The sequence below is a fragment of the Capra hircus genome, chromosome 8 (genome assembly GCF_001704415.2).
Source record: "Capra hircus breed San Clemente chromosome 8, ASM170441v1, whole genome shotgun sequence".
Lineage (NCBI taxonomy): Eukaryota > Metazoa > Chordata > Mammalia > Artiodactyla > Bovidae > Capra > Capra hircus.
Genome location: NC_030815.1, coordinates 63,739,971 through 64,605,962, shown reverse-complemented (window position 1 = coordinate 64,605,962; position 865,992 = coordinate 63,739,971). Strand labels below are relative to the sequence as shown.

Genomic DNA, 865,992 nt, shown 5'->3' with positions numbered 1-865,992 from the left:
TATCCTAGGTCATGTTGTTTAAAAAGATTTTTTTAACTGTAGGTCATGTGCAAAAAAAACATTTGAAGCCATTACCTTCACTAAGTTTTTTTCTCGCCATGAACAACTGAAATATCTACTGTAGTTCTAAATGTATTCTACTTCCAACCATCTAGCATTCAAACATTCCAATCATCTTGTGAACTGAGATGAAAAAAGGTTAAAAATAAAGTGATGATAGTGGCGAGCTTTAGCATTAGATTGGGGATTCCCTCACAGCTCAGTTGGTAAAGAATCGGCCTGCCATGCAGGAGACCCTGGTTCGATTCCTGGGTCAGGAAGATCCCCTGGAGATGGAATAGGCTACCCACTCCAGTATTCTTGGGCTTCCCTTGTGGCTCAGTTGGTAAAGAATCCTCCTGCAGTGTAGGAGACCTGGATTATCCCTAGGTTGGGATAATACCCAGGAGAAGGGAAAGGCTACCCATTCCAGTATTCTGGCCTGGAGAATTCCGTGGACTGTACAGTCCACTAGGTCGCAAAGAGTCAGAAATGACTGAGCGACTTTCATTTTCACTCAGCGTGAGATTAGCTGGGAGAGAACATGTAACTTTCTGGGGGTGCTAGAAAGTTGCTGTATATTGATCTGTTGTGAGTACATGTATGAAAATTTATCACCGAAGATGTGTGTATTTTGTGTGAGTTATACCACAATAAAATAGAAAGAGCTAGCAATCTTTGATTTAAAAAAAAAAAAAAAAGTAGTCAAAGATACTTCCTTAATATCACTTCTATTACCTCACTTTGAAATAGTGGTGAAATAGCAGCAGTAATCCTTACCCTCTTTAGAGACCTTCATCCCTTAGAATATAAAATGAAAAGCCACAAGAGATTGAAAGAGAGATGGGTGACAATGATAAGATACACAAAAAAGAAACAGTTTGTAGCACATTCAAATTTCTAGTTACAGCTCAATCCTGAGGCTTAGTTTAACCCCATCACTTAGGTCTGGTTACACCCCTAAGCCTCCGATTCCCCTGCCCCACTCCAACTTTCATGCCTTTCATGGTTTTTTTCTTTTTTCTTTAATTGCTTAAGCTAGCTCAAGTGAACTACTTTCAAACAAGAAAGTTCTGTTGTAAACACAAAATTCCATTTGTTTCTATTATCTTATAATATCATCTTAAACTTATATACAGTGTTTACCAGCTTTAGTACTTAAATCTTTTCACTTTCTGCTTTAGCATCTCCCCCTGCTCCCCATACACACACTGTCACCCAACAATCTGTTCATAAATATTAAGACTATAGGGACCTTGTTTTTGTTGTTATAAGTCGCTAAGTCGTGTCCAACTCTTTTGCAACACCATAGACTGTAACCAGGCTCCTCTGTCCATGGGATTTCCCAGGCCACAACATTGGAGTGGGTTGTCATTTCCTTCTCCAGGGGATCTTTCTGATCCAGGGATCGAACCCATGTCTCCTGTTTGGCAGGCGGATTCTTTACCACTGAGTTACCAGGGAAGCCCAATAGAGACCTTGCAACAAACCAAAAGGAGTAAACTCTGCAGGCATGGAACAACATTAGAATTCTCCAGGTATCAGCTATTCACTACTTAAGAATTTGATAATTATTTAACATGCTGCTGCTGCTGCTGCTAAGTCGCCTCAGTTGTGTCCGACTCTGTGCAACCCCATAGACAGCAGCCCACCAGGCTCCCCTGTCCCTGGGATTCTCCAGGCAAGAACACTGGAGTGGGTTGCCATTTCCTTCTCCATTGCATGAAAGTGAAAAGTGAAAGTGAAGCCGCTCAGTCGTATCTGACTCTTCACGACCCCATGAACTGTAGCCTACCAGGCTCCTCCATCCGTGGGACTCTCCAGGCAAGAGTACTATGCAAAATAGCTTAAATGCCCAGACACCTGTCTAAAGACTCCTTCCCTACTTTTTTGTTCTTTTAGCTATCTTAATTATTCTCAGAACTTAGTGCATCCAACAATTGTTGCACAAGGTAGTATTTATAAAACCGTGCTTAAAGAACTTTAGGGGCAATTTAAACAAATTTCAAGGGTAGTTTTAACATCATCATTTTTGCTTTATCAGTGACTTTAGTTCCTTATATGCACACCCCTTACCATCCAACTCACCTTCAAGATGCAAATTTATACTGTGCTCACAACTAAAACACAGTAAACTTACTTAGCATTAAAATCATATTAGAAGTGAAGAAGTGAAGTCACTCAGTCATGTCTGACTCTTTGTGACCCCATGGATTGTAGCCTGCCAGTCTCCTCCATCCATTGGATTTTCCAGGCAAGAATACTGGAAGGGGTCGCCATTTCCTTCTCCAGGCGATCTTCCTGACCCAGGGATTAAACCAGGGTCTCCTTCGTTACAGGCAGATTCCTTAACATTTGGCATTTTACAAGGCACCTTGGATTTTGTAGTACTTTAGTTATTACTTGATAGATATTCCACATGAACCCAACCTTGCTTTCTGACTTTATCTCTCATTATTCTTCTTCAAGCATACTCTGTTCTAACCAAAATGAACTCCTTAGAATTCTTCATCCCAGTCTTTTTCCCAGTCCTACTCCGTGCTTTCCACCTGAAATATTCTATACTAATTTCCCTTCCCTCTCTGCACATCCAAAACCCACTCATCTTCCTATAGTCCCTCCAAATGTGACCTCTCCTAATTTTTCTAGAATTTCTAGATTTAAGGCCTCTACCCACTAAACACCCAGGTTATAATCTGAGCCTTTTTTGACACATCACTGTCTTCATTTTATTATAGTAATCTGGTATCTTGTTGCCACCTCCAGTGTTTTTCACCCTTTTCACTGTAATGACACAAATAGAAAATGATATTTATAAAGCAAAACTGAGAGAGAAAGCTACTCTCAGCTGCTGCCACTGGCTCAGTTGCACTGTGGGCTGGAAAATTTAATACTTCTGTACACCTATGACATATTCAAGCACAGGGGTTGAGAAGCTGTCTTGAACTGCCCCATGTTAGAACATAAGGTCCCTGAGGATAGTTCCCATGTTTGCTTATCTCAGTCTCCACCTACAGATTCCAGTTCAATGCCTGGTATCTGTAATAAATGAATAATTGAATAGATGTAAATTTTCTTTTACAGAGTTCTGAGGGCTTCCAGTTTCAGCTCTGACATGTAAAGAACTTAAAGGTCATTACTTCCATCCTTACAACAAGGAAAAAAGATGAATAAACTTAGTTTTTTTAAAAAAAGGTAAATTAACTTACCTTTCTTGGACTCATAAGAGAATTGAGGTTCAGGGCAAACTGCCCCTCCCCCACCAAATCTGGAGAGGCAGGAAAATACAGAGAATCACATCTAAGATTAGCTTATCTGAAACAGAAGCCACTGGAACCTTAAGCTGCTGGAAGCCTTTAAGTAGCAACTTTGACAAATCCCCACCTGACCTGCCTCTTGAGAAACCTATATGCAGGTCAGGAAGCAACAGTTCAAACTGGACATGGAACAACAGACTGGTTCCAAATAGGAAAAGGAGTACATCAAGGCTGTATACTGTCACCCTGTTTATTTAACTTCTATGCAGAGTACATCATGAGAAACGCTGGACTGGAAGAAGCACAAGCTGGAATCAAGATTGCCGGGAGAAATATCAATAACCTCAGATATGCAGATGACATCACCCTTAGGGCAGAAAGTGAAGAGCAACTAAAAAGCCTTTTGATGAAAGTGAAAGAGGAGAGTGAAAAAGTTGGCTTAACGCTCAATATTCAGAAAATGAAGGTCATGGCATCTGGTCCCATCACTTCATGGGAAATAAATGGGGAAACAGTGGAAACAGTGTCAGACTTTATTTTTGGGGCTCCCAAATCACTGCAGATGGTGACTGCAGCCATGAAATTGAAAGACGCTTACTCCTTGGAAGGAAAGTTATGACCAACCTAGATAGCATATTTAAAAGCAGAGACATTACTTTGCCAACAAAGGTCTGTCTAGTCAAGGCTATGGTTTTTCCAGTAGTCCTGTATGGATGTGAGAGTTGGACTGTGAAGAAAGCTGAGCGCTGAAGAATTGATGCTTTTGAACTGTGGTGTTGGAGAAGACTCTTGAGAGTCCCTTGGACTGCGAGGAGATCCAACCAGTCCATCCTAAAGGAGATCAGTCCTGAATGTTCTTTGGAAGGAATGATGCTGAAGCTGAAGCTCCAGTACTTTGGCCACCTCATGCGAAGAGTTGACTCTTCCGAAAAGACTCTGATGCTGGGAGGGATTGGGGGCAGGAGGAGAAGGGGGCTACAGAGGATGAGATGGCTGGATGGCATCACTGACTTGATGTACGTGAGTTTGAGTGAACTCCGGGAGTTGGTGATGGACAGGGAGGCCTGGTGTGCTGCAATTCATGGGTCGCAAAGAGTTGGACATGACTGAGTGACTGAACTGAACTGAACTGGAGGTGGAGTGTGGACTAGTATGAGAGTTAGAAGCTGTTGGGGCTTGCAGTCTTAAGGGGGAACCACATATATTCGTGAGTTTTACCTCCAGGAAACTCATCAGGTTCTCATGGTGAAAAGCCAAGATAAAATCCTCATGTTTCTGGTAGAGGAGGGGAAAATAAACTATTTTGAAACATATGGAGCCTTCTCTATAGCCAGAGGCTTAAGGTGGTGGTGGGCGGTGGGCGGTGGGTGGAGGGCAGGGTTGGTTTGCATTACCCAACTCCCAAGTCTCCTAGCCTTTCTGTCTCTCCTAAACTGGGGAAGGGGTTGAGAAAAACTTGTAAGGGTCAAAGCCCAAGGACACAAGACTACTAAAAGGCTGAAAATCAATTATAGGTAAATCATAATTATGGAATGTTTCCACTCCCCCAACCTTACTACCACATCTATAGTTCTCCAGAATAATAACAGCAGATTAGAGTTGAAAGATTGGAGAAGGAAATGACAACCCACTCCAGTGTTCTTGCCTGGAGAGTCCCAGGGATGGGGGAGCCTGGTGGGCTGCCATCTTTGGGGTCGCACAGAGTAGGACACGACTGAAGCGACTTAGCAGCAGCAGCAGCAGAGTTGAAAGAACTGCGAGTGCAATTTCTAAAGGAATTTTTAGTGAAATTCAGACAACAAGGACTCTGAAGGAAATTGAAGCCTTATACCCACCAGTACAGCAAACATTAAACACAGCCCAGCTCCTAGCCAGATTAATGTAAAACCTCACACCAAAAGCCTGTTCATCTCAGTTCACAATACCTGATGCAACGTGTTAGTCACCAAGTGGTGCCCAACTCTTTGCAACACCATGGACTGCAGTGCACCAGGCTTCCCTGTCCCTCACTATCTCCTGGAGTCCTCTCAAACCCTTATCCATTGAGTCGATGATGCCATCCAACCAACCACCTCATCCTCTGTGACCACCTTCTCCTCCTACCCTCCATCTTCCCCAGCATCAGGGTCTTTTCCAATGAGTCAGCTCTTTGCATCAGGTGACCAAAGTACTGGAGCTTCAGTATCAGTCCTTCCAAAGAATATTCAAGGTTGATTTCCTTTAGGAAATATATAGTTGTGAATATATATTATAAACTCTAGAAAAATTACTAAAAAAGCTTAAAAAGAAATATAACTGATATACCAGAGAGGGTGAAAAGGTAGCCGTAGAGAAACAAAGAACAAGCACAAAGAGAAAACAGTTATAAACGTGGTAAAGGGTCAACCAACTATTTTATTAACCACTCTACTTTTTAAATCTACTCTTTTTGTTTGTTTGTTTTGTTTTGTTTTGGGCTGTACCAGGTCTTAGTTGTGGCATGCAGGATCTAGTTCCCTAACTAAGGACGGAATCTGGGGTCCCTGCATTGGGAGTTTGGATTCTTAACCACTGGACCACCTGTGAAGTCCTGTTAACCACCTTGAATATGAATGCTCTGAATATGTCCAGTTTTTTATCAACATAATTGTCCGAGTAAACAAAAAAACACAACCCAGTTATATGTTTTCTGCGAGAAACCTGCTTTAAATATGAAGAAACAGAAAGGTTAAAAGCAAGGGAATGGAGAAAGATATGCCACACTAATGCTAACAAAGAGTAGCTATATTAATTTCAGACAAAGCAGACCTCAGGACAAGGAAAATTATCAGGAATAAAAAGGGGCACTTTACCTAATGATAAGGGGTTAATTCTCCTTTACGGTCCTAAACGTGTATGTGCCTAACAACAGAGCACCAAAATACATGAGACAAAAACCTGACAGAAAGACAGGGAAAAATACAATGCCTTATAAGTAGTATATGAGAGCAACAGTGCAAAAATTAAGTTCATGAAAGTTGCCATTTCTTTCAGGGGCAGTATGATTGTCACAGAAGAACTAAGAGAATATAACAACAGGGCAAAAGGATTTCCAAGACACCAAATATTTCTTGATTTCTGTTGGAGAAGCTGCTGGGGCTCTCTTTTACTGGATTATAGAACCTATCCTCAATCCTTTGACAACTGACACTCACCAGTAAACCTTTTAATCCTCCAACTAGTGAAATACATTTAAGGGATAGGAAATTCACAAAATTCGCAAAGAGGCCACCCTCCCTCTTCTCAGCAGGGCAAGTGCCCAAATCTCATTGTCACACCCTTTAGGGGATTTTTCCCTTCTGTAGACCTCAATGGATTACAGGAGTTTTTTGAATGGTATTTGTATTTCCTCTAGCCCAAGACACATTAACTGTCATATTACTTTGGCAGATTACTACTAAAGAAAGAAATGTTGCTTGCTCCATGGAAATAAATTGATAGGTTCAGGAACTGTCACTTTGCTTATATAAGTGAATGCCTCAAAAGATAAATGTTTCAAGCCTGAGCAAATGGTTTTCAATATGGAAAAAACATCCTGAATCCCTATACTTAAACATTACAAGACATAATTGGTAAGTTTGAATCTTTCTAACATTTGGTAAGTGCTTTCCCATTCATTCAATCAGTTAGTCTGCACAGCCAATATGCCAGCCACTGTACTGAGTCTTGGTGACTGAAAGTTTAAAAAGATCTAATTTCTGTCTTCTGGGGGCTCACAGTCCACGGGGAAAGACAGACATGTCAATAAATGCAATACAATTAACAAGCGCTATTATTAGCTATCCCTACACAAGTGCTACAGAAAGAAGCACAGAGAAGGCGATGTCAGTGTTTGGTTAATACATAGAAATTTTAAAGAAAGGAGGATAAGGATGGGATATATTTGTACATATAGCTGATTCATCTTATTGTATAGTAGAAACTAATGTAACATTGTAAAACAATTATACTCCAATTAAAACAAAAATTCATCTTGAAGTGCCAAAAAAGAAAAAAAAAAAAAGACCTGGCTTGGAATGATTTTTTTTTTTCAAACTAATAAAGTACTTGTCCCACTCTCCTTCTGTCTAGAAAAGCCTTCCATTTTGTAAACCCCTAGGAGAGCCCTTCTGTTCACTGGATGTGATACTGCTCAAATTCATCCATCATTGGAAAAAAACAATTAGATCTTCAAAAAATAGAAAGGTAGATAGGGCATTCTGTACAGAGAGAACATATGTAAAAGCTTTGTACACAGGATGAAACAAAGGTATGTTTAGTTCCCCAGAGTGCGGGGGCAGAGGAGCAGGGAGAAGGTTGCCAGAGGGTAGTATGAGTAACCACCTCAGATATATTTACCAAAGTTCATGTTGATCATGTCTCTACTTGTTTCAGATCTGCTCATGGGACCAGTTAGTTTTAAACCTTTGCTGTGGCCCCTGCTTCTGAGACATATATCATACAGACTCACACAACACTTGCTGATTTCTTGGGGGAGCTTCTGTGGCCCTCCAAGTTTTCATTTAAATTTCCAGCTTCATAGCCCAGCATTTTCTGAAGTTCCATGAAGTTCCTAATTTCCTAAAATCCCATCCACTTCTTGCTTCTATGCCTTTGCTCAAGCTCTTCATTTCTTTGAAATGTTTTCTGCTTCCTTCCTTTTTATTCTTAGATTTTTATGGTCTTTATTGAAGACCATTTTTATAGTCTTTATTGAATTTGTTACAACATTGTTTCTGTTTTATGTTTTGGGTTTTTGGCTGTAAGACATGTGGCATTCTAGCTCCCTGGCCAGGGGTCAAAACTACACCCCCTTCATTGGAAGCCAAAGTCTGTTTGGGGGGGGGCGGTGGTGGTATTTTTTTCTAACTTTTAATTTTATTGGAGTATAGCTGATTAACAATGTTGGTGGACAGCGAAGGAACTCAACCATACATATGGTATCCATCCTCCCCCAAATTCCCCTGCCATCTAGACTGCCACATAACATTGAGCAGAGTTCCAGTTGCTTTACAACAGGTCCTTGTTAGTTATCCATTTTAAATACAGCTGTGCGTATATGTCCATCCCAGACTCCCTATCACTATACTACCAGGGACGTCCCTCTGCTCCCTTTCCATTTATCAAAAACTGACTTCTCCCTGAAGACCCACGTCAAATCTCTTCCTGCCCCAGAAACTTTCTCTTATTCACCACTCTTGTGCCCACAGTACCTTGATTTAATTTCACTCTGCAGTAGAGTCCTTCACATATCTGTCTTTCCATCTAGGGCAGAAACTTACTGAGGGCAGGCACCTTGTGTCATTTACTGTGTGCTCCCAGCACATGCCCTGGAATGTGGCATCTGACCATTGTTTGTTTTAAACACAACATGTTTGTCTCATCACCTTTGTGATCTCATTGGTCTTCTCCAGTTTTACAACTGCGTTTGCCCAGCTGGGCAAATTTTCTTAAAGCTCAGTTTGTAACTGAGGGTGAGAGCAGAGGAAGAATAAGAGCACCACCTGAGGCACACAACAAAGTCACTTGGGGATCTTTAAAAAATACAATTGCCTGGGCCTCACCTTCGGAGATTCTGATTTAATTGGGCTGAAGCGGGAACCAGGCGTCTATATGTTTTTTAAAGTTCTCTGGATAATTCTTAAGTGTGGTTGATTTTGAGGATCATAGACTTAAAGGGCATTTGAGAAATAGTTACCAGTCCCCATATGTGAACTAGAATAATTTCTAATTCACATATGCTGATGCTTTTCCCAGAAATTAAAAAAAAAAAAAAAACACAAAGGAATGGGGCCACACAGTTTAGATGAAATTGACTTTTTTTCCTGGAGAAATCTTTGCCATAAGGTGCCTGAGTTTCTGTAGAATGAATCACACATTGGACATGACACTTGGCCTTCACAATCCTGATCAGCTTGTCCACAGAATCTCATTCTGCCCCCTCACAGACATCTTTAATACAAAGTTATAGAAAGCCATAAAACGAAACCAAAATGCCAGGCACCAAACCATCAAATGAGTTAGAAATCTTGAGAGTCCCCAGTTCTCTTAACAGTCCCCAACATGGATACCCTCTATACACCTCAGTTAGTGGAATGGGAGGACAAAACCAGTCTGTGGGGAGGATTCCATGTTACACAACTCCATGGGCACCATGCATGTTGTATTTCATATGAAAAGCGCCCCCTGGAGTTGGGTAATGCCACATCTGGACGCAGGAATTTTCCTGTCCTAGGGGATTTCCGATGGTGTTCTCCATCTTGCTTTTTCTCCCCAGCCTTCTTCAGGCTTGGAACTGTCACTCTGAACCAAGAAGAGGAAGGAAGAGCTTCCTCACCAAAATACCTCTGTTGGAGTCTTTTCCCACCTGGTGATGTCTTCATTGGAAATTTCCCTAAGGGGCAGATCTTGTAAGAACAGCTTTGATCCACTCAATGTGCTATGCCATCCTGCTGAAATCTACCCAGAATTGGTCCCTAAATCAGTCTCTGCAGTAGAGTTTTCATAAAGGGTTTTGGCTCCTTCTTAGCATTACCAGCCCCTTTCTTTCCTTAATAGAATATCCACAGAGAAGGACAGTACATATTTTATTTCTAGATTTTGGCTGGGTTTTTTGTTTTGGGGGTGGGGAGATGGTAGAGAATCAAATTGAACAGTCTATGAACAAAGAAGATAGCCATTGAAGCTGTACAGTCCTCCCTTGGAGTCCAAGGGGTACTGACTCCAGGACCCCCATGGATACCCAAATCCAAGGATGCTCAACTCCCTTATGTAAAATGGCATAAATGCAAATGCTATGCAAATAGTTTAAAATATAATGTAAATGCTATGTACATAGTTGCCAGTGTGCAGCAAATTTGACTTTTGTTTTTTGGAATTTTTTTCAAATATTTTCAATCTGTGGTTGATTGAATCTGTGGCTGCAGAGCCTGAGGATATGGAAGGCAAACTGTATTAGCTATAAAAAATTATCCCAGCATCTGGCAGAGAATAGGGAGTTGAAAAAATGTTAGTTTCCATTGGAGGATGATAACATAAGTGTGGTGGTGATAACGGGCAGTGTTAATCTACTGATTTCACTTTTTATGTTTTTAGAGAGTGTGCAGACCAACAGGGTACTCAAGGTAAAGAGGATTATTTTTTCTTTAAATGAAGCTGTTGTGAGAATTAAAAACAAACAGGTATTCAGCATAAGAAACTGTTTCGCCAGCTGTAAGACACTATATAAAATATATGGAGTGATTATTGTCATAAGAAATGTGTAAACCAAATGCCACTGAGGGTTTGAGGGAGAGGAGGAGACCACACTCTGTTGTGGAAATCAAGAGAAAATGGCATCCACTACTTAATAAAGACTTATCTTCTATGAGACTTAGTTTCTGCATTGTAGGACGGTCCATGATCCCTACTCAGGCCAAAAGGCAAGCTGGTTGTAAGGATACTTTAAAATTTTTTGTATATACACTTTGTTAACTGTAGAGCACTATACAAATGCAAAGTGTTATTACAGCTGCTACTGGTGGTGGAGATGTTATCATTATTACTGACTTTGAAGCTATTGGTCGGCATTCAACAGGAAGAGGTGTCAGAAGGTCTTGCTGCTGCTGCTGCTGCTGCTGCGTCGCTTCAGTTGTGTCTGACTCTGTGCGACCCCATAGACAGCAGCCCACCAGGCTCCCGCATCCCTGGGACTCTTCAGGCAAGAACACTGGAGTGGGTTGCCATTTCCTTCTCCAATGCATGAAAGTGAAAAGTGAAAGTGAAGTCGCTCAGTCGTGTCCAACTCTTAGTGACCCCATGGACTGCAGCCTACCAGGCCCCTCTGTCCATGGGATTTTCCAGGCAAGAGTACTGGAGTGGGGTGCCATTGCCTTCTCCAATCAGAAGGTCTTATAAGTAGACAAATGAAGGTTGGAAAGGTTTCTGCCAACTTTTTTGGCTGATTGAGAATTCCTCTGTATAACATCTTTGAGAGTCTGTTGACACCTACTCAGTCACAAAATCCTGTGACAGTGTTGATTAACACAATACTGAATAAGAGATGTTGTCTGCCTTCAAACAGGTCACTTTGATTTGGCTTTGAAATTTGGGCTCAAATATTAGATGAAGACATTTATAGTGAATTTATAGGCAATGAGAGCTCCTGAACTTTTTAGAACAGAAGAGTGACGTGATCTGAATTGCTTTTCAGGCACCCCTGACAAAATATTCAATTTTCAATCACCATGAAATATTTCAGGTTAGCAGATGTTTGAGCTCCTCCACCCTCAGGATTCAGAATCTAGATTAGTGTCCCTCTCTAAACAGACCTTGTTCCTCCCCAAACTTTATGAATCATGGAACTGTTTCCTTCTTCGCAATGGCTTTTAAAAAGCCCAAGTCAAATTTAGCAAATAAATTAGACTTCAAATCATGAATGTGAATCTTCACTTCAGCCCTTTCTTACTTTTCCCACATTCATTTTCTTTTTAACCCTTCCCTTGCTTTTAAATTTTTTTGTTGAGTTTAGAATGTATAAACAACAAAGTCCTACTATATCCAGTCTCCTGGGCTAAACCACAATGAAAAAGAATATCATAAAAGAATGTATATATGTATAAAACTGAGTCACTTTGCTATATAGCAGAAATTGGCACAACATTGAAAATCAACTATACTTCAATAAAAAAAATTTTTAAAAATAAAAGAAAATTTTGTTGAATTATATATAGTTTTGTAAATCATCTTTAATCCTTTTTGGAATAAGGGTAAGAAAAAAATAGTTGAAGATCATTTCTTATTTTTAATTTTTTACTTAATCAACTTCTTGTGAAGAGTATTTAAAATGTCCCCAGGGGAAATTTGCATGGATGAGGCAGATTGGGAAAATAACTTTACAGACGTTACTCTCTGGTTATACTGCTGATCTCCTAACTTTTAAAAATTTGGTTAAAGTCCTGTATAACATAGCACTTGAACATAATGTGAATCTACTGGTAACTGAATATTTTTGCATTTAAAATTTGAATTTTGTTTTCAAAAGACTTTAAGAAAAGATACAAACTTAAGACTACCTAAATCTTTGCTCCTGTGTGTTTAAAAAATTCTATTTAAGTTTAAATAAAACAGCTGATTTACAGCCTATCAGAGCATTAGGAGATAAAATCTGTTATCCCTGGTTTTTTTTTCAAATCATACATATAAAACTGCATTTGAAATGGAATGTAACCTGTTCTGTTACTAAAAGATTTTTATAATGCTAAAATTACATTGCTAGATCAGAAGAAAGGAAGACAGAAACGTCTGTATGTCTTCCTGTATTCAATATCCCTTATCATTTTAAAGTTACATTTTAAAATATGTGAAAGCAAGACAATCTTTAAGAATTTGAAAGTATTAAGGATATTTCCTCCATTAAAAATAAATCCCTGTTTAGAGATTGCTTTCAGAGCCAATTTATAAGACCCCTCCAACTAAATCAGTTTCCTTGGCTTTCTCACTTAATTCAATTGACTAGGTAATTAAAGTTCATGTTTTTTGTTTCTAGTAGACCTGACTATAGGGCTTCCCAGATGGCACTAGTAGTAAAGAACCCGCCTGCCAATGTAGAGACACACAGGTTTGATCTGTGGGTTGGGAACATCCCTTGGAAGAGGGCATGGCAACCCACCCAGTATTCTTGCCTGGAGAATCCCATAGACAGAGGAGCCTGGTGGGCTACAGTCCATAGGGTCACAGAGAGTCAGACAACCCAAACGAATTAGCACAGCACAGCATAGCACAGCACAGACTTGACTATTTCTGAAAAAATTAAAAGTCCATTCTCCTTAGGGCAATAACTTTCTACTTGTAAAGACAGAAAGTAAACTTCAGAAGAAAATTCTGAAAGTGGAATTAGAGATGTTCCATATGAAGGCAATATTATTGGAATGAAAACATTGCCTTCAGGGTAACTGCAGGAGCTAGAGTGGGCACTTGGTCAAGATGGACTCACTGCTGAGTTTTACCCAGACTTCTGAGGAACAAATAATTGCTGCTACATGAACTGACTTGGGACATAGAAATAAAATTAAATACCATCCAGTTGATTTTATTATTTAAATTTAGATTTATTTTAAATCTGATAAACCAATAAATAAATGTGTCTGCTAATAATGCAGCCTAGAATGTAAATGATGAACTTGTTGAATGTCTGATGCATTTGTAGTAAACTCATGTTGCTTCCTGGTCATCCTTGCTTTTTTTTTCTGCACTCAATAATCTGCCTGAATTTTTCCAGAGGTTTGCATTAAACTTACTTTTCCTGTCTTTGCAGGATCAAATAATTTCCTTTTTCAAAAAGTCAGAACATACGCTTATTTTTAGTGTTCAAGCACCTCTTCTCATTTCTATGATGTCTCAAAATGGCTCAGAGGATGATAAACAGTGTCTGTGTTTCTTGTACATTATGGAATAAAATTTATCTAGAGAGTTGAAGTCATGCAGACTATTTTGAGAGCTCTTTCTTACTCCTCATATATCTTGAGCCAAGGTTCTCTACTACTGTGGTTTGTCTTGACTCTTGATTTCCTATTATGTTTCCATTTGCACCAGAAGAAAACAGAAATCATATTGAAATTGAATATAAAATGTCAGAACTAGAAAATCTATTTGATCAAATTCAGGTAAAGGAACAAATGAGGGATTTGATCTGTCTTATTCCTTGTGGAGGCGAGTGCACTGGGCTTTATGAAAGTTAATGCTAGTAAACATTTGAATCATGTGCCAATTCACCGTACTCTGAATCTATGCTAATGTGCAACAGATTTTTGATAATAATTTGACTTTCTTTGTAGATCTGTTTATAGAGGACAGATAGAAATCAGAGGAGCCAAGTTCCTAATTATAAGTTAATAAACAAGTTTTTTGGTTTATATTTCAGAGTTTAATAGTAAGTGTTCATCTGAGAGAGAGAAAGACATAGAGAAATCCACCCTCACCATGTTGTAAAATCAGGTTCCAAGATGTAACCCTGGAACATGGAGATACTGGCACTTTGAGGCCTCCCCAGGTACCTAGCAACTCTCTGCCATGGGGCACTTTGATTCCTTCTTGTTGCTAGCTGTCACAAACACCTGCTCTGTAAAGACAGTCCACCTCTTGGTTTGCAAGTTCAGAAATGAACACGGCTACTTCTTAAGAGACAATTTCTAACCATGATAGATCTTTTACTCTGAAGAGCAAACGCCTCCCATCTGTTAACACCTGTTAATCTTCTGAAATGCACCATGGAACAAAGACATTTGTTTTTCTTTAGACATATGATGTGAAAATCCGTTTTTACAGCCATGCAGTTGTGTGGGAAGCTTCAGAAATAAAGAAAAAATGACAATAGAGTCCCTTGCAAACCTTTTAGAGATCCTTCAGATGATGATGAGTTTGATGCATGTTCCAAGGACTGAACTGTGAGCCTTTTCAACAAGTAGGAAAAAAGGATCAAAGATGCCTAAAAGCTCTAACACCCATTTAAAAAAAAACCACAAAATATAATTATTGAAAAATGCTATTTGGAACTTTATCATGATTAAGGAAGCATCTGAAAAGAAAGTTGCTTGACAATTTTGGGTTACTCTCCAACTTAAAAAAATCTCCGTTTAATGGACTTTAAAATGATTTTGTGTTTGTGTTTAAGAAGTTTGCATTTCAAAAAAAAAAAAATTTTGCATTTCTATCTGGTTTGACAGCTGAAGTACCAGACCCTAGCCAGATAAAATCTGAAGTGACGAAGGCAGTGCTTCTTAAATAAGAGCAAACTGGAGCTGCCATCCCAAATCACTGCCATCTCTTCTGGCAAGACTAGATTAGCACTAACTCCCATCTGATGAAGGAGTCACCTAAGCTTGGAAATAGCCAGTGTGAATCATCCAGCAAGTACAGGGTTAAACCAAAAGGAGATTCCAGAATCCTGCTCTTTGGTCAGTCCATAAAAAATGGAGAATTTTGTAGAGATGATGTCCTTAACACTTAGATACACTTAAGAAGAGAGCACAACTCTAGTTTCTTTGCTATCTCTTTGGGTGAGCTCAAAACAGCCAAGCACTTGCCCTTGCTGACCTCTAAAGGTGAGTTGCTGTTAAGTTTCTTACTTGCTCTTGCTTTACACCTCCTCTTTGTTTTATTCAGCTACCTGACTTTGGTTCTGCTTCTAGTTTTTCGGAATTAATGTCTGAGCTTGGTCTCTGGTCCTTTAGACCCTGGATTTTCCTAACAGATTCCAGTTTATTCTGCTGGCTTTCTATGCTCTGGGCTATCCTAGTTCTTGCATTTCTGAAGCTAGTTGCCAGCACAGCCCACTTGGCAGGGTTACTGGCTATTTTCTCTGTGTCTTCAAGAGCACATGTGAGTGTATAGAGGGCAGTGGGTGGGTATGTGCACATTTTGGATAATCATTCAGTAACATGAGAGAGAGAGAGATCTAAACAGAAACTAGGGAAGTGGGGGAAGTAATGCATTTGTTACACCTTATTAACTATCCTGAGGTTTGAGGCAAATTCTTGTTTACTTTTATCTCAACTCTCAGATTTTGCTGCCACCTGGTGCTAAAATGTTCTAGGTAGTGGTGCCAAAATAGTTTGACAAACTCCAGAAGTATAACCTAGATTCAGAGATAACACAAGTTAGGATACAGGACACTTAACAAAATAAATAAAAGATATGACATTGAAAAATCCCTAATTTAATATCATACAAGCATTTAAGAAATGAATATAGCAGCATACCTGTTAAAGCAAATTTATAAGAATCAATGATAATAAATTACTATGTAGTTCTGAGATGTCACCACCTCTTAGAAGTATGGTCCCCATTTGAGCTGTCACTCCTGAATATGACAGAATACTTAGTGTTATCACATTAACGACAAATAATTTCTCTCAGTTAATGCCCCCCTCAACTAAAATGGGAGGGAGCACTTAACTTATACTCTTTGTAAGTCAGCTAAATTTTGAAGAGTCTCAGATTTTGTTCTGTTTTCATCCTTTTATTCCAGAAAGTTTTCATGAGAAGTTCGATGTGTTTGGTAAGAAATATCTAGCTCACTAGCTGGTGACTGAGTATAAAAATTGTCCAGGACTTCCCTGGAGGTACAATGGATAAGAATCCACCTGCCAGTGCAGGGGGCACAGGTTCAATCCCTGGTCCAAGAAGATTCCACGTACCAAGGAGCAACGAAGCCTGTGCGGCCCAACTACTGAGCCTGCAGACTGCAAATGCTAAAGCCCACACACCCGGAGCCTGTGCGCCACGAGAGAAGCCACAAGAAGCCTATGAACTGCAGTGAAGAGTAGCCCCTGCTCACCATGCGCAGCAAAGACCCGGTGTGGCCAGAAATAAATAAATAGAATAAATTGTTCTAGAAAATTAAGAAGAAAGCAGCCTGTATCTAAATCCATAATGTAAAAAGCTACAGATGTTTCTGTTTCAGTATTTGACACCCTGCATTTTTAACAAGGCTTAATTTAGGGGGATACAAATTACTAAGATAATATAAAATGTAAGCCTTTATTAAACAAATGTGTAATTTGATCCTGAATTTATAAAATTTTATTTTATTTTTTGCCTTTCTCTTCAACTAGTTGGCTAGCTGTCCTTTGTGTATATGTATGTTATGTATGTGGAAGGTGAGAGAGAGCAAGATATGGCGTGGTGTTCACCTAATTTGATGATTATTATTTTGAAGTTGTAAGATTTTAGGTGATATATGTTCTCATCTTAACCTTCTTGTATTGCTTAAAAATTTTTAAATGAGAATGAACCTTAATTGAATATTTTTAAAAGTAAAGAAAAAAAATCAGCTAAATTTTTCCAAGATTTATTTATGTTCCACAGAAACTATTCTTTCCCTTTATGACCTTCATCCATCTACTGTTTCTCCCCATTTTTCATCCTGCTGCTACTGTTCTCCATTGTTTCTCCAGGCAGGAGTTGCTGCTATTGCTCTATTGCTCCTGCGTGCGTTCTGAGTTGCTTCAGTCGTGTCCAACTCTTTGTGACCCCATGGACTGTAGCCCACCAGGTTCCTCTGTCCATGAGGTTCCCCAGGCAAGAATACTGGATTGGATAGCCATGCCCTCCTCCAAGGGATCTTCCCGACCCAGGGATCGAACCAGTATCTCTTATATCTCCTGCATTTGCAGGCAAGTTCTTTATCACTAGTGCCACCTGGGAAGCCCTCTATTGCTCCTACTTTTCCATAATTGTTTGTCCCTATTCTTCCACTCACTGTGTTAAAAGAGATTTTTTTCCTTCCAGCTGATAACATTTCGTGCAATCCACTTTTCCAATTCTACTTTTTAAAGGAATGCTACCCTATTGGACTCCCAAATATAACTTTGCTCATTTAGCTTTTGAGTCTCAGGTGTGGAGGGATGTTAAAAGAATTCCCCCAAACCCAGGCAAGAGGGCAGTTTGGTAGTGCCATCCACCTGTGGCAGATTATATTTTCAGAACATGATCAAAAGAATAACTCCCACTTCACATGCCCTTACTTAAATGTGACTTTGACCATCCTCTCATAGAGAAGTGGAATCTATGTCCCCTGCCCTAAAAACAGGTGGATTTGTGGTTGAAAGAAGCTACACTATGTGACTTCCAAGGTTAAATTATAATAAGGAATGAAGTGTTTGCCTGGCTGTCTTATGAAGCTCACTTTTAGAACCCAGCCACTAAGCAATGAGGAAGCCCAACCTCCCTGAAGTAGTGTGGCCTCAGCTACTGGTTCCTGCAAAAAGAATTATAGCATTGATAGCCTAATATCAGTATTTCCTTGATTATTCTAAAATGTGTTGAGATATTACTATTTGCCAAACATTACGCTAAACGCTCTACATACTCATTTCAGTCCTCTCAACAACTTTATAGAGTAACAATGATCGTCCCTCCAATTTTAAAATAAGGAAAGTAACAGAGAAGTTAGATAATTTGCTCAAGGCAAGACAGGCTATAGAGAGGGATTCAGATGAAGGCGATCTAAGCCCAGAGCCCATGCTCTTAACCACATGCCCCATGTACAGGACACTAAACAGCTCCAGGCATCAGACCAAGCCCAGCTTTAAAAGACTATTCCAGGGTGAGTGAAGATCTTACTTACATGTCCCCTCCTTCTCTTCCTCACAGCTTCCTATTTCTTCACATAAGGGCACATGAATCTCTACCGCTTCCAGGTGAAGAACATCCAGTTTAACTTTCTACAGAGAAAATAAGCATTTCTCCCAGAATAAGCGACAAAGTATGGAAATGCACAATTTTGGCTGCTAAAACCTAGCCAGGACAATTTATATTATACCACAGTCGGGTTTTAGGCTAAAACACCTGTATTCCCGTTACATCACAGCTCTTCGCAAGAACAGGGGGAAACTTGTTTTATATCTGGGTAACTAAAGGGCCAGTCCAGGGCTTTAGCCTCCTGAAATGAAGGGCAATCTGCCTCAAAGTATATTCTTGCAGGGTAGAAACTACGCACAGCAACTTAATAACAGTGCTTTGCATTGGTTTTTGCCAATATGACAGGAGTACGGCAGGCTTCCTGGGAGCACCTACAGCTCAAGCTCCAGGCCTACTGTTGAGACGGCACTGAGCATTTTGATGTATTCCCACTATAGGTCCATCTCTTCCAGCATGGATGAGAAATAGTTATTTTACTGAAAATCCCGTGGGACTAGGGGAGGAGGTTCTATATATATTGCAAAAGTGTATTTTAAACCTTAATAAAATCTGTTAAGTATCTCTGTTCTTTCCCCAATGTTCCATTGTGGACAGCAGCATTCTTTTCTCTTCAAATATTTCCCCCCTCCCTCCAGGGATAGTTAGTCTCTAAGCTCACACACCTCTTCAGCCTCTCATTCCAAATCATCACCCAAAAGTACTGGCAGAAGTTGAAATGGGATGCCTGCAGCACTCTAGCTCCACTCAGGTGTGGCTATGAGGACAGTGTTGAGAAATCTTCCCAGTGGGCAAAACTCCAAGCAGTACACCTGGTTGGTTAATTTGCCTGGAAGAAGGGATGAACAAAGGTATTTCTCTACATTAACTCATGAGCAAGTCCCTAAGAGTTTGGACTTGGAAGGAAGATGACTGGAGAATTGGAGGCAGTAAGTTCTGGAGAAGTATGAGGATAGACCTCTTTGAAAGAGTACAGAATATGATATTTGTGTCCCAGATGAATGCTAACCAAACAGCAAGATCTTTTTTGTGGATGTCAGTATATCTCTTTCCCCAGTCATTCCTGTCCTTGCCCAAGGCACTCTTAAATAAAGGGGCCATTGGCTGCAGGGACAAAGGTTGCCCATGTTGCTGACTGATCTGGTTACCTCCGCTACTGGGTCCCTGACTGCCAACACCAAAGACCAACACCAATCAAAGATACGATACTATTTCTCAGGTCACCTGGCATCAGACTGATTATATTGAGCCATTTCCACCACAGATAGGGAAATGCATTGTTCTTACTAGAATAGATCCTTATTTGGGGAACGGATTCGCTTTCCCTTCCTCACTGATTCTTCCAAAAACACCCATCTCTGTATGGACTTGCAGAATGCCCTCTGTACCATCATAATATCCCACAGAACCTTATTTCTGACCAAGGAACTCATTTTCCCATCACCTGGAAACAGCTTACCTGATTGAATTATGTAATAGTTTTTTTTATACAGTAAATCTTAGTTGTTTATGTTCTTTTTAAAATTTTATTCTACTTAACAATACTAGTGCCCAATGAATGGCAAAATTTTGCTCTTCAGGCTAGATGAAGTATACTTTCAGTATCTTTTGATTAGGAGATGGTTAGCATGTTTTTCAGTTGTGTGAAGAGTAATAATGCTTTACAGAAGCATGGTCTTAATGATTTTGTTTGAAAATTACATACAGTTTAAGAAATGTGCATAGACACCAAGTTGACAAGAGATGTACTCTACTGGATTGTGATATGTCAATTTGGATAAACTGAGAACTTCATTTCCTAGAATTCCTTTTTTTTTCTGTATGAGTTAGAGTTGGCCAAGAGAGGAATTTGTGCTAGATTTGAAAGCCTGAAGTTAACACTTTCTGAGGGTTATTTTGATCAGATGTGATGATAAACAGATACAGAGGTGCCTTGCAGCCCCATCTTGTCCTTTCCATTAGCTTTTAAACATGTTTTTCTGATCTTTAAAAATCTCTCCCTTGACCTCAGGTCCCTTTCCACACGATCCTCTCCTCTTTAAAGCCATGTCCATTTTCACCTTTCTTCTCAATCCTCTGCCACAGGCCTGTCACATTCTTCCCCTTAAAACTTCTCTCTTTGTTCTTCTCCCTAAACTGATTTCCCCTTCTTGGATTTCTATTACTATTTTATGCTGATAGTGCTCAAGAATATATTCAGATGTCTCCTGAGTTTCATACCTGCTCCTTGCATATCCAATGATCTATTCAACACAGCCACCTGGATGATAGACAGGCAGCTACAACTCAGTGTCCAGTTCAGTTCAGTCACTCAGTTGTGTCCTACTCTTTGTAACCCCATGAACTTCAGTATGCCAGGCTTCCCTGTCCATCACCAACTCCTGGAGCTTACTCAAACTCATGTTCATTCAGTCGGTGATGCCATCCAACCATCTCATCCTCTGTCGTCTCTTTCTCTTCCCGCCTTCAATCATTACCAGCAACAGGGTCTTTTCCAATGAGTTGGTTCTTTGCATCAGGTGGCCAAAGTATTGAAGTTTCAGCTTCAGCACCAATCCTTCCAATGAATATTCAGTACTGATTTCCTTTAGGATGGACTGGTTGGATCTCCTTGCTGTTCAAGGGACTCTCAAGAGTCTTCTCCAACACCACAGTTCAAAAGCATCAATTCTTCAGCTCTCAGCTTTCTTTATAGTCCAACTCTCACATGCGTACATGACCACTGGAAAAGCCAAAGCTTTGACTAGATGGACCTTTGTTGGTAAAGTAATGTCTCTGCTTTTTATATGCTGTCTAGGTCAGTCATAACTTTTCTTCCAAGGAGCAAGCGTCTTTTAATTTCATGGCTGCAGTCACCATCTGCAGTGATTTTGGAGTCTCCCCAAAATAAAGTTTGTCACTCTCTCTCAGCATGTCCATAACTAAATATGTCTTGCGTGTGTGCGTGCTAAGTTGGTTCAGGTGTGTCTGACTCTTTGCAACCCTATGGACTGCAGCCCACCAGCCTCCTCTATCCATGGAATTGTCCAGGCAAGAATAGTGGGGTGGGTAGCCATTCCTTCTCCAGAGGATCTTCCTGACCCAGGGATCAAACCTGTGTCTTATTGTGTTTCCTGCATTGGCAGGTGGGTTCTTTACCACTAGTGCCACCTGGGAAACCCCAATATGCTTTACTGTTGCTACTGCTAAGTCGCTTCAGTCGTGTCTGACTCTGTGAGACCCCAGAGACAGCAGCCCACCAGGCTCCCCCGTCCCTAGGATTCTCCAGGCAAGAACACTGGAATGGGTTGCCATTTCCTTCTCCAATGCAAGAAAGTGAAAAATGAAGATGCTCAGTCGTGTCTGACTCTTAGCAACCCCATGGATTGCAGCCTACCAGGCTCCTCCGTCCATGGGATTTTCCAGGCAATATGCTTTATTTCCCCTCAAAACTATATCTCCTTCATATATCAGTGAATAGCACCATCATCAACTCAGAAACCAAGCTAGAAACCTGCTACTCAGGTTTCCTGTGTCTTTTTCCTGGATTATTACAGCATTCATTCTTCCTAAAGTTCCAAAGATCCAGCTCAATAATACAACTATAATGTACCACAAAAGTCTATGGTTAATCTTCAATGTAGATCCGTATTAACCCTGAGAATATGGGGCAGTAGATCTCCATGTTATGGGAGAAGTTGCAGCTAATAATGGGCTAAGATGAACAGAGAAACACACTTGCACAATAGTGGACATTGTCAGTGTGTTAGACCTGATGACAATTTTATTCTTTCCACAAATATTTATTAATTTCCTACCATGAATAGGAACTGTGCCTGCAAGAGATGCTTCCAGGGAATTGAGTCACTGTGTACTTTTTCTGGGTCCTGCATATATATGCAGGGCATACAAAGAGATGAAAAAGTCATCATCTCTATGCTTAAAGGGCTCTCAGCTCTCTTCATCCATGACCCATGTCAAATGATACCTCAGATGGCCCTATCTAATGCTGAGCTCCTCCCACAGACAGTAAAATTCCCTCCAGGGCCTATTATTTTCAAAGAATAAATTAATTTCAGAGGAAAATAAAAGGTCAATCTAGAGGCATAAGTAAGCTGTTGTCCAGATACAAGGATTCTGGAAAACCACTGCGATTTAAAAAGCTATATGTGTATGCTTAGTCGCTAAGTTGTGTCTGATTCTTTGTGACACCATGGACTGTAGCCCACCAGGCTCCTCTGTCCATAGGGATTCTTCAGGCAAGAATACTGGAGTGGGTTGCATGCCCTCCTCCAGGGGATCTTCCCAACCCAGGGATTGAGCCCAGGTCTCCTGCATTGTGGGCAGACTCTTTACTGTCTGAGCCACCAGGGAAGCCTGAGAATACTGGAGTGGGTAGCCTATCCCTCCTCCAGGGATCTTCCCGACCTAGAATTGGACTGAGGTCTCCTGCAGTGCAAGGGGATTCTTTACCAGCTGAGCTACCGGAGAAGCCCAAAAAGCTGTCTCCAAGGATACTTTTTTGATAACATAAAGATCACCTCCTTGGGACCTAAGTTAAACTGCAAGCAATCTCTGTAATGAGTTCAGCCTTGTACTCAGCCCATTCTCAGAACCTTTGGCATAATTATGAGAAGAAAACCTATTTATTCTGGGACATCACCACTTCGGGATAAATTCCTGGAAGCCATCACAAAAGCAAATGGAAGATCTTTCTCAGAGTTTCTTCTCTGGATTTCTGAGAAAGAAGTGTTTCATGTTTAGCATGTCAACTTGCTTTTCATTTCAGTCCATGAATTTGCCCTGTATTGAATACTTGGTTCTCCCTGTCCATCCAGAGGCCTGGGTCTCCTATGAGAAGATAATTTAACCTTTTCTTATGTCTTCCTCAGATATCATCTTTCTCTGAGCACATTCTTCATATTATTAGTCCAAAAAAATTATGATATTTATATAGTACCTTACATTTCACAAAGCTCTTTCCATGTGTTTTAGTTCATTTAATCCTAACAGCAACACAGAGAGGCAGAGCGATGAGGAACCTGAGGCTCAGAGAAAAGAAACCTAAGATCACACAGCTGTTGGATGACAGACCTCACCAAGAACCCAGATATTCTAACTCATATCTTCTTTCAGCTATTTCTCCCTATATTCATCCAGTGACCAAACTCACTTCTAGTCCTGATCCCTTTCAAAAGTATTTTAAGATCTGAATACAGCTGTGTTCATACTGGGAGCCAATGAACACTGATGTCTTTCCTGGGGACTAGCCTTGTGGTGAGGACCAGGAAGCCCCTCATAAGCCAGGACTCCCAGGACCTACTGAGGGCCAGAAAATACAGGAGTTCTCCTGAGGCAGTGGTTCTCCATTTTGGCTACACACTGAACACACCTGGGGATATTTAAACATTACTGAAGACTAGGTTCTAGCCCCAGAGATTTATATTTAATCGGTCTTGTGGACAGTCAGGCCATTAGATGTTTAAAAGATTCCCTAAGTGATACTAATATGCAGCCAAGATTGGAAACATTGCCATAAGGCTTCCACAGGTTTCCCTGTTCCTTGCAGGACTTACGGCCTCATTCTCTCTCTCTTTTCTAAATGCATATTACATCAATCGTATATGTTGAATAAAATCAAGAACCTACAATAGATAGGATCAAAATGGAGGAGTAGGAAGACCCTGGACTGACCTTTCCATAATGAGCTCATAAAAAACTACAACTACGTAGAGAGCAACTATTACTGAAAATGCCGGGAAAACTGGCAGAATGACTCTCCTGTGACCAAGGCTATAAAGAAGCCACAGAGTCTGGTAGGAGGGAAGGAAAAGTGATCTAGTCGGGACTCACACCCCTACCTGGTGATGCAGAACAGTACGGGATATCACAGGCTTGGGGATCCTCCCTATGGAGTGAGGGGTTAGAGCCCCATTTAAGGCACCACAGCCCTGGGGTTCAACACTGGGAAGATGAACCAGTTTGGAAACCAGTGGGGCTGCCTGAGGGCTGTAAGAAACTGAGACTCCACTCTTAAAGATCATGTGCACAGACTTGCTTGCTCCCAGTCCCAGTGTGGAGGCAGCAAATTGAAACCTGCCTGCCCCTCCAACCTGAGGGCCTGCCAACCGCCCCGCTCGCCCCCACCCTGCCCCTCACCCAACCCGAGGCTTCTGCTCCAGCATTTCCTGCTCCACCGCAGCTCTCTGTTAAGGCTGAGGCCGCCACAGCTGGTGAGTGTGCCTGCACTTGGAGGGAGATGAATCAGCTCAGTCCCCTACACAGGCTGGAGACTGCCATTGCTGGCCTGCACTTACACCAGGGAGAAAAAAACCAGATCAGTAGCGTGGCTCCAAGCACTTTGGCTCCAAACCCTCTGACCTCAACCCAGCCTCTAACCAAGCCCAAACACTGGGGACAAAGTGGAACCAGCTCAGTATTAGTCACTCAGTTGTGTTCGTCTCTTTGTGACTCCATGGACTGTAGCCCGCCAGGCTCCTCTTTCCATGGAATTCTCCAGGGAAGAATGCTGGAGTGGGTAGCCATTCCCTTTTCCAGGGGAATCTTCCTAACCCAGGGATCAAACCCACATTTCTCACACTGCAGGCAGATGCTTAACTCTCTGAGCCACTGGCTCAGAAGTGCCGCCCCAAGCCCTCAGGCCCCGACCAGGCTCCCAGCCAGGGTGGAGATCTCCTTTTGGCTCTTGCTCCAGCCCCTCAGGCCTTGGCCCTGTCCATGATAGGGCCATAGGGCAGGGACTGCCACTGAGCCTGGAGAAACTCCTATTGACACTTGGCTCTGGCTCTAGAGCCCAGCAACTCCAGCCCTCCCTCCCACCAAGGTGGTGACTGCTGGTGCAACCTGGGGGAAGATATGGCCCACACTCTCACTTCAGATCCAGCTTTCCCACTAAAGTCACTGGAGACCCGCAGATCACCTGGGGATACCCCCCACAAAAGGTCATGCCTTCAAGACCAGGATACGTAACTGTTCCACCTAATTTCATAGAGACAAACAAAGAAAGGTAAGCAAAATGAGAAAACATATGTTTTCATATGTTTCAAACAAAAGACCAAGATAAAGTCCTTGAAAAAATCCCTAATGGAAGAAGAGAGACAAATACTGATAAAGACTTTGAAGCAATAGTGATAAGAATACTAACTGAACTTGGGAAAAGTATAGATGGACACAATGAGGAATTCAGCAAAGTACTAGAAAATATAAACAAGAACCAGTCAGAGGCTAAATATAATAACTGAAAAGAAAAACATACTAGAAGGATTAAAGACAGATTAGGTGATACAAAAGAATGCATAAGTATCTGAAGGATGCCTGCGTGCTAAGTGGCTTTAGTTGTGCCTGACTCTTTGCGACCCTTTGGACTGTTGGCCACCAGGCTCCTCTGTCCATGGGATTCTCCAGGCAAGAACACTGGAATGGGTTGCCATGCCCTCCTCCAGGGGATCTTCCCTGGAGGTGGGATCGAACCCGTATCGCTTATGTCTCCTGTGTTGGCAGGCGAGTTCTTTACCACTAGGACCTCCTGGGAATCCTGATCTGGAGGACAGATTAGTGGAAATCGCCTAATCATAACAGCGAAAAGGAAAACAAATTTAAAAAAATGAGTCCCTCTGGGACATCAAGCATACTGACATTAACATTCAAAACAGCATAGTGCTGGCACAAAAACAGACACAGGGATCTTTGGAACAGAAGAGAAAGCCTAGAAATAAACCCATGTACCTATGGTCAATTAATCCACAACAATGAGGCAAGACTATGCAATGAGGAAAACAGTCTCTTCAATAAGTGGTATTGGAAAAACTGGACAACTACATGGGAAAGAATGAAGTTAGAATACTTTCTCATACCATCTACAAAAATAAATTCAAAATGAACTAAAGATGCAAATATAACACTGGAAACCATAAAACCTTTAGAAGAAAACAGGTTGTAGTCTGACATCAGTCTTAGCAATATCTTTTTGGGTTTGTCTCCTCAGGCAAGAGGTAAAAAAAGCAAAATTAAACAAATTGGACTTAATTCAACTTAAAAGCTGTTGCACAGCAAAGAAAACCATTGGCAAAATAATAAACAACATACTGAATGGGAGAAGATGTTCTCAAATGATATGTCTGATAAGGGGTTAATATCTAAAATGTATAACAAGCTTGTACAGTTCAATATTTTTTTAAAAAACTGATTTAAAATTGGGCAGAGGACCTGAATAGGCATTTTTCCAAAGAAGATGTACAGATGGCTAACAGATACATGAAAAGATGCTCAACATCACTAATCATCAGAGAATGCAAATCAAAATCACAATAAGCTACCACCTCACATGTCAGAATGGCTAATAAAAAATAAAAAACAAAACAAATAACTAGTGTTGGTGAGAATGTGGAGAAAAATGAACCAGAGTACACTGTTGGTGGGACTATAAACCATCATAGCCACTATGGAAAACAGTACAGAAGTTCCTGAATAAACTAAAAATAGAATTATTATATGACCCAGCAATTCCATTCCTGGGTATGTATCTGAAGAAAACAAAAGCATAAATTCAAAATGATATACACACCCTGCAGCTTTATTTCCAATAGTTAAATTTTCATCAACAGTGAATAGACAAAGAAGATATATTATGGATATATATAGAGATATATATATATAATAGAATATGTGTACAGTATATATAGGGCTTCCCAGGTGGCTCAGTGTAAACAATCTGCCTGCCAATGCAGGAGACATGGGTTTTGATCCCTGGGTCGGGAAGATTCCTTGGTGAGGGGAATGGCAACCCTCTCCAGCATTCTAGCCTGGGAAATTCCATGGACAGACGAGCCTGAGCAAACACACACACAGTCCATGAGGTTCACAAGAATCAGACATGACTTAGCAACTAAACCATCACCACCACCACAGTATATATAATGAAATATTAGCCGTGAAAAGGAAAGAAATTTTGCCATTTACAGAAACATGGATGATCCTGAGTATATTATGCTTAGTGAAATAAATTAGACAGAGAAAGCAAATACTGTATGTTTTCACTTGTATGTGGAGTCTAAAAATTAAAACAAATGACAGAATAACAACACATAGAGAACAAACTGGTGGTTACCAATAGTAAGAGGTGTGGAGTGAAGGGCAAGATACAGGAAAGGGACTGCTGCTGCTGCTGCTGCTGCTGCTAAGTCGCTTCAGTTGTGTCCGACTCTGTGCGACCCCATGGACTGCAGCCTACCAGGCTCCTCCATCCATGGGATTTTCCAGGCAAGAGTACTGGAGTGGGGTGCCATTGCCTTCTCTGGGAAAGCGGACCAGGCAGTATAAACTACTAGGTAAAAAATAAATAAGACACTGAATGTAATGCACAGAATAAAGAATATAGCCAATATTTTATAATAACTTTGTGTGCAGTATAAGCTATAAAAATATTGAATCACTATGTTGTACATCTAAACTAATGTGATATTGTAAGTCAAATATACTTCAGTTTTAAAAAAGCAAGAAAAAGCAAAAGAAGTAAAAAAAAAATCTAGAGGATACAGATTAATCTTTGGAGAGTAATCATAATCATTCCACAGAGAAATACTGTTAACAATTTGTTCGGAGAAGGCAATGGCACCCCACTCCAGTACTCTTGCCTGGAAAATCCCATGGACAGAGGAGCCTGGTGGGTTACAGTCCATGGGGTTGCACAGAGTCAGACACAACTGAGCGACTTCACTTTCACTTTTCACTTTCATGTACTGGAGAAGGAAATGGCAACCCACTCCAGTGATCTTGCCTGGAGAATCCCAGGGACGGGGGAGCCTGGTGGGCTGCCGTCTGTGGGGTTGCAAAGAGTCGGACACGACTGAAGCGACTTAGCAGCAGCAGCAGCAGCAACAATTTGTTATATATCTTTACAGAATTTTTCTGTTTATGTACACGTGTGCGTGTGTGTGGTTGCTCAGTCGCTTCAGTTGTGTCTGACTCTTTGCCACCTTATGGACTGTAGCCTTCCAGGCTCCTCTGTCCATGATATTCTCCAGGCAAGAGTACTGGAGTGCGTTGCCATGCCCTCTTCCATTTACATATATGCACATAATTAATAAACCAGTACTCTTTTATAATCAAAATTGTGCATATATACATTAATATAGCCATCTTTATAGCATTTATCTGTACCTCATTTAGCCTTTCGGGGCTTTCCAGGTGGCGCTAACGGTAAAGAATCCGCCTGCCAATGCAGGAGACACAAGAGAGGCTGGTTCTATCCTTAGGTTGGGAGGAGGAAATGGAACCCACTCCAGTATTTTTGCCTGGAAAATTCCATGGACAGAGGAGCCTGGGCTACAGTCCACGGGGCAGCATGGGACATGACAAAGCATGCAAACAGCGTTTAACGATGAGTTATTAACAATAAGTCTTTGATGGGAAGTAGGTGTTTTCTTTTGATCTCCACATCCACCTCCTTTCAGACAAGGTGACACTTGAAATTCTAGAATCTAGTAAGAATCATCAGATTTTTGTTGTTCCTCTTGGCTTCCACACCAACTCCAATTTACCTGGACTTTCAGCTTTAGCATCATTCCTTCCAAAGAACACCCAGGACTGATCTCCTTTAGAATGGACTGGTTGGATCTCCTTGCAGTCCAAGGGACGCTCAAGAGTCTTCTCCAACACCACAGTTCAAAAGCATCAATTTTTCAGCGCTCACCTTTCTTTGCAGTCCAACTCTCACATCCATGCATGACTACTGGAAAAACCATAGCCTTGACTAGACGGACCTTTGTTGGCAAAGTAATGTCTCTGCTTTTGAATATGCTATCTAGGTTGGTCATAACTTTCCTTCCCAGGAGTAAACGTCTTTTAATTTCCTGGCTGCAGTCACCATCTGCAGTGATTTGGGAGCCCAAAAAATTAAAGTCTGACACTGTTTCCACTGTTTCCCCATCTATTTCCCATGAAGTGATGGGACCAGATGCCATGACCATCATTTTCTGAAAGCTGAGCTTTAAGCCAACTTTTTCACTCTCCTCTTTCACTTTCATCAAGAGGCTTTTTAGTTGCTCTTCACTTTCTGCCATAAGGGTGGTATCATCTGCATATCTGAGGTTATTGATATTTCTCCAAGCAATCTTGATTCCAGCTTGTGCTTCTTCCAGTCCAGTATTTCTCATGATGTGTTCTGCATATAAGTTAAATAAGCAGGGTGACAATACACAGCCTTGACGTACCCCTTTTCCTATTTGGAACCAGTCTATTGTTCCATGTGCAGTTCTAACTGTTGCTTCCTGACCTGCATACAGGTTTCTCAAGAGGCAGGTCAGGTGGTCTGGTATTCCCATCTCTTTCAAAATTTTCCACAGTTTATTGTGATCCACACAGTCAAAGGCTTTGGCATAGTCAATAAAGCAGAAGAAGATGTTTTTCTGGAACTCTCTTGCTTTTTGGATGATCCAGCAGACATGACTGAGCAACTTCACTTTCACTTTCACTTTCACGCATTGGAGAAGGAAATGGCAACCCACTCCAGTGTTCTTGCCTGGAGAATCCCAGGGATGGGGGAGCCTGCTGGGCTGTCGTCTTTGGGTTTGCACAGAGTCGGACATGACTGAAGCAATTTAGCAGCAGCAGCAGCAGCGGATGTTGGTAATTTGATCTCTGGTTCCTCTGCCTTTTCTAAAACCAGCTTAACCTCTGGAAGTTCACCGTTCACATATTGCTAAAGCCTAGCTTGGAGATTTTTGAGCGTTACTTTACTAGCACGTGAGATGAGTGCAATTGTGCGGTAGTTTGAGCATTCTTTGGCATTTTCCTTCTTTGGGATTAGAATGAAAACTGACCTTTTCCAGTCCTGTGGTCACTGCTGAGCTTTCCAAATTTGCTGGCATATTGAGTGCAGCACTTTCACAGCATCATCTTCCAGGATTTGAAATAGCTCAACTGGAATTCCATCACCTCCACTAGCTTTGTTCATAGTGATGCTTCCTAAGGCCCACTTGACTTCACATTCCAGGATGTCTGGCTCTAAGTGAGTGATCACACCATCGTGATTATCTTGGTCGTGAAGATCTTTTTTGTACAGTTCTTCTGTACAAAAGAAAAACTTTTGTTCTTCTTGCCAAAGAGGTATTCTTGGTGTATTCTTGCCACCTCTTCTTAATATCTTCTAGTTACCAATTATTCGTTATTCTTATTGAGAATCAATGCTCCAGGCACTGAACTAGGCACTTACTATACGTCCTCTATTTGGTATCTCTCATAAAGCCTACACAGTGGCATTATGATTCCCATTTTACAGTCTCAATAGAGTGCCTGAGTTCACTTGTTAAAACTTGGATTATGTCATGTTTTTATCCAGCGTTGTATAGCTCAGTGCCTTTTACTGTGCCGAGCAGAGAGTAGGCACTCAAAATATGATTGATGAATGAAGGAATAATTAACTCCCATGCCATTTCATTAATTCATCCTGTCTCTGGTTGATGCAGAGATTGTTTCTCCAGAGATTTACTTCCTGGGCCTTCATTCTTTGGCAATGATTGCTCACCAAGTAGGGATTTGACGGCTCACGGAAATGCGTCTATGTTTTTTTCATTATCTAGGGCAGTGGTTCTCAAACTGTGGACCCTGGCCCAACAGCCATGCTGTCACCTGTGAGCTTGTTAGAATTGCAAATTCATAGATCCCATTCCAGACCGTTGAATTAGAATTTCTGGGCATGAGTCTCAGGAAACTGTGCTTTAATTAGCTTTCCAGATGATTCCAATGAATGTTAAATTTGGAGAACGATGGGAAATAAATGATTTTTTTCTATCCAGAGACTTGCAATAATAGTATGGCTTGGCTGATTGGGTGGATGGAGGAGCCATTTATGGAAATTGGGAAGACAAGAGGGAAACATTTGGATGCAGATTTGGGTTTCGTATGTTAAATTTGGAGTACCCATGGGTTATCCAGGTGAAGATACCTGGAGGCATCTGCAAGGACAGAGTAGAGATATAGATTTGGGAGTCGTGGTTGAAGCCACAAATAAGAGTGCTCAGGATGGTGGGAAGCACTGGAGAAGAGAAGAACCATCGACATACCTTAAGTAATAGCATCGCTTCCCCAGTGGCTCAGTGGTTAAGAATCTGCTTACCAATGCAGGAGACTCAGGAGACATGGATTTGATCCCTGGGTCAGGAAGATCCCCTGGAGGAGGAAATTGCAACCCACTCCAGTATTCTTGCTGGGATGATCCCATGGACCCGAGGAGCCTGGCAGGCTACACAGTCCATGGGGTCGTGAAGAGTCGAACACAACTGAGGAACTGAGCTCACACACAAGCATTACTTAAGGAGAACAGGGAAGAGATGCTCAAAAAAACAAGACTCTGAGAGCAGTCATTCTTCTTTGTGAGTGACTTGTATCGGAATGTTTGTCTCATCTTCCCCTCTGGATTATAAACTCTTTAAAGCCCGGGACTGTGTAAACTTTAATAGGTCCCTCAAACAAAAGTACATTGCTGCACAGCCTGTGAATAATCAATGAATTCCTACCAGGATTCTGCTTTGCAGAAATCCAATGAGATCAGAGCCATGAGCAAGATGTTTCCCCAAAAAACCACTTATATAATTTCCCAATGGACAGTGTGGCAGATTAAAAATAAGTGAATAAATAGAGGGCATCATGCGTAATCCACTGATATCTATGCTAATCACATTAATCAGAGTGAATTAATTACACCTGAAAACAGATGCAAAGTTAAATTCCTTAGAAAATCAATTCATTAAACTCACATTGGAATGCACAGTCAACAACCTCCATGTTTAGAAACTATCAGCATGATTTGTGACAACTTCTGATTTACTAACGAAACTGCTTTAAACATTTTTAAAGGCAATTACAATTACTGTCTGGCATTTGATGGAAAGAAATCTTGTCAGCATTGTCCCTCGTGTGTCAACTGTCACAATTTTCTAAAAATTTGGAGGTGAAAAATAGGCAGGCTCTACTATTTGCTAGCCTCGATTAGGGTTAATTCAATGTGTGTCTGCAAATAATAGTGTTTAATGTAATCTCTCTAATTACAGATAAAACGCATTTTCAGTCATGCTCATCACTGACAGTATTTTGGGATAAGTTAAACTGACAGCTGCTTTCTACAGGGAAAGAAAAAAAAAAACCTTCCTTAGGGTTGTCTTGAATTTTTGCTTTTCTTTCTCTCTCGGGCATTGAAATTCAGAGAAATATGAAACTAGACACTTCCACTCTGGACACCAACTTTGAAAATCATGACAGAGTCTATCTCTTGGAAATTTGATATGGTTTCTATCTCCCACCTCCATCAGTGAATATCTAACTTGAATTCACTCAGTAAGCATTTACAAGGGTTTGTGCTGAAGTGGGCATTGTGCTAGATACTCAGGATGATTCTACCAAAACTACCCTGCACAATGGCTTCATAAGCCAAGTCAAGCTTCCTACTGTACTGAATGTGATGGTTACAGTGCCACTCTATTTACAGCTCTTTCAGATTTAAACTGTTCAAGTCACAATACTTTCTGAAGGGTCAATGCATGTTCTTCAATACCAACAGTATAGTAAGACAGCGCTCTCCCCTTTGGTAACCATAAGCCTTTTTTTCTATGTCTCTGAGTCTGTTTCTGTTTTGTAAATATGTTCATTTTTATCATTTTGTAGAATCCACATATAAGTTATATGATATTTGTCTTTCTCTATTTGACTTCCTTTACTTAGTATGACAACTTCTAGGCCTATGTATATTGTTGCAAAAGACATTGTTTCTTTCTTTTTATGGCTGAATAATATTCCATTGTGTGTGTGTGTATTTTATATATATATATATATACACACATCTTATTTATCTATCTATTCATCTGTTGACAGATGGAAAAATACAATTTGAGCAAAGAGAAAACAAGTTGCAAAAGAATATATACATTATAATACAACTAATATAGAATTTTGAAAGTGTAACTCTAAACAATAAGTTGTTTAGGAATATATATATATATATATGCAATGATAAACCAAAATTCAGACTATTGGCGAGAACTGAGGAATATTATTAGAGAATCATAGAGATTCCAATAGTTCTTGAATTGGGTGATAAGTTAATAGATGATTGTTATATTATTGTTTTGTATGTAAAAATAATTTTACAATTATTTTTTCTTTTAAATTAGTCTTATTTTGTGTATATATGAAATATTTTACTTTTTAAATCAGCTTTGTTTTTCCAGTTTTATATTACTTTAGTTTCATGTAGGCTCTTTTGGCAATGTGAGAAGCAAAAAAGCAAATATATAAAGATATACTCTTTATTTTTTTAAATAAGAAAAACCTAAATATGTACATATGGAAGTGAAACATATGAAAGCAGCTATGAGAAGGCGATGGCACCCCACTCCAGTACTCTTGCCTGGAAAATCCCATGGACAGAAGAGCATGGTAGGCTGTGGTCCATGGAGTCGCGAAGAGTCGGACATGACTGAGCGAATTCCCTTTCATTTTTCACTTTCATGAATTGGAGAAGGAAATGGCAACCCACTCCAGTGTTCTTGCCTGGAGAATCCCAGGGACGGGGGAGCTTGGTGGGCTGCGGGAGCTTGGTGGGTTGCCGTCTATGGGGTCACACAGAGTCGGAGGCAACTGAAGTGACTTAGCAGTAGCAGCAGTAGCAGTAGGATAGTATACTTACATGCCTTTTTTAATATATACTTAAAAACACCTTTGTATAATTCTGAACAATTGATTAGAAACTAGCAGGAAAAAATGGGCAAGGGTGGAATAATCAGAGTGAAGAAATTAGGATTTTAGGAACAAAAGGTGGAAATTGTGTTAGGAACACATATATATTCAATGTGCAAAATGAAGGCCTAGCTACTGGGAAGAGAACAACTCCGAGACTGTCAAGGACTGCCTGGTTCTCTGCTTGGTATAGCACCCCTCTTCAGGGATACAGAAAGTAGGTTCTGGGGATGAGGAGGCCGCTCTTTGTGCGTTTAGTGATCATGGTCAGAAAGGGACAGAGAGGTGACTCTAGAATCTGAAGGAGGACAACTTTGAGGTCGTTGATGAGAGAGCCTGAGTGTGAGTTTTAAATCAACTGGAAATTGGGAAGTTGGCTGGGCGCAAAATAGTTGTGAAGCACTGAATAATTGAAGTCCACTCTGAGGACAGAGAATATTTGTATTTAGAGAGGGAAAGCACAAGAAAGGAACTCCAACAGTGGAGCAGAGCTTTCTTATTACAAGGCTCTGCAGTCTAAGGCTGCTGCTGTTGCTGCTGCTAAGTCGCTTCAGTCGTGTCCGACTCTGTGCGACCCCATAAATGGCAGCCCACCAGGCTCCCCCGTCCTTGGGATTCTCCAGGCAAGAACACTGGAGTGGGTTGCCATTTCCTTCTCCAATGCATGAAAGTGAAAAGTGAAAGTGAAAGTGAAAGTGAAGTCGCTCAGTCGTGTCTGACTCTTAGCAACCCCATGGACTGCTGCCTACCAGGCTCCTCCATCCATGTGATTTTCCAGGCAAGAGTACTGGAGTGCGGTGCCATTGCCTTCTAGGCTAATGAGAGACAAAGTTCCTGGAGACAAAATGGTGGATACCTTGAGTCAAGGAGGCTGAAGAATTAGTAGGACAGGTGATAAGTTTGACAGAAAGAGAAAATGAGGTTGTGACAGAGTATACGCTAGTAGCTCTGTGCTTAGGTAGAGTTTCTTACCACTTGCTGATGAGCAAGGAACTCGGGGTAAAAGATCTCTGTGCTCAGAGAGGAGGCAGGGGTCTAAAGACTAAGCTCCAGGAAGGCTGCCAGAGGTTTTGGAGCCATATAGACACTCATTCAAATCTCATGGGGTGTCAGGCAAGCTACTCAACCTCTCCTAGCTCCCTTCCCCATTTTCAGACAGGGGATAATGACACCTTCTCAGAAGCAGTGAGCATTAAGTGATGTCATAGATGAGCATTTCTATCAGGATAGCTGGCACACATAATAGATGCCTAATAAGCATTGAGTCTCCTCTTTTCCTCAAATCAAATACCCTTAGAACCCCAGCCTGGAGGATGACCAGCATCATGGCAGGTGATCAGGTTAAGGGACCAGTGATCCCTGGGCTCTCTGTTAGAGCCATGAAATAGGCTGAGATTTAAAAAAAATAAAACAAAAATCACAGTGTGCTTGCAAAACTAACTGAATAGAACACACAAAAGTATTGTTTATAGTAATGTCACAATGCAGTCCAGGATGACACTGAAGAATAATTTTCTGAAGTATCTTTTGAAGAATTTTGTTCATGGTGAGGGGTATCAGATAATAGATGGCACAAGAACCACCCTCTTTGAAACCTGATGAGATTTTCAACCTATTGGGCAAAATATAGGCTTTTTCAAATATTTGGACAAGAGGATGGACTATTTAATACTATCAGATTTTAGTATTCTCTGTTTTTTTATTTTGTTCTTTTCCATTTTTCTCCTGGTCTTAGAATAAAAGTTTATAAGTAGCTTGGTCATGAAGCTACCTGATAGAAAAAAATGGGGGAGAGTCTGAAATCAGTGCCTAAGGCAAAAAAATCACATATAATCAAGATTATCTTTGAAAATAATTTGCATTGTGCTTTTTATAAGCTCAAAAGTCAACATTTAGTCAAAAGATTTGAAAGCAAAGTGTTGAAAAGATAATATTTGTACATGCATGTTCACATCAGTATTACTCACAATAGTCAAAAGGAGGAAGCAAATCAAGTGTCCATTGACACGTGACAAGGTGTGATATATTATTTGTTATGGAATATTATTTAGCCTTAAGAAGGAAGGAAACTCTGACACATGCTATAGCATGCCGAATCTTGAGAACATTATGCTAGGTAAAATAAGCTAGACACAAGAGGACAAACACTGTATGAGTTCACTCATATGAGGTACCTAGGTAGTCAAATTCATAGAAACAGGAAGAAGAATATTGGTTACCAGGGCTGTGGGAGGGAGGAATAGAGAGTTATTGTTTAATGGGAACAGAGCTTCAGTTCTGTAAGAAGAGTTCCGGGGATTGTTTAAACAACAATATGTGGTCTTAACATCACTGTACTTTTAAAAAATGGTTAAAATGGTACATTTTATGTGTGTTTTACCACATTTTTTAAAGTCAATTAAAATTGTGCACAAAAATAACAATTCTTATGTTATCTTTGTGCATTTAACCTATGGAAATTCATCCATAGGCATATGCCCCTTATCTAAAACTAATCTTTCTTGCCTCCTTCCCCACTCAAACCAGACTTTTGCCCCTAGAGTCCCCAAAGAAAGAGCTTCTCCACTCCCCTTCTCTTTTATCCCTTTGGTCCAGGCATTGACATTTGAATTTGTATGCAAGATGGTGCTTTACTGTATCTTTCATTCTCTTCTTACAATATTTTATAGTTGAGGAATGAAGGTACTGGCAAGAAACAGAGAGAAGTGTTTGGCTCGTAGACCACACACAGCACCTAGATGTCACAGAAAATACTTAATGTATGAACCAATAAAGAAAATCATGAGAACTCCCACATTTCGGTTTTTGAGCTATCCATGCATGAAAAAAATCCATATTTGGAACTGTGAGGTTAGGTTTGACATAAATACACTTCCATGTATAAAATAGATAGCTAATGGGAATCTCCTGTAAAGGGAGCACAGGGAGCTCAGCTTGGTGCTCTGTGATGACCTAGAGGGGTGAGATGGGAGTAGGGAGGGAAAGCCAAGAGGGAAGGGATTATATGTATACACATAGCTGATTCATTTCTTTGCATAGCAGAAACACAACATTGTAAAGCAGTTATATGCCAATTAAAAAAAAATTGTTCTCATATGGAATATATATTTGGGATATGCTAAGTCATTTTAGTCATGTCCGACTCTTTGCAACCCTGTAGACTGCCAGGCTCCTCTGTCCATCAGATTCTCCAGGCAAGGATATGGAGTGGGTTGCCATGCCCTCCTCCAGGGGATCTTCCCCACTCAGGGATCGAATCCGTGTCTCTTAAGTCTCCTGTATTGGCAGTTGGGTTCTTAACCACTAGTGCCACCTGGGAAGCCCATATGTTTGGGCCAATGTTGAATAAAAGTTGTATTTGCATTGCCCACAGGGGCGTTTCTAAGCAATGTAGTAGGTAGTAATGGCTTCAGCAAAAATGCAGAGTACCAATCAATCTTTGAGAACTCTAACCCCGATTCTTATAAATTCTGGTTCACAAATGATTGATATCCCATTAATTTGAAACAGAAAGAAATCCTTTACATGCCTAAATGATATTTTTAGGCAACAAATTGTTAACTCCACTATATACAGTTGAAAGCGAAAGCTTCATACACTGCATATTTGTATCTCCTCCAAGCACCCAATTGTGCTTTGCTTGCAGGAAGTAATCAATAGATAGTTATTGAATTTAGAATGTCCCTCTTCCCAATCAGTGAAGTTTAATATATTTCTGAATCAGAATGCCTATTAATTTTTCAGCACTAGTAAGCCTTTAAAAAATCCATTTGAGATATGTTTAAGAGTTCACATGGAGTTGCAAAGAGTTGGACATGACTGAGTTACTAACTTTCTTCACTTTAAGAGTTCACAGCAAATACCATTATATAAATGATTAAGAAAATACCGTTAAATCAAGCGTGCTTATTCAACAGACCATAGCCATTGATAAAATGTAATTTAATTTAATCATTTAAATTTACATTGTTAATGTACAAGAGCATTTCTTTCAAACACAAGGTTAACACCCACTAAAGAGCAATGCTGTTAGAGGAGCAGAGAAACTTTGGAAAACTCTGCCGTCTGAAATGGAAGCAAGGCACTCTCCATTAACAGCTGGTGGATTCCTGATTTCTGCCCACAGAAGGCATATTAGCACTGAGAGAGCTCTCCCACAAGGGAAGATCACCTGCTTTAATTCTTCGCTGTCCTCTTCTGAGCTAGTTCGGTCATCCACTCTGTATAAACTTGTGTGTCAACATTAAGACCAAAAAAAAAAAAAAAAAGAGAGAGCTGAATTGATAGATGACTTGGTAGGGGTTTGGGGGGCTCTCATAGTTGTGGTAACTATGGAAGACAGAAGAACACTGGCTATAATCTTTATTTTCAGCACTAGTGTCTGGACCTATAACTAAAAACCTTCTTCATTCCTTCCAACCAATCAATATCGACTAAAAAGTCTTTTCCTTAAATCCAGTGGGTGTAAAAAGAAAAAGTGACAGCATTTCTCTAGGGCTCTGGTTTTTTGTTTTGTTTCTCCTTTACAGACATGACAAAAAACAAGGATTAACATTCTAAGACTAACAGTGCACAAAAGGGTTATATGTATGCACAGCATTTCTAATTTATTCAAATTCAACTTGAATTTGGTCTGAAGCTACCTTGTATGAAATGTCAGCTTTCCTGATATTTAGTAATGTCTACTGTGTCTGCATATAAACTCAAACAATTACTGCAAAAGTTTTACTTTACTCATGGTAAAATGTAAGTATTAGTGGTTATTTTTAAAAGCCTGTTTTCCTGTAGATGCAGTAAATTAAGTAAGAAGACCATGGAAAGAAGAATTAGGTCCTAGTCTTGATTTTGTTACCAGCTGTTTGATCTTGCATAACTCTGCCTTTTGCTAGGCCTCAGTTCTCTTCTCTATGAATTTCAGGGAGGGTTGAACTAGTTGACAAGTCAGGCCCCTTCTAACATTCCAAGATCCTAACATTCCAGATCCTATCATCTTGATATTAATATAAAAATAATCTCTCACAAAAGCTCACACAAACATAATACAAGATCAAATATCAGAATGACACTTGGAAAAAAACATATACGATTTGCTATCTGGTCTCTCCTTTGCAGCAATTAGGCAATCATTTGGCATTTGTTTGATTGTATAATTTAATGACAATATAAACAGCATAGTTTTGTTATGTTTCCTTTAAAAAGACTAAAGCAAAAATGATTTAAAGCTAACAAAAACTACTATGACATCAGTTTGACATTCAAAGTTTGTTTCTTAGCAAAATGGCCAAAGATATTTTGACTTGATACAGAGTATATATATATAATATAAAGTTACTTTTAGACCTAAAAATCTTCAAACATTATTTGAATTTAGCAAAACATAAGCAAAATTTTAATATCAAAGTGCTAAACAGTACTGCCTTAAAAGTCACTGCAAATGAACCATAAAATAACCGCATGGAAAGTAACATTTATTTTACAAATGGTTAATAAAAAGACACATTATAAATATATATGTAACCTGCTATATTTATATATATATTTGCTTATTTAATTTCTAAGTGGTGTATCCAAGTTCACTGTGAACACCCCATTTAAGTACTCTGTAACTCAGCTTCCAGGAGCTGGTGGTCTTGCAATAAATACAGGCAAAGCTATTACAATATAACGTGCATACAAATGTTGATACAAATAAGGACACTATGCAACAAATTATCTCATAATAATATGGCATTAACAGTATAAACATACAAAAGGGAGTACGAACACGGAATGTTGAAACGCAGCCCACTAATTCTTTCTAGTACTTACATTCACACTATTTTTTTTATAATAAGACTTGCCTGTTCTCCAAAATTGTCTCATTAACCAATAACAAAAATTAAATTATATATACTTTAAAAAACCTTATTATCCCTGGTGCTTACCCTGTATGATCCATTCCTACTTATTTGCATGTTCTCATCTAGGGTTCAATATACTTGAAACTTATTGAATGCTCCTGGGGCTTCTGAATGAATGCCAGTCAGTTTCTATAATTGAAGCAAGTTTAGGGAACTCTGGCAGGATTTACAAAACATGACAAAAAAGACGCTGTGTGGCAATCCATCTTATAATCTGAGCCCTCTTTAGGACAGTTGGACAGTTAGGGCAGGGGTCTGGATCCATCAAGAATGGCCTAAAATCTTGGATGGACCAAACCTGAGAAGGGTTCTACAGGGCAGGTGGACAGAGCCTCTGCTAGGGAAATTAGCATGTGTCATTTGCTAACATGACTGCCTCCTTTTTATTTCCATACAAAATAAAGGAGAGTTAATAAACAAGACTTAGTAAGACAGCACTTTAAAAATTGCACTTGTATATGGAAGCGAACAGCCATTATCATTTTGCTATGTCTGATGTATAGGTAATCCTCCACCTTTCACCATTTGTTAAAATAAAATAAAGGAAGAAAGAAACTAAGAAGAGGAAATTTCTGCTTTGTTTGCACCACATACATACCCTTGATACAAGAAGTGTATTCTAAAGGGATCAGTCTCAAGACACATCCTACCCTGGCGAACAACCCTTGGCTGTTCTTGTTTTTAAATACAAACCAACTATAATTGTATCCCCCAAAAAGAGTTTTAAAACAGTTATATTATCCTTTTTTTTTTTTTTTTTCCTGCTGGGATAGCATTGTCCAAAAGTGCTTTGTTAGCAATTTCTTAGAAAACCCTCATGAACTATACCCACCTCCCACCCCAACCCCAAAACCTAAATATAAAACACAACCCCAACACAATACTCTGCAAGTTTTCTGGCTTTCAGATGTAAGGAAAAGTGCCAGGGGAAAAAAAAAAAAAGTCTTTCATTTCAACAGGAGCTTGCTTTCTCTCTTAAGGAAGGACAGAAAATGGTAGGTGTCCAGACCCCCTCCCTCTGCTACTTAGCAAGCGGCTGCTAGCAGATGAGGCAGCTCCCTGCTCAGGCTGCTCCTGCTCAGAAAGGCAGGGTGTCCAGGAAGAGCTTGTCGATGATGGAAGGTGGGGACACCAAGTCTTCCAGCTTCAGGTAGAAGATGCGCTGGAGGCCCAGGGTGCAGATCTTCCGCAGTTCTACCAGGGCACGCAGGACCTTGGGCTCAGTGGGCTCCAAAGCCTGGCCCTTACTCTGGTGCTCTTTTAAGCTGCTTGTGATCTTGTTGCATAGCTCCTCCACTCTCTTTGGTTCTTTTAACCCATGTCGTTCTGTACAGGGATAGAAAAAGGAAAATTTAGGAGACAGTTACATCTTAAAAAACCCTGAACCCCTAACGGAGGCCTGTGTCCTGTTCTGCCAGTTGGCGTGGCATTTTACAGCCACAGTGCCCTCCCTCTTAGAGGTAGTTCATGGCCTTTAGTATCAAATGCAGCTTCCCAGGTGGTGCGAGTGGTAGAGAACCCGCCTGCCAACGCAGGAGACATAAGACACGGGTTTGATTCCTGGGTTGGGAAGATGCCCTGGAGGAGGGCATGGCAACCCATTCCAGTATTCTTGCCTAGAGAATTCCCATGGACAGAAGAACCTGGTGGGTTATAGCCCACGGGGTCGCAAAGAGTCGGATACCACTGAAGTGACTTAGCACGCACGCACACAGTATCAAACAGCACTAGGGATTGAATCTCAGTCCTGTCACTTACTCAGGGTTCCCTAGAGTCCCTTAACTTCTAAGCCATGATTTCCTTACAAAATGAAGATAATAATCATACCCAATTCAGACTTTCTAGGAGGACCAGCTTGGGCGAATGAAGCACACAGTTCTCAGCACAGAGCCACAGTGAATGAATAACAGGGTGGTCACTATTTTGCACACATTATCTGACTGAGGTCTTACAAAAGCCCCACGAGGAAGCAACTCTTTTCAGAGTAACACAGACACACATCCAGGTAAATGAAAAAATGTTGCCATCCTGACAGACTCACTTGGTAGAGGGGGCTGTAATTTTCCATTTGCAAATGCAAAAGCTGCCCCGATACAAAGTGCATTCTTGTGTTTTCATGCTAACCAGCATTGAGAAGAATCTAGATTTTTTTCTTTATCCTCTCCCTCCCCACTCCCATACTCTTACTGACCTATACCTGGCACATGTTTCTCGTCTGTGGAGATGGAAAAGTCAAAGAGAAGAAGAGGAGGACCTGAGGAGGTGATGCAAGTATTTCATAATGTGGCAAGACATGAACACCAGTAATCTTATATTTTATAAAATAATATATAAAATTATCCCTATGTTAAATAGTATGATCTCTTATTTTGTATAGATGGTTAAATGGTTTTCCCAAAGTCACACAACTGCTAAGAACTGGGATTTGAACCCAGTCTTCTGGGGCAGCCTCTGTCCTCTGGCTCCACAGCAATGCTGCATCTCCTATGAACAAAAAGGAGCCTGACATCCAGTGCCAATCAGCTTGCTCTCTCTCAGTGTGCAGATTTCAGAGCCTCTTTCCTGAAAGAAGATGTTGGCCTCTGTTATCTCAGTCAAAGTTTCCATCTCTCAGTATGTGCATGCTAAGTCGCTCAGTCATGTGTGACTCTTTGAGACCCCATGGACTGTAGCTCGCCAGGCTCCTTTGTCCATGGGATTCTCCAGGCAAGAATACTGGAGTGGGGTGCTATTTCCTACTCCAGAGGACCTTCCTGACCCAGGGATCAGATTCACGTCTCTATGTCTCCTGCACTGGCAGGCAGGTTCTTTAGCACTAGCGCCACCTGGGGAGCGCTCTTTCTCCCAGTATGCTGTGCTGTGCTTAGTCGTTCAGTCGTGTCTGGCTCTTTGCGACCCCATGGACTGTGGCCCACCAGGCCCCTCTGTCCACGGGATTCTCCAGGCCAAGAATACTGAAGTGGGTAGCCATGCCCTTTTCCAGAGGATCTTCCTGAATCTTCCTAACCCAGGGATCAAACCCAGGTCTCTTGCATTGCAGGCAGATTCTTTACCACTAGTGCTGCCTATTGTCTACCTCAAGAGCAAAAAATCTGGCTGCAAACTTGGCAGCAAATTGCAAAAGCTATAAAATGTTCATAGTCTCTGACCAAGTAATCCCACTCTTGTGAACTTGTCTGAAGAAAATGTTGAACAAAAAGAGTAAGACTGTATGCATGAAGACACTTGGGGTGGCATCACCTGGAATCTAGAAGATTTGCATACATGAACTTATTTGCAGGGCAGGAGTAGAAATGCAGATGTAGAGAACTGGTGTGTGGATGTGGAGGATCGGGAAGGGGAGGGTGGGATGTGCTCGGAGATTAGGTTTGACATAAATACATTACCATATATAAAATGGATAGCTAGTGGGAAGCTACTGTATAGCGTGGAGAGTTCAGTTCGGTGCTCTGTGATAAATTAGAGGGGTGGAATGGGGGTGAAGAAGGGAGGCCCAAGGGAGAAGGGATATGTGTACAAATGCCTGATTCACTTTACTGTACGGCAGAAACTAATACAACACTGTAAAGCAATAAAAAAAAAAAAACAGAAAAGGGTACAGTGAAGAAAAATAGGGAAAGTGTTGAGTAAAAAACAGTATGTCCTCATAATGGAAGATTCTGTAGACATCAAAAAGGACATGAAGGCTGTGAAGCAACATGGCGAAATATATACATTAAATAAAGAAAGGAATACAAAACGGTATCTAAGTTGTGCTACCATCTATGCAAAAATTATTCTGATATCTAGAGAAGGGTAAATGGAGTGGGAAATGGCAACCCACTCCAGTATTTTTGCCTGGAAAATTCTATGGACAGAGGAGCCTGGTGGGCTACAGTCCATGGGGTTGCAAAGAGTCAGACACAACTGAGCAACTGAACACACACAGAGAAGAGTGAATGGAAACGGAAAAGTGAAAATATTCATGAGACTGTCAGATCACTCTTTTCTTTTAAAATATCCAGGTTAATGGTATTGGTATAACAAACAATGTTAAAAGAGAACAAACTGGGATTTCGTCCTTTGTGAAACCTTTTCGTTGCTGTAACATGATCAAACAGTCATCCTGCTGATAGTAAATTCTATTAAATCCTGAGATATATCAAATTAGGTTCATAATGCAGGGAGAGATGCTTTTCCCAGAATAAAATACCAATCCATTGATTTAAGCTTTCCCTTCCCTTCCGTGCCTCATGTCTTGCACTATATTCAGGATCCTATATTCATTATCGGAAGATAGAAACTGAGCAATGTGTGGGCTGGATTTCAGGAGGGGGTTGATTATGGAACCCTGTAACCAGACTTTCTCATGGCCAGACTCACAGAAGGTGCCTCAGAGTTTTCCCTGCTCTCCAACCAGTTGTGACTGCTCGATAACTATGGCAACCATTATTTATTCAGTGAATTCAAGTGGAGATCGATACCTCCTGCCAGCTGGATCAACCCTAGGCCTGGAATTCCTTGAGGAATTCAGAGACACTCCTGTTAGAAGCCAAAGGCACCTTCTTTGTTGTGTTGAACAGCTACTGGATTTGTGGCTTCTTTACTCTTTCAAAAGGGTTGAAATAAAATTCAGTCTCCAGGCAAACTACTGCCAGCAGTCAGTAAGATTTTTAAATCACTAGGGAGTCACTAAGTGTCTGAGACCTTCCCAATAATCTGAAATTCCTTAAAACCCCCAATCACTGACAGTTTAGTTTAAGGGAACCTCCCTTTCTTCTTGCAGCTTGGTAAACATGGCTGCAGAGCTTATATACAGAGAGTTCATAAATTGTAGGGGAAATTAGACATTTGGATTTTCCCCCTTCCTATATACAGATTTCAGTTTAAGATCTCTGTCCACCATTAAATAAAGCAAGCTTCTCAGTATTTCTTGCATTTTGATCTACATCATTTTTATCCAATATGTATTTTAACTCAGCTTCCTGTATTCAAAACTTTAAAATACAGATTCTGTAAAGAATCTGCCTGCCAAAGCAGGAGATGCCAGAGATGTGGGTTTGATCCCTAGGTTGGTAAGATCTCCTGGAGGAGGAAATGGCAACTCACTCCAGTATTCTTGCCTGGAGAATTCCATGGACAGAGGAGCCTGTCAGGCTCCAGTCCTTAGGGTTGCAAAGAGTCAGAATGAGCATGCATGCCCACACATATGGATTTATGTGTCATAACCATAGAATATATGAATTGGAAAGCATTTGAGTCATTTAGTTCAAACTCTCTCCTAAGACAAGAGTCTCTACTACAAGATACCACAAAGAGAGTGCCTGACACCAGCCAGACTGGGAGTTCACTTTTACACCCTGATAATAAAAATATATTTAATAGTACTTTACATTACATTCTAAAAACTTAGATTATTTTATTGTTTTATTATTTTACTCACCATAACTCTATGAACTAAGTAGGGCAGAGACAATTTTTATTCAATGAATAAGAAGGTTAGGGCACAGAGAGTTAAGTGATTTGCCACAGTCAAAGTTAACATGTGGCTAATTTTTTTCATGCCAAGTTCAGAGATATTTCTATTATACCTGGTTGCCTTGAACATTGTTAGAATGTCCCTTCTCTTCCTGAGATGAACTCAGCCTCCCTGTACCTCCCTCCTACTTTCTGTGTATCTAATTAGCTAATTGACTAATTGCTTCTTTCAACAAATATTTGAGTATCTGTTCTGTGCCAAGCAGTGTTATAGCCACCGGGGTTAGAACAGTGTACAAAGCCGAGCAACAACTTCCCTGGTGGCTCAGACAGTAAAGAATCTGCCTACAATGCGGCAGACCTGGGTTTGATCCCTGAGTCAGGAAAATCCCCTTGAGAAGGGAATGGCAACCCACTCCAGTATTCTTGCCTGGAGAATCCCACAGACAGAGGAGGCTGGCAGGCTACAGTCCATGCGGTCATAAAGAGCTGGACACCACTGAGCAACTTTCACTTTCTGTGCCAAGCTGTGTTATAGCCACTGGGGTTAGAACAGTGAACAAAGCGAGCAACAACAGATTGCACTCCTAACCTGCCTCCTGTTAGTATCTAAAGACACTGCTGGATTCCTATGCATTCTAGCTAGCCATGCAGTAGACATCTCTGCTAGGAGAGAGAGGAAGGCAGGGAGGCAGGAAGGTAGGCAGTGGGGAGAAGGGATGGGAAGGAGGGAAGGAGAAGGTTTCGAAACAGAGAGAGATGAGGAGAGACTGATTGAAAAAATGAAGCTATTTAGCTTTGTGCTCCTGTTCTTCCCTCTTCACCAGGTTAACATGTATTCATCCTGTAGATTACAGCCCAAACATTTCTTCAAGGAAGCTTCCCTTTTTACTCCCAATCTAGATCTTGTTCTCCTATGGCATTTTCTCTATTTTTTTTTTTTCCCTTTGAAGGATGTAACAGGTTGAAATCAGATTTTTTTTTGTGACCAGTGCCCGCTTCTTCCATTAAATGTAAACCCCATGGACTGCTGCTTACTTTCTCACTATTGTATGGTTATTATTTGCAGTTTAACAAGAGGTCCAATAATTTGCATGCACGTGAAAGTTGGAGAAGCTGTTGTTGACAGTCAATCCCAGTCCCCGTAAGATGTTTGATACAGTATACAACTAGCGTTCATTCAGTCTCTGTACATCTCACTACTCAAGGCAGGAACTCACTCCCCATGGCTGCTTATTCCAATTTCAAATAGTTCTGTCTTTTAGGAAGCTTTCCTTAAGTTGAGCTAAATTTTGCCTTCCTACAGTTTACAGTTCTGCCTCTTAGGCCCACACAAGAAATGCCAAATCCTCTTCCTCATGGCAAGGATCAGGGGGTAAGGAAAGGAGTGATGGTACCATTAGCAGCCTCAATAAGGAAAAGTAACTTCTTTTGACTTTGAGCAGGTCTTGGCACAGGCCAGCTCAGTAACAACAATAATATAGGCCCAGCCAAACGGGAAGGAGAAGAGAGCACCTGGGGAGAGATGTGTGTGTAACTCAGACACCCACTAACAAACAAGACTTCCTGCTCGGAGTTCTACTTCTTTCTCTGGGAAGTCATCTCACTGCTACTTCTCATGTCAGAACAGCCTTTCCTGACGGGCAGTCCCATAGACGCTGAGCCCACACTGATCAGGAAACCACAAGTCAGTCAGCACCCTCTGCTCAGGCTATAAGAGTGCATTTCAGGCTGTCTTTGATTTATTAGAGCAGGTGTCTGTCTCCCCAGTGAGACCATAGACTCTTCAAGGATAAGGGATTTTATGCCTGGCATATATCAGATGTTCAATAAATATAGAGTCACTCTGAATTAAAATAAGGTAGCTCTCAGGAATTCTGACTATCTTCTAATAACAGAGTGGTAGACTAAAAATAAATGACACAGATTTTCCTAATTCGGGACACTTTCTGCTATTCTCAATTAACCCATTCATTCAAGCAATATTTATCTTATGCCAGATACTTTTCAATGCTAAAGTAATTATAAAGTTGAATAAACCTCTCCCTTCCCTTAAGAAATCCTGAATCTAGCTGGAAAAGAAAGACACAAAGAAATTGCTTGATGTGATGTGCACAAATAACTGTAGGGAAGCATCAACATTTTGGGGGGCTTCAAAGGTGGTGCCAGTGGTAAAGAATCCACCTGTCAATGCAGGAGACATGAGAGATGTGGGTTCGATTCCTGGGTCAGGAAGATCCCCTGGAGTAGGAAATGGCAACCCGCTCCAGTATTCTTGCCTGGAAAAACCCACAGACAGAGGAGCCTGGCTGGCTACAGGCCATAGTGTTGCAAAGAGTCAAACACAATTAAAGTGACTTATGGATTCTTAGAACTGCCACCTCTTCTTGGAAGTAAAACGTGTGCCACTTAGGGTAATAATAACAAAGATTTGTCAAATTTTTTTTTCTGTAAAGTACACATTAAGTCATTCAATCTTTATAAGAAACCTACACGTAGACATCATTATCCCTGTGAAAAAGGAGAAAACTGAGATTCAGAGAGGGTAAGGAACTTGCCCCAAATTGCACAGTTAGGAAGTAAGCATGGTGAAGACTTGAACCCAATCCTCCGATCTCCAACTCCCATGACATCCCTTTCCACTACTGCTTTTTTTTTTTATTAAATATGATCCTGCCAAGTTTTATATTTAGTTTTCCTTGTAATGTAGCTGATGGCTATATGTGACAGAAAAACAGAGTAACCAGGTAACCATTGAGTGAACAGAGGAGCTCTGAGAAGACAAGTGCTACTGGGTTCTGCCATGTCACTGTTTCACTGCTTTCTGCCCCCTCCTCAATCTCAAGTTCACGTTCCCATAAGACAAAAGAGAAAGACGACAAAAAGAAAAGAATAGTTCCTACCTGATGGAAGACATGAGTAGGGAATGAAAGCCATGGGGAACATTGATTTAATGTGGTGTCTTGCAAAATGGCATTTGGGCACTCAAGATTCTCTCTACTATCTGGTCTAAAACTGCCTTTCCAATCTTCTTCCCTTTTCACTCTATGTGCTGTGCTTAGTCATTTAGTTGTGTCCGACTCTTTGTGACCCCATGGACTGTAGCCTGCCAGGCTCCTCTGTCTATTGGATTCTCCGGGCAAGAATACTGGAGTGGGTTGCCATGCCCTCCTCCAAGGGATTTCCCAACCCAGGGATCGAACCCAGGTCTCTTGCATTGCAGGTGGATTCTTTACCATCTGAGCCACCAGGGAAGACCACAAATCCTGGAGTGGGTAGCTGATTCCTTCTCCAAGGGATTTTCCTGATCCAGGAATTGAATCCAGGTCTCTTGCATTGCCGGAGAAGGCAATGGCACCCCACTGCAGTACTCTTGCCTGGAAAATCCCATGGGCAGAGGAGCCTGGTAGGCTGCAGTCCATGGGGTCGTTAAGAGTTGGATACGACTGAGCGACTTCACTTAAACTTTTCACTTTCATGCATTGGAGAAGGAAATGGCAACCCATGCCAGTGTTCTTGCCTGGAGAATCCCAGGGACGGGGGAGCCTAGTGGGCTGCCGTCTCTGGGGTCACACAGAGTCGGACACGACTGAAGTGACTTAGCAGCTCTTGCATTGCAGGTAGATTCTTTACCAGCTGAGCTACCAGGGAAGCCCCTTTCACTCTATGGGAAATGCATTTTACTCTGCGGTTAGGTCATAATCATAAGCCATAAGATAAATATTACATAGAATCAATATTTGTCCCTGAAAATTCTTTAAATTTTCCCAGAGTATAGGACATGCTCTCAGCTCTCACCATCAGAAGCAGGGAGTCCTTGGCCCACAGTGGATTCATGTCTTCTTTCTCATGCTCTTTCTAAGATATAGCATCATCAAGTGCAGTAGCTTGTACTCTCTTAGTTTTTCTGTTCTTTCTACTGAGATTACATATAGGATTTAAAAGACCTACTGTATAGCATAATGGCCTATATGGGAACAGAATCTGAAAAACAGTAGATATATGTATGTGTATAGCTGATTCACTTTGCTGTACATCTGAAACTAACACAACACTGTAAATCAACTATGCTCCAATAAAATCTTTAAGAAAAGGAAAAAAATTTAAAAATACATAATGCAACTCCAGCTCCTTGCTTTTCCCCAGAATGTGAAGAGTCCTGCTGCCATGCCTCTGCTATGCAGTTTCCTCCACTGCACAGCTGAATGTCCTTCCTCTAAATGGTCTCATTTCTCGATGCCATCTCCTTGGGAAGCCATGCATGACCAGTACCTCTATTTTCCTTTACCCCCAAAGTGCTAGCAGTAATCTGAACTTCCCCTGCCCTGAATCAATCCCTTTTAAGCACCTGAGCACTCATTAACATACACTGAGTTCACTATATCAACACATATGACTTCCTAGTAGACCATACACTTTCTGCTGTGAATTCTGACAGCAGAATTCACACATGGCTCATCTTTGCATCCCTAGGGACTGTCACCATGCCCCACATATAGTAGGGCCTCAATATTTATTTAGTGAACAATACTTATAAAATGGTAATTCCATACTAAGCTTTTACTTGGGCGGGGGCTTCTTATTTATTACACATAATTAACTGCAACTAGCTATCACCTCATTGGTATTCTATCAGAAGCAAGCAAAGTATTTCCATTACTCCTATGTCAGGAATATAGGAGTGGTTAGGGTAGATAAAGTGAGGACGTAAAAACATGTGACAACCACAACTGTGGGGAACTTCCTTTTACTGTGCGAAAGGAGAGTGATCTGAAAAAAACCATTTCCTGCCCCACCTCGCCACCTAGTTTTTTTTATCAGGGCACAGAGACAGAAGTGGAGGAAGAGAAAAAAAATAAAAAGAATTAGGAAGAAATGTCATGTTTGTACAAACTACCAATGTGGTACAGATTCTTAATAACTTTTCCTGGAAGCAAGACTGGTTAAATGTCTAAAACCCCACTTCCTTTTGATAAATTCTGTGTGGTTTGGAGCAGACAATTTGGGGACAAATTTTCACCGGCCAATAGCCCAACTGATATTCCACAATCACCTTTTATGATCGATGGAGCTTTCTCAGAGGTCAAGTTTTCAGGGAAGCCCACGTTCAAATGAAAATTAATATGCATGACAATGTGCACTGCGGTGCTCAGGCACTGCCTTTTCTGCCATTTCCTGAAGTTTTCACACATTTCAACCCCTCTCCCAACCAGCAAATCACAGAGTTCTGCGAGATCCAGAAATGAGAGAAAAGGCTTTGTTTTTCTTGTGTATTATAACTACAGCACCTATAACAACCAGCTCTGCACAGGCTGTGGGACTGACAGCAGGACCTGGAAGCACCCCATCAAGGACTGGGCCCTTTGTCAGTGCCTGGTAAGTGCAGCCGAATTTCTTTAATATCACTGTCTTTCTTCAAGCCACTCTCCAGCATCCTAGGAGATATTCACCAAACACACTGCCTTCTAAGGGTACCATCTGTTTCCTCATGCTGCCCAGTTTGATTTTGGACTGCTGGGGTTTGTGGAAAGGGCAGGCATGTGCCTGATTTGAGGGAGTCCCTGTCACCATCCCTCCAGGATGGAAGATAAATGGAGAGAGCACCTGTTCTGAAACCAGTTTGGCTATATCACAAACCTAGTTATCTGTCATCCTTGCTGCCACCAGAGGGAATAGATATTATTATCTCCATTTTACAGATGGGGAAACTGAGTTCAGAGAAATGCATTTCTCAGTAGCATGCACTTATTAAATACGTGATCCCAGATTCAAACCTGGGGTGGTGGTCTCCAAAATCCTTGTAATTTCTGCCATGCCAACCTGTTTCCTCCCTGAGCAAGTCTCCACATTAACGGGCAGAGGCTGAGCAGCTATAGGTGGCTCAGTGGCAAAGGATCTGCCTGCAGTGCAGGAGACGCGAGTTTGATCCCTGGGTTGGGAAGATACCCTGGAGAAGGAAATTGCAACCCACTCCAGTATTCTTGCCTGGGAAATCCCATGCAAAGAGAAGCCTGGCGGGTTACAGTCCGTGGGGTCACAAAGAGTTGGACACAACTTACTGACTAAATAGCTGCAGCAGCAAAGCATCTATAACTACTGTACACACAGCAAACTGCAGGCAGATGGGACTAGCACCACCTTCTCCTAATTCCTAGTCTGTGTTCTCCACACTGAACTGCCGATCTCTCCAGGCTGGGATCGCCTGGCACCCACATGCTGTGACCTCACTGTTGTCTATTAATTTCTACTTAAAGGGTGAAACAAAAAAAGATGTCAGCCTCAGGACCTCCTCTTAGCCCAAACTTTCATACCTGGACTGGCTTTTTCCCTCTTAGTCTCTTTCCTGCTAAAATCTGTGCTCAAAACCAGCTGTCAGGGGCAGTTCAGTTCAGTTGCTCAGTCGTGTCCGACTCTTTGCGACCCCATGAATCACAGCATGCCAGGCCTCCCTGTCCATCACCAGCTCCCAGAGTTCACTCAAACTCATGTCCATCGAGTCGGTGATGCCATCCAGCCATCTCATCCTCTGTCGTCCCTTTCTCCTCCTGCCCCCAACCCCTCCCAGCATCAGAGTCTTTTCCAATGAGTCAACTCTTCGCATGAGGTGGCCAAAGTATTGGACTTTCAGCTTTAGCATCAGTCCTTCCAAAGAACACCCAGAACTGATCTCCTTAAGAATGGACTGGCTGGATTTCCTTGCAGGCCAAGGGATTCTCAAGAGTCTTCTCCACCACCACAGTTCAAAAGCATCAATTCTTTGGCGCTCAGCTTTCTTCACAGCCCAACTCTCACATCCATATGTGACCACTGGAAAAACCATAGCCTTGACTAGACGGACCTTTGTTGGCAAAGTAATGTCTCTGCTTTTGAATTTGTTGTCTAGATTGGTCCTAACTTTCCTTCCCAGGAGTAAGCGTCTTTTAATTTCATGGCTGCAGTCACCATCTGCAGTGATTTTGGAGCTGTCAGGGTAGACTTTTCTAAAATGCAAGCCTGGCCATGATGCTCCTCTCTGTGGATCCCCACTGCTCTCAAGATAAACCCCAAACTTCTCATCCAAGTGTGAAAGGTTCTCCATGCCATGCCTCACCTTAACCTATCACACCTGTCTCACTTCCCATCACTCTGGTTTTTAGACCTGAAATGTATGACAGCCACAGTTTCAATGGCTTTAGCAAATTTATATTTATGCCTAGAATTCTCACTCCTTCCATTTTTGCCTGGAGATATCCTATGTTTTTATCAAAGACCAGCTCATGCTGCCTCTTTTTTTTGTTTTTGTTTTTGTTTTCTGGTTTGGATATATTTACATCTTAAAAAAATTTTTTTTAATGGAGTGTAGTTGATTTACAATGTTGTGTTAGTTTTAAGTGTACAGCAAGTTGACTCTGTTATACGTATACATGTATTCACTCTTTTTTAGATTCTTTTACACTACCTCTTCTGAGATGACCATCTTCCACCATGGGTCTCTCAGCACCTTGTACCCACTCTCACATCCCCACCTTGGCACTCAGCACTTTGTATCACATAGATTCTTTTGCGTGCTCTATCTCTTCCAGGGATATGTGTTACCATCTCTGAAAACCCACTGAATTGCAGCAGAGTGCCTAGATCAGGGAATACTTGTCAATGAACTATTCTCAAAACCCATTCCATAGAGATGTGCAATGTGTTTGCTTTATTTACTGAAAGCAAAGGTTAGCTGGCTCTGGTTTTTGTGTCTGTTTTTCTAAATTAACTAAATTTCATACTTTCTAGCTTTGAAGATTTAACTGTCCTAGGAAGAGCTGAATGATTTTAAAACTGAACTGGAGAGCTTTGGTTGAAAGCTAGCCTTTGAACCAGGTTCATTCCAGTCCTGCTGGAGTGAAACGGTCAATGGTTTCCTTGGAAGCCTCTGGCAGGGAGACTTCTCATTCAGGACCAAAGACCAGGAGGAGTCACTTTCCACTTGGAATCCTGAGGGAACTGGTGTCCTGTTCCTCCCATTGCACACACCTTACTCTTCTTGGCCTTTATGTAAACCATTAGATGATGAACCAGCTTAGTCTGTTAATGTACTCAGACACATCTCACTATAGCTAACAGGAGATGTCCCAAGGAGGTGTGTGTAAGCATATTTCTGATGCATCAGAAAAAAGGGCCCATGTGTGCCCCAGGATGCATTTGGCCCCCTGTGAAACGCATCACCAGCCAAAAAAAAATTTTCCATAGCCAAGAGCGTGTCAAGAATCTGAAACTTAATCCTCAGTCCAATGACCTAGCCTGTACTTGAGTCTGATGAAAAGGATGGGAGTTGAAACCCGCTCTGGCTAGCCTCTTCTGGAGCCTCCATCTACTGTCACTACCTCACCAGGCCCCAGTTTGAACAAGAAGGATGAGATCGAACAGGAAACTCTGAAAGTATGAAGAGGCAGAGGGAAGCTGGGGCCTCAGGCAGCTATAGGGAGATGATGTTCCCTTTCTTATCCACTGTGCCTTTGTTTTTCTTTGTCATTCTGCCTTGGAATCATTTATCTCTCAAAAGATAGACAGGAAGAGACATCTAAGGGGAGAAAGGCATAGCAGAGAAGCTGAATATGTTCTAGGCTTCTGGTTTAAACCCTTAAAGTAGTTGAGTTGAACCATTTTTGCTGTATACGAATGCCCATTTTCCTCAGTCCTCTGCCAATTAAAGCTGCTAAATAAAGCTGTAAATAAATAAATGTGTGTTTTATGTGCACGTAATTCTTTGGTTTTACTTTGGGTTACTACCTAAGGACTGGGGGGGGGGGGAAGCAAAGACCTACCCCTCTGCCCCACAGGACCAGGCTGGTTAAGGATAATCTTCCTTCAAAAGCTCCTGTAAAAATAACCCTGAAGCAGTGAGTCCAACTGTCCACAGTGACCCTGTGGAAATTTAGATTTTCATATTACTGGGTTTTCTGACAATAACCAAACCCACTGGGAATTCTCCTTCCTGGAAGTTCATGACAATAAGTTGCAGTTGTGTGTCTCCTGTTTTAGACTATGATAAACCTAGTGGGGGACTTCCCTGGTGGTTCAGTGGTAAAGAATCCACCTGCCAATACAGGAGGCGTGGGTTCGATCCCTAGGTTGGGACGATGCCCTGGAGAGGGAGATGGCAACCCACTCCAGTATTCTAGCCTGGGAAAGCCTATGAACAGAGGAGCCTGGTGGGCTACAGTCCATGGGGTTGCAAAGAGTCAGACATGACTTAGCGTCTAAACAACAAACTCAGTGGATTTCAGCAAAGTGGGCCAATCATTTCCAAAGCCAGAATCAAACATAAGCCAGGAAAAGAGAGAGGGGGAGACACAGTTCCTTCATGTCATGTCAGGGTGGCGCTTACCTGTGACCATGCTCAGTGCTGACAGGCAGGCTAAGGCTTGGATATCAAGGTTCAGGCTCTGCAAACTTAAGGAAAAGTCTTTAATGGAGTCGAGCCACTCCCCAAATCCACGAAGGCACTGAAGTCGATGCAGGACAAGTCCATTGCAGAACACAAACTTATCTTCAGCAGTGTTTGACCTACGAGAGAAAGTCGTCGCGGGGTAAGGATAGAGACACAAAAACAGGTCTGTTCAATCTGTCCAGTGGGATAACGTCATAATGCACCGGTACCTACACAGCTTTGGGCAGCCTTCACAAACCCAGCATGGTGCTGTGAAACCTGCCCAATGAACCCTCAATGAACAACCCTGGGATAAACAACCACTGCTAGTGGTCTGCTGACTTCCCTGGTAAGCCTCAGACCTGGAGATGCTCGGAGTAGGGTGTCTGCTCTCTTAGGGTTAGAAGCAGTTTCTGGCTTGCCCCGGGGATGCTGGAAGTGAAGCCCAGTGCCCTGTCTCTCTCTGCCTTGAACATGAGACTGTTTCCTTCAGTGCTCCTTCGCCAGGACTTCTCTTTCATTTTCTTAAATGTCGAAAACTGATAAGGCCCGAGGTTAGACACTACAATTTCATCATGCAGACTCTAAAAACACCAAGTCCTCTCAAGTGCCAGAAATCAATCATAAACTGAACAATGGTCTAAAGTAAAAAGGGTCCTTGTTTTCTACTACATTCTCCGCTTTTAGCAGTGGGGCTGTAGAGGGCTATTTCTCAATCCATCATGATAGTTTATATTATGTCCGCAGTGATCCCATTCTTTTCTCATGAATGGAACCCTGGGACTTCTGGTTAGCACCACTTCTCTGTGGAACCTTGGGCACTCCTTTAATCTTTCTGCATTTCCTTATCCTTATCTATAAAACAGGAATTCTAATTGCTACCTCCAAAAAATGTTGTGGGAATTAAACAAAATAAAGAATTTGAAAGTCTATGCACAGTGCCCGAATACAAGAGGAGCCCAACCAGTGTCAGGTATAACTAATTCTGAATTTTAGATGGACCTTAACTCAATCTTAACTCTCCTTTAATTTTCAAATTGCTTGCCACATATTTCTCTCTCTTGACCCATTGCAGTAACATGTTAATGTCTTTTTAACAGTGTTTTTTAGAGAAATAACTTCATTCATTCATTCATTCACTCAGCAAGTATTTCTTGAGCACAAAACCAAGGCCATTCCTTAGCTGGACACTGGAGAAAACCTGATGAATACGGCCTACATGGTGTCTGCCCTCATGGAGCTGATTACTGACTTAATCCTTTGCTGCCTGCCTGATAGATAATAGTCATATTGCTGATTCAGCTTGGCTCCTGCACATGCAGGATTGGCTATAATTATGCTTACTGGCAGTCTAGTTGTAACTCTACTTTGGTCTCTCCCACAGATCCCTCCACACAGGCATGCATGTACAGGACAGAATGATTCAATCTCAGGGTTTAAAACCTGGACCTCAGACCAGTGGCGTCAGAATTGCTAGAATATGACTTAAAAATGCAGATTTCTAAGTTAATATGTCACACTATGATTATATATATTTTTTCTTTTCCCTCATATTTCTTCTGATTTTTGCTTTATGTATCTTTGTTTCTTTGTTGTTAGGTGTCTAATAGTTTATGATGTCTATCTTCTTTGTGAATTGTACATTTCATCATTAAAAATATTCATCTTTCATTTTAAAAAATTAATAAATACATTAAAAAATGCTGATTTCTAGACTTGCTTCAACGTAGATCCGAACCAAAACAGCTGGAAATGAGGCATGGGAATTTGCATCTTAAATGAGAGTTTTTGGTAACATGATGTGAATACTGGGGGAGTGGGCAGCAGGGAAGAGAAAGAGGGGAAAAGTGATGATTTTTCCTATAATATTGGTAAAATGTTGGTACCGTCTCCTATAAATATATAAATGAAAGGAAGCAAGGAAGATAGAATTTAAAATGCTACATGTGAACTGTATGGCAGAAGCTTAGATTCCAGGTTCTAGCTTTTTGAAAAATCAGTTTCTCTTTGTTTTTGATGTCACTGAGTGCGGTAAGGTGAACCAAATTTATTGATCCAGAAGCTACTCTTTTAGAATAAATAATGGAGGCTGCAAAGCTGTGGGAACTCTTTAGCACCCCCTCTGGTGTATCAGAAAGTAACACTAAATAGAAACCTGGGAGGTAAAGGCAATGCTGAAAACACTTGCTCCCAGGAAATACCTTATGTACCATGAGACTCTTCCTGGAATCACAGAATGATGGCGCTGCAAGGGGCTTTGCTGTGTGTCGTGCTTAGTTGCTCAGTTGTGTCTGACTCTTTGTGACCCCATAGACTAGCCAGCCAAGCTCTTCTGTCTATAGAGATTCTCAAGGCAAGAATACTGGAGTGGGTTGCTATCCCTCCTAGAGGAAACCTTCCTAACCCAGGGATCAAACCCAGGAATCCTGCAGTGCAGGCGGATTCTTCAACAGCTGAGCTACCAGGGAAGCCCATCAATTGCCAAATCCAATCTTCTTATTTCATGAAGAAGGAAACTAAATTTCTGGTGAAGCAAGTGACCTGCTTAGGGTCTTACAACAAGTCTGTTAAAACTAAGACTAGAACCCAGGAGACCTGGCTACCAGCCCAGTGTTCGATCCATTGCTCAGTTTTTTTAATGCCTGGTCATATTACATATGTCTTTCTTGAGCAAACTTTTCACCACTGACTTAATTAAAAATCCAGCAGGTTTCAAACTTCTTCAAAGGAAGGAGTGGACTAAAGGAAGATAAAAGAATAGTAATTACCTGATGGAAAGTCTGAGAACAAACAGCTCCAAAAAGGCTGATTCTATAAGTAATGTCTGATCTTCTTTGGGAAGATCAGTAAATCCGGGAATCTTTTCTGCCCAGCTTCTGGATACATCAATGGAAGCTGTTAGAAGGTTGTAGAACTGTTGTACATGCTCAGCATCTGTGCCTGCAGCAGCCTGGTCAGTGGGACAGTACTAGAATGCAAATAACAGAGAAAGAGAGCAGCGTTATCTCAGTCCAATAGGGCTGACAGCATCATTTGCTAATTGGCTCTTGCAAGATTGTCAATGCCTTCTCTATTCAGGAGGGCTTTCTTTGACTGCCAGAGCCCACTCTTACTGTGATTGACAGCAGAAAGTGCTAGAAATTAGCATCCTCCCTGGAGAACCTCAGTCAGTGGGTTGGTGGATAAATAACCAAGCTGTGTATCCCTTGGGTGGCGTAACTACAGTTCGATGCAGGTTCTACACTGTCTCCTAGAGTCTTCCTTTGGGACCAAGTGTCAGCCGCCCACACGGTGTTTTATGTGATGCTGCACATTTCATTGCTTGCTTCTCTTAGTCCTCATCCCCCTAATTTCCAGCACCTTCTAATAAAACAATTTGCACTAAAAAAAAAAAAGATTGTCAATGCCTAAATCTTTACTCTTGGGTCCTAGAGTTTTTAAAACCTTTTTGCACTCATAGTCTCATCAGATTCTCATGATAGCACTGTGACATAAATAGAGTGGACTCTGTTACCACTTAATAGGCAACGAAATTTGCTTAAGTCCCATGAGTGCACTGGTTTTCAGTCCTGACTGCAATCATCTGGGGAGCTTTAAAAGACACTCATGTCGGGTCATATCCACAGAGATTCTAATTTAACTGGTCTGGGATGGGGACTGGTCATCAGGAATTTTTAAAAGCTCCCCAGGTGATTCCAAAGGGCTGCCAGTGTTGAGAGTCATTACCCTAGGGGGTTGTCTTTGTGAGCCTCCAGGATCCACAGAGTCCCTAAGGCATAGCTATCCCAACAAGATGTTTAATTAATCCCTGGTTCTCAAACTGTGGTCCTTGGACCAGCAGCATCAGCAACACCTGGGAATGTGTTAGAAGCAAAAATCTCCAGCTCTGCCCCAGACTTACAGAATCAGAATCTCTGTGGGGAGTAGCCCAAGAAACTGTTTTATCAAGATCTCCAGGTGAATTCTCACGCACAGTGAAGTTTGAGAATCTTAGAATTAACCAGTTCGAGAAGATGAGTGCTTACTGTTGATGAATTTCTGAGAGATAAAACAAAAAAGGAGGGAGTGGGGGAGGAATGAGTCCTTGGCACGGCCCAGGCAGTAGGGTGCCATTAGACTCAGGACTTGTGGCTACTTAAATGAGTGAAAATCCTCTATCACACCAGCCATATTTCAAGTGCTCAATAGCCACCATGTGGTATAGAATGTGTTCTGTTGGACAGCAGTGACCTAGAGGGCTCCAGGAGAAGGAAGGTACAAGCAGGATTAAAGTCTCTACCCAACTTTTAGCTATGCTGCTGGTGTCAGCATTTTGCTTCAATCATTGGAGGAAAATCTTTCCTGCTCCCGGCAGAAAGATTGATACAGCAAGGTAATAATCCAGGGACATCCAACAACAGAGACTTAAGAGATATGCAAAAACCTTCATGTAAATGTGCATCATTGCCGTCACAGAAACACAGCTGATGGTGCTTTTGTGTCTCCTTTCTCAGTTGATCTTCCAGGGGCATGGATTTTAATCCTTATTTTACAGATGAGGAAACTGAGACTCAAAGAAGCTCAGAAAGGCGAACAGACTTTCCCAAGTTACATAACCAACGGTGGTACAGCCAAGACTTAAACATGCCTCTGTCATTTCCAGTCCCACACCTTCTGGCTATTAACAGTTCTGATATTATTAGCTGGTGGCCTAGGATAGTTTTTAAAAGTATTTTGCTTTGATCAATGGAAGACTAGAGTATATGTGTATATGAGAATATACTCTGTAGTAAAGGTGGCACTTCAAAAAAAAAAAAAGTATTTTGCTCTCCATGTACACATTCATCTGGTCTCATATTTTGTCACCACCGTGACTGGCACATAATTGACTCTCAGTGACTAAACGATAACCATAACAAACCGTTGTTGAATATTGTTCAGTGAAAGAACAGTCAGGGGATGGAGGACAAAAAGCCAGAGCAGACAGGTGCTCACTGTAGAATTCCATAGGTCTGAAGAAATAAGGCCCTTGTCTGAACTGGGTCTCCCCTCATCCCACTGTGTTTTCCCAAAAGGCATAATGAAATAACAAAAGAAACATCAGACAAGGAGCCCAGTTACTTCAATCCTAGATTTCTCTCGGCCCCTAATTTGTGAAATAATGTAGCTCTGCTACTATAGTTATCTAGGATAAATTACTTAGCTTTTCTGAGCCTCAGTTTTCTCCTCTGTACAATGGTGGTACTATCTTCCTCAACATTTTGTTGCAGTGATTAAATGTGATAACATATGTGGAAAACCTGGCACATAGAACATATTTAACACATGAATACAGTAATGATACTGATAATGATTTTGATATTTAGAATTATCACTGTTCCTCAGCTCCCATATTATAAGATGAGGGATGAGGTTGAACTGGAAGGTTCCTAATTTTCAGCCTGACTTTTAGGATCCCATAATATCAGGTCCAGTCCAAAGTCCTGGCTCCTCTACTCCCAATAATCTGCCCAGGGCCAGGATTCTATTAATATGACGCCCTGGATGTTCAGAGTTGGAATGGGAGGAAAGTAGGGTAGAAGGAAGCAGTCATCTCTCCTTTCCTTGGATATTTAAGGATGACAGCATGATATGGTGTCACATGGACACTCCCCACCACCTTCTTTTAGCACATGTACTATTAACTGGAGGAGAGTGGGGAGAAAAAGATTTTATTTTTAAACCTTCTCTTTTTGCTAAGTCACTTCAGTTGTGTCCGACTCTGTGCGACCCCATAAATGGCAGCCCACCAGGCTCCCCCATCTCTGGGACTCTCCAGGCAAGAACACTGGAGTGGGTTGCCATTTCCTTCTCCAATGCATGAAAGTGAAAAGTGAAAGGGAAGTCACTCAGTCGTATCTGACTCTTAGCAACCCCATGGACTGCAGCCTACCAGGCTCCTTCGTTCATAGGATTTTCCAGGCAAGAGTACTGGAGTGGGGTGCCATTGCCTTCTCCGTTTCTCTTCTTACATGAATCTAATTCCAAATGTTCCCCACAGGCAGCATGAAATTCAAGGCAGCACCATGTTTAGAGAACTGATAGCACTACATGTGAAACTCTCAATGGAGAGTTGAGGAAAGAATGTCGGATCAGACAGCAAATCTCGGGTGCCTCCTCCAGGCTTTGACACTGACTTGCTGTGAAGCCCTAGATTAGGCACTTAACTTCTCTGGGTCTGTGTCTGTCTCTGCAGTAGGAAGTGACTAGACTAGCCAACCTCTAAGATTCCTTTGGCTCTTGTAGTCAGTTGTCTTTCTGTCATTGATTTCTAGTTTAATTCCAGGGTGGGTTTGATGGTAGACACTGTATGATTTCAATTCTTTTACAGCCCAGACCATCATCTATCCTGGTGAATGCTCCACATGATGGCTCTTGCATTCAGTGATTCCAAATGTTGCTAATCACATCAGGTATGATGGTATTGCCTAGAATTTGATACTAATTCAGCCTTATTGTTTCAAAGTAGGGTGTTAAATGGAGAGAAAAAAACTAAAGAACATCAAGGAATGGGACCTAACAGCTCCCTCCTGCACTGTTGTCCCTGAAAGCAGGGCTCACAACTCAATAATCTCCCTGCTTCCAATATTTGCTCAGAAGCCTCCAGAGCACTTAGCTTTCACCCAGGGTCCTCTGCAGGCCGCTGCCCCTGCTGGGCTCACATTTCATGCATCCTGAACACAGGGAGATGCAGTGGCTGCCTATGTATGCAGTTTTTTTTCTGATGGAGTCCAGCAAGGAGGAAAGCCAGCAGGCCCTGTGTGCCAGACTCCAGCCAGATTCTCTGGGCTTCACCTGTAGTGATTCTGGTTCACATTCCAGAATTCTGGAGCCAAACTGGATTCAGTCTGAGCCACCAGTAACCAGTAACTAGGAGGTGACTGAAGGGTTAGCATCAACTTCTGGGGGTGAAAAATAAAATCAACTGTCCCCTTTATTGAATATAAGGTTTTAAAGACATAGAACAAAACATATTAGAGTCTCTCTCTGTCTGGGCTAGCAGTTTATAAACACCTTGCCATGAAATGCTGAGCATGGAGTTGGAAGAACCAGACCCCAAACTCTGCTTCTGTACTCCCCTATATCACTCTATCTCTGGGCTAAGCAGTTTGGGGTTCACCAAAGAAAATCTGGAATAATTTGTTTATTGATCATTCTAATCAGATATAGACCAAATAGAGAAAGACCTTAAAAGTGAATCTTTTTTCTTCTTTATGCTAACGTTGTATTCCAGCCTTTATGGATAATTGATCCATCAATAATCAGATTTTACTACTACTCAAAGACACAGGATTGCATTTACTGATAGCTAATGACTAATGCAGATTTCTCTGAAGGACTTAGACTGAGAATCTAGAACTGCAAGCAACAAATATTATTTAAACTAAATGAGTTGACACATTTCAAATGGTAATACCATGTATGTACAAGTCAGATTTCAGCCACAGCCAGGCCTAAAATAAATTACGCAAGACCTTTGGTGAACACCAGCCCTAAAATTTAGCAATGTGATGTTTTCATAGCAGAATGGAATCTGATACTCACTCTATCTCACCGTCAGTCAAGGCTAAATATGTAAAATGTCTTAAGAACATTTTATTTTCCCTTACAATGTTAGTTTTCCCTGGGTCCTTATATTTCAGATGTTACTATTCTATGAGCCAAACTATGTATAAATAGTCTTAGGATCTTACACTGTAAAAAGTGACACTTTAAAAACAGGCAATTAATACAGTTTTCCCCAAATTTCTTCTTTTCTGATCTAATTGCCTTCCTTCTCTAAAAAACAAAAACAAAACCCCCAAACCCTCCTCTCTTCTCAAAATGGCATCACTGCAGTTACATATGGGTTTATTTTCTGTCTCCCTCACTAGCCTGTAAGCTCCATGAAGACAGGAGTTGCATCTTGTTCAATAATGTGTCCGTTGCTCTGGAAGAACTGTTCAGTGAGTCAGTTACTTTCTGTTAAATTCATGTCTTTTGCTCATTCCTTCTCAATGGCCAGGCAGGTTGGGAAATAGGAGATTAGGGGTAAAACTGAATTTTTCTTATTAAATTATAATGATGGTTCTTAAACCTTAGTGTGCCAAGGAACCATCTGAGGCCTTTTTAAAACTATAGATTCCTGCCTGCTTTCCCAGTCCCCCAGTTCTGAGTCAGTAGGCCTGCCTGTAGCCCGGGGGATATCTGCATTTTAAGCAAACACCTTGGCTTCTTCTGATACAGGCAACCTGGGTACCACACTTTGGGAAATGGAGACCTGTACTGATAGGGGAATTGTAGCAGGTATAATGGTCACAGGGTCAGGGAATGAGAAGGCTGGAAGGGATTGTGGCACTGCATTTAGTCCAGTCTCCTCGTCATTCATATGAGAAAACTGAGGCCCACCGAGGGGCAGAACTGGCCTGAAATCATCCAGTGGGTTAGTGGCAATTTGAGAGGGTCTTTGAAGTAGCTTTAAGAAGGATTCTGCAGAATCTTCATGTAGTTTATACTTTGTAGGTCTAACATGTGCCAGCTACATTGTCTCCTGGGCTATTTTGTTAACATATTTAAATGCCACTTGCTGGTGCCTGGTTGTATCTGTACTGTATCTTGTTTTCGGAATCTGTTATAGTGCTAAGTGATACTCTTACCAGAAAACATCCTAGTTTGCTGGCAAATACTTAAAATGACCAACAAATGAGGATGTGAAGTACACTTTCTCATTAGTAATTACACAGGCTCTGAAGTCAAGTCTGGTATCTATATATACTTGTAATGCTAAATTAAAAGCAACTGTGGGGTAGAGAACAGCAACATTTTGAGGCGAAACAAATCAAATCTGACATGTTTTGACTGCACTGATATATAATGATCTGAGCTCACTTTTGAAGGAGAGAAGTTTGGCCCAAAGGAGAAGAGAAGGTCTCAGCGCCAGGAACGTTTCACAGAGCGAGGAGCCATCTTTCTGGCCTTGAAAACACCCTTCCCTCTGTGACTTGGAACAAGTCCTCCACCTCCCTGTCCCATAAACCAGGAAAACACTCACTTACTACCTTAAAGGCACATAGGCTGGGACAAGAAGATTAGAATGAACCTGTCTGGCAAATGTTTTCTCATTTCTCTGATTCACTGGGGGAAGGTAGCATCTTTAATAAATTGTTTTGGTCATGTTCAACTGTCTGACTCAAAACCGACAGTGCATATTCTTACTTAAAATGTAATAAATTATGTCTACCACTATCTTATGGTTTAAGCAGAAATAAATGAAGAAGATACTTTCATTTTTCACTTGATTCACTTTTAAATGGTTTGGCTTTTTCAAACCCATTAGTATATGTTATTCTTATTGTAATTTAAAAAATCTAATAAAGACTTCTATTTGAAAAAAAAAAAACAAACAAACTAGTACATTTCCATTACACAGAAAGGCAATATGGTGAGAAACATACTCTCTTGAGGGGTGAGATTTGGGTCTAACTGTTTGCCACTGACTTTAGGTAAGCCACTTAATCTTTTTAAACTTTTATTTATTCTTCTGAAAATATGAATGTTGGATTAGATTACCTCAAGATCACCTCCAGTTCTCTGAATTCTTAAATAAAAACTTTAAAGAGAAGGTAATATGAAAACTGAATTACAATGAGTGATATTTAAAAAATGACTGAAACCATAAATTATACCACATAAACTAAATATATGTGATGGTACCTGGCTCAGAGTAGACTTTCAATAAATTCATTTTGCTTCGTTCACTTTATGTTAATTTTTTTTAAGAAAATGAACAAGCAAATTCAATCTTGTGAAGTAACAAGTTACTTAACAACACACATTCTCATATGTATATCTATTCACTTGCATTTAGGGACGATAAGGTAGACCCTAGAATCATGAAATCTTAGAGCTGGAAGGAACTTAATATCAGCCAAAACAACCTGTCTCCTTGTGAGGAACCCTTAAAGAGTTCTCCTTAAGTTTCTTCATACTTCCATAGCAGTTCTTGGAGCCAATAGAACTCTTTCTTGTCCTCAGAATGGACTGGAAAGGCCACTTCCTTCACCCTCTAGATCTGCCCTTGGGAGAACAGTCCTCTTGGTAACATGGCAAAAGTGTGACCTAGTCCCATCATACCTACTCTCTTTCTGTCTACATATTACCATTTCCTCCAACTATCCGTTTCAAGTTTTTAAAAACAGTGTATCCATTGCCCTCTTAAATCCCAGCTTGGAACTGAACTCCATCCTTGAAGTGTGGACTGACAGCACAGAGCCCATGGGGCACCACCAAGTTAGTCCTGGTCCTATCCTTCTTCTGCAGAGGCTGAAGCTAATTTAGCATCCCTCCTTCCACCACCTAAACACACTGGTGGTTCTTACTGAGCATAGGGAATAAACTCCTGAGATCTCTCAACATGAACCACTGAGAAGCTAAGTCTCTCCCATTTAAAAAAATTCTAAATGCTGAGCTTCACGTTTATTTTTGTTAACTTTCTCCATGATGGTTTCATCCATCCTGTTCCAACCTGTCGAAATCACTCTGAATGTTGATACTGACATCCATCATATTAGCGATCCCTCCCAGCTTTCTGTCATCTGCAAATGTGATCAGCATGCCTTCTATGCTTTCATCCAAGTTTTTGATGAAAACTCACTGTATTTTTTAAAAAAGACTTTTAATTTAATTGATTTGAGTCCAATTTTTGATAATTTTGTAAAGCTATCTAAAAGCAGGAGAATCCAAGCTATGAGGTTCGATCTGATTCCAAAACAATGCAATTAAAATGGATATGCTTTGCAAAATTGAACCAGGCCTCAAAGGTAGTATCATCGTGACCCAGACTCTGGCATGGTCAATCTGCTATTTTGGACAAAGCTAACAATTAAATTGGATAAATGTTTGTTGATGAGGATGATGGCTCTAGTCTAACACACTGAATGGTACAGAAGCAAGCAAACACAGTGGATTGATTTTTCAGTGTGGACAGTTCCCAGCTGGGACAACTCAAAGTATGGGACAGGGTTCACCACTGAATAACTAATTAGGACACGTAGACCAATAATTGGATGATTTGTGCCCCTGCCATCATCACTTTGTGGATAAAATTCTTTGGACTGGCCATAGTCATTGCCAATGCCCTAGTACAAGGTCAGATTGTGTGTTGTAGCCTCAGTGGAGGCAGTGCCAAGAAGTTTCATTAATTCAGATAGATTGCATAAGGGAAGGCCAGAGTTGGTTCATGGAAAAGTCTTTATTCCCAAACACTTTTCCATCATCCATTCTCACTGAAACCAGAGAGGCAGGAAATTGTGGTCTTAGGAGCACAGATTTGCGGGGAAAATTGGACCAATTGGCTTCTAATTCTATCTCAGATACATATTAGCTAGGTGACCTTGGAGAAGGAAATGGCAACCCACTCCAGTACTCTTGCCTGGAAAATTCAATGGATTGAGGAGCCTGGTAGGCTACAGTCCATGGGGTTGCAAAGAGTTGGACAAGACTGAGCAACTTCACTCACTCACTCACTCATGTGACCTTGGGCAAATCAGTTCCTTAGGCTTTCTCACTTTTAATCTCTTCATCTATGAAATGGCAACCATCACACTTACCTTAGTGGTTCTGCTACATAGCACCTGACATATGTAGTGTTTATACTCATTAAAGCATTCAACAAATGACAGAATAAGAAGGTATGGTCAAGGAGATAACATACAGGGTACTGAGCTAAAGCTCTGACAAGTATCTTATTTAAATTTTATAAAAACAATCTTGGGAAGTAGATATTATTATTATTATTCCATAACACAGATGAGGAAGGTGAGATATTTAAAGATTTAATCAGTTGCTCAAGGTCACCCAGCTTGGAATGTATTGGTCATTCCAATACATGACGGTATTGGAATTTTACTTGAAGCCTGCACAGTTCCAAAGCCTTAGCCCTTTAACCACTGCATTATTCAGTTAAACTATTATTTGAGACTTGACTGCAGTCAAGAGATGCTACTTGTAATCAGAACAAGAGTCCTCAACCTTTGATGCTAAGGACCTACCATGGTTCTCATAGGGAGTCTTGTGCTCCAGAGTGCAAAGGAGGCCTCACAGCCTAAAAGGAGGGAGGGGATGAAGGAAGGCAGATCACAGCAGGTAGACCAATCACCCTTTCATTTCTGTCAACACTACAACCTAAGAAGAGGGCAACAGCAGACACACTCACACTCTTAGCCAACCCTTCAACCAGAAGTTCAAGATACTGATTGGACCTGGAGAAGGCAATCTGGTAATTGCTACCAAGCCAAATCAACCAACTGGGGATCCCTTGACTGGTTTCTCTCTCCTCTGTGTGGAAATTGTGTTTGTAAGTTTCCTTGTCTTAGAGTGGGAGTAACTATTCTTACAGTTTATGGTTCTTTAAATGGTTGTTAGATGAGACAAAGTACCACAATGTCTAGCATGTAGAAATGGCTGAATAATTATGATCTTTTTCCTTTCTTTCTTTCTCTGGTGAGACCCTGCCTTACTAGAAGTTTGCTTTTCTAAGTCTCTTTTAAAATTGTCTTCCAATAATATTTATACATTTGCTCAGAAAATCATTCTTCTTCATGTTATCCAAATGTCTGGGAATTTTCAGGTTTAAAACTGATGATATTTCACTATATCCCATATCAAATAAAAGTGTTGATATATTTTGGTTGACGTAACAACACTGGTGGTCATTTTCAGTTTCAAATGTTTTCTCAACCATTGTTCCTATGTGACTGATGTTCAAAACATCCCTCTGAGGTTAAATATTGTAATCTCCACTGTAAGGATGAGAAAGCCAAGAGCAGGAGCCAGGTGACCCAGGCAGGAAGCAGCAGAGGCAACATTCCATCCCAGTCATCCTGATGTCAAGGCCAGGGTTTGCTCCTCTCCATCAATGGTCTAATCCCTCTCCATAAGCAGTAGGTCAATCAATGCCAGTGCAACTGGGTAAACTGTTTAAGGATAACTTGAGGCTTACCCAGCTGGTTTGGTCACAATATGAAAAACACAGTAGTCATGTTGTCTAAAGCACGAAAGAAATGTACAAATTGTAATTCACCTGTGCAGATTTTCATTGGCACAACCATCAGGAATCCTGCAACAATGGGTATGACAGGTGCAGCACTGTCAGGGTCATTTGTTAAGGCATTTAGAGATTCAATAAGGCAAAAATTATTCGGTGCAATGGATGCACTGGAATCGCTAAGTGAAGTGAAAAAATAGAGAAAAGATATGAAAATGGTTGAGCACAGTGCCAGACACAAGTCATTCAATCCAGGCTTATTACTAGCATCATGAATAGAGACCCTGATCATTCACTCAAAAGCAGGATATCATAAAACTTACTCTGGAATAATCAAGATCTCTGGGCGTTGAGTCTGTTAAAGCTCGGACAAGGGCATTCATCATACAGATCGGAGGAGAAGGTGGAGAGGGCTGAGAGGCTTCCTGCTGTAATGGGCTCTTTGGTTTGGAAGGCAGCCGACCTCTCCTCCCTTTCAGACTGTCTGTACGGACAACTGATACCAAGAGAAAAAAAGAAAAAATGTCTCCAAAGATATCCACAAACAGCCATAAATCACAGAAAGGAAACAAAACACTTTACAGTTGAGCAAATCGTTAATGAGACTGACTGTTTAAAAGTGGAAAAAGTTTGGAGTAATATCCCCACAATGATTTAATGAGAGTTGAAACAGCCAGCATAACAGCCACCCCATACGTACATTTGGTAATGAATTAGCCCTAAAAGTCTCCTTCTCAAATAGAAGAAAGATGTATGTACACAAGCTCTCTATTGATTTTGAGAAATTAGAATAAGCAGACCTCTGCTATTTTTAAATGTAAATACACCATAAAAATAGAATGCTGAAAGGAAAGGGAAACTAGGAAAATTCACCAACCCAAATGTAAATATTAACTTTTTTCAGGGATATCTGAGAATATTTACAAGCAAGTTGGATAAAAAGCATTATACCCATACCTTCTTTAACCATTCCGACACTGAGACACTTCTGAAATCGACAGTACTGACATCGGTTTCGACGTCTCTTGTCTACGGGGCAGTTTTTATTTGCCAGGCAAACATATTTTGCATTTTTCTGCACTGTTCTCTGAGGAAATACAATACACAGATAGTCAACTAATAGTTTCTGGAAAGAGGTAGGACCTGACAAGATGTATTTTAATTACAATGTGAAAAGCGACAGTGCAATTCGTATAATTAGATAAATTTAATTTCCTAACACACTAGCCTGCAGGAAAAACAATTTTATTAGTGTTAGCTGCTGACAATGAAAATCATCTCGGATTGTTCTGAAGCAAGTCTCAGGAGACATCCAAGTCTGAATGATAAAATCATATCTGAAATTACCAGGTCAACATATCATACCTTGGAGGATTAAATTATCTTCACTTTTAATATCCCCTTGGGAACAATTTTCTACTTGGTCCACTCCCCTGATTATTGCTGACCTTATTAAAATAAAATCAAAATTATCTGGGATATACTTTGTTGCCTATCACTATTGTAAGTCAAATATCACAGAAAGCAGCTTTGTCCACCAATAGAGATGAAATCATAAAGAGCAAAAATGAGGACTTCTCTAGGTTTAACATATAGGAAATTAAGTTTTAATGCAAAAACAAATCTCTTAATCAGCCTTTGCAGTGTATTTTATTTTTAAAAGAATGGTAAACTGTCCATTTCTGACTTTTGAAAGAAAAGATTTAAAACTGGATACTGAAAACCACTATCACATCCAAGAAAAAACAACCAAACAAAAAAGAATGAGATAAAGGAAGGAATATGAGGGCCATATATTTTCAATGAAAATTCCCATTAATAGGTTATGTCATAAATGACTATTGACATGAACAAAATAGCCATATTGTAAAAGATGCAACAGTAAACTTGGGTCTGGATATAATGTTGTATTCTTCAGAATCACATACAATTTTAAAATGAAACATGAAATAATAAAAGATATTTTATGCTCCAGATACAAGAGAATGCTTGATTTAAAAAAATAAAAATAATTTGTGCAAATGGATGTATATTCACCACTCATTCAGAAGTTACCTGAATCTATTCAACTCCAAATAGAGCAGAAAGGTGAATTTATTTGGTAAGCCTGGGCTACATGAAAAAAAAAATCTAGGTAATCTAGGACTGGTGATCTATTTTGTGTCTAAAATTCTAGATTTACTTTCTATCTTTTTAAATTTTCAGCGATTCTCAATCCTCTTGTATCTGTTTTTACTCTATCACCTTTTAATTTCATTTTAAGGGATCGTTTCTAAACTGCTTATATAAAAATTAAAGCCAGATACATTTTCCCTGCTTTAGCAGGTGATTTTAGTTCAAAATGAGAAATTTCAAAAATACAACATACTTCTGATGTTTCCAGCATTTAAATTTGCAGCAGTCTGTAAGGGTAGGAAACCTGTGTTTCCGGAATGAAGCTCTCTTTCATTGTAATTAAAAGCTCTCTTTCAAAGTAATTTTAGAAAACTGTATTTCTTATCATCATCCGCAAGGATATACCAATTTGAGTGCTGGTGGCATTTTGCTTCAGGTATATGTTTTCCCAATAACCTGAAACCTTCCTAACATTTGTGTGTGCTTGTACAACTGTTTAAGGACAGGGAGAGATCGTTATGGTTCAATCACTGAATTCCCATCATTAACTGCACTTCATGTCACATTTTTAAAGAATTCAATTTAATGGTAGAAAGCCACTGGGTAAAACCTGCTCCTGCTCCCTTAATTAACAGATCCATGTGTGGGGTGGTTCTCCCCTATCCTACCCCCACCCATTCAAGTATAGATTTGTTTTCGAGGTATTGCTGTAGAAAAAGGATGCTTGTTGGGGAACACAATTGACATTTCTAGACCAGAAATTTATTATCACTCCTGCATTTAGGTCAACTCTCAATTATTCAGGGGTGGTTATATTTATGGATTACTTATACTTCTCATAATTGTTTTTCTTTCTTTTCCCCCTTCTGGCTGCCTGTTTCACTGCCTTTTAGCATTTCCACTGAAACCGTAAAAATCAAATCTGCTGAAGAAATGCAGTTACTTGACAGAAAAAAAACGGCTAAACTGACGGTTCTACATTTAAGACATCATAATCTAGCATACCTCTTGTATGGTGCTTAATATATTGTAAAATCTTTCCACAAATATTTTCTCATTTGTCTGCAGAATTTAATTAATCATATGATTCCTATCTCCAGATAAAAAATAACTGTTGCTTATTGGTATGTATACCAAGGTACACATGTGCATTTTTCATAAATATTTTGTAGTTTTCATTTACAATGTACTATTCTTTTATGACCCTTTAAAAATTATATTTTCATAAATGTTTTATCTCATTTAAAACTAACATTTCTTCTCTGCATTGTATTCACTTGATAGGGAAACTGAGGTCTGGAAGGAAGTGTCTACCCAACATCATAAAATTGATAGGTGACAGATCAAGGATTCCTTTCTGGTTGTTCTGACTCATAATTCCAGCATGCTCAAAGATCCAGCCTATTGGCCTCCCAAATCCTCATTACCCAGTCAGCATCCAGCTTCTCCTCTCTCTTCACCCTGGCCAGCGCTGGAGCTTAGGAAGTGAGAATTGTGGGAGAACATTCTTGGATTTGCAAATACCTGATGCAATGACCAAGGCAGTGAGAACAGGGAGGGTGGTGCAGAATTAAGTGTCTGGGGTTCAAGAGCAAAACTAGAGCAGTAAGAGAACAAGGCCTCTTCTCTTTGAGTGGTGCGAAGAGCACTGAACTCCTGAGTAGCAGAAACTAGCTGGAACTGTCCCCATGTGCCACTGAATCACCTCTTTAACCTTCAATATCCTCATGGGTAAAATAAGGGGGAGACTGAAGACCCCTCCCACTGTAAAATTCTCCTTTGGGTCTATGAGCTAATGAAGAGTGTCCATACTTGGCCTTGTGTGTGGCACAGAAGTGGAGCAGATTGATGAGACTCCAGCTTCTCTTTTCTGCAAGGGGAGCTGCCCCAAGCTTCATTCCCCAGATGTCCCTGTCTCTTCTTCAGCTGTTGAACTGTGAAGAAAGCATGCACTTTGGGGTCAGGCAAACACCAGTTGGCATCCTGCCTCCATCTTACTTTCTGAGTGTGTGTCTAGGGGCTGTTGAATAACTTCTCTGAGCCTCCATCTCCTCATCTATAAAACAAGGATAACTAATTTAAACCCTCAAGATGCTGTTCATAAAACTAGCTAGTGGGTGGCCAAAATTCAATCTCAGTTCTGTCTGATCTAGAGTCCTAGCTCTCACTAGGAGGATTAAATGAGATACAAATACCCAAGGCCTGGCACACAAGGCTCTATTCCTTCAGACATTTGGGATGGATAGAAGAGAAATACAGAGAGATGTGTGCATTTTTGAGATCACAGATCCCTTTGCGAATCTTCTGAAAGCGCTCTCCAGAAAAAATTGCAGCCGGTAACGCCCAGTCAGGAAGTTCACAGTCTCTGCAAGCCCACCTGGGGCAGCCTCCTGTGATGGACAATAAGTTAAAAGGCCCCAAGAAAGTGGGTGTGAAGGTGTTAGTAAAGGCTACAGGAATGCGCAGTGACATCACACCTCTAATGGTCAGGACCGGGAAGGACCCGCTTAGATGCTCTCAGCGGGTGGCTGGGGAGGCTGGCAGTGGAGGGGAGGGGACCCGGGAGGAGGCGAGCGGCTCACCTTGAAGAAACCCTTGCAGCCCTCGCAGGTGCGCACCCCGTAGTGCTGGCAGGCAGCGTTGTCCCCGCACACGGCGCACGTGCCCTCGCCCGAGGCCGAGCTCCTGCTGGGCGGCGACGGCAAACTGGGGCTCTCGCCCAGGAGGCTGGACGCGGTAGGGGAGGCCGTGAGGCCCAGCGGCGGGAAGGCCAGGGCGGGTGCCCTCTTGGCCAGCGGCAGCCCGTACGGGTGGCCCTCGAGCCCGGCGGCCTGGCTGCCCGCGGCGGCGGCTGCGGCGGCGGCTGCGGCGGCGGCTCCCAGGGGAAGGCTAAGCGCGGCGGCGGCCGTCGGGTCGTAGCCCAGGTGGTGGCCGCCGGCGGGGCCCGGCGCGGGCGGGTGCGGCGGCGAGGGCTTGAAGTGGAAGAGTGGGAAGCGCGCGCCGGCCACCGTGGGCACCGCCTTCATCGGCGGGTCGAGCAGCGTGCCGGGCGCGATGCAGCCAGGCGCCGAGGACATTGCGTCGTCCCACATCGCCCCAGCCTGCGAGGGGAAGCCCGGCGTGGTGGGGGTGGACGGCGGGGACTGCTTAAAGTACATGGAGGTGCTGGGTAGCACCTCGTCCTCCGGCCCGGAGGGGGGCGGAATGGATGGCTGCTGCTGCGGCTGCTGCTGGTGGTGGTGGTGGTGGTGGTGCTCATGGTGATGATGGTGGTAACCGTGCGCGCGATCCTCCTCCATCTTAATCAGCGGCCGTGGCCCCGACGGCTGCATTTGGTACAGGCAGGAGGGCTTGAGTTCGTAGTTGCTGGAGTATCCCTCCATGAAGGTGCTGAAGCTGGGCAGGGACGTGGTGGCTGTGGCAGTGATCTCCGTGCTGCCAAGGTCCATGGTCAGCTTGGCGTAGTCAGGATTCATGATCTCCGTGGTGTAATCCGAGCCATATGTTTGTGCTGCATAACTGGAACCTGGCGGTGAAGGGCTATACTGGGCTTGCACGCAGGGCATATCTGCAGGGAGAGGAAAAAGGAACTCTCAGAAGCGTCTTCCTAGCTAATGGGTGGCAGTGGATTCGTTGCTCTCTAATATGGAAACTAGGAAATGACAGTCTTTCTACCTTTCTAGTAGCATAGATTCCTTCCTTCCCTCCTTCCCTCCCTCCAGTGCTCGATCTTTCTTTCATTCCTTTTTTATTTCTTTCCTCCTTCCTTCCTCCCTCTTTCCCTCTGTCTTCCCCACTTTCCTCCCTTCCTCCATGGGCAGAAAACTGAATCCTTCAGGAACTGCCAATGGGGTCACAGGCTGTCAAAACCTAGCCTCCTGGGGACCTCTGTGTCCACCTTCCTTCCCTTGCCCTGTCCTCCATTAGATCTGGGAAGTTTTATGTCTTCCCTCAAAAGCCCAATTGTGTTTTAAGAAGTGATTTTGAGCCCTGGAAATTTAATGGAGTGACCTCAGCTATCAATTTAGGAAGACAAGAAGAAATCCAGTGAATGCCCTGTTGGTTTATTTTGGGAGAAAGAGACCACTACTCTCCCACCCCCCAAGTCAACTCTGATTTGTAAACAGGATGTTAGTAAAAGAAAGCAAAATAGTTGTCCTACTTGGGACTTACTGGCCTAGTGACATTCTAATATTTTATGAGTGCCAACTGAGGCTACCCACACACTTTGTGGTTGCTTTCTCCCACCCCCTCCCTACTCCTCCAAACAGAACTGGCAGCCTGCTCAAACTGGACCCCTGTTGATGATTTCAGCCAGCTAGGTGGTGAGGTGGGAACGTAGGCCCAGGAAATGGGCTCGAGGGAGTTTGCACCATCTGCAAAGAAAAAGATCAGCAGCTGCAACAAAACACCCACCCAACCTGCTCTGTGCCATATACACCTATGTGTGTGTGTGTGTGTGTGTGTGTGTGTGTGTGTGTGTATAGGTTCCCAGGGGGTACTAGTGGTAAAGAACTCAACTGTCAATGCGGGAGACATAAGAGATTCGGGTTCGATCCTTGGGTCAGCAAGATCTCCTGAAGGAGGGCATGGCAACCCACTCCAGTACTCTTGCCTAGAGAATCCCATGGACAGAGCAACCTGGCAGGCTATAGTCCACAAGGTTGCACAGAGTCAGACACGACTGAAGCAACTTAGCACATATATGTAAGCAAGTGTCAGTCACTCAGTCGTGTCTGACTCTTTGCGACCCCATGAACTATAGACCTCCAGGCTCCTCTGTTCATAGAGTTTTCCAGTCCAGAATACTGCAGTGGGTTGCCATTCCCTTCTCCAGCACTATATATAAATGTATATGTAAAAATGTATGTGTAAATATATATATTTCTCCATCTAAGTAATAAATATATTAATAGCTGCTTAATAACTACAATTTGGTTATAATAAGTGACTTATCTACATATTTTCTTATGATAGAAAAGATAGGACCTCTAGAAAAGAAAACATTTTCTTAATAGATTTAGTTTCCCTCAGCCCCAAAGCACTGATATCTGGAGTACTTATTATTGTTCAGAGAGGTTGAACTAATGAGAAATCCCTAAGACATATTGGATCCAGTGGATAATGTATCTAATTATTTCCTCTCTTTTATGGCTAAATATAAATAGTAAACTGGGCAGTTTCTGGTGGTTGGTTTTTCTGAACCAAAGGAAAACCATGTGCTTAACGTCTCTTTGGAGTCTACGGTGTAAAAGGTGTGACTAATAGAAAAGCGAATACTTCACATTTCCTTTGACATCTTTCTCTTACCCACATTTCCAAATCTGATTGAGTCATACATGTATGGGATGAAATCTTGACTTGAAAAAAGGTGTTGAGGGCCTGTTGGAAGAAGCAGTGATGAGGAGAGGCCAGTTCAAGCCTCTATTTTCCAAGCAAGGCCCTACAAATGATCATTAGTTTCAAGTTAAAAGAGCACTTACCCTGTGAAATGAAAGGCTAGTCATTAAAAAAAAAAAAAAAAAGAACGTTGCCTGATGTTTCATTTGTTCTCTTCCCTTGGATTTCTCTATGACTCTTTTCTATCATTCTTCACCAGTCCCTACCTATTGTTCTTTATGACTTTCTGAGGTTTCCAGATAGAAGATGAGCTTGCTGGGACTGAGTTCTATCTCTTTGGCTAGGCACCTGGTATCCCTTTTTTGTTGTTTAATCGCTAAGTCCTGTCCAACTCTTTTGTGACCCTATGGACTGTGGACCCACTAGACTCCTCTGTCCATGGCATTTCCCAGGCAAGAATAGTGGAATGGGTTGCCATTTCCTCTTCCAGGGGGTCCTCCCAATCCAGGGATCCAACCATGCCTACTGCATTGGCAGGTGGATTCTTAACCACTGAGCCACCAGGGGAGTCCTTTACCAAATGCAAACAGAGGTGCTACAAGCTAAACCTGCAATCCTTTCTTTTGCCCAACTCAAATTTACTCCTTGGTTTTCAGCTCTTTACCTCTGAGCTTCAATAATCCAAATGTCTGCACTCAAATGATTTTGGTTTTATACAAACAAAAATGCTTTGTATTGTTCGAAATGATCCCATAACTCTTAAATGCCTTAGCATTTAAAGGAAAGCAAAAATGAAGACATTAAAATGTATAAAGAGATCCCAATCTATTGGTGTATGTGCATTTTTCTTAGGAAAAATATCTTTGAGAAATGCAACGCTTAATTTAATCTGGCTGCTCCACTAGGTAGCAACAGCGTGTGGTATCCAGAGGAGCTTCGTGCAAAGAAGCCACCTGTGCCGTGAAATTCGCGGCCAGCAGTCACTCACTGTCCTGGCGCTGGGTAAGTCCACCAGCCTGCTTGTGGGTGTGTGGCTCCCCCACCCACATCTCCCAGCCCGGGAAGAATAAGGGGTCGTGCCTTCAGACCTACCTGGAGGATATCTTGCGCGCTGAATGGTGGGGCTGGGGGTCTCTCCAGCGGAGGCTGAGAGTGGAGGAGGCGGGGACGTCCGGCTGGGTGAAGTGGCTGCGGTGCTGCCCGGCTCCGCTGAGGGTCCAGTCTCAGCGATGGGGCTTGCCGGGCTGCGCTCTTCCGCAGTAGGCTCTGAGGGGACGGGGGGCGGGCACCAGGAGAAAGGATAAAGGTCACAGTGAGACTATGCTGGGTCACCGAGGCCTGGACTGGGAGTACGGGGGTGGGGGTGGTAGGGATCTCTAGAAATGACAAAGAATTAAAAGGCTAAGAAAGCTATGTTTAAGGTGACCGGAGTCCCTGGGCAAAAGGCATCACAGAGTCGTGGGGGAGCCGAGGAAAGGTTGTCCGCACTCACGGCGGTTTTGTGGTTCTCGAACCCAGGCTAGAAAACGCGCAACCAGTTGTGGCCCAGAAATTAATCTGCCTGATCCCCTAAGTGGTTCCGAGCTAGCGATGTCAGGAAAACCGAAGAATGGGAACACTTGAGGAAAGAGTTCCGCCGGAATCGGAGTCTGTGAGCGTGTAGGAGCGGAAAATATTTTCCAATTTACCCGCCCCCACCCCTCAAATACAAATTTTACACGTTGCGTAGGAAATGCACAGGGTCCGGAACGAATGCATGAATGCCCCGAGGAATTAAGAAAGTCTGCGCTTTTCATTCTAAATGCTAATGGAGCTTCGCTTCTATTAGCGGCGAGTTTCGGGGTCCAGGGGTCAAGCAAACAAAAGGGCGCAGTGGAAATAGGCTGGCGCTGGAAGCACGGCACAAGGCTGTTGGCGTTTGCCGCTGCTGGTACCAGCGGAGGGAGGCCCCCTGAACCCACGGGCGGTATCCCAGAGAGTGGCGACTTCGAGGCTCAGGGTCACACGGCGACCCGGAGGGGGCACGACCCGGAGGGGGCACTCTCCAGAGGCCGCCGAGAGCGGCTCTGGGGCAAGTGTCTCTGCGCAAAGCCTTAGCGAAACTTTGTACCTGGAAGCGCATTTCGGTGGGCCTCGGGAAAGGATCCCATGGCCCCAGTTCAGTTCAGTTCAGTCGCTCAGTAGCGTCCGACTTTCCGGCCTATAGCGCCCCCTTTGCCCGGACCCACTCATAGCTATAAGAATGGGAACCCGCACCCGAAAACAAACCGCCAAAATCCCAAAAACCTCCGGCGTGCGCGGACCGCGGGTATCGAGTAAGTTTTGTCTCCTGCCGCCCCTGCGCCCGCGGCTTGCCTGAAAGGAAAGGGGATCGGAGCCCCCAGATCTGGGAAGCCCCTGACAGCCAGGAAGTGCGGGATTCCCTTGCCACCCCCACCCCCACCCCCACCCCCAGCTGATACTACAGAAAGCTTGCGCTCGCCCTAGCGCAGGATCTTCCCACGGCTGTAACGTGCGCTTCCCGTCCTTCCGCATCTTCAATGGGAGTCTCCTGCAACCTCCCACCACCTCCTCCAGGTGCCCACGTTCCCGCCCTTCTTTGGGGTCTTTCAAGCGGAGTCGTTCTCCAAGGATCGACCTCTGGCTAGGGTGGGTGAGGGAAGCGTCTCCCCAAGGAAGGGGAGGCTTCCCTCGCGCGCCCAGCGTTCGCGGGGGTGGGGTGGGGTGGGCAAGCCACACCACATCTCCTACAGCCGAGCCTAGTGCCCCTCGACTCTCTCCGCGCCCCTCTCTCCCCCCGCCCCGAAACGACTGGTTACCTAGGCAAAGCCTCCGCGCCTGGAAACACGTTGCTCCGCTCCCGCTCGCGGCCGCCGCGGCCGGGAACACGGAGCCTCGGGGTTGTAAATTAGGAAGAAATAACTACCTCTGTCAAAGCCCCTTTCTTTCTCGTAGGCAGACGAAAGGAACACCCCCGTGTTCCCCTCCCCGTGGTGGAGTGTGTGAAGGAAACCGTGAAACGCACCATTGTGACCGGGGCTCCTCCACGGAGTTTCCAACCCTGGGGAGCGGGGGCGGAGGTGGGGCGGGGGCAGCAGGAGTGGAGGAGAGGTCGACAGAAAGGGAAAGAGAGAGATTCTCAGAAAGACCGAGGGAGAGGAGGCGAACCGCGGGGGAGAGTTTCTGCGAGCGCAGGGTCCGAGGGAAGGGGGTAGGGTTGGGTGGGTGCGGGGGTGGGAGCGGGTGTGAAGGCTGCTGTGGCCCAAGAGGTATTTGATAGTCACATTATGAGCATCTTGTTAAGATAAGAGAACTCTAATAAACTCAAACTTCATTGACTGTGCTCAGAAACCATGTTGGGCAGCTTTTCCTTTACCCAACTCAGTTCTGTAAAATATCTCTCCTTCGTGGGAAAAGAAGATTCAGGATTGGGTTCGCGATGAAATGACTGAACGGCGCTCTTTACCTCTCTCCCGGCACTCTAGGGCTCTGGGATAATAGCCTGAGATTTCTGATTACCAAACTTCTTGCAGCTCTTCCCTTGAGACAGTCCGTGGGCACAACAGATAAATGACAATCTCCAAGAACGTTCTTTAGAATCAAGGGACAAATGCCTTCTACCTCACGATTGCCGCAAGCTTCCAACAGGTTTGAGAGGTGCCCTTGGAAATCAGTCTCCGCAAGCTGCACTTGCTTGACCGTTCTCCTCTTACCACCGAGAACTTTCATTTCTATAAAGAGTAAAACACTCCGAGCAACTTCTCCAAAAGCGCGAATTCTGTCAGTTAAAACATGTCTTACCCATACCAAGTCAAGGCCCAGAGGAGGGGGGGACACCGTCTCCACGCATGTTGGGGCACGGGGGTCGGCAATTACACCCGATTACCTACGAAGGGAAAAGTGTACACGGGCAAGTCGGCGACGCCAGGCAGACGTGCTTGGTGGAGCCCCAGGCTCATTTCAATACAATAAGCCACATTCCTACAATTACGCCCTCTTTCCTGAGATCCTCCGAACTCGGCTGCAAACTCCGGCCAGGTCCCCTTTCCTCCCAAGCTTCCTCCCAGTCAACCATCTCGGAGTCACCATTAGGTAGATTAACTTGGACCCACTGGAGCCCCTATTTCCAATCCTAGTTAAAAGGCAAGAAAATTACTGCCGTTCATCACAGGAGCTGCAACTCCCTGCCGCTGCCGCCGCCGCCGCCGCCTAGAGCATCATTACCATGACAACTAGAGCCGAAATACCCTGAATTACATCGCTGGAACTGCTACTGCACAAATCCCGGTCCTCGTCTTTGTTAGAGGCTTTTCGCCTCTTCGGGTAAGGAGAGGAATCCCACAAGCTCCGCAGGCCCGCTACCGGGAGGGAAAAGTTTCAGATCAGAACCCACCGGCGACTCCGCGAGCAAAGCCAGAGCGAGAAGGCTGGGGCTGGGGCGGGGGGGAACCCCAACTCAAAAAGTTGTCAATTTCAGAAGCTGAGCTTCCCAGCGCGCCAACTTTTTTAACAAGTCCCCCTATTAACTGAGCGAATCTCATACGTACTTGAATGCTGTGGCGGTTCCGTCTTTAGTGCGAGTTTCTAGAAAGCTGCCCCGAAATCTGCACTGGGGGGGAGTCAATGTTGCTGTCCCGGAAGGGCTGCGGTGTACAAGTCCAGCGGCTCCCAGAGGCAGTGAGCTGCTGGCAGGGGATGCTGCTATCCCGACTCATGGGAGAGCGCCGCCGAGGGGTTCCGCGGGCGTCCCGTCTCCGGCCGCGACCAGGGGATAGGATGCCGCTTCTGTTCCCACCTCCACGGCCACCGCCGGCGCTGTCAGCGTTGCAAAGTGAGCCCGGGAGGGGAGTCCGACTGCGGCGATGCGCTGCACCCGCGAGGGCGCAGGGCGAGAGGGGTGTGAGCGCACGGGAGAGAGTAGAGTGTGTGTGAGGAGCGTGTGTGCGCGCGTGTGTCTGTGTGTGCGAGTGAGGGAGCGGGTGTGAGCTTGTCTATGTGTGGGGAGCGGAGGAGGAGCAGGAGCTGGAGGGGTGGGGGGCGGGAGGCAGGAGACTCCGCTCTCCCGGCTGCGCGTTCGCTCGCTCTCTCGGCACGTCATTTATGCCACAGGAGCCCTAGCGCCCTCTCCATAGAGTGCCTGGAATGCGAGACGTCAATGTGACGCCATGGGACGCTACGTCACCCTCCTCCTCCCTCCTCTGGCCCAGTCGGTTCCGCGTGTGCGAGGGAGGGTGTGTGTGTGTGTGTGTGTGCATGTGCGAGCACGCGCGCGCGCGTTCCCCGGCCATTCGCAGGGCAGCACAATGGAAACTGTGCGGCGCAGCCAGTCCTGGCGCGGGGACCTTTCGGACTAGTGCTGCCAACCCCTTTGCAACCGCGCGGCTCGCCCGGTCGCGAGTCGGTAAGAGGGTGCAGCGGCCCGCCCGCAGGTCAGGCGGGACCGCCCAGCTGTCAGGCTCGGGTGGAGTAGAGTTGGAGGAGTGCTACTGGCACGCCTCCGAGGCTGCCCCGGGGCAGGGAGCCAGGGCGAGGGGGTAAGAAAGAGGACAGCTCTTCCGAAAGCGAAGGCTCCGCCAAACAGCTTCTCTGAGTGACCTGGCAGCCAGTGCAGGAGTCAGGCACCAGTCCGAAGACTCCCTGAGGTGCAGTTGCGCTTTCCCCAAGCAACAGCCTAAAGCTGTTTACGTCTCTCGTCTCTCTGGCTCTCGGTGCCTAGGCTTAATCCCTCTCCTCCTCCGGTCATTTGCTGGGTGCGTGTTTTGCACAGAGATACCGCTGGCTCTGGGAAGATAAGGTTTTCTTTCTTTACACTTAAGGTGTGAATTTCCTAACTGGATCTTATAACCCAATTTAGTGCACATCCACCATCCGCGCGTGCTGTAGCAGCAACTACTTAATGTGTGTAAAACAAACACACGTGTTGAACAGCTGAGCAGGTCTGACTGCTGCAAATCACCCTCTCCCGTCAGAAATGGAGCTCTCACTTTTTGCACTTTCACTTTTTGATGGTTGTAGATGGGCCTCCCCTCCACCTCCCAAATTAAACATTTCGAAATCAATCAACAGGATTTATTAGTCAGTCCTTCGTTAGGGGATTTGTTCTGGTCTCCCGAGACGCGTTTGTTATGAAATGGTGAGCTGAAAGCCTGGGAGATTCTGTTACGGAGAGCAGTTTCTTCCTGGAAGTGATGAATATAAGTGTGAATTTCTTGCTGAAAACAATAACAACATTTTATCAGAGTTAAAGTCCCCTAGCTCCATAAGTTGCAGCTGGATGAAAGCAACCACTTTAAGAAATGAATTTTTGAGGAGGAGAAAATATTTGAGTGAAACTATGCAGACAGACATGGTCCCCATGTGGTCCGCTTGAATCAGACGTGACATTAATATTTCTGACCTGTCACAATGTTTGCGTTTGTGTTGGGGGTAGGGTGGGGCGGAGCACACAATTCAGAATCGAAGGTTTGAGCTAGCACAAGAAACTTGAAAACAAAACTAAAGTTTTATATATGATCTGGGTATATTTCTTCGCCTCCACTTCCACTTCAGACAGGGTGGTGTGGAGAAGACCTGGAAGGGTGCTACGAAAGTTGACCTAGAGGACAGGAACAGAGTCTCTGCACTGCCACAGGTTCCAATCCAGTCTCGGAAGGAAGGAGGGCGCTGCTACACTGCATCCATTCAAAGACTGGCGGGTGGTGGGGGGAGCAGGACCTGGAGCCGCGCAGCACTGACGCACGCAAGGCGCGTGATTGACGCAGGCGATGTTACTAAATTCGGCGGTTGGCCCGGCCCCGCCGCCGGCGCGCGCCGCAGATAGCGGAGTAGGTTCCCCTCGGTCACCCCCGCCCCTTCTCCATTCAGCGCAGCGCCTGGGCGGGGAGAGGCGGGGCGGGGCGGGGCGGGGCCGGGTGCGCGCGGGGGCGGGGCGGGGCGGGGTGCGCGCGGCCGCGCTGGGATCCGGCCGCACCAAATATAGTCGGGCCTGGCTATTTTTAGCCGGGCCTCGGGCGCGAGCGCGCCGCGTGAGGGGGCGCCCTGACCCCGCGGGGAGTGCGGAGGGGGCGGGGGTGGAGGCGCCATCTTGGACTCGGCTCGACCCCGTCTGGTGACCGGCGACGCTGGGCCAGGCTCGGCGCAGGGGGTCGGGGTGAGTGGGTGTGAGCTGTGGGAGAGAGTGGGGCGCGCGGGCTGTGACGGGAGTGGAGGGCGAGTCAGGGCGCGGAGACCGCCATGAGGGGTGACTCGAGGGAGGGCCCGGGGCGCGCGGCCCGCGGGGCGTGCTCTGTTGTCGGCGGGTGATCCCCGTCCGTCACGGGCCCGGCCTTCCCGCCACCCGGCGTCCTCGCCAGCCCAGAGTCGCGTGGGGGCGGAGCCGCCCGCGGCCACCACTTCCTGAGAGCCGGGGATACCCCTCCCGGACGTCACGGAGGAGCCGAGGCGGCGGTGGCGGCCCGGGGCTCATCCTGCACTTGCATCACGGGTGCAGCAGCAGCTGCTCGGCTCCTTTGTGGCTTTTTCCCCTGTTGAGTAACTGCTTTGTTAACTGAAAATACCATGACGGGCCAGTGTGATCACCAGCTCCAGACCTCAAAGAAAGTGAAGTTGTCAGGCAAAAAGAGGGAGACTCCCCTAGCCGGCTGCGATGGTATCTGGTGGGTGGGTGTGTAGAGAAGCACTTGACAGTTTCCACGTATAACCTCTTGCCTAACTTTTCACCCCAGGAAGGTTTAAAAATACTTTTATTTCCATGCTGTAAAAATTTCATGTATTCTGCACCCTACCCATTCCCCCCTTCAATTTGGAATCGCGTGCAAGACTGGAATCACTCAAAAGGATAACTGTTAGGTACAGTTTTTAGGAAATAGGACATCTTTCAGTGAATTTGTTGAGTAAACTACGTTTTGTAAATGTTAATGTGTAAAACTTGTTAGTTAAGTTTGTTCGTACGACTTGGATTTCCTCCGTGACGGTTTCGATATTTTTATCTTAAAAAAAAAAAAATCCACCCCTAGCTGAATGTCTCCAGGTAAAGCATTTTTATCTTTGACATGTTGAGTGGATGTGACTTTCTGGACGCTTACGTTGGTTAATTATGTTCTCTCCTCGTCCCCTTCCCCCCTCTCCTGCCTTTTACATCCTTTTTCCCCTGAGTATCTGGTCACCAATCTTTGTTCCTTGACTACTTTGAGGCTGAGGCCTGTTGTCTGATTGCTCTGAACCAATCAGCTGTCTTAGTGCTCCTCTGGGTAGGAAGCTGAACTGACTGTTGGAGAGGTTCCAGTGGTCACTGATAAGTGGCAACATTTTTGCACTCAAATGGAAAGTCATGGAAGCAGAGACTAGGCTTTCTTATAAACTGGGACACCACTCCCTGCTTAAACCTAGGGCCCTAATCATATGCACTTCTTCAGATGACCTCAAACCAAGTGAATCTTTTTAGTCTTCTTTTTCAAATATCTGTTCCATACTGTTTCAAAAGTCTGATTTACTAAAAAAAAAAAAGGCATAATTTTCTGTAAGGCTTATGTAACTTGACCATTTTGGCGTACCTTTTTGATGACTTTTTAAAAAAATTAAATAAAACTACTTTATAATTAAATCTCTTTTGGGAAATCCAGTAGAATAAGACTATCTTAATCTGTGAAATGTTGAAAACTTAACCTGGTTTGGTCCTTTTTCTAGAAGAGGGACATTCATGTGTGGCCCAGTTTATACCCAAAGCAAAGAAAGCAGTTAGTTTCTGCTTTCATGATACTTGGTGGCAGCCAATCTGTTAAAAAACTCTATGGAGTAACTATTACACATTCACTGGATAATTACGTTTTGTTTGTTTTGATTATGTGGTTGTAGTCTGCAAGAAAGAAAGTGCTCTTTCTCTTGGAAAATAAAATATGTAATTTGAGGGAAATTTATTGTGTATGACATAAAGCAAATTCTTTAACAAAATATGATTTAAAAATTGCTTTAGGTGCTCTTCTGATTTAGCACTGATATGTATGTACATCTTGTTGATTTTGCTAATATGTAAAGATGATAAGGAGTCTTATTGATAAAAAACTTGAGTGAGGTAGAGTGAAATAAAAATTTCAAGCCAGAATTTGTTACTAAGGTGAAGATAGGAGGGAAAATTAGGAGACTTGTGTGTAAGTCCATGTTTTCCTGAATCATTATAGACGTTCTATACTACATTCAAGATACGTATATAAAATGTGGTAGCTTAGCATAACATTGACATATCCACTTAAATTACTCGGCTTATGAACGTGGGACAATAGTAGTATTCTGTCTGACCTGCCTGCATACTATCCCTTCTCTGTCAATTCTATTATTGCCAAATTATTCTTCCTCAAGTATGGCTTCTGTTATATCACTTTTTTTAAAGCTTATGCTAACTAACACCATAGGTTTAATAGTCTCTTCCAAACATATGAAATATAGGCCTTTGTTATATCACCCCGGGTTCAAAAGTCTTCAGCAGCTGGGTATTGTCTCCAAAATAAAACCCCAAAGTCTGCATACCTTGGTTTTTTTATTTCCATGTAATTTTCCTGTCCTAGTCAAACTGATATCCTCTCTGTGCTTCAGACATCCTTTTACCCTGCCACATTTGTTCATAATTTTCTTTTTTATGGAGTTCTCTTTGTCTCTGCTTATTGAACTCTTAAAACTAGCTCAAGAAATGAATTCTGATTGTGCTTTAGTCTTTCATAAAGTTCTTGTTTCACTGCTTTCTTTTTGTACTCTTGTGTATATTGCTTATTCCTCTGTCAAACTCTAAGCTTCAAAAGCATGCCTCATATATCTTCGAAATTCCTGTGGCTCCTAAGTCTAACAGAGATAGTAAATACCCATAAAATATTCCCCATCTTAATTTGAATATGAATAGAGAACAGCTATAATATAAGTAACCAATTATATGGATTAGGATATTCTAGGAATGAATGGACAAAATGATATCATACATTGGTTCTTTTCTTTACCTTAACTTTTAACACTTTTAATTGAATATACCTTGTCAAGATGCTCACCACAAGGCCAAACAGCTGCATGTTGATACAAGGAAATTGCAGCTTGACTTGTGTTATATCTGTGTAGGAAGATTTGCTATGATTTTTTTTTCCTTACAGACTTTTGGTTTGACTCTTCTATCATTTTCCCCTCTATTTGTACTTTCTCTTGTGCTGCTTCCTCTCAATGAAGAATGGACTGCTGTAGGTGAGGAAGTATTAATATCAACTTCTTTTGGGAAAATTTCTTAAGGTTCAGGAAACAGAACCATGGCACCTATGTATAGCCAGTTAAACATAAAAATTCTTGAATTTCTTATCTTTTCTAAAAAATATATAAGTAGATTTGTGTGACACTATGTATATGTTGAAGTAAGCTAGGCAAAGAGATTTTGAAATTTTGGTTTCTTAGAAGTTTTAGAAAGAGGCTCATGGGAATTTGAATATTAATATTTAACAAGGGAAAAGTAAATAATAAATCAGCATAGACTTTCTGTTACGGAAAATTTCAGAAAAGAGTAAAAGCCAGAGATGGCATGATTACTAATATTTAATCTCATTAAATAATATTTTTCACAGTGAGCGAGTGAAAGTTGCTCAGTCATGTCTGACTCTTTGTGATCCCAGGGACTGTAGCCAGCCACATTTCTCTGTCCATGGAATTCTGCAGGTGAGAATTCTGGAGTGGGTAGCCATTCCCTTCTCCAGGGGATCTTCCCAACCCAGGGACTGAACCCAGGTCTCCCCCTTTGCTGGCGGATTCTTTACTGTCTGAGCCACCAAGGAAACCCCATTAGTACTAATAGGACAGGCTTGCAGTCTGTTTGAAAAGATAGCTTATTTCTTAGTCATGTTTTTCGCCAGTTGCTGGTAAACTCTGAAAGCCTACAGTAATTTGGGGGAGAAAAGTTATTACTCATATCTGATAAATAAATTCAGGATATTATTTAGGGCTATGAAATAAGATCTGCATTTTATCTTAGATTGATGGATGAAGTAAGTATCTCCCCACATGTAACTACATAGCCCTTTACTATCACCCAACTCCAGGAAAAAAAAAAAAAAGATTGCCTCACATGTACAAGGTCAGTCCTTCAGCATATTCTCCAAGAGTGGGATGCTGTATTTTACAGAGTATTAGATTGCTTCTCAGAGGCCTGGGACTGGTTTTGCTGCTGTGAAAATGCCCATCCTTTGGTAAGTTAAGTAATCTTTTGGGGGACGTAAGTGTCATCATCTGTAAAATAATAATGTTGGGCTTATGATGTGATCTTTAAGGATCTTTCAGTTTCTGAGGTTGAATGCTTGTGTCAGCTCTGACCTAGCCTCTTGTCACTACCTGATTGCTGTAGTCAGGTGGCTCAGAACTCTTTTGTATACTGTACGAGTAGCAGTAGTAGTAGTAGTAGTAGTAGTAATAATAATAATATCGTGCTTAACATTTTTGGCCTATGTGGTAAATAACTGTAGCCATTGAGTGAGATCTTGGTGACCTGAGAGAGTTAATGGACTGCCAGCTTCACAGCCTTATTTTGTCCACAAAGTGAAAACAAGCAGAAACCTGGATAGTCCAAAAGTCATTTTATATTTAGCTTTGGAATTTGTTTTTTTTTTCATTCATTTGAATATGGATGAATCACAAATTCACTTCATACAAATTAATAAACTTTCATTGGAATAGACACTGTTGTTTGCTCCTCCTGTTCCTTTCTGATTCTTACTGCATGCTAAGCATAAATCATTTCTTCTTAAATGTAGTAGCTAAGGCGAAACTGTCCTTTTTGCTTTTTCCTAGAGAAGGACTGGTGATGGTGGGCTTGTAAGTCTTTATATTTTCTTTTAGAGTGTAAATAGATAAAGTGAAATATTGAGAAAGCAGATCAAAAGTAAAGTACCACATAGGTATTAAGTTGGAAAAATGTTAGCAAATCAGGCAGGAAGAATTCAATAAATTCTGTTTGCACACTTGTTAGATTTTCAGTTGGATACATTTTTATGGATAAATAAATGCACACACGCTAAGTCGCTTCAGTCGTGTCCATCTCTGTGCGACCCCATGGACAGCAGCCCACCAGGCTCCTCTGTCCGTGGGATTCGCTAGGCAAGAGTACTGGAGTGGGTTGCCATTTCCTTCTCCCTTATGGATAAGTAAGAGCTGACTTTATAGGCATTGGGAAATAGCCAAATTTTAACACATTGCAGGTTTATGTATTATCTGAGTTAGCTTTGAATAGTAAAAACATGGTTTGCCCATTAATTTTAAATGCCTCTTCTACGTATTTAGGTATCTGATTTACTACTTGAATCGTGTAATTAGTAACTAATTCTAATTTTTACCATAATACATTTTTCATTATTTCCTCCTCATGTTTATAGTTCACTACTGGAAAAATTCTTCCCTGACATCTGTTCTGAATTAGTTCCCTTTTTAAGTTTTCTTATTTTATCAATTGTAGTGATGAGAATATGAAGCCATATTTTAACTTTAGTACAATTCCTCATTATTTATAATTTCTAAAAATGATTGTCTTATTTAAATTCACAAGCTGTCATTGATTTCACTTTTTAAAAAAATAATAGGATAACCTGTATACATTTTGAAATCTATTTGCCATAGTTTCGTAGCACTTTATAGTTGTCAGTTAACTTTTAGCGACTTTTTCTTTTTTAAACTTTTCAGCTTCTGTTTATCTCAAAAATCTTTTAAAATGCCATTTTGTTTAAATTATTTTGGACATATTTATTTGGGGGGATGAGTTTATTGAGCCCGTGGAGAAGTTCTTGGCACAGATTAGGTGTCCTGTAAACATATGATGAATGAATGAAAGCAGTTTTCAAGAAACTTTATTCAAAATACTGTTTCCTTTATTGTAACCAGCCTTGTGGCCTTATTTGCTTTTCTCAGAGGGTTTCACTTGGGATCAGCCTGTGAGCAGCAGAGAAGGCCTGCTGTTCATCACTGTGTTGCTGCCTCTGTGCTGCCCTTCCCTCCATTGCAGCTGCCCACCTGAGGGCAGCACCCCTGAATCACAGCACTCTGTGACATCTGTGTTTGAACTGACAAATTCAAGTACCCTGTGGAATTATATCACCTTTGATCCTGAACCGTCTCAAGAGTTAACCTCTGGCTTATCTCTTTATCTCGATGTGACACTTTTGCCCCGATCTTTCACACGATGGTATCCTTCCCTCTTTTCTTTAGTGTCTCTGCCTTGGTTTATATAACCTGTTCGTTGGTAAGTTCTTCTCTTCTCCATATCATGTTTCCTTCTGTAACATTCATTGTGCTTTGAATTTGAAGTTCAAGGCCTCCGTCACTTGTCTACCGTCTATAACCCGTAAATGGAGGGGTGCGAATGTAGAATATTATCTAGTAACTCAAGCTATATTTTCTAAACATTTACTATATTAAACTTTAAGATTTAACTTTTGCAAAGGAAATGCATCCACATGAGTCTACAATATGTTTTAAAATAAAAGGTTTCTCTTCCACTTCTTTCCACCATCTACTCAATTCCTCTCCTTTCAGAGTTTTAAAATTATATCCAAGTCAATACAAATATAAATTCTGTTCTGCTTTCCTTTTTTTATACCAGTGAAAGCATATGCGTATTATTCGGCTCTTTTCACAAAACAGGGTGTTTTGGTGTTCTTTACATAACAATGGAGAAATATATGAAGTATATTTCACTTTAACAATATGTCTTAGAGATCTCTTGCATGTTGTTGTGTGGATATAGGATCAGTACCATAATGATTGACATTTGGGAAATTTTCAGTCTTTGCTATTAGAAACAGTACTGCAGTGTTACATAAATTATTTCACACTTGTGCAAGTATTTTTGTAGGATAAATTGCTGAAAGTGGAATTGCTGGTCAAAGAGTATATCTCATAATAGTTTTATAGGTACTGCCAATTTGTCCTTCACAGAGGCAGTTTATATTCCCACCTGAGTCTAAGAGCACCATGCTACCTATCTTCTTGCCAACAAAATGTGTTCTTGAACTTTGGGATTTTTTTCCAATCTCATAGGTGAAAATTATTATCTTAGTGTGCTTTTAATTTTATTTCTTTTTATGAGTGAGTTTGAATATTTTTTCATATGTTTGAAATATTTTTGTATTTCCTTTTCTGTGAAGTATCTCATATTCTTTGCCTTTTGGGGGGGGAGTCATTTGAACATCAGTTTGTGGTTGATGTTTATAATATGGAGGTTTGCAAAGTGAATTGCAATACCCCCTTACCCCCAGTTTGTTATTGGTCTTTTTTCTTTGCTTGTGGTGTTTTTGCCAGGTAGATTTTTTCCTAAGCCGTAGTTGAATTTGTCAGTCTTACCTTTGATGACTTTTGGATTTTCTGTCCTAGTTAGAAAAGCCTGTCCCTTGACAAGGTTATAACTGCCTTCTACTACTGCTTTTATGGCTTCTATTTTACACATAAGTTTTGTGGTGTGTTTTTCTTAGTGTATGGTGTGAGAGATAGGTCCAAATTAATTTTTTTTTCCAAGAGGCTACTCACTTGCCCCAATACCATTTGTGACTAGTCCCTCTTTACGTTGTTTTACTTCTTACTAGAAACAGATTGATTCATATGCCTTGTTTTTTCACACCTGCTTTGCTGTGACTGAATGTAAATGCAGTTCTCTGTTTTCCTTCCTAGAGAATACCTTCTTTAATGGCAAAGATGTCTTTGCCTTCCACCCCGCTACCTCTCTACTTACCTCAGCTACACCAGCAGCTTGGCAGCCAGTTAATACTTGAATGAATACAGGTTTCTAAGAAAGCTCTCCAGGATTTTCCATTGAGCAATAATGGACTAAAAAGAAATCTTAACTATAATCGGGTTCCTTTGAAGATTGTTCAAACCAGAGAGGGCTCTAGCCATGCTAATCAGCTGTTCCAGAAGTTGAAACCCACTACCTGGGTATTTTATTCCTGAGGCAGTCCAGTTCAGGTTGCTTCTTTCTGTGCAAATTCGCATCATTTGCCACCTCTGCTTTTTCTGACAGTTTGGGATATTACTGTCTATAATTTGGGAGAGGGAACCATAATATGCCTAGGAAGTGGTTTGGATTCCCCGTCATGCAGTAGTCAGCTCCAGAACCTCATTTACTGGGAAAGTGACTGTGAATGAATAATTTGGGGAACATGCCTCCTCAGTTTGAACCCCAAACAGATTATAAAGTTTTTTTATTTCATCTAGGGAACCTAGGGAAAATCCAGTATTGTTCCTAGGGGAGCGTGTCCAAACAAGCAGCTGAAACTGAATTTACCTGATATGCATACTAGCACTTTCTAAGTTATTTGGGCTAGTTTTATAGCTCCTTGATAGACATTTCCTTCTACTTTAAACCATTGCCCTTGGCGATGTTTCTGTTTCAGACTTGCCTGTTCTTATTAATGAACCTTTTGGGGAGCCTATTTCTTATCTCTGCCTTCAGACTTCCCCCCTAATGCTGGTAGTATACTCTGTCCAACACCAATTTATCTTAAAATCATTTTGGCCAAAATCAGTTTTATCCAAATACAACTTAGTTGAAAGCAAACTAGTCAACTGGAAAATTTGGTTAAAACAATTATTTAGTAGAAAGTGAATATGCTAAGTTAGAAATTTTTGAATAGTAATACTTTTAGTATACTATGAGTTGTTTAAATACTTTTGGTCGTTTTTCTAGAGATTTGTCTAATTTTTCTTCTTTTATATTTCAAATTAATTTTCAACTGCAGGAGCACTATGTTGCTTATGATACCAAAAGATTAAAACAACCTAGCTGCCCAACAATAGCATAGTTGGACAGACTTGATCTCAACTAAAAGTCAGTAAGAGGTTAATTGGAACAATCAAAACATTGAGCGATAAGATAAAAACATGTTTCCTTTATTGCTTTTTTCCCCTCATTAAAATGGCAGTGCATATGTGGTACAGGACACTCAGAAAAATGTAGATAAGGAGTAGAAGGACAAAAGGAAAAAAAAAGCCATAAATTATAATTTACCAAAGAATAATTACTGTTGTCCTTTCCTCTCTTTTCAAGTGCATTTTATATACATAAACTCTGAATGCTGCTTGTAATTTGCCATTATTTAAGCATTCTGCAGCTATTGGTTCGTCATCTTTGTCCAGTTTTAGACTTTGGTTCCTTTCTACCTTTTGACCTGCAACTGTGGGCCAGTCCACCTTAACTGAAAATAGACTGCCATTCTCTTTTTCCTTTAGTCCCTGAAGCCTGCTGAGGTCTATCACTAGCCTGGGCCCCAAAGACCCCCCCCTGCTTTCTTTAAGTGAGACAGTTTATAAATTAAGCGATTCTGTCCATCATTTCTGTGTATTTACAAAAGGGTCCCTGTGGAACTCTGATCATCTACAAAATAATTTTCGGTGTTCATGCTTCATGCTTACTGTATATTATGTGTATATATGTAAACTAGATGAAAGTTATAAAGAGGAACTAGATTGGGTCCTGACTAAAATAAAGATAAGGCAGAGAAATCCATTTATCATTGAAGGGAAATTATTTAAATAGATTTTCTCTAAATCAAGGCTGGCAGATACATGTTGTGTGTTATGCCCAAGCTCTAGTACATAGTAGACATCACTGATCAGTCACAGTACTGTTACTCATTGGATCCAAATTCAGCTTTGGATCTTTCTTGAAATGGGATTCTAGGCAGATGTACCTACTGGAGTTGCTGTAACAAAACTATTTACCATTTTTGCTATAAGATAATTGCATTGAAGTTTTTTTTTTTTTTTTTGAAGGACAATAGCATGTGCCTTTATTTATAATGGAAGGAGGGATGAATGTGAAAAAATGCTTGAAATTGGTATATTTTGCATTGATGACATTCCTTAAAGTCTTGAGAATGTAGAAAAGAATTCGGCAAAAATCACTGTGTGATCCATGGGTACTTCTTCTTTAATAGAGAAGAAATTAACCATTCATACTTGAGAGACTACAGAAGGAAATTAACTTAATCTTGCAATTCTAGAATCCTTCACAATAAGGAATTCTTAAGTTCTCATAGAGTGAAGGGGAAAAAAGGGGAGAGAGAGAACATTTAGAACAGTGTTTTCCAAATTTGGCTATTTTCAGAGATGTATTTTTGGGAGAGGGGGATACAAATTTTCCATGCAACATTTAGATTTTTATGTTTTTCTTTTGTTTGTAATCTAAACAATACATGCTTGTTCAGGATTCTCTGGATACCATCTGACGTAACATTGTTGCCATATGATCAGGCATCTAGATTTAGACCTCTGATCCCTGTAGCACAGAGTGTGGACCAACAATGTCTAACTTTTTATATGGCATCTCTCAGATTGGGTGCTCAGCCCCCTCACAGAACTGTTGAACATTTCCTATGAGATCTGTGAGTTGTCAAGGTTCAGGACAGTGGTTCACAGCAGTGACTGTCAAAGTAGGAGGTGGTGAGGTGGGGTGGGGGTGGTGGCCTGGGAGACACCTTTTGAAAAAACACATTCAAAATACCTATTGATTTCATAATACAAATTCTAGGAAGTCAAACTCAACAAAATAATTTTCAGGCAGTAGCGGAAAACAAACTCTAGCTTCATCTTCGGGGACCTGAGATATACTTGGTTGAGAAACACTGGAGTTAGAGGTAGCAGCATCCCAGCACAAGGAGAACACTTGCTAAGAACATGTGCCACAGAGATTTGGATCAGTGAGTGAATCCTAAGCATATCTTGTCATGTTCCTTTGGAACCCAAAGGCCAATCCACATGAAGTACGAGACATCCATCAGACTGCTCAGACCTGTTATTTTGGGCAAGTTGGTCCATTTTTAAATACTGAGTCAAAATAAGCGGTTTTTTGCCTTCCAAAATGCCCCTCCCCCTTTATTGAGGTTAACATATTTCAGAATTTTAAGTAAACCATTGCTGTAGCTGGGTAAAGTCGCCCCAGGTCCATCCTCCAGGAACTGCGGCTGTTATCTGCAATGCCATCCATCCCTCAAGGGGGTTATCAGCCTGGGTCTGCTCTGTAATTATTGCAGAGCTCCAATTTGCTTTAGCCATGTCAGCAGTTCTTGTCTCTCATGCATATTTACTAGATCAATGCATCCACCTATGTACTCGTTACCAATGAAGACCCGAGGTACCGTTCTGGCTCCTGTCAGCTGTTCCAAGTAATCTTGAATTTCGTTGATGTTACCGTTGGCTGTGATACCAGCAAATTCCAAAGGTGCTTGTTTGAAGGGCAGTTGGCTGAGGAACTCCTGCGTCCTTCTGCAGTAGGGGTAGGTGGGCTTGATGAACATGACCACCTTCCCAGGCTGGATCTTGCTGTTCACAAATGCTTGAGCCATGCTGTCAGGCTGCTGCCTCTCCGGGAGGACACCTCGATTGCAAATATTGCTTGGGAGTGAAGGTTTTTTTTTTTTTTTTAAATAGTAGATAGACCAAGAAAATCATCATAAAATGTTTTAAAACTGATTAAAAAATTTTAGGATGGCAGGTATGGAATGTGAGCAAAGAATAATTATTCGAATTTTGGGCAAAGCACATGCCTCGTTAAGATCTTGGAAGCAACACAATAAGTTAATAGATTTGTTATGGAGTGAAAATGGTGTCACAGTAATACTCATCATCAGAACTTGCCCATAGTACGGTCATGGTGATTGACTGCTGCTGCTGCTGCTGCTGCTAAGTCACTTCAGTTGTGTCCGACTCTGTGCGACCCCTAGACGGCAGCCCACCAGTCTTTGCTGTCCCTGGGATTCTCTAGGCAAGAACACTGGCGTGGGTTGCCATTTCCTTCTCCAGTGTATGAAAGTGAAGAGTGAAAGTGAAGTTGCTCAGTTGTGTCTGACTCTTCGAGACCCCATGGATTGACTACCAGCTTTCATTCTATTCTAGATGATTAGTCTAAGCAGTGATGGTTAATCCCATTTCATCTGCTAATGAAGAGTTAGAGTTGGTCTGTAACCTATTTTGTTCAGTGAGATGTGACGGGAAGTCTGAAGGAGGGTCAGGGTGCATCTGGAAAATGGTTTCTTGACCCTAAAAAGAGATAAAGAGATAGTGCCTTTTCTTCCTCTTACGCTGTTATATCTGAATATGATGGCTAGAACTGCACAAGACATCTTAGGGTAGTGAAAGAAACTAGCTTAGCAGGAAGCTGATCTAGAAGATGGCAGAGCAGAGAGAGGAAACCTGAGCTCTTGATGACCTTACTGAACTGCTGATTGTATTGTGCTTGGTCTGCCTTATGTCTGAACTTCCAGTTCTGTGAGATAATACAGTTCCTTATTGTGTAAGCCAGCATGAGCTGGGATTTTGTCACTTGCAGCCAAAAGCATTCTGAGTGGTATACTCACTTTGTCCCAGGCAGATTCATGGCAGCTGGTTTTGATTTGATTTTGATAGATCTCCTTTTATTGAGGCTCTGCTCTCCCCCTCTTAATGGCTTTAGAAAGTGGATGCAGCTTTTAACCAGCCAGCTCTTGCCTCAGTTTTCTCTAAGGGGCTCTGCGTTAGACCAGGGTTCTTCACAGAAAGCAGCAGGGAATCCACCAGCACCTGCCATCTCTTCTGGAGCCTTTTGGATCCTTTGACTGTCTGATGATGTGACTGCTTTTTTATCATTCATTTGTTCTTTTTCCTGATTCTGATTTCTCGATATGTTTTAGTCCCTGTTCTTGAGTACTTTGCATCTTATGCCTCACCTCAGGTTTCTTTAATAAATTTATTTTCCTCTCTTCCTTCTCCCCTGAGCCTCTCTTCCTTTATCTCTCTCATCCATTCCTGTCTCATTTTGTGACTTCATGGCAGGTAGGGGCTAGTCTAAGATGTATATAGTCTTTGCCAGAAATGGTAGTGAGTTAAGTAGTCACACTTAACTTAAGATCATGGCATCTGGTCCCATCACTTCATGGCAAATAAATGGGGAAACAGTGGAAACAGTGAGAGATTTTATTTTGGGGGCTCCAAAAATCACTGCACATGGTGACTGCAGCCATGAAATTAAAAGATGCTTGCTCCTTGGAAGAAAAATTATGACCAACCCAGACAGCATATTAAAAAACAGAGACATTAGTTTGCCAACAAGGGTCTGTCTAGTCAAAGCTTTGGTTTTTCTAGTAGTCATGTATGGATGTGAGAGTCGGACTGTGAAGAAAATTGAGGGCCAAAGAATTGATGCTTTTGAACTGTGCTGTTGGAGAAGACTCTTGAGAGTCCCTTGGACTGCAAGGAGATCCAACCAGCCCATCATAAAGGAGATCAGTCCTGGGTGTTCATTGGAAGGACTGATGTTGAAGCTGAAACTCCAATACTTTGGCCACCTGATGCAAAGAACTGACTAATTGGAAAAGACCCTGATGCTGGGAGGGATTGGGGGCAGGAGGAGAAGGGGATGACAGAGGATGAGATGGCTGGATGGCGTCACTGACTCAATGGACATGAGTTTGAGTTAACTCCGGGAGTTGGTGATGGACAGGGAGGCCTGGTGTGCTGCAGTTCATGGGGTCGCAAAGAGTCAGACACAACTGAGCGACTGAACTGAACTGACACATAGCTGTTTGCTCTAGACTAGTATGGCAAATAGTAAGACTAGGTCAGTCCTCAGTCCATTTTCTCATCTAGGGCCTTTTACTCATGGCATGGTACAAACAACACCTGAAATGTCTAGGGGTCGAGGCTTGTGAGTCTTCATTATGGGTTCACTATTTGCTACCTGAAAACTTGGGCAAGTCACTTAAAGAGACTGAGTATTTTCTTTAGAATTTGTTATTAATTGTTCAGTTTTTTCCCAGTAGTTTTTATGGGGATTCAAATGAAATAATGTGAACATGGCAAATGAAAAAAGAATTTTTTCCTGAAAAAGAATAAGCAGTCTTGGTTGGATTTTCTGTTTTGTTGTTGTTTTTTTTTTTTTCCCCGCCAGATAAACTAATGTCAAAGTCTCTAGAATCAACTCTGTGTAGCTTGTTAGCATGTTCATAAAAAGGCAATGAAATATGACATGAGACATAATTATACAAGTAATCAGGGGTTGAAGTTGATATTTTAGTTGTAGATTACAGCCCGAAATAAAAAGAAAGGGCCACACAGTATGAAGGGGAAATAAAGGTCAGGATGTTGATCTTGAGGCTTATTTCTAGTTCAACCAGAAATTCTGGTAAGCCAAATTAAGGGAAAGAGAAACCAATAGAAGAAACACCCCCCTCTAGTGGCGAGGAGCCAGGTTCTACACTTGTTTCCTAAGATGTGTGATTGGGGAATGGATGGCTTCTTAGGATGTCTTTAGTTTCTTAAGAAGTACCTTCAAGGGATCCAGAGTTGAAGTTCTTAACGAAGATCATTACTTCAAGTTTTCCTGATCAGGTGGATTGATACATAAATAGTATGTTGGCAGTCTCACGTGGGATCAATTGTCTGAAAACAACGTAGAGGCTCCTGTTGTTGGAAGAGATTCACAATTTTTATGTACTTTTATGTAGGTCATTTAGAGAATTAAGAGACCACTGTTACTAAATTTCTTATTGATCTGAGATGATACAGTAGGAACCTCTATAATACCCATGTGTAGGCAGATAAAGCCTATGATGGTATAGAGTAGTATTCATCTGTAGTTATACAAAATAATGATTGTGGATTTCCTAAGGGTAACTTTTGATTTGAAATATTGAGTGGTCATTGGGAGAGCCAGGTGTTTAATTTATATCTCAGAAGTGATTTAATTTTTGCTTATAGAAAGGTGGTGAATTTAAATATATTAAAATAACTTACTGCCCATAATTCAGTGGCTTAGTAAGGACACCTAATGCATTCTTGAAGGACATCTCATCTTAAGGATGTGTTACCGATGATAATAGTTGCATTGATTATTATTGCATCTACAAATTTCAAGAGCCCATTCAGATTTTTACTGTTTTGAACTTCTGTTTGGGTGTAATTCTTTTAAGTTAACTCTGAAGAGGAAAAATTTCAAAAAGTGAAATGTTTATAGTATTCTGTGTTAGACCTGAGGAAAATTTGAATATCATTCAACTGTGATACAGAGAAGAATGATTATGGCACAAGACAATAAAGACTGCATCATCAGAGTGCCATTTCTTAATGTCAAACTTTGTGCTCTGAAGGAAAGAAATTTGAAGCTTGCAGTAGAACTAGCTGCTCAATAGTTTAGAATATGTTTGATGATATTTCTTGTGAAGTAAAAATGGAAGAATTATCTAGAAAATGTAAACTCGTACATGGATAAAGTGAGATTATAGGGTTATGAAACTTTAGTGTACAATGGATAGAATTAATATTCTTAGTTTATGATTATACTTCATAAATATACTTGATTTCAGGAAAGAAGAACTAGGTCTGGCAGTAGATCAGGATCCACCTATTGGGGAAAACCAAAAAATAGGAGGAAGAAGTTATTAATGGTTCATTCTTAGCCAGAAGAATTCAGTATGGAATAATTAAGGTCAGCTAGAGGAAGAATTATGATTATGTTAAGTGAGTTCACAGATATCTTTGAAGGCAAATCAGTTAGAACTGATTTGTTAATGTATATGGGGCAATAAACCAATTAGATGGTCTCTTTTCTAAATTAGTATGACAGTAGTAGAAGATATTTGGAGGGAAGAGAAATGGCTAATAAGGCTAGTGGTAATTAGACCTTCTTCATTAAATCCTAGCATTAAAGAAGTTCTCTGTACTTTGGTAATAGCTTAATTCTATAAATAAAATTTAATATTAAAAATTGATACAAGGTTGGCATTGCTAAAGTTAGGCAGCACTGATTTGTGTAAAGGGTTGCAGTAAGTGGGCTTGAATAAAGAACCCAAACTTCAAACCTCATTTGAAATCCCAGATAAAGTTTAAGAATAATAATTCATATTTGTAAAGGATTTTATAGTATTCTTAATATTTTCACATGTATGATCTCATTGATTCTGTATGATCAGAACATGTATGATCAGAATTCTGGGGGATAGTAGCACAGGTTTGATTATCCCATTTTTACAAATGAGGTCATGGAGGCTCACAGAGGCTAACCTACTTACTAAAGAGCCAATAGGGGCTAAATGACAAGAGTGGGACTTAAGATGTACACCTTTTTCAGGGACCACCAGTTCAACCCACTGTGTTCAGTGTATGGCGTTTAATTCTATATGTTCCTTTTGGATTGAAGAAATAATCTTGTCTGAACATGGGCAAATGGGCTAGGGAATTTTTAGCTAGTATGTATAGAGGCACATTTAAAATATATATGTTTTGGTGCTAAATGCTTAGTTACTAGAATTGAACTAATTAACCCAAGAATTCCACCAAATGATTACACTAGAGTTGCATTTGCAGAACTATGAAAAAGGAACTAAATTAAAGTAACATCTGACTATTCATGATTAATAAGAATTCAGCTTTTTTGTTTCATGTTCAGTTGGGCTAAAAGGTGTGTGTGTGTATGTGTATGTGTGAATGAATGTAAGAGATATTCTTTGGTAGTGGGATAGATTTCTTACATCACATGGGTCATTTGGGTCGTATAAATCAAGGTCCGTGTATGTAGATTCTTTAAGGAAAGGGACTTGGTGTGTCTTGTTCACAATTAGATCCCCACTGTTGTTACTGATACATAAATGTGCTCAAATAATTTGCTAAATGAATGAAATAACTTTTTATGACACCCAAATCAGGTAGCCCCAAGTCCCATATTGTTTCACTTTGGAGATCCCTGAATAACAGTAAGATTGTAGGAGAGTCTTCACTGACTGCAAGAGATTCCATTGTGAGTCCATTTACTTTTGATGGAGCCTATGGCCTTTTCTTCTCTGTTAATCTTTATTCTGGGCCAAAAAACTTGTCAGTGCCTTGTTCACATTAAAGAATAATCAGTGGGATTGCTTCCACCTATCAGTTCATGTCTTACTTGCATGGAGCTCAGGTACCACTGGAGGCATTCTGGTGGGCTAATCCAGCCAGCTCTTCAGGTCATATGTGCTACACATTAAGCTCTGGGGAGAGGACAGGCTTTTGTCCTCTCAATAGTGTGCAGAGTTCAGACTCTGATATAGCTTTTAATGTTAACAGGTAGAAGTTGGGTGACTCAAATGACGTGCCAGACTTCCCATGTGTTTTTGAAAATTCTGTTTCCAGCCAGTCTTTTAGAAGCTAAGAACTATCATCATCCCTGTTTTACAGAAGCACAAAGAAGTTAAGTACTTGACCAAGTCACATCAAGGTATGAGCCCAGGTAGTCTTGCTTCAGAGCCTACGTTCTTATCCATGCCCATTGCCAGCCGCATGCTCGTTCATTTGTAAGTAACCTGTTCTTTCTTTCTGAAAGCTTATATATTTTTTTCTTATTCTTAAACTTCAGAAATTTCATGAGGATATGTCTAAATGTACACCTTTTTTCATTTATCCTGCTGGCACTCAGTGAGTGCTTCTGATCTAACAGCTCTAGTTTTCTCCAGAGGGTAGTTCTCTTGTATTGTGTTTTCATTATTGCTTTCTCCAGTATGGTCTTTGGTCTGCCTCTGGAACTTCTTTTATTTACAATTAGGCTTTCTAGAATGGCCCTCTGGTTCTTTTTTTTTTTCATTCAGGAATTCCATTTCTTTTTATTTTTCCCCTGGACAGTGTGTTAAACTATCACTTGCTTTTCCAGATAACAAATTTGTTCTTCAGAAAGGTCTCTTCTACTTTTTACTTCCTCAATTAAAATTTAAGTCATGTTTGAAGAATTTCCCAGTGTCATATTTTGTTCTGTTTATGTTTTGCATTCAGTATCATATAAAAATACTGTAACCACACAAACCTGATTTATTTTAGAAATGTGAAGCTATTGCAATGTGAGTAAATAGTAACGTAATTTATCACGTTGGTAAATCAAAGGAGAAAACCATAAGGTCATTTCCACAGACATTTAAAGGTATTTGATAATCAGTGCTCATTCTTGATTTTAAAAAGAGAAACAAAAAATAGCTCTAAGTAATCCAGGAAATGAAGAATACTTTCTCAATAACCGTTGTCATACTTAACATTGAAATACTTATGCAACATTTCCCAAATGTATCCCTCTGAAATGTGGATCTAGTGTTTTATATAAAAAAGAGTATCTTGGTGTACTGCTTAACCTAAAGCAAGTTACTATAACAAACACTAACATTTTAGCAACTTAATACAATAGAAATTTATTTCTCCCTCATGCAATAGTCAGTGTGGATGTTTCTGATTGCTAGACAGTTGTTCTCTCTCAAGTGATTCAGAAACTCAGGTTCCTTGCATCATGTGGCTCTCCCTTTCCCTCCAGTCTTGAAATCTGTTTCCAGCTGGTAGAAAAACAAAGAAAGGGTAGAAAATATGCACCGTCTTCTCAGTTTCTTCGGCCTGAATATGACACATATGTCTGTTCATATCCCTTATTCTGTTGACCTGACAAATGACCTCACCTGTCTGTAAGGGGTGTGTGTGTGTGTGTGTGTGTGTGTGTGTGTGTGGTAGAAGAGGAGAATGGAAAATAGTATCTTGCTGGGCAGCCACAGGTAGGGAAATAAGTAGGTGTTCTCATTTGTAGTTGGCAGGACTAGAAATTAGGACCATCTGAATGGAGAATACTGTGGTAATGTCTATGAAACTAAAAACTGTACATATCCTTTGACCTTAAAACTCCACTTCTGCAGATATAGTCACAAATGTGTGCATTTTTGCATTTTAAGGATATATGTAGCATTACTGTTGGAGAAGGAAATGGCAACCCACTCCAGTGTTCTTGCCTGGAGAATCCCAGGGACCGGGAAGCCTGGTGGGCTGCTGTCTCTGGGGTCGCAGAGTCGGACACGACTGAAGCAACTTAGCAGCAGCAACAGCAGCATTACTGTACTAGCAAGAGGTTGGAAATATTCTGAATGTCCATCAAAGTGTACTGGATGAATAAGGTATTGTATATAAGTACAATGGAACACACTGCAGCCACTAGGAGGAACAAGGCAATGATATGTGTACTGCCTGGGGATAGAAGCAAGGTACAAAACTGTGTGCACTACTACCATTTATTTAAAAAGAGAAATATACACACACATGCTCATATAGCCATAGACTACTCGTGGAACGATCACAAGAAACTGGTCAAAGTGGTTGCTTCTGTTTAAAAGTGTAAGGTAATGGAGGGTAGAAGGGAGAAGGCTTTTGCTGTGTACTCTTTTTGTGATATGCTCCTCTTAAAGTAAAAACGTCAGTTGTAGAGGTATAGTAAATAATGTGGAAAGATGGTTGTTAATATATTGTTGCCTGAAAAGCTGCTTACTGAAAAGAATGTAAAATGTTATTATTTTTATACATAAATAAAATTTAAATGGCATATACCAAAATGTAGTGATTTGTAGTTTTTTGCTTATCTGTATTTTTTCATAATGAACATATATCACCTTTGTAATTAAAAAAAATTATAAAACTAAAATAAACACAATGAAAACTTTTCCTAGGAGTCCCAGTTAACCCTGCCATGAAATATTCCTCCATTTTTCCTGTTAAGATTAATGAGTACTTCTTTTTTGCTTTCATGCTACATTTTTCATACATTTATCACAGCCTGAATTGCATTATCATGTACACATTTGGCTCACCTTTTCTGTGTATTCTTTAAGGGTCTGGATCATACCAAATTCATCCAGATATCCCTGTCAATGCAAAGAAGAGTGTCTTTCCCCTAAAAGGTGTGCATTCAGTATCGAGTTGGCGTGTAAAGCAGGGGACACAATCAGTACAGTGGTTGTAAATTTTGTTCTTGCATGATGTAGCCTGTATTAAACACTCTATCATTCACTGACTCTTTAGTAATGCCAGTGGCTTACTGGGTGGAGTGCAAAGTACGTAAGGCAAAAGGTTTTCTTTCTAAAATGATAGCGATTGCCTTCAGTGATTGCTGTCTCTGCATCATAAATCGGTGTGAGTTTGTTACGGAAATTTATGTAGTTAAAAAAGGACTAAGTTTAATAAATGTAAGAACAGTCAAACTGCTGAAGACATGGGCCCTGCTCTGATACAGGTGAGACTCTCCTATCTGCTTGGTATTTTAATTTTAGAGCAGTTTCATCTTACTTTTCATACTATTTTACTTTCCCCATTTCTGTCCTTTTGCTACAATCCCTCTTTGTATGCATTGCTGTATTTTTGATGTGGTCATTATGGGTTGGTTATGAGTGAATGAAAAGAAATGCAAATCGAAGAATTGGGAGAGGATAACATTACTTGGGCAGCAGTAACTTTTTTTTTTAATAGAAAGTTGTTTGAAAATAGATTTGATGATCTTGATTCTTTGCAGTTCCCAGTTTTATTGTTTCAGTGACCTTATCCTCCTTGTTTCCTATGTTCTAGTCATAGAAGTTTACTTATTATACTCCGAAGTTTTCTTCTAGAGCCTTTCCTCAAACCTTTTCTTCTTGGGAGGTCCACTTGTGTGTGTTCACCGATCCAAGCATTCAGTTCAGTTCAGTCGCTCAGTTGTGTCCGAATCTTTGCGACCCCATGAATCGCAGCACACCAGGCTTCCCTGTCCATCACCAACTCCTGGAGTTCACTCATACTCGTGTCTGTCGAGTTGGTGATGCCATCCAGCCATGTCATCCTCTGTCGTCCCTTTCTCCTCCTGCCCCCAACCCCTCCCAGCATCAGAGTCTTTTCCAATGAGTCAGCTCTTCACACGAGGTGGCCAAAGTATTGGAGTTTCAGCTTTAGCATCAGTCCTTCCAGTGAACACCCAGGACTGATCTTTAGAATGGACTGGTTGGATCTCCTTGCAGTCCAAGGAACTCTCAAGAGTCTTCTCCAACACCACAGTTCAAAAGCATCAATTCTTTGGCGCTCAGCTTCACAGTCCATCTCTCACCTCCATACATGACCACTGGAAAAACCATAGCCTTGACTAGACGGACCTTTGTTGGCAAAGTAATGTCTCTGCTTTTTAATATGCTGTCTAGGTTGGTCACAACTTTCCTTTCAAGGAGTAAGTGTCTTTTAATTTCATGGCTGCAGTCACCATCTGCAGTGATTTTGGAGCCCCCCCAAAAAAGTCTGACACTGTTTTTGCACTGTTTCCCCATCTATTTGCCATGAAGTGATGGGACCAGATGTCATGATCTTCGTTTTCTGAATGTTGAGCTTTAAGCCAACTTTTTCACTCCCCTCTTTCACTTTCATCAAGAGGCTCTTTAGCTCCTCTTCACTTTCTGCCATCAGGGTGGTGTCATCTGCATATCTGAGGTTATTGGTATTTCTCCCGGCAGTCTTGTTTGCAGCTTGTGCTTCTTCCAGCCCAGCGTTTCTCATGATGTACACTGCATATAAGTTACATAAGCAGGGTGACAGTATACAGCCTTGATGTACTCCTTTTCCTATTTGGAACCAGTCTGTTGTTCCATGTCCAGTTCTAACTGTTGGCTTCCTGACCTGCTTTTAGGTTTCTCAAGGGGCAGGTCAGGTGGTCTGGTCTTCCCATCTCTTTCAGAATTTTCCACAGTTTATTGTGATCCACACAGTCAAAGGCTTTGGCATAGTCAATAAAGCAGAAATAGGTGTTTTTCTGGAACTCTCTTGCTTTTTTGATGATCCAGCGGATGTTTGCAATCTGATCTCTGGTTCCTCTGCCTTTTCTAAAACCAGCTTGAACATCTGGAAGGTCACAGTTCACGTGTTGCTGAAGCCTGGCTTGGAGAATTTTGAGTATTACCTTCCCATAAAGAGCCAAGTCAGATGCTGCCTCTTCAGAGAAGTTGTTTCAGACCCTCCAAGTCAGTCTTTACTCATCCTGCCAGTAAATTGCTATAACTCCATTAGAACACTAATTAGAATTAATGTGTTAATTCTGTGTACATTCATTTAATGTCTGCTGTGCATATGTTGTTCTGGGAGCTAGGATGGGAGACTACTGCAGCAGACTGTCCTCAGACTTACAGCGTGGTGGAGGAGGCAGATAACAGAGGACTCTGAGTATAGCATAAGAAGAACAACCAGTGTGTGCAGAATTCTGTGGGAGCCCAGACAGGGAGCATCTCACCTAGCAGGGGACAGATTTGAGTTGAACAGCATATTGTAGGTCATGGAGATAACGAAATGTCTTGCACCTCTGAAGAATGAGAAGTAACTCGGTTAGGCTGGAGTGTGGAAGGGGGAAGTGGTAGGAGATGAGACTGGAGAGGCAGGAAGGAATGGAATCCTGATGGGTCTTTTGTGCCTCTGTTATGGGGCTTTGTGTGGGGATTTGCTAGACGTTGCTCCTTTTTTATTTAAAGGATTGATTTATCTGAAATAGTAATAAAATTAAACACTTTTTGCACTCCATGAAGTCTGCGTGCATTATCTTAACCTAATCTTTACAACTGTCTAAGGTAGGTACAGTGGCTTAGAGTGTTTAAGTGAGGCCACTGTACACTAGTAGTTAAAATGGCTTAGGTTTGAATTTCAGCTCCTTAGTTTACTAGTTTTGGACCTGGAAGTTACACATTTGCCTCAGTGTCTTCATCTGATAACTATAATAATGATACCTTACCTCTACCTCATGGGGCTTCCCACGTGGCTGAGTGGTAAAGAATCTGCCAGCAATGCAGGAGATGTGGGTTGAAGGAGGAGGAAATGGCAACCTACTCCAGTATTCTTGCTTGAAAAGTCCTATGGACAGAGGAGCCTGGTAGGCTACAGTCCCTGGGGCTACATGACATGGTGACTAAGCATGCATGCGTGCAGATACATGTAAAGTGCTTAGCTCTGTAGTTGCTAAGTGACTGCATACTCAATAACTGTGATTCTTGATTATTAAAAACCATACCTCAGGGACTTCCCTAATGGTCCAGTAGTTAAGACTCTGTGCTCCTAATGTAGGGGCCTGGGTTCAATCCCCAATCAGGGAATTAGATCCCACATGCCATAACTAAGACTTGGCACAGCCAAATAAATAAGATAAATTGAAAAAGCATTCTCCAAAGTCACATAAGCAGTTAGTGGTAAAGCCTAGGTTGAACAAAGCAATCTGATTTCAGAATCTTTATTGTAGCTGCTTTTGTGGTTACAGAGAGATGATTAAAGACAGGTTCTAAGCAGTGGAATCAATGAAGAATTTCAGTCAACATGGGAAATACCTTTTAGGGTAGAAAATTCTTAAGAGCACTTCACATTACCCCCACTTTAAGAACTCTTCTTTGCTACCCAGCCTGCATATAGGGACTTACGTGAGAAATACATCTCTATAGTTTAGGCTAATGACATGAATTCCACATTTATAATGCACATGAGTAATGAACCTGGGGAATACCTTACAAATATCTCCCTCCAGGAGTTGGTCTACTTGTGCTGACACCTGGGATACTGTGTCAAGTCCTGTTTTTGTTCATCTCCATACTCTCTATATTTTTCCAACTTTAGGACCCAAGTGGGAGTCTTATGTTGGAGGATGTTGTGCAAACCACATGCATAAAGAAAATAATTTACATTTTTCCTTTCTTAGCTTCTGGAACATCAGTGATTCCATCCTCCCACTTCCATTGGGCAGAAATTGAGGTATTCTCCTTATGCTTCCTCATTTTCTCCAAAACCCACCACACATACATAAACTCTCTCCCCCAAAAGAGAGAGGGATCCAGCATAGCTACTTTTTTCTGATTCAAGGATCCAGGAATATACAAAGTCTTTGGTAATAAAGGAGCACACCAGCACTCTACCTTCTCCATTCCTACTCTTTCCACTCACAACTGTCTTGTCACTTTCTTTTCTCTTTTTCTTTGCTCACTGTTGTATCCCTCTGTCTCTTGCACAGTGTCTGGCATGTAGTAGGCATTCAGTAAACAGGTTTTGAAAGATGCATTGCATCTTCAATATCTTAATGATAATTACAGAAAAATATGCAAAAATATTGCCTTGCTTTAAATTGTTTTATGAGAGTGGATTGTACTTAGCAAGCAGGCTCCATTTTCACTGCCACATTGGAGCTCCCACAACTTCTAGTTTTATTCAGTTATCCTGAATATAGCTGTGGTGGTAAAGGAGCTGAATGAATGCCCCACAAATCTGGGGAGAAGATCTCCAGATTGAAGGCAGGTCCATCTCATGGGATTGGTTATTTTTCCAGGGTCTTTGGAATTTCATGACTTCACAATGGAAAAGTTTCCACAGATTTGAGTTTCATGAAGGAAATAAATAGATCATAGAAGATGCATACCGTTAGAAAGGGCTAGGAGCAAATAATCTGAGCAAAGTAGAAGATATTCAGAAGGCCCAAGTTCATTATTTTAACTTATTTTTTAGGCTTGAAGCCTCCTTGTAATTCACTGGCTTCTACAGACTTCCAACCCAGAGAGCAGCAGATCTAATTCTCTTAGTTTCCAGTTTTTGAACCTTTTGCATACATCATCAGTTATATTTGAAATTGTAATCTTCTCTCATTATTTTCTTTCAACTTCAACCCTCTCATATAACTTCTCCCACCAACTCTGATAACCTTTTTAAAATTTTTAATTAGTTCAAATTGGTTGACATCACTTGTTTATCAAGGTGCCAAAACCTGCAAAATTATAGCTATGGATATCTGGGGCCTCAGTCCAGAATAGATAACCTTCATAATTCTGGTACCTATAAGAACTCAAATTTATGTAGACAGTGTTGCTGATGCAACTCTCATTTACCTGGGTTCCTAGGAAAACCTTTAGAAACATGAAAGAATCTTAAACTTTAGGACTTTATGCTTGCCTGAAAGTCCATACTCATGTTAATCTTAGGGCCATGACGATGTACCAGTAGACTGTCCAGACATGTTCAAAGCAGTGAACCTGGGCCTTCAGGACTTTGATTGGTCCTGATTACAAATGATGTACTGCAGTATGCAGAAACAACCTGTGTCCAAAGATGAAGAACTTATGTCATTATTAGAGCTCACATATTGTGTGTGTCTGTCTACCACTTGAACGTTGTCTCCAAGACTTCAAGAGAAAGTGATACCCAGGCTTGAAATTGGTGTCCTTCATACATAAATCTTGTTCACAGCCTGCTCTGTTTCCAAACTTCCAGAAGAAATTAGAAAAAGAGGACCAATTAAACCCAAAAGAAGTCAATAAAGCACATAAATCAGAAATAGAAAAATAAAAGGAGACAATTAATGGAGAAAATTAACAAAGCCAAAAGATTGTCCTTTGAAAGTAAAATAAAATTGAGGAGCTCTTACCATCACTGATAAGGAGAGAAAACATAAATTACCATAATTATGAACGAAAGGAATAAATCATACTGACATTAAAAGATTAATAAATATTATGGAAACTTTATGCCAATAAATTCAAGAAATGAGATGTTTTCAAATTCCTTTAAAACACAACTTACTAAAGCTAATACAGGATGGAATAGAAAATCTGAATAGCCCTATATTTAAAATTTTGAATTTGTGATAAAAAACTCCTGTGAAGAAAGCTACAAGTCCAGATGGTCTCTCTGGTGAATACTATCAAACAGTAAGCAGTAATATGAATGTTAAACAAATCAGAGAATAGAGAAAGAGGGAACATTTCCTAACTCATTTTATGAGGCGAGCATTAGCCAGATACCAAAACCTGAGAAAAATACCTCAAAAGAAGAAAATTGCTGATCAGTATTCCTGAGATCATAGACACTGCAGTAGACAATGTTTGTGTCCCTCCAAAATTCATATGTTGAAGTCCTAACCCTTAATATGATGAAGAGGTCAGCAGTCTGTAACCTGGAAGAGGGCACACACTGAATCTGCTGGTGTCTTGATCTTGGACTTCACAGGTTTCAGAACTGTGAGAAATAAATGTTGCTTAAAGTCACCAGTATATGGTATTCTTTTATAACAGCTGTGACTAAGAAATAAAAATCCTTAAAGGAATATCATTAGGTGGAATCCAGGACGGTATGAAAAGGTTAATGTATCATGGTCAAGTGGGGTTTAGTCTCAGGAAACAAAAATGCTTAACCCCAAAATTATATCACCTTTTAACATAACAAGGAAGACAACCCATATAACCCTTTCAATAAATACAGAAAGGATATTTCACAAGATTCAGTAATTTTAAATTCAGCAAATCAGGAATTGAATTTCTTTAACTCGATAGAGAGCATCTATAAAACTCCTGTAGCAGCATCACATTTAACACTGAAATATTGAAAGCCTTCCCCCATGATTGAGAATAAAGTATGGATGTCCTTCCTTACTGCTGCTTTTTATTGATAATACTTCACTGGAGCTGCTGGCCATTGCAATGAGGCAAGAAAGAGAAGTATAAGATACAAAGCCTGCAAAGGGCGTAATTCTGTATATAGAAAATCTTAAGGGATCTGCAAAACAACTACTGATACTTAAAAATGAATTTAGAAAGACCACAGAAAAAAGTCATTTGTATTTTTATAGATCAGTTGTAAGCAATTGGAAAATGCGATTAAGAATAAAATTCTTTATCGGATAACACCAAAAATCAAAATACTTAAGTAGATCATCAACACAAATGTAAAATCAAAAACTATAAAGTTTCTAGAAGAAAACACATGCTTGGGTTAGACAAAGATTTCCTGGAGAGAACATAAATAGCGTTAAACAGAAAAGAAGAAATAGATCTGTTGGAACTCAAAACTTTTGCTCATTAAAAGTTACCACAATAAAAAGTGAAGAGGGAAGACACAGACTAGGAGAAAATGTTTATAATAAACATATCTCCTGCAAATCAATAGACAAGTGATCTAATATAAAATGGGTAAAGGACTTGAGCAGGTAGTTCACAAAGGAATGTGTACAAATAGCTAATAAGCACATTAAATTGCTTACTACCATTAATCTGAGAAAATGCGAATTAAAATTACAGTGAGATACTGTTTTATATTCATTATAATGGCTAACTTTAAAAAGATAGACAACTACAACTGTTGGTTAGAATGTGGGAAAATTGCTGATAGAGAACAAAGTCACAATCATTTTGGGAAAAGATTGACAGTTCTTGAAAAATTAATCATATATCTGTGCTGTGGCTCAGAAATTCCACTTCTAGGTATTTCTCCAGAAGAAATGAAAACGTATGCCCACAAAATGGCATGCAAAAGAATGTTCACGACAACTTTCTGCTAGTCCCAAGCTGGAAAGAACCTGAATATCCATCCAGGATAAATTATGGTATAATTCAGATAAAAGAATACTGCTCAGCAAGTAAAAAGAATGGACTACTGATACATCCAGCAATAAGAGCAAATCCCCCCGAAGATCATGTCGAGTGAAAGGAGCCAGACACAAAATAACATACTGAATTATTCTCTTTATATAAAGTTATAGAGGGGGAAATTTTATGGTGATAGAAATAAGAACAGTAGTTGCCTGGGAGGGTATATGGTAACTTTCTGGAGTGATAGAAATGCTCAATATCTTGACTGGTGTGGTAGTTACATGGATATACATTTATCAAGACTCATCAAGTTGTACACTTAAGGTTAGGCATTTCATTATATGTATATTTTACTGCTATGAAACCCAAATCAATAGTTAACTAACTATATGCCATTACAGCAGTGAGCAAAATAAAGAATATTTCTAACACCCCAGAGTGCTCCCCCATGTGCTTTTTCAGTCCATAGCCCCATCTGTATGTCCCATCACAGATAATTACTATTTTGAGCTAGTTTAGATTTGGTTTTGCTCTTTCTTAAATTTCTTATAAGTGGAATAACCAGTATTAGCTTTTGGGTCTAGATTGTTTTCTGAACATAATATTTTTGAGATTCACTGATATTGTATATATTAGTAAGTTTCCTTTAAATTCCTGGGTGATACTATATTTTATGACTATCCTACAATTTATTTTTTTGTGTTAGGCATTTGAGTTATTTACAGTTTTGCTGTAAAATAAAGTGGCTCTGAATAACCTTCCATGATTTTTTCGATGGTCCTGTTGTCCATTTTTCTTGGGTGTATACCTAGGAAAAGGATTACAGGATATGTGCATCATTAACTCTTCCAGATTTTTGCCGAATTTCTCTTCAGAGTGGTTGCATGGATTTGCATCTCAGTGAGCACTGCTTGAAAGCTGCCCGTTCTCTTTTCCTTCTACCACCATAAAGTAAAAAACAAGGCAGACTTTTTTAATGGGAAGACCAAAGCTAAGCCTGGAGGAATGTGACAAAACCAACTTGCGTGTGATCTGGTGTCCAATCCAGGAGAAACATACAGAAAGCAACAGCAGATCTTTGGGTCAATAACTGTGCTTGGTGTCTGTGTGTCTGAGTTAAAAGCCTGGGAGGAGTGTGGGAGACGTTGAGAGGTGTAGAAAACCAGTCTCAGGAAAGGGTCAAGAGGTCAGGCTCCCCCAGTGAACTGGTTAGGTCTGCAGCTCCTGAAGGAAACCAGAGGATCTTGGGTAGCATGGGTAGATTCCTGAACCAGCTGTGTGCTCAATGTTTGGATGATTCAGGTTTCATTTGAAGTTTACACCAGCATCAAGATTGCTGTTCCTTTGCCTTTCTGGGCACAGAGGGTAGGGAGCTCTTCATGTGCCACTCAATCTAGGCTGACCTCAACCTGTAAGTAGAAGTACTTACAGGCAGATGAGGCAGAGCTAATCTGCCTCAGACAAGGATGCCAGTACCCCAAATCCAGTGTCTGATTAAACCTAATCCTGTAGTGTAGTCTGTGTATCAGTTTTCTAATTAGGAAGCGATCCGAGTGCATGGGGGAAGTTGGGTCTATAAATGTGTGAGCCAGGTAGGTGCTGCTTGCCAAGACAAGTGGGACCATCTGAACTAAGTAGCTGCTACTGGGTACAGTGACAGAGGCCAAGTGTACAAGTATAACCCCCGACCCCTGCATCCCCTGGCAAATAGGTTACTCACCTTGGCATGTTTCATGGTCAGAAATTTGTTATTGATGACCCAGATGACAGAGTTCAGCAGCTTATCCTGACTGAGCTTCGAACATACATCTTAAATCCTTTTGCTTCTTTCCGTTTTTATTGCCTTCATTTTAGTTGAAGCCACCAAGATATATACGTCTTTGTTATAGTCCAACAGCCTCTTTCCTGGTCTCCTATCAAATTCTGCCCCACTGATAGTCATTCCATGTAGCATTACTCTTCTGATCATGTTATTCCCTTTATTAAAATCATGTCGAAACTTCAGGAGCATGTGTTTGAAGGTAGGTAATGTGAATACTAGAAAATGTGCCAGTTTGGGAGGTAGAGGACTCAGGTTCTAATCTTGACACAACTGCTAATTAGCTGTGTGACTTAGCAGTCCTCTCCCTATCCTAGGTCTCAGTTTTTTTCATCTGTAAATTAAAAGATTGGCGCAAACTAGGAAGTTTCTATGGGCCATTGTTAAGTCTAACAACCTGTGATACTTTGTGGGACTGATTCAGAGGATTTTTCTTGAGTTCTTGCTTGGGGTGGAGAAAAGTAAGACTTTGGGGTGGTATTTCAGTCAGCTTTCCTATTTTTCTTCTCAGAGATGACTGGCATCTTTGAAGTTGTTGGACAGTTCCCTTTACACTGAGTATAAATCATTTGAAAATGTTTCAAGAGAATTTTCTCATTTCAGCAGGTATGCCTAGTGAACTGAGAGTTCCCTGTTGTTTCACTTTGCTGATGTAGGCCCTTGTCAAGTTCTCTGTGCTTCACTGCATATGTTGTCTTAGAGGTTATGTAGATTCTTAGAAGTCATCCAGCCCAGGCCTGTTGCTAGGTGAGTCCTTAAGTCCCATGAGGTGCTGCTGACATTTTGTAGGATTCTGACTGAGTGGTGGACACAGACATATCCATTTGTCTAGTTATGTTTTTAAAATATAAATTTCATGACAGAGAACTATAAACACACATTGCACAAATGTCAGTTTCCTGGTTTTGGTATTAAACTGTAATTATGTAAGATACAGCCCCTAGGGGAAACTGGGTGATGGGTTCAGTGTACTTCTCTGTTCCATCTGTGTAACATCCTATGAATATTTAATTATTTCAAAATTAAAAAATAAGTCTTTATGAGGTGGTTAATAGGACTCTGTAGGACTAATTTCCTTATATAATGTCTTCCATAATTGTCTGAGTTGGTTTTTTTTTTCCCTAAAGCAAAATGCAGATTTCCTAACGGAAAATGTAAATGTAGATTACCTGACAGTGCAATGATTTTCATAATTTTGACCACAAAGTCTATCTCCAAGGAATCTTCACTTGAAGGCTCAACCCACACACTCAGTGCCTTGTGTGTTTATGTTGTGTTTGGTCAGCACCAAGGCCATGCTTAGTAATAACACTGTGTGTGCTGCTCTCCCTGGGTTCTTGGATTCCATGCCAGGTCCTTATCTTCTCCATCTAGGCTCAGCCCTCTGTAGCTGTGAGGATGGAGTGTTGTAGAGTACAATGCTGTAGCCAGCATGGGGTCAGTGTCCCTCCCAGGTCTCTGAGGAAAGGATCTCCAAATGACCACTGGGCACATCTCACCCTACATGCTCCAGTAATCATTTGGGGACTCAGTCAATTTAGACTCCATTTTTCTCTATATCAGCTGAGGGGTGTCAAGGGATGAGAAGAAGGTGCTGAAGGAAAGAGGAAAGATTAATGATCCCTCAAAGATGTTCATGTCCTTTACCCCAGAGCCCATGAATATGTTAGGTTATGTGGCAAAGGGGAATTAAAGTTGTAGATGGAATTCAGGTTACTAATCAGCTGACCTTGAAAAGGAAGGGTTATCCTGTGCTATTCTGATTGGCCCAGTGCAGTCGCAGTTGTCCTTAAAAGTGGAGGAGGTGGGAAGAAGAGGGGAGTCAGGGAAAGAGAAACGATGATGGAAGCAGGATCAGAGGTACTATGTTGCTGACTTTGAAGATGGAGGAGGAATCCATGAGTTGGTGAATGTGGGAGACTTCTAGAAGATGGAAAGAGCCAGTAGACAAATTCTCTCCAAAACTTTCAGAAGAGAATGCACCTTGAATTCAATCCAGTGAGACCCATGTCAGAATGCCTGACCCATACTACTCTACCATAATAGATCTGTGTTGTTTTAAATCATTGATTTTGCAATAATCTGTTATATCACAACAGAATATCAATACAATAGAAAATGAATATGCTCTTTCAGGATACAAGGTCTCAGAGTAAGAATTGATTGAAGGATGCCTGGGCTTAGGAATTAGAAAAGAGAGTCCTGGGACTTGGTGGAGTGAAATCTGGGACAGGAGGCAGTCATTGGAAAAGACAAGTAGACCAAGGTTTAGGGCCATGGTCATAGGGAAAGGACAGTGCTACCAAGAGGGGCTGAGTTGAGAATCGGAAGAAGAGGTTCAGCTCAAGCAGTCACAGAAGCAGTTTTGGAGACTTGGAATACATGGGTCGTAGCATAGAGGTGAGACTTGGTAGGGAAAGTGTTTGTGAGAACAATGGGTTTTTAGGCTGGGTAACAGAAAAAAGGAATGGAAAGAGCCCAGGGCTAGGAATCAGGGTACCTAGATTGTAGTATTTTGGTATCTGAGTTGTTTGACACAAATATCCTGGGCCTCAGTCTTCCCTTATGTAAGATGACGGACTGAGAGTCTCAGGGTTGCTTCCCAGATTCAAATAAAAATCACATGATTTGGTGAAGGACCTTAGTGAGCTCTCTAGGAGTGACCTAACTGTGGTTATGACATTTCAGCTTGTGTCACCAAGTCAGTGTCCCTAGACACAGCTCAATGCAGTGCACGTAAATGACAGTGGATTATGGTATCCCCCTTAGTGGAATAACTTTGCTCACTTCTGAGGGTTCATCATGTTACTTCAACATAGAAACGGTGACCTTGTCACACACAAGTCTCCTCATGATTGAAATATTTGTATTTACAGAGTTCTATGTACGCGATGCCTCTTACGGGGGATGTTCAAAGTCTTTGCAAATTGCCATCTCTTATTCCTTTTAGGGTCAGCAGGGAGTAGCCATTTTGGAGTTGATCAAATAGAGAATCACAGGGTATTGATCCCCAGATATGTCTTAATTCTTAAACATTAAGTATTCCAGAATCCTGAATTCAGTAAAAATGTCTTTGCATTCTGTTTGATTTTGTACACTTTTCAGTTTCTCACAAACCTTTTACTGACAGAGCGTCGTAGCATCTGCCAGTGATAGGGCAACCAGAGGGTTTGGCAGCTTGTGGGTGGGAGTTTCAGGGTTTGGGGACTTGGCGGCAGTTAGATTGGGCTGTTGGTGTGGGAGGATGGAACTGTGTATTGATGATGGTCTTGGCTTTTTCTAAATCACAATTGCATCATATGAGATAGCTGAATTTATGTTGAGCTTTACAAAAGCCTCCTGGGAAAAGGGCAAAACTGGTTTTAGTGCGTAAGAAATTTATTTATGGCAGTTATGGTACCAAACTGAGACTGGAGACTGCTGAGAATCTGGACCACTTTCTGGTAGAGGAAAAAAAAAAAACTATTTTACTTTTTAAAGTAGGAATCATATAGTGGAAGCACTTTGTAGTTACAGTGATTTTTGAAAGTCTTCTTATCCTTTCCATAGGGTGACAGGCTGGTTATTCTTGTCACATTAATTCAGATAAAGATGGCTTCTGGGAAGAAATATGGTGGGGGAGTAGGGTGGGAAGAGAGTGGAAATAAAATGGCCAGCTCCCAGGGAGGTAGCTTGAGGATGTCAAAGTACGGTTAGCCAGGTTTCTTATGACTCATCTGCATAGCAGAGCTGCATGACTGGTCCTGCTGGAAACACAGGGTCACAGCTTTCTGTAGTATTGAAATGACTCACAGAGAAGGGGGCTGAAGGTCCCATCTCAGGTTTATCTGATGTGTGAAAATGTGACTTATGTCTTTAATTTAACATGATTTTTTTTTTAACTTCTGGTGCCCTGATAGAATGCCATGGGAGGCAAATTGTGTTAAGTGATTCTTTTTTTTAAACAAGTTTGAAAAACTAGTGTTAGGTACTGGAGTCCCTCAGTCATCATGCATATTGTGTTCTCAAATGGTAAGGATCTGACAGTTTTTCTGGTACAGCATGAGGTAAGATGATCTATTCATCAACAATACAGGTGGGATATATAAAGCACTTTACCTGTTTTCATCAGTTCTTTCTACTAAACTCTGTAGAAATCTTTTTTACCCTTCCATGACACCTTAGTTAAGTATCAAAACATTATGATAATTTTTGATGCATAAGCTTAGTTCAGTACAGTTTAGAACTGTAGTATCATGTTCAATTTAAAACTTTTCCCCAACCATTGCTTAAGGGACCCAAAAAGTGGGCTGGAAGGGGGATTGGAGAAAGAGAGAGGTAGAGAAGGCAAAGGGCAGAGAGAGAGAGACAGAGCCAGAGACAGAGTTTCTTCTTTTTTTCTCCCTGTCGTGTGGACCATCTAGGATTAGGGCAAGTGGTTTTGGATAGAGGTAACAATAGTTCTGTATACTTGACCACCTGCCAGTTGTGGGAACGTGTGTATGCTCACTCTGATCCCTTTGATCTTAGCGCTTCTGGCAACTTCTGCTGATGTAATGTTCTCTACATGATGGTTTCTTGTTTAAGCCAGCCTGGTCCACTTTGTCAACTAGGACTTAGAGAGGTTAGCCCTCCTGTAGACCCTATTTCTGGTCCTCTCTCTGGTAGTGTGCTCAGTCACTCAATGTTTTTGATTCTTTGCAACCCCATGGACTGTAGCCCACCAGGGTCCTCTGTCCCTGGCACTCAAGAATACTGGAGCAGGTTGCCATTTCCTACTCCACAGCTCCCTGGTAGAGTGTCAGGTCATTTTTTCTGGTTAGTCCTTTTAGTCTCTTTGTCTCTCATCTGTTCTATAGTTCTTCTGTGGACCGATGGAAACCACTGAGCTTTTCTTCCACACATTCTGTCATGAACCTGGGGTGGAGGTGCCACACGTCCTTTCTTCCCAGGATTGCTGCTCCACTTCTCAGTGTGCTGTTACAGTGCTACTCCAGGAAGCCTTTTGCCTTCATAAATCTACGGTGAGAAGTGAGTGCAAGTCTGTGTTCAGTTACACACACCCGTCTTCAGGCGAGGTCCTCCCCAGAATTCTCTCACCAGGCTTCCCTCTGTTTTACTCATGGCAAAGTGAGATGCCAGCCACCTCCCCTTCTGCAAGATACTCTCCACTCTGCTTGGAGTTCTCTTGCAGCAGCACACGCCCCTCCTTCTGACAAACTTAGTATTGTAAGATAGGGAAAAGAGTTTCCTCACTGAGTACTGTCCTCTCTGCAAGGCTGGGAACTCTGATCGCTCCTCTCCTTGCACAGGCTTCTTACAGGAGCTGGGAAGAATGTGAGGGTTAGTGGATGGCTCTCAGTTGTAGTATGGGTTTTGTCCATTAGGAAGCCTCGAGGAAAGGTTTCTGCCCCTTTCAATACGGAGAGTCAGTGCCTGTAGATTTCATCTGTAGATGCGTGTCGGTTCTGGGCCACAGGAAAAGTTCCGCTCAGTATCCTGGCATACTAATACCTGGTTTTATGTAAATACAGGATTGTATTGTCCTGTTAATCAGTGCCTTTCAGTGTTATGTGATGGTATGATGGGGGTTTTGGTTTGTTTTTGTTTTTATATCTGTCAATTCATATTACTAGAAAAGTCATAGAAAATAATGGCTTCTAAAAAATTATATCAGGCTCTATTTACCTCAGTAGCGACTTGTTTCCCAGGAAGTGCTTGATTTCCCTGGCTAGCTGCCACAAATACAGTAGGACTTTGTATTTACGTTGTTTATTATAATAGGGATTTATTCTGTAGGTCAAATCACGGTCTTCACGATGTGTTCTACGTAATAAAAGGCCCAGGGAAGCAGTAGAGTGTGTGTTGGAGTCAAATCAACTTGGCTGGAATCAGCAGCTTTGTGAGGCTGGTGAGTCACTTAACATCTCCCTCACAGGCAAAATAAAAATACTACTACCCACCCACATAAGAGGTTATGAGGTCTCAGTTGAATTATGTATGTAAAGTATGTAAGGCACTTATGATTGCCTGGATTGTAGGAAGCATATAACGAAGTTAGCTACTTTCATTATCTTTATGGTATAGATAATGCCATATCATCTTTATATGATTCCACTGTAATTTGAATAAAAACATATCACCTTGTGCTGAGGGGGCTGAGAGTGGGAATTCTGCTAAATATAAGGAAGTTTAACATATATCATGTCAGTAGGAAGCAGAGTCAAGTTCAGAAGAATCAACAGCAGAGGTTAGGGACTTCGTGTAAAATATGGGGAGATACGACATCAGGGAATAAGGGCAAAGAGTGTGGAGAACTAAAGTTTAGGCGTAACACAGCAACAATACAGCTTGGTAGTTACAGATTTGAAAGATATAGTCCAGAACACATTTTAATGGAGGTGAGTGACCTGGCACTGTGGGTTGGAACAGACCAGCTTGGAGTATGAGAAAAGGTAATTCCCTGTGGCAGTTTTTCTGTTTGCCAGAGAAATCCCTTAACTATTTTCCCCTATGATCATAACATCAAGTCTCATTCGTCTGTTAATTTGTTTTCTACTAACTCTGGTAAGAGTGAAGTAGAATTGAGCATTAAAAAAATTATTACTAAGTGGATAGGGAAAAAACATCTCAAATTTCTACTTTTTGATCATAAATGGAGTTTAACATATAACCCCTTATATGTTAGTCTTCTGCATTTCTGCTTTTGTGAATTAAATATCCATGTCATTTATTATCTGTGTATTGAAATTTTAGGGTTTTTCTTATTAATCTATGTATGCTCTTGATATACTGACTCAGTCATATTTGCATATGTTTTAATTTTGCTATGAGTATTTTCTCCACTTGTATTTATCTTCTAATTTTTAAAAACTTAAAAAAAACTAAACTTTTTATTAAGGTAAATTTCAAATACATGTTAAAAAAACAGACTCTAACGACCCCCCTTATGTACCCATCTCCCAGCTTCAATACTTGTCAATTCTGCCATTTTTGTTTATCTGACTCCACCTACTTCCCATTTACTTCCACTCACTCCTCTCCACTTGAGGTTGTTGTTGTTGTTTGATAGTTTTAAATTTCTAGGTATAGTTTACACACACATGCATATACCTTATCTGTTCAATTTGCATGAATGAACAGACTTGAGTAAAACACTGATAGGGCTAAGAATCATACCCAGAGACTCTGGGGGAAAAGGGATAGCCCCCACTGCTTACACTCACAGACAGAACAGACAGAGCCATGCAGCCGTCTCGTATCCTAAGTCTCAGAGCCACTGAGCCAGTGCTGCATAAAGTCACACTGAACCCAAGGAAGCAGAAAATCAAGACTTGGATTTGTCTTGGCTGGGATAGGGCCTGCGTCAAGAAACAGGTTCTTAAGTAAACCGGATTTTGACTAGAGGCCTTGGACTCAGAAGAGGCCATCTTCTGCTCTTCCCTCACCTGGAGGTTCATTTCCTTCTTCTTTCACTGTCTCTGAAAAGAAGATCCGTTTGGGAGAATGTCAATATAGGGGTAGGGAAGGCCAGGCAAACACTCTGAGCATGCTACAGTGGGATCAGTTTGCACTTTTAGGTTATATGGAATCAGCAAAATGAAAAAGCAGCCAATGGAATGGAAGAAAATATTTGCAAACCATATATCTGATAAGGGGTTAATAACCCAGTATATAAGGAACTCTTTATAATTCAATAGCAAAAACCAAGTAACCTGATTAGAATATGGTTCTATTGCAGTGCTACATGATATATCCTTATTAATTATCTATTTTATATATGAAAGTAAAAGTGAAAGTGCAGGTCACATCTGACTCTTTGAGAACCCATGGACTATACAGTCCATGGAATTCTCCAGGCCAGAATACTGGAGTGGGTAGCCTTTCGCTTCTCCTGGGGCTCTTCCCTACCCAGGGATCAAACCCAGGTCTCCCACATTGCTGGTGGATTCTTTACCAGCTTAGCCACAAGGGAAGCCCAAGAATACTGGAGTGGGTAGCCTTTCCCTTCTCCTGCGGATCTTCCTGACCCAGGAATCAAACCGGGGTCTTCTGCATTGTAGAAGGATTGTTGGATTGTTGCATTGTTGGATTCTTTACCAACTGAGCTATCAGGAAAGCCCATTTTATATATAGTAGTGTGTATATGTCAATCCCAGTCTCCCAACTTATCCCCCTCCCCTTCTCCCTTGGTAATTGTAAGTTTGTGGGAAAGGTAATCCTTTGTAGGAAATGAGGAGAAATCCTTTGTAGGTGAGGAAAAAGCAGAAGGTGCCCTCTTTCAGAATCCAAGAACCTGTTTCTTGGCCCCTTCCCAAAGAAGACATATAAATGGCCCATACGTACATGAAAAGATGCTCAATATCACTAAGTATCTGGACAATACAAATAAAAACCACAATGAGATACCATCTTACACCTATTAGGATGTATTAAAATAATAAGGATAAGTATGTGTTAGGATAAGTTAAAAGATAGCAAGTGTTTACAAGAATGTAGGGGAAAGGAATCCTTTTTTAAGCTAATTTTTATTGGAGTATAGTTGATTTACAATGTTGTGTTAGTTTCTGCTGTACAGCAAAGTGAATCAATCCTGAATATTCACTGGAAGGACTGATGGTGAAGCTGAAGCTCTAATACTTTGGCTACCTTAATGTGAAGAGCCACCTCATTAGAAAAGACCCTGATATGCTGGGAAAGACTGAAGGCAAGGGGATGACAGAGGACGAGATGGTTGGATGGCATCACCGACTCAATGGACCTGAGTCTGAGCAAGATCCGAGAGATGGTGAAGGACAGGGAAGCCTGGCATGCTGCAGTTCATGGGGTCACAAAGAGTCGGACACAACTGAGCGACTGAACAACAACAACAAAGTGAATCAGTTATACATATATCCACTCTTTCTAGATTTTTCCCCATGTAGATCATTATAGAATATTGAGGTCCCGGTGCTATACAATAGATCTTTCTTAGTTATCTGTTTTATATATAGTAGTGTATATATGTCAATCCCAGTCTCCCAATTTATTCCTCTCCCCTTCTCCCTTGGTAACTGTAGGTTTGTGGGAAAGGTAATCCTTGTACATTGTTGGTAGGAATATAAATCGGTACAGTCACTATGGAAAACAGTATAAAATTTCCTCAAAAAATTAAAAATAGAACTACGATATGGTTCACAATTCCACTTAGGTGTATAACCAAAGGAAATGAAATTAGTATCTCTAAGAGTGTTCTTTGGAAGGACTGATGCTAAAGCTGAAACTCCAGTACTTTGGCCACCTCATGCAAAAAATTGACTTGTTGGAAAAGACTCTGATGCTGGGAAGGATTGGGGGCAGGAGGAAAAGGGGATGACAGAGGATGAGATGGCTGGATGGCATCACTGACTCAATGGACGTGAGTTTGGGTGAACTCCAGGAGTTGGTGATGGACAGGGAGGCCTGGTGTGCTGCAATTAATGGGGTTGCAAAGAGTTGGACACGCCTGAGCGACTGAACTGAACTGAAGAGATATCTGCACTCTCATGTTCTTTGTAGCATTATTCACAAGAGCTAAGTTATGGAAACAATAAAATGTTTGTTGATTGATGAATGGATTAAGAAAATGTGATATATATATATGGCTTCCCTGGTGGCTCAGTCAATAAAGAATTCTCCTGCAAAATGCTGAAGATGCAGATACAATACCTGGATCAAGAAGATCCCCTGGAGAAGGGCGTGGCAACCCACTCTAGTATTCTTGCCTGGAGAATATCATGGACTGAAGAGCCTGGCAGGCTACAGTCCCTGGGGTCGCAGAGTCAGACATGACTGAAGCTACTGAGCACGCACAATGGAATATTATTCAGCCTTAAGAAAGAAGGAAATTCTGTCATTTACAACAACATGGATGAAACTGGAGGATATTATACTAAGTGAAATAAGCCAGACACATAAAAGACAAACCTTGCATGGTCTCACTTATATGAGGAGTCAAAAAAACAAAAAGCCAACAACAAACACAAAAAGCTGAGCTTATACTAACAGGGAATAGTGTGGTGGTTGCTGCTGCTGCTGCTGCTGCTGCTGCTGCTGCTGCTGCTGCTAAGTCGCTTACCAGAAGCTAAAGGGTGAGGGAGATTTGAAAAAAAAAGTAAAATTGTTCTTGCCAAGGGCTATGGAGAGGGAGGCATGGGCAGTTATTGTATAATGTTGTAGGGCAGTTAAAGAATTGTAAGATGAAAAGAGTTTGGGAGATAGATGATGGTAATGGCTGTATAACAGTATGAGTTACCTAATACCACTGAAACTGTACACTTAAAAGTAGTTAGGATAATAAACTTTGTTGTATATGTATATATATTTTACAACGATAAAAAATGGAAAAAAATGTGTTGAAACATAAAAAACGGGCACCTATGTTCCCAGGTGGCTCAGTGGTAAAGAATCTGGTATTTTTGCTGGGAAAATCCCATGGACAGAGGAACCTGGCAGGCTACATTCCATGGGGTCACAAAGAGTTGGACATGACTGAGCATGCATGCATGCATGCATGTTCAGACATTGCAGAGATTAAACAGATAACAGAAAGACATTATGGTGAAAAAATAGTTGGTGGTTCCTCAAAAAGTTAAACATAAATATTTAACTAAATATTTAATAAATAAGTAAATATTATATGGTTTCACATATATAAGCTAGATAGAATAAGCAGATTCATAGAGCCAAAAGTATCAAATAGAGGTTACCAGGGACTGCAATGAGAGAAGAAAAGGGCAGTTGTTGCTTAATGAGTAGAGTTTCTATTTGAGATAATGAGAAAGTTCTGGAACAGTGGTGATATTTGCATAACATTGTGAATGTACTCAATTCCACTGACTTGTACATTTGAAAATGATTAAAATGGTAAATTTTATGTTATTTATATTTTACCATGCTGAGTTTTTTAAAAAAGAAAATGTAACAATCCATTCCTTTAAAAACTCTCTCATGATTTTCAACATGACTTCCATGACTCTTTCCCAATGTACATTTTTTACTTATAATAATATTTTCCTCTGGGCATTATAATGTTCATTTTGTGCATATAACTGTGTTATCCATCTGACATTTATTTATGAGATACAGATACAAATTTATCACACTGTTATTTATTGTGTATTATTTCTTTTCTGGACTGATTAATGGTCTTTATTATATATTAAACTTATCATAATAAGCCCTGTTTATGTGTAAATTCTGTTATTGATTTCAAGACTATCAAAGGGACTTTTGCCTCATTGTGCTTTTGAGTATGGAAATGTGCATACTGAGCTTCTGGTTGTATATTTACCTAAGACATCTCTTTTGGGGATCATGGTTATCCCATGTTGGTATAATCTTAGTGTTTTTAGATGTTTTTATCAAGTGATGCTCTAGCTCACTCAAATTTACTTATTAGTCTTTTTGCATATAGCAAAAACAGCATCAGTGGTGTTGACAAGAAACAATACATATCATCTTTAGTTTCATTAGCAGGGAGAGATGAATTAAAAAAGAAAATCTGTTTCTATACCATTTGTAGAGCCATTAGTTGTTATTATGTCATATTTGTTCTTATAAGTAATGTGCTTCTACAGTATGCTTCCAATGGGCTGGTGGCTGTTAATTCAGCAAATTTAATTTTCCAAGTGAGAAAAGTCACTACCACATCAATCTCATGAATATAATGCCTAGTGGTGAATATAATTCTTCCATTATCAGCCTCATTCATCACACTAAGGCAAGTGGTCAGAACTGTGAGCTTGAACATGGCTGCTGCTGCTGCTAAGTCACTTCAGTTGTGTTCGACTCTTAGCGACCCCATGGACTGCAGCCTACCAGGCTCCTCCATCCATGAGATTTTCCAGGGTAGAGTACTGGAGTGGGGTGCCATTGCCTTCTCCGTTGAACATGGCAAACACTGGTAAAGATTCCTCTAGCTTAATATCACTAATTGATTTTGTTTCTTCACTTTAACAATGGTATGTCTTATCTACATATAGGACTACATTTAGAGGGTGTGTATTTTCAATATTAAGCCACTTCACATCTTTTTAGAATACTTTAATTGAAATCATTCATTGATTATTCATTTGAAATGTTGATCTCTGGGCTGCTTGCTCAATGATACTGCATGTGAATTTAGTAACTGTTAGATCTTTCTGGGGGGTTCAGGCTCATAGAATGGGGAGATCTAGTACTATCATGTCTTTTTTGGGATTTGACCATCCTAGACAATTTCTCCTTCCATGTGGATTCATGCTCTCTTACATCTAAGGGATCCAAAGAAACATAGTTCCATTATTGCTACTCAGTAGAGCATCAAATCTTAGTTGATTGTTTCTTAAAAAATTTCTGAGCTTCCTTATGTTCGTGATGTGTACTGATTTTTCTGAACTTGACCAACTGACCAAAGCATTCTACCTCCTCTTTCATTCCAGTGAAAAAAGCATAATTCCAGACAGAAGCAGGCATTCTAGCCCCTGTGGGTTAGGAAATCTGGCTGAGGCTTGATTCATGGATTCTGTGGAGGAAGGATATTTTATTGGAGTCAGTGCCTGCAGATTTGGTAGGTTACAGGAAAAGCAACAGAAGGTTTCTGTGGGAAAAAGGCAGATTTTTTTTTATGGACTTTAAGAATTATACAGAATTGGTATTTGAGATAGAGCCATTGAATGTTTAGGGATTTAAGGAGAAATAGGCACACATTTCTGGAGCTTTGGCTGTTTTCTAGGATTCATGGAGTAGAGAGGTTTTTATAAGCTCATCTATGCATCAAAGGCTCTTTTAGTAGGTTCAAGACAGGGATGGAGGAAACAGAATATGTTGCGTAGCCTAGTGACAAGGGTATGAGCACTACTGTCCAAAAAGCCTAGGAGGAAAGTTTCCCAGCTCTTTGGGATATAATTGTGATTGGGTTCCTAGGTTCTGATAAAGAAATGGCTAGAAGGGAGGGTAAGCAAGTAATGCTTCATAAGTTCAAATGTTGCAATGATATGATCTGGTAAAGAAGAGGGATTTTGTTTTGTTTTCTCATTTGTTAAGGGCTTATCATTCTGTTCCATTGAGAGTCACCAGTTGAGGCTGAAAGAATCAGGTCTCAATGGGGTCAAATCCCAAGAAAAAACAGTAGGGATATGGAATGCCAGGATTAGAGACTGAAGAATAAAGGTTTGAAGTAGAAAGGACTGCAGTACTTATGTTAAAGAGGGACAGTCAGATAGCAGAATTAAGCAAGGTTATGGAATCAAGATTGCCAAGAGAAGTATCAATAACCTCAGATATGCAGATCCCACCACCCTTATGGCAGAAAATGAAGAAGAATTAAAGAGCCTCTTGATGAACGTGAAAGAGGAGAGTGAAAAAGTGGCTTAAAGCTCAACATTCAGAAAACGAAGATCATGGCATCCAGTCCCATCACTTCATGGCAAATAGATGGGGAAATAGTGGAAACAGTGGCTGACTTTATTTTTCTGGGCTCTAAAGTCACTGCAGATGGTGATTGTAGCCATGAAATTAAAAGACGCTTACTCCTTGGAAGGAAAGTTATGACCAACCTAGACAGCATATTCAAAAGCAGAGACATTACTTTGCCAACAAAGGTCTGTCTAGTCAAGGCTATGGTTTTTCCAGTGGTCATGTATGGATGTGAGAGTTGGACTGTGAAGAAAGTTGAGCACCGAAGAATTGATGCTTTTGAACTGTGGTGTTGGAGAAGACTCTTGAGAGTCACTTGGGACTGTGAGGAGATCCAATCAGTCCATCCTAAAGGAGATCAGTCCTGGGTGTTCATTGGAAAGACTGATGTTGAAGCTGAAACTCCAAAACTTTGGCCACCTGATGTGAAGAGCTGACTCATTTGAAAAGACCCTGATGCTGGGAAGGATTGAAGGCAGAGGAGAAGGGGACGACAGAGGATGAGATGCTTGGATGGCATCACCGATATGATGGACGTGAGTTTGGGTGGACTCTAGGAGTTGGTGATGAACAGGGAGGCCTGGCATGCTGCGGTTCATGGGGTTGCAAAGAGTCAAACACGACTGAGTGACTGAACTGAACTGATGCCTAATTGGGCTTCCCTGGTGGCCCAGATGGTAAAGAATGTCCTGCAATGTAGGAGACCCAGGTTCGATCCCTGAGTCAGAAAGGTCCCCTGGAGAAGGGAATGGCTACCCACTCCAGTATTCTTGCCTGGAGAATCCCATGAATAGAAGAGCCTGGCAGGCTACAGTCCATGGAGTTGCGAGTTGGACATGACTGAGTAAGTGAAAGTTATGCCGACTATGCATAGTGTAGTGGCAACAAGAAAACAGGACTTTGGGAGGCATGGATTGTGTTCAAGATTTTAATTTTTAGAAGAAAAGAGTAGTATGTATGAAATAATATATAACCCCAAAGATTCCTCTAATGGATAATTTAAAGTAAAATTCTGTCTGTATTCAGGCAATAGCAGTCCTGTTCCTGTAGGGGAAGAAATGGTCTCTAGAATATTTAAATATTAATAATAAAGATTTAAAACTAAAAAAACCCCTCTAATATAATAATATATTTGTGAATGTTGCAAAAATTTATAAAATTATACAGACATATTACATACTTAAGATACAATATATCTCATCTATATATCTAACCATCTATATATGTATACATGTATGTTTATATGTATGTATGCATGTATCTACCTATTTATAATACAAAATTAACTTGATTCCTTTCCTGGTGGTGTGCTTTTATTTTTGGTGTGCTATTTGCACTAAATGACTCAGAAACGGAAGTGAAAAATCATTTTACAATCTGGCTAGATTTTTTTTCTGTTAGAGTTGTTGTAATTCTTACATAATAGTGATACAAACCTCTGAATGTTTATTAGATGTGTGGTGCTAGGTTTCTATGTAGAACAACAATACCAGGCCCCTAACTTCCATGCCTCTCTAATTATATGTAAACTAGTTTAAGATCATCAAGTACAATGACTCATCACTCCAAGGTGCTCTGCAAAAGCCTACATTGTTACAAGACTATTGTTCCCTACTGAATATATTTATTTTGAGCTTTAGTTAATTTTTTATTTTTAACATAAGCTCCAGATCTTTATCTGTACTTGTTATGTAAGAAATAATAAACACTTGAATGCAGTTATCTACTTAAAATTTTTACTTCTTTTGATAAAAACAAAAAGCTACTGCATTCTTAGAAATGTCTGTTTAGATTTCTTGCTATCATAATCAGCAGCATCATAATTACCATTATTGTCATTGTCTGTTAATATTGGTTGCTAAGCATTTAGTTCATGGATTATTGTAAGTTCTAATAGTATTTGCAAATAGTATGTATCAAATAACCAAGCTTTTTCCTTAGAAAAATATAGATAAAAATGAATATTGGTCAAAATTATAAGAAGTTCCTAACTTTCAAATGGGTTGGTTGCCAAAATTTGTTTTTAAGGTAGTTTGTTTGAACTGGAAGCTGTTTTGTTGATTGATTGGTAAACAGTGTTATATATGGGATGTGTGCATGCTAAGTCACTTCAGTCGTGTCTGACTCTTTGTGACCCCCATGGATATCAGCACGCCAGGCTTCCCTCTTCTTCACCGTCTCCCAGAGCTTACTCAAACTCATGTCCATTGAGTCAGTGATGCCATCCAACTGGCGTCCCCAACTGATGTCATCTTCTGTAGTCCCCTTCTTCTCCTGCCTTGGATCTTTCCCAACATCAGGGTCTTGTCTAATGAGTCAACTCTTCACATCAGGTGGTCAAAGTATTGGAGCTTCAGCTTCAGCATCAGTCCTTCCGATGAATATTCAGGGCTGATTTCCTTTAGGATTGACTGGTTTGATCTCCTAACTGAATGAAACTATGAGCCATGCTGTGTAGGGCCACCCAAGATGGACAGGTCTTGGTGGAGAATTCTGACAAAATGTGGTCTACTGGAGAAGGGAATAGTGAACCACTTCAGCATTCTTGCCTTGAGAACCCCATGAACTGTATGAAAAGGGTCTTTGTAGATGTTACCAGTTTAAGGTCATATTGGATTAAGATGAGTTACAGTCCACTGACTGGTGCCCTTATAATGAGAGAGAATTTGCACACAAAGACAGGAAGAATGCACGTGGCAATGGAGGCAGAGATTGGAGTGAAGCGTCTACAAGCCATAGAATGACAAAGATTGCCATCAACCACTGGGCACCAGGAAGAGGCGAGGAAAGAATCTTCCCTAGTGCCTGCAGAGAGCGCATAGCCCTGCTGACACCATGGTTTAGGACGTCTAACCTCCAAAACTGTGGGATAGTATGTTTCTGCTGCCTTTGTTGTTCAGTTGCTCAGTCATGTCTGACTCTTTGCGACCCCATGGACTATAGTATGCCAGGCTTCCCTGTCCTTCACCATCTCCTGGAGCTTGCTCAAACTAATGTCCATTGAGTCGGTGATATCATCAAACCATCTCATCCTTTGGCATCCCCTTCTCCTCCTGCCTTCAATCTTTGGCAGTATCAGGGTCTTTTCTAGTGAGTCGGCTCTTTGCTTTAGGTGGCCAAAGTATTGGAGCTTCAGCTTCAACATCAGTCTTTCCAATGAATATTCAGGATTGATTTCCTTTAGGATTGACTGGTTTGATCTCCTTGCAGTCCAAGAGACTCTCAAGAGTCTTCTCCAACACCACAGTTCAAAAGTATCAATTTTTTTGGTGCTCAGCCTTCTTTATGGTCCAGCTCTCACATCCATACATGACTACTAGAATAGCCATAACTTTGACTATACAGACCTTTGTAGGCAAAATAATGTCTTTTCTATTTAATATGCTGTGTAGGTTGGTAGCTATAGGGAACAAAAATACAACTTCCAAATAAATAAATCTTAATCACTGAAATTTCTCATATGTCTTCCTACTCCACAATAAATCTGAGAATGGACTTACTACTAAAACAAAACTTGGCATGTGTTATGGACTGAATGTTTGTGTCTCCCCAACATTCTTGTGAAAAAATCATAACCTCCAATATGATGGCATTAGGAGGTGTGGCCTTCAGAAAGTAATAGATCATGAGAATGGAGCCCTCAGGAATGGATTCTATTCCCCTATACAGAGACCCCAGAGAGCTTTCTCTCCCTCTTTCCACCAAATGAGGATACAGGACAAGGCAGCTGTTTATGAACAAGAAAATAGGTCCCCACCATACTCTGTATCTGCTAGTACTTTGATCTTGGACTTCCAACCTTCAGAACTGTGAGACATAAATGTTTGTTGTGTATCTACCCAGTCTATGTTATTTTTGTTATAACAACCCGAACAGACTAGGCATGGTTAAGTTTGGTGTGTATGTATGTGTTTTTAATTTTAATTGGAGTATAGTTGATTTACAATGTTGTGTTAGCTTCAAGTGTATGTCATTGTGAATCATTTATACATACACATATATCCACTCTTTTAAAGATTATTTTCCTATATAGGTATTACAGAGTATTGAGTAGAGTTTCTTGTACTATGTATACAGTAGGTCTTTATTAGTTATCTATTTTATATTGATCCCAATCTCCCAATTTATCCCTGTCCTGCTTTCCCCTCAGGTAACCATAAGTTTGTTTTCTGCATCTGTGACTCTATTTCTGTTTTTGTAAATAGGTTCATTTGTACCATTTTTTTTAAGTTTCCACATACATGTGTTATCATATGATATGTGTCTTTGTCTGACTTACTTAACTCAGTATGACAGTCTCTGGGTCCATCCACATTTCTATAAATGGCATTATTTCATTCTTTTTATGGCAGCATAATATTCTATTGTATATAAGTTCCACATCATCTTTATCCATTTGGTATGGGGTTTAGTTCAGTTCAGATCAGTTCAGTTGCTCAGTCATGTCCGACCCTTTGTGACTCCATGGAATGCAGCACACCAGGCCTCCCTGTCCATCACCAACTCTCTGAGTTTACCCAGACTCTTGTCCATTGAGTTAGTGATGCCATCCAACACCTCATCCTCTGTTGTCCCCTTCTCCTCCTGCCTTCAATCTTTCCTAGCATCAGGGTCTTTTCCAAGGAGTCAGCTCTTCATATCAGGTGGCCAAAGTATTGGACTTTCAGCTTCGACATCAGTCCTTCCAATGAACACCCAGGACTGATCTCCTTTAGGATGGACTGATTGGATTTCCTCGCAGTCCCAAGTGACTCTCAAGAGTCTTCTCCAACACCACAGTTCCAAAGCATCAATTCCTCGGCGCTCAGCTTTCCTTATAGTCCAACTCTCACATCCATACATGGCTACTGGAAAAACCATAGCCTTGACTAGAGGGACCTTTGCTGGCAAAGTAATGTCTCTGTTTTTCAATATGCTGTCTAGATTGGTCATAACTTTCCTTCCAAGGAGTAAGTGTCTTTTAATTTCATGGCTGCAGTCACCATCTGCAGTGATTTTGGAGCCCAGAAAAATAAATTCTGCCACTATTTCCACTATTTCCCCATCTATTTGCCATGAAGTGATGGGACCAGATGCCATGATCTTCGTTTTCTGAATGTTGAGCTCTAAGCCAACTTTTTCACTCTCCTCTTTCACGTTCATCAAGAGGCTCTTTAGTTCTTCACTTTCTGCCGTAAAGGTGGTGTCATCTACCTATCTAAGGTTATTGATATTTCTCCCGGCAATCTTGATTCCAGCTTGTGCTTCATCCAGCGCAGCATTTCTCATGATGTACTCCGTATAGAAGTTAAATAAGCAGGGTGACAATATACAGCCTTGACGTACCCCTTTCCCTGGTTGGAACCAGTCTGTTGTTCCATGTCCAGTTCTAACTGTTGCTTCCTGACCTGCATATAGATTTCTCAGGAGGCAGGTCAGGTGGTCTGGTATTCCCATCTCTTTCAGAATTTTCCACAGTTTATTGTGATTCATGCAGTCAAAGGCTTTGGCGTAGTCAGTAAAGCAGAAATAGATGTTTTTCTGGAACTCTTTTGCTTTTTCAATGATCCAGAAGATTTTGGCAATTTGATCTCTGGTTCCTCTGCCTTTTCTAAAACCAGCTTGAACATCTGGAAGTTCATGATTCATATATTACTGAAGTCTGGCTTGGAGAATTTTGAGCGTTACTTTACTCATGTGTGAGATGAGTGCAATTGTGTGGTAGTTTGAGCATTCTTTGGCATTGCCTTTCTTTGGGATTGGAATGAAAACTGTCCTTTTCCAGTCCTGTGGCCACTGCTGAGTTTTCCAAATTTGCTGGCATATTGAGCACAGCACTTTCATAGCATCATCTTTCAGGATTTGAAATCGCTCAACTGGAATTCCATCACCTCCACTAGCTTTGTTCATAGTGATGCTTCCTAAGGCCCACTTGACTTCGCATTCCAGGATGTCTGGCTCTAGGTGAGTGATCACACCATCATGATTATCTTGGTCGTGAAGATCTTTTTGGTATAGTTCTTCTATGTATTCTTGCCACCTCTTCTTAATATCTTCTGCTTCTACTAGGTCCATACCATTTCTGTCCTTTATTGAGCCCAACTTTGCATGAAATGTTCCCTTGGTATCTCTAATATTCTTGAAGAGATCTCTAGTCTTTCCCATTCTGTTGTTTTCCTCTATTGCTTTGTGCTGAACACTGAGGAAGGCTTTCTTATCTCTCCTTGCTGTTGTTTGGAACTCTGCATTCAGATGCTTTTATCTTTCCTTTTCTCCTTTGCTTTTTGCTTCTCTTCTTCTTTACAAATAGGGGGCTATTTGTAAGGCCTCCCAGACAGCCATTTTGCTTCTTTGCATTTCTTTTTCTTGGGGATGGTCTTGATCCCTATATCGTGTAGAATGTCACGAACCTCTGCCATCTTAATACCTAGTTGTGATGATGATATTTAATTACTGTATTGTTAGTGTTTTTAAAATATAACTTACTTAGTTCATTAAGAATTTTAAGATATGGATAATACATAGTGAGTACTATACTTTGTAGAATTAGTATGACAAGACATGAATAGATGAAGAATGGTACATCTACAGCAGGAGCCTATACATGTCAGTTCTTGCTTTAATTAGAGAACACAGGAGGTTCTTAGGAGATTCTCATGTTTACTCTTCAGATTTTTTTTTCACTTGAAATCTCCCTATGCATCAGATTTCCAGAGTACATGGAGTCCATTATATCTCTAGGTCTTCCCCTCCTTCCAACATAATCTAAGAATCTAGAGACCTTAATGAGTTCAAAGAGGCCAGTCATCTTTTGAAATACTTCACAGGGAAACAAAAAGAATTCGAAAATTTGATCAATCTTCTGTTGGGTTCGAATTTTCATCTGTCATTGTTTCTATTGTTTGTAAGTTAACCTGTAACAACAGTTCCTTATGGTCTGATGAATCCTTTCCTACCCCTGTGATGTTGCACTTTCTGGTCAGTAACCCAGTGCAGCAGTGTTGTGTTTTACACTTGGACCGCAGTTCTTTAGTTTACACTCATTGGTTAAGAGCATGGGCTTGAACGTCTGACAGTTCTCTGTGAGAGTCTCAGATCTGCCACTTACTTATTGTGTGTCCTTGGAAAATTTACTCATTAGGCCTCCATTTTCAGAACCATAAAGTGGTTATACTATTGTATCTTCCTCATAGAGTAGTTGTGAGAATTGAATGAAAACATTGCCCATAAAGTACTTAGGAAATTGCCAGGCACACAGCAATATTGATAATAGTAAAACAATGACTAAATAACAGAGGGTCATATTTATGTGTTTATGAAGAGATTTAAGGATGTGCAAAAATGCTTATAATTTTAAGCACAAAGAGAGGAATAACGTTATGTATAGAGTGTGATTTTTTTTTTCTGCCATTCCAAGAGGGATTTTAGTTTCCTGACCAAGGATTGAACCCGTGCCCTCTGCAATGGAAGCATGAGTCCCAACCACTGGACAGCCAAGAATGTCCCCTATAGTGTGTGATTTTTAATGTGACACAGAGAGTGGTGGTTACCAAACATTCTACTTTATGTCCTTGACATTCCTATCCTTCTACCTGTAGGTATGTAACTTGTTCTAGACTGTGGGCTGTGGATAAAAGTTATGTGCCACTTCTGGGCTAAAGTAGAGAAGATGTGATGTAATAGCCTCCAGCTGTTGCTTCTTCTTCCAAGGTGACTGAAGAACTCATATGTTCTAAGTATAAATAGAGAATGGTGGAGTTTCTTGATGAGCCCGGGTTCGTTGATGGACAAAGGTTCCTGGTGACCTATGATGGGCAAGTAGGAAATAAGCCTTAGTTGAGTTAGGCTGCTGGGATTTGGTGGGGGGTAATTTGCTACCATAGTGTAATCAGGCATATCCTACCCAGTACTCTTATCTTTGTTAAAAATTAAATGTTTAAATATTAAAATATAAAAGACTTGAAGACTGTTCATCAAAATTGTAAAAGTGATTAATGTTAGATAGTATGTGATTTAAATTTTCTTTAAAATTTTTTTCTGTATAAACAATATTTTTAAAGGGAGGCAGTGATGTATTTAGTTCATATTAGAAAAATTGATCAAAAACCGGTTATGTTAGAGCCATTGACTCAAGGTATTTAGAAACCACTTAATCACTCTCTGGCATTGACAATAAGAATGTGAATTTAGTATAAATTAGGGGTTAGCAAGCAACAGCCTATGGGATAAATATGGTCTGCAGCCTTTTTTTTAAATAACATTTTATTGGAAGACAGTCACAGTCATTCTTTTAAGAACTATTATCCATGGTATTTTAGCTCTAGAACTGCAGAATTGAATAGTTATGACAGAAAACTCGTGGTCCACAGAGACTAAAATATTTACTATCTGATCCTTTTCAGAAAAAATTTTCAACCATTTGTGTGGTTGTAAGCTCTGAATGGGGCCAAACCTAGGATGAAAATAGTGAAAAACTTGTCTAAGGTGCAAAATTAAAAGGGGCACCAAAAAAGTCAGTTCAGTTCATTTGCTCAGTCATGTCCGACTTTTTCCTGCCCCATGAACCACGGCACGCTAGGCCTCCCTGTCCATCGCCAACTCCCAGAGCTTACTCAAATTCACGTCCATTGAGTCGGTGATGCTATCCAACCATCTCATCCTCTGTCATCCCCTTCTCCTGCCTTCAATCTTTCCTAGCATCAGGGTCTTTTCCAATAAGTCAGCTCTTCACATCAGGTGGCCAAAGTATTGGGAGTTTCAGCTTCAACATCAATCCTTCCAGTGAATATTCAGGACTGATTTCCTTTAGGATTGACTGGTTGGATCTCCTTGCTATCCAAGGGATTATCAAGAGTCTTCTCCAACACCACAGTTCAAAAGCATCAAAAAGTCAGTAATCAAAATTAAATTACATTTTAATGCAATATTTTAAAATATTAATGTGAAAAATCCATGATGAACACAAAGTCAAAATTTCAACAAAAGTAGAATTGATAACAGAGCTGTGCCATCTCCAGTTATTGATAACTGGAGCCTGAGACAATAGTGTACTATAAGTCATTCAGTCATGTCTGACTCTTTGCAACCCTGTGCACTGAGGCTTGCCAGGCTCCTTTGTCCATGGTATTTCCTAGGAAAGAATACTAGAGTGGTTTGCCATGCCCTCTTCCAGGGGATCTTCCTGATCCAGGGACTGAGCCTGCATCTCCTGCATTGGCAGGTGGATTCTTTACCACTGGTGCTGCCTGGGAAGCAATACTAATCCTGTCTTTATTTAGAATTTTGATATTTTTGTCCAGTGTGTAGGGCAAAGTGGTGCCCTAAATTCCCTAGCACAAAGCTTAGCATATAGTGGGCTTGTGATAAGTATTTTCAATGATTATGAATTCATTAGCCCATGATGTTGTGAAGAAAGAATTAGGAAAACTGTGTTGAGCGGGAGACACTTAAACTAGTTGTTCTGGTTCTTATGTACTTACATGCTAAGGTCGTTCAGCAGTTTGGTGTATCAGCAAATATTGGCTGATAAGTTTTACTTTAGTCCTAGGCCTACCATCCTAATTTATATGACTATTTTTAAGGTGGTATTTTGGGGATTTGATATGTTTTAAGCATAATTTTGAACAGACTTTTTTGAAATTTAGATTGTCTATAAAGGCTTGTACAATCCAAATGCTGGACATACTACTTTTTAGCCAGTGATTTCTGGCATTTTCTTCCATTTCTTCTTTGATATTCATCTAGATAGATAAATCTCATCCTCTTCTTCCAGGGTTTTCTTATAATATCATCATTCTGACTGGAAATTGGAATGCCCATTCCAAAAACCAATTTGTTGGGATTCTAAACCACATTTTTCAGACATCAAAGGTTCATGTACTATGTAGACTTGAACTTTTCTCAATATACTATTTGGATAGAGATACTCTATCCAATATTACAGTAATCCAATATCACATTAACAAAGTCTATGCTCCAACCAGTAACGCTGAAGAAGCTGAAGTTGAACGGTTCTGTGAAGACCTTCAAGACCTTTTAGAACTAACACCCAAAGAATGTGTCCTTTTCATTATAGGGGACTGGAATGCAAAAGTAGGAAGTCAAGAAACACCTGGGATAACAGGCAAATTTGGCCTTGGAATGCGGAATGAAGCAGGGCAAAGGCTAATAGAATTTTGCCAAGAGAACACACTGGTCATAGCAAACACACTCTTCCAACAACACAAGAGAGGACTCTACACATGGACATCACCAGATGGTCAACACCAAAAGCAGATTGATTATATTCTTTGCAGCCAAAGATGGAGAAGCTCTCTATACACTCAGCAAAAACAAGACTGGGAGCTGACTGTGGCTCAGATCATGAACTCCTTATTACCAAATTCAGACTGAAATTGAAGAAAGTAGGGAAAACCACTAGACCATTCAGGTATGACCTAAGTCAAATCCCTTATGATTATACAGTGGAAGTGAGAAATAGATTTAAGGGCCTAGATCTGATAGATAGAGTGCCTGGTGAACTATGGATGGAGGTTCATGACATTGTACAGGAGACAGGGATCAAGACCATCCCCATGGAAAAGAAATGCAAAAAAGCAAAATGGCTGTCTGAGGAGGCCTCACAAATAGCTGTGAAAAGAAGAGAGGCAAAAAGCAAAGGAGAAAAGGAAAGATATAAGCATCTGAATGCAGAGTTCCAAAGAATAGCAAGGAAAGAAAAGAAAGCCTTCCTCAGCGATCAATACAAAGAAATAGAGGAAAACAACAGAATGGGAAAGACTAGAGATCTCTTCAAGAAAATTAGAGATACCAAGGGAACATTTCATGCAAAGATGGGCTCGATAAAGGACAGAAATGGTCTGGACCTAACAGAAGCAGAAGATATTAAGATGAGGTGGCAAGAATACACAGAAGAACTGTACAAAAAAGATCTTCATGACCAAGATAATCACGATGGTGTGATCACTCACTTAGAGCCAGACATCCTGGAATGTGAAGTCAAATGAGCCTTAGAAAGCATCACTATGAACAAAGCTAGTGGAGGTGATGGAACTCCAATGGAGCTATTTCAAATCCTGGGAGATGATGCTGTGGAAGTGCTGCACTCAATATGCCAGCAAATTTGGAAAACTCAGCAGTGGCCACAGGACTGGAAAAGGACAGTTTTCATTCCAATCCTAAAGAAAGGCAATGCCAAAGAATGCTCAAACTACCACACAATTGCACTCATCTCACATGCTAGTAAAGTAATGCTCAAAATTCTCCCAGCCAGGCTTCAGCAATACGTGAACCGTGAACTTCCAGATGTTCAAGCTGGTTTTAGAAAAGGCAGAGGAACCAGAGATCAAATTGCCAACATCTGCTGGAACACCGAAAAAGCAAGAGAGTTCCAGAAAAACATCTATTTCTGCTTTATTGACTATGCCAAAGCCTTTGACTGTGTGGATCACAATAAACTGGAAAATTCTGAGAGAGATGGGAATACCAGACCACTTGACCTGCCTCTTGAGAAATCTGTATGCAGGTCAGGAAGCAACAGTTAGAACTGGACATGGAACAACAGACTGGTTCCAAATAGGAAAAGGAGTACGTCAAGGCTGTATATTGTCACCCTGCTTATGTAACTTCTATGCAGAGTAGATCATGAGAAACGCTGGGCTGGAAGAACACAAGCTGCAAAGAAGATTGCCGGGAGAAATATCAATAACCTCAGATATGCAGATGACACCACCCTTATGGCAGAAAGTGAAGAGGAAGTAAAAAGCCTCTTGATGAACGTGAAAGAGGAGAGTGAAAAAGTTGGCTTAGAGCTCAACATTCAGAAAACGAAGATCATGGCATCCGGTCCCATCACTTCATGGGAAATAGATGGGGAAACAGTGCAAACAGTGTCAGACTATTTTTTGGGGCTCCAAAATCACTGCAGATGGTGATTGGAGCCATGAAACTAAAAGACCCTTATTCCTTGGAAGGAAAGTTATGACCAACCTAGACAGCACATTCAAAAGCAGCGATATTTCTTTGCCAACAAAGGTTCGTCTAGTCAAGGCTATGGTTTTTCCAGTGGTCATGTATGGAAGTGAGAGTTGGACTGTGAAGAAGGCTGAGCGCCGAAGAATTGATGCTTTTGAACTGTGGTGTTGGAGAAGACTCTTGAGAGTCCCTTGAACTGCAAGGAGATCCATCAGTCCATTCTAAAGAGATCAGTGGAAGTACTGATTCTAAAGCTGAAGCTCCAGGACTTTGGCCACCTCATGCGAAGAGTTGACTCATTAGAAAAGACCCTGATGCTGGGAGGGGTTGGGGGCAGGAGGAGAAGGGGACGACAGAGGATGAGATGGCTGGATGGCATCACCGACTCAAAGGATGTGAGTTTGAGTGATCTCCGGGAGTTGGTGATGGACAGGGAGGCCTGGGGTGCTGTAATTCATGGGGTTGCCAAGAGTCGGACATGATTGAGCAACTGAACTGAACTGAACTCAACTGAACTACCAATGAATGAACATTATATGTTTACTCTTTGACACAGAGATCCATGTTGATCAGTACAGAGCCTTGAACTAGGATAGGCGATGTTCAGCAAATACCTACTATTTGGGAATGAGGGGTTGATTTTGTTAAAGATTGCAGAAGTAAGCACTATGTGAGTAGACACTAAAGTTACATAATGATCATTACACAAAATACTTTAAAGGGTGTGTAATAAATGTAGAAATAGAGGGCACAGTTATACATTTAGTTTACCATTGAAAATCAAAATAAATAAATGGACTGTCACTCAAATGCAAAGAGAAAATTGCTCATGAAATTATGGTAAACTTACAAATACTTTATCTGAATTATACTTAAAATATTAGCTGACATTTTGATATCTAATAAAATATCTTAGATATTAACATCAAAAATGTTAGATATCTTTCTTACCAGACTTCTATTACCTAAAGGTAAAATTTGTGGTTCTATGAGTAGGGAAACAGAGGAAGAACAAGAAACATACTCCTTTCGCACTTTAGTTCTTTTATGTGAATGGGGGAAGGGGAGGGGAGAGTGGTGTGAGAGACAGGAAAGTGAAAGTGGAAGTGTTCTTGGCTAAGTCACATCTGACTCTTTGCGTCCCCAAGGGCAGTAGGCCACCAGGCTTCTCTGTCCCTGGAATTATCCAGGCAAGAATTCTGGAGTGGGTTGCCATTTCCTTCGCCAGGGCGTCTTCCAAACCCAGGGATCAATCTTGAGTCTCCTGCATTGGCAGGTGGATTCTTTACCACTAATGCTGCCTGGGAAGTAGTACTAATCCTGTCTTTATTTAGAATTTCGGTATTTTTGTCGAACATGTAGGGAAGAGAGGTGCCCTAAATTCTCTAGCACAAAGCTTTACATATAAAGGGCTTGTAGTAAGTTTTTTTAATTGACTATCAATTCATTAGCCCATGATGGTATGAAAGAATTAGGAAAACTGTGTCGAGTAGAAGATATTTAGCCTAGTTGTTCTGGTCTTTAATGTCTGAGCCACTAGGAACCTAAGAGAGAGAGGGAAAACCCAGAAATGAAGTTTGTGGAAAGGAAGAAGTAGAGAGTGAGAGTGAGAGATTAAAGGAGAATGTGGAGTGGAAAGGAGGTGGAGCTTAGAGAGAGATGTGAGGAGGGGTCAAGAGATAGGAGTCTGAGTGTAATAGCTCCATTTTGAGTACTAGTTAGAGATGGTGGAAGCAGAGCCTTGAGACGTTTGCCAGTGGAGACTCACCTGGTTTACTGTACTGTACAAGTGTCCTTTTGAACTGTGGTGCTGGAGAAGACTCTTGAGAGTCCCCTGGACTGCAAGGAGATCCAACCAGTCCATCCTAAAGGAGATCAGTCCTGGATGATCATTGGAAGGATTGATGTTGAAGCTGAAACTCCAATACTTTGACCACGTGATGCGAAGAGCTGACTCGTTTGAAAAGGCCCTGATGCTGGGAAAGATTGAGGGCAGGAGGAGAAGGGGACAACAGAGGATGATATGGTTGGATGGCATCACTGACTCAATGGATATGGGTTTGGGTAGACTCTGGCTGTTGGTGATGGACAGGGAGGCCTGGTGCGCTGCAGTTCATGGGATCACAGGGTTGGACACAACTGAGCGACTAAACTGAACTGAACTGAACTGAACAAGTGTCCTGCAAATTAGAAGAGCGGAGTCATTCAGATCTAGTGCCATAATGATGATTTCTTCTAAAGGTAGTAATAATAGTCTGAGGTTTGAGAAAATTCCTGGTCTTATAATAAAGTGAACTGAGAAGAACTAAATACTTATCAAGGACACATGGTAAGATCTGTGAGAGAGATGCCTTAGAACTAAGACTTCTAATATTAAAATTGTTCCTACTATCCTAATTTTCCTTTTACTTTTCCAATTTTCTGATCTATATTTGCTGAGGACTGCCTATAGCATGTTCTTTGGTATGTGGAAAAGTGAAAGAGTTTTTCTGAAAAAAAAAAAAATCACTGTTCTTTAAACTTTGCCTTATAGATCTTCATTTTTCTCTATTTTTAATTTTTTTAGAGAAAACTTGATCTTCTCTTCTGCAGAGGAAGTTTTCTAACATTCTGTAGCTGAGTCATGTGGAGAGAGTATTTCTACTGTTGACATTATTTGTTTTCTTTACTATGATTACTATTCAGAGAATGAAAAGATTATTTCTTAGTACATCCTACAGCATCTACTTACATTGTTTACATAGGGTTCTCAGTAAGAATTCACAAAATTATAAATTTTACAGTCCTTATAGACAATCGTATATACCAGAAGGATTATTTTTCTACCTAAAGTTTATAAGAATTATTTGTACTTTAACCAATTTGTATATCCACTATATTTTTATATCTGAATCTTACTGCTGGTTTTATCTTTTAAATTTGTATCATAAAGGGAATCTTCTCTGCCCAGAGCCCAGCTTCTAGGAGTGCCAAATTGTGTCTGAACCTGTTAGCCTGCCTTGTGACTAGTTCATATCTGATTGGAATCGATGGGCATCTGATCCGAGTGTAGACAGTCTATAGGTTGTTCTATGGCATCCCTGTGATCCAGCCTGGAAAGATGAACTAGGTCATTTGGGTTCTCTAGGATTTGGAACTGGGAAATCAAAAGTCTGAACCAGTTGGCAGTGGGAACAGAGGGTGGAGAGAGTTGCCAAGGTTTAGAAGGTATTGGGAGTGGTCATGGCTTCCCAGGCAGTGCTAGTGGTAAAGAACCCACCCGCCGATGCAGGAGACGTAAGAGATGCAGGTTTGATGCCTGGGTCAGGAAGATCACCTGGAGGAGGATGTGCAGCCCACTCCGGGCTACAGTCCCTAGGGTTGCAAAGAGTCGGACAGACTGAAGCAACTTTGTACATGTGCATGCATGGGAGTGGTCGTGTTGTGCTGTATGCTAGCTGAGCCTATGATGGAATGGAAACCATGAATAACCAGAGGAAGTAGGGCAACAGAGAGAAGGGAAACTGAAAAGAGAAGCAGAGGCACTGATAGAAAGAGAGAGTGGTTCAGTTTTAGAGCTTTCTTGTTTTCTGATAACTCTCAGTTGATCAGTGAGTATTCTTTGAAATTTTTTCTTTTCTTGAAATAACTTGAGTAGATCTCTAGTCTTTCAAGCATATAGGTATTTTGAAGGCCTTATTATGAAGAGCTTTGGATGCTAGGGCAAGGCCGAGGCTATATATTAACTATTTTTTGAGATCCAGAGTAGTGCCATTACGTGAAGTGAAGTCGCTCAGTCGTGCCCGACTCTTTGCGACCCCATGGATAGTAGCCTGCACCAAGTTCCTCCGTCCATGGGATTTTCAAGGCAAGAGTACTGGAGTGGGTTGCCATTTCCTTCTCCAGGGTATCTTCCCAACCCAGGGATTGAACCTAGGTCTCTCACATTGTAGACAAGACGCTTTACCGTCTGAGCCACCAGGGAAGTCTGAGTAGTGCCATTAGGAGTGTGTTAAATGAAGATTAATCTGGAAGGAGTATGTAGGAGAGATGGAGAAACTGAGTTGGGAAGCTATTACAGTAAGATATGTGGGAGGTAATTAAGGTCTTGGATTGAAGGTATGACAGAAAGAAGCTAAATGTATAGACAGGTATAAAAACATAACAAAGGAAGAATCGTAACACATGGTAATTTATTGGCTATAAGGGGCAAGGAGAAAGAACCTGTCAGAGTTGAAACTGAGATTTTTAAGGCTTGGAGGTTAGAAGTGGGTAATGTTATTAAAGGAAACCGGGAAGTTAGTTTTGGTTGTTTTGGGTTGTGGAGGGCCAGACAGCTGTTTAGTTTTGTGTCTGTCTGTTCAGTTTCAGAAGTTGGTGGGAAATACTGTTTAGTTCAGCTTAAATAACTTTCACTGAGTTCCCTCCCGCTCCCCTATCCCTGGCACTGATAGTGAAGGTGGGGAATTGATGTTCAAGAGTGAATAGAACATAGTTTGCACCTTTGAGGAGTTCCTAGTGTTATGAATGAGATTGTCTGTCTGGTGAAAATGTGTGACCCAGATGTCAAAAATGCCCCAAAGAACTAGATTGTCAAAGGATAGGATGAGAAGGTGTAAAGAGGTGGTCCAAAGGTAGAACCATGGGGAATATCTGGTGTCATAGGACAGGAGAAGGAAGAACACAGGGGAGGCATGGCCAGGAGATTCTTAGGAGAAGCAGGATAGTACAGGGTTTCAGGAGACAAAGTCATTCACAGTGTTAAATACTGCAAAAACTTTAGAGAATGAAGTTGGATTTGACATGTAAAGAGGTCATTGTTATCCTAGAAGGCATTTGTGGGTAAGGGCTAGTGAAGAAAAATGGGAAGAAATGTAGACCTCTCTTCTAATAATATGAGTATTGATGAGGTGATAAGAAGAGGAAACTTTGGGGGAAGGGCAAGGTCTATAGAAGAATTTTATTTATTTTTAAAGGCTGGGTCTATCTGGTAGACAGGATAAGACTGGTCAGGAGAGATGAAAAAATTCAAGGAAGAGAAGTGAAGGAGTAAGGGCATAAGGAAATGTCCTGGCGGTGGTGGGGGAAGAGGGTGGTTGGGATCAAGTGTAAAGGTAAAGAGGAAAACACTTATCACACAGAGAGACATTTCACCCTGGAGCCAAAGATGAAAAGGAGGAATACAATTTCCAATACAGAAGAGTTAAGCCAGGGAGAGAAAGGAAATAACAAGAAAGATACCTCAGCTGTCGTCTATTTTCTCAGAATATTAGCAGGCTAGAAATAGAGTCTTGTGATTGGGGATTTTAGGAACATAGAGGAAGAGAAAGTTTTTGAAAGGCCACTAAAGAGTTTGGAACAAGGAATTAATATGAGGTGCATGAGAGGATTTTTGAGTGGTAATAAAGAGACAAATAAGGACGAGGAGGTGAGAGATGAATCAAGAAAATGAAAACTATTTCAAGTAGTAGTACTCAAAGAATTTCAAAGAGTTCCTCCTTCCCCCACCCACACTATTTTACAAATAAAGAATTTAATTCCAAGCAACTTACTCATGGATCTGTTGGAGTTCCAACCTCCACCCCTTCTTTCTACATGAAAAGAGATGTGATAGTTGATTATAAGGTTAATTTAGAGAATCGGTTAAATCTGAAGTCTGACTTAATCTGGAAAAAATATAAAATTGATCAAAGATCAGTGCTTATGTATGTTTAACAAATATGATAGCTGGTCAGTGAGTCACAGGAAGTGACTCAGGAATATTCCTTAAACTATAGTGTCTGTGCTGGGTAAGAGTATTTTTTCAAAACTCTAAATAATTCTAATTTTGCATATAAATATTTAAATGTTTGATTTGTACAAAATGACTGCCAATTAACTTATTATCTAAAAGAAACTCAGCTGTCATAGTGCCTATTCTATAATGAAAGAAACAGTTTTCAGTGTGAAGGTTACAGTTATGGAAGATAGTCTGGGAAAGTATGATACATTCAGGAGTAATCAGTCATCTTAAGCAATGGAATGAGAACATTATTTAAAATATTTTTTAAAGTATTTAATTTATTCCAGATCTCAAGACTTAGTTCCTTAAGTTGTTATAAATCATCTTATTAAGATGAGACTGAATTTCTGAGGACTCAGGTTTTTTAGCAGATCCTCAAGAAAGGTTGAATTCCCTGAAAGGTAGTAGTGAAATAATATTCTTATTTGTCTTTTGGGACAGGATCAAATAATAACTTTATATTGAATTTCAGTAATCATTATCAGGGGCCTAATAAAAGGATCACAAGTCTTCTGTGTCATTTCCACATGTAATTTTAACAGCCACAGATAGAACAGACAGAATTGCCTCAGCCATAGGCAGATTATTTTTATTATTCCAGACTAGAAATTCTCTAGACAATTTTTTTTTTTTTGGTTGTTGAAACTAAAACTGACCTTAAAAATGGTGGACGTTTTGTTAGATGTTTTGTGTTTCAGAGCATGTTGTGATGGTTGGTTATCCTTTTTCCCGCTGTGACAGCAGATGGGAATGCCATCAGTGATGTCCATAGGCTTCAGTGTAAAGTGGGGTCAGTGATCGTTCTGGCCTCTTGCCCAGGAGATGGAATGGAATGACTGTTTTCTTGGTTGAATTCCAAGGAGGCCTCAGAAGAGCCCTTCACACTGAACTGGTACTAAAACCTCTAATACTTTTCTCAGTTGGTAGAACTTATCCTTGGGGTGAAATCAAAGCCAGTCATATACCTCTCTCTACCGATGTGTGTGTGTGTGTGTGTGTGTGTGTGTCCACAGCTGTTGGCGATCCATATTCATAACCGGCAAGGAGATGGCTGGCCTCTGACCTTTGCTATCTCTTAGGTCTAAGGAAGGGGTGTCCTGCATTTCAGAGGTATTCCTAGCCAAAGAATCTGGCATCTATGATGAAGTATTGGGTGGCTCTGTGGATGAAGACTTGGTTTGGTAGGTCAGACTTCTTATCTGACTCAAAAACTTAGGCACTGTCCATGGATATCCTTTTGGGGCCACATTCTAAAAAGAATGACCCCCTTAAACTGTCTGAAGTGTAAGCCAAGAGTGCCTGGAGGTTACTTTTCACTGGATCACAAGTTACTTTATTGAAGCGAGAGTGTTAGTTGTTCAGTTGTGTCCGTCTCTTCCGTGACCCCATGGACTGTAGCCCACCAGGTTCCTCTGTCCATGGAATTCTTCAGGCAAGAATACTGGAGTGGGTAGTCATTGCCTTCTCCAGTGAATCTTCCTGACTCAGGGATTGACTATGGATCTCCTGCATTGCAGGCAGATTCTTTACCACTGATCCACCAGGGAAACCCAAGTTACTTAACTTCTCCCCAGATCTGCATCAGATACCTTTTAGTTCACTTCAAATTTCTGCCATCAACATTTCCTTGGTACCTGGCCAGGCGCCATCCTATTTGCTACCTCTGTGCTGAGGATTCAGAACAACTTTACAATGTGCTTGTAAGAACTCTTAAATGGGAAGACAGAAGAGTTACCCTGACTCTCATGCTCTATGCTCATCACCAGGATTGCACGTGGTGGAGCTGGAACCTTGAATTTCTACTGCCACAGAACCAAAGATGTTCTTTCTTTTTAACCCAAAGCTAAAGTTCTTTTTGAGCATGACAGCAGTTATGGTGGTAGATTTATCTGCTTTGCACACCTCTTGCAGGAGCTATCTTGGTTCTCTTTAATGGGAAAAAGACTGGCCTTTACCTTTTCTAGAATGACAGTTGTCACTCTAGCATGCTTATATACACAACCTGTAACAGCTGTCAGTAGAAGAGGCAATATAGCATAGAGCAAAAACTACCACAGATAGGCACTGAAATCAGTAAGATCTAGCTTTGACTTCTGGCTCTACCACTTTCTAACTATGTGATCTTTGAGAAGTTGCCATAAGCATTTTAACCCACCATAGGTCTGTTGTGAGAATTTAATGAACTAATTGTTGTTGTTCAGTCTCTAAGCCGTGTCTGGCTCTTTGTGACCCCATGGAATGCAGCATATCAGCCTTCCCTGTCCTTCACTATTTCCTGGAGTTTGCTCAAACTTATGTCCATCGAGTTGGTGATGCCATCCAACCCTCTCATCGTCTGTTGCCCCCTTCTTCTCCTGCCCTCAATCTTTCCCAGCATCAGGCCTTTTCCAGTGAGTCAGCTCTTCTTATCAGATGGCCAAATTATTGGAGCTTCAGCTTCAGCATCAGTCTTTCTAATGAATATTCAGGGTTGATTTCCTTTAGGATTGACTGGTTTGATCTCCTTGCAGTCCCAGGGACTCTCAAGAGTCTTCTCCAGCACCACAGTTGAAAAGCATCAATTCTTTGGGACTCAGCCTTCTTTATGGTCCAATTCTCACATCCATATATGACTACTGAAAAAACCATAGCTTTGACTGTACGTACCTTTGTTGGCAAAGTGACATCTCTTCTTTTTAATACGTAATCTAGGTTTGTCATAGCTTTCCTTCCAAGGAGCAAGTGTCTTTTAATTTCGTGGCTACAGTCACTGTCCACAGTGATTTTGGAGCCCCCCAAAATAAACTCTATCACTGTTTCCACTTTTCCCCATGTATTTGCCATGAAGTGGTGGGATGGGATGCCATAACCTTAATTGAACTAATACATGTACAGTTCTTAGCATAGGGCCTGGCGCATGATAGGTAGTCAATAAGTGGTATTTATTATTATCATTACAGTTGATCTTCCTGAACATAGGGTATAAGTCTTTATGAAATTTGACAGCCAGGACAGTTATAACTTTGTGTTTTGGGAAGTGGCAAGTAAACACTATCCTTCCAGTGTTATTTTGGAGAGTCTGAATATATTGCAAGGCTATTTGGCATCTGTGCTCTTTGGCCATCTTCCAGCACCCATTGAACAGCATCTTGGATGACAGCTGGGACTGAGAAATCAGTTTTCTTGGGGGACATGATTACTTCTATGATTTACTGTCACATAAGTCCCATCTTTGGATAGTTTTTATAAACCTCCTGTAGTATTTCTAGCTCAACTCTGAAAAATGTGTATTTGAGACCACAAGGGTGAGACTCATTTTTCCCTTCAGAGATTTTCTGGGTCAGAGGTATAAGGGTGGTTGGCTTTATGTCCTTACCCAAATGTTACAACTATATAATGTAAACAAGTCTGTCATTGAAGCCATTGATATCAGTCCACAGAAAGTTTTGGGACCTACCCTTTTTACTGCTATAGAATTCTGATGCCAGAGTTTGCTATTCTCTATGATATTCAGTTCCATAGTAGCTGTTCCTTGCACCCCTGCTACTTCAGTTCACTGCAGCTCTCACATCATGGATGTCTTCCATGACCTGAGCAAAATGCAGGCCATTCAGAAGGGCCTTCAGGACATTCTTGAGCTATCAAAGAACTAGTACAAGAAGTATTCAAGTTAGCCCTTGGCCTTCAGGAAGAATATCTGTGTGGGTTAATGCCATTTGTCTATTCCTAAACTCACTGCCCACTTGAGCTGAAAGTGGAATGTTTCCACTCAGGGTCCTTTGAGGGGGGTTGCTCTGTGAAATGTCATCACTCCTCTCTAAGTAAATCAACCATATCTTCTGCATATATACACACACACACATATATACATACATGTATATAATGTTTAGCTATTTATATTTTTCATGTAAAAAATTGTCTGTTTATTGGTGGTAGGCAGGGAAGCTTGGTTGCAAAGAGTTGGACATGACTGAGCAACTGAACTGAACTGACTTATGTCCTATGCCAATTTTTCAACCAATATGCAGTTTTTCTTATATTTTTAATTTTTATAAACAAGTGTATTTTATAATTGAGAAGCAGGCTAAAATAAAAACAAGTTGACTACCATCTAGGCTTCTGTCCTAGGGACTCGTCTTTTTTATTCTGTTCAGTCCCCTAGATTATTTCATCCAGTTTTATGGCTTGAATGACCATCTTTTTGCTCATAGTTTCAAATGTCTTTCTCTAGCTCAGGCCTCTGTCCCAGACGACGGGCATACAACTTCGCCTCCAGGGCAGCTTCTCCTGAGTTTACCACAGGGAACATGCCTTGTCCTAAACTGGGCTCATTATTGCCCATTAGAGACATTCTTCTATATTCTTGATCTTGAACTGTGGCACCAACATTCTTTCAGCTGGGAATTCAATAGTACCACTAGTCTCTGCCCTTTCCCTTATTTCCAAACTTCAAATGCTATTATTTCTTTTGATGAAACACTTTGGAAATGTCTCAATTTGGACCATTCATTATTTATCCCATGAATTGATATAATATTCACCCATAAGCATTCTCCTAAGCTTCTGGCCTAGATCTCTTCAATTTATCTCCTTCATGCTTTCAGCATGGTTACTATAAAACAGAAAAACTGCAAATATGATAATTTTCTTCTCCCTCACTCATTCCCAACTAAAAAGTCTTCAGAATCTTCCAGTATTTTCAGAATGAAAATCTAATTAGTTAACAAGACTATAAAGCCCTTTATGATTCAAACTCTGCCAACTTTTCTTACTGCATCTCTCACCACTTTCCCATTTAACTAGTTGGCATTTTCCTGCTTGTTCAGACCTCCATGATTGCACACATTCTTCCCTTATCTACAGTTCCTTTACTTATCCCTTCCCCTTAGTGAACTCATGCTGCTCTTCTTGTTGCTGTTCAGTTGCTAAGTTGTGTCTGACTCTTTGCAACCCCATGGACTGCAGCATTCCAGGCTCCCCTGTCCTCCACTATCTCCAGGAGTTTGTTCAAATTTATGTCCTTTCAATCAGTGATGCCATCCAACCATCTCATCTTCTGTCACCCTCTTCTCCTCTGACCCTCCTCTTCACATTAGGTGGCTAAAGTATTGGAGCTTCAGCTTCAGCATCAGCCCTTCCAATGAATATTCTGGGTTGATTTCCTTTAGGATTGACTGGTTTGATCTCCTTGCAATCCAAGGAACTCTCAGGAGTCTATTCCAGCACCACAATTTGAAACCATCAGTTCTTTCGCCTTCTTTATGCCTTCTTTATGGTCCAACTCTCACAGCTATCCATGACTGTTAGGAAAATCATAGCTTTGACTATATAGACCTTTGTCGTTAAAGTGATGTCTCTGCCTTTTAATATGCTATCTAGGTTTGTCATAGCTTTTCTTCCAAGGAGCAAGCATCTTTTAATTTCATGGCTGCAGTCACCATCTGGAGCCCTAGAAAATAAAATCTCACTGTTTCTGCTTTTTCTACATCTATTTGCCATGAAGTGATAGGACTAGATGCCATGATCTTAGTTTTTTGAATGTTGAGTTTTAAGCCAGCTTTTTTACTCGCCTCTTTCACATTCATCAAAGAGGCTCTTTAGTTCTTCTTTGCTTTCTGCCATTAGAGTGGTATCATCTGCATATCTGAGGTTATTGATATTTCTCCTGGCAATCTTGATTCCAGGTTGTGATTCATCCAGCCTGGCATTTCACATGATGTACTCTGCATAGAAGTTAAATAAGCAGGATGACAATATACAGCCTTGATGTACACCTTTCCCAATTTTGAACCAGGCTGCTTTTCTTGATCTCCTTCCTAAAGGAAGAGTTAAGTTTTTCTTTCTTTCTGTACCTATGGGTGCTGTATTATTTATATAATAAGCATTAATTTAGGGTTTATGATGTAGGATAAATACATGAATAGATTTATTTTAGATTAAAATTTAGTCCAGCTACTTAAGAGTGGGATAGATTATTAAGTGTTAGCCAAAATACCTACCTAATTACTGTGTGATTGAACTATTCCTGTATTTTCCCTCCAAATCATTTATGATATGTTGGTGTTGTTGAGAAATAAATGCAACTCATCTATAAGATAGTTATCTTTTCTTAATCAAATAATGACTTAAAGTTGTGAATAACTTCCATATTTTTACTTACTTTTTTCAGAAAGTGGGAGGTTGAGCTTCTTAGACTAGACAAAATCTTGTATGGTATTTTGGCATATTAGTTGAAGAGAAGAAGCACATGAATAGACTAAAATGAAGGAGTAGGATTTGGCCTGTATTGTTAGGCATGGGAAATGAAGAGCTGGGACATTTTGGTATTAGTATTACATATCTAAAAGAGGTTCTCTAGAAGAAGGCAGAGAAAAGAAAACTCTTTCCATACAAAATAAGATTTTGCTTTCATGATCCCACAGTAAGAGTTTTCCCTTAATCTTTCTCTTCCTTTCAGCCTCTTTCTCTTCCTTCACCTGAATAAGTATTTTGAGGCTCAGGATATACTATTGTAGTAAATCTCTGTTATTTTGTCTGCCCACCAGGTTTTTCTTTTCTTCTGGGAACATCATCCATTCTTTCTGGGACATACTTGTTTTTGCACCCTAAGCATTGATTTGAATGTGAGCCGCTGTGTTCTTACAGACTTTGCACCTGGTCACAGTTGATGGGTAATGGATGCTCAAAACTCATCATTTGGATTTTTGAACTAGGAACTAGTGAAGGTGTGGGCTGTTCTTTTCTCACCGTAAAGGCAAGATGAAGTATGGTAGCTGCTGGCAGCCATTTTTCTCATCATGTGCTTGTAGCTAGTTTAGAAGAATAAAATAAACTTGCAGAAAAAGCAATTATGAGACAGAAAATCCTGGTGGTACCCAAACTTATGGTTCCAAAGATGCTTATATTCAAGTCTCTGTCTTTGTGGTCCAGTTGTATCTTACCCTCATTGTAGTACCTGAACCAATATATCCCTTCTTTTGCCTAATCTAATTCAAGCTGAATTTCTGTTGGCTTGCAACTTAAAGAGGCACAACTTTTCTCATCTCTTCCTCTGTATAGTCGATTCTGTGCATTTTGTTAATATTATTTTATTAATGTCCTTAAGATATTAGATGAGTTACATTGATAACACTTTTGCTGAGTGTACAATGAGTGGTCCAAGTTAACGGTGTCATTAGAAAATCAGGTAGAACACATGAAACGGTTTTTTCAAAAAAACATGTATTTATTTATTTGGCTGCATCAGGTCTTAGTTTCAGCATGCAGGATCTTTGTTGCATCATGTGGCATTTTTCATTGCAACACATGGACTCTCTAGTTGTGTCACATGGGTTCCAGAGCACCTGGGCTCAGTAGTTGTGGCTGGCAGGCTTAGCTGCTCCACAGCATGTGGGATCTTAGTTCCCCAACCAGGGATTGAGCCTATGTCCCCTGAATTGAAGGACTGATTCTTTAACCACTGGACCATTGGGGAAATCCCAAGAGAAATGATTTAAGCATAGCTAGCAGATTCACATCCATTGAGTCAGTGATGTCATCCAGCCATCTCATCCTCTGTCGTCCCCTTCTCCTCCTGCCCCCAATCCCTCCCAGCATCAAAGTCTTTTCCAGTGAGTCAAATCTTTGGATGAGGTGGCCAAAGTACCGGAGTTTCAGCTTTAGCATCCTTCCTTCCAAAGAAATCCCAGGGCTGATCTCCTTCAGAATGGACTGGTTGGATCTCCTTGCAGTCCAAGGGATTCTCAAAAGTCTTCTCCAACACCACAGTTCAAAAGCATCAATTCTTCTGCGCTCAGCCTTCTTCACAGTCCAACTCTCACATCCATACATGACCACAGGAAAAATCATAGCCTTGACTAGATGGATCTTAGTTGGCAAAGTAATGTCTCTGCTTTTGAATATGCTATCTAGGTTGGTCATAACTTTTCTTCCAAGGAGTAAGCATCTTTTATTTTCATGGCTGCAGTCACCATCTGCAGTGATTTTGGAGCCCCCCAAAATAAAGTCTGACATTGTTTTCACTGTTTCCCCATCTATTTCCCATGAAGTGATGGGACCGGATGCCATGATCTTCGTTTCTGAATGTTGAGCTTTAAGGCTGGATGGCATCACTGACTCGATGGACGTGAATCTGAGTGAACTCCGGGAGTTGGTGATGGACAGGGAGGCCTGGCGTGCTGTGATTCATGGGGTCGCAAAGAGTCAGACACAACTGAGCAACTGAACTGAACTGACTGAGAAGATTGGTAAGGAGAGCTGATTCACATCTAAGGCTGGTCAAAACTTGTTCTCTAGAAGACAGTAGACCATAATCTTGCCTAGCAAAGAAATGAAAAGACCTGGGCTTTGAACTCTGAAGTTGAAAGAAGTGAAGTGAAGTGAAGTCGCTCAGTCATGCGCTGATTTAGAATATGGGGAGTGGTATGTTTTGTTTTATAGAAATGTTTAAGTAGACCGGGGGGTTTTACATTTACCTAGGAATTCAACATTTGTGTATACCAACTGCATATATTCTGTATCTATGGTTCAACATAAGGAAGCATTTTTAATTTTTATTTTATAAAGAATTTGGTGAAAAATTGGGTTTCAGTTTTTTTAGTGGAGAATTAAAAGTTTAAAAAATTAATCTAAGTACTAATATAACAACTGAAAATGTGACTTAGGCAGAACAGTTCATGTATCTTGCTTTTTGTACTTGAAAGGGTTCTTTCAACTTCGATCTTGTAAAAGACATCATAATAATAAAAAAGAAAAGCAACCTAATAAAAATGAGCAAAATATTTGAACAGATATTTCACAAAGGAAGATATACAAATGGCCAATAATAAGAACATGATAATATGCTCAACATCATTAGTCATCAGGAAAGTACAACTTAAAACCACAATGAGGTAACATTTAATACCCACTAGAATGAATAAAATTAAAAAGTCTTCAATTTGAAGAGGATGTAGAGCCACTAGGACATTTTCATGGTTGATAGGTTGGTGTGTGCAATGGCTTCATCACTTTGAAAATAGTCTGAACAATTTTTAAATAGTTAAGTAGACACTTCTTTGTGTCCCAGCAATTTCACTCATAAGTATTTAACGAAGAAAAATGAGAAATATCTCGAAAGCACGTGCACAAGGTTAATGTACAGCATTGTTCATAATAAATAAAAACTTCAAACAACCTAGGACTCCATCTGCATGAGAATGGATAAAGGTACTATGGTCTATTTAAATAATGAATACTACTCAGGACTAAAAATGGCAAATTACTCTTATACACAACATGAAAACAATCTAAAAACAAACCCCTCAAACTCTAAAAAACTGTACAGAGTGAAAGAAGTATACAAAAGAATAAAAAATTTATGTTTCCATTTATATAAAATTCTAGAACAATCACAATATATGTTGGATATATAATATATACAATATAATACATACAATATATAATATATACCATATATAATATATGTTGAAAAAATCAGAACAGTGTTTGCCTCTGGTAAAGTATGGCTGAGAGTGACAGGGAAAGAACAAGAGGGAGATTTCTAGTGGTTTATACGGGTATGCATTTGTTAAACTCATCAGCTATCACACTATTTATGAATTTAACTGTACATAAATTTATCTCAAAAACAGCTAAAACAAATACTAAAATCCAGTTAATTACATATATGCAAAAGTGTTTTGGGGGAAAGTGTTCTGATACTGCAGATTATCTCAAAATGCATTAAAAATTTATGGAATGATGAATAGGTGGAAAGATAATATAGTTGTAAAGCTATGTGATAAAGCAAATACGGCAATATGTCAATTGTAAAATCTAGTCAGTGGGTGTATGTGTGTGTGTGTGTGTGTGTGTGTGTGTGTGTGTGTGTGTGTATATATATATATATATGTTCACCATAGAATTCTTTAAACTTTTCTCTATGTTTAAAAATTTTCATAATAAGATATTGGAAAAAATAAATAGCAAAGTGGAAAGAAATGTTATCAAATATATTAGTTAATAAGAAGTGATGCTATATTATTTAATGGATTATATATAGTTCATCAAAGAACCAGCTTAAGCACAAATATACTACCACTATATAATAAATTACAATAAATACATAGATACACCTCATTTAGGACCACTCCTAAACAGTGTTGCTTTGAAGTAGTGAGGGTTATCTCAGAAATATTTTTATGTTAAAATACACATGTCTTCTTAAATGCATGTGAATTCACTTAGTCTAAAAATTAAATAATTCTCTAACATCTGATTTAGGTAATGAGGCATGTATTCTCTAAGATCTGTTTGCTCTCAGACCCATTCCTTGTCCTTGCCCTGATCTACTCTGTGTCCCATGGGGCCTGATCCCACAGGCACCTTTCTCAGACTCTTCCATCAGCTGGGGTACAGAAGTCAAGCATGGAAGACACTGACAGGAGGCTGGAAAAGAAGAGGAAAGGAGGAAAGGGGATGTTTCTCCCCCTTTCTACCATGGGCAGTCTTTACAGTAGTAGCTGCAGTTTCTCTGTGACTCCAGCTCTCAACAGACATGCCTGCAATGGACCCTCCACCCTGGGCTCCGGTGTCACCACCTCTTTTCTTTGTCCCTCCAGTCTAGAAGTGGTAGTGTCTTCCCTTTGTTGCTAAGCTCTGAGTTGTTTCACTGTCCTCTGGCGAATTGACTCATCTGTCACTTGTATAACCAATTCACTGCATTGCCTTCCCTCTTTTTTAAGTACTTAGAGTAATTCTGTTTTCCTGTTTGAGCCCTGCCTTATGTATGTAATATTAATGGAGAGGAATCATGCGCAGAAATTTTTTGCTCTTTAAATTGAGAATGGCCATTTTCTGAAAGAATCTAGCCAATTTAGAAGCTGAGATTTGCCTGGAAATTGTGGGCATGTGGTAGGGGGATGACCCCAAGATTTCCTGGCCCTGAAATGAACAGGTTGAGGGCAAGGACGCCCAGGGGACAGAGTGCAGTGGAACAAAATGTATGTACATTCATTACAGCACCAAGCACTAAGGTCATGCAGTCGTCTCACAGTATGAAGGGGGATTGGTTCCAGGAGCCCCCTCCCCGTGGACATCAAAATCTGTGGATGCTCAAGTCCCTTACAGAAAATGGTTTATTATTTGCATTTAACTTTTGCATATCCTCCTATATACTTTAGGTTACTTACTTTAAACTAATACCACATAAATTCTGTGTAAATAGTTGTAAATACAAAGTCAATGCTATGTAAATAGTTGTTGATGTGCAGCAAATTCAAATTTTGCCTTTTGGAACTTTCTGGAATTTTTTTTGAATATTTGTGATCCAAAGATGGTTGTGTCTGAGGGTACAAAACTCGCAGATGTGGTTGGCTGACTGTTTGGTCCTTTTAACTGTATAGTTCAAGTGCAGCAGATTGAGATCCATCAAAAGCTCACGGTCAGCCAGAGCTAGTGAGGGACTCATCACTCTGTTTGCTTGTTCTTTCTGTGATGATTTCTCTTTTCAACATTGTTTCCATTTTTTTTTTCTTCTGATAAATAGGCTTGATCCATAAGGGTTGATAGAGGTGTACAAGTAGGAGTGTTGGAATTGCCACAAAATTACTATGCTTCATGTGTAAAATGCTAATTCTCTGTAGTGGCTGATCTGGTCAAGGAAATAAATGGTGTAAGTCAGCCATCCAGTAAGATTTGCTGGAAATCCTCTCAAAGGGAGACGGTGAAAAGGACAGCCTGCCTGATTTCAGCCTTGGCCCTGCTGCTTTCCTGCTGTCCTTGGGCAAATTAGGTGACCTCTCTGCCTCACTTTCTGTATACATAAAATGAATATAATCATAGTACCTACTTTATAAAGCAATTGTGAGAATAAAATGACTTAATACCCCCTTAGCTAGAAGGTTCTCAGACTGTAGTTCTATAGTAAATACATATCTTTTCTTTGTCACCTAGCTTTCCAATCCACTTTCTGTGTTTGTGGAATCTTGTGTAGACTTGGGGAGAAGCAGGGTCCACTCATGTGGAGGCCAAAAGTATCATTTATTTTCTTCTGTCTTGTGGGGGAAAAAAAAAAAAAGCTGGCTAACTTTAGCCATGATCTCCTGCTCAAGAATTTCAATCTGTGATGAATTACCTAAAGAAATGGACATTTAAAATTTCTTGTGGTGGTGGTGGTGGCTGTTGTAGCCGGTGATGGTTGTGTCAGAAGTTTTAGTGGAGTTCCCTAAGCCGTAGGTGGTGGCAGTCCAGCCATGCCACCCAGAGTTCAGTGGTGATGACTGAGTGCCTAACCAGGCTATTCCCGGCATGTGACTTTGTCGGTGGTTCTGGTTACCTATATTTTCCCCATTTTTGCTTGTATTTTGACCTTAGTTCTTCAGTCTTTGTGTTGATTCTGTGAAGTACCCAGTAGTTTTCGATTAATTCTCTCTCTCTTTTTATCCCAGTAGCCAGTGCCAATCTTATTGTTTGCATCATGAAAGTCTGCCTAATGTACTGATTTTCTGTGATCCACTCACAGATACCCATAACTACAGTGGCTAGTTCTTCATGTCAGAGCCAACATGTTGATATGTAGGAAAGTCTAACCTTTATCTGTTGCATTAAATCTCAATTTTTAATGTATAGGCTTTGTATACCTAGACATAATCAACTGTATTTCTTGTCAGAAATTTGCTGTGGTACTACAATATTCATTATATTTATCCAACTCATTTCAATTTATGAAGCACCTACTGAACATTTACTTTGTACTAAGTGATAGTTAGGCTTTGGAGACACAAAGTCAAGTATAACAAGGTCTCTTCTGCACATATTCAGAAACCTGGCTGTTTATTGTGTTATATCATGGTGAGATCCGGGCAAACCAATTTAGCTGCATTCAAATGGGGAAACATAGAAAGAATGGGCAAGAGTAAAGCAGTGTGACATGGTGGTAAATCTTGGTATAGAGGTTGACCAGTCTTGGTTCATATCCAGGCATTTATTTGCTGTGTTATGTAGGACAGACTACTTAACCTATCTAAACCTCAGTCTGTTTGTCTGTAGGGATGAAAGTGAAAAGTGAAAGTGAAGTCACTCAGTTGTGTCTGACTCTTTGCAACCCCGTGGACTGTAGCCTACCAAGCTCCTTCATCCATAGGATTCTCCAGGCAAGAATACTGGAGTGGGTTGCCATTTCCTTCTCCAGGGGATCTTCCTGACCCAGGAATCGAACCCGGGTTTCCCACACTGGAGGAAGACGCTTTAACCTCTGAGCCACCAGGGAAGCCCATATTCCTCATATTATTTTGAAGTTTAAATGAGATAATGAGATAAACTGATTACCACAGTGCTATAATGCATGAATCTCCCCTCTAGCAATTTTTTTCCCCACTCTTCCTTGCATGAAGAGTGATTCATTTACTCAACTGCTATCTGATCTTTTCCCTTGAGTGTACCTCTTTTAGACACTGATCATTAAATTGTTACAGAGTCTTCAGCTCACTTAAAAATGTGTATTAAAAGTATTTTATTGCCTTTGGAGTCCTTTGCAAAGTATTTTTCAAATTATATTTGGTCTAGTTTTCAGTTTATAGCTAACCTGCTCTGTTTTGTGTGCTTCTTTGCTTTCTTTAAAAGGGGTAATTTTCTACTATTAAAAACTGTTTTGTTTTTTTTTTTCCCCCCAAACCTCTGTAATTGTTGTTGTGGCCATCAATCAGACAAGGTGGGAGTTTTGTTTGTTTATTCTTGGAAGGGTTTTTAATTAAAAATTTTTTTTGGCATACTCCCTTCCCAATCTTTGGGCTTTCCAGGTAGCTCAGATGGTAAAGAATCTGCCTGCAATGAGGGAGACCCAGGCTTGATCCCTGAATCAGGAAGATCCCCTGGAGAAGGGAATGGCTACCCACTCCAGTGTTCTCACATGGAGAATTCCATGGACAGAGGAGCCTGGTGGGCTACAGTCAATGTGGTTGCAAAGAGTCGGACATAACTGAGTGACTAACACTAACTTCCCAATCCTATAGATATTTTTATTTTTGGCTTTTGATGAGATGTTTTAAAATAGTCTCAAGGCTTCTATTTTATTTTCACTTTTCATTCATTTCATCTCCACCTCAACATCTGCATTTGCTTATATTGAAATCAGCAAAAATGATACCAAACCAAGGATTATAGACTAAAGTTCTAAGTGCTGTTGACTTCAGTTCAGTCACTCAGTCGTGTCCGACTTTTTATGACCCCATGAACTGCAGAACGCCAGGCCTCCCTGTCCATCACCAAATCCCGGAGTTCACCCAAACTCACGTCCATTGAGTCGGTGATGCCATCCAGCCATCTCATCCTCTGTCGTCCCCTTCTCCTCCTGCCCCCAACCCCTCCCAGCATCAGAGTCTTTTCCAATGAGTCAACACTTTACATTAGGTGGCCAAAGTATTGGCGTTTCAGCTTTAGCATCAGTCCTTCCAATGAACACCCAGGACTAATCTCCTTCAGAATGGACTGGTTGGATCTCCTTGCAGTCCAAGGGACTCTCAAGAGTCTTCTCCAACACCACAGTTCAAAAGCATCAATTCTTCGGCGCTCAGCCTTCTTCACAGTCCAACTCTCACATCCATACATGACCACTGGAAAAACCATAGCCTTGACTAGACGGACCTTTGCTGGCAAAATAATGTCTCTGCTTTTGAATGTGCTATCTAGGTTGGTCATAACTTTCCTTCCAAGGAGTAAGCATCTTTTAATTTCATGGCTGCATTCACCATCTGCAGTGATTTTGGAGCCCCCCAAAAAATAAAGTCTGACCCTGTTTCCACTATTTCCCCATCTATTTGCCATGAAGTGATGGGACCAGATGCCATGATCTTCGTTTTCTGAATGTTGAGCTTTAAGCCAACTTTTTCACTCTCCTCTTTCACTTTCATCAAGAGGCTTTTTAGTTCCTCTTCACTTTCTGCCATAAGGGTGGTGTCATCTGCATATCTGAGGTTATTGATATTTCTCCCGGCAATCTTGACTCCAGCTTGTGCTTCTTCCAGCCCAGCGTTTCTCATGATGTACTCTGCATAGAAGTTACATAAGCAGGGTGACAATATACAGCCTTGACGTACTCCTTTTCCTATTTGGAACCAGTCTGTTGTTCCATGTCCAGGTCTAACTGTTGCTTCCTGACCTGCATACAGGTTTCTCAAGAGGCAGGTCAGGTGGTCTGGTCTTCCCATCTCTTTCAGAATTTTCCACAGTTTATTGTGATCCACACAGTCAAAGGCTTTGGCATAGTCAATAAAGCAGAAATAGATGTTTTTCTGGAACTCTCTTGCTTTTCTATGATCCAGCGGATGTTGGCAATCTGATCTCTGGTTCCTCTGCCTTTTCTAAATCCAGCTTGAACATCTAAGTTCACAGTTCACATATTGCTGAAGCCTGGCTTGGAGAATTTTGAGCATTACTTTACTAGCATGTGAGATGAGTACAATTGTGCGCTGGTTTGAGCATTCTTTGGCATTGCCTTTCTTTGGGATTGGAATGAAAGCTGACCTTTTCCAGTCCTGTGGCCACTGCTGAGTTTTCCAAATTTGCTGGCATATTGAGTGCAGCACTTTCACAGCATCATCTTTCAGGATTTTAAATAGCTCAGCTGGAATGCCATCACCTCCACTAGCTTTGTTCATAGTGATGCTTTCTAAGGCCCACTTGACTTCATATTCCAGGATGTCTGGCTCTACGTGAGTGATCACACCACTGTGATTATCTGGGTCATGAAGATCTTTTTTGTACAGTTCTTCTGTGTATTCTTGCCACCTCATCTTAATATCTTCTGCTTCTGTTAGGTCCAGACCATTTCTGTCCTTTATCGAGCCCATCTTTGCATGAAATGTTCCCTTGGTATCTCTAATTTTCTTGAAGAGATCTCTAGTCTTTCCCAATCTGTTGTTTTCCTCTATTTTTCGCATTGATCGCTGAGGAAGGCTTTCTTATCTGTCCTTGCTATTCTTTGGAACTCTGCATTCAGATGCTTATATCTTTCCTTTTCTCCTTTGCTTTTTGCTTCTCTTCTTTTCACAACTATTTGTAAGGCCTCCTCAGACAGCCATTTTGCTTCTTTGCATTTCTTTTCCATGGGGATGGTCTTGATCCCTGTCTCCTGTACAATGTCACAAACCTCCATCCATAGTTCATCAGGCACTCTGTCTATCAGATCTAGTCCCTTAAATCTATTTCTCACTTCCACTGTATAATCATAAGGGATTTGATTTAGGTCATACCTGAATGGTCTAGTGGTTTTCCCCACTTTCTTCAATTTAAGTTTGAATTTGGCAATAAGGAGTTCATGAATGAGCCACAGTCAGCTCCCAGTCTTGTTTTTGCTGACTGTATGGAGCTTCTCCATCTTTGGCTGCAAGGAATATAATCAATCTGCTTTTGGTGTTGACCATCTGGTGATGTCCATTGTGTAGAGTCTTCTCTTGTGTTGTTGGAAGAGTGTGTTTGCTATGACCAGTGCGTTCTCTTGGCAAAACTCTATTAGCCTTTGCCCTGCTTCATTCTGTACTCCAAGGCCAAATTTGCCTGTTACTTCCTGGTGCCTCAGACGGTAAAGCGTCTTGCTTATAATGCAGGAGACCTGGGTTCATTTTCTGGGTTGGGAATATACTCTGGAGAAGGGAATGGCAACCCACTCTAGTACTCTTGCCTGGAACATCCCTTGGATGGAGGAGCCTGGTAGGCTACAGTCCTCGGGGTCACCAAGAGTCGGACACAACTGAGTGACTTCACTTCCAGGTGTTTCTTGACTTCCTACTTTTGCATTCCAGTCCTCTATAATGAAAAGGACATCTTTTTTGGGTGTTAGTTCTAAAAGGTCTCGTAGGTCTTCACAGAACCGTTCAACTTCAGCTTCTTCAACGTAAAGAGCTGGGATAGCTTCAAAGTTACTATGTGACTTTGGTTAGGTCGCTCAACTACTTTGGCCTCCAATTTCCTCTTTAGCATAAGGAAAGGAATGTATTCATTTGCTAAACAAGTATTTATATGCACATACTATAACACTATGCCAGGTGCTAAAAAAATCTGCAATGAACAGAAGAGTTGAGGTATTTTCTCTCATGGAATGTATACTTTAGTGCTCTTAAATTATATAAATTCAAAAACTATGTAAACTCTAAGGCACTTTTCAGTTTGTAGCAACGTAAGTATAATGAGAATTCCACTTAGATTCAATTCTCTTTTGAATCAAATATAAGAACAATTTATGTGTGAAGTTTGTTTTGGACTTTTGGACATTCCTTTGACTTCAATAATTTGCACTTTGTCCTACAGGGTATTCCTTGGAAACCAGTGGGAGATGCTCTATCCAGAAAGGATTCAGGTCAAAATCTGCATACTGTATCCCCCTCTCTTTTAAAAAAATTGAATTGACTTATTTTTTTGGCTGTGTCACGTCCTGCAGGCTTAGTTGCTCTGGGGCATGTGGGCTCTGGGTGCCCCCAACAGGAATCAAATCCCCACTCCCTGAATTGCAAGGCAGATTCTTTACCAGTGGACCATAAGGGAAGACCATATCCCCGTTTAAAAGTGAATCTTAAAATGTTTTTGGAAACACATTTTAGATCTCTGCTTTCTGAAGCGCATTAGGTAGAAGAAATATTATAACAGTGCTCACTGACCTTTAATTTAGATGTGGGAGTCATCAGCATCAGTCAAAGAGGAAATGAAAGTTTCTTTGGTTGTGGCCAATATGAAAATACTTAGTGAACTATAAAATTGTATTCAGCTATAGATTATAAGATTCAGACTTAAATTGAAGAAAGTGGGGAAAACCACTAGACCATTCAGGTATGACCTAAATCAAATCCCTTATGATTATACAGTGGAAGTGAGAAATAGATTTAAGGGACTAGATCTGATAGACAGAGTGCCTGATGAACTATGGATGGAGGTTTGTGACATTGTACAGGAGACAGGGATCAAGACCATCCCCATGGAAAAGAAATGCAAAGAAGCAAAATGGCTGTCTGAGGAGGCCTTACAAATAGTTGTGAAAAGAAGAGAAGCAAAAAGCAAAGGAGAAAAGGAAAGATATAAGCATCTGAATGCAGAGTTCCAAAGAATAGCAAGGACAGATAAGAAAGCCTTCCTCAGCGATCAATGCGAAAAATAGAGGAAAACAACAGATTGGGAAAGACTAGAGATCTCTTCAAGAAAATTAGAGATACCAAGGGAACATTTCATGCAAAGATGGGCTCGATAAAGGACAGAAATGGTCTGGACCTAACAGAAGCAGAAGATATTAAGATGAGGTGGCAAGAATACACAGAAGAACTGTACAAAAAAGATCTTCATGACCCAGATAATCACAGTGGTGTGATCACTCACGTAGAGCCAGACATCCTGGAATATGAAGTCAAGTGGGCCTTAGAAAGCATCACTATGAACAAAGCTAGTGGAGGTGATGGCATTCCAGCTGAGCTATTTAAAATCCTGAAAGATGATGCTGTGAAAGTGCTGCACTCAATATGCCAGCAAATTTGGAAAACTCAGCAGTGGCCACAGGACTGGAAAAGGTCAGCTTTCATTCCAATCCCAAAGAAAGGCAATGCCAAAGAATGCTCAAACCAGCGCACAATTGTACTCATCTCACATGCTAGTAAAGTAATGCTCAAAATTCTCCAAGCCAGGCTTCAGCAATATGTGAACTGTGAACTTAGATGTTCAAGCTGGATTTAGAAAAGGCAGAGGAACCAGAGATCAGATTGCCAACATCCGCTGGATCATAGAAAAGCAAGAGAGTTCCAGAAAAACATCTATTTCTGCTTTATTGACTATGCCAAAGCCTTTGACTGTGTGGATCACAATAAACTGTGGAAAATTCTGAAAGAGATGGGAAGACCAGACCACCTGACCTGCCTCTTGAGAAACCTGTATGCAGGTCAGGAAGCAACAGTTAGACCTGGACATGGAACAACAGACTGGTTCCAAATAGGAAAAGGAGTACGTCAAGGCTGTATATTGTCACCCTGCTTATGTAACTTCTATGCAGAGTACATCATGAGAAACGCTGGGCTGGAAGAAGCACAAGCTGGAGTCAAGATTGCCGGGAGAAATATCAATAACCTCAGATATGCAGATGACACCACCCTTATGGCAGAAAGTGAAGAGGAACTAAAAAGCCTCTTGATGAAAGTGAAAGAGGAGAGTGAAAAAGTTGGCTTAAAGCTCAACATTCAGAAAACGAAGATCATGGCATCTGGTCCCATCACTTCATGGCAAATAGATGGGGAAATAGTGGAAACAGGGTCAGACTTTATTTTTTGGGGGGCTCCAAAATCACTGCAGATGGTGAATGCAGCCATGAAATTAAAAGATGCTTACTCCTTGGAAGGAAAGTTATGACCAACCTAGATAGCACATTCAAAAGCAGAGACATTACTTTGCCAGCAAAGGTCCGTCTAGTCAAGGCTATGGTTTTTCCAGTGGTCATGTATGGATGTGAGAGTTGGACTGTGAAGAAGGCTGAGCGCCGAAGAATTGATGCTTTTGAACTGTGGTGTTGGAGAAGACTCTTGAGAGTCCCTTGGACTGCAAGGAGATCCAACCAGTCCATTCTGAAGGAGATTAGTCCTGGGTGTTCATTGGAAGGACTGATGCTAAAGCTGAAACGCCAATACTTTGGCCACCTAATGTAAAGTGTTGACTCATTGGAAAAGACTCTGATGCTGGGAGGGGTTGGGGGCAGGAGGAGAAGGGGACGACAGAGGATGAGATGGCTGGATGGCATCACCGACTCAATGGACGTGAGTTTGGGTGAACTCCGGGATTTGGTGATGGACAGGGAGGCCTGGCGTTCTGCAGTTCATGGGGTCATAAAAAGTCGGACATGACTGAGTGACTGAACTAAACTGATAGATTATAAAGCTCTTTACTAGGGATCAGTAGTAATAATAATAATGAATACTAAGTATATAAATTTTATTATTTTGCTGACAATATAGTATGTGACATATGCTTTGGGAAATCAATGGACTGATAAACTTTGAAACTTACTTGCCAATGGGTTATTAGTGTTATAGGAATTATTACAGTAGGAGTCCTTAAAATAATATTTAACCCAGTCTTCTCTTCTTTCCCTTTATATTCCATTTAATTTTAAGTGGGCTATTTGTGGGATGATGTATGCCAGGTAGTAAGAAAAGGTTGGAATTATATTGAAGTAATTTTGGAACTATTATCACAATGGAGCCATCTGAAATGGTTGTTTGTAACATATAATGGCTGTCAAGAAAAATAAAATGGAATTAAAAGATGTATACAAAATGACAGAATAATAAGTAATGAGCTGGTGGAAAAATCCAGAAAATATCTTACAGGAGAATCAACTTATAACAGGGTTTTTCTTGATTTGATAGGAAGAAATTAAGCGATAAATGTTAACTTTTGTCTGTCTCAAATTCTGTCACATCAAGGATAATACTTGTTTCAAGTCTCAATTATTATACTTGTATTTTTTCCTGTTTATGAATTCATGTCAAATTGTCATAATATAAGGGCTCTAATTTCATTTGTTTCCTTAGATCAATCTTTGGACATTTTGGGAACAATAATCACAATTACTGAATCACAGTTCATACATGTATGTATTTACACACATACAGAAATAACCATAATAACCATAACAGAAGATAGAAGTCATGCCAAAAGAAGATTGGAGGTAAAGTGTTGTTAAGATTTCAGAGGAGGGAAAGAGTAGTGGAAAAGAAGAAAATTTGTGCCTAAAATTTGTACTGGCCTTAAAAGGCAGTAAAATTCGGGCCTTCAGAGATGCAGGGAACACCTTCTAGGTAGACGGAACAGTAGTGCTATATAGAGGTAATATTGTCTTGGAGTTAACTGAACTTTGGTTCAGGTTTCTCTTTGCTAGTTTGACCTGTAAAAATTAGAATAATAGCATCAAAACTCTGCTACAGGGTTGTTGTGAGGTTTAAGTTGTATAATCCAGAGGAAATTCTTAGCCAAGTTCCTGGCAAAAGGTAGATACTTGGACCAAGACCCTCCCTTCCTTTTTAAAAAAATTAAAAACATTTTTAATCGGAGAATAATTGTTTTATGATGTTGTGTTGGTTTCTGTGGTACAGCAAGTCAAATCAGTCATAACTATGTGCACGTGTGTGTCCTCTCGCTTCTGAGCCTCTCTCCCACTCCCCTCACCACCACCGTCACAGCCATCTAGGTCCTCATAGAGCACCAAGCTGGGCTCCCTGTGTTATACAGCAGCTTCCCACTAGCTATCTGTTTCACATATGGTAGTGTATATATGTTGATGCTACTTTCTCAATTTGTCTTACCCTCTCCTTCCTCAGCTGTGTCCACAAGTCTATGTGCACTGTGTATGTAGACTATGTGGACTGTTTTCTATGTCTGCGTCTCTATTCCTTCCTTGCAGATAGGTTTATCAGTACCATTTTTCTAGATTTCTTACATATGCATTAATATATGATATTTATTTTTCTCTTTCTTACTTTACTCTGTGTAACAGGCTCTAGGTCCATCCACATCACTATAACTGACTCAAATTCATCGCTTTTCATGGCTGGGTAATACTGTGTATATTCTGTTCCTTTTGCATGTGAATGTGGAGGACATTTGAAGCCAAGCTAAGGAGTTTGTTGAAGACTTAATGCTGGTTCTACCATTTACTGGCCTCGTGACCTTTGCCAAGTTGCTTAACCTCACTCAGTCTTCTCATCTCTAAAAAGGAGCTAATAATAGATCAGTTTCACAGGGTTGATATAAGGAGTGAACCAGTTAGTTAAAGGTCTTATGAAATATGTGGCACAAGGGATGTACTTATATTGTTATTTTTCACTGGCCCTGAGGAGCAGGTGAAAGGTTTTGAGTTGGGAGTTGGGAAGAGTGACTCTTTTCTTTAGGAAAGTCAATGTGTTTGTGGTTTATGAATAGGAATTGGATAGTGAGGGATTAGGGTGAGACCAAAAGAGGGAAGAGAGTCATTGCTGCTGCTAAGTCACTTCAGTTGTGTCCGACTCTGTGCAACCCCATAGATGGCAGCCAGCAGGCTCCACCCGTCCCTGGGATTCTCCAGGCCAGAGCACTGGAGTCGTTAGTGGATTGGTAAACACTCTGGATCAGAGGCACTGAGAGGCTGGTAAATGACAGCAGTAGTAGCAATGGAGAGGAGCCTCTCACTTAGACGAGAGACATGCTTTTCAAACCTCAACATGTACATGAATTCTCGAGGGATCTTATAAAAATGCAGGTTCAGTAGTTCCAGGTGGGTCTGGAGTGCTGTGTTTTACAATAAGATCCTGGGTGGGTGCCAGTGATGCTGGTTCATAACCACACTGAATAGCAAAGAGTTTTGAAGGTAATTTAGGAGCCCTCAAAAATAGGAGAATTGACAGTTGATTGGCCTTAAGGGAAGGAGACAGAGAAATGGTGAGTTTCCAATAGTAGGAGCTAAATTGGGAAGGGGAAAGAGAAGTGATGAAGTTACACTACTTTGCTTTTAGGACTTGTAAGAGATAGAGTGGTATAATGGCATAAAGGTAGATTTATTATCAGAAGACCTGGATTAAATCGTGGGTTCACCAATTTTTAGAAAGATGACTTTGAACTTTAAGTCTCTTTCTTCAACTCTAAATGAGACACTGTAATGACTATTTCAAAGGATTGTTGGATAGATGAAATATATTGTTGTGAAAACTTTTCTCATGGTGGTCAGCACCTGGGTGGCATCTACTGAATAAAAATGACATTCATAGACTATATGGAATTTTACTACTCCAGGCCCTCACAAGGCTGATCCAGATTTTAATATGTACGTTTTTTTCCTACAATGTGCACACTGGTACTTCAAATTGTACAGTAATTTGACAGCCTTGTGAACTTTATGTTTTCTAAGTATTCATTAGCTGACATAATTTCAGGGGATGTGAATGCCAGGATTGGCAGCAGGTCCATCAGAGCTACATCCATCAGAACCCTACAATTGTCTGATTCTTCCTTTTAAGGCGCTTCTCCAAGAATAAACTGTCTGAATCAAAGAGGAAAATATCTGGTCAAATTCATTTATAATCATAGTTTCAATAATGGTAAATGGCAGGCTGTGGGATATATCTGTGGACTTTCACTTACTTTTCCAACCAGAGGCAGCATTATTGATGATTGAAGAATAAGCTCTTCGGGGCTTATCTACAGCCTTGACTTGGATGTTTTAGACTGGTTGAAAGTAAATATTTTTCTCTTAAACTTCATCTGAACTTTCAAAATGTCCTTGTAACTGTCCCTAAACGTAACTCAATCAGGGAGATTTTTAGGAATGAAGTTAAACTGAAGCAAAAAAATAAATATATGATAACAAAGAATTTATGGCACATATTTTATTCTGGAAGTCTTTATGACTAACTATTCATAATATTAACAAATTGTGGTGATACTGCTATCTTGCTGGACTATTCAAGAACAAGATCTTTTATTTCTTGCTTTATAAGAGAGATCAGAAAGAAACGAAAAGCTCTAGGCCATATTATCAAGATGTCATCTCAAATATAACTGAGATCAAGTTATCTAAAGACTCGTTAAGTTGCAGTTGTTTTAAAAGACAACTTGTCCTTTCCAAAACTTAAATTATTCTGGAATATTCAGGGCTTAACCACAGGGATACCAACATAGCACATTTGGGAACTTGATCTTCTTTGGTATCACTTCAGGATGAAGAAATTCAGAATCATGTGCATGGATTGATTACTAAACGTATCATTTCAGTTACTACTTTGCCTCTCTGCATTTTGTTGTCCCTAGTATTCTCCATAGCCAGAACCCATTATTTTCATCAACCCTAAAAAAACCTAGTTTTTCAAAGCTGAAGAGAGCTCCAGAAGAGAATTTCTGTTGCCAGAATTATTTTGATCTTGCTTGAGTAGTTGGCTGAAGTCCTTGCCAACTTATTTACCTCAATTAACTCCACAGGTATGGTTTCCTCAAGATGATCTCTAAGTGTGGTTGACTCTAGATTTAAAAAGGGAAGCCCTCCATCTCCCAAAATTACAGAACTATTGAGGCTCTTAGATACTTCCTCAAAATAACATCACACATTTTTTTCTCAAATTCAAAGACTTAATCTCAGTCTAATAGCTTGCTTGCCTAAGGAGCTAACCACCTCTATGTATAAATTATTTTCTATAGATAATTGCTATTAAAATATTTGTTGAATGAGTAGATTCTGTTATTTATTTTATCTCCTCCAGAGAATAACTGAGGCTTTTTGAAACTTTTATCTAGCTATATTATTTTTCCCTCCATAAATCTCTTTCTGTATCTAACCATCATCCATCCAATAATCATAACTAGAAACCTGGGAGTTACCCTGGAGTCCTCCCTGCCCTTCCCATATCCATGCAGTTCCCAAGATTTGCTGACTTTTGCATCCTCAAGATGTGTTGGTTGACTCCGTTCTCCCTCTTGATCCCTCTGGCACTGTCTTGTCCAGGCTCTCACATTCCTCTCTGGGCTTTCCCAACAGCATCCTAATGGCTTTCTCTGCCTCTAGTGATGGCCTCCTCTGATTTGCCCTTCAGAGTGATATATTTAAAATCCAGATTTGATCAGGTAATTTCCTTTCATTGGCTCTCCATCATCCACGGTAAAAAAAAAAGATCCTTGGCATAAACTATAAGGCCTCCCCCAATCTGACTTTTTAAATGAGCTTCTCTGGTTTATTTCCTACATGCTGTTCATTGCCTAACACTGCGTGCTACAGCATGAGGCTCAGCCTCAGCACTGTTGACATTTGGGTCTGGATAATTGTTGGGGGACAGGGGCTGTTCTGTGCCACTGTAAGATGTTCAGCAGCATCCTGGCCTCTACCCACTAGATGCCAGTGGTACTCTCTTCTCCCAGCTATGACAACCAAAAGTAACTCAAGGCATTGCTAAATATCCCCCAGGGGACAAAATTGCCCCTCATTAGTAAATCAGAAATTAGCCAATAGTGCATAAATCCATGCTTATAAAAGTTGAAACAATATAGAACATAGAATTATTAATAAAAGTGAGAGTTTTCCAGGGTCAAAGCATTCTCATTAAAAAAAAAAAAAGATTTACTACACACTGCCTCAGCATTATCTCTACTAGACATGCCCCCTACCTTTGTGGCCATCGCCCCCTCATGGTTCCAGGATTGTGTATTGAGGATGGAGGCTTCACCCACTCACCAGGTTATCAGAGCAGATGATTCACGTTTTGGGTCTGCCTAACTAAAAACTCAAAGGCCATTTAAACAAAGCTTCTATGGGCCACATACTTCTTCCTTCTCCAAATCCTTACAGTTCTTTTCTTTTCCATCCCCTAAAAATCCACAAACTGTAACAGTCAGAGCTGTTATCAAGAAAGAGACTTTATGACATTTTGAGTACAATATTACAAACATCAGTCCATAGGCAGCACCAGAGATTCTGCTTCATCTGAGCAAGGGTGAACCCTGGAGTGTGTGTGTGTGTGTATTTTTACTGGCTCCCTACTCCCGGAGGAGTCTGATGTACAGTCTGGTATGGAAGCCAGAGACTAAAGAATACAAGTTAACATGTAAAAAGATGCATACAGGTATCCAACATTTTGACAGCTGAGTACACCACTTCACGTTCACATGGATACAGCACAAAGTAGTAGCCACACTTAAAAAATTCCAAGTTACATAAATTGTTATAGCAGATGGAAGAAAAGATGCCTAAATATGCCTATATCCTAAATACTGAGCAGGCCTTAAAAACAAACTAGGTAAAGAGGAAATACCTGTGAAGGCTCTTTATGAAGATAACAAAAGCATGCTTGATGGTGGGGAAATGTAGCTACTTTCATAAAGATTTCCAGCTATGGGAACAAAGGGGGAAAGAAATAAATCCTTTCCACATGAGTTTAATTCTAGAGACTCCATTCTTTACAAGTGGGAACTTAACCCTTTCTCCCAGTTCTGTGAATTATTCTTTTTCAGCCTTCCTCAATACTTAGGATCCCATGGAGGCTGCTAAGAATGGTGGGGGTGAAGTGTCCCTAGTAGGAGAAATGAAGATGAGAGAGTGAACTGGAAAAACGCTTTAAGAGCTCTAATTGAGGCAAACCTGACTACAAGATTGTATCTGTGCTATGATTACAACTGTAAAAATTCTGTCTGCATATGGACAGGGACTGAAAGGGAGCATGAAAAAAAAATGTAAACAGTTTGGTTTGTAGGATGGCAGAATTTTGGGTGGATTTTTCTTTCTTTTATTTTGAGTTTTGTCAATGTTTTTGTAATGTTTTGCAATAAACAATACTATGAAAGAAGCAGCTGAACCTGCTGACTAATTATTGTTAGAAAGAGCAGCTTAGCGTCAACTCTGTCAGAGCTAAAATTCGCTGCATTTGACAGATGCTCTCCAGCATTTAAGTTGATAATATCAGATAACCTTAACCAAGAAGGCAGTTCCTTCTGGTACAAAGTAGCATTTTAAAAACCATTTTATTTTTGCAGCTAACTCCTGACAAGCACACCAGGTATTAGTTAAATGGAAGCCATAAGGAGGGTGTTTCACTTTGTTGCTTTTTTTTTTTTCAATAGTTGAAATGGTTGATCGGTTATGCTTGTCCTAAGAAAAGTCTTGGACCAAATCGTCTGCAATATGGTGAAACACTCAGGGTCTTTAAAAGAGTGTCTAAGTATGTGAGTGGATTCAAACTCCATTTTGAGGGAAATACTGCTGTCACCTGCAGGAACCCTTGCAGCTTATCTTTGAGCAGAAATGGGGTGGCATATATACAAGTCATGTTCTTAAAAAATTGACAATGGAATGTCAACCTCACTGCCTGCACATCTGGTGTTGAAAGTGTATGGATAATCAACATCAAAGACTACTAGCACTTCAGGCACTTGTCAGCGAATTCAATCTTGAAGTGACCTTTATCTGTGCACTTGCCAAGGGCTCACCTAAGACACGATGTTGGAGAGATGATGAACAGGCGAGCCCTCCATTCCTCTTCTAAGGACTCTAATCTCTGTGCCTGTGGGTTGTTGTAGTATCAGGAAGCAGCATACCTGGGCCAGATCACCTCTGTTCCCAACAGGAATGCTCTCATTGAGTTAAAAATTTAGTGTTATGCTCTGAGCTCTTATGAGATTCAATATAAGAATTGTCCATTGGTTCACCTGAATCTATCACAACAATGTTAATCAGTTATACTCTAATATAAAATAAATAAATACAAAGAATAGTCTATTGGAACATGCTTTTGCATTTTTGTTTTTTTTTTGCAAATAATGTGGAGGATTTTGTACCTTATGTGATCTAAAATCTATTGTTGAAAAAATTGAGTGGTAAATTTCTTCTGGATTTAGGACATTAGCTTTGCTTGTAACACGTATTAGAAAACAGGTTTTTCCTCTCTGTCCTTTAGGTACTGGGAAACTCCTGCTTAGTCACTAGTAATCCTTCTCTCACAATTTCATACAGATCAGAGCAAGTGAGGAACTCAGCAGAGTCAGGCGAAAGAAGGAGGGTACTATTAATATTTGGTGCCCATTCTGTTGCTGTGCCTGTTTCGGCTTAGGTAAGTAGGTACACTTTCAGTTTTAATGATCTCATTAGAATTTTTTTCTCCAAGAATTTGTTGTTCCTGAAGTACTACATTTTTCATAAAAGAAGAAATGCATTTCATTTTCTATAAATATCAAAATTTATTAGTCATCATTAAAACTATTCATTAAAATTCAAAATTAGATGAGAGTGTTCTTCATAGATTTTTTTAAGCCTTGAAGAGATCCATTTATTATAGCATCTATAGCTCTACTATTTAAGGAAATTATGACATAAGGTTCATAATTGAATTAAGCCAATGCCTTTGGCCGCATACTAAGAAGAAGTTAATAAAATATGGTGGGTAAGACTATGGTATCTTATAAGGAAAGTGTAGGCAACTGAGTAGAATTGCTTTTGATTTCACCCCAGTGTAGCTCGTGGGGAACATAGTCATTCATTTGCTCATTTGTTCTTTCATTCATTCAACCTGTGCATCTAATATGTTCCAGGGACCATGTTAGGTGCCCAGGATATATCAGTAAACAGAACAGGCAGAACTCCCTGCCTTTACAGAATTTTATTCTAATGGAAAGGAGGGAAGACAGTAAGTAATAAACAAAAAATTATATGATATTAACAGTTGGTATTAAGTGCTGTGATGAAAAGTCAAGAGGATAAGAGAGAGATAGGGTGTACTGGGTGTAGGGGTGGAATTTGCTATTTTAAATAGTGTGACCAGGTGGCATCTGAGCCTAGATCGGAAGGAGAGAGCAATATCTCTCCAGGAAGAGTTTCCATGCACAGGGAACAGTTTGTGCAAAAACTCTAAAGCAGGTGTGTGCTTGGTGTGTTTGAAGAAAGACAGATGTGGCAGGAATGGAGGATGGGAGGGGAATTGTGGGAGGCCATTGAAGAATGAGGGAATCAGAGCTTGGAGGCTTCTTTCTTGTATTGATTTCAAGATTTCATGGGTCTGTGACTTTCTTGTCAACTAGACTGTTAACCTTGAAGACTGGGACATGTTTTTATCCTCTCTGTAGTCCCTGATGTACTTGGCACAAGATATTGCATATAACAAGCACTCAGAAAAATACTTGTTGGTTGAATAATTTCGTTTGGATAAGGCATCCTTATCCAAGATGCAAACACTCCTGGAAGGGGAGTTCATACCTAGCCTAACACCTTAGTGTGGCTGAATTGACAGGACCAGTTTCATCCCTGAAATTCTGAGGTTCTGGAGTGGAAGAAGATTGTCAAATGAAGAAAAGAAAATTTACCTACATCACATCTTTGTCTATAGCTGATTTTGCTGAGTATAAAGTCTACCTAAAATGTCAAATGTCAGAATATGTATTAGAGTACAAAATATCTGAATGATATTTTAGTGATTTGAAAGAATTAAAGAACATCCAAGATAGTTTCTTCCTCTGTTTTCTGGGAGTACTTCCAACGGTGAGAAAATCTTGGTAATTCATGTCTATTACTTCTGTAGACTTCAGAGAAAACTGGTAGCTGAGGTTCAATGAGTTCCTTACCATAGAAAGTGTTAAATTAGAGGATTAATAGCCACTTTCAAGCCAGTCATCCATCCATCCACCCATTCACCCATCCAGTGAAAATTATTGAACACATACTATGGACTGAACAATGAAGGGTTCCATGAAGGACTACAATGTTGAGGAACTCACAGGTGAGTAAGAAGAACCGATCTAATATGGTACACTGTGTTAAATATCATGCGTTAAAAAAACAAATTTCCATGAGGTTACGGAAGCTGGGAAATTCTTCGTATGGCAAATGCCGTTTGAACTGTCTAAGCTCTTTTGTGATCTTCCCCCACCTCCCCCAACCCAAGGCAGTGTATTTCTCTCTACTGTTTTCCTGTGGCACTTTTTACCTGTTTCTGATCACAGCAGTGCCCTGTTTATTGCAATTATCTGTGTACTGTCTGCCCTGTATGCCTGACCCTTTAATGGCAGAGACTGTCTTATCATCTCTGTCCCTACCCAGTATCCAATAAAGGTCAAAAGGTGCTTGTTAACAGACTCAAAATTAATGAATCTTGAAGATTAAGTAGAAACTTGCTGGGTCCAGGAGGAGAGAGAAGGGCGGTCAAGACAGGGGCATGAACCTGTGAGAAGTGTGGCATCTAAGGGTATATAGCGTGTTAGGAAAATGGTTGGTAGGTTTGGAAGACTGACATGGGGAAACATTCACGGGAGGGTTGGGAGATGATGAGTGAGGATGAAGCATGGCATTCTGATGGGTCCCCTGGAAGTGAATGACTCAGCAGAATGTAAAGCACTTTAGAAACCATCAAGCAATATTTGCCACAGCTCTCCTGGACCCCAACTCCAGCCTCTAGACTGGCCTCCCTCTTCATTCCACTTTGAGTCTCACTCATCCATTACAATCATGTTTGCTTTCTTCTGAGGGTTTGTTTGCAAAGCAAATTTTTACATTTTATTTTTCTTCTGTTTCTGTTTTACATTTATTCAGTTTAAAATATCTTTGTTGTCAATCATTAGCTTGTCTAATTTCTGTCAATTTTTCTCATTTTTCTTAAAAATTAATTTATTTATTGAAGGATAATTGCTTTACAGACTTTTGCTGTTTCCTGTCAAACCTCAACATGAATCAGCCATAGGTATGCATAGATACCTTTTGAACTCCCTTTTGAACTCCCCTCCCATCTCTCTCCCCATCCCACCACTCTAGGTTGATACAGACCCCCATGTGAGTTCCCTGAGCCATATAGCAAGTTCCTGTTGGCTATCTATTTTACATATAGTAATGTAAGTTTCCATGTTACTCTTTCCATCTCACCCTTTCCTCCCCTCTCCACATGTCCACAAGTCTATTCTCTATGTCTGTTTCTCCATTGCTGCCCTGTAAGTAAATTCTTCAGTATCATTTTTCTAGGTTCTGTATATATACATTAGAATATGATATTTATCTTTCTCTTTCTGACTCACTTCACTCTGTATAATAGGTTCTACGTTCATCCACCTCATTAGAACTGACTCAAATACATTCCTTTTTATGGCTGAGTAATATTCCATTGTGTATATGTGCCACAACTTCTTTATCTGTTCATCTGTCGATGGATGTCAAGGTTGCTTCCATGTTCTAGTTATTATAAACAGTGCTGCAGTGAACAAGGGGATCTATGTGTCTTCCAATTTTCGTTTCCTTGGCGTATATGTCTAGGAATGGGATTGCTGGGTCATATGGTGGTTTTATTCCTAGTTTTTTAGGGAATCCCCATACTGTCTTCCATAGTGGCTGTATCAATTTACATTCTGACCAACAGTGCAAGAGCATTCCCTTTTCTCCACACCCTCTCCAGCATTTATTGTTTGTAGACTTTTTGATCAGGGCCATTTTGACCAGTGTGAAGATATCTCATTGTAGTCTTGATTTGCATTTCTCTAATAATGAGCGATGTTGAGCGTCTTTTGATGTGTTTGTTAGTCATTTGTATGTCTCTTTGGAAAAATGTCTGTTTAGGTCTTTTCTCCACTTTTTGATTGGGTTGTTTGTTTTTCTATTATTGAGTTGTGTGAGCTGCTTGTATATTTTGGAAATTAATCCTTTGTCAATTGTTTCATTTGCTATTATTTTCTCCCATTTTGAGGGTTGTCTTTTCACCTTGCTTGTAGTTCCCTTGCTGTGAAAAAGCTTTTAAGTTTAATCAGGTTCCCCTTGTTTACTTTTGTTTTTATTTCCATTACTCTAGGAGGTGGGTGATAGAAGATCTTGCTTTGACTTATGTCATCGAGTGTTCTGCCTGTGTTTTCCCCTAAAAATTTTATAGTTTCTGATCTTACATTTAGGCCTTTAATCCATTTTGAGTTTATCTTTGTGTATGGTGTTCAGTTCAGTTCACTCACTAAGTCATGTCCGAATCATTGCAACCCCATGAACTGTAGCACGCCAGGCCTCCCTGTCCATCACCAACTCCCAGAGTTCACCCAAACCCATATCCATCGGTTTGGTGATGCCATCCAACCATCTCATCCTCTGTCTCCCCTTCTCCTCCTGCCCTCAGTCTTTCCCAGCATCAGGGTCTTTTCCAGTGAGTCAGCTCTTCACATCAGGTGGCCAAAGTATTGGAGTTTCAGCTTCATCAGTCCTTCCAATGAACACCCAGGACTGATCTCCTTTAGGATGGACTGGTTGGCTCTCCTTGCAGTCCAAGGGACTCTCAAGAGTCTTCTCCAACACCACAGTTCAAAAGCATCAATTCTTAGGCGCTCAACTTTCTTCACAGTCCAACTCTCACCTCCATACATGACCACTGGAAAAACCATAGCCTTGACTAGACGGACCTTTGTTGGCAAAGAAATATCTCTGCTTTTGAATGTGCTATCTAGGTTGGTCATAACTTTCCTTCCAAGGAATAAGCATCTTTTAATTTCATGGCTCCAATCACCATCAGCAGTGATTTTGGAGCCCAAAAACATAAAGTCTGACACTGTTTGCACTGTTTCCCCATCTATTTGCCATGAAGTGGTGGGACCAGATGCCATGATCTTCGTTTTCTGAATGTTGAGCTTTAAGCCAGCTTTTTCACTCTCCTCTTTCACTTTCATCAAGAGGCTCTTTAGTTCTTCACTTTCTGCCATAAGGGTGGTGTCATCTGCATATCTGAGGTTATTGATATTTCTCCTGGCAATCTTGATTCCAGCTTGTGCTTCCTCCAGCCCAGCATTTCTCATGATGTACTCTGCATATAAGTTAAATAAGCAGGGTAACAATACACAGCCTTGATGTACTCCTTTTCCTATTTGGAACCAGTCTGTTGTTCCATGTCCAGTTTGAACTCTTGCTTCCTGACCTGAGTATAGGTTTCTCAAGAGGCAGGTCAGGTGGTCTGGTCTTCCCATCTCTTTCAGAATTTTCCACAGTTTATTGTGATCCACACAAAGGCTTTGGTATAGTCAATAAAGCAGAAATAGATGGTTTTCTGGAACACTCTAGCTTTTTCCATGATCTGGCAGATGTTGGCAATTTGATCTCTGGTTCCTCTGCCTTTTCTAAAACCAGCTTGAACATCTGGAAGTTCACCGTTCATGTATTGCTGAAGCCTGGCTTGGAGAATTGAGCATTACTTTACTAGCGTGTGAGACAAGTGCCATTGTGTGATAGTTGGAGCATTGTTTGGCATTGCCCTTCTTTGGGATTGGAATGAAAACGGACCTTTTCCAGTCCTGTGGCCACTGCTGCGTTTTCCAAATTTTCTGATAATATTGAGTGCAGCACTTTTACCGCGTCATCTTTCAGGATTGGTATTCCATCACCTCCACTAGCTTTGTTTGTAATGATGCTTCCTATGGCCCACTTGATTTCACATTCCAGGATCTGGCTCTAGGTGAATGATTACACCATCATGATTATCTTGGTCGTGAAGATCTTTTTTGTATAGTTCTTCTCTGTATCCTTGCCGCCTCTTCTTAATATCTTCTGCTTCTGTTAGGTCCCTACCATTTCTGTAGGAAGTGTTCTAATTTCATTCTTTTACATATAGCTGTCCAGTTTTCCCAGCACCATTTATTGAAAAGGCTGTCTTTGCCCCATTGTATATTCTTGCCTCCTTTGTCAAAAATAAGGTTCCAATAGGTGCATGTGTTTTTTTTCTGGGCTTTCTATCTTGTTCCATTGGTCTATATTTCTGTTTTTGTGCCAGTACCATACTGTCTTGATGACTATAGCTTTGTAGTATATGATTCTTCCAGCTCCATTCTTCTTTGTCCAGACTGCTTTGACTATTCAGGGTCTTTTGTGTTTCCATATGAATTATGAAAATTTTTGTTCTAGTTCTATGATAATGCCATTGGTAATTTGATAGGGATTGCATTGAACCTGTAGATTGTGTTTTGTAGTATAATCATTTTCACAATATTGGTTCTTCCTACTCAGGAACATGGAATATCTCTCCATCCATTTATGTCATGTTTGATTCCTTTTATCAGTGTCCTATAATTTTCTGTGTACAGTTCTTTTGTCTCCTTAGGTAAGTTTATTCTTAGATGTTTAATTCTTTTTGTTGCAATGGTGAATCAAATTGATTCCTTAATTTCTCTTTCTGACTTTTCCTTGTTAGTATATAGAAATGCAAGTGATTTCTGTGTATTCATTTTGTATCCTGCAACTTTGCTAAATTCACTGATTAGCTCTAGTAATTTTCTGATATTATCTTCAGGGTTTTCTATGTATAGTGGCAGAAAGTGAAGAGGAACTAAAAAGCCTCTTGATGAAAGTGAAAGTGGAGAGTGCAAAAGTTGGCTTAAAGCTCAACATTCAGAAAACAAAGATCATGGCATCCAGTCCCATCACTTCATGGGAAATAGATGGGGAAGCAGTGGAAACAGTGTCAGACTTTATTTTTTCAGACTCCAAAATCAATGCAGATGGTGATTGCAGCCATGAAATTAAAAGACGCTTACTCCTTGGAAGGAAAGTTATAACCAACCAAGACAGCGTATCCAAAAGCAGAGACATTACCTTGCCGACTAAGGTCCGTCTAGTCAAGGCTATGGTTTTTCCAGTGGTCATGTATGTATGTGAGAGTTGGACTGTGAAGAAGGCTGAGCGCCGAAGAATTGATGCTTTTGAACTGTTGTGTCGGAGAAGACTCTTGAGAGTCCCTTGGACTGCAAGGAGATCCAACCAGTCCATTCTGAAGGAGATCAGCCCTGTGATTTCTTTGAAAGGAATGATGCTAAAGCTGAAACTCCAATACTTTGGCTACCTCATGTGAAGAGTTGACTCATTGGAAAAGACTCTGATGCTGGGAGGGATTGGGGGCAGGAGGAGAAGGGGATGACAGAGGATGAGATGGCTGGATGGCATCATGGACTCGATGGACATTAGTCTGAGTGAACTCCGGGAGTTGGTGATGGACGTGAAGGCCTGGTGTGCTGCGATTCATGGGGTCGCAAAGAGTCGGACACGACTGAGTGACTAAACTGAACTATACTGAACTGAACTGATGTATAGTATCATGTCATCTGCAAACAGTGAGAGCTTTACTTCTTCTTTTCTGATCTGGATTCCTTTTATTTCTTTTTCTTCTCTGATTGCTGTAGCTAAGACTTCCAGAACTATGTTGAATAATAGTGAGTAAAGTGGACACCCTTGTCTTGTTCCTGATCTTAGGGGAAATGTTTTCAGTTTTTCACCATTGAGAATTATGTAATTTGTCTCTGTATGTTTACTCTTAAATTCTTCTAGGTCTGTTGTTAAATGATTCTTGCATATTCCCCATTTTGTTTTCAAGGTTTTTGATAACTTTACTGTCATTATTCTGAAATCTTTTTCAGGTAGTTTGCCTATTTCCTCTTCATTTCCTTGAACTTCTGTGTTTCTAGTTTGTTCCTTCATTTGTGTAGTATTCCTCTGCCTTTTCAGTTTTTTTTAAACTTACTGTGTTTGAGGTCTCCTTTTCCCAGGCTTCAAGAAAACTTGAATTCTTTCCTTGAAGAAGGTTCAGTTCTTTCTTCCTTTTGGTTCTGTCCTCTTAATGTTTGTTCAGTGGTTTGTGTAAGCTCTCTACAGGTTGAGATTTGTGCTGAGTTTTTGTTTGTTTGTTTTCCCTCTATGGGCAAGGCTGAGTGAAGTGGTAACCCTGTCTGCTGATGATTGGGTTTGTGTTTTTGTTTTGTTTGTTGTTCAGATGAGGCATTTGCACAGTGTGCTACTGCTAGTTGGGTGATACCGCATCTTGTACTCAAGTGGTTTCCTTTGTGTGAGTTCTCACTATTTGATACTCCCGAAGGTTAGGGTCTTGGAGTCAGTGCTCCCACTCCAAAGGCTCAGGGCTTGATCTTAAGTTTTCAGTGGTTCTTTTTCATTGGTCAGGTACTCCTGTCTGCTCTCAGCTGGTGTTCTGCATGCACTTCTGTGTCTGAAGGTATATCCTGATGTATCCGTGGAGAGAGAGATACTTCATGTCCACCTACTCTTCTGCCATCTTATTCTCTCAAATTTTGCATTTTAGTTGTAGGTTTAGCTACATTCTATTTATAGCTTTCACATCCCACCAGACAGAGAAATATCCTTTTTCCTTATTGAAATGACCTTATTTCATCTACTTTCTAAATAATTCCATGAGAAATTAAGCAGTCCTTTTTTCTTTTTTTTTTTAAATCAGTCACTGTTCCTAGTGACTGGCTTCATCACCATGCATATAATTTCTCCAGCTTGAAATCTGGACTTTATTCTAACCTCTATTTTTCTCAAAGTGCTCCCTTCCAGTTAATACTAGGATTTCCTAGTGTAATGTCCAGATGAATCTTGACTTTGTTCCCTTCTGTTTATTCACATAGCCTAAGTTCAGGCCACTTTTATCTCTCACTGGATTACTGCAGTAACCTCTTACCTCTACTTTTCTGCTTATCTATCTACCTAAATCCAGCCACTGCAGTTTTCTTTCTTTTTTTTTTTAATTTAAAAATTTTACAATTTTGGTAAATACGTAACATAAGATTTACCATTTTAACCATTTTTAGGTATATAGTTCAGGATTAAGTACATTCATGTTGTGGTGCCATCAGCACCATTCATCTCCAGAACTTCTTTCAGTGTCCTGAATCCATGTTAAACACTAACTGCCCATTTTCCTCTTACTCCAGACCCTGGAAGCTACCATTCTGTTTTCTGTCTCTACAAATTTCACTATTGTAGAAACCTCATATTAGTGGAGTCATACAGTATTTGTCCTTTTGTGACTGGCTTATTTCACTTAGCATAATTTCCTCAAGATTCATACATGTTGTAACATTTGTCAACATTTGTGTCCTTTTTAAGACTGAGTAATATTCCACTGTGTGTTTATACCACATCTTGTTTATCCATTCATACATTGATGTTTATGATATTTGTTAAATATTATCACTCTTAGAAGTTTACTGTAACTTGTCCCCATTACTCTCAGGATAAAGTTAAAAGGCTTAACTATGGTTTACAGGACCCTCACCTAACACTGTGACTTTCATTCTATTTATGTCCCCTTACCCTCTCCACTTCAGTCAGGCGACCTAGCCTTGCTGCCATCCCCTTCACATTTGGGCCTTTGTCCCAGCTTCCTCTTCAGTTTAGGATGTCATTTTTCAGGATAAGCCCAGCTTGTACCTCAGGACTCAAGTCAAGACATCACCTCCTCCAGAAAGTCTTCCTCCTCTCATCCAGGCTCAGTTAGGTATCCCCTTTTTTGTGCTTCTGGAATCCTCTGAAGTTCTGTCTACCAGTACATTTGCCATACTTAGAGCAAAGACCGCGTCTTGTTTCCCATTTCATTCCTGGAGTTCAGGATATCTTGAGTGCTCAATTCCATTCTGTTGAACAGATGAATAATGGAGTGGACAAGTATCTGGAGTCATGGAGGAGGTGGGTGCTGAGGCAGTGGCCTGTGTGAATGACTGACCGAAGGCCACCAAATGTGAGGGGGGACTCCCTTCACACCCGTGGCACCGCTTGATGAGTGCACTGGGTGCAACAGTCGGGTGACGGGGCTGCAGTGACACACACCTTCCCAGCCCTCAATTGTTAACTCTGTTAGGTGTTTTGGTACTTTCAGCACAGTTTTAATATTTTGCTCCTTTGGTAAGTGTGGTTTACCCTTCCTGCCTCTATTCTCCACCAATTCCTGTCCTCTCTTCCCCCTACTCTGAGCTTGGAAATAAATTTATATGTTTAGGTCACTGAAACAAAAATGGGACTTTATTCTGTGAAGAACGTGTTTAGTTTGTAAAAGGATCAATGGGCTATTTTGGATCAAATAACTGTGTTTTCTTTAGCCATTTAAAATGGTCTATTTTCATTTTTTAAGCCACTGCCTTGTGAAAGAACCTAAGAATATCCCCAACTTAGTGTTAGATCCCGTAATTACATTTTCCCATTTTGAGAGCAGTTATGCAGTCCTTACAATGGAGTCAACATGGCTAAAAATAAACTGCAGGCAGTTCATATTAACTGGGTAATAATAACAGGCAACAAGGAGGCTCGGTGTCCAAATATGATGAAAACAGGAAGTTCATTACACAAGCTGTTCTTTCCTGATAGATCTGAATTCTTAAAGCTTTAACTCAAAAATAATCCCTTCAGGTTATAAATAAAAGCAGAGAATTGTCTCCTACTTGTGGCTCAGTGGAGATGATAACATTGTAGCTAAATTAATCCACACAGTCATGGGTAGACTGTAACTCCAGAATGCCTGTTTGGAGGAGGAAGGAGGAAGTTTGGAGACCCCCTCTCCTGGCAGACAGGCTGCTGAATGCACTTGCCCGGGGGTTTTGCTGTTTTCTTACCCCGGCACAAGTTGCCAAGGAGATACTGCTTTTCTTTGGGACGATAGTAGAAAAGAAAGGCTCCAGGTGTGGAAAGTATTTTTATTTTTCCTTGGGGAGAAAATGGAGGAACAGAACACCCCCAACTGTAAGTATCTTCTAAATATTGTCAGTTTGAAACCTGGTTTTTCAGGGTGAAATGGGAATGCGGCCCATAAGAAGAGGATATACCCCTTTTGTTTATAAAACTCCTTTTCTCTAGTGAGTGTCACTGATTATAAAGGTTCAGATGTTCATGACTGGAACAAGGTAAGCATGGAGGAAATTTTTAATTAAGCAACTAGAATGAGCCCTAGCAGCTCCCTTCCTGAAACTATGTCCCAGGTCCCCAGGGTGTCACTGGATGCCGTGAGGGGGCCTGTGACCTTCCCATCTGCCTCCTCTTTGAGAATCTCTCACTAGTTGTTACCATGGCCACCAGTAAGGTCACCCTGGGCCAAACAGGCATCATGTCTTGCCTTAATTTCCTGTAACATAGTGGAGACCAGGCTGGAAATTTCAATAAAGACTTGGCTACAGGATGAGCCAAGAAGGGGAAGAGAATGAGGGTAACAGAGAGGTGTCAGTCACAGAGAGTGACACATGTACACTGATCTGGCTGGACAGATGCAGTTTTCTCTCCCCAGGCTGGGTCAATAGCATCTGTAGGGTTTGCTTACAGATGAGCAAAAGAGCACACTTGGGGAGCACTCACCTTGCAAATGTCCCTAAACCCTCCCAGCTTTCTTATTCCACTTACACAGTGGCTGTTCTCCTTCTTTGTTTCTTTCACTGTACAACAAATCTTGGAATATGTACATCCTGGGAAGGAGGTTCTTACCACTTTTAAAGTGATAGTGAAGAGGAACTAAAGAGCTTCTTGATGAGGGTTAAAGAAGAGAGTGGAAAAGCTGGCTTAAAACTAAACATTCAAAAAATTAAGATCATGGCATCTAGTCCCATCACTTCATGGCATATAGAGGGAAAAAAATGGAAAGATTTTCTCTTTCGGGGCTCCAAAATCACTGCAGACAGTGACTGCAACCATGAAATTTAAAGACTCTTGCTCCTTGAAAGGAAAGATATGACAAACCTAGACAGCCTATTAAAAAGCAGAGACATCACTTTGCTGATAAAAGTCTGTGTAGTCAAAGATTTGGTTTTTCCAGTAGTCGTGTACATCATGTATGGATGTGAGAGTTGGATGTGAGAGAAAGAAGACGGAACACTCATGCTTTCGAACCCATGGTGTTGGAGAAGACTCTTCAGAGTCCCTTGAGCAGTAAGGAGATTGAACCAGTCAATCCTAAAGGAAATCAACCCTGAGTATTCATTTGAAGGACTGATGCTGAAGCTCCAATATTTTGGCCACCTGATGCTAAGAGCTGACTCATTGGAAAAGACCCTGATGCTGGGAAAGATTGAAGGCAAAAGGAGAAGAAGACGGTAGAGGATGAGATGGTTAGATAGCACCACTGATTCAATAGACATGAATTTGAGCAAACTCCTGGAGATAGTGAGGGACAGGGAAGCCTGGCATGCTGCTATCCATGGGTCACAAAGATTTGGACACGACTTAGAGACTGAACAACAACAACAACAATATATATTTGAGTGTAAGCATTTAGAATATATTGCAATCTTTGTAATGCTCTTTGGAATTTGTTCATTTTCTTAAATACTGCCATTCTCAGGAATTGAAGGTTGTATGGCCTCTAAGAGGCCCTGACTATGCACCTCCTCACCCTCGATGCTGCCCATGGGGAGTGGTTGACTTCTATGAAAGGAGGAGAGAGGTTGATAGAGATGCTCTCTCATGGTAGATGAATGCAGTGGTTCTTAAACTTACTTCTGCAACAAAATCTCTTAGGAAGCTCATTAGAAATGACACACGATGCAGTGAGAATTTCTGGCCCAGACCTGAGAGCTTGACTCAGGAGGTTTGAGACTACTCCTTGAAAGGCTCTGCAACAGATTGTAGAGGAGCTGTTAGAGGAAGGTCAAAGAGTAAAAGAGGTCCCCTTTGGGAAATAAATAATGCTTCCTTCTGGGAAGAATAAAGGCTCTGTCAGAGAGAGAGGTTCCCCCATCCAGGATCAATAAGGAAACAGAGCAAGAGCCCTGGTAGCTGAAGGAACAGAGAATAGGCAGGGAAAGCCATCATGCCTGGGTGCAGAGAGCATGGAGCACACTGGGGAAATGTTTGAATGAGCCGACCAAGGGATAGACAGTTATGCCAGAGGGATGTGGGAGGGGAGGATTTCTGGGACACCTCACTGGATAGAGGTAGTGAGAAGAATTTAGAGGCGGCATGTCCCAGAGGGTTGGGAAGCTGAGCATGAAGCTGAATAGGGAAGTGGAGGCTCTGGGCTTGGTGTAGGAAGAAGCCTGGAACCAACCACTCCCTCTACTAACTGTGAACAAGCTGGACTCCCCCCACCACAGGCCCTGAAGCTAATACGTGCACAGTGAAGACTGCCTTCTTATGCCATTTTCATTAATTTATCTTTTGTAAAAAGAAGAGAGTCTTAAGAATATTGAGATAGAGGAGGGAGATATCCTCAGCTATCGGGTAAGGAATGTTTTCCTAGAGTTTTGAGTTATAGTTTGAGTGAAGTGAAGTATGGTGTTCCTTCATAGATCAACCTGTGTCTCTCATACTGTTTGCCACGGGGTCATTTTTTTACATTTCAAATACCCATTTCATTTTCATGGTCAGCTTATAACTTACAGTGCTAAAAACTCCAAAATTCTTCTGTGTTACTTTTTGTCCATTCCAAGAACCTACCACAGAACCCTTCCTATGAGTAATAAGGGAAATATATCCATCCTTTATATGATTAAATAATTATTGTGCTTTCTTTGGTTTTAAATATCAGTGATCTTTGCTACATAAGTTTTTCTTAACTTCATTTTTCATTTCTTTAATTTTCACTGCTAATAGCAACTGTGCTCCATATTTTGGAGTTAACTGCCTAGCAACTTGACTGTGAGCCATTTGAGCTAACAGTACAATTCTCAAGCTTTCTGGATTGCAAAACTCTATTGTTTCTTGACTTCCACATATTATCCAGTTTTTTCCCTAGTGGAACAACATTAATAGATTACAGCAAAAAGTTGTAAGAACCCAACTTTTATTTTGCTTCTGTTGTGACCATCACAGGTAATGGTTTCCAAGGTGTAAAAAACAGAACACATAGTGTAATAGGGCTTTGAAATCAAAGAAAGTTGTTGGATGTGTATGTATGTTTGTGTAGTTTTTGTGTAGAAAGTCAAAAGATCATCTACTTAAATAATTCAACAAATTTTACTAATTGCCTGAAATATGTCAGACACTGTTTCAGTGCTGGGGCTATGAATGCACCAAGCACTAATTCCACTCTCAGGGAACTTACATTCTCATAGTAGGAGACAGATAACAAGAGGAGTGACGGGACGTGGGATATGTGTGCTGTTTTAAAGTAGGGTAGTTAGAGAATGCCTCTGTAATAACTGACATTTGAACAGAGACTTGAAAAACATGAGCAAGCCTAGTGGATATCTGGGGGAAGAGCTTTTTCGGCAGAGGAAACTTAGATACAATGGCCTTGATATACGAGATTGCAGAGCCTCTGGAGAAATATCAAGGAGATCAGCAAGAGTGGAGTGGAATGGATAAGGGGGAGTGAAAGAGGTAAAGTCAGAAAGTTAGCTGGGGAAGATCATATAGAGTCCTTGAGGCCATGGTGAAGACTTTGGGAGTTTTTCCCTTTGGTAAAACCAGAAGCCAGTGGAGGATTTTGAGCAAAGGAATGACGTAAACATTTTAACAGGACCACTGTGTCTGCTATTAATGGGACTGCATTAGGCTCAGTTCCCTTGAAGCAGAGCCTAAGATGGGAATGTGTATGTGATTTCCAGAGAAATTGGTAGGGGGTAAGAGTTAGCTAGAAGGGGAGAAGAAGGACAAGAATGTGGTTTGGGGTCATGCATTAGCAGCTTCACGGGGAGCCATGGAGGATAAATGTCACATTATGATTTTCCCACCTGAGACAAAGGAGAGGGGCTTTTTACCTTCACCTTGGTTGTTGGTTAAAGACTCTGGAGAAAGGTATGGACAGTGAAAATCCCAGGCACTTCCAGGTGTGGTGGCTTCCACTGTCCAAGTGCAGTGCTCACTGATGTACCCACAGCAGCTGAGAGAAAGGCTCACCAACCAAAGAGATTCAAGGGATTCCACAGGGCCAACTAAGCATGCCAACAGCATCTTCTGTGTGGAATGAGGGTGGGGTAGAGGCATCAATTAGAAGACTCATGCAGTGGTCCAGAAGAGGGTCAAAGCTGACTTGAACTAGGATGTAGCAGTGGAGGTGATGAGAAGTGGTTGGATTCTGGAAAATGTTGAAACGCAGAGCCCACAAAATTTGCTAATGGATTGACTTGCACGTGAGATCAGGGGTGACTCCAAAGTGAGGGGCCTCACCATTTATTGAGATGGAGAAGATTGTGGGAAGACCTGGTTTTAGAATGGGGTGACTAGAAGCTACATGGGAGAAATATTAAATTGAAAATGCCTTGTAGATGTCCAAATGAAAATATCAAGGAGGAAATTGAATGTCAGAGTCTGAAGCTGTGAGAATGTTTCAGTTCCTAGGTTCAGATTACCAACCACCCATGATAATAAAAGAATGTGCCTATGGGTTTGAGGTGGAGCTGTTGGAAACTTTTATTAGGGTTCTAAGGATGGATGTGGAATGAGAAAGCTGTAATTAGTTCCAATAAACCCCCAAAAGGACAAAAGGTAAATATTGGACATTATGATAACTTCAGCTACCATTTCTAAAACAGATCAATAAGCAGATGAATTTTGAGTAATTTACTAAAAGCTGTAATGATTTAGAGGTAACATGGATCCATGAAGAACAAAGCAGACCATACTAGCTTTATTTGATTTTTGAAAGGTATGCTTTGGAAATTCTGCAGTCTTAATTTTTATACAGTGTTTGTTAAATTTCATTATCATATCTTTCTGACAAAAATCAATAATTATGGGCCAGAAAATAGCTATAATTATATAGCTTTCTAATGGCTAACCAAGAACAAAGAAGAAACAGGGTAAACCCTGAGATTATTTTTTGCTACTAATTAAGTTTTTGTATCATGAGGCCCTTTGGTAAGTCATCATTTTTATCAACAGCTTAAATAAAAAGCTAGAAAGCAAATACACAATCAAATCTGAAGATGACATAATCCGAGGATAACTGTTATTAGCTAATATCTTTTTTGGGGGCCCACACTGCATGGCATATGGGATCTTAGTTTTGCAACAAGACTTGGAACCTGTACCTGCTTCAGTGGAAGCACAGAGTCTTAACTACTGGACCACCAGGGAGGTCCCAGTTAGTGAATATCTTGAATTACAGAAAGGAGGCTTAAAAAAGGAGAAACCCAAACTTACAATCTGAAATTTAATAGAGATGGATGCAAAATAAAGCCAAATATTCCATTTCACAGGTTGTGAAAGAGCTCCATTCACAGTGAAGAACATAATTTACAATTTTTTATTCAGGGGTTTATTTTTCATTAAGTCATTTGTTGCATTAAGCCTGCAGGCTTTGAATCCATCAGCCTGGGTGAGAGTTTGGCTTTGCCACTTACCAGCTGCATGATCTAGGATGTGTTTCTTTTTTTTTTTTTTTATTGTAGTATAGTTGATTTATTAATACAATTTTGTGTTAATTTCAGGTGTACAGCAAAGTGATTCAGTTATGCATATACATATATTATTTCTTTTTTAGATTATTTTCTCACATAGGTCATCACAAAATATTGAGTGGAGTACCCAGTGCTATATAATAGGCTCTTATTGGTTATCCATTTTATATATATAGTATGTATGTAGGATGTGTTTCTTAAAACCTGTGTTTTATTTTCCTTGCCTGGAAGAGGAAGATGGTGATATTAGTTTTAAATAATATCGTTGGAATTGTTGTAAGAATTAAACACATGTAAAGTACTTCGAACAGTACCTGAGATATATTAAGTGCTCAATAGATAACTACTGTAACTTGTTCAACAGTGTGATCTGGTTGCTAAAAAAGTAAAGCTGTTTCTCTGAACAATGGTAAAAATGAGGTGTTGAGGTCAAGGGACGCTCATGACCCACTGTATTTTTTACTACTGGGATTTTATTCAGCACTCCAGTTCAGTTCAGTTCAGTTGCTCAGTCGTGTCCGATTCTTTGCGACCCCATGAACAGCAGCACGCCAGGCCTCCCTGTCCATCACCAACTCCCGGAGTCTACTCAAACCCATGTCCATTGAGTCGGCGATGCCATCCAACCATCTCTTCCTCTGTTGTCCCCTTCTCCTCCTGCCCTCAAACTTTCCCAGCATCATGGTCTTTCCAAATGAGTCAGCTCTTTGCATCAGGTGGCCAAAGTATTGGAGTTTCAGCTTCAACGTCATTGCTTCCAAAGAACACCCAGGACCGATCTTCAGGATGGACTGGTTGGATCTCCTTGCAGTCCAAGGGACTCTCAAGAGTCTTCTCCAACACCTCAGTTCAAAAGCATCAATTCTTTGGCGCTCAGCTTTCTTTATAATCGGTGTCTCTAATTAGATAAGTGTCTGCAACCGGTGGGAGAGTGAGTGCTGAAGGTGGTAAGGGTATAGACTCATGCCAAGTGAAGAAAAATTGAAAAGATGGGCAGGAGTAAAGAATGTGGCTTTTCTTTTGGAGGAAGATTCAAAAGCTGCAGTAAGGCTTTCTTGAAAAATTTGAAAGACTGTCATGTGGAAAAGGAATTAGATAGAGTCCCTGTGGCTCTGGAGACAACCAGAAGCAGAGAGTAGGAATAAAAGGGATGTGGTGGGGCCCAGATGTATTTTAAATTTCTTACGAGCTGAAGAATGACAGAAGCCTGTTTGAGCTCTGCCTGTGTATTGCTATATGATGTCAAGTCTCTTCTGCTACAGCCTTCAGTTTCATAATCTATGAAATCAGGGTTTGGATTAAATGTGCTATAAAGTGGAAATTATAGTTGGTCTCTCAATGGGCTGTCTTCCTAGACAGTGGGTTTCCTGTCAGTGAAAATGTTTCAGTAGAGGCCATGAAATATGTTAGACATTATTTTATTTGATTGGAATTTGATCTAAATGACATCAAAGATCTCTTTCCATTCTGATTCTAGGGAAAAAAAATCTTTTTTTTACTTAGATGGTCTCTCCATCCTCAATCTTTAACACTACTTTGCTGATGGAGATACAGACTCTTAAGTGATTTTGTATAAACTCTGTTGATTAGACCGAGGTATGATTATATCCCATTCTCAATCCCCGAGAACTGAATGACTTCTTGAAGGAACTCTGTGCTAACTCCCTTGGTGCCTAACGTGTCACCACAGACTTTCTATTGTTGCTCCCATTCTTTGTCACGAACGTAGAAAAAAATGGAAAGTACCCACAAGTCACTGAATCCATATAGTGCGGCCCCTGGGTTCATTGTTTTGCCTCAAGAGTTTGGTGCTGTGGGAGGCTGGGATGTGCAGCCCAGGAGGAGGGTATAACAAGGAGGGAGGGGCTAAGCATGGCAGTGGCAGACTGGATGGCAGCCGTGCGCAGCAGAGCTGTGGGACACCATCGTCTGTTGCCTGCAGTTGCCAGGCTGACTTCGTTCTTTCATAGCAAACGTTAATTGACTACTTATCACATGGATGACACTGCTAGCTACTCTGAGGGACACCCAGGAGTAAAACATACAGCCCCTTTCCGGCAAAGAGTTTCTAGTCTGTTTGGAAGACAGTTACCTTTGTATAGTACTTTATTGTTTGCCATGTGTCTTCAGGCGAATCATTCTCCCTTGCAAAAGCCTGCAAGCACACTCAAAACAACCTGCAGGGTACTGCTGTTCCCACTGTTCAGACAGGAAACTGAGGCTCTGGACCTTATGCTGTTTACCTGAGACCACTCATTTGTGTTCTCCAAAGTCCCCTTGCTGTTGTTGAAGTAGACCTAGGCATATCTTCTGACTCCAGTTCCAGTGCTCTTTCCTCCACACTACACTAAAGAAATTTAAAAACCAATACATAGCCTACAGTAAATATCAAGGTAAGATGTGTTATAGGAATTCAGGAATGCAGGTCGTTGTGACTGGGTACAGAAGAGAGACAGGACTATGGAGATAGGTTAGAGTTTGATTGGTGGAGACCAAGAAGGGCATTCCAGGCCAAGCAAACATTTTATCAAAGGTGGGAGGTAAGAGAGGAGAAATTTAAGGAGATGTTCATGGGATTGCTGTGTTTGGCCACATCGTTTATGCCCTGCTTGACTCCAGGGATATCATTCACTTAGACTGTGATATCAATGGCATTTCAGGGATTGTTCAGTGCACCACCTGCACAGCAGTATGGGGACAGCCATCAGTGTATACATCAATGGGGTTGAGCTGGACAGTTTAGTCAGGAAGTCATATAGAAACATGGAGAGATGAAAAGGGATTGATCATGAAGAGGTGAGAGGGTTAGGATAAGGGTTTTCCATTTTAGTTTTTAAACTTTGAATAATTTTTAACCAGAAAAGAGCCACAATGAGAGCATTGTTTTGAGAGATTGGTCTGAGGATGTGCAGATTAAATTTGAGAGGGGAGAAGTTTCACACAGGAGACCATATAATATTTTGGTCACTTAAACATGAGGTCAAAAGGGTCTGAACAGTGATGGTGGCAATGGGAAGACAAAGAAAAGGGCAAACATGGAATACCTTCTTTCCTTAATTCCACAAATGTTCTTTGATCTTTTAGTAAGTAGAAGGTAATGTGCTATGTACCAGTGATTTAGTGAGCCTCATAGGCATGACACTTGCCATTCTGGAGTTAATAGACCAGCGAGGGAGACAGACATTCCTCAAATAATCACATAAAGATTAATTAAAGCTATAATAATACTATGAAGGAAAAGTATAAGATGATATGGGAATGTGTAACAGGGTGGAATCTGATCTAGTTTGGACAGTTAGAAATCAGGAATGTTTTCTCTGAATAAAATAATTAAAAAAAATTGAACTGAAGGTGAAGAGGAGTGAACTATGACAAGGGAGGTGAGGAAAAAGGAGAAAAATCATTCCAGATAATGGGAACAACATATGCAAAGCCCTATGGTGGCAGGGAACATGCATTCAGAACGATGAAATGTGATTAGTAGGATTATTCTATGGCAAGCAAAGTAGAGAGTGCTGGCATGAGACTGGAAAGCAAGGCAGGGCCAGATAATAGTGGGTCCTTTGTTTTTATTTAAAGAACAGTGAGAAAACATTGGAATATTTTAACTGGGAGGTGACGTTCAACTTTGCATTTTGAAATGAATATGCTTGCTGCTATGTGGAGAATAGATAGTGCGTAGACACACAGGGAAACTGGTAACAGCTTACTGCAGTCATCTGAGAGACATTTTGGTGGACTGGACGGTGGAGATGTCAGCGGAGAGAGAACATCATGAAAAAAGATTTACCAGTACTTGATCACTGATAGGATGTAGATGAAGAAAGGAGAAAAATTAGCAATCAAGGTTTTGGGAAGGGAGTCTAGCAGCCTGGCGATATGATTAAGGAATATCATACAAAGGGGGGATTGTGCTGACTGGATATTCGGTGTTAGGGGCATGATGGGTTATCCAAGTGAAAAGTAAGCAGTAGGATCAGAACGAAAAAAGAGAGAGAAGAGGATTGCAGTCATGAGATTGGATTCTATCAATAAAGTGGTGGTAGTTAAGATGATAATGGAGAAGTCTGCAAGGTTGGGGGGATAGTGAACAAAAGTAACAGAGGGTTCAGGAGTTGAACTGTGTAGAATATCACCACTGGATAAGGTGAACTGACCAAGTAAGGTGAACCTACAAAGAAACAGTCAGAGACATAGAAGGGTATGATTACAAGAAAATCAGAAATTTAACCACTAAGCATCATCCTTCCTTATTACAACATCATATATATTTCTCTGAATTAAGTAACAATAGACCAGGAAAAAAATTACTCTGTGGACCTCAAGGCTGTTATCCCTATAATGTGGTTGCATTCAGCATCTGATACTTGTTTAAGGGATGGATACAAATCAAGCTTAAGGTCAGGGTCTCCCCACCTCTGCATCTGCTCATCACAGGCAGAGAAACTACATTCAGGCTGTAGCTTTTGTTAGTGACGACTGTGGTCCAGAATCGGATTCTGCAAGACCCATGCTTGCATTTGTAAAATAAATAGATCAAGGACCTAAAATCACCAAAGCACTTATTTTCCTCTAAAAAACAATGTTATCTGCTTCTATATTTAAGTCACAGTGTGTTCTTGTGACGAAAGAACACCAAACTTCCATTCTTCTTCCAAATGTCTCTAAAATCCAACAACACTAGTCTCAGCCCTGAATAAGCACATTAAAAATGAGGTTAACAACTTCCTCAGCTGAACATTTTCATTCGCTTACACATTTCCCCAAAGAATTCAGTTTTGGAGGATTGGAGCATGCTTAATCTGTGCCAGCTTTTATTGGGAGTCATGAGGCCAAACTGGTTATTTTGGTGTATGAAACAGCTTGAGCCTGGCACCAATGACTTAATGTATTTGCGAGACAAAACATTTAAGTAAAAGTCAATTTTATTCTCTTCTTTGTACCATCTTTGGTGACAGTAAAGATCAGGTGGCTTCTTCCAGCCAAGGTTATATTCAAAGTTGAGTATTCTAAACAAAATGGAGTTCAAGTCAATGAATTGGGCAATTTGTTTAGTTTATTGTTAATTGAAAAGTTAAGGCAAGATATCCTCACTGCCTCTCTGCTTCTATGCAAAAAGGGGTGGGTGTGAAGAATCACTCCTTGATTATGTCGTTATAGAATTTTGTACCTGGTAGTCAGCTCTGGACAACTGTCCCATAGTAGGGTGGTAAAGCTCCTGTTCTTGCGTGTCCATGGGATTTGACTCACCCTGTTCTCAGAGTTTCTTTTGAAATGCTACTTCCTCCACACCCTTGCCAAGAACTCAGGGCAGCATTTCAGCTGGATAGGGGTGACCACTCCTCTAACCTAAGTGCAGGGGGTTCATGGACTCTATGTATGACAGAAATCAATGTGCAGAGCCAGGACTTTAGAAAAGTTTACAGTTTTATAAATTACATCTAAGGAGGTACCACCTAAAATATAACACATAGCAACATTTATTAACTTTTAAAAAAAACTGAGGTATAATTTGTTTATAATAAAATGCTCAGATCTTTAAGTTTTGACAACTGCCTGTCAAGATGTAAAATCTTTTTATCAGTTCAGAATGTCTCCTCATGCCCCTTCCTGGTCAGTCCTTACACTCACCCCCTCAACTACTGAGCTCCTTTCTGTCACCATAGGTTAGTTTTTTCTGTTCTAGAATTTCTCATAAATGGAATCATAAAATATGTACTCTTTTGTGTTTTGTTTCTTTTACTAAGCATGATATTTTTGAGATTCATTCATGCTGTGTGTGTTACTAGTTCAGCCCTTTATATTGCTGAGCAGTGTTCCATTCATTGAAAGTACCACAGTTTTTAAAAAACTTCCTTTCCAGTTGATGAAAATTTGGATTGTTTTCAGTTTTGGGCTACTATGAATAAAACTGCTATGAACATTCTTATATAAACTTTCATGTAAATGTATGTTTTCATTTCTCTTGGGAAAATATCTATGAGCAATATTCTGGGTCATAACGTATTTTTAACGTTTAAAGAAACTGCTAAACAATTTTCCAAAGTCATTGTACACTTCTGCCAGAACTTATGAAAACTTAGGTTTCTGTATATCCTCTTCAACATCTAGAAATAATAATTTTAAAAATTTCAACTCTATGTATATGTGTGTATGTGGTGGTAGTATTTCATTGTATTTTACTTTGCATTAACCTGATGACTAAAAATGTTGAATATTTTTACATGTGTTTATAGGCTATTTGCGTATCTTCTTTTGTAAGTTACCTGTTCAAATTTTATGCCCATTTAAAAAATGAGTTCTTTGTCTTTTAATTACTGATTTACAGGTTTTATTTGTATGTTCTAAACATACTTTCCAAATAGGAAAAGGAGCACGTCAAGGCTATATATTGTCACTCTGCTTATTTAACTTCTATGCAGAGTACATCATGAGAAATGGCTGGGCTGGAGGAAGCACAAGCTGGAATCAAGATTGCTGGGAGAAATATCAATAACCTCAGATATGCAGATGCCACCACCCTTATGGCAGAAAGTGAAAAAGAACTAAAGAGCCTCTTGATGAACATGAAAGAGGAGAGTGAAAAAGTTGGCTTAAAGCTCAACTTTCAGAAAACTAAGATGATGGCATCCGGTCCCATCACTTCATGGCAAATAGATGGGGAGATAGTGGAAACAGTGGCTGACTTTATTTTGTGGGGCTCCAAAATCACTGCAGATGGTGACTGCAGCCATGAAATTAAAAGACACTTACTCCTTGGAAGCAAAGTTATGACCAACCTAGACAGCATATTGAAAAGCAGAGACATTACTTTGCCAACAAAGGTCCATCTAGTCAAGGCTATGGTTTTTCCAGTGGTCATGTATGGATGTGAGAGTTGGACTATAAAGAAAGCTGAGTGCCAAAGAATTGATGCTTTTGAACTGTGGTGTTGGAGAAGACTCTTGAGAGTCCCTTGGACTGCAAGGAGATCCAACCAGTCCATCCTAAAGGAGATCAGTCCTGGGTGTTCTTTGGAAGGAATGATGTTGAAGCTGTAACACCAATATTTTGGCCACTTAATGCAAAGAGCTGACTCATTTCAAAAGACCCTGATGTTGGGAAAGATTGAAGGCATGAGGAGAAGGGGACGACAGAGGATGAGATGGTTAGATGGCATCACCCACTCAATGGACATGAGTTTGGGTAAACTCGGGGAGTTGGTGATGGACAGGAAGGCCTGGCATGCTGCAGTTTATGGGGTCACAAAGAGTCGGACGTGGCTGAGGGACTGAATTGAACTGAAAACATATTTTCAGGTATACGTATTCTAAAATTTTTTCCAGTCTGTGGCTTGTCTATTCATACCCTTAATGGTGTCTTTTGATGAGCAGTTTAATGTAGTACCATTTATCAATGTTTTTCTTTCATGGTTCATTCTTTCTCTATTCTTCTTGAAAAGTTTTTTCCTACTGCAATATTGTAAAGGTTTTCTCCTATGTTTTTTCCTAACTTTATTATTTTACCTCTACATTTAAGTCTATAACCCATCTCGTGATGATTTTTTGTGTATGGTGTGAGGTAAGAGTTAAGATTCGAATTCATTCTCTCTCTAACTTCCTGCTTGCTTTCACTTTCTCTCAATTTAGTGTGGATATCCAGTTATTTTAAGCCAATTATAGAAGAGATTTCTCTTTCTCTGCTGAATTGCTAAGGTACCTTGTCAAAAGCCATTTGACTGTATGTGTATGGGCCTATTTTTGGACTCCATTCTGTTTCTAGTCCTGTTTTCTAAGTGTTGATAGTGATTTTGAAGGAGGAATAGATTGAGATTCTTAGGTGTGTAGAGGTGTATGAATTAGAGTATGAGTCCACAGTAGGCATCTTTTACCACTTGAACACTGTGTGTGTTTAGTGAACACAAGATCACTTATTTGATTCCCATGTGAGTACTCCAGGGGAAGTGATGACAAAGAGCCAGAATATTGCTGTGTTTTGGTTTTTATTTGCTGCTTACAGCAACATCTTTCAAGAATGAGATGAGCTTGGGCAAAGATTATCTAATTTGAGAGCAGAAACAGGGAGTAGAGAGAGTCTAGAAATGTAGGACCTGGCAGTGTTGAAAAAGCTGCTGTATTTCTGTTCAAGCCTGTTATTTCAATGGTTGCAGTGTAGCGGCCATGAGTTGAGAGAGGTAAAAGCTGACCCACACCTGATCTTTTGCAATTAGTTAAAAAATTTAGCTGAATTCTTCTTACTCATTATATGGTACCCAGTGTCTCCTCTTCTGTTGTCTCGGCTCACATGAGACAGGAAGGCCCTGTCTTTCTTTAGAATTCAGGTTACTTGTTTGTCTAACAACTGCAGCTCTCTGATGGTTCAAGACAAGTTATGATTTGTAGTCTGTCCAGCTTTTTATTGTTGTTAGGGTTGGACTGAGCTCCCCCCAGCTTTTTATATCCTAAGTAGAAACAGAACTCCCAAGAGGGTGATTTATAAAGGTATTCTTCACTTTGTAAAATAACTTTTTGTAATATTCCTTTGAATCACAATCCCTATTGCCATTCTAATTCCTGTGACCACTCCAGTGTCTTTCTTTGTTGGGTATTACTCATCTGCCTCTAAACTTTTGGACCACAGGTCTTGAAAGGTATGAATTGTCATTTACTAAAAGACTGTTTGCGGGCTTCCATTTGGCTCAGTGGTAAAGAATCTGCCTGCCAGTGCAAGAGACATGGGTTTGATCCCTGGGTGGGGAAGATCCTCTGGAGAAGGAAATGGAACCCACTGCTATATTCTTGCAGGGGGAATCCAATGGCTAGAGGATCCTGACAGGCTACAATCCATGGAGTTGCAAAGAGTTGGACACAACTGAGCATGCATGCACATATTGGTCAAGAATGAGTTGACCAATCTCATTTGATAGATGTCTGTTTTTCAAGACCAAAAGCCATGTCACCTCCACTGAGAAAACTCTGTAACTTCCCTTAAGAAGGAAGAGTTAGTTGCTTAATACTTTATACATTTCTCCACTGGCATTGTGTATGATGATAATTTTTCTATCTTTTAGTCTAGATTGTGAATTTGTTGGGAGCACAAACCAGTTCTGAATCTTTATCTTCAGGTACCTAGAATAATGTGTGGTATATATAATTATGATGCTATTAAATGGATACATAAAATAGGTTTTCTAAATGTTTTTGTTGAATGATTATATAAAACGGGATTACATTTATGCAACTTTTCTTTGCATGATTAATAGCATAAAGAAATGCACTTGTAGCAGGGTGTATATATGTGTATAAGTATGTTTTAGCTCCTAATGATGTAGATAATTGCAGAATTTTCTTAGGGCAAAGACAGAAACCTTGGGGGCACCTCTGCCACCATTTTCTTGTATGCCCTTGGCAAACAAGCCATTTCAGGTTTTTTTTTTCCTATTTGATCTTAGATGTGAATTCAACACCCTATCTTCCAATAGCAACTCCACCAATGGGTTAGATCTGGTGCATAAAGTAAAGATTATTTTCCCTTCCCTATTTTAAGGGGCTCTTGAGGCCACAATCTGGGAGGTCACCCTTGATGACCTTGCTGGATGGTCCTTAGAGGGAAGATTCTAATAAGCTTCAGACACTTTTCAGATCCCTGTCTCTCAGAACTTAATCACATTTGCATTTTGGCTATGATCAGATGGTGGAAACACAAACTCCAGACTGTCAATCAACTTAGGCTTCTTTTCCAACTTTTCTGAAACCAATTTCTTTAAAAAATCTTTGAATACCCAAATTATACAGCTAGTTTTTAAACAATTACAGTGCTTTATATCTATATATTTCATTATAGTTGGTAACCTAGAATTGTTAATTATTGAAATATAGTTTAGGAGGTGTGCATATGAATGTATGTGAGAGTACATGCATGTGTGTGTGTGAACTGAGCTGTTCATGAGATTTGGAGGAGGAAAGAGGGAAGATATTTCCTGAAAATGTATTTTTTATATAGTCCAGTTTTTAATCTGTAAATATCAGTAGAAAAATTTCTGAAACATATAGATTCTGGAATGTATTTTATCTTCAAAACAGAAATTAAACCTAACCAGTTATAAATTTGAGTTTCTTTCTGAATTAACCATGTTGGCATCACCCCAGCTACCTCCTTATGTTCACATGGTTGCTTCCAGACTCTATGTAGAATTTTATGCCTCTGTAGTATCAAATTTGTTAAATGGCATATTTTTATATCAGTAATTTTTATAGCATATTGTTATTCCAGACTTTTACATGCCTCTAATTTATTCTTAACTTCAATATAGCAGTATTGATTTCTTTCTTCTAAGTTTGATGGTATGAACATTTTTAGTTGTGATTTAGAGTCATTTAAACACCATCACTAATTTTCACTTCATTTCCTATTCTTTCACAAACTTTAGGTATTTGAACAGGTACAACAGTAAGTATTAATGCTCTTCAAGTTTCCTCTGTATATTTCTTTCTGAAACATTTAGGTTATTTCTTAATATGATTGACTTAAAGTGTTTCTGATGACCTTGGATTGTTCACAATACTTAAATATAGAATAGTATAAACAGTTTTGACTGCAAATTGAATTGAACCCGATGCAGTTTCCTGAAATCATATTCCATAGTCCCTTAATGGCAAGTAAGTTGGTCATAATCTTTCTTTTCTGTACACTTGATATCAATGTTTTTTATAAAATGAGGTCATTGGGGGTAGAATTGGCCTTTAGAAAGATTTCGTGGCAGTGTCCTTTCTCAGCTATCTGGGCACCATGTTTCTGTCAGGATATGGTCAAAGGTAACCTGAATGAAGAAGGCCAATGAGGCACATTTTGGTTGCTAAATAAAACAAGGTTCACAAGTGTAGCCATCATGAGACTGATTTTTTTCCTTGGGCACTTTGTTTGCAATTGAGATAAGCTGCCACCCGGAGAATGGTGGTATCCAAATAGCTCTAATGGAAGTCCTGTTCAGAGTATCCATTTTCTGTTTTAATTATATCATTTTGTTATTGACACAAAATTATGACCACATTAATGGAAATAAAAATAAAGGAGAAAAAGTTAAACTGAAAATCAAGTGTCTTACTTTCTCTTTGTTTATATTTTGTTTGTATCCATTTAAAACTGTAATTTGTGTGTAGCTTTTGATATGTAACCTTTTAATTTTAGAACAATATATCAAAAGTATGTTTACATGTTGCTGCATAGTATAATTTGTAATGGCAATTTCAATGTGCATTTTCACATCAGTATTCTATCACATCATACAATTCTTTTAACTATTCAATGTTGAATATATGCAAAAATTTATAAACTACATGCAGGATGTAAAGAATCAGGAAATAATGAACACTCATATGCCTATCATTCAGAACATTACCATTATCTTTGAAAGTCCCTGTGTGCCTCTTCTTATCTCATCCTGTCTATTACCTCCTGGAAGTCACATGGCCGCCATCCTAAAATGTGTTAATTGTACCTTTGATTTTCTTTTTAATTTCCCGAATAGCATATAGTTTTATGAATATTTTTAATCTATACTTAAATGGACTTGTACGAATACATTTTCTGTGTATTTTTTTTCACCCAATATTAAGCACCTATATTTTTTCCTGGGAGAAATATCAATAACCTCAGATATGCAGATGACACCACCCTTATGGCAGAAAGTGAAGAGGAACTAAATGAAAGTGAAAGGGGAGAGTGAAAAAGTTGGCTTAAAGCTCAACATACAGAAAACGAAGATCATGGCATCCGGTCCCATCACTTCATGGGAGATAGATGGGGAAACAGTGGAAATAGTGTCAGACTTTATTTTGTGGGGCTCCAAAATCACGGCAGATGGTGACTGCAGCCATGAAATTAAAAGACGCTTACTCCTTGGAAGGAAAGCTATGACCAACCTAGATAGCATATTCAAAAGCAGAGACATTACTTTGCCAACAAAGGTCCGTCTAGTCAAGGCTATGGTTTTTCCAGTGGTCATGTATGGATGTGAGAGTTGGACTGTGAAGAAAGCTGAGCACCGAAGAATTGATGCTTTTGAACTGTGGTGTTGGAGAAGACTCTTGAGAATCCCTTGGACTGCAAGGAGATCCAACCAGTCCATTCTGAAGGAGATCAGCCCTGGGATTTCTTTGGAAGAAATGATGCTAAAGCTGAAACTCCAGTACTTTGGCCACCTCATGCGAAGAGTTGAGTCATTGGAAAAGACTTTGATTCTGGAGGGATTGGGGGCAGGAGGAGAAGGGGACGACAGAGGATGAGATGGCTGGATGGCATCACCGACTCGATGGACGTGAGTCTGGGTGAACTCCGGGATTTGGTGATGGACAGGGAGGCCTGGCGTGCTGCAATTCACGGGGTCGCAAAGAGTCGGATATGACTGAGCGACTGAACTGAATTGATATTTTTTCCATGCCATTGTGTGTTATATTGTATTCATTTGCATGGTATAAAGTATTCTACTGTATGAATATACCTCAACTTATTGTCTATGATAAACATTTGAGCTTATTCCAATTTTTCCCCATTATAAATGGTAATGTAAAGAACATTGTAATTATATAATTTCTATTATAATTGTTCAAGACTTTCTTTATGGTATATATGTAAGAATGACTCTGCTAAATCATAGGATGTGTACCTCTTCAAATACATATGTAATTCCAAATTGTTTTTCAGTGTGCTTGAACCAAATTACACTCCCACTAGCAATGTGTAAGAATGCTGGTTGTTTTATACCCTTGTCAAAATTTGATATTATCAAACAGTATAATTTTTGCTACTCTAGTGGGTATAAAAAAATTTGTTTTTTCATTCCTTTACTGGTAATGGACAGGGAAGTTTGTCATGCTGCAGTCCGTGGGGTCGCAAAGAGTTGGACATGACTGAGCAACTGAACTGACTGACTAAGTGGGTATAAAATACTTTCTCATTGCGTTTAAATATGCAATTTTCAAATTGGTAGTGAGGTAGACCATCTTTTTTGCTGGTTTATCTTCTAGTGAAGTGTTTGTTCACATCTTTTGCTTGTATTTTTCTTTTCCTTATTGGTTTGTAGTTCTTATAGTCTGTTGGGATCATCTCTCCATTAGTGTTAATGGGGTGTTAAATTCTTCTGTTGTTACTGTCAATTTCTCCCTTTATGTCTCTTAGTATTTGCTTTGTATATTTAGGTGGTCCCATATTAGGCGCATATATGTTTACAATTATTTTATCTTCTTCTTGGATTGACGCTTTGATCATTATGTAGTGTCCTTCTTTGTTTCTTGTAACAGTCTTTGTTTTAAAGTCCGCTTTGTCTATTTTAAGTATTGCTACACTTGCTTTCTTGTGATTTCCATTTGCCCAGAATAACTTTTTCCATTCCCTTACTTTCAGTCTGTATATGTCTTTAGATCTGAGGTAGATCAGATGGTAAAGAATCTGCCTGCAATGCAAGAGACCTTGGTTCGATCCCTGGGTTGAAAAGGTCCCCTGGAGAAGGGAATGACAACCCACTCTAGTATGCTTGCCTAGAGAATTCCATGGACAGACCATGGGGTTGCAAAGAGTCAGACATGACTGAGCAACTAACACACTTAGATCTGAAGTGAGTCTCTTGTAGGCAGTGTGTATATGAATCTTGTTTTTGTATTTGTTCAGTCACTCTATGTGTATTGATTGGTACATTTAGTCTATTTACGTTTAATTATTCATTGTTTTCATTGCTTGGACTCTAGAGTTAAAGCCTTTAAAGGTGGTGAAGAAAAAACATCAAATCAGTGTACTAGAGACTATAGCTAAAGCTCTGGATGACTGGCATATCTGGGTGACGCACCCACTCATAGTTGCCTACCCTGTACCAATCCTCCTATCTTCCTTGGTTAAAGAAGCCCACTTTTGTTCAGTACACAGTGTACTAGTTAAATATCATTATGCCAAGCTCCCTTGCTAGAAAATACCATTCTGGTCAATGAAAAGTAAGTAGAAGTCCACTGGATTAGGTTTCCAGGAAAATTTTTTTCCCTCAAGTAAGAAAAGGCAGACAGGTGGCACATGCCTTTAACCCTTTCTTCTTTCTCCCCCTTCCTGCCCGGAACTTAGTATAATACTCTCATCCCTTGAGGTGTAACACCATTTTGGAAGCATGAATAAAAAAGATGCATGCTAAGGGTGGTAGAGTGAAAAGACTGAAGGATCCTAGGACCTTGGTGGTATCTTTGTATAATTGTTTTAGTGTTATAACTGCCATTTTGGGATTTTTTCCCCCTGTTGAATGTTGAATTTTAAGCTAGCCTTTTCACTCTCCCCTTTCACCTTCATCAAGAGGCTCTTTAGTTCCTCCTCACTTTCTGCCATTAGGGTGGTGTCATCTGTGTATCTAAGGTTATTGATATTTCTCCCAGCAATCTTGATTCCAGTTTGAGCTTCATCCAGCCAGGTGTTTTGCATGATGTACTCTGCATATAAGTTAAATAAGCAGGATGACAGTATACAGCCTTGATGTACTCCTTTCCCAGTTTGGAGCCAATCTGTTGTTCCATGTCTGGTTCTAACTGTTGCTTCTTGACCTGCATACAGGTTTCTCAGGAGGCAGGTAAAGTGGTCTGGTATTCCCATCTCTTTAAGAATTTTTGTTGTGATACACACAGCACAAGGCTTTAGTGTAATCAATGAAACAGAAGTAGATGTTTTTTCTGGAATTCCCTTGCTTTTTCTATGATCCAACAGATGTTGGCAATTATATATAATATATGATTATTTTAAGTTACTAATCTCTTAAATTCAAACATGTTTCATTCAATGTATTTTAATAACTTGCATCTTTACTTTCTTCCTCTCATGATTTTTGTTTCTGACATCATATTTTATATCTCTTTGTTTTATGTATCTCTTAACTGCTTATTGTGGATATATATGATCTTAACTACTTTTTCTTTTAACCTTCCTACTAGCTTTATACATCGTGATTTAGTACCTTTACTGTATATTTGCCTTTACTGATGAGCTTTTTCCTATAGTAATTTTCATGCTTCTAGTTATGGCCTTTTCTTTTTTGTTTAGAGAAATCTCTTTAACGTTTCTTATAAAGCTGCATTGATGGTGCTGATCTCTTTAAACTTTTTCTTGTCTGTAAAACAGTAAATATAAATGAGAGCCTTGCTGAATAGTGTTCTTGGTTTTAAGTATTTCCTTCTCATCACTTTAAGTATATCATGCCACTCCCTTCTGGCCTTCAGAGTTTCTGCTGAAAAGTCAACAGATAGCCTAATGGAATTCCCTTGTCTGTATCTTGCTTTCCCCTTGCTGCTTTGAATATTCTCTCTTTGTCTTTAATTTTTGCCATTATAATGGCAATGTGTTTTGGTGTGGTCCTCTCTGAGTTGATCCTGTTTGGGATTCTCTGTGCTTCCATGGTTTGGATGTCTTTTTCCTTTCCCAGATTAGAGAAGTTTTCAGCTATTATGTCTTCACATATATTATTTGCCCCTTTCTCTCTTTTTTCCTCCTGGAGCCCTAATAATGTGAATTTTAGTACACGTGATATTACTATTAGTCCTGTAGTTCTCTTAAACTGTCCTCATTCCTTTAGGTGCATTCAACTTTAGTGATTTCCACTAATTTGCCTTCCAGCTTGCTAATCCATTCCCTTGTATCCTTTAGTCTACTGTTCATTCCTTCTAGTGAATTTTTCTTTTCGATATTATGGTCTTCATCTCTGTTTGTTCTTTATCTTTTTTAACTATTTGTTAAAAAATACTAACTTCTCACTCTGTTTATCAATTTTTATGTATCTGTTAGGCTGGTTATGTCTCTTGATTTTGGATAAGCTGCCTTCTGTAGGAGATGTCCTATGTATTCCAGCAGCTCACTCACTTTTGGTCACCAGAGCCATATTCTCTAGTGTACCTTCTATGTGGTCTGTGTGGGTCCTTCTGTTGTGTCAGGCTAACTACTGTGGACATTCTGGCAGGTGTGACTGGCGTGGTTCAGTTGGTTGCCAGGCCCTGCCTTGTGCAGAGGCTGCTGGCTGCTTGTTGGCAGGGCTGGGTCACGAGGTGGCTGTTTGTAGAATCCTAAGGGGCCCAGGGCTAGTGCTGGCTCACTGGTGGGTGGGGTTGGACTTGGGGTCCAGGACTAGTGTCATCCCAGAGATGAGCAAAGCCAGGACCTGGTGTCTGGCTGCAGGGCCCAGGGATCCTAGAGCTGGTGTTGGACCTCTGGTGGATGGGGCTGGTTTCTGACACAGCTGGCTGTAGTGTCTGGGGTGTCCTGAAGCTTGTGTTAGTCTGCTGGCGAGTGGGGTTGGGGCCCAGTGGGTTCCAGGGCTGGTACTGGCCTGCTGGTGGTTGGTCTGAGTCCTGCCCAGGCAGGCTGCAGTACTGCAGATGTCTTGGGGCTTGTGTCTGCCCACTGGTGGTTGAGGCTCAGTTCAGTTCCATCGCTCAGTCATGTCCGACTCTTTGCAATCCCATGGACTGCAGCATACCAGGTCTCTCTGTCCATCACCAACTCCTGGAGTATACTCAAACTCATGTCTATTGAGTCAGTGATGCCATCCAATCAGCTCATCCTCTGTCCTCCTCTTCTCCTCCCACCTTCAATCTTTCCCAGCATCAGGGTCTTTTCAAATGAGTCAGTTCTTCACATCAGGTGGCCAAAGTATTGGAGTTTCAGCTTCAACATCAGTCCTACCAATGAATATTCAGGACCGATTTCCTTTAGGATAGACTGGTTGGATGTCCTTGCCGTCCAAGGGACTCCCAAGAGTCTTTTCCAACACAATAATTCAAAAGCATCAATTCTTCAGCACTCAGCTTTCTTTATAGTCCAACTCTCACATCCATACATGACTACTGGAAAAACCATAGCCTTGACTAGACAGACCTTTGTTGACAAAGTAACATCTGTGCATTTTAATATCTTGTCTAGGTTGGTCATAACTTTTCTTCCAAGGAAGAACATTTTAAATTTTCTTTAAATTTCATGGCTACAGTCACCATCTGCAATGATTTTGGAGCCCCCCAAAATAAAGTCTGACACTGTTTCCACTGTTTCCCCATCTATTTCCCATGAAGTGATGGGACCGGATGCCGTAATCTTTGTTTTCTGAATGTTGAGCTTTAAGCCAACTTTTTCACTCTCCTCTTTTACTTTTAACAAGAGGCTTTTTAGTTCCTCTTCACTTTCTGCCATAAAGGTGGTATCATCTGCATATCTGAGGTTATTGATATTTCTCCCGGCAATCTTGATTCCAGCTTGTGTTTCTTCCAGCCCAGCGTTTCTCATGATGTACTCTGCATAGAAGTTACATAAGCAGGGTGACAATATACAGCCTTGATGTACTCCTTTTCCTATTTGGACCCAGTCTGTTGTTCCTTGTCCAGTTAGAACTGTTGCTTCCTGACCTGCATACAGATTTCTCAAGAAGACAGCCATTTTGCTGTTTTGCATTTCTTTTACTTGGGATGGTTTTGATCCCTCTCTCCTGTAGAATGTCACAAACTTCTGTCCATAGTTCATCAGGCACTCTATCAGATCTAATCCTTTAAATCTATTTCTCACTTCCACTGTATAATCATAAGGGATTTGATTTAGGTCATACCTGAATGGTATAGTGGTTTTCCCTACTTTCTTCAATTTCAGTCTGAATTTGGCAATAAGGAGTTCATGATCTGAGCCACAGTCAGCTCCTGGTCTTGTTTTTGCTGACTGTATAGCACTTCTCCATCTTTGGCTGCAAAGAATATAATCAATCTGATTTTGGTGTTGGCCATCTGGTGATGTCCATGTACAGAGTCTTCTCTTGTGTTGTTGGAAGAGTGTGTTTGCTATGACTAGTGTGTTCTCTTGGCAAAATTATTAGCCTTTGCCCTGCTTCATTCTGTACTCCAAGGCCAAATTTGCCTGTTTCTCCAGGTGTTTCTTGACTTCCTACTTTTGCATTCCAGTCCCTTATAATGAAAAGGACATCTTTTTGGGTGTTAGTTCTAGAAGGTCTTGTAGGTCTTCAGAGAACCATTCAACTTCACCTTCTTCAGTGATACTGGTCACAGCATAGACTTGGATTACCGTAATATTGAATGGTTTGCCTTGGAAATGAACAGAGATCTTTCTGTCGTTTTTGAGACTGCATCCAAGTACTGCATTTCAGACTCTTTTGTTGACTATGAGGGCTACTCCATTTCTTCTAAGGGATTCTTGCCCACAGTAGTAGATATAATTGTCATCTGAGTTAAATTCACCCATTCCAGTCCATTTTAATTCACTGATTCCTAAAATGTCAACGTTCATTCTTGCCGTTTCCTGTTTGACCATTTTCAATTTGCCTTGATTCATGGACCTAACGTTCCAGGTTCCTGTGTAATATTGCTCTTTACTGCATTGGACCTTGCTTCCATCGCCAGTCACATCCACAACTGAGTGTTGTTTTTGCTTTGGCTCCGTCTCTTTATTCTTTCTGGAATTATTTCTCCACTGATCTCCAGTAGCATGACGGGCACCTACCGACCTGGGGAGTTCATCTTTAAGTGTCCTGTCTTTTTACCTTTTCATGTTGTTCATGGGGTTCTCAAGGCAAGAATACTGAAGTAGTTTGCCATTCCCTTCTCCAGTGGACCACATTTTGTCAGAACTCTCCACCATGAGCCGTCCGTCTTGGGTGGCCCTACAGGGCATGACTCATAGTTTCATTGAGTTAGACAAGGCTGTGGTCCATGTGATTAAATTGGTTAGTTTTCTGTGATTGTGGTTTTCAGTGTGTGTGCCCCCTGATGGAGAATGATAAGAGGTTTATAGAAACTTCCTGGTGGGAGAGACTGACTGAGGGGGAAACTGGGTCTTGTTCTGATTGGGCCATGTTCAGTAAATAAGTCCAATTTTCTGTTGATGGGTGGAGCTGTGTTCCCTCCTTGCTATTTACCTGGGGCCAAACTATGGTGGAGATAATGGTGACCTCCCTCAAAAGATCCCATGCATTTACTACTACACTCTGTGCCTCCAACCCTGCAGCAGGCCACCACCAGCCCACGCTTCCGCTGGAGACTCCCGGACACCCACAGGCAAGTCCAGGATAGTCTCCTATAGGGTCACTGCTCCTTTCTCCTGGGTCCTGGTGCGCAAGGTTTTGTTGTGCCCTCCAAGAGACTATTTCCCAGTCCTGTGTAAGTTCTAGCAGCTCTATGGTGGGATAAATGGCGACCTCCTCCAAGAGGGCTTATGCCATTCCCAAGTCTGCTGCACCCAGAGCCCCTGTCCCTGCGGCAGACCACCGCTAACCCATACCTCCACAGGAGACACTCAAACACAGTTCTCTGTCAGTCTCTGTGGGGTCCCTGGGTCCTGGTGTGTAGAAGGTTTGTTTGAGTCCTCTGAGCATCTCTGGTGGGAATGGGGTTTGATTCTAAACGTAAATTCACCCCTCCTACCATATTGCTGGGGCTTCTCTTTTGCCCTTGGGTGGGGGGTATCTCCTCATAGCTGCTCCAGTGCCTACCGTCTTACTGGGGTTTCTCTGACCTTGCACATTGGGTATCTCACAGGGCTGGTCCAGTGAAACGCAACCGCAGCTCCTGACCTTGGACGTGGGCTATCTCCTCACAGCCACCACTCCTGACCTTGGACATAGGGTATTTCCTCTCAGCCGGTTGCTGCTCCAGCACCGTGCAGCCGCCACTCACTGCTCTAGCACCAGGCTGGGTGAGGCTAGTCCTAGTTCAGTTCAGTTGCTGAGTTGTGTCCAACTCTTTGCAGCCCCATGAATTGCAGCAAGCCAGGCCTCCCCGTCCATCACCAACTCCCGAAGTGCACTCAAACTGACATCCATCGAGTCGGTGATGCCATCTAGCCATCTCATCCTCTGTCGCCCCTTCTCCTCCTGCCCCTAATCCCTCCCAACATCAGGGTCTTTTCCAATGACTCAACTCTTTGCATGAGGTGGCCAAAGTACTGGAGTTTCAGCTTTAGCATCATTCCTTCCAAAGAACACCCAGGACTGATCTCCTTTAGAATGGACTGGTTGGATCTCCTTGCAGTCCAAGGAACTCTCAAGAGTCTTCTCCAACACCACAGTTCAAAAGCACCAATTCTTCGGTGCTCAGCTTTCCTTACAGTCCAACTCTCGCATCCATACATGACCACTGGAGAAACCATAGCCTTGACTAGATGGACCTTTGTTGGCAAAGTAATGTCTCTGCTTTTGAATATGCTACCTAGGTTGGTCATAACTTTCCTTCCAAGGGCTACAGTAAACTGGCTCATGGGTGAGTCCAGGGCCCAGGGGATTCTGGGGCTGATGCCTGCACAGTGATGGGCAGAGCTGGATCCCAGGGTCTCTGGCAGCAGGGCTCTGGGAGTCCAGGGTCTAGTGCCTGTGCACTGGTATGTAGCGTTGAGCCCTGGGACTTCTGGTGGGCAGGGCTATGTCCAGGGGAGCTGTGGGCTCAGGATGCCTTAAATAAGCCTATCTGCTGGTGAGTGTGGCTGTGTCCCTGATCATTAGTTTCCTGGCCTGAGGCATACCATTACTGTTGTCTATAGGCTTGTGGATGGGGAGGTTGGGGGGATGCTGAGTCTTGAGGCTAATAAACTAGAAGGAGGATTACACAATGGTGCTTGTCAACAAGTGATGGACTGAGCTCCACAAAATGGTTGTTGCCAGTGTCTATATCCCCAGGGTGAGCTCCTGCTTTCAGTTGCCTCTTGCCTTGGTGGGAGACTCTCCAAGGTCAGTCTCTTTCAAATTACTGCTTCTGCCCTGGGACCCAGAGCATGTGAGATTTTGTGTGTGCTGTTTAAGAATGGAGTCTCTATTTCCTCCAGCCCTCTGGGTCTCCCCCAAAACCCACTGGCCTTCATAGCCGAATGTAGTGGGGACTTGTTTTCCTGGGGTAGAACCCCTGGACTGGGGAGCCCATTGTGGGGGCTCAGAGCTGTCAGCCTTTTATAATTTTCTAAAATGATTTTTTTCCATAAAGGATTTGTACAACTTTTATTAAATTTATTTTTAATGGTATTGAAAATAGTACCTTAAAATATTCTAATAATGTTTCTTCTGTAATTGAAGCCTGATTTTTATGAATTGACACTGTATCAAGAAGAACACTTAAATTTGCTTTTTAATTCCAATCATTTGTCTATAAATTATTTTGAATTCTATCATGTGCAAAAGTGATAGTTCCAGTTCTTTTCTGGTTGTTATATCACTGTTTCCTTTCTTCCCTTAATACCCTGGTTTGGATTTCCAGTAAAGTACTTCATAAAATTGGGAATAGTGGGGTCTTATTTCCTATGGCAAAGCAAAAACTTTCAGTTTTGCTATTAATTATGATGTTTTCTTTAGGCTTATATTTGTTATTGTTTCTATTGTTTATCCAGAGAAGGCAATGGCAACCCACTTCAGTACTCTTGCCTGGAAAATCCCATGGACGGAGGAGCCTGGTAGGTTGCAGTCCATGGGGTCGCTAAGAGTCAGACACAACTGAGCGACTTCACTTTGACTTTTCACTTTCATGCATTGGAGAAGGACATGGCAACCCACTCCAGTGTTCTTGCCTGGAGAATTCCAGGGACGGGGGAGCCTGTGGGCTGCCATCTATGGGCTTGCACAGAGTTGGACACGACTGAAGCGACTTAGCAGCAGCAGCAGCAGCAGCAGCAGCAGCAGCAGCAGCAGCAGCAGCATATTGTTTATCAGGTTAAAGAAGCTCATTTCTCTTTTTAGATTACCAAGAGGTTGTTGTTGTTGTTGTTGTTTTTAATTGTGAGTCAAATACAGAATGCTCTTTGTTCAGTTTTGTCCAACTCTTTGCAATCCCATGGGCTATAGCCCGCCAGGGTTCTCTGCCCATGGAGTTTTCCAGACAAGAATACTGGAGTGGGTTGCCATTTCCTTCTCCAGGGGATCTTCCTGACCCAGGGATCAAACCTGTATCTCTTGCATCTCCTGTATTGTCAGGCAGATTCTTTACCACTGGTGCCACCTGGGAAGCATAGTGTAGGGATAAACTGTGAAGGTATATTGAATTAAAGAATCTTTTTTCTTCATCTTTAGATAATTGTATTTTCTCCTTTACTAGTGTGGAACATTCCATTGATTTTCTAGTTTAAACTAGTATTATATTCTTGGTGCAAATTTAACTTGATAGATTTTCCTTTCTATATACTGATAATTGTCATATATTATTAAATTGTTAATATTTTGTTTAGGATTATTGAGTCCATGTTCTTGATTGAATTTGGTCATTGCTTTTCCTTTGTCACAGGTCCTTCTCAGATTTTAGAATCAAGGCTATGCTATACTCATAAAATGAGAAAATATATTGCAGTGTATTCCCTTATTTTTAATTCCCTGGAAGAGTTTTTGTAAGTTTGGAATTATAATTTTCTTGAACGTTTGGTAGAACTTCCTAGTGAAGCCATCTGGATCTCGAGTTTTCTCTAGATGTGGAAACTTTACATCTCTGATTCAGTTGCTTTAATGGTTATAAGAATATTCCAATTTTAAAAGGTTTTAGAATTCTTCTAGAATTCCAAATAGATATATGCTTGACATTCTATATTTTTTAACTTTTGTTCATACTTCCCCTCTGCCCTACATTGTGAATAGTTTCTTCAGATCTATCTTCTAATTCATTACTTCTCTTTTCCACTGTCTCTAATCTATTATTAAAACCCTCCATTGATAAATTGTTCTTAACTTTTGGTCTTTGTTTGTTCCAATAAACAACTATTTGCAGTTCTATTCTGCTGGCTATTACTGAATTTTGACTCTGATTTGTGCCTTGGAAAAGTGAAAGTCACTCAGTCATGTCTGATTCTTTGTGACCCCATGGACTACACAGTCCATGGAATTCTCCAGTCCAGAATACTGGAGTGGGTAGCCACTCCCTTCTCCAGGGGATCGTCCCAACCCAGGGATCAAACCCAGGTCTCCCGCATTTTGGGCAGATTCTTTACCAACTGAGCCACCAGGGAAGCCCAAGAATACTGGAGTGGGTAGCCTATCCCTTCTCTAGCAGATCTTCCTGACTCAGGAATTGAACCAGGGTCTCCTGCATTGCAGGCAGACTCTTTACTAATGAAGCTACTAGGGAAGCCCTAGGAACTTTGGGTAAACTCTGAGACTATGATAAAGGTGGTTTCACTCAGACAGGATTTTAATTTATTTTTATCAGGTGCCTGAGGAGTAACAGGTGTTTGCATGGCAGGGACATTTTAAGCTAAATCCTCAACTTGAGAGTTTAAAAAAATTTCCTTGAAACCTATCAAGTAATGTAAATTTAGTTTGCTATGCTGTGCTTGGTCGCTCAGTCATGTCTGACTGTTTGCGATCCCATGGACTGTGGCCTGCCAGCCTCCTCTGTCCATGGGGATTCTCCAGGCAAGAATACTGGAGTGGGTTGCAAATGTGAATGAGTACTGGTTGTTATTACCAGTTCTCAAGTCTTGGGAGATTTAAATTTTGTTGTGTGTGTGTACATAGTTGCTCAGTCATGTACAGCTCTTTGTGACCCTTTTGGACTGTAACCTGCCAGGCTTCTCTGTCCATGGGAATTTTCAGGCAAAAATACTGGAGTGAGTTGCCATTTTCCTCCTTCAGGGGATCTTCCTGACCCAGGGATCGAACCTGGGTCTCCTGTATCTCCTGCATTGCAAGTGGATTCTTTACCTGCTGAGCTGAGCCATCAGGGAAGGCCTCTCCTCATAATGAAAGTCTCAGACAAGAAAATTTCTTTATAAGTTCTTTGAAGGTGGAGTCAGTTTATTTCTGATTTATTCTTACCCTGAAGACATAACCCTTTGAGATCTCAACTTTATGGAAAGAGTTGCTCACTAGATTTCCTTCCTGGAACAATCTTCATGAGATTGTGAAAACCTAAAAGTCAAATTGAGCTGATTTGGCAAATAGTCTTTTGATGAAAGTCAGATTTAGTGCTCTCTTTTCTCCTCTGAGTTTTTGCTTTCACTTAGTTTTTGGATTAGGTATCATTTTCTTATAAATTAATTTAAGAAGATATAAAAATCTTCACCTTTCATTTTTTTTTAAACCAGGGCTCAGCTGTGATACTTAGCTCACCATACTACTGGAAATGACTATTTTTACATTTGATTTTAAATGACTGTATCATTAATAAAGTAGAATGTGAACATGTCACCATTTATTTTTACAATTAACATTTTAACATTTTAAATGAACTTGTTCATCATGGTGATGTACCACAACTACTTAACCACTGCTCTTTTGTGTGGTATTTGCCTTGTTCCCAGTGTTTCTCTACTATAAAAAGATTATGATGAAAGTTAAAAAATACAATATGTATGCATGGGTCTCTGACATCATGATCATCATGATAAATTTCCATTTTATCATGTAGGTCACAGTGACACAGATACCTATTTTGAATGAGGGGATGACATGATCAGATTTGCATTTTGAAAAGAGTGAAAGATGAACTGCAGGTGGTTGGGATTAAAGACAAGGAGACTCATAAGAAAGCCATTTGAATAGTCAAGGTAAGATTTGATAAGGATATGAACCAGACCAGAATCAGAGGAAATTAAAAAGAAGGTCTAGGTTAGAATATACGTGGAGTTTTAGAATTTGTAGAATTTAGTGAATGATTTAATTGGAAGGAGGTGGGGAGAAATAGATGGGCTTGATAAAGGACAGAAATGGTATGGACCTAACAGAAGCAGAAGATATTAAGAAGAGGTGGCAAGAATACACAGAAGAACTGTACCAAAAAGATCTTCATGACCCAGATAATCACAACGGTGTGATCACTCATCTAGAGCCAGACATCCTGGAATGTGAAGTCAAGTGAGTCTTAGAAAGCATCACTACAACAAAGCTAGTGGAGGTGATGGAATTCCAGTTGAGCTATTTCAAATCCTGAAAGATGATGCTGTGAAAGTGCTGCACTCAATACGCCAGCAAATTTGGAAAACTCAGCAGTGGCCACAGGACTGGAAAAGGTCCGTTTTCATTCCAATCCGAAAGAAAGGCAATGCCAAAGAATGCTCAAACTACCGCACAATTGCACTCATCTCACATGCTAGTAAAGTAATGCTCAAAATTCTCCAAGCCAGGCTTTAGCAATTCGTGAACCGTGAACTTCCAGATGTTCAAGCTGGTTTTAGAAAAGGCAGAGTTACCAGAGATTAAATTGCCAACATCCACTGGATCATGGAAAAATCAAGAGAGTTCCAGAAAAACATCTATTTCTGCTTTATTGACTATGCCAAAGCCTTTGACTGTGTGGATCACAATAAACTGGAAGATTCTGAGAGAGATGGGAATACCAGACCACTAGCCCTGCCTCTTGAGAAATCTGTATGCAGGTCAGGAAGCAACAGTTAGACCTGGACATGGAACAACAGACTGGTTCCAAATAGGAAAAGGAGTACGTCAAGGCTGTGTATTGTCACCCTGCTTATTTAACTTGTATGCAGAGTACATCATGAGAAATGTTGGGCTGGAGGAAGCACAAGCTGGAATCAAGATTGCCGGGAGAAATATCAATAACCTCAGATATGCAGATGATACCACCCTTATGGCAGAAAGTGAAGAGGAACTAAAAAGCCTCTTGTTAAAAGTGAAAGAGGAGAGTGAAAAAGTTGGCCTAAAGCTCAACATTCAGAAAATGAAGATCATGGCATCCGGTCCCATCACTTCATGGGAAATAGATGGGGAAACAGTGTCAGACTTTATTTTTGGGGGGCTCCAAAATCACTGCAGATGGTGACTGCAGCCATGAAATTAAAAGACGCTTCCTCCTTGGAAGAAAAGTTATGACCAACCTAGATAGCATATTCAAAAGCAGAGACATTACTTTGCCCACTAAGGTCCGTCTAGTCAAGGCTATGGTTTTTTCAGTAGTCATGTATGGATGTGAGAGTTGGACTGTGAAGAAAGTTGAGCGCTGAAGAATTGATGCTTTTGAACTGTGGTGTTGGAGAAGACTCTTGAGAATCCCTTGGACTGCAATAAGATCCAACCAGTCCATTCTGAAGGAGATCAGCCCTGGGATTTCTTTAGAAGGAATGATGCTAAAGCTGAAACTCCAGTACTTTGGCCACCTCATGCGAAGAGTTGAGTTATTGGAAAAGACTCTGATTCTGGGAGGGATTGGGGACAGGAGGAGGAGGGGATGACAGAGGATGAGATGGCTGGATGGCATCACTGACTCGATGAACGTGAGTCTGAGTGAACTCCGGGGGTTGGTGATGGACAGGGAGGCCTGGTGTGCTGTGATTCATGGGGTCGCAAAGAGTCGAACATGACTGAGTGACTGAACTGAACTGAACTGGGGAGAAATATCAAAAGGATACTAATGTTTCTGGTTTGATCAGCTTGGTGGATGGTGATATCCTTCACCAAAATAGGAAACACAGAAAGACCAGACTATGGATACATGTGTAGGTAAGTGTCTTCCTGGGTGACTCAGTGGTAAAGAATCCACCTGCAATGCAGGAAACGCTGCACAGCCATGAGTTTGATTCTGGGTGGGGAAGATCCCCTGGAGAAGGAAATGGCAACCCACTCTAGTATTCTTGCCTGGAAAATCCTATGGACAGAGGAGCCTGGTGTGCTGCAGTCCATGGTATTGCAAAGAGTCGGACATGACTTAACAAACTGAGCATGCTTTGATGGTTATATATGCTGCATTTTAAGTGCCTGTGGAGATAGCCAGTGGGCCTTTGGATGTTTGTGGATGGAGTGGTCTGGGCTGTAAATAAAGATTTGTGAGGCATGAAGAAGCATATGGTAGCTGAAATTTGGATCTTGAATGAGACTGTACCGAAAAACAGCTCAAGGTAAAACCATGGAGATCACCAATATTTAAGAAGTCAGAGGCAAAGCCAGTGTAAATATAGGACTCATTGGTCAAAACAAGAAAAAAAAAGTTCTACAAAGCTTTTTTTTTTCTTCTGTGGTCTCTCTTTTGACATCATGTTGGTTTTTATTTGCATTGTTTATCATTCCAATAAAGAAAAAATTTAAACTTTTGAGTTATTAGCATGAATTTTATCATTCATCTTTATATTGTGTAATGCCAGTTTTTTTCCAGCAGCTTTACTGAGATATAATTTGCATACAATAAATTCACCCATTTAAAGTGTGCAGTTCAGTAGTTTTAGTACATGCACAGAGTTATGTAATCACCACCACAATCTAATTTTAGACATTTTTCATCATCCTGGAAAAAAATCCCCCACACCCATTAGCAGTCCCACCTACACCCTCCCCTAGCCCTAGGTAACCAACTAATCTACTTTCTTTCTCTGTAGTCCTGTCTATTCTGGACATTTAGGATAAATGGAATTATACACTATGTGGTCTTTTATGACTGGCCTATTTCAGGAGTGCCAGTTTTAAATGCAAATATCATATCATTTCACTTGTATGTGGAATTACTGAAACAACACATTTCATATTATTTCATGGCTCATTTATGGAGATTGCCTTGAGCTGGCAGAAGAAATAAATTCAACTGAAACTCAGGAAGATTGGAGGAAGAGAAGGGATTCTTTCCTTCCCCTTACTTTAAAGTTGGCTGAAGGTGTATTCTGGCAAGGCGATACTTGTGTGTCAAGAGCAAGCCCTGTCCCACCATATGCATCCTCATTTGCTTGGGCCCGGAGGATGCTAAGTTTTCCTTCTGTCAGTGTGGAATTTCCATACCACAGCCTGGCCAGAGGTTGGTGGGTATGGGGAAGTTGGAGCCAGTCATGGTCTCCTGCCCCAACTCATGGCAGATGTGTGACCCCCAGGGATCTTTAAACCTCCGAGTCACAACACGCAGAGTACCTAGATGGGAGTACCAAGAAGTTCATGGGCTGAGGCAGCCTCTTGTTGGTCACCTGGCACACATGCCATGATGCTGCTGGTGTGGCACGAGAATGGAATGTGTCCCCAACCCTGATCCTCTCAGTATGGTGCCCAGGCCCTTTCCAGGGGCAGAGAGTGGCAGCAGCTTTGGAATGGAGGTGTAGGGTGAGGGAAACCATGCGTGGGGGCATAGCAGTGGGGAGGGAGAACCCATCTCAGGAGGTAGCAGGAGGAGGATGAACATGAGCTGAGACTCCAAGCCCATTGCGTGTTCCATTGGACTGTACTTACAAAATAGAAATTCAAAGAGAAAATTTTTAAGAGTTTGAGACAGTGACTATAGTACGTTAAGCTCCATGCAGGGACCCTTCTAAATACTGGGTTTTGTGAAGCTATATTGGTCTGATTCTGTGAAACTGGTCTTGGCCAGAGAAATGGAAAACTCAGAAGCAACAGAAAGATAAGTATGACAGGCGCTATAAGGGAGTGCTGTCAAAGAAGCTGATGGAGGAAGATGTTCTAAGAAAGATGATAAAACCAACAATCATTGTAAGAGAAAAATGCAGATAAGAAAAGGACTGAAAGCTCTCATGTGACAGTACTGATGACTTTGCTGAGATCAGTTTCAGTGGAACAGAGTGGGTATAAGCCAGATTACAAGGATTGCAGAGTAAATGGGAAGTGATGAAGTGGGAACAATGCATGTTGAATTGTTCAAGAAACTTGTCTATAAAAGGAAGGGATGAGAGTAGAACTCTGAGCAAGAGTCTGGAGCAGGAGGTTGTAAATGATAGCCTGCAGGCTGGTTCATGGCCTGGTTTTAAAAAAGTAAAGTTTTATTTAAACACAGTTTAGTTCAGTTCAGTTGCTCAGTTGTGTCTGACTCTGTGACCCCATGGACTGCAGCACGCCAGGCCTCCCTGTCCATTGCCAACTCCTGGAGTTTACTCAAACTCATGTCCATTGAGTCGGTGATGCCATCCAACCATCTCATTTACTGTTGTCCCCTTCTCCTCCCACCTTCCATCTTACTCAGCATCAGGGTCTTTTTCAGTGAGTCAGTTCTTCGCATCAGGTGGCCAAAGTATTGGAGTTTCAGCTTCAGCATCAGTCCTTCCAATGAATATTCAGGACTGATTTCCTTTAGGATGGACTGGTTGGATCTCCTTGCAGTCCATGGGACTCTCAAGAGTCTTCTCCAGCACCACAGAACACAGCCATGTCCATTCATCTATGCATAATGTCTTTGACTGCCTTCGCACTACAGCAGCAGAACTGAGTAGCTGCAACAGAGACCGTATGCCCTGCAATGCTTAATCTATTTACTATCTGGCCCTTGACAGAAGATTTTTTACCCCAGTCAAGAGTAGTGGTCCTTAATATATGATTCCAGCAGCATCAGCATCACTTGGTAATTCAGAAATGTAAATCTTTGAGTCTGGGACATTTTAAGTCCCAGACCATTTGAATCAGAAACTTTGGGGTGATAACCAGAAATCAATATTTTATTAAGTTCTCCAGGTAATTCTGAGTCACTTCAAAGTTTGAGAACCACTGGGATAGAGTGGATGGAGAGATGAGCTTTTCATGGGAGGTGAGAAACTCTTCTGAGGCAAAGGGAAGGAAAAAAAGTGGATGGGATACATGAAGTTGAGTTCCACTCATTGGGTTCCATTCAATTCCTACATTATCTCAGATTTGTAACATCCTGCCTTTCCAGATCTCATTTTAGACAGCAGCAACCAGGATTGATTTCCAAGTGACACAGATAGCACCACCTAAGTCTAAAGTTAAACTTACAGGGAGGGAAATTTCAGTTTAGGATATTCAAGTAAGCTCTATTCAATTGTAAGGTGAGGCAGTCCCAGGAGAACTGCATGCTCACCTGTCTGGAATGCTGTAGAGGCCATTCATGCATTGTATAGGTACCTGGATTGTATGACAGTCTCTTAGGTTTTCTCCAACTTAAAATTATCGAATTCTTGCCTATGGTGAGCACGTCTTTCTAATTTCTGATTCCTTATTTTGTCTAGAGTCAAAATCCCATCTTGGAGCACATTCTGGTCTCCAGAGCTCTTTCCTTCTTTCTAGGAGTCAGATCAACTCCAGTTGTTCTCAGCTGCCTGGGGTTTAAATTAAACTAATGAGTTAGGGAATCCAGTGGCCACTTACAAACCAATCAAAGGGCAGGGACAAATCTGTGTTTTCTGATGGACCCTCTATTCTTTGCCAAGAATTCTTGTCACTATTTAGCAAATGATTCCTGTGTTCTGAAAAACTGTGAAAGTGTGAAAGCCAAGGTAGGTCCTAGGTAAGCAGTATACTTTCTATTAATACATGCCTCAGTGATTGTCTCTTACAACTGTGTGAATTAGTAATTCAGGGCTAGGAGTGGGTCTGTTAGGCATGAGCAGGCAGGATGCTTATCTGGACCAGGCTTATGATTTACTAAGAGCTAAATAGGTGGCACTAGTGGTAAAGACTTCCCTGGTGGCTCAGACGGTAAAGCATCTGTCTACAATGCGGGAGACCTGGGTTCAATCCCTGGGTTGGGAAGATTCCCTGGGGAAGGAAATGGCAACCCATTCCAGTACTCTTGCCTAGAAAATCCCACGGATGGAGGAGCCTGGTGTCCATGGGGTCCCAAAGAGTTGGACACGACTGAGCGACTTCACTTTGACTTTGAGTGGTAAAGAACCCGCCTGCCAATGAAGGAGACATAAGTGATGCGAGTTCGATCCCTGGGTTGAGAAGATCCCCTGGAGGAGGGCATGACAACCCATTCTAGTATTCTTGCCTGGAGAGTCCCATGGACGGAGGAGCCTGACAGGCTACAGTCCATGGGGTCACAAAGAACCAGACACGACTGAAGCAACTTATCGTGCACAAACTCTCTTTACAATGGGAAAATTGTTTGTTTTAGTGGAGAGGATCTTTTGGAGATGCGTGAAGAAGACTGGTCACCATTAGCATAAATTTCCAAAGTCAGAAATTGTCTTTTTGTTTGTTGTGGAACCACCAGTGCCTAGACCAAATTAATAAAGATTAGTTGTCTGAGTAATTTCTAACACTTGATCTATAATTTGTCAAGGGGCTGTGTGCTCTCAGGGATCATTTCAACTGGAAATCTTAATTTTCATCATTTCTAAAAAAATTGCCTATGTTATTTCTTAGATAATGCCCTTCTCTGTTATTTCTTTGTAGAATTCCTGCTTGTTATTTGTTAAATATTCTTTGTTGATATTCTCACTTTTTATTTTTATTCTGCTCTTTCGATGACCTTCTCAATTTTTATCTTCTCATCTTTCTATTTACTTTTTCCTATATTTTAAAATATTGGAATATTCACTTTTCATGGCATTTTATTCTTGTTTAGTAAATCTAGTAGCTTTTAAAAAATCTCTGAAAATATTAAACAAATTTTTGGAGTAAAGTTTCTTTTAAAATTCCTTGTATTATTTCTAGTTCTTCAGCTTTTGTTTTTAATTCCCCCTTCCTTTTTAATTCCTCCTTCCTTCCTTCCTTTCTTTGTTTTCATGCTTATATTGATCTCTAAATATTAATTGGAAAATTTTTTAAATGCCTGGTGATCCTTGGCTCTCCATTTGTATTTAAAAATGAGGCACTAAAAAGCTAACTGAAGATTACATATTTATGGGCAGAGCTTGAAAATTGCCGAAGTGGCTTTCACTGTCCATTCAGAAAGAATCCCGCTGTTTAGTTCATGATTCTCAAATGTTAGTATCTTTTTTAAAGGCATATTTCCTGAGGGTGTAATCCTTTAATCTCTTATCCTTCTCAGGATTAGAAAATATAAGTCCTCCTCTCAGAATTTTGAGGGTTAATTAGCAAAAAGGGGCTGGAGGTTGTACACTATTTAGATTGTTGAGTTTCATTTATTCTCTTTGCTTTAATAAAGCACCTCATTCTTATTCTCAAGATTTCTAATTGACCTCAGAACTAATATAATCCAATAATGGGATGCAGTGAGTAAAATTAAATGAGAGTATTTCTGAAAGCACATCGTAAACTAAAATTAATGTAAGTACTTTCCTTATTTAAAAAAGTGACCGTCTTGAACCACAACTGACTTATTATATCCTATTCATGGTATCTAATAACCCTATTTTATATTTTTTTACTAGCCCTGACATAAAAGCAGTCTGTTAGAGCAGAGTGTTTAGCTTTCAATGACATGTTTTAAGAGGGGCATTGACAAGCTAAAGGAGAGTGGTGAGGACAATGAAGGGTCTAGTGCATAGACTGGCAAACTATGGCCTGTGGTCAAACCCAGCCAGCCGTGCATTGTTATAAGTCAAATTTTATTGGAACACAGTCACATCCATTATTCCCATAGTCTCTGTGGCTGCTCTCATACTAGAAATGTAGAGTTGAGTAGTTATGACAGTAATGTATGGCTTTCAAAGCCCGAAATATTTATGGTCTGGTCCTTTATAGAAAGTTTGCTGACTCCTGATCTGTAAGCCACTTTCTATGCTGCCTGGTTGAAGGAAGTGGAAATGTAGTCTGAATACAAGATAATGAAAGAACTATGTAATAGTTAATAAAAATAGTGTCTAATATTTATTGTTTATATGTGCTTGATACTTGTTGGCATCCTTTTTCATATTTAATAGTAATTAAGGATCATCTCCCTGACTACATTATGAACTGAACAACAACAAGGCTGCAGTTTTAGCCTTTCTTTAACATGGCAAAGCTCTTTCTTGTTTCTCAATCTCAGCTTTATAATTCTGTTTATAGCTCCAGAATCTAAATGAACAGTGCTAACATGTAGAAGAGATAAAAACCCCTTCTTGGAGGTTAAAATAGAAGTTTTATAGATACTTTGGAAGATTCCAGATCATTGAGCAGTATCAGCTCCCTCCCAGGTAGTGAGATATCCACTCCTGGGAGGGGTTTGTAAGAGCCCAGTTACCCATATAGTTGTTCAGGATATTATGTAGGGGTTTCTTTCTTTGGGAGGCAAGTTGAACTAAATGTAGTCATGACTTCTAGGATTCAGTTATTCAAACTAAGAGAGAAAAGCCTGGAACTCAAAATTTATAGTTGATAAAGTTCTCTTTCCACTATATCATACTTCCTCTCTTAGAATTTCCATAAAAAGAATCATGAGGAGATTGGTGGTGTAGTGGAAAGAAATCTCAGTGAGCAACAGGAGGTTTGGGGTTATAATTTCACTTCTACAACTAATTTATTGCGTGAGCCCAGCAAGCCTTTTAATCTCCCAGGGCCTAAGTGTCCTCAAGTGAGGGGGCTAGACTAGATAATCTCTAAATTCTCTTTCAGTTCTAAAATAATTTTATCCAAGATTAGCAGGGCCCCTCCTATTGAAAGGGCAGGGCAGACTAGTTCAGACAAGATGCTTCCCTGTTATGTGTTGCCAGAATACTGAGATTCTGCTTTTAAAGATATTTTGTGCACCTCCTGATCTCATCCTGCTCTCAGCTGCTCAGGTTCCATCCCCTTTCTTTATCCCTGTTCCTGTCTTGCTTTATAGTACTTCTTACTTGGGAAATCAGGCTTAAGCAGGCTGCAGTTTTGCCTTAGATAGTGAAGGGCAGGGAAGCCTGGCGTGTTGCAGTCCAGGGGGTGGCAAAGAGTCAGACACGACTTAGCAACTGAACAACAGCAAGGCTGCAGTTTTAGCCTTTCTTTAACACAGCAAAGCTCTTTTCTTGTTAAATTCTGCTCGTTTGGCTGGTGAAAAACTTGGAGCTGTTCAGCTTCTGGAAGGTTGAGGATATCAACATTGACCTCAGAAAAGTGATGGAGCTTTCTTTATTTAGGGCATAGACATGGGGAGCTCATATTTCTCATGGGGGAACATTTTGTTCTTTGTGGAATCAGTTTTAACTCCCATACTGAGCCATCTACCCATTTCTTTAAGTTCTTTAACTGAAGACTTTAACCTAAATTCTTTTTAAAAATGATGACAAGATTCAGCCTTTACTGGACCCTCATCTAGAAACATTTCCCCCACGTTCCACTCAAAGAGCCATCAACTACTAACTGCTCTCTATTACCTCTAGGCTTTTGTTTGAACATGTTTTTAAAATTCCATTTGACTGAAGTGCTTAGTATTCAACTGTTTTACAGTTGCCCATATTTCACACTGTTTGACTATGTATCGCTTATCTCTGAATAGCCCTAAAAACTGCAGTGTCATGTTATGTACTTCTTTTAGTCCAAGGCATGTCAATACATGTTGCCAACTTCCAACTTATTCTCATCCAGAAGATTAGCAGGGCCACCACATGGCATTCTTTTCTACAAAATATTATTGCCTGCGTTATAGCTAGGGCTCGATGTGGTGACATTAGTCCCAAATCTGCAGAACAGTACTCTTAATTCTGCTTGGGAGGAGAGCAACTTGAGCTTTCAGCATAAGCCTTTTATTTTGGGAATACTGTTCTTTGTCATCATTTCTATAAGGGATCTTAGTCAGTTGTTAGGAATTTTATTTTGCTCTTGAAAAAACAGTTTTCTCTCTTTTTAAATCCAGATACCCAGATTTCACATCTTTAGTGAATAATCTCTAGCATTGATTTAGTTGCTGAATATCCTTCCCAGATGTGTTTTAATTATTTATTAAGAAGCTATAGGAGTTCCAGCTGAAAACGGAGCCTGGCTTGATGCCCCGGTGAAGTCTTTCCCAACTTTTTTTTTTTTAACTAAAATGCCTATGAAGACAAAAAGCATAATAAATTAAATATCAAAATAAAAACAATGGGCAGAATCATCTCAAAATTGCGAAAGAATCTATACTAACCATAAATCAAGACTGAGGTGAAACTACTCAAATCTCTGTCTATGGCACAGCCAGTCAGCTTTACTGCATGACACAGCACAGCCTTTGAAATGAGGAAGGAAGGCACTGTGTCCTCTTGTCTGTCCATTATTAAGATAACTGGGTAGCTAGACTTTCACCAGTGCGGGCTGAGTACTGTTGCATCATTCTACATCCAGAGAAATTAAAGTTCTCAGAAAACAGCTTGGATTCTAAGAAAACAAGGTCAGGTTTGGCTGAGTCAGAGGACTGGGGGAGGCATATTGCATTTTCAGGGGAAAACGTCTTATAGGTAAAGCTCCTTAGGTTTAGGTTGGATCAGAAACAAACCAACCAAAAACAAAACCAAAAATAAAACCAAATCACCACCCCCAAAACCCTGGTAAACAGTTCGTGCTAGGAATTGCAGGTTCACAGACCCAGGAAATTAGACAGTGTTGCTGGAGCAAGATGGAACCTCGTTAGAAGAAGGGTGCATTAGAGGAAGTCATGCTAGAAACCAGGCCTTGATCTGGAGGCTGTGCACATCTAATAGTTAGAGTGGAGCTGAGGGCATTTCAACTTTCCTGTCTTTTGATAAACACCATATGCATGCTTAGTCACTTCATTCGTATTTGACTCTGCAACCCCGTGTACTGTAGCCCGCCAGGCTCCTCTGTCCATGGGATTCTCCCCATCAAGAATACTGGAGTGGGTTGCTCTTGCCTTCCTCTGATAAATTTGATATATGAATAGATTTCCACTTGTTCAAATATAAATACAGAAGGAGAAAAAAAACACATGGAATGTGTGAAGAATACTTTATTGCAAGGGAAGAAAGAGTGTCTAGGAGACCTAGAAGTCCTTCCTAGAGAAAGAACATGTTTCTGAAATGATAACTGGAGTGTCTAGAAACTGGGAAGTATTTGGCTTTCTCCACAGAATACAAAGTATAAGGACATTAAAGAATAGAGAGTAATTATATGGATAATTGGTATTCTTGAAGAAGATAAACTAATGGGAAAAAAGCAATAATTAAAGATATAACAGGAAAAATTCATGAGCAGAAGTAAGATCCATATTGAAAAAAATCATTATGTTCCAGACAGTCAATGCACAAAGGCACACATAAGGACATGTCCTGGCAACAATTTTAATTCATAAGGATAAGAAAACACTTCCACAAACATAAGTGGAAGAAACAGACTACCTAAAAAAGAGGGGGAGGGAAGAAATAACAAAAATCTGGCCATTTTTTGACTTTTACTCTGAAATCTTAAATTTAGAAGAAAATGGAATGTTTTATACAGTTTTGAGAAACAAAGTTTGTAACTTAAGTGTTTTACACCCAGCCTAGTCATTGTTAGCTAGTGAAATATCAAAAGGACATCTCAGATATGCAGAGACTCAGAAATATATATTCTCCTTGATAGCAATTACCTGAAGGAAAAGCCAAAGAATGGAGAACTTAGGCTGGAAAAGGGCTATCCTTAGATCTGAATCCAATTAAAATAAGGACATGTCTGAATCAGTGTTTATCAAATGTGTTTTAGTCATTAAATTCTTTATCTGGAGATAAAAATTTCTTCCTGGAAAACCCCAAATATGAAACATCTATTCTTGTCATTCTCTGGTTAAAAAGATATGAAGAACCAAGAGACCCAACCACAGGTAACTGTGAGGGACCTCTTCAGAACCAGAGGACCCCATGGAACAAAGTTTGAAAACCATTGTTCAAAACTAAGTATTGTAAATCTGTCTATAGGACTGAGGGCAGATGTCAAAATTTATTATCAAAGGAGATATATAATAGATAAATTTGATAATGTGAATTTAGAACTCAAATTAATTGTAAAGGAATTTACAAACTGATAGATTTACTATCAGGCTACTTGTGAGAAGTTGTACAGAGAAAGGTAGCAGATACCATTTTATATTTGACTGACGATTAGAGAATAGAGACTTAAAAAAACTAAAAAGCAATCAATAGAATAAAAAAGTAGGATAAAAAGAAACATGATCCATCTGAAAAGTCTTACAAAAAAAAAACGCTAAGGAAACATGAAAAAGGAAAACATCAAAACAAGATGAAAGAATAAGGATCTGACATATCAATTATAGCTGTAAATTACTGAGATAAGAATGACATAATTAAAGATCTGAATTTTCAGATTGCCTTTTAAAACATTCTGTCAGAGTCAACTAAATTCTGTTTGCAGGAAATACATCTAAAGCAATGTGATACAAGTTTAAAATGAAAAATGTTATTTTAATAATAGGTATAATTCTAAATGAAAATATTTTTAAGCAGACCAAATAACATTCCCTTGAGATACGTAGTGCAAAATTCCTTCAAAATATAAGGAAAAATTAATCATTGACAGAATATAAAAAAATGTATAAAATACAATATTTTCTATTTTCATTTCTATTATCTATATCTGTTATATCTATTTGTGTATTTCAGGCAGCCTTTAAAAAATTGTTAATAAAACCTTTATGGAAATTCATCATCCAGTTGCTCCAAAAGAAAAGTCTTTATAAATATCAATAATAGAAATTATACAGGTTACATTCGTGACCATAATATACTAAAACTAGGAATTAACAACTGTGTTTATTTTTTTAATCTATTTATTTAAGTTGTGGGTCTGCTGGATCTTTGTTGCTATGTGTGGGCTTTCTCTAGATGCAGTGAGTAGAGGCTACTCTCAAGTTCCAGCACGTGAGCTTCTTATTGCAGTGGCTTCTCTTGTTGTGGAGCACCAGCTCTAGGCATGTGGGCTTCAGTGGTTGCAGCAGGTGCGCTCAGTACTTGTGGCTCAAGGGCTCTAGAGCTCTTGCTCAGTAGTTGTGGTGCATGGACTTAGCTGCTCCAAGGCATGTGAGTTCCTCCCGGAGCAGGGATTGAACTGGTGTCCCTTGCATTACTAGGTGGATTCTTAACCACTGGATCACCAGGGAAGCCCCAACAACTGTATTTAAATAACAAAAATTCAACCATTTGAGAACCACTAAAATATACAGTTTCTAATACACTAAAAAATAATAGCTGTGGCAAACAGGAAATTAAGAGTATAACTTAAAACAACAGATTGCTTAGAACAAGTTTCTCAATTTGTTTCAACAACTTTGGCCTCTTCAGCTGTAAGGATTAGACCAACTTTAAATTTTAAAAATTAAAAAAAAAATTTATTGCATTATATTATCCATGCAATAAAGTATGCAGATGTTAAATATAATTTGATGTATTTTGACAACTTATGTACCTGTGGTATATGTTTAACTTTATTAAAAAATGGACAAAATCTTTAAAAATAGTCTTTAGAGTGTACCAATAGTGAGTAAGAATTTCAGTTACTCCACATTTTTGTCAACATTTGCTATTTACTTAAAAAAACTTTAATTCTCCTGGGTGTGATGTGGTTTCCTATTGTGGTTTTAATTCATATTTTCCCTGATGACTAATGATGTTAATTGTCCTTCCATGTGCTTATTCAGTTCAGCTCAGTTGCTCAGTTATGTGCGACTCTATGACCCCATGGACTGCAGCATGCCAGGCTTCCCTGTTCATCACCAACTCCTGGAGTTTACTCAAACTTATGTTCATTGAGTCAGTGATGCCATACAACCATCTCATCCTCTGTTGTCCCCGTCTCCTCCCGCCTTCAATCTTTCCCAGCATCAGGGTCTTTTCAAATGAGTCAGTTCTTTGCATCAGGAAGCCAAAGTATTGGCGTTTCACCTTCAGCATCAATCCTTCCAATGAACATTCAGGACTGATTTCCTTTAGGATGGACTGGTTGGATCTCCTTGCTGTCCAAAGGACTCTCAAGAGTCTTCTCCAACACCACAGTTCAAAAGTATCAATCTCCGGTGCTCAGCTTTCTTTATAGTTCAACTCTCACATCCATACATGACTGCTGGAAAAACCATGTGCTTATTAGCCATTCACAGATCTTTAATTCTAATTTTTATGTATTACTTTTGCTACTGATTTATAGATGCTTAAATATATTTTTATTTTAAAATATATTTAATATTAGTAATTAAAAATATATATATCTTGGATATAAATCCTTTTCCAGATATAGGTGGTATTGTAAATATTTTCTCCCAATCTCTGGCATTTTTATTTAATGGTATCTTTTGATAGGCATAAATTTTAATTTTGATAAAGTTTGATTTATTAATTATATGGTTTTTGTGTCTTGTTAGTCTATGCCAAAGTTGTAAAGATATTTTTCTATATTTTCTTCTAGAAGGTTTACTATTTTGTCTTTTGCATTAGGTGTACTCTCTATCTAATGTAAATTTTTATATTTGGTATATGAGTTAAATGCTTCCCAGGTGGCTCAGTGGTAAAGAATCCACCTGCCATTGCAGAAGACACAGTAGACATGAGTTTAATCCCTGGATTGGGAAGATCCCCTGGAGAAGGAAATGGCAGTGCACTCCAGTGTTTTTGCTTGGAAAATCCCATGAGCAGAAGAGCCTGGAGGACTGCAGTCCATGGGGTCGTAGAGTCAGACACAACTGAGCACATATACATATATAGCGGTTGAAGTTCAATTTTTTTTAAATCACACATATCTATTAATAATTGTTTTTGCACCACTTGTGGAAAAGATTTTCCTTTCCCCAGTGATTTGCCTTGGCACCTTTGTTGAAAGTCAGTTGACTACATATGTGGGGATTTGTTTCTGGATTCTCTTTTCTGTTTCATTTATCTCTTTGTCTATCCTTATACAGATGCCACTGGAGAAGACCACTCCAGTAGTCTTTCCTGGAGGATCCCATGGACAGAGGAGCCTGGTGGGCTATAGTCCATTAGTTGCAAAGAGTCGGCCATGACTGAAGCAACTTAGCACGCATGCACGAATGCCACACTCAATCTTGATTACCATAGCTTTATTGTAAGTCGATATCAGATTTTATAATTTCTTTGACTTTGTTCTACTTTTTCAAGATGATTTTGACTATTCTAGGCTTACTGCAATTCTGTACACAACTTCAGAATCAGCTTGTCAATTTCTTCTTTTTTTGTTTAGTTTTTTATTTTTTTAATTTTAAAATCTTTAATTCTTACATGCGTTAGCTTGTCAATTTCTTACAAAAAGAAAGAAAAACACCTGTTGGTTTTTTTATTGAAGTGCGTTAAACCTGGTTATTGTTTTAGAGGGAATTGGCAGAACGTGATTTATCTTTTCATACTGTTAGCTGTTCTTTAATTTTTCTTAGGTATAATTTTTTAGTATTCAGTGTAGAGGTCTTGCAAGTTTTGTTAACATTATATGTTTTTTATACTATTGCAAAAGATATTGTTTTAGTTTTATTTTCAATTGCTAGTATATAGAAATATGGTTTTGCACATTTTTATCTTTTTTTATAAAATATAATTTCCCAATTGTTATTATATGGGAATACAGTCAGTCTGGGTATATTTACTCAGTATACTGTGATCTTGGTAAATTGACTTACTAATTCTAATAGTTTTGGGGGAGACTTCTTAGAATTTTCTAACATACAATTGTGTCATCTGTAAATAAATATAGTGCAGTATAAAATTATTAATACAATTGTATACTACTTTCTTATTTTTCATTGTTACAACCACATTTTTAGTTTGAGTCTTCTTCACACTCAGTCTGAAATTCCTCCTGCATTTCTTTTTGCATACATTATGGTGACACACTGCTTTTTATTCCTATTCTTCTCAACATAACCACAATTCACCTTCAGAGCTGACAGTTTAATTTGAAAGCGTACTGAAAGTGGTTCACTTACATTTTCTACTGAGTTAAACTAATAATTTTTTCCCCTTAGTTGAAGTACATATAGCTTGATGACAGCATCACTAGGAAGTCAACTGGCATTGGTCACACTCCTGTTCTTATATTTCTATCTTCTATTATCTACCTGAAAAATCTGTCATTTTCTACTATGTTTAATTGTGTAGCTCTGTATAAGCCAGAAAATCATCTGCATACACAAAAATTTTCATTTTGTTCCATGGCATATCTTGGGTTACATTTTAAGTAAAATACAGAAATCATTTTTTTTAATTTTTTTTTATTTTTTTTTATTTTTTAAATTTTAAAATCTTTAATTCTTACAAGCGTTCCCAAACATGAACCCCCCTCCCACCTCCCTCCCCACAACATCTCTCTGGGTCATCCCCATGCACCAGCCCCAAGCAAGCTGCACCCTACGTCAGACATGGACTGGCGATTCAATTCTTACATGACAGTGTACATGTTAGAATTCCCATTCTCCCAAATCATCCCACCCTCTCCCTCTCCCTCTGAGTCCAAAAGTCCGTTATACACATCTGTGTCTTTTCTCCTGTCTTGCATACAGGGTCGTCATTGCCATCTTCCTAAATTCCATATATATGTGTTAGTATACTGTATTGGTGTTTTTCTTTCTGGCTTACTTCACTCTGTATAATTGGCTCCAGTTTCATCCATCTCATCAGAACTGATTCAAATGAATTCTTTTTAACGGCTGAGTAATACTCCATTATGTATATGTACCACAGCTTTCTTATCCATTCATCTGCTGATGGACATCTAGGTTGTTTCCATGTCCTGGCTATTATAAACAGTGCTGCGATGAACATTGGGGTACATGTGTCTCTTTCAATTCTGGTTTCCTCAGTGTGTATGCCCAGCAGTGGGATTGCTGGGTCATAAGGTAGTTCTATTTGCAATTTTTTAAGGAATCTCCACACTGTTCTCCATAGTGGCTGTACTAGTTTGCATTCCCACCAACAGTGTAGGAGGGTTCCCTTTTCTCCACACCCTCTCCAGCATTTATTGCTTGCAGATTTTTGGATCGCAGCCATTCTGACTGGTGTGAAGTGGTACCTCATTGTGGTTTTGATTTGCATTTCTCTAATAATGAGTGATGTTGAGCATCTTTTCATGTGTTTGTTAGCCATCTGTATGTCTTCTTTGGAGAAATGTCTATTTAGTTCTTTGGCCCATTTTTTGATTGGGTCGTTTATTTTTCTGGAATTGAGCTGCAGAAGTTGCTTGTATATTTTTGAGATTAGTTGTTTGTCAGTTGCTTCATTTGCTATTATTTTCTCCCATTCAGAAGGCTGTCTTTTCACCTTGCTTATATTTTCCTTTGTTATGCAGAAGCTTTTAATTTTAATTAGATCCCATTTGTTTATTTTTGCTTTTATTTCCAGAATTCTGGGAGGTGGATCATAGAGGATCCTGCTGTGATTTATGTCTGAGAGTGTTTTGCCTATGTTCTCCTCTAGGAGTTTTATAGTTTCTGATCTTACATTTAGATCTTTAATCCATTTTGAGTTTATTTTTGTGTACGGTGTTAGAAAGTGATCTAGTTTCATTCTTTTACAAGTGGTTGACCAGTTTTCCCAGCACCACTTGTTAAAGAGATTGTCTTTACTCCATTGTATATTCTTGCCTCCTTTGTCAAAGATAAGGTGTCCATATGTGTGTGGGTTTATCTCTGGGCTTTCTATTTTGTTCCATTGATCTATATGTCTGTCTTTGTGCCAGTACCATACTGTCTTGATGACTGTGGCTTTGTAGTAGAGCCTGTCAGGCAAGTTGATTCCTCCAGTTCCATTCTTCTTTCTCAAGATTGCTTTGGCTATTCGAGGTTTTTTGTATTTCCATACAAATCTTGAAATTATTTGTTCTAGTTCTGTGAAAAATGTGGCTGGTAGCTTGACAGGGATTGCATTGAATTTGTAAATTGCTTTGGGTAGTATACTCATTTTCACTATATTGATTCTTCCGATCCATGAACATGGTATATTTCTTCATCTATTAGTGTCCTCTTTGATTTCTTTCATCAGTGTTTTATAGTTTTCTATATATAGGTCTTTAGTTTCTTTAGGTAGATATATTCCTAAGTATTTTATTCTTTTCGTTGCAATAGTGAATGGAATTGTTTCCTTAATTTCTTTTTCTACTTTCTCATTATTCGTGTATAGGAATGCAAGGGATTTCTGTGTGTTGATTTTATATCCTGCAACTTTACTATATTCATTGATTAGCTCTAGTAATTTTCTGGTGGAGTCTTTAGGGTTTTCCATGTAGAGGATCATGTCATCTGCAAACAGTGAGAGTTTTACTTCTTCTTTTCCAATTTGGATTCCTTTTATTTCTTTTTCTGCTCTGATTGCTGTGGCCAAAACTTCCAGAACTATGTTGAATAGTAGCGGTGAAAGTGGACACCCTTGTCTTGTTCCTGACTTTAGGAGAAATGCTTTCAATTTTTCACCATTGAGGATAATGTTTGCTGTGGGTTTGTCATATATAGCTTTTACACTTCTGAATAACCAACAAATCACAGAAGAAATCAAAAAAGAAATCAAAATATGCATAGAAACTAATGAAAATGAAAACACAACAACCCCAAACCTGTGGGACACTAAAAAGCAGTGCTAAGAGGAAAGTTCATAGCAATACAGGCATACCTCAAGAAACAAGAAAAAAGTCAAATAAATAACCTAACTCTGCAACTAAAGCAACTAGAAAAGGAAGAGTTGGAGAACCCCAGAGTTAGTAGAAGGAAAGAAATCTTAAAAATTAGGGCAGAAATAAATGCAAAAGAAACAAAAGAGACCATAGCAAAAATCAACAAAGCCAAAAGCTGGTTCTTTGAAAGGATAAATAAAATTGACAAACCATTAGCCAGACTCATCAAGAAGCAAAGAGAGAAAAATCAAATCAATAAAATTAGAAATGAAAATGGAGAGATCACAACAGACAACACAGAAATACAAAGGATCATAAGAGACTACTATCAGCAGTTGTATGCCAATAAAATGGACAACGTGGAAGAAATGGACAAATTCTTAGAAAAGTACAATTTTCCAAAACTGAACCAGGAAGAAATAGAAACTCTTAACAGACCCATCACAAGCATGGAAATTGAAACGGTAATCAGAAATCTTCCAGCAAACCAAAGCCCAGGTCCAGACGGCTTCACAGCTGAATTCTACCAAAAATTTTGAGAAGAGCTAACACCTATCCTCCTCAAACTCTTCCAGAAAATTGCAGAGGAAGGTAAACTTCCAAACTCATTCTATGAGGCCACCATCACCCTAATACCAAAACCTGACAAAGATGTCACAAAAAAGGAAAACTACAGGCCAATATCACTGATGAACATAGATGCAAAAATCCTCAACAAAATTCTAGCAATCAGAATCCAACAACACATTAAAAAGATCATACACCATGACCAAGTGGGCTTTATCCCAGGGATGCAAGGATTCTTCAATATCCGCAAATCAATCAATGTAATTCACCACATTAACAAATTGAAAAATAAAAACCATATGATTATCTCAATAGATGCAGAGAAGGCCTTTGACAAAATTCAACATCCATTTATGATAAAAACTCTCCAGAAAGCAGGAATAGAAGGAACATACCTCAACATAATAAAAGAAATCATTTTTAAGTTAAAATGAAAATACAACTCCATGTTGGGCTATCAATGCAAATATTAATAACTCATTTAAGGTGACAATTGGATGAATATAGCTTCTATATGTGGCTAAGATCACATGTATGTAGCAACTGCAGCTGTAGTTGGCCATTGCCAAATGTCTTTGACATCTATTGAAAGATACATTCAAATTTTAGAAAAGTTAAAAATTTAAAATAACGCTTATAAGTCGCTCAGTCGTGTCCGACACTGTGCAACCCCATAGACGGCAGCCCACCAGGCTCCCCCATCCCTGGGATTCTCCAGGCAAGAACACTGGAGTGGGTTGCCATTTCCTTCTCCAATGCATGAAAGTGAAAAGTCAAAGTGAAGTCACTCAGTCGTGCCCAACTCTTAGCGACACCATGGACTGCAGCCTACCAGGCTTCTCCATCCATGGGATCTTCCAGGCAAGAGTATTGGAGTGGGTTGCCATTGCCACTAATGAATTGTAAAATGGAAAAATTATTGTTTAATAAATTGACAGTCTCTTTTAAAAGAAACAATCAATAAATACACTTGTTACTTTTGGCAAGTGTATTCAAGGAAAAGAAAAAATTCTTAAATCACTGTAAAATGTTAAACGGTGCAACATTTTGGGGGTGTTTCAAAAAGTTAAACATAGAGTTACCATATCACAAATAAAGATTTGAAAGCAGATGTTCAAACAAAAACTTATACACAAATATTCATAGCATCATTATTCATAACAGTCAAAGTTGGAAACAACCCAATATCCATCAAATAGTGAGCAGATAAACAAAATGGAAAATGTCCGTACAACAGAATATTATTCTGCCATACAAAGAATAAAGGATTGATATATGTATAAGAAGAATGAATCTTGAAAATGTCATGCTAAGTGAAGTCACATACAAAATACCATGTGTTATATGATTCTGTTTACATGAAAAGTCCAGAGTAAGCAAATTAATAGAGACAGAAACAGATTAGTGATTGCTAGAGGCAGGGAGGAAAGAGGAACCACTATGATGGTTGTAAGGTTTCCTTTTGGGATGATGAAAATATTGTGGAACTCAATAATGTCTGTGGTTACACAACATTGTGAATATATTCAGTGTCCCTGAACTGTATACTTTAAAATAGCTTAAGTGGCAGATTTTTATGTTATATGTGCTTTAGCACAATAAAAAGGAAAATTTGCCCAAGACCACAGCTGGTAAGTGGTAGAGCCAGGTTTTTAATCCTGGTCATCTGGCTCCAAAGTCTGGGTACATAAACCTACTCTATTCTACCTCTCAGACATTTACTGAGGGTCTTCTAGTGAGTGTTACATGCTTAATATTACCTTCAAGTTTTCTACCAAGTTGTATTCTTTGTTGTTATGTTCTTCCAACTCCAGCTGTACAATTGTCAACTAAAATAATATTGAAAATATTTTCATCCATAGAAAATCTCAAAAAGAAGTGCAACTTCTAAAAATTCTTCTTTACCCTTTGCCAATACTTCTATAATATTCAGGACTCTTAATTTCATTTGATGGGAGCTCATATAGCTGAAATGAAAAGAGAAATTTATTGGAAGTCTCACAAAACTGCAAGATGGGCGGGGGTAGGGCTGGGCCTTTGAGACCTCTGGAATCAGGGACTTGAATATCTGCAGGGATCTCATGTTTCTTTCTCTTTATCTACTGTCTTTGCTTCTCATTATTTATCAAATTTATTCTCTCACTCTTAATCTGTTCCTCTAGGCTTGAAGCATAGCTACTAGCAGCTTCCATGGTTGGGTTCCAACTTTGCTTTTAGAGAGGGATTCAACCTCCTCTGCTATGTCCTGTTTGAAAAATCACGAGTTGGTTACATGCTCATCACTTGATCCAAAAACTGCATGGGCGTTTGTGTGTGTGTATGTGTGTATGTCTGTTAAGGTTGGTAGCCCTTGCTGGGACTATATTACTAGAGCAGGTTCAGTTCACCAAAAGCACAGCCAGGTAAAGAAAACAACTACTATCTACGTGCATGCTCAGTCACTTCAGTCGTGTCTGACTCTTTGCGACCCTATGGACTGTGGCCCTTTAGGCTTCTCTGTCCGTGAGATTCTTGAAGCAAGAATTTTGGAATGGGTAGCCATTTCCTCTTCCGTCGGATCTTCCCAACCCAAAGATCGAACCCACATCTCTTGTATTGGCAGGAGGATTCTTTTACCACTGAGCCACCTGGGAAGCCCAGCAATCTATTGATAAAACACCTATTAAAACCATAAACCCATGACATACATAATGTCCATAGATTACTTATGCATTTGTATTGCACTCTCTCAGATTATAAACCCTAGTTTTTTGGTTTGGGTAATTTATATAATGCCTAAGCATTGCTACTAGCAAAATCCTGTTCTTTTTGCAGCTTTCTATTCAAGATGCCACCTCCCTTTTATCCCAGTTAGTGAAAAAGAAGAGCTCCAAACATTCCCTTATCTCCCTTTTATTTCTTAGTGCAATTTCAGTCAGGCTTCCACACTCCCTCCTCTACTGGAGCTACTCTTATGAAGGTTGACAGTGGTTTCTGAATATCAAATCTTATGGCTTCTTCTTAGTCTTGATCCTACATGATGGATGTTTCAGAGGCCCTAGTCTGTTGATACGCTGATAACTTTCTGTTCCCTTGAGACCACTGCTTCTCAGCCCATGTTGCTGGTTCCATGTTTGTCTCTGCCTCAGACTCAGTTATTCCCCAAGGTTCCATGTTCAGTTTTCTCTTCCATCTCTCCACTCCTGCCATGTCAAATGTAGGTCTGTGGCTTTGCTTATCTCCATAGGTATGTGGCTCTCATGTCTGTACTTAAAATCCTGAATTGCTAACTGCCTCATAGATGTCTTCATATAGACACCTGCAAATACAACAGTTTGAATGTTTGTTTTATTTTGTTTTCATATCCCACCTCATTTCTAAAGGAATCTCAGAGGATTCAAACTACTGTTTGCAATTCCTGTTGAAATCTTACCCCCACCTTCAGAGTTAGGTTGAAAATTGCCTCCACTAAGAAGTGTCCCGTGGAGAAGGCAATGGCACCCCACTCCAGTACTCTCGCCTGGAAAATCCCATGGACGGAGGAGCCTGGTAGGCTGCAGTCCATGGGGTCGCGAAGAGTCGGACACAACTGAGCGACTTCACTTTGACTTTTCACTTTCATGCCTTGGAGAAGGAAATGGCAACCCACTCCAGTATTCTTGCCTAGAGAATCCCAGGGATGGGGGAGCCTGGTGGGCTGCAGTCTATGGGGTCGCACAGAGTCGGACACGACTGAAGCAACTTAGCAGCAGCAGCAAGAAGTGTCCCCGCATTGCTACAACATAATGAATTGCATCCTCACTTGAGATCTTATGTCAGTTTAATTGTACTGGTCACAGGTTTCTATTATAAAAAGTTGTGTCTGCATCCCCAGTGATTTGGGTGTTGCTTAAAGGCAAGAACCAGTCTTTTAATTCTTTTCCCTTTACTTGCCCAACTCTGAGCATAAGATCTTGCAGATGGGGAGCATTCAGAAACTGTTCTAATTCTGGCCTTTCTGAACTGAACTAGAATAGGAGGGCAGGGCTTGATGCATCAAATAGGTATTTTAAAGCAAATAAAAGGGAAGTGTTCTTTTACACAGCAGGGAACAAACCTGTTACTTATCTAGGTAGAAGAATATAGAAGATGATTCTACAAGAATTTAACCAAACAAATTTCATTTTAGAGAGACGCATAATGCATTGCTGGGGGAAAGGAGGGACCTGCCTTACCTTGCAAGGGTGGGCCATGCTGACAATTATCATGATTTCTTAGGGTGACCAGGCTCACACAGGACATCTAGTCACCCACAGATTTGGCAGTGGCTCAATTTTTCTGTTCAATTCAGATCACCAAGCTAGCTAATACATGCTTTCCACTTCACTGCAAGCTCTGGAGACACAAACGCTTGTCCATACCCCAGAATTAATCCAAGCTGAGGTTAAGCACAATTAGTTATTTGTTTCCTCTAACATCTGAACCTTGTGAGATTCAGCCACCTCCTGGGAACCAGCCGCCTGCCAACGAGGCATGAATAAAACAGAGATGGTTCCAGCTGGCATCACCTGCTGTGTTTTGCCTTATTTCTCTATACACATTTCTAGACTTCTAAAATCCAGGGACCTCTCTCAAGAGGATGTGTGCCACATGGGCTGGGCCTCTGGGACCTTGATTCTGTTGTTGAATTTTTAAATTTTGAGTCATAGTCTGACTCAGGTATTAGACAATGGATCTGGGACCCCAATCCTCAGATTCTCACATGTTTCTGACCCCAGCCACCCTCACATTTAAACTCTTTCCAGGTAACCCCCTGGATGCTATCAATCTTCAGATCATATAAAAATCTCTTTTTAAAAGCTCAGCTTTTAAGGTGTTCGATAGCTATACTCTGTCAAGATTTCTCTCTTGCCCTAATATATGGCAATATAATGTGGGTTCATTTTCACTGTTTGCTTAAGCCAAGGTATTGCTGAGTTTTCACTGCTCTTCCTTGCTTTACAGTATCTCTTTGTGAATACACAGATGACCCTTTCTATTCGTTTCCACTGCTGTCATTTCATTTAGCCTCTTGTGACACCTTGCTTGCTCTCTTGATGAATATTGAAGTTGTAGCAGTTAAAGGCCTGGATTCTGGAATCAGATGACTTGGGGTTAAGTCCTGGCTTTACCGCTCACTAGTTGTATGGCTTTGGGCAAGTCACATAGTTTTCCTGTGCCTCAATTTTCCCATCTGGGAAAGTAGGACTGATACTCATCTCCTAAGGTTATTGGGATAATTACAAGAGATAATATTAATATGTAACATATAAACTGCTAAGAGCAATACCTTGTCTATATAGGAGCTGTAAAAGTGTCCGTTGTTAGGATTTTTTCCAGTGTTGTTATTACCTTTCATACAATTCAAGAGACTGCTTTGGACAGAACATCAGTTTAATTTTTAAATGAAAATAGGGTAATTTTATAGTCATTCTCTATGTTTGGGTTTCCCTGGTGGCTCAGAGGTTAAAGCGTCTGCCTGCAATGTGGGAGACCTAGGTTCAGTCCCTGGGTCGGGAAGATCCCCTGGAGAAGGAAATGGCAACCCACTCCAGTATTCTTGCCCGGAGAATCCCATGGATGGAGGAGCCTGGTAGGCTATAGTCCACGGGGTCTCAAAGAGTCGGACATGACTGAGTGACTTCACCTTCACCTTCTATGTTGGCAAAAGGAAAAAATTAAAGAGAGCACCTCTTGTATTGAGGATGCATTGAGAGGAATTCATTAATAATGAGGTCTTATAAGTACAGATGATCCTCAGAGATGATATTGGAGAGGAAGAGGAAGGATGCTCTGTAGGGAACCTTCAACACATGACAAAGTTGCTGGAGCTTATGATGAAGACAGAGAAGAACCCTGAGAGTTTTATGCTGGAGAAAGATAATGAACACTGAGAGATTAATCTTCAGGAGATGAGTGGTTCTTTTAAAGGAAAATAGGGCTTCTTTGTGAGGCCAGCCCAATAGAGTCTGAGTTTCATCCATTCATTAAAAGCTTTCAATGGGCATTTAGTACTAGATGCCAGATATCTGCCAGGTTCTAGGGATCCAATGATGAATAATGTTGACACAGTTTAGGTCCCCATAGAGTTTATTGTCGAGAGGGGAAGCAACATAATTAAAACAAGCAGCTGCAACAGCATGGTAAATGCTATAGAAAGCATGGAGACTGCCTCTCCTCCATTCATATTTCCTCTTCGCTTCACCCTAGAGGAATTAATGGTGTGTGTGGGATTGACTCTACTCCTAACTCGAAGAGTGGGGTTTGATGAATGTAAACCAGGTGCTTCTGATACCCATACAAATTACTGAGAGAATTTAACAAAATTATAAATTGATCAAGAGTGAGGCCTGAGAGTTGGTGGTGTATACAGAGTTCATCAGACGAGGTGGATATGCGGCCACGGCTGAGAACCACTGGACTAACGAAGCTGGGTACTCTTCATCTCTCTTGCTAGCATGTTTTGCTCAGGCATTGTTCTGGAGAGGAAGAAGAGATCCAAGATATCATAGCATATTATTGTCCTTGGTGACTGAGACTGGTTTAAAGGGAGTCGTCAGAGTGAACCCGAGTAATTTTGTGTGATGTTCTCTGAAGTGGCATCTTCTTTTCCCTGGATGTGAGCAATGACACAATTGCTTGTAACCGTCTTGCAAATCCAACTCACAAAGTAAAACACAACCAACAGAATGTCAGACAAACTGGGCTGGAGTCCCAAGCAGAGCACACTTGATGCTTCCCTACCTCTGAACTTTCTAATTGCATGAACCAAAAAAACCTCCTTGAATGTTTAAGCCAGTTGGAGTTGGGTTTACTGCTACTTGGAACTGTAGCATAACAGTAAAAGCTGTTTAATGACCCTAAGTGATTATAGAGATATACTAGAAAATTCTTCCCTGGTGGCTCAGATGGTAAAGTGTCGGCCTACAATGCGGGAGACCCAGGTTCAATCTCTGGGTCGGGAAGATCCTCTGGAGAAGGAAATGGCAACCCACTCCAGTATTCTCGCCTGAAAATCCCATGGACAGAGGCGCCTGGTAAGCTACAGTCCATGGGGTCACGAAGAGTCGGACACGACTGAGCGACTTCACTTTCTTTTCACTTTAACACTGAAAAAGGGATAGATCAAAGAAAGAGTGAGTACTGGAGAGGAAGAAGATACTCTGTAGTTAGAGGGACAGTGTGGAAGGAGTATGGGCTTCAGAACTGGACATATCTGGGCTTCAATTCTAGTTCTGCTACATACTGGTTCTCTGACCTCATCTTTAACTTGAGGGTATTGATAGAAGTTGTGTTATTGCCTTAATGGCTCAAGTGGTAAAGAATCTGCTGCAATGCAAGAGACATAGGAGACTTGGGTTTGATCCCTGGGTTGGGAAGATCCCCTGGAAGAGGAAATGGCAACTCACTCCAGTATTCTTGCCTGGAAAATCCCATGGACAGAGGAGCCTGGTGGGCTATATAGTCCATAGGGTCACAAAGAGTTGGATACAACTGAGCATGCACACATGATGAGCTCTGAGATTAATTATAAGACTGGCTGAGCCCACTGCCTGCCTGGTAATTTGCAGATGCTCAGAATATAAGGGCTATTGCTTTTGTAGTGGTTCAGTTCAGTTCAGTTCGGTCGCTCAGTCATGTCCGACTCTTTGAGACCCCATGAATTGCAGCATGCCAGGCCTCCCTGTCTGTCACCAACTCCCGGAGTTCACTCAAACTCACATTCATCGAGTCGGTGATGCCATCCAGCCATCTCATCCTCTGTCGTCCCCTTCTCCTCCTGCCCCCAATCCCTCCCAGCATCAGAGTCTTTTCCAATGAGTCAACTCTTCACATGAGGTGGCCAAAGTATTGGCGTTTCAGCTTTAGCATCATTCCTTCCAAAGAACTCCCAGGACTGATCTCCTTTAGAATGGACTGGTTGGGTCTCCTTGCAGTCCAAGGGACTCTCAAGAGTCTTCTCCAACACCACAGTTCAAAAGCATCAATTCTTCGGCGCTCAGCCTTCTTCACAGTCCAACTCTCACATCCATACATGACCACTGGAAAAACCATAGCCTTGACTAGACAGACCTTTGTTGGCAAAGTAATGTCTCTGCTTTTGAATATGCTATCTAGGTTGGTCATAACTTTTCTTCCAAGGAGTAAGCATCTTTTAATTTCATGGCTGCATTCACCATCTGCAGTGATTTTGGAGCCCAAAAAAATAAAGTCTGCCACTGTTTGCACTGTCTCCTCATCTATTTCCCATGAAGTGATGGGACCAGATGCCGTGGTCTTATTTTCTGAATGTTGAGCTTTAAGCCAACTTTTTCACTCTCCCCTTTCACTTTCATCAAGAGGCTTTTTAGTTCCTCTTCACTTTCTGCCATAAGGGTGGTGTCATCTGCATATCTGAGGTTATTGATATTTCTCCTGGCAATCTTGATTCCAGCTTGTGCTTTTTCCAGCCCAGCGTTTCTCATGATGTACTCTGCATAAAAGTTACATAAGCAGGGTGACAATATACAGCCTTGATGTACTCCTTTTCCTATTTGGAAGCAGTCTGTTGTTCCATGTCCAGGTCTAACTGTTGCTTCCTGACCTGCATATAGGTTTCTCAAGAGTCCAGTCAGGTGGTCTGGTATTCCCATCTCTTTCAGAATTTTCCCCAGTTTATTGTGATCCACACAGTCAAAGGCTTTGGCATAGTCAATAAAGGAGAAATAGATGTTTGTTGTGGTAGCTGCTTCCAAAAAGAAAAAAAAAATGGTGATGAAAGGTATCAGGGCATTAAGTATTAGCGTTTAGGGCTGGGAACTGAATAACCCACAATAGGATTCCATAGGTACTATAGCCAATAGGATGAGGCTCCTGAAGTCTCACTAGGCTTGGGTCTGATTTGCCATAGCCATTATTATGAATAGCTGGCATAAGGATGAGACACAATGGAATGGAAATTTGTATGCTTTTTTAAAGGGCTATTTCTGTTAGGCAGAATTATCTGACTTGATTGCCCTTTTTGTGGTAGGTATGTGCTGTGTTATGCTTAGTTGCTCAGTTGTGTCTGACTCTTCGTGACCCCATGTACTGTAGCCCTCCAAGCTCCTCTGTCCATAGGGATTCTCCAGGCAAGAATACTGGAGAGGGTTGCCACACCCTCCTCCAGGGAATCTTCCTGACCCAAGGATCAAACCCAGATTCTTTACCGTCTGAGCTACCAAGGAAACCCATGGTAGGTATTGTTCTTTATAAAGAATCAGTGTGGCTCATCTGTAATGAAAATACCCTTTTCTGTGTATACTGCAAGATAAAAATTGATAAGTTGACATTTATTATCTAATTCATTCTTTTTTCACATCTCCAAAGACACTTGTACAAAGCAAGTAACAATACAATTGGGTATGTCACTACTATCTTCACTTCTATTGCATTCTAGTCATGTCTTCTTAGAAGCATAGGCTAGTCATCTTGAATTAATCAAGGAAATACTTTGATGGAGACTTGGGAAATCACACTGTTATTCTTAGTAACACATTTATAAACATTTTCTTAGGATGTATTACTTCTATGGAAAGTTATATTATCTACTACATAGTAATTATTTACTATTCTCAATTTTAAAAGACATCTTTGCTTAGTTTCTTTCCTAGATTCTGGGGCAGCATCCTGTGCAAAATAAATAGCCCAAACTTCTCATTTGGAGTTGGGCACTAGTGTTAGAGAGAATTAAGAGAAGAGAGACGTCTGGACTCTACCTGAGCCTCCTGGATCAGTCTCTTCTATACATCCTACTGTTATGGCTTCCGCTGCAATTGAAACCAAATGTAAAGAGATACAAGCAGCTAAGGATAGATACCTTTTTCTTAAAAAAAATTTTTTTTAATTTTGTATTGAGGTATAGCTGATTAACAAACAATGTTTTGATAGTTTCAGATGGATGACAAAGGGACTCAGCCATGCATATACATGTATCCATTCTCCCCCAAACTTCCCTCCCATCCAGGCTGCTGCAGAACACTGAGCAGAGTTCTCTGCATTATACAGTTATTGTATATTGTGTTGTTTGTTATTCATTTTAACTATAGCAGTGTGTACAGGTCCTTCCCAAACTCCCTGTCTGTTCACCCCCCATCCTCCTTCCGCAACCATAAACTCATTCTAGAAGTATGAGTGTTTCTGTTTTGTGCGTTCATTAGTAGAAGTGTCTTATTCTTAACTAAGCTTTAACTATAATATATTTACCTCATCTAACTTTTGTTTGTTCTGTCCTTCACTCTGCTCTAAGGACAGTTTCTGTCTTATTTTCTCGTATTTAGGCATGAGGGCTTAACTCTTGCTAGGAGAGTTTCCCCTTCAACCTTTGGTATGAATCACCTCCCCAAATCTTAGTGTCCTGCTAAAAGGATATTTTCTTAGACATTTACTAATCTTAGGGGCACAGAATTCTTCTTTCATGTAGGTTTTGTTAGCTTCAGGCTTGACTTTTCTGCTGAAGGAACAAAATTACTGAGGAAGGCACAAACCTCCTGGCTGTCATTTTCTGATCAGATAAAGGTTGTGTCTGCATGACCATTTTTGTGTTATTCCTCTCAATTTTACATGTCTGATATGGCGGGGGCAGGGGAAAGTGTGGACTTTGGGTTCGAGACTCAGTTTTTCAATTTATCTTTGTGATTTAGGGCAGCTACTTAACCTCTCCAAAACCTAGTTTTCTCATCTGTAAAATGGATAATAACTAAAATCATAGGACTGTTATGAATGTCAAGTAAGAAAATATGTAAGTCACCTCATGATACCTATACATTGTGAGTACTCAATAAATGTTAATTTCCTAATATCCCTTATCCCTTTCTTTTGAAGTTTCTAATTGGGGTAAAATTATTTGCACAAAATACTAATTATTGTAATTTAACTGGTCTAACAGCTTGTAACATACTTTGAACATTATTCTCAAAAGAATGATGCCTAATTTTTCTTGGACTTAAATATAAAGTTCACTGCATTTTTTACTTGCCCCAGAATACTGAGAGAACTGGCAGTGAAGAATTCACAGCTATTATCAGTGATTTTTGATAAGACTTGGAGGATAGGAGGGATTCCAGAAGACTTGGAATGAGCAAATATTCCAAATTTCTAAAGGAAGAACAAAATATGTATCTCCCTGCCCCAGTCTCACCAAATGACAGAGTAGCCAGCTTGATATCAATCCCTGGAAAAATTCTAAAAATGCAACTATATGTATAACTTGTAAGCATTTAGAAAAGAAAGCAGTGATTGTTAGGAACTAGTGTTTAACTAGGATTCACTGGGCCTAGGACATTTCCCACCTCTTTTAAATGACTGTAAGTCTGTGTAAGTCCTGTGGATCATGTTAATGTTGTAGACATGTGCATTTTGATTTGTATAATGATATCTTTGTGGATAAAATACTTAGATAAACATAATCTAGATTACCTATCTATGTTCCATCTTTATTTTTGTTATAAAAAGATTTTTTGGTGGCTTTAACAACACACAAAATTTAATAAAATGAAGGAGGTGGGGGAGAGATAGAAGAAGAAGGCGAAGGAGAAGAGAGGGATGAGAAAATTAGGGTAAAGGGAAAACAAAGTTAGGGAGAAGAAGATGAAACCATGAGTGTGTGGTTGGTCCATAAAGCATATGCCGTGTGAACCTATTATTCCTCCTCTGTACTTTTTCTAGAGGTAGCTTGCACATTCTGCTGTGGGCTTCTTAACAGTCCAAGCAGAGAGAAAGCATCATAAATAAAAGTGTCTATAAGAAAGGAAAACACTGAGAACAGGGAGAAACTTCTATGGGTTCTCATAAAGAGGACATATGTCATATAGTAAACCATCTGCTCAGTATATCTTTACATGAAATGCAGTGGTGAGTTTCAAGGGCTGCTTCCTGTGAAGTATTTTTATGTAGGCTATAGCACTATCCTGTAAAAAAATATTGAGGGGAAATTGAGGGGTAAAGGGTCTTGAGAATTCCGTCAAGATATGCAGTTCTCTGGTAGTTGAGGGACTGCTTTTATAACTAGACTATGGTTCAATAGCTGATTTATAAAACTCCAAGACCATTGATTAAAGGATTGATATTTCTACCCCACTGCCCTATACCCAGAACTGTTATCAAGATAGAGCCATTGAATTTTTGGAGAATGAGAATTTAGGAGGGATAGTTGTTATTGTTGTTCACTTGCTAAGTTGTGTCTGACTCTTTGTGACCTCACGGACTGTGGCCCGCCAGGCTCCTGTCCTCTGCTGCCTCCTGAAGTTTGCTCAAATTCATGTCCATCGAGTCTGTGATGCTATCTAACCATCTCATCCTCTGGAGAGACAGTGGGTATAATTAAATGGTCTTAATACCTGAAATGTAGGCCTAAAAGAATAAAACTTATACAAAGCCTATAAGAGAAAAACTAGATAGCTATAAATATATAAAATAGTGAATTGGGGTTAAAAAACAAATCCTTGAATTGTAGAACCAGGGACATCCTAAAAGCAAAGCAGACTGTTTTAAAAGGATCCCTGGGCCAATTGTGTAACATGGCTTCCAAGAAACCTAAAGTTGCATCTATAGAAGCATTGTGCCCTTTCATACTGTGCTCTGGCTAGATCGCACCTGGAGCCTTGTGTTTAATTTTTACACCATTTTACACCAGTTTTTTAAGAGCCATATTCAGTCAAAGGACAGTGTCTGGGATACTGAGGATTCTAAGGGAAAATTTTAGAGAAACCGCAAGTGCTTATGCCAGAAATGAAAAGACAACAAAATCAAATCTGCCTTTGTTGATTATGTGTATTATATGGATAAAAGCATAATTTCCTTCTGGAGTAATCTGTAAGGAAATATGAAAAACCAATGATTCACATAGAAACACATTAGAGAAAATATTCTAATGAGAGCTATTTGAAAAATCAAAATGTCCTCTTTTTAAATTTTTAAAACATTAAAAAACTTAATTTGGGGCTCTGCTGGGTCTTAGTTGCTGTGCATGGACCTTCTCTAGTTGCAGCAACCAGGAGCTACTCTTCATTGTGGTGTATGGGCTCTAGAGCAAGGGCTCAGTAGTTGTGGTACATTGGCTTAGTTGCCCTGAGGCATGTGGCATCTTCCCAGACCAGGGGTCTAACTCATGTCCCCTGCATTGGCAGGCAGATTCTTTCACCACTAGACCACCAGGGAAGTCCCAAAATGTCCTCTCTAATGAGTAGTGAACTTCCCATCACTGGGAGAAATCAAGGACTTTCTAGTTGCCAGGAATATCATAGAGGATAGTTGAATGAGATTGTTCTAAGTCATGTCCATATTCTTTTCCACTTCTAAGATTTTATGTGTCTTTATCTGAAATGGCAGAAATTTCAACAGTTAAAAAAATCCACATGTTATTTAAGGAAGAAAATCAATCCAGTCTCAGACTATTGTTAGTGCCTCAGAAGATCTGCCCCCAAATGACTAAGTTAAAATAACACAGGCAGAAGATGATGAATCATGCTGCTTTTCCTAATGGTCTCTAATGTGCAAAGCCCAAGATCACAGCTGCCTCTCTGAGTGACTACGTGGGGCGGGAGAACTAAATTATGGTAGGTATAACACTGTAATGTTCCCAGTTGGTAGCTTGTGTGTATGTGATTACCTAGTATTCCTTACCAGCTGTTTTTTAACATTAGTCATACTGATTTAAAACAACCACCTCTTTTCATTTATCTCAATAAGCACTGTTCTTTTAGGAGGAGTAAGACATTTAAAAGTGGAAGCTTCTCTTAGTTCATAAGCACACATGATGTGATTGTATTACGTACTTCACAGGCTCATTGCGAGTCTCCAGTGAGGTTAGTTACTGAGGCCCCACTCTCCTTATTCTTACCCAGGTCTTTGGGTTGGGCAGGGTCATAGGGGTGGGACAATCAATCTGTTCTTCTAGGACCAGAATAAAGGAAGGCTTTAGTGGGAGGACCAGCTTTTGGAAGGGGCCTGTGGAAGGTGAGAAATCAAGACAGATGGTCTCCAGCTACCTCTCCCCCTTCCTGGTGGGAGGGGTCTTAGATGGGTGGGTTTACTTTCTTAGTGCTCCTGGGCTTGAATGAGGCAAAACCTTGAGATGTTGCTGGATGGATAACAGGAATTTGATTGTGCCGAGTCTGGAATGGGGATTGGCTAACAAAAGGTAAGCAGGGTCAGGAATTGGAAAGAACCCTGGAGCCATTTAACCAGGATTGGAAGGGGAAGGAATTTCTGAAAGTTCAAGTCCAAGGTCTAAAGCCAGAGTAGGAACCAGTGGGGTGTCTAGATGTTAGAAGCTAAGAAAAAGATTAGATGAAGGCTGTTCATACAGATTCTACTAAAAGGCTCATTGACTTCACAGATTAGCTTTGTTACATCTCAGTTGTAAGACACTTATACTCTGCTAGTGAGAATGTAAATTGGGACAATCCATGTGGAGGCTAATCTGGAAATACATATTAAAAGTCTCTTAAAAATGTGCATCACCCTTAGTCTGGTAATTATACTTAGAGAAATGAATTTTAAGAAAACAATTGTTTCAAAAAAGTGTTTACAGATGTTCACTGAAGTCTTATTTAAAAGAGCCAATAGGTATAAAAATGTAAATGTCCAGAAAGATGAAATTGTTTAAATAAATGAATCATTTCATATTCATATATGGAATACTCTGTGATTACTTAAATTACAGAATAGTTGAATATTGTTGGAAGTGGCTTTAGTTGAAATTAATGGCGTTGTTCTGAAGTCATTGTTAAATAGTAGGGACGAAGTCTTTTCGGAACAATATTTCTTTTCTTGTCCGAGGTCAGACACTGCTATAGCCCTGCATCATCTTGTGTGTCTCAGGGTCACTAAGCTGATAACAGGCAATTTACTTTTTCTCAGGAACTTTCCTTTCACACCTTTCCTGGAGTTAGCACAAAGACATCACGTATGTTAGTCTTTGATGCTTTTCCCCCTTTGCTGGTTCTGCCACCTGGGCTCTGCCCTCTCCATATTGGCATGCCCTCGTGTTCATTCTCGGACCTATTTGCTTTCTGTCCACACTTACTACCTTTGTAGTCTTTTTTGGTCCACTGCTCCACTTATCAGCAATGTGCTGATAAATCCCAAATTTCTAACCTGGACATCAATGCTAGATTCAGACTAATATATCCAGCATTTATTTGGCATCTCCATTTCGATGGCTAATCAACTCAAGTAACCAAAGCAGAATTCCTAATTACCTCCACTGCAAACCTGTTATTTCTGCAGTGGTCTGCTCATCTTTCAAGTGAACGATAACTCTATTTTTTCAGTTTCCAGGGATGAAACTTGGTTGACATCCTTGACTTCCCTCTCTTTCTCAACTGTCACCATATGCTGAGTCTGCGACTTATGCAGAATCTGACTGCCTCTTCCCACCCACCCTGCCACCCGCTGGTCCCAGCCTTTATCTCCTGGACTATTCCAACCTCCTACATGATCTCCCTGCTTTCTTGCCCTCTATAATCTCTTGCCAACAAGATGATGCTCACAAAACTCAAGTCATTTCATGTCCCTCTTCTCTGCTCAGCACTCACCAGTGGTTACTACCTCCTGAAGAGAAAAGTTCAAGGTGTTCCATGATCCTCAAGGCCCCATGTGATCCTGCTTCTGGCTATCTTTTCTGACCTCATCTTCTATTACTTTTATCCTCACCCTGTTCCCCACACCCTAGCCTCCATTCTGATCCTAGAATATGTCCAAGTACTTCCTCATGTCAGGGCCACTGCCTGAAATGCTCTTCCCCTGCTATCCTATGGTTCACTCCCTTCCTACTTCAGTCTTTGCTTTAAAGCCACCTTTCACATCCAGAACTTCCTAGACCATGCTCTTCTTCCTTCATGTTACTACCTGTCCTTCTTCCTTGCCTTCTCTCCTGCCATAGCAGCTCTTACCATCTGACATACCGAATTATTTTTTATTGTCTGTTTCCTTTAAAAAGAATAAAAACTCCACAGAGATTTTGCCTCTTTTGTTCACTGCTTTATCCCAAATATCAAGAACGGTGCCTGGTACACATAGCAGATACTCAATAAATATTTGTTGATGATGAATGAATCAATGGATGCTGCATCTGAGGAAATATCAAGGTATTACTTTTGGTGCTAAGGTGGTGAATAAAGCTCAGAGTCATTTGGAAACTTTTAAGTGCTCTTGGAATGAATAACTGCTGTAATCTAAGATGCTCAGAGGTGACAAGGGAAAAGTAAAATGAGACCTCTGTGGCTCAATTAGAATGACAGGTGTTCCTTCACTCTCTCCTGATTATGTTCCCATCTTTTAACTTGGGATATAGCTTGTTATGATGTTAGAGGGAAGGGTGCTGAAACTGGCAGAGGATTGTGAAATATTATATGAGAGATGGTTCAAAATATCCCTTAGAGCTAGGTGGGAGACACTCATGAGGAAGACATTATCTCACTACTTAAATCTCCTAAGACTATGTGTATCCTGCCAGTTTCCATCTTATTTACATTACTCGTTACTTCAAGGCTGTTGTAGGGGCTATCTATAGGGGGTTTCTGATTCTGGCAGAAAATGTAAATTGACAACAGAATATATTCACCACACATTGAGTTTTAAAATACTATAAAAATAGTAATCTTGTTAATTAGAAAAACCCTATGCTTTTAAAAATTATCTATCTAAAGATATATGTGTCAAGAAAAGATAATAGAAGAATATATTGTTGTTCAGTTGCTCAGTCATGTCCAACCAGCTGTTTTGCAACCCCATGGACTGTAGCCCACCAGATTTCTCTGTCCATGAGATTTCCCAGGCAACAATACTGGAGTGGGTTGCCATTTCCTTCCCCAGGAGATCTTCCTGACCCTGGGATTGAACCCACATCTCCTGCATTGGCAGGTGGAGTCTTTACTGCTACCACGGTCTTAACTGTAAATATTTCTGGATGTTAGGATTGTGTTTTTATTTCTTTTCCCTTTACTTACCTGTATCTCTATTTTCTAATTTCCTGTAGTGAATATATTATGCTTTTGTAATAAAAAATAGTTAACATGGTTATGGAGCTATTAAGCTGTCTGAGGGTATGGGTAGCTTGTAGGGAATGATCTTGGAGTCTCAATGTTGGAAATGACTTTTAAGTTATAAAGCCAACCTCTGCAATATCTTTGCCTTGGTTTTCTACTTGTACACTTTCGGTGGCTGAGAACACACTGCCTTCTGAGTCAGCCTATACCATATGCCTCCTTATGACTTCTACACATGAAGGTTCTACCCTTTGGAGTCACAGATTCTGGATTTTTGCAATAGCCTCCTACTTGGTTTTCCTGCTTCCACTCTTGCCTCTTTATCATCTATTCTTAGCAAAGTGATCCTCCAAAATCCCAAGTTATGTCACTCTTCTGCCCAAAACCCACTTGCATCTCCTTCAGAGAAACGTCAAGAACTTTCCATAATTTACCAGACCATTTATTATGTAATGTGTCTCCTATATGAAAACCACCTCCCTTAATAATTGCTTATATTTTTGACACCCATCGTCTTTCTGGGCATTTCTTTAAACAATCTTCTATAGTGTTTTGTTTGTTTGTTTGTTTGTTTTAGTTGAACGCAATATTCCTGGGATTACTGAACATCACAGAGCAGAGCATGTTTTCTTCCTTGTTCTGGATATTTTACCTCTGTTAATTCAGCCCAAAGTTGAATTATCCTGTTTTGACAATTGGTCAGGAGTACAAAGAAAGAAAGATCATGTCCTAATTTCTCATTTATACAATGTTCATGGCTGTAGAGTTTTCCAGCTCTCTCTTTCTCTTTCCATCTCTGTCTCTGTCTCTTTCTCACACACACATGCACATCCCTGTATATGATTTCAGTCTTCTGTAAGGGGAATAAAATGGGAGAAAGAAAGCATAAGAAGGGTTTGATAATAGGGATCAAAACTTAGGGAAAAGCCAAAGCTTTCGCTGCGAAAAGTTATCATTGATAAAATTAAATGTATTCTAGTTCTTTGAATTCTTTATAGCTATAATCTATCTTTAATTTAATGAGATTAAATTATCTTCTGTATAAGAAGTATACAGTAAGAGCTTACACTATAGTAAGCTCTGTTAGTGAAGATGGAAGGCAATGTATATGAGAGGAACTGAAGAACCTTTTTTTCCCCAGAAAACACACTGTCTAGTTAAGGGTAGCAAACATGCTTGAAACAGATATTATAATACATCCTCAGAATAGACACAATGTACCATAAAATCAACCATAGATTAAGGGCTTCAGAGAATTAGTAAATTAAGGGGTGATGAGAGGGTACTGGTGTTCATATTCCACTCAATAAATATTATTTGAATACCTCCTCTGCAAATGACTGTGCTGAGTTCCACAGAAATATAAAAAGGATAGAACATTGACCTTACCCTTGAGGTATTGGTGGCTCAGTGGAATGCAAGAGTAAACAGATACAGGAGTTTTTAAAGGCTTGGGCAAATGTTCATGATAACATTAAACTAAATAAATGGCAAACAAAATTACATATTCAGTATGATTTCAACTGCGTAAAAAGTTTCTAGAAGATTAGAAGAAAATACACCAAAATGTTAAAAACGTTAATCACATCAAGGTGAAATTATGGTGATTTCCCCACTTCCATCCCACCCAACTTCTTTATACTTTTATGAACTTATTAATTTTCTATTGTAAAGTATGTCCTCATATTTTGCAATCATTAAAAAGGTTAATTCTACTCAAATTACTGACATTCTTGTCTTATATTTATTGATTGCCATAGCTTTTGACAACCAATCTTTTTTTTTTAACACTCCTATGAATTTGTACTTTTCTAATTCTTTCACATCTTGTGTTTCTGGCTCCCAACTTTGTGTTTCTGACTCCACCCTTAGCCCTTATTGCTAGTTGGTAACTTAGTAGCTCTTGGTCTAGTGTCAGCTTTTTGGGAGTTTCTTCTACTCTGTGCACAGTTAAAGGGCCTTAAGTGTACCATCTGTGACCTTGGTAGCATGTCCAGTTCCTGAATTGTGACTCTAGAATCCTGACCTCTCTAAGGAGTTATCAGGAGCCAAGGTACTCCTCTGTCACACACACGTGCTCTGGCCCTTCCACAACAGATCATTTCAAAGATAATGTGAAGCAGTGGGGGAAAGAGATGGAACTGGGTCTTCAGTGATCTGAAACTCTGTTTCCCTATTTGTAAAATTGCAGCAAGGGCTATTATGAAAACTCAAAGAGTTAAAAATGTGAAGCACCCAGCATGGTGCCCACATGCAACAGCTGCTCTAGGAAAGTTCTCTCCCATCTTTTCCCCCTTCCTCCATTTCTACCATCTGCCCAAAGACAAGAATGATGATCTTCAGGGCATATTGTCTGCAATTCTTATTATATACCTCTATTAAAGATCCAGTTAATCTATTTTGGTTGCCATCAAAGCAAAGGATTGCCATCAAAATGTCTATTTATGCAAAGAAAATGGAGTACTTTATTGATCCACCAATTAGTAGTGTTCTACTGTTTTGGTCTAGTTTCAGCTTTTTGGGAATTTCTTCTGCAGTTAGCAGAATGTCAGTGAATAAAATAAAATAAATGTATTGTGTGGGGTTAAACAGTAACAAAAGGGATTATGGAAATTACTTAGTCTTAATGGTTTTCTTAAAGCTTATTTTAGCTGTTTTTCTCTGTCATTTATGAAGCTTGAGGATAGAGTTTTGGGAAACTGCCTCAATAGTATCCACTAGAGTATTGAAAATAATTATTATTTGTCTCACAAAGGATATACTTTTCTTTTCCCTCCCTGAGGTCCCTTGGCTTTAAGTGAGAGGTGGTATGGTACAGGGGGGACTTGAAGTCAGAGAAACTAGATTTGCATTCAGGCTCCAAAGAGTGGGGTATAATTCCTGCTTCATAGAGCTACTGTGAGAATTAAATCAGTTTGCACCTATGAAATCATTTTTTAAAAACACTAGGAATGTAAGTCATTATTAATTCTTAGGCTGATACACAAATCATCTAGATATGTCTGTCTAGCATTCTTGATGTATTTAATTTTTTCCCTCCACCATGCTTTCTCTTTAAGCAATAGCAACAAAAAAGAGATAGTTATCTTAAAAAAAGAATTAGCAGCCAAAGAGCCTCAGCTATCATATTTTTCATCATGTATGAGTTAGCATGGATGCCCAATAAATGTTTTTTAGTGAGTAATGAATGAAATAGATTTATCCCTCTCTTGTAATAAGAATAAAGTCATGATGACTTTTAACATAGAGACAACCAAAATTCACTGGCCATCCTTGAAAAGGAACCCTGAGGTTGTGGTCAACTAGGACTAGAGCTCTTTGAACACTGCATGCAATATATGCTATTAGGTTTCAGGTTGGCTTCTAACTATCAGTTTCAGTTAATCTGTATTTTTTAACTAATGAGCTTTCACATGTGTTGAGTACTTGGTAGTTCTTGATACACTTTCATTTCAATATCTCCTTTAACATTATAGTGTTGTCCTACCTCTTATTAGAGATGAGAAAATACAATTTTTAAAAGTTAAATAACTTGTTTAAGGTACCGTGGAAGATAAGAAGAATCTGGCTATGGACGTAGGTCCCTTGGGTCCAAGCCCAGGGCACTGTGACCTAGGACTTCTTTTGCCATGGCTGCTGCTAATGTGCTAAAGGAGTGTTTTGCCTCTGAGTTTCGGTAGGGCCTAGGATGAGACACTGGGAGGCAATTTGGTTCTGGAGGTGCGGAGGGGGAAGCTGGCTGTTCTACAATTGCTTGCTGAGCCATCTGTTCTCTCTTCCTCTTCAGAAATGATGCATTTGTTACTGTGGGCTGCTTTTGCTGAATACTTGGATTATGTCATTTTCCCTGTATGTCACATGTGGGGCATTTGGTGACATGCAACTCAACCTACATTGGTTTCCCTACGTAATGTGATAGGTACACGCACATTTGCTTTCATTTCAGTTCAGTGTCTGAGCAATTTTAATGCCATTTAGGCAAGAGTCACATGTCTGTTCAACAATAGAAGCCTTCACATTTCCAACTTCCCTTTTAATGTGATGTTAATAGAAATTGGAGAAAAAAATCACACGCAAATGTGCACACATATACACACAACAAAAACAAACTAAAGAAACCTATTGGGCTCCCTGATGGCTCAGTGGTAAAGAATTGGCCTGCAAATGCAGGAGACACAAGTACTCCTGATCAGGGAAGATCCCACCTGCTGGGGAGCAACTAACCCTGTGTGCCACAACTATTGAGCCTGTGCTGTAGAGCCTAGGAGCCACAACCACTGAGTCCACACGCTGCAACTACCGAGGCCCAAGTGCCCTAGAGCCTGTACTCCACAACAAGAAAAGCTACCCTAATGAGAAGCCAACACACTGCAAACTAGAGAGCAGCCCTCACTCTCCACAACTAGAGAAAAGTCCATACAGCAGCAAAGACCCAGCACAGCCAAAAAAAAAATAAGGCTGTTGATTCGGTAGGATACTGGTCAACCGTGTATCAGTAGAAATACTTGTGTGTGTAGGGTCTGTTGTTTTACAGCTTAGTTTCCAAACCTGTTGACGTTTGGTACAATAATAATTCTTAACAAAAATTCTGGAACAATTTGTAAGTGAACCAGTGTTTGTAAAGCTTATGTGTGAGTGGGAGAATTAATTTTTATCACCGTAGGAATATTTGGTAAGATGATTAAAAATCAGTGGACTTCAGTTAGCACCGTTGCTGATTACCTTAAGGGAAGTGATTTCACCTCTCTAGGCCTCAGTTCTTCCATCTATAGGATAATGAGTGCAAAAATGTCTGATAGCTTTAACTCTGTGGCTCTATGAACAATGAATTTTGTGATATACAGAAATTAGGGATGACATACTGAAACTCCAGTACTTTGGCCACCTCATGTGAAGAGTTGACTCATTGGAAAAGACTCTGATACTGGGAGGGATTGGGGGCAGGAGAAGAAGGGGACGACAGAGGATGAGATGGCTGGATGGCATCACCGACTCGATGGACGTGAGTCTGAGTGAACTCCGGGGGTTGGTGATGGACAGGGAGTCCTGGCGTGCTGCGATTCATGGGGTCGCAAAGAGTCGGACACGACTGAACGACTGAACTGAACTGACATAGAGTATATTTTCAGGGGATAGGGAAATGGCTTCAAACTTTCTGCTTTTTCTTTTATGATTAAAAGGAAGGATTATGAAAGGTTGTCAGGCTGTGAAAATACCTCCAAGGATAGAGTACGGGACTTAGTGTTTATAGGTAAAGCCTATATGAGGTAACATTTTGGCAACAAAAGAGTGGAAAAATTCCATTTCTGAAAATGTGTTTGATGCCCTCATGGTTTATTAGGATACTCAGAATACCTGAATATTACCTAACCTTCTTTACCTGATTTCAAAGGAGAAACAGTGAGGGGAGGGGGTGAAAAGTGAGAGATATATGGAAACTGTGTAATTTTTCTGTAAAGCTAAAACTGCTCTTTAGAAAGTCTTTTAAAAAACTGGTGGAAATTTTTTTTTTCAACTTTTCATTTTCTATTGAGGTATAGCTGATTAACAATGTTGTGATAGTTACAGGTGAACAGGGAAGGCACTCAGCCATACATTACACATGCATCCAAGGAATCATCATTTTAACTCCCTTCCCTGCTGATTTTTTTTTTTTACTTTAAAAAATATATTTATTTTTTAATTGAAGAATAATTGCTTTACAGAATTTTGCTGTTTTCTGTTAAACATCAACATGAATTAGCCATAGGTATACATATGTCCCCTCCCTCTTTAACCTCCCTCCCATCTTCCTCCCCATCCCACCCCTCTAGGTTGATACAGAGCCCCTGTTTGAGTTCCCTGAGTCATACAGCAAATTCCCATTGGCTATCTATTTTACATATGGTAATATAAATTTCCATGTTACTCTCTCCATACATTTCACCCTCCCCTCCCTCTCTCTGTGTCCATAAGTCTGTTCTCTATATCTGTTTCTCCATTACTGCCCTGCAAATAAATGCATCGGTACCTTCTTTCTAGATTCCATGTATATGTATTAGTATACAATATTTATCTTTCTTTTTCTGACTTACTTCACTATGTATAATGGGCTCTAGGTTCATCCACCTCATTAGAACTGACTCAAATGTGTTCTTGAAAAACTGGTGGAGATTTATCGAAAGGACACACATACCAGCTTGAAAGGACTCCCATTCTGGGATAATTAGAGCATCAAAATAATGATTTTGATTGATTATAATCCCTTGAATAAAATAGAAGTCCTGAGTCTATACTGATTAAATAAATGAATGAGTAAATGAGCAGGTGGAGATTTAAAAGCTCTCCTTTATATGTCAAGTAATAAATGTAAAAAGAATTACGTAATTAAAAGATCACCATTTGGCAATTATCAAAAAAACTGGGCAATGGAAACTCATGGGCGCTACTGGTTGAAATTTATCTTTATCAGCCATTCTGCAGAACAGTGTAACAGTGTTTATTATACATATGTACTGTGTATGGCTCAGAGGTTAAAGTGTCTGCCTGGAATGCAGGAGACCCGGGTTCGATCCCTGGGTTGGGAAGATCCCTTGGAGAAGGCAATGGCAACCCACTCCAGTACTCTTGCCTGGAGAATCCCATGGAGGGAGGAGCCTGGTAGGCTACAGTCAGGGTCGCAAAGAGTCGGACACAACTGAGCGACTTTACTTACTTACTTACTTACTATGTATGGCCTAGAAATTCCACTCCTGGATAAATTCCTACAAAGATAAAAAGGGATGTACAAGGATGTAGTAAACAATTGCAGATATATTTGACTTTCTTCTTGCAGAGAATAGATAGAAAAAGTTGAAGGTAAGCTTGACTTTCATCCTGCAGAGAATGGATAGATATCATGGAACACTATGTGGTAAAAAAAATCAATAAGCTTCAACATATATAGCATAGATATAGATTTTATACACACTCCCACACACACACTCAGTACATAGTGTTGAGTGAGAAGTTGCCAAAGTGGTTTTGCCAGTTTACATTCCAGTCAGCGGGGTGTATGACTTCCAGTTCCTCCACATCCTCACTCACTCAATATGGTCATTTTATTTAATTTTAACCTTTCTTATAGGTAAGGAAGGAGTGGCAACCCACTCCAGTACTTTTGCCTGGAGAATCCCATGGACAGAAGAGCCTGGTGGGTTACAGTCCATGGGATCACAAAGAGTTGGACATGACTGAGCGACTTCCCTTTGACTTTTCACTTTCATGCATTGGAGAAGGAAATGGAAACCCACTCTAGCGTTCTTGCCTGGAGAATCCCAGGGACGGGGGAGCCTGGTGGGCTGCCGTCTATGGGGTCGCACAGAGTCGGACACGACTGAAGCGACTTAGCGGTGGCAGCAGCAGCATATATCCTATGTATACTTATATTTATGTATTTGTATTCCCATATACTTGTATTTATGTTCTAAATATAAGTGCTTTGCAAGTATATTTTGCTAGTATGTGATTTGCCTTTTCATTCTTTTAATGAAGTCTTTCAAAAGCAGAAGTTTTAAATTGTGATAAAGTCTGAGTTATCATTTTTTCTTTTATGGATTGTGCTTTTGTTGTCCTATATAAGAAATCTTTGCCTAACTCAATATCACAAAGATTTTTTCTCTTATCTTTTCTTCTCTAAATTCTATAGTTTTGGGTTTTATATCTGTGATCCATTTTGACTTAACTTTTGTATATGGTGCAAAGTATGGATCAAAGATTATTTTAAAAATATATAATCTAACTTTTGTAGCACCATTGGTTGAAAATGATTTTTTCTCTGTAAATTTCTCCAATAGATTTGCATCTGTTAAAAAATTAGTTGTCCATTTCTAGACTTTCTATTATGTTCCATTGATCTATTTTATCTTTTCATCAATAAACACCATTTTGATTGCAGTGTTTTTGTAATAGGTCTTTAAAATAGGCAATGGTAATCCTCAAATTACCTTTTTATTTTTAAAATATTTTTTGGCTATTCTAAGTCCTTTGCATTTTTACATGAATTTTAGAATTGGTTTGTTGATAGCTAGAAAAAAGCACACTAGAATTTTCACTGTGAGTGTGTGAAATCTACAGGTCAGTTTAGGAAGAGTTGACATCCTAACAATCCCGAGTCTTCTGATTTATGGACAAGTATACCTCTCCATTTATTTAAATTTCCTTAATTTCTCTCAGCAATATTTTATATAAATATTCAGTTTAGTTCAGTTCAGTCACTCAGTTGTGTCCGACTCTTTGTGACCCTATGGGCTGTACCATACCAGGCTTCCCTATCCATCCCCAACTCCCAGAGTTTGTTCAAACTCATGTCCATCGAGTCGGTGATACCATCCAACCATCTCGCCCTCTGTCATCCCCTTCTCCTCCTGCCTTTGATCTTTCCCAGAATCAGGGTCCTTTCCAGTGAGTCAACTCTTCACATCAGTTGGCCAAAATATTGGAGCCTCAGCTTCAGCATCAGTCCTTCCAATGAATATTTAGGATTGATTTCCTTTAGAATGTAAGTATTGCTTAATATTTAAAAGAATATAAGTATTCTTATATTTTCATAAGAATAGAAGTTTTTCCTTTAGAATGCAAGTATTGCTTTATTACTTAAAAGAATATAAGTATTGCTCATACTCTTTTTCAGATTTATTCTAAAATAAGAAATCCTTTACTTTGACATAGTAAAATCCATCAGTATATTTTTTAACCTTATGGTTTATGCGTTTTGGATCTTACTTAAGAAAGCATTTCATATCTCTAGGTTACAAAGATATTCTCATCTATATTCTATTAGCTTTATAGTTTTATCTTTTATAGAAAGGTCTTTAATTCATCTTGAATTAACCTTTGCATACAGTGTAAGGCAGGAGTCCAACATTATTTCTATTGATATGGTAAACCAATCTTTCCAGTATCTTCTATACAACAATTATCTCCTTGTTTTGAAATTCACCTTTAAATAGACATTTCTCCAAAGAAGACATACGGATGGCTAACAAACACATGAAAAGATGCTCAACATCACTCATTATTAGAGAAATGCAAATCAAAACCACAATGAGGTACCACTTCACACCAGTCAGAATGGCTGCGATCCAAAAATCTGCAAGCAATAAATGCTGGAGAGGGTGTGGAGAAAAGGGAACCCTCCTACACTGTTGGTGGGAATGCAAACTAGTATAGCCACTATGGAGAACAGTGTGGAGATTCCTTAAAAAATTGCAAATAGAACTACCTTATGACCCAGCAATCCCACTTCTGGGCATACACACCGAGGAAACCAGAATTGAAAGAGACACATGTACCCCAATGTTCATCGCAGCACTGTTTATAATAGCCAGGACATGGAAACAACCTAGATGTCCATCAGCAGATGAATGGATAAGAAAGCTGTGGTACATATACACAATGGAGTATTACTCAGCCGTTAAAAAGAATTCATTTGAATCAGTTCTGATGAGATGGATGAAACTGGAGCCAATTATACAGAGTGAAGTAAGCCAGAAAGAAAAACACCAATACAGTATACTAACACATATATATGGAATTTAGGAAGATGGCAATGACGACCTGTATGCAAGACAGGAAAAAAGACACAGATGTGTATAACGGACTTTTGGACTCAGAGGGAGAGGGAGAGGGTGGGATGATTTGGGAGAATGGGAATTCTAACATGTATACTGTCATGTAAGAATTGAATCGCCAGTCCATGTCTGACGTAGGGTGCAGCTTGCTTGGGGCTGGTGCATGGGGATGACCCAGAGAGATGTTGTGGGGAGGGAGGTGGGGGGGGGTTCATGTTTGGGAACGCATGTAAGAATTAAAGATTTTAAAATTTAAAAAAAATAAAAAATTTAAAAAAAAAAAAAAAAAAAAAAAAAAAGAAATTCACCTTTATCTTATATCAAGTTTCCATACATACATGAATTTATTTCTGATCTCTGTTTGGTTCCATTGACCCATTTGACCTTCACCAGCATCATACTGTTTTATTTCCTGTATATATGAAGAATGTCATACTATCTGGTTAGAAGGAATCATTCCCTGTTATCTAGTTTTCTTCAAAAATTTATAAGCTATTTGGAGGAATTTTATAACCCCTTATGACGCTTCTTAGGTAGCTCATACAGTAAAGAAACCACCTGCACTGCAGAAGATCCAAGAAGATCCCCTGGAGAAGGGAATGGCAACCCACTCCAGTATTCTTGCCTGGAGAATCCATGGACAAGGGAGCCTGGCAGGCTACAGTCCATGGGGTCGCAAAGAGTCAGACATGACTGAGCAACTAACACTTTCTTTCACTCTGTTTCTGACAACCTTGTTGAATTCTCCATTTAGTTATATTTATAAATTTCATTTCATTGTGGTCAGAGGACGTATTTTGTATTATTTCAGTTTTTTTGCATTTATTGAGATTTTTTTGCAGACTCACATATGGTCTATCCTGGATAATGTTTAATTCGCCCTTGAGAAGAATGTATATCCTGCTCTAGTTGGTTGATAGTGTTGTTTGAGTCTTTTCTTTCCTTTTTGGTCTTGTGTCTAGTTGTATCCATTATTAAAATTGAGGTACAGAGTTCTCCAATAATACTGTTGAATTGTCTATTTCTTTTTAATTAAAAATTCTTTATTTACTTGACTGTGCTGCAGCATGCAGGATCCTCGATCTTCATTGCAGCATGTGGGATCTTTTAACTGTGGCATGCAAATTCTTAGTTGTGGCTTGTTGGATCTAGTTCCCTGACTGGGATGGAACCAAGGCCCGCTACATTGGGAGCATTGAGTCTTAGCCACTGGACCACCAGGGAAGTCCTTCTTCATTTAATTTTGTCAATTACTGCTTCATGTATTTATTATAGTATATGTAGTATTACATGTACTGCACTTAAACTGTAGTATATGTAGTTCATATATATTTATAATTGTTACATCTTTCTGATGAATTGACCCCTTTCCGATTTACAAATGTTTTTCCTCTGTCTCTATTAACTATTTTTTACTTAAAGCATAGTAGTCAAAGTGAAAGTAAAAATGTTAGTTGCTCAGTCATGTGTGACTCTTTGTGACCCCATGGACTGTATCCTGCGATACTCCTCTGTCCATAGAATTCTGCCCATAAGAATACTGGAGTGGGTAGCCATTCCCTTATCTCAGGGATCTTCCTGATTCAGGAATCAAACCTAGGTCTCCTGCATTGCAGACAGATTCTTTACTGTCTAAGCCATGGGTATTCCTGGGTTGGGAAAATCCCATGGAGTAGGAAATGACAACCTACTCTAGTATTCTTGCCTGGGAAATCCGATGGACAGAGGAGCCTGGTGGGCTACAGTCCATGGGGTTGCAATGAGTTTGACATGACTCAGTGACTAACACTTTCACTGGTAGTCATCTTCAATTTCTTCCTTCAGTGTCTTATAATTACCTCCTTGGTTAACTATTTCTAGGAATTTTATATATTTTGATGCAACTGCTGATGGGATTGTTTTATTCCTCTAAAAATTGTTTTCTTTATTTATCTAAAATTGTTCATATTTAGTGTCTATAAATGCAATAGATTTTTATATTAATGTTTATATTCTACAACTTTACTGAGTTTATTTGTTCTAAAATTGTGTGTGTGTGTGTGTGTGTGTGGAGTCTTTGGAGTTTTTTACATATAGTTTCCTGTCATCTGTGAACAACAGTTTCAAATGTTCCTTTCCAATTTAGATGCCCTATTTTGTCTTGCCTAATTGCTGTTGCTAGGATTTCCAATACTATGTTGAATAAAAGTGGTAAGAATGGGCTTCCTTGTCTTGTTCCTGATAGTAGAGGGAAAGCATTCATCTTTTCACCATTGACTATGATGTTAACTGTGATTTGTCATATATGGACTTTATTATGATGAGATGTCTTCCCTCTATATTAACTTTACTGAGAGGTTTTTTTTTTTGTAAAGATGTTAAATTTTGTAAAATGCTTTTTCTGCATCTACTGAAATGGTCTATGATGTTTGCCACTCATTTTGTTAGTGTATCACACTGATTGATTCATGTATGTTAAGCCATTTTTACATCCTTGGAATGAATCCCACTTGATCATGGTGTATAATACTTTTAATGCATGTTTGAATTACCTGTGGTGATATTTTGTTGAGGATATTTGCATCTATGTTTAGTAGAGATATTTGCCTGCAGTTTTCTTTTTTGGTGTTGTATTTCACTAGTTTTGGTATTAGAGTAAGGCTGGTTTAGCAAAATAAATTTGGAAATGATCTTTCCTCATCAGTTTTTTGGAAAAATTTGGGAAGGATGGGTATTAACTCTTCTTTAAGTATTGAGTTTAATTCACCTGTGAAGCCATCTAGACCTGCATTTTCACTTTTGAGAAGTTTTTAAATTACTGATTCAATTTTGTTACTGATAATTGGACTATTTAGATTTTTATTTCTTCATGACTCAGTCTTGGAAGATTATGTTTCAAGAAATGTATCTGCTTCTTTGCTGTCTAATTTGTTGGCATGTAATTGTTCATAATATTTTCTTATGTTCCTTTGTATATCTGTGCTGTCAATTTTAATTTCTCCTCTTTCATTTCTGATTTTATTTATTTGAGGTCTCTTTTTTTCTTGATGGCTCTGGCTAAAGGTCACTTTTATCTTTCAAAATCTTCTCCAGTTTTGTTTTTTGTCTCCATTTCATTTATTTCCACAGATCTTTATTATCTTCTTCCTTCTACTAACTTCGGGCTTTGCTTGCTCCTCATTTTCTAGTTCCTTTACATGTATTTAAATTGTTGAACTGAGATCTGTCTTGTTCCTTGAAGTAGGCTTATATTGCTATACACTTCCCTCTTAGTACTGCTTTTTTGTTGTTCAGTCGCATAGTCATGTCCAACTGTTTGTGATTCCATGGACTGCAGCATGCCAGGCTTCCCTTTCCTTCACCATCTCCCAGAACTTGCTCAAACTCAAGTCCATTGAGTCAGTGATGCCTTCCAACCATCTTCTCCTCTCTTGTTCCCTTTTCCTCCTGCCTTCAACTTTTCCCAGCATCAGGGTTTTTTCTAATGAGTCAGCTCTTCACATCAGGTGGTCAAAGTTATGGAGCTTAAGCTTCAGCATCAGTCCTCCCAATGAATATTAACGATTGATTTCCTTTCAGATTGATTGGTTTGATCTCCCTGCAGTCCAAGGGACTCTCAAGAGTCTTCTCCAACACCACAATTCAAAAGCATCAATTCTTCAGTGCCCAGCCATGGTCGAACTCTCCATACATGAATACTGGAAAAGCCACAGCTTTGATTAGACAAGCCTTTGTAGGCAAAGTAATGTCTCTGCTTTTTACCATGTTGTCTAGGTTTGTCATAGTTTTTCTTCCAAGGAGCAAGCATCTTTTAATTTCATGACTGCAGTCACCATATGCAGTGATTTTGGAGCCTAGGAAAATAAAGTCTGTCCCTGTTTCCATCATTTCCCCATCTATTTGACTGGATGCCATGAGCTTAGTTTTCTGAATGTTGAGTTTCAAGCCAGTTTTTTTCACTCTCTTCTTTCACCTTCATCAGGAGGTTCTTCATCAAGATGTATCTTCATCAAGATACATCCCATAGACTTTAGACATTTCTATTTGCATTTTCATTTGTCTCAAAGTATTTTTTAATTTATTCTTTAATTTATTCAGTGACCCATTAGTTGCTTAGTAGCATGTGGTTAGGAGAAGGCAATGGCACCCCACTCCAGTACTCTTGCCTGGAAAATCCTATGGACAGAGGAGCCTGGTAGGCTGCAGTCCATGGGGTCGCTAAGAGTTGGACACGACTGAGCGGCTTCACTTTCACCTTTCACTTTCATGCACTGGAGAAGGAAATGGCAACCCACTCCAGTATTCTTGCCTGGAGAATCCCAGGGACGGGGGTGGCCTTTCTTTCTGTTTAAAGAAGACCCTATAACATCTTTTGTAAGGCTAGTTTAGTGTGATTAACTCTTAGTTTTTGCTCATGTGGGAAACTATTTCTCCTTCAAATCCAAATGATAACCTTGCCAAATAGGTTATTCTAGGTTGTAATTTTTTTTCTTTCAGTCCTTGAAATATATCTTGCCATTCCTTCCTGACCTATAAGCTTTCTGTTGAAAAATAAGCTAAAAATTATATGAGGTCTCCCTGTAAGTTATTTGTCTTTAATTTTGCCATTTTGATTATAATGTGTCTTAGTGTGAGTGTCTTTGAGTTCTTGTTTGGAAATCTTTGCGCTTTCTTACCTGAATGTCTGTTTCCTTCCACAGGTTTGGGAAGTTTTCAGCCCTTATTTCTTCAAATACATTTTCTATCTCTCTCTTTTCTCCAAGATCCTTAAAATGCAAATGTTAGTATACTTGATGTTGTCTCAGAGGTCCCTTAAACCCTTCTTATTAAAAAAACAACAACAACAACAACTCTTTATCTTTGATCCCTGGGTTGGAAATGCTTCTGGAGGAGGGCATGGCAACCCACTTCAGTGTTCTTGCCTGGAGAATCCCCATTGACAGAGGAGCCTGGTGGGCTACAGTCTGTGGGGTCACAAAGAGTTGGACACTACTGAGTGACTAAGCACAGCACAGCATTATCAACATTACAGGCAGCCACAGTGTTTAAATGGTGGCCATTGATAGTTTTTGACTGATGTCTCAAGTAAAAGTCTGTTCTCATTGAGCACATTTTGAACCAAATTGTATAAAGATGAACTTTGCAAATGTGGGTTACTAGGGAAACTACCAGCATGTCCAGTAGCAGGAATTCTCTGAAATTGGAGCTTTTGGGCAACTTCAAACATGTCAGCCTTCTCCAGTGTCTGCAAAGCTGCTGTTTTTCACAGATATCATGATTGTAAGGTGGTTGGTTTTCAAGATTACCATGGAGATGGGAGAGAAGTATGAGAACAGGATAAGGTAAAATACCACATAACTCACTGTATTAAGATTCAGTCATTTTGCTTGAATAAATGATCCTCAGATTGTTGCAAGTATTTGGTTAATCTCCAGAGTTATGAAATAGTTGATTTTGACTTTTTTCCCCTGGTTTTCTTGTTGCTTTTATGGAGGAGCAGATATTCGAAGATCCTTACTCCATCATTCTGGAAGTCAGTCTCTTCCAAATGCTTTTTAAATACTCCATCATTTTCTCTTTTATTTATTTAGTATTTTAGATTATGATGATAGATTTCCTTTGAATTCCTATGGTAAAATTCATATGATCATGATGTATAATTTTTAAATACACTTTTGAATTCTTTTAGTTAATATTGCACTTAGAATTGTTTGCATCTATATTTGTAGAGGTACTGGGCCAACATTTAAATTTTCTTGTTCCAATCTTACCCAGTTTTGAAAGTTTGATTATATTACTGTTAGAAAATGAGTTACATTGCATTATCTCATTTTCTGTATTTTTTGGAGAAACTTGTATAAGATAGAGATGATCTGTTCCTTGAAGGTTTGGCAAAATGTACCTATAAGTTCAACTGAACTGGGCAATATTTGGGGAAATATGTTAATTTCCTTAATGGTTTTGGTGAGATTTAAGTTTATTTCTCATTCTTTTATCATGCTTTAAGTTCCCCCTCCCTGTTTTAATTGCTCTCTGATCCTTCTTCATGGAGACCTAATTTTTGCATCTGAGCAGATATAAAGACACATTTCTAGTGATGTTTTCTGCTTCCTTAGAAGACTATTTTCAGAAAATTGCTTTTTCTTTTAATTTTTAGGATGATGGACTTCTCCCCTTCTTCTGCCTTATTTTTTACAGGGCTCATGTTGTGTGTGTGTATGTGTGTGTGTGTGTGTGTGTGTGCACGCACATGTGTGCGCATGCATGCATGCATGTGTGTGTGTTATTTACTCATTTTCAAATGAGAGAGTTATCTATACAGAAATTTTTACAAAGAAAGATGGTATGGCTTCTTCTTCTGTTTTCTGTGCCAAATCCCTCCATAGATCCACAATTGGTTGCATACATTTCTCAGCCCAATTCTAAGTATTTGTCCTGAATTCATGTAGTGTGGCTTTGCTCACCAGAAGTGAAATCTTCTGTTCTCTCTTTCAAGTTTTCTAATGTTCTGAAACAATGGAATAAATGGAAATTACAATTACAAATGAACTGCGCTGTACCAAGCCTCTTTCTTTTTCGTACCTCCATATAATGCTTTTCATGATAATAATTTTCATTTAGCCCGTAATCCCTGATAGTTTTGGGTTTTTTCTGTGTGTGAAACATCCTTCCCCCATTAACAATCCTTTCCTAGCAGTACCTCCTCTGAATGAATGTAGAAAGAAGAGAGGGTTGAAAGAAAAGTCATAAAATAGGAATATCATGATATCAGAAGGATGGATACTCAACAATCTGGTTAGCCCTGATCCTAGTTTTCTGAGGCAGGGAAGAGACTGTGAATGAAAGACAAGGGTCTTCACATTTTATTTCATGTTGTTTGAACTTTAAAAAACTGTTATGCTTTTATAAAGCAAAAGGAAGCCACCAGTTGTTTTTTCTCAATCCAACTCCAAAGGTCTTATAGATAATGAAAATTCCTCCCAGATTCTGGCAATGTGTGTCTGCATGTCTCAGTTTTCAGAGTTGCTTTTAATTTTGGACTTTTCCTCTTTTTGGTAATTTTACTGGGCTGCTGGAAGTAACCGCATCAAGGATTGCTAATTTGATTCCATTTTAAAAAGGAATGCCATTGCAAATGAATTTTAAAATATTTTTTCAAGTTATATTAGGAATAGTTGAAATTCACTTTCAAGTTGTTTTAATTTACAGATTAACCTATGAAGGATTTTCATTTTAATAATATTTATTATATTTATTATTTCCTTTCCAAAATTTCTACTCACAATTTAACATAAATTTTGCATTCCTTTAAATCATCTTTAATTTACATTTTTGTTGTTGGAGTGAGTAAATTGTTTTTAGTTTTTATTTCTGACTTCTTTTAATGATATGGAAATGGTATAGAGAAATACTATGGATTTATATATTGATCACTGACTATTTTGTAAAACTCTTTAAATAACTTTGAAAATTTTATAGCTGATTTAAAAATACTAGTATACAATGATACTTCTGATATTAACATATTCTTTTTTTCACTGTAATCTAAAATTATCTCCTTAAGTGTCATTGCAGTTGTAAGAATCTGGAATACAGTATTAATTAGTAAACAATGACAATGGGCATTTGCACTTTGTCTCTATTATTAATGAGAATATATCTAATGTTTTTCCTCCTTTATGTAAAAAGCTAGCTCATGGGTTTTAAGTAAACCCTTCTTTGTATTGAATATCATTTCACATAGTAAGGATTTAATAGCATTTTTGTGAAGTTATAATGAAATGTCTTTCTATTCCTATATTTTCTGTTTAAATAAATAAATTCTGATGCTTTTGAAAATCTCTTAAACATATATTTAAATTTGGTTCTTATTATTTGTAGTATTAATGTGATGTATTGTTTTGGCAATTTTTCTTATGTTGAGTATTCCTTAAATTCCTTTGATAAATCCCACTTGTTCATTGTGTATTAATTTTTAGTAAATAGCTGAATTCTCTCTGTTAATATTTGTTTAACATTTTTGCTTGTATATTAATAAATGAAATTGTCTTATAGTGTTTTTCTGGTGTTATCTTTATCAGGTTTTATAGCCAAGATCATAGTTTACTTATAGTTTTACCTTTTTTGCTATGTTCAAAAGTGGTTTATAATAATTGACACTATTCTGTGATCACTTTAGATAATTTATGCATGAGCTCATATAATCCTCTGCTTTCTTTGATATTATCTCCAATTTTTTTCAGTTTTTATCATATTTTGTAAAAATAAATAATTCATTACATAGAATTCATTTTCATTCAATTGCATATTCACTCACTTTATTCTGTATATTGATTTTCTTTTCTTTCTCACTTCTATTTATTTGCAATTTACTCTTGATTAACTTCTTGCTGTTGGTCTATCTTTTTAGCAAGTCAGATCATGGTTTTATCTTTCAATTACATTTCTGTTCAATTTTCTGATATGGCTATTTAATTTTAGTTTTTTCTTTTTTATTGGTTTGGATTGTCTTTTTAAAAAACTTTTTATTATGTATTGGGGTATAGTAGATTAGGGTCTTCCCTGGTAGTTCAGATGGTAAAAAATCTGCCTGTGATGCAGGAGACCAGGGCTCGATCCCTGTGTCGAGAAGATCCCCTAAAGAAGGGAATGGCTGCCCACTCTGGTATTCTTGCCTGGAGAATACTGTGGACAGAGGAGCCTGGTAGGCTGCAGTCCATGTGATCAGAGAGTCAGACACAACTGAGTGACTAAGGATGCATAACTGATTAGCAATCAATGTTGTGTTAGTTTCAGGTAAACAGCAAAGGGACTTAGACATACATATACATATATCCATTCTGCCCCCAGACTCCCCTCCCGTTTGGGCTGCCACATAACACTGAGTAGAGTTCCATGTGCTATACAGTAGGTCCTTGTTGGTTATCTATTCTAAATATAGCAGTGTTTACATGTCTATCCTAAACTTCCTAAATATCCTTCCCCATCCCTGACCCCACCGCCATGGTTCCCCCTGGCAACAAGTTCATTTTCTGTTTCTTTCTGTTTTGTAAATAGTTCAGTTGTATCATTTCTTTTTATATTCTACAAATGAGGGCTGTCATGTATTTCTCCTTCTCTGTCTGACTTATTTTACTCAGTATGACTATCTCTAGGAACATCCATTTGCTGCTGCAAATGGCATTATTTTATTCTTTTTAATGGCTGAGTAATATTCCATTGTATATATGTACCACATCTTCTTAGTCCATTCCTCTGTTGATGGACATTTAGGTTACTTCTATGTCTTGGCTATTGTAAATACTGCTGAAGTGAACATTGTGATGCATGTATAATTTCAGATCCTATTGTTCTCTGGGTATATGCCCAGGAGTGGGATTGCAAGGTCATATGGTAGCTCTATTTTTAGTTTTTTAAGGAAACTCCATACTGTTCTCTATAGTGGCTGTACCAATCTGTATTCCTACCAACAGTCCAGAAGGATTGGTTTTCTTTTGTCTTTTATCCTTTAAAATATTTAGCTGATATTCTTTAACTTTTAAAGAGAGATTACTAACATCATGAATTTTTTCTCTACAAGTCAATTTTGCTGGATTCTATAGAAACAATGAGTTTTCAAGGACATCATTTAATTTTTTCATTAATTATTGTTATTCATTCATAAATATTTATTAAGTGATGAAATATGCAAAGATTAAAAAAAATCTTGGCTCAAGAAATTCACCATACATTTCTCCTGCTAAATACAACATGAGGAAAGTCTTCTGAAAGTGTCTGAAAAGTGTGAGGCAGCCAGGGAAGGACATAATTTTCTGTATTGTCTGTTATTGTATTCTTAATTATTGTTCTATAAATACATTGTGTTTATGGGACATTTTAAATATTCAGTGGTGGTGTTCATATTCTTGTTATTAACCTCATAATAATTTTGTGGCTTGTTCTATATACAGCTTTGTCAGAACACCTAAAGTTTGTATAACTTGGGGATCCTAAGCTCTCTTCACGAACCATAGAGAGGAATGATTTATAAAGAGCATATTTAGTTCCTTTAGCTGATTTATTAAGGTCAAGGTTATTGTAAACTTGTTATAAAGTTAATGTATGGAAGAAAGGAATTACCAATTTATCTCTATGGGTTACACATACAATAAATTGTGGTTAATAGATGAATTATGCTTTTAGAACTTTCATATAAAGCTCATTTTCTTAATTCTTTATCTCTCTACACCATTTCATAGTTTCATAGGGACATTTTCATAGATACTTTCATTTGATCCTCATAAGAACCCTGTGAAACCAGGCAAGTAGGCATGCAGTGTTAATCTAGTTTACTCAGGAGAGAATTAAGGCATATGGAAGTCAGTGCTTTACTGAAGTCACCAGGTTAGTTAGTGGAATATCTGGAAGTAGAACCTAAGTCTCTTGCCTTAGTCCTATGCTTATTGCACAAAATCACAGTGTTCCAAGTTGATCCTAAACTTGAACACTGAAATGTGGATTCTTTTCTAGTAGTTGGCTACAAATGGAATATGATTTTAATAACATATGCTTATTTCCAGAGAAAGGATTTTACTCGATTCCATGCCAACGTTATTTTAATGTGTGACATTATATAGCAGGCTGCATACTCTTACATGAAAAAATTTTAGGAAAAAATGCTCGCATGTATCTATTTTTGCAGATCTATTCTAATTTAAGGAATCATGATGATTGAAAACCCACACTTTGGAACAATTTAGAATAAATTTTTTGTTACATCTTGACTTTTACCTCCTTTGAAGCCAGTGTAATTCTAATGGAAATTGAGGGAAATATTTTAAATTTCCACCGTAAATTTCATGAATGTAGTCAAAGGACAGGTGTGTGTTGGAATCCTATAATTTCCTTCCTGTCTTAACATACCAGAGAACTCATCACTAGAGCTCCTTCTTAAGCATGAGACCTACTGTAACAATTGTAGTTGTAATAATACCTATTCATTTCTATATTTAGTACTTCTAAGTTTACAAAGCCCATTCTCAGATGCTCTTTTTAAACTCCTATATGAAAAATGGGTCCAGGGTGGCGTGTGTGCTTAGTCGCTCAGTCATGTCCAACTCTTTGTGACCCCATGAACTATAGTCTGCCAAGCTCCTGTTCATGGAATTCTCCAGGCAAGAATACTGGACTGGGTAGTCATTCCCTTCTCCAGGGGATCTTCCTGACCCAGGAATTAAACCCAGGTCTCCTTCATTACAGGCAGATTCTTTACCATCTGAGCCACTAGGGAAGGGCCCAGATCAAGGGTTATCAGTCCCATTTTACAGATGAGGAAATAGACTCAGGAGTGTGAAAGATCAGCCTAAATTCATAATGGATGGAGTTCTAGCTTAAACCCATGTCCTTTGGCTCACTCTTTAGGACCTTTTGAGCCACGTCATACTTCCTTCAGTGTGGTCAGTAGGAAGATGTCTTTGAGAATTGGAAAGCTAAAGGTTTAAATTGTTCCAGACTACAGTAGCAAAGTTAATGAGAACTTTGTGAGACTGAAGGATAGAAGGAAACAATTTTTTTCACAAATTTTATGAAACACCTTAGGATGAAAATATAAAAGATTATGCAGTTCAATGTCAGGACTTAAAAAACAAAAACAAAACTCATTTGTCTACCTGACTCTCTTGGCATTATTTTGATAGGGAATAGTCCATTTTGATTTTTTTAATGTAATGTTTTTAGGTATCTGTTGCATTATATCAGCCAATATGTCCGCATGCATAAATACATGTACACATGTAAGATAGATGCATATGTACACATACTCAGATATGCATGTGCTCATATGTACTTAAACATTTTTTGCCATTCCCAAGTTGTCCAAGAGGATTAGAACTGCTCTAAAACAGTCAGATGCTCGTCTCCCAGGCCATGTCCATAGGCAACATGAGCACAAAGACTGCCCTCCAGGGTTTTAGAAAAAAATCTGGCTAGTTCCCTGGACAGGAAAATAAATCAGTCTGTACTCTGCTTTGTATGCATGAGGGTGAAGTGATTTGTGGGGGCATCTTTCTCACTTCTGAATACAGTCCTAGGGCTGCACAGTTATTTCTTTTCTTTCTAACCTTATTGCCATCCCTGTCTAGTTGGGTGCCTTTTTGAAGTGTACACTTGGTAACACACTACTTCACAATAATAAATGAAAGACATGAGGCCCTCCATTCTCGAAGTCTTGGTTACGCCAGCAGATGAAGACTGAGTCAGCAGTATGAAAGTGCTTTTGTCATCATTGTTATGCCATTGGGATAGGTGCCATTGTATTCTTCTTCTGGTCTTTATGCCCATGAGATCATTGATGTGGCAATCCTGACAACTATTCAGTTGTCCACTCAAATGGCTGAAACAGTCATTCACATGAAGGTTGGTAACGATCTCCTAATTACCAAATGCAGGACCCTATTCTTGATCTCCATCCTCCTGAAAGTCTCTACTTCTCCAGAGAAAGCAGACTGTAACAAAGAAGAGAAAATGTGGGTTTGGGAATGATGGAAAGTGAGAGGGAAAGCAAATCTATACAGAGCCAGCAGTCTGAGCCTTTAACATGACACGGTAGAAATTAAGGACTCCAGACCATGTCCCGAGGTGGAGAGAGAAGGTGACAAATCAGACACCTTGTGAGAGAAATGTGATTCCCAAAGTGTCGAGCACCAAAATTGTTAGCAGTTTTCAGTACCTTAAGAAGAGTCCTTCCAAAGCATTAGACTTCATTTGCGTGGGAACAAATCTTTTCATAGTCATATTGATTTATGTAGTATTAAATTATGTATTACAATGACAATATAACTGGCCTAAATAGATTTGGCAAAAAACACAGCTGGCTGTTGTTAAGCATGCAGTTCACTGGCAGGAGTACTTGTAGGCAGGTGTCCTAGTGTAGCCTACCAGCCCTGAGTAGTCAGCATGTGTTACAATACATCTTAGAGATGAAATAGAGAACACAGGGTAATTGGGTGAGCTAGTTAACAGATTGCAGTGATTATCCTGTCAATTCCTTATGGTCTGTCTTGCTCTTGGCCTGTACCTCCTCCTGGAATCCTTTTCTTTTCATCTTCAACGTCTTGGCATGGGCAATCTTTGGTAGGCAAAAGACAAGCCCCCAGTGATGTCCATATCCTAATCTCTGGAGCCGGTGATTATGTTACCTTACAATGCAAAATGGACTTCACAGGTGTGATTAAGTTAAAGATCTTGAGATGGAAAGATTAATCCTCAATTAGCTGGGTGAGCTGATATAATCACAGAGAACCTTTCCTAGTTGCAGTCAAAGGGATATAACAAGAGATGCTATATTGCTGGCTTTGAAGATGGATAAAGGGTGCCATGAGGGTGGTCTCTAGAAGCTACAAAGGCGAGGAAATGGATTTTCCCCTACAGCCTCCAGAAAGGAATAGAGTCATGCTCACACCTTGATTTTAGCCCAGGGAGACCCATGTTGCTCTTCTAACCTACAGAACTGTAAGATAATAAATTTGCTTTTAAGCCATTAAACATGCGATGCTTTATTAGTAGACATAGGAAACTAATACAAAATTTATTCCATCATCCTGAATCATCTTAAATTAAAACTCCTCCATGAAGATTTCCTTAATACCTGTGATTTGGTATGAACTTTACTTCTTTTGGACTTTGTGTCCTTTTTATTGTACTTTCCTTAACCATCTATGACTACAGGCTTTTATCAGTGGGAACTGTACTTATTTTTGTACCATAAATTCAGGTAGTCTCTAGGTTTTGTTCTTGGATTAATGTAGACTTGTGCTGTACAGTAGTGTAGTCACTAGCCACATGTAGCTAAGTATAAATTAATTAAAATGAAATAAAATAAAAATTAACTTCCTTATTGTCCACATTTCAGGAACTCAACAGCTATATATAGTTAACAGCTATTATATTGGGCAACACAGATATAAAAACATTTTCATCATTTCAGAAAGCTCTATTGGACACTTGGAGCTGTTCTAGACTGTTTCTATATGCATGCGTGTGTACTCATTCACCTCACTTGTATCCAACTCTTTGCCACCCTATGGGCTATAGCCCACCAGGCTTCTCTGTCCATGGGATTTTTCAGGCAAGAATGCTGGAGTGGGTTTCCATGCCCTCCTCCAGGGGATCTTCCTGACCCAAGGATCAAACCCACATCTCCTGTGTCTACTGCATTGCAGTCAAACTCTTTCACTGGGCCACCAGGGGAGCCTTGTTTCTATATACTTGAACAATAATATTCACCTCTTTCAGAGGTGTTTTCATTGGCATGTGATTGAGGGCTATTGTCATACTCTGACTTTTCTTCTGAGAACAAGCTTTTGAAATAATGCATTGCTGTAGGAATTCATCTGTGTTGGTCAGGGTTCTGGTAGGAAAATCATACCATTCTTTCAAAGAAAGCCATCAAGGAGAAGAATGAGTAGAGTTAAGAGAACTAACAAAAATTGTTGAGGTGGCCAAAGGTTAGCAAAGTAGGAAGCTATTAATATTTTGGACTGAAGGGTTATTGGAGTTGGGGGAAGTGCCACCCAACATAGCTATGGTCTCGAAGAAATGCAGCCTCTAACGGAAACATGGCCAAAGCTGAGAGGAGCAGGGAAGGAATCTGCAACCTCGCTCTCTTCCCCTGACCTCCATTCTCCAGCCAAACCCAACCTGAGGCCAAGCAAGGAGCCTGGGAGGGACAGTGTCCTACTGTGCAGAAGAGAGAAAGCAGGTAGTGAGTTTGAGGTGGAGGAAGAACTGGAAAGTAGCTAGCACCATGGTTAAGGGCATTACACCACATTCCACAACTCATTTAGAGATATTCATTTTAGAGTTAAGTGATGAAAAAACATAGCTACATTTTCAGTTCAGTTCAGTTGCTCAGTCATGTCTGACTCTTTGCGACCCCATGAACCACAGCACACCAGGCCTCCTGTCTATCACCAACTTCTGGAGTCCACCCAAATGAATGTCCATTGAGTTGGTGATGCCATCCAACTATCTCATCCTCTTTTGTCCCCTTCTCCTCCTGCCTTCAATCTTTCCCAGCATCAGGGTCTTTTCCAATGAGTCAGCTCTTCTCATCAGGTGGCCAAAGTATTGGAGTTTCAGTTTCAACATCAGTCCTTCCAATGGACATTCAGGACTGATTTCCTTTAGGATGGACAGGTTAGATATTCTTGCCGTCTAAGGAACTCTAACACCACAGTTCAAAAGCATCAATTCTTCAGTGCTCAGCTTTCTTTATAGTCCAACTCTCACATCCATACCTGACTACTGGAAAAACCATAGCCTTGACTAGACGGACCTTTGTTGACAAAGTAATGTCTCTGCTTTTTAATATGCTATCTAGATTGGTCATAACTTTCCTTCCAAGGATTAAGAGTCTTTTAATTTCATGGCTGCAATCACCATCTACAGTGATTTTGGAGCCCAGAAAAATAAAGTCAGCCATTGTTTCCACTGTTTTCCCATCTCTTTGCCATGAAGTGATGGGACCAGATGCCATGATCTTCGTTTTCTGAATGTTGAGCTTTAAGCCAACTTTCTCACTCTCCTCTTTCACTTTCATGAAGAGACTCTTTAGTTCTTCTTCACTTTCTGCCATGAGGGTGCTGTCATCTGCATATCTGAGGTTATTGATATTTCTCCTGGCAATCTTGATTCTAGCTTGTGCTTCTTCCAGCCCAGCGTTTCTCATGATGTACTCTGCATATAAGTTAAATAAGCAGAGTGACAATATACAGCCTTGACGTACTCCTTTTCCTATTTGGAACCAGTATGAAAAGACGAAAAGATAGGACACTGAAAGATGAATTCCCCAGGTCAGTAGGCGTCCAATATGCTACTGGAGATCAGTGGAGAAATAACTCCAGAAGGAATGAAGGGATGGAGCCAAAGCAAAAACAACACCCAGTTGTGGATAGGACTGGTAATAGAAGCAAGGTTCGATGCTATAAAGAGCAATATTGCATAGGAATCTGGAATGTTAGGTCCATGAATCAAGGCAAATTGAAAATGGTCAAACAGGAGACGGCAAGAGTTAACATCGACATTCTAGGAATCAGCGAACTAAGATGGACTGTAGTGGGTGAATTTAACTCAGATGAACATTGTATCTACTACTGTGGGCAGGAATCCCTTAGAAGAAATGGGACGATTATAGTCAACAAAAGAGTCCGAAATGCAGTACTTGGATGCAATCTCAAAGATGATAGAATGATCTCTGTTCGTTTCCAAGGCAAACCATTCAGTATCACAGTAATCCAAGTCTATGCTCTGACCAGTAATGCTGAAGAAGCTGATGTTGAACAGTTCTATGAAGCCCTACAAAATTTCCAGAACTAGCACCCAAAAAAGATGTCCTTTTCATTATAGGGGACTGGAATGCAAAAGTGGGAAGTCAGGAAACACCTGGAGTAACAGGCATATTTGGCCTTGGAGTACAAAATGAAGCAGGGCAAAGGCTAATAGAGTTCTGCCAAGAGAACACACCGGTCATAGCAAACACCCTCTTCCAACAACATAAGAGAAGACTACACATGGACATCACCAGATGGTCAACACCAAACTCAGATTGATTATATTATTTTCAGCCAAAGATGGAGAAGCTCTATACAGTCATTAAAAAAAAAGACCAGGAACTGACTGTGGCTCAGATCATGAACTCCTTATTGCCAAATTCAGACTTAAATTGAAGAAATTGAGGAAATCCACTAGACCATTCAAGTATGATCTAAATAAAATCCCTTATGACTATACAGTGGAAGTGAGAAATAGATTTAAGGGACTAGATCTGATAGACAGAATGCTTGATGAACTATGGATGGAGGTTTGTGACACTGTACAGGAGACAGGAATCAAGACCATCCCAAGAGAAAGAAATGCAAAAAAGCAAAATGACTATCTGGGGAGGCCTTACAAATAGCTGTGAAAAGAATAGAAGTAAAAAGCAAAGGAGAAAAGGAAAGATATACCCATTTGAATGCAGAGTTCCAAAGAATAGCAAGAAGAGATAAGAAAGCCTTCCTCAGCGATCAATGCAAGAAATAGAGGAAAACAATAGAATAGAAAGACTAGAAGTCTCTTTAGGAAAAGTAGCGATACCAAGGGAACATTTCATGTAAAGATGGGCTCGATAAAGGACAGAAATGGTATGGACCTAACAGAAGCAGAAGATATTAAGAAGGGTGGCAAGAATACACAGAAAAACTGAACAAAAAAGATCTTCACAACCCAGATAATCACAATGGTGTGATCACTCACCTAGAGCCAGACATCTTGGAATGTGAAGTCAAGTCGGCCTTAGGAAGAATCACTATGAACAAAGCTAGTGGAGGTGATGGAATTCCAGTTGAGCTGTTTCAAATCCTGAAAGATGATGCTGTGAAAGTGCTGCACTCAATATATCAGCAAATTTGGAATACTCAGCAATGGCCACAGGACTGGAAAAGGTCAGTTTTCATTCCAATTCCAAAGAAAGGCAATGCAAAAGAATGCTCAAGCTACCACACAATTGCACTCATCTCACACACAAGTAAAGTAATGCTCAAAATTCTCCAAGCCAGGCTTCAGCAGTATGTGAAGTCTGAACTTCCAGATGTTCAAGCTGGTTTTAGAAAAGGCAGAGGAACCAGAGATCAAATGGCCAACATCTGCTGGATCATGGAAAAAGCAAGAGAGTTCCAGAAAAACATCTATTTCTGCTTTATTGACTATGCCAAAGCCTTTGACTGTGTGGATCACAATAAACTGTGGAAAATTCTGAAAGAGATGGGAAGACCAGACCACCTGACCTGCCTCTTGAGAAATCCGTATGCAGGTCAGGAAACAACAGTTAGAACTTTACATGAAACAACAGACTAGTTCCAAATAGGAAAAGGAGTACATCAAGGCTGTATATTGTCACCCTGCTCAAGTATCTTATATGCAGAGCTACATTTTAGCATCTTGAATTATAAGAATAATGCTTCCCTTTGGCGTGGCATTCCAGAAGGTTGGTGTAAAGTTTATAGTCCATAATGTGGGAAGGCATTGAGATTGCCTATCTGAGCTTGTTTTTCCCTGGTCTATAGCTGTTATTTATATCTTACTTTGTCCTTTTGTTTATTTTCAATTTATATTTTTCAGTTTTATTGTAAGTATCTTTCTCTATTTATATTGTGCAATGAGGCAAAAATACAACAGACAAATAGGAAAATGCCCCCTTTTTTAAGTCTCAGAATTATCTAGCATTGTGTCTTGCCTAGAATTGGCTTGCTAAGTGTAGACAGATTCAACTAGGCAGATAAATAGTTTGCATGGTAATTTCTATCTCTACCCATAGCATATGCTGATTATTTTATTCCATGTCTGTTTCTTCTACCTGAAATGTCTGGATAGCTTATGACTTTCTACATCCTCAGAGGGAAAAATAAAAGGAACTTAAACTGAAACTCTGATACTTAAGTGAAGTTTTAACTATATGAGTCACAAACTCAAAAAAGGAGTTCTTCCATCATGTTCTGACTGTTTTGGTGAGAGTCAGGGACTTTTATGAAAGCATTTTACAGAACTAGGCTAGATGAAATAATACCTGCCTAAAATATATATCATTGTAGGCTAACACTCATAATTTCAGCTATTTTCACATTCATTTTTTGTTTCACAATAAGCTGTCCTGCTTAAGTCATGAATTCTTAGATCTAAAGATGAGAAAAGACAGTAGAAAATAATTCAGGCTTAGAGAAATCCTCTTTGTTACCTGCATTTCAAATTTTTAAAATTTCTTGGCATTAATAATCAAGTCATAAAATATTTTGCTATCTTAAAAACCATGAAAATAGGACACTTTAAGAATAAAGTAGATATCCATTTACCTTCCTCCCATCTCTTCACTCCTAAATATTCTACAGATTCATTAAGTTATGCTCTCATATTTTTGATGTTAAGAAACAAGAAAAATGATCAAATAAGAAACAGTAAAAATTATAAAAATCTCCCTTTTAGTCATTTTTCTTTTGGGCAACATATTCTCAGTTCCCCTTTCCCATTTTTTTAATTGGTCATATATTATAAATAGGTTAGCATTTTAGATACTTACGTTTTATTCCATCTGGCCATAAATTTTCTTTAATAAAAAACTGAGGGAAAATTATATTTGAAATAGTTAACGGCAAGGCACATTCTATAATATTTCAGGTCTGTCTTTTGGGAGCTCATTGAAGGATTATTATGAACTATAATTCAGACTGGTGAGGTGAAATTTTTGTAATACCTTGAATCTAGTGTGTGTGTGTGCTCAGTTGCTCCATTGTGTCCAACTCTTTGTGACTCCATGGACTGTAGCCCACCAGGCTCAGCTGTCCATGGGATTTTCCAGGCAAGAATACTGCAGTGGGTTGCCATTTCCTCTTCCAGGGGGATCTTCCCCACCCAGGGATTGAACCCAAGTTTCCTGCATCTCCTGCACTGACAATGGATTCTGTATTGCTGAGCCATCAGGGAATCTAGACATAAGATAAATATATATCTTTAATTACAAAAATACTTTACTTTGAGAAAAGCACTTATATTTTACAAAATGTACTAGATAAATACTCTTTCTAGATTACAGTTACTTTTGTTTAAAAATACAGAACATTTTATGCATAATTTTATTGTAATTTTACTTGACAAATTTTGTGTAAAATGTTTTTTATTAAGAATTTAAAACAGAATGATTAAATTCCCTTTTATATATTTTCATTTTTGCTCTAAATGGAATTTCCAGCTGTTGAATTCCAGCTGTTGAAGGAAGAGAGTATTTCTTTGTTTTCCCTTGTTTATAGGAAGACTTAAAAATCGAGCACAGAGAAAATCATCAACATTAGAATACAGCATGGTAAATTCTTAAGTTTGTTGGAAGTAGTGACCTTCATGGTATCAAGCAGAAAAAGAAAGTGTTCATCTTCAGGAACAGAGTTGTAAAGAGAGGGAGAAAAACGTGCTTGAAGCTCATTGAACTTTATCCAATTAATGTGTTTTTCTGAGCTGATATTAGTGGTAATATCTACTTCTTCAAATGCTTGCCTTTATCATCTTCGCAGACTTCTATAAATTACAGCCTCCCACCCCCATTGTGATGATTTCCAATGGAATTTTTAGCAGAAGACATTTGGATGTGGTTTCCTATGTAGAACTATATGAAATTGCTGATATTTGACCATTTCTTTTGATTTTCAAAAGTGGTTCAAACTAATATTACAAAGTATCTCTTATTAAGATGTGGAAAAAACAATGGGATTTTTTTGTGGGAGTTTTACCTACCACGAGGGATTTAACTGAATATTGTAGAGAAAAATAAAAATGCTAAATGTAAGAGCAACGTAGATTCTGGTAGGTGGGACCTAGAAGAAACCAGTGGGAGACAGTGCAGAAGTTCTCAGGGGAAAATGATAGGTCAAGTACTCAAATATTTTCATAGGAATGCACAGAAAATGCGTAAATAATATAGTAACTTTGGAAGACTACATAGTGATTTTATAAATACCTGTCTTGGTTGGTACCGCATTTTTGGGGTCTGAGAAAGCTATTAGGAAATGAAGCTAGTTAAGCAATCTTTTACACCAATGGAGTGTTCTCTCCTGGTTGACCTTGGTACACCAAACACAACTCATTGGGCAGCCATATGATGGTTATCTTTCAATCTGTATTTCCTCTTTTGATATATAAGTAATTATAAGGCACTTGGTATGATATAATGCTGATTGAGATAGAAATATTTTATATCTGCAGTCCTCTTCTGTATCAGGAAAGTAGGTGAGATTTGCTTTGACTTGTTCTTGGTGAACTTAGAAAGATTATGTTCCACGGAGGGGACTCTGCTCAAAGAACGGTTGCCATCTTCTAACTCTTTTCCTGGCTGCTAAGTGATTAAATCCTAGCCATAGTATTTGAGCAAAATTTATTCTCCCCTGAGACCACTTAGACTGACTTTTGCTCTTTTGAGGTTTGCAGTATCAAAAAAATATCCAGTAATTACATAAACCAAGGAAGATGTAGTGCTTTTAATCAAAAGGATACCTGCTACAGAGTTGAGAAATGCTGTATAAGGTAAAGATAAGCAATGTTTCAGTAGGTGCTCAGGAACTTTTGAGAACTTCACTTTTTTCCCCATAGTACCATGGAAGTGGGTACTATGGCATCCAGAGTGCAGTTAAGGAAAGGGCAGCAGGGATGGCACTATGCTTTGCTGTTGAAGTGGTTGGCAGATCTCTACTTCCTAGAGCCAGAAAAGCCAATAGATTTCTTTATGTGACTCAGTTTCATAGTTTCTGCAGAGCTGAAGGGTTGTCGTTCTGAGTAGCTTGAAATACAGTGGCTCCTCTAATTGTCCAAAAGGAGGAGAGGGGAGTAAAGGTAAAAAACTGTAAAGCCTGTTGGCTTCAGAAAACAGAGAAAGTGGCGGCTTGCCACTGCTAATACAATTCATTGGAGTCACATATGGATGCAAAAAGTAAGAGGTACAGGGAGGCAGGTGGGAGGGGGGTTCAGGATGGGGAACACGTGGGCACCTGTGCCAGATGCATGTTGAGGTATGGCAGAACCAATACAATATTGTAAAGTAATTAGCCTCCAATTAAAATAAATAAATTTAAATTAAAAAAAAGTAAGAGGTAGTTAAGATTATCCATGAATGAAAGGTTTATGAAATTAGGACATCTTTTTTTTTTTTTCTGAGACTCCTTCTTCACACAGTTATATCTTTGGATTGAGATCTATGGTTTTGCTGATTACATAGGTCCATTTACTAGGGAAAAGGGTAGGATGAACTTGCCATAGGCATTCAAAATGCCAAATTGCCACATTATGTGTGTGTGTGTGTGTGTGTGTGTGTGTGTGATAGATATGCATGTGCTAGTGTTTTGAACATGCCTTCAGAACTCCTGTGGAACTCGTGCTAGTTGCTGATGATCACATCTTTATTTTCTAGTATTTTCAAATGAAAATATATGCAGTGATCCTTTGTGGGAGGTGATTACCTTCATTCTGTTTCTCTTCTCTTTTTCATTTTAGCCAGTTCATGTGATAAAAGGCTCTATTTCCTATCTCCTTTTTCTTACAGAAAGGCAGATGCCAATGTTTGCAAGCCTGTATGATCTTGTATAGTCTTGTTCAGTGCCTTACTCTAAAATAAGATACCTGATGCCTCAACAATATTTCTTGAGTAGAGAAATTGAATTAGTGGAAAATAGGGCAAAGAAAAGTCCTGCTGGCTCAACTTGCCTTGCTCCTATTGGAGGGGAAAACTTGGATTACCCCTATTTAGCTGTGTTGATTTCAGTGGGGATCACCAGTATTTTCCAGATAAGATCACTTTGTCAGAAATGGTCTATATGCTAAATGAAAATGCACCTCTTTTTTTATAACAACCATGTTTAGTTTTCTGAAAGTGATTTAAAAGAGTCTTTGATACATATTTCTTAATAAACTATGCTATGTTTTAAAATGTTCACCATTAATCTTACCTATTCAAGATACTGGCTTTTTATTCTTGAGTTTGTCCCCAAATGAATGTTTTATTTCTTCCTTTGTACCTACAGAGTTGCATGAGGTGCAGAAAGGATCTAGTATCTCAACAAAAAGAAACCCCTTCTGCAAATAAAGGACATACAAAAAGGCATTTTATTAAACAAACAAAAATGCCATTCCAGAGTTGTGATTCTCCCTGGGAAACTTGTATTTGTTAGGTGCGCTCTCTTGAGAATGGCATTAAAGAAGGTTCACACATAAGCCCTACTAGTTCAAGTGGGTTTAGTTCTTGGCATGATTAGCAAAGTGGGTTTTCCAGCACATTTATTTTGGGCACTTTCCGCGCCCCCCCCCCACCTCCCTCCCCCCGGGTGAGTCTTTAATTTGGTTGCCAGACCTTTCAGTAATTTTATTGTTCTGTGTTTTTTCTCATTGAGGATGTTATTTGGATAAAACTTATAGGCACATTACTCAGTCTGGCAAGAATGGGGGATAATGATCATTTCCTGACATTCACTTTTTAAGGAGATTTACTTGTTTCCCTATTTGATTGAGTGCACTGACCTTCTTCCTATGTGTTGTTATATAGTCTAGCATCTAAGAAAGACTTCTCTAAAGCATGACATTTCATCCAAACACTCTCTTGGTATAGCTATGTCCCCTGCCATGGTACCACTCTTGAGATAAAAGCAAACCTCCTACCCTTGTCCTCCTTCACCATTTAAAGCAGCCCCCACCCCTTTTTGGTAGAAACTTCCTCTAAAGATAAATTTAAAATCCTTATGTATTTTTCATCTCAATCCAGGTTCATGTGACTGACTGTAGATGAAAAAGGCTCATGAGTTAGTGTAGAACCTATACCAAGTATGAATAAAGACTATTTCCTCCCTATAGGGTAGATCTTCTGAATATATCACCTTTCAGTGGCTTAACCTTCCCCTCAAACTCCCTCAGCCAAACCTGTCTTGCATCCTGTCTTTTGGCTCAGAAGAAACCATTTTTGCTGCTCTCTAAGTCCAAACATCTACAAGTGTTTCTTTCCATGCCTGGCTAAGTGCTCCTTTATCCTCATAGCCTCTCATGAGCCTCCTTGTCCCCCTTATGAAAGAAATCTCTTCCTTCTCAAATTTTTCAGTCCTTACCTCAGATATGCAGATGACACCACCCTATGGCAGAAAGTGAAGAGGAACTAAAAAGCCTCTTGATGAAAGTGAAAATGGAAAGTGAAAAAGTTGACTTAAAGCTCAACATTCAGAAAACGAAGATCATGGCATCCAGTCCCATCACTTCATGGGAAATAGATGGGGAAACAGTGGAAACAGTGTCAGACTTTATTTTTTTGGGCTCCAAAATCACTGCAGATGGTGACTGCAGCCAGGAAATTAAAAGACGCTTACTCCTTGGAAGAAAAGTTACGACCAACCTAGACAGCATATTCAAAAGCAGAGACATTACTTTGCCGACTAAGGTCTGTCTAGTCAAGGCTATGGTTTTTCCTGTGGTCATGTATGGATGTGAGAGTTGGACTGTGAAGAAGGCTGAGCGTCGAAGAATTGATGCTTTTGAACTGTGGTGTTGGAGAAGACTCTTGAGAGTCCTTTGGACTGCAAGGAGATCCAACCAGTCCATTCTGAAGGAGATCAGCCCTGGGATTTCTTTGGAAGGAATGATGCTAAAGCTGAAACTCCAGTACTTTGGCCACCTCATGCAAAGAGTTGAGTCATTGGAAAAGACTCTGATGCTGGGAGGGATTGGGGTCAGGAGGAGCAGGGGACGACAGAGGATGAGATGGCTGGATGGCATCACCGACTCAATGGATGTGAGTTTGAGTGAACTCCAGGAGTTGGTGATAGACAGGGAGGCCTGGCGTGCTGCAATTCATGGGGTCTCAAAGAGTCGGACATGACTGAGCGACTGAACTGAACTGAATACCTCTGTCATCTGCCTCTGAATATTTTATCCCTCTTCTTGTAGTTATTTTACTGCAGTATTTTCATTTTAGAAACTAAGATACTCAAATAGGAATCGTGCATAATTCTCTTTATCTGCCCTGGTCTCTAGCACAGACCTGATACATAGGAAGTGCTCAGATATGTTGAATGCTAACAAAGAGCAGGTCAGACCTTCCCTCAAAATAATGTTGGCTTTGATTAGTCATTAAGTGGTGGACCAGAATCAGCTGTCTTCCTCGAAGTCCTATGAAGAGGGATTGAACTTAAATCATGTGAAGGATTCTGGTGCAAAATTCAAGCAATGGAAGCCCAAGGCCCAGCATGCTTTACTAAAGAGGCTTGGAAATGCCTTTGTTAAAGTTTTTAAGGTAGGCTTTGGAGCTATGGATGTGGGCAGATGAGGCTGGGGTGAGAAAAATAGAACTATCTTCTGGTTTTATTTTTGTTTCTAGGAAATCAGTCCAACTCAGAGCAGAGATATCCACAAATCAAAAACCATGGCCCAAATAGTCCTAAGGGCTCTCAAGGATGAATGGGAAGCTTGGTTCTACTTTGAGAAGATAACTGCATGTGTGCTGTCTTAAGCATTGAATAAGATGAAAAATAGAACAGCAACCCAGTTATAGTATTTCCAGGAGTCTCCACCAGGGTTGTTATGTCCCATCAAACCCATTATCTTTTCCCACAAATCTATCTTTTTGATGGAATGGCTATTTTCTCTAGAAACAAACCCATATCCCAGGCTTCTTTGAGTCCTCTTCCCAACCATATGCCTCCCAACCAAACATTTCCAGATCCAGATCCTGTTTCTTTACCACTTTCTGTAGTAGTGAGGCCCTATATTTCAGATCCTACATCTGGACACTATATTTCCCTCCCTTCTATCTCTTCTCCCCTCTCCAATGCAGCATTTCTAAGCATTCCCATGCTCAATAACTTTTAGTAGTTCTCCGTTGCTTACAAGGTCAATTCTCAACTCATTAAAATGGCATGCAAAAACCATTTGCAGTTTGTCCCTTTGCTCTTGTTCTTTCCTTTCAAAATTTTATCCATTCTTCAGGATCCCTTATCTTTACATAGACTGAAATTTAGTTGTTTACATGTTTGCCCTCCACATTAGGTAGTAGCTCTTTAAGGATAGGAACCAAGTCTAACTCATACTTGTATTCTCAAAGTGGCTAGCACAAAGAAACGCTTCATGAGGGTAGTATGTTTCATTCACCAGACACTCACAGTGTCCGGCTCTGACAAACATGTGTCTAATTATGAATGAATAAAAAACAGTGTTTGAAGGGAGGGCTAATCCATCCTGCTTCCAGTTTCCCTTCAAAGAAGAGGTGATATGTAGTCAAATAGTTGATTTAAATGTTGACTCTTTTGTAGTCTTCTATTGACTTTGGTCTTACCACTGTTCTCTGGATCTTAGTTTTTGTTGCTTTCATAAGAAGTTAAGTAATATCTAATGGGGTGTGTGTGTGTGAGGGGGGGGGAATGTCAGGGGGAGGGAATTCCATCAGTATTTCCTTGGGGAAAGAGAAATAATCTTCCTCACAATTAGGCTTCATTTATATAAATTACCACAGGGTGATACCAAGGCCAAGAGACGTTGAAGTTTAGAGTTCAAAGAGGTTCTTTTATCTCCTAAAACTGGAAGAAGAATTGATTTATGTTTGCAGCCTTGACTTGGCTCCACAATCTTGAGACCTAATAATGATAAATCACATCAACAACTAAACTCATCCTCTATAGTTTACAAAGTACCTTTGTTTGCCAACTTCTTTCTTTCTGTTTTTCTTTCTTGTTTCACTACACATATTTTCCAGGCCCTTTCAAATCTTGAATTATTTCATTGGAGCTTCATAAACACCTTAGGAAGTAGCTTGGGAAGATATGGCAATGGTAATTTTAAATTGCATTTTGGTTTTATAACTAGTCTTTTAATTAAAAAAATCTTTTTAATATAAAATATTCTAACCAGCCTTGGTTTGTGATCCTAGTTTATTTCTTATGTATTTCTTACTAGGAGAATGACGTGTGGCACATCACTTAATCTCTCTGAAGCCCCGTCCCTCATCTGTAACATGGAGTTGTCAGCAATACCTACTACACAGGTGTGTTGTGAGGCTAGCTCCTGGAATTTTTTGTTGTTGTTCTTGTTTTACTTCTTAGAGTTGCTATTAAGGAGAAACTCAGAGTCAAGCCACTTTAAAGAGTTGAATATGAATCATTTTCAAGATTCATGTAGGCTTTATCTTTGGCTATTTTTGTGTCAGTACCTGCACCCTAGGTCACCTTCTAAATAAGAAGGAGTTCAAATAGGTCCTTCTCTCTATAGATCATGATTCCTTGAGGACCTAGAGTATTTCTGTTCTCTCAGATACTGGCCCTTGTCCAAGTCCAGTCTTGCCCTGTTCTTTACCCAAGTATAAATACTAAAGAGCACTGATTAAAACTTTGTTTTTCGAAGAAATGGCTTCTAAAAAATAAGATTATATAGAATGAAGATGGAAAATGTTACTACCACAGTCATTATTGAATTATGACAAAATTCTGTCCTTGATGATTGCTGCTCAAAATGTGTCCCTTAGCCCAGTAGCATCAACATTACCAGGGAGTTTGCTGGAAATACAGAATCTCCACCTGTCCTCAGATCATTTTAACAAATTTCCCAGGGAAATCTATACACATTGAAGTTTGGAAAATGCTGCTCTAAAAACAGGCTCTTATCCAACCCGGTGATAAAGTCTTACCTGAGAGACACAATGCTCACCAGTTTAGTTCCCATCAGTTCAGTTCAGTTCAGTTCAGTCACTCAGTGGTGTCCGACTCTTTGCGACCCCATGAATTGCAGCACGCCAGGCCTCCCTGTCCATCACCAACTCCTGGAGTTCACTCAGATTCACGTCCATTGAGTCAGTGATGCCATCCAGCCATCTCATCCTCTGTTGTCCCCTTCTCCTGCCCCCAGTCCCTCCCAGCATCAGAGTCTTTTCCAATGAGTCAACTCTTCACATGAGGTGGCCAAAGTACTGGAGTTTCAGCTTTAGCATCATTCCTTCCAAAGAAATCTCAGGGCTGATCTCCTTCAGAATGGACTGGTTGGATCTCCTTGCAGTCCAAGGGACTCTCAAGAGTCTTCTCCAACACCACAGTTCAAAAGCATCAATTCTACGGCACTCAGCCTTCTTCACAGTCCAACTCTCACATCCGTACATGACTACTGGAAAAACCATAGCCTTGACTAGAAAGTAATGTCTCTGCTTTCCCATACTGGCTATTATATACTCACTTGATTCTTGATCTTATCTCATTTTGTTCTGTTTCGATACCTGCTCATTTCTCTGTATTTCTATTTGCACCATTTTGGCAACCCACTCAAATTTAACTTTGGGGATACTTGGCCAGTCTGCTTTGCTTCCCACTTATCAATAAGTATTCGCTTTTCTGGGATGGTTTTCCTGCAGATTGTTAGTCCTGAACTCCCCATGTTTATCTGTTCTCATGGGCTAGTCTCATTAGGCGACCCCTCAGGACTTACTTGCTGAGACCTTAGTCAACAGGACCTTTCAAAGGCATCTGTTAAGAATTATTTGTGTGTAGTGCAAATGCAGCCAGGTATACTGCATGAGCCCCAGAGGAAAGGTGCAGATATTAGTGAGATGATTTTTGAAAATGGTGATAACTATTTCAAGAGATGGTGACTGTCCTGAACTGACTAGACTTCCTAAAATGCAGATGCTACATTTTCCATACAGGATTTTTTTTTAACAAAGGACTTACATTATTGATAGTTTTAGACTGTATTTTGGACATTTGATTCTGTTTTACTTAATTCAAGTCTCTGGGAGAAATATATGACTTTTAAAGATTTTGTTGGAGGAAGAGAGAAGCTTTTGAATTTCTTCTACATTGAAATTTTTGTGTGCACAGCAAAATACAAAAAGGAAATAAATTCAGTGCAAAGAAATGAGGAGCATAATGACCTTGGATGTTTTCATTGTATTTTTGAACTATTCTTCCTCCCTTTTTGTAAAGCTTCAGAGTGAAATAACACCCTTGTCATAATGTCTAAGCATTCCAATAATGGGAGATGGAGAAGTGGTGACAGAAAGAAAACAGGTGTTTTTAGCTCACTAATACAGCATGCAGGCAGATTTCCACTTTTACCTGTTCCACAAGAGTAAATACTTTGGATCTACAGTCTTAATAAGAGTAAAAATGACTGTGAATAATACCTACTTTCTGTGAAGGAGAAATTTAACTTTAACACTATTTTAAATGAGATTTCACCTATTTTTAGCCTTCTATTTGCTACCAATAGGCTGTTATTTTAACACTGGTAGGAAAAAATAAACTATTAATGACTATCCTATGTTAACATGTGCTAATGAGCTAAGAAATATTTTCTTCCCTCTACTATGGAAAACTCAATATATGAGAAAAAGGTTTATATTAATAATGGTTTATAGTTCTGTCATATAATTAGAATTGAAAATGAAGGTGTTAGTCTCTTAGTCATGTACCCCCTTTGTGACCCCATGGACTGTAGTCTGCCACAATCCTCTGTCCATGGAATTCTCCAGGCAAGAATACTGGAGTGAGTTGCCATTCCCTTCTCCAAGAGATCTTTCCAACCTAGAGTTTGAACCTGGTCTCCAACATTGCAGGCAGATTCTTTACTGTCTGAGCCACTAGGGAAGCCTGAGATCATTTTGTGCGTGTGTGCTAAGTCACTTAGTCATGTCCAACTCTTTGCAACCCTATGGACTGTAGCCCATCAGGCTCATCTGTCCATGGGACTTTCCCAGGTGAGAATACTGGACTGGGTTGCCATGCCCTCCTCCAGGGGATCTTCCTGACCCAGAGATCAAACTGCATCTCTTATGTCTCCTGCATTAGCAGGCATGCTCTTTACCACTACACCACCTGGGAAGCCCACATTAGGCAGTATAAAATGATCTGGTGCTCCTATCAAAGCTTACATATTTCTTGTTCCTTTCCTCTAGTGCAGTGATAAATATATTAGATAAATATAGTAAGATAATGCAGAGAAGGCAATGGCACCCCACTCCAGTATTCTTGCTTGGAAAATCCCATGGACAGAGGAGCCTGGTAGGCTGCAGTCCATGGGGTCGCTAAGAGTTGGGCATGACTGAGCGACTTCACTTCCACTTTTCACTTCATGCATTGGAAAGGAAATGGCAACCCACTCCAGTATTCTTGCATGGAGGATCCCAGGGATTGAGGAGCCTAGTGGGCTGCCATCTGTGGGGTTGCACAGAGTCGGACACAACTGAAGCGACTTAGCAGCAGCAGCAGCAGTAGGAAATTGATAGAAAAATACTTATAAACTCTGCATTGTCATGCAATGATATTCTTTTCTACAAAACTGAATGTGTGATCTGATGAGGAAATTTCAACAAATGCTGTTAGCTGACAATGGCTTACTGCATAAGAGTTGGGTTAGAGTTGCTTTGTGTTGGCCTCCTCTTGCAATCTCTTACCCTAGCCAAGTGAGTAGTGTGGAGATTTTGCACCCTAATTAGGTGTTGCTTTCTGTTCTGGGCAGCCTGTCTTGTTATCCCTGAAGTCAAGACTGCCACAGTTACACAGCTCCACACATTAGCCCAGTCTCCTGAACTCACACAATCTGGTGGCACGGCCTGAAAGCCCACCAGTAATGGGGGGTGGTTTTCATGGCCTGAAAGCCCACCAGAAAAGGGAGATGGTTTTTGCCCTGGTGACAGGGCTCTCATTTTCTTGTGAACCCAGACTTTCAATATGCTTTGAAGAAGCCTGTTTATATTTTAAAAATAAAATCTTGATCCATTTGACTTCTAGAGCTTTCTAGGGTATACAAGTAAGCTACAGGTCAGAACTGTGCTGTCCAGTATGGTATAACCTCTAGCCACAGGTGGCAGTTGAGGACTTAACATGTGGTCAGTCCCAGCTGAGATGTGCTGTTAGTGAAAAATGCACACTGGATTTCAAAAACTTAGGAAAAAGAATGCAAATATTTCACTGACAGTTCTTTAATGTTTTATGTTGATTTTGAGGTTGAAATGATATTTCAGTTATATTAATTGGTCATAACTGATTCAGGCTACTATAACAAAATACCACAAACTGGGTAGCTTATAAACAGCAGGACTTTATTTTTCACAGTTCTGGAGGTTGGGAAGTGCAAGATCAAAATGCCAGCAGATTCAATGTCTGGTGAGAATTCACTTCCTGGTTTGCAGACATGTAATTTTCACAGTAACTTCGCATGGCAGAAGGGGCAACGCAGCTCTCTGGGGTCTCTTTTATGAAGGCACTAATCCCTAGAGCTCTGCCCTCATAGACCTAATTACCTCTCAAAGGCCCTATCTGCTAATACCAACACACCGGGTATTAGGTTTCAATATATGAAATTTGAGGGAGCATGGTCTTTCTAACTTTTTCATTATTATTATATTTATTATGGCATCATCATAATAAATCTAACTGTGATCAGTTATCTTTGGTGTTACTACTATGATTCACTGAAGGCTCAGATGGTGGTTAGCATTTTTTAGCAATTAAGTATTTTAAAATTAGGTATATACTTGTTTCTTCAGATATAATGCTATTGAATACTTAAGAAACTACAGTATAGTGTGAACATAACTTTTATATGCACCAGAAATTTTGTGGGACTTGATTTACTGCTGCTGCTGCTGCTAAGTCGCATCAGTCTTGTCTGACTCTGTGCGACCCCATAGACGGCAGCCCACCAGGCTCCCCCGTCCCTGGGATTCTCCAGGCAAGAACACTGGAGTGGGTTGCCGTTTCCTTCTCCAACAACGGAAAGTGAAAAGTGAAAGTGAAATTGCTCAGTCGTGTCCAACTGTTAGCCACCCCATGGACTGCAGCCTACCAGTCTCCTCCGTCCATGGGATTTTCCAGGCAAGAGTACTGGAGTGGGTTGCCATTGCCTTCTCCTTTGTTAGACTCCTTTATATTTATTTATTCCTTTTATTTTTAAAATATAAAATTATACTATTTTTATACTATTATACTGTTTTTTCTAGAGTTTAATTCACAGATTATTTCATTTTTCCCCATCTTGTTACATATTGAAATATTTAAGACTGTGGATACTTTTCACTGAGAACTATTTGGACATTTCACGTAAATTTTTATATATAGTTTTCTCATCTTCACGAAAAATTATCTACATTTGTGATTTATATTTCCTCTTTAACAGTTTTTTAGTAGGGTAATTTTTTAATTTCCAAGGGACTGGTACTTTCTTGAAATGTTTGTTATTAATTTATAATTTTGTTAAATTATATTCAGAGATACAGCTTGTGAAACTTTGGTACTAGAACTTTGGAATTTTCTCCATATGCTAATATTAAATAAATTGTTGTAAATAGATCATAGATCTTGGAAAAGAAAGTATATTTTCTTTTTGTGTGATATTTTTCACTTTTATAAAACTGTATATTAAATCAACTTTAATGAATAGATTAATCAGCACCTTTATATCCTCTGTTTTCATTTATTTTTTCTCTCAAAGACAGATGTGTTAGCATTTCTGAATATAACATTTCCGTAATTTTTCTCATTGTATTCTAACAATTTTTGCTTTACATTTGCTAATACAGTGTTATTTCACATATAAGTATTTGAGACAATTAGATTTTAATTTATCATTTTAAAGCATTTACATAATATTCCTTTACCTTTTCCTTATAATTTTAAGCTGATTTGTATTAAGATGTATTCGGTAAACAACAAATAGTTAGGTTTTGTTTGACCTAATCTGAGGACTAGAACTAACACCCAAAAGAGATGTCCTTTTCATTCTAGGGGACTGGAACGCAAAAGTTGGAAGTCAAGAAACACCTGGGGTAACAGGCAAATTTGGCCTTGGAATGCGGAATGAAGCAGGGCAAAGACTAAAATAGTTTTGCCAAGAAAATGCACTGGTCATAGCAAACACCCTCTTCCAACAACACAAGAAAAGACTCTACACATGGACATCACCAGATGGTCAACACTGAAATCAGACTGATTATATTCTCTGCAGCCAAAGATGGAGAAGCTCTATACAGTCAACAAAAACAAGACAAGGAGCTGACTATGGCTCAGATCATGAAATTTATTACCAAATTCAGACTTAAATTGAAGAAAGTAGGGAAAACCGCTAGACCATTCAGGTATGACCTAAATCAAATCCCTTATGATTATCCAGTGGAAGTGAGAAATAGATTTAAGGGCCTAGATCTGATAGATAGAGTGCCTGATGAACTATGGGATGAAGTTCGTGACATTGTGCAGGAGACAGGGATCAAGACCATCCCCATGGAAAAGAAATGCAAAAAAGCAAAATGGCTGTCTGGGGAGGCCTTACAAATAGCTGTGAAAAGAAGAGAGGCGAAAAGCAAAGGAGAAAAGGAAAGATATAAGCATCTGAACGCAGAGTTCCAAAGAATAGCAAGAAGAGATAAGAAAGCCTTCTTCAGTGATCAATGCAAAGAAATAGAGGAAAACAACAGAATGGGAAAGACTAGAGATCTCTTCAAGAAAATTAGAGATACCAAGGGAACATTTCACGCCAAGATGGGCTCGATAAAGGACAGAAATGGTCTGGACCTAACAGAAGCAGAAGATATTAAGAAGAGGTGGCCAGAATACACGGAAAAACTGTACAAAAAAGATCTTCATGACCCAGATAGTCATGATAATGTGATCACTAATCTAGAGCCAGACATCTTGGAATGTGAAGTCAAGTGGGCCTTAGAAAGCATCACTACGAACAAAGCTAGTGGAGGTGATGGAATTCCAACTGAGCTGTTTCAAATCCTGAAAGATGATGCTGTGAAAGTGCTGCACTCAATGTATCAGCAAATTTGGAAAACTCAGCAGTGGCCACAGGACTGGAAAAGGTCAGTTTTCATTCCAATTCCAAAGAAAGGCAATGCAAAAGAATGCTCAAACTACTGCACAATTGTACTCATCTCACATGCTAGTAAAGTAATGCTCAAAATTCTCCAAGCCAGGCTTCAGCAATACGTGAACCGTGAACTCCCTCATGTTCAAGCTGGTTTTAGAAAAGGCAGAGGAACCAGAGATCAAATTGCCAGCATCTGCTGGATCATGGAAAAAGCAAGAGAGTTCCAGAAAAACATCTATTTCTGCTTTATTGACTATGCCAAAGCCTTTGACTGTGTGGATCACAATAAAGTGTGGAAAATTCTGAAAGAGATGGGAAGACCAGACCAGCTGACCTGCCTCTTGAGAAATCTGTATGCAGGTCAGGAAGCAATAGTTAGAACTGAACATGGAACAACAGACTGGTTCCAAATAGGAAAAGGAGTACATCAAGGCTGTATATTGTCACCCTGCTTATTTAACTTCTATGCAGAGTACATCATGAGAAACGCTGGGCTGGAAGAAACACAAGCTGGAATCAAGATTGCCAGGAGAAATATCAATAACCTCAGATATGCAGATGACACCACCCTTATGGCAGAAAGTGAAGAGGAGCTAAAAGCCTCTTGATGAAAGTGAAAGAGGAGAGCGAAAAAGTTGGCCTAAAGCTCAACATTCAGAAAATGAAGATCATGGCATCGGTCCCATCACTTCATGGGAAATAGATGGGGAAACAGTGGAGACAGTGTCAAACTTTATTTTTTTGGGCTCCAGAATCACTGCAGATGGTGAGTGCAGCCAGGAAATTAAAAGACGCTTCCTCCTTGGAAGAAAAGTTATGACCAACCTCGATAGCATATTCAAAAGCAGAGACATTACCTTGCCGACTAAGGTCCGTCTAGTCAAGGCTATGGTTTTTCCTGTGGTCATGTATGGATGTGAGAGTTGGACTGTGAAGAAGGCTGAGCACTGAAGAATTGATGCTTTTGAACTGTGGTGTTGGATAAGACTCTTGAGAGTCCCTTGGACTGCAAGGAGATCCAACCAGTCCATTATGAAGGAGATGAGCCCTGGGATTTCTTTGGAAGGAATGATGCTAAAGCTGAAACTCCAGTACTTTGGCCACCTCATGCGAAGAGTTGAGTCATTGGAAAAGACTCTGATGCTGGGAGGGATTGGAGGCAGGAGGAGAAGGGGACGACCGAGGATGAGATGGCTGGATGGCATCCTGGACTCGATGGACATGAGTCTGAGTGAACTCCGGGAGATGGTGATGAACAGGGAGGCCTGGCGTGCTGCGATTCATGGGGTCTCAAAGAGTCGGACACGACTGAGGGACTGAACTGAACTGAATATGAGGATCTTTGAAGAGGGCATTATAATTCATTTACATGTTCTTGTTAAAACAGATATGTATATATTTTATCAGTTTGTTTCATTAACTTTCTTTTTTCTACTTTTTCGTGCCTTTTATGGCATCATTTTCTATTTATAATATATTATTTCTTTCCTCTTAGCTTCTCCATTATTAGGGAAATATTTATTTATTTTAAACTCAATGCTACTTTCGTAATTAAAGAGCGTTTTCTAGCTTGTTTTGTCTAAGTTTTAGAGAAGAAGGTAAACAATATCTTTTGACTTTTTCCTCCTGGAGTCAAGGAGCTTCACTCCTTAACTCACCTTTTATTCCTGCCTTCCGTTTTCCGGTCTTTTTATTGATTCAGGTTTTGATCCAGATTTTAACTGTAAGATACTTACACTACATAGTTGTCTTAAGTAATAATAAATATTTATTACTTTAAAAATGTTGATATCAGTAATTTTGAAAATGTTCAGACCTGGCACAAAGGACTGGATATACATCCATGAAGAAGATGCTAAACTTTGTAATCTAGTAGGTGATAGAGACAAGTAAGTAGGTGATCATAATATATCAACTAGTGGCCTAAGTTCTGTGATTGGGTTGATATGAAGGTGCTGTAGGGGGACCCGGGAATGACCCTAACATGCTTTTCATGGATCAAATAAGGTACTCAATACTCATAACCTTCAATTAGAAGAAGAAATGACTTCCAACAGTTTTTAGTTTCCTTTACCTAATGGGACGTTCTCCAGATTTCTTCTAACTTCTTTTTTCTCAAGTAAATCTATAGGAATAGAGGAAGGACTCCGAACATCTTTGAGGCACAACTATTTGAGAGGGATTATGCCACGTGCTTTACATTAGTGATATCTTTTGAAGCCCATAACAACCCTGTGTGAAAGATGACTTTTTTTTCCACTTCACAGGTGAAGTAACAGAGGCTCAGAAAGGTTAGGTAATTTGCTTTTTTATTGCATGACTTGAAAGTGATTCTGATCCAAACCTGGCTGGCCTCAGAGCCCCTTTCCACCATAAGATGCTAAGACTGAGCATTTGAGTCTTGATGGGGTTTGTATTTTTGCAGGTAGGGTCTAGGAGTTTGCTGCATCAGTTATGGTACAGGAGGCACGTCTTGTTTTCCTGGGAGGTTTGTGTGTGTGTATGTGTTAGAAGGGATGGTAACAAGATTCTTCTTGCTTCCTGGTACCTGAAACTCACTGAATTTGTTATGAGGAATAAAAATTGTTACTTTTTTTTTTTTTTTTTAGAAAACTGGGACTTTCCCATCATGGTAAGAATTGGTGAAAGTTTCATTTCTTTCTTCATCACTTTTTAGGCTACCAACATTGGTTTTGAGTCCCTGCTTGTTTGGAATAATTTTCTTATTTGTTTCATACTCAGCTATGTCCTTGATTATAATTTCCCTTAGAAGCCAACTATAGAGAAAGGTATTTCTTTGAGACCCTTCACTGTAGCTCCTGGACATGGTGAGGGGAGACCATCTGTGGTATGCACCATCCTCCGCCTCCAGTAGAAAGGGAAACAGGACCACAACAGAAACCTTTTCTTCTGGCTGCACAGCGAGCTAGCTGATTTCCATGCCCTTCCCCCACCAAAAATTTCCCCATGTGTTGCCACAGAAAACTGCCCTGTTGATTCAGTTCCTATTCTTACAGAAGGGCTGGTTTTAACCCTGACTGGTGGCTGTCCTTTCTTTGTTGTTATTCCTGCTAACCGGATGGCTTGCTAGTAATTAATTCTAGTGAGTCCAGCAGCAGTCTCTGGACTCACTGGTAAACATGGCCCTGGGTGTTTAAGAATTACATTTCAGTCTCTCTCTTTCTCCACTGGAGACCAGTACTTTTGCAATAAGTTGATAGGCAGCTCAACTGTCTTAGGAGGAACCTGGGCATCCTGCTCCTTTAGATCCTTCATCAATTAGACTTTCTGGAAGAAATGACCTTTGAGCTCAGATCATATCTGAAGGATGAACTGAGGAAGCAAAAGGGCTTAGAGTGGGGTGGGTGATGCAGAGAGGCAGGTAGGAGCAGAGAAGAGTGTGTCAGAGCAAGGCGATGCCTGCCCCATAGGAGTTTTGTTGGCATTCATGAGAAACATATGACGGCCTTGTCAGTGGCCAGGTTCCCAGCTAGATATCTACCGCAACTAGTGCTCCTGTGCCTGACATGTGTTTCTAGAGAAACTTGATATTGTTTTGAAATTTTTACCTCTAGAATTTTTTAAATGAAAAGATCCTCTTTGGGAAGGGATTATTTGTTCATTCACGCATTCATGGAGAGTGCCTGGGATGCCAAGAAAGGAGGGCCAGTCCTGCCCAGGAAGGCAGCAGCTGTTAAGGATATAACACATTGTGCTCTACTATCATAGTAGCGCAATGTCATGTCTCCATACCTGGGGTAATGTCGTCTTGGTACATCAGTTTATTGTGTACAAGTATCTTTCAAATCCATTTTCTCACTTGAATGATTATACTGGTCATTTTATAGAAAATGAAGCAGATATTGAGATGTTATGTGCTTGGGATGCATAGCAAGAAAATGGCAGAGATGAGACTGAAATGCTGGACTCTTGACTGCTAATCTTTTTGACCACTGGAAGGACAAAATCTTTTGATTTGGGGATTTTCACTGCCCCTTTATGTTTCATTCTATTGTTCCTGCTTCCCATATTCCAGGCACCACACTTGGCTTTGAGGACACGGCCAATCTTCAATAAGGTGGTCAGGCTTAATGAGGGTTGACACACTCTGTACCTTGAGAAAGGCATTCAAATTGCTGGAAAGTTGTTGTGATGTAATGGGAGCAGTATGGAGCAAGGAGAGAGACTGACAGTGGATGATGGATAGGGCTGAGCTGACAGCCAACACTCAGGCTGAGCCATTTTCCTTGGCTCCTTTAATTACTAGGGCTGAAGCAGCATTTCCAGGTCTACCTATGAGCCTCAGCCCTTCCTTAAATCCACTCTCTCCTCTTCCCCACCCATTGGACTGGACAGAGGATACAGAGTCTGCTCACAGTTACTCTGAGCTTAGCAGCGGCAGCCTGCTCTGGTCCCCTCTGACTGACTTCATCTCCAACCTGGTAGAATATACTGTCCCTAAAGGGCATCTAGAACTTCAAGATCTGGCGTTGGGCAAGGTAGTTAACCACTCTAGTCCTCTGTTTCCTCATCTGAAAGGTGGAGGATTATTAGTGCCACCTCATGGGACTAAATGAGATATGACATAAAAGGCTTAGCTCAGAGGCTGGCATATAGATGGCTCTGCTAACTGAAGATAGAGCATTAATGAGTGGTCCCAAGAATCGCCTGGGGAAAGCTTAAGATGCAGGTTCCCCAGGCCCACTGTTGGTGATTCTGACTTAGTTATACTAATAGTGATAGTGAAGTCGCTCAGTCGTGTCCAACTCTTTGCAACCCCTTGGACAGTAGCCAACCAGGCTCCTCCGTCCATGGGATTTTCCAGGCAAGAATACTGGAGTGGGTTGCCATTTCTTTCTCCAGGGGATCTTCCCAATCCAGGGATCAAACCCGGGTCTCCCGCATTGTAGGCAGATGCTTTACCGTCTGAGCCACCAGGAATCCCAAGAGTTAACAATTTTCAGTGTCTTATTGTGTCACAGGAAGGTCCCATTCTCAATACTTTGCATGAGTTATCTCATTTCCTCTTCACAACAACCATATGAAGTAGGTACTATTACGATGTTTAGTTTACATGCCAGGAAACTCAGACTAAAACAGATGAGGCAATTTGCCTGAGTTCACATCACTAGTAAGTGTATGGAATCAGGATTTGAAACCATTAGTCTGACTTAGGGCCTGGGTCCTGCCCTCTACCTTTGTACTACTTACAAGGACTGATTCTAGGGCTGGGGGATCTATATTTGTACCCACACCCTTTTTACTCAGAAACATGGTCTATGGATAATGCTTTAAGAAACACTGTGAAGGCTGTTAACCTGTCTCCCTCAGCCTCAGCCTCTAGCATCCCCAGTGCGCTCAGGGAGCTGGCATCCCATGACCCACCTCTACTGCTGCCTCTTACTTAACAAGCATTTGTGCCCACCAGTGCTTGACAAGAGTTCATGCAGAGCCTTCTGGGAGCAGGAGCTGAAACTCCATTTGTTTGTGGCCCGAGCCTGCAGGTGTCTTTTCTTTCTATACCCTTTCCTGTGTCTTCATTTTGTGCTATTATCTTGGGGGTTCCCTGCTTATCACTTCCTGTCCTGCTATTTCCCTTGGAGTAGGGTCCTTCCCATTTCCCTGTCCCATTTGCCTGATACACCTGAGGGCAGAGAGCAGGAAGGAGGGAGGGTGAAGTGTTCCCTAAGGTCCACGTTGGAATCTCTTTCCATAGTGAGGATGGTTACCAATGCATTATTTGTGGGTTCATTTTCCTTGGACACTTGAAACATTTGGTTTCTTTGGTAACCTGGGATACCCTTTTCCCTTGGGGTATGGTACACATACCTGGCTCTTGGAGGGAATGGAAGAGAGCTACAGGGATTCTGCTAAGCTCCTCAGAAACCTGGATGTAGACTCAACAATTGATAGAACCCTTCTGTCTGATCACATCTCTTCTCCATTTAAAGTCTATTGATGGCTTCCAGTTGTCTTGAGTCAGAGTCCAAAAATCCTAATCAGGCCCTACCTACATCTCCAGTCTCTGTTTGTCCATTCTCTGCTTATTCAGAGTCTTCTGACACATTGACTTTCTAGTATTTGGATGTGCTGGCCTCCTTACCCCAGCATCTCGTGTATTGTTTCCTCAGCTTGTACTCTCCTTCCACCATGGCCAGCTTTCTTCTACTTTAGCCCTTAATGAAAATGTCACTCAGGATGGCCTTTCTTGACCCTCCAGGATAAGTGAGCACCACCCCCCGACCCCCCATCATGACCTGCCCTATTTTTGTCACTTGGTACTTATTGTTATTTGGATACTTATTTGTTTGACATCTGACTTCCCCTTTAGATAGTCGTTTCTATGCAGGCATAGCCTGTGTTTGCCTTGCACAATGCTGGGTTCCTAATGTTCAGCATGTTGCCTTGAACATACAGTGGATATTTGAAGAATAGTGCCAAATAAATGAGTCACAGGGGGTTGGGGGTCTGGAGCATCTTCAGAGCTGCTGGGTGGGTCTGGGGGCAGCTGGGAGGCACATGATATTGCGGTCCTGCCAAAAGGCTTTCTTCCAGGGATCTGCAGTGAGTTCCTCAAAGAGAGCTGGGCAGAACCATAGCAGCCAGAGTAGGGGAAAACCTGGGAGCTAGGAAGTCAGGCCTTTTCCAAGAACGTGTTTTTGTTAAGTTGGTTTCAGAACAACAAAGGTTATCCCAAGAAAGAGAAACTGATTTCTCAGTAGAAATAGATACACTCCTCAGACTTCTTATACCATGATGATCAAAGCTGGAAGGAAACTTAGACATGTCTAATTTTCACAGAGATTGAGCCTGAAACTCAGAGAGGGAAAAGCACCTCATTCAAGAGAGACCACAACCAGATCTCTTGGCTTTCAGACCAATTCTTATTTCATTACAACATACTGCACTTTGATTTGGGACCACTGTTGGAGGTGAAAAGAAATCATTAGAAAATGAATGTTTCCTGAAATATCACCTGCAATTTATTGCACTCAGAATTTCACACTGATAAATAACCTCTTTCTCATTAACATGCAGGCTCCCTACAATTAGCACTCTCATTTGCACTATGTAAACAGCTTCTAACTGTGCCTTTTACCTCTTCGCTCAAACAAAGATTTCTGTTAGCAAAGAAACAAGAAGGAAATTAGTAGCAGGTGAGAGCTTATTTTTAATTATATTGAGATTGACTGTTGTTCTCCAAATCTTCTCTAATTCCCCCAAGATATTTATTTGCAGACCAAATAATCTATTTCAATCTATTAAAGCAGCAGCCATTTCTGATCTTTATTTACTAAATGAAAACACAAATGGCAGCAGTGGATTTCTGGCTTGGTTCCAAGAGAGGCTGCTTTGGGGGATGGTGCTGCATGAAGCTTTGATCTGAGAAGCGTAGCAATCACAGTGAAGTAGTAAGTACAGAGATGTTGAAGAGCACCAATTTGGGCACAGGATGGGCTTTAAGTCCCAAAGTCAAGGCTTTCTCACTGGTAACTCCCAAGCTCTATGAACTGAAGTCAACTTCAGGTTCTTTAGCAGAAGAATTTTAGTGTTGTCTCTAAGAATGAGAAACTTTGTGTCTGCCAGTGATGATGGGACTGGCTTGTAGCATCTTATGGTCAGAACATTTAAAAGAATATCTGTCTATTGCAGCTTCTCACTAAGGGCAAGAATTGCTTTTGAAATATCTGGCGATTGATGTTGCAGAAGCTCAGCATTTCACTTGCTAATGTACTCTACTCTGAAATTTGTCTTCCCCTAATTGACATCTTGTCTCCAGCAGCTTTCACACACTGGGGAATCCACACTGAAAGAAATGAACTTCTCTTTTACGTGACACTTCTGTCACCATATACATCTGACGACCAGGGCCTGTCCAGTGAACCTGCTCCAGTCTATGTTTACCAAGTTCCTTTAACTATTTTTAATGGGACATTATTTCCAGGCCTCTTATACTTTGGTTGGTTTCCTTCAGACATGCTATAGGTGGTGAGGGCCTCCTACAGTGAGCTGTCAGGGATTGAAAAAGTACTCCAGGCTTTATCTGATCAGTTGTAAGCATTATCTGTCAATGGAAACCTGAACCCCTGACAGTCAAAGGCCATTTTCCTCACTGGAACCTCATGCTGTACACTGTTCTCTTGCAAGTTTTCATCTGTTTGCGGAGCACATTAGAGTACTCTAGATTTCTTTTTATAAACAACCATTCCTTCCTACAAATGGGAAACCTTTGTTTGATGAGTCAGTTATCACATTTGAGTATATTTTATTTAGTATTTCTGAGCTATTGCCATTAGTTGTTAAATAACTTACATTTTATAAAACATTTCATTTTATAGAGAACTTTCATAATAACCCCAGGAGACAGACAAAGTCAAGATGGTTACCCTCATTTCATAAATGAGGAAACTAGACCCACAGAAGTAATGACTTGTGAAATGCCCTTAAGACCTGAGAGTCCAACCTAAGTCCTCTGACTGTAGATTCACACCTATTGTCACTACATCACAGTTTGTTCTCTTTAGCAGATAATTGGGGTGAAAGGGAATGAGTGAGCTCATAAACCAACTGAACATGGCCCTGGTTCCTCCACTCTGTCAAGTTTAGCAGTCCTTCTGGGCCCTTTATCCTCTGTCATTTGTCCAATGAGTAAGTTGATGGGGGCCCCATCACTGGTACAAAGTTGTAAAATGTAAGATCTACTCACATTTATAGAGAAGGTGGATAGAGAATAGGGAGGGTGACTTTCTGAAATTTAAGGTAAATTTGAATTGGAATTATTTATATCTCACTGATTTGTAATTTATGCTTTGACTGTTTCTATGTGACTTAATTCAAAGTTACATTTGAAAAGAATTCTTCAAGAACCTGACAATAGAAAGGGAAACAATTGTACCTAGAAATCTAAACCAGGAAGAGTTACCTTCAGTTTTCGGTTTCCTGGTGTCCAAGGCAAGAGTGGAAACTCAGTGGGTTACCATACTCTCCTTTTCTTGTAAAAGGAAACAAACAATTAGGGAGAAGTGACACCTACACCAACTGGAATCTCTCTTTCATCGTTATATAAACAATACTGAACAGCAGAATGATCCATGATTTCAGTTGCAGTTTACAAACTGTTGGAGATTCCATTTGGGGGGAGTCTGGGGTATGTTTTGAGAATCTACGCTTTGAAACCGCTCCCAGATGCTTCTGGTAATCAACCAAGTTAGAGAACTACTTAGGGATGGCTTATCAGAAATGCATATTTCTGGTGCTGCCCCAGAGATCCATGCTCTTACCTTTCTGCTAGGCTTTTGATGAGAACAGTGCTTGCAGAGCTAATAACTGAGGCTCTTTAGTGGGGTCTAGAAGGCAGGGTGTTCTTTATAGCAGCAAGGAAGCAGCACCAATGACCTTTTCATCTGATAGTTAAGAGATTTTGGATTTATAACCTCACCAAGAGAGGATCATTCCTCCTTTTCATGGACCAGTCAGGATTACCTGACTGGTAATCCATTACAAGCATGGCCTAGACTGCTCTTACATAGGTAACAGTTTTGGTTCTGATCAGTTGCTCAAGGCTTTTACAGCTGAAAGGTTTTCTATGACAAGGCACAAGAGAAGTACTTTTATCCAGGGTGATTTTGGAAGAGGGTCTTGTCAGTCATCTGGCTGTCAACAGAAGCAGCTTGTCATGGCTCCTATGGAGTGTTTGATACTGTGTAATACTGTAGTTATACACTCCCTCTGTACAGCTCAATGCAGCTCTGCATAACTCGATAAATTCACCTGTTAGAGTTATTTAATATTGTGCATCTGAATTATGAAGAATATCTGCACATTAGAATTAATGTCAGTCTTGGACATGATAAATATGATTCTAGTGGCTCCTCGGAGAAGTTTCACTGGGGTACTGTTTTATTGTCTGCTGTCTCGAGGGCTTAAATCTCTTTTTCTGCCTTCAGTTCATAGGATAAAAACATGTGAAGTCACTGGGATTTATATAGGCAGATTTGGCAGCTCTTTCATTTTTTTACTTGGACTGTCAGATATAAATCAATGTTACAGCACTCTTTCCAAGAATGTGTTAGAATGTGCATGTGTTTGGGGAGCAAACATGGTATTTCTATTATAATTTTGTTTGTTAGGTGTGATCTGAATTGTTTGGCTTTGTTTTGTAACATTCACAATTTGTGGTTATTTAATTGGTTCTCCTCTGTTTATCCCTATCCAGTGAGTGTTGAGTTCTTTTTTTGTATCCCTCTGTCTTCACTCCTGCCCAGAAGGACCACCCTTCCTGCCCATACATTAAGACTTAACTCCAGTCCTACTTTCTTGATAAATGCTTTTCTGAGTGGTTGACAAAGGGACATTCCCATATGTCTTTGTACTAAACCTGCATGTCTGTATATGGGAATGTCCCTTTGTCAACTACTCAGTCACCCAGGCTTCCATTCCTTCAGTACTCAGTTCCCATCCAGTCTTAATAAACAGTTCAAGAGAACTGCCAAGGTTTGGTACGTGTTCATGAATATATGACTTAGTTCAGGTTGCTAGGGGAAAAAAAATACCATGCACTGCATAGTTTAAACAACAGAAATGTATTTCTCACAGTTCTTAAGGCTGAGAAGTCCAAGATCAAGGTCCTGGCTAATTTGGTTCTTCATGAGCGTCTGCTTTCTGGCTGTCTTTTTATTGTATCTGCACATGTTGGAAAGCAAGAAAGGATGCAAGCCCTCTTGTATCTCTTCTTATACTAGTACCAACCCTATCATGAGGTCTCCACTCTCTTGACCTAATTACCTCCCAAAGGTTTCATCTCCAAATACCATCACACTGAGGGTAGAGTTTCAATATATAAATTGTGAGGAAACATAAACATTCAATCCATAACAAGATGTTTAGCAAGATGATTGACCGTTTTATTCCCTCACCAGTACAGTTTGTGAAGATGTCTATTTTCAAAATCAGCTGAAGAGCAGCAACAGGGACCATTTGATTATGAGTTCCACAAAGGCAAGAACCATGCATGCTCTCTTTGTCACAGCATCTCCAGTGTACATCTTCAACAACTTATACAACAGTTGCTGAATTAATTTGTTGAATGAGTGTGTTATATTTCTGTCTGTCTGCCTTATGAGGATTTAAGGCCATTGACGATAGTGACAAGGATGAGTAGAGAGCTCAAAACCATGACCTATGATATACTGTTAAATGTTTTCTTGGTCTTTAGATATCTGAAGGCTACTATGGGGAAGAGGAGTTAGATGGATTCCATGATGCTCAAGAAGCCATACTGAGAATGGGGAAGATGCAGGGAGGTAAATTTGGGCTCAGTAAAAGGAATTATCTGCAATTGATTCTGTTTAGAGATGGTTTCACTGGCTCCAGGCATCATGAATTCCCCATTCCTAGAAGTATTTAAGCTAAGTCTACTGACCAGTGACTAGGGATGCTGGGGAAGAAAATTTTTTTTAAGTAATAATATGAAAGACAGAAGTACTCAACTGTGTCTTCAGTTTCTATGCCAAAGGCTTAAGAAATGATGATGACAAGAGTGGGGGTAGACCTTTCCCCTTTTTGAACCTCAGTTTCCTTCCTTTCAAAATAGAGAAAGCTGGGCCATGGACCCTTGAAGTTTCGATGGGCTCTCTGTTCTGTGCTAATGCTAACAATCCGGATAATTTGCCATTAAGTTTTGAGGTCATATCGCTAAGAGCACACAACAGGTGTATGTCCGGTTCTTGAAGTACCTTAATTCTCATTCTGTGGGAGAAGCAAGGGAGAAAGTTCAGTGTTTTCATGACCTCACAAACCATGTATCAAAGGCCTTGGTGATTTTCTTGGCCGTCTACCAATTTTCTTTGCAGTTTTCACCTCCCAGCCTTGTCTGTGTGCACCAGGCCACTGTGAAGCCCCAAGAGACATCATTGCCCAGTATAAGGGAGCTAAACACTTCTGTGAAGGTGTTGAAGACTGGCTCTATTCTAATAATGCAGAGGTTTCAGCTCTGATCATTTGACATGCTCTTAAATTGGAATTTGTAAGAACTCGTTTTCCCAGTCCTAGGATTAAGAACTAGAAATGGATGAAAGAGAAGGCCCACTTTCTTATCTGAAAATCTCAGTGCTGGCAGATGACTCAAGCACACCTCTGCTTATTTGAAACTGGAGCCTATTATACAGAGTGAGGTAAGCCAGAAAGAAAAACACCAATACAGTACACTAACGCATATATATGGAATTTAGAAAGAAGGTAATGATAACCCTGTATGCGAGACAAAAGAGACACAGATGTATTGAATAGTCTTTTGGACTCTGTGGGAGAGGGCAAGGGCGGGATGATATGGGAGAATGTCATTGAAACATGTAAAATATCATATGTGAAACGAATCACTAGTCCAGGTTTGATGCATGATACAGGGTGCTCGGGGCTGCTGCACTGGGATGACCCAGAGGGATGGGATGGGAAGGGAAGTGGGAGGGGGGTTCAGGATGGGGAACACATGTACACTCATGGCGGATTCAAGTCAATGTATGGCAAAACCAATACAATATTGTAGAGTAAAATAAATAAATTAAGAATAATAAAATAAACTTCTTTTTAAAAAAGTCCTCAAAAAGTCAATCACAGAAATGCAGGATGTGAGACATCTACAGTCTTCATTCATTCATTTGTTTCCTCACTACCTGAGTGCTCACCATGTGCCAGCTGTTGAGATAAGCACGCTATTGGTTTGCCAGGGCTGCCATAGCAATATGTCATAGGCCGAATGGCTTAAGCAACAGAAACTTATTTTCTCACAGTTTTAGAGGCAGGTGCCAGCTGGGTTGGTTTCTTCTGGGGCCTCTCTGCTAGGCTAGCTGACAGTCACCTTCTTGTCCTCACATGGTCATCCCTTGGTCTCCATGGGTTGCCTGTGTTCTGATCTTCCCTTCTTATAAACATACCAGTCACATGGGATCAGGGTCCACCCATACTCCCTGATTTTACCTTAATTACTTCTTTAAAAGCTCTAAGAAGTCAAAAAAGTCACATTGTGAAGTACTGGGGATTAGTACTTCAACATGCAAAATTTGGGGGGAGTGACACAATTCACAAAATTGTGACTTAGTGGCAGATATAATAATAATGAAAATAAGATTTCAGCTGATAGAGAAGTTGATATGATTTAACTGGCTGCCTGATGTCATGGCAGTCTCAAGCTGTGTGACCAGATATATGACACAGTATATGTTCTCTTAATCAGTTTCCACTTAATTGCCTTATTGGATTGATGTAGTCCTTTGATTACTTTGGTAGTTATGCCAACCAAGGCCCACAGCATGCGGTATGCTTGTGGCCAGGGGATCTTTAGTGCATTCAGGCACTCGTGCCCCCTGCAAATGGGCCCATGCTTACCAAGAATCACTTGTGTTTATTTACAAATAGGGAAATGCCAGTTATACTTGTTATTATAATTATAGAATTTTATTGTTTATTATATAAATCAATGAAATATGAGCACAAAAGAGAGTTGTTTCTATGGGAACTTTGAATGTTTTAGAAACCCTTGATAATGTTAGGCCACTAAAAGAATTGGTTTCAGTGAGGGTGTGGAACAGACATGGTTCAAGTCCTGGCTCATCCCCTTTCTAGCTGGTAATCTTGGACATTTTACTTTACCCTTACAGGACGGTAACATGATGGTTGAGAGCAAAGACTCAGTCAGCTCCAAAAGTCTAGAAGAATTTTGTACTCAGAGTCTGTGCACTTGTTTCTTAAGTGTCTTAAGTTCTTAGCTTAGCTTAGCTTAGTCCCCGGGTTATAAACTATATGAAAGGATCCCCCACCATGCCTGATGAATAGCACAATTCCTGGCATATGATAGGTGCTCAATAAATATTTGCTTAATAAAGGACCTCTGTTAACATTTTGATGCATTTTCTTCCTGTGTCTTCTGTATGCATGTTATATACATATATTTTTAATACATTATATGTATTTTTTGTTCTCTCTGCTTTAAAATTTTTTTAATTTATATATTTTTTAATTAAAGGATAATCGCTGTACAGAATTTTGTTGTTTTCTGTCAAACATCAACATCAATCAGCTGTGAGTATACATATGTCCCCTCCTTCCTGAATCTCTCTCCCATCTCCCTCTCCATCCCACCCCTCTAGGTTGTTACAAAGCTTTTATTTCACTTAACCTGATTACATCATAATCATTTTCTTAAATCATTAGAAATCCTTAAGGAAAAAACTTTGTGATTTGGGATGATAGCTGGGTCTTTGGCCATACCACCCTGAACACACCCAGTCTCATCTGGAATGATGGCATGGCCTCTGGGAATTATGCACAATGTATACCACTTGTCTCCCTTAACTTTAGGAGTCTAAGATGTTGTGGGTGTGGTTAAAGGGATGCTGTGTCCATGATGACATCCCTCACATGTGTTGCTACAGAAAAGAGATTGCAACTGCTGCCTTATTGGCTAAAACAGCTTACAAAGAGTAGGTTGTTTCCAGTCCTGAAGGGTACTTAGGAGGGTCAGAGACAGGAGACTAAATAATTCTTCCCTGCTGAAATGACTCTCTCCTGGTTAGCTTCATAGAGGGCTTTATAGGCACCAGGAACTCGACAGGTTGAAAACTTTCTTATCCATCTTGCTCAGTTGTGTCCGACTCCTTGCAACCCCATGGACTGCAGCATTCTAGGCATCCCTCTCCTTCACCATCTCCCAGAGTTTGCTCAAACTCGTGTCCATTGAGTCAGTTATGCCATCCAACATCTCATCCTCTGTCATTCCCTTCTCCTCCTGTCTTCAGTCTTTCACAGCATCAGGGTCTTTCCCAATGAGTCAGCTGCTTGAATCAGGTGCCCAAAGTATTGGAGTTTCAGCTTCAGCATCAGTCCTTCCAATGAATATTCAGGGTTGATTTCCTTTACGACTGGCTGGTTTGATCTCCTTACAGTCCAAGGACTCTCAAGAGTCTTCTCCAGCACCACAGATCAAAGGCATCAATTCTTTGGTGCTCAGCCTTTTTTATTGTCCAACTCATATCCGTACGTGACTACAGGATAAACTATGTGTTACCGAGGGCGTTTAAGAGAACCATTGTTTTCTTAGTTACTCGAGCTACCAACTTTAGGTTCCTCTTTGACTTGTCCTCCCTCCACACTGGATAAGTCCTTCAGGTACCATCTCTGAGGACTCTCTTGAATCTTCCCCCCACCCTTATTCTCTGTTAACTGTGACCTTGTCCTCTTTCAGACCTTCATCACTGGGACTTTTGCAGCCCTCACCTAATTGTATTGGTTACTTCCTGCCTCATCCACTTGTCATTCATTCTTTACATTCTAGGGAGCTTTCCCCCTCCTCAATGCAGAGTTAATCATATTGATTTTTAAATGTTCTGCTCAAAATCTTTAGAGGGTTTCCTTTATCATGGAACAGAGTTCTAACTCTTTACTATGGCATTCAGGGCATTTTACTCCAACCTATATTTCTGCTCTCAAATAATTTTTTAAAAGGACATTATTACAGAAAGGCAGATATGGAGTAAATCCTGCCTTTACCCCTTTCCAGGTGGTAACTTTGACCACATTACTTAGCCTCTACAGGGCAGTAACATGAGGGCTGAGAGCAAGGACTCAGGAGCCCCTCCACCTGGCTCTACCACTTGGTGATAAGACCTTGGGCAAATGACTCAAACACCTAGAACTCAGTTCCTCCTCTCTGAAATGGGATTTGCTCCTTTGCTCCTGTACCACTGAACTGTTGTGAAGATTAAATAAATTAATGCTTGTGTAGCTTTTAGAATAGCATTCAATACATGATAAATACTAGACAGGTATTTGCCATTATCATGTGGGACCTGGTTTCCACATGGGTAAAATGGGGATAGTATTACCCATATATCCCACTGGAGTATTTTATAATTAAATAAAATGATATGAGATCATCTATGTGAAAACACCTAGAGCAACCTCTGGTAGCTGTTCAATTCTCTCCCTTATCCAGACTTCAACTTAGAATTCAGTTCTGCTTCTTGGGGTCTGCTATAGCCCTTTGTAAATAGCATTAATATAGCACCACTCTATGTTATAATTATATTATTTTATATAGGGGCATGCCTCAGCGATACTGTGGGTTTGGTTCTAGACCACCACAATACAGTGACTATTTCAATACAGTGAATCATAATATTGTTATGGTCCCAGTGCGGATAAAAGTATTTACACTCAACTGTAGTCTATTAAGTTTGCAGTAGCATTATGTCTTAGAAAGCAAAATACATATCTTAGTTAAAATATACAAAACAGAAAAACAACTACAATAGTACATAGAAATCACTGATTGAGGAGTGGACAGAGTAATTGAACCTAAAGCGCAATGACTTGATTGTAAGAAGAGCTCAATAAATGCTGTCTGGGCATAATAATTTATAGATATTTGTTAATTTTGATTACTATCCTAGGAATGTGTAGGTATGAATACTCTAACTTTTAAAAACAATTTTAAAATTATTTTGTATTATGATATTGGATAGATACAACCTGTGAATTAACCATTTAAGTTTCAGTTACTGGCCTTTCCCTCTTCCAGAAAGTTGAGGCAAAGAGGTAGGTACTGAAATGGGAAGCTCTGTAGTGAAGGGCACGGTGAGGAGAACCTTCTCTATTTTCCTTAATAAACTCAAAGAGAGGCCACCCATGTGATAAAGGAACAACCTTTTCTATCATTTGTTTGTTGAAATTGAAGAAACGAAATGAGCACTGACGGAGATGGGTGATGTCACCTTGTCATCTGCCATTCCTGAAATACCACTTCCTCTTCTTGGGGACATGAAGACCTAAAACAGAAACGCAGTTCAGCCACTCATGGAACAGGAGTCAGCTCTTCAGATGTTCGCTATTAATGGAGGGGCATCATTGTCAAATACCTTGTCACATACGCTTGCTGGAGAAACAGATATATGGTTAAGAAACATATGACACCAGCATAGGAGCGGTTACTTTTCAGACAAATTATCCAAAATGCCTGATACAGTATGTGCTTCCTCCATCACCATCACACATGTTTGCTTCAATTCTGCAAAATAAATTCTATGTGCCACATTCGTGCTAAGCATCATTCCAGATGCTGTGAGAAATCTTGAAGGGGCAAATGCAAAGATTCCTCTGATATAGGAGCACCTTCAAGAAAGTTTATGATCTAGAGGGAAAACAGAAGTATTCTAAGGTTGTGGATAATCTTTCAAATAATGCATAATAAACTAGTGAAGGGTAAATAAAGAACCATGGACACTGAGATGGATGGGAGGAATCTCCCAGGCAAGGGGAATTTAATATTTGTTAAGCAGCTATTGTGTAGCACATATTATGCTAGAAATTTTACATTTATTATATCTTCCACAGAAAAATCAAGTGAGATCAGTATTATCAACTCTTTTACAACTGGCTGAGTTAAATCTCAGCAAGGTTAAGTAACTCACCCACATCATACAGTTAGCATCAGTCAGGGTAGCATCCAGATTCAAGGCTGTTAGCTGCCAGAGTTTGGGCACTCCCTTCCCACTACAGAGAACAAGAGACAAAGTTTGGTCCCTTGAAAAAGTTTCAACAGGGGGAAAATGTGGAGGAGACGGAAGAAGATGAGAAGGCTTTCATGTTAATAACCATATTAGAACTCTACCCATCTCACCTGTTCCATCCAAAGCATCCATTCCATCAGCAAATCATGTGCATTTTCTATGAGACAGGCCTGAAGTACTAGTTACAAAGAGATACAGGTGCATAACACAGAACCCGTGGCCTCACTCATGTGTCCTGAGTCAAAATACACCCTGTGAAGTGTGAAAACAATACATAGTATGGTCAGTGTCAGTGTGGCACTGGTGTGTTACCGCTCATGATTATTTCACCTGAAAAGAATGATGGAGACTGAGAAGTGTCATGAAAAGGCCTTGGACTAGAATTTGAAGGATCTGTCTAGACTAGGCTCTCTGTTGCTTCCTGACTCTGTGATTTTGGACAAGTCACATCTGTTCCCTTCATGGAACATCTGTCTCTTCATGAAAGAAGTGAAGGTTTAGTTTACATGATTTTGAAGGTCTTCTTTCCAGCTCAGATCACACACTGAAGAGCTTTGCTAAAGTTAACTTTTCTCTACAGAGTTCCTTCTTGTCTTTCAAGTTTTCTCCTCCATGTCTTCCCCAAGATGGCTGATGCTCCAGTCATTGTAACCTCTCTCAGAGTGAGGGAGCAGACGATGAGGAGCGGGAGGGGACCAAACATAAACTCTGTCTCTGAGAAGGAAGGTGGCATTGGACGCTGGCTCAGGGAGGTCAGCTGACTGTGGCTGGGAAACCCCAGACTGGAAGATCTCTACGGCCCCTTCAGCTCTGACCATCTGTGTCTCTGTGTATGTAAGTGACAATGTGGGCCTGCATTATTCACCCAGCCACTAACCGTGCTCATGAAACATCACTGGTGAATTCTGCATAGTTGACTACTCCTGGGTAAGATAGAAAAGCCACCATGTTATTGTGCTTCAGCCCAGTGGAGACAACTAAGATGGAAAATAAACTCATTTGAGGCTAAATTTATGCAGTAGGTCATTTATTACCACAGAATCTCCAATTCTTCCTTTCTGCTTATAATAAATGTCATCTTATTCTTGGATGGTAAATACACAAAGTGATCTCTTGCCAGTTACTCTGCTGGAAGGCTGGTTCACCAGGAACCCTTGTGTGTTCACAGAGCCTTCAAGTCTTACCTTGAGCACTAACTCTCTGTGTCTTAGATAAGCTACCAACCTCATTGTGCCTGAATTTTCTCATTGGTAAGATGATGAATTTGTTAGCTTATTTATTAGCTTTGATTACCTCTTTTTCCTACCATTGACCCCACATGTTATAACATTCTTGCTCAAACATTTACACCGGTAACACTATTTTCCTAGTACTCTCACTTATCATAGCTGTGTACCATTTCTGGTCAGAACTTCTGCTCACAATGAAGTACCCAGTGTGACCACACTTTTATAATATGATTCCAGATGTCAGAGAAGAAACATGGCTTTTGACCTCACCTGGGCTTCTCAGGTGGTGCTAGTGGTAAAGACCCCACCTGCCAGTGCAGAAGAAGTAAGAGACGTGGGTTCGATCCCTGGGTTGGGAAGATCCCCTGGAGGAGGAAATGGCAACCCACTCCTGCATTCCTGCCTGGAGAATCCCATGGACAGAGGAACCTGACGGCTACAGTCCATGGGGTCACAAAGGGTTGGACACGACTGAGCATGCACTTAGCACACACGCATGGAGAGTCTTACCACAGGAGCACTGGTGATTTCTAGGAAGATGTTAAAACGTTGAAAAGAGCTAGAGGAACAAAATTTCCCAAATCATAAACAGAGCTGGATTTAGATCCTCATTTACTCTTTGCTAGCTACGTATGTGACTTTGGGAAAATTACTTAACCTCTCTGAACCTCATTAGTGCCATTTATAAAATGGAAATAATCATAGAATTTTATCTAACCTGTGTACCTCACTAGTTTTTTTGCTCCCTAGGAGTTTGAATGTGCTTGGAAATTTGTTCAAAATTGCAAAACCTGGTTCAAATATAAGTTGTTATTCCTAATATTATAAATCTTCCAATTCAATATATTATTAGAATGTTTTATAGCAACCAACAGCTTTTCAAACTTAGATTCCACCATCCATCTTGTTAGATATATGAAATAATTTGCCTCATCTTTACCATTTCTTTCTTTCCCTTATTCACAACATGGTTCTTCTTTTAAAAAGAAGTACATATAATATAAATTAACCATTTTAACCATTTTAAAGTGTACAATTCAGGGGCATTTAGTATAATTCTAATGTTGTAAAACCATTAACACTAGTTCCAGAACATTTTCATCACTTCAAGGGGAAACCCCCTATCCATTAAGCAGTCTCTTTCTCCTTCCCTTCCAGCCCCTGACAGCCACAGAACTGCTTTCTGTCTGTAGAGGTTTGCCTATTCTGGGCATTTCATATAAATGGAATCATACAATATGTGGTGTTTTGTGTCTGGCTCCTTTCACTTAGCATACCATTTCCAAGTTCATCCATGTTATAGCATGTAACAGTACTTCATTTCTTTTTATGGCTAAATAATATCCTATTTATGGATGGATATAGCAAACAAAATGGTTTTTAACCTTTGAGTTGTTGTATTTGAGATGCTGACTATACACATAAATACACTTTTCTCCCCATGCAATTTTAAGGCATTAACAGAGACCCCTGGGCCTATTAGTATATCCCAGATTGAAAACTCAAATGAGTAAAATGAAGGGAGTCAAGAGGTACAGACTTCCAATTAAAGAACACATAAGTCACGAGGATGTAATATACAGCATGGTGAATATAGTCAACCACATTGTATTGCATATTTGAAAGTTGCTAAGAATATATCTTAACAAGTTCTCATCACAAGAGAAAAATTTTTGTAACTCTATATAGTGATGGATTGGTAACTAGATTTGTTGTGGTGATCATTTTGCAGGGCACAAATATTGAATGATTATGTTGTATATCTGAAATTAATATTATATGTCAAGTATGTGGGTTAGTTGTTTGATTGTTTCCCACTCTTTGTGATCCCATGGTTTGTCCATGGAATTCTCCAGGCAAGAGTGGGTATATTGGAGTGGGTTGCCATTTCCTTCTCCAGGGGATTGTCCCCTGGGATCGAATCGAGGTCTCCTGCGTTACAGGCAGATTCTTTACCATCTGAGCTATGAGGGAAGCCCAATTATACCTCAGTTTTAAAAAAAGAACTCTTGTTTAAGTAAGAGACAATTCTCTGAATTATTCATTTTCTCATTCATTTATTCATTTTGATCATTTATAATTACTAATCAAGTGTAAGACACTTTTCTATACTCTGGAGGAAACAAAAGTAATTAACAAAGCAGACAAGAATTTCCTTTACCATGGGGTTTACTTTCTAGTGGTGGGTGACAAGCAGTGAACAAATAAATTCTAAGGTTTATAAGAAGGTCATAAATGCTACAGGGAGAAACAAAGCCAGAGGAGAGGGAGTAGGAAGTGCTGAGGAGACACTGCAGTTTTAAATAGGATAGTCTGAGAAGATGATCTTTGGACAAATATTTGAACGTGTGAGGACGTAGCCATGAGTTCACTCTTATCTATAGAAAAACCTGATTACCATTGCAGAAGATGTCTTAGCAAAGAGGCCTAATAATGTTCCTTTTTCCTATTACAAGGGTGATTCCATCTTTAAATTTATCAAGGAAGAATTCATACAGATAAGGATTTCCACAAGTTTTCCTCCCCAAATTCTAAAGTTTACTATGTCTCATGGTGCAGGCTTGAGAGGCAGACTCCGTATTTTTTGCCACACACACAAAAAACATCTGTATGCCTTACCAGAAAGTCAGGTACCTCTCTTTATAGCCTCTTCATTTTAAAAATGGTAATACTAATCCTATGTGAAAGTGAAAGTCGCTCAGTCCTGTCTGACTCTTTGTGACCCCATGGACTATAGTCCATGGAATTCTCCAGGTCAGAATACTGGAGTGGGTAGCCTTTCCCTTCTCCAGGGACTAGTCCTATACATCTGTTCTTTTTGCAACAACCCTCTTCAGTGAAATAAAGTATCTAAAACACCGGGGACACTTCCTAGAGTATAAATTCTGCTCAGTAATGGTAGCTAATTTTGTTTACAGAGCCCTTGCTGATTGCTCTTCTCTCCTGAAGTAAAGCACTTTTGTGCATTACTTGACCGCGGGAAAAAAAGGAAGTGTTCTTTTGCATGTGTTGTTTCAGTCAGAAAAAGAAGGAAGTAGGGCGGTGTATTACGGGGCTTGAAGAGAAAGAACTCAACTGTTTCAGCCCCACTAATTCAACAGTTGATGTGTTACCCCTCAGTCTCTATTTTAGGAATCCTTCCGGATTTTCTTGGGATTTGAGTTCCTTGTGTCTTATTTTGGCCTCGAAAGTAGAATCTCCCTATCCCACTCTCTCCCACAATTGTTCCAGGTTTCTCATTCAGAGACTCCTTCCCTGGACTTACTTTTCACCTCCTCCTCACCAACCCAATTGCTCACCAGCTTTTATCCTCATCTACTTTTCTTTATAGCATTCAATACAACTTTTTCTTTAATCCCCAGTACATAGAACAGGATTTAGCACTAGCAGACACTCAAGAAAATATTTACTGAATAGGGAAATTTATTGAAAATCTCAGAAGTCATGAATTTTGTTCTTCTTACTCCCCATTTGATGTTAGGTGTGACTGAATGACTTTGACCAATGGATTATATGAGTGGAAATGACAACAAGTGACAAGCTTAGGTAGAAGCTTAAAGAGCCAGTACATGCTCTATTAGCTTCTCTTTCCTTCTGTCAGACAGCTGGCAATGTTTGAGAGGGTGGCTGTCTTGGCATCCTTGGTCCCAGAGTGCTTACAGTGAATGGAGGCCCTCCTGATTGGCATGTTGCCTGGTGGCTCAGATGGTAAAGAATCCACCTGAAATGTGGGAGACCTGGGTTTGATCCCTGGGTTAAGAAGATTTCCTGGAGGAGGGCATGGCAACCCACTCAAGTATTCTTGCCTGGAGGAATCCTCATGGACAGAGGAGCCTAGCCGGCTACAGTCCATGGCGTTGCAAAGAGTCCAACAGGACTGAGCAACTAAACACAGCACACAACACAAAAGCAACAAACAGATTTGTTTTAAGCCACAGAGCCTTGTAAGTTGTTACTGCAGCATAACTTAGACTGTCCTGACTAATAAAAGTACCAGCTTTATAATTTAGTCTTACTGTTCTCTCTCCCCAAGAGGGGGATCTGGGTATTATTTGTGTGTGTGTGTGTGCTGTCTCTTCAGGTTTTACCTTCAAATAAAAATAAAGATGCATGATTACAAAAAATGGATGTGGTATTATAGTATCATGTTTGATCGTATCTGATTTATTCAAAGACGCCTGTAGGACAACCCTTGATCAGCTCCTATTTCATATGCACTTGAAATGGCAGTGGAGAATGAGATTGCATTTCAGAAGACATTTCCTTCAGGGAGCACCTAGCTGCAGATGCTATGCCACTTGTTCTGCCCCAGTTTCTGCTGCACTGACCAAGTATGTGCTGCCTTTGATCATTTTACCTCTTTATGTTAATAAGATAAACAATTATCGAAATACGTAACTTAGGATCTCTTGAAGGGTTAGTGTGGTGGGGAAAATAAACCCCGAAAGATTTGCCATCAGAGAATTTTGGGTTAAGTATCTGCTTACTAACATTGTGATATTGGCTAAATTGCTTAGCTTTCATTATTGGGATGATGTTGTGAGTCCACAATTTTTCCAACCAAAATTCTTGGGGCAGGATGTATTTTGGAATTCTGAATTTTTCAGAATTTTTATAAAGGTAGTATGTTGTATATACTATGTAGGTCAACACAAACCCAGCATGACCGGGACAGTACTCCAAAAGCAATCGTACTATTATTGATATAGCAAAATATGTCAATATTTAAGGAAATAATATAAAGATGATGCATAGGCTCATTTAATCTGAAATCAGGCTTTGCCATAATATGAGTTTCCCTAAAGTTTTGGTTTTTAGAGTTTTAAAAAATTATGGAGAATGTATTGTGGACTTGTACCTATTTTTCATGTTGTTTTAAGGAATACATTTTTAAAAGTGTATAAAAGGATATTATGTACAATATCACCATAAAGTTAGAACTCACAGCACAGAACTGGTAGTTCATTCAACAACCTTCAACATGACATTCAGCAATAAAAGTAATATTCAGTGAGCATCTACTGTGTGCTTGTCATTGTTGCAGGTGCTGTTACTAAAGTCATTAATGGGTCAAGGATCATTTCTTCCATTCAGTCTTTCCCAGAGAATACACGTGTTTCTATGCAATTCTTTCCCAAATGTGTGGGCACATAGAGTCAGTCCTTTGATAGTTTCTTAGGCTTATTAAAATACTTCATTATTTGGGGCTTTAAAAATAAGTCAGATAAATTAAATTTTATACTTTTCAGCACAAGTTAGCCCTAGAAAGTCTTCTGGTGAGTCACGTTCTTAGCAGGGGAATCTGGCGTTGAGGCATAATTAACATTCTGGGTTGCCCCCAGTTTCTATGGAGATGAGTGTAGCCCCTAGGGGGAAGAGTGATGGATGTGTAACCTCCAAGATAAGTAACTGACAGGTAAGAAATTTTCCTTTCTCAAATGCATTAATTATTCACATTCATTATTCATCAAACACTGTGAGTTTCCATTTAGAAATTGGACCAAATAGTTAGAGAAATCCCCCTAACCATCCCCCATAATCAGATCCTTCCAGGGACCACTGAGCATCTGAGTAGGTCTGCTGTTCGGTCTAGTTTAACAGCAAGTGTTTGTCTAATGTCACTGGGAAGATTGAACCTTGTTGTCCGTGGTAGCAAAGACTTTGAAGCTTTCAGTTTTCACAGTCTCTGATATTTTCTTATTACTATTTCCTCCTTCTAGAATGTAAGATTGGTAAGCACCTCGACCTTGTCTGTATTGTTCACTACTGTGTTCTTAGCCTCTCAGACAGGACATAGACACTTGTTAAGTATTTATTAAATGGGAGAATGAGTAAGTGAAGTTTGGATCTGGGGATGGAAGAACCCATCAGAATAACTGCACATGTGAGCTGTAATATGGGTACTCTAACCCTAGTTCTTTGAGAATGATTGCTGTCTGTATCCTCCTCTCTGTGGCTAAATGATAACCTGCAGTGAGGCACAGAGAGAAGGCAGCTGGGGCAATCCCCTCAGCCCATTCCAGGATAGATATGCCTTGGCACATCCTTTAAATCCTTTCTTATTGAGAACACTGCCTTTTAGTCAATTTACTTGAACCTACACCTGTTCTTTGCCTGAAGTGTATCGCAGAACCATGGTCAGTCATGAACTAAGAATTCCCTCCTGAGACTAGGCTGTGAAACCCCGCGTGGTGCTGAGTCCAACTATCCAGCCTTGGCTCTAGGTCAATTCTTTAAGAATTAGTTGACAAAAAAGAATTTGCTAAAGGTTGATTTGTCCAGTGACTAGTTTTCCAAAAACATGTTTTCTGTGATCAGCTTGTAAAGTGGATAGCTATTAGTGCTCAATGGGATGGTTTCAAAGCCTTCGAGTTTTTCAGTGGTTATCTTTTTCTCTAAATTACTATTAATTTCATCAGAGCCAGCCATTTATCTATGGCAAGTCAAGGTTTCTTGCTTTGTATATTTTCTGTTCTTTGGATCTGTGGCTTTGGGGTTTATTTCAAATCAGGCATTGTACATGTCTCGAATACATGTACATGTCTTAAAGATAAAGTAGAAGATAAAGCAGGTATCTGCTGTTTAGATCTAGTTTACTGCCTAAGTACTTGTTGACTGGTTCAAACAAATGAATATTTTGTTTGGGTTTTGAACATTACAGACATCCCTCAGTATCTGAACAACTAAGAAACTGAGGTTCAATTCCCCTAAACTCAAAGGGCCAAGTGACCAAGGAGAAACAGTTGCAGGAAAGCTAAAAACTATTGTGTTTTATAATAGCATCTCTTTTCATTCATTCATTAATTCAGCATGTTTTGAGTCCTTTTTAGGACTTTATTCCAGATTCTTGGAGTAAGAGAAAAAATAGGACATGGTTCCTAATTTAGAGACTTTACTGCTATTTTGGAATCTCTTTGTGAGACGTAGGGCTCCTTGTGTTGAATTCATTTGATGTTAAAACAATTTTTTGTGATCATTCTTTTAGTCCATTCTATAGAGTCAGACATGACAGAAGTGACTGAGCACGCATGCACGCACTTTTTGCTTTAACAGGTATAACTAAAGTAAACCACACTGAATTAGATCTTCATGGCCTATCTTAATTCTTATGGAAATAGTCTTTCTCATGTTATAGGTGCTGACTTATTGTTAGAGACTTCAGTTTTATCCTTTCAGGCTCTTTTTGCTCTCATTTGCCCTGATAGCCCTGTCCTTTCAGAGCCACATGATATGAAGACCAGTGTTCAAGTCCTGCTCTTTCACTGAATCTAACCAATCATGTGACCTTGGGAAGCTCGACTCTGCGTCTTTTTTAAGTGGGCTAATTACAATTCACAGTGTTATTGCAAATATAATGGAGCTAAGAGGACTTTGTTAGCAATATAGCATTAATGTGAGAGACTGAAATAGATTAGTGCAGGTCAGGTTCTAATGTGTTAAATATGGGAAACACCACAGGGACACAGAGGAGAAAGCAATTAGGAAGATCAACAATGTTTTACAAAGCAGATATGGTGGGCTTGGCCTGAGATTAGGGGCTTTCTGGGTGAAGAAGATCATTCCAGGCAGAAGAAACACTCTCAGAGGCAGTAAATGGTTCCTGTGTTTTTGGCAAATAATGAGCAAGAGTAGTTGTAGATTAGGTGGGATATCGTAGGTGTTGATAAATTAGGTCCAGACCAGTTCTGTACACCATATTGAGGAATTGAGCTTTCTTTATGGAGCCACTGAAAAGTTTCATTCTGCAGTAATTTCTTGTATGAGCCAATATGTGCCAGACGCTGTAGTAAGCACTGTGAAACATCAGAAGAATTAAAAAAAAAAAATCCATATACCCAGTTTAAGAAATAGCTTAAAAAATGATCAATCCTCATGAAACTATCTGGGTTCCCCTCCTCAACAGAACTTACCTAGTTCCCCAAAAGTAGCTCAAACTCTAAATTTTGTGTTTCTCTTCCTTCATTACTCATTATGGTTTTATTAATATGTGAGGAAATGCTCAATAAGTATTTACTGGGTAGATGAATGAAAGTGTGTGGGTGGTCTCTGTGTGGGTGGTCTCACATGTCCTTTCTCACAGATATGGCTTCTATTTCTGGTATCATTATTATTTCAATTCTCTTAACCAGATTGCAGCCATGAAATTAAAAGACGCTTACTCCTTGGAAGAAAAGTTATGACCAACCTAGATAGCATGTTGAAGAGACATTACTTTGCCAACAAAGGTCCGTCTAGTCAAGGCTATGGTTTTTCCAGTGGTCATGTATGGATGTGAGAGTTGGACTGTGAAGAAGGCTGAGCCCCGAAGAATTGATGCTTTTGAACTGTGGTGTTGGGGAACACTCTTGAGCATCCCTTGGACTGCAAGGAGGTCCAACCAGTCCATTCTGAAGGAGATCAGCCCTGGGATTTCTTTGGAAGGAATGATGCTAAAGCTGAAACTCCAGTACTTTGGCCACCTCATGCGAAGAGTTGACTCACTGGAAAAGACTCTGATGCTGGGAGGGATTGGGGGCAGGAGGAGAAGGGGAAGACAAGCATGAGATGGCTGGATGGCATCACCGACTCAATTGGCGTGAGTTTGAGTGAACTCCGGGAGTTGGTAATGGACAGGAAGGCCTGGCGTGCTGTGATTCATGGGGTCGCGAAGAGTCGGACATGACTGAACGACTGAACTGAACTGAACTGAACAGTCTTTATTCCTCAGGTTTCTTGATTGACATGATGTTGTATGTTTTTATCAAATAGTTGTATTTACTATCAAAACAACTTTTTACAAATTACGCTCAAATCCTCTTTTCTTTAGCATAGAAACTACTTATAACTCCTCTTTTCCTGTCTTTATTCACATGTATATGGAGTTATTATAATTGTAAACTTTTTTTCTCGCTCAAACTGTTTGGTTTGCATTATTCTGTTGGTTCTGTATTCCAAGATAGTCTTTGTATTAATTATTTCTATGATCTCCCAATATTCTATCAAGCAAATATATTATAATTTGCTTTATCATAATTGACTTGCTGGGTATTCAGGTGGCTTTCAATTTTAAACTGTTATAAGTAACAGTGCTATGAAAGCCTTTTACTTATAAGATTTTTTCTTCTTTTGAATTGTTTCCTTGGGATACATTTTCATGAATGAGAATACTCAGTCAAAAGTATGATTAATTTTGTGATTCTTGTTACCTGAGGGGCTTGCTTTATATAAGAAAATTGCTTGTTTTTCTGATTATAAAAGTTAATCACGCTTATTATAGAACAACTGGAAGATTCAAAACGTATAAGTAGAAAACCAAAAATTTCCCCTAATCTTATTCCACAAAGATTACATTAAACCCTTAACATTAAAACCCTTTTTTAAAATCCATCATTAACATCTGCTTCAACTTTCACAAAACTGGTATCATATATTGTTTTGTATCCTGCTTTTAAAAACTCGATCATCATCTTTTCCTGTGTCACTGAATATTTTTCAAGGAACTGATATTTTTATGGCCACGTAATACTGTGTTGTGTGGATAGCTATCAATCCCTTCTTACTGAACTTTTTACTGGCATAAATAATGCTGTGAATGAACATCCTGATATAAACCTTCATGAGAATTCTGATCGTTTTCATAGGACAGATGTTTGGAGGTTAAGTGCTAGATGAAGAATACAAATACTGTCAGTTTTTGATCCATGCAAAAATCATGCATCTTGATTTATGATATTCCTTTGCCACTCTGTATTGCCGCTGTAACAAATTACCACAATTTAATGACCTTAAAAAAATGGCTTATGGCAGAAAGTGAAGAGGAACTAAAAAGCCTTTTGATGAAAGTGAAAGCGGAGAGTGAAAAAGTTGGCTTAAAGCTCAACATTCAAAAAACGAAGATCATGGCATCTGATTCCATCACTTCATGGGAAATAGATGGGGAAACAGTGGAAATAGTGTCAGACTTTATTTTGGGGGGCTCCAAAATCACTGCAGATAGTGATTGCAGCCATGAAATTAAAAGACGCTTACTCCTTGGAAGGAAAATTATGACCAACCTAGATAGCATATTGAAAAGCAGAGATGTTACTTTGCCAACAAAGGTCTGTCTAGTCAAGGCTATGGTTTTTCCAGTGGTCACGTATGGATGTGAGAGTTGGACTGTGAAGAAAGCTGAGCACCGAAGAATTGATGCTTTTGAACTGTGGTGTTGGAGAACACTCTTGAGCGTCCCTTGCACTGCAAGGAGATCCAACCAGTCCATTCTGAAGGAGATCAGCCCTGCCTGGGATTTCTTTGGAAGGAATGATGCTAAAGCTGAAACTCCAGTACTTTGGCCACCTCATGCGAAGAGTTGACTCATTGGAAAATTCTCTGATGCTGGGAGGGATTGGGGGCTGGAGGAAAAGGAGATGACAGAGGATGAGATGGCTGGATGGCATCACCGACTCAATGGACGTGAGTCTGAGTGAACTCCGGGAGTTGGTGATGGACAGGGAGGCCTGGCCTCCTTTGCGATTCATGGGGTCGCAAAGAGTCAGACATGACTAAGTGACTGAACTGAATGGCTTAAAAAATAGAAATTTAAGATCTTACAGTTCTGGGAGTCAGAAGTCCACAATGAGTCTCACTGGGTAAACTCAAGGAGTCTTTCTGAGGTTCCAAGAAAGATCCATATCCCTTCCTTGCTTCTAGAGGTTGTCCTCATTCTTTGGCTTATGACCTCCTTCTTTGATTTTCAAAGGCCAAATCCTTTGATTTGATGTTTGACCAAATCATTACACTAGCATGTCTCTGGGTCTCTCTCTTCTACCCCACTTTTCCACTCTTATGGGCCTCTGTGATTGCTTTGGCCCACCTGAACAATCCAGGATAATCTTCCTATTTTAGAGTCAGCTGACTAGCAACCTGAATGCTATCTGCAACCGTCATTCCTCCTCTATCATGTATCCTAATATATTTACAGGTTCTGGGGATGAGGACATGAACATCTTTGGCTGTGGGGGCATCATTCTGCCTACCATTCCTTCCTTCCTTTGGGTATTGTCATTCTATTTCCCATTGCTTTGTTTTAGTCAGGAGTTCAGTTCAACCAGGAATTAACAGAAAGTCAAAAAATGTTTGGTCCTTAACTATGTGTAAGACAGTTTACCAGATACAAAGCCGTGAAAGAACTTTTGTCTGTTAGAGGAAACAGTTACTTATGCAGGGACTTTAGCTCAAGGCAGGTAAGATAAGTGACAAAATGTAGTTCCATGTAGTTTGAAGGAACACAGAGGACAGGCATTCATTTTTACTCAGGAAAGCTTCTTGGAGGAAGTAACATTTGAATGGAAAATTTAATGTCTAGAATTCTTTCAGCTAGAGATGGGGAATGGCAATTTAGACAGAAGGATCAGAATGACTAAAGGCACAGAAGTCAGAAATCAAAGATGTGTTCAGAGACTGGTGATTAGTCTAGAATAGTGTTGTCTGATAAACTTTCAGTGATGATGGTTATATACCTTTACTGTGTGACATGGTAGCCGCTAGCCACATGTGACCATTGTGCACTTTACATGCGGCCAATACAACTAAGGAATTGGATCTTTCATTTAACTTTAATCAATTTAAATCAATTTAAATTAAAATAATCACATGTGGCCAGAAGCTACCATATTGGACAACACAGATCTAGAGTGAATGGAGCAAGGGATCTTGGGGGATGGGGTTTTTGGAAGAATGCATTGGAAGATTTACTGAGGCCACTTAACAGAGGGCCTTGAAATACATGCATTAGGTAATGGGGAGTCACTAAAATGTTTTCAGCAGGAGAGTAACATGGTCACAACTATTTCAGAGTTAAGATACTATTCTGATGGCCTTTGGAAGATGGGAAGGATGGAAGTTTAAAGTTGGTTGACACCAGGACTGATACATGAGTCCTATTAAGCTCTACTTTCTAGTTGATATTAACATTTTAGGGTGATTTTTTTATGTCCATACTTTGGGCATTGGTATGTAGATATCCAAGGATAGTACATGGGTTGCCTCTCCTGTTGGATTCTTCATATATCTTTTATGAAAAACTCTGTTATGATCTGATTTAGAATTTTCCTGACATTTTTCTTCCTTTTCTTTTAAATATTAACTTACAGCAAGTGATTTTTAGGGCTGTGAGTGATAGTCCATGCTATTCTCTATTATATCTCTAGCTTCTTGAAAAATGCTTGACACCACTTATCTGCTCAATAATTATTATATGAATTAATGTTGTATCAAGTTGAAGAATCTTGTGTTTCTAATAGGATTTCCCTATACTTTTCCAAAAGCTCATTGTCAACCACATTCCTGAACACCTAACTCTCCACCCTTCTTATGTATCTGAATTTTCATCTCCTACAGTTGCTTATCTTTCAAGGTTACACCTTTTAACTGGAAGAGGATGTGGGTTCTCTAGTCTTTCAATTGACAATAGAGATATCTATGGTCTTTTAGAGACTCTGTTGATCTATAGACATGCATAGTAATCAGTGAGTCTGGGAAACCTGGTCATCTCTGTGACATCTCATGATTGGGTGTTCCTCACACCCTGTCCATCAGGCCACCTCCAGACCCCTTACCTGAGACAAGTAAATCTTGGTAATAGAATGCTTCCTCCAGGCAGCTGTAACTGATTTCTTTGCACTACTAGGAAAAAGAATCCTTATTTTATCAAGTAGTTGACCACTCATTTTGGCAGTGTTTCATACCATTGTTTTATTGTTTCCTACATATATATCTTTCTTCTCTCTTCATTGTAGTATAAGCCCCTTAAACATTCCCTGGTGGCTCAGACGGTAAGGCGTCTGTCTACAATGCGGGAGACCTGGGTTTGATCCCTGGGTCGGGAAGATCCGCTGGAGAAGGAAATGGCAATCCACTCCAGTACTATTGCCTGGAAAAATCCCATGAACAGAAGAGCCTGGTAGGCTACAGTCCATGGGGTTGCAAAGAGTCGGATATGACTGAGCAACTTCACTTCACTTCACAAACACAGATGTACAAATAAACAAACACTACCCAAATGAAAATAAGAAAAGCTATTTATTTGGAGTTTGCAATAGCAGGGGAATCAGCCACCATCACTTGGGTTTGGCAGAGATTCAAAAGCAGGCAGGGAGTGAAAAGCTTCATAGTGGGGAAAAGGTAAGAATGCTATGTCCTGCTTGGAGGCTGTTGGCACAAGAAGACTAGAGATGGGCTAACTAGGGATGGGGCAGCCTATGTAACTGGCTGGTAGTACATATTTGGCTTTTTTCTGGTTAGTCCTAAGTTGAAAGTCAGAACAAAAATAGGGGAAAAGTTGTCTGTTTATCAATCAATTCCTGCCATTTGGGGTTGATGGCTACAGGAGTTATTGTTTGACTTCCTAGACTGATGGCTGCTGATTGTGGGTCAGAGTTGTATCTGTATGTATGGTCTGGCCATTGTCCGTTTACATATTCAGGAACCATATATTCTGCTTCTTTTACACCTGGCCTTCTTCCATGCTCTGCTGATCCTCCAGTTTATTCTAGGCCCAGGCACAAAACAGGTGGATGGTAAACATTTGGTTGAATGATGTGGCAGCACATCAGATAATGAGTGCTGAGCTGTGAGTTCTGTTGTTGCTCTCGAGCTTGAGCGAGTCACTCAGTTATCTTCCAATGTATTCCATTCCATTCACAGTTATAGTGCCCTTGTGATATGTCAGGCCCTAGGAGACATGCTGACAGCACAAAGAAGAGTGATGCAAAATTCCTGCTCTCAGATCCTCAAAATATACCTCTGGTGGTTCAGACGGTAAAGAATCTGCATGAGACCCAGGTTGGATGCCTGGGTTGGGAAGATCCCCTGGAGAAGGGAATGGTTTACCCACTCCAGTGTTCTTGCCTGGAAAATTCCATGGACAGAGGAGCCTGTAGGACTGCAGTCCACGGGGTCACAAAGAGTCATTTACAACTGAGCGACTAACACGTTTAAATGTTAGGTTTTCATCTATAAAATGGCAACAGTAATCACATGGAGTTGTTGTGAGGGTAAAATCAAATAAAGTACATAAAAGTATGGAGTAAAGTGTAAAGAGCTGTAAAATGTGAGGAATTTTTTCTGTTTTAAGTGTTTAACAATTATTTTCTTGAAAAGACAAAGCAACTCCAGAAAATGATGCATCTTGATAAACTTTTCCTTTATCTTCTTTAAGTATAGTTTATGATACAACCACACCATTTAAAGAAAACCTCTGGATTTCTTCTTCTAAATGTTTACTGAGGAATCTGGGGTATAATTATACCTCTGTCTGTTTAGGGGGTGATACACTTTCAAAAGACTGTTTAAAGGATTTCTAGTTGCCAAGCTGTCCTGTGAACTGGCCAATACGATTTCTTGAATCATCGCCCAGTGCAGACCCAGTTTATATTTGGAATATCATGCCATCTTGAAGGAACATCATCCAGTGCCAGGGTCCTCTCTGAGCTAATTGGGCTTTGGCAGTGATGTCATTCCATAGTGGGCGGTTGTCGAGACTATGGCAGTGATAACTCCCATCTCATTTTCAGCAGCATGTGCCCATGTGTGCCATGTCTGCTCCCCTCCCTTACATGCAATTACTCCTCCTGCTGAAGATTCACTTCTAGTCCCTTTATGAAGATGAGAGATCAGTAGGCTATTTACACCCCATGGCAAGAAGCATCTCTCCCCTGCTATTCTGTGTACAGCTGTTTTCTCCAGTTGCTAATATGGCTTAAAATAAAATTAGAGAGAGCAGTAACCAAACTTATCAAACTTTTGATAGGCAAGAACATCATTGAATCATAGAGGAAAATGTCTCCTAGAGTTAAAAATTATAGGCCCTGGAATCAAGCAGATGTAGTTTGAGTGGCTTCCCAGGCACTGTTATCTGTGTATGTTGGACAAGTTTGTTAAGCTGTATAAGCCTTGGTTTCCTCATCTGTAAGATGAGTTAGTACATTTTGCCTCATAGGGTTGTGGATTAAACCTAAACAGGTTTAATCCTTATGACTATTCCCCTATATTTTCTGACTTCCTGATCTCAACTTTTCTTTCTGTCCTGTCAAATAATCCTCATGTCCCAAGAGCACTGGGGAATAAGGAAGAATTTTCTGCTCATTTCCCAGGAGAGATGGGAAATCCCAACATTCCCCAGGATCTCTCCAGAACACCGTCTTTAGCCTGTCCTCTATTATTTCAGAACAATTCAATTCTGCCCCAAACTTGCACATCATTGCACATCCAGAGTCATCTTGTTACTCAGCAGTTCAAAAGCCTTTCCATTAAGTTAACATCTGCCTGTTATCAGAAAAAGGTCTAAACTTCAGTATGTCTTTGGAGGTCTCATCTCTCACTCAAATGCTCTATCAAAATATTGCATACAATTCAACTTTTCTCCTTGAGAGAGAGAGGGAGAAAACGCTCCCTTTATATCCGAAGGGAGGATATAAAAACAACCACCCTCAGGATTGGGAGTTTGGGATTAGCAGATGCAAACTAACGTATATAGGACGGGTAAACAGCAAGGTCCTACCAAATAGTTATATCGGAAACTATATTCAATATCCTGTGATAAACCATAATGGAAAAGAATATGAAAAAGTATATAGATACATGGGCTTTCTTGGTATCTCAGCTGATAAAGAATCCGCCTAAAATGCAAGAGACTCCAGTTTGATTCCTGGATCGGGAAGAAGCCCTGAAGAAGGGAAAGGCTACCCGCTCCAGTATTCTTGGGCTTCCCGTATGGCTCAGATGGTAAAGAATCTGCCTGCAATGCAGGAGACCTGGGTTCTATCCCTGGGTTGGGAAGATCCCTTGGAGGAGGGCATGGCAACACACTCCTTGCTTGGAGAACCCCATGGGCAGAGGAGCCTGACAGGCTACAGTCCATGGGGTTGCCAAGAGTTGGACATGACCGAAGCAACTGAGCACAGCACAACACAACTAAATCTCTTTGCTGTACAGCAGAAACTAATGCAACAGCATAAATCAACTATACTTTAATAAAATTTAAAAACAAAACAATTTCCTCCATTGCACTATATTGGTTTTATATAATATACATAAAACACTTAGCACAATGCCTGCAAAGAGTAGTATTCAACAAACAAAAATTTGTTCTTTAGACAAAGTGAAAGTGTAGTGAGATACATAGCTTTGATATACATGAGACTACTCTGCTTGACTTAATTTATGTCTTGTATTTGTCCCTTAATTTTTAACTTTAGAAAAGGTATTAACAAACCTAAATCAGAGGCGCCCAAGGCCTGAAAGGCATTAAGGATATGTCACCTTGGGCTGAAACTCCCATCTGGAGACCTGGGCATATCCACATAGATGGCTTAATAAGCTGCCGTCATCTTTTCCTCCGTACCCAGAGAGGCTAAATTATATTCTTGGCCTGTTTAGTTAACAAGTCTCTTCTTTCTGGTTGTAGTAAGTCTGTCTGAACGTCTTACCCCAGCATGGTTTGCCAGCTATTCTGCTGGCCTAGTAGTAACTTTTTACCCATTTAGCTGCGGAGAATGTTGCTCTGGGCCAGACTCTCAGCCAGAGGCTGGGGAAATAGGGAGAAGGCACAGTTCTCAGATGAGCCCAACTGTAAGTCACAAGGAGTGGTCAGCTGTATAACACCCAGTGCACTGTGTGGGGCAGGATGGGAGGGATTCATGGAGCAGGGAGCCAGGCAAGAGGTCAAGAGCTCTGACATTTGATGTGGGCCTTGAGGAATAAGTAGAGATTTTGCTAGGCCACAAAGCAAATGATGACAACCTTCTAGACTTTCTGAGTGTGTAGCTAGAATCAAAGTGAGAACTCGAAGAGGGAAAGGAAACTCAAGGGACAAATTAGGGCTTTTATTATATCATCTCCTCCCATGTGGAGACACAGCTCAAGTACTGGAGGGCTTTTTACTTCTCTTTAATAGGGAAGACCACTCCCATATAAATGAGAGCTCTTTTCCTTCTTATATGGAGAGGTTAAGTGACTAGTCCAAGTCTATATACTTAGTAGGCAACAGGCAAAGCCTAAACCCAGTGCATCTCCAAGGCTTAGCCCCAGTTTGTGGTCAATAATCAATATTTATTGCATGAACAGTGAATAAATGAATGAACCAAGTTCTCTTGATTCCCATATAGTAAAATTTATCACTTGTTTTTGTTGTTGTTTGATCATACTACTAGCTGATTATTATCACCATCCATAGAGGAATCCCTTGGGATATACCTTAAAGCCTTTGTGAATCCTCAGATTAACGAAAGCATCTATAACATGTATATTTTCTCTTGATATGAGAGTTTTACACAGGGCAGGGAGTCCACCAAGCAGTTTTTAAAATGCTTTATATTCTTTTTGCCTCTAGTCTGAATACCTTCCCATCTCTCCTACTCATAGCCATCAGGAGCTTGACCTATTTGTACCTTGAACCACACCCCTCATATGCTTGCCATGTGACCTTTTTAATTTGTTTATGGGCCAAAATTGCTCACCAGCCCAGAATTAGAGGCTCCAACCTGCCTTTTCATCCTTATCTTTAATTTCATTTATTCTTGCATTCATTAAGCAAATATTTATTGAGTACTTTTTAAGGATCAGACTCTGTGCTAGGAATTGAAGATACAGAGGTAAAGAGGAGATACACAGTTTTGCTTCATGGAGCTGACTATCTAGTGGCAGAAATAGTAATAAATGAAAGTTATATAATGGTTTATATTATGTAATGTAGTTTTGATAAGTGCCACAAAAGGGAAGTATAGGATGGTGAGATTGTTCAGCAGGGGAATCAAATCTATTTGGGAGGGTCAAGACCAGCTTCCCTGAGAGACTGCATTTAGGGGATTAGGAAATGGCTCAGCAGAGAGACTTGGGAAGTCATTCCTGGCAGAAGGCACAGCCTGGGTGAAGGCCCTGAGGTAGAACAGAACTTGGCTTTGGAAGGAGATTTAGAAAGATTCATGTGGCTGTCATGGTTCCACCCACAACAGCCTGCAGTGCTTCCTTTTGTAGTGACAGCAAAATCCCAAGTCCTTACTCTAGTGCACAAGACCCCACATGGTCCAGGGTCCCGCTGGAGCTCAGATCTCATTTCCTCCCACTTCCTCTCCTCCTCTCCCATCAGCCTCATTTGCTGTTCAAAAATGGCAAACATAGTTCATTTTCTGGACACCTGCATTTTTTCTCCCTTCTACCTATGACACCTCATACAAGATGTCTTTATAGCTCATTCCTTCATTCTGTGTGAGTTTGTGCTGAATATTATCAAAGAGGCCTTCTCTGATTACTCTTTCTGTAAGAGTGACCCTCCACCACTCTCAGTCCCATTACTCTGCGTATAATTCTTCATCACCCTTACCACCACTTGGCATATCATTTGTATTTGTATCCCTCCATTACCTTGTACGGAGAAGGCAATGGCACCCCACTCCAGTACTCTTGCCTGGAAAATCCCATGGACGGAGGAGCCTGGTAGGGTGCAGTCCGTGAGGTCGCTAAGAGTCTGACACAACTGAGCGACTTCACTTTGACTTTTCACTTTATGCATTGGAGAAGGAAATGGCAACCCACTCCAGTATTCTTGCCTGGAGAATCCCAGAGACGGGGGAGCCTGGTGGGCTGCTTTCTATGGGGTCACACAGAGTCGGACACGACTGAAGCGACTTAGCAGCAGCATTACCTTTTAAGGGTCATGAATGAAGCTGTCTTCTTGATTCCTGTATCCTCAGGACCTAGAACATCGCTTGACTTACCTCAATAAATATGTTAATAACAGTTAAATGGGAAGAGTGATCTAAGACTGGACTGCAGAGAAAGCCAAGAGCCAGACTGTGGGACACACACTTTATACTTTCATATCCAGAACAGCCTTGTTCTTGCTTTTTCCTCCCTCTGCAAGCTCTTCTCCATCCTCTTCCATCACCATCTCCACCAGTGGACGTCCCATTGATATAACCCATTGCTGGAACTTCCACATAGCATCTATTTAATTTCTTTTTGGATTCTGCTGAGTGAGATGTATGTTTGACTCCTGTCCCCAGTGCAGCACAGAGCTTGACCCAGAGTAGGTACTCAGAAAAGTTCTTGCTTAATTGGGTGGCAGGAAGGCAGTAATCCGGGAGAGTTGATAAGTCAGATTAGGGTTTATCATAAGGATGGGGTGTTGAGCCAAAGTGTGATTGGATTTGAAGGAACATGTAGTTAAGAGCATGAATTCAGAGCTTAGTTGACTGGGTTTTAAATCTGGTTCTGTCAGTTACTGAAAGTGAAAGTGAAGTCGCTCAGTCGTGTCCAACTCTGCGACCCTGTGGACTGTAGCCCACCAGGTTCCTCCGTCCATGGGATTCTCCAGACAAGAATACTGGAGTGGGTTGCCATTTCCTTCTCCAGGGGATCTTCCCAACCCAGGGACTGAACCAGGTCTCCCACGTTGCAGGCAGACGCTTTAACCTCTGAGCCACCAGGGATGACTTTTTAATCTGCAAAGGCCTCAGTGTTGTTTATAATGGGCATAAAGAGTGCCTCTGTCACAAAATCATTATGAAATTAAAATTAATCACTACATGAAAGCATTCAAAATAGTGCAAGAAATATAATGAAAACTATATACATGTGCTGTTTTAAGAAATAAATAAAAAGGCTAGGATGCTGTCTATGGGCAGGGAACCTCCAAGTCTAGGGTCAGCCTGAACCTGGTAGAGGGAGAGCATTTGGAGATGTACCTGGGAACCTGAGCAGGAACTAGAAGGAGGTCTTGGGAGCCAAAGGCTAATCCCACCCAGTGCTTCAGTCCATTTTACAGAAAGGGAGGCTGAGTTCAGGAAGCATCTTCCCTACGCTTCCACCACAGCAGAGGGATGCTGAAGACTCAAGCGACGCCCAGAGTAACGCTTCCCCTGCTGTTTCCTCACAATTTATCAATGGACTCCAACAACTGGCATCCCAGGTGGTGGCTTATTACTTATTTTCTTATTGATTTCCTTTCTTGTTTCTCAGAGCAGTTGAGATAGTTTATAGGAAGCAATAGAAGGCAAACTATGGCTTAGAAACAGTATTAGGTCTAGGAAAAGTATACGTTAAAATAAGAGGCCAGAATGGTGTAAGGTAGGATAGGAGAGACCACTGATGATAAACAAGCATGGTTGCTATTTTCATGTGCAAATTATGTTTGTAAGGATCAAAGTGAAAAGAGACACATGGTTAGTTATATAAAAAGGAAAACCAAAGTATTTTCCTAGTTCTTATTCCTAAAAGAATAAGTCATTTGTACCAGACTCTTTTTATTTATTTTAAATTGAAGGGTAGTTGCTTTATAATATTGTGTTGGTTTCTGCCATATAGCAACATGAATCAGCCATAGGTATACATATATCCCCTCCCTCTCAAACCTCCCTCCCACCTCCCACCCCATCCCACACCTCTAGATTGTCAAAGAGCCAGACTCTTTAGGATGACCTTTCCATTCACATGCCTTGGGGCTATCTTGGCCCATGGGTTGTCCGGATTTCTTCTTTAAGGCATTTATAACTTCTGGGTTTGCTTGAAAAATCTTAGATCCTCATTCTGACTCTACTGTGATTATGGGCTTCCCCTGATCAGTCAAATACTACATTTGTGATTCAACCTCTTAGAATTTCATGGTTCTTAAAGACTTTAAAGGTCATCAAGTCTAATATCCCCATCCCACTTACCTTCTGATGTTTGAATCTTCTTTGCAACAACTCCATCAAGTGGTCTTGCAGGTCTTTCTTGAATGCTTCCAGTGACAGAGAACTCATTACCTTCAGAGACATCTCATTCCATCTGTCCATGAAGTTTCCTGTTCTGTTGAGTTGACATCTGAATCCTGGCCATACTTACTGAAAGAGACATTTCATCACTGAGGAAAGAAATCAAGTCTAATTGGCTAGCAGCAAGCAACTCTGGGAATCCTAAGCTTCATTAGAAGTAGACTTTTGTTCAAATAAAGTGTTAAAATTAAAGCAGTATATATCTGAGTGGGGCCAATTGGCATAAACTCATCACAGCATATGGTGTGCTTCCTTTTATATGCATGTTTAGCAGCTAGTGGGTACCAAACCTCACACAGCTCCCAATTGCTAGCACTAATGAAGGAGCTGTTTGCTTTGGGGGATAAAGATGGTATCACTGATTCACAGTTGTTTTTCCAGGAGTGATGAACAGATTTTACTTCCTCATCTACACTCTCTTGCTTGGTCCTTTCTTGGCCCCACTATCACTGCCCTACTTCAGACCTCATTGTCTCTTGCCAGGACTGTTCGCTTGTCTCTAACTGGCCTCCCTGCCTCAATCTGGCCTTCTCTGGTCTAATCACACCACCACAGAGGTCTTCATCAAGCATAGATTTGCAGTATCGCTTCCAGCTTGAAATCTTCAGTTAGCTCCAGCATGGAGTCCAAATTTCCTGGCTTGTAAGATGGGCAGGGCAGGGTCAGGATTTGCTTGTGGCCATGAATAGGACAAAGCTAAGTATCAGTCATTCAGGGACAATTGAACCCCCAAAGTAGTGTCAGACCTTTGGGAACAATGGCTTGAATTCGTGTAGCTTTACAACAGTCACAGTCTATTCACTGACAAAAATTAATTGCATTTCTAGTTAACAGAAGAAGAAACAGATTCTCTCAATATTACTCTTACTAGGGCTACTACTACTACTAACAACAGTGAATGGCTTTATAGCACTTTCTGTGTGCCAGCACTTTCTTTGTCTGTTTAACCAGTCCATTCTGAAGGAGATCAACCCTGGGCTTTCCTTGGAAGGAATGATGCTAAAGCTGAAACTCCAGTACTTTGGCCACCTCATGCAAAGTGTTGATTCATTGGAAAAGACTCTGATGCTGGGAGGGATTGGGGGCAGGAGGAGAAGGGATGACAGAGGATGAGTTGGCTGGATGGCATCACTGACTCGATGGACGTGAGTCTGAGTGAACTCTGGGAGTTGGTGATGGACAGGGAGGCCTGGCGTGCTGTGATTCATGGGGTCACAAAGAGTCGGATACGACTGAGCGACTGAACTGAACTGAACTGAAGCACTTTATTTCATTTCAGTCCTCATAGTTAGGTAATTGATGACCCTGAGAGTAAGCACCTCCTGAAGTTTGTGCCCTGCTGTTCCCTGTTGCTGTTCAGCCCCAGGCCTGGCAGGATTCAAGTTCAAGTGTTAGTCCCTCAGTCGTGTCCAACTCTTTGTGACCCCATAACTGTAACCTGCTACACTTCTCTGTCCATAGGATTTTCCAGGCAAGAATACTGGAGTGGGTAGCCATTTCCCTCTCCAGGGGATCTTCCCAACCCAGGAATTGAACACAGGTCTCCTATCTTGCTGGCAGATTCTTTACCGGCTGAGCAAACAGGGGCTTACCTGCCAGGATGCATGTGCCAATGACACATGGAGCAGGATTTGGGGGCACCATCTGGGGGGGATCTCAGACAGGAAGTCTGGTCCTTAGCAGACATCCACCCTCACTGCTGGCACTGGGATCAGAAGGACCAGCCCAGAGTTTTGTAGTCCAGGGGTGGAGAGCCATGAGGCCATTATTACAGCAGACAGTGTGGTGGAGAAGACTGCAGGGTGGGGAGCCACGTTCCTCCATGTGTGTACCTCGTGGACCTCAGTTTCCCCCTCTGCATAATCAGAGTGTTAAGATCCCCATCTCCTTCCCAGGTTCAGTGTGATGAGGGCAATGAAGGTGTCCGATGGAATGTGAAGTGCCGACGCAGTGTGGAGTGGGAGAGGATAGCCAAGTGGGTATGAGGAACCTGGGGGGTCAAGCTTACCCCACATGACTCCCCCTTTCATATCTCATTAAGATGAATGAAATAGCTTAGCTTGATGATGGCAGTTGTGCTTCCCACCCACTATTAGGAGAGCACCCCACCATCCTACCATCCCCACCCATAGTCAGCCTGCAGCCAGGAGCCACCTGGCCTTCAAATCCCAGCACAGCCCTGCCCTGATGACGAACACCTCTTCCAGCTCAGTCACAATAAATTGTCTCCTTCTTTCTTATAAACCGAGGGCTCTGTCCCCACCAGCCTCCCCCATTACCCACACTTCCCCTGGGTCTTAAAACATGCCACTTCCCCAAGACCTGGAGGCCCACCTTAGGAAGTGTGAGATCCATGTTGATAACTAGCTAGGAGGCTAATTGAAAATATTTTGGAGTTTGCTGTTAGCTCTGTCAAATCAAGTAAAAAATCATTCTTATCTACCACAAGCAGTAGTTATGCAAATCTGCCCATGGCATTAATTAAAGGACTTCCTTACTCCTCAGAGTGTTTATCATAAATGAGGAACAGGAACATTCAGGGGCCTATTTCATTCTCTCCCGCAGCCATAGCCCTATCTGAATTAATGTCATATCCGGAGAGTCTGCCCTGGAGGGCAGGGGAATTGGATTCCTGTGGGCAGATATTTGACTTCTGTATTTGTGCAGCACTGTATGTTTACCAGGTGTCAACTTAGATGGGACAGGCCATCCCTCAAGTGAATCTTCACACTTGTCACATTATCACACTTGTCACTTGAGATTTCTAGCCTAATCTTGACCCCGTGTTGTGGGCAGGTAGATGCCATTTACAGAAAAATTTTATATCCACTGATATAATTTTACAGATGTACAGAACAATTTTACATCTGCTTCTGATCCTCATAACAATTCTGTGATATTAGTTGTTGTTGTTCTTATTATTATTACCTCTGCATTGCAGATGAGAAAATTTGGACTTCCTTGCGGTAAAACAGGGGTAACCAAAACTTTTGTAAAGGGGCAGATAGCAAGTGTTTTAGGCTTTGCAGTCTGTGAGGTGTCTGTGATGATTCTTAGCTCTGCCTCTATAGTGTGAAAACAGAGATAGACTCTGAATAAACAAACAGATGTGGCTGTGTCACAATAAAACTTTATTTACAAAAGCAGGTGGTGGGCCTTGGTTTCCTGACTTCTACTATAAAGCACTGAGATTGTGGGAAAAGATACCTTTGGCAAATAGAAAACCTTAATGAAGGGATTTGTTGTAATCTCAACAAACATTACTGAGCATCCACATATGTCCAGCACATAAATCGTAGGTAAGTCAAGGAATGTATGATAGGCAGAGCAAAGACCTATATGAATTCACATCACTATCATGTAAGGCTCAGAGTTCTCAGGACCATTAGAGGAGGCCTATGGAACTCAGAATTCAGAACATCTGGAACCAAAAGGAGCTTTCTGGAGGACTTTATACGTTAACTGGGTTTGAGGAACCACTAGGATGAAACACGAAACCTTGTCCATGGGGCATCATTGGTGGACGGTCAGTGTGATCATGTTCCCCCTCCTCATTCTGCTCTGTCCACCAATAGAGACCAGATATATCTGCCGTCAGTGTTCAGGTGAGGGCCCTTGTAGGACGGGCATGCTAATGAAAGGGAACCTGAGTTCAGGACAGTGCTCAAGGCCCCATATATATGAAAAGAATAGGTTCAAACTGGGCCATGCAAGAGCCAGTTGGAGTGAGACAGGTAGTTACAGGCAGCAGAGAAAGAGAAGTTGGGGTGAAAGGTGTCTCGTGGCACTGAGTCACAGGCAGGGGGCTGTGGCTGCCTGGAACTTTAGGTTATATGTCATGATGCTGTGGCTACAACCCCTGACTCCCTATTCTGGGCTGGGGGGATTCCCCACGCCAATTACAATAAGGATGAACTCATTCTGGGCTAGTGCCTGTGATGCTTTGAGATCACAGGGCACCTTCACAACTATTAATCTTCACAACAAATCCTATGAGGCTACTACTGTCATCCCCATTTTATAGGTAGAAAAGATGAGGTTCAGAATAATGCATGGTTGTGCCCAAGCATTTGAAGCTAGAGATGGGTGACCTAGTGCTTTTCTCACCGTTCTCTACTGCCCCATAGTACATGGCTCAAAAGAGTGCTATGGGAAGGAGATAGATTCCCACTTGATCAAAAGCTCTGGGTTCCCATGAAATGTGCTTTTATTCTTGCATCACTGGCTGGAGCGACTAAGTGATTCAGCTCCAGGCTGTCTCCTTAACATCTCGGAGCATATCATCACCCACGTGGCTGCCAGCTGGTGGGGCTGGGGGTGCTTTTGGGCTCTGCCCCATTTGCTTCTTGCTTTTACTCTTAGCCTTGTCTCTCTGGCTTATAGCTCTTTCCAGCCGGCACCTTTGAATTAATTATTTCTTTGGGTGGTTTTTCAGGATATGATATTCACATCCAGCCCTCAGGATGTCTACCCAGAGGACTGTATGCCTAGGTCTCACATTCGTGGAGCCCTCTGTGTCTATTTTTAACCTCATCCCTGATCGGGGTTGTACACACTGTCTTAGTGAGGCACTGCCAAACCTGGGAGAAGACTCTGTTCATAAAACAGAAAATTGCGCCTCTTTGTGAGACCAGAGCCCTGGTGGTGCAATAAATAAATTGATCATTCCTATGATTGCCTTGGAAGAGTAACCAAACATACATTGCACTGTGCACATGGTTTAAAAGCCATAATTTTTTAAAAAGCAAATATTTCAGAGGTACCAGTTTATCTGGCCGTGTTTTTGCATTTCTTTCTTTTTATTTAAGGCACCAAAAGCCTCAAACACAGAAATGCCTAGGATATCTCTTGACCCCTGAAGAGCCCTGGTGTGCCACACCCCAGTGTTCTGGGAGTAGGGGTGAGCTGGAGAATCCTGCCACTCGCCTTCTGTCTAGATCTCGGTTAACAGAACATCTCCCAGCTCAGTCTCCCAAGTTAGAACCCCCTCTTCAGTGAGTGCTTCAGCCCACACTGCCACTGCCTTCATCTGGTCGTCTTCATCTCTCTCTTGGACTGTTATTTAAACATTCTGGAACGTGATCTTTCTGTTACCAGTTTCTTCCCATGCACTCCATTTTCCACACTGCTCTTAGAGTGATCTCTATAAAAAGCAAATCTAATCATGGCTGGAAAACCTCAGTACCTTGGTTTTACTCCCAGCTTAGTTGGGGTGGGGTTTCTTTGCTGCTGTCATCACCCGTGATAACTTCTCTCACATAGGAGCTCAGGCTGGAGCTTGGGGAGAGGAGGTGTAAGGCCCAGCGCCCCTCCAGTCCCAAAGAACAGAAGCACCTAAGGCTGCTCTCTTCCCAGGGTTCCCCTCTGCAGCCTGCCCCACCAAGCCTCCACCAATCCCGTCAGCCAGACAATGGACAGTGGTGTCCTGAGAGGGTCTTTCCGAGATCTAAGAAGGGGCATACGGTATCAAGGCACAGGATCTGAACACTGGTTCCTTGTTTTTTCATGTGGCAAAGGGGGGCTCCTGGACCATGTCTCCCTTCCGCCGATGGGTCCCTATCTCTGTGGTGTCCCTTCCCCACACACTTTCTTCTGCAGTGTGGTGTCCTCACTGCTCACTTCTGCCTAGGAGCCATGCTACCTCTCTCTGAGCTCACAAGCTTTAGTGACACTTCAAGTTTCTATGGGTCCCCCAGGGAGAGGTGAGGATGGCTCTGTTCCTCTAGGTGACGGCGGGTCTACAGATCCAGTTCAGATGATCTCTGCTGAGAGCAGTGTCTGATTTCTGTGTGTGGTTACCTACCAGGCAGATATACTTCACCCAGGCAGCAGTGGAGTTTTGCTCTGTTTTTAGAATGAGTCCACCCCATTTGAAGTCCTAGACAGGAGATAATTTTTCCCTCCCATTATTGTGTTTTGGCCTTGCTTCTTTGAGAAGCTTAGGTGACTATTATGTCTGCTTTTGACTAATAAGCCTGTCTCTCCCTGTAAAGAAGCCAGGCTACCTGTAAGTGGCTTCTTTCTTTGCTACCCAGCAAGGAGAGCATGGCCCAGATCCACATCTGATAGAAAAGGGGTCTCTGGGGCACCCAGCAAATCATCCTGAACTCCTGCCACAATAAACTTCAGTCCATCTGTATTAGGCCCCTAGGGCTGCTGAGATGAAGGATCACAAACTTGGTGGCTTAAACAACAGAAATAGTCTCTCTCATACTTTGCGAAGCTGAGTGTGAAGCTAAGGTTGGTGGGCCCATGCTTCCTCTGAAGGCTCTAGGACAGTTCACCCTCTTCTTTGGGCTTTCATGGCCTTTCAGGCCCACCCTCCCATCTCTGCCTCCATCCTCATGTGGCCTCTCCTTAGTGTGTCTTTCCCCTCTGTCCTGTCTCGAATCTTCTGTCTTTCTCTCAGAAGGATCTTTGTCATAACAATCCAGGATAATTCAGGGTGAACTCATCTCAAGATCGATCCTTAACTTAATCCCATCAGTGAAAACCCCTTTTCCAAATGAGGTCCTTTTCACAGGTCTCAATGGTTAGGACGTGGACACACTGTTTAGGGGCCACTGTTCACCCTCCATACCATCCCAACACACACCAAGTCCTTTTGCATTGTGCCTTCACAGAGGTCGTCTCCCCTCTACCTATGTTGTCCTTCACCAGCTTCCCATCTGTCCCCCATTCCCATGCTTTCCTCACTCTGCAAATTCATCTGCACCTTGAAGCAAGAGCTCAAACATCCCTTGTGCACAAAGCCATCCCCTCAAGAAGGTACTGCCATGGGTTCTTTCCTCTAGGACCCTGTAGCGTGTGCTCACTAGCCTGGAAGGCATCTGCCAGCCCCAGTCTGTGCTGTGAGTGTGGAGCCAGGCTGGAGTGAGTCATCACACTGAAACCTCCTCTCAAGGTCACCAGAGACTTCCATTTTGCTAAATCCACTGGTCACTTCTCCTCCTTTTCTTTTTTCCAACTAAACTGCTTAGCAACCCTTGACACAGTTAACTGCTCAGCAACACTTCACACAATTAACTACTTCCTCTTTCTCCATCACTTTCTTCTCCTGGCTTTTTATAACACTCCTTGTTTTCTTCCCACCTCACTGGCCATCCTCTCTTACTATCCCTTGCTAGTCCATCCTCCACTGCTGAACCTCTAGATATTGGAATGCCCTAGGGCTCTGCTCTCCCCTCTTTTTGTCCTTTCTCCCCAGGAATTTCACAGGTACTAGTAATAGGTATATTTGTCAATGACTCAACATTTATGTTTAGCCTAGACTATTTACCTATTGATTTTGTATCCAGCTATTGGCTTGATATTTTACTTGAATGTCTAGTGGATATTTTATGTGTAACATGTTCAAAGAAAAACACTTGTTTTTCTCCCAGCTTTGTTCCTTCTTGCCCCTACTCAAAATGTCACTGCCATTCACTCAAGCGAAAAACCCAAAATCATTGTTGATTGTTTTTTCCTGTGCCCTGTGCCAAGTCAATCTGAAAGTGCTATGAAGACACAGCTCAAGCTGTGTCTTGAGCCTATCTCTGTATTTTCTTTTCTACCCCTACTGTACCAGCCTCACTTCTCTTGCCTCAACTCCCCCTACTTACCCTTCCCTTGAATCTTCCAGCCTCCTGGGTCTTCTTTGTGTTCTGCAAATGACCATGCTCATTTCTACCTTCTGTATTTCCTCCTTCCTTTGTCTGGAATGCTGTTCTCTTAGATCTTGGCATAATTTCCTTCTTGTCTCTAAGGCCTTGATTCAGATGTGACTTACTACCAAAGTATCCATCCACCCATATCACTTTCTATCCCAAGACCCATTTTGATTTCTTCCTACTGCAGACAGTGACTGCAGCCATGAAATTAAAAGATGCTTGCTCCTTGAAAGAAAAGCTATGAAAAGCAGAGACCTCACTTTGCCAACAAAGGTCCGTATAGTCAAAGCTATGATTTTTTCCAGGAGTCATGTATGGATGTGAGAGCTGGACCATAAAGAGAGCTGAGTGCTGAAGAATTGATGCCTTCAAATCGTGGGTGCTGGAGAAGACTCTTGAGAGTCCCTTGGACAACACGAAATCAAACCAGTCAATCCTAAAAGAAATCAACCCTGAATATTCATTGGAAGGACTGATGCTGAAGTTGAAGCTCCAATACTTTGGCTATCTGATGTGAAGAGCCAACTCATTGGAAAAGACTCTGATGCTGGGAAGGATTGAATGCAAAAGGAGAAGGGGACAGCAGAGGATGAGATGTTTAGATAATATGACTGACTCAATGGACATGAATTTGAGCAAACTCAGGGAGATAGTGAAGGAAAGGGGAGCCTGGTGTACTGCAGTCCATAGGATCACAAAGAGTCAGACATGACTTAGTGACTGAACAACAAGTTATCTGATTAATCTTGTTTATTTGTTTACTTGATTAATGTTGTCCTCTTTCTCTTGACAAACACAGGTACTTTCCTGCCTGGATTACTCTCCATACCTAGATAAGTTGCTATCACTCAACCTAATAGCAACTGTATATATGCTTGTCAAATAAATGAGTATATGTTTTAGAAAAATCAATCTGGAGACAATTTGGAAAAGAGAATTGAAGGGAAGAAATCTGTGCTTTAGAAAATTCTCTCTGGTTAGAGTATGTAATGTGAGTTGAACTTTGAAACCCCACAGTCACTTGGAACATCAAACCTTGTAGGATGTTTGGTCAGATGAATTCAGGACGATTATAACAGAAATGAATTAGAAGATTTCTTCATTGGTTCTGGCAAGTGGGCTTCTTTCCCTGCACTGTTGCCTTTGTGTAGTGAAAATACAGCCAAAATAGACTTCCATATTTGGGTTGATGACAGCGCAAGTGTGTGAAAGTGGAATTAGATACTTTTCCCATGGCAGCTTCTGACCCCCAAATTCTGGACAATTGCTGTGAGGACAGAGTTCTCTGAGAGTATCATCTGGCAGTGAAGATGTGAGGGGACTGAGCCAGTAGTGGGTATGCTTTGCTCCTTGAGTCAGAGGTCCTTTTGGCTGGCCTAGTGCTGGATAATGTGGGGACAATTCTTTTCTTCCCATCTCTTCATTACTGCACAAAGGAACACACAGAGTTTCACAGAAAAGGGGTTAGCCAGGCTCTGTAACTCTAGGATTCTTCTTTCTCTCTTTATCCCAGAGTCCGAGTCCTCTTGCTTTCTTTTGAAAGCTCACTGGAAATAGAAAGGATGCTTAGAAAAGTGGATAAAAAGAAAACAGAATAGAAATTTCCTACACCTGCTAGATTCTGCCCCTGAATCTCATGCAGAATTTATATTCATTAAAATATATATATTTTTTCAGGACAAATAAAAAGCCATCCCAATAGCAATTTTTCCCTTTCCCTCTTCTCCCTTTTTTTTTGTAAATTTTTTGTGAGTGATTTGAATTCATAGGGCCTCTCTTTCATTATGCAGACTGAGAAATTGTAAACCTCGTAATCGGGAGGGCTGGGTGATCTGACTGGGTAAAGCAGATTCGAGGAGCTGGCACAGTCCCCACAGATCCGCATGGAAGCTGAGCTTTGCCAGTCTGCATGGGCAGTCCCCTTGCTAAAAGGCATATGATGTTCTACTTGGCAGCACGATACAGCAGAAAAATGTGGAATTAGGAGGAAATCTGGACTGTGGTCCTCACTACTTGGATGACCTTGGGCAAGCTATATAGGTTTTCTTAGTTGAGGCTTTCATGTCAGGAAATGAGAGTAATTATACATTCTTCCCCTTTGTATGATACCATTCTGAGAATTAAATATATATGTGAATGTGCTTAGGAAACTGCAAGGACCTCTGTGTATCTTAGTCATTATTTTCTAGTTTGTCAAATCAAAGTCTTAATCTAGAATGGATAAATCTATTCACAGTGAATGTTCATTCATTAGACAGACTGATTGATGATGAGTTGGGATTCTGGATTCAGACCAGAAGACAGAAATAAATCTACTCTTGATGATATTTTAGAGCCTCTCCAATTCAATATGACTTAATTTGCACATTTAGTATAGAGCTTGAGTATTAGATAGGGCTAAAAATGAGATTTAGTGAGAAAAGATGGTTTTATCCATTCAACTGGCACTCAATAAATATTTTGGGGTGCAAATAAAATGTTTATAACAGCACTTGGCACATGTCAAATGCTCAGTAAACTCCCACTGTTATTATTGTTATTGCTCTTGTTGCTGTTTGCCAGGCCCTAGGCTGGGCTTTGGGGTTGCAAATATGCAAAGCCATGGTCTCCGTCTTCTAGCAGCTCTTAGTGTAGTTCGGGAGAGAGATTTGTGAGTTGACAATTACAGAAAAGTGAAGTAAATGGGGGCAGTCAGAGACTGATTCAAGTCAGCCTGTCTATATTTGAAATTCTGTTTTGTTATTTATTAGAGAGGTGAACTTGGGCAAGTGACTTAACCTTTCAGGCTTTATTTCCTTCATCTGTAAAAAGGGAGAATAGTAGCACTGAGTGAAATTAGGTAATTAACCATTCATTTACTTATTGAGTGTTGGGTGGGCCAAATATTGGCACCCCCAGAGGTATCTCTGTCTTTATTCCCAGAACCTGTGAATATGCTAGGTTGTGTAGCAAAAGGGAAGTAAGGTTTGCAGACAGAATTAAGGTTGCCAGTCAGCTGACCTTAAAATAGAAAGATTATCCTGGATTAATGGGATACACCCAGTGTCATCACAAAAGTCCTTCCACAAAAGTAGAAGAGGGAGATGTGTATGTGTGGCGGGGGTCCTGAGTCAGAGATAGATTTGAAGATGCTTTGCTGTTGATTTTGAAGATGGAGAAACAGGCTGCAAACCAAGGAATGAAGGAGGCCTCTAGAAACTGGAAAAAGTCAGGAAATATATTTTCCCCAGAGCCCCTAGAAGGAATGCAGCCCAACCTAAACTTTGATTTTAGCCCAGGGAGATCCGTTTGAAACTTCTGACCACCAGAGCTGTACAATAATAAATTTGTGTTCTTTAAGCCTCTCCAATATTCATTGGAAGGACTGATGCCGAAGCTGAAGTTCCAGTACTTTGGCCACCTGGTGCAAAGTACTGACTCACTGGAAAAGACCCTGATGCTGGGAAAGACTGAAGACAGAAGGAGAAGGGGATGACAGAGGATGAGTTGGTTGGATGGCATCACTGACTCAATGCACATGAGTTTGAGCAAGCTCCGGGAGTTGGTGATGGACAGGGAAGCCTGGCGTGCTGCAGTCAAGTCCAGTTCAGTTCCGTTCAGTCGCTCAATCGTGTCCAACTCTTTGCGACCCCATGAATTGCGGCACGCCAGGCCTCCCTGTCCATCACCAATTCCCAGAGTTCACCTAAACTCATGTGTATCGAGTCAGTGACGCCAACCAGCCATCTCATCCTCTGTCGTCCCCTTCTCCTCCTGCCCAAATCCCTCCCAGCATCAGAGTCTTTTCCAATGAGTCAGTTCTTCACATGAGGTGGCCAAAGTATTGGAGTTTCAGCTTTAGCATCAGTCCTTCCAAAGAACACCCAGGACTGATCTCCTTTAGAATGGGCTGGTTGGATCTTCTTGCAGTCCAAGGGACTCTCAAGAGTCTTCTCCAACACCACAGTTCAAACGTATCAATTCTTCAGTGCTCAGCTTTCTTCACAGTCCAACTCTCACATCTATACATGACCACTGGAAAAACCATAGCCTTGACTAGATGGACCTTTGTTGCCAAAGTAATATCTCAGCTTTTTAGTACTGCAGTCCATGGGGTCACAAAGAGTTAGACACGACTGAGCAACTAAACTGAACTGAACTGGAGCCTCTAGGTTTGTGGTAACTTAATACAGCCACAAGAGAAAACTGATACAATGTCTAAGGGCCAGGGCTAAGTAGTCACCCATGTACACACACACACACACACACACACATGTACTCCATGCTATTTGGAGCTTAAATTCTAGAACAATAAATAAATAGACAAATAAATATGTGTCAGAGCCTGACACATGCTATGAAGAAAAATTAAAGCAGGGTCATGGAGCTGGAGAATAAAGGGGATAATATTTTAAATTCAAGTGGTCAGAAGGCCTTCATAATGAACAGACATCTGGCTTCCCTGGTGGCTCAGAAGGTAAAGAATCTGCCTACAGTGCAGGAGATACAGGTTCAGTACCTGGTCGGGAGGATCCCCTGGAGTAGGACATGGCAACCCATTCCAATATTCTTGCCTGAAGAATCCCATGGACAGAGGAGCTGGCAGGCTACAGTCCATGGGGTCACAAAGAATCAGACACAACTGAGCAACCAACACTTTCACTTTTCACTTTCACTTCTGGATTACATGAGGACTTGCCCCAGGTAGTTATCTAGGGGGAAGAGCAAACTTGGGTAAAGCAGCTCCTTTCTGAGGGCCATTCCCAAAGAAGGATGTAACTCTGAGACTTCAGCAGCCAGAACCCCCAGCAGCCAGGGAAACAAATACTTCAGTCCTAAAGGGGGGCCCTGACTAGTGCATCATAGAACCCATGGCACAGGCCTGCTACAATAGTCTGGCCAAGAAGTGGGGAGAATTGGAGGAGAGAAAGTGAGAAATTAGATTGTTTCTTATTGAATTATAATTGACATACAATTTTATATTAGTTTCAGACGTGCAACATAGTGATGCAGTATTTTTATATTTTATGAAATAATCACCATGATAAGTCTAGTTCCGTTGCCATCATACGAAGTTATGACAGTATGATTGGCTATATTTCCTATTAGCACTTTATGTTCCTGTGATTTATTTTATAGCTGAATGTTTGTACCTCTTAATCCCCTTCACCTGTTTAGTCTGTCCCCTAATCCTCTTCCTTTTGGTAGCCACAGTTTGTGCTCTGTACCTAAGAGTCTGGTTCTGTCTTGTTGTTCATTTGTTGGTTTTTTAGATTCCACATATAAGTGAAATTATGCATTTGTCTTTCTCTGATTCCCTTACTTCCTTTAGCATAATACCATGAAGGTCCATCCATGTTGTTGCAATGGCAAGATTTATTCTTTTGTATGCCTGAGGAGTATGTTCTTTATCCATTCATCTATCAATGGACACTTAGTTTGCTTACATATCGTTGCAATTGTAAATAAAGTTCCAATGAACATAGGGGTGTATACATCTTTTTAAATTAATGTTCCCATTTTCTTCAGAAAAATACCCAGAATTAGAATTGAAAAATATTTAATGCAGAGCTCACATGATTTGCAAATGGATTTCCTAGAATGGAAAGAGAGACATTAAAGGATGACTTCCAGCAAGTGGAATAAAGTTACTTAAATGGGGAAAACCAAACTAGGGATGTTTGGGGGACAGCAAGGAAGAGTTTGTTGTTATTGTTGTTGTTTAGTTGCTAATTGTATCCAACTCTTTTCTGGGGACTTCATGGACTGTAGCCAGCCAGGCTCCTCTATCCATGGGATTTCCCAGGCAAGAATACTGGAGTAGTATTTTCTTCTCTAGGAGATCTATCTTCCTGACCCAGGGATTGAACCTGCATCTTCTGCACTGGCAGGCTGAATCTTTACCACCGAGCCACCAGGGAAGCAATAAAGAGTTTAGTTTTAGATATATTAAATCTGAGATGCTTTAGCATCTTCAAGTAAGGAGACATTGAGTTCAGAGGAGAGATCAGGACTAAAGATACAGCTGTGAGAAGGCCAGGGAACTGACCTCAGTCACTTTAGGGAATGGATGTAGGCAAAGAAGAGATCCAGGATTGAGCCCAGGGCCCTCTATCAGTAAGAGACTAGGTGGACGAAAGGAGGCCATCAGAAAAGCATAAGGCCTGGCACGTGGTAAGTGCCTGGTATAAGGTGTCTAGCTGCTGTGGTCTGAATTATGTCCCTCAAAAATCCACATGTTGAACGAACCCTTAACCCCTCTCTCCCTGAGTAACTGAATATTTAGCAGGGCTTTTAGAAGGTAGTTAAGGTTAAATGAAGTCATAGGAGTGGGCTCTGAGGTGATAGAATTGGTAGCCTTCTAGAAACAGGAGGAAAGAGCTCTCTCTCTGCCATGTGAGGATATAGCTAGAAGGCGGTCATCAGCAAGCCAGGAAGAGGTTTCTTACTAGGAACTAAATTGGGCAGCTTGTTGATCTTGGACTTCCAGCCTCCAGAACTGTGAGAAAAGACATTTGTTGTTTAAGCCCCTCAGTCTGTGGTATTGTGTTCTGTCAGCCCAAATGTCTGACTGAGACACTAGCCTTGGAGGTTTGGGAACAGGCAGAGAGGACCAGGGCCAGAAAGCACTGGGAGAGCTCGGAGGCTCCTCACCTCCTGACTGATCCACATTCGTCAATGTTCCTCTTTGGGCCTCAGTCTCCTCTTCTATAACGTAAGGCCTTCTTTCAGTTCCAGCATTCTACAAACTATGATTTAGAAATAGAATTATTAGAAAACATGTATTACTGCATTTATGTAGATTTTTAAAAATATTTTTTAATTTTGGTTTTTATTGTGGTAAAGTATACATAACATAAAATTTATTGTTTTAACCATGGTCCATCCCTGGGAATTCTTCCTATTCCTGTCTGAAACTCTGTGCCCCTCAAACAATTGTTACCCTTCTCCTCCTCCCAGCCCCTGGCAGCCACCATGTTACTTTCTATGAATTTGACTGCTTAAGGTAACTTGTATAAGTTTGATCATACAATATTTTTGTCCTTTTATGTCTGGCTAATTTCCTTTAGTATAATGTCTTCAAGTTTCATCCGTGTTGTAACCTGTGTCAGAATCTCCTTCCTTTTTAAGGCGCAATCATATTTGTCATGTGGATTTGCAATCATGAGACCTGTGCCCAAATTCCAACTCTTCTACTTATGAGCTCATGTGACCTTGAGTGTGCCCTCTGCTTCTCATTTCTGCATCCTTAAATAGTGAAAATAGTACCTACCCCACAGACGTGTTGGGTGGAGAATTTAATTTAATGGATGTGAAACCTCTTTAGAAAGATTATGATGCTACGGCTATTTTTGGCTGTAAGAGGCGACTACGTTGGCTGCCAGGGTGATTTTTTTTTCTCTTGGTCACCCTAGTGACATCTTTCCAAGCAGTTTCTTGGCACAACTGCACAGCTGATCCAGTTCACTTATCATGGCAGTCAAATAAATGGACTTGGTTGTTCTCCTGTCAGCTCCTTAATGTGTCACACCAGCACAGCTGAAGATAAGGAGCCTCTGTCTCTGACCCAGACACTTTGGACCTGGTTGCTTCCATTGTATGCCAGGGAGAGTACAACCCTGATGGCCAGAAAAAACCCTCCCCCGCTTGGCTTTTTGTTACATTCTACAGCAACATGAGGCTCCTTGTTTCTGGGCCTGACTCCATGAAGTCATTCCACCCTGGAGAGGGTGGGAGGATGGATTAAAGGGAAGAGAGATGAGGCAACACAGCCTAGGAGTCTGGGGGCTGAGGGCCAGGCTGGATCTCCTATGGGCCAGTGTTGAGACCATGTGCAATGCACTTCCCCTTTCTGGGATGGTCACCCTCCTCTGTGATAAAGGATGGGACTTGATGACCTCCAAAGTCATTTCCAGCTCTGGCCTTCCATGAATTGTGCATGATACATGATACATGGATTACCATTCCACTTTCTGTCAATGGCTCTAGATCTTTCCTTCACCCCCATTCTTCATGTACTTGACTTGTCCCCAGGAGTTACTCACTTCAGTTTTAGACTTGATCCTTCCTTCTGACTCTGAGCCCATCTCTTCCCTCCTCCCCCTTCATTTTGATTCCTCTCTAGTCCAATTTTCTGCTGTCTAGAAGAGCTGGCTTTAGAAACATCTGCTTTCCTAATGCATGCTGAAAGATTAATGGCAGATTATGGATTCAGTTCTCATTTCACTTGAGGAATAATACTTCAACCTCAAAGGAAGGGCCCTCTCACAACAGAGTCCAGACACAGAGTGGAGAGATAGGCTCAAAAAGTAAACAGGGGGCCAGATTATGTAGGCTTCCAAAGAGAAGAGAAGTTTGGACTTCATCCAGTGGCAACAGGGAGCCACTGAGGGCTTTTCAACTGTAGCTGAGCTATGTCTTCAAGTGATCATTCAGGCAGCTTTTTTGAAGACTGGATTGAATTTGGAAGAAAGCAGAGGCAGACAAAAGAGTGAATTCTGGATCCTGGTGAGAAAGACAAAGTATGGTAGTAGACCTGAGAGATTTTAGAAGAAACACTGATACTTGGGCCCCAGTGAATTTGGGGATGAGAGAAAGTGAGTTTAGAATGACATTGTAAACTGGCTTGCAAGTTTGATACCCAGTTTTGTCTGTGACTAATGTAGAAAAAATGCTTTGCCATTCTCTCCCAGCTCACTATGCTACTGCTATGCCCAAATCTGCTCCCACCTTAGGGCTTTTGCACTTGTGGGTTTCTGTCCCCAGTTTTATCCAAGTGTCCTCCCTTTTGAGGGGCTTCTTTGATGGCCAGTCTAAGGTAGTTTCTCTGCCCTGCTCATCTCCGACCTCAGTCCTTATTCTCCTCACTTTTTTTTCTCAGCTAAGATGAGCTCCTTCATCTATTTGCTTAGTTCCACTAGAATTTAAGTTCCAGGGCTCTCATGTGTCTCCTTCACGAGTGTGTCCCTGCCACCCAGAATAGGACCAAGCACCTGCTTGGTTCATAGCCGGTGCTTAGTAATTGTAAGTTTAATGAACAGAAAGGAAGCAAAGAAGGAAGATGGCTGGAATCAGATGTGGCAAATTATTTCCGGAGATGACTGCAGCATTGCCCATCTTGCCTGCTTTTTGCAATGAGAGTTGCTGCTTCTTTCATCAGTTGGAGGCTATTTCCTCTCTTTTGGATCTGGGCCGGCCCCATGGCTTCCTTTGACCTGTAGAATGCAGCTGCAGTGATAGTGTATGGCTTCAGAGTCTAGGCTTTCAGAGGTCGTGCAGCTTCCATTTTCACACTCTTGCCATGCTTCTTCTTCTTGTGTCTTGAGACACATCAGAAAGGCCGAAGCCCTGTGGAGGGAAACGGAGCCCTCCAGTCAATAGCACCTGCTGAGCCCAGCCCGCTGCATGTCTGCCAGCTGAGTGTGGCCACATCAGTAATCCCAGGCAAGAAGAGTTGTGACAGGCCAGACAGACAGGCCAGACAGGCCACAGAGTTGTGAGAAACAGTACATTGTTTTAACCACCAAGTTTCATTCTCTACTTTGGGCTTTGAGTTTGAGGAACTGGTGGGCATCCAGATGGAGGTATACTGCAGGAATTTGGTATAAGGAATTATAATATACAGTTGTATATATTGTAATTATTTATTTGTATATGTATACATATGTATATATTTATGTTTGTATCTGTGTATATTGGAGAAGGAAATGGCACCCCACTCCAGTATTCTTGCCTGGAGAATCCCATGGACAGAGGAGCCTGGCGGGCTACAGTCCATGGTGTCACTGAGAGTCGGACATGACTGAGCGACTAAGCACAACACATTTGTATATATAGGTATGTATTTCTGGCAGAAACAGCTTTGATGACCTTTGAATTATGTGTATGAGACTTCACTATGATAAACAAAAAGCTTTATTGCTTCTTGACTAGATTGTGAAGAAAATTGTAACTGATGTATTTATTTACGCTTATTCTGAAATTTTTTCAAATGGATGAATGAGTTACGGACAAATAAAGGAAGTGTTCCCATCAGTGTCATTTGAGAAGCATTCAGGACACTGCCTGCCCAAAGTTTCTGCCTGACTGCATTCTGCCCACTCCTTTGGCCGAGAGTTAGACAGTGGATGCAGAAGCATCAGTTCTAGCAAACCTTAGTATAGACAAATATGCATCTGGTGCTTTCCATCTTACAGAGCAATTTTCCCATCATCATTACACTGAATCCTCATAGCAATTCTATGGCATAGATTCTGATTTTTTTTTTTTAATGGGAAACAGGATCTCACTGAAAGTTACACAATGCATAGGTAGCAGATTGAGGACAGACCCAGTGGACCCTCTAAACTGGGGTCAGCCTGCTTTCAGCACCATCACACTTAATTCCAATAGAACAGACTATGAGTTTCTTGGAAACTATTTACAAGAAGAGAATGACTTTGGTCTTGAAAGCCATTCATTGTCTGTCACAGGAGACAGGGAGATACCATCTTTAGGCAAGGCCCTCACCCGTCTTGTAATTTAAGTAAAACTTTCATGCTAATTTCCTCTCCCTCCTAGAGTTAGCCCTGGCTTCTAAGAAGGAAAGGAAGTGCTTTCACACTTTATAGACAACCTTGGCTTCAATCACATCATTTGCTCCATTTTTTTTCTCCTATGAAATATGAAAAAGCAAATGTAAAGGTTTCTCTGTTTCTCTTTAAAGGAAGGAGAAAATAGTTGTTTTGCACATTTTAACATATTTAAAAAGATTGAGAGTTGATTTTTTTAATTGCAAAATTTATTCTGGATAAAAAATTGATGTGAGATAAGAATACTTTATTTATTTGTATTAGGAGACAAGAGGAAGGCTCTGGAAAACTGTTTGTAAACCTTCAGCAGCCCTCATGGTCTCCTTGAGACCAAGTGGATATTACCTGAGACGCTGGCCCAGTTTGGGCCACAGTTAGAAAACAAGCTTCTCATGTCTACAATTCTCTATCACAGAATGAAAGGCTATTCCTGACTCTCCTTTTCTCCTGTAGGTATCCTGCTTATTTCTTGAATGATCCCATTTTCGCTATTGAGTCCCACTTCTCTCCTCTGTGGCCCCAGGTCCCTACTTCACGATGGACTGCTCACCATCCACCTCCCTCATCTGCTAAGACCTGGACTGCCCTCTGTGAACTTCCCCAGGGGAAACTACTCACTCTTCCATTTTTCATGCCCCATGATACTGATAAGGGGCTTGACATACTCCTGGATGGTTTTCAGTGTAATAGACATTACACTTTCACCCTAGTGAAAACTGCAATTTATTTTGTTTCATTCTATTTGGCTACAGAACCCACTATAGTTACTGGCCCTTTCCAGCTGAGCTCCAATAAAAGTCTTCCTGCCTGGTGTTGCTCAAGCCAACAGAAGGAGACCGAGTTCGATTAAGAGACGAAGGAACATTTTATCCTTTGATGAAAAACTGGAGAGGTATGAGCTGCTGCTCTTGAGCAGCAGTCCCCAGCCTTTTTGGCACCAGGGACTGGTTTCGTGGGAGACAATTTTTTCCATGAACTGGGATGGTAGGGAAAAGTTTTGGGATAATTCCAGCATATTACACTTATTGTGCACTTTATTTCTATTATTATTACATCAGTTCCACCCTGGATCATCAGGCATTAGATCCCGGAGGTTGGGGACCCCCACTCTCGAGTACAAGCACTCCCTAACAGGCTGTCAGCTGGTGTGCCTTCTCAGGTTCTTTCAGCAGGGGGAGCCGGGTCCACTGGGGCAGGTGCAGCTGTGCGGCTCATGCTCCAGAGCACAGTGCCCAGTGCAGTGTCTCTGCACACGGCCCACTGCCACCACCTTGAATTGAGTGTTGCGCACAAGGTCTCTGCTTGCAGCCTGAGCTGACATGTCAGGCAGCCCTTTCACACTAGGAACTCTAGTCTGAAGTGCCAGGTGTGAGGCCTCTGCACGGAGCACCCTACGAGCAAGGGAAACTGGACTAAGCACAAAGGAAAAAAAGGTTAGCCTTTATTTTCTTACCCAGGTTCTATTTTTATTTCCAGGAATTGTTCATGAGCTTTTCCAGTGACACAGTCTCTTCTGTATCACTGTCCTCTACTAGCCTCCAGTCATTGTTGTTCATTTATTAAAGACTTCTGGCACCAGATTCATGATCTTTCTCACCATCTCACCTCCTGACGTCACCATCCTGGGAGATTTCATTTGCAAGAACTCACCCTTCAACATCCTCATCTCATAATTCAGGAACTCCCACTTCCAGAGACCATCACCTTACCTCAGCTTCAGTCACAGACTCCTGGACAACCTCCTAGAAGAGGTTCCCCTTTGAGGTCTTCAATTCCCTTCTAATAGCCTCGTGCCTTCACCTCCTAGAGGTGAAGGAGACTGGTGGTCCCTCCATTTTTTCCTCATCATTTGGCTCTCTCCCAAGCTTTATTTCAGCTTTTTCCTCTTTGGAGTCCTCAATTACTCACCCTTCCTTCTCAGTAACTCTGAACATTTACCACTCTCCTTGAATTCCATTCACAATGCCCCACACCCCATATTGCTAACAGAATCTCATGTCTCTTATGCCAGATAAAATGATCCCTTCGATATGGTTTTTCTCAGCTTTCAATAGCTTACCATTCATTGCCTCTTCTTTCCTCAGCCTCAGAGGAGATGTATCCTTAATGCCACTTTCTCCTTGTATACATTTTTCTGCTAGTCATCACCTCACATTCCTTCTGCGAAATCTTCTTCTTTAGGATATAAAGTAGTCATTTTTTTCTATTCTAAAAACCAGACCAAACCAAAAAACCTCACCAAAACATAAATGCCTTTACCCCATGTTCATCTTTAACTGGGTAGCATCTTACCCAAATGTCTCAAAAAAGTTGCCCACACTCACTGCCTCCAGTTTCCCACCTCTCATTCATTCTTCAACCTGCTGTAGCCTGACTTCTTGTCCAGTTGTTCTCCTGAAACAGCTGCCACTGACATCAAAGATAACTTCCTAATTGTCTGATTCCAGTAGATGTTTTTCAGTTCTCACCTCACTGAACCTGTTTCCTATATTTGGGATTGTTAATCATTATTTTCCTTCTTGAAACTCTGAATCTCCTTGCATCATTCTTCTGATTTTCATAGTGTATGGCAATTTCATCTGTTTCTTTGTGGGTTTCTCTTCCTTACACTTATTGGAAGTCACCAGAGTTGCCCACTGTTTGACACTCTCCCTAAGACAGCTCTTCTACCTGCATGACTGCTATCAGTACCTATGTCTCCCTCAACTTCTCTTTCTCCTTTGCCAGCCACATGGTATCAGTGGTTACATCCTGCCAAATTAAGTCAGTCTTCCTCTCTCTCTGTTTCCTGGACTGTTGCAGTGGCCTTCATACAGGGCTTCCTGCTTCTATTCCTATTTACTGCCAGTATATTCTCATACCGGTTTGCCTCGTGGCCCAGTGGTAAAGAATCTGCCTGCCAATGCAGGAGATGAGGGTTCGATCCCTGGGTCAGAACGATTCCCTAGAGAAGGAAATGGCAACCCGCTCCAATATTCTTGCCTGGGAAATCTCAAGGACAGAGGAGCCTGGTGGGCTACAGCCCTTAGAGTCACAAAGAGTCAGACATGTCTTAAGTACTAAACAACAACAACAAATATCCTAATATCATAGTCAATACGATCTAATGAAATATAAATCTGACCAGGTTGAGCCCATGCGTAAAGCATTTAAATAATTCCCCAGAATCTATAGAAACATATTCAGGCTATTCCCATATAAGGACATCCATGATCTAACACCCACAGGTGTCTTTGGCCTCACTGATCAGAGCTTTCTGCCTGATCCTTTCTGCTTAAGCAACAATTAACTGCACAGTGTCCACACCTGACACTACTCCAGCCATCAGGCCTCAGTGCCTTTGCTCGTGTTCTTCCCTTACATGGGCTTTCTCATCATGTTTTGCTGGTCCTTTATTTGGCTGAAGCCCACTCATTCTGTAAGACTCAGCTCACCAGTCCTTCACAAACCCCTTGGCTGATATATGAGCCTTCCCTCGGAGCTTCCATACACCATATGTGCATCTCCTCAGACTGCTTTATACTGGCTTCGCTGTCCATCCTTCCACTCTAAGTTTCTCATGCTCTCATTCAGCATTGTGTTCCTCTTGACGCGTCAAGTGCCAGGTGCCTAGAAGGTGTTTGGAAAGAGCTTGGAATTTGGAATTAAGTACCAGGGTTCAAATCCTTTCTTTTCCATGCATTATCCCTATTACATAGATAAGTCACCTCCCCTGTCTGAGTTACACTTCCTTACAATTATTCTATTTACCTTTCAAAGAAAACCCAAAGATCAAATAAAATAATGTCAATGTTCTTTGTAAACTGCAAAGTACTATGAAAATGTTTTACTTTATAAAATTTGAAGAAATACATAGAGAAAAAAAATCTAATACAACATTGTGGATCCTGTACAAATTTTAATGAGACTCGTATTCATTCAAAAATCTACATAAGCATTTTTATGTCAGTGTGGTAGTCTGCAAAGAAAAGTTAGAGAATTATCTATTCGTTTTAAAAATATGGTCAGTGTGCCTGGAGGTGCTAGAATTGGACTTATGAAAATAATCAGCTAATATATTACTTAATAGTTTTGTCAAGAGCACTAATTTAGCTTTAACATTAGCAGGTCATGAATCTTCTGAGAATCTTCAGAACTTACAGCATTACATCTTCTTACCTCTGTGACTTCAGACTGCTTTCTACCCAACTCTTCCAGCTCTTTAGATGCTTCTCAATTCTGTGCGAAAACCAGGCCTTGGAGAAGGGGTGATTCAGATGAGATTTCATATACCAACCTGCTTTACCTTAAGTGAATACATGTTCTTTATCCAATTCTTTCTTTATTGCTTAGCAAAAGAGAAGGGAAAACAGTTCCACCTTGCAAGAACAACTCCCAATACAGATAAAACAGAATTAGAAATAAATGACAAAACAATCACTAGGAGTGCTCTGTTCTCACAAGTCAAGTCCTTTATAGAAAATTAGAGTTAAAAAACTCCTAGTACCAGGTTGTGCAACAAAAAACTTTCAGGAATTAAAAGCTTCAAGCAAGAGGAATATAAACTTTTCACCTTCATGAGGAAGAGGGGCAGTGCAGGTGCTCCCAGAAAAGGGAAATTTCTATGGGGGACAGGCAGAGCCTCAAACATGGGCTTTGGTGGTAGTGACCTGGCTCTGCCACCTACCACTCAGACAACATTTAGCAGGTTATTGTATCTGTTCCTGTCTCATTTTCCTCCTGTGTCCCATGGGGATCATCACAAGGCATCTCATAGAGTGATTGAAGCAGGTGGGGGAAACCAGGGCGTTAGTCAATAAATAGTAGATATTATTTTAATTAAAGTTAAATATATTTTAAGGACAATGAAAATACAGGGGAATAACAAAATATTTAAAAGATATATTGGGCCCAAATTATGCCATTCTTGAATTCCAGGTTACAAAGAAGAGATTTTGAAGGTTTTGAGGCATGTGTTGTGACACAATGACAGATGTGCTTTTTGAATATCAATCTGGAAGAAGTATATAGAGGGAGATTAATGGGAAATATCAGGAGGCAGAAGAACCAGTAGGAAGCTATCAGTTTAATCTCGTGAGACCATTTAATCTAATGAGACCTGATGGAGTCCTATCCAGGGCAGTGGTGATAGGGTTGGAGGAGGAGGATGTTATTGGGATAGAACTGGCTAGAGAGAGTTGTTAAGGATGGCTCCTATGTTTCACACCCTTGTGACTGGGAGAATGGTGGTGCTCTTTATTTCAGAAACAGGAAGCACAGCCAGGGGAGTGGATTTGGGAGGGTCTATAACTTAGTATCACAGCTTTGGATGTAGGTGTTTTTGATTCTTGTAAGCTAACAGGCATTTGGGTATAATAACTCTAGCTCACAATATATGGGTATAATATGATAAACAGATATATTTCATTGGACTATTTATTCCTATTTCAAAATAATCCATATCTGATTTTTTTAATGCAATCAGTAGGAATGTAGGATTCACCGACAGAAACACACACTATAGAAAACCTGCCTGGAAGCGTCTCCTTAGGACTTTCCAGCTCACTACTGTGCTGGCCAGGTTAATCACGTTTGTTTGCTGCTAAAAAGATGTTTGAATCCAGGCGGTATCCCATGAAAATTCTGTCTCTTCTTCCTAGAGTGTCTGTGTGCTACTCCCCACCCAAAACTGGCTGAAAACACGAACAAATCTGATCCTTGTACAACCTTGTTAAACAGTCTGTTCCTTCGTTCTCCTTATCAGAGAACTCAGCTTGGTTATAGAGGCCTAGGCTCCCCAGGGAAAGCCATGCTGAGACCTAGTGTCACAGCCACCTTATCTGTGTTGTACTATTCTCTCTTTCTTTAACTCTTCATCTGTTGTCCTGATACTGAGGTGAGACTTAATGGTCTGCAATCCCCAGGTTCCCAGAGGTGCTTCTGGAAAAGACTGAGCCCGTATTGACAACTATCCAGTTTTTGGCAATAGTGTCTTTTGTAACCCCATTTCTCTGTTGACCATTTCACACTTCATATCCATCCAAACCCCAGAGTCTCACTGTCATTGCTGGTCATATCCAGCTCCCAAGGAGGAAATACAAATATTTATTTTTTCTTAGCTTGCTACTGCTGCTAAGTCGCTTTAGTCGTGTCCGACTCTGAGCAACCCCATAGACGGCAGCCCACCAGGCTCCCTGGGATTCTCCAGGCAAGAACACTGGAGTGGGTTGCCATTTCCTTCTCCAGTGCATGAAAGTGAAAGGTGAAAGTGAAGTCGCTCAGTCGTGTCTGACTCTTAGCGCCCCATGGACTACAGCCTACCAGGCTCCTCCATCCATGGGATTTTCCAGGCAAGAGTACTGGAGTGGGGTGCCATTGCCTTCTCCTCAGAGGAGCTTAGTGTATTAATTTATTTTAAAACATGTATTTGGATTTATTGTTGGCCAAGGATTGCACTAGACAATGCTGGAGGGCTCCTCAAGATGAAGGAAACGTATTCCTGGCCTTCAAACGAGGTTGGGATCCAGACTGACACATACACAAATGAGAAAAATGAAGCTGGGTAGGGACAGACATGAGGAGGAGGAGCTGAAAATCTAAGCATGAGTTAAATCTGCATCCAATCAGCTACAAGACTTAAATTTTATATTGAAGATAGGGTACTTATAGAGAAAGGCTGATGGTAGAGTCCAAGAAGGATCCAGGGACAGGTGGAGGGCCCATTTCAATGCCATTTCTGAGACCTATTGGACATGGAAATGAAAATGTTAGTCACTCAGAGATGTCCGACTCTTTATGATCCCATGGACTGTAGCCTACCAGGCTCTGTCCATGGGATTCTCCAGGCAAGAATACTGGAGTGGGTTGCCATTTCGTTCTCCAGGGATCTTCCCAACCCAGGGATAAAACCCAGGTCTTCTGAATTGCAGGCAGATAGATTCTTTACTGTCAGAGCCAGCAGGGTGAGACCTATTAAGAGTTAGGCTAGAAGAGTGTTCCAGAGTTCTGATCCAAGGGGACGTTTTGTGTAAGTGGAAACAGGGAAAACGCATTTTAAAAGTAACTGAAATACCATCTTTAATGATATATAACAGAGATTAAGAGTGCACTGCTTTTCTTTATTTTTCTGGTGTAAATCTAGAGCTCAATAAGGTTTCTGTTAGTTAATTTTTTGTACTGTTTTCAGACTGAGGATCTCATTAATGCATCCTCAAATGGAAGACATGTTTTATGTAATAGTCTTTATGTGCAGAATGTGTGTGTGTGTTTCACACATGTACTTTACATTTTCTCTTTTGACCCCCATACCAACCTTGTAAACAGGGCAGGTCTTAGCTCAAAAAATTGTGCACTTGTCCCAGTTTTTCCCTAAACAGAGAGTAATTATCAGAAAGTTAAGGACCAATTTGTGTCTCCAAGGCCAGAAAAAGGCTGAACTAAAAGGTGTGAGACAGAGATGCTGCTGTTGCTGCTGCTGCTAAGTTGCTTCAGTCGTGTCTGACTCTGTGCGACCCCATAGATGACAGCCTACCAGGCTCCCCTGTCCCTGGGATTCTCCAGGCAAGAACGCTGGAGTGGGCTGCTGTTTCCTTCTCCATTGGATGAAAGTGAAAAGTGAAAGTGAAGTCGCTCAGTCGTGTCCGACTTAGCGACCCCGTGGACTGCAGCCCACCTACAAAACCTCAAAAGCTTCCCTCAGTTCTGTGCTCTTATTATAAAACAGAATAGCAACCAGTGTTGGGTAAAGGAGGTCAGCTGGGATTATACCAAAAGGAACACCTCTGATGATAAAGACATTTCTAGAATCCTGAGGTTCTGAGGGGAGGTTTCAGCATGATCAGAAATTCAGAAATTGATGAGTTCATGAAGAAGAATAGAGATTCAAGTCCACAGGTCCAGGGCTAGTCAGGGACTAAGCCAGAGGTACAGTCTTTGGAATCATATCTATGAGGTCACTGACATGTGCTCTTCCTTCAAAGGATGTCTTCAGCCTCAACTGCTTTTGTCTTTAGATTTCTGTGACCTATCTCGTTGTCCTGACCACAGGGATTTAGAGAGCTTATGGGAGTTTCAACCAGTTGAAACATCTGAGTCCTATAAGGAGAGATGTATCTTTATCAATGTCCATGCCTTCTGTTTAGCCAGGGTTGGAACCTTTAGCAGCACTTGTATCTCAGTAGTGGAGACAGTATCCACAGCAATCTTGATATACTGTATTACAAAGGTGACAATGAGGGTTATGGAGACACACCCTCTTGGGAAGAGTTCTGCTTCTTCAGGAAGGGTTAAAAAATGTGGCTCCAATTAATTAAGTTTAAGGATTCTAATTTAACTTAAGACACTGGTTCTTAAACCATGGAATGAGACAAAGCTTGGCAACAGTACATTAAGCCTGTGCTAATCATGGAGCATTAACAAAGTTGGCTATTATTTTGGCCTAAGACCCAGGAAAGCATAAAAATTGTCTTAGCTCAGCCTCTTCTTTTCTTTGTGTTTACAAAGATACACGTTTATAAAGAACAAAGGCAAACTCAACATTTTGTTGTTAGCTGAGACTGAGACCCAGTGCAGCACAGAGAGCTTTGGCAAGTAAGTCTGGAGCACTTTTACTCAAGCCATGTAGAACTCCAGAGCTTCTGCCAAGGATCCGTTCAACATGCTTAACACAGGACAAAAATAAGCAAAGGGGAAGAGACTCATCTAGGTGCCAAGCTAAACTGCCTGGGCAGTAGCCTCAGGACTCTTGCTATTAAATTTATTAGTTTGTTTATTTTATGGTTCAAGACTTTTGTGTCTTGAAAAAAAAATCATTGCCTGTTTCAAGTTCTCAAAGGTTTTTTCTTATGTCTTCCTCTAGGAGTTTTATAGTTTTATGTTTTATTCTATGATCTACTTCAAGTTAATTTTTGATAAATATGACGTTAATGGTTGAGGTTCATTTTTTTCCCCATAAAGATATTTAGCAATTCCTGAAACATTTGTTGAAGATTGTCCTTTCCCCTCTTTGAATTATCTTGGCCCCTTTTTGAAAATATATGTATGTGAACTATCTAATCCATTGACCTATTTCCCTGTCCTTACACCAGTATCACACAGCTTGAGTTCTATAGTTTTATGCTAAGTCTTGAACTCAGGTAGAATAAGTCTTCCAACTTCTGCTCCTTTTTCAAAATTGTTTCAAACATTTTATATCATTTGCAATTTCATTTATATTTTAGAATCAGTGTGTCAATTTCTGTGAAAAATGACTCCTAGGGTTTTGACAGAGATAACGTTGAATTTATAATCAATTTAGAGAAAACTGATATCTTAACAATATTGAGACTTGTAATTCATGAACATATGTAGGTCTCTCAGTTTATTTAGATATTCTCAATTTATAATAGCAACATTTTATAGTTTTCAATGTACAGTATTAAATATATTCCTATTTCATTTTTAACTGTAATTGATACTGTTTCTTTGATTTTTATTTTCAAGTTTCTCACTGATAGTCTATAAAAATACAATTGATTTTATATATTTTCTTTGTAACCCATGACCTTCCTAGATTCATTTATTAGTTCTAGAAGGTTTTTAAAATAGATTTCTTAGGATTTTCTGCATGCATAATTGTTTTATTTTACATTATTTTTTTAAGAAGCAGTGATATTGCCCGCTTGAAAAAGTGGCCCAGTTCTTGTCCTGAGAACTGACCAATAACATTCCTATTTCCTCATCTTTGGGGAAAGTCACAGAAGATGCCCATGGATGAGGGCATGTTGGTTATACAATGACTCAGTAACCAGATGTCACTGGGAGTCTTAACAGATTCCCTGATCGAGGAAAATGTGAAAGAGCTTGGGGAATATCTGTTGGTTTTCTTCCTTAAGAAAGAGGTAGACAGGGAAGGAGGATAAAGACCAAAGAGATCAAGGAGTATGAAAGATTTTAAAGGACTGTGGGTTGTACCAGTCCTCCAGTCAGGAGAGGACTGACTTCCTGAAGCATGTGTCTGGGCTGTGGCAGAATCTGCTAAGATATCCCAGTCTTAATGAATCGTTTGTGTGGGCAAATGTTATCACCAATATCTGTAGGAATTGTTCTGCACTGAATGTGTGTTCAAGTCGCTCAGTCATGTCCGACTCTTTGCAATCCCATGGACTATACAGTCCATGGAATTCTCCAGCCCAGAATACTGGAGTAGGTAGCCTTTCCCTTCTCCAGAGGATATTCCCAACCCAGGGATCAAACCCAGGCCTCCCACATTGCAGGCGGATTTTTTACCAGCTGAGCCACAAGGGAAGCCCTGTGCTGAATAGGACACTGAAGAACCTATGGGTGCTGGAACAGCTCTCTTCTCTGCTTCTTCAGGTCATTATTTGCAAGAATAAGTTGGAAGAAATAAGGTTATCTGGGAAGTGAATGAGTGCCTGAGACACATATCTAGCAATGGAATTTGAATTTGGAGATCAAATATTAGAAATCTTGAGCTCTTCAGTTCAGTTCAGTTGCTCAGTTGTGTCCAACTCTTTGCGACCCCATGGGCTGTAGCACACCAGCCCTCCCTGTCCATCGCCAACTCCCAGAGTTTACTCAAACTCATGTCCATTGAGTCAGTGATCCCATCCAATGATCTCATCCTCTGTCATCCTCTTGTCCCCCCACCTTCAATCTTTCCCAGCATCAGGGTATTTCCCAGTGAGTCAGTTCTTTGCATCAGGTGGTCAAAGTATTGGAGTTTCAGCTTCAGCATCAGTCCTTCCAATGAATATTCAGGACTGATTTCCTTTAGGATGGACTAGTTGGATTTCCTTGCATTTCAAGGGACTCTCAAGAGTCTTCTCCAACACCATAGTTCAAAAGCATCAATACTTCAGTGCTCAGCTTTCTTTATAGTCCAGCTCACATCCATACATGACTACTGGAAAAACCATAGCTTTGACTAGATGGACCTTTGTTGGCAAAGTAATGTCTCCACTTTTTAATATGCTGTCTAGGTTGGTCATAACTTCTCTTCCAAGGAGCAAGCTTCTTTTAATTTCATGGCTGCAGTCATCATCCTCAGTGATTTTGGATCCCCCTCAAAAGTCTATCACTGTTTCCACTTTTTCCCCTTCTATTTGCCATGAAATGATGGGACAGGATGCCATGATCTTAGTTTTCTGAATGTTGAGCTTTAAGCCAACTTTTTCACCCTCTTCTTTCACTTTCATCAAGAAGCTCTTGAGTTCTTCTTCACTTTCTGCCATAAGGGTGGTGTCATCTGCATATCTGAGGTTATTGATATTTCTCCCGGAAATCTTCATCACAGCTTGTTCTTCATCCAGCCCAGCGTTTTTCATGGTGTACTCTGCATATAAGTTAAACAAGCAGGGTGACAATATACAGCCTTGACATGATCCTTTCCCAATTTGGAACCAGTCTGTTGTTCCATGTCCAGTTCTAACTTGCTTCCTGACCTGCATACAGATTTCTCAAGAGGCAGGTTAGGTGGTCTGATATTCCCATCTCTTTCAGAAATTTCCACAATTTATTGTGATCCACACAGTCAAAGGCTTTGGGATAGTCAATAAAGCAGAAATAGATGTTTTTCTGGAACTCTCTTGCTTTTTTGATGATCCAGCGGATGTTGGCCATTTGATCTCTGGTTCCTCTACCTTTGCTAAATCCAGCTTGAACATCTGGAAGTTCACATACTTTTGAAGGCTGGCTTGGAGAATTTTGAGCATTACTTTACTTGCGTGTGAGATGAGTGCAATTGTTCAGCAGTTTGAACATTCTTTGGCATTGCCTTTCTTTGGGATTGGAATGAAAACTGACCTTTTCCAGTCCTGTGACCACTGCTGAGTTTTCCAAATTTGCTGGCATATTGAGTGCAGCACTTTCACAGCATCATCTTTCAGGATTTGAAATAGCTCAACTGGAATTCCATCACCTCCACTAGCTTTGTTCGTAGTGATGCTTCTTAAGGCCCACTTGACTTCGCATTCCAGGATGTCTGGTCTAAGTGAATGATCATATCATCATGATTATCTGGGTCATGAAGATCTTTTTTGTACAGTTCTTCTGTGCATTCTTGCCACCTCTTCTTAATATCTTCTGCTTCTGTTATGTCCCCACCATTTCTGTCCTGTATTGTGCCCATCTTTGCATGAAATATTCCCTTGGTTTCTCTAATTTCTTGAAGAGATCTTTCATCTTTCCCATTCTATTGTTTTTCTCTATTTCTTTGCATTGATCTCTGAGGATGGCTTTCTTATCTCTCCTTTCTATTCTTTGGAACTCTGCATTCAAATGGGTATATCTTTTCCTTTCTCCTTTGCTTTTCAATTCTCTTCTTTCCACAGCTATTTGTAAGGCCTTCTCAGACAGCCATTTTGGTTTCAGTGAGCTCTTAGTTTGAGATAAAGTTATCATGGCATGTTGACAAGATCAAGGGCTTTGGAGTTAGATGTACCAATGTTTGTGTCTCACTTCTGAGGGATGTTCTTCATTTTCCTTCAGACCCACTTTCCTCCCTTCACCTTGCTCTGTGTGCTAGGAGGCTGACCCAAGGTTTATTCTCTTGCTTCTTGTTGGATTTAGCCAATGGGAAGTTCTGGTAGGTAATTTGAGGATTGAAAGTGAGGTCAGGATGTTTGTTTTCCCAGTTCCCACTCTGCTAGACTGCAGTTTGGCTGTGGCTGCTCCTGACAGGTTTCCCTCTTCTACAGTTTTCACTCCAGCTTCCAGTATCTACTGATCCTTCTTTCACCTTTGTGCCCAAGGGTAGTAAAAGCTTTCTGCCATTTCTACCCAAGGTTTGTTTTATTACCCCTTACAGAATGTCTGTAACTCTGCTCACACCTTAAAACTGTTCCTTCATTAAACTTTCTTTAATCATCTCTTTTGAGGATGTCATTTGAACCCTGATATATCACCCCAGATCCTTAATAGCTCAGGAGCTTTGAAAAAAGTTATTTAGGCTCCTGAGTATCAATTCTTTCATGTATAAAGGGAAAATACATATATGAGGGTCTTCCCTGGTAAGTCCAGTGACTAAGACTTGCGCTCCCAATGCAAGGGGCTGGTTTTGATCCCTGGTCAGGGAAGTAGATCTCACATGCAACAGTGAAGATTGAAGATACTGCATGCCACAACTAAGACCCAGTGCAGCAAATCAATAAATCTTTTTTTAAAAGAAAGAAAATATGTATATGAGATGATACATGTGAAAGCACATAGTAGCTACCTAGTAAGTGGTTCCTGTCATCATCATTGGTAGTAACTGTTATCACATGAAGACTGGCAAGCTCATGATATCCCTGTGACTATTCAGATAAAATTGTAGAGCTATTTATTACTCATCCAGAAGCATAAGACTGAAGGGAAGAATCTCAGGGAATCGAAGATGAAGACAGGGAAAGGGGTTGGAAAGGTTTTTTAGCACTGTGAAATAGAATACTTTTAGTATTTTAATACTAGAAGGGTCTCAGAGACTTGATGGGAGGATCCTCATACTAAATATGGCAGTGAAGGTGTTCACTTTGTTGAAAGGGAGCAGATTTTCAGAAGAGCTGTCATAGTATTGCCACATATCACAAGACAAACAGTTGAACAGAGATGTATTGAGCTATGAGTCAAATCTTTAGAAAGGCAAAAATATAAAAGAAAAGAGGTTATTATTGACATGGGGCATCTTGTAGATCTTCCAGCCAGATGAAAAAAATGAATCCCTGATCCAGATTGCAAGTCTGGTAAGGAAGCAAGTTGTATAGGTGTTGTACCTTGAATGTCCTTAGCTTGCTTACATATCATCACTTGAAGCCCACTGCTACTCCAGGAGAAAGGAGCAATGACCCCACAAGAGACTGAGCCAGACTTGCCTGTGAGTGTACAGGAATCTCCCGCAGAGGCGTGGGTCAACAGTGACCTGCCTCGGGGTCAGGGGCACTGAATACTACAGTGCTGGCATAAGTCTTTTTGAAGGAGGTTGCCATTGCCGCCATTACCCCTACCATAGCTTGGCCTCAGCAAACATAGCCTTGCATATCAACAGAAAATTGGATTAAAGATTTACTGAGCATGGCCCTGCCCATCAGAACAAGACCCAGATTTCCCCACAGCCAGTCCTTCCCATCAGGAAGCTCCCACAAGCCTCTTATTCTTATCCATCAAGAGGGCAGACAGAATAAAAACCACAATCACAGAAAACTAACCAATCTGATCACATGGATCACAGCCTTGTCTGACTCAATAAAACTAGGAGGCCTGCCATGCAGGGCCTCCCAAGATAGATGGGTCATGATGGAGACTTCTAACAAAACGTGGTCCACTGGAGAAGGGAACAGCAAGCCACTTCAGTATTCTTGCCTTGAGAACCCCATGAACAATATGAAAAGGCAAAAAGATACGACATTGAAAGAAGAATTCACCAGATTGATAGGTGCCCAATATGCTACTGGAGAAGACTGGAGAAATAACACCAGAAAGAATGAAGAGATGGAGCCAAAGTGGAAACAGTGCACCAGTGTAGATGTTATTGGTGATGGAAGTAAAGTCCGATGCTATAAAGAACAATATTGTATAGGAACTTGGCATGTTAGGTCCATGAATAAAGGTAAATTGAAAATGGTCAAACAGGAGATGGTAAGAGTGAACATTGACATTTAAGCAATCAGTGAACTAAAATGGATGGGAATGGGCAAATTTAATTCATGACCATTATATCTACTACTGTGGGCAAGAATCCCATAGACGAAATGGAGTAGCCCTCATAGACAACAAAAGAGTCCCAAATGCAGTACTTGGGTTCAGTCTCAAAAATGACAGAATGATCTCTTTTTGTTTCCAAGGCAAACCATTTGATATCATAGTAATCCAAATCTATGCCCAAACCACTAATGCTGAAGAAACTGAAGCTGAGTGGTTCTATGATGACTTACAAGACTTTCTAGAACAGCAAAAAGAAAAAGATGTCGTTACCATCATAGGGGACTAGAATGTAAATGTAGGAAGTCAAAAGGTACCTGCAGCAACAGGCAAGTTTGGCCTTAGAGTACAAAATGAAGCAGGGCAAAGGCTAATAGAGTTTTGCCAAGAGAATGACCTGGACATAGCAAACACCCTCTTCCAACAAGACAAGAGAAGACTCTACACATGGGCATCACCAGATGGTCAATACTGAAATCAGGTTGATTATATTCTTTGCAGCCAAAAATGGAAAAGCTCTATACAGTCAGCAAAAAGAAGACAGACCTGACTGTGGTTCAGATCATGAACTTCTTATTACCAAATTCAGACTTAAATTGAAGAAAGTAGGGAAAACCACTTGACCATTCAGGTATGACCTACATCAAATCCCTTTCAATTATACAGTGGAAGTAGCAAATAGGTTGAAGGGAAGAGATCTGATAGAGTACCTGAAGAACTATGGACAGAGGTTCATGACATTATACAGTAGGTAGTGATCAAAACCATCCCCAAGAAAAAGAAATGCAAAAAGGCAAAATGGTTGTCTGAGGAGGCCTTACAAATAGCTGAGAAAAGAAGAGAAGTGAAAGACAAAGGAGAAAAGGAAAGATATATTCATCTGAATGCAGAGTTCCAAAGAATAGCAAGGAGAGATAAGAAAGCCTTCCTCAGTGATCAATGCAGAGAATTAGAGGGAAACAATAGAATGGGAAAGATTAGAGATCTCTTCAAGAAAATTAGATACCAAGGGAACATTTCATGCAAAAATGGGTACAATAAAGGACAGAAATGATATGGACCTAACAGAAGCAAAAGATATTAAGAAGAGATAGCAAAAATACACAGATCTTAATGACCCAGATAACCACAGTGGTGTGATCACTTACCTAAAACCAGACTTTCTGGATAATGTGAAGTCAAGTGGGCCTTAGGAGTATCACTACAAACAAAGCTAGTGGAGATGATGGAACTCCAGCTGAACTATTTGAGATCCTAAAAGATGATGCTGTGAAAGTGTTGCACTCAATATGCCGGCAAATTAGGAAAACTCAGCAGTGACACAGGACTGAAAAAGGTTAGTTTCCATTCCAATCCCAAAGGAAGGCAATGCCAAAGAATGTTTCAACTACTGTACAGTTGCACTCATCTCACATGCTAGCAAAGTCGTGCTCAAAATTCTCCAAGCCGGGCTTCAACAGTTTATGAACTGGGAACTTACAGATGTTCAAGCTGGATTTAGAAAAGGCAGAGGAACCGGCAATCAAATTGTCAACATCCATCCATTGGCTCATAGGAGGACTTCCCTGGTGGCTCAGACGGTAATGCGTCTGTCTACAATGTGGGAGACCCAGGGTGATCCTTGGGTCAGGAAGATCCCCTGGAGAAGGAAATGGCAATCCACTCCAGTACTATTGCCTGGAAAATCCCATGGACAGAGGAGCCTGGTAGGCTATAGTCCATGGGGTCACAAAGAGTCGGACATGACTGAGCGACTTCACTTTCACTTTCACTTTCATTGACTCATAGAAAAAGCAAGAGAATTCCAGAAAACATCTACATCTGCTTTATTTAGTATGCTAAAGCCTTTGACTCTGGATCACAACAAACTGTGGAAATTTTTTAAAGGACTGGGAATACCAGACCACCTTACCTGCCTCCTGGGAAATCTATATGCAGGTCAAGAAACAACAGTTAGAACCAGACATGAAACAACAGAGTGATTCCAAATTGGGAATGGAGTACATCAAGGCTGTATGTTGTCACCCTGCTTATTTAACTTCTATGCAGAGAACATCATGCAAAATGCCAGACTGGATGAAGCACAACCTGGAATCAAGATTGCTGGAAGAAATATCAATAAACTAAGATATGCAGATGACACCACCCTTATGGCAGAAAGAAAAGAGGAACTAAACAAGCCTCTTGATGAAAGTGAAAGAAGAGAGTGAAAAAGCTGGCTTAGATCTCAACATTCAAAAAACTAAGATCATGGCATCCAGTCCCATAACTTCATGGCAAATAAATGGGGAAACAGTGACAGACTTTATTTTGGGGGGGCTCCAAAATCACTGCAGATGGTGACTGTAGCCGTGAAATTAAAAGACGCTTGCTCCTTGGAAGAAAGCTATGACCAACCTAGACAGTATATTCAGAGAAGGAGATGGCAACCCACTCCAGTACTTTTGCCTGGAAAATCCCATGGACGGAGGAGCCTGGTAGGCTGCAGTCCATGGGGTCTCAAAGAGTCGGACACGACTGAGCAACTTCACTTTCACTTTTCACTTTCATGCATTGGAGAAGGAAATGGCAACCCACTCCAGTGTTCTTGCCTGGAGAATCCCAGGGACGGGGGAGCCTGGTGGGCTGCTATCTATGGGGTCACACAGAGTCGGACATGACTGAAACGACTTGCCAGCAGCAGCAGACAGCATATGAAAAAGCAGAGACATTACTTTGCTGGCAAAGTCCATTTAGTCAAAGCTATGGTTTTTCCAGCAGTAATGTATGGATGTGAGAGTTGGACCATAAATAAAGCTGAGCATTGAGGAATTGATGCTTTTGAACTGTGGTGTTGGAGAAGACTCTTGAGAGTCCCTTGGACTGCAAGGGGATACAACCAGTCAGTCCTAAAAAAATCAGTCCTGATTATTCACTGAAAGGACTGATGTTGAAGCTGAAGCTCTAATACTTTGGCCACCTGATGGAAGAATTGACTCACTGGAAAAGACCCTGATGCTGGGAAAGATTTAAGGTGGGAGAAGGGGATGACAGAGAATGAGATGGTTGGATGGCATCGCCAACATGATGGCATGAGTCTGAGTAGGCTCCAGGAGTTGGTGATAGACAAGGAAGTCTGCATGCTGCACTCTCTGGGGTTGCAAAGAGTCAAACACAACTGAGCAACTGAACTGAACTGAACAGAACTGAACTGCTACTCCAGCTAGCTCATCCTTTCCTTCCTCCATGTCTCAGTCTCTCAGAGGAGCCCAGAACCAATTTTGGCAGGAAGCTCTTTGAGTTGGCTAGCTAGCTGTTCCCTTCTTTTCAGGCCAAACATATGAACCTAGATGGAGGGGTCAGGGTGGGTTCAAGTAAAATCTCTTTTGGTACCTGGAGCCTCTCTCCTCATAGACCATCATGTTCCATCACTGAGTCTGACAAATCATACAAGGCTCTCTTTCTTTTGAAGTAAATTATCTCCAAGAGATCGTGCAAGTCCTCTTACAATTAAGTTTCTTTTGAGCACCCCTACCTCACCAGTTATTCTTATGTGACCCAAATATGTTCTTCCCCCAGGATTCCCTTATAATTCAAAGGATAAAGTTAGAAACCAGGGAGAATAAGATGGCGGAGAAGTAAGTGGACATGGAGTACCTCTCTCTCCACAGATACGTCAGGAATACACCTTCAGACACAGAAGAGCATACAGAACACCAGCTGAGAGCAGACAGGAGTACCTGTCCAGTAGAAAAGAATATATAGAAACATGCAAAACTCGAGATCAAGCCCTGAGCCTTTGGAGTGGGAGCACTGCCTCCAAGACCCTAGACTACCAGAGAACTAACCCTGTTGCTGCTGCAGCTAAGTCACTTCAGTCGTATCCGACTCTGTGTGACCCCAGAGACAGCACCCCACCAGGCTCTTCCATACCTGGGATTCTCCAGGCAAGAACACTGGAGTGGGTTACCATTTCCTTCTCCAATGCATGAAAGTGAAAAGTCAAAGTGAAGTCGCTCAGTCGTGTCCAACTCTTAGCGACCCCATGGACTGCAGCCTACCAGGCTGCTCTGTCCATGGGATTTTCCAGGCAAGAGTACTGGAGTGGGGTGCCATTGCTTGCTGCTGCTAAGTCGCTTCAGTCATGTTTGACTCTGTGCGACTCCATAGATGGCAGCCCACCAGGCTCCCCCATCCCTGGGATTCTCCAGGCAAGAACACTGGAGTGGGTTGCCATTTCCTTCTCCAATGCATGAAAGTGAAAAGTGAAAGTGAAGTTGCTCAGTCGTGTCCGACTCTTAGTGACCCCATGATCTGCAGCTTACCAGGCTCCTCCATCCATGGGATTTTCCAGGTAAGAATACTGGAGTGGGGTACCATTGCCTAGGGAGTATCAAATAGTGAGAACTCCTACAAAGGAAATCACTTGAATACAAGACTTGACATCACCCAACCACCAGTAGCAACTTGTGCAGGATGCCTCATCTAAACAAGAAACAAAACAAAAATACAAATCCAAGCATCAGCAGGTAGGATTACCACCTCACTCAGCCTTGCCCATCGGAGGAAAAACAAACAAACAAACAAAAACTCAGCACAAATCTCACCCTGTAGGAAGCTCACACAAATCACTGGACCAACTTTAGGAAGGCAGAAACGAAAAGGGAGAAAAAATTCAACCTTCTTCAAGGAAAGAATTCAACTTTTCTTGAAGCCTGGGAAAAGGAAACCTCAAACATAATAACTTTAAAAAAAACAAATGAAAAGGCAGAGAAATACTGCACAAATGAAGGAACAGAATAGCAACACTGAAGTCCAAATAAATGAAGAGGAAATAGAAAAATTACCTGAAAATAATTCAAAATAATGATAGTAAAGATGATAAAAAACATTGAAAACAAAATGGAGAAAATGCAAAAATCAGTTAACAAAGACCTAGAAGAATTAAAGAATAAACATACAGAGACAACACAATTACTGAAAAAATAATACTCTAGAAGGAATCAATAGTAGAATATCTGAAGCAGAAGAATGAATCAGTGAGCTGGAAGATAAAACGGTTGAAATAACTTCTGAAGAGCAGAATAAAGTAAAAAGAATGAAAAGAGCTGAGGACAGTCTCAGAGACATCTGGGACCATATCAAATGCACCAACATTCAAATTATAGGGGGTACCAGAAGAAGAGAAAAAGAAAGGGTATGAGAAAATTTTTGAAGAAATTATAGTTGAAAAGTTTCCCAACATGGAAAAGGAAATAGTCAATCAGGTCTAAGAGGCACAAAGAAGATAAACCCAAGGAGAAACACACTAAGACACATAGTAACCAAACTAACAAAGAGTAAACACAAAGAAAGAATGTTAAAAGCAGCAAGGGAGATGCAACAAGTAACATACAAGGGAAACCCCATATGCTTAGCAGCTGATCTTTCAGCAGAAACTCTGCAGGCCAGAAGGGAATGGCAGGATATATTTAAAGTACTGAAAGGGAAAAATCTACAACCAAGATTACTGTACCTGGCAAGTATCTCATTTAAAAATGATGGATAAATAAAAAGCTTTTCAGACAAGCAAAAGTTAACAATTCAGTACCACTAAACCAGCTTTACAGCAAATGTTAAATGGACTTATACAGTCAAGAAATACAACAGAAGAAAAAGCATCTACAAAATCAACCCCAAACAATTAAGAAAATGGCAATAGGAACATATATATCAATAATTACTTTAAATGTTAATGGACTAAATGCTCCAACAAAAAGACCCAGAGACTGGCTGAATGGACACAAAGTCAAGACCCATATATATGCTGTCTACAAGAAACCCACTTCAGACCTCAAGACACATATAGACTGAAAGTGAGAGGATGGAAAAATATATTCCATGCAAATAGGAAGCAATAGAAAGCTGTAGTAGCAGTCCTCATATCAGACAAAATAGATCTTAAAGAAAATTATAAGAGATAAGGAAGGATACTACATAATGATCAAGGGATCAACCCAAGAGGAAGACATAACAACTGTAAATATCTATGCACTCAACATAGGAACACCTCAATACATAAGACAAACACTAACAGACATAAAAGGAGAAATTGACATTAATGCAATAATAGTCAAAGACTTTAACACCCCACTCACACCCATGGACAGATCATCAAAACAAAATTAATAAGGAAACACAAGTCTTAAATGATACATTAGATGAGATGGATCTCATTGATATCTTCCAGTCATTGCATCCAAATGCAGAAGAATACACCTTCTTCTCAAGTGTACATGGAACATTCTCCAGGATAGACCACATCTTGGGTCACAAATGAAACCTCAGTAAATTTAAGAAAATTGAAATCATATCAAGCATCTTCTCCGACCACAATGCTATGAGACTAGATATCAATTATAAGAAAAAAAAACTGTAAGAAACACAAACACATGGAGATTAAACAACACATTTCTAAATAACCAACAGGTTACTGAAGAAATCAAAAGGGAAATAAAAAATTTCTAGAAACAAATGACAATCAGAACACGACAACTCAAAACCTATGGGATGCAGCAAAAGCAGTTCTAGAGGGAAGTTTATAGCAATACACTCCTACCTCAAGAAACAAGAAAAACACTGAATAGACAACCTCACTTTACACCTAGAGCAACTGGAAAAAGAGAGAAAAAAACAAAATTAGTAGAAGGAAAGAAATCGTAAAGATCCGAGCAGAAAGAAATGAAAGAAACAATAGTAAAGATTAATAAAACTAAAAGTTGGTTCGCTGGGAGCCAGCACGGGAGATCCCACCCATGACAAGGTCATGCAGAGAGACCTGGCGGGGCAAGGCGAGTCAGGTCTCAAGGGGTCCTCTGCCCGAGCATCTACCCTGAAACCAAAATCTGTCTGTTTACTGTTTACTATACTACACTCTTCTGACATTAACAGGGGGCTATCCCCGACCACTTTTCTCTGAAAAAAGTTAACTTAGAGCTCCAATTAGTCTCCTGCATATGAAAGGAGTGTCTCAGCTCAAATCCCTCTGATGGCTCTCTAACTTGCCTGACAGGTTTACTGGGACTTTTACAACTACGCATGTGATTGTTTACAGCCCCCCAAGCATGAGAGGCACGAAGCTTAAAACATCTTAAAGATATAGAGCCTTTTTTAAAGAGCTAAGAATTATATTAGTGAAGGGTTTCATTGTTGAGTTAATGACTGCCGCCAGGCCTCCGTATCCTTTATCTTTTAGGCACCTGCAGGATATTAATCAATGTAATTGGGATATAGAAAAAGGAATATAGTAGTTTTGATGTTAGCCATACTAGACTTTTGAGTTAATGAATTTTCTCTTTGTTATAAATCACTGTACTCCTTTTCCTTGTTATAAATTGTTGTGTCCTTGCTATGTAAGAATGTAACCTTAATTAGTGCTTTCTGAGAGTGGCACCAGACTTTGGAAAGAACAACACTTTTAGGGCAAATAAGTTTTCTGGTTGACGGACCCTTATCAGAAAAGGGCGTTTTCTGGTTGACGGACCCTTATCAGAAAAGGGCCATAAAATGCTAATAGGCCTCTTGGTCAGAAGATGATGTAAATCACCTAAGACCTGTGTATACAGCTAGGTATGCAGAAAGAAAGACTGGTCTCGATAAGGGTCAGGGCTGCTGACCCTGCATGACTTTGTATTATCCATTGATCTCTATGTACAACTTAAAGTATAAAAGCTTTCCTGGAAAATAAAGAGATGGACCAGTTTCTGGGAAATCTGGCTCCCCCCGTGTCTTCTTTTCCTTTTCTCCTTTTCAGGCTGAATTCCTGTCTGGAGCATAGAGGCTCACCGTGTCTACTTATTTGCCTGGGCTTCTAAGACCCATGCAAGAGGGAGTCCAAGGCAGGGCACCCTTCGCTATTCAAGGGGGCGCCTGTGGCCTTACGTAGATGGTGTAAGCCCCTTGTCTCTGGGCTTTATTGGCTTTCTATGTAAACCAAGGAATACAGCCTCTTTTTCTCCTCTATTTTCTCTCCTCTCTCTCACTACACTATTCTTCTCTAATCTCTCTTTATATCTCTAATTAAATAATTTTTCCTAATTGCCGACTCCATCCCCGCTTTGAATTACCCTGGATCCACTGAGGCTGTACCCGGGCACTGGTTCTTTGAGAAGATAAGCAAAATTGTCAAACCCTTAGCCAGACTCATCAAGAAAAAGAAAAGAATCAAATCAACAAAATTAGAAATGAAAAAGGAGAGGTTACAGCAGACAATGCAGAAATACAAAGGATTATAAGAGACTATTATGAACAACTATATGGCAATAAAATAGATAACCTGGAAGATATGGACAGATTCTTAGAAAAGTTCAATCTTCCAAGACTGAACCAGGAAGAAAGAGAAATTATGAACAACCCAATTACAAGCACTGAAATAGAAGCTGTGACCAAAAATCTCCCAAAAAGCAAAAGCCCAGGACCAGATGGCTTCACAGGAGAATTCTATCAAACATTTAAAGAAGAGCTAATGCCTATCCTTCTAAAACTCTTTCAAAAAACTACAGAGGAAGGAACACTTCCTAATTCATTCTATGAGGCCACCATCACCCTGATTCCAAAACCAAAGACAACACACAAAAAGAAAACTACAGGTCAGTATCACTGATGAACATAGATGTGAAAACCCTCAACAAAACTTTGGCAAACAGAATTCAGCAACACATCAAAAAGCTCATACAACATGATCAAGTTGGGTTTATTCCAGGGATGCAAGGATTCTTCAATATACAGAAATCAATCAATGTGATACACCATATTTACAAATTGATAAAAACCACATGACAATCACAACAGATGCAGAAAAGGCCTTTGACAAAATTCAGCACCCATTTATGATTAAAACTCTTCAAAAATGGGCATAGAAGGAACATACCTAAGCATAGTAAAGACCATATATGATAAGCCTACAGCAAACATTATTCTCAATGGTGAAAAATTGAAAGCATTCCCCCTAAGATCAGGAACAAGACAAGGGTGTCCACTTCCACCACTATTATTCAACATAGTTCTGGAAGTGTTAGCTACAGCAATCAGAAAAGAAAAAGAAGTAAAAGGAATTCAGATTGGAAAAGAAGAAGTAAAGCTCTCACTGTTTGCAGATGACATGATACTGTACATAAAAAACCATAAAGATAGTATCAGAAAATTCCTAGTGCTAATCAGTGAATTTGGCAAAGTTGCAGGACACAAAATCAATACACAGAAATCACTTGCATTTCTATATACTAACAATGAAAACTCAGAAAAAGAAATTAAGGAATCAACCCCATTCTCCATTGTAACAAAAAGAATTAAATATCTAGGAATAAACTTAGCTAAGGAGACGAAAGAACTGTACACAGAAAATTATAAGACACTAATGAAAGAAATCAAAGATGACATAAACAGATGGAGAAATATTCCATGTTCCTGGGTAGAAAGAATCAATATTGTGAAAACACAATCTACAGATTTAATGCAATCTCTAACAAATTACCAATAGCATTTTTCACAGAACTAGAACAAAAAATTTCACAATTCATATGGAAACACAAAAGACCCCGAATAGCCAAAGCAGTTTTGAGAAAGAAGAATGGAGCTGGAGGAATCAACCTTCCAGACTTCAGATTATACTACAAAGCTACAGTCATCAAGACAGTATGGTACTGGCACAAAAACAGAAATATAGACCAATGGAGCAAGATAGAAAGAGCAGAAATAAACCCTTGCACCTATGGGTACCTTATTTTTGACAAAGGAGGCAAGAATATACAATGGGGCAAAGATAGCCTCTTTAATAAATGGTGCTGGGAAAACTGGACAGCTACATATAAAAGAATGAAATTAGAACACTTCCTAACACCATACATAAAGATAAACTCAAAAGAGATTAAAGACCTAAATGTAAGACCAGAAACTATAAAACTCTTGGGGAAAAACATAGGAAGAACACTTGACATAAATCAAAGCAAGATCCTCTATGACCCATCACCTAGAGTAACAGAAATAAAAACAAAAGTAAACAAGTGGGACCTGATTAAACTTAAAAGCTTTTGCACAGCAAAGGAAACTATAGTGAAAGTGAAAGTCACTCAGTCATGTCCAACTCTGCGATCCCATGGATGGTAGTCTACCAGGCTCCGTGGTCCATGGGATTTTCCAGGCAAGAATACCGGAGTGGGCTGCCATTTCCTTCTCCAGGGGATCTTCCCAACCCAGGGATCGAACCCAGGTCTCCTGCATTGCAGACAGATTCTTTACCGTCTGAGCCACTAGGGAAGCCCCAAGGAAACTATAAGCAAGGTGAAAAGACAACCCTCAGAATGGGAGAAAATAATAGCAAATGAAACAACTGACAAAGGATTAATTTCCAAAATAAACAAGCAGCTCATACAACTCAGTGCCAGAAAAACAAACAATCCAATCAAAAAGTGGGGAAAAGACCTAAACAGACATTTCTCCAAAGAAGACATACACATGGCTAACAAACACATGAAAAGATGCTCAACATCACTCATTATTAGAGAAATGCAAATCAAAACTGCAGTGAGATATCACCTCACAGCAGTCAGAATGGCCCTCATCAAGATGTCTACAAACAATAAATGCTGGAGAGGTTGTGGAGAAGAGGGAACGCTCTTGCACTGTTGGTGGGAATGTAAATTGATACAGCCACTATGGAAGACAGTATGGAGATTACTTAAAAAATTAGGAATAAAACCACCATATGACCAGCAATCCCACTCCTAGGCATATACCCTGAGGAAACCAAAATTGAAAAAGATACATCATTCCCAGTGTTCACTGCAGCACTATTTACAATAGCTAGAACATGGAAACAACCTAGATGTCCATTGACAGATGAATGGATAAAGAATTTGTGGTACATATGCACAATGGAATATTACTCGCCCATGAAGAAGAACACATTTGAGTCAGTTCTAATGCAGTGGATTAACCTAGAACCTATTATACAGAGTGAAGTGAGTCAAAAAGAGAAAGATAAATATCTTATTCTAACACATATATATAGAATCTAGAAAAATGGTTCTGAAGAATTTATTTACAGGACAACAGTGGAGAAACAGACATAGAAAATAGACTTATGGACATGGGGAGAGGGGAGGAGAGGGTGAGATGTATGGAAAGCGTAACGTGGAAACTTAATTACCATATGTAAGACATATAGCTAACAGGAATTTGCTGTATGGCTCAGAAAATTCAAACAGGGGCTCTGTATCAACCTAGAGGGGTGGGAGAGGGAGCGAGATGAGAGGGAGTTTCAAAAGGGAGGGGATATATGTATACCTATGGCTGATTCATGTTGACATTTGACAGGAAACAGCAAAATTCTGTAAAACAATTATCCTTCAATAAAAAATTAATTAAAAAGAAACCAGAGGGTGTCAGAGTTAAGCCAATTTCAGATTCTACCCAGCTTCTAATAAATCCTTACTTGTCCCACAATTTTTTCCCTCCTAACAGGTTGTTAAAGGGATGAGACCCTCTTCTGTATTTAATTGTGATCAGAAAAAGGAGAAAATTGAGAGAAAGAGTTTGTGTTCAGTTCAGTTCAGTTCAGTCGCTCAGTCATGTCCGACTCTTTGCGACCCCATGAATTGCAGCACGCCAGGCCTCCCTGTTCATCACCATCTTCCGGAGTTCACTCAGACTCACGTCCATCGAGTCCGTGATGCCATCCACCCATCTCATCCTCAGTTGTCTCCTTCTCCTCCTGCCCCCAATCCCTCCCAGCATCAGGGTCTTTTCCAATGAGTCAACTCTTCCCATGAGGTGGCCAAAGTACTGGAGTTTCAGCTTTAGCATCATTCCTTCCAAAGAAATCCCAGGGTTGATCTCCTTCAGAATGGACTGGTTGGATCTCGTTGCAGTCCAAGGAAGAGTCTTTTCCAACACCACAGTTCAAAAGCATCAATTCTTCGGCACTCAGCCTTGTTCACAGTCCAACTCTCACATCCATACATAACCCAGGAAAAACCATAGCCTTGACTAGACAGACCTTAGTCGGCAAAGTAATGTCTCTGCTTTTGAATATACAATCTAGGTTGGTCATAACTTTTCTTCCAAGGAGTAAGCGTCTTTTAATTTCATGGCTGCAGTCACCATCTGCAGTGATTTTGGAGCCCCAAAAAATGAAGTCTGACACTGTTTCCACTGTTTCCCCATCTATTTCCCATGAAGTGATGGGACCGGATGACATGATCTTCGTTTTCTGAATGTTGAGCTTTAAGCCACCTTCTTCGCTCTCCTCTTTCACTTTCATCAAAAGGCTTTTTGGCTCCTCTTCAGCTTCTGCCATAAGGGTGGTGTCATCTGCATATCTGAGGTGATTGATATTTCTCCCGGCAATCTTGATTCCAGCTTGTGTTTCTCCCAGTCCAGCATTTCTCATGATGTACCCTGCATATAAGTTAAATAAGCAGGGTGACAATATACAGCCTTGACATACTCCTTTTCCTATTTGGAAGCAGTCTGTTGTTCCATGTCCAGTTCTAACTGTTGCTTCCTGACCTGCATACAGATTTCTCAAGAAGCAGGTTAGGTGGTCTAGTATTCCCATCTCTTTCAGAATTTTCCACAATTTATTGTGATCCACGCAGTCAAAGGCTTTGGCATAGTCAATAAAGCAGAAATAGATGTTTTTCTGGAATTCTCTTGCTTTTTCAATGATCCAGCGGGTGCTGGCCATTTGATCTCTGGTTCCTCTGCCTTTTCTAAAACCAGCTTGAACATCAGGGAGTTCACGTTTCACATATTGTGTTAGCCAAGGGGAAAAACGAAATCTAGGGAAAAGATTCAGCTAGCTGGAAATTCGTAAGTGTTAAATGTCTCATGTGAGTTGGTAAGGTCCCTGTGGTTACATTTTGTCTATGAAATTGCACACAATCCTGATGAAGAAGAAACAGCATGGTCCTTGAATAGAAATAACCTTCTGGCTTCACAGCAACTCTCTGTGTGAGTTCAGATCTTCAAAGGACATGACTGGAAACCAAGAATGAATGCAGAAGTTGCTGAAGAGTTTTGCAAATGATGTCATAAAAGCAAAAGCTCAGAATGAACTGTGACTTGTGAACAATGCTCAGGACAAAATTCTGTTTGGAGCAAACCAGAGTTTAAAAAATAAAAAGGCAAAAGCAAATGCCTTGAGTAAATTTTTCAAAGCTGTTCAAAAGCTCTTGGCCTTCATTCACTTTGCCAAGGAGAATGACGTTATGAATGGAAAGGGTAGAACAAACAGGAGCATAAAAAAGATCATTGAAGGCCAAACTGTTTAAAAGACTGTGAGTGAGCATAAAGCTCCTAGCCTCCTGCCCAGGAACATTGTATTCTGGGGAACTGTGAGACCTTGCAAATGAGATTATTGGGCCACTTTTGGTTATCTTGGAGGAGCTGTGAAAAATGAGGGATGTGTGTCAGGAGACTGAAATCAGCTAATTATAGTCATGATTCTCTAAAAGGGGAAAAGTAGGTTATGTAGAGAGATTGTAAACCTAAATGTTTATGGAAACCAGAAAATAACTACGAAGAGTCAAGTAGGGCAGTTGGAGACTAGTGATTGGGAAAGGGCAGGCTCCCTCTTAAAAGGGCAACTCTGCTTGCGCTCCAGTTGGCTGTTGTCATTCCCAAAAGTCCTAGAACTTTAAGATTTTATTTTAACTCTTATTATTTGTCAAATGAGAATAGCTAAATAGATTTTAAAAATATATCATATGGGCTAAAGGAAAGAGATCTGTAGACAGATAGGGCCACCAGGCCACCAGTTCATGACCATTCCCAATAGATGTGCCATCTTGCAGCTAAGAAGCTAGAACAGTCCATTAAAAGATCATCTGGTAAACATTTTAAAGGAATTGGTGGTCCTCAGAAGCTGTGTGGGTTCACTAGGATTAACATACCACACACTGACCTCTCTCTTCTTAGATTGGCAGAGAGATGTGATAGTCTTGGGCACTCTGATTTCAGTAAGGCTCTGACAAAGTGAGCCATATTCTCCTTGGGAACAGTTGGAGTGGTTCAAATGGAATATTAATACTTCTGGTTCATTTGGGTTGTTCCATAAGATCTTACAGAAAAACCCAAACAAACTTTTTGGCCAACCAAATAGATTCCTAGCTATGCTTGAGGTTAATGGACTAATAAACCAGTACTGGCCAGTAGGAATGGCTGTTTTTTTGTCTTTGACAAACCTAGACAGTGTATTAAAAAGCAGAGACATAACTTTACTGACAAACGTCTGTATAGTCAAAGCTATGGTCTTTTCAGTAGTCATGTACAGATGTGAGAGTTGGACCATAAAAAAGGCTGAGTGCCGAAGAATTGATGCTTTGAAATTGTAGTACTGGAGAAGACTTTGAGAGTCCCTTGGACAGCAAGGAGATCAAACCAGTCAATCCTAAAGGAAATCAACCTTGAGTATTCATTGGAAGGGCTGGTGCTGAAACTGAAACTCCAATACTTTGGCCACCTGATGTGAAGAACTGACTCATTTGAAAAGACCCTGATGGTAGGAAAGATTGAGGGCATGAGAAGAAGCGGGTAACAGAGGATGAGATGGTTGGATGGCATCATCAACTCTATGGATATGAGTTTGAGCAAACTCTGGAAGATAGTGAAGGACAGGGAAGCCTGGCAGGCTGTAGTCCATGGGGTCTCAAAGAGTTGGACATGACTTAGCAACTGAACAATTAACAGAGCCCCCAAACAGACTCAGTTCAGTTTAGTCGCTCAGTCGTGTCCGACTCTTTACACAAGGATTGGCTTGTGGCTTGATGTCTACAGGGTACTGTGAGAATGTCAAGTACTTGATGGTGGCTTGGTCTTTTGTAGCCCAGGAGTTGGCAAACTGACCCAATTTGTATAAAGTTTTTTTTTTTTAACTGAAGTATAGTCAATTTACAATATTATATTAGTTTCAGGTATGCAACATGGTGATTCAATATTTTTATAGATTATATGCCAGTTAAAATAATCACAAAATAATAGCTATATTTTCCTGTGCTGAACAATATATTAATTTTGCTTATTTATTTTATACTAGTAGCTTATGTCTCTTAATATCCTACCTCTATCCATAAAAAAGAATGAAATTCTGCCATTTGTAATTAAAGTTTTATTGGAATACAGCAGCACCCATTCTTTTTACACAACATTTCTGGTTGCTTTTGATAGACAACAGATAAGTAATTGTGACAGAGGTTGGATGGCCAGCAAATTCTTGTTATTACTTATACTTATTATCTGTCCCTTCACTGAAAACTTTTGATGACTTTCTGATATATCTAACATCATATTAGTAATCTTAGTGACCTTCTTACACTGTTGAATGATGTTGATTAATATTGGATTTGTCAGTGATGGTCAATAAAAGCCCAAAGTCTATGTCATATGAATTGCTGTCAAACCACATCTTCTCTACTCTCAGACTGAAACAATCAATATAGTGAGTCAAAGAGCAGAGTTTAAATATATTCTTGAGAAAATTTGGCTTGTCATTTCTTAATATTTTGTCCAGTGTGTTGATGATGCCTTTGGGGTCATGTCCAATGCATCCCACTTTTGAGATGAGCCAGGGTAGGTCATTAGGTGGAGTAAGATTCAGAGGTCTGGGTCCAAATGATAGTGGTCAAGTAGATCTAACCTGAGGACAAGTTCCTCATGAGGACCCAGGAGAAGAGTTAAAGGTCAAAATCAAAGAAATCATCATTGTGATGGACAAAAGGCAAAGCAAGAGGTCAGAGGATGAATTAATGCAGAAGCAGGACTGGAAGTGAGGTTAACATGAGAGCAAAGCAAGAGCATTCTGGATTTTGTCTGTTAAGGGGTCAAGGGTGCCCAGAGCACTCTCTTCCTGGATGCGGGCCTCAGGAAGTAATTAGATTTAGATGAGTTCTTGAGAACGGGGCCTCCATAATGAGATAGTACCTTTATAGGAAGAGAAAGAGACCAGAGCTCACTCTGTCGGTCTGATGATGACACAGTGTGAAGGCAGCCATCTGCAAGCCAGGAAGAGGGATCTTACAGGAACGAAATCTGCCCGCACCTTGATCTTGGAACCCCTAGCCTCCAGCACTAGGGGAGAGATAAATGTCTGTTGCATAACCCACTTAGTCAATAGTATTTTGTTATAGCAGCCTGAGTTAAGACAGATGTCATCAATTTTACCCTTTAAAAAAAGTGGTAAAACCACATAACCTAAAATTTACCATCATAACCATTTTTAAGCATATAGTTCAGTAGTATTAAGTTCATTCATATTGTTGTATAACAGATCTCCAGATCTTTTTCATCTCTCAAAACTGAAACTCTATACAAATTAACTCCTTATTTTCTCTCAATTTTACTTTTTAAAACAAAAAAGTACCAAAGCAGGTAAAGAGAAATGCCACCAGATATTTAAGAAAATGTACTTCAAAAGCAAAATATAAAATAGATGCAATTTGGTATATTTTCATTGCTTGCTAATGAGTATCTTCTTTTCCACTAAAGCCTTTGAAGAGAATAAAGAAGTAATTTCTTCTCCCATTTACCTATTTGAGCATTGAGAGCTTCAGGGGCTGGGACCCAGAATTTTGACTCTTGGTGGAAGGGTCCCGCTTAGTGTCCTTCATAGCTGTGACTATCATAGAAGAAACCTCAAAGGAGGATGCATCTCTTCTCTGGTGGCATACCCCAAAGGTTTAGTTTTAACTAACTGACTCCTAATACCTTCCTTTTGCTACTGAGGAAATTCCCTAGGGATTTAGAATGCCTTTCTTCACAGAAAAGGGTTTTTTTCACATTATTTCTTATTCATACTCCTTTTTTTTTTCACATTTGTCCATATGGTTTGACCAAAACCCAGAGAGATTACTATCACATGCATTCTACATTTTCAAGATGAAACATGGTCAGCTTATTTGCCCTGATGAGAAAGGGCTCTCCAGTGCCTAAAAATTATTTGCAATTCTCCAGTTTATTTAGTAAACAATTTTTCCATATGTGCAATTCGTCTGTAAATTTTAGTGGTTTTTAAAAAATATATAGAGATTGCTATTTGAAAGTGCTAGGAGTTATTAATCTTTACACAATGCAACTTTTTTAAATGGAAGTACTTTTGTTTGCTAAAAACTATGATTAGTGTAAAGAAATTCAGAGGTTAGAATCAAAAGTCCTACTGCAATCATACTCTCAGAGACGATCCTTTTTGTCTTAAAAATGAAAACAACAAACATTTAAACAGAATTCAGTAAGAGCTTTCATGTATCAGTTCAACAGAATGTTTGTTTACCATACCCATGAGCTGCTGTAGAATGCAACATTGTTGTGGAAGTTGTGTAGTTGAGGACCAAGATTCCAGTGTCAGAGAGACTTGGACTTGATTGCTGTCTCTACCACTTACTAGCTGTGTGTCCTGGAGCAACTTACTTTATTTCTCTAAGCCTCAGTGTCCTCATCTTCGATGTAAGGATGATGATAATCTTCCATGGAGGGATAATTACTCACAGGCTTGTGGGATGGTGTGATGCAGAGTACCTGAAGTGCCTAGCATTAGTGTCTATGATATAGCAGGTGCTCAGTATTGGTGGTATCATAATTATAACTATGTCAGTTTAAAATTTTTTAATTTTGGTAAAATACACATAACAAAATTTACCATCTTAGCAATTTTTAAGTGTACAGTTCAGTGATATTAAGAACATTCACATTGTGATATAACCATCATTATGGTTTTAATGCCCTCTCCTGAAAGAAAAAAGAAAATGTGAATTTACCTCTTCTGTATGAGGCTTTGTCAGAATAGACTCCTTCTAGTCTCTCAAAAGCTTCTGTAACATGGTCATGTCTATCTGTGGCTATATTTTGAAAACCCCTTCGTGTGAAATGTTCAAGGCATCAGACCGATTCTAGTGTTATCTTGTGTTTGTAGCTGTAGAGGTAGGGGCTAAACAGACCTGCTCAGCTACTCTAGGGTAAAATTAATTCCCATATGCCCTCACTGACACTTTGCAGTGTCTTCCTCTGCAGACGTTTCTGACTGCTGCCAGCCTAGGCTCTGCTAATGGAGGTTTATAAAGGCCTTCACAATTCCTATGGTAACCCAGAGAGAAAGGCTGTTGCCATGGGGACTAGTCAAGCCTATATAAACCTTCCATCTCCATCAGACAGATGAGAATGATGTGAGAATGAATCCTTTACTAGTTCACCTTCTGAAATTGCTAACAATTATCTCGTTTTAGGAAAAGGATTCATCATTTCTTTCAGGTAGAAACCCATTCACATTTTCAGCTTGAAAGAAGTATTGTTTAAAAGCTTTCTTGATCTTGCTGTCAACCACAGTCACCCAGAGAATGAAATGGCTGATGATGGAACCACTTCCAAATTTCTGCAGTTTTACCAGCCATTAAATAACATTTATCACAAGCGTGTGAACTTCATATTGTTTGAAAGAATAGTAGGTTTTTTAAAGAATATTTTAACCTTAAGCTTATGTCTATTAATACAGTTTTACATTATTTTATAATTGAGTCTAGAAGAATCCGAGCTCCCCAAAGATAGGGTCTATGTTTTACTTACCTCTGTGTCCCCAGCATCTAACCCAGTTGTGTTGCAATATTAGGAATTTAGCAAATGAATGAATGAATGAATCAATCAACATACACCCTCAGTTTGATAATAGCAGAGATAGTAGGTATTGGTATTGAAGTATGTAATGGAAGCCATCTCTATTATTCATTTATTAAAAGAAAGCTTGTTAATGCTTATCAGCTTCATTTATTCAACAATGGCACAGTTCCTGCTTTTAATTCATGGAGTTTATCTTTAGGTATATAACACTAAACAAGACAGAGTCCCCATCTTCCCGGAGCTCTTGGTCTGCAGGCAGAGACAAACTTATACCACTGTCAAGAGTGAAATGAAATTGGTGTTAGAGTAGGAGCATAACCCCAAATCCGTATTTAATGCAGGCTGGATCTGAGGGAGAGAGAAGATGCTGTTTGCACTGGGCCTTGATAGACAAGGAGTTTTACAGGGAGATGAGTGTGTGGGAAGGATGAGATGAGCCATTTAAGGCAGCAGGAAGAGCATGTGTTTAAGAACATAGTACAGGGGAAGAATGATAAGTGTTCTCAGGTGACTGAAATATAGATTTTACAGGAGGCTGACCTGTAGCCAGATTATTATGAGTCTAACATGCTATTCTTACCCACATTCTTCGCCCAGGAAAGTGGACTCTGAGAGACTGGGTCTGGATATCGGGGCTGTATGAGGACCTACCCCGAGGTAAGGGAGGGAGAGGGTCCACAGAGTACTTCTAGGAAGTAAGGCAGGACCAGGCTCAGAGTTAGAGCATGAGAAGGCCACCATTCAAAGGTCAAAGGGCCAGACCTACCTTTGGCACAGCTTCAATGAGTGGCAGAGTTGGAGAAGGTGGCCAGGAGGGTTGGGCTGATGTCAGAGCCAGTTCTCTTTTAGAGGGTGCTTATACCCCTGCCTCAGAGAAGGCAATGGCACCCCACTCCAGTATTCTTGCCTGGAAAATCCCATGGATGGAGGAGTCTGGTAGGCTGCAGTCCATGGGGTCACTAAAAGTCAGACACGACTGATTGACTTCACTTTCACTTTTCACTTTCATGCACTGGAGAAGGAAGTGGCAACCCACTCCAGTGTTCTTGCCTGGAGAATCCCAGGGGTGATATGGGGTCGTACAGAGTCAGACAAGACTGAAGTGACTTAGCAGCAGCAGTAGCATACCCATGCCTGCAAGTAGAAAATGTGAATTGGGACAACACTAAGGAATTTAAAGATTTTTTTCAGCAGAGGCAAGATATATTTAGAGAGTTCATACTTGTGTTTTATAGACATCCCTCTAATGCAAGCAGTAAATAGGATGTGAGAAGGGGAAAACCTGGAGCCAAGGGTAGAGGTCCAGGGAAAAATCAGTAGATAGCTCTAGCGTGGAGAAGGGACATGAGTTCTCTCCTTCTTTTCTTTCAGATATCAGTATTTTCTGATCACTTTTTATTTGCTCTGGGTGGTGCTGAGTTCTAGGAATGCAGAGATGCATAAGATATGGGGCTGCCCAAGGGTTTCTCTGATCTGCTGAGATAGATGCACATTAAGTTCAGTTCAGTTCAGTCGCTCAGTCAGGTCCAACTCTTTGCGACCCCATGAATCGCAGCACGCCAGGCCTCCCTGTCCATCATCACCTCCCAGAGTTCACTCAGACTCACGTCCATCGAGTCTGTGATGCCATCCAGCCATCTCATCCTCGGTCGTCCCCTTCTTCTCCTGCCCCAAATCCCTCCCAGCATCAGAGTCTTTTCCAATGAGTCAACTCTTCGCATGAGATGGCCAAAGTACTGGAGCTTCAGCTTTAGCATCATTCCTTCCAAAGAAATCCCAGGGTTGATCTCCTTCAGAATGGACTGGTTGGATCTCCTTGCAGTCCAAGGGACTCTCAAGAGTCTTTTCCAACACCACAGTTCGAAAGCATCAATTCTTCGGTGCTCAGCCTTCTTCACAGTCCAACTCTCACATCCATATATAACCACAGGAAAAATAATACCTTGACTAGATGGACCTTTGTTGGCAAAGTAATGTCTCTGCTTTTCAATATACTGTCTAGGTTGGTCATAACTTTTCTTCCAAGAAGTAAGCGTATTTAATTTCATGGCTGCAGTCACCATCTGTAGTGATTTTGGAGCACAAAAAACTAAAGCCTGCCACTATTTCTACTGATTCCCCATCTATTTCCCATGAAGTGATGGGACAGGATGCCATGATCTTAGTTTTCTGAATGTTGAGCTTTAGGCCAACTTTTTCACTCTCTTTCACTTTCATCAAGAGGCTTTTTAGCTCCTCTTCACTTTCTGCCATAAGGGTGGTGTCATCTGCATATCCGAGGTTATTGATACTTCTCCCGGCAAACTTGATTCCAGCTTGTGTTTCTTCCAGTCCAGCGTTTCTCATGATGTACTCTGCATAGAAGTTAAATAAGCAGGATGACAATATACAGCCTTGACATACTCCTTTTCCTATTTGGAACCAGTCTGTTGTTCCATGTCCAGTTCTAACTGTTGCTACCTGGCCTGCAAACAGATTTCTCAAGAGGCAGGTTAGGTGGTCTAGTATTCCCATCTCTTTCAGGATTTTCCACAGTTTATTGTGATCCACACAGTCAAAGGCTTTGGCATAGTCAAGAAAGCAGAAATAGATGTTTTTCTGGAACTCTCTTGCTTTTTCCATGATCCAGCAGATGTTGGCAATTTGATCTCTGGTTCCTCTGCCTTTTCTAAAACCAGCTTGAACATGAGGGAGTTCACGGTTCACGTATTGCTGAAGCCTGGCTTGGAGAATTTTGAGCATTACTTTACTAGCATGTGAGATGAGTGCAATTGTGCAGTAGTTTGAGCAGTCTTTGGCATTGTCTTTCTTTGGAACTGGAATGACAACTGACCTTTTCCAGTCCTGTGGCCACTGCTGAGTTTTCCAAATTTGCTGGCATATTGAGTGCAGCACTTTCACAGCATCATCTTTCAGTATTTGAAACAGCTCAACTGGAATTCCATCACCTCTACTAGCTTTATTTGTAGTGATGCTTTCTAAGAACCACTTGACTTCACATTCCAAGATGTCTGGCTCTAGATTAGTGATCACATCATCATGATTATCTGGGTCGTGAAGATCTTTTTTGTACAGTTCTTCTGTGTATTCTTGCCACCTCTTCTTAATGTCTTCTGCTTCTGTTAGGTCCATACCATTTCTGTCCTTTATCGAGCCCATCTTGGCATGAAATGTTCCCTTGGTATCTCTAATTTTCTTGAAGAGATCTCTAGTCTTTCCCATTCTGTTGTTTTCCTCTATGTCTTTGCATTGATCGCTGAAGAAGGCTTTCCTATCTCTTCTTGCTATTCTTTGGAACTCTGCATTCAGATGCTTCTATCTTTTCTTTTCTCCTTTGCTTTTTGCCTCTCTTCTTTTCACAGCTATTTGTAAGGCCTCCCCAGACAGCCATTTTGCTTTTTTGCATTTCTTTTCCATGGGGATGGTCTTGATCCCTGTCTCCTGTACAATGTCACAAACCTCATTCCATAGTTCATCAGGCACTCTATCTATCAGATCTAGGCCCTTAAATCTATTTCTCACTTCCACTGTATAATCATAAGAGATTTGATTTGGGTCATACCTGAATGGTGTAGCGGTTTTCCCTACTTTCTTCAATTTGAGTCTGAATTTGGTAATAAGGATTCATGGTCTGAGCCACATTCAGCTCCTGGTCTTGTTTTTGTTGACTGTATAGAGCTTCTCCATCTTTGGCTGCAAAGAATATAATCAATCTGATTTTGGTGTTGACCAGCTGGTGATGTCCATGTGTAGAGTCTTTGCTTGTGTTGTTGGAAGAGGGTGTTTACTATGACCAGTGCATTTTCTTGGCAAAACTCTATTAGTCTTTGCCCTGCTTCATTCCGCATTCCAAGGCCAAATTTACCTGTTACTCCAGGTGTTTCTTGACTTCCTACTTTTGCATTCCAGTCCCCTATAATGAAAAGGACATCTTTTGTGGGTGTTAGTTCTAAAATGTCTTGTAGGTCTTCATAAAACCGTTCAACTTCAGTTTCTTCAGCGTTCCTGTTTGGGGCATAGACTTGGATAACTGATATTGAATGGTTTGCCTTGGAGATGAACAGAGATCATTCTGTCGTTTTTGAGATTTCATCCAAGTACTGCATTTCAGACTCTTTTGTTGACCATGATGACTACTCCATTTCTTCTGTGGGATTCCTGCCTGCAGTAGTAGATATAATGGTAATCTGAGTTAAATTCACCCATTCCAGTCCATTTTAGTTCGCTGATTCCTAGAATGTCAACGTTCACCCTTGCCATCTCTTTTTTGACCACTTCCAATTTGCCTTGATTCATGGACCTAACATTTCAGGTTCCTATGCAATATTGCTCTTTACAGCATCAGACCTTGCTTCTATCACCAGTCACATCGACAACTGGGTATTGTTTTTGCTTTAACTCCGTCCCTTCATTCTGGAGTTATTTCTCCACTGATCTCCAGTAGCATATTGGGCACCTAATGACCTGGGGAGTTCCTCTTTTGGTATCCTATCATTTTGCCTTTTCACACTGTTCATGGGGTTCTCAAGGCAAGAGTACTGAAGTGGCTTGCCATTCCCTTCTCCAGTGGACCACATTCTGTCAGACCTCTCCACCATGACCCGCCCATCTTGGATTGCCCTGCATGAGTAAAGCTCAACTCATGATGTAGCGTGGTGTATCAGTAAGTATATCAGATGGCTGTCTTTTAGACCCTTATTAAGTGAATGAATGAAAGAGAGTTGACATCTGTTTAATGTTTGGTGTAGAGGGCAAGAGAGGAAGTGGTTGAAGATCATTTCATCTAGTTTTGTAGCTGAGCATATGGTGATCCAAGAAGGCAGAATTATAGGAGGAATATTAGGCAGCAGGAAAGACAATGCTTTCCAGTGTTATCATTATAAGGGAGCAAATTTCAGACTGGTGGGAGGGATATTTTGTCAGCTGAGGGTCCTTATATGCTTACATTTTGATATATAAGTAGCCATATTTTGCCTATGTGGAGGACACATGAAGAAGGTGGCTATTAGTCATGCAGTTAGCAAGAGATAATAATTTTTCTTAGCCTTCTCTCATTCTATCCCTCTTTAACTTTCATCTTTCCATATTGTATAACCCTAGATAGTTAAAGCTTTTCCATATGTGTTACTTTCATTACTTGGCCATTTGAGGGCTGTGTAGTATTGTGGAAAGTGTGTAAAACTAGGGATCAAAGACATCAAATTCAAAACCCACCTTATCATTCACTGCCTGTGTGACTTTGTGCCAATATTTAATGCTTTCCGAGTTCAGCTTTCTTCCATGTAAAGTGGGAATAGTAAGTGCCTTTTTTCCTTCCCAGGATTCTTCTACAACAAATGAGACAAAAAAGTGTTTTGCGAAGTGTAAACAACACAGCCAAGAGTTGTCATCATTACGTGGGAAACTCTTTATTTTCTTTAGTTCTACTGCATCTTTCTCAAGTAATGTGTAGAACAGACACCATGAGCTTTTTCCTTACCTTAAGCTGATACACTAAGAGTTAAGGGATTGGTGATAGTGTAAAGTTTGGAGATTGAGTAAAGACGTGTATGGTCTGTTTTCTGGGCATTACTTGACCCTCCTCTCCAAAAAGGGCAAAAATTGTTTTGTTTTGTTTTTTTAAACTACATTGAAGTGTGCCTCATTTAAACTGCCTGACCCAAAAGTCACACATTTAAGGTAGAAGTAGGACTTATGGAAGGAAGCGATCCAAACAAAGATTTTATTCAATAATAATAAAAATGTCCTCACAATTAGGGTAGAAAAAAGGTGGGAGGGACTTTCTGGAGTGGCACTGAATGGTTTCTGGCATGTTTTAGAGAGTTCTTAATAAATTATTAACTATCACATATCTTACAGTAATTTAGTAAGAAGATATCAAGGATGTACTGCCCTTATCAAAATGATTTAGCAAGTGTTATATCTTTTGTTACACTCTGGAAGAAATTATATAAAGTTGGTGTCATTTCTTTCTTAAATGTTTAGGATAATTTACATCTGGGTTTGGAGTTTTCTTTGTAGGATTTTTTTTTAATAGGTATTCAATTTATTTAATAGAAATAGAATTTTCAATTTAAAAAGTTTTTTATGTGTGTCTGTTTTAGAAAGCTGTGCTCTAGGAATTTGTCTATTTCATCTAAGTTGTCAGATTTATTGGCACGAAACTTTTCATAATATCTTATTCCTATCTTTTTAATTTCTCTAGGTTCTATAGTGATGCACTCTTTATTCATTCCTGATACAGCCAATTTGTCCATATTTGTTTTTACTTGATGAAACTTGCTGGGAGTTTATCAATTTCATCCGTATTTTCAAGGAAACAACCATTTTAGTCTGGAATAGTTCTTCACTCTTCCTTCATCTTTCATGACATTGACATTTTTGAAGTTTAGTCCCATAATTTTTTAGAATGTTTCTCAATTTGAATGTCTCTAATATCAATAACCTCAGATATGCAGATGACACCACCCTTATGGCAGAAAGTGAAGAAGAACTAAAAAGCCTCTTGATGGAAGTGAAAGAGGAAAGTGAAAAAGTTGGCTTAAAGCTCAACATTCAGAAAACTAAGATCATGGCATCTGGTCCTGTCACTTCATGGGAAATAGATGGGGAAACCGTGGAAACAGTGTCAGACTTTATTTTGGGGGGCTCCAAAATCACTGCAGATGGTGATTGCAGCCATGAAATTTTTAAAAGACGCTTACGCCTTGGAAGGAAAGTTATGACCAACCTAGATAGCATATTGAAAAGCAAAGACATTACTTTGCCAACAAAGGTCTGTCTAGTCAAGGCTATGGTTTTTCCAGTGGTCATGTATGGATGTGAGATTTGGACTGTGAAGAAGGCTGAGCACCGAAGAATTGATGCTTATGAACTGTGGTGTTGGAGAAGACTCTTGAGAGTCCCTTGGACTGCAAGGAGATCCAACCAGTCCATTCTGAAGGAGATCAGCCCTGGGATTTCTTTGGAAGGAATGATGCTAAAGCTGAAACTCCAATACTTTGGCCACCTGATGCGAAGAGTTGACTCATTGGAAAAGACTCTGATGCTGGGAGGGATTGGGAGCAGGAGGATAAGGGGATGACCGAGGATGAGATGGCTGGATGGCATCACAGACTCGATGCACATGAGTCTGAGTGAACTCCGGGAGTTGGTGATGGACAGGGAGGCCTGGCGTGCTGCGATTCATAGAGTTGTAAAGAGTCAGACACAACTGAGCGACTGAACTGAACTGAACTGAACTGAAAGTTTGCTAATGATTAGATTCAGGTTATGTATGTTGGTCAGGAAAACCATGAAAGCCGTGGCAGTGTTCTCCATGCATTGTATCAGGTGGTACATGCGATGATTTGTCCCATTACTGTTGATGTTTAGTTTTGTCAGTTGGTTAAGATGGTGTCTGTAAGGTTATCTACTCTAAGATTAATTAATAATGATTTTGTACTTAGCAATGAATAAGTATTTTATATTCACTAATTGATACATATTTTATGGGATGATATCTTAGGATGCAAGTATCCTGTTTCCCATTAAATTACCACCCGTTAATTTCAGCATCCACTGATCATTTTCCCTGAATTATTACTGATAGTTACCAAATGACAATTTTCTAACTTTTGTTATTCATTCTATATTTATTAGTTAGTATTCTATTTTAAGGTACAGCTTTTCCTTCTCTCCCATTTATTTTTTATTCATTTATTTGTTTGCCCATATAGATTCATAGATTATAATTTTATTTAATGAGTTATAATATATGATTGTCATTACATATTTTGATGCTCATATTTTCATGGATTCTAGGCTCCCTTGGTGGAAATAATTAGGAAATGTATGCATGTACACATGTTCACTGCTGCTGCTGCTAAGTCACTTCAGTCATGTCTGACTCTGTGCAACCCCATACATACCCACATATATTTTATCAATCTGTATTAAAAATCATTAATTCACATTGATACATCCACCAACCCAATACCCTTTCTGTATTTGAAACTCTTTTTCTCTGATGGTAAGACGTCTGGTCCCATTATCCTCATTATATTTGCTTATTTACTTAATAATCCTGTAAATAACCACTCCCAGCCCACATGATGTCTTTATACAAGTAGAAAAGGATGTCCCTTCTGAGTAAATTCCGCCTGTCCCAGGATGCGTGGCATTTTTAAGTGGGAAGCTGGATTTGGGGCCCCACTGACCCCTCAGCTGACCACTTTTGTGCAGTGAACAACACTTATAACCTACAGCAGCCCTGTCAATTTCAGTCTGCCTCCTGACAGTTGTTCCTTAATTCTTCTTTAGTATAATTAGAATTTATGTGTGACACTGACAGAAGTAGTATAAGTAAAAAGCAATTTGGGCCCAATAAGCTATTTCATTTTATTTTGCCTAACTAAAGTCTTATGTGTGGTTTCTTCAAATTTATTTGTTTTCCTAGAAAGAGAAAGCTCAGGAAAAATTGGATGTGTAACTCCACTCTGCTAAGTCCTGGTGTCACTGAAGCTGGCACAGGGCATGCCTTTGTGCTCAGAAAGTTTAGAAAAGATAAAAGTAAGGGGGAAAGCTCTGATGGATAAACAAGGTTGGGAAGATGTGATGTATGGGGTACGGTGGAGATGGGGAGAGGGAGAGAGAAAGAGAGAACTTAATATACCCATTTGAGACTATATAGAAGGAAGTTGAAGGGACCATGATTGATGTCTGTAAAGAATTTTAAGGGAATTATGCAATTCTTTAATTTCTTCCTTTTCTAATTTTCTGGCAAGGAATAAGAGAGGAAGAAATTTATAATTGTCCGACTTTAATACCATTGCCTTGAAATCTTGAAATCTTCTGTAAAGTCCTCTGTATTTCCATAGTCCCAGCCCCAAATTACTTGTAAGATGATACAAATCTGAGACAGAGTGGAGAGGAAAGAGTACTCTAGGATCAAAGAGGGCACAGTGACAACTGAAAAAAAAATGAAAAAGAAGAAGAAGAACTAGAATGTATTGGGCATTTACTATGTACCAAGCACTTTCCTGCACATGGTGACTGCAGCCATGAAATTAAAAGAACCTTGCTCCTTGGAAGAAAAACTATGACCAACCTAGACAATATATTAAAAAAATGGAGACATTACTTTGCCAACAAAGGTCTGTCTAGTCAAAGCTATGATTTTTCCAGTAGTTCATGTATGGATGTGAGAGTTGAACTATAAGGAAAGCTAAGCGCTGAAGAATTGATGCTTTTGAACTGTGGTGTTGGAGAAGACTCTTGAGAGTCCCTTGGACTGCAAGGAGATCCAACCAGTCCATCTCCAATGAAATCAGTCTTGAATATTCATTGGAAGGACTGATGCTGAAACTGAAACTCCAATACTTTGGCCACTTGATGCGAAGAACTGACTCATTGGAAAAACCCCTGATGCTAGGAAAGATTGAAGGTGGGAGGAGAAGGGGATGACAGAGGATGAGATGGTTGGATGGCACCACTGACTTGATGGGCATGAGTGTAAGTAAGCTCCAGGATTGGTCATGGACAGGGAAGCCTGGTGTGCTGCAGTCCGTGGGGTCGCAAAGAGTCGGACACAACTGAGCAACTGAACTGAACTACCAGCACTGTTCTACATGCTTTCCACATGTTCACTCATTTTAGGTCACAACAGCACAATGAGTAAGGTATTATGCCTGTCAGCCCTGTTGTACAGATGAGGTAAAAGACTCAGAGATGTTGAGTGACTTGCCCACAGTCAGGTGGTTATTGAGTGGTCACCTGAGTTTGCTTTACGGTTATAGAATGCATATGACCACTTAATAACCACCTGACCGTGGGCAAGTCATTCAACATCTCTGAGTCTTTTACCTCATCTGTACCAATAATTACTTTGGGCTTCTCTGGTGGCTCAGAGGTTAAAGCGACTGCCTGCATTGCAGGAGACCTGGGTTCAATCCCTGGGTCTGGAAGATCCCCTGGAGAAGGAAATGGCAACCCACTCCAGTATTCTTGCTTGGAGGGAGAATCCCATGGAGGGAGGAGCCTGGTAGGCTACAGTCCGGGGGATCACACAGAGTCCTACACGAGTGAGGGACTTCACTTACACTTTCTTTCAATAGTTACTTTGATCACTGAAGAAGGCTTTCTTATCTCTTCTTACCATTCTTTGGAACTCTGCATTCAAATGGGTATATCTTCCCTTTTCTCCTTTGCCTTTAGCTTCTCTTCTTCTCTCAGCTATTTGTAAGGCCTCTCAGACAAAATTTTGCCTTTTTGCATTTCTTTTTCTTGGGGATGGTCTTGATCACTGCCTCCTGTATAATGTCACAAACCTCTGTCCATAGTTCTTCAGGGACTCTATCAGATCTAATCCCTTGAATCTATTTCTCACTTCCACTGTATAATCGTAAAGGATTTGATTTAGGTCATACCTGAATGGTCTAGTGGTTTTCCCTACTTTCTTCAAGTTAAGTCTGAATTTTGCAATACTGAGTTCATGATCTGGGCCACAGTCAGCCCCTGGTCTTGTTTTTGCTGACTGTATAGAGTTGTATAACTCCATCTTTGGCTGCAAAGAATCAATCTGATTTCAGTATTAATCATCTGGTAATGTCCATGTGTAGAGTCTTCTCTTGTGTTGTTGGAAAAGGGTGTTTGCTATGACTAGTGCGTTCTCTTGGCAAGACTCTTATGGGCCTTCGCTCTTCTTCATTTTGTACTCCAAGGCCAAATTTGCCTGTTACTCCAGTTACCTCTTGACTTCCTACTTTTGCATTCCAGTCCTCTGTAATGAGAAGGACTATCTTTTTGGGGACAGAAGTGTTATGGACCTAACAGAAGCAGAGGATATTAAGAAGAGATGGAAAGACTACACAGAAAAACTATACAAAAAAGATCTTCATTACCTAGATAACCACGATGATCTGATCACCCACCTAGAGCCAGACATCCTGAAATGTGAAGTCAAGTGGGCCTTAGGAAACAAACAAAACTAGTGGAGGTGTTGGAATTCCAGCTGAGCTATTTCAAATTCTAAAAGATGATGTTGTGAAAGTGCTGCACTCAGTCTGCCAGCAAGTTTGGAAACTCAGCAGTGGCCACAGGACTGGAAAAGATCAGTTTTTATTCCAATCCCAAAGAAAGGCAATGCCAAAGAATGTTCAAACTGCTGCACAACTGCACTCATTTCACTTGCTTGCAAAGTAATGCTCAAAATTCTCCAAGCCAGGCTTCCACAGTACATGAACTTCCAGATGTTCAAGCTGGATTTAGAAAAGGCAGAGGAACCAGAGATCAAATTGCCAACATCCTTTGGGTCATCAAAAAAGCGAGAGAATTCCAGAAGAACATCTACTTCTGCTTTGCTGCCTATGCCAAAGCCTTTGAATGTGTTGGTCACAATAAACTGTGGAAAATTCTGAAAGAGATGGGAATACTAGACCACCTGACCTGCCTCCTGAGAAATCTGTATGCAGGTCAAGAAGCAAGAGTTAGAACTGGACATGAAACAACAGGCTGGTTGCAAATTGGGAAAGGAGTACGTTAAGGCTGTATATTGTCACAATACTTATTTCACTTATATGCAGAATTCAGTTCAGTTGCTCGGTCATGTCTGACTCTTTGCGACCCCACGAATTGCAGCATGCCAGGCCTCCCTATCCATCACCAACTCCTGGAGTTCACTCAGACTCACATGCATTGAGTCGGTGCTACCATGCAGACATCTCATCCTCTGTTGTCCCCTTTTCTTCCTGTCCCCAATCCCTCCACAGCATCAGAGTCTTTTCCAATGAGTCAACTCTTCGCATCAGGTGGCCAAAGTACTGGAGTTTCAGCTTTAGCATCATTCCTTCCAAAGAACACCCAGGGCTGATCTCCTTCAGAATGGACTGGCTGGATCTCCTTGCAGTCCAAGGGACTCTCAAGAGTCTTCTCCAACACCACAGTTCAAACGCATCAATTCTTCTGTGCTCAGCTTTCTTCACAGTCCAACTCTCACATCCATACATGACCACTGGAAACACCATAGCCTTGACTAGACGGACCTTTGTTGGCAAAGTAACATCTCTGCTTTTCAATATGCTATCTAGGTTGGTCATAACTTTTCTTTAAGGAGTAAGCGTCTTTTAATTTCATGGCTGCAGTCACCATCTGCAGTGATTTTGGAGCCCAAAAAGATAAAATCTGACACTGTTTCCACTGTTTCCCCATCTATTTCCCATGAAGTGATGGGACCAGATGCATGATCTTCATTTTCTGAATGTTGAGCTTTAAGCCAACTTTTTCACTCTCCTCTTTCACTTTCATCAAGAGACTTTTTAGTTCTTCTTCACTTTCTGCCATAAGGGTGGTGTCATCTGCATATCTGAGGTTATTGATATTTCTCCCAGCAATCTTGATTCCAGCTTGTGCTTCTTCCAGTCCAGCATTTCTCATGATGTACTCTGCATAGAAGTTAAATAAGCAGGGTGACAATATACAGCCTTGATGTACTCCTTTTCCTATTTGGAACCAGTCTGTTGTTCCATGTCCAGTTCTTACTGTTGCTTCCTGACCTGCATACACGTTTCTCAGAATGCAGAGTTCCAAAGAATAGCAAGAAGAGATAAGAAAGCCTTCCTCAGTGATCAATGCAAAGAAATAGAGGAAAAGAACAGAATGGGAAAGACTTGAGATCTCTTCAAGAAAATTAGAGATAACAAGGGAACATTTCATGCAAAGATGGGCTCGATAAAGGACAGAAATGGTATGGACCTAACAGAAGCAGAAGATATTAAGAAGAGGTGGCAAGAATACACAGATGAACTGTGCAAAAAAGATCTTCACGACCCAGATAATCATGATGGTGTGATCACTCACTTAGAGCTAGACATCCTGGAATGTGAAGTCAAGTGGTCCTTAGAAAGCATCACTACAAACAAAGCTAGTGAAGGTGATGGAATTCCAGTTGAGCTATTTCAAATCCTGAAAGATGATGCTGTGGAAGTGCTGCACTCAATATGCCAGCAAATTTGGAAAACTCAGCAGTGGTCACAGGACTGGAAAAGGTCAGTTTTCATTCCAATCCCAAAGAAAGGCAATGCCAAAGAATGCTCAAACTACCGCACAGTTGTACTCATCTCACATGCTAGTAAAGTAATGCTCAAATTCTCCAAGCCAGGCTTCAGCAGTATGTGAAGTGTGAACTTCCAGATGTTCAAGCTGGTTTTGGAAAAGGCAGAGGAAGCAGAGATCAAATTGCCAACATCCGCTGGATCATGGAAAAAGCAAGAGAGTTCCAGAAAAACATCTATTTCTGCATTATTGACTATCCCAAAGCCTTTGACTGTGTGGATCACAATATGGAGAATACACCATGCAAAATGCTGGACTGGATGAAGCACAAGCTGGAATCAAGACTGCCGGGAGAAATATCAATAACCTCAGAGACGCAGGTGACACTATGCTTATGGCAGAAAATGAAGAGCCTCTTAATGAAAGATCAGAGTGAAAAAGTTGACTTAAAACTCAACATTCAGAAAACTAAGATCATGACATCCAGACCCATCACTTCATGGCAAATAGATCGGGAAACAATGGAAACAGTGAGAAACTTTACTTTTTGGGCTCCAAAATCACTGCAGGTGGTGACTGCAGCCATGAAATTAAAAGATGGTTGCTCCTTGAAAGAAAAGCCATAGACCAACCTAAACAGCATATTAAAAAACAGAGACATTACTTTGCCAGCAAAGGTCCGTCTAGTCAAGGCTATGGTTTTTCCAGTAGTTCATGTACGGATGTGAGGGTTGGACTATAAAGAAAGCTGTGCACCAAAGAACTGATGCTTTTGAACTGTGGTGTTGGAGAAGACTCTTGAGAGTCCCTTGAACTGCAAGGAAATCCACTAGTCCATCCTCAAGGAAATCAGTCCTGAATATTCTTTGGAGGGACTGATGTTGAAGCTGAAACTCCAATACTTTGGCCACCTGATGCAAAGAACTGACTTATTGGAAAAGACCCTGATGCTGGGAAAGATTGAAGGCGGAAGGAGAAGGGGATGACCAAGGATGAGATGGTTGGATGGCATCACTGACTCAATGGACATGAGTTTGGGTAAACTCTGGGATTTGGTGATGGACAGGGAAGCCTGGTGTGTTGCAGTCCATGGGATCGCAAAGAGTTGGATATGACTGAGTGACTAAAATGAAGAATTACTTTTCCTCCAGGAATCCCGGTTTGTCTAGAAGCATAATTGGTGTCCAGAGGCTGATGAAGCATCGGTATGAATATTTGGGGAACCAGAGACAAGTAACAGGAGGATGTTTGCACTGATAGAACCATGGCTGGACTGAGAAATGTGGGTGTCTTTGAAAAGGAGAATCTCTAAATATTTAATATCTTAGTAGGTTCAGAGAGAAACTGATTTTCTAGTAATAAAATGGTGTGCCTCTTTATGTTAAAAAAAAAAAAGACTACTCAGTGTATCATAATACTTCATTCATTTAGAATTGTCTAGGAACTACTTTGCCAGCAAAGGTCCATCTAGTCAAAGCCTTGGTTTTGCTTGTGATCATGTATGGATGTGAGAGTTGGACTGTGAAGAAAGCTGAGCACCGAAGAATTGATGCTTTTGAACTGTGGTGTTAGAGAAGACGCTTGAGAGTCCCTTGGACTGCAAGGAGATCCAGCCAGTCCATTCTAAAGAAGATCAGCCCTGAGTGTTCTTTGGAAGGAATGATGCTAAAGCTGAAACTCCAGTAGTTTGGCTACCTCATGTGAAAAGTTGACTCATTGGAAAAGACTCTGATGCTGGGAGGGATTGGGGACAGGAGAAGAAGGGGACGACAGAGGATGAGATGGCTGGATGGCATCACCAACTCAATGGACGTGAGTTTGCGTGAACTCCGGGAGTTGGTGATGGACAGGGAGGCCTGGCGTGCTGCAGTTCATGGGGTCACAAAGAGTTGGACATGACTCAGCGACTGAACTGAACCGAACTGAACTGAGGAACTGTTGATTGTTCAGAATCAGATAGCTTTGGAGGAGATATATTATAGTGTTTACATTTTAAATGATATACTGAATCAGTCATCCCAACGAAAAGCATTGCACTGTATACTATCTGTCTTTAACTGGCTAGTCTCAGAGTTAGTGGTACAGCCAGTAGTTGGACTGGACTATTTACTTTGCAGATGCAAAAAATGAAATGCTTACTTATGTTGGTTAACACAGCTGAGAACACTTTTAAAATTTCTATTCCAATTTCTTATGTTGTTTTTATCAGGTCCAATTTATATTTTGCCAATTATTTAAAGGATTCATGTGGAAACCTTAGTTTGCAGGTGCCATATTACTATTTTTCTAATGTTTTAGCATCCCTTATGCTAAAGAGTTAAGATAGGTTATAATAGGCTGTAAGAAGTCTCAATGTTAATCTCTTCTAACAAACTGATGAAAGTTTGAATCCTTTCCTTATAAATGATCGGTAGACTGAGCAACCTTAGTGGCTATGGTGAGCAGTGAAGTGAAACACTGGGTAGGAGCTTGATCTTTTTGACAAGTTATGTCTGTTCTAAACATTAGAGTCTATGCTTTTAAACTGTGGTGTTGGAGAAGACTCTTGAGAGTCCCTTGGACTGCAAGGAGATCCAACCAGTCCATTCTGAAGATCAGTCCTGGGTGTTCTTTGGAAGGACTGATGCTAAAGCTGAAACCCCAATACTTTGGCCACCTCATGTGAAGAGTTGATTCATTGGAAAAGACTCTGATGCTGGGAGGGATTGTGGGCAGGAGAAGAAGGGGACGACAGAGGATGAGATGGCTGGATGGCATCACCAACTCGATGGACGTGAGTTTGAGTGAACTCCGGGAGTTGGTGATGGATAGGGAGGCCTGGCATGCTGCAGTTCATGGGGTCACAAAGAGTCAGACACAACTCAGCGACTGAACTGAACTGAACTGATGAGTTTACAACTTTGTGTATGGATGACCCAGGTGGCTCTAGTGGTAAAGAACTTGCCTGCCTATGCAGGAAACATAAGAGATGAGTGTTTGTAACCTGGGTTGTGAAGATCCCTTGGAGGAGGGCAGGGCAACCCACTCCAGTATTCTTCCCTGGAGAATCCCATGGACAGAGGAGCCTAACAAGCTAGAGTCTATGGGGTTGCAAAGAGTCGGACATGACTGAAGCGACTTAGTGCAACCCAGTACCAGGAAAAAGTGCTTCAGGGAAATTTCTAAGAGTAGTTCAGTGTATGAAATCCAGTGATCATGTGATGAAGATGAACAGTTGAGGTAGAGATGAGCTGGGTAGCTTCACATTCATGGACGTCGAAATCTATTTGATAAATATGAGGGTCATATTTTTCACAGGCAAAAGCAGGGGAAAGAATGACTTCCCATGTAGTTAGTCTAGGAAGATGTGCCTTGTAATTCTTCTTAAGACCTATCTTTTTCCATCCATCATCTTCATCTGCTCCATCGCCATCACCACCACCACCATCACTAGAACTGGCAATTTTTGAGACTTCTAATATGCCAGCTTCTGCTTATATTTCTGCTTGTGATTTCTTTCTTTGATTCTTCAGTAGCTGGGAATTTATCTTTCTTTTAAGAGCACATATGTATTTTTTTTCTTTTTAAAAAATTTTTATTTTTACTTTATTTTACTTTACAATACTGTATTGGTTTTGCCATACATTGACATGAATCCACCACGGGTGTTCATGCGTTCCCAAACATGAACCCCCCTCCCACCTCCCTCCCTATAACATCTCTCTGGGTCATCCTCGTGCACCAGCCGCAAACATGCTGTATCCTGCATCGGACATAGACTGGCGATTCAATTCTTACATGATAGTATACATGTTTCAATGCCATTCTCCCAAATCATCCCACCCTCTCCCTCTCCCTCTGAGTCCAAAAGTCCGCTCTACACATCTGTGTCTCTTTTGCTGTCTCGCATACAGGGTCATCATTGCCATCGTTCTAAATTCCATATATATGTGTTAGTATACTGTATTGGTGTTTTTCTTTCTGGCTTACTTCACTCTGTATAGTTGGCTCCAGTTTCATCCATCTCATCAGAACTGATTCAAATGTATTCTTTTCAATGGCTGAGTAATACTCCATTGTGTATATGTACCACAGCTTTCTTATCCATTCATCTGCTGATGGACATCTAGGTTGCTTCCATCCTGGCTATTATAAACAGTGCTGCGAAGAACAGTGGGGTACATGTATCTCTTTCAGTTCTGGTTTCCTTGGTGTGTATGCCCAGCAGTGGGATTGCTGGGTCATAAGGCAGTTCTATTTCCAGTTTTTTAAGGAATCACCACACTGTTCTCCATAGTAGCTGTACTAGTTTGCATTCCCACCAACAGTGTAGGAGGGTTCCCTTTTCTCCACACCCTCTCCAGCATTTATTGCTTGCAGACTTTTGGATCGCAAACATTCTGACTGGTATGAAGTGGTACCTCATTGTGGTTTTGATTTGCATTTCTCTAATAATGAGTGATGTTGAGCATCTTTTCATATGTTTGTTAGCCATCCGTATGTCTTCTTTGGAGAAATGTCTAACTCCTAGAGGAGAACATAGGCAAAACACTCTCCGACATAAATCACAGCAGGATCCTCTGTGATCCACCCCCCAGAATTCTGGAAATAAAAGCAAAAATAAACAAATGGGATCTAATTAAAATTAAAAGCTTCTGCACAACAAAGGAAAATATAAGCAAGGTGAAAAGACAGCCTTCTGAATGGGAGAAAATAATAGCAAATGAAGCAACTGACAAACAACTAATCTCAAAAACATACAAACAACTTATGCAGCTCAATTCCAGAAAAATAAACGACCCAATCAAAAAATGGGCCAAAGAACTAAATAGACATTTCTCCAAAGAAGACATATGGATGGCTAACAAACACATGAAAAGATGCTCAACATCACTCATTATTAGAGAAATGTATTTTTAAATGTTTATTTATATTGCCCAACATACATGTGTTGAAAGTGGGGAGAAGAATCAGTTAATTCCAGTGCACTTTGCCATGTTGACAGCAAAATTCATATCTATTCAACTAATATTTAGTAATTGCCTACTATGTGGCAAGTATCACTCTAGGTGTTAGGGATAAAAGACACATCTCCTTTGTGAAGCTTAGATTCCTATAGAAATCTACTCAGCACTTACTGTGTGCCAGGAGACTATTCGAGGCTTTACATATATTAACTCATGGAATCATCACATTCATCCTGTGAGAGAAGTGTCATTATTATATCCATTTTACAGCTGAGGAAACTGAGATATATAGAAGTTAAGTCACTTGCCCAAGGTCATGCTGATAGTGAGTATAAGAGCTACAGTGCAGGTGCCATGTCCATGGTGTAACCACTATACCATACAGCCTTTCTATATGTGAATCTATGCCTAGAATACAGTGGGCTCTTGACAATTATTTAGTGAATGATGAAATGAGTAAACGATCACACTGTACTGTGTCACCTGCAGTTTGTCTATCCTCTAGCAGATTCTGAGTTCCTTGAGGATAAGAACGATGTCTTCTTTGACTTAGTGCCATAATCAGGGCCTGCATGGAGTACCTGCTCAGTAAGATATTGAACATTGAAATGAACTAACTGCCAGATGTTTTTTGGAATAACAGTGATTCTCAACTTTATGATGCTTAAGAGTCACCTGGGAGTCTGGGAAATGGAGGCCACAAGATTGTACCCTCAGGTCTTGGAATCTTCGTTTTTAATGGGCCCCAGAAATGGTCTGTGTACCTCCCTCTGGTCATACTCTGACGGGGCTGTCAGTGAATAACTGAGAGCCACGGGGCACCATGGGTGACTGGAAGGTCACTGAGGTCTTGCTAGGGTAGAAGCTTTGAAGCCTCATTTTAGAGAAAACTCTTGAAAACTAGTAAGGAGTGATTTACTCCCCAGGAAACCTAGGTAAATTGCCTTCGATACATAGTGACTCAGACCTGTGGAGTCTGAAGTCTTAGATTTGATGTTCTACAGATTGTCATAAAGAGATATATTCTGCCATCTAACATTGATGAGCAGGGCACCTACAGGCTTATCTGAACACATCCCAGTTCTTGTCATAAGCGATGGTTTGAACAGCAGCATTGATTTTTGGAAGTCTTAGTGTAGGCCATTTCAGAGGATAGAAATTTAAACAGTGATAGGCTATTATATAATAAAATGAATACTAAGAATTCTTTCTCTTAACTGGTCCCCAGGGTTTTCATCTTTAAAATGAGAAGGTTGAATTGAATGATCTCTGAAGGTCTTTCCATAGTATTTGTAATAATATCTGTTATTTATTGCATGCCTACTGTGTGTTATGCACTATTTGGGGACTTTACCTTTATTGTTTCTGATACTTTAATTTTCCAGACTAGTGTAGCCATATAGTCATTATGCTCCCAGAGAGATGTGTTATTTTTTTTTAATCTAATATCTATTGATAGCTTCCTGTGTGCCAGGCATCAGGCTAGACACTGAGTACTTTGCCAGGCACTGAGGCTTAAGATGCCCTATGTCACAAAGCTAGGAAGAAGTAGGGTGGAAGTCAACCTCAGGTATATTAAACTGAAGTCTAGGCTCTTTCTTGTTCCTCTCACATATTTCTTATAAGACTCCATATCTGTAAAGTAAATGTGAGATCACTGATGTTTTTCCTTAATTCTTGTGCTAGTGATTCTTGTAGTTACACAGTAGAATCATCCATGACACTACTTCAAACCAATTAGATGACTGTCTCTAGGGAGGAGAAGGGGAGGGGGAGGGGGAAATCAATGTCTTGTTTTAATAATTCCCCAGGTGGTTCAAATGTGTTTCCAGAATTGAACACCAAATACTGTACATTCTATTTTTTTAAAAAGCACATATATTTCTAATTGATATAGAGTACATGACAAAACTGACCATCTTAGTCATTTTTAAGTGCACGGTTTAGTAGTGTTAAGTACATTTGCCTTATACTAACTAATCTCCAGAAAATCTTCCCAGACAGAAGCGTTGACCCCACTAAACAACAATTCCTCATTTCCCTGCATAGCCCCTAGCAACCACTGTTCTATTTTCTGTCTCAGTGAATTTGCCTATTCTAGGTACCTGATATAAGTGGAATCATACACTATTTATTTAATGGTCCCCAGGTTCATCCATGCTGTAGCACGTGTCAGACTTTCCTTCCTTTTTAAGACTGAATAGTACTCCCTTTTATGTATATTCCACATTTTCTTTAACTGTTCATCCACCAATGGACACTTCCAACTTTTAGCTATTGTGAATAAATGCTTCTATGAACATGGGTGTCTAAATATCTGTTCAAAACCCTGATTTTCATTCTTGTGAGTACATCCCTAGAAGTGGAGTTGCTGGATCATATGGTAATTCTATTTTTAATGTTTTGAGGAACTGCCACAGTGTTTTCCACAGTGGCAGCACCATTTACATTCCCAACAGAGCACAAGGGCTCCAATTTCTCCACATCCTCATCAACACTTGTACTTTTTCTATTTTTTGATGGTAACCATCCTAAAGGGTATGAGGTTTTAGATTCTAGTTTTTAACTCCAATTATATTTATGTGGGGAAGTCTATCACATAGTTTTAGTTTTAGTTATTTGTCTGTAAATCTTTAAATGATGTCACTTTCATTTTGCATTATTTTTCTTCCCACACTTGGAGAAACTCTCCAGATTCAGTATTGATCACTCTTCTCAGAACTATGGGGGAGGAGTTGATGTTGAGGGATTTCTGCTTTCAAGTTGCTTATAATCTCTGGCTGGGAGCTTGGCTGGGAGCCTAACTGGATTTTCATCCTGGTTCAAGTCATACCTGCTCATATCTGGTGACTAATTTGCTCAAGTCCTTGAAAGATGTTGATAGCTAAATACACACAAAAGTATACACAGTAGCCAAGTGAAGAGTGAAAAGATATTTCATGTAGAAAGAATAAGTGGAGTGAATTGTGGAGCTGGGAATGGCTATAGTATTTCAGAAAGAAGATTGGCTTGATTAGAACTAAAATTCGTGTTGGTTAAAGGTGGAAAATAATGTCAGATGGGTCAAAGCTAGATTTGGAAAGATCTTGAAAGTTAGGTGGGGCATTTGAAATTGTTGGGGCAGGCTGTAGGGCTGTCAATCAAGACAGTGTGTGACAGGCCTTCAGCAGTGTCTGCATTGGTGGGATGGAGAGGAGGGATGCTATGCCAGGTGAGTGGTCATGTAGACAGAAGCATCATCAAGAATGCTAGACTGGAAAGGCAAATATACAAGTTATCTTTAAAGGAGAAACTGTAAGCTTTGAAAATAGGTTGAATATGGGAATTCTGAGAGTGGGAAGAAGCTTCTTTTAAAGTTATAAACATTCTGGGGATAAAGTAGTTATCTTTTCAAAGGGGATTGTTGTTGTGAGGAAAAAGCTCCAATATTGGTATTAGGCTTATGTTTGATTGCAAGAAACATAAATCCCAAAATATCAATGACTTAAATAAGATGGAAGTTTATATTTCTGTTGCTAAAACAAAGTCCAAAAATGAGCAGACCAGGATTCAGATAACTGACCAGGGTTCCCATGGTCACATCCACATCCGTGCTGACAAAACCAGACTTACCTTCCTGCCTGCCTTTGCTCCTTCTCCTCCTTTCACTTCCATTGACTGTTAAAATCCAGGCTTTATCCCACTTGATTCCCCATAATCAGCCATCAATAAATGCCGTGGTACATCTGCCATCTGTCTTTGATCTGCCCTTTCACTCGGCCTCTCCTGCCCCAGCCCTGGGCTCAGCTCTCTCCTTTGGACTTTTACCACAACCTCCATAAAATGGTCTTCCAGTCTCTTTTCCAATCCATCCTTCTCATAGCTGCTCAGTTAGCCTTTCCAGAGCACACGTCACTCCTGACTCCAAGCCCTTTGATGATCTCTTCCATAACTTCTAGAATAGTTAGAATTTGACATTCAAGGCTCCAGGTCTGTTAACTAAAATCTTGCCCCCTAAAACAATTGCTTAATTTCATTTTAAAATCCTCATTTTAATCTCATCTAATTTTCAAAACACTTTAAGGGAGCTGACTTTTAGGTAAATTTCTCCTTAGGAGAATTAATGACAAGGAGAAACCACTTTAGTTGAAGTGTTTTTACATTCAAGGCCAAATAACAAGCTGACTGCACTCTACTTTTTCAAATATAGTCCAATTTTGTCTTATTAGATCAAGACTATGTTCTTAGTTTACCAAATATCTGTGAATTTTTGGATTATCTTCCCTGCACATCAGAGTTAGGAAGTTAGATCTAAGAGTTGGCCTGACACCTAGAAACAGGCCTGGATGAGGGGCCGGAGGAGCCCGAGAACTGATGTTTTTTTGAGGTCTACCCTGCCTGAGATGGTGCAGGGAAAGGGACAGGATCTTCCCCTCTATTTGGGGGAGGGAGAAGAGGATGGGTAATAGGAGGGGGGATTTGTATTTCAAGGGGAGCATCTCTCTGGGCCTCACTCGAAATGGATGTCTCAACTGTAATGCTCACTCTTACATGACCATCTTGTCCTCCATCTCCAGCCTCGGATGCCTAATCCATAAGATGGAGACTAACCACAGGAATCCCCCAGCTTCCTTCTGTTGTTATTGTCAAGTTCAAAGATGCTTGATTTGAAACACTTTCTAACTTTATCTAGGTTATGGGAGTTTTAATACTTCCTCTGTTCCTTTTCTATGGCTCCTGTAACAAACTACCACAAATTAGATGGCTTAAAACAACACCAAGTTATTCTCTCTCAGTTCTGGAGGCTAGCAATACAAAATCAAGGTGCTAGCAGGCCCCGACTCTGTCTCCAAGAGCCCTCAGGAAGCATTTTCTCTTGCCTCTTCCCAGCTTCTAGTAGGTGCCAGAAATCTTTGGCATTCCTTGGCTTGTAGATGGATCACTCCAAGCTCTGCCTCCGTAGTCATATGTGGTTCTTCCTGTGTGTCTGGGTCTCTGTTTTCTCTTCTTTTACAGAATGACCTCATCTTAGCTAATTATGTCTTTAAGGGCCCTACTTCCCAATAAGATCACATTCTGAGATTCCAAGTGGACATGAATTTTGGGGGATACTATTCAACACAGCGTACCCTTTTATTGTCTGTTGTTAGAACTAAGATAACAGAGGCTTAGGGCTCAGCACAGCACTGCTGTAGAAAGCGCGGTGCATGGGTGCTATTACTGCCGGTGCTCTAGTCGTCACACCATTTACCCTCCCTCCTTTATGGTCCCCTCTCCCTGTTCCGACATCAGCTCCACAGATGTGGGCTTTGATCTGCTAGACTCTTCTCTCCCCCAGCATGAAATGAATCTAAAATTCTCTTCTATAGAGGAAAAATGGGTTCATTTTTTACAGGGAGAGAGTAAGAGGGGATGCTGGTAAGGTGCCTCGTTAAAATAATGATTTGAAAATGGAAGGGGTGTTAAGGACCAAGTAGGCCCATGCCAAAATATTTTAGGACCTCTAACAAACTATTCATCCAACTAAACTCATATTTAACAAACAACTGAGCCAGCACCTTTGTGTATCTGTAGTCTGTGTAGTGAGGGTAGCAATGGCTTCAAAAGGGGCAGAAGGAGCCATATCGGGGTATGGAAACTGACTCAAGGAGACCTAGGAAGAAGACAGCCCAGGGTGAATGGGTGGAGAGGACACCAAATGCCCAGGTTCTAGTCCTGGCTCTGCCTCTGACTCCATGTGAGATTTGAGGCAGGTCCCTTCCCCAGTCTGGGTTGCAGTTTCCCCATCTGTGAAATAAGGGGTTAGGCCATGAGAGCTCTGGGACCTCAAACCTGGGAGGAAATTGGAGAGGAGGATGTGCTAAAAGGAGCCACAAGAGAGCTCTGCTGTAGGGGTTAAGAAAAGTCACCCACCTCTCATGCCGCTTATAAAAACCAGACATTCACAGTGAGATGCTGCGTGACACACAGACCTCTTTCATTGTTTATTCATGGGATCCTCAGAACAACTCTGTGAGGTAAGCACCTGAGGTGTTTATATTCCTGTTTTACAGATGGGGAAAATGAAGTTCGAAGCAGGCTGTCCTGACTACAAGATGCCGTATTGTTTCTGAGATGCCACCGTGGTGGCTGCCTCTTGGCTCAGGGCCAGCTCACTCTGGGAGTAGAGATGAGTTCCTGGGTTCCACAACACTCGACACCATGCCAGAAGTCGTGTGTGCTCTGCAAATAGCTCTTGGTGGTAAGTGACTCAGACCTTGGGGAGGAAGGGGAAACTAATGAGGGTGTGGCTCGGCCAGCACGTACCGCCTTGTGCCAGGCACTGCCCTTGGCTCTATGCGCTTAGGAGTGTACAAGCAGGCACAGTCACTGTCTTCAGGAAGCTCAGAGTCTCTCAGGAAGACAGACACTTAACCGATAATTACCCAAATTTAATGGAACAAGGACAAGCATGTGATATGCTGAGGAGGAGAGATTCCTAGTGCTTTCAGGGGGAAGGTTGAAGAGGTCCCTTGACTCTGGAGACAGCCAGGGAAGTCTTCCCTGAGGAGATGAGGCTGCAGCTAAGACTTGTCAGAGGAAAGGAGGTAGGGCTACAGCTGGCACTGAGAGTGGGCCTGAGGGTGACAGAAAGCTGGAAAGAAGACCAAAGCAAAGGTTCTGTTTTACTTCCTTTGTTGTAACTCCAACTTCCCTAAAGGACACCTTGAAAAAAAGAGAAAATGGTTTCAGGAGCTATTATTTTTTGCCACCTCACACTTGAAACTGGGCTCAGTGGAAGAAGTTTAATGTGAAACTTTTAATGTCCTGTGCGTTAACTGCATTAAATGTAAAATGCATTTAAAGTAGGACTCCAGGCCTTTGTTTCTACTTGTGCCACGTGTCCACTTGTGTTGGTGCTCAGAGATTAAGGGACTGGTCTTTTCCTCACATTAGAAGCCAGAGGGTATCTCTGAGGGACAAGTGCATGAGTGAACTTGAGTTTTGAGTGTTTAAGCCTAGCTTCACTGCCATTCTTTCCTCTCTCCGCTAACATCCCTTCCTGGTCACTCCTCTTCCTTCATGATCAAGAGCAGCTCAGGAAATCATTGTGTAGACAGACACTGAAAACATAATCTGAAAAATCTTACAATGCCTTGGTTCTTTTCTTTATTAATTGCATGGCCACCGTTTCCTCAACCTGTAACAAGGAGATGATAATGCCTCCTTCATAAGATTAGTCCTTTAAATTTTCCAGGTTTTGCATTCTATAAATGTAGCAGCAGTTCTAAGAAAGTTAGGTGATCTGTGCAAAGTTACGCAGCTAGCTGCAACACTCAGGAATACAGCCCAGGTCTCCTATCTCTAAATCTGATGTTCTTTCCACTAGCAAAGCTTCAACCATGGCTCATTGATATGTCATGAGTGGGTGGTCTTTGCTATGCTAAAATGTCAATCCCCTGGGGTGACAAGGTAAGGCCGAGGCTGAAAGAAAAACAAAAATTCAGAAGCCCTCCAAATAGGGTACTATAGTAAAAAAAAAACAAAAAACCCTCCAATATGCTTGTTTTTCTATTATGTGACATCATTGGTCATAGCTGTAATTTTGTGTGTGTGCCAGTTCATTGGTTGGAAGCAGAATTCTCTGTAAGAACATTGCCCTAGGAGTGTCATACGCTTGTATGGTGAATGACACGTACTAGGTCTGTGGCATGATCAGATCTCCACTTCCCTTTGTGCTGGGCAGCTGAAGGTTACATGTCCCCCATCTCAACCGTCAACTCCTGAAGTCGTCATTTAGTCATGCTGGCCATCCTCGTGTCAGATTCAGATTGTGACATGGTCTCAAGGAGTCACTGCCATCTCTCTTATTTTCACAACCTCAATTCCAAATTTATCAGGAATAACTGCTTGGCTTCCAGTGTCCTTGCATGGACTCCGTTACATTTCGTGGAATTTTAATTCATACCCCTTTTAGTCAGAAAACATGGATGAGTGAGTAGGTATATTCTTTTTATTTTCTCTCTTTACTGTTAATTCCCTTAAAAAAAAAAAGGATAGGAGAATGTTAAACATTTTGAAAGAGACAGCTAATCAATACACATTATTCTCCAAACATTCTAGGAAATTCAAGGAAATTATAAAGTACCTCCTAAAGGCTCTTCAGTTATCTGAATGCCTGCCCTTCAGATGGAAAGTTTCCTCTTGGCACATAAAGAAGTCAAATTAGGCCCAGAAGAGACTATCCTTGTTGGAGCGTGAATGTCAAAGAAACAATCTTCAGTAAAATAGCTTTCTCTCTCAGCAGGCTCTGGAGAGAAGAATAACTGGTTATCGGTAATGCCTCTGCAGAGCATGGTGAGAGAATTTTGGAGATTGTAAGAACTGGTATTTGTATGGGATCAAAATGTCACAATAAGGATTTTCACTTGTTCTGTCGCTGGTGAAGACAGTTCGCTTCAGCGTGCACTAGGATTTGGGAGATACAGAAGGGACTGGACCAGCCTCTCACGAGACAGGGGAGAAGTGCCTTTATCAAGGCCGAGCGACACCTGCTTGAAAATGTCTCCTTCCTTAGATATGTGGACAAACATTGGCCCATCTCCTCTGCAGACTTAGGAGGATCTGGTAAGGCTCTAGAGTCAGGGCATTGTCTCCAGCACAGGGGACAGCCCCCTAGAGGGATATTTACAAACATTTTCCTGGTGACCAGCTTCCATAGCTGAGAGATTTCAAGAGAATTAGAGGAAAGCAGCAGTCCCTAGGAACCGAAACCCAATGAGTTTCACAATCATTAATCAAGTTAAAGTTCACCTTTTCTCTGGGTGAATTCCATGATACCAGTTCAGGCTGGACCAACAGGCTGAAGTCTTCATTTGGGAGACCCTCCTAGGGTCTGAGAGGAGGCTATGCTTCTCACAGCTTCCTGAGTGTCATAGGTACAAGCCACCAGAGGTTCCTGGAGTGGTCATTGAGGTCCTGGCTCGATGTCCCTGATTATCAGCCTAGAAATTCTATGGTGTCCTTTCATACACCAGGAACTAACTCAGAGGTCCAACTCACCTACATCTGGGGGCTACTGCAGAAAGTTTCAATTCAATTTAAATGCATTAGGGAGGCAGCACTGCTTCCCTCATAGCTCAGTCGGTAAAGAATCTGTCTGCAATGCAGGAGACCCGGGTTTGACTCCTGGGTCAGGAAGATCCCCTGAAGAAGGAAATGGCAACCCACTCCAGTATTCTTGCCTGGAGAATCCCATTGACAGAGGAGCCTGGCAGGCTGTAGTCCATGGGGTTGCAAGAGTCGGACATGACTTAGCAACTGAACTACCACCATGGTTTGTTTACAGTATTGTTCCATAGAAGATTAATTTCTCCTTTATCCTCCTAGGTTCTGTGACTGGACCTGAGAATTAAACTGTCATGAAATAGGTTAACAGGAGAAAAGCATACAAATTGTATTTAATATTTTTACATGTATATGGGAGCCTTCCCCATTTTCTTCTCCAGGGGTATTCCCAACCCAGGAGTCAAACCCAGGTCTCCTGCAATGCCGGCAGATTCTTTACTAACTGAGCTACAAGAGTAGCAGTGCTGCCTCCCTAATGCATTTAAACTGAATTGAACCTTTTTGAAGTAGCCCCCAGATAAAGGTGAGTTGGACCTCTGAAGGTGCTAAGAAGCTCTTAGGACTGAGAACTCATACCCTTTTAAACAAAGAATGATAAATTTGTAGAAAAGTGACAAGACAAAGGAAAAGGCATTTAAGTTTCTAGGGGCGGAGGATTGTGGAAAATTGACTAGGAAATATATTGGGGAAACTAATGGAATATAAAGATTATTTTAGTAGATTTGTTTGTACAGATCCATTTTGGTGTCAACTTACCTGGTGATAAGAATGTTCTCTTCCTGGTGCAGGGAAGTCACCTTGCTTATAGGAAGTTTTATAACCTGTTTTCATGTCACAGAGGGCAAGTCAGAGAACCCTTCTGGCATGTGCCTTCAGCTCAAAATAATTGGTATGCCAAAATGCATATTTTGGAGTGGCATGTTCTAAATCCCTTTGGTTCAGATCTCAGTTTTTTATTGAATATATTCTGTCTATAACTTTCAGCAAGTAATTTAACTCCTGTTAGCTGGAACTTCTGTGCTTCTTTATCGCTCCTCCTTATTCCTCAGCTCCAGGCAGAATACCTTTTGGTTGATACATGGTTCTCTCTAAACCCTGGATTATCCCATCAACCAAGCTGGATTAAGTGTTTTCTCAGCTGAAAGGAAGTTCTGGTCTCCAGGTAGGTTCAAGGATGTGTCATAAAGCCACTGAAAACATCTACAATAAGAGGATTTAATCAAAATGCTGGAGATATGGCAACAAATGAAAGAGATCAAGTGCCTACCCCTGTGGGGCTTATATACCAGTAGAGAAACAAACAGTAAACAATAATATAATACAATATGGTGTTACATAATATAATATGGTATAACATAACATAATATGTCAGTGCTAAGAATAACAAACATCAGAAGTGATCAGGAGATCATTTCTCTGAAGAAATTATATTTGTTGCAGAATCTTGGGTAAAGTGGAAAAATGAAATGTGAATATCTGGTATAAAAATGATCCATGCAAGGGGAATGACAAGCACAGTTTTTCCCGAAGCAAGAGGGTAATTGGTGGCCCAGAGCACCAGAGTGGCAGGATTAAATGAGTAGATGGAAGGAAATGAAGTTGAGAGGTAGTAGGAAGACAGATCAGCTCAGGAGGGGGTCTTGTAGGCCATGGTTAAGATTTCATCCATATTCTGAATGAGATAGGAAACTACTGAAGGTCTCTTGATTGGCCTAAGTTATATCTTTTAAGCATTGTTCTGGTTGCTATAAGAACAATAGACTGTATAGAGGTAAGGGTGGAAAGACCAGTGAAGATTGATAGTATTCCAGACAAGAGAAATTTGTGGGTTGGAGTAGGGTGGTGCTGGTAGGGAGACAACAAGAGGTTGTATTCATGATGTATTTCAAGATAGAAGTGACAGTACTTCAAAGAGACAGATTGGATGTTAATGGGGAGTAGACAGAAGAGTTGAGCTGAACAACTGAGTGAATAGAGTTGCTGTTTACTGAGATGATAGGAACTGGTGAAGGAACAAGCTGGAGAGCTTAGAAATCAAGAGTCAAACTCAAGATGGTCATCAGACATCTGAACGTAGTCTGTGTGTGGCCTTTGGTATAACTGTGCTTGGAAGACTAATCACAGGCCTTGCTTTCCCAAATCAGAGATGCAACATTTTCAGGTCTGTGACCACAGAACTGAAGCCTTAGGAAGTATCCATAGAAGGCACTCTGGATGTACAGCCATAGGAAATATCCAGAGCAAGTATGACCAAGGCTGGGGCAGCTGGAAGACAGAGTGTATTAATGAAGAATGATATTTGCACATAGAGAGATATTCACTGGATCTGAATTTGAATATTTTTGTAAACAGAAAAGGAAAACTTGGATTTATATACTGTTTAATAAGTACTTTCAAATCCTTCATCATATTTATCCTATGAGGTAGGATTGATTGTCTTCATTTTGGAGATGAGGAAATGGAAACTCAGAGAAATTCAAATATTGCCCAAAGTCACACAACTGACAGGTGAAGGAATCCTCAAATCTAGGTTTTTCTGACCCCCATATCATTTCCATTTTGTTGTGCTCTTTCCATTTCACCACGGTTATTTTGGAGTAGCCATGTATTGATTCTGCCAGTACTTAAAAAAAAAACACACAAATAAGTTGTACCTAGTAAGGGTGTAAAAACGTCCTCTTTGCCCTTTATTAACTGCAAATGACCCGTGTACTCAGCCCACACACACCCACGCCCCATCCCACCCCATGTTCATCTCCAATCCAGTCTCCTCTGGCAGCTTTGCTTCCCTGGCAACCAAGTGGCTAATGAGCTTCACCCCAATTCCTGTCTCTCTTAACAAATTCCATTTATCAATGGCTCTTTTGCATTGAAAGAAGTTTTCATGCCAGGCAATATTTTGGGGAACATTTTACAACTCTTCTTGCTTAAATTCAGAGAGAAACTACTTCAAAAATGTCCAAACCCTTTACCCTACTGGATCATTTCAAAATGCAATTAGAAGAGAATAGTTTTTCAATGAGCATTTCGGTAATTCCTGCAAAGTATTGCTTAGTCTTGATTGAGAGCACAGGTATGTCTACATGGTGCTAAACATCTGGATAAAAAAGTCTAACTGGAATGTATTGGGATGCTAATACTGGGTCAGAAGCCAGCTTTGATGTCTTCAGACACTGTGAATGGTTGGCCTTGGGTCATCCAAACCCCCTTTGGGTCTCATCTTAATTATGCCAGTGTGTAAGGGAGTGGGTAGAGCACTAAACTTAAATAAAAAGGGTTGGAGTACCAGTCTTGACTTTCGTAATTCCTGGTATGTGACCTCCCCCAGCCTCAGCTTCCTCATCTATGAAATGGATATGCTTATGCCTGCACACCCTGCTTATTTAACTTATATGCAGAGTACATCATGAGAAATGCTGGGCTGGAAGAAGCAGAAGCTGGAATCAAGATTGCCGGGAGAAATATCCATAACATCAGATATGCAGATGTTACCACCCTTATGGCAGAAAGCATCACTACGAACAAAGCTAGTGGAGGTGATAGAATTCCAGTTGAGCTGTTTCAAATCCTGAAAGATGATGCTGTGAAAGTGCTGCACTCAGTATGCCAGCAAATTTGGAAAACTCAGCAGTGGCCACAGGACTGGAAAAGGTCAGTTTTCATTCCAATTCCAAAGAAAGACAATGCCAAAGAATGCTCAAACTACCACACAATTGCACTCATCTCACATGCTAGTAAAGTAATGCTCAAAATTCTCCAAGCCAGGCTTCAGCAATACGTGAACCATGAACTCCCTGATGTTCAAGCTGGTTTTAGAAAAAGCAGATGAACCAGAGATCAAATTGCCAACATCTGCTGGATCATGGAAAAAGCAAGAGAGTTCCATAAAAACGTCTATTTCTGCTTTATTGACTATGCCAAAGCCTTTGACTGTGTGGATCACAATAAACTGTAGAAAATTCTGAGAGAGATGGGTATACCAGATCACCTAACCTGCCTCTTCAGAAATCTGTATTCAGGTCAGGAAGCAACAGTTAGAACTGGACATGGAACAACAGACTGGTTCCAGATAGGAAAAGGAGTACGTCAAGGCTGTATATTGTCACCCTGCTTATTTAACTTCTATGCAGAGTACATCATGAGAAACACTGGACTGGAAGAAACACAAGCTGGAATCAAGATTGCCTGGAGAAATATCAATAACCTCAGATATGCAGATGACCCCACCCTTATGGCAGAAAGTGAAGAGGAGCTAAAAGCCTCTTGATGAAAGTGAAAGAGGAGAGGGAAAAAGTTGGCCTAAAGCTCAACATTCAGAAAATGAAGATCATGGCATCCGGTCCCATCACTTCATGGGAAATAGATGGGAAACAGTAGAAACAGTGTCAGACTATTTTTTTGTGCTCCAAAATCACTGCAGGTGGTGAGTGCAGCCAAGAAATTAAAAGACGCTTACTCCTTGGAAGAAAAGTTATGACCAACTTAGACAGTATATTCAAAAGCAGAGACATTACTTTGCCGACTAAGGTCTGGCTAGTCAAGGCTATGGTTTTTCCTGTGGTCATGTATGGATGTGAGAGTTGGACTGTGAAGAAGGCTGAGCGCCGAAGAATTGATGCTTTTGAACTGTGGTGTTGGACAAGACTCTTGAGAGTCCCTTGGACTGCAAGGAGATCCAGCCAGTCCATTCTGAAGGAGATCAACCCGGGATTTCTTTGGAAGGAATGATGCTAAAGCTGAAGCTCCAGTACTTTGGCCACCTCATGTGAAGAGTTGACTCATTGGAAAAGACTCTGATGCTGGGAGGGATTGGGGGCAGGAGGAGAAGGGGACAACTGAGGATGAGATGGCTGGATGGCATGACGCACTCGATGGAAGTAAGTCTGAGTGAACTCCGGGAGATGGTGATGGACAGGGAGGCCTGGCATGCGGCGATTCATGGAGTCGCAGAGTCGGACACGACTGAGCGACTGAACTGAACTGAACTATGGCAGAAAGTGAAGAGGAACTAAAAAGCCTCTTGATGAAAGTGAAAGAGGAGAGTGAAAAAGTTGGCTTAAAGCTCAACATTCAGAAAACGAAGATCGTGGCATCTGGTCCCATCACTTCATGGGAAATATATGGGGAAACTGTGGAAACAGTGTCAGACTTTATTTTGGGGGGCTCCAAAATCACTGCAGATGGTGACTGCAGCCATGAAATTAAAAGACGCTTACTCCTTGGAAGGAAAGTTATGACCAGACTAGATGGCATATTGAAAAGCAGAGACATTACTTTGCCAACAAAGGTCCATCTAGTCAAGGCTATGGTTTCTCCAGTGGTCATGTATGAATGTGAGAGTTGGATTGTGAAGAAAGCTGAGCGCCGAAGAATTGACACTTTTGAACTGTGGTGTTGAAGAAGACTCTTGAGAGTCCCTTGGACTGCAAGGAGATCCAACCAGTCCATTCTAAAGGAGATCAGTCCTGGGATTTCTTTGGAGGGAATGATGCTGAAGCTGAAACTCCAGTACTTTGGCCACCTCATGCGAAAAGTTGACTCATTGGAAAAGACTCTGATGCTGGGAGGGATTGGGGGCAGGAGGAAAAGGGGACGACAGAGGATGAGATGGCTGGATGGCATCACCAACTCAATGGACGTGAGTTTGCGTGAACTCCGGGAGTTGGTGATGGACAGGGAGGCCTGGCGTGCTGCGATTCATGGGGTCGCAGAGTCGGACACGACTGAGCGACTGAACTGAACTGGACTGAACTGATGCCTGCACAGCTTCCTAAGATGTTTGAAAGGAATAAATAAAACAAATTTTGAACTAGTCAGTGGTCATATTGTATTTATCTTTGCATCTCCAGTGCTGAACACAGGCATGTAGTAGAGACTGGATATATTTTAGCTGAATAATTTATGAATGAGTATAGAGCGACTGAACTGAACTAAACTGATAGATAGTATAGGCAATTCTAGTGCTCTAGCACCTATTATTTATATAGCTCTATTTACATTCACCAGTTCCCTCTGGTTCTTAAGCAGATTTACCATCCCAAGAATATGAGGACATATAGCCCAGAAAAAATATGTACTAAAAGCATAAAATGTACTGTGCTAGGTGTAAATAATTTCCCCAGTTAGTCCAAGTGGTGAATAACCCCAGCTTTTGTTCTATTTGGAGCACCTGTTTGTAATCCACGTCATAAATATTTTCAGGACTATTGCTTAGTAGTCAATGAGTTTCTTTGTTGGCACAGAATTTAAGATATTTCCCTAATAAGGACACCCAGTGTTAAAGCAATGAATTTCTATAGCTATGCAGTTCAGAGAGTTACCTAGGAGATGAAAAGCTAATCTGTCTGGAATTTCTGCCCTTGAGACCAAAGATACTATAAATTTGCTCGGGAGGAAAATAATCATGGTAAGCATCTTAATTTCTTCCATCTCGTTTCCAAGCAGATGTCGCTGTGTTTTAGCCTGGAATTCATCATCTCTCTGATACATCAACATTGACATATTACATCTTCATCTCTTATTATAGAAAATGGAAATGAAACTAGAATGTGAACATGTTGAATGAATCGGACTCCCCAGAGATTTGGGGGAGAAGAAAAACTCCCACTCGCCTTTGACTTCTGGATTTCTTGTTTCCCTCATGTTTGGATTGCACTTTAAGAAGTCCATCTGGAGGTTCACTTTTTTATATTTTGCAAATGCAAGTAGAGCTTATTATCAAAAAACAAACCCCTAAAAGAAGAAAAACCTGTGAGCAGGGATTGGTGGCGGGGGGGGGGGGGGGGGCGCGGGCATGGTCAGAGAATCACCTCAGAAATCCAATGATGGTATTTAGGGTTAAATACCAGAGATTAAATTCCATCTATTGCTGGGCTTGACTTTGCCAGTCTGTTAGTTTGGGTGAATGCATGGATATGTTTAGCTGCTGCTTCTATCTATTAAGCTCTTCGTTTAGAAGATGAGTTTGGGTGGGTGTCAACCCCTGCAAATGTCATCAAGCCCGTAATGCCTCCATAGCACTGAGTTATCAAAGCAGCACTGCCACAGTCTGTATGAGACTTCACCCCACCAGTACACTTCTTTCCTTTTTCTGGCCTCAGGCAAACATTCTTAGGATTTCAGGATCCTATTATATGTTGAGCGAGTTGCGTTCTTCTTGAATTCCTTACGAAGTCACTCTGGTCCATGGAGATTAGAAGTTTAAACTTTGAAGGCCATACCTCATCGAGTTTTCTTCACTTTGGCTCCCCAGCCATTTCTGTCGCAGCCAAACTTAATCCTCTTCAGACATATCAAGCCAACCATCAGTCAAGGGGGTCTTTATTTCCTCACACATGCTACAGAGATTAATGCTGCCTGATTTTCTCATATATTCCCTGGCACCCTGACCAGATTCACCTACTGTCTGAGATTGATGTAAATAATGTTTACAACTTGGCCCAAACTTGTTGGCCATTTATAGGAAGAATCTATCTTATTCTAGAATCACAAACGCTCATGCCGTCTTGGCCATAACAGGATAGCCAGATAAAGCATTAGCATCTTAGAATCTCTTTGTAAATTTCCAGACCCGGGAAAATAAAGAGCATTTGCTTCAGTAGGTCTGAGTAAAACTGTCAGCATTAGGCAGAGAGGCCCGTGAAAATAGCATTGGATTTAGAGTTGGCTCTCGAGTTATAGGTAGTTGTACCACCTTCTAGCTGTGCGGTCTTGTACAACTAACATAATCTCCCTGGACGCATGTTCTCATCTGGAAGAAAGTTCTATCATAAGCCCTGCACATACCCCTGGATGATTGGACTAGGGATATGAGAGTGTCTTAAAAACAATGAAGTGCTATTTAAGTGAGAGCTACCACCATTGTGATGTATAGCACACTATAGGTTGTCTGATGACCATTTACTGCAAGTTTTATGACAGTCCTAAAATACATCAAGTTTTTTTATTTGTATCTCTGAGCCTCAGTTTTCTTATTGTAAAGTGAGGTGAAATGATACTGCATAGCCCACAGATTGAGCAAGTTAATAAGTGTGAGTGGGCCTGGAGTGCACAGGATGGGGGTCTTCTTTCTCTCTTGACACTACTCTGAAACCTGGTAGAGCAGCTGTGCATTATATAGTTTTGAATTCAAGTCTCCCACAAACACCTTTTTGGAAGCTTTCTGGTGATAGGATCAATGACCTTGGTGCTCCACTGCTGAAGGCATTTGAGAACTTAGCAAGCACTGTAATAGGGAGAACTCCCGCCCGTCTTCCTTCACGACTCCCAGTCCTGTCCTATCTGAGAGGTTCTGTGCCTTCCATTTCAAGCGGAACATTCAAGAGGGAGTCTTGTCAGAGAAGCTAGACCATGGTAGGGAAGAGACTAGAAACAAAAACAAATGAGGACTATTAAAGAATACTGGGACAGTGAATCTGAAGAACAGAAGACATAGGGATCCGTGACACAGCTGTCTTAACTTAACCTGAAGGAACTGTTATTTTCCGAACTTTTCAGTGGTAACCCATAGTAAGAAAGACATTTAATATAAAACCTGGTACACATTTACATAAATCTATAAATAATTAAAATACCTTGAAAAACAAAACCTGTCTCCCTCACATACTATAATTCTATTTTTTTCTAATTCTATAATTCTTCTATTAGCCTATACTATCCTATTTAATTGCATTGATTATAATACTGGATATAATTCCAAAATTTATTTTATAAGCCATTAATTAAAAATATTGCTATGGAAGATACATATTATCCCAGAAGATGGAATTAGGTCTTTGAGGCTAAAATTAGAGCAAATTTCAGCTCAAAACAAGGAAGAAACAACTAATAATCAGGCCCATTCAATATAGAATGGACCTCTCAAGTTAGTAACACTCTTGACATTGGATATTTTCAAGATTAGACCTAATTTGTATGCTGTGTCTATAGATTAGGGACTTTCCCACTTCAAATATTTCAAGAGCCCACAATTCACACTAAGCTAAAGGAAAAAGAAAAGAACATAAAGGAAAGTTTTCAGTTCAATAAAGCTAAAAATAAAGAGGCAGGGATGGGGGCGAGGTGGGTGTTGGGAGATTGTCTTTCCTTAGCTTCTGCCCAGTTAGAGAGAAAACATTCTCTGTTACACTTCTGCTCCCTACTACTGAGTGATCTCCCTTCCTTAGAACAATTTTTCTTGCTGTCGACAGTAGCAGATTTTGAAGCTGTTGCTGCTAAGCTGCTGGGATGTTCCTTTTTCAAATCTTTGGTCACTTTAAGCCTTCATCACAGTTTAGGTAGTTGTCTTTTGAGTGATCTTACAGTCTGTGTGTCTCTGTACGCTGGGCTTAGCAATGTTAAATGTAGAGTCAGTACAAATGATTGCTTATTGCATAAAGGAATGCATGAGTACAGGCATGAATGAAGAAGATTCCACTAGTCTCCTTAAAAGGAGGATCTTTGAGTCACTGATGCATATCTTGATTGGGAAAGTAGTACGTTTAAGAATAAGTAAGAATGGTAACAATTGTTGAAATGTTGACCAGCACTTGATTCCTAGGCATTCTGGAAATTTTTAGAGACACGGACTCCTTTGTGTATCTCATGCAAATTATGGCTTTTATCCTCAGAAAAACATATGCATCTTTGTACAAATTATGTATACAATTTCAAGAGTGCAGTTATTCTCTCTTGGGCCTAATGTTAGGCTTAACAATTAGGTCTGACTCAAATGGAAATGCTTTGTAATTTTGTCTTTGCTTAAGCAAGTAGGATTTTGGAGAGAGCAGAATGCTTCATTACTATGTACCCGATACATGTTCAGTGTTTTATTTACAATAGTTCATTTACTTTACATAATAATCATGTGAAGCATTGTGTTTTATATATATGATGCTTTTTCCACGATCCAGCAGATGTTGGCCATTTGATCTCTGGTTCCTCTGCCTTTTCTAAAACCAGCTTGAACATCAGGGAGTTCATGGTTCATGTATTGCGGAAGCCTGGCTTGGAGAATTTTGAGCATTACTTTACTAGCATGTGAGATGAGTACAATTGTGTGCTGGTTTGAGCATTCTTTGGCATTGCCTTTCTTTGGAATTGGAATGAAAACTGACCTTTTCCAGTCCTGTGGCCACTGCTGAGTTTTCCAAATCTGCTGGCATATTGAGTGCAGCACTTTCACAGCATCATCTTTCAGGATTTGAAACAGCTCAATTGGAATTCCATCACCTCCATTAGCTTTGTTCATAGTGATTCTTTCTAAGGCCCACTTGACTTCACATTCCAAGATGTCTGGCTCTAGATGAGTGATCACATCATCATGATTATCTGGGTCATGAAGATCTTTTCTGTACAGTTCTTCCATGTATTCTTGCCACCTCTTCTTAATATCTTCTGCTTCTGTTAGGTCCATACCATTTCTGTCCTTTATCGAGCCCATCTTGGCATGAAATATTCCCTTGGTATCTCTAATTTTCTTGAAGAGATCTCTAGTCTTTCCCATTCTGTTGTTTTCCTCTATTTCTTTGCATTGATCACTGAAGAAGGCTTTCTTATCTCTTCTTGCTATTCTTTGGAACTCTGCATTCAGATGCTTATATCTTTCCTTTTCTCCTTTGCTTTTCGCCTCTCTTCTTTTCACAGCTATTTGTAAGGCCTCCCCAGACAGCCATTTTGCTTTTTTGCATTTCTTTTCCATGGGGATGGTCTTGATCCCCGTCTCCTGTACAATGTCACAAACCTCATTCCATAGTTCATCAGGCACTCTATCTATCAGATCTAGTCCCTTAAATCTATTTCTCACTTCCACTGTATAATCATAAGGGATTTGATTTGGGTCATACCTGAATGGTGTAGCGGTTTTCCCTACTTTCTTCAATTTGAGTCTGAATTTGGTAATAAGGAGTTCATGATCTGAGCCACAGTCAGCTCCTGGTCTTGTTTTTGTTGACTGTATAGAGCTTCTCCATCTGTGGCTGCAAAGAATATAATCAATCTGATTTCGGTGTTGACCATCTGGTGATGTCCATGTGTAGAGTCTTCTCTTGTGTTGTTGGAAGAGGGTGTTTACTATGACTAGTGCATTTTCTTGGCAAAACTCTATTAGTCTTTGCCCTGCTTCATTCAGCATTCCAAGGCCAAATTTACCTGTTACTCCAGGTGTTTCTTGACTTCCTACTTTTGCATTCCAGTCCCCTATAGTGAAAAGGACACCTTTTTTGTGTGTTAGTTCTAAAAGGTCTTGTAGGTCTTCATAAAACCGTTCAACTTCAGTTTCTTCAGCGTTCCTGTTTGGGGCATAGACTTGGATAACTGTGATATTGAATGGTTTGCCTTGGAGACGAACAGAGATCATTCTGTCGTTTTTGAGATTTCATCCAAGTACTGCATTTCAGACTCTTTTGTTGACCATGATGGCTACTCCATTTCTTCTGTGGGATTCCTGCCTGCAGTAGTAGATATAATGGTCATCTGAGTTAAATTCACCCATTCCAGTCCATTTTAGTTCGCTGATTCCTAGAATGTCGACGTTTACCCTTGCCATCTCTTGTTTGACCATTTCCAATTATCTGCTTTATTGACTATGCCAAAGCCTTTGACTGTGTGGATCACAATTAACTGTGGAAAATTCTGAAAGAGATGGGAATACCAGACCACCTAACCTGCCTCTTGAGAAATGTGTATGCAGGTCAGGAAGCAACAGTTAGAACTGGACATGGAACAACAGACTGGTTCCAAATAGGAAAAGGAGTACGGCAAGGCTGTATATTGTCACCCTGCGTATTTAATTTCTATGCAGAGTACATCATGAGAAGTGCTGGACTGGAAGAAACACAAGGTGGAATCAAGATTGCCGGGAGAAATATCAATAACCTCACATATGCAGATGACACCATCCTTATGGCAGAAAGTGAAGAGAAGCTAAAAAGCCTCTTGATGAAAGTGAAAGAGGAGAGTGAAAAAGTTGGCCTAAAGCTCAACATTCAGAAAACGAAGATCATGGCATCCGGTCCCATCACTTCATGGGAAATAGATGGGGAGACAGTGGAAACAGTGTCAGACTTTATTTTTTGGGGCTCCAAAATCACTGCAGATGGTGACTGCAGCCATGAAATTAATAGACGCTTACACCTTGGAAGAAAAGTTATGACCAACCTAGACAGTATATTGAAAAGCAGAGACATTACTTTGCCGACTAAGGTCCGTCTAGTCAAGGCTATGGTGTTTCCAGTGGTCATGTATGGATGTGAGAGTTGGACTGTGAAGCAGGCTGAGCGCCGAATAATTGATGCTTTTGAACTGTGGTGTTGGACAAGACTCTTGAGAGTCCCTTGGACTGCAAGGAGATCCAGCCAGTCCATTCTGAAGGAGATCAACCCTGGGATTTCTTTGGAAGGAATGATGCTAAAGCTGAAGCTCCAGTACTTTGGCCACCTCATGTGAAGAGTTGACTCATTGGAAAAGACTCTGATGCTGGGAGGGATTGGGGGCAGGAGGAGAAGGGGACGACCGAGGATGAGATGGCTGGATGGCATGACAGACTCGATGGACGTGAGTCTGAGTGAACTCCAGGAGATGGTGATGGACAGGGAGGCCTGGCGTGCTGCGATTCATGGGGTCGCAAAGAGTCAGACACGACTGAGCGACTGAACTGAACTGAACTGATATGATCTTCACATGATGTACTCTGCATATAGGTTAAATAAACAGGGTGACAATATCCAGCCTTGACGTGCTCCTTCCCAATTTTGGACCCATTAGTTGTCCCACGTAAGGTTCTACCTGTTGCTTCTTGACCTGCACACCAATTTCTCAGGTCTCTCTGGTACTCCCATCTCTTTAGGAATCTTCCACAGTTTGTTGTGATCCACACAGTCAAAGATTTTAGTGTAGTCAATGAAGCAGAAGTAGATGTTTTTCTGGAACTCCCTAGCTTTCGCTATGAACCAACGCATGTTTGCAATTTGATCTCTAGTTTCTCTGCCTCTTTGACACCCAGCTTGTGCATCTGGAAGTTCTTGGTTCACATACAGTTGAAGCCTAGCTTGAAGGATTTTGACCATCACTTTGCTGGCATATGAAATGAGTACAATTGTGTGGTAGTTTGAACATTCTTTGGCATTTCCCTTCTTTGGGATTGGAACGAAAACTGACCTTTTCCAGTCCTGTGGCCACTGTGACTGAACAACAACAACAAGGCTTTTTTTGTATAGTTTTTCTGTGTATTCTTGCCGCTTCTTCTTATTCTCCTCTGCTTCTGTTAGGTCCTTACCATTTCTGTCCTTTATTGTGCCCATCCTTGCATGAAATGTTCCCTTGATATCTCCAATTTTCTTGAAGAGATCTCTAGTCTTGCCTGTGCTATTGTTTTCCTCTACTATTTACACTGTTCAATTAAGAAGGCCTTCATATCTCTCCTTGCTATTCTCTGGAACTCTGAATTCAGTTGGGTATATCTTTCCTTTTCTCCCTTGCTTTTTGCTTCTCTTCTTTCCTCAGCTGTTTGTAAAGCCTCTCAGACAACTACTTTGCCTTCTTGCATTTATTTTTCTTTGGGATGGTTTTGGTCACTGCCTCCTGTACAGTGTTATGAAGCTCTATCCATAGTTCTTCAGACACTGTCTCTACCAGATCTGATCCCTTGAATCCATTCATCACCTCTACCATATAATGATAAGGGATTTGATTTAGGTCATACCTGAATGACCTAGTGGTTTTCCTTACTTTCTTCAGTTTAAGCCTGAATTTTGAATTAAGATTTCTGGGAGAAAAATCAACAACCTCAGATATGCAGATGAAACCACTCTAGTGGCAGAAAGTGAAGAGGAACTAAAGAGCCTTTTGAAGGTAAAGGAGGAGAGTGAAAAAGCTGGCTTAAAACTCAACATTCAAAAAACTAAGATCATAGCATCCAGTCCCATCACTTCATGTGCAAGTAGAAGGGGAAAAAGTGGAAGCAATGACAGATTTTATTTTCTTGGGCTCCAAAATCACTGCAGACAGTGACTGCAGCCTTGAAATTAAAGGACACTTGCTCCTTGGAAGGAAAGCTATGACAAATCTAGACAGAGTATTAAAAAACATCACTTTGCCGACAAAGGTCCACATAGTCAAAGCTATGGTTTTTCCAGTAGTCATGTATGGGTGTCAGAGTTGGACCATAAAGAAGGCTGAGCACTGAAGAATTGATGGTTTCAAACTGTGGTGCTGGAGAAAACTCTTGAGAGTGCCTTGGACTGCGAGATCAAACCAGTCAACCCTAAAGAAAATCAATAATGAATATTCATTGGATGGACTAATACTAAAGCTGAAGCTCTAATACTTTGGCCACCTAATGCAAAGACCCGACTCATTGGAGAAGACTTTGATTCTGGGAAAGATCGAAGGCAGGAAGAGAAAGAGACAACAGAGGATGAGATGGTTAGACAGCATTACCAACTCAATGGACATGAATTTGAGCAAAGTCTGGGAGATAGTGAAGGACAAGGAAGCCTGGCATGCTGCAGTCTATGGGGTCACAAAGAGTCAGACATGACTTAGGGACTGAACAACAACAATGTGATCTTCGTATATGTGTTATAGAATAATATATGTACACATATATACATATACTATATATAATCTTCATATGCAGAGATAATATGCATATGCACACACATATATACATGTGCAAAGAAAGTCATATTTGTACCACCCTTTCTTCTTCCCTGTCCTTCTCTTCCCTTAAGCATTCAATAAATTGTTTCCATCCCCTCTTCCCTTTTGGTCTCAGAATTTAAAACACAAAAATATTGTTCAGCGCTTGTCTTTAGAGAAGCTCACTCTCACCTGGTGACTTCTCTAAAACAAAAGGCTAGTTAACTGGCTGGGGCAGGAACATAGACTTTTTCTATTTCTTTGCTGATGAGGTAGGTATTGAGAAACAAGACACATGTCAGTTTTCAACTGATTCTTCTGTTATATTCTCAAAGTGCCCTGAATAATTTAAGGACACAAAAATAAACAAGACTTAGTTCTTGCCCTCAAGAAGTTCACAATGTAGTTTGAGTTAAATTATATTGTTTGTTTAGTTATAATCCAATAAAAAATAGCTTAATAAATAGCTCTGGACCACTGGAGCCTAAGGATATATTTATTAATATCCTTCATGAATAAATGGGGTACATCACGGGGTCTATTGAGTATTGTGTGCCAACAAGTCCTGGGGAGTGAAGTCTGGTGTACAGGGTTTCAAGTCATTGATACAGACTGCTTAAACCAGGGTTATGGAGGAAGTCACCCAGGAACACTTTGGAGAGTGAGAGGATTGACTGAAGCCAGAATAGAGAGCAATGGGACCACTTACCCAGTGGGATAGGAAGAGGATCAACAGTGGGACACTGAAAGGGAGCAACCAGACTGAAGGTAGGAGGAGAACAAAAAGAGAGTGTTGTTAAAAGCCAGAGGAGGGGATTTTAAGAAGAAAGATGAGGCCAGTAACATCATGCCACAGGAAGAAAGTAAGAGAAGTCTAGAAGAGTTAATGGACTTGGCTTTCAAGAGTTCATGGTGATATAAGCAAGAGAAATTTCTGTGAAGTGGTGAAGTGGAAACCCATTGCTGCGGGTTATAGAGTAAATGGGAGGTGAAGAAGGTGAGAGTGGAAATATGCACCAGTGGTTCCCAAATGCTGGACCATGGACTCAGCTGCATCAGAGTCACTGGTGGGGCATTAGGAAATGTAAATCCTTGGCCTCAACCCCACATTTCCTGATTTAGTGAGTCTAGGGTGGGTCTCAAGGATTCATAGTTCTAAGAGAACCGTTAAGAGTATGAAGTCCATGAGGAAAGATCTTCCTTGTCTCATTCACCATTGTACCTCCAGGAGTTAGATCAGTTTCTGCCCATTAAAGTTTCTCAGTAACTATGTAGAATAGCAGCTCCATAACTGAACTGTTGGCATCAACTACTTCCAAAGGTTGTCAACTAGCCTGAACCATATGAAATGACCATTTTTTGTGGGTCACAAATAGTCAAATTGGGGCAATTTCATGTAGTTTAATATCTTATTAATAAAATAGATGATATAAAAATTATGATATTCATCTCATGGGAGTCAACAGAAACTTAAGAATTATAAAGGGATCCTATAGTAGCCAGACTCCAAAATGATCTTCCTGATCCTCACTTCATGATATTCATGTATGAGTGTAATGCTCTCCCCCTGAGTTTGGGTTGGAAATAGAGAATAGAATACTGCAAAAGTGGTGGTATGTCACTCTTCATAGGTTAAAAAGAGACTTCAGCTTCCGTTTTGGGTATATTCTCTCTGTCTCTCTTGGATCATTCAGTCTAGGGGAACCAGCTGCCACATCATAAAGACACTCAGGCAGCCCATGGAGATCACCGCCCATCCCCACCATGGGGGAATAGAGGCCTCCAGCCACCAACCACAGGAGACAGCCTGGAAGAGGATTCCAGCGCCAGTCAAGTCTTGAGATGCAGCTTTGCCAGAGTCTCCCAGTTAAGCTGCTGCCATATTCCTGACCCTCTGAAACTGGATGAGAACTTAAATGTTCACTGTTACAAATTGCTATGTCTAGAGGTGGTTTACTCCCCAGCAATAGATAACTAATAGAAGCCTTCATTTTCAAGATGCTAGGAACTGATGGTTGAGTAGTTTTTACTTCAGCATACTTTCACATATATCCTGTAAGTTTTTCAAGACAAGCTTTAATTCCTTTTCATTATTGAGGAATTCGAGTCATACGCATTGGTAGAGAAAGTATTTTATTTGGAATCAGAAGATGCCATTTATTAGCTGCATAATTCTGCAGATCACTTAATTTCTCTGAGCTTGTCTTTCTTTTTAGACAAAATGCAGATTACCACAATACCCCTTGTCTTAATGTTTATTGTAGGGATTAGATTATGAATACAGTGGGTCAACTCTAAAGTGCTATTGAAGTGCTAATTTTAATAGATGATAGAATTAATCACCTTTCACCAATGATAAGTCAATCAAGGTCACACAGCTAGTCGGCTGCAGAATAGGAACTTGCACCAAAGTCTCCTAATAGTAGCTAAGGACAGGGCTTACATAATTTGGCGCAAGCCACCTTTACTATACGAGCCTCAATTTCCCCATACGTAAAATGAATAAAATGAACCAAGTGATACAGGATTAACAGGCATTGATCAGAACCTAAGGAAAGAATGCTTGTCCAGATGTCTAAGTCTCCAGAGAGCCGGGGTAAGGTGTGTATCTGACATCCCTGGGGTTTCAGGGCCTGGCTAGACTGAGAGCTGAGGCAGCAGGAAGCTTTGTGATGTGCTCAGTGTAGGTGGCAGCCTTGGTGTCATGCAGAGGCACCTTGGTGTTGTGCAGAAGTTGTTGATACCACTGCCAGGGAAGATGGGGCTCATTCTTCTACTTGTGCTGCCGGCCCCACAGCCCCTGCAATAACATGCTATCCTTTGTCACTTCAAACCCATATACTTCAGATTTGTGCTGGTGCCAGGAGAATTCACAATGAATTCAGTCTCCATTCATTCAGGAAATCACGGCTTTGGAGCTTCTATAGAAGACAACGAGCATCACATTTCAAATCAGGCTGAGAAGGTCAGGATTCAAGTTAGTGTTTGGAGTTGTATAAGACGGGTAATAATACTGTTAACTAAAGTTTGTATAGCACTTTAAAGTTTACAAAGCACACACTATATATGTTCTCATTCAAAGTTCATTATCCTCATTTTCAGCTAAGAAACTAAGCTTCAAGGGGATCAGATAATTCATGGCAGAATCAACTTGAACTCTGGTGAAAGTTTTCCAAATTGTATCCTCTTTCCACTGGATATTCTTGTACCTGTCAATCTCTGTTTCCTATTTCCCACAGTGGTGATTTTGTTATTGTTGCTGGCCTTGTCCTTTAAGAGTAAAAGCTCCTCAAAAGCAGACAAAAAGAAAAATATGATTATGGTCACACATCATGAGGGAGGAGATTTATAATCTGAGATGCCTGACGAGTGAGTGAGTGCACACTGTGGCAGGCACACACTAGTCTGTATACCACTAAACATCTCTGTGAATGTGGAAAATTGATGGCTGATTCCTGTATATACATGACTTTGTGGTTGGAGAATCAAGGGCCTCTTTGTAGGAGCCAAAAGAACTGGGTTTTCTCTTTCTTTCCTAAATGCTGATGCTACTATGGCATCCCTGGTTTTGGGCGGGGGGTGGCAATGTGGAACAAACTAAGGAAGGATGGAAGGTCAGGAATAGGTAAGAGTTGGCCCAGGGCTGAGATCACTGACTGGAGAGGTAGCTGCTACAGCAGACAATGCTTGGGGGTTTGGAAAAAGGCAGATCTGATGGAAATCCCAGTTCTACCTCTGGAGGACCGTGTGGCTTTGGGCAAGTCACAACACTTTCTCTGTTCCTTGTTTTCACAACAAAAAATCAGTGACAGTACTGTTGCCTATTCTGGGTACCTATTTGTTTTGACTGTCCCATGAGATCTCATGCTATTGGATAGGGCTTTAGGGCAGAGGTTGGCAAACTATAGGCTGTGGGCTAAATCCAGCCTAATGCCTGTTTTTGTAATAGAGCATGAGCAAAGAATGCTTTTACATTTTACACTTTTAAGTAGCTGCAAAAATATCATACACGCAGAGGAAACCAGAATTGGAAGACACATGTACCCCAATGTTCATCACAGCACTGTTTACAATAGCTAGGACATGGAAGCAACCTAGATGTCCATCAGCATATGAATGGATAAGAAAGCTGTGGTACATATACACAATGGAATATTATCAGCTATTAAAAAGAACACATGCCAGTCCAGGTTCAGTGCATGATACAGGATGCTTGGGGCTGGTGCACTGGGATGACCCAGAGGGATGGTATGGGGAAGGAGGTGGGAGGGCGGTTCAGGATGGGGAACACATGTACACCCATGGCAGATTCATGCTGATGTATGGCAAAACCAATACAATATTGTAATTAGCCTCCAATTAAAATAAATAAATTTATATTTAAAAAAACACATTTGAATCAGTTCTAATGAGGTGGATTAAACTGGAGCCTATTATACACAGTGAAGTAAGTCAGAAAGAAAAACCACCAATACAGTATATTAACGCATACATATGGAATTTAGAAAGATGGTAACGATGACCCAATACGCGGGACAGCAAAAGAGACACAGATGTAAATAACAGACTTTTGGACTCTGTGGGAGAAGGCGAAGGTGGGATGATTTGAGAGAATAGCATTGAAACATGTATATTACCATATGTGAAATAGATCACCAGTCCAAGTTCGGTGCATGAAACAGGCTGGTGCACTGGGACAACCCTGAGGGATGGGATGGGGAGGGAGATGGGAGGAAGTTTAGGATGGGGACACATGTACACCCATGGCTGATTCATGTCAATGTATGGTAAAAACAACTACAATATTGTAAAGTAATTAGCCTCCAATTAAAATAAATAAATAAAATAACAAACAAACAGGGAGAGTAGTAAAATTGTTATCAACCTGAAACTATTTTTAAGCAAATAAAAAAGCAAGTAGCAGAAAAGAAAAAGAACAATATTTTGTGATACATGAAAATTTTATAAAATTAAATTATATGCATATGTAATTATATATTATATAACATTTGTAAATGTAATATAATTTGTAAATGTAACATGCCTGTTATATAATTTATTTAAATGTAAATTTATGTACATATATACATATATTTAGACATAAATATGTTTATACATAAATATAAAATTAAGTTTTGATATTCTAAAAATGTTTTGCTAGACTACAGTCATGTTTATTAATTGACTATCATTGTCTACACTATTTTCATGGTACAATAGCAGAGTTGAGTAGTTGTAACAGAGATCATATGATCTGTAAGCCTAAAATAGTTACCATAAGGCCCTTTACAGAAAAAATTGTCTGACCCTGCTTTTACAAGGCTTATAGTTCTCATATAACACTGTGGGGTAAGCAGAGAAGTGGTGTTTCTCTTTTTCACATGTGAAAAAAGAGACTTTGAGAGAAAAAGTGAATCAATTAATGCCACATAGCTTTAAAACAAAAAAAAAGGAATTTATACTGGAGCCCAAACTGCAAGTGACATTGTCTTAATCCCTACCCAAGTTTGTATACTTTGGTTAAACAGTACACAAATAATGGATCAAGTGGTGTGAGGGAGATTAGCAAATAGGTTATAAAGCCAAAGCAAGGGAGAACAGTTTATAAATGCAGGAACCCAAACATCTGGGCCACTAGAGTAAACATTCTTGTACTTTCAAAATATACAAGAGGCAATGTGATTAGTAACAAGCATAAAGGAAATCTTCCAACTCACCAGTGAGTAAAGAAGTACAAGAAGATTTTAATGAGATACTACTATTCATTCTAAATTAGCAAAAATGTTAGATAATCACGTCTGATAGAGGTGATGTGCTGAAACTGGAATAGTTACTTACAGATTGCTTATAGTAATGTAAAGTCATTACAGATACCCCAACAAGAATCAGTATCACTGATTCTTGTTGATGTATGACAGAAAACCACAAAATTCTGAGAGCAATTATCCTTCAATTAAAAAAAATAAAAAAGCAGACACTATAATTGAAAAGGAAAAAAAGAAACAACTTACCTCATTAAATACTAACTGTGGGGTCCTGGGCGCCGCCATCTTGGGGAACTGAGTGGCCCAATGAGACGCTGCCCTGTGGGGAACGCAGGGCACGCACACGCAGGCGGGGCTCACTAGGTCACGGCTATGGAGGCGCCTGCAGTCCACCTGCTGCCGTTGCTGCTGCTGTTTGTGCCCTGGGCCCTGGAGCCAGGCAGCACCTCTGCGGAGGCTCCGCCACTGGTCAACGAAGAGGTGAGGCGTACGGTGGACCTGAGCAGCCACCTGGCCAAGGTGACAGCCGAGGTGGTCCTGGCTCACGCGGGCAGTGACTCCTCGCCCCACGCTGCCTCCTTCCTGGTAGCGCTGGAGCCCGAGTTGGAGGCCCAGCTGGCACACCTCGGCGTGCAGGTGACGGGAGTGGATGAGGAAACCAACAGTCTGGAAGTACAGGAGACCAAAATTAACGGCAAAAGCGGGAGATTCTTCACAGTCCAACTCCCAGTTGCTCTCGATCCTGGGGCCGAGGTTTCAGTCGTTGTGGAAGCCATTTATACCCACGTGATTCAGCCGTATCCAACCCAGATCACCCAGTCTGAGAAACAGTTTGTGGTGTTTGAGGGGAACCATTATTTCTACTCTCCCTACCCGACCAAGACGCAAACCATGCGTGTGAAGCTCGCCTCCCCAAACGTGGAGAGCTATACCAAATTGGGCAACCCCATGCGCCACAACAATCTCCTGGATTACGGCCCTTTCCACGACATCCCTGCCTATAGTCAGGATAGTTTTAAAGTACATTCTGAGAACAACAGCCCTTTCCTGACCGTCACCAGCATGACCCGAGTCATCGAGGTCTCACACTGGGGTAATATTGCTGTGGAAGAAAACGTGAACCTGAAGCACACGGGGGCTGTGCTGAAGGGGTCTTTTTCGCGTTATGATTATGACGGATGGATAGATAGTGGCATCTCCTCCATCCGTTCTTTTAAGACCATCCTTCCTGCCTCTGCCCAGGATGTTTATTACCGGGATGAGATTGGCACCATTTACACCAGACACCTCCTTATTTTGGATGACTCGGTGGAGATGGAAATGAAGCCTCGTTTCCCTCTCTTTGGCGGATGGAAGACTCATTACATCATTGGCTACAACCTCCCAAGCTATGAGTACCTCTATAATTTGGGAGACCAGTATGTGTTGAAGATGAGGCTTGTGGACCACGTGTTTGATAAACAAGTGATAGATTCTCTGACTGTGAAGATCATCCTCCCTGAAGGGGCCAGGAGCATCCAGGTGGACAGTCCCTATGAGATCAGCCGAGCCCCCGACGAGCTGCACTATACCTACCTGGACACGTTTGGCCGTCCTGTGATTGTGGCCCACAAGAAAAACCTGGTGGAAGAGCACATTCAGGACATCATGGTGCACTACACCTTCAGCAAGGTGCTCATGCTACAGGAGCCCCTGCTGTTGGTGGCCGCCTTCTCCATTCTGTTCTTCACCATCATCATCTATGTCAGGCTGGACTTATCCATCACAAAGAATCCAGCTGCAGAAGCCAGGATGAAGGTGGCTTGCATAACAGAGCAGGTCTTGACCCTGGTCAGCAAGAGACTAGGTCTCTACCATCACTTTGACAAGACGGTCAGTAGATACAAACAGTCCCGGGATGTGTCCAGCCTCAATAGTGGCAAGAAGAGCCTGGAAACTAAGCACAAGGCTTTGACCAGCGAGGTGGCAGTGCTGCAGTCCAGGCTGAAAACTGAGGGCTCCAACCTGTGCGACAAAGTGAGCGAAATGCAAAAACTGGACACGCAGGTCAAGGAGCTGGTCCTGAAGTCAGCAGTAGAGGCCGAGTGGCTGGTGGCCGGCAAGCTCAAGAAAGACATCTACATCGAGAATAAAAAGCTCATTTCAGGAAAGCGACGGGAGCTGGTCAGCAAGATTGAACACATCCTGGATACCCTGTAGCCCTCCAGAGGGCAGGGTGGGCAGTGAACATGGAGGCCAGCAGATTATGGCTTCTGTATTTTGCCAAAGGTCTTCAAGGAAGAGAGAAGCCAGGCCTTGCCTCAAGCAACACAAGAAGCTTAGTTTTTATCCCTAAAATGTTCTTAAAAAACAAAACAAAACACCTAGATATCATTTAAAACAAAATATCTTTGAATTTTGAACAAAGAAGTTTTTGAGTTGGCTTTGTTTGTTCTGAAGCCTAGGATATTCTTTTCACCTCAAGCCCCTTGTTTTACACCCTTCTAATTCCTGAGATTTGGATATTTTACAAGCATGTGTATGTTTTTTAAAGCACATATGACCAAATGAAAATAAAGCTAAGGCTGTAAAAAAAAAACAAACTCTATTGAGTCTTTGAAAGCTCTTATTCTTTGATTCATTGATTCCATTTCTGGACATCTAATCTTGAAAGTAATTCTAAATTCAGAGAAAAGGCGTTCATAATAGTATTGTTTAGCATCAATCTAGAAGTAACTAAGTGTCCCAGAAAAGCTGATTAACTAAGTTGTGGTATATCAACCTGATGGAATACTATATACAGCCATTCGACCACTAAAGACTGGATAGCAAGGCAGAGATAAAATTTTATAATGTGAAGTTCAAAAAGGACAATAAAACTTCTAATTTTTCTATGGTTTTTGCTATGAAAAGTTATGTCTGTACTAGTACAAGGAACAGTGAAAACAGGTGATTTCTTAAGGTGCTAGCACTCCAAATCCATTGTTGTTACAGCATTGACTAGATGGTAAAAGAACTGGAAGTCCTGTCTCCCCTCCAAGAGATTAGATCTGAGTTGTCTCAGTCACCATGTTGGTTATGCTTATACTGAGGCCTCATGCTTCTTTAGGCCAGGATAGTGTCCAGAACTAGGGGCCAGGCTGAGCCCACAGGTAGGGTTGAGGAGGCATTCCTGCCAGAGTTAGACAGGTAAAGGAAGAAGGGGCCAGGAGGTGGTCACGTCTCTGTCAGCAGATATTCATGGAGATCTCTCAGTTTGGGGGTTGCATTGTCTTAGAAAGGTTCTGGACTTAGAGTCAAAATTTCGCAACTCAAGACCTGACCTTGAGGCTCGCTCAGGCGTGAGGAAATGTGGTCCAGCACCCAGTTATAGAGGAAGGACTCTGTGTCTCACTCTCTGTTGGACACCAGGAAGACAGGCAGGAATCAAACTCAGCTTTGTTCCTGAGGCGCCCCAGCAGGGAACAGCTACAGTACCTGGTATACTGCAGGCAAAAGGAGTATTAAACTCACTAAAAATGCTCAGAGGAGGAGAGCCCTCTAGCACAGTTTGAACATCTCTGGTTTTTTGAGACTCTCCAGTTAGCTTAATTGACGATAATTTCTGCACTGATTGAACAATAATGTTTATTCTCTGTTCACACCTAGCTTTTCATTATGGATTTTAATCACAGCCTTATAGAACGTTGTATATGGAAAGCCCTGTGAAGATATTTTGCATCTTTCCAGGATGAAGTCTCCATAGCTCTTCTCTCATTTGTTTTCTTACACTAGACTGCATTTTTCCCATCTTGAAAATCCTGTCTGAACATAGAGTAACTCTTGGGTTCACATTTTCCCCAACTTCAGTAATTTATCTTTCTACTTCCTCTAAGGGTCATTGGTACCATCTTCTCTGCCTCTTCTTCCCCTTAAGCCCCACTCTGAACTTGCCCAGTGAGATGGTAGCAGGGTTTTTGCTCTTCAGGAGGTATTGGGATAGAGGATATAAGACGTGTTATCCAAGAACACTAGGGGAAGCAGAGAGTGTGAGACTTGGAAGATGGGTAGGATTTAGGCAGGAGAATAAGGGGCTTATTTGGGGATCTCTCAGTGGCTCAGTTTGGAATTAATCCAGGAGTTGTATCATTTCCATTTTCTGGCAATATGGAGCATGGTATGAGAAATGGGATTTAGATAGCCTAGGAGAAAAACAGGTCATCTACGCAGATGCTGCAGGGTTTCCCTCCTTGGGCCTGTGAATGGCACAGTGGCTCCTGGAAACCTCAGGACTTGGTTAACAAGTTATTAGGAAATATGAACAATCCCAGTAAAAGTAGCAGTAAAGCTAGATGCTCCTTAAACAGATTCTTCACATTTCTATAGTATAATCATCATTTTAATGATTATTATCTATTGAGTGCCTACGTGAGATATTAGTCTCCATTTAATACGTGAGAGAACTGAGGCTTGCAGAGTTAAGAGACTTACCCCAGGATCATACACCTAGTAAGGGTTGTTGGTAGAATTCAAACCCAGGCCCATCATGTCTCAAAGCCTGCACTACTCTTTTGCCTCTGAGTGAGTGAAGTCACTCAGTCGTGTCTGACTCTTTGCGACTCCATGGACTGCAACCTACCAGGCTCCTCCGTCCATGGGAGGAGGAGGCAAGAATACTGGCAAGAATACTGGAGTGGGTTGCCATTTCCTTCTCCAGGGGACCTTCCTGACCCAGGGATCGAACCCAGGTCTCCCACATTGCAGGCAGACGTTTTAACCTCTGAGCCACCAGGAAGCCCTAGACATGTATAAACTGTCAAGGTGGTGAGGATGGCTCAGTTTAACCACTTACCAGGTGCTTTTCTCCAGGCACTGAGAAGGAATGAGATGTGCCATGGGGCATTTTAAGAAATTATCTATGTGGTGGACCACTAGCACACTAAGACTTTCAGCTGCAGTTACTGAAGGCCCAGCTTCACCTTCTGTGAAGCTAAAACAGGTCACTAGGCCAGGTCTCTCAGGAGTAAGTTATCAAGAGAAGAGATGAGAACATTGATTCTGTCAGTGGAAAAAGAATACAGCTGCTAACAGCTGCAGAGATGTTGCTAGGAGAATAGCAGTTTACTTCTGGACAATTCTTTGTAGTTAATGGAACTCCTTCCCTTTCATCATTTCATGATCATTGTATTCCAGCCTTGGTTAATAGGGTAATAATCTCTCTTCTACAAACCTCTACAGCAAATAGAGGCTCAGTGTTAGTCACCCAGTCGTGTCCGACTCTTTGTAACCCCATGGACTGAAGCCCGCCAGGCTCCTCTCTCCATGGAATTCTCCAGGCAAGAATACTGGAGTGGGTTGCCATTCCCTTCTCCAGGGGAACTTCCTGACCCAGGGATCAAACCTGGGTTCCCACACTGCAGGCAGATTCTTTACCATCTGAGCCATCAGGGAAGCCCATAGAAGCTCAGAGATGCTACATAATTTTCCATAGGTAGCACAGCTTGTTAGCAATGCCATTTGCATTCAAGTTTTCAAAAGCCATCCTTCCCACTCCACCCTCCCTTCCATTATATTTCTAAAGTGATTGATGGGAACAGGGTGGCGGCAGTGGCGGCTCTGGCAGCTTGGGATTGAATGCAAGGGACAGGATCACCATGATTCTTCAGAGGCTTTTCAGGTCCACTGTCATTCAGTCTGCAGTCTCAGTCTCTCTGAGGAGGAACATAGGTGTTACAGCAGTGGCATCTAATAAGGAACTTGATCCTGTACGGTAATTCTTCATGGACAAGATCAGAGAATATAGAACTAGGCGACAGACATCTGGAGGACCTGTTGATGCTGACCCAGAGTATCAGCAAGAACTGGACAGGGAGCTTTTTAAGCTGGACCAAATATATGGTAAAGCAGACACAAACACTTTCCCTAACTTCACATTTGAAGACCCCAAGTTCAAAGTTATTGAGAAACCACAGTCCTGAATAAATAATGTAAAATTTTTCTGGTAATTTATGCTGGACTAGTTGTACAATGAATGGGTCAGAAGTAACAATAAACATACATTTCACAGCTGTTAAAAAAAAAGTGATTGATGGGAGAACCCAAGATGATGCTTGTCAGGAGGAATTGTGTGAAGTGTAAAGAATGAGATAAACGAAATTATTAAGACTAAATACCAGACTCAGTAAGGAAACAGCAGGATGAAAGGAGTTCTTCCTGAGGACAGCGTGCCAGAATGGGCTTAGGTGTGTCAGCTGCAAATATGGTCCATAGAGGAAATGAAGAGGTGGGAGGGAAATATGTGGAGAAAGGAGTGATGGACTCATGTAAAGAATAGGATAGGAAGTCTACTTCAGGTGGAACCCACTTTGGAGGGACTAAGGAAGGGAGTGGCAGCTTTAACAGAGCAGGGAGGTAAAAGGAGAGGCTGTCTGGAGATCAGGGACTCTTGTTCATTTGTGAGGAAAGTAGAGCCTCCCCACAAGTTTTGAAAGATTGAAATTATACCAAAAAAAGAGTGAAGCTCAACTGTGTAATAGATATCACATAAAACAGAAAGTGGGGAGCATTCTTAGATAAGACATAAAGGCATCAAAACTGGATGCACTCATTATAATTAAGCTACACGTTTTCTAAGGGACATTATTGGGAATGAAAAATTGAATTTAGGGGTCACATCTTTGGAATGCTGTGGGAAGTATTTAGGCTTCCCAGGTGGTGCAGTGGTAAAGAAGCCACCTGCCAGGGCAGGAGACGGAAGAGACAGGAGTTCGATCCCTGGGTCAGGAAGATCTCTGGAGGAGGAAATGTCAACCCACTCTAGTATTCTTGCCTGGGAAATCCCATGGACAGAGGAGCCTGGTGGGCTATAGTCCATGGCGTCACAGAAGACTTGGACACAAGTCATGCACACACTCAAGAGACACACAGATGGGAAGTATTTACTCTCATGCCTCCTTGTGTCCTGTTCTACTCCTTGCTTGGACTACTGAGGCTGCAAACCAGACTGCCAGCTCTGGCTATTTTTGGATATCAACCAAGTATCATTTCCTTGACTGTGTGCCTTCATTGGATTCCATGAGCTGTGATGAATAATATTCATGAATCCTGTTCTAAAGATGCTAATTATTCTTTAAGAGTACTATTATTGGATATCACAAACCTTTTTATAGAAGTAGCCACGTAACACTCACAATCAGTCCCCAAAGACCCATAAACTGGAAGAAGATGTTTCAAAAGTAAATTTGCTTTTCATATTCTGTGAGAAGTTTAGCAATTTCAGTATCAGAGAGCATTACATGATTAATCTTTAGATTTGTTCTTTAAGACCTCCCAAAATAAATTTGTTACAACTAGTGAATGTAATCATTTAAGAAACTCTTAATTCATAATGATTGTTGGAAGGAGAGTGATCATTTGATATAGATATTTTATTATTTTTTTACATTTATTTTTAATTGGAGGATAGTTGCTTTACGATGTTGTGTTGGTTTCTGCAGTACAACAACGTGAATCAGCCATAAATATACATATATTCCCTCCCTCTTAAGCCTCTCCCACACACCCCCAAGATCCCACCCCTCAGCCTGGTGCTGTCTGATGATATTTTTTGTAACAGCTTTAATGTCTTTTACTAAGGGTCCAGTTTTACTCATTGGGGGTTCTATGTATTGTGGGCTTTATCAGATAAATGGATGACATTATTCTTTAAAGTGTCTTGTATGGATTTGAGTTCACTACAAACTACAGGTACCAAGAAATATGGGAAGGAGTAGGGACAGATTATAGGGAGCATGTTGCCCAGTGTCCAGATCTGGTTGGGAGGCCAGAAAGGAATTGTTAATGGGCCCCAGCCCAGAAGAACTTAGGTTGGGTGTCAGGCTGGGAGTTGTAGTCATGGGGCAAACCCAGCCTCCAAATGGGAGAGGAATAGGAAGGAGGGAGGGCAGGAAAATGCTTTGTATGGGTGGGGAGCTGGGAAGGGTTCTATAGCTTCATGGCCTGCTTTGAAGGATTCTTATCCCCAGGAGTCTTAGACTGAAATCATTTGGACCCAGAGCTTGGTGTTTATAAGTTACAGGAGCTGATATCTATCTGTGTGTAGAAAGCCTTGGAATCGAATTATACCATGTTTAGGGGCCCATGGAAAAGGGTCTAAAAAATGTTTAAATACAGTCAGTCATTCAGTATTTCTCTGTGTTAATCTCACTTGTTAATGTTTTTGGTTGTGTTTCTAGAAGTCATAATAAAACAATTGTAGGGCAAAATATTTAGCAGGTGTGTCAGCATGCTGTGGTAAAGAGAGCATGAACAGAAAGTCTGGGTTCCAACTCCAGAACCACTGATTGCCATCTGTGGATGGGGGCAGGCACTCTATCTCTATGAGGCTCACATTCTTCACACACACTGGGGGACTGAGAGAATTCACAGAGTAATAACACCCATAATCAATGAGCTGTGAAAGGTCCTGCATATATAAGGTAGTGATACTAGTAATAAGTGACAGTCTGGGATTCAAAATCCTGGCTATAGAATTTACCAGGTCTGTAACCTTTGGCAAGTAAGTTAGCATCTCTGAGACTCAGTTTTCTCAACTGTTAAGGGAAATAATAACTGAACATCTAACTCCTAGGGTTCCTGCAAAAGTTAAATGAAATAGCCCAGAATATGTGCTCAGTAAATGGGACTATAATGATGTACATATAAAAAGCACTTCATTGAGGTTTGATTGACATGTAAAAAGCTCTACCCAGGAAACCATCAAGGCTGAAAACATATCCATCCTCTCCTAAAGTTTCCTCCCACTCAGTTTTTATTATTGCTATTATTTTATGGTAAGAATACTTAATATAAGATCTGTGTTGTGCTGTGCTTAGTTGCTCAGTCATGTCTGACTCTTCGTGACCCCATGGACTGCAGCCTGCCAGGCTCCTCTGTCCATGGAGATTCTCCAGGCAAGAATGCTGGAATGGGTTGCCATGCCCTCCTCCAGTGGATCTTCCCAACCCCAGGATCAAACCCAGGTCTCCTGCATTGCAGTTGGATTCTTTATTGACTGAGCCACCAGAGAAGCCCAATATAAGATCTACCTCCTTAGCAAATTTTAAGTATACAAAAGAATATTGTTAACTAAGTCACAATGCTGTACAGTAAATCTCCAGATTTACTTGTATAACTGAAACTTCGCACCCTCTAACTGTCATGTCTTCATTTCCTTCTCTTCCCAGCTCCTGGCAACCACCATTCTACTCTGCTTCTATGACTGACTATTTTAGGTTCCACATATATGTGATGTCACACAGTAGTTGTCTTTCTGTGTCTGGCTTATTTCACTTAGGATAATGTGCTCCAGATCTATCCATGGTTTTGTGAATGGCTGGATTTCCTTCTTTTTAAAGACTGAATATTATTCCGTTGTGTGTATGTATGTGTATAAAATATAATATGAGGGCTTCCTGGGTGGCACTGCAGGAGACATAGGAGATATGGTTCAAACCCTGGGTTAGGAAGATTCCTTAGAGAATCTTCCTCAGCAATATTCTTGCCTGGAGAATCCCATGGACAGAGGAGCTTGGCGGGCCACAGTGCTTGGGGTCACAAAGAGTCAGACACAACTCTTTACATCATATTATATATACATCACATTTTCTTTACATATTCATTCATCAATAGACACTTATGTTATTTCCATATCTTGGCTACTATAAATAATGCTGCAATGAATGTGGAAGTGCAGGTATTTCTCCAAGATCTTGATTTCAATTCCTTTGGGTAAATACCCAAAAGTAAAATTATTAGATCATTTGGTAGTCCTATTTGTTAATTTTTTGAGAAAACTCCACTCTGTTTTCGATCATGGTATAGCAATTTACATTCACAGCAATAGTGTACCAGGATTCTCTTTTCTCCATATCCTTGCTAGCATTTATCTTTTTTTTTTTTAAGAAGTCATTCTAATAGGTGTGAGACTATCTCATCTCATTGCGGTTTTCATTTCCAATCTATGGTTAGTGTTGTTGAGCATCTTTTTATGAACCTGGTGGTGATTTGTATGTCTTCTTTGGAAAAATGTCTATTCAACCTTTGTTTATTTTTAAATTATGTTATTTGGTATATATATACATTGTGAAATGATTACCACATCAAGCTCCTTAACACATCCATCACCTACTTTAGTTACCTTTTTCCTTTTTATTCTAGTGAGAGCACTTAATATTTATTTGCTTAGAAAATTTCAGGTGTACAATACAATATTAAGTATAAACGCCATTCTGTATGTTAGAGCCCCAGAATTTATTCATCTTCTAACTGAAAATTTATATCCTTTGACCAACACCTTCCCATTTTCCCCAGCTCCCAGCCTTTGGCAACTACTGTTATACTCCCTGTTTCTATGAATTTGACTTTTTTAGATTCTAAATGTAAATGAGATCATACAGCATTTGTCTTTCTGTGTCTGGTTTATTTCACTTAGTATAATGTCATCTAGACTCATCCATGTTGACACAAGTGGCAGGATTTTGGTCTTTTCTATGTCTGAATAATATCATATATATATATATATATCTGTAATCACATTATATATTATATATGCAATATATATACCACATTTTCTTTATCCATTCATCTGTCAATGAACACTTGGGTTGTTTCCATATCTTGGCTACTATGAATTATGCTATAATGAACTTGGGAGTGCAGATGTCTCAAGATATTTATTTCTTTCCTCTGGATATATAACCAGAAGTGGGATTGCTGTATCTTTCATCAATGTTTTATAGTTTCCAGTGTATAGATTTTTCACCTCCTTAGATAAGTTTATTTCTAAGTATTTTAGGGGGGTGCTATTGTACATAGGTTTGTTTTCTTAATTTCTTTTTTGGATAATTTGTTGTTAAGATATAGAAGAAATACAACTGGTTTTTATATATTGATTTTGAATCCTGCAACTTTACTGAATTCATTTATTAATCCTAACAGTTTTTTGGGTGAATTCTTTAGGATTTTCTATGTATAGTATCATGTCATCTGCAAACACAGACAGTTTTACTTCTTCCTTTCTGATCTGGATGCCTTTTATGTCTTTTTCTTGCCTAATTGCTCTGTCTAGGACTTCCAGGACTAGGTTGAATAGAAGTGGCAAGAATGCACATCCTCATCTTGCTCCTGATCTTAGAAGAAAAACTTTCAGCTTTTCACCATTGAGTCTGATGTTAGCTGTGGGCTAGTCATATATGGCTTTTACTATGTTGAAGTACATTCTTTCTGTACCTAAGTTATTGAGAGTTTTTATTATGAAAAGATGTTGAATTTTCTCAAATGCTTTTTCTACATCTATTGAGATGAGTATATGGTTTTTAATCTTTCATTTGGTTAATATGGTATATTACATTTATTGATTTGCATCAGTTCAGTTCAGTCATGTCTGATTCTTTGGGATCCCATGGACTGCAGCACACCAGGCCTCCCTGTCTATCACCAACTCCTGGAGTTTACTCAAATTCATGCCCATTGAGTTGGTGATGCCATCCAACCATCTCATCCTCTGCCGTCCCCTTTTCCTCCAGCCTTCAATCTTTCCCAGCATCAGGGTCTTTTCCAATGAGTCAGCTCTTCGCATCAGGTGGCCAAAGTATTAGAGTTTCAACATCCGTCCTCCCAATGAATATTCAAGTCTGATTTCATTTAGGATGGACTGGTTGGATCTCCTTGCTGTCCAAGGGACTCTCAAGAGTCTTCTGCAACACCACAGTTCAAAAGCATCAATTCTTTGGCACTCAGCTTTCTTTATTGTCCAACTCGCACATCCATACATGACCACTGGAAAAACCATAACCTTGACTAGATGGACCTTTGTTAGCAAAAGTAATGTCTCTGCTTTTTAATGTGCTGTCTAGTTTGGTGTGAGATGAGTGCAATTGTGCAGTAGTTTGAGCATTCTTTGGCATTGCCTCTCTTAGGGATTGGAATGAAAACTGACCTTTTCCAGTCCTGTGGCCACTGCTATTTTCCAAATTTGCTCAATATGCCACCATAATTTGGCCCCAGGTAAATAGCAGGGAAGGAACAGAGCTCCACCCATCTACAGAAAATTGGATTAAAGATTTACTTAGCATAGCCCTGCCCATCAGAACAAAACCCAGTTTCCTCCTCAGTCAGTCTATCCCATCAGGAAGCTTCCATAAGCCTCTTATCCTTCTCCATCCCATCAGAGGGCAGACAGACTGAAAACCACAAATTGATTTGCATATGTTGAACTAATCTTTACTTTAGGGATAAACCCATCTTGATCATGGTGTTTGGTCCATTTGATGTGTTGGTGAATGGGTGGGCTAGTAGCTCCTTGAGGATTTTTGCATCAGTGTTCACTAGGGATATTGGCCTGTAATTTTCTTTTCTTGTAAAGTTTTTCGTCTGGCTTTAGTATAATGCTGGCATTGTAAGATGAGTTTGGAAGTGTTCCCTTCTCTTCAAATTTTTGGAAGATTTTGAGAAAGATTGGCATTAATTCCTTAAATGTTTGGTAGAATTCATCAGTGAAGTTGTCGGACTTTTCTTATTTGGGAAGTTTTTGATTACTGATTTAACCTCCTTGCTTGTTATTGGCCTGTTTAGATTTTCTATTTCTCTATGATTCAGTCGTGGTATTACTAATCACAATCTCTTCATATGTCTAGGAATTTACCTATTTCTTCTAGGTTACCCAATTTGTTGATGTATAATTGTTCATAGTAGTCTCATGATCCTTTGTATTTCTGTGGAATCAGTTTACTGTTTCATCTTTCACTTATAATTTTAATTATTTGAGTCTTTTTTCTTAGTCTAACTAAAGGTTTGTCAATTTTTTCTTTTCACAAAACCAACAATAGTTTTGTTGATCTATTCTAGGGCTCTTATTGAAGACTGCAAGCTAGTTAGTAGGATCTGTGGGTGGTTGTTGAGATATGCATGCTGGTTGCTCTGAGCCCTCACCCCATTTCTCTGCTTCTAGCTTTTCCAAGGTGAGTCAGCTGAGCCCATCCCCTCGGTATTCTGGGTGGGATGAGATAGAAGTGGGCATCTTGGGCAGTGCCCTGCAAGCCTGGGGAAGCTGGATGCTCACTTCACTTTCACTTTCCCTTGTGGGAAAAATCATGGGCCATGGGGGTCTCTCTTGGCCCTGAACTGTGCCACTCTGGGGAAGGGTTGGCATAGATAAAGGAAAATGGCTCTTCTGACACGCAATGCACCATTCTTGGATTTTATGCTCCATTCAGGTGCTTAAACCTCTTCTATACTCTTAGACTCTAATAAAGGTACTCTCATCCATGAGTGGTTGTTAGTATCAGTGTTTCTATGGGAATCATGAGAGTTAGAACTTCATAGTCTGCCATCTTGCTGATATACAATAATTATATTTTAAGGAAAATAAAAATAGGAGAGATATTTCTCAAGGCCAAGTTGAGTTCTGAAAGTTCTAGAAGGCTCTACATCTAATTGGATCACAGTGATCTTGTTAGGGAAGGCCAAGTGGTCTAGAACAGTCCAAAGAGGTGAAGAGAAGATGTTTGATAGGGTAAGTGGGCCAGCTTCCAGGTGGACTCATCGCCTGATTCATAAATTACTTTAAGTGACAGTAGGCTGGTCCCGGGCAGCAGGAGGGCAAGTGTGCTCAGAGGCTCAAGAGGGCACAATTAGGACCAGAGGCGGGGTGCTGCAGAGCACAGAGCCTGCCACTGTACAAGGAGACCTTTAGCATCAGGATTTTCCAAATACTGGAGGGCTCCTCAGAGAAGCCAGTCCAGCCACTGAGGGTGATGGTGTGCAGACACAACATGAGGCCTGTTCCTAGAAGCTCTTCCCGGCACAAAGGCAATGATAGGCCTAATCCCCTAAAATGGCCCCTGTGATTTGAATCAGCTAATCCCCTCTTGCAAACTTGCAGCCCCTTTTTCTTTTTCAGGTAGGTTCATAAATTCATAAACTTTTATCCTTTCTATGGCAGCAAATGATATTAGAAAGCTAATTAGCTACAGAGCTAATTTTCATGTCAGAGTGAAATTATAGGTTTCGTGGTATAGAACAAAATTATCTTTCTGTCCCTCCTCATCTTCCACTCCTCCACCCACTCCAATTTCTTCTTCCTCTGGCGTATGTATATACTCCCCTCTTCTGTCTGGTCACAAATGTCAACAGAGAGGGGTGGCCACTCAGGAGTCCCTTTCTCTTCTGTGTCAGGCATATTTGCATTTGCAAACAGCTTTAATTGAGTAGAGTTTTCATTGCTCTTTTTCCTGCTCCTCTTTTTAAATGCAAATGTTAATGTTTGGTTAGCATGGGTTCAGAATTAAGCCCCTGCTACCTGTGGCTGCCTCCTTCCTTGGGTTCTAAATAAGCACCAGTGGAATATCATGACCTGCTGTGAGCTTGTGAGTCCTGGAAGGCTGGAGTCCAGCTAATTGCCAGTCATGCTGAGAGGGCTGGGCAGAGCCTTGTCTCACTTACCACCTCTCATGGAGACCTGCTTCCTACTAGCACCGAAAGAGAGAAAATTAGTGTGCTGGGAACAGAGAGGGAGGTGGCAGGAAAGGCTGCTTTTTGGAACTAGGTTCTATGCTCTCTCTTGGCATCAAAACTTTGTGGAATTGAGATGGCCATTGGATGCCATTAGCTTTGAGTCGCACAAGTTGGAATCTCACAGACCATCATGCTTTTAACAGCTTGTTATTGAATCTCTGCTTGAACACCCACTGGCAGAGGCCGCCTTCCTTCACAAGGTAGTCTTTTCCACTGATAGTCAGCTCTGTTTGTTAGGAAAGGAGTACTTAACATTGAATGAAAATCAGCTTGTCTTCAGCCATTGGTTTTAGTTTTCACATAGATCATGGTTGATCTTATTTCCAAATGACAACCTTTCAGAGACATTTGGAGGCGGCTCTTAAAGGGCCTCACATGCCTTCTTCCCGGTAAACTAAGATTCCCAGTTTCTTCAGATCTGTTCTATGCCCATCGTTTATCCACCCTGCTCCTATTCCCACTGTGGACTGAGGTTATTTGTCTTCTATGAAGGGACTTGTAATGGGGAGTGTGGTAATGCACCTGTGGACTGACTAGCACAGGCTAGAATGGGGCTGCCCACTTCCCCCCCATTAATTTGGCCCCTTCTCAGTTGCCAAGGCTGCCTACGTTGCTGTAGACTTGCTAAGCAGCCATGCCACTGTTCACCCGTGCTGAGCCTACAGCCAAGCTCAACTCCAGGCTCTTCTCAACTGCACTTCTGATTCAGTGACAAAGTATATTATTCTAAAGTATCAGACTGAGCTCTCATCTGATGGGAGACTCTCACAGGATTATCAGCATATTGCAGAGGATATGTGTGCAGTGTGTCCAGTGTTCCCTTTCAGATATCAGGGACCTGGATACTCAGAAGTTGTAACAAGGGCAGTGTCCCAGGAACCTGGTGCCTCCCTTGCCTTAGGCCTGCAGTCCATTATTTGATAGAGAAGTCAAATCTAACATCTGTAGCTAATTCGGGCTTCCCTTGTGGCTCAGCTGGTAAGGAATCCACCTGCAATGTGGGAGACCCAGGTTTGATCCCTGGGTTGGGAAAATCCCCTGGAGAAGGGAAAGGCTACCCCTCCAGTATTCTGGCCTGGAGAATTCCGTGAACTGTATAGTCAGTCCATGGGGTAGCTAATCCTAAGAAGTTAACAGTCTGAAAGGAACCAACCAGAAAAGGATCATCTATAAGTGCGCTACTGGGTTAAAATGTAGGGAAGGAGTTGCAAGGACTCTAAGGTAGAAGGCCCTTGGCTGTTCAAGGTTGACTTGACAGACCGTGGTTAAGAAGGAGGCATGGCAGGAGAGCAGAGAAGTCATAGCCTATAGAAAAATGTCCTGTTTCCTTCTAGGTTCAATGCCACTCCACCCATGACACATGGTAATTGTAGGAGAGATGGGGATAACAAGCTGTCACTGTGACCTTTGCCCCCATTTCAGAGGTGTTTGTGTTTCAAGGTCTCACCCAAAAATGTTTTCTTCTGGACTCTGGGCACACTGCATTATACAAGAGCCCCAGGAAAGTTCCACATAGATCAGGTCCTCCTGACATCTTGGCACCAAAGATATGTCTCGCAGACACACATATGAGCTCTTCTGTATTTATATGACCAGGCCTTGCTCACTTTCCTACAGATAAGAAAAGGCAGCATACTGGTATGCTGGCAGCATTGTGAAAAAAAAGGAGATAAACACTGGGTCTTTACACAGGATGCTCAGTATAATTTTCACCGATTCCATTTGCACATCCCCTTTTACTGTCACCAATCCCTCCAGGGCATATTGACTCTCTTTAATAAGAGAGGTCATTTGATTTGTATCACTCCTTCTGGACTCTCATTGTAGATGCCAGCCATGGTCCTGACCCTGGTATTTTTGAATGACTCTATTTACAGTTATAAAATTTGAACTTAAAGACTGCTGTTTGCTGTAGGCAAGAGCATCTTGCACTATGGTGAATAGCACTGTTATGGAAAGGTCAGACATGGATGGAAAGAGAATAGAAAAATAGTGATGCCTGTAAATAGAGAAGGAAAAGGGTTATATTCACACAAGCACAAAGTTACCACTTTTTGTTTTAACATGTCTTCAAAGCTCCTTTGGATATACTACTTCCTCTAATCCTTACAACCTGTGAAGTGCAACAACAACTATTTTGCAGTTGGGAAAAAAACCAAACAAACTATTTTTGCAAGAGATGACATGACTCATTGAATCAGTGATGAATGAGATTAGAGTTGCACCCAGGACTCCTCCCCATCAGTTCCACACTCTTTTTTCTTATTGTCGTTTAGTTGCTCAGTCATGTCTGACTCTTTGCAACCCTATGGACTGCAGCATGCCAGGCTTCCCTGTCCTTCACCGTCTCCCAGAGTTTGTTCAGACTCATGTCCAGTGAATGGGTGATGCCATCCAATGTGAATGTCTAGAAGGGTGACTTTGTTTGGATGAGCTATGGATAATAGCTGGTAGCTCTGGGTTAGCGGCAAAAGAAACCTTGATTCAAATCCCAGAGTAAAGCTGCCCTCAAGGGTTGGATCTTGGATGATCTTATTGATTCAGCCAAAATTTCCTAAGTGCTTAGTGAACAAAAGTCACTAAAGAAATGGAGATGAATCAGACATAGTCCTTGCCTCATTTGGAGACATAGGAAAGCCTTGTCTGGAGAAACATAGCAAAATTCATATGAAAAATTTTATCATGTGTAAGTATGTATGCTCAGTCATGTCTGACTCTTTGCGACCCCTTGGACTCTAGCCTGCCAGGCTCCTCTATCCATAGGATTTTCCAGACAAGAACACTGGAGTGGGTTGTCATTTCCTCCTCCAGGGGATCTTCTTGATCCAGGACCAAACTTACATCTCCTGCATTAGCAGGCGGATTCTTTAGCACTGAGTTACATGAAAAATTTTATCAAAACCTGTCATGTATGGGAAGTGCAAAAGAGGTGGTGCATGTACGTAGCCCATGCCCTAGGAGTTCTGAGGCGCATGTATCCAGAGAGCCAGGAAGATCAAGAAGGCTTCCTGGAGAACCACTGGGTGCGGAGGTGGGAGAGAGAGTTCAAGGAACAGCGGAGCCTGTGAGTAGGAACGCTGAGCCAGGCATGTTGATGGTGTGTTTATGCTGAGGAAGGCATGCACCCAGAGCATAACATACAGTAAAGAGATGAAGAGAGAAGCCTTCAGGTCTCCTTTAATTTGTTTGATTCTAAACTCTTTTTAACAAGTGTCTTACCCCTCTATACCCTCTACATTTCTGCATAACCAGTGGGTAAAGAGCTAAGTGGGAAGAAGAATAAACTCATAGATTTTTTAATCACCACAAAGTGGCCTCCACAATCAGGTCACAAAAGAAATGCATCTGGCCAAAGGCCAGAGCGATTTTCCCAAAATGCAAACTAGATCATAGTTACTCTGTCCACCGTTCGTCAGTGGCTCACCAGTGCCTTCAGGGTAAGTTTCAAACATCTGAGAATGTCTTACGAGCTCCTCTGTCTGTGACCCCCACCTCTCTGCCTACGCCATGATCTAGTTTGCATTTTGGGAAAATCACTCGGCTGCGTGAATAGATCAAATCAGGCAAGAATGGAGGCAAGACACCTATTAGAAGGCTGCTGTCCTCATCCAAGTGAGCAAAATTAGTATTGATAGAATAACCAAGGTTACAGATTTGGGAATCATCAGGATAGAAATGGTAAACAAAGTTGTGGAAGCCAATGAAATCATCAGGGAGACAGCCAGCAAGAAAACAAAAGTGTATGGGCAGAGCTAATATCTATGGAGAGGGCAGAGGAAGAAGAACCTACCCAAAAACATGCACAGGGAGCCCACAGGTAGAGAAGTGTGCGTCACCAAGACCAAGGGAAGATGGTGCTGTTGATGACAGAGGCCAGTTGTGCTAAGTATTGCAGAGAGGCCAATTAAACCAGAAGCACTAAGCATGGTGTTCTGTGAGCTCAGCGTTTACTCGAAACATGTTGGAGTGAATTGCTAATTGGTAAACTACTAAATTGATGCTGTTGTTCTTAACTTAATTATTTGCTCTGTTTTGGTTTTCATTAGAAACAGCACATCTAAATTGTGTTTGCTCAGACAAAGTGGTAAACCCTGTTTATGTTAACTCTTGTTTCTTGGGTTAAATAATGGATTTAAGATTAAAAAACAAACAAAAAAAAAACTTGGTTGTTTCAGAGTGACTATAAAGGTACTGTCTACTCTCTAAAGTAAATTTGGTAAATCTAGACAAGAAGAAAATAAAGGCCATCCCAGGCAAGGCAAGCAGAGGCTAGTGGCTATTACTTTTGGTCATGGCCATGGTTCACAGAGGCCACCCCCAGGGAACAGGACTTGGAAGAGGGCTATTCAGGTGTGAAAGTCAAAGCTTCAGCTTGTTACAACTGTTCTTTCCCTTCTGTGGGTCAGGGATGCTTCTGAGAATCTGATAAAAGCATCAGACCATCTACCCAGAAAAATACCCAGCGTACTTATGTATATAACTTTGCATTCAATTTCTGTGGGACCCTGAAATGTCAGAAGACTTGAAAGCTCTGCAGGAATTGTTTCTGCTGAGAGTCATGTCCCTGCCAGGGATCATCCCCCAAGGGCTTCTTGGTGCCTGGGAAGGGCCTCCATTTAGAGTGGCCATGGAGACTTTGGACTCACTCGGGGCTATGAAGTTCACCCACCACCAACCACCTCTGGCTGCACGTATGGGGTTCCTTTTCAGGCCAAAGGACCAGCTTGGGGGTTGGCTTTAGCACTTTTCTTAGTGGGGACAAAGCACTGAGCTTAGAGGAGGAAGATCTGGGTTTCAGTTTCATCTCCGCTTCTTATTCACCATGTGACCTCGAGTAAGTCACTCCACAATTCTGAGCCTCCATTTCTTTGCTGAATAGGAATAATAATTCTTTCCCTGTCTGCCTCACAGAGTATAAATCCAAAGAGTTAACAGATGTGGAAGTGCTTCATAAAGTGAAAAACATGACACAAATATGAGGGGTGATAAATAACCATTAAAGCAACGAATATTCATTGAGGATTTACTACGTGCTGCCATTGCATTAAGCACTTTGTCTCCATCTCATTTCATTCCCACAACTGTATGAGGTCATCACTCATTGTTTTACCTTATTTAAAAAAAAAAGTGAGGCTCAGAGTAGTTAAGTAGTTAAGTAACTGCATAGGTGACACAGCTGCTAAGTGATGAAGCCAGATTTGCAAAGAATAAAGAAATTGCTGCACCAGAGTAGTAGGTTTTGTTTGTTTGTTTGTTGGGGGTTTTTGTTTTGTTTTAATTTGGTCACGCTCTGCAGCACATGGGATCTTAGGTCCCTGACCAGGGATTAAACCTGGGCCTGGGAGTGAAAGCTCTGAATCCTAACCACTGGACCACCAGGGAATTCCTGAGCAGTAAGGGTTTGTGAGACATAAGGATGAGGAGTACAGAGAGGAAGCTCATCTTTGTCAGGTGTCCATTAGCTCATCGGGTACTTTAGCCAGTTGCTTCAGAAGAATCCTGAGAAGTAGGTTGCATGTGTAATACCCACAGAGCACATGAAACAACAGTGTCTGACACATATGTCTTTGGTAAATATTATCTACTGGGATGGTATTATTATTGTAATACCCATTGTACAATGAGAAAATCAAGGCTCAGAGAAGTGCTCTTGCCAAGGCTATATAGTCAATAAATAGCAGAGCAGGGCTTGGTCTTCCAGTGTTTTGGGCCTCAAAGTTCGTGCGTTTTCAACGGACTGTCTTCTGCACAAGGAAGGCTGGCACGCTTTTCCCCCAGATCCTCCACCTTTCCGTAATACCCCGTGGCCTTCAAGTTCCAAGTTTTGTAGCCCACCAGACCTCTGGCATTTATTAATAGTGCTGCCTGTGACCCCTTTAGATTCACTGCAGTGAATCGACAGGTTTAAAACTTGGTACCATCTTGATTAAACACTTGTTGGCCAGATTCCCTGTCTGTCAGTGTGCCAGCTGATAGGCTGACAGGCACAAGCCTGCAGCCCTGGGGACTGTCTGGTCTGAGCAGCAAGCAGTCCTGTTAGTGGCTGGCTGGCCCCACAGCCAAGCCCTGCAGGCTGGAGGGGAGAATTAGGGGAATGGCCAGATGACTGTTAGGAGACAGCGAGTCTGCACAGAGCCTAGAGAGGATTTCTCTCTAGCTCTGGTTTTATTTATGCATCATTTAGACCCCAACAATTTCCCAAAATAATTTGACATGGCTAATGGCTTAGGTCTATCAGGTGTTTCTGTCTACAGAGCACAGCTATTTAGTGATCTGAGTCATGGAGACATCTATGGAGATGGGTGACATAATTTCCATTTTACAGATGAAGAACATTGAGGTATAGGTAGGGAAAATAATCTACTCAAGGTCACATAAATGCACAACAGTCAGGGCTGAGACTCAAATCAGGGTTTCAGATTCTAAAATTGCTATCTTTCCCCCATGGATGCTGCTTCCTAACAAAGGATACACTGGAGGTAGGGGAGGAGGGGCTGGTGTTTAAAAGGAAGTGGAGAGAGAGTGCTAAGCCTGGGGCCAGCATGGAGCGGGCAACCAGACTAAGTATCTGTCTTGCCCCTGGGATTCTTTAGTGCATTGCTCATATGCAGCTCCAAGGGCCTCTGACTGAAGGCCTTTCCTTGGGCAAATATGTATCCTCTGAGTAGATAGTTTGCTAGCTGGCCTGGGAAACCTGCTCAGTTCAGGAGCCCGCTTCCCAGAGGCTTATTGGAGCAGGGAGCTTCTGGAGCCATCCAAGAATCCCTGGGGGCTGTTCTTACCTTGTGTCCTCTAACTCAGCATGAAGTCTGGATCACCATGAATTCTGAGCTGCCTTGCCCTCTGGTCCTGCCTGACCTACTCTGTGACCAAGCCATTTTGCCTGTGCCAAGGGTCAAGAAGAGAGCCTTAGAAATCACTGGTTCTAATCCTCCGTCTTTGACAGGGAGATTGAGGATAAGAGAGGTAACAGAGGCCACTCTTCTTTTCAGATAGTGTGTTCATGAGTGGTGTTGCCAGGGCCCCCAAGCCATGTTCCCATGCCCTCAGCCTTGGCCTTGCCATTATTCAAACCCTATCCAGACTTCTAGCGATCTGCCTGTATCCCTAGCTCCAGGCAGACTCTTGTCTAGCCTTGACTCGGGCAAGTGTGACAACAAGGTTGGCAGCTCTCCTTGCAGACCCAGCCTGCTGCAGTCTCACTGGAGGCAAAGGTTCATCCCAGCCGTTGCCAAAATCCCAGCCTGGAACAGCCAGATGTCTTTGACCTATCCTATTACCGGAGCCAGGGAATGAGATCAGCCTGATGAATACAGAATACAGGGATGGGAAATCCCTCCCTCTAGTCCCTCCAGATCCGTTAGTATTTGAGCAGGGCGCATGGGTTTTACCATAAACACTAATCTGAGATTCTTGCAACAATGAATGTACCCCAGTCCCTTCAAGAGTCTGTCTCTCCCTTTGCTTTTGGGTGTGGATAAGTCCCAGCTGAAGTCAAAAGCACTTGTCCTCTTAAGTAAAAGGGACTGCAGTAATTAGGAATTACTTGCCTGGAAAATCCCATGGATGGAGGAGCCTGGTAGGCTGCAGTCCATGGGGTCGCTAAGAGTCGGACACGACTGAGCGATTTCACTTTCACTTTTCACTTTCATGCACTGGAGAAGGAAATGGCAACCCACTCCAGTGTTCTTGCCTGGAAAATCCCAGGGACGGGGGAGCCTGGTTGGCTGCTGTCTATGGGGTCACACAGAGTCAGACACGACTGAAGCGACTTAGCAGCAGCAGCAGCAGCATAAAGGTGCAGCAAGCTTATTTACACTGGTACTTGCAAACGAGAAGGAAATTGATTAAATGAAATATGGGACTGTATATTGCAAAACATGCTATAAAATGGATTACTGCTGACTGTATCCTCTTAATACGTGAGATTGTTCCCAAGTAGTAACAAAATGTTGGAAAAGGAAAAATGATTATATTGTTAGGGAATTTTTTTTTTTTTTGGAGAAATGCCCTCTTCTTCAAACACATAATTAGTAATTTAGTTTGCCTAGTCAGAAAAAAATGAGTTGTTTAAAATTATTTAATTATCTTCAAATATTTTTTGAACATTGGATTATGTTCCCAGCACTGTGCTGGGTTCCAGGGATTCAGAAGCAAATAACACGTGATATCTACCCTCCGGGAGCTCAGTTTAATGGAGTGCTAAGGGGGTGAGCGGTACATTGATACACATTTATGGCCTAGCATCATGGGGGTGGTCATAGATAAATAAGCATGATTTGTATCAGGAATTAGGGAAGACTGTCCTAAGAAGCTGATGGCTGAGCTGGGTTTTGAAAGCTCATGGGAGCAAGAAACAACCTGGTATATTTAGGCCTGGGACTGTGAAGTGAGAGGGAAAAATAGTGTTTGGAATGAAACTGGTAAGTAGGGAGCAGAAGATGACATGATACATATTTCCAATCAGATATTTCAACTCCAACACTGAAGAAGCCAGAAGAATTTTACCTTTCAATGACATGCTGTTGAAGTGAGGATCTAGCATTCATTTTTATATGTACTATTATTATTATCATTATTTACTAATATTGCTATGGACATTGGTATCTCAAAATGAAAAAGCAAAGTTTTTAAAATTTATTTTAAAACTTTCAGACAGTAAAAATTGTACTTTTATTGTGTATAGTTCTAAGGGTTTTAAAATGCATAGTATCCACCACCATCTTAACCCTTATTCTCTATTTCTATAGTTTTACCTTTACCAGGGTATTTCCAGAATAAATAGAATCACATAGTATATAGATATGGAGACAGGCAACTTGTTAACATAGGAAAGAAACGATCCAATTCATACCTTTTCCAGTTCAGAAGTTAGAACACTTTCACAAAATGGGAGGGAAAGAAGAATTAGCGTGATACATGAAAAACTAGTGTATATTGAAAACATGCCTTTCTAGTCTTCTGAATCATTAACAGGTTAAGCTAGAAAAGCATGACCTCCCCCAAATTATTAAAAAAAAGTTTTTTTTTAATATCCCTCCTCAAGGCTTCCCTGGCAATCCAGTGGTTAACACTCTGCACTTCCAATGCAGGGGGCACAGGTTCGATCCCTAGTCAGGGAACTAAGATCCCACGTGCCGCTTGATGTGGCCAAAAAAATAAATGAAATACTCTTCCTTGCCAACAAAAGAAAGAAAAGGTTCAAATGTAGGCTCTTTTGTAGACTATTAGGTGCTTCCATACAGGTTGTCATCATTAGAAACCTGCGTGTTGTGGATATTTTGTTAAATCTGTAGCCCTGTCCCCTTCAATCCACTCTATTCAGAGTGGTCCAAAAGTATGTTGCAGATAGTTGGGCAAATGCCTTGCTGCAGCTCACCGGTGTGCACTAAGGAAACTCCCTGATCCTGTATTTTCACCAAAAAAGCGAATAACGATAACCTGCTAGAGCACCTGTGCCAACTCTTTGTGATCATAGCTTTCTGGGTCCTGACCGGAGAAAGGAAGTTCCACATTCTAGCTCTAGGTATCACAACAAGGCTGGTGGCTGATGTGGAATGAATCTGGGGTGTGTGGAAGAGGCCAAAAAAGCATGTGATTGAGGACTTTTACATGGTGTTAGCTTCAGAGTTACACAGGATGAGATGGCAAGGATGAGGAGGATAGATTTTGTCCAAGGGCTGAAGTCTTCAGGAAGGAAGAAAAAGAGGTATTGGTGAAGAGCTCTTGGAGATTTCTCTTATATTCATTAATTTTTATGTTGTGGGAGAGTTGTTAATAAATTAAAATTTATAAGAAAAAATCAATTCCAGAAGATTTTTGTGGTCTTTAAAAAATACTAGATTTTTGTGGTTTATTGAAAAGATACAAAAAAAAAAAGAAAAGAAAAGATACTAGCACGAATCTATTGTCGTGGTAAAACTTTCACATCTAAAGGATGAAAGATGACAAATTAAAGCCTCTCATTCTCCTTCTCTTCCTATTAGTGTTTCCCAGCAAATAATTTTCTTGCATATTCTCCTAGAAATTTTCTACACATATACAAATATATACATTTCCTGTTAAATCAAATGGGATCATACTATATAATACCATGACTTATTATATATTTTTGCTATGTAGTATCTTAATATACATTGGACACCATTCTATGTTACAATAGAATATGTAGCTTAATCTTCTGTTTTTAAATAGCTGCATGATATTCCTCAGTATGGATGCACCACAATTTATTCCACCCAGTCTCCTGTGGAAGAAGATTTAGATTATTTCCAATTCCTTTCTCTTACAAATAATGCTGCAGTGAGTGTCCTTGTACATATATCTCCCATCCAGTCTTTTCCATTATGCTGCCAAGTGTCAGCACGAAGGAAAACAGTTCCTCAAGTTCAGCTTACATTATGTTCAAATGCTCTTGTCTTTTGTATCCAGGTTGCTTCTCTCTTAGGATCCAGCCACCATTTGAAATTAATCTTTTAATAAGTTCAACTTCTTTTTAGCCTTTCATCTTTGGAGAAAGAACTCATGTAGCCACACAGGTTTCCCTTGAAGACCTCGTGTTTTCTTCATTATTAGTCTGGGTCTTTTTAAAATGTAAATGTTCACAATTGTTTCCTGTATTTTAAATTTATAGAATCTAAAACAGCGGACTGTGTTTATCTGATGATCTCTCTGGTCCCTCCTCTCTGAATAGTGAATCCTAAGTGGCCTTTGAACTTGGTCGGGCAATGGAATTTAGATTTAAGAAGGAATAAAAGAGAAATAATTTTCACTTTTCTAGCAAGAGTGTTATGGAGCTTCCACTTCTCATCAGCTGGGGGAGGAGGAGAGTGAGGCTGGGAAGTCTGCCACAATATTTGGCATGGCTGGGCTTCCAGATTGTATCTATTTTTGTAGCTGCACAAGTTGGGAGGAGATTAGAAGGATAGTCAAATTTCCTGCTTCAGGTTGTAAATTGATCAAGAGGTGGAAAGAGCACTAGACTGGGAGTCAGAGACCTGGTCATGGTCCCAGATTTACCAGATAATAGCCACAGGTCCTCAGAAGTGTCCCGTCCCTTCTCCAAACCCTGTTTCCCTCTGCTCTGAACAAAGGAGGTTGGACTAAATGGCTCCAACATCCCTAAATCTCTAAAATTGTATTATTCTGAAGTTCTAAGAATGTTTGTCAATTTCAAGAAACTTTAAGAACTGTGAGAATGTTTACTCATTTATCAAAAAGATTAATTAGGAATATCTCTTAATAAATAAATGCAGAGGTGAATTGGGAGTCAGGTCTTTATCCTTGTGACCTCTGTTTCAAAGCTTTGATTCTAGCAGTAAAGACTGGGCTGAGGTGATGTGCACACTTAAGGAAGAAGGTTCTGGAGCCACATAGGAGCATCCAGATGAAACTGTCCAGATGCCTCAGAAGCAGAGAAGTCTTCCTGGGCCCCAGAGAGAAGCTGTGAGGTGGGTGGGTCTATGCCAAGCTGCACAGGCGAGTGGTCAGTCTACCTCTTTGAGGGTCCCTCTCAGAGCAGAGAACTGGAGAGGGCCACTGCAAGCACATGTACATGTGTTCCTGGTGGGTCTCCTCAACTACGTATATCTGAGGGCACCTCTAGGCCTGGCCCTTCCTAAGTGTACCCACCCAGGTCTCTCCAGAGGCTGCAGTCATAGGGCCCCTTGATGCTTCCAGCATCCTTTCTACTCAAGGCCTTCCCTGTGCACTCAATAATAAGCATGCTTTCTTCAGAGATTGTTCTAAGAGGAACCTTGTACTTCTCCAGGATTCTTTGACCTCAGGAAATTTCCAGGTCTGGCCTACACAAAAAATTTCACCTTTTTTTTTTGTTTGTTTGATCTATAAGGCTACTCATACCATCACTTTTAACAACAGTTTAAAAAAATTTACTATCTAAGCAAGAAAACGATTTCTATTGAAATAAAATCTTTAAGGAAAAAATGGTATGGAAAAATAGGACCAAATTCCAGTCAACAAAAAGTGTAAATAATAGTAATCTTAATCTCAATCTTATAATTCTAAAAAATTATAATTACAAGCAGTTTATTAAGTACTTCTATAACATAAGCTCCATAGGATTAAGGGCCTTGACTGTCTTCTTATATATGGCATCTCCAGCTTTCTACCAGTATCTGATGTATAGTGGTTGCTGTGATCCAGTAGGTATTATTACTGTCCCTATTTTGCAGATAAGGTAACTGAGGCTTAAGGGTTAAAGAAATGGCTTTGCCTAAGATTACAGAATTAGTAAGCGTCAGAGCTGCATACTCCAAAATGGTCAACACTGTGCTAAGTGGAATAAGTCAGAGAAAACAAATACTACATAATTTCACTTATATCTGGAATCTAAAATCAAACAAACAAACTTATAGAAACAGAGTAAAAAAAAAACGAAAAGAAACAGAGTAGAATGGTGGTTGTAGAGGGAAACAGGAGAGGTCAGTCAAAGGGTACAGACTTCTACTTATAAGATGAATAAGTTCTGGAGATCTAATATTCAGCAGGGTGAATATAGTTAACAATACTATGTTATGCATGTAAATGTTCTCACTACACATATAAAAATTGTATTAGGTGAAGTGAAGGATGTGTTAACTATCCTTATTATGGTCATCATTTCTCAATATATATGTGAGTCCAATCATCACATTCAGCACCTTAAACCTATATAATACTATATGTCAATTATATCTCAATAAAGCTGGAGAAAATTAGTGGAAGATATCAAGTACTATAAAAATTATTTTAGATTTTTACCCTAATTTCAGCAGAAAAATAAAAGTTGAATTGACAAGGAAAAAAAAAAAAAGGCTTCTATTACTACCACATGTCCTTTCTTGTTTCTAGGTCATTTTAAACTACTTAAGGTGAAAGGTCATATCTTGCTTTCTTATATCTATAGTGAGTGATGCCTTATTGATTTCATTGAGTAATCATCTTTTGTAAGTTTCCACCCTTGTAAAATTCCACTGGTTAAAACAAGCCTTTTCTTTAGAAATCAGCAGCATCCCACATATGACCACTGTGGGGTATGTGAAATTGGAAAATAAGGAAGTAAAATTTACTGCTTTCTTCAGAATTATTGTTGTTACAATTTCTAAGAGAATATGCCATTTGCCTGGGAGAGTTTTAGGATTACTAACTTTCTTGTGAAAATCCTATGAATGTTAGAAGTTAGAAATTTCTCTGAGAGCTGGTGTATGTTTTGGAGAGAGACTTATTAGAAATCTCCTTCTCTGCCTCATTCCTAAAATGCTAATTTGATGTGCGCACTTACCCAGAAGATGACTGATTTGTTCGCTGCCTGATTGATATTTGGCATCACCCCCACACTGCTGCTCCTCACTGAAAATGCAGGAACAATAATCAAATGTTAAGTTTCTCAAGAACCGTCTTTCCAAAGAAAATCAAACCACTTGCCCTTTGTTGTCTCAATTATCTCCAGAGCACCTTGAAAAGAACTTGTTTTTACCTTTATTATGAGAGAGGGAAGAGAACCAGATTGGAGTTAGAAGACCTCGTATGAGTCCCGCTCTGCTATTGTGAGGATTCATAAAAATCACATTACTGCACCTTTCCAGTCTAGTGGGATTATCTGCTTTGTAGACTGTTGTGATAGTTGAATGACATGGCATATGTAAATAGAAAATGAAATCTATTCTACAAGTTTAGCAAGTTGCAACATGTTAACAAGTTTAACATATTATAAAGGGCATGGTCTCTGGAGCCAGCCACCCTGGGAGTATATCCCAGTTCTGTCACTTACTGTGTGACCTTCAGCAATTTCCCCAACCTCTCTGTGCTCCAACTTTCCTGTCTAGAATAAAGAGATAATAGTAATACATTTGCCTCATAGAGTTGTTGTGATGAGTAAATGAGAATGCACAAAAAATTGCAATGGTAGTGCTTAGCCCATAGTTAATACTCAGTAGAAAGGGTTATGATCAACATTGGGTTTTTCTATGAGAAGTAAGTGATATGGTTTACATAAGAATATGTATAAACTATAAAACACTGCACAAACATTCATTCAGTTAAGTCACTGAGCTGATGAGGATATAAAGAAGCTCAGACAAAGGCCCCTACCATCCAGTAGTACTGATTATATCTGGAATTGGAAGTGAGAGAGCAAGGTGCCTCCTGAGACAGTGAATGAGAAGATGACAGAATTCAGTTTCCTGGGGAGATACTCTAGTCTGGTCAAGCAGCCTTCCTTCTGGCTATAGTAAATCTTTATTGTTTGTGATGCATGTTCACAAACTGTCTTGGTATTACTCCTTACCTTAGCTCTGTAACATGACAGGCTGGATGGAAATATTTTGCAGTCAAGGGTACAGAGGTTTGAAGGTGAAGCAACTCTCATGAGGGCTCTCTGCTTATAAGTGACAGAGCCTGGGCTCCCTCTTCCTTCTCCTTCCCAAGCTGTGCCCAGTGGCCATCTGTGTCCCAAGCCAGATCTTGTCAGTGTTCTAGGATATTGTTTTCTCTTGTTCTCTGCAGTATAGCAGTGACTATTAGATCCAGAAGGTCTGCTCAAGGAAAGCTGTGTGGATGGTGGGAGAAACGGGAGCTGGCAGAAAGGAGGAGGGGATTGGATCCTAATCCTCTGAGAGGTGCCCAGGTGGGAATGATGCTTCACAGAGAGGTCAGAGGTCTCTGAACATCATGCATATTCACCTCTGCAACCCTCTGTTTCCACATCAGTGAAATGGACTAATAAAGATCTCCCTGCTACTCCAGTCTATTGTAAGCATTAAAAGAGGTAAACTGTAAAAGGAGCCTCATACTTGGGGTCCCTAAAGTGATTGAGTCTGTCTACCTTTTCATCTTTGATGGTATTCAGGAACCCCTGGGAACTTCCCTCCTATCCCCGCAGTGACCGCATGGGCTCCATCTGCTGAGGGGATGACAGTAGAAAAGAGCATCTTCCTGGTCTCCCTGATCCCATGACACACCCACCTGTGTTCATGTCTGGAATTTGGTGAAGAAAGAGGAACTGGACTCTGTAATTTTTTCTTGACCTCTGGTTCCTTCTTGTTCTCTGTTCCTTTCAGCCAGGATCACAACCTAGAGTCATCTGGACCAGCCACCCTTACATCTACTTTCTGCACACTCAGGTTATATCCTTCCATGCATCTGGGAGCTCAGGAGATGCAGGTGGCTTCTAAGAAAGCCTTTTGGGTCAGACACTAATGTGAAGAAATCTTTTTGTATCATCTTGAGACAGTGGCTCCTTGAATTACTCAAACGATAAAGAGACTTGTACACATTTTAATACCGTTATTTTTATATAGATTTCTTTGTTTAAGAATAGCACTAAGACACTGTTGAGGAAAGAGATCAGGCAAACAGCTTTCTTCTCCAGGAATTTGGATTTACTGAGATGAGTTTTTGTGCTAAGTTCCGGTTCCACCCAGAGCCTCTTCAGGAGGAAACAGGTAGGCCTGACCCCTATTTCTCTCTGCTGCGACCCTGGGCATTCCCTCCTGCATCAGTGGCCAAGTAACCCAGGTACTCCAGCCATAGCTGATTGGATCAGGGATGAGCACTTGACTTGTAGACAGGCAGCCAATCTTTAGGCTGTCCAGTGAAAAAAGAGGGAAGACTGTGAAGAACTAGACCACAGATTTTCTCTCTTGGGGAGTTTAATGAAAGATGTTGGTGTAGTAGCCATTGGTATTTGGAGCCAAGGCAAAAAGGCACATGGAGAAAATCGGAGGCAGAGACAAAAGTCGGTTAACTGGGGAGCCTTGGGCTAAGGAGCCTCCATTCCACTGGTGACTGTGTTGGTCCTGCTCTGGATCCTGAGCAGCTAACTGTCCATTTCTGAACAACTCTCATTGCATCTCTATAATAGAGTTTCTCTTCTTCTTGGGAATCTGGCTGGGAGGTTTTCCCTCTATTACCTTTGGACTTGGTCAAGGGTGATAAGCTTGGTTTCTTTGCTTCTGCATTTATCCTTTCAATAAATAATTCGTCCTTTAAGGTGACCTGAGTGAGTCTTTATTCTTTGGACCAACAATGTCAAACTGTCACTGCCAGTGAGCTCCCTTTTGATTTCCAGAGGGGGCAATGCAGCAGAGAAGCTGAGCTGCGCTGTCTTGTATGCACTGCCAACCGACACCTTCAGAGCAGCCTTCCCTGAGCACCCAGCTGAAAACAGTAACCTGTCCTCACCCCCAGCTAGCCACACTGTCAGGACCCCTTGTATTTTCTTCACTGAACTTAATAGTTTAAAACAACATACAGGTCTTCCTCAACTTCCAGTGAGGTTATATCCAGATAAATCCATCATTAAGTTGAAAATACCCTAAGTCAAAAGGCATTTAATACACCTAACCTACAGAACATCATTGCTTAACTTATCTTAAGCATGCTCAGGACACTTACAGTTATCCTATGACTGGGCAAAATCAGCTAACACAAAGCCTATTGTATATATATATTTTTTTAAGTGTCCAGTATCTTATGGAATATATGAAATACTGTTCTGAAAGTGGAAAGCAGAATTGTTGTCTGGGTACAGGATGGTTGTAAGTGGTGTATCAGTTGTTTACCCTCATGATCGCGTGGCTGGCTGGGAGGTGAGGCTGCCACTGCCCAGAATCGTGAGACAGAATCATACCCCATATCACTAGCTCAGGAAAAGATCAAAATTCAAGATGCAAAGTACAGTTTCTACTAAATTCATATCACTTTTGTACCATCAGAAAATCAAAAAATTGTTAAGTAGAACCATTGTAAGTTGGGGACTGTGAGTACATCTGTTCTCTTACAGTTTGGGAGGTCAGAAGTCTTAAATGAGTCTATGGAATGTTGGCAGGGCTGGTTCTTTGGAGAAGCTCTGGCAGAGAATCCATCCCTTGCCTTTTCCAGAGGCTGCTTGCATCCTTGGTTTGAGTCTCTGCATCTCATAGCCTTTTCTCCCCCTGCTTCTATCGTCACATCACTGTCTCCTGTCTGTCATTCCCGAACCCCTCTTTTGCCATATAAGGTAACATTCGCAGGTTCCAGGGGTTAAGATGTGGATTTCTTAGGGTCCACTATCCAGTTTACCACAGTCTTGTTCGTATATTTACTTGTTTATGTTTTTAACTCTCCTCTCCATCCTCAGTAATAGACCTTCCATGGGAGCAAGGACCTCATCTGCCTTGTTTACCACTGTGTTCCCAGGGCCTGGGTTAGGGCCTAGTGCAGAGTACATGGTGAGAAATATTTCTGGAATGAATACATAAATGAATTAACAGAATGACGAAATCTCTAATATTCCAAAGACTCCTTTGGTCTGGAATCATATTCTCTTTTGGATCTTCTAAACCAACGTTTCTTAAGCCAAACTGTTGTATGGGGTTCTATTTCTGCAAGATGTTTTATAGGAAAAAAATAAAAATACTGTGGTCAAATAAGTTTGGGAAATACACTTGCTATATCTTCTTAGAGACATTCAGTGCACATTAGCATTAAATTCCAGAGAAGGCAATGGCTCCCCACTCCAGTACTCTTGCCTGGAAAATCCCATGGGCAGGGCAGCCTGGTAGGCTGCAGTCCATGGGGTCGCTAAGAGTCGAACACGGCTGAGCAACTTCACTTTCACTTTTCACTTTCATGCATCGGAGAAGGAAATGGCAACCCACTCCAATACTCTTGCCTGGAGAATCCCAAGGATGGGGAGCCTGGTTGGCTTCCATCTCTGGGATCACACAGAGTCAGACACGACTGAAGCAACTTAGCAGCAGCAGCTTAGCAGCAGCATTAAATTCTCTGGGAAGTCCCTCGATAAAGAAACTTCATTAATTGATTACACAGCCCAGCAATTCTGAAACTTATTTGACTAGAGTTCTTCTTTTCTTTTCGATATCCTTCATTAATAATATCGTTTCACAAAATTAATGTTCAGGAACTCATGTTGGGAAATGCTGCTCTCAGTGTTGAATTGTACCTTTTTTTTTTTTTTCTTTTTCTCTGAGTTTGTTGAAAACTTTTTTCTCTCTCCTCCCCTTTTAAAGGTTATCTCTCACCTTATTTGGTCTCAGCATTCCTGTGTTCTTACAAGTCCATCCTCCCATCTACCTTCCCATGCTTCCTTACAGGTCCTTCTTAGAGAACACTCTATACCTCCTGGGCTCAGGCCTATGGACACTGTTCTTAAGTGTCCTCCCTTACCACACTTCTGTATTCGGCTTTGGTTATGTAACCCTACTTCTGTCTCATGGACATTTTCTTTTAAGTCCAAGTTTTTCCAAAATGAAAGGAAGGTTTATTCCGTGATTTTAGCTATTGCTCAGATAAGGGGTAAGAAATGTTGTCAGCCCATTGACAACTTACCTCCTAAATGTCCTCACCTGAGCTCTGGAGGAGTTGCATTTTGGGGTTGGAGTTTTATCTTCTGGAGGATTAATCCTGGAGGCGTGGACATTCAACCTGGTCTTCTAGTTGTGTGGGAGCATGAGCTGGACACCACCACCTCAGTGGAGTCCCAGAAACTATTGCTTGGATAGACATTTGTTTTGTTGGAACCCCAGGTCTGTTGAAATGTTTGTTCTCCCCAAATTAAAACGGCAGGCTTTGACTAATTTTCTGTTCCTGGCACATCTCCAGGATCCAACCAGTATAATTGAGGTCCCACAGTAAACACGTTTTATCTTTCTGTTACTATCTTTCTGTTATTTCATTCTTCATAGTGCTTTCACCTTCGTTATATCTTATCACGTTCTCTCAACAACACTATGAGGCAGTACTATACCCATTTTACAGATGAGGAAACAAAAATGCAGATTCGCCTGGTCAGTGAACCGTGATACTCAAGACTCAGCTTCAGAACTTTGCTCTTTTATAGCTACATTCATATAAAAAAATGTGCAAATATTTGTAAATGTTTAAAGTTCATTTTATATACACTATATATAAAATATATAGAATATTTTATACGCTTGCAAGGATCTTATTTAATCCTTGCAAGTGTTCTGTAGAATAGGCAGAGCAAGTATTTTAATCCTCATTTTATGAGTGACAGAAACTCAGGCTCAGGCTTCCCAGGTGACACTAGCGGTAAAAGTCTCGCCTGCCAATGCAGGAGACATAAGAGACAAAGGTTCGATCCCTGGGTCGGAAAGTTCCCATGGAGGAGGGCATGGCAACCCACCACAGTATCTTGCCTGGAGAATCCCATGGACAGAGGAGAGGAGTCTGGCAGACTACAGTCCGCAGGGTCACAAAGAGTCTGACACGACTTAAGCGATTTAGCAAGCAGGGATTAGATATAAAAACAGCTTCCAAATTCATGCATGAAACACTTTCAGGCACCCCAGACTCTCTCATATCCCAGAGTTCTTGGAAGCCTCATACTGAGAGTAAAGATACAAAATATGTGGAAAATTGAATCTAACCAATAAGCTAAGGGTAACAACTGGCTGAGATATTTAAGATATAAGAATTAAATGGTAGAGACCTTCATTTTGTTCTCTGAGGGCACCAGCTTTTAGAGATGGACAGTGTGTAGAAACACCCGCAGTGTATTCCAAGGGCAGAGTCAGTGAGTAAAGGAGATTTTATCCCTTATCTCGGTTCCCTATTCACTGTTTATCCTCATTGTCAGGAAGCTTCTTTTTTATTTGTAAATGAATTCCCTCTTGCTGCAATTTGAATCCTTCTCCTCTTGTTCTGCCCCAGGGGAGAGGAACCTGGTTTGTCTCAAGCCTTTCCTTTCTGTTTCGCTCTGGCTAGAACAGGGTTGTCTGGGTTTTAGTTCCCCTATTGCCTCTGCATCCTTGCCTTGAATAGTTCAGTAAAGGAAGCCCTCACCCTCCAGCTTTTGAGAATTGAAGTAATTAATATGAAAGCTACCCTTACCAAAAAAAAAAGTTATTTACTACCACCCCGTGTCAGGTTGGAAGAATTCCAGTTAGTGACAGGGTGTAGGTTCAAGGTGACACCAGGACACGGAGTGAGGCTGGAGGTCTTTTGCCTCCCAAAGCTGGATTCTGACACGTGATCATGCCTCTGTTAGCATGTAAAGCTACCCTTGGACCTGGCCAAGTGTTCCTTTCTTGGGCCCTGGAAGGGCTCATCCCCTCTGCCTCTGTGAGGATTTGTTCCTGGAGGGAGGTCACCTGGCAACTCCTGACTTGGAATTTTCTCCTCTCCTCACATAGAATAATTTATGGCAAGCCCCAAAATAAGCTCCTTAAAATATCCAAACGTTGTTATTGTTAGGTTTTTTCCTTTCTTTCCCTCTAAGCATTTTACATCCAGGCCTCCATCAGGCAAATTTCGGATAAAAGGTGATTAGTGTTTTGGCAGAATTTTCATGAGGCTTTCTCTTGTATTCCCGCCAAAGAGCTTGCCAGGCCCAGATTTGATTAAAATGGCAGTGGGCTCTGCTACTTGAATGTAATTAGAACCATTCATTAAAGCTTTTGCTGACAGTTTGGCAACCTGTGCATTTTTTCAAAGTATGGCCAGCAGCCCATGGAAACAGCTCAGGGGAGGAGCAAGGGCCCAACAAACAGCATAGGCCAAGCTCTAGGGACGGGACATCCTCCACAGCCAGGAGCTTTCTGCATGGCCAGGCTGGCATTCACAGCGAAGGAGAGCTCGTTTAATTGGATTAAGGGGGATGGGAGGGCTGCCTTCTTAAGGCAGCCGAAGCTAAGCAGAAGGTTTTGCGGTGCATTTCAAAGAGAATTCAGTGTGCTTAAGTTCTAATGACATGCACCCTTGAACAAACCCATCGCCCAAGCACATAGCTGCCCCAGGCCATCAACCACTTTCTAACAAGGCGAATGTCCTATTCTTTCTACCTCTGGTGCCTCATACAAGGTCTGACACTTACTAGACACTCCATAAATGTTAATGAATAAAGAACAGAGGAGAATTTTTAAAAGAAAATTATTTATTTTGACATCAGTTTTCAGAGGTGGGGGGTCTCCCTGCCTCCACCTTGCTTTCTCCAATCCGTTTGCCACAGTGATCTTTCTAACATGCCAGTCTGGCCATCATTGCACTGAGCTATTTCAATGGCTCTCATTATCTTTAGCATGGTATATGGGGATCCGATGTGCTCCTTGATTACCTCTCTGGCTTTAGCTCTCATCACCTCCCCTGTCTTTTGTGCTTTGGTCACTACAAATTCCAAGCAGTTCTGACCTAGTCTATTAAACTTTCACTTTTGCACGAGCTGCTGCTTCTGCCTGAATGCTCTTATGCTGCTGTATCTCCATCTGATCCACTTCTGCATATCTGGAGTTCTTTGCCCGAATGCCGTTCCCTCCATGTAATCTTCCTTGTGCAACTCAAAAGTATTCCAGAACAGTTTTTCTGGTCCCTGTCTTTGTGACCAGCATAGTTTACTGAAATAGTCTTATGTATATGTGTCTCAGTCCCACATGTGTCTCAGTCCCACTAAGACAGGGATTAGGCCTTATTCACCTCTGAATCCTCAGAGCCTGGCTCAGGACTTCAATATGATCAATGCTCAGTAAGAATGGTTAAATATAGTGAATCTGACTTGATTTCTAGGTCTCAACCATTGTGCAAAATGATTGTGATGTCATGTTTTGGCTCGCAGATGGTTGATTCTACCCTTAGCAGGTGGTATCTTTAAGACAGTTCACAGAATAGTCAGGGAGGGGTGTGCTTGGCTCCACAAAGACACCTCATGCCAGGGAATCACAGCCTAGTGGGATGATTCAGTTCACTGTGCAGATCCTCCAGCACCCATTCCCTGCCTTGCCACTGCACTGACATTGACTCTTGTGCTTGGGGGCTCCCCCTTGGCATTGTCCATCCTGACTCCAGAAAATGCCTTTGGTTTTACTTTGCTACTCTGATCTGACCTCTTAGAATGCTGTGTGTCCACTTCAGTCACACTGTATAACACCTTGCCATCCCATTTCACAGGTTGCATAATCAAGTAAGAGAGGTCAAATGACAGCACTGAGAAAGTCAATGGTACAGTCAAATCTTCAGATACTATATGATATTACATGTACCATGGCCACACGGAGAAAGGAGGAAATGGTGCCCCAGTTGTTCTTAGATGGAAAGAACAAGGAATCTGAAAGATTTAAAAGTGTGATTCACGACTGAATTGCAGTGAAATGAGAGTTTGAAGTCACCTGACTTTTGTACCCCGGTGCTAGGCCTGTTGGCAGCAATTGGGTCCCTTGCCCTGTTTTGAAAGCATAATTGCGTCCAATTTCAATAGAAAGGTGATATTGTTATTGGGACAATGTGACATGCAGTACTAAGAAATCATCATACCAGCACAACAGATTTATTGTTCTTGTGAAAAGCAAAGTATACATATACATATATATATATATGTATATTTGTGAAAGTGTTAGTTGCTCAGTCATGTCTGACTCTTTGTGACCCTATGTACTGTAGCCCACCAGGCTCCTTTGTCCATGGGATTCTCCAGGCACGAATACTGGAGTGTGTAGCCATTTCTTTCTCCAGGAGATTGTCCCAGCCCAGGGATCAAACCTAGGTCTCCCACCTTGCAAGGAGATTCTTTACCGTCTGAGCCACCAGGGAAGCCACCACCACCTCATCTAAATATATATATATATACACACACATATGTATATGTATATTTGTATGTATATATATATCTATTGAATTATATAAGTAGATAAGTTACATAAATATATAAATTATACAGATAGATACTTGTTTACCTAGATATATGTCTAAATAGATATTAAAGAGATATTCTAAAAGCTTGGGAAAAAATGTAGAATGGAGGACTCATATGAAGGGGACACTTTCACTTATTTATATACTTTGTTGAGAGAATTCAAAACGATATTTTTACTTTTTAACATTATTCTACAATTGTTTAGCAATTTTACTTCCAGTATTATATCCTAAGATGATAACTGAACAATGTATGTGAATTGCGTACACGTATAATAGTGTTCATTGCAACGGCATCTGTGTACATAATAACAAACAGTGGAGATAATGTAAACATTCAACAATGGGCGCTGATCAAATAAACCATGATATTTCCTTAGAACAAAGTTCATGGAGCCATTAAAAATAATCTTGTAGAAATATATTTATTGATATGTGAAGTCATTCACAATATGTTGCTGAGTGAAAAAAAGATGAAACATATATACATTATGATATAATTTTTGTTTACTAAATGCACATGCATATAGAGAGACAAAGTCTGGAAGGGCTACAGTAAAATATTATCTGTAACTTATCTTTTGGAGGTAGGTTGAAAAGTGTCTTAATTTTCTTTTTGTTGTATGTATTTTCCAATTTTCCTACAATGAAAAGAAATCACATTTATAATAATTTAAAAAGTTATAAATCAGAATTGTGCCGCCTGGAGTTCAGCACAAACATGGGCCTCCAACTGGGGCTTTGCCATTGCCAAGGAAAGCGGAGAAACCAACTGTTTGGTTTCACACATGATGTTGGCGAGACTGCAGCCAAGGGCAGCATTTGTGTATGAGTGTGACCATTGAGACCAGTGCCCAGGAACTTGATCATCACTCACGCCCACGTCCTTTCCATACTGTTCCCAGTCTGGTTAAGATGCTGCTCAGAAGATACATATTTCACTAAGGAGAGAAAAGTCTGAATCAAATTGTTTTTTTTTTTTTTCCTCTAGCTGCACCACGTACTTGCACCAATATTTATCCCATCTGTTCTGAGAGTCTGCTCCCCTCTACTTACCAAAACTTTCATCAGCTCCCCATCATTTATGAAGTCTTTGGCCTGGCACATAAGGTCTTATGAGGTCTGCCCCCAGCCTTTCTTTCCCAGCTGTCTCTCCCTCCCATTCCCTTTAGGTAACTTCTGCTTGAACCAGTCGGGACTGCTCACCATTTTCTAAGGGCTCAAAATCCTTTCAGCTGCCACCATGAAAAACCCGACCTGACTTCTAGAGGAAGGTAGTGTGTTCTCTCATGTAACAGGGATTCCAGAGATTGGGCGGGCTACAGGGATGACTGATTTAGCAGTTCAGCGATGCAGTCGAGGACCCCACCCCTCTACTCTGCCATTCTTGGTAATGGATTCAACCTCAGACCAGAAGCAATTGGCCCCAGCAGCTCCTAGTATCATACCCACACATGGTGATGTCTTGAAGAGATAGGAACACCATCTTTCCTGTGGTTTTTTCCCTTGGGCTAGAAAACTCCCCCTCATCTCTCATTGGCCAGAAACAGATTGCCTGCTGTTCTCAGATGAATTGCTGACAATCATGAGTGGCATTACTCTTCAACCAGTTAGGGCCATCTTAGAGCTGGGAGAGGAGTCAGTCTTCCTGACACATGGAGCTGTGTGATAGAAAGGTGAATGTCTGAAAGAAATTTGAGGTTCATTTAGGAAGAAGGGGAATGCTGGATGGCCGCTCCACCAGACTGACACATGCTTTTCCGTCTCATGTGCTTGTTCACACTGGTTCCCCTGACCGGTTTGCCCTTCTTCCTAATTCTTCTTGTTCAGATTTTAGCATTTTGTCCATCTTTCACAGCTTGCCTCAGTCTACATCTCCCATGAAGACTCTAGTCTCCCCAGCTAGCTGTAATGTCTTTTCCTCTGGAATTAAAACTGCAGTATGTTTTGTTTATTTATTTTTATTAATTGCCTTCAACATAGTCTGCTATATACCATGGTTATATGTGAGTGTCTGTTTTTTAAACATACAATGCATTACAAGATGAATCAATGCATTTGTTAGACAAATTATTACTCAAGGTCAGTGTGACCAATGTGTAGTTTCCTATGCAAGGCATGGTATATGTGCTCGATTCTTTCCCATGTGTACAGAAGATAGAATTGATTGTAGCGTTATTTTTAACTAAGCCGGCACTCAGCCTCAGAACCATTCTCAGCATGGTGCTCCAGGAAGCTATTATTAAATGATTAGGGCTAATGCTGCAAACAAAACCTATTTGCCATTTTTGGCCTAATATATATAAGATACAGGTCAGTCTTCAGGGGCAAAGGTGAGAGTTGGGTGGAATAGAAACAGAGATGAGCAATGCATGGTTCCCTAGATCCAGGAACCTAGAGCTGAGGAAAGAAGCATACACAAATTCTTCAAAAGCGAGGCCTGAAGTGGAGAGTGATGTGGAGAAGTCCTTACAGTGATCTGTGCGAATGTGGGATGTTAGGGAAGACTTCCTGGAGGAAGGATCTCTCCAGTTATTCTGTGTTCAGTACACATACTTAACCACCCCACTGGTCTGAACATTTAGTTATTTCTTTAAGGAATTTTTTTTATCTTGACCTTTTAATTTTACTGCACTCTTGTCATAGCCCTGAGACAGAGGTGAGACAAGTACCTGTTCAATATGATTAATAATACTAGAATGAATAGCCAAGTAGTCAAATTTTCATATATTTTTAATTATTCACATAGGATAAATTCCTAGAAATAGAATGGCTAAGACAAAGAGTATGTACATCTTAGGGATGTACACATATATTGTTTGGGATATATGTGTATATTCATTCTTTTTGGAGTCTCATTATGTAAATATATCATCAGTTCAGTTCAGTTCAGTCGCTGAGTCATGTCCGACTCTTTGCGACCCCATGAATCGTAGCACGCCAGGCCTCCCTGTTTATCACCATCTCCCGGAGTTCACTCAAGACTCACGTCCATCGAGTCCATCATGCCATCCAGCCATCTCATCCTCGGTCGTCCCCTTCTCCTCCTGCATCAGAGTCTTTTCCAATGAGTTAACTCTTCGCATGAGGTGGCCAAAGTACTAGAGTTTCAGCTTTAGCATCATTCCTTCCAAAGAAATCCCAGGGCTGATCTCCTTCAGAATGGACTGGTTGGATCTTATTGCAGTCCAAGGGATTCTCAAGAGTCTTCTCCAATATCACAGTTCAAAAGCATCAATTCTTTGGCACTCAGCCTTTTTCACAGTCCAACTCTCACATCCATACATGACCACAGGAAAAACCATAGCCTTGACTAGATGGACCTTAGTCGGCAAAGTAATATCTCTGCTTTTGAATATACTATCTAGGTTGGTCATAACTTTTCTTCCAGGGAGTAAGCGTCTTTTAATTGCATGGCTGCAGTCACCATCTGCAGTGATTTTGGAGCCCCCCAAAATAAAGTCTGACACTGTTTCCACGGTTTCCCCATCTATTTCCCATGAAGTGAAGGGACCAGATGCCATGATCTTCGTTTTCTGAATGTTGAGCTTTAGGCCAACCTTTTCACTCTCCTCTTTCACTTTCATCAAGAGGCTTTTTAGTTCCTCTTCACTTTCTGCCATAAGGGTGGTGTCATCTGCATATGTGAGGTTATTGATATTTCTCCTGGCAATCTTGACTCCAGCTTGTGTTTCTTCCAGTCCAGCGTTTCTCATGATGTACTCTGCATAGAAGTTAAATAAGCAGGGCGACAATATACAGCCTTGACGTACTCCTTTTTCTATTTGGAACCAGTCTGTTGTTCCATGTCCAGTTCTAACTGTTGCTTCCTGACCTGCATACACATTTCTCAAGAGGCAGGTCAGGTGGTCTGGTATTCCTATCTCTCTCAGAATTTTCCAGTTTATTATGATCCACACAGTCAAAGGCAAATATATCATAGCTTATTCAATTAATCATTGGGTAAAATAAATCATATTGCAATAAGTAGCCTTGTACCTATTATTTTTTTCTATTTCTTTTCCGGTGTGTCTTTGAGTTAGCATCCTAGAATTGCAATGTTTATGTCAAAGGAAAAAACACATATATGATTTTTATAGATATTGATAAATTCCCTTCAGTGGAGGTGATATCATTTTACATTCCAGCCAGCAATGTATGACAATGTCTGTTTTCTAAATCTTATCAATAGGCAAACTTTTAGAATGGTATTTCATGTCCTTGTGAATTGTTTCCTTTATTTCAAGCTCTGTTAAGCATCTTTCATATGATTAGGAGCCATTAGCATTTTTCCATGCCAGTCTTGCTCATTTTTCTGTAAGTCATTTCTCTTTTTATTTCTATTATAGTTTTTATATATGAGAATATTAACCTGTTATAAGTTCATGTTTTTTCACCTTGTCATTTGTCTTTTACCATATTTTGATGTATTTTTGCAGTGTAAACTTTATTTTTTTAACTTCTATGAAGACAAGTGTATCAGTCATTTTCTATGGCCTCTAGATTTTGAACACAGGTTAAAATGTTTTTCCATTCCTGTTTTAGAATTGATCCATGCCTTCTTCTATGGTTGTCTCTTTTTTCTTCCCTTTCTTTCTTTCTCTCACTCTCTCTTTCTCAGTCTCCACCCCTCCCCACTTCCCTCCCGCCCTCTCTTTCTTTCTCCATTTACAACTCTGATTCAATTAGAGTTTATCCTGGTATATAATGTGAGGAAGGGACCAAATTTTTACCTTTTCCCTCTGGCTATCCATTATCCCAGGTAATCTTTTCTCTGTGATTTGCTTTATCACACAATACATTTTCTTTTAAATTGGGCCTATATCTAGATTTTCTATTATCTTCTATTGGCCTATTTATATACCAATACCACAGTTTAATTATAGAACCCTTTAAATATGTCTAATACTTGATAGGGCTATACCCAATCCCCAATTGCTCTTATTTTGCAGAGATTTCCTAGTTACTCTTGCCTGCTTATTTTTGAAGTGAACTGGGTAATCAACTTGCCAAGGTTCAAGGGGGGGGAAAAAACACCTGATGATAAGAAGAGGTGGCAAGAATACACGGAAGAACTGTACAAAAAAGATCTTCACAACCCAGATAATCATGATGATGTGATCACTCATCTAGAGCCACACATCTTGGAATGTGAAGTCAAGTGGGCCTTAGAAAGCATCACTACGAACAAAGCTAGTGGAGGTGACGGAATTCCAGTTGACCTGTTTCAAATCCTGAAAGATGATGCTGTGAAAGTGCTGCACTCAATATGCCAGCAAATTTGGAAAACTCAGCAGTGGCCACAGGACTGGAAAAGATCAGTTTCATTCCAATCCCAAAGAAAGGTAATGCCAAAGAATGCTCAAACTACTGCATAATTGTACTCATCTCACATGCTAGTAAAGTAATGCTCAAAATTCTCCAAGCCAGGCTTCAGCAATACATGAACCGTGAACTCCCTGACGTTCAAGCTGGATTTAGAAAAGGCAGAGGAACCAGAGATCAAATGGCCAACATCTGCTGGATCATGGAAAAAGCAAGAGAGTTCTAGAAAAACATCTATTTCTGCTTTATTGACTATGCCAAAGCCTTTGACTGTGTGGATCACAATAAACTGGGGAAAATTCTGAAAGAAATGGGAATACCAGACCACCTGACCTGCCTCTTGAGAAATCTGTATGCAGGTCAGGAAGCAACAGTTAGAACTGGACATGGAACAACAGACTGGTTCCAAATAGGAAAAGGAGTACGTCGAGGCTGTATATTGTCACCCTGCTTATTTAACTTCTATGCAGAGTACATCATGAGAAACGCTGGACTGGAAGAAACAAGCTGGAATCAAGATTGATGGGAGAAATATCAATAACCTCAGATATGCAGATGACACCACCCTTATGGCAGAAAGTGAAGAGGAGCTAAAAAGCCTCTTGATGAAAGTGAAAGAGGAGAGCGAAAAAGTTGGCTTAAAGCTCAACATTCAGAAAACGAAGATCATGGCATCTGGTCCCATCACTTCATGGGAAATAGATGGGGAAACCGTGGAAACAGTGTCAGACTTTATTTTGGGGGGCTCCAAAATCACTGCAGATGGTGACTGCAGCCATGCAATTAAAAGACGCTTACTCCCTGGAAGTTATGACCAACCTAGATAGTATATTCAAAAGCAGAGACATTACTTTGCCGACTAAGGTCCATCTAGTCAAGGCTATGGTTTTTCCTGTGGTCATGTATGGATGTGAGAGTTGGACTGTGAATAAGGCTGAGCACCGAAGAATTGATGCTTTTGAACTGTGATGTTGGAGAAGACTCTTGAGAGTCCCTTGGACTGCAGGGAGATCCAACCAGCCCATTCTGAAGGAGATCAGCCCTGGGATTTCTTTGGAAGGAATGATGCTAAAGCTGAAACTCTAGTACTTTGGCCACCTCATGTGAAGAGTTGACTCATTGGAAAAAGACTGATGCTGGGAGGGATTGGGGGCAGGAGGAGAAGGGGACGACCGAGGATGAGATGGCTGGATGGCATGATGGACTCGATGGACGTGAGTCTGAGTGAACTCTGGGAGACAGTGATGAACAGGGAGGCCTGGCGTGCTGCGATTCATGGGGTCGCAAAGAGTCGGACACGACTGAGCGACTGAACTGAACTGAACTATAATAAATTTGAAGAGAACAGGCCAGTTATTATGTAAAATGAGTGTCAATTTGATTGATATTCAATTTATTCATAATTAGATTTAGGGAAAGCTATTGATTTTCATATGTTGGCTTTCATAGTGTGCTACCTCACTACATTCTTCTGTTTGTCTTCTATTCTCCTGTTGTTTTTCTGATAGCTCTTGGATTTTCCAGGTAGAGAACCAGACCAGCTGCTTATACCTAGACGTTGTTCTATTGCTCCCTTTGCAGTTCTCATGCCTCTATTGTCAGAGATCCAGGAGGGTATTTGGGCCTTGCCCTGTGAGTAATGCTGAAGTCTTTTCTGACTACCTCCTACTGTAGATTCACAACTTGGGAAAGACTAACAATTTCCATTAGAAATTCGCTTTTCCCAAAGTGTATCAAGTCCCCAAGTAAAACAGAGTTCAGTGAGGGAAGAAGAGAGTGTTGTTTTCTCAGCATACAGAGATGCATTCATTGTCTGTAACCATTTAGTAAGAATTCATTATGTGTCACAGGTTCTGCTGGGTGATAAGACTTTGTAAAGTTTGATTAGCAGATGGGGAAAAAATTTCATTTAGGCTCTATTTTATATCACAGGTGAATTATTCCAATTATAATAGATGGTCAAAAAAAAAAAAAAAAACGCCAAATATAAACATAAAAACAAAAACCATAAAACTTTCAGAAAAAAACTTCCAGGGTAAAGCAAGGAACGTTACACATGGTTAAAGAAGTCACAAGGAACAAACACTGGCAGATTGACTACATAAAAATTAAAACACTTTGGCATAGCCAAAATTAAAATGCAAGCCATCAGAAAGGATAAAAAGTTAACATTTACTTGGAAGATACACATAAATAGAAACAAACAAAAAACCCCCACTAAGAATGACCTCAGTACCTAAAAGAACAAGGAAATGGAAACTAAAACCATAATGAAATATGGACTTTTTACTTATTAAAATTAATTGTGTGTGTGTTATGGTAGAGAGAAATGTTTTTATTTTAAAGCTGGGTGCTGAAATACCATAAATGGGAAAGTCATTTTTTTTGGAAAAATAAATCACTTTGTTGGGAAGGAAAGCCCCCAGGGCATGGTCTGTATAGAATTGCTCTGTAGAGCCAGGAGGGAAGGAGTTTGAGTTTAGGGGACAGTGGGTGTGGGTATGTGAGGGGTGGTTCTGAAGGAGATGGTATAAGAAAGACCAAAGAATGAAAGTCATAGGAAAAATACTGGAGTGGGTTGCCATGCCCTCCTCCAGGGCATCTTCCCAACCCAGGGATCGAATCCTGGTCTTCTAACTTGCAGGCAGATTCTTTACCATCTGAGCCACCAAGGAAGCCCAAGAATACCAGAGTAGGTAGCCTATCCCTTCTCCAGATATCTTCCTGACCTAAGAATCAAAGCGATGTCTCCGGCATTGTAGATGGATTCTTTACCAGCTGAGCTACTAGGGAAGCCCCCATAGGTAGAGGAGAGGGAAGCAATTTGATCTCTGGGGAATGGCTTATGAAATTTGTGGAGAGTGATGTGGCTTCTTCTGTTAAATTTTAAGTTCTCTGCTGAGCTATATGCCAGAATCCTCAGTAAACATCCACTCCACACGACTGCCATGGGAATTTACAGTGCTTTAAGGACATCAAGAAAAGGGGGCTATTTTCCCATTTGATTGAGACATAACCTAAAGAAGGAAGCAACCCCAGGAGGTGAGAGGCAACTGAGATTGAGTGGCAAAGCTGGCTGCTTCAAACAACAAGAGATGAGAGATAAAAGCATTTTTATATTAATAATAATAAAAAATACATGGCTATACTGAAAACCAAAAGGGAAAGTTTTAAGGGGCAGGAATAAGGGCCCCCAGAGTGGTCAGGAGTGGTTGAAGCCATTTGGCCCTCAGAACCTGATGTAGGGGCTGGGAGCACAGTGTAGGAGGCAGGCACTTGTCTTAGGCTTGGCAGGGATGTGCCCACCATCAGGGCACATCAGCACAGCAATCAAACTCATGGTTCTAGAAGAGTGGTCCCTGAGCCAGTGGCAGCTGCATCCCCCAGAGAAGTGTGATGAATGCCAGTTCTTAGGTCCCATTCCAGAAATATTGGACCAAAAGTCTGAGGGTGAGGCCCTATATCTTTTATAACACAGGGATTCCGTTACACGTGAGAGTTTGAGAACTGGTTTAAACTATACCTCAGAGGGGAGAATCCAGTAGTTATTATGTATTCATTCATCAGTGCATTTAACAGATATTTATTGAGTGCCTGTTGTATGCCAGACATGGTTATAGACTCTAGGAGTACAGAAAAGACAAGGATGAGTCCTAGTTCTGGTACCATCTGATAAGGATTTTAGCATTTTCTTTCAGCCGTTCTCACATGCCTCATACTATGTTAATTATTAACTCTCCTTCCAGTTTGTCAAGGCTGAAATCCTTAGTGCTGTTCTTTTATTCTCATACTCCACCTCAGGAAACCTTGTTGACTCTACCTTCAAAATATATCCAGAATTCAGTCCCTTATTATCACCTCCACTGCCCTTACCTTGGCCCGAACCACTGTTATCCACAATAAATGAAGTGAGAGAGGGTGAAGGTTTGAGCCAGAATCAAAGAGAGGGGTAGAGCAGTGATCGAGTAGAGCACTGCTCCAACACTTCACCCAAGTGACTTACATAAAGTTCAAGTCGCACTTTTATCCTAAATACCTATATGACTTTGAATTTCACTCAGAGCAAAAGTCCATGTTCTTAGAGTAGTAGACAAGAGTCTCTGAGGCTGTGTGTGATTATCCCCCACTCTCACATTACTGTTAATTCTGCAGCTTTGTTGGTCATCTCGCTGTGCTGTTCTCTAACATAACAGAGAGACCCCTACTTTGTGGCCTTTGCACTAGCTGATTCCTCTGTCTTGAACACTCTTCTCTCACACGTTTGCATGGCTAATTCACTTATATCCTTCAGGTTTGGGGCCAGATGTTACTTTCTCAATGGCCTTATTTTAAATGGTCTTATTTAAAACTATAACGCCATGCTTACTCCCTATAGTCCTTCCTACTGCTCACCATTCCCATAACCCTAGATTCAAGGATGTGATACAGCTTACTTATGCCTTGTCTGTATCCTCCATTAGAACAAAAGCTCTCTGAGGCCAAGATCTTTGTCTATTCATTTTCTGCTCTAAACCAAGTACCCAGAACATAGTTCAGCATGAAGTGGGCACTGAATAAACTTTTATTGAATTAATAAATAAAACATTTTATGCTGTATATTGCTATTATAAGTCATCTTTCTTTAAAAACTTTTCTTAGCTTTCTTTTTATGATAGTTTATGGCTATTTATCTCAGGGTTTCAGGAATTAGTTGTTATGCAACTACTTGACATTCTGCCACTTTGTTTACCTTACTTAGCTTTTAGGTGGATTCCCTTGGATTCTTAGAAAGTGATTTTTTGCTTTTCCTTTTCTATGTGAATTCCCTTTTGGGGGCATCTGTATACAGAATCCTTAATGTAATTAAAAGCTATAATGTTCTATTCTTTTGAGAACATGCCTTTCTGTGGTTTTGCCACTGAGCATGATATTAACTTGCTTCTACATGTATTTTTGAATCCTAAAAGATGATGCTATGAAAGTGCTGCACTCAATATGCCAGCAAATTTGGAAAACTCAGCAGTGGCCACAGAACTGGAAAAGGTCAGTTTTTCATTCCAATCCCAAAGAAAGGCAATGCCAAAGAATGGTCAAACTACCACACAACTGCACTCATCTCACATGCTAGGAAAGTAATGCTCAAAATTCTCCAAGCCAGGCTTCAACAGTACATGAACGGTGAACTTCCAGATGTTCAAGCTGGATTTAGAAAAGGCAGAGGAACCAGAGATCAATTGGCCAACATCCGTTGGATCATGGAAAAAGCAAGAGAGTTCCAGAAAAACATCTATTTCTGCTTTGTTGACTATGCCAAAGCCTTTGACTGTGTGGATCACAATAAACTATGGAAAATTCTGAAAGAGATGGGAATACCAGACCACCTGACCTGCCTCCTGAGAAATCTGTATTCAGGTCAGGAAGCAACAGTTAGAACTGGACATGGAACAACAGACTGGTTCCAAATAGGAAAAGGAGTATGTCAAGGCTGTATATTGTCACCCTGCTTATTTAACTTCTATACAGAGTACATCATGAGAAATGCTGGGCTGGATGAAACACAAGCTGGAATCAAGATTGCTTGGAGAAATATCAATAACCTCAGATATGCAGATGACACCACCCTTACGGCAGAAAGTGAAGAAGAACTAAAAAGCCTCTTGATGAAAGTGAAAGAAGAGAGTTAAAAAGTTGGCTTAAAGCTCAACATTCAGAAAACAAAGATCATGGCATCCAGTCCCATCACTTCATGGGAAATAGATGGGGAAACAGTGGAAACAGTGACAGATTTTATTTTGGGGGGCTCCAAAATCACTGCAGATGGTGACTGCAGCTATGAATTCAAAAGATGCTTGCTCCTTGGAAGAAAAGTTATGACCAACCTGCTGCTGCTAAGTCGCTTCAGTCGTGTCCGACTCTGTGTGACCCCATAGACGGCAGCCCACCAGGCTTCCCCGTCCCTGGGATTCTCGAGGCAAGAACACTGGAGGGGATTGCCATTTCCTTCTCCAATGCGTGAAAATGAAAAGTGAAAGGGAAGTCGCTCAGTCATGTCTGACTCTTCACGACCCCATGGACTGCAGCCTACCAGGCTCCTCCGTCCAGGGGTTTTCCAGGCAAGAGTACTGGAGTGGGGTGCCATCGCCTTCTCTGATGACCAACCTAGACAGCATATTAAAAGCAGAGACATCACTTTGCCAACAAAGGTCCATCTAGTCAAAGCTATGGTTTTTCCAGTAGTCATGTATGGATGTGAGAGTTGGACTATAAAGAAAGCTGAGTGCCAAAGAATTGATGCTTTTGAACTGTGGTGTTGGAGAACACTCTTGAGAGTCCCTTGGACAGCAAGGAGATCCAACCAGTCCATCCTAAAGGAAATCAGTCCTGAATATTCATTGGAAGGACTGATGCTGAAGCTGAAACTCCAATACTTTGGCCACCTGATGCAAAGAACTGACTCACTGGAAAAGACCCTGATGCTGGGAAAGATTGAAGGCGGGAGGAGAAGGGGACGGCAGAGGACGAGATGGTTGGATCGCATCACCGACTCAATGGACATGAGTTTGAATAAACTCCTGGAGTTGGTGATGGACAGGGAGGTCTGGTGTGCTGCATTCCATGGGATCACAAAGAGTCGGACATGACTGAGCGACTGAACTGGACTGAACATGTATTTCATCTGTGTGTGCGTGTGTGTATGTGGTGTGTGTATACCTGCTCTTGCTTTTCAGAAATGCACAAGGGTTTTTACCAAATACACAGCTTTGTGTGTCTCCTGAGAAGCACTGCTGTCTACTAGAAATATCTGAGCTACCCGATTTACAGTTGCCTCTGTCTCACTGAATGCTTGAGATATTTCCCACCTCCATGCCAGATTTCCCTCATCTGTGAAATGTGAACTTGGATGAGCTAATCCAACGAGAGCTGTTTCTTATCGCTCCAGTGTAGCCACAAAACCTAATTTTTGCTGCTTTGTCTATTGAAGTGATAGATTAAGCTAATAATTTTCCTTGTGTTGAACCAATTTTGCACTTTTGATGGAATCATTCCTTACTACAGTCTCTGGCCTGTAAACAATGGTCCATGAATGTGTGTTGAAGAAACACCATCATGAAATTTTTGAATAGGAAGAGGCTAGGTTGAAATCTAATTTCTCCGAACAATATGCTGTGAGACTTAGAGTCTCAGTGTCATTTTTTGAAAAGGAAGATACTTATCTAAAATATTTATTGTGACAATTATATGAGATTTTAAAAGTGCAAGAGCTTTGCAAACAGTAAGATGCTATGAAAATATTATTACTATTATTATTATTGCAACAAAATATAAGAACTTACTAAAGTCAGTATACTTTATCAATATTACCAATTGAAAGAGCACATCTGATTTTTTTCTGCTATTTTAGCTCATGATGTGTAATCTAAATACATCTGGCTTTCAAGCACCCCCACCCCCATATCCACTGCTAACCCTAGTTTGCCAGATTATTGATATGCTTCCTAGGACTTCATGTCTCCTGTGACCCTGTCACAAGAACCAAGGGCTTCCATATTTTGGCAGATGTTGTGCCTGCCATATAGAAGGACTTAATACTAATTAACCATTGATTGACTGTCTGACATGGGTATTGCCATTTTGGGGGACTTGGGTGAGGAATTGACAAAAATCACATCAACTGTAGTTATAATTCTCCATTTCTGTCTTTCATACAAGTTGGCATATGTATTTTCATCAAAGGCAGTGGTGGTGACTATCAGAGTAAGATACTAAGCCGGTGAAAATATCTTTAAAAGATAACCAGCTGAAGTGAAAATACCTGTCAATTGAGGGTTAGAAAACCCTGATTTTTCTCACCCCAACTCCGCCTCTGGCTGTGAGAATCTGAGCAAGGGTCTTAACATCTTTACCCCGGTTTCTTCACCTTTATAAGAGTTGTAGTGAAGATATCAGGAGCCTTCCCAGCTCTGAAAGTCTATGATTCTAGTTAAGAGAATGGAATCTCACCACTGAAAACTCTTTAAACCACCCAAATAAAAGTTAATAAAATTTAAAAGATAAAATGGTAATATCACTCTAAAGCAGAGTAGAGTTAAAAAGGAGTCTTAACACATGTAAAAATAATTAGTTGAAAAAAGGCACCACATGCAAAAGTTAAGACCCAAACACAACCTGAAAGCTATTAAAACAATGAACACTTCCCTGAGCATAAAGTAGTTGACTTTCAATTCTATAAAGAGCTGGGGAAAAAAAAAAAGTTAATTAAATTCTCAGTTTTTTAAAACCAGGTAAAACAAATTCAACATCACAGTAAGCCACATTTTAAATGGTTTACAGACTTTAGAATTAATCTAGTGCAGCCCATGGACTGCTGGCAATGGAGGCTACCAGAGCTAAGCCTGCTTTTGGAATCCCACATGTCATCTCAAATAACAGGACACTGGAGGGGCTACGAAGGGCTGGGGAGCCAGCTTGGCGGAAGTCCCCAGGCCAACCTCCTTCTATAGCGATTCCTCGTTCAGCTGGAGCCTGGAACTTGCACAAATTCCTACTGGTCAGAGAGGAGGGGTATCACACAACTGACCCTAGCACAACTCCTCCTCTCCAGTTGATCAGAATTGGACATGCTGACAGCTTCACATACCTGCTAGGTTTGGAACTCACAGCTGCTTGTTTCCTGGCAGTTGATAAAAGCCTGGAGCAAATATGTCTGAGAAGAGCTTAGGCAATGTGTGAGAACACTTGATCTAAGCCCTCTGACAGCCTGGAGAAATGCTGAGAATGCCTTACACAGCTTGTTAGCGGGAATCCACAGGCCTTCTGTCTCGTGTCTGGGTTTACAAAGTGGTTACCTATGAACAGGAAGTATGAAAACAAATGAAGCAAGCTGACAGAACAACTTGAATTAACACCCTGATTTATCTTGACCTGTTCTCTCTTCTACCTGAACAGAACCTCTTGTCTCTTTTATTTCTATACAGAGGGACTGTGCTGTACAGGAACATAAACCTCAAGGGTACATCAATCATTCATTTGTTCAACAAAACATTTATTGAGCACCTTCTGTGTGCCAGGCACTGACCTAGGCACCAGTAAACTTCTAGATACAGATTTCCACAACATCCTTTTTTATTACACATCTTCAGTGGCACCCCACTCTAGTACTCTTGCCTGGAAAATCCCATGGATGGAGGAGCCTGGTGGGCTGCAGTCCATGGGGTCGCTAAGAGTCGGATACAACTGAGCGACTTCACTTTCACTTTTTACTTTCATGCATTGGAGAAGGAAATGGCAACCCACTCCAGTGTTCTTGCCTGGAAAATCCCATGGACGGAGGAGCCTGGTAGGCTGCGGTCCATGGGGTTGCTAAGAGTCAGACACAACCGAGCGACTTCACTTTCACTTTCGCTTCACTTCATCAGTACTATTTTTACTCTAGCTTGAATATCTGTAACAGACACAAAAACACAACACTTCAAAATCAATTCTGTGTGTTTTTACTTTGACATTAATATATCTGGTCTAGACAATATTCACTTGAAAACTGCAGTAGTAGACTTGAATTTATTATTTGTTGTCCAATCCACATTTTAACAACATTAAGAGAAATTAAGATGTTGTTGTGGGAACTGCTAACCAAATATGAAGGGAGATTTGACATACTAAGTGCAAGGCATGGCATGGACGTAAACTTAGAATGTTCAGAAAAAGCATCCTTTGACAAGTGATGTTTAAACTGAGCCTGGAGTATGAGGGGAGTTTAGCAAATGGAGTGGAGGAGAAATAACATTCCAGGTAGAGGGAACAAAAGATATGAGGAAACAGATTTCAGGGGGAGAACAAGTAATTATGTCACATGATACAGAAGGGTGAAGGAGACAAAAGTACAGGAAGGGGGTAGAGATGCAAATGGGGAGCAGATAATATTACTGCAGCAGACTAAGGGGGTGATGGCACCAGATTTCTATTTTCAAGGCACTACATTGGACTTCTGGTAAAAAGTCTGTTTACTAGAGTGCCCATTTTATAACCTATTGTTGTTGTTCAGTCTCTAAGTCATGCCCTACTCTTTACCACCTCATGGGCTGAAGTATGTCAGGCTCCTCTGTCCTCCACTATCTTCTCGAGTTTGCAAAAATTCATGTCCATTGAGTTGGTGATGCTATCTAACCATCTCATCCTTTTCCGCGCCCTTCTATTTTGCCTCCAACTTTTCCCAGCATCAGAGTCTTTTCCAGTGAGTTGACTTCACATCAGGTGGCCAAGTATTGGAGCTTCAGCTTTAGCATCAGTCGTTCCAATGAATATTCAGGACTGATTTCCTCTGGATTGACTGGTTTGATCTCCCTGCAGTCCAAGAGACCCTCAGGAGTCTTTTCCAGCACTACAGTTCAAAAGCATCAATTCCTCAGTTCTCACCCTTCCTTATAGTCCAGCTCTCACATCCATACATGACTACTGCTTTGACTATACGGACCTTTGTCAGCAAGGTAATGTCTCTGCTTTTTGAAACACTGTCTAGGTTTGTCATAGTTTTCTTCCAAGGAGTAGGCATCTTTAAATTTCATGGCTTCAATCACCATGATTGAAGTGATTTTGGAGCCCAAGAAAAGAAAATCTGTCACTGCTTCCACTTTTCCCCCTTCTGTTTGCCATGAAGTGATGGGACCTGATGCCGTGATCTTCATTTTTTGAATGTTGAGCTTTAAACCAGCTTTTTCACTCTCCTCTTTCACCCTCATCAAGAGACTCTTTAGTTCCTTTTCATTTTCTGCCTTTAGAGTAGTATAATCTGTGTATCTGAGGTTATTGATATTTCTCTTAGCGATCTTGATTCCAGATTGTAATTCATCCAGCCCAGCATTTTGTATGATGTACTCTTCATAGAAGTTAAATAAGCAGGGTGACAGTATACAACCTTGATGTACTCCTTTCCCAATTTTGAACTAGTCAGTTGTTCTATGTAAGGTTCAAACTGTTGCTTCTTGCCCTGCATGCAGGTTTCTCAGGAGAATAAGGTTGTCTGGTATTCCCATCTCTTTAAGAATTTTCCAGTTTGCTGTGATCCACACAGTCAAAGGCTTTAGCATAGTCAATAAAGCAGAAGTAAATATTTTTCTGGAACTCCCTTACTTTCTCCACAATCCAACAAATATTGGCAATTTGGTCGCTAGTTCCTCTGCTTCTTTGAAACCCAGCTTGTACATCTGGAAGTTCTTGCTTCACATATTTCTGAAGCTTAGTTGGAAGGATTTTGCACATAACCTTGCTAGTATGTGAAATGAGTGAAACTGTGCAATTGTTTGACCATTCTTTGGCATTGCCCTTCTTTGGGATTGGAATGAAAACTAACCTTTTCCAGTCCTGTGGTCACTGCTGAATTTTCCAAATTTGCTGACATAATGAGTACAGCACTTTAACAGCATCACATTTGAGGATTTTAAATAGCTCAGCTGGAATTCTGTCACCTTCACTAGTTTTGTTTTATTGATACTTCCTAAGGCCCGCTTGATTTATACTCCAGAATGTCTGGCTCTAGGTAAGTGACCACACCATCATGATTATCTGGGTCATAACCTATTAAAAATAATCCAAAGAACATAAATAGAGAAGAAAACTGCATCTCCAATAAATAATAGAGCTACAAACTTGCAAGTTGTAGGCAGATGAGATTATCTGCCAAATATCAGAATATTGGTGAATTGAGGATCATTTTGAAGAAGGATGCTGAGAGATGATATATAACCCTCCAGACCTCAGCATGGGCCAGATTTCTCTAAAAGTAAATGAGATGGAGGGCTTCCCATGTGGCATAGTGGTAAAAAATCTGGCTGCCAAACAGGACACCTGGTTTTGATTCCTGAGTCGGGAAGATTCCCTAGAGAAGGAAATGGCAACCCAGTCCACTGTTCTTGCCAGGATAATCCCATGGACAGAGGAGCCTGGCGGGCTACAGTCCATGGGGTCACCAGAGTCGGACACGACTGAGCACACGTGCACGTAAACGAGATGGACATTAAATGTGAGTTAGGCATTTGTTGTGAGCGAGGTCTACATCCTATCTGGATGATCTGCTCAGCTGAAATGTGAAAGAGACAGATTCCCTGAATATCTTCAGAAACACCTCAGCTGCTTCAGATCGCTCGTCTTTCCTAACCATAAAAAGTGAAAGCGTTAGTCCTTCAATCGTGCTTGACTCTTTGCAACCACATGGACTAAAGCCCACCAGTCTCCTCTGTCCATGGAATTCTCCAGGCAAAAATACTGGAGTGGGTTGCCATTCTTTTCTTCAGGGAATCTTCCCGACCCAGGGGTCAAACCTGGATCTCCTGCATTGCAAGCAGATTCTTTACCATCTGAGCCACCAGGGAAGCCCTTCCTAAGCATACCACACCACTTTTGAGAAAATGGAAGACTAGGTAGAATGACCCCCTCTCAAAGAGAGGTGAATAAAAGACCCACAATGGACCACACACATAGACACTACAAAAAGAAAAAGAATGAAGAAAGTTAAGAAGTGAAAATCAGATTAGAAATTCACATCTGACATAGAATCATTCCAAGTTGTAAGGGAAAATTACTCCAGAATATAGAAAAAATTTCAGATAAATCTTTTCACCCTCCAGAGAAGTTAAAAAGTACATGGCCCCTTACAAAAGGAAGGTACTTAAGAGAAAAAGAGCTCAAGGAAGAGATTCTAAGATGGCCAAAGGAGAAAAAGTGAGCTGACAATGTTTAAGGAAGAAACTAAACACAACTGTAAAACTGCTATAGAAAGAGGAGTCACCTTAGAAACTGCAATAATCAGAACATGAGTATTTCCGAGAAAATGGTAAGAAGATTTTCATAAATTAGAAAGAAAAACAATGGACATGGAAGATAAAAGAAAACCAACATAACATATGAGAGTTTCTGCAAAAGAGAACATGAGACATAAAGGCGTTGCATCATAAAAGAAAACTCCTATAAACCAAGATCTGAAACTGCAGGAAAACAGAGCACTAATTTCAGAAAGGAAAAAATAAAAAACCACTCAGAATAAAAACTCTCGAGGCATATCTTAAGTTACTGCAATGAAAAAAAAGTATTGTGGCTCTAATTTTTATTCTACGTAAAGTATTCCAAGTGAAAACAAATCAACTGGCCTCTGATTTCTCCATTGCAACATTCAGTGTCAGGAGACTGGTATATACCATGTACAGAGCTATAGAGGATGTTGTTACAAGCATTTTATAGCCATCAAATTATTATTTACATATGATGGTAATAAGGAGATATCCGTAAAAACAAATATGAAAAAGATTCAAGAAATGTAACAGCCATGAGCCCTTCTTGAGAAAAAATACCTATCTGTAGACAAAACTTAGTCAATAGCCCTAGGACACAGACCACAGTAATGACTTTTTCCATGTGGCTCTGTGTTTATTTAATAATAGTGTAATATAAGAACAGTGGAAGAAGCACTAGTAATAATAGTAGTAGCTACCATTTATTTGATGCTTCCTAAATGCTAGGTACTTTATACTCTTTATCTCACTGAATCCTTGCAGGGCTCTATGGAGTAGTAATATTATCATCCCATTTTATAGTTGGAGAAACACCTAAAACTTAGGAGAAACAAGAGTTTTAGAGCTAGTAAGCAGCAGACCCACACGTTGAAGCTTCATTTTCTAACTTCCATTTATATCTTTAATCACTTCAATCTCTGTATCTTTTTCCTGTGCATTCTGAGAGATTGCTTCGTTTACCCTACGCATTACAGATCTGATTTTCTGAAGTTAGTTTTCTCCTTTATTGCCTTGGCCAATTATCAAATTACTGTAGTATTGTCTTTACATTTATTCTTCAATTAACTGCTTCATTGCTTATATATTGTCTTATCATCTCATCTTTTATCTCTTCTTTCTTAGAATCTTTGTTCTGATGTCCTCAAAGGTATTAGGCAGATTCTGTCTAAAATTTACTTCCATGACCTGGATGAAACAAGCATTTTAAGAATTGCGTTTATCTATTTTTGGGGCTTCCCTGGTGGCTCAGAGAGTAAAGCATCTGCCTGCAATGAGGGAAACCTGGGTAAGATCCCTGGGTCAGGAAGATCCCCTGGTGAAGGAAATGGCAACCCACTCTGGTACTCCTGCCTGGAAAAATCCCATGGACGGAGAAGCCTGGTAGGCTACAGTCCATGGGGTTGCAAAGAGTCGGACATGACTGAGTGACTTCACTTTATCTATTTCTGAGTGTTACATTTATTTTCAATGTTGCAGAAAGTTCTTTAATAGCCCCTCTGTGGGGTGTGTGTGTGTGCACGTATGTGTGTATGTTTATATTTGAATATCTGGGCCTGTAATTGCCCAAAACTCATTGGAAAAGACTCTGACGCTGGGAGGGATTGGGGGAAGGAGGAGAAGGGGACGACAGAGGATGAGATGGCTGGATGGCATCACCGACCCAATGGACATGAGTTTGTGTGAACTCTGGGAGTTGGTGATGGACAGGGAGGCCTGGTGTGCTGCAATTCATGGGGTCTCAAAGAGTCGGACACAACTGAGCGACAGAACTGAACTGAAAGTGGATGAATTCTTCTTAGGTCTTACTTGGATGGTCTTAGAATCTCAAAATCTTCCACTGAATGGTTGACCATGTAATCCTAGTTCAGTGCTACAGTTGTCTATCAGAGGAGCTTTATATTGACAAAACTTCCTGCACCCAGCTCTCTGATCTAGCCTCCATTCCACACACACAGGTAGAGTGTCTGACTGACAGTCCACATCAGAGAATGTCTGGCCATATCAGAGAAGAACAGAATCACTTTGGAGAGGCTCCTGCTCAGAGAGCAGCCTTGCTATTTTGGGCTTCTGCTGGGTACCATAGCCCTCCCCTGGGCTGCCAGTACAGCTGATTCCCAAAGATTCTCCTATGGTAGCAGATGCATTTTCAATGAAAAGATCCTCCCTCTCTCCTGACCCAGTCTGGCCTCTAGCCTGAACCCCAAAGGAACTGGGGGTGCCCTTTGCCTTGGAGATTTCCTTCAGTCAGATGCCCAATTGTTCCATTTGAAGATCAGAAACTCCTCAAAGTTTATATGTGCTTGAGATATTACTCTAGCATCACAAATGATGTTATTTGCCCCCACATAAAATTTTTCATTAGGTAATGTCAGTTGGCTTCTTAAGGGATCTCAATGTCTATATACCCAGTAATCCTCCCAACATTTTAGCTTCTGATATTTGCTCCTGGTCCCTCAGCTGGGGCAACCTCATCAGATGGTCTTCTCTGGTTTACTGGATTCAAACCCACATGTGTCTCCTGGCTTACTAGAGTCTCCTAAGGCCACTATTTGCTGCACTTGAGGGCAGAGCCCTCTGCCAAGCACTGTTCGGTGGCACCCTCTAACTGGATGGTTCTGTCCTCACTTCCATTCAGGCTTAGAAAGTTTGGGCAGATGCCAATTATTTATTAAGGTCTTTACTTATATTATACTTTGAGTAACATTCTACTTGAGATAGATCTTAATTCTTTGTCATATTTGCTTCAATTATTTCTCCCTTATCTGTTTTCCTTTTTTCTTCCTTTTCTTTTAAATGAAAAGCACCAGCTCAGTTTTAAGATGCTTTGTGACCTAAAAGGGATCAGGGTCTGGAGGGAATCAAAGTTAATTTAGAAGCTGAAAGCCCACGTCTATATTTCCTTGGCAGAATTGAAAGTGACTAAAAGATTCTGTCAGTGTGATTCAACCCAGCTATTTTGTAAAGCCCCAGGCAGGGTAATGATGGGACAGGACACCCAGAAATAGCAGCTTCGTCAATCATGAGTGCAACTTATCAAGGCCACAGTCAATTGAATAAACCTGTTCTATGTAAGTCTATGTGCGCAAGGGTTGAGACATGCCCATGGATATGAATGGAATTTTCTCAGTAAATGATCAGGGGGGACAATCTCCACCAAAGGAAAAGCTGATTCCCAAGAAGGGGTGGGGGTGGGGTGAAAAAAATGGGCTAATGTTTTATGTAAAGGCAAATTAGGCCCTATGTATCACTGTTTCTCTGTTAGAATTGGATCCCAAAGAAAAATGGTTCAAGCATTCTGGTTGGCCTGAAGCCTCTGGACCAATGACCAAGGCAGGAGCATGACGAGTGATCAAGCACTCTATAGCTCCCTGCTTCTCTCCCAGGAGGCTCTAGCTGGGCTCCCAGCAAAGGGTTCTGATCGTATGACAGGGCAGGTGTCTTGTGAGCACCAAAGGGCTGTTCTGTTCAGCTAGCAGAGAGAAGGAGCTATTTGGTGTAGAAGGAGGACAGCAATGGGGGCAGCTGATCTGAGCTTGGGCAGCTGATATGACATCAGCCTTGGCAGGGGAGATGCTGACAGCAGCGGTCGGGATACAGAGTCATGTTGACAAAAGTTGCATCAGCAGACACCAGAGCAGCAGGCAGGAGTTTACATGAGCTGTCTCAGATACGACACTCCTTTCCCAATGAACTTCCAACATGCATGACATCTAGGTAGATGTCAGGTGAAAATGCACTGATTCTGCCCATGACCAGTGGAAGAAACAGCAATTGATTGTTTTGCTTTGCTACTCACAAATAGTCTTTCAGAACCCAACCATTCATAAGTAGTAGAATTTCTGTATTCAGGCAAAAAAATAATAATAATTGAAGACTTTTTATTATAGGTATGCATTCACGTGGCAGCCACCATATTTCTTCAAATGCAAGATAGTGTTGGTTATATGATACACAATTATTCCACTTACACTGAGAAAGAAAAATACTGCCATTTAACTTACGACATACTAATGATTGAAAGTTGCATCCTGATTTCAGAAATATTAAAAAGTAAAAAAAAAAAAAGGTGCTTCTGAGAACTGGTAAAGTACTGTATACGTTAGGCGCTGTGCTAGGCACAGTGAACTTAGGGCTACAGACAATATAAATTTCAAGAAACTTAGAGTCTGAGAGGAAGACAGATGCTGAAAAAGAGATTGCAGGTGTGACTGCACCTGCTGGAGGAGCACAAGCCTCCCAAGAAAGGGGCACTAAAGCTGAGCCCTGATCGGGGAGCAGGAATTAGCAAAATGAAGGCAAAGGTAGAACTTTCTAGGAAGAGGGATTAGCTGTGCAAAGGGTCTGAGATGGGGAAGGTCCCATGTGAGCAAGGGTTGAGGTAACTGGAAAGAGAGTCAGACAAGGACAAATCACGTGGGGCATCAAGCCCACATTAAGGAGTTAGGTTTAATCTAAGAGCAGCGGGAGGCCGCAGAGAGAGCTTAAAAGTACAAGGTCAGATTGTTTTGTAAAAATCACTTTACTTGTGGTGTTGATGTGAGAGAAACATAAGAACAGGTACAGGGAGATGGGCTAGGAGATTTTTTTAGCACTTCAGATAAGAATAGACAATGATTTATAATAGGGTGCTGGCAGAGGAGATGGAAAGAAATGGAGACTCTGGCATATTTTAAGGGGACCAACAACTTTTCTGTTTTGTCTGTTTGATTTTTTGTTTTTTTGGCAAGGGAGAGGGGAGTCCAATTAGCACCCAAGGAAACAAGAATATGGACTAAGGGAAATTCCAGCTGCAGATGGAATCAGCTCCTGATTTTCTAGTGTTAATTGTGACTTCTTTGGAAAACAAAGATTCTTTACATTTGGATTTTTCTTCAACCAAGACACACTGCTCTATTAGGGCAAACATGACTCCAGTGTTTCAGTCACAAATCCTCCTCCTCAAATTTACTTAATTACTTCTCTAGAAATTATTGCCATGACCTTAGATAACTTCAGGTTTATGACCATAAATTGTGAATTTTAGTTATTGAATTATGTTTAAAATTTTTTTAGAAGCATCCTAACAGAAGCAGTCACTTAAGGAAGCTTTTAGCCAGGAAGTATTTCTAATTTGTATGGGAGTATTAAGAGGTTGTTTATAACATGAGAGACAATTGTAGTATCCTCAAAAAGCACTGCCCTAGAAATAAGGTCTGGTTGAGTTCCAGTGTTCTTAATTCACTACCTGTGTGACACTGGGCAAGCCATCCAAATACATTTCATTTGTGAATCTCTCTACTTCATGAGAACACCAAATGAGATTCAAAGCAAATATTCATTGGGCTCCTATTTTATACCAGAGACTATGCCAGGCAGAAGGAAGACAATGGTGCACAAGATAGCCCGCGTTTGTCCTCAAGGAGCGTCTCACTGTAGGAAAGAAGCTGCATACTATAAATTGCTATAGACAGGTTAGGTAGTACTGTCATCAAATAGTAATAGAATTTCTTAGCAGGAAGTGTTGGATTTTAATCTTGATAAGGAATGATTTTAAAAAGATAAAATTATGACTCTTTCAAATATGAAATAAACACAAGTCAAATATTTTATTCAACTTGCTAATCAATGAGGGATCCACTAAGATGTTACAACCATTTAGAAGAGCATTTGAGAAGCTAGGTATTTATAACAATGTTAAGACTGAAGCATTAGATAGAAAAGTTTCCAGTAGGACCAGAAATCATAACCCATTGAAGTATCTGTTGCACCAAACAAAAGTCATTTGCATTTCTATCAGACAAAAATCTACAAATTAGTCTAAAATCAATTCACAACCAAGAACCTACTAAAAGGGTTTATGGGCACAGATTGGAGACTGTGTCAGGAGCCAAGGGCTTCCATTAACAGTGGGGAACTGGCTGGATGAGGATATTTCAGTGACCAGATATGGCCACAGTAGAAAGACGGTGCAAGGAGTTAGCCTGGGGTCATCTTGGACTCCCCCAGAGCGGACTGCTTGGAAATACAATAGGAAGGATCCCCAGACACACAGGGGCTGAAGTGGGCTTCACTCACATCAAGGGAGCACCGTCAGAGTCTACAGAGGGGAGGTCCCTGAGTTGCTTTTGAAAGCATCACTCAGAAGACAGAATCAGCAATGGTACTCCACCCTGCCCAAATGGTGGATTGCATCTACCCAGTCAGGGAACCCTTTTCCTGTCCCTCAATTTTCTCTTTACCCCTCATCTTATTTCCAGCCCCAGAGACAGCCCAGTGAGTGGCTAAGAAGTAGAAGAGCCAGATAGGGAAAGACTAGGAATGCAGCTGACCCACCACAGCTTCCAGGCCAGAGGCCTGCCAGGACTGGGAGGGGAGTGGAGAGCTTTAACACTTAATGAAGCAATGTTTGAATGAATGAAGCAGGTTAATTGGTCAAATTTGCTGAAAGGAAAACATCTTTGTGACTGAAAACATCAGGACTTTTTGCTACTGGAGAGTGCCCAGAAAGGCTGTAGGACTTGTTAGATTTTTATCCAGGGACAGAGAAGGAATAACCCTCGCACAGGCCAGCGCCTCTGCCCTGAGCACTTGGGACCCAGGGAAGGGAGGCTGCGTGTGGCTTCAAATACCTTCCCTTCTACCTTCTGGGTGCTGAGCTTTGGGTACAGGTAGGGGAGGAGGGCAGAGAAGGCAATGGCACCCCACTCCAGTATTCTTGCCTGGAAAATCCCATGGACGGAGGAGCCTGGTAGGCTGCAGTCCATGGGATCGTGAAGAGTCAGACATGACTGAGCGACTTCACTTTCACTTTTCACTTTCATGCATTGAAGGAAATGGCAACCCACTCCAGTGTTCTTGCCTGGAGAATCCCAGGGACGGGGGAGCCTGGTGGGCTGCTGTCTCTGGGGTCGTAGAGAGTCGGACATGACTGAAGCGACCTAGCAGCAGCAGCAGCAGCAGGGGAGGAGGGAGAAGAAAAGTGCAGATGTCTCTTTATACAACTGGGTACAGCAATGGCCTTCTGGGCTGGATGCCTGCTATTCTATCTCATCTTCTATCATTTTGGGGAGGACAGTAGTGGCTCCTACGTGTCAGGTGGAAAGGGACTTGTGCCCAAACATCAACCTCGTGCATTAAAGATCTTTTGACAGATTCGAAAGAAAATTCCAACTGAACCCCAGCTGGTGGCTTTCCTACGATGTTCCTATGATGCAGATGCCTCTTTGTCCTCTCTGTGGGGGCAGTCGGGGCTGTAGCCCTCACCACCGCTTACACCTACACAGATGGGGAGACTGTCTCTCTTTTTCTCATTCAAGTTTCACAGCCTAAACAGTAATAATCAATGAGATGTCAGCCCCACTTCTTGTAGGCACTGCTGGGTGGTGGTTTCATTGCTAAGTCGTGTCCAGCTCTTGCAACCCCGTGAACTGTGGCCCGCCAGGCTCCTCCAAGCATGGGATTCTCTAGACAAGAATACTGGAGTGGGTTGCCATTTCCTTCTCCAGGGGATCTTCCTGACCCAGGAATAGAACCCAGGTCCCCTGAATTGCAGGCAGAGTCTTTACCAACTGAGCTACAAGGGAAGCCCCTTGGCACCTCCTACCTTTGTGTATATTAATAATTAGAGAGCGGAAGTACATCACTTCAAGATGGTCTAAGAACAGGAAGGACCTCCTTAACCTTACTCATGAAGGGAAGCCTCTCTTTGTGAATGCAGCACCACCCACCGGGCCGACCCTTTCTCACCTCCACATCCTTTTCTCCTGTGAGGTGGGGATATGGGAGGAATGGGGATGTGTGGGATGGCTGATTCTGGAATTAGCACTCTGAATAAGCCTGTGTTGTTGTGGCTGGGTGCAACCACCCAAAGCCTCCTTGGAGAGATCAGGACTTAGAAAGTTGGACACTGAGTGCCTTTTGCTCACCACTCAGCCTTAGTGGCGATTCTGGGACAACAGGAAAACCCTCACTTGCCAATCCTGTTCCAGTTGTCAATGAAGAGCCCCCCTCCCCTCAACACAGTCATAGAAAGCCCTGCCTTAATAGCCAGGTCTATATCTCCTTTTCCCAGCAGCACCTGTAGCCCTTCATCCGAAAAACTACCCGAACACTTTAAAAGTCCATTTGTATTTCTCGTCAGTAGCCACTCTTGAGTTAGCATACATCATACATTTATCATCCATGGGGTGAAATAGAGCTACTGAGAAATAAGCCTGGGATATAGCTACAAAAAGAAATGATGGAGAGAATTCATCCTCTGGACAGTTTTTTTATATAAAGGTCAGATGACTCTCTCCTGTGTCCTCTCTTTGCAGATAGGAGCTGCTTGTTTTAAGAGGACAACAATTTTTGTTTGTATGAATGCAACTTGAACAATAATGATTTCTTGGATTAGCTTAAATGTGCCTATTTCTCCTCTGTGACTAATTAAGCTGAATTCTGTGCATACAGAAAGCTGTTTGGCATTTGCCTGTATCTGCACAGACCTGCTGTGTTTGATTACCCACCATTGGTTCGTAGCAGTTGGACAGACCAGCCAAATTCCAGAATTGTCTCAATTATCAAGATACCTTGTCACCTTTCTGGCCAAGTTTTAACATCCTCACGTAATCCTTATAGCGAGAGTGTATTCCAAACTTGGCCTCATCTGGAGGATTAGTGAAAACATTGGGCACTTCCTCCTCAGGAGGCTAATGAAATGAAGGTCCCAGCAATGACAATAGTACAGATTACTTTAAAATAGTTCCTATTTTTGTCAATTCTAAAAATACTCCTTCGTTTATATTTTCTTCCAGATGTACTATGTCCCTTTCTAAAGTGAAGAATTGGAAAAAGGTTCTAAATAACAATCTTACTAGACTAACAATGCAACATTTAAGAAGGAGGGTTTAAAATGCATCTAGGAATTATAAATAATGTATAATATGGCTGTGTAATATAGTGCCTTCTATAAAAACACTGCTTTTTCCTCAGGGGGTAATTTTTTTCCACTTGTGGATTTATTTTAAAGTCCCAAGCCCTGGTGGTAAGATCGATGGTCAGAGAGCTTTAATTGGGGCTCTCTGGTGATTATCCAGATTGGCAGCTGCTGTCAATCAGTTTCTAAAGAAGTGTCTGGGCCAATGATTAGGCTGCTCCTGGAGATGTTAGTCCCCTAGAGACAATGTTAAGGCTCCCGCTCACAGGGGAACCCTTAAGAAGAGTTGAGCTATAATTTTCCAAGTTTCTGGCTCATCTGGCAACATACATGTCCCAGCTTTCTGGCCGAGTCACCTCAGAAGGATGATATCATAGCATATACTGGATCCACATGATTTTATAAGCAAAACAATTCTACAAGTCCCATAATCAGTTCAGTTCAGTTCAGTTCAGTCGCTCAGTCGTGTCCGACTCTTTGCGACCCCATGAATCGCAGCACGACAGGCCTCCCTGTCCATCACCAACTCCCAGAGTTCACTCAGACTCACGTCCATCGAGTCGGTGATGGCATCCAGCCATCTCATCCTCTGTCGTCCCCTTCTCCTCCCGCCCTCAAACCCTCCCAGCATCAGAGTCTTTTCCAATGAGTCAACTCTTCGCATGAGGTGGCCAAAGTACTGGAGTTTCAGCTTTAGCATCATTCCTTCCAAAGAACACCAGGGCTGATCTCCTTTAGAATGGACTGGTTGGATCTCCTTGCAGTCCAAGGGACTCTCAAGAGTCTTCTCCAACACGACAGTTCAAAAGCATCAATTCTTCAGTGCTCAGCTTTCTTCACAGTCCAACTCTCACATCCATACATGACCGCTGGAAACACCATAGCCTTGACTAGATGGACCTTTGTTGGCAAAGTAATGTCTCTGCTTTTCAGTATGCTATCTAGGATGGTCATAACTTTCCTTACAAAGTGTAAGTATCTTTTAATTTCATGGCTGCAGTCACCATCTGCAGTGATTTTGGAGCCCAAAAAAATAAAGTCTGACCCTCTTTCCATGGTTTCCCCATCTATTTCCCATGAAGTGATGGGACCGGATGCCATGATCTTCGTTTTCTGAATGTTGAGCTTTAAGCCAACTTCTTCGCTCGCCTCTTTCACTTTCATCAAGAGGCTTTTTAGCTCCTCTTCACTTTCTGCCATAAGGGTGGTGTCATCTGCATATCTGAGGTTATTGATATTTCTCCTGGCAATCTTGATTTCAGCTTGTGCTTCTTCCAGCCCAGCGTTTCTCATGATGTATTCTGCATATAAGTTAAATAATCAGGGTGACAATATACAGCCTTGATGTACTCCTTTTCCTATTTGGAACCAATCCCATGATAGTTTCCATTAAAGTAAAACAGTAATACCCTATGTACATTTTTAGAGCACATCACAGTTTTATTTTATATAATTGAATCCCATTGATAAAAATAACAATTTATTGCTCTTCTCTTCTGGGTGGAAATATACAAAGTTCACAAAATTTCTGTTCCCTTGGTACCTATCATACTCTTTCACAACCACTCTTTTCATATGAACTAAAAATTCAAACCATTTTTATATTAATTTAACATTTTATAATGGCTCAATCTCATTAATTCAGATGCCACTAATTAAAATTTATGATAATTCAAGTAGTATTGGGCCAAATTTGTTTTTCCTTCATCCTTGAATTATGGTGAATAGTGATAAGAAGTGTTCTGTTAGTTAACAAATGAGCTGCCAGCTTCTTATAATGTTAAATGTACGTGTACTTTCCATATGATCTAGCAATTCCACTCATAGGTATTTTCCTAAGAAAATGGAAATATGTGTTCACCCAAAAACTTGCATACAAATGTTCAGGACAGCTTGTTTCTAACAGCTAAAAACTGAAAGCAACCCAAATGTCCATCCGTAGGTAAATGGATAAACAAATTGTGATATATCTGAATGGTGGAATATTACTCAGCAATAAAATAAAATGATACATGGGGATGAATCTCAAAAACATTGCTAAATGAAAGAAGATCAGACACAAAAGATTATATGCTGTGTGATTCATTTATATGAAATTCTAGAACATACATGATTAATTTCTAATTACAGAAAGCTGATCAGTGGTTGCCTAGGGATGGGAGTGGAGCTATTGACTGGACAGGGCACAAGGGGAGTTTTTGTTTTTTTGAGGTTGTGGAAATGTTCTTTATATTGATTGGTATGGATGTATGCATTTGTCAATGTGTGGAAACCTTACTGTATGTAAATTATACCTTAATAAGTTATACTTTTAGAAGGTGACATGCCATTCCATATGTCTTCAATAATAATAAAATTTTGATCTACCCCTTGTGTCTCTGTGCTTCCCCTCTTTCCAATTCTTTTTTTCTTTTTTTAGCAGTATCATTTCCAACATTCACAAGGTATAGGGAATTCAACTTAAATTTAACAGATTCCTTAAAAGACGAGAAAGGTAAGATTCAACCCTTCCACCCTGTATCTAATAGGTCCCCAAATTCCACTTCTTCTGACTCCTAAATATTTCTTACATTTTTTTTTTCTACTGCCTTAATTTAGCTTTCAATTATCTCCTGACTGGTTTCCTTCCTGGTATGATTTGATTTGAACAAAAGCATCCACACCATCTTCCAGGTTTCAAAAACAGAATGATACCTGGAGGCCTTCTAGCTGAGAGGAGGGCAGGGGACCTGCATGGGAAGGAAGATGCAAGACGAGGGTGGAGCAGGATATGGCACCAGGGGAAGCTTGATGAAGTTCTCTTAAACCTGTTCCTGGGGTTCCTGGGATCGAGATGTGACCCTGAGTAAGTTGGATGGTTTCCAATGCCGTTGATATTTTCTGTTCGTTATCTTTAGTGTGTCGGTGAAGCCCCTTTGGAAAGTATTAGCCTGTTTTAATTATGTTCAAGAGAAACGGGGAAAGCGTTTGTGTTCCCTATGGGGCTGGTAGGGAAGGGCCAGATGTGGTGGTGGCCCCAGGAATCAAAAGCAGAGAACCCTGGGAGAGAGGATACTTGGAGGCGGAAGACCAAAGCCCAAAGGTGCAGCATCCACCCACCCTTCACAATCTTCTTCCAAGTCACTGCTTTCCTGCCCATCCCTAAGAACATTCTGTCCTGTATGTATTAAGCGAATGATTTCTTTTCTGTCTGTATCTTCACATTCTTCTTCAGTTGCCAGAAAGGTTGGTGATAGTGAATGGTCACCCAGGAGGAAAAAGGTGAGGATTTTAGCCCAGCTCAGTCCATTGTAAAAGGTCTCTAAGAGCACTTCCCATTGCTCAAAGTGCCTTTTAGCAAGACTCAGGAAAGGATAGCCTCCAGTGAGAGATTTCCCATCGATTACACACTTGTCAGAGGAAGCACGGGCCCAGCTCAGAGATTTCCACCTTAAACTTTCAAAAGAAGCCACTTGCTTAAGGTTCTGGAGCTGGGGCTGCCAGAGGAGCCACTAAAAATCAAACAAGTGTACAGAAACCGAATTTGACTTTTGGCCCCAGGGGTAAGAGAGATGGAGATGAGAGCTGACAGGCTCCTACTTGACAAAGCCTCTGTGGAGCAGAAATGGGCGACTCACAAATCAGACTGGCACTTCCTCTCCACAGGCCGTCCTTCAAGCAAAGCTGAAACATCTCCACCCAGCCCCTCGACGCAGACACTCGCAGGCCCACCAACTAGAGTGTTAGCAGGCAGGCTCTCTACCCCCAGTGCAGAACAGGTCTTTGGGGGAGTACAGCTTTAATCTCGAAGACAACCATGGGTTCAGCCCAGCAGATGCTTCTCTGTAGCCAAAGGCAGCAGTATACATTTTATCATGGGCAGGAGCCCTAGTTTTAGAATGTCTTCTAGACCTGTCTCTGCTATTGATAAACTGAGTAAACTTTAATTTGAGTAAATCATTTAGACTTCGGGGGCCATAGTTTCTCTAACTATAAAATAAAAAGAGCTCATTATTTTGTGGAGGAGGTGGAAATGCTAGAATGATGTTAGAAGTCAGTGATAAATGTGTGGGGAGTCCAGATGAAGAATAGGTTAATTTCATAGACAGAAGGTGGCATAAGAACCAGATCTTGAGAAAAACTGTAAGTAAGAGTTTTCCAGGCAGACAGAGAGAATATTCTGGGCAAGTTAACACATTGGAAAAGACTCTGATGCCGGGAGGGATTGGGGACAGGAGGAAAAGGGGACGACAGAGGATGAGATGGCTGGATGGCATCACCGACTCGATGGACATAGGTTTGAGTGAACTCCGGGAGCTGGTGATGGACAGGGAGGCCTGGTGTGCTGTGATTCATGGGGTCACAAAGAGTCGGACACGACTGAGCGAATGAACTGAACTGAACTGAACTGAACTGACTGAAAGGACTGGAGGCAAGGGGGAGATTTGATGAGGTGTGGAGGGGAGGGGAGAAGCAGTCAGTTCAAGAGCTTTAAGAGTGGAGAGGAAGCTAGAGATGGTTTAGATATAGAATCAGTAGGTGGTACCCTGTCGAATATGGTTTCTCATATTCAGCAGAGAATGGCTAATGACTCCTGCCTTGAGTGACTGAGCAGATGATGGTTTAATTAAATAAAACACCCAAAGCAGAGTAGGATGGAAAAATGATGAATCCAATTTCTGACAGGTTGAAATGAGAGACTCCATAGTTCAACCAACTGCTAGGCCCAGCAGATGGCTTGAGAAACAGGTGTAAAGTTCAAAGGTGTGGTTAAGCTGAAATGTAGGTCTGGGTGTCATCAGCTTATATGAGTCTAAATCATATCAAAGTTCCTTTCTAAACCTTAAGTCATAGGATTGTAAATTTTGTAAAAGGGAATATCCAAAAGTAAACCTTTATTCTCTTCCTAGAATATTGTTTTAATGAGATGTACTTGATAAGGCTTGCCCTGCCTCCCTTTCTGTGATGTTTATGGCCCACAACAGGGTGTTCATAGGATTCTTGCTACTGAATTTTGTTTTCTCGAAATTCTTTTAGTTATTAGTTACTGGATTTTAGACAACATAGAATGATTTCACCCCAGATAATTAAATTGCTGTCCACCCCAGCAATTGGACATCAATGATGAATCCCAAAAAGGCTTTGGAAAAACTTCAGCAGCTCTCATCAGTTATCAACAGCTCGTTTTAGGTGAAATAAAGCTCAGGCTCTTCAGTTTGGCATTCAAGTCTCTCTCTCTGGTCAGCAGCCTTGACCTGAGCAGCTCTAGGGAGAGGCCCCGGTGGCTTCCAGGCCCCCCGCCACATGAAGAAGTACGGAGGTGGATTCTCCTGCCCAGTCAGCCTTCAGGTGACTGAAGCCCTGGCCAGCGTCTTGTCTGCTGTCTTGAGAAACCCTGAGCCATAAGTGCCCAGCCAAGCCACACCTGACCCACAGAAACTGTGAATTCAGTGTTTGCTGCTTCACCGTCTATGTTTTAGGGGTAATTTGTTAAGGGCTGATCAGGAGAAGGAGAAATGTGCTCTTCTGATAATATATGGAAAATAGGCCAGGAGAGGTCTGGAATGAGTTCAGCAGTTTGGAAGGAGAGCCCTGCAGAGTGCTGAGGGTCTCGATGTGATTCTCTTGCCTATGCACTAAGTGACTTTGAAAATATCTCATCTCTTGTTTGGGCCTCAGTTTCCTTACTTGTAAATGGAGATGGAAGGTTTAGTTCCAGGCTGTAGTCTAAAATCTTTACAAATATGCAGCACTTTACAGTTGGCAAAATGTTTTAATATGTTGTAGTCAGAATCTTGATATAACAAAGAGTAGTTTCCAAAAATTGAAAGAAAAGGAAAAAGATTGGCTTTTAGGAGTTAAACTTCAAAATCAGCATATATGGATTAGGACAGAGATATATGCAGATTACCTTAAAGCAATGTTTGTCCTTCTAACTTGCTATACACTGGGCCAAAAATACAATTATTTTCTTCTTAACAATCAATGATGGGAAATACCATGCATGCGTATTATTTTAATGTATGGAAAATTCCTAGAAGAGTTCCTGAAACAATAGTATTTTATTTATAACCAAGGGAAACTTAGTAAACTAATCAGTGAGTTATTATATTTTATGAATATATATGATATAGTGAATTATCTGTAAGTCTTTTTCATAGTTGCTTGTCACTACTCTTATTTCTCTACCCCTTGCTCCACCCTCAGTGACTTGGACGGAATGGGCTATTTCCATAGTTTTGGGGTTTTTTACTTTATTCTACCTTTATTGAAGTGATTATAGCAGTTAGGCCATAAGTATAGGTTTTAATGAACGATCCGCCCACAGTGTCTTAAAGCTACAAAAGCTCAATTTCCCTCATATTACCTATCCGCTATGGGGTGACTGAGAGGCTCTGCTCTCTGCTGTTCTTCCTCAGGGGCCCAGTGGCAGGAAAAATCCAGCTCCAGATGCACAAAGGCTGAAATAGGGAAGGGAATACAGTGGATCATACACTTCTTTCCTAATACTTCACTTCTGGTCTCATTTCATTGACAAAAGCACATCATTTGGCCACATCTAAGAGCTCACTGTATATTTATGGACAGTTCCAGTGACTCCCTTTAAAATGCATAAACATCCTTTTAAAAAATCTATATCTTTTAAGATAGAACTGTCGGCTTAGTCATGAGAATTTGCAGTCCCCTGCTCCACTCTGAAGGGCTGCTCTTAGTAGCAGCCCCTTTGAATTCAATGTTAGTGATTTCTTCTAGAATTTACCTCCAAGTTTCTGAATAATGTGTGTATAGTTTTAGTTCCTGATTTTCCCATTTAGCTACCATTTTGGTAAATGCCTGCTAGCCAAGATTCGACTTCCTCTCTCCCTCACACACAGTGTTTACATCATCATCCCGTAAGCATCCCATGAACTAAACTATGTAGTGAAATTACTGTAGTTTCATTTTCTTGTGCATTTCTTTTTTCATTTGCTTAGTTTTCTGTGTACCTATTACTCATTTTTCCTGGAGCTGTCTGACCAAGCTGTAAAACTCCTCTCAACACATTCAGACTCACCAAGCCCTTCAAACATACCAGGTTCCTTTCTAGTTCTCAGAAACATCCCTCATCAGGCCTTAGTCCTCCTGTTTCAGCTTTGTGACAGGTTTCACTTTCTAAGTCTATTTACCTAAGTCAATATATCAACAATTCCTATTCCTTAAAAGCTTCAGGTTTCTAATCAATAAAAGAAGACTAGATGACTTCTGAAGACCCTGCTATCTGTTCTAAAACCATGATACAGAGTTGAAGCATTATGGGAAATCCAAACAAGTTCCAAGGACTGGCTCTGCTTCATGCCCTTTTAGCCAAGTCTGCTCACTCACACCCGCATGGTGACTGGGCCCAGGTCCTCGCTGGTCCAGCTCGGGTTCAGATCCCGTACTTTGACTTCTCATCTCTGATGCTTTCCAGATCTCCATCACCCTCTAATCTCCATTATCCCAAAACCAATAATAAAAGGAGAGACAGGGTCAGCCTTCTATTGTGGGGATTCCTTAATTCCCAAGCTCTAGCCCTAGAAGCACCTCCACGTTTCCTGTTCCTCCTTCGTCCCATTAGAAGCAAAATTACTAGACTTTACTCAAAAAGCGGAAAATTGAAATCATAGAGGACAACAGCATGAAAGTTAATATCTTGTTATGCTCTCATCTGGGAACTGATTGAGTTTCTGAAAGCCCTTGAGGTGCTCCTGCTGGCAGCTGGGACTGAGGGTTCAAAGCAGAGAAACAGAGCATGTGAGGAAATGCTTTTACTTTGTGATTTTCTTCTCACACCTGGCCATGGGATGTAATATGCAAGGGGGGGAGTGGAATGGGAATATAAATATTGCAATAATGATGATAATGCTTTCATACCTGGTGTGGGGATGAGATTTCATTAGGATGAGGCAGGGAGAATAATGAAAAGGATTCTGAAATGCTGATGAAACCCAGAGTGGTGTGGTTCTGCGTAGAGAGTGTGTTAAGAAACCTGAGAAATTTCTGCCTGTTTTAGTCTACCATCAAGGAAGCTATCTTATCCTTTTTCCTCACATTTTCTGTTATGTGTGGCACGACTGGAGATTAGGATAGAAAAGATGTTCCTGGGGCTTTCTCTGAAAACAGTCGCCCCACCCCACTGACAGGGAAAGGATTGATGCTCAGAATTACCAACTTGTAAATGAAAATTAATACTGTAATTAGCCAAGGGAAATCCATCTCTTTGTTAATAGAGATACTTATAGATTGTGATATTCCCCCTGGGATCACCAGGTTATTTAAAAGGAATAAATCAGGAACCACATTCAAGCCCATGAAGAATGCCAGAAATATTCAGAGCAGACATACACCTAAAACAGATAATATTTTCACTAAAGTTGTAAAATAGTAGATAAAGTCAGTTTTTTAAAAGATACATGTTTGTGATTTTTAACACTTCTTAGATGGAAAATATTTTCAGATTGGCTTTTGAATATAAACATTGTCACCTGGACAACTTTTTTTCTAGCAAACAAACTGAAGACACTGGATAAAAAGATTAGTCTCACAGAAAACAACAACAACAACAACAACAATGAGATGAATACAGCATTTCACATAAAAGCAAGGGTCTCCAAGGATGAAATATAAACATTTGATAGACTTGAAGCTCTGATAAAAGTCTATATGATGATACATTTCTATAGTGGTCAAAATATGGAACCTGCTTTCACATCCATTAACTCATTTGATTCTCAGGAGTATGTAAGAAGAGGTAAATGGGAGAGATGTTAAAAAAAATCCTCATTTTATAGATAAGGAAGTGGAGCCAGAAAGATTCAAGCCCACATTGCCTCCCAGGTATTAACAGACTGTGTATATTTAATGTTTGATGCCCCTGAACCAGAGTCAAATGCAGCTATACTTCTCTAGACAACCAAAATGGGAATGCCAACACAGGGGTGACATTCTAACCATGTAGGGTTGTGACTTCACGTTTATGAGTTCAAGAATGAATCAATGCAAGCAAAGTAGGAAAATTACTCCTGCTTCCCCCAAGAACATGGATTTAAGAATAGCAGAATTTCATCCTGTTGTCCCCATTGCTGCTGCTGCTGCTGCTGCCAAGTCGCTTCAGTCATGTCCGACTCTGTGCGACCCCATAGACGGCAGCCCACCAGGCTCCCCCGTCCCTGGGATTCTTCAGGCAAGAACACTGGAGTAGGTTGCCATGTCCTTCTCCAATGCATGAAAGTGAAAAGTGAAAAGTGAAAGTGAAGACGCTCAGTCATGTCCGATTCAGCAACCCCATGGACTGCAGCCCACCAGGCTCCTCCACCCATGGGATTTTCCCGGCAAGAGCACTGGAGTGGGGGGCCATTGCCTTCTCTGATTGTCCCCATTATTACACCCTTATTTGTCAGATTGGTTGTTGTTGTTTAGTTGCTAAGTCGTGTCTGTGACCCCATGGACTGTAGCCCACCAGGCTCCTCTGTCCTTGGGATTTCCCAGACAAGAATACTGGAGTGGGTTGCCGTTTCCTTCTCCAGGTGACCTTCCCGATCTAGGGGTCGAACCTGCATCTCCTGCATTCGCAGGCAGATTCTTTACCACTGAGCCACCTGAAAACCCAGACAGATTGGTTAGGTCTCCACTAGTTACAGTGCATCAGAGTCTGCCTCGAATCAGGGCTCTACATGTATACATGTCTTTCTTTCTGGACCCCAGGCCAGATGCTTAATGTGTTGTTTCCATCTAGCACCCATCCTAGCACCAGTGCTTCATAAACATGAATAAACCATGAGAACAGACACTTTGCAACACCACCAACATAGGCAGGAAGACTGGAAGACGGTTGAATCCACTTGGAGGGTAGAGTTGTCAAACCATGTTACCTGATTCCTGTCCTGTTCCATAATTTGATCCCATTTTTGGCAGGAAGTCAGTTGTTGATGGGTCCCTACTTTCAAGCAGATTAAAAGTGTGTCTGAAAGTCAAGTGATAAACTCACATGCTAAAAGGAATAGTTTTCATGTTTCCATTTCCCCAAATTTTAAATCCTTTATCAGAAGCATCTGGTCTGTGGCAGGGTTGGGAGAACCCTGCAAACACCCAAAAGTAGTAGCCCATGTGATATTATAGCCCCTAGCCCCACCCCTGGCCCACACCCTTAACCGCATCCCCAGCCAGGCTCTCATGGAAGGGTAAAACAGTCAGGGATTGGTGCACGAGTTTCCAGAGTGTCCATGGAGCAAAACTTTGCAGACTTTAAAAAGAAAATGTATCATGTAATAATAATCCCTGTTTTGTGTAAAAAGGGAAGAAAAAGATTTAAATAAATATGTACATGAAGTGAAGTGAAAGTCATTCACTCGTGTCTGACTCTGCGACCCCATGGAGTGTAGCCCGCCAGGCTCCTCTATCCAGAGGACTTACAATTACTGTACCGATTTATGCACTTACTAGAACTACATGAAAATACCCCTACACTTCTTTACCTTGGATATTACTTAATCTAAAATTTTAGACTTTTTGCTACTTTGATGGTTTAAAAAATAGTATGTCATTTTCATTTTACTGATCATTTGTAAGATTTATATCTTTTCATATGTACAGCGAGGGATTAAGAGCACAAGGTATCCAGGTTTGTATCCCAGCTCTGCCACCAATGAGCTATATGCCTACGAGCTATGTCAACCTTTCTGTGGTGCAGTTTCCTCATTTTTAAAATGAAGACAATAATAGTGCCTAGTTCAGAGTCTTGTTGTAAGGATGGCCTTATTTATTTTTTATTGGAGTATAATTGCTTTATAGTGTTGTGTTAGTTTCTGCTGTACAATGAAGTAAATCAGCCCCTCCCTCTTGGACATCCCTCCTACCCACCCCCTTCCACCCTTCTAGGTCATTGTAGAGCATTGAGTTAGGTGCTTTATAGCACCTTTCCACTAGCTATCTGTTTTACACATGATAGTCTGGTGGGCTGCCGTCTATGGGGTTGCACTGTCGGACACGACTGAAGCGACTTAGCAGCAGCAGCAGCAGTGTATATATGGCAATCCCAACCTCCCAGTTAGTCCCATTCTCCCCTTTTCCCCTGCCTCCATGTTCATTTGTCTGTTCTGTATGTCTGCATCTCTATTTTTGCCTTTGAAATATGTTCATCTGTACCATTTTTCTAGATTCCACATATATACGTCAATATATGATATTTGTTTTTCTCCTTCTGACTTACTTCACTGTGTATGACAAACTCTAGGTCCATCCACGTCTCTGCAGATAGCACTATTTCTTTCCTTTTAGTGGCTGAGTAATATTCCATTGTATATATGGCCCACATCTTCTTTATCTACTCATCTGTCATTGGACATTTAGGTTGTTTCCATGTCCTGACTACATGATTTAACATAAATAAGGCTTCAGAACAGCATCATCACAGAGCAAGCACACCATAGATGTTAGTTATTCTGTTTTGAGCCTTTGTGCTTTTTTTTTTAACTATTACTGCTTAATCAGAAAACAAAATTAATTTCTAAATATTGACCCATTCAGAGAAAGCTATCCAAGTAGGGCTCAAATGTCTTGTGGTTTGAGACTTTACATACTTTGTTCTTACCCTCTGTGGCAAAATGGGAATGGCAACTCTGCACCTGTTTGAAATTAAGGAGGTGAAATGTACCTTTTAGGGTCCTTAACAAGTCAGAGGTGACATAAGTCTACCTATTTCGTATCAGAAAGCAGAGTACTTTCTTCATTATCACAAGGCAAGTCTGCAGTGCTTCACTAGAAGCTAGAAAGTTAAGCCCAGAAGAACTCTATAGAGACCACCCACCAGGCACTGCACTCTATATAGACAAGGACACTGAGTCCCACAACCACCCAGTGACAGAATCAGACTTGAGCCCAATGACCTTGAACTTTTCAAGAAATTTTGAGCTGATCTTCTCTGTTGTCCGTTTAGACCTAAACTAAGTAAAGGTGTTTGTTGGGGACAGCCTCCAATATTAATATGTATGTGAGAAATAAGCTAAAAACATTTTAATTTTACATAATTAACACAACTGGTAAGAATAATTAGGATTTGCTATTTTAGACACACAAAGAATATACAAATATTTTTAAACTGTAACACTACTGGTTTCTTAGCCTTAGGACAAGTTCCCAAAAAAATATATCACCCAGAGAATGTTTTCATGCCATGAGATAATTCCTTTTTTAAAAAAGGCCCAATAAGTCCATCCATTCAATTCGCATTGAAATGTTTCATAAACACAAATTTGGAGAAGTATCATGATTTAAGTAATCAGGTAATGTTTGGGGTCCCAATGTGACTTTTAAAACATCTCATTCTGATCCAAAGATGAAGGGGTTTGAAAAGCTTTTAACCCTTCAAGAAGAATGATAATTCAACAAATTTCTCCCAAATGACCATGAAAGCAATTAATTTTATAAAATTGTCAGCTCTAACAAAGTATTATATATCCATGTCTGGTTTTCAAGGAAAAGAAAGATAAAAAATTAACAGGAAATGTGAATGTATGGCAAAACCACTACAATATTGTAAAGTAATTAGCCTCCAACTAAATAAATAAATTAATTTACCGAAATAAGAAATATACTAGCTTGTTTGATATGACTAATTGTGTGAAATATTGACACAATGTCATAAAGATTTTTGGTAATACAAGTAGGTGAAAAAATATGTATCTGTTATTTTCTCTCCTAAAACAAAGCCTTCAATTAGTGTATGCAAAAATCATCAAGGTGATTCACCAGGCTTAGGGTGAAATGTTAAGAAGAAGCTGACTGGTCTGGGTGCCAATATAGGAAGTGAGGTCTCAGGGGTGTCATCTCGGAGCACACCATCTCGAATCCTAACTTCCATATACTGGGGGTGGGGGAAACGGTGCTGGTTTTAAGCCCTTTGCATTTCATTCCTGGAACTTGAGACTTCACATCTTCTGTTAGTAATGACTTGTAGTGCTGGATTAGTTCCACTACTCCCCATTTGCCAGAGAAACCAAGACAAAAGATCAAATGACTTGTGCAAAGTACAAATGCAATCACCTGAAATTTGAAATTTTCAGATGATATGAAAATATGGAAATTTTCCCTAAGAAAGATACGATAGAATTTCACAGTTTATTATTTTATTTATGTCTATATTAGTGCTCTAGTGCTACGTAACAAATTACTCCCAAAAGTTAGTGGTTAAAAAAAAAACAAACATTTTTTATCTCACAGTGTCTGTGGGTCAGAAACTCAGAAGAAGCTTAGCTGGGTGGTTCTGGTTTAATGTTTCTTATGGGGGTGCTATTGAGACATTAGCTAGACCTTCTGTGATCATAAGGCATGACTTGCCCTGGAAGATCTGCTGTCAAGATGGCTTGTTTGTTTGGATGGCAAATTGGTGCTGACTGTAGGCACAAGGACTCAGTTCCTTGCCATACTGGACCTCTCCATAAGACTGCTTGAGTATCTCACAGGCCCTGGTTTCCCCGGGAGGAAGTGATAGAGAACAAGGAAAAGGCATAATCCTTTCTAAGGATTCTAAGCCTCATAAGACTCACACTATAATTATTCCAATACTCTATTGGTCCCTAAGTCAGCCCTGCTCAGTGTGCAAGGGGACTGTTACAGAGCAGGATGACTCATCACTGATCCTCAGGGAGCCATCTTTGAGGCTGCCTACCTAACTTAAATTGAAGAAGCTACGAGGACACAGTAGAAGCATTAATACTCTGTTTGGAAGATGAGGAACTTTTTTATCCCTAGAGAATGAAAGCTACATTCCCAAAGAGGCAAGAATGGAGATGTGAACCCAAGTCCTCTGAGGCAGGTTGTCTGTCCACACCTCACAAAATGGTCTCAGTGCAGCAAATTCACTCCCCTCCATAACACTTTCCTGATTTCATAAGAAACTTTCTGATAGCAGTGGGTGTATGTAGCTTACAGTGCAAGCTCAGACATACTTTCAGTTCAGTTCAGTGGCTCAGTCGTGTCCGACTCTTTGCGACCCCATGATTCGCAGCACGCCAGGCCTCCCTGTTCATCACCATCTCCCGGAGTTCACTCAGACTCACGTCCATCGAGTCCGTGATGCCATCCAGCCATCCCATCCTCAGTCGTCCCCTTCTCCTCCTGCCCCCAATCCCTCCCAGCATCAGAGTCTTTTCCAATGAGTCAACTCTTTGCATGAGGTGGCCAAAGTATTGGAGTTTCAGCTTCAGCATCATTCCCGCCAAAGAAATCCCAGGGTTGATCGCCTTCAGAATGGACTTGTTGGATCTCCTTGCAGTCCAAGGGACTCTCAAGAGTCTTCTCCCACACGACAGTTCAAAAGCATCAATTCTTCGGCGCTCAGCCTGCTTCATAGTCCAACTCTCACATCCATACATGACCACAGGAAAAACCATAGCCTTGACTAGACGGACCTTAGTTGGCAAAGTAATGTCCCTGCTTTTGAATATGCTATCTAGGTTAGTCATAATTTTCCTTCCAAGGAGTAAGCGTCTTTTAATTTCATGGCTGCAGTCACCATCTGCGGTGATTTTAGAGCCCAAAAAAAACAAAGTCTGACACTGTTTCCACGGTTTCCCCATCTATTTCCCATGAAGTGATGGGACCAGATGCCATGATCTTCGTTTTCTGAATGTTGAGCTTTAAGCCAACTTTTTCACTCTCCTCTTTCACTTTCATCAAATGGCTTTTTAGCTTCTCTTCACTTTCTGCCATAAGGGTGGTGTCATCTGCATATCTGAGGTTATTGATATTTCTCCCGGAAATCTTGATTCCAGCTTGTGTTTCTTCCAGTCCAGCATTTCTCATGATGTACTCTGCATAGAAGTTAAATAATCAGGGTGACAATATACAGCCTTGACGTACACCTTTTCCTATTTGGAACCAGTCTGTTGTTCCATGTCCAGTTCTAACTGTTGCTTCCTGACCTGCATACAGATTTCTCAAGAGGCAGGTTAGGTGGTCTAGTATTCCCATCTCTTTCAGAATTTTCCACAGTTTATTGTGATCCACACAGTCAAAGGCTTTGGCATAGTCAATAAAGCAGAAATAGATGTTTTTCTAGAACTCTCTTGCTTTTTCCATGATCCAGCGGATGTTGGCAATTTGATCTCTGGTTCCTCTGCCTTTTCTAAAACCAGCTTGACCACAGGACTGGAAAAGGTCAGTTTTCATTCCAATCCCAAACATACTTTAGAGCCCCCCAAAATTTGGGGGGAGCTCATATCCAGTTCCTATTCCCATGGCCCCACTTTGACTCCTAAATATTACTAAATAAATAGATTTTCTTCCTGATCCATAAAGATATTCCCTTTATTTCTTATGTGCTTTAAGCACGTCAAGTATTTTATTAACTTTCCTATGAATTCAAAGAAGAGAAAGGGATTTCATGTGAGCTTACTCTAAGATCCTGACAAGAAGAGCAGTGTTTGACCTAACTCTGATTCCTCGTTTTTTAAATAGAAACAAAAATTGCTTCTATAAGATTGTTGTGAGCTCAAATGGGGTGATTCGTGTAGGACGCTTAGCACAGTGCCAGGCACATAGTAAATAAGTATTTATAAACCACTGCGTTGGGAAGATCCCTTGGAGAAGGGAAGAGTGTCCCACTCCAATATTCTTGCCTAGACAATTCCATGGACAGAGGAGCCTGGCAGGCTACAATCCATGGGTCACAAAGAGTCAGACATGACTGAGAGACTTTGAATTCATTAGTAAGCATTTATAGAGCAAAGGAGTATAGTTCTGGCCATGATCAATATTTCTGGGCACTTTATCATCTTTGGGTCCCATCTCTTCATCTGAAAAAAAAGAATGAGTTGGATGAGAGCAGTGATGGGAAAAAGGCTCTCACATACCCACTCTTGTCATGAACAAGCCGCATCCACTGTCTAGAGAAGAATTCCGAGATTAAACCTCTAGTAGCAGGAATGATTCTAGAATAGGTTTGTGCTGTCTGTTGAGGTCTGGGAACAGAAAGTGCTGACACTCATGCAGTTCTTTGTTATTCCTTAACTAGATAGTTGATTAAGTCTATTGAACTTTGGGAATATAAGACTCCATAATCCACAACACCTACTTTCTCACACACAGGAGAACTGTTCTTAAACCAGGCTCTGAATTATCCAGAGTTTTTGGTGACCAGTTCAGTGTGTCTTTAAAGGTTTAAACCTCTGTTGTAAATAGCCAGCTAGTTACTTACTTGAATTCACCCAATTATTTTCAAAACAACCAGGAGTATGACCAAATTCAGTCTTTCCCTTCCAACTAGTTTTGCGTGTCTCTGTGAGTCGCTACATGACGATATATGTTATTTTAAACTCTCCTTATTTTTAATGATATAAACAATGAAAACCCAAGTAAGAGAAAGGAGCTAACACATTTATTCCCATTCTGCCATCTGTTTAAAGCTGCTGATGTAATTCCAGTTTGAAATTGCATTAGCTCTTGCCTCCTGGACTTCTTCCTTATTTCCTTTTGTGTTTCAGGCCTTCTGTACTTAAGAGAAAGCACTGCCTCTAGGATGCTGGTCAATTAATGCGCAGCTACAGGATAGCTCTGGCCATTTTCAGACTGGTCTCTGATTTGGATTTCCTTCACGATTAGCTAGAATGACTGTAACCGGAGTGTTATTTGCTTAAATGTATTTGGTATTTAAGGTTTGATTAGTGATGTTTTCAGCAATACCATCAACAATCGGCAGATTTGTTTACACTGCAAAGGATGGGCAGAGATTACGGGTTGTGGTCATGCATACTCAATCATCACATATTGGCTTTTTTGACTCTTATCTCTTGGATTATGCCTCGGAATTCAATTTTAATTCTTTTTAAAAAGTGCAGCTGCTTTACACTGGTTTGAATAATATTGCAGTAAAAGATTTTGTTAAATTATGTGATGCTTCATGGTGTTTGTGTCTTTTATGAAGTTGGGTATCATTTCAAATTATGTTTTATTGGATAACCAGAGTGTAATTACTTTGTTTTGGTACAAGTTGGGTACATGTGTCAAGCCGTTTTTCTTTTCACTTTCAAGTGGAAGTGAATGCCACCCTAGGGACCTGGCATTGGGTGAGGTGGACAGGGTATGTGAGGGCACAAGTAGGATGGAAGCAGGAAAACCAGAACCTTGGGCAGCTCCCTTCACATTTCCTGAACCTTAGTCTCCCCACCTGGGATTATACTAGAGGACTATAAAGTATTCTACTCCAAACAACTTCTAAAATAGGCACCTTTCCCTGATGTTGCTGTAGTAGGGGGCGCTGGTTTGGGTGCATGAAACTGAATATCATGTCCGAAAACATCATCAGAATAATAGGAGGATGCGTCAGAAGTGAACTTAAGGACTCTCCCCAAAGCTCTTTCAGGCTGTCAGTCATAACCACCCTTAAGGGCCCAGCCAGCAGAGAAGAGTGTGTTCACTAGGTGTCAAGCATGGAGCTGAACTTCAGCAAGCTTATGTATGGTACTACTTCTACTCAGAATACTAACTCTGAACGAGGCTCATCACTGTAGCTCAGAACTATCTGTGGACTTTTTTAATACCTGTGTTTGTATCCTACATCTAACATGCCAAATCAGAATTCTGGGGAGTGGGAACCCAGTGTTTGTATATTACCAAGCTCCCTGGCTGATTCAGAGCCTCAGTCAAGGTGGAGAAGTTATGTTCCAGAGAAACATTTCATTGAGATAGAGTGGAGTCAACAGAAATCTGATTTGGGAGTCTAAAGACCAGGAGTTAGCCATGACCCAAGTACCAAAGGAGCACAGAAGAAAGAGGAAGCACGAACACAACCAGGGAAAATCAGGGGAGCCTTCACAAAGGAGGTGGCAGGTGACCTAGATCTGGAAGAATGAGTAGGAATTTTCCTTTTGGAAAAGAAAGAACAGTTGCAGCAAAGAATGTATTGCTATGTATCACAAAGAGTGTGCACCAAAGCAGGAGAAGTAAAAGGCAAGGTTTTTGAGTCTCTGTTCATCCCTTCCGCTAGAGAGAAAGGCGTCTCCACCCATGGGGAGGTTCACTGGAGCATACGTGGAGAAGCAGAATATCAGGAGTTGTGTATGTAAAAGTAATCTGTATCAACTTGCTAAAAGTCATGACTCCCAGGTAATGAACTTGGAACTGATTCTGTAGGCCACTGTTCACAAGTGTAAGGTCACAGCACACTAGAATGTTACAGTCAGGGGTGAGGGGCTGTGAGGAATGTACTGATGCTGACTATTAAAGAAGCAGCAGAGGAGAGTGGTGAATAAGGTAGGCTCTGAGGCCAGGCTGTGGGGATTCAGTTCCAGCTCTGCCACTTACCAACTACAAGTCACCTACTGTCCCCTGGGCAAATTTTTTAAGTGCTCAGTGCCTCCATTTTCTTCACTTGTGCAGTCATTTCTCAGTATCCATAGGGGATTGGTTGCAGGGTACCAAAATCCACCGATGCTCAAGTCCCTTATACAAAATGGTCTAGTACAGTTGTGCGTGCTCAGTTACTAAGTAATGTCCGACTTTTTGCGACCACATGGCTGTTGCCCACCAGGCTCCTCTGTCCATGGGATTACCCAGGCAAGCATACTGGAGTGGGTTGCCATGCCCTTCTCCAGAGGAGAACTGTATAAGGGAGACAATATTGTTGCCTACCTCATAAAGTTGTTATGAGGATTATTATGTGTCTGTAAAATGCTTGGAAATGTACCTGGCAATATAGATACTATTATTATTATTACTGGGCTTTCCCAGGTGGCGTAGTGGTAAAGAATTCACCTTCTAATGCAAGAGATGCAAAAAACTCAGGTTCAATCCCTGGGTCAGGAAGATCCCCTGGAGCAGGAAATGGCAACCTACTCCACTATTCTTGCCTGGAAAATTCCATGGACAGAGGAGCCTGGTGGGCTACAGTCTGTGGAGTCACAAAGAGTCGGACACAACTGAAACAACTTAGCACTCACCCACGTTTTTTTTTTTTTTCTTTTTCATTTTATACAAGTGTTTGAAAAATCACACTCATGTTCAGAAAGACTCAATTTTATGTATAATTTATACTCACTTGTTTTAGTAAATGGCAAAGATCAAGGTGAGGGCAAGTCATCATTCAGCAAGTTGCATATAACCTGGATCACGCCCAGAGTGGTGAGATCTGCAAATGTTCTTCAATATGAACCACTGTCACAGGCAGCCAAGCCATCTGAGTAGGGTTGCCAGATAAAATACAGGGATAAACAATGAAATCTGAATTTCCGATAAACAATGAAGAATTGTTTAGTATCCTAAGCATACTCCAACTATTCCATTGGACATCCTTATGCTAAAAAAGGAAAAAATCCTAAGTATGGTGGGGGAGGATCCATGTTACTCTGGTCACACTTCAGGAGCCAGAGTCCCTTCCAGAGAGACTGGATCTCCATGGCCTCTCTGAAGAGGGATCCCCACAAGCAGGGGTGGGAGCTTTGTCCCTGAGAAATCTTCAGAGAAGTTGATGTTAAGCCCTGGAGGCTGAAAGAGATTTTGAGAGGTGGGGAAACAGCAATTGATGGTGCAGCCTGGAGCCTAGCGTACTCTCAGGCACAGAGGCACGGGAGTGTGTGCCGTGTCTGGGGCCACTGGGAAGACAATGGTGGCTGGGGCGTAGCATATGTGTGTCATCTGTGTATGTTTCTGCATGGGGTGGTGCTCAGGAGACCATATGGTACGGGAAGTGTTTGGGGGCCAGGATTTCAGGAGTTTAAGAAATTAGATTGAATGAGTTATTACCCAGTTCCTGAATTAGTCATTTTGCTTCCTTTCTTAATGGATTTTATTATAGACATTCCAGTTTCCCTAAGCATTGCCATTTTTTTTCCTCCTTATGAGTTGTTTGTTTGTTTTATAATTATTCTGTGTTCAGTTAGTGAAAGGTTGTAAGATGGATAGGAACAGCAAAACTCAGTGATTATTTAACAAGTAATAAACTGACCGCAGTCAAACGCACTTGTCATTGGAAGTGTTATTCTGTTATCTGAAGCGAACATGGCAGAGCTCCTTTATTTAATAAGAAACGTTTTTTACTGGAATCCTTCCAGGAGGACAGTGGGTATATTCTATGGCATGTTCAGGGCTCTTCAGGTTTCAGAGTTCTCACAGATAGAAATTAAATAAAAAGGGGACAGTTAAAACCCTGTGACCTGCTACTTTCTCCAAGAGTAAGAGCTGTGTTGACTGCTTCCTTCCCCTTCAGCTGTTTGCGGATGGAGACCTTTATCCTCAGAACCAGGCAGATAAAAATTACATACAAATGTACTGAGTTCTTTTGGTGTTTTTCCCAGATTTAGAAGACACACATCTTGCCATTTCTTGATTAATTACTACATGGAAGTTGCTGAGAGGCAAGCTTGGCTCAGCATAATGAAGGACTCGCATATGATTGTGGAAACTCTGCCAGGCTGGGTGAGGAGGGTTTGGGTTCTAGTCTTAAGAGCAGCGGTAAATTCTTTGTGAGATCTTGGGCAAGTTGTTTCCCTTCTTGAGGCTTCAGTCTCCTCACCTGGGGGATAAGAAGTGGAGCCGAATGTTTCCTCTTAGCAGCTCCATTCTGAAATGTGGGGACACACTGGCAAGAAGACTGTGCAAAGAGGAGTAGCCAGGCAAGCCAGAACAGCAGGGACAGCACAGCTGAATGAAGGAGCTCTGCATAGAGCCTTAAAAGGACAGCTGCAAGTGACTGGAGAGGGTTTTGGAAATTTATTCTAAACAAGTAATCATAGATGCAAACAAAGTCTTACACTGATGGAAGAGATAACGCTAGGAGGTTCTTTGGATATTACTATTTCAAGAGAATTGCACAATTTGTGAGTGTGAAGACAGCACGTGCTTGGCATAATAGACCTTCTTGTTTCTAGGAACACTGGAATAGGTTGTTTAGAGCAATCCTCCCATGGAAAGCAACTAAAAATATAGATTAAAAAAAAAAAACTTTTTAAAAGTATCAGAGATGACCAGAAAATAAGGAATTACTGGATTAAAAATAAAGGCAAAAAGAAAACCTAGTGAGATAAGCAAGCACCATAACTGCTTTTGATCTGAACATACTTAATCCCTCAAAATTAAAACTTTGTTCTGGTAGTGTCAAGAGGTGAGGGGGACAGAAAGCAAAGCACAGCCCACACACAGTGAGGCATCTCCTCGGAGACCCTTCCCACAATAAGCTGGGACCAGAAGTGACACAGTCCCAAGAATGGCACACTGGCTTTAAACCTTTGGATCTTGTTCCAGTCTCTTGCTGCTCAAAAGTATGGTCCATGGATCCAGGAAATCCGTGGCACCAGAGAGCTAGTTAAAAATGCAGATTCCTGGGTCTCACTCCAGACAAACTGCTTATAGAGTATATATACTTTAATAAGATCCTTGTTAGCAGCAAACCTAAATCCTCTCAGGAGAAATGCACTTTCTTTCTAGGCCTCAAACTATTCCTGAAAATAATTCTTCTAATACAATTTCTGACAAATAGTCCAAGGTAACAAGTCACAGAAGGAAATTAGGGCTCCTCAAGACAGAACCAGCAAAAACAACAGACAATAGAAACAGAACTACAGAAACTTTACATGGGGGAATTATCAGATGCAGTCTATAAAACAATAGTTTATATTCATAACAGCTATGTGTGGAAGGGACCATAAAAATTTTTTAAAACAAACTTGAAAGCATCTGTAGTGAATAGAAAATATGAACTATAAAAAGTTCATAGCAGATTTGGAAAAGGACCTTAGAAATTCTAGACATAAGTTTTTATCATGTTTCCTGGAGCTTGTCCATTTGTGGATGACTGGCTTGGGGTAATGAGCTACCAATCACTGAAAGTGTGTGAACAGACTAGACAACTGGTTATCAGGATCATTGCAAAGGGGAGAGAAGTATTGACGAAACATTAGCCAGGTCATCCTCAAGTCTCTTTCTGGCGCAAATACTATTAATATAAGATATTTTCATAAGAATGGGACATCCTCCAATTGGCCAGGGCCCTTGGAATTCCTTCTAAATTGACTTTTCCTTGTGTGGGATTGAGACTCCTCCCTAAGGTTGCTAAATCTTACCCACTGCCTTTGGGTAGATAACAACGCAACTGTGTAATACTTGCAGAGAGGTAGGAATCACGGGAGCCTGTCTAAGGGACACACCAGGGGCTATGGACCCAAGACGGGTTTGTGACTGGTGATCCTGAGTGATTACCTGCATACTTCTGCATGAGTCTGTACAAGCTCTCCCCATTTTCAGACATTCTCAGAACTTCATAATCTTCAAAAACTGAAAGGACAAAACACTAGGGTCCTTCTCATGATCCTTGTCCCTTCTTGATTCTGTTTAGTCTTTCTCCTTGTTCTACTCTATCAGACTCTCCAAAGGAAGGTCTGTGACCCTATTTTATGCCCACCCTCTCTCTATATAACTCCTTCACACTAATTTCTCTGAGTGCCATGGGCGTATTCAAGTTTATTTTTCCTTTGGTTCATCCTCCCCAACTTCTCTGATCATCTCTTTCTTGGGGCTATCCCTTTGGAAATCATAGTTATCATTCAAAGGGCACCAAAACCACTTTCCACACCATCAATCGCCACACTAATCATGCAAGATGCAGTAAACAATTTTGTTACTCCTATTTTATAGTAATATATATTCATTACATGAAAATTAGAAATCATCCATACACAAAAAACAAATTGAAATCTGCTCTAATTTTACTATCCAGGGATAACTTTACCACAGTTAATATTTGGTATATTTTTTCCATGATATTTTGGGGGGAAAATGAGATTTTCTATGCTTTTTCATATGAAAACAGAATGTTATAAGAAAATTTTATTTTAAAAAAAGTATTTAAACATTTTTATTTGGTTGTGCTGGATCTTCATTGCCACAAGGGCTTTTCTCTAGTTGTGGTGAGCAAGGGTTGCTTTCTAGTTGTGGCGCACAGGCTCCCTCATTGTGGTGGCTTCTCTTGTCGAGGAGCATTCAGGCTTCAGTAGTTGCAGCTCCCAGGCTCTAGAGCACAGGCTTAGTAGTTGTGGTGCGTGGGCTCAGCTGTCCCACGGCCTGTGGGATCTTCCCTGTTCAGGGATTGGACCCATGTCTCCTGCACTGACAGGTGGATTCTTTACCACTGACCCCCAGGGAAGCCCCTGAGCATATCTTTTTGTAACCTGTTTTTATATGCTACCATTCAGAAAACGAAGATCATGGCATCTGGTCCCATCACTTCATGGGAAATAGATGGAAACAATGGGAACCGTGACAGACTTTATTTTGAGGGGCTCCAAAATCACTGCAGATGGTGACTACAGCCATGAAATTGAAAGACACTTGGTCCTTGGAAGAAAAGTTATGACCAACCTAGGCCGCATATTAAAAAGCAGAGACATTACTTTGCCAACAAAGGTCCATCTAGTCAAAGCTATGGTTTTTCCAGTAGTCATGTATGGATGTGAGAGTTGGACTATAAAGAAAGCTGAGTGCCAAAAAATTGATGCTTTTGAACTGTGGTGTTGGAGAACACTCTTGAGAGTCCCTTGGACTGCAAGGAGATCCAACCAGTCCATCCTAAAGGAAATCAGTCCTGAATATTCATTGGAAGGACTGATGCTGAAGCTGAAACTCCAATACTTTGGCCACCTGATGCAAAGAACTGATGCTGGGAAAGATTGAAGGTGGGAGGAGAAGGGGACGACAGAGGATGAGATGGTTGGATGGCACCAGTGACTCAATGGACATGAGTTTGAGCAAGCTGCAGTAGTTGGTGATGGACAGGGAAGCCGGGCGTGCTGCAGTCCATGGGGTTGCAAAGAGTCAGACACGACTAAGCGACTGAACTGAATTGAATATACTAACAAGAGATGCTGAACTTCTTTCCATATTAGTAAATATACACTTGCAACATGATTTTTAATGTTTGCATAGTATGGATGTATGATAACTTGTTTAGCAAACCTGCAAACAGTGGGCATTTGAATTAATTCCAACCTTCACTATTAAAATAGCATCTTATAGCTATATCTTTGTGCATATCCTTAATAATGTCTCCAAGTCAGACTCCTTGATACTGAAATGGATTCATGCTTCTGGTTTTCACAAATTTCCCCTGAAGAATGTTTGTACTAATTTAGACTCTCAACTGCAGTGTGTGAAGGTGAGCATTTTTCTGAACCCTAACTAATATTTGAGTATTATTGTTTTATTGTCTTGATTAATTTCACAAGCAGCCTTTTAATGCTGCTTTAATTTGATTATAAATAAGATAGAATTCAGTTGTCCTTGGGTATCCATGGGGGATTGGTCCCAGGACCCCCGTGGATACCAAAATCTATAGTTACTCAAGTCCATCATATAAGATAGCATTGTACAGTATTTTCCTTTATGTTTCTTTAGCACTTGATTTTTTTTTCATGAATCAAACTGTTAGTGTCCTGTCTATATTAACATACTGGCACATACAAGTCAATGTTATCATCATCATCATTATGGTAGGTAGCAGTCACATCCCCCAATTTGTCATTTTCTTTTATTCTAATTCAATTTTATTTTATAATTTAGGCCATCCATATAGAGGTTTAAATTTTTGTTGTGAACAAACTTATGAACCCCATCTTTATGGCTTCTGCCTATGGTGGTTTGCTTAGAAGCACCTCTCCCACTCTAAGATTATATAAATGTTCACCTTAGAGTGTTTTTATGGTTTCATATGTTACGTTTAGATCGTTAACACATCTGGAATTTATTTTCATGTTAAGGGTGGGATAGAGATCAGTGGCTTTTCACAAAAGGCCAAATGGTTTCCCTACTCAACATTTTAAGTATTTTTCAAATGGAACAGCGCAGAGACATTTTTGAATCAAGACCTGTGAATGGCCATATCTCTGAGTGGAAAGGAATTAATTACCATGTGTCAGAAATCAGCATGGGGCCAGAGCTATTAAACACACTAATGGCTTGGATGGAAGGAGAGCTGCAAAGAAGGCTGTGAGCCACTCCCTGTCCAGTGATGATTTAAGTGGGTTGCTCACAGCCCAAGATGACAGAGTGAAGAAAGCCAGACTGCCTTCAGTGTTGGGGAAGGGAGCAGCCACAGTATTAGCAGACAGCCCTGGATCTGGTTGTAATCTGCCTGCAGAGCTCACCCGACTTCTTGGCCCTCATTCTGAAGACTGGAAAAGGAGCAGAAGGCCTGAGAAAGGCCTCCAAAAGCAGCATCCCTTTGTGGCCAAACCTGGAAAGACCATGACTAAAGTTCTTTCCAGCTAACAACTCAGCAGCTGCCTGTGCTAGGGATTTCTCTCCAGCATGGCCATGCTCTTTGGTTTTGCTCCACAGACTTCTGGCTTCTGGTTCTGCTCTCCCACATAACCCCACTGCACTGTTTTCTTCAAAGTACATATTTTATATTAAAATCATTTTTCCCTAGACTTTTTTTTGTAATGCTGCACTGCAGTTCCATCATTCCATTCATTTCACCTTTAAACTGTTTTTTTTTTTTTTTTTCATAATGCTGGATTTTCTGAAAGTGTTTCTTGGTTATTCTATGGGCAAGTAACATAATAATGCTGCTTGACAATTAGAGCTTGCTCCCATGTGTTTTAAGGCAAACCTCTGGGTACTCCTAACAGGTAGTTGAGCAAGATTGTGTGGACAAAACTCAGACTTGAGAAGGGATTTGTCTGAGGGGCACAGTGAATCAGGGCTGAACTAGAGCTCCACACTAGGCATCTGGGCCCAACTTCAGAATTCCATCTACTCAGCTTGATGATTCTTGGCAGTCCTGTGATTCAATAGAACTCTTTTCAACGTTTCTGTTGCAACTGATTCATACCTAGTCTCTCAGCAAGTTCCAGGAGTGATTTTTATGTATTTTCTGTCTACAAATGAGAAATGGACAGAGAGTGTTAACCATTCTCAGGCTGTTTGTCAGAGAAGGCTTCACAGAGTATTCTGTTCGGGCAGTTGGCCTATGGCATGTGGGACTAAATGAGCTTTGGGGTCTTTAAAAGAGATCTGTTGTCCAGTCCTTCCTGGCATCCATTCCACACCCCCACAAAGCTTTCCCATCTCCTACTCTCAGTTCATGCAATTTTATCTTTTGACCGCAGGTCTAGGTCACGTTATTCCAATGATACTCAACCCTGGAGTTTTCTGTTAATTCAGTTGGAGGAAAAGATACTGGTCCTTCCTTAGAGGCAGCTGACAGTCTGATGACCATCTTGCTTCTGTGATGGGAGACCACAGAGGAGAACAGAGCTGAGAGAGGGAGAGGGGAAGACCACATCTTCAGGACATTGTCTGGGCTCTGAATCCAGTCATCCCTAAAAGCAAATACCTTGAATTTTACAGTCATGTGAGCCTAAAGATTCATTTCCTTATGTGTATAAATCAGCCTGAGCTGGGTTTCTGTCACTTGCAACCTGAAGGTCTTTGACTAATACAGAGTCCCATCCAAACCTAAGGCTGTGAGTCTCTGGCAGACTCGGGGGATAGAAATGGTGTCCACACTGCCTCAGCATCTAGCTCTTCTGCCTTGTGGATCCTGCTGCTCAGCATTCATGAAGTGATTGGGTCCAGAGCTGTCCTGCTTTCAAAGCTGTTGATTTTTGCTCCTTGGTGGTGTGAGATTCCAGACCAGGGCAGGACTATCAAGGCCACTACTGAAGGATTTGCCCTCAGTTAAGCAGTCTAGTTGCAGGAATGGTATGTGAAGCTCACGAATGATGGCTATTTTTCTGGAACAGTGCTCCCTCCTTCTGGAAAATAACTCCTTTCCCTACTCTAGCCAGGTGATTTGAATGGGGGCTGCCAGCATCTTCATGGCATGTAACCAAAGTGATTGGCCTGGAGTGGGCACCTGCCTAAAGAAGGGGGAGGGAAAAATCTCAGATCTTCTCTAGCAGTGGAAATGTCTAGAGTTGGCAGTGACCAGGTCCCTTGTACTGGGGAAGAATTAGCGTGAGGAGGGAGCAAATGAAGTGACCACACAGAACTTGGCACAAGGGAAAGGGGATGTGGAGATGGGTCAGATGAGATTGGGCAGTTTTCTATTACCACATATAATTTGTCCTTGAGATCCCACTTTATTTCCTACATGCCTCTTGATTAAATAAGCCTTCCAGTAAATCCCGCTGCAAATAACCCAACCCTATTCAGCTGAATTAGGTACAAGGTCAGTTTTCATTCCAGTCCCAAAGAAAATCAATAGCAAAGAATGGTCAAACTACCGCACAATTGCACTCATCTCACACGCTAGCAAAGTAATGCTCAAACTTCTCCAAGCCAGGCTTCAACAGTATGTGAACCATGAACTTCCAGATGTTCAAGCTGGATTTAGAAAAGGCAGAGGAACCAGAGACCAAATTGCCAACATCTGTTGGATCACCAAAAAAGCAAGAGAGTTCCAGAAAAACATCTTCTTCTGCTTTATTGACTATGCCAAAGCCTTTGACTGTGTGGATCACAACAAACTGGAAAATTCTGAAAGAGATGGAAATACCAGACCACCTGACCTACCTCCTGAGAAATCTGTATGCAGGTCAAGAAGCAACAGTTAGAACTGGACATGGAACAACAGACTGGTTCCAAACTGGGAAAGGAGTACGTCAAGACTGTGTATTGTCACCCTGCTTATTTAACTTAAATGCAGAGTACATCATGCAAAATGCTGGACTGGATGAAGCACAAGCTGGAATCAAGATTGCTTGGAGCAATATCAATAACCTCATATATGCAGATGACACCACCCTTATGGCAGAAAGTGAAGAACTAAAGAGCCTCTTAATGAAAGTGAAAGAGGAGAGTGAAAACATTGGCTTAAAATGCAACATTTAGAAAACTAAAATCATGGTATCTGGTCCCATCACTTCATGGCAAATAGATGGGGAAACAATGGAAACAGTGACAGACTTTATTTTTTAGAGCTCCAAAATCACTGCAGATGGTGACTGCAGCCATGAAATTAAAAGATGCTTCCTCCTTGGAAGAAAAGTTATGACCAACCTAGACAGCTTATTAAAGAGCAGAGACATTATTTTGCCACAAAAGTCCACCTAGTCAAGACTATGGAGAAGGTGCTGGTGACCTACTCCCAGTACTCTTGCCTGGAAAATCCCATGGATGGAGGACCCTGGTAGGCTGCAGTCCATGGGGTTGCTAAGAGTCGGACCCGACTTCACTCTCACTTTTCACTCTCATGCATTGGAGAAGGAAATGGCAACCCACTCCAGTGTTCTTGCCTGGAGAATCCCAGGGACGGGGGAGCCTGGTGGGCTGCCATCTATGGGGTCACAAAGAGTTGGACACAACTGAAGCGACTTAGCAGCAGCAGCAGTATATTAGTTTACTTGACTTATTTCTGGAATATGTGGGGTTTGAATCATTTTTCTCCAGAGGATTAGAAAGCTAGTGTAGAAGGAAGTGTCTATGTAGATTATACTTTAAACCTTTCCTAAACACAGTAGGACAGTGATTTATTGAGTGCACTGCAGCATCAGTCAAGGCTATAGTTTTTCCAGTGGTCATGTATGGATGTGAGAGTTGGACTATAAAGAAAGCTGAGCGCCAGAGAATTGGTGCTTTTGAACTGTGGTGTTGGAGAACACTCTTGAGGGTCCCTTGGACTGCAAGGAGATCCAACCAGTCCATCCTAAAGGAAATCAGTCCTGAATATTCATTGGAAGGACTGATGCTGAAGCTGAAACTCCAATACTTTGGCCACCTGATGCGAAGAACTGACTCATTGGAAAAGACCCTGATGCTGGGAAAGATTGAAGGCAGGAGGAGAAGGGGATGACACAGGATGAGATGGTTGGATGGCATCACCGACTCAATGCACATGAGTTTGAGTAAGCTCTGGGAGTTGGTAATGGACAGGGAAGCCTGGAGTGCTGCAGTCCATGGGGTCTCAAAGAGTCAGACTTGACTGAAACACAATGGCACACCAGAGACTCTTACTTAACTGAATCTAGAGCATGCCCAAGCATCAGGTATGCTTTTAATCTCCCCATGGGATTTTTACATGTATCTCAGCTTGCGCACCACTTTAGGGATGACCGATTCACTCTACTTGCTTATGGAATGTAGCATGTGGCAATAAGGTTGTGAAAGTGAAAGAGGAGAGCGAAAAAGTTGGCTTAAAACTCAACATTCAGAAAACAAAGATCATGGCATCTGGTCCCATCACTTCATGGGAAATAGATGGGGAAACAGTAGAAACAGTGTCAGACTTTATTTTGGGGGGCTCCAAAATCACTGCAGATGGTAACTGCAGCCATGAAATTAAAAGACGCTTACTCCTTGGAAGATAAGTTATGACCAACCTAGATAGTATATTGAAAAGCAGAGACATTACTTTGCCGACTAAGGTCTAGTCAAGGCTATGGTTTTTCCTGTGGTCATGTATGGATGTGAGATTTGGACTGTGAAGAAGGCTGAGCGTCGAAGAATTGATGCTTTTGAACTGTCGTGTGGGAGAAGACTCTTGAGAGTCCCTTGGACTGCAAGGAGATCCAACCAGTCCATTCTGAAGGAGATCAACCCTGGGATTTCTTTGGAAGGAATGATGCTAAAGCTGAAGCTCCAATACTTTGGCCACCTCATGGGAAGAGTTGACTCATTGGAAAAGACTCTGATGCTGGGAGGGATTGGGGGCAGGAGGAGAAGGGGACAACCGAGGATGAGATGGCTGGATGGCATCACAGACTCGATGGACGTGAGTCTGCGTGAACTCCGGGAGTTGGTGATGAACAGGGAGGCCTGGCGTGCTGCGATTCATGGGGTCGCAAAGAGTCGGACACGACTGAGCGACTGAACCGAACCTTACACAGCAGTCTTGGCATCTGGAGGGATTGGTCCCAGCCCCATCTTGTTCGTTCATTCTGTGAATGAAGGCAAATCTGTTGACCAAGTGTCAGGGTCACCACTTGTTGGATGAGACTAGCTACTATTGCTCTGACCTCCTCACGGAGATCTCATAGGGATCAGATGTGAAGGAACCTAGAACTCTAGGAATCCAACACCTCCTGGAACAGAGGCTGCGTGTCCACTCCACACACTCCTCACACAGTGGAAGTGGGTGCCATGGTGTCCATCTTTGTATCCTCACTGGAGTCAAGATGAAGCCTCAAAAGGGAGAGAGGACAACTCCACCTCAGCAGAGGAACACAGCATAGACGGGGCTCTAACCTGCAGTTACACTGTGTGTGCCCTCATTTCCTGCCTCCCTCCCATGCCTCCCCCGCCCCACTCTACCTCATCCCCACCGAAGTTCCTGTGCAAACACCTCAAAGATTCCTTGTCAACAGCCAGCCACACGCATCAACGCTACTTAATGATCAAATCAGCCTTTCTAGGCCTTTTCCTAAAGGATTTTCATCTCTGTCCTTGTTCTCCCTTGGATTTTTTTTCCACCACTCTTTGGCTTAATAAATGCCTTTCCAGAAGGCTTCAACCCGGCTGGAAGTACACTTGAACAGCAATTCTAAGTCCTTATTAGCTCTATAGTGATCAGGTGAAGGAATAATTGATCTCAATCAGGAACACCTGGTTTCATAATTGCACAAATGATTATAATTCAATAATAAAAGTCAATTTAACTAAATTCAGATTGCTTTAACCTCTCGCAGACAGGTTAAGAAGTAAAAAAGCAAACTGGGGAAAAAAAGGAAAAAGAAAAACAAAGCTCTGTCTAAACTGCCAGACCTAATAGGGCCCAAATGCAAGTGACTCATTTAGCCCTACCGTAGCTTATATTACTGCTCCTGGGCCTTTGTTCACTATATTCTTCCTTTGTAGAATATCCTTTCCCCATTTTCATACCTCCAAACTTTATGTGTTTCTTCCAGACCAAGCTCAAACAACACCTCCATCAGCTCTTCAAAGTTTTTTAAAGTTTTGAGATACTCAGAGTTGGGAAGATATCCAGTTCCCCTGTGGGGCATGAGCAAAATGGTGCCCTTGGGAAGGAAAGTAATATTTCAGTTCAGTTCAGCATTTCATGTAATTCTTACAAAGCTGAACAACCTGCTCAAATTCAAATAGCTGGAGAGCAAACAGAGACAGAATTTGAACTCAGACCTTCCTGAATTCAGATCCAGGTCAGGGCTAATTGCCACCAAGACTTGGGCATTCATGTCACCAGAACATCACTTATATCTCCAGTCTGCTGAGCCCTGAGAATACTGGAGCTCTAAGACATCGTCAAGAACATAAAAGCCTCATGCTTCAAAGAATGCTACACAACTTGGGTGATCACTGGCAATACAAAATAAGTTGAAAATGTCCAATTTTAAAAGTAAGGAAAAGATCATCTTTACAATGTAAAAAAGTCAATGGATGGATTCATTGTCAGTTTAGTTGACCATGGAACAACGTTGGCTTTCAGCCATTCACTGCGCCCCCCTCGGTCAAGGCTCTTGAACAGGCAAAATGAAGGACCCAGGAAACAGGCATTCCTATCTGCATTGCCATGAAGAGGTCCAGCTCCTCATGGTAACTTCCCCTCTGCGCTGGAAGAGTTGAGGCTGGGCCAGAATAGCTTCCCCATGACAGCAAAGAGCAAGCAAAAGCGGCCGGGATGCGGGAGGGGCAAGGGCTCAGCTCCTGATGACGCTGGCTGCCCTTCCTCCTGCGCTGGGACTCGGCAGAGACGCTCTATGCTCCTAGGAACCATCGACGTGTGTGTGTGTGTGTGTGTGTGTGTGTGTGTGTGTCTGTGTGTGTGTGTGTGTGTGTGTGTGTGTGTGCGCGCGCGCGCGCGGGCGCGCGCGCGTCGGGAGTGGGGGCTGGGGAGCGGGTTCGTCGTCAGAGCCGCCAGCTAGGAAAACCCTTAGGGATTATCTAGTCCAACCCCCTCATTTCCCAGAGCAAGTTGTTGGGGGCCCAGAGAGGGAAAGGAATTTGTTCACTGTCACTGGGAATTCAGTGACGCAGGCTCCCCGTGCTGGGTTCAGTGTAGGACAGTGAACCCTGAGAAGGGACCCTGGGTTTCCACTGTATGCATCAGAAAAATCAAAATAATCACAGAGCTCAGTATTTTCCAGCCACTGGAAAAGTCTAACTTAGTTAAATCCTTGAAGCACAAACATTTGCTAATCAAAGTATTTACCCAAGGGATACTCAGTTATAGCAATATTAAGGGAAATAAAATGTGTACATCCTAGTGACCACCTACGCAGGATTTCTATCACATTCTCTTAAACGAGCATTAAACCAATGGCAGTTCTCATTGGCTGGGATTTGAACAGCAGGAAATTAGCAGGCGCCTTTAGAAGGATTTGACAGGCACCCTGAAAGGCTCAGCATCAGGAGCCTGGAGACCCACCTCTTCCCTCAGCTCTGCCTCTCAAGAGCCCATTGACCTTGGGCAAGTCTTCTAACCTTTCTCAACCTCAGTTTCTTTATCCCCAGATTGAGGGTGCTACTCCCTGCCCAGCCCAACTGCCGCTCCCCATAACTGGGGTTGTTGCAAGGGTATCATGAAGTAGCCCTTTACACATTTAATGAAAATCAAAGTGTTTTCTAGCTACCTGCAATCTGAGCTGGTGATCAACTACAAAAAGGAAAGTGGCTGAGCAGAACAGGTCAGAGGGTAGGTAAGAGGACCGAAGACCAAGTTCTTGTTGGGAGAGTTGCATTCCATCTGCTTCTGGGCCAATGGAACTGAGGGCTCTGACTCTAACTCTGTGGCCTTTGGCAAGCCACATGAGTTCTCTGAGCATGTAAAATAAGCATGTATTAACTCATTTAAGTTGGCTTAAACTCAACATTCAGAAAACTAAGATCATGGCATCTGGCCCCATCACTTCATGGCAAATAGATGGAAACAATGGAAACCATGACAGACTTTATATTTTTGGACTCCAAAATCGCTGCAGATGGTAACTGCAGTCATGAAATTAAAAGACACTTGGTCCTTGGAAGAAAAGTTATGACCAACCTAGACAGCATATTAAAAAGCAGAGACATTACTTTGCTTACAAAGGTCCACCTAGTCAAAGCTATGGTTTTTCCAGTAGTCATGTATGGATGTGAGAGTTAGACTATAAAAAAAGCTGACGGCCAAAGACTTGATGCTTTTGAACTGTGGTGTTGGAGAACACTCTTGAGAGTCCCTTGGACAGCAAGGAGATCCAACCAGTCCATCCTAAAGGAAATCAGTCCTGAATATTCATTGGAAGGACTGATGCTGAAGCTGAAACTCCAATACTTTGGCCACCTGATGCAAAGAGCTGACTAATTGGAAAAGACCCTGATGCTGGGAAAGATTGAAGGTGGGAGGAGAAGTGGACAACAGAGGATGAGATGGTTGGATAGCACGACCGACTCAATGGACATGAGTTTGAGTAAGCTCTGGAAGTTGGTGATGGACAGGGAAGCCTGGCGTGCTGTGGTTCATGGGGTCGCAAAGAGTCAGACACGACTGAGGGACTGAACTGAACTGAACTCATTTAAGCCTCGCAATAACCTTGAGTCAGATGTTATTACTATTTTCATTTTACTGATGGGAACAGAGGGGTATTACTTACTCAAGATCACACAGCTAGTAAATGATAGAATCAGGCTTTGAATTGGGGCGTTCTGGCTCCAGAATCTATATACTTAACCTCTACATTGAGTGTATATTTAATGATTTCCTGTGGCTGCTGTAATGAGTTACTACAAACTTGGTGGCTTAAAACAGTACAGATGTATTATCTTACAGTTCTAGAAGTCAGAAGTTCTAGAATCAGCATGTTGACAGAGCTGTTTTCCTTTTGGAGGCTTTAAGGGAAAATCTTCTTCCTTGCCTTCTCCAGCTTCTAAAGGCCACCTGCAATTCCTTGACTCGTGGTTCCCTCCTCTGACATCTGCTTTCCTTGTTACATTTCCTGTCTCTACTCTGACTCCTCTATCTCTCTCTTCTAAGGGCCAATATGATAGTTTGGAGTAGTCTCCCCACCTCAAGGTCCTGAATCATAACTATAGTCTCTCTTTCCATGTAAGGTAACCTAGTCACAGGTTGCAGGAATGGAATGTGGACATCTTTGTGGGTTCATTATCCCATCTACCACCAGGACTTCTTGCACAGATGAGAAAATGTTTGTAAGATTCTTAGCCCGGAGCTGGGACCTAGTAGGTCTGGATGCTAGTGATACTAAAGATATGGATAACTGGTAAAAACTGATGTCACAGCTGTCAGGAACCAGTCTTCACTCATATGCAGGAAGGCTCACATGCACTGGATCCGATGATCCCTCCCACTTCATTTAGGTTGCCCCAGCAGCACACCTCAAGAAAAGGATTCCAGTGCAAGGTGTTTATGTGGGAGGCAGTCCCACGAAACACAGAAAGTAAGACAGGCAGAAAAGGAAAGCAGTAGATGGTGTTATCAAGCTACTTACCACTGTGGACACCTGGATCTCAGTCTTGCCGGGACTGTGAGTGGCAGTGCAGAATTTCACCTCACAGTTCTCCTGCCCAACAGGTGGCAGAGCTGGGGTGTGGATACACCAGCTCCCTGCAGTCTTTGTTGAGGATTGGTCCGAGGAGCAAGGGACAGTGGAAGTAATTCATCCATCTGCATACTTGCATAGGGAGCAGGCTCTGATGCCCAGAGAGAGCCCACATGCAGGTGCTGGTGAGTGGGAGTCAGGTTGTGGACCTAAAGGGCTGAGCCAGGGCATCCGCAGTATCTGCTCCTTGACCTTGAGCCCATATGGTCTCCTTCCTATGGATGCTGGGATAGCTGCAGCTCAGGAATCTCCCTAGCCTAAATGATACAGAAAGGTTAGGAAATCAGGGTGATACAGAAAGGTTAGGAAATCAGGGAACCAGCATCTGCCCAAAGTGACAATAAGGAGTGCCTGGCATTGACAGTTAGGAACTGAGGCTGGTAAAGGACATGACCTCAATGTTGCTCTCCAGGGCTCTTGGCCCTTAGGACAAACAGGCTGGGTGCATAGTACAGCTGATCCCCAAAGTCCCTCATATTGCCACTTTCCTGGGAAGCTTTTATTCCCCTCTTATTTTGACTACCATGTGGGGTTATTGTCAGTCTTTTGAGTAGTTTTTGTAATGTTATTAAGGAATTTTTTCCCTTTCTCATGGGTGTTTGGAAAGCTTCCTGACTGTCTTTGGAGTGTTTTGTATCACATCTAAGCACACCTTTCTCCCAGCTAAATGGAACATGTCTCTCTAATAACTTGCCATTCAAGTGTCCTCCCCTCCCTTCCCTTCCTTATCCCGATGTAATCTGGCTTTTACCCACCTCTCCATGGAAATGGTGCTCATAAAGGTCACCAATGGATTCTGAATTCCCAAGCCTAATGACATGTCTCACTTACCCCAGCTGCAGTCAGCTTTTGATGTCATCATACGCCTTGTCTCTCCCTTCCGCCCTCCCCTTCTCCCTCCCTGTCTTCATTGGCTTGCCTGCTGCTTGGCTGCTTCTCAGTCTGCTTCTGAGTCCTCTTCCTCTGGCTGCTGCTTGTTTTGGTTCCCCTGAAGGTTCATCATTGGCTCTCCTCTCTTCTCACACTCCTCACTCCACAGGTTCAACGACCATCTATTCACCTGCAGTGCCCAGATCTTTAGCTGCCCCCCAAGTCACTCTCCTGATCCCAAGATCCACATGGTCCTCCCCTCCCCCACGGATCAGTTTCACATAAACATCATACTCAACAGGCCCCAGTCTGACCTCATCTTCACCAAAACCTGGGTCCTCCTCCAGTGTGTCCCATCTAGGTGAATGACACCTCCCAGCCCACATCATTACACAAGACACTTGCCACATCTAATTACTCACCATATCCCATCTCTGTTATTTTCTCATAACCAGCTCCTACATTCTCCTCTACTGCCCAGCTGTCTTATTTGTGGCTCATGTCATTATCGCTGGGCCACAGCAGGAGCTTCCCACTGTGTTCTCCTGTAGCTGAAATCAACAGGACAACCCAACCCCACAATTATATGCGGCAGGAAAGTGGGCCTCAGAGAGTGAGTTACAGGCCTGGCACCCAGGCCTCCAGGCTGATGGCATAATGGACATCAAAGACAGATAGGCCTGTACTCAAAGCCTTACTCCCCTCCTTGCTAGACTGTATTAGTTTCCACTTGCTGCTGTCACAAACTGAAACAAACCACCAACTGAATGGCTTAAAAACAACACAGATTTATTACTTTATAGTTCTGCGGGGTCAGAAGTCCAAGACGGGTCTTATGGGACTGAAATCAAGCTATCAGCAAGACTGTGTCCCTCTGGGGACTTTAGGGGAGAGCCTGTTCATTTCCTTTGCCAGCTTCTCAAGGCTGCCTGCATTCCTTGTCTTGTGGCCTCCTTCCAGCAATGGTATCACTCTGACCTCTGCTTCTGTGGTCACATTTCCTTCTCTGATTCAGACCCCTCTATCTACCTCTTAAAGGACTCTTGTGATTACACTGGGCACTTCCCAGGATAATTACATCGGGCCCTTTATAGATAATGGAGGATGACTTCTCCATCTCAAGGTCCTTATCCTAAGGTCCATCTTCAAAGTACTTCTTGCCATGTAAAGTAACTCATTCACAGATCTTGGGGATTAGGATGCGGATAATTTGGGAGATTATTATTCAGCCTACCATACTAACTGTTACACCCATCCCCCAAAGTTACATAATCTCTCTGACATTTTGGTCCCTCATCTGTAGAATGAAAGTGTATTTCCCTTCCACAGGGATGTAGCAAGTAACAAATAAGAGAATGTGTCTAAAGCACCACAAAAAAAAAAAAAAAAAAGGTGTTTAACAAATATTTACCATGAGATCTGATGGTGGGTTGGAATGGACCAAGGCATCTAGGAGATGTTCCTGAAAACCCTCCATCACTTCTTCATGCCTGCTGCAGTACAGTCTTCTATGTGGCCCTGCTTCTCCTTCCTGGTCCTCATCATTTTTGGCTGGCTCTGGGGCCAGAAATTGCCCAGGGATGGAGAAACAAAGTTTCCCCAGCCTCCCCTGGAAAATCAGAACACAGAACACCTGAGAAGCAGCCTAGGTGCTCCAAAGCACACAGGCGCCCAGGTGCCTGAAGCTTACTGTGCTGCCTCCTGTCATCTGTGTTTCCCAGTCGATACATTTGTCTGGGGGAAATCGTACTTCTGAGGGTTTTCAAATAGTTCCTGGGCCATCTGTTCCCTTTGAATATCTCCTTTCCCTCAGCATAAGGAACTCTAATTGATGAACCTTTGCCCTATCCTTTTCACTTTTTCTATGAACAAGTAGGGCTGGGGACAGACTGTAGCTTTTCTGTTCCTCGTGTGTAGTCTGAACCCCTCAATGTGATGCACAGAAAAACAGAAAGGGCTCAGAGCCCCAAGAGGCAAAGGCACAGTGATGCTGGAGGGAAGACATCCTTCTTGGGGAAGGCTTCCTGCTGGTGCTCAAAAAATGGAGAAATTGGGCAATACGGGAGAAAATGGGAAACAGGGAGACCAAGCATAGGACAAGCTTACAGGTAAAGGAAGCAGCGTATGGGTCGGGGGGGGGGGGGGCACCCAGTGGACTGGTTAGCCAGCACTGGCTAACCAGCACTGGCCTGGGGACCACACCAATTTGTGACTATATTCCTTTCGTCCACAGAGAAGGCAAGAAAAATAAGGACAAAGAGCAACTTTTGAATCAAGCTAATTTATTCAGCTTCAAGTTTTGCCTTTATTCTGATATGATGTCCTTCTTATGTTCTGGGTACTAACATGATTGTCATTGGTAGTTGGTGGAATCATGGGTCTAGTCATAACTGGCACATGGGAAGATTAATCTTCCCAGTCTCCCTTTCAGTTAGGTCCAGGCAAGTGACTTGTTTTCACCAATGAAACGTTAAGTCAAAAGAATGAGTCACTTCCCAGCAAAATTTGTGAGAGTCAGGCAATTCTGCTTTCCAGCCTCAGAGACTGTGGAAATGTGTCAAGATGCAGCCTCTGTCAACCTGGCTCCCCCAGTGACCACAACCCTGCCAACCTCACTGGGCACATAGTGTGAGTGAAAAATAAACTTTGGCTGTGAGTCTTGGGGAGTTGTTCCTGCAGCCCAGTCTGACTAAGAGAGTAGCTGTTTATTTTTCTCATGTCTTTATTTAGCAAAATGAAATGTTGCCAGTCTCATGTTGATATTTCTTTTTTTTTTTTTTCTTTTGGCATTTAACAGCCCAGGAAATGGAACCTATTGGACATTCTGACACTCTGATAACTAGACCATGGGAGGTATTCAATTTGACAAGAACAACAGTTCTCAGTTCTGGGGCCACAATATGGGGCCCCGCAGTGCCAGTTCAACAAGAGTCACACCTGTTTTGTCTGTGTAATGAATGAATTAATGCATATGCCATGCTCCTGCATAGGATTTCAGCATAAGGAAAGGGTTTTATATATGAAAAAGAAAAATTGAAAGGTTGAAATTGTGCTAGGCTCTGGGGACATGATAATGAACAAGACAGACACAGACTTCTCATTTATTTACATAATCTGTGGCTTAGAGTAGTGCTTCCCTATAGCTCAGATGGTAAAGAATCTGCAGGAGACCAGGGTTCGATCCCTGGGTCAGGAAGATCCTCTGGAGAAGGAAATGACAATCCACTCCAGTATTCTTGCCTGGAGAATTCCATAGACAGAGAAGCCTGGTGGGCTACAAGTTCATGGGATCACAAAGAGTCAGACATGACTCTGTCTAACACATACACATGGATTAGGGTAGGCAGAACAGAAGTAAACAAACAGATAAAATCATTGAAAACTGGGAAAGGCACTATTGAAGTAAGATATGGGGGCTGAGGTAGAGAATAATGGAAGGGGGGCACTTTAGGTAGGGTGATCTGGCAAGACCTCTTCTTGGAGGTCAAGTTTAAGTTGCAACCTGAAGGAGGAGGTGCAGCCAATAGGAAAGGGTGGAGAAAGGGCATCAAGGAAGCCACACTGAGAGGGCCATCAGGCAGAAAGTTGGGCCATCTGCTCAAGAGCAGAAGACCTGCATAGCTGGACAGTAAGGTTGAGAAAGAGAGAGGCAGGAAGTAAATGAAGGGTCAGCAGGACTTGGCCACACAGGGCCCACAGGCCATAGGTGGTGAGTGAAGGAGGGCAATCAGATGAAGCTGCCTATCCTGTGTTGCCATTCAATAAACCCTCAAAGCAGAAACACTGGTGCCCATTCAGTCACTCTCCCAAACCCATAAATGCCTCCTCTTCCCCAACTCATAAATGCCAATTCCAGTCTTTAAGATGCTCAGGCCAAAAGCTGTGGAGTCTCTATTACTCTACAGCTAACCCATCAGGGAATTCCAGTGCCTCTACCTTCAAACAGTACCCAGAATCAGACCACCTCTCATCATTGCACGGCTACTGACCTGATCCAAGATGTGAGCCTTTCTTACCTGGACTGGTGTGGTTGCTCCTTAACTGGGCTCTCTGCTTCTACCCTTCACCAGACATCCTTCTCTCTACACAGCAGACAAAGAGATCCTTCCAAACAATCAGACCATTTTCTGCCCCAGACCTACACTGGCTTCACACATCACTCAGGATAACCAAGGTCCAATCCATTGTGATCTAGCCCCTCACCGTCTCCCCAGTCCCATCTCTTCTCCTCTTCTCCTCACTCTTCCCCTCTTTTCTCTTCTCACTCACTCCGCGTCAGCCCCGCAGCCTTCTTGGGTTTTTTGCCATGATCTTTATGCTTGCTGTTTCCTCTCTAAATCCCTTCCTCAGTTATCTGTCTCTTGTGGCTTGGTCCCTCCTTCACTCAGATCTGTCCTCGATGGTCACACTATCAGAGTGCAAATCTAGGTACCCTCCTTTCCATCATTTCTGCCTTCACACCTGTTCATTTTTCTTCATGAAATAAATCACCACCTGACATATACTTATGTTTCTAGGTCATAGGTTGGCAAATTTTTTCTATGAAGGGGCCAGATGGTAAATATTTTAGGCTTTGCAGGCCATAAGGTCTCCATCACAACTGCTCTACTCTGCCAATGTAATATGAAAGCAGCCACAGACAGTACATAAATAAAAGAGCATGGCTGTGTTCTAATAAAACTTTATTTACAACAAAGGTGGCGAGCTGGATTTAATCTATGACCACCGTCCACAGACCCTTGGTTGAGGCATTTGTTGTCTACTTCTCTTCAAAAGGCAAGCTCCAGGAGAACAAGGATTTTGACTTTTATTCCATACCTTCAACAACATATACCAGCATATCACAGCCTGACATGTGATAGTTCATAAATATTTCTTAATTAATTCATTGATTTATTGGTTGATTCACAAGCTCTTGGGAGACTTTGACTTTAAGGGCCTAAGTCATTTGGATTTTCTTCTTTGAAAAAAGTTTGAGAAGGGTCTTTGCCAGTTTTAGCAGTGTTCGTGACTGTTGATTGACAGATCTTATCTGCAGCCTGCGATTCTCAGAATGGAGACGTTTTGAGACAAATGACAGCCGCTCCTGCGTCTCACTGTTTACTCCTCTCGTAAGAGCACCGTGTGATGCACATCGCACATTGAGTTGGATGTGTGATGCATCAGACCGTTGCCAACAAAAACACATCGAAATAAAATAATCGTCTCTGTAAGTGAAGGCCTAGAGATGGCACTCCAGATCCCCCCAGGGAATAAAGGGCCCTGCCGCAGCCCTGCCGAGAACAGAATTGAGGACTGCACTGTGCTGTTGGAAAAGCAGAGAGGTCAGGGTATGACTGAATGCCGGCAAAGGCTGACAGAGTTGTGGGGGAGGGGAGGTCAACCTGAGCAAGGCTGGAAGGAATAGGTGGAGCCAAAGGAGAGATGATTCTCATTTTCCAGATGAGACGGACCAAGGTGTGAAGCTGACCATGAGCTGAATGTGCTCCTGTTATGAATAACCCAGACAGAGAAGGTCGTTTCTTTGGCAAAAGCATTTGGATATGAGGGCCTGCACTGTGGACAGCCTTGAAAGTCAGTCTGGAGAACTGGTACCATCTGGCCAATGGGAAACCCCTGAAGGTTTTGAGGAGTCGGTTGTTATGATGATGGAAATTCATCTGCAGTAAGGTTGAGAAATAGAATGAATGAGCAAATGGATGTGAATGAATGAGAGAGGACAAATCTCAGGTAAAGGAATCAGAACTGAATCTTGAGGGCACTGAGGAGCCACTAAAAGCTTTTAAGTAGAGAATGATAGTACTGTATCTCTCTTTCTAGATGAAATGAGTGGGGTTATTTGAAGGAGTGGGGGAATTTTCAGGATAAGGAGACTAGTTGGACTGCTGCTTCTAAGAATATCCGTCTTTGGTACATGTTGTCACATTGCCGTCATGTCCAGCTCCACACTGAGGGTTACAAGTTAGCATGGTATGTATAATTACTAAATCTGGAAACCCTACTCAGGTGCCACATTCTCCATGAAGCCTTGCCTAATTTTCCTACCTGGAAGGGACCTTTCCTCCTTGGAGTTTTCACTCCTTTTCAGATGATCCATTCTAATTGCAACGATGGCTTTTTACCTTAGCATCAGACTGTCTGGATCCAAACCATAGCTTTACACTTACTGCTTGCCAGTTCTGTGGCCATGGGCAAGTCCCTTAGCCTTCCCAGGGCTCTATTTTCTCATAAATATAAATTGGGGATAATAATAATACCTTTCTCCTAACATCAGTCCTAACTGTAAGGACTTAATGAGTTAATGTGTGTGATAGGCTTAGAACAGTGCCTGGAATGTAGTGAATTTTGTATGAGCAATGACTGTTCTTATCATCATCATCATTATTATTACTATTTAAATTAAATGTGCCCGTGTTTTCATTCTTATAATAAATTTGAGTCTTTTGAGCACAAGGACTATGGCTTATTCATCTGTGCATCTTCCTCAGAGAGTAACAGGATACATTTACGCAGTATGTGCTCAATAAATATTTGTAGAGTGAATCAATACGTGAGTGAATGAATGAATGTAAGCTTTAGAATGGAATTTAACTATGGTGCTGCAAACAAGGGATACTTTGATATTTAAAGGAAAAAACAGACTTACGTGGGTAACGGCAGGAACCTAAAAATCTACATACAGAAAGGGCACAGGGCAAGCCCTGCAGCATTGTGTATTCTCAAAACCCAACTCTGTGCCTTGACTGTTTTTTCATCTGCAAAATGAAGAGTTGATTAAATGATCTTGAAAGTCCTCAATAGCCCTAAAGTTCTATTATTGGGATCACTAGATTCTTAAAACTATTGTGTTTTTATGACTACACCATTGGGAATTTCCTAGAAAAGTTAGTGGAAGAATTTTTTTAATTGAAAAAATACTTCCAAATGACGCTCAGTATTAGGGCATAGAGAAAGATCTTATCAAAAATAGTGAGGGCTTGTGTTAGAGTGAACCCTCTGTTCCCTCACTTTAATTAGGACTAGCACATCAAGAAGAGAAATTCTGTCGGAAATATGTACCACCGCCACATTTACCCCAAAGACACAGGAAGCTTGAAAACAAAAATCAAAGCTGCTCAGAATTCTCCTGAGAAAATGAACAATGAGAAGTACCAGCAAAATGAGTCCAAGGTCCCTGGGAGGCCACTGACCCTGCTGAATGTGGTTTGACATACTGGGCTGTGCCACTTCGAGTCTTTTGGGGTTCAGCCTGAAAGGTGAAGACACTACGGCTTCTAAAGATGTCTAGGGGCTCTGGCAAAAGAGGAACCCCAGACTGGGTAGCCCATCTTCTAAGTCTCTTTCAGCACCCTCTTCAAGTCTGGGCACCATCTGCCTGTGCAATCATTTGTGTCCCCGGATGTTAAATTCTCCAAGGACTGCCTTTATTTATCTCAGCTTGCACCACCCCATCCCCCCTCCGCCAGCCCCCTCAGTATGTGGTACTCAGTACCTGGTACCTCAACAAATAATTGTCAAATAAATGACTGTCGGCACACTTTAAACTTTGGATTGAGGAGTGCTGACATGAGAGAGAAGTTGCAGCTACCTCAATGTCCAGGTCATATGGTAGTTAACCAGTATAAACTCATTTCTGGATGAAAAGAAAGTGTGTTACCGCTCAGTCGTATCTGACGCTTTGCGATGCTATGGACTGTAGCCTGCCAGGCTCCTCTGTCCATGGAATTCTTCAGGCAAGAAAACTAGAGTGGGTAGCCATTCCCTTCTCCAGGGGATCTTCCCAACGTAAGGATCGAACCCAGATCGAACCCCTACATTGCAGGCAGATTATTTACCGTCTGAGCCACTAGGGAAAAGAAAGCATATGTGTTAATTATGAGACAAAGGTGAAGCAACCAGCACGTGTTCTCCTCCCCTCTTCCCTGGACTTCTCAATCAGTCTGGGCTGCCATGGGTCTGTAGCTCAGCTTGTGGGTCTGCCCATGTCTGCCATGGTGCTGATGATGGGGAGTAGCTGGCTGTTGGTGATAACAGGAGCCATGTGGCAGCCGTGGCTGGTTCCTGGTGGGGTTTTGCCCATCTTCCATAAACCCTGCAGCATGTGATCTCCCCAAAAGAGCCCTTTACTGGGTTCTGTTCAGGGAGAGGGAAGCTAGATTCCTCCTCAACAGATGTCACCGTAATTAGATAACTCATTATATCAAGGAATAAGGAAAGGAGATTGACATAGATACAAATGCGAACATATTGATAGCTTTTCTGCATGTGAGTTTGTGCAATTTGGAAACTGATTTCCTGGATAAGACTCAAGGGATGAGTCAGCGGTTGGAGCCTGGGGAGATTTTCCACAATGAAATTCTAGTCCCAGTCAAGTATCCTGAGAGCTTGCCACCCTGTAGGACCAATCCCAGGGGCAGCCAAGACTCAGGGCCAGTGTGGGTGTGTGCCAGCAGGAAGCCATGGCCTGGGGGTGAAGGGGAAAGAGGGAGGAGCGTGCAGGGTAAGGCAGGCTGTGTGGGCAGTGGCTGACGCTTGTCCACATAGTCCTTGAACTCCTGGGTCCCCTTCCTGCATCCGAACTGGAGAGCCTCCCTGGCGGGGATTAAGTGTCCTTCACAAGTGATCCCAAGTGACCCTGCTCTTTCTATGGGAGTACTTGTCGCCCTATAATGTGCTTGCCTCTTCTCCCTGTGGCAAATGTGAGATTTGACTACATGATCCTTTTCAGCTACAATATTCCGAAGTGGGAAATGCCTTTTATGGGGTAGAGGAAGGAAATCGTGAGTTGACATAGAGTATATATCTGCTTCTTCTCTGGTCATTGCATACCTATCATTTTCTATCAACCTCCTGAGGCTGACCTTCCAGTTTTTAGAAGGCAGTCATCAGTCACAGCTTTTGAAGACCCCAGAGTAACCTCAGCTCTTCCCCTGTGGCCTGCTTGCTCATCTGGTTTCTACAGAGAGACAGGGAAGTGGAGGGTTCAAACAGTGAGAGCCACTCCTGCCAAGAGGCCCTAATTCCTGCTCCTGTCACTGTGGTCTTCATCCTCCACCCCCAAGTACTTCCTCTGGGGCCCTTGGGTACCATCTATCTCTTTCCTGCTCTCCACTTCCACCCCAGCATCTTATCCTCAGAGAGAATGACCCTCTGTACAGAGAAAATAGAACTGACTGGAAGGGAACTCTTTCATCTGACTTCCATAAAAGAGGAACCCTCCATCCTTTGTAAGAACTTTCCTCGTGGTTGGCATCTGTTGACTTAGCTCTTTAGAGTCATGCTCTGTCCTGGGTATTATTTCTCAAGTCTGTCCTTTCCCCTGCCCCTACCTGACCCAGCTTCCCGGACATCCCTCTGAGTGTTTACGATATCCCCCAGACCTCTCCCTGGTGCTCTTTTCCACTGATGTCTTCTCCTTCCTGGGCCTTCCCCACCCTACATCTCAGATACCTTCTCTTGAACCCGTAGAGAGACCATCCAATAGCCTGAACCTGGCATTCATACATCTTGGTAAGAGTCCTGGGGAAAATTCTTTTGGAGGAACCTTAAGTCTATAAGCAGAACATTCATTGGCAGGAACCTCAAGTCTATAAGCAGATAACACTATCCTGAAGTGCTTGAAGCAGGTAGACTTTAAATATAAAGATTATGGATGCCACCAGCAGCTATATATGAGCCAATGCTGTGTTTGAAGTGTTAAAAGTGTGACAGGCTTTTAGCTATACATTTTTAAAGAACCAACAGTCACTCCTGCCTGCACAGACCAGGCCTGAATGACAGATGACTGAATAAAAGTTAGAACTACACCCAGCTGGCCTCATAAGAGCTAAAGTCCATCCCTCTGAGACAGCCTGAGGCCATGATACCCACACTGATCCTGTTCCTGAGTAAGTGAGGGCATGCAGAAGGACCGGGTCTCCTCGGGGGCCACAGGCTGTCAGAATATCTCCAGCTTCCATTGGAGTCATTGGCACCAAATGTACCTGGAGAAACAGTGACCCCTCTCTGACTTTCAGTACTTTTTCTTCCCACTTGGTCGTGGCATTAAAGCTCTCTGGACTGGTTTTTGCTCATACCCCATGAGTCTGTGCAAAAGTTCGTTTAGAAGACCTGTTTGTAGCTCCAACTCTGAAACAAGAAAGTCAGACCTTAATCAGACTAATACCCACCTTCCATCTGCTTTCCAGACTTACTACCTACTCATTCTGTGCTGCAGCTCTCTCCCAGCACAAGCACCCCACTCTCTTTTCCTCTGTTCCTTTGTGGTCAAATCTGGCCCTTCAGCAGGGATCTGCTCAAACCTGACTTTTTCAGGGAGCCTTCTGGGCTCTGCCTATCCTTACCTCTCACAGTCCTGTCCTGTCCTCTCCTCTCAGCAGGCTTTGCTTTCTGTTAGTGGTGTTGCTCTGCATGACTCGTCTCCCCTACTGTACCACGAATTTTTCCAAGAAGCAAATTCAGTCTGAGACATGTGAGCATATATCCTCTAAGCCGCAGCCTAATGTTGTTGGCTGAATGTAACTTGCTGTGGAAGAGGCATATCATTTCTAGCCACATACTAAATGCCTCACAGTCATTATCCCATGGTAAAGCTGAGACTCAGAGTAAGTCAAATGACCTGCCCAGGATCACACAGGTGCTTTTAAAGGATCTCTTGAAAGAGTGGAGTAAATGAACAACACAGTTAAAGGCAGGAGCAAGGAAAGAGAATCAGGAGTCAGGTTTCTTCCAATAGTTCCCCTCATTAGAGTGTTTGGTTTATAGGTTTGGAAGGAGAGAAGGGGGAAGAAAGGAACTTTCAGCTGGGGGAAATTGTGTAGCTATCAAAGTGTGGCCAACTTTGGGGACATACATAAGCAAAGAAAATTTTTGCTGTGATTCATTCAATGAAATCTCTCCATTTTACCTTTTTAAAAAGAACCTCAGGAAAAATATAAAAATGTTGATACTGCTTTCTGGATGTCAGGCCAATATTTCTTGTCTGTATGACCTAATGAGTTGGGACTAGAGGTCACCGAGAATTTTTAGGCTACTTGCCACTTTGTCCTTGACATGTCTCCTCCCTGTGAGCAGAGGAGTTGGCACCTCCACTTCATGGCAAGTGGAGTAGTGTGCTTTAAACCCAAATCTCTCCACCCTGCGCCAATACCCTTTCTCAAGGCCTTCTTCCTCTGCCTGTTCACATGGGGCCTGGGATGTCCACTTCCTCTGTACATCCAGGGACTTGTGCAGGGAGAAGAGGAAACCTCTCTTGTTTCTTTACTCATGGCAATTTCCCACCAGCTCTCAGAACCCTGGGACTGATGCATCCCTATTTGGGGGCACTGTCTTGACAGCAATAGCAAGAAAAAAAACTATGGAATCTAATTCAAGCTGCATCAAAGGTGGGGTGCCACTGCAGAAATAAGAAGGATGTTGTAAAGAGCATGGTCCATGTTTACTGTAACTGTATCTAAAGCACCACGTTCCGTTCTGGACCTCACGCTGTCATCCACTTAAGCTGACCAGGCTGTGAGGGGACAGGAAACCATGCTCTATGGAGGGTGCTCAAAGGAACTATGAATATGGCCTTGATAGGAGTAATATCTAATCTCTGAAGAACTGTCTTGAGGCAAAGGAAGCTGATGGCTATTTGTGTGACCCTTGGAGGCTGTCAAAAGGGAGAAAGCTCTAGATAGGCAGCTTCACTTAGTAAGAGGACCTTGCCTGAGGCTCAGAACTTCTCAAAGATGGAATGAATGGTGGTGATCTCCCTTCCTCTGGGTGTGCCCAAATAGAGGCAAAAGGAGAATGAAACTGGGGAAAAGGCCAGGTTGGCACATAGCTGCTTTTACAGATGAAATGTAGCCTGTGGGGTTTTCATTGCAAAGATAGGATCTGCCTTATTATTTTGCATTTCAACTCATGACTCAGGGAAACAGATCAGCCAGGAGCTTTTTGGAACATACAAGAGTAGAAGGTAGCCAGTTGTGAATGACCCAGAAACCAAAGGGGACCACATTTAACAAGTTTGCTTGCAATGAACATCATTCCTATTTTGAGCATTCTTACATCCTTAAACAGAGACTGTCATTTCTGGCTCCAGCTTCAGAAACAATAACATACCCTTAGGGCTTGTAATCCACACTAGAGAAATCATTAGCTCAGTCATGGAGCACCATCTGAAAGAGTCATTATATCTCATTCAAATCAAACCAAACTTGCAAATATTTACTGAGCACTTGGCTAGTGCAAGGAGAACCAAGATGGGCAATATCTGGTCCCTGCCATTTAGGCACCGGCAAGAGAGTGATAGGGAGAGAAAGGGTTGGCAAAAAGCTTAATTGCCGTGTCACCTCCTCCAGCACTTTTCCCACCTATCAGGATTATTTGTTTAAAATTGCCAGCAGCACCCCTAGGCTGTGCATTTTCTCAGAGACAGTATAGCTTATTGGCTAAGATCCAGCATTTGCACTTGTAAAAACTGAGTTCACCTCCTGACCTGGTCATGTGTCAGCTGTACCTTTGGACACATTGCTTTACTGCCTCATACTGTAGTTTCTTAAAACCTCAACAATGGAACCCATTATTGTGTGAACTAGATGAAACACGGATGAGACACAGCACTGTGGCCTGATACAGCATATGTGCTCAGGAAACACTCGTTGCTACAACTCATTACTACTACTCAGTGGGGGTTCCTGTAATATAGGGGTAAATATAGAGGTTAATATGGGGTTAAATATAAATTCACAACACGACATGCACAGCCAATCAATATGACCTCAAAATCCCGCCTTGCATATCTTCAGAAGCATATGCACCTTGAAAGAAAGCATATGCACTTGCATAGTTGCCAGCACAACATTTTTCTTTCTCACATTCTTTCTCTCTCATGGGCTCACCTAAATTAATAACAGCAATAACGAGGGCTTGTTACACAACAGGCACTGGTCTAAACCTTTAAGTGTATTAGCCTATTTAATTTCATGTCAACTCTGTAAGGTAGGTACTGGGATTTCCTCCATGTCACCATGAGGAAACTGAGGAAACGTTCTCAACCACTGGGTCTGACTATCTCTCCTAAGGTAAATACAATATGAGTACACCCTAATGCTTAATGTCAGTATGCTCAACCCTTTACGCAAGTCCTGGAATATAGCAGACATTCAGTAAACATTTGTAGAATGAATGGGTTCCTCAGGGTGCTAGTTCTAGGAAATTTTGCCTTTGTGCATGGAATCCATATCCCCATAAACTCTCAAACAGCAAAGGAGAAATGAGACTGGGGACAGGCCATCAGGCCATGTCCACATCTCAGAAGCCTCTTTGGTATTCTTTGCTTATGCTTAGCCAATTCCTAGATCGAATCTCTATCGTTAATCCTCCATAGAGCCAACTCATTCCCACTTCATGATCCCAGAGCCCTAAGTCTTCACCCCAGGCCGTTGTCATCTTATGTCATCTTAGAGCCACCACGCCACCACTGGGGTGGTGATTTGAAGGGGGCAAGGAAAGAGGCTTATAACCTTTAGCACACTTTGGAGCGACTCCAGTACATCTATGTTTCTCTAACTGGGGTAATGGGAGGAGGTACAGAGAGGCATTCCCAAGAGTCCATGAGTTTTCTCCAGGAAATTTTAAGTGGTGCACTTTTGATGTAACAAAATTTGGTTTTAGGATATCCTAGAGCTTAAGACTCCAAACTCTGGAGTCAGAAATCCTGGATATACATCCTGACCTTGCCACCTCACAGTGTATACCCTTGCATCTAGGTTCCTGGACAAGGTAAGAAGTTGAATGAAATAAACGAGTGGTCGTCTTGACCTTCTTTTCTTTCCACCCCACTCAGGCAAACCAGTAACCCATTCTAGTTTGTATTTATAGTTAAATCATTGCCTTTGATATAAGACTTCCTGGAGGAGGTGACACCTGAACTGAGAGAATGTGCTGGCATCCACCCGCACATGTGTTATATAACCATTAAATTAATTTCTACAGTGTCTTACTGTTTCTGATGAATCCTGCCATGTATTTGGTCCTGACTAAAACTAAGTGAGATAAGATAGCAGTATATAATTTTATATATAGTCAATCCTCGCTAGTCACAGATTCCATATGTGCGAATTTGCCTACTTGTTAAAATTGATCTGTAATCCCAAAATCAACACTCGCAGCACCCTACAGTTGTTTGCAGACATGGCCAGAGCAGTTAAAAACCTGAGCTGCCCATCACAGATGTTCCCAGCCAAGGTTCAACAAGGTGACGCTGTGCCGTCTTGTTTCAGCTCTCATACTGCAAACAAGCTCATTTTCGCCATCTATTTTCACATATTGTGCTCTTTTTGTTAGAGATTTTACTGTTTAAAATGTCTCCAAGCATAGTGGTGTACAAGGAGATTGTGGTGTGACTTATAGAGAAAATTATGTTAGATGAGCCTCATTCAGGCATGAATTCCAGCTCTGTTGGCCAGGAATTCAATGTCAATGAATCAACAATAATATTAATGTCTTTAAACAGAAACACACAGAAAGCAAAGTTATGTGTTTCTCCTCAGAGGAGCAATTCAAATATTGCTCTTGACGACATTCTCCATCAGTCTATAGGACAAACTATCACAAATAATGAGCATATAATACATCTATGTTGTTGTTATTTAGTTGCTCAGTAGTGTCTGACTCTTTGCGACCCCATGGACTGTGGCCCACCAGGCTCCTCTGTCACATGGGATTTCCCAGGCAAGAATACTGTGGTGGGTTGTCATTTTCTTCTCTAGGGGAAATTCCTGACCTAGAGACTGAACCTGGATCTCCTATGTTGGCAGGTGGATTCTTTATTACTGAGCCACCCAGGAAGTCCAGTGCAGACTATACTATATGATATATGTAATATATAAAATAAAGGGAAGAGAGGCTCAGAGAGGTTAGAGAATCTGCCCAAAAGGCCCAAGATCACACATCTAATGGGTGCCGGGTAGATCTCAGTCCATTCTCCACCCACCAAGTTGCATGAACAGTTGCTATTTGTGGAACTCAGGTAAGGAAAATTTATTCTGTTTTCAGCCTCTCCTTTGCTCTGCTGGTCTTTATTTCCCTTCCCTGTCCCTCTTTGTTTGTTTTTTGGATCATCTGTAATTGTTTTGTCATTGCATGGAAGGTTCTCCAAGCAAATTAATCCATGTGTACCTCTTGCTACACAGCACAAGTCTTTCAAGGAGGGATCTAGGGGAAGAGCAGGAATACCAGCCTGGGAATCAGCTCTTATTTAAGTTCACACATGAGCCAATGAAAATTATCTTCCATCATTCTTACTAGTATTTTAAATTCTAGAATGGGGCAGATGGAAGGAGAGGAGCTAAAGGAACATCTGTACCCTCTTTGACCCCCCACCACCCATCCCCTGCAGCCCTCACAAATCCTTGAGATGCCCACCCCTCCCCATTGAGGAGCAATGCCTCTTTGTAAGCGTTTTCAAACACCCAGTGTCATTTTGTGGGAATTTAGATCCAACATATCTCTTTTCACAGGTCCCACAATGCTTCAATGATGATGAGTTTGACAGGCATGACAGAAGAAAGGCAGGAGGGCGGAGGAGAAGAGAGAGGATTAACAAGTGTCTGTGAAGTGGCGTTTATATTTAGAATTTCCTTTTCTTTCAAGGGTTGGTGTGCCAGTCAGGACTCTTAGTGTAAACAACAGAACCCACTTAGCTCATTTTAATGGAAAGAGAATTATTAAAGAATATTAGATAGCTCACAAAATCTCCAGGACAGCCAAAGAGTGCAGCATATAGGTAGCCAGCCAGGCAAATGCTCAAACCACAAAGTGAGATAACATCTTCAAAGGCCCTACTGGCAACCCATGCAGGCATAAATACCATGGCTTTCACCAAACATGCTGAGCATTGAACACCAGAACCTCAGGCTCTGACACTCCCAAGGCTTTCTGCTCCACTTCTGAACTGAATTCTTCCATGGGTACATCCAATTGGTGGAGCACAGGTCACACAACTGAGGACTGGCCTGGTCTCAGACCTGATGGATCCCCAAACGGGGACCAGATCAACTTGTTAACTCGCTGAGTGGCCCTAGGGAATTCACTGGACTCGCTGGTTCTAGTTCTTCGTCTTTAGTATGGAGGATTCATCTCAGTGTGCTCTAAGGTGACTTTCAGCTCTCAAATGCTGCGATTTGGTAATTCTAAGCATCTGAGAATGTTTTATTTAGCACTCAGCCACCCCAGGATGTTTGATAAAATCTGATCATTTGGACAAGTCCCAGGAAAAGAACAGATCAGAGCCTGCTTTGGGTGTTGGGAGCCCACCTGATGGGAGAATATGTGTTTGTAGTGGGAGGTGGGGAGGTGGATGCTGAGAGTATAGAGACTTTTAGAACTAGAAGGAATTAAAGACTTCCTTTTTTCTTTCTTTCTTTCTTTTATTTCAAATATGGAAACTGAGCCTCAGAGAAGGAAATGATGAATCTAAGTTCACAGACTTAGTTAAAGGCAGAACTGGGATTAGCATTACCTTTGCTGCTTTCCATTCCAGGGTTCTTTCCCCAATGCCAGGAATGGCAAACAGATTTCCTTCCCTTTCCTGTGCTGATTCTAGTGAGTTAGCATGGCTTCCTTGAACACTGTCTTCAGGAAAGTTCGCAAGTCCTTCAGGGCTCGGTGGGAAGAATGTTGTAATTGATTAGTAATGTCTGTCACAGCCACAGGAGGGAAGGGTGATTACCCAGGTTTTGCCATTCCTAATTTACCAGGCCTCATTATAGAATCAAAATACCACAGAGAAATTCTTCCTAGAGAACAAACAAGTGAAAAAAGGGTAGAAATCTACATAACCCAGTCTGCTGAAGATGCTTGCAAATAGCCCCAAATTAAGAGCTGGTAGTCAAGGTATGTTTAGGGAACCAGCTCACACCTACATTCGAAGTTTGCTAAATAACACTGGTGACAAAGAATATCACAAGCTGTGACAAGAGCATGTGAAAGCTGGGATGTGAGACCTAGGAAAGCAGAATAAGAGAACAGTTAAGTTAGAGACACATTATACAATGTGCACCTAGAAGTTTTTGAGGGGGAGGGGTTGGGTTGTTCTAACTAAAATATCATTGCCTAGATTGCAACAGTGAAATTAATTTATTTTTATGAACAGAGTTATATGTAAAATCTGTATGAGCATATGGATTGGTCAATCCCTCCATGCCTAAGTTTAATTCTAGTTAATAATAATGATGATGATAATAATAATAGCTATCCCATTTAATCCTCATTACAAACTTGTGAGATAAATACTCTTATCATTGATTTATCACTGGGGAATCTGAGCTTTGGATGGCCTGAGGGACTGCCCTAAGGTCACAAAATTAATGGGTGGCAGAGCTGGGATTCAAATCCAAAAAATCATGATTTTTTTTCCTATTCATGTTAATTAAAATTTGGATACGATCTGAAGAATGTTTGAAAATCTGTGGAAGTTACTAGAAATGAGAAATGACCCTTTACAGAATCAGTCTTGAAATCCTCACCCCTCTTAATGGGAAAGTGGCATCACCACCTTCCCCTTGTTTTCATCTACTGAAATTAAAATCACCAAGCTTCTTAGCCTCTCTGGAAAACGAAGTGACCCACCACCTTCAAAGGAAGCTTGTGGGGTTTGTGCACAGTGATTTCACATCTTTCCCGAAGAAACACCAACACAGCCAATCCAGGTTAAAGAACACAAGCATTGCTACACACTCTTCTTTTTCTCAAATTAATCAAGAAGTAGGAATTTCTGACAAATGCCATCTGCTGATTTTTCAGAGAGACAAGTTTTGGTGGTGTGACCAGCAGGTGCCTCGGCTTTTTCTAGCATGCAGTACCAAAATAGTCACCATGGCAACCCTTAGAGGGCAGGCTTCCAAAGAGATGCATTGTGAGCACAGAAACTCTAGAGCACTTTCAAGCAAAAAGGAAGGAGGCTCAGTGGGCAAGTTTCCAGTGCAGGGAGCAGAAGCTTCTCCCCACATCCCCAGGCCGGACCCCAGGCTGCTATGTACTTGGTACAGTGAGGCTCAGTCTCCCTGGGGCTTTTGCTCCCAGCAAGAGAGAGGAAATGAGAATTTGTGGGGAGTGTCAGGAGGAATAGGAAACTCCCAGATTTTTTGCAGGGACTAAAGTGGCTTGGGAGTGAGACAAGTCCCATGGAGGAGGGACAAAAGAGTCACGATGATAATTGAGGATGTAATTGAGGATGTGATGTGAGGCTTGTGAAAACTGTTGGTAAGGTGCTCATTGGGCAGCACAGTGCAAAATGAGCAGAGACTTGGGGTTCGGGAAGCCTGGGTTTCTGACCAGGCTCGGCTACTTTCTGATCCTGTGAGCCTGGGCAAGGGACAGAGCTTCTCAGACCTCAGTTTCCTCATCCCACCTGGATGGTAATAAGTGCTGCCTGGCAATGTGGGTGTGCAAGTTAATGAGGTGCAGCATGCGTGATCAGGAATACAGTTCTGCTCCCTCCTCTGGGCTCCTATGTGACCTGGGATTCCGCATGTCCCTGTGGTGTTAGAAGCACACACCAAGACAGGATTAAACTTGAGGATTTTACTTGGGGAAGCACATGAGAAGGGAGCTGGGAGAGGCCATCGGGGAGAACCGTCACACCAGATTGCAAGTCTGACCTCAGTGGAGGAGGGTGGGAAGGAATGTTGGCTGGAAGCGTCCTAGACCCACTGTGTGTTCTAGGAAGGCTGAGCAAGGCCATGAGGGGCAAACCACAGCCAACTATCAGAGAAGCCCCTGTTCTCTGGGAGACTAGGAGTGTTAGCACCTCTGACTCACTCCAGGCTGATAGGCTGGGAGCAGTCCATAGGAAATATGTCCTCAATACAAATACGAGCACACAGCAGCTGGGGCCCTTTGTCAATTTGGCTTCCTGTCTGCAGGGCATGTCTCACGGCCACCACACCTACCCCATCCTGACATCTTTCACTTGGGCACAACAGGTGCTTGGTCTCAGCCCCCCACCCACAGTCTCCGCATGCAGAGCATTATAGGAACTCAGGCTCAAAGATATTTCTGGACGCCAACTCTGTGAGAAACGGTATTCTCCATTAGGTTACACAGCAAAATTGCACATGCCTGTGTGTCTATACTCAAATGCACACATGTGTAGGTGCACATGCTTATTTGTCAACATGCACTTACGTGAATGAGTGGAAGAAGCACAAGCTGGAATCAAGACTGCCGGAAGAAATATCGATAACCTCAGATATGCAGATGACACCACCCTTATGGCAGAAAGTGAAGAGGAACTAAAGAGCCTCTTGATGAAAGTGAAAGAAGAGAGTGAAAAAGCTGGCCTAAAGCTCAACATTCAGAAAACGAAGATCATGGCATCCGGTCCCATCACTTCATGGGAAATAGATGGGGAAACTGTGGAAACAGATGGTGACTGCAGCCATGAAATTAAAAGACACTTACTCCTTGGAAGAAAAGTTATGACCAACCTAGATAGCATATTCAAAAGCAGAGACATTACTTTGCCGACTAAGGTCCCTCTAGTCAAGGCTATGGTTTTTCCTGTGGTCACGTATGGATGTGAGAGTTGGACTGTGAAGAAGGCTGAGCGTCGAAGAATTGATGCTTTTGAACTGTGGTGTTGGAGAACACTCTTGAGAGTCCCTTGGACTGCAAAGAGATCCAACCAGTCCATTCTGAAGGAGATCAGCCCTGGGATTTCTTTGGAAGGAGTGACGCTAAAGCTGAAACTCCAGTACTTTGGCCACCTCATGTGAAGAGTTGACTCATTGGAAAAGACTCTGATACTGGGAGGGATTGGGGGCAGGAGGAGAAGGGGATGACAGAGGGTGAGATGGCTGGATGGCATCACGGACTCGATGGACGTGAATCTGAGTGAACTCTAGGAGTTGGTGATGGACAGGGAGGCCTGGTGTGCTGTGATTCATGGGGTCGCAAAGAGTCGGACACGACTGAGTGACTGAACTGAACTGAACTGAACTGAATACGTAACTGAGAGGATGAGTATTTACATTTATGTATATATGTGTAGGAATTTATGGCTGTTGTTCAGTCGTTCAGTCACGTGCAACTCTTTGCAACCCCGTAGACTGTAGCCCACCAGACTCCTCTGTCCATGGGATTTCTCAGGCAAGAATACTGGAGTGGGTTGCCATTTCCTTCTCCAGGGGATCTTCCTGACCCAAGGATCAAACCCGTGTCTCCTACTTGCAGGTGGGTTCTTTACCACTGAGCTACGAGGGAAGCCCGTGTGAATTTATACAGTGATACTGGTAGAACTATGCTAAGCATTTTTACCACAGTATCCCTCATTTTTACAACTATCTTTGAGGTAGGTATGGTAGATAATGTTATACGTTCTCCCCAGCATGCCATTCAGACAATACAAGGTGGAGCCAAGGATTGAATCAGGAATGTTTTCCTTCAGGGTCTGAGCTCCTGGCCTCTCCACCACACCCCTAACCCCACCTACTCATATGACCATTTGTTACATGAAACTACAGATGTGTGCATATATAAGAAAAGTTAAGACAGAGGAAGGATAGATTGATTATAGATCAGTGGCTGATGAAGAGACACACTTCCAGAAGCACCCCCCACACACATAATTCTATTAGTGTATGCCATCTGGAAACATATATTGCATCCTAGTTGTTAGAATTTCTATATAACAAGCTGCAGCACAAATTTTAGAGATTCTAAGCAATTTGAGGCTCTGATTCTTCTAGTATAATCCTACGGAAGTCTCTTTTCCTGTCCTTCCCCCAAATCCTTGCTTCCATGGCAAGTTTTTCAGACTGCTTTGTGGAAACTGTTTTGTCTTGATTGAGAGGTATTTTTTTTAATATAAAAACACAGTCAACTCCAATACTTTAGTTTTCTGAATCATTTGTCTTTGCTTGTTTCTTGGCAGTATGAAATACTAGTCTAGAGAAGTTGATTTAGAATCAGTTACAATTACCATTTATTGAGCACAGGTATTGTACTTGAGATTTCCAGACACAATCACAGTTGAATTTGTTTCTTATCAAAATGCTCCTCATTTTGCAGATGAGGAACTGAGGCTGTAAGAGTTTAAGAGTCTAGTTATACTCTGTTCATAAGGGGGCAGAAAAGAGACTCAAGCTGGGCTTTGCTGGATCTACAGTCCGGCTTTTTCCACTGTTCTAACACTCTGAGTAAAAGGTATAATCTGCCCAGTGCTTGCTATTCCACACTATTCATTACTTCTGCTATACCCTGGCAGCCTCAAGGACCAGCCAACCCCAGGAGGGCCCCCTGGGGCCAGGGCAGGTAGACTTACCTGGAAGAGCACCAGCCTGGCTATCAGCATATCCACTTTCTTCCCATTTCCTTTTGTAGCCTCCTTCCTCAGTTCACAATGACAGTCCAGCTTCTGCCAGTCCTGATTGCCATTCAAGCCTTTTTCTTTTTAAGGATTTTGAGGAAGAAAATAATTGTGTGCTCAAAAGGGTCCTGGCAATCAGAAGTGTCTGGAGATTTTGAGCTGTTAACACAGAGAGGTGGCAAAAGTGCTTTCTAGGACATCCTTATGAGCCCAAAGAGCAGCTTGAGTCAACACGACTACATCTGAGCAGGCCTCCAAAGCACGGCCGTCAGGGGTGAGGGCTGTGACAAAGGCCCCAGTGTCTGAAGGGTGCTACACAGGTGCTTATGGCCCCACACTCTCCGCCTCTCAGTCCTCACAGCCACCCCATGCAGTGAGTGGTGTTACCCCTTTTCACAGTTGAGAAAACTGGCTAGAAAGGTACAGCAGCTTGCCCGATGGCAGACAGCTAAGATGTGGAGGTGAGACTCCAACCCAGTTCTTCTGACTCCAGGCTCACCATCTCAGGGTTGTATCTGGGTGGTTCTCACATCAGTACAAAGGGCTGGTAGCGGGGGCTGTGGAAAGTAGCAGAGGAGCCTGGAAACAGCTGGTGGCCTCTGTAGAAGGTAAAGTTGTCTTTGTCACCTTGGGTTGCCATAACCAGTACCATAGACTGAGTAGCTTAAACAACAGATGGTTACTTCTTACAGAACTGGAGGCTGGTAGTCCCGTATCCGGGTACCAGCATGGTTGGGGGACTGCCCTCTTCCTGGTCTACTATCTTCTTGCTGGGTCCTCATGTGGCAGGGGGTGAAATCTCTCCTGTCTTTCCTGATAAAGGCACTAAGCCCATCAGGTGGGCTTTTTTATTGCAGGTTCTTTAAAAGATTTCTATTTTATACTGGACTACATCAGGCGTACAGCAAAGTGAATCAGTTATAATACAGATACATCTATTCTTTTTCAAATTCGTTTCCCACTTAGGTTATTACAGAATATTGATCAGAGTTACCCTGTGCTATACAGTAGGTACTTGTTAGTTATCTATTTAATTTTTAATTTTATTATTTATTTTTAATTGGAGGATTCTCATGATGTAAGTACCTCTCCAAAGCCCTGTGTCTAAACACCATCACATTGGGGATTAGGTTTTCAACATATGAATTTCAGGGACACAAATATTCAGGCCACAGCAGAAAGAGAGCCCTGGAAGCCCATTTCAGTCAGTGCAATGAATCAAACACCATGCTAGGCACTGGGGATATGGCATGACCAAGTCCTCCCAGACCTTGCCTTTATAGAGTCATAATCCACTGGGTGAAACCAACAGTTAAAAAGACAACTCTGACACAGAGTGATAAGTGTGGTAGAAAAGGAACATATAGGCTCTGTTGGAGCACATGAGAGGGCCCCTCACCGAGATATGGGATAAGGCCTCGTGATTCATTTTCAAGTATATAAGAACAACTTCAGATTTGGGTTAGAAGAAGAGATCCAGGAAGGCTTCTCAGAAGAGGTGGGAGGACAAGTAAGGGCCTCCCAAGAGGTGGACTTTGTCCAACAGGCCATGGGGAGTCACTGCCAGTATTTTGAGTGGAGTAGTGACAGTGTTGAGCCTGCATCTTAGAAAGGTGGTTTTCAGGGCAGTTTGGATGGTACTGGGGAGACCAGTACCAGTACCAGTGTGTAGATGAGAGATGATAAGGGCATCAGTCCTGGGGCAAGAGCTAAATCAGTAGGGTAGTCTCTGGGGATGGCAGAACCAGAGCGGGCAGAGCCACAGAGCAAGCCTCAGTGGTGCCTGAGAAGAAAGAAGTTGAAGATCCACCTGAAGGGCCCAGGTGTGTCTTCTCTCCAAGGGGCAAGCTCTCAAAGTTAAGGATGAAAAGTAGCAGCCAGAGGGCTAGAGCGAGGCAAACAGAGGGACACAGTGGGAGTAAGAGGCCAGAGTGGGGAGGAAGCAAGGGCTCTTGATGGAAATGGGCCTCAGACCGGTAACTTCATGTGTGTGTGTGTGTGTGTGTGTGTGTGTGTGTGTGTGTGTGTTGGGATGTGTGCATGTATGACGTATATACAAACATGTGCTGAGCAGAGAGGAGTGATGACCTGGGTTAAAGAGTGACAGATCAGGGGTCATGAGGGTCCCCTGAGAGCTTAGATGAGACATGCAGCCGGGAGCAGGTCTTAGCACCCACATGGGCAATCACTCCACGGGCACCTGATCAAGAGAATGAACAGCGCTGAGCTTCCCACAGAACAGCCCTCTCTCTCGGTCCTGCCCCGGGAAAGCAGCACCCTCAGCCAGTCAGCCGTACAGTCAGCCGACGTGCTCTGCACACCTACTAAGTAATGCCCAGGACATGGAGATTAAAACCCAAAGTCTTTTTTTTTTTAATCAAACTTATTTGATTTGAATCAGATTCTTTTCTGGCACTTAGGGGTTTTGTCCCCTGCACTCAGGGCTGAGGAAACTGCTTTGTCCACAGCCCAGTCATCCCAAGGGTTTCCCTTGAAAGCTCCCTGCCGTGTCCAGGAGCAAGCAGAGCCCTGGAGAGTGAGCACACCGCCTGGTGAAGCTCCAGAGGAGAGTGAGTAGCATTTTCCAGACGATCTCCCCAGATCCCATTCAGCACCGTGACTCCTTCCTTCCTTCCTTCCCACCCCGCAGCTTGGCTGGAGTTTTCTGCCCATCAGAGTTCTGTGAGAGCATTTTAGGGCAACCCAGCCATCCCACTCCACAAGAGGCCGGCTGACCCTGGCCGGCTGGAGGGTACTGTACCCACAGCCCAGGGCCTGCCCGTCTGCCCTCCCTCCTCTCCTGCTGCTGACGCACACATCCTATAATAAGCCTCTGTTACTTGGAGCTGGGGCGGCTCGGCTAGTAGTAAGCCGAAACCGCTACTATATTTACACTCTTTCCACATTTAGACCAAGGCTATTTTTAACAGAAGGTCTATTTGTGGGGGTTGCCCACGTCACTCTGTTCACACGTATCTCACTAGCCTGAGGCTATTATTTTGATTTCACACTTGTACCAGGTCTCTTACCTTTCCTCCTTCCTTCCATCCTTTTGCTTTCATTTCGTCTTTCTATCTCCAGTTTCCTTCCTTTCTTTTCCCGAGAGGAAATCGGAATGGGGATACCGGGCTCCATTCTCACGGGGCAGAGTGGGCAGTAGACGCTAGGCCTGTGGTTGGTTCTCAGAGCCTGCTGGCAGGGGCCAAGCACAGACCCCATTGCCCCAGGGGATCCAGAATGGCCTGTTCTGCCTCCACATTTAGCCTGGGCAGGATGCTGGCCATCCTTCTCCATGGCGTGCCAGTTCTGTGTGTGCATGTATGTCTGTGCGTGCATGTATGTGCATGTGTGTGTGCATGTTTGGGGAGCATGGCTAGCAAGGCCAGAAGAAAATAAGTCGATGGGTTCATTATTCATGCAGAGCCTGTTCTTCATCTTAAAAGTTAGTTTTGTCAGATTTCTCTGAAATCTGAAGACAGAGTTTTTGTGTATTTTGATGAAAGAAAGTTCCATACTTTCTAGGTGAGTGATTCACTCAAGGGAAGAGGTGGGAAAACCAGTGGAATTAACACATAATGAGTCCCCGCTGTGGTCAAGCACTCTGCCAGCCCTTTGGAAACCTGGACCTTGACAGTGGTGCTAGGGTGTGGTCCTGCTGCACCCAGATCACAGGTGAGATATAGAGAGATGAGTGACTGGCCTGGATTCGCTTAGCTCATACGTGGCTATGCTGAAATCTGTGTCTGGATGCAAACTCCTTGCTTACCCCAAGCCTCACATCTTCCCAACTGCTTCCTTCTTACCTCTCCAAAAAAACTAAACAGTCTTCATTAACACTGTTTTTATTATTTTCTTTCCCTGACTCTGCTCCTCTCCTCAGCCCCTCATCCCAACTGGAAGAGACCTTTCCCACCTCGGAACCCTCAGCACTAGCTTGGTCTGCTTCTTTAGATTCTAAGCAGTGACTGATCTGAGATACAGCCCTCAGGCTCTGGGGCTCCTGGGACCTCCCTAATGGATCCCAAGAGAAACACCACGTTGTCAAATCTTATTTTATCTCTACCAATAATTGGAGTCATGGCTTCAGAATGAAATATTTTTATTGTATTTCTAAGAGGGCACTGAGATTTGAATTCACATCAGACTGCAGCAGAAACAGAATACAGGGCCAGTTGTAGGATACCTTGCCCTCCCGAGTCCAGCTTCTGTAGGGGTCAGAAAACTCATGGAAACCAAATGCTCCCTGGGTCCCATCATCAAGACTTTTAAAGTGCTGACTTGTCTCAGACATTTCCTGAGACCCTGATAAGAGATCATTGTCTATTTGGTGTTTTAGAGTCAGGAGCCCTAATCCCGGGGGCCTTGTGGCTATAACAGTAGAACAAGTTACGCTGTTTATATTTAATTTCTTCTTCCTTAAATTGAAGATACTAATGCTACTTTGTCCACTCACTCACTTCACAATTTGCTAAGAAATCTAAATCAGAAAATTTATGTGACTGTGCTATTGTGAAAGTGAAGTCCGCTCAGTCGTGTCCGACTCTTTGTGACCCCATGGATGGTAGCCTACCAGGCTCTGCCGTCCATGGGATTTTCCCGGCAAGAGTACTGGAGTGTGCTATTGTGAAAGCTGGCAAATGCTACAAGGATGTTAGTTGCTAGTGCTGATGTTTTTGTCATTAGTAAAGATGTGAAGGTGGGCTCAGCAAGGCCAAGTAACATGTTTAAGGTCACACAGCAAGTAAGTTGTTGGAATAAGGGCCTAATAGCCCTCCTTCCCTCTGCAAAGGGCTGAAAAGAAATCACAAGGCCATTGGAAGAATCAGATGCTGAGCTCTACAATGCTTTCCGAGTTCAGCCCAGAAATGGGGACACTGATCTGGGCTGGGTCCCATCGCTCTCCCCAGCTGACCCTCCCTGCACCTTTGTCCCAGAAGCTTCTCAGGCTTCTCAGCAGTGTGGGTATCCTGCCTCAGCCAGACCTGAAATCCCAGAGCAGGGACAGAGAAGCCAGTGTCATGGGGCTTCTGGTTTCAGGATATACTGGAAAGGTGAGAAGGAAGCTTGTCTTCCCATGGATCTGGGCCAGGGCCGGGTGGCGGGGCCTCCCCTGCCAGGAGCTGGGACGTTCCCCAGGTGTCCGGGCATCCCCAAGTCAGCAGGGCCGCCAGCACTTTCCAAAGCATTAGCCTAGGTCAGAAAATAAGTCCTTCAGCCCTTTGCCTGAACCAGATACTTTGTCATTCGGACAAAACCTGCCCCAGTAGAATCTACTACCTTGGCAAGGCATTGTGCTCTCCTGGCTTAGGGATCAGTCTGCAGAAAAGAAACTCAAGCCCCATGTAACTGCTTCCTGGGGGACTTGATGAGAAGACCTCTTTATATCTTGTACCTCTACACCTCAGCCTCTAGGACTTTGACCTTTATGCCTCAGCTGCACCTTCCCCTCCCATCCTCAACCACCCCTTCGCCTCTCCACCCCCAACCCTACAAACTCCCACTCATTTTCAAGGCCTGGTGCAGATATTGCTCTGTCTGTAAAATCTGTTCTGGTCCTTCTCCCAGTTAGGGAAATAATGAAAGCCCCTCCTCTGGGCTGTCACAGAACTTTGTGAATATGGCGGCACATCCCAACTAGTCTGTGCTGGAGTCTCCCATACGTCCAGCCTAGGACAGAGGAGCTACCCCACTGAGCAGTGGGGCCGGAGTCAGGCTTAGTGTTCATCCCTTGTCCTGAAGGGTGGAGTAGAGCCTCTGGGCTGGAGGCCTGTAGATGGTGGAGCAGATGGTATGGGACACTCTGGGCCCCTTTGCACCCTGCCCCCAGATGCTATGAGTGACCTGCTTGCCTGGTATTGACTCACAGCTGCCCCCTTTCTTGGAAGAACTGCCCTCGGGAAACTGGAGCTGCCTGTCCGGGAGGTCAGCCTGCCCAGCTCCACTCCCTCCTCCCCCAACCCCTGCCACTCCGCAACTACAGCCAGCACAGGGATGACTCAGTGAAACAGGGATCTGAAACGGCAGTGCCTTCCTCTCAAGGGGACATTTTGGTCGTGCGCTTTAGGTTCCAGAGTGTCAGTCCACTTCCACCCCCTCCCCAAAGATTAGGCCAAGGCTAAGCTTTGCCTGAGACCACAGTTTAGGGCACTGAAACTCTCACAACCCAGGTAATCTGGCAGTTTGGGGCACACAAAGCTGATTGGTCGGCCTAGACTGGGTTGCCAGATTTAGGAAATAAAAATACAGGATATCCAGTTAAATTCGCATTTCAGATCGACAAAGCACACATTTTTAGTATAAGCACGTCCAATGCAATATTTAGAAATCCTTGTAGTAAAAATTGCTCACTGTTTCTCTAAAATTCAAATGTAACTGGACGCTCTGTATTTCATCTGGTGGTCCTATGCGCAAACGCACTGTCGTTTGCTCCTTTCCACTCCCTATCCTGCTTCTCTATCTCCCTCCCTTGCAGGGTTTTCCCTCTATAAACTGTGAGACCTAATACCCTTTCTCAGCCTCTGCTTCTAAGGACCCTGACCTGAGGCTGTCATTGCCTCTCTGCCATCCACAGTGGCCAGAGAATGCCCTCCATTTCATCTGGACTTTGCAGAACATGTCTCTCTAGCCCAGCCTCCTGACACAGGTGGGTAGGGCAGTTCTGATGAAGGTCTCTGTGTGACCCGCAGGGAAACAACTGCTTCCAACTACATTCCTGCAGGACTGGCTTCCTTAGGAAGACAAGTTGTCCAGAAATCCTGGTGACCACACCTCCTTTAGGGAGATGACTTTGATCCATCCATGACAGACTAGGGTCAGTGGCTGGATCTGAGTCTGGATCTTATACTCTGGAACATGAAGACTGAATGAAATGACATCTGGGGACCATTCCAGCTATGACCCAGTAAGCACTGGAGTTTTCCTAAGCCTGACTTTGTGTTTGGTTTGTAAAGTACTCAACCTAGTGCCTGGCACAAGTTTGCTGTTAGTAGTTGTGTTGATTATAAGCAACTGTAATAAGTAACACCTGATTCCTCAGATAACTGAAATTCCTCAGGTTATTCCTCAGATAATTGAAATCAATAAAAAAAAAAATGTCCTACGAGGGCATCAGCACCTAGCTAAGCAGATTTCAGGGCAAAATCACCCCAAGGTGGAGTGAGTTGTCTCAGAAGGCAGGGAGCTTCTTATCATGCCAAGGGAGGAGTGGAAGAGAGTAGAGATAATTATTTACCTGCCAATGGTAGATCATTCCATCTATCGTTTCCTTTAATCAAACATGGAGGTGTTTGGCAGGGGTTGGATGAGGCCTCCAGAGTGGGTGCCAGCTCTGAGGGGTTGGACTGGACTGATGCCAAGGTCTCACCCAGACCTGAGATTCCAACATTCTGTGAAAACACTGACGTCCCAACATTTACAGTAAGCCCCAAATTCTGGTGTCCAGGAATTTGGCAAACGGTTCCAGGGCAATGTCCCAGACTCTACCCCTATACTTTTCAGAACTGCAAACACTCCCAGACCAACTGGAAGTCTCAAAGCTCGTGTCCTTCAAGTCCTCTAAACACAGGAGGCAGAGTCACCCCCTTGTTCCTCTTGCCCATCACCACACTCTTCGTGCTGTGCCCTCTTCTCGAGGGGCTCAACTCAGCCACCAGCCACACCTCTGTCTGGCTGAAGGCACTGGCAATTCCATTCCCTCTCTCACACTGTCAAAGGACACCCAGGAGCCCTCATTTCACATAAAACCCCATTGTGGAATCTTTGTCCACAACCATAAAATCCAGAGCTGGAGGAGACTATGGAGCACCTAGTCCAGTCCTTAGCAGATGTACCTGTGGAGCCACCCCAGGACAACCCTGAGAAGTTTCTCTGCTTGCCACCTTTTAAAAAAAATTATTATTTATTTATTTTCTGTCTGGTGGCTCAGAGGTTAAAGCGTCTGCCTCTGATGCTGGAGACCCTGGTTCGATCCCTGGGTCGGGAAGATCCCCTGGAGAAGGAAATGGTAACCCACTCCAGTATTCTGGCCTAGAGAATCCCATGGACAGAGAAGCCTGGTAGTCTACAGTCCACGGGGTCGCAAGAGTCGGACACGACTGAGCGACTTCACTTTCACTTTATTTTCTGTCTGTGCTGGGTCTTTGTTGCTTTGTGCAGGCTTTCTCTAGTTGTAACGTGTGGGGTTTCTTCACGGCAGTGCAAGGGCTTCTTCTCATGGAGACTCCTCTTGTTGCAGAGCACAGGCTCCAGGTGCTCAGGCTTCAGTACTTGCAGTGCTTGGGCTCAGTAGCTGTGTCCCATGGGCTTAGTTGCTCCATAGCATCTGGGATCTTCCCAGTCCAGGGATTGAACCTGTGTCCACTGCATTGTCAAGTGGACTCCTAACCACTGGACCACCAGGGAAGCCCCTGCTTGACACCTCTGAAGCCAAGATCCTGCTCCCAGCCAGTGGCACCCCTTTTCTTCATTGAACCACTCAGCCAGTAGAAGGTATTTCTCATATCCACACGTAATCTGACGTTTTGTGGCTTCCTCTCATTGGTCCTTGTTCTTTCTCTGATGGCACAGAAAGTCCAGTCTTGTCAGGAGATGGTGAGCAAAGAGACTTGAAGAGGTGTGTGGGAAGAAGTATCAGGAGATGATGTCAGAGGTGATGAGAAACATCAGAAAGAAAAATGATAGAGATCTATGCTTGCTACATGGGGCCCGCATCCTGCATGCTTTCTGTCATGCTTTTTAAAAGTGTGGTGCTAAAGAGGTAGCCCCTCAACCCTCTGGAAAACTTGTCCATCCCAAATAACTTACTGTGTGAGAACTACAGACAACCAGAGTATTGTGTCACTTATGTGGTGACAAGAAAGAGGTGATCAGGAAGCAGGGAGACTCAAAACTGTCACGGGAAAGACATTTGAAAGAACTTGGTCTGTTTAGCCTGAAGAATAGATTTGGGTGGTATTGTTACCAATACCACCATGGTTGCCTCTACAAATCTTTCCTGGGGAAGAAGGATTGGACCAGTTCCAAATGGAGGAAAGAATTGGGCTTAAGACAAAAGGATAAACCATCAAAGTGACCGAAAGCTTTCTATTAGAGCTATCTAACAGTGAGAGGGTTTGGTCCCTGAAGGTGTCCAAGGGAAGTGTGGAAGAGGGGCCATCAATGCAATTCAAGCTCTGGGGGGAGGTGGGACCTGACAGCTTTTGCATCACCACAACCACCCTAAAACACACACACACACACACACACACACACACACACACACACACACAATATGAAACCACAGTATTTAAAGCTAGAAGCCCTTTATTTCTCAAAGTGCATCAGCATAGGGTGTACGTCTCTTGCTTTGTTTACCCCTGGTCACCCAGAGATGTTCCCATCGCTGGCTTGGTTGTCAGCAAGTACTGAAAGCCTTTCCTCTCTCCTTGGAAGGAGTGGAGCAGATTGTCTGGATCCGTGCATAGTGCCCTGGCTCCGGTCTCAGCACCAAACACGTTCCTTCTGCGCAGTCTGTTCCGTTTTGACAATGCAAAGAGGAGAGCCTGAGAAAGTCCCGGAGCCAAGGGTTCTGGAAGCTGCAGGGTGGGGCTGTGCTCTGGGACAGGAGGGAGCATATTTTTAAGAAAGTTGTGGTCAGAGCCCCTTGCTCAGGAGGGTGCAAGCAGAAAGTTTGGCTGAGGTTAGCGTCCGACCTCACTCTGCGTCTTTCAGAGAGGAAGGGCTACCTACTGTAGCCACACCAATGTTTTCTCAAGGGCAGAGTCAGACAGAGATTTTTCACAGGAGGAAACTCCCCTGCACCTCTCTGGCATCCTGGAGATTAAAATAATAATAAATTGATTTTTGTCTGCACATGAGATGAGATTTGCTGTGCTGAGGATGGAGTATTAGACTTCCTGCTTTAATGAGATCTAAAAAGTGACCTCATTTGGACTACAGCATTTTATATCCTGTGACCAGCCAGTAGTAACTCATTAAATGATATTACTCAACTAGGATTTACTGAGCCCACCTCTATGCTAGGCTGTGTACCAGGCACTGGGGAGCATAGGTAAAGGAGATCCAGGATTTGCCCTCAAGAGGCTTATATTCTAGTGAGATAGAATCACAAGCAAAAAATTGAAATCCATGCAGCCAGGGCTCCGGAAGATGTATATTGTGAATACACTCACTGGCCACGAACTTCAGGGACAGTGTCCTGGAGGAAGGGATGCTTGAGATGAGTTTTCGAAGGTGAGCAAGATTTTACGAAGCTTCAAAGGCAGGAGTGGGGAAAGATGATAGAGGGAGGAATCTGTGTATACAAAGGTATAGAAAAGGTGTGAAAAACCTTTGTTTAGTTAAAGCAGCCACATGTACTTTGATGTGACCAAAGCCACATATGATGCTGGCAGAAATGTTCAAAGGATGAAGCTAGAAAGATGGTTTCAAACTAGGGGGAATTTTGCCTCCCAGGGACGTCTGGTTGTCCCAAGGAGAGGAGGGATAGCACTCCTGACCTCTGCTGCAGCTGCTGCTGCTAAGTTGCTTCAGTCGTGTCTGACTCTGTGCGACCCCCTAGATGGTAGCCCATCAGGCTCCTCTGTCCCTAGGATTCTCCAGGCAAGTGGGTTGCCATTTCCTTCTCCAATGCATGCATGCATGCTAAGTCACTTCAGTCGTATCTGACTCTATGCGTCCCTGTGGACAGCAGCCCACCAGGCTCCTCTGTCCACAGGATTCCCTAGGCAAGAATACTGGAGTGGGTTGCCATTTCCTTCTTCACTCCTGGCCTCTGGTGGGTAGAGAACCATCCTTCAAGGCTCTGGACAGCCCCCACAACCAAACCACAGTGCCAGCAACACTGAGGTATAGAAACCCTAAATTAGAGAGAGGCAGGAGCCACATCATAAGCATGGAGCTCCTTTAGGGGCACTGCATTTTCCAAGGGTCGTGCAGAGAGGGCACGCAGGGGAGAGAAACCAGGGTAATATAGAGTTTCCAGATCCTGCAACCCTTACCTGTGTCTCAACCACGCTTCCTAGCTGAATTTTTCTGTACACATGTGATGAGCCTGCATACACTAGCTTCCTCCAACTTGCTGATAAAAATACTAAACATGAAAATTCCTGGAGAAAATAGTGTTAGATGCACATAACATCATTCAATTTATGGGGCAATTTTCATCCTTCATCTCATTTTACTCGTTCTACAAAAGAGGAAAATAAAGCTCAGAGATGCTCTGCAATCTAGGAATTATTTAACTGCAGCAAGCTCCACTCCTATCTCTTCTCCCAGTCAATCTCTGAGTGTACCATGGACTCATCCCTCTGGCAGCAGGGGATGCTGGGAGTATCCTCCATCCTGACCTTAATGGCCTCCTTTCCAGCTTCCTGGATTTGTATCTGTGTGAGGGGCCAAGAGCAGGCTTCCTGCCTCCCTCTGACCATAGCCGTGACACTCACATACCCTTCTGACCATAGGAGACCTCGCACTCCCTGTGGTGACCTGGCTGCCTTGGTAAGAGGACCTCTCCTGGCCAGCATGTCAGGGACAGCTGCTCGGCTCATGTACTCTGGCCAGGAGGCATTACTGACCCTGTGATCTGGCTGTTCATCCAAACTGGCAGATGGGCACAGGTGCCTTGTCGTGATGCTGCTCCCTCTTGACTGAGCAAGTCTGACCACTAAATCATCCAGCAGAGAAGAGCACCAGTCAGCTGAGGGGTGGGCTCTTTCCAAGTGGAACCCCAAAATACTGCTGATCTGAAATTTCGCTGTCTCCAGGACAGCCTTAACAGCCCACGCCAGGTCACATGCTGCATAAACACTCTGAATAATCAGCACTCATTCTAACAGTTTGTCAGAGGCCTGTTCATCTGATTTAGAAGTTTATAGCATGACTGTCTTCTACCCCAATAGCTCATGAACTCATGGAGAACTGATTCCCTACATTCCCAAAGGCAATTTTCCCGTCATACAGAAAAAAAACAAAACCAAAACCAGCACATCCCTTGCCTCTTAATCTCCCACAACCCATTCATTTCCAAGCCCAAGGAATCCTTTCCCCTAAAGGGAAATGAATCTTCAGGAGATAATAAAACCTTGCCTGGTCTCAGGCCCACCTGTGTCATCCCAGTGCTGCCTATCCTGTCCCTCCCACGTCAGACCTCTTAGCCTCAGCGGCATCTCAGAGTGGCTCCCCACTCTTCTGTGCGTGGCTCCTCCTCCCACCTGCGTGGCCCAGCAGCTCTCTCCTGCTGACCAAGGCGCCATCCCTCTCCAGTAATATTGCTCCTTCTCCAACTATATCCAGACACTTTGTCAAGCTACAACAGTAGAGAGCACCTGACCCCTGGCTGTAGAGTAGAATGGATAACAAGAAACAAGAGCAGATGGAGAAAGGAGGTGGCTGGAGTAGGGCAGGTGACAGATGATGGTGGCTAGGCTAGGAGGTTGATTGTAGAAAAAGCAAAAAGGTGGGTGTAAAAGCTGAGCCTGTGTTGGAAAGAAAGTTAAAGGGGCTCAAGCCCCAGGTGGGGTGAGGGGCAGAAAAGGGGTCCTTTTCAACCTTGAGAATTTTGAATAATAAAGGGGGGTACATTGTCTGGGAGCTATGCTGTGACTCTGATCCTGAAGAGGATGCATCTCATTCTTGGGGTACAGGATTCTTGGGGCACCATTTCTCCAAGCATTTCTGTGTTCCAGTGATGTGCTTTCCAGAAATGCTCCAGACCCCTCATTCTGTGCTTGTTCATCACCCCAAGCCACTGCTGAGCATGATTCCCACATGCTTAGAGGGGGACAGTGGGCTCATAGCCCACAGGGGCAGACCCGAAAGGGGGCTCCACATAAAGCCATGGGACACTGACAGTTAGCCTGTCACCTCACTGTCAAGTGGCAGCCCTGATGGGTTTTCTAAAAATACCCTTGGTCCTGTCCTCACGGGCACCAAACCAACACTTGTGAGTGCCAGGCAGACAGGCATCCTCACTCTCCCCAGGGCCTCCTTTTAGCTCAGGTTCATCTGCTCTCACCCGGATCATGACATGAGCCACCCTACTGCTCTCCCTTCTCCACGGGGACCACCAGATAGTGAGCAAAAGCACAGAAGACCATCCCACCACCAAAGCCTGTCCATTCACTCACTCACTCACTCACTCAACATGCATCCAACAGAGTTTTCACGTGCCAACGCAAAGTACCTTTTCTAGGCTAGGCCTTGTAGTAGGTGCCACAGACTGGGTGAGCAAAGCCAAACACAGAAGAATAAATACTGTGTACACGTGTTCCCCATCCTGACCCCCCCTCCCACCTCCCTCCCCATCCCATCCCTCAGGGTCATCCCAGTGCACCAGCCCTGAGCACCATGTCACATGCATCGAATCTGGACTGGCGATCTGTTTCACATATTGATAATATACGTGTTTCAATGCTATTCTCTCAAATCATCCCACCCTCGCCTTCTCCACATGTACACCCATGGCTGATTCATGTGAATGTATGGCTTTTTTATTTAGATTTTAAAAAAAAGAATAAATACTGTGGCAATCTAGTTATACTCAAGAATAGGCAAATCTAATCCAAAACTATGAAAGTCAGAATACCAGCTACATCTTGAAAATGGATGTAGTTATTGACTGAGGAAAAGGAGGAGGGAATTTTCTGGATTCTGAGATGTTGTATATCTTGATCAGAGTGATAGTCTCATGGGTGCAATAATATGTAAAAATGTACTGAGCTGTAAACTTAAAATGCATGTCTTTTACTAAATGTTTTGCCTCAATCATTTATAAATATTATGTTATGTTATGTTCTATTATATTATATATGGACTTCCCTGAGTCAGGAAGATCCCCTGGAGAAGGGCATGGCAACCCACTCCAGTATTCTTGCCTGGAGAATTCCATGGACAGAGGAGCCTGGTGGGCTACGGTTTTACTATATGTTATGTCTCAGTCATTTATATGTATACATATAAACATTATATTTTATATATAAGCTGTATATTTATATGTATATATATATATAATTACTCTGGTTTTGTTTTTTATAGTTTATAGATGAGAAAACTACATACCAAAATTTGAGCAGTGGTTGTTTCTTATTGGTGAGATGATGGTGAATTTTTAATCTCCTTCTTTATATTTTATTGGCTTTCCCAATTCTGCACTGAACATATCTTGCTTATGTAATGAGATTAAATATATTAAATGTTGTTTTGAAAGCAATAACCCTAGAGGTGAAACATTCGGCAAGCATGTGGTAGGTGGCTCTCTTCCCAGAGGGGACAGAGCCTGCTCACAAGCTTTTGTCCTCTTGGACACTGAGGACATAGGTTTAGGAGTCCTGATCTAGGTCTTTAGGATTTTAGCACAACTAAATACAGTCTCTGGCCCACTGGAGGCTGTGAAGTTGTGTTGCCAGAGGAACCTTAGGACTTTCCTCTCAGTCCTGAGGGAAGGAGCCTCCGGGGCTCTGAGAGCTCACTGTGCTGATTCTCACCCTGGCTGCATGAGAACTTGCCTGGCTCTGGTCTCCTGCATTTCTGACCCCTTCCACTGGGGATTCTGTGCCCACCCCCACCCCCCGCCTCCAGACTCAGGGTGATTTCATGACCCCTCACCTCCTCCCGTCAGCAAGAAGGACCTGCCAGGTTATGCTGTTTGGGGCCATGGTGAGGTAGAGGGAGCTGATAGGGGGAGTATTAAAGCAAAAGCAAAGCCAGGTTAAACCTTGAAAATCTAAGGAAGGAAGAAAAGGGAAAGTGGAGGAACCTCTTCCGGCCTTCGTGTTCTCACTGGGAAGTGGGCTGTTGTGAGGTTCACATACAAATGAGCATATGGAAAGCACTGGAATTGAGGGTCGGTTTATGTTCTGGTTTTGCTGACAGGTTGGGAGATGCAGGCGGGTGGCATGGCTGACTCCCCCTCCCTCTCCTACATTCCTAATGTCCTTCTCAGCCATCACAGCCTGCACACAGCAGGGGGTGAGATACATTTTGTGTGTGTGTGTGTGTGTGTGAGCCCAAAGCCTAATTTCTGCATTAGCAAAATTGGGGAGGTCATGTGATGAATATCTGCCTGTGATGCATAAATGTATTTTGAATTTCCAGCCTGGATCCTCAAGTCACTTCCCCCTCCCTCCAGTCTCCTCTCCCACCCCCGACACACAGACTCCCACAGCGAAGTCATGTGAGGCCTTCTCAGATTGAGCCCAGGAATGAGCCGGCAGCCCCGCTCTGCCCTGTGACACACACAACCTCCAGCAGTCACATGGCCTCCAGCTGCCACCACCTGCCCTCTGTCCCCAGCCCGGTGCCCTCTCCCTGGCAGGCTTCCCAAGCTGACTCGTCCCTCCAGGCTCTGAGCTTGGCAGGCAGCAGGGCAGAGGGACAGAAGGTACACGGCCAACGGGCTTGGACAGCTCTGGTCTCAGCCGACCTCGGTGGCACCCTGTCCAGGAGTCTCCTCAGTACCACGTGGTGTGCCCACAGTGGATTAGGTGCCCTCCTGGCCTGGTACAGAGGTAGGCAGAGCTGTTGGCTGCTGGCTCCGGGAAGCCAGCCCCAGCCAGAGCCCCCGTGAGCAGGGAACTGGAGCCACAGGTGCTGAGATGAGGCTGTATGGGAAGCCAAGGACACCATCCAGCCATGTGCCTCGTGGAAAGGCTAGAAGCCAGGCATTGCCCAGCCTTAGAAGGAGAGAGGAGAGCAAATACAGGAGGGGCCATTGGTATACATATTATACTCAAAAAAAAAAGAAAAGGAAAAGAAAAAAAAGCTCTAGAGGAGTGGTATTCAACGGAGAGCAGTTTCACCACCCAAGAGACATCTGGAAACATTTTTGATTGTCACAGTTGGGAGACTGCTACAAGTATCCAGTGGGCAGAAGCCAACATGTTGTTGCTCAGTCCCCTGCAAGGCACAGGACAGTTGCCCCTAACAAAGGCTTATCCATCCCCAGGGTCAGCAGTGCCACAGTTAAGAAACCCAGCTCTAGAGAGAAAGCAACCCTCCTGGGGGAGGTGTGAGCAGGACCCCACACATGATCCCTTCTGCCCACCCTGCCCCCCTGAGTGAACTGGGACTGTCACACCCAGGCTTGGAAATATTCAGTACCTACCCAGTGCCTTCAGATTTGAACTGAAACCCCTCGGCACATGGCACACTAAACCTTGCTTCTATGGTATGGCTTACCCTTCAGCCTCACCTCCTGTGGCGCTGGGATCACATTAAGTCATTCACAGTGTCCCAATACCCTAGACCTTTGCCCTTGAAGGAGGAGATTCAATGTCTTCTCTCTAGAATGCTGTCCTACTTCTATCAAACCAAGGCTCACGCACTCTTCTGGATTCAGTTATACCATTTCCTCATTGGAGAAGCCCTGAGAAGTGTGTCTGTCTCTCCCACCAAACTGTGGTCTCCAGTGCCTGGGGTGACCTTGAACAAGGGGACCCAATCTCTCCTTGATCTTGCAGTGGGTGGGCAGGTCTAGGTTATTGTCCCTCAATAGCAGAAGATCTGTGGGGAGCTAGAGAAAATGCAGAGAGTGATGTGAGGCCAAGCAAAGCAGGTGAGAAGCAGAGACAGGAAAGAGCCTGAGGGACCAGACAAAGAGTGTCTGTTAACAAAACCACAGAGGAGCAGAGAACAGAAGAAAGAGGGTCTGTGCCAGTTCCAGAGGCGGAGTCTGTAAGAGCTCCCAGCTCTACCCCCTCCCCCCAGCCATGGTGGGCATACAGCATCCAGGCCTGGGTCTGCCACCAGTTGCTTGTCATATACACGGTATATCAACTGGGAGATTTGGTCATTCACACTTGAGAGCAAGGTCACTTACTTTTCCTTAAATCAACTTTGTGGGGAAGGCAGGGCACAAGAGACATTCCCATTTTACAGCCAAGGAAGCTGAGGCTCAAGAAGGTAAAGAGACCATCTCCAAATTGTCAGTACTGCATCCCTACCTGCTTCCCACTTTGGCTACACCATTCTGAATCAGCCGAGAAAAGATCAGCCAGCTAATTCCTTCACCATCGGTTTAATTTCCATGGGCAATCCCAAAAGACAATGAAAAAGAACAATTCTTCAGTGTCATCTCTGGTGGTACTCGGTTACACACAGAATTTATTTTTGTATTTTACAGCTATATTGAGATACAACTGTCCTACAATAAACTGCATATATTTAAAGTGTACGACTGGACGAGAGCTGACATGTGTATACTCCCACAGTGGAGACAATGAACGTATATCCACCACCCCTCAAAGTTTCCTAGGGCTCTTTATTATCTTCCTCATCCCTCTTCACACACCCATCCTACACACACACAGGCAACCACTGCCTTCTGTTGCTCTTATGGCACCTTCCATCACTTATATAAATAGGATCATAAAGTATGTACCCATTTTTATACGGCTTCTTTCAGTCAGCATAGTTATTTTGAGAGTCACGCATGTTGTTGCATGTATCAAAAATTTATTCTTTTTTTACTATTGAATGGTATCCCACTATATGAGTATACACAGTTTGTCCATCCACCGGCTGCTGTTTTCATTTGGCGGCTGTTAGAAATAGAATTGCCATGAACAGTTATGTCCAAGTCTCTGAGTGGATGTATGTTTTCATTTTTCTTAGGTTAAAATCTAAGAGTAGATTGACTGGGTCACATGTTCAATTGATGTTTAACTTTCTATGAAATTGCAAACTGTTTTCCATCAGCAATGTGTTAAGAGTCCAATTCCTCCACATGCTCACTAACATAAGGTTTGGTCAGTCTTTTTAATTCTAATCATTCTACTAGGTATGGTGGTATCTTACTATGGTGCCTTTGTTTTGGTTTGTTTAATGTATTAATTTACTTGGTCTGTGCCCAGTCATATTTGCGGGAACTTCAGTCTTGGGTACAGCATGCAAACTCTTGGCTGTGGGATATGGAATCTAGTTCCCTGACCAGGGGTCGAACCCAGACCCCTGCATTGTAAGCTCAGAGTCTTAGACACTGGACCACCAAGAAAGTCCCTCTTCAGTTCAGTTCAGTTCAGTTGCTCAGTCATGTCCGACTCTTTGTGACCCCATGAATCGCAGCACACCAGGCCTCCCTGTCCATCACCAACTCCCGGAGTTCACTCAAATTCATGTCCATCGAGTCGGTGATGCCATCCAGCCATCTCATCCTCGGTCATCCCCTTCTCCTCCTGCCCTCAATCCCTCCTAGAATCAGGATCTTTTCCAATGAGTCAGCCCTTCACGTGAGGTGGCCGAAGTATTGGAGTTTCAGCTTTAACATCAGTCCTTCCAATGAGCACCCAGGACTGATCTTTAGAATGGACTGGTTGGATCTCCTTGCAGTCCAAGGGACTGTCAAGAGTGTTCTCCCACACCACAGTTCAAAAGCATCAATTCTTCGGCACTCAGCTTTCTTCACAGTCCAACTCTCACATCCATACATGACCACTGGAAAAACCATAGTCTTGACTAGAGAGACCTTAGTCGGCAAAGTAATGTCTCTGCTTTTGAATATGCTATCTAGGTTGGTCATAACTTTCCTTCCTAGGAGAAGCATCTTTTAATTTCATGGCTGCAGTCACCATCTGCAGTGGTTTTGAAGCCCAAAAAATAAAGTCTGACACTATTTCCACTGTTTCCCCATCTATTTCCCATGAAGTGATGGGACCAGATGCCATGATCTTTGTTTTCTGAACGTTGAGCTTTAAGCCAGCTTTTCCACTCTCCTCTTTCACTTTCATCAAGAGGCTTTTTAGTTCCTCTTCACTTTCTGCCATAAGGGTGGTGTCATCTGCATATCTGAGGTTATTGATATTTCTCCCGGCAATCTTGATTCCAGCTTGTGCTTCTTCCAGCCCAGCGTTTCTCATGATGAACTCTGCATATAAGTTAAATATGCAGAGTAACAATATACAGCCTTGACGTACTCCTTTTTCTATTTGGAAGCAGTCTGTTGTTCCATGTCCAGTTCTAACTGTTGCTAAAGTCCCTCTTACTATGGTTTTAATTTGCATTTTCCTAATAACTAATGACGTTGAGCATCTTTTTCATGTGTTTATTTGCCATCCGTCTGTCTTCAATTAGTGAAGTGTTTATTCAAAGAAAAAGTTTTGAAAGAGTATTATGTTTGTTTATATCAAATGTAATAAAGTACATAATTTTGAACATGGCCTTTAGAAACTGTCAGATCTGGTTTCACATTCTGGCTTGGCCACTTACTATGCAACTTAGGATGAATGGCTTACCTTCTCTGAACTTCATTTTCCTCTTGTGAAGGTAATAATAGAACCTGATAAGGTTTAAACGAGAATCAACTAATGCCTTTAAAGTATAACTCAAGGTCTAGCATATAGAACTTAATAAATAATAATTCTAACATTCAAATCAGTCTGATTTGAATTATGACGGACAAGACCCTGACATACCTCAAAAACTAATCTCTGTGAGAATTAAATAATGTCTCATGTCCAACACAGTAGATATACAATATCTTTTTTATCACTAGGTGAAAAATAGAATTTAGTAGAGGTCTAGTGTGTCAGCGCTGAAAGAGTCCTTAAGAGATATTTAAGCTAACTCTATGCCTTAGCTCACATCCTCTGGAAAGCAGAGCCTGAGGCAAGGATATAGGACTGGAACCTTACTTGGGCGGTACAAACTTAGGGTGGTTAGGGTGAGGAAAAGATTCAGAAACAAGACAAAGGAAGATGCAGGAGCTATCACATAGATAACCCCTACCCAGTGGCTACTCAATGAGGCTCCAAAGAAACATGGAAGGTCTCTCAGCAGACATCATCTCTCAGCACATGGAAATCCCCTGAAAGGTTTCCAAAGAGAAACCACACTTCACCGAAGTCCAAAGAAGGGAAGAGTAGGGTGCATGTATCTGTCAGTTCCCCTCTCATGGTCAAGGCTAACCCCGCAGTGCACAAACTCCCCTGCACTTCCAGACTGTGTCACCCAGCACCGTGACAGTTGTTCAGGAAAACATCCCACATCCTGCCCTGTGGCCTTTCACCCAAGTCCAGAACTGAATGGGCAGCTTAGTTAGATCAGAGGCCAGGGAAGAGAAAGAAGAAGGTGTGTAAGACTCATGTCCTGCTTAGGCTGGGCACCTGCAGAAGCAAGCCCTGAGACTAAGATCTGAGCCCAAGAGGTTTTGATAGGGAATGGAATCCAGGAAGCAGCGCTGGAAGAGTAGAGAGGGGAGACAGAGGAGGAAGCCAACACATGGTATGGTGATAAGGAGGCTACTGTTGTGGGCATCTGGGGCTCAGTCCTACTGGCAACATCCAGGAGATAATAGGAAACTCATTTCAGGTTTGTCCCACCTGCAAGCTGAGGGAGCTGGGATAGCCATCTCCAACCATTTGTCATTGGCTGAGGGCTGCTCCCGGGCACATCAATTTCCATAACCCCTCCCCCCAAGGGAAGGAGGAGAGCCCCAGTTGCTGGCAGTAGGATGCCTTTGGCATGTCCTGGAATGGTGAGGGCAGCATCTGCTCCATCATGCGTGCGTGATTAGTTGCTCAGTTGGGCCCAACTCTTTGGGACCCTGCCAGGCTGCTCTGTTCATGGGATTCTCCAGGCAAAAATAGTGGAATGTGTTGCCATTTCCTCCTCTAGGGCATCTTCTCCACCCAGGGACCAAACCTGAGTCTGCTGCACTGCAGGCAGACTCTTTACCACTGAGCCACTGGGGAAGCCGCTCTGCTACATGAGGGGTCAGCAAACTGTTTCTTAAAGGGCCAGAGAGTAAATATTTGAGATTTCCAGGCAATGTTGTTTTATCATAACTAGTCTACTCTGGTGTTGTAGCTCAACCACAGATACTATGTAAGCAAATGGGATTGGGCTTTGTCCCAATACAACGTTATTTAGTAAAACAGGCTGCCAACCTGCAGGCCATAGTTTGCAGACCCTGCTCTACATGTATGAAGTATCCCATTTTGCAGACAGAGAAGCTAAGGCCCGGTAGAGGAAAAGTAACTGGTTATAAAGGAGCCAGAGTCACATCTCTGACCTTCTGCCCGATATTTTCTCCACTGTATCTTGTTAACCGCTGTAGTGGGGCCTTGGTATGATTTTTAGGAGACTTTCAGCCAGAACTCTTCCAGGGAGAGTCTATGTAACCCATAAGTCTTACCTGGCAGCGGTTTGTGTTCTCTTAGTGGCCAGAGAGGCCTCAGGGACTGAAGCCATGCAGCATCCAGGATCGCTCAGAGCAACTTCCGGGAGCCTTCCCGGGCCAGGCCCCCTTCCACCAGACCCTGCCTTGGCAGCTTCGGCAGGAACATCTCCCGGCAGTGCCCACAATGCGCGGAGTGAAAAAGCAGTTAGAACTTTGGAGCTTATAAAAAAACCTAAAAATATCCAGGAATGTGTGCACATATGTGGCCCTTCTGTGATCAAAACATCTGGGGAGAAGATCAAATGCTCCTGCGTTAATTTGCCTAAAATTCTGTGGGGACTTGGGAAAGGAAGTTGCAAGTCATTGACTTCACTGGAGGGAAGGACGTCAAGAGTTTTGTTTTTTTTTTTTAAGACAGAGTACGTTATGCGCATGCAGAAACCTCCCCTGGGAGAAGTCCTGGACCTGGTTTCCTTGGGATTCTGAGGATTGTTTCTCATAACGGGGGAGGAAAGTTCATTGGCTACAGGCTCAAATTCCTGATTTTTTTAAAAAAAGAAGATAAAAATACTAAATCCCTCAAACAGAACATTAGGAGTGGGTGATGATATAGTGAATCACTAAGTGCTGGATTTGTGGAAGGCCTAGTGTGAGCCATGCGTTTGTCAGATGAGGAAACTGGTACTAAAGAGAGCTTTCCTGATATCCCAAGGAAGGTGGCAGAGACAGAGCTGACACGCATTCGTCCTGACTCCCGGACCAGTGGTGCACTGGGAGAAGAGTTGGAGGAAAGGGTCAATCCTGGTTCCTCAAATTCTGAGTGCTGCAACAAGCCTAGGCAGCATATTAAAGCAGAGACATCACTTTACCAACAAAGGTCTGTCTAGTTAAAGCTATGGTTTTTCCAGTAATCATGTATGGATGTGAGAGTTGGACTATAAAGAAAGCTGAGGGCCAAAGAATTGATGCTTTTGAACTGTGGTGTTGGAGAAGACTCTTGAGAGTCCCGTGGACAGCAAGGAGGTCTAACCAGTCCATCCTAAAGGAAATCAGTCCTGAATATTCATTTGAAGGACTGATGTTGAAACTGAAACTCCAATACTTTGGCCACCTGATGCAAAGAGCTGATTCATTGGAAAAGACCCTGATGCTGGGAAAGATTGAAGGTAGGAGGAGAAGGGGACGACAGAGGATGAGATGATTGGATGGCATCACCGACGCAACAGACATGAATTTGAGTAGGCTCCGGGAGTTGGTGATGGATAGGGAAGCCTGGCGTGCTGCAGTCCATGGAGTCACAAAGAGTCAGACACGACTGAGCAACTGAACTGAACTGAACTGAATGACCTTATCTATACACTGAAGATGGTATTGGTTGGTTTTGTCTATAAGGAGCCAAAACCGGAACCTCTGGATCTTGTGCTGTGGACCTCTGGGGTCCTTGAAGCGTTAGCCAAGGCAGGCAGATATCCACTCCCTTCATTAGTAATCATGCTCTCAAGCCCTAATAGAACATCCTGGCAATTTGGGCTGGCTGATGTGTGAGCCTAGAATTCCATTTGGCCCCTGGCTTGAATCCTTGGCCAGAAACAGACTAACAATTAGCTTGTTTAGCCTTATAAGGTGCCCTTTCCTCAGGCATGCCCTAACTCTGGAGCAGGGAAAGCTAGCCACCCACTAAAGCTTAAGGCAGCCTGACTAAGCCACCCAACACACTCTCTCCAACTGCTTGCCACACTGTGGTTTGCACTGGTCTGCGGAGGACACACAGTGGCTTCTTAGATACTCCTCACTTAAAAGAGAGGAAGGCTCGAAGTAGGACCCTTAAAAAAAAGGTGCAAAGAGAGGAGGGTCTAAGCAGAGTCTGCTACTCAGACATCAGAATTTTTCAATTTGCCCATTTTCATGTAAAACTATAATCCAACCATGTCCTTAACTGGATCTCCACCAGACTCGAGACCTAGTACACCCTCTAGAGGCCAACCTTTTTGTTTAACTCCAGTAAGTCCAATGGACTCAAGACCAGACCTGTTAGACCCATAGATGTCCCCTGCTAGAGAGATAAACATGAATTACCACAACAGTCCTAGCAGTCTTGGCAATGGTAGTTTGTCTAATCCTTTTCACTGCTCTTACGTGCCACTTGTTCCTACGTAGGGCCATTGAGATGAGAGGTTCGTATTCCCAAGATCTTTACAAAAGGCTCTCTCATCCTGCCCCACACTCTCCACATTAAGCTGAAAAGTCCTATTCTTTCACATGAACCACCTGGTTAACAAGCTGAAGACTGCACTTGGGCATCCAAAAGCAACAAACCATGATCACAACAGACAAGCCCACATTTACCACCATACTACAGGTTTTCATTGCATCCCCTCCTATTTTAATCAGTGCCCGTTTGCCGTAGAGAGAAACTCTCTCCAATTACATCAAAAGCTTCCTATTTTATGTTGATTCTAGCTGTGGGAGCCTTGGGAGGAGGCTAGCTGCAGGAGCTGGGATGGAAACCAGGTTTCTTCTTCAGTAGCTGCAGGCAGGCATCTTCTGCTGCAGTAAACTTTCATACAACCTTAGTTGGGTCCATCCACAACTAGCTCTCTTATGTGTCCCACTTCTCCAAAGTTCCAAAAGATTAACAAGACAAACTGCTGTGCCTGGATTCACTTGCATTATCTGCAAAACACAGACTTATCTGAAAGCCAAATGCCAATGACATATGCTAGCTTTCAGGAGGTAAAGACCTGGGATTAAATAAGATTAAATAGCCCCTCCTTAGAGTCCACCTCTGGGGATTGAGGAGCATCCTCAATCAGATATCGGCTTCATCTTCCCTCTGTTTCTGGGGCTACACCATTTTACATGTTGGGAAGTCACATGCTCATATTAAAAAAAAAAAAAAGAATCCCAGGGTATTCTTCATTTGGGAAGTAGGGAAATGGGACAAGAGCTACTTGGTTAGCTTCTAGTCTAGATATTAGACTGAAGGGTAACTGTGAAGTCACATTGATGCTGAGATATGCTTATGATTTCTGCATTCTGTGGGTATGGGACTAATATTGCATTCTTCTTAAAGCTTCTTTTGAATAAGGTGACCTGACATCCAGGTTGGCTCAGGAAAATCCGAGTTTATGCCTATTGTCCTGACTTCCTGTCTGGTTTGGCATTTTTTCAGGATGTTATTAATATTTGCAGAGCAGGAGAAGGTATTACTTCATTTCTCCATATATACTGTATACATCTGTCTGGGGAACTTGATTGTACAAAGTGAATTTCTGTGTGGAAATTGAGATTATGTTGCCTAATTTAGCAGATAACCATGGGGAAAATAGGCTGAGTTGCCCATTCATTGCTTCCAGGTCCAAGTGAAAGAGAAGAGGCAAGGATTGGAGAAGAAGCCTCATGAAAAGTCAGGCAGGACTTTTCTGATACTCTTGACTTTTCTGCCCTAAGGCCATATCCTTAAGTTAAAGAGGAACCCAAAATATGGGGGTATGTTGGCTGAAGGCCCCAACTTCTGGGGAGGAAAGAAAGCGCCATCTACACTACCCACAGCAGGAGTTTTCTGACATAGGGAACAGGCAATGTTCTACTGGGGTGCTGAGGTAATGATGGTGAAAGAATAGCCGATTCTAGTCATCTAATATAACTGCTTAAGGCATCATGTTGAAAAAGGCTCTAGATTTGGCAAGAATGAGAGCCGTCATTGATTTGGGATGTTGGCCATGATTCAGGATCAGAGAGCGTCTGCACACATCTCAGTAATTTCCCATTTCTGTACTAACAAGAAAAGCTTTCAAAAGGAGGAACAAAGAACTTAAAACGTTTTTCCTTCCACATGGCATGCCCTATTGTATACTTTTCCTTTTTGGATTGATTATGACTATAGCTTTAGTTGGCTAAGAAGGTCCAGGGGCCATCCTAGCTTATGAGACAGCTCTCTCCTACCATTAAGTTTTTAAGGGTGGGTAGGGTGGGAGGTTTAAGCCTATTGAATCAGATCTTGGGAAAACAATCTTCCCATTTGTTCTCTTTCCCTTGGGTGTGTTCATCCTTCTTTCTGCTTGTAAGAATGATAGCTCTTAGAATGAGCTAGGATGGTCTTTCATGTAGGACTTAGTCCATCCAGGAACACAAATTTGGTCCTTATAATTTAGACATACCTCATCAGGCAGTAAGAGTTGGTACCAAAGCTCCCTCTGTACTTGTAAACCTATTTCCTCTGACTAGCTATGTCCATTTGTACCTTGCTCATAGACCTAGCAGGACTGGTATTAGACTGAGGTGGGCAGCAGATCAAGGACTCACAGATTTGAGATCTCAGCAAAATACCTTGCCAACTTATGACTATCACCAGTAATGCACATTTTCCTAGAGACGTAGGGATAAAGACAGTGCATATAAAGTGCCTGGGACTCAAGTAACTGCCATGTAGTTAACTATTACTATTATCATTATAATAATGACAGATGTCACTTGGAAGACCAAATCTTTCCTTACCTGATTTGATTTTGGGTCAGAGTGATAAGTCTTGGTATGTACCAGACAGTAGGGTAACTTTCTTGAGAAAATATCTGGACAACAGCAAGCAGTGCATATGTCCTTTAAAGATCCATTAGTGAGAAATTCAGTACAAAGCCCATTCTAAACCTCATTGTTCAACTGAGTGCTTTGAAACATAAATGGAAAGTTTGACATTAGCCACTCTGCTTCCTCTACTCTATGTGTGTGTGAAAGTCATTCAGTCATATTCAACTACTTGTGACCCCATGGACTTTACAGTCCATGGAATTCTCCAGGCCAGAATACTGGCGTGGGTAGCCTTTCCCTTCTCCAAGGGATCTTCCCAACCCAGAGATCAAACCCAGGTCTCCTGCGTTGCAGGCAGATTCTTTACCAACTGAGCCACAAGGGAAGCCCACAGTGAAAGTCACTCAGTTGTGTCCAACTCTTTGTGACTCCATAGTCTATGCAGTCCATGGAATTCTCCAGGCCAGAATGCTGGAGTGGGTAGCCTTTCCCTTCTCCAGGGCATCTTCCCAACCCAGGGATGGAACCCAGATCTCCTGCATTGTGGGTGGATTCTTTACCAGCTGAGCCACCAGGGAAGCCCAAGAATACTGGAGTGGGTCGTCTATCCTTTCCCCAGGGGATCTTCCCAACCCAGGGATCGAACCAGGTCTCCTGCATTGCAGGCAGAATCTTTACCAGCTGAGCCATCAGGGAAGCCCATGTACTTGATGAGGTTTTATTATTACTTTTTTTTTTTTACAAATATTCAGGAATATCTCCAGATAATGCTTGCTTATCAGTTGGCTGGGTTTTAGACATACACAGACTCCAGATGTGATGTATCCAATCATTAGGAAATTTTGAGGCTTTTTGGTAGCTATTTTCAGGATGGTTAGAAATTATGCAATAAGTATGCTTCCCAGATCCTTCCATGAAAATAGTCACCTTACCGGTATGGTGAGATGGTGTGGATGAAGTAGCTCTCAGGAATTAATTGGTTCACATCATTAAAAACAACTAAAAATATAGGATTTGCAGATTTGGGGTAAGTTACGTTTATAGGCTGGCTATTGATAGGAAAGGAAAAAAAGCTCTGTATTGTGAGTATGTATATTTTCAAGATATGCTAACAAAAATGCTGAAGACCTTGTTCTCCAAGGGAAACTTCAGTAGATAAGAAAGCTAGGGGTGCTGGCCAGCCCTGAGCTGTGTAAATAAATTCTGGGCCAAAGATGTTAGAGGGTTACTGCTTTTACAAGGAGGGGAGGAACTCAGAAATGGAGGACTCAAAAACATGGGTGATGCCATGACCTGGTAGCTAGGAGAGAAGACTGAGAAGGTGCAGTGTAAGCCCAAGGAGGCACAGTATAGTTTTAAGGTTAATTGATGTGAGCTAAAGGGTGTACAGTGTCAATGTCTGCTGTATCAGAAGTTATAAGTTTGGAAGGTGATATGGAAAATGGGATTTGGCCAGGGGAACCATATATATCCGAAATTTTGCCTTCCCCAATTATCAATAGTTTGTTCCTTAAGAGGAGTTCAAGGAAGACAGATATGGTCAAGAGTACCAAAATATGACATTGACCAAGACTTCAGTACTAAAATCTGTTGTAGAATTCCAGTAAGCTAGGCTAGACCATGTGAGGGAATCCCTGTTTCTAATCAGAACAAGCCATATGATTAGTTAATATTTCATTGTTCTTAGGAAACTATCCCATCTAAAGTAGATATACCTGGGATTATTGGTATTTGTGTCAAACTTGGCTGTCCCTCTCTTTGGAGTCTTCCTGCTCTGGGTCCATCCAGCATCTGGCTCTGCTATTTCTCACCAAGGAGAAAACTGAAAAACAGAGAGAGGAAGCTAAAGGGAGAAATATTTTAGCTGATTGAGGAATAACTTTCTAATGGTCCAGCTCTCCATGATGTAAAGATTGCCTCTGAAGAGTGTAAGCTCTCTGTCTCTGGAGGGGAACTCATCAAGACTGGTCAACTTTTATTGAAAATGCTGTAGAAAAGTTGAGAAAGAGGATAGACCCTTTCCATTCTTAGCATTATGATTCTGAATCACTTTACTCCAGGCCTCATCTTTAAAATAATTCTTGAGGTCCGCTGCTGCTCTGTAATAATGATGGATCCTTAAAAATGTTGCCACATATTTTGGTGCTTTGTAGGTGAAGAGAACAGAATGAATAAGGGCTTGATAAACAAAAACTTAGGGAATTCATTACCACTAGACCTGTCTTACAAGAAACATTAAAGGGAACTCTTCAACCTGAAATGAAAGGACAGTAATTAACAGTGTAAATCATATGAACATATAAAAATCACTGATAAAGATAAATACTTAAACAAAGGCAGAATTGTCTAATATTATAATGATGATACATAAATCACTTTCAACTGGTATAAAAGTTTAAAAAGCATTAAAATAACTATAACTATAATAATTTGTTTTTCATACACAATATAAAAAGATGTAAACTGTAACATCAATAACCTAAAATTTGAAGGGACAGAGAAATAAAAGTATAGAGTTTTTGTATGCAAATTTAAGTTGTTCTCCACTTAAAACAGGATAACTATTGGATATTTTATGTAATTCTCATGGTAACCAGAAAGGAAAAAACTGTAATAAATACATAAAAGATTAAGAGTGAAGAATCAAAGCATACCACTACAAAAAGTCATCAAATCACAAAGGAAAACATCAAGAGACATGGAAAGAAACTACAAGACGGTCAGGAAACAATGAACAAAAAGGCAATCACAGGTCCTACCTGTCAGTAATAATTTTAAACATAAGTGGTCTAAAGTCTTCAATTAAAAGACACAGGATAACCAAATGGGTTAAAAAAAATGTTATCTATAATAAAAACTCACTGTAACTTTAAGGACACATACAGGCTGAAAGTGAAGGGATAGAAAAGATACTCCAAGCAAGTGTCTAGTCCGATATAGAACAGTCAAAATAGTTAAAAATGGTCATGAGGGGGCTTCCCTGGTGGCCCAGTGGTAAAGAAACCACCAGCCAGTGTAGGAGACAGTTTAATCCCTGACCTGGGACGATCCCACACACTGCGAGGCAACTAAGCCCGTCCACCACAACTACCGAGCCTGCGCTCTAGAGCCTGGGAACTGTAACTCCTGAGCCCATGTGTCAAGACTGCTGAAGCCCACTTGCCCTAGATCCTGTGCTCCACAGCAAGAGAAGCCGCTGCGATGAGAGGCCTGAGCACTGCAACTACAGAGCAGCCCTGGCTTCCCTGCAATCAAAATAAAGCCCACACAGCAACAAAGACCCAGCACAGCCCAAAGTAAAGACATAAATAAAAACTATTTTTTAAAATGGTTATGAGATTTTTTAAAAAGTCATTATACAGTTGACCTTTGAACAATGTGGATTTGGATTGAATGGGTTCACTAATATGTGAATTTCTTTCACCAAATGCACTACAGTACTACACGATCCACAGTTGGTTGAATCCAGTGGATCCAGAACTGCAAATATGGAGGACTGCCTATAAAGTTATATGCAGACTTTCAACGCTACAAAAGGTTAGTGCCCCTAACACTTGCATATTTTAAGGATCAATTATACAATAAAAAAGGGCCAATTCATGGAGAGGACATAACAATTTAAAATATTTGTCACCCAACATTCAGAGCACCTAAATGTAGGAAGCAATATTAAAAGAACTGAAAGGAGAAATAAACAATACAGTGATAGTAGGGGACTTTATTATCCCACTAACAACAAGGGGTAAATAATCCAGATAGAAAACTAATAAGAACGCAGCAGATTTATACAACACTATAGACCAATCCTAAAGGAAATCAATCCTGAATATTCATCGGAGGGACTGATGCTGAGGCAGAAGCTCCAATACTTTGGCAACCTGATGCAAACAGCCAACTCATTGGAACAGACCTGATGCTGGGAAGGACTGAAGGCAGGAGGAGAAAGGGATGACAGAGAACAAGACGGTTGGATGGGATCACTGACTCAATCGATATGAGTTTGATCAAGCTCCAGGAGACAGTGAAGGACAGGGAAGCCTGGCATGGTGCAGCCCAGGGGGTCGCAAAGAGCTGGACATGACTGGGCGACTGAACAACAACATAGACTAGTCATAGGGCACACTCAACATTCTCCAGCAAAGATTACATATTAGGCTACAGAATAAGTCGTTACAATTTCAAGAAGGCTGGTTTCACATCATATATCTTTTCCAGTCACAACGGTATGAATCAAAAACAGGTGGAAACTTGGAAACTTTGCAATACATGGAAATTAAACACATACCACTAAACAACCAATGGGTTAAAGAAGAAATCAAACAGAAATCAAAAATATCTTGAGACAAACAATGGAAATACAGCATACCAATATTTCTGGGATGCAGCAAACACACTTCTAAAAGGAAAATTCATAGCTCTAAACACCTATGTTAGGAAAAAAGAATGATCTCAAATAAATAACATAACTTTACATTTCAAGAAAGTAGAAAAAGAAGACCAAATTAAGCCCAAAGTTAATGGAAGGAAATAATAAGAGACTTGAGCAGAAATAAGTGAAATGGGCAATAGAAAATCAGTAGAAAAGATCCATGAAATTAAGAGTTTGTTTTTGAAAGACAACCAAAATTACCAAACCTTTTCCTAAACTAAGATAAATAGGGGTCATCCAAATAAATAAAATGATAAAAAGAAGACATTACAACTGACACCACAGGTGTCAGAAGGATTGTAAGAGATTGCTATAAGCAATTATACAGCAACAAATCAGATAAGCTAGAAGAAATGTTTAAATTCCTAGAAATATGCAACCTACAAAGATTGAATTATGAAGAAATGGAAAATCTGGCCAATAGCAAGTAAAGGAATTGAATTAGTAATCAGAAACCTCTCTACCTCACGGTAGAAACCAGACAGGCTCACTGGTGAATTATATCAAACATTTAAAGAAGAATTAATGCCAATCTTCCTCAAACTCTTCCAAAATTGAAGAGGAGGGTACACTTCCAAGCTCATTTTATGAGACTAGTATCATTGTGATACCAAAGCCAGATAATGGCTCTAAAAGAAAAGAAAATTACAAACTAGTAAACTTGATGAACATGATATAAAAATTCTCAACCAAACTCTAGCAAAACTGAATTCAACAACACATTAAAAGAATCATGATCAAATGAAATTTATCCCTAGGATATAAAAACAGTTCAACATACACAAAGACATATGTATGACACATCACATTAACAAAAATGAATGGTAAAATCATATGATCATCTCGAAAGATGCAGAAAAAGCATTTGACAGAATTCAACGTTCTTTCATGATAAAAACTTTCAACAAATTAGGTATAGAAGTAACATATTCAACATGATAAAGGCTATATATGACAAGCCACTGGTTAACATCATATTCAGCAGTGAAAAGCTGAAAGTGTTTTCTCTAAAATCAGGAACTAAACAAGTGTTTTATCCAAGATCTCACCACTTCTATTCAACCTGCTACTGAAAGCCCTAGCCAGAGCAGTTAGGCAAGAAAAAGAAGTAAAAACATCCAAGTTGAACAGGAAGAAGTAAAATTGTCTGTATGCATATACAGTGGAATATAATCCAGGCTTTTTTTAAAAAAGGAAGGAAATCCCATTTGCAACAACATAGATGAACCTCGAGGGTATTATGCTAAGTGAAATAAGTCAGACAAAGAACAACGAATGCTATCCGATCTCACTTATATGTGGAATCTTAAAAAGTTGAACTCCTAGAATCAGAGTAGAATGGGTGTTGCCAGGGCTGGGAGGATGGAAAAAAATGGAGAGATCCTTGTCACAGGGAACAAACTTTCAATTATACATAAGTTCTGAGGATCTAATGTACAGTATGGTGACTGTAAGTAACAATACCATATTTTGCATACTTGAAATTTTCTGAGTCTTAAATCTTCTCACCACAAAAAAGAAAAAAAGGAAACTATCTGAGGTGATGGATGTGTTAACTTCCGTGGTAATCATCACACTATATATAATATATTAATATATTATTTTTATTGTTGATATTCCACTTTAAGGAAAACCATTGGATTTCCATTAAGGGAAAGGGAAGCGAGGCCAGTAGGGAAAATCATAGGAAAAAGTAAAATAGCAGACTGCATTGTCATTATTAGAGATAAATATGAGGTCATTATTATTATTATAAAGAATAATGTATCTGCATGTATCACTCATTTTGCCTAATGTTTTATCTATTCATGCTTCTCCCTCCAGAAATAAGGGAGAATTATATACCATTGCCTTCACATGGTATATAATCCAGTTTCCCAAGCCGCTTTAGGAGATGCCAAATATTTAATGACACCCCACCTAGAAACAATAAATACATTTGAGTCAGTCAGACTCCTGGGGAAAGGGATACTGAAAATTTGATGAAAGGGATTAATAAATTATAACCAGGCTATTACGATGCGAATCACTAAAGACTCCTGACACTCTTCTCCTTTTTCTAATTAGAATTAAGAAACAAATAAATAGACTCACTTCCCTGTGCTTAGATTTCCTCCCCTTCCTTTCCGAGGCCAGTTGGTTGGTCCAGTTCATGAACTTTCATTTAGACGTTAGGATGGCTTTAATCAGTCTGCAGTAAGGGTCTGGACTGCTCAGAGGCAGTACATGGGTGCTTTAAATCAGACGCTGTGACCATATTGGTGAGATGCCAGTCACACAGCTGGGAACAGGGAAGAGCCAATTTGTAGGCCATGGGGTTTCTTCCCCATCAAAGTACTCCTACCAATGGATCTCAGGGCCTGCTTCAAGCTGTCATAGACCCAGGCTTCCTAGAAGGAGCCTTAAGATTGTCTCATCCCACCTCTTTTTTGTATAAGCAGAAATTTACAAAAGTTTGAAACTTCTCTCAAAGGAGAGGGAGCAGGTTGTCCAAAGTTACACAACTTTTGATAGCAAGGCTCACTAAAGAACCTGGGTCTCCTGACCCCTGGACTGCTGCTGCTCCCTCTCCACCTATTTCTATACCTATTGCAGGGGCCCAAATCCAACAGCTCTGAACTCCCCCATCCAGTCCCTGGACCACCTATAGGACACAGCATCAAAGGACAGCTGTAGGATCTCACTTATATGCGCCATCTTAAAAGGCTGAACTCATAGAATCAGAAGACAGCTAAAGCCTCAGGTAATGGAAGACCATCCTTGCGCCCCACTGTGGGTGAAAGACCCATGGCTCCTCCCTCTGAATACCTCTCGTGGAGCCCTGATGTCACACTCATTTGGTACGGGTGCCCACACTCTGTCACTCACCTTTGCATCCTAGAGCCGGACCAGTGCCCAGGAAAGGAGTCCACGGGGTAAAAATCATTTAAATGAAAGAATCCTGAGAGTTTATCTAATTTCAGAACAATTTCTTTCTTTTTTTTTTAGTGCACAGTGATGCAATGTCAAGATTGGTTAAAAATGTGTTTCCCTTCAATATTTCATGGATTCTCCTTCAAGACAAGTTTTCAATAAACTTTTGCTCAGGTTTACTATATTCTGGGTGCTAGGTAAAAAGCAAAGTAAACACAGGAGCCACCATCCTCAGGGGCTCACAGTCTAGTGAAGGAAACCCATGTCCAGACGGTTGTGATCTGGGGTGAAGGTATACCATGAGAGGGTGAATTATTGAGGGATGTGCAGATCAGAGGCATGGCAGAAGTGACACTGAGCTGAGGGTTGAAGGATAAGTCAGTAATGACAAGGTGATGACAAAGAAGGGTGTTTCAGACAGAAGGAACATGTACAAAACCATGGAATGAGATGGCCTGAGAAAGCATGCCCAAAGATGTAGGGAAGAAGGAAATTGGCAACTCTTATACAAAAGAAATCCCATTTGTTTGTTTCTCTGCTTGTTTGCTTTCCCAGAAGAGGTCATTGTTGAATAGAGGAAGAAGGATTGGATTTGGAAATTGAATAGCTCAAAACAATAATGAGTCTGTTTATAGTAGCTGAGTTTGTATTGTACATGCCAGGCTTGGTTACACAGCTACCACATGCTGGGGAATATATATTACCCTTCACCATTTAGAGCTGAGGAAACTGATGCACAGTGAGTACTAGCAGGACTGTTTTGCTTCTTGCTCCTGTTTGTTGAGACCCTGGGATGTAGCATAATCCACCACTTAAGATATAGTACAAGGCTATATGATCACGATCCTGGTAGAAGTTTCCTTCTGTCATAAAAAGCTGCAGTCCCTACTTCTTCCCTGAACGTCCACGATGACTCCTGCCAGAGGATACAGGAATATCGCAGAGCCTTCCAAAGCATGGGAGAACACTGCTCCACCCACCCTCCTGCTCACGTGCCTCTCACCAAACTTTCCTCATAGGCCTGGAAGTGTGCCCCTTGGGGTGTGGGGGAGCTGGGATTGCCCTGCCTCTCCCATTTTCCCAAGTACTTGCTCCCTCTGTCCCATCCACTGTGTCCTCTTCAGATACTCCCATTCACTCAGCACTTCTAGCTCCTCAGATTCAGTTATTGCATCAAACTTAGAGCCTCTCACCTTTTCCAAGGAGGCCCCATCCCCTTGCACACTTCCTCTGGGCAGTTGCTGCCCTTGGGGGCTTCCCTGCCATTTGTCAGAGCTCAGTTTATTCTGCACCCACAGAAGACTGAGACTCATAGAAGGCAAGTCTTTTGGACTCTTTTGTACCAGTTGAGTAAACAGTTAGCTTCTGGGCCATCAATGGACTGAATCCAGAGGAGATTCAAGCCCTGACTCTGTCCCTTCTTGGTGCCAGGAACAGGCTGCATTAGAAGCTAGTGAAACAGCATCCTTGCCAGTCACCATGCAGGTGGAATGAGGCAGGCAGGTGCACCTGGGTAGACTTCTTGCTCTGATATACTTCTAGAATTTCCATGGCCCATCCTCACCACCAACCCAGCATGGAGCCAGGAGACGATAATGGAATGTGACCAGTGTTCTTGAGCAGCCCCACTGGCCTGCTCGGTCCAATGCATGTATGTCCCCAGTGCATCCTGCCTAAAGCATTTGTCATGTCTAGAAAGTGGAAAGAACTGCTCCCTGTTCCCTGTGTATGTATTTTCTCCCTCCTAATTGTATTCCTCCGGTCCTTTTAATGATATTTTGCACAAGAGTGGTATAAAATCTGTATTCATATGTCCTTGCATCCTACTGCAGCTTTTAAATAGGTAGATTTCTTCTAAGAAATATTTTTCTTTTCTTAATTTTTCTACTTCTTTATTTTTGGAGGTTGTGGCGGGGGGAGGCACGCCATGCAGCATGTGGGATCTTCCTCTCCCAACCAGGGATGAATTCCATGCCCCCTACAGCAGAAACTTAGAGTCTTAACCACTGGACTGCCAGGTAAGTCCCTCAGGAAACATTTCTAATAGAGGAATGCTCAGGACTATGACCCTTTCAGTGCTAATTGGCTCATTCTGTCATCACTGAATTTGAAAGTCAGCTCCTCCAGGTAGTATCTGATTTTGAACCAATGACAACCTGAGTCAGTTTTCTTATCTGTAAAATGGGAGTAATGACACCTTTTCCATGTTGTGTTCAGTCGCTCAGTTGTGTTCGACTCTGGGACCCCATGGACTGTAGCACACCAGGCTTCCCTGTCCTTCACCATCTCCTGGAGCTTGCTCAAACTCATGTCCGTTGAGTTGGTGATCCCATCCAACCATCTCATCCTCTGTCGTCCCCTTCTCCTCCTGCCTTCAATCTCTCCCAGCATCAGGGTCTTTTCCAATGAGTTGGCTCTTCCCATCAGGTGGCCAAATTATTGGAGCTTCAGCTTCAGCATCAGTCCTTCCAGTAAATATTCAGGATTGATTTCCCTTAGGTTTGATTGGTTTGATCTTGCTGTCTCAAGAGTCTTCTCCACACCACAGTTCGAAGGCACCAATTCTTTGGCATTCAACCTTTTTTATTGTCCAACTTTCACATCCATTCATGACTACTGGAAAAACCATAGCTTTGACTATACAGACCTTTGTAGGCAAAGTAATGTCTCTGCTTTTTAACATGCTGTCTAGATTTGTCAATTATTTTCTTCCAAGGAGCAAGTGTTCCATAGTGTGGTTGTAAACTTGAGAAATAATTACAAATTGCACTTAATAAATCACTGTCCTACTGTGTTTAGGAAAGTTTTAAAGTGTAATCTACATAGACACTTCCTTCTGCACTAGCTTTCTAATCCTCTGGAGAAAAATGGTTCAAACCCCACGTGTTCCAGAAATAAGTCAAGTAAACTAATATGAACCAGAGAGATGGTATGGGGAGGGAGGTGGGAGGAGGGTTCAGGATTGGGAACACGTGTACACCCGTGATGGATTCATGGTGATGTATGGCAAAACCAATACAGTATTGTAAAGTAAAATAAAAAAAGAAAAGTGCCTATTATATCAGAAACTGGACTTCTCTATTTATAAATATTTGTTGACATGTTCTATATGACAAACACATAGAAAAACACCAGTTTGCAACCCTGTGGACCTAAGCAACATGTTTGTCAGTGAGTGTCAATGCTATAAAGTGAAAATTTATTTTTAAAAAATATTTACCTATTTGGCTGCTCCAAGTCTTAGCTGCAGCAAGGGAGACATTTGATCTTCATTGTGGCATGTGGGATCTTTGCTGTGGCATGCAAACTCTTAGTTGCAGCATGCAGGATCTAGTTCCCTGACCAAGAATGGAACCTGGACCCCCTGCATTGGGAGTGCAGAGTCCCAGCCACTGGACCACCTACGACTTGTGGTCCCTGGAGACCCCTGGGCTTTTCTTTTTAACCTTAGTAAATTAGTTTCACTGAAAAGATTGGACAGCAAGCCACAGTGAGTTGTGATGTAAACTTGCCATGACTTACACATCCCCTCTATCCTCTTCACTAGTGTGTCCACATCAAATCTCCAAACACAAATATCAGATAGTGGTTTCCAGGAAAAGACATCAGGCAGAGCTCACATCTCCCAAGTCTCAACCACCACTAGGCCAGAAATGATAATCATTTAAGAATGTTAATTGAATGCTATAATTACAGTCAGTGCATAATAGGCATTTTGCACTGATGTTGTGCACTGCCAAGAAAATATTTACTTGGCTAACTCAAGTCCATGACCAAGTCTATTTTTTTTTTCACAACAGAAATAATGCTTTAATTTGTCATCACCAGACACACCAGAGTAAAGTCTCTTTGATATTTCAAGCATAATCAAGGTGTCTCTTAGGCTTTTGCCTCTTTTATAAGTCAATGCTTCCTTTCTTTGTAGGTTCTATACCTAAGTCTTATGTGGATTCTTTTCTATTCCTTACTGGCTTTTAATGAGATTAGCTCTTAACTGAAGTTTTGTTTGGGGGCAAGGCAGGAGAGGTTAGCTGTGGAGGAGATGGGGGGCATGAAACTTTGGTTCAGCTTTCTTGTTTCAATGTCCCTTTCATCAAATTCACTATTTCCCTTGCATGCAGATGCTTATTTTCCTTCATATTTTTAGCCAACACTGTTCATAGCAAAGCCTTTTAAATCACAGGCTCTCCGGCAAATAGCAAAGGCTGCCTCCTCAGCCTCCTTCCACCCATCCCACCTGGTGCTTGACCAGCAGCTGGCCTCAGGTTGTAGAAATGGTAGACCCATATGATTTGCCTTCAGCACCAACTTCCCAATTGTCTCCAGGGATGCACTGTTCCTCTCCAGGGTCACTCCTATTCATCTGTGACCCATGCAGCCCTGGACCAGGTCATTCTCACCAAAGGCTCCTTTTGGGGCAGGAATTCTCATATTTAGGAAATTTCTCTCTCGCTCAAGCCCTGAGGCAGTCTCTGTGCCTCTCTTACTTTCCTCCAGATTTCACAGTATTTGGTAGGTATGTGTCATAGTTTGGGGCCTTTTCCTCTTTCATTGAAGATGAAGGGCTTTCCCCCCCCTCTTTTTAAAAAAATCTGTTGTTTTTGGTGGGCTTGTAAGGAGAGCAAGAACTAAAAATGCCCTTGTGCTATAGTCTTTACTCAGAGTCCTAATTGCCTTTTAAAACCCAGGCCCTTCACTTATTTTTTATCCTTTTGTATTGTGTGTACTTCTGCAAATTGTTTCAAGCACGCTGTAGAATAAGGCGGCGGTGTGTGTACATACATTTTTGACATGCCACATTCATCCATTTGCCTCTCCCTAAACTACGATTTCTGTTTTTATTGTTTTTTTCTTGTGGAAGCCTTTTCATTCTTTATTTCCTTTTCTGTCATTTTTCTCATCTGATCTGGAAACTCTCCTATTCTCTAAAAAAGCTCAAAGAGATATTCTTTAGGGCCTCGCTTCTCCTCTAGCCAGAAGAGCAAACTGCACTTGTCAGAGCCACAATTAGTTCTCTCCCTTCACGGCCAAACCGTGTGCCCTAAATCTCTAAAGACTGGTTCCCTCATTGTCCGTGCATCCTGACTCTCCACACAAACAACCAGTGACGTGGCTCCACTCACAACTCTCAACCACTGCCATGGAAACTGCCTCTTTCTGGTCTTGATTGAAAGGGCTTCTGGGAGAACTGCTTGTAGGCACTCCACACCACCTCCCCTTCTCTGCAGACCTGCTGCATATTAGAGATGAGCCCCTCGTTACCTGAAGGGCCCCCCATTTCTTCCACCCACATCCCTGTGGGGCTGTTGAGCAATATAAGCATGGCATAGCAGCATCCTGCTCACCAGAGTTCCCACCTGCTTCCTGCACCTGTTTTCTTAGGTTCCTGATCCAAGGAGAAAGAAAAGATGAGTCAACCTTGCATGTATGTTTATCCTGCTGGTGGGATGTCATTAAATATGGAAAATCATGCAAATAGAGTTCCAAAAAAATGGATCTCTGGATAGTAAATTTCCCCTGGATTTACTCTGTTCACAGCTGGGAAACCTGGCTCCTCAAAAAAGACACTTTCAAGATCCAGAGTAAAGGAGGGAGGATAAATCCATGGCCTCTCAGTGGTGTGAACAGAGCTGCAGATGTGGGAGCCTGGGTACAGTGGCAATAACTTCTGGTAAGGCTGCCATTTACCAAGACCTCCTATTCACAGCAATTGCAAGAGGAGCCATCCAGTCCTCCCAATAATCCTGCCAACAGATACCTCCATCTTATACATACACATATTGAGGATTCTGGTAAAGAATGGAAGGAGCCATATTTTTTTTTAAAGGGTGATTACACCATTAATGATTATTCATTAAATCAAAAATGTTTTCACATGTGCCTTTGAATAAGTCTTACAGGAAGCTACCCTGAGTCTGAACCTTTAAGCAATTTGAGGTTAGAGATCAATCTCTCCTGAAGCCCTTTTGAGTAAGAGAATAAAGCCTGTGTCTCTCCCAGGCCAAAACACCTTCTTCCCAATGTCAATCATTGATACAAAAGGTCCCCCACACAAGTCGCAATATCCAAACATATCATGGCAGCTCCATTTTTACCACTGCAACTATAAACATGATTAAATAGTACTTTCCAACTATATGAAAGATCTTCAGGTTTTTGAACCAGCAAGAATCTCAGGGGCTGTGATCCCTGCATTTCAAAGAGATGACAACTGAAGCCTAAGCAGGCAATGTGCTCAACTCAGTTTCTTTTTCTGAAATATGTAAAGACAAAAAGTTAGTATTATAAGAAAAAAAATATTTTCCTCCTGATGTTTTCATAACTCCCTCTAGCATTGAAAAAAGTGAAAATCGTACATGGATGCAGCCCCAGTACAGACCCCCCCAGTCTGAAGGGAGTAAGGAGAAAAGGGAGCGCTCTGAGAGAGCTGAGGCTCTGAAAGTGCAGAAGGCTCTGAGCGCTGATGCCAGAAAGTGTCAGCGAAAAGCAGAGACGCTGCACACTCGAGGGATGCAGGGAAGGCACACTTATTTACTCTGCAGATAAGGTAAAACTGTTGCACGGTCCCATCCACAGAAAGCAAGCGATCCAGTATCTTATCCTAATAGCTCCCTCCCCTTCCCTAAGCTGTATGAAAACTCCAGGAGATTACACATTTTGAAACTCTTGTTGGGTAGGGAAGACCTCCTATGGCTCTCTTGCTTGGACCCTGGAACTAGCCATCCATTCAGAGCCCCCATCATCTATCCAGTGTCCTCCCATCTATCCAGTGTCCCCCCATCTATCCAGTGTCCCCCACCATCTACCCAATGTCCCCCACCATCTATCCAGTGTCCTCCCATCTATCCAGTGTCCCCCACCATCTATCCAGTGTCCCCCACCATCTATCCAGTGTCCTCCACCATCTATCCAGTGTCCTCCACCATCTATCCAGTGTCCTCCCATCTATCCAGTGTCCCCCACCATCTATCCAGTGTCCCCCACCATCTATCCAGTGTCCTCCACCATCTATCCAGTGTCCTCCCATCTATCCAGTGTCCCCCACCATCTATCCAGTGTCCCCCACCATCTATCCAGTGTCCTCCCATCTATCCAGTGTCCCCACCATCTATCCAGTGTCCCCCACCATCTATCCAGTGTCCCCCACCATCTATCCAGTGTCCCCCACCATCCATGCATCCTGGTCTCGTGCTGCTACACCATCCAGACCATGTATCTCCGTCTAGTGCTGCTACTCTTTCATGCAGAAAAGTCTCGCAGGCCAAAACAGACCTTGAAAACGAGGTCATGACTTTCGGTACCCAGTTCTCTTTCACGTACCTTCCAATGCCCCATACCCCTAGAGGAGCAATGCCAGAGCTGGTCCCAGCATCTCCCCACCGTGAAATCTGCAGCCATCTTCCCAGGAACTCACCAGGGTTCAGGCTGCTTACCTCTTCAACCTCACTAAACTATGTGAACATTCCACTGTTTTCTTCCACAGATGTATTTATGAGTTCATCAGAGAAGGCCCAGAGCTTCAAACCAAAAACAAAGCCCAAACCAACCCAAGTGAAATAGTTTTATTTAGTAGGTTCAGGGGATTTTAAGTAGGTACTTACAGAGTGCCTGGTAGATGCCAGGTATCAGTCATAAGTTCTTCAATCCACACTACAATGCTTTGCCATAGATAGAGAAGCTTCAGCAACTTAGCCAGGGTCACTCAGCAAGCGCTGAGACTCACATTCAAATAGGAATCCTCAATGTCTGGGGTCTGAAACAATGCATTCTGGCTTAACTGTTGTGAATTTCTGTGAATCACAGAATCACAGAGTTGAAAAGGCAGGCTTCAGGTAGACCACTTCCCCTGCTGGTATCTCAGTCCGCTCTGTGTGTTCCTCAGAGGAGCGGGCGCGCTCATCCTCGGACGGGCCTCTGGCACGGACTATAGCCTACCTTCCTTCGGTTCCTCCTGGACATGCTGGCTCTGGCCTTCTTCCTCTTGACAGCATTTCAAGAGTTCAGATGAAAGCTCCCCTGTCATCTTTCCATTACTCTTTTTCAACCTAGTCATCCCCAATTTCTTCTACTTTTTCATCTATGGCTGATTTCAACCATCTGCCTTTTATTTCTGGGGTGAAGCTGGATCCTCAGGGAGTTTGAAAGAAGTATCAACGATTGTCAGTAACATTACTGGGCATTTGTGTTGAGCGAATCCTCACCCCGTTCTTTGGGAGACTCTACCAGGTGCTAGAAACTTTCAAACACAACTCATAGATGACTTAGGAACATCCTTGAAAACCTCACATGGTGGGTAACAAGATGTTTACCTGTAATTAACTCAGAGCAAAGGTTAAGCACTTTGGAATATTGAAGACATTTTCAAAGATTATTTGCAAAATTTGCAAGAGGGTAAAATATGAGAACATCTGTTCTTTAAAATCACTGTAAAATATTCATGTACAAGTAACTTAAAAATACTGAGCAGTAAATCTCTTTGGAGTTAATTGGGTATGTGAGTTCAGAAAGTCTCTGCTGGGAAGAGAATTTTCCCTCAGAGTCCCTTCCTAACTCTTTTTATCTTACAATTTTCTTTATAATACTACACCTTTCCTGGGGGATCATTGCCATGATATTTAAATAGGAGGTTTTTTTTTTTTTTAATAAGGAATTTTAAAATAGATCTTTCTTGGCAAATCAGAGAAGCTCTTTTGGAACTGTTCTAGTCTTTGGGATAAACAGCATGTAAAGGAGTGTTTGTGCCGTGAACCCAGAGATTCACCTGAAGCTCCATTGTGCCCTCTACAGAGCAGTTGTATGTTTATGAATTTCATTCTAGCCTCAAATATAGAAAGGCCCCTGGAAGGCCCCTGGTACTTGAACATTTTGCATCCTTTCTAATGTCTATGTGACTCTCCATTTGAGGACTCTTGTAGGAGTCAGGCAATCTTGACATAATCTTGGTGACTTTAGGGTAAGGTCAAGATAGAATTCTCTTAGATCATAAAAGATCTCCAAGCCTCTTTTATATGCAGTTTTTGTTGGCAGAATTTGGATTGGATTCTACTGAAAGAAAAAAACTACAGACCTGACCCACTTTATAAAATTTTTGATGCCTAAATAAGATTGCCAAATTTAGAAAATAAATAAATAAATAATGGCCAGTTAAATTTCATATAAACAACAATTTTTAGTATGTCCTGAAGACTTATTTCATATGGCAACACCATACCCAAATTCAGTGTCAACTGCCCTATGGTAATTTTCCTTAATGAACTTTAGTGATATCTCTATTATGGAACAGAATAAAAATTGCATCTATTTTTTAAAAAATCTCTATGAAAGACGTAACAAATCCTTTCTTGACAAAAGAAATATGTGCCAATTGAGGCATATGGCTAGTCTCACCCAATGTATGTGCCTTGTACAGAATTGGAATCTGGGCCTCCACTCACTTCTTACGAGCTGATAATTAGGAGAAACTACAAATGAGCTCAAAACCAAAAAAAAAAAAAAAAAAGATAAAGGGGGAAGGAAATGATCGGCACCTGAGGAATTGTGGCGAGGCAAAGGATCTCCATACTGTTGTTTTCTCCTGCATCTAGCAATGTTCCAAACACAAAAAGCACTGTAAAATCATGTATGGATGAATAAATCAATGAATAAAAATCATTCTAAAGCCTCTTTCCCAAGCCTCTGCTATAAGGCATCTAGGGGCCTTTCAGATCTCAGTGTTGTGTTAAGCTCTAAAAAGATGAGACTAATTAGACTTTAAAACATGTGGCTGTGTGAGTGAATGAGTTTTGACAAGAAAAAAAATTTCTCTTCTTTAAATAGGACTCTGCTTCTTACCTGAGATGAAATAGATAAAACAGGCTGAATTTTGAGAAGCCATGTAACAGCTTCCCAGTAGAGACATTCATGATGAAACAGTCTCAAAAACTATGGACACGACCAATACCCCAACCTTGCCCCATAATTTTTTTAATTAAAGGGGCCACCCAATGTTGAAGTGTTAATGTACACAATAGAAAGCCCGGAATCAGAGAACCTCAATGGAAGGAATGTAACAGAGTGGAGGGAAGTGGGATGGGATGGGATAGGACAGAAGGCATGGAAGGGGAACACCTGAACTGATGACCCCACAAAGGCACTGTGTCTCTTATGTCTCTCTAGCATGAGAATTTTGCAATAAGAATGTTACAAGTATTTTTGAGACACCTGTTAATGTACTGACCAGAAAGTTTGCTGTAAGTAATCAGGCATTAGGATAGATGTTATTTAACTGCTGTTAAGTGAAGAGTTACTTAATGTTCTTGTCCAAAGCCTGGGAAACCAAAGATGATTTAAGTTTTAATCACCTCAGCTGAGTGTGCACGGAACTTGTTCCCTCTCCTACCATTCTTTGATCCTTGAATTTTATTTGTATCTGATCAATTTCTTGCAACGTAGCATATGTAAAAGTGTTAATGGAAACTCTTTGAGACCCCATGAATGTATAGCCAGCCAGGTACCTCTGTCCATGGAACTCTCCAGGCAAGAATAGTGGAGTGGGTAGCCATTCCTTTCTCCAGGGGATCTTCCCAACCCAAGGATTGAACATGGGTCTCCCACTTTGCAGATATATTCTTTACCATCTGAACCACCAGGGAAGCCCACAAGAAAAAATAACTGGAATGGATAGCCATTCCCTTCTCCAGGGGATCTTCCCGACCCAGGAATCAAGCCAGGGTCTCCTGCACTGCAGGTGGATACTTTACCAGCTAAGCTTCCAAGGAAGCCCTCAAGAACTGCAATGCAGGAGATCCCAGTTCGATTCCTGGTCAGGAAGATTCCCCTGGAGAAGGGATAGGCTACCCACTCCAGTATCCTTGAGCTTCCCTGGTGGCTCAGACAGTAAAGAATCTGCCTGCAATGCAGGAAAACTGGGTTTGATCCCTGGGTTGGAAAGATCCCCTGGAGAAGGGAACGGCTACGCACTCCAATATACTGGCCTGGAGAATTCCATGGACAGAAGAGCCTGGCAGGCTATAGTCCATGGGGTCGCAAAGAGTTGGACAAGACTGGGCGACTTTCACTTCATTTCAATTTCATGAGATGACACTAGCTAGAAAAATACAAGTAACTAGTCCATATTTTTTCTATAAAATAATTCTTTCCATATAAAAGAACCACAATCCCTATTTTCCAAGATTCAGATAGAAAAATGTTTATCTTTTATCACATAAATGCATATTTTAATAGATTTTTACTGTTATTTTGCTTACCCTAATTTACTTTGAAGTGTCTTCAAAAAACTCAATGTGGATATTTTATTTTCTAGAATTTATTGAAGCAAATAGGGACAATGAATAGTCTCCAGTACTATATATTAAATTTTAAGAAGATATTTTCTGTGCTATACTAGGCAGAAGACAGCTATTATACAAAGTTATTTAAAGAAGCAAACAAGCTTTTGTAATCTCTTTTGCAGCAATAAGTTCTTCAGCACTACACATATAGTTGCCTTAATAAAATGTTTTTATTTGACCTGAAATTTTATTTGAAACTGAAAAACAAATTTTTAACTTAAGTATGTTAAATAGGTCAATCTGATCAATGTAAAGAACTGAATTGTGTTGTCTTTGGAAATATCTTACCAATCCATCCTTATCCAAAAATGTATGTAAGGTAATATAACCCAAAACACATGTATAAGAATAATTCAAAGTATTAAAAAGGGACAAACCTTTTATATATTTGAAGTCAATAGACATGTTCTCTTTAGGATTTTTGGGCCGGGGGCAAAACATACAGTCTCTTCAACCATTTCCCATATGTTGTGGTATCAGCACCTGTTAGGGACCAAGTGTGTCCCCCGAAATTCACATCTTGAAATCCTAACCTCCAATGTGATAGTATGTGGAGATGGGGCCTTAGAGTAGTGATCAAGTCATGAGAATGATCTCATGATGGGATTAGTGCCTTTATTAAAAGACCCCAGAGAGCTGCCTTGTCTCTTCCACCATGTGAGGACACAATGAGAAGACTGTGGTCTATGAAGTAGGAGGCCAGTCCTTAGCAGACACCAGATCTGTCAGCAGCTTGATCCTGGACTTCCCAGCCTCCAGAACTGTGAGAAATAAGTATCTGTTGTTTAAACCACCTAGTCTACAGCATTTCGTTGTAGCAACACAGAAGGGTTAATATAGTACCCCTCAACTCTGTGCCCATACCTAAACATGCTCAGGTTTATAAATGACCCACTTACAGTGTGTGAAACCAAAACCTGGCCACAGAGCAATGGAAAACTGGCAGGCCACCCTCCTTGTTCTGGGCACCGTATTACTGGCATACAATGCCATCTATTTTTGTTACCTTTTTGTCATTCCAAAACAGCTGTACAGAAGATTTATCTTTTACTTTATTGTTGCTTATTATTAAATGAATATGAAAGTTAATATAAATATAAAGTATGATGTTAAAGTATTTTAATATGCTTTTGTTTTTCCCACACCTTGTACATTACATTTGTTATTTTCAGCCAGAGGGTCATTGCCTTGAAGATAGTAAGGATTGTTAAAGCTGGATTGCCAAGAGAAAGAAGTCAGTTCAAACTTAAATTTCCAAACGATGATCTGAAAGTTATAAGAATCAAGAATTTCGTTTTCAAAAACGATGTTTTGGGGGAGATGAAAAGATATATAGGCTCCAAAGAGCCAAATTTAGAAGGTTTAGTTTTTAGTGTTTAATATAAACCAATAAGCAGGTAAGAATGCAGGATGTGAATGAGAGTAGGAAATAGCATGGCCTTTTCGGCAGCTCTGAGTCCTCCACTGGATCTCAGGAAACATCTCAGTTTCTTCCAGAGCATGTGCAGTCAGGGACAGCTTGGAGGGGTGGTGCAGCGCTGTCCTCAAGTCCTCTCTGCCTTCACACATCATGCCTTCACACCTACAAACACATCTCAAAAGACCTACTAGGTCACTTCTCCCAGTGTACCTGATGGTAACTGGGCACCTCTCCCACCCACCCCAACATCCTGGAGTTACAAACCTCTCTGGGATTCTCCATCATCCATGATTTTTAACAAAATCATGTTAATTATCTAATTTAAGTATGTATACATTTTAAAAGTGCACAGAGCATACATGTACAGCTGGATGGATTTTCACATGCAGACAGATCAGGAAACAGATGATTCACACCCCAGAACCCCCAACATGTGCCCCTCCCAGTCATTAATACCCCCTTCTCAAAGGTAAGCATCATTCTTCTTCTATCACCATGTTTTCTTACTGCATTCTTTTGTATCCACCCTCTTCCACTCAATATTATGTGTGTGTTTTTCATCTATACTGTCACCTATTGTCTTTTCATTTTCATTGTTGAGGAGTATTCTACTGGATAGTATGTCACAATTTCTTTACTTTTCCATTCAGCTGGATATTTGAGCAGTTTACAGTTTTTTAAGCTATTAGAAATAATGCTATGAATATTCCTAATCATGTTATATGGTGCCAACATGTCCTCATTTCTGTTGGATTTATACCTAAGAGTGAAACTGGTACTGGATTGTAAGATATTTATATATTCAGTTCTAATAACTGCTGACAAAGTTTTCCAAAATAGTTATATTCACTTGAACCTTAGGAAGCTACAATTTTTGCAGGTCCAAGTAGTTGAATATGAGTAATATCAATGGCTTAACCTCCAATTTACACTTCTACCAGAGATCCAGTTACTGCACATCCTTGTCAACATGTGATATTGTTAGTGTTTTAGATTTAGCCATTCTAGTGAGTGGGTAGTGTTACTGCTTTCTAATTTTAATTTTCATCTTCATAATGGCTAATGATCCTAAACCCTTTTTCATGTCCTTATTGGCCATTTGGATATCTTCTTTGAAATTCTGTTCAAGATTTTTTGCATTTTTAAACATTGGGTTGTTTCTGTTTTTCTTATTGATTGTACACGTTCCTTTTACATTCTGAACACAACTTCATTGTCAAATACATTTATTGCAAATATCTTCTCTGGCTTAGTACTTTGCTTTTCACTCTTTGAATAGTACATTTGATGAACAAAAGTTTTTAGTTTTAACATCATCCAATTTCTAATATTTTCTTTTTTGTTGAGTGCTGCTTCCACCCTAATGTTAAGAGCTCTTTGTCTATTCCAAAGTCATTAATGTGTTCTCCTATGTTATCCTCTAGAAGGTTTCTAATTTTAACTGTCTTATTTTTAAGTATAATCCACTTGGAATTAATTTTTGTATAAGATGTGAAGTAGATGACACAGTTCGTGATTTTTCCATATGAATATTCTGTTGACCCAGAACAATTTATTAAAGAGAAAAAAAAATTTTTTTTTTTTTTTACTACACTTCAATGTCCCCTTTGTCATAAATCAAGTAACTAGACAAGTGTTAGTCTGTGTCTGGACTTTCTATTCTATACTGGGTTTGTTTATCTCTCTCTCACGAATACACACTCTTGTAGTTACTATAGCTTTGTTTGGTAGTGTAGCCTTCCAGTTTTATAATTCAAGATCACTTCAGGTATTCTTGGCCCTCTGTGTCTCCCTAGAAATTTTGGAAGTACCCTGTTATTTACCCACACACACATCTGCTGACATTTTGATTAGGCTTATAATAATTTATAAACAAACTTGGGGAGGAGAGATAATATTGAGTCAGCTAATCCATGAAGTGGAATAGACTTCTATTTGCTTAGTTACTCTTGAAAGTGAAAGTGAAAGTGAAGTCGCTCAGTCATGTCCGACTCTTTGCAGCCCCATAGACTGTAGCCTACCAGGCTCCTCTGTCCATGGTATTTTCCAGGCAATAGTACTGGAGTGGATTGCCATTTGAGAGGAGAACTAAGGTGGAATGGTTGGCTCAGTTCAATGAGTTCTCTTCTCTCAAGGGTCTTGAACCTTCAAGTCCTGGTTACTTGGCAGTTCGTCAACACCTTCAAATACAATAAAAGTCACTAGCATAGACATCTAGATATAAAAACCATGTTGACAGATTTGTTTATTCTTCAAGCATGACCACAGTCATCTTCCTAAATCATATATACCATTTCAGCCTTAAAGACCCCTGAAAGTAAAAGATGTACATTTCATACTCCAGTGCTGAATTCTCCAGTTAGGAGCAGATGCTCTGAATCAGGCTGCATGGATTGAAATCCAGGTTCCATCACTGACTGATGCTAACTAGGAGCCTGGGACAAGTTACTGTTTAATCCTTAGCTTATTATTCTGGGACATGAGGATAACTGTCTGATAGCACATTCCTGGTGCATGGTGAACACACAGAGTGACTGTGTGGGGACCTCTCCCGGCATTGTTAGTCTTCCAGAAGAAGAGCTCTTCAATAGTCTTCCAGAAAAGCTGTTCCCTGAATACATTTCATAATCTCCCACCTTTATGTCTATAATCTGATGTTTTTAAAGGAAATTGAGGCTTGCTAAAATCACAAAGTAGCAAAACTGTATTGTTTAAATTAAATAAAACAAAAAATAAAAATCCTGCAATTTATTGCCATGTATCTAAAAAGACCACTACCCAACTTGTTGTAAATGTTATCCATTTTCTCGGTTTTATATTTCTGTCTGGAATTGCTAGATTCCTAATTACCACCAAACAAAACTACTTCTTCAGAGATGGATACATATGATATATCATGTCTTCTGTATATATTTGGGTTCTTTTCTGACCTATTTTCCCATGTTTGAGATTGCTACTCTTGCTAGATATATTTTTTCATGTTTATTATTATTACCTTTTAATTGCTAAAAATAATCTCTCAATGTCATAATCTTATCAATACTTCTGTGCACGTCCTCTGCTGGCATGGGGGATTTAGATGCTATAGATATTTTTAATAAATTATTTTAATTTCTCTGGTTGTAAAAATAGGGTGCATTTTTAAGCTTATTTTCATGTTAACATCATCTCTGTGTGATTAATTCTTAATCTATTATTAGCTTTTTCTCCTTCCTTATTGTCTTCTTATCCCATTTGTTCTTTTCATTAAAACCTCATCGTTGTCTCCCTTTTGGCAGAGACATTTTAGCTTTGCATATTCTAAGTAGGTGATATTATCTAGCATTATTTCTTACATACTGAATACTTCATTAGTTTATCACCTCGAAGCAACTGGGCCGATACTGTTGTCTTATTTTTTTTGACTCCTATTGTCTTAGTGTCTTAGTTCAAGCTGTTAAAACAAACTGCCAGAGACTGGGTGGCTTAAACAACAAACACTTATTTCTCACAGTGCTGGGGGCTGGGAAGTCCACAATCAAGGTGCCAGCAGATCTGGCATGTGGTGAGAGCCAGCTTCCTGGTTTGCAGATGGCTGAACTCTTGTTGTCTTCTCCCTTGGTGGAGAGCAGAGAGACAGGAAGCAAGCTCTGCCCCATCTCTTTGTCTAAGAACACTAAGTCCATTCATGACAGCAGAACCTCTCCAGCTACCATCACGTTGGGGTTAAGATTTCAACTGAAATGCGAAGTGTAAAAGGGACACAAGCATTCAGTCTGTAACACTGAAGGTTTGATGTTAAAAATCCCTTCTTGACTTACAATGATGGTTTCACTATCTGCTACTTAATTGTTGGCTTTTGGGGATATTTACCAGACCTGCTAATTTAATGGATTAGTTGTCTCATAAGTCTATTATTAAATTGATTTTTAAAAATCAGTTAATAGTAAGGATTCACAACATGATTTCATGCATCTTACAATAATAATGGCATCACTGACTTGAAGGACATGAGTTTGAGTAAGCTCCGGGAATTGGTGATGGACAGGGAAGGCTGGCGTGCTGCAGCCCATGAGGTTGCAAAGAGTCGGACACGACTGAGCAACTGAACTGAACTGACAATAATAATAATAACCACAATAGCAATAATAATAAATTTGAATGTTTATTACATGCCCAGCCCTGTGCTAAATGCGCTGTGTATAACATCCCATTTAATCCTCCTGAGGTCAGTATCACTAACACATTCTTCATATGACAGCACCAACGCAGACACTAAGTGGCAGAGTGTGATTCAAACCCAAGTCCTTCTGACCCCAGAGTCTGCGCTCTGCTCTGTTTAATACTAGCTCCACATGACCCAGCTGCCTTTCATTAACGCTGTCAATTGGCTAAGCTCATCAGCTCTGGCCTTGACTTCATGCATGCTACTGCTGCTAAGTCATTTCAGTCGTGTCCGACTGTGCGACCCCATAGATGGCAGCCCACCAGGCTCCCCCGTCCATGGGATTCTCCAGGCAAGAACACAGGAGTGGGTTGCCATTGCCTTCTCCGACTTCATGCATGACTCTTCTGTTTATTCTGTTTTACCATATAAAACCTTCCAGCATTTCTTTCAAGCATATAAAATAAAAATAAATCTAATGGGAATTTTTATGACAAGAATCAAAATAAAAAATTCAGAGTGTCAGGTCATACCATCATTTGAACTATATTTTAAAATCCACACGATGTGTAGACTTCCTCATGTTTAAAATCATTTCATGAACGTACTTGACTTTCCTCTAAATGTTCCCCTGTGCTGTTTGACATGTAGGTGCCCGGAGGTTTAGTTAACCAGAGAGAGAGAGAGTTACATGTCACTGTTTTAGAACTTGTGTTCCACCTTCTGGAAGCAAAGGAAGAGATGACAAGAACCCTGAGTAGCACATGTTTCCCAGTCCCCAGACTGGTGCCACCAGGTAGATCCCCAGATGAAAGAGCAGTTGTTGGAGGACTGTGTGGAAATGGCCACCTCATCCACCTGGGCCTCAGTCTCCCAGGCAGAGGCCACACGTGTCCAGGTGCATATTGTGGCTGCCCCCTTGGTCCCATGTGGCCTGTGACTAGCCAGAGCCTAGGTTCTTGAACAGAAAGTCCTCTTCTAGCCCTTCTCCTTTCTCAGAACTGAGCTCCTCCTGGCTGACCATTAGACTCCTATTGTTGCTAAATTTCATCCTCAGGGTTTCATTCCACCCTGTCCACATGATTATGAGTTTCTATAATCCAATATTCTTGCTTTTTTTTCATCTTCAAATCTGTAAGATGCATTTTCAACATCTTCACATAGATTTTACTTGCAACATTCAATAGGTCCAAAGATGGAGTTTAGAAGCATAGAAAAATCCTCCCTGCAGGTTTAGCTTCAATGCCTGAATAATTAACAGGTCATGGATACACTTGCGCTATTAAAAAAAAAAATTCAGCAAGAATACGAATATGTTGCTTTCCTATGCCACAGTCCCCCCTGGTATAGCTCTCTGGGGACTCTGTTTTTTAAAATTACTTATTTATTTTTATTTGTTAGCTGACTCGGGTCTTAGTTGCGGCACAGGGGATCTTTCACCGTGATGTGCTGGGCTTCTCTCTAATTGTAACACGTGAGCTGTCTAGCACGTGGGCTTAGTTGCTTCACAGCATGTGGGATCTTAATTCCCTGACCAGGGACTGAACCTGTGTCCCCTGCGTTTGAAGGTAGGTTCTTAACCACTGGAGCACCAGAGAAGTCCCAGAACTCTTTTAAGGTGACTGTAAAGCTTCCATGCTGGCTCAGACAGTGAAGAACCTGCCTGCCAAAGCAAGAGACCTGGGTTTGATCCCTGGGTCAGGAAGATCCCCTGGAGAAAGGAATGGCTTACCCATTTCAGTATCCTTGCCTAGAGAATTCCATGGACAGAGGAGCTTGGTGGGCTATAGTCCATAACATCGCAAAGAGTCAGACATGACTGAAAGACTTTCACTTTCACTTTAAGCAATATTTTGGATTCCTTGGTAGCTCAGCTGGTAAAGAATCCACCTGCAATGCAGGAGATCCTGCTGGAGAAGAGATAGGCTACCCACTCTAGTATTCTTGCACTTTCCCAGTGGCTGAGCTGGTAAAGAATCTGCCTGCAATGTGGGAGACCCGAGTTCGATCCCTGGGTTTGATCTCTGGGTTAGGAAGATCCCCTAGAGAAGGGAAAGGCTACCCATTCCAGTATTCTGGCCTGGAGGATTCCATGGACTGTATGTCCATGGAGTTGCATAGAATCAGACACGACTGAGGGACTTTCACTTTCACTTTGAGCAATACTCAGGCACTTCTGGGCCTTCTGGAGATGGGGGAACTTCCCAGGTGGCACTAGTGGTAAAGAGCCCACCTGCCAATGCAGCAGACTCAAGGGACACAGCTTCAATCCCTGGGTCAGGAGATCCCCTAGTGAAGGAAATGGCAACCCGCTCCAGCATTCTCGCCTGGGAAATCCAATGGACAGAGGAGCCTGGCGGGCTACAATCCACAGGGTCACAAAGAGTCAGACACGACCGAGCACAAGACAGAGAGAGATGGAGATGGGACAGCCCAGGAGCACCAAAATTTTGCCCAGATTTTAATACCTCCCTTATTCTTCTGGCACTCAGCAGAGCTAGAAACAGCCTTTGTATTTTTTCCCTTCGTTTTTGCAATTCTCAGATTAAGGAGAGTTTTATCCATAATGACACATTCTTCTAAATCGCTGTCATTCTCTTAATTTCAGCTTTGTTTCAGAGCCTTTTATAATGTGTGTTCATCAGAGAGACCACGGGGTAGCGATACTCATTTGTTTAAATTTCTGTAAGAACGGTGTAGGCGAAAAGGATCACTATTCACCACTGACATTTAGCCTTTGCTTCTTGGGTCCACTTTCTCTCTCTTTTAACTCTGCTTGGACCACTATGCCACAATCACACCTGGTACTTCTGGATCTTCCAGGTGAATTTAAGAGAAATACTAGCCTCCTCTCCACTCCTTTAACTCACCAAGCTACTTCCTGCCTTGGGGCCTTGGCATGTGCTGCCCCTCTGTCTGGAACACTCTCTGTCTTCCGCCTCTACCTGACATACATTTCCCCACTGCAGCTTCATCCTTCATCTGCCTCCTCTCTCCTCTCATCCTTCAGGTCTCTGCTTTCCTGCCCCTTCTTCAGAGGGTCATTCCCAACCAGAATGCCCCTCCTCCAGTCTAAATGACATCTTCTATCAGTCTCAATCATATCATGCTGTCCTTTTCCTTCACACCTTCTGTCACATTTCCAATTATACATACCTTCATGTTTATGTATTTCATACCCAGCTTTCCTGCTTTTCCTCTAAGCCCCATGAGGTCAGGGGTGTGCTTCCATTGGAACTGCACACCCAGCCCAAAGCATTAAAAAGCCCACAATCACTATTTAACTGGATGAATGAATAAACGATCAAATGCTGACTATTCTAGGAACATTTTCCTAGATGACAGAAGAAAACAAGAAACTTGAAAATTCAGTACCTGAAGAGTTTAGAGAATTCTCTGTATTAATTTTTTTTTCCATCTTTTCCTCACTGCTACATTTTATTTATTTATTTTTTAAAACATTTCAACAACTTTATTTACATTTTTTTTTAATTTTAAAATCTTTAATTCTTACATGTTTTACTGTCAAGCCTAATCAGCCTGCCGAGGCTGTCATGTGACGGAAACTAGTGCTAGGGTATTGGACCTTCCCAGTTTGCTCAGGACTGTCTTATCTGTAGCACAGCAAGTGTCTCACACTAGGGGACATTTCAGTCCCAGCATAACCCGGCTGGGTGGTTGCCCAACCTAACACAGTCCCTATCTTAACCCCACCTGAGATAAGAGAATAACAAATTTTTCTGACTTCCAGATGTTTTCTTTCAGCACCAAGAATGATTAATTGTTGTGGCCTTTCTAGGTGGGCAAACATCTTCTCTTCTCCTTAAATGTAAAGATACATGTTGACTGGAAACAAAATCTGGGCCTGGGCTCTTATTTTGGTTGGTGTATTAACCTCAGCGACCATATATTTTGCTTTTGCCTGGAGTGGCTGTTGCTAAATATGGTACTGTTTTTTATGTTGAGCTATACAGGCTAACATTTTTCTTCTTCCATGTATTGTTAAGATCTTTTCTTCCCACATGGACTTCAAGCATTTCTGGCCACTAATTATCTGTGTGTGTGTGTGTGTGTGTGTTGGTTGCTTCAGTCATCTCCAACTCTTTGTGACCCCATGGGCCATATGTAGCCTGCCAGGCTCCTCTGTCCATGGAATTCTCCAGGCAAGAATATTGGAGTGAGTTGCATTGCCCTCCTTCAGGGGATCTTCCCAACCCAGGGATCAAACCCGGGTCTCCTGCTTTGCAGGCAGATTTCTTACCACCTGAGCCACCAGGGTAGCCCTCCAGGCGCCCCCTTATTTGGGTTTGTCTTTGCAGGTGTTGTTGTTTCTATGATACATCTTCAGGAACGGTATTGTTGTGAAAATTTTTCTTCATTTTCTTCTTCTTTTCCTTCTATTTTATTTTTCACTTCCTTCAGATTTACCTGATTGAAGAGCATTCCTGCTCTGCCAATCTTCGGGGCCCTCTCTTGTTTTAAAGCACAATTCATGGAATTTCTTGGGTTTCCCTGGCTTCACCCTCATCCGCAAACCTGTTTTTATGTTTCTTCCTGGTGCCTGGAAATGATTTCCAGTTTGCTGATTATTGTTTCTAATGTCCTTTTTGTAATTCTTTGAAGACTGTGATAATACAGAGGGGTTGATTCAAAATCTTCCTGTTTCTATATTTCTGAGAAATATTTTGTAAACCATTTCTTTTCTCTGACCTTCCTGTCTGCTTCCATTTTATTCCATCTTATAATAGTAATGACTAATAATACCACTCGATGGTGTCTTCTTTCATTTAGTTGCCTTTTTTTCTTTCCTGGATTAATCTATTAACTAGTAAACTATTTTATCTTTATGGATTTACCTGCCTTGTAACTCAGCAGCCTTCATGAGTCCTCCTCTGCTTTGAGTTTTAATCGAGTTCTATTTTTATAGGGGGAACCCCACAAATCTGGTTGCAAGGGCTTGTAGTTCCCTCTCACCTTCTCTTTCCATTTGTGCCACTTCGAGTTGGTTATTAAGACAGAGTCCATGGCAACACTGTCCACCAGGTGCTGTCTCCTCTGGACTTTAGACATGGAGGTTCAGGGCAGCCTCACCTTTGTGAATCCAGACTCATAGAGTGATGTGATGTGATATGATGAAGAGTCTATCCAGGACTTGGGGGAAAAAAGTTCTATAAGTAGTTATCTGAAAATCAGTAAATAGGAGCTCTGTGTGATAAGGTGCAGAAGAGAAGCATTTGGCTACCAGAAGGAGTGTTTCTAGCTCATGAATAATCAAATCAATAGGAAAATATTAATAACCAAAATATCCTACAAACACAACAGACTCAAGTTTGATGGAGCCTCCTTAAAACATGCCAAACACCATTTTCACTGACTTCAAGAAACAGATACACACTCAGGAAACCTTCAGTAATGAAGAGCTTATTGGGTGGATGTAGTAGCTACTCTGAGCCACTGCTCACCTTGTCTGTCTGTCTGTCTCTCTCTTTCTCTCTCTCCTGGGGTTCTGCCTTCTCTTGGCCTCTCCTGCTCAGCTGTACCAGGCAGAGACAATCTGATAGGACCAGACGATTGGCATTCAGTAGGAGTTTCTCTGTAGGCAGCCTTTAGCTCCAGCTGGTCCAATCCAAACAGCAGAACTTGTTCTGCTCAAAGCATGAAGCTTTTATAAACCATGAAAAAAAAGTTGCTAAGAGGCTACTTTACTTGGAAGGGAACTGCATAACTGGCACCTTAGAGGCTGTGTAAGGAAAAAAGTAAGAGTATGAACAGCTGATAAACAAACAAACAAACTAGAAGTTCTGGCTAAGTTAGAAAGGAAGTAGAAGAGACTTCTGGGTTTTTCCCGTGACACTTACTGCTGTCTTTCATCTCCATGCCTTTTGCTTTGACGCGTGAGGTTGAATTAAAAAGTCAATGTTTGTATATCTTTCCCATACAAAAATGGATATTTCACTAACTTTCATTTAATATCTACTACTTGAAATGCCATAGGCTTCTTCTGCCAATTTCTGTATCCAAATTCCACCTATCCTTCAAGGCCCAATTCAAATGCCAATTCACCATGAACCCCCTCACCCCGGCTTGAGTCTTCCAGCTAAAAGGAACCATGCTGCCCTCCCAAGTCTCTGAATATTAATTTACCAGGACCCTAATCACCATCCACATCATATCCTAGGTGTTCTTCTACATGACTGACTTCACCTGCTAACCGTGAGCATCGTCTTTAAGCCTAGCTCCCCTCTTCCCCAGCACCCACTGGCACCACATCTAGCACAGACTCGGCGCTTATGGCAGGCAGAGTAGTGATGCACAGGGCACCGTACTCGGTAAAAGGGAATCAAGGCTTCACATGCAATTGCAGTTGCTAGTCACCTGACCCTGAGAGAGAAGATCATCGAGATGGGCCCAGCTTAATCACAGACATCCTTGAAACCAGAGTGATACAATGTGAGAAGAACTCAACCTTCCATGGCTGGCTTTGAAAATGGAGGAAGGGGCTATGAGGCAAGAAATGCAGGCAGCCTGTAGAAACTGAAGTCAAGGAAACAGATTCTTCTTCCCTAGTGAAAGTCACTCAGTCATGTCCAACTCTTTGTGACCCCATGGACTATACAGTCCATGGAATTCTCCAGGCCAGAATACTGGAGTGGGTAGCCTTTCCCTTCTCCAGGGCATCTTCCCAACCCAGGGATGGAACCCAGGTCTCCCACATTGCAGGTGGATTCTTTACCAGCTGAGCCACAGGGGAAGCCTTAGAGAGGCCAGAAAGAACACAGCCCTGCCAACACCTTGACCTCACCCACTGAGACCCATGTCTAACTTCTGACCTGTAAAACCATAAGATAATAACTTTATGTGGTTTGTGGTAATTTGGCATTACTAGCATAGAAAACAAATATGAAGTTTTTATTTCTAAATAAGAAATAAATCAACTCAAATTTCACAGAACCTTAAATTTAGAAGATTTTTCTTTATTTATGGAGATAAGTAGGAATGGAAATCTTTCTTTTCATTAAAACACACATTCAAAATTATATTTTTTTAAATATTTGAGAAAGAAGAAAGATCATTCATAACCTCACCAAGGTGTAACTGCTTTCACTTCTTTCTTCTTTTCCATCGCTGATCATGGCACATACAATTTTACACTGAAATAACAGCATTTATAGCAGAAATATAATTGTATATTCCTTTACATTTGACACTGTTTCATAAATGTTTTCATAGCTCTGTGTGGTCCTCACAATTGTCATTATAACCACTGCCTTGTATTTTAGTAAACTGGGATACTGGAAGTTACTTTCATTCCTATTTGGTGGGTTCATTGGGTTCTTTCAAGTATATTTCCTTACACTTAGATAAAATACTAGAATTAATATTTGTCTTCATTTAGGCTTTTGTTTCCGTTGAGTTATTTGTGGGGCAAATTTCCATAATGGAGATAACTGAGAGAAGAGTCAGAGTGGTGGTTATGGCTCTTGACAGCATCACTGGGGTGATTCGAAGAGGCTGCAGGAAGCTCACCAGCTCCACAGCTGTCTTGGTCAGCTTTGGGGGCTTATCATACTTGTTTACATTGCACTGCTTTTGATTCCTAGTCAGAATTAACATGTATCCATTTGTTATATTTCATTAGCTATATTATTATTAAGCAAAATATGGTTACAGCTTTGGTTCATTTACCTACCAGAGACTTGATTGTTTTTACTATAAATAACACTTTAAAAACATTCTTAATGCAATTCTGAACTTTCTGTCAAATTTATATATATATATCAGTTCAGTTCAGTTCAGTCGCTCAGTCGTGTCCGACTCTTTGCGACCCCATGAATCGCAGCACGCCAGGCCTCCCTGTCCATCACCAACTCCCGGAGTTCAATCAGACTCACATCCATCGAGTCCGTGATGCCATCCAGCCATCTCATCCTCTGTCGTCCCCTTCTTCTCCTGCCCCCAATCCCTCCCAGCATCAGAGTCTTTTCCAATGAGTCAACTCTTCACATGAGGTGGCCAAAGTACTGGAGTTTCAGCGTTAGCATCATTCCTTCCAAAGAAATCCCAGGGCTGATCTCCTTCAGAATGGACTGGTTGGATCTCCTTGCAGTCCAAGGGACTCTCAAGAGTCTTCTCCAACACCACAGTTCAAAAGCATCAATTCTTCGGCGCTCAGCCTTCTTCACAGTCCAACTCTCACATCCATACATGACCACAGGAAAAACCATAGCCTTGACTAGACAGACCTTAGTTGGCAAAGTAATGTCTCTGCCTTTGAATATGCTATCTAGGTTGGTCATAACTTTTCTTCCAAGAAGTAAGCGTCTTTTAATTTCATGGCTGCAGTCACCATCTGCAGTGATTTTGGAGCCCCAAAAAATAAAGTCTGACACTGTTTCCACTGTTTCCCCATCTATTTCCCATGAAGTGATGGGACCAGATGCCATGATCTTTGTTTTCTGAATGTTGAGCTTTAAGCCAACTTTTTCACTCTCCTCTTTCACTTTCATCTGTTTGCCATTTAGTCTGCTTTTTTAAGTTTGTGGTGGTTGTTGTTTTGTGGCTCAGTTGTGTCTGACTCTCTGTGACCCCATGACTGTTGACCACCAGGCCCCTCTGTCCATGGGATTTCCCGGGCAAGAATATTGAAGTGTATTGCCATTTTCCTTCTTCTTCAGGGGATCTTCCCAACCCAGGAATGGAACACAGGTCTCCTGCATTGCAGATAGATTCTTTACCAACTGAGCCACCAGCGAAGTCCTTTTAAGTTTAGTTATTCAACCAAACCAACACATCAACAACAAAATGAAACAACTTATATGCTATCTAAATTCTATGTAGTAGACAAGGCAATCAGAATAAATTTTAAAATTTGAGTATTGTATGAATAACCTGTTATGGTGGTGGCTTTTTAATTTTAATCTGATAACTGACTACATAACTTATTAATAGCAATTTATTATTTCTGGCAAATTTTTGGTAGCTCATTTAATTTTCCTTTATCTCCCAACAAAGCTATAATTTGAAAATGAGCAAAAACCTTAAAATCAGATCAAGGAAAAAACAAACTCTATTTTGTAACATTTTTTTCTGTTTACAAAAATAGCCTGTTTATTTTATGAAATTTAAATAATAGAAAAGAAACTTGAATGAATTTCAGCTTTGATCTCATCACCCAGAAATAACTCCTAGCTATGGAGTTGATATATTGTAATAGTTGTTGTTTAGTCACTAAGTCATAGCCGACTCTTTGTGACACCATGGACTATATCCCACAAGGCTTCTCTGTCCATGGGATTTTCCAGGCAAGAATACTGAAGCGGGTTGCCGTTTCCTTCTTTAGGAGATCTTCCCAACCCAGGTATCAAACCCATGTCTCTTTATGTTTCCTGCATTGGCAGGCAGGTTCTTTACCGCTAGCACCACCTGGGAAGCCCCTCTGAAAATTTTAAATGACAGAAAAGAATTTTTAAAAAAATGAATTTCAGCTCTAATCTCATTACCCAGAAATAATTCCTGCTAAGGTGAGGTGTATTCTCTTTCAGTCTTTTTGTCAAGTGTGTGTGTGTAACTACACAAAAATTTCAACAAAAATTTGATTATACTATTTTGCATCATACTGTTTTATCACTTAGTATTTTTGTATGATTATTCTCCTATTTCATTAAATACTTTTGAACCAGCCATATAATTGAATAGCATGGTCTACACGGGCTAATTGGGCTCTACCGTAGCAGTTCAAACTCCTAGGAAGCTCGAAGGGAAGTCTTCTCATTCCTTAGTGGAAGGATGAGTCCAGTTTTTCTGCCCCTAGCTCTGAGATCAAGTTCATGGAGCCTCCCAGGAGCAGCTGACAACAGAAAGATGCCTCTTGTGGAGAACCAAAGCTCTCCCCATGGCTCTACTCTGTCACGCACCCCCGTACACCTCCTACAAGTCCACACACATTGTGTTCCAAGGCATTACTTTTTAGGAGATGTTTTCCTCTTGTTTCTGCAGCTGTTTTTAATCACAAGCTTTGGGTACTACATCCCGAGGAAACCCTGGCAGAGACAAAGGTGTAAATAAAGAAGAGACAAGGCACTTACCAGAACCATCCATGGCAACCCACTCCAGGATTCTTGCCTGGAGAATCCCATGGACGGAGGAGTCTGGTGGGCTACAGTCCATGGGGCTGCAAAGAGTCGGACACAACTGAGCAACTTTTCACTTTCACTTACGGAAAGGGAACTTATCCACTTCACATGTATTACTGGGATGTGACAAAAAAGCAGAGGAGGCAAGGCCAGACCAACTTGGCGTCAGTCCCTACAATGACATTTAATTGCCAGCTGAGTGACCTAAAGAAAATCTGTTAATTGAACTTTAATCTCCTCTGTACGAAAATAAAGACACCAATAAATTATAAGGGTTAAATGTTTATGGAAAACCACTTTGTAAATTATCATGAACAGTCCTGTGCCTTGAGAAGAGAGGAAGAAGGAACTTCTAGGCATTCTTCTTCGCCTCTATTTTTCATTCATTAGTAGTAGTGGTAGTTGCTCAGTTGTGTCCAACTCTGTGTGATACCATGGACTGTAGCTCACCAAGCTCCTCTGTCCGTGGAATTCTCCAGGCAAGGAAGCCCTTTCATTCATTATACTTTCACAAATTATCAGTAACAAAATGAACCGTGTGTGTGTGTGTGTGTGTGTGTGTATCTGAAACTCTACAAAGGAGATTAGATAATTCAGAAGGAATTGAAGTTTTGAGAAAAGTTATGCTAAGAGCTGTAACAAATACTCAAAATACAGTGGACCAAAACAAAAGTTTTACTGCAAATGGGAACATCCAACACAGGGGTTTCTGGTTGGTGGACAGTCTTTCAGGGACCCAGGCTCCTTCCATATTGTGGTTTTGTCCTTATCCCCTGCTTGCAGCCAGCAGGTTAGAAAATAAAAGAAGGTATACATCTACTTCTTAATTGCCACAGTGAGAAAGTGACACCCATCAATTCTACTTACATTCCATTGGCAAGAATCCACTCCATAGCAAAAGAAGCTGAGAAACACAGCCTGAGCTTGGTGGGTAGCTATCCAGTCTGCAATATAGATTAATATAATTAATAGAAGGAAACAAATGCAAGAAAAGATACTGAGATGAAGCACTGCCTATAGTTCTAGACTACAAGTGAATGATATCATTTTCTTTGTGATCTCATAGTCTTATTTACAGCATACTCTTTTATAAGCATATAGTCGTACAGCATATTCTTTTTTATATTGAAGTATAGTTGGTTTGGTCTCCCCAGGTGGCTCAGTGGTAAAGAATCCACCTGCTAAGCAGGTGACACAGGTTCAGTCCCTGGGTCAAGAAGATACCCAGGAGAAGGAAATGGCAACTCACTCCAGCATTCTGGCCTGGGAAATCCCATGGACAGAGGAATCTGGTGGGCGACAGGTCATGGGGTCGCGAAAGAGTCAGACACAACCTAACAACTAACCATGACAACAGAGTTCGTTTACAATATTATGTTGGTTTCATGTGTACAGCTTAGTGATTCCGTTATTTTTTCTGATTATATTACATTATAGGTTATTACAAGATATTGAATATAAGTCCCTGGGCTATACAGTAAACCCCTGTTGCTTACCTGTTTTATGTATAGTTGTTTGTTAATCCCATACTCCTAATTTGCCCCTTCTCTTTGGCAACCATAAGTTTGTTATAAAACTCTATGTGTGTGAGTCTGTTTCTGATTTGTGTATAGATCCATTTGCATTATTTTTTAGATTCCACATGCATTTTGTGGAATATTTGTCTTCCTCTGGGTGACCTACTTCACTAAGTACAATAATCTCTAGATCCATTCATGTTGCTGCAAATCGCAATATTTCATTCTTTTTATGGCTCAGTAATATTCCATGGTATATTTATCATATCTTCCTAAGCCACTCATCTGTCAATGGGCAGGTGGGGTGTTTCCATTTCTTGGCTACTGTAAACAGTGCTGCTATGAACACTGGAGTACATGTACCACTTCAAATTTCATTTTTTTTCCGGATATATACCCAGGAGTGGGATTGCTAGATCACATGGTCACTCTGTTTTTAGTTTTCCAAGGAGCCTCCATACTGTTTTCCATAGTGGCTGCACCAATTTATATTCCCACCAACAGTGTAGGAGGGTTCTCTTTTCTCCACATCCTCTCCAGCATTTACTTTTATTTGTAGACTTTACAGGATACTGTTATGGTCTTGTTTATGAGGGTCATCAGAGGAAGACTACCTTGGCTGATGTATTTATCTGTTGATTTTTCATTCATTCAAAAAATATTAGTCAAGTACCTCTTTGAGCAAGTAACCTATACCCATGAAAAGCGGCACAATGGAGGCCTGTGCTCTTCCTTTGTTCTGAAAACTTCAAGAGAAGAGCTGCTGTGCCCAAACGCCTCGGTCCCATTCTAATACTGAAAAAGATTTCCAGGTCCGCCGGCTGATTCAGATATGGCCTCTGCCTCTTATAGTTATGCGTCCCTGGGCATGCTGTCTAGCTCCTCTGGGCTCCTGCTTTCTCATTTGTGAGAAGAGGATGCATGAAGGAGCACCCGTAATACTCTTAGCGCAGTGCCTAGAACACAGTGAGGGCGCCACACGTATTGTCTCTGTGACCGTCATCACCACACCTTCCTCAACACACCCCACACTGTCGACTGTAACAACCTCTGCTTGAATGTGCAGTTTGGGGAACTGGGCGAAGAATTTGTTATTCAGATAAATAACTCTTCCTGAATGCACTAGCTGTGAAATCTGCCAGTGAGGATGTGCGAAGTGTGATTATTTCGATGATGGGAAATTGGAAAGAGAATGTTCTAAATTGTGGCTTGCCAATCCTTTTCATAGACAAATATAATATTAATAGATATCATTTATTAAATACCCACTTCTGTGAAAAATGCTAAACTGGGTTCTTTATAAATTCACTTTAATTCCCACTGTAACCCTGTGAAGTAGGTGTTTTTGTCACCTGTTTTACAGAATGAACAGCAATAACAGTGAAGGTGAATATCAGAGGGGCTTGTAGTATGCCCAAAGTCACACAGTTGGTAAACAGAAGAGTCGGGATTTGAGCCCAGGTGTGTCCAGCTCCAGGTCTATTCTCTGCCCAAGGGGAACCCTACTTCTCTGGTTCCTTTAATAGGGCTCTTTCTTGAACATGTGAGGAGAGTCACATTATTCACATGACACTTCATGGTTTTCAAACTCCACGCTCTCTCATAAGCCTCACACCACCCTGTGAAATAAACAGGGCGAGGATTACTGTCCACCCTGGACAGTCAAGAGAAACTGAGACTCAAGGAGGCCTTTCTGTGTTGTGTGAGAGAGTGGGTAACAATAATAGCAAACATTTCCTGAGCACTAGCTACCTACATGCCTGGCATGGTGGGAAGTGCTTTGTATACATTTCTCACTGAGTGCCTTTAAAACTCCAAGAGATGAGTGCCTTTATTATCTCTACTTTGCACAAGCAGGAACTGACACTTAACTATTAGAACCCTGAGCCAACCAACTAGAATGCAATGGAAAAGACAAAACTGAAACATGTTTTAAACCTAAAGAGACTGAGAAATTCTGTTTCCCATGCCCTCTGTCTGGGAAAAAAAAAAACAAACAAAAAACAAGTCATCCATCCATCCAGTATTTCCTGAGCATTTACTCTGTGATATGCAGCAGTACCCAGGCAGACAATGGCCCTGCTCTAGTGGGGTGCAGCTTAGTAGGAAAAGATAGATAATAAACAAGGAAACAAATTGGTAAATAATATACCTTCGGATAAATATACTGTTATGGAGGACATAGAACAGGTTAAAGGGGTAGAAGATGACGGGGAGCAACAAGGTTAGATAAGGTGGTGATATATAGCCAAATGTCTCCCACATTTTGGGCTCCAAAATCACTGCATACGGTGACTGCACCCATGAAATGAAAAGACACTGGCTCCTTGGAAGGAAAGCTGTGACAGACCTAGACAGCGTATTAAAAAGCAGAGATACCACTTTGCTGACAAAGGTCCATATAGTCAAAGCTATAGCTTTTCCACTAGTCATGTACGGATGTGAGAGTTGGTCCATCAAGAAGGCTGAGCACCAAAGAACTGATGCTTTTGAATTGTGCCGGAGAAGACTCTTGAGAGTCACCAGGACTGCAAGATCAAACCAGTCAATCCTAAAGAAAATCAACCCTGAATATTGGAAGGACTGTTGCTGAAGATGAAGCTCCAATACTTTGGCCACCTGATGCAAAGAGCCAACTCATTGGAAAAGACCCTGATGCTGGAAAGACTGAGGGCAAAAGAAAAAGGGGGAAGCAGAAGATGAGATGATTGGATGGTGTCATTGACTCAATGGACTTGAATTTGAGCAAACTCTGGGAGATAGTGGAGGACTAGAGGAGCCTGGTGGACTACAGTCTATGGGGTTGCAAAGAGTCAGACACGACTTAGTGACTGAACAACAACAAATCCCAGACCCAGCCATGCAGACCTCTTGGGGGAAGGTTCCCAGCTCAAGAAAGCATGAATATGTTGTCTTTGATGTGTTTGGAGGAGAGTAAGGAAGCTGGAGTGGTGATAGCTATAGTTAGAAATAGAGAAACAATAAAGACAGGAACACAGAGTAAGAATCATAGGAAAGGGCAGCCAGTTGTCACTCAGGAAAGGAGATGAAAACATACTAAATTACAAATACTAACAAATCAAATCCAAGAGTATATTTTAAAAATACAGTGTATCCAAAGTGAGCTTATCCAAGGGGCAAAGGGCAGTTCAATATTAGAGAAACGAATCCTGTAATTTATCACAGAGATGAAGTAACATTATCTCAATAAATACAAAAAGGATTCAATAAAATTCAACATTCAGAATTAATTTTTTTAAATCTCAGTAAGTCAGAAATGGAATGTTAAGTTCTCAACATAAAAAAAGGATACCTATTAGAAATCATCAATAATGAAATACTTAGTGGCGAAATCTCAGAAGCATTCCCATTAAAGATAATGGCAAGACAAAAGTGGTTGCAAACACTGATACTAGATATTATTGTCCCAAACGTCAAAAGACAAGGAAAAGAGGGGCATAAAGCTTGAAAAGGAAAAAGAAAAATTCACTCTTTAAGATAATATGACTGCCTACCTAAAAAATTCAAGGGATTCAATTGAAAACCATTAATATTAGCACTAGTAAGAAAGTTCAAAACTATGGGTATATGCTGCTGCTGCTGCCAAGTCGCTTCAGTCATGTCCGACTCTGAGCAACCCCATAGACTGCAGCCCACCAGGTTCCCCCGTCCCTGGGATTCTCCAGGCAAGAACACTGGAGTGGGTTGCCATTTCCTTCCCCAATGCATGAAAGTGAAAAGTGAAAGTGAAGCCGTTCAGTCGTGTCCGACTCTGAGCGACCCCATGGACTGCAGCCCACCAGGCTCTTCCATCCATAGGATTTTCCGGCAAGAGTCCTGGAGTGGGGTGCCATCGCCTTCTCCATGGGTATATACATCATGTACCTAATCCAGTAACTTGCCCATATACTCAGTTCAGTTCAGTTCAGTTCAGTCACTCAGTCGTGTCCCACTCTTTGCGACCCCATGAATCGCAGCACACCAGGCCTCCCTGTCCATCACCAACTCCCGGAGTTCACTCAGACTCACATCCATCGAGTCAGTGATGCCATCCAGCCATCTCATCTTCTGTCGTCCCCTTCTCCTCCTGCTCCCAGTCCCTGCCAGCATCAAAGTCTTTTCCAATGAGTCAACTCTTCACATGAGGTGGCCAAAGTACTGGAGTTTCAGCTCCAGCGTCATTCCTTCCAAAGAAATCCCAGGGCTGATCTCCTTCAGAATGGACTGGTTGGATCTCCTTGCAGTCCAAGGGACTCTCAAGAGTCTTCTCCAACACCACAGTTCAAAAGCATCAATTCTTCGGCACTCAGCCTTCTTCACAGTCCAACTCTCTCATCCATACATGACATTACTTTGCTGACTAAGGTCTGTTTAGTCAAGGCCTATATATTAGTATTAAATAATTTTAGAAGGATTCAATTTATAACAAAAAACATAAAATTCATAGAAAACAAATATAAATTTTAAATGTTTAAGATCTATTTGAAGATAACATGAAAACCTTTTAAATATCTGAAGTTTTAAAACTGATTAGGAAAACTTAGTATTGAAAATATACTGATTTACCCATCAGTGCAATTCCAGTCTAAATTAACAGCATTTTTCATTCAGGTCTTATCCTTCCAGATGTCAAAACACACTTAAGCTATAATAATTAAACTAGCCTAATATTGGTGCAGTTATTGATGACTAGATCAATGGAACAGATTAACAAACCAAGAAACAAACCTAATTATATGAAAATGAACTATACAATAAAGGTGGTAGTTCAAATTACTAGAGAAACTATGGACTAATCCACAATTGAGACTGGACCAATTATCTATTCATTTGGGGAAAAAATTAAGTTAGATTCCTAACTCGCACCGCTCATCCACAGAAAATAACCCTCAGTTCAGTTCAGTCGCTCAGTCGTGTCTGACTCTTTGCGACCCCATGAATCACAGCACGCCAGGCCTCCCTGTCCATCACTAACTCCCAGAGTTCACTCAGACTCATGTCTATCGAGTCAGTGATGCCACCCAGCCATCTCATCCTCTGTCATCCCCTTCTCCTCCTGCCCCCAATCCCTCCCAGCATCAGAGTCTTTTCCAATAAGTCAACTCTTCACAAGAGGTGGCCAAAGTAGTGGAGTTTCAGCTTTAGCATCATTCCTTCCAAAGAAATCCCAGGGTCAGATGAGGGTTAAAGAACAAAACCATAAAAATATTAGAGGAAAATATAGGTGAATATTTTTTATGAATTTAGAATGTCAGGGCCTTCCTAAGAAAGAGACAAAAATCTAGAAATTATAAAAATTTCCTAGATTTATGTTCATAAAATATATAACATTCTGTCAGTCAGAATATACCATAAACCAGGTTATAAGATAAGCCAAGTTTAAAAGACTGAGGAAAAATATTTACAACACACTTAACTGGTAAAAGATTAATATCCATAACACACAGAATTCTAATAAAGCAGAAAGAAAAAGACAATTGACAAAGTAAATTGTAAAAGTTGTAAAAGTTTATAAAGGAAATAGACAATTGACAGAAAATTAATAACATACAATAACCATGCAAAGCTGCATTAGTCAGGGAAAAGAATTATCTGACAAAAAGTTAAAAAATATAGATAGATACCAAGTGTTGGCAAAAACATGGAGAAACTTTCTTATGTACACTATATATGAAGGCTGGTGAAGCCAGTTGAGGCATACCATTTGAAAACATCCATTGAATCTTAAATGTACATATCAACAGACCCAGCTATTCCATTCCTAAGACTCTTCCAAAAAAAAATAGCTGTTTGTGTGCCTCACACAACTCATTGTACAAGTTTTTGTACATGGATCCAAGAATGTCCATCACAGTATTGTGTGCAGTAGTGAAAAAATAAAACCCTAACCTACTATTAATAGGGAAGGGAATAGTTAAGTAAATTGTGGCCTACCCATTCCTCAGAAACCAGAGTGCATTAGCGATATGGCAGTAGGAAGAGCTCCACAATAAATTACTTAGTGAAAAAAAGCAGGCACCAAAAATATATGATTAATATGTGAACATGTGTAAATGCTCCTAGAGGGGAGGCAGGTATCCATCACACTTCTTCCAGGGATGGGGAGAGGTGGGGAAAAGTGACCGCACCTCCTTGTCTATATCACATCTGTCTCTTTCAGCTCTTTTACAAAAAGAATTGAATTGTATCATTTGAATAATAAAGAACATCACATATCATCACTCCAACTATGTAACTGAAGGATAGGATAAAAGAGAAAGAGAAAGCAGTGTATTGTAGGTTCACATCTCAGGGCTTCAGGTCCCTGGCCTTGAGATTCAGACCCAGGGATGGCAAGAAAGGGAGGAAGGGGTACAAATTGTCTAGAGAAGGCTCAGATGAAAGGTGGCCCATCTTCCTGGTCACCACATATTCCCCTTGGTCCTGGGTGGATCTGCTTCAGCGTCACTGGTCAGTGAGCCTGCTCCCCATCTGACCTATCGAGGACACCCCCAATTCTTCATTCTCACAAGATTCTTCAAGATGCCTTCCTATCATGTATGACATCGGCTTGCATACTCCTTATTATATGTAACTCTAGGATTTGAACTAAGGTATCTGGTCAGGCTTTATCGGGACAGGTGTCTTCCTCAGGTACTTCAATTTCCTGGTTTACCACCCCCACCTGCACACTACCTTTGCCCCAATCAGCACAGCTGGAAAAAAATTTTAACTTATATTATAACCTCAATACATGGCAGCCAATAAATCATTCCTTAAATAATTACAAGCCTGCAGGAATCAATATTTAGGACGCCAGAATAAAATTCTGAATTGCAAAGTCACTATTACCATTATTAATTATTAAAATAATTAGCGTGCATAATATTTCACATTATCAAGCATTTTCAATTGATTATTCAAGTGACCTTTACAATAACCCTGTGAGCTGTACAAGATAGGAATTATTTTCCCATTCTGTATATAAGTCAGAAAATTGAGGCCCGTAAAGGGAATGTGATTGCCAAGATCCCATCACTAATAAGAGGCAGAGCCAAGACTGAATACAGGCTTCTGGATTCTAAAACATGTGCTCTTTCTACATAAATCCAGCTCATTGCAAAATAATCAGTAATAGCACATTTATGCAAACTTTCACCTGGTAAATTTAATGCTCATGAGCATTGTCCCTAACCCAGAAATGAGGAAACCTAATGCCTGGGCCAGCCCCCAAACCAGTTCCTTAGAGTCTCAGCTCTGGGCCCAGCCTTCATTCTAGAAGCCTTTGCCTCAGTAGATTGTTCCCAGCCCAACTCAGTGCCTTCTCTGCCCCAGCAGACTAGAAATAGAGAACTGAGCGGGTGGTAGTGGGGGTAGGAGGAACCTTTGAGTCGCAAGCTGTGCTGTTCTCTTTGTTTTTACTCAAACATGAATCTTTGTTCTACGATGCAAATTTTGAGAAGTTGATGCCAATCTGCTCTGAACAAAAGAATTTCGGTCTGAAAAAACAAAGCTTGAGATGGGAAGTCTGGCTTTCCTAGTTGCGCTTTTGAGCATCTGCCTCAACCCAACACCCCCCCACATTGGGTCTCTCCCAAAGGTAGGAACGAACTTTGAGGAAAACTTCTTGGGTTGCTTACCAGTTACAGAAGACAGGGAGAGAACAGGGTGCTATATTCAAGGTTACTAAAATAAATATCCTCGCAATGCTTAGGAAGTTGAACCAGCTAACCCCGAGGGCCTTCCCTCGACACCTCAGAGATCTTAGGGTACTTGGTTTCAATGGGGATTTATCAAAGGCTTGACCTTTTACTTCTTCCAAATGGAGTTTCCCATTGGCTTTATAGCCATACTGTTGTATTAATGACATTATTTTAAGTATATATATTTATTAAGCAAATAATTATTCAACCAAAGTGTAATTTTTCCATGTTTTCTTCTAATGCTCAGCCATATACCCGAAAAGGTAGAAATGGACCAAATTTTTATTCTGCTAGCTTACATAAGCATTTGTGCCTATTGGTGTATAGATTTTCTAATCATTTTAATAGCTGTAAAGAAAGCTGAGCACAGAAGAATTGATGCTTTTGAACTGTGGTGTTGGAGAAGACTCTTGAGAGTCCCTTGGACTGCAAGGAGATCCAACCAGTCCATCCTAAAGGAAATCAGTCCTGAATATTCACTGGAAGGACTGATGTTGAAGCTGAAACTCCAATACTTTGGCCACCTGATGCGAAGAGCTGACTCACTGGAAAAGACCCTGATGCTGGGAGGGATTGGGGGCAGGAGGAGAAGGGGATGACAGAGGATGAGATGGTTGGATGGCATCACTGACTCAATGGACATGGGTTTGGGTGGACTCCGGGAGTTGGTGATGGACAGGGAAGCCTGGCGTGCTGTGGTTCATGGGGTCACAAAGAGTCAGACACAACTGAGCAACTGAACTGAACTGAACTGAATATTTAATTCTTGGTTATATCTCAATTTACTTAATATTCTATTGTTGGCCTTGAATCTATTCATAATTTTACTGAAACTACAAATAATGCTTCTTTGATTATCTTTATCTTCTATTCAATGATTTACTTGCTCTAAAATATAGTTCTTCCTAGGTTTTGATAAATGTTAAAAATTAAAATTAATCCACTAACCTCAATATTGGACATTAACTTCAATTTTGCTACTATTAATCACAACTATATTAGTGGGCTATTTTTTGTATTTTAATATCTTCTTTCTCAACATCTTGTTCAGTTTTATCTGTTTTAAAACAGCCTCGCTGATCTTTCTCACAATCACAGGGATGGGGATATTTTAAAACTTTTAGAAGAAATATATAGATACACATCTCATATTTTAAGTTCAGATGAAAAATATATATATTACCTGCCAGCTCATATGATAAATATTAAATAAAGAAGTCAGTCTATATCTGCCACTTTCAGTAGTGAATTTTCCTCTGTATCCAAGAAATTAATCTTTTTTTAAAATTGAAGTATAGTCAATTTACAATGTTGTATTAATTTCTTCTGTACAGCAAAGTGATTCAGAATATATATGTTTATATATTTATTCTTTTTCATATTGTTTTCCATTATGGTTTATCACAGGATATTGAATGTATTTCCCTGTACTATACAGTAGGATCTTGCTGCTTATCGATCCTATATATAATGGTTTGTGTCTGCTAACCCCAGTTCCCAGTCCTTCCCTCCTCCCCTGCCCTTGGCAACCACAAGTCGGTTCTCTGGGTCTGCGAGTCTGTTTCTGTATTGTAGATGTGTTCGTGTTTGTCATATTCTAGATTCCACATATAAGTGATATGATACTGTATTTGTCTCTTTTGACTTACTTGACTTAGTATGATAACTTCTAGGTCCATCCTTGTTGCTGCAAATGGCAATATTTCATTCTTTTTTATGGTTGAGTAATGCTCCATTGTGTGTATATCCTCCATCTTCTTTATCCATTTGTCAATGGACATTTAGGTTGTTTCTATGTCTGGCTTTTGCGAATAGTGTGTTATGAACATTGAAGTACATGAATCTTTTCAAATTATAGTCTTGTCTGGATATATGCCCAGGAGTGGGGTTGCTAGATCATATGAAACCTCTGTGTTTAGTGTTTTGAGGAAGCTCCATACTGTTTTCCATAGTGGCTGTACCAACTTACATTCCTACTAACTGTGTATAAGGATGGTTCCCTTTTCTCCACACCCTTTCCAGAATTTATTATTTGTAGAATTTTTAATAACAGCCACTCTGATCAGTGTGAGATGGTACCTCATTACAGTTTTTATTTGTATTTCTCTAATAATTAGCAATGATGAGCATTCACAAGCTAGGAATATGTTTTATATCGATTAAAGTTGGGATGAATTTTAAATAAGTCTCCCAGGAGATATTTGTCATGAGGAGAGTTTGAAAACACCTACTTCAGAGCTTGGGTCGGGGGTGAAGGCCACAGGGAGTTAGAATTTCCACTCACCTGAGAGAATTCCTAAACAATCAGACCCACCTAGTGGTAAAAAGACTGCCAGGGAGTCACCCCTTGTCATTAGAAGTGTTTCTCTGGAGACCAGATAACCATAGCCATCTCTCTGGGAGACTCCAGGGTGCATCACAAAAGTTCTGGTCCCTTCTGAACTTGGGGGGCTGTCTTCTCACCACATTTCCAAGACTCTCCAGGGCTCTGATATGAGCAGATGGAACCAGAGGGAGGCCTTAAGTTTCCTTTCCACTCTAGCACTGCTTGATTCAGAAATTTCTAATGATAAAACAAATAACTCACTATGTAGTTCAATATCTTCCTATTCATCTTTCCAAGAAGACATTATAAGGACTTTTTGTTTGTAATACAACTGGAAAATGAAAGCTAATTGAGACCTGTAATAATCAGGATACTCTTGGTTTCTTAGCCACCTCCTCTGATGCTCAAATCCCCTCTGGCATGCCCAGGAGGCTGCCCTCCAGCCTCCAGTAAGGACTTGGTACCTGAGTGCTCCCTAACTTCTTTGAGCATCTTTGCACATCTTTATCTTCTATTGAATGATTTACTTGCACTAAAATTCCAGAAGGGAAAGTATTGGATTGAGGGACATGAATACTATTGTAGTACTTCCTAGGATCACAGGATCATGAAAACCATTATCTTTACCAACAACTTATACTAAACTCCATCAATTATGTTTTGGGAAACTGAGTCACTGGCATAGCTGGGGCTGAAGTCATGGCTTCTTGATTCTAAGGCCTTTTCCATGATTTCAACTTATTATATCTGCTTGAGGAGTTCAGTTCAGTTCAGTCGCTCAGTCGTGTCCAACTCTTTGTGATCCCATGAATCGCAGCATGCCAGGTCTCCCTGTCCATCACACTCTTCACATGAGGTGGCCAAAGTACTGGAGTTTCAGCTTTAGCATCATTCCTTCCAAAGAAATCCCAGGGCTGATATCCTTCAGAATGGATTGGTTGGATCTCCTTGCAGTGCAAGGGACTCTCAAGAGTCTTCTCCAACACCACAGTTCAAAAGCATCAATTCTTTGGTGCTCAGCCTTCTTCACAGTCCAACTCTCAAAGGAGGCTCAAATCTGAGAACCTATTCTCTAAAGAATTGACCTCCAAAGTGCTTTGGTTAGCCCAGGTACATATGTAGACTCCAGCCTTCTTGGGAGACTTCATACTTACTCATTGTTACACTAAATATTCAGCAAAATGTGAAGATTTGTGAAACATAGGGGCCTGGGGGGCAGTGAAGAGCAAGGAGACAGGTCACAGCTTACACCTCCTCTCCAGCTACCCTCTGTCACTTCACTCTTCAAAGTGTGGCATGGCCCAGCAGCATCAGCATCACTTAGAAGCAGGTTAGAAATGCAGAATGCCAGGGCAAACCCCAGACCTACTGAATCACAACCTGTGTTTTAACAAGCTCCCTAAGTGACTTGCAGGCATCACACGTTAACATTTGAGAACATTAATCTAGAGCACTCATAGAGAAAAAGAGCATTATTTAATATTTTTCTGATGATAAAAGTAATGAAAACTCATTGTGGAATATGTGGAAAATGTTCCCTCACCCCACTCCAAGGCTCTAAGAAGGAGTGAGGAGGAAGGTGGCTTGAATAGGAACGTAGTCAGGCTCTTGCACATGGTGAAAGCAAAGCCTCTCCCAGATCTTCATGTAATTAAGGCAGCAGCCATCCTAAATCCAGTATGACTGGCCTGGGGTAGAATAGGCGGCCAACTGGTGACAGACAGACCATGGAGAAAGTGGCAAACACAACTCTGAATAATAACATGTAGTACTTACAACTTTGCAGGGAGGAGCAGTTTTTCAAACTATGGGGCAGGTAGGAAAACATTTCTCTTCTTCCCCAAGACTTTCATCTGGACTGTCCGTGGGAACTGGAAAGGAGTGCTGGGTGGGAGTCTCTGGGGAGCTATCCAGACCAGAGAGTTCAGGCCGAGGAGGGCGAGGGACTTTGGAGGGAAGGACAGGACTCTGGGTGGGGTTCCCAAGATGAGGGAGATCTGAAGAGTGTTGAAAGGACTAGGGTGCTTTTAGAAAGGAGAATAAAGAGGAGCAAGGTTAGGAAATGAGATGTGTTTACCTTTCCCTGAAGATGGGAAAAGCAGAGACTGAGCAGCAGAGGGTTCATGCCACCCCCTCCATCCTCCAAGGCCGAGGCGGCAGCCATCATAACCCAGCCTCAGATTCTGCACGCAGGCTCAGGAAGCAATACTCAATTCACATGGTGATACTAAAATTCTCCCACATGGTTAGAAATTCTTTCAAAATATCAGTTTAAAGAGTGTCATTGCCACATTTTACTTAAGTATTTCCCATGTTTAGACAGATTATTTCTATTTTTTACCATTATACATGATAAGCCTGTTTATTTTCACACCTTTATCCATAAGCCAAATTCTTCACTTTTTTATTTAGGTAAACTTTTTTAAGTCACAGTAAATTTAAAAGTACACAATTCAAAAATGTACAGTTTAATGACTTTTTATCAAGTCAGCACTCCATAGAACCACCACCCTAATCAAGAAACAATATTACCAGAACCTCAGTTCCTGTTGTAGCCTCCTGTTATACACCTCCTCCCAGGGTAACATTATCCAAACCTTCAAAACCAATAGGTTGAATTATATATATTCACATATATCTTACCGATATATATATGTAATATTCAAATATAAATATATACTCACATGTATTTATATGTATATATATGTATATTTGAATAATACAAATGACACACACATATATCACACATGCACACATATATTGTGATATATGTGTGTGTGTGCATGTGTGTGATTTGTATTATTCAAATATAAAATTGTATAGATCTTGCATCTGGTTCTTTTAGCCTGACATTTTGTTTGTGAGATTCATCCATGTTTTCGCTTCTTGCAATAGTTGATTCATCTCCATTTCTTTTGTATTATGTTCAGCATCTCTACTTCTTAGCAAGAGAATTAGGCTACTTCAAGCTACTCCATCTTGGCCAGAAAAAGAAGTGTACTTATTTCTTTTGTTAAATTCTAAGTAGAATTTCTGGGCAAAAAGAAACAAGCAATTTCTTAGGACATAGCATGCTACATTCTGCTAATTACTTTCCATAAAGCTGTGACAATTTATACTCAAGAAAAAACGTTCCAATTCTTTTGAGAGATGAGTGTCAGAAGTTGTCCTAATAATAAAAACAATTTTAAAATAGTATGTTTTATAATTATATAATTATATTTTATATAATATATATAATATATATTTTAAAATAGTTATAATATTTTATGGTGTGTTTAAACTAATATATGTTATAAATACTAAAATGCTGATTATTGTTGTTTAGTCGCTCAGTCCTGTCCAAATTTTATGACCCCATGGACTATAACCTGCCAGCCTCCTCTGTTCGTGGAATTTCCCAGGCAAGAATAATGGAGTGGGTTGCCATGCCCTCCTCCAGGGGATCTTCCTGACCTAGGGATCAAACCAGCACCTCCTGACCAAGCTGGGATAAGATAAAACTATTTTTCTTGGGGTCACTGGCAGATGGAACCAATGCTTTACCATTAAGCCACCACAGAAGCCCCTGAAATGCTGATATCACATATTATAAGACCCTATTAGCTAATTTATTATTAAGTCCTTACAGAACTCTGAGAGGTAAATTTTGTTACTGTCCTGTTTTAAAGATGAGGAGACTATGGCTCAGGAAAACTGACGTGACCAGCTAAGTCACATGTGTAAAAAACAGCAGAGCATGGACTTGGGCCCAGGTTCTCTGCCTCCACAGACAGTCCTCCTTGCCCAAACCAGGCTGTCTTGTCTAAGTTACTGAAGAAGTATATCCCAGACACTGCAGGACAGAACTGGACGCCGTGGAGAGGGGCATGTCACCCCTTGGTATGGAAATTAGCATCCATCAAAGCCCAGTTCAAATGTCATCCCCGCTTCCTCATAGGGGCCTCCCCGCATCCACCCAAGGGGAGCCCCAGCCCTGTACCAGGAAGGGGCTCTTGCCAGTGGGATACTGAAATATCTTTGCTGGGACCATTTTGTCCAGAAATTATAAATAGGAGGCATACATTAGTAACACTCTTCCCCATCATTCCAATGCAGACATAACTAATCAATCACCCTGTAGGCACAGTCTACCCCTCTGAGCCCATCTCCACCTCTCCTAATATACTGGCCTCATCTCTGTTCCTTGGACACACTGACTTCCCATCTTACCTTGCAATCTGCACATCTGCCACAACCAGATGGCCTCATGCCTGGACCCATTTGTCACTGAGGTCTCAGCTCAAATACCACCTCCTCACAGAGGTTTTAGTTGACCCGCCCCACCCCCCAAGTCTAAAATAGCATCACTGTCTCTGACTTATCTTTTGTAATATTATCATCTTTTCAATGTGTTGTATTTAGTTGTCTGTTTTTGTTGTTACCGCTGCAATTCCCTGAGAACAGAAGTCTCTTCTGGTGCGTTCAACTATCCCCAGTACCTAGAAGAGTCCCTGGTACTTAGTAGTTGCTCAATTAGTAGCTGCTGACTAAGTTAGTTAGTAAAGATACATTTTTAAATCTTTCCCATCACAGCATTATGGCCATTCTCTGCCACCAATAAGAATTGAGACAAGGGATAAAAAGTTAAGCCTAACTTCTTTGACACCCCCATATTACAGATGGGGAAACCAAGGCCCCAAACAAGAGGCATGTCATTCTTAAAGCCAAAGAATGAGTGAAGGGGAGAGCTGGGACTGGTACCGGCTTCTCCCACCCCTTTATCCTACCACCCCTCCCCACCACATAGTCATGCTGGAAAGAGTTGTCATAACTGTCACCCACAAAGCAGAAGAGTAGGCCCCACGTGCTCTTGGAGCTTGTCTATGGATTATGCACCTAATTACTGGCTGCCTTTTTTTTTTCCCATTCTGTGGTTAAAAGTCTGATCACATATACGATTTTCCCGGTGTTTCTGTGGATACAAAATGATCCTAATTTCAAACTTCCTTGTAAATGACAAATGAGTGAACTTATTTTTAATAAAAACAAGGAGAATCATACATGTGAACTTAATAAAATCTAATTTGGGCAATTTGGAGCTCATAAAACAAAATCTGTATGTTAAAACTAGCAATTAGCTTTGTGAAACAAGCTACAGTGAATCTTTGGCATTGAAGAGGGTTGAGAGCCAGAAGACTCAGCAATAAGGAAATGTGACAATAATGTGGGAAAGTGGAACAGGCTGATAACACAGTTCTCAGTGTTGGATGATTCAAGTTCAAGACCCCAGATTACCACTTTGCTCTATATCCTTGAGCAAGGCACATTCCCTCTTTAGAACCTTGGGTACTCGTTTTCTAAATGGGGTTAATAAAACCTCCTTTGCTTAGTAGGATGGTTGTACAGACAGATAAGAAAATAAAAAGGGACTTCCCTGGTGGTCCAGTGGTTAAGACTCCATGTTTCCAGTGCAGGGGGCACGGATTTGATCCCTGGTCAAGGAAGTAAGACCCCCCACATGCCACATAACAAAAAGAAAGAAAGAAGGTGAATGAGTACGAGCTCTGTAAAAGTGCCCAACAATTTTTATTTTATCATCTCACCCATCTACATTCTTCCCAGCAAGGAGGGGAAAGGAGGATCGTGGACAGTCTAACCCGGGTCAGGGGATACAGAGTGAAGTGGCTGGAGAGCAGGCGTGTAACCCTCCACATTCACCATGCATTAAGGCATCAGGGACCTATGACAGGCTGGGGGTGGGGAGAGGGGTAACTCCCAGGGGTGGTTTACAGGAACCAGAAGCAAATCCGTAAGTCAGACTGAGCCTGGGGACTATCTTGTCTCCTGACAAGTGGTCACCAAGGCCCCACACACCTGTGTCTCTGACAGATCCCTTCACATACAGGTCTTTGCCAGCAGGCTGTATCCTTAACCATTTTGCAGATGAGAGAAATGAACCTCTGGAACTCAGGTCCCACAACTAGGTGGCCCAGTCCAGAGTCAAGTCAGGTTTTCTGATTTCCCTCTCCTGGCTGCTCACCCTCACCTCCCAGGGCTACAAAAGCACCTGACTGTAAGGCCAAGAACCTGGTCTCTTGGGTCCCTTCATCTTCCCCAAGGGCACTCGACACTTCTATCGGAGCTGCTGGAGTCACATTCCCAAAGAGCAAGGTCTTCATCACAGAGGCCCCAGCAAGCAGTAGCTTTTCCCAGCCCCTCTCCTGAGCAACCACCACTCCAGGCAGAAAGTAATTTTTTCCTAGTGCCTTCCCAGAAGCAAAGTGGATAATTAATTGCACTGAATAACACATTAAATATACTAATAATTGGGTAGTCACAGCAAAATGATTACTTTGAAGAAATATTACTGATTCCCTGTTGTACTTAACATTTCTCCTTATTTATCATTACCATTTTAATCAATAATAGTCACAATACTAATAAATCCATCTTAATTTTAATTGTGTTCAATTGGATGTACCAGTACTTGAGTATTCTGAGCATACTTCATTATTTATATTAATTTAAGATCACTTAAAGGCAAATTACAGAGTTTGTACTTTCAAGTGGGTAGGTAATTATGACAAAGTTTCTCCAGATTCAGCATTTTCAAGCCCTGAGGATGGCGAGGTGTCAGACACCTGCCCTTTTCTATTAATGGGAGGGTCAAAGATGGAGATGAAGGAAGACTCTCAAAGTCCCCAGTTGAATTAGCATATCCCGGCCCTTTAAAAAAAAAAAAAAAAAAGCCTGGGGTCTCTGAAAGTATGATTAATGGCTCAGCAGCTTTGCCTTTCTTATGCTGTCTCATGCTTCCCTGGTGGCTCAGTGGTAAACAGTTTACCTGCCAAGGTAGGAGACGTGGGTTCAATCCCTGAGTCAGGAAAACCCCCTGAGGAAGGAAATGGCAACCCACTCTGGTACCCTTGCCTGGGAATGCCCATGAATAGAGGAGCCTGGTGGGCCACAGTCCATGGGGTCGAAAAGAGTCGGATCCAACTTAATGACTAAACAACAACATGCTGTCTCGTCATGAACTCAGCACTCATCTGTTCATCCACCAACATCAGGGCCAGCTCCACTCTAGGCACCAGAAGGCAGGGAGACTGAAAGAGGTTCAGATAAAGGGTGGCAGCGGCCAACAGGCAGATGAGTGGATAACACGCAATGGAAGGGCTCGAGGAGTGCTTCTAGAGCAGAGGCATCTTTCTAGGTCATGGAATAGCCAGGGATGGGGCAGCAGATCCCATTTTTGGTGAAGAGCCAGCTCCAAGGTTTCCAGCAGAATGAGGGTTTCCAGAGGTAACACAGAGATAGCAGTAGAGAAGGACCAGAACAATAGTGGCAAGGCAAAACTGGACCTGGGACATGGCTCTGATTGGACTACTGGGGATTAGTGATGCCAGAATGAAGGAGGAAAGCCAGGAAGAAGAAGCCAGGTGTAGGAGGTAAGATGAGTTGCCCTGCGCTTAAAGGGCCAGGGAGCAGCCAGGTGGAAACAGCTAGCAGACAAAGCAGAGATGCTGACTCAAGCCCAAAGGAGGGGTCAGCACTAGAGAGAGGTCTGGGAAGCCTCAGGAAGAGAGTCCCATGGGAGATAAGGGGACACTGTGGGCCTCACTTCACAGGCATGTAAATGCTAATGTCCACAGCCCCACAGCTGTAGAGCGCCCAGTCTAGGAACGTCCTTCTCTCCTTCTCTGCCCAGGTCCTAGCATACAGGGCATATCTTTTTAGTCAAGTTGTCTTGAATTGAAACTACACAGCAGCTGTGTTGTCACTGGCCACCTTCTGTGAGAACACCTGGTGCCTAAGGGGGTGGGTGCAGGGGCTACATGCCTGGAGCAGTGGTCCTGACAGCCGTGGGTCTGTGTGGGCTGTGTCTCCATGGCCACTCCGCATAGCTGGGGCTCTGGAGTCCTGGCTCTGGCAACAAATTGCTAGGGTGGTTGCAACTGATGCTAACAATTTCTAGAAACCTAGAACTTGAGAATGGAGAGGAATTCAATGGGAAAGAGGCTCCACCTCCTGGTAATAATTCAAAACCAACATTTCTCCAGCGCTTTACAGTTGATAAGCTATGTCTTATCAACTTTTAAAATCTCAGTTAGCTCTAAATCTTGACCTGGGTGGTGGTTACCTGAGTGTACGCATATATGAAAAGAAAAATCATCAAGCTTACAATTAAGTTTCAGGGCACTTTATTCTCTTACTTTTATGGCATTAAAAAACTCTAAACATTTAAGTGGATAATAAATAATATCTCATTTCATCCTCACAATCATCCTATGCAGTCAGCGTCTTTTTATCCTTGAGTGAAAGAACCTGAGGGTGGGTGACTCACTCTAGACTGAGGGCTGGTGCATGGAATGACAGGGAAGCTGGAACTACTGGCACAGATCCCTCTGGTCTGATTTGGATGCTGGGGAAGATACCAACATTTACAAGCCTTGGAAGGGTTGAAGAGGGAGTGATCTTGGCACCAAAAGGCCTAGTAGAAGTCTTTGGGACCGACGTCTACTGTCTTCAGCAAGCCCTTTCTCTCTCTAAGACCCAGGTTTAGCCTGGGGAGATATTTTTTCTGGGTACAGGCTACTTTTTGGATAGAAACATGGGTTGGGCAAAATTCCAGGAGTCTCAGCATCTCACTAGTCCTCCAAGTTGCTCCCCACTAGTCTCTCAAAGCTCCCTTGGGAGTGCGTACAAAATGCATAATACAAAAGAAAATCAACCTGAGGTTGCCAAAAGCTTAGACGTCACAACTTACTGTTCATTCAAAAGGGAGCAGCAACCAAGCATCAGAACCTACCAGGTCCTTGGACCTCTGGAGGGGAATTGAGCTGACTGCTTCCTTCTCTGCCTAGTGTGGGAAACAGACTCTTAAAGCAAAGACTATAGAATATGAGAAGCCAAAGAAGATGCAAAATACTGTGGGAACCTTGAGCAGAAAGTAACCAATTCAGCCAGGGAGCGTGCAAGGGGTGTGACTTGAGCTAGGCTTCTACATATAAATAAAAGCTTAACAGGCAGGAAGCAAGGATGTGCTTAGGCAAATACTCAGAGGTCGAAGACTAGGTGAGGATGAGGAGGGAGGAGCTGGGGGTGAGGAAGGAAAGGAAAGGAAGGGGTCAATCAAGAAGGACCCAGCAGTCTGGTTCCTCCCACTCAGGGTACCCCTGTGCCTCCCAGAGGCTGGAAAGTGGTCCCCTAAAAGTGTCTGCAATCCAGAGGTGGCAGGCTTCTGTTCTCATCTTCATGACAACAGCCCGAAGTGGAACTGTCCAGCAGTGCTGTTCACGCAGCTTATGGCACTGCCTTTGATACTTGGGAACTTTTCTCTCAGGAGTCTGAGAAAATTAGTCCACTTCGCTTCTCTCCAAGTTTCTAGCTTCAAGATGGGATTGAGTCTCTGCTGGCTATCAGCTTTCAACGTGATGAATGGGCTCTTGGTTTCTGTATACATGTCTGGAAGGTCCAGATCCCCAAATGAGGCAACTGATCCACCTGGGGGAAATGGCATTTGACAGACATGAGGGATACAGACTGACCCATGGCTCCCTGGGGATTGGGTTGCAGACAGGCCTCCAACAACAAGAAAAAAATTTTTAACATCTTTTTACTAAAACTAGATGCTCTTGAAACAATATTCTCCAGGCTTGAGAGACCAGGGATTTATTAAGATATCAGCAACTGACTCTGAAATAATTCACACTCATAGATGTATGTTCTTTCTCATTCACTATCCTCCATCCCCCTTCACCCAGCCAACCCCTCTCCCCATTTAAGCTGACACACTCCAGGTAGGGCAGAGAAAGCTCCGGACCTGTGATCTGAAGATCAGAATTCAGATCTCCTCTCTGCCAAGTTTACTATGAGGTCCTAGGCAAGACTCCCTGAGAAGCCTGTCTTTCTACCTGCAAAATGGATGTGAAAGCAGCTCCCCTCGGGGTTGATTGATACATTATTCATCTCATTCACTGTTTACCTCTGTGCCATACCCTGTTCTAGAGCCTGGGAGCTCAGAGGTGACTATAACCTACCCCTACAACTCTAGCGGTCCAACGGAGAAAATAAGTGCCCTATTGCTTTGCAAATTACACCGCCAGTGCATCTTAGTTACCAATGTTACTCTCAAAATGCTTGCAAGAGAGAACCACTATCCTGTTTAGGATTAAAGGCTTGGAGTTAAACCTGAGTCACTATCTGACAAGCGCACTATCCTTAAACTTTCTAGCCTTGATTTTTTCCATCTGTTAAAAAAAAAAAAGGAAATGGGATTAATAACAGTCATTTTGGCTGTTTGAAGGATAAGTCGAAATAATGCACCCAAAGTAGTTTACAGAACTGGCTGGTACATAGTAAGGGCGGAACCAATGTTACTATGACGATGATCACTTTCGGAGCATGTGATCTAGCACGGCTATCCCAAATCAGTTTCCTTACCGTGAAGGGGATGAGAATTCTGCCTTGGGTGCCACGTGGTGCCATGGGTTTCTCTGTTTATCCCTAGAGGCTTCCTTTCAGCGTCTTCTTCCCCAGCAGCTGCTCTGTCAGCAGTCCATATGCCGCCTCAGCTACAGAGCAGCTTTCAGCACAGGGCTGCCAACCCTGTAGAAGAACTTTGACGAGGAGTTCAGGGGCACGCGCGCTGTCATCAATCACTCCGCCCCCTGCTCCGCCAGCCTCCGGAACCCTTCCTGGAAACGGAAGTGGGCAGGCGAGCAGCAAGCAGCTGGGCCGGGTTCCGGGCAGGGTGTGCACGTGGCAAGGAGGCCAGCTGGAAGAAAGGAGGGGACAGATGCCTTGGGGGCCCGGATTTGTTCCTGCAGGAAGAATGCAAGGAGCTAATTGTCTCATTACCCGGGAGTGATCTCTCCATGGCCCTGCCAGGCCGTGTGGAAAGAACTTACCAGTGTGTGCATGTTAAGAGTCGGTGGGCGGCTTTGGGAAGCGAGCAGGAGGCCGCCCTGGGCCTGTGTTTCTCCTAAGCCTGTGCTGCAGAGCACGTTCTAGCTCTGGGCACCCAGACCTTGGAAATACTGCTTCCAGAAATTCAGCCACAATCAACTAAGCTCCACATCCCTTCGGCTTAGTTGATTGCTGGAGAAAACTCCACCTTGTGTCTCCCTCTCCCCTCTCATCCATTTGACATGAACATAGACACACACACACACACAACCTACCTTATACCTTATTTAATACTTATATCTGATCATTTAACCTGAGCAGTGATCTGATTTCCGTTCCATTCCTTAGCATATGAAAGTGCCTGAGTCCTGGCTTGCCTCTTTTCTACACTGGTTCTCAGCCTTCGCTTTCCTGGCCCCCCAGCTCTGTAGCTTCCTGTGTACTCAGCCTCTTATATCTATCCATCATGGTCAGCACCATCCTTCAGGGGCCAGTTCAAAATCCACGGCTTCCTTAGGCTTTCATTACATGTATCTCCTTCCTTGCTACCTCTAATTTCAGACTGCCTGGTATTAAAAGAAAGTTAATTGACCTTCAGTGCAGCTCCTAAGCTTTCACAGATTTCCACCCACATGCCCCCATCTCTAATTCCTCTGTGACAGCCCTGTGAAGCAGGCAGGCAAGTGCAGTTCCCCCTGTCTCACAGTGCGATCAGATGGATGATGCAAAGAATATTTACAGCCCATTCCAACGTGCTGTCTGCTTTGGGGGAGCCCTTGAAACACAGGAGACTAGACCTTACTTATCTGCCACCCCTTGTAGACTTAATTCTGGAGTCCTGGCTGTGGGCCACTGCTAGAATCACCCTTTTATGCTCCTGTCACCTGTTAAGAGAATTCTGGCCTCATAATCTCACGTCCAAAACACAGATGGGTTTATCAGTGTATCTTACATGCAGGGACTGCATGTAAGAAAGACACAGTTATTGTATGTTTAACCAAAGAGAAGGAGCTAATTTTTTTTTTCTCACTTGAATCTGTATGGCCACCTCATAGCTAGCTGTAAGATGGTGCTCACTTCTAGCCTCACATTCACGTTCCAGGAGAAAAGGGAAAAAATAAAAAGAATAAGCAGCAACAAGATAGAAGGGATAGCACCTACATCAGAAAAGCAAAAGTTTCCTGAAATACCCAACACACTTCCACTTACATTTCAGTGAGCAAAACATGTCATGTGACTATCCTCAGCTGCAAGGGAGGCTGGGAAATGCCATTTGGTTAGTTCAGCATATTGCCATCCCAAACTGTTTTAGGGTTCTGTTAATACAGAGAAAAAGGAAATGACACAAATGTGAGATTGTGATTTAAGATGTGTCTTCCTCACTAGGGAATAGGCTCCATGAAGTCAGGAAGCCTGGGTGTTTAGGCCACAGTTGTATTCACAGAATCAAGTGTAGTGGCCGGCACACAGTGGGTACTCCATAAATATGTGCTAATTGGGGAAATGACTGAAAGAAATGACTGCCAGAGTCATCATTTTTAAAGCCTTTTAGGATCTCGATGGGCTTCCCTCATAGCTCAGTTGGTAAAGAATTGGCCTTCTATACAGGAGACCCAGGTTTGATTCCCCAGGTTGGGAAGATCCCCTGGAGAAGGAAATGGGAACCCACTCTAGTCTTCTTGCCTGGAAAATCCCATGGACAGAGGAGCCTGGAGGGCTAGAGTCCATGGGGTCGCAAGAGCTACTTAGCTACTTAGACTAGGCTCTAAATGGGCTCAAATGCCAGGCCCCAGATTGACTCCTGTCAACCCTTCCATACATGTGCCATATTTGCCAGAGTTCAAAGGCCTCTTCCCCTCCAGATTCTGCCAGCATCCCCCTGTGCTCTCTGTTACCTGGATAACCTTTAATGCCCATTCTTAGATCACAATAAATCAAATCTGCAGCAGCTTATTCTGGGTTAACTGGAATATCAGCTCCATATTTTAGTTCATAAATTAATAGCCGATTATGAAGCACAAGATAAAGAGTACCCAACATTGGTACATATCATCTGTAATTACAGAGACAGGATTGGGTGTGTCTGTGCATAACAATTGACTGCAATTCATGTTTTTAATGCAAGTATTTATTGCTAGATACATATCATTTTGAGGAAAGGGTGGTTTTATTCCTTCCTCTTAATAGAAAAGACACCTGCATAGATAAGAAATACCGTCTTCATAAAATGCTGTGAATTTGATAAATGAATAGAAGCATAAAAATTAGCCCGAAGTGCTCTAGGATGAACAGGTTTTAAAAGTTTTAAAAAATTTAATGACAAAAAAGAACAGGTCATCAAATCAGATGTAGAAATCCTCTTTAAGGATTAAGTTTTAGATGAACTGTTTTTAGGGGGGAAAAAACCAACTTCAGTTTAATTAACCACACCCCCCAGGAAATGGTTGTGCGATCTCTGGAATCCCAGGCCAGAGGAGGTCAGGGGTTTGATGGCCTTTTGTTCCACAGTGAACTGCAGTTTCTCCGGGAACAGATTCAGAGCTGGGAATCTTGTGCATTCTTCATAACACCTGGCAATGCTGTTAATTTGACCCATTAACAGCACTTCATTACAGTCTGTTCAGGATTTCATTGATTCCTCAGATTCTTGATCCTTTGAGATAATGGAAGTATAGCCTTATTAGCCTTAATTTCGGAACCTCAGTTTCTTATCTGTACAGTTAGAACAAAAGCAGCCATCCTGTCTGCCTTTTCAGTGTGTAGGATCACATAGAGGAAGGATGTGAAAACATGGTATAGAAGGTAACACACTGTATCTGTGAGAGAGGCATTTTTAGGATCAGTAATGATTTACATGGGGAATATCTTAGTAGGACTGTTTTGTTGGGCAATTACATTCCCAGCACTGAACATGGGGCATCAGGTAGATATCAGTGGCATACAGGTTTACACTCGTTCAGGTTCAGATAAGGGCTTCCCTGGTGGCTCGGATGGTAAAGAATCTGCCTGCGATGCAGAAGACCTGGGTTCAATCCATGGGTCGGGAAGATCCCCTGGAGAAGGAAATGCCAACCCACTCCAGTATTCTTGCCTGGGAAATCCCATGGACAGAGGAGCCTGGCAGGCTATAATCCATGGGGTCACAAAGAGTCATACACGACTGAATGACTAACACTTTCAGGCTCAAATAAGAAAGGACTGTTGTCCACTAACAGAGGCTATGTGATGATGCCCAAGAGACCGGAAAGCTGAGCTTTCATTCTGCATCTGACACTCATGCTCTGTGACTTTGAATCAGTTGTTTCTATCCTGTAAACTTAAATCTGCTTCTCTGAGCAATGGAACTACCTGATCTCTGAGGACTCTCTCCCAGCTCTAACTTTGTCATTCTGATGCTGCAGAATCCGGATTCCCAGCATGGGGTGGGATTAGGAATGGTTCAGATGTACATGCACCCCAAGATCCTCTGAGGCCTTTTTCAACTGCCCCTGCCCTGCCTAGGTCAGTGCTTCTCCAGTGATTTTTCTCTAGCATTTCACCACTACTCCTCTGACCAAGAACCTTCCAGAACTGCTAGGACAGAGCTGAAATGCCACCTCTGCCTCAAGCTGTGTGGGAGGGTTACTGCCCATGTGACGGGCAGAAAACCCAGGTCTTCTGCACCACAGGCAGATTCTTTACCATCTGAGCCACCAGGGCAGCCCTTCTTTGAGCCTGAACGAGTGTAAACCTGTATGCCACTGATATCTACATTCAGGACTTTGTCAGAGCAGTTCCAAGAGTGTGCAAACAGGTGCTGGCTTGTTAGAAATAATTTCCATGTCTCACCACTCAGACCACATTAGTCATTCAAGTGCTGAGCAACAATATAAATTCCTGTCATCCTGGTTTATGTGACCACTAAGATTTATTCCAAGTGACAGGTCATTAAGGTTTCTTCTCTTTATATTTTTTCTCAGATTCACTGAAAACTCATATTTCTGCTCCATGTTATAGACTGCTAACAGCTCTGTTTTTGGTCAGGGAGTCAGCAATAAATCTGACTTTAATAAACTGACAAAAGATAGCTATCCCAGAGACAGTCTGAGCCCCTATTCTTCATCTCCTTTTATAAAGTGCATTTGTACTGAGACCTCTTCCACATAAAAGCCATATTTGCCATCTAAGTATTCACCTCCCCCAATAGATGTTTTGCTGTCCTGAAGCTGACCACATAATCACAGATTGTTAGAGTCGGAGAGGGGGGCTTCCCTGGTGGCTCAGATGGTAAGCAATCCACCTTCAATGCAGGAGACCCAAGTTCTATCTCTGGGTTGAGAAAATCCCCTGGAGAAGGGAATGGCTACCCACTCCAATATTCTTGCCTGGAGAATCCCATGGACAGAGGAGCCTGGTGGGCTGCAGTCCATGGGGTCATAAAGAGCTGGACACGACTGAGCATTGAACACACACACAGAGTCAGAGGCCTAATAACAGTTGATGTGGGTAGGGAAAGATCTGAACCTCTGCTGGGGACATCTTAATGTCTTCACTTTTCGCTAGAAAAATTGAGTTAGCAGCAAACAGATGTCCATCCTCAGGGTCCTGACCTCCCTTTCTGGTGTTCTCTGAGCCACGCCATACTGTGCCCCCCAAATCCTTCCTGCTTGCTCTAGGTGCAGGGTTTAGCGCAAGCATTCTCTGAAGTTCTCTAGGAAGCCTTAACCAGACTGTATGGCCACAGGGAGGTCTAAAAACTTTCTGGCTGGTACTGGAATCCTCACCACTCTGTCTTTGTCCAGCCCCTATCCAGTTGTGAGTGCCTAGAAGGCAGTTCTTCCATAGAGCTGGCATTTAGAATCATTGAGGGGATTTCAGGTTAATCCGTGGGGGCTGATGTTCTGGCCAAACTCTAGAGAGCATCCCTCTGGAGGGGCTGGGAAGGATCTGGCCTCAAATCCTAGCATCCCCTCCAGAAGCAGCTGCCCTGTCCTGGAGATGAAAGTCCAACCCCTCTCTTACTGGAGCTCTCAATATACCCTTAGAACCCGGACAACTCCACTCCTAAAATCGTGGAGCAGAAAAACAACTTTTAGAAGATTAGCATGCAAACAAACGCTCATGTTCTCTATAAACTTCTGTCTTCAAACCCTCTTATAAACTGCTGCCTCTGAGCCCTCTACAAAATCCTGTCTGGATTTGTAAATAACAACCCTGTAAGGATTCTTGAGGAAACTCTGGAGGCAGAAAGAATAGACATTCCCGAGGGACTGTATCTACCTCGTTGAGCAAAGCTTATAAAAGTTACACTCTGCGCTCTGTCACCCTTTTTATTGTTTTGTAACCTCAGCCATAAAACTAGGAGCAATCCTTATTCACCAGCTCTTTCCCTGTACGTTTCTTCAGTCTCCAAACAAAATTTGATGTAAACAGTGGGAAAATTAACTGTATTGAACAAAATTAGAAAATTCTAAAAATAGAGCTGTTTTTAAAAACAGAATGGGCTGCCCTGAGCAACAGTGAGTCTCCCAGGATGGGAGGTATGCAGGCAGAGGCTAAAAGAGTACACACCAAACTATCTGAACAGGAATTCTTGAAATCAGGTTGGGAATTGGGGTAAACAACCTTCCAGTCCCTCCAAATCAGAAACTCTGGACCTCGAAGATGTCCATTCACTCAGCTTTTCTGAAGGCCTGGTTTGTGACAGACTGTGTCCTGGGGAGAGATGAAGGAAACCCAGCCCCTGGAACTCTGAGATCCCTGATTGAGAAGACAATAGACAAACCAGCACCTAACTCAAGTGCAAGGCAAAATGATGCAGGTATTACAGGGAGGTGACCAAAAGCCAGCAGAGGCGGCTGAGATGAAGATTCACCTGGAACTGAAGAAAGTTCCCCCTGCCCTGCATCCTTGGGCTGGAGGACTCTGGCTGTAGGGAAACTGTCCACGTATTTTGTGTATTTTATTAAGCACTTATTCAGTGCTGGGCACTTAGCAAGGTGTCCATTAATCTGTGTAACAGTCCAATGAAGTAGGCACTGTTTTCTCCCATTTTAGGTATGAGTGTATGAAGGGTAGAGGGGTTAAGTGTGGCCCAAGGCCACACACCCTAGGGAGAGGCCAGGCCCCTACATGAAGCCAGGTGTCTGCTTCCACATGTTGCTCTTAATGCTATTCTGTTTCCTGGGCTAGTTCCTGCCACTCTTCAGGCTTCAGGGTCCCTGTAAAAGCAATGAAGGCTTTAGACTAAGCCCTATGTCATGCCCAGCATCCTGGAAACACCGGGAATGACCTGTATTCCCCTTCCGGGATGGGGCTGAGAGGGAAGGAGGCCTTCCTGGGCCAGGTCAGTGCCGCACCCCGTCTCTGAGATAAGGGCTCCTGGGCCTTGAGCTCCACCGTACCTCGGAGAGGCTCCTTACACATGGCTTCAGGTTCCTAGAGCTGCCCATGCGTCCAGAACAGAGAATGAAAGCCTCACACCATGAGACTCAGATACCACCAGCAATTGTCCGTAAATTCCTCTGACTTCCAACTGGAATCCAGTCTGATTTCCCAGAGCCAGGTCACAGCAGCAGAGAGAGCTTCACAAGCCCTGGCTGAGGAGGGCCAAGCTGGGAGTCCCCAGTGCCCGTGGGGAAGAGGCTCCCACTAATATGTGGGCAGGCACAGGGCCAGGGGAGAAACTGCAGGTGAGCTGCAAGGCCACTGGGCAGCGCATGGCCCTGGGTGAGTGCCTGAGCTGCAGCCTCATGATTAGAGGTTTATAATGTCCATTCAACTGAACTGGAACTGTGTTTCCTAGAATTCCCTCCTCTGTAGATCCAGGTTAGCTCTGGTCACAAGAACCTTTTACATGAGATCTGGAAGGTGGAAGGGAAGCAGCAGCCACACTCTTTCTTATGCTCAGAAGGGCAGGCCACAAGCCCTCACCCACCTTGTTGCTTTCCTGCTGGCTCACTGGGGTGGCATGGGACAGCACCCAGACCCTCCACCCCTGTTAGTCCTGCCCGTTTTACTCCCTGATTCCCTGGGCCGGCTGAGGGTTGTGCCCCACAAGGAAAAGCAAAACTTTTCCTGTAAGCCATTCCTGCCTTCAAAATTGGAGTCTCAAAGGAAGTGAGATACCAAGCAGACTCCAGCCCATCGCTCAGATTCTAGCCCATTCCTGCAGGCTCCAATTTATCCTTGATCCCCTACCTCCTTCCCACCATTCCTTCCCAACTGCCTGCTCTGCTGACTTGAGGCTCCAGCCCCAGATGCAGAAGTAACAGCCTCACTTAGGCAGACCAGTTCCCAAGGTTACTTAGGGTCAACTCCCTTGATTAACCCGGTATTGCATACGTTGTGCTAGTGGCTCTGCTTCTCTGACTGAACCCCGAATGATACGCACCGGGACAAGTAAAACAAGGCTCGGCCTTGGGGGGACTGAAGAAGGGATGGACTTGATGCCAGGATCAGAGCAGAAGTCCGGTTCTCAGAAGCAGGACACAATTAAGCCCCTGAACTCCTGAACGTAGGCTCACCTTCTGCCTCGTTGAAATATAGATCTCAAGACCTGAGGAAAACTGAGCCCATCAAGAACAAGTGGCTTCAGTTGTTGGGAGGGCCGGGAAAACTTGGGGTCACAGCAGGTCCTTGTATGGTGTAGATATCACCCTGTAACTGCTATGGATACACATGCACGCATTCATGCATAAATACACAGCATGTGCAGTCTTCCCTGTCCAAGCAGTATTTTCAGAGCTTTATTTTACTCCTCCCTTTTTCCTTTCAGTCAATGCTGGAAACTTTAACGACTTTTTAAAACCCGAAAATACAGTATATACTGAGACTGACCATCTATGGAGGTTAAGAGACTGGAGAAAAGGGTCTGACTCCTTTTCTGGAGAAAAGCAGCAGCAAGGCAGCGAGACAGGAGGAACCTGGAGGGGGGACCTGAGGCCACCACTCACAGGTAGAGGGCAGCTTGTAGCCTGGAGGGCCCCACGTGTGTGGCCCTGAGGGCCAGCCAAGCCTCATGCCTTAGAGGAACTGCAGGGGAGCAGGAGGCAGGGCGATTTTGGTCCCTGAGGCAGAGGGGTGGTCCTAGGTCCTAGGGAGAGGTTTGCTCAGAAGCTCCCTCCCTCTGCTCAGGAGAAGAGCATGACCCTGCTGTTTTGTTCCCTATCACTTAATGAGACAGAACCACCTAGGCCTTGCCAACAGGAGAGAGATTGCAGCCATTTTACCCAATGATTGATCCAACAAAATCCTGAGCAGGCTAAAGAAAAGAATAACTATTTTAACCAGCACTCAATAACCAGAAAAAAGTAGGCAAAGCAGAGGGCAAAGAGCAGGGGCCACAGGACACTAACAGAATCGAGTGTGAAAATTTAAAAACTCGAAGAACCCAGTGAAAAAGTGAAAGTGTTAGTCACTCAGTCGTGTCCAACTCTGCAACCCCATGGATTACAGCTCGCCAGGCTCCTCTGTCCATGGACTTCTCCAGACAAGAATAATGGAGTGGGTAGCCGTTCCCTTTTCCAGGGGATCCTCCCAACCCAGGGATTGAACCTGGATCTCCTGCGTTGCAGGCAGATTCTTCACTGTCTGAATCACCAGGGAAGCCCTGTAAGAACTCTTAAGGAGATTCAATTAGAGAATAAAAAACACTTTCTGGGTCTAAAAATATAGCTTTCTCATCAAAACTTTTCATACATAAATTGAAAGAAAAGATAGTTGGTTCTAAAAACAGATTTAGTATCCTGTACAAGCAATATCTCACAACAGAGCAACAAATTCAGGAAGATGAAAACCATGAAGGAAAAGCATGTGACATGTGGATGACAGATAATTGGCTCGTAATGCGAGTTCTAGAAGGAGAGAAAGGAGTAAATGCAATCGTCATAAAAACTAAATAAAGAACAAAGAGCGTTCTTATCTAAAGAAAGATAAACTTCAGAATTAACAGGAATTTTCAAGTCCTAGACACATTTTTTTCCAGTTTTACCAAAGTATAATTAACAAATAAACATTTTGGGGGAAGGAGGTGGGAGGGGGGTTCAGGATGGGAGACACATGTACACCCATGGCTGATTCATGTCAATGTATGGCAAAAACCACTACGATATTGTAATTAGCCTCTAATTAAAATAATTAATTAAAAAACAAACACTTTATATATATGTGTATATATATATATGGTATACAGTGTGATGTTTTGATTTATGTATACCTTGTGAAATGGTTACCACAATAACCTAATGTATCCATCACCTCACACAGTTACAATTTTTTTGTAGTGAGAATACTTAAGATCTATACTCTTAGCGTATCTCAAGGATCCCATATTATTGTATTACTATCTATAGTTCCCATGCTGTATAGTAGATCTCTAGAATGTATTCACTCTCATAACTGAAACTGTGTACCCTGTGACCAACATCTTCCCATTTCCCCCACCCTCAGCCTCCGGACACAATGGACTAAAGAAAGAAAGAGGCTTTGACATAGCTTAGTTTAAAAAAATCGGAGTTTCAGTTTCTCCACTGTATAATTACCATCTTTCCCCTTGCAACTGACAAAAAGGAGAAATTAGATTAAAAAGGAAGGAGAACTAAACCCAGACTAGAATCAGACTTTTCAATCACAAATAACTAGTTAGAAGAATAACACCTACATGGTAATTAAAGGTGTTTACAGCTATGCAAGCATTCTCAGGGTGTTGCCTATTTGAGGAACATATTTAAGAAACTGCTAACCAAATAGCAGCTTCAGCAGAAAGATAACAAACAGTGGGAAAAGGGTGGTGAGCCACACGGGTAACCTTGCTTCATGGCTTGTGTCCATTTTGCTAGATTGTTAAATATTTTTAATACAACCTGTATATATGTATGAATGTATGTATATCTGTTCTTCCCATATAAATATATATGATGGCACTAGTGGTAAAGAACCCACCTGCCAATGCAGGAGACTTAAGAGAGACGCAGGTTCGATCCCTGGGTCAGGAAGATCCCCTGGAGGAGGGCATGGCAACCCACTCCAGTACCCTTGCCTGGAGAATCCCCATGGACAGAGGAACCTGGAGGGCTACAGTCCATAGGGTCACAAAGAGTCGGACATGACTGAAGTGACTTAGCATACATACATGCATGCATGCATATATAAATAGCATGAGTGGAGGCTTTTATCAAAAGTTTTAAGTGAAGAATTTTAGAACAGGTAAAGCTAAACCTAATAATATCCCTTACTAAATGTTTAAAATTACTTGAGCAAAACCTAGAAGTGAAAAATAAAGAGAAAATTGAGAGTAAAGAAACAAAACCTTTCTAAACATTTCCTTTCATCTTGCTATTAGGAGAGAGGCTTAAGTAAATAAAGCAATTTGATGGAAGCAACAAAAAAGACCTAGCAAATATGACTACAACCTACAACATACCTCAGCAATTAAAATTAAGCCATAGGTAGAAAACTCATACTTCCACAAATAGAAACAAGACACTATTTTCTCGAACATCTAAGTATTTCTAGAAATCAGTCATGTAGTTGACCAAGAAGAAAATCTTAATAAAATTCTAAAAGGAGAAATTTTCTAAGCCATACTCTCTGACTACACATTAATACAAAGACAAAGATACTATCTTAACTACTTGGACATTATAAAATGCCCTTCTAAATAATGACTGCATCAAAGAAAGTAAAAATTATCTAGAAAGTAATAAAAATGGCAATGCCTGCACGCATGCATACTCAGTTGTGTCTGACGCTTTCCTCTGTCCGTGGGACTCTCCAGGCAAGAGTACTGGAGTGGGTTGCCATGCCCTCCTCCAGGGGATCTTCCTGATCCAGGGATCGAACCCCTGTCTCCTGTGCTGGCGGGGGATTCTTTACCACTGAACCACCTGGGACGTCCCAAACTTACAATATTCCACACCAAAACCTTTAAGACTCAGTGTAAGCTATATCCTAATAGAAATATGTAGCCTTAAGTCTCTTTATTTTAAAAGACTTTTCTGAAATAATTTTAAACTTACCAAAGTGTTTCACAAAGAGAAGAACATCCATTAACCCTTTATCCAGATTCCTCTATTGTTAATATTTTGCTTTATCATTCTCTCTCTCTCACACACACACATACACAAACACAATGTTTTTTCTGACACTCCTGACAGTAAGTTGCGTACATTAGAGATATTTGCCCTAAATGATGCTTAACCTCAAAAAGTCAAGAAAATGCAAAAAAAGCAATAATACTATGTCATTTTTCACTGATAAAACTAGAAAACATTTTAAATTAAAATGCCAGCTTCTGGTGATTTTGTTTCTTAATTTGCTAATATCTACTTTTAATTCCATTATTTATTTCCTGCTATTATCTTTAATGTTTTCCATATCATTTTAAGAAGGTATAAAATTGCAGTTTTCTCCATATCTGAGAATATTTACTTTTATATATACATTTATTTAGAATATTTTATTTATTATTGTTTCAAATAGAAATAGCACTGGAAGGAAAATCTTTAGATAATTATTAATATTTCAGAGGAAGTATGTATGGTATACTTTCTGAGACCTATCGTACAACTTAATATTCCTGTTCCTTTAGGCATGAACATCTTGACTGAGTTTAGCTGTTGGGTCACAATATTTTTCTTTCAAGTTCTTGATGTATTAGCTCATTGTCATCTAGGAAGTTGTTTCCCAAATATTTCTGAAGAAATGTTGGTTTTACGTAATGTTTCTGAGCAGAAGGGTCTGATAGTCAGAATATTTGGAAAGTGCTTCATGTATGGTACCAAAAATTCTAGTATTTGAATATTTGGGATGATTGAAAAAAAATATTCTGAAACCCACTGACCTGGGACATATATCTGGGAAATTCTCACCTTGCGAAGCACATCACACTTCCATCACCAGCCTCTTTTCATCTGTCACTGTGTCGTTGTCAGACTGTAATTAGATGAAGGGGAAGGAGATTCCAGAGAAATTCTGAGGTCTGCCCCAGATGCCTTATTTTGGAAATTTCATTTCTCGGTCTGAGAGGTTCTACACTGAGGAATAGCGCATACCTTGGAAAGCACTGCAGTGTCTTTAGAAGAGACAATACTATAAATGCCTGGAGTATAACAGTAAATGATAATTTGGTTTATATACCTCAATTTTCAATTCAATGTGTTCAAATTTCCAAATTTATCTCAAGTAAATATTCCAAATTCTACTAAAATTTTAATCACTTTTTAAATTGACATGGTCTTTTCTCTAGTGTTTCAAAAATAGGGCAAGTGATAGTTAATGATGAACCTCACATAGACAGGAGAATTTTGTTATCCACATTTAATTTTTTGCAAGGCAAAGCAAGTAACTTAATGCTTCTATTCAATTTTGTTAATAAAAATTACTATCTTGATAGCAAGATTAAGATCCTTTCATAGATTATCAATAAAGTCAACATATATCCTAAAACCAGATGAAAAGTTTAAGGGTTTTTTTTGAGAGGAGGTTGTTTTTTTTAATTTAAAAAGAGAAAGTCTAATCTCAGATCCAGCATTACTAGACACACTATAAAATTTTTTCCCAATTCAGTTCATTAACTTCAAGTAATTTTTACACAGATTGGAAGACATCATCAGCCTCACTGATGGCCTTCAAAGCTTTAGTTTAAGAAGCCGCACTTCTTATTCAAACTTATTTTTAACCATATATCATGCATAGGGAGATACACTCAATTCCTGTTCTCTGTGGATTCATCACAACTGAAAACAAAATAAGTTATAATTGGCTCTTTTGTGAAACTTGAAGTTTGATATATTTAACAATACATTAATTTGACTTGACTCTAGAACAGAATAGAAAAAAAGATCCCAGCATTTATTTTTTTTTTACTGAAGGATAATTGCTTTACAGAATTTTGTTGTTTTCTGTCAAACCTCAACATGAATCAGTCATAGGTATACATATATCCTCTCCCTTTTGAACCTCCCTCCCATCTCCATCCCCATCCCACACCTCTAGGTTGATACAGAGTCCCTGTTTGCGTTTCCTGAGCCATACAGCAAACTCTCACTGGCTATCTGTTTCACATATGGTAATGTAGGTCTCCATGTTACTCTTTCCATACATCTCACCCTCTCCTCCCCTCATCCCATGTCCATAAGTCTATTCTCTATGTCTGTTTCTCCATTGCTGCCCTGTAAATAAATTCTTCAGAACCATTTTTCTAGATTCTGTGTATGTGTGTTGTTGCTGCTGCTGCTAAGTTGCTTCAGTCGTGTCCAGCTCTGTGCGACCCCATAGACGGCAGCCCACCAGGCTCCCTCGTCCCTGGGATTCTCCAGGCAAGAATACCGGAGTGGGTTGCCATTTCCTTCTCCAATGCATGAAAGTGAAAAGTGAAAATGAAGTCTCTCAGTGGTGTCCGACTCTTCACAACCCCATGGGCTGCAGCCTACCAGGCTCCTCCATCCATGGGATTTTCCAGGCAAGAGAACTGGAGTGGAGTGCCATTGCCTTCTCCGATATGTGTGTTAGAATACGATATTTATCTTTCTCTTTCTGACTCACTTCACTCTGTATAATGGGTTCTAGGTTCATCCACCTCATCAGAACTTACTCAAATGTGTTCCTTTTTATGAGTGAGTAATATTCCACCATGTATATGTACCACAACTTCTTTATCTGTTCATCTGTTGATGGACATCTAGGTTGCTTCCATGTTCCAGCTATTGTAAATAGTGCTGCAATGAACAATGGGATAGATGGATATTTTTCAATTTTGGTTTCCTCAGGATATATGCTTAGGAGTGGGATTGCTGGGTCATATGGTAGTTTTATTCCTAGTTTTTTAAGGATTCTCCATAACATCTTCCATAGTGGCTGTATCAATTTACATTCCCACCAACAGTGCAAGAGCATTCCCTTTTCTCCACAACCTCTCCAGCATTTATTGTTTGTAGACATTTTGATCAGGGCCATTCTGACCGGTGTGAAGTGACATCTCATTGTAGTCTTTATTTGCATTTCTCTAATAATGAGCGATGTTGAGCATTTTTCATGTGTTTGTTAGACATCTGTATGTCTCTTTGGAGAAATGTCTGTTTAGGTCTTTTTCCCACTTTTTGATTGGATTGTTTGTTTTCGGTATTGAGTTGTATGAGCTGCTTGTATATTTTGGAAATTAATCCTTTGTCAGTTGTTTCATTTGCTATTATTTTCTCCCATTCCAAGTGTTGTCTTTACACATTGCTTATAGTTTCCTTTGCTGTGCAAAAGCTTTTAAGTTTAATCAGGTCCCACTTTTTTACTTTTTTTTTTTTTTCCATTACTCTAGGAGGTGGGTCATAGAGGATCTTGCTTTGATTTATGTCATTGAGTGTTCTACCTATGTTTTCCTCTAGAGTTTTATACTTTCTGGTCTTACAGTTAGGCCTTTAATCTATTTTGAGTTTATCTTTGTGTTTGGTATTAGGAAGTATTCTAATTTCATTCTTTTATGTGTAGCTGTCCAGTTTTCCCAGCATCATTTATTGAAGAGGCAGTCTTTGCCCCATTGTTTATTTTTGCCTCCTTTGTCAAAAATAAGGTACCCATAGGTGCATGGGTTTATTTCTGCTCTTTCTATCTTGTTCCATTGGTCTATATTTCTGTTGTGCCAGTACCATGCTATCTTGATGACCATAGCTTTGTAGTATAATCTGAAGTCAGGAAGGTTGATTCCTCCAGCTCCATTCTTCTTTCTCAAGACTGCTTTGGCTATTCGGGGTCTTTTGTGTTTCCATATGAACTGTGAAAATTTTTGTTCTACTTCTGTGAAAAATGCCATTGGTAATTTGATAGGGATCGCATTGAGTCTGTAGATTGTGTTTGGTAGTACAGTCATTTTCACAGTATTGATTCTTCCTACCCAGGAACAAGGAAAATCCCACCATCTGTTTCTGTCATCTTTGATTTCTGTCATCATTGTCTTATAATTTTCTGTGTATAGTTCTTTTGTCTCCTTAGGTAAATTTATTCCTAGATATTTAATTCTTTTTGTTGCAGTGGTGAATGGGATTGATTCCTTAATTTCTCTTTCTGAGTTTTCATTGTTAGTATATAGAAATGCAAGTAATTTCTGTGTATTGATTTTGTATCCTGCAACTTTGCTAAATTCACTGATTAGCTCTAGTAATTTTCTGATACTATCTTTAGGGTTTTCTATGTACAGTATCATGTCATCTGCAAACAGTGAGAGCTTTACTTCTTCTTTTCCAGTCTGGATTCCTTTTATTTCTTTTTCTTCTCTGATTGCTGTGGCTAGGACTTCCAGAACTATGTTGAATAATAGTGGTGAAAGTGGACACCCTTGTCTTGTTCCTGATCTTAGGGCGAATGCTTTCAGTTTCTCACTATCAAGAATAATGTTTGCTAAGATCCCAGCATTTTATCTCCAAATAATTTTTGGCTGTATCCCAAATGCAAAATTGAGGAGAGTGTCTCCATTAGAAAAACAGTTTTTTAAAATTATTCTTTGTGATTAAATGAACTATTTCATGTAACAATTTCATTTTATGCATTCCTAGATGGGAATACTAGACCACCTGACCTGCCTCTTGAGAAATCTATATGCAGGTCAGGAAGCAACAGTTAGAACTGGACATGGAACAACAGACTGCTTCCAAATAGGAAAAGGAGTATGTCAAGGCTGTATATTGTCACCCTGATTATTTAACTTATATGCAGAGTACATCATGAGAAACGCTGGACTGGAAGAAACACAAGCTGGAATCAAGATTGCCAGGAGAAATATCAATAACCTCAGATATGCAGATGACACCACCCTTATGGCAGAAAGTGAAGAGAAGCTAAAAAGCCTCTTGATGAAAGTGAAAGAGGAGAGCAAAAAAGTTGGCCTAAAGCTCAACATTCAGAAAACGAAGATCATGACATCGGGTCCCATCACTTTATGGGAAATAGATGCGGAAAGAGTGGAAACAGTGGAAACAGTGTCAGACTTTATTTTGGGGGGCTCCAGAATCACTGCAGATGGTGACTGCAGCCATGAAATTAAAAGACGCTTACTCCTTGGAAGAAAAGTTATGACCAACCTAGATAGCATTTTCAAAAGCAGAGACATTACTTTGCCGACTAAGGTCCGTCTAGTCAAAGCTATGGTTTTTCCTATGGTCACGTATGGATGTGAGAGTTGGACTGCGAAGAAGGCTGGGCGCCAAAGAATTGATGCTTTTGAACTGTGGTGTTGGAGAAGACTCTTGAGAGTCCCTTGGGCTGCAAGGAGATTCCAACCAGTCCATTCTGAAGGAGATCAGCCCTGGGATTTCTTTGGAGGGAATGATGCTGAAGCTGAAACTCCAGTACTTTGGCCACCTCATGCGAAGAGTTGACTCATTGGAAAAGACTCTGATGCTGGGAAGGATTGGGGGCAGGAGGAGAAGGGGACGACAGAGGATGAGATGGCTGGATGCCATCACGGACTCGATGGACGTGAGTCTGAGTGAACTCCGGGAGATGGTGATGAACAGGGAGGCCTGGCGTGCTGTGATTCATGGGGTCGCAAAGAGTCGGACACGACTGAGCAACTGAACTGACTGAACTGACTGAACTGAACTGAATGTAACATTATATGTTACAGGGAAATTAAATTTGTAGATAAATCCACTACCTTTTTAATTATATCAGTATTATTTTATTTCAATTTTATGCAATTTGAGAGACTCTCAAGGTATAACTGCTCTTCATTTTAAAATTACTGATGCTGAGGAAGTTGGACTTCACTTTAGTGATATGTAGGAATCCATATATATTAATTTTCTATTGCTGCATAACAAAAAACCCCACCCATTCTAATTCACTTGCCTTTGTACATTTAGTCTTTTTGTTTGTTGGCCTTAAGTACTTTTGTTTATTTTTAAGGTCTAATAGTTACACTAGAATATGTCATAGAGTTGACCCTTATGAACAAATTTTCCCAGGTACCTAGTGGACCCTTTCAATATGTACCGTCTTCTTTCACTTCCAGAAAGTCTTCTTGAATTATCCTCTTTAGTGACCCCAGTTATATATATTGTTTTTTCTTTGCCTTCCTGGCTACCATCAACTACTTTCTCTCTAACCTTTTTTGTTTCTTTATCTTGTTTTCATTCTCGTAGTCATTTTCCTGCCTTTCTTCAATCTTCCTGATTAAAATTTGGAAAATTTTAGTCTATTCTTTCTTGGGTGCCTTGTGAAAGAGCCCTTAATCTTGATTTCTGATATGTCTGTCTTTTGTTTACTTTTCATTCTTATTGAAAACCAGTTCTCTTTAATTCCTAATTCAAGGGTGCCCTTTTTATGCCAGTGTATCATTGCAGAATATCTTCAAAAGGTGGCCTTTATTTTTTGTGACTGGAGAGGTATTGAGTGTCCTTTCTTTTTTTTTTAATTCTGTCTTATTTGCAAGACTGTAGAATGTTCCCTTTACTTCTTTTCTCCATCACCACCAAACCTCTGAAAACCATCTCTCCCAACCTTTTCAAATTCTCTTCTCTCAGAAACAGCACTTTTTAAGAATTGCTACCTCAATAGCATACATCTTTATATTCCTTCCTTATAGCAGGTGCTCTGATATAGCAGAACGCTTTTTCAGAATTTTTCTTACTCAGAATAGACTCTCTTTCTGGTGGTGATTTTGGATCAAGCCTGGGCCTGCCGCTGTCTACCCTCTTCACTCTTCCATGCAGGATCTCCCCTACTCCCCCTTGACTTCTTGAATGCTGGTGGGCAAAGCATGAGAAATACTTTGTTGGGATTTGGAGTTTTTATCTGCTTGCGGGTAAATCTGAAGTCTGTGTGTTCTCTTTCTTTCGGTAATGCTGAAGGCATGGTTTTTGTCTGGTATTATTCATGCTTCTATTGTTCTCTATTTTCTGTAGCCATCATTTTAGCTACTCCGAGCACTAATTTAGAAAGATTTCTTATTGTATCTTTCGAATGACCCTATCAACCATCAAGATTTCACTGAGCTTTACTTCTTGTGGTTTTCACTAAGAATATGTTAACTGCTTTTTGTTTTCCAGACATAAAATTATGAGCTAATATTGAAAAAATAAAAATAAAATTCTGAATTCAGCTCAACAACAACAACAACAAAAATATTGAAAATGTTCCCAAACTACATGCCCCTCCACCCATAGATTCTAATAGTGCCCTCTCCCAGGAGACATGCTTCACTCTCCCCACTCCTTGCTTTCTGAAAATCACTATTCCAGCTACTAAGACTCAGTGATAAAGAATCCACCTGCCAATGCAGGAGATGCGGGCTCCATCCCTGGGTCAGGAAGATCCCATGGAGGAGGAAATGGCAACTCACTCCAGTATTCTTGTCTGAAGAATCCCATGGACAGAGGAGCCTGGTGGGCTACAGTCCATGGGGTTGCAAAAGACACAACATAATGACTAAACAACAACAACAATTCCAGCTATTGCTTAAATCTGTTTAATGCAGATTCTGTAGGTGATGTGTACAGGGACCCTGGAGCAACCAGCAGCGAAACTCCTCAGAATGGCATGTCTTAGAACCAAGGGGTTTTGTAAACCTTCCTGACTCTAGACAGGAAATACAATAACACTCTATGAATGTAGGGAAAAAGAGTGCATCAGTTCAAATTCATACCCAGCACCTGAGGATATTAGCATAAAGACATGACTGTTAACATATTGTTGTGAAAGAAAGAAAACAGAGGTAAAACTTTTTACATTGAAAGTGGTAAGAAGATAATGAATATTTCACCTTGAATATATATATGGAATAAGCAAAAAAAAAAATGCCATATGTGTCTTTCATTCTTATATACTGCAACCTTACATCAGGGGCTTCCCTGGTGGCTCAGCTGGTAAAGAATCCGCCTGCACTGTGGGAGACCTGGGTTCAGTTCCTGGGTTGGGAAGATCCCCTGGAGAAGGGAATGACTATCCATTCCAGTATTCTGGCCTGGAGAATTCCATAAACTGTATAGTCCACAGGGTCACAAAGAGTTGGACATGACTGAGCGACTTTCATTTTCACACACATTGATAACTGGTAGAAGGTCACTTTAGACTTGGCAACAAATAGACTTATGAGCAGTTTTGCAAAATTCGAACTCTTTGTTGATTGAGGAGTTTCTGGATCCAGTTCAGTTTGTGAGAATTTTCTGCATTTTTCAACCATCTATAGCTTTTCTGGAAAAAGCTATATCATGAAAGGTTTTTGTTTTTTTTTTTTTTTCCCAAACACTATAGAAAAGATCAAATGGATTTTGGGAACGCTGAGCTACAGGTTAAACCTACAGATTATCAGGCAAAGTCCTATTACACAACTGTTTCAGATACACTTTATTTGGCTGTACTTGTTCTCTTTATCTACCACAGAACCAAATATTATGAACCATACCTTGGACTCCTCTTCAACCAGGCCTAACCTCTAGCTATTGGAATTGATAGCTATGCAAGTTAAAAATCTCGGCTGATGAACGCTGAGGTTTGTTGGTGCTGATGGTGGTGGTGGTGGTGGTGGTGATTTTAGTTTATTTTTGCCTCTGAAATTAAAGATCATGGTTATGTACCTAGACTTACGATCCTCAGATATGAGGCTAGAAGAATAAGGTGTCCACTTATCTCCACACTGTTACTGTCACCAGTCTCTGTTTGTGTTTTAAATAAATAGCTCTTGTCTTTTGACACCCTAGCCCAGAGCAGCACTGAAGCATCCTTCCTACATGACAGGTGTAATTTATCATCTGACAGGATCTGTGCAAATTATTACTCACCAGCACTAAATGAGACAGAGTGGACTGATGAAGGGCAGCAGGGAATAATGAGAAGATAAAGCACTGGGAGGCAAGAGGCAGGGTCATAGCCCTGTCTCTACCTCTGGCTCATTGTTTAACCTGGGGCAAGTCCCTACCCTGCTCTTGAGCCTCAGATTTCCCATTGATCAGGATGCTGTCTGGAGAGACTAGTGGCTCAGAAGAATTCAAAGTGAAAGTGTTACTCACTCAGTCATGCCCAACTCTTGGTGACCCCATGGACTGTAGCCCACCAGGCTCCTCTGTCCAAGGAATTCTCCAGGCAAGAACATGGGAGTGGGTAGCCCTTACCTTCTCCAGGGGATCTTCTCCACCCAGGGATCAAACCTGGGTCTCCCACATTGCAGGCAGATTCTTTACCATTTGAGCCATCTGGGAAGACCCCAGAAGAACTCAACCCTCTTCTGAAAGAGGCTTTGATTATAAATTGGCCTCATGGCCTCCTAGAGCTTTGTAGGTCTTATGGAGTATTACCTAAACAAGCAGGAAAAAGGAGTGGTCCAAGGGAAGAGAGGCCTGAGCCCTCACCCCCCAGCTAAGACAGATGAGAGAGGATGAAGGAACACTCGCTGTCACCTAGTTACCTAGCCTCTGCCATATCATTCACACCCAGGGTCCAGCCAGTCTCTGCTTGGATACCAAAGCCAACGATGAGTTCATTTCCTGTCAAAGCAGCGCCTTTCATTTTGCATTTTTAGTGCAGTAGAAATGGAGAAAAGTGGGTGTTTTCAAGAGATATTCACAGAATAAAAGTTATAGGAGGGAGATGTTAGGGATGAAGCCTAGTTTTCTGACTTGTAAAAGCACATGGTTGGGCATTACATTCACTTAGGAACAGATTAAGGGCAGGTAGAAGAAGATCATGAGTTCAGCCTTAAACTTGGGACTTGAGGAGCCATTGAGACATCCAAGCAAAGGCAAGTGACCAGTTGGATATAAAGATCCAGAGCTCAAAGGAGACATCCAGACTGAAGACAAATAAATTATAGTTGGTTTCCTAAAGAATGATAGAGGTAGTCATTGAGGAAACAGTATATAATGAAAAGGAGAAAAGGGGCCTTAGATGAGAATTTGAGGAATACCAACCTTGAAAGGGTGGATGGATGGGGAATTGATGGGGAGCCAGAGAAGTGAGGGGAGAACCAGGAGAGTGGTACTTCGGAAATCACTAGAGAGTTTCAAGAAAAACAAAGTTGTCAGTAGGGTCAAGACTGCTAAGAAGTCAAGTAAAATAGAGATTTAAAATGGCCATTGAATGCAGTGGTGATGCTTGATGGCTCTACTAAGAACTACTTAGGTAGACTTATGGGGCCAGAAGTGAGGGTAGAGGAGGTTGAGGATAAGGAGGAGAGGAGGCCAGATTAAGGGTAGGCAGAAGAAGAGCATGAGTCCAGTCTCTCACCCATGGTCGGCCCCTTTTCAGTTTCTCTAATAATAGCACAGTGGCCTCTATTTGAACCCCCAAGAACAGGGGGTTCTTCATCATGAGGCTGACAGAAGAAAGAATAGGATGCTACCTTTGATCTTCTAAAGGGTTCTCCTTAGGAAGAGGGGCCTGAGCTCAAAGAACCTAGGACAGAACCTCCAAGAAGCAGATTTCAACTTCATGTGAGACAGCAGACCTTAAAAGAAAGCTATCTAAACAGACCAAACAGAGTTCATGGTCTCAACCTCAGGTGTTCGCTCCCCTTCCTTCTGATACAGAGGGTGCTCCTGCCTAGCCACTTACAATCCACTATTATTATTGAAAGAGACCTCCGGATATGGAACCTTTTGGGAGTTTCTTCTGGTTTGTCTTTTTTATGCTCATGGAGAAATAGTGGCCAATCCATTCTTTTCCTAAGAAGAAACCTTCAAAATTTGTTAACGGGATCATTAAAAAAGTGAAAGTCGCTCAGTTGTGCCTGACTCTTTGTGACCCCTTGAACTATACAGTCCATAGAATGCTCTAGGTCAGAATACTGGTGTGCGTAGCCTTTCCCTTCTCCAGGGGATCGTCCCAACCCAGGGATTGAACCCAGGTCTCCCACATTGCGGGCAGATGCTTTACCAGCTGAACTGAAAGGGAAGCCCAAGAATGCTGGAGTGGGTAGCCTATCCCTTCTCCAGCGGATCTTCCCAACCCAGGAATCAAACCGGGGTCTCCTGCATTGCGGGTGGATTCTTTACCAACTGAGCTATCAGGGAAGCCCAATGGGGTCATGTCCTACTTTAAATCAGCTTAAAAAGACAAAAGAGTACGAAGTCCACCCAGCAGACTAAAGAGGGAAAGAATCCTTAGGCAAATGCCCTCCTCTGACAGTGAAGTGTTCAAAGCAAGAGGATACTGGTAACTGGGGCTGCCTCTAAGCTCTGCCAGCAGTCATAGCTTAGCCTCCATCAGTAGGGGCCCCACCTATCCAAGCAGAGACACACAGCTTGATTGCAGGGGCCATGGTTTATATAAATACATCAGACATCAGCTATAGTCCTGCAACTTGCTTTTGTTTTTAATTTTATGGAAGTATAGTTGATTTGCAATGTTGTGTTAATTCCTGCTGTACAGCAAAGTGATTCAGCTATACATAGATATATATATTCTTTTTCATATTCTTTCCCATTATGGACTTATCACAGTGTAATAAATATAGTTCCCTGTTCTATACAGTAGGACCTTGTTGTTTATCCATCCTAAATATAATAGTTTGCATCTGCTAATCCCAAACTCCCAGTCCTTCCTTCCCTCCCCCTCCTCCCCCTTGGCAACCACAAATCTGCTCTCTATGTCTGTGAGTTTGTTTCTGTTTTGTAGATATTTCATGTGACTTGCTTTTTTAAAGTAATGGTTATGGATATTATTCATTTTTTATTATGAACATCTTTCTATTAATATATTTGTACATGTAGGCCTATCTCATTCATTTTTCAGGCTGAGTAGTATTCTGTTAAGTGGGTACACAGAATTTATTTACATGATCTGCTTTTATTGGACACCTGAGATATTTCCAAGTACTTCCAAAACTACAGTGACAACTCTATGCATACATACATTTGTGTGCACTTCTGTGAGCATTCTCTAGAATATGTGAATATCTTTTCCTTTGCTTTTTACTATAATAAGCAATTAGAACCTGTTTTTGCATACATCTCTGGGCACAAGTATAGTATTTCTAAGAATATATTCTTCAAAGAAATTGCTGGGTCAAAGAGAATGAATATTTTTAAAATTTACCGCCAAATTGCCCTCCTAAGATCTCACCAGTTATGTACTCTCACCAGTAAGAGTATGAAAGTGTCTGTATCCCTCACATATACTTCAACTCTGGTTGTTTTAAATTTAATTTTTGCTAATTTGTTAGGTAGAAAGGTGATTTAAAAGAAAAGAATTGCATTTCCCTGATGATTAGTGAAGTTGAACATTTTTTAGTATCTTTGCTGATATTTTTACTTCTCCTTCGGTGATTCACCTGTTCAGAGACTTTGCTGGTTTTTCTTTGTCTTTTGTAACACTGACTTACAGGAGCTCTTTAAACAATTGATGCTTCTTAGTACTATATCTGTTTTATATGCTATAAAAAATTTTGCCTGGTCTATCACTTATCTTTTAATTTTGTTTACCTTGCCCATTTTTCTGTTGACTTCTTTAGATTTTCCCATTGATTTGTAAAGACTTTTTCTATCTTAAGGATAACTATCTTTGTCATAAATCTCAAAAATATGTGTTTTAGATTTTCTTGAGTGCAGGAGATGTTTTATTTTTGTTTTCACACATATACCTTCATATATCATAAGTCTCTAGAAAGATTTTCCACACCCTGAAATGAGATATTCACCGATATCTTCATTAGGTTTTCCTAGATGTGATTCTTTAATCCATCTGGAATTGATTTTGTTGTGTGGTATGCCATAGGAAGGGGCTTCCCTGGTGGCTCAGCTGGTAAAGAATCCGCCTGCAATGCAGGATCACTTTATCCTGATCAATTCCTGGATCAGGAAGTTCCCCAGGAGAAGGGATAGGCTACTCACTCAGTATTCTTGGGCTTCCCTGGTGACTCAGAGAGTAAAGCATCTGTCTGCAATGCAGGAGACCTTGGTTCAATCCCTGGGTTGGGAAGATCCCCTGGAGGAGAGCATGGCAACCCACTCCAGTATTCTTACCTGGAAAATCCCTGTGGACCGAGGAGCCTGTCGGGCTACAGTCCATGGGGTCGCAAAGAGTCGGACATGGCTGAGCGACTAAGCACAGCACGGCATGCCATAAGAATCTAATTTTTTTCTTGCAAAATAGTCGGTCAAATTTCCCAATATCTTTCATCAAATTAGTCATCCTTTCCTCTGGTTTGTAATCCCAACTTACTCATACATTTTTTATTTGGACTTGAAAGAGGTAGAAATGATTATTATCAGCAATCTTGACTTCATTTACAAGGGAGAGGTGAATTGTTATTTGTTTTGGATGGGAAAGGAAAGTGTGGTGTGGGATAAAATCAGGAAAAGGCAGCTAAGATAGTCATGGAATTTGTTGTGAAAAAGGAAAGTCTGAGACAGAAATAGGAAAAGAGAAAACTACTGAGTCATGGAAGGAACACGTTATCAAAACAACAATGGCCGCAGGGAAGGAATATTTGTGAGCATCTCAAAGGCGGCTTCAAGCAGAATTGAGAAGGTAAAACGGGGCTCCCAGTGGAAGGGGAAAAGTTGACAGCCACTTCCCCTTGCACGTGACCTAAGTGGCTCTCACGAAGCTTGGCATAGAGTGCCTGTTTTGTCAGGGTTGTTAATTAATTAACAAATAGAAAGAACTGGCATTGTGGCTATATATTTAATATATATGTGAGGCTTATACTGTAATATTTATATTATGTAAAATATCTATATAAAGCTTTACTTTAAAGCTTAAAGTTTTACATATGGTAACGTATATGGTTCTATGCTATTCTCTTAACTCATCCCACACTCTTTCCCCAACTATGTCCACAACTCTGTTCTCTGTGACTGCATCTCCATTGCTGCCCTGCAAATAGGTTCATCAGTACCATCTTTCTGGATTCCATATGTATGTGTTAATATACAATATTTGTCTTTCTTTTTCTGACTCACTTCACTCTGTATAATAGGCTCTAGGTTCACTCACCTCATTAGGACTAACCCAAATGTGTTCTTTTTTGTAACTGAGGGAATTTGCTGTGTGACACGGGGAGCTCAGCCCAGTGGTTTATGACAACCTAGAGAGGCGGGATGGGGAGGGAAATGGAGGGGGGCAGTTCAGGAAGGAGGGGCCCACGTATACCTGTGGTTGATTCATGCTGATGTATGGCAGAAACCAATACAATATTGTAAAGCAATTATCCTCCAATAAAATAAATGAAAAACAAAGAGAAATGTTTAAAGTCATATATGTTCATTATTAAAGAGAGAGAGAGAATAGAAGATAGAATAATGCTAGCTGCCTTTTATTGAGCATCTACTGGGGTCCAGAACTTTATTAACTGCTTTACATATATGTGATTTCATAAAAAAGAAAATTAAAACTCCTGTAATCTCACCACTTGAGATTAACCACCATTAACACCCTGCTGTATTTCCTTTCCCTCCAGTCTCATTCTTCTGATAAATGTTTTACAACAATATCTAACATTTATTGAGCTGTTACTCCCATGCCAGAACTAATAAAGGAGTTTATTTAAAGCTTTTTTAAAAACGCTTTATTAAACCTGTAACAATCCTAAGAGATACGCATTATTATTATTTTGATTTTATAGATAAGGAAATTGGGACTAGTGAGGTTAAATAATGGGCCCCTTCTGTATACTCAGTTTTGTAGATAGCTTTTTATCACTTAAGCTTTTATCAACAAAGTTTTCCCCCATTATTAACTATCCCATAGAAGAGATTATTTAATAGCTTTCTATTCAATCATTAGTGATTTTTAATAGAATAAATTATGCTGGTGGTGATCATTTTGAAATGTATAGAAATATTGAATCACTCTGTTCTGCACCAGAAACTTAACATAGTGTTGTAGGTCAATTATACTTCAAAGACAAACAAACTCAGAAAAAGAGATCAGATTTGCAGTTACCAGAAGCTGGAGTGGGGAGAGGGTTGGGGGGGGCGGGGGCGGGATTGGATGAAGATGATCAAAATGTACAAACTTCCAGAAATAAGATAAATAAGTACTATGGATACAATGTACAACATGATTAATATAATTAGCATGTTGTATGTTACGCAAAATGATTAGAGAGTTAATCCTCAGTTTTCATCACAAGGAAAAAGCTTTTTTTCCTTTTTTAAAATTTTATGTCTGTGAGAGGATGGGTGTTCACTAAACTTATTGTGGTAATTATTTCATGATGTGTTTATAAGTCAAATCATTATACTGTACAGCTTAAACTTAGTGCGTGCATGCTAAGTTGCTTCAGTCGTGTCTGACTCTGTGAGATCCTATGGACTGTGGCCTGCCAGGCTCCTCTGTCCATGGGATTCTCTAGGCAAGAATACTAGAGTGGGTTGCCATGCCCTCTTCCAGGGGATCATTCTAACCCAGGTAGTCAAACCCACATCTCTTATGTCTCCTGCGTTGGCAGACAGGTTCTTTACCTCTAGCGCCATCTGGGAAGCTCCTTAAACTTAGTTGCTGCTACTGCTAAGTCACTTCAGTCAAGTCCGACTATGTGCGACCCCATAGATGGCAGCCCACCAGGCTCCCCTGTCCCTGGGATTCTCCAGGCAAGAGTACTGGAGTGGGTTGCCATTTCCTTCTCCAATGCATGAAAGTGAAAAGTGAAAGTGAAGTCGCTCAGTCGTGTCCGACCCTCGGTGACCCCATGGACTGCAGCCTTCCAGGCTCCTCCATCCAGGGGTTTTCCAGGCAAGGTTCCTGGAGTGGGGTACCATTGCCTATGTCAATTACATCTCAATAACACTAGAGGAAAATTAATTAAAAATGTTTTTTAAAAGAATAAATATTGCTGTTACTAACAACCTTGTAGTTAAACCTTTGTGCATATCTGAACACATAGATTAAAAAAAAAAAAAAACAGTGGAATTACTGAATCAACTTTTTTCCAGGCTGTTTCTACATATTGTCAAATTGCCTACCAGAAAGCTTCAACCAATTTACACTCCATCAGCAATAAATGAAAGTACCTATTTAATGCCCTTGCCAACACTGAGTATTATTAATTTTAAATTCTAACCAACTTAAATAGATAAGGAATTATAAATCATCATTTCAGTTCATTTTTATCATAAAGGAACAACAAAACAGGCTTGCTTTCTTTCAAAATTTTAATTAACCCTCTTTTATGTGCCAAGCACTCTTCTGGGATCTAAGGATGGGACGGTGAACAAGACAAACCCAAACCCTGCCTTCTTGGGATTCAGACCCAATACTGAGGTACATTCAACATGCAGTGAACAAATGTCAGGTGTTAACCCTGTAATAAGTACTTAGAAGCACTTAGTGTTTATCAACTCCTTCTAAAGTAAAGCACTAAGAACTCATTTGAGCCTCACAACAATTCTTTTGGTAGGTACTATTATTGCCCCCATTTACAGACAAGGAAACTGAATCACCAAGAGATCAAGTAACTTGCCCAGGGTCATACAACAAGTAGCAAAGGCTAGATTCAGACCCAGACCACTCAGACTCAGAGCCTTTAACCGTTACTATCCTTCTGCTGAAGGACAGAGTACAAGATATGCTGAGACACTGAAGAGCAGAAAGAAGATAAGGGAAAATGGAAAAATTAAAACAAAATGGATTCAAATAAACAGTAAAAGGATCAGAAACGGAAGTTCATTTGGGTCAGAAATATTACCATGAGATCTTGAACTGTGTCTTTTTCTCCTTTTTTGAGTAGGTGAGGATGACACGTGGCCAAAGCCAGATAGATCATATATACATGGGACAATAAACCTGGAACAGTCTGAAGGCAGAGGAAAGGACTAATCTAAACTCTCCAGCTATGAGGCAGCAGAGGAGGGAAGAAGGGAGCACCAGCAGCCTGTGCCTTCCTAGACCTCCAGGAATGGGAAATGCAAAGGGTTCAGTCCCAGCGACATTAAAAACTGAACAGATGAGGAGAAAATAGAAACTTGTACTTTTCCTGGGCTTCCGGCCAAGTGAGTTCCCAACTTGGCCTGCGGCTATCGGCCCCACTGGCAAGACCTGCTGTTTGCAGACCTTTGGGGTGACACTCCTGTGGGCTGCAGCGCCATCTAGCATGTGATGGTGAAATGGCACCAGAACCACCTGGCCGTACTGAAGTCTTTCAAAACACAAGTATCCACTGTGCTAAGTGCTGAGGTTGCCACAATGAACAAACAAGTCTCTGACCTTGAGAAGGTCACCGTCCATCTGAGGAGACCGTCGCAAGTTCTAGAGCAGAGATTTATTCCAGTGTTTATGGAACAGGGGTTAAGGCAGCCGACTTTCCTCAGGATTCAGGGAAGGCTACACAGAAGAAGCAATATTCAAACCAGGTCTCAAAAGATGAGGAATTATTTGTCAAGTCAGGCAATGAGACTGAAGTTCAAAGGACCAGAGATTTGAAAGAGTTCAATGCATTCAGGCCAAGTTCAATATTCAAGCCACAAGCCACTGGCCACCTTACAGACCAACTCACACGTTCCATGTTTAATGGATGAAGTTATGAAGATCCAGGCAAGGAGGGGAACTCATGCAATTCATACCCAACTTAGAAGTGTCCACGATGGAACTCAAGTCTCCAGACCGCCACGGTCTGGAGACGGTCATATCATCTGGCTTGACAGTAAGGCTGCACACATGGAAGTTGGACCTTGAATTCAAAAAGACTTGCTTGTATTCAAGACCTACATCGACCCCTAGCTCAGTGAGTTTTGTCAAGTTACTTATTCTTAAGCCTCAGTTTTCTGATCTGTCAGATGGGAACCATCATAGTGCTGATGTTTGTTGTGTGACTGGAGTTAATCCATGATAAGTGCTTGGTACGATGCCCAGTGTATGCCAAATGCTTGGGGATGGGAAACTGAAGTCTGCAGTTTCAATATCATCACTTTTTACTGCAGCAGGATGATATTTTTCTTATTTGAGAATATTTATTATTATTGACTCTTTACTATTTATTGTTTTTACTGTTTCTTATTACACAGTGAGAACCTGCTGAAGGAACTGGGGCTATTCTGTCTGAATAAGGATAAAAACAGGAGCCACAGTCCTGTTTTCAAAACTTGCAGGGGTGGGCTAGAGCAGAATGGGTGGAGCTCATCTGAGGGACCCCTGGGGGCCAAGCCAGGCGCAGTGGGTAAGAGCTGCAGGAAGGCAGATTTTAGTTCAGTGTAAGGAACTTTCTTACTCTTCAAGGGGCCCTGGGCGGAAGTTATTTACTTTCTTGTTGTTAGAAACGTTGAATCTAAGACCAAATGACCGTTGATCGTGGCTGCACCGCACCTTTCATGGGGCAGGAAGTCATCGAGTCCATTTCACTGCCTGATGCCTTAAACATCTAATTGAGCTCTGCTTTCTAGGGGAATATGATTTGGTAGGTCATCTGGCAAGACAGCTGTCTATGTTTATAAATTTCAAAATCGTGATCAATGCTCAAAGATGTCAGGACCCAAAATATATAACCTTGTTTATCAGATTAGATTTTAGGTGGAAACGTGAGGAAGAGGCTGAGATGCCCATGTCAGCCTGGAGACGGGGGAATGGGCCTGAGAAACAGAAAGCAGCTGAGCCTTATTCCCCGAGAGCTGCCTGGAGAATGTGTCTTCATTTTGAGGAGATGGGAAGGGCTCTTAGGATCCTGATGGCCATATAGGGTGCAGAGGTATCGCCTTAAAATCGTTAAATAACAGAACACATCAGATATTATTCAAACATCAATGTGGGGTCTGCTACATGCAAGCACTTAAAATATAAAAGTGAATCCAAAAACCAGAGCCTAGATGAAGCCAGGAGATACAGAATCTCGGAAGGTAATAAGAGCTGGACACAGAATAACTTCAATCCACAATGGGAAGGACTAGTGCTAATAAGCAAGTCCTGTGGGGTCACATGACCTTCACTGGAGGCAGCAGTAGAGGAAGTGACATTTGAGCTGGGCCTTGAATAACACATAAGATTTGAACCCAAAATGATGAGAGGGAAGAGCTCTTCAGGGGAAACAGCAGTGTGGGCAAAGGCATGGGGGACCTAAAACCATGGGCTTGAGGGTGGATAGAGCCCCACTGTGACTGGACCTTATGAAGTATGAGAGGTGGTGGTGCAGGATATAAGATCAAAGAAGGCATCATACAGCGATTCACCTCACTGGTGTGTACCCAAGAAAACTGAAAACATGCCTCCATATGAAGAAAACCCTGTAGTTTAATGCTCATAGCAGTATTACTCATAACAGTTGTTATGAAAAAATGGAAACAACCCAAACAAAACATAGTATATCTATACAACACAGTGTTATTCAGCACTCAGCAATAAAAAGGAAGGTAATAGTGATACATGCTACAGCATGGAGGAACCTTGCAAAGGTGCTAAATGAAAGAAGCCAGGTACAAAAAAGAAAAATACCACCTATGATGTGATTCCATTTACATGAAAGGTCCACAATGGGCAAATCAATAAAGACAGAAAGATTGGTGATCTCCTAGGGCCAGGGGGCATTAGGCAACTGGAGAGCATGGGCCTTCTTTTGGAGATGATGAAAATGTTCTAAAATTGGTTATGGTGATGGTTGCACAACTCCATGAATATACTGAAAACTTTGAATTGTACCTTTATAATGAGCAAATTGTGTGGCATATAAACTGTATCTTAATGCAGCTATAACAAACAAGCAAACCAAATAGGCCTTCCCAGAGTCATTGAGAGAATCAGTGGGACAACAGAAAACACCTAATCCAACTGCCCCCCACCCCATCCCCATGATACAGAAAGGGACATTAAGGTCCAGAGAAGGGAAGGATTCACCCCGGGTCTTGCAGTCCATCAGCAACAGAGCTGGGACCGCACAGCTCTGCCACCTGCCTCAGGGTCCCTGCTGTGCCTGGAGCTATTCTCCCTGCTTTCCCACTCCCAGAAACACATCCCTCAAGCAGAATTCAGAGCCCCAGCTGCCTGACAGTCTACCTGGAGAAACCCGGAAAGAGCAGCAGAATCATACGATTTGTTTCCGAATGAGGGCTGGAAGAAAAGCCTTAAGTGAGGTTTACATCCCCTTTGTAATATTCTCACCAGATGGGCATCCAGCAGCCTTTGAGCATCCCCGGTGACAGGGAAATTGGAACCTCCAAAATACCCTCCTTCCATCTCTGAGCAGCTTTGCGGTAAACAGAATTCCATCTCCCTTTATTCTCTGTGTGGGGAGACCTAAGGGGCATACTTCAGCCAGACCTCTGTGGGAGGCCGTAAACTGAGTTGCAATTGTGTTTGCATCTCTTTCCCTCACCAGGTCAAGTGTTTCTAAGGGCAGGGCTGGGTCTGAGTTTATATTCCCATGTCCTGAAATATAGCCAGACACAGGGAAGGCAGTCCAGAATGTTTGGTGAAAGAATGAGTGAACCAAAAAGAGAAACTGCAGGGTTTGACACACCCCCATTCATCTTACACAGTCTGCTGCAGTGGTCCTTACATGTCCTGCCTCAGACCCTTCCAACGCCTCCTCTCTGCCCTCTAGAAACAATTTACATCAATCCAATAAATACTTATTAAAAGGATAAGTATTCTTATCCATCTAGCAGAGATTGAGGTCATCCAATTAAAACCCGCGGACCAAATCAGGTCCATCAACTGTTTTGTAAATAAAGTTTTATTGGAACACAGCCCCATTCACTCATTTACATATTATCTATGACAGCTTTTGTGCTAAGAGCCCAAAGTCAAGTAGAAATAACAGAAGAAGTATGACTCCAAAAGCCTCAAATATTCACTACCAGGCCCTTTACAGAAAATGTTTACTGACCCATGTGCTAGATACTGAGGATTCTACAGTGGATGAAATATACATGGTCCCCTGATGCTTATAGACTTGACTGTTCCACCTCCGGCCCTTGCCTATCATTTCTGCCATGTCTCCCACTGCCCTCTATCCAAGGTCTCTGAGAATACACCGGTTCCTAGATTCTGGAATTCACAGATCAATAAAAACAATTTTTTTAAAATCACAGAGGACTGACATAGGATTATCAGATAGGTACATTTTAAAAAGCCAACTACCATCTAATGTCACAATCACTTTATAAGGAAAAAAAAATTTCACATTAAAAAGCAGCAAGGCTATCTCTAAAAATAAAGTAGAATTACACAAGCTACATTAGTTTTACAGAATTCATTCTATGGGCTTTATTTTCCCCATTGCTATGAATAACGGCCATGCTTCACTAATCAGCACAGGTCTGCAGGCAGGAGCAGAGGACCTTTGATCTAGTTTACTTTGTATTACTCATGACTTGCTCTGTAAAAACTGGCTTGCTTTGTATTACCCATGTTTGCTATGACTCTTCCCGTGCAATTCTGCGTCCAGAAATTCTCCTATCCTCTTGCTCCTTGTTCAAAGCCCAGCTCCTAAGCAGCAGAAAGCATAAGCTTCCCACCAGCAGCAATCTAAAGACTCAACATGCTCAAAGTTGCCCGCAGGCTGTGGCAGCACCAGTGAGTGATACAGCCAGGGCAGCTCTGTCAGCCACAGATCAGGGTGACGGGGGGCATCTGGAGAGCGGCCCTTCCGCTGGCACATGCAGGTGAAGCCATTTGACACAGGCACGCTGATGGCTCCACAGGGAAGGCTCACACCCAGATGCCTGAGAGGTGAACACCAGCTTCCTGACAAGTCTCTCACGAGGACTCTGGGCAGCAGCCAGCTCCCAATCAGCAGGTGGCAGTGGCAGCCGCTGGGAGAGGTCGCCTTGCTGGCCGGCAGCCCCCAGATCCTGGGTACTCACTGCTCACATGAGGCTTCTGGAATCCCCTTGTATGATCCCGAGGTCTGGGGGAAAGTAAATTATGGCTCTACGTTGAAGATAATCCCAGCGCGGCCTGGTGCCAAGCATGCTTTTCTGCCTGACTCTCCTTCAGGGACAAACATTCTCCAGACACCCCAGCTGACCCGGCACCTCCTCCCTCCCTCAGCCCATGCGCCTCTGTGTGTGTGTGTGTGAGATCACTCTTGCAAACCCTCCACTGTGGGTGAGATATGAGCAGTAAGCATCCCATCTCTTTTCACCACATTTCTCTAACTGTTCCCCACATTAGAGTGAGAGGTCTCCTTGTCCTTCTGAGTGGATTTTGTAGCCAGGCTGTTTGGCTTCTTGGTCCATTTAATCCATTGTGAGATAAAAGGGGGAAAAAAGGTCTAATTTCCAAGGGGAAATTAGAGACCCTGTGGCAAAACTGGAAAGAAGTCTCAGGGTCACTTGGCTCAAACACCTCCCACTACCAAGAGGAAAACTGAGGCCCGAGTGGGGAAGAGAATTACTCAAGACCCCACAGAGGGAGCTGGAACCAAAAATAAGACCTCCATGATCAGTCCAAACCTTTTCAACTGGACACTAAAATGTCCAGATCCCCATTCCTTATAATTCAGAATGAAGGTCATTTTCCTTCTGGAAAACAAGAGAATAGGTACCAGCTCAGATTAGGACGTGGTAAGAAAAGGGGAGGCTGGCTGAGAAGGAAGTGTGTCCCAGGCAAGACACCTGGCATGTCAGACACCCAGCCTTCATAGTAGCATTTCCACTGAAGGCTGGAGGAACAGGGTCCACAAAACGTGTTCTCTTCAGACCTTCATATTCAGCCCAGATGGGGAAGCTGAGGCCCGAGGAAGGGGCCGGAATCAAGTGAGGGTCACACACAGTCAGGTGGAGGGTGGGATTAGGAGTGGGTCGCAGAGGGTCTGGCCCAGCTCTCTCCTTGGCAGTTGGTCAGACTGTGAGCAATCCCCACCCGGGGCTCCCGCCAGCCCTGAACTTGGGACTCCATCTCAGGTTTCCCTGCAAAGAGTCAGCTGTTCTCTTGTGCTGGCGGATGCCAGGCTGATACTGCATTCCTCTCCCTGGCCCTTGAGCCAGGGACATGCTTCCCCGCAGCCTGATGCTGTGTCCCCCGGCGTGATTTCTGTGTGGTGACCCGAGGAACAGCTGGTCGGGGGCTGGCAGGCCCAGGCTCTGAGTCAGGCCTGGCTAGCTCTGTGGAGATCACCTGCCCACCGGGAGGGCTTGGGTTTTACTACCCTCTGGCCGTGTGTCACAGCAGGACATGCTGAACTCCCCCTGTGACTTGAGGACATGGCTCGGACTGTCCCCAGGGCAAGTGGGGCAAGAGCACCGAAAGCAATGCTGGCAGCATCCCTCTCCCGGGGTGTCGTCTGGGGATGAAGCCGGGAGGCCTGGGCCCGACGCCTGCCCTCGGACAAGGGAGAAACAGTCTCAACCTCAGAACCTCCAGGTGCAGCCCAGGCTCGAGGACTGCCGGGCCTGGCTAGGAAACCCACAGACCAGCTCAGCCAAGAGCAAAGTAGAGAGAGGTGCCTTTCCCTAAAGAGTCCAGAACATCACAAGGTTGCACCCTGCCCCATGGCCCAGATCCCCCAGCTTCTGTGGGCCCAAGACCTCAGAGTTCTAGCCCAAGTCCTTCATGGAACAAAAAAGAAAAAGGGGGCCCAGAGAAGGGAGGGAGTAACCCTGTGTCACACAGCATCCTAGAACCAGGACTGAAATCCAGCCCTGCTCCCCAGTCTAGTTCTCAACCCACAAGTGCTTTCAGAGCGTGGCAGTAACAGACCCCACTCTGGCCCTCAAAGGGTCACAAGAGAAACATTACCAGGAGCCACCAGGTGCCCTCACAGGGTGAATATTAAGTGTACCAAATGTAGTTTCCCTGTACAGAGTTGGGATTGCACAAAGTGTATACATATATATATACATATATATACACACACACACATACACTTGCTGAACTTATTAAAAAGCACATATATAATGTACATATATATATTGCTGAACTTATCTTAAAAAGCCAGTGCACTGCCTTTTTTAATAAGTTCAGCAATCCTCTATGTGTAATTATTATCATCGTTTATATGAAAGTTAACCAGGAGGCCCTCATTGGACCCTCTCTAGTCATCCCTTGTCCTTGTTTTCCCCTCACTGTCAAGGTCAGTCAATGGATCAGTAAAGTCAGCCATCTCTAGAGGACCCAGGGAACAGAAGGGAAGGGAGTTATGAACAGAGGCTCCCATAGAGAATCCAAGAAAGGACCACAGTATGGTCACCATTCTAAACCCCACTCCAGCCCCTGAAGGGGAACGGCCTGGAAATATCTATTGCTCCCCCAGCCTAGGGGACTCACCCTGCATCCAGCACAGGGCCAGTGGACTCGCCTGAACCAGAGCCTCCCTGCAAGCACGTGCTGGGAAGAAGCTTGGCTCACAGTCATGCCAGCCCCTCTATTTTTGTTCCATCACACATGCCAGGGCTCTATTTCCCTCTCCTCCCCCCTCCCCGTCCTGTCCTCCTCTCTGCTGGACAGCCAGCTGCCTGTCCATTTGAGGAAACTGCAATTAGAGCCTCCGCAGTCATTCCCTGCCAGCCCGGTGATGCCCTGTTATGGGTGTGCTGTCCCTGTCACTCAGACCCAGCCAGTAGCCAAACTGGAGCATGTCAGGGAGAGGTGGCCCAGAGAAGGAGTCCCTGGAAAAGCAGCGGAGGAGCCTGAATGCCCTGGAGCCATATAGCCCAGGGGAAAAACTTGGGGAAACACATGCACATCCCTGGAAGGGTGTCGGGAGCAGAGAGAGCAGATTCACTCTGCAGGGCTCCAGCAGTCAGAGTGGACACACAGGGCCAATTTTAATTCAAACCATGAAAAAGCTCCTTAACTATCCCAGGGCTGCCCAGGGTACATTAGCTCAAACAGCAAGCACATCAAGTTTATAATTAGGGAAGCCCAGATTGGAGTGCCAGCTCCCACCTGTGCCTCAGTGAGCAAGGTACCCAGAGTTAGTTGTTGTTTAGCCGCTAAGTCGTATCCAATTCTTTTGCAACCTCATGGACTGTAGCCCACCAGGCTCCTCTGTCCATGAGATTTTTCCAGGCAATAAGACTGGACTGAGTTGCCGTTTCCTTCTCCAGGAGATCTTCCCCACCCAGGGATCAAACCCAAATCTCCTGCATTGGCAGGCAGATCCTTCACCACTGAGCCACCAAGAAAGCCCCCAAATATGTATGTATTCATTTGGCTGCACTGGGTTGCAGCATGAAGGATATTTAGATGTGGCAATGTGGGATTCATTTCCCCCACCAGGGATAGAACCTGGGCCCCCTACATTGGGAGCTCAGAAGCTTACCCTCTGGACCACCAGGGAAGATCCCACTCAGCCTTCAGTTCAGTTCAGTTCAGTCACTCAGTTGTGTCCGACTCTTTGTGACCCCATGGACTGCAGCATGCCAGGCTTCCCTGTCCCTCAGCAACTCCCAGGACTTACTCAAACTCATGTCCATCGAGTCGATGATGCCATCCAACCATCTCATCCTCTGTCATCCCGTTCTCCTCCTGCCTTCAGTCTTTCCCAGCATCAGGGTCTTTTCCAATGAGTCAGTTCTTTGCATCAGGTGCCCAAAGTATTGGAGCTTCAGCTTCAGCATCAGTGCTTCCAACAAATATTCAGGACTGATATCCTTTAGGATTAACTGGTTGGATCTCCTTGCAGTCCAAGGGACTCTCAAGATTCTTCTCCAACACCACAGTTCAAAAGCATCAATTCTTCAGTGCTTAGCTTTCTTTATAATCCAACTCTCACATCCATACATGACTACTGGAAAAACCATAGCTTTGACTAGACGGACTTTTGTCAACAAAATAATGTCTCTGCTTTTTAATATGCTGTCTAGTTTGATTATAGCTTTCCTTCCAAGGAGCAAGCGTCTTTTAATTTGATGGTTGCAATCACCAGCCTTTACTATCTCTCAAATGATCTCGGGAGGTATATCTCGGAGACTCACTCAGAACTCCTTGTAACATATCCAAAGGCAAGCTTCAAATGCCCTAAGAGAAAAGAGGTTCAGCCTTTACACACAAAGGCTGTGATCCCAGTTACAAAGAGTCAAGCCCACTAGGGTGGTGGACACAGAGACAGGAGCCCTGGTTGGGTGCCAGACTAACCTGAGCTCAAGTCCCAGCTCTGCTTCTTATTATTTTGACCTCTAGCAAGACACTCAACCCAAATCTCTGATCCTCAGTTTTCTTCACCTGTAAAGTGGAGCCTGGCACCCTTATAGGCTTGCAATAAGGATCAAATAAGGGAGAAGCGCAAGAGCTACCTTGGAAGCTATATTACTGATACAAAAGCAATAATGTTGAGAATTTCTGACTACAATTATTTTTATCCCAGGAAGAACATGGATGACGCAACTGTTGCATTCCAGGACAAATGTCCATTCAACAAACATTCCTACTATGCCAGATTCTGAAGATACAAACATAAAGAAGGCAAAATTCTGTGTCCTCCAAGACTAACTGGGAAGAGAGACATGTAAATTAGTCACGATTGATGAACCTGGGACACAGAGGTGTAGCCAAGTTACAGTGAGAGTGCAGAGGGCAGTAACTACCCAGGGTTGGGGGAGGCAGGGGTGAGGGCACCAGAGGAGGGAGCATTTGGATAGAGGCTTCAAAATGAGAAGGGACATTTACATGCCTAATAACAGACCACCAAGACATGTGAGGCAAAGACTGATTGAACTGAAGGGAGAGAGAGACAATTCTACAATAACTGTTGGAGGCTTAACTGCTGTACTCTCAATAGGATAGGATGACCAAATGGAAGACAAGTAAGGAACTAGAGGACTGGGACAACGGCACAAACCAACTAGATCCAACAGACAAAACTCAGAACACTCTTCTTGGGTGCATGTGGGTCATTGTCCAGCACAGCCCATAAGTTAGGCCACAAATCATGTCTCAGTAGCCAAAACGTAGAATCAACCTAGTGTCCATCAACAGATGAATGAATAAACAAAATGTGATACATACATACAATGGAGTACTATTCAGCCTTTAAAAAGGAAGGAAATTCTGACACACGCCACAGCATGGATGAATCCTGAAGACATTATGCTAAGAACAATATCAGTTGCAAAAGGACAAGCACTGTATGACTCCGCCCCTATGAGTTACCTAAAATAGTCAAATTCATAGAGACAGAAAGTAGAACAGCAGTTGCCAGGGGCTGGGGGAAGCAATGGGGAGTTATTGAGTGATGTGGCTTCCCTGGCGACTCAGACAGGAATGAATCTGCCCGCATATGGGAGACCCAGGTTTGATGTCTGGGTCAGGAAGATCCCCTGGAGAAGGAAATGGCAACCCACTCCAGTATTCTTGCCTGGAGAGTTTCATGGACAGAGGAGCCTGGCAGGCTACAGTCCATAGGGTCACAGAGAGTCGGACACAACCATAGTGATTTAGCACGCAGACAGTTTCAGTTCTAGAGATGAATGGTGATGATGTTTGCACAACCATGTGAATATTCTGAATGCCACTGAACTGTACCCTATAAAAAATGGTTAAAATGTTAATTTTATGTTTTATATGTTTTACCCAATTTCAAAGATAAATTATTGTGGAAAAAAAAATGAATGAAGAAGTGTTCTAAGCAGTCCAGGTGGGACAGAAAAGTCTAGACAGAAGAAACATCTTGTGCTAAATTACAGCTGTATGAAAGCAACTGGTGTTCCCTGGATGTAGCAAAAGTGTCCCCAGGATGCACGATACACAGAGGTAGCCATGGTGGGCTGAGTTCCCTGAAAGGAAGTTGGCATGCCACTCCATGGGCTCTAGGGAAGACAGGGCTCCAGTGTGGCTTAGAGCAATCAGACTGGGAGGAGCCTGGGAAGGGCAGACGGCACCACCTCTAGAGAGATATTAAAAGAGAAACTGCTTTCCAGAAAGTCCCAGCTCCCCAGGCCTGTGGTCACTCTCTGTGGTCACCAGCCCAGCAGTGTGGCAAGAGTGACTCAAGACATTCGCCTCCCGAGGCTGCAAGCTGAAGGCCGGAGGGATTCCCCTGAAAAACAAAAGAGGGAGGCTTTGGTGGGGACCCTGTGTGGAAAAACTCCTCTCTGCCATGTCATTCTCCCTGTGTGCAGTCTGTTTGGGTAGCAGCTGAGTGAGGACGGGGAGCTCATCTCCCTGCAGGCTCACCCTGTGGCTTTCACCAGCTCACAGGAAGACAAGATTCACAACTTAAAGGTAAACTTGGGCATTGGGAGTGGGAGGAGGGCCTCTATAAAATTTCTGAATCAAGTGAATTTGGGAAATCCCAACTCTGCAACTTAGTAAACAGTGACTTGAGCAGCCCTGTGTCTCTATATGGGTCTCAGCTTGTCCATCTGTAAAATAAAGGAGTTAGACCTGTAAGTCCATTGTTACATCTCTGGCATTAGAAGGGCAGAACATTACTGGACGTGTAATTCAGCAATGAAGTATACATACACGCACACAAGGATTGGGCAAAATGTTCTTTCTTTCTCCCCTTGAGTCTTGTCTGTGTTAGTCTAGATTTGACAACAGTGAGTGTCCTCTGTGATTTCTCTTCTCCCTCTCCCTCTCTCAGTTCCCTTGGTTTCTTCCTCTTAAATTTTCCGCCTTGTAAGAGTAGAGGGCGCACGAGAGGTGGCTTGGCATCCTGTGAATGGAAGGAAAAGAATAAAGGCAAGTCTTTTCCCACCTAACCACAGGGTACAACATCTACAAAATAGCTACATCTATGAGTAACATCAGCTCTTAGCTAAAAATGGTGTGTTATTCTACTCAAAACACCACTTGGTCTTTCCAAAGGAAGCAAGTCAAGTTCTATATATCAACTTGCATATCAAGTTTTTTTATGTATATACATATATCCATATCCCCTCAAGAAAGAATTTTCTAGAAATTGGATTGTCAAAGGTCAATTTACCAAATGATCAATTTGCTTCATTACTGAAAATGTTCTTAACATAACATTATAGCTTCATCACCATGACAGCAAAGATTGTCCACGCCCTAGTTAGGTAGGCTGTCCTGAGATGGTGCAGGCTTTAAGGTTGCCCTGAGTCTCCATGCCGACCAACTGTAGGGGCAGAAGCAGGGGGATTAGATTGTGTGGGAGGTGCACATCCCTGGCACTCATACCACTGGCACTCACCTGGCCCGCCTGTGAGCCTCATGCCAACCTACGAAGGGGACTGGGAACGTCATCCCTGAGCGGGCAGCCTCTCCACAGTGACCATCCTGGGAGCCCTGCAAAGGGAGAAGTTATCCTCAGGGGGCAGCCAGCCATCTCTGCCACAGAAGTGTTTCAAGCTTCAAGCTCTCCTCAAATGCTCAACATCCTGCCTAGACACATGGGCCTTTTCTTACACATGACTTCCTCCTCTGTTTTGGCAGGCTTGCGTTCTGTGCCTGCCCTGCCCAGAGGTGGAGTGTGCGAATAAGTGGCTTTTCCTTAAACACGGCTCACATGGCATTGTGTCCAGCCCTCACTGTGGCGTCTTCGTCTGGCTGACCTTGGCCTCTGCCCCCACCTCACCTCTGCGCCTGCCCTGGTGGCTCCCTTGACCCCGCTTTTTCACAAACGGTGCCCCCTTCAATGCAACCTATTGTTTCTCTATTTTTAAAAACCTGTGTCCTGTCCACCTTGAAGAGTATGGCCTGTAGAGTTCTAGGAAGCACAGTCTGGAGGCAGAAATCTTAGTCCTGAGAGACTAAGTGGCTACCCAGAGAGGCCACATTTTGAGTTCTTCATGGTAACAATGGAAGAGGGAGCCACTGAGTTTTGAAACTGGGAAAGCTGTCCTGGCCCCTCTTTGCCCTCACTACACAAACCTCCCTCAACACACCATTAAAATGTAGGGAACAACAACAACAAAAAGAATGTGGGACTTCTGTTTCCAGTAATATGGAGTAACAGCGACCAATTTACCCTACTTTATATAACAGTAACAAGAAAAGAAAGAAAGAAAAAATACATAAAACAGTGTTTTTCAAGACATAGAAGTCACAAAACAGAAGACAACCATGCCTAAGAGACCAGAAGATTGTGCCAATGTACTGCCTTAAGAGAATTCTCTGGCTATGGCACTTGAGGGACAACTGAGGCTGAGCCTGAAGACTCCTGTAGTCAAGGAGATGGAGCTGAGAGTCCAGGAAGACCAAAGCAGCCAGAGTTCATAACACGGAGCTCCAAAGAAGAGCGCTCGCTCAGTGAGAAGATCTCAGAAATCTGCATAGAACCTCCCATGGACCCATCAACCACAAGTCATGTGAAGAAATTACGTGAAGTGGAGGAAAGAACCACCTGAAAGTCTTGGAGAGAAAATGTCCTAGGGCTCACACAGTGCTGGGAGCCGTGCCTACAGCCACCAGACAGACTACACTGAGCCACCTGGGAAGCCCCTAGACCCACCTCAGTTCAGTTCAGTTCAGTTCAGTCGCTCAGTTGTTTCCGACTCTTTGCGACCCCATGAACCGCAGCACGCCAGGCCTCCCTGTCCATCACCAACTCCCGGAGTTCACTCAGACTCACGTCCATCGAGTCAGTGATGCCATCCAGCCATCTCAGACCCACCTAGTGAATTGTAAAAGTTAGACCTGAAAGAATCACAGTGTTTCTAAGAACTTAATTGTATCCCTGAACAAAACTGAAGATGTATAGGAATACAACATGTCCAAAACCAGCAAAGCAAAAGTAACAATGTCTGATATCCAATCAAAGATTGCCAGGCATGCAAAAAATCAGGAAAATATGACCTATAGTGAGACCAACCAACCAAAACCAACTCAGAAGTGACACAGATGTTAGAATCAGCAGAAAAGGACCTTAGCAAGTATTATAACTGCGTTCCTAGTGTTTAAAAAGTTAAGCAGACATGGAGAATATACAAAAGACCCAAATAAAACTTCTAGAGGTGAAAATTATGTCTGAGATTTTAAAATATACTGATTGGATTAACAGTGGATTAGACAGTAGAGAAAAAAAGATCAGTGAACTTGAAAGCCAAAAATTACATCTATGCAAAATGAAACAGAGAGAAAATAGGGCTTTAAAAATAACAGCATCAGTGAACTGTGGGACAACTGGACTAGCTTGCCTTGAGTTTTAATTTTCCAGTCCTTCCCTTTCAGAACCTCAAAAGTGGGGGGATTACAACCAAGGGGAATCCTGTCTTCTCATAGGCGCTTTGACTGAAAGGGTTTTTAAGGGGTATAAGTGTGTGTGTGTGTGTGTTTTACACTTTTAAAATGTTTTATTGAAATGAAATACACCTATAGATAATTATACATGAGTGTCTAGTTCACTTATCAAAAATATTTATAAAAATGTTTTATTTTGGAATAATGTCAGGTTTCGGCTTCCCTGATGGCTCAGTTGGTAAATAATCTTTCTGCAGCGTAGGAGACCTGGTTCAAACCCTGGGTTGAGAAGATCCCCTGGAGAAGGAAATGGTATCCCACTCCAGTAATCTTGCCTGGGAAATCCCATGGACCGAGGAGCCCGCTGGGCTACAGTCGATGGGGTCGCAAGAGAGGGGGACGACTGAGCAGCTAAGCCACCAATGTTGCTGCTGCTGCTGCTAAGTCACTTCAGTCGTGTCCGACCACCAGTGTTAGGTTTACATAAAAGTTTCAGCCATAGCACAAAGGTTTCTTGTAGACCCTTCATCCAGTTTCTCATGTTATTGTCTTACATAACTGCAGTGCGATTAACATGGGTACATTATTAATAGCAAAAACCATACTTGTATTTTGCCAGGTTTTTTCCACTGATGTCCTTATTCTTTTTCAGAATCCAACCCAAGATACTATGTGGCATCTAGTCCTTAAAAGTTTAAATTGAAACCCTGAACCAGAGTGTTGCCTTATGGGGAGTCAGCAATCAGAAGTAATCAATAGTGGCCCTGTGGGGACACGATCCACTAGCTACACTTTATATTCACAAGGACAGACACAGACTAGAGTTCTCTGTTGGAAATCCCCAAATATACATGACCAGAGTAGCATGAGCTCACTGGGGGTGGGGGAGGGGGTGGTAGAGGCCGCTTAAAAGTGAGAATATCAAAAAAATTACAATAAAAATGGCAAATGAAGCACCATGGAGTCTATGAAACAGAAGACTAGGCCAAGAATTTAAAGTAAACATAATCATTGGACTGTGAAATAAGAACAGCAAATTATTTTACACCCAAGTGGAAATATTCACATTTTATCAGTCACTTCAGTCGTGTCCGACTCTGTGCGACCCCATAGACAGCAGCCCACCAGGCTCTGCCGCCCCGGGATTCTCCAGGCAAGAACACTGGAGTGGGTTGCCATTTCCTTCTCCAATGCATGAGAGTGAAAAGTGAAAGTGAAGTCGCTCAGTTGTGTCTGACTCTTCTCGACCCCATGGACCACAGGCTACCAGGCTCCTCCATCCATGGGATTTTCCATGCAAGAGTACTGGAGTGGGTTGCCATTGCCTTCTCCGTTTTATCAGATAAATGTAGATAAATGATAGGACAGATTTAGCTGAAGAATATATTCATATATTTAGTACAGATTTATGAAGAATTTATTAGTGAACTGAAAGATCAAATTGAGGAATTCTCCAAGATGGCAACAGAAAACAAAACAAAAAAATTCTTAAGAAATACAAAAGAAGAAAAAAAATCTAAAAAGTAAAGATATTAGAAGTAAAATTTTCAACATCCAAATAATAGGTGTTCTAACAAGAGAGAGAAAAAGGAAAATAGAAAGGAGAAAATATTTGAACAAATAAATGGACATTAATTTTCCAGAATTAGGAAAAAATGAAAGACCTCACATTTAAAGTAAAGAATGAAAACCCATACTTACATTGTAGTGATTTTTTTTTTTTTTTTTGTCCCAAAGGCAAAGGTAAAATTTGAGAAGACTCTAGTGGTTAGAGAATACCTACCTAGAGAAAGCAGAGAAATACCAAGAGAAACAGTACACTATCTGCAGAGAGGCATTAGTCCTTACAAAAGCAGTGTAGGATACAAGAAGTGGAAAGTAATTTTTTAATTGAAAAAAAAATTTACAAAGTAGAACTTTATATCCAAAAATTGTCATTAAAATATGAAAGGTAATAAAAAACATTCTCAGGAATGTAAGATACAAAAAGGGTTACCATACATTGAAAATAATTTTAGAAAAAGTACTCAAAATTTAAGAGATATAAATCTGGGAAGGTAATTTAAAAATATAGCATGACTGAAAAAAAGAAAATAAATCATTGTCACGTAATGATTACATTGGAATAGGGGCAGCGAAGAAACTGAAGGACAAGAGAGGAGACTAAAATATTCGATACTTTAGGTGAAAGACATAAATTCTCACAAGTTTAATACATTAATTGGAGAAATTTTTAGATATGTATTAATCTTAAGTTTAAAGCAATCACCAGATGCATAAAATAGAGTATAACTTTTAAACCTGCTCATATCCAGGGATAAGCAAGAATAGAAATAAAAGAAGGCAAATAAATGAAAAATGTGAATAAAATTGCAAGTAAGTTTAAATAAATATAAATTAGAAAATGTCTCAATTAGAAGAGAAAAACAGTAAGACTGGGCTTTTTAAAAAAATTCAACATTATGTTATCTACAAAGACAATAAGACACAAAAAGTTGAAAACAGAAGAATGAAACCTTCCATAGCAATGAATTTGAAAACCTATATGAAACTGATAAATTCCAATATATAGAAAATGCAATATTGATACAAAAGAAATAAATAACTTGAATAGACTAAAGAATGTTACAGAAATGGAAATAGTAGCCAAAGACTACTATTTTTTATTTTTCTCCCAAATGCACCAGGCATAATGTATGTCTGTCTATTGTCTGAGACTCCATCCTTGACTACAAGCTTCATGAGGGCATGGACTCGTTTGTTCATTGCTATATCCCTAGTCCTTTTAAAATAATACTGGGAATGTGGACACCGAGTAGTCGCTGAATGGAAGGACTGATGGATGACTAAGTCAGATGAAGTGAATTGAAAACTCTGTTCTTAAATTCTTCATCTGTACTGAGGATAGAAAAGCTATGAGATTCAAGGAGACAGAGGATAGGTACTGGGGATTGATTAGGAGATCACAACCTAATCAGCGATAGACAATATGTAAATAAATATGTATGGCCATGTTCCAATAATACTTTATTTACAAAAAGTTGCTGCATTTGGCTCAAATGCCATAGTTTATCGACCCCAATCTAAAATAGTATACTTGCCATTACTAATTTGAGAGAAGTGGAAAACCCAAGTACTTTTATAACAATGTAAAAACTTGAATTAATAGTTTTTCAATCTTCCCACAAAGAAATTATGGGTTACAGATGGCTCTCCAGGTGGATCCTTTAAACTTTCATAGAACAGATAATTCCAACTATATATAAATCTTCCAGACAGTAAACAAAGATGAAACTTCTCAACTTATTTTGTGAATCCAGTATAGTCTAGATAATAAACCAGACAGGGGAGAAAGATGTACAGCACCCGCCACCTCAAACGTACAAAAATACAAGAATTTTTAAAAATAGATACATAGATAGCAAGCAGCTGGATAGCAGACTTAATTGAGCTGTGTTTAAAAATAAATACATCCTGACCCCAATAAATAGAGGTTGGTCCTCTATCTCATCTTCTCTTTAAAAAAAGTAGAATACTTTAACATTAGTAAAAATGATGTAATTAACTAAATTGGGAAATTAAAAGGAGAAAATTATATAATCGGTGTCAATAGATTCAGAAGAAGAAACATAATGAAGCCAGTCATGAATGGACATTGGGAAAAACCACTCCAGGCAAGCTAGTACTAAGAGGTAGGTTCCTTAACTCGATAAAAAGGTAACTACCAAAACCTACCAGAAGCATCATACCTAATAATGCAACCCTTACAATCTCTTTTTAATTAGAAAAAGAACAAAATAATCTCCACTTGAACTCCTACTCAACATTATATTAAAAATAGAAATAAGAGGTTTAAGGATAGAAAGAAACAAAACTGTCATTATTCCAGGTGAGTTTATCTTCAAAGAAAATCCAAGAGAATATACAAAACATTAGGAATTAATAAGAACAATATCATATCATTATAAGGGCTTCCCAGATGGGGATAGTGGTAAAGAATTCATCTGCCAATGCAAGAGGTGTAAAGAAGCACAGGTTCGATCCCTGGGTCAGGAAGAACCCCTGGAGGAAGGCATGGCAACCCACTCCAGTATTCTTGCCTGGAGAATCCCTTGGATGGAGGAGCCTGGCGGGCTACAGTCCTTGGGGTCTCAAAGAGTTGGACAAGACTGAATCAACTTAGCAGGCACATGCACATATTAGGGGAATGTCATACAAGAAAACAGCATCTAACAAATAAATGAACTAGATCTACATTATTAATATTAACATGAATAAATTTCAGTGTTAGGTGAAAACCAGAAGCCAACTGAAAAAAGATACAAGCAGTATGATACTATTTCTGAGTTAGACATGAAACACTCCTCTTGCTGCCCCAGCTGAACCAAAGCTCCCCTCCCACCACACACCCTATCAGTCAGGGAGTTCTTTCTCCACCCAGGTTTGCTCTGCTGCTGCTGCTGCTAAGTCGCTTCAGTCGTGTCCGACTCTGTGCGACCCCACAGACGGCAGCCCACCAGGCTCCCCCGTCCCTGGGATTCTCCAGGCAAGAACACTGGAGTGGGTTGCCATTTCCTTCTCCAATGCATGAAAGTGAAAAGTGAAAGTGAAGTCGCTCAGTCGTGTCCGACTCTTAGCGACCCCATGGACTGCAGCCTACCAGGCTTCTCCCTCCATGGGATTTTCCAGGCAAGAGTACCGGAGTGGGTTGCCATTGCCTTCCCTGGTTTGCTCTGCCAGTAACGAAATTGAGTTTGGTGCAAGCAAAACAGGCTTTTACTCAATGGTCAGAGAATAGAGAAGGGAAGCTCCCACCCTAAAAGCACCTTCTTCCGAAAAAGAGGGGAGTGAGGGAACTCAAAGGGTTAGGAGGCAGATAGGGCTCTGGGAAAGCTGCTGAGATTCCCTGGGGCAGACAGGGCATGCACAATTTTCCATCCTTCTTCGCATGTGGCACAAATTGAGTCTAGCAGAGCACGAGTCCCCACTTTGGGCGGCGACATTAGCAAGGTAATGAAGCAAAGGTAATGCCAGGATAGCGCCCCCTAGTTTATCTGCGCAGGCCCGTTCTCATGGTCTTCCGAGAGAGTTCCAGTGGCTGACCACTATATATCTCTCAAAGTACAGCCCCAAAGCATCTCTGCCAAACACCAGGTACTTTTGAAGCAAACACAGAGAAATCAGGGTAAGTGTCCCTCCGCTCTCAGGGGTTGCCATGGAAATACAGAGATAAATCAAGGTACATTAAGCGGTGACCTTTAGCCTACTTTGTCTGCCATGTTGGATTTAGCTTGTTCCATCTCTGGGTTTGTCTTGGGCCTTTGTGGTGTCCCATTCCTAAAACAAAACTAGCCTCTATGATTGGACAAAAAAAAAAAAAAAATAGGGGCCTGGGGCCTGAGATGCATAGCATGTTTAAGAGTATTGCTTGTGAAATGTTTTAAATATACAAGTCACTACACATTGGTGTTTACTCACATAAAAACAAAGTAATATTGAGCACTAAGAAGCTGCCTACTAACTTGAGAATTACCTCTGGAGGGAGAGGGAGGGCAATTGATTTCCAATTTTATCTGTAGTTTTACTTTCTTTCTAAAAGAATCTAAGGCCAATGTTAACATTTCTTCTATCATCTAGCCATGGGCACATTGGTGCTTTTGACATACTTCTCTGTAATTTTCTGTAAGTTTCAAATCTTTCCTAATTGAATTTATGTTTAATAGAAAAGGGGCCATGATCAACACTGTCTTAAGAGTAGGCTCTGGCTGCACCTGTGAGTGTAGGAAGGACAGCCCAGCCACCCAGGTGTCCCCAGCACAGAGGCTTACCTTTCACCATGTGGGAGTCAGGAGTGACAAGGTCCTCGTACCCTGAGGTTCGCTGCTCTGCCGCCTGCCCTGTAGGATCCTTGGGAGGACAGCCTAATGTGGGTCAGAGGCACTGTTGTAAGGAAGGCAGTCCGTTCCATACTGATCTCCTGTTACCCTGCCCCACATATTTGATCTCCTGCTTCCTATGTAGTGTCGTCTGAGACAAAGTGTGAAATTCTCTTCCATGAAAGGGATGCCACAGAAACTAAAGTTAGTAGATTTGTTTACCCTTGGAATGAATTATAAACACAGGCCTTTTGGGGGGCAATCATCCTCTTTATCCTTTCATTTGAAGGCAGAGAAGGGTCATATTTTGAGAAGAAATCATGATCTCCTCTGGCTCGTACAATGGCTGAAGACTTCAATTTTTAACACTGGGTGTTATCCACCAATTCTCAAAATACAGTGAATTTAAGGTGGGGGTAAGGAAAGTAAAAGAAAAATATGAAACACCTTTTTGTGCCAAGTAAGGATATGCGCGGGCTTCCCTGGTAAAGTGGTAAAGAATCCTGCCAGTGCAGGAGACATGGGTGCAATTCCTGGTCCAGGAAGAACCCCTGGAGAAGGAAGGGGCAACCCACTCCAGGAGTCTTGCCTGGGATATCCCATGGACAGAGACGCCTGGTTTGCTACAGTCCTTGGGGTCGTAAAGAGTCAAACACGACTTAGCAACTGAACAGCAACAACAAGGATATGCTCACAGAGTTATGGGAACACATCAAAAGGACCCAGGAGCCAGAATGAAGCAGTTCCCACTGAACAAATATATAGTTCGGTCTTTGAAATCCATGGAGTAAAACAAAAACTCATTAAATAAAACAAGAATCCATGAGACCATAGTGATATGAGTTAATAAGTGAATATACAAACTGATGGAGGGAGAGGAAGTGCTTCTTTGCAGTAAAGCAACAACTACTAAATACAGGTGAAATCAAAAAATAAAAACAAATACTTGTGGGCTTGGAATATGAAGGGAAAAGAAAGCTTTGAAAGCATGAAAGACAAAGGTAAGAGGGACCCAGGGCACATGCTGGTTGAAAAACAAAATATACACCCTGTTGTTAGAAGAAGGAAGCTGACTGCTTCCCCACCCCTGCTTCACTGAGAAAAGCCCATTTGCTTATCGATCGCTGAGTCATCATCATGCTTTCACTTGCTCCCCCTCCCAATGACTAGCACCAGTGCACCCCAAGTGAGACAAAAAAATGGTGGACGTACTGCCACTTTGGGGGAGAGAAGCCAGCACAGAACTCCAGAATTCATATTACCTGAACTGAGAAATGAAAACTGGCTTTATGCCTTTCTTGCTGTGTGACCTTGAAGATCCCACACTCTTTATGCTCCAGTTATCCCATGTGTACAACAGGGATTCAAATGATTTCTCTACTGCACTGGGTGGTGATTAGGATCTAATTATGCACCATGTGAGAAGGTGCTTGTAAGCCACCATGCCTGCAGACACTTGGGGTATCACAGAATAAAGGGAGCTTCTTAAAAAAGGGCTGGGGATGGGCAACGTGGTCCATCTGCTAGAGACAGGCTGAGGTCCAAATCATTATTTTTTCAACTTGAATAATGCACTGAACCCTTCAAAATAAAAAGTCTCAGACTGTAAGCACTGACTTCAGTGACTCTTACTATGTCACTCTTGTACATGAAGAAACATAAAACTAGCTTTTGATCTCTTGTATTTCCCATGTAATTTATAGTAACAAGATCATTTAAAGCAGCATGGGAATAATGGCATTTAGGAGCAGGGAGCCAGGATGTTCTAGATTGAAGGCCTGAGGAAAAGAGTGAAAGTGGAAGAGCAGGCTGTAGGAGAGTGTCTAACCTCGTCCTTGTTTTCCTTTTTCCCACGGAGACTATAACTAGCTGTATTAAGATCAGCACAACTGCTATGGACTAAATCATGCCTCCCCCGGAATTCAGGTGTTGAAGTCCTTACCCCAAGAACCTCAGTCTGTGACCATATTTGGAAACTGGGCCTTGCAACAGGGATGCAGATAAACTGTGGCCACTGGGATGGGTCCTAACCTAATCTGATGGGGGCATTTAAAAAGATCAGGAAACAGGCATGGAGAGAAGACAGTGAAGAAGACAGAGAAGGAAACATGGGAGGATAGAGGGAGCAGGCAGCCCTTTGCAAACCAGTGAGAGGCCCCAGAGGAAACCAAGCCTATTGCTCTGATCTGGACTTTCAGCCCCCAGATCTATGAGAAAAAATACATATCTGTTGTTTAAGCCACCCAGTCTCTGGTACTTTTTTATTAACCTGGGGTGACTTAATGAAATTACATAAAGTTCAATTAAAAAAAAAAAACTACTTTATGCTTTGCTTCTTCAGAAAGAATACTATGTCAGAAGGTATTGTTGTAAATATTTATTATTTGCATATGTGAATATTAATGGTTTAACTTTCCACGGACACAGGGTTGGGGTCAGCGGCCTGGCCACAGGCGTGAGGCTGTTTCTCCTGTTTCTATCCTGTGATGACTGTCTGATGGGCACAAGGCTTGGGTGCCAGTGCAAGCCAAACAATGATGATCACATTTAAAAGATTTCTTTCTGGTGTGGGCTGTACCATGCCATGGTATATTCATAAAGTTGAATATTCTGTAGCCATTAAAATGAGCAAATCATAGCCGCATGGCATAACATGGCTAATCTCCCAAACATAACAGTAAAAAACACAAGTCACAGAAGAAGACAAACAATATGATTTAATTCATATAAAATTCACAAACAGGTGGCTCAGCTCTAGCATACTGGGATGCATACATAGGTCATAAAACCAAAAAGGCAAGCAAGAAAGTGATTCTCCCAAAAGTGAGGATAGTGGTGACCTGGAATGGGAAGGAAGAAGTAGTTGTCAGAGAGGGGACGCAGAAGATAACAGGGTGCTTGCAAGGTTCATCTCTTGCCCACAGGGGTTTGCTTTATAATTATTCATTGAATTATGCAAATTTCTACAATTTTTTTCTTTCTATAAATCACATTAGAAAAACAAGAGGCGAGCTGAAGCAAATATGGCTAATTATCTGTTCTCAGTCCTAGAGAATCTATGTTACATCATTAATTATACCTCTCTATAAATTTTGGGGTTTTTTTTTCAAATTATTATGCCAAGCAAATGAAGCTAAGCAAAAAAGAGGACATTATGGAATTTTATATTCCATTTGTATAAAATTCAAGAAAATCCAAAGGAATCTAGAGTGGCAGAAAGTAGATCAGTGATTCCTGGCAGGAAGGGGTTTGGCCAGGAAAGGGTAGGAAGGAGGGAGCATGAGGAAACTCTGGGGGGTGATGGATACCTTACATTGATGGTAGGGATGGATTCATGCATGTACACGTATGCCAAAATATGTCAAATCATACACAAAGCAGGGAATGTGGGTTCGATCCTGATCGGAGACCTAAAAATCCCACATGTTGATTGCAACAGACAAAAACAAAAATGAAGGGGATACTCTTTAGATAGAAAACCCTGAGCAAGGAACTTTGATGCTGTCTCCTGGATAGCTGTATATGTGTTTGGGTCAGACATGGGATTCAATTATGTCAATATATTTTCATTCTGCCTTTGATAGAAAAGGGGCTTCCACTCTTCTCTCTCCACCTTTCCCGTCTCCCCTCCCTCTCCCCTTCTCTCTTCTGCCCTCTGCCCCTTCCCCCCCCAACCCCCACTCTTTCTCTCCTTTTTTCTTTGGCTCTCATTCTTGCTCTGCATCAGAAAATCACGCAGCTTTAGAACATGTGACAACACTCGTAATAATGATAAACAATCATTGCTGTCACTGAGTAGTGTTTTATGGTTTATACCATGCTTTCCCCTATCTGTCTTCTGATTCTCACATCAACCCTTGGGTGTAGAAATAGGAAAACAAAGGCAACTGTAACCACTTCTGCCTTCTAAGGAGGGTGGTAAATTTCACATCCCTGGCAAATCTCTTTGTTGCCCCCAAATAAATCTCTTTGTTGTCCCGATCCACTTTCAGAGACTTGTCAGTGAAAACAGCAGGTGAAAAATTCAGCCATTTCTTTTCCTCCAGCTCCCTCCCTTCAGCCCTGTGATGGCCTCTTAGTTTTACTAGGATAACCAATCATTGGCTATAGGCCCAAAACTGAGTTGGGGGTTGTGGCAGACATTGTGGTTGCCTACCCAAAATTTATTCTTCTCTTCTTACTTACAAGGGTCCCTGATTTCGTTGGAGGTAGCAGTGTGCCAGCTGAAAAATTAGATTTCCCAGCCGCCCCTCTGGAGAAGAGTGCCCCTGTGAGTATCTTCTGGCCAATTGAATGAAGGAAATAACTATAGTATAAGACTTCTGGAAATGCTCCCTGAAAAGGGCATTGACTCTGTTGGCAGGCCCCTTATTGGCCTTCCCTCTTCCTCTACCTGAAACATGGATGTAATGACTTGTGCTGCAGCAGCCACTTTGCTTGCTTGAGGACAAGAGGCTCGTGCGAAGGATAGCAAAATGGAAAAATGAAAGTAGGTTAGGATACTGATGAGATTGTGATGCTACCTCCCAGCCCTAGAATGCCCACCTCCAGACTTCTTTTACATGAGAGAAAAATTATGTAAGGCATTGTTTTACAGGTCTCTGTTGCAACAAAACACAGCCCTAAGTGAAAGAGAATTGATGAACTAAATTATTCTCTTTTTGAAGTGAGGGACAGGGAATTTCTGGGATGAATTCTGCAGAAGGGTGCTCTGAAAGGAAGGAGAAACAAGCAACATGGTGATACAAATCTGTTTCCTCAAGTCTCCTATAAAGCCTGCTGCACATATGGAGATGCCGTGTGTGCATGTAGGGGGAGGTCAGGGGAAGGGGGTTGTGGTTCCTTGTCAATATGGTATGAGGCCGGGACGGCACCAGTGCGAGAGCAAGTTGATTCTTCCACCAGGCTAATTCCAAATAAATAGGATCTTGGATGTAGAGAATGAGGAAACATTAACACTTCCCTTTTATGCCAGAGAGACTGCTGAAAATGCTTATCTCAGAACACACGGGGTGAGTTTTGAACCATTTGAATTTTTAAAATCTGGATTTGAATGCTAGTCCTACACTTATATACCTGTGTGACTTTGAGAAAAACCTTTAACCTCTCTGGGTCTCAGTTTTCTCATCTGTAACAGGAGGGATTGGTGAAATTAAGTTCTAAGGTCCAATCCAAACCTTTTAATAGTCCATATAAAATACATCATTAAGAGACGATTAAATCCATTAACCCCTAAATGAGAATAAATTCAGCTTTATAGAAATATGTACTTCCTAAGGAGAAGAATCCATTGTTTCACAAACCACAATTCTTAGAGAAGCAGGATCTCAACTTAGACGAGCCATGAATGTCTAGTACAGTTCCTATGCAGTAATCCTTCCCTTACTGTCTTGATACAAATGATAGTGATATTTTCAGCTCCTCACTCCTAGGTGCATAGGTACATTTACATTAGAAAATCTGCTCTAAACCTTGAAATTCATTTCCTTTAAATAAAGATGAAATAGACACAGTGGGAATTTAAAATACATTCTGGTATTATCCCAATATCAGAATGTGTGACATGGAGCTGGGAACATCAACAAGGCCATGGGAGGACTATATTAGACAAATCAGGTAGTTTATTAAACACCCTAGGGCCTTCTCATCATAAATGCAGGCAAGCATCCCCAGAGTAATGGGGAGGGAACCCCTGTGAGCTCTGATCTCTCTATTCTGACATTTAATGAGCATGAATAACCAGGGATGGGCGATATTGTTTATGAGTCCTCGTGAACCCAAGAAAAGGGTGATTTCAGAGTTCCTTTGGGATCTTTGATGTCTGGTCTATAAAATGTGTCTAAATTAATTGGGTTCTTCCTCATCCTCAGGACCTTGTCTTCAGCTGGACTGGAGCACCACGAGCTCCAGGGGTAAAGGGAAGCGTCTAGAACCCGATTCCTTCACCAGTGAGTATGTCATCGAGTTATTTGCTGAATTATCCTCCAAACTATGATTTGCATCCTGTTTTCTGGCAGCCTACATTTTTGTAGTTGGATGGGGGACAGCTTCCCGTTCCCTGCAACTGGAAAGTGGTTTATGTACATCACACTTGTAAACAGAGCTCCTAACTGACATCCACAGAGTAGCCCAAAGAAGGCAGGGACTCCCCAAGAGCAGTGAGACAGCCCCCCATCTCAGGAGGTATCCAAACAGAATCAGGGACCAAATAGAAGGTTTCATAATTAAATGGGCAGGAAGACAAGAGGGCTTAAAGAAGTTCAGTTTTCTTTCAAGTCCTGAAAGTTGGGGATTCTATGACGTATAGAACCAAATGCTATTCAGTGAGAATAATGCTGCTTGTTGTTTAAGGCTTATTATGCACCAAGCACTGTGCTGAATGCTTCGCTTGAGTCCTTTCATTTAATCCTGACATAAAAGGTGGCTTTGCACCCCTTTCACATGGTGCTCTACAGTATCTAAATATCTGCAGGCGAGGGCACTGGAGAAACGAGGTCACACTGCCTCTACGTGCCAGGCTGGATTTCAAGCCCTGGTCTGAGGGCCCCAGAGCACGTGCTTTCTGCCTCTCCAGGGTGCTTCACCCACACAGGGGGCAGAGGACACAGTAATGACTCATGCAGGGAGCTGTCTGGGTCCCACTTACAACCATCTCTCCTCTAGCAACCATTTTGTTCTAGGATTGATTGATTAATTTGGGGATGTGCTGGGTCTTCATTGCTGCGTGCAGGCCTTCTTCAGTTGCAGTGAGCAGGGGCTACCCTCTAGTTGCAGTGCCCAGGCTTCTCACTGTAGTAGTTTCTCTTGTTGAGGAGCACAGGCTCTAGGCACCCAGGCTCAGTAGTTGTGGGCTTAGATTGTCCCACGGCATGTGGATCTTCCCAGACCAGGGATTGAACCCGTGTCTCCTGCATTGGCAGGTGGATTCTTTACCGCTGAGCCACCAGGATAACCCTAGCAACCATCTTTCAAAGTCTGTACACAAAGGCAGAGGAGAGTCTGGGTGATGGAGCTAGGCAAACAAGGGTTTGAGGCCGAAAGGTCAAAAGCTGCTGTGCTGAGACCATGGGAAAGGTAACCAGAGGAGAGAGCCCTGCAGCTTTGGTTTCCTGAGTGGGGCATTCCAGGGAAGGGAGATTCTAGCTGAAAGTGTTTCTGTTCCTTTGACCACAGCCTTAGTTCCTCTGAAAGACCTTGGCTGAGTGAGATGCTTGCGGCTGGAGCCAAGCCCTCATCGCTCTCCTCACCATCCCAAACCCCTCACAGCAAAGAACCAACGTCTCTGGGGCCTGAGCTGCTGCCCTGGAGCCCACCCCCCCCAACCTGTTCATGAGCCCACCTGTGTCACCTGGACTCTGGCTACTCTCAGACCCTGAGGTTAGAGCCAGGAGAAGGCGGGAGAGAAATTTAAGAGACTTGGCGTTCCCTCTCTCTCGCTTTCTCCCTCCCTCTCTCCCTCTCGCTCTCTCAAGGCAGCCCCCCGTGGTGTTTGTTCTCACAGAGGCCCTAGGAAGAAGGATGGTCACTTGCCTTTCTCCCAGAGATAAATGAAGAGGAGCAAGAAAGTACCTATGTTTGAAGGCAAAATGACGACAATTAATCTCTAAACACAGGGCCTTGCCATTAAATTCTTTGGAGAAACAAGTTTAGGAGTTTAAGGACAGTCGAGAGAATGAAATTGAATTAAGAGAAATAGTAATTAAATCAGGAAAGAAGTTTTTGCAAAGGGGATGGTGAAGGAAATTAAAACCCCTAATGCTGAAAAATGTGGTGGGCAGAGATGGGGCTGGGGTGGGTATGTTTTGTGGAGGAGAGGAAAAGAGCAGACAGCAAAATGGGTTGGGAGGTGCAGAGTATTTGGCACTCAGGAAAGGCTTTGGAAACTGGTCTCCTTGAGAGAGCAGGTGTCTGGCTCATTTTGGGTCTAAATAGGCCACCTCCTAATGGGGACAAGCTCTCCCTCAGGAAAATAGAAGTATCAGTCGGATAAAGTATAAAAGAGCCATGAAGTAGGGTGACCAGGTGTCCTGGTTTTGCCCAGGACCACCCCAGTTTTAGTACTCAGAGTGCCATGTTCCAGGAAACCCTCAGTCGAGAGCGAACTGAGACTGTTGGTCACACGAACGTGGAGGGAGGGTGCCCTGGTTCCCAGCTCCACCATGCAGTCAGGAGCTCCGTGGCGCTGAGTGAGTCACTCCATTTCTGTGAGCCTCAGCTCACAGAAGCCTCAGCCCAGATTTCTTACCTACAAAAAGGTCCTGGGTACCTCAAAAGATTAAAGAAGTTGCTATATGTCGATGTCTAGAACAACGTGCATGAAGTGAAGCTTGATGAATGGGAGCTGAAGTCAACAAGGTGAATAAAGAAAACATAAAATATTAGCAAGCACAACCCAGCAACACGTTAAGAAGTAAAACAGGTGCTTCCCTGGTGGCTCAGTGGTTAAGAATCCGTCTGCCAGTGCAGAAGACATGGGTTCAATCCCTGGTCCAGGAAGATCCCACATGCCTCCGAGGTGTTAAGCCTACTGACTCAATTATGGAGCCACGTGCCATACTACTGAAGCGCAGGCACCTAGAGCCCATGTTCCACAAGAAGCCATGGCAATGAGAAGCCTGTGCACCACAACTAGAGAGAAAGCCCCTGCAGCAATGAAGACCCAGCACAGCCAAAACTCGATAAATAAAATTATTTTTAAAAAAGAAGAAGTAAAACACCATGACTCTTGCAGGGACTCCCCAAGACGACTCACATGTTTGATGATTTTCTAGAATGACTCACAGCATTCATCACATAGTTGTACTCACATCACAGCGAAGGTTTATTACAGTGAAAGTATACATAATAGGGTCTTAGGAGGAAAAGACATAGGTGAGGTCTGGAGGAATCCATGCAGGCTTCCTGTAGCCCTTCCCTCCTGTGAGGGACACATCAAGCATGATCCCTTGTCTAGCAGTGAAGAATGCAACCATGTGCGCAAAGTTTCTGACCAGAAAGCCTGTTAAAGACTATGGGCCCAAGGATTTTATTGTCAGTGGTTCCCAAGGCTGCCAAGGCATTTTCTGCCTGGCAACTACCAAAGTCTCAGACTCTCAGAAGAAGAACCGGTATACGAGAGAAATCACACCATCAGTCAGCCTTATCAGTTAGGGAACAGTTCAAATGCCAAGTCTGCAGACCGCCAGTCAGGCTCCTATCTTGCAAACTGACCTCTCTAAAACTAGCACTGTCTGACCTGCTATGATAACTCTTTTCATCACAGTGACAGAGTGGAGCTCATTCTAGGATTGTAAGGATAATACACCTAAGTGAAAACTTGAATCTGGACCACCCCCCCCTCGCCCCCCGCCCAGGCTGCTGTGTATACCCTCAAATCCCAGTGGCTGTTCCAGGCCTTCACTGGTCCAGGCTTTATGATTACCGTATGAATGCCATTCACTCTGCTAAACAAGCTCTGGTTGCTACCAAATTGCCTACCAAGGATTTAGCACCAACCAAAGTCACTTCTTGAGTCAGAACACTAGGGTTTTCTCAGTTAACCATGACATGAACAAGTCCCAATCCAAATAAAAATTATGCTTACCTCATGCATGGAATCGGAGAAGGCAATGTCACCCCACTCCAGTACTCTTGCCTGGAAAGTCCCATGGACGGAGGAGCCTGGTAGGCGGCAGTCCATGGGGTCGCTAAGAGTCGGACACGACTGAGCGACTTCACTTTCACTTTTCACTTTCATGCATTGGAGAAGGAAATGGCAAACCACTCCAGTGTTCTTGCCAGGAGAATCCCAGGGACGGGGGAGCCTGGTGGGCTGCCGTTCATGGGGTCGCACACAGTTGGACACGACTGAAGCAACTAAGCAGAGAGCATGCATGAAATAGCCTATATTTACATTTACACTGGGGATATCCACTTCCAGTGATCCAAAATGCTTGTGTTTCCAATTTGGGTACCACCTTTCTCAAGATACCAGAGTAGTGAGTCAGAGTTTGCTGATTTCTTGCTCCCTAGGAGAGGTGTTAGAAAAATTCAGGCCAGTAGTGGGGCAGGGTTTTTGGAGTTAAGAGATCAAGAGGTTCCATAGCAGCTGCAGATGCCAGAAGACTGGGAAGACAGGAAGAGGGCTGGTGGTTAAAAACATCTCTTGAGAATTCCCAACTGGCTTCCCTTTTCATATGTACTGGTTTGCTAGTGCTGTCATAACAAGTACCACAAAGGGAGCAGCTTACATGACAGAAACGTATCGCCTCACAGTTCTGGAGGCCAGGAGTCCAGAGGCAAGGTGCTGATAGGTTTAGCTGGGAGGGGAAGAGCCAGTTCCAGGCCCCTCCACTTGGCTTCACGATGAGCATCCTCAGTCCACACGGTGTTCTCTGGGTGTGGCTGTCTGCGTCCGCATCTCTCCTCCTTAGACGGATGCACTTCACGTCAGATTAAGGACCGTGCTAGCGTCTCAGTTTGACTTTATTATTTCCATAAAGACCCCATCTCCAAATAAGGTCACATCCTGAGGTATTAGGGGTTAGGACTTCCGTGTATGAATTTTGGAACACACAATTCAACACATAACAACTTGGAAAAATGTAAGTGAAAATCAGAATTACCTTTAAATAACTTTCATTAGAGGATTGTGTTTCTTAGCACACTTATCTTTTGTTTATGCAAACAATAGTCCAGGAATATTTGAGCTGTACAGAACAGATGAGCATAATGGGAGAGGAGAGGGAAGGCGGAGGGTCAGGGGAAGCGGAGAAAGAAGGAAAAGAAAGAGGAGGAGCAGCGAGCAAGGTCAGACCACCAAGCTGGCGCCAGGTTCAGAGATGAGTGAGAATGACAACTCACCTAAATTTGCTTTAATTTGGGTTTAGGAAACCCACCAACAGGAAGTACAAAGGATATGCACACATTACTACTAACATTTCCCGGCCCCTCACACCATCACTTGAATCTCATTGAGGTGTTTGCAAGTCTGGTGGGTCCAACAGCTCCTCGAGCAGTGACTCCCTGCTTTTCCACCATCAGGATGGATGTGGGGGGAGTGCCATGGCAGTATCTAATGGCCCACCCAGGAAGAAAATCCTTGCCATCACAATCATGAAACACTTGAGGCACTGTTCATGGTTTTACTGCCGCCTGGAGCCAGCTGAAGGTTTCAGTACAGCAAGCCTACTACGAAAGGAAGTCTGACTAGTGTTTGTTTTGCTCATTCAGGCAACACGTGCTCTATAAAAAGAGGTACTGCCTTGAGCTGAAGAGAACTCAAGGGAGAACCAGGACTCTGTGGGTTCTCAGGGCCTTCCACCCCACTGCCAGCCAGCCATGCATGCCACTAGATCACAAATACACAAAATGCAATGTCACCCAAGGCAGGGTGAATTTCCCGACAGCGCAGAGGCTGCAAAACAAATAGTACCGTGGTTAAAGTCTCAAAGAGAAAGGGAGACTCAATGAACACACTTGTACCTGAGCTGGGCCTGGAGTAAATGACGAGCCTCACTGTGTGACTCCCACTTTACAGAGCCAGGACACCCAGGCTGAGGCAGGCCAGATCTGCCACGGAGCAGAAGCAAGTTCCCCCTAGGAGATTCCAGTGCACGCAAAACTTTGAGAACCCCTGTTTAAATTCTACACCCCAAATCAATTTAGATTGGGCCCTAGGAGAATGAGCTTCCATTCTCTTACTAGCATGCTGAGTCACTTCAGTCGTGTCCAACTTTTTGCGATCCCATGGACTGTAGCCTGGCAGGCTTCTCTGTAATGGGGATTCTCCAGGCAAGAATACTGGAGTGGATTGCCATTTTCTCCTCCAGGGGATCTTACTAACACCTTGTGTATATTATCCAGTAGAATAGCTAAGACCATAGGGACCAGCAAGGACAGGATTTACCATCTGCATCGCCTAAGACCAGAGTCAACAGGGAGAAAAGCAAGTATGTTCACACGACTCATTTAACCCTTTCATGCGTAATTCAAGTTCTTCTCATGTCTTCATTTGCTTTACGAGGTACAGACTTCCAGACCTTTCCCAAAATGGAGCCATCTAGACAGGGTGTGACCACCTTTGATTCCTGTTATTTTAATTTGCATATTTTATTTTACCTTTAGCATGGGAAGGAGACCTAGTTGCCAGAGCAACCAGGAGTAGTCTTTAAAAGTTCAGCTTTCACTTTACCCCTGCTTGGTCAGTCTTGCTGTGTTTTTGGCTCACACATCCATCGACACAGGAACGCAAAACAGTGCAGTTCTACTGGTTGTTTCTCCCTCTTTTATTTCTCCATCAAGTCTTATGAACTTGCTGACTTTCTCCTAAATTTACCAACATTATTTTTTAGTAGCTGACCTTGCTGTTTTTACTCCTTTCCCTTTGATTAACACTGCCCACTGAGCAAAGCCCACCACTTGGTTTACCTAGTTGCAGAGTCTAGCCTCCAGAGAGGTCAGCTGGCTTATGCAGAGGACCCAGATAGGGCTTACAGTGCTGCTCTGAGGTAGAGCCAAGCCTGGAAGCAGGAAGCCTGGTTCTAGCCTCTGCTCTGCTAGACTTCCGGCACTGTCTTGGGTGAGCCCCTCCTCCCTGGGGCCTCAGAACTCCATTGTGCAATGAGGAGAACACAGCGAACTCTCAGTCCTTCCAGCTAGGGTATCCCAGGCTTCCCCAGTCTTCCTGTGTTAGACAAGTGGCCGTACAGTATAGATTTCCTGGAAGACAGTTCCAGGTTTGCAATCTCTGACACCATTGCCCGCACAGTCTGAGCATACTGGTTCTTAAGCTGTGGTCCCAACTACTGATTTCGCCAGTAGTTGAGAGGCCCTTGAAGGCACTCCCTGTCTGTTTTATCCATAATCACACAGCTAATATAGAACTTGGAGCCCCAGGAGGTATTGGAATCCTAACACCCAAATGCCCAATGAGTTGCCTGACCATTTCTGAAACCCCAATTGAAAGGCATATCACACAGTGATCAGTACATGTTTGTTGAATGAATAAACACTATGCTTTCTCTACAAACAAGAGTTCCAGAGAATGAGAGCAAGGTTCAAGACAGACGTAGAGAAAGCAACTTCTTCTGCAGAACCAAAACTGAAGCTGTGTAATGCCTGCTGCTGCTGCTGCTACTGCTAAGTCGCTTCAGTCGTGTCCGACTCTGTGCGACCCCATAGACGGCAGCCCACCAGGCTCCTCCGTCCCTGGGATTCTCCAGGCAAAAACACTGGAGTGGGTTGCCATTTCCTTCTCCAATCCATGAAAGTGAACAGTGAAAGTGAAGTCGCTCAGTCGTGTCCGACTCTTAGCGACCCCATGGACTGCGGCCCACCAGGCTCCTCCGTCCATGGGAGTTTCCAGGCAAGAGTGTTGGAGTGGGGTGCCATTGCCTTCTCCGGTGTAATGCCTGGAGTACACCAAATGATCGTGGATGCTTTCTTGGAATTGTAGGGGTTTTTTTTGAGATTTATTTATTTTTCTGGCTGGTGGGTGAGTCCTCATTACTGATGCAGGCCTTCTCTAGTTGTGGAGAGGCTGCTCTCTAGTTGTGGAATGCAGGCTTCTTATTGCGGTGGCTTCTTTTGTTGTGGAGCACAGGCTCATGGGCTGAATAGGTGTGGTGCACGGGCCTAGTTGCCTTGCAGCATGTGGGATCTTCCTGGACCAAGAGTTGAACTGGTGTCCCTTGGCATTGCAAGGCGGATTCTTAACCACTGGACCACCAGGGAAGCCCCAAATTCTGCTGTTTTTAAAAGCTCTGTGTGAAAGCTCTATTGTTGTGACACCCTTCACTGGCCCTCAACCCAAGTACTTAATAATCCTATCTATGTGACTCCAGTCAGAGATCCAGAGTTAAATCCCAACCCTTCCACTCACAAGCAGAACGGTTTAAACTTCAGTTTCCCCTTATGTAAAATGGGGCAAATAGCAAATTCCTCATTAGGTTGTCGATTAAATAAAAAACCAAATTCTAAAACTGTTGAGAATGAGCACTCATTAACTGTTAGCTAATTAACAAAGCAACCATTGGATCTTCCTTCTCATTTAGACCTCCTATTTGGTGGGAATTATTGTACGTTAGTCATTTACAGCTGAGGAAAATGAGTCCCCAAGACAAGAGAGACATTCATGATCTCACCACTGATTAATGGCAGGGCCAGCAGGCGAACCCAGGTCAGAAGCACTTCCAAGCCTGGAAGATGGGGTAGTAAATACAGTAAATTTAGAAGTCCTAGTAGTACTCCCAGAGAGTGGAACAAGCTTAGTCCTGACTGGAACCCTCCTGCTGCAGCATTTGAGGGACAGGGCAGCGCAGCTCTGGAGTTCCCAAGGGAGAAGCTTTAGAGACTCAAGAGCATGGCAACGTGTGCCCAGGAACTCCATACACTGTACAGTATTTCCTGTTGAAATAGCTTTGTAGACATTTTCAGTCATTTTAACTTGATGCCAACATTTGCATTTCAGAATTTTTTTTCCCTTTCTTCCTTTGAGGATATTACCTGGAGGAAAAAAAAAGTGGTGTCTAGACTAAGACAGGTGTGAAAACAGAAACCATGTAACAAGTTTCGCCTCTCCCAGGAATAGATTTCTTCTCATCTACTGTTTTACTGGAAGGCATTCAAGGCACTGTTGGGCTCAGAAATCTGTCTCTCCTTCCTTCACTAGCCTTAGGGACTCCTGGGCCCTTTCCCTAACAGGTTGTTCCCCAGTGACTTAAAATGCTCAGCTCAAATTGCAGTTATCATGTAATTCACCTTCCCACTTTTAAACACTTAGAGCTTCTGTTCAGCATGTACTGGGTGTGTCTATTCAGTAATGGCTAGAATTCTATCCCATAGTCAAGAAAGCTTAAGGGTTTGGGGATCCAAGGTAGCCTCAATGCAGGTAAACATCTGATTTGTTAGGTTTTTGAAATTACTATAAATGGCTCCCAAGTCTAAGAATCCCTATTTAAAAAGAAAGGAACATAAAATGCGATATGTACACACAATGGAATATTATTCAGCCTTAAAAAGGAAGGAAATTCTGACATATGCTAAAACAGATGAATCTTGAGGACATGATGCTAAGTAGAATGAGTCATTCACAAAAGGACAAAATATTGTATGATTCCACTCATATGAGGTACTTAGAAAGTCAAATTCATAGAGACAGAAAGTAGAATGGTGGTTGCCAGGGACTGGGGGAAGGGGGTGGGGCAGAGCACAGTTATTATATAGTGGGTTTCGAGTTTCAGTTTTGCAAGATGGAAGAGTTCTGGAGATGGATAGTGGTGATGGTCACACAAAAATATGAATGTATTCAGTACCACTGACTCGCACACTTAAGAACTGCCAATGTAGTACATTTTATGTTATGTGTATTTTGCCACAATTTTTTAAATTGGAAAAAAAGAAAAAGGAACAGCTTGAACACTCTCAGCTATGGTATTAGCATTGTATCATGAGAGCCAAAAACAGCTACATAATAGATGTTGTACATTTTTATGCCCAACCCCCACTGTTCCTTCTGCTGAATGAAGCATTTTGCTCTGCCACTGAAAACTAGCATTTTCTAATAAATCACTGGTTCAGAAAAGTCTGACTTTCCGCAATCAGTCCACTAGAGACCACTGCTCAGCAGAGGAGGCTAACAGCAGCATTGTGCAGAGAATGCACCCCTCACAACCAAATAGCTCCCTCAAGTGGCTTTAGCATCTCCCCCAGATAAGATCCTCCAGACAAGAGGAACAGATTTCTTTTCCAAATTAAATGTGTGACTTTTAACTGTTAATGGTACTGTCAACACGAATATCAGAAAAATTCCACTATAGATACTATCATCTTTAATTTCTTCCGAATGAAATTGAGACTTGTTCCTTACTTTCAAAATGAAGATGCTTATTTTGTGCAATAATCAATTCCCAAGATCAGAAGCAATCAGTTTTTCATAATTTTTTCCCAATTTGCCATTTGTTAGGATTTACAAGCGTATGCATGTGTACATACTCAGTCGTGTCTGACTCTTTGCAACCCCATGGGCTAGGAGGGCCCGTCAGGCTCCTCTGTCCACAGGATTTCCCAGGCAAGAATGTTGGAGTGGGTTCCCATTTCCTTCTCCAGGGATCTTCCCAACCCAGGGATCAAACCCATTGTCTCCTGTGTCTTCTGCATTAGCAGGTGGATTCTTTACCACTGAGCCACCTGGGAATTTACACTCACGCATGTATTGCCTGAGGAAGTCATTTTTAAAGATATACACTTTCACCACTTAAATTTGGCACTTTGGACCTGAAATTACTTTCAGCCAGGATTTAAGAAAAACACCTATGAAACTGCTTACCTCTTCTAAAAAAAATTTTAATAGGCTTAGAGAAAGATGTTTTCCAAATTACCAGTTTTTTAAAACTAATACACCTCTTCATCATTTTGTGATTCTGCTAGACAACTAGGGTGTTTTACATGGATCTCGTAATGTTTAGAAATTCTGGCTTAGAGTCCTAGACTCAGAGTGCACACCTTTGAGATACTCTTGGTATTTCCTAGGGTCTATCAGAAACTGAATGCTCACAGCCAGAAGGCAATATAAGCTAAGTAACACTTCAACAATTTTTATTTTTGGTTAGAATTATAACAACTCAGTTAAGAAATTCTGGTATCTCACACTGATTATTAAGGTCTTTAATTTTAAAAATGAAACAAAATTTTCCATAAGAAATCTAATTTATCAAACGAATTACTTCAAAAGGGGTTTATCGACAAGTGATAAAATAGATTGAAACCCCTCATCTAGACTCACAGGATTAAGAGCTGAAAGAAAGAAAAGGCAGAAATATTATCTGTGGCTTTAGAGACAAAGAACAGAATGAGCAAACATTTCATCCAAGATTTCTGGATGATTTCTATGACGATTCCGTTGGGTACCAGCTGCCTCTGAACACAGATCTGCCTGATGGAGTCATAGGCACACTCCTTGAAAACCACAGAACACTCAAAATGACAATCATCAGGACGGAAATACCTAGAAGAAAACAAGCCAAGGCCAATTACAGCATCTTGGATTTGAATGACTACATGGTCATGTAAGAAACTGTCAATCCAACCAAAAAAAAAATCTACACAAAACGATTTCTACATATTTACTTGTAAATCTAAAGAGTGACTAAGTGCCCTAGCAGTCAGGCATCAACAATGAGACTTGGTATAAATGAATTAAAAAGTTTATTAGCCATAGAAAAAAAATGGATTCTAATTCTCATTAAGTTCCCTATAAAACAGTAAGCTTTCAGAAAATTTCTTCCTCATGAACAGAAAATCACTATGTTTTTGGTCCAAAATATGTTGGGATTTTTTCCTTTCTTCTTCAGATGACAGACAGATGGATGTAGCCGAATCTATGAACGAGTGTACTTGCCCCAAATGTGCAACATAAATACAGAAGCGATGAACAGAAGACTCATCACCAATACTGGAACAGGGCCCCTGGAAATAAGAAAAGAAGGCATGCTTAGTTTCAGTAGTAATACATTATAATATCTGTAATATTAAAGACTGCCTAGAGGAAAAGGGAGGGGAAGGCACCCAAGATCCATCGAAGAATATAATTTAGATCGTTTAAGAATATTCCAAAAATTATTACTGTGGATATTTTGAGGGTGTGGTGAAAGCATTGTGGTTATTTAGAAAGGAGGGATCCGTATATTTTAATAAAACATACTAAAATATATACAGATAAAAGGATCTGTCTTAGAGATACTAGTCTCTCTGATTTCGTGCATTTGATATTTTCCATAATAAAAAGTAATTTAAAAATTTCCCCAAACTCTTTAAGTGCAAATAAGCCAATTATCAAACTATTATTTCAAATTAATAAAGACAACCTTCATTGTCTAACTATAATAAAATAGGCATACAAAGATCACATTATATCACATTATAAGTTATGAGGTATATTTTAAATATATGATACCATATGATCAACAAACTCAAGACACAGGCGAAACAAATATTCATCTCATTTCATAAGGAAGAAAAAGTGAGGCTCAGAGAGATTATTACTTGCCTCAGAAAGCAGAGCCAGAATGGACAGGAGGGATCTGAACTCAGCTTTTCTGATACACTGCTCATTTTACTGCTTTAAGGTTCCCATATTTAAGGAACCAAACATTCTAGGCAACATAAAAAGTTTGACTTCTATTAGTTTACCATAAAGAAAGGAAGTATCAACAGATTTTACTCATCAGCCCTTCTCTAAATCAAATGTTTTCCAGGTTAAGAATTAGTACATGGGTTTCTTAAAGATAGAACTCGCTGATTTTACACAACCTGTGAATGTTCACCTCAGTCAAAGGTTATGGGCCTCGCCTTTCTGACTCTTCTTGCCAACACCAGTTTTGGAGAATTCAAGAGGTCACTTCACCTCCCAGATATACCTGGGGGTGGACAAAGACCCCAGGAATCTTTATAATTAAGGCAGTAGAATAACCCAGCGGAGCAGCAGGTTAACAGTCAATCCACTAGTGGATAATAATCAATACACAGGGATCCAAGTCCTTGGTACACCATGTTGTTCTTCCAGAATTTGTACAATTATGAGAGTAAGCAAATTTCAAAGTCCCCAGGAAGACATCATCGTCACCGTGCACTGGATCACACTCCCTCACTATGAAGCCCCGTTCCATAACATCAGCCAGAGAGCATGAAGCTGGGAGAGCACTGCTCACAGTCCAGCCCCTAGAGTGTGGAAACCAGCTCTGGCCCTCACAAGCTGTGACTGTGGCCCTGTGATTCACCTTCTCCAAGCCTCAGTTTCCTCATCTGTAAAGTGGGGATAATCACAGCACCTCTCTCATAGGGTTGCTGAGGTATTAAATATATTCACACACCAGTCAGGCTGCTAGTAAGCTCCCTGGAAATGCTATCATTATCAACCTGAAAAAATTTCTAACTCCCAGGAAGAGCTAACAAGCTCCAAGATGTGGATCTGTGTCCTTTCACCACAAACCTCTCTCTGTGGTATGACAATACTGTGGTTTATGACACTTCAAAGGAATGGCCTCTGTCGCTTCCTGGGAGGACTCACAGCAGCAGCAAGCCCCACTGCACAAGAGCCCAAAGCAAGCATGAGTCAGACTCACCCATGTGAGGACAGTTGTTTTACCACCTCGAGAAGGGTTAAACTGTTGTTCCCAGGATACCCTAAGAGCAACGGGTTTCAAACTTCCTCTCAAATGCTCAGAAAAATTACCTCTAGCAAGGACCAGAAGGTTGTCAGATTGGTGCCAACTCACATATCCCCAACCTCAAGAATTACTTCCTTAAAATACATTTTCACCTTACAAGTCTTCATTTTAACAGAAAAAAAAAAAAAAAAAAAATCGATAAATAAAACCAAATCTCAAGAATTCTAAAAAAATCTTCCTAAATCAAATTTGTGATTCAGGTCAAGCTACTAGTCCAGTTAAATAAACTAACCCAAATAAAGCTGATTTTTGTCTTCTGTGCTGCCAAACAGATGGCATGGAATTTAACAGTCAGAAAAGCTGGGTCCATCTCTGGCTGGCTGTTTGTCTTTGACAAGTAGCTTTGCCTCCCTGAACCTGAGGTGCTATACAAATGAGAGTTGCTGGTATTATTCCAATTCTTCATCCACTGAATTTAGTCAAGAAATAGCTGTAAGTGGTATCCATAGGCTTCTCTGGTGACTGAGATGGTAAAGAATCTGCCCACAATGTGCGAGAACCAGGTTTGATTCCTGGGTCAGGAAGATCCCCAGGTGAAGGGAATGGCAACCCACTCCAGTATTCTTACCTGGAGAATTCCATGGACAGAGGAGCCTAGCAAGCTACAGTCCACAGGGTCACAAAGAGTCAGACATGACTAACCCTGAGACTACTAACTCTGAGACATGACTAACACTGAGAGAGAGAGAGGCAGTGGTGTCCTGGAGTCTACCTGGTCAGACACCTGTGGGATTAGGTCTGCCACAAGGTACCAGAAAGTGAAGTGAGTCAGGCATGGGGAGCAATCCCCGGGATAAGAACTTGGAAAGTGATAGGGGTTCAATCACCACCCACCAAAGGCAAGAAGGCCTAAGAACTTTTCAGCACAACCTAATGCAGAAACTCCCATTAGGATGTAATAATATCAGCTTATGCCTCCAGGAGAGCTTTGAAAAATCACCCAGCTCCTATTCAAATGGTTAGTCCTATTTCTCAGTGTGGGACAAGAAGAGCAAATGAAGAGCAATTTCATCTAATTAAGCCATTTTCCCTCCAGTTCTCTCTGTTCCCATCATTTATTTTGACAGAGCTACATGAAGGTGTCCCCCTGCTTTCACTCAATTCATGAACGGATGTCATTCTGAGCCCTAAAGTAACTGGCTGGTACATGAACAAACCAAACCCAGCCCACCTGGCACAAAGAAAGCTGCTGTGTATTATCAGTCTCATCAAAGCAAACACCACTGGTGGCAGAGACACGGTGCTGCCAAAAGGCTCTGTGATTCTGCTCCCAAGACTTACACTTTGAGCCCTGGTGAGTCCTCTGTGTAGAATCGCCACATCCCCCCAGTGCCCGCTGAGGTCGTACGTCCTGCGCTCCTTGTTCCACAGCTGGCATTCTTCCTGTGAGAGAAAAAAGTATGTTACGAATGGCCGTTTCTCGGAAACTCTTATCAGAGCATTATGACATATGCTACCATTATATTTTTAAAGAACCAAAAAATTAACTTTTTCTTTGCTAATACCTTCCAAAGTTTTGCTTTTACTCCACTAATCATGATAACCACTAATAATTGAGTGCCTGCCATAGGCTGATGCATATAATAACCCAGAAAACAATTAAGATTTTAAAATGACTACTTTAAGATCTTTTCATATCACTGTATTTTCTACAAAAGAGACCAAAAAAAAAAAAAAAAAGTAAGTTGTAATCCAGGTCTCAAAACAGAGTACACATTTGTTGAAAAATTATTTTGTAGTCTGTTTTCATTATTTTGATAGACTGACCATATATCTCAGACAGAGGTAGGATGTGAAAAATGCAGGAAACACCCAACCAGAAACTCGACCCTCACAAGGGGGATCGAGGCTTGTGAAGTGAACTGTGTGGGGAAGGCAGCCTTAGCACACAGAAGCAGTGAACAGCACTAATGCCACTGACCTGGAAGGAACCAGGGACTCCCTCCCATCCCCTCCTGGGTCACTGGAAACCCTCCCCAGCAGCTATCCCCTCATACAGCACTCCTCCAGTTCCACTTCTCATCTCCACTCAAGAGTGAGAGTGGGACCACTTGAAAAGAAGTAGCAAGTGTGAGAGAGGTCATAAGAACCGTCTTCAGCCCATTTATCACCAATTTATAAATTCTAGGGAAGGGGACAGGAAGAGGAGAGATGGAAAGCCCCGTTTCATCACTGCCCCCCCACCATTAACCAAATCCTCAAAATCCTGTTCCAGTTATCTGTGGGCTGCTGGTTCTGGATTTTTGAGGAGACGGGCATAGAGGGAAAGACCAAAAGTGAACACCCTGTCCCCACCATCTCTTCTCACTGTCCTCCAAACTCTGATCCTGCTCCCACCTCACCCTACCGTGGACCTAATCCCACACTGAATGCAAGAAGCACTGGGAGCCTGCCCTGCTGCGCTGAATGAAGAATGGAGTCATGGTTCCAGTGTGGGCTCTGGCAAAAAGCTGCGTTCATGTTACAAGTCTAAAAACAGCGTCAAACAATGATTTAGGTGGACTGTACCCAAAAGAAGATATTTCAGACATGTTAATTATGAGCCATGTGGTCAGCTGGGAACTTCTAACTCCATTTGTATGACTGTTTTTATGGGAAAACTGATTGTAAATATAATTACACAGGATTTACAGACTAATTCATACCCAGAAGATCTTTCACATACAGATACACATCATCTACTCGGTGGCCTAAGTACATGAAATCTCAACAAGATGATACACCCAGCGTGGACCTGACAAGTCTTCGCTGAGCCGAGACTGGGACCCGAGCGCTTTCTCCTGCTCCTACTCCCACCCTACTCCAGCTCCTGTCTTCAGCATCTCAAGGAGCCCCCCACCCCCTCACGGAATCAGTCTAGCCTCTCTGAAGAGTTATTACATCTGCTGGCACACAGGACACTTTAAACTAAATTTCTTTGGGGTCTATTTTACGCTTTCTTTCCGGACACTGTGTAACTGCCTCTTCTATACCAGAACACAATGGTTTTCATAACCAGCGTTTAACATACTTTGTTCTGACTTCTGGATGTTCCATGGCATGATTCGCTCCCTTGTCTCTTTCAGGTTTCAAGTCACATGTCACCTACTCTGAACACCCTATCCCTACCCACTCTCTATTCTACACCCAACTTTTCTTCTTGGCCTTACTGCCTGAAATTATCTATCTGCCTCGGCTGTGGTCTCCTACATGGGAATATAAGTAAGGTTCAGAGGTCAAACCCTATCTAGTTTCTCCACAAATACAGCCTCGTGACAGGAACAGAGCCTGGCATGCACCCTCAAGTATCCATTTGATCACTTCCTTAATACCCCTGGCTAGTCCATCATCTTACTATCCCTGACTCCCATTAATCCTGAACACTGTAGCTTTTATAGCTTTACAGTTTATAATGCACTATTATTCCTTCTCATCCCAGCAACTTCCTTTTATATGGTTAACAACAGAGCAAGGACTCTAACCCTAGCCTGGCCTTAATTCCCAGAGTTTCTTCTCCAAGGTCCTACCTCTATTACCTCATTGAACATAGAGACAAAATGCAACTACGGGAGCTATATAATGCATAGCACTATTAACTATTAGCTTCAACTTTTTCTTACAAACCCACAAAAAGGGAATATATTCATAGACAGCCAATATCTATTGTATTACACTCATGAAGTAACACTTAACATTCTAGAAGGGAACTCTGTAGGGTCTCTCAATACAACCATGGTCTATCTAGTTAACTGGCCCCAGCCACACTGAATTCTAAAAGATGACACCAACACCCACAACTTGATAAGCTACATATGTCCTCAGATATTTGTTTCTCCATTTCACTTGTGCAGCAATTATTTCATTTTTATTAAGTAAATAATTGTGTTATATTTTAATAAGTACATGATTTCTCTTTTTTTTCCTATAAAAGTTCTCAGATGACCCAACTTCCTGCCACACTACTACTAATTCTCATTAACTAGACCCATTCCCCAAGGAACTGTACCTACTGTACATGTTTTCCATTCCAGTACAAAGAATCTCTGAAACCCAGGGTAGAAACAAGACAGCACTCCAAGACCAAATAACCTACACGACAGCTTTCCAGCTGGTCCATCCCCACCTTGCCTTGAACATCTTGATGACAGGGCATGAGTCAGGATTATCTTAGCATTGCTGACAGTTCCACTAAAGTATTTTGTTTTTTGTTTTTGCTCTAAGATGAAATCTGTCTCAGGTGAGTTCATATCATCAGTTTTAGATTTACTTACTGTAGCCAATAAGAAAAGTCTCATCCCTCGTCACCTCGTCACATCCTTGAGGACAGTTTTCATGTATCTGTTCAAGTTCTTTTCCTCTCTAGATAACAACCCCCCTTCCACAGGGGGGGAAAAAAATCTCAAGACTACAGGGTGGTTTGAGTTCTTCCTTCACTCACCATCTATTGTTTTATGGTAAGACGGAGATAACAGGCAGTTTCTGTCAAAGGCTAATGAAGGAGGTAAATATGGAAACACAAATGCTATCAGAAGGGCATGAACAAAATGCTTGGGTGTAAAAGAGAAGACTAGCAGCTACTGTTGCCTTTGGAGTTAGGAAGGCCTCTAGTGGAAATAACCTCTGAGCCTAGTCTTCAAGATATACAGGAACTGGAGAGGGTGGGGGTGGGGGGAATGGATGTCTAGTGAGTTCAGAAAACAGTAATAAACTCACTGTTGCTAGATCATAAAGAGAGAGAGAAGAGAATCAGTTAAACTGGAGGGGAAAAAAAAAAAAAAACACCACCACGAAGAGTCGTGGTAACCCTCTTCCCATCCCCTCCAGTGTTTAAGCAACAAGAAACTAACACCGAAGCTAACCAACAGTGTGACAGAATCAGAGAAGAGGACACATTAGAGTGCAAATTACCTGGAGAGGAGACGAGTTAGGTACAAAATTTCTCTAGATGAGAGAAACTGAGGGCTAAACTGATGAGAAGGTTTTAGTGTGCAATATAAACGTACTGAATAAAGACTGAGCATTAAGAAAAATCCAAGATGCTGCTGAAGTTCTGGCTTTGGGCGAACGAGTTTAAACAGTACCATAAGGACGTAAGGAGACATAATTAGGGGCGGGAGCTGAGGTGAACGGAGAAGGCGATGGCACCCCACTCCAGTACTCTTGCCTGGGAAATCCCATAGACGGGGGAGCCTGGTAGGCTGCAGTCCATGGGGTCGTGAACATTTGGACACGACTGAGCGACTTCACTTTCACTTTTCACTTTCATGCACTGGAGAAGGAAATGGCAACCCACTCCAGTGTTCTTGCCTGGAGAATCCCAGGGACAGGGGAGCCTGTGGGCTGAACTGCGCATTGAACGAGTCATGTTAGACTGAGTGTGTATGGGACTTCCAGATAGAAATGTGCCAGGCTCAGGTCTAAAGATACCAGTTTAAGGACGTCACTTTTCTCAATGCTGTGACCTTACTCCAGTTTAACTTTCCTTTTCCAAGAGTGATACTCAAAACTGAGCAAAGAAAATGTTGCCTCCCTCTCGAGACATAAAAGACCCAAAACTCTTTACCCGTATGGCCACACCACAAGAAGTTTTGCCCCTATGGATCTTCACATTCCGGGGTCTCCTCCTCAAGACCAACGAATTCTTGGGCCCCATCCCTAGGAGCCCACGGCCGAAAAGTTCGTAAAAATCCTTACCTCTGCCGGACGGTGGATCCCGCCGCCCGGGCCGCCACTGCTTTGCTGGGAGAGCGCCCTGAGGAGCCCACGTTAGTGCCACTGGGGGCCGGGCCAGGCTGCAGAGGAAGACAAGGACAGAGACTGGTGAGCGCCGCCGGTCAGCCCCCAGTTTCCTGGCCCAGACGGCCGAGACCGGGACACGCACTGGGACGCTGGGGAAGGCAAGGAAGCTGAGGGAGGCAGGAATCGGGGCGCCTAGGAGAAAGCGGGACAAGGAGGGAGACTGGGGCCACATACCATGCTGAAGACAGGACGGTGGCAGGGAGCTGAAGTGAACTGCAGAGGAGCGGTAGAGCCTCGCAGCCAGAGAAATAACACAGGTCCCGCCCCAGACTTGCTGACAGGGCCCTCGCTGACTCCGGGACGCCTGGGCTGTCCCACGATATGCCTGTAGCAATTCTGCTCTGAGAGATTTGATGAGCAGCTGTATGGGAATTACAGGCCTCCTGTATTTTTCCCTTGGGCCACAACGTCCTTCCTAGAATCAAGTCTCTACCAATGGGAAGATCTAGCCATGGTCAGACGAGCAATTTCCTCCGGCAGTTACTAGACACCCACAGATTCGCGCTGATGTGGCCTAACCGACGCACGCGCCGCTAGGGCCAGCTGGGAAGCCGGACTAAGGAACCTGCGCGGAAGCCCTTAAGAGGGCTGGTGGCGCGGGCGTTCCGCGCAGGCGTGGCTCCTTGGCCATGGCGGAGAAGCCGGGCGAAGATGTGGACTCGGGTCCTAAGCCAACCGTGCTGTTCCTACACCCAGACCTGGGCGTGGGCGGCGCCGAGCGACTGGTGCTCGACGCAGCGCTGGCGCTGCAGGCGCGCGGATGTAGCGTGAAGATCTGGACGGCGCACTACGACCCGGGCCACTGCTTCGCGGAGAGCCGTGAGCTGTCGGTGCACTGCGCCGGGGACTGGCTGCCTCGCAGCCTGGGCTGGGGCGGCCGTGGCGCCGCTGTCTGCGCCTACGTGCGCATGATCTTCTTGGCTCTCTACGTGCTGTTCCTTGGCGATGAGGAGTTCGACGTGGTCGTGTGCGACCAGGTGAGGCGGCCCCGCCCGACCCTCGCGGTTCCCGTTGACTCACTCCTGAGAGGTGCCCCCCCCCCCCCCGCCAGACCTCTGCTGACCTCTTTGGGTCTGTGGTTCGGAAAGGTGGGAACTGATCTGGAGAGGTTAGAGTGGGAGTGACACCACGGAGTTCGAACTTTAGTATGACATGCTATAACTTGGCCCCACCCTCAGGAGTTTTCATCCTGGGCTGCTGAGGTGTGCCCCCGAAATCTGCATTTTCACTGGATCATCGGGTGATTCTGAAGCATATGGGCCTTGGTGCTCGCTCTAAGAAACGCAAACATTAGAAGCCAGCCTTCAGTCAAGTTTTACTTCTCAGTAACTTGTGTCTTTCCTATTGGCATTATTCCTGTTGACACTACTTCCAGGCTACACGTGTCCCATTATAACTTTCGCTGTCAAGCACTCTGTTCCTCAGTAGTGTAATGTGTTTATAAACACCCGAAGCTCATGTCATGTCCCTGTTAAAACGTTAACATGGCTCCCCATTAGCCTTTGGAGAAGTCCAAGCCCTTTACCTGGATCTGGACTCTAGCTATTCTAGATCCATTTTATGTCTCTTTCCCCCCCTCACCCCCCCAAAAAAATTTTTTTTTATTTTAAAAAGTAACATTTACTCAGGACTAAAAATTCAAATACTGTGAAAGACTAAATATAAAAACCCCATCCTGGTTCCGCTCCCTAAAGAGAGACACTGTTAACAGTTTCTGTATGCATTCAGAAATTCTTTGTGGCTGTACTAGCCTATGATGTCTGTTTATAGATGCATCTTTTTATTTATAATTAGGATTATGACACACCTACTATTGGTCAACTTGCTCTTTTTCACCAAAAAGTTTTGCTTAGGACTTCCTTATATATCAATATTACAGATTGACTTCATTCTTCACAACGACTGGAAAATTTGCTTTTGTTTGACCTTGTCATACTTTATACATTTTTCTGCTAAAGGACAGTAGCAGTGTGACCAGGTTTTTTGTGTGAATAAATCGGTTTTGAGTTTTTTTTTGTTTTTGTTTTTTTGGCCACACTGCATAACATGTGGGATCTAGTTCCCTGACCAGGGATGGAACCCACACCCCCTGCATTGAAAGAGCAGTCTTGACCACTGGACCACCGAGAAGTCCCAGTTCAGTGTTGTAATAAACATCCTTATATCTTCATTTTTTTTGTATTTCTGCAAGCACTGTCTTTGAAATTCATGGAAATAAAACTGGTAGGTCCAAAAGTTGTGTGTCTTAAATGACAGTAGAACTTGCCAAATTTGCCTTCCAAAGAGGCTGTGTCCTTCTAGTCTCCCACAGCAATAGAGCCTCTTACTCTGTGCACATTGGCTATTGTAAACTGTTTTAATCTTTGCCAAACTGATAGGTAGAAATGGCATCACGTTTGTATCTGTATTTAATTGTTAACTTCCGAGTTACTTTTGTCATCCTTGCTTGTGTGCAGGTTACTTATTTTGGAGAAACATGGGCATTTACCAAGCAATCCACACGTATAAAACTAGTCAGTAAGCATCAGGCAGCTGAGACTGTAGTGGACAAACGAGCTTGGCCGAGCCTGGATTCTAGTTCCATGTCTGCTACTTTCTAACTAGCTTTGAATAAATCTCTCAATACCCATAAAGCTCACCTTTTTCAGGTGTTAAGTGAGCTAGAGATTAAGTGATTTGTAAAGATTACTCAACAGGAAGGAAAGTCTCTAGTGACGATTATGGTTAACATTTCAATAAATACTGAGCACATAGTGTGTGCTACATTCTTACAGGTTTTACATAACACCAGTGCACTTAATAATGACCAAAACTATATATATATATTTTTTAAACTATAATTGTCACCACCTTACAGAACAAGGCCCACAGAGAGTTAAATTAGTCACACATCTAGCTAGTAGAGCTGAAATTCAAGCCCTGGCAATCTTGATTCCACTCTAAACTACATTAAACTACTATAGATCATTCATTCAGTTCCTTAGGAGGAGGTAGATTCTGGAGTGACTCCAGTGTGGTAGCCACTAACCGTGGGTGACTTTTAAACACTTGAAATGTGGCCAGCCTGAACTGAGATGTACTGTAAGAGTAAAATACACATCTGATTTTAAAGATTTAATGTGAAAAAAAGAGATGAGAAGATTTTATTAACTTCTTAACTATTATGTTTGAAGTGGTAATACTTTAGAATACATTAAAATTAACCTTTAAAAAGTTGTTGCATAGTTACTAGATTTTTTTCTTTCCCTTGGACAGTGCTGTTCTAGAGGAAACCACTGGACTTGCAACTTTAAATATTTAGCATGTGTCCAGAAAATGTCTCCCAGCCTTCTATATGCCAGGCGTTGTACTAGGTGAGAGTCTGGGGGAACACAAAGGAAAATCAGACATTGCCCACAAGGGGCTCACAAACAAAGAGGCAGGGCAGGTGCCTGTTCGATTAATTTGGCTGAAGTTCAGTTGACCAGTCACTTCATCCCCTGATTCTTGCTTTGGCTAGGTGTCTGCCTGTCTCCCCGTGTTCAAGCTGGCCAGACGGCGTAAGAAAATCCTGTTTTACTGTCACTTCCCAGATCTGCTTCTCACCAGGAGAGATTCTTTTATTAAACGCCTGTACAGGGCCCCAATCGACTGGGTAGAGGAATATACCACGGGCATGGCAGACTGCATCTTGGTCAACAGCCGGTTCACAGCTGCCGTTTTCAAGGAAACGTTCAAGTCCCTGTCTCACATAGACCCTGCTGTCCTCTACCCATCTCTGAATATCGTCAGCTTTGATTCTGCTATTCCTGAAAAGCTTGATGACATAGTCCCCCAGGGGAAAAAATTCATATTCCTCTCCATCAACAGGTATGAGAGGAAGAAAAATCTGACTTTGGCACTAGAAGCCCTTGTAAAGCTGCGTGGAAGATTGACATCCCAAGATTGGGACAAAGTTCATCTCATCATTGCAGGTGGTTATGATGAGAGAGTCCTGGAGAACGTACAGCACTACCAGGAACTGAAGAAAATGGTCCAGCAGTCTGACCTTGGTCAGTATGTGACCTTCCTTCGGTCTTGCTCAGACAAACAAAAAATCTCACTCCTCCGAGGCTGCACGTGTGTACTTTACACACCAAGCAATGAGCACTTTGGCATCGTTCCCTTGGAGGCCATGTACATGCAGTGCCCCGTCATTGCTGTTAATTCAGGTGGGCCCTTGGAGTCCATCGTCCACAGTGTCACAGGGTTTCTGTGTGACCCTGACCCAGAACACTTCTCAGAAGCAATAGAAAAGTTCATCCAGGAACCTTCCTTAAAAGCCACAATGGGACTGGCTGGAAGAAACCGGGTGAAAGAGAAGTTTTCCCCTGAAGCATTTACTGAACAGCTTTACCAATATGTCACCAAACTGCTGGTATAATCGTATTTTTTTTTAAGTTTTTATGCTGTATTCATTAATATCACATTTGTAGATTATACACCAAGCTTTGAAACCAAAGGAAAAAACCCTAGTATCTAGTACAGAAGAAAAAATTTTTAAATATACTTGAATCTGAGTCACTTTCCTCTACCCTATACCTCCCAGACTACTTTTTCAGAAGCACAATATTTTTTATGCTATAATAATTCTGAGTATTACTAATGGTGATTAAGATATAAACGTGGTACAGTTCCATGTTCAGAATATTTTAATTATATGTTCTCTAGATTACTGTTATTCTACTTATAAACTTTGAGTCATATTGTGCCTTATTTGGTTTTAATACTTTAAATGTATCATCAAAGTTGATTAATTTGGCTTCACGAGAAGACAATTACTATAGTTCCTAGAATCAGTCCACCTCAGTGTTCAGTGACCTCTGTGAGGAAATTTTTGTTAGTCATACCTTTGCCTGGACCCATAGCAAGAATGCTGTGTGTTTTTTGTTTTTTAAGAAGATGGTTTATTGTGTTTCGCACACAGATATGATAATAAAAGATATTTATCGAAGGAAGAGAGAAAATACTAGATTTCAGCCTCCGTGATCTGTTGTGTGGTATTAGGAATGTAGACAGCCAAGCCTGAAGTCAGAAACTAGGGTAACTGGATGTTGGAACGAATGGCTGTTGTCACACATGTGGTGCATTTTGTTTAGGGCAGTGCAGGAGACCTGGGTTTGATCCCTGTGTCGGGAAGATCCCCTGGAGAAGGAAATGGCAAACCACTGCAGTATCCTTGCCTGGAAAATCCCATGGACTGAGGATCCTGGGGGGGCTGCAATCCATGGGGTCACAAAGAGTTGGGCATGACTGAGCAACTAACAGACTTTTGTTTCCTGGTGTCATCTGAGTCGTCAACTTCATTAATATTTGTGTTTTATTAAGTAAGCACCTACTAAATGTAAGACACTAGTGTTTTTTATCCTTCAAGGCCTAACTCAGATGCCACTGCTGGGAAGCTTTCCTTGACCCTCTACCCAACTCCCGAACTGGAAGCAGCCTTCCCCTTCCACATGTTCTGACCCTCTCATAGCACTTACCAGTCTTAAAGTTAGTTATTTACCTGTTGGTCTAAGTGCACACGGGGCTTCCCTGATGGCTCGGTAAAGAATCCGTCTGCCGGTGCAGGTGATGCAGGTTTGATCTTTGGGGCGGGAGGTTCCCCTGGAAAATCCCATGGACAGAGGAGCCGGTGGGCTACAGTTCATGAGGTTGCAAGAGCCAGATACCACCACCACCACCTGAGTACAAATAAACATAGAGCAGTTTCCAGTGTATCTTTAAAGCAAAATTCATTTTTAAAAAATAATAAAGATCACTGGCCAAAGGCTCCACATTAATCAACTCTAAGAGCAAAGACCTGAGAGCCTAATTAACTGATATGACTTTAGGCAAATTGCTTGATCTCTGGCTCAGCTTCTTCATCTGTGAAGTGGAGTAACTGTACTCTTGTACTTTGCTCATAGGGTTGTGATGAGTTATCATATATATGTAAAGTAAAGTAGTAGTTGGCACAGAGAATGGGCTGTGTAGATGCTAGCTAGTTTTGCAGTTTGGGGCTATCAGAAATGACTACAGAAGTTCCACATGGGTGCCTGCTGCACTGCTGTATTGTTCTCTGAGGTTCTTTAGAGGCTGGAGTTTCAGGTTGTGATTTGTCATGTCTGTCTATATGCCAGAAGTATTTTATCACTGTACCAACAAGAAGTTCTCTAAAATGAGAGTGTCAGGTTTATTGAGTCTCATGGAATGAGAAGTTCAGTTGAGTTCTCTTCGGTGTTGTGAACACTTGCCACCCGGTAAAATGGATCATTCCATCTTTTGTGATTTGGTGCGTGTGTTTCTCAGGGAACAGCAGCCTTTCCAGAAAGACCTGATGACTCTGTCCACTGGGTTTAGGAAAGACAGACTCAGTCATGCTTTGAGCCATAACTGGTGCTTACCCATTCCAAACACTAAAACTTTTGCCTGTTTGACCATTTCTATGCAGATCCTCCGAAAGTGGACTACATGAGTTTGTGGGTCTTAAGTTTAACTTCCCTTCATTGTCTTAAGCTGCAGCAGGTGACAGTAAGACCACAGATCTGGAAAAGATGTAGAGCCCAGCCTGAGCTTCCAGCCTCTGGCATATTAAGTCCTGCCTCCTAGACCTCAGGTTGGAGCTTTGCCCATAGGAGTAGTATTCACAGCTTCCAGAAGTAAGCTGAAGTTAGGGAGCACAGAAGCACGGGAAACTGAAGTAAACTGCCAGGATGTTAACATTAGTAATTCTAACACTTAACTGTGGCCACGTCAGACAGCTCACTTAATCCTAACAGGTCTATGAAGCTTCGGTGCTCTTCCCTTTAGAGATTAGTATGGTTAAGCAGTTGCCTGTGTCGCACAGCCTGGAGAGATGAGCAGCGTCTCAAGGCTTTCAGATTCCTGAGTCCAACCACTGTGGCATTCTTCAGGGTACCTCCACCCTGCCCAAGCTGGTGTGTGTGTATTCAGTCAGAAGTCCTCTACCCTACTGCAGGCACAGCTGTTCAGGTCCCCAGGTTTAGAAAGGCGTTGTTTGTTACTCATCTTCCCTTTTCAGAGCAATCTTCTAAGGTGGATATGATTGTCCCTCATTTTATACACAAGGAAGCTCAGAGAGATGAAAGACTTGCTGAAAGGCACAATTGAAGCGTGAGTAGACCGGGATTCGACTCCAATTACCTGATCCATCCTGGATGGTACTATAGCAGAATTTTTCAGCCAGCTCTCCTTTGACAAGCATAAATATCATATGACCGTTAATACTTTGTGAAATTCAGAATAAGTACAGCATTCTTTGATTCAAAGCAAAGCTGGGGGACAGGATACTGTGTCTTCAGATTAGTGCTCTGAACCTAAAAGAGGTACTGGCATCCCACATGGACCCCATTGCTCTATTGCCAGCCCTGTGAGGAATCCTGCTCAGTAGCCCTCACTGAGTAACACTGGGTCATTCAAAGTCCTAGTGGAGTTATCAGGGTCATTTACTTTGACAAAGCAGAAATTCAAGCTGATGTAACTCAAAAGATTTTGGGTTTTTTGATTTTTTAATATTGTTTTATTTATTTGCTTGTGTTGGGTCTTAGTTTCATGATGCGGGATACTTCCTTGCAAGGGCACAGACTTGCTAGTTGTGCACTCCAGAGCACTTCAGCTTCAATAGTTACAACATGAACTTAGTTGCTCCACAGCATGTGGCCTCTTTTTTCCCCAACCAGGAATTGAACCCAAATCCTGTGCATTGCAAGGCAGATTCTCAACCGCTGAACCACCAGAGAGGTCACTCAAAGGGTTTTAAGAGTTGGGTGTTTGAAAGAACCCATGCCAGAAAACACTGTCATGCCCGCCCCCTGCTCTCCAAGCCTGGGTGAACTGGAGATGGGAGACGAAAGGTTCTTTCTCATGCACTCTCTTTCAAAGAGGTGGCTGTTTTCCCATGTCAGCTCACATTAATGCCACTGTTGACCCCTGTTGCCCTTCATGGATCTCCACCAGTTAGCTCAGATTCTATACACACACACGCGCGTGCGCAAGTTGGAGGTTGGGGTCGAGGCATGTACATAGAAAAGATGTCCACTCGGTCAGCTAAGGGAGAGCAGTATTGTGGTTCTTCCTGTTTGGAAAGGATCTAATGACTAATGATACTGAACTCCTGTTTGGGAAGGCTTTAGAGTTGGCAGAGCTCTTTTTTTTTTTTGTAAGTTTAATTGGAGGCTAATTACTTTATAGAACATGGAAATAAGATTTAAGATGCTTAATTAGAGAGTATTTGTGTTCTTAAGAATACTGTATTTATGGGGTTGGGTTGTGGCAGAGCTCTTTTCAGCATCACTCCAGGTAATTATTGTAGCCATGCTCACTGTGGAAAAGCTGAGGCTTACAGCTGTGAAGCCCTGGACCAGGTCGAGAATTCTTTCAGTTGTACTATGGATGCTTCATCAATAAATGCCTGGCCACCTTCTGACCAGCCCAGTATGCCGGTTTAACTATCTTCTTCCTTAAAGAAAATGAGGCACTTGTACACTCCCTTGCCCTGCCTTCTGCTCATCCCCTATCCCTGTTGATCATCAGCCCTTTTGCCTCCACCTCGGCCAAATCACTGTTGTGTGACCTCCTTTCTTTGCATTTCCAGGTCCCAGAATCAAGTCCACTCAGAGCTGACTAGGACCCCAGAAATCACTCATTGTGATTCAAATGTGCTTTTCCATGGGTGGGAATACAGGCCCCCAGAGCACGGGACCTGCCTGAAGTCATGCAGGGACCGTTGAAGCCCTCTGAGTTCATTCTGAAGTGCCTCACACCACCTCGACTATCAGAAGCCCCTTATCTCAGGCCACTTTGAACTCCTTACTCCTTCATTCCTAACCTCAGTCCCCTGCAGCTGTATCCCCAACAGCCTGTGAGGGTGCCACCGTCCAGACACTAGTGCCTGCTAGCTGAGGGGTGGGGGGCTCAGCTAGTGACAGCTGTCCTCTGATTAAACAGGAACCCTTGAGAGAGGGAATAGGCAGGGATTTCACCGTGCTGACTCTGAGCCAAGTGGCTGCTGGAGCCAGCACTCTCCTTGCCCAGAGGATGAGGATTAGGTGGAGCTCACAGTAAGGGTGAATCACTGGTGATCCAGAAACAGGACCACAAGCAAGTGCTGAACTGTTAAGTAGGGAGCACTATCACTAGGCCAGCCACTGATGTCTTTTGAGACAAATACAGCCTAGATGTCTCTCGGGGGTTGTGTGTATGTATGTGTGTATCTGTGTGTATTGGGGTTTGGTGGGGGCTTGGGCAGTGGGGCGAGGGGACAGGCATAGCACGGTTGTGATTTACCTTTGTGACCTACCACTCACCCAGGAAATTGACAGGCAGAGTTAGAACACACTGCTAAGTTGATGATACCAGATCAGCCTTTACTTTTCCGTATTACTTAAGCCGGAGTTTCAGGGTTCCACAGCTACTGAGAAGGTGTCCTAAGGTGATAATCCTCAAGTCTAGGTTTCTCTATAAAATGGGTATAATCAGGTCTAAGAAGCCCACCGCATAACATGGTTGTGAAGAGAGTAAGAGGACTGAATGAAATGATTCAGTGACACACAGGATGTAAAGCTGATGTGGAGAGTGCCATGGAATAGAGTCCTAAAATACATCTGCACCTATGGTCAGTTAATTTCTGCCAGTTAATTTCTTTACCTCATACTATATGCAGAAATGAAGTGGCTCATAGGCCTAAACATAAAAGCCCGACTGTAGAAGTTAGAAAATCTCCACAGCCTTTGGGATAGGCAAAGATTTCTTTGATAGGATACAAAAAGCACAAAACATAAAAGGGAAAGTTGGTAAGTTGACTTCATCAAAGTTAAAAACTGCTTTTCAAAGGACACTGATTTACAAAAATTAAAAAGTCACAGGCTAGAAGAAAATATTTTATGTAATAAAGACCTGCACCCAGGATATGTAAAGAAGTCTCACAGCAAGAGAACAAATAACCCACATTTTTTTAATGGGGGAAGGTTTGAAGGGCCATTTCACAGAAGCTCTACAAATGGCCAATAAGCACGAGAAGATGTTCAACATCAGTGGTCCTAAAAGAAGTGCAAATCAAAACCACAGTGAGATATCAGTGCACACCCATAAAATTGAAGACTCAGTGAAAATGTTGGTGAGAGTGTTGAGCACCTGGACTTCTCACACATTGCTGACAGGAATAGAAAATGGAATCAACTCAGAACAACGTTGAAAGTTGTGCACAAAGTTAAACATGACACCATACAACCCATCAGTTCCACTTCTAGAAATTTTGCCTAAAATAAGTGAAAACATATTTAAACAAAGACTTATTCAAATGTTCATGGCAGCTTTTTTCATTAATAGTCAAAAACTGAAAAAGTGTCCATCAGCAGGTGAACAGATAAAACAGATTGTGGTACATTCATGGGATGGACTATTTCTCAGCAATAAAAAGAGCGAAATGCTTATGAGCCCAGTGATGTGGATGAATCTCAGAAGTATGCTAAGTGGAAATCAGACACAGAAAGAGTTTGTATTGTATGATTCCATGAAGATGAAACCTTAAGGAAAGAAAAAGCAAAATTAATCTATAGTGACAGAAAGCTGCCTGTGGCCCAGGATAAGAGATTGACTAGGAAAGGGTACAAAGGAGCTTTCTGATATGATGGAAATGTCCTATATCTTTATTATGGTGGTGGTTATAAGGGTTTCTAAATTTGTCAGAATTAATCAACTGTATGCTCAAAATGAGTACATGTTATTGCACGTCAGTTATACCTCATTAAGTTGATTTTTTTAAAAAAGCACGTGTGATGTCCCATTTGTAGAAAATAAAAGTCTTGTAAATGAATAAATGTGATAATATATGTGCATGTGTTATTTATATTGTTCAGTTGCTAAGTTGTGTCCAACTCTTTGTGACCCCATGAACTACAGCATGCCAACCTTCCCTGTCCTTTCTATCTCCTGGAATTTGCTCAGACTCATTCCATTGAGTCAGTGAGGCTACCTAACCATATCATCCTCTGTCGCCTCCTTCTGCTCTTGCCCTCAATCTTCCCCAGCATCAGGGTCTTTTCCAATGAGTCAACTCTTCACATCAGGTGGCCAAAGTATTGGAGTTTCAGCTTCAGCGTCAGTCCTTCCAGTGAATATTCAGGGTTGATTTCCTTTGTGAGTGACAGATTTGATCTCCTTGCTGTCCAGTCGATTCTCAAGAGTCTTCTCCAGCACCACAATTCAAAAGCATCAATTCTTCAGCACTCAGCTTTCTTTATGGTCCAACTTCACATCTGTACATGACTACTGGAAAGACAATAGCTTTGACTATATGGACCTTTGTTGGCAAAGTGACATCTCTGCTTTTTAATCCAGTGCCTAGGTTTGTGATAGCTTTTCTGCCAAGGAGCAAGCGTCTTTTAATTTCATGGCTGCAGCCACTGTCCACAGTGATTTTCAAGTTCAAGAAAATAAAATCTGTTGCTGTTTCTACTTTTGCCCCATCTATTTGCCATGAAGTGATGGGACTGGATGCCATGTTCTTAGTTTTTTGAATGTTGAGTTTTAAATCAGCTTTTTCACTCTCCTCTTTAACCCTCATCAGGAGGCTCTTTAGTTCCTCTTTGCTTTCTGCCATAAGGGTGGTGTCATCTGCGTATCTGAGTTTGTTTATATTTTTCCCAGCAATCAGATGGGTGTGATTAATCAGTAGGCATTAAAATCTTACTTCGTTTGCTTATATTTTCTGATACTCCATAAGCTGATTTTCTCATTTAAAAAATTCAAATATAAAAAAAAAACATAAAATCTTATTGGTCACTTATGTTCTTACAGTATATTTTTATACATTTGTGTTTCCAACTATTACCCTATTTGGGATGTGTGCTGCTAAGTCACGTCAGTCGTGTCTGACTCTGTGCAACCCCATAGACGGCAGCCCACCAGGCTCCTCTGTCCCTGGGATTCTCCAGGCAAGAATACTGGAGTGGGTTGCCATGCCCTTCTCCAATGCATGAAAGTGAAAAGTGAAAGTGAAGTTGCTCAGTCATGTCCAACCTTTAGCGACCCCATGGACTGCAGCCCACCAGGCTCCTCCGTCCATGGGATTCCCCAGGCAAGAGTACTGGAGTGGGTTGCCATTGCCTTCTCCATTTGGGATGTATAGTTTGTCGTAATTAATCCCTTACTATTATATATTCTGGTGGCTCAGACAGTAAAGCGTCTGCCTACAATGCGAGAGACCCGGGTTCAATCCCTGGGTTGGGAAGATCCTCTGGAGAAGGAAATGGCAACCCACTCTAGTACTCTTGCCTGGAAAATCCCATGGACGGAGGAGTGTGCTACATAGAGGCTACACTCCATGAGGTCGCAAAGAGTTGGAGAGAAACATTTGTGTTTCCAACTATTGCCCTATTTGGGATGTATAGTTTGTCCTAATTAATCCCTTACTATTATATATTAGGATTGCTCCAGTTGTTTGCTACTGTAAGCAACCTAGCAGGAAAATTATTAACTTTAAATTCTAAAGGCAAATATTAAAAATTTTAAAAGCCAATTTAAAAAGCAAAAACAAGGAAAATCAGAAAAAAGTAGGCATGTGAAAAGGTTGCAAAAGTATTCAGTAATACAAAAAAATAGAAATTAAAAAATAACTGATGATGTTTATTTTCAAACTGAGTTACCTTGTCCATCTTGCTTTCAGCCAAATTATATGCTCCCTTTCATTGTGGGACCTGGACACCTAACTTAACAATTCAGTAACTAATACTAAAAAGCAGAGACGTTACTTTGCCAACAAAGGTCCATCTAGTCAAGGCTGTGGTTTTTCCAGAAGTCATGTATGGATGTGATAGTTGTATTATGAAGAAAGCTGAGCACCGAAGAATTGATGCTTTTGAACTGTGGTGTTGGAGAAGACTCTTGAGAGTCTCCTGGATTGCAAGGAGATCCAACCAGTCCATTCTAAAGGAGATCAGTCCTGGGTGTTCATTGGAAGGACTGATGCTGAAGCTGAAACTCCAATACTTTGGGCACCTGATGCAAAGAGCTGACTCATTTGAAAAGACCCTGGTGCTGGGAAAGATTGAAGGCGTGAGGAGAAGGGGCCAACGGAGGATGAGATGGTTGGATTGCATCACCGACTCAATGGACATGAGTTTGAGTAATCTCCGGGTGTTGGTGATGGACAGGGAGGCCTGGTGTGCTGCAGTCCATGGGGTCGCAAAGAGTTGGACACAACTGAACGACTGAACTGAACTGAACTGAACTAATACGATATCATACATCAGGACATACCACTATGTCTTTTTAACATAGATAAAACTTTAACAAGGTAACTGTGTTAGAACTGTTGATTCCAAGTGACAGAAACCCAACTGTAGCTAATGCAGAAAAGGGGAATTTAGGAAGTTATAGGGATAGATGATTCAAGGAAAAAAGTTGCATAAATGAAGTGGGAAATGGTAGGCTTGAGGTTCAGATGGAATTAGGAATTCACATGCTATCAGAAAACCAATTTTGACATAATATATGACATCACTGTCTTTCATTATAGGCTAGTTTCTTATGGCAGGAAACATGACCACCAATAGCAGTGGAGAACCTCCATCTTACTGTGTGTATCACCAAAGGGGAACCAGCCTTCTTTATCAGCATTTGAAAAGACATCAGCAAAGGACGATGATGGAGCCTTCTTGATTCAGGTGTCTTCCCCAAAAGTAAGGAAGCAAGTCAGGAGGCAAGGTACTATTGTTTGCTGGGCTCAGGTGGGCTCCCATCCACTGTGGGCAGGACCTGGGGTCACACAGTGGGAGGAATCACATAGCTGGGAGAAAGGAGTCCAAGAGGGTCCAGAGGAAGGAGGAGGAAGCAGTTCCCAGAAGAAGGTGAGTTGGGAAAAAAAAATAGGTGTAAAAAAATGAAGATCTTACACTCAAGGAGCCCTGGCAGACAAACTATCCCTCCCATATAACTTTAGCCCTTTGCTTCCACTTCCACAATGCATCTGGCTAATATCTGTTCACAACCAACCTTGTGCAAGGGCCTGGGGGTAAAGAAGTTAACAGTTTCACTCTTTGACTCTACATTGCTTGATATTAATGTTGCCAGACCTGACTTTCTTTATTTTACTCATTTTAATTTTGAATATTCCATTTTTTATTTTTATTTATCTAATAAGCAGAGAAACCTTGTATTTAAGGGTTTTTTACCTCAGATCTAAGAGTATTGGCCTTTAGTGATTTATTATATATATTTTTAAAGTCATTAAGGATGATGGGTTATTTTTATTATACTTTTATTAAACAGAAGTGCATCATCCTTTCTACCTTCTTTTTCTGTTTCTTAAAAAAAGACACTTGCTTTGCCTTTTCCCTTCTTCATTCTTTTGATCTGCATTGATGCATGCCAACAGCCCATTATTTTGGTAAAATAATTTCTTCCAAATATTTTAATCTTTTGATATCAGTTTTGACAAGATAGTTGCTGCAGTTGTTTAGAATTATTTCAATACAATCAACTGGTCTCACCACTTCCTACAAGTTCTTATCTGCCATTCTTGAGTTCCTCCTTCAGAGCTATCATCCTCTTCCTAAGAATACACTTTGAGTACCATTTTTTTCAGAGAGAATATGTGTGTTTGCATAATTAATTTCCATTGACTTTACATATGAATAGCTTGATTTTATATAAAATTCCTGAATCATGTGTTTTTTTTAAAAACCTTTTCAACTATTGTGTTAACATCTTCCAGGTAGATTTTCCTACAGTGTGTCCTAGGCAAAATCAGGTATAAAAGATGCTCCAGAGAAAGGCTTTCATGGTCAAATAAGTGTGGGAAGTGTTCCATACAGTTGTGAATGTACTAGGCAAAGTAGCATGGTGAAGGCCAGGAGACATCTTGAGATACTGAAGGTGGTTTACTTTTATTTCCAGTGTACCCAACCTATTTGACCACAGTAATCTCAAGAGCAAGCAAGTGACCAGTAATGTGTTTATAGTTAATATTTGGTAAGCACTTACTATGAGCCAGGCACTATTCTAGGACTTATTCTGTGGGTATCAATTCATTGAGTTCTCATGGCAGCTGTATATGGTTGATAGACTTTTTCAACCCATTTTAACAGGTGGAAAAACTGAGGCACACTGAGCTTGAGAAAATAGGCTCAAAAACGGCCAATTCAAACTCAAGCAGTCAGTTTGATATTACTCACAGCCCTAACAGTTGGCAAGTAAGGACAGAAGGCAACTTCTATATGTGTCCCAAGTCTTAGAAGCATAACGGAACATCTAATTGCACCAAAAAGGAAAAAACTTCCCACCAAACAGCCTCTGTAACAGAATTTACTGCTGAATTACTGCAAAGGCACTTTGGGGGGTAATCTGATTATCTCCAGTCCAAGTGCTCAAACTCTGCTGTTGGCCAATGTCCAGGACCCATCATTGAATACTCATCACCTCATCAATTCAGCCTCCTAGACTGACGGGCAAAACAACATCCAAATATTCATTGCACATCTGTGCTGGGCAGATTATACATTAGCAATTCAAATCCAGCCAGTGTACTGGCCGTTCCTGCAAATGTGTCTGTTTGGGTGAGATGCCTTGTTGTCTGGGACGGATAATAAGGCACCTCGGTCTAATCTTGAAGAACAATCAACCCATCTTGCGAAGGTGACTGTCTGTGTGTGTTCTTGCCCTGGCAGCGATGGAACAATGGCCCCATAACGCACTCGACTCAGCTGGCAATGAAGTCCCATCCTGATTAGGAGCCATGGCTGGTGTCAATCACCACGGGATGCACCATTGTCCTCTGGTCCCCAACACAGTTTATTTACAGGAAAACAAAGGCTTTGGGGGGCTATGGCTGCTTCCCAGAGATTGCAAAATAGATTGAGCTGTCAAGCACACAAAGTAGATGAAGATTAATGAGTTGTATGGACAATAAATATGACGAGATGACCATGAATATGCTAATGGGCATTATCCATATACACCGTAATTGCTACCAAAATTAAAAGGTAGCATGAAGAAGACGGGTCACAAGGTGACAGGGAGATAATCTTAGATGCTTGAGACGCTCACCCCAGATAAGACCCTCTACAGGTTTCCTTACCCCCGATTAAACCATCCTGAAGCGGCATTGTTCACAAGCTGTCTGAATAGGCTCCTTTTAAACAGGGGATGTAAGGAGTGGGGTGAAAGAGTAAGCTGGAAAAGTTACTTTAGGGAAAGGCGTAATTAGAATAAGAAAGGTGTTTATCAAAGGCAAGAAGTGCTCAGCTGTCAGGCTCCCTCCTCATCCCCAGGGACAGAACTGATGAGGATGTCACTTGACACTTCAGCCCCCCACCACCCTAGAGCCACAGAGACTATTATAACTACAAGAATGTTATTTAGGTTGCCTTTTAAGAAGGAGTGGGTGATTTCTCAGAGTATTCCAATACTCTGATGACTTTTTAAAAATACACATATTAGAGACATTTGAAGGACGCAATGTTTAAAGGCAAATGAAATTCTATTTCCATGAATGATTTGATTTTGGACATCTGTATCCTATGAAATTGCGGCATGGCTATGGCACGGCTGGTTCCCTCCCAGCCTCCCAGCCTGTCTTCACAGTCCTTCATCTGGCAGGTGTTCTCTGACCCTATTCACCCCATCTTCCTGTTCACTCCGGCTGTCTGTGGATGGTGATTAAGTTAGCACCTAGTTTCTATCCTCTGAAGTAGGACAATGGACCCCATCCCCTGGAGATCCATGGAGCATCACCACCAATTGTAAGAACACACCTTTGCTCCTAAAGATAGAATCTGAATATGTATTTCTTGGCCCACACCAGGTGAAGGAGAGCAGGATGAAATCAGGGTCCAAGAAGAAGGCAGAAGGATGGAAGAGAGGAAGGGAAGTCAGGAGAAAGAGGCAGTCCCAGAGACGGCCTGAGGCTGACTACATGGACTGAAATCAGCCTACCAGGGGAAAAGGGCATTTTGTACAAATATGTGAGACAATCTCTCTGAAAAGGGTGGGAGAAAAAGATTGTCGTTCTGTTCAGTCACTGAGTCATGTCCAACTCTTTGTGACCCCATGAACTGCAGCACACACACCTGTCTTCCCTGTCCTTCACTATCTCCCAGAGTTTGCTCAAACTCACGTCCATTGAGTCTGTGATACCATCCAACCATCTCATCCTCTGTCATTCCCTTCTTCTCCTGACTTCAATCTTTCCCAGCATCAAGGTATTTTCCATTGAGTCAGCCAGGTAACTCTGGAAATCCGTGGAGTCTGCAGAACCAAAGGCACACGAGCATTTCACTCTGGTTGACAGAGTTGTTTCCATATGTGTACAGATTAACAATTCTGAAACCACTGGAACTGAATAAATGAGTCTGTGGATGGCAGATGGTGGAGCCAGGCATCTCCTTGTTGAAGTGGAAGTTTTCAGGTGAGCAAGGGGAAATGGCTTTGAATGATCAATGTGGTGATGTGGTTGGAGATATTAGTTTGAATTCATGTTTAATGTAATATAGACACAGATGGTTACACAAAGAAATCTTTATAGATATGTGTATATACATAGGTTAGTGTACACACATATATTACCTTGTGTCTCACCTGGCAAGGCAACAATGGCAACAAATGACTCAGTAGCAAAAAGCAAAAGTAAAATGTTGGTCATTCAGTCATGTCCGACCCTTTGCACCCTCACCCGGTTCCTCTGTCCAGGCAAGAATACTGGAGTGGGTGGCCATTCTCTTCTCCACAGGATCTTCCTAACCCAGAGATCAAACCCAGGTCTCCTGTATTGCAGACAGATTCTTTACTGTCTGAGTCACCAGGGAAGCCCAGGAAAAAGGAAAACCTGGTACCAACTCTTGGTTTCTAATACCAGATTCCAGTAAAAGAAAGGATTCACAGATAAATGCCTTAGCCTAGGATAGTGTAGAAAATATATAAGATAAGCCTAGAGCTTCATATAATGCCAAAAAGTAAGACATTGCTAAAAAAAAATTTTTTTAACCCACATTGATGGGTATATCAGTGGGAGATAGGAGCAACAAAATAAAGTAGTATTGGATTATAACCCAAAATATAAAATAAATATCCATGAGTCCAGATTGATATAGATAAATGATTGAATAAATAAGTAGGAAAAATAGAATAGACAAATTACCCATGCAGAAGAATTCCAAATAATTTATATAGACACCTCACCCTCAACAGGTGGAGTATAACTTCTCTGTTAATTTTAGGGCCTTCCATAAAGGGTACAATATGAAAGGGGAGGAAGAGAGAAACTTGACAGTGGAGAAATCTGAGAAACACTGCCTCAACCAGCTGATCAAGGTCAACGTGAACAGTGATAAGTCAAGTTGCTGGGATGTACTCTTGCTATAATGTAATGAGAATAGCAGTTTACTTCTGTGGCCTTCCTCCCTCAAACCCGTAAATATATCAGGCGAATTTCTATAGGACATGCTGTGAAATACCTGTCCAGTATTTCCTCAAAACTGATCATCAAAAATAAGGACACTCTAATGTTAGCGATCTCATTTTTTTTAAATACAAATTAAAAAACAACAAAAAGAAAAGCCTGAGAATGTCATAGCTTTTCCAGCTTTCCCAGTACCACTTGCTGAGAAACTTTTTCCCATTGTGTAGTCTTGCCTTCTTTGTCAAAGACTAATTAACCATAGGTGTGTGGATTTAGTCCTGGGCTCTCTATTCTCTTCCATTGATCCATATGTCTGTTTTTGTGCTGATACCATGCTGTTTTGATTCATGTAGCTTTGTAGTATTGTCTGAAGTCTGAGAGGATTATGCTTTCTGCTTTGCTCATTTTCTTCAAGATTGCTTTGGCAATTCTGAGTCTTTGATGACTTCATATGAACTTTTTTTAGTTTTATTTCTTTTAGCTCTGCTGGCTTACAGTCGCTGTGTGCGGACTTTCACTCTCTGGTTGCAGCACACGGCTTCTCATTGCAGTGGCTCCTCTCGTGGTGCAGCATGAATTCCAGGGTGTGTGGGCTTCAGCAGTTGTGGCTTGTGTGCTAAGTTGCCCCAAGGTATGTGGGGATCTTCTGGGACCAGAGCTTGAACCAGTGTCCTTTCCATTGACAGGCAGATTCTTAACCACTGGACCACCAGGGAAGCCCCATATGAATTTTAGGATTATTTGTTCTAATTTTGTGAAAAATGCCACGAGTAATTTGATAAGGATTGCACTATATCTGTATATGGCTTTGGGTAGTATGGCCTTTTAACAATCTTAATTCTTCCAATCCAAGAGCATGGGATATTTTTCCATTTGAATCATCTTCAGTTTCCTTTGTTAATGTATTATAGTTTTCAGTGTAGAAGTCTCACCTCCTTGATCAGGTTTATTCCTAAACATTTTATTTTGAGGAGTTCAATTTTAAAAGGTATTGTTTTTCTTTTAACATGCCCCGTCTGATATTTCATTGTAGGTATAAAGAAATGCAACTGATTTCTGTATATTAATCTTATATCCTGGTGCGTTGCTGAATTTGTTTATCAGTTCCAGTAGTTTTTGTATCGAGTCTTTAGGCTTTTCTATACATCATATCATATGTGATGGGGTTTAAACAGGGAAGAATCCTGACCAAGTCTAACAAGCAAGAAGCAAACATGGGTCTTCTCTCTCCTGAAGCCATGCTCCCACCTGAGGACCCCTACCCTGCTTTGAGTCATACAGACCCCCAAAAGCCAATGCATCCTCCTCTGCCCCTGTTGTGTCGAGTAGCACTGATAGTTCCTCATCTGAACAGTGAAAGAAGGGTGAGAGTACCTCTTTTGATGATCCTAGAAAAAAGAACTGCTTCATTTCATATGACCTACTTACAGACCTTGGCCTACATTGATATAAATTCCTAGGTTCTATCATATTTATTTTAGTTGGTGACTAGTAATGTTTGAACAGCATAGAGATTTATGGTCTGAAAATATTAGCTCCTAAACACTGCAACCATGCCCCCCCAGTCACCTCTTTAAATTCAGAGTGTTTCCCCCATTCCATCATTTGTGATCAGATTTGTACAGGTCGGCCCTAGACTGGGGATTTATTTCTGTCCATAAACAAAGCCTTGATATTAGTCACAAACTATTTCTGATTCTCAGTTAACATTCTTAAACATCTTGTGTCCCAGGGGACTCTTTTCCCTGTCATATGAAGATGATGTTTCAAGGTTTATATCTCCCCAAAGAAGCGAGTAGATCATAAAGCCTAATGTATTCCGTGGTTTGGAATGATAATTTTGCAAAGAGGTGAGGGAATATTTCACTGTGGATCATTACAACATCCATGTAAGTTGTTAATATACTACTTACTGCTTCCCTTTAAATATTCATCCAGCTCGTGTTTATGAACTGCTCCTGTGTCCCCAGTCTGGGCTGTGAGGGGGCCATGTGATGGTGGTGGGGGCACGGCTAGGGACAGCTCCCTGACCTGGGTGGGAGGATTGTGGATGGAGACAGCAGAGAAGCTGGCAGAGGCAAAACGACCAGCTGTGGGGAGCATGCTGGAGACCGCAAGGGGAGAGAGCTTTGGCGAGGGGAAGGGGCCACATCAGAGTCCAGGCAGGAGCCTGTACCTGGACATGAGGATGTCTGTCCCTGGAGACTTGGGCAGAGGCACATGCAGAGCCCAAATGCAGAGAGGATGAGGAGGGGGTTGATAAAGGGGTATGGCACAGGGAATCTACCAGGGCAGAAGAGGATTCAAGTTAACCAGTGTTTTGTGAGCATCTCTGCCTTCATCCTCTGCTTGAGTTGTTTCCAATCTAGTAACAGAGCAGAGAGGCACATGGCAAAGTGTCTTTCAAGGGGGATCATAATAAGAAAACTTGGAGGCAAAGATAAAGACACTTTGAACTCTGTCCCTCAAGAGTAATCTCAGGAAGCTTCTCAAAATGATGAGATGGGATTGTACTGTGATAAGCAGCAGTCTTCCCAAACAAGATTCAAATACCAGCACCATCCCTTCCGACTAGGTGACTTTGAGCTTGGGTCACTTTTCAGTGCCTCAATTTTCCTATCTGCAAAAAGTAGATAATAATATGACCCACCTCTTAAGATGCTTATGAGGATGCAATAAGTAGAATACATACAGCACTTAACAAAGAGCCTGAAATACAGAAAGTACAATGAAAGTTAGTCTTTGCTATTATTCTATGTGGTAGCAACCTAAGGACAGTGACGCTGGGCTTACCTGAAGGCAAAGAGGAGCCACCTGTATCTCTAACCAAGAGACTGATGGAATCCAGTCTTCATCTTAGAAAGGAGCCTGCTGCTGCTAAGTCTCTTCAGTCGTGTCTGATTCTGTGCCCCATAGACGGCAGCCCACCAGGCTCCCCTGTCCCTGGGATTCTCCAGGCAGGAACACTGGAGTGGGTTGCCATTTCCTTCTCCAATGCATGAAAGTGAAAAGTGGAAGTGAAGTCACTCAGTCGTGTCCGACTGTTAGCAACCCCATGGACTGCAGCCCACCAGGCTCCTCCGTCCATGGGACTTTCCAGGTAAGAGTACAGAAAAGTGCCTGCTGCTGCTACTGCTGCTGCTGCTAAGTCACTTCAGTCGTGTCCAACTCTGTGCGACCCCATAGACAGCAGCCCACCAGGCTCCCCCATTCCTGGGATTCTCCAGGCAAGAACACTGGAGTGGGTTGCCATTTCCTTCTCCAATGCATGAAAGTGAAAAGTGAAAGTGAATTTGCTCAGTTATGTCCAACTCCTAGCGACCCCATGGACTGCAGCCTACCAGGCTCCTCTGCCAATGGGATTTTCCAGGCAAGAGTACTGGAGTGGGGTGCCATTGCCTTTTCCAGAAAGGAGCCTAGAGGAAGTTAATGCTGGTGTCACAGCTGGGGACGTGGGAAGCCAGACTGTGTCCTAATGTAAGCACAGCAGCAGAGGAAGGCTTGTTTGAAACTGAGAGGTAATGTGCCTTGTATCGAGCAAAGAGGATGGGGAGGGCAGAAATGCAGATCTTGGGGGTAGGGGGAGGTAATCCTAGTTCCAAGTTATAGAGATTTTAGATGGATTCTCCTTCCCTACATTCCATAAACTTCAGTTGGCTCTACATTTGCACTGGCATTTAAAAATCAATGGAAGCATTAGAAGATAAAACTGAAGAAACATGGGCCACACCATGTAACAGTGTTCCATGAGCCCCTGGAGCCACAAAAAGACCAGGCGTCAACATGGAGCTGACAGAGCCTCAGTCTGTTGGAAGTGAGGACACCAGAGACTGGACAAGGGGCAGCTATGGCAGCAGCTTGAAGGTGGAGCTCAGCATCCAGGCCTGGAGCATCAGAAAGGCAGGTTAGCCCGTCATTTAGAGGGACTCAGGGTTCCAGCATTTACCCTTTGGTGATAGCGGCAGGAAGGACCCCGAGTGCACATGGGAACGTTCTCCAGCCTCCACTCAGCTGGGACACTTCAGGGCACTCTAGAGGTCAGGACCAATCTGAGGGCAGATTGGTTTTCCTAATGGAATCACAATCAGGGAATTTTAGAGTCCATATGGATTCTATGGGTATTTATTGAGATAGAATTGTGGGGAGATAATGGTTGGACTAGATCAACTAGTCCAGTCTGCCAGTTCCACAGATGAGAAGATCAAGGCCCAGAGGAAGGGAGGAAAAGTCCCAAGGTTCCCTGTGCATCAGGGTCTATTCTTCACCCCTCCCCTCCAGCTCCCAGTATGAGCAGCCTTTCTCTCCCTGCGACTTCCCTGCTATGTCATAACAACTCAGGGGGTGCTGGAGGCTGGGCGCGGTTAGAAGGGCAGAGAGATCCTACCTCCTGCCCACTGTACAGATCGAGAGACTCGCCTTAAGTCACAAAGCGAGTCAGTGTGGGACAGCATCCATGAACTGTGAGCAAGCCCCTGCCAGGTGCCCCGCATCCCTTGCCCTCTATGTTTCAGACGTAGGGAAACCACTCTGTGCCACCAACCACAGAGCAGCCAGCTTCCGTGACAGAAAGGCTGCTCCCTGCGAGCACAAAGCAAGCAGTAGGCTCCTCGGGCTCCGCCTCCCTCTCTGCGGACGGGAAGGATGCTGGCAACAAGCACAGCAGCTTTCATCAAAATCTCTTGTCTTCACAAGTCATATCTCTCAGAGCTCCTTCACTTCCTTTGTCTCATTTAAACCTTGTGAGCACTTGGGAAGATAGGTGGACAAGCAGTGTTATCCCCACTTTACAGATGAGGCAACTAAGGCTGGGGCTTAAACAGCCTCTGAGCGTCAGCGCTGGGGTCTGAGCTCAGTTTCTCTTGTGTTCTCCCAAATCAAGTGTCTGTACCTCAGGAACCATTCTTAAACTAGACTGCTCCCTAAGATTGGAATGCCACCGCCATGAAGGTTTTTAAAAGCTCTGGGGGTGGAGGAAATCCTTACCACCAGCCCCGGATCTCCCAGGCAGATGCTGCCCCCTACCCCCACAGGAATATCTGATGTGTGGACGGCCATCGCCCTCTGGTGGCTGATGGGCAAAGCGCTCCATAGACCTAACGGAACAAAGGCCCTCCAGGCTCCCAGGCTCCTCTCACTCGCCCAGTGAGAAGTGGCAGTGGCAGTTTTTTTTTCATTCTGGGGGCCTGGTCTTCACTGTCTCAGCTTTACTAACGAAATGCACATCATCTCATGAAACAGCGACTGAGAGGCTGAGGGGCTGAGGTGAGCGTGTGGCTTCTGTCAGTTGCTTTGGCAGGCATTTGAGAAGTCACCCCCCCCCCCCCCCGCCAGGTTTGCTCCAGTGCTCACGTGGCCAACTCGCGAGTGTCGATTCCCCTCAGAACCGGCCCAGCTCACCCCTGGGCTGTCACTGAGATCTGACTTCAAGGCCCAGCTCCTGCAGGAGACCGCGGTGCTCCCTCCCGCTTTCTGAAAGTGGGGACGCCTGCACGCTTCTGGCCCCTCCGCCGCCACGGGCCAGAGCCGGCGGACTGCCTGAGTCTGAGATCTCGCTCTGAGCTTCCCAGCTCGGGCGCTACATGTGTTACGTGCTTCAGACGGCCCATCTGAAGAAGGGTGATGGCCGCAGTACTCACGCCACAGGGGTGTGGATGAACACACGTAAAGAGGTGAGAGCCGCGTCCGGCACTTAGGAAATGCTCAGAAAAGTGAGCTCTTGCTGCATTTTGATGTAGAAGCTGCTTGTTACGGGCTTGCCTCCGCCTGGAATGGTGTACCTCAAAGTCGGAGCTGAGCTGCCTTTTGTGTAAAAATTGATCTTTTTGATGCACACATTTGGTATAACCTTCTTCACCCTGTGGTCAGTATGCCACTGATGTGAGAGGCTGAGGAGGCCTTAAAGCCATTTGCTGGTCTAATATTTATTGATCAATGGGGTTTTTTCCTACATAGATTTGCATTACACACATGGGTTTGTAAATTAGGAAATGGTAACCTACAACTGAAATACTGGGTTTGATCCAACTGATAACTGTACGAAGCAGAGGCCAGTGGCAGATATGGAGGCCATACATCTACTTACAACCCTGAAGACCTTCGTACCAACCCAGGACCATTTAATATTTTCATTAATGACTTGAAGGATGGAATCGAGACCCAGCTAATCAGATCTCTGCATGATACGAAGCTGGAAGGGATCTTAGCTACTTTGGAGGACAAGATTAAAATACAATCCAAGCTTGACGAATTGCAGAGAAGAACCTAAATCAATTAAGAGACAGGCAATAAAGATAAATGCAAGTTGCTCTGAAGAGAGCTGAGAAAATTAGCCAGATACCAAATGGTGATGAGAGAAATGAGTTTTGAGGGGGCCGAGGGGAGCTACCTGGATGTAAATTCAAGTCATACTCTTTGTAAAGTGAAGGCTCAGCTCTGTCATCTGGTGGATCTCAAACTTCAGTGAGTATAAGAATTATCCAGAGAGCTTGGGAAAATTCAGGTTTCCAGGCCACAGCCCTGAGATTGTGTTTCAGTGGGTCTGAAATAGGGCTAAGCTGGTTTTGGGCTAGTGGTCCATGGGTAGCACTTTGAGAAAGCCAGAGCCCGGATAAGGCAGCAGCCTCTACCCACACCACTATTTCCCCAGTATTTAATCTGGTTGCATCCCATGGGACCCTCTGCAAAAAGTGACTTCCATGGTCAAACAAACTTGGAGATGCTCTCTTTTAGAAAGAAAAGCAAAAAATTACAAGCTCAGTGAGCATGTTAATGACTCCAACATTTTCTGCAGTGAAATAAACAGCTTCACTTAGTTTAATCCAGAGTTTCCCAAATGTTTTGACCCTGGAGCCATTTCTTCATGTATTAGTAACTTCCAGTAGCATCTTGGGAATCATACTTCAGATAGTGTGATGCCATTCAGGCCCCTCTCCATCAGATTCTCCAGGATCTCTCAGTCTTGTCACTGCCCTGTGTTAAAACTACCGAAGGGGTTAGACTCATTGGAAAAGACTCTGATGCTGGAAGGGATTGGGGGCAGGAGGAGAAGGGGACAACAGAGGATGAGATGGCTCGATGGCATCACTGACTCAATGGACGTGAGTCTGAGTGAACTCCGGGAGTTGGTGATGGACAGGGAGGCCTGGCATGCTGCGATTCATGGGGTTGCAAAGTGTTGGACACGACTGAGCAACTGAACTGAACTGAACTGAAGGGGTTAGAACTTGAAGTCCTTTTAAATTATGCTCTATCTCCTCCGTTTCCCTAGACCTGAACTTTCCTCTTACATTTTAAGAAGATGGGAGCAAATTAGTGGGAGCTTTGAGTCTGGAGCCTTCTCTTGCTTAGTGACAGTGCACCATGCATCCTGGGTTGTGGAGGGGAGGAAGAGTGCTTTGCCATCTTTGTTCACTGGCTTCCTTGAGCTTGTATCACAAATTGCTACTTGCCTGGCCATTGTCTGTTCTCTACTCTCCCCTTGTAACGGGATCCCCCTGATTGTTGAATGCGGCCACACGTCACACTACAAAACTGGTGTCTCTGCCTCCTTTCCTGAAGAAGGGAATGTCAGTCCACTGCAGTGTTCTTGCCTGGAGAATTCCATGGACGGAAGAGCCTGGTGGGCTTAAGTCCATGAGGTTGCAAAGAGCCGAACACGACACACACATAGCCTCCTTTGCAGATGAGGTGGTCCATCTGAAGTACACGGAAGTCACTGGGCGAGAGGCAGGTTCTGGGGAACTACTTTATAAAGGGCACTAACAAATTTGGAAGGCACCCTTTGTGCTCTTCCCTGCTCCCTTCTTCTTCCCAGTAGGAGCACTGGCAGCCACCATGGGCCATGAGGGGAAGGTGCAGAGGGAAGCCACATAGGAAGGATGGCAGAGCAGAAAGTTGTAATGGCATGGTAAGGCCACCAGAGCAACCCTGTACTGCCCAAGAGGAAAAGTGCACCCTTGTTTCATTGAAGCCATTGTTTCTCAGGTCACTGTTGCTGCTGCTGCTAAGTCGCTTCGGTCATGTCTGACTCTGTGCGACCCTATAGAGGGCAGCCCACCAGGCTCCCCCGTCCCTGGGATTCTCCAGGCAAGAATACTGGAGTGGGTTGCCATTTCCTTCTCCAATGCATGAAAGTGAAAAGTGAAAGTGAAGCTGCTCAGTCCTGTCCGACTCCTAGCGACCCCATGGACCACAGCCTACCAGGCTCCTCCATCCATGGGATTTTCCAGGCAAGAGTACTGGAGTGGGCAGTGTTACCAGCACTTAAGTGCAGTTTCAAATTCACACAGAGCACAACCAGCAAAGCTTTTTGGCCCTTTCCCACACATTCACCTTCCCTGGCAGCTCAGTTGGTAAAGAATCTACCTGCAGTGCAGGAGACCCAGGTTTGATCCCTGGGTCAAAAAGTCTCTTAGAGAAGGAAATGGCAACCCACTCCAGTATTGTCTGGAAAATCCTATGGATAGAGGAGCCTGGTGGGCTACAGTCCATGGGGTCACAGGAGTCGGACACGACTGAGCACCTCACCACCACCACACATCTCAGCCACACTGGCTACCATCCCTACCATGTCCCTGCGTGCCCTCGTCTGCCTCCTGCAGGTTTGTGATGTGCATGTTCCTCCTGCATCTTTGGCCCCAGGCAGTCTTGTTTCTCGAGCCTGGCACCACTTCTTGCCCAGCCATGCCTGTGCCTCTCTCTTTTCTCCTTTATTGGAATTAACTATGAAATGAAATTAACCCAGAATGACAGTTTTGAGAGCTTCATATCCCTCCAGGTTGAACTTCTCTGTTGAAATATTTGTATGTAAAACAGTCTTTTCCCTGAAGTTTTATAACCTACATTCCTGTCTGTAACTAGTTAGCAACTTCTGAGAAGAAGTGGGTTGAGAGGGAACTTCACTGCAAGAATTCCCTTTATATCACCATGAGGCTTGCTAAACAGGAAAGAAAAATCATGCAACTATAAAGAAACACAACAAATGAACATAATCAAAAGAGCCTCTAGAATAGTGACATACAAACAGACAATCCTAAAACAATAAGAGAGTGCACTGATATCTAGATAATAGATACAGATACATACAGTGTTTATGGGAGTTTCAAGTTGGGCATGGCGTCTCACCAGGTTTGGTGTCGAATGCAGTTTTTGGTTCTCTACAGTGATGGGTCAGAGGGCAGAAGGGTCCTCTCTGCAGCCACTGCCCCCACTCCCACCTGGCTGCCTCCCCGCCACAGGGCCCCATGGAGCTCTGAGCTGGGAAGCTTCCCTCTGTTAGAGGCCCCACTAGGCCTGGGGCCTGCATTTGGCCATTTAGACACTCACCACAGGACAAGAAGATATTGCTGCAGCTCCCTTCTATTTCTGACCTCAATGCCTTAAAGCAATACAAAAGTCTGGACTTGTCCTCTCCTGTTCTTTAGGAAGCCCATTTGCATGGAGCTTTTATCCAAGTTCAGACCAAGTGAGGCTGTTGCAGTTCTGAGAGCTCCATATGGGGGACTGTCTTGGGAGAAGGAACTAGCGTCTACTGACTGCCTGTGGGCTGACTGGCAGATGCTCATCACCTTTCCCCTTCAGTTCAACCTGCTCTCATCGTCTTCCAGATCCCTGAACCAGCCTCACTGACTTTGCTACCTGGTCTCTGCAGATATTCACATTGTGAACCCTAATGTACATAACATGAACCCTTGCAAAGCATGTTTCACTCAGTAATACAAGTGGCATGTACGTGTCTTAAAACAGGCAGGAACCCCATATAATGCATTCTACATCCACAGTGCCTTCTGGTGATTGTATGGATGAATGAACAAACAAATAAATGCTGAGTAAATACTTAGCAAATTAAATACTTATAAACATGTGCAAACCATGTTACTCCTATGGTGAAGAAGTTTAAGGTGAAACTCACAAGGTTTCACTGGAGGATAATCGGACTCTCAGTCCAATTATTAGATACTCAAGACAAAAACTACCCCTGAGCTAGTCTTTCCTGAATAGCTCGCACATGATATCCTCTCCTTGTAAATGAATCTATTCCCTCTAAAAACTTCATGAAGCAGAAGAGGTGGACGTCTCTGATTGTTAAGTCATTTTTTCAGTATACTCACCAGGTTGCTTATCAGATGTCTTGTGCTTCATCTCCGGCATCCTTTGGCCAAATAAACCAGTCAGTGCTCAATTCTCCAATTGACTGGATAGCTCAGGGAACAAACCCTCAAATCTGATTACAGGAAAATTCATTACTTTAAGTCCTCCTTCAGGGTTCAGAGCTCATAAAAGAAACCTCCAGAGGCCCCAGCTCAGGGGAAGAAAGGCTCTGGGCTGCGAATCTACAGATCGGCAATAATTAACCTGAACTAATTATGGTCAAGCCCCAGGTCAGTCTTCCCAGATCAAGACTGCTTCCTGACAAGTGGGCTTTCAGAGCAACAGCTTTTCACTCAAACTCAAAAGGAATATTCAGCAGATTTTAATATACAAGGGCAAAACCCAAATGGCCTCATCTACCAGGCAAAGACCAGCCAGGTCAGAGGTTCACTGGCAGGGAGCACAGAGCCCCTAAAAAGCAAATACACAAAGATGCTGTCCCTGGCCCTGCATATGATCAGTTCAGTTCAGTCACTCAGTCGTGTCTGACTCTTTGTGACCCCATGGACTGAAGCATGCCAGTCCATAGCCTTCCCTGTCCATTACCAACTCCCAGAGCTTACTCAAATTCATGCCCATCGGGTCAGTGATGCCATGCAACCATCTCATCCTCTGTCATCCCCTTCTCCTGCCTTCAATCTTTCCCAGTATAAAGGTCTTTTCAAATGAGTCAGTTCTTTGCATCAGGTGGCCAAAGCATTGGAGCTTCAGCTTCAGCATTAGTCCTTTCAATTAATATTCAGAACTGGTTTCCTTTAGGATGGACTGGTTGGATCTCCTTGCAGTCCAAGGGATTCTCAAGAGTCTTCTCCAACACCATAGTTCAAAAGCATCAATTCTTCGGCGCTCAGCTTTCTTTATAGTCCAGCTCTCACAGTCATACATGACTAATGGAAAAACCATAGCTTTGAATAGATGGACCTTTGTTGGCAAAGTAATGTCTCTCCTTTTTAATATGCCGTCTAGGTTGGTCATAGCTTTTCTTCCAAAGAGAAAGCATCTTTTAATTTCATGGCTGCAGTCACCATCTGCAGTGATTTTGGAGCCCAAGAAAAAGTCTCTCACTGTTTCCATTGTTTCTCCATCTATTTGCCATGAAGTGATGGGACCAGACGCCATGATCTTAGTTTTCTGAATGTTGTTTTAAGCCAACTTTTTCACTCTCTTCTTTCACGTTCATCAAGAGGCTCTTCAGTTCTCTGCTTTCTGCCATAAGCATGGTGTCATCTGCATATCTGAGAATATTGATATTTCTCCTGGCAATCTTGATTCCAGCTAGTGCTTCATCCAGCCTGGCATTTCACATGATGTACTCCGCATAGAAGTTAAATAAGCAGGGTGACAATATACAGCCTTGATGTACTCCTTTTCCTATTTGGAACCAGTCTGTTGTTCCATATCCAGTTCCAACTGTTGCTTCTTGACCTGCATACAGATTTCTCAGGAGGCAGATCAGGTGGTCTGGTATTCCCATCTCTTGAAGAATTTTCCACAGTTTGTTGGAAAAACATGTCATGTTGCATATGATATTCCTAAGGATTTTAAAACAAATACCATAGATATCAGGACAGAAAGACAAACAGCAAGCTATGAAAGGGATGTACTTTTTATTTAATAAATTAAAAGATGACAGAAAAATAAGAAAGAAAACTACTATTCCAAAAGAAAAAATGGTTAATTATAAGGAGAGAGAGTTCACCACAGAAACTATAACCAATGAGTACAATCAACATGGTATTTTTAATGTTCAGCTTTAGTAATAAAAAATCAAACAGTGAGAGAACTTTTGTCTTAATAAATTATTAAATGATGGATATAATGCTCATATTCATAGAGTGATGAATCGAGTACTCTCATACATTCTTGGAGTGTAGAGAGATAGATATGCAACTTTTGGAAGGCGATTTGGCATAGGTAACAAAAGTCTTAAAATATGCATATCCTTTAACCTTTTAATTTAGGAATTTTTATCCTTAGGGCAGTGGTTCTCAAGCAGGAGCATTTTGCCAGCTGGGGGACATTTGGCAATCTGGAGATAATGATTGTCAAGATATGGGAAAAGGGTTATGCTACTGCTGCTGGCATCTGTGCGTGCATGTCAGCATCAATTTATGATAAAAATTCTCTACAAACGGGATAGAAGGAACCTACCTCAACATAATAAAGGCCATACGCAACAAACCCACAGCAAACATTCTCAATGGTGAAAAACTGAAAGCATTTCCTCCAACATCAGGAACAAGACAAAGATGTCCACTTTCGTCACTTTAATTCAACATAATTTGGGAAGTCCTAGCCATGGCAATCAGAGAAGAAAAAGAAATAATGGGAATCCAAATTGGAAAAGAAGTAAAACTGTCACTGTTTGTGGATGACATGATACTATACTTTGAAAATCCTGAAGATACTACCAGAAAACTACCAGCGCTCATCAATGAATTTGGTAAAGTTGCAGGTTACAAAATTAATACACAGAGATCTCTTGCATTCCTGTACACTAACAAGGAAAGATCAGGATGACAAATTAAGGAAACAGTCCCATTCACCATCACAACAAATAGAATAAAATGCCTAGGAATAAACTTAAGGAGGCAGAAGACCTGTTCTCAGAATAAAACTATAAGATAGTAATGAAAGAAATCAAAGGTGACACATTCTATGATGCATGGAACAGCCCTCCGAGGATAAGAATTATTGGTCCAGAACATCAATAGTGTCATTGTTGAGAAACCCTGACTTAGGGGGGAAAACTCAAGTAAATACACAGGGATATGTATTCAAGAATATTCAATGCAGCACTGTATAAAAAGTTAAAAATTAGAAGCAGAGCACATCCATAAGGACTAGTTAACTCATACTCCTTGCATGCACTAAAATACCACAGAGCCACTAAAAGTTAAATAAATCTGTGTTCACTGGTATGGAAATACATAGTGCTAAGTATCTGGTTTCAGAATCACATGTCTAATATGATAATATTTTGTGTTCATTCCCTGGTGGCTCAGCTGGTAAAGAATCTACCTGCAATGCAGGAGACCCAGGTTCGATTGCTGGGTTGGGAAGATCCTCTGGAGAAGGGATGGGCTATCTACTCTAGTATTCTTGAGCTTCCCTGGTGGCTCAGCTGGCAAAGAATCCGCCTGTAGTGCGTGAGGCCAGGGATCAATCCCTGGGTTGAGAAGATCTCCTGGAGAAAGGAAAGGCTACCCACTCCAGTATTCTGACCTGGAGAATTCAATGGACTCTATAGTCCCATGGGTTCACAAAGAGTCAGACACAACTGAGCGACTTTCACTTTTATATGTATAGAAAGGGTCTGAGTGCTTTTAACCACCATGCCATTTATTTGACAGTGGTTTTCTCTAAGTGGAAACATGATGTGTGTGTGTGTGTGTGTGTGTGTGTGTGTGTGTGTGTGCGTGCATGCGCACACACACATGTACTCAGTCACTCGGTCGTGTCCAACTCTTTGCGACCTCATGAACTGTAGCCCACCAGGCTCCGTTGTCCATGGAATTTTCCAGGCAAGAATACTGGAAACATGATGGGTGATTGTAATTGTTTATTTTAGCTTATCAGTGTTTTCTATTTTTCTTTCAACAACATGGCTAATGGAGACCTTATAATGTAGTGTTTAGGACCAAGGACTTTAGAATCAGACACCAAAGGGCCTGGCTTAGTCCTTTCCCTGCAATATGAAGACCCAAATGATCTGGTACCAGGGAGCCTATAGTCTACATGCCAACAGGCTGCTGGGGCTGCCCCCCAGAATGCTTCATCCCAATCCGCATAAAGTCACCTCATGACATGATGTCACCTTATCCCTTTTCTTTTCTTGAACGTCATCCAACAGCAACAATTTTTGTTGAAACTGGAGACAAAACTTTAAATTACTTGGAAGAACTGTCCAAAGCAGTCAAAATAGAGCAGGAGAATGAACAAGGGAGACTATGAGGAGGTGAGAGACTGCAGACCTCCAAGAAAGCCAGTGCACATAATTCTGAAAATGAGGGACACCCCCTGACATGCAAAACTGAAGTAGCTTGTTTATTGCAGTAGGAATGTAGGAGTTATCAGCTAGCATGAGAATGCTTTCCAGATGTAGTTTGGTTTTAAGAAGCAGGGCGTGGAGCTAAGTGAGGGATCACCCAAGCTAGTGGTATTTGCAGTCTTCCCCAAGAAGCTGTGAAGACGGAATCTGTATGGCAAAAATAAAATAAAAATCAGCTTCTTATGTCCACTAGCTTGGGAGCAATGCAATGCAGGAGACCCAGGTTTGATTCCTGGGTCAGGATGATCCCCTGGAGGAGGGCATGGCAACCCACTCCAGTATTCTTGCTTGGAAAATCCCATGGACAGAGGAGCCTGGCTGGTTACAGTCCATGGAGTCACAAAAGTCAGACAAGACTGACCGACTAAATCATCACCACCAATAAAAGTTAAACAAACTTCTGTGTAATACCTTGTATCATTTTTTTTAAAAGCATTATGCTTGAGACATAGTGGTGAAGCAATCAAACATGCTCTGCATCTTTGCAGAGTTTACAGTCTGCTCAGGGAGCCACAAGTTGGTCAAATAATTCCACAAATTGCAAATGTGACATGGTGAGTAAGAGCTTGGACTTTGGAGGTGGACAAACCCAGGATCTAGGCCTTGCTTGCCCATTTAACCTCTCAGAGAGTCATTGCTCACCTGCCAAATGGACAAGTATAATAGCCCTACCTCCCAGGGCTGTTGTAATGCATGCAAGACACTTAGCACGGTGCCCAGCATACAGTGGGTGCTCACTAGGTGTTTTGTTTGCTGTTACTGTTAGTACAACTGACAGTAGCAGCAACAAGAGCAGTAAAAGCACAATGAAGGGAAGACTAAATTTGGAAGAACTTAAAATGGAATGAGGCTGGAGAGGTCTCATTTAGACCATGGGTTGTGAAAGCTTCTTTGGGGAAAGGGGGACAAAAAGAACATTCATCTCCAGGAATTTACCAAAACCTTTTCATCTTTCCCTGGTGGCTCAGAGGTTAAAGCGTCTGCCTCCAATCCAGGAGACCCGGGTTCGATCCCTGGGTTGGGAAGATCCCCTGGAGAAGGAAATGGCAACCCACTCCAGTATTCTTGCCTGGAGAATCCCATGGACTGAGAAGCCTGGTGGGCTGCAGTCCACGGGGTCGCAGAGAGTCAGACACGACTGAGTGACTTTTCTTTACTTACTTGGGAATGTTTCAGATTCTCCTGGTACATGGTACCGCTGTTCTAGCAAAGCTTAGGGGCCAGGAGACCCCCACCAACATGACATATGAACCATATGATAAAGCAGAGGCCCCTCACCCACCCCATTCTGCCTCTCAGTCAGCAGGTGCAAGCAGCCTGGCAGGAGCTAATGAAATGTTTACTGAAAAGATTAGCTTGTCAGTGGAGCCGGACAGATGGCTATTGATCCTTTGCTCATCCATCATTCCAGTCCCATCTGAGAGTAGGTATGGAAGCAATTCTCTCTGACCCAGAACTCAGGGTAAGACTCAAGCCCCAGGAACAGGGCAACAGGAAGCATGTGCAACATGAGAAGGTCTCTTGGATCTGTGATGTGATCAGGGTGATCTCTGAGTCACTGGAAGACCCCTGTTCTGCTTCCTTGGATTATTGAGCTCTGGGATCATGGAAAAAGTATGGTAAGTCTCCTGCAGGAGTTTACATCCTGCCATAATTATTTTTTGACCTCAGACTCTGTGAGACTCAATTATTCTCATCTGTGAAATGGAGGCAGTAATGCCTACCTCATGGAAGTGTTTTCATGTCTTAAATCAGGAAACAGATATCAAAGTTCTAAGACTGTTGCAGGGATGTTTGATTTTTAAGAAGAGAAAACTGAGGCTGAGATGAGAACACTTGTCCTAGTCCATAGATTTTTCCAGTGTGTGGTCTTAAAGAATCTGGCATTGTTCTAAAGAGCTTGACCCTTGACCTGGGGGCAGTGCTGAGCCACTGAAGGGTGCAACTGGATAAAATATAGGTTTAGCAAGATCACTTTGGTAGTAGGGAGGTGAGACTGGAATTTGTCACAGCTCAAGTAATGGGAGTAGGGGTACAGAGGCCCCTCGGAGATTGAATATATAGGGTTTGATGATTAATTGATTGACTGGACAGGAGAGGTGGGGGAAGGGGTGACTGCCATGGGCACAGTGGCACTTTCAATGACACAGGAAGCCCTCAGGGAGAAGCAGACAAAGGAGAGATAACGAGCTCAGTTTGAACATGGAGAGTGTGAGATGCTTCTAAAAGTCCCAAGTGAGATGTCTGCCAGGTGGCTGGAGACGATCCTGATCCTCAGGAGTCAGATCTGGGTGCAGTATAACCTGAGAATCACTGCCAGCATCGTCAGCACCACCTCCACCACCAGTACTGTCAACACCACCACCTTCATCAGCAGCAGCGTCATCACTGAGTTGGCAGTGGAAGCCACCTAACTGGATGGGGCTGACCATGGAGAATGTTTGATGAAAGGACAGATGGAACAAGACACCTGGAAGATGAAAGGTGGTTCCATGGGAGCCAAGGACCATGAGTTTCAGGAAGGAGGAAGGGAGTCATCAGCAGTAGAAAATTCTAAAAAATGGGGTCATATTTTAAAAAAAGAAACTAAAAGCACATCTCCTGATTTGGTAACAAGGAGCTAATTTTGAATTTAGGGAAGAGCATTTCTGTAGGGCAATTGAGAGTGGGTAGGAGATTGAGAATATACAATGAGTGTAACCAGCTCAACACCGAAGATGAGGAGGGAGGGAGGCTGGAGGAGGGTGCAGGGGAAGCAGGGCTGTTATAGGATGGGAGTCACTTCAGAATCTTCCAGTGCGGCGGAAGAATCCCGGAGAGTGTGAGATGGTCAAGACCAAGAGGAAAGAGAGGAGCAAGGTCCCAGAGGAGGTGCAGACTGGGAGCCCAGATGAGGAATGCGGGACACCTCTGCAACTACAGGTCAGCCCTGCAGGAGGGCAGGCTGAGCCCAGCAAGAAGGAAGGGAATGAAGCAGAATCCCCTCCCCGACGGTGCCCTTTCTTGAGGAGAGAGGGGCAGTTATCTGATAAGAACAGGTGAGGGGCTTGAGGAAAGTCAGGAAAGTGTGTAACAGTCGCTGTGGAGAATGGAAGAGAGAGGTGACCTCGGGCACTGCCAGGCCAGGAGGGGGCCCAGCTGGGATGGAGACCACCAGCGTGTGCAGGAAGAGAAGAGCTGGGTTTGCATGAAGCCAAAGATTCAAATGGACAGGGCATGGGAACAGGGGTGAAAGAGGAGTGTCTGCCAGGACCCTCGGATTACTGGTCTGGAGGATTGTGGGTGCCATTCAGCCCAGCTGCATACCTGGGGAGGGGCCAGGGAGTGAGCCCTGAAGGGCATTTGTTTTACAGCAGGCTGCCCTGAGACACTGTGCCTGCTGCCCAACTTCATGACCCCCCACTTAACTTTTCGCCCTGTGTCAACCAGCATGAAAGTTAACAAACTTGCCTGTCTGGCACCTGGGGACCAGAGAGGATGCGGCCTGCAGTGCACAGCCTGGCACAGAGAGGTACCTGTCAGGGGGCACTGGCTGCTGAACTGAATGTGTGACCCTGGGCAGTCCTCCTCTCCTTTTTTCTCTGCCTCAGTTTCCCCATCTAGACAATAAGAAGATTGTTTCCAGGAACCTGTAAGGACCCAGTCAATGAGCACATGCTTATGAGTGTGTTTTTTATAATCTGAGGTACTGGAGGCGAGGGAGTGGGGAGACCAGAGCCGAGCTCAGAAACACAAACCCATGTTAACAGCGAACCAGCCAAACAAGATCTGAATGTGTGTTTCCTGTTAATTAATGGCTTCTTTTGAGGTTATTAAGTTAGACTGGGTAGGTGTGTGGCCTTTCTTTCTACTGCCCTTCCAATTAACAGGCACTTTGCTTGGTAAATGTTAATTTAGAGTAATTGGGCGTGCAGATGAGGGAGTGCAGGGGGGTGGGGAACAATGCTCCCTTCACTGTAGGTTAATTGCTAGTAAGTGTTGTTCCTGCAGCCCTGGTCCCCAGTGATTAACGGCCTGGGAGTCCAGGCTGAAATCCCTGAGGGTCCACAGAGGCTTAACCCCTCACGACCGAGATGAGAGCAGAAAAAAATCCCAGCAAGTCTTTCTGGGTTTGTAAACAAGGCCTGTGCTGTGCTTCTCACCTGTGAGAAATTGACCCTCAGATCTCTTGCCACTGGTCTGTTCTGAAAGTCAGCTCTCTATGAAGAGGTGTTGGCAAACTGCAGCAATGAGAATGCACCTAGCAATTACCATACTGCATGAAGTAGATCGGACAGAGAGATGCGTAATATCACTTGCATACGGAATCTACAAAAATGAACTTATTTACAAAGCAGAAGTAGTTTCACAGACATAGGAAACAAACTTACGGTTACCAAAGGTGAAAGGAGGGGTTATTAGCTATAATCACCATATTGTACGTTAGGTCCCCAAAATTTGTCAATCATAATGGAAGGTTATATCCTTTGACCAGTATTTCCCCCACAGCCCAGCCCCTGGTAACAACCATTCTATTGTGTTTCCATTGATTTGGCTTTTTAAGATCACATTTACATGATGTATATATGAAACACATATCATACAGAACTTGTCTTGATCAGCCTGCCTTATTTCACTTAGCATAACGCCCTCAAGCTTCATTCAAGCTGTTGCAAATAGCAACAGGATTTTCTTCTCTTCTCATGGTTGAGTAATACTCCATCGTATTAGTGTGTGTGTGTACATGAATAGCTTGAAAGGGCAAAAAGATAGGACACTGAAAGATGAACTCCCCAGGTCGGTAGGTGCCCAATATGCTACTGGAGATCAGTGGAGAAATAACTCCAGAAAGAATGAAGAGATGGAGCCAAAGCAAAAGCAATACCCAGTTGTGGATGTGACTGCTGATGGAAGTCAAGTCTGAGGCTGTAAAGAGCAATATTGCATAGGAACCTGGAATGTTAGGTCCATGAATCAAAGCAAATTGGAAGAGGTCAAACAGGAGATGGCAAGAGTGAACACTGACATTCTAGGAATCAGCGAACTATAATGGATTGGAATGGGTGAATTTAACTCAGATAACCATTATATCTACCACTGTGGGCAAGAATCCCTTCGAAGAAATGGAGTAGCCACCATAGTAAACAAAAGAGTCCAAAATGCAGTACTTGGATGCAATCTCAAAAATGACAGAATAATCTCTGTTCGTTTCCAAGGCAAACCATTCAATATCACAGTAATCCATGTCTGTGCCTCGACCAGTAATGCTGAAGAGGCTGAAGTTGAATGGTTCTATGAAGACCTACAGGACATTCTAGAACCAACACCCATAAAAGATGTCTTTTTCATTATAGCGGACTGGAATACAAAAGAATGAAGTCAAGAGATACCTGGAGTAATAGGCAAAATTTGCCTTGGAGTACAAAATGAGGCAGGTCAAAGGCTAACAGAGTTTTGCCAAGAGAACACACTGGTCATAGCAAACACCCTCTTCCAACAACACAAGAGAAAACTCTACACATGGACATCACCAGATGGTCAATACAGAAAATCAGACTGACAATATTCTTTGCAGCCAAAGATGGAGAAGCTCTGTAAAGTCAGCAAAGACAAGACCGGGAGCTGACTCTATCTCAGATCATGAACTCCTTATTGCAAAATTCAGACTTAAATTGAAGAAAGTAGGGGAAACCATGAGACAATTCAGGTATGACCTAAATCAAATCCCTTACGATTATACAGTGGAACTGACAAATAGATTCAATGGATTAGATCTGATAGAATGCCTGAAGAACTATGGATGGAGGTTCGTGACATTGTACAGGAGGCAGTGATCAAGACCATCCCCAAAAAAAGAAATGCAAAAAGGCAAAATGGTTGTCTGAGGAGGCCTTACAAATAGCTGAAAAAAGAAAAGAAGCTAAAGGCAAAGGAGAAAAGGAAAGATATACCCATTTGAATGCAGAGTTCCAAAAATAGCAAGGAGAGATAAGAAAGCCTTCCTCAGTGATCAGTGCAAAGAAATAGAGGAAAATAATATAATAGGAAAGACTAGAGAGCTCTTCAAGAAAATTAGAGATACCAAGGGAACGTTTCATGCAAAGATGGGCACAATAAAGGACTGAAATGGTAGGGACCAACAGAAGCAGAAGATACTAAGAAGAGGTGGCAAGAATACACAGAAGCACTATACAAAATAGATCTTCATGACCCAGATAACCACGATGGTGTGATCACTCACCTAGAGCCAAACATCCTGGAATGCAAAGTCAAGTGGGCCTTAAGAAGCATCACTATGAACACAGCTAGTGGAGGTGATGGAATTCCAGTTGAGCTATTTCAAATCTTAAAAGATGATGTGCAAGTGCTGCACTCAATATGCCAGCAAATTTGGAAAACTCAGCAGTGGCCACAGGACTGGAAAAGGTCAGTTTTCATTCCAATCCCAAAGAAAAGCAATGCCAAAGAGTTTTCAAACTACTGCACAATTGCACTCATCTCACACGCTAGCAAAGTAATGCTCAAAATTCTCCAAGCTAGGCTTCAACAGTACATGAACCGTGAACTACCAGATATTCAAGCTGGATTTAGAAAAGACAGAGAAACCAGAGATCAAATTGCCAACATCTGTTGGATCATCAAAAAAGCAAGAGAGTTCCAGTAAAACATCTGCTTTACAGACTACACCAAAGCCTTTGACTGTGTGGATCACGACAAACTGTGGAAAATTCTGAAAGCGATGGGAATACCAGATTACCTGACCTGCCTCCTGAGAAATCTGTATGCAGGTCAAGAAGCAACAGTTAGAACTGGACATGGAACAACAGACTGGTTCCAAATCAGGAAAGGAGTACATCAAGGTTGTATATTGTCACCCTGCTTATTTAACTTCTATGTAGAGTGCATCCTGAGAAACGCTGGACTGGAAGAAACACAAGCTGGAATCAAGATTGCCAGGAGACATATCGATAACCTCAGATATGCAGATGACACCACCCTTATGGCAGAAAGCAGAGAACTGAAGAGCCTCTTGATGAAAGTGAAAGAAGAGAATAAAAAAGTTGGCTTAAAACAACATTCAGAAAACTAAGATCATGGCATCTGGTCCCATCACTTCATGGCAAATAGATGGGGAAACAGTGGCTGACTTTATTTTTCTGGGCTCCAAAATCACTGTAGATGGTGGTTGCAGCCATGAAATTAAAAGATGCTTACTCCTTGGAAGGAAAGTTATGACCAACCTAGACAGTATATTGAAAAGCAGAGACATTACTTTGTCAACAAAGGTCCGTCTAGTCAAGGCTATGGTTTTTCCAGTGGTCATACATGGATGTGAGAGTTAGACTATAAAGAAAGCTGAGCGCCGAAGAATTGATGCTTTTGAACTGTGGTGTTGGAGAAGACTCTTGAGAGTCCCTTGGACTGCAAGAAGGTCCAACCTGTCCATCCTAAAGGAGATCAGTCCTGAATATTCATTGGAAGGACTGATGCTGAAGCTGAAACTCCAGTACTTTGGCCACCTGATGCAAAGAGCTGACTCATTTGAAAAGACCTTGATGCTGGGAAAGATTGAGGGCAGGAGGAGAAGGGGGCGACAGAGGATGAGTTGGTTAGATGGCATCACTGACCTAATGGACATGAGTTTGGGTAAACTCCAGGAGTTGGTGATGGACAGGGAGGCCTGGTGTGCTGCGGTTCATGGGGTTGCAAAGAGTTGGACATGACTGAGCGACTGAACTGAACTGATGTATGTGGGTGTACATCACATCTTTGTCCATTCTTTCTCTGATGGACACTTGAGTTGTTTGCGTATCTTGGCTGTTGTAAATAATGTGGCTATAAACATGGAGTGCAAATACGTCTTCAAGATCCTGCTTTCATTTCCTTAGGGTATATATCCAGAAGTGAGATTGCTGGATCATATGATAATTCTGTTTTTAAGTTTTTGAGGAACCTCCATACTGTTTTCCATAGTAGCTGTACTTTATGTGGATTTTTTTAGTATTATTTATTCAAAACATAAAAATTTTAAATAATATTTGTCCCACAAGAATCTCCTAAGCTGCTAAGCACCTCTGTGATGGACTCTGCAAACAGAGAAATAAATAAGAAACCGCCTCTGTGCATACACACGCACGTGTGTGTGTGTGTGTGTGTGTGTGTGTTTGTATAAGACTGACAGACAAACATTGCCAGTTTGGAGACAGGCCTACCCAGAGTGGAGGATATGACTTCTGATCTGGGCAGGATTCATTTCTTGTAAAGCCAGTTTATTGGTTCTGAATTCTTCTGCCTGTTGCTTGCCTGTAAAACTCTGTATCTCTCCTTCAAAGCTAAGTGATGGCTTTGCCGAGTATTCTTGGTTGTAGGCCTTTCCCTTTCAGTACTTGAATTACATTGTGCCTCTCCCTTCTGGCCTGCAAAGTTTTTTGCTGAAAAGTCTTCTACAGTCTTTGGGGTGTTCCCTTGTTCATAACTGGTTGCTTTCCTCTTATTGCTTTTATAGTCTCTATCTTTCATTTTTTTGTTGTTTTAATTACGGTGTGCCTTGGTGTGGTCCTCTTTCAGTTGATCTTGCTTGGGGCTCTGTGTGCTTCCTGGACTTGGATGTCTGTTTCTTTTCCCAGGTTAGGGATGTTTTCAGCTGTTAACACTTCAAGTAAGTTTTTTGCTTCTTTCTCTCTCTCTCTTCTGAGACCCCTATTATGTGAATTTTATTATTCTTGATGCTGTCCTATAGGTCATTTAAAGTATCCTCATTTTTGAAAATTCTTTTTTCTGTTCAACTTAAGTGATTTCCATCAACTCTGTCTTCTAGTTCACTAATCCCTTTATCTGTATGATCTAATCTACTGTTGATTCCCTCTGGTGTATTTTTTCCTTTCGGCTATTGTGTTCTTCAGCTCTGTTTGGCTATTTTTTTATGGGCTGGGCAGAATTCAGACAGGCAACAGCAGTAAGGAAAATCAGGAAGACACAAATTTGACATTTCCATGGGGGCCAAGGCCACACAGGAAGCAGCCCCCTGTTGATCACTTCTCTGCTCTGAGACTGACCCCATCTACCCCCAACACTTTCCAACACACATACCTTTTCCCTTTCCCCACCACCACAGGTGGATTCCTGACTTCCGCCATCTTTTTTGAAAAGGATAGAAAGTTGAGAGGAGATGCTTTCCAGTCTCCAGTACTTTCCTTCACAAGGTCAATTCAGGGCACTGGAATCCAGCATGGGGGCATGGCATTGGGGGAGAGGAAGCATCCACCAATGTGCTTCATTCTTCAGCAGTGACACCTGCATTGAAAGCTTCCATAGGCAGCACCAGGGTTGGGATAATGGGTGGGACCCCTGGGCAGATACTGGAGCACCAAACTCAGTCATGCGAAAGCTCCCGAAGGGTACAAGATGGGGAAAAAGGGAATTTACTGGATGGAACTCCTTGCAAGGAGATTATTCTGTGCGGTTGCAACATTTCAATAAATCTTTCTTTTTAGGGGGAAAGAAGGAGTCCTCTGAAGAACATGCTTGTAAGAAACTGTCATGGAATGGAGTGAGCTGAGCTTTTTTTTGTTGGGAGAGGTGGTGTGTGTGTGCATATTTAGAAGCAGAGCTCTAATAGTCAGCACAGAAGAGGAAAAATTGAGCTGAGGGCTATCACTAGCAATCCTCCTCCTCTAACAAAGTTCGGCCTCTTCTTTCAATAACAGCTCTTTTGTACAGCACCATTTAAGTAAAAATGGAAAGGGGGCTACTTGTATGTATGTATGTGCACATGTATATGTATAAACTCATGCATGTGTGTATTAGTCTACGCATGAAATATCCCTGGAAGGATTCAGCAATGTGTTCATGTCGGCTGGAGAAGACCTAGAAGGTCAACACCCATTCATTCAGTATGAGTTTGAGAAAGAACCAAGAAAAGGGGCCAAGTAGCAGAATCAAAAACATAATAGAAAATTTTTCTGAGCTGGGGGATGACATAAATCGTCAGATTGAAAGAGCCCACCAGGTACCAAGCAGATAAATATAGATATCCATACCTAGACTCGTAGAAATTTCAGAACCCCAAGAACAATGATAAAGTCTTAAAAGCTTCCAGATAGGGAAACAAACATCAGTCTCAAAGGAATAAAAATCTGACTAACATCATATTTCCCATCAGAAACACTTTTAAACCATGTCTTTAAAATTCCAAGGGGATATGAATTTGAGCCTAAAATCTCTAGGCAAATCAATAATCAGTGGGGAGAAGGTACTTTGAGCTCTGCAGAGAAAGCTTATAACAGATGTACTGCTGCTGCTGCTAAGTCACTTCAGTCGTGCCCGACTCTGTGCGACCCCATAGACGACAGCCCACCAGGCTCCCCCGTCCCTGGGATTCTCCAGGCAAGAACACTGGAGTGGGTTGCCATTTCCTTCTCCAATGCATGAAAGTGAAAAGTGAAAGTGAAGTCGCTCAGTCATGTCCGACTCCCAGTGACCCCATGAACTGCAGCCTACCAGGCTCCTCCATCCCTGGGATTTTCCAGGCAAGAGTACTGGAGTGGGGTGCCATTGCCTTCTCCAACAGATGTACTAATGTTTGCTAATTACCCAGGGAGGTACTTGAAGAGAGAAAAAGGGTAGAAGAATGAGATTTCAAGAAATGTGAGATTCAAACAAACTAATGAAAACCAGTGATAACTGAGTCGAAGTAAGGAAAATAAAAATGAAATTAAAACACAGCTTTGAATATTGACAATTGTATGGTAAGTGTTAAGTACCTGTGATTCTCTTTTCTTCTCTACAGATCTGATCACATTTTGTTCTGCAGTGATTAATATTTACATAACCGCAATATGATAAATGCTATTTTTATTGAGTATTCAGAAGTTCAAGCCTAGAAGACTTGACTATAGTTCCAGAACAGAATGTAAATGTTGCAAACAATGAAAGTGTGAAAGAATGAAGATCGTGTGTATTGATGTGGAGGAACCCGTCATGTAAAGAAGCAAGTGGTAGAATAGTATGAATAATATGACCCTACACACATATATGTAATGCTATTAATATATATTATATGCATAGTAAAACACCTGGAAAACATTCATTCACTCTTATTTTCTACATTGCTGTGTCTTTTGAATTTTTACAACCATGTCTTACTGTTGTAATTAAAACATTTTAAATAGAATACTAGTTTGAAGACTTACTTATTAGCCTACCTAAAGGACTTAGGGTTTTTGTAAGGTCCTGAACAAAAAGACTGATTGAGTAAAAAGAACTACATTTTATGGAACCCACAATCTAAAGCTAGACAGAAACCTCAGCTGTTCAAAATCTTAGAAAAACAAAACAGAAGAAACACCCCAGACCCAAAACCGATAAAAGAGCAACACTGCCATCTACTGACGACTTTTGGAGAATAAGTTGCCTTGAAAGGCTTGTTATATAAATATAAAACAAACCAAAAAAATCCTCCTGAGACCTGCCTAGACCCAAAATCTGGTTTATCTTCTCCAGGAGCATGAATTAGTAGCAATATAAGTAAGAGATCAGGATCATACAGAGAGACGCTTGGGAAAGCATAACAGCAGTTTCAGAAGTGAAGATCTGACACAAGGGACTTGGGCTCAACTTCTGACACGGCTCTTCTGGGGCAAAGGCTTGATGTGCGTGACCAATGAAAAGGAGCGACACTGTATCAGAAAGACCTTTTAAGAAACACTACTTCATTAAAGTAACTTCTGTTGTCCCATGAAATAGGAGATGCACCCCTGCTCACTGCAAATTGGTGCCCAGAGAGGCAGGACCTCTGTCCTGGAAGTGGGAATAGAGTGTCTGCATGTCTGAGAGAAATTAGAGCACACGGTCTTGGCAGGCAAGCAGGGGTCCAACAAATACTTATCAGGGTTCTATTATATGCCACATACTATGCAAGTCCCCTCACTTCCTGAGTCACAGATCCTCAGCCTGACTTACAGGAGGACTTTGATGCATAGCCAAAGCATCAGAGTCTAAGAGAAATCAAACTATATCTGGGGAGCCATCCTGCCAAACCCAATCCAACGTGTATATATCACGCTGACCCACGCCTTAAAAATCCAGGCCCTACAGTCTAATGAACCAAATTCCTGTTCCTTTTTGGGTTGAAAATATTAACACCCCCAATAAGATCAAAGCAGATTGCATTCACTTATTGGTTTAAGAAAGAAACAAGGTAAAAACGTATATTAGAATCACAAAATACTAGAGCTGGAAAGGTTTCCAAAATCATCTGGTTCACTAAACTCATAAGCTGGACTGGGATCAGGAATGCTGTAAATAAGAATTCTGGTTGCTTTTTAATTTGAAAGGGCAATGCAAGAAAAGAAATGGAAGGTGACTCATAGGCACACAGTTTGTTTTGTATGGTCCAGGCTCAGTAAATATTTATTTACATAATAAATAAATACTAATAAATATTTATTAAGCATGTAAAAATATTCTTCACTTTAAATAATTTAAAATTTAAAACCAATCTTCCATTTTACTAACACTGCTGGATTCTAAGGAGAGCCCACTTTTTTGTTTTGCTTTGTTTTAATGACATCAAGTATGAGAAAAACAGAAAGTAATAAAAGGGTAATGAAAGTAGTTGATGGAATTGGTAAACAGAATAGCAAGAGAGAAGCCATCTGGAGATGGGTGGGGTGGTGAATAAGGAAAATAAAAAAGGTCTTCTCTAAGAACACCTGAGAGGTCCTGGTGGTGGGGCTGGAATGCCTTTTTAAAAAGCTGGCACCCCCTTCATCTGGGGACTCCCCAGGATGAAGGACTTTGCTTTTATAATATAAATATCCAGTTTATTGGATGGATTCCATCAGATCAATTATATTCTTATAGGATTCCCTTAACTGGATGATCATTCATTCAACAAATTCTTCTTGAGGTTTGCTCTGCTCTGGTCTATGCAAGAGGTTCATGGAAATGAATGAGACACGCTCCTCATTCTTGAGGTATTCCTATCTAGTTGGCAGAGATATGCCTTGGAACCACTCAAGGACACAAAATTTATACAAGAGCTTAGAGGGCAGCATGTGTACGTATGACATGGCTTCATAAACAGTGTGGTGGGAACATAAAGAAGACCCTCCTAGAAAGGGTACTGTGCTTCTGACAGGACACATCAAATGTAGGACAGGCTCCCTGAGAAGGCAGGGTTCCAGCAGAGTTGAAAGTGAACAGGGAAAGTGTTAGTCACTCAGTGTCCCGTCTCTGTGACCCCATGGACTGTAGCCCCCAGGCTCCTCTGTACATGGATTTCTCCAGGCAAGAATACTGAAGTGGGTAGCCATTCCCTGCTAAAGGGGATCTTCCCAACCAGGGGATCAAGCCCGGGTCTCCTGAATTGCAGGCAGATTGTTTACCATCTGAGTCACCAGGGAGTTAGCATCCAAATAATCCTGCAATCTATTTTGTTAGTTCTCATGTGAGGTACTTGGAAAGGGAAAAGTGTGAACACCATCTTCTTGCTTCAATGTGAAGAGAGAGAGAGTGTCCTAAATATCCCCAGGGAGGTTAAATCAGTAAAGAGGTGCAGTTAGAAGCTGAACCAAATGACAGAAATACTGCCGAGATCAGTGACCTACTAGCAGGCAGCACGACTGAATGTGGAGCAAACGACATTTGAGCTGGGCCTTGGGGATGATTCAATTGGCTAGGCAGAGGAAGGGGCATCTGTGGTCCCAGCAGCCCAGCAGAGCCTGAGCAAAGAGGCAAAAAGCAGGGTGTGCTGGCAAACACAAGGGTGACTCCATAGGACTGGCACATAAAGTATGCTGGGGGTAAGAATGGCAGGAGAGGTTTGTTTTTTTTTTAATAGATTTGTGCTTAGTCGTCTCCCACTCTTTGCGAGCCCATGGACTGTAGCCTGCCAGGCTCCTCTGTCCATGGGGATTCTCCAGGCAAGAACACTGGAGTGGGTTGCCATGCCCTCCTCCAGGGGATCTTCCCAAAGCAGGGATGGAACCCAGGTCTCCCTCATTGCAGGCAGATTCTTTACCAACTGAGCCACCAGGGAAGCCTCAATAAAAATAGATTTATTGAGGCATAATTTACACAGTATATGTGTATTGCCCACTATATGTGTATAATTAATGAATATTACTGAATCTATTAAATTGAATTTTACTGAATTTATAAAATAGTGAATTCATCACCCAAATCCAGTTTTAGAACATTCCTATCATTGCAAGAAGTCCTCTGGTGCCCATCTGCAGTCTTTTGGTCACGCTTGTTTCACTAGCCATGATGGTGTTGAGGTCCATTCACGTTGCATCATGTACCAGTGGTCCATCCCTTTTGATCACTAATTAGTAACCCATTGAATAAATATAACACTCAAAAAAATCAGTATCAGTGGTAGACATTCTGATTGCTTCTGTTTTTGGCTATGATGAACAGTGCTGCTATGAACATTCACCTAGGATTCTTTGTGTGGATGTTTTCATTTTTCTTGAATTAGGGTGCCAGATTTAGCAAGTAAAGGCAGATGACTGAAACTGTGAGTTAAATCCATTTTATCTGCCTTCTCTAATCAAGGTCATTTAAATACCTGCACGTTTTCCACGTGGCAAGTGGTCCAAAAAAAAGATGTTTGCCGGAGTTATTTTCTAGGCGCTTGTAGTCAGCTGTGTCTGGTTAAAGCTAAGCCAGTTTAAACCGGATAGGCCCATCAGCCTTTCCACTGAGCATGAGCGAGCGTGACGTTTTGACCACGCAGAGGCTTACGTAGTTACGCCTGCCTGCGCCGAATAGCACTACTGCTCCCGAGCCTCAGCCCCTTGCACCCCCCGCCGCCGCTATTTCTTCTTTAGTTATACCTCCAGCTTCCCAGCCTCTTGCCTTTGGGAGGACATATTTGAGATTTGTCGTCCGACCTCCTTGCTTGGCTGCTTATGAAATAGGCCCTCTTTTCGCTGCAAGCCTCGGTGTCTCAGGATTTTGGTTTCCTGCGTGAAGGGCAAGATGAGCCAGCCAGGAGGTAAGTCGAAACGGAGCTTTTGCCAGTGGTTCGTCGGCCCCTCGCGGGTACTGAGAGCCTGTGGGTGAGTCCAGGCAGCGGCCTGGTCCATTAGTGCCAGGGACTGTCCTTTGGAATTCCCAGGTGAGATGCCACTGACCTTCGGCGTCTAAGTTTTGTTTTGCAGCAAAAAAATGGTTTTCGGGGGTTGGGTTTGGAAGATGCGTTTGGGGTGAGTAACCTCGTTAAAGAACCGCACCTGTGCACAGGTTTTTTTCTGTGATCTTAATTGAATCGTGGGTTGGAGGCCTACCTGGTGGGATGTGGGCAGGCAATACAGAAGGCTACAGCTGCTGACTGAGGTACCTGAATGAAAGGCCCAGGACTGTTTTTCTTTCTTTTTTGTTTGTTTTTTTTTCGTCTTGTTTGTTCTGCTCTTGTTTGCCTATGTTTGTCTAGGTCGGTCTGAGTTAATTGTTAAGAAATGGCTATTAGGGATTGAGCTTCTTGGTGCCCAAGAAGCACCAAGCAGAGAGGACCTGTAGAGAGATTTCGTTGCTATAACCACCCGGAAGCAGAGCCCCTTCTTAATGGGAAATGTTGGTTCAGTTCCCTCTCACAGCCTGCTAACCTGCATTCTTCGGAGTTAGGTGACTCTGGGTTATGAATCCGTAAAAGAGAAAGAAAGAGATGGTATTTTTTTTGTAACACTGTATAACCACAATATCCTTTAGACTCCAGAGCAAAATGGCCTGAAAATGGATCCATAAATTACAATAAAATCTCACAACTTGATTTATTTTGTAAATGGGAAGGAAAATGAGATAAAATATCTTTTATACAGTCTTATGTTATTGTGTCAGAATAAACCTGTGCAAATACAATGCAAGATTATGGCCCAACAGGAAGGGCAGGAAAAGAAACCTGTTATTTCACTTGATTCTAAAGAAAAGGAGGGCTTGCTATTAATTCTAATACTTGGACGGCTCCTTCCCGAGCCCCACATGCTGGTGCTGCTGCTGCCTCAGGCTCTCCTCAATCCCCTTCTAGTCCCTGCTGGTGTCTGTGGGTAGAGAAATAGGAAATGGGACTGGTCTTCCCCTCTCATACCTGCCAGGGTACTCCATTTGGCCAGGAAGCTACTCAAACTCAAGTGGGGCAAAATCCCTTAAGGCAAGTCTCCAACGAGGGAGGTGAATGCTGAAACTGGGCAACTGGTAGGGTTGACCTTGGTCCATTTTCCTTTTCCACCTTCAGATTTATTTAATTGGAAGAACAATATGCCAACTTGTAGAGGTGACCCAAAGAGTTGGACATTTTTTTCATTAATTTTTTGCAACCTGTTACTCAACCTAGGCTGATGTTCCAAATTTGTTAACCACCCTCCTTACTTCAGAACGCAGAAGGTGCTGGAAAGCCTGGGAGGAGGCAGATGGGCTTCATTCAGAAGCCCCTGGTAACTAGATACAGGCTGCTACAAGCACAGCTGAACCCACAGTGGGTCCTGTTTGGGATGTGATGCTGGGGACAGGCCCAAGGCTGCATTGTTGCATGGTTGTGAAGACAGGGCCAAAACAAAGACACCTTAATAAAGCACAGGAGGGAATACAGAAACCAAATGAGGATCATTCAGAATTTCTAGTAAGCCTATAGGCGCATACAGATGCAGTCCCTGGGGTGCAAGAGAATTTGAAGATGGTTGGTATGACTTTTATTGGTCAGAACATCCCTGACAGGAAAGTGCAAAAGGTGGAAGGGGCTTTAGGAATGCATATGTCTCAATTTGTTGAATTTACCTTCAAAAATTTTAACAGCAGGGACCAGGTTCCCCTCCACACATCCTTTCCAATATTTGCTATTTGCAGACCTTTTGACGATAGCCATTCTGACAAATGCATGGGCTATCTTTCCATTTATTTGAATCATCTTCAGTTTTCTCTATCAGTGTTTTATAATTTTCATAGTATGCATCTTTCACCTCTTTAGTTTATTTCTGTTTTTTTAATGCAATTTTAAACAGGATTGTTTTACTTTCTCCTATTATTATATTATTATGGATATGCAACAGATTTCTGTATATTAACCATATATCCTGAAACCTTGCTGAATTCTTTTATCCTAATAGTTTTGGTAGAGACTTTAAGGATCTTTATGTAAAGTATTATGTCATCTGCAAAGTAGTGACAGTTTTACCTCTTCCCTTCCTGTCTGGGTGCGGTTTTTTGTTTTTTTCTCATCTGATTGCTATGGTTAGGGCTTCCAATGCTATGTTAAATAGAAGTAGTGAGCCCTGTTTAGGATGTGAGTGAGTCCTGTTTGAGAGGAAGGTGGGAGAAAGGGTTCAGGATGGGGGAATACATGTATACCTACGACCAGTTCATGTTGATGTATGGCAAAAAAGCATCACAATATTGTAACTAAATAAAATAAATTTATCTTGAATTAATTTTTTTATGTAAATGCACGCACACATAAAAGAAGTAGTGAGTGGACATCCTTTCCTGTTCCTGAATTTAGTGGGAAGGCTTTTACTTTTCACTGTGAGTGTTATATTGATGAGGATTTGTCACACACTGTTTATTATGGTGATGTCCTCTCGATAACCACTTCGAGAATTTTTATCATGAATGGATGTTGAATTTTGTCAAATGCTTTTTCTGCATCTATTGAGATCATATGATTTTTATCCTTTTGTTTATGTGGTATAAAATTGCTCTTTGTGTTGTTATGATTGTTGAGCCATCCTTGTGACCCTGAAATAAATCCAACTTGATCATAGTGAACGATTCTTTTTATGTATTGTTGGAGTCAATTTGCTAATATTTTGAGGATTTTTTGCATCTATATTCATCAAGGATACTGGCCTGTAATTTTTTTTCGTACTGTGTTTGGTTTGGGTGTCCTTATATAATGGTGTCCTTATATAATGATTTTGGGAGTATTCTCTCCTCCTCGGTTTTATTTGAAATAGTTTGAGAAGGATAGATGTCACACGCTGGTAAAGTAATGCTCAAAATTCTGCAAGCCAGGCTTCAGCAATACGTGAACTGTGAACTTCCAGATGTTCAAGCTGATTTTAGAAAAGGCAGAGGAACCAGAGATCAAATTGTCAACATCCGCTGGATCATGGAAAAAGCAAGAGAGTTCCAGAAAAACATCTATTCTGCTTTATTCACTATGCCAAAGCCTTTGACTGTGTGGATCACAAGAAACTGTGGAAAATTCTGAAAGAGATGGGAATACCAGACCACCTAACCTGCCTCTTGAGAAACCTATATGCAGGTCAGGAAGCAACAGTTAGAACTGGACATGGAACAACAGACTGGTTCCAAATAGGAAAAGGAATATGTCAAGGTTGTATATTGTCACCCTGCTTATTTAATATATGCAGAGTGCATCATGAGAAACGCTGGGCTGGAAGAAGCACAAGCTGGAATCAAGATTGCCGGGAGAAATATAAATAACCTCAGATATGCAGATGATACCACCCTTATGGCAGAAAGTGAAGAGGAACTGAAAAGCCTCCTGATGAAAGTGAAAGAGGAGAGTGAAAAAGTTGGCTTAAAGTTCAACATTCAGAAAACGAAGATCATGGCATCTGGTCCCATCACTTCATGGGAAATAGATGGGGAAACAGTGGAAACAGTGTCAGACTTTTTTTTTTTTTGGCTCCAAAATCACTGCAGATGGTGACTGCAGCCATGAAATTAAAAGATGCTTACTCCTTGGAAGGAAAGTTATGACCAACCTAGATAGTATAGTCAAAAGCAGAGACATTACTTTGCCGACTAAGGTCCGTCTAGTCAAGGCTATGGTTTTTCCAGTGGTCATGTAAGGATGTGAGGGTTGGGCTGTGAAGAAGGCTGAGCACCGAAGAATTGATGCTTTTGATCTGTGCTGTTGGAGAAGACTCTTGAGAGTCCCTTGGACTGCAAGGAGATCAGTCCTGGGTGTTCACTGGAAGGACTGATGCTAAAGCTGAAACTCTAGTACTTTGGCCACCTCATGCAGAGTTGACTCATTGGAAAAGACTCTGATGCTGGGAGGGATTGGGGTCAGGAGAAGGGAACGACAGAGGATGAGATGGCTGGATGGCATCACCGACTCGATGGACGTGAGTTTGAGTAAACTCTGGGAGTTGGTGATGGACAGGGAGGCCTGGCATGCTGTGATTCATGGGGTCTCAAAGAGTCAGAATCAACTGAGCGAGTGATCTGAACTGAAGTTCTCCATATGTTTGGTAGAATTCCCCAGTGAAGCAGTCCAGTCCTGGACTTTTGTTTGTAGGGAGTTTTGCGTTGTTTTATTATTGTGGATTCTGTTTCACTTCCAGTGATTATTAGTCTGTTCAATAATTAGTCAAATTATCTGTTTCTTCTTGGCTCAGTCTTGGCAGGCTGTTTGTTTCTAGAAATTTGTCCATTTCTTCTAGGTTGTCCATTTTGTTGGCATATAACTGTTCATAATATTTACTTAATGATTTTTTAAAATTTCTATAGCATTGATATTTCTCCTCTTTATTTCATGTGAGTCTGCTCTCTTCTTGGTGAGTCTGGCAAAAGGTTTATCAATTTTGTTTCTTTTAAAAAAACTTTAGCTCTTGAAACTAGTTCTTAGTTTCATCTTTTCTATTTTTTTATCTCATTTTATTTTCTCTCCGGTTTTTCCTTCTGCTGACTTTGGCCTTTGTTCCCTTTCTGGTTCTTTTGGGTGGAAAGTTAGGTTGTTTGAGAATTTTCTTATCTCTTGGAAAGACGTATATCACTATGAACTTCCCTCAGAATTGCGTTTGCTGCATCCCATAGAGTTTGAAAAGTTGTGTTTCCATTTTCGTCTTAAGGCATTTTCTGATTTCCGTTTTGATTTTATTGTTGAACCATTGGGGTTTTTCTTAGCAGCATGTTGTTTACTCTCCACATGTTTGTTCTGTTCTTGTCTTCCAGTTGATTTCTAGTTTCTTGCCATTGTGATTGGAAAAGATGATATAATTACTACCCTCTTAAATTTGTTGAGGTTTGTTTTGTGACCTCATGTATGATTGATCCTGGAGAATGTTTCATGCACTCTTAAAAAGAATGTTATCTTTTTTTTTTAGATACAGTATCCTGTAGATATCGATTAAGTCCAACCAGTCTAGTGTGTCATTTAGGACCTCTGTTGCCTTACTGCTTTTTATCTGATGGTCTGTCCATTGATGTCAGTGAGATGTTAAAGTCTCCTACTATTACTGTATTCATTTTTCCTTTATGTCTGTTCGCATTTGTTTTACATGGTCAGGTTCTCCTGTATTGATTGCATGTATATTAGAGAGTTGAATATCCTCTTCTTGTATTAATCCCTTTATCATTATATAATGCTCTTTTCCTTTTCTGTAGCCTTTGTTTTAAAGTCTATTTGGTCTGATATGAATATTGTTATCTCAGTTTTCTTACTGTTTCCATTTGCCTGGATATCTTTTTCCACTGTCTCACTTTTAACCTGTGTATATCTTCAACCCTGAATTGAGTCTCTTGTAGATAGCATATTGATGGATCTTTTTTAAAATCCAATCCTATGTCTTTTGATTGAGCATTTATTTAGTCCATTGGCACTTAAATTATAGGGATATACTTACTGCCATTTTATTTCTTGTTTTCCAGTTGTTCTCTTGTCCTTTTTTTTATTTCCCCATGGTGGTTTGATTTTCTTTTGTAATATGTTTGAGTTCTTTTCTTTTTGGTTTTTGTGTATCTCTTGTAGGTTTTAGATTTTGTGGTCAACATGGGATTCGTATATTTTGACCCATAATTATATCTGTCTCCTTCAAACTGATAGTCATTTAAGTTCAGACACATTCTAAAAGATCTACATTTTCTACTGCCCTCCCCAACATTGTATTCAATGTCATATTTTACATCTTCACATTTACCCTTTTACTGTTTATTGTAGTTATAGTTGCTTTTTCAATTTTTTTTGTTTGTTTTTCAATCAGTGTACTAGCTATTTAAGTGGTCTTCAATCCCTAGTATATATTGACCTTTCTTCCTGGGATTTTTCCTTTTCTAAAGGTTCTTGCTTTCCCATTTAGAGAATATCCTTCAGGATTTCTTTTAGGGTATGTTTCAGTTCAGTTCAGTCGCTCAATAATGTCCGACTCTTTGTGACCCCATGGACTGCAGCACTCCAGGCTTCCCTGTCCATCACCAACTCCCAAAGCTTACTCAAACTCATGTCCATAGAATCAGTGATGCCATCTCATCCTCTGTCGTCCCCTTCTCTTCCTGCCTTCCATCTTTCCCAGCATCAGGGTTCTTTCCAGTGAGTCAGTTCTTGATATCAGGTGGCCTAAGTATTGGAGCTTCAGCTTCAGCATTAGTCCTTCCAGTGAATATTCAGGATGATTTCCTTTAAGATAGACTGGTTGGATCTCTTTGCAGGCCAAGGGACTCTCAAGAGTCTTCTCCCACACCACAGTTCAAAAGCATCACTTCTTCGGCGCTCACCTTTCTTAATGGGAGTTTCCCTGGTGGCTTAGATGGTAAAGCGTCTGCCTACAATGCGCGTGACCCGGGTTGGGAAGATCTCCTGGAGAAGGAAATGGCAACCCACTCCAGTATTCTTGCCTGGAGAATCCCACGGACAGAGGAGCCTGATAGGCTACAGTCCATGGGGTCGCAAAGGGTCGGAGAAGTCCAACTCTCACATCCATACATGGAAAACCATAGATTTGACTAGATGGACATTTGTTGGCAAAGTAATGTCTCTGCTTTTTAATATGCTGTCTAGGTTGGTCATAGTTTTTCTTCCAAGGAGCAAGCATCTTTTCATTTCATGGCTGTAGTCACCATCTGCAGTGATTTTGGAGCCCCCCAAAATAAAGTCTCTCACTGTTTCCATTGTTTCCCCATCTATTTCCCATGAAGTGATGGGACCAGATGCCATGATCTTAGTTTTCTGAATATTGTTTTAAGATAACTTTTTCACTCTCCTCTTTCACTTTTCATCAAGAGGCTCTTCAGTTCTTCTTCACTTTTTGCCATAAGGGCAGTGTCATCTGCGTATCTGAGGTTATTGACATTTTTCTCAGCAATCTTGATACCAGCTTGTGCTTCATCTAGCCCAGCATTTCACATGATATACTCTGCATAGAACTTAAATAAGCAGAGTGACAACTGGAACCAGTCTGTTGTTCCATGTCCAGTTCTGACTGTTGCTTCTTGACCTGCATACAGATTTCTCTGGAGGCAGGTCAGGTGGTCCGGTATTCCCATCTGTTTAAGGATTTTCCACAGTCTGTTGTGATTCACACAGTCAGAGGCTTTGGCATAGTCAGTGAAGTAGAAGTTTTTCTGGAACTCTTGCTTTTTCATTGATCCAACGGATATTGGTAATTTGATCTCTGGTTCCTCTGCCTTTTTTAAATCCAGCTTGAACATCTGGAATTTCATGCTTCACATACTGTTGAAGCCTATCTTGGAGAACTTTGAGCATTACTTGCTAATGTGTGAGATGAGGGCAATTGTGCAGTAATTTGAATGTTCTTTGGCATTGCCTTTCTTTGGGATTGGAATGAAAACTGACCTTTTCCAGTCCTGTGGCCACTGCTGAGTTTTCCAAATTTGCTGGCATCTTGAGTGCAGCACTTGCACAGCATCATCTTTTAGGATTTGAAACAGCTCAACTGGAGTTCCATCACCTCCACTAGCTTTGTTCATAGAGATGCTTCCTAATGCCTGCTTGACTTTGCATTCCAGGATATTTGGCTCTAGGTGAGTGATCACACCACCGTGGTTACCTGGGTAATGAAGATCTTTTTTGTACAGTTCTTCCATGTATTCTTGCCACCTCTTCTTATATCTTCTGCTTCTGTTAAGTCTATACCATTTCTGTCCTTTATTGTGCCCGTCTTTGCATGAAATATTCCCTTGGTGTATCTAATTTTCTTGAGATCTCTAGTCTTTCCCATTATATTATTTTCCTCTATTTCTTTGCATTGATCATTTACAAAGGCTTTCTTATCTCCTTGCTATTTGAACTCTGCATTCAAATGGGTATATCTTTCCTTTTCTCCTTTGCTTTTAGCTTCTTTTCTTTTTTCAGCTATTTGTAAGGCCTCCTCAGACAACCATTTTGCCTTTTTGCATTTCTTTTTTTGGGGATGGTCTTGATCACTGCCTCCTGTACAATGTCACGAACCTCCATCCATAGTTCTTCAGGCACTCTCAGATCTAATACCTTGAATCTATTTGTCACTTCCACTGTATAATCATAAGGGTTTTGATTTAGGTCATTCCTGAATGGTCTAGTGGTTTTCCCTACTTTCTTCAATTTAAGTCTGAATTTTGCAATAAGGAGTTCATGATCTGAGCCACAGTCAGTTCCTGGTCTTGTCTTTGCTGACTGTATAGAGCTTCTCCATCTTTGGCTTCGAAGAATATAATCATTCTGATTTTCTGTATTGACCATCTGGTGATGTCCACATGTAGAGTCTTCTCTTGTGTTGTTGGAAGAAGGTGTTTGCTATGACCAGTGTGTTTTCTTGGCAAAACTCAGCGTTTGCCCTACTTCATTTTGTAGTCCAAGGCAAAATTTGCCTGTTACTCCTGGCAACCTAGGATATTCTCTCCATATTTGCCTGTAAGAATACTGAAATCAAGGTATCTCTTGACTTTCTACTTTTGCGTTTCAGTCCCCTATGATGAAAGGGACATCTTTTTTTGGGTGTTAGTTCTAGAAGGTCTTGTAGGTCTTCATAGAACTGTCCAACTTCAGCTTCTTCAGCATTACTGATCAGGGCATAGCCCTGATGGCAAACCATTTCAGTATTCTTGCTTTGAGAACCCATGAATAGTTTGAAAATGCAAAAAGATAGGACAAAAAGATTGGATTTACTGTGATATTGAATGGTTTGCCTTGGAAATAACAGAGATAATTGTGTTGTTTTTGAGATTACATCCAAGTACTGCATTTCGGACTCTCTTGTTTACTGTGATGGATACTCCATTTTTTCTAAGAGATTCTTGCCCACAGTAGTAGATATAATGGTCATCTGAGTTAAATTCAGCCATTTCAGTCCATTTTAGTTCCCTGACTCCTAAAGTGTCGATGTTCACTCTTGCCATCTCCTGTTTGACCACTTCCAATTTGCCTTGATTCATGGACCTGACATTCCAGGTTCCTATGCGATATTGCTCTTTACAGCCTAAGACTTGACTTCCATCAGCAGTCACATCCACAATTGGTTGTTGTTTTTGCTTTGGCTCCGTCTCATTCTTTGTGGAGTTATTTCTCCACTGATCTCCAGTAGCATATTGGGCACCTACCGACCTGGGGAGTTCATCTTTCAGTGTCCTATCTTTTTGCATTTTCAAACTATTCATGGGTTCTCAAAGCAAGAATACTGAAGTGGTTTGCCATTCCCTTCTCCAGTGGACCACATTTTGTCAGAACTGTGTACCATGACCCGGCCATCTTGGGTGGCCCCACACGGCATGGCTCATAGTTTCATTGAGTTAGGCAAGGCTGTGGTCCATGTGATCAGACTGGTTAGTTTTCTGTGATTGTGGTTTTCATTCTGTCTGCCCTCTGATGGAGAAGGATAAGAGGCTTATGGAAGCTTCCTGATGGGAGAAACTGACTGAGGGGGAAACTGAGTCTTGTTCTGATGGGCGGGGCCATGCTCAGGAAATCTTTAATCCAATTTTCTGTTAATAGACAGGGCTGTGCCTCCTCCCTGTTGTTTGACTTGAGGCCAAACTATGGTGGAGGTAATGATAATGGGTTTCGTCCTTCAAAGTGTCCCACGCAGGCACTGCTGCCCTCAGTGCCCTGACCCTGCAGCAGGCCACCGCTGACCCACATCATGCCTGAGACTCCTGGACACTCACAGGCAAGTCTGGGTCAGTCTCTTGTGGGGTCACTGCTCCTTTCTCCTGGGTCCTGGTGCACCCAAGGTTTTGTTGGTGCCCTCCAAGAGTGTTTCCCCAGTCCTGTTGCTGAAGTCTTTAGTTTTTTGCTTGTCTGATAAATTCTTTGTCTTCCCTTCTAGTCTAAATGATGATGCTGCTGGATAGCATATCCTAGGTTGCAGGTTTTTTCTTTTTAGGAGTTTAAATGTATCATACCATCCCCTTCTGGCCTGTAAATTTCTACAGAGAAATCAGCTGATAGCCTTATGGAGGTTCCCTTGTAATTAACTCTGTTTATCCCTTGCTGCCTTCAGAATCCTCTCTTTAACTTTTGCCGTTTTAATTATGATATGTCTTGGACCTGTTTGGGTTCATCTTATTTGTTACCTTCTGTGCTGCTTAGACCTGCATATCTGTTTCCTTCTTTAGGTTTGGAAAGTTTTCAGTCAAAATTTCTTCAAATAGTTTTACATCCCCTTCTCTCTTTCTCTCTCTTCTCCTTCTGGAACGCCTGTTAAGCATATGTTGGCACATTTTATATTACCCCATAAATCTCGTTGCTCTCATTTTTTCCCCACTTGTGTATCTTCTGTTGTAATTGGGTGATTTCCCTTTCTTCTTTCTTCCTAAAAATGCCTTGTGCATTCTTCTGTGTCATGGAGTCAGCTCCTCATTGCTTCTAGAGTGCTTTTATGTCAGAAACTGAATAACCTATTTTTGATTAGGTTGTCTTTGTAGTTTCTAGTTCCTCATTAAAATGACCTGTGTTTTTATAAATATTCTTAATTCAGTTAGCATTTTTATTACTAATTGTTTTATACTCAAGTGTCTGGTAGATTGATTATCCCTGTTTTCCAGGGTTTTCCCTTGCTCTTTCTATTGGGAGTAGTTCCTCTGCCTTTTCATTCTCTTTTCTCTGTGTCTCTGAATTCAGGTGAAACATTTATTGTGGTCTGAGTGTTTTCATATGGGAATATCCCTATGTAGACAGCATGTGCTGGTGTCAGTGGTGTGAAGTCTTGATTCGATGTGGACACCAGTCACATCTTTCCTGGCCAGGATCTGCTGGCCACTGTCACTTTGAGAGAGTGTGACTAGTGTTGGAGGAGCTAAATCCTGCTCGGGATGTGAGGTGGGACTTCTCTGCTCAACGTCTCCTGCAGCCCTGCCAGGGGTATGGGTCAACTCCCAAGTTGCTGGGATAGAAACTCTGAGGGTCAGAACAAGGGAGGATCTGTTCTTTAAGTATTTTCCCTTCTCCCCACACTGGGGCCTTTGGTCCAAAGGGAGGGAACAGTGAACTCGGTGACGTTCGTGTGCTTACAGAGCTGGATGTGCTGCCTGTGTAGGTATTTTAGACTCTGCTCAGTCATAGCTCAAAGTCATGCCTCTTGCTCTTTGTGGTTTCCCCAGATTTAGTGCAAGGTCGTATCATGGAGTGAGCAGAGCCAGAGCATTCTCTAGGCTGAGACCAGGGCTTGGGGCATTGTGGTTGCAAGAAAGTGGCTTGCACCACTGTTGGAAGTCAGCACTGCTTTCCTGGAGCTGTTAGAGTGACTACAGTGGCCACCACCTCCCCTCCTGGACCACATCCCAGGCCACCTCTGTGTCACTAGATAAAGTATTTTCCCAGGACCTGGTCACCCTAGATACTCTGCTAAGTTATGTGTGGAGTGAGTAGGGCAAGGGTTTTTGCACAACTCAGGCTGGGGAATGCAGAGAGGCAGCAACCACTAGGGCGGGACTCTGTTTGTCCTGTCTTTCGGCAAGCCAGCATCTGCACTCCTAGCAAGGAGAGTCTAGGATTTCCAACCTTTCTGTCTGTCCCAGTGGTTTTCTTATCAGCAAAGGTGCTTGTCTCCTCTGTGTAGGACCCCAGGCCTAAGATACCCTGACTCTGGCTCCACCCACTCACTCCTCAGAACAAGAGTCTGCCTGTGCAGTCTTTCTTTTCCTCTTAGACTCCTTTCAGAAGCCTTGGTCCCAACCCAGTGCTTTTTTCCTTGTCCTACCCCGTTACTTTGGGAATCTCCTTAAGCCTTGATCATGTAGTTTTCTGCCAGTTTTTAGGTAGATTTCCCTGAAAAACGTTATATATGTTGATGTATTTTTGATGTGTTCATGGGGGAAGGTGAGCTTTACATCATTTTACTCTATCTTGATCCTTATCTCATCCATCTATATTTAACTTTTGAAGGAACTGTTCTTCAAAAATGAAACTTTTCCAAAGGGACTGTGTACCATTTTACATTCTGTCAGTGTATTAATATTAAGATGCAAGAGACACAGGTTCAATGTCTGGGATAGGAAGATCCCCTGGTGTAGGAAATGGCAACCCACTCCAGTATTCTTGCTTGGAAAATTTCATGGATAGAGGAGACTGGCAGGCCATGGTCCATGGGATTGCAAAGATTGGACATGCCTGAGCACTCACTCATGCAATGTATTAAGTATTAAGATTCTAGTTTCTGATCCTCACCAACACCTACGTTGTCTTTTTTAAAAAAACTATTATAGTCATTCTAGTGTGGAGTGGTTGTTTATTATGGTATTAATTTTATTGATAGTCATAAGTTGTTTATTAGCCATTCATGTATCTTGGGGAAATATCAGATTTTTAAAGACTTTAAAAATTGGATCATTTGTCTTGAGTTGCAGGAATTCTCTTTTATCACATATATGATTTGCAAACTTTTTTGCTCAATCTTTGGTTCATTTTTAATAGTAAGTTTTAAAAATTCCATTGCAGTATAGTTGATTTACAATGTTGTATTTCAGGTGTACAGCAAAGCAATTCAGTAATGCATATAGGTATGTTCATTTTTTTCCCGGTTCTTCTCCCAGATGCGTTATTACAGAATAATGAGTAGAGTTCCCTGTGCTATGCAGCAGTGGGTCTGGTTGGTTATCTGTTTCAGATATAGTAATGTGTACACAAACTCCTAATTTGTGTTCCACCACCATGTTCCCCCTTTGGTAAGCATAAATTTGCTTTCAAAATCTGTAAGTCTGTTTCTGTTTTATAAATAAGTTAATTTGTATCATGTTTTTAAATTAGATTCCACCTATGAATTATACTGTTACTGAAATCGCACGTCCATGTGGTCAACTGCACAGTGAGACCCGTCAGTACTAAACATTATAGTTTGGAACAGAGAAGGATTTATTACAGATTCATGCAAGGAGATGGGTGGCTCATCCCCTGGGAACCCCAAAGTTGGTTACTGAATGCCCTCGTCAAGTCCCTTAAAAGCGAAAGGTGAGAGATGGACATGGTTAGTTGTTGCAGACTTCTTGCTGTCAGATCCTTTGTTCTTGAGGTCCAGTCGTGGTCAAGTAACAATGTTCCTATAAATCTCTACCGGATAAATGTTCTCCGTCCTGACGGGAAAAAGCAAAGTCCCAAGGCACAGCTTTCACCCTCCAAGGTCCCAGGCCTGGCTAAGAGGAGGCAGATCTCAGCTGGCAGCTCCTTCAGAGCCAGGTTCCCACATCCTGCCCAGCTGTCATCCCTGAGGGAGCCGTGCACGCAGCCCAGCTGACCCTCAGCCTCCTCAGGTCACAGATTGTGACCCAGACAGCCATTGCTGTTAGGTTGCAGAGACAGGGATGGGTGAGAGGTCCACCGCCACCACAAGGCCTGGGCCATGGCTAGTGGAGGGCCTTAGTAAGGACTCGGGAGCCCTCGAGGACGTAGTCCCCAGTCCGTCCCCTGGGCCCTCCAGCTCACCCGCTGGCCCAGGGCTGAGTAAGCTGGAGGGTCTCCAGGAGAAGGCCTGAATCTACCTCTTGCCCCATTCTCTACCTGATGACCCCCACGCCATCGACCCTTGACTGAATTACTTCCCACTGGCTCCTCATTGATGCTTGCTAGTGGGCAGGGCCCACTGAGGCCCTGAGCAGTGGCTGAGCAAGACCTGCTGCCCAGTTACAGTGAGCAGCGTAAGGAGGCACAGCAGTGGCTGTTGCCTGCTAAGGACTGTGCTCGTCCTGCTCTGCTGCAATATCATGTTTGTCTTCGACTGACTTCACTTGGTATGATAATCTTTAGGTCCATCAGTGTTGCTGCCAATGGTATTATTTTGCTTTCTTATGCGATTCATGGGGCCGCAAAGAGTCAGACATGACTGAGCGACTGAACTGATGGCTGAATAATACTCCGTTGCATATACGTACCACGTCTTCTTTTTCCAGGCATCTGTTCATGGACATTTAGATTGCTTCCATGTTTTGGTTATTGTAAATAATGCTGCAGTGAACATCGGGATGCATGTGTCTTTTAGAATTATGTTTTTTTTTTTTTCCAGATAACATTTTTCAAGGAACCTCTACACTGTTTTCCACAGAGGTTTAACCAATTTGCCTTCCCACCAATAGTGTAGGAGGTTTCTCTTTTCTCCACACCTTCTCCAACATTTATTGTTTATAGACTTTTTGATGATGGCCATTCTGACTGGTGAGATGTAATACTTTATTGCGGTTTTGATTTGCATTTCTCTAGTGATGTAGAGGCACCTTTTCATGTATATTTTGACCATCTGTATGTCTTCTTTGGAGAAATATCTATTTAGATCTTATGCTCATTTTTCTGTTTTTTTTTTTTTATTTTTACATATAGCTGTGTGAGCTGTTTATTTTGGAGATTAATCCCTGTTGACTGTTCATTTGCAAATATCTTATTCCATTCTTTTCAGTTTGTTTAGGTTTCATTTGCTGTGCAGAAGCTTTTCAGTTTAAGTAGCTACTATTTGTTCATTTTTATTTTCATTATTCTAGGAGGTGAACCGAAAAAGATCTTGCTGAGATTTATGTCAAAGAGTGTTCTGCCTATGTTTTCCTCTAAGTTTATAATGTCCAGCCTTACATTTAGATATTTAACCTGTTTTGAGTATATTTTTGTGTATAGTGTTAAGAAAATGTTCTAATTTCATTCTTTTACATGTAGCTGTCCAGTTTTTGCATTACCACTTATTGAAGATACTGTCTTTTCTCCACTGTGTGGTCTTGCCATCTTCATCATAGATTAATTGACCATAGATGCATGGGTTTATTTCTGGACATTCTGTCCTGTTCCATTGATCTTTATTTCTGTTTTAATTCCTATAGCTTTGTAGTATAGTCTGAAGTCAGGGAGCATGATTACTCCAGCTCCATTTTTCTTCCTCAGGACTGCTTTGACTATTTGGGGTGGTGGGGTTGTGTTTCCATACAAATTGTAAAATTTTTTGTTCAAGTTCTGTGAAAAATGTCATTGATAACTTGATACAGATTGCACCGAATCTGTAGATTGCCTTGGGTAGTATGGTCATTTTGATAATATCTATTTTTCCAATCCAAGAACATGGTATATCATTCCATCTGTTTGTGTTATCTTTAATTTCTTTCATCCAGCATCTTATAGTTTTCAGAGTATAGGTCTTTTGCCTCCTCGGGTAGCTTTATTCCTGGGTATTTTTAAAATTTATTTATTTTTGATATAATGGTTAAGTAAGATTATTTCTTTTTAATTTCCTTTTATGATCTTTCATTGTTACTGTGTAGGAATGTGAGAGATTTCTGTGTATTAATTTTGTGACCTGCAACTTCACAAAATTTATAGAACTCTAATAGTTTTCTGATAGCATCTTTAGGATTTTCTATGTATAGTGTCTTGTCTTCTGCAAACTGTGACAATTTTAATTTTCCAATTTGGATTCCTTTAATTTCTTCGTCTGTTTGCCATGACTAGGACTTCCAAAACTGTATTGAATAAAAGCAGTGAAAGTGGACATCCTTGCTTGTTCCTGATCTTAGAGGGACTGCTTTCAGCTTTTCGTCACTGATAATGATGTTAGCCGTGGGTTTCTCATATATGGTCTTTATTATGTTGAGGTAAGTTCCCTCTGTGCTCACTTTTTGCAGAGTTTTTATCCTAAATCAGTGCTGAATTTTGCCAAAAGCTGCTTCTGCATCTATTGAGATGATCATATGTTCATATGGTTTTTGTTCTTCTGTTTGTTAATGTGGTATATCACACTGATTGATTTGCATTTATTGAAAAATCATGTATCTCCAGGATAAATCCCACTTGAATGTGGTATATGATCCTTTTCAGTTCAGTTCAGTTGTTCAGTTGTGTCCGACTCTTTGCAACCCCATGAATCGCAGCACACCAGGCCTCCCTGTCCATCACCATCTCCCAGAGTTTACTCAGACTCACGTCCATCGAGTCCGTGGTGCCATCCAGCCATCTCATCCTTGGTCGTCCTCTTCTCCTGCCCCAATCCCTCCCAGCATCGGAGTCTTTTCCAGCGAGTCAACTCTTCTCATGAGGTGGCCAAAGTACTGGAGTTTCAGCTTTAGCATCATTCCTTCCAAAGAAATCCCAGGGTTGATCTCCTTCAGAATGGACTGGTTGGATCTCCTTGCAGTCCAAGGGACTCTCAAGAGTCTTCTCCAACACCACAGTTCAAAAGCATCAATTCTTCGGTGCTCAGCCTTCTTCACAGTCCAACCCTCACATCCATACATGACCACAGGAAAAACCATAGCCTTGACTAGATGGACCTTAGTCGGCAAAGTAATGTCTCTGCTTTTGAATATACTGTCTAGGTTGGTCATAACTTTTCTTCCAAGGAGTAAGTGTCTTTTAATTTCATGGCTGCAGTCACCATCTGCAGTGATTTTGGAGCCCCCAAAAATAAAGTCTGACACTGTTTCCACTGTTTCCACATCTATTTCCCATGAAGTGATGGGACTGGATGTCATGATCTTCGTTTTCTGAATGTTGAGCTTTAAGCCAACTTTCTCACTCTCCTCTTTCACTTTCATCAAGAGGCTTTTTAGCTCCTCTTCACTTTCTGCCATAAGGGTGGTGTCATCTGCATATCTGAGGTCATTGATATTTCTCCCAGCAATCTTGATTCCAGCTTGTGTTTCTTCCAGTCCAGCGTTTCTCATGATGTACTCTGCATAGAAGTTAAATAAGCAGGGTGACAGTATACAGCCTTGACATACTCCTTTTCCTATTTGGAACCAGTCTGTTGTTCCATGTCCAGTTCTAACTGTTGCTTCTTGACCTGCATACAGATTTCTCAAGAGGCAGGTCAGGTGGTCTGGTATTCCCATCTCTTTCGGAATTTTCCACAGTTTATTGTAATCCACAGAGTCAAAGGCTTTGGCATAGTCAGTAAAGCAGAAATAGATGTTTTTCTGGAACTCTAATGCATTAATATTGTTGGATTCAGGGTTTGCTAGTATCTTTTTGAGTATTTTTGCATCTGTGTTCATCAGTGATGCTGGCTAATAATTTTCTTTTTTGTATCATCTTGCTTGGTTTGGGTATCAGGGTAATGGTGGCCTCATAGGGTGAGGTAGGGAGTGTTCCTTTCTCTGAACTTTTTTGAAAGAGTTTCAGAACAATAGGTGTAACTCTTCCCTAAATATTTGATACAATTTTCCTATGAAGCCATCTGGTCCTGGACTTTTGTTTGTTGGAAGTTTTTAAATCAGTGTTTCAACTTCATTACTTGTGATTGATCTGTTCATATTTTCCATTTATTCCTGGTTTACCCTTGGAAGGTTGTACCTTCTAAGAATTTGTCCATTTTTTCTAGGTTGTCCATTTTATTGGTATATAGCTCTCTTAGTAGTCTCTTAACAGCCTTTGTATTTCTGTGGTGTCAGTTGTAATTTCTTTTTCATTTCTGATTTTATTAATTTGAGCACTGAGTCTGGCTAAAAGTTTATGAAATTTGTTTGCCTTTTCAAAGAACCAGCTTTTAGTTTCATTGATCTTTTCTGTTGTTTTCTTTCTCTATTTGCATTTGTTTCTACTCTGATCTTTATTTTCTTCTACTAACTTTGGGTTTGGTTTTTTCTTTCTCTGGTTTCTTTAGGTGTAAAGCTGATTTGTTTATTTGAGACTTTTCTTCTTTCCTAAGATAAGGTTGTATTGTTATTTACTTCTCTCTTAGAACTGCTTTTGCTGCAGCCCATAGATTTTGAATTGTCTTTTCATTGTCATATCGTTTTCAGAGTACAGATCTTTTGCCTGCCTATAGTTTTATTCCTAGGTATTTTATTCTTTTTGTTGTGATGGTCAATGGGATTGTTTACATAATTTCTGTTTCTGATCTTTCGTTGTCGTATAGAAATGCAAGAGATTTCCATGGATTAGTTTTTTATCTTGCAACTTTACCAAATTCATGGATGAGCTCTGATAGTTTTCTTACAGCATCTTTAGGATTTTCTATGTATAGTATCACATCATCTGCAAATAGTGACAGTTTTGCTTCTTCCTTTCCAGTTTGGATTCCTTTTATTTCTTTTTCTTCTCTGATTGTTGTGCCTAGTACTTCCAAAACTATGTTGAATAAAAGTGGCAAGAGCGTGCATCCTTGTCTTGTTCCTGATCTCAGAGGAAATGCTTTCAGCTTTTCACCATAGAGTATAATATCAGCTGTAGGTTTGTCATATATGGCCTTTATTATGTTGAGGTGTTTGCAACTGAACAACATATTGAGCTATGTTCCCTTTATGCCGATTTTCTTGAGAGTTTTTTATGGAAGTGGGTGCTGAATTTTGTGAAAAGTTTTTTCTGCATCTGTTGAAATGATCATATCATTTTTATTCTTTGGTTTGTTGGTGTAGTGTATCACATTGATTGATTTGCAGGTATTGAAAAATCCATTCATCCATGGGATAAATCCCACTTGATCATGGTGCATGATCCCTTTAATATATTGTTGGATTCAGTTTGCTAGTATTTTGTTGAATATTTTTGTGTCTATGTTCATCAGTAATTTTCTTTTTTTGAGGGAACTTTGTCTGGTTTTGGTATCAGAGTGATGGTGGCCTCATAGAGTGGGTTTGGAAGTGTTCCTTCCTCTGCTTTTGAAATAGGTTCATAAGTTTTCATAGTTTTTTTTTTTTTGGAATAGCTTCATAAGGATAGTTGTTGCTGCTGCTGCTAAGTCACTTCAGTCATGTCCGACTCTGTGCGACCCCATAGACGGCAGCCCACCAGGCTCCCCCGTCCCTGGGATTCTCCAGGCAAGAACACTGGAGTGGGTTGCCATTTCCTTCTCCAATGCATGAAAGTGAAAAGTGAAAGTAAAGTCGCTCAGTCGTGTCTGCTTTGCAACCCCATGGACTGCAGCCCACCAGGCTCCTCCATCCATGGGATTTTCCAGGCAAGAGTACTGGAGTAGGGTGCCATTGCCTTCTCCAAAGGATAGTTGTTACATAGTCTCTAAATGTTTAATAGAACTTTTCTGTGAAGCCCTCTGGTCCCGGATTTTTCTTTGATGGAAGTTTTAAAATCAGTTTTAATTTCGGTACTTGCGATTGATCTGTTCATATTTTCTGTTTCTTCTTGGTTCAGTCTTGAGAGATCGTAGCTTTCTAAGAATTTGTCAATTTCTAAGTTGTCCACTGTATTGGCATCTAGTTGCTTGTAGTAGTCTCTTATGCTTGTTTGTATTTCTGTGGTGTCCATTGTAACTTCTTTTTCAATTCTAATTCTATTGATTTGTACCCTCTTTTTCTTAATGAGTCTGGCTAAAGGTTTATCCATTTCATTTATCTTTTCAAAGAACCAACTTTTAGTTTCACTGATATTTTTATTGTTTTTTATCTCTTTTATTTTTGCTGTGATCTTTATGATTTCTTTCCTTCTACTAATTTGGGGTTTTGTTTGTTCTTCTTTCTCTGGTTGCTTTAGGTGTAAGGCTAGGCTGTTTATTTGAGATTTTTCTTGTTTCATGAGGTAACATTGTATTGCTATAAGCTTCCCTCTTAGAACTGCTTTTGCTGAGTCCCACAGGTTTTGGATCGTCCTGCTTTTGTTTTCATTTGGCTTTAGGTATCTTTTTTTATTTCCTCTTTGATTTCTGCAGTGATCCATTGGTTGTTAGCAACACATTATTTAGCATCCACATGTTGTTAGTTACATTTTGTGTGTGCTATTGATTTCTAATCTCATATCACTGTGTTTGGAAAGATGCTTTGTATGACTTCAATTTTCTTAAATTTATCAAGGCTTGATTTCTGGCCCAAGATGTGATCAATCCTGGAGAATGTTCTCTGTGCACTTGAGGAGAAATTGTATTCTGCTGATTTCAGATGGAATGTTCTATAAATATCAATTAAGTTTAAATCTACTATGTTATCTAAAGCCTGTGTTTCCATATTGACTTTCTCTCCGGATGCTCTGTTCATTCATGAATGTGAAGTGTTAAAAGTCCCTCTTTATTACTGTGTTACTATTTCTCCTTTTATAGATGTTATAATTTGCCTTAAATATTGAGGTGCTCCTTTGAGTGCATATATACTTACACTTGTTACATCTTTTTCGTGGATTGACCCTTTGATCATTATGTAGTGTCCTTCTTTGTCTCTAATAACAATGTTTATTTTAAAGTCTATTTTGTCTGACATGAGTGTTGGTACTTCAGCTTTCTTTAGATTTCCATTTGCGTGGAATACCTTTGTCCCTTCCCCTTTCAGTCTGTATGTGTCCCTAGATCTGAAGTGGGTCTCTTATAGGTAGCATATATGTGGGTCTTGTTTTTGTATCCATTCAGCCAGTCTCTGTCTTTTGGTTGGAAAATTTAATCTACTTATATTTAAGGCAATATTTATATGTATGTTCTTATTGTCATTTTGTTGTGTTTATAGATCTTTTTTCTTCTCTTATTCTGTTCTCTTATGATTTGACATTTATCTTGTTGTATTTGGATTGCATTTGTGTGTGTGTGTGTGTGTGTGTGTGTGTGTGTGTGTGTGTGTGTGTGTATCTATTGTAGATTTTTGGTTTGTGGTTCCCATGAGGTTTTGATATAGAAGTCTATGTATCTACAGAATTGGTTTTAAGTTGCTGATTTCGTAATTTACAATGTGTTTCCAGTATTCTGCATTTGTACTGTCCTCAGAATTGCTGGTTTTAATATATTTGTGTGTGGATGATTTCCTATCTTTATGTTTGCTTTTCGTGGTGAGCTTTCTCATTTGTAATTTTTTTGTCTGTTTCTAGTTGTGGCCTTTTCTTTTCCACCTAGAGAAGTTTTCCAACCTTCTGTTGGGAAGAACAATCCCACCTTTAGGATTTGTTGTGAAACTGGTCTGGTGGTGCTGAATTCTCTTAGCTTTGGTTTGTCTGTAAAGCTTTTGCTTTCTCTGTCAAATCTGAATGAGAGCCTTGCTGAGTGGAGTATCCTTGGTTGTAATATTTCTCCCTTTCATCACTTTAAATATAGTGTGCCACTCATATCTGGCCTGCAGAGTTTTCGCTGAAAGGTCAGCTGATAGCCTTATGAGGATTCTCTTGTACATTATTTGTTGATTTTTTTTCTCTTATTGCCTTTAATATTTTTGTCTTTAATTTTTGTGAGTTTGATTAATATGTGTCTTTGCATGTTCTTCCTGCAAAGATGGGCTCAATAAAGGACAGAAACGGTATGGACCTAACAGAATTAGAAGATATTAAGAAGAGGTGGCAAGAATACACAGAAGAACTGTACAAAAAAGATCTTCACGACTCAGATAATCACCATGGTGTGATCACTCACACTCACCTAGAGCAAGACAGCATGTGGTCTTTCCCTGGAGAATGTTCCGTGTGGAGTTGAAACGAATGTATGTTTTGCTGTGGTGGTTGATCTACAAATGTCAGGACAGGTTGGGCGATGACATTTTCTTTTTTGCTTTTTTTCAAGTTCTATGAGTTATTGAGAATGTGGTATTAATCTCCAAATGTTATTGGTGAATTATCCATTTCTCCTTTCAATTCTGTCACTTTTTTCTCCACATATTTGTTTTTAGGTGCAGCTATTTAGGTACATTAATATCTAGGACTTCCTGATAGTTCAGTTGGTAAAGAATCCTCCTGCAAAGCAGGAGACCCTGGTTTGATTCCTGGGTCGGGAAGACCCACTGGAAAAGGGATAGGCAACCCACTCCAGTATTCTTGGGCTTCCCCTGTGGCTCAGCTGGTAAAGAATCTGCCTGCAGTGTGGGAGACCTGGGTTCAATGCCTGGGTTGGGAAGATCCTCTAGAGAAGGGGACAGCTACCCACTCCAGTATTCTGGCCTGAAGAATTCCAAAGGGGTTGCAGAGTCGGACATGACTGAGTGACTTTCACTTTCACAACAACTAGTTGGAGGAAGTTAACTACATGCTGACCACAGCATGTAGGCGCCAGACAGTTTGGAAGCAGAAAGGTGATGATGGAGAGTCCCCAAACATCACCCTGTTGGCTCACCACTAACCAACCAGAACTGTGTATGAGCTGATCAATAATCCTGTGACCCTCTCCCTCACTCTGTCCTCCTTAGAATCCATTGGGGAGTTTGGGTCATTCAGGCATGAGCTACCATTCTTACTTGTCCCCACAGTGGGTGCCTCGGAATAAACACTGGAATTTTCTCCACCACAACCTACTGTCACTAGATTAGCTTTACTGAGTGCACATGAGTGAACCCGTTTGGTGGAGTAATGTATCTCCCTGACGTACTGACCCTTTGTCATTTGAAGTGTCCTCTATTTCTAGTTTATTTCCAGTCCCACTTTGTCTGACATCAGTATATCCATTCTGGCTCTGGCTTATGGTTACTATTGGCATGGTGTATATTTTTCATAGTTACTTTTGTGCTATTTGTCTTTGAATCCAAAGTTTCTCTTGTAGACACCATATAGTTAAGTCTTGCTTTTTTTTTTTAATCCATTGTAACAGTTTCTTCTTTTGGGTCAAGTATTTGGTCCAGTCATTTTTAATGAAATTATTGGCATGGTTTGATTTGATTTATGGCTACCATTTTACTGTTTTCCAAATGTCTCGTATGTTTTTGCATCTCCATCTTTCCGTTGCTGCCTTCTGTGTTAAAACTTTTTTAGTGTGCTGTTTAGATTTCTTAAACTGTATTTTGAGTGTTTTAGTGGTTGTTCTAGGGACTGCAGTAGTTTAACCACAATCTTCAGATTAACGCTAGTGTAATTCCAGTGAAAAGCAGAGTATTTATTCCAGTATAGCTCCATCTCCTACCCACTCTCTTGTGCTATTATTGTAATATACATCGTGTGCGTGTGTGCTGTGACTTCATTTGTGTCCAGCTCTTTGTGTCCCTGGGGACCATTGATGCCAGACTCCTCTGCCTGTGGGATTCTCCAGGCACACGGAGTGAGCCGCCATGCCTGAATGTCCAGTGGACGTTTAGGTGGCCTCCCTCTCTTGGCTGTTGTAAACAGTGCTGCAGTGAACATTGGGGTGCATGTATCTTTTGGGGTCATGTTTTTCTCTGGATATATGCCCAGGAGTGGGATTGCAGGGTCATATGGTAGCTCTATTGTTAGTTTTTTAAGGAACCTCCATACTGTTCTCCATAGTTCGTGCACCAGTTTACATTCCTACTAACGGGACAGGAGGGCTCTCTTTGCTCTGCACCCTCTCCAGCATTTGTTGTTTGTGAGTTTTTGATGATAGCCATTCTGCCTGGGTGAGGTGATTTCTCATTGTAGCTTTGATTTGCATTTCTCTGATAAGGAACAGTGTTGAACACCTTTCCATGTGCCTGCTGTCCATCAGTATGTCCTCTTGAGAGACATGTCTATTCAGGGCTTCCGCCTTTTGAGTGGGTTGTTTTGATGCTATTAAGTGTCATAAGCTGTTTGTAAATTTTGGAGACTAATCCCTTATCAGTAACATCACTTACAAATATTTTCTGCCAATCTGTGGGTAGTCTTTTCGTGTTGCTTATTGTTTCCTTTGCTGTGGAAAAGCTTTTGAGTTTAAGTAGGTCCCATTTGTTTGTTTTTATTTCTGTTATTCTAGGAGATGGATTGAAGACGTTGCTGTGATTTATGTCATAGTGTGTTCTGCCTATGTTTTGCTCTGAGTTTTATAGTGTTCAGTCTAACATTCAGGTCTTTAATCCATTTTGAGCTTATTTTTGTGTATGGCGTTAAGGAATGATCTTAATTTCATTTTTTCATGTGTGCTGCTTTTTTTCCCCACCTTTATTTTTGAGAGCTGGTTTAGTTGTATCCAAATCCTATCATTCTCGACAGCCTTTGTTTCCTTTCTCTTTGAAATACTTAAGTTGCCAATGTCCTATTATAATTCTGTTCTTTTGTATTAGGAAAGAAAGTAGTCATCTTAAGTTTCTTTTTTTCCATCTCACATTAAGAACTTTTTCACAATGATTTAATATTATTTAATTGAATATTTTCTAACCCTTAAAAGTCATACATGACTGATCCCTCGCTCTTATAACATCAAATTTTTCTACTCACTTTTCAGAATAGCTCCAATGTTTTCTAAGTTCTCAATTATGAAATAAAGCACAGAGTTGCAGGATCTGTCCATTGGACCATATAGGTAGTATCACTTTCTCCAAATCAGAAAACCCCAAGGGCTGAAGAGGTGATGAAAAGACAAAGCTAGTTCTGTTTTCTCTGAATCTATGATGTTTTAAAAGTAATCTCACTTTCTTCTGGAAAAAGCTCTACTTCTGCCTTTATTATGAAGAAAAATAAAATCGCTAAATCTGGTCTCTGAATTGAGGTGACTAGTCTTTAATGCAAGAACAATCCAATCTGCAAAACCTCACCCAGAGTATGTTGTGGGCTTGGGGATGCCATCTCCCCTCTCTATCACTGCTTCCTCAGTTCTCTTATCAGTCAGGTTCTCACTCTCAGGAGACTAACTGTTCAAACAAACTCAAAAACAAAAAACTCATTTCTACAAATTATTTCTCACAATCCTTAATTTAGGAAAAATTTGGAAAGAAGATGAAAATACTTTAAATTTTCTTTGGAAATCATTGAAAAACTTTAACACAAACTTAGCAGATTGCTGAGCCAGAGACAAAGCAGTTCACGTGTAGACATGTCACTTCGTGTCCACCAACAGATTAGCCACCCACAAGCATGTGGAAAGAAGCTTCTACACAGAAAGATGCACCCTTGGACAGGTGGGCAAGTCTCAAACACACTCTAATACTGTAACTTGTACCGAGCAGTCATCCAAAGATTCTAGTCTGTATTTCTATCAGTTACATTTCATAATAGCAGGACTCTCTCCAATATACACCCTTTATTTTAAATTAAGCCACTAGCACTTGGGAAAAAAAAGTAATTTATTTGCATTGCTTCCATTTTTCTACTGTAGTGTTAGGACTTGACATAGCATTATTCTTCTACCTCCTATTTACAGTTCATTTAGAATATTACTACAAATACAGTATACAATTTTAAAAAACTTATGGGGAACTGCAGTTTTTGTTTTCCTCACCTCTTTACAGGTTTCTCAAAATCATCCAACGTAAGTGAAAGTTTATATGGACATTTTCTGTACACATCTTAAAGGGGCAGAGATTACAGTGATAAAGCCAAAAGAATTTGCACAAATACAATAAAATACAGAAAACAAAGTATAGATGTTATTTGGGGTACAAATATAAACAATACAGTACCATTTGAGTAATTTCGCAACATAATACTCATACTTTATAGAAATAAAACTGCAAACCCGGAGGATGCTCTGACAAATATTAAACATCATATATACAATGAGGTAAATGTACCTTGGTCTCTTGAGAGGTAATTTAAGTTTAAAGCAATTGACGTTTTGAAGCATCTCCTTGACATATAAAGAAATATCAAACACCCCATTCCATTGGCACAATGTGAAAAAGGGATATCAGAACACAGTTCATGATACTCAATTCACAAATCTTGTTTAAAAATAAAAACATTCACTGAAGTTCTTTTTAAGCTTTTAAGAAACTGGTTGAATGTTGTTAACCACTTTTTTTTAAGTTTACAGTTACAAATAAGACTGCATAATAGGGTTAAAGGTTTAAATATACTGACAATCCTCAGAATGTCCTAGAAGTCCAGCATTTCCGGAGAGGGCCCATGGGAATCGCAGCATTCCAAAACAGACACAAGATACTGCAGGACACGTCATGAGCTATTTTTTAGAATCTCAAAAACATCTGAACTGGCATTTTTCTGCCAAGCTGTGACAGAACCATTATTTGGACTCTCACCATCTGGAGCCAGAACACTGCCATGGTCAAGAAATAGTTTACTAACAATCACTCTTTCATTGGAGGGGTAAAAATAAACTCTTGATATGACATGTCTAATGGGATCCTCATGTTGTTTTGAGTTTTAATTAGCACTTCGCCATCTTGTTTAACAAAATACTCTGTATGTGACAGTTCTTTAAGGTAGAGGGGGAACAAAGGTAACTCAGGCATGAGCAGCAGAATGGCCAAGTGACCACTGAAGTCTTTTCAGAATAGAAATTTGGAGTTCTTGCTGACCATGGCACTGTATCCTGACTCAAGGCACTTCCTGAGCACTATCATTACAGCATAACCACAGGCTCAGCTCTTTGGACCTCACCCTGTCCTATGGAAGATACAACTGGCCATTGCTTCTGGCATCGCTCCCACTGCCAGAGCTACCCCTTGCTGCCAGCCCACTCAGAGGCAGGACCAGCAGGAAGGCAGTTTGGGAGAGAGCGAGCTAAGGGTGTGAAGAAAAGACCAGGGATGTCTACACCCCAGTAAGCCGTATGCACCCCTCATCCCCGTTCCTCTGGGGGTACTGACAGACAATCTGCCTGAAGGTATACTTTAGCCAAGTTGAACCTTGGAAAGTGAGCATCTGAAGATAGTATAAACACAAAGGCTTGTGTTTTTAAATATATCCAGTCAAATTTTTCTGCAGGAACAGCCACAGCAATCATGATCCATAAATATTTTCAGTTACTTTCATTTCAATACTAGCCAATTGGGGTTTGTCAAACCATCATTAGTCAGGGGGGAAAGAAAAAAAGGAATCAGCTAGTGTAACATGTAAACCCAATTTAGAACTAAATTCCAACTTTTAAAAAGTTCCCTGATTCATCAAAAGTAGATTTTATCCATTTAGGCTGAACAGTAAAATTGTAAGTCTTTTTTTTTACTTAATAAAGAATATCTTCAGCAAAAGTTGATTACCTTATATGAAACTGAGAAATCATGTATCACAACTTTAAATCAGACAAGAACTTTTGGTATGTTCTTAAAATTATATAAAAATAGTTTTAGTGATTACATGCATTGGTCCCCTGGATTTCATAAAGCAGATCTGGTAGGCTTGTAAATGGCCAAAAAAAAAAAGAAAAGTAAAAGTACCTGATCATAGAGCTAGAGATTATTAAACAGGAAACGTAACACAATTATAAAACAAACCTCTCAAACTCACTCATTTGCTTTGATGAAATCATGGTAACTACAGAAAAAACTCAAATTTGGACTCAAAATATTAACCTCTAAACAATATTTTCCCCATGTTGTTTTTAAACACGTGAAATTGACACTAAATTCATTCTAAAATTACTTTGGCTTTAAGACCAAATAGTCTTTAAAATTTATTCTATTTATAAGAAATAAGACGTTATCAGAATGCAGCTCAATCAGCATAAATGGCCACTATCTCTTACTGACCAAAATACTGTAAAGGTAATTATTCTGACCCTTTCATCAGGAAATTGATAGCTCTATAAGGACTTCTTGCCTCACAGCTATGATAGACTTTCCTCCCTCAGATTAAGATCACAGTGATAAAGAGGACTTTGAAAAACTGTAAAAATCCTGCAAAGACTTTTAGCACTGGAAGTAAAACCAGTTATTATAAGCTACTTTCACCTTAATGTGAGAAGGCCATGACAGATTTGCTTTAAACACTTAATTTCACCATAAACATCTGTAAATGGAGAATCTATCCTTGGAATATGCCTTAGCTATCACTTTCCCAGATATTGAGGGTGCACCAAATTCACTCCATAGCCATATAAATTAGGCAGTTGCAATATCTGCACAGAGAAGGAAAGACTGAATTAGAAGCTGCCTTCCTCAAAGTGTAGTGCGACCTCAAAACCACACTGACTCTAACCTTAGCTACGAAGACAAAGTCCACAGAACAGTGACTCCTACACAACGATGTGACTCTCAAATACCTGTTACTATTCAAATTATCAACTACCTTTACCTTCCTAGAAAAAAGCCTATTTAACATTAACCATATTCTAATTTTAAACGTAATTCATTTCTTAAAAAAATAACACTGTCTTTGATCAGATAAAGAAAAAAATGGCTTACAGAATGCCACACTTTTCACAAGCAGCTAGACAAATTTTCCCTTTTAGAAAAATTTGTCTGTATGCTACAGATTTTAAGTTATTAAAGTACTATAAGCATCAAGAGTGCCACTTGATTTTTTTAAAGTGTACTTAGACAATACAATTAAAATGCAAAAACTGGATGAGAATACTTAATTATGACCATGATTACCATTTACCAATTAATGCCATTTCATTTCTTTAGTGGTTTAAGCGCATTTTGGTAGGAGAAAGGCATTTTCAAAATGGAATACCAAAGAACATACCAGAAAAACTCTTCCAGAAAACAAAACAGAGTAAGTCTGGGTTATCCAGGTAAATAAACTTTTGAATTAAAACATGACAGTTTTAACACACAGAGAGACTTTAAGCAATTCTACTCATTTCCATTAGAAAGACACAGAAGTGGCACTTACTGGTATAGTACAATCCCATTTTGAAGGCATGTAATGTTCTGAATATGTGAAAGAACAATAATATACAAAATACAATTGCATAAATTATGTTCCTCACTACTATATGAGGTCATTTTTAGACTCAAGAGTTTATAGGTGTTAGTTTTAAGATCCTGAAAATTATAGAACAGTACATTCAAAGTCTAAATCAAAGAAACTCTTTAGTGGTTCAGAATCCTCTGAGAATGTACTAACCAGGAGAAATCACTTTCTTTAAAAATAAGAAATGTTTCATATAACTCAGCCATCCAGCTCCTTTACCCTTAAAGATGATCTTCAGCACAGCAGTTACCTAAAGTTAAGACCAGCAATCATTTAAAAAAACAAGTTCTGTGTTAATAAAAAATAAAGGTAGACTACACAACATTTTGTAACTGTCCTGGGAAAGAAGTGTTCATAGTGCACAGAAAGGACCCCACATGGCGGTTTCCTGGGTCTGAAGAAATCCTGGGATGTTTTAGTTCACCTTGTTACATCGTCATAAAAGGAAGCAATATCCTTCTGTTCCCTCTCAGTGAGGTAGAACAACTGACCTCCCAAATTAAAACCCAGGAGCAGATCTGAAGAAGAAGTAGAGTTCAGGCAAAGCCACAGAATTTACATTTTGATGCCTTCCTGCTGACTGAGTTGTGACAATGTTTTCTTAATCCGCAAAGCTGTAAGCCTAGCTGCTCCATTGGCATACCAACATTCTCTCATAATTTTAGCCATTACTCTCAAGGCCTACAAGAAAAGAAAAGAAAGATCATTAATGCATGCACCACGTTTCAACGACCTGGATAATAATCTTTCAGTTCAGTTCAGTTGCTCAGTCGTGTCCGACTCTCTGCAACCCCATGAATTGCAGCACGCCAGGCCTCCCTGTCCATCACCATCTCCTGGAGTTCACTCAAACTCACATCCATTGAGTCGGTGATGCCATCCAGCCATCTCATCTACCTGTAAATTTTCTTTTTAAACGACATACAAGTATTTCTGTTTCAGCATTATTTATAATAGCAAATGAGTAAAGATGACCTAAATTCCCATCAGCAGGATACTGGTGCCAGCAGCTGGAAAGCAGATGGACAAAGGAGGATTTACTTGGCAGCCTGAGAAACCTAAATCCTCAAACAGAGCTGTGCAAAGCAAAGAGAACCTGACTCACTTGAAATGGCCCCCAAAACTGAGGAATTAACTTATATCCTGTATCCCTGGGGTGAAGTTCAGGGTAAAAATAGAATCAGCCAAAGAAGATGGAAACCCAGATACCTGCCCTGCCCCAACTTCACACAGCTGGGTGACCATCCCACCCCATCCAAACAGAAGACGAGGTTTCAATCTGAGAGAGCAGAACAGATTCCCGTCTTGGGGAAATAAGGGCAAAATTCCACACTGACAACACACTAAATGCTAAGACAGTAAACTTTCTCCCCAGAACATGGCCAGTGACTTTACATAGTCCTCCAGGTAAGAGACCAGAAGAGTCTTCAGCCCAAGAAGAAAAGCCTAAAGAGAGACATCAGTGGTTCCCCAAGGAAGCAATCCAGTTACTTCACCCTTAGACTGCAGTGGCAGATAAGCTCCATTCATGTGCACAAAGCTTCCTATCAGCTTTCAGTGCTGCTTTTATACAGAGCATGAGCTTGATCAAACATTTCAGGAAAGTAATATGAAATGCAGAAACTGACACAGAAAAAAACACCTTGGAAAAACCAAAAGGTGTATAGAAGACAATATCAACAATCCATCATTAATATCTTCAAAGAGATTACTGATACTGGACTTATCAATACTTATTTGGGGTTTTGTTTGGTTTGGGGAAAGTTTTATAGAACCACAAGATAAACCTGAATAATAATAATAAGACCAAAAGATATAGGCGGATTCCTTTCCCAGAAAGTAGAGAAAAGAAAACAAAGAGATGGGTAATAGGAAGGAAAACACAAGAAAATCAGAATGCCTGTTCAGGATGTCTACATTCATAACCAGAGTTGAAGAAAAAGAACGGAAAATGGGAGGGAATACTTGAGGAAAATTTCCTAGAAATGAACATTTGTTTTCAGGTAAAAATGACCAAGGGTTCAGGACATGCATAAAATCATCCAGCAAACTGAGTGCCATAATCCAGATACCATCCTACATGCATCTGGTAGGATACACTAACAGACACAGCAGCGAGCTAACAGACGACATCTCTGCTCTCATAAAGCTTGCGTTATAGAGGGCTAGAGCATATAATAAATAAGCAGGATGCATGGACTGTCCGTGCTAAGTGCTGAGGAGAAACATCATTTAGGGAAGGAGATAAAATATGCCAGGGGGGGAAAAGTGCTATTTTAAATAGACTGGCAGGTAACGTCTCACTGACAAGGTAACATCTGAGCAAAGAGCTGGAAGAGGGGGATAAATGAGCAAACCAAGAAACGTGAAGACATGGGATTCAGAAAGGCAGTCACCACAGAAGAGGCAAGAGAGATCACAGGTGAAAGGTGAGGGATAGCCCAAGATGAAAGCTGGCCTAGAGCCAGCTTTTCAGACTGGAAAAGGTCAGAGGGCTCTGAAAAACACTTCCGTAGGCATCCTATCAGTTTCAAATTCTCAGTGTGTTTCAGCTACTGAGGGGAGATTTGTAAAACCCAAGAAAAGTGAAATATTAAGTTAGTGATACAAAACTAGCTAAATCGAGAGAAAATCTAAAATGACAGTGATGGCATTAATTCAACATGCTGCGCCAATAATTGCAACTTGCATGTATATTTTTAACGTTAACTACTAACTTCATGCTTAATTAGCCATCTGTTTAATATTAATTTGCTCTAATTTGCTTATTGAATGAGTGCATGAATAATTCCAGTTTGCAGTGTCAAGATGAAATTTTTCAAAGACAAAATCTAGGCCAATTTCATTTGTTAAACATGCAGGTTCTGTGAGCACACAATATATTTTGTCTGGGCCTGCATACTTGATTTCATTGGAGGCAGCCAAGGAACTCTCTTGATCTCACAGGTATCTAATGAAGTCTGCTGCTGCTAAGTCGCTTCAGTCATGTCCTACTCTTAAGATGTAAAATAAACTACTTAAGTGAACAGCTTTTTATTCTTCCTAAACTACAAAACATCAACTCCAAAGGGAAATGCTTTGTTTTGCCAATATTATAATAGTATCATAATAATGGTTGTTGTTAACTCAGTTGTGTCTGACTCTTTCTGACTCCATGGAATGCAGCACTCCAAGCTTCCCTGTCCTTCACTATCTCCCAGAGTTTGCTCAAATTCATGTCCATTGAGTCAGTGATGCCATCCAACCATCACATCCTCTGTCACCTGCTTCTCCTCCTGCCCTCAATCTTTCCCAGCATCAGGGTCTTTTCCAATGAGTCAGCTCTTCACATCAGGTGGCCAAAGTATTGGAGCTTCAGCACCAGCCCTTCCAATGAAAATTCAGGGTTGATTTCCTTTAGCGTTGACTTGGTTTGATCTCCTTGTTGTCCAAGGGACTCTTCAGCACCACAGTTCGGAACCATAAATTCTTAGGCACTCAGGCTTCTATGGTCCAACTCTCACATCCATACATGACTACTGGAAAAACCATAGTTTTGACTATACAGACCTGTGTTGGCAAAGTGATACCTCTGTTTTAAATATGTTGTCTAGGTTTGTTATAGCTTTTCTTCCAAGGAGCAAGCATCTTTTTTAATTTCATGACTGCAGTCACGATTCAGTGATTTTTGAGCCCAAGAAAATAGTCTTTCACTGTTCCATTTTTTCCCCACCTATTTGCCATGAAGTGATGATACTGGATGCATGATCTTAGTTTTCTGTATGTTGAGTTTTAAGCCAGCCTCTTCACTCTCCTCTTTCACCTTCAACAAGAGGCTCTTTAGTTCCTCTTCACTTTCTGTCATTAGGGTGGTATCATCTGCCTATCTGAGGTTATTGGTATTTCTCCCAGCAGTCTTGATTCCAGCTTGAGGTTCATCCAGCCCAGCGTTTCGCATGATGTGCTCTACACATAAGCTAAATAAGCAGGGTGACAGTATACAGCCTTGACGTACTCCTTTCCTAATTTTAAACCAGTTTGCTGTTTCCATGTCTGGTTGTAAGTGTTGTTTCTTGACTGCATAGAGGTTTCTCAGGAGGCAGGTAAGGTGGTCTGGTATTCCTATCTCTTTCAGAATTTTCCAGTTTGTTGTGATTCACATAGTCAAAGGCTTTACTGTAGTCAATGAAGCAGAAGTGTTTTTTGGAATTCCCTTGCTTTTTCTATGATCCAACAGATGTCGGCAGTGTGATCTCTGGTTCCTCTGCCTTTTCTATATCCAACTTGTGCATCTGGAAGTTCTTGTTTCACATACTGTTGAAGCCTAGCTTGAAGGATTTTGAGCATTACCTTACTAGTATGTGAAAAGAGTGCAATTGTGTGGTAGTTTGAACATTCTTTGGCATTGCCAAAGAATGAAAACTGACCTTTTCCAGTCCTGTGGCCACTGCTCAAAAAGTTTTCTAAATTTGCTGGCACACTGAGTGCAGCACTTTAACAACATCCATCATCTTTTAGGATTTCCATCACCTCCACTAGCTTTGTTTGTACTAATGCTTCCTAAGGTCCACGTGACTTCACACATCAGGATGTCTAGCTCCAGGTGAGTGATCACACCATCCTGGTTATCTGGGTCATTAAAACCTTTTCTGTACAGTTTTTCTATGTATTCTTAATACCTTCTACTTCCGTTAGTAAAAGCAATTAAGGATAAATAACATTTTTCTTATAAATTCTTTAAAAGTATAACTACAAAAGTATTTCTAAAACTTTTTGTAAAGAGCTGGGGTTGAAAAGCTGAGATACTGCTGAAAAGCAGTTTCCACAAATTCCTGATGAATAGTCACATGAGCAGTGAAATGAATAAAATATAAAATCATCTGAACCATCTTCACAATCATCCAAATCCCTTATTTTACAAAAAGGCATATTAAGGTCCCAAGAACTGAAGTGCTTTGCCAGAAGTCAGATTCTGAAACATATGGTAGCCAGGATCTAGAATATAGGCCTCCTAATTCCAGCCAGCACACAGCCCACTGTTCTGGGCTGCCCTGGTTGAAAGGTGGGTTTAAAATATACATATATATATCTAGTTTTTGGCTGTGCTGGGCCTTCATTGCTGCCCTGGCTTTTCTCTAGTTGTGGCACTTGGACTTCCCATTGTGGTGGCTTCTCTTGTTGCAGCTACAGGCTCTGAGGGCATGCGGGCTCCAGTAAGTTTCAGTCCCCGGGCTCTAGAGCTCAGTAAGTGGTGGTGCGGGGGTTCAGCTGCTCTGTGGCCTGTGGGGGTCTTCCCAGATGAGGGATTGAACCCGTGTTAACTGCAGTGACAGGTGGATTCTTTACCATGGAGCCACCAGGGAAAGCCAGGAAGCTTTAGTTTAAAATGCAGGAGCCTTGTTTCACTGGCAGATCTAAACACTGCTCTAATAAACGGATGGCCACTGAAAATGTTCCATCACCTTTGCAATGTGCTTGAAATTGAACATAAAAACCAAATTACTCTGTTTTTACTCATTGATATAATTAGCTATGAAAAAAGAATGGGAATTCTTCTGTTTTCCTTAAATAAAAGTAGCAAATTTCTACATACTAACCAGAAGCAGTTTAGAAAACTGTATAATATCCAAAATAAATACTCACTTCACAGCTCTGCCATCTGTTTGGAATATTTGGCCTTAACTTCTGTTCACAAACAACTTTTCTCATTTCTTCAACTGATGGATCGGAAGGTACAAGATCATAATAAGGCAGCTGGTAATCTTCATGAATTCCTACGTTGGTAAAGAATGTTAAAAAAACCTATTTTGAAAGGTTTACTCAGATAATGTCAGAACAATCTTTGACCAGACAGAAAAGGAACAGCTGGAAATCCTGTTACAGTGTCCCATTACTAAAACAGGTAAGTGGAACAGCCTGCTCTCTTATGCATGTCTGCATCAACAACCCACCTCGAGTCAGTACTAAGCCCACACTTTGAAACTAAATTCTGCAATACAATCAGCAAAGGCTGTTTTAATAATAGTTAACTATGAGTTGTGATGACCAGATAGACATTTTCTCCTAGAGCCCTAATGTGTGGGAAGTGAAAGCCTTTATTCTGCAAGTGCACAGCCTCAGCGGTAAGGGGATGTACACTCTCACTAAGGTGTGGATCCTACATGGCAAGCCTGAGGCACAAGTCCCTTCCTCTACCTGTGTCTGTTAGTAACCTGTCCTATTTGCTACTCCACCCCTCACTGCCTCAAAAAAAAAACTAGTGCCTAGACCTGAGGCACTAGTCTCAGGTGAGCCTGGGTTCTCAAGGATAAGACTGTTTCTCAAGTAAACATTTAAAGTTCTCAATCTAGCACAAACGTACTTTAAAAAGTAATGCAATGACAGTGTATTTGCATATGTAATTTCCACTATCACGATGGAGAAAATCACTACAATCTCGGAGTAAAAAAAATCAGTTTGACTCCGGTACATGCTAAAAATAGCTTCCTGGGTGGCCTCACAAGCAGTCATTCATTCTAAATATCTATACTGCAAGATAACAAGGGGGTGGTTTCTATTGCTTCCCAAAATTCAAGTGGAACTAGAAACAGACCACACTGGAATAAAGCTGTGTATTAGGATAAAGCCCTGCACAAGGATAAAGCATGCTGTGTCATCTCTCTGGCACTCTCATTCGTCACTGGGTAAACAATTTCATTCAATAAAAAAGACAATTCTTAGACAACTTTTGCTTGTGACTATATATTGGGGGAAGGGAGAGAAATTTACCGCCGATGGAACATCGTCGCGCTACTTCCCAGAATACTAGTCCCATTGCATAGATGTCAGCACGTTTGAAGGATTCAAAGTGTTTCATATTTATGGAATCATCTAGAACTTCAGGGGCCATGTACCTAAAAAAGAAGTCAGCACTTCATTTTATGCAACAGTAACATTACTTTTTAAACTGTTTCATCTTTTACTCCTGGGCGGGGAGGTCAGGGGGGTGGGAAGCAATATTAACTTTGACCTTTCCTCCTTTCACTATGGTTCTGCTGCTTTTTAAATTAAAAAAAAATTTATTGAAGTGTCAGTCAGTTCAGTCGTTCAGTCGCTCAGTCACGTCCAACTCTTTGCAACCCCATGAATCGCAGCACGCCAGGCCTCTCTGTCCGTCACCAACTCCCAGAGTTCACTCAGACTCACATCCATCGAGTCAGTGATGCCATCCAGCCATCTCATCCTCTGTTGTCCCCTTCTCCTCCTGCCCTCAATCCCTCCCAGCATGAGTCTTTTCCAATGAGTCAACTCTTCGCATGAGGTGGCCAAAGTACTGGAGTTTCAGCTTCAGCATCATTCCCTCCAAAGAAATCCCAGGGCTGATCTCCCTTCAGAATGGACTGGTTGGATCTCCTTGCAGTCCAAGGGACTCTCAAGAGTCTTCTCCAACACCACAGTTCAAAAGCATCAATTCTTCAGCACTCAGCCTTCCTCACAGTCCAACTCTCACATCCATACATGACCATGAAAAACCATAGCCTTGACTAGAAGGACCTTAGTCGGCAAAGTAATATCTCTGCTTTCGAATATGCTATCTAGGTTGGTCATAACTTTTCTTCCAAGGAGTAAGCGTCTAAAAATTTCATGTAATTGAAGTACAGTTGACTTATAATATCGTTAATTTCTGCTGTTCAGCAAAGTCAGTTATATGTATATATACATTAGTTTTAAAATATTATTTTCCATTATTATATAGATACTGAATATAATTCTCTGTTCTGTACAGTAGGATGTTGTTGTCTATCCATTCTATATGTAATAGGTTACATCTGCTAACTCCAGCTTCCCACCCCATCCCTCTCCCAACACCCTCCCCTCTACCAACCACAAGTCTGTTATCCCTCAATCTATTTTGCAGATAGGATCATTTGTGTCATATTTTAGATTTCACACATTAAGTAATACCATGCTATCTGTCTCTTTCTGACTGACCTCACTTATTATGATAATCTCTAGTTGCATCCATGTTGCAGCAAATGGCAGTTTCATCTTTTTATGGCTGAGATGTATTCCATTGGATATATGCACCACATTGTATCAGCTCATCTGTCGATGCACATTTAGGTTGTTTCCATGTCTTGGTTATTGTGAAATAATGCTGCTATGAACATAGGGGGTACATGTATCTTTTTGGATTAGTTTTTTCTGGATATATAGCCAGAAGTGGGACTGCTGGACCATATGGTAATTCTATTTTTCTCTTTTTCCATTGTCTTCTATAGTGGTTGTACCAACTTACATTCACACCAACAGTGTAAGAGTTCCCTTTTCTCCATATCCTCTCTTGCATTTGTTATTTGTACAGTTTTTAATGATGGCCATTCTAACCAGCCACTCACTGCAGTACCTCACTGCAGTTTTTGTTTGCATTTCTCTAATAATTAGTGATATTGAGCATCTTTTCATGTGCATATTGGCCATTTGTATTTCTTCTTTGGAGAAATGCCATTTTAGGTCTCTTGTCCTTTTTTGATTAAGCTGTCTTTTTGTTGTTGTTGTTCTATGAGCTGTTTATGTATTTTGGAAATTAAGCCCTTATCAGTTGCATCATTTGCAATTATTTTTTCTGATTCTATAGGTTGTCTTTTCCTTTTTTTAATGGTTTCCTTTGCTGTGCTGAAAGCTTGTAAGTTTGATTAGGTCCCATTTGTTTCTTTACTTCTACTGCCTTGGGAGACTGACTTAAGAAAACACTGGTATGATTTATGTCAGAACGTTTTGCCTATGCTCTCTTCAAGGAGTTTTTGATGTCATGTCTTATGTTTAAGTCAGTTGTTATGTCTTTTTCATTTATTTGGGTTCTCTCATTTCTTCTTGGTGAGCCTGGCCAAAGGTTTGCCGTTTTTTTTACCCTTTCAAAGAACCAGGTCTCAGTTGTAATTTCCCCCCCCCCCAAAATCTGTATTTTATTTCCACTCTGATCTTTATTTTTCCCTTCCTTCTGCTGACTTTAGGTTTTGTTTATTCTATAATTAAGTGGTGAAGTGAAGTCATTCAGTCGTGTTCGACTCTTTGCAACCCCATGGAGTATAGCCTACCAGGCTCCTCCGTCCGTGGGATTCTCCAGGCAAGAGTGCTGGAGTGGGTTGCCGTTTCCTTCTCCAGGGGATCTTCCCGACCCAGGGATCGAACTCGGGTCTCCCGCATTGCAGGCAGACGCTTTACCGTCTGAGCCACCAGGGAAGCCATAAGGATAATTAAGTGGTAGGCTAGGTTGTTTATTTGATGTGTTTCATGTTTTCTGAGCAAGGTCTGTATCGCTGTGCACTTCCCTCTAGGAACTGCTTTTGCTGCGTCCCATAGGTTTCTTTTTTGAAAATACCTGTGCCAGCTCTCAGCTGCTGCACATGGGGTCTAGCCCACAGATTGAACCTGGGCTTCCTGCATTGGGTGCTTGGAGTCAGCCACTGAATCACCACGGAAGTCCCATTCCATAGGTTTTTTATGGTTGTTTTCACTCAAGGTATTTTTAAATTTCCTCTTTGGGGCTTCCATGGTGGTCCAGTGGTTGAGAATCTACCTTGCAATGCAAGCGACACTGGCTGGATCCCTGGTCTGGGAAGGGCCCATGTGCCTGGGAACAACCAAGCCCATGCACCGTAAGGAGAGAAGTCACCACATTGAGAAGCCCAAGCACCACAACTACAGAGTAGCCCCTGCTGGCAGCAGCTAGAGAAAGCCTGTGCATAACAACAAAGTCAAAAATAAATATTTTAAAAAATAATAAATAAATTTCCTCTTTGATTTCATCATTGACCCATTGGTTTTTTTAGTATTGGTAGTCTGTTGTTGAGTCTCTGTGTAACTTAATTTCTCCCCTCATTTCTTTTTCTGTGGTTGATTTCTAGTTCAATGCTATTATGGTCAGGAAAAATGTGTGAGATAACTTCTACACTCTTAAATTTGTTGAGGCTTGTTTTATGCCTGAGACGGTAATCAATCCTAGAGAATGTTCCAGGTGCAGTTGAAAAGAATGTGTTTTTTTAATGCCCAGAAAATATCAATTTACCGTAATTCTACTGTGTTGTTTAGGATCTCTTGCTTTACTGGTTTTCTGTCTAGAAGATTTATCCATTGACGTGAGTATTCAAATCTCCTACTCTTATTTTGCCATCGATTTCTCCCTTTGTTTGTTGGTATTTGTTTTATGTATTTAGATACTCCTACATTAGGTGTATATATGCTCATGAGTATAAGATCCTCTTCCTAAACTGATCCTTTTTTCAATATAGTGTCCTTATCTTTTTTTATGGTATTTGTTTGAAAGTCTGTGTTGTCTCACATGAGTGATTCCACACTTTCTTCTCATTTCAGTTTACATGAAATATTTTTCCATCCTATCACTTTTGATCTATGTGTGTCCTCTGCCCTAAAGTGGGTCTTATAGGCAGCATATTGTAGGCTCTGGATTAAAACAATACATCTGCCACCCTGTCTTTATTTTATTGAAGTATTGTTGATACACAATGTTAGTTTCTATTGTACAGCAAAGTAATTCAGTTATACATTCTTTTCCATTAAGGTTTACCACAGAATATTGAGAGATCTACTCTCTTTGAGAGTTTATCTTTATTCTCATTTTTTATTTTCTATTTGGGGATAGCTGATTTATGTTAGTTTCAGGTGTACAGCAAAGTGATTCATTTACACACACACGTGTATCTATTGTTTTCTCACATAGGTTATCACAAAGTACTGAGCTGAGTTAGTTCCCATACTATATGGTAGGTTCTTGTTGAGTATCTATTTTATATATAGTATTGTATGTATGTGCTGTGTCTGACTCTGTGACGCCATGGACTGTAGCCCACCAGGCTCCTCTGTCCATGGGGATTCTCCAGACAAGAATACTGGAGTGGGTTGCCATGCTCTCCACCAGGGGATCTTCCCACCCCAGGGATCAAACCCAGGTCTCCTGCACTGCAGCTCAGATTCCTGTCTGAGCCACCAGGGAAGCCCAAGAATGCTCGAGTAGGTAGCCTGTCTTTCTCCGGGGGATCTTCCTGATCCAGGAATTGAACCAGGATCCTCCTGCATTGTAGGCAGCTTCTTTACCAGCTGAGCCACCAGGGAAGCCCACTGTGTGTATGTTGATCGCAAACCCATACTTTATCCCTCCTTTCCACCTTTCCCCTTTAGTAACCGTAAGCCTGTGAATCTGTTTCATAAATAAATACGTTCATTTGTGTCATTTTTTTAGATTGCACATGTAAGTGATATGTTATTTGTCTTTCTCTGTTTTACTTTTACTTAGTATGATAATCTCTAGGTCCACCAGTCTTGCCACAAATGGCATTTTCTTTTTTAATGGGTGAGTAACATTGTGTGTGTGTATACATACACCATATCTTCCTTATCCATTCATCTGGACATTAGATTGTCTATTGTAAACAGTGTTGCAGTGAACACTGGGGTGCCTGTTTTCCCAGATATATGTCTAAGAGTCGGATTGCTAGATCATATGATGGTTTCCTTTTTAGTTTTTTAAAGAACCTCCACCCTGTTCTTCATAGTGGCTGTACAGTTTTCACTTCCGCTAACAGTGTAGGAGAGTTCCTTTTCTCCACACCCTCTCTGGCGTTTGTCTGTAGATTTTTTGATGATGATGATGATGGCCACCTGACAGGTCTGAGGCGATACATCTTTGTAGTTCTGGTCTGGGCTTTTCTGTTAGTGATGTTGAGCGCCTTTCCATGTGCTTTTTTGGCCATCTGTATGTCTTTGAGGAAATGTCTTAGATCTTCTGCCCATTTTTTGATTGGGTTGTTTTCTTTAATATTGAGCCACATGAGCTGTTTGTAAATTTGGGAGACTAATCCCTTGTTGGTCACTTCATTTGCAAATATTTCCTGTCATTCGATGGCTGTCTTTTTGGTTTTGTTTATGGTTTCCTTTGCTGTGCAAATGTTTGCTCCTCTGTCTTTTGACTGAGTATTTAGTCCACTGACATTTAAAGTAACTATTGATATATACATATTTATTTCCATTTTAACTTTGTTTTCCCATTGACTTTATATTTCTTCTTTGTCCCTTTCTATTTCTTTGTTTTCCTTTGGTGGTTTGATGATTTTCTTTTGTGTCATACTTATTTTCTTCTTGGTTTCTGTGACTCTATTGTTTTTCTATTTTTCAAATCATCCCATCCTATATCTACTTGCCTTAGATAGGTAGGCATACAGGCTCAAACATATCTAGGAAATGAAAGAAAAAAAAACCCTACATCTTACTTTCCTCCCCCATATTTTATGATTTAGATGTCCACTTTTATATCTTCATGTTCATTCTTTTGCTGTTCATTGTGGTTATCCCTTTCACAGAAGAAAAATTTTTTTAATCTCAGGCTTATTTCAGTAATTTGCTTTCCAATTGTGATTTTTTTCCTCCCCCTTTTTTTCCCCTATAGAATATTACTCCTTTTCTATTTAGAGAAGACTTTTCAGTATTTCCTTTAGGACAGGTTTAGTATTACTGTATACTTTGAGTTTTTTCCTTTTCTGAGAAATTCATCTCTTTCTAAACAATCACCTTGCTGGGTAGAGGATCCTAGGTTGCAGATCTTTCCCTTTTAGGACTTTGAATATATCTTGCCACTTCCTTCAAGCCTGCAACATTTCTGTAGTAGAAACAACTGATGGCGGAATCCATTATAATTAACCTTCCGTCTTGCTTCCTTTAGAATTTTCCTCTTTAATTTCTGCTACGTATAATGTGCTTGGTGTAGGCCTGTTTGAGTTTACCTTGTTTGGGACCCTCAGTGCCTCCTGTACTGAATATGTGTTTCATTCTTTGGGTATGGGAAGCTTTCAGTCATAATTTCTTCAGATTCATTTTCAACCTCTTTTTCTCTTTCTTCTCCTTCTGGAATTCCTATTACACATAGATTGGCATACTTTATCTTACCCCACAGGTCCCTTTTTTTCATTTGGCTTTCTGTCTGCTGCCCTAATCGGGCAGTTTTCATATTCAATCTTCCAGGTCAGATATTCATTCTTCTTATTTATTCTGCTATTCATTGCCTTTACTTCAGTTTTTGTCCTGGCAAGTGAGTTTTCTAATTTTTCTTGGTTCCTGTTTATAGTTTCTAATTCCTTTTTTATAGTACTCTGTGTTTCTGTTGATAGCCTTTTTTAATTCCTTCAGTATTTTCAGTCGTCTTTTTGAAATCAGTACCTACTAGACTGAATAGGTCTGTTTCATTGCTCTTTCAAGGGAATTCTCTTGGTCTTTCAACTGGGAGTGGTTCCTCTTCTTCTTCATTTTACTTATATTTCTCTTCTGTGAGTTTCAGTTAAGTTGCTCATCGTGTCTGACTCTTTGCAACCCCATGGACTGCAGCATGCCAGGCTTCCCTGTCCATCACCAACTCCTTGAGCTTAATCAAACTCATGTCCATTGAGTCGGTGATGCCATCCAACCATCTCATCTTCTGTTGCCCCCTCTCCTCCCACCTTCAATCTTTCCCAGCATCAAGGTCTTTTCTAGTGAGTCAGTTCGTCCCATCAGGTGGCCCAAGTATTAGAGTTTCAGCTTCAACATCAGTCCTTCCAATGAATATTCAGGACTGATTTCCTTTAGGATGGACAGGTTGGACCTCCTTGCAGTCCAAGGGACTCTCAAGGGTCTTCTCCAACACCACAGTTCAAAAGCATCAATTCTTCAGCACTCGGCTTTCTTTATAGTCCAACACTCATATCCATATGTGATTACTGGAAAAACCATAGCCTTGACTAGATGGACCTTTGTTGACAATGTGATGTCTCTGCTTTTTAATATGCTGTCTAGGTTGGTCATAGCTTTCCTTCCAGGGAGCAAACATCTTCTAATTTCATGGCTGCAGTCACCATCTGCAGTGATTTTGGAGCCCAAGAAAAAGTCTCTCACTGTTTCCCCATCTATTTGCCATGAAGTGATGGGGCCAGATGCCATGATCTTCGTTTTCTGGGAATGTTGAGTTTTAGCCAGGTCTTTCACTTTCACCAAGAGGCTCTTATAGTTCTTCACTTTCTGCCATAAGGGTGGTGACATCTGCATATCTCAGGTTATTGATATTTCTCCCAGCAATCTTGATTCCAGCTTGTGCTTCATCCAGCCTGGCATTTCGCATGATGTACTCTGCATAAAAGCAGGGTGACAATATACAGCCTTGTCGTACTCCTTTCCTGATTTGGAACCAGTCTGTTGTTCCATGTCCAGTTCTGTTGTTTCTTGACCTGCATACAGATTTCTCAAGAGGCAGGTCAGGTGGTCTGGTATTACCATCTCTTGAAGATTTTCCACAGTTTGTTATGATCCACAGAGCCAAAGGCTTTGGCGTAGTCAATAAAGCAGAAGTAGATGTTTTTTTGGAACTCTCTTGCTTTTTCGATGATCCAACAGATGTTGGCAATTTGATCTCTGGTTCCTCTGCCTTTTCTAAATCCAGCTTGAACATCTGGAAGTTCATGGTTCACATACTGTTGGGGCCTAGTGTGGAGAATTTTGAGCGTTATTTTGCTAGCATGTGAGATGAGTGAATTGTGCGGTAGTTTGAACATTCTTTGGCATTGCCTTTCTTTGGGATTGGAATGAAAACTGGCCTTTTCCAGTCCTGTGGCCACTGCTGAGTTTTCCAAATTTGCTGGCATATTGAGTGCAGCACTTTCACAGCATCATCTTGTGAATTTAGGAGAAACAATTATCTACGATGGTCTCTGAGGACTATTTATAGGTGGGAGCCCCCCTGTGTACCTTGTGTGGCTTTAGCGTTTTTGGTGCGAGGGCTGTTTTAGTATGGATGCCTGTCGCCTCTCCTCTCGGCATGTTCTGGTCATTACCCCTTTGATAGAGGGTATGCAGATACCTGGTCCTCGTGTTCTTGGCAGTGGTGGCAGCTCATGATTGTTCCTGGAGGTGGTGTCCTGCCACCTGAAAACTAATGCAGGGGAAAACGCCCCTCACACATGGCCCACACGATGGCGCCTGGCCTCTAAGGCAGCCCAGGCTTTCTCTGTGTACACCCTCAGATGCAGTCACATCAGACTCTAACCCCTTCTGACTGTTTCTATACATCCCACCCCTGTCTCCCCCAGGTCTGATTTCTGAAGCCTGAGCCTCCACGCATAACTGAGATCATATTAGACTCAAGGAAAGTATCTCCACTGGTTTACTCCAAACCCCATGAAAAGCTGAAATTGCAATTTTATGCTATTTGCCTTATGATCTTTGTTTCTAATGACCCACATTCTAGGCGTCCTACTATACACCACCTACTTTGCTGTGTACTATGCAGGGACTATGTATTTCAGTCTAGAAGTCTTCTCACTAAAACAAGATAAAAGGAAAGGCAAGAACATACTCCAGGGAACAAAATAATAGATAAAAATGAATGCCAGTCCTTAATGATACCATACTGCACAGTTCTGAGGTTTCAAAAATCCTACTAAGGTTACAGATTAGGACTCACAAAGACCTGCAGCAGCCACTGCCTGGAACCCTGAGTCAAGAGATTTGAGAGTCCCCACTGAAACCATAAACACAGCTGAGATTGAATACAGCTCAGCTCTATTCAAGTCCAGTGTAGCAGTTTGAAGGTATGTGGTGGCAAAATGCTGTTATACACAAAGCAAAGCCTTTTGGGTCAGAAAGGCCCAGGTTCAAGTCTCAGCTCTTCAGCTTACCATCCATGAGGCTGGCTGGCCACATGAACCTTCACAGGGTGGTTTCCTCATCTGTGAATTGAGGGTAGTGATACCTACTTAGATTCTTTGAGTACTCGTGTGTGTGTTAGTCACACAGTTGTGTCCGACTCTTTGTGACCCCATGGACTGTAGCCCACCAGGCTCCTCTGTCCGTGGGATTTTCCAGGCAAGAATTCTGGAGTGGGTTGCCATTCCCTTCTCCAGAGGATCTTCCTGACCCAAGAACAGAACCTGGGCCTCCTACATAGTAGGCAGATTGTTTACTGACTGAGCTACCAGGGGAGTACTCATAGATTCAACAAATACTTATTGAGGACCTACTATGTTCTAGGCACTGTGATAGATGCTGGGAATACAAGGCTTCTCTCAAGCAGCTTACAATCCAGTGGAATATACAGATAAGTGAACAGTTATAATGTGCTAAGTGGTCCAGATTTAGCATGCAATGAGGGTGTCTGACAAGGACACCTAACAGTCCAGAAAAAGACTTCTCTGAGAAAGGAAGACTGAGTAACAAGTTAAGGAAACAGGAGGGGGAATTATGCTCTAGGACAGAGGTCAGGCCCACAAACTGTTGCACCTGCTGTCAGATCAGTGGCAGCGTTAGATTAAAAATAAAGTGCACAATGAATGTAATGTGCTTGAACCACCCTGAAACCATCTTCCCCACATCTAGTCCTTGGAAAAATTATCTTCAAAACAATGAGTTCTGGGTGCCAAAAAGGGTGGGGACTGCCGCTCTAGGATATAGCACATGTGAAAGTTTGAAGAGAGAAAGCTATGTTTTCAGGAAATAAAAATATAAAAACAGTTGGGCTAACTACAGCACAACATTTGAAGAGAACATTAAATGATATAATATACATAAGAGACACATTAAAATGACTGGTACACAGTAGGTACCCCGTTAATATTAACTACTCTTATGATAACATAACTAATGGTAGTGTTTTCTGGAAAGGCTACCTTTCATCAGCAGTAACCTTTGTAAGTTAGCTAAAACCCACTCCAGTACTCTTGCCTGGAAAATCCCATGGGCGGAGGAGCCTGGTAGGCTGCAGTCCATGGGGTCATGAAGAGTTGGACACGACTGAGCAACTTCACTTTCCCTTTTCACTTTCATGCATTGGAGAAGGAAATGGCAACCCATTCCAGTGTTTTTGCCTGGGGAATCCCAGGGACGGGGGAGCCTGGTGGGCTGCCGTCTATGGGGTCGCACAGAGTTGGACACGACTGAAGTGACTTAGCAGCAACCATGATTTCAGAGCAGGCAAGACCATGAGATCTTCTACCTGTGAGCAATCTAATAAAGAACAAGGTTGAGTTTCATAAAAGTTACGTATCTAGAAATGAGAAGGAAAAGAAGTCAACTTCAGAACATAAAAATAACTGTGTTCACTCTCTGATAAGTATACCTTTTTGTTCCCACTCTGTGGTTTGGAGCAATGTCAATTGTATCTGTGGCCGAATCATGCCTTACTGCCAGTCCTAAGTCTGCAATACAGCAAGTTCCATTCTTCTTTACCAAGATATTCTTTGATTTCAAATCCCTATGAGCTATGGCTGGTTTTCCTAAAGAAAAAGAAAGTTAAACATGGTTGCTTAAAGGGTAATACCAATCACAAATCTCACCTAGGTCCTCCCATCCCAGTGTCAAAAGCATTTTATCCCCATCACTGCAATACCTGGGCCCTTACTAAACCAACTTACATGAATCAGTGCACAAAAAGTTGATGAAATTACATTTCAAAGAAAACAGATGATGATAAAAAAATATAAGTCTAACACTCAAAAACCAGGAGGTTAAAGATACTAGTTTGTTGATACCCTATGAATCTTTTTTTATAGGACTCCTAGGTACTCATATTCCAATCCAAGAACCAAAAATCTAGATCACCTCTTTTGCCTATCAACTGGAATATATTCATTAAATGTATAATGCCTTTAATACTGCTGCTGCTAAGTCGCTTCAGTCGTGTCCGACTCTGTGCAACCCGATAGACGGCAGCCCACCAGGCTCTGCCGTCCTGGGATTCTCCAGGCAAGAACACTGGAGTGGGTTGCCATTTCGTTCTCCAATGTATGAAAGTGAAAAGTGAAAGGGAAGACTCTTAGCGACCCCATGGACTGCAGCCTTTAATACTAACTACTAGAAAAAGTGCTATTATAAAATAATTAGTGTGTAAAACTTGGAACCCTCAGAGGCTGCTGGTGGGAATGTACAATAAAATAGTACAGGCTCTTAGGAAAAAAAAAAAAGTCTGGCAAGTTTCACAAATCATTGGTTACTGTCTGATCCAGTAACTTCATCTCTAGGCATATACCCAAGATAATGGAAGTGTATCCACACTAAAACTTGTACATCAATGTTCACAGCAGCATTATTCATAATAACCCAAAGTGGAAACAAATGTCCATCACTGATGAATGGATACCCAAAATGTGCTAAATCCATATAATGAAATATTGCTTGGCCATAAAAGGGAATGAATTTCTGATAATGCTGCATTATTTAACCTTGAACCTATACTAAGAGAAAGCAGCTAGTCATAAAAGATATATATTGTATGATTCCATATGCTATGTCCAGAATAAGCAAATCTATAGATGGTCATAAAGAGTCAGATACAACTTAGTGACTGAACAATATATGGAAAATAAATCAGAGGTTGCCTAGGGCTAGAGAGTTTAGAGCGAAATGGAGAGTGACTGCTGAGAACTACAAGGTTCTTTTGAGGTGATGAAAATGTTCTTAAATGTTCTTAAAATGTGGTGATAGCTATACAAAACTGATTATACTAAACCACTGATTTGTACACCAAATGGGTAAATTGTATAGTATGTGAATTACAACTCAATTTGTTGTTGTTCAGTCACCAAGTCGTATCTGACTCTTTACGACCCTATGGACTGGAGCAGGCCAGGCTCCCCTATCCTTCACTGTCTCCTGGAGTTTGCTCAAACTCAGGTCCATTGAGTTGGTGATGCTGTCTAACCATCTCATCCCCTGCCACCCCCTTTCCCTTTTGCCTTCTATTTTTCCCAGCACCAGGGTCTTTCACAATGAGTTGGCTCTTTGTACCAGGTGGCCAAAGTATTGGAGCTTCAGCATCAGTCCTTCCAATGAATATTCTGGGTTTTCTTTTAGGACTGACTGGTTTGATCTCCTTGCAGTCCTAGGAATTCTCAAGAGTCTTCTCCAGCACCACAGATTGAAACCATCAATTCTTTGGCGCTCAGCCTTCTTTATGGTCCAGCTCTCATATTCATACATGACTACTGGAAAACACAGCTTTGACTACACAGACCTCTCTCGGCAGAGTGACGTCTCTGCTTTTTAATACGCTATCTAGGTCTGTCATAGCTTTCCTTCCAAGGAGCAAGTGTCTTAATTTCATGGCTGCAGTCACCGTCCACAGTGATTTTGGAGCCCAAGAAAAGAAAATCTGTCACTGCTTTCACTTTTTCCCTTTCTATTTGTCATAAAGTGATGTAACTGGATGCCATGATCTTCTGTTTTTGAATGTTGACTTTTAAGCCAGCTTTTTCACCCTCATCTTTCACCTTCATCAAGAGGCTCTTTAGTTACTCTTCACTTTCTGTCATTACCATCATTCTGAGGTTGTTGATATTTCTTCTGGCAGTCTTGATTCCAGCTGTGATTCACCCAGCCTGGTATCTCACATGATGTATTCTGCATATAAATAAGCAGGGTGACAATATACAGCCTTGCTGTACTCCTTTCCCAATTTTGAACCTGTTGTTTTTGAAGTCTATTTTGTTTCATGTCCAGTTCTAACTGCTGCTTCTTGATCTGCATACAGGTTTCTAGGGAGATAGGTAAGGTGGTCTGGTATTCCCATCTTTTTCAGAATTTTCCAGTTTATTGTATGTGACATAGTATGAATTATAACTCAATAAAGCTATTATAATCAACAATTGATTTTGCGAAGATGGGGCTGACTGAACTACTAAAACAGCATGTGTGACGTATATAGTAAAGCTGGCAATGGGGTTAGCAAGTGGATAATCATTAGAGCAGAGACTACACTAGCATCTGATATCTTATATAGCACAATACTAACTCGTGCAATCTCCTTATCCTAGGATCAAACACAATTATCAGATGGTCAGATAACATTTATGTAGCATGTTGGATGTTTACAGAGCATCTTCACATTTCATTTGGTACTATACATAAATGCTGAAATCAAGATCCTCAAAATCACAAGACTAAACACTACTTTTAAGAACTTAGCAAAATATCAGTATTGTTATAACAACTAGAGAATCTCTAATCAAATTCCTAGATTCCTAACTCTATGTTAGATTTTCAACAGAAAGTTAAAATATTCTCATATAAAAACTCATTTTAAACATTTCCACTTTGGCTGACTTCTTGCAAAAATTTTCTGAATAGACATTAGACCCATAGGAATTTAAAGCTTAAATAACAGGACTGCTTTGAGTTACCTTGGGTACCAACTATCTCCATGTGAAGATGGGCAAGTCCACTTGCTGTGGACAGAGCAAGTTTTATCATTCCTTCCACAGTAACTGTGTATCTGTTCAAATAATCAAAAAGGGATCCGTGCTCATGATAATCTGACACCAACCAGAGCTGAGTCCATGTGCCATTGTCTGCCAAGTAGAAAAACAATATTTCAGATAGGCTATAGAACATTTATGATTTATCTGTTCAAACATTATCACTTTTTACTCAGTCCTGAATCACACAACTAAAACACGTTGGTACTGTACATTTGTATAGATTTCTTTCATATTTTCTTGTTTTTCTTGTTCATATATTTTCATTTATTTTCAGTTTTCTTATACATTTATGTTTATATCCTTTAATTAAGTCCCCTATCCTTGAAATTGAGGCAAAGACAACTAGTCCATTCAAGAGACAAAGAATCACAGTGTAAAGACGGTGATCTCGCGTCCACACGAACAGTAGCAGGGATGGGACTGTTTAATACACAGAACAATGCCTGGTCCAGGTGAGGTGCTCAGTGATTGTTCCTGGAAGCCGGGAGAGAAACAAGGGAGGAGGAAGAAGAGAAATACCTGGAACCTAGCACAGCCACAGTGGGAATGGAATATTATGTGACAAACCAAGCGTGACCTTAAATGAGAAATGCAAGCTTTAATGACAAACTGTGTATATAGTTCAACAGGAAGCCAAGTAAGATTATTACAATTCCAAGGTTTACAGCTTAGAAAAATATATAAACAGTAGTATCACTGACACATGGGGAAGCTGAGATAGGAACTAAAAATGTCAGGAGGGGAAAAGGCTGGGACTGAATTTATTTTGACACAAGGTAGTTTTAAACCTCACTAGCTAAGAATGTGCCTTTTTTCAAAAGTTCTATTAACTGTAAACCAATATGTGAAATGAAAATGTATTTTCCCTCAGGAACCATGGTAAAGGTTCTGGCTGGGCTTCTAGGCTAGGCTGGTCCACAAAAGTCCTTTTAACCTAGAAGTAGCTGGAGAACCATATATTTCACAAAATCATGATAGCAAAGCAGTATTACAACAATACTAGGAGGCAGGGCATTTCAGTAAAAGATGCTTTACTTGGAGTCATTCTGACCCAGGTTGGAATCCAGGGCCTGGCTGTTACTAACTACGTGACCTTAGACTGGTTAAGAAACTTCTTAACCAGTGAGCCTTTGTTTCCTCTTTTACACTACAAGAATACCTTAACTTTTCAAGACCACAAAGAAGATTTAAAAAATAACAGGTTTTTAAAAAGCATTTAGCATGGCACACAAGAACTAAAATGTGCTATTTCCTTCCCTGTTGTAAAATGAAAGAAACTCAAAGTGACATAAAACATTTTATTTTGAAAGTTGTTACTTGAAAGAAAGCAACTCTGATTAGAAGAAATTAAAGAATGAAATGTTTTCAGAAGATTCTGGAGGAGTTTGCTGAGTATTTTTGAAAGGATTTAGATATTCATGATACTAGTTCTTTATAAATTCATTCATAAACTTTATAAACTGATTCTGTTCAGACTTGGGCCTTTCCTTTTCCTTGATACAGGTATATCACTAAGTACAGCTGCATGATTAACCATAGCTGAATTCTGGAAGGTTCACAAATAACAAGAAATAAATTCAGAACACAGGAAGATGGAAGACTGGGAGATTTTCCAAGGTAATTGACAAGAGAGGTAGAAGGATATACTAGAGCCTATGCCCACATAAAGGGTTGTCTGAGTTGGAATTAACTAAATTAGGAGGAAAACAAAGGAAAAGGGAATAGCGGGCTGGAGGTGAAGGTGGTGGGGGAGGGGCAGATCTAGATTCTAGGCAGAGTCCATTGACCCTGACAGAGGAGAAAGGAGAGTAGGACGAGCCGGCAGGGTCACCAGTTCCCACAGTGACCACTAGGTGACAGCACTAGCTTGGCTGCTGCTTGAGCGAAAGAAGAGCTCAGGGCACAGTAGCAGGAGCCTGTTTTGTCAGTCAGCATGTTAACAACTTAGAACAAGCCTAAAACATGCTGGGCCTGCTAAGAGCCTCAAACTGCAGTTTTTAAAGTCATTGCCACCACTGAATTTGAAACCAAAAATGTGGGTGACTTCTTTGAGGGAGAAATTACTGTTTGTAGAATTAGAGCCTTCATATGAGTTAAGAAGGGTTTCAGAAAACAAAAGCACCTATTAAGAAATAAACTCACCTAATCAATCAGAAAGTGGGGAAAAGACCTAAAGAGACATTTCTCCAAAGAAGACATACAGATAACAAACGTGAAAAGATGCTCAACATCACTCATTATTAGAGAAATGCAAATCAAAACTACAATGAGGTATCACACCAGTCAGAATGGCCATCATCAAAAAGTCTACAAACAATAAATGCTGGAGAGGGTGTGGAGAAAAGGGAACGCTCTTGCACTGTTGGTGGGAATGTAAATTGATACAGGCACTATGGAAGACAGTATGGGGATTCCTTAAAAAACTAAGAATAAAACCACCATACGACCCAGCAATCCCACTCCTAGGCATATATGCTGAGGAAACCAAAACTGAAAGACACATGAATCCCATTGTTCACTGCAGCACTATTTACAATAGCTAGAACATGGAAGCAACCTAGACGTCCATCAGCAGATGAATGGATAAAGAAGTGGTGGCACATATACACGGTGGAATATTACTCAGTCATAAAAAGGAATGCATTTGAGTCACTTCTCATGAGGTGGATAAACCTAAAACCTATTATACAGAGTGAAGTGAGTCAGAGAAAAGATCATATTCTAATGCATATATACAGAATCTAGAAAATGGTATTGAAGAATTTATTTATAGGGCAACAGTTGAGAAACAGAATAGATTTATGGATGTGGGGAGAGGGAAGGAGAGGGTGAGATGTATGGAAAGAGTCACATGGAAACTTATATTAACATATGTAAAATAGATAGCCAGTGGGAATTTGCTGTATGGCTCAGGAAACGCAAACGGCTCTGTATCAATCTAGAAGGGTGGGATGGGGAGGGAGGTTCAAAAGGTAGGGGATATATGTATACCTGTGACTGATTCATGTTGAGGTTTGACAGAAAACAAAATTCTGTAAAGCAATTATCCCTCAATAAAAAAACTTTTTAAAAAACTCCATAGTCACAGAATATATTAATAATAAAGACTGTTTTAAAGCATTGGGGAAGAAGAAAAATGGTGTCTAAGAAAGAAGAAAATGAAAACTAAGGACTTGGTCAGACTATAAGTACTAGTTTTATTTGTTTTATTTTTAAATACTACCAATTTGGTAGTATCTATTGGTAACAGCTGCTTACATCCATCATCACCCCTAGGTCACAAAAAGTAGATAATCACATTATATATGCCTCCTGATGAGGTGCAATAGAAAGAATACAATATGTAAAAAGTATATAATATTTTCAGTCAGAAAACCAATAAAATAATCAGATTCAGTTTCTAATTTTAACTACCAGTTTTCAGATTATACAAGGAGCAAGTTCAGAGATACTGTACGAATTCAATTAGCAAATCTAGAATATGATAAGCTCTATATGAGAAACAATCCAGTTTCTTTAACAAATAAACTGCAAGAAGGAAAAAAAGGGCAGGGGGGCACCCTACTGTTAGTGTTTTTTAAAACCCTAGTGTTTTTAAAGGATTTAAGATAAATATCAACCAAATGCAGTGGATCCTAAACTGAATAACCAATAAGTAGACAATTGCAGAAATATGAAACGGACTAGATATTTGATGGCATCCTTTAAATTGATAATGGTAGTATGGTTATGTTTCATAAAAAGATTCCCTATAATCTAAAGATGCAAACTGAAATATTAATAGTGAAAAGGTGTATTGCTGGGATTAGCTTCAAATAATTCAAAGGAGCAGAGTAGATGGAATCAGAACTCAAGTATGATTTGCAATGAGCTGATAATTTTTGAAGCTGGGTAATGGGAATCCACTATCCTATTCTCGACTTCTGTGTATACTGGAAATTTTCTATAAATAAAAGTTTAAAAAAACAAGTAATGTTCATTGTAAATAAATTTGAAAATACAGAGAAACCACAAGAAAAATCAAAATCACCCATGAACATCAACTAAGGTTAAACACTATTAACATTCTGAAGAAATAAATATTGTTGAAGAAAATGGGAAGGGAAAAGAGTAAAAATATGACTGTGGTTATGGCCTTTAAAAAAGAATGAAAGCATTTTTCCAAAAAAACAAATAGCAATGCTGGGGAATAAATCTGATTCAAACCAAGTATGATGAGAGTTGAGTTTAATACAAGTCTCTGACAAAAGCTATAAAGGTGGGATTGTGGGCACTGCTATAACAACTGAAGCCAAAAAAGTAAGTACAGTCTGAAGTGACTTTTCAGTCACCGCTCGTCCTGACTGTCTGTGCACATGGCTTCCTCACTTGCTTCTGACCCCTGGCCTCAATCACCTGTGTACCACAGGCAAGAAAGGGTTCATCCACATGGTTACCAAGATCTAGGTGGTTTTAAAGAAACCATTTCTCTAAGTGAGTTTACTTAAAAGACTAATCTATTTAGCCCTAGAAATTTAAACACAGAATACACTTGAGAAGTTATTTTTATTCTCCCTATAAATAAGCTCATTAGGAAATACTAGAATGCCCTAATGGTCAGGAGGAGATTAAAAGGAAACATATCTGAGCTCTAGTCTATCTCAGAACTCTGGGCAACTAGAGCTTATGACTATATTCGATATCTAACTTCCCAGAACCAAATTAACAAAAGTATATAGTTTCATTTTTTGTTTTTTTAAATAGCTCTTTATACTTTATGAAGTAATTAGAGGTTTAGGAACATGTCAAGAATCAAGAAAATCTTTTAGAAGTTCCTGTTTCTAAAGGCTTCTAATGTATTGTTTTACTTAATAGGTCTAATCAATATGACAAATATCCATTTCTCATCAAATATGACAGTGTTTAATAGTCTTATTTGTTGAAGGAATTAAAACATATTTTGTCACACTCAGGAGAAGCAAATGTCACTGACCTTTATTGTCCGCTGCTATAAATCCCAAGATGTTTTCATGACGTAACATGACAGTCTGATAAATCTCTGCCTCACGGAACCATGAACGTTCTTCTCTAGAGGAGAATATTTTAACAGCAACTTCTTCTCCTCTCCATTTTCCTCGCCAAACTTCTCCAAAACGACCTTTGCCAATACTTTCTTGTAACACAATAGTTCTCGCGATTGTTCTCTGAACAAGCAATGGTAAACCTAAGGATAAAAATAAACAGTATTCAATACAAAATATTAGTCTGTTTCTAAACCAGGATAGGTGTTAAAGAATAACCCAGAAACTTAAAATCTCACTGAGGAAATACAGAGTAAATTTGTGAAATCAGTAATTCATGATCAAAAGGAAACTAATAAAAGGATCCAGAAACTCCTGCCTAAGAGTCAAGGTAGGCTTTAAAAGATAAGCTGAATTTAGACTGGGTTTACAGAAGGGACAGGACTAAAGAAGAAGAGAAGGTAAGGTGTTTAGGTCGGAGGAATATACAAGCAAAAGTAGAAGGAAGGAAATGGATGATACATGTTTAGGGAGCCAGCTTAGATAAGCAGAACGGGGACGTGTGTAGTGAAACAGTAGAACAGGAGGGAAGCTGCGTCCGAATGTGAGGAGTACTGAGTGCCAAGCTCAAGGTGACCAGTGAAGAGCTGTAGGGGAAAGAGGAACCGGTAAACATTGCAGAAAAGGGGCCATGAATGGGAAGAAATGATTTAAAAATCTTATTTCAGAAAGATGAGTCTGGTAAGTTTTAAGAATGGGAGGGAAAAAATATGTAAACACCAGAAACAAGAGAAGTGACTTCTGGTCTAACTTTAAAAATGTCTGAGATGGTTTTTGTGGTCAAGCAATTTACTAATTTATGTGCTAGGAACTGGCTTCCATTACACTAATATCTTAAAGAATGATGCCAAGTAACTTACCCTGGTGATGAGATCTTGGCAGTTTTCTCACCAAATGAACTTGCTTGATTATAACATACAGAGTTTTCAGTATTTTACCACACTTCATTTATATAAAAGTATTTAACTACCTATAAAATTTAAGTAACACTGTATTTTTTACTATTCTAATTCACTTAATATTTCATGGACTAAGAACTGTCACCTTAAAATATACTGGCACTGACAATTAAAATATCAGTGTACATCATGTTCTACACTGTTTATATAGTCTAATATGCATAAATCCGTGTCACATGTAATCTATATTGAGTTGCCTACTACAGATCAAATTAACCCAACAGGGTAAATAAAATTATCTGCTCTCTTTGGTTTCTAGTGTGAAATGCTTATAAATACAAACATTAAATCTTTGTCTCTTTTCATCTTTAAGCTTCTCAAATAGGTCTTTCCTTTCCCTTGCTCTAGCCATCCACGGCCCCCCCGCCACTTCCTGCAAAGTAGCAGTCTAACTGTAAACAGTTGTTTTTACAAGGAGACTGCTAGTTAAAAATAAACCTGTAGAAATTAAATGAAGGAGCTCATTTGTATTCTGACTAACCAATTCCTAATTATGTTGTTTACAGCAGACACTAACATATCGACAGTACATACAGTAGGCACTAAAGCCTCTGAACAGGGCCACACCATGTACTTTAAAAGGTGTAAAGTATACCTAAGAGTTCATTTCAGGGACTTGACTGGTGGTCCAGCAGTTAAGAATCCGCCTGCCAATGCAGGAGACACAAGCTTGATCTGCTGGTCCAGGAAGATTCCGGATGCTGCTAGGCAGCTAGGCCCATGCGCCACAACAACTGAAGCCCGTGCACCTAGAGCCTGTGCTTGCAATAAGAGATGCCACTGCAATGAAGAGGAGCCCCACTAGCTGCAACTAGAGAAAACCAGCTTGCAGCAGTGAAGACCCAGTGCAGCCATAACTAAATGCGCTGTGCTTAGTCGCTCAGTCGTGTCTGACTCTTTGCGACTGCATGGACTGTAGCCTGCATGGAATGTAGCTCCTCTGTCCATGGAGACTATCTAGGCAAGAATACTGGAGTGGGTTGCCATGCCCTCCTCCAGGATCTAGGGATCAAACCCAGGTTTCCCGCATTGCAGGCAGATTCTTTACCGTCTGAGCCACCAGGGTTATATTTATTTATGTATTAATAAATAAATATTAACACAGGAAAAAAAGGTTCCTTTCAGGAGGCTGATCTTGAAGTTAGAACGACAAGAAATAAAAAAGAAAGGGAATAGCAAATGAGAAGTCTGGAAACGCCTGACACGTTCAAGACTCTTGTAAATGGTACAGTCAAGAAAGGCTAAGAGGACAAGGAAAAGTCTGTCTTCCCCTTCACCACTGATAGATGGAGAACTAGAATTCAAAGTCAAGCGTGAAAGTCCCTGGGTCGTATCCGACTCTGCAAATTCTCTAGGCCAGAATACTGGAGTGAGTAGCCTTTTCCTTCTCCAGGGGATCTTTTCCAACCCATGGATTGAACCAGGGTCTCCTGCATTGCAGGCAGATTCTTTACCAACTGGGCTATCAGGGAAAGTCAAGATTTATCATATTTTCTGTATTTGGTTACCACAACCCACATGAGTATCTGAGCATTAAAAAGAAAAAAAAAGTTTTCTTGTAAAGACAAAAATTAGCAGGCCTAAGTTAGATCTCAATGTTTTCTGCTTCTGTACCTTTTAGAACTGCTTGAGAGGAAGCTACAATAGGGAAAAATGCGTGGTCCAAGCACCTTCACATGCAGTGAACAATGGAAATAAGACCAGAACAATATGCATACATTAAAGAGATCATAAGCATGAACAAGACACAATAAACACTGGGCTAAGAGATTCACATTCTCAAAAACTGAGACACCTATGTGCATGTCCACACACACACTTTTCAATCTGATGGCTGCTTAGAGGCATACGCTTAAAAATAGGCACATGCGCAACCTGCCGTTCAGATTCATGCAACAGGGAAAAGGTTAGCTTTAAGTTTAGAGGTGGGTACCAGAACCCAGCTCTCTGCTGGCTCCCACAATTCCTAAGTTAAAAAGTACAGTCTTTGAAAGAGAGAGATAGGGCCCTTCCTCATATATGGTACTGAGTAATAAACATTTGAATTCATAACATAAAATGTTGTTTTACCTCTTCCTCAATGACTGAAAGAACTAAAAAGGTATTATTCATAGACATCTGACTTACTCAGAGGCATGAGTTCCATTCATGAAGTGGCATTCAGGCTTTATAATAAATAGGAGGAAAAGCACTTTTCTGCTATCATTCAACAGAAGATAGCTTCTATCTGGAAAAATCTGGAAGTCATTCAGCACAGAATAAACTATGACAGGGAAAGAGGCCTTAAACTAAGCTTTTTTGTAAAAATGCAGCAAATTCATAATTGTATGTCAGATTTTTTTCCCAAATACCTTTTTAATAAGAGTAATAACACTTGTCATTTGGATATAACTTTACAATCTACCAAGTGCTTAAAATGCTTTCACATAAACGTATCATTTCATTTGAATCTCACAACACATTCAATGATGTACACAAGGCAGGGTTCATGAGTTTCATTTTTAAGATGAAATAACTCCAGCATGAGACATCAGCTAACTGCCCAAAGCCACAGAGCTGAGAAACAATGCAGACAAGTTTTTACATGGTAAAAGGAGGCATAAAAAGGAGAGAAGCTTTCAGACAATGCAGCTGGGTCCCTGACAGATCTAGAAATGTAGAATTCTTTACTTCATATTTGTATCTTAAAAGGTAAATATATTCTTATTTAGAAATCAACTGCCATCCAGACAGCAATTTCTTTTAATCCTTTAGGAAGCCAGATACATAACACTGTGCCAGGTGGCATGAGCTGCTTTGATTTCCTTGGGTTTAAGTTTGGCCACAAGAGAGCAGGGTCCAAGGGATTAATTCCAAATGATTTAAAACCACTCTAATTTTCTGTGACTTTGGTCCTTGGCTCAAGATATTTTTTTGTTCCAGGATAACTCCTGGAATGAGCCAGATATTCTTTGAGAATCCTTTAACTCAGAATCAAAGGGGAACCCCAGGGAAGCGTAAAATAATCTCTCGCCACTCCTCCACCATTTCTGCCCAGAGTGTCACATCTTCAGAACTAAGCCCGCTCCTTCTAATCCAACTTCTAATTGCCTCCCTCCTCATGGGAGTCTCAGGCATCCCTACAAGGCTGCCTTAAGAGACGTGGGCTCCTTCGTAAGCCTGTATGCATCCTAGTAGTCATGGACAGAATTCATGGAATATCTATGGTCAAACTCTATAGAAGAAAACTTGAGGTCATGAAATCAGTTTGCTCATACTTAAATGAATGAACATATATACATATACATCCCATAAAATATACCTTCATTCTCTTAAAGCATTTTTCATTATGTGAACTTTTTGTGTATGTGTGATTTTATGCTTCAGAGCCATATGCTTCCCCTAGTCATAATTTCTGTTTTAAAGTTCCTTTAATCACTTGATATATAATTTGTGAAATTTTCATTACATATATATATATTTAAATCTTTGTATCCATGAATCTAGCCCTTATTTGAAGTTAATTTGCTTCAGGCAATTTGGTAATCTATTTCTGATCCCACGTAAATCAACAAACTGAGGAAAGCAAATATCAGAAGGGCCATGGATCCGTAAAGCTGTATTAAATAAAAAGGTGGTCAGGCATTTTCTTAAGGGAGAAAATGACAAAAAATTCATTACTTTAATAAAAACAACAACAAGAACTAGGCCTGAGCCAAAGACAGCAATTTCATGTTAAAAAAGCAAATAGCTTTTTTAACTATGTCTGTCATAACACTCTCTGTCATACCTGCTTTCAAATATAAAAATAAAGCTGCTAAACAGTCCTGAAGAGAATGGGTAACTGCAGATTATTTGAACATCTCTGAACTTCAGCCTCAGCTACAGAAGAATAACTGTCCTTATCCTTTTTATCTTACACAGTCGTGAGAAGGTGAGAATGCTTTGAAATTTCCGCAAATGTGAAAGTGACTTACTGATGAAATGTTGACAAGTCAGTCACTTCTAATTTGTCCTTCCTAAACTAGCCACAGTCAGATATAAACCTAGCTTAAAGACCTATATTAAGGTTCAAACCTGGGGTAGTATTCATGCTAGCCCGAATTTTTACAAACTTAGCCAACTGGCTTAGCCAATTAATAAATACAGTTAAGTTTAAAAAGACATTTTAGGAAAAAGAAAGAAATACATTACCTGATCCAGAACCTGATGTTGTCATGTCGTAAATTAAATCTTTTAACGTTGTACCCTCTGAAATAAAAGGGCGATCTAACGAGGGATCCTCTTCATTTGGCACTCGATGGTGAATGACAGTGCGGTTATGGCAGATATAGACCATCAGCATGAGTGAGATACAGACAAAGCAGACTGGTCCAGCAATGACAGCTGCCAGTTCAACAGGACCGAGGCCAGACGACGGCTTTCCTGTAAAAGGGCCTCAAATGGAATAAACAACACAATAACACTATAGGCGGCATCCACAGTTTCCTCATCCTCCACATTTCCTGCAGTTGGTCACTACCATTAGTCCCAGCCTCATTACAGCAGCTCATGGGGCTCAAGCCCATAACCAGTGAAGCACTTCATCCTCTCCCACTGGCTCTCCTTTTATGATCACTAGCTCTGTCAACATCCACTTAGTCTTCCTGTAGTCTTGAGCCTAAATAACAAGGTCAGGTACTGCAAACATTGTACACCCATTCCCCGCCTTCCATCACTCTCAGATTACTAATAAAAGAACCAATAATCCGGAACAACTCTCATTAAATATTTCTTGAGTCACTGTCTTTTCTTTAAAAAGCAGTTTGGCTTATCTTATTCCAAGGCCAGTATATGCTCATAGCAAGAAAAAATTAAGAATTATATATACAGATAAGCAAAAGTTAAATTTATCTACAGCCTCACAATCCCCCTAAAATTCATCTTTGCATGTTCTGTGTATCTATATACCTCCATCAATTTTTTTTCCATGCAAAAATATACCCTGTTTTTTTAATAGAGTTTGCACGTGTATACTTTCCAGTTTATTTTAATCACTGAGCCTTTTAATTCAAGATCATTTTTTTATAATTTAACAACAATTTGCATTGCTTCAGAAACACATTAATTATGACTATTTAGGCATTCATTCTGACACTTGCTGGTTCATAGCCCACCACCATTTCCTTCACATCACATCTTTATCATATTGAGATCTTTATTGGACTGATTTCTTAGAACGAATCCTATCTTTCAGGAGTACATGACTGCGTACACACTGAATACTTGATTATCTAAAGTTAGCTGTTGCCTTTACATATGAAAAATCTTGGCTCATCTAAAGAATTTTGGGTAACAAGCAATATATGATATTTCATTGCCTTCTGGGTTTTTTTTTTGGTTTTTTTTTTAAAGCAAAATAATTTGAACTTTTTCCTTTTATAGGTAACCAGTGTTCACTTGTGCTGAATGTGTACACAGTTTTCCTTTATTCTTGAAAATTGATGGATTTTTCATTATATATATTTGGTTAAGTAAGTCTTCATTAATTTTACATAGTATTCTCTTTTCTGTCCATCCTTTTGCCTTTTTCTGGTTTTACAGTAAGCACACTGGATCACCTAGATCTGTCCTCTATCTCTTAATTTGCTCACCAACTGTCTTTTTTCTGAACTGTAACAGTTTCTCAAGCTTGTCTTGCCTTAAGCTTGTCTCACACTTGATTATAAAATTACAGTATCCAGTCTGCTGTTCACTTTCAATACTGCATTTTTTAAAATAATGTATCAATTGAGCTTTTCATCTGAAAGCAATCTTCAACAACTGTGAAATGTTCTCATTTCACCGTGAACAACTGACAACAGACCTTGGACTCTCTGAAAGTTCTTCCCTATCATATGGTAAGTCTGTTTCATAGGATGACATCTACTCTCATTTATCCAGTTCAGTTCACTTCTTTTAAACCATGGAATCTTTCCATTTGATAAAATCATTTGCTGTCTGATCATCAGGGACCTGGGAATAAGGGATCTGTGTATTTTAGCATTAGAAATAAACTGAGTTCTTCATAAGATTTTGTGAGTCTCCATTCTGATATTTCAAACCATTTCAAACAACAAAAATGGGAAATTCCGAAATTATTATTCTCTTCGTCATATTAGAATTGCAAGTAACTATATAAAAGTCAGAAAAATTACAGTCTGACAGAGCTTTGCCACAAGGACCTTCTTTATGTTGAAGATCTGGTTTTACTTTGCTGTCATCAGGTGAACTAGGTGGAAGATTGCCTGCCTGCTGTAACTGGCAGGACTGGCCCTTTTATTCTGAGCTCCAGCAGTTTTCTACTTTAACTATTATGATGCCTAGACCAACTCTGAGTGGAAACTGGGCACTGGGGTCTGTCCCTCTGAGCAATGAAAGCCGTGCTTCCTAAAGAAGAATTGAGAGTCTGCCCCTGGGAGAATGGCATTGAAACGTATATCATCATATGTGAAACGAATCGCCAGTCCAGGTGCGATGCATGATACAGGGTGCTCGGGGCAGGTGCACTGGGATGATCCAGAAGGATGGGATGGGGAGGGAAGGGGGGTTCAGGATGGGGAACACATGTACACCCGTGGCAGATTCATGTCAATGTATGGCAAAACCAATACAATATTGTAAAGTAACTAGCCTCCAATTAAAATAAATAAATTTATAATAAAAAAGAGAGAGAGAGAGTCTGCCCCTGTAGCCCAGTCTCACGCCCAGCCTCTCAGCTTAAAGTATTGGTGGGATTCTGCAAGAAGTTCTTTCACCTGCTTCTTTTCCTACAGTTAGTCAATTCTTCACTAGACAGTTATCATCTGCACTATAAGCTGCAGGGTACATGCATGTATGACAACTCTGCAGGCATGTAGATGGCACTTCTTCCATTAGTTCTCCTAGCATTAATACAGCTTTTCCTCAGTTTTGTATCCCTTTATTATAGTAGGTATTTGGGGAAAGTGACAGATCATCACATCACATCATGTAGTCGCTCAGTCATGTCTGATTCCTTGTGACCTCATGGTCTGCCAGGCTCCTCTGTCCATGGGATTCTCCAGGCCAGAAGACTGGAGTGGGTTGCCAGTTCCTTCACCAGGGGATCTTCTCAACCCAGGGATTGAACCTGGGAATCCCACACTGCAGTCAGATTCTTTACCATCTGAGCCACCGGGGAGCCCACCAGGGAAAGGTGACAGCAGAGTTAAATACATGAGCTCAGATCAACATCTTTAACCAGAATCTTTAATCTAATCCTAACTGTTTATGAAGTTTTCAAATTTCTGGCTCTCCTAGGACATTTTAAAATGTAAACTATGGTGAAGGACCAAAAACCTAGAATCATATGTAATAATTTATACATGAAGATTATAAAGCAAGGTGAAATTACAAAGTGAAGGCGTCTGGATTGTTAAGTGTTGCTCTCCATTCCCCGTCCATTACTGACTGCTTTCAAAGGCTGGAGCATTATACAAGCAGGGACACTCTCAGGATATACTGCTGTGGTGGCCTGTATCAGGATTCTCTACATGTGCCTACCCTTTTAGGCACAACAGACCTCAGAGAAAGTCTGTCTTGGTACCACCTTCTCAAGCAACACACACCCAGGAGTAAGAATTTTGGCTACTCTTATGACTCTACTAGTATGGACTAGTTACTTTTTGCCTCTAAACTGAATAAACTGGGATAGTCTAAGAGCTTTTCTTATAGTATCAAGAAAAAAATCTTATACAACTTACCAACAGTTGGAAGTTCTATTTTATTGCAGTGGTCCTGGTTGCAGCAAAATGTTGTAGACCCAGTTTTTGAAGATGGTGCACATACAAATGGCCTGTCTCGTGGAATTAGGTCAATTTCAGCTATACACATGCTGTTATGTATAACTTTGTCTGTGGTCTCTGTGACAGAGACAAAGCAAAGCCCATCTGTGACACAAGTAAAATTGTCTTTTGTACAAAGTTGGCAGAAACACTGTAATGCTGGAAAAAAAAGAAAAAAAGATCCTATCAGAGAAAATTATCAAGGTTAACAATTTTAAATTAGTGTCTACTAATATTGACACATTCCTGATTATATTATAATTATACAGTTTTTTTTTTTACACTGTTCAAAAAACAAAACTCTTGTTATTCTGAGAAGTTCCAAATTCTATTAAGAAGCACATATATGTAGGAGTCAAACACGTTGAAATTTGGACCCAGATTTTTTTCCTAAACCTTTCTGGCTTCCAAGTAGAGAAAAACTGTTACATGCAATTTTATCTGTGCAAGGCAAGCATTTGTCCTCCCATTTAAAATGCAGTACACTGAAATTTACAAAGGTTATACTTATTCTTATCAGTCCAAAATTAGGGATTCATATATTCCCTCCACTGGGGAATGCAGTGTGAAAATCCTACCTCCTCCTCACTGTAGGTTGGAAATCTCAGGGTAAGCTTATGGTAATAGAGTAATGGAAATAGATTTGTATTGAGCCAGACATTCCCTTCTCCTGTGCAAACTCCAAAAAAGACATGTATCTTCTAATCAGGATTAGAGTACTTTCTCATAAGCAAGGTAACAAGACATATGTACTCCAACCACAAAGGCAACTGGCTATAGAAATAACTGGAGAAACACTTGCTCCATGCCCACTTTTATCTATTTGATTTTTATGGCTCAACTTGAAGAGTAATTCCTTAAGGGAAGTCTTCTAATTATAATCAACACCTTCCCATACACACAGAACTTCACTAAGCTCGCCAACAAGGGTAAGTGTTCCCCAAAGCAAACAAACACTGCTTACCGGAATTATCTCCTTTCCCTCATGAAACTCTAAGGTTCTTGAGGGCAGATTCTGTAAATCCACATCTAGAACTAAGCTTGGTACACAACATTAAAAAAAACTGTGAAATGAATGGGAGATCACTGTGATCGCATGAAAAGCACAGATATATCCTTGAGTCCAATTGCACATCGGTAAAGGAAAAGGGAAGTGTCCAGGTTTGCAGAATGGCCATTTGCAATGAGACCAGGGAGGTCTACTGTAACTAGAAACAGTGGCTAGGCAGACAGGCAGGCCAGGAGAAAACTAGCTACTCTGAACAGCTATTTGGTGTGCAGGAAAGGGTTCACTCAGCAAGTCCAAGCTGCTCAAACCTTGCACATCCTTAAGAAACGCTTGTCTTCAGGACTGGTCCTTGGCCAGTTCCTGGGAGATGAGCTCTGACACCCTGAAATATTCTCTTTCATAAGACTGCTGTGTGACTGAGCCCCTGGACACCAAGGCTCCAGTGAACTCCGCTGGCAACACTTCCCACGTGCTGTCATCCCTGACTGCTAAGTTACGTGGACACCTATGATGCTGCACTGGGAGAGGACGTCTGGAAGCTGGCACTGGGTTTCTCCTGGACTTTGCCCCGTGTGCCTTCCCTTTTCCTTTTGATGATTTTAGTACATGTCTTTCTATTGTAATAAATGAAAACCATGAGTATTAACAGCTTTTCTGGGTCCTATGAGTCCTTCTAGTAAATCATCAAGCCTGAGGAAGGTCATGTGGACCTCCAACTCACTTGTTAAATCCAAACTTAGGGACCATCAGCATCACCTCTAGCAGCTGCTTCTTGGTTGCTGGCTTAATTAAGCACGCTTTATTATCTTTAAAGACCAGCAAAGTTTTAACTTAATCATTATAAAAATTCTTTTCTTTCTCCATAGATAGTTCAGCTCTTTGAATTAAATCCTCCCAAGCATGAAGATAATTCAAGAAAAGAATAAGAAAGTTCTAACATTTAAAGACTGTTGAAAGAGACAGTCGTTTGGTGGTGATTGTAGGTTCCCTGGGTATAATTTCCTAAGGAAGGATTCTGAACCAGGAATCCACGGACTGGCTTCAGGGATACACAAATCCTATGAAACTGTAGGCCAAATGTTGTATGTATTTACATTTTCAAAGAGAAGGTTTATAGCTTTCAACAGAACTACAAAGTGGTCCATCACCCACAAAAATTTAAAACCACCACCACAGAAGGCTGTCATTATTCTTCTGAAGCGTGTTTACTCATGATTAGCCATTCAACCAATGTTTTCTAAGCATAGCTTTATCAGTTACTCCACCAGAAGTTTATTCAAAGATTAATAATTCATGGTCATAGCCCTTGAAGGGCTCCAATCATCAGTGAGGGAAAACATTACAATACAGTGTGGTAATTGCTGTATAAAAATACTGCCATGAAGAATCACCCTGTTCTAGTAGCTTCATGGCTCCCTTAGTGTGTATGAAATAAGAGTGAAACAGTGGGTCTAACTTCTACTGTGGGGTTCCAACTTATTGTTCACATTACAAATGCTATCCAGAGTCACACACTTCTCATCATTATGATGTTCATATTTCATGAACATGAAACATGAGTCAATGAAATATGAACTTCACTGAAGGTCATACTTCATGACCTTGATCTTTACAGATCCTATCTCTCTGCCTAGTTTAAACCCCCTCTCATATTTTACGACCCTATTCAAACAAGATCTTTTCCATGATGTGCTTGCTCTAAATCTCTCCTCTACCCATAAAACAACTGGGTGACTCCTTTCAATTTTTTTTCATAGCTCTCTTTACATACGTTTAGGTTAGCACAAATTAGTCTATTTACAGTTTGCTGTTAAAGTGTCTCTCGTTAAATTAGGAATGGCCAGGTTTTTAAAATTTTCCCATCTTTGAATTCTGAACTCATGACAGCAATCAGAAAAACATTTGCCAGGGACTTCCCTGATGGTCCAGTGGTTAAGACTCAGCGCTGCCATAGAGGGGCTATAGGTTCGATCCCTGGTCAAGGAACTAAGATTCCACATGCTATTCTACACAGCCAAATATATATATATATATGTATATATATATATACGTTTTGGTGGGTTTTTTTGGCCAAAGAAATGTTTCCCAAACAGGAGGTCAAAATATGTTGAGAGAAGGAGGAGAGTCTAAAATAGTGTACAAAAATTTAAGTATATTTATTTAAAACCTACTCTAAGATGAATAATGAATAATCAGTATGGAAAGGCAAATAAGATATGACACTGAAAGATGAATGCCCGAAGTCAGTAGCTATCCAGTACAATACTGGGGAAGAATGGAAAAACAGCTACAGAAAGAATGAAGAGGCTGAGCCAAAGCGGAAACGAAGCTCAGTTGTGGTTGTATCTGGTGGTGAAAGTAAAGTCTGATGCTGTAAGAATAATTCTTCACAGGAACCTGGAATGTTAGGTCCATGAATTAGGTCCATGAATTAAGGTAAACTGGACATGGTCAAACAGGAGATGGCAAGAGTGAACATCAACATTTTAGGAATCAGTGAACTAAAATAGATGGGAATAGGCTAATTAAATTCAGATGACCATTACATCCACAACTGTGGGCAAGAATTCCTTTGGAGTAGCCCTCAGAGTCAACAAAGAGAGTCCAAAATGCAGTACTTGGTTGCAATCTCAAAAATGACAGAATAATCTCAGTTTGTTTCCAAGGCAAATCATTTAGTATCATAGTAAACCAAGTCTATGCCCCAACTGCTAAGGCTGAAGAAGCTGAACGAGTCTATGAAGACCGACAAGACCTCCTAGAACTAACACCAAAAAAAAGATGTTCTTTTCATCTGGAATGAAAAGTAGGAAGTCAAGAGATACTGGAATATCAGGCAAGTTTGGCCTTGGAGTACAAAATGAAGCAGGGCAAAGGCTAACAGAGTTTTGCCAAGAGAACGCACTGGTCATAGCTAACACTCTCTTCCAACAACACAAGGGACAACTCTACACATGGACATCACCTGGTGGTCAACAGCAAAATCAGACTCATTATTTTCTTCACAGCCGAAGATGGAGAAGCTCTACACAGTCACCAAAAACAAGTCCTGGAACTGACTGTGGCTCAGATCATCAGCTCCTTACTGCTAAATTCACACTCAAATTGAAAGTACAGAAAACCACTAGGCCATTCAGGTATGACCTAAATCAAATCCCTTATCATTATACAGTGGAGGTGATGAATGGATTCAAGGGACTAGATCTGGGAGAGAGACTGCCTAAAGAACTATGGACAGAAGTTCATAACACTGTACAGAAGGTGGTGACCGAAACCATCCCCAAGAAAAAGAAAATGCAAGAAGACAAAGTGGTTGTCTGAGGCCTTACAAATAGCTGTGAAAAGAAGAGAAGAGGAAGGCAAAAGGGAAAGAGAAAGATACACCCAACTGAATGCAGAGTTCCAGAGAACAGCAGGGAGAGGTAAGAGAGCCTTCCTCAGTGATCGATACAAAGAGATGGAGGAAAACAACAGAATGGGAAAGGCTAGAGAGCTCTTTAAGAAAGCTGGAGATACTAAGGGAACATTTCATGCAAAGACAGGCACAGTAAAGGACAAAAACAGCAAGGACCTAACAGAAGCAGAAGAGATTAAGAGGTGGCAAGAATACACAGAAGAACTATACAAAAAAGATCTTCATGACCCAGATAACGACAATGGTGTGATCACTCATTTAGAGCCAGACATACTGGAGTGTGAAGTCAAGTGGGCCTTAGGAAGCATTACTATGAACAAAGCTAGTGGAGGTGATGGAATTCCAGCTGAGCTATTTCAACTCCTGAAAGATGATGCTATTAAAGAGCTGCACTCAATATACCAGCAAATTTGGAAAACTCAGCAGTGGCCACAGGTTAGTCTTCATTCCAATCCCAAAGAAAAGCAATGCCAAAGAATGTTCAAATTACCATACAATTGCACTCATTTCACATGCCAGCAAGATTATGCTCAAAATCCTTCAGGCTAGGACTTCAGCAGTATGTGAACTGAGAAATTCCAGATATACAAGCTGGATTTAGAACAGGCAGATAAACCAGAGATCAAATTGCCAACAGACACTGGATCACAGAAAAAGCAAGGGAATTCCACTCCAAAATATCTACTGTTTCATTGACCATGCCAAAGCCTTTGATTGTGTGGATCACAACAAAGTGTGGAATATTCTTAATGAGATGGGAGTAACAGACCACATCACCTGCCTCCTGAGAAACCTGTATGCAAGACAAGCAGCAGCAGAACTGGACATGGAACAACAGACTGGTTCAAAATTGGGAAAGGAGCACATCAAGACTGTATATTGTCACCCTGCTTATTTAATTTATATGCAAAGTATACCATGTGAAATGCCAGACCAGATGAATCATAAGCTGGAATCAAGACTGCCAGGAGAACCATCAACCACCTCAAATATACAGATGATACCACTTTAATGGCAGAAAGTGATGAGGAACTAAAGAGCTTCTTGATGAAGGTGAAAGAGGAGACTAAAAAGCTGGCTTAACACTCAACATTCAAAAAACGAAGATCATGGCACCTGGTCCTATCACTTGATGGCAAATAGATGGGGAAAATGTGGAAACAGTATCAGATTTCATTGTCTTGGGCTAAAAAATCAATGCGGATGGTGAATGCAGCCACAAAATTAAAAGACACTTGCTCCTTGGAAGAATAGCTATGACAAACCTAGACAGTGTATTAAGAAGCAGAGACACCACTTTGCTGAAAGAGGTCCATATAGTCAAAGCTATGGTTTTCCTAGCAGTCATGTATGGATGTGAGGGATGGATCACAAAGAAGACTGAGTGCCAAAGAACTGACACTTTCAAACTCTGGTGCTGGAGAAGACTCTTGAGAGTCTCTTGGACAGCACGATCAAACCAGTCGATCCTAAAGGAAATCAACCCTGAATATTCATTGGAAGGGCTGGTGCTGAAGCTGAAGTTCCAGTACTTTGGCCACCTGATGCAAAGAGCTGACTGACTGGAAAAGACCCTGATGCTGGGAAAGATTGAGGGCAGAAGAAGAAAGGGATGACAGAATGAGATGGTTAGATGGCATCACTGACTCAATGGACATGAGTTTGAGCAAACTCCAGGGGACAGTGAAAGACAGGGAAGCCTGGAGTGCTGCAATTTGGGGGTTCACAAAGAGTTGGACATGACTTAGCGACTGAACAACAGCAACAAAGATGATGATAACCATTCTGGATCATGAGTAACCACTCCTGGTGGCTCAGCAGTAAAGAATCCCCCTGCAGGAGACATAGGAAATGCAGGTTCAATCCCTGGGTTGTGAAGATCCCCTGGAGGAGGAAATGGCAACCCACTCCAGTATTCTTGCCAAGAAAATCCCATGGACAGAGGAGCCTGGTGGGCTACAGTCCTTAGAGCTGCAAACAGTCTAGACACAAGTAGGCAAATGAACACATATACATACATATCTACACAAGTACTGCCAGTCAGTTGGCTTTCACTGCTGCTTTTCAGCTGGGTGAAGATCTCTTTCAGGTCAGATGTCCTCAAGAAACACTGCGTGCGAGAGGTTTTTGTAATTGAAATAGTAATTGTAACTGAAAGAGTGAAAAGTACAGGGAACGTGAATCATCACGGTATATTTACTGTATTTTCAAAAGCCAACACCATATACACATTACAAGAATTACATGGGTCCTATCTTGGTAGTACAATCCACAAAAGTTCATTAGCAGTAACTGTGGTTGTAATGACATTTTTTCCATTCTCACTTCCAGCATTGTTCTAGAGAGCCATTTAAAGATTTCAATGTTAACCTTGCCTGCAAGTGACTGTGACAGCTGACATCTCATTAAAACTGGCCTTTGAGGACTGCATGCTGGCAAGTGTTTGATAAGGTATGAGGTCTGATAAACCTGGACTTACAAAGCCATGAAGAAATTAACACATATCCCCCTTGCACAACATTACCTCTGAGAATCGGCACTTGCAAGCTTTTAGTATCACTGAACTTAAAATATATAGATACAGATTTAAAATGGAATCAGACCCAAGGCTATTTTTTCTACTGTGAAACCTAAGTATCATCTGTCACACTGAATAATTGTATTAATTTGAATTTTGTTGGTTTTGTAGCTCTCTTTATATTTAATTTGCAGACTTGGTTTATAGTTGTCAATGAGCCAAGAACAAAGATTTTACATCTACTTTCAGGCCTATACAACTTTCAACACTATGAAAAATACACTTGTATTTTTCTCTTAAAAGTATTGCAAATTTGAAGACAGTCTGTGCTAAAAAGGGGATTCTCTTATTAAAGAGTTTTTCAATAAGAAAATGTCTCTAGACAATGTTCAGTCGCTAAGTTGCCTCTGACTCTTCGCAACCCCAGTAAATTATCATCATCAACAGGAATAAGTATGTGTGGTTCTTCTCTCTACTGGTATCTGTATGTAAGTAACTCCAATCTTTCAGTAGTACAGCTTCTTGCTGACTTTTCTACTTGACAGCAAAGGGAAGAACTAAACTCCTTGCTGAGTGCCCTTCTGCTACCTTGGCCCTTTGCTTCTGTGCCCCAATCTCTATTAGTAGCCACAGCTTCCTCAATTATAAGATGCACATTTTCCCACACTTTTAACATCGTGTGAATCTACATACCATGTCACAATCAAGGTCAGAAAAATCCCACAAAATTCCAGTCTCTAGAAAGAAAGATAAGACATGACAGAGCTGTTACAACCTATGCCTGTGCAAACCTGGCTATGCATGGAAGGTAATACTCAATTAATCATCACTTCAACTATCTGCACTGGTAGCTCTCCTGCAACTAAAATTTAACTTAAGCTTGATCCCTATTAAGATGTCTTCACAGAGATTTCTCTGTGATTCAGCACTGCAATGAAGTTACTGTGTTCACAGAAAACTGTCAGCCCCGTGCCAGGAATACAATTACTAGTGGTAGAATTTTTCAAATACTGCAGAATAAATCATACAATTATGAAGTTTGAAGATGTTGGTGAGATGTGAAGGACTGTTAGAAACCAAACATCTAGCTCTCAAGGGAAGCAGCAAGAGTAAAAAGAGCAGAACACATGAGGTTATCATTCTGATTATATTCCAGTATCGGATAAATTCCAAGTTGAGATTCTGGTTCTTAGTTCCTCCTATAAAGGAAATTTCCATGATTGCTTCATTTCATTGTATCCAGAGGTCACACATCAAGACAATATTACTTCTACCTGATACCAGGGCTATCAATGGTTGATTCACAAGCCCTTATATCTGGCAATGAAGAGACTATGAATAGTATATGAAACTGGGCCTACTGATGAATTAAAATTCCTATGAGCCCCACTACGGGCTTCCCTGGTGGCGCTAGTGGTAAAGAACCCTGCACATTAGTGCAGAAGACAAGAGATGCAGGTTCGATCCCTGGGTCAGGAAGAGCCCTGGAGGGTATGGCGATCCACTCCATTATTCTTGCCTGGAGAATCCCATGGACAGAGGGGCCTGGAGGGCTACAGTCCATAGGGTCACAAAGAGTTGGATGCGACTGAAGCAACTTAGCTCATAAGCCCTACTGATGAAATAAAAATTAGTACCAGGAACTTTGTCTTCCCAGCCCTTACACTTCTTTTTAGGCATAACCTTCAATACTCTGTCCCTTAACCCCACAACAGTCAGATTAGCCATCATCAAAAAAATCTACAAAATAAATGCTGGAGAGGATGTGGAGAAAATAGAACTCTCTTGTACAGTTGGTGGGAATGTACACTGATACAGCCTCTATGGAGAACAGTATGGAGATTCCTTAAAAAACTAGGAATAAAACTACCATGTGTGAAAGTGTTAGTCGCTCAGACATGTCTGACTCTGCATCCCCATGAACTGTAGCCTGCCAGGCTCCTCTGTCCACGGAATTCTCCAGGCAAGAATACTAGAGTGAGTAGCCATTCCCTTCTCAGGGGATCTTCCTGACCCAGGGATTAAACTAACCCAACAATCCCACTATAGGCATACCCCCTGAGAAAACCATAATTGAAAAGACACACATGTACCCAAATGTTTACAGCAGCACTACTGACAAGAGCCAGGACACGAAAGCAACCTAGATGTCCATCAACAGATGAATGGATAAAGATGTGCTATATATACAATGGACTATTACTCAGCCATAAGAAAGAACAAATTTGAATCAGTTCTAATAAGGCAGATGAACCTAGAGCCTGTTACACAGAGTGAAGTAAGTCAGAAAGAAAAAAATAAATATCATATATTAAACGCATATATATGGAATCTAGAAAAATGGTACTGATGAACCTATCTGCAGGCAAGGAATGGAGACGCAGGAAGAGAATGGACTTGAGGACACAGCAGGGGAAGGAGCGAGTGGGACAAATGGAGAAAGTAGCACCAACATAGATACACTACCATGCATAAAGCAGACAGCTGGTGAGAAGCTGGTATGTAACTCAGGGAGCCAGCCAAGTGCTCTGTGATGACCTAGAGGGGTGCGATGGAGGCTCGAGGGAGAGAGAGAGAGAGAGATAATTATGGCTGATTTGTTTTTTGTTGTATGGCAGAAACCAACACAACCTTATAAAGCAGTTTTCCTCCAGTTAAAAAATAAAAGAGAACATAAGAAAAAAATACTCTCTTCTTTTTCAATACTTGTTACCCTTTCATCTCCCATCCTCGCCCATCAAGAACTAGGCTGAAACATCTTGAAATTCACTAGTGATGCCCCTTTGTTGAATTTGTTCTTTTCTAATTATTTTAGGACAGGAGACACACTGACAACCCTGTGTGTCTTGGTCACGTGACACTGCACACTCAGTCCTTCGCTGCAGCCCACGTCTATCTCCACACTCCTCTCCTCGCACTTGTGCTCTAGACTCCAAACTGCCTGCCAGGGCATATTCTGCTTGGCTTAGCTGTTAGTGCAAAGCCCACACATTCAAAACCAAACACAGCATTATTACTCCAAGTACAGAATCTGTGATAAAAAGGCACCTGGAAGGATTCAGAGGTTTCTTCCTTGCTAAGACAGAAGACAGATCACCCACTAAAACGGAAAAAGGGGATGAAGACTTCTGACCAGACGCTGGATTCCAATCTTTTCACCACTCTGGTTTTTCTAGTAATGACCATTCTTTCCATTACCCCATTATATCACGATTATTTTTACAGCACAGACTATTTCCAAATGTAACAAATACTCACCAACAGGTAGGTAAAGGAACAAACACACAATGCCCTTTATTCAGTCTGCTTAGCTAGACTAAAAGCAGAAGACCACACCATTGCTGGCAAAGGTGAAGGCAAAAGTTCAAAGTTAAATCCTTTCCAGTACTGATGTCAAGCCCTGTTACCATCTAGTCTACTGGTCCACTTGAGCTTCCCAGAGTAACCCACCTTCCTTTCTCTCCACACTCTTCTCAAGGAGGCCTATCTTCTCCTTTTCTCCCTCTTTCAAGTCTAGGAAACCACACAGGTTCTCTTCCTTTTAAAATATATGGCATATCTCTACAAAACAAGGCTAAAATCCTGTCTGCAACTCCCTCCAGCCTACTACTAAGGGCTTTGTTCCTCAAAAGACTCAGGAGTTCTTAACTCCATGCCTTTTGGTTGCCCTACAGCTAACAGCACCATACGTTGTGAGAGTAAGTTCTCCTTCAGTATGGATAACATTTCACTCCCAAATGTTGGGCTTCAAAGCAAAAATCTGATTTATCCAAACACTTCTTCAGATAAATACCATTTACTTCTGCCACCTTTAAAGCACTTAAGAAGCATCATTTATATAATTCAACACATGAATGCGGGCACTTTGAAATTCTCAATCACTTGGTTTTCCACAATACTTCCATTTTCTAGTCTCCAAAGCTCCATGGAATTAGCTGATATAACGATAACTAGTATCAGAGGAAAAGCATGCTAAGAAAACGCTGCCTGAATGGCAAGATGAGATTTAATAGGGGTAATTACTACAAAGGCCTTCATTTAGGTTCAAAATAAACTGCACAAGTACAGGATAATTGCCTAGCAGATTTGGGGAATCTGTTTAAGAACAGATTTAAAGAGAATCAACAGCACTTACTGTTAACTGTAGCCATGGTGATGGGGGAGACAGAGGGAGATTTTGGGCACAAAATCCCACAAATGTCCAATATAACAAGTAATCATAAGCGTTACTTGAATATCAATCTGCCATGTAAATGAGTCAGAGAATCAAAGAATTAATTCAACAAAGTTTGATCTGAAAGATACCACAGATGTGAAGACAACCTCATTTTATAGATGTAGCAAGTGAGTCAATTTCTCTTACTCCAATACTAAATCAAATCATGAGATCAGGATGTGGTAAAAATTCTGTTTCATAAAGAATCACTTTATAACTGCAGCTCCTCCCTACAATGGACTTGGCTGCTCAAAAGGTTATGACTTCCCTGTCATTAGAGATAAGCAGAGGCTTAAAGACCAAGTCAGATTTTTTGAAGTAGGGATCCTCTGTACTAAATGAAAAGTTGGTCTAAAACTCGACCATTTTTTAAATAGTAAGATTCTATTACCTCACAAGTTATATCAAACATTAAATATCCATGTTTTCATTTCTTGACCTAGTTCAACTTAACATCTTCAGGGTACCAAGATTCTGGTACACAGGAGAGATCTAGTATGTGTTTCTTAAATAACATCCAAGGAGTATCTCTTTAGTACATGGACGGTTGCTACTAGCAGTGTGTGCTTGATTGCTCAGTGGTGACCAACTCTTTTGTGGCCCCATGGACTGTAGCCTGCCAGGCTCCTCCATCCACGGGATTTTCCAGGCAAGGATACTGGAGTGGGTTGCCATTTCCTCCTCCAGGGGATCTTCTGGACCCAAGGGGCCCTCAATAAAATGGCCACACAAGCAAATTTTCTTTTACCCCTTTCTACCTTACTACCATCATTTTTTTTAAGTCCTTTTCCCATTTCTCAGTGCTCTCCTTTCAACTGTCCAAAATTCCCATGTAGATATCTCTTAGGTGTAAATACCCATTGCCCAGAATAACTTCTTTCATCATATAAATGGAGGACGAGCTGGCTCTGTCAAAATTACAGATGAAGATACCCTCTGATTCACAAGGAATGTAGCCTATAGATAACTCATACATGTGTAAAGTGGCTTACATATACTTACCTAATAGGTAATGTCCTCATCAGTTCTACAAGACTATAATCTTTCCTATGCATCTATCAATAGAACGGGTAAAATCACTGGAAGATCATGCAGCCACACAAAGACTGACCCCAATGAGTATCAAGTAAAAATCCACAGTGCATAACACTGAATTTGATATAGTAACATTTGTGCTAAAAAAGGGAGAGAGGAAAATTCATACATATACTGGCTTGTAAATGTTACAAAGTATCTCCTTTCTTATTGTTGCTCAGTCCCTAAGTTTTATTTGACTCTGCAACCCATGGACTGCAGTGCACCAGGCTTCCCAGTCCTTCACTATCTCCCAGAGTTTGCTCAAACTCATGCTCATCGAGTCTGTGATGCCATCTAACCACCTCATCCTCTGTCACCCCCTTCTTCTCCCTGGAAGGCTATAAAAGAAACAGGTAACGCTGACTTCCAAAGAAGGGAACTGGGTACCCAGAAGACTGGAGCAGGAGGAGACTTCTCATTATAAACCTATTTTTACTTTTTGAATTTTGGAAAATGAGTGTATTGTATCTATTCAAAGTTACCAAAAAATGTTTAATATGCCCCTCTGGACTCCATCCCCTTTCCCTATTTTGTCTCCAAAACTCCAACTCAGGATATTTAACCCTGAAGAATACAGTCACTTCATGTCAATTTCAAGGCTGTTTTTTCTTGAAAATAATTTGCAAAGATATAGCAAGAGCCTTTAAAAGTCTGTATCTTTTAACTCATTAATTCTACTTCCCAGAATTTAGTCTAAGGAAACAACAGATGATAGCAAAGATATAAGCACATCGATGTCTGTTATAGCATTTGTTGAAAACAATCTATATGAGTGACAACAGGGTTAGCGGAATACTATATAGCCTTTCAGGCTGATAATTTATAGAAGTATGTTTAAGGACAGGGAAATAATCATCCTACTGAAGCTGTATACCATGTGATTATAATTTCAATCCTATCAAGCGACCTTATTTGTTTCACTTCAATGAGTTGAGGAGGGTATGTTAATATACAGAGCAGATGTGTACACTCTGCCTCACTCTAGCCCCTGGGAAAAAAGTGGACAAACTTGTATTTATGATGGTGAGTGATAAAAAAAATAAATGAATTTATTTTCCCCAATCTAAACACACTTTTATAGTTTCTTACTGGATTTTATGTTGACTAATGGGTATTAGAAGAATACAGTAGTTAATTTCATGGAATTTAGAGACAAAAAAGCCCCAAGTTCGAATCCTATCTCTGCCAGTTAGCCTCTAAGTTGCTTAACTTTTGGAGCCTGTTTCCTAAATGCATGACAATAGCAGTCTCAGAAAGTTTGAGGGTTAAATGAGATAACAGAATATTTAGCATAGTGCCTACCACATAATAAAATGCTCAAAAAATTCACTTATGCACTCACTTTTTAACACTACAACGTGTCAGTTCCTGTTCTAGATGCTGGACAGAGAATCAGAACAAACCTTTATATCGCTCTAGGAGGCAGCACTGACACAATACAAACACGCGCACACACAACACTAAGCATTCATGGTAGCTATTTCTCACTCCATTCACAAACATGCGTTCAGGTTTTCATCAGTGTGACTGCCTGAGCAAAGTTATTTAGTCCAAGAACTTCACTCCCATACCACGTGAGAAGTACCTACACGGAACCATGTTTGCAGTTCCAACCCGAATTAACAAGTAAGCATGTATACTCATTTACATATAATACCCCTAATGATAAAGAACACAACTCATTAATCATAAACTGTTCATACTGGGAAGGCAATTGATAATTACCTGATACTAACCCTCTGGTGGCTCAGATGGTAAAGAATCTGCCTGCAGTGCAGGAGACCAGGGTTCAATCCCTGGGTTGGGAAGATCCCCTAGAGAAGGGAATGGCTACCCACTCCAATATTCTTGTCTGACAAAGGAACCTACAATCCATGGGGTTGCAAGAATCAAACATGACTGAGTGACTGACACTTAATAGAGTGACAATAACTATTTTATAGATGAGGAAACAGGGGTGCCCTAAAGTTATAGCAATATAATCTAGATTTATTCTAAAAACCACAAAAAGAAAAAGAAAAAAAAAGGGTTATCAGATAATCTAAAGTGGTCCTCCCCCAAGTAGGGCAAGACAAAGGATTCAACCCCTTCCACTTGGAAAGCAAGAGTAACTGTAGGAGACATGGTGGGTTGGTTGCATAGATATCAAGATATCATGATGAATGTCACTAAATAGAAGTGACAAGTCATTCTGGGCTAGGGGAATGAAGTATGCAACAACTGTGGTAAGAGAAGAGAGCGGTAACCATCCACCAGCTGCCTTTGAACTAAGGGCAGAGGAGAGTTACACCTGGGCCAGCAAATAGCAAAAGACCTACTGGAGCCATAGTTGAATATATGAGGCGAAGGTCTGTGCAGTTGCTAATTTCAGAAGCAGACAGTAAGGCCTGAACACACTTTACCGGAACAGAACACGGTGTGTCATCTGTGGAGGAAGAAAGAATGTGCCTCTAGGAGGACAGAGATGATTAGGATGAGACTCCTGCTCTCAAGGAGCTCATACGGTAATCTGAAGAACACACACACAGCTGACAAAGGGTGATGCAAAGTGCTGAGGGAGCACAGAATAGGGAGACATCTCAAAGACGACACCTGAACCGAGGCGTATGCAAGGCTAAAGAAGTAAAGGAGGTCATATATAAAGATATTGTACATAGACTCAGGAATAAGAGAGTTATAGGCAGCTTAGGAAAATGTAAATAGATCACATCAACAAAAAAATGGATAAAACTCAATACCTGAACAGTCACTATACAAAACGTTATCACCTTTTCTTAAACCAGCAACAAACAGATAACAAAAATTCTAAAACAAATCATTCACAAAGCACCCAAAGAAATCAAGTGTTTAGGAACAACATGTAAGACTGTCATAGTGAAAGCTTTAAAACATACGTATAGCCAGTAAACACATGAAAAGATGCTCAACATCACTAATTATTAGAGAAATGCAAATCAAAACTATAATGAGGTATCCCCTCAGGTCAGAACGGCCATCACCAAAAAAATCTACAACCAATAAATGCTGAAGAGGATGTGGAAAAAAGGGAAATGTCTTCCATTGCTGGTAGGAATGTAAATTGATACAGCCACTATGGAGAAGAGTACAGAGATTCCTTAAGAAACTAGGAATAAAACTGCCATATGACCCGCAACCCCACTACTGGGCATATACCCTGAGAAAACCATAATTAAAAAGACACATGTACCTCAATGTTCACAGCAGCACAATTTACAATAACCAGGATATGGAAGCAACCTAGATGTCCATCTACAAATGAGTGTACAAGGAAGTTACGGTACATATGCAGTGGAATATTACTCAACCACAAAAGGAACGAATCTGAATCAGTTGAGGTGAGGTACACTGACCTAGAGCCTATTATACACAGTGAAGCTGAGTCAGAAAAGAATTTTTTTTTGTATATTAATGCATATATATGGAGTCTAGGAAAAAATGGTAATGATGGACCTATTTTCTGGACTTGTGGACACAGCAGGTGAAGGAAAGTAGGACAAACTGAGTGAGTAGCATTGACATGTGTACACTACCTTGTGTAAAACCGAGAGCTAGTGAGAAGCTGTGTGTGGGCACAGACAGCTCAGCTCAGCATCCCGAAAACCTAGACGGGTGGGATGGGGGTGGCGGAGGGAGGCTCCGGAGGGAGGGGATTATGCACACCAACAGTGAGTCACACTGCTGTACAGAAGAAACCAACACAACATCGTAAGCCAACTATCCTCCAGTTAAATGTTTAAGATTACTTGATAGAAGTTATGAAAAATATAAAACAAAAATGTATGTATAAATGGAGGAACATGTCAGTCTTCTCACTGGACAGTTCAACACTGTAAAATGTTAATATTCTTCAAAGTGATCTGTACATTTGACAAAATCAAATCAAAATGCTACAGTTTGGGGTGTGTGTATGTGTATGAACTGATAAGTTGATTCTAAAACTTATATGGAAAAACATCCCAAGAATGGCCAAAGCAATCTTGAAAACAATGCTTTTGGAAGACCTGCACTACTAGATATCAAGACCCATTATAACAGTATAATACTAAGACAATATGGTATTGGCACAATGGCAAACAGAACGATGAAACAGAACAGAGATTCCATAAACAAACTCTCACATATAACTCTCGCATACAACTACTTAATTTATAGTGAAGGTGACGACATAATGCACTAGGAAAAGGAAGGCATGACCTACAAACAGTGCTGGGTCAACTGGAGATACATATTTTTTCAATGAAAACAAAATCTCATACCAAAATCAACTGCCGACAGACTGCATCTCAATGTGAAAGGTAAAAGAAGAAGCCCTTTAGATGAAAATACACAGAAAAAATTTTTAAGACATTGAATCCAGAAATATAATCAAATAGGATTCAAAAAGCACTCACCTTAAAGAAAAAAAAAACTGAAGCTGGACTCCAGTAAAATACATTACAGCTCAACAAAAAGACATCATAGACTCTGCCATGTTTCTATACTGCCTTTTTTCTTGTGAAAGTGAAAGAGTTAGTTGCTCAGTTGTGTCAGACTTTTTGCAACCCTGTGGACTGTAGCCCACCAGGATTCTCAGTCCATGAAATTCTACAGGCAAGAATAATGGAGTGTGTTGCCATTCCCTTCTCCAGGGGATCTTCCCGAACCAGGGATTGAACCTGGGTCTCCTGCATTGCAGGCAGATTCTTTACCACCTGAATCACCAGGAAAGCCATCAGGGAAGCCCAAATAAAATTTTTTCTTTTTTAGATTTCCCAAACATTTGTCTATTTTAATAATGTGTTTACAAAGAACTAATTTGGAGTTTTATGTATCAAATCTATTTTTCTTAATTTTTTTTCTAAATCCTTATTTTGTATTTACTTAGTCTCCAGATTGATTTTCAATCTTTTCACTTCCAAATTTTCCTCTGGGGATTCCTTTAGTGACACTTTCATTAGGTTTGATAAACTCTTGTTCATTTCTAAATGGTTTGTAATTTACAACTGCAACAACAGATACATGATTTATTTTGGGGTTTTTTGGTTGTTAATTTTTAATTTGAGTTTTCTTTGTAGACTTCCAAATTATCAAATCATCGATTTCCTGGAAAACTGCATAATTATTTTATAAGATTATTAATGATTATGAAATTGGAATAATTATTGTTATTAGTTATTCAAATACTGTTTTCTTAATCTACAAACAGTGAATTTATCAATGTCTTTTTGTATTTTTAACAGTTCTGCTCTTATGTATTTGGACAATATTAGCACATAAAGATTCATGACATTTGAAAGATGGTATCTCTTTATTAAAATTAAATCTTTTTTCTTCCCTTTAATGCTTTTGTTCAGTTCAGTCGCTCAGTCATGTCTCACTCTTTGTGACCCAATGGACTGCAGCACACCAGGCTTCCCTGTCCATCACCAACCCCCAGAGCTTGCTCAAACTCCTGTCCATTAAGTTGGTAATGCCATCCAACCATCTCATCCTCTGTCATCCCCATCTTCTGCTGCCTTTAATCCTTTTCAGCATCAGGGTCTTCTCCAATGATTCAGTTCTTTGCATCAGGTGGCCAAAGTATTGAAGTTTCAGCTTCAAAATCAATCCTTCCCATGAATATTCAGGACTGATCTCCTTTAGGATGGACTGGTTGGATCTCCTTGCAGACCAAGGGACTCTCAGGAATCTTCAACAGCACAGTTCAAAAGCATCAATTCTTCGGCACTCTTTATAGTCCAACTTTCACATCCATACATGACCATTGGAAAAACCATAGCTTTGACTAGATGGACCTTTGTCAGCAAAGTAATGTCTCTGCTTTTTAATATGCTGTCTAGGTTGGTCATAATTTTTCTTCCAAGGAGCAAGCATCTTTTAATTTCATGGCTGCAGTCACCGTCTGCAGTGATTTTGAAGCCCAAAAAAATAAAGTCTCTCACTGTTTCCATTGTTTCCCCATCTATTTGCCATGAAGTGATGGGACCAGATGCCATGATCTTAGTTTTCTGAATGTTGAGCTTTAAGCCAACTTTTTTACTCTCCTCTTTCACTTCATCAAGAGGCTCTTTAGTTCTTCACTTTCTGCCATAAGGGTGGTGTCATCTGTGTATCTTTTGCAGCTTAAATTTTGTCAGGTACTAATTTTACCATATCTACTTTTTTGTGTGTGTCAGAGTTGCCTTTTTCTATTTCATTATTTCAACCTTTGATGTCATTTTAAGTGTCTCATGAAAAGGTATGCTATATTTGCAGACCTCTGTGTTTGTATAACTCTAATCTAAGAATCTGTTTTCTTGAATTCAAACCTTCGTATTTACTAAGCATTCATGAACTTAAAACTGCCATATGTTTATCATTAATTAACTTTGGTTTTATTTTGATCAAAGTTGTATATGTATAAAGTTTGTCAAATAGTTCCACAAGACTGTTATCTACCTTCCCCCTCTCCCAGACAAAAGGTAACAATTCCCCAACACTCAACCCTTTCTATTTCCTGCTCCACAGAGGTAATCACATTTTTTTTCTACTCTTAATTCAGTCTCTTGGTATTTAGTTTTATGTCATTCCCAACCCTTTGCAAAACAAATGAAAAAATAACAGAATTTAGCCAAAAGAGGGATGACAAATACTTTAGAAATCTGAGACTTGGTGAACCACAATTTACATAGGCTATAACGTTCTTGTCTTCTCTTGTCTGAAATGTTCATCTCTCTTGTCAAATAAAATATCAAAGAAAGCAGTTCAATTCTAATTACAGTCTCCTGGAGAAGGCAATGGCACCCCACTCTAGTACTCTTGCCTGGAAAATCCCATGGATGGAGGAGCCTGGTAGGCTGCAGTCCATGGGGTCTCGAAGAGTCGGACACGACTGAGCGACTTCACTTTCACTTTTCACTTTCATGCACTGGAGAAGGCAATGACAACCCACACTAGTGTTCTTGCTTGGAGAATTCCAGGGACGGCGGAGCCTGGTGGGCTGCCATCTCTGAGGTCGCACAGAGTTGGACACGACTGAAGCAACTTAGCAGCAGCAGCAGAGAAATATAGCTGAACCAAACCAAGCAAGGACAGAAAAATCCAGTCAAAATGGAGAGGCGTTTATTAACGCTTGGAATCTGTGGCCTCCCTTGGGGCATGAGGCTTCAAGCAGCTAGCGCTGACTTCTTTCAGAGGAATACTTAGCCTTTTAAGACTAAATTATGTGTATTTAAAAACTGGAGCTTTGGGGATGCACTGTAATCAACCTAGTAACGTTTTCACACCTCAAAATTTAGAGTCCCAAGACTTAGCATTAGGAATACACGTTTCAAATTGCTAGTAGCTACTCTAGTAGGGATTGGTTATTAAAAGGTAAGAGGCTGTTAAGGCTTGATGTTGTTTATCCTTTGGAGAATACAAGATACAGCACAGAACTATGTGCTACAGAACTACGCAGCATACAAAATGCTGGCACAGGGCTATGACGTCTATACGTCAGTCAATAGTGACTAGGCCCTAGCAATGGTTTAAAATGGTTTATATTTAAGTATTCCCATTTGCTCCACGGGAATTTGGGATTCCCCGGTGGCTCAGACGGTAAAGTGTCTGCTTGCAATGTGGGGGACCTGGGTTCAATCCCTGGGTCAGAAGATCCCCTGGAGAAGGAAATGGCAGCCCACTCCAGTATTGTTGCATGGAAAATCCCATGGACGGAGGAGCTTGGTAGGCTACAGTCCATGGGGTCGCACAGAGTCAGACATGACTGAGCGACTTCACTCACTTTATTTGCTCCATGAAATTTTTTTCCCTAGTTCCAGGATCTCAAAGCTAAATTAGATGCAAGAACCCAACTGTTTAGAGCAGCTATTTCCTTAGGGCATACCATCTTTTTACAATGCACTGCCAATTCTGAGTCTGTTGACCCTTTAAGAGTATCCTGACTCCTAAAACCCAATTTATTAAAACTCCCTCCTTCCCCTTCTCCTACCATAAGGAAAGGGTAGGCTGGATCTGACAAAATTTAAGTGTTATATGAGAAAGAGTGGAAAGACCGCAACTAGAAGAATACTGATAAGGCCATATTTGGGTTTTTTTTTTTTTTTTTTTTTTTTTTTTTTTTAAGGATAAGGTAGAAGAAAGAATTGCAATCTTGGGGAGAAAGATATATAAGAACAAATACTCAACTGATGCGGCCATGTTTGGGTGTTTGGTTTTTTTTAAGGTTAACGTAGAAGAAATAATCGCAGTCTTGGGGAGAAAGATATGCAAGAACAAATACTCAAGATTATAAACTAAAACAAAAAAGAAAAGAACAAAAGTGAAATTTACCATGGAAAGTGAGAAAGTGAAACAATAGAAAGAAGAAAAATGATGAAAGTCATAGACAGTGCTAATTGTGTTAACTGGCTTGTTTGTTGGTGAGCACTTTCAAATCTGCAGTGTCTGCAATTTAAGAAAGGAGGGAGATAGAGTAAAGAAAGAAAAGAACAGGAAAACGTGAGACAGACCTGTGGTTCTCACTCCCTGAAGAATGTCAAGGAAAGGGCCTAGAGGAGTCTGGACCCCCTGTTGTTTTATTTCCTTTGGCTGTAGCAAATACTGCCGATTTGTCTGTGTTCAGAGACACAGATATCTGGGGTGAGGAGATCATTTTTTTTTTTTTTAGTTCCCCTCTCCAACATTATGAACATTTTCAAACATTCAGAAAAGTTGACAGAAATATGAACGCCTCTATACTTAACATTTAAATTCCATAACAACTACTATTTTGTTATATTAACTTTATCATTATTTATCCATCTATGCATCTATCTCGGAGAAGGCAATGGCACCCCACTCCAGTACTCTTGCCTGGAAAATCCCATGGATGGAGGAGCCTAGTGGGCTGCAGTCCATGGGGTCACTAAGAGTCGGACACAACTGAGCGACTTCACTTTCATGCATCGGAGAAGGAAATGGCAACCCACTCCAGTGTTCTTGCCTGGAGAATCCCAGGGACGGGGGAGCCTGGTGGGCTGCCGTCTATGGGGTCGCACAGAGTCGGACACGACTGAAGTGACTTAGCAGCAGCATCTATCTGTTAAGGGTCCGATTTGATAGTATTTAAAGAAATCTTCCCTGGTGACTCAGTGGTAAAATATCTGCCTGCTAATGCAGGAGACGCTGGAGACACAGGTTCGGTCCCTGGGTTAGGAAGACGAGTAGAAAATGGCAATCCACGCCAGTGTTCTTCCCTGGAAAATTCCATGGACAGAGGAGGAGTCTGGCAGGCTACAGTCCCTGGGGTCACAGAGTTGGACACAACTGAGCACGCACACCACACCAAAAAAACCTTCCACAAATTAGACATTAAAAAAAAAAAATCATTCTCCCTAATGGAGGCTTGAGTCAGAAAAGGGATGCTAAATGAAACTGCAGGTGAGGAGGCAGCTGGACTCCTGTTCAGTCATTAGCTGAATTATTATCCTGAAATCATTCTGCTTATCCTGAAAGGCCACATAATGTCTGAGCTTCAGTTTCCTCACTTACAAAGTTAGACAAAATGATAATCACGGTCTCATGGTCCTTCTTTAGTCTAAAACTTCTACGATTCTATGAAAAACAATTTTCCTAATATTAACTATCATTTACTTCATGTTTTCTAAGTGCCAGGAGGGATGCTCCAAGCTTAGGAGTACAATCTCATTTAACCTTCACAGGTTCCTTACAATTGCTGAGATGCCACACTCATGAAACCTGTCACCTGTTTTAGCAACATGCAGTCAGCCCGACCTATTTCCAGCTGCACTTCCTCTCCTCATGCTCAGTGTCTCTGACCAGCATCAACTGTGCATGGAACCAGCTGGAACTAGCAATCAGAAATTAGCTCTCCTCATTGAGAAACATGAGCAAACTCTAACCCCTGCTCTGTAATTCTTCTCCAAATGTGAAGTGAGATAAAACAGCTAAAACTACATTAACTTGTTTATTTTGGTAAAATAATTACATATAATTATGTTGAAGGAAATCTACAATACACAATCTTGGTGTTTTTATTTAAATCTGTTGTACACTGAATAACAAAATTTAAATGTCAGTTTTTCAATTGGAGCAAGTACTCAAATCAACAGCCATGTGCTAAACAAAGAGACTCAATTAGAGCACATTATGGTTTGGTTTGGGAATGAATACATCTAGGGGAAAAAAATAGCCCCATACACATATTGTGTGTGTGTGCATGTGCACACGTGCATGTGTATAAATGAAAAGCCACCGTTACTGCTTTTATCTCTATATTCCTCTTCAGGTTTAACTACCTCTTTCATGCTCAATGGTCCCAAATATGTATATTAGTCCTCGTTTCCAGTTAAAAAAAAAAAATTTGCTTTTGCTTTTTCCCATGGGAGCTATTTGTATTTCCATGCATACTGAAAGATCTTACACTGGAGAAATGTAACAGGACGCCTGCACAAGGTGTCCCAGAACTATAAATATACACCATTATGTAATCAGTGAGGGTCACACCTAGGAAATCTAGATGGGATGGTTATCCTAAGCAAGTGAACAAAAATAAGGAGGTTCAGCCCTATTGGTTAAAACAAGGAAACACTGAAACAGGCCTAAGTAACTCAGCAACTGCAGAATAAGCAAGGAAAGTGATCTACTCAAGTCATGGAAACTTACAAACTCAAATTCTTCCCTTTTTTCCCAGTGCCTCTGAAACAAAGCCCTTTTGGGCTTCCCTGGTGGCTCAGCTGGTAAAGAATCCGCCTGCAACACAGGAGACCTAGGTTTGATCCCTGGGTTGGGCAGATCCCCTCGAGAAGGGAATGGCTACCCACTCCAGCATTCTGGCCTGGAGAATTCCATGGATTATATACAGTCCATGGGGTCATAAAGAGTCAGACACAACTAAGTGACTTTCACCTTCTTATACAAAAACTTCTATAATAGATTCTGCTAAAGAGCATGGAGAAACTGTTTTCTCCAGTTAAATAATCATGTCTCTAACCAAAGAATGCAACTTATGGTAACATGTGTCAGTATCTTTTACATGAATATTGAGGTTACTATACAACCAACACATGTAGGGCCATGATCTCCAGGGGTAAGCGCAGTCTCTCCTAAAGGAAGTCATCATTCCTATAATTCATCACCCAGAAAGGAGGCAGCTCTTCAAACAAGAAACCCAAGCAGAGACACTCTGTAGACCCTGCTGTCTTGGGCCTATGGGAAGAGAGGTAAATATCCGGCTTCGTTCACCTGGTGGCAGTACTCAGACTCTGTCTGCCGAACGGAGACAGCCAAAAGATAAGGACCTGAAGACAAAGTCTTTATAAACCAGGATGAACAGTTTTATGTTGCTTTCCATCCATTACCCTCTAGCTTTTAGGAAAACTTGATTTAAACATCCCAGTCTTACATCAGCTGTTGCACCGGAATTAAGGCAAAACTAGTGTGTCCTTAAGAGTAGAGAAGAAAAATGGGAGCAGCAGCACTCAAGTAAATGCTCCAGCATGTTAAAGAGGAGGCTGAGAGCAAGGGTCAGGGCTGCCAGATCCACGGAACTCTTACACTTGAAGCTACTCCCTACTTTGCACTCTGCATGTTTGGGAGCTCTATTTTATTAATGAAGGTGGCAGCCTCCTCATGTGCTCTCAACTATAGGCAATGAGATCTATGTAAGCTCTCAGGTTCCCGTATGGCCCTCACTGCTAGAAAACTCAAAGCTAATTATTAGCTCTACTACTAACACTTTCCTCAGGTGAAAAAGTTATGGTTAATTGTTCTCCTTATTTCCCCCTTTTACTTACTGGTTCTTATCTTTTTGATCACTAGCTTTGGTCTTACTGCATGTATTTTTATTTCAAGCTTCCTAAATCCTTTTATGGAAAATGGCCAGAGGACAAGCCAAGCACTGAATCAATTTTTCCCAAACAGTAAGTTACAAAAGGTGCTCATCTTGAAGTCATGAATGCTAGGGAAGTGGAGAGCCTGCACGCTGGCTAAAAACAGCAAGGAAGCCTGGACTACAACTCTAAGTACAGAGTTCTGGAGTAGAAAAAGAGCTTGGATGTAATCAATTCCATCCTCTCACATAATGCAAGAAATGTTTTCTACAACTTCTAGACAGGAGGTTATCTCTGCCTACCACCTCTGCCTGAACATTTCCAGTGACAGGGAACGTAGTACCTTGTAATGTTTCACTTTATGACTGCTCCCTATTGATATAATGTCCTTTCTTATACTGAGTGAAATCTGCTTCTCAGTCTACCAGTTAATCACAACTCTTCATTACAGAGACATATATTTCCTCTTCCAAAAGACATTCCTCCACTTATCTAAATGTATAAGTCTCATTTATTGATATTTATCAGTATCAGGCTATCTGCCAGGTACTCTAAATATGGACCTGCAACCCAGGAGGAAACAATATAACATGAACTGAGCGAGGCTCCAGATCTAAGCTAGGAATTCAGGGTCAAAATACTTAAGGTGGTTTGGGGGGCATAAGAATCCACAAGAATGAGATGGAAGCCAAATGCTGATATCATTTCTCTCCCTAAGGTCCTCTCCCATTCCAACCATCTTTCAGTCTTTTATGGATTCCACCTACTGAACCATTTCACTTGCCTATCCTATTTTCACCTCAAACTCAACATGCTCAAACCAGAATTCATTTCTCTTCAATCTTTCTCTCACCAAATTCCTTACTAGTTAAAGGAATGATCTAGATATAAAAACCCCTGGAATCATTTATTTTTATATCATGGAGTCCTTCTAAACACCAGTACTCCACCTTTTTACAATTAAGAGCTACTTCCTTAAATATTCAATAAATGTTTACTGAGTATCTATGATGCACCAGGCACTTTCTTTGCACTTGAGATAAACTGATGAACAAAACAAAAAATAGCCACTTTCATGTCTTATATCCTAGTAGTTAGAAGGAAACAATAAACACAGTAAATCAGTAAGTATCATACATAAACAGTATTTTAGAAAGCAGTGTTAAAAAAAGAAAAAGAAAAGATAATGGCAGTTACAGAAGTGTGGTCAGGGTTAGCCTCTTTGGGAAAAAGGTGACATGTGATCAAAAACATAGAAGAAGTGAGGGAGGAGGCCACGCAGATACATGAGGGACAGTCATGCAAATTCCCTACTACTAGCTCCTCCTGTTTCTTTGAAATGTCACAAAGCCATTCCCAAGGTCATCATACCTACTCCAAAACTCCTAGGTAGCCACCCTGCTCCATTTCCTCTTTGGTATAGTTAGACATTCTTTTTCCACATTAAAATTATTAAAACCATCCACCTGATTTTCAAGGCTCATAATTCTCTTGAGCCTACTCATAATGTAAACATCATGAATTTCCATTCCTCCCCTTAAATTCGTGAAATTCAGCAGGCTCCTTCTTCACTCACATCATCCTCCCCTACCCAGGAGTGTTTTCCCTCTGCCCGTCATCCTGTCTAAACCATCCCTGTCCTGCAAGGCATGAGATCAAGTCCTATCACCTCTATTAAGCAGCCCAAGAAGTTCTATTACTGAATCTGGATTCATCATTATTACCCCAGCATCATACTCCTTGAAAGCAAGTGCACCTCTTTTTCTGTATTTCCACTGTGTTGACATTACTAAATATGTGCTTGTTTTAAATGAGCTATTTCTTCAAGTCAAAGTTCTGCCATCTTAAAAACATATTTATTAGTTTTGATAAACTACTAAAATGGAATGATTAAAGAATGTTTATATTATACAAAAAAATGTATGGAGGGGGAAGAATAAGCCAAATGTTAATAACGGATAATGATAGCTTTTTTCTTTTCTCTGACTCAAATTTTCAGGTCTGTGTCTATGTTAATTTGAGAAGCATAAGAGTTTGCTATGAATATAAATAAATCAACACAAATAGTGAATGATCAATTATCACTAGACTCACTGGAGAAATTAAAATTATCTATGTCAAAGACTGCAAGATCTGAGTAACCTGCAGTTTCAAAGAGGCGAACTGTAATAAAGACCAGGGAATCCCATAATAAAGACGAAGTGAAGCAAATTCTCATGGTTTAAAAAAAAAAATCCTTCCTGACACAGTGACCATAACAAGGTATTTACTGCGTATGAAAGCAGCATGATGTAGAGGAGAGTCCACACTCTGAAAAGCTCAAATACAGGCTCCACTCATTAACACCATGACCTCAGTTTCCTGGTCTGTAAAATGGAAACACAGAAGCTCTATTTACCAAAGTTCATCGATACAAACTAAGTTCCAATCTGAGCAAAATCCCAACAACTCTGCCTACTCAGGCAGATGGAGTTAATCATAATTAATACACAATCATTTGAGTCTCAGTGGTTGGATTACTGTTAGTCATTATCTATTCCTTCTGAAGGGATAAGTCATTATCTGTTCCTTCCTTCCTTCCTTTTACAAATGTGTTTATGATTAAAATATGAATGACAAAATGTTAACATCTTTGAAAATTATTTAAGAAAACTGAAAAGAATCCTGGGTTAAAACCAATGTCATACAAATCTACAGTTATCTGCAGAGCACTGGTCACTGGACTTGGGGACAAATGGACTTAAAAAGACTCTTCTGGAAATTAACTGGTACATAGTAAGAAGTTTTTGTATTATTACACAGCTATCATCTAAGGTTAGTTATGCGAATTAAATAAGGCAGGTAGAATTCCCAGCACATTCTTAAAATATGTTCCTTTCAGATTGATAAGATGATGCAAGGCCCACTAAACCTTTGAGAAATGTCAAAGCAACCTGTTTGTATATCATGTAAGTCATAATTTAATTTATAAATCATTCTTTATGATGTTTATTGCTCTCAGATTGCCAAACTGAGAAAGAAGGTTTCTAAAGGCCAGACCTATAAAACTGGACCCATAAAACCCATAAAACCAATCAGGCTTACTCCTCTAGCATTTGAGAAAGTTTCTAAGGCAAAAAGCCTACAAGTCAATCAATCCTAAGTTCATACCAGAAAAAGGTAACCGTAAGAAACCTACTTGCACTATCTGGACTGAAACTGTACAGCTATACCAGGATTTAACTCAGAGTAGCAGCAAATCTTAATATTTATGGAGACTGCTTGGATTTGATACTGAGAAAATTACATTAAGAAAGGCATTAAATGTTACCCTAAGTATTGGAGTTAGGCTGGGTCAAGACAGACTATACATTTTTAGAAGATTCCAAAAGTTTTCTTGAGCCAGTTCTATGGGACAAGGCACGAAAATTTCTAAGAAACATGCCAGCATCTGCCCTCAGTTTCCAGAACCAGGAAGCAAAGATGTGATCCAATCACATGATATCAAACCACAGTCTATCTGTTCAGAGAAAGTTGCATTATACAATCCACAACCAAGAAGAACAGCAAAAGGCATGAGGTTTTTTGACATGTGCAGGGGATTCTGTGGTTTGAAAAGATATGTTCTCACATCAAAAGGACAATCCATTGGATACTAGCATTTTCAAAACCCACTTCATTAGACATGAACATATCTGATACAATACAGCACTACTGAGTTCAGGTAATTGTTCCAAATAGGCCTAGGAGTTTTCAACTAAAGTCTTCACAGGAGCAGCCTTCCCCACAAGAAAATTGGTTTCCCTTTTGCTTATTTTTAACATATCAGTTCCCCATTTAATTTCAACAACAAAGCAGATCCTGGCGTTCCAGTGGTTAAAACTCTGCACTTCCACTGCAAGGGGCATGGGTTTGATCCCTGGTCAGGGAACTAAGATCCTGCAGGCCAAGTGGAAAAAAACAAAATAAAAATAAAACATACTTACAACGTATTACCCATTAAAAAATGTTTTGTTTTTTTTTAAAAAGAGTTCATCTAAAATTCTAAACCTAACCATCATGTACTACAAGGCCTACACCCCACTTCAATTAACCCAAAATTTCTTCCAAATTAATATGTCTACATTTCTCAATCAACAAACACTACACCAGGTCCTCTTTTTATTTTTTTTCCAGCAGTATAAAAAAGATACTGACATTCTCTTGAGGCCTTTATAACCTATAATTATTCCCCCTCTCTCCCACCTTCAGAATTCACTTTTCTTAAGCTCTGTGAAATTCAAGGTAACTTCACTTAGGAAAGTACTCCATTAACTCTGATCCTCCCTGATCCAAGTCCTTCATATCTTAAAATGCCACATAGGACACAAGATCCAGGATCAGAAAAATCAAAATTCCTGTTCTGGTTCTTCCCTATCCTGAAAAATTCACCTAACCCATGTTTTTCCATCTGTAAAGTGAGTGACATGACTTTCAACATTCGAATGCCTAGCCCTAGTGGGCATCCTATTACATTATTCTGTCTTATCCCACTTATATTTCATTTCTGCTTCAGTCACATATTAGAGAATTTTTAGAATTGGGGAAATAAATAATAGTGTTTAATATATCGAAACCCCACATTTTAGAATAAGGAAATTATAAATATAGAGTAACTTGCCAGGCAGACAATAAAAGCTTTTGCTTCCTGCCCTAGGGGAGTTGGGGGACATAGTTTACAAAGAGAGAGTTTAACACTAATCACATTCCCCACTCAGCCTCAATAAATTCCAGCTTCCCTTCAAAGTCAGTTTAAGTCCTGAAGTGTCCAGGAAGCCTCCCTCCCCCAGTCACTTCAGCCTAGACTACTCACTTCCCTCTTTGAATACTGATGCCTCTCTGCAGGGGTGATATTAAAAGTATTAACAACCAGCACCACAGTGGGATCAACCAATCAGAAAGGATGTCTGACCAATCAAAACACAGGTGGCCCAGTGGGAATTTCTGGCTGAACATCAGCCCTCCTATTAATAACAATACAAAACAGCAACCTCAAACTCTAATACCATTTTCTCATTCGATCTCCACAATCTCAAACTAGGCAAAGTAGGTATCATCCCCGTTTTCTGCATAACTAGAAGGTACATGACTTTTCTGATTATATACAGAATTCTCAATACTGTATAAACTGTACTTATATATAACAGTATAATTACTAAAGGAATACTCAAGTCAAATATAATTCATTTAATCAACACGTACTTAAATGGAACAGAATATAAAACATAGTGCTAGGTTCTAAGACCAAAAGGAAATTAAATGCATGACCCTTGCCCTCTGGGTACTTATAACATGTTCAAGAGAATATTTAAGGTGTAAGGTGGTAGAAACAGAAAACACAAAGTGTAAGTTCCATGCAGTTCAGGCAAATAGTTCACAAACTAAACCAGTATAGAAGTCAGGACTAAAAACTTCTCACACTCCCAAAAGTCAGGAGTGGGTGGGAAAACACAAAATACTGGAATCGAGGGTTTGCAGTAGCAGGATGAGAGATCTCTAGCTGGATACAGAAATGGCCCTAATCATAAGCCTCAGGTACTGCTCTAAGCACTGAATACAAATGGGAAATCTTGGAAACCCCTTGTGGGGATGGCTGAAGAAGGTTAGCTTGGCAGCAGCCTACAGAAAAGCCTAGGTGAAAAAAAAAAGAAAAGCCTAGGTGAGAGAAACTCTGGAAAGCAAATGCATTTGAGGGATAATAGGCAGGACTAAACCTGACAGCTGCATGTGAAGAAAGGAAGATACATTCAAGAGGCATTAATGTAAAGAATAGTTGGGCTTGGGCATGTTTTCGAAGAAAAAATTACAAAATGACAGGAAGCTAAAGCATTCTCACATGGGAAATCTATGTAAACATAATGGTACTAAACTGTGTACCAAGGACAAGGGACCAATCTCCCCAAAGAAATCTATGTTGGACACAGCAGAAGGTGGGCAGAAAAATATAAAACTGATACTCAGACAACAAGGAACAAATGCAGACTCTTAAAAATGAAGGTCAAATTATTTAAAAAAAAAAAAAAAAAAAGGTGTGTATTTATTTGGCTGCACTGGGTCTTAGCTGCATCTTGTGGGATCTAGCTCCCTGACCAGGGATCAAACCCCAGGCCCCTGCATTGGGAGCTCGGAGTCCCAGCCACTGGAGCACCAGGGAAGTCCCTCAATTTATAAATTTTAAAGAGCATTTGAGCATCTTCAGAAGGTATGAAAGGATGAATGGAAACATCAACGTCACCTAGGAGAGCAGGCAGACCAGTTGAGACTTAAGGATAATAGCGCCTGGATCAGCTTTGTATTGAATGCATGCCAGAGTAGTCTGTAAGCTCCTCCAGGGCATGAACTGGGCAATGCTTTGTGTATATAGTAAGCTCAATTCTGTTATTTGAATACATGAACACTTTCTGTGCTAAGCTAAGTGGAAAAGAGAGAACTATGCTATTTGAGTTAATTAGTGGTGTGGAAATGTTACTTGATGCATAATTATACTGATTCTCCTACCTATCCACCTATCTATCTTGCCCCCCTTCTCAGGCAATGTCAAAAATCTGTTTCCTCAAAGGTAGGCCTAGCCTGAAGGGACTATAAGAATGTACTCGAAGGGAATTTCCTGGCAGTCCAGTGGTTAGGACTCCACGCTTCTACTGCAGGGGGAACTAAGATCCTGCATGCCATGCAGTGTGGCCAAAAAAAAAAAAAAAAAGTACTTGGAGTCAGAAAGAAGCCAAATTGGTTTTCTAATTTTGAGGACAAAAATCTAAAAATGAATATGGGCAATGCCAGACAGGTATATATATTAAAGTGTATAGGTTTTGGAACCCCTGAAACCTTTGCTGCAAATCTTAAATCCAGCTTTTAGCAACTGAGTACTTATCCTCTTCACACCTGTTTTCTCTTCTGTAAAATGGGGAAAACGCCACCAGCCCTCAGGGTTTAGTTGTGAGGATCAGATAATGTACTTTGGTGTACTTTATGCATCTGTATCATAATAAGCTCTTAATAGACAATAGCTATTAATAATAACTGGCACCCTAAGTCTTGAAATGTTTTTAAAACACTGTGTTCAATTAGAGAAATAAAAATGTATTCACTTTATTTTAGTTGCTTTCACTAAGGCTCTACATCTCAGTTTCTAGTAGTACAGTTTGAATGCTAACAAAGTTTTTCACTCCCCCGTCCATTGGGTAGGTGATGACCACATACCCCATCCTGATTTAATATTTTGGAAAACATAACACTGTCCCTCGAAACCAGCCTCACAGACGACCGATTCAAACTACTGTCACTCAAGAGATGGTACCTCTCTACCGATGTTCCTTCGAGGAAATAAAATCGTTTGATCAATTCAGAGTCATTTCCATTCAAACATTCCAAACCCCGCAGAGTGAGCAAACGTTCAAGTTTCTACTACCAAAACAATCCGCAGCCTTCTGGTGAGTGGATTTCACTTCAGCGTTCCCCAGACGCACGAAAGAAACATTCCACACATCTTAGTGCCTCCTTGTCCTCACACAAAGCTTCGCAGCAGCTCCTCTTCCAAAGCCACCCCCGGCTGGAGAAGCAGCCCCACTCGGCCGGGTCAAGCCGATGTCAAAGGCCAGGCAGGCCTCGCTGACCCCAAGGGTCTCTGCCACACACATCCCCTCCCATTGCTGGGGGAGGCCTGGAGGCTCAGAGCGCACACCCCGCCCTGGAAGCTTCCTCCGACCCCCTAACCCCGCCAGGGCCCCCGAAGCCTGGAGGACCAACTCGATCAGGGTGCGGTGCCTGGGACAACGCCACGCAGCGCCTCGCGGGAACCGGGGAGCAGCCCCAGCTCTGCCGGTCTCGGCCAGTCTCACACCCTCCGCCCCTCGGCCCGCGCCCACTCGCTCCCCAGAGGGCAGCCCAGGACCCCGGACGGCTTCGCCCGACGCCACCTCCCCGTGAAGAGCCAGCAGCCGCGGCTGCTGCGGGCTGCCGGGCACGTTCACCCGAGCTCAGACCCACGCCTCTGCCCCGCCTCCGCTGCCCGCCCGCGACTCGCGAGGCGGCGGCCAGACCAGGAAAGCCCGGCCCGGGTGCCGCCACCTGCGCCCCCGGCCCCGCGCCATGTTTGAGAAAGAGAAGGAGTGAGCCAGAGGCCGGGCCCGGCCCGCGCACCCCGAAGCTTCCCGCCAGCCCTGCCGCGCCACTACTCACCCGTTGCCTCCGGGACCAGCGTGGCCGCCGCCGCCAGCATGAGGAGGAGCAGCCGGGGACGCGGAGTAGCGGCCACTGCCTCCATAGTCCCGCTGCCACTGCCTGTGGCCCGGCCCGGCCCGGCCGCCGCCTTGCCTCAACAAGCCTCGCCTCGCCCCACCTCCCCTGCCGCGGCGGCGGCCTCGCTTCGGCCCTTTGTAACTGCTCGGGGGCTGCCTGTCCATTGGCTGCAGGGCTCCCGCCGGCCCCGCCTCCGCGCCGTCTGCGAACTGCAGAGCCGGACCCAAGCCGAAACCCCGCCCACGTGCCCGCTGGGAAGCCAATCCGGAGCCGCAGGCGCCGGGCTGCTGGCCACGCCCCCAGACTCCCCCGGGGTCGAAGAGACAGACCCCTGCCCCAGTCGGAGCCGCTGGGAGCTAGAAGGCCGGGTGGGGGCAGGGTCTGGCGAGCCTGGCACAGCCTTACCTCCAGCCACAGAGGGCGAGGGCTAGACGATGGGTGTGTCTGGGTGTGAGTCGGTTTCGGAAAAAGGCTGTGGCAGCTCGAAGCTCTATTCTTCTAGCCTTTTTTCTTCTCATTTAAGATCTGGTACTGAGCCTGACCCCGATTCACAGTCCTGCACCGTCAATCCCCCACACATTCACCCAGATCCTTAGTATCGTCGGGCAGGCTTCAACTTCCCCTTTCCAGATCCACGCCTCAACTTTCAACACCATCCCCCCACCCCAAGATCCTACCTCAGTGCTTTTCAGATACGACCCAATCTCCTGTTTCCTCCCACTGTCATTGTCCACCCCAAACCTAGATTACCCTCACCCCGCAAAAAAAAAAAAAAAAAAACTAAAGAAAGTCTCCAAATCCTGGCCTCAGATCCGCCTCAGACACAGATCCCGAGCTCAGACACACCCCCGAATTGACTCCCGCCTCTCCGGAATTCAGAGCTGAGACAGACAGGACTCCAAACCACACTCCTTTCCCCTTCTCCCTTCCTGATCCAGGTGAGAAAGGGAAGGTTCCCACCCTCATCCCCCAAGGAGAGGGATTCCCCCTTCTTAGCAGGCAGCACCCCGGGAGCGGAGGAGGAGCAGTCATTACTTTGAGCTGCCTCTGACACGCCTGCACAATAATTCTGAGGTGTCACTAGAAACCTAAATAAACTCAGCTACGTTTTCATTCTGAATTCCTAATTTACTGTGAGACGCTCCACCCACCTTTCCTCTGGGACGCCAAAATGAGCTCCAGATTTGTAATTCTTCCTGTCAGACTAGTCCTCTCTTCAGACACAAACACAGCCGAGGAGGCTGTTACATAGAACAGAGAACATTTTTCCACAGAACCTTTCAGGGAGAAAATTTTATTTTCTGTGTGATTCGAACTTGAAATTAAATAAAGCCTTGGTAGCAGGAATCAGAACCAGCCTCTACTATCGATTTGTAAATTGGTTTAGGGCTACCAGGGTGAGCATTTTACAAGCCTGTGAAGACCTCCCTCCTGAGCAGTAAAGGGGCAGGGCGCGGGTGTTGGAACTGAGATCTGAGATGGGCACTATTCCCCTTCTGGCTTGAACACCTTTTTGAGCAAGCCAGTTAACCTTTCTGAGCCTCCATTTCGTCATCTATAAAATGGAAATAATATCTATCTCCCAAGTTTTAGTGAGAGACTATGTTAAGACTTGGGGGCTCCCTTTCTTCCCTCTGAAATTCTGCTGATACACTTTCTCTCTGGACCCCTCACCTGCTCCTCTCCTCTGGGCAAGTAAGGAGCTGGTATACATACAAATATACATACACCAGACCACCTAACCAGGGATGTAGCTACTGCTGGAACCAAGGTCACAGCCTGCTCTCTGGCGCTGCCTGAGATCACCAGCAAGAAGCTTTGTTCTTAGCTCCCTGCAGCAGGCAGGAGAAGCCCAGAGAGCCTGTTCTGTCAGGGTCCAGCCCCAATCTGCTTTCTCAGTTCTGGTTTCTTCAGTGGAGGCTTGGTGAGTCAATCAGGACTTTGTGACACCTGCAGTCTCGAGACTTCTTTTTTTGCTGCTCTACTTTCAATATCTTACTTAAGATAAACACTCAAGAGAGTTACTGTGTGAATGAATGAATGATTTATCTCAGACAAGCGGTTGTTCTTCTCTCATCATTGTTTTTCATCTCTAAAATGGAAATATAAGAATATCTTCCCCATTTATAAATAAAAGGGATCAAATCACATGTCTTAGGCCCCTTAAATGACGTAATGTGTCTGAACAGTGTCTGGAACATAGTAAATATTTAGTAATGTCATTTCCTTTGCCCATCCTATTCCAGTTCTGTGTGATTATAATCAGCATTCACGTTCATAGTAATCCACACTTTTGCCTTACAGAGCCTCAGTTAATCATTGTTGGGATATCTTCTGTGACGCACTTCCAGGTCCTTCACATTTTCCATGGAATTGAGTGCGTTTTTTAGGAAACTGAGGAACAGGAAGGAGAAACAGACTATTTTTAAATTTTGTTTTCCTGATATGTGGAGGAAATTTCCATGAGCCACAGATCCATAAATAAACTACATTAGAATGAAATGATAAAAGTTTATAACCATGGTTCTCAAATTTAAAATGTCCCTCCAAATTACCAGGGGAGCTTTTTAAAATGCAGATTCCTGGTTTCAGTTCTGCTCCAGTTCATCTGAAGGAGGTCCAGAAGAGTCTGCATTTGTAATAAACACCCCCAGGAGATTTAGCTGCTGGTGTCACCAGGTCATGCTTTAAAAGACACTTGGTTTAGGAAATGTGACCTTAAAATTTAATTTGAAAAATGCATGTGCTTATTTCACCTTTTGAAATAGGGTGGGCAATGGAAAGAAGGCTCTGCTGAAACTCTGGCTCTGGCATTTCCTAGATGTAGGATCTGTGCACTCTACCCGATCTCTCTGAGATTTTACATCACCCTGGTGTAAAATGAGATAATGACACTGACTCATATATTTGCTGTAAGGTCTAAATGTGTTCTTGAACATGAAGAATCTATGATGTGACTTCCCTTCACAGTTTCTATCGGCCCTGAAAAAGAAATACAGTTTGTTCCCTCCAACATTGTGCTTTAAAGGGGAAGAAAGTGAGGACCAGTCCTCCAGTGAGTCATCTTCAGAGCTAAGACTTGGAGATTCTCACTCTAGTCCCTACACAATACTGTTTCTCCATCTTTATGCAGAGTACATTGCTTGCTTTGCTTTTCATCATTCTTCATGTAAGACGTTTTCTCTCAAGTAGAGAGCAGAGACTGCTAGTTGCCTAATCTACATCCATTCCCACATTCACTTTATAACAGAATCCTCATTTCCTTTGGCAAAGCAGTTCACCTAACTAAAAATTTCCCAGGCTTGGCACCTAGATATGGTCATGTGACAGATTTCTGGCCAAAGAAATATAATCAGAAGTCTACCAAGTAGAGCTTCTGGGAAAGATGTTGTTTTCCTCATAAAGAAGAGACAGACATACCACATTCTCACCCTCTTTCTGCCTGGAACACAGTTGCAATGCCTAGAAGTGCAGCAGCCATCTTGTGAATATCAGGATGATGGCCGTGACTAGAAATAATGTAGAGGAAAATAAAAGACAGTCTGGGTCCTTGATAAATTCCTTAAGCAACTGTACCAACTCCGAAATGAGAAAAATAAACATCTTTTTTAAAACTCTAGAACACTTCAGTTCTAGCCCTATGCTATCTATTGCTATATATTTTCTTTCTATCTTAATTTTTAACTCACAAGACATTACCGATTTATACCATTATTGAAAGTGAAAGTCACTTAGTCGTGTCCAAATCTTTGCCACTCCAAAGACTATACAGTCCATGGAATTCTCCAGGCCAGAATACTGGTGTGGGTAGCCTTTCCCTTCTCCAGGGGATCTTCCCACCCCAGGGATTGAACCCAGGTGTCCTGCATTGCAGGCAAATTCTTCCCCAGCTGAGCCACAAGGGAAGCCCATACCATTCATTATTATCTATTGCTAACTCTTGGTGCTCTGAACTAAATGACAAATCACCTCAAAACTTAGAGGCTTAGCATAGTAATCATGTATTATTTCTAACCAGTGGGTAGAAAAAGGCAGTGGGTAGGCTGGGCAGTGATTCTGATGTAGGCCAATTTGAGCACATCTCAGCTGAGCTCACATATGAATCGCTGTCAGGTGGCAAATCAACTTGATGCCGAAAAGATCTATAATAATCTCAATCACTCTTCTATGTGGTTTTTAATCCTAACAGGCTAGCCTAAGCTTGTTAACATGACAGTTTAGGGGTCCAAAATAGCTTTTAAATGGAAGTTTACAACTAGCACAACATAATTTCTGCCTCGTCCCATTGGTTTGGCCATGAATTAGGCCAAACCCAAATTCAAAGGGTGGAAAAATAGATTCCATCTCTTGATATAAGGGGATGCAAAACCAGATTGCAAAGGGGCTTGGAGACCAAGAGAGGAATAGGTGTGGCCATTTTAAAAACATTTTTACCACCTTTTCTGATCTTCATTTCTTTTTACCTCTAGATTTTTCCATCTCAGGTCACCTTCATTCTGCCTGAAGCATATCCTTTTGAATTCCCTTTAGTGAGAGTTGAGTAGCGGCAAACAATTTTGGTTTTCTTTTGACTGAAATGTCTATATTTAATCTTTATTGTGGAACAGTGTTTTCACTGGATGTAGAATTCTAGGGTGATAATTGTTTTCTCTCAACAATTGAAGACATCATCCCACTGTCTCTGGCTTCCATTGCTGTTTTTATGAAATCAGATATTAGTTGATTTCTCCTTTGTAGGTAATCTATCTTTTCTCTCTGCATTTTAAATAGACTTTATATTTTAGAAATAAAATATTTATAATAAACAAATAAAAATTATAAATAATTTGTTGACTCTTTGAAAAAATGTCTTTCCTCATAAAACTACACTGGTAATTTTGTCAAAAATAACTTGATTGTAGTTTATTTCTGGACCTTCTTTTCTTTTACAGGGGTTTATTTGTCTGTCTTAGTGCCAATATCACTAGTAGGTCTTAAAATATTGTACCATTAGCTCTCCAACTTTGTTCTTCTTCAATGTTGTTTTGCCCATTCTAAGACCTACACAGTGCCAAGTAAATTTTAATAATAGCTTGTCAATATCTACACAAAACCCTGCTAGAATTTTTATTGGAGTTGCCTTGAGTCTATAAATCAATTTTAGGAGAATGTACATCTTTATAATATTGATTATTCTAATTTGTGATCATGGTATATTTCTCTATTCAAGTCTTTCATTTCTCTCAACAAATTTTTTTATTTCCAACAATGTTTTGTAGTTTTTTATTGGTAGGAGCCTTTTGTAACATTTATTAAATTTATTTCTAGGTAAGTTTTTACATTATTGTAAGTAGAGTTAATTTTTTTTTTTTTTTTGCTGTGCCACACAACTTGAAGGATTTTCTTTCCCTGACCAGGGATTGAACCTGGGCCCTCAGCAGTGAAAGCACCAAGATCTAACCACTGGACCACTAGGGAATTTACTGGAATTAATTACTAAATTTCATTTTCTAATTGTTATTTCCATTAAGTTTTCGTTTTCATTTTCTTTTTCATTTGTGGAAGTTCTATTTGGACCTTGCCTAAATCTGCTTGATCTTTCCTTATAGTTCCTCATTTCCAACATGTTTTTCAAGTTGATCTTTTTTCAAAAAACAATATAGCAATCATAGTTATTTCAGAGTTTTGTTTGTGTATGATATTTCCAGTATTTGAATTCTTGTGGGTTTATTTCTGCAGTCTGGTTTTTTCTCATTTATAGCACCTCTGTGTGAGGATCGTTTCTTTTTATTGAAAGCTGTGTATTTCCCTGAGATTTTATTTGTGGAAATTCTTTAAGGTCTGAGATAAAGGTAGGTTCCTCTATCAAAGATTGGCACTAGTTCTTGCCACCTACACCACTACCAGTCTCGGATTAACCTAACAAAGTATTGGCTCGAGTGTTGGGGGTGGAGGGTGGTTTGTTGTTTACTATTTAGAATACACAGGTAGTATGAAATTGGGCCTCAAGCTACATGAGGGACAGATTGTGGTCCCAGATGCTCAGTAATGACATTAATTTTCCTTTTTCGCTCAGGACCTAGGGTCTTGCAACTCCCTGATGGTTAAAGTGGTTAATAACTATTTCCAGTTTATACAATCTGGAAGTGTAGGCATTTGGGGGTCTCACCTTTATGGGCGAAGTGTCCAGATGCCTTGGATGGCCCTGATCTCTGTACTTCATGATTCTGTGTCCTCTGTGAGGCCCAACAACAGAAGCTCAAGTCCACCTGGTTCAACCAATGCCCTCAGAGCCACAGCCAGCGTGGTCCTTCTTTCACTTAGAACTCGCTTAGGGTTTTGGCCTGAACCTCTTATTTTCTTGCCAACTCAGAAATGCACTTAGGAAGATATATTTTCTCTGCATTTGAAATTTTTTCCTTAGGAGGGTCAATCCACTAGTTATCAGGAATGGAATTCCTACTGCCTAACATCCTACAGCGGAGAAGGCAATGGCACCCCACTCCAGTACTCTTGCCTGGAAAATCCCATGGATGGAGGAGCCTGGTGGGCTGCAGTCCATGGGGTCACGAAGAGTTGGACACAACTGAGCGACTTCACTTTCACTTTTCACTTTCATGCATTGGAGAAGGAAATGGCAACCCACTCCAGTGTTCTTGCCTAGAGAATCCCAGAGACGGGGGAGCCTGCTGGGCTGCTGTCTGTGGGGTCTCACAGAGTCGGACATGACTGAAGCGACTTAGCAGCAGCAGCAGCAACATCCTACAAATACCTTAAAAATCACTATGCAGTTATCTCTTATCTGTTAGAACAAAATACAGTCGTAACTGTTATAGATCTCACAGGGTTTCAAACAAAAGTTGTTTTGCAATACAGAACGTGAACAACCAGCTTCTGGCAGCCTCTCTACCGCTTCTCAAACATTCAAAATATGTTCACAGGCTGTCTCTCCACTCGCCTCTGTCAAGCTGGTTCCCCCAAATGCTTGGGTTACTTTTAAGAAAATGTTTTGTTTTCTGTTTTGTATTGTTTTGTTTCCTATTGGACCTTCATTATGAAAGTCTTATTTTAAACACACTACTGACAAAGAATTGCCCCATGGAAACTTTCTCTGCTTTGAAAATTTTATTTTTTTAATTTAGATTAATTCAATAAATGCCCCACAGATACTGAAAAACAGAAGTGGACTCTCTTTTACTCATGTGAATTTGTGAGTGTGTATGTGTGTATATATTTAATCCTGGTAGTTAACCTTTGCTTATTTTTGACTGTTTGATCTCTCTTCTGCTTTCCCTTTTTCCCCAGAGACGCATCTTCTGGTCTTGACCAGGTTCCTTACCTCATCAGAGAAGCAAACATTAATGCCAGTTTTTTGGCCCTTGTGGGCTAGGGCTGAGGGCTTGCAGGCTGGCGCTGTCTTCCATCTGGCCATGAGAAGCAGTCTCAAGCTGCATTCTGTGACTCCCTTTGCACCCATCCTGCCCTCAGACAGCTGGACGTTAAGCAGTCCTCCGGCTTCCCTCTCTACAACTCAGTCTCCAGCCAACTGATAACTGGGTTCTGCCTCGTTCCAAGGCTAGGCCACTGCACTGATGCCCTGTATTGCCCACATCCTCCATTTGGCCCAAACTCCTTTTTATCACCCCCGCTTCTAAGACTGGAATATCTGGCCAAAACCAAGCTCGGTGGATGAGTGTTTGCTCCATGCAGATGAACGTTCTAATGTGGTTGCCTATGCTTTATAGGTATATGTTGCTGCTCTCTCTTTGTCCTAGAAACATCTCCCTCCTTACAGCATCTCTGGAACTGACTGCCCATGGTCACGTTCTTTCCTTGGTTGCTACGTGCCCCCACTACACTCAGTGCCTCACAAAGGTCACAGAATCTTCCTCTGCGTTGGTCTGCCCTATCCAGTTGAATTATCTCAGCGAGAGCCTAGCTTTTCCCCCTGATCAGCCAGGAAGATTCCCTGTGGCCAAAACAAATTGAAGGTTTTCAATAGGCTGCCACGGCCCTTTCCCCTTGGATCAAATTTCCCTTTAATCACAACACAACCCCTTCCCCTTGGATCAAATTTCCCTTTAATCACATGTTCTTAAAAAGTATTGTGCAAAGAGAAAAAAGCCAGAAGACATGGAACACATGCCCATGTGGCCTTTTAGTAGGAGATCTGCACAAGTTAATTTTATGCACACACGCACATGCAAATTCACTTGCATATTTAGAACTATACGTAAAAAAATAGCACCCACATTCAATGAGATAATTAAGCAGAAACACAGAAGTGCTGAGAAGAGCTTAATACAACTCTATTTGGCAGATCAAGCAGTCAAGAAACAAGCAAGTATAACTTCCAAGGCTAAGTATGCACTAATGCTCTCTCTATCTGTCTCTGTCTCTGTCTCTCTCTCTCTCACACACACACGCAGGTTCACAAGCACAAAATGCAGAGTACTTTCTTCTGTTTTCCAGTATCAAAAAGACATTTACAAAATTGGTCATAAATTAAGAAACCTCAACAAATTCCTTCAAAGCAGAAACAGTAGAGGATAAATCCTTGTGTCTCTGGTGTGTTTAAAGTTGGGCATTTGTAACAAAAGTTCAAGTGAAAACAAAACAAAATATTCAAAACACATACAAAAATTTCCTGAGTAACCCAAGTATTTGGAGACATCAGCTTGAAAGCGGGAGGAGAGACAGCCCGTGAACACATTCTCACAGTTGGAAAAGGGGAGATAATGGCAGAAGCTGAATTTCTCTTGGACTGTATTGCCAATAGCTTTTATTTGAATTCTCTTCAATACTGATAACAATGAAAACCATTTTAGTGCCAGAAAAAACTGACAGTTACTTTAAGTTTATGCAATGGGTGGGGAGGTGGGGAGTAAGAAGGTTGGGGGCAGAGTGGACAGTGAACATTCCAGAGGATCAGGTCTCTGGACAGGTCAGGATCCAAGTTAGCACTTATAGGCAAGCAGGTGCCCCACAGTCTCTAAGTCAGCCTCCACCCACCCAAGTCAGCAAGCACCAGACTTCCTTACATAACTTCTTCCTACCTACAGGGGAAGGGCAAAGGATCTCATTCATCTAATTATAGTGTCTTGGCCACAAACAACCTCTAAAAATTCTCTGGGCCCAACAGAGATGCTGACTGTCTCCTGATGGTGTTTTGCAAAGGAAATGGGTGAACATAGAGAGCCATTAAGTTACCTAAACTGGAAAAACTAGAATGAAGAAAGGGGAGCCTTAGCCGGTTTGAAATTCCCTGCCCTTTAGTTTGGATGTCCTGTATTTCCAATTCCATCTGCATATTTCACTTTTTAAGCCAAACCAACAGGATCCATGTAGCCATGGTGGTCCCAATTAGGTTGAAATTTCCCAGAGGTCCTGAACCTTCCCCTTGTGTCTCTTAGCATTCCCTTGAGTGCCAAATGGCATGTTAAAGACATAATCGCACCCCTATCCAGATGGCAGGAGCTTAGATTTGATCTCATTAAACAAGAGTAGGTTGTTCTGTTCCGAGCTTTTCGGCAGGAGACTTGACATATGGCCTGGTCCCTGTCATTCAGTAGCTGTGTGACCCTTCTCTGGACCTGTTTCCATATTTGGAGAAAGAGTTAAAGCTGCTTTCTAAAATCTTGATCCCCTATATCTGTGCCCAGCAAGGAGGAACATTGCTTCCTGAACCCTCATGGTGGTTGAGATTCTGAGGGTTATGAAAAAGAAACCAAATTCAAAGCCATTAAGCACAAAAAGAAACAAATTGGCTGTCATAGCTGAAAAGGATAAGGGCAGATGATGTCATTAGTTCTCAAGCTCTCTTTCTCCATCTCTCATCTCTGCCTTTTCTCTGCCTAGTCCTCATTCTCTCTTTCAGGCATACTCTTGCATGTGTTGGGGTAGAGGGGTGGCTACCTGACACCTGACAGTCATTCTGAAACAAAATCTCAGGGATAGACTCTGGCTGGCCCACCTGGGATCAGGTGCCCATCGTTTGAGTCATTTGGGTCAGGGTTTCTCAATAGAGAAGCTGTTGAATAGGCCAATTCTTTGCTCTGAAGCACTATTCAGGGCATTTCTAGTGTTCAGGGTCCCTGGTCACTAAATGCCAAAGTGATTCCCAGACAACAACCAACTGTACCCCTCTACTTCCAAGGCCAGGGCTGTGGGGTGCAGTACTGCCTTAGGTGGAGAAGCACTGCCTTGTACCAATTGCTGAAGCCAAGGACTCGGGGCATGGTGATGGGTGCCCTTCCCACCTGCCCTTTCCTGTGGTAGAGATCAGGATGGATGGGCCACTGGGTTTGGCAACCCTGCCAGACCCATCACAAAGCACCAGTGGTTGGGAAGGAGTCATTTCCCAAAGGAATTATCACCAGGTTCCTATTACCAGAAGGATGCTATGCAGACAAAGACCCATTGCTGTTGATTGCAGACCTCTGCCCCCATTTTTCAGGGAAACATGAGTGCTACCAAAGGGAAGAATTATCAACCCCCTTTTGCCAAGCCAGGCCTCCACCACCCCACATCCTAAAATCTCAGGACTCCAGCTCAAAACCAATCCCCCTTCACCTGTCGTGGGGGCCTTCCTGGTCCCTTGAGTTTTTGACTCCTCCATATGCTCCCTGGAGTTTGGCCCCAAGAGGTCAAGGCTCCTTACTTCCCCAGTCAGCACCAACAGTCAGCTGGACCAAACATGCTGAACAGTCAGCACCAACAGTCAGCTGGACGGAACACGCTAGACTGAGGGAAAGCCAGGACGGAGCTTCCATGGACTCATCACACCCGAGCAAGTGCCATTTCCCTTGGGTGAGCCTATCAGAACCAGGCCCTGTGGTGTTCCCAGGGCCCTGGCCACCTTCAGACTTCTAAGAAAGAGGAAAGGAGGAGCCCCAATATCTTCATGGCTCCACAGCTGGGCTGAGGGATGACGGATGTGGTTGCAGGAGCCAGACTCTGGGAAGCATCTCACATGAATCAAAAGCAAAGGCTAGGACACATTTTTAGAAGAGATTTCAGAGAACATTGCTCAGATCGGGGCAGACCATGCCAGGATCACTAGCTCTTCCTCCCCCTACCCTGAGGCTTCACCCTAGAGGACAGTTCTTGACTCCTCCTTCAGACTCCAGAATATAACTCAAACTTCTTCCTCATTTCCAGTTAGATAGTTGAGACAGTGTAGTACTTTCCAAAGAAATTTAACTGTGAAGCTAAATGAAATGAAAGAAGAAAATGCCATATATCTGCCAAGCTTATAGAAATCTATGTCTCTCAGCTTCTGGAAGGTTCTGCTCCACACTCTATTTGAGTTCCTTTTATGCATGACTCCATAGTATTTCTGAGGTGGATTTCTTCCCTCCAACCAAAGCAAGTGTGGGGTCAGGCCTCCTGGATGATTCTCATGGGACAGGTTGAGTGGAGGAAGGGCAGTTACCCTGGAGGGGTGAGACTTCAGCATAAAATCTTTCCACTCAACTGTGCTTTCCTTTTTCAAACACAGGCAGGTCACCTCCTCTGAGTCTAGCTCTTTTTTCCTTCTAGGAGCCCATAGTATAGTAAGGACTATACACAGTTAATACCTATCACAGTGTCATACTCCACTAGAGCTGACCACCTCCTAGTCCCCTCATCATAATGTTTCATCACAAGAAACAATGGTCTGATTTCCCCTCAAACACAAAAAAACCATTTATGTTTTTGTTGAAAAATGTTAAATGGTACCAGAAAGATTATAGTGAATGCCTCCTTCCTTCTGAGAGGCCCTCTATCCATTCTAACCTATGTCCAGTTAGTCTCCTTCCACGTCTCCTGCTTACCCAGATCTCTATCCCAAAAGCCTTGCAAATCTGGCAGGCGAATGTGGACCGGTCTTGGCAGGCTGCCAGAGGTTGCAGGAGGGACAGTCTGCTCCTTCTGTGTCACCACGATGCTACAATACGAGTGTGGTGGTGGACCCTTGTCTGTAAGCGGAAGAGGAATCTTACCACTGCTCTCTCTGTCCATCCCCAAGCATCATTGCTCCCCTCCCCCCACCCCACCCCCTGCCGGGGTCTATCCCACATCTTTTCACTTTGACTCAATTTATAGCTCTTCCTGGACAACCTCAAATGCTCTCCCACCTGCCACCCACCCCTGGCATGGATGTGCAGCTGACTCCCAAAGCCCTGTTTCCCCAGGAAGTCAGCCTTCTAAGTGCCCAGGTTCTTCTAGTATGTAAACTACTCCTTAGGGTAACCTAGAGCTTGAGATGGACCTGTGGTTGCCAACAAAGCTCTCTTTAGGGCAGCAAAACCATGACTTTTATAAGTAGGTTATTGATGATGTAACTTGGAAATTACCCTGTGTCTTATTTGTTTTCTCTTGGTCTCTCCTCCCTACCCACCAAATTTTGGCCTGGGATGGGGGTGGGGTGGACAGTGAATAGCCCTTTTGTGTTTCAGACCAGATTGGGCATCTTCAAAGTATTTATTTTTGAAATTTCCAGGCCCATCAAAGGGTTTGGTTGGATTCCCTAAGGGACAGAACCTTGGATTAACTGGGACATGTGTCCCCCCACTCTGTGGCCAAGGAGTGGTACGTTCTAATTGGTCAAGGCCTAGGATTACTGCTCATCCCTGACCCAATCATAGTGGCAACTGCCTGGGATTACGGTAATTGTTAAGGTCAGTCATGGACACTCAAATGCCTAAAGCCCATCCAAACCACAAAGTAATCCCACTGTGGACTTTCACAAGATAGTATTTACCACTTGCTCCTGGGAACACACACTCATATTTTGTAATTCTAGCTTCTTGACCAGGTAATGTTCGATTCTGTTTCAATTTTTAAAAATCCTGGTCTGAGCCAGTGGATTGATTTGACTATTCACTAATGGTTTGTGGCCCACGGTTTGAAAAATGCTACTCTAAAGGCTTGCAGAAACTGCTTGCGTTGTTTAAATAGCTGTTAAACATGTCATAAATTCTCCAGGAATTTAAGAGGGAAATGTGTAGGGAAGTGGAAGTTGGGTTAATAGAGTGTACAAGGTCATTATGTGGATAGGGGTGGTACTTGCCACTTGTGAAAAGGCCTTGAGAGAAGACACTATTGAGCCTTAAGGTGGGACTCCAGCTTCAAGTAGTGAGACAGTCCACCAGGGCTATTCCCCTGATTAGATTGGACTTGGGCTACAAGGGACTCTCCTGGAGTGGCAATATGCTCATGCCATACAGCTGGGTGCCCTGAGATGTTTTGTTCTGTGATTTTTCTTACCCAGAACCCACTCCAACTAGACTAGACTTCTTCAGTCCTTTGGAGAGCACAGGGAGCGCACAGGTACTTTTTGGTTATGCTAGGGCCAGGCTAGTCTGAGCACCTACTGTGTGCTGGACAGTGTCTGTGTATGTAGAGGATGTGTGGGAGGAGTGAGAACAAACAGGCCATGTATGCATGTATACAAAGTGAAATGACATACGCAAGTAAATAATATTTTGAAGTAAATAATATTTTTGTCAGAATAGTGATAAAGACAACATTTGGAATAGCAGCTGAGATTGAGAGAGAAAGCTTCAGGGAAGAGACATAGATGGTCTTTCTACAGTTACAGCAATATTTTATTTCCTAATCTAAGTGGTGGATTCGTGGCTGGTTGTATTGTTATTAATATTTATTAAACATTAATGATGCAATGTGGACACATTGTCTGTAAACACATACACACACCTACTGGTATGCATGACAAAAAAATATAGTAAGCCATAAACTCTGCTTAATGACTTCACAGATTTGAGTGGAAGACAGCCATAATCACAACAAATATATATCACAATGAAATCATAAGAAATATAAAGAAGCGATCCATTTTGGCTAAACATATGAACTTGGGTAAGTTACTTTATTTATTGAAGCTTCAGGCTTTTCGGATACATTTTACAGATAGACAGATGCCAGATAGAAAAACAGATAACAAGACAAATGACAGATACATATATATATATATATATATATATATATACACACACACACACATACATACACACACATATATATTAGGTTTATTGTGAGAGTCAATTGATAAGTGATGCATGAAAAAAATCTCTGAAATCTGTGAAACTGTAAAAAATGTGAGATAATATTTTCACTTTGCGCATATTTGCAACTGTCTATTTCTTCTTCTGTGAAGGCGCTACCCCATAGTTTTGTACCCGAGTGGTAGTCTGAAGGAAGCAGGTTGTAAGCAACTGTAAATTATTCTCAATCTAACATATTTTGTGTCTAGCACAATGAAGAAGCAAATAAAGATGACATCGGCTACCACTGAATAGCTTGCAATTATCAGAACAAGGACTTGGAGTTTAAGAGCTCCATGGAGGCCCAGGATTAGCGGGCTTTTAGGGGGCAGGGGGCAGAGCTGAGAGGAGAGTGCTGCGCTTCACCTTCCCTAGGGGCTCTTTCGGTCCAGTCAGCAGATTCCCGCCACCATGACCACACTGGGCCCTAACAGGTGCTGCTTCTCCCCAGGTCTCTGGCCTGAACGTGGGCACAATCCCTCTCCCAGCTCTCCTCGGCCTCAGAAAGCTCAGGGACACTCTGGCTTCTGATACTGCCAGAGTAGGCTCTCTTTCAGGAGTACTGGTCGTCTCTTGTATGTCACACCTAACACCAGACAAACAGCCAGGCCAGCTCTGCAGGCTCCGACTCCAGGTCCTGACTTCTGGCTCCTTGCCATCTCCTTTCCACCTTAAGGTCTTGGAGGCCTGTTCTCTAGAATAAGGTTAGAATTTGTTATTAAAATATAGGAGTTCAGGTTCAAGGACCCTACAGGCAAACTGATACCTGAAATGAGGCTCTGAAGGTTCTCTCTCTTGGGATAGAATATATCTCAGAGCTCGGGGAGGATTGAGACCCCAGGTTAGAATCAGGTCGTTTATCAGCCCAAGTCCCAGCTGGACAGGTGGCACACTCAATGGGGTCATTTGAGGGGAGTTTTAAAAAGGTTATTTTTCAAAGGCATGGCAGGATATGGAGAAACCACAAGGGAGAACACAGAACCCCAGGGGCTCACGGAGGCACTGGTAACAGAAAGTGCTGTCACCAGTCCAGGCTGAATAGGGGAGGGGAGCAGAGCTGCTGGTTGGTGCCTAGAGAGAGAGTCATGTGCAGGGAGCTGCTTGACAGGAGCTGAGCTTTTCAACAGAGGGAGGCAGCCAGACCTGGAGAAACCACAGACACGGAACCTGGCAAATAAGTACCCTGAGCTCACTCTCCTCCCTTCCTCCCATTGCCACTTGGCCAAACCTAACTGGGCACCACAGGGCAAGAGAACCCTACTGCTGTGTTCCCGATGGATCAGCTTGCAGGGCACCGAGCCAGGTGGGTCTAATGGAACAACCGGCTCACACAGCCTCATTGTGAAACTGGGGGGCAGCTCAACGGGGGCCAGTCTTGAGCAACAGGGCCCAACAGTCATGGTGGGGGAACCCAGAGGGTACCAGAGGACAAAAGCACAATCAAGGAGGTGATTCAGAAAGACTACCTTTGGACCACAGGAACTCAGAGATAGAAAGGCCACTGGGAGGTGAGGGCACATCGTTGGTGGCTGAATTCAAGTGTCCTGTGATTAAACCACGACTAAGTCACATCTTTGCAGAGATATTTTTGGCATACAAGAATCAAATTCATTTAGCAATTTCACTCGACGCAGCAGGCTGAAATTTCCCGTCAGCTGCTTTCAAGGACATTTAGAAGCAAATTTGTAGCAGACACTCCCTTATAAGCATCTTTGAGTGACATAATGGAAAGATCTTTGTGCAATGATTCAGAAGACCTCAGGGTTAGGCTTCACTCTGCCTCTAACACACTGGGTCCTTCAAATCCCCCTGTTCCCCTCTCTGGGCCTCAGTTTCCTTCTCTAGAATGTGAGAGGGTTGGCTATGATTTCTAAGATCCCTTCTGATTCTGGCATGCTAAATGTTTCATAGAAACTATATGATCAGAACAAGTTTTGACACACTGGTCTTGGCAGTAATTTTTTGAGGGGATAGGAAACCAAAAGCTGAGGCAACAAGAACAAAAATAAACAAGTGGGACAACATCAAACTAAACAGCTTCTGCACAGCAAAGGAAACAGTCAACAAAATGTAAAAGTAACCTATGCGATAGGAGAAAATATTTGCAAACTATATATCTGGTAAGGGGTGAATACCCACAATATAAGGAACTCACACAACTCAATAGCAAAACAAAAACAATCTGGTTTTCAAAATGGGCAAGGAACCTTAATAGAAAAATTTCCAATGAAGATATACAAACAGCCAACAGGTACATGAAAAGATGCTCAACATCACTAATCATCAGAGAAATGCAAATCAAAACCACAGTAAGACCTCACACCTGTTAGAATGGCTGTCATCAAAAGGACAAGAGATAATTAGGATTGGAGAGGATGTAAAAAAAATGGAACTTTTGTATGCCATTGGTGGGAATGTAAATTAGTCTTTATGGAAAATGGTATGGAGATTCCTCAAACAATTAAAAACAGAATTACCATATGATTTACCAGTCTCTCTTACGGGTAGATATATCCAAAGGAAATGAAATCAGTACCTTGAAGAGATGTCTACATTTCTGTGTTCATTGCAGCATTATTCACAATAGCCAAGATATGGAAACAACATGTGTCTTTCAACGAATGAATGGATAAAGAAATCACATATATAATCCAGTCTTTAAAAAGTAGGAGATCTGCCATGTACAGCATAGATGGACTTAGCTGACATGCTAGGTGAGAAAAGCCAGAGACAGCAAGACAAATGCGGTATGATCTCACTCATACGTGGAATCTAAAAATGTCAGATTCATAGAAGCAGAAAGCAGAATGTGGTTACCAGGGGTAGGAAGGTGGGAGAATGTTGGTCAAGGGGTACAAAGTTACAATTAATAGAATGAATGCATTCTAAGAAATCTAATGTACCTCAGGATGACTACAGTTTATGATAATTGTTTTGTATACTGGGAACTTACTAAGAGAATAGATCTCAGGTACTCACACCACACACACACACACAAATGGTAACCATGTGGAGGAATGGATACATTAATTAGCTCGACTAGTAATCATTTTACTATGTATATGTACATCAAAACAAGTACTTTTTTTTTTTTTCTGTTCAGCTATACCATGCAGCATGTAGGATCTTAATAGTTCCCAAATCAGGGACTGAATCTGGGCCTCGGCAGGGAAAGCACTGCGTCCTCACCAGTGGACCACCAGGGAACTCCCAAAATGTGTACATTTTGAATACTTAGAATTTTTATGATTTTTTTTAATGTATATGAAAAGGAGAATCAGTCATGGGACATATCAGCACAGCCAATTTTGTGGTTACTGTGATTCCATTTTGTAAGTTACAAAACTGTTTCTTTGAAATGTCTTTAAAATTGCTCCATTTCTCTGATGTAGCAAAGAGGCAAGACAGAATACTTGCTTTCCACTGGATTCATGCCCAAGAAAGCAAACCCAAGTGTACTGCAGCTAAAAAGAACCCAGTCTACCACACTTCCTATTTATTTGGCTTTGGAGAACTGGACCAAGCAGAACTGAGGAAGACGTGCTACACCACACTGAGTCATCACCTGCAATGGCAGCCACCTCCCAGAGCCTCCTGCCGGCCGGGCTGCAGGGCAGGCCTCCTCTCAACTTCCCCTTCAGAATCTTTCTTTACGGAGTAAGACCCCTGAGCTCACTTCCTCATTACAATTCCTGCCCACAAAGTTCATTTCTCTGGTCTCACTTAGAAAACAAAACCAGCGTCTGAATGGGTACTCTTTCTTTCATTCCTGGGATTAAATGTGACTTCCTGTAAGAGGGATTTGCTGTTTTTCCCTGTCTACCAACTCCTTTCTTAAGGGACAGCACACTCACCTTCTTCCTTTACAGATCTGTTCCTCCCCTGCTACAGCCACGTGGTAGATTTAGTGAGGCTGCCAGTCACTGATTCTTGACCCCTGGCCAGAGAGGGGTAATCATTTTACTATATATATGTACATCAAAACAAGTACTGTTTCTAAACGAGAGGTCGAGGTCCAAAGATGTTAGGATGTTTGGCTGTCAGAGGGGGTTGGCTATGTGCTACCCAAAAGTATGCTTCTGTTGAAGCTGGGCTGTTTGAAAACAGAAGGGAGCAGCAGGCAGATAAAAGAGAGGCCCTTATCCTTGCAGCGAGATACTCAGGGTGCAGAGAGTTTGATGATCTTTCTCCTTAAAGTATTTCAACAGCAGGAATCTGTGGCTGGGAAGAGGGATAACCTAGGGGAGCTGGGGTAAGAGGGAGAATCTCATCCCAAAGCCACATGGACTACAACAGAGCCCAGGGCCTGTGGGGACCTTTGTCATCACTCGGAGCTCCAAGGAAGCTCAGGCCAAGGGGCTGAGTCCCCAGAAAGTGGACCCTCTTCTAGGCCTGTGGTGAATAGCAGAGGCTATTCCACTCTGGGGTCCAGGTTGCCATTGCTCAGTGAAATTCTCCCAAGTCCCCCAAGAAGAAGGACTTATGGGAGGACAGAAGGAATCTGTTCCTCTGCCAGGGAAATGAGTTTTTGCTGTCCCTGTGCTGTCCCTTGGCAAATGAAACTAATTGGAATTGTTCCCCCTTCCCTCTTTTAAATAGAATTTTGCAAAATATATGGAATGATTCACTGTACCTTTAATTACAGGTGGCAAGAGCATAAGTGTGGCCATTTGGCTTCCCAACTAGAACCTGATCAAACTATTGCTTTTTAAATTATTCAACACATATTGACTGAGCACTTACTAGTGACAGATATTCTTCTGGACCCTGAGGATATTATAATGAAGAAAACAAACAACCAAAACCAAATCGCATGCCCGTATCTTCCTTCCCAGACCAGGAATAGTATCACCAACCAGGCACCCAGCCAGGCCCAAATCCGAGGAATCATTCTCTCATAATTGAGACCTTTCAGCAAAACTCCACCTAAATCCACCCCAAATCTGCCCACTTCTCACCCTCTCCAGTGCTTTAGCCCTAACCCAGGACATCATTACCAATCAGCTAAACTATGGCAACAGTTCATTAACTGGTCCATTTGCTTCCAGATTCCATTCAGCATACATAAATCATGGTGGTCTTTCCAAACAAAAATCAATTCATATACTTTTAAACCTAATAGATTTGTTCACAGCAAAAATCTAGATAGTCGTATCTTTCTCCACAATAAAATGAGCATTAGCTGTAGGAGGTATGTGTTTGTGAGGACTCTGTTTATGTATTTAAAGAGTCAACACCAGTTTTGTATTTTCTGATCATAAAAAAAGACTTGATGATATTACTGCCTCAAAAAATAAAAGTAAAAACTGGTTCATGTCCCTCTCTCTCTTGAAGGCCTCCAGGACCTTCTCAGAGCAACCAGACATAAAAT

The 865,992-nt window shown here is 41.4% G+C and overlaps 4 protein-coding genes, 1 long non-coding RNA gene and 3 pseudogenes across 8 annotated transcripts; 4 read left to right on the top strand and 4 right to left on the bottom strand.

Annotated features, from left to right (window-relative positions):
• Positions 38,121-80,087, bottom strand: NR4A3 (nuclear receptor subfamily 4 group A member 3). 2 transcript variants are annotated; one of them, XM_018052239.1, is made up of 8 exons: positions 79,998-80,087; positions 76,543-76,716; positions 72,693-73,678; positions 68,953-69,082; positions 68,319-68,491; positions 57,722-57,921; positions 54,912-55,090; positions 38,121-41,425 (listed from the first exon to the last, which is right to left on the bottom strand). In XM_018052239.1, the coding sequence occupies exons 3-8, from the start codon at positions 73,674-73,676 to the stop codon at positions 41,178-41,180; spliced, it is 1,914 nt and encodes a 637-aa protein (XP_017907728.1). In that variant the 5' UTR covers positions 73,677-73,678; positions 76,543-76,716; positions 79,998-80,087; the 3' UTR covers positions 38,121-41,177. The 2 variants fall into 2 exon arrangements, with proteins under 2 accessions (XP_017907728.1, XP_017907727.1); XM_018052238.1 differs by lacking the exons at positions 76,543-76,716; positions 79,998-80,087 and adding an exon at positions 75,421-75,547.
• On the top strand, positions 82,505-685,082 carry LOC106502417. Its single transcript, XR_001918456.1, has 7 exons — positions 82,505-82,600; positions 99,628-99,743; positions 169,944-170,040; positions 225,388-225,551; positions 404,649-404,836; positions 683,319-683,400; positions 685,001-685,082. It is a non-coding gene; the product is annotated as an uncharacterized LOC106502417 (long non-coding RNA).
• LOC108636569 lies at positions 92,570-94,000 on the bottom strand (annotated as a pseudogene).
• On the top strand, positions 427,560-430,671 carry LOC102173844 (annotated as a pseudogene). Its single transcript, XR_001295999.2, has one exon. The product of XR_001295999.2 is annotated as a dolichyl-diphosphooligosaccharide--protein glycosyltransferase subunit 1 pseudogene (transcript).
• LOC102173565 lies at positions 433,658-434,198 on the top strand (annotated as a pseudogene).
• On the bottom strand, positions 696,294-704,593 carry SEC61B (Sec61 translocon beta subunit). Its single transcript, XM_018052236.1, has 4 exons — positions 704,288-704,593; positions 704,009-704,106; positions 699,617-699,718; positions 696,294-696,575 (listed from the first exon to the last, which is right to left on the bottom strand). The coding sequence occupies exons 1-4, from the start codon at positions 704,288-704,290 to the stop codon at positions 696,488-696,490; spliced, it is 291 nt and encodes a 96-aa protein (XP_017907725.1). The 5' UTR covers positions 704,291-704,593; the 3' UTR covers positions 696,294-696,487.
• On the top strand, positions 704,661-714,586 carry ALG2 (ALG2, alpha-1,3/1,6-mannosyltransferase). Its single transcript, XM_018052235.1, has 2 exons — positions 704,661-705,090; positions 707,613-714,586. Exons 1-2 carry the CDS (start codon positions 704,743-704,745, stop codon positions 708,513-708,515), a joined length of 1,251 nt encoding a protein of 416 aa, XP_017907724.1. The 5' UTR covers positions 704,661-704,742; the 3' UTR covers positions 708,516-714,586.
• On the bottom strand, positions 776,630-846,785 carry TGFBR1 (transforming growth factor beta receptor 1). Of its 2 annotated transcripts, none has more exons than XM_018052233.1 (9): positions 846,535-846,785; positions 814,213-814,452; positions 810,665-810,907; positions 805,445-805,675; positions 800,395-800,562; positions 797,337-797,493; positions 786,974-787,098; positions 785,849-785,979; positions 776,630-780,907 (listed from the first exon to the last, which is right to left on the bottom strand). In XM_018052233.1, the coding sequence occupies exons 1-9, from the start codon at positions 846,617-846,619 to the stop codon at positions 780,782-780,784; spliced, it is 1,506 nt and encodes a 501-aa protein (XP_017907722.1). In that variant the 5' UTR covers positions 846,620-846,785; the 3' UTR covers positions 776,630-780,781. The 2 variants fall into 2 exon arrangements, with proteins under 2 accessions (XP_017907722.1, XP_017907723.1); XM_018052234.1 differs by having other exon boundaries at positions 810,665-810,895.

Excerpts from the sequence above, each read along its gene's own strand:
- NR4A3 (XM_018052238.1), bottom strand. The coding sequence starts at position 75,451 with ATGTATGACTCAATCAGATTTGGAAATGTGG. Across the intron at positions 57,922-68,318 it reads GAGATCTTGATTATTCCAGA|TACTGTCCCACTGACCAGGC; the intron begins GTAAGTTTTATG and ends TTTGCATTCTAG. Across the intron at positions 41,426-54,911 it reads AGCACTGAGCATGGTCACAG|AACGACATGGGTTAAAAGAA; the intron begins GTAAGCGCCACC and ends ATCCCTGTACAG.
- SEC61B (XM_018052236.1), bottom strand. Across the intron at positions 699,719-704,008 it reads GGATCCACCGTCCGGCAGAG|GAAGAATGCCAGCTGTGGAA; the intron begins GTAAGGATTTTT and ends TTTCTCTCACAG. Across the intron at positions 696,576-699,616 it reads GACTCACCAGGGCTCAAAGT|GGGCCCTGTTCCAGTATTGG; the intron begins GTAAGTCTTGGG and ends TCTTATTTCCAG.
- ALG2 (XM_018052235.1), top strand. The coding sequence starts at position 704,743 with ATGGCGGAGAAGCCGGGCGAAGATGTGGACTCGGGTCCTAAGCCAACC. Across the intron at positions 705,091-707,612 it reads ACGTGGTCGTGTGCGACCAG|GTGTCTGCCTGTCTCCCCGT; the intron begins GTGAGGCGGCCC and ends TGCTTTGGCTAG.
- TGFBR1 (XM_018052233.1), bottom strand. The coding sequence starts at position 846,619 with ATGGAGGCAGTGGCCGCTACTCCGCGTCCCCGGCTGCTCCTCCTCATG. Across the intron at positions 797,494-800,394 it reads GGAGATAGTTGGTACCCAAG|GAAAACCAGCCATAGCTCAT; the intron begins GTAACTCAAAGC and ends CTTTTTCTTTAG. Across the intron at positions 787,099-797,336 it reads CACAGAGTGGGAACAAAAAG|GTACATGGCCCCTGAAGTTC; the intron begins GTATACTTATCA and ends CTTCTTTTTTAG.